Source organism: Felis catus, chromosome D2 (genome assembly GCF_018350175.1).
Source record: "Felis catus isolate Fca126 chromosome D2, F.catus_Fca126_mat1.0, whole genome shotgun sequence".
Lineage (NCBI taxonomy): Eukaryota > Metazoa > Chordata > Mammalia > Carnivora > Felidae > Felis > Felis catus.
Window position 1 is genome coordinate 80,951,826 of NC_058378.1, and position 1,153,433 is coordinate 82,105,258.

At 47.6% G+C, this 1,153,433-nt stretch overlaps 9 protein-coding genes, 11 long non-coding RNA genes and 1 pseudogene across 80 annotated transcripts; 13 read left to right on the forward strand and 8 right to left on the reverse strand.

The window, feature by feature from the left end:
* Positions 1-41,314: 41,314 nt before the first annotated feature.
* LOC111557181 lies at positions 41,315-41,410 on the reverse strand (annotated as a pseudogene).
* Positions 41,411-134,806: 93,396 nt separating this feature from the next.
* LOC123380717 lies at positions 134,807-143,623 on the forward strand. The gene is made up of 3 exons (XR_006586787.1): positions 134,807-135,169; positions 141,418-141,507; positions 143,240-143,623. It is a non-coding gene; the product is annotated as an uncharacterized LOC123380717 (long non-coding RNA).
* A 15,613-nt stretch (positions 143,624-159,236) lies between these two features.
* Positions 159,237-179,408, reverse strand: TEX36 (testis expressed 36). 3 transcript variants are annotated; one of them, XM_003994511.5, is made up of 6 exons: positions 179,219-179,407; positions 174,104-174,235; positions 173,307-173,387; positions 167,412-167,660; positions 166,833-166,905; positions 159,237-159,912 (listed from the first exon to the last, which is right to left on the reverse strand). In XM_003994511.5, exons 1-5 carry the CDS (start codon positions 179,267-179,269, stop codon positions 166,870-166,872), a joined length of 549 nt encoding a protein of 182 aa, XP_003994560.2. In that variant the 5' UTR covers positions 179,270-179,407; the 3' UTR covers positions 159,237-159,912; positions 166,833-166,869. The 3 variants fall into 3 exon arrangements, with proteins under 3 accessions (XP_003994560.2, XP_019669530.1, XP_044896741.1); XM_019813971.3 differs by lacking the exon at positions 167,412-167,660 and having other exon boundaries at positions 179,219-179,408; XM_045040806.1 differs by lacking the exons at positions 159,237-159,912; positions 166,833-166,905; positions 167,412-167,660 and adding an exon at positions 172,999-173,022 and having other exon boundaries at positions 179,219-179,408.
* A 33,169-nt stretch (positions 179,409-212,577) lies between these two features.
* On the forward strand, positions 212,578-277,762 carry EDRF1 (erythroid differentiation regulatory factor 1). 8 transcript variants are annotated; one of them, XM_045041018.1, is made up of 26 exons: positions 212,578-212,834; positions 213,889-214,097; positions 215,980-216,046; positions 216,717-216,842; positions 217,766-217,890; positions 218,130-218,286; positions 220,679-220,897; positions 221,561-221,662; positions 221,932-222,053; positions 222,728-222,839; positions 225,584-225,731; positions 225,803-225,911; positions 226,198-226,309; positions 227,751-228,011; positions 230,157-230,228; positions 230,414-230,564; positions 232,579-232,767; positions 233,096-233,296; positions 234,775-234,993; positions 237,060-237,283; positions 239,442-239,600; positions 239,748-239,897; positions 241,210-241,363; positions 242,807-242,922; positions 244,016-244,167; positions 277,655-277,762. In XM_045041018.1, the coding sequence occupies exons 1-26, from the start codon at positions 212,727-212,729 to the stop codon at positions 277,725-277,727; spliced, it is 3,837 nt and encodes a 1,278-aa protein (XP_044896953.1). In that variant the 5' UTR covers positions 212,578-212,726; the 3' UTR covers positions 277,728-277,762. The 8 variants fall into 8 exon arrangements, with proteins under 8 accessions (XP_044896953.1, XP_044896951.1, XP_044896952.1 ...); XM_045041016.1 differs by lacking the exon at positions 277,655-277,762 and adding an exon at positions 257,301-257,913; XM_045041017.1 differs by lacking the exon at positions 277,655-277,762 and adding an exon at positions 251,794-252,601 and having other exon boundaries at positions 212,579-212,834.
* Positions 252,722-262,467, reverse strand: MMP21 (matrix metallopeptidase 21). The gene is made up of 7 exons (XM_023241072.2): positions 261,146-262,467; positions 260,214-260,724; positions 259,321-259,460; positions 258,979-259,120; positions 257,531-257,788; positions 254,905-255,077; positions 252,722-254,649 (listed from the first exon to the last, which is right to left on the reverse strand). The coding sequence occupies exons 1-7, from the start codon at positions 261,305-261,307 to the stop codon at positions 254,350-254,352; spliced, it is 1,686 nt and encodes a 561-aa protein (XP_023096840.1). The 5' UTR covers positions 261,308-262,467; the 3' UTR covers positions 252,722-254,349.
* On the forward strand, positions 264,332-267,520 carry LOC109492773. Its single transcript, XR_006587533.1, has 2 exons — positions 264,332-267,205; positions 267,316-267,520. It is a non-coding gene; the product is annotated as an uncharacterized LOC109492773 (long non-coding RNA).
* Positions 269,691-304,910, reverse strand: UROS (uroporphyrinogen III synthase). 10 transcript variants are annotated; one of them, XM_045041036.1, is made up of 12 exons: positions 304,653-304,905; positions 300,059-300,173; positions 298,787-299,054; positions 294,629-294,717; positions 294,363-294,446; positions 292,627-292,723; positions 289,444-289,518; positions 279,761-279,835; positions 274,390-274,470; positions 273,376-273,461; positions 272,416-272,514; positions 269,691-270,076 (listed from the first exon to the last, which is right to left on the reverse strand). In XM_045041036.1, exons 3-12 carry the CDS (start codon positions 298,815-298,817, stop codon positions 269,942-269,944), a joined length of 852 nt encoding a protein of 283 aa, XP_044896971.1. In that variant the 5' UTR covers positions 298,818-299,054; positions 300,059-300,173; positions 304,653-304,905; the 3' UTR covers positions 269,691-269,941. The 10 variants fall into 10 exon arrangements, with proteins under 10 accessions (XP_044896971.1, XP_044896970.1, XP_006938327.2 ...); XM_045041035.1 differs by lacking the exon at positions 298,787-299,054 and adding an exon at positions 299,485-299,871; XM_006938265.4 differs by having other exon boundaries at positions 300,059-300,208.
* A 246-nt stretch (positions 304,911-305,156) lies between these two features.
* On the forward strand, positions 305,157-319,226 carry LOC101100756 (BRCA2 and CDKN1A interacting protein). Of its 3 annotated transcripts, none has more exons than XM_019813979.3 (7): positions 305,157-305,362; positions 310,058-310,132; positions 311,025-311,105; positions 315,130-315,219; positions 315,873-316,060; positions 317,365-317,539; positions 318,776-319,226. In XM_019813979.3, exons 1-7 carry the CDS (start codon positions 305,195-305,197, stop codon positions 318,941-318,943), a joined length of 945 nt encoding a protein of 314 aa, XP_019669538.3. In that variant the 5' UTR covers positions 305,157-305,194; the 3' UTR covers positions 318,944-319,226. The 3 variants fall into 3 exon arrangements, with proteins under 3 accessions (XP_019669538.3, XP_044896964.1, XP_003994558.3); XM_003994509.6 differs by having other exon boundaries at positions 305,160-305,362; positions 318,773-319,226; XM_045041029.1 differs by lacking the exon at positions 315,130-315,219 and having other exon boundaries at positions 305,158-305,362; positions 318,773-319,226.
* On the reverse strand, positions 319,200-378,539 carry DHX32 (DEAH-box helicase 32 (putative)). 13 transcript variants are annotated; one of them, XR_006587528.1, is made up of 15 exons: positions 378,384-378,539; positions 363,364-363,458; positions 361,150-361,374; positions 357,346-357,870; positions 345,829-346,022; positions 341,983-342,355; positions 335,798-336,043; positions 334,387-334,486; positions 334,141-334,299; positions 325,157-325,348; positions 324,331-324,480; positions 322,643-322,830; positions 320,621-320,802; positions 320,482-320,539; positions 319,418-319,554 (listed from the first exon to the last, which is right to left on the reverse strand). XR_006587528.1 is itself a non-coding variant. In XM_011287616.4 (14 exons), exons 4-14 carry the CDS (start codon positions 357,625-357,627, stop codon positions 319,383-319,385), a joined length of 2,238 nt encoding a protein of 745 aa, XP_011285918.3. In that variant the 5' UTR covers positions 357,628-357,870; positions 361,150-361,374; positions 363,372-363,458; positions 378,384-378,539; the 3' UTR covers positions 319,200-319,382. The 13 variants fall into 13 exon arrangements, 12 of the variants coding, with proteins under 12 accessions (XP_011285918.3, XP_011285917.3, XP_044896961.1 ...); XM_011287616.4 differs by lacking the exon at positions 320,482-320,539 and having other exon boundaries at positions 319,200-319,554; positions 363,372-363,458; XM_011287615.4 differs by lacking the exon at positions 320,482-320,539 and having other exon boundaries at positions 319,200-319,554.
* On the forward strand, positions 322,829-326,450 carry LOC123381029. Its single transcript, XR_006587532.1, has 2 exons — positions 322,829-324,250; positions 324,691-326,450. It is a non-coding gene; the product is annotated as an uncharacterized LOC123381029 (long non-coding RNA).
* FANK1 (fibronectin type III and ankyrin repeat domains 1) lies at positions 372,932-477,542 on the forward strand. Of its 5 annotated transcripts, XM_045041031.1 has the most exons (12): positions 384,189-384,716; positions 386,305-386,482; positions 451,024-451,188; positions 457,606-457,730; positions 464,798-464,879; positions 465,899-465,973; positions 467,122-467,187; positions 473,433-473,598; positions 476,205-476,348; positions 476,873-476,950; positions 477,147-477,206; positions 477,294-477,542. In XM_045041031.1, the coding sequence occupies exons 3-12, from the start codon at positions 451,139-451,141 to the stop codon at positions 477,357-477,359; spliced, it is 912 nt and encodes a 303-aa protein (XP_044896966.1). In that variant the 5' UTR covers positions 384,189-384,716; positions 386,305-386,482; positions 451,024-451,138; the 3' UTR covers positions 477,360-477,542. The 5 variants fall into 5 exon arrangements, with proteins under 5 accessions (XP_044896965.1, XP_044896969.1, XP_044896968.1 ...); XM_045041030.1 differs by lacking the exons at positions 384,189-384,716; positions 386,305-386,482 and adding an exon at positions 372,932-373,069; XM_045041033.1 differs by lacking the exons at positions 384,189-384,716; positions 386,305-386,482 and adding an exon at positions 372,934-373,069 and having other exon boundaries at positions 477,147-477,191.
* A 169-nt stretch (positions 477,543-477,711) lies between these two features.
* LOC109492771 lies at positions 477,712-480,187 on the forward strand. The gene is made up of 3 exons (XR_002146745.3): positions 477,712-478,171; positions 479,324-479,432; positions 480,128-480,187. It is a non-coding gene; the product is annotated as an uncharacterized LOC109492771 (long non-coding RNA).
* Positions 480,188-481,087: 900 nt separating this feature from the next.
* On the reverse strand, positions 481,088-830,622 carry ADAM12 (ADAM metallopeptidase domain 12). 3 transcript variants are annotated; one of them, XM_045041022.1, is made up of 24 exons: positions 830,416-830,622; positions 782,759-782,895; positions 738,131-738,204; positions 615,863-615,941; positions 598,545-598,621; positions 582,784-582,970; positions 575,095-575,160; positions 573,976-574,047; positions 569,066-569,235; positions 566,209-566,293; positions 561,888-562,036; positions 540,679-540,856; positions 536,214-536,303; positions 534,056-534,251; positions 518,811-518,919; positions 518,506-518,704; positions 516,078-516,155; positions 513,290-513,398; positions 510,281-510,416; positions 509,544-509,652; positions 507,347-507,526; positions 498,009-498,116; positions 488,183-488,313; positions 481,088-486,028 (listed from the first exon to the last, which is right to left on the reverse strand). In XM_045041022.1, exons 1-24 carry the CDS (start codon positions 830,570-830,572, stop codon positions 485,968-485,970), a joined length of 2,937 nt encoding a protein of 978 aa, XP_044896957.1. In that variant the 5' UTR covers positions 830,573-830,622; the 3' UTR covers positions 481,088-485,967. The 3 variants fall into 3 exon arrangements, with proteins under 3 accessions (XP_044896957.1, XP_044896959.1, XP_044896958.1); XM_045041024.1 differs by lacking the exon at positions 830,416-830,622 and adding an exon at positions 829,159-829,454; XM_045041023.1 differs by lacking the exon at positions 498,009-498,116 and having other exon boundaries at positions 830,416-830,610.
* LOC109492772 lies at positions 496,202-500,929 on the forward strand. The gene is made up of 2 exons (XR_002736971.2): positions 496,202-498,877; positions 499,585-500,929. It is a non-coding gene; the product is annotated as an uncharacterized LOC109492772 (long non-coding RNA).
* On the forward strand, positions 581,942-586,143 carry LOC109492770. The gene is made up of 2 exons (XR_002736972.2): positions 581,942-582,431; positions 584,638-586,143. It is a non-coding gene; the product is annotated as an uncharacterized LOC109492770 (long non-coding RNA).
* On the forward strand, positions 689,915-694,231 carry LOC123381030. The gene is made up of 2 exons (XR_006587534.1): positions 689,915-690,027; positions 690,248-694,231. It is a non-coding gene; the product is annotated as an uncharacterized LOC123381030 (long non-coding RNA).
* LOC123381027 lies at positions 708,664-715,593 on the forward strand. 3 transcript variants are annotated; one of them, XR_006587531.1, is made up of 4 exons: positions 708,664-709,189; positions 709,317-709,378; positions 711,600-713,740; positions 714,485-715,593. It is a non-coding gene; the product is annotated as an uncharacterized LOC123381027 (long non-coding RNA). The 3 variants fall into 3 exon arrangements; XR_006587529.1 differs by lacking the exon at positions 714,485-715,593 and having other exon boundaries at positions 711,600-714,011; XR_006587530.1 differs by lacking the exons at positions 709,317-709,378; positions 714,485-715,593 and having other exon boundaries at positions 711,600-714,011.
* Positions 830,623-833,912: 3,290 nt separating the features above from the next.
* On the reverse strand, positions 833,913-848,462 carry LOC102900488. Its single transcript, XR_890882.4, has 6 exons — positions 847,962-848,462; positions 844,969-845,071; positions 842,761-844,499; positions 837,812-837,964; positions 836,153-836,285; positions 833,913-834,369 (listed from the first exon to the last, which is right to left on the reverse strand). It is a non-coding gene; the product is annotated as an uncharacterized LOC102900488 (long non-coding RNA).
* A 14,598-nt stretch (positions 848,463-863,060) lies between these two features.
* CD2H10orf90 (chromosome D2 C10orf90 homolog) lies at positions 863,061-1,129,312 on the reverse strand. Of its 21 annotated transcripts, none has more exons than XM_045040820.1 (11): positions 957,958-958,212; positions 946,162-946,228; positions 941,276-941,357; positions 938,241-938,332; positions 928,551-929,673; positions 886,972-887,262; positions 883,991-884,190; positions 881,325-881,502; positions 867,495-867,558; positions 864,082-864,181; positions 863,061-863,993 (listed from the first exon to the last, which is right to left on the reverse strand). In XM_045040820.1, the coding sequence occupies exons 5-11, from the start codon at positions 929,644-929,646 to the stop codon at positions 863,955-863,957; spliced, it is 1,968 nt and encodes a 655-aa protein (XP_044896755.1). In that variant the 5' UTR covers positions 929,647-929,673; positions 938,241-938,332; positions 941,276-941,357; positions 946,162-946,228; positions 957,958-958,212; the 3' UTR covers positions 863,061-863,954. The 21 variants fall into 21 exon arrangements, with proteins under 21 accessions (XP_044896755.1, XP_044896753.1, XP_044896745.1 ...); XM_045040818.1 differs by having other exon boundaries at positions 957,926-958,212; XM_045040810.1 differs by lacking the exons at positions 938,241-938,332; positions 941,276-941,357; positions 946,162-946,228; positions 957,958-958,212 and adding exons at positions 1,057,044-1,057,115; positions 1,128,060-1,128,151; positions 1,129,017-1,129,312.
* Positions 874,257-875,749, forward strand: LOC123380949. Its single transcript, XR_006587407.1, has 2 exons — positions 874,257-874,365; positions 875,343-875,749. It is a non-coding gene; the product is annotated as an uncharacterized LOC123380949 (long non-coding RNA).
* A 63-nt stretch (positions 1,129,313-1,129,375) lies between the features above and the next one.
* Positions 1,129,376-1,148,465, forward strand: LOC123380948. The gene is made up of 3 exons (XR_006587406.1): positions 1,129,376-1,129,420; positions 1,141,879-1,142,035; positions 1,147,674-1,148,465. It is a non-coding gene; the product is annotated as an uncharacterized LOC123380948 (long non-coding RNA).
* The last annotated feature ends 4,968 nt before the right edge of the window (positions 1,148,466-1,153,433 follow it).

A 1,153,433-nucleotide genomic window follows, 5' to 3' on the forward strand; every position in this document is an offset into this window, starting at 1 on the left:
GCAGAGAGAGAGGGAGACACAGAATCGGAAGCAGGCTCCAGGCTCTGAGCCGTCAGCCCCGAGCCCGACGTGGGGCTCGAACTTGCAGACCGCGAGACCGTGACCTGAGCTGAAGTCGGACGCTTAACCGACTGAGCCACCCAGGCGACCCTACATCCATTTTCTACACCAATGAGGAAACCAGATAGCAATGTGCCAACATCACAGGTAGAAGAGCCAGAATTTGAACCCGGGTCATGGGTTCAAAGCTCATGCTCTTTTCCAAATGTGTACTGCCCCTTACCGGACCCCTTGGTTTCAGCTTAACCATCATCAGGGCACTGACATGTAAAACTTTCAATGCAATTTAATTCTGATGAAGGAAGATGCTGCTTTTGTAATAGCAAAGTGATGCTTTATGAAACTAACTAAGCTTAGGAACTATTTGGGAAAGTGAAACGCTATTGATTACCTAATAGCTGCTGCATAAATCACCTTGGACACAAATCGTCTATTACTCTTTTAAAGGGCAGGAACCCAATATCTGGAAAAAGCTGGATAAATGTAGCACAATGTGCATTAGAATCTAGGTAGAAAGACCCACAATAAAGGTTTATAAATATTTCACAGGCTCACTAGTTATTTGTCCTACAGTTTTAGTTTTTATAACCATCATAATTAGTTATTTTTAAGAGAATATCTGGAAGGGAGCCTTAAATTCTGATAGGTAACTACAGCAATATTATAAAAAGCACAAATCATCTGGATTAATTTTATGTGAACTGTAGTCTAAGAGATATCAATTTATTGATTTAAGAAATAGGTTTGAAGACAGAAGCAATTCTTGGATACCTTCATAGAACAAAATGAATAGCCCTAATTACTGAGTGTGATACCCACATTGTGTTTGCTACAAATTTGAGAGCCATAAATTTTAAAGCTACTTAGTGTTTCATATTCTTTAAGTGTTCTGAAATTGGGATCAATGCCTGGCCACACAAGAAAATCATCCTGAAGGAATAAACTTTACGTTCCCATTTTTCAGAGGGAAATGAACATATGGAGGAGTTTATGTTAGGACATATAACAGGCTGGTAACTGGGCGAATTTTATTCATTCTTTTGCTCACGCACAAGTTCAAGGAGCAATTGTGGGGTAGTTACTAGGTACCTGAAGGTTAATAGCTTGGGGGAAGGGGGTAAGGTTTAGGTAAGCTGGGGGTAGCATACTTCACTGATTAGTATCCTTAAAAAACAAAAACTTTACTGAGGGGCGCCTGGGTGGTTCAGACGGCTAAGCAGCTGACTTCGGCTCAGGTCACGTTCTCACGGTTCACGGGTTCAAGCCCCGCATCGGTCTCTGTGCTGACAGCTCAGAGCCTGGAGCCCGCTTCCAATTCTGTGTCTCCCTCTCTCTCTGCCCGTCTCCTGCTCGTGCTTTGTCTCTCTCTCTCTCAAAAATAAATAAACATTAAAAAAATTTTTAAAAATTCCATTAAAAAGACTTTATTGAGATATAATTGACATATGATAAATTGCACAAAGGGTACAGTTTGATACATTTTGACGTGTATATACACCTGTGAAATCTTCATCACAATTAAGATAATGAACATATCCATTACCCTCAACCCTGTCCTCATGCCTCTTTGTAATCTTTCTGCCACCCCTCTCCACATCCCATACTACGCCGCCCCCCAATTCCCCAGGCCACCACTGATCTGCTTCCGTCAGTATAGATTAGTATGCATTTTGTAGAATTTCATATAGTTGGAATCAGCATGCATTCTTTTCTTTCTTTCTTTCTTTCTTTCTTTCTTTCTTTCTTTTCTTTTCTTTCTTTCTGTTTGGTTCTTTAACTCAGTATAATTATTTTAAGATTCATCCATGGGGTTGTTACATGCATCAGTAATTTATTCCTTGTATCTCTGAGTAGCAGCCTACGGTGAGGATGACCACAACTTACTTTTCCCTTCACCTGCTGATACTGTGCTGTTTCCAGATTGGGTCTATTACAAATAAAGCTGTGGGCACTGGTGTACAAGTCTTTGTGCAGATTTAAGCGTTTGCTTCCCTTGGATAAATACACAGCAGTGCAAAGGCTGAGCCATATGTAGGCGTATGCTTACCTATGTAAGACCCTGCTGAGCTGTTTTCTTACCTGCTTGCCAGGTCACATCCCCTCCCCACCTCCCCACCGCCCCACCCCCCCTCAGCGATGAGAGTTCCAGTTCCTCCTCAGTCTCTCCAACACACCTTTTGGTCAGCCTTTTTATTTTAGCCACGTGGGATTCACAAATATTTTTTCCAATTCTGTAGTTCATCTTACCATTCTCTTACTATTATGTTTTGAAAAGCAGAAAGACACATATGGTAGGATCTTGGGTCGTTGCGGTTTTCAATCCAGTCAAATGTCCCCGCCTTTTAATTGGAGAGTATACTCCATTGACATTTCATGTAATTATTGAGGTGGCTCGATTTACGTCCGCCATTTTGCGCTTTGTGTTCTATGTTCCACGGGAGTTTTTGTTCATCTGATCCTTCTTTACCGCATTATTTATAGTAAACAGCTATTTCCTAGTATGCCACGTTTCTTCCTTTTTGTTGGTTTTTTTAAACCGCTGTGAGTGATTTTCTTGGTGGTTGCTCTGCGGATTGCTAGGTCCATGTTACTTTATGATAATCTACTTAGATTAATACCGACTTAATTTCATGAGAATGGAGACGCTTTACTCATACCTCCTCCCTTCTTTGGGCTAGGGCTGGCATATACATTTCATCTATACGTGTGACAGACTCAATAATGCAGTTTGGTAGGCATTGCTTTGGACAATCTTCTATCTTTTAAAGAAGTTAGGAGAAGAAAGAAGAAAATTATATGTGTAGAATCTTTTACACTAACCTACACATTTATCATGCTGGTACTCTTCATTTCTTCACATGGATTAGAGTTATCATTTGGGGTCATTTCTTTACTCCAATATACCTGCCTTCCGTACCTCCTCCGTTGTGCCATTATCTTCATGCAAGTCATGTATTTATATGTTATCAGCTCAATAATAGTTTATAATTATTGCTCATGTAATTGTCTTTTAAATCAATTACCAGAAGAAAGCATATATTTATACTTTTATAATTACCTGTGTAATGACCTTACTTGTCTGCTTTATTCCTTCGTGTGGATTTGAGTTACAGCCTGTTATCGTTTCTTTTCAGCCTAAAGAGCTTCCATTGGTATTTCTTAAGCATACAACCTACCTCCAATGAAGTCAGCCTCTGGGCCACACCCGGGGAGAAGCACTACACCCCGGAGCCAGGGCAGGGGAGGAAGGCAGCCGCCTTTGGCTAAAATTCCACAGGCTCCCATGGTTCCTGCCCAGTTCAATAGTTTTCCTGAATGACTATTTCTCAATCTGCTGTTTGCCTTTGCTCGATTTCTAGAGTCTCAGAATGATTCTTTTTGACAATTTTGGCTAGTTTTGTGCTGTTTTTTTAGGGAGAGGATTTGCCGAGACCCACCCTCTGCCGTTCATAATCTAACACAACCATCTTGATGGCGTTGTGGCTCTGCCTTCTGTTCTCGGCTCTCTCTTTCCTCTCTTTGCACCTTCTTTGGATGAGTTAATTATGTTTTAAAATTCTATTTGATCTATTTTGTTGATTGATCAGCTATTACTCTTTGTTTTGTTATTTTAGTATTTGCCTTAAGGTTTATATTATACATCTGTAACCTACAGTCTACCTTCCAGTGATATTATCCTGTATCACATGTGTCATAGGAACCTTACAAGAACATACATCCCCTTCATTCTTCCTGGCCTTTGTGCCACTGCTGTCACACATTTCATTTCTGCAAATATTATAAGCCCCATAACACTTTGTTATTTTTTGTTTAAATAGTTGATTACCTTTTAAAGACATTAAAATAGTAAACAAAACAAAAAACACCTTTATACTCATCTACGTAGTTACCATTTCTGTCCGGTGCTCTTTGTTTCTTTGTGTAAGCCCATCTTTCCATCTTTCCATCCTGTATCATTTCCCTTCTGCCTGAAAGACTTCTTTTAATATTTCTTATTGTTCTTGTCTGCTGCTGATGAATCATTTCAGCTTTTGTATGCATATCTATGTATTGCCTTCAATTTGAAAGATGTTTTTGCTGGGGAAAGGATTATAGGTTGAGAGTTGCTTTTTTCTTTCTTCATTTGTATATGATGTCTTTTTTTCTCTATTTCTTATTCAGATGTTTTTCTTATCACCTCTTTTTAAGTTTATTGATTTATTTTGAGAGGGAGCATGTGTGCGTGTGCTTACACTCACGTGAGTGGGGGAGGGACAGAGAGAGAGGGAGAGAGAGAATCCCGAGCAGGTCCCATGCTGTCAGCAGGGAGCCCAACATGGGGCTTGGCCTCGAGAACCGTGAGCAGAAACCAAGAGTCGGACACTCAACTGATTGACCTGAGCTGAAACCAAGAGTCGGACACTCAACTGATTGACCTGAGCTGAAACCAAGAGTCGGACACTCAACTGATTGACCTGAGCTGAAACCAAGAGTCGGACACTCAACTGATTGACCTGAGCTGAAACCAAGAGTCGGACACTCAACTGATTGACCTGAGCTGAAACCAAGAGTCGGACACTCAACTGATTGACCTGAGCTGAAACCAAGAGTCGGACACTCAACTGATTGACCTGAGCTGAAACCAAGAGTTGGACACTCAACTGATTGACCTGAGCTGAAACCAAGAGTCGGACACTCAACTGATTGAGCCACTCAGACACTCCACTTACCACTTGTTTTTAAGTGACTTGATGATGGTGTGCATTGGTGTAGCCTTGTGTTTCTTTAGTTTGTGTTTGTTGAGCTTTTTCTATCCATGGATTTATAGTTCCCATCAAACTTGGAAAGATTCTGGCTATTTTTCCTTTCTTGCTCTTTCCTCTCCTTTAGAGACTCCAATTAGGTAAATTAGGCCCCTTGAGGTTGTCACAGCTCTGTTCATTCTTTGGTCATTTTTTTTTTTCTCTCCATACTTCATTTTGGATCATTTTCTGCTGCTGTATCTTCAAGTTCACTATTCTTTTCTTTTGAAATGTCTGATCTGCCATTAATCTCATCCACTTTATTTTTAAATCTTGGGGAGTGTAGTTTTCAGTCCTAGGAGTTTGACTTGTGTCCTTTTTTTATATCTCCCATGTCTGTAACATATTCAACTTTTTCCTAGCTTCTTGATACAGAGTATAGACTCTAGGCACAGTAATTGTTTTAATGTCCTTGTCTGTTAATTTTATCATTGCTGACACGTCTTGGTCAGTTTCAGTTGATTGGTTGTCTGCTGCTCTGTATGCCTGGGAATTCTTTATTGGCTATTCTTTCCTAAAAAGTATTATTGTGCTTTGATCTGGGATCCAGTGATTTAGAAACCACTTGATCTTTTTGGTCTTGCTTTTAGGCTTTGTTAGGTGGAACCAGAAATGCACTTAGTTTAAGGGTGAATAACCCCATCACTGAGGCAAGAGCCTTCATAGTACTCAGACTAATACTTCATGAGTTATGAAGCTTCCCACTCCAGCCATTACAAACAGGCACTATTCTGTGCCGTCCACGAGTTCAGGCACTATTCTCTCTAATCCTTTGTCTTGAGTAGTTTCCTCATACGGATACGCTAATCAGTATTCAATTGAATACTTAAGTGGGACCCCTCTGCGGATCTCCAGAGCCCTCTCCTGTGCAATATTCTTCTTTCTTATCCCTCAGCTGCCTTGGTGTCCCACGACTCCTTGCTCTGTCTCCTCAACTCAGGGAGTCCAGTCCTCTCGGCTCTGTCTGCATTTCCTGTTCCTGTACCATGGCCTGGAAACTTTCTCTAGGCAGAAAGCCAGAAATTATAAGACTCATCTTGGGGTGCCTCATGGCTCGGTTGGTTAAGTGTCCGGCTCTTGGTTTTGGCTCAGATCATGATCTCACAGTACACGGGATCAAGCCCCACGTCGGGTGCTGCGCTGACAGTGCAAAGCCTGCTTGAGATCCTCTTTCCCTCTCCGCCCCTCCCCTGCTCACATGCTCTCTCTCTCTCTCTCTCTCTAAGTAAATAAATAGACTTTATTTTTAGAAAAGACTCATCTCATTAGTTCCTCACCTCTTAGGAATCTCTTTCTTTTGTTGCTTAATGGGAAATGTCTTAACAGTCATTGTTTCATATAGTCTGTCTCGCTCTTTAGTTGTTTCTGGTGGAATAGTAAGTCTGGAAAACGTGTGTCTTCATTCTGGCCAAAGCAAAAGTCTGATCAATATTCTTTGGAAAGGGCTTTTATTACAGCTTTTTATTCAACATCCACCCTGTGCAAGGCACTGAGCCTACCATTTGCATGATTCCCTATGGGATTGTTTTGTTTTTGAGACGGGGCAGTAGAGAGGGGAAAGGAGGTGGAATGCACAGGTGGTAAGACAAGATCACCCCCGTCAAGGAAGTCAAGAAACAAGATGGCGGTCACAGTTCAGAGTTAAGAAAACTAACACTACAAACAAGATAAGGATCCAGAAACATTTATTCAACAAGTATAGAGTGAGACCCTGTTGTAGTTGCTGGGAGGTGAAGTGGTAAGTGAGCCAGACACGATCCCTCCTTACACAAAGCTTCCATTTTAGTGGGAAAACAGACAATAAGCAGATAAGTCAATAAATGTAATCTTAGGAAGTAAGAACAGCAAGGAAGGAAAATTAAACAGGGTAAGGGGACAGAGGATGGCTGGGGTGCTATTTTATTTTATTTTATTTTATTTTATTTTTTTCAACGTTTTATTTATTTTTGGGACAGAGAGAGACAGAGCATGAACGGGGGAGGGGCAGAGAGAGAGGGAGACACAGAATCGGAAACAGGCTCCAGGCTCTGAGCCATCAGCCCAGAGCCCGACGCGGGGCTCGAACTCCCGGACCGCGAGATCGTGACCTGGCTGAAGTTGAACGCCTAACCGACTGCGCCACCCAGGCGCCCCAAGGGGTGCTATTTTAAAAGGGGGAAGCTTTTCTGAGGCAAGGCCATTGGAGGGGAGACTCGAACTCAGTAAAGCAAATAGTAAAAACAAGTGATCATCCGTTTCAAAGGAAGAGGTTTCCTTTCAACGAGGGTGGTCAGGGAAGGCTCAGGAAGAAGGTTACATTTGAATATCCACAGGATTTTCATAAAGAAGGATCCACTGCTGGTGAGAGACAACGATTAGAAAGGGAAAGGTGGGCGCCTGGGTGGCTCAGTCGGTTGAGCCTCTGACTCTTAATCTCAGCTCAGGTCATGATCTCATGGTTCGTGAGTCCGAGCCCTGCATCAGGCTCTATGCTGGCGGTGCAGAGCCTGCTTAAGATTCTCTCTCTCCTTTCTCTCTCTGTCCCTCCCCTGCTCATGTCTTCCCTCCCAAAATAAATAAATACATTTTATTTAAAAAAAAATTTTTTTTTCAACGTTTATTTATTTTTGGAACAGAGAGAGGCAGAGCATGAACGGGGGAGGGGCAGAGAGAGAGAGAGGGAGACACAGAATCGGAAACAGGCTCCAGGCTCTGAGCCATCAGCCCAGAGCCCGACTCGGGGCTCGAACTCCCGGACCGCGAGATCGTGACCTGGCTGAAGTCGGACGCTTAACCGACTGCGCCACCCAGGCGCCCCAAATAAATACATTTTAAAAAAAGACAAAGAAAGGAAGAAAGGGAAAGGCATCTTTGTAGGACAGGGAATAAAGATGCTCGCCTAGAGACGAGTTTTTGGCAAGGAGTATGTGAAATAAGCAGGAGAGAGTCTTAGCGCCCGACCGCAGAAGACCTGAACCGATGCGTTAGGGAGTCTGGTCAGCTTTGCGGGAGGTGAAGCCATCGGAGCTTTGGGATGACCGCTCAAGTCCCCACAGGTACAGCATGAATCACACATCACAAGGACGGAAGAGGAAGGGCAGGGGCAGCGAGGGTCGGTGTGTCAGACCTAGGGTGGAGGCAGAGGAAGCGTCAACCTGGGGGGATGTTGGGCAGCCAGGGGGGATGTTGGACACCTGGGGGATGTTGGGCAGCCAGGGGGTCAGGGGTCAACGATGCCACCGGAGCTAAAATTCACTGTAAAGGCTTCCACTTTAGAGACTCCAGAGTAAGATGGTAATACAGCCTTTCCGCCAAGAAAGACCCAACTTAAAAAATAGGACTGCTGATTTTAAACTGGTTTTTCCCAGTGCCTTTTCTTAATCCACTGATAGGAGGGCAGCGATGCCAGCAGGCTCTCGTGCTGTAACAGACTGGATTTGCAAGTGAGCAGCTCAAATCCAGCACCTCTGAAAGTCGGAAACATCCCACTTTCCCTGCCAACTGAAGGCGATATATTCAAAAAGAAAAGATCGCCATTTGCAGAAAGTCTTTTTAGTTTTCCCATCAGGACAAGGGTTTCTGAAAAGACAGAGGGAAGCTTCTTTAGACATCATAGAAAGCAAACTACGCTCGAGGGACAATTGCAAATGAACTAAGGGAAGCCGCCGCCAAATGAATTGCGACAAACAACTGTCATATTCCAAACGGTCAATCAAAAGCTGGAACAGCGTGGATGTAACAGAAGTCCATTATAAAAATAATGATCTCGGGACAAGGGATACTTAATGGTTTGCAAATTTAAGTACAAGATAAATATTCATCCGTGCCCACCCGGTAACTTTCAAGTTCTAACCATTGTGTAGGGCTGAGAGTATTACCTGCAACCTTGGGGGCACTTTTAAAGTGAGAGGGGAAACAAATAATTCGTCTTCATTTTAATTTCAATACAATTGCAGAATGCGATGAGAAATGTGAATGATACACTGAGGGGTATCTTTTTTACATTCCGGAGTATCTCACTGTTTGGGCAGAATGGTTCTCTTACTGGAATTGTTCACAAAGCAACCTATTATATGGTGAGAGGTACCCTCCGGGCACCATTGAAATTAATATGAAAGGAACAATCAAGAATGCCAAGTGCAGTGCACAAAACGCAGGTAGGTGGTGGAAGACAGATAAGCAGCCACGAGGTTTAAGTTGCCGAAGCTGAAGCTCCAGAAAGAGGTGTCACACAATTTACATTACAACCAGTCACGATTTCAGCATGGGTAATGAAAAGCTCACAGAGTTAAGTATTGAGTCCATTAAACACACACACACACACACACACACACACACACACACAACACAAAAAGCTTTGCAGCACAAGGGAACTAAGTCATGGGTAAATAGACAAAGAAGATAATCAGGGAGTAGGGGGGCTGGGGGGGAGAAAGCCGGACTTGCTTTCACAAAATTCCTCTGGTTTTGGTAACTTCACCTGCCCATCACACCTAATGCTATCTCCACACCTGGATTATTTTAAAGGAGGGTTTTTCTCAACCTTGGAGCCAGTGACATTTGGGGCCAGATCATTCTTTGTGGTGGGGCCATCCTCCGCCTCCTGGGATGTTTAGCAGCATCCCTGGCCTCTCCCCGCGCCCCCTCCCGGGGCATCAGCAGCACCGGCTCTCTCAGCCGTGAGGACCAAAAATGTCTCCAGACACTGCCAAAGTCCCCGCGGGGGACTTCCCGCACGTTTGAGAAAGCAACAATACAAACTACTCCAGTGAGCTACTTATCCCTCGAGTCAATCCTTGAAAGAGCATTACTTACAATAAAATACTAATTTTCGCTCTAAAAAAGACGTGCACGCCAAGTTAATCCGGAGGGTAACCTAACAGTAGTTTAAAATAAACAATTTACATGAGTTCTAGAAAATCTCTTTACTGACTTCCCCACCTCGTTCTACCTTAAAACAATTGGGAAAAGTGCTTGGTCTCCTGTCCATTCGCGTAGTGAGCAATATTTTGTCACAATACAACCACGGGCTGTTACCCTCCTAAGCTATGGCAGCAAAATAGGACTTCAACACTTTCCCCACTTGATGAGATGCAAAAAGAAAGCCAGGTACATTCTGTGGATGAGGGAGAGACACTGATGCAGCAGGAATGGTCTCATGGTCACCAGGCTATCAGAGATATGAGGGAGCCATTTTGATTTTTCCCTAGCACGTTAGTCTTTAACATTGCATGCCCGCTCCATGGTTATTGCTATGAATCAAACAAGTTGTCACTATGTCTTTTCCTAATCTGGAAATAGAGCTAGATTATTACCACCATGAGGGCAGGGGCGATACCTGGGGGGCCTTGTGTGACACCGTATCCGTGACACCCAGCCCAACGCTTGACCTATCGTCAACACCCAACAGAAGCTTCTTGAGCGAAAAAGTGAACGGATGAGGACCGAAATGACTGACCTCTAAGCGAATAGATGAGGATGTCAGTGCCTTACTCTTTTACTTCTGTGCCACGGCCAACTCTGTGGTTGGCAGTTGGCTCCCGGGAGGTGGTCAACAAATGTTGGGGGAACTCATCTGAATGTGAGGTCTCTGCCTGTGTCTTTGGGGCAGTAAAGCCCATCCGACTGAGGCCCAGACAGGTGTGCTACCTGAATCTGGTGGCCAGGCTCACCCATTTAGTTGTGTCCAAGTATGACACAAAGACATATTCCACCATGAAGACCCAAGTGAAGACATTGTGTGTGGAAAGATTTCAGTTCGTGCTTTGCAAAAGGACACTGTCACCTTCTTTAACCGCCAACGAGGCAGATTTGGTCCCTCAGCATCCTGATCCTGTTACTAGAGGATGTCCACGATGCCACAACAGTGGCCCTCACGCAGGATGCGACATGATTGGCCGTGCCGCAGTCTAGGCAAAGGCTTGGAAACATACTGTGCAAATGAAATCATTACAGGCATCAAGGAGTTTATCCTCGTCTTAAATGGCATTATCTCTCATATTGAAACTTTAACAACTCATCTAAAATGAAAAAAATCAAAAGGGTGCCAAAAAGCTGAGCTGCTGGAGGAATAACGATGCGGCTCTTGGGGAAGGTGCCGAGATTCTCTCTCCAAGAACAGAGGGCCCTGCGAGTGGCAGGCTGGAATTCGTGTTAGGCTGGGAGAATGACAGTGCGCAGAAGCTACTGTGAATGGTAATGACAGGCAATAAAATACCCCTTTACAAATCCAGCGAAAGATAAAGACAGTAGATTGTAATGGTGCCTCAATAACCAACCGTTAGTAGATTAGCATGGGCATGGCGAGAAAACGCAACTAAAAATTATTCAATCATACCAAATGCTTGCAGGGAAAGTGGGCCAAGAAAGCAATCAAAATCAAATAGAAGCAAGGTGTGTTTATATAATTCAGTAGTTCAAAAACATTGAGAAACGCATTGCAAAGATATTTCAAGGGTTTATAGCTCCAGCTTAAGAAAAAAAAAATTAATGAAGCCTTCGTTAACACGAAGAAAGAGGGAGACAATTCTCCATTCCCTGCCCACCCCCTCAACCAGGGTTACTAGGAGACGTCATATTCCGTGTGAGAATTCCAGGACGCAATCATAAAATACAACACACATTTCTGCAATTTGCATTAAGTTTGGCTCTACTACATTATGTGGCAGACCTCTTGAATTAATTGCATTCAATGTTTTCGGTTATAGAAAGAAGATTCATGACTCATAGATGCCATAAATGAAATACGGCATACAGGTAGTAATTACGCAAATTGCATTCTTCAGTCTTTGAAGATAAATTAGCCAACAATGAGAAATTGATAGCTAATGTTGCCATTAGCCACAGGTACAACTGAGTGACCTATATAACTTCCTATTTTAAAAAATTCTAAAATTTACACAGGTTAATAGCCACGCAAGCGTCTTCATTGTTACTCACGGCAGAAATGTAGTTCTATAAATGCGCTGGCATGGCCTCCTGACGATAATTGCCTAAGTCTTCGTGCAGAGGAAGAATTAGTCGTGTTAATTCTTAGGACAAGAAAGGCTCGGATTGAACTAACGTTCACTGAACGCTACCGTGTCCTACGCACTTGGACGCGTGGCATCTCACTCCATCTTTCCATTGGTTGCATGTGGTTAGATATGCTCCCATTTCACAAACAAGGGAATGGGAGCAGGGGCGGCGCTCACGTGGCCTTCCCAAGGCCACGTGAACTGTGCTTCGTGGCCCTGTCCTTAGTGGGCTGGGGATGGGTGTGTCATATGAGATGCCGGTCAAAGCGCTCTTGCTGAGTCAGAAGGTAGGGTTAGTCTGTGGGATACAGGCATTTGCACACATCCCTTCTTCTGAGAAACCAGCTCTCCCTCCATCCCTAATTTCTGGGTCTATGGGGTTTGAGTGCCGCGTCCTAGTCGGGGAAGGAACACATGAACCAGAGGGCCACTCAGAGCACTGGAGAACCTATTCCTGGGTTCTTAAGCTGATAGGACCACGTGGGCCTGAGCTGCAGGGGTCTCGTTGTTCCGTGTAAGACAAGTCTACTGAGAAATGGCCAACCCAGGAACCAGGAGATGGAGAGACATAACATTATCATTTAACTGTGCTCTCAAGCCAACTCTATCTCTTAAAATGTTTGCGGCCGTTGTTAACTCCATTCTCTTTTCCAGTTTCACTAGCCTGCCCCTAATGTCCTTCTTCGGTTCCAGGACCCCATCTGGGATGTCCCATTACATTAGCCATCAGGTCTCCTTAGACCTCTCTGGGCTGTGACACTTTCACGGACTCCCCTAGCTCTTATTGGCCTTGACAGCGTTGAGGAGTACTGGTCAGGTACTTTTGTAATACGGCCCTCGGTTTTCGTCTGTCTGGCCCTTTTCTTGTGGTTCTTCGGTCATGGGCTTCGGGAGGAAGATCATAGAGGTTAAGCACTAGCCTCATGGCGTGATACCAAGGGTCCAGGATGTATCCCTGACGATGTTGTGAATGTCCCTCATCGGAGACCACCAAGAACACCCCTACAGCTAAAGGAGCTGAATCCATCCCTCCCCCTCCAGTGGGGGTGCACATGTACAGCGGGGGAGCTGCGGGCATCTCAGCAAGAGGGGGTTAGAAAGAACCTATGCCAGGTTTTGGAGATTTGGTTGGGGGATTTGCGGGTGGGTCTAAGGAATCAGGAGTTTCCTTTAGATCGCTGTCAGAAAGCAGAAAGCGGGGCAATTTTACGATCGGTATCTCAATAAATCTTATCTACGGGAAAAGGAGACTAACACAAGTTCTCCCCTACTCCGCCCCCCACAGTCAAACTCTATTGAAAAACTGATACCGCGTAAAAGATCACAGATGTATACTTTGAAAATAAGACATAATTACGTTGTCTGGCTCGAGTCACTAGAATTACTGAACGGATGGGCCTCTCTGCGACGAAACACAAAGTCAGGAAGGTGTGCGATGGACAGTGCTGCTTCCCTCTAAGTGGACGTTCCTCACGGAGTCTGACCTCTCCTCCGGTAGGTCTGCGCGGCACCGTTGAAAAACCCGCACAAAACAGCATTGTCTGAGCACGGCTGCAGACCAGGCTGATCCCGGGCCCCAACCGCAACACGTCACATCTACTCCCTCAGACTGGGTTTTGAAGCAGCTCTTTCTTTTTATGGTTTTCCTTCTCCTCTTCCAAAGACAGACACAGTAAATCTCTAGCCAGAGGCGTGTTGATCCTTGTCTATATTTATCTAGCCGCACATAGACAGATGTCCTTATCTACATCTTGTCGGTGGGCAGGCGAGGCTATAGCGGGAGAGAGAGCTGTGCTTGGTAAAGAGGCGCAGTCGCTCCTTCGTGGCTGGGAGAGGGAGCGTTTGCCCTTCTGTGGGTGGCATAGTGACCTCGTTTTTGTCCGTGCTTCGACAAAGGTACAGAGTGGCCTTTGTCTCCTCTTATCACGGTCTCAGGATAACTTTGGGTTTGATATTCTGTGAGATGGTTCGCGTCTCATCAGAGGCTGACCCGGTCCAGCTGTGAGAGCCGGCCCAGCCTCTGAATGTCCGGGGCATTTTCGTCCTCAGTGCTCACCCTGGTCACCCGCGTTCCCAAGTCCCCCCACCGTATAATAACTTTCCTGCGTCTTTCCATATTGTCCTCACGGAAGGAAGTCACGTGGCATAGCTGACGTTCGTGGGGTGGTTAGCTGTGTTCCACCTCCCTGAGGAATCGTCCTTGAACTTGTACATCTTCTTTTCGCTTAAGCTGGTTTGAGTCAGGTTTTGAGGAACCCCCGATCCTCCTGAGTGTTCTCAGACCTCAGGGTCTTTCCTGCTATTGGGACTTCTGTGCTTACCTCAGGCCCTCTTGCTGTTGCTGTTGTTTATTTATTTTTGAGAGAGAGACAGAGCGTGAGCAGGGGAGGGGCAGAGAGAGAGGGAGACACAGAATCCGAAGCAGGCTCCAAGCTCCGGGCTGTCGGCACAGAGCCCGACGCGGGGCTCGAACTCACGAACTGTGAGATCATGACCTGAGCCGAAGTCGGACGCTCACCCGACTGAGCCACCCAGGCTTCCCTCGGGTCCTCTTGTTAATGAAACCCTCACAACGAAGGCAGCGAGGACATTTCTTCGAAGACTGGTTAAGGAAGATGATCCGTCTAGACCGATGAACTAAGTTCTCGGTTTTTCCAGGTACCCCGGCGTGGTCCCATGTACCAAATAAGAAATGTATTTCTGGGAGCCTGGAGCATCCATCCCGGCCCAGATAAGAATTTAGTCTGAACGTTCATCCTGGCCACAAAACCAAACGCTACTCGATGTTTCTGTCTAGAAACAAAAACGTGCCATACTGCGGGGAGAAGAGTTTCTAATGAATGAATGAAGCCTCACTCTGGCCCTGAGCTGGGATGATCCGAAGAAAACAGGTTGCTCTTTAAAAAAAAACAAAACCAAAAACAAAAAAAACCAACAAACCAGGAGCTTTTGTTCTGCGCTAGAAAAGATAGAGTTCTTTCCTTTCAACAGCCAGCTTCTATTCACCGCAAGCTTTTTCCTCCTGTGCGAGAAAATCAATAAAGACAATAAATAAATGGCAATCCCATTGAGGGCTGCTTACTAAGTGATTAAATGTTTCAAACCCCAAATACTTGCATGCTTCAGGGATACAAATCTGAATGAACATATGTAAATGGAATTAATGCTCAAATAATTTTCTAGTTACTTAGCACAAATGTGCAATTATTAATACTGCCATAATTTATGTTTGAATATTTATCCCCGTTTTCCTGAGCACCAAACCTTTAATCTACTTTTCTGACATAATTTGAAAATAGATATGGGAATCTTTTTAATCATCTTATGCTCTTTGTGGAGAAAGGAAAGAGACAAAACAAAAGCCTCAGGTAAGGAGGGATAATTTCTGATGTCCTGGCTCCCCGCCTCCCCCCCCCCCCCCCAGAAAGGGAAACGAATTGTCCTCTCATATCTGTGATGAATTTGGTGCAAGGATCTCAGTTTCAGTTTGACTCTTTGTTGCAAGGACCCTGACCATGCAAATAAGGGTTTTCACCTCAGCTTGAGAATTATGATCCTTTAGATGCCACCCAAGGGTTTATTCAACTTTGATGCGGGACGGGGAAGGCTCCCTGCGAAACTTCTTCACCGGAACTTCTGTCCTCACCATCCACACCGGAAGGGGAAAAACCAGGTTCGGCGAAAGGTTGAGAAGACAGGGAAATAGGTTCTTATGCCTGCATCCTTTTCATGAGAGGGAAGACGGGGGGTTGAATTCCAATTCAGCCAGTCCCTCCCTGGGTAACCTCAGAGAAAGAAGTTCTCTGTCCCACCATCTGTTAAAGAAGGAAGGAGGGAGGCAGGAGAGAGGGTGGAGACGGAAGAAAAGAGGAGGGGAAGGGTGGGGGAGGAGGGCAGTCTCCAAAGCTTCCTTCCAAACTTGAGAGTTCACGGCTCTGAAATTCTCAGAGACGTTTGTCGTTGTTTGCTATGCCTTCCACTTCCCTGATGTCCTGCCAGCCTTGGCTCTCCCACCTCCTGGCAGCATGATGCCCATGGTCCTACTGTCTGAGAGGGTCCAGTGAGCTAAGATTCGTATGCAGAATCTTCAGTGGCTACAAGCCTCCAAGGTCCCAGGCACCTAGGGATTGGAGGAGTGACTTGGGCTCCAATGACAATGAGATCAATGTATTTCTAGTTTAATGAAAATTTAATTATATGGTGTCAGGGGAGATTGTTGACATTGACTGTAATAATAGAAAGTGGATGGGGCGCCTGGGTGGCTCAGTGGGTTAAGTGTCCGACTTCAGCTCAGGTCACAATCTCATGGTTCGTGGGCCCGAGTCCCACGTGAGGCTACATGCTGACAGTTCAGAGCCTGGAGCCTGTTTCAGATTCTGTGTCTCCCTCTCTCTCTGCCCCTCCCTTGCTCATGCTCTGTCTCTCTCTCTCTCTCAAAAATAAATAAACACTAAAAAAAAAAAAAAAAGAAAGAAAGTGGAGAACCAAGTAAGAAAAGAAAAACTATAAAAAGTTGGTTTGTGGGGTGCCTGGGTGGCTTAGCTGGTTAAGCGTCCCACTCTTGATTTCTGCTCAGGTCATGATCTCCTGGTTCGTTAGTTCTGGCCCCGTGTCGGGCTCTACGCTTTGTGGAGCCTGCTTGGGATTCTCTTTTTCTCTCTGCCCCTCCCCCCACATCGAAAATAAATATTTTTTAAAAGTTGGTTTGGCTATAAAGATAATACAGTAAACAATACAGTCATATATGGTAAGCCCTAATTTATATCTCATTACTACACGGAATCTTGTTATATGTTAGATTAAATAGTTAAACATTTAAAAATATGTATTTATTATTTATTTTGAATGAAGCATTTCCTTCTCTTTGTGAAAAACACAAATATTTCCAAGTGTATATATAATGAAAAGTCTTCCTTGGTCATCCAGTTCCGCACCCCAGGGGGAAACAATGTTCCTACTTTCTCATGTATCCTTGTTTATAAAAGTAAATGTATAGATCAAATACATAGATTATTCCTCCTGCCTTTTTACACAAAGGATGATCCACCTTAAGTTGTGTATATTTCATGTCATTAACAGGAGATCATCAGGTCACCTAAGCTCAGCCCTCATAAACTTAAAAAAAAAGAAGTGGGCATTTTTGATTGTCACTGACTGTATTTATTTATGTGTATAATAAATATATATACAGAGCTTACAGCATGCCAAGCATTGCCCTAAACTCTTTATAAGTATTAACTCATTTGATGTTCATCCATCCTGGGGCCTAATAAAGGAATCCTAAAAGCAAACTCAGTTTATTCAAACAGTTTTTTTTTAAGTTTATTTACTTTGAGAGACAGAGAGAGAGAGAGAGAGAGAGCCTGAGCGGGGGTTGGGGGGGGGGGCAGAGACAGAGAGAATCCCAAGCAGACTGTCAGCACGGAGTCTGATGTGGGGCTAGAACTCCCAACCGCAAGATCATGACCTGAGCCGAAACCAAGAGTCAGACACTTAATCACCTGAACCATCCAGGCACCCCTCAATTGGTGGTTCTCAAGGGGGCTGTACCGCCCACAGGGGGAATTTTCGAAATTTGCAGGGGTAATTTTTGGTTGTTACAGTGACTGATGGGCACCACTGGCAGGTATTTGGTTCATACTCTGCAATGAATGGGAGAGTCCGACACAGCAAAGCATTATCTTACCTTCAGTATAACTTTGAAATGTCCCATTGCACATTATCATCATCCAATCCTAGAACTTAACTCCGCTCAACATAACAGCACAAAATACTTTTTGCATGGTTTCTATGTGCATTGAATTGTCCAAAAATGCAACAATGATATAAATCGAGGGAAGGCTATATTTTGTTTCATTGGGCATTTTATCATGAGCTTTCACTCGTTCAGACAATCATATTGCTGACAGCAATTTCTCTTGTGGGACTGGAGTCTTTGATGCAATATACCCGTATCAGAGCAGACCATGCCCTTGCTAATTAATTCATCAGGCTACATCACCAAGAGGCCCAGACTCACTTGCATATTTCTAACTATGATTTCAAATCAGGACACCTAGAGCTGGATGTTAGGATGTGCTTTCAAACACCTGTAAAAACTCTTTCAACTCAATAGGCCATGATCAGTACCAAAAATGAGACTCACACAAGAACTCTGGAATGTGTGCGTGTGGCTGTTCCCTTAGGACTGTCTATCCTGCATTATTCCTGATCCCGCTTCACCTCTAGGCAAGTGGGAGCCTGGAACTCGGTACAAGCAGGACTTCTGAAGTGTGGGAGAGGGAGGGACTACTCGAGTCTGTTTCTGAGGCCAGGGCTGGCCCAGGAAAAAAGAAGGCCCAAATATCCAAAACACGTGGGGTGGGGGGTGAGGGAACAGAGACAGGGGAATCAAGAAGCAGAACCTGGAAGATTCTTAGAGTGAGAGCAGTGGGACCTTTGTGATAACCAGAAGGGGAGCCGGGAAACAAGAGGGAGCTACAAGGACCCTGAGGTGGTTCCCTTCCCGGAAGCAGCTTAGGGTAACAACCAACCACAAGGAACACACACGGCAACTCTCTTCAACTAGCTACCACCAAGGTAAAAGACTTTACCATCTGGTTTTGCAGATGTGATGGTGACTTTGTTATCTTCCTCCACATAACAACACAGCTGCTTGAATTTGAGGAAGCAATGGAGGTAAAGGAAAGAAACATTGAACATAAGCAGACTTAGACAACACGTTTATTGACTTTGGAGGGACTTGAATATAGGACAGGCCGTTTAGCCAGTACTGGGTATACATTTTTGATAAACGTGACCTAAAAACACTTAGTGTAAGACCAAAGATCCCTGTTCCTTGTTAAGCAGGAAGGACTGGGAGGCGAGAGCCCCGAATGGAGAAGGTCATGAGCACAAGAACTTTAAGGAGCAACTTTGCAGGATTTTATTATGCATCTAGCGTTTTGCTCGTGGAAAGTAAAAACTACGTCATTAAATTTAACTTTTGGTAAACCGTGCACGCTATTGGCATCGAGAGTTGAAAATGTTTTCAACTAAACAGATTATACAATCCCCCATCCAACCTCCGTCTTTCCCTTTTCTTATTTCTTAGTTTCTCCGTTTCGGTTTATTATAACATCACTGACCGTGCTTTTTAGCTTGTCTACATCTGATTTGGAGCCCAGTTCTAAAACACCTTCCTCTGAGTCTATTCTATTTGTTCCTTCCTTGATATCCTTGTTGCTACCTTTCCAATGTAGAGTTTGGTTACTCTTTTTCCTTTTTCATCTTCCATCTGAACATCGTTGACATTAATCTTCACTACATGGTGCTCAGAGATTGTTCTTCCACTCAAATATTCCCCAATATCTACTCTATCAGGATGCAACTGTCTGCTTCTCTTCAATGTCTTCTAAAATCTGTTTCTACATTTCTTCTCACATTCACTTCCACTCTTTACTCCCCATTAATCCATTCCTAAGTCCTACTGATGCTACCACTGAAATATCTTCCGAATCCATCCACTTTCCTCCGGTTCCTCTCTTGTCCCTCTAGTCCAAGCCACCATAATCCCTCACCAGGGTCTGTATCCCGGCCGGTACCACCATTTTGTCACTTCCCTCTCCTATCCATCCTCAATGTTCAGCCAGACTAAATTTTTACAAATGTACATTTTACAAATGTCCCTTGCTTAAAACCATTCAGTGGTTTTCGTTAGACTTAGAAACAAAGCGTAACTCCTTAATGTGGGCTGTAAGTTCCTGCACAATCTGTCTCCTGCTTACCTCTCAAGCCCCAAATTGTGCTGCCCTTTCCCTCACTCACCATTTTCCAGTTATATAAGCAACTGTCACTTCTATCTCTATGCTCCATAAATGTTCCCGGCTTTTTTCCACTTGTGCCCTTACTTGTGCCCATGTTATGACTCCAAAGCCTCTATCTTTCACCTGGAGGATGCCTTCTTATCCAATGGGTCTCAGCTTACATGATAGCATCGTCAGAAATATAAACATTCTCAAGGAGATTATTTAAGACAGGATCCTCATGAAACTCAAGATCAACAGTGAGGTAAAGAAACACAAAAATAATATAAAAAGAGAGCAGGGAAAATTAGAAATTGAGGGTAAAATAAATCTGAATGCAGAACTAACCAATCCATGACAAATAAGGAGAAGAGAATGTGGTTTTGTAGAAAACGGAGTCGGAGATACAGAGAAGAGGTTTCAGAAAGCTGAACAGAACATGGAAAGAAAAGGCACTGAAAAGGTAAGAAGCATGATGATAGATGTGGAGGGGAGGCAGCAGAGATCCGTATTCAAATAACCAATGTCCTAAAACAGAGAGCACAGAAAAAAAAGCAGAAAGTATATTCAAAGATAATGAAAAAGAAAAACTTCCTGAAGTGGAAAACCTGAATCTGCCTGCATTAGGCTCTCCAGAGAAACAGAGCCAATATGATATATAGCGATATATGTGAAAGTTATCATAGGGATTGACCCATGTGGTTACAGAGGCTGAGAAGTCCCATGATCTGCTGTCTGCGAGCTGGACAACCAGGAAAGCTGGTGGTGTCATTCGGTCTGACCCAAAGGCCTGAGAATCAGGAGGCCGATGGTGTAAGTCCCAGTCTGAGTCTGAAGGCCCCCAAACTAAGAGCATGGTGTCCAAAGGCAAAAGTAAGTGGTGAGCAAATTTACCCATATTCCACTTTTTTTGTTCTCTTCGGTCCTCAACAGATGGAGTGGTGCCCACTGGGATTGGTAAGGGCAATCTTCTTTGCCAGTCAACAGATTTAAATGCTAATCTCACCCAGAAATAAACCTCACACACATACACATCCAGACAGGGTGTTTTACCAGCTATCTGGGCATCCTTAGACCAGACAAGTTGACACATAAAATTAACCATCATACTCCCCATCAAACAGGCTCACCAAATTCCACAAATAAACAATGATCAAAACAGGAAGATACAGCCTGGCAAATTTATTGAACTTCAGAAATAAAGACCACTGCACGCAGCTAAGAAGATAGGACGCGTCTCTTCGAATGGCTGGAATTAAGCTGGCCTCACACAGAGTTCAGCTTGGCAATTTTCGACGCCAACAGACAGTGGAGCAACCTTTATAGATTTTGAGGAAAAAGAAAATGACTCAAGATTCTATGTGCAGCCAAACTGTCAATCATATGCTATGACAACACAAAGACATTCACAAGTGTGCAAGGGACTAAAAACATACATTGCTCCTGTATGTGAATCAGAAAAGTCTTAATGAAGCAAACTAAGGAGCTCAGAGATGATATAAAATAGAAGAGACACTGTTCTAAAAGATTAGAGATGAACCCTGCATCCACATAAATAAAGGTAAAGAACTATGGCGATTATGTTATTCAGGACAGAATGGAAATTTACATGAAAACATCTTAAAATTTTTCATGAAAAAGTTTAATAATTTAACAAAACTTGTTATTCCAGAGGCTGTAAGTGTTTTGTGCAAAAATAAAAACATAATAAATTAGAATAAAAAATATGCACATACCAGTTAAATACACCAGAATATACCAATGAAAGCTAGGGAAAAAAAGACTGAAGCAAGAAAAAGCAATGTAAGGGTCTTAATTTCCTCATGTTTAATTTCCTAAATTGATAAGTGGAGAAAGATCTAAGAATATTGTTTAAAGTTGTAAAGGTAGCCCATTAGTTGGAAATTTAAACAGTCTATGTATCTTCCATATGCCTCCCGGGGCAATAAGCAATCGAAAACAAGCCAAAATTTATAGTGAAAGAGAGAGCACACACACACACACACACACACACCAAGAAAACAAAAATTACTACATAGAATTACAAAGTTGAAATGAAATATAGGTATTACAAAAATCAGTGAAAATGACATCAAAAACTAAAGTCATCTATTTGCTCTTAGGGACAAACGTTGAAAGTAGAACAATGGCCAGTGATGTACCAGGCAGTCACAAATGAAAAGAAAGCGGGGTTTGCAATAAGAATATTAGACATGCTCGGATGTAGAGGGGGAAGCATTATAATGCTAAGATATAAAATTCATAATGGAAATGCATATTTAATTCATCTTTATACACCAAGCAATATAGCATCAAAATAGATAAAAAGTAAAAATTGCAGGTGGGGTGCCTGGGTGGCTCAGTCCGTTAAGCATCTGATTCTTGATTTTAGCTCAGGTCGTAATCTCACGGTTCGCGAGTTCGAGCCCCGCTTTGGGCTCTGCGCTGACAGCATGGAGTCTGCTTGGGATTCTCTCTCTCCCTCTCTCTCTGCCCCTTCTCCACTTGTGCTCTCCCTCTCTCTCTCTTTCAAAATAAATAAGTGAACATTAAAAAAAGTAAAAAAAGTAAAAATTGTAGGAAGTCCATTATCGTATTTCTGTTCCCCAGCTTCCCGGCCTCCCTTGCCCAAGGGATGTCCGCTCGGGGGCCGTTGGGAAAGCGTGTTTCGGCTACAGAACCAACACGGGTGCGCTGGCTCTTCCTGTGTTCCCAAAGCTGCCGCGGTCTCCTTGCAGCCACGAGGGAGAAACTAAGAGCCTCCCGGACGACAGGCCACGGGCTGAGCCACAGAATGAACGAACCCTCCATCCGCAGCCTTCTTGTTATCCGAGGAAAAGGAACGTTTCACGTGCGTCTTTATGACTCAAGTTTTCTGTTATTTGCAAGAAAACGTACCTCTGACCGGAGCACCTACTTGGTTAACTCTGACAAGGACAGCACCTCACATTTGTTCCAAAAAAGGAGCAAAAAGCAAGGATGCCACTCTCGCTGTTCTCATTTATCATCGTGCTACAAGTGTTAGCCAACACAAATGGGTGAGGGAACTAAATAAGAAATATAAACAATAAACAGAAGAGGGCAAATTATCATGACCTTAGATGCTATGACTGATAGAGTACCTACCCAAATGGATAAACTGAAAACCATTACTGGGGGCGCCTGGCTGGCTCCGTGGGTTGAGCGTCCGACTTCAGCGCAGGTCATGATCTCCCAGTTGGTGGGTTCAAGCCCCACATGGGCTCTGTGCGGACAGCTCAGAGCCTAGAGCCTGCTTGGGATTCTGTGTCTCCCTCTCTCTGCCCTTCTCCTGCTCATTCTCTCTCTCTCTCTCTCTCTCTCTCTCTCTCTCTCTCAAAAATAAATAAACATTAAAAAAAACCTTCATTTAAAATATGACCTAATGAGGTGGCTGGCTACACAATTAATATACAAAAATAAATAGGCTTTACTATATAAATATAATCACTAATTAGAGAATATAAGGGAAAAAGGATCCCATAGCAGAAAAAAAGATAATAACTAGGAACATGCTTGGAAAAATGGGACTGTCTTTTTTTTTTTTATTATTAAATCCAACTTAGTTAACATATAGTGTCATAACAATTTCAGGAACAGAATTTAATGATTCGTCACTTACATATAACACCCAGTGCTCATCCTGACAAGTGCCCTCCTTAATGCCCCCAACCCTTCAGCCCATCCCCCTACCCAATAGCCCTCCAGCAACCCTCAGTTTGTTCTCTGTATTTAAGGGTCTCTTATGGTTTGTCTCCCTCTCTGTTTTTACATTATTTTTCCTTCCCTTCCCCTATGTTCATCTGTTTTGTATCTTAAATTCCACATATGAGTGAAATCATATGATAGTTGTTTTTCTCTGACTTATTTTGCTTAGCATAATACCCTCCAGTTCCATCCACGTTGCTGCAAATGGCAAGATTTCATTCTTTTCAATCGCTGAGTAATAGTCCATCATATATATATATATATATATATATATATATATATACCACATCTTTTTTTATAATTCTTTTTTTTAATAATTCTTTTTTTTTAACATTTATTTATTATTGACAGACAGAAACAGAGCATGAGCATGGGAGGGGCAGAGAGAGGAGGAGACAGAATCCGAAGCAGGCTCCAGGCTCTCAGCTGTCAGCACAGAGCCCGATGCGGGGCTCAAATCCACGAACCGCTAGATCGTGACCCGAGCGGAAGTCAGACGCTCAACCGACTGAGCCATCCAAGCGCCTGGATTCCACATCTTCTTTATCCATTCATCAGTCGATGGACATTTGGGCTCGCTCTTCCCATGCTAGAAAAATGGGACTTAAAACCCCAAATCTACTTATTCTTCTGAGGTAATGCTTAACATGATGTTCGTTTTTTTCTCTATGAATTATACACTCAGTACAAGCTTAACAAAAGAAAGCTGGAGGGGCAATATTAAACCAAATGCAAATCATGAAGGAAAATATTAAATGGAACAAAACGGGATGCTTGATCTTGATCAAGAGCAGTCTCCTAAGAAGATAAAATAGTTATAAATTTTAATGGTTTGAACCGTGTAATGCAAAAATGGTTCGAAAAACCAAAACAATATTAATGAAAATAGTAGTGAGATAATTTGGCACAATTCTCTTAGAAATTGACAGATAAATGACATGAGGATTTGAAAATCATAATGAACAATCCTAATTTAGAAACATACGTAGAAATGCATGCCCAACAAACAGAAAATAGTCACTCTATTCAAAATCATTTAGCATTCCAGAATGGTTGTATATATATATGTGTATACACGCATGCCATAATATATACATGTAGTAATACTATCATGAAGAAATCCAGTTCCTAAGGGAGAAATCATAAATGCCACTTTTTGTCATTATAATTCAATTAAACTAGAAATTAAAAATTCTAAAACTTTGGGCATTTACGCATTTTCTTCTGGATAACACATGTCAAAAAGAAAATAAAAATGATGGAATATTTAGAAACTGACCAAAATCGAGGCACTACAATTCAAAGTTATTGAGATGTGCTCGAAGTAACATTTCAAAAAATGTAACGCCTTATAGTGCATTTACTAGAAAACAATGAAGACTCCAAATGAAATAATTAAGCATTCAATTCAAGAAGTTGAGAGAAAGAACAATGGCCTAAAAGGAAAGCCTGATCTATTCACATCTCCTCTCCAGGATAAAATCAGAAATTACTGCAACAGAAAGCCAAATGGGAAACTTGATCATCATAATCACTAGTGGCTTCTTTTAAAATAGCTGAGGTGGGGCACCTGGGTGGCGCAGTCGGTTAAGCGTCCGACTTCAGCCAGGTCACGATCTCGCGGTCCGTGAGTTCGAGCCCCACGTCAGGCCCTGGGCTGATGGCTCAGAGCCTGGAGCTGTTTCCGATTCTGTGTCTCCCTCTCTCTCTGCCCCTCCCCCGTTCATGCTCTGTGTCTCTCTGTCCCAAAAATGAATAAACGTTGAAAAAAAAAATTAAAAAAAAAATAAAATAAAATAGCTGAGGAAACAGACAAATCTCTGGCAATTCTAACCATGAAAAACAGAGAGAAAACACACATAAAAATATTAGAAAAGAAATAGGAGACATAATCAAAGTCATGGGAAAAAACTGAATCAGAATATTTGCATACTCTCTCTTCTGCAAAGCTGTTTTAATAACTCTTGTACATTATGTTAAGAGAAATATAACCACAGCCGGACAGAGGAGAAGATTGTGGGGGCCGTCCCTGCCTGCACGTAGCAAAACTTAGCTTTGCTTAGAAGGGCGCCGTACATTCCATTTCCACCTCAATAAAGTCATTTCCACCGGTAAAAACACAAGCATTTGGATTTTCAGCTTAAATTTAGACCCTGAGGGGTGGCATGAAGTGTTTTTAGAACTGATCGCACTAACGTGAAACACTGAGGGAACAGGGCCATCGTGTTGAGGACCAGCCCCTAGGTCTAAGGAAGCCAAAGGCCTTCTCCACGCCACTGCAGAGATGGGAAGAGGCAGCCCAGAAGTGCGAGAAAGGATTCCACCTTCTTCGGTTTTCTAGAAGAGGGCACCGAATTGTTGGGAATTTCTTGCTGTGAAAATAATATAGTCGCCGTAGCTGAGGGCAGATATCAAATTAAAAGAAAACCAAAAAAGAAACAACACCCCAGTAGCAACAAACATGCCAAGGGCCCAGATTTTGGTTTTTAATTCCATTCTCCCGTGAAAGGAACCAGGGGTCCTTGGAGAAATGGCTGATTCTAAGACTGGGGCAGAAAATATAACAGATGATCCAGGAGCCTGCTTAAGATTCTCTCTCTCTCTCTCTCTCTCTCTCTCTCTCTCTCTCTCCCCCTTGCCCCCACTCACACTCTCTCTTTAAAATGGAAAAAATTTTTTAATTAAAATAAAAAGGACTTAGGTAAAAACTAAAGGAATCTAAATGAACCGTGATCTTTACTAATCATGTATCAATGTTGGTTCATTAATTGTCACAAATGTCCAATACTAATGTAAGATTATTAATAACAGGGGAAACTGGGCGCCAGGTACATGGGAATTCTTAATTTTTCTGAAAATCCAAAACAAAACTGGAACGAAAAACAAAGTCTATCACAAAGAAAAAAGGGGTAATTGGTGGAGCTAGGGTATGGTCAAAGCAGCCTGACTCTACAGCCCATGGTGTTAATAAGTAGATAATTTTCTAGAAAAATTAAAATGATCACAATTTCCTTAATAAAGAGAACGCAAAACTAAATAGAACAATGAGTCAAGATAAAGGCAACAGGTCCAGATGGTTTCATAAACAAGTTTTTCCAAAGGAACCAATGAGTCCTTTGACATGTATGCCGTTCCAGAGAGTTAAAAAAAAAAAAAAGATGTTTCCCCACTCGTTCTGTAGAACTAGTATAATTCTGACACCAAATAGGACAAAAAAATAATACACACACACACACACACACATGCACACACACACACACGCAAACACACATGCAAACACACACGCCAACACACACACATTAAACTAATGCTATTTGTGAATACACATTTAAATGGGATGCAATAATAAATTTTATGCTGGGGAAAGTCAGAGTAGCCCGAGTGAGTCACCAGAGGCCTGGCAGCCACACTGTCTACCTACGAGTACAGAACGAGTTTAACATTTAACAGCTTTATATATGCTTATGTATATGAGCATTGCTGTGTTTTCAAGTCTGTAAATAGATCAGGATCTGGAAGGACATAGACCACACTGCTTACAAGGGTGAGAGAACTGACCAGAGTCACGGTTGGTTTAAAAAAGGGGGGTGGATTTTATTCAATTATCTTCCATTATTTAAAAAAAAATTTATTGGTTTAAATAAGATACATATATTCAATCCACCATGGGGGAAGGGAAGGGGAAAAAAATAGTTACAGAGGGCGGGAGGCAAACCATAAGAGACTCTTGAATACAGAGAACAAACTGAGAGTTGATGGAGGGGGGTGGGGAAAAGGGGAAAATGGGTGATGGGCACTGAGGAGGGCACTTGTTGGCATGAGCACTGGGTGTGGTATGGAAACCATGAACCATGGGAATCTACCCCAAAAACTAAGAGCACGCTTTACACACTGTGTGTTAGCCAATTTGACAAGTATATATTAAAAAAATAAAATAAAAGTAAAACACAACGTAAACAAAAAAAAAGATACATATATTCAATCCAATCTAATCAAAATCCTAATGAAAACATTTTTGATGTGATAATATGATACGATGATTTGGTGCAACGAACGGAAGACTCATCTGCGGAAAGGAACATGAGCAAATGGAGAATCACAAAGTTGGGGAATACAAAATTTGCCCTAAACTGATAGTAAAATACGTTATAAATCTCAGTGTTTTAATAAGTGTCCTAGTGACTCAGGAATAGATGGAAATGTCAACAGATTATAGTGTCCAGAAATGAACTCAAGTATATGTAAATTTAATGTATGATGAAAATGACATTTCAAATCAATGGGGACATAATGGAGGGGGAAACTCAGATGTCTAGCCATTTGGAAAACATTAAGTTAAATCTCTATCACACTGTTTTGCCCTGAAATAGAAAGCAGATGTGTCAAAGATTTAAACGCAGAAACCTAAAGCTACACAAGTACTAGAAGAAAACACAAGTGACTTGTATAAGGTTGGCAGGGGAAAGATTCCCTGATACGGCGAGGAGAGTAGAAACCACACAAAACCACACCATTGGGCTCCCAAAGAATACTTGCGCACGATAAGGAATACTGTAAGTAAAATCAAGATAAAAGATAAGCCAGGGAGGGGCGCCTGGGTGGCGCAGTCGGTTAAGCGTCCGACTTCAGCCAGGTCACGATCTCGCGGTCCGTGAGTTTGAGCCCCGTGTCGGGCTCTGGGCTGATGGCTCAGAGCCTGGAGCCTGTTTCCGATTCTGTGTCTCCCTCTCTCTCTGCCCCTCCCCCGTTCATGCTCTGTCTCTCTCTGTCCCAAAAATAAATAAACGTTGAAAAAAAAATTTTTTTTTTAAAAAAGATAAGCCAGGGAAAATGTCTGCCACATGTACAGGATTAAAATTCATGTCCTACGTAGAAAAATAAGAAAACAAGAAAAATCCCCAGACAAACCAGAAAAAGGAAGCAACAGAAAGGGAAACAGGCAAAATCCTCGCTTACTGCCACGTGGCAATTCTTCCGCACACAAAATGTGCACCCCCTTTCGCCAAGACAGTCCACTCCTAGGATTCAATTCTCTAGATTGAATTCGCCCCAGAAATTGGGAGTATGGTTTGCAATAAGAAAAGAATGTAGAGAAACCCAAAGTACGCTGACGGAGTATTGGTTAAATAAATTGTGGTATATCCATATAATGGAATACTCTGCGACCATCAAACATGAAAAGGTCAATCTATACGTACTGACAGGCAAGTCTCCAAGGTAATTTCTAAGTGGAAAAAAGTTGCATGGCAAAGTGATCACATCTTCATAAAATAGTTGGAATATGTATAATTGCACAATCATAGGAAAGGATCTTGGAAGAATGTATACCAATCTGTCACAAGGATGATTTCTTTTTTTTTTTTTTTCAACGTTTTTATTTATTTTTGGGACAGAGAGAGACAGAGCATGAACGGGGGAGGGGCAGAGAGAGAGGGAGACACAGAGTCGGAAACAGGCTCCAGGCTCTGAGCCATCAGCCCAGAGCCTGACGCGGGGCTCGAACTCGCGGACCGCGAGATCGTGACCTGGCTGAAGTCGGACGCTTAACCGACTGCGCCACCCAGGCGCCCCACAAGGATGATTTCTAAGAAGTGGGGGGAAAAGTGAAGTAGAGACATCTCTATGCTCTTTCTCACATTTACGTATCGTTTGGATGCTTTGAGGTTTGTACCCTATAATCAAGAAAAACAAGACTTAAAATTCAGAAAGCACTTTAAAACTGTTAAGGTTGTCTTCTCACTTTTACATTCTGCATTTCCTAGCCAAGTGAAAATTTCTAGAACAACAAAAAGGCAACCGACGTGACTGGTAAGCCAGCTGAATGAGTTCAGCATCAAAGGCAATATCAAATTTTCAGCCAGAGAACTAGTTCATTCACAAAGAACATTAAAAAGCGGGATTAAGAGAAAAGCCCCACAGAAAACCATCACAATCGCGTCCACAAACTCCACTAGTCCTTCACTCTCCTAGCAGCCTGGTGGTGGCATTAGCCGGGCTCAATGAGCGATGAATCAGTAGCTTTGGATAAGTTGCCGTTCCAATGGGATACTTGGCCAGAGAACTGACTAAATGGAAACTTTGTGACCTGAAGAAGGTCCCCAGGCTGGTTGGGACGCTGGTGGCAGCTGTGGCTTAGCGAAGGAACCCTGGATTTGAGAGTCCTGAAATTTGGGTTGGGTATTTCCATCGAGATTCAGTTAGAAAATTAATTATCTTCTTGGAGCCTCCTTTTCTTCCTCTGAAAAATGGGATTAATGATATTTATCTCATGGGGTTGTGGCGAAAGATCGAATTTTGGGGCGCCTGGGGGGCTCAGTCGGTTGGGGGTCAGACTTCGGCTCAGGTCATGATCTCATGGCTCGTGGGTTCAGGCCCTGTGTCGGGCTCAGTGCTGACAACTTGGAGCCTGGAGCCTGCTTTGGATTCTCTGCCCTTCCCCGCTTGTGCTCTGCCTCTGTCTCTCTCTCAAACATAAGTAAACGTTTAAAAAAGGAATAAAAAAAGAAAGATCAAGTTTAAACATGTGTATGGAACACTGTGGAAACAGTAAGGCAGTGTGAATGTATAAACTGTTACTACACTACTTGTGGAATGTGTGGGACCGTAACTCTCAGCTCCTGAATTCAATGCACCGTGATAGGGCCAGGGTCGCTGGATAAAATACAGAATGCCTAGTTAAATCTGAATTTCAGATAAACGATAAGTAAGTTGTTAATGTATGTCCTATGATAGCTGAGCATAAGCGAGCATTTAGTTTCAACTATTTGCTATTCTCTCATTTCAAATCAATTCGATGCACCTCCCCGATTATTTTGAAAGCTCTGCGGGAATACAGATCGTATCCTCTGTATGATTACCTACTATCCAGGTGCGCTCCAGGATGCTCAAACACTTGCATGCTTATACCAAACACTAAATAAATGATAACGAAAACAAGGATTTGGTTTGGGTGTCGTTAGTCCCTCTAACACCTTTTCAGGGCTTGAATAAACTTGCTAATGTCTACAGGGTGCTCTCATCTGGCCTCCCTGGGAACCTATGACATATCTAGTGCTCAGGAGCTCAGATACTACATTTCTAGAAGCCAAGGAAAGAAGGTTCCAGAAACCGAAGAGGACATGAATGGAGCTAAGCTCATTCCTATTTGTTCTCATACCATTGTGTAACTCGGGTGCTTGAGTCGCCCACCCTTGGCTTAAAATCTTAATTTCTTCCTCTACTCTGCTTGAGCGTTGCTACATGGCTACGATTCACTACGAGACAAACAAACCTTTGGAGTCTATTTGATTTCTTCAAAAAGAAGAAAGACAACGTGCACTTTTAAGCATGGACACGAACTCAGGTTTTGCTGGGTTTTAGGCTACCAGATTTTGCAAAAAAAAAAAAAAACAAACAAACCCAAAAAACAAAAGACAGAATTTTTAAAACACTGGTCTCTGTCGTTCTTTCTTACTTGGCTCTTTCTCGCTAAACTTTTCAGTGAGGCTTTGGAGCAACCACAAATACCCCTGGGTTAAAAGAACATATTAAATCAGTGCTGGGTTAGAAGAAAGGAGAAAAACCAAAGACTGTAAGAGTTACTCTACCCATAGACAAGATGATGTCTAGACGCACTATGCATAATACGTGGTGTTTTTGTGTTTTTTTTTTTTTTTTGAGGGAAGGTACAGGACTTTCTCAGAACTCTTTGATGAACTATACACTTGAATCACACACACACACACACACACACACACACACACACACGAAAATGTGACAAGGAAATACTTTGCATATTGAGTTGTGACCATGGTTATGTAGGAGTGTATACCATTTCCAATTAAACAAAGAAATAGGCAGCAGAAAACACTTTTTTAAAAACCATGAAGTCTCTTTGAAAGAAAAGCAGAATTTGCACTCTACCTTATTCATTAAAGTTAGAAACTGCCATGCCTCTAATGAGCCGCCTGAGGGTGGAGAAAGTGTCTTGAATAGCTATATTCCGAGGAGTACTTGGCATCATCACTGAAACATAATGTGGGATTGCAATTGTGTGGGGTTTTTTCCCCAGTGAATAGGAAGTGATCAAAGATAACACTGCCTGAGAAAGAATTAAAATAGTGTAACATTGCATCAAGTTATAGCCAACGCCAATCATTACATGGATGAATGAACAAGATCCTTTAAATAATGGTATAGACGTGCTGTGGCATTCAAAATATAATGACCAACTTCAGTGGGGTTCAAATAAAAATGCAAAAGCATGTGCCCACTCATCTGGCCAGAACACTGAAGTATAAGCACGTCTCTTTAAATAGATCTGTAAGCCACATCCTTCATTTACATCATCTATAAACCGCTGGACTATAGGCAGTAGATTAATTCAAAAAGGCTGCCTTCGGGATTTTATTTTAGCAAAGGGAAATGCTATCTGCGAGAAGGATACTAGAAAAATTAGAGGCACGAGAAGAAAAAAGAAAGTAAAAAGGACTTCTATAATTACAGTGCGATCACCTTTCCCTCCGTGAAGGGACAGGAAAGGAAAGGCACAATACAAGAATTGAAGTCATCATTGTGTGTGAGAGTTCCTGGCGTATAATGCTAGACAGAGCTATTTACTGGAAAAAGTGTTGGTTTATTTACATGCTAAACAGCACCACCTTCTAGCTTCCGCGACTGACAAATAATGGCACAGCAAGGAAGAGAAAGAAAAGGCAATCTTCCTTCTTCCAGAGAGAATCAGAACAAGACAGACAAGGGGTTGTCACAAATCCAAACATCTTGACCCCATCATTACAAAATGGAGTGCCCAGCCTCTCCAAACATCTCCAAAGAGATAATCTTTGCTTTTTCGCTAACAAGAATCGTAGCAAGGAAACTTGACTCCGCATCCAGAAGAAGGGATAAGAGAGAGAGGGAAAATAATCAATATTTGCCTCCATCTGGGAGATCTCCATAGCACAACTCTTTCAAAAGACGGGGAAAATAAAATTCAGTCTTTGTCAGAGGACTCATAAACAAGGCTAAATGCGTCCTTGCGCGCTTGATAAAAACAAAGGTGAAAAATATCTGATTTGATGAACAAAGACTGGGCCAATGAATGGAGTGAATCATTTTAATACAGTAAACAGGAGATCTGAATAAAAAGATCAAAGGAGGCCAGAGAGCGCAATGCACCCACAATTGCAAGTGCTCCCCAGGGAATGACAAGAACAAAATCGGGAGATTTTGCTCAGAGAGATACTGCCACTGATTTTAATGTCGTTGTCTGTGCTAATCAAGGCACCGCCTTTGAGCTTTCCTTAAAAGTTTTCACTTCTTTGATTTAGAAAATAATGCTTGCAACTTGCAGGCGGTATATATAAATTCTGGCAGATACTAGGAGGGGAAATGCGGGCACTGGGTGGGGAAACAAATAAAATATGCGAGATATCGTTCTAGTTTGGCCCATTCCTTGGGCAACTATTTCTACATTTTATATGCTTATCTTATTCCAAATATCCGTGTTTAATAATAAAGCACACTACTTCTCCCCACCCCTCCTTTTGTTTTCGTTTTTTAGACAACTAAGACCGGGTAGAGAGAAGTTACGTAGGAAACTGTATTGACAGGATAGCCATCATTTTATTTCCTCGTTTGACATTTAGTTGACTGAGTGGGATTTCGTCCATAAGAAAGTTATCCGTGTACTTTAAAATTTACTTTAAAATTTATTAGCAGCCTACAGTTAATTACGGATTAAAAAAAAATGTCTGCAGCATTCTGGTTGAATTTTAGTTTAGCTAGTGCAAGGAATGACGGTAAGCTCACAGTGGTGCCACGCTTGGGAAGGTGGTGATGAAAATGGTGGGGAAAGGGGGGCTGCGGTCATTAGCAGCCTAGAAATTGGCCACACGTCCCTCACAGAATCAGGCGTGTCAATGTGTTCGCTGAGGGCCTCACGGGTGGTGAGCGCTCACTGAGGGCTGGGACTAGGCCTGAATGTTGGGCCAGGGCCCAACAGACAGAGCCAGCAGCCAGAGCCCATCCGCCGTGGCCCAGCAGCCTTTGCCCCCGCCACCAGTAGCCAGCAGTCTTTGCCCGGAAGCCATTACCCGGCAGTCCTTGCCCCACAGCCATTACCCGGCAGTCCTTGCCCCACAGCCATTACCCGGCAGTCTTTGCCCCACAGCCACTGCCCCATCCAGTTACCTGGCACCATTACCAGGAGGTTGTTGCCCCCTGCCATTACCCGGCAGCCATTGTGTGTGTCCCCAGTGACCCATTACAATGCCCAAGCCGCCTTCCTGGAGGGATGGCTGTGCAGTCTTCCTCCGTGACCCCAGAGTCCTCGGAACCCGGAAGGCCCGGCCACGCACCGCGGAGCGTTCTGGCACCAGATGTTTGGGAGGCACCCTGGGGCCTGGGGCCTGGGCTCCTCGGGAAGGAGAGTGACTCCTGAAGGGGCAGAAGCTGAGGCTGAGTAAAGCCTGCCCGCCTGGACGCGTGTCCCAGGCGCCAGCCCGCCGGAGGCCTAAGGACATTCTGGAATCCTCCTGGAATCCTAAAGAGATTCGGAGACCGTTCCATTTACTAGACGCCTCTCGCTCTAGGGTTGGAAGAGTTCTTTAAAGCGCTGATTTGGGTAAGATAAATTGCCTAAGTGAGGGGATTAACTAGAAGCTTCTGCTTCGCCCAGATAGACGTGCCCTCAGCCTGCCAAAACCCATCCTCTGCGCTTGGCCCAGCCCTGGCCCCAGCAGCGCTCTGCCTCGCCTATCGGTAAACGAAGGAGGAAACTCCTAGAGGCTGTGCCCCGCGGTGGCCAGGACTCGGCCTTACGCACGGTGTCGCCCACGTCGAACCCCAGCCAGGGCCTTCTCACTGTGATGTCAGAGGGGTCCGCCTGGGAGAGCTCGGCGTGGAGGAGGGCCCCCGGACAGCAGGCCACGTCCCCCGCGGCAGCTGCAAAGGACGAGAAGGAAGTGGAGGTTAGCATTCGAGAAATTTGTTCTGTGCCTGGCACAGCGGCTGCCTCCTACCCGCCCCCCCTCCCCAGCCGTGTGGCCTGGGAAACGTGGCAGGCGGAAGCTGCCGTGGCACCTCACAACCTGGACGTCCGACAGGCACTGGCAGAGAAGCCTGCCGGCTTTGGGAGGCATTTCGTAAACAGGCTCCTGTTGTGGAGAAGGAGCGACTTGGGTTTCGGAACCGGGACCCCTCCGAGGCCCCACACATTTCCAAGCCCGATGAGTGAGGTCGCCAGGCAGTCTGCGGAAAGGCTTCTGGGAAGAAATCAGCAGAAATTGGAGTCGTTCCTATTGATGAAATGTCAAACTTCGTGCCAGACCTAAATACAAATCGTGGCCTACGACTACGTCCTCGAACGGCATACAAAGAGAAAGGGTTTGGGGCAAAATACGGCAGTTGTGTTCTGGAAAACAAAATTTGATCTCGGAAGCTTACAGTGCAGGCCTTAAACATTAAAGCTGCAAGCTTTTCACAGTATTTCCAGCATTGACTGGTTACGCAAGTAAAGGGATGGGTTTACCATTTCAAGAAAATACTTCACATCATTTATACACTTTGGGTAAGATCAGTTTTTTGTGGTTTTTTCTTTTTCTTTTTTTACATTTTTAGAAGGTATTCTGGATGAAAAAAATTCACAAGGAGAACTACAGAAGCCCCAGCCCCCAAGAAGGCCAGTCTGCAGGCTACAACTATAATACAGCATGCCTCACAATTGTTACTTTTTTTAAAAGATTTTTTTAAATGTTTATTTGTTTTTGAGAGAGAGAGAGAGAGAGAGAGAGAGAGAGAGAGACAGAGCATGAGTGAAGGATGGGTTAGGCAGAGAGAGAGGGAGACACAGCATCCGAAGCTGGCTCCAGGCTCTGAGCTGTCGGCACACAGCCCGACACGGGGCTCGAACTCACAAACCACGAGATCATGACCTGAGCTGAAGTCGGATGCTTAACCGACTGAGCCCCCCCCCCAGGTACCCCAACAATCGTTACTTCTTAACTCTGTATTCCCTAAAGGTGGGGAATTCCTTCAAGCAGGAGGAGGGACAGAAAAAGTGGAGGGGCACGTTGGAATTTCCAGGGTAAACTCCACAGTGCGGTGAAGAAAGACTATTCTATAGACGATTTTCATGATACAAATTAGAGACGTTAAGCCTTGACAAAATCTCTGTCTAGCGGGGGATATTCGTAAAGAGGAGAAGTTAATTAAACTAAGTTAGCCTGATGCGGGGCTTGAACTCACAACCCTGAGATCAAGACCTGGGATCAAGAGTTGGATCCTCAGCCGACGGAGCCACCCAAACACCCCGATATTAAGTTAATTTAGATAAAAAATAAAGATTGTAAAATGTTCATAAATATTAATATTAAGCTGGTAATAAGGTAACGAATTTATCTACTAAGAAAGGACTTGGGTAGAGGGGCACCTGGGTGGCTCAGCGGGTTGTCTCACTCTTGGTTTCGGCTCAGGTCATGATCTCACGGGTTGTGGGCCAGACCCCAAGTTGGACTCCTCACTGACAGTGCAGGGCCTGTTCGGGATTCTCTGTCCCCCTCTCGCTCTCTGCCCCTTCCCCACTTCTTCTCTCTCTCTCAAAATAAATAAGCTGTTTTTTTTTTTTTAAAGAAAGGAGTTAGGTAGAGAAAATAATCACATGAAAGCATAAATATATAGTGAAGGCTGATGGAAACTTCCTAGCTGAATTAAAACTTAACATTGCATTGGAGAACTTCATCTTTAGGCAGTGAACGATAGACTGTAGATTGCCAAAACTGAGGAACTAAGATCATGAAATTCACCTTTCATTTCTATATTTAGACCCAAATAAACTTATGTTTAAATTTGAAAGCAGACAAGTATTCAGATCCTTAATACTGTGATTTTATTCTGAATAATTGCCTTTTATGTTCAATGCCTTTTAGGTCTTTACAGTACCTCATGTCACAATTTAATCTCTCTTTAAACTTAATTTAATGCCCAATTTAATCTCCATATGACAGCTAATAATTAAGAGAACTCACGTTGTGTGGCATAATGTTTGGTTGTGTTGGTTGTATATGTGTCATGTACAATACTGTTTTGTACCATGCAATTTAATGACCAGTGCCACTCGATACGTTTATTTAGGAAGAGCAAAAACCCAAGCTGCCGTCTTCTGAGAATCAAAACATAGGTTTTCATGGTGATGGTGTGAACGGCAAAAGATTTCACAGGCTACAGGGGGCCTGGGTGTCTCAGTGGGTTAAGCACCTGACTTCGGCTCCGGTCATGATCTCAGTTTGTGAGTTCGAGTCCCACTCCTGGTGGAGCTTGAGCCTTGCTCCGGGCTCCACATTCTGTCTCCTTCTCTCTCTGCACCTCATGGGATTCTCTCTCTCTCTCTCTCTCTCTCTCTCTGTCTCAAAAATAAATAAATAACTAAATAAAATCTTAAAAAGATTTTACATACTACAGAGGCTTACTTTAGTATTTGCACTTTGCACGTATACATGCACAAACCTATAGCATGTGTATCTTACGTGTACAGATCTGAACAGTATATATGCACAAATCTGAAACGATCGTTTTGTAAGTATAGTAGTAGGTGGATTAATAATTTGTATTAGTGGTTTTCACCCTTTTCCCCCTCTTTGTCATGAAATCTTTCAAAGGAGTTCTTACTTGGAAGCCCAGTTTGCAAAACAGACACACAGGTATCTTTGCTGGGAGGAAGGTGTTTGTGGGGGCGGGGAATGGGGGGAGGGGCTAAAGGCAGCCTTGTAGGTTCACCCGTCAATGGCTCTCAGCCCTTTCATGGAGGCCCTTGAACTTCTGAGCACGTTTTGGAAATTGTTGTCATATGTGATGCCCTACGTCTCTAGTGCACCTTTATAGTATTTCATTCCCCCAGTATTCGATGTTTTTTTCATCTTCCCGGTAAGAGAAGAGGGACTCAGATAATTCATTTTCCCACTGCCACATTATCGAGTGATCAAATTTAGGGCTTGAATTCAAATCTTCTGTTCTGACTCGTGTTATTTCCCCATTAATTCATATTGTCTATAACAACAGAAAACATGCTGGGATGTTTTCTAAGTCCAAGTAGGATGAAGTAGAATTTATGTAAAGCATGAACGTTTCTTAACATCCTTCTACAGCAAAAGTGAGTGACAGTAGTCCCGTGGATCACAGTCCTGTGGTTTGCCCAGGTCACCGATTGCAGAGATGCCTATAACCCGCAGCCTGTAAGCCTGGCCCTTTCTTCCCCACTCGAGAAAGCATGTTGGAGTACAGGTCACGAGGGTGATGTTATCATCGGCGTCAATTTTTATCTACGGACAAGATGAACAGCTCACAAACTTCTTTTTTTTTTTTTTATAATTTTTTTTTATAAATTTTTTTTCAACGTTTTTTTTTTAATTTATTTTTGGGACAGAGAGAGACAGAGCATGAACGGGGGAGGGGCAGAGAGAGAGGGAGACACAGAATCCGAAACAGGCTCCAGGCTCTGAGCCATCAGCCCAGAGCCTGACGCGGGGCTCGAACTCACGGACCGCGAGATCGTGACCTGGCTGAAGTCGGACGCTTAACCGACTGCGCCACCCAGGCGCCCCTACAAACTTCATTTTTAGTGGAAACAATTGTTTTTCATCTTCCTGGTTGACAGGCGGTGCACCTAAAGAAGCACAATTGGCGATCAGCATCTTGAGAAATATTATTAGACTGTAATATGAAAATCAAAAGTCACTTTAGTGGGAGAAGAGACTTAACGGGAGCCAGTGAAAAACGGAAAATTAGGAAAGAAGAACAAACTGCTTGGGTATAAGATGGGAAGCGTTTACTGTAATTGGAATTAATGGCGCAGGTGACAAGGACATTCAGTGCCGGTCAGATGTTCCATGACGAGTGTTGGTAAAGATGTGGAGAAAAGGGAGCCCTCGGGCCCCGTGGATGGAATGTAAGTCGGTGCAGCCGCTGTGGAAAACAGTGGGGCGTTTCCTCGAAAAGTTAAAAATAGACCTACCGTCTGATGTGGCAATGCCACTCCTGGGTATTTATCCAAAGGAAATGAAAATGGCAACCGATCTTTCAGTTTTTCACCTGCATTGTTCACTGCAGCATTTACAATAGTCAGGACATCGAAGCCACCTGGTTGTCCACTGTTGGACGAATGGGTGAAGAAAATGCGTGACTAGACCACGGACTACTACTCAGCCCTAAAAAAGAAGGAAACCCCGCCATTTGCAACAGCGTGGATGGACCTTGAGGGCATTATGTGAAGTGAGATAAGTCAGGCAGAGAAAAAGGTGATCTCACTTATATATGGAATCTAAAGCAACACAAAACAAAACACACCTGAACCCATGGATCCAGAGAATAGATGGGTGGCTGCCAAGGGCGGGGGGAGGGGAGTACGAAGTATGTGAAGAGGGTCAAAGCATACAAACTTCCAGTTATAAAATAAGTCCTGGGGATGTAATGTACAGCATGGTGACTATGGTTAATAAGACTATTGCATGTTTGAAAGTTGCTTAAGAGAGTAGGACTTAAAAAAATAACTGTAACTGCGTGGTGATGGTTGTTAACCAGACTTATTACGGTGATCGTTTCACAATATACACAAATATTGAATCATTATGTTGTATACATGACACTAATGTAGTGTTATATGTCAATTATATCTCAATAACAAAAATCAGCCACAAATTAAGATCTTAGAGAAGCTGGAGAATAATATGAGTGTAGGGGAAAAAAGGCTAAGGTTTCAGTTGAACCATTTTGAAGAGAGAAACCTAATAATGAGTGTGGAACCGTCTTGTGTCAGTCTCGTAAAGGGCAGGACAAGACAGAGGAGATACACGAGAGAATTTTGCCATGACAGGGGTGGCAGACAAATTAAAATGGGAAAGCCAGTAAAGTTACGAATCTCATTAAACATAGGAAAATCTCGGATGCCTGGGTGGCTCAGTCTGACTTTGGCTCGGGTCATGATCTCGTGGTTTGTGGGTTCGAGCCCCATATCGGGCTCTGTGCTGACAGCTCGGAGCCTGGAGCCTGCTTCAGATTCTGTGTCTCCCTCTTTCTCTCTGTCCCTCCCCCACTCACACTCTGTTTCTCAAAAACGAATAAACTTCAAAAAAAAAATTAAAAGTACAGGAAAATTCCTTACTTATCTAAACAATTGAAGTTTGTATTTCAAGGCAAAAGTACTGGGATCCACTGGGATCCACTTTGGATCTCATACATACAGTTTTGTGACTCCCCTGGCCAACAGAGTGCCAGAGAATTAAAAAAAAATTTTTTTTTATGTTTACTTAGTTTTGAGACCGAGGGAGACAGAGCGCGAGTTCGGGCGCACGAACCGTGAGATCATGACCTGAGCCGAAGCCGGACGCTCAACCGACGGAGCCACCCAGGCGCCCCTCGAATGCCAGAGAATTTTTAGCAGAGGAATTGTAGACCCGCAACAGTGGGGGTGTCCGTGAAACGTTAATAGATGGCATGGGAAAATCGGTCCTGCGCTGAAGTCACTCGAGGAGGTACTAGGTTTACAAATGTATACGGGTGTCTTCAGGATAAGACTTCTCGGACCCCTCGATACGTTCGTGTACGTGGTAAAGCTGAGAGCACAAGAAAGTCCGAAGCATTTCCCAAACAGCTCGATAAAGGACTTTCCCCCTACCCTTTCGCACCTCACAGAACACGGGAGTTCTGGAGAATGCCAATGTACAGCAATGTTGTTAAGCCAGTCAGAAAATTGGCAGACACCTCCTAATTCAGAGGAAAGGCCAATGCGTCTGGAACCAAGGATAGCAATTTCACACCAGTGAAATTTTCCCGCCCACATCACACCGCACTGGGGTTCCACGGAACACCCTTCGCCCTTTGGGTCGGGCTCTTCTGGCCCAGCTGTTCTCGCTTACCCAGCACAGAGTACAGATTGCCACCTTCCTTTCTCTGTTTCATTGACTTTCTCCGCTTCGAATGTCCCGCACCAAACACCTGTTAGCCACGGAGCACGCAGCCGAGGCAGAAGGAGGACGAACTGAAGGATCCCGCCCTCCACAGGCTTCCAGATCGGCATTGCTGCCTCTGACCCAAAGCCTTGCCAATGTTTCCCTGCACTGACTCTTCTGAAGTCGGTGGATGTGATGTTTCCACCTCTCTTATAACTCTTGCCATATTTTGCTTTGTCCCATAGTTATTTTAAACGTAGTATATTAATGTCTTCATAGATATCAATTTCTGTTGAGCGTTCTCATTAATTAGGAGCTATCTGCCAATTACTGACTTCCTTGGGAACAGGGCCCTACCGTCGGCATTCTCCAGAACTCCCGTGTGTTGTGAGGTATGAATGTTTGAACTAGTTTGCAGGTATTGAACTATTTGTAAAATGCTTCCGGTTCCCTTGGGCTCAGAGCCTTACGGTGTACAGGAGCAGATCAAGGGGTCTGAGAAGCCTTGTCCTGAAGACACCTACATAGTGTTTAAAACTTCGATAGATAGTAAATATTAAATATTGCCAGGCACTGTGCTGGATGTTATTCAAGGTGAGGAAAGGAACCTCACCTTCAGAGCAATTAACACCCAGGGTAAAACGTCCTATGGTACGTAGGGAGTTACTGATTTTTTTTTCTTTTTTGACAAACTGACAGGTAATTGACAAAAGTTTATATCTTTATTTTTTTTTAACGTTTATTTTTTTTTTTGAGACAGAGACAGAGCATGAACGGGGGAGGGACAGAGAGAGAGGGAGACACAGAATCTAAAACAGGCTCCAGGCTCCGAGCCATCAGCCCAGAGCCCGACGCGGGGCTCGAACTCACGGACCGCGAGATCGTGACCTGAGTTGAAGTCGGACGCTTAACCGACTGAGCCACCCAGGCGCCCTTAAAAGTTTATATCTTTAAAGTGTACAACATGATATGTATACATTTTGAAATGACCACCACAGTCAACTTAATGAACGTCCATCACATAATAACCTTTTTTATTATTATTTTTTTTTACTAGGAAACAGTTCGCGAGTTTGCCTATCATCCTTGCGCAGGGGGCGTGCTAATCTCTGTATCATTCCAGACATGTGCTGCCAAAGGGACACTAGTCTTCCACCGTTAGCACAACTCTTAAATCCCCTGACCTACGAAGAAATGTAACAATTTGCCATTAGTGGTAGACATTGAAGTATACACCCTCCAACGCTGGTTTCCTTTGCCTCGCCCTCCCAGCCTCCACTCCCATAGAGGACATTAAAGACCCTTTCCTAATTTAACTTCAAATTCATGTTTCTTTGTACACATAAATGTGACCATGTCTAAGGTCCCCTGAACCTTTTTTCTTAAAATCGATTTGAAGGAGAGGTAGGAAATTTAATATTAATGTTGTATGGGTTTTTTTTAAGTCTTTTTAAGTCTTTTTTTAAGTCTTTTACCCTTTATTTCTTAATTGTTTTCCTCTTCCATATTTATTTTTCCACTTAAAGCTAAATAACAAAAGGAAACGAAAGTGGAACTATTAAAAAGAAAATAATTAACAATTAGATATTTACAATACTTAGAATTTCGCTTTATAAAAATATTGTTAAAGCTATTACTCATGTTGAAGTTTTAGCGTTCATTAATGCATGTATTTTGTGCAAAATCAGCAAATTCCGCATTCCCAGTTTGGCTGTTATACACACAAATTAATGAATGTACTTTAATGAGTTTGATTAATATGCAGCAGCTTAAGATCCATTTTGTATTATTAGCCCATGAAATGTTCCTCGTTGAATGCTACTAAATCAGAATGCTGTATTTGCCTGGGAAGGCTGTCTTTCTCTCTCTCTCTCTCTCTCTCTCACACACACACACACACACACACACACACACAGACGCTCTTCACAAATAATGTAAAGCTAAGATTTTCATAATTATCATAATTCACTCATTAAGATATTAGCAAACTGTCACAACCACAGAAGAGTCTCTATGCGTGGAATTTTCCATCTCTTGCCTTCACCCAAGATAGACATGCAGTGCCTGTGCCAGAGAATGTTAAATGGAAACCCTACTTCTGCATTTTATTAGCAAATTTTGCAAACTACAAACAGCTTCAGTGTTGTATAGATTTATAGTTGTACTTGCACATTTGTGACGGTGGTTTTCGGCATGCAAGTTTTATCTAAGAGTTTTTACTTGGAACTGCACACAGCAATTCCAAAACCTCAAGAACTAAAGGAAAATAAAATTGAAGTGCCTTTACAATTGTGTGATTTGTACATTATTTATTTCAAAACAAGATTAAAAATACTGTACTCCCAGAAACATTCTCTTCTGGTAGAAGCCACTGAGATGGAAAATTTCATCTATTTCAAACTGATTTTTTTTGCCTGAATGACTCTCACGTATTTTCCTAAAACCCAGTCATGTCAAACAATTTCTTCTACCTTAATAATACTATGCAAGCAGCCAGGAAGATTCGAGTGTTGAACTGGTAGAAGGCACTTGGCCAAGTAGGTGCCCGACTATATTTTGATTTCCTACGCTCAGACATACTTACTCTTTTCTCATCTTCTGATCCCCTGGCTCAGCAGTACTTCTAGATAAGAATTTCTGCGTATTTCTGTCCTAGGAACGCTTGGCCAAATTTGAGTTAGAGAATGCATTTTAGATCAAAGTCTCAAATACGAATACGGTAGCGAACCCCATTTTCCCAGTTTAGGAGGTAATAGGAGCTCAAAATGGCTGACAAAGGGCACATGTATTTTCAGTGTCCTTCCCAAGATGCTATTTGTGCCATCATAATGCCTCTAGTGACAGGAGTGCTCCTCATCTTCTTAAAGATGACTGGTCTACAACAGAGCTACCTGGTTGTGATATAAGGCGTCAGATTTCAATGAAATAATTGATGCTTTTTCTTCAGCCTTTTCTCTCTTAAGTAAAAACCTATTTTTTGGGGGGGGGGGCGCCTCGGTAGCTCAGTCGGTTGAGTGTCCGACTTCGGCTCAGGTCATGATCTTGCGGTCTGTGAGTTCGAGCCCCGCGTCGGGCTCTGTGCTGATGGCTCGGAGCCTGGAGCCTGCTACGGGTTCTGTGTCTCCCTCTCTCTCTTCCCCTCCCCTGCTCATGCTCTGTCTCTCTCTCTCTCTCAAAAATAAAAATAAAAACATTAAAAAAGATGTTTTTAATTTAAAAATAAATAAATAAATAAATAAATAAATAAATAAATAGTTTTTTGCTTCAACTACTATTGTCATTGACTCACCACCTTCTCTGGTGACATACATAATTTTTAAAAGAACTGATTTTAAAATAGCATGTAAAATTTTCTCATAGAAACCACTGCTAAGCAGGAAAGGTAATGGGAATGCATGCTTTGGATGGGTCCTTGTCATGATCTTGAATTAACAAGATAAAGAATGTGGTATAAGTCTTAATTTATGATCCCAGGAAGTATATGAGAGAGCTACAGAAGTAAATTCAGACTTGGAAATTTAGGATTTTCTTTGTAGGAAAAAGATGACAATGTTAGCAATGGCTGGTCAGTCCTCTCAAATGGCTGTCAGCTATTTTGACTCTACTCAACAAATCAAAGAAGCCATCATTTTTCTAAACAGCAGGGGTGAAAAAAAAAACCCAACATTCTGAACTAGGCTCTTGATCCACTCACACTCATGAAGAATCTTCTGGGTGAAGGAGTATGATGCTTCCCATGACAGCCCTGGACCATCTACAGAGAAAGAGGGACATGGCCAGTTAAGCCTTCCCCGAATGACCACGTAACTCATTTTCTGATAACAGAAAATTGAAAAGGCATGAGTCTCGAGCTTTTTCTTTTATGATGCCCCATTTGCAATAAAGAGGTCATCAGAAAAATGGATTCTTACTTGCTAACCTGACACAAGCCGTCCAGGGATTAGAAGGAGATAATTTGTCAATACTGTCAGCCAAATGCAGCTGTGGTCCCATCCGTTACCTAAGGTCTATTTTCATTTTTCCCAATTCCAAAGTGTTTGTTTAATTAAAATGAAAAATGGAATGATCATGCTCCCTAGAAGGTCATTTTGTCTCCTTCCAGCGGTTGAGTGACATACTTTTAACTTTGTAAAGTCACTTGTTTGCAATTTAAAGTTTAGTTACTGCACGACGTGCTTACCTGTATATAGTAGCTAATCTGCCGTGACAGAGGAGAAAGAGAACCCAGTACCACTAAGTCCTGTGAAGAAAGCACACTCAACAGCATTCTGTCCCCAGTTTGGGGGAATCGTATGTTGTGCGTGTATCAGTAGGGCTCTGTTGTAAATGGTAGGAGGCCTTTTCACTATTTTAGGCAGAAAGGGTGCTTTACAGGGAATTGGGAACCTAAACGTGCATTAGAAGGTTTAGAACAACAGGCTCTCCACTGACCTCCGGGAACCACTCCCAGGACAACTTTGCAGAACCCGGCGTCCAAGGGCACCGAATCGGGAAGCTGCCGTAGCAACCGTCACCCCCAGGGTCATGGCAGATCTCTGACTTTAGCTGCCTTCCAGGTGTCAGGAGGCCACCACTGCAGTTGTCGGGTCCAGGAGATTGCCGCCTAGGCTGCAGTCTGCTGAGAGAGCGCGGCCCAAGGTCTTTAGGGCCACGCTGAAATCGGCAAGAGGAAAATGGATGTCCCACACTGCTTCTCCCTCCCCTGAACCGGGCTCCACATACAGGTCTCAGGAGCTTGCCTCTGATAGGCCAAACCTAAATGGCTCCTTTAAATGCACGGGAGCCTGGGAAACGTACATTTTGTTTTGTTTTAATTTTCTGGACTTCTCAATCCGGGAAAGCATGCTAACAGGAGGTTAGAACAGAGTTGAGCTAGTTTACCAAATCTACTCCAATACCCGTAGATTCACTTTCTGCTACTGGTGACCAGGCATAAATTCCTTCACCGGTCCCTATTTTTAACAAACTGGTGTTATTCCTCCTTTTATCTTTTTGGGGATTTTATACTAGTTTTCTTAAAGCCTTTTCAGATTGTTCTATGACTTCCGTCTCACCGGGAGTAAATAAGTCCTGATGTGGTAGGCAGAATAATGTCCTCCTGCAAAGATGTTTATGTCCTAACTGCTTGGAACCTGTGAACATGTTACATTACGTGGAGAATTAAGGTTGTTCTTGAAAAATGATTTTTTAAAATTTATCATTCTTGAGAGAGAGAGAAAGCACGTGAGTGGGGAAGGGGCAGAGAGAGGAGGGGAGAGAGGATCTGTGTGGACAGCGGAGAGCCTGATGCGGGGCTCGAACACATGAACCGTGAGATCATGACGTGGGATGAAGCTGGACACTTAATTGACTGAGCCACCCAGGTGCCCCGAGAGTTAAGGTCGTTAATCGGCTGCCTTTAAGACAGATTATCCTGGATTATCCAGGTGGGCCTGGTGTAATAACAAGGGTCCTTAAATGTGGAAGAGAGAGAGAGAAGAAGAGTGCAGAGTGTTGCAGCGTGAGAAAGACTCAACGCTCTGTTGCTGACTTTAAAGATGGAGAGGAGCCATGAGCCAAGGAATCCAAGGAATGCAGGCAGCTTCTAGAAGATGGCAGGGACGAGGTAGTGGAATCCCCCCCAGAAAGCAATCAGCCCTAATAGCACCTAGATTTTAGCCCACTGAGAGCCAGTTCAGATTTCTGAACTACAAAACTGGAACAATAAATTGGCGGGGTTTTTTTAAGTTTATTTTTATTTATTTTTGAGAGAGAGAGAAAGAGAGAGAGAGAGAGAGAGAGAGAGAGAGAGAGAGAGTGAGCACAGGTGGGGGAGGGGCAGAGAGAGGGAGAGAGGATTCCAAACAGGTTCCACGCTATTGGCCGCAGAGGCTGACTCGGGACTTGATCTCATGAACAGTGAAATCATGACTTAAGCCAAAATCGAGTCAGACGCCTAATCGACCGAGCCATCCAGGCTCCCGAAACTGCTGTTGTTTTAAGCCATTACCTTCGGGGCAATTTGTTACAGCAGCAATCAGAAACCGATACATCCGATGGCTGAGTTCGCTGGCTGCGTTTCTGCCCACTACTTCGTCCGCATGAGCTTTGACATTAAAAAAAATTTTTTTAATGTTTATTTATCTTTGAGAGAGAGACAGAGTGTGAGTGGGGGAGGGGCAGAGTGAGGGGGAGACACAGAATCTGAAACGGGCTCCAGGCCCTGAGCTGTCAGCACAGAGCCCGACGCGGGGCTCGAACTCATGAACCGTGCGTGAGATCATGACCTGAGCCGACGTCGGACGCCCGGCTGACTGAGCCACCCAGGTGCCCCGAGCTTTGACATGTCAGTTTTTGGGTTCATCTTGAGTGGGGTTTTCCCCTGCTCTCTGTACTTTTCTGACTTTGTCAACCTGTTTGTGGACACACAGAAGCTCCCTGGGACCCCAGGTTATAACCTGGTAATTCCGAGCCCTGTCCCACAGTGATACCGGTGCTACCCCAGGGTTAGCCAGGGGACCGGTGGGCAGCATGGTCCAAGTGCTGCCACGTCAGGGAACAGCAACTGGAGATTCTTCTGGCTCCTTTACACGGTAGAAAGCATGACCCAACCGGTGGTCGTACGTAGGAAGCAAAGCTGTGGTTCCCAGCTGTACACAGGATCTGCCTGTCCAGGCTGCCCCGCAGGGGTCAAATCTTCACCCCCCTGCCTGATTTAGTGTTAAAGCTCTGTAGGCCTCTGGCTCATGACACACTTTGCTTTGTGGTTCTGTTTCTGGTCCATCATTAGCTCTTTTTTTTTTTTTTTTTAGCATAGCCATACTTTTCAATGTATATGTAATATATAATATAATTTATAAAATACACACAAAATACTGGCTGCATATTTTGTCCTTGCTGTTGTTCTGAGCAGAGGGCGGAAAGGCCGGGCACCACCTTGACCACAAGACGGCCGCGCGGGGGGGGAGGGGTGCGTGATTAACATTTCACGGAACACCGTGCACCAGGTTGAAGAGAAAACAGAGTGAGTGGTTAGGTATTTCTGTTGCCATCGGTGATTGGCTTTCTGCATTCCCAAGGATGCACAAATTTCTTCCGCAAATAATACCCTTTTGGCAAAGGCTTGGCTGGTTGGAAATTGTGAGAGAGAGTTTCATTGTATTGCACTTTGAAGTGGTCGTTCCAGAAATTCATCTTAAAACTTGCTATTTCAGGAAGCCTGGCTCAGCTTCTCCACTTTCTCTGGAGTCCATCAATTCCATAAATTGGCTAGGCGGTGCTCGAGGATGATTGTTAGGGTCAGGACGGGGAGGAACAGAACACCAGGTGTCACATTACAAAAGGTGGCATGAATCCCTTGTTTAGTCATGTACTTTAAGAGTGTGGAAAATAGCTGTTCCCAGTTAACACCAGAAGTGCTCATTAAACTGATTTTCTGTTGGGAATGATTCCCCCCAAAATGTCTCAGGCTATCAAGTAGCTAAAATTCTATCAGGATTATGATACCCACTGAGTTACAAGTTATAAGAAATGATACTTGAAATGAAGGCTTTGCAGGCAAATTAAAATAGCAATAATTTCAGTTAATGTAATGATATCTTTTTTTTTTTTAAATCCCTTAATATCATTCAGCCAAAATTACATATTTGGGGAAAAAAATGAGCTACTAAAGATTTCCTAATTGTATGTAATATGCCCGAAGGCATATTGCGGATGTAATTCAGATGCCTGGACACAGAGGAAGATGGGCTCTGGTGATGATATTGTGCAACAGAACTAACATTTCAGGCCCCCACAGTCATCATGGAAAATGATTTCCCGGAGAAAGGAAGCCGGGAGTGTGTTACAGCTTCCACAGTAAGCACTGTAATCCTGGCTGCACTCTGGAGATCATATTTTCACATGTGCAGGCTTCTCTGTGAGCTCCCGAGCCTTGCAGATCACATTTTGACATCTAGCATCCCCGTATTTTGCAAGTGATGGTACTTATTTTCCCAAAACTCAATGGAGCCTCTTGCTCTCTCGGTTTTGTTTATGCCAACGTGGTATTCTCTCCGCCAACTCACTCTGGCTCGCCCTCCTCTCCTCTGCAGGCTAACAAAGCCCCGAGCTGCTTCTTGAGGTGAAAGCAATACTTAAACCAAGCATGAATCCTTTTCACCATTTACAATGAGAAGTGACCGTTTTAAGACTTTGTTGTTGTTTTTTTGTTTTTTTAACTTTACATTGTTGTGCTGCAAGTTGTTGTCGAGCGATCTGTCAATTAAAGTTTTTATGTTTGCTATAGTTCAAGGGCCACGGTAGCGGGCATCGAATTTCCTGTCGGTGCACATGTGATCTTGACAAGCGAGTGAAACTGTGTTCTGAGGTGTGATCTAACTCAGGTGAGTAAATTTAGTTCTTGTTTTTGTTTTTTTTAAATGCCCAGGCAGGATTCACAAACCATACTGGCCAAGGCTCATATAAAATTAGGTCTCGTGGTGGTCCCTCCAGCCCTCCCCTGTCCAAATCCCATGGTTTCTTTTCTTTGTTCTTGCTGGCCCAGGGGTCAGATACCATCATCTCTGACCTGTTGATTTTAGTCTTCCGGAGATAAAGGCTCAAAACCCATCTGGGCCATATTGTGAGCTCGGCTTTCTTACCAGCGTCAGAGCTCATGACGGTGCCTTTTTCTTCAGCAAGGTTGGTTCCTTTTCTATCCTCCCATGTTTCTTTTATGCTGGGCTAAATGCATTCCACTGGGGCAGCTGGAACAATGGATTCCTTTATTAGTCTGGTTGGCTTCTGGGATAGCCATAGCTCTAAATAGGCTTCTTGGCTGGTGAGTCTGAGCTCAACAGTTCAGCCTCCCTTCTAGGCCTGCAGTCAATTTACGCCTATCTCCCCAAACCCTCAGAGCCAGCTTCGTGATGGCTTTTCAATTGGATCTCGGCACTAGCAAAGGACAGCTGTGGGCTTTAGCCTGTCATTTGGCCTGAGTTGTCACTGGGTTGGGCTTAATACATCCAAGGGAAAACCCGGAGATGGGAGAGCAGGAAGGAACAAACAGTTGTTTCTCTGGCCCCAGTCAAAATTCTCTTCAACTGTTTCCAAACACTGGGTGAGGCACTCAGTGTTCAGGATCAGCTCAGGCTCAAGTCTTTCCAGAAGACAAAGGAAGATGAGGACCCGTCCTCACCTTCAGGGCAGGTTTTGTAAGAAGACCTTCACCTCACTGCAAAGGTTGGGCAAGATGCCTTCAGAACAAGAAAGCCCCCCTGCGTTCGTTTGTTTCCTAGGAGAGCCCACTGAATGATGGGACCATCCTAGCTAAGAGGATATGGTGGGCACTAGCTGGTATGACCAACATTGGATACTGTGTGAAGATCAAGCTTTGGTTTTTTTCAGGTGACAACATGATGCTTAGATGAAGGTGCAGAATGAGGCTCCACTGGGTTGACACAGACTACCCCTGACCTCTTATCATTTCCTGTTACCACAGAGCTGCCTTCCTGTCTTTACCCTCCGTGTGAAATAAAGATAGTGGGTATAATCCTTTCTCCCTTCACAAGAGAAGGAGTTCAGGTAGACGTTTATGTACTCCGTCTGACTTCTTGTCTGTTGAGCTATGGGTGTGTAGCCTTCCGCCCGAAATGGGTGGGAAAGAGACATTCATGTCACCGAAGAACCTTTAGACTAGGACTCTGAATATGAAGGATTTGATTTGTCACTCATGAGACAGTGTCCCTTAGTTCTCAGTTGCCTCGTCTGCAAAGAGAGTTGACATATGTGAAAAAAAAAAAGCTATGAGGGCTTCCCAGTTTTGTTGAGATCACAAAAGGGCTGTGAAAGCTCTCAGAAAGAAGTCTACCGACGTGTGTGAGGAATACCTAGTAAGCAGCAGACTATGTGCCAAACCCCGCTAGTCTCTACAGATTGGAAGTGAAGAAGGACACCGACCCCGCCTCACGGAGACCAGTGCTTTCAGCCACGAGAGGTAAAGTCACAGCCCCAAAGACAAAACATCATTGTAAGTAGCATCTTCAGTTAGGGACTTTCATTCAGTCTCCCATGTTGATGCAGGTAGCTTAATTCCAAGTAACGATGCATATGTTTCTTTTCCTCCACCTCTGCCTAGTTTCTCCCCCCCCCCCCCCACATATCTTCTTCTTCCTGCAAAACTGAAGTCGTTTTGATTCAGTTGGTACCGAGAAATATGTCGGGGGTCGGGGAAGGCTTGTTGCAGAGGGGACATCTTAGTTGAGACCTGAAGTTTGAAATGGATTTGATGAGGCCAAAAGGGGAGAAATGATGGAGGAAGAAGCCTGGGCTAAGAGGAACTAGCGTGTGCCAAAGCCCAAGGATGAGAGAGAACACTGGACATTTGGAGAAATGGGAGGAATTTGAGGTCATCGTAGTAAAGAGTCTCAAGGATGGGGGGAAAGAGATGGAAAAGATGAACATTTCCGTTATCTGGATGACAGGTGTGTGGGAGAGAGGTTAGGTTTGCTCTGTGCAGCTAGCCGGCTCCGGGGGCACAACCAGAATCCAGGAGTGGAAATTCCAGGGAGAAGGACATGGACTAAAAATTAAACTACAATCGTGGCTTCCACTTAGTTAGTCCTTCCGGTATCCCAGATACTATGTGAAGGATTTTATATCCATTGGATTTTGTATCTCGTCAGATCCTCTAAACAACCCTACGACATAAGCATCATGAGAGGTTAAATTAATTAGCTCAGGGTCACACAGCAAGGACAGGGTAGAGCTCGGATTCCAAAATTGCTTCTCTCAGTCACCACCCTCAAACGGCTTCCTTGTGCGGAGCGCGTTGTTACAGAACAAACGGGTGGCTCTGAAAGTTGCCGATCGTTACTGGGATATGGTAGAGGGTCTGAGCATTAAGAGAATCGGGAACCTGCTGAGGATCTTCCCATTGTGAGATCCAGGGGTTCAGTGACACGTCAACAGTTGTTAGATACAGAAAACAACCCTGAGAGACAACCACCTTCTGCGTTTCGGGCAGCTTTATGTCATGTGTGATGGCCCTCCTGGGGTACCTTTAAGGGGGGGGGGCGTTCTCAGGTTCCATCATTGCAGTAAAGAACGCTGAAAGTGAGGCAGAGTGAAATGGACCGAATTAGGGCAGCTCAGCCCTCCAATAAAGACCATGCATCTTTCACAAACATCTGCTTTAGCTAATGCTGGCCTTGGGCAGTATTAAATTATGTATTCAGCTCTTAAACTATCACAGATTCATGTTTCGAGAACATAACCATGAGAAAATATTGCACCACTAGCAGAAACAAAACAGCTCATTTTGCATTAAATTTTTTTTTTTTTTTGGTGAATTTCGATAATAATTCTTCATTCTCTTTCAAATTAAAGGGCATTGTGGGAGACCAAATAGGTCAGGATGCATAGGCATTTTTTTCCTCTATTGACTTATTGAAAAAAGGATAAAAAATTGCCTCTTTTGCTCACCATTCAGTGAAGGGTATCCAAATAGCAAATAACAATAAATTATACAACGAATTTGGGCATGTTAGAGGTAGAGAGACCTTAGAGAGCATTCCAAATGTGTTTCCTAGAACTGCCTCTTGTTTATAATGAAGTGCTTCTCTAAGGTCAAAAATCATGACCTTCTTGAAATATATCCTGGGGAGGCTGGCTCCCAGCCCCGTTCCAACAGTTTCTTAAAACGCGAACAGTTGTGGACTATCACAGTATGAGGACTTTACCTGTGAATTTGAGAGAGAGAGACAGAGGCAGAGACAGAGACAGAGAGAGACAGAGAGGGGTGTTGGGGGAAGGCAGGAGGACTCTCGTGTCATCAGCCCTGACATATTTAGCCGTCAGCAGTCGGGAAATAGTATTTGGAGTTCATCAAAATATGTGCTTCTCAGAAATCTCAATAAAATAAAACATCCAGAGTCTTCAACAAAGGTGTCCTTGGTGATGCCAACCCAAGACCCTAGATCCTGATGGAAGACATTTTCCATAGCAGCGATGAGTGCAGGTGACCTTCTGAGGCCAACTCCAAAAGTGTCGATTGTCCTCTCTCTATAGCTGAGACAAGACATTTCATCGCCTGTCCCTTTCCCCTCCAAACACATAGTGATGCTCACAACTTCTAAGTACTTGCTCAGTTAAAAGCCTGCATTCTGGGGGCGCCTGGGTGGCATAGTCGGTTAAGCGTCCGACTTCAGCCAGGTCACGATCTCGCGGTCCGTGAGTTCGAGCCCCGCGTCGGGCTCTGGGCTGATGGCTCAGAGCCTGGAGCCTGTTTCCGATTCTGTGTTTCCCTCTCTCTCTGCCCCTCCCCCGTTCATGCTCTGTCTCTCTCTGTCCCAAAAATAAATAAATGTTGAAAAAAAAATTAAAAAAAAAAAAGTTGTGACAAACCGAATTTTTGAAAATTGTAGTCAAAGGCATTACTTTCGCAACCATCGTTTCCAGCCTTACTCCTTCCATAAATATTTAAATATGTTTTCAGATCATTCTTGTTTAAAGAAAGATATACCAACAGCCTTACAAAAAAAAAAAAAAGATCTTTCTGGCAACTTGAAAATGTAGTTGTATACAATAAATAGTAAAGATTTTACAGCGAGTGCCCTGTAAGTAACAGAATATCTGAGCTGGAATAATCATGTCAGGGAGCAGGCAGGTGGGCAGGTGATTTTTCTTAAATAGAATTCAACCCGCTAATGCCAGCCGCAGTCCAAATGAGACAACTGCTGTGGGTCAAGGCAGGGAAGACTAAACTGCACAAAGACAGTTAGAGCTGCAGTAAACTGAAAACATCTCTGCGCATTTCCTCTCTGGTCTAACGCGCGCAGGAGAGGCATTGATCTTTGCCAGCCAGTCTTAAACACAGTCTGGAAGAAGAAGATGAATTAAACTCAGCCGAAGCGTGCTTGCTCCCGGGCTTCTGGAGAGGAGGGAAGGGTTTGGCGTGGGGGATGCCACGACTGACGGCGTCCGCAGGTGGGCAAGTGGAGGGATGCCGGTCTGTGCCCGGAGGTCATCAGAGGTTAGGACTTCCAGACCTGACCCCACCCAGACCCAGCAGGAAGTGTCTCAGCATGCATCGCAGTCCAACTGGCGAGGCCTTTCGGACCCCTTGATGACCCTGTACCAGGGCTTAAGTGGCTGGAGGAGGCGTAGAAACCAATGCGAGGTTCTTTTTGACACTGCTTTTCTGTCTAAGGTCTTCAACTAGTCTAAGCAACGGTTGCATCGCATCCATTAAGTCAAGCTGTCCAGACTCACACGAGTGTCTTTGTCAAACATGTTATTCCTCCAAGTCAGCCCCAAACCTGAGATCCGTAGGGTGTCCTGCCAATATTTGGTTTCCTTGTTTCTCCAAAAGCCATTTTTTGGGTTGCCTGTTTCTGTACGTGCGTTAAAAACTCAAAAGACGTCTGTCAAAAACCTTCCATTTAGTATGGTTTTTTGCGTCTGTCTTCTCACGGATAGGGACATGTTTTGTTTTCTTTACTGTTTATCTTCCTTCATCTGGCAAAGCCTGAGCCGTCCCGCCTGCCCCCAGCGATTTAGGACAGGGAGGGAATTAATATCAGGGCTTTGTTTAACAGCAGTGTTACATCTGCCATTAGACGACTTTTACTTCCTCTCTGAGCAGAAGAGAAACTGTCTTTCCTCAACCAAAATGTCAGATGAACGGAGGCCTTAAATAAGAACATGAATTTGACCTTTACCAGATGTCTTTATTCTTTAGCATTTTTCAAAGATACACACTTGAAAGAGTGAAGAGTTAGTGATATCCAGCACGGAGAGCGTATTGCCTGTTGTTTCCAAGAGGCCCGAGGCTTTGTTATGTGAACAAAATGCCTATTTCCGTCATAACAGAGCACGATTATTTATTCACCTAGCAGAGCAGAGGAAATCATTTTAAAACCAAAAACACGAAATGGGTTGTCCCTACCACAAACTCCCCCCCCCCCCCAAGCAGGAATCTTAACTTCGTAAGTAGAACCAGACCCTTACTCCATGCTCTGCCCAGCACAAAAATTACATGGCTTTTAGCTTTAATGGCCTTTTAGGCTTGTCGCCAGAAGAAGTTCCAGAAAAACTTCTCTGGTCCCCATTTGCCCTCTCAGCCCGGCTCTTTGGAAGCAGGGAGGAGAGCCGCTGGAGAGCATCCAGAGCCGGCTCTGTGAAGCGGAGGCCAAAGAACCACTTCGCACAACTGGGAGGAGAGAAAAAGGAGCCCCATGACCATAGTGAGTCAGACTGGAACAGAGCGGGTTTGCGGACGGGGGGCACAGCTACCGACACCATCCAGGCCAGCACATCCCGGCGAGGTGGGGCTGCAGGAAACCCCAGCGGTGTGGCAGGGGCCCTCCTCTCCATCACTCTGTTGATCTCCTCTCGTTTCTGTCTTCCAGAAACAAACATGGCCTTTGTTTTGTTTTGTTTTGTTTTGTTCTTATTAAGGATTTGAGCTTTTATCTGAACGTTTCATATCCCGGTCCTGGGTCCAGATTGTGAAGCAGAGACAACGCCTCTTTGGTTCCTCACAAGGATCTTGAAGCTAAAGCGATTTCAGGGAGGATCTAAGAACGTTCAAGAGTAATATCCACCCTTGCTTGCCTAGACATTCTCCCCTCCATTAGCTCCGAGGAAGGACACGCATCCGTCGCGCACGTGATAACGCCATCGTCGGTTGGTTTCCCTCTCCAAACATTAGATTCTCTCCTCATTCATTCGATGACTCTTTACGTGCTCCCGGGCGCACGAAGAGATCCCGGGGTTGAATTCCATTCAGTACTTGACCTCAGAGAGCTTAAAGTTACCCAGAGAGATCAGAGGATGGCACAAAGGACAGGGGTAGCCATCACGATTTGTTCAAATGGGTGAGGGCCACCAGGAAGGCCCCCGAGGGACAGCAGTTCTGTGGTGGTCAAAGATGGCCCCAGGGAGAAGCCAGCACCTGAGCCAGTCTTGAAGGCCCTTTGAGTTGAGATATGCAGAGGCTCTGGGCAGGCATCCCAATTTGAGCTGATGAGGAAGCGGGAAGAATCGTTTTCTCTCCACTTCCTCCAGTCAGGTCAGTTCCTAAGGGAGCTGGAAAATGCTTCAGCAATGCCGGTGGCTGTGCTCCAGGCACTTGCTTCCCCTCACAGCCAGCTAGGTTAATTTTTTTTTTTTTTACAGCTGGCACAAATAGACAAAAATAAAACAAAAACTTAAAATGATCTCGATTTGAGGAACTTAAAAAAAATTTTTTTTAAAAACAAAGAGGGAAGTGCCTTGTAGCTTCCATATATAATTTGGCTGCGTTCTCAATCACGCCTAGATGATCTCTGGGCCCCGCCTTGGAGTTGCTAGAATGTTCCGTACGTCTGAGAGAGTCTCAGACACAACAGGAAGACTAGAGCTCCTCCGTGGAAGCCTCTGGAGATGGAGCTTGTGTGACTGTTATCAAAATAAAGGATGATTCCTGAGAAACAGACACCTGCGAACAGCGTGACAAACTTACACCTCGGATTTCACATGAACAAATCCAAACCTGTGACTGGAATGTTCTCACAGTTATTTAAGTTCCCAGAGTGTGGCGAGTTTTCTCCTAACCATATCATTATTGTTGAAGTGTAAGAAAAGGCCAACCGAGAAATGACATCCTTCGGAATAAGTGTCCAAGCACGGGCACTTCCAAACCTTCCAAATATAAGACAACGTGGTTAGATCATTTTGACTACAGGCATAAAATAAAAATTAGTATAAAATATTGAATGTTTATGAGCACGACTCTGCTTTTTAACAATTTCTAATTTAGCAGTCAAAATTGTCCCATAATCACTCTCCTAAATACATGAGGTTCACTCAGTTTCACCTTCAGGCATTTAATGGCAAAAGGCCGTAGTATCTTTAGCCACATTTGAAATATTAGCTGTACAGTCAAGCAAATTCTACCACTGAGGCCTTTCCTTCTCTGTTCCCTGGTCTCTCGATGGCACATGGGAGGACAGCAGGCAGGGTGACAGTGGACAGAGAGTGCAGTTCCATTTCGTGGCACGGACATCAGCTACACCCTGGAGCTTCTGTTTTTAGCAGAACTTAAAGGATGGCTTGGAGAAAGTCAGGATGTTTAACGGGGAGGGTTTTGAAGGCTGCAGAGGCCCTTATGCAGACCTCCCCATGCCAGGGAACAGCACATTCCTCACGTTTGTGTCATATAAATGTCTGTAGCGGTGACAGCTCGCATGGGGGCAGGCCAGGTGGAGCAGGGGAGGGGGCTGTATCCTGCAGGCCATGCTAGGAGGCCCCACTAGCACTGCCCCCCTTTCTGAGACACTGCAGCCCCCAGAAAGTCCACTTATATTACAGTGTCTCAACCAGGGCGATATGGGCTGGTAAAGAGCTTGATGGAAACCCAGTGCAAAAGCTGGTCAATGGGTTTGAGCAATAGAGGCATCTGTCACGGAACAGATGGGGTTGCAGTGGCCCAGAGCAGGGCTTTGTTTGCACCTGGCTGGCCTGAATAGGTGGGGTGTCCATGCTTTGGGGAAGGTAGCTGCCCAGTGCAGGATTTTGGGGTGGAGAAAGCAGGGCATCTTCCCGGTGGGGAGACAGAGATAGAGGTAGAGATAGAGACAGAGATAGAGGTAGAGGTAGACAGAGATGTAGATAGAGCTAGAGAAATATCAGCATAAATGTGTGTATGTATATGTACATACGTTCCCTAGATCTGACCATCGAAAGGACCTGGAAGTGGGGACTCCTCGACTGCGTTGAGCAGCGCTAACCCCAGATACTGCTTCCGAAATACCATTCTTTACTAAAAGAAACCAGGGATCCTTGGAGAAATGGCTGATTCCCTGGCTGGCACAGAGAAAGAACGAAATGAACTTGAAACTTCTCTTTGTGCCCCCAAACGAGGAAGTGCTTAAAGAATGAGGCCAGAGGGACACAGGAACCAGACTGAAGGGGCTCCTACTGGCCAAATCTGGTACAATTTGAGTATCAAACGAAATCATTTTAGTAATGCGTTATAACCCATTGAATAAAATTGGGAAACCATGGAGTCCACGCTGATATAAACAAATGAATGAGTGAACTGAAAGTATGGTGAGGAACAGGATGTGTCCACAGTCTCACCACACCTCCCCACAAAATACTTATTAGTTACAAATAGAAAAGGAGAACTGACCCGTGGAGAAGCCTGACAGATTCTACCCTGGACGAAGGATCAAAGTAACGTCAGTAAGGGGACAAACTGAGATAGTATGCCACTTCAGCAGCATGTCTGTGCTCTCCCTGCCCCAGATACGAAGTGTGAATCCATTCACAAGGAGATAGCAAACCCTGAGAGGAGGGAAATTTCACAAGATAACTGGCCTGTGATCTTCAAAGTGTCAAGGTCATGATAATCAGGAAAGACCGATGGGATTAAAGAGAAATGACAGCTACGCTCAACATGTGATTCTGAACTGGATCATTTTGCTATAAAAACATTATTGGGATAATTAGAAAACCTTGAACGCCCACGAAGGGTCAGACTGTAGTGTAATATCAGTGTTGATTTCCTTCATTTTTTTTTTTTTTTGGTTGAATTTTATTTATGCCAGAGAACATCCTTGGTTGTAGGAATACACAATACCTACTAAATATTTGGGGATGTAGGGACATCATGTAGGCAGCTCTGTCTGAAATGGTTCACAGAAAGTTCTTTGTACCATATTTGCGATTTTCTCACACTTTGAGTTTGTTTGTTTTCTAAAGCAGTTAATTATTTCCTCCTTCAATGAACATGGACTCCCCTGATGAAATCAGCCATGGTTAGCCTGATCAGGATTTGTATTCTCAAATACAAATGTTCAGGAAAAAAAAAAAATGGGAGTTTGGGAAACATTAGGAATAACTGTACAAACAATTCAATTTCTTATTACTGCAAACAGGTACTCAGTTTTCTTTATTAATCTTATAGTCTCTCTGTTTTTTAGGGATCGCTATATTGGAGAAGTTTTCAAGCTCGCGATCATGTCCAAATGAGTGCATCGTGTGACGTTGAATATAATTCTTCAGTAGTGTGTCAACAGGATCTTTTTTGAAAAATGATATACTAATGATGCAAATTATTTAATTACACCATTATGAATGGGCCTATCATCTTGATTTATAGAACTTCCGGTATAAATCCTCCGGGCTCATGGAACTTAGGTACATGAGCCTTTGAGCGTGATATGTCCCCATGAGTAAAAACTTTTTCGCAAGCAGTCTTGCTAGCGATTTACTATCTTCTTTGTTTTTTTTTTTGATCCAAACTATCATTTCTCTTGAAGTTGTGTTATAGCTTCTATCCTCAGGGAAATCTTTGAGCCACAGAGTCACCCCCTGCCTTGGAATTCTTCCACACTCTTCTTGTGTTATATAATCATTTTGTTACTCTCTAAGAAACTAAACAGTGTATGTGTATGAATAATTAATGATGTAACATCTTTCAAGTGAGATATTTATGTATCTTGCTTTTCAAACTCCACAAAAACTCATGGAAATCCCTGGGCAACAACTAGCATAACTTTCATTCCTTTGAAAGTGCTGCATAATATTTCATAACGTGGATGTTACCTGAGCTATTCAATCATTCTCCTACTCATAGGGTTTATTTTAATTTCCTTTTGTTGTTTTTTTGGATAAGTGATGCACAAACATCGTCTCTGTATGTGTTTATGTCGTCCGCCTTTATTTCTGTGAATTGGATTTCTAGGAGTAGAAACACGGTATCTTAAAAAAAAAAAGCTGTAACAATTTACAACGTATGCAGATCCTTCTTTTCTCATCCCTAACGATACTAAGAATTAATATTGAGTTATTTAAACTTGTTTCTAGTCCAGTGGCTGTGATTCACTCACTCACTTAATAAACATTTATTGAGCACCTTTTCCATACCGGGCATGGTTGCTGGCAGCTGTATTGTATACACCTGTGAACAACGGAAGTCAAGTGCACCTGTGCTCCGGGAGGTTCTGTCCTAGAGAGGTAAACTGACGGCGTATAAGTAGTGAGTCAGAGGGGACCGGAAGAGAATGGGACAAGACTGACGGAGGCGGTGAAGCAGGCAGTGCTATTTGAGACAGGGTGCTCAGAAAAGACGTGTCCTAGGTGGCATGGGAGCGGAGACTTGAAGAAGTGTGGAATCGAGTCACAGGACGAGGGGACAGCCAGTGAAGGAGGGCTTTCGGGAGGAACAGTTTCCCTCCAGGGCCTCTACTGGCCAAACCGGCACCTAATTATATTACAAGTACTCTTGCAATCGTTTTTGGAATATTTTACGTTATACAGAGTCCTACAAATATTTTTTTCCAAAATTCTTCATTGCAAATATTTTTTTTCCAAATTTACCATTTGTCTACTGCCTTTGTACAAAGGCCGATTTCTCTCCTCAGAGTTTAAAAATTATGTTGAGTCATATACGTCTTTTTTTTTTTTTAAATCTATAACTTCTAGGTTTCCAGTGGTGGTTAAGAAGGCCTTCTCAGCTCCTAGATGGTGTGGATACACCCCTAGATTTTCTTGAGGTTTTTAAAGTTCTATTTTTTACATTTAAATCTTCAGTCCAAGTAGATTATGTTTTTAGCGTGATGTAAGTGAGGATCTAATTATATTTTCTTTCCGACAGCCCTGTACTGACACTATTTATTAAATAACCTTTTCCCACTGAAATGAAACTTTGTCATCTATTATATTTTTGTATTTGCTGGGATCTAATTTTGGATTCTCTATTCAGTTGCGCTGATCTATTTGCCTGTTCTTGAATCCACAATGATTTGCTTGCCCACCCACTGTTCTTTTTCGTAACTTTCTTAGCTATTCTTATTCTTCCAAGTAAGTCTCAATATCATCCCATCCAATCTGGAAACAACTCACTGAGATTTTAATTAGAATTGGATTACTTTTATGTATTAACTTGGGAGAACTGACGTTATGATCTGTCTCCCAATCCAAGGAGAACATCTGTTCAGATCTGGTTTTATACATTCCGTTAGGGTCTTCGGCTTTCTTCTTTTAGTGATTGCACTTTTTGGTTAAATCCATTTCTCTTTTTTTAAATCATTTATTTCTTTTTGAAAGAGAGACAGGGCATGAGTGAGGGAGGAGCAGAGAGAGGGGGAGACACAGAATTGGAAGTAGGCTCCAGACTCTGAGCCGTCAGCACAGAGCTCGACGCGAGGCTCGAACTCATGGGCTGTGAGATCATGACCTGAGCCGAAGTCGGACGCTCAGCCGACGGAGCCACCCAGGCGCCCCTGGTTAAATCCATTTCTAAGTATTTGTGGCTTTTGTTGCCATCATGAATGAAACATATTTTCCAGTTTTTACTTCCAGGTGTTTGGGTCAGTGTCCCGGCAGGAGATACACGGAATGGGATACTGAGAAGAGTTTTAAAAGAAAGCATTTGTAAAGGTGTGGACGATGGAGAAGCATGCTGGGGCAAACCCAGGTGGGACAGCAAGGGTCAGCAGGGAGCACTTTGCAGACTTGGAGAGAGAGCTGTGGTGGCAGGACAGGACAGCTGGCCTTTGGTAAGGAGGCAGCCATCGCCCTTCCCCAGTAGTACAGAAAGGGAGATACCCTCTCTCTCCCACCTCCTGCCAATGCTTTCCAGGGGCTGCACCCAGCTGGAAGTCAGAGAGCAAAGAAGGGGGCAAGGGAGGATCAGGAAGCCACAGGGAGACAGACTGCCCAGCACCATGTCCAAATCTAGAATAGAGAAAAGCTGTTGAATTTTTGTGACTTCATCTTGCATCAGGCCACCTTACATATTATTTTATTAATTCTAATAAGTTAACAAAAACCCAGATCCGTTTAGGTTTTCTGGCTGTACAATGATATCGTGATTTAAAACGGGCAATTCTCTTATTGTCCGATGTTTATATAAATTATTTCGTCTTCCTGTTGTATGAGCTTGCGAGGGTTGCCACAACCAAGTACCAAAAATCGAGTGGCTTACGCAGCAGAAATGTGTTGTCCCAGGCTTCCGGGAGCTAGAGGTCCGAGCTCAAGGACGCATCAAGGTTGGTTCCTCCTGAGGACGGAGAATCTGTTCTGTGCCCCTCCCCCAGCTTCTGGGGGTGCGCTGATCATCTTTGGTGTGTTCCTTGACCAGCAGATGAATCACCCTGATCCCTGCCTTCACCTTCACAGGGCATGCTCCCTGTGCGTGTATATGTGTCCAAATTTCCCCCTTTCATAAGGACATCTGTCGTATTGGATTAGGGCCCACCCTAACGATCTCATTTTAACTTGATCAGCTGCAAAGACCCTATTTCCAAATCAGGTCATACTCTACTGGGGATTAGAACGTCTTTTGCGGGAGGTGGGGGACATTATTATTATTAAGATAGTGCTTAATAATAACAGCAGTGGCAGGCGTCACTGTCTAGTTTCTAACTTAGTTGAAATTATTTTGAGTTTTCTTCTTATAGGATATATTTGCTGTTGATTTTTTGGTAAATAAATCTATTACATAACTTGTGAAAAATAGCTTAGTAAACAAATAACAGTTATTAAATTATTAAATTAAATTATTTTCTCTTTTTCCATTGGACTTAAAAATTGTTTCTAAGTTTGTTTATTTTGAGAGAGAGAGAGAGAGCACACACAAGTGAGGGGAGGAGCAGAGAGAGAGGGACAGAGAGAATCCCAAGCAGGCTCTGCACGGTCAGCACAGAGCCCGACATGGGGCTCAATCTCATGAACTGAGAGATCATGGCCCGAGCCAAAATTAAGAGTCAGACACTCAACTGACTGAGCCACCCAGGCACCCCGACTTAAAATTTTTATTAGTAATGAGATTACCACTACATTTTATCATTTGCCTTTCTAGTGTCTGCAGATTTGATCAAGTGACTTTACTCTTTTAATTTACAGACATAATGCATTATGTTGATAATTGTAGGATTGTTAAATCTCTCTTGCTTTTCTGTAAAACACTCATTTTGATACAAATGTCCCATTCGTTTGATATATTGATGGGTTCTATCTGTTAATATTTACTTAGAATTTTTACATCGATTTTTAGAAGTTAAATCAGACTATGCTTCTTTTTGGCAACTCTTTATCAGGTTTTGGTATTAAAGGTAAGTAAACTTCATAAATTTAATTGGGAAGATTTCTTTCTTTATCTCTGGCCTAGAATCATTAGGTAATTGGATTTATTTGTCTGATATTTGAAAGTTAAGTAAATTTTAGCTGTGAACCCACCTTGTTCTGTATGTTTCTTTTTTATTTATTTATTTTTATTTTTATTAAAAAAAATTTTTTTTAACGTTTATTTATTTTTGAGACAGAGAGAGACACAGCATGAACAGGGGAGGGGCAGAGAGAGAGGGAGACACAGAATCGGAAGCAGGCTCCAGGCTCTGAGCCATCAGCCCAGAGCCCGACGCGGGGCTCAAACTCACGGACTGCGAGATCGTGACCTGAGCTGAAGTCGGACGCTCAACCGACTGAGCCACCCAGGCGCCCCCTGTATGTTTCTTAATGATGCATCTTTATGAAGTTTTACAATTTCTTCTTTGGTAATTGGTCTATTCAAGGTTTCCACTTTTTATTGGGTCAATTTAGGCAATTTATAGCTAATTTGGTATTTTTCCCCCTCTACATGTTCAATGCACTTGCCATAGTATTACATGTAACACTCCCTTGTGTTTTTTCAAAGTTCTCTTGTATCTGTGAATCTCTCTCTTTCCTCATTCTTAATCCTGTATATTTTTGCTCTCGCTCTCTTTTCCTTCATCAAACTTGAAAGGAATGTAGATTTTTCAGTGTTCTTTGCAAAGAAAGAGCTTTTGGATTAATTTACCCTTCCACTGTCTTTATTGCTATGGTTTTCTGTTTCATTAATTTTGTCTTTTAAATGAATAAGTTCCGACTTTCCAGCTTCTCTAGGTTTATTTTATAGCTCCTTTTCTAATTTATTTTTAATATTTTGTCTTTTAAAAACTTTTATTATTTTTTCCTTATTTTTCACCTTTGGTAGGTAAATACTTAAATCTATAGATGCTGTTAAAGCTTTCTGGGGCGCACCAGAAGTTTCTAGAAAAAAGTGTTCTCTTCATTATTTTCTGTGGCTTGCTATTTCCCTTTAATTTTCTTTGTGTATGTGTTTAGGGTTTAGTGATTTTATTTATTTATTTTTATTGAGGTAGAATCGGTATATAACACTATATAACTTTCAGGTGTGCGACATTATAATTTGACATCCACACGCACCACCAAGTGATCACCACCAAAAGTCTAGCTACCAACCATCACCCCACAGTTGACCCCTTCACCCACTGAGCCCAACCCCCAACCTCCCTCCCCTCTGGTAACCATCAATCTGCTCTCTGTATCTATGAGTTGGTTTTTTTTTTAATTTTTTTAATCTTTATTATTTTTGAGAGAGAGAGAGACAGAGTGCGAGCAGGGAAGGAACAGAGAGAGAGGGAGACACAGAATTCGAAGCCGGCTCCAGGCTCCAAGCTATCAGTGCAGAGCACGCTATAGGCCTCGAACCCATGGACCAAGAGGTCATGACCTGAACCAAAGTCGGCCGCTTAACCAACTGAGCCATCCAGGCGCCCCTCTATGAGTTTGTTTTGTTTTGTATTGTTTTGTTTGTTTGTTTTTAGATTCCACATACAAGTGAAATCAGATGACATTTGTCTTTCTCCATCTGACTTACCTCACTCGGGTCATACCTTCAGGGTCCGTCCATGTTGTCACAAATGGCAACATTTCATTCTTCCTTATGGCTGAGTGGGATTCATACACACCACATCCTCTTTATCCATTCATCTATCAAGGGACAGACCTTTAGTTTCCTTCCACATCTCGGCGATCGTAAATGATGCTGTTGTGAACATACAGAAGCATGTATCTGTTCCAATTAGTGTTTTTGTATTCTTTGGACAAACACTCAGAAGTGGGATCCCTACATCATGTGGTAGACCTACTCTTAGTTTTTTGAGGGATATCCATACTGCTTTCCTTGGTGGCTTCACCAATTTGCATTCCACCGACAATGCAGAATGGTTTCCTTTTCCCCACACCTCACTTCTTCTCTTTTTGATAACAGCCATTCTAACAGCGGTGAGGTGATATCTCACTGTGGTTTTGATTTGTATTTCCCTAATAAGTAATAATGTTGAACATCTTTTTTTTTTTAATTTTTTTTCAACGTTTTTATTTATTTTTGGGACAGAGAGAGACAGAGCATGAACGGGGGAGGGGCAGAGAGAGAGGGAGACACAGAATCGGAAACAGGCTCCAGGCTCTGAGCCGTCAGCCTAGAGCCTGACGTGGGGCTCGAACTCACGGACCGCGAGATCGTACCCTGGCTGAAGTCGGACGCTTAACTGACTGCGCCACCCAGGCGCCCCAATGTTGAACATCTTTTCATGTGCCTGTTGGCCATCTGTATGTCTCCTTTGGAAAAATATCTGTCCAGATCCTCAGCTCATTATTTTTAAATTGGGTCCGGTTTTTAGTGTTGAGTTGTGTGAGTTCTTTATATGTTTTGGATATTAACCCCTTATCAGATATATGACTTACAAGTATTTTCTCCCATTCGGTAAGTTGCCTTTTCATTTTGATGATAGTTTCCTTTGCTGTGCAGAAGCTTTTTTTGAGTTTGATATAGTTCCGCTTTTTTATTTTTACTTTTGTTTCCTTTGCCATTGGAATCAGCTCCACAAACGTGTCACTGAGACTGATGTCAATGAGCGAACTGTCTATGTTTTCTTCTAGGAATTTTATGGTTTTAGATCTGACACTGAAGTCTTTAATCCATTTTGAGTTAATTTCAGTGTATGGTGTAAGATAATGGCCTAGTTTCATTCTTTTGTATGTGGCTTCCCTTTAATTTTCGATTTGACCTAATGCTTAACTGGGACTGTGGTTCTTCATTTACGAGATTTTTGGTCAATGTTTCTTTAATGTTTATTAATTTTTTTTTTATTTCGGTATAATAACATGACCTTGGGGCACCTGGGTGGCTCAGTTGGTTAAGCGTCCGACTTTGGCTCAGGTCATGACTTTGGCTCAGTTTGTGGGTTTGAGCCCCACATTGAGCTCTGTGCTGACAGCTCAGAGCCTGGAACCTGCTTTGGATTCTGTGTCTCCCTCTCTCTCTGCCCCTCCCCCGCCATGCGCTCTCCCTCTCGCTCTCTCTCTCAAAAATGAAAAAACGTTAAAAAAATAATAAAAATAAAAACAACAACAACATGGCCTTTACTCTATTTTTCATCCTTCTGTGTCCATGCTTACTTTGGATTTTTCATTATTGCTTCCTCTTTCTCCTTTAAAAAATTTTCTTGTTTAGTCAAGTTATTCATTTTATTTTCCCCTAACTAATGTAGAATTTTAACTGAACATTTCTCTTCAATAAATCGTTATTGGACTTCCCTGAGAACTCTTAAACAGAAACATATTCCTAAGTTATTATCATTATTCTTAAAGTTTTTATTTATTTATTGAAGTAGTATCTACACCCAACGTGGGGTTCAAACTCACGAGCCCAAGATCAAGAGTTACACATGAGCCAGCCAGGTGCTCCATGAAGTTATTATTTTAAATCAAGATACTAAGTATTTCCCCCTACCAGGAGGCACTGTTTTCTTTTTTCTTCTGGCCAACCCGATAAAGCCAGATCATTTTCAATTTATTTAATTTTTTTAAAAATTAATAAACTCAGAACCAAAAGGGAAACTGGGATTGTGTTAGAAACTGTATTAAGTAGATATTAAGGAGCAGTGGCATTTGAAAACATTTTCTGGATCCGAAAACATGATCTGTCTCTATTCATTAGGATATAATACCCTTCAGAAAAGCTTTGTCAATGTTTTATACCAAAGTTATGCATATATCAAATTCATTTCCCAAATCTTGTACTTTTCATTGCTACTGTGAGTAGATCTCTGTTTCCATTATATTTTCTAGCTGATTATCATTATGATAAAGGACAACAATTGAATTTTGTATATCCATCCTGTAAGTATTTAGAAAATCACCAGCTTCCTAAATTTCAAAGTTGATTACCATAGTTATGCGTTTGATTCTCTTGGGTTTTGTAGTAAACAATCATATAACCTATTAATAATGATGATGTCCAAAACTTCATCCAATTAAGTCCAATACTTAATTTTCTTTTTCTTGTTCTATTGCACTGGCTCAAGGTCCCACCCAGGGTAGACTAATGGCTCTTAGAGAAGATATTCTTAACCCTAACTTTAGTCCAAATATCTTTATTTAAAAATATTTAAATATTGTTTGTTTATATTCTAATATGTATTCTATGTCACTCGTATGGTTTTATTTTATACCTATTTCCAGAGTTGTTGCTTTTCATTTAAATCCAGAATAAATCTGAAATGTTGTAGGATGCCTTCACGTCTCCTGAATTGACCACCAGACGTTTTCTTAAGCTTTCATTGCAATGATTTACATTAATAGACTTATTAAGAGTGAATTCTCATTGCATTCTTAATCTATTTTATACCCCGTTGTAATTTATCTGCTGAAATTTTCTTCCAGTTTTGCATTTTTGCTCACGAGCGAATGACCTTTAGTTTTTCTAGCTCAACTGCCCTTGTCTGATTTTGCTATCAGGAATATGTTAGTCATTTAAAATGTGTCTGAAAGACACTCCAAGTGTGTTTCCACACACACAAAAATGTGAAGTACATCTTAATTCTATTGATGAGTGTCAGTCATGCCAACTAGCTCTTGAAAAGAAAGGATTCCATGGTCCAGCAGTTCTGGGAAGCATATCCCTCTGTTAGAGATTCACAATACATCAGGTACGAAGGCTTTGGAAACTCCTGCTGAGAAGAAGCTTTTTTCTTCAACCCAGGCTTTCCAAACTAATTTGAACACAGACACTTCTTTTTTTAAGCTTATCTATTAAAACATCCTACGCGATATCTTTAAAGAGGTATCCGTTTGGGAAATGCTGCTTTAAGCACAAAGCTGTTTCTTACAAATTATTTATAACAACAAAGATGAGAAAACAACCTAAACCAGAGGGGACGTTTAGGTAAATGATGGTAGAATGGAACATTATGCAGTCATAAACTGCTGTGTGCAAAGATTTCATAAAAGCATGGAAATGCATTCTTTAATGTTAAGTGGAAAATCAGGGTAAAAATATACTATGTCGGGGCGCCTGGGTGGCTCCGTCTGTTGGGTGTCTGACTACAGCTCAGGTCATGATCTCACAGTTCGTGGGTTCGAGCCCCATGCCAGGCTCTGTCCTGACAGCTCGGAGCCTGGAGTCTGCTTCAGATTCTGTCTCTCTCTCTCTCTCTCTCTCTTTCTCTCTCTCTGCCCCTCCCCCACTCTCACTCTGTCTCTCAAAAATAAACGTTAAACAATGTCATCACATGTACATTAAAACCAAACAAAGAAATGAAAACAGAAAATGATTAGGAATAAATCAAATAAGATTCAAATAGTCATCTTGGATGGTCGGGGTGTTTTGTTTTGTTGTTTTGTTGTGTGTGTGTGTGTGTGTGTGTGTGTGTGGTTTGTTTGTTTGTTTGTTTGCTTTTTCCTGTTTCTACAAGCATGGCTTGCTTCTGTATTTTTGGGAAAATGGAAATATCAAAATAATAGAAATCTCCCAGTTTCTTCCACGGAGGTGGATGTTTGCTGGCAGAGGGAGGAATGTCTAGGAGAAGGTGGTGGGTGCCAGAGCCTCTGCCTAATATTCTCCTCCCTGTGGAAGGGCTTCCTAGGGCTGGCCGTGTCCCTGGTGTGGACAGCGTCTCGTATGCGCCAACACTAGGCTCTAACTTAGCAAAACAGGCTGCTGCGCCGTGTTTCTTTTCCATCCCGTCCTTGTAGTAACTCTCTCTGCCTCTCTTTCCCATTTGACCGTAGGCTTCTCCAAGGACGGGGTCAGTATCTTAGGGACCTCTGAGTTCCTTCTGGTAATTAGCACAGGACCTTAGGCATGACACATGTCCACAAATGTTTTCTCATATGCTAAAATAATATAAGTGGTGTCCTTCTCTCTACATGCTCCCAAATCAATCCTGCTCAGCATAAAAGAGTGGAGAAGGAAGCTGAGGAATCCCATAGCTCCCGGAGGAACAAATGTCAGAGGAACAATTGGCTCTATACGGTCACTGAGGCCACGCTGCATTCTCTCCCTCCGAATCTGTGTTCTCTATTCGTGGCCTTGGGACTCCCCCCCACCCCCCTTCGGAGTAGGGATTTTCTATTTTGCATAATGTAAATTGATTGATCTTAATCGGTTACATATGACCGTTCGCCAATTTCAGAGTAACAAGAAAAGTTTGTAGATTGGACGATCACCTAGGAAGGGACATCTTCTTTCATTACAGAGAGAGAGAATTGGGATGTCTAGAGACAGCTCCAAGTCTTGACTATTTATTAATGGTATTCTGGTTCCAATTAATTACATGACAGTTTACATAATTCTTGACCTCTTCTGACACAGAGAACATTTTGCTACACAATTTTTGAAGGCTAAGGATACAGAAGCTCCTATGAGAGCTGAATCCACGCACACGCCTACACACACACGCAAAGTCAAGAGTCTATTTTTCAAGTCGGAACGGAGGAACCTTTTTTCCGCTTTCAAAAATCATGTGCAACGCAGAATCTCTTTGGCCACTGCCTTCCTCAACGTTATTTTTAACTTCTCTGCCAGGTAAGATAGAGCCTCGCTTTCGTAAGACTTTAACCTAGCTTAGACGGTGACTACTTAATACGAAGAGCAGCATGATCCTAATAGCTCTCCTGGACTGAGCTCCTCCTCGGGGCCAGACACCAGGTGACTGTCACTCATTTCATCCACAGAATCCCCCTGGGTTGTAGCTTCTGCTGTTGCAGGTGCACAAGCTGAGGCTCAGGGAGGCGAAGTCACAGCATACAATGGTGTGGCTAATAAATGCGCGGAAAAAACCAGGTCTCACTTTCTCCAGAGCCAAACCGGTTGTCTGTAACAGCTTCGCGGGGAAAATTGGAATTAGCATATGAAAGAGACAAAACTCATACGATAGGACAATAATAGAAGGAACACCCCCAATTGGCTAACCCCCAAGCAGCACTCAATATGCATCAGACACTGTCGTAAGCATTTGTCAGATACGAATTCATTACCTTCATCTCAGTATGACCCCAGGAGGTAGGCGCCATTGGTATCTCCAGTTTGTAGGTGAAGCCAGCACTGATAGGTCAGACAACTTGCCCAAGGCCATGCCCCTGGCAGCGGCGGCGGGGCAGAGCTTGGACCCCAAGGGGTCCGCTCTGGATCTGAGGAAGGAGCCACTACTCTATGCTACATGAGAACTCTCCTCTTGGCTGTCGGTCATCGCCATTAAAACTGATGAATTCAACGCTTGCCCTACTGTCCCCTGCTTGAAGAGACTTCTGGATTATCTTTGGAAATCAGCAAGGCATGTTTATTCTGGGCCAAGCCAGCCATCCCAGACTCCTTTCGACAGAACCACAGAACGTGTGTCTTCAAGCACCCTTGGGGGCAAACAAGCAGCCAGAGTAATCTGCCTCAATATTTGTTAAATCCACACGGCACTTTGGTAAAAATTGGGCTTTGGGCTGACTGCTTGGCTTGATCAAACATCTCTCTCCTGGTGTGCGTAAAGGGATCGTCCTTCAGGTTTTCCAGAATCCATCAAATAATAAGATGGTGGGGAGGAGAGAGAAAGTTCTGGAGTTGGCATCTTAAACTGCCTTAGGGCCACATTAGTGACACCTGGGAAGCTTTATTTTCCCGAGAGACTATCGTCAGAAGAGTGTCTCAAGTTACCGTTTTCCAAGAGCTTCCCAGCCCCTTCGTATTTATTATTTTGGCTTCAAATTACCTCAGTCAATAAAATTACCATTGTTGGTTCGCACCTCTCAGAAAATTTGTGTGCATTAAACACTTTGGCAATATTTATTTATTCTGCCATCTGTCTCACCATCTACACATTCTCAACAGTCTGGCCTAGAAAGGGCCCAGAATCACCTGAGCGTCGTAAAATTAGTCCGTGGCTGTCAGAGTAACGCACGGAGAACACAGCTGCTGTCCTGCTGGCTGATTTAATGAGGTTCCGAAAGTATGTGGACAAGGATGCTTTCCCTTGGTTACCATGGAAACAGGACGGGCTCTCAGAGCAGGTGTCGGCGGCGTCGAAATCAAGACGCATCAGCCGATGGCTCGTCATCCGCGGGAGGCGTTGACCAAGCCACGGTGGCTCCAGTTGGCGCATAATGGCACCCTCCTGCTCCTTCCTTCCAACTCCAGGACAGAGCCCCAAACTCCACCCAGACTTGCCTCCGAACATACCGTGTTACCATATAAGCTTTGTGAGTCTGAAAGGACTTACGCTTGGAGAACTGCACAATTAGAGATGCCCGGGGCACTACCGTCCTTTCAGATCCCAGTTAGTGGGTGATCCGTTGTTTGATCTGAAATAAGTAAATAAATAATACATAAATAAATAAGGCGTGACGCACCCCCGCACCTCCCCTCCTGCCCAGTAAACTTGAGTTTATTTGATTTTTTTCAAAGTCAAACTCATCTCAGGAGGAAACCTGGCGTTTTCATGAGCAGAATAGGCTATCCGGCGCGTCTGGCTAAACGCGCCCTTTCTGGGGTCGGAGGCTTTTGACACAAAGCTGGTTTTCATCCTAAATTATGTTGTCGCAAGTGAAGCAGCGTCATTTATGGACTCGCGTGTCCACTCCGCGAGTCGCTTCTCAGAGGCCACGTCACTTGCAAAGAACGGGGTACTCGAATATAAAATCGTTCTTTGCCATTCATCCCGTAAGTGTGGGATATTTTCAGCCGAGAAGGTATGAATGGAGAACGGGGTTGACTGAACTGAAATATCCCTGGAGCAGTGAGGACACACGCGAGCACCGTCGCCTGGGAAGGTCCAGTCTGGCACAGAAACTTAAAGCAGAAAACCTTTGGTAAATACAGATCTCTCGTCCCCGACTCGCGTGAAGAGGAATCTTTAACTTCGTGGCTTCGCCTTCTTAAGATTTTTCTCCATCTTCGGACAGGGTCAAACAGAATTCATTAGCCAATTAGCTCAGAGAAAATAAGGCAGCATAGATGCTACTTCATGTAGAAAAAGAGCAAAGGGTTCAATTTTTCTGCTTTTCGGCTGAACTGACAGATATTCTTTGTTCTCTAGGAAGGTGATGATTTAGGCCAAAATTCTGCTTCCTGAATAATTTAGATAATTGCCTTCACCCCACACTTTGCTGGAGTTGGAGAGATTTGACTTCAAAAGGCAGGTGATCAAATGAAAATCATGTTTGGACGGACCTTACTTTGAGCTCTTTTTGAAAGAAAAAGACAGATATTTACTGCCTAATTAAATGTTTCTGTGTATTTTGAAAACATAAATCAACCACACAAATACTGACTGTTATTAGTCGAATGTTAAGTGGTGAGCAGTGAAAAAGCTCTTTTGAAACAGAGCTCGATAACCGAGACTTTGTTCCCCAAGAATCATCCAATCAGACGTGTTTGTCGAGCAGATGTTACAGTTTAGATGTTGGAGGAGACAAAGCTTTCATCCAGGCCCTCAGGAGTCGTGGGCACAAAGTGATGCTTGTTACCCGGCTCTGCAGCTGTCAGACCGCATCAGTCACTCGGCGCCCCGGCCCGTGCTGCCCACGGAAGACGGGGGTCAGCGCTAGCCCCACCCAGCGTTCCCGGGGGTGAGGCTGGCACAGGGGCACCCAGCAGGCGCGGAGGACAGAAGTTAGCAGGGAGGGGCAATTCAATTTAAAGCAAGGGGACCGCTGTCGCATTTGCCTCCGGTAGTCGGGCAAGAGCGTCGTTTGGCCTCGTGTGATTGTTTCCTCACTGTGTAGACGTTTTCTCACGACCTTCGGTAATGCTACTCGCCTGGCAGGATTTGGCCCGAGCCGCGCGCCTGCCCTGTCCGAGTGACCCGCCTGTGGGGTCGCTGCCTGCGGGGAAGAGGGGGGCCTCACGTGCACCTGTAGCTGCAGAGTAGAAGGAAGAGAGAAAGAAAGGCGGGAGGCAGAGGGACTCATCCGGCCCTCGCGTCCGCTGCCCCGGGCCCTACCTGGGATGGACCCCACCCTGCGCCGGGTCTCAGCTCCCCGAACACGTACATCCTGGGCAGGTGGGAGCCTGTCCTTGGTGGGCCTCAACTCTGCCCTCTCCAGCTTCTACCGAAGACCATCTTGGATCTCGGCCCCTCCTCCAATGTCTACCCAACTCTCCAGGCCCTCCTCCCAGCAGATGACCTCGTCCCCCGCTCCCTTCCCTCCAGTTCACAGAGAACACAGAAGCCCGCAGGGAGGAACGCGCCCAGCCCCGTAAACTGACCTGGCCTGGCCCGTCCTGTCCTCATTTCTCCTGCCTTAATAATCATGTCACCCAAGATAAAGCTTCCAGGGCCCTTACCATGAAGTCTCTGCCTGTGCTTTTTTACTTCATCCTCATAGTACCCCCGTGATGGTCTCATCCCCATTTTGAGGGGCAGAGAGGCTAAGACACTTGTCCGGGGCCACACACTTAGCAGCAGCACGCGTCAGAGCCGGGAGGTGACCACTGTCCAGCCACTGTGCTTAGATGGACATCAGTCCTTCACCCCAGGCGGGTCCCTCTGCAGCCTCGGGGTCCTAACCCACCCCGCCTTCTGAGGGATTCGCTCTAACCGTTCCTGCCCCTCCGGGATCATCGGCCTCTCCCTTCTCATTGACTCGTCCCCATCAACAATGAAATACACTCAAACCACCCCCCACCCTGCCCCCAACATCCACCCATTTAAAGAAGTCCTGGATCCCTCTTCTGTCTTCTCCTTCCCCCTCCCTCCCTCTCCCCCAGCCCTCCCACCCTTCCCTCTTTCTCTCTCTCACTCTTTCCTGTCCTTTTCTTCAAACCCAAGCTTCATGACAAAGCCACCAGCACTCACGGCCACCATTTCCTCACCTTCCACTTGCTCAGCCCGTGGGCGGCTGGTGGCTGCCCCATCGCCCTAGAGATGTCCCTCAGGTGCCAGTGGTCTCCACTGGGTTGTTTCGGTCATTTTCTGGGCACATAATTGGCCTTAAAGAAATGTTTGTGTGGGGGTGGCTGGGTGGCTCAGTCGGTTAAACGCCCAACTTCTGTGCAGGTCGTGATCTCCGCTCGTGGGCTCGAGCCCCGCGTCGGGCTCCGTGCTGCCAGCTCAGAGCCTGGAGCCTGCTTGGGGTTCTGTGTCTCCCTCTCTCTCTGCCCCTCCTCTGCTCACACTCTCTCTCTCTCTCTCTCTCTCTTTCTCTCTCTCTCAAAAATAAACGTTAAAAAATTAAAAGAAAGAAATGTTTGTGTAAAACGTGAACAAATGGATACACAAATAAATGGATATAGAAGATCTTACAAGAAAAACTCAGCTTACTTCTGTCTACTCTGTTCCGCATCCCTCTAACAGCGCCTCTCTGGAGATCCCCCACTCAGCCCGAGGTCCCGGGCCCCCTGCGTGGGAATCTCACGCCCACCCCCACCCCCACTCAACCCGCTAAGTTAAAGTTGTCCGGGTGGGGTGTCCGGGTGTCCTCAGGGTCAGCAGATACCGGCGTTAAAACCCAGGCACATGGCGGCTGGAGGACCAAAGCTCCAAATCTGCCCTTCTGTTAATTTGCATGACTCAGGGGGCTCCTCGCCCACAATTAGATTTAAAGCCAAAAGAGGGGATGACGCCTTTGAAAATATTCGCCAGATACGAAGGAAAAGCCAGTGCTATCTTTGGCATTCAGTCATGCTCGTGGAATTTCATCGATCCTTGCCGTTTGCTTACAACACTTACCCTTTTCATCAAGGTCGTTATTAAAGGTTGCCACAGCAGAACAGTAGCGGGAGCAATCCAGGCGCGGACGTGCGCTCTGAGCAGCTCACGTGTGGGAACTGACATCTCAGAGACCGATGATCGGTTTTCTCTGCTCCCACTTTTTGGGACGAGAAAATCTTCTTGAGAGGGCAGAATCGCTTCTCAGACAAACGCAGATAAGGGAAGGCGTTCCCCCTTGTGCGAACATGCTCAGTGTTTTTCGTTCCGTGTGATCCATAACTCTACGACTTCCTGCTCAAACGTGGGATTGCCACTTACGTACCACTTCCTGTACCGTAGCGCGTTTTACTCTAACAACGGTACAGAGAAATGGGCAGGGCGTCCTAGGCCCCGTTCCTTCCACGGATTCCTGACTGCAGGTGCCGGCCGTGAGCCTGACCACAGCCCGGGTACCAGGGGAACGCAGAAGAGGCTCTGACTGGGATGCTGCTGCCCTCCGGTACTTTGAAGGCTGATGGAAGAGACAAGCTAGAGGCACAGCAGCTAATACAACCTAGAAGGTACCTTGAGACTAGATGGTAAGCTCCCTGAAGGCAAGAACTCGCTCTTTTGTGTCTCTGCACCAAGAGAGGGTCCGGCAGGAGCCAGCGTTCACTTAACTTGGTTAAATGGATGAGAACCATCAAACGCTTTGGAAATTTGGAGCTGGGTTGGGATTAGGGGGCGGATCGCTTCCTGCCTGGGGTAGACCGGTGGACCGGGGCCTCCCGAACAAGGAGATGTTTGGGCCCAGGGGCTCCTGCTGATCTGTAGAACTTCAGAAGATCTCATTTCAACTCTTGACAGATTCCGTGTAAATTCATGGGAAAGAGAAGTCAGAATATCAACCTGCCAATTTCACAGGTTGTATCTGGGCAGTAGGATTTCTTTACCCCAAGTGCCCACTTGAATTCAGTATTCTCTGATGTAGGGTTAGTTTCAAAGACTTTTCTCCTGTTTTGCCTTTGTGTTTGTTTTTACTCTATTTTCTCATAAGAAAAAAAGCAACACAATCTCATAAACATCTTGGAAAGTAGAGACAGGTTTGAAGAATTAGGGCAAAAATCACCCATTATCCCATAACCTAGAGGCAAGCATGAATATTATTCTTGGCAGATTTCTTTGCAGCACTCGTGTAGATATGTATTGTTAACATTGATAAGCGCTATTAAAAACACTATTTAGAGTACTTTCCACTGCCAGTAAAACTCAAAAACAGCCTTCAACCACCATGGAATGAGACATGTTGATAAGGCTGTAACTTAAATTTTCGTCATGTTCGGCATGTGGATTGTTCCAATTTTATGTTAGTATAAATAAAGCTGAAATGAAATCTTTATAAAGTGTCGCCCACATTTTGGGTTATTGGCTTAGAATAGATTCTTTAAAAGGGAAATTCTGGAATCAGTGGAAATAAACATTTTAGAGATCTTAATTAGATTCGTATTATCAAATTGCTTTCTGGAAAGTTTGCCTCGGTGTATCCTGCTCCCAGAGGGTTTGCTGCTCCCAACACCTCAGTTCACCGGCTCTTTAGTGATGTGCTGCCGTGGAACAAACTATCCCCCAAACGAGCTGCTAAAAGTTACAGCCATTTGGGGTGCCTGGGTGGCTCAGTCGGTTGAGCATCCGACTTCGGCTCAGGTCATGATCTCGCTGTCCGTGAATTCAAGCCCCGCATCAGGCTTTGTGCTGACAGCTCGGAGCCTGGAGCCTGCTTCGGATTCTGGGTTCCCCTCTCTCTCTGCCCCTCCCCCACTCATGGTCTCTCTCTCTCTCTCTCTCTCTCTCTGTCCAAAATAAATAAACATTAAAAAAAAATTTTTTTTAAAGTTACAGCCATTTTATTATCTCTCACAATTTTGTGGGTTAGGAATTCAGGCAGGGCTCAGCCGGCTGGCTCTTCTGCCCTGAGCGGCACTGACCGGAGTTTCTTGGAGGATTAAGTTGGCAGGTGGTCTGGTCTGGAGGCTCCAGGATGGCTTCTCCACATGTCCTGCACCTTGGTCCCATCAAGTCGCTCCCCTTTCACGGGGTGGCCTTTTCACATGGTCTCTCCCACAGGGAGTCAGACTTGTTACAGGGAGGCTCAGGGAGCCACAGTGAGCCAGCATTGCCCGACAAAGGACGTGGAAGCTGCCGGTCTCTGAAGGCACACTGTCACTCCTGCCATATTCTGTTGTCAAAGAGGTCACAGAGCCCACCCAGCTTCAAGGGAGGGGATTCAAGCATCATTTCTCGGCGGAGGGAATGTCAAAAAAGTTATGGCCCCTTCCGATCCTCGGTAAGAGCATCGAGTATTAGCACAAGGAATGTTTATTTGTTTGCTCATATGCAAGAAATGGTTAGACAAGAAAGTGGTGTTTTCATAGAATGTATTCATTCCAGTCCTCAACTTTCTCATGTATTTATTGCCACTTGAATTTTCCCCCCTGTGAATTGTTCGGTCCTGCCCCCGGGTCCCTCCTAGCTCCGCCATTTACAACTTGCAGATGGTGGACAGGTTATTTCAGCTCTCCAAGTCTCCATGTCTTCATCTGCAGGATGGGGGTAAAAATGGGATCTCCCTGAGAACCTGTGAGTGTCTCCGTGAAAGAATCTAACGAGCTGGTTTGACACTGTGCCTGACCCATGACAAGCACTCGGTACATGCCAGTGACTATTGCTAATCGTGTCATTCGTTCCGAGTCCTGTCCTAGCACTCAAGTGCCAGATTGAGGACACGCAGACGGCAAGATGCGGGGCCCCGGGGTCGCTGGGGGCAGCGAGTGACTTTCGACAGAGGAAATGCCAGGCATCCTCTGTGCTCTGCTCGATGCCAGTTTACAGCCCCAATTCCCTGGCACCTCTGCCCAAGGGCAGGGAGCTGATGGCTTGTGAGTGGGCACAATGCCATCCTTCGAGATGGGAATGAGAACAGGCAGCCAGGGGAACATGTATGTGTCCTGCCGTGTTTGTTAAACAAACCGTTCCCAGCCGGGGAGCGCTAAAACAGCTGTCAATCCTGGTCTTACAAATCCTGCTAATAGGAGATACGCGATCATCAATCCAGTTCGGGGAAGAATTACCTTTCAAACTTTTTTTTTTTTTGAAAGAAACGGTATAGTACACCCGGCAAATACAGAGAAGTTGATTTATGTCTCATCCATCAGACTGAAATAAATGTTATTCCGTGGAAATGAGACCAACACTTTGAGACTGGAGGTAGTAAATTCATTTGCTGGGCACTGAGGGAGGGGTGCTCACATTTGTCACTCCCCTCTCTTGTCTGAAGGTGACACTCTGCACCCGGCCACCACCAGCACAAGCTCTCTTGGTGGCTTTTTCTCCCCCATTGGCGACAGTGGGCTGTGTCCTGCCAGGCACAAACCCCCTTCCTCATGTGAGCCCCGTAGTTCCTGGCCACGGCTGGTAGCCTCTTGGGGGACATGTTGGGCTACAAGTACGTCACACAAATCAAACCTTGCCAGTCCTTGGCCCCTCGGGATGTTTTAGATGGGCGATGGGCCCGGACGGTGCTGGACATAGTGGGGAGGGACCGGTGGGTGGCGGGGACCCAGAAGGCAAGGGCTCCACCCGCTACCAATCATGTCACGTAGGCTTCCTGAGTCTCGGTTTCTGCGTCTGCTAAATGGGGATACAAATGCCTGCCTTGCTTACTTCACGAGAATAGGGAACCACACCAAACAAAAGCCCTGTTACCGTACGAGATGTAATCATAACCGAAGCAAACATATGTATCCTTTCTGTAGTGTTCTTTTTAAAAAAAAAATTATGTTTCTTTTTGAGTGAGGGAGAGAGAGACAGAGCGTGAGTTGGAGAGGGGCAGAGAGGGAGACACAGAATCCGAAGCAGGCTCCAGGCTCCGAGCTGTCGGCACAGAGCCCAACGTGGGGCTCAACCTCGAGAACCGTGAGATCATGACCTGAGTCGGAGTCAGACCCTTAACCGGCTCAGCCACCGAGGCGCCCCTACCTTTCTTTTCTAATGAAAATATAACGTGAACATTTTTGTGTCATTCTATGTTTTTCGACGACTCCATTGGGTTCAACTTTATGATTCACTCTCTGCAATCCCCACGGGAACACACTGTCTTCAAGTGGAACAAGGGTATGGTCTGGGTTCCCAGGCCTTGTTTTCATGCCCCCGTAGGTCAGTCCCAGCCGGGCTGCAGTGAGTTGGGACTCGGCTTGTGTGACTGCAGGTTTCTCACCTGGAGAAGCGCGTAGACACCCATCCTTCATCTTTCTGTCAGTTCACAGGACGCTGGACGGGGAGCCCCAGGTCACTGGGAACAACTCAGTCTGGCCCTTGGGCATAAGTCTTGGAAAGGCAAATGCCCTGCTGTGAAGAGGCTGGACTTGTCAGTCGGGCAGAACTGGGTTTTAATCTCTGTGCTTGCTAGTTGAGTAAGGGACTCCAGCTCTCTGTGTCTCAGTTGCCTCAACAATTGGGGAGAGTAAATCATGACACGTGCAGCTGTTGGGGGATTAAATAATGTTCAGTGTGCACAGGATCGGGCCCCGTGCCTGGCACAGAGGAGGGGGACAGGCCTTCTTCCTTCTTTCCGTATCATCTCTCTTATCTTCCACTGTTTTCTCCTTCCCTCGGCGTCTTGGAAATAGCTCAGAGATGAGCCACACCCAGCTGACCTTGGAGATTTCTTGAGTAGTCAAGTTCTGCAGATACGCTAAGGCGATGCTAATGGTCCCGGAGCTTGGAAGGACCGGGCTCTGAGGGTGGAGAGAAAGCAAGGCAGAGGTGTTCGTTCATATAATTCAATCCATTTCACCCACGTATTCCTTACTGGGTGCACAGCTCCTCAGGTGCTGGGTTGCAATATCACCACGGAAGCCCTCAAAGCTGCTCCGTCCGACGTTTCCAAGATAGCCGTGTGTGACCTGAGTGAATCCCGGGGACTGGATTACAAATTCCAATCTCCCTAGAAGAATATCAGGGGAAACCCAAGTTATAATACCTAGAAACACTTCTGAAAACCCCTTTTCCTTCTTTCCTTTTCCCTCCGATTCTTACACAATTCCTGCAGGGACTCTCGGACGCTAAACATTTTACTCTCAAAATCCTGCTTCCCAGCTGCCACCTGGGTGGCTCTTAATTCCATTCTTTCTGTTGGTTCCCTCTTCCCTCTGACCACTCCAGCCCCATGTCCCCTGAGCCATTTTTCTAGGTTTGTATCTCAAAAGACTGGCAGTGAGTGGGAAAAGAAGGGCATCTCTTCCGAGCGCAGAGGAGACAGAGAGGATGAGCCGGAGAGATGGGAGGTGGGGCAGGTGACAGGGTGGGGGCATCACACAGGAGTATCTTGTCCCCACTGCACGTGCCTGTGGACCAGAGAAGCTCTCTAGCCTTGCCGGTGGAGAAAGCCATGATGATGGAGTGGAGACAAGACACCCGGGGAGCTGGTGTCCCCTCACCAGAATCGCCGAGGGTGGCTCGTGTTGGAATGGCACGCGAGGGTCTGGGTGCATAAAATGGGGCTGTGGCGCGGTTCCCCAGGACTCTGTGGACACATCGCAGTGCTTTTCAAAACTCCCCGAGCAACCAGGGACAAGTTAGGTAAATTTCACGAGGGCTTAGTTAGATACACAAGTCTCTGATCCAACCAAAGACAATGTATTTTTATCTCCCTGAACGAAATAAAGTTAACTGCCAACTTATCACCTTGCAGGCTGTCACTTTCATCTGCTGAGTGATTCGTAATCTTACCTGCGGCTACGCCTTGTGCGCTGGGCACTGAGTGCCGCTGCAAACCCTTGCCTTCCGCCGGGTTTTCCTGCCTCGCGTTGTTGCTCTTACACTGCTGAGCTCAGTTTCTAGAACGCTGGCTCAGGAATTCCCCTGCCCTTTCATTTAGCTTAATGGCCAATGAGCCTGTGTTTGAGCAATCCTTGAAAGAGAGTAGGATATTGTGGGCACCACGAGATGTTTTTAGAACGGAGACTTTTGTTTTCTGTAACGTAGACTTTGTGATACTGACTATGCGACTTAAGTAACATAGTGTATTAAGAGGGTCATGTAGTGTGTTGCTGGGTGGTATGGGTGTGTGTGTGTGTGTGTGTGTTTCACTGGGCTAGAAGAATGAGCAGGGGGATGGGCCTTTCCAGCTCACCAAGTTGTTGTTGTATCATTGCCATTACCACCCATAATGCCTTCCCTTGTTGGGGCACATGCCTGACCTGCTACCCCCTCTAGTTTCCCCCAAAGCCCTGCGGTGTTTTTTGCTGATACTCTCTCTTGCACAAAGTTAAGATGTTTTAAAAATTTTTTTTTTTAATATTTATTTATTCTTGAGAGAGACAAGAGACAGAATGCAGGTGGATTAGGGGCAGAGAGAGGGAGACACAGAATCGGAAACAGGCTCCAGGCTCCGAGCTGTCAGCACAGAGCCCGACGCGGGGCTCGAACTCACGAACTGTGAGATCATGACCTGAGCCGAAGTCGGATGCTCAACCGACTGAGCCACCCAGGCGCCCCAAAGTTAAGATGTTTAAAGTGGTCAGGCTTTGGGGCGCCTGGGTGGCGCAGTCGGTTAAGCGTCCGACTTCAGCCAGGTCACGATCTCGCGGTCCGTGAGTTCGAGCCCCGCGTCGGGCTCTGGGCTGATGGCTCAGAGCCTGGAGCCTGTTTCCGATTCTGTGTCTCCCTCTCTCTCTGCCCCTCCCCCGTTCATGCTCTGTCTCTCTCTGTCCCCAAAATAAATAAAAACGTTGAAAAAAAAAATTTAAAGTGGTCAGGCTTTGGAGCGGGAGGGCTGTACTTCATGGTCTAGGCCGATGGGGCCCCACAAAACTTTCAGGTAAGCCTCGGCTCCTCTTGCCAGAAGGGACCATCGTGAGCCCTGGTCTGCCCCCCCTGCCAACCAGGCCTCTGGCGTGACCGGAATCATCACTTGGGTCCCTCTGCCTGTGTCCTTCCTGGGAATGGACTGGATCCCAGAGGGCTAGAGCCAGAAGTGACTTTGAAGCTCACTGCATCTAAAGCCCGGGAGAGCACAGGACTTGCCCTCAGGTCACACAGAGGGTCGGTGACAGGGCTGGGACCAGATTTCCACTGCCCTGAGTGTCTTCACACAGCAGGTGCCTTTTCGAAGGAACTCGCAATCACCCCTCTGGAGACGCAGGTGCTCCCCTCCCCCCCAACCGCCCCAGTTCTAACCACTGCCACATCTGGGGACATCAGTGACCCTGGAGAGTGTTCCGTTCTTATTACCCCTGCCCCGGCCCCAACCTCATCTCTTTATTTGTTTTCCAAAAGTCAGGCTGGCCAAGCTACTAGCCAACCTCGGGCTGTCACAGTCTATGTGTCTCCCCACCCCTTGGAGCCCCGGGGCCAGGCCCTCAGTGCCTGCTTCTCCGCCTGCCCCTGCCGCTCCAGCTCCGCTCACACCCCTTTGCGTCCAAAGGAAAAAGGAGAGCTTCACCCCAGGGTCCTCTCACCGCGAACCGCCCCGTCCTGATGGCAGAGAAGTCTGGGGAGAGAGGTTCCTCTTTCCACTTCCTCACGCCTGTCCAGCGCCCTCCTCTCCAGCCTCAGGACCCGAGTCCCGCTGGGTGGTTTCTACTTCCCCACTTCTCCACTTCTCCCCACCCTAATCTCTCCATCAGGCTCCTCCCGCGCTAATGGCCTTTCAGTAGCATCCACCCTGAACCCAGGGGCTCCCTGGCTCCTCTGAGTCTGTGCTGCCCCTTCTCAGGCCCCCCGGGGCTTCACAAGCGCCCGCCGCTGCCCCATGCTGTTCCCTCTGAGTGCAACACTCTTCCCTCGCCTGTCTTCATCCAGCCACGGCTGACTCGGCTCAGCACCAGCTCCTCCGGGAAGCCTTTCTGACCACCCTCGTGGTCCAGGTGGGGAGCCCCTTCCTTGTAATGACTGTCACTCAGCAAACACCTGTTGGCTGCCGTGTGCTGGCCACGGGCGGGCACTGGGGACACAAAGACAAACGAGACGTGGTGTTGACCTGCAGGAAGCTTGGAGTCCCCTGACCCAGAGCAATGATGTCGGGGAGACAGGACAGGACAGTACGTTTCACAGTGTTTTTCCCGGACCATCATGCTCTGTTTGTCTTTGTCTACTCATCTGTCTTCCTCACTGCGCACCCTGGAGTCCCGGGAAGGGTCAGAACTGTGTTCGCATCTCCACGGAGCACGGGTCTTAGCACATAGAGTCCTGTGCCCTCCCTGAACACAGGAGCGAGCGGGTGGGTGAACAGATGGGCTTGGCCGTGTAGACCACGCGAGCCGCTACCTTCACGCTGCCTGTCACAGCGAGAGGTTGCCGATAACCCTCTTGGGCAGACGTATTGATGGAGCAGTCGTAATTTGGAGTTCCCCGAGCAGACGTGGAGGCACAGAAGCCAACGGGCTTCCTGCCACGGTACTTTTGCTTCCTGCTGACGTGCTCTTTCTCGAAAGCTGGAGCCGTACGCTAGGTTCTGGCAGGACAAGGTTTCATGTGTGAGTGATTCACAAAGGAAGCGCTCCCGGAAACACGGGTGGGAGTGGGGTAATTTCGGTCTGATCGCATGGAAAGTTCCGCAGCATGAGTTACACCGTGATGGCTTATTTTACGTGTCCACTTGGCTGGCTCTTGGATGCCAGAGAGCCGGCAAAACATTATTGCTGAGGGTGTCTGTGCGGGTGTCTGCAGAGAGGCTGACATTCGAATCGGTCCACTAGTTAAAAGACAGGTGGGCATCATCCAATCTGCTGAGCGCCTGAGTAGAACCAAAAGGCAGAGGAGGGGCAGATTCTGTGTGTGTGTGTGTGTGTGTGTGTGTGTGTGTGTGTATGAGCTGGGGCATCTCCCACCCTTGGCCATCCGCACTCCAGATTCTTGAGATTCTAGACTTGGAAGCTTCTGGAAGCTTCCAGACTATACCACCAGCTTTCCTAAGTCTCCAGATGGTAGACAGCACATTGGGCAACTTCTTGGCCTCCGTAACCACAAGAGCCAATTCCTATAATATATCTCCTCATGTCTATACCTGTATCTACATCTATACTGTCGGTTCTGTTTCTGAGAGAACCCTGACTAATACAGCACCTCACCTGAGGCCAGGGAAATGAGACCTTGAAAGCCCTTTGGGACCCAGTAGTCCCCAGATGGGCCTCTGAAGGGGCCCCAATGCAGGGATGGGCCAGGAGAGACCAGGGCTGGGAAGCTGGGGGTCTGGGGGGAACATCTACACCTTGTGGGGACAGGAATGCCCAAGACCCCCCCTCCTTGTTTCTGTTTGCCTTCAGAGTCTGTGTCTAACTGAGAGGTGCCAGCTGCCACACTCACCAGGGGCCTGTCTCGGGATCACGCTCTCCAGCGGGACGGTGAAGGTTGACGCCACAGCCGTGGGCCAAACCCAAACGTGAGCTCCTTGTCCAGTTCTAAGAGGGGCTCTTCCTGTGCCCTCAAGTTCCTTGCTAAGGGCTTTTCCCTGTGGTGCTCGGGGTGGGCAGGGGTGGTTTGGTTAATCCAAGAAGGCAAAGAAAGTTCTTCCTGAAGATGGGAGCCTGCACTTCGGGTCTCCGGCAAACGGGTGGAGATGGTGAATGAGAAAGAAGGTAGCTACGGAAGCCCTGGGGCTGAGCACAAAGAGATCGGAGCACAGCTCCCTGCCTTGTCTGGAGTTCATTTCCAAAAAACATCACTTCTAACAATATCATTCAAAGCTACCTTCGCGAACGCCGTGGCCACAATAATTTAGTAGGACGTGCCGTCAGCACCTTACTCCCCGCTGTCTCGAGTTCCTAGGAACGAAAGCGTTTTCTCCAGAAAAGGTAGAAGGCTGATGTTAGAAGCGCTTGGGGAATTACACCACTTAACTAATTTCCTAAGTGTTTCCAGCCACACAGCCTCAGCGGAAACTTCGGAGGGAAAGAGGGAGCCTTTCAAAGCCTTTCTAAAAGGCAGCGGCACCCCCTCTGCCACCGGGTGGAAGAGGGGGGCCGCAAATAAAAGAGCGTCTCAAGACTCAAAAGGAGGAAAGGATAGCTGGAGGGCGCGAGGGGGGGTTGCGCAGAGAACACACGAACAAAGACATTATTCCCACTTTGCTGATTATAGAGCTCCACCAAATCCTCCCACGCCGGAAAGAACAAAGTGCTCATTTCCAGCAGCCCCAGAACAGAAGAGGGGGATATTGGCGGAATCCCTTCATATTAAGGAGCAATTAAGGTATTAGGAGATTTCAGAGAAGTTCCAACAGAACAGAGCCTTTCTCGTCCATCACGAACCACCCGAGTCCTCGACGAACTCCCAAGACACGAGGCTGCTGTGTTACTTGTTATTTATTTACTTATTTGGGGCCGTTGCAAGCACTCGGTCACTCAGCAAATATTTGCCAGGTGACTTCTATGCACAGGTCATGGAAAACGATTTTCAAGACCCATCCGCCTCCTGGAGAAGAACAAATCGGATCTGGAGTCGGAAACGCCTTGTAGATTCAAGCCACCGCTTGGCCCCTCGTGGGTTTTGTCACACGCCTTTCAAACTCCCCCGTGGCAGGTTTCCCGCCTGTAAAGTGATCTGATGACGTTCCCCCGGGGCAGGCGAAAGGGCTCTGTGAAAGATACGGTCCTTCGGAAAGCCCACTTGTCATCCTTTTTTGAAAAGTTCCTGGACGGGACGGAGCCACCCACGCCCTGGTGTGCCCAGAACGGTCGGAGGTTACACCTGTTAGCAGAGCCCCACTTCACTCTTCCCGGTGTCCCCGTTTGGCGGACAGATGACAGGATCCCCTACGGGGAGCATCATCTGTGCGGGAGAGAGTGTGAGAGGAGCACCAGAGCGCCAAGCTGATGGCTCTGCCATGGTACCGTGTGGCACCTCGCCAGCTGTTCACAGAAGCTCCTTCCTGCCTCGCGACACCTGACCTTCACGAAGGCCCAGCCCAGCTCACGTGGGCAGATCAAGCGTGTTCACGGAAATCAGTGCCCTGCTGCACATTTGCAACACACAGCAAAATAAAAGGAGAGAAAACGTCATCTGTGGACCACCCATCATGAATGCGGACTCTGGGAGTGAGGGTCCCCCGCACCGAATGGCCGTCGGTTCGTGCACCGAGATCATTTCTTTCCAGGCAGCGGTCCCGCCGGCCTCGCCGATAAGCGCAGAGCACTGGCTGAGTCTGGCAACGGCTGAACCCCGGGAGATCTGGGGCTTCCCACGTGGAATTAGGCGGCAGGGTTGTGGCCGAGCGGGAGACGCGGCCAGAGGCTGGATCCCGGACTTCAGCTCTGGACTCTTGCGCCCTTGACCGTCTTCCTCAGTCTCGCCCTCCTGCCGTCTCCGGACGCGGGAAGCAGGTACGACTTGAACACCTGTCTCCTGGTGCCATTTTGAGTGGGAAGGCCGAGGCATGCGGCGCGTTGAACACAGCCCCTGGCACAGGACAGATTGTCGTCAGTTGCGGAAGGGCTTAGTCTCCATTCTGCTGCTCCCAACGGAAGGCTCTGCAGCGGTTAGCATGCGTTCTCATGGTCAAGAGTAAGAAGCCAGCGTCTGCCCCAGCTTCGAGAAACCCTAGGAACCCATTTTACAGATGAAGAGGCCGAGGGCTGAGGTTGAGCCATCAGCTTTTGCCGTATGACAGAGCACTCCCGACCAGTATCTGAACACCACCATTTATTTAGCTTACGGTGCTGCCCCTCAGCAGTTTGGGCTGGGCTAGACGGACTCCCTCAGCTGACCTCAGCGGAGACCGCGATGCCTCTCTGGTCGGTCGGCAGGTCGGCCGGAGGCGGGTGGATGTGAAATGGCCTCAGCCAACTGTGTGGTGGTTGACGGGGCATCGGCGGGGCGACAGGGATCCCTGGGCCACACTCTAGCCTAGGTTCGTTTACATGCAGATACCCTGCATCCCCAGGGCAGCAAGCCCCAGTGTGCAGGCACTTTTTCTGCCTCCTCTGGCTTGTTTGCTAACGTCGCAGTGGCCAAAGCAAGACGCAAGGTCAGCCCAGGGCCGGCGTGGGCGGGGATGACCCAAAGGGTAGATTGAGACCGTGACACAAAAGGTGGCCATCCTGGCAACACAGGGCAAGCGCCTCGCTCGAGGCACATGATAAACACATGGAGGACTTCCTTTCTTGGTCCTTTGGGCATGTGGTAGGCACAGCCTGCAAATCATCTGTGTCCTCGCTGTGTTCCAGACCCGCATAGCACTTCCCGCGACGGCCACGCAAACTTCCCGGTCCTCGCTGGGGCCGCACGTTATCTCAAAGCCTTATGTCTCGGGCATTACACAGAAGTTAACGAAGAAATGTGTTTCACGACCTTCGGGAAGGCGAGGCGAATCTCTTAGTAGCGAAATTGCCTTTCAGAAAAAGAGAAACCTTGCATACGCGATTCTAGAGCCATTCTCCGAAAGCATGTTTATAAGCGGAAGTGGGGGAATTCGGTAGGTCTGTGCCCTCGTGCCCGCAACGGGTCGCCCACCTGTCAGGCTACTGCTGGGCCTGGCTTCTAAAGGAGTGCCTACGATTCGCGAAGCCTGCGAGGTCTTAGCATCTAAGCTTTTGCTATGTAAATATGCTCAAGTGCTTCACCCATTTTGCACCATTTATCTGGAAAAGGGCAAAATTCATTTTCCAAATTGGAGCAGACAGGGAGGGGGGGGGAACGTGTTCGGTGTTCTTGCAATTAGTCACGCTTTGGAATATCCTGGGGAAAGTCTACTCCTGAGTTATTATTGACATAGTGAAGTGGAGGAGGTTAAAAAGAAGTCTGCCGGCACCATTAATTAACCTCTCCATTATTTTTATCTCCCCGTGCATTTTTCTGACGGATAGAAGACCCCTGGGTCAAACCCTACTGGAGCCCCCCGCCTCCCGGCATTCACGGAGCCCACGCCTCCTGGTTCCCCAGTCGCAGCGGGCTACTGGGTGGGCATAGCTCCTGGTCCCACCCTGCTTGAGAGCTGGTCCTTCCTCCTCATCCTACCATTCCTTCAGCGGTTGGTCACAGGCCACTTCTCCAGAAAGCCTTCCTAGGATGGGTTTCTCCTTCCATGACTCACAGCCCTGCCTTAGTGCCTCTTTGGAGTGGATGCTGGGGTTTTCTGTCTGGTTTCCTTCTTTAGGATGAAAACATACACCCACCCCACCCCCCACCCCCACCCCAGCGGCTCACAGCTGCAGCCCTCGCTGGCAACTGCCTTTGGCCACAGGGAACGGACTTGCCCAAGGTTAAACCATCAGGGGAGCCCACAGCCAGTGACTGGCTAAGGCAGGGACGCCAAGCCCGGCCCATTTCCCTAGATTTGGACGCATCTTGACTTCAGAGCTCTTGGAGGGTCAGCGGGGGCTCATGCCTATTGCATCTGCATCATGGACCCACTTCTCCTTCTGCTCAGCCCTTCCTTCCTTCCAGGCCCACCTCCCAACACATCCAGCTTTCCCTCTCAGAGTCTGTTCTGGGGAATTTGAACTGAGGCGCTCCATGGCCCCCTGTGTCTAATTTTGTTAACTGCTCTGAGGCTGAACTCACCACGAAGGCTATTTTTTAAATACCTTGATGGCTAAAAATGGGGGCAGGTGCCGTTTTAAAGTTGCTCGCAGTTTCCTCCTCAGCTAGAGATGGAGGCCGACCTTGTCCCTGGGAAGAGGCTACACATCTACTTGTTTGGGGGTGGGAGGGACATTTAAGTGTCCTGGTGGTCACGCAGAGTGGAGCCCCAAGCCTGCTCTGGGATGGGGAGGGGGAGGCCACAACACAATCAAACACTGTGTGCCAACGTTCGAGGCTATCTCTGCAAGGCACGGAGTTCGGTCTGGTCTGGGGAACCAGACAAGGAGGGGCGGAGAGGAGGCATGACTTTGAATCAACTCTAGCTAGAGGGATGTGACAGAAGCTGTCCCCTCACTCCTGGGAGGAGTTGGCTGGTCCCGTTGAGGGTGGAAGTCTGGGATGGACACCTAAGAAGAAAGAGCCAAAAGGGGACCTTGGTGAGGGGCATGGCCGGTAGGCTCTAGAAGATGTGAATTCTGGAATCTATTTTACAAGTTTCCTCATTGGGGCGCCTGGGTGGCTTAGTTGGTTGAGTGTCTGACTCTTGATTTCAGCTCAAGTCATGATCCCAGGGTTGTGGGATCGCGCCCCTTGTTGGACTCTGCACTGGGCTTGGAACCTGCTTAAGATTCTCTCTCTCCCCCTGCTCCTCTCCTCCGCTCACATGCTCATGTTCTCTCTCTGAAAAAAAGAGAGAAAGAAAAAGCTTCCTCATTTACACCTGCAGCCCCTGACGTTACCCCCAAACCTCCACCGCCACGTATACAGAAGCGAAGGGCCCACGTGCAGAGTTGGCACGTAGAAGAGTTCCAGCAGCCCGGACGACGGGAGTGACGGAACGAAGCGGACACGAGGTGATAAACCCTAATTCTGTCACATGCATGGGAAGAAAGCATTCTTGAGAGACTCCGAAATACTTGGAATGGGGGAAGGGGTTCTGAGGAAAACCGATTGCCGGCTGAGTGTTGGAGGGCAGAGGCTTAGGGGAGCCACGTCTATGGACTCTGCTGGTGGGCTGTCTCCCTACTCCCCTCCTGGGAGGAAGGAGTTCATGGATTCCCTCAAGCTGAGAATGCACTGGTGTGCACCCAAGGGCCAGTGGTTCCCAGCCCATAGTCTGTGGCGGGCAGAACGTTAAGATGGCTCCCACCCTCCTGGAAGCCCTTCCCCTGCATATGGTGGGCGATCACTCCTATAGTCGTGGTACCTCTGTAACGAAGGTTACGAATCAGTTGACCCTAAGATAGGGATATTACCCAGGTGGGCCCCACATCGTCAGAGACACTCCGGCTGGTGGCAGAAAGAGAAACCAGAGATGGTCGAAACACAACAAAGATTCAGCGTATCACTGTTGACTTTGAAGGTGGAGAGGGCCACATGAAAAGCCTGCAGAGTGGCCTATAGGAGCTGAGAGGCCACCAGTCTGCCAGGGCACGGGGACCTCAGTCCTGCAACGCAAGGAACCTGATATTGCCGACAACCTGAAGGAGCAGATCCTTCCTCAGGGCTTCAGGTAAGAGCCCAGCCGGCTGACACCTTGATTTCAGTCTGGTGAGGCCCCTAAACCCAGGGCAGCCAAACCCAGGGGACTTCTAGCCACGGAACTGTGAGGGAATGGGTGCTGTCTCAAGTCTTTGTGTTGGCGTTCATTTGTTACACAGCAATGGAAGACCGCTACAGTCTTCGTTGAGAGCTCTTTGCAGTAGGTTTGGGGGCACTACAGGCTGTGGATGAGTTCCTCTTCTTCTTAGCTTCACCACCTCCGAGCCTCAGTTTCCTCATCTATAAAGGGCCGGATAGCCCTGTCTTTCAGGGAGGTCTCATTTACTGGAGCCTGACACGCGGATGCTCTCAGGGGACTCCATAATCATTCTGCACCTCAGCTGTCTCCTTGTAGAAAGGGCCTCATTAATACTTATCATATCATTGTTCTAAAGATCGTATCAGACGAGACAGTGGAGGAGGGCACGACATCAGTGTCTCTTATTTACACCGCCAGCCTGAGCACAAACCACACACATCACACACCCGAGAACGGGTCAGGAAGGGCCATTTCCCGCAAGCGTATCATCAGGCACTGTCACGTCTGTGTAGCGTGGGCCCCTCCAATTAAGAAAAGTAGCGAATGCTCAGGAGACGTTGCCTAGAGGTTATATTATCCTTGAAAGTAGCCATATCTCTCCAAGCAACATTTTATTTGCATCGGAAAACAAGATCCCGCGAAGGCTCACCAGGAGAGGTTTTGCCCGAAGTTGTCAAATCAGAAAACAGGTTGCCATCCGTCTTTTCGTTCAGATCCCACCCCGTGTTGTCCCACAGGGAAAGCTCCTAGTTGAGGGAGGGGAGGCCAGTAAATTGGAAAAAGGAGCCCACACGTCCAGCGCGAAGAAGTCAAGTGGCCGGGCGCCATCGTCTCCGGCACATGGCGGCCCGTCTGCGCGCCCGTGATTCACGGGGGCCCCGATCACAGGCCCCACGTTATCTAATAGATTTCTGAAGTTTTCCACCAAGCATTTTATTTTAAGTGACAGTTATTTCTATTAATGGGTGGGCCCTGTCAGTTTCCTGACCCCGGTCGGGAAGGAGATTCTTCTGTTCAAATGGCAGCCATCATTTCTGTGAAGTGATGCATGTAAAGGAGGCAGCCGGTGCAGGGCACCTCACACAGGGCTGTCACTCAAGTTGACATCTCCATGTCGGAGCATTTTCTCAAAGTTTTCTCCATGTGACCCGCAAGTTAAAGATCGGGGGGCTCCCTTCATCCAAGCCATCCAGGTGCCAATCATCCTTACCTAAAAATGAAAGTTACAAACAAGCCGGGGCTACGATTTATACTCGTCCGCCTGGCCCATCTTTTTCCTGTCAATCTCGCCCCCTCATTACGGATCCCGGCACCTCTTCTGCGGTGCTACAGCTCAGATTAGCTGCTCCCGCTCCTCCCCTATTTGTGTTCCCTCACCTCCTGTGATGCTTTGTAAAATCATCATGTCCGCCTGGCCTCCGTGCCTTTGCTACCTAATAGGAGAAGGGGACCTTTTCCTCCCCTTTGCTTTTCTTCGCCTTCTCTTCGCTTCCCTCCCTCCCTCCCTCCTTCTGTCTTTCCTCTCTTCCTCCTCCTCGGTCCCTCCTCTACTCCCCTCCCTGTCCCTGATGTCTTCCCACAAGGAAGTTAAGCTATGATGCCGCCCTGCCCAGCTGCCTCCTGCACACCCCGCCCCAGCCCCTTCCCAGCCGCCAGCCTGAACCCCAGGTTCGTCAGACGTCCTTCCTCCTGGCCCCACTGAGCCATCACGTCCAACCCTCTCCCACCTTCAGCGCCCCCCCCCCCATGTGGGGCCTTTGCTTCCCTTCAGGAACCCTCAAGGGTCTTTCTTGATAAAAGGGCTGCTCGAAGTGAAGACCCCGTTCATTCATTGTGCAGCTTCTCATTGAGCGCTTTCTACCCTCCAGACTTTGTTTGAAAAACTGTGGATCTTATGGTTCGTGAGACAGTCATAGACCCAGCTTGCGAGCCACACGAAGGCCAGTAGGGAAACAGACGCCAACCAAATGTCTAGCAAACTTAGTCATCACGACGGCCACGTATGTCACAAAGGAAATCGGCCATCGATCAACACACACGTCCTGTGTGCTTGCCCCCCGGTCAGGACCCTGGGCACTGATGGGTACTCGAGCTGCCACCCCCGGAAAAACACATTCTGCTTTGGAGAACGCCTGGCCCCTGAGGATGGAAGGCAGACGTGTCCTCAAGGGTGGACATGGCCCTCCGGTCTTCTCCCACTCTTCAGGCACTGGGATGGGGAAAACCACTGGGCTGTGATCCCTCCCCTGGACAGGGAGCTTGGGCCCATGTGCCTGCACATCGAAGTGTTTCCGGCAGCCTCTAGCATGTTCTCCAGCGTTTTGTTCTCACGTGAAGCATGAGCGCGTTTTCTCAGCCTTCCCTTCCAGGTGGACCGCTGCTTCCCAGCCCTAGTCGTTAGCCGTTTGTGTCCACACGGCCAAAGCTCAACTGTGAACTTGAAAACACAAGTGTGTGTACTGAGCCGGGAGAGCCCAAAGGTGCCTGTAATGCAGAAACGCATTTTTGCGGAATGCAGAAAAAAAAAAAACTGTGAGTCTTAAAAGGCACAAAAGTAGCAAAGAAGGAGAAGAAATTCATTAATTCACATCTTCAGCCTCTATTTCCCCTTGTGTGATGTGGGATAGCCATAGCTCAGAGAGATTTCCCAAGCATTGCACACATCGTTTGCCCCAATACATGTCCGTCCCCTTTCCCTGATATATGCCATTTAAGAGTCCCAGTTGCGACCCCAACACTGACACAAACAGGCATGGGAAACTGTACAAAAGGCCTCGGTGTTCCTGGGGGTGGGTTTTGGAAACCCCCATCGGCAGAGGAATCTGCAGATCTCAGCCCAGGACCAGGGAGGGACAACGTAGGGAGAGGAGAGCTAGGTCCTTACCTCTTTCCATTTCCTGCTTCCCTTGTGGATTGTGCCATGGAAGGAGGGGAATGGAGGTAAACTGAGGAACCTGGCCGAACGGGAGAGACTGAGCCCGCGTGGGGACTTGAGGTTTGCTCCCTGCAAACCAGCCTGGGTGTCTTCTGCGCAGACATTGGCAACTTAGGGCCGTGGCAGCTTCATGAACTTTTCTACGAGATGTTCCTCCTCGAGATTTCAGGAAGTTCGCTATATACGCAGAACTGAACTGAGGCAGACGTTGCTGACCTAACCGACAAGGTGTCATCGGGAGATTGAATAACTCTCCCAGGAGTTGAGGAAATTAGGGGTTAAAAAAACACCCCCAAAACAAACAAAAAAACCCTACCGTTAACTCTCAAACTAAAACAGCAACTGAAAGTCAGACAATTAAGTGGGGAAACCAGGCACAAATGTCACACACAGGCGAGGAGATCAAAGGAAACTTCGATCTCTGATAAAGATCAAGAGGGACAACTCAGAATTTTATGGCATATGCCGACAAATGGCTGAAGTGGAAAAAAAAAAAAAAACACCCAGTAACTTGATTTCTCAATATGCTGCGGAGATCAAAGGCGAGGAAAGAGCACAAGCAATGGCACACCCTTTGTTTTTATTATTATTCGGGGGGTAATTTGTAGCTCAGAACCATAACTCAGGGTTTGGAAATTTATGAGCCAGTGTCAAGACAGGTCAGTCAGCTGGCCGAACGGGGAGGGATCTCGCGCTTGGAAATTCTTTCCCTACCTTCTCATCCTGCCCTCTCCCTAATGAAGGGAGACCTTTGTAAATTACACGGTATCTCCATTAAACCCTCTGATGTCCCAGAACACTGCTTTTCCTGAGTTCGGGACTATGTGACTCAGTGCACATGTCAGATATATTCCATCACTATTGCTTTCTGGCAGTTTATCTTGTCGTAATACACCCACATCCCCCGGACTTTGCTCCCACCGACCCGCTCTTCAACATCATTTTATCACCTTTGAAGTCCCGTCTCCTTTGAATTGTGTACGGTTACATCTGTTGCCCCGGCGCTGAAAACTAACCACATCCCTGATCTGTCCAAATGTGTAGATATTTGACAGCAGGTAAATAAAACACCCGGATGTGTGACTGCCTCTGTTTTCATCTGGAATTTTCTCATAACGTAGAGATATCTCGCGTGAAAGCTAGCCCGTTCTTTTGATTTTCCACATTTGGTTATTATATTGCTACTTATTTTTATTTTTACATATTTTTATATAATTTACCAATTCATCTAGGTAGCCATCAACAGGCATAATAATGTGGTTAATATTTTGCACAAACAATTATCCTTCAAGTGTAAGTTAGTAAATGGATTACGAATGAATCCAAGAATATTTTGGCAAATATCCCCGGAAAGCTGTATTGGGACTAAAGCCATGGTAACAAAGCGGCATATTCTGGCTGGGGGATCGATGATGTGTTTGAGAAGCTTAATAAAACATTAAGAGTGTTGACACTGCTGATTCCAGAAAGGTAGGCAGAGCAGTTTAAGCAGGTAACAGGCAGATAACTAGAGAATGTAAACAAAATAGATCAGAAATACATGCCCTATAATCAGTATTATTTGCATCTCTCCGGTAGAGAATTACAGTCAGGCTAATGCTCGGATTCTCGTAATGTGTTAGAGGAATGTGAGAAGCAAAAAAAAAAAAAAAAAAAAAAAAAAAAAAAAAAGCGCCACCTTCTGTCACTAAGTTCCTAGCAGATGCGGTCCCGCGTCTGACCGGCAGCCTGAGCTCTCTTCCTCTTTGTCACCGGAAGTGACCCAGGTGGTAAGCCTGTGTGTCTGCCCAAGTTCATGCATCCTAAATCCCGCAGGATGTTTCGGAGATCCGGATCCCCGATGGTCTTCCTCGGTGTGGCTTTTGCTAAAAGACCAGTGTCCTTTTCTAAGTTACTTTATGTTATAGGAAATGTTAAGCATTTACTAAAACAGAGCAGCATAACAAATTTCAATGTGTCCATCCGCCCCCATTAGTGGAGACCTTTCACCAATCTTCCAGAAAAAAAAATTTTTTTATTGTGGCCAAAACATTACATAAAACTTACCAGCTTAGCCTTTTGAAATATACAAGTTCAGTGGCAAGTATATTCACACTGTTGTAAAACACATCTCTAGAACTTTTTCATCTCGTAAATCCGAAACCCTATATCCACTGAACAACTTCCCTTTTCTCCCTGCCCCAGCCCGGGGAAACCCCCATGCTGTTTTCTGTCTCTAGGAACTTTACTACTTTAGATACGTCACATTAATGGAATCGTACAGCATTTGTCTTTCTGTGACTAGCTTACTTCATTTAGCATAATGTCCTCAAGGCTTATCCCATATTGTAGCATTTTTTTCATTTATTTATTTTAGACAGAGAAAGAGAAAGTGAGTGAGTAAGAATGGGGAAGAAGAGCAGAGGAAGAGAGAAAGAGAGAGGAAGAGAGAAAGAGAGAGGAAGAGAGAGGGAGACAGGGAGAGAGAGGGAGACAGGGAGAGAGAGAGGGAGGGAGAGAGATCTCAAGCCCGCTCCACACTCAGTGTGGAGCCCAACATGGGGCTTGATCCCACAACCCTTGGATCATGGTCTGAGCCAAAACCAAGAGTTGGATACTTAACCAACGGAGCCCCCCGGGCGCCACAGGATTTCCTTCCTTTCTAAGTCTAAATAATATTCCACTGGATGAATGGACGGCATTTGGTTTATCCATTCATCTGTCAATGAACACTTGGGTTGCCTCCATCTTTTTGGCCATTGTGCATAGCGCCGCTATGAGCATGGGTGCCCAAATACCCGGATGCCCAAGGTCCTGATTTCGATTCTTGTCAATATAAACCAGAGGTGGAATTGCTGGATCACATGACACATCTAGTTTTAATTTTCCATGGAAACTTCCCAGCAGTCCCATCATTTTCACAATCACGCCAACAGTGCACAGGGTTCTAATATCTTTACACCCCCACCAACACTTGTTATTTTGTTCTTTGGGTTTTTTTTTTTTTAATAGTAGCCTTACTGGTGGACGTAGGGTGATACCCCATTGTGGTTTTGATTTGCATTTCCTTCATGATGAGCGCTGTTGAGCTGGTTTTCACATGTCTGTTTAGCCGTCTGCATATCTTCTTCACAGAAATGTCTAGTCAGGTGCTGTGCCCATTTTTTAACTGAGTTATTTGACTTGTTGTTGTTGTTGTTGTTGCTGAGTTGTGATTTATTCTTTTTTTTTAATTTTTTATGTTTATTTTATTTTTTGAGAGAGAGACAGAGACAGAGACAGAACACAAGCAGGGGAGGGGCAGAGAGAGAGAGAGAGAGAGACAGACAGACAGAATCTAAAGCAGGCTCCAGGCTCTGAGCTGTCAGCCCAGAGCCCAACACGGGCCTCGAACCCACGAACTGTGAGATCATGACCTGAGCCAAAGTCAGCCGTTTAACCAACTGAGCCACCCAGGCGCCCTGTGTTGTGATTTATTCTTAAGTAGAGACGGAAAGAAGGTTTCATGTCTTGTCTTTAACCATAAAAATTGTAAGAGAAAAAACGACTAGATTACTCAAATGAGGATCCAGCTAATTGTACAGAGGTGGTTTCCAGTACAAGCCAGATAGCGTTAGTGGGTTACTTTGAACTATCCATACGGCTAATGTGAGTCAGCATTTAATCATCAAACATTTACTGGCACCCTTCTGAGCCAGCCCTCCTACATTTGAGATATGAGTGTGGAAAAGGCCCAGCCTCTGCTTCCAAAGAGCTTACAACAATTCAGAGAAAGGCAGATTTTTGCTTTAACAGCTTTATTGAGATATACCTCACATATCCAATAACTTACCCATTTAAAGCATGTAATTCAATGAGGTTTTACGTATTAATTTTTGAGATGATGATGAAATATATGTAACATGAAATTTGCTAATTTAACCATTTTTTTTAAGTTTGGGTGTTTTTTTTTTATTATTATTTTGAGAGAGACAGAGACAATGTGAGTGGGGGAGGAGCCGAGAGAGAAGGGGGGAGAGAGAAACCCAAGCAGGCTCTGCACTGTCAGCACAAAGCCCAACGCGGGGCTCAATCTCGTGAAACTGTGAGAAAATGTCCTGAGCCAAAATCAAGAGTTGGATGCTTAACCGACTGAGCCATCCAGACGCCCCCAAAGTAACCATTTTTAAGTGCACATTGGGACACGAGGCTTTGGGCTAGGCCCTCCACAGACTGTCCAGCAATGTGCCAAGTGACCGGGTTTCTTCTGCTACCTCAGACAGTCAAGCGCTCTTCTTAAGTTGCTTGTGAGAGATGACAAATACACGAGCCCTTATTTCTGCCTGGAATATTCCCTTGAGTCAAAGGACACACATGAAAGAGAAGCCCGTGGGGTGTCTAAATACAGCCTTCCTTCACTTAGCCCCTAAGCACCGATCCTTGGTATGAAGCATTTGAAATTAAATAACGACTTGGTTTTCTTGCCAAGTTACTCATTTATATGGTTCAAACATTGAATAGAATCCCCGGATGATGCTATTCTCCCATGTCTCCCAACAGAGAATCGGGTTTGCTAGATTTCTGGTTTTGTTTTCTTTTTCCTTCCAGAGACTTTAGAGCATCTACAGGCCAATACAAAGATCTCTTACCCCCCTACCTTTATCATAAATGATAGCACAGTATATACATTGTTCTGAACCTTGCATCTTTCACTTAACGATATATTTGGAGAGCTTTTTGATGATGAGTTTTTGAGCATCACAAAGACTAAGAAATCAAGACTTGTCATGGGAGCGATTTTTGCAAAGTATTTGGTTATTACTTGATGACTCATGCATGAGTCACTTAGAATCAGCATCTACCAGAGTTCACAGCCTGAATTACCTGGAATTACCTGGAAGGAGACCCATTTCCACCCCTGACTCATCCAGGCAATTGTGGGTGAGGAGAGGGGGTCTAAGAATACACCACCCTTTCCCATTTCCCGTGGGGGACATACCCTTTCCTAGTTTGAGCCTAGCTTAGTTGCAAGATCAGCACAGCTGGGATGTGACTTGAATTGATTCACTGACACTTCAAATGGGAGACGATGGCTCAGGAAGGTGAGAAATGACTAAGTGGGAGCCATCTTATATTCTAGAAGCCCCTCTTCAGAACACTCTGAAGAGTGAATAGCGCACACAAAAGCTGAAAGCTGCTAGTCGCCAGAACTGCGCGTTTGACAGACCTTGAATCAGAGATCACCTCCTCCAAGCAAAATGGCACCATTCATCAAAGAGAAAGAGAGCCCCGTGCAAGAGTGGTTTGTGTTGCTGGAAACTGGAACAACTTGGAAATTTGAGTGGAAATCTAGAGCCCTTCGGTGGGCTCTTCCTGAGCGGAGCTCTTGCTTAGCCGGCGAGCTCAGGACGAACAGAACGGTGAAGGTGGATGGAATTAATTGCATCAAAGGAGACAGTGGGGTACAGAGGGGGGTTACTGAGGATTAAAAGGGATTAATTTTCACACATCTCAGCTGATGAAACTTTCCTCTTGACCTTTTGTGGGGAAATAAAACAAGGCGAGAAAATGGGAAGATGTCATCCTGGCTAGAAGAGTCCATCCATGGGCCTCTGTGATAATATTCGCCATCGCCCCATTGGATCTTCCTCTTCTTGCTAAATTATCATCCAGGCCAGACCACCAGCTACCTTCATTCATTCATTGCATCAATCCTTCCATCCCTTTGAAACAGGTACTTCCAAAAGGATCCATTTCTATCTGAGTTCCGATGAAATGAGCAGGCTTCGTACAGGTGTGCGCGTTCGAGTCTCCCTCCGCCTCTGGGTAAAGAAGCCCCAGCCCCGCTCCTCCCCACCCCCACTCCTTCTGCAGCCCCGCACACCCCTCCCTCCCTTCCTCGGGCATCCTCAAGAATTTGCAGAATTTTAGTATCTTCCCCAAATGTCCCACGGTGGTGCCAGTACAATGTTTTCAAAATAGGGGCCCTTGGGTGTGGCTCAGTCGATTGAGCAGCCGACTTGGGCTCAGGTCACCATCTCGCGGTCCGTGAGTTCGAGCCCGGCGTCGGGCTCGGTGCTGACAGCTCGGAGCCTGGAGTCTGCTTCGGATTCTGTGTCTCCCTCTCTCTCTGCCCCTCCCCTGCTCATGCTCTGTCTCTCTCTGTCTCTCAAAAATGAATAAACGTTAAAAAACTTAAAAAAAAAATCTCTATTTTATTTCGTTAATTCCACTCACACATTTATGACTTAACATTTCATCTTTAGCACCAACGTGTGGGCTTTTAACCAGAGCAAGCGAGTTGAATCACTGGAAATCGAAGCCACAATTATCCCTGAACCCCGAGTGAGAGAGAGAGAGAGACGCTGGTGGTGAGGCCCAGGTGTGTCCGCCAGGGGATTTGTACCGCCTGCCCCCGAAGGAACGGGGCCCAAGCAGGAAGGAGGCAAACCCTGGGGTGTGGAAGCGCATTGTTTTGGAGAAGGATAAGGCAGCAGGAGGCTGTTATTTAATAACCAGCTGCCTCTGAGCTGGAGACGTAATCACTACCATTAAGTAGTGATCACTCCAGGTGAGGACGTGAGAGCAGCGTCACCTTCGGTGAAGTTTCGAAGGTGGAAAAGCAAACGGGCTGATGCAGTCAGAAGGCCGCCCCTGTTCCAATTGTGTCCCACCTCCAGGGCCTTGCTTTTGGGTTGTGTCCTCTCTCTCTCTCCCTCCCCCTCCCCTTCTCTCTCACTCTTGTCCTGGAAATTAAGATAAAACAACTTGATGCTGGGGACTGGCCCTTTCTGGTTTTACCTGCCACGCCTGAAAGTTTTTACAATGAGCCTGTATAATTGTGGTCATCAGAAAAAGCAATTGACATGCTTGAAAACAAATGAAAACAATGGGCTCCTTCCTTCTCCTTTTTTGCCCGAGCTCCCTCTTCTGAGGATAGGGTTCAAGGCTGTTTACCCAACCGTGGTAAACGACAGCAGAATTCTGGCTTCTGCTTTCGGACTCTGCAGAGAATTGAGTTACAAGAGCACGGTTTCCAAGGAAGACAGCAACCTGGAAAACAACAACGAAGATGGAGATGAAAATGGTCATCATTTCTATCCTGCTGGGTGCGTCTTCTGCTTCTCCTGTGAGAAGTAAGGGAGAGGATTCATTACCAGAAATACCAGGGGTGCCTGGGTGGTTTAGTCCATTAAACGTCCACTTCGGTTCAGATCATGACCTCGCCGTTCGTGAGTTCCAGCCCCGCGTCAGGCTCTGTGCCAGCAGCTCAGAGCCTGGAGCCTGCTTCAGATTCTGTCCCTCTCTCACTCTGCCCCTCCCCCATTCGTGCTCAGTCCCTCTCTCTCTCTTTCAAGAATAAATATAAAAAAAAAAAAACTATATTAAAAGAAATACCAAATAAAAGCTGTGCTATCTAGTTAACAGCAGGTTTACAACCTATTGGAAATGTGTACAAACCCCATCCGCCACAACGGAGTCCCAACCATTGGATGCTTCACGTCCTGGTTCTCCTTCCCCTCTCCATTTCTGGGGCTTATTTTTCATGTGCTTTGCAAGGAGCATGCGTCAAATACCTGAAGCGTCTGCGTCACCTCAAGGAATGCACATTTGTTCCAACCACACTGCTTTTTGCCTTACTTGGGCACAGGCGACTTCTGGGGAAGGCTGTAACCTCTGTAGCACTCAGCCAATGAGGGACCAGGGGAGGGACTTACCTCTGTAGTGCTCAACCAATGAGGAACCAGGGAAGGGACTAGCATGCTAGGAGATAAGTTGTCTGCTGTCATTGCCCTCAGTGTGCCTGCCCATGGAAGCCCACTCTTGCAAGGACATTGATTAAAGCCTCCCTTCACCGTGCTCCCAGTATCCGCATCCATGTCCGCCGCCCTCCCTTGGGCTTATTTCCCACACTCCACAAAGCCATTCCATGAGCTCTCCCGGGAATCCTCTTTGGCATCAGGAGCCAGAGAACTTACTACACGGGAGCAGGCATGGCAAGGCTCATGAAGTCTGGATTCAGCCACTACGGCTTCTAAGACCCGCCGCCCAGCCTTGCCTGCAGTTTCAATCACCTGGGGAGCTTTACAACACGCTGGTCTCAGAGTCCACCCCTCACAGACTCCAATGTGATGGCTCTGGGTCCAGGCAGATGATTGTATCGTGCAGCCAAAATCAAGAACCTTCCCCCCTTCTCTCAGCTCCACCTCCTGCTTCAGTCAAAGCCCTCCTGCGTCCAGTGTGGTCCAGGGAGCAGAGCATCGGTGACATCTGGCAGTTCAGTAGAGATCCAGAATCTCAGCCCAGGCCTTCTGAATCAGATCCTGCATTTTAACGAGACCCCTAGATGTGTCGTGTGCATGTTGAACTATCGGCAGCACCAACCTAGGCTCTAGTATCTTCCCGGTACGCATCCACAGTCTCCCAAACTCCCCCTCATTTGAAGGCAATCTCCATACTATTGAAGGGGCTCAGAATAAGCCACTGTAAAATTATCTTGAGCTGAAGGCATTTGTGATCCTGAAATCTCTTCTCTGTCTAAAAGCAGAGCCTCCCCAAAAGAACTCGGGGGTCATACATCCCCTCTGCAGATCAACAATCTCTAACCCCTACAGACATTGGCACCTGCCCATCCCATCTCCCATCTATCCTCTTAAGGGACCATTTGTCTTTCCAAAATGTCATTTGCTTTTCCATCAGTGCCCTCTCTCCCCTCTTCTGAGAAGGCATTTGTTCTCCCAAAAATACCCCTCTGGCCTCCCCATCCCCTATTTGATGGGACAGAAGCCCCAGATTCTAACCACCTCCTGAGTCGCATTCTTTGTGAACTCTGGTGTGCGTTTAATCTGGCTTCCTCTCCTGCTGGTCTGTCTTTTGTCGGTTTAGTTTGCAGGTCCCAGGCACTGGGAGGAAAGTTTTTCCTCCCTGACGTGACACATCTCATCACGTCATGCTGGTGCCCTGTAGGATGAAGTACCAACTCCCTCCCCGGGCAACAAGGTTACTCAAAACCAGGCCTCAGACCTCTCCAGAGGGGTTGTGGGTCCCTGGCCCCCTGGCCCCTGCCCTCCAGCTGTGTTCACACCCAGCCATCACAGCCCTCCAGCAGGCTGCATTTGCACAGACTGTGACTCTCAATGGCCTTTCTCCCTCGTCTCTCCCTGGTGATCTCTCGCTCTTCAAGAACAGCTCCGCTGTTGCCCCATCCACACAGCCTTTCGAGTTTTCTCTCCCCAAAGGGCTCTCAGTGCCTCCAGTCGGTGACTCCAGCACCTGGCACAGTACCTGGAATATAGGAGCTACTCAAAGAAGTAGTTTCATTTGGGGCACCCTGCTGGCTCAGTCAGCAGACCATGCGACTCTTGATCTAGGGGTATGGGTTCGATCCCCACGTTGGGTCTAGAGATGACTTGAAAAATAAAGTTTTTTTTAAAAAAGGAGTTCAATTCGGATCAGTGGATAGAAGACCTTGGCTGTGGGTTCTGAGCCTCTGAGGGCTCTGCGTCTGACACACGGCTCACACGACGATGTTTCGGAGAACACACGGGTGCTGCTGTCCTGGAGGAACCCGTCGGGCAGAGCGCTACGTGCCGCCCCAAACACCCGCTCACGCAACAACCGCTCGGGCCCTGGGGAGACACTTCTCTACGTCTCTTGCCTTACGTCCTCGAATCAAAAAGTACCTGAACCCCAGGGCCATGAAGGTTTGTGGGGTGTGCTGTGGGTGTCAGAAACAGACATCGCTTCAACATAGGGGAGGCTTTGAGCAGCAAAAGCGCTCAGGTAAGATAAATGATGAATTAATTGCCATGTCAAACCCTTCCGCCTCGATAGGATGAACACAAGAGATTCTTGCACAGTGAGGCGTTTTTTTGTGATGCAGAGAGTCCATTTTCTTGTTTCCCTTTGTATTCCAATGTGCGGCCCAGCTGTCCCAAGGAACACTTAGCAAATAGCTAGAGAATTCATATTGCCCTTAAATTGGCATACAGAGGGATCTGGGCTAGATACGACGTGCACGAAGCGTGGTACCAGCTCCTGTGGTCGCCACTAGATGGACACTGAAGACTGGAACGGAAAGTAATCCTATTTTTGTAAACTACTTAATAGGATTAGTGAGGCTTTGAAAATTAAATAAAAATTCATCTCTTAGAAAAATAGCTTCCCTTTTTATACCTGTTAATGATATTTTCTATTTTTCCTTTTGAATTTCATGCATAATAATATTCTAGAAGGAAGTAACTGTTAAAAACGTGAAAAATAGGAGCGCCTGGGTGGCTCAGTTGGTTAAGCGTCTGATGTCGGCTCAGGTCATGATCTCATGGTTGGAGAGTTGGAGCCCCACGTAGAGCTCTGTGTGGACAGCTCAGAGCCTGGAGCCTGCTTCGGATTCTGTGTCTCCCTCTCCCTCTGCCCCTCCCCTGCTTGCGCTCTGTCCCTTTCTGTTTCTTAAAAATTAATAAACGTTAAAAAAATTTTTTTAAACATGAAAAATAATGTTGACTTTTTGTCACATTTGCTTTCTTTTTTTTTGATATAAAAATATTTAAATTGTACTTACTTTAGATACAACTACCTTCCGTTTTTAATCTTTAAATCACTGAGAACAAATAAAAGGCAAGATCATGATAGGAATAAAAAAACAGACTGTAGAGGTCAGAAAAGAAAAGAGAACTGAGAAGAAAAAAAGAAACAGAATACCTTCAAATAAGTGATCTGCATAAATTTTTTAAAGCCAGAAACAATTAGTGAGAAGTCTATGTCAGGCATGACCCACATAAAATTTGCTAGTAAGACATTAGAAATTCTATATTTAATAAAGTTTTAATTACTGATCAAAACAAGGAAAAGGAGCAAGAAAATTGTTCTAATCAAATTCACAACTTCAAGAGGTCAGAGGAAATCCCTGGGACTTCATATTCTCCACTACGTGTAGATTTAATTACTGATCAAAGCCACGAGAATGGAAAAGAAGGTTGTTCATAACACATTCACTACTCAGAAGGAGCAAGTGGAACTCTGCCCTATCTGTTGGAAGATGAAGAAAAATCCATTCATGGGTCATCTGGAGCCTCACTCATTTATTGTAGGACGGTCCTTAAAATGGCGTCAAGACCTCTTGGACAGCAGGAGAATGTTCTAGCAAAACACAATCCTATTCAAATTAGCAAATACAATTTTTCATTGGATGAGCATGGCAGAAAACTTAGTCTTTCACTTTATACCAACATCCTTTCCAAGGGGGAAAGAACCTCTAAAAGCAGTTTTTCATCTTCCCAAGTGAAAGACAAAGTATTTTGTTACATGTGTTATGTAATTCACAACCAATATCCAAGATCAGCTTTGGCCAGAGGTGTTATTTGTAGCCAGAAACATTTGGGGTTTTTTTACTGGAATGACACAAAATGTCATTTGTGCACATATGAACAAAATACACATGCAAGTACTAAAAATTTAATAATGGGACGAAAAAATAGCAAGCCACTAACAGTATTCAACAACGACGAGTAAATGCCAGTCTACAGCACTGTTGTGACGTTCTGAAATAATATATTTTGGGCTCAACATTTAGCCAAGAGTTATGGTGCTTTTTACAGTACTGAAACCCCAATGTCTACAGAAAGCAATAAAAATGTCGTAAGCTTAATAGAAATAATCCCAATTTTTAGGCGAGGACGGCCAAAAATGTAAGATGGATAAAAGCAATAAAACAAACAATCACTATTTAGGATGGGATAATTCAAAATGAGATGATTAATTCAGTAGGGAAGAACGTGAGGGAATCAATCCTACATACAATAAAAACATAAGTAACCATTACTCAATGCAACTAGATCGTACCACTGACAAAAGTCATGTTGAACAACAAACATTGATTACATATATTGTTGAAGAAGAAAACAGGAGCATATTGCATTGTTTTTATGCCTAGAAATCGTTTTTTATCCAAGTGAAGAAGTGGAAAAATAAATTTGAGGGGCACCTGGCTGGCTGTCAACACAGCATGCAACTCTTGATCTTGGGGTCCTGAGTTTGAGCCCCACGTGGGGTGTAGCGATTACTACTAAAAATGTTAAAAAGCTGGTTGAGAATAAGTCTGTGAAAACGGCACAAACACAGTAAAGGAAAAAGTGTATGGCCCAGAATTTTTTGGCCCAAAATTCAGAAGCATCCCATGTATAGCTAGCTCATCATTTGACTTTGTTACGAGGACACATGGTCTCACGCTGGCCCTTAGTGATGCATTCTTCAGAAAAATTAAGGAAGAATAAAGGGTATTTTCGAGATCTGCCCAAAAAGGGAACAGCTTGATCAAACACTTCAAATCTGACCTTAACAACCTTTAAGACTTAAAATGGGAATGCCAAGTAAATGCTGTTCAAGCAATTAGATTTAATTTAAACAAGAGTTAAGTAAGCAAAAGAACAGAAGATCCACCAAAAAAGTGAATGTATGGAAAACGAAGTCAATTTTGAATTTGCTTTGTCCACTGTTGTTTGGTATATATCGTTGCTTGCTCTTAACATTTTCAGAAGCTGCCAAAAGAAAAAAAAAAATAATGTTAAGTGTAGCTACTTCATTTTTTAATTATGAAAAGATATTTTTGGAAACTTGAAAGAAAACGAGTTTTCTTAATCAACAGAAAATACGTGCAGAATACGTGGCATTCCATTAAAATGTAGAGAAGTTAGAACAAAGAAATGGAACAAACTAGGTAACTATGAAGATCTACATGAAAATAATTCCCAAATTTGTTTCTACAGAGAATATCTTCTGGTCATTATGGATCAAGGAATAGTCTCAGCTAAGATGTGAAAAAAAAATGAGTATTTTACTGCTATTTTCAGCTTTCTTAATAATATTGAAAAATTTGCAAGAAGAGATGAAGAAACATGAACTCAATCTAGACATTGCTTTAAGAGATGATAAATGATAGTGATTTAGATGATAAAATTCCATTCTATGATATTTTCTAAAATAATGTATCATATGATTCCATTATAACACGTGAACATAATATGTACAATCATGGTCCGTCTTGGAATCTAAGTATTGCTTGAAGAAGTATAGTCATGACTTCAGTGGTTATTAACACACAGAACAAAGTTTCTCTAATTTGAATTTAAAAGCTAAGAAGTATGATAACTCACGAAATGTCTAATCTGACATTATTCCATAGTATATGTTGTGTGAAAATCTTTATAATGACAATGTAATAAGTGATTTTGGTGAAATTCAAGAAATATAAATTTTATGGAATAAGTATATAATTTATGAATTATGCATTTTATTATTACCCATCCACCACTGACCCATCAGTAAAATGTATAGACATACACAATAGTAATTAAATTTGGGGAGCGCCTGGGTGGCTCGGTTGGTTAAGTGTCTGACTCTTGATTTGGGCTCTGGTCACGATATCACCATTCTTGGGATCGAGCCCCGCACCAGGCTCTATGCTGACAGCCTGAAGACTGCTTAGGATTCCCTCTCCCCCCCCCCCCCCCGCCCCTCTCCAGCTCACATGTGCGCTCTCTCTCTCTCTCTCTCTCTCTCAAAATAAATAAATAAACTTAAAAAAATTAGATTTGGTTATCTTTGATATTTTGGCCAACCTTCTGCCATGTAAAAACTGTAGTCAGGGGCACCTGGGTGGCTCAGTTGGTTAAGCGTCTGACTTTGGCTCAGGTCTTGATCTCACAGTTCGTGGGTTCAAGCCCTGCATCCGGCTCTGTGCTGACAGCTCAGAGCCTGGAGCCTGCTTCGGATTCTGTGGCTCCCTTTCTCTCTGCTCCTCCCCTGCTCACTCTCTCTCTCTCTCTCAAAAATAAGTAAACGTAAAAACAAAACTTAAAAAAAACTATAGTCAAATATATTTTTAACATATTATAACATGTATTTCAATGTGTTAATATTTAGCATCTGTCTAACATGTTTAACGTATTGAAACTTTTTTAACTTCTTCTTATGAAGGTATAGGTCTCAAGTGAGAAAGATGGGACATATTTTATTTAAGAGCTTGTGAGATCGGTGTTATTTGTGTTTTTGTTGTTTGGTTTTGGTTTTGGTTTATTTTATTTTATTTATTTATTTATTTATTTACTTAAATATTTAAATATTTTACTTTAGAGAGAGTGACCAGATGGGGAGGGAGCAGAGAGAGAGGGAAACAGAGGATCTGAAGTAGGCTCCACTCTGAAAGAAGAGAGCACAATGTGGGGTCCCAAGTCACAAACTGTGAGATCATGACCGGAGCCGACATCGGATGCTTAACTAAGCCACCCACGTGCCCCTGGCTTTGTTTTTTGTTTTTTATGATTTTATTTTATTTATTTATTTTAATATGAAATTTATTGTCAAATTGGTTTCCATACAACACCCAGGGCTCATCACAACAGATGCCCTCCTTCCACACCCATCACCCACCTTCCCCTCCCTCCCACCCCCCATTAACCCTCAGTTTGTTCTCTGTTTTTGAGTCTCTTATAGTTTCTCTCCCTCCCTCTCTAACTTTTTTTTCCCTTCCCCTCCCCCATGGTCTTCTGTTAAGTTTCTCAGGATCCACATAAGAGTGAAAACATATGGTATCTGTCTCTCTCTGTATGACTTATTTCACTTAGCATAACACTCTCCAGGTCCCTCCACGTTGCTACAAATGGCGAGATTTCATTCTTTCTCATCACCACGTAGTACTCCATTGTGTATATAAACCACAATTTCTTTATCCATTCGTCAGTTGATGGACATTTAGGCTCTTTCCATAATTTGGCTATTGTTGAAAGTGCTGCTATAAACATTGGGGTACAAGCGCCCCTATGCATCAGTACTCCTGTATCCCTTGGGTAAATTCCTAGCAGTGCTATTGCTGGGTAATAGGGTAGGTCTATTTTTAATTTTTTGAGGAACCTCCACACTGTTTTCCAGAGCGGCTGCACCAGTTTGCATTCCCACCAACAGTGCAAGAGGGTTCTCGTTTCTCCACATCCTCTCCAGCATCTATAGAAGCTGTAATCATCAAGACAGCACGGTGTTGGCACAAAAACAGACACATAGACCAATGGAATAGAATAGAGACTCCAGAACTGGACCCACAAAAGTATGGCCAACTAATCTTTGACAAAGCAGGAAAGAATATCCAATGGAAAAAAGACAGTCTCTTTAACAAATGGTGCTGGGACAACTGGACAGCAACATGCAGAAGAATGAAACTAGACCACTTTCTTACACCATTCACAAAAATAAACTCAAAATGGATAAAGGACCTGAATGTGAGACAGGAAACCATCAAAACCCCAGAGGAGAAAGCAGGAAAAAAAACCTCTCTGACCTCAGCCGCAGCAATTTCTTACTTGACACATCTCCAAAGACAAGGGAATTAAAAGCAAAAATGAACTATTGGGACCTCATGAAGGTAAAAAGCTTCTGCACAGCAAAGGAAACAATCAACAAAACTAAAAGGCAACCGATGGAATGGGAAAAGATATTTGCAAATGACATATCAGACAAAGGGCTAGTATCCAGAATCTAGAAAGAACTCACCAAACTCCACACCCGAAAAACAAATAATCCAGTGAAGAAATGGGCAGAAAACATGAATAGACACTTCTCTAAAGAAGACATTCAGATGGTCAACAGACACATGAAAAGATGCTCAACGTCACTCCTCATCAGGGAAATTCAAATCAAAACCACATTGAGATATCACGCCGGTCAGAGTGGCTAAAATGAGCAAATCAGGAGACTAAAGATTTTATTTTTAAGTAATCTCTCCACCCAGCATGGGGTTTGACCTCACAACCCCGAGACCAGGACTGACTGAGATAGCCAGCCGCCCCAGATTGGTGTTATTTGTAGTGATCTCCATCGACATTTGGTCTGAGGGCTCCCACTTGTACTCTGTCTCCTCTGACCCTGTGAGGAGACATTTAACCCCTGTCCCTCCAGGGACACCCATGAAACTGTAACCATCCTGTCCCTTCTCATGCTGCCTGGTTTAGCTCAGCTGGAAATGGGGGTGGGAGGACAACCTGGCATCAGCCTTTCCCGAGCACCTCTGGACCCAAGCTGCCATTGGAGCGCTCAGTACCTGCCCGAGGTTCCCTTCAGCGGGCCTCCCACACAGCAGGCCCCATCGGCTCCCCAAAACCCTGTCCCCGCAGCTGTGGTTGGAAGATGGCCCACTTGTGCCATCTTGACCCAGCCCAGACAGTCCACGGCTGGAGTTGGACTCTCTCTCCCTGTAGGGGTTTCTTACCGCTTCTTGCAACGAAATGACCACAAACTTAGTGACTTAAAACAACACTAATCTATTATCTTACAGTCGTGGAGTGGAGAAGTCTGAAAATCTCCCTGAGCTAAGGTCAATGTGTTGGAGGCTCTTCGGGGGAATCCATTTTCTGGCCTTCTCAGACCTCTGGAAGCTGCCCGCGAACCTTGTGTTGAGGCCCCTTCCATCTTCAAAGCCAGCGATGGGGTGTTGAGTCTTCCACACAGTTGTGTCACCTTGACTGTCCTGCCTGTCTTTCTCTTCCACTCACTAGGACCAGGGGAAGGGCGTGGTAAGACCCGGCTTGAGTCCCACGCCCATTCCTGAACTGGGGTCGGGGAAATGGGGTCGCACTACCGGCTCAATTCGGGTCACCTACATCTCATCCCTTCAACCCAGAGGGGTGGGACGCAGCCATGGGCAGCCCAGGGCAGGAGCACAGGGTCGACGCAGAGGAAGAAGTTCTCTCGTTTCTTCTGAACAAACAAAATAAGAAATATCTGCTACAAATACTTGTGATTTTTAAATCGCGGGAAAAGATGAAAAACTCAGAGCAAAAATGTCCCCCATCATCCTGGCGTCCCCAAACAACCAGAGTGAACACCACGGGGGTGTCGGCCCCGAGTGCTTTTGTCCTAGGCACAGGTGCATGCTGAATACAGTCCTACCGTAGACGTAGACAATTTCGCATCCTGCCCTTTTTACTCGGAATTGTAACAGAAGGATTTGCTCGGGGTACTTCCTTTGACTCCGTGCCCTGCACAGATCCCTCTCCTTTCCCACCCCAGCTCTTCGGCGGAGGAATGTGCAGCCTGCACGAGTAGCTGCAGGGAGTGGGGGCTTTTTTGACTTCGGGGAGTTTGAGCAAAGAGAGGAGGAAGGATTAAAAAGACAAGGCTCTGTGACCTTGGCAGTGCTGCTGAGATGTGAACAGATGACACATTATATGTGAAATCCTTACACCGGTTGTAGTCATTTTCCACCAGATACATTCTTCCCCGATTTTTTAAGTGACCGAGTTCCCGGGACGGTCCCAGGGTGGTGGGAGGTTGTGCTGTCCTGCCACACGGTCCTGCCGAGAAAGGAGGGCTTTCCCCAGAGAATCCATAAATGCATCGTGAGGTGTGGGTGGTAACAGGGTTTGTGCAAAGCACTCCCAGCATCAGGTGAGGACAGGATGCTATTCTGAGAGCTGCTGATAATAATGTGCATCCAAACCCACAGACTCTGAAGTTGCTGAATTGAAGCTCACATCCAAACTGCATTCTCGTTTAGCTCAACTGGACTGCCGTGGATGGTGAAAATAAATCCCTGGGTCCCTCCCAAGGAGGGTGTTGGCGTAGAGCTTGTTTGCTGGCCCAGGAATGACATTTTAACTGGAGTTAAATGGTCTTCACTTAACAGAACTAAATTTTATGCTCTTCTCTGACTCGGCTTTTCCCCCCAGGACAACACAGACAGGACCCAGGTATTATCAATGACTCAGAAAACACAGTTCGCCATACAACGCCAAGTTTGGCTATGGGCGTACTTGGCAGACAACGGGCTCAGCTTTCTTTGAGCAGAACTGAGGGGAGGTGGGGGGGTCATGTTTCCCGCCCCCTCCCATTCTTTTCCTGCCCAGCCACAAGAACTGGGTGAAAGGAGGGTCTTTCAAAAACCAAAACCTCAAGCTCACAGCTCAAAGTCTTTACTGTGGCCCATGGCGCCGTAAATGGAATCCCTTCCTGACCCACACCCTCCCTCCCTTTCCCTGCACACTGCACCCGGGCCACTCAGGCCTCCCTTCTAGTTTCCCCAACATCACAGACTGGTTCCTGCCTCTACTTGAGCTGCTTCTCCCCAGCTCATCACGCCAAGGGCTCCCAACCATTCAGCTCTTGACTCCAAGTCAAGATCTTGGGGCGCCTGAATGGCTCAGTCGGTTGGCATCCAACTCTTGATTTTGGCTCAGGTCGTGATCCCAGGGTCATGGAATCGAGCCCTGATGAGCGTGGAGCCTGCTTAAAGTTCTCTCTCTCCCCCTGCCCCTCTCCCCAGCTTGCTCTCTCGATAAAAATCAATCAATAAGTCAAGATCTTTCTCAGTGAGGCTTCCCTGGCTACTTCCCACTTTACCGCATTTCTAGCACATTCACTCTTGGAAGAAGCTCGTTTTTTCCCTCATGCATGCTTATCTTCTGTCTTCCCAACTCAAAAGTAAGGTCCTCCAAAGCAAGAATGTTGCTGATCTTAGTTAACACTGCTTCTTAAGCACCTTCTGGGTACTTGATAAATGCTAGTTGGATGAAAGCATGAATGAACACCGAGTTCTGAAAAGACATGTTTGCCGTTAGGCGAAGACGATGGTCTGTTGGAGTATCAGTTTCATTCCAGTCAACATCCCTTTGGTTTTTACCACTAGCTTCCTACACATACTGCCCTTGTCTTTGAGCAATGAAGGAATTCTCTTAACATTCATTAAGGTCAGGCAAGTGAAAGTCTTATTTCTGGTAAAAGAGAGCAAAAGCATAAATCTAAAATGTCAATTGCCCTAAGGTGTGAAAAATATTTTAAAACTCCCCATTGGCTCTTTTGTGGTAGTATCTTTTGTCAAAACTTTTTCTCTAGGGGCGCCTGGGTGGCTCAGTCGGTTGACCGTCCGACTTCGGCTCAGGTCATGATCTCACAGCTTGTGAGTTCGAGCCCTGCGTCGGGCTCTGTGCTGATGGCTCAGAGCCTGGAGCCTGCTTCGGATTCTGTGTCTCCCTCTCTCTCTGCCCCTCCCCTGTTCACGCTCTGTCTCTGTCTCTGTCTCTCTCAAAAATAAATATTTAAAAAATTAAAAAAAAAAACACAAAAACCTATTTTCTAAATTATATTCATGCATGATGAATGGGAGAGCATTTTCCTAGAATACCATAAAACACACCCAGCTAGGTAGAGTTCAGGGGTTATAACTGCCTACTCACAGTACCTGGTGCATGGGAAGCAAAAGCAGAGAGGAGGGAGGAGAGAAATCACTGATACAGAGACTTAGAAGACTGACAGGGAGTGAGAAAGGGGAAAATGTAAATTTAGAGTCTAGCAGCCTTCGGAGAGGGAAGGATCAAGACCCCAAACCCTCCTTGCCCGGGTTCAAATTGTCTGAAGCCTGCCAGCTATTTGGGTTGGTCCCGGCCAATGCCCGATGAGGAAAATACCCAGCCACTCCCTGAAGCCTCACACCCCCTCTTCTGGGAGCAGATCCCATCCCTCTGATCACGGGGGGAGCAAACGACCCATCTTGGGCCAGTCACAATCCTTCAGAGCCTAGACTACCCTGATGGGTCCGGGGATGTCACGTGACCCAGCCAGGCCAACCAGAGTCCTTCCCTGGGACTCTGCTGGCTGGAGCCAGAAGAGAAGAGTCCTCCATGATCTGAATGGACATCAGCCTGGAAGGGATCGCCACGTAGCTTCCTGCAGACAAACCCTTTGCTGTCAGAGGGAGCCAAACAACCAGCAGGGGCAGACAAAGAAGATGCAGAGTCCCCAGGGCATCCGGGCCTAGAGCAGAAAGTTTGGGTGCCCCTGCCACAGAGCATGGCCCACCTGGGTTCTCCAGCTTCCCGCCTCAAGTCCCAGGGGCTGACTTCTTCTCTGCCAGTGCTTTCTCCAACTGACACAACCTAAAATACTGGGAAGTTTGGGTTGGAGGCAGCCTTCAAGCGGCAGGGGAAGGGGGTTGGTGGGAAGGGCCCCCTCCTGCCCAGCCTGTATTGGATGATTGTGAGGCTGGCTTCTCAGAGGGTCCCCACCAGAGAGCCCAGCTGCCCACTCACCAGGCTGACACATCTTCATGGCTGTTCTCAGTTCCCTGTTCCGCTTTCCCTTCCAAGTCTTCACTTGGGCTTTCTGGAAACACCTTCTGAATAAATGTCCTACCTTTAAGTCCTCGTCTCGGGCTCCACTTTGGGGGGAACCCAAACTAACCAGGGAGGGTCTGGCTGCGGTCGTCCCGAAAGCCAGTTCTGTCTAAGACCCTTTGGGGGCTAAGCTGCCTACAAATCCCCTTTTTGCCTAAACTCATGGCACTGAATTGGGTTCAGGTCGCCTCTACAGGGTCCTGGAAAAGAGCAGGTGAGCAAGTCACTGCCAGACCAGGCTTTGAGGCAAGTGGTCGCTCGCTGGGGGCTGGGGGCGGTGGTGGACTCCCAACCCCGTCCAGGTTCATGCATCCCCTTCCCTGGAAGTGAGTGAGTCTGAAAAGTGGCAGCCCCAGGGTGTCACCGGCTGGGCACACACTTAGTTTGGGGGTAGGGGAGGGGGGTTACTGTCGGTCCTGCCACCAGGGAAATCTTCAGCTGCAGCAGCAGCAGCAAGATTGGAGCCTGAGCCCCGCTCTCAAGGCTGTGGCGACACATGCTCTGCAGAGCAAACAGGGGTCTCCCCGCACTGCGACCCCAGCCCTGCAGCTCAGGGACAGAGTGGAGAGCAGCCAGCAGGAGTGCCCCCTGATGGCAAGGCGACTGAGTCAGGTAGCAAAGGGACACAGCCTCAGGCCAGGGAGGTAAGTGGGCAGACAGCGAGGGGCACCCTCTGGGTCACCGCTGGGCCCATGGCCTCCATCCTTGAGGCGGGAAGCTGGTCCCCATCTGCCGCTGCCTCATCCGAGGGAATAACCGTGGCTGGCGCTTCTGTGCCGTCTGTAAAACACTGTCGCGCTCATTGTCTGGCTCCAGGCTTCTCGGCCTTGAGCCTGGAACTCGGACTTTGCGCGCATCTCCAGGAGAGAGAAGCTAAGACCCCGGGAGGAGAGGTGGCCGCCTCTCCTGCAGCAGGGGAGCGTGTCTGGAAGGACGGAGAAACTCCCCCACACCCCAGAGCACGGCCGGGTCTCCAGGGCACCTTAGCTGACTTCACATTGGGTCCTCCCATTCGGCTGGATGCAAAGTGCTTACAGACTGGAACTGGGGACCCAACGCAGTCGATTTCACTGTTTATTTGTGTGAAGTCAACTATTTAATTAGCTGCTTAAAAGTTGAGCTGAAAGGAATGACTCCACGGCACAGACACCGAGAGGCACAAATCCGTTTGTTCATTTAGACAATCAACAAATAAACCCTAGGAATTTCTGTGGATTAACAGCCCAAAGTCTTCTTGAGATGTCATTTTTCAGAGCTTATTTCACTTTGGGTTGCTAGGAGATAAATTGGTTTAAAAAAAAAAAAAAGCAATTTGCATAGAGACCAGGAAAGCATTTTAATAATGTCAATATATAGCCCAATGGACGAAAGTGCTAAAGTGACTATTTTTCACTGGATAATTAAGCCTCCAAATCTAAATGTTATAAAAGAGATAGACTTGTATTCCATGGAGGTCTATTCCACTTAAGTAGCTAATTATTTCTCAAGAACAACACTGAGTCATGTTAGACATCTTCTTGCTAATCTAATAATGTTAAGCTACTCCGAGATGGCTCCTGTCCTATCACATCATCGGGAATGGAGAGTGGGTAGGGTTTTAATTGCAGAATGGTGAGAAATTCATTTTTTAATCACTGGCACAAATCTGACAATCTGTCCAGCAGCCAGGAACTAAATTAAAGAAGTTTTCTTTCCCTGATACGTATGCTGTAAATCTCCCTGATTCAAATTGATGGAGAGGAAGAGCCAATCTATTTTGGTAATAAATAAATAAATTACAGAGATAGATAGATAGATATAGACATAGATATAGAAATAGATATAGATATAGATAGATCTCCACTGTAGGACTTACTTAATACTTTTTTGGGGGGTTATTTATTTTTGAGAGAGCGAGGGGAAGGAGTAGAGGGAGAGAGAGAGGGAGAGAGAGAATCCCAAGCAGGCTCCACGCTGTCAGCATGCTGCCCAATGAGAGGCTCAAACCCACTGTGAGATCATGACCTGAGCCGAGATCAAGAGTCTGACCCTTAACCGACTGAGCCACCCAGGCGCCCCTACGTAATACTTTTTAAATTTGTCTTTCAAGTTGCATGAGAATCTTGAGTCCCGCACAAAATGATGGATATGAAAGCATTACTCGTGAGTACTGTCTCAACCTAGACTAGAAGAGATAATATCTGTCCCTATAGACAGACTAGAAGAAACTTTGGAAACGTCTTCCAAACGGTATGGTAGCTTGCTTATCAGTGTTTACGAGGAGATTGTGATCGTTCTGCCCATCCCTGCAGACCAGAGGACGGATCTGTTTCCCCGCCCTCGAATCTGGGCAGACCTCGTGACTTGCTTTGAGCAATCGTTTGGGGGCGGAAGTAACATTGTGTGAGCTTAGAGCCTGGGTCTTAAGAGGCCTTGCAGCGTCCCGGTCGACCCTCGTGGAATGCCACTGTCGTGTAATAAAGCCCAGCTGTCCTCTACAGATGAAAGACCACTTGGAAGGAAAGGCCCAGACACGCTAGGCTACCGGGGACCAAACGGCCCCAAGAAAGTTACCAGAAAGACTTCAGGCAAACTAGTGGAACTACCCATCCGAGCCCAGCCCGAAACCGCTGACCCACAGACTCATCAACAAATTGCTGTTTGAACCCACTGAGTGTTGGGGTCGCTTTTAATGCAGCAAGAGGTAACTGGTACCAATGTGGTTTTTTCAAAAAAAAAATGTCGAAAATTCAGACATTAGAGTCCAAAAAGAGACAAAACATCCCCCCAATCTTACCTCTAACATTAACCACTATTACTGTGTTGGTATTTTTCTTTCAAATGTTTTCTTTTATGTTTGTTTTTTATAAGAATGGAAACGTATTGTTTTATAAATGTGGGAGGTTGTTTTTTTGTTTTTTGTTTTTTGTTTTGTTTTGCTTTTTTGAGAGAGAGAGATAGAGAGCAAGCAGGGGAGGGGCAGAGAGAGAAGGTGACAGAGTCCCAAGCAGGCTCTGCAATGTCAGTGCAGAGCCCGATGAGGGACTCGAACTCCAGAACCATGAGATCATCACCTGAGCCAGAAGTCGAGAGTCAGACACTGGATGTGTGTGCTTTTTGACACACCCAGCGTGAATGTTTTTCCGGGTCATAAAAGAGGCTTTGTTCGGGGTTCTTTTATGTGATGGTCAGTCAAGCATAGTCACAGGAGGAGACATAGGAGAGGCTCAAGGAAAGCCTAGTTCATTATGCTCCCAGGTGCTAGAAACCGGAAGCAAACCAGGCCACGCACGGTCACGTGATGGGGAAGCACAGGGTGGTCCTGAGGCAGAAGGGGCAGAAGTAAAGAGAACTTAGGCTTCGCTTTTATTGGAGCCTCCTTGGGAAAGGGAAGGGAAGGCAGGGTATACAGTCTGGATTGGCTAGTTTGAATAATTTGTTCAGGCTCTGGGCTCCAGGGGCGGTCTCTCATTGCCTGCACTTGACCGCCCCGCCCCTGCCCCCCGGGGGGAGGGGGTGTTAATTAAAGGAGAGGAGTGTTACCTCCAGGGGTCTGCAGGACAAAGGAGGTAAGGCTCTGGATTACTTAGTTTGTGTGCTAAAGGTATACTCCAGCTGAGCCATTTGCTACCTCTAAGAATTTGCTAGGCCTGGGAGGGGCAGTCTCTCCCCAGCCAGAAAGGTTCTTACCATGTCAAAACCTATCCTCCCATAGAGGAAATGAAAAATGTATATGAACAATAGAGTCTTCAACATCATTTAAAATAATGGCTTAGTATAATGTCTTCACCTGAGTCTTCTGGAAAAGACGGCCTGGAGCAAGAATCGAGTGCTGATACTTTATTTGGGAGGTGCAGGCCCAGGGCCTAGACGGCAAGAAAAATAAAGAAAAAAATACAAGGAAAACACAAAGCGATGCCCTGTGATGAGTCACCGTGCCGGCAGCGATTCAGGACAAGCTCCAAAGAGATACAACAGGTCGTTCAACAGACATGCTCCCTTGGCATCAGAAGGGATTCCGGGAGAAAACTTATCACAACCTCGCTCCCCAAGGGGAGAACCAAGATGGGGTGTATCTGCCCAATTTCCAAGAGGTCGAGGGTCACCCCCATCAGGAGCTAAGTCTCCCACGCTCACCGGGGTCTCGTTCAGTGCGTTGGCGCTCACTCAGAAGACCCTGCCTTGCGGTACTTGGTCTAAGTTCGGTACCAGAGGGTGCCCGTGCAGGGGAGACGTGAGCCCGGAAGACAGAAATAAGCGGGCTGTCTGGGGACTCTGAGAAGACACACAAGTCTGTGTCCGGTGCAGGTGTGTATAACGTAATTCATTTAATCAACGCTGCCCTCCTGACTTCATACATACAGTTCATTTCCAATGGATTAGTTTCACAAGCTGGGTTGTGATTAACATTCTTGCCAGCCAACCCTTGGTTTCATCTGTGACAACTTCCTTGGCATAAACCCCTAGGAGTGAAATTGTTGGGGCGCCTGGGTGGCTCAGTCGGCTGAGTGTCCAGCTTCGGCTCAGGTCACTATCTCACGGTTTGTGAGTTCGAGCCCCGCGTCGGGCTCTGTGCTGACAGCTCGGAGCCTGGAGCCTGTTTCGGATTCTGTGTCTCTCTCTCTGCTCCTCCCCTGCTCATGCTCTGTCTCTGTCTCTGAAAATAAATAAATAAATATTAAAAAAAATTAAAAAAAAAAAGAAAAGAAATTGTTGGGTCAGAGGTTATATACAGTTTTGAGGGTTGTGATAAATATTTGTCACCCAGATAACCACCAGTATACATCATGTAGTTTCGGGTCCTGTGCCTTTCTTTTTTCCTTTTTTTTTTTTTAACGTGTATTTATTTTTGAGAGGGAGGTAGAGTGAGCACGGAAGCGCGGGGGAGGGGCAGAGAGAGGAAGAGAGAGAACCTCAAGCAGGCTCCGTGCTCAGTCCAGACCCCAAAGCGGGACATGACCCGGGGATCATGACCTAAGCCAAAACCAAGAGTGGGATGCTTAACTGACTGAGCCACCCAGGCGTCCCCCCACATAGACATTCTTTACCTTTGTAAAAGAGGTCTGTCTATTCCCAGCTTAGTGAGAGATCGTTACTAGAGTCTTGAAAAATATAATCAATATTGGATGTTAAATTGTATTAAGTAGATTTTCAGAATATATTCAGGTAATCATATTTTTTCTTTGCATCATAATGCATTATATTAACAGATTCTTAATCCCAAACTACCCTTGCATTCCCAGAATGATGTGTTTTCCTTATTTAATACAGGGCAAGAGTCCATTGCTTAGTATTTTATTTGGGATCTCTGCATTTCTTATGTATATTCACATGAGAAGTTACTGTCTGGTTTTCTTTCTGATAATATCTTCGTAAAGTCTGGGCATCACAACCTGTTAGGCGGTTCTTGAGCAAGTTCACCGCTGGGCATCGGTTTGCTTTTTCAAGTCCACATAGATAAGGTCTCTTTTCCCTCAACTACCATCCCCTGTCCACAGAATGTTGGCGGAGAACCACTCATTGGCATCACGTGACCTTGAGGGAGCTCCCCCATACCTGTCCCACTCTCCACTTTTATTTAAAAACGGGGAGCGTTGGGGTACCTGGGTGGCTCAGTCAGTTAAACGTCCGACTCTCGGTTTCAGCTCAGGTCATGATTTCTCCGTTCATGAGATCAAGCCCCACATCGGGCTCTGCACTGACAATGCACGACCTGCTTGGAATTCCCTCTCTCTCTCTCTCAAGTTAAATAAATAAAAACTTAAAGTCACAGAGTAAGTGCTCCGAAGGTATCAGATTTAATGTTAGCCTTTATTAATGGTTAATAGCCGTCAATGCCAACTGTATTGGATATTAATAATTCGTATTAACTTTAAAACACTCAAATAAGACATTTGCGCGTCCATGGGAAACAATTGTCATGTATGATGTCAGCTGCCATCAGCGTGACCGTCTGATGAAGAAATGGTTCCCATCGTGTTCACCTCTTAAACAACGTGGTTTACAGGAAGACACTGGGGCATAACAGAGATTCACTAGATATAAATACTGGGCGTTCGGGAGGTGCACAGTGCTCAGAAAGGTGTTCTACGGAGCCCTTTCTCCATGTCTCTGCAATTTTGTTCACTTCAGTCATTTTAACGCCATTGCCCTCCCTGCCCCCCCGGAAGGTAGCGGTCCCAGCAGTGGGGCTGGGAGGGGACCGGAGTCTGAACATCCCCTCAACCTCTCTGTGCAGCCCGGGCCAGCGAGGGTCTTCTCTGTGTCTGCGTCTTTACCTCTAAACGGCGAATGGCGACACTAGAAATCACTTGTCTTGGGAGTGCGAGCACTTCAAACTGAGTCACTGAAGGGGGAGGGTTTGCATTGTGGCTTTGCCCCCCTTCCCCGGGCCCGCCGGCCGGGAGACTGTCATTCGCGTCACTTTTGTTCCCGGTCTGGGCTCTGGACAGGAGCGGAGTCAGCTGGGGTGTGATGGCAGTTGGAGAGGTTGTGGACGGCTGGTTTCGCTGGAGGTCCTGGCCCCCAGACCGCCAACAAGCTGGCCATTGAGTTCTACCCATAGTGACGGGGAGGCAGCAGGGCCCAGGGGTGAGAGGCCCCATGCTGCACAGAATCGTCGAGAAGACCCCTCTTGCCAGACCCGATAGACGGCCATCGCTTTGGGTGCAGACGCACGGGCTGGGAACCCTCGCTGAAGACACGCAGTGTCAGCCACGCTTCTCCCTACGCTCCGAGTCGCCGAAGTCAACAGAAAAGTGGTATTCCTGTGTCAAAGCAAATCTTGGTCTTAACGTTAAAAGCATCCTTGCAACGCTCACGCGTGTGCACAGCGCTGCCGCATGCAAGTGGAAACCGCCTCCGGCTCAGAGTTATCCACGAGCAGGTGCATTGACCCCCGTCTGGTTGCGCAGGTCCGGTCGGCTTTTCTTTGTGGAGACTGACCTCCCCGGGCCCGCGACTCTTGCTCTCAGGGCCGTGAGGCCGAGCCCCACGTTGGGCATAGAGCTCACTTACAATAAAAACAAATAAATAAAAGCTGGTCTTCCCCGCCCTCGGGACAAGCATTAGTGCCCGCGGAGGCCGGACCCTTGCCCGTCACCAGTCCCGAGGTCTCGTTTCCAAGCAGGGTCCCGGCTCCCCAGGTTTTTTTTTCACGGAGGGACAGCTGCAATCCTCAGAAGTGACTGCCGCGCGATAGCACGGCAAGTAGAACCCTACGTGTCGAGTGAGCTTATTGTTCCCTCTTGTTTGCAAACATGTACCCAGCGAGATCTTGATTATTTCAGGGCTTGGAAAAACAAGATTGTCTTCCAGCCTGTTTGAGCACTGGTTGATTTTTCTGGCTCCTGGAGAAATGCCCAACCTTTTTGGAAGAGCGTATCTTGAGCATCCGGAACCCTCTCTCTGGGAGAAAACCCTGATAAAGACGGCAGGCCTGAGCTGGACGCGGCCGGTGGGGAGACCTTGGATGTGAAGACACACCCCTCCCCCTCGGCAGCTCCCCACCAGCGGGCCCTGCCCCCACCCCCGCTCTCCCCTCACCACAAATCAACGGGAGTCTTTCTTTGCTTCTGCAAAATGTAGTTACGCAAACTTCAGGTTTAGACTCCAGAAGGAAGAAATCGTCCCCACCTCCGGACCAGTTGCCAGACTCTAGAAAAGACGGATAGAGTCGACAGACTCAGCCTTCTCGTCCTAATCCGGCCACGAGCTGTGTGACTTTCCACAACATGAGTAGCTTCTCTGAACTTCAGTCTCACGAGGATAACAAGACCCGTGCTCGCCTCAACGAATTGTCGTGAGACTCAAACATCTAATTCGTTCGAAAATTCTTAGAAGGTACAAGGCCTCGCCCAACACGTAAGACACTGCCCTTCACAGGACCATGGGAGGTTAGCAATAACATTCAGAAAATGAGCAGACGCACCAAAGGACAACTACTGTAGGATTCCTCTTATCTGAGGCACCTAGAGTAGGCAAATTCATGGAGACAGAAGTGCAACAGAGGGTCCCCTGGGGGTGATGGCGGTGGGGGGGAGAGGATGGGAAATTGGTGTTCAGTGGGGACAGAGTTTCTGTTCGGGAAGGTGGAAGGAATCTGGGGGTGGATGGTGGTGATAGTTGTGCAAAAACAGTGAATGTACTCAACGCCGCTGAAATATACACTTAACAATGGTTAAAATGGTAACTTTTATGTTATCTATGTTTTCCCACAATACAAAAAAAAAAAAAAAACCAACACCAACAAAAATAAATGAGCAGATGGCTTAGGGAGACACAGGATTATTTACAATAAGGAATTTCACTTACATATCATCAGAAAGAGCTGTGTCCTTGTGTTTGCTGTGTATATGGAGCCAGGTCTCTTTCTCTGGCCAGACTCTCCGCAAAGCCAAATCCTCATCAGAAGGCATCCGTGGGACTGGTCGCACAGCAAGGGCAACGTCTCCTGCCTTGGCCGGACACAGACAGACACTACCAATATTTGCTCACTCTCCTCCTTTTATCTTGTGTCCAAGACATGTCCCCTGCACAGAAGAGTCTCCTTCCCTTGGACTGGTCATAATCAAAGCAGAGAGAATACACAGACTCCCTGCTTATGGATGACCATATAATTTGTCCTCCAAAACGGGATGCTTTTGAGAAGGGGGGGGGGCATAGCCATACGTTGGGACAGTCCCTGGAAAACCGGGACTTACCGTACCTCTCCCGATCCATCGAGGCGGCTCTAACAGATAAAAATCCTGGCCATTTCTTTCCCCTCACTGTCACTCTGTCCTCTCTAAGGAAGGGGAGAAAACAGCACCCAGGGAGAGAAGAGAGTCATTCTACGCGGCTCTTTGATAAACACCCTGGAGCGGAAGCCGAAACTCTCCATGTGAGCGAGGATAGAATGTGGCTGATGAGCTGGTGAGTGTCGGTTTTCCAGAGGAGGAGGCAGGGGGGACGTGGGGTGAGGCCAGCAAGAAGGCGGAAGGTCGCACACAACGAAATGTTGGGTGAGGTTCCCGCAGGCGTTCGGGGCCCGCGCGCGGGTGGGTGTTTGGGGGAAACCAGTGACAATGTAGGCTTTTACACAGCGCTACACGGACCAACCTCAACAACACGAGGCTAAGCGCAAGATGCCAAACACAAAGGCTCAGAGGGCACGCTTTCATTTCTGTGAATTACCTAGAATTGGAGATCCACAGAAGTGAGAGTGCAGACCAGAGGAGCAGGGAGCAGAACGGGCAAGCCACTGCTGAATGGGTCTGGGGTTTTAGTTTGGGGCGATGGAAAGAACTTGGAGCTAGAAAGATGTCGTGGTTGGCACAACACCAGGAATGTACTAACCACCACCGAATTGTTCACTTTAAAATCATTCATTTTATGGGGCGCCCGGGTGGCTCCGTCGGTTAAGTATCTGACTTCGGCTGGGGTCACGATCTCGCGATCTGTGAGTTCGAGCCCCACGTCGTGCTCTGAGCGTGCTCTGGGCTGACGGCTCGGAGCCCAGAGCCTGCTTCGGATTCTGTGTCTCCCTCTCTCTCTGCTCCTCCCCTACTCACGCTCTGTCTCTCTCTGTCTCAAAAATAAATAAAAACATTAAAAAAAATTTAAATCATTCATTTTATGTTACATGGATTTCACCTGAATTTTTTCAGGTGAGTTTCACCTGAATTTCGCCTGAATTTTTTCAGGTGAGTTTCACCTGAATTTCACCTGAATTTTTTCAGTGTGGGCTTCCTGGTGGATCTGATGCAGGCATAGACGGCAGAGGAGCACAGAAAAGGGGCAGAGAAGGAGCCAAGAGCCCTTACAACCGGATTTCCAAGCAGCAGGGGCCCCCGCTGCCATCTGGGTTACACGGGGAGGGGAGAGGGCTCACCTCACTGCTGCCCACACGAACTTAAATTTTCAACTTCTGGTTTTTGGCATATAGTAGCCAACTGCCTTCTCGAATAAGTAGGGCAATAAGACGATTTACTGGATGCACATTTCAACCGGAAAAGATTGCAAACAAAGGTATGAGAAAGAGATGTCCCAGCTAAGCGAAGACAAAAAGAAAGCAGATGTAGGAAAATTAATACCAGACAAAATTGAATTCACGGCGAAAATCACTGAAGGAAGCACCAGGGATGTTTTATATTGATGAAATGTTTAAGCTTAAGCTTGCGTATGCTTGGCAACGTAGCTTCAAAATCTGTAAGGCATTTAGAAAAATCAGATGGGGTCGATGAGCCCACGTTATACACAGCTTAACACACCTCTCCCTGAAATTGATCACATAGACCAAAAATTCTTCCCCCCACACCACCCCCAAACCCACATTTGTAGCAATTTTAAACACAATACAAAACAAAGTATAAAAATCTGCACATTTTGCTGAATCGCTATTTAGAGGGAAAGTCAGAATCTGAATTGCATATACTGGGGAAAAGATTAAAAATTGATGAACTGACTTCACAAGTTAGCAGCAGTTAAATAGACAAATGTTGGGCAAGGTTGAGTGAAGAAGCCATAGAAGAGACAGAGAAAGAAGGCAGAACACAAATGGTGACGCATGGAAGAGGGAAGATAGTTACAAATCACATTTTAAACATGAGAAGAATGGAGGTGCCTGGGTGGCCCAGTCGGTGGAGGGTCTGACTTCAGCTCAGGTCATGATCTCGCAGTTCGTGGGTTCGAGCCCCGCGTCGGGCTCTGTGCTGACAGCTCGGAGCCTGGAGCTGCTTCGGATTCTGTGTCTCCCCCTCTCTCGGCCCCACCCCCCACTCACGCTCTGTCTCTCTGGCTCTCAAAAATAAATAAACATTAAAAAAAATGTTACAAAAAAAACCCTTTATACTACAATGTTTGACAACTTAGGTAAAAATAAGTAATCTTCTCAAACTATGTTACACCAGTGTGAATTTAGAAAAAAAAAAAAAACAGAAAGTCAGAAGAGATACATTAAGTCAATGGAATCAGAGCCAAAAATCTCACACAAAAGTCCTCTGATCTAGTATGCTGGCAGGTGCGTGTTACCAAACCTTCAGGTAATAAGCAGATTGTCCTTCACTTACATAAATCATTCCCTCTCCAAAATATGTATATTAGTAAATAGAGGGAAAGTTCCCCAAACTGATTTTATGGAGCCAGATTCACGTCAATGTCAAAATCAGACAAGAACACCTTGAAAAAAGGAAAATTCTGGCCAAGCGTCCGCAGTAGCCTCTTGGCTAATCTCACCTCTGCTATTCTCATGCCCCTTACAGTTTATTCTACTTGCAGCCCAGAGTGATCTATTTAAAGTATAAGTCAGATTATGCCTGCACCTACCACTCTGACCCCTGGCCACCTCTCTGCCCTATCCTCTACCTTGCCCCCTCACTGTTCTTCAAGCACACCAAATACTCCTGCCTCAGGACCTTTGCACTGGCTGTTCTTTCTGCAGAAACCACTCCTCTCCCCACATTCACATGGCTCCCTCCCCACCTTAATTCAGCCTCCGCCCAGAGTGACTGCCCTGACCCTGATTACTTTTCTGCACGGTGCATAGCATTGCCTGGTACTGTGGGCTATATCGTGTCTCCCCCTCCCCGCAAAATTCCTATTGAAGTCCTAACTCCCAATGTGATGGTGTTCGGAGATGAGGCCTTCTGAAAGTAATCAGGTTTTTAAAAAAAATTTTTTTTAATGTTTATCTATTTCTGAGACAGAGAGAGACAGAGCATGAGCGGGGAAGGGGCAGAGAGAGGGACACATAAAATCCGAAGGAGGCTCCAGGCTGTTAGCACAGAACCTGATGCGGGGCTCGAACCCACGGACCGTGACATCGTGACCTGAGCCAAAGTCGGTCGCTCAACAAACTGAGCCACCCAGGCATCCCAGAACCTAATCAGATTTGGATGAGGTCATGAGGGCGGAGCCCTCATGACAGGAATGGTCCCCTTAGAAGAAAGACCCTGGGGAGCTTTGGAAGAAGAGACACCACAGAGCTTTCTTGCTCTCTCTCTCTCCCTTTCTCCGTCATGTGAGGACACAGTGAGAAGGCAGCCGTCTGCAGGCGAAGGAGAGAACTCTCAACGAGAACCAAATCTGCCTTGGTCTGGGACTTCCCAGGCCTCAGAAGGCGGAGGAGGAAACTGCATACCGGTGAAGGCTTCCAGTCTGTGCTATTTTGTTCTGGCAGCCTGAGCTAGGACACCTAGTACACTCAAATATTTGTTTGCTCTTTGTCCTTGTTTCCCCCTTGGGAGCGTAAGTTCCTCGAGGCAAAGACTTTGTCCATCTTGTCCCTGAAAAATCCCAAGTTCTTGGAACGGTGCCTGGCACATCATTAAAATATTTGTTGAACGGGGGCGTCTGGCTGGCTCAGGGGGTAGAGCATGCGACTCTTGATCTCAGGGTCATGAGTTGGAGCCCATGTTGGGTACGAAGAAAGAGTTCTCAGGACGGTAGATGTCAAGATCTTGATGAAAATATTAGCAAAGGGAATCCAGCTGTTCTCTTAAAATGCTGATAAGAACAGCATCGTGATGAGGTCGTGTTTATCTCGGGAATGCAAGAGTGGTTTCACATGAGTAAATGTGCATCTATGACTGCTCTGGGCTAAATCTTAGCCCGCCTCCCCCAGATGACTGTGTCCTAGTCCCAGGAACCTGTGACGGTCACCTTATGTGACAAAAGAAACTTTGCAGGTGTGATTAAGTCAAAGATGTTGAGATTGCAATGTTATCCTGGATTATCCAGGTGGGTCTGCAAGCCCAATGTAATCACAAAGATCCTTAGAAGAGAAGGCAGGAGGGTCAGAGAGGGAGGCCTGAGGACAGAAATAGAGATAAAAGGGGCAGGGAGAAGGGGGGGGGTGGTTGGGAAAAGCAGGGAGGAGCAGGGGAGGGAAAGGGAGATGAATATTTGGACATGATACCCTGCTGGTTTTGAAAATGGAGGAAGGGACCATGAGCCAAGGAATAGGAGCAGCCTGGAAAAGATGGGAAAGGGAAAAAAAAAAAAAAAAGGACCATCCCCTAGAGCCTCTAGAAGGAATGCAGCCCCACCCACACCTTGGTTTTTAAGACTTCTGACCTCCAGAACTGTAAGATATGACACATATATGTTGTGGGGTTTTTTAAGTTTTTATTTGTTTACTTTGAGAGAGGTGGGAGGAGGGGCAGACAGACAGGGAGAGAGACAGAATCCCGAGCAGGCTCCGCCCTGTCAGCCTGGAGCCGGACATGGGGCTCAAACTCACGAACCGGGCGATCGTAACCCGAGTCGAAATTAAGAGTCAGGGGCCTAACCGACTGAGCGACGCAAATACGTGTTGTTTTGAGACATAAACATAACTATGTTTGTGTTAATTCGTTAGAGCAGCGATAGAAAACAAATATAGTAACTTATGTTAGCAGCTGAAAAAAAAAATCATCTCCGTGGATGTTTGGACGATGAGAGGGCCGTGAGCCACCTGCATGTGACACGGGGACAGCCTCAGCGCTCCTGGCAGGGCCCAGGCACGCTGTTCGTTGCGGGGCTCAGTGTAACGGATGACGCACGGAGCGACCCGGGGACATTCCTGGGTGAGAGACTCTTGGCTCACGACCCAAATGCGTAAATTTGGACAAGTGACGTCATTTCTCCTATGACTCTTCTCGGATGTAAGGAACCGTACCTACTTCAAAGAGCCCCAGTGGACTGGCCCACGCCACGCCGCCAGAACAGGGCCTGAGCTCGGGGAGCGCTCAAGCCACGTCTCTCCTATGAGCTGCCTGGCCTGGGATAGAGCCCTGCAGGTTTTGGGGGAGGGGACCACATCACACCGTTGACTGCACCGTCCGTAGGCCTGCCCGGTGCTTGACCGTCTGGCCTCTCACCCCCGCCAGCGTGGGTGGGTGTCTGGACCTCAGGCCTGGACAGACTCTACTCCCCTTCACCGTGCAAAGTCAGTCCACGGTCCCATCGGTGAAGTCCCTCCCGAGCCCAACCACTCCCTCCGGCTTTGGGCCACCTACGGGTCTGGCTCCAGCCTCTTGTCAGCATCAGCAGGATACACGGACTCCCCACCCTTCCCACGTGTGCTTCCAGCCCACCTTCGAAGACCCTAATGCCAATAATAATCTAACAGCGACAGTGGCGATGAGCATTGGTTGAGGTCACAGTCCAGGGCGGGCCTTGCCCATCTGTGATTTGTGAACCCTGGAGTGTGACAACGGTGGAGGAAACCAGGTCCCGCCGGCTGAGTTAGCGCCCCCGTCACCTGGCCCAGGCCAGGGCTCTTTCCTTCAACCCCGCCTTGAGCTGGGTTTGCACGGCTTGACTGCTACTTCCCCCGACCCGGAGGAAGTGGGTCCTTGGGAAAGTCCGTGCTTCGGGCCCTGGCAACGTCACTTCTCCCCAGACCAACTCAGCCCAGTGCTGAGCATTCATTGCTGAATTGGCCTAGTCTTTGTGCTGAGACAAATGAGTTGAACAAGTGCATTCCTGCCCTTCTTGGTGCTATTTATAACTCCAGGTTTCACTAATCAGTAGATTTTACTGATTTTTTTCCTTGGAGGTTTCTAGAGACTCAGCTGATTGATTATAGGAAAGTAAATCCATCCAGAGAGGGTAGCCCAGCTCTGTTTCATCACCGGCCAGGCTCAAGATTGTTTCAGCAATAACTTACTTTACCTGAATTTAATCGCACCTTTTCGGTAAGAAAAGAATGTCTACAATTGAGTGGTCTTGGAACTTCCATACCATTGTTGGAAATCGTAGTCCAAAATTATATCCTTGGTCCTAATGATAGATGTGAAGCTAAAAGGTGAACTGATCATATCAGCCATGGTTCCATAAATGGGAAACTCCCTGTGGGGTCTTATCTTCTTAGACCATGACCTTGCTCCCCTTCCCACACACTGTCCCTTTGCTGCTCTCCCAAATCACTCACTAAACTATTGAAAGGTACACTCAGCTTAGATATCTCTTCTTTAAAAAAAATAGGCAAAAGGGGCACCTGGCTGGCTCAGCTGCAAGAGTGTGCGACTCTTGATCTCCGGGGTGTGAGTTTGAGTCCCATGTTGGGCGTAGAGATGACTTAAATAAAAAAAAATAATAAAGGGAAAACACATTCTTTCATTATAAGACGTAACCACATTAAAGAACATTTGGCAAATGGAAAAGGAAAAAACAACAACAACAACAACAATACCCATAATCCCAGCAAACTGAAACAGCTAATGGTTTACGGCGGACTTCCACAGTGTGGTCCTTGCAGGCATTCCAATGAAAATTCCTCTCAGTGTGTGACTGTGGAGCATCATGTCCAGGGTTTGGGGACAAGCTGAAGACCACACGACACGGGGGACAGGCCCCCCGCCTTCTGTCAGAGGGGCAGCCTTCTAGAACTTTCTGGAACTTCTAGAACTTTCTAGAACTTTCTCCTCCTCTGCATAGCCTCTCTTCATGCTCACCCCTGTTCATTTTTCAGTTTTGACCTTGTTTCTGCATTTCCTTCCAGGACAAGTTCTTCAAGAGATGAGTTATTCGTTACATGTGTTCTCTAGTTCCACACAGGCAGGAGGACGTGATAAGTAGCAAACAGAAAGTGCCTGTCTGCTTGGGGAAAGATGGCCCATCAGTGCACCGAGGTTCCTTGCTCCCAGGGCCACTCACCTCACCAAAACTGGTCACATGTCACGGCTTTGAGCTACTTGCTAGACAGCGCTGCAATGAAATCTCCTCCACGTTGTAGCTCAATATTTTGGGACGGGGGCCGGTCAGAGGCTCCAAAAATGTCAGCAGATCCTAGTTGTGATCTTTCATAAATGGTTTGCCCTCTCTGAGCCTCAGTTTCCCCATCTGTAAGCCTAGGAGGTCTCTAAGGACACCTCAGGGGGGCTTTCACCGGCTCCCTGGCCACCCCAGCCCTCCTGGAAGGTAGCTGTGATACAGAGACACCCCCTACACACACACACATCCCCAGTTCGGCCCTGCCCCAGACTCCAGGACCCGTGCTGACCTGAGGCAGAAGTGATGTATAAAGCTTCAGCCCCTTGTCTGGGATTTGTCATGCTATCCAGTCCTGATGTCCCTAGCCCAGTTCAGGAAATCGGGCGTGGGTCCAATTTATTTAGGCAGCAAACACAAATGAGCCCCCACTCAGAGCCGGGCACTGCGCCAGAATATACACAGGAGTGGCCCTGGTCCTGCCCCAGGCAGCCCCCGGGGGAGGCAGAGAGGACAGCACAACACTGTCCTCAAGCCGGTGCCCAGCCCACTGAGCGGATGTGTCTGGGTCCCTGCACCTGAATTTAGACCTAGCCCGCACCCGTGACCGGCCCGGTAGCCACCTCACACCCCCACTGTCACCCTCAACTGAACCCCCTTTCATGTCTTAGAGTCATGCCTGAGCTTGGTCTGGGGGCACGCAGCCAGGATTTCTAAGAACTCACTCCTCCCAGCCTCCCTGCCTCTGGGCTTCCCCTCCCCCGGAGACCCCGAGACTCAGGGGTAGGCATCCTGGGCACCCCACAGGCTGCAGGGCAGGACTAAGCTGGGGACACCCCCACGCTCTGGGACATCTGCTTGGACCCTCTTCTCTGAACCTTCCCTCCCACCCACGGGGATCCCCAGTGGCCACCGTCCCCTGTCCACTCTGCCACGACTGACTGGCCTAAGAGGGGAACGTGTGGCCCGGTCAAGATCGCCAGAAAAAAGCCAGACGCCAGCTAGGTGTGAATTTCAGATAAACAATGGATCGTCTTTTAGCATAAGTGTCACCGTGCGATATTTAGGCGTCCTTTATTTGTATTCGCTAACTCCGGCCACCCTACCCAAGGTCGGCCGATCCAATTCTCTTAAAGGCTTTTGAACCCACGGTTCGGCAAAACTATAAGATAGTAACTTGGGGTGACAGGGGGCAGCTACATCCCACCAGGTAGGGAGAGGAGAGAAGAGAGGAATTTGATCTGCAGAGAGAACGCACCTGAAGAGGGTAAGAAGCAGGCACTTTCCTCTGTGCCATGGTCTAGACTTTTCTCAGGAACGGCTCTCATCCCCGGCTTTGGTGTCCTAAGAGGCCCTGATGTCCTCATCGGTAATTCCTTTCTTTTTTTTTTTTTTTTTCAACATTTATTTATTTTTGGGACAGAGAGAGACCGAGCATGAACGGGGGAGGGGCAGAGAGAGAGGGAGACACAGAATTGGAAACAGGCTCCAGGCTCTGAGCCATCAGCCCAGAGCCTGACGCGGGGCTCCAACTCACGGACCGCGACATCGTGACCTGAGCTGAAGTCGGACGCTTAACCGACTGCGCCACCCAGGCGCCCCGGTAATTCCTTTCTTAGGGTGAGGGTCCTGCCCAGCATGTCTAAGGTGGAGCCCCTCCCCGGAACCTGGCAGACTCTCTGTGAAAGGTGTTTCTTGGCTGCTTCCTCCCCAAACACCAAGATGGGCTGTACTTTGCTGTGGGTCCCTTAGTGTCCCAGGGCCACTCCAGACTCCTCTCTCCCCTCTCTCCCCCCGCGTCCAAATCCTGTCCGCTCCGTGTTCTCTCCACACCAAGGCTACCGCCCTTCTTCCAGCCACCAGCGCGGCTTGCCTGGGTTGCTACGATCGCTTCCTGGGTTTTTTTCCAGTATTGTCTCCGCTCCAGCCAAAGCAATCGTCCTAAACATAAATCTGACTTGCCTCCCCCACCGCCACCCCCTCGCTTGAAACCCTTCGGTGGTTAGCCCTCGAGTGGTTTAGAGGTCCCTCCGTGATCTGGCCTCCACTGAACTGTCTGCCGTCACCTCCTCCCTTGCCGTCCACCCACCCTACGCCCGGGATGACAAGCTGCCGTGCCCTCCTCCGGACTCTCCCTCACAGGAGGGCCTTCCCACTCGTCTTCCCCTGGCCCCGCCCTCCACCTTTGGGACTCGGTCACCAGCATGTCCTGCCGCCCCTCCCCCCCCCTCAAAAATAAATACACGTAAAAACATAAAATAAAATAAATGTAGCTGCTCAAGCCCCCTCTGGACTCCCCGAATCAGAAACTCTGCGGTTGAAGCCCTGGCAGTCAGGGCTCTAAGTAGCCCTCCAGGGTTAGTGATGCTCAGCTAATGTTCGAGAACCACTGGCGTATTGTGATTGTGTACTTAGTTGCTTGAAATAAATAGCTTCACAGCCTTGAGAGGATTAGAAAGACCACGGCATCTTCACCAGCTAATATAGGAACTGGCACATAATAGATTCTTGGTCAATGTCTGTGGGTGGAAGGAAAGGGAGGCCAGGAGAGAAACCGGAAGAAAGGCAGGAAAACAGGGGGGCGGCAAGGAGGAAGGCAGGCAGCAGCCACAGCCCTGCTCTCTTTGTCTTTCTGACCTTCCAAGTGCTTCTAGATGCAGACAGCCCATTTTAGCACTTCCCTGCCTCTCCCCTCCGGTCACTGTGAGTTTGGGCACAGAGACAGTGCAGGACACGGGCCCTGTGCACCTGTCATCGTCGCTGGGCCAGGGGGCCAAGGAGAGAGAAGATGACAGGCTTATCCCAAGTGTCAACACCTTTCAGCACGTGGGAAGGAGGTAGGAAGCGAGGGTAGTCAGGCTGTGAACGCAGGACCTCTGTTATTTTCTAGGTGGGTTTCATACTGCTTGTCTACCCAGTGCACAGTTCCCACTCCCAGGCCCGCTGAGGGCAGGGCGACCTGGGCCACCGCTGACTGACCCACAGGCAGGCAACTGATCTAAGGGGAGCATGTCCACAGGCTCAGCGGTCACTTGGACCTGTGTCGTCTGCTTGGTAAGATGAACTGGGCCAATCTGACTCTTTTCTCAAGAGGTCGTCAGCGTGAGAAAGCAAGAGACAGGGCAGTTGCTGTGCGAATCAACCACGGGCTGTGTAGAGGCCCAGGGGTGGGTGATGACGGAGCAGAGACTGGGAACCTGCGGGAGGGAAGCACAAGATCTGGGCAGATGCAGGAAGAGATGGAGAGATGTCCCCGGAACGATGGCCCGGCTGTCCCGCCACTGTCCCGTGACAGCCGCTCTACGGGCCACACGGATCCATAAGCCATCCTAGTTGTACTTAGACAGGACTGTCCTTTACTCCAGTTACTGTGGGTGAGTCTCTTTCTTCTTTTTTTTTTACTGAATTTTTTTAAAGTTTACTTTTGAGAGAGAGAGAGAGACAGAACATGAGCGGGGGGAGGGGCAAAGAGAGAGGGAGACACAGAATCCGAAGCAGGCTCCAGGCTCCGAGCTGTCAGCACAGAGCCCAACGTGGGGCTCGAACCCACAAACCACGATGTCATGGCCTGAGCCGAAGTCGGACGCTTAACCCACTGAGCCACCCAGGCGCCCCACTCTGGGTGAGTTTCTATCCTTACCTGACTGATGTAAGGCGGGACAAAAGGCAGCGCTCACATCTAGGCCACATTCCACACTTGCAGAAACCAAGGAACCCAGCAGCCAAGGAGCCTGCCCAGGCCACCCAGTGATGCCCAGAGGCCCGGTGACAACCCTCAATGCGACCGTCTTTGCATTATGGCGCTGAAGAGGGCAGCGCACAGGCTCCCATCTCTAAGCCAAACACAGATCACCCTGTTTCTAAATGCAGCCCCATGGAAAGATCTGAAAAGTCTCGTGGCATCATCTCATTAGCCTACCAAGGGCACGAGAAGCACCGTCTATGGGAAAGTCACATTTGATTTTGTACATACGAGATGCTGAATACCATGCCCATTTCTGTTTGGGTCTGACCTAAAACTGCATTGATAGCAGAAGCCTATAAGAAACAAAATAGATGAGCATAGGGGAAGGGGGAAAAAAAGAGACAGAGAGAGAGAGAGAGAGAGAGGGAAGCAAACCATAAGAGGCTCTTAACTAGAGAGAGCAAGCTGAGAGTCACAGAGGCAGGTGGGTGGGGGAGGGGCTAGATGGGGGGTGGGCATTAAGGGGGGCACTTGCGATGAGCACTGGGTGTTGTAGGTAAGTGACGAATCGCTAAATTCTACACCTGAAACCAATTTAACCATACATGTTAACTAACTAGAATTTTTTTTCAATATATGAAGTTTATTGTCAAATTGGTTTCCAACCAACTAGAATTTAGATACAAACTTGGGGGGGGGGGGAAGCCTAGCTGATGATTTCAGCCAGCGAGAGCAATTGTTAAAGAATACAGTATCTTTGCCAAGCCCAAAAGCAATTCTGTTTTAGCTTTCTCATTTGGCCAGGGGAGTTGGCACGTGTCAGTGTTGATTCAATTTGGCTGTCTGGTTGAAACAGAAGAATTGGGAAAATTAAACATATTGGTGAAATCTAAGCATACTTCTATTAATGCCCGCATCGTAATATTTTGGGTTTGATTTGGGGCTAATAATAATAGCGAGCATTTACTGTGTGCTTCCTACGGGTAAGACACTTCTAATCGATAATCATATGGAATCTGCACGGTAACCTATGGGACAAGTACGTCATTTTAGAAACTAATAATGATTCTACGGGGACTTCCCAGGAACCTGCCCAGGACGCACAGCCAGGAAGTGGAGGCACCTCCTGGGTCTGCACCTGGGAGGCTGTTCTCGGCCTTTCAGCCACACACCCCCGGGGAAGGTGAGCGAAGGAAACGGATGATTGCTTGTTTGCTTGAGGTACAGACAGAGGAGATAATTCAGGAATTTGCCATTGCTCATCCGGGCTGGGGGATATTAGCTAGACATTAGCCTTGACACGTGAATCATGACATTTGTTTCCGGCTGACTTATTACCTATGCACAATGGAGCTCACCAGCTTGCCAGCCTGGGTTTAGAAGATGCTGGAAAAAGATGATCCTCGCTGCTTCCAGATGCTCCCACTGTCCCTGGCTCACACAGGAATTCAGTGCTCCTGGCTGCCCCACACCCCTCCCTGCCGCATTGTTAGCCTGCGGTCCCTGGCCTCACTCCTACATCTTCCTGCCCCTGGTTATCTCCTATCTGCCTTTTATTTTTTATTTTTTTTAATTTTTTAATGTTTATTTATTTTTGGGAGAGACAGAGCAAGCTGGGGAAGGGGCAGAGAGAGAGGGAGACACAGGATCCCCAGCAGGCTCCAGGCTCCGAGCTGCCAGCACAGAGCCCCACGCTGGGGCTCGAACTCACAAGCTGCCAGATCATGACCTGAGCCAAAGGTGGATGCTCAACCGACTGAGCCACCCAGGCACCTCTCCTATCTGCCTTTTAGGAGTCAGCCTGAGGCCCCCTGCGAAGCCCCCATCTCTGGAAGCCCCCTCCCCCCTGGAATTCGTGCGTCCTCCTGCGTGCTCCCCAGCAGGACGTAACATCGCTCTGACTCCACTTTGAATCATTCATTCACTCATCAAACACCGAGTGCTTGCTCTGAGTGCTTGCTCTCTGCCCGCGGACGCTGCACACAGGGACCGAGAAGAAAAGGAGGAGGGGCCGGTGCCCGAGGAGGTGCAACAGGCGGAGGGGTGCGGGGATTAGGCCGCGTTCATCCCGGACCTCTGTCTGCCCAGTTTTTTCATTCTTGCTTGTATTTCCACGCGGTATAGAATTTCATTCCTTCTTTAAAAATTCTCAAAATTTCCCAAGGAATGCGTGTTAAAAATGCACCCCTGGTACGCGGGGCCAATGAGCCCTCGGCGCGGTGTGGAGTGGTGAGTAAGGCAAGCGGAGTTTCCCGGGCCCCGGGAGCCCCACCGCGGGACCAAATGTGGCAAATGTGGCAAAACAGGGGCAGAAAGAGACCAGGGACAACTTCTCAAGCTCAAGGACCCCGAAAAGGCGAAGGCCCAGCGGTCTGCTGTTCTCAGCTCCCCCGACCCCCTCCAACTACGAGGGCTTAAATCAAAGTACCACCCTCCCCACCCCACCCCTTCGACGCTCCAGAAGGAGGCGGTTTCCACTTGGATTTCTCCGATGGCCAAGGACCCCACGTCCCCATCCCCACGCCAGAAACCTTGGTGGAGGCCGGTAGCTCCCAGGAAAGCCCTCGCTGCCCCCCTCCTCCCCTCCCCCTCCCCCTCCCCCTCCCCCTCCCCGGTCCACCCTCCCTCACGTCCACCGCCCTGCTCCTCTGCCCTCCTCTTCGCCCCGCCCACCTCTCTGCCCCTGAGCTCGCCCTCGCACCCCCCTCCCCGCCATTCCACTCCCCCCGCCGCTCCCCTCCTTCACTCCTCGCTCTGCTGAGCCCACCGGTCCTAACCCCTTACTCCCCCTTGGCTCCCACCTCCGTCCCGTCCTCCTCCCACCCGCACCTCCCCTGCGCCCCTCTGCCACGCGGGGTTTTGCTCCTTTAACACGGCCTCCAAACACAGTAGCACTCCAACTGCGGACTGCGCACGAATAGGGCTGTGCCATCATTCTTGCCTCTAAAATGTGGGCACGGGGCTCACCGCCCATCTGGGGACCCGCTAAAGCCGCAGCCTGAGCGCGGCAGCTGCGGAGGCGGGTTCTGGGGCGGGGGGCGCGCAGGGCCACCTGCTCGGACCTGGGCCCACGGCGGGGGCGGCGCGGGCCTTTGGGCTGCGGGACAGGCCTGCGTCTCCTGGAGAGGACAGAGTATCCACGGCTCCCACCCCATCGTAGTGTTGAAAAACATACTCCCCCACCCCCCACCCCTGCCTCCGCCCAGCCTGGGAGACCACCCGAGAGCAGGACCCCGCGGGAAGAGGGGACGGAAAGGGGGCGCTGCTGGGGCGCAGGGGGCGCAGAGCGCGCCGCGTGGCGAGAATGCGAGGCCCGGGGGTGGGGTGCGGGACGCACCACGCCTGGCAGGTCCCCGGTGGCGCACAGACAGCGCCTGGGGAAGAGCTCCGGACCAGGACCAGGGTCGGTGTGCTGGAGTTGCCGACTGGGGAAGGAGACCTGCTCCCCTTTCGCGGGAACTGGGGGCGAAGCGGGCCGCGTGGACCCACCAGGTGCTCGCCCCGGCCGCGCTGTGTTCCTTCCCCTCCCATGTCCGCCTCTCCCTTGATTTGCTCCCCGACTAAATTCTGAGGTGGGACCAGGGCTTTCCAGCTCATCTCCGTATCCGGCACACGGCGGTGATGGGTGAGTGCTTAATACATTTTTTGTTGAATGAAAAAACAAACAGGTGAACGAAGGAATGGATGAAAGAAACTCTGTGTCCAAGATGGGTCTAATCTGACATTCTAGTTACAAAAAAAAAAAAAAAAAATCTCTCCGTCTTTCTCCTTATCTATCAAAACCAACTTTGTACTTTATTTTTTTTTAATTTTTTTTTCAACGTTTATTTATTTTTGGGACAGAGAGAGACAGAGCATGAACGGGGGAGGGGCAGAGAGAGAGGGAGACACAGAATCGGAAACAGGCTCCAGGCTCTGAGCCATCAGCCCAGAGCCCGACGCGGGGCTCGAACTCACGGACTGCGAGACCGTGACCTGGCTGAAGTCGGACGTTTAACCGACTGCGCCACCCAGGCGCTCCAACTTTGTACTTTAAAAAAAAAAAAAAAAAGATGTATTCAATTTATTATCTTAGCAAGCTTTTTTTTTTTAAGTTTATTTTTGAGAGAGAGAGAGAGAGAGAGTGAACAGGGGAGGGGCAGAGAGAGACAGGATCTGAAGCAGGTTCTAGGCTCTGAGCTGTCAGCACAGAACCCCACGCGGGGGCGGGCTCCAACTCAGACGGTGAGATCATGACCTAAGCCACCCAGGCACACCCAAGCTTTTGTTTAGAACCTACTGTACAATGTTTGTATTTGGGAGTCTATTGGCCCTGAGGGAACTTTGTATCTGAGAATATGCTTAGACTGACTCTACCAGTGCCCTAAAGCTCAATTTCTAGAATCCCAACCGTTGTATAACCAGGAGTAAGAAAGAGACAGTCCTTCTAACTGACCACCCTTATAGGATTCTTTTCCCCTGTAATGAAATGTATTCAAGAATGACGAGATGTGAATAGATTGCTGAGTTTTCAAACATCTCTTTGAAAATGCAAACCCCGGGCCACGTCTCCCTGTCTGTCCAAACAGGTAATTATACTTTGTGTATTAAAGTCTTATATCTTTGACCTATCCAGTGCACAAAAAACAGTTTAACCTTTATACCAAGTCATGTACACCATTTTACTCCTAGACAGAGGAATTTATGTTATTCCGTCAAATCAGCATCAACCTGACCTTTAAACGCATCAGTGTTTCTTGGGAAAATATTATGGCTGGGATACCTACCAGAGTAAACAATACTAGCTGCTCTAGCCGGTGCTGAGCCATGCTGCGCGGAGACCCGTCGGAATAAGAGGGTGGAAGGCGGCAGGGCCCAGGGCTCTTTCGACAGACTCCCCAGGATATGAAGAACAATGTAAATGCCTCAGAGTTGGCAGATACATTTCTACATTACTGTTCCGGAGATAACAGCTTAAGGTGAATCATTTCCCACCACCTACCATTCCAAATTATTTCAAATTCTGAAGGGACCCTATTTATTTCATTGGTAGCTAGCAATTTACTTAGCTGAAGATCATTATATTTATGTGTCTGTGAAATCCTCACAATAATTACACATTTGCGCTGTCTCAGATGTGCTATACGCATTCTCATTAGTCATATACTTGGAAGGAGATTACCCCGTTTTTGTAGCAACCTTCGCGACGTACGTGTAGAGCGCCCAACTGGCTGGGAACTTGGATTCTCTTGATTTTCTCACAGATCAGATTTATCAAACAGCACAGCAGCCTACGTTCACATGCAAATGCGAGCAGAATGCTAGGAGATTGTCTTAATTTCTCGTTTCTCTCCCTGGCTTCGGCGTGGCAGCCCTGGAAGATATTGTCTTGGGCAGCAGGGAAAAGAGGCTTCGCTGAGATCTAAAATTGCTTTAGAAGCTTCCCAAAAAGTTCCGGAATGGGAAATATTTATAAGGCAGTATGCTTCTTTCCCAATCATAAGGAGAAGCACGAGCAAGGCCTTTGAAATTCCCGGCGTTCAAGCAAGCGTCCCCCAGGCTGAATGCTCTTGGACAGCGTTTGTGAGGCTGGTGGGTTCACCTGAAAGGTCTAGTTTGCTGCTTTCAAGTCGGAGACTATTGGAAGGAAGAGACCGCCTGGTGCTTTCGCCTGTTTCTGCCCTCCGCGCGTTTATTTCGGAAGGGTCCGCTATTATCATAAACGAGGCGGTTCTCGGAACATGTCTAACCTTGATAGCGAATAACCATGATAGGAGCACGTTTCTCCCCGCCCCGAGCAATGGATTCCAAGAAAACATGACGATTCACGTGCGAGAGACATTACAAGACCGTGATCCTCAGGACGGGGCATGGGGGACGGGAGGCATTGTCCTGTGGCCCTTGCCATGCTTTACTGGAGCGTATAATTTTGTGCGATCATCGTATTTACGTGTGAGCTCCCCCGCTAGATGGTGGGTCATGTCTGCTTCTGTTGACCTTCGCATCCTCAGCGCCAACGCCGCGTGTAGCCCATAGCAGTGCCTGGCACAGAGGGGCTCGATAAATGCTTGCCGGGTGTTGGAATATGCCTGGGGGAATTATCTGGACCAACGCTGTTCTGTGCCTTTCCCCTTGAGATGCAATACCGTAACCATCTTCTGGCCCCCAAAGAGCTTCTAGTCTCGTGGGAGAGCAGACGTTTAGGCACGAGCTCCCAAGAAAGGAGATTCCCAGAGCAGAGAAGATAGATACGAAATGAGTACACGGCAGAGCGAGGAGAATGTCATTCCGGTTAGTGTTTCTGTGTAACGAACCACCCTGAAGCTTGGTGGCCTAGAAGGGGACTCTGTTGGGTCATGGAAACCTTCTGTGTCTCGGCTGTGATGGTAGCCTCGTGTCTATCCATTTGTCAAAGCTTGGCAACCTATATAACCGAAATGGGTGAATCTTTAAGTTATGCTTTGTAATAAAATGTTTATTTCTCCTTGAAAGAGAGAGAGAGAGAGAGACAGAACACAAGTGGGGGAGGGGCCGAGAGAGAGGGAGACATGGAATCCCAAAGCCAGCTCTGGGCTCTGAGCTGTCAGCACAGAGCCCGACGCGGGGCTCGAACTCACGGACTGCGAGATCATGACCTGAGCCGAAGTCGGACGCTCAACCGCCCGAGCCACCCGGGCGCCCCAGTATTGGTTTTAATTGCGTTTTCCTGACTGCGGGGTGAGCTGAGCATCTCTTCACTTGTGTCGCAGACTGCCAGCTAGCCACCAAACACGGTCCCTCTTTTTCTTGGGTCCAGTTAGACTACATTTCCCAGCCTCCCGTGCTGTTAGCTATAGCCTGGGGTGGAGCTCCCACTGATGGAACGTGAGCAGTAGCCACATCTGGCCCCTAAAAACCTCCTTTCTCTTTCCAACTGCCCTGTTCCTCGGGCACCTTTGGAAGTCCCCCGTCGAACACGGCAAAGCCTCCGGCACCTGGAACCCTGCAGGGCTGTGAGGACCAGAACTTTGCCCCTCCTCCCACCAGGCTAGTCTATATGAGCAAGAAATAAGCTTCTGTTGTAGGTCTGTATTCACGGCAGACAGCCCATCCTTGCTGATCCGTGTTCATTGCTCATCGGATTTCCCTCTTCTGAGGATTACCTGCTCAGACCCTTTGCCAAACTGAGTAGGGGGGTGTTTATTCTTTTTTTCACCTAGCTGTAGGAGTCCTCTATATCCTGGCTATTCAAAGTGTATGTAGTCTGTGGACCAGCAGAATAAATTTCACCTGGGACCTTGTTAGAAATGCAGCATCTCTGCCCCACCCAGGCGCCCCAGAACTTGCATTTTATTTATTTATTAAAAAAACATTTTTTTATATTTTTTTAATTTTTTTTAACATTTTTATTTATTTTTGAGACAGAGAGACAGAGCATGAACAGGGGAGGGGCAGAGAGAGAGAGAGAGACACAGAAGCGGAAGCAGGCTCCAGGCTCTGAGCCATCAGCCCAGAGCCCGACGCGGGGCTCGAACTCACGGACCGTGAGATCGTGACCTGAGCTGAAGTCAGACGCTTAACCGACTGAGCCACCCAGGCGCCCCTTAATGTTCGTTTTTGAGATAGACAGAGACAGAGTGTGAGCAGGGGAGGGGCAGAGAGAAAGGGAAACAGAATCCGAAGCAGGCTCCAGGCTCCGAGCTGTCAGCACAGAGCCCGACGCGGGGCTCGAACTCACAAACCATGAGATCGTGACCTGAGCCGTAGTTGGACGCTTCACTGACTGAGCCACCCAGGCGCCCCAGAACCTGCGTTTTAAAAAGCTCTCCCGGTGATTCTCATGCACAAGAAAGTCTGAAAAGCTGCTTTGGAGGTTCTGCCGTAATGCCTCATCTTTCATGTGGGTTGAGCTCATTTACTCCGTTCTGTACCCATCTTTCCACTTTTTTTGGTTCTATCTTCTCATGTACAGATTTTTAAAAATGTGTTAACATTGTAGTATTTATCAAAATTTCATTTTCTTGCTTGTCTGTCCCCTATGTGTCCTAAGAAAGTCTCTGCGTGCGGCCAGATACCGAGCTGCATTTTCCTCTCCAAGTTTTGAAGTTTTTCTTTTCACGGATTGTTCTTCCGCCTGGAACTCGTGTTTGTGATGTCCCAGAAGGCACTCATCTTATTTTTTGTGTGCATGGGTAACAATTATCCCATTCGCTGAATTAATCATCCATTCTTTACGGCTCTGTCATGCTACCCCAGTCGTAGGCTGTAAATCGCGTTTCCATACACATGTGGTTCACATCTCTGGGGTCCCCATTCAGATTTTTCTGTTGGGTAAACTGTTCCCCCCACCCCACCCCGTTCAACCGTATATTTCAAACAATTTGTCCACATCCTGAGGTTCTCTGACAATGAATTTGAATGGCTGCCGCGTATCCTACCGTCCATCATTCTGTCCGTCACCTTGTTTTGGTTTTACTCTGTTGTAAATAACTGTGGGGTGAATATCCTTCAGGCGATCTTTGCGCGCGTGCATGTTGATTTAAGATAAATTCTCAGAGTGAAATTACCAAGTAGGCACTTTTTTTAAAGCATTTGGTAAACATTACCAAATTGCCTTCCAGAGAGATTGGACCAATTTATATTCCCACCTGTCTCCTGCCGCCTTCCTTCACATTTTAGTGCCCCGGTGTTTAAATCCCTGCCAATATCAGAAGCAAAATAATAGACGTGCTATTGTTGTAACTCATGTGCCTTTTATGACAACTGAAGACACACATTTTTTATATGGTTTATTGGCCTTTTGTACTTACTTTAACATACCTGAGCCCACTTATGTGTGGGTGCACGTGTCTTTATCTTCTTGACGAATAAATCTCTTTACATATGAAAATGACAACTCTCACGTACGTTGCATTTTTTGGCAATTTGTATTTTACCTTTTGCTTACCATGATTTTTCGATGTGTAGAAGCTTTAAATGTTGATATGGTAAAATCTAGCAATGTTTTTTTTTTCCTTTAGCGTTATACTAAAGGAAATAAGTCCCACCCCAAAATGATCCCTGAATGGTTTGTTTGTCTGTTTTTAGTTCTTTTAGATGTCGATTTTTACATTTTACTGTTTAATTCGCTCGTTAATGACACTCACCCCTCAGGTGGTAACTGACTTCTCCAGCCAGGTAAAACCCCCCTGTTACGAGCTCGCAGAGCCCCCCCCCCCCCAGGTACCCTACCTCCCTCTCAGCACTTTTCACAATGGGAATGTTTTACGGGGTGTGTGAGTCTTTGACTGATGTCTGTGTCACGCTGTAGCACACAAGCCCCATGAAGGTAGGAGTCTCTTTTCCATCGTGTTAGTCCCAGACACCCGCATCCACTCATGTGTTACCCCCTCTGGTTTTGTGTAGGACACCTGCGGATTTCTGTTTCTATTGGCCCTTACCTGTATCTATTTAGCTCAGCTAATAGGCACATGTAAATGTATGCATACACATACACACACATATATGTGTATAATTATGTAGCTATACAGTTGGATCCTATCCAGGCTTTTTCTGACTTTGCAGTCTCCAAGGGACTGGCTGGGCTCATTTGACCATGCCATTCTCTCCTCCCCTGGCTTGGTAATCCCCCCGGGCTTTATAAACCGGCGAACATAATACCTAAAAATAATTTAGTCTGTCTTATTTCTCCCAGTCCTGATTCACAGCTTTGATTTGTTTATCGCATTGGCTAAAACCTCCAGGACACATAGGCCTTTCATATTGGGATGGGGGAGGGGGGGGGGCGGACACATAAAGCCAAAAGAGAAGAAGATTGTATTTAGGTTGTAATTTTTTTCAATTCTAAATTTCGAAAGATCCCCAAATGGTCTCCTGATGTGCGCACAAAGATGATTTTCATCTTTCTCCTATCAGCACTAAACGCAGCCACCATCCACACCGCCCCCCAGCAGCCAGCCGCCCCCGGCAGCCTGTCCCGGTCCCCTCGTGTGCCACAGCAGTGAGGTGAGTCTTCCAGTGGGGAGCGAGGGTCGCGTCCCTTCCAGCAGCAGGGTGCTGTGTATCGGTACAACACCTGGGTGTCAGGAAAGCTAGGACACAGTCCCAGCTCTCGCCCGAGGCCGGCCCCCTGCCTCGGACAAGCCACTGCCCCTCTGCGGTTCTCCTATCCCTGCTTCCCGATCGAGGTACCTGCCTCCCACCTCTGCAGCCTAAGACTCCAGGCTTCTGCTGGAGTGGCCCTTCAGGCCATGTGGGTCCTGCTACCTCCCAGACCTTGATCTCCGAGCAAGGGGATCCCTGCCCAAGTGGATGCAAGCCAAGTGATGATTTAAATAAGCCGTGACTTGAAAGCCTGCTACAGTGAGGGTATTAAGGAGATAAACCTTGGAGAATATCCTATATTGGCCGAGTTGAGCCTACGTATACCATGGAGGGAATGAGCCCTAAAGCACTGTCAACTGATGGCAGGAAGCAGAGTGTCCCAGACGAGTGATACCAGGAGAGGACAAAGTCAACAGGAAGCACGAGCAGCAGGTCCAGAGGAGGCAGACAAGGGCTCAGACCGCTCCTCTCCCCGGGGAGCCTTCCCTGGTCCCATCTCATCACCCCCACGTCTGCGCTCCCCGAGCAGCACGGTAGATGTCTTCACCGCCTTGCAAAGGCTCCTTGAGAACAGGGACCTCGCCTTGTCACTTTTCCCTTCCCCGAGCGCTTTTTCGATGCTCAGATGGTGACAACACTTTTACTCTTGTCAAGTCACGTTTTGTTTCGAATTCCAAAAAGATCAAATGGTTGTTTTAGAATATTTAGAAGCTAAAGAAAGGTACAGGAATATTCGTGATAATCACGTCATCCAGGAATCACAGATTACATCTTGATGTGTTGTATTTCTTCTCTGAGGCTCGTTGGTTGTTTTGTTTTGTTTTGTTTTATTTTATTATTGAAAAAATTTTTTAAAAGTGTTTATTTATAAGAGACAGTGTGAGCGGGGGAGGGGCAGAGAGCGAGGGAGACACAGCATCCGAAGCAGGCTCCAGGCTCTGAGCTGTCAGCACAGAGCCTGAGGCAGGGCTCGAACCCACGGACTGTGAGATCATGAGCTGAGCTGAAGTCAGACATCCAGCCTACCGAGCCACCCAGGCGCCCCTGTTTTGGTTTTTTTATGAAACCGATCTCATTATATGTATAACCTACCTGCGTATATCGCTGTAGAAATTTCTTACATCATTAAATATTTTTGTTAAATATGATTTTTTGATAGCTATATAATTTTCACCTTGTGCCTGAGATTCTCCATTTGCCAGATAGTTTCCTTTGGTCTTTGAGCTGTTAATAGTAACTCTGTGATAAGTATCTTTGCCCCTAAATCTTTGTCTAGGTATCTTGTTGATTCCTCAGGATATGTTCTTAGATGGGAGATTATTGGGTCAAAAGATAGGCATTTTTATGGGGCTGCTCGTAGGTGCTACTCCATTTCCTTGTAGAAATATGCCAGTTCTGTCTGAAATGACCCATCTCAACAAATCCTTGCCAGCGTTAGGTATTTAAATTATAATAATAAATATCTTTGCTCATTTCATAGTGAGAAATGGAAACTCATTGTTGCTTTAATGGGCTTTTCTTTGATTACTAGTGAAGCTGAAAATTTCCTCATTTGGTTACCGTCCATTTGTAATTTATCTTTTGTGGATTTTCTATTCATTCCTTCTTCCCTCTCTCTCCCTGTCTTCCTCAGACATTCAGTAAAACTATGCTGTTTACCAGCCCCTGCCCCGGGGGCCACGGTGGATATGGGTCAGGAAGATACAGTCAAGGACTCCGCATACCTGGGGTGATACACACCCCAGCAGGACACTGCCGGACAGAACGCTACCCAATGGCAATTGCTGTGAGGAGGCGACCTTGCATAATTTTTAAAAATTGCGGTAAAATACACATAACATAAAATTTACCGTCTTAACCACTTTTACGTGCATGGTTAAGTATCGTTAAAGTGTATTCGCATTGCTGTGCAACCAGTCTCCAGAAGTTTTCATTTTGTGAAACTGAATTTCATGCCCGTTAAACAACTGCCCTTGACAGTGACCGTTCCATTCTCTGGTCCTGTGATTTTGACTACTCCGGGGTTTTTTTTTTTTTAATTTTTTTTTTCAACGTTTATTTATTTTTGGGACAGAGAGAGACAGAGCATGAACGGGGGAGGGGCAGAGAGAGAGGGAGACACAGAATCGGAAACAGGCTCCAGGCTCTGAGCCACCAGCCCAGAGCCCGACGTGGGGCTCGAACTCACAGACCGCGAGATCGTGACCTGGCTGAAGTCGGACGCTTAACCGACTGCGCCACCCAGGCGCCCCTACTCCGGGGGTTTTATATAAGTGGAATCATTCAGTATCGTCCCTTTGCCGCTGGCTTATTTCACGTAGCATAATGTCCTCGAGGTTCGTTCGTGTAATAGCACGTGACAGGATTTCCTTCCTTTTTAAAGCTAAATAATATTCCATTGTCTGTACGTAGATCTATCTCCCACCCACGTTTTCTTCATTAATCCAATGATAACACTTGGGTTGCTTCTCCCTCTTGGCTGTTGTGAACAACCCTGCCATGAACCGGGTGTACAAAGACCTCCCTGAGACTCTGTTTTTAGATCTTCGGGATGAATACCCAGAAGCGGGATGGCTGGATCATAAGCCAATTCCATTTTTAATGTTTTCAGGCGCTGCCGTACCATTTTCCACAGTGGCTGCGCCATTTCGCGTTCCCATTGACAGGCTGCAGGGTTCCAGTGTCTTCACCTCCTTGCCAACGCTCGCTGTTTTCTGTTGCTTTTCAGTGGTAGTCATCCTGATGGGTGTGGGGGTGCTATCTCATCGTGGCTTTGATCTGCGTTTCCCTGACGATGCGCGATGTGGAGCATCTGTTCACCTGCCCGTGGGCTCTCCGCGTGTCTTCGCAATGGGCGAGTTTTCACGCCGCATTTGCCACGGTTGCGTGGAGCGTGGCGATACTGGGGGACGTTCATCTTTCTGCGTTAGCCCCTTCCTTCTTAGTAGTATCTTTAATATGAAGCTCACTTGAAATCACCCCTGTGATTTGCCAGTTTCTAAATGAGGGGGAAAGCCGGGCCTGGTCCTGATCAACCAAATCCTCCACTCTGGTGCAACATGAAGGTGAGAGGCCCTGTGAGCGTGGACAGGCGGGTCTGAAGTGACTCCAGGTAAGTATGAGAACGGGACTTTAAGTTCACCTTTTTTGCAGCCTCACTGTGAATGTTATATCAGCAAATACGTACCCAGGAATTTAACAGCACATTTAGGAAAAGTCTGGAGGTCGACTATTGTCAATGGCTCTCTACGCAGTTGGAATTTACCAGTAATCAGGTGCCTCTTTGCTTTGGCTCTGGAGACACGACCCGAGGGACATACTAATGGTGGCTGTCCTGTCCTCGCCTCAGAGTGGACACGTGTGGACAGGATTCAGACATGTGTGGACAGGCTGTGAGGTTTTCTAAGGCATTGGTGTTTCCCCCGCGGTGTCATTCGCGCTCACGTCTCAGCTCTCGGAACTATCTGCAGCATCTTTTTTGACGCTGAGCTGGACCAACTGTAGTCTTGGAATGCTTCTCCCGGTGTGAACCGTTGCAGGCTTCAACGAGGTCACAGTAAACCAGCGTCCGCGGACACAACATGTGTTCTGGCTGTCGAATCTCCTCGTGTCTTCCCGGGACCCTCCGCTGCCCGGTGTCGTCCTAAGAACGTCCTGATCCAGAGTCAAAGGGTGTGGAGATGGCGCCAGGTGCTTATGTGAATATTGGCCGGACCCTCATTTCCCCTTGGAGCCCGGGCCAGTGCGGGGGGCCGCGCTGGGAGTGGGCTGTGACCAGACAACAAAGGGAGAAACCGGAAAGCAGATCGCTTCGCGTCCTACGCTCCTGAGCTGTTCGGAATCCGAACTGAACCAAAGGATTCGGTTCTCAACACTGCCGGGAGAGTGTTGTTACTGGGGTGTGAGAGAGTGTTACTTGTTACTGGGGTGCTAATCTTAGTTGGAAGTTTTAAAGGAGCGGGATAGGGAATGAACTTCTGCGGGAGGACCTGATACTCAGGAGATGTGCAGTCCTGTGGTTAAATAAATAAATAAATAAAGGGGCGCCTGGGTGGCTCAGTCGGTTAAGCGTCTGACTTCGGCTCAGGCCATGATCTCGCGGTTCGTGAGTTCGAGCCCCACGTTGGGCTCTGTGCTGTGCTGACGGCTCAGAGCCTGGAGCCTGCTTCGGATTCTGTGTCTCCCTCTCTCTCTGCCCCTCCTCTGCTCATGCTCTGTCTCTGTCTGTCTCAAAAATAAATAAACATTTAAAAAAATTTTAATAAAATAAAAAAATAAAGAGGCAAGAAAGCAGAAACTGACACCGTATGAATTTAATGGAGCGGCCTCCAGGGGACCCAGGCAAACGGGGCTTTGTGACAGGAGGCTCAGGCTCAGAGGATGCTGGGAAAGCCTCTGTCCCTCCAACAGCAAGCTGAGGGATCTGAGAGCAAGCCACCTTGTTGCATAGAAAGATAAGGCACCAGTATGAATACAGAAAGGCAAGAGCCTCAAACAGAGGGGCCGTGCCACGAGGAGGCCGGGCTGGCCTGGCCTGTGGAAGGAAACGAACACAAGCAAAATGAGGTTTCCAGGCGATGCGCCAGGGCGGTTAGATGGCGATCTCTCCAAATCTGGCAAGGGGGCACCCGTTCCAGAAAGTTCATGCTGATCCTCGCCCCATGCGTCCGGCTCAGCCACTGACTTCGCTCTTAAGTGTGCATCAGCCTCCCACCAGACTGGGTCCCCTCGTCAGCAGGGCCCGCGCCTCCTTCGACCCGGACACAGTCCCTGGCGGAGCAGGTGCACCATGAGGGCGCGCTGGGAGGGACTGAAAATGGTGCAGACTCCGCCCCCCCCCCCATAAAAGTGTTTAAATGTTCCTTCGAGTGATATGCAAGCTAATAATGGGCTAACGCGGAGAACGGAGAGGTGTCCACACGTAGAGTGAAGATCAGGTTCGTTCCAGAGAGAATTTTGATGTTCTGGCTCAGTTCATAGTTTCGTGTTAAAATAATTTGTTCCCATCTGGGGGCTGGCAGAATCGTGTCGTAAAACCCCACTGATGTTTTCTCTTCTGAAAGGAGAAATGGGAGGCAGACTGGAAGGTTAACCCTGACACATTTGTTACAAACATTTAAAATAATTTGAACAGCATTATTGAGATGTAATTTACATAATGTATATAGAGAAGTCAGCGTGTCACAAGAGCGCAACCCAGGGTAACCCCCACACCCAGAGCAAGAGACAGAACGTTGCCAGCACCCCAGAGGCCCTGCCCCGGTGTTTGAGGGTCTTGGCACCTGGCCCAGTCTTTGCCGGCACTTTGGCGGCTGACTCTCGTGGATACGCTAGGCTGTGTTTTCCTAACTGAAGCCTGTCTTCGCTGCCGGCGAAGGATTTGGCAAGCCCAGCCTCCTCGGCTCTCAACAGGCTCCCTTGGGTCGTGGACCCCCTAAGAGCTGGTGTAGTGGACACTATGGTGGGCTGCCCAGACCCCAAAAGCACACACCTCCGCTCAAGTTCACGCCCCTTCCTGGGGCAACCCACACCCAACGTCTGACCAGGGCAGCGGATAAAGGCCAAGCTGTCGCGACCCACGTCGGGACCGGTCCAAAGGGCCGTCCTAGCTCAGGGCTCCCCATAGGGACAGCCAAAACCGTCATTGGGCCACCCGCTTCACAGCTCTCCTCCTCTGGCGGGTGCCACGTCCTCCCCAGGCCCTCGGGTTCTCCCTAGTCTAGCGTCTTGCGTTCTATAGTCCTCCTGAGTCTGCTTCCTGGGCACCCGGCCTGCAGCCATGGCTCCCCCAGCCTTCCAGCCTTCGTTTCTGGGTGCCGGCTGTGACCCGGGCCGAGGCGCTGAATCTGACGACTAAAAAGAAAATGGTCATCACCGATGACCGCGCTTCACTGTTCGTCTGCTGCTCTGCTGATGACACAGCTCTTCCGTGCACACTGCCCACGTGCTTTCTGCTCATCCATCCATTCGTACATTCATTCACTCATTCAGCCCGCTGATCGGCGACATCCCTGCCCCACACCAGCAGCCACGATACGGTGAGGACTAAGGCCTCTCCCTCCCCATGAGAAGTCACAGGCCAGCGCAGAAAGCAGATGTCCTGGTGGGATTCTTCCGGTGCTGAGGGCCACGACAGGACAAGCCACGGAGAGGGGAGAAGAGGGGCGACGGGGGCGGCAGGGCCTCCGGGGGGGTGAGGCTGCCGGGGCCCGGGGCCTGCGGCAACAGTGAGACCGCAGAGTGCCAGGGGAGACTCACGGCTGGGCCCCGACAGCCGCAGAGCCCGCACCTCGACCCCGGCGCCCTGGGGTCCCCATGGGCTGAACCCCGGTGGCCCGGAGCCCGAGAGGCCCAGCGGGCTCTGGCTTCCCCCTCACGCGCACACCGCTGGTTGGGGCCCAGGCAGCCGCAGGACGGAGAGCGGAAGCAAGGAGTCTGGAGGCACCGAGCGCCGGGTGGTGGGATTCCAAATAAAAGAATCGTGTGATCTTGGCACGTTGTCCCCGGTCCGACGTCAAGCACTAAATTAACTTCAGTCCTTCTTTGCTACTTTCCGGAGTCGACAGGGTTTGTTGAGTTTTGTATCTCTAGTAGGAGAAGAAGCTTGAGAGAACGAGCCAAAAAAAAAAAAAAAAAAAAAAAAAAGAAAACCAACAACAACAAAAAAACATGTAAAGTGAGACGTTTTTCACTGATCTGAATTTGCAGCCTATTGACACTTGCCACAAAATTGACATGCTTAATCGTGGGGCCAGACACGCGTCTTTGGGACATCACTGCTCAGAAGAACAACGAACATCAGATCGTGCTTTTAGATGTTACAAAGATGAAAATATAGCTTGCCTCTTTGTGAAATTAATCACCCTAAAATCCAAAGACAAATGGGATTCCTAGGGCAGTATGCAGCCAGTAATTTAATACCCAAGTTTTTCTGATCAATAAGCCATTGGCCTGTTAGAATATTTAAGTCATGCTTAAAGTCACTCAGGAAAAAAAAAAAAGATCTATCAACTTAAGTTCTTTGAAAGCATGTCTTTAATTGAAAATGCCATTTTTTTAATTTATGCATTGCCTTTTGCATTATTATAAAACGGTAATAAAACATGGTTAATAGAAATACTTAAAATTTTTTTGAATCAGAGATGTCACGATTTATCATGTCTTTTATTTCACCAGTGTTTGAGCGCCAAAATTGTGTGTCGCTGCGTCGTACAACTCCAGGGGGCGCCATCCTGTTGCGATCTCAGGAAATGGGAGGCTCTTGAGATACTGTTATGGACAGCATGTTTGTGTCCTCCCCAAATTCTTATGTTGAAACCCTAATCCCCAACGTGATACTGTTTGGAGATGAGACCTTTGGGAGGTCATGAGGGCGGAGCCCCATGATGGAGTTCGTGCCCTTAAAGAAGAGTCCAGACCTTCCTCATGCTGACCGTGGGTTAAAGGTTATGCAAGTTATTGGTGCCTTAAAAAAAAAAAGAAACAACCACCTTGTACTACTATGTATTTCAGACCGTATAATGGTAAGAAACATTTGGCACCTGGAAGGGAAAGAAGTTCAAGTGTGCCGTTGCAGAACTCTACCCGATGAAGACATCTGACCTGGGGTGTTTGACCTTGGAGGAAGCAGAGTTTGAAAGGACTTCATGTGGACTCAGAGTTGAAAGCGGAAGATGGGCTGCTTTAGAAACTGCCGCCTCTTGTAATAGACCGTCTCCGCCAACGCCGAGAGGGAAAACGGGAGGGAAGGCTTCCTTCATGTGGAATTTTTCCCGAATGATAGCTGGACCTTCAGATGCAGTAGAGAAGCACGGAAAGGAGCACCTGTTCCGGAGGAAGCTTCTGGAAGCATTTAGGGAGGTCATGCGTGGCACACAGCTAGGAAGAGAGACATGGCACTTTTCTAGCATCTTTGTTTTCAAAGTCATCTGTAAAGGTTGTTATAGGGGCGCCTGGGTGGCTCAGTCGGTTGAGCGTCCGACTTCGGCTCAGGTCACGATCTCGCCGTTGGTGGGTTCGAGCCCCGTGTCGGGCTCTGTGCTGACAGCTCGGAGCCTGCAGCCTGCTTCGGATTCTGTGTCTCCCTCTCGCTCTGTCTGCACCGCCAACTCACGCTCTGTTTCTTTCTCTCAAAAATAAACATTAAAAAAATAATCAATCAATCAATAAAGGTTGTTATAGAACCAAAAGCAGGGCAGTAAAAAGTAATACTAGCTGGCTGTCTGCCCCGCGTCTGCTGTCCCAGGCAGCATGTACACGTCCCCAGGTGCAGAGCTGTGGCCCATTCTCTCAGTCCCTGCAGCGTCCCCTGGAGAGAAACAGAAGCATGGGTCCATCTTACAGAGGGGAAAGCTGAGGTTCAGAGAGGCTGCTGAGGTGCCCGGGGTCACACGACTTTGCGCATCCAAAGTGGCAGGCTGCTGAGCTCCGTGGCCCCATCCGGTGGCTCCGCAGGGGCACACTGCGGGGGGTGAGGGGGTGCTGATTAGCCTTGGATGATTTAACACTATGAGCTCCGGAGGTGCGGTTGAACAGCCTGCAGAGACAGGTGCTGACCAGACTCCAAGAGCACTGTCCGCATAGCCGGTGAGGTGCACTCTGAGGGGCGAGGCTACTTGAAGTTTATAAGAAATGTTTTGAGGAGACGATTTGTAATCAGAAAAACCCCAGGGTCTGAGACGCCCGTTTCCTCATCTTTCCCGGAGAAATTGAGCCGACTTTAAATTACCCAACAAATTAGTTCATTTTAATGTCAGAATGCATGGAGGAGGGGAAGGGGTTCCGAGGTGAAGGAAAAGTAAGTGTAATTGCTTCTTTTTTTTTCGAGATCACAATATTACTTTGTTCATTATGAAATAATGAAGCATTATTTAATCCCATTATGAAATAAATGAGATTGAGTAAATAGCACATCTGCGTTCACGCAGTGATATAAAGTCAGGAAATGTTTATCCCACTGACATTTAAAAATAGCAGCTCAATTTTTCTTCGTAATGAAATCGTAGGTGTTGTCATTACAGAAATATATTTTATAAGAAATACAAATACGGCATTGTTAAATTAACTGTTAGGGAGCCTCTCCGACCGCACTCCTTCCTGGATCAGGTTGGGTTCTGAAACGTAGATTCGCTTCTTCAAAATGGAGCTGATCCGTGGGCAGCGATCGATATCAAACAAAATCATCAGTGAAATGCAAAAGGGGGGGAAACAAGGCAGTATGAGAGAAGGTGAAGTCCACGAAACCCTAGTTCAGCATCTACACCTGCCCTCTTGTGGTATTCATCTGTATGGCCGCCCACCGTGCACGTTCAAGACTTTCGGAAATGGGGTGCCCCAGCCAGCGTCCTGAATGGCCGTGTATACTCACCACTGAGCCCTGTCCCCGGATCGTCCTGATTCGATTCCTTCCAACGAGCCCTTGCTGGACACCACGTCTGCTAGGGCGTAGAGCCCTCAAGGGGCTCTCACGTTTGGTGACGGCGACATTGGAGCTCAATCCATTTCACTGTCCTGCTGCAGCTGCTAGGACTGCCTCACGAGTGACCCCCCAAAATGTGATGGTACAAAACAAGCGACCTGTGAGCCAGGAATTCAGACAGGGGCTGCTTTGGCCGGGGCTTCGCGGGGACTATTGAAAGGCCGTGGGGTGGAAACATCTGAAGGCTCGTTCGCTGTCTGGGGGGTTGGGACTGGCCGGACGCCAGGAAGTTTCTTCTGCATGTGGCTCTTCGTGAGGGCCCGTGGGCTTCTTCAGAGGATGGTGGCTGTGTTCCAAGGGTGAGTGTCCCCAGGAGAAAGAATGCCAGGCAGAAGCTCTGTCCGTTTTTATGACCCAGCGTCAGAAGTCAGATAGGGTCGCCTCCACCGGATTCTGTTGACCACAAGGGACCAGCCCCGATGCGGTATGTTAGGGAACATGAACACAAGGAGGCGTAGATCACTGGGGTCATCTTGAAGACTGCCCACATTTTAGTAATGAACCTATACTGTGCTTTATTTTTCAGTAAGGTGTGACTGCCTTCACTTCCATGCACCGGGCCCTGGCATGCTCTCCGTCCGGCCAGCATGTGGCACTGAAGTCCTCTCTCCTTCCTGCGTGAGTGTGTCCAGGAGAATGATTAAGGGAGATGTCCCAAATAGAGTGAATCATCCGAGGAAAGAGGCGAGATCTTCCGGGATCTAGCTCTGGAAGGAAAAAGGGAGGGCAGAGGAGGGATGCCAGCACAGATGGGTGGGAGGTGGTCAGGGTGGGGGGTGGGGGGTAGGGAGGAATGGGGACTTCTCTCTTCTCTTCTGAGGCGTCTCCCTCCCAGACCCCCATTCTCCACCCCCGCCTCCACCTGCAATTTGAGAGATTCCATCAAGGACTTCTGGGCGAAATAAGAATGACTAATAAACATTAAAGAAAAAAAAAACATCTCAAAGAAAAAAAAAAAAAAAACCTAGTAACCCTGGAAACAGACATCGAAGCCATAATCAGATACCCTGAAGGAAGGGTGGGGTCAGAATGCTTTCTCAACGAATGGAACCTCCTTTAATCTGAAAATTGACTGCTGCCTCTAATTATCTGAATGTCACTCAAGTCTTAATTCAGGTTTTCCATTTTTAAAAATATAAGTGTTTTGGTTCTGAAAAAAAAAAAAAAAATAGCCTCGTATTCAGGAAGACCACGCGCTGGTATTGGCTCACTGTGGTAGTTGATGGGCACGGCAGGGAGGCCGAACTCGATCCATTGAGATGAGTCTTCAGCGTTTTTAAGCAAGGGCACCAGCACCTGGGTAAATTTTAGAAGAATCGCTCTGTGTTTGGTGGCCATCCAAGAAGCAAGAGGTTTGCCAAAAGATGACGGCCGGAAGCTGAAAAGCAGGGGCGGCTGGGGCAGTGCCGGTGGGAACGGAAAGGAGGAAAGTACTGGAGAGACCTTTCCGAAGCAGGCTGCCATTCCAAGAGGGACGCGACTCTGCGTGTCGTATCTCTGATGCCTCGCGTGGGACCTCCGAATCCGTGGCTGTCTGCGCAAGTGATTGGCCAACAAAACGCATGCAAGGGAGAGGGGAGGGAAGAGGCGGAAAAGGGGAAGGGCCGGGGAGGCACGTTTGAGGACCCCCATTTGAGAAACGGCTGAAAAAATTCAGGGTCAGAGAACCAGCCCCGCTGATGTTCTGTCCCCAGCTCTTCCCGCGTCAGCAGACCCCGCAGCAGCCCAGCGGTGAGACCCTCAGACGTGGTCCCGGGATGAGAAGATCATGCCGGCTTGCTCAGCCCGACGGTGTGGGCTGAAACGGGTCAGAATCGGTTCTGTCCATTTTCGTGCACAGTCTGCTCTCTCTAGACAGTTCATGTGAATAGCCCGGCTAGTTTCTCCCCATTTTCTTCCTAGACGTGGAATCACACCCCCAGTTCACTGCCTCATCTTCCCATATCATACTTACAGAGGGGAAAGTTTCCCAAATATCATTAATTACCTTAAGGAATTCCGTAACTGGCTGGGGCGCCTGGGTGGCTCAGTTAGTTCAACGGCCAACTCTTGATTTTGGCTCAGGCCATGATGTCACGGGTCGTGAGATCGAGCCCCGTGTTGGGCTCGGCGCTGACAGTCCAGAGCCTGCTTGAGATTTTCTCTCTTCCCCCCCCCCCTCAAAATAAATAAACATTAAAATTAAAAAAAAAAAAAAGAATTCAATAAGAACAAAGACCTAAGTAGGGGCGCCTGGGTGGCTTGGTTGGTTAGGCGTCCGACTTTGGCTCAGGTCATGATCTCACGGCCCGTGAGTTCGAGCCCCGCGTCGGGCTCTGTGCTGACTGCTCAGAGCCTGCAGCCTGTTTCGGATTCCGTGTCTCCCTCTCTCTCTGCCCCTCCCCTGTTCATGCTCTGTCTCTCTCTGTCTCAAACATAAATAAACGTTGAAAAAAAAATTTTTTTAAAAAGGAACAAAGACCTAAGGAAGGATTACTTTTTATTAGTGATAGGAACTTCAGATACCTGTTCAGGAGTCAACAGCCCTCCAGACAAAAGCTAAGAAATGGAATCCGAGGATGCCTGAATGGATTTCTCAGTTTTCGGTTGGTTTGCTTCACATCGGAGCCCTCATGTGATGAGCTGGTCCTGAGTACTGGCACCTGATAAACAACTCACTAATTATTTTGCTGATCACTTTCAATTTGGGGGCTTGCTGTAAAACTAAGATAGCAGAAAATTTCGAAAACAGGGGAAGCCATCTCCCGGGATCCTGCGCCCATCACGAAGGTGTCTGACAACGATTGTAGGGTTCCAGTCCTCGGCCCAAAGCGGATAGTTTCTTAGCTGTAAACACAGTGCACTTCGTGTCCTGCTTTCTTTCACTTAGCGTTATCTGATTCCTTTTTATGAGCAATGAAATGTGAGACGAGGTGGCTGGTCACACGGTGTTTTGAGAGACATTGTTGGAAGGATTGGGGAGTACTTTCTAAGCCCCATCGACTTCAGGGAATCAGGAAATTAAACTTTTTATTTATTGGTCTTTGACTTGCCCATAAATGGACACAGTTCCACCTTGTTTGGCTGCATTGTTAAAACAGACACTGGCGAAGCAAAGGCATGCCGGTGAGTAATTAGGCATTAGGTGAAGGCCGGGCAGTGCTTTATGGGGCCATTAGCAGTCAGTCGCTCAAGGTTCGAGGTGCCTTTAAGGTTCGAGTCTGCTCCTTGGACATCAGTTACCATGAGTTTCTTTGATTTCCAAAAACTGGGGCGGCGGGGGGGGGGGGGGGGGGGGTGCGGTGCAGACGTTTAAAAACAATAAACTGGCTTTTGTCCAGTCTTTTAAGGGAAAGGATAAAAGATGTCTGTTACATACGTGCTTTTTTTGAAAAAAACATTTTCTGAGTCTGATCAATGTTGTGTAGCACCTGAGGGCTTGGGGACTTAAACTATAGACGGTTCCGGCCACTGCGCAGAGCCCGAGGAAGCCGGCTCCCTGCTCTCCCAGCCCAGCGGAGGAGGGGGCTTGTGAAATGCGCCTCTGCATATATTTAGTTCAGAGCAAAAGTTGTTATCACAGTGATTAAATAAATAACTAAAGGGTACCTATCTTCAGAGGGGAAAAACCGGAGCATTCTTTTCCCTCAATGTGGCCTCGGTGAAATGTTGTCCTCTTTGTAGAGCTGTTTTTTTGTTGTTTTTTTTTTAACGTTTATTTATTTTTGAGACAGAGAGAGACAGAGCATGAACGGGGAAGGGGCAGAGAGAGAGGGAGACACAGAATCGGAAGCAGGCTCCAGGCTCCGAGCCATCAGCCCAGAGCCCGACGCGGGGCTCGAACTCACAGACCGCGAGATCGTGACCTGAGCTGAAGTCGGACGCTTCACCGACTGCGCCACCCAGGCGCCCCTGTAGAGCCATCTTTACTCACCTGCCACAGCTTTGTAAAGCAAAATGATCGTTGCCGTTTCTAGAATGGAAAAAGCCCGTTTTGTTAAAAATCATTAGGTTCGGGGCACCAGCTCAGCTGGTTAAGTGTCGGACTCCGGCTCAGGTCATGATCTCGCACTTTGTGGGTTTGAGCCCCACGTCGGACTCTGTGCCGACAGCTCAGAGCCTGGAGCCTGCTTCGGATTCGGGGTCTCCCTCTCTCTCTGCCCCTCCCTTGCTCTCACTCTGTGTCTCTCTCTCTCTCTCAAAAATGAATAAACTTTAAAAAAATATTAAAAATCATAAGGTTAAGGGGCACCTGGGTGGCTCAGTTGGTTAAGCAGCCAATGCCAGCTCAGGTCAAGATCTCGTAGTTCGTGGGTTCGCACCCCATGTCGGGCTCTGTGCTGGCAGGCCAGAGCCTAGAACCTGCTTCCAATGCTGTGTCTCCTTCTCTCTCTGCCCCTCCCCTGCTCACGCTCGGTCTCTGTCTCTCAAAAATAAATAAACGTTAAAAAAAATTTTTTTTTTAAATCGTAAAGTTAAAAAAAGCACCAGTTTTAATGGTTGGCTGTTTGGAGACACTCCCTCATTCATTAGTGTCCTGAACGGTGAGTGAGCGTCAGAGGATGAGCTAAGCAAGTGCCAAGGTAAAGGTGAAAAGCAAGGGTGTGTGCCTGTCCACCAGGTGCCAGTAGCCTGGGAGGATGGGGGAGCAGATACTTAACGTACCCTCGCACTCAGGGCTGCGAGGAAGCTCAGAGGAGAAAGAAGAAACATTGCTTCCAGCCAGGGCAGTGCGGGGGGGGGGGGGGGGGGGGTTGGAATGGCCAGGTCTTCCCGTCACAAGGCAGGATGAGGGGTCAAGGCCACATCAGACCCATCACCAACCCAATACTGTTTGGTTCTCTAGGAATCGATGCAATCCACTGTTGTTGCCGGAGAATCGTAACTAGGGACCCAGTTTTGTGAATGGCAAATGGCAAAGAGTCTTGACAGAAGGGGGCACCGTCCCAGTGCTCCACTCATCCAAGAGAAGGGACCCAGAGGGGTCAGCCTGCAGGCCTCACTGGCCATCGGGGTCTTCCAGGAACGCGAGTGGGGAAGGGGCAGAGAGAGAGAGAGGGAGAGAGAGAATCCCAAGCAGGCTCCGGGCTCAGCGAGGAGTCCAATGCGGGGTTCCATCCCGTGACCATGAGATCACGACCTGAGCCAAAATCAAGAGTCGAAAGCTCAAGCGACTGAGCCTCCCAGACGCCCCGCCTCGCACTTTGAAGAACGCTTTGCATGCACCTGTTCCTGTAATCCTTAATTCTAGGAGGTGGGGCCCCCAATTAGACCCCGTAAAAGGATATGAAAACCAAGAGTTAGGAGTGATGTGATCAGCCCACAAAGGTAACAATTGAGCTGGGTCCCAGAGCTGCACTCTCACCCAGTAAGCTAGGACCACCCTTCACAAATGGCCCCTGCAGAGACTTTCCAGAATGTTCTTTTGGCAGTCTCCTTGCACCCATGTTCTGTATGCCAGGCAGATGTTGGGTCCTAGGGAATGGGGGTATGGCAGCCAGGGGAAGTGCGCAGTCTTCTGCTGTCCCCAAACACTGCCATCATCCAGGCCTGAGAAGCTGGCAGCGTCCTGGTGTCACCTTGTGCGCTCAAGGTCCCGCCAGGCCCCGCACGTTGGCTCCTGTTTTCCACACACACTGGCCATTGCTGCACCTTCACTGCGTGCACGAGATTCCGGGCTGGGGGTTCCATCGCAGCCCAGACTGGACCCCAGTCCCCAGAGACTCTTCTCTCTCTCTCTCTCTCTCTCTCTCTCTCTCTCTCTCTCTGTCTCTCTCTCTCTGGTGACCAGGCAGCCTGAATTTCTAGGACACCTCAAATCTCAACACATCCTGTACTGCTCAACCATGTTATAAAGGTGACGCATTAAATGAATAACCAAATGAGACTCAGTTTTGATACCTTTGCAAAAGTTCTAAATAAGTTCACAGATATGACTCGTTGAAAGCCCGTGTTCCAGCTCTACAGATGTGCTCCACGCCTGCGCCCCACCGTGGCACCGTGGCAGTGCCCACGCCTATGCCCCACGGCCTGCTCAGTGCCATTCCCTCATCCCCATACTCTTCCAGCTTCTCCAAAAGCCCGGGTGTATGGACAGTATGTGTCCTTCTGTCCCTCCAGCAGCTCTCAGCCTCACTGGCCCTGCAATCATCTGGGAGCTTTTTAAAAATACCAAACTCAGGGGCGCTTGGTGGCTCAGTCAGTTAAGCGTCCGACTTCGGCTCAGGTCATGATCTCATGGCTCGTGAGTTCGAGCCCCGCATCGGGCTCTGTGCTGACAGCTCGGAGCCTGAAGCCTGCTTCGGATTCTGTGTCTCCCTCTCTCTCTAACCCTCCCCTGCTCACATGTGTGCACGCTCTCTCTCTCTCTCTCTCTCTCTCAATAACAAATAAACATTAAAAAACTAATAAAAGTAAAAATACCAAACCAGACCCCAACACAGGGACCCAATGTCACTGAGCTGGGTGGGGCCCCGGCCTCAGCTGGTTTCAGGTCCCAGGAGGTCAAGGGTGCAGCCGGCCTCAAAAGCCTTGCCCTAGGCCTTCTCCTGGCATCCACCTGCTGGGAAATCCCAAAGCAGGACCAAGCCCTGTATCCATCCGGACCATCTCCCCGTGGCTGGCTTTCCGGCCATCACCCGAAAGGACAGCTCTACCCACCCCCACCTTCCACAAGGTTCTGCTTCAGGCACCTGGTTCTGAGCTGCAGCCCTACCCTTTTTCTCCCTAGGACCATGGTCACTCCAGAGGGACTGAAGTCCTCCCTCGCCCTTGAAGGTTGCTCTCCTCTCTTCCTCTCCATGCCTGTCCCCTGAGCCTCGCCCGGAGGCCGGCCCCCTCTGGGTGCACACCCACCCAGCCCTGCTCTGGCCTCACCTACCTCCCCTCCTCCCCAGGCTGTCTCAGTCCATCCACGTTCTTCCCTTCTTTGCCTCGTACACGCTACTCTTTCCTTGGTTTAAAAAAAGAAAAAGGCTGAGAGGGAATATGACCACAGAACCGGACCACGTGGGTAGGACTTGGAGCCACTCTGGTTCTGAGAACGGAGGAAGGGGCTGCAAACCAAGGTGGCCCCAGAAACCAAAAAGGGAAAGGAATTGGATTCTCTCCAGAACCTCTGGGAAGGGATGTGGCCCTGCCCACACCTTGATTTCTGGCCTTTGAGACCTATTTTGACTCTGGGTTCCAAAACTGTAATAAATGTGGGTTGTTTTAAGCCCAAACAAATGAACAAACAAAAAAATCCTTCTGTCGACCCCCCTTCCCCGCATCAAGCTGTCATCCTATCTTCTCCTTGCAGACCTGGTGTTCTTCCTGAGCTGAACCCCAGCGCCCAGCTGCCCGCTGGAAGTTTCCTCTGCTGCCCCTGGCACCTCGAGCCCGACTCTGCTCCCTCCACTCTCTCGTCACCTCTCGAACAACCCAGTGTGTCTGCTGTCTCCCCGCAGAGCCCTCGCTGCGTGAACGGGGGAGGGGGGAGCACCTCGACTTCAGCCTTCGCTGCGTGAACGGGGGAGGGGGGAGCACCTCGACTTCACGTCCCAGCCATCGGTGGGAACGCGGGCCTCACCCCCTCAGCTGAGTAAACCCACAGTCCCTCCCCATTACCCCACTCGTAATTTCACCTATCATTAGGCTTTCCGTGGGTAAATAAATGAAACCCAGATAACTGCTTATATCCATAAGTAATCAAAATGTATTTAGTGCTGTAGCAAATAGTTTGTTTTTCTAATTTTCCTTTAATTAGCAGGGAAAGAATTAAAATCAATTTCTCATCCAGCAGATAAAAAATTAGGCTCTGCTTCTGCCCGCCCTTACACAAATCCAAATTTTCATGTACACCAGAAACACAAATTCATAATTGTTCTTTAATATCGTATGTATCCAATATTAAACACATTTCTATGACATTTATCTTATCTCCCTGATCACAGCTTAATAAAATTATAATTACGACCTTTGAAAGTATTATTGCCCGATCCACATTTAATCGGCATTCTTAGCTTGAAACCTCGACTCTTGCAAGGGGGTGGCTGCATTTCCTCGGCTGACAGGGAGTCTGGACGGCACGCTCTGAGAGGGAGGGCGAGTCTGTCCCTGCTCAGCCTTGTTCCCCAATGCCCAAGGCAGAGGCCCGAAAAACAGTCGTTGAGTGATGAGTCAACACGTGAGGTGTTTGGGCATGTCTTACATTTATTCAGTTGGTGCCCGTGAGAATGTGGCTCACGAGGCCCAAAGGGAAGGGGGCAGAGCCCTGTTAGGAAGGAGCTAGAAATTAGGCCAGGTTGAGTTGGCAAACATACCTGCTTTGATCAGAACTGTCCTGATTGGCTAAAGACGCTGAGCTCTCCAGTGACTGTGGACGCACAGAGCCAAATCCCTCCTTTTAAAGATCCCGAATGTGACAGATGTCAGGCATTGGTTTGCTCAGGCCTGGGTGCCTGTCTGTTCTCAGGGGAGCAATCTGATTTCTCCCATGGGGTGTTGTTGAGACTTGCCCGTCCCTTTTGGGGACCGCCATGGCGTGTGCGGGAGGACTGCACACGTCACTCGTGGCTGACGAGGGTCCTGGGTGCTTCGACCAAGGTTATAAACGGCGGGAGAATATTTACGACGGCTTCAACGTTTCTCCTTCAGGCCTAAGGAACAGCAATGTGTTCTAGGGCAGGGAAGGCCAGATGCTACCGCGGTCACTTACGATCCCGCGAACAACCCTGTGACCCTGGGTCGCGAGCACACTCGTTCTTTCCCCTGGGAACCAGCTCCACGGCTCCAAGCGACGCGACCAGACCAGCGCCCAGGTGGAGCCGAAACAAAGCTTCTCGGATCTGACTTTCTGACGCTGGCTCCTGTTTGGGCAGGGGGGAGGGAAAGAAGGGAAGAAAATGTGATGTGTGCTCTCGTGCCGGTATGGCCCAATTTGGAAACCTGCAGATCTGTTTGATTTCGACTGGGGGAGAGAAGACAGCGTTTGAAGTTATTTTGGTTCTTCTGGGCAGAAATCACACGCTACACCTCACAAATTCGACAATTTCATAGAGCCGTAGTCAAGCGTGTGAGTTACAATTTTATTCATTCCATTTATTCAGTGAGTCAGGCTCTGACAGGGGGTTGATTTGTTGTTTAATATTTGGGGGGGATTATTTTGGTATATTTGCAACGTGTTTACTTAAATACTGGGTGTTAAATGAGATGTTTTCGTTTGTTTTGATAGGTACTTATAAAGGCAACGTACAGCATTTCACACTTACACAGCGCTTTCCGAGTCCTCCGCACGGCACGGGCACTCGAGAATGACTACCCTGTGTGTTTGGGAAGTGCCAGCCTCACTCCGCCCAGAGAAAAGCAGGACTTGAGCCGTGGTGTTCAGCCACCAAGCCCAGACCCGAGCGAAAGGGGCTCGACCCACATCTTGGGCTCTGGATATCGCACTAGGACCCAAGATTGTGGGCAGCAGCAAAGAGCCCAGAGGAGGAAATGGATTCTTCTTGCTTGTTTTATGGTCCTCAGGGTGTTACCATAACAGCATGGATTCTTTCATGAACTCAGCGGAACATATGGGGAACCTATACTTAGCTTGTCATTTCAAGCCCTTCCTCCCCCACACACAGCTCCCCCCCACCCCGCCCAGGAGTCCTCAATATGGTACCAGTTCTGTAGATTAAAAAACAAAAAAAATGCTCCATTGGGTGAAGCATCCTTTTGTCTTGGCCCACGGGACAGCGGCGATGTGTCCTGAACTTTGATTCGAGTTGCAGTTGACCGCAAAAATGCCAAGTGGACCCTGTTCCGGGGATGGCTAGCCTATCAGCCACGGCAGGAACAGCCAGCCACCGCGTCTGAACCTGGTGCGCAGCCACCAGAACAGGGATGGCTTTGGCCGAAGACGGCGACAAAATGTGCAAAACAAAGAGACGGCACAAGGCAGTCTTTAAAAATAGTCCTAAGTGTCAAAACAGACCAAACGAGAATGTGCTTCTCTGCCTAAAAATAGACAGTGTTCAAGGGTGGGCTTCAAATAGGAGATCATCTCTCTGCTCTTTTAACTCTGATCTTTAAGGGCCTGAGATCTGATTTTTATAAACGAGAAAGCCAGTCGCTAGGCACATGCTTCCAACATGCACAGTAAGTGACGGAAGCTCCCCGGTGTGGCTCCGGGAGGGATATTAGGCAGCATCGCTCTGAAAGAGTATTGCCAAACCATCAGCTGTTCTTTTAGCATCTAAGTCATTTCTAGGATGGCACAAGTCCAAGTCTCATTCGTTAAGACAGCAGAAATCTATAAACACCTGCATGTAATTGATTAGTAAGTTGGGGTTTCTTTAACTGGCTGTTTATTCCTCTGTTCAAAACAACGCACTAAAACAAAGAACCAACAATGGCAAGTCATTGACATTGTGCCAAGTTATTAGAGACTTTTATTTCGGTAAAGTGGGTTATTGTACTTGGGGAGTTCACCTGAGTCCCTGAGGGCTCCCCTTCCATTAAAGTGCTGTGTCCTTTGTTCTTGGTTCACCGGATTGAGGCCTTAAGGTGAGGTCGTGGGACAGTGGTATTTACATTTTATGTAGAAAACAATTAAATGAGAAAAGACTGGGTTTAAGAGCCAGTTCTCTAATTTGTGTTTTTGTCGATGGTAAACATACCCCCCCCCCATTCTTCAATCCCCAAGAGCAGAGGCTGATCTTCCCCCATCGCTGTGTCCCTCCTTCACCCAATCGCAGATATGGTTCTGCAAACCTTTTTCGTGAGTTTGTGAATTTCATCTCTAGCACACTGAGTTTGGGGTAACTCCTGTTGGCGATTGTTGGTGTTTGGGCAGAGAGAGGCGAGGCGAGGCAGGAGTGAGGCAAGTGAGGGTTTGTGGGGGCACCTGGGAGTAGGGGTGGGGGGAGAGGAAATGGGAGGAAATTCATCCCACATCAGGCTCCTTGTTGACAGCATGGAGCCTGCTTCGGATTCTCTGTCTCCCTCTCTCTGCTCTCCCCTCACCCCCTCAAACACTTAAAAAAAAAAAAACCCACACCTTTGTACAGATCTATACTGCTTTCAAAATAAAATTTTTAAGGGGTAATTACACATCCTTTTCAAACACATAAAACAGTTACAAAAACCGACCAATGCGTTAAGCCACAACACTTTCAACCTTTCCGTAAGCAAAAATTATACAGATCTTAATTACTGACCACAACGCAAAAATTAATCAGTTAATGAAATACAGACCATGAAAAATAACAAAAGAATTAACGGAAAAATATAGTCCTTTTTAAAAAGTTTTTATTTATTTACTTTGAGAGAGAACATGCTTGTGCGTAAGCAAGCGGGGGAGGGGCAGGGAGAAAGAGAATCCCAAGCAGGCTCAGAGCCTGACTCCGGCCTTGAACTCACGAACTGTGACATCATGATTGGAGCCAAAATCAAGAGTTGAATGCTCAACCAACTGAGCCACCCAGGCACCCCACAGAAAACATACTTCGTACTAATTCTTGGGCGAAACAAGAAAATGACAAGCTACTTGAAAATGGATGTACTGGCGTGCTTTGTCGAAGATTAATTGACCACAGAGTTGTGGGTTCATTTCTGGTTTTTCTATTCTGTTCCATTGATCTGTGTGTCTGAGAGGCAAACCAAGAAACAGACTCTTAACTCTAGAGAACAAAGTGGTGGTTACCAGGGGGGAGGCGAGCAGGGGGAATGGTGGAACGGTGATGGGGACTAAGGACCGCACTTGCTGTGATGAACACCGGGTGTCGTACAGGAGCGTTGAATCACCACGCTGTACGTCTGAAACCAATATTACCCTGTATATTAACTGGAATGTAAATAAAAACTTTTTTAACAAGGGGGAAACAAGGTAAAAAAATAATAAAAATAAAATTAACAATAAGTAGAGGAGCATGATGTGTCTACAAAGTGGCATTGGAAAGAAATTGCCTTGCCTACATTTACAAGAAAACAGGAAAGGCTGCAAATAATTGAGTTATGCTTTCACCTGGAGAAGCTAGGAAAAATAAAAATAAGCCCAAGAACAGAATACATAAACAGGAAAGCATAAATTAGTAAGATCAAAAGCAAACAGCAGCGGCGAAAATGTAGATTCGGTAAACAGAGCAAAGACACGTGACCAACATTTAACGTGTGGAAGGACAGGATGTAACTTTGAAGCATTAGAGAGAATAACTAGATTAAATACCCAAAATTCAAAAATCCATATGAAACAGATGATTTCCTCTACAAATAACAGCAACCAAATTTAGATGGGGACCCCTGGCTGGCTTAGTTGGAGGGGTGGGCAACTCTTGATCTCGGGGTCGTGAGTTTGAGTCCCACGTTGAGTGTGGAGATTACTAAAAACAAATAAATAAGCTTTTTAAAAAAGTGGCCACAATTAGAGAAAAAGAAAAAAAGGCAGAGAAGATACAGACTAATTTCTATAAAATACATTGCAAAGATGTTCAAGGATCAGGATCTGGACCTGAAAACTGCACCAGGTCTAGGAGATTTAGTAGCAAATTCTATAGACACTTGCAATTTGTACAAGCAGTGTCAGGGCATAGTAAAAATAGATTTTAAAATCCTTTCAAAAATGGCATATCATCGGGGCGCCTGGGTGGCGCAGTCGGTTAAGCGTCCGACTTCAGCCAGGTCACGATCTCGCGGTCCGTGAGTTCGAGCCCCGCGTCGGGCTCTGGGCTGATGGCTCAGAGCCTGGAGCCTGTTTCCGATTCTGTGTCTCCCTCTCTCTCTGCCCCTCCCCCGTTCATGCTCTGTCTCTCTCTGTCCCAAAAATAAATAAATGTTGAAAAAAAAAATGGCATATCAAATCCCCAATTTATCAAAAGAATAATACATCATATCAGAAACAACCAACTACAGTTTGTCTCTAGGAATGCTAGAGCGGTTCACCATTAGAAAATCCATGGATATACTTTATTACACTCACAGATTAATACGGAAAATGTATATAATCATCTCAATAGGTGCCAAAACGTCATTTGCTAAAATGTCACCCCGTATATTAACAAGAAGAATCATAACAAAGTTGGGGCGCCTGGGTGGTTCAGTTGGTTAAGCATCCAACTCCTCATTTCTGCTCAGGTCACGATCTCACGGTCGTGAGATCGAGCCCTGCGTGGGGCTCGGCGCTGAGCTTGCTCGGGATTCTCTCTCTTCCTCTCTCTCTCAAAGTGAATGAATGAATGAATGAATGAATAAACAGACATTAAAAAAAAAAAACTACAACAAGCTCTTAGAATTATTTCATAGTCTCAAAGGAGGTCCTAAGCAACGCATGAAATCCAGAAGCCATCAAATAGGAGATTCATACATCCTATCACACGAAAATATATGCAGAACTAAAAATATCGTGCATACCACACCTGTGCAAGATGTTAACCATAGGAGAAACCGTGGTAGGTGAGGAAGGGGGGAGAGTGGGTGTATGGGAACTGCATACTTCCCATCCGATTTTCCTGTAAGCCTAAAACTGCTCAAAGTCTATTAATTAAAAATACGTACAGTAACAACGAGGGAAGAACCAACACACTAGATAAAACACTCGCAACACATTTGATACAAAAGCCTCCATATCTTAATACATCAAGAACCGGGGGTGCCTGGGTGGCTCAGGCGGTTAAGTGTCGCGGTCCGTGAGTTCAAGCCCTGCATCAGGGCTGCATGGAGCCTGTTTGGGATTCTCTCTCTCCTCTCTCTGCACCTCCCCTGCTTGCTCTCTCTCTCTCTCTCTCTTTCAAAATAAATAAACTTAAAAAAAAAAAAAGAAATCATACAAATAATTGAAGAGTAAGACAAAAGAACCAATAGGAAAACTAGTGAAAGATGCAGGAAAACAGTTCACAGCAAAAGAAACACCAATGGCTTTTCTTTTTTTTAAATTTTTTTTTCAACGTTTATTCATTTTTGGGACAGAGAGAGACAGAGCATGAACGGGGGAGGGGCAGAGAGAGAGGGAGACACAGAATCGGAAACAGGCTCCAGGCTCTGAGCCATCAGCCCAGAGCCTCACTCGGGGCTCGAACTCACGGACCGCGAGATCGTGACCTGGCTGAAGTCGGACGCTTAACCGACTGCGCCACCCAGGCGCCCCACCAATGGCTTTTCAATAGCCACACACACACAAGAGATGCAAATCAAAATACAATGCCAGTTTTGTTTTGTTTTGTTTTGTTTTTTAGCTAACAAATGGGTAAATATCGAAAAAAAACTTTGGCTGTGCAAGCGTGTGGGAAACAGAAGCACCCGTATCTTGTATCTTGTTAATGAAGTTGTAAGCTGGAGCATAGCCCCTTTTAGAAAATTTGATCTTAAGATATTTTAAATGTAACGTAAACTAAAATTTAAAATCCACGTGTTCTTCGGTTGAACGAGTTTATTTTTATGAATTCTACCACGTAGAAGTGCTTGGAGATGGCTGCAAATACCTACCTATCAAGGTGTTTATAGGAGGAAAAGACAGAAAAATGCATAAATGCCCATCAAAAGATTCCGGGAGCACGACGCACCCGTGTAATGAAATGCCAGGCAGCCGCGCTTAACAAAAGAAGTAGGTTTGTAGGTACTGATACTTACTTTGAAACTTCAAAGACACATTCGTAAGTGCAGTTGTTAGTGGAACAGCAGAAACCAACAGTGGAACGGTGTCTGCCATTGATGTTTGTTAAAGGGTGTGAGAGAGAGAGAGAGAGAGGGAGAAGGAGAGGGAGAGGGAGAGGGAGGGAGAGAGAGGATCTATACAGGCTGCCTGGAAACATAGGCACATAAAAAAAAGTGTCAGTAGGGCTGACCCTGGGAGGAAAACTGGGGACTGAAGTCAAGGATATCAGGGAAACCGTATTTCATTGTTTAATTCTCTTTTTCCCATGTACATACTTTACATGGACTTAAAAAAATATATCTTAGGGGGAAAAAAACAGGAAATAAAGAATAAGAGATCATTCTGGGTGGCTCCGTCAGTTAAGTGTTGGACTCTCGATGTGGGCTCAGGTCGTGATCTCACCGTTCGTGAGATCAAGGCCCGCATCGGGCTCTGTGCTGACCCTGCAGAGCCTGCTTGGGATTCTCTCTCCCTCTCTCTCTCTGCCCTTCCCTCATTCACGGGCATGTGAATGCTCTCTCTCTCTCTCTCTCTCTCTCTCTCAAAATAAATAATAAATTTAAGAAAAATGAGATGATTCTTAACTAGATAGAGATTATCTATCTAAAACCTACAGCAATAGTCAGACTTCAGAGTGGCACATTAGAAGCAGCCTGGTTAAGTTCAAAATAAGGACTATCTGTGCTAATATTCAAATTGTGCCTGATGCAAAACCAGGGGGCGGGGGGAAATGTATAAATGGTATCAATGACATAAATTACCATTTTCACGAGCGATATAATTGTCTGCATAGAAAATCCAAGAAAATCAAAAAAAAAAAAAAAAAAAAAAAGGGCGCCTGGGTGGCTCAGTCTGTTAAATGGCCGACTTCGGCTCAGGTCATGATCTCGCGGTCTTGAGTTCGAGCACTGCTTTGGGCTCTGTGGTGACACTTCAGAGCCTGGAGCCTGCTTCGGATTCTGTGTCTCCCTCTCTCTCTGCCCCTCCTCCCTCAGGCTCTGTCTCTCTCTCCTTCAAAAATAAATAAACATCAGAAAAAATTAAAAAAAAAAAGAAAGTTATAGAGCATTATGGGCTGTATAACAGTTTATGTTCAAAATGTATATGTAGTCATACATTATAAGTGCGCAGAATAAAAACAAATGGTTAACTTACTTCTGGGGACAGGACAAGGATTGGAGATGTGATGAAATCAAGGGGGACTTCTGGTTCCTCTGTATTGTTTGAACTTTCAAAAGAAAAATAGAATCATATATTAATTACATAATTTTTAAAACTTCACCCAAAGGTAATGTGGCAATTTTAAAGTTCCTTCAAATACATTTTTTGTTCAAAATCCTTTCATTTACAGTGTGTGTATCTTCGCATATCTTTATTTTATAAGGACTTGAATGTTTTTCAACCTTATTAAAAAACAGAAATATTTTCAAGGTGGGGAGTGATAACATAACAACATAATGATATGATGATAACGTAATCTGTAGCTTTTCTCGTTTCTCAACATAAGGACTTTAGTCTCTGTTTATCACTGCAAGAGTACTTCACCTCCACGTAAGGCGTATACAATCTCTAACCTCTAATGTAAATCCTATTTCAACTAGTGGTGCTGGACTGGAAAACACATGCTTTTAGAATGTCCAGGGCGATACCAATATTACAAAACTCATCCACAATCTTCTGGAAGGATTTAGGGCTCCCGTGAAGAACCAAAAATTTGTCAATAGTGAAACTTACTTTGGGATTCTTTTTCAAAAACTCTGTATAGCTTCTCTGAGGAATAAATTTAAAAGAGTTCCATATCTCATTATAATGCTTTGGGAAGCGTCTGAAAATTGGGACCACCACGATTTCTTGACAGACATAAGATATTTGGTTATTTGAAAAGCCATCAAGACAAGATGGGACATAGTCACATGCCCACAGATTGAAATTTCTTGAAACGTGTTGCCTTTTCTCTGGGGAGATCTTCCTACGTCCCAGACCCTGGAGAAGAATTATAAGAAGATTAGGAGAAAAATATTCAAAGTCAAAGAGTTCTGAAGTCTTTAATAAAACCAGCTACATGATAGCCTATGTCTTAATACACAACATGGCAACCGCTATGAGAGGTATCCTTTACCAACCTATAAATCAACACCGAAAGCATGCTGGTGGAGTTTCGTTATTGTTCTCGTAACCTTCCACTTCCACCAATGGATTTACTTGCCAAGGGGATTGGTCTTCTAGAGACATAGAGGGCAGAACCAGAGAGACCACAGCTGGAAACAGCCTATTAGCCAGCCTAGACTCCCAGGCACCCCAGTCAGGTTCTCTGCACCCAGGTGGCACCTCAGTGAATCTGCCTCTGGCTGCATCCCAGCCTTCAATGGGGTAGATGGTTCTCACTCCGAGGGAAGCTGAACTCTTTCCCACTCAGGAAGCAACACCCTTGGGGGTCTGCCCACAGGATTCCTCATTAACTCTCAGGACCTCACATGCGAACCTGAGAATTACTCTGTATTCAGAATTGTGCTTTCGATCTGACCCATAATTAGAAGAAAACACTATGCTTCGACAAAAGACTAGAAGGAAACGGACATGAGATTGCCCAGACTTTACATTATAGATCGTCCTGGACTCAGGATGGAGTGACATCCGATAAACCCACGGGAAGCTGAAAAAAATCACACAGGGACCCTCTGTAGCAAAGTGAGTTTGTTGTTTCATAAGGACCAGTGTCATTCAGAGTGACAGCAGGTGGCACCCTCAATTTAGGGTAATTGGAAGAGAGTTTAGTAACGGGACTATTTGTGGGGAACCTCACGGGGACAGTGTAGAGGCTCCAGATCCAAGGGGTTTGAGGAGGAATGTAGTCCCCATAGATGTGTCCCTGGTGCTGGGGCAGAGAGAACGGGAGAGGCTGGTTCTAGAGACACGAAGGGAAGACGCTGCCCGAGCACCTTTCTAACAAGGTACTTGCCGAGAGTCCAGGAAAAAAAGTGAAGTAAAATAAAAGAAAGAGACAAAATGAATAGGAGAAAGGGGTACAAGGACAGCAACAAGTAAAGCTTGTAATTAAGTCTAACTACTTGCCGGGAATACCAACAGGAGCCCTAATCCTTCCAGAAGATTGTTGAGGTGTCGGTTAAGCATCTGACTCTTGATCTCAGCTCAGGTCATGATCTCACGGCCTGTGAGTTCAAGCCCCACGTCGGCCTCTGTGCTGACAGCACAGAGCCTGCTTGGGATTCTCTCTCACCCTCTCTCTCTCCGCCCCTCCCTGCTCTCTCTCTCTAAAAAAATAAAAAAAAAATGAAAAAAAATGAAAAAATGAAAAAAAATGTAAACACGTCTAAATACTTGCTGATAATGTAACTATGAAAAATTGAAATATATTGAAACTTCAGGTAAGAATCCACAAAAAGGAAGGAATGGAGGGGGAAGGAAGGGGGGGGAGAGAGAAACAAATCTGGAACTGAAATTTGCAGGATTTCAATTTGATAGCTGTGAAACCCAGGAGGTGCCACTTAACATTATCCCATGAAAATGGCACCTCCGTGAGTTGGGACAGCACAGTCTGGCCACTAAAGTGAGGAAGGTCAGTACGTTGAAGAACTTGCCATACCCTTGGGGGCTGGGAGTTGGGGGGTAACTATAGATATTACATTTTATATTCATAGGGTAATATAATATCAATGTATTTCTTAAACATTTATAGTTAAGGGTAGCCACTGGTAGACAATAGAAACCAGTGAGCAAATAAATTCAATCTAGCTAAGTCAGGAGAGGGACAAATTAAAAGAAACAAGGTGCAAACATGGTAAATAGGAAACAGACAATGAAACAACAGAAACAAAACCCAAAACATAAATTATCATAACAATTTGAATGGATGGAATTCTTATACAAAGAAACAATAACTTAGATTTAAAAAAAAATGCTCTATTCTTTTTATAATTAAAAAAATACAGGGGTGCCTGGGTGGCTCAGTCGGTTAAGCGTCCGACTTCGGCTCAGGTCATGATCTCACGGTTCGTGAGTTCAAGCCCCGCGTCGGGCTCTGTGCTGACAGCTCAGAACCTGGAGCCTGCTTGGATTCTGTGTCTCCCTCTCTCGCTGCCCCTCCTCTGCTCTTGCTCTGTCTCTCTCTGTCTTTCAAAAATGAATAAACATAAAAAAAAAACTTTTTTAAAAAATACAAATTGACTAAAAAGTAAAAGACAAAGAAATAAACCATAATGTAAGTAATGAATGTTAGCAATAGGAAAGTAATAGTGTTTGCTAGGAATTTACCCAAGGGATACAGGAGTGCTGATGCATAGGGGCACTTGTACCCCAATGTTTGTAGCAGCACTTTCAGCAATAACCAAATTATGGAAAGAGCCTAAATGTCCATCAACTGACGAATGGATAGAGAAGATGTGGTTTATATATACAATGGAATACTGCTTGGCAATGAGAAAGAATGAAATCTGGCCATTTGTAGCAACGTGGATGGAACTGGAGGGTGTTATGCCAAGTGAAATAAGTCAGGCAGAGAAAGACAGATACCATGATTTCACTCATAAGTGGATCCCGAGAAACTCAACAGAAGACCAGGGGAGAGAGGAAGGGGGAAAAAAAAGGTTACAGAGAGGGAAGGAGGCAAACCATAAGAGACTCTTAAATACTGAGAATAAACAGGATTGATGGGGGGGTGGGGAAGAGGGGAAACTGAGGATTGATGGGGGGTGGGCATGGAGGAGGGCACCTGTTGGGATGAGCACAGGGTGTTGTATGGAAACCAATTTGACAATAAATTATTAAAAAAAAAAAAAAAGGAAAGCAATAGTGGCAAAGCTAATATTGCAATTCAGAATTCATGCCTAAAAACATTAAAGTATGTAAAAGATGCTTCGTATTGATAAATAAGAGCCACCAAGAACATAAAATATTCATGAATTATTATGCAGAAAAATATGATATTAAACTATATAAGGTTGAAAGAATTACATAAGCTTAAAAAAATTTAGAAACTCAAGAATAATCTTAGAAGGAAAAATTGACAAATGAAGACAAAAATTAAGAACAGGTTATGAAGGATTTGAATAACATAATTAATGGCCTTAATAAAATTAAGAATTTTGCAACCAACTTTGTAAACACCCATGAAATTTTTGTTAAAATCAATCATGTACAAGATAACAAAGATAATCTTTATAATTCAAAATTCAGGGGCGCCTGGGTGGCTCAGTCGGTTAAGCGGCCGACTTCGGCTCAGGTCATGATCTCGCGGTGCGTGAGTTCGAGCCCCGCGTCGGGCTCTGTGCTGACAGCTCAGAGCCTGGAGCCTGTTTCAGATTCTGTGTCTCCCTCTCTCTGACCCTCCCCCGTTCATGCTCTGTCTCTCTCTGTCTCAAAAATAGATAAACGTTAAAAAAATTTTTTAAAGAAAAAAAAAGAAACAAAATTCATATTCTATAGAACTTATATAAACCATAGAACTAGATATTAGCAACAGAAGTTGATCTGAAAAAATTCTAGCTACGTAGAAAATTCAAAACATTCTTCTAAATTATTTTTAGAGCTAAAAATTAAATCATAGACTATTTGGAAGCAAGTAATGATGAAACTCTAGTTTAAAAACATGTTCAGATGTAGCCAAAGCAATAATCTAAGGAAAATTCCTAGTTTTAGTAGGTTTACTAACAAAAACAGTTGCAAGTATATGAATTAAACACGCAACCAAAACAGATATAAAAGAACAGCAAACTGAGAGTATTTTAGGAGATGTTACACCAACAGATTTGGAAACAAATACATTTTAGACACGTGTCAACAAAATCTACTCAAGAAGAAATAGAAAGTTGGGGAGCACCTGGCTGACTCGGTTGGTGGAGTGTGTGACTTTGACCTCGGGGTTGTGAGTTCAAGCCCCACACTGGGTGTAAAGATTACTTAAAAATAAAATCTTAACAATGCACCTGGGTGGCTCAGTCGGTTCAGCATTTGACTTTTGATTTTGGCTCAGGTCATGACCTCACAGTCATGAGAGGCTGTGAGATTGAATCAGGGATTCTCTCCCTCTCCCTCTCCCTCTGCCACTCCCCTACTCAAATGCTCTCTAAATAAGTAAATAAATAAATAAACCCTTAAAAATTAAAAAAAAATAGACAGTTTTAATAGATTAATAATCAATGGAGAAATTAAAAAGGGAAAACAGTACAAAAAACCAAAAACTGAAAACGTTCTCAAACTCAAATAATTCTATGGGCAAATTCTACCTAAACCTCGTTAAACTGAAATTCCACACTTTATATAAACCATCCCAGAATGTAGAGGAAGTTGGAAAGCTTCCAGTGTTTTCTATGAGACTAACATAGCTCTGATAGAATATATGTGGTACAATCCTGTTTGTATCATTAACAGCATATACGCTTATATGTGTATATTTGCATGTGAATTGCAAAAATTTCTCAAATTTTGCCCACCAAACCATTAACTGTGAGTCCTCAAGGTAGGATTGTGAGGAGGGAAAGTAAGAGTGCAAATTTTTAAGCAAATTTATTTAATTCTGTGTTCTTTGAAAGTTGTAAAGGACATCTGTTACTTTGATAATTTAAAAAATGATGTTAAACATTCCATTTAGAGAGTCAGGCAGAGTGGGTATTCTCGCTCTGTGTTCAACACTCTGCCAGGGAAAACCAGATTCTTTTTTAGGTTAAACCACTTCAATTTAGCTTAAAGATGGTAGCCTGGAGGAAAAAGTAATTTCGGGCAAGCTTTTTGGCATCACCGTTCTCAGGTTCCTCATCTCTAGATCGGGGATGATAAGAGTAATTAGCCAGCAATGTTGTCGTGATGGTTCAATGAGATCGTAGGAGATGCTAGCACAGGGCAAATGCTTTACAAATGGTGGGTATTATTAACGTCATCGTCGTCATCATCATGGACTTTCAGAGTTGGTAAAGAGGCTCAGAGATCACGTGATCCAACCCTACACTTCCGCTGTGTTAACCCTCCCCTGCCTACTTTGACAGCCCCGTGGCCACATGAGCACTGCAAATGTGGGTCTTCTAAACTCAGAGATGCCACAAGAATAAAACACAAAACCGGATTTTAAAGACTTCGCTTGGGGAATGTAAAATATCTCATGAGTAATGTTTACATTGATTACATGTCGAACGGATCACTTGGGGAATTATCGAGTTAAATAAAATACATCAGTAAAATTAACGTCACCTCTTTTTTGCTCCACGGGGCTACTAGAACCTTTCCAGTCGCGTGTGCCGCTCACAACATATAGGTTTCCACGGCACGGTGCTGTGTTAACCACCACTACGTGCTCTCAGACTTTATTTTCTCCGCTGAGGGCAACTCACCCCCTCTAGGGGAAAGACAACTCCAGTTATGGGAAGTGCTTTGTACTTTGTAAGCTCGCCTCCCTCTGACCTGCCCCGGGGGGGCTTGGTTCTGTCCACCAGAGACACACCTGGGAAACCCCTCTTTCCCGTTACAGACCTTCCCACGAAAGCTCGCGAATGGGGCAGTTCATACTTTGAGAAGTGTGAGGTGCACACATGACCTTGTTCCCGAGTTGGGGAAAGTCGTCTAGCATCACGTGCTAGAGGCGCTCCCAGTTTTGCTAGTACTCTGGAGGGAAATACTCACAGAGTCAAGGTAGCATCCAGAGCTCTGAGAGCTGTAGCGATTGTCGTGTACGGAGAAGGGGAAGTTGTTATCTACCGCTTGCTAGAAGAGATTGGGAAGGAGTGGGAAAAAAAGACACATCAGAACCCCAGCGTGCTGGCAGAACCTGCAGACAGAACTAAACCCATCACCGGAGAGGAGCAGACAGCGCGGGACAGGAGGTCATGGGTGTGCCTGTCAACTCAAGGCTTTAAAAGTCAACCTCATTGGTGACCTTGCGGAAAATCATAAAAATTCTCTTTCAAAACACCCTCTTTGGAGGCAAAGAAGGAAAAGTGTATAAGCTCGTGGAATTGAAAGCTGGAAAGGGACTTTGGAGGCCGTCAAGACCAAAGTTCTTCCTTCCTCTGACCAATAAGGATCCTGGCCCAAGTTGGCTGCGTGAGTTAGCTAAGGGTGAAGTCCACACTGGCTTCTCCCTGAGGCCACTTCGTGCCCCTGAAGTCGCCGGTGAACTGGCCAGGGAGGCAGAACGGGCATGTTAACAATCTGCGAGCTGTAACCAAAGGTGGTGTTTTCCTGTCCACAGAGGAGCCTAACTTGATTATCTGAGCCAGGAGGCAGTTCCTTCTAGGAAGTATTTGGGGTGTCAGAGTGACCAGGATAGGAGGTGGGATGCTACCGGCATTTAAGGACCCAAAGATGATGAAAGAGTAGTTCCTTCCGAGGAAGAATTGACGGGCCAGGAGTGCCCGTGGGTGCCGCCCCCTTGGAGAGCCACAGGGATGCGTGGCCCGGGGCCAGCACTCGGGACTCACCTTCTCTTGAACCTTGTAGATTGGGGGTAGCCTCCCCTCCACTTGCTGAGACACACGTGGGCTGTGGGGTTCTTTCAACATAGCACTCGTGATGGATTCTGGTGTCTTCTGCGTTAGTCCAATCTGAGGGAACTAGAAAACCAGCACAGGCCGTGATTAAAACCAGACACATCTGAACCTCAAAGCCAAGTATCGGGGCTTCCTCTGTAACGTGATCAAAATGCAATTTGGGTGCTTCTGGTGGGCGAAGGAAATGGCGTAATTTTCGTAATTTGCAAGTATTCTTTCCAAGACCAAAAAATATTGTAATGGCCCAAGGCCATCACTGCGGGCTGTTTCAAGTTACCGGGGCCCGCCCCTGCTGTGCTGGAGCCTGGAAATGTTTCTGTGGCCCGGTGAGGGGGGGGTGTGACCTGTGAGCAAAAGCTGATGTGCTCTGAGAAGACAGAAATGGGTTGAGCTCTTTCTTCCTGTCAGGGCGCTCCCCGTACTGGGGCTGAGGACCCAGCCCACGTTCACAGGGGTGAGCCAACCTCCCCCGGTAGGAGGTGGAGGAGAAACATAGCTGACTCTGCCCTGAGAAGGTAGAACGGGAGAGGGGAGAGGGAAAAAATAGGGGACAGGATACAAAGCAAAATAGTAATAATAAAGATTATCTGGGGAGGCTGTTGGCATCTCCCTATGAACAGGAAGGAAGGAAATAGGACGGGGCAGAGGGAAGGCGTCCCAAGAGAGGCCTTGATCCACCCCACAGAGAGTTCTGGGCGCGTGATGGCCTCTCAGAGTCATCCTGAGTTAGGGCGACGGGACTGGGCTTTTCTGCACCCTCATCGATCAGTCACCAGGTGTGGGTTGATCTAGGAAGAGGGGGTGATTTTTGAGGAGGCAGCTCTCTCCAGCCAGGGGTTATCCCTGGGGTCAGAGCACCGAGGCCTTCCAGCAAAGGGAGGAAGCAGAATTTGGTGGCTGGGTCACAGACTGTGGATTCAAAGTTCCCGAGTCCAATCCCGGCTCTCTCTCCTATGAGGTCAGCCCTATGCAAGAGACTTCACTTCTCCACGCCCCAGTCTCCTTGCCTGTAAATTGGAATAATAACACTTCTTTGACAGCGTGGGTGCGATTAAAAGAGAAAGCGCACGCACCAGAGAGTGCTCGATAACCGCTAGCAGGTTGTATCTTTGCTCACAGCTGTCCCCTCCTTGGTCCCCAAACCTACCGCCAGGCCTCAGACCAGTCCTCCTTGCTTTCTGCCGGATTATAAGGAACTTGACCAACACTGCCATTCTCCCTCATGCCTTCTCACGTCACAGCGTACCTGTATACTCAGGTGGCTCCTGTTCCCTGCCTGTGTAAGCGCGTTCAGTACGTTACTGTTTACGTCAAAAGGGGGGGAGATTACGTCCTACATGATGTGTACTTGGTGGGCTGTTCTCGGCAGCAATGAGTAGCACTGGGCTAGGTGACACACAGTGGCCGAGCGGCCTCTGAAACACAGTGCTGAGTGGGAAAAAGAAACAAGCAAAAAAATAATCCATGCACGCAAGACCACAATGCCTAACTTACAGAACACAATGCCTAACTTACAGAACACAATGCCTAACTTACAGAACACAATGCCTAACTTACAGAACACATCCGAATCAAAGAACTCTCAGGAAACACTTTGGAATGACTACACGTGGAGCAAGGAGAGATGGGATGGGGATCAGAGCAGTGCCCGGCCAGTGCCCGCTTTGCCAGCCGGGAGCTAGGGCCCGGCCAGCCAGCAGCCAGCATCAAGGCTCTCTGAAGGAGGAGGAATGGAGGAAGGAAGCAGGAAGGAGGATGACTTTTTCCTCCTATTATGTTCCACTATTTAAACATTTCTTAACTAAATGCATCCATTACATTCTCTTTTTTTCCACAACAAAGATAATCGTATTTGTTTCCGTTTACCGTTGTAACACATACTCATGGTTTAAGAAGATGTGAACATAAAAACGTAAAGCAATCAAATTCCCCTGAACTCAGCGGTGACCATCTTTTTTTTTTTAATGTTTATTTATTTAAATGTTTATTTTTGAGAGAGACAGAGAGACAGAGCACGATCAGGGGAGGGGCAGAGAGAGAGAGACAGAATCTGAAGCAGGCTCCAGGCTCTGAGCTGTCAGCACAGAGCTTGACGTGGGGCTTGAACTCACGAACTATGAGATCGTGACCTGAGCTGAAGTCGGACGCTTAGCCGACTGAGCCACCCAGGCACCCCAGATGGTGACCTTCCTTGGCCTACATCCCCATTACATGCACGTGCAGCCACGGACGTGTAGATGTGTGTGTGTACCTGTGTATAATGTGGCATATCTAGGATCATAGTATACATGCGGTTTCTTTTTTTTTTTTTTTTAATTTTTTTTTTCAACGTTTATTTATTTTTAGGACAGAGAGAGACAGAGCATGAACGGGGGAGGGGCAGAGAGAGAGGGAGACACAGAATCGGAAACAGGCTCCAGGCTCCGAGCCATCAGCCCAGAGCCCGACGCGGGGCTCGAACTCACGGACCGCGAGATCGTGACCTGGCTGAAGTCGGACGCTTAACCGACTGCGCCACCCAGGCGCCCCTACATGCGGTTTCTAAACACCACGAACGCCTCCTTATGGAACAGTCATTTTTGGTGACTTTCTCCCCACCTTTCTGTCACCCCGGATCACAATATTCAATATTCGCGGCTGCGCGCTCACAGACGCAGACACGGCCACCTGCAGAGGAGGTTTCCGTCACTCTACAAACAGCAGACCGTGCGATACGTACCGTTCTGCTCTTTGGTTTCCCACTTAGCAAGATACCCTAGACATTTGCCAAAGTCAACCTATAGGCTTCTAACTCCTTCTGTTATATTTTTTTCATGTCTCAAAACAATTCTTTTTCCAAAGTAAATACAAATAATACAGAGGGCCTCCAGACTCGTAACCTTTCCTTTGTCTCTTCCTCCGGTCTGGCTGTGTCAACATTCCTGTCTGGGCAGCTATGGAAAATCAGGGGTGGGGCTGGGAGGGTGGGAGTTTCTGCAGCATCAGGAACCATCGCTCTCCCCAGCTAAGTGACAACTGATTTAAGTTCATTTGTATTCCGGAAGTCTACGGACTAAATCACTGAGGGGGGGAAAAAAAACACGGCTCTAGCATTTTAATTTTACTCTTTTAAAATATATATTGAATGGTGATAACATGATAGCTGTGACATAAACCCTTCTGTTAGATATTGTAACCGTGAAATACAGCTTTTTAACTAGTTGGCGGTGAAATTTGTGCTGCATTCAATCACGCAACGATTGCAATATTAAACAGGAAGGTGAAAGTGTACGGAGAAAGCCTCTCCTACCCGGCGACAGCCACATTTCAACCAGCAAGGTCAACTGCAAAATGACGGTCACCTCTAATGTGGCAATTACTGTCCTCCCAAATGGGCCGCTGCTGACTCAAAGCCAACAATTTCTTTCATTTCCCCGACTTGTCTGCAAGTTACTTTGGGAAGCTTCAGGATCAGCACTATTCTGTTCATGCTCTTGGGTGCTGGCCGCAGAAGGGCCCCACAGCAAGTGCTCAAGTCAGACCTCGGGAGGCAATGCCTCTAGACCCGAGACCGGGCTCTGGGAAGTCGTGGGATCACAAGAGGAAACGAAACGCTCTCTCTTGCTTTCCCCCATATAGCAGAACCCTGACTCTGTTTGAGGTGGCGTATAAAAAATACCTCCCCGGGGCGCCTGGGTGGCGCAGTCGGTTAAGCGTCCGACTTCAGCCAGGTCACGATCTCGCGGTCTGTGAGTTCGAGCCCCGCGTCGGGCTCTGGGCTGATGGCTCGGAGCCTGGAGCCTGCTTCCGATTCTGTGTCTCCCTCTCTCTCTGCCCCTCGCCCGTTCATGCTCTGTCTCTCTCTGTCCCAAAAATAAATAAACGTTGAAAAAAAAAATTTTTAAAAATACCTCCCCAAACTCCCGTGCAGCAAGCTCAGCCACGTGACCCAAAGAGACGCTAGCGGGGGTCTGCGGGGCGGGGCCCCTGGGATAACTTTGTTTTCCCCCACCAAAGAGACAGACTTAGAGGACAGGTGCCAGGGGTCGTTTTGTTCCTTGACCGTCCCCCCCCATTTACCTGCCTGAGTTGAACAGCCCCACCCCAAGGATAACAGAACAGAGGACCGAAAAAGTCCCGATGACCCCCACGGACGTCTGTACCAGCCCTGAGCTGCCTACTTCTGGATTTGTTGTTGCTCGAGAAATACAAACCCTTATTTATAAGGTGACGACGCTGTAGTCAGCTTTTTATGATAGCCAGGCCAACACAATCCTCATGGGTATTGTAGCTGATAGAACAAAGGGAAGCTAGTCTGAGAAACTTGTATTCTTCTCTTGGAGACTGATGGGTGTTATGTAGTTCATGCTCTTTCCCATTTTACTTTGGCTGCCAGGAATCTCAGTGTCAAATCTGATGATATTATATAAATAGCTGTCATGTAGGCCATATGGCCTGTATGTGTTCTGTATTCTCCCGGTCTCAGCCTCTTCTTCTAAAATATATTCAAACTGATTCTGAATTTTTATTTTTTTATACTTTCCTATTTTATTTTGAATATTTTCCATATATTACTGTAAATCTTTGAAGAATGAAGCAGGGTGTATAAGGAGTAAAAAATATATATGTATATATATATATACACACATTAATACATATAATAGTTAACAAGTAATGAATGGTTACTCTGTTTCCATGAATCCTACTAACCGCTCCATATGAATTGTGTCATTAATCCACACAACAACCCTCTAACCCTGGTGTATACTATGATCCCATTTAACAGACAAAGAGACTGATTTAGAAGGACTAAGCACACAGCAGCGACTGCCTAATGGACGTTCACGAGTGTGCTGAGTGTTTTACACACCAGATTTATTTCATTTAGTCCCCCCGAGAACGCTATGAGAGTCCCACTCGACAGGTGAAGGAACCGAGGCTAGGTGAGGCGATTCCTCAAAAGGGATGTCAGGAGAAGCAACAGAAGAGGGATCTAGACCCAGTTCTGCGAGCTTGGCCACACCCACGTGACCTGAGGAAGGCGAGAGGAGTCCCCATCTTTCTTACCCATCTTCCGTCCTTGTCTAAAGGTGGGTTGAAGCGTCGTCCTCTGACCATTTTCTGCGGGAAGCGGAAGGTGGCTGAGGTTGGCTCCCTTATGTCCCCATTGCCTCGTAAACTCTCTGCATCTGGAAGACGTCCCTCCTCCTGCTCCTGACCCTTGGCCTCTCCTAGAAGGGGAGGTCCAGGGGGACCCACTGTTGCCATAGAATTCCGATGCCCCCATCACAATGGGGGAGGGCTGTGGGTCTTCTAAGCCCTCTGAGGGTTCCTGCACAGGCTACCTGCGGCTGCTCCCCCCAGGCTCCCGGCTGAGGAAGCCCCATTGATGGGTCAGACAAGTGAGGACAACACAGCCTTAAGGAAAAGGCAGGAAGAGCTCGGACAAGGCGAGGGCTGCTGGTCAATGCTTGATGACCAGGTCTCTGGAAGACAGTCCGATTTGTAGTGCTGTGTGGCCAATTTCCATGGTGTAAGTACTTGTACCGTGATTTTTAAGCTAACACCGACGAACATGGAGTTGGGAAGAGATGTGCGCACAGGCTCCAGGCCCCCTCCCTGGGTCAAAGGATTGATCTCCCAGGCTCCCTCCCTCCCAGGCCAGACTTTGGAAGGAGCTGTGTTGTCCTACCTACATCCACTGCTCCCATCAGTCTGGCGGCCCCTGGCTCACGGCTCCAGCCCCTGCTGTTAACAGCGACCTCTCCCAACCCTTTAGGCCTAGGGGTGGGCAAGGCTTTTGGCTCTCGCTGGGCCTTGTCAGCCCCCGAACCCTGCCCACATCTCTCCAAGGACGCTCTTTGTTAGACCGTCTTCTGTCTTGGAATGGGCCACCTGGTTCCTCCTGGGAGGCAGACCAAGGCCAACACAGGCATTGGCCATCACCTCCACTTACAGAAGAGGAGACCGAGTCTCAGACAAGCAGAGGGACTCCGCACAGTCACACAGCCAATACTGAGCCTGAACTAGACCCCCCCCCAGGTACTGAGACCAAGTTCAATGCCAGCAGGAAACAGAGCTCACTTCCTCGACCCGGCCGAATTATTGGGTAGTGCTGATTTGCATAAAACAGGGCCCATCTAAGTGCCTGTCTCTAGGCCACCTTCCGTCTGCCACGCACGTGACGGGGTGGGAGGTGGGGGGAGAGGGGGCACAAGCCCAGAACGTGCCCCTCTGACACCCCACAACCGAGAGGAAAGCAAGAAGGACACAGGAAGCCAAAGACTTCGAGCTTAAAAGTGCCATTTCCAACAGGGTATTTCGTGTGCCTTCACTTGGTCTCCACCAACAGGGCCGAACAGTTTTTAGAAAGGAAATCTCATGTTTAAATATGTTTTGCATCTCCTCTCCAGTTAGTCATTCGCTCTGTTAAACAAGGAATATGATCACTGGCTAAGGTGTGTCCCAATTTCGCCCCTCTGAATGATTGTTCAAAATTCTTAACAAATTTGTCCAAGGAAATCAAAACTGAATAAAGGACACCCGGCCAGGAAAAATAAAATTCAATTTTTCTTCAGCTAGGATTTCTCGGCCCCAGATGGGGGTCGGGCTGTTCATTGTTGATGTTATTATTTGCAGAGGTTTGAATTACTGGGCTGAGCTTGGCGACGCCTCAGTCTGCACACAAGTTCTGGAGCACTCAGAGCGCTTGAGCCCCTGGCGCTGAGGTCAGCGGAGATTCATGCTTCATCCTGCCTCGTGCTATGCACACGAGGGGCCCCTGCTTGGAGTGCAGTGGCCCAAGACGGCTCGTTACAGACTGTCCATGAAGACAATGGTGTGAGCGTATGTCAGAATCTATTCATTCGGTCAACAAATATTTACCCAACACCCACAATAGGCCGGTACTGTTTTCAAACAGTACTAAGGCATCGCCAAAATTAGTCTTCATGAATAACGAATCATGACTTTACCAATACATCCAATGATCAGTACCCCAAATTACTGATGAACCAAAAATTATCTTCAGTGAACTATCTACATTTGCAGCAAATAGTTTTGCCCAATATACATATTTTTTAACGTTTATTTATTTGAAACAGCACGTGTGTGAGCACGCATGCATGGGAGCGAGTGTGGGAGGGCAGAGAGAGGGAGAATCTCAAGCAGACCCCATGCTATCAGCTCAGAGCCCAATGCGGGGCTCGATCTCACCAATTGTGAGACCATGACCTGAGCCAAAATCAAGAGTTGGATGCTTGGGGCGCCTGGGTGGCTCAGTTGGTTGAGCGTCTGACTTCGGCTCAGGTCATGATCTCGCAGTTGACGAGTTTGAGCCCCGCGTCGGGCTGTGTGCTGACAGCTCAGAGCTTGAAGCCTGCTTAGGATTCTGTGTGTGTCTCTCTCTACCCCTCCCCCGCTCGTGATCTGTTTCTCTCTGTGTCAAAAATAAAATAAACATTAATTTTTTTTTTTTAAGAGCTGGATGCTTAACCAACTGAGCCACCCAGGCGCCCCACCCCATATATTTTTTTGACTTAACAGCTGTGTGTACTTTGACTTTTAGACCTTGCACATCTCAAGTGTTAAGGAGTTTATGAAGGATAGATGTGTCTGTCTCTTCCATGCGTTTCCAGTGTGGTCTGCCAGCCATTCCTTGTTTACTTAATGATGGGTATCTCTTCTAGGAGAGAAAGCGGTGCGACCATGGGCACTCTGGAGGAATGCTCTCACTCATGTGTGTGCCCGTGCCCACCTGTGATGCCCCCACAAACACTCAGACCTGCACACATGGGCGTTATCCCATTTGTCATTCCACCAAATGAATGTTCCATCTTCACGTTCGCGTTCATGCACCCTGGACAACTTAACCTGCACGTGGAGAAAGCCCATCCATCTGAGAAATTCTCAGGCATCTGAATTGTAAAACACATTTTATCTATCTGAACTCTTTCTGCAAATAGCAGCCGAATCAAGGTGACTCAGCTGTACTTTTTATTAGGATTCCTAATTCATATGGTACCAATGGAAAGTTTAATGGGTGCACAACAGGTTTGCACACCCTCTTGGAAAGCACATTGGCACTTGTAACGGGAGCACATTTCTCGTTGTATCTTACGTTGCAAACTGTTTGGAAAGTTAACTCCATCTTTTTCCTTTCCACTCAAGAAAACAATTCAGTGGATCCAGACAAGTAAGACTAAAGTGAAAGAGAAGAAGCAGGGGCACCCGGGTGGCTCAGCAGGTTAAGCCCTTGATTTCGGCTCAGGTCATGATCCCAGGGTCATGGGATCGAGCCTCATATCGGCCCGGCATGGAGCCTGCTTGGGATTCTCTCTCACCCTCCGCCCTCTTGTATTCCCCCTCTCTCTCTGTCACCCATTAAAAAAAAAAAAAAAAAGACAAAGGAAATCTATTGAATTGAAAGAAACTAATTCACCGGAACATTTACAAAAACGCTTGACTTTGCTGACGTACACATGATACTCCAAATTCAAATTATGTGCACTGTCATCGTAATGACTGAATTTTTGATAACCCTGCTGAAACATGAATTGCTCTAAGCCTTTCAAATTGTCTCCAGAGAAGCTTTTGGTAATTGATAATTTGGCGAATTGGTCACCCAAGTGAGGCAATCTGGCAAAATGTGCCGGGGACAGCGAAAGACACGGTAAATCCTGCCTCTGTCCTCGTGGTGCAGACCCTCCTGGCGACAGAGACATCGCCACACGAACAAAGGGTAGTAACAGAGAGGCACAGGTGCTCCAAGGCCACATGACAGAGGGACCTGAATGAATCAGAAAGGTGACCAGGGCGATAGGGAGAAGATGAAGCGAAGAAAGCCTGCACAGAGCCAGGGAGGGCATGCCAGGCAGCAGAGAGCCTGTCACAGGCCCTGGCAGTGGGCTCAGTGTGGCTCACTCAAGAAATGAAGGGCGGCCGGGGCGCCTGGGGGGCTCAGTCGGTTGAGCGTCCGACTTCGGCTCAGGTCATGATCTCATGGCTCGTGGGTTCGAGCCCTGCGTCGGGCTCTGTGCTGACAGCTCAGAGCCCAGAGCCTGCTTCGGATTCCGTGTCTCCCTCTCTCTCTGCCCCCACCCCCAGCTTGCGCTCTGTCTCTCAAATATGAACATTAAAAAAAAATTGTTTTAATAAAAAAAAAGGAAAGGTAGCTGACATGGCTTCAATGTGGTCCGAGGGGAGGAGCAGAAGGCAGGCCACTCGGGGCGTCCAGGCGGTCCAGAGAGGTGCACAGGCACTTGCCCTCTGTGACCTTGACCCGACAGCCAATGCCCGAAGGAGGTAGGGACACAGGGAGCGGGCCGAAACCACAAGAAAGGCTCCTGAGAGCTCTGGCGTTTTAAAGAAAAGCACCTTAGAGATAAGACGCCCCCAAGACGCACCACCTGGGTCGAGTCTGTCCTCTCTCCAAACGCTGAAAAAGACAAGCGGGAGCATTTAGTTGGGCGCCCACTTCTCCGCTCCTTGGGATTTCGATTCCTGCCTCCACTTGTGTGTTCGCGCGCTTGTAGAGGTTGTCGCGAAGGCTTGACGCTTTGTTTTCGCCCCCCTGGAACGACGGCTGCTCTGGTCCCCTCTCGCGGTTTGAATGGGAGAGTCCTCCGAAAACACAGAATAAAAGACAGCGGTAATTACATGTGTGGTTCAAAACGGAGAGCACTAAAATGGAAAATGCCGGCCTCCAGAATCGTAGAGCAAACCGGCAAAATAAATATATATTTTTCAGCTGAAGAGAAAATGAGCAGTGTCTCGGAATGTGACAGAAAGTTCATCTCTACGCCACCGGGCGGGAGCAGCGGCGGAGGCAGGGTCCTCAAACGGAGGAGAGAGCCATAGGCCCTTTAAAATCTCCTTTATCCTCTTATTTTGTACTATAAACCATAATGGAGATTTCATCAACTTGGCAGGAAATTGCAAGCTAATAAAAGAGCCTTGTTACAAAGATAAGAAGAAGGGAACGTCGTAAAAGACAGACACGGGCTGAGTTCTGGCTTTAGGCCCTTCTTTCTCCAGCTCTACAGGGACCTGAGGTTCATCAACTCAGTTAATGGTGTGGATGACCACCAATTTGTCCTTTCCTCCTCCTGTTCCTTCTTCATATTCCAGGGCGTTTCTGCCCATCGGAGGTGCCTTGCAAAGGCCAATCGGAAATGCATACAGCATTAAGTCTTGCAACGCTGCCTGTTCATTGGCTCCGTAAACGATACCCTGACGGAGGAATCAGACAGGACACGGCTTTAAAGCCAGCGTGGATATACCCCTTCACCCAAGGGAGCACCGGCTTGTTCCTTGTATCCTTCTGCCTCCCACTCTGGCTTCCAACTTACCTTATCACCAAAACATCGGCTCTATTTTTTTTTTTCCCTCCTCCCCTCTCAACGTTTGAGTTGGCTGTAAAGTAAGGAACCCGCCCATCAGGGCCACGCTGTTCCAAGTGTGGTCCTTGGACCGGCAGCCCCCGGGGACCGCTTTTGAATTTATTAGAAACGCCGATTCTCGGGCCCCTGCCCAGACCTACTGAATCAGAATGTGAACTTTCACAAGACTCCCAGATGATTCAAGTGCACGTAAAGTCCGACAAGTGCTCCGTGGAGAATCAGGAAACACGTGAGACCTCTCTCGGCCATGCTGGCATTGGATACTCAATCCTTCTATGGATTGGATCCTCAATCCAATCCTTTGGATACTCAAAAGGATTGGATGCTCAATCCTTCTATGAAAGGAAAGTGGGGTCCGAAAGCCCCGTGGGCACATTTGCTGTTGCACCTGCAGAGAGGTCCTAATCCTTGGACCGTGATCACTGTCGTACTAGACTTTTAAAGATTCAGAAACCATATAGGAGGCTAGAAGGTCTTCCGTCAGGTGCTCAAACCCTTTCTAGACGGTACCACACAAACCTTCAGTGTGCTTGATGTGGAAGTAGGGAAGTAAATAATGTTTCCCCCTAGAGGACCCCGAGACACACGCTGTTTCTTTGCACAGTTACATAAACATACTGCAGTGTGCTTGTCTTAATGTTTAATTTAGATTGCTGCCCCATTGATTCCACTGTGGCTCGGGCAGATGAGAGCAAACCAGATTCATGGTGCTGCCGTGCCACGGTCCAGTCGTCTTGAGTGTAGGAGAATGGCCACATCAGGGTTGTGCGCCTAATTAAGCACTTAGTCAATAACCCACTCCCTCTGGACTGAGCCATTTGCTTTATCCATTGCGGGAACGAGATCAAGCTGGGCAGTGAACGTGGGTAATTCATGCAGCAAGAACTCGTTTTAGGTGAGGCTGGATTGATGGGAATTGGTTGCTTCGGAGTCAGAGACGGCGGAGAGAAAGCGCTGTCTCTCCCCGGGCGATTCCAGCATTCCTCCACGAAGGCGAGGTGGGGACTGGGTCCACCCGCCAGGGGCGCGTGAGTGGGGCCCCCGGAGGGCCGGTGGGCACCTTGCCACGGTGGCCCCAGAGGTCTGGGAAGAGGCTCCATCGTTGGCGTGCACACAGCTCGCTGCCGGGTGATGCCTGTAATTGTTCTGCGGTGAGATAAGAACTCTGCGTTTTATCTGAGGTCTCAAGACAGCTTATTGACTGCACTGTCTTACTGCGCAGCACATAATAACGTTGTTAGGGGAAATGTCAGCGAAGGCACTGAAGGGTGGAAAAACATGAAATCAAATTTCTCCTATGACAATGGCTTGAATATTTGTTGGGTTTTCGCCTCCACCGAACGAGGCTGAGGATTCTTTTCAGGCTTATTGGCTCGGCCCCTGCACGGGGTTTGTCCAGCCAGCCTACCCAGCAGTCAACACGTTTTAACAAGCCCTCCACTCTTCCTGCTCTCAGAAAGGGGTCTGGAACAGGCGGATGCTGTCCCCGGCTCTTCACAGAGAAATCATTTCCATAACATCCCGAGCGTCCTAAGACTTCGTGTCGTATTTTTCCATCAGCCATCTGCTAGGGTGGATGTATCCACAAGACATCTTCCTTCGCTGGCGTAATTAAAAGAGATTCTCCTCTGCCGAACGTTGCGTTACATTTACATTCGGAAGTTATTTTGCTCTTTCTTTGCCCTTGCCCTGCAGGAATTGTGGGACTTCAAGTTAATAGGCTTTTAATGGTTCTGTGATAACTGTGATTATAAACTGTGAATCAGATCCGGGGAGCATCCGAGTTTCAGCTGCAGCTCAGGCAAAGATACCTCTGTTGCTTCTGATCCTTGGTTGAAATTTGGTTTTCCCTGTTTAGACAGCACCGTCCTTTAAAAAAAATAAAATAAAAAATACCTCGTTTGTTTCGCAATCGCAAAGCCTTTACCGACATCTTCCTTTTGATATATTAGCAGCATTTAGAAACACATCCTGTTGCTAAAAATTAAGTCTACACTTGCGTTTCCTGCTTCCTTTTTGAGGGGAGATGCTGGATTTATTTAAAACACATGCAACACGTTGGACACACACGCACGCACGCACGCACACACCGCCTTCAACTTTTCGCTGCCAAATATTTAGAAATAAATTTTTACTGTGTTCTCTGAACATATAATTACTGCTTTGAGGCTAGTTAATGAAAATATATTTTTCTTTGAAACGTGTTGGCTCTACTAAATGAGCCTTTCCTTGGGAGTCCACAGATGAATTGATTGTGAGCCTCCTTGAAAAAAAAAAAAAGGCATTCTGATCATTGTTGCCAGATGTCTCAAGCAAGCCTTCCAAGCTGGGGCTAGAGACACAGCCTTAAAATAGAAGGCACGGAGTTGCACCATCGGCCAATGAGCCCTTAGAGCAAATGAGCTCTCGCTTCTCATTGGTCGGAACATCTGTGACCTGTGCATGGACGGCCCAGGGTCGCGAGCACCTCTTGCTCTGGCCAATTACTGCTGGCATCTGAAAAGGCCACAAATAACAGCCCACAGTTTTTGCAACACTGCCTTGCAGAACACCTCAGCTCACTTCCTAGGAAAATCGCGGAGGGAGACCAGGGCATCATCCAGACAAAATAATCCCTGTGGTGGGAATAGTTCCACCAGGCAAAACCCTCGCTAGAGTTGGGCTCTAGAGAGAAGGTCTTCTTCTCAGGCCAGGGGGCCCTTACCTACAGGCCCTCCCTGGGGGAGAAATCAACTGGATTTGCTTACTGGGAAATCCACAGGAAGGAAAGCTGAGTGATTGAGCAGCAGGCAGCACCTCACCGCCTTCCCGAATAACCACGATCTCAAGTTGGAGGTTGCGATCACCATCAATTTTAAAAGAGGCATTTCGGGGGGCGCCTGGGTGGCGCCTGGGTGGCGCAGTCGGTTAAGCGTCCGACTTCAGCCAGGTCACGATCTCGCGGTCCGCGAGTTCGAGCCCCGCGTCAGGCTCTGGGCTGATGACTCAGAGCCTGGAGCCCGTTTCCGATTCTGTGTCTCCCTCTCTTCTCTGCCCCTCCCCCGTTCATGCTCTGTCTCTCTCTGTCCCAAAAATAAATAAATAAAAAACATTGAAAAAAAAATTAAAAATAAAATAAAATAAAAGAGGCATTTCGGGGGGCGCCTGGGTGGCTCAGTCGGTTAAGCGTCCGACTTCAGCTCAGGTCATGATCTCGCGGTCCGTGAGTTCAAGCCCCACATCGGGCTCTGTGCTGACAGCTCAGAGCCTGGAGCGTGTTTCGGATTCTGTGTCTCCCTCTCTCTCTGACCCTGCCCTGTTCATGCTCTGTCTCTCTCTGTCTCAAAAATAAATAAATGTTAAAAAAAATTTTTTTTTTTAATAAATAAAAGAGGCATTTCAACAAGAAGCCATGGGAAACGTGGAGCCCTAAAGGCCTGTTCATCTGTAAGGAACAAAGAAACACCCTAGGCAGAAGTCTCATCGACAAAGGTCAGCTCATGGCAACATAGGCCAGACTGGGCAGCCAGGAGCCCTTTAGACACTGCTCAACGGTGCTGCGGGACCGGCATCGGGACCAGAATTAAGAAATTACTATTGGCATCAAAGAGTAATTTGGTAGCAATAGCTCCCAAAGAGCCTTAAACATATCCATATTTTATGATCCTGCAATGTTACTGCCGAGAATTCACCCCAAGAAAATACCCATATATTTGCACAAAGATTTATCCCCAAGCATGCTTATTATACTATTTGTTAGAGAAAAAAAAAAAAAATTGAATCATAAAGTTGAACCCAATGGAGTCGTCGAAAAACATAGAATGACACAAAAGTGTTCACATTATATTGTCCATTAGAAAAGAAAGGTAGGGGCGCCTCGGTGGCTGAGTCGGTTAAGGGTCTGACTTCAACTCAGGTCATGATCTTGCGGTTCGTGGGTTTGAGCCCTGCATTGCGCTCTGTGCTGACAGCTGGGAGCCTGGAGCCTGCTTCGGATTCTGTGTCTCCCTCTCTCTCTCTCTGCCCTCCCCGGCTTGTGCTCTGTCTCTGTCTCTCTCTCAAAAATAAATAAACATTAAAAAAAAAAAAGGTAGGGGCGCCTGGGTGGTGCAGTCGGTTAAGCGTCCGACTTTAGCCAGGTCACAATCTCGCGGTCCGTGAGTTCGAGCCCCGCGTCAGGCTCTGGGCTGATGGCTCAGAGGCTGGAGCCTGTTTCCGATTCTGTGTCTCCCTCTCTCTCTGCCCCTCCCCCATTCATGCTCTGTCTCTCTCTGTCCCAAAAATAAATTAAAAAAAAAAAAAAGTTGAAAAAAAAAAGGTAAATGCATATATAGAATGATCTTCTTTTGTAAAAAAAATATATATATATTCATACTTATAGGAAAACAGAAGGTTACACGAAAAGTTTTAGGATTACTTGAATTTCTTTTTTTTTTTTTTTCCTTCACTGGGCTTTTCCAAATGCACATGTATCGCTACCGTGGTCAGAAACAAAATTAGAAGATTTTTTAAGAGAAGGTATGGGAAGGCAAGTAATTTATGATCAATGTCTTGGAACAGGTCAAGACCCAGCCAAGCAGAGGGCACAAAAATTAAGCTATAAAACACAGTGATGCATGTGATGGTCTACTAAGTACAAAGCTCGACTGGCTGTGGTCAAGTCATGAATTTGCATGTATTCCAGAAAAAGTATTTTGCAGGCAACGCTCCATATCGCGCTAGGTGCTGAAGATACCACGGTGCATAATCGGTGGTCCCTACTCTGAGGGCTTCCAGCCTGTCTGAGGAATGCATCCACGTTTCCATGGAAGCATTTCCATCCCACCCTTGTAGCAGGTGGAGAAATTCCCCCATCGATCTCGGTGAAATCTGCCTTAGTAAGCCTTCGCATTATGGGAAGTAAAATCAAATAAAGCTTAAAGCCTGCTAAAGCATGACACTTGGCCTTAACCTAGACTCTTAAACCAAGAGTGAGACCTTGAAGTCAGACAATGAGGAATAACGAAGTTCCAAGCTCCAGCAGCAACCCTGCTGAGATCTTGAAGCAGGAAGGCTAGAACCTGCTAAAAGGTCTCCATGGGCCCCTCTGAACACAACCGTGAAACGTTCAAAGCTTCCATTCTTGGGAATCAGACCCCAAAAGATAGACTGTGTTGATTTAAGATATTATCCTTCTGCTATGAAAAAGCTTTTGTCATGAGTTCCTCAATACCAGTGTTCATTTTTACACTAAATAGACCACCTGATACATTCTTCCTCAAAGGGGTTAGGGAAGGCCCCAAGGGCACCAGCCGAGTGGTCAGGCCGCGGTTCAGTCCTAGGGAACAGATCTTAATTTAAAGGGGTAGTGATGGGAGACTTGGAGACAGGAGGAACTGGGGGTAAAAAGGACATTTGTGGGGCATCTGGGTGGCTCAGTTGGTTAAGCATCCGACTCTTGATTTCAGCTCAGGTCATAATCTCATGGTTTGTGGGTTTGAGACCCACATCGGTGCTGACGGGACAGAGCCTGCTTGGGATTCTCTCTCTCTCCTTCTCTCTGCCCCTCCCCTGCTTGCTCTCTGTCTCTTAAAAAAAAAAAAAAAAAAAAAAGACATTTGGGGCTTCCCTCTCCAGCATCTATCATCGCCCTTCTTCCAGTAATAACCCCCATTGCTGCTTGTCACCACCATCAGTCCACCCAGGTTAGGTGGAGTTGATTCTGTCCTTCCCTCCAGCACTAGCCAATCAGAGCATCGTTCCCCTGGTGATACTCTTTGGCTCTGGGTGGGCACGTGAGGAAAGCAGGCCAATCAAAGTAAAGTAAATTCAGTTCTAAGACAGAGAAAGAATCTCCACGTTTCCTGACAAATCTGAACCCAAAAGCATGTGGGCGGGCATCTCTGCTGCCACCTTCCCACCTCCCGACCTCGACAATGAAGCCAACCACAGACAGGACCCACCCGGAGGGGCCGTGGGACTGTGGCTCCTCATTACACCCGCTGAACCTGCACCTGAAGCCAGCAATACCCTTGAACGAGCCAGTGCCTGAGCCAATAAGTGTCCTTCTTTCGGTGCAAAAGGAGTGAGGATTGAGGGAGAAGTGGAGAAAGAGAGAAGACTTGACCTCGTAGGCATAGGGGGAGGGGAGGGCCCATGGGAAAGGAAGGTGGTGGACAAAAAAAAGCACAGAACGCACTTCCTCTGAGATGGGGCAACCCTACCTGGGACCCGGCTAATGCCTTCAAAGCCCCAGAGTCTGCTGCCCAGACAGGGGCCACTCCACCTGCTTCCTCCTCATCCAAGTTCCTGGCCAGTCCCCTGCTGTCACCACCGCTGAGCACACCTCAGACACCTGTCACCCTTATCTCCTGCAGGTTGGACCTCTTGGTATGGATTTTGCCCAAGAATGACACTGTAGGAGGCTGAGCCCCAACTGGGGAGGGGAGGGAAGGAAGAATTCCTACTCCCGGGTCCCCTTGGTACCTGGTCTCCGTGCGCTTGACTCCAATCCCGGCCGCCGGACACACACGCTGGATTTGAACTCACCCCAAAACACCAACTGCCCCTCCCTGAAAAGGCTTTCTTTTGGCAAATTCCAGGACTTCCACGATGGCCCCACTGTTCAATCTATAATTTCTGCTCCCCCTGTGGCTGTCACAGATGGCCGCCGTAGACACAAATCCTAAGGTTGGGGTGATGTCTTCTGGCCCTAAGTGTGGCTTCCTTCTTGTTAACAAGACCTGCTCATTCGTTACCCACAGGGCCCAGTCTCTGTGTTTGGGGTTACAACAGGCAGGGTAATGAAGCTCAAACTTCTTTAAAAACTCTTTTGAAGAGCAAATGGCAGAAGGGCCGCCAATTCGACGTCATTGACAGAGTTGATTAAGTTCCATATTTATTTCCCTATTAGTCATCGTATCAAAATCATCAGTGTAAAGTTATATCTTTTTCTGTTCAAAATAGGCATTCTCGGGGCGCCTGGCCGGCTCAGTCAGAAGAGATTGTGACTCTCAAGAGATTGATCTCAGGGTTGTAAGTGCAAGCCCCACGTTCAGTGTAGAGATGACTTAAATAAATAAACTTTAAAAAAAAAAAAAGGCATTCTCATCCTGCATCTTTGTTGACCGTGTTGTTGGGATTGTGGCGCAAGGGAACTCTTGGGTCTGAAAAAATTGCCAACCTCTCTTCTAACCTAGTCCAGTGGAGTAAAATAGAACTTGAAAAAGCACATCCAGAGTTACCTGTCGTCTGTTCCCTAAGTCATCCTGGAAAGCAAAAGCCGCCTGAATGGCAGTATTGCCCGTGGTAAGAACGCAGCTTAGGTGTGGGAGGCTGGCTTGCGCCCCAGCACTGCCGTTTCCCAGGTGTGTGATCTCAGGCACCTTACTTCACCCCTCTGTGCCTCAGCTTCCTCATCTGCAACATGGGGATAGTTTTTTTTCAGTTTATTTATTTTGAGAGAGAGAGAGAGAGAGACAGCACGTACGCACACGGTGGAGGGGCAGAGAGAGAGAGGGAGAGGGAGAGAATCCCGAGAAGGCTCTGTGCTATGAACACAGAGTCTGACATGGGGCTCAATCCCATAAACCTCAAGATCATGACCTCAGCCGAAAAGATGTAGGTATTTAGAAACTCACCTCCATTTTGGGGCACCTGGGCGGCTCATTGGGTTAAGTGTCTGACCCTTGATTTCGGCTCACATCATGACCTTACCGTCCATGGGTTCGAATTCTCAAAATAAATAAATAAACTTTAAAAAGTAATAAATAACTAATTTAACAAATAGCGAAGTACCTGCCTGTTTGGGCTGTTGTCAGGATTAAAGTCACGGATACGGGTGAAAAGCCCAGAAAAGCTCCTGATCAGTAATTAGGCGTAAATAAACGCTAGCACGTTTTACCATATATCGCTGATTCTTCAAAGTGCACGGATCCTGTCAAGAAACCCATGGGACGGGGCGCCTGGGTGGCGCAGTCGGTTAAGCGTCCGACTTCAACCAGGTCACGATCTCGCGGTCCGTGAGTTCGAGCCCCGCGTCAGGCTCTGGGCTGATGGCTCAGAGCCTGGAGCCTGCTTCTGATTCTGTGTCTCCCTCTCTCTCTGCCCCTCCCCCGTTCATGCTCTGTCTCTCTCTGTCCCAAAAATAAATAAACGTTGAAAAAAAAAATTTTTAAGAAACCCATGGGAACACAGCGGTGGCTGAGGACCCAAGGAAGAAGCGACCTAGGGAGTCAGAGGTGGGCGGGGCCAGAGCTGGGGGCTCCGCCCGGGTCTGGGTCTCCGGAAGGCTGTCCACAGGGCCAGAGCTCTCAGATGTAAAGGAGGCTGTGGCGGACGCAGAGGCAGCGGCTTTCCACGCCAATCTGGGGGTCCCCCCAAAAGATGTCCTGGTTCCCAAGGGCTCTCCCAGGCCCTGACCTTAGATACCGTCTCTTATTCTCCTGTCCGCTCTGACCCGAGATCTCCTACCGCTGTTTTGGCCATCCACCCTTTTTAAGACTTGAAGATGGTGGGGTGAAGCGGGTGGCACGTAGGCAGGGTAGGGGTGAGGAGGGGCGCTGTGCAAGAGAGGACCCCCAAGCACCGAATGGGAAGTCTGGAAGTTCCAAGGCAAATGGGGATTCTGTCCAGACTTGCTGATGGAAAGCCTTGCTTCAGTCTGAATTCATGTCTTCCAGAAAAATCACCAGCAATGACAGGCTCCTCGGTGTGGGTTCCAGCCACAGGCCAATGATTGAGCTTCGCGGAACCGGGGTAAGGGAAAGAATGACAGTCCAACATCTTCTTTTTCCGCACGCAGACTGTAATCAGCTCCCTTCAAGGTCATCCTGGAACACCAAGGACAGTCCAGACCCCTCCCGGCTCTCCTCAGTAATGGACAGAAGCAATGGTGCAAATAATCTGGCCAAATGGTGGGTAATCCAAAAGCCATTTCGATTTGGCCCTGGGAGAAGTCTCCACGTTCATTCTGAGCGTGGGTGTATGCGATCCTCCCTGCCAGATCTGGGGCGTGCAGTGGGGTCTGGGCATACGTATCCTGAGATCAGGCTGCACACAGAGGAAGGCGTCTTCAAGCCACAGTGGCACAGGCTGTGGTCACTGCAGAGTTCAGACGACAGTGTGGCACGTTCCAGAAGGGATCTGTGCGGGGGTTCTCCATGTGCCCCTGGCCCATTACCCGTGCTTCTCAGGCCCTGCTGACAGCTTCCCCTTTGCTGTCTGGCTTCCTGGCAGGTTCGAGTGACAGGAGATGGGACCAAGGAAAGGAGAGGAAGCACAGGCATCCCCTCCTGCTTCCTTCCTGCTCTGGCAGTTTCTCCAGTAATCTTTGCTTCCCCCCACCTCCCCCCTGGCTCCAGTGCTCACTGGGCTCCAGGAACACCATTCTCTCTCTCTTCACTCTTTCAGCCCCGGAGAGGTGACAGAGTCTTGCCATCCCATGTGGGACCTTTGCCTGCCCATACCTCCCTGAGTGGTGCCTTCATTAAACTGTTTTCGTTAGGGGCTCCTGGATGGCTCAGTCGGTTAAGCATCTGACTTCGGCTCGGGTCAATGACCTTGTGGTTCAAGAGTTTGAGCCCTGCATCAGGCTCTGCGCTGACAGCTCAGAGCCTGGAGCCTGCTTTGGATTCTGTGTCTCCCTCTCTCTCGGTCCCTCCCCCATTCACACTCTGTCTCCCTCTCTCTCTCCAAAATGAATAAACATTAAGAAAAAATAAAGTGTTTTCATTAAACCGTCTGGGGCAAGCTGTTTCCCACCAACCTCTGATGGATAGACAGTGGGAGCAGAAAGGGCTGTAGTTGGGGTTGGGGACCTGGGAGGGTTTACTAGAGAGGCAGCTAAGTGCCCACCTGGAGCACAGCCCCTCACTAGACCTCACGGAAGCCCCCCACCCTTTTAGGTTCAGAGGCCACCTGACTCTGCTTGGCCCGCTCCTCATTTGTCAGTTGGTACCAGGTACAACCCACATAGATCTCCATCCAGTGTCGGAGGCCAACTTGTCTCTTCCTTGCGGTCATCTGGGATGATGGGGTCCTCCAGAGATGACTGACCTCCCTTGGAAATGGATATATCAAATTACAAAAGGAGCCACTTAGCCAACCTCCTTGACTTTTCCTCCTCCTGAGACACTTCTCCAATTCTGTCTTCTCAAAACTGGGATTGGGATTTTATAAGAAGGATTTTTTTTGGGGGGGGGGGTGTCAATCACTGGATCCATGATTTGACCCAGACCTTATTGTCTAGAATCATGGTCCAAATTCTTCCTCATTAGCCTGTTCAGCTTTCTGGTTTTCTGTTGGTCAACACCATGGGCTGCTGCCACTTTGCCTCTGTAATGCTCTATTTGATTGTTATTTTGTTGATGGACAATCCGGTTGTTTCCAACAGTTCTTCTTCTTCTTTTTTTTAATGTTTATTTATTTTTGAGAGAGAGAGAGACAGAGTCTGAGCAGGGGAGGGGCAGAGAGAGAAGGAGACACAGACTCCGAAGCAGGCTCTGGGCTCCGAGCTGTCAGCACAGAGCCCGACGTGGGGCTCGAACTCACGAACTGTGAGATCATGACTGGAGCCAAGGTTGGCCACTTAACCAACTGAGTCACCCAGGCACCCCTGTTTCTGATAGTTCTTAAATCTAGTTATTTTCCAGAGTTCCCTGCCCCTGTGAATGGTATCACCATCCCTCTAGTTCCATACATCAAAGACTTAGGAGCCATCGACATACCTTTCTCTCCTCTGCTCCCCAAATCCAAGCCATCCCCAAGTCCTCGCATATCTCTCAAATCCATCCATCTCCTTCTTTCCAGTTGGTCTTCCAACAACCTGGTTGAAGCAATCACTATTTCTCAAGTGGGTGCCTGCCTCATTCCAGGAATCCCTGTATCTACACTGCCCTCTGCACCCAAGCCATTCTGCACCCCATAGGTTGGAAATGTGAATCAGACCATGTCAACTGTTAAAATCACTTTGGTGATTGATAGACACATAGATGGATAGATAGATAAAATCCCATCAGTGGCCACCCTCACACAGCATAAAGACAATGTCCCTCACAGGGCCCACAAACTCCTGACTGCTCTGGTCCCTGGTTTTGTCTTTGGCTGCATCTCATACCATCTTCCCCCTCCCTTTCTGCACCCCCCTCCACCAACCACATCCTGTGACACCACATGGCCTTTGTGCACTGCTCTGCCCCACACCCACCTCGCCCCTATGTCTACCCAACGCCTGTCCATCCTCCAGATCTTAAACATCACTTCCTCCAGGTCAAGTTAGTTCCCCCAGTTTTGTGTAGAAACCTGAACTTTTCTGCAATGCACCTGTCACAGTTTGTAATATGTCATGTATTCATGCCTCCCCTGTAGACTATTTGCTCCATAAACCCAGGAATTATCCCTGGTTTTGCTCTTTCTACCACATCCCTAACTCCTCTTACATGACAGGTGCCCCATAGTTTGAATGAACCATGTTTTCTCTATTAAAAATGCTACAGGGGGAAGTTTTGAGTCAACGTGGCAAATTTATCACACGTTTCTTCTGGAGACCCTCCAATGAAGGGATTTTTCAAAAGTGTAGACCCATAAGAACAGGAACAAAGAGAACTAAAGAGGAGACAATAAGAAAAGAAAGACCTCAGCAAGTTTTTGGTGTGTAGAAAGCAGGTGGAGAAGTAGTAGCTGCTGTAACAAAGAGCAGCCGCTATATCCCAGGTGCCGATGGAAAGGTAGCCAGGTGACAGAGAGCCTGGGACCCAGAGTCCTGGGGACACAAATATTGTGGAATATGGGGGGCAGGGCAAGGCAGGGGCTGAAAATACTCATTGAAAATCTGTAGCCAGAGGGCTAAAATCTCACCCCCTTCCCACCCTAGGTAGCCAAGCAAGGGCTTTTTCCATTTCTACTCGGATACCAGCACCTGCAGAAGAGCAGAGGCTTCTCCTCTGGAGAAAGCCAACGGAGGGTCTCCACAGGGGGGAGATGAGGCATGGGGGTAAGGGAGGCACAGGACTAAAACGGGGCAGTTCACTGAACATCTAATAATCTGCGGGTTCACGGAAAAGCCCTCAGGCACAGAGGTTGCGGCTTTTCACAGCTGGAAGTCAGCCTGAGCCCAATGATTGGTCCCAGGACATAGGCAGGGACAGACAGTAGGGACAGACGGTGTCCACTACAATAAACAAATGCCATGTGGGAGCCTCGATTCCATCCTGGGTCAGAGAAGGAAGAAAGGCATCTCTAAAGGATGAGTGTAGAATGTTGGAGAAATTCAAATACGGACTCTGTATTGGGCTTTGTCACACCAATGTTACATATCTTTCAGTGATAAAAGTATTGTGCAAATATAGGCAAATGTCCTTGTTCCTGTAAGCCATGCTGAAGTATTTAGAAGAGCTGCACCTTTCAAATAGCCATCAAAGGAATTATACACATACAGATATATATGTGTGTGAATGTACCCATAGATGGATGGATGGATACTCCACGCATACATACATACATACACACATAGACAGGTGGGCAGAGAAAAGGAGGGAGAAGAAATCAGGGGGAGCCAGTGTGGCAAAATGTTAACAATAATGAGACTAGGTATGGGGTATTCACTGTCCCATTCTTTAGTTTTTATACTAGGTTTGAAATTTTTCAAAATAAAACAATAGAAAGAATCCCAGAATAAGATCCCTCAACAGCAACAGTAAAAGGGAAAACCAGTAACAAAGGTACTTTATAGGATATTGAGTACAAGTGCTTCCCAATCCAGATTTTTATTCCCAGCCAAACCATCTACCAAAGTAGTCGGGGCAAGAAAAAATATTTCTAACACTCTCTCTCAAAAATAAATAAACGTTTTAAAAATTTTTTTAGAAATGGGGGTGCCTGGGTGGCTCAGTCAGTTAAGCGTCCGGCTTCGCCTCAGGTCATGATTTCACAGTTCGTGGGTTTGAGCCCCGCATCGGGCTCTGTGCTGACGGCTCAGAGCCTGGAGCCTGCTTTGATTCCGTGTCTCCCTCTCTCTGCCCCTCTCCTGCTCATGCTCTCTCTCTGTCTCTCTTTCTCTCTCTCCCCTCTCAAAAATAAACATTAAAAATTTATATTTATATTTATATTTATATAAATATATTTATATATATTAAATATATATTATATTTTTAAAATATTATATATTATATATTATATAATATATATAAATATATATTTATATATATATAATATATATAAATATATACATTTATATTATATATTTAATATATATATTTATATTATATATTTAATGTATATATAAATATATATTTATATTATATATTTAATATATTTAATAATATATAATATTATACTATATATTTAAATATTTAAATATTACTTAATAATATTTATATAATAATATAAATATATATTAAATATATATTTATATAAATATATTTATATTTATATATACTATATCTATATTTATATTTCTAACATATGAAATATGTTAAATATAATATATATATTTAATATATATATGTTAAATATAATATATATTTAATATATATATGTTAAATATAATATATATTTAATATATATATGTTAAATATAATATATATTTAATATATATGTTAAATATAATATATATTTAATATATATATGTTAAATATAATATATATTTAATATATATATGTTAAATATAATATATATTTAATATATATATGTTAAATATAACATATATATTTAATATATATAAATATATATTTATATGTATATTTAATATATTTAATATTATATAATATTATAATATATATTTAAATAATATTTAAATATTATTTAATAATATTTATATAGTAATATAAATATATAATAATATATATTAAATATATATATATTTATATAAATATATTTATATTTATATATTTATATTTATATTTCTAACATATGAAGGAGGTCAACATTTTTATCTCCCCATGTACCTTTTCTCAGAAAGTTAGCAGAAGATATGCTTCAGACAACAAAGATGGGATGCAGGAAGGAGGAAGGGAAAGAAAAGAAAGCCCAGGATGGTGGAAAAGGGAAGCCACGGGATGCAGAGGTGCAAGAAAACCCCGACGCAGGCTTGAGCGGGAGGGCGCTGTGCTTTTGGGAAGAGGGAAAACAGGAAAGACTGAAACAAAACAAAATAAAACTCTCCCCGGCCTGCTCAGATGGGACTCATCATTGGGAAACATGTAGCAGAGCTTTAAGGGAAATGTAATGACGACCCATAGAAAACCCGGAAAATGTAAAATCGATGCTGTTGTTATTTCCAGAAGAAAATGAGGAGTGTTCCAGAAGAGAGACGAGGAACAAGAACATGTCTGCCTCAGCAGTTAACAATATTTGTAATGTTATAATAAAGGAAACACTGTTTTTATTTATTTATTTATTCAAAACTGTGTGGGCGTGGTGATGGGGAGTGTGTGCAAGGAAAGGTAGGGAGTTGTTTATAATTACGTCCTCACCTGTCCGATTTACCATGCCTGAAATTCAAAAGATCACATAAAAAAGTGGCGAAATCAAGAAACGGCTGCCAAAATTAATTGCAAACAGAGGCTCAAACGGGAACGTGTGCATTAGTGTTCATAGCATTACTCACAGTGGCCAAAAGGTGGAAACGGCCCAAATGGCCATAGATAGGTGCATGAATAAGCAACATATGGCATATACATGCAGTGGAATATTATTCAGCCTTTAAAATGGAAGGACATTCTAACACCTGCTACATGGGTGAAACTTGAAGACACTATGCTAAGTGGCATAAGCCAGGGACAAAAGGACAGATAATGTGATTCCCCTTGTCGGACATACCTACGTTGGACAAATTCATCGTTTACCAGGTGCTAGGGGGAGTGGGGAGTCACTGTTTGATGGGTACAGAGTTGCCTTTTGGGGCAGGCAAAAACTTCTAGATGGTGGAGATGGTTGCACAACATTATGGGTGCGCTTAGTGCCACGAAAGAAAATGGTTACAGAGTAATAGCTGTGTGAGAATGATATTCAAAGTCACGGTGGCAAAGAGCAGGAGAAACAGCCGAGTCGCGAGCGCTTTTGCCACTAGGAGGTGAGGCGCGGGGAAGAAGGGAGGGGTGTGGCAAGAGACAGCTGCTGGTCATGAAAGCCCTTGTTGTGCTGTTTTAAGTTGCTGGTGTTAACATTATACGGGGCTTACCGCCAGCCGCCTGTGTTTTAGATACTTTGTATATATGTTCTTTAACCCTCTACCACCAAGAGGCAGGTGTCTCCCGGGTCCCGCTCTCAGTCCTCGCTGCCTCTCCCTGCACGTCTCTTATAGTGATCCAAGTCAAAACTAATTTGAAAAAGATGCTGCCGTGAATATCCTGGTATACATATTTTATGTGCTGGTATGAGAACATCAGATTCCTAGGAGTGAAGTATCCCTAATTTTTATAAAAGACAAAACAGGGTGTCCAGCCAGTGAATGGAGACATAAAAGTTAAGAATGTTGCTGATGCGGATGTTATGTTCCTTGTAGAACTGAGCACTGAAGCAGATGACTCGCCTCTGTATTCACGTTTTTTAACAGGTCTCCCCAGTTTTTGTAGCACCCCCCCATTTCCCCTCCACCTCTCCTATGACAGTGATCATTATAATGGTACCTGGGGAATGAAATAAATATAAGGACAATGAGCATCGAAAGGGTAAATCGAGCTTCCATTAGAAAGAGAGACAAATAGGGGCGCCTGGGTGGCGCAGTCGGTTAAGCGTCCGACTTCAGCCAGGTCACGATCTCGCGGTCCGTGAGTTCGAGCCCCGCGTCGGGCTCTGGGCTGATGGCTCGGAGCCTGGAGCCTGTTTCCGATTCTGTGTCTCCCTCTCTCTCTGCCCCTGCCCCATTCATGCTCTGTCTCTCTCTGTCCCAAAAATAAATAAACGTTGAAAAAAAAAATTAAAAAAAAAATAAAAAAAAGAAAGAGAGACAAATAATTTTGCAGTTGAGAAAACATGTTGACATATTATTTCTATAGTGAAAATAGTTACATCACAATTCTAAATTACATTTCCATTTGAAACAGAGTCGATTTGCACCACCTACTGGAATACATAGCTCTATATAGTCCAAGGTTTCAAAATTGGGAATCCGTTTTTGAGAATTTAGAGTTACGTTCTCGGTTATCTTTAAGAGACCAGTCCCTTTGATATGTTGGAAATGCCAAGTGCTAATTTACTTCAGGGACCATTTTCTAAAACAAACTCTCTTTAGAAGCCAAATTTAATCATCCGGCTAAATTAACAAATTGTACAACTGCTTATAAAAATAAAATGATTAAGCCAAATACATCCACCAAAGAGATAAAAATGTAAATTAGAAGCAAAACTGAAATCGATACACATTATCAGTTGCTAACTCACTATGAAAAAACAAGATTCAAGCAGACAACTGGAAAATGGCAGAAACAGAAGCAAACAGGATAATAAACAGAACATAACTCAACGTTAATTAAAAAAGAACTCGCCCAATGAAAATTTGATAGTGTTTTTACCCAAAGTAATAATCATTGTCAAGGCTTAATTATGGCTGAACGTCAACACACAAAGTATTCATCTTTAAGCTCTTTGACGCTGTAAAGGAAGCCCCAACAAGAAAAAATTCCTTTTTCATGACAAACTACTTCAAGCAATACATTTCTGAATATACAGTAGCAAGATTCACTGTCGTGTAATTGACAGAGATTCGGGAAAAAAAATACCTCTACAGTATCTACTATCTAGATGCAATTGCTTTAGAATAGAAGGCTACATTTATTACATTTTAATTTCTTAAAACTTAGGATAGCATTTCACTTGTTTTATGGGTATTTTGTCTGAAAATGGATTCTGTTTTTAGATGTCAACTAACTGAAGCATCAAACATGCTGGCAAGATACAGTTACAAATACATCCCCCCAAATGGTGTGCAAGTAACCACCTGATGTAAACCCTAAGCACAGAAAGACCTTGTGTGATAGCAACCGACTCATCCATAATCTTCTTTGCCATTGCAGGTGATGTGTGCGCGACCAGCCTGTTTGCGGTGATAAATGTCCCGTGCAAGGTTGCCGGAAGGTGTTTCTTTTCCTTTAGTTCACTGCCGGTGCGATTTCATTGCTGGAGGTTCTCATCTGCATTGGAAGGCTCGGTTGTCTAATTTCTGTATCTAAGCTCAAAGCCGTTCACTGAGGATACAGAGAAAATTCTTACCAAGCCAACAGAGGCCTTTCCTGGTCAGAAAGCACCTGTCTCTCCAGTCCCACCTGCCATCTCGAGCTCCTGGGGCTTCTGCCCCTAGCCTCAGCCCTGCCTTTCCTTCTGTGCCCAGCCCTGGCGCTTCTCCCCACTGCCACCAGGGCTTTGCCTCTGCTTTTCCCTGTGCCTGGAATTCTCTTCTCTCCCCTCATTGGCTTAGTTACTTCTTCCCTGACTTTCCCGACTGGGTCAGTTCATAGTGGCAAATGTGCATTTTGGGGATACTTACCTGGATTTTCTGCATGCCTCCACTAGACTGTTTTCACTTACCTGTGCATACCACCTGCACGTAGGAAATATGGAATGACTCACTCCGATCAGGGCCAGAGAGTCACCTGCTCTGGCCCTTGTCTGGCTACATACCTCACCAGAGAGAGATGAACCCACCCGGAGCTCCCGGCAGCCTGCTATAACAGCTCCAAGCCTGCTCTAGGGCCCATGCAGGCTGCTCCCCAAGCCTGTCCCCCAAAGGACCTGGTGTATCCACTCCTATGCCCAAGGGGTGGGTGAGGGGCATACTGTTAGGTCAGAGGATAGAAGGTAGTTTAATAGTTGCCAAGGGGTGGCTGTGATGAAGGTGTATTAGTCAAGGAAAGAGGGTAGAATCTGTTTTATTTAATAATTTGTTGGCTTAACACATAACTTGAGATATTTGGCTGTATGCTATGCAGACCTCCGTTTGTAATTTTCCCTACACCCTGTCAACCACCTCCCCCCCCAAAAAAAAACCAGACACAGGACTATTTCGTGCATATCTGAGAATAAACTTTACCTCTCACTTAATATCAGGATGATCCCCTTTATCCCATCTGAAATCTGAGTTCAAAGGAGAAGTGACTCTTAAAGTCAACAGAGAGATAAATATTTAATGCCAAAACTCCTTGATAAGCATAATGAATGGGGACGGGGGTGGAGGGGGGCAGGGATAAACAACTGAAATCATTCGGTTTGAAAACATGCTCCAAAATCATTATGTGATGCTAAAATATTAAAAACTATGTTCTTTGGGTCACGGGACAATGCATTTTCTTGACTTTTTGCATTTTACTCTTTGACTTTTCTAACGTAACAGTGCTTACATTTGTAATGAAAACCTTCTTTTGAAAAATCAAGTTACTACTCTATTGCATTTACAAAATGTGAACATTTCACCAAAGCTCACCATCTTCTTTGCTATCCTTCACATGGAAGAAACAGTAGGAATTTTCTGCCCACGTTATTAATTGCAGAGGCAAAACCCCTATCTTCTCAGAACTCGGTGGGAAAGGACTGTGGCTTATCTGACATTGGATGAAGCACAGAGTCACATACAAGCTTCGTTTCTAGGTTTAAAAAATGTGTCGCCTGGGGGCGTCTGGGTGGCTCAGTTGGCCGAGTGTCCAACTTAGGCGAGGGTCCCGGTCTCACGGGTTCGTGAGTTCGAGTCCCCTGCTATAAGCACAGGGCCTGCTTCAGATCCTCTGTCCCCCTCTCTCTGTCCCTCCCTGCCCACACTCTCCCTCTCAAAAATAATTAAAAACATTAAAAAAGAAGAATGGTTTAGTTAATAACCTAGGAAGAACTAATCACCTCCCTTCCCATGCCCCACCCCTCCCACCAAGTCCCTCGCACCGTGCGTACCTGTCAGTGGGGTGACACTCCTGCCCCTGCCCCCTCGCCTGGCCTGCTCCCGCCTCCACCCTTTGGCAAGCATTTTTCCTTCACCATCTCACGCTCTGCCCAACCTTCCAAATCCCCCCGAGCGCCTCAGGCTCCAGAGCCCTTCCTGACCACCCTCCACCCTCACCCCTCCCAGCCAAGTGGAATGATCACATCCTGGAAGTTCTACCACACCTGGGAACTTCTCCTTTTTCAGGGCTCACATTTTTGCCTGCGACTCCTGAGTACTTGCTACGGCCCTTATCCTCTCCCCAGAACTAGATCAGAGGCCCGTGTTGCGTTACTGTCTTCAGCCCAGCACTGTACCTAGGACTCAGTGAGTGTCTGAAATTAACGAAGCATGCCTTGTTTGATCAACCCCAGCGTTTCTTTCAGAACTGCTCAGGGTTCTCTTGAGAAATGTGTCTTTTCAGAGCCAACTCAGCAGACTGACTTAAGACAGTGACTGACGGGAGAAAACGGCCAGAAAAATGCAACAGGGAAGATTAAATTAAAAATGGATTCTAAATAAAAATTAAATAAAAAAAAATAAAAATTAAATTAAGAATGAACCAATTTCAATAATAATTGGAGGAAGGGGAGGGTCGGGGGCAGGAGGCAGACGGGATGTGTGTTGGCAACTGTTCAAGGCGGGTGATGGTGATGGGTGAAAAGGGGTTCGCCTTCCCATTCTCTCTACTTAGGTGTACCTTTGAAATTTTTGTGATGGAAAGATCTGAAGAAGAAGGCAAAGGAGGAAAAGCAGCAGCAGCTGGCTTGCAGACTCAGAGGAGGCCCCAGGCACAGGTATGAGAGACAGGATTGGGATACAGGTCTCTCTTCCTCTGGGTACCATCCTTCGCTGTGGCTGCGCTTCTGTCCTCCAAGCTCCTGTCCCCGCCGAATCTACACTCGCCTCCACTCATTACATGGTGTTCACGCTCAGACCTTTGACCCAAGTAACACCATCCCAGGCCCTGCCTCTTGAGTAATGTCCCATGTTCTAGAACATTCCCCGGGTGAGAATGGGGGCCCCTCAGAGCTGGGCTCAACTTCAACTAACCCGGTTGGCAAACCCTAACCCGTGTGTGTGATAAGCCGCACACTGAGCTCTTCTGGGACATAAAGTCCTTGATGTTTCTTAAATCACACCAAGTAGAGTCCCCTGTGAGGAAGGATTTGCCACAGGTCCCAGGAGACATCTCAGTGGAAATGTCTCCGCTCCGGAAGCCTTCCTGTGGCAGGTGGAGGCCAATGCAGATCACCCTCTGCCCAGAAAGATTGGTTCCATTCTAAATGACCCCTCTGAGGATTTTCCCCGTGGCTGCGATCCTCCCATGAGTCACTGCAATTGCATATAAACATTCATCGCACACAAAGCATTGTAGCACTTCCATACCCCAGTCTTTCCGAAACAATTCACAGCATCCACACTGGTGATGTGCACCCAGTTTTAGGGATAAACAAGCCTAGATCTTCCAACAGGAGACCTCAAGTTTCTCCGCCCCCTGCCTTCTTGTGCTGTCTCTTTCCTACTTGCAGACCATTAAAAGAATGATATTTGTAATGTAGATGAGGCCAGTCTTTTTGTACAATGTTGACAGACAAGAGGAAGATTCCAGAGAGAAATGCCACAGCAGCAAATGAATATAAATGATGCTTTTCCACTTTGTGCTTATAAAATGCCTTTTGTACCAGAATCTCAAAGCTCTCCAGGAAGCAAAGCTTTCACTGGCACTTTCACTCAGGGTAAACGTGAATGGTCAGAGCCACTCAAGTCATTTGTGATAAGAACAAAAGTCCAGACCCTTTTAAAATGCAATATCCTTGCCTTCTGGGTAGTAAACACATGTATGTAGATGGATAATGACATCTGTGGATTCTGGCTTCATTTCCTAGAGAGGAAAAATGTAAATAAATATGTAAAAAAATTGTCATATGTGGCTAACACCCATGGTTCATCTGGTGGTTTATCATTCAGCCCGACCTTTACATGCAGTGGATTCTATTACTGGGTGCCTTGTGACTGCACGACACCGAGAAAGTAAAATGCCCATGCGAAGACAAATACAGAAATGTTTAGTAAAAAGGTCTGTCCCGTCGGTGGCTTTGACATCTGACACTTTGGCACCTTTTGTTGTCTCCACTGGAAGGCTCCTTGTAAATGCTTAATAGCTCAGCGATTCATTAGGGTCTGCAAAGGCCAAGCCCTTAACTAGAAAGGCAGAGAGGGGGACCCACAGGCAGAGCCTGATTGAGGGGATTGATTTGAAGATTCATTTGAGAATTCCTTCCTTCTCACTCTTAGCCGAGGGTCCGTGCACAGCAGGGACCACCACTTGGGCTCCAGCCACCGAGTTGCCTGAACAGCAGATGTTTAGTGACTTTGAAACTGTTCCTAGGCTTCATTTAGGGTGAAGATCAGCTTCGGAGGATAAAACTCACAAAGACTAAGAACGTTCTTGCTGTGAAGGTAATACCTAGCAGAGACAGCCTGCCCCTACAATCACTTGCATTGTATTCTGAAAGCCAAAACGAATAGCTTACAAAAGAAGTTGAGTTCTTCCCGTATCTAGAAAAGCAACTCCTTCAAGTGCCATCAAAATGGTTTCCAAAGAGTTTCAAACAATTTGCCTAAATGTTATTACTCTACAGAACAGCACTTAAATAATTATCACCTAAATTAAATAAGGTATCGTGTAGTTTCAACCAAGAGGGTTTTGCTATATTACGCTGGTAAATTGCACATCAAAGTTTGCATTGTCTTAGACTTTAAAATTCTTCTTCTCTTGTTAAAGCGTAAAGGAAAATACTGCATAGATCATTAACTTGATAACTATCCTTGACTTAAAGAATAGCTGGCAAGTGGTGTTAGGTACCATGGTGTGCCTAAACAGTCTTTCTAAAAACAGCGGTCTATAAACTTTCTTATCACACATGATTATTGCTTCAAAAAATGTTCTGGACGTGCAGCCCCAATGTCTGTGTATTTACTTACTTGTAAATGACCCAGTCACAGTAGCACATTAACATGAAAACACAAAAGTAGAAAACAATATTTAAAATATTTGTGTTTTACGTGTTGACTTCAAACTGGTTCTGTTCCACTAATATTCTTTTTTTTTTTTTTTTAATTTTTTTTCCCCAACATTTATTTATTTTTGGGACAGAGAGAGACAGAGCATGAACGGGGGAGGGGCAGAGAGAGAGGGAGACACAGAATCGGAAACAGGCTCCAGGCTCTGAGCCATCAACCCACAGCCTGACGCGGGGCTCGAACTCACGGACCGCGAGATCGTGACCTGGCTGAAGTCGGACGCTTAACCGACTGCGCCACCCAGGCGCCCCTCCACTAATACTCTTTAAACGAGAGTAAAGTGGTCACACGATTTTATTTTTGTGGCTCTTGGTGGAAAACTTTGTGATAGAACAACTTGAAGTGTCCTTCTAAGTTCAGTTTATTTTAAAACTCAGTTCAAATGGCTGCCGTTACTTAAAATATCTCAAGAGGCAAGTAAATAGGACTGAATCACATGGTTTCAGAGCTTACCAAGTCCAACTGTTCATTTCACTTGTAGCCTTAGACGATGCAAACATTGTAGCTAAAATTTGGTTACATTTCCAACTTCTTTGGGTCCGTCAGTCTTTTGCAAACCAATTACATGGTGTCAAGGAATAATTCAGATCTATTAAGTTAGTTGTTTTGCATGCAATTTGTTTACCCCTAGGTGAGGAAGAAAGGTCAACAGACTGTTGTCAAGGAGCAAAATTTAAAACAGGATGTATAAGAGAAAGCAGAAAGGAAGACACCTGCTGGCAGCTGGGAATAGTGAACTTTGCAGGCGCATGTTTGGGGTAAACAAATCAGTTGGTGGCTGACAAAGAGGTCAGTCTGGGCATTCTAAGAACGCCAATGAGTGGTATTGAAGAAAACAATTACCACGTGGATAGGGTTTTCACAAGCCTTCAGGGTGTGCAGGGCAGGCTTGCCTGGTTTCTGGTCTCTGTACTTTGTCTGCTCTGCTGTCTCCCTTCCCTCCCACACCGCCTTAGGTAAAACAGATCCAAACCATTGTCCTCCTTAGAAGTCCTCAATACACTTGTTTCCTTTTTAAAAAAATTTTTAGCGTTTATTTTTTAGAGAGGGAGAGAGAGGGAGGGAAAGAGAGAGAGTCAGGGGGGAAGGGGCAGAGAGAGGGAGACAGAATCTGAAGCAGGCTCCAGGCTCTAAGCTGTCAGCACAGAGCCGGACGCAGGGCTGCACCTTGTGAACCACGAGATCATGACCTGAGCTGAAGTCGGACGGAGCCACCCAGGCACCCCCCTCAATAAATTTAAAACAAACTCCATTTGGAAGAGTTTCAAAGGAGGTGAGAAATTTCAGCTCTCAAGTTGACTGTGTGGAAATGAGTTTTTTTATACACAGTATAGGTCAGTTTTAGCAACAAAATCACAGAATGTTGGAAAGATTTGTAAACATTTATTTTCCAAAATGCTCTCTAAGGTTTTGTTTTTGTTTTTGTTTTTTAACCAATGACTTTTCTCACTCGCTGTTCAGACACCACCTTTATCTCGGAGGAATAGATTAAGTCTGTTTATTTTTGTGAAATTTTCTCCGAAAACATCCTAATGACAGCTATGTGCCATCACAGAAAAGGTGAGGAAATGTGGGACACTTTTTATAAAATATTGTAACTCATTCTTTAAGCTCGACAATTCTTTTTTTCTTTAATTTTTTTTTCTTAACGTTTATTTATTTTTTTGAGACAGAGAATGAGCGGGGGAGGGTCAGAGAGAGAGGGAGACACAGAATCCGAAACAGGCTCCCAGGTGTCAGCACAGAGCCCTACGCGGGGCTCCAACTCACAGACCCCGAGATCACGACCTGAGCCGGAGTCGGACGCTCAACCGACTGAGCCAACCAGGCGCCCCTCGACAATTCTTCTAAGTGTTGCAAGATGATCTGTGAACTGTGTTTGGTACGTGAGATTTTCGAGATCACCCCTCATCACAGAATTCTGAAAAGATTCTCCTAATGGCCTTGTTTTGTCATGCTGCACCACTATTCAACTGGCAATGCCCCGGGTCGAGGTGGTCTCTCGAAGACCAAACATTACGTGGATTAGTGCAAGGAGGTCTCAAACTGCACGGGCCACACTTCCACTAAACATTTGGGACATTCTTACCCTTAAAAATGTTTTCACAGTTTACCTGAAATTCACATGTAACTTAGCATCCTGCATGTCGCTTGGGAACCCTGCTTGTAAGTCACTATGCTCGGGGATCATTGGTTTTGGCTGCAGGACCCAATCTTACCTGACTGATACATGGCCCAAGCAAGGGTGCCTGTGTCAATCTGCATATTCACTATTAGCAAGGCTTAATTTTGCCCTTACTTTCAGATTAAAGGTGTACCAGTTCTTCCTGTGCCCCAGCAGGGTGTCTGTGGTCCTAGGCCACGGGGGTCAAGAGACTGTAATCGTGCTGAAAATGCAGATTCTGGGCACTAGCCTAGAATATGGATTTTGAATCTGGAGATGGCCGGAGACGTTTCACAATTTCCTCTGGAGATTCCGAGACAAATTAAAGGTCCAGGGGCCCGAGACTGCAATTCAACTTTCTCTAAGTTTGCGTGGGTCGGAGACTCATCCTGCCTTTGCTGTTAAACTGGCTTGGTCTGATGTGCAACAAGTCAATTCCATTCTCCTGTCCAGACTGGGGTGGCCTCAGATAATCTCAAATCTCTCTTCCAGCTCTGAGAGTCCAGGACCAGGAGTCAGTAACCCAGGGCCTTCCAAGGTCCAGCAAGCAAAGTAAACGAGCGAGGGCGGGTAGGTGGAAGACACTGGGTCATGGAGGGACTGTGGCAAATTGAAGTGGTCTCTGTATGTTCTCCTCTCTGCAGGTGGCACTCCGAGGGCCCTAGGCACATCGGCCATACAGAGAACTGTAAACGTTTCTGGCAAGATTTCTAATTTTGCTTTGGAAAATACTGTGTGCCGTGAGTCACTAAGCAAATTTATGATTGGCATTTCTCTGAAGTCACCATGTGTGCTGGGAGGATATTTTAAGTGCAGCCTAACCTACAAATTGGAATTTGTCTTAGAATGGAACGGACTGCGTGTGAATATGAACTTTAACAATTAATGGCTGACGCAGCAATAGTCTGGAGATACTTCATTAAACATTTGTAGCTTTGGTTTTGCAGATTAAAAAACATAAAACTGGAGCCAACAACATTATTTCAATGTCTCAAACACTCTGATAAGCATTTTAAAAGCCTGTCATACTAGTGATTGTACCTCTGTGGCCTAAAAGCTAAAACAGTTTAGTGTGCTGGTGCTATGCCTGGTGTTGGTAAAAACAGATGATCAGATGGGACACTAGCCCCCGAGGAGCTCACAGGAGGCAGGAGGTGTCAGGAGAGACTTATTAGGGATGATACCTGAGATGAGTCTTGAGGAATAAGCCAAGTGAGGAAGGGAAGGGTATTCTAAGCAGAGGAAAAGCACCAGTAAACACAGGCTTCTGGAACAGCTTGTTGAACAAACGTAAGCGGTTCATTCATTCCACAAACACTTCCTAAGTGGTGAAAGCATCAGGTACTGGGGAGCCAAGTAAACACCTGAGAGCGCTGATTGGTTACAAGAACTGATACCGACAAGGCAGAGCAATCCATAGATGATGAAGTACACCCCGAGCTGGGCTGGGAGCTGGGGGATAGGGAAGGAGAAGGAAGGCCGACACTGATACAATACAAAACCAAATATAAATAAGCTTCTAAAAGTGTGAAGTTCTGGAAGTAATGATCCATGTCACCCACAACATTAAATTTCAATCACTTACATCAGAAACAATAACACAAAGGCACACACAGATCGCTTAAAAATGTCTGAACAGAGGAAAGAAAGCAATTAACAAGCACTCAGCTGGAAGAATGGATCCACCCTTCTGTAACTCACATGGGCCCAACGTCTCCTGCCCTGAGGAGTCCCCCTCCCTGACTGCCCACTTCTCCGGGTTCTAACCCTGGGAGTGGCCTCAGGAAATCCAGTCCCTCCTCCAGTTTCACTCCACAAACGGTGCTGAAAGTCACCGGTCCCCTCACAGCCTGAAGACCCCTTCTGCTCCCGGGGACCCTTTTGGCAGCTGACCTCTCTATGCGGAATTTCTGGGTCTCTCTGTATCATTGCTCTCTACCTTTTCATTGGCCATTTCCAGCACATTTTTTCCACTAAGCAACATCACCAAGGGTTCAGGAACCTACTTCTCAAGAAGACTACAATATATTTGAGTCCTGGAAAAAGAATTACTGCTGCCTCAGAAAAATCCCTTCTTACGAAGAATTATACAGACTTAAAGATTATACAGAATTTAAAGATTACTGGAAGCTAAACTCTAAATGTGTTTAAAAGCTTAATAAAAATGGTATTTTATAAAATCATGCATACTCAGAAAGAAAATTGGAAAATAAAACTTTAAAGAATAAATTTTAAATCTCTTCATCTGATCTCTCTGACGTGTGTTTATGGACACACAGAAAAAGACAGGTTTTAAAAATTAGGATCATAATGCATATTTGCTTTTTAAAATGTTATCATTTACCATATCATGCACAATTTACATGTTCTTGAACATTCCTGAAAAAGAATAGTTAAGCATAAGTTAGTGGTATTATATACCAAAAGAGTCACCAATCTTTCTAATGCTAGATAAGTTAAATTGTATCCAATTAAAAAAATTTTTTTAAAAATTTTTAATGTTTTTATTTGAGAGAGAGAGAGAGAGAGAGAGAGGTAGCATGAGTGGGAGAGGGACAGAGACAGGGAGACACAGAATCTGAGGCAGGTTCCAGGCTCTGAGCTGTTAGCACAGAGCCTGATGCAGGGCTCCAACTCATGAACTGCGAGATCATAACCTGAGCCGAAGTCAGACGCTTAACTGAGCCACCCAGGCGCCCCAATTGTGTCCAATTTTTTACTGTAACAAATAACATATTACCCTGCAAAATGGGACTACAAATACAAAAAACGATAGCGAAATCAATACAATGCCTACAAAATGTACTATAATATCGAATTCATTGTTAAATATAATTTGTAAGAATGTTTTCTTACATTTGAAAACAGTTTGTAAGTGGAGCTTCCTCAGTCAAGGACGTGTGAATATGCACATAACGGGTTATCAGAGCCTAATGTGAGCTACAAGTTAAGAGAGCCAAATAACCAGCAGGTGAAATTAATTTTTCAAAAAGCTCCCAATATTTTACAGCAATTGCGAAGGATGTGGCCATATTTAACTACGCTTGATAGGACATTAGATGCGGAGTTTGAGCGTAAAAGAGCCTAGCATCTCCCAACCTTTCACACGGCCCTAGCTATTTCTCTACCTCCTTGCTACTCAAACCACTGGCATCGTCTCCTGTTAGTCCGTTAGAAATGCAGCATCTCGGGCCCATCCCAGACCTATTGAATCAGAACCTGCGTGTCTACAAGAACCCCAAGTTGTTTCCTATGCACGTTAACGCTGGAGAAACCCTTGGATCACCCCAGAACGCCCTTTGCTAGCTCCCTGGGGCCTGACAAATAGCATGCATTCCGCAGATGCTCCACGAGTCACTAAGCAAACGAGGGACCTTGCAAAACACTGGTGAGGTGCCATCGCCTTTGAAATGCATCCCTTTAGCAAAGGCGGAGGGTCGTCCTCCCCACGGAGCCCCGCCGCTGCTACACTTGGGGCTGCACCCACACCAGCATTGTGATGCTGGGGCAGGACGCCGAGCCCCTCACCTGGGCACCTGCTCTCTCCTTCCCTGGGGCTGTCAGCCAGTTTGTAAGCTGAGGGGTCACTGACGGCTGGAAAGGCGGGAGTGCTAACACTTGGCCACTTTATTTCACGGGAGCCGGGGTTAAACGGCCACCCTCCCCTCCCCGCCCACGCAAGGACGACCTCGGCGAAACTGACATCCTAAAGCCCACATCCCGAGAACTGTTGGCCAACAAAGATGAAAAGCGCGCAAGGGGTGGAGCCTGAGAATCAGATACCGCGAGAAGTGGTCTCCTGAAGAGGCTCCGACAAGCGCAGGCGCACTACAGCTCCCGCCCCTGCCGCAAAGGTGGCTGCCACTGGAGAAGGCGGAGCCGGGCCGCTGGCATAAAGCTCGCGAGATTTGGACGCGTCACCGCACCTCCTTCCGGTCAGGAACCGGAAGTGCAGTGAGCGGGGCGTCTCTGGCGCTGGCTCTGCTGTGGCACCGCGGCGCTGGGCCCGGTTGCTGCCGCGGCTCCTCGGGTCCCGTTTTGCCTCGCCTACTCTGGGCCGAGGTGATGGGGGACTCCAAGGAGGCTGGGGCCGAGTCGCCGCCGGCCGGGGCCGCTGCTCGGGGAGGGCTCAGCCTCCTGTCCCAGGGAGAATCCGAGGAACCTTCAGCACAGGTGAGTCCGCCCTGGGGCGGGACCTGCCGGGCTCCGGGGGCTTCGGGCCCCCTTCGCCGGGGAGGGATGTCACGGTTCCCGGCGGCTTCGGGTGCCTTCTCCGCGCCTCCCGGGCAGTCCCCCAAACGGAGTGGAAGCCCGCGTGTCTGTCGTCAGGTATTCGGGTTTTTGCGGGCAAGTTACTCCTATCGCAAGCAGTTCTGGCTTTCCACTCGGTTGTAACCGAGAAGTGAGTTAGAGACGATCTCCGCTCTCAAGGAGCGAACCCGTAAATACGTGGTTCCAGAATGTGACACAGTCATGCAAAGCTGGAGGGCAAAGAGAGGGTGTCGGGGGCTGGGGGGAGCTCGCTGACAGGGGAAGGAGATAATCCTGGAAGGGTTGCAGAGTGTCTGCCGGGCCGAAAAGGGAGCGCGTGAAAGGTTAGTGAAATCGGACACTGAGCTTGCTTGGGGGTGTGCGAGTGAAGAGTGTGAGGAATCCCCACGCCTTCCTATGAAGTTAAAGGTTGAGAGAGAGTGTGTAATGAACTGACGACTCAGTCACCAAACGTTTGCTTGAAAACAAACAAACAAAGCCCCAGGGATTCCTGGCTGGTTCAGTCCGTAGAGCATTTGACTCTTGATCTCTGGATCCTGAGTTCAAGCCCCACATTGGGCGTAGAGCTTACTTAAAAAAATGAAAACAAAAAAGCCCCAGATACCGTGTAACAAGCTACTTTCTAAATGATATTCAAGTGAAAGTAATACATCTTGAGTAATGAGCAGAGATTTTATCAAATCTCACATTTCATTACTGTAACGCTATTGACTCTTCCTTGGTTCCTGCTTGACCACTGTCTTAGCTGATAACCGTAAACATTATACTCATTGACTCTTGTTTTTCTTTGAAATTATGTGAAAAACAGCTAAGTAAATGCTTGCGTTTCTTGCCATTAGAAACATGTAGCACATAGTCTTGTGAAGCCTGACGTGGTGGGATTTTTCTTTTTTTTTAAGGTGGCATTTTAAATTCCTAGTAGTGTCATTAAAGTTTCGTCCAATGTGTTAATTAGGGATCAGCTTTATTTCTTGGAGGCAATGAAGTGAAGAGCCGAGCTGTGGTGAAATACTCTTCTGCCCCTCCTCGAACAGCATTTGCACGCCTTGAAGAGAAAACAGACTTGAAACTCCCACCTGCCAACTGGTTGCGAGAGAGTGCCAAACTAGGGCCGGCAGGAACTACCATTCTTGGCAATAGTAAGAAAAGCAAGCCATTTTCAAGGTAAATATTAATCAGTGGCGTTTTTACCTGTCTCCCAGCAGCACCCCCCCCCCCCCCCCCCCCGCCCCGAACTCTGATATTTGCTTTTTCAGTTTAATTTGTAACGCTCATCATCTTGGTGAGATTTCCCTTTAGGAAAAGGTTGTATTTGACTTTCAAAGTCCTCTTCCCCCTCCTAGAGGGCTTCTGTTCCAGTCTGAAGATATCAGTTGCGAATACTTCTTTCGGGTCTGCATCATGTTCTCAACAGATCTCAGTTTTAGCCACTAAAATTCAATCAGCTGTTTTATTTTTAGCCAATCTGCCTACCTTTTGACTATGTGGATACCAAGCATCAGGGGTGGCACCTGAGGAGGAAAACCCTTAACGCTACCTAATCTGTCCTGGGGAGTTTTCATTAAATGGTGCTGGATTATTTGGTCTGAAAAAGCCTGATGTAGAAACCCAGCATGTTGGGTGACCTACACTCTGACACTTGCTGAGTCAGTTGCTGGAAATTCTGCTGATGGTATTTAAGGGAGAGAGTGGCCTGGATTCTTACAGAGAAACCTCTACTAACATGTAGACTATTTAATGTGTAGGGTTCTCTTATTTTTCCTCTCTGTGATTGAACCTAAAATATGTCCATATAACATACAGCAAGAGCCATAAATGCGTTAATACCTAATGAGTTCTGGGGCGCCTGGGTGGCTCGGTCAGTTAAGAATCTGACTTCTTGATTTTGGCTCAGGTTATGATTCCCTGGTTAATGAGATTGAGCTCTGGCTCCACACCCAGCCCAGAGGAGTGTAAGATCCTGTCTCCCTCCCCCGCCCCCTTTTGTCCTTCCCCCTGCTGGATTTCTTTCTCTCTCAAAAAAAAAAAAAACAAAAAATAACAAACAAAAAAAAAAAAACTAATGAGTTAGTAGTTTAGAAATCATCCTAATGCCTCAGAAGGTAAAAGTTGTGTTCGCAAAATGTTGCAGCATTATTTATACTAGCAAAAATTTGGTGGGAGTAGTCCAAATACCTTCCTCTAGGAGAACGACTTAATAAATTATATGTCAACACAATTAAATATTATGAAGTAATTTAAATTTTAGTTACATCGATTGTGTGCAAACAGTGCGTTGAGTACTTTATATGTTTATCTCTTTTAATTCTCAAAACAGCCCTTTGAGTTAGGTTCTGTTAAATGATTTTTAAATGGAAAAACTGAAGCTTAGAAAGGTTAAGTACTTGCCCAGCCTGCATGGTAAATCATCAGCATGTGAAATGAGGTGGTTCTAGGTAAGTATTCTGAACCTCTGCCGCTTACTAACTGAAATGTGGCGGCCTCAGCTGCTGTTCAGACTTAGAGATTATGGATGTGCCTCACGTGGTACCTGACACAACATTTTTTTTCTTTTCTCCTTCTGGCTGAATTAATGTCAGGTTCTGGTTTTTTTGTTGTTGTTGTTGTTTTGAAAAAGTAGTATTGATTGTATATCCCTAGCAACACAATCCTAGAGCCTAAAATCCTGATAAATGTTTCTGTTTATATTTTTCTTATCTCCCCACCTAAAAAAGAATAGTATCTTAAGGTGTTTTTGTTTGGAGGTTTTTTGGGGATTTGTAATTACAAAAAAAAAAAAATTGTTAATTTTTTTCTAGATGTTTCCTATTGCTTCTAACAATGATTACTATATTCTATCAAATCTAACACGTGATTAAGTCACATCATTGTTCTGTGTACCACTAAGAAGGAAAGGCTACTCCACTCTAATGGCTTTAGGCAGACTGATTTCAGAGATGGTAAAATGTGGAAAATGTGTATCCTGGGAGTGATGAAATACTGTATTATAAACTCCTACTTATGTCGTCATGGGCATGACGGTTGTGGCCTTTGTTCCCCCCATTAGCTTTGGAATGGCGTACGACTTTATTGATTCTGTGGGAAATGATGTGGACGTCGTTTCTGACTCTGAAGTAAGTGTCTTTATTGGGGACTGTAGTTGGGGTGTTTATGCCCGGGATTTGTAGCGTGCTGTGTTCTGTAGCCTTGAAAAATTGCTGGTGAAATAAGGTACAGTCATCTGATTATAGAATATCTCTTTTGTTAATAAAGTCATGCTCGGCCACCTCTCCTTTCAAAAAGGAAGGAGCAGCGCCCAAAACACTGGCAGTGATAACATAGTGATATTGGTGGTTGTATTTTTATAGTAGCAAGTATAGGTGATTATAATGTTTGGGATGATTTATATAATGTTACCAATTGAGAATTAAAAATGGTACTTAGAATCTCCCACTCCTTAGTTGGGCGGTTTTATTTGATATGCTGAAAGCCTAGGTCCTTGTGAAAGTGTGACCTACACCCTTAACTTTAGGAAATTCTTTTGTGTAAAAATAAATCTTTGTCATTTACATTAACGTAGCATGACTGGTAAAGTGTAGGTGATTGTGTTTGTAAAGCTCTGTCTTCTGTATGTTTGTATTTAGCTCTTCGTGTCCAGTACAGTTTGTATAACGTTAGGAACGAGGTTCCTATAACGTTAGGAATGACGTTTATTATGCTTTCAAACCGTGAAGATTCGAGAGAGCTCGAGTCACAGTAATGAGGTCTTTTTCTTAAACTGTGTCTTCTCTTAATTTTTCAAAGAACATAAAAAAGCTCCTGAAGATTCCCTACAGCAAATCCCACGTGAGCATGGCCGTGCATCGCATCGGAAGGACTCTCTTGTTAGACGAGTTAGATATTCAAGAGCTCTTTATGAGATCGTCTCAGGTAATACTTTTTTGTGGAAAAACAACCATTAAAGCATTATTTTAATCCAAAGAACGGCTTGGGTGGGCACGCAGTCCGGCACTTCGGCAGCTAAGAAGTAAGATGTTGCGCAGAATGTAAAGAAGCTTTACTAAAGAAAAAAATAGAAAAGAGCGTGAACGAAGAGGAAACTTCCTGGTAACCAACAGCCAGGAATCTTGCAAGGAAAAGGGAGGAAGCCAGTGAAGAAAGTTGTGAAAAAAAAAATGGAAATTTAAGGGAATAGTTAAAATTTTTGAAAGATCCTTTGATGTCTCCATTGAAGAGACTCATGAAACATGACTGCCAGGAAATGTGAAAAAGGTTAGAAGTTCTTCCAATGAAGACATAGTTATTGGAATTAATTGGTTTGCTGAAAGCAGAGGTTCTCAAACTGTACCTTGATAAATGCCTGTTCCCAAACCCCCCATGTGTTGATGGTGGATACTTTTTATGTAAAGCATAATAGCAATGTTTCAGTTTCTCAAGGCTTGCGGTCCGTTTCTGTACTCGGACTGTTGGCCGTTCAGTCTGTACGTGTATGCTTGCCGCTGGTCAAGCTCTCAGGACGTGACAGTAAATCACAGTGGTCGTTTGCTGGCAGCTTAGAGTTTTGGTGTTGCAGACACATACACAGATAATTTCAGTGTGGTATACACACTGGGGCTTATTCCAGGTACCAAGGAACGTGTTATAAAGAAGAATCACTTGTCTTAGCCTGGCTCACAGAGAAGAGAAAGATTTCCCAAAAGAGGTGATAGACGTTGAGTCTAGAAAGATAGTGTTTGAGTATATGTTTAGGAAGTAGCATTCAAAAGATAGAGTATTTCCTGTAAAAGAGTAGCGGCTGACAAATTGTTTTGACTACAGGTTTGCTGTATTTATCGTTTTCTCTTGTCACTCAGACTGGTGACTGGACGTGGCTGAAGGAGTTTTATCAGAGACTTATCGATCAGAAGTGGCAGAGGAAGAAAAAGAGCAAAGAGCACTGGTATCAGAAGGCTATTCTTTCCAAGTTTTTATATTACAGGTACTTGGCGACTTGTTTGCATTTCCCTTAAGGGGAAACTGATCCGAAATTTAATTTTAAGCTCATAAAAGTAATAATTGAAGTTTTGCAACTGGGGTATTGTTGACATTGCAATGTCTTGTCTTCCTTTTTGTAACGGGATTTATACTTGATCGTGGACTTTGGGTTTTAAAAGGTGGTAGACCGTTCGTGAGGTTAACTTTAGTAACCGTGCGATACTTTTCTTTCTGACTGGCCAGTATCAATGGCGATGGAGCTGCTCAGCCCGTCCCCTCTGCTGCGGAACAGCAGGGACCGTCCAGTTCACATCAGGCCACTGACTCCGATGGGGCTTCCTGGCCCGCCCCCTTTGAAATGCCTTCTTCAGTCTCTGAGGATCCCAGTGCTTCCAGTCAGGTTAGTTAGTCCTTAGATGTTAATTCGGTAAAGCCGTTTAAGAAGACAAAACCAGTGATCTTGTTAATAAAAATAGATGAATGGGAGTAAAAAAAAAAAAATCCTCTAGTTTATGGCCTAAAATTAGGAAAAATACTTTTTTTAGACTCTCAAAACAGAATCTACAAAAAATACTATGAATGGCTACATCAAATTTTTTAATTCAAAAGATTTAAAAATTTTTGCCAGCATTTAAAGTAGCTTGCCAGTATGTTTATCAGTACCAATTATCTCCTGGAAGTCCTGAGAGTAGTATGTAATCTGGTATATCTTACACTTTAGATTTATAATAAATGCCTGTCAAATATTGAGACTCACAGGCCTGTTTGTAAGTGAATACTGACCTTCTTATCTTAACTTGTAGATTGTTAAGCGTCAAACTGCCCTTAGGATTTCCTGGATGAAGTTCCTGAGACTTAACCTGCGTTAACGTTGTAAAGCTTTTAGAAGGAAGAGAGAGTAGGGTGTCTGTTTTGTGTCTTATTTTCTGGGATTCTTCTTATTTCTTGTTTAGTCTTTTTTACTGTGTCTATCAAAGAATAAGGTAACTGCAGAAATGTAAACTGTGCATGTCTGTTTTTAGGAAAATGTACTCACAAGGTTGAAGAAGATAAAGTAGGATTTTTAACGTGGTAAATTGTGTTTTTTCTCTTGTTCTATACTGTCAGGTATTGAACGTTATTTGTCCAGATTGGTGCTATCCTCCCAAACTAGAGGGTACAGGAGGCCAATAGATTTAACTTGATGTGAGTTTTAGTAGGTTTTAAGATGGAGAAAGCTAATTAAGTTATGTAATGTATTTAAGTTTTTTCCAAAGGCAGGCAAGCTATAATGAAAAGGAAAGAAATCATTACCGTGCAAGTTCACATGGTGCTGACCTCCAGGAGGTGAGGGTGTTGTGTACATGAGAAGGGGCTGGGTGCTTCGTGCCAGCAGGGTCCCATGTTCTGACCTGGATAATGATTACATGGATATTTTGTCTGATAGTTAGTCCTTCTACCATCGGATTTCGTTTATGCACTTTCTTATATGTGACTGTATTACACTGACAGAGTCTTTAAAAACTCATCGAATGTTCCTTGACTTCAAACCCCACACATTACAAAAGGACCACATAATGGAAATACCTAATCTGCCACCCATCTGCTCGTCTCCCAGCCTCCTCATTCAGTCCTTCCCTTGTTTAAGGCTCACTGTGAGAAGTCAGGGAAGCTTTTGAGAATCTATAGACTTGTACGTGGAAGAAGCGAACTGGCATCTGCTTAATGCCTTTTACGCCGCGTACTCTGTGCCGTGTGTATCCGTATGTGTGTACGTGCACATTTTTTTCATCCTTGGAGCTTTGTGTGTATTAAGCGTTGATGGTATCGTCTTACAAATAAGTAAACCAAAGTTTGTACGAGAGGATGTTCGCCCGCGGTCACAGCTGGTGAAATCTGAGTGAGGATCTAAACCCTGAACTTTCTGACTTCAACCTTGCAGCAGCACCCCACACAGCATCCGTGTGCTCCACGCGTGTTTAGAAGGGCCCTGGGAGCAGTAGGATTATCCGGTTATCCTGGCAATGGCATGGTCCTGAGTACTGCTAGCCTGCCATAAAGATATTCTTTGACAGGATATTTGATACAATATTACACTGCCTAAATTTCAAATTTAGAGATTTTTGTTTGTGAATTCTTGTTCCCAAAACAAACCTTGCTAGTTTGAGGCCTGTGTTAAGCAAGGATGGAGTTAAATAGGTGTCTGGGTGGCCTTGGAGCCAAACTTTGATTGAGAACGTTATAACCTAGAGCCCGGACTCCCACTAAAGGTACTACCTGATGAGTACGATTTGGGGATTTGGTCCAGAGGTTGATAACTTGTCTGGATAAACAAAAAAGTTTTGAAGTTCTTTTGGGACTCTTGAAAGAGATTACAAGACACAGCAAAAGCAGTGGAGGTTCTCCCCCACTCCCACCCCACCCCAACCTCACTGTGCTTGTAGTCGAGTATACGCACTTCACGGGCAGGTGCTGAGCTGATGAGCACACACGTAGGTCAAGAGGTAAATTCATAGAACAAGCAGTGCACGTGGCACGTAAGCTTTCCGATCTTGGGATCTGTTGCGGCATTGATGGTAATGCTTGAGGCAGTTGTCCCCAGTGGTTGAAATTTGAGTGGTGGACTGAGTTGCCAAAGATTCCTCTGCCTTAAATTTTTTTTTTTTTTTTTTTTTTTTAGAATATGTTCCACAGATTGTATTAAGAATAAAACGTATTCAGAGATTAAAGAAGTTTGAGAACATTGGGTTTTATAGAGGGGAAGTTGATTTTTCTACTACAGAATCTCTTAGAGGCTTTTTTTTACATAATAGGCATTGTTATTCTCCAAAATCAAGCCTGTAGTGAGCAGCAGGCTTCAAAGCATCCTCTGGAAGTTCTTCACCGAGTATCCTAGGGACTCGTATTCTGTGAAGCACACATTAGACAGCACAACTAGAGGCTGTTCTGATGACGATGTCTCCAGGATAATACGGCTGAGGGTCGCCTGGCTGGCTCAGTCAGTAGAGCATGCAACTCTTCATCACAGGGTTGTAAGTTCAATCCCCATGTTGGGTGGAAAGATTACTTAAAAATAAAAATATATATATATATGTATATATATATATACATATATATATATGGCTGACGGTGTTGTTTTTTTTTTTTTTAATTTTTTTTAACATTTGTTTATTTTTGAGAGACAGAGAGCAAGGGTGGGGCAGAAAGAGAGGAAGACCCAGAATCCAAAGCAGGCTTTAGGCTCCGAGCTGTCAGCACCAAACCTGACACAGGACTCGAACTCACAAACCATGAGATTATGACCTGAGCCGAAGTCAGATGCTTAACCAACTGAGCCTCCCAGGCGTCCCATATGGCTGAGGTTTCTTAAATACTTTAAATTCAGTAGAGATGGGGTGGGCTGAAAGAGCAGTGGTATTCAAATTTATCCAAAAAGAAAAATGTTAAACCTTTGAAAGCTGCAAACAATCTTTAATCTTTGAGATCTAAGTGTGCTTGGCTTATTAGAATAGCTGTAATACTTAAGAGCTGAAGCAAGCCACCCAGTGGTGAGAGTTAATGATTTGTAGTAGCTTTAATTCACAAAAATAGATTTGAGGTTTATGTTTTGAATGTTTAGGTAACACTCTTTAAAAGTAGGCCGTTTGTAAGAAATGATGGCAGCGGAGTCACTCCTGTCCTTGCACTTTTCACAGGGAAGTGAGCCTCTTGAACCCTCATACATAGTGGGGCATGTGGCCTCAGCACCCAAAGAACAAAACCTGACTACTTTATTCAATGACGGGGAGAACAGTCAGGTATGCTTTCCATGGTGTCCAAATCGAGACACCCAATCCCCAGTCTACTTTGCCATTTAAAAACTAGTCTGAATTGGAATTTGTAGGGGGAAAAAATCCACTCGATCCTGAAAATTGCTTTCTAAACATCTCTGTGATCTTCTAGCTCTGTGACTTTAATTTACTTTGTCTCCTTTATCTTTTTCTAGTCTTTCTGTGACTCGTGGGGGGAAACTATGGATCTCTTGTTTACTAAGTAATAGTCTTTCCCATTTTGTTTTAAATCAAAGGGTCTTAAAAACGATTTCGTTCGGAACATCTTATGGACATTTGAAGATATACATATGTTAGTTGGCTCCAACATGCCTATATTTGGAGGAGGCAGATACCCAGCAGTCAGCCTACGTCTCAGGTAAACCAAAATGATACTCCTTTAGAGTCTGTGTTTCATCTGCTTTCACTAAATCTCTTTGGGCATTATCACCTTTCTCTGGGTTTTTAACCTTCCTCCTGGGCCCCATGAATTGAGATGGGCACGGTAAGGAAGAGGGGTGCTATCATCAGCAAATGCTGAAAGCCCTGTAGCTGGGGTTTTCATTCCAGTCCTTAATGAGTGGAGTCGGAGATCTGTTGCACAGGCTTAGTCTTCGTCTGAATGTATAACTTGTAAGAATAGGCTATCGTTAGTTAAGGGGATAGTTTACCAGCTTCCTACTAACTGATGGTGAACACTTGAGTTAGTACTCCGGAGATATTTTGGCCAGTGTGAATTATAACTTGGGCATTATTATACACGGGTGGTTAGTCTCTCACCTCAGGTTGTATGAGGAGCATGCTGTAGGCTCACAGTCATCTGCTATCGTATTTACTTCTACTCTTAATGAAAACTTGTATGGATTCCTGTTAGAAACTCAAGCGAAGCTTATGGAAAGATGTTAATACGCCACGTGAGCTACATGTGTGTATCTCATCAGAAAAGAAAGCGTATGTGGCATTTTTCATCTGGGGAGAAATGGTGGAAGTCAGTCTCAGATGGTTTTATTATGGAACATCTCAAACTGAATAATTGGAATTGTGTATTTCTAGGGACAACAACAAGCCGATTAATGTGCTAACTGGAATTGACTATTGGTTGGACAACTTGATCTGCAACGTACCAGAGCTTGTGATGTGTTTCCATGTAAATGGAATTGTACAGGTAAGTAAGGCACAGTGTGACTTTTCTAATTTTCTCTCAAATGCGAATGGGTGTGGAGAGTACCTCGCCAAATTTCCCGAGGCCCTTAAATACCAGGCTGTCTTTTCAACAAGGAAGATGGCTGTAAATAAATGAATGAGCGTTTTCACATTTGAGTGGGTGATAACAGAATTCCAGATATTACAGGAGTATAATCTTACAGGTAATTTGTGGGAAGGTCATCATACGTGGAAACCTACATCTGTAATCATCTCTGATTTTAACACCAGGCACTCATAGTAGTTAGTTACCTAAAAGTGTCTGTACAGTGGAGATATTTGTACACTGAACAGCTATCTACTCCGTGTACGTGGAGTTTTAAGGAAAGACTACAGCAATAGTGTGTAAAATCAATTGCTTCTATAGCAGATTGTTATGGAGCTGGTGGTATTTATGAGGCACTTTATCCCCATTGCAAATGTTGGGGGAAAACCACTACCCAGGAAGGTAAAATACTAATGGGAAATAGCAGGGTGCAAAGGAAAAGATAGGAGACCATCGATTATGTGTTCGAAGTGCAGTACACACACAGAAGCCTGGGTGATCGGGGAAGGTGAGATCACTTCTGTTTTGGTCTAAAAGAAAGACTTCCTGGAAGAAGTGGCCTCTCAACTGGGTCTTGAATGATAGCGTCTCGGAAAACAAGAGATGAGTGTTCTAAAAGACTAATGTAAGGTGTAAGTAAACGAAGGGATTGATGACAAATACAGCTGGGGGACACAGGAGTCACGTGGCAGAATGGCAAGTAGATTAGAAAAGCTGGGGTCAAATGATGGAGAGTCCCGGATTCTGAGTTAAGAAGTGTGGGCTTGGTTCACTTAATAATCTGGAATCTGTGAAGGCTTTGTGTCTGGGAGGTGAAATTCGTTGTGTTGGAATCATAATTTGGAGAAGGCACAAGAAACAGACACAGAGGACTTGGAGACAAGACTGGGGAGCCTCGCGTTATCGCGAGCAACAGGATGGACTTCTACTACAGAGGGAATACTCAGAAGGGACAGCAAGAATGGCTAGCATTTACTGAGTACTTGTTTTGTTCCAGATACCTTGTTAAATGCCTTACCTGCATTACTCATTTGATCTTAGGTGCTCGAATACCATTATTCCCTCTTGATGAAGAGGGAGACTTGAGGATCAGGGCGCTCAAATGAGTCGCCCAGGGCCACAGTGCTAGTAAGTGGTGGTGCCAGTATTTGAACCTGTGTCTGGCTGAGGCCATCCTTTTAACCATTGTGCTCCAACCCAGGGGCCTGTTAACACACTTGCTTGGGTCCCTTAGTGTATCGGGATAGGTGGGATCTGTGTATCTGTCAAAGAAAGGAAAAGAAAGGGGGCGCCTGGGTGGCCTAGTCGGTTCAGCGTCCGACTTCGGCTTAGGTCATGATCTCACGGTTCATGAGTTCGAGCCCTGCCTCGGGCTCTATGCTGACAGCTTGGAGCCTGGAGCCTGCTTCAGATTCTGTGTCTCCCTCTGTCTGCCCCTTCCCCGCTCATGCTCTGTCTCTCTCTCTCTCTCTCTCAAAAATGAATAAACGTTAAAAAAAAAAAAAAAAGAAAGAAAGCAAGCTTGTATATGATTCTGATCTGCACCCTGGGTTGGGAAACACTGTACCGTTACCCTAAATGGCAGCCTTTAAGGAGAGGCTGGGGCAGGAGGGGGAGGTGCGTCAGAGGGAATCCCAGAGCCTGGGGACTAGAACAATGGTGGTATCCTTGCCTGAGATGGGACATTGAATTGGTTTAGGTGAGGAAGGGGGTCTCTCTGCGATCGTGTGTCCTGCTTGAGGAAAACATCGAAATGTCCGTGAGCATTTTGAAGTTGCAGGCTTTAGAGAAGGTGGGGCTAGAAAGAGAATCTGAGGCACCACCTGCTTGGATACTGTTGAACTTCATCACCATGGGAATCTTCACCTCCAGTGTTGGAGCCTTTCCCCATGTGGGTGAAAGGGAAGGGGGCATCCAGAGGGAACGAGATCCCCAGTAGCACGGTGTACAATCCAGGAGAAGAGCATCTTAAGGAAGGAAATTACGACTTGGGGCTTTAGGTGAACGAGAGGGATGAAAACCAACCTTGGGAGACTGTGGGTCTTATTTTCCAATTGCTTTGGAGTTTCTTAAAGTGTGGTGAGAGGCATTTAGGGAAGTGTGAACAGAAGAGAAGCTAGAAAAATGGAGATCCTTTAAAAGTCGTGGTAGTCGTGTCCACGCAGCCTGTGCTCTCACTGCTGCCTCCCAGCCCTGTCTCCCTGTCTGCAAAGGGGTAGAGTCTGTAGCCTCAGGGAAGAGGACGGTCTACCGGGGAGACTTTCCAGGTGAGTCTAGTGTCTGGGGGGGAAGAGCTTGCTGGGTGAAGTCCGCCTTGTCTACCACCCTCCCAGGTGAAAACCACTAGGTGGAGAGAAGAAAGGGTGTGCTATGAGCTGCTGCACGTGAGGACCGGAATAGGATCACGCCTAAATCTGTGGTTCTAAATCGGTGGTGATTCTCGCTTGAGACTCACTCCTGTGGCAACCGACGGCATTGCCGACAGGTGGGTCCCATTTCCTTCAGAATGCTGGAGCCATGAAAAGATGGAGAAGCAGCGGTTGAAATTCTTCCAGGCTGCAGAGATCTCTGACTGCAGGATCTATGTATTTGGTTCCTTTTTAGTAAGAGAAGTGTTGCCGTCTAGGTGTTTTTCTGAAAATGTATTCTGTGTTTTGCAGAAGTATGAAATGATAAAAACAGAAGAGATTCCCAATTTGGAAAACTCGAACTTCTCTACGAAGGTCATAAAAGACATTGCACAGAATATTTTATCGTTTCTGAAATCTAATTGTACCAAAGAAGGACATACCTATTGGCTGTTTAAAGGTAAACGAATTCTTGAATGACCAATAATGATTGAGCGACTCCAGTAAACTGAGGTTTGTTTTCCTTTTCAGCAAGTGGGAGTGATATAGTGAAGCTCTATGATCTCACTACTCTTTGTGAAGAAACTGAAGACAAGTACCAAAATCCGTTCACAATGCCGGTGGCTATTCTCTTATATAAGTGAGTGCTTGGAGAAGTAAACTTAATTGAATTTTAAGGTGTATGGCCACACTATCTAGGTTAAATCTTATAAATACCCTTTTGGTTTTTGTGGCTTAAGAGACGAAGTATGTATATATGTATACAGACTCTGTCAGTGTCCACTTGTAGGGGATGAATGCCATATTCAAAAGATACAGTAATGGTTTCTTGTATTTCTTCTACTAGAAGAAAGGAGGAGTATGCTTATACTTGAGTCTTGCAGAGAATGAGGAATGGGTGTGAAATGATACAAATATTTTTCTAGGGTTGCTTGCAACATGATGATGAAGAAGAATCAAAATAAGAAACACTACGGAACTATTAGAACATTGCTTCTTAATTGTGTTAAGTTGTTGGACAAAAGCAGACATCCTCAAGTAAGATTAACATTTACGTGTTCTTTAAAAACAGTCTAGCATTCTGATAGAGAATTGTTGCCTACACGTTAAAGCTGCTTAACGCATAGTCTGAACTGCCCCATTAGGGCAGCCAGTAACCACATGTGGCTGCTGAGCACTGAAAATGTGCTTCATCTGAATCGGGATGTGTTTTAGTGTAAAATACACATTGAATTCCGCATGTTGTGTGTACACGTTGCATGTTGAAATGATCATGCTTTGTGCAGTGGAACAAATACATTAAAATTAATTTCCCCAGATTTGGTTTTTTATAATTTAGGCACTAGAAATTTAAAACTTCCTATGTGGCTGGCTTCCATTACATTTCTCTTGGATAGCCCTGTTCTCTAAATTTAGGACTCCCGTAATTTTCACTGAGTAGTGCTGTTTTTTCCTTTTGTCTTACCGCGTCTAGAAGGTAGAGAAACTATTTTACGGTATTTACAGTATCTTTTAAAAGATCCATTTACACACGTGGACCTTGTTATCACTTTGTTGTGTAAATTAGGTTCGCACTCCATACTTAAATGTACAAAGCCTCTCTCAAAACAATCCTTGAGCCGTGTGCCCCACGATTTCCCATTCTCCTTACCCTCAGGTGTCTGAATCCGACAGCGGCTTTGTGGTTACTGCTAGTTGTATCCCATTTACGTTAGAAAAAGTTGTGTCACGTGCACTTTTTTTTTTAAAGGCCCAAGTTAATTTTAATTGTCGCCACATCCAGTTTGACTATAAAAGTTTATCCTAGAGATTAAACCAAGAGAACTTTTTTTTGAAGAAAAGTGGCAAAATAATTTCTGACTTAAATATTTAGTTGATGGAGGTGGTGATATTTTGTGGAAATTGGATAGTTTATGTGAAAGTTGGAAACTGGTGTTAAAATTATTGAATGTGATCAAGAATTAATAATAAATAATAGAGTGGAATAATAATGGTAATACATAAACACTAATTTTACAAGATGCCCGGATGGACTTTTCCTTCATTAAGCTAGTGGAGGTTTTTTCCCCCTAGAACCAAGAATCCTGTAACATGTATTAGTTGCTTATTAAAACCCTTATTAATTCATAGCTTATAAAGAGAAATTCTGGTTTCTCAGTTAATATGGAGTGTTCTCTTGCTAATACTTCAGTTAAAACACTACACACGTGAAAACTTTTGTCACCAGTTGCCCCCTTTTTTAAGAGGTGGGCTGGGGATGGAATCATTTCGGGAAATAAACATACCAACCCAGGAAGATGTTTATGGCAGACCTTTGACTTGGGACCAGTTCTTTCTGAGTGTAACGGTCTGGTGGAAAAAGCCTGTTGCAGACCTCCAGAAATCTATTAGTACAGTAGTAACATTCATTCTGCTTTAGAATGCTCAGTTCTGATGACAATCACACACATTTCCTTTTGTTTTTTTTTCTTTTTGTAAGATTATTGCTTCAGCCAATTACATGCTTTCAGAACTTTTTCAATTAGATGAACCTAAAAAAGAAGAAAGTTCAGAATCTCCTTTAAATGAAAATTCTGATGAAAGTTACAGTGAAGAGGAGGAAGAGCTGGCAGACAGCGATGAAAATGGATCCTATGGCACCGGTTCTGATCCATCAGATGATAACAAAGCAGTAGCTATCATTAAGTCTGTTGGAGAATTGTCAGTTCCGGAGAAATACAAGTCCATTCATCAAATCCGAGTAAGCGTTTTTGTTAAAGTTTTACCAGTGGTTAATTGAATACAGCTAGCCTCTCAAAAGAAGGCATTACTTCAGGAGATCCTTTATCGTCCAGGGTCAAATTTGTAATTGCCCCAGGGTACCTGATCCAACATGCAGACTGATGGTGGGCAACGTGCAAATTGCACATCAGTATACTAATTTTTACGTAGGAGACCTTCCTTTGCAGTGACCAGCAGGTAGTTATGTCTCCTCACTAGGGTCTTCCTTCTCCGTTTCTGGGTTGCTGGGAAACTGCATATATTGCTTGGTGAACGTAGAATAAGTAGACAGGAGGTGGCTCATTGGTCCATTTGCGAGGAACCTGGTACCTTATCCCAGGGCTACAGGACAGGACTTTTTCAGTGACTGGACCATGTCAGCTCGATTGAACGTATCTCTGTCCTGGTCAAGGTCTGGTAGACTCAGTGATTGGGCCATGTCAACTAGGTTGGGCATATCTCTGTCCTGGTCAAGGTCAGAGAGACCCTAACAACTTCCCACCCTTCGATTTCTGGTGATGTGGATTGCATTGACTATTCTTCTACCGTCAGTCTTTCTCCAGACATTAGAATGAAGTTTCTGTTTTCTGAATCATAACTACCTTCCAGTCCACCCTGTGATCAGATCCAAGTCAGCCTTAAAAGACACTGGCTATTCACTGAACTCTGAGATATGGTCCTATTTACAGATCATCTCTTAACGTAAGCTCAGAGTTTAAACTTTCAGGTGGAAACGTTATATCCGGGGAAGCTTTTAGAGGACCTCGCTGTCCCCATAAAACATTGCCTAGCTTTTTGACTTCCTGCACTCTCCCTCTCCTTTACCTTCACCTCACCGCCTTTTTTCCTGCCTCAAGCTCGTCGGGATCATGCCCAGTGGAGGCATCTGCCATTGCTTGTGCTCAGCACGTCCCGGAAGTTTGCGTGGTTGCCTTTTTCTAAGCCTTAAATCCTGATGAAAGTGTCGCTCCTTTCAGAGACCTAGACCACTCTAGCTAAAACCATGCTGTATTTTTCTGTCCTTCATGGAGTGATCTGTCCCTGAGGTTTGTGTTTGTTTCCTTTCACTAAAACAGAAGCTCCCTGTAGGTATGGACATTCTTGTGTCTCCTGTGTCTAGAACACATAATAGGTGCTCCGTAAATACTTGATTAAATGACTGTGGGAAAAGTTACTGTCCATCCGAGTTTTCATGCACTTTCAGCTTAAACTCCACAGTAGAATTGAAAAAACTGTTTTCTCTGATTATGAACAGAACTTCTGCAATCAATAATTTTATGTATTTGGGGAACTGCGTTGTAAAGACCCTGGATTTATGGGTCTTTTAATTAAAAGATTTTAAGTAGATGATAATTAAAGACGTAGTGATACGTTAGTTGACTTTTTTTTTTTTATACATAGACTGTGATTTTTATTGCTATCCGAGGCACTCAAAAATACAGTCATGGTATTCCTGTAAACGTGTCTTTAGTGAGCCTTGCCTTATAAAACGTACTGTTTGAAGTACAGTCAGCATGGCTTCCACGCCTCCGTTTCAGCCTCCTGTGTCTGTGGACAGATTACTTCACATCTGTGCTCGCTGTAAAATGCAAACAGTGATTCCAGCCTTGCCGGAGTCCCCAAAAGTGACCTGCCTCGCAGAGGCCCCTACACGTACTATCACTTAGTAGATGTAGGTCATTAACTGGTTCTGCTCCTACTTAAGCACATAAATTATACGCCGAGACCACTGGCGATCCTCGTTAACTTACTGCCAAATTGGGGTACTGTTAACTGCGTGTTGCCAAGTAGCCGTGCTGACCAGGGGCCACATTGCCCTCTGAGATGGGGTACGCGTTTACCTAAAACATTACGTTCTTGCTGTGTCATAATAGAATTATGTTTAAAACTTTAAGAATTGAAAGTCACATACGCTTGCGAAGATCTTTTCATCAGGCAAGATTTTTGTTGATGCTTGTATCAATTTAATGTGCAGTTAAGGCGGCACGTTACCTCACGAAGCTGAATGCGTAAGCAAATGTTGAAGTTACTGACGTGTGGAGTTTTAGTAATTCCCAGGAGCTGAGAGCTGTGGAATTTGTCATGGGGGCGGCCTACTAATCACTTGAAATGTCTGTTTCTGAAGCCCAGTTGCACCTTTCCGGTTTGCCATGACACCGAGGAGCGCTGTAGACTTGTGCTCAGCTATGTTCTGGAGGTAGGCCTTTGTTTGGTCTTCACTGTTTCGGTGAACTTGCACTTGGTATGCACATAGCACTTGTTTGTTGGTGACCAAAGTCTATTTTCAGACTGTAAATTTTCCTACATGTGTTCAGTGCCTTGTATCTCGTTTATAGTTGACCTTTCAATATGTGTGTGATAACTGTTTCTCCTTGCTTAAAGGGGCTAAAATCTGTGGATAGCAGCATTAAAAAAGAAAGCGACCTTCCTGCAGCTGACCCCAACACCCCGATCCCATTAAAATATGAAGATGAGTCCACAAGGGGGGGTCCTGAGGGTCTGGAGAAGCAGATGGCCTTGTTTTTGGACAAAAGTAAGTTGGATTGATGTGCAAATAAGGACTCTTCTATAGAATGGTGTACTAGTCCTTTATCAGTGGCAGACTTCTGTCAATTAAGGCATTCATTGAAAGGAATTCAGGAAAAGGATGCCATGTGAATGGAAAGTAGGGGGAAATACCGTTTCATTCAAAGTATAAAACAGGATAATTTTGACCCTTTATAGCCACTCCTAATAAGTTCTGCTCCTTCCCCCTGCAGCAAAGAGCTGATGCCTTCGGCCCAGTAGGGTTCTCCTAAGAAATGACTTCAGTTAAAGCAGCTGAGTGTTGAAGAGCAGACTTAGGAACCAAACTGCCTCGCTTCAAATCTTGGCTTTGCTAGGGCAAGTTCCACTTCTTTGAGCCTTGTTTTCTCTCCAACTGGAGACAATGGTGCCTGTTTTAGAGGGTTTTATAGGGATCCGATGAATTAATACATGTCAAGTGCTTAGAGCCGCGGCACATGTAAGCCCCATAGAGTTGTTGGCTGTTGTTACCCCGTGGTTCTTGAATAAACCAGAAAGGTCACTTATACGTTGTCTGGTTGGTTCCTCAGGAAAGTCACTTCATGAAGAGCCTGTGGACTTTTGAAAAGTCTGTTTTGTTTAAAAAATGTTTTGGAAGCCTGTGTGTATGAAATACCAAATGCTTTCCTGACTTTTCTTCTCTTCACGAACATAAGTTGTAGGTGGGGAAGTAAATGTATTTCCCTAGCGTTTATGTAGTGCTTGCTGTGTGCCAGGCTTGAGCCCCTCTGTAGTTAGAACACCAGGACTTGAGACATCGCTGCCTTTTTTATGGTATTTTTTTTTTTTTTTTTGAAATGCCTTTTCTTCCTTCCTTTCTCCCCAACTCGGCTGTTGAAAATCCTGTTCATGTATGTTCAAGATCTTTACGCTCCCGTCTCTAGTCAGAATTGATTCTCTTAACCACTTTGTCCTTGAGCACTTAATTTTGTCTTCTGCTATAGTTAGTTGTGCCGAATGGTTTTCTGCGCGCACACCAATATGGTTGTGAGCAAAAATTGTGTCTGCTTCATCTCTGGTGTTCTCACAATACCTCAGATGCAGAAAGTTCATGCAGTAGCAGAGGGAAAAGAAATCCACGCATTAAAAAAAACCATGATAGAGATTGTGCCTTCATTGCTTTGAAAGACTTGTGTCGTTGCTGATCGAAAAAAGAGAAATCTTGAGGCTGAGAGACTGGGGAGGGAGGGTTCCTGCAGCCATTTTGTTTTCATCTCTGTACTTGAACTTAATCGATTTTGCTGTGGTTTATGTTAGCAGCCCGTCTGCACCTCTACTCTGGGAGATCTTCAAGGAAGGAGGCCATACAACAGCATGTCACTGTTTCTGGTGCCTAGGACAGTGCTTGGCACAAAAAAATGACCATTTGTTAGATGAAGAAGATAGTAATAGGCTGGACTTTAAGTAAAGAGTGTTCCTGGGAGAGGAAATAGTCCACTGCGGGGGGGGGGGGGGGGGGTGGAAAAAATAGGCCTCTGTGTAGGCAACAAGCAGTAACTTGACTTTGGCCGATGGGTAGTAGGGGTGGAATACTGCGGAGGAAGACAAAAACGTCCTGTAGGAAGTGGGGCTAAGGCGCATAGACAGGATTTAGTAAGTGGTGAGAAACCATTTCAGTGTTCTAGAACAGCGGTTCCACCACAATTAAAGTTTGTTTTAGAAGGGTAAACTTTCTGGCCGGTTGGCATGTAGACAGGAGAAAGGACAGGCCAGTCATGAGTTTAGTTACATGTGACCCTGAAAGAGAATGACAGAGTTAATGGCTGCAGGGAGCAGAAAGCCTTCAGAAATCCCAATGAGGGTCCATTGAAACGCTGCCATTATACTCTATTGTTAAGTAGTAAAGCACAGTATTTACCGGTCTTGTTGTAGTTATGGTACCTAAGCCTGGACCGTTTCTGTCAAGAAACAAATTATTTTTTTATGGTGAGACTTAGGTTCAAATAAAACGTGCTGCCTTCTCTCCCCCTCTCCTGTCATAGTGGGCTCCCTTCAGAAGGGTAATTATTCCAGTCAATCTGGAATGATCCCTGGTTCTTGGCAACATAAAATGAAACTCCAGCTGATTCTCAAGTCATCAAAGGCCTATTATGTTTTGTCTGATGCTGCCATGAGTCTTCAGAAATACGGAAGAGCGTTACGATACATTAAATTAGCTTTGCAGAGCCACGGTAAGTCGCTGTAAATTAATATGTTTAATAGGCATTGGGAGGGAGAACAGAAAAGGCATCTGAATCACAATGGAACTTCACTCCTGTTTCTGTTGTAAAACTTAATTTTGAAATAACTTTCTGTTCTTGAGTGTGTTACTCAGGATTTTATTTTCTGCTCTGAGTGGTTAATTATCCCTTCCTTTTGACACCCAGGAAGCCATATGTAACGTAAGAAACTTGGGTACAGTGGTACAAAGCTTTCAGCTAGTAACAGATTTTCTTAATATTCATCATACTAATTTTTCACGCACCAGTGTCTTTTCTTTTTCCCGTCCTTTCTGCCTAGATACTTACTGCTGCCTCTGCACCAATATGCTTTCTGAAGTGCTGCTGTTTCTTTCTCAATATTTGACGCTCTGCGGTGATATCCAACTAATGCTGGCCCAGAACGCAAACAACAGAGCCGCACATCTTGAGGAGTTTAATTATCAAACAAAAGAAGACCAGGAGATCCTGCACAGCCTCCACAGGGAGTCCCCGTGTCAAGGTGCGCCGGCCAGGCCTGTGACGCGCACCGGGCTCTTTCTTGGGTCCAGCATAGGTGACCGGGGTGTGTCCGGAGAAGTGGCGGAAATGTTAGCGTTTCAATATTGCGGTTCTGTTGTTCTGCTCTCTTAACTTTAAAATCGAGTGTGATTCCGTGTGTATTTGTACGTAAAGTGTTTCGAAATCGTTCTAGTTGTAAAATTAGAAATTCTCAAATAACGATAAAATAAGCTCTAAGACAGTTGTGTTGACCTTTTACTCCTCTTTCCGTCGACGTTTTTCGAGGTGACCTTGCAGTCCACTAACCAAGCCATGATTTTCTTTTGAAAAGGAATTAACAGTTGGTAAAAGTGAATGAATTACCTTCTGAATGATTTCCAGGGGCTCAGATACAGAGATCATTTTTTAAACTCCGTTCATAGCTGACTATCTTAGTGAATATATATATATTTCTTCTGGAGTTGTCAGTATCTTAGTGAATATATATATATTTCTTCTGGAGTCGTCAGATATTAAAACTCTGAAATCGGAGTATTATTCCTAGCGGCTGTATCCCTGCCTCTTTCAGTACAGTCGGCAGCACACTGCAGTTAGGGCAGTAAGTGAGCCAAGAGAGCAATCCTTTTACTTACCATGGAATTGTCTTCTTTTGCTCCTGAAATGTTTACTTGATATCCACCTCCCAAAAACTTTTGGACATGCAATATCTAGAGAAGTACATTGGGGAGAAATGTAGTATTTCTTCATTTTTTTGCCCTCTCTCTTCCCCTTCTTTCCTTCTGAGTTTCTCAGATGATCATTTTATTTTCATAGACACAGTGAGAAAACCTTCAGTGTGTTTTTACCACTCCCATCAAGTTAATTTCATTGAAAGCACTTGTTTGTGAGCGTGGCATTCTCTCATGTTGCAGTGTTAATGGCAGTAGCACTCCCTTTTCTCCTCTTGAATTTTGAGCCCTGCACTTAAGTTTATTGCATTCCCACTCCATAGCAGGTTTAAGTCTTTGAGCTTAAGTCTTTGAGCTAATAGCTTCTTCAGTGAGTTAAACTTACATCGCAAGCCATCATGTACTTAAATAGCGTCTGGTAGCAATCAGAGCTTTATTTCAAGAACTATTTCCATTGATTAAAAAGAAAAAAAAAAGATTTACTCTGTATCCACAAACAACTTTAGGCTTGTACCAGTAAGCAGGTGAACTTGGTAAAATCCAGGTCTTGGGAAGTTTTTGGTATTTTTAGGAAAATATTTCCTTATTCAAACATTAATATCCCAGGAAAATATGGTTTTTTAAATAAAGGATCTTTACTTTGAAACTTAAAATTTTTAGTTGCATTGATTGAATCTTAGGTTTATACAGTATTAGATTTATTTTGTGGTCTTAAAAATGTGAGATTATGTAGATACTAAGGAAAAAGGGTTCATGTGACTCATGGTGATTTTTTTTTTTTTTTTTTTTTTTTTTTTTTTTTTTTTTTTAGGATTTGCATGGGCAACTGATTTGTCTACAGACTTAGAGAGTCAGCTTTCAGTTAGTTGTAAGTGTTATGAAGCTGCTAATGAAATCTTGCAATTTAGTGACTTAAAAAGCCAAAACCCAGAACACTATGTACAAGTATTGAAGAGAATGGGTAATATCAGAAATGAAATCGGTGTGTTTTACATGAATCAGGCAGCTGCACTGCAGAGTGAGAGAGTAGGTGAGTATCTCTTTGGAGTCCTCTCTTTATTGCCTATTCTGGTAGAAAATCATGCTGGTTTTGTGGTTTGGGCAAAGAATTGTGGCATTTGATTTTATGTATAAAGGGGTGCTCTCTTAAAGAATCTTTTATTCTTAAGTTCTCGAGAAATAAACAAAAAGCCATTGCCCTTTGAGAGTCCTCATTTCCATGTCCTCCATTCTGCGTCTGATCCGTTCAAAAGTGAAGCGCACAACCAGCCGGTGCTAGGCGCTCTGCTGGGTATGTAACTGAAACCTAGTTTCTCTTCCGTGTCAGGAAGCCAGATAGAAATGTAAATCTTTGGAAAATGCCACGAGCACAAGTGCAGTCCAGAAGAGTGGGGACAGAGGTTCATTGAAGGTGTGAGGTTCTTGGAGGGCTTTTGGGGAGAAGGTGTGGTTCGAGCAGGTTGGTACGTGATACACAGGATGTCGGCAGGCAGATATGGGAAAGGGGGTGCTGTCCACACTGAGTAGGCAGTCTAGAGAAGGAGCCAGAGGTGGCACGGTCCAGTGGGTGGTGAAAGTAACGCAGGGGCCTTGTGTGATTCAGGCACAGGATAGTGGATTCAGCTGGGCCCATATCGAGTTTGAGATACCAGCGGACATGTGAGCAGAAGGTCTCGCTCAGTTGTTGGTTAGAAACCTGGACTTAGAGCTATTTGGGATAGCAAGACGCAGGTTGGGGAATCGCTCAGATGGAAGGTGGGGGGATAGTTGGAGCCATGAGAATGATGGAAATGTAAAGACTGGACTCGGTGTGAGGAGGCAAAGAGCTAAGAGGAATGAGGACAGCAGGTAATCCGAGAGCGAGAGTGTGAGTGTGTGTGTGCGCATGTGTGCGGTGGTCTGTGGACTGTGCTTGGCACTAGAGGTACAAAGGGTTCATGCTTTTTACAGTGTTGCCGTATTGGGAGGTTTGGGTGGTTCAGTTGGTTAAGCGTCCAACTCTTGATTTCAGCTCAGGTCATGACCTCATGGTTCATGAGTTCAAGCCCTGTGTCGCTGTTAGTGCGGAGTCTGTTTGGGATTCCTTCCTCCCCCACACCCCCCGACTTGCACTTGTAAAAATAACTTTGAAATTTTTAAAAGAAAATGTTATTATATATGTATTTTTTAATGTTTATTTTGAGAGAGAGCTAGCAGGGGGAGGGGCAGAGAGAGAGGGAAAGAGAATCCCAAGCAGGCTCCCGGCTGTCCGTGCAGAGCTGACACAGGGCTTATCCCAGGAGCCGTAAGATCATGACCTGAGCCGAAATCAGCAGTCTTAACTGATCGAGCCACCCAGGAACCCACATGCGTATTTTTGATTGAGAAGTAAGAACCTGTGCTTTTAAGGTGCGTTTGGAGGAGGAAGTTGGTGGTGAAGGAGCATCAAAGCGATAGAAACCTAGGAGGGTTGGATGCAACACAGATTACACCTCTCATAACTCCATGGGACCATGTGTTTTGAATCTTCATAACATCGTGCTTTGTCAGATCATTTTATTGGCTTGTTTTATTAGTTAAGAGTGAAGAAGGGCCATGTTTTCATATTGTGTTAGTCTGCTCAGGCTGCCATAACAAAATAGCGTAGGTTGGGTGGCTTAAACAACAGAAATTGTATTTCTCACAAGCTGGAAGCTGGAAGTTCATTATCAAGGTGCCAGCAAGGTTGGGTTTTTCTGAGGCCCCTCTCTGTGGCCTGCAGATGGCCACCTTTTAGCCATGTCCTTAGTTGGTCTTCTCTCTGCGCAAGCCCTGGTGTCTGTCTCTCCTCGAAAACCACCAGTCATGTTGGATTAGGGCCCATCCTATCCTCCTCGAGCTGTAGTTGTCTCTTTAAAGGCCCCGTCTCCCAATACAGCCACACTGGGGGGTAGGGCCTCACCGTGAATTTGAGGCGAGTGAGGACAGTGATAGCAGCTCAGCAGCTCGCTGTGGTGACTCCACTTGGCTGCTTCCTTAGCCGTCCTGTCCCTGCCCTCCTCCCCTTGTCCTTCCCTGGGGCACACGGGGTTTACACTGATGTCCGCTTACGTGTGGTTTTTTCTTTCTTGTGTGAAGTGAGCAAGAGTGTGTCTACTGCGGAGCAGCAGCTGTGGAAAAAAAGCTTTTCTTGTTTTGAAAAAGGAATTCACAACTTCGAGTCAATCGATGATGCTACAAACGCTGCCCTTTTGTTGTGCAACACGGGGAGACTCATGCGAATTTGTGCGCAGGCGCACTGCGGTGCCGGTGATGAATTTAAGCGGGAGTTTTCACCGGAAGAAGGCTTGTATTATAATAAGGTAACACACCTGCTTCCGTGTCGGACGTCATCCGCTTCCACCGAATCGGCCCTCAGCTTTGCCGTGGCTCCAGGAAAATACAATACATCTAACGAGAGCTGTGGCGATGGTGTGTGACGAGACAGTTACAACGCTTAGAGACCGACCCTAGGATGTGGAGAATTTAGCATAGAAGCTGGCGTGTTGAAAAGACGATCAGTGGGTTGTGTTGGCATAAGCAGAGAAGACATCAGGTGGCAGGCGGGGTAAAGGCTGACATGAAGGGAAACTGGGAAAGTGCCAGGAGAAGCTAAAGGAAGAGCCTTTGTGATGAGACGGGACGGGACTTGCCTCCCACGATACAATAGGCAGGAAACACAGAGTAAACGATGGACACGTGTAAACGTGTAAAAAGAATGGTTTTTGAATGTATAACAGAAAGCAAAATTGAAAAGCACACCACAGTCTCGTAAAAATATTTGTAACCTATGACAGATCAGAGGTTAATAAATCCTTCATATATAGGGAAGAGTTAAGAACCGTTGAAAGGGGCGCCTGACCGGCTAAGTCGGTAAAGCACACTACTCTTGATGTTGGGGCTGTGAGTTCGAGCCCCACATTGGGCATGGTACTTACTTCAAAAATAAGATAATCATTGAGAATGAACTGCCCCAATAGAAAAATGGCAAGTAATCTTGGCCAAAAAATTGGTGCACGTTAAAAAAAAAAATGGTTAAGATGTAAGAAATTTCAAATTTCACATTTTTATGAAATTTAAAAATTGAGTTTTTTTTGTCTATCAAATTACCTGCAGCGTAGGAGAGGGGGAAGGAACAGGCGCGCTCCCTTAACGAGTACTTCAGAGCTCTCAGAGCATGCTAGTGGAACGTGGTCACGGCATGCGAGGTTGTAGAGGGAAAGTGACTGTATTTCAGGGTTTTTTTCCCCCGCTTTACAGATACACAGAGAGTAGATAGTTACAAGACATGTAGAAATTATTGCCGGGCGGTGGAATTAAATGTGATTTTATTTGCTTAAATGTAATGAGCATGCCTTTCAGGCAGGAGGCATGGGGAGTTGCTTTTTTTTTTTTTTTTTTTGGGACAGAGAGTGACAGAGCATGAACGGGGGAGGGGCAGAGAGAGAGGGAGACACAGAATCGGAAACAGGCTCCAGGCTCTGAGCCATCAGCCCAGAGCCCGACGCGGGGCTCGAACTCACGGACCGCGAGATCGTGACCTGGCTGAAGTCGGACGCTTAACCGACTGCGCCACCCAGGCGCCCCTGGAGTTGCTTTTTTATAGTCAGGTAGCAGCGATTTTTTATCCTTAGACTCTTCTAGTTATTTTTTCTCGTTTACTAGTTATACAAACAAATTTTCGCTTAAGAAGGAGAAAAACCAGGGGCACCTGCGTGGCTTAGCCGGTTGAGCGTCCGACTTCAGCTCAGGTCATAATCTCTTGGTTCGGGAGTTCGAGCCCCGCTGGGCCCTGTGCTGACACCTCAGAGCCTGGAGCCTGCTTTGGGTTTTGTGTCTCCCCCTCTGTCTGCCCCTCCCCTGCTCATGCTCTGTCTCTCTCTCTCTTTCTGTCTCGAAAATACACAAACGTTTAAAAAAAAAAAAAAACTATAAAAAAAAGAAAGAAAAACCAAAGGAAGAAAATGCATCCTCATGCATGAGCAGAAGTCAGAAAGCACCAAGGCTTAGGGACTTGCCATGGAAACGTGGACTGGCATGCGGCCAGCCACTTTAAGTAGCTTTTCTTCATTGAAACCGTTTCATAGATCGTTTTTTCCTTTCATAATATTGCCCTTCTGTAAATTGTCCCCAGATCAAATCAACATCTGGGTGACTTTAAAGGATGTTTTATTTGATTTTATTTTTTTAATTTTTTTTTTTTAATGCTTATTTATTTTTGAGAGAGAGAGAGACAGAGCATGAATGGGGGAGGGTCAGAGAGAGGGAGACAAAGAATCTGAAACAGGCTCCAGGCTCCGAGCTGTCAGCACAGAGCCCGACGCAGGGCTCGAACTCCCGGACTGCGAGATCATGACCTGAGCCGAAGTCGGCCGCCCAACCGACTGAGCCACCCAGGCGCCCCAAGAATGTTTTATTTTTAATATGCTGTTGGCATAGATTTAAACTGAGTGAGAACTGTGTCTTTCCCTCCCTGCACAGGCTGTTGATTACTATTTGAAAGCTCTAAGGTCCCTGGGAACGCGAGACATACACCCAGCTGTTTGGGATTCAGTGAATTGGGAACTGTCCACTACTTACTTTACTATGGCAACTCTCCAGCAAGACTACGCGCCATTATCTAGAAAAGCTCAGGAGCAGGTAATAAGACTTGCTGGGCTACAAAAGAAGTCTGCAACTTCCAGCCTTTAACAGATACTGAACATATTTTCCTTAACAAGCAGTATTTAAATACTTTTAAGATTATAGGCTTGTCATTGTTTTCTCCGCCCCCTTAAAAAAACCCAGATCGAAAAAGAAGTCAGTGAGGCTATGATGAAGTCCCTGAAACACTGTGACGTGGACTCCGTGTCTGCTCGACAGCCTCTTTGTCAGTATCGAGCTGCGACCATCCATCACAGGCTGGCGTCCATGTACCACAGTTGTCTGAGAAATCAGGTACTGCCTTTCCAACCTCAGTTCGATGCCAAGTCCATTTAGAAGCGTTCTGGGTGTTGGTCTTACGTTTCAGTGTGTGTTTGTAATGCCATGTGTTCTGTTAGCTGCTTTAAAATAATTTGGAGTGTAGGTAATTTTTCCCTCTTGCCTGCACTGCCTTTTTTCCTCTTATAAGTTGAGTGGGTATTAGTTGACCCAGTTAGGTCTCCTCTGTGTGCTCCCCCTCCCTGCTGAGTCTCCCTCCACACCCACCCAGAGTAACTGCCGTCCTGGACTTTTCCGTTATGTACCCTGTTGGACCACTTAAAACAGTGTGGTACAGGTACATTTTACCTGGTTGTGAACTTTATAGATCAAATCATACTGTACACAGTCTTCTGTGGTTTATTGCCTTTCCCTGGACATTGTGTTAGTGAGATTCCTTCTGGTCAGTGCATTTTCTAGTTCAGTAGCGCTCATTTAATGACTGTACCACAGTTTGTTTATCCTCTCTGTGATTCCTGAACTTTTGGGTCGTTTCAGTTTGAGGCTATTAGGAATAATCTGTGATTGTTAATTATTTATTATTTTTCATTAATTATTGATAGCTGTGAACAGCCTGGTACATGAATCCCGGTACTCAGATGCATGTGTGTCTTAAGAATCCGTTGCAGCCCAGGTTGATGGTGCATTCCTCCAGAGAGGTTGTGTGGCTTCTACCAGGAATCTTGTGTTGGAAGTTTCTCAGGGATGTTTTTTGTTTGGTTGTTTCCCCTCCCCCCCCCCCTTTTTTTTAAATTTGTTTGTTTTGGTTTTTTTTTTTGCTCAGGACCAAGATAATTTATCTTGCAGTCCCTTGGGCATAGGCTGCGTTCTGGGCACCCTCAGCCTGAGAATATTGTCCTTTTGAGGTCCAGCTTAACCACAGAGGATTTCTCTTCATGTTCCACTGTCCCTGGACTCTCTAGCCCTTGCCCCGGGAGGTCCTAATCAAAATTCAGGCGTGTCCAGGTGGCCTAATATCCCCAAGGCAGAAGCAAGCCTTAGCGTTCCAAGACCACGCGATGGGGAAAGAATTTTCTTTTCAGCACATGGTGCTAGCACAGCTGGATGTCCACATGCCAGAAGAATGAACTTGGACTCCTATCTCACATCGTATACAAAAATTAACCAAAAGCGAATTAAACATCTAAACGTAAGAGCTAACACCGTTGAAGACTTCTAGAGAAACAACACTAACATTTAGTGATCCAGAGACTTAGTTAAGTAGTTATTGTGAAATAACTGAAATACTGTGAAATAACTCAAGGCTTAGGATTGTTTTTGATTCTAGGTTGGTGATGAACATCTTAGGAAGCAGCACCGGGTGCTCGCAGATCTTCATTATAGCAAAGCTGTTAAGCTTTTTCAGCTTCTGAAAGATGCTCCTTGTGAACTACTTAGAGTGCAGTTAGAGAGAGTGGCGTTTGCAGAGTTTCAGATGACCAGTAAGTCTTACGTTTTCATTTCTCGTGTTTGTGGGCATCGACTTAGTGTGGGATCCTCTTAGAGTGAGGCAGACCCGGAGATCTCTCTTGATTATAAATAACGTTTTCTTTTTAATTTGCCATAGTTGATGACTTTGGGTAGGGGCCAGAAGTCTCTACACTTTTTGAAGTTTAGAAAATGGATTTGATTACGTTCAGTGACCTATTTATTTCATAGAAATAGTGAAACGTAGCCCCCGCTCCCTTATTTGAAAAAATGGGGCAAGTCAGTTGAGACCATCAGAGATGAAATCATCACGAACGACTTAGGAAGGGAGAAGCGGTGGTAACGGAGCAGTGAACCCCTTGAAACATGGTGGGTACGGGCAGCGGTGGATTGTGGCAGCAGAACTGTAGGCCCGCGCAGGGCACAGATCCGTGGGAAGGGAAGGGCTGGACGAAAGCGAGCGCGCCCGCTCTGTCCGGGCTCAGCCACAGCAGGGAGCAAGCTGCTGCCGCACGCAGAGGGCGTTTGCCGCGTTCTCTCACTCGCGCCCACCTGCTCCCTTGTGCAGAGGGGTCCCTGGAGACCTAGCTCTTGTGCGGTAGAGACACACGTTCATTTGAAGTACGGCCGCTCATTTGGTTTTCTTTCAGTTGTTTTCTTGTATAAAGTTAAAACAAACGTGCTACTTACCCACGTGGAGGACTCTTCCAGTGGAGTGTCCCCCGAAGGATGCACAAGGAAGTCACGGCACTGCGGGCGGGGCGCGGGTGGCCGGGAGGAAGTCTCTCACCCGGCTCTGATTTAGACTTGGCGCATCTGTGAAAGCATGGCCTGTTCAAAGCCGGTTTTAAAAATCCTGTTTACTGAGAGTACGTCTGTTAACATTTTGCCATCCTATGGCGGGGTTAACCGCCACACTCTCTGGGAGTGGGTTTTGGGTGACCTTTCTTGATTTACATCTTTGAATTTTCTGCCATGTTTGAATTCCTTCGAGAGAGCAGGCATCAGTTTCATAAAAGCAGTAGGTAGTGGGAACAAATTTGCTGAGATAGGATAAGTATGGTTAATTTCCCTTTAAAAATTGAGTACCAAAAAAATATATATATAGAGAGAGCGCGCACACGAGAGGGAGAGAGAGAGAGAGAGAGAGAGAGAATAGAATAGAATAGAATAGAGTAGAAACAATTGCTTCCAGCTGGTTTCTTTGCCTTAACACTCAGGTCTTTCAGGGAGGTTGGGTTGTCACCCTCACAGAACCAAATGGTGCAGCAGGGAGACTGTTGTAATTTTTGCTTTGTCTAGGGATAATTACTAAAAGCTGGATTGAGAAAACCTGTTGAGATTCTCATGAGCTACCTTTACGGGATTCGAAAATCAACGTTCAGTAATACATTGACATTGGAATGGTTTCTAGATTTATATTGAAAGGGATGGTCATTTTGTGCTTCATACTGTAGGTCAGAATAGCAACGTTGGAAAATTGAAAACACTATCTGGGGCTCTTGATATAATGGTGAGAACTAAACACGCATTCCAGCTCATCAGAAAGGAGCTTGTAGAGGAATTTGACCAGGTAAATGGAGAAGTATTTATCTTTGGTTTTTGTGTGCCTTAAGCTAAATGGTGAATGTATATAGTGGGCGTATGGTGGGGGTGAGGTATGTATATTGTGTGTGTATATGCATATATAAACGTATGCATACATATATGTGCTTTGCATAAAAACACATTAACAGTGATGTATTATATTTTCTTGGTGGAATTATTAAACTCTTTAAGTTGGAACTATAGCTTTGTGTTAAATACTTTTTTCTTTAACCACGTAGACCTCAGTAAGGCTCTGATAGCGTAACGTCTCTGTTTTCTTTTATGGTTTTTTTTTTTGTGTGTGTGTGTTGTCTTTTTTATCATTGTTCTGGTTTTGTTTTGTTTTTTTAAAGGAAGTTACTGGTTGTTGGTTTTTTTTAAGTTTTTTTTGAGAGAGAGAGCAAGTGCCAGAGGGGCAGGGAGAGAGTGAATTCAGAGCATCCCGATGCGGGGCTCGAACTCACAAACCGTGAGATCGTGTGAGTCCAAGTCAAGAGTCCGACACTGAACCGACTGAGCCGCCCAGGCGCCCCTGTTGTGTTTGTTTTTTAAGAAAGAGGCACGTAGCTCTTTTATAACTTCCGGTAAACTGCCAGGGAGCAGTTGAACGATGAATGGGCTTCAGCAAGCTCCTTGGAGAGCATCTCTGGTTTGCCTGGCTTTCCAGCATTCATGCCACCTTCTGCTGGGGCGAAAAGCTTCCCCGAGTCCCCGTCGCACGCCAGCCTGTCCAGCCCCGTTCTGTCACGCCCCGTCGAGCATCCGTTTTCCTTCTGCTCCGTCAGTGTGCACTCGGAAGTAGGTTTCCATTCAGGATTCATTCCTACATAAGTGCCTGTTAGGTGTGAGACATTTTTCTCGGCTTTTAGTCTGTCGGATGGTCTCCAGGATGAGGGGCTCGGCAGGGCCCCTGCCACCGACGGGCTGTGCCTGGGGGGAAGTGACCTTGGGTCTGCTTTTGGTTTGTTTTGTTTTTTGGCTAAAACGTTTACTGGGTGGACAGCACCGCAGCCCCATCCCTGGGTGCGGAGCCGTAATCGTCCGCTAGCTGAGGTGAAGTGACCTTTTGTCGTTGGTAGCCGAAGAGTGACGAGAGCGCTCCAGCCGCTGATCCTTCGCCTGGTCTCAGTCGAGAAGAAGTGATCAAGCTCCTCAGTATATTTGAATCTCGGTTGTCATTCCTTCTCCTTCAGTCCATCAAACTGCTGTCTTCAACTAAGAAGAAAATGAGGTAAATAGAATTGTTCTCTGGAAATTTCTTCTCTAGCACCTTACTTTGTAGAAACGTAATTTCTACCCTCCCCGGGAAAGGATAGGTTGTATTTGTTCTTGTTTTGTATGTGGGCGACCAGGGATTTAAGTGGTGCTGTGACCTGTTAAACCAGATGAGGCTCCTCGCAGTGTGGCCTATGATCCAGCGAAACTGTAGAAACAGATCTTGCTTGCAAGAGTAAATACCCTATTGGTTTTAATATTTGCCCTGAGAGGGATGAATGACCCTGGAATGAAGACCTGGACTGTTTCTAGTAACCCTTCTGAGCATTGTCTTTAAATGGGAAGTCAGGACTACAGTTTTGATACCCGGCACCAAATGCACCAGTAGAAAGGAAGCAGATGACAGAATGTCAGAATCCTTGTAATGCCCAGGAACTTGGTGAAAAGAGTGAACGTCTCGGCAAAAAATGTTCTTCTACACCTGTATCAGCTTACACAATTCTGTTGTTTTACCAGACTTCTTATATTGGCATTATTAATTTAACTTGGAATTCTAGCAGTGAGTACTGGATCAGGAAGGTAACATAATGTCTTTTTTTATTTTATTTTTTAATGTTCATTTATCTTTGAGTGAGAGAGACAGAGTACGAGCAGGGGAGGAGCAGAGAGGGAGACACAGAACCCGAAGCAGGCTCCAGGCTCTGAGCTGTCAGCACGGAGCCCCGACGTGGGGCTGAAATCCACAGACTGGACTGTGAGATCATGACCTGAGCCAGTGTCGGACACTTAACCGACTGAGCCACTCAGGAGCCCCAATAATGTCTTTCCTTTTAAAATATATGTACAATCTGGCCATATCACAAAATTTGGAAAATAAGGGAAAAAAAATCATTCATCTTAACACATACATTGTCAGTTACCCATGCATATTTTATCAATTTATAATCTTCAGATACAGGTAATTTTTGTCTCTATATTTACTTTATTTTTTTTATTATTATTTTTTTAATGTTTATTTATCTTTGAGAGAGAGGCAGCAGGTGAACAGGGGAGGGGCAGAGAGAAAGGGAGACAGAGAATCTGAAGCAGGCTCCAGGCTCTGAGCTGTCAGCACAGAGCCCGATCTATATTTGTTTTAATTTATACATAGTAAAATTTACTTTTTGTGGCATACAGTTCTTCAGGCTTTAACAAACACTTAGAGAACTGTGTCTCCTGCCAAAATCACCATCCGGAACCGCTCTGTCACTTCAAGAATTCTCTTTTGCTGCCTCTTTGTGGTCAGCCCCAGGATTTCAGGGAGAAAGCGTGCTGTCTTTTACCATTAAGTGTAGCATCACCTGTGGGTTTTTTATAAATGCCCTTAATCAGGTTGAGAATGTTCTGGGGTGCCTGGATGGTTCAATGAATTAAGCGTCTGACCCTTGGTTTCAGCTCAGGTCATGTGATCTCACAGTTTTGTGAGTTTGAACCCTGTGTGGGCTCTGCTCTAGCTGGTGGCACCCAGCCTGCTTGGGATTCTCTCTCACTGCCCCCCACCCGCCCTTTGCCCCTCCCCCACTCACACTGTCTCTGTCTCAAACTTAAAAAAATGTTTTTTTAAGTTGAGAATGTTCCTCTCTGTTCCTAACTTTTGTCATTAGTGGATGTTGAATTTTTGTTAGATGCTTCTGGTCTAAGCATTGAAATGACCACATTGTTTTCCTTTTTCAGTGTGTTAACGTGGGGCTCATTGAGAGTTTTTGTTTTTGTTTTTGTTTTTTTAAGGTTAAAGCAGCTTTGCATCCCTGATATACACCACACTTGGTTGGGATTCATCATTCTTCTTAATATCCCTGGGGTTTCGTGTACTAATGCTTGATTTTGGTGTGTGTTTGTGGGGATGATCTCTCCTGTTAGTGGTTTTGTCTGTTTTTGGGAGTAGAGCCTGCTGGCCTCATGAAATCAGTGTGCCCGTGTTTCCTCATCTGATTTTTAGAAGTGTAGAACTATTTCTTCCCTAAAGCTTTGTTAGAATTTACCAGTGAAAGTATCTTAACCTAGAGTTGGCTTTATTGAAAATTTTTCACAAAGAGTTTAGCTTCTTTTCATAGGTAAAATTTTCTGAGTGAATGAAAGTCTTTTTGTCTATTGTCAGATGTATAGGTTCACAGTATTCACTTATTATCTTGCTAATGTCTAAAGGTGTTTGTAGTGCTAGCTTTTTTTCATTCCTGATATTGGCAACTTTGATCCCCCCCCCCCCCCCCACCAGTCAGTTTGGTTAGGAATTCATCGGTTGTATTGATTTTTTTTTTTTTTTTAATTTTTTTCTAATGTTTATTTATTTTTGATAGAGCATGAGAAGGGGAGGGGCAGAGAGAGAGGGAGACACAGAAACAGAAGCAGGCTCCAGGCTCTGAGCTGTCAGCACACAGCCCAATGCCGGGCTCAAACTCACAGACGGTGAGATCATGACCTGAGCCGAAGTTGGACGCTCAACTGACTGAGCCACCCAGGTGCCCCTCCCCCAGCAGTTTGAACCTGTCGTTCCTGGGTGCCTTGTGATGGTTTCTTCCCTCTTCGGTGTTCTTATTTCTCCTGCTCCATTGTCTCCTGTTTCTCCGTGGTTCCAGCTGTTCCTGTGCTAGACTGATCTTCTACATAGCTGTTATGTGTTCCCTTGCCTTTGCACCCTTTTTCGGGGCAGCAAGGCTTCAGTGTGATTTCTATTAACCTATCTTCAGGTTCGCTGATTCTTGATTTTAGTCACTTACAGTTGAACTTGTTGAAGGCATTCTGTTTACTGTGCTCATTTCTGCTATTCTTACTGGGTTCTTTGTGTGGGTTCCACCTCTCTGCTGAAGTTAGCCAGTCTGTTCTTAGGTATTGTTTTCCATTTGAGCCTTTTGACATAGTGATCCCTGTCCTTCTAAATCCCCTGTCGGAGAGCTCCAGCATCCGTGTCGTCTGCGTCTGGTTCTGCTGTCTTACACGTGTGGTTTCCTTACCTTTCTCCATCTCTTATTTGTGGGAAACCGGACATCTCAGACTGAGGGGCATCATTTTCATCTCTCAGGAGTTTTTACACCTTTAGGAAGGGGGGTTGAGTTCAGTTTCCTAGTCTGGAGCTGAGCTGTGATTGAGATTTTTTTTGTCACTACGGTTACTTTTTCACGAATCACAGGCTTCAAGTTCTCGAGCAGTGCCTAGGCTTAGTGTGGAGCGGGTCTCCTGACGTCTTTCTTACCGTCTACTCCACCTTTCGTTTTAGCATTTTCATGAGGAAGGTGTGTGGTACTTCAGAGAGGCTCTGTCTGCACCCTCTTAGCTCTAGTCCGGAGTCCATGTTCCGTTCCTACTTGCCCTTCGGTGCGTCTAGTCTGTTGTGGCGGGAAGGGCGTTGGCCAGACCTTCTCCTTTAGTTTGGGTAAACCTCTCTTAGGCAGAAACTGGGTCTCTGAGTCTCAGCGTTGGGCCTCACACTGCCCCTGCCCCAGGGGAAGAGTGTGCCTCCCCCCCCCCCCCCCCCCCCATTCACTGCTCTGTCTGCATCGACTCTCACCAGTGCCCGAAGGCTGACATGCTTTGTTGCCCTCCTCTCCCTCCTACCCGCTCTGACTCCACCCTGCAGATTAAGGCTTGCTTTTTTTTTTTTTTCTTTTTTTGCAACTTGATTTTATTTATTTTTTTTTAACGTTTATTTTTGAGACAGAGACAGAGCATGAACGGGGGAGGGTCAGAGAGAGAGGGAGACACAATCTGAAACAGGCTCCAGGCTCTGAGCGGTCAGCACAGAGCCTGATGCAGGGCTCGAACTCACGGACCGTGATATCGTGACCTGAGCTGAAGTCAGCCGCTTAACCGACTGAGCCACCCAGGCGCCCCTGTTTTTATTTTTTTAATACAATTTATTGTCAGATTGGTTTCCATACAACACCCAGTGCTCATCCCAACAAGTGACCTCCTCAATGCCCATCACCCATTTCCCCCTCTCCCCCATCCCCCATCAATCCTGTTTGTTCTCTGTATTTAAGAGTCTCTTATGGTTTGCCTCCCTCCCTCTCTGTAACTTTTTTTTCCCCTTCCCCCCCCCCCCATGGTCTTCTCTTAATTTTCTCAGGATTCATATATGAGTGAAAACATGATATCTGTCTTTCTCTGCCTGACTTATTTCACTTAGCATAACACTCTCCAGTTCCATCCACGTTGCTACAAATGGCCAGATTTCCTTCTTTCTCATTGCCAAGTAGTATTCCGTTGTATATATAAACCACATCTTCTCTCTCCATTCGTCAGTTGATGGGCATTTGGGCTCTTTCCATAATTTGGCTATTGTTGGGAGTGCTGCTATAAACATTGACCATTCCCTGGAGAGGAGGATCTGGATGGGGTTGCCTGCCCCTCTTGTAGCCGTAGCTGGTCCCGTTGCCCGGCCCACACGAAGGGCCTTTGTTTTAGGACTCTCACCAGGTTTTTTATGTGAGCATCTGGTGGGGTCCTTGAAGAAAAGCCTACAAGGCCAGGTGACCTCATCCTATACCTGCAGCTCCCAGGGGCCCCACGCTCCCTCACTCGGCCTCTCCCGGCTCGTTCACTGTTGTAGCTAAATCCTTAGCAGTTTCGGCGTCTGCCTCAGGCCAGGAAGTACTTCTCCCTCTCCCTGCCTGTCCTTAGTCTGCAGCCTCGGTGGCCCAGCAGCCCCAACCCTTTGATAGATTCCAGCAGTCCCGAACTCCTGAAGTGGTAGTTTGTCCTGCTTTGTGCTGTTGGGTTTGTCCTAAGGGTGGGAATGATGCTCTAGCGGTCTCCGTCTGAGCAGAAACGCCTCCAGTAAATGCTTTCAAACAATCCTCTGTGGCCTTAAGGAGAGCGTTTGTGGGGCGGAGCACTCAGCGTCGGGCGCCTTCTCCGCCCTGTCCCTGCTTCTCAGCAGGGGGTGGTGGTCCGGGCAGCGGTTGGCAGACACCCCACCTTCTGAAGAACCAGAGGAGGAGAAGGCGGAGGGGACCGTGCATGTGGGGACACACGCAGTTGAAAAAGTTAGCGCTTTTCCTGTTTAACGGCAGCGGGTAAATTTTGAAATGTTTTATTGGTTTCCACAAGGTGGCGACATAAATATGTGTGAGAACCACCAGCTCTTTGTGGGTTTTCGCAAATTGGTGGTCTAATTGGCCAACGGGTGACAGTTCCGTCCTATGGTACCTTTTGTAAACATACCTGTCCTCTCCTCTGTGTGTGGCCTAAGTAGTTTTATTTTAGTGGAGGGTCTTCTGACCCGTCTTCTCAGGTTATTAATATCCTGTCAAAAAAAACCGCTTAGGGGCGCCTGGGTGGTGCAGTCGGTTAAGCGTCCGACTTCAGCCAGGTCACGATCTCGCGGTCCGTGAGTTCGAGCCCCGCGTCAGGCTCTGGGCTGATGGCTCGGAGCCTGGAGCCTGTTTCTGATTCTGTGTCTCCCTCTCTCTCTGCCCCTCGCCCGTTCATGCTCTGTCTCTCTCTGTCCCAAAAATAAATAAGAAACGTTGAAAAAAAAAAAAGATTAAAAAAAAAAAAACCCGCTTAAAGTTTTTGGGTAGGATGCATGAAGTCCTCTTGCTCTAATTTGTGTTAATTTTTTCAAAATTTATTGAAGACTGTTAAATGTGGTATTTGTGTGCATACCGTTACTATGTTGATAGGGCTCCAAAACAGACTGGTTCCTAAGTCAGTGTGTCTCTTGTGTGTCACTGGCCGGCACAGGAGATACACGTGACTTTATCGCTAGGAGGGAGACCTGTGCTGTGGCCCTGCTACCTCACCAGGAGTCCGGGAGCGTTTCTGTCTGCAGTAAAAGGAGATCAGAGCTAGACTTGAAAAGAAAGGAAATGCTAGTAGGTTGCTGTTGATTATTTTCTACCCACCCCACCTGTGCTTTAAAAAAAAAAAAGAAAAACTGAGCTTAGTAGTTAAAAATCTTAATTCTTTCGGGTGTCTGGGTGGCTCAGTTGGTTAAGCGTCGACTCTTGGTTTCGGCTCAGGTCATGATCTCGTGGTTTCATGCCCCACATTGGCCCCACGTTGGCTATACGTGGGCAGCATGGAGCCTGCTCGAGATTCTCTCCCTCTCTCTGCCCCTCCCTCACTTGCACTGTATCTCTCTCTCAAAATAAATTTAAAACTCTTCTGAATAAAAAATTTTAATTTTCTTTGAATCCTTTTATGACAGTTTCCTCTTACGACAACCATGTGGTTCTGTTAGAAATGCTTTTTTGGTGGGGGGAGTGGGGCTAGGGCCTGGCTGGGCGTCCGACTTTGGCTCAGGTCATGATCTCATAGTTCGTGGGTTTGAGCCCCGCATGGAGCTCTGTGCTGGCAGCTCAGATCCTGGAACCTACTTCGGATTCTCTGTCTCCTTCTCTCTCTACCCCTCCCCTGCTCATGTTCTCTCTCAGTCTCTCAAAAATTATGTGTTAAAAGGGGCGCCTGGGTGGCGCAGTCGGTTAAGCGTCTGGCTTCAGCCAGGTCACGATCTCGCGGTCCGTGAGTTCGAGCCCCGCGTTGGGCTCTGGGCTGATGGCTCAGAGCCTGGAGCCTGTTTCCGATTCTGTGTCTCCCTCTCTCTCTGCCCCTCCCCCATTCATGCTCTGTCTCTCTCTGTCCCAAAAATAAATAAATAAATAAATAACGTTGAAAAAAATTATGCGTTAAAAAAAAAAATAAAAATGCTTCTTTTTTTTATGTTTATATTTGAGAGAGAGCATTTATGTGAGTGGGGGTGGGGCAGAGAGAGAGGGAGACACAGAATCGGAAGCAGGCCCCAGGCTCCGAGCCGTCAGCACAGAGCCCGACGAGGGGCTCGAACTCATGGACTGCGAGATCATGACCTGACCTGAAGTCGGACGCTTAACCGACTGAGACACCCAGGAGCCCCCAGAAAGGAGTTTAAATTTCTTGTAAGATATCAGAGGTTTTGCAAATGTCAACCCCAGCCCAGAACTAAAACCTAGCCATCTTAGGCCCAAACTGTACATAGTGAATGCATTTTAAACAATCGCTTTACTGTGCCATGGGTGGTTTTGAGAGGAAGAGAGATTTGCCCGATTAAAGAAGTTGGAATAAGAGGGAGAAGAGAAATGAGGTTCTACAGAGGGTTCTCCAGGGAAGACCTCCCCACAGTCGCGTTACATGTGTGCTCGTTAACAGGGCTGAGGGGTGTCAGGCTCAGCACAGAGGAGGGAGGAAATCCTGGGTAGCTTTCCAGGCCCCAGGCTGCCCCAGGCCGGATTTTCATCGTAGCATGTCATCAGACATGCTGTTTTCTTGTTTAATGCACTCCTCCCTCCACCCCCCCACCCACTGCTACCTCAGTAGCCCGCAGATGCCGTGAGCACAGGGACTCTGGTGTGTTTTGTTCATGGCCACGAGCAGTTCCCAGTACATAGTAGGCACTCAGATATTTGTGAAGAGAGCGAACCTTGGTTTTAATTGACGTATTGAAGTAAATATCTAAAAACGGGCCTGGGAACAGTGACTGCGAGAAGGTAAGCACGGAATAGGCCTTAACGGACCACCCGCCTCCCTGTGGGCAGTGACGGTCTGGGACTGCTCATTTGGGTTTCTTTCTGGGTCGTCGGTGGACCTCACTGTGCACTTCTGTTTTGTTTTTGTTTTAACGCGGCAGTAATACTGAAGAGGATGTAGTCCTCAAAGCCAACAAGCAGATTTACTCCCAGCTTTTGAGAGCTACCGCTAACAGAAACTCCACTCTTCTGGAAAGGATCGACGTCCTCATCCAGTTGCTGGATCAGCTTGCTCGCGGCGGCAGTGGCGGCCAGTGACTCGGGCCTGAAGCTCCGTCCGCAGAGACGCTGTCAGTGCCTTCTGCTCTTGGGGGCCGGTTTGTCCATTCGGTGCTTCATGTCATTAAATAGGAGGGAAAGACTCTCCTGTCACTAAAGACAGGCACAGCAGTGGAAACAGTTCTCTTTTCCCGTCACGGACACATCGTGGTTGAGTTCTTTGCTTCATTTGAAGTGAAGGCAGAACCAGACTGAAAGCCCCCGGCGTTGGTTTTTCAGAGACATACGTGGTGCCTCCGTGTTCACACCCTTGCTGTGATGCAGGTGCACTTGTAAACAGGTTTCAAGTCTGTTGGGCTCCATGGGTTTAAGATAGAATTATTTTGGATGATGTTACCGTGGTCAGGGGAACTTGGATCCAGATGCCTTTAGTGGTTCAGGTGGGTTCAAGAAACATCCTGCGTCTACGGCGCTTCCCGGTCCCACGGAAGGCGGCCCGCCCTCCCCCCGTGTCGCGGGCTCCGCGGTGTTGAGTTCAGGGCGCGCTCTGAGAGCTCCCGCTTCTCTCTGACTGGCTAGGACAGCTGATCGAGGATAGGTACTGCTCCCTCTTTCTTTCATTGTAAACTGGAAACTGTGAATAAGGTAAGAAAACTATTTTGAATAAATAAATTATTTATTTAAAATGTCTGTTATTTTTCCTGAATTTCACATTCTGCACTTTGAGTTTTGATTTGAACTGGTTTAATCAATCTTCCAAAGTGAAGATTAAAACATTAAAAATCTCTGCCATTCAACGGGACGCTGCTCGCAACTGTCATGCACGGCTCTCGTCTGGGCACCCGCGCGAGCTCTGTTTTCTCCGTGCCCACCTCGCGCTGCCTACCTGCCCTGGCACCACAGCCTCCGTTTCAAGGAAACGGAACAGAAATCGGGCATGCCGTCTCCCGTTGGGTTGACGGCTGGGACATGTAGACCGGAGCCCGCTGTGCCGCCACGTCCGTCGGCCTGGCCCCGAGTGCGGGCTCACCCCTGACCTTCAGCGCCTCCCGCAGCCCCTGCGCCTTGGCCAGTAGTCCCTCCGCTCAGTGGCCGTGCCCTCTGGAGGAATCTGAACCGTACCGGGAAGTTGTCTGGAATAAAGCTGGCCCTTTACAAAGTGCTTTCTCGAAAGCGCGCCGAGATTTTCAGGTGTTTTCCTTGGCGGTGAGTTGACACCTGTCCCAGCTTGACGGGACTGTCGCTGGCCCTGTCCTTTGTCTACTTCTTTGTTATCTGGTTTGCGTTTCCTTGGGACAGATGTGCATCCGTTCTCAAAAACCACGGAGGCATTTAAAGTTTTAACTAAGTCGTGAAACAGATGTACAAAAGCAGATATCGTCCATCGGGACAGCCGTCCCTCCGCTTCCCCTGCGGCAAGTGCTGTCCTCACTGGTCCAGCCCGCACACTTCCCCCGAGAAGATCCAGTTTTGAAGTAAGCTGGCATCAGGATGTCGCATTCCTGGTCTTGTCTTCCGGCCTCTCCTTGGCTGAACAGCCTTTTGGTCGAGGGATATTCGTTTCTAAGCAAGAAGATGGCAATTCTAGCCGTCTTCACTTGTCGAAACAATAATATGAACGTTCCCTAGAGGGGGAGAAAAAAAGTCTGTCTAAATGTCGTAATTTGCTGATTTTAAATGAGTGCTTCTTAAAGTGCTTGAGCCTTGACTGGTAGGTGGGCAGAATAGTGCTATTTGTGGCCTGGTCATTGAGACGACTTGTTTTTCAGTTAATTTCAGGGCAGGGATGGAGAGAAGGTGCCAGGGCCCTGGGGCTGGAGTCAGAGGCAGGGGTCACCAGCAGCCACTGCGTTGACCCTGCTGGGAAGGACACAACGGTGAACTTCAGTTTCTAGGACTAGAAATGTGCAAAGTAGTGTGGGCCTTGGCACTCCGACGGAGTTGTGAAGATGGAGAGAAATGCGTGGGGAAACCTTCCATATGCTGTCCGTGAGGGAAACGTAAGTTGCCACGCCAGCAAGTGTGGAGCGCAGTAGTGGAGCTTTTCCGATGAATCCCTATGTTTTCAGGGCAGTAACACCACTTCTGTGTTCAGGGAGCCGTATCTCCTTCCGTGATTGGATCCTTTGGCCACGGCTACGTTTCCATCCAGCCATGAAATCGGTACAGGGGTGATGGGTGGCAGAAGGACAGGGATTTTTTTTTTAACCTTTCCTAAAAATGTCCTAAAATCATTTGGTAATTTTTTTTTTTTTTTTTTTTTTTGCCTGTAAAACGGACTTCTAAACCACGTATTTGAAAAGTTCAGGTAATAGCTTTTTCCACTGGGTTTTAGCCCTATTTGTTTCGGTTACTAAAGATCTGGTTTATTTTCTTTGTAAAAGACCTGACTTTCTCTCAGAAGAGAAATCCCTTTCTCCACTTGCCTGTTTTTCTCCTTACATGTTCAGGGTGGAGGCATGGACGTCACAAATGTCAAACCACCTCCCTGAGATGGGCTGCTTTGGAAATAAGCCATTTGAAGGAAGCCAAGGCTGGTGCTGTTTGTCCTTGGCATTAACCACTTTCCAGTACGCATTGCCTTTGAGCAAGAAAACGGAGTTGTGTGCGTAGGAGTAATAGGCTGAATCTATATTTCTGAAAGGATGGTTTTGTGGCTCTATTCCTGGGAATACCTCAGTAATCTTCATTGGATAAGAATCAAGTACTTGATTTCTGTTGACATCAAATGCAAACACCTGCAAAGCAAGTAAGAAAGTGAGACCGGCATTTCTGAAAACCATTGATTTTTAGATTAATTTTAGGAATGAGCTCAGTAAATCTGTAGCTTTGCACCAAATTCTCTGGGCTTGAATTTCTTAATTTTCCACATGATGGGACCCACCATGGTCATACAGGGCCGAGGCAATTGAGAACAGCTTTTAACAACTTGGCCCTCTGACAAACCTCAGGGGGTGATAGAAGCCACACCAAGCTGGAAAGCCTCTACTTACGAGGGACTCTTTGAAGAAGTAAATTAACTGTTTTCTTCTGTCATAAAAGGCAGTGTCCAGAGGACTTGGAATGCCAGGAAATCCTTCCGAAATCAATCTGGGGTAGCTTCTCCCTTGTTCATCTTCTGTGTAGGCCTGATCCTTGTCGCTGTCGTATCTCCAGTACTGATTTCCTGAGAGCCAAACAAAACATGCTTATATGGCTTATTACCATTTAATTATGGACGACAAAGAGGCCCACTTTCAACCTAGGTCTCCGCCAACCATGATGTTTCGCCATGACCCCAGAAGAAGGCAGGACCTCAGCATCTGAGTGAAGCCTCCACTCAAGTGAATGATTCTCCAGGTCTTGAATTACTTCTAGATCGGTTCTGACAATCATTGCCGCTATTAAGATGTTGGTTGCCTTTTGCAGGGCACGCCGGCCCCCTGGTGCTCATCAAAAGCAAAAGCAAAATGACAAATCGTACGGTCTATTTCACATAAGCATCTTCTGTTTTTTTCCCTTCTTCCTATGTAGTCTCATGATCTTCCTTTTATGTGTTAGGATCCCACGGGTTGCCGTGAATCGTTTTCCCACCGTAATAAATATAAGCCCTCTTTTTACAGAAAACAATCATGATGCTTATGATCAGGTCTTTTAAAGATTTTGTTTAAGTAATCTCTACACCCAGGGGGGGATTAAACTCAACCCCACGATCAAGAGGCACATGCTCTACCAACTAAGCCAGCCAGGCACTCCAGCTTTTTGTCAGGGTTGTAGAATTGTGCAGTTCGACTACCAACTCGGTTGTACAAATGAGGACACCGGAGAGGCGCTGAAGCACTTCATCCGGATTCACGGCCCAGGTGGGACCGGTGCGGCCCGAGACTCCCTTATCCCACCCCAGCGACTCTACCCTCTGTCCTGTGAAGGCACGGCTTGTAATGTTGCTGTTTCAGTTCACGATCCAGATGCCTATTTTGTACTCTGAAACAGCACAGGACTCTTCTGGACTCTCCTTATTAGTTGCTTATCCCGAACCCTGGCATATGGTCAGCATAAAATAGAATAAATCCACTGAACTAGAGGTTTTTGTGTTCACAACCTACGTCACATCACAATCAGTTCCGTTCCGTAGCAGCCGCCCACGCGAGCTCCCTCTCGCCCTCGGCCCCCGCTTCTGCCCCCGTCCCCAAAAGGTTTGCCTTTGAGAGAAAACAGTGACGTTTGTCCAGCCAATGGCGCAGTTCACTCTAACTGGAATATCTGAATTTAAAGTATTCTCGGCCAGTTAAACTTAAGAGGTTTTTTACAGCTCCGAGACTAAAATACACGTGTTATTACAGCAGTCCCCCATGATGACCTAATTCTGTAACGAAGAGTCTTTGTTGCCCGTGGAAGCTCTCGTCCAGGACTTCTTAGGACCCTGAGAGATGTGCTTCCAACTCTGAGAGCCCTGAACTAGACAAGTCCGCCCTGGGCAATTTGTTTCTGTAACTGCACTCCATTCTTCCTTTGTGCGATGTAAAGAAAATTAAGGCCAGATTCATGCACTGGTTTCTTGCGGCAAAATCGGCACACGGCTTCCTTTGGGTTTGGCTCTTGCCTCTCTGACTCCTGAGCCGTTTAAGGCCAGAGGGTCCTATTGCCAGGGCTCAGGCAGACCGAGGGCACACGGCTTACCTCTGGGGCAGTTCTGGGAAGGGAAAGAAAAAGCAGCCACAGAATCTTGTTTGTGCTTAGACTCCGGGCATTTGGTTTGCAAACAGCCAGCCTCCGTGACACGGGCAGAGGCCCCCGGGCAAGGCGGCCTGTAAGGGGAGCGGCAGGACGGTCCCGGCCTGTCTTCTCTGCGCATCCGCCGACCCCAGACCCCCGCCTCGGTCTCTGCCTCCCAGCAACACGCTGATCCTCCCTGCTCAGAAACTGCCACCGACGCCTCACTGCCTGCTGGCTGAAGTCCAGCCCCCGGCCACGGTGCTCGAGGCTCTCGGGGCTCAGGCTGACCCTGTCTTTCCAACCTAATCTCGTCCCGTGTGAGTGCCCTGCCCCTGAACCCCGCGGGTTCAGCTGTCTCAGACATCTTTTCCCCTCCCTCTAAAGCCTTGCTTCCGCTTCCTGTGTCTTACACCCCACCCCCCACCCCCGTCCACACTTCCCCCATCACACCCCCGCTGTCCCGGCGGGGCTCCCGGGGTCCCACACGGCCTCCGGGTCTGGGTCAAAAGCCCTGACTTCTGGGTGGCTCCAGCCTCTGGTTCCAGGTGGCCGTGGTCACCTTACCTGCTCTTCTCCTTCACCACAGACTTCTGGCGGGGGGGGGGGGGGGGGGGGGGGGGGGGGGCTTCTAAGGCTCCTCCTCTCCAGAGGAAGAGTTAGCTAAAACTGCTGTCGGGGGGCCCCTTTCTTACAGGTCTCGGGCAGCCACCTCTGCCTGGCACAGCCGGTTCACTCATTCATTTGTTCATGTGACGCATTCGGCGCCTTCACACCCTGTGCTCAGAACTTACAGTCCGGTGGGACAAGCCAGTCAGGTGAGTCGCTGCAAGAGCACTAGAAGATTCCCTGGCACGGGGCTCAAAGCCCTCGTTCCGAGTGCGCCTGTGTGATACAAGAAATCGAGCCATCCGGGAGAACCTCTACCTTTAAAGAAATAGCGTTCGTCTCTTCTCCACGTCCAGAGGTGGACAAAAGCGTCTATGTTTTGTGTTGGGATTCCGCGCCAGCCACTGCGGATCTGGATGGGGTCCCCGTAGCGTGTCCGGCTGTTGCGATTTTCGTAAAGCCAGTACCAGCCGTTACGGAAGAAATACGTGCTAAACCTCATCATCACTGCTCCGTATTGGTTTCTCTCTTTGCGAATCCAGTCAAATGCGGTATCAAACGATCCTTCACATGAACCTTCGGAAAAAAAAAGTCCCTTGTCACCTGGGGCAAAAACCACCTGTTGCTACTTTCACGTGTGATTCATATAGAGACCATTGCAAAGCTGGAGTTTTCGATTAAACTTTTTTTTTTAGTGTTTATTTTTGAGAGAGAAAAGAGCGCGTGCGCGAGAGGGGGAGGAGCAGAGAGAGCGGAAGACGCAGAACGGGAAGCAGGCTCCAGGCTCCGAGCCGTCAGCACGGAGCCCGACGCGGGGCTCGAACCCACGAACCGCGAGATCGTGATCTGAGCTGAGGCTGGACGCTTGACTGACTGAGCCAACCAAGCGCCCGTCTCTTCAACGGTCTTAAAGCAAGACGCCACACAAGGCTGGAAGTAGGCCTGCCCGGAGGTGGCGGGGAGGGGGGCCTGCAGCACTGCGGGCTCACGAGGGCTGTTCTGGCTCATCTTGGTTCTCTCAGAGGTTCTCTCAGAGGCGCTCCGGGCCTCTAAGTGTCTCCATGCGGATGCTGGTCATGTGATCACCTTCACCGCAGCTGATGCCTCCTGACGGCTGGCCTGACCTCATTAGAGGCAAGAAGCTTGGTTCTGGGCACACACCAGAGTAAGACCGCCTCTGAGGGAAACACGCGCGTCCTGGCACCGCTTCCTCTCCCCAGAGGCCCAGGGCCAAGGACACAGGGCCCGCGTGGAACAGAAGGGGGGTGGTCTCCGTGTTCGGTGGAAAAGGGGAGGGCAGCTCGCTTTCCCTTCAGCCTCCAGGCTAAGCCATTAGTCACTTCAGTTAACTAACCACTCACACCTTAGCCTGAACAATTAGAGATGAAAATTGATCCTGCCTGCTCTTTGCTTTGGGACGGCAGGAACCTTCTCCCTGGGGCACCTTCTCCCTGGGGCTTCCGGGATCTGTAGCTCCCGGGGGAGGGGGGAGGCCACCCCTTGGGCGGCCCAGTGCTGTTTGGAAAACCGCCAAGCCCTGCTCCTTCCTCCCCAGAGATGTGATGTAGCACGTGAAGCAGAGGCCACAGGAGGGAATATCCATGCCGGTGGCCACCTGCATCCCCCAGCTAGAAGGCAGCTACTGCTGGGTGCTCTTGGAGTCGTACTGTTCCGTGCTCTTGGGGGGCCCGGCCTCCCGATAGGGAGCGGGGTCCTGTTGAGTGTCCTCTGGGAGCTCTGAGGAGGATCTCCCAGAACAGTCTTACCGTACAGCTTCTGAATGGCTTTTCTGTCCGACCAGTCCAGCTCAAACGCAGGCTCCTGGGGAGTATAATTCGGCCGCATTATGGATCCTGTCCGGTACGTGTGAGGCAGGCCGAGTACGTGGCCAATTTCATGGACGGCCACCTAGAAGGGGACACAAACCACGGGTGCAGTGCCGACCGTGGGCGTCCGAGCGCCTGCCAGCGGCGGGCCTCGCCAAGGGGAAGGGGGACGATGGTGAAAATCGGGGAACCTTCCCAGAAGGCTGTCCGCTCTTCCCTGAACTCCAGCCCACCCTGCACCGCCCTCTGCCCGGTCACTCCCCGCGGCCCGAGACCACTTACTTTGAGAAGGCTGATGCCCGCATCACTGCTGGGAGGTGTGAAGTGCTCATCATCGTCAAAGTGGATGTCGCCCAGGCGCCAGGCGTGTGCAAACTCCTGCCCGCTGCCATCAAAAACCCGGGGACAGCCCAGGTGCCGGCCTAGCAAGGGGACAGGGAGCACAGACACGTTCCCCCAAACGGTCACGGCCTCGAGGAGCTTGTAGTCCAGGAGCGGAAGCCACAACTCGCCTGCGCCACAGCGTCTTGAAGTCTAAACACTAAACACGCAGACTCTGTGGGAGCCCAGAGAAGGGTGCGGGGCATGGGGGTGCTATCAAAAGGCCAGATCTGAGTTGGATCCTAACAGCGGACGGGTCAGGACAGGAAGAAGGTGCAGCCCAATGATCACGTCCCCTTGCACGAGTGCTGGGGACTTCTCACAGCAGGGAGTCAAGGGAGTCAGCAGGGCAGCCCCTAGCACCCCTCGATCCCAGCGGGGGCGCCTGCAGAGAAGTTACTTTGTCCAAACCCACCTGGTTAGGAGGGGTCAGTGCCCTGGCTCGTACCCTGCTGAGCTCGCTCCCTGCCGCAATGCTCACTGGGCTGACCTGCTCCAAGACCAGCAGCGAGGGGCCTTCACTGATGTCCCTATGTGACCCCCACCCCCCGTCCTGTGCAGGGTGGCGTGCCCGCACCCTTCCCGGTGAGCTGTACTGAAGCGCCTACACAGGGTTTACGACATGACCACGCCGCCGCCAGGGGCCATCTCGGGACACCCCGGGAGGCAGCGGTGGTGGCACCGCTGGACAGGTGACCAGGGCGGGGCTCCCTATGCTAACCGGGCCCTGCCTGCGGCCGTGGGGGCCGGTGACCGGGAGCCCAGGGTTGGCTCGCCGTCTTCGCCCTTCTCACCTCGTCCGAACCCCAGTTTTATGTCCACCGCGGCCCCGGGGGCGGCGAGGTCCTCCCGGAAGTCCAGCGGCGTCACCTCGCTCCACATCCTGAAGGCCAGTCTGAGGATGTGCCGCTGCTCGTCCACGGACAGCTGGCCGCTGGCGCCCTCCCCCAGCAGCCGCCACGTCAGCGTCCTCTTGGCGAAGGCCCGGGTGTCCCCGCGGGGCGCGGCGTCCTCGGACCGCGGGCTCCGTGGCGGTAGCGGCCGCGCGAAGCGCTTGGGCCGCACCCGGGGCGGCGGGGACACCGGCGGCCGCGTGTCGGGGACGCCGCAGCGCGGCCTGTTCATGGCCGCCAGCGTGGCCGCGTCCAGCCGCCCGCTCGCAGGCAGCGCGTTGACCTTCTGGAACCTGCGCACGGCCTCGGCCAGGGCGGCGGCCGGGGGGCCCGCGGGCGGCGCGGCGGGGCCGGGGGTCCGGGAGCCGGGCCCCGGGGGCGCGTCGGCCCAGCCGTACTTGGACAGGAAGCGCTGCGGAGAGAGGCGGCGAGCGGTGGGGCGCGGGTGTGTGGGGTTTACGGAATGGGCGGGCGGGGGGCCTGTGTGTCGCTACGCGTGTCTGCAGCCACGGGGCGTGCTCACCCGTGTCGTGCAGCACGGCCAGCCCATGGTTATGGGTCGTTTGCGGGAGGCCCCCCGCCCCCGACCTGAGGCGGCGTGGGTGTGCACGGACCTGCGTGTGCGCGTGCCCGCGCATGCATGTGCCCAGCTCTGCACGTGTCCTAGTGTGCACGTGCCTGCGTGTGCCAGGGTTCACCTGTGCGCGTGCCCCCGTGCGCACCTGCCGGCGTGTGCACCTGCCTGCGTGTGCTAGGGTTCACCGTGCACGTGTCCGCCCGCGCACGTGCCCCCGTGTGCACGTGCGTGCCGCTGGTGCCGGGGCTCCTCCTACCTGCGCGGCGAGGGCGTCCGCGATGGGCTGGGCCCGGCGCAGCGGGGGCGGCTCCAGGTCCGAGCGGTCCCGGCTGTGGAACAGCGGCTCCGGCCCGGCGGCCCGGGGGGCAGCGAGCCAGCAGAGCAGCAGGCTCCGACGGAGGATGGAGGCGGCCAGCATGGCCCGATCTGCGCGCTGCCCTCCGGCTTCCCTCCCGTCTCCCTCCTGGGGCCCAGGCCCCCGGGGACGCTTTTATAAGCAGCACCCCCGCTCTGGGGAGCCGTGCGTTATCCGAGGCCTTCGCAGCCAGGTCTGAAGTGTGCCCGCCGGGAGGCCCTGGCCCTGCCGCCCTTTGAAGACCCCAGGAGTGCCCTTCTCGTTGGGGTGAGAATGTTTGCCCCGTCCTCAGGTAATTACATCCTGCCCTGGCAGCCTCATGTGGATTCCGTTTCTGTGGTGACGCGCTCCCGGGCAGGCTGGCTGCCCCGTGAGCAGTGGAATGTTCGCGAAGTCCGGGGGTCCTGTCGGTAGAAGTGCAAAACCTGGCCGCCAACCACCTGCTGTCGCTCACTGCACCTGCGGCCTGACTACCTGATCATCAGTTTGCTCACAGCGTGGGTCCTTTCTTTTCTTGGCTGGCCGGGTTGCAGATCTCGTTTCTCGGGTCTCTTCTTGTTCCTTTTTATACAAAGGGTGCTTCATCAGTATGGGAAAACGTAAAATTAAAAAGTACTGAGAATCAAGGAGGAGATCCAGTGATTCAGAGGGTGACGTTTGATGAACATTCTTGCAGGTACATGTATTGTGTACGTTCACGGGGAAGTACGTGTGTATAGTTCTACGTAAACCGTGTTCTCCATTAGCTAAAACTCGGTGATTCGAATGTCACGGGCAGCTTCGGTGTTCGTGAACGTAGGCGTGTATCTTCCTAGTCAATGGCTGTGTGGTGTCCTAGCCTGTGGGTCAGGGATTTTTATACGAGGGTAAACTAGGGTCCCTGGAGGTTCTAGAACTGGCTCCTCTCGGTTCACCCTCACAAAGGAGTCTTTTGAAGGAGGGGAAGGGAGGGGGTGGAGAAGAAAATATTAAGCAGGGCCAGGCTCAGCTGCCTGGACCTTGTAACTAGTCACATCTGGAGAGGCTGGGAGAAGTGAGTAAGGCCCTCCAGGCACTGGGCTGCAGGTGAGAGCTTGGAATGTCAGTGTCAAAGGTCTGAAAACAGCAAGTGTGCAGGTGTGGGGCTGGCCCTTAGCTACTCATTCATCAAATCCTCATGACCGTTTTAGGGACAGGGAACCTGGAAATAAACGTGGTGGACCCATTCTTTGCCATCAGGGAACTTTTTTTTTTTAATATATTTTTTTTTAATTCTCATTTATTCTTGAAAGACAGCACGAGCAGGGGAGGGGCAGAGAGAGAGGGAGACACAGAATCCGAAGCAGGCTCCGGGCTCCGAGCTGTCGGCACAGAGCCCGACGCGGGGCTCAGACTCAGGAACCATGAGATCATGACCTGAGCCGAAGTCGGACGTCAGACACTTAACCGACTGAGCCACCCAGGCGCCCCCATGGAACTTCTATTCTAAGTGGAGGAGACAGACAATAAACCAAACAACGAATGAAAAATTCAAACAGTGACGGGCTAACGGTGTAAATCAGAAAAGCGAATGCTTTGGAGGTTGGGAGTCCATATTAAGATGGGCAGGAGAGACCTCTTGTAAAGATGAAATGGAAGCAGTGAAAGAAAAGAGAGACACTGTCACGTGTGACTGGGGATTCATGTGTGGTGTGGGCAAAGGAAAGAACAAGTGCAAAGGCCCTGAGGCAGGATCCGGCGGAGTAGCAGAGGGCTGGTGGAGGGTCAGTGAGGGGGAAGGGGAAGGGGGAGGGGGAGGTGTCTGATGGCCCTGTAGCCCAAGACCTGTCACGGGGCTCTAGGACATTGGCTTTCCGAGGCAGAGCACAGTACTAGGCTGTGACCCAGCGGGATCCGTTCCTAGTGAGGTCCCAGGAGCTGGTGTTTGGCCTCACACGGGGGCTGCAGCGGCGAGGCCAGCACCTGTGACATCAGGGTGTTGTGCTCAGTCAGCTCCGGTCAGCTCAGAGACCTCTGGGGCCGGCCACGCACCAGGTGGGGACACAAGAGCGAGCAGGGTTGAGGGGGGGACGTGATTAGAAACCCTCCCAGGGCTTCCCGGGTGTAATGGAAACCCACCGAGGGAGGGTGACGGGGAGAGACGGAAGAAGGAGGCCCCTCCGGGTCGGGAGGTGGCAGTTTTAATAAGTGAAGGGAACGTACATTCCAGGTTCGTCCTGGGCAGCGGGCGGGACTAATGGATCCCTGCACCTGCGCGCTGGATCTTGAAAGCTTATCAAGAGGCTCTACCTGGGCCGAGTGCCGCGTAACCCTGCGGGTGTTTTCAACCCCACGTCACCTTTCAAGGCTGTGTCCTCGGAGCAGCTGCCAGGAGTGGGAAAGGCAAGAGGAACAGAACCCACGTTCCAGGGACTGGGAGGGGGTAAGGGGCCTCCGGGTGCCTGGTCCTGCTCGCGGGTCAGTCGGCAGTCACGTCTTTTAGATGACCTTCTCCAGCAGGGCCCTTCTGGTCACTAAGGGCGGCTTACCCTCAGCTGTGTCCACAGATCCCCACCCCCACCTCCACCCCCGACTAAAGCCCCTCTCCCCGTCTCCTACCGACGTGATCTCCCAGCTCCCTGAGCCGGCACCACTGGGGTGAGAGGACTCGTGGTCACCCCTCTGGGAGGAGCCTGGCGGACGGGAGGGAAGCCCGGGTCAGCAGTCAGGAGACAAGTGTGGTTCAGGGTGTGGAATTTCTCCTCGTTACCCTCACCCCCACTTCGCACACTCAGAAGCAAGCCCCAGGCACCCTGTATAATTCTGTGCGTGAAGATCCTACTGTGGGTCTGCACAAGATAGACGCGTTGGGAAGCAAAGCAAAGCATCATCCTGCCTTAAGACGGAGCAACAACCCTCTGTTATCACATTTCCCCGGGCAGCCTCCACGGTTTCAACGCTGGCCTCGTTCTCTGTTAACTTCTAAGTGGCCTTCCCAGCGGAAGGCCCATCCAGACGCTTCTGTAAAAAGCGAGGAGGGTGAAAGGCAGGCTCGAAATGACGCCAGGCGGCACGCAGGCCCTTTGCCCTTCCCACAGTTGACTGCGGCCGGGTTGGGGGGGTGGGCGGAGCCGGGGGGGTGGACGGACCCGGGTGGCTGCCGGTCCCCACGGCCGCGCCCACGAGGTCCGCTCTGCTCCCGTGCGTGATTCCCACCACAGGCCCCGTGAAGCTCCTCTCGCCTCGCCTAACTAGAACTGGCCTGGCAGGCGCTCCGTTTCTCGCCATCAGGACCCCTGCCGGAGCCGGCGCCCCACTCCGGTGGCTTCTCACTGCGCGGTGTCCCGCCTGCCAGAGTTTTTGTCAGTTACGTGCGGGTGTGTGTAGAACGTATATAAGCACATACAGTAAACCCTTGGGTCGCGAGGCACTTGTTCGGCACCTGTGTCCGCAAGACGAGCAGACGTTTCGAATCGATTTTACCTTGATGAACGAGCGAGGTCTTGCAGTAGGAGTCCCATGATCGCAACTGAGCCAGTGGTGGTTCTCTCTCTCTTGCTCGCTCGCTGTGGGATTATGGGTGATCATCTCCCACGCTCAGATGCTCGGTCTCAGGCTACAGCTTTTGGCAGAAATCGGTGATTTTTCGGAACGTTGGAAGGTGCCCACAACTGGCGTTAGTGTATCTTTTTGTCACTTCAAAGCACCTCTGGACAGCCCTTTGCTTTTCCAGACAAGAGTGAGCTTAGGCACGCTTTGCTTCACTCTAGGTCATTGGACAGGTTCCCTGTTAAAGTTGCACGAAAACAAAAAGAACCCATTGAGCCAACAGACGCCAGTGATTCCGTTAGAGTGAAAGTCATCCTACACAATAACCCTCCTCTCTCTTGTCCCTCCCACACCAGCCACGAAGGTTTTCAAAGGGAAGTGCAGGTTAATTTACTTTTTTTTTATATTTTGTGTCTTCTTTATTATTTTGTGTTACAGTATCGCAGTCCTTTTTACCTGAATATTTTTGGGTTGTGGAACGAATCATCCGAGTTTCCTTTATTTCTGCTGGGGAAATTCGCTTTGATGTATAAGTGCTTTGGATTACAAGCAGGTTTCTGGAACAAACGAGGCTCGCAAATCAAGGTTTTGCTGCGTGTAACTGTGACACGTCAATCACGTGTCCATTTACACGTGTCCCTCATATTTATCAAAATAGTTCACGTGTCCATATATGGTGGACGGTGAACACACATCTGAATAAATGGCTACACAGTGTTGCCCGTGTGGCCAAAACCAAGTGTAAGGGCACTGTTCACCTTCCCACGTGATTGGGGTTCTTTTCTGTTTTGTTTTGTTTTGTTTTTAAATTGAAATCTCAAATTGTGTTTTCATTAGAAGATAAATCCTAAATGTTTTCTCTTGGGGAAACAAAAACCTGCAAAGGCACAAGATTTAGAGCAAAATGTTTCTAAATATTACGCATTTCCCGGGAGGCTGACATTCTGAACATGGAACAGAATGGAGAACTCTGTGGATGAGTGAGTGCGGGTGTCCCGAGAGCTGATGTCACACAGCCTGGGTTCTGCGGGGTCAGAGAGACCCGTCGGTGACTGTTCACCCAGCAAGCTGCGGCCGGAGACGGGGCATCGGAATGTCAGGTCTTAAAACGTGCACGACAGCTGTCCGTGAAGATGACTGTGGGATCGTTAGGGCTTTCTGACGCAAGGGTCTTGTTCCGGAACATTGTTCTTTTCTGCTGTGGTGTGCGGTTGGCCTCATGCATCTCAGGGCCTCGGGACTCAGGGATTGTTGCTTTTTCTCTGGGAGTGTTGGTCTCTCTGATCTTCAAAGCCTTTGAGTAGACTGACTGGCTTCGCGAGGCTCCCAGTATTTGATGAGCTAAATCGCTTACTCCGGGTAAAGTGGATTTTGAGGAAATCAGTTAGCTTTAGCAGGGAAAATGGCAGAGAAGAGCGTGCGATCTACGGTACAGACAGGGGCGGCGGGCTCCCGGTCGGTGCAGGGCACTCCTTGTCTCTGAGCTGGGGGAAGGGTTTGGCTGGAGGCTTCCAGAATCTTCTGAAATGTTGAGATGTCGTGATCCGGTTGTCAGTGGGAGGACCAGAAACATTTTTCCCCCTCAAGTATATGTCATTTACGAAATGGGTTTGCATATTCTCAGCACCTCACCGCGTGGCCTTTTGCAAAAGACCTTCCCTTCATTATTCCCATGGGAGATTAAAAAAAAATTTTTTTTTCAATGTTTATTTTTGAGAAAGACAGTGCAAGTGGGGGAGGAGCAGAGAGAGAGAGGGAGACACAGAATCGGAAGCAGGCGCCGGCTCTGAGAGCACAGAGCCTGCCGCGGGGCTCGAACTCATGAACCGGGGAGATCACGACCTGAGCTGAGGTCGGACACTTAACTGGCTGAGCCGCCCAGGCGCTCCCTGGGAGATTTTTAAGCCTGATGTACGGTGAGGGGTCAGTTCTGGCTCTGAAAGTGCATACACCTGTCATGGGCCCGAGTGTTTGGGAAACCAGTTATGAGGTTGGGCCTCTTGTGACTTAGCAGCCTGGGAAAAGGAAAGGTTCTTCCTGCTCCCTGACCTTCTGCCTTCCTGCTCTCTGCACTGGGCATTTCAGTCCATTTCCATCACGAATAAACATTCTATCCCCATGGCTGCCCCCGCCCCCCCCCCCCCCCCGCCAAGTTCACGCACGTTTTAAACGCATGGAGGGCTCTGTGGCTTGGGGCTCGTGGTTCCCCGGCCGAAGGGGGCGTGCTGAGGTGGCCGCGTGGGAGGGAAGCCACGTTCACTGCTTGCCTGCGCTTCTCTGCCCTGGTGGGTGTGAGATGCTCCGAGATCATGATGGCTATTGATTTGGAGATGATGATCGCCATCGGCGTCTGCTTACTGATGGCCGCCTGGGTGCTGATGTGCTGTTTCCTCTGTCTTTGCTGCAAAGTGTCCAGATCGCTGGAGTGAGTGGGAGAGGCGGAAGGGCAGAGAGGTATGTGTACTCGATGGTGTGATGTGCCCTGCTGACGGCCTCCAGTTGTAAGAAACGGGTTTTAAAAAAAAAAGACATCTAATCTCACGTTTATCATAAAATTTCCGAAGGGAAACAGGACAGTGGCATCGGCACAAAAGGCAGGTGACTTGGAGAAGGCCATCCGGGGACTCGGCTGTCACCTGGCTCCCTACTCTCCGGCACTCAGCGACAGAGCCTCAGAGAGGGGTCCTATGGCAGGGGTCCGGAGAGGTGGCCTGGCCCGCGTCTCCCGGCCCCAGCCCCGTTGCGTGAAATACAGGCTGTCTGTGTTGAGCTCGGGTGCCTCTGACTCTGTTCTTTCGAGGGGTCTGCAGGCAGCCGTGCCGTCTCTGATCCCCAGGCGCCTGGGACTCGGGACCAGACGATCACGTCTGCCATCCCGGCACCGCTTCCTACCAGAGACGCCTCTAAACTCAGACATAGCAGTGAGTGCTGAGCGGTATTATCTTATTTATGAGGATATGTGACACGCTGCTTATCCACCACCACCGTCAGCTCTCGAGGGAGCTCCGCGGGGTTCCAGAAGCAGTCTTCCGAGCTGCGGGGGACACGGCCGGGGAGGCGGGAGCTCACCCCCTCCCGACAGCTGGGGAATTGCAGCCCAGAAGGCACGAGTGAGTCTCAGGAGGTGGCAGGCAGTACACGGGTGATGGGGAGATGGGGCTCCGAGAGGGTCACTCCGCCCCCCGGCGGGTGCCATGCTGCCCCCACCCAGAGGTTCCTGGACCCTTGGGACTGTTAACTTGCTCCCTGTCCCCACAAAGAAGGCTAGGCACGGTCCATCATGGCAGGGCTGGTTCCTGTCCTCACCCGGACACCCTACCTGAGTGGGGGCAACTTTGCAGGAGTGGGGGGGGGGGCGGGGTCAGGGGCCGTGTGCACACGGGACAAGGGGGCAGGGCAGCAGGTGGGTCAGAGGCGGTGACGTCGTTTTCTGGTGTATCGTGCAGCGATCTGGCGTGGCTGTGACCTCCGAGCTCACGGTCAGGGGGCCGCCTCGCCCAGCCCGCACGACAGCCCGGTGTGGCACAAGCCGTGCCCTCCAGTTAAGGGGGGTTTAGCCAGCTCGGTCCAGGGGGTGGCGTTCTGTCCGAGGCTGGCCTCAGGACGTTGCCCCGGCAAGCCCGGCGTGGTTGGCACAGCTTCCTGGCAGCTGGGGGCGCCCGCACGGCCGGGGCAGAGACCTCAGGGAGGCTCAGTAGGCCGGCCTCGGGGCTCCTTGGCCACAGGGGCTCCCGGAGGGCACCACCGCGCTGCCTGGGGCCGGGCTCTTCCCCAGCAGAGACAAAGGCTCCTTGAGAATGGCAGGGATTCCGGACTCCTGACTCCAGATTTGACTTTCTCATCAGAGAGAAGCGGTGGGACGGATTCTGGCCTGTTTTCAGAGAAATGACTACAGAGGAGAGCTACGGGGTCACCGCGGCACCTGCAGCATTCTTGTTCAGGTCACGCCAAGACTTAGAGAACTAGGTATTCCCGGGTTCATACTCTTCTGCTAAGGTGACTTTGATGTGAGCTGGCTTGTGAACGCTGCTGGTCTGGGCCTGCGTGCTTACGTACACGAGTCCCCTTCGTCCGCCAGTCGCACGCCAGCCGTGTGACCCTGAGCAAGTCCTACGATGCCCTGAGTCTCCGTTCCTTCCTCGGAGAAGTGGGAATAATAGTGGTGTCCGCTCCTCAGGGCATTAAGAGGCACGGGGACGAGGGGCAGAGCCCCGTGTGCGGGGCTGTGGCACGCGGGAACCGCCCACTATCGCACGCCTTCCAAAGAGCCAGCGTGCGGGTAACGCAGTTCTCTTTCCTGCACCGACTCCCATTACTGAAAGACAGACGGAGGTTTCATTCAACCCCGCCCAAGTTCCCGGCCAAGATTTTAAAAGCAGAAATAAAGTTGGGGGTAGATTTCTGAAGCCTCTCTGCGGGGCACTGTGCCTGCAGATGAACCCTTCTTAAATTTTTTTTTTTCTGTTTATTTTTGAGGTGGGGGGGTGGGGAGGGGCAGAGAGAGAGGGAGACACAGGATCCCAAGCAGGCTCCGGGCTCCGAGCTGTCGGCACAGAGCCCGACGCGGGGCTCGAACCCACGACTGTGAGATCATGACCTGAGCCGAGGCCGGACGCTTCAGCGACTGAGCCCCCCAGGCGCCCCTGGACAAACCCCTTCTAAGTAAACTGAACGCCCCCCGCCTGTCAGATGCCCGGCCTGACCTACGCTGCGTCTGGTTTCCGAGGGAAAGAACCTCTCCCCATACGCAGACCGCAAGTGTCCACAGCACACACAGCAGGAGCCTGAGGGTCCTTTTTAGAAGATGAATGAAACTACTTCCTACGCGGCAGATTTCATCATTCCCACCAGGGCCGGTGGATCTCAGGACGTGGGCACATCGGTTTCCTCGGCGAACACAGCTTTGTGTGAAAACAACAGGCAGCAAGTGACAACGCAGTCAGCTCGGGGAGCCGGTGCTTTATTTGGTTTCCTTCCTGCTGCCGGAGGAGCCCCGGCCGGGCCTGGGAGCCGGGGGCGCCGGCCAAGCCCGACGCCGGCCCTGGGGCCCACCCCGCTCCCGGTGTCCCCGTGGGTCCGCGGAGGCACGAGGCAGAAGTCCGGGGAGCCCGCCGATGCCTGGCTTTCCCGCAGCGGTGGTGGTGCGTCGCCCGGGTCCGGGACAGCCGCGCGGCCGGAAGTGCCAGTGACTCAGCAGCCGGGGGCCTGAAGCGCCAACCTGAGGCCCTTGGCCAGGGCTGGTGGCGTGGGGCTCTCGGCCGTGCAGCTCACAGGCAGGCCCTGGGCGGCCAGCGCACGGGCGGTGCTGGGGCCGATGGCGGCGAACTGCAGGGGGAGAGAGAAGGGACCTCAGTGCACCTGCAGGCTGGGCCGGGAGCGGGAGGGCGGTGGGGCAGGGCCTGTGGCCTGTCCGGACGCCACTGCTCACCCGTGAGCTCCTAACGTGTGTGCTCACGCCTCCCGATGGGAATCCAGCCCCACACCCGTGCAATGCCTGGCCTGCACAACCTCCTTACGGCCTCCCCGCCAGCCTGCGGCTCCGGTGTGGCGCCGGGGTGCCAGACCCCGGCACTGGTGCCCGCCGCCTTGGCCACACCTCCGCACGCTTGGGTGGGGCCCAGTGGAGCACAAAGTCTGGAAGGCACCCGGGGCACGCGGGGGCCCCGACGGGACGCCCCCAGGAAAATGGAGCAGCCGAGAGACCAGGCCCTGGAGCCAGAGGGGCAGGTTCCCATCCCAGCTCCGCAGGATCGTGGCCGTAGCAAGTGACCCTCCCTCTCTGGGCCTCTGTCTCTTCGTTTGTGAAACAGCAAGGTGAACAGGCTTCCTCGGCTGCCGTGAGGGTCACGTGGGGCAGCGTGTGTAACCACTGGCGCCCGGCACCAGAAGTGCTCAGTGACCGCCAGCGGCTGCTGGGAACCCTGGTGTTGTTCCCGACTAGAAACTCCGACGGCATGAGCCTGTCGGGATGCCGGGTGAGCTGTGAAGCCGCGATGCTAAGTGAAAGAAGCCGGTCCTGAAATCCCACAACAGGCAAGTCCGTAGACACAGGAAGTCGGCTACTGGCTGCCAGGCCGCCCAGGCATGGCTACCACGTCCGGGGGCGGGGGGGGGGGGGTGTGGTGCAGGGGGATGAGAACCGGGGTTCTGCTTATCCCAGCCTCTAAAACGGTACGCGCTCACTCCGTGCCAGCCGCTAACACTGAGCGCTTGAGGGTCTGATCTTTTTAATCTTCTGTCCCCAAGAGTCAGACAACGTTCTCTTTCCCCAGCGACCTAAATGCAAGTCCTGGGCCTCCCAGAAACTCACCATACGACTTTGGCAAGTCATTTAACTTCTCTGGGCCTCAGTTTCCTCGCCTGTAATAAGGACAAAAGTCCTGATTCTGCTTGATTTCTACCCCTGGAACGGTGTGAAAGTCCTACGAGATATTGCCTAGAAATGTTCCGTCAACGGGCCATGGCTCATGTATCACCGAGGCTAACAACGTGGACTCAGGCTTCCTCAGTTCAAACTGCGGCTCTCCCTTCTTCCTGGGAGACCAAGGGCGAGGCACACAACTCTGAGCCTAACTCCAGCTGCAAAATTGGGAAACGGTGCCGACCCCGCAGGTGTGCTACGAGACATCCTGTGATAAAAGGGAAGAGCCCTCACTCCGCGTGAGTTGGGACAGTGCTGGCGGCCTCTGTCCCGGGGCTCCAGGTCACCTCCGCCCTCTCCTCGGTCCCTCTGCAGCTGGCTCAAGAGCATTCCCATTACCGGCCCCCTAGGCCTGGTGATACGTGTAGACTCCTGACAGAGTCCCTAAAAAGTGGGACTTTCATCCTTTGAGTTAAAAGACACGAAAAAGGGGATTGGCTTTTGGAATAGATTCCAGGATGAATTCCAAGATGCTTAGATGGGAAAATGGGAAAGGATGCTCACGTGCGTGCCAGGCTCTGGCTAAGGACTGACTTGAATTTTCTCATCGAATCCTGAGACTAATCCATCAGGAAAACCCCTTACTCGGGGTTTTGCTTTCCGTGGTTTCAGTTACACACGGTCAGCCGCGGTCCAGGACCAGATGACCTTCCGTGTCCCGTGTGGTCAGGTCCGGAGTAACCTCACGCCTCCGTCATTCACCCCCCTCTGCTCAGCACGTAGGCCTTTTCTCATCTCTCGTCATCACAAGGGTGTGGTAGAGGAAGATATTTTGAGAGACCACGCTGATATAACTTTTATTACACTGTATTGTTAAACTTTTATTGCTAGTTATTGTTGTTAATCTCTTACTGTGCCTAATTTATAAATTAAACTTTACCACAGGGATGTCTGTGATAGAACAAAACCTAGTATATTAGGGTTCGGTACTAACCGCAGTTTCAGACATCTGCTTGAGGGTCCTGGAACATACCCCCCACGGGGGTTGCTGTACAGGCCACAGAGGGATAAGCGTCATGTTACAAATGAGGAAACAGGCTCTGAGAGGTTAAGTAACTTGTCCAGGAGCACCAGCCAGGAAGCGGTGCTTGGGAATTCTAGAACCCTGCCTTTCCAGTGCTCCAGAGCTGGCATCAGGGTGTCTCCTGGGTCAGGAGTGCTCTGACTTTACATGGAAGTTCTCGGTTAATTAGTAAAAATTTTTAAAAATCTGAAAAGACCAAAAGCCCACTGAATACCTCACCTTGATTCGACCAATGTTGTCACCAGATAACTCTTGAATATGCTTGAGGCTGTGGGTGAGGCCAGAGGGGCTGAAAAACGTGATGCTCGCTGGGATGCCCTGCAGGGAGGAAAGATCAGTCTGTTGTCGTAGGCCAAGGGGAGAGAATGTTCCCCTAGTGCCATAGCTGGGCCCTCGGGCCACATGAGGCAGACCCGAGGATCCACAGCAGGAGGGTCCCTGGGGGACGTGGCCTTCTCTGCTCCCTGGAGGCCAAGTTCACGGGAGGCGCTGTGTAGAGAGCAGGGTGCCATTGGGGAGGCTGGGCGCTGCTCCTCATGGTGCTGCCGGCCGGAGGACAGGGGCACTATGGACCCACATGCCCGGCCCAGTGGACAGTGTGCCTCTGCTCATGTGGCCAAAGTGGCACTGATCAATAAGGCAGCAGTCCAGCCCGGCTCCCTGTATGCTCTGCACCCCTTCTGAGGACGCAGAAGACAGGCTGGCTGCGTGGCCTTTCGGTTTGCACTAAGGGGACATCCAGAACCAGCAAGGCATCTAGAAGCCTGTCCTAGGAGAGGGACGGGAGGTCTTACTGAAAACAGGAGTGGAAAACCTTGACTCAAACAGGCGCCACCCACTCTCCTGTCTGAAGCCTCCAAAGGTCCCTGTGACCTCCCAAATTCAACGTAGGCCCCTCCGAGATCTTTGTGGGCCTTCCCAGTATGGGCCCAGCCTCTGCCCCTATAGCTCCGCCAGCCCCCTGCACGACATCAAGGCCCCCAGCTGCCCAGGCTTACTATGTCTGGGATGCCATACATATGGCTTCGTGTAAATTATCTCCTTTAATCCTTACAAAAACCTTAAGAGAGCGGTCCGGTCCCATTTCACAGAGGTGGAGATGAAGTCACACTGCTGGGGATGGGGGAACGACGCGCAGGTGCCCGCCCCGCTGGAGGTCTCCCACGGAGCACCACGCACCTGCTGAGAATAGTAGCTGTGGAGGTTCACCTGGATTCCCGGGTGTGGGACCTTCTGATAGACGATGATGCTTTCCATGGGAATCCCTGGACACGAGCAGAACCAGGAAACGGGCTTTATTACACGAGGAAGGCAGCGGGGTCCCTGCTCTGCAGGGCGGTCCGTGCAGACGGGACAGCGCAGCACAACTCTCCTGAACAAGCAGCCGGGAGCTGAGGTGCAGACCGCGCCCGGGCGCCCGGCCGGCCCTCGGCAGCCCGTGATCCTGACCCCGCAGCCTAACGTCCTCTGCCGTTATTCCCGGTAGCGTTCAGGAGACAGAGGACAACACCAAAGACACACGATCTCTGCTTTAACGCAGGGGGGATCGTTACTGGGTCTAAGATCCTCCTGGGGAATATTCTTTACGTGGGTCACTGGAGATCGAGGACAGAGGGCGGGAAGAGGAGAGCTGCGGCTCCGCGCGTTTCTTGCCTTTGGAGAGCCGGGCCTGGTGCCACCTAGCGTCACAGCAGCCCTGGGCGGCAGGCTCTGTGGTTGTGCCCATTCCGCAGGCGGGGATGTGGACACGTGCACCGCGTGTGACCTGCCCTTGCTCACACAGCTAATGAACAGCAGAGGGAGAGTTCAAACCTGGCTTAGTCTCTCCTGAAGTCTGCACTCCAACCTGCCGATGACCCTCTGCTCTCAGACCCGCCCGTGACAGAAGGTGTGCGGGCCACACCCCCTCTCCCCTGCCCCCCCCGCTGCCCCAGCACTTGAGTGGCTGGGGCTGATGTGCCGCCGGGGCAGAGGGCTGGTCTCTAGACCGTGACAGTGGAGTGGCGAAGGCTCAGTGACACTCCGTGGGCTCCTGAGGGGCAGCCCGCCACTGCCCCCCACCCCTGCCGCGGCCTCCTCTCCCCAGGGGGCTCTACGGGGCTGACCACAAACACTGACCACGAAGGCTCCCGGTAGACCCGAGGAGGCGGACAAGGGAGGAAGTGACCACGAGCCCCAGTGCATTCTCATCACCTTTGTCCTTGAGCATCTTCGGCAGGATTTCCCCTTTGACGGTTCCACAGGGAAACAGGAGAGGCAATGCCGGTGACTCCCCTGCAGATAAATAACCGGACTTTGTGAACGCTTTTGAGAAGGGGGTGCGTCTGTACAGGGGTGGGGAGGAGCCGCTCCGGGCCACCCGGCATCTGAGTGGGAAGAAGCGCTGACCTTGCCGTAGGAAGATCACAGGAAGTTTGGCCGAGACGCTCAGAAAACGGGCGTCCCCACAAGCCGGGAGCCACCCCCCCCCAGGCCCCTCCGGCCCCCCCCCCCCCCTGGTGCTGACGGGGCGCCTGAGCAGCAGGCATGAGCTCTGCCTGTCACTGGAGTCAGAAGGCCAGAGGCTGGGTGGTGTCGGCACTGCAGAAGCCCCCCAACTCGGGAGGAGCCGTGGAGGCGACAGAGGTGGCTGGAGCCAGGGCTCATGCCCCCGAGGTGGCAGGGTGAGGGCAGCCACCCATGGCCCGGCAAGCACCCCCAAACAGAGACAAGCTGCATGTCTACTGTCCCCGTCAGGACAGCGGCCACCCGGCCAGGGGCCCGAGGGGCTGCTGGGCGGCCATGTAGGGGCCCGGTCTGCTGAGAATGGCCATGCCTCTCACCTCCGCTCCCCATCTCCGCTCTAGGAAGACCTAAGGGTGTGTTCAGTTCTAAGCTCTCTGCAGAATCGTGAAGATGGCGTGAAATCCAAACACCAACTCGAGACAATACCAGCCAAGAAACCAATAGGCCGTCACATGTTAGAATCCTCCCCAAATGTGAACATTTTCGTAGAACTAACCATTTCCCCCCTATATCCATCCATCCATCATCCATCCATCCAACCATCATCTATCCTTCTATCCATCCAGCCATCAATTGGAAGAAGCTTTAATGGCTGTTGCTTATGCACACTTCTATATCCATAGACCTCCCTGAACACCTCTTTGGAGACTGCAAATACAGGAGGGAGCAAAGCAAGTTCTTTCCATCTACCACCGTCTCCACGAACACCCAGTTAAACAACAGGAATAACTGTAGACTTCTTTTGAGTTCTTAAATAACTATATATTGGTGAATGTTTTCTTTGAACTGTTCTGTAAATATCAGCACTGATATAAAAGAACATAAGGAATGGGGAAAATTTTTAATGTAGATGATAAATGCCCACTGATTTCTTTTTTCCAGTGTGAAGAGATGTTACATGCATGACACGTCCGATCCATAAAGGCATATTTTCAAAGCCACGTTCAGGTGCTATTTTCTTAACCAGAGCCCAGGCATCCCTTCAGCGTCGGTATCTCTGTGGGTTTTAGGTGCTGGGGCAGGATTCCAGGGGCCAAAGCTTTCCCACAGACCCCAACCGCCTGTTCTGGGCGGCTTCGAGAATCCAGCAGGGAAATCACGGGCCCGCCTTGTCAGCAAGCCCAGCCCTAGCAGTGTGCAAGGGGCCTTCGGAAGATTCCAGAATCTGCCCTTTGAAGCATCTCTTCTGAAAGTAGCAGAGTACTGAGCTGCTCATATGCTTATATTCTCTGATTCTTGGCCACGAACAAGGGAGATGGGAGCTTAGCATGTGTGTCCTAGAAGAGGACAGACGCCTGTCTTTCCTCACTGCACCACCAGGGCCTGGAGGGCCAGGCTGCACAGGCCCAGTCAGCCCAGCTGCCTTCATGAAAACCCGAGGCACCATTATCCAGGGAGGAAGACCGCCACTGTCCTGGTCGAATCCTCTCCTGCTGCTGAGCGGAGATCTACCACAACTATCCTTCCTGGGACCTAACCCCCTTCGAGCCAGCGGCAACGAACTCATTCTTTTTGGGGGATAAGTTTATTGCCTGCAGAGTTTTAACACAAATAGGCCAACGCTAAATAGGTTAACGCAGAAGCTGTCTGATTCCGCAGAGGCGTGACGTGTTTCCCGGGACGATAAGGAGAGATGGGGCCCGGCGGGGGTCTCACCCGACACAGAAGACACAGAATGGGGACTCACACGGCTCCGAGGCTGTCCATCCCTTTAACAGGAAGGAGGCCGGACTGCGGGGCTGTGGGGGCTGAGGACAGCAAGGGTGCTGGAAATCCCAGGAGAGGGTTGTACGGTGGGATGGGGCGGGCGGGGACTCCATAAGTAGTCGCTGTAGTGATCAAGGTAACAAGGCTGATTTTTTACAAATGCCATTTCACTGGAGGACACATGAGTGACTATAAAGCTCCAACAGTTGCCGGGTGAGTAGGGATTTCAGCCTCCTAGGCGCTGCTGTGAGCAGCAGGCGTGCGGGCAGAGATGCTCATGGTGCGGAACCCGGACAGTGAGGCTGATGGCGAGGGAAGGAAGAGCCGAGCAAGTCTGCGAGGCCGCGGGAGCCGTCTGCCTGCCAGCGCCGAACCCAGAGGACATTTCAAATAACTGCGCTCCCCTCTGACTCAGACGGACCCTCTCTCCTGCAGAATGTTGCAACTGTCTTCCCCTTTTACCATTTTAATTGCTGCTCTCTCTTCCAGTAGAGGAGATACCCTGGGAGGGCAGAGTTTCCTATCGTAACAGTGAGCTATCTGGTGCGCATAGGTGGCTCAGTCGGTTAAGCGTCGGACCTGTGGTTTTGGCTCAGGGCATGATCTCACGGTTCCTGGGTTCAAGCCCCACATCAGGGCTCTCCATTCTCAGGGTGGGATTCTCTGCGCCCCCCCTCTCCCTGCCCCTTCCTCTCCATCTCTAAAAAAAAAAAAAAAACCACACACAACAGATGAAATGAGTTCATAGCTTTAGTGCTCACAGTGGTGTCTGTCACAGAGTAAAAGTGTCAACTAAACTAAAGTAAGCAATAACTATGAACTGGCCTGTTCACTCTAAATACTGGAAGTAGATTCTTAGCTTTTCAAATCAAGCTTCAGATCTTACTGGGGAAGGAAATCATTAATGCCTTGGTAAAACCAAGGTTAAAGTATTAGCAGTCAAGAAGGATTCTTATGTGGTATTCTAATTGCGAATTAAAGATTTATTAGGACACACAGGCATGCCGGTAATGAATGAGAAGTCACAAAGGCTTTGCAAAGAGTGTGGACCCGTGTCTGCCGAGATAAGGGTAGAGTAGGCTCCTATCTACCCTCACGCCGTGAGGCAGTTAATTGAAACACCAGTGTGATATCTCAGAAGTGACACGGATCCTTCCTGCCTTTGTACGCAGAGCAAGGAACACCAGCTTGATGGCTTTGCACCTGATGATGAAGAATGACTCAATTTCCCTCCGTCTCTTTCCAGAACTAGTGCATCAGCTGTGAGGACGGCCAGATCATCTGCCCTGGGAGCAGGCGGCAGCCACCTGTTCCATTAAGGAGTAATTGTGCCACCCACAGAACCCATCATGAGTCTTCTTAACCAAGGCACTTGATTCCACGGGGAATGCCAAGAGCTACCGTTCACAGTGATTTCTACACGAAGACATTAGAAGGGCTCGGTTACCACTTAATGGTGACCATTATCCCCTGAAAACATCAGAAATAAAAAGCCTGGAGTTGGATCCTTCTGGAACATATGCACCCACACTATGAACGGCTGGGGGAAGAACCCAGTGATGACATTCTTCTCCCCCCAGAAGAGGTAAGGCTCAGTGACCCTCGAAACGGTGCCATGGGCCTGAGGACCCCGAGGTGCCCGGGACCGTGCTCACCCTTGGACCCCCGGCATAATTCCTGCTGCTGTTTCAACACCTGGCTGGCCAGCGGTGGGCAGCGGCACGCCCATGCTGATGCTAAAGGGCTTCTCAGCCCCGACAGGCCGGCCGGCATTGGCCAAGCCCTCCCCTGCCTCGCCCTCCACGTGCCCTCCCGTCAAGCTGGAAAGGTCCGACGGCATTCGGCAAACGCCGCGTGGGAACACCTGTGTGCCGGGCCCTTTGCAGGGCTGGGGGTGCACCAGGGAGGAGGCGACACAGACCGGCGACCCTCACAAGGCCGGAGCGGGTTAAACAACAGAGGAGATACGAACGGCATGTGTACGGTGAGCGGGTGCCCGAAAGAGGGCCGGGGTCTTTGGGACAGTAATGTGTAGGAGGAGCATAGCCTGTGGCAGCCCTGTCGTGAGGGGCGGTGCTTAACGGGAACTACACGAGGGACGGGACGTCCGCGGGCAGCACCGTCGGGGGAGGGGGGGACAGGCAGAGGTGGGAGGGTTGTGCAGGAGGCTGGACGGGACGACGTGTCGGGAGCAGCCACGGGAGGGGCCACTAGAGTCGCGGGCCCTCAACTGTCGTGTCTGAGAGCCCCCGAGGCACCGCGGTCCGGGTGGCGTGGTGGATCCCAGACCCGAGGCAGGAGGCCCTGCGGTGCTGCCCTGGGACAGGAACACAGTGCTGGGTGCCTGGTCCTCCTCCCCGGCCCAGGCCAGCACCTGCTTCAACCAGGCTTGAGCCCAAAGGGCCACTGGCTTAGGGTCATGTCCATTGTCCCCGGGGCTTTTGGGAGTGTCTGGGAAACACACTCCTTTAGTAAGAAGAGTGTTTCTCCAAACTTAGACCTCACCGAACTAAAGGGAAGAGCAGGGCTGGGGTGGCTGCGACCGGAGAGCAAGGGAGCACCCTCGGTCCTGCTGCCCTGCTCCCTGGCCCCCGGGGGGCCACCGCGCTGGCATCTGGCACGTGTTGTCTCTGCGTACGTAATACGTCGTCGTGCTGGGCCCGTGACGTGGGGTGCTTATTCGACCCGCCTTTACCGATGGGGAGGGGGCGACAAGGGCGCAAGGGCAAGTGTCTGCAGCTGGGTTAGGCTGGGGGGTGGGGGGGATGGCGAGGAGGACTGCCCTGCGGGCACCCCTTAACCTTCCCGCCCCTCTCGCTCCAAGTTCCCCAGAAGCTTTACTTCCATCAAGGGTGAACCCCTCACGGAAACGCAGCATGTCTGCAACCAGCGACACCTACAAACGGCGGCCACACGCCGTCCGGGGACGCGCTCGTGGGGGTGGGGGCCGCTCTGAGGAGGGGAGTTCAGAGAAGGAAGCAGCCCCTAGGAGAGAGGAGGAGACACAGACACAGGGATGGTGCCCAGCGGCACCTGCCCGCCTCCACTCCCTCTAGAATCACCACAGATGGTCTCCCTGTACTTGTCGCCAAACATTTTGTTTTGTGTAACGTTCGCATTGTCCCGAGTCCTTTGGTGGAGGGGGCGGAGAGACTCGAATCTCAGACAAGCAGAGACACACATCGGGACCAGGAGCCTGGGGTCCCAGGAGCGGCTTGCATACGGCACACCAACCCCCGTCACCACGGAGGATGCACAGGGGAGACGGGCCCTTTCCGGGGCGACGGTTGCGAGGCCAAGAAGCCAACGCAAAGAAATGGCCTTCACTTGGGGGTTAGCTTTTTCTACTTACTGGAACAAATGTATTCTGCGAGCTTTTCTGCATTTCCACAGCTCTCTCCTTCTGTGTCCAGGCCGATTTTATTCACTGGAAAACAACCAAGAAATGCACGTTTTCACATGGTCATCGAAGACCTCTGTTCCCGTGTTGTTAACGTGCGAATACAAAGGCACGTGCTTTACGAATCACAGAGAAAGTCTCTCCTGAAGGCTGGTACCAGAGGCCCACGGGCACTGTCAGAGGTGAGGGTGCTGGGTCCTGGCCCCACCTTTCCTGGACGTGTGACTTTGGGTCACGCCCCCATTCCTCTGCACCCCACTGAGCTCATCTAGCAGACAAGACGCCAGCCACGTGGGACCCGCTTTAAGGAATCCAGGAGGTGGTGGGAGCAGACCGCCGGCCACCTAAGGCCTTTCTCATCAGCCAGTAAGCAGGTGGTGAGCATTTGGGGTTTTTTACTTCTCACAGGGCAGAGACAGCCCTCCTGTTGTTAGGGAGACAAGGCCAGCCTCCAGAAAGGTGTCGCGGGCTGACGTGGCCAGACTGAAATGGAAGGGATGGCGGGAGAGGTTTCATAGTGACCCGCCGACGGGGACCCACGGCACCGCGAATGCGGGTCATCTGGGGTGAGGGGCATCCCAGCTGCTTTGAGAGACCGCTGTCACGAAGGGAGCGGAAGCAGACACCCAGGCTCCCCCCGCCCTTTGCCACGCGGGGAACACTGGCCACCGCGGAGGATGCTGATGTAGGAAGGGCCGAGGGCACAGCTCCGTCAGCTCCCACTACCCGTTCACGGGGTGTGGGCCTTCCCGGACATGGGTGCTGTGGGCTTTCCATTTAGGCCACGAACTGCAGCTTTAACGTCAGCACCATCAGCTTTTAATTTACAGGTCATTTCAAGTGTCCTGAGTCCGGGGGACAAAAGTCACATGCAGCTGTGAACTCTGTTCAGGAACAGAGCCCCTCTGAATGCTGCACGGCCAGCCCAGGCCGGGCCGCCTCCTCTGATTGAACTGGGGAGGTCTCGGTTCACCAAAAACCCTGAAAACCTCCCAGGAAGTGAACTGGGACATAAGTACTTAGTGTCGACATTCATACGCTTTCTTCCTGAGTTTACTAGACAAGAGGAACCAGACCCAGAACCTGGCCTCTCCCACTGCCGCCTGGCTGTGCGGAGCGAGGCCTGACGCATTTCGTCCCCACACAACCCTGGGACGTCTGGTCCCGAGAGGAGGCAGCTGGGACCCTGAGCTGTCCAGCGCCTGTCCTCTCTGTCTCTGCGAGCACAAGGACTGGGCTGTGTGGCCTGCCTGCAGCCCACAGGGGCTCTCAGTAAAGATTGGGTGGGGAGGCGCCTGGGTGGCTCAGGCGGTTAAGTGTCCAACTCCCGATTTCGACTCAGGTCATGATCCCACGGTTCGTGGGTTCGTGAGATTGAGCCCCACATCAGCCTCTGTGCTGACAGTGTGGAACCTACTTGGAATTGTCTCTCTCCCTCTCTCTCTCTGCCTCTCCTGTGCTCTCTTTCCCTCTCTCAAACTAAAAAAAAAAAAAAAAAAAAAAAAAAGATTAGGGGAATGAATGTTTGCCGGAAGGTCTCAACCCGAGGCGGCAGGGCTGGCTCAGCTGTCAGGGGTACGAGCATTTCAGCCAGCACCCGGGCCAGGCAAGGCCACCTTCAGGGCCTCCCCAGGTGACAGGGACAGTGCAGCTTAAGCTTATTCACAGCGGGGGTGGAACAAGCCAGTTTGATCCTGGACAAACCTGCCATCATGTTCTTTACATTTAGGAGGTTGAGGCAAGGACTGCCAGTCCGGGGGCGGGGGGGGGGGGGGGAGGGGGGGCATGTCTTGTAAATCAGGGGGTGAGCCCCCCCTGCTGGCAGAGGCCTATGGCGAAAGGTACCGTGTGGTTATGTGAAGGTAAGAATTCTTAGTGCGAAAGCACATCCGTAAGAGTCAGCAAATGGGCTTTGAAGACATTTTAACAAGGTTAGGGGTGAGAAGACCTCAGTATTCTCCCAGAATGAGTGGGAAAACAGAGCAATGAAAAATACTAAAAAAAAAACAGATAGGGTTTAAAAGTGGAAGGACATCTGCGTGCTTAGGCCAGTGGGTCATGGTGGCTTTGGAAAATGCAGTCAGGGATTTGAACGATGTCTGTGCCATTTGCTTTTCTTTTTTTTTTTACACGTTTGTTTTTAAAGTTTATTTATTTATTTTGAGAGAGAGAGAGAGCGTGAGTGGAGAAGAGGCAGAGAGGGAGACAGAGAATCCCAAGCAGGTTCCACACTGGTAGCAAAGGGCCCGATGTGGGGCTCAGTCCCACGAACCACGAGAACGTGACCTGGGCCGAGATCAAGAGTCAGATGCTTCATCAACCGGGCCACCCAAGCACCCCATCTGTACCACTTTCGAGGCGTGTGACTGGTAAATCACACCTCCTCTCTTAGGCTTGGTTTTTTTAAGTCAGGGAAATGGGCTTAATAAGACCTTCCTTGTGAAAAGACATACATAAAGTGCACGGCACAGTGCCTGACGTGCGACGGGGACGCAGAAATGGCAGTAGGACTTACACGAGTAGGTGTAGACGGTAATTCATTCCGACGGTGCACATACACACCTCAGAGTGAAGTTACACAGCGTCTGTCCGAGTCCTGAGTTGTTCAGTGCTAAGCTGTGTTCCACGGAGGAATTGTTCCGGGTCGACAAAGCCAAGTAATGAGGGCCACTCAGTGGCTCCCAGGTACCAGACTGGCAGTCAGATGGGGGAGCTAGGGGACCCCACTTCTGGGCGGCCAGGGAGGCGGCTTCCCCCCAAGGAGGCCGGCTGACCCGCAGGGGATCAGCCCACAGCCAACCAACGCTGCTTTTTCGATACAAATGGAAATCTTATTAAGATAAGCAGAAACTTTCCAACCAAAATGACGTTCTCAGAGGTTTTATGCAGACCAACGACAGACTTACAAAATAGTCTCCATCTATTAGTAGTTAATAATATCTACAGGACTGTGAGTCAAGTCAGTATTTATGAAGAGACACAGACACGTTTCCCTGATGGACCTTGACTACTTGCTGCTCACCGGACCCGGTTTCCATTTCCACTGTGAGACACATCCCTACCTTTCCGTCTCCTGCCCTGATCCACAGCTTCTGGGGGAGCCAGACGGGCTCCTGTGAAAAGGCTCCCAGTCACCTCGGTGCTCACACCCCTGTGGCATCCCCTCCCCTTGGGTGTGGGCTGGACTGAGTCCATTCACACAAAAGGAAGGTGGCAGAAGGGAGATAGTGTCACTTGCAAGCCTGATTATGGAAAGACTGGCTTCTGGCTTGGATGCTGTCTTTCGCTGGCTCTTGGACTGTCTCACAGCAGGGCCGGGAGGTAGCCCTTTAGAGAGGACCTCGTGAGGGCTGGGGGGTGGATCCACGTGCAGGGTCTTGGAAGCAGAGCCCCCGAGTCAAGCCTCGAGGTGTCTGCGGCCTGGTGACAGACACTGAGCCGGAGGGACCCAACTAAGCCATTCCCAGATTTCTGCCTCAAGGAAACGGTGAGCAATTAGATGTTTGTTGTTTCTAGCCACTACGTTTTGGGGCAATGGGTTACGCAGCAGATGATGACTAACACACGGGCCTGGATTCCTCCGGCTGTCAGTGTTTAACATCCTCTAGCTCTCCAGTCTCTTGGCTGAGCCTCAGGATCGACAGAAACGTCCAGGCGTTCAAGGAAGTCCTCTTCCCTGCACCTGCCAGAGAGAGCTCCTTGTGCACATGGTGTCTGCAAAGTGAACTAAGAAGGTTCCAAAATTGGGTGATTGACTTCCATGTTAAGACCGATTGGTTTCTCCAAAGAGAATTTTTTCCTTCTCTTTCAAAGTAATCTCTGCGCCCAGTGTGGGGCCCAACAGAGCCGGCCAGGGTCTCCTCTCCCAGGAGATTTTTTTACAGCTGCGAAATTTGAATTACATCTCTCCTCTGGTCATAATGTTTCTAGCATTTAGAACGCGCCCTTTTCCTTCACAGCTGAATGAACAGGGAGCAGGCTGGGGCCAGCGGGTCCCCATCGGACCAGGCCCTGCCGCGTGGGCCACACGGGATGCTGGCGCTCGCCTGCCAGCTCCGTCTCGGCTTCCTCTTCCCGTGTCACCGCTTCCGCTGTGGGGTTTTCTTCTCACTTGACAGAACAGTGAGATGCAAAGCCCGAGACCAGACTGAAGGCAGCACAAGAATCAAAATGGAACAATTTACAAACACACTGTCTTTGATGGTCGGAAATTGCCTCTATGATTTGCTTCCCTCTTCTACTTCAGAAAACAGCGAAAAAAGGAGCAAGCAAAGTCTTAACTGATTGGGGGGGGGAGTGGGGGCGGTTTCCTTGGCAACCAAGGCCTGACTCCCCCTCTGCTGATCTGCAGGGCTCCCAGGCGCAGGTCGCACTGTACTGAAAAGCTAAGCATCAGCTCTTAATTAGACAGGCAGCTCGCAGCTGGTGTCCGCCTTACGTCATTTTGTTCTCTGGAAAGAGGGCTTTTCATTTTTAAACTACTTTCACTCATGCCGCAACTTCCCCCAGTGTTTCAAAATTCATTTGGACAAACTGAACTGTTTTGCAACAAAGCTGTACATTGATTTACTCATTGCTAAGCACTGTTTAATGCTTACTTTAAAAAAAATTTTTTTTTTAAACGTGTATTTATTATCGAGAGACAGAAAGACACAGAGCATGAGCAGGGGAGGGGCAGAGAGAGGGAGACGCAGAATCCGAAGCAGGCTCCAGGCTCTGAGCTGTCAGCACAGAGCCTGACACGGGGCTCGATCTCACGAACCGTGAGATCATGACCTGAGCTGAAGTTGGTCACTTAACCAACTGAGCCGCCCGGGCACCCCTAATGCTTACTTTAAAAAAAGTTTTTTTAACGTCTATTTATTTTTGAGAGAGAGAGAGACAGAGAGAGAGGGAGACACAGAATCCGAAGCAGGCTCTAGGCTCTGAGCTGTCAGCACAGAGCCTAATGTGGGGCTCAAATTCTCGACAATGAAATCATGACCTGAGCCGAAGATGTATGCTTAACCGACGGAGCCACCCAGGTGCCCCAAATGCTTAATTTTTATGTTCATTTGTAAGGTTGACTTTTAATGATTCACTGTTTACCTCTGTGCTTTAAAAATAACATATGGGGTACCTGGGTGGCTCAGTCATGATCTCAAGACTCGTGAGTTCGAGCCCTGCGTCGGGCTCCGTGCTGACAGCTCACAGCCTGGAGCCGATTTCAGATTCTGTCTCTCCCTTTCTCTCTGCCCCTCCCCCACTCACACTCTGTGTCTCTCTCCTTCAAAAATAAACATTAAAAAATTTTTTTAAATAACAATTTCAAGACTGGAAAATGTTGAAAGTATTTTAAAAATGATAAAAACCATTGTAATACCACCATCTGGAGATAAACACCTTTAATGTTTCGCTATTTCCTTTCAGGTTTTGTTCTTACGGTAGTAAAAATACATAACATAGAATTTACCATTTTAACCATTTGTAAGTGTATAACTCAGCGGCATTAAGTACATTCACAACCACCACCAGTATCCACTTACAGAACTTCTTCATCCTCCCAAATAGAAACTCTACACCAAATTAAACAATAATTTCCTACTTCCCCTGACTCAGGCCTTGCAAACCTCTACTGTACCTTTGGTCTCTTTGAGTTTGACTGCTCTATGAGCCTCATATAAGTGGAATCATATGGCATCATTATCTTTTTGCATCTGGCTCATTTCAGTTCGTGCAATGTTTTCAAGGTTCTTCCATATTGTAGCATATGTCAGAGTTTCCTTCCTTTTTTTTTTAATGTTTATTTTTGAGAGAGAGAGAGAGAGAGAGAGAGAGCGAGCTCGAAAAAGGGAGGGACAGGAAGAGAGGGAGACAGAGGATCCAAAGCCACAGTGTGGGGCTCAAACTCATGAACCATGATCACAACCTGAGCCAATGCCAGACATTTAAACCAACAGAACCACCCAGGCATCCTTCCTTGCTTTTTATGTCTGCGTGATGTTCTATGGCCTGCATATGCCACATTTTATCTCTCCATTTATCTGTCAGTAGATATTTGGGTTGTTTCCACCTTTTGCCTGTTGTGACTGATTTGGTTACGAACATTACATACTCCGGCAAGTATCTCCGTGAGGCCCTGCTCCTTTCAGGCTCCTTGGAGGATAGAGAGGACTCTCTGGTAGAGTATAGTCCCTGCATTTTTTGATTAAAGTGAAATTATATCAGATATCTATCTGTATTGCCTCCTGCTTTTTTCTTAATGTTATTTACTGTATCTTTCCTATGCTATAAAAATCCTTCAGAATCATTTAAAAAGACCCCCTAGCCTCTCTGCTCCCCCCTCTCCTTTTGAACATTTCGGTCCGAAGGCCCTTAGGTGGGGCAGAGTAACGTGAGTGTCATTGTGGAGGAGTGACCGATGTGGGGTGTCAGAAACCCTGTGAGGGTGGGGCCAGGGGAGACTGATTCCTTACAGGGACACCGGTCAAATAGGTAAATGTATTAGGTTTTTCCCTGTCAGAGATGGGGGCCACAAATATAGAAGTGAAAGACCCAGAATAAGCCCTGTGGTGTCGGACTGTAATTGGAGGTGGTGGAATAAACTCATGGTTTCCAATATAAATGAGTATATGCGAACACTGGGATGTGTGTGTGTGTAAAATTATGTATTCCCTGTCTCTGTGTGCTGAAAATGACTATGAGCAGTGAAGTCCAAGGGTGATGAATACACTGAGCGGCCACATGACGGCTTCTAAATACCCCTCTCCACTAACAGGAACCCTGGTTCTTAGGGAAAATGCTTTATTTCAGGGCTGTGACAGGAAAGACAGAAAATACCGGGAACATCTTTTTGCACCAGCAAAGGAGGAAGTATTCAAAGAATGATGGGACATGCCAAAAGGACACAGAAGTCACCTTAAAGGGGTTGCCAATGGCCACATCAGGGATAATGTGAGCAATAAAATAAATAGACTTAGTAATGGGTTGTAATCTTTAAACGAGGAAACCACGAATCCATACTGATATAAATAAGTAATTGAATAAATTGAAAGTGTGATGACAATTAATCAGGGGCACCTGACCGGCTCAATAGGTACAACATGTGGCTCTTCATCTTGGAGTTGTGAGCCCAAGCCCCACATTGGGTGTAGAGACTACTCAAGAAAAAAAGAAAGAAAGAATACATCATCATATATTCTCAAAGTACCTCCCCACAAAGCACTTATTAATTTCAAGGGGAAAAACAGTAGCTTCACAGTGGAGAAGCCTCACATCACCTAAATCAAAGGATGACAAAGGACATTCCCAGTACGAGAGCAAATTGGAATGATGGGTAAGCGTCAAGGAGAAAAACAGCATCGCTTGTGATATTCCTGCCAGACATATATAACCTGAATGAATGTAATGATGAGAAAAATATCAGACAAACCTGAATTGGGGGACCGTCTACAAAACAAATGGTCTGTACTCTGAAAGTGTCAAGGTCACAAAGCCAAAGACAGATGGAGGCATCGTTTCAACCTGCAGGAAACTAACAAGACCTGACGAGATGTATGACGTGATTCTGAACTTAACCCTTCAGCTATGAGAGATGTTAGTGAGAATTAGGAGGTACCAATATATGTGTGTTAATTTCTTAAATTTGATGGTTGTGGCTATACAGAAATGTCTTTGTGGGGAATCTACACTCAAATATTTGCAGGTGATGGGGGCATCATGTTGGCAACTTACTCTCCAGGAGTCCAGGAAAGACTGAGTTCTTTGTATTGTAAGTTTTCTGTAAATTTCCTTCCAAATAAAAAGTATGTAAAAGAAGCAGCTACATAATCATCACATAGATGATTACTGTTTCCCTATTGGGGGCTTTCCTTTTTTCATGACTATAACTAATGCTATGATATAGTCTCATATAAAAACCACTTCAAGGGTACCTGGGTGGCTCAGTCGGTTGAGCGTCCGACTTCAGCTCAGGTCATGATCTCACATCTCATGAGTTCGAGCTCCACGTTGGTTTCTGTGCTGACAGCTCGGAGCCTGGAGCCTGCTTCAGATTTTGTGTCTCCCTCTCTCTCTGCCCCTCCCACACTCATGCTCTGTCTCTCTCTGTGTCAAAAATAAACATTAAAAAAATAATAATAAAAATAAAAACACTTAATTTCTATTTTGGATTATTATCTTTGTCTAGGTTTATCAGAAAAGGGATTAGTGGGCCAAAGGGTACAAACCTTGTAATAGAGCTTTTAAAATTTTTTCTTATTTCTTAAAGATTTTATTTTATGGGTGGGGGGATGGGCTAAATGGGTGATGGGCATTAAGCTTGCTGGGATGAGCACTGGGTGTTATATGTAAGTGATAAATCACTAAATTCTATTCCTGAAATCATTATTGCGTCGTATGTTAAGTAACTTGGGTTTAAATTAAAAAAAAGAAATTTAGTTAAATTGAAATTTAACTAAATATGGGGACAAACCCAATGCAGAATGCTGTGTGAGTTTATAGGGTCCTGCCCTGAACCCACTACATAAGCCTAGTCAGAGTTTTCTGGAGCTAGGGTACCATGCCTCTTAAGCCGATAACTTAGGCACCAATGAAAAATTCAAAATTTCCATCGTAATAGAACTTAAGAACTACAGTGAATAAATATTTAATAACTGGAAAAAAAAGATTTTACTTCATTTTTTTTAAGTAAGCTCTATGCCCAACATGGGGCTTGAACTTACAACTCTGAGATCAAGAGTCCCATGCTCTACCTACTGAGCCAGCCAGGTGCCAATGTAATAGAGCTTTTGATACATACTGATCAAGTATTTCTTAAAACATATGAACCAATTCTTAATGCTACTTAGTAATATTTGAATATATTTGTTTCACTGTACCCTTACCAGCAGCATTCTATACGTAACTAGTTATTTGTAAATTTAATAAGCAAAAAATCGTATTTTGAACTATAGTGTTTTTTGTGTTTCTTCTTTTTTTTTTTTTTTAAATAAGGCTAAGGCATTGCGGAATGAAAAACCCTTGGTTTTCTCTCCTGTACTCTCTGCTACTACCATAGTCATCCTTCGGTACTCTGGTTAGCGAATGTGGGTTGGGTTGGATCATTTGCTCACAGAACTCAGGCAAATGGTTTGCTAACTATTGCCTACTTATTACAGAGGGTATTTCAAAGGACACAAATGGAAGAGATGCGCAGAGCAAGGGGGGCGGGTGCAGAGTGCTTCCACACTCCCTCCAGGTGCACCACCCTCCCAGCACCTGTCTGGGGCACCATCCTTTTGGGTTTTATGAAGGTTCCATTACACAGGCACGATGAATTACATCACTGGTCGCTGATGATTAACTCAACCTCCAGCCCCACTCTCCTCCTTGGAGGTGGGGGAGACAGGAGACCACCCTCTCTAATCCCAAGGTTGGTTCCCCTGGCAACCAGCGCCCCCATCCTTTGCAGTTTTCCAAAAGCCACCTCATTAATATAAACTCAGGTGTAACTGAAAGAGGTCTGTTATGAATAACTTCCTCTTTCTTATCACTTAGCAAATACCAAGGGTTAAAACCTCCTAAAGGAGCTTTGTGCCAGGTACTGGGACAAAGACCAACAAATACATAATATCGCAATAATTCTGTGGTGTTTTACCTTTACCTGGATTGCTTACCTAGAGAAGAGGTAGCACTTCCAACCACGTATACTGACTTAGCATTCCACTTTTCTTTCAGAGAGTGTTTCCAGACTGTAAAACATGGAATGATATGTGAGTTGCAGATATCATGGTGGCCATTTGCACTGTTGCCCGAGGCTGCCTGTTCATCCTAAGACGCTTGTGAACAAGGCAAACTATTAATGACCAAATATAAAGAGAAGCATCTGAAACTAAAATTCCATTTTTATTCTGTTCGTATTCAGCAGGCAAATTTTTAAAAATCACTTTGGTAAATGTTTCAGTATGCCTTGAGTAAAATATTAACTCGTTTCCACAGTTGGCACTAGAAGCATTTTTAGTGTGTACCAGAGAACAAATATGACTTGAAGAACTGATTTGAAGGGTGACATTAAAAATTTAAAATCTAGGGGCGCCTGGGTAGCTGGGTAGGTTGAGTGTCTGACTCTTGATTTTGGCTCAGGTCATGATCCCAGGGTCGTGGGATGCTCTCTTTCCCTCCTTCTCCTCCCTTACTCACAGATTCTCTCTCTTTATCTCTAATAAAAAATTTTTTAATGTAAAAATCTAGACTTACAGTTAATAAAAAAAATTTTTTTTAGTCACATCTACACCCAACTTGGGGCTCAAACTCATGACCTTGAGATCAAGAGTCGCATGCTCTTCTGAATGAACCAGCCCCTAAAAATTTAGACTTTTAAAGAAAAAGTCACTGGTCATTGAAAGGTGGCAACTTAATATCTAACAAAGCAATACAACTGGTTTTATTTGGGACCTAAATCTAGAAGCAGTCAAGAAGCTGTGATCTCCGAGGAGAGGACTCATGTTTCCATTAGGTCAAAGAAAGATAATAAATTTCAAGTTCATAGCAGACACGCTTTAATGGAGAACACTACCATTTTACGACAAAAACAAACATCTCTAAATGTGGATTAAAGAACTACAAAGAGAAAATGGGTTGTACGAATACATCAGGCCACTGGGGGCTCAATATTGAGCACTGTTCAGTATCGAACACTTTTTTAGAAGACAAGAAAATATGCGCTCACCCTTCTTCGAATCCAGTTATGAGCAGAACTCTCCCTTACATTTAAGTGTGACACAACCCTTTGCACTCCCATTGGAAATCTCCTTTTATTTACCTCTTTTTAAAGATTTTTATTTTTTTAAAGTAATCTCTACACCCAGCATGGGGCTTGAATTTACACCCCACTGTCAAGTTGGATGCTCTACCGACTGAGCTGGCCAGGTGCCCTGGGGGTAATTTCTTTTGAAAAAGTAACCGGAGATTGAGTTTCACCTTCTTTCCTCCCCGACCCATGTAAATAATATTTATCTGAAAATTACCTATCGCATGTGAGCAAACCATTCTCCAAGCCTCGTAGCTGATATTTCTCTTTAGCAGGAGGTGAATGTGTATACAACACCATCAAGAAGGTGATTTTTTAGCTTATAACGGAAGCCTAATTAACTGTAGAGAGATAATAACCATTCACCACTGCCACTTATTCCCCACTAGCCTGCCATGTGCCAGGCAACATCCTGAATGCTTCTTTTTGGGACTCAGACTGGTAGCTGGAATCACCAGTCTACAACTTACAGACCCTGTGGTCTTGGCAAGCTTCATACCCTCTGCTCTTCAAGCTCTGGTGAGTCATATTCTACCTCAGGGGTAAAGCACTTAGTATGGGGTCTGGCACAGAGAAGGCACTTGGTAAGTTTAGCTAGCTAGTAGTTAGAAGTGATGATCCTGGGGGCACCTGGGTGGCTCAGTCAGTTGAGCATTTGACTTCAGCTCAGGTCATGATCTTGCATTCATGGGTTCAAACCCCGCATCAAGCTCTGTGCAGACAGCTTGGAGCTTGGAGCTTGGAGCCTACTTTGGATTCTGTGTCTCCCTCTCTCTCTGCCCCTACCCTGCTCGTGCTCTCTCTCTCTCTCTCTGTCTCTCAAAAAATAAAAATAAAACGTTAAAAAATTAAAAAAAAAAAAAGAAGTGATGATCCTGGGATGGAAGGATTATTTATTATGCCCACTTTACAGACAAGGAAAGCAAGGCTCAGTGAGGTCAAGGAACTCGCCAAGGTCAGAGTGGCCATCTGAACCCAGGCCTAACTTGCCGCAAAGCCATTCTGTAATGACCCCTGACTGCTGCCTCCACTGCTTAGAATAACTAGGGCTGGTCACGCCTGGGTCTGAAGCCTGGCTGTGCACCGACTGGTTCCATGGCCTTGGACAAGCGCTTCCCAAGCCTCAGCTTTGTCATCTGTAAAACAGTACCACCGTACATATGCCTCTGGCCAGCAGTCTAGTGATAAATGAGGTAACAAATGGAAAGTATTTAACAGGGCCTGGTACGCATTAGGCACTCCACAAATGTTGGCCACAAAGTGGTCTGACTGCAAAGACTAACGTGGCTGTTCAGTTTGAAACCTGGGCCCTGTTCACATGTTCTGATGGCGAGAGAAGGAGGTAGGAAGAAGGGTTTAAGGGATGGTCCTGTCATTAAGTGCCTGGCATGCACGGACCATTTTCTCAAAGTTGTTGGGTCTTCCCATCATCCCCTTGAGGAAAGAGACTGCAACCAGTATATGCTGAGGACAGAGAGGTTCACCTGGCAGGTGAACTACCCAGGGACTGGGGACTTCAGGAGCCAGCCCTGTCACCTGTGTCCCAAAGCAGTATCTGTGACACGGCGCCACTAGGCGTAGTGGTAGAAGGCTACCAGGTTAATGTGTCACTTTGTGTGGGACATTAAGAGTCCGCTTATAAGGAGAAAGGTCATTTTCTGCTTCCTCCAAAGTTTACACGAACGTGAAGTGACTTGGTACCTGAATACTTTTTTGAACTCAAAGTCATGGAGATTTTTCAAACCTGAAGGGCAGCTATTTCTGGAATCTGATATCCCCAGTGGGAAGGATCGGAGTAAAGTCCAGTGGAATTCACAACAGTGTCTCCCCTACCTTCAGGTTTTAGGTTTGTTTTTGTTTTTGTTTTTTGAGCAAGAATGCTAGCAGGGGAGGGGGAATGGAGAAGGAGACAGAGAATCCTAAGCAGACTCCACACTCAGCGCTGGAGGCCCATGCGGGATTCGATCCCACGACCTGAGCCAAAATCAAGAGTCAGGTGCTTAACTGACCGAACCACCCAGGTACCCGCCCTCCCCCCACCCCCACTTACCTTCAGTTTTATTGTCTTTCTCCAAACACAGTTCCACTGCTTCCACTGCTCTGGGGCTGGTAAAAATGAGGCCCCCGTAGCCTTCAGGATGAGACAGCTGCACACCAAACAGTAACAAAGGCGTTTTACATAAAGATCAAGTTCAACATTTCCCAGAATTCCAATGTTTTACAAGAATAAATTCCATCCATCCATCCATCCATCCACCCACCCACCGGTCCACTCAGCACCTATTGGGAGCTTACTAAATGCCTGGAACTGTGCACCATTCATGTGAATTCACCATTCATGCACTCAGGTGAATGCAGGTGAATTCACTGTTCATGGCATTTCCCTTGAGCAGCTCACGGTCTAGGGGAGGGACAGGAAAGAGAACTGTAGGGTGGCAGGTATGACAGGTGCAGAGAGGGACAATCTGACCCAGCCTGGGCTTGGGTGGGGTGCAGGCAGGAGGGCAGATTGGACCTGCGTCTGTAATAAAACTGGAATCTTCAAGGGGCAATCTCCATGCCGAAGCACCGATTTTCAAAGATAATATGATAAAATCTACTAAACATTGCCGTTTTTACCTAGTCTCTCCCTAAAATCTGTGAAAGTACCATGTGAGATGGGTGGGGTTATCGTCATCTCATAGATGAAGACAAAGCCTAAGGAGCTGGCCCAAGGTGAGTGGCAGGGCCAGGGCTCAAGGACATGCCCGTGCCCCTCCTTGCTCTGTAGGGGGCTTCATGAGGGCTCTGGAAGGCCCCCAGGGAGCACGCTGGCTGGTGGAGATGGGAGATGACCGTGTGGAAACTCTGGTGTCTGTATGAGCACCAGTCTAAGACGTGATCTCAAGCGATGAGGTCTTTGGTGCCTCATCAGGTGCCTTTCATGGAAGAGCGTGCCTCTTGGGGCCCCGCTTACATGGTTCCCTCAGCACTCAGCCCAGTACCTCGGACGGAACAGATGCCAGATGGATGTTTGCCGGGTAAATTTCTGAATGAATAATGCAGTATTCGGCCCAAATCAAAAGGAAGAAACATGCTTCCGTACAGAGCTGCTGGCAGGGTTGTGCTGTGCACAGCAGGAGGGGTGACCCTGGCGCTCACACAGGTGTGGGGCCCGGGAGCAGGGCTGGGCACCCCAGTCCCATGGAACCTCCCTGGCTGTGGGCCCGCGTGTCTAGAAAGGAGCTCCGGGGGAGGCGCCCCGAAGGCGCTCCGCCCCTGGGGCCGGTTGCACACTGATGAGGTGGCCTGAGCACTGAGTCTTTGATCTGAAAAGTTTGCGAGTCTTTCCTGAGGCTTTGTCCAGCAGGATCTATGACGGCATCACCGGCAGCAGAGTGGACGCCCTGCGCAGCAGCCTTCTTACTTGCTGGGGGCCTCGGCCGAGTGGCCCAACCTGGGGCCTGGCTCTAAGACGGGATGGTAACACCCACGTGGCGTGTGGTCAGGGCGGGCGGGTGAGTGGGAGGGCAAACTGGAAGGGCCCCACTGCTGAGAGCCCCCTGCAGCCTGCTCTCCAGGCCCCCACAGACCCCACCTCCAGGACAGGGAGGCTTTCTGGGGGAGCTGGTGGGGACTCACGGGCGGTCCAAGAGCCACCTCCCCTGGGGCCAGGTGAGGCTGGGCCACCCCTGTTTCAAGTTTGCCAGTGAAATGGGGGATGGTGAAGAAATCCTTCCGGTTTGGGTGGGCAACGATTCTACAGAGACTCAGAAATTATGGTACTCGGACACTGACAGACCTTACCTTCTCAGAAAAACTGGAAAGAGACAAAAACTCAAATGATAAAACAGGGATCAGAGTGGCTTCAAGTCCATATAATCCTAGTTCCTGCAAATACAAGAATATAGTTCTGCATTGGCCAGGGTTGTGTGGAAAATAAGGAAAGGGTCACAGTCACGACTTACTTGGTGTCGGCCCCGTAGAGGGTTAGCAGATACCCCACCACCACCCCTCACCCTCGTAGTAAGACAGTGTTAGGCCTCGCGGGACCAGGAGCCTCAGGCACTTACCCTGATATATGGATCTTGGCCACAGTCATCCTCCTTAGGGTCTTTTAGTAAAAGAACCTTCATTATCGCCTGGCAATCCTTACAGGGTGCTGTGACAGAGCAGGGAGACAGATGGATCCTAATTAGAGCTCAAGGACTCTTCCTGAGCAGTTATCGATGGGACAGAAGCAGGGGAAGAAGGTAATCAACTGCTGGCTGAGGGGACCTGTCCCTCACCCACAATGACTTAGCGTTCATGTGCTTGTTCCTTCTGAAGACCCTGTCGCTGATAAGGCCAAGGGACAGCATGCTGGCACTTGATATCACTCGCAAAGGCAGATGAAAGCCATTAGGGAAAGCCAGTGTCCGGGCCACACATTTAAGGCTCATAAAGAGAAGCGATGCAAATTTGGGGTTGTATTGTCAATAATAGAGAAATTATTTTAAGGAAATAAACAATTACTTCTGTTTCAGGGTAAACATACCAAATAGTTCATAAGCTCTTTAGGAAATAATTATATTGACCTTTCTACTTTTCAAATGATGGGTTATAAATGTTGTCAAATATTATGAGACACCTTTCAAAAGTCATCTAATGACCTAGAAAGTAATTCGTTGATATGTATCAAAAGCCTTGTATATTTCATACTCTTCCTTCCTATAATTTCACTTCTAAGAATAAATACGAAGGCACTACTCATAAATGTGTGCAAAGATTAACATGAAGATGTCCATCCTGGTATTTTTTTTTTTTTTGAGATATAATTGACACAGGACACTGTGTAAATTTGTAAATGTCAGGTAGTTAGCTGTTCATTTGATACATTTCTATACTGCAGTGTGATGACTACAGTAGTGGCTTTACCGTGCCTCCTAATTATCTCTTTTTTGTGGTGAGAACAGTTGAGGTGAACTCTCCCGGGAACTCTGAGGTTTATAATACAGTATTGTTGACTATAATCACCATGTTGTGCATTAGGTCTCTAGGACTTACTCCTCTTCTAGTGGTAAGATTGTATCCTAGTATTAACAACGGGAAACAAAGTAAATGTCCAACGTTGAGAGAATGGTACATCAATTAGATGAAATCATTAGAAGAGTCATTAATAACTTAATTACATGGATCACCAAGTAATGTTAAAAAATAGGACGCATGAATAGTGTGACTTTATTGATCTCATATATACATATATATGAAAGAATATGCATCAAAATACTACTAATAATTATTCCTGGGGGGCAGGTTAGGGTGATGGTTTTCTTGTTCACCTCTTTCTGTATTATCCACATTTTTTTTACAATAGACATTATATTCTTTTGTATCAAGGCGTAGGGTGGGGGTGGAATTTAATATGACCACCCCAAAGGCCTCAAAATAAATGCTGCTGGAGAACTGCGGAATAAATCCTGCCGGAAATGTGGATTACTATCCCGTGAGTAGCATGAGGCCCACCAGTTACTTACTAACCACTAAACAAGTGGTTGGTAACAGTCAAATAGCACATATTGTTTCGAGCAGAAATGTGTTAACTTTGAGAGCCATTACTTGTTATTACTGAATAGGTTCCGGAACATTATAATATCTGCGGGGCGTCTTAAGGAAAATCTGGCTCAAAATGAATTGCTTTGTATCTAAGCAACCAACCCTGGGTGAACAAATAATAATTATGAAATCAAGTTCTAATTACTGCTGCCACTGAGCTGTTAGCTACAGAGACTGAGGAAGTAGGCAGGATTGTTTCTATTGTTTCCTGAGGTCGTTTGGAATGTGTCTGTCTTTTGGGAAACCGGGAACCCGCCTTTCTGAGATGGTCATGCTCACGTGTCAGCCCGGCTAAGATCTAGTCCCCATTTATTCACGAGCGCTGACCTAGGTATTTTGGAGACACAATAAAGTCTATCATCAGGTGGCTTTTAGCCAGGGAGATTATCCTAGATGATCTGGGAGGGCCTCCTCCAGTCGGTAGAAGGCCTTAAGGGGCACATCCCTGCCACAGTTGTAGGCTCTGGGGTATGGAACCCCAAGTTTTCAAAGTGTTGCTTTCAGATTCCAGGAGCCAGTCTCTCACAAAAATGTTTCTATGTTGTTCTCAGGCAGTGACACCTGGAATCTGCCTCAGGGGCATTAGGTCTGCATTATTTACTGGGGAAGGGGGGACAAGTTCAAGTACTACCAAGAGCTATAAGATGATGTAGGAGAGGTAACCGGGTGCTGATAGCTGGTTGCCTCCCCAGGGCCACCTCTGAGATGGCGTCTTAGTTGAGATCAGAATGACAATGGCAGTGAGGAAACCTGTTCCAGTGTCAGGAAGGGGCTGGGCATGTCCCCAGGAGAGAAGGGTAAGCGTGGCTCCAGTGCGAAGGACAAGGTGGACTTGGGCCCCACGAGAAATGGGAATCCACAGACGGGTTGCAGCAGGACCAGAAGCGATGACACTGGTTCGCACTTTAGAAGGGTCTCTGGCTTCCGTGGTGGGGATGACCACCCAGGACACTGGGCAGTGGCGCCGTTAGGAAGCGGCTGGATCGGGGATTCATAGTGAAGACAGAGTTAACAGGGTGCAGCGACGTAATTCAGGGTGAAACCATCTGTCTGTGGCCTGATGGTTGCCGCTAGGCGAAAATGTCTTTCTTCTTTGAATCCCACCTAAGCTTGAGGTGTGTTCGGTGTAATCCTATCAATGAGGCAACAAATATCTCTAAACAGTTACTGTGTACTAGGCACTGGGGATACAGTATGATTCCTGCCTCACCTTTACCAGAGGATAAAACCGACATTTTACACGTAAAGACGATGACAGAGTCGGTGTAATAAGCACGACAGAAAAAGTCAAGATGCCACGGAGGCGTAACTGGCCAAGTCTTACTTGGAGTGGCAGGTGTGGCCAGGGTCGCCACTGGCTCCCAAATACCCAGTCTGCCCTTTTCTCTCATAGAAATGGACTCCCTTGTTGTTAACAGGGCAGGGCACGTGGTTGCCCCAAATGAAAACGTGCCTGGATGTGGCCTGGTGACTGGGTTCTGGCCCTCAGGACACAAGCGGAGGGCGGGGGGGGGGGGGGGGGGCGAGGCGCACACTTTGTGGTTCCTGCCCTTAGCGGGAAGTGCCACGCCCCTACTCTCTCCCCCTGCCTCCCTGCCGGCTGGAATGTGGATGGGGATGTTCTGGACCTTTCCTTGGTCTGGGAGAAGTTGCAGTAATGCCATTCTCTAAACCCTGATGATTGGAGAAAGAAAGCCATTTGGACAGAAGCCATTCCAGGCACAGAAGTCATCCCCCACGTGTAGGGCAGCTGATGCCATGCACACGAGTGCCTGTGGAAACACCTGCACCTCAGCTGCCCCGTGAGCCAGGCCTCCCCCTGGTGACCATTTCCTGTGCTAAGGGCAGTGTCTGTCACCCAGTCCCCAGGCCTTTGCTGCAGATCCTTTGGCTCTGCAGGACCTCTTGGGACTCCCCCTGTCCACTCCCCTCCACCCCGACGCCCTGTAGACCTTTCTCTGAGCCCTGGGATTCTGCCCTGGGCCGAATGTGCTTAATATACAGCGAATGGTACTAGTCAATTAGTGGGGAATCTATTCTCGAAACATGATCAACTTTAATTCTTAAATGACTAAGAAAATGAGCGATGTGTTAGCAGGACTATCTCTGTGCACTTATCAGGTGATGGGTTTCTCATTGAACTTGATGACATGGGGCGCTAGCCGGGCACAGAATCATCAGCAGTGGTTTCTCTGAATGTTGCATTAGAGGTGCTGTGAGCACGGGCAGAGAAGGAATAAGGGTAATAATCTGATTTTTAGTTCTCAAGGCCAGTAGCACAGCTCACGGAATCTCTTCATGGTTATTATCCCGGAGCCATCAATTTTATTACCCAAGACGACCACAGAGAAGAACCCAGAAGAAATAGTTTCTCTATTTGCGGTGGGTAGATGGGCTTTGCTTTCGCGTGTCTGCGTTATTAATCTAAGCACTCTGTACCAGAGTGATACTTTTTATTTTCTGTTCTCCCAAACACTGGGTGGGGTCTGCGAAGGATAGGAGAGGCAGCACAGCCTAGGCGTTGGGAGCACAGCCTTGAGAGCCGGCCCGCCTGTCTGTGAATGCCACCCGGCTCTGCCACTTATCAGCTCAGGGACTCTGGAGGAGTTCTGTCCTCTCTACGGCAGCTTCCTCACCCATAAAACGGGCCGACCTCATCATTTTCATACAACCGAAGCATTCAGTCAGTCTTTGGTGTATGGTAGGTGCTCAGTAAACGTGTTAGTGGCCATTGTTACGTCCTCTGAGTCACTTGGCACCCCGACAGCTTGGTAACGCCGAGGTTTGCCTCACTCAACAGAGGAGAAACAAGATCACATCGTGGGCGGTAAAGCTGGCGTCAGATCCCTTGCCCCTCAGTCCTGTGCCTGCTCTGTGATACCACACTTCCCGCCTCCTGTTACCCTGCAGGAGGAAAGGGCGAGCAGAAATGAGAAAGGGCCAGGAGAAATAAATCTGTCAATAAGAACCTTCCCACTCCTGTCGAGATCAGATCCAAACTCCCTGATACGACCCAACGAGGCCCGGCAGGGTCCAGCCCCGGGGTCTCCACTCCCGCCTCTGCACTCCGGCCGCCCCAGACTTCTGTCTCTCAGGCTCGCCCTCCTCAGGGCTTCTTGGGCCAACTCCTACCCACAGGGCCTGGGTAGGGGTTGGCAGGCGAAGTGGGGAGGCGTCCCCTCGGATGTGTTCTGAAGGTGGGGCCAACAACATGTACTGGGGCTAGTGCAGGGTGGAGGAAAGAGGAGTTGGGTTTATAACCCAAACAGCTGGAGGATGGGAGCCCTGTCGGGGCATGCGAAGGGATGGGGACAAAGATTCATTCGGGACGTACCGTGTTTGAGGATGCCTGTTCCACACCCGTGCGCCTCAGCCCGTTCGTTCGTGTGCTGTGAACGGCCTACAGGCATGCCTGCGGGCTTGGTCCTCTCGGCCCCTGGGGCAGCCGGTGGGGCCCAGGGCAGCCAGAACCACGGCAGCCCTAGCCAGGGCCGGCCGCCTTCACCTGGGAACTGTACACCTCATCTGTTTACCACGATGTGCTGTACGAACGTTAGCATTTACTAGGTCCGCTGCAGTGGTAAACGAGTCGGAGAGTCGTGGCACCAAATGCCCAAATGGAGAAACTGGGTAGGCAATCTGGGCTCGGGGGGAGTCGGGTCAAAGGACAGGGATTTGGGCGGTGTCAGTGTGTAGAGGGAGTCTTCTGAAGTCCCGGGACCTGGGTGACGGGGAAAGGAGGCCCAGGTCAGAGCCCTCCAGCACCCAGGCAATGCCAGGTCAAGTTGGGCAGTGGGCAGGGGAGACCCTAGCAAAGGAGAAGGAAGACACCTCTGCAGAGTGGAATCCCATCGATACCGGAATTCCAAAGACTCGGGGGGCTAAACAGCAGACATTTATTTGCTCACAGTTCTGGAGGCTGGGAGTCCAAGATCAAGGTGTTCTCACGGTTGGTTCCTGGTGAGAGCTCTCTTCCCCGCTCAGGGGCGAGTGCCTTCTGGCCGTGCTCACGTGGTCTTTCCTCTGTGCACAGAGAGAGACCGCTGATGTCTCCTTTTCTGTAAAGGACACCGGACCCACAGGATTAGGCCTCCACCTGGTGGCTATTGTATTAGGGCTTGACCTCCCAGTGACCTCATCTAATCATTAATCTAATCATTACTGTTTTTTTTTTCCTTTTTTGAATAGGCTCCATGCCCAAAATGGGGCTTGAACTCAAGACCCTGAGATCAAGAGTCACATGCTAGACCGACTGAGCCAGCCAGGTGCCCCTCTTCAATACCTCTTTAAAGGCCCTATATCCAAGTAAAGTCACATTGGGGATTAGGGCTGGAACATATGAATTGGCAGGGGTGGGGGGGGGCGGCACAATTCAGTCCATAATAGAGCAAGTGCCAGAATAAAGTGGAGGGAAAGAGGTAGGTACAGGAAGGGAAGACGACTCAGTCTTGCTCTGAGGAGGAGAAACAAGGCCATCACTGGCAAGGCAGGCAGTGGGGTGGAGAGATGTTGCAGGGGTCCCCACCCCAACGCACACATATGGGAGATACCAGGCACTGAGCGGGCAGTTCCGGATGATGGGCAAGTCAAAGAGAACCATGCGATGCGCTTGGGGAGCAGGTGCACCCGGTTCTTTGGCAGGACTTACTCTTTGGAGTTCCTGGTGTGCCGCATTCTGCCTTGCTCACCTTGCAGAAGCTCCTGGATTTTATCAACAAGGGGAACTAAGAAAGGACCGGCTGGCCTTCCAGGCCAGAAACGTGGCTCCCATCGAGACAGGGAGGGGCTCTGCAATCCTACTTTCGTTTACCCAAGATACACTGAATCTCTTCTGTGTGATGCTGGGAACTGGGTGCTGGTTAAGGGACAAATAACACTTAACACCCACTCTCAAGATGCTCCAAGGCTGGTGGGGGGAGACTGACAGCACAGAACTGTGAGCTAAGTGTCGACAGAGAGAGAGAGAGAGAGAGAGAGAGAGAGAGAGAGAGAGAGACTGAGAGAGAGAGAGACAGACACACACACACACGTACTGCCTACTGCAAACTGCCAGCACTCAGAAGAAAGGCTTTAAAAGTCTGCGTCTGGGCCCAGGGCTCCTCTGACTCAGAATTCATACTCTGTTGTGACCGATGACCTAGGATGATGTGTGCACATTCCAGCTACTTTGTATGGAAGGTCTGGTGACATTAAAACAGGAGTCCAGCAGCAGGTTGGTGCCGAACAGGTTGGAGACGGGTGAAGCCAGCTGAGATGCTTTTGTTGACTAGAGCCTGGAGTATTCTAGGGATTGGGGCGGCGAGGAGGGGGGGTGGTTCTCAAAAAATGAACGATGCCCTTCTCGGCGACATGCATCTCCACACAGGTTCCTTCAGTTGTTCCCATCAAGAAGTTCACATACCCGTCATCCGGTCGCTTGCTGTGGAGAGCTAGCAGTGAAATGGTAGATCCCTGCCTGCACTTGGGCTGTTAGGCTTTGAATCCAAGATTTATGTGCCGAAGTCCTAACCCTCATCCCTCAGAATGTGACCTTATTTGGAAACAGGGTCCTTGCCATGTAGTCAAGTTAAAATGAGGTCATTAGGGTGGGCCCTAATCCAATAGGGCTGGTATCCGATGACAAGGGGAGAGGCGGACACACACACACACACACACACACACACACACACACACACATGCACTGGGGGAAAGACCTGTGAAGATAAGGCTGAGATCGGGGCGAGGTATTGACAAGCCGAGGGATGTCAGATGGCCAGAAAGCCACCAGAATGGGGTGGGGGGGGGGGAGAGGCACAGAGCAGATGTCTCCTGACAGCCCTCAGAAGGAACCAACCCTAATGACATCTTGGTCGTAGAATTCTAGTCTCTACCACTGACTGAGACAATATATTTCCACCGTATACACTGCCCAGTTTGTGGCACTTGGACATGGCAGCCTGGGGAGCCAGTACAGCCTCAGGAATTCTACTATCCCTGCACTTGTCCTGGACCAAGTTGAAAGCTCCCTGCTTGAAGAAACTCCTGCTAACCTGCCTCGCAGCAGGAATAGGAAGGAACCAGGAACAGGAACCAAGCGGGGCTATTCCCAGGGTTTTAAATAAGGAGGATTGTACCTGAGCCGCTCTGGACTTTGGGAAGAGGCTCGGGGGAGGGGAAGGGGTTTGCGCTGGGGGGGCGGAGGCCTGTGTTCTGGTCTAGGCTGCTCTGCTCTTGGTCTCAGGCCCTGCGATCGTGCAGTGGACGGGCCCTCTGGACTGCTGGCTGTTTGAGGGACTTCCTTCCCCACAGTGGATCCTCGGTAAATATTAGTTCACACTGAGGGAAAACAACACTTCAGATTTACCCAGCATCTCCGGAGCAGGGGAAATGATCTCTTTTCCTTACACAAACAGAGAAAACGACTTGATCAAGACCACTTCGCTGGTAAGAAAGAGCCAGGTTCTCGAACGCACACTTTCTAGCTGTGTCCTGCTGCTCTCTCAACAGTAACAACAGCTGCCCTTTTATTAAGCACTTACTCTGTGTTATTTAAGGGGCCAAGCATTTTACATGGCAGGATCTCCACCCCCATTTAGACCAGCAAGGTAGGTATTATTATCCGTATTTCACAGAAGAGGAAACCAACACTCTGAAGGACTGAGCAATGTACCCATAGTCACACAGCACAGCGAGTGGCAGTGGTGGAATTTAACCCAGGCCTACCATCTCGGCTCTTTTAAGATACTCTACTCTACACCCTGACCATGACCTCAACCTGGGAGCTAGTCTGAGGGTGCAAGTAAGGCTTTTCCCCCGATCTCTTGTCAAAGCCATGCCTGCTCACCGTGGAAACTTTGCAAAATACCAAAAAGTATAGGTCCTCAAAAAACAGTAAACGCAGAATTATCGTATGATCCCACAGTTCCACTTCTGGGTATAGACACCCCAAACTTTAACAGCAGGGACTTCAACAGGTATTTTTATGTCCAAGTTCACAGCATTATTCACAAGAGTCAAAAGGTGGTGGCAACCCACGTGCCCACCAGTGGTCAAATGCATAAACAAAATGCGACATATACGTACAGTGGAGTATTATTCAACCCTAAAAAAAAAAAAGGAAATTCTGACACCTGCTACAACATGGATGAACCCTGAGGACTTTACACTCAATGAAATGAGCTGCCACAGAAGAATACACATTATATGTTTCCACTACAATAGCCCGAATTCATAAAGGCAGAGAACAAAGTGGGGGTTTCCGGGGCCCGTTGTGCGGAGGGTAGGAACTGAGGAATTACAGTTTAATGGACACAGAGTTTGGTTTTTGCAAGATAAAGAAGGTCTGGGGATGGATGGTGGTGACTGTTGCACAATAACGCGGATATACCTGGTGCCACTCAACTGTATACTTAAAAATTACCCGTGCTGTCTGAGCGCAACTCTGTTCGTACACTGGCACCATGCCTTCTGAGTCTTTTTTCTAATTTGAGCCTTGTGATAGGTGTTTTTTTTCCCCCTACAGCTTCCTGTCTTGTACGTTACAGGAAGATGTTTTTACACAGCTGTGGGGCCCAAAGGGGTCATTTTAAGCTACCCCATCAGATGTGAATTCCTGATATGCGGGTCTGCCAACATCCATATGGTGGCCTGGTAGCGGAGACTCTCAGGAAAGACGAAACTTACAGAAAACAGTCATGGGGACTTGGGCTCTGGCAACCCTTACGTCACCCTGACTCCATTTCCTGCTGCCGAAAGATCACGGAGAAAGGGTCTGCTTAACCCTCTGGGCAGTAGCCACCTCACTACTAGGGGCAGTGCCTTCCATTTTTAGGGTCACAGCTCTCCAACCCACTTTCCTCATTTTACAGAGGAGAGAATGCTTAAACCATAGACCTTCTGCTCAGAAAGCTGATGTCTTCTTCAAGGACCTTCTTTCCGAGTCATCTTTACAATGGCTGCATACTGGTGGTCCAGGTGAGACATCTGATTAGGAGCTGAGTTTTGTTTGGCACAGGTGTTAACAATCAGGATGGACCTCGTAAAACTCCAGAACCCCGGGGGCTCTTGCCACGTAAAGATCTGACAGCACTGGGCGGGGAGGTCGACTGGGCCACAACCGGCTGCAGCAGCACCATAGTCCCCTCCACTCTCTATTCTCTCAAAGTAGGTTCTGGTCTGTAATTCAGATTTCCCCACTGGACCCGAAGCATTGAAGGTTAAAGACACTTTCGGGTCCAGAAATGCGCTTCAAGAGCGTTGGCTAGGGGCAGGGCTTGGGGGATTCGTTCAATCGCTGACACGGTTATGCCACTGACGGTGTTGGGGTGCCCCCTCGGGGCCGGGCCTGAGCCTGGCGCGCGGGCATCTGTACGCATCCGGCGACCTTCCGTTCGGGGCGACCGCTGCCCCGGAGGCCAGGGACCCTCGCCCAAGCCAGCAGCGGCCTCGGAGCTCCGCTCGCTACTCGTCACGCTCCCGCTAGGCCTCGGTGTCATCGTCGGCACCGTGGGCGGCGACACCTACCTCGCCGGGCTGCAGAGGCCCGAAAGGCTAGGGGGTGGGGCACTCGGCGGGCGCCCCGTCGGGGGCGGTATCTCGCGGTGCCAAGGAGCCGGAGATGCAGCTGTGGGAGCTGGGAGCCGGGTGGGAGGCCCCCTCACCGCGTGGCCTCTGCTGCCATGGAAACGGTCCGCGCGCGGCCGCGAGGCACCAGCTGCGCGGCCGGGGTCTGGGAGCCAGAGCAGCGCACAGCTGGAGTTCGCGCATGCGCACCGACGCCCAGGCCCGGGGAGGTGGGGCCGAGAAGGGGCGAACCACTGAGCGAAGGGGGTGGGGAGCGTTGTAGGGAGTAAGGGAGGATGGAGGCGGGGGAAGGAAATGCCAAAATAGGACCCCAGACTGGACTCGACTCCTAGGTATCAGGGCCGTGGAATCCAGCAGGGGCTCTGAGGTTGACACCGACTCAGCGCCGAGGTTCTTCGTGGTCTCTCACCCCCTCGACTTGCATGGGTGGGTCCGGTAGGGCGGGTTGGAGGGAGTTGCGCAGGCGCATTGAGGCTGGTATCATGGCGTCCAGGGCCAAGCGGCGTGCCTTGGGTAGTGGGGCTCCGCGGGTTCCAGGTGTTCCGGTCCCGCGAGACGAGGAAGAAGAGGAAGATGAAGTGGAGGACGAGGACGAAGACGATGAAGACAGTGACGAAGAAGAGGATGAAGACGACGAGAGCGTCGACGAGGTGAGAACCACAGTCGACCCCAGCTTGGTTTACGGCTGGGTTCAAACTTTCTGGCCGCCAAAGCCTTGTGACTGTGAGCTGCTCGGAGTAGCGACCTCCAGTACCTGAGGGTCTCTAAGCAGAAACTGGAGATGATAAACTAAGTCTTTTTGCACATGGCAGACACGGAAATTATTTTCAGAAGTCCTACTCCGCCGGGTCGCCCCCCCGCCCCCACCTCTCGGAGAAAACCCGCCGCGACACTTCTCAGTGGCTTTTTTAAATTTAGTTCCAAAGCTAAAGCCCCAAACCCGCAGTAGACCAACAAGGGCCTGCAGTTTTTTTTCTCTGCCCACCCTGTGGTCACTCCGCCCGGCTCTTGTTCCGTGGCTCACAGCGGCCTTCTTTCCTTGAAGGCCTTCTGTCCGTTCTACCAAGACCCGTATCAGAGGCTGGTCTTCATCCTGCAGTGTTTTCCATCCTTGTTTAGATCTCCCCTAAACAGTGTTTCTGCCTCCGGGGCGCCTGACCTTGTCCCGTTCACCAAGTCCGGGTGATGGCTTCTCCTAGAACTGGGTTCCTGTGTTTCAGAATAGCTCCTACCGTGCTGCTGGACATTATAGGTACTTAATATCTGTTGAATGAGTAGTTAGGATTGAATGATCCTTAAGAGCACTGAATGCCCGATGGGTACCTAAAACTTAGTAACGCCCAAAGCAGAATTTGCATTTCATGCTCCCGCTTCTAACCTTTGCCCTCTTTCTATAAATGGCCCCCATATTCGCCAGTTGCTCAAACCCAGTAGTTTAATTCCTCCCTTTTGTCATCCTGCGTCCAGTCTATCAGTAGATCTTGTTAGCTTTATCTTTGTATCCAGACGCTTTTCATCATTGATTCTCCAGCATCTTAGTGCACACTTCATCGCCGCCTGCCTGGACTCCTTCAGTAGCTTTTTTCCATTCTTGTTCCTGAACCGTCTCTCTCTACACCTGAAGCAGGAGAGATCTTTCATTTATTTTATTTTATTTTTTTTTATTTTTATTTATTTTTTTTTTAATTTTTTTTTTCAACGTTTTTTATTTATTTTTGGGACAGAGAGAGACAGAGCATGAACGGGGGAGGGGCAGAGAGAGAGGGAGACACAGAATCGGAAACAGGCTCCAGGCTCCGAGCCATCAGCCCAGAGCCCGATGCGGGGCTCGAACTCACGGACCGCGAGATCGTGACCTGGCTGAAGTCGGACGCTTAACCGACTGCGCCACCCAGGCGCCCCTCATTTATTATTTTTTTTTACAAGATACTAGGAATGCTAAGTACCATATTTTGAAGTTTATATATATATTTTTTTAGTAATCTCTAAGGCCACGAGGCTCAAACTTACCACCCTGAGATCAAGAGTCACACGCTTTTCCAATTGAGCCAACCAGGCACACCCAGGGAGATCTTTTTAAAATGTAGGTCTATTCCCTCTTCCTTGTTCAGAATATTCCATTGACTTTCCATTTCATGAATAAGAAAATCAGAAAGGCAGCTTGAGTGGCCACAACAGAATACTCAAGAGTGATGGGAAATCAAGTCAGAGATAAACATGAGTCAGAAGGGTGGATTCAGGGTTAGGGCTGAGACTGGCGTGGGTATATGATAAATCTTGAGTGAACAGAGCTTTCTCTTACGAATTAGCTCTTTGGCCCCTTGCCTTGAATGTGGTCTCACCTTTTTTCACTTAGAGCTTTAATTGGCTATTTTGCTAACTTTGGGTTGTAGAAATCAGTGCTTCTTGCATTAACATGGATAATCTGTTGCACTCTGGTGGTTAAAATCATGAATGTGGTCATCGTCATTGACATAGTAGTATAAGAAAATAGGCATTTTACACATACCGTTGGAGTATAATTTGTTGCAGTGTCTTTGGAGGACAATTTGATGGTATCTATCAAAGTTTAAAATTGTATGTATTCCCTGATTCAGTAATTCTACTTGTAAGAATTTATCTTCTGATAATAATGATAATACATGCTGTTCCAGGATCTGTATACGTTGTATTAACTCATTTAACGTTCATGTCAACTCTGAAGTTGGGAATTGTCACCATTTAAGACTGAGGACACACAGAAAGTTTAAGACCGCACGTGTAGTGCAGTCTATGTAGGGGAAAGAAGAAACAGGAAATAAATTTGGTGATGTGTTGAAAACTTCCTGAAAGATTAATTTACTATTGGTAGTGACCTCTCAAGAGTAGGAGTTGGGGGGGTGGGTAATAAGAGTTCAAGCCCTAATCTCTGTGGTCTTCGTAGTGTTTACCAATTACCTGTATCACTTTTTTGACTGAAGAAATTGTAAGGCTTTCAGGGCAGTTCCGCACACTTAGTGCATAGAGTCCTTTATTTGGAGGGGGGGGTCTTTTAGTTTCTGAGATGTTCACTATCCACAGCTCATTACTGTGATGAAGAAATCCATGGGAATTATTTTGGAAATTCAAAATCTGCCTTAGATCTGTTTAAAAGGAAGGAAGTGTGTGTGTGTGTGTGTGTGTGTGTATGTGTGTGTGTGCACGCGTGCACACACTCGTGGGCAATAAGCCCGATTTAAAAAGCAGAGTGATTGGCTTTGAGGCAGCTGGCAGAGATAGAAAGTGGGTATGCGAACTTCAGGAAACGGGTGGGGGTCCTGAAAAGATAAGAAGAGCGCTAGGCACGTTCAGTGTGGTTGGGGCTCTTGTTCATGCTTATTCGAGACCCTCAGAGGATAGCTTCAGCAGAAAGGGGAGTTTGTGGTAAGGGTGCAAGGGCATCGTAGACCTCCAAGGGCAGGAAGTAGCTGGGCTTCTGGAACCAGCTGGGGAGCCTGGGATGCCGCGGAGAACACGAAAAGTCTTTCACGTTTGTCTTTGCTTTACTGCTCTTTGTTGCATTCAAGATATTTGGTTCTTTTTCTGTTCCTACTCCATATAGCAGAGAATAGAAAATCAACAGCTTCTGAGATTTGTCGTATTTCGTCTTAATTCTAAATCCTGTCACTTGGGAGTGAGTGGCAGGGCTCTGTTTTACAAAGATGGCCGTTTGCCCTGAAACCTGGTGGTTGGGGAGGCCGTTCCCAGGGAAAGCGGTGCTGGGCACATAATCCATCGGGTATCTGTAGCAGTGGGGCGGCCAGTAATAGCCTGAGACAGATGTCTGAGGCTTCTGTCCAGACGAGGAAATAGGAAACAACGCTGGAAGCGTATTGTTTAGAGAAGTTCTTCCTTTATAAGGAATACCTGACTAGTGATGAATTGTTTCGTGGTTTTGTTTGGAACACCCTCCTTCCCTCCGGGTTTTGCCGCTCACATCTGGCCGAACCTACCTCCGAGGGTCAGGATTTGACGTTTATAAACTGACCTTGATATCCAGCCCTCGGCAAATTTGAACAGCCAAGGGAATGCTTAAATATACGTACAGGCAGGGTGACTAGGCAAAAGCACGTGTGATTTTCCTCCGCGGCCTTCTCCGGCTAAGACCCAAATTCCAGAACCTGCTAAACTTGGAAGTATGTGGGAAAACACTATTTCATCAGAGCCCCCAAATAAGTGTGTCACTTAGCAGGCAAGGTGTGACACAGGACTGACCTTGTGGCAGTTTTAAGTCTAAGCCTTCACACCAAAAACCAGGCCTGATGTTGTCATTGTTTTGCAGAGGATCAAGGAGCCCAGCCACACCCAGCTTCCTTTAGTCTCTTGCACTCACTCACCCACCGATTTCCTCCTGCCTTGGGGCCTTGGCGTGTGCGGTTCTTGGTGCCAGGAACTCTTATCCTCATGCTCAGCTCAAGCATCCCTTCTTTTTTTAAAAAAATTTTTTTTTAGTGTTTATGTATTTTTGAGACAGAGACAGAGTGCGAGTAGGGGAGGGGCAGAGAGTGAGGGAGACACAGAATCCGAAACAGCCTCCGGGCTCTGAGCTGTCTGCACAGAGCCCGACACGGGGCTCGAACCCACGAACCGTGAGATCGTGACCTGAGCCGAAGTCGGTCAAGCGTCCCTTCTCTAAGGGAAGACTTTGTTACCTGTTTTCCAAGCTGTTACGGCACCGTGCACCTGTGTTTTATAGCACGTATAGCTGCAACCTCACATTTATTTGCATTAATGTTTTCTTCAAGTCTGTATTCCCCCCGAAACCGTACCCTCCACGAGGGCGGGACCATTCCTGCCTGCTTTGCTTACCTCTCCATCGTGAGTGCCTGGCACGGTGCTTGGTACGTGTGGCACTCAGTCAGTACCTGCCAAGGAAATGAAGCGTAGCCTCGGAGCCGTGGGCTGAACCAAACTGTAGGTCCTGCCAGGGACTTTTGAAGTGATTGTGCTCTTCGTTCGCCCTTGCAGTCAGGTACATAATTTCTCCTTTGCGGCTGCTGTGGTGGTTTTCTGTGGGGCCGACTTGCTCTACTTTGAAACTAGATCACTCGGTTTTTTGTTTCTCAGGCTTTTGTGTCAAATGAGGAGATAGTGGGAAGGTGCTTTGTAACCTGTGCAGATGGCAGTCTTGGCACTTCTCTTGCCTCCTTAAAGCTCAGGCAGTGATAACATTTTCTTTGCTTCCTTTTTCTGGCATGTTCTGTAGATAGACATAGAGCCCAAAAGAATGGAGGGAGCAGGAGAAGAAAAATCTGCCAAGTAGAAAATAATGCCTGAATTATCTTAGGAAGTTATGTGTGATGACCTATTTTGTGTGTTATTTACAGGAAGTGAACGTTGAATTTGAAGCGTATTCCATCTCAGATAACGATTATGACGGAATTAAGAAGTTACTGCAGCAGGTATGGTCTCTGACTCTACACAGAACTTTGCTCTTCTGAGAAAATCCAGGCCATTCAAGCAACGCCAACTAGGTCAAATTCCACCCTTTATTTTAGAATTCCGTTCCTATCCTCTGGACCCTGCAGAGAAGGAAGAATGGTTTCCCTTCTTTTCCAAGGCTAACATACCCTGTTTTTTGCCTTATTAATATGTTAATAAGTATCTGTTGTCGTAAAATCTTTTCCTTTTCATGTGCTAATTACTTGAACAACTCTTCTGTTTTTCTCTAATTCACATCCAAACTTGGTGAGGTAGAAGTTTTGTTTTGTTTTTTAAGTTTGTTTATTTTTGAGAGAGACTAAGAGACTAGAGCAGGGGAGGGGCCGAGAGGGAGGGAGGGAGGGAGGGAGGGAATCCTAGCAGGCTCCACGCTGACAGCAGAGAGCCTGATGTGAGACTAAAACTCCTGAACCTGGAGATCATGACCTGAGCTGAAGCAGGACACTTAACCAGCTGACCCACCCAGGCTCCCCGGGGCAGAAGAATTCTTGCGGAAGAATCTGTCCCGAGTGCACCAGCTGGTGCTACCAAATCCATGCTTGCTTCTGCTTCTAGTCTCCCTTACCCCGTTAAAGGTGGCTCCAGTGTCCTAGTCACATTCTTTGGCCTTATGTCCTCCTTCTCCTCTCTCTTTTCCCCTCTTTTGTCTTCTTCTCTCCCGCACCTCCTGTATTGCCACTGCCTCTTACATTTCAGTGCTTTTAGCTTGGATTCTCCTGGGCTTTTCCTTTCCTCCTGGGTTCTCTTTGTGGTCACATCGTGGATATTGCATTATTTGAATGTGGATATTAAAAGTTTTATTAAAATTTTTGCTTTGATTTTCATTTAAAGTAAGTATTTTTCTCCTTTTAGCTTTTCCTGAAGGCTCCTGTGAACATTGCAGAACTAACTGATCTCTTAATTCAACAAAACCACATCGGGAGTGTGATTAAGGTAAGCGGGACAGTTAGTTTGTTCTTATCAAATTAGTTCTTTGGCCTGTTAAGATCCTCCTGGTGTTTAGTTGGCAGGCCAGGGGCTCAAACTGGAAAGAGGTGTAACTTCAGGAAGAGAGACTGGTTAGAAGCCATTCTAGTAATTTCCAAGATTATTGAATGCAGGTACCCAGGAGTGGCAACGGATGGTGAGAGAAGGGGATGATTCGGAGGGTGTTTGGGAGATGAGATGTGATGGGGTTTCGTGAGTGGCGGGAAAGGAGTCGAGGGTGGCTCCCAAGTGTCCGGCTCGAGGGACCGAGATTGCAAACATGGAGGAGGAGGAGGTCGGGAGGGAACGTGAGCTTGGGAGTGCACATGTCATGTTAGGTTTGCCTGTGACACACGCACATGAGGTGTGAGCCTGAGACTTGGCCCCTCTCAGCAGATGGGCGCTTGCCCGGGAGGGCGCAGGCAGACCCTGCTGGTGCCACCGTTACTCCCGAGCAAGTGGCAGAGCCTGTGGAGGCGCCTCCAGTGGGGGCGGGGGTGGCCTGGGAGGGAGCATTTGGCGGGAGGGTGAATCCCGCCTGTGCGCCCAGCCCCTGGCGGTGCGTTCGGTTACCTGTAGCTGCCTGAGTGAAGTGTCCGCAGTTTAGTGTCTTAGAATAGTAGGTCATCTGTGTAGCCCGTTTGGACAGAGTTCAGTGAGGACAGCACATACCTGCTCCGTGTCGCACTAGCCCGAGAGGGTCAGGGGGCCTGGAGGGTTCCCTTTCAGGATGGCCCCCTCACACGACTCGCGGGTTAGTGCCGGCTGTCCGCTGGGAGCCCGGCTGGGACTGCGGGCCAGGGGCCTCCCTTCCTCTCCAGGGCGGGCCCTATGGGAGTGGAGATGTGGCCGTTGGTGGGAAACGTAATCGCTACAGTGACCTTAGCCTGTTTCCATTTCTATCTCTGAAAATGAGGATGGTGCCGGTCCCTCCTTCGGACGGTGGTGAGAAAGGAGCAGTGGCGTGTGGCAAGTGCTGGAACGTCAGCCATCACGGTCGCCGACTCTTCACCGTCTAGGTTATGGTGAAAAAGCGGCCACCTGAGTCTGATGTACCCCTAATCACCTCACCTTTCGACATCTCCCTTTGTTTTCAAAGCCAAGGCTCTCGAGAAAGTTGGCACCCACAGCCTCTACTTCCTCTCCTCCCAAGCACCCCGGTCTGGCCTTTACCATCAGTGCTCCACTGACGTTCTGGAACTGTCGGGTAGGATTGCCGGCATCTCCATCACTAACCCTCACGGCACTGAACGTAAAGGGAGTGAAAGGAACAGCACCTCCAGTAGCTTCCTTTTTTTAGAGCAGTGGGAAAGGAGACTCCCCACCCACGTGTCCTCCAGCCGAGGGGGGTCTGTAGGCGTGCTGACAACGCTGCCTCCCCCTTTGGTCCTCCGCCTTGTTTGCGCCTGCACAATGACCTTTGGGACTGCGCGGTCTAGGCCCCGTGGAGGTTAACGTGCCCCCTGGCCGGAGTGCGTGAGGCCTTCTGATCTTCTATCAAGGGGCGCACGGAAGGCCCCGCTTTAGGTGACCGCCGTGTGACCTCCCCTCTGTGCCCCGGGTGCCGAACAAGCTGTAGGGTAAGGTCCGGGCTTTGTGGAGAATAGCTTCACAGCGTGAGATTGTTTGTTCACCTGATACCTCGGACAGGAAGTTACCCAGAGCAAGACTCTGTAAGTGGTATGGAGTGGCTTGCTTCGGTTTTCCGTCTCGTGTGCCTTTTCAGTCTGGGGGATACGTTACTGACCCTCCTCTACCTTCTGACCCTGTCCTGTGACCTTCCAACAAGCAGTCGCTTTTATCCTTGACACCGCTTACTGTGAGTGATGGGATCCAGCCTTCCCTTGGATGATTTCACAAATAGCCCCATGGCTTCCACGGAGATACTTGAGGTGTCCCAGGGACAGAGGTTTGTGTCCTGAGGAGAGGACTGCCCAGAACTTTCACTGGAGCCTCTGGGACTGGGGACGTGATTTAGACTCTTCTAGAGAAGACGGTCCGTCTGTTGGGCTGTGGAGGGAAAAGGGCGGTGGCGGGGGAGGGCCATGAACTGCACTCGTGGGTTGTGTAGAGAGGCTCCACTTGTGGTGGAGTTGCCCAGGACTTAGGTGCTAAGAATTGTTTTGAACCAGGAGGCTTCATGGGTGAGGGGAGGCATGGGGGGGGGGGGCTGTGAGTGGGCCAAGCAGACGGGGGGCTCTTGCTGGGGCGGGGGGCATGTGGAGGAGACCGAATGGGATTGGGACTCCAGCCCCACGAGACGCACCCCCGTGTGACGTTGATGGTTGACGGCCTGTCGAGGAGGAACATTGAGCGTGCTCCGGGGAATGCTGACTGCTTATGAGCCCAGTGACCATTTGGGGTTTTTTTTTTTTTTTTTTTTTTAAAGTAATTTTTGTGCTCAATCTGGGGCTTGAATTCATGACCCCGAGGTCAAGAGTTGCATCCTCCTCCAACTGTGCCAGCCAGGTGCCCCTGTTTTGAGGATTTCTTAGGATTTGACACTGAAGGTTCCTTTTTCGTCCCCTGGCGTTCCGTCGGTCGGTACTGCGTGTTTTGCCACGGTAGCTGGGAGACCTTGAAAAACGGTCTCGGGTTGATCTTAAGGGACCAAGGCTGGCATACATACTCTTTTCTTTCTTTCCCTCTCTCCTTCCTGACCAGACATGGCCGGTCCTCTCATTCAGTGCCCTGAGTTACCTCCTCAGTCTCCATTAGTGTATCCACGTGATTACCTGAAACATCTCTCACCTTGGCATACAGTTTTATTTCCTAGGCCTTCGTGGCCTTACCTGAGCCACCGCCCCCTTCCTTGTTCCCGCAGGAAGAAACCGGTGGTCATTTACAGCCCGGTTCTGCAGATGTGCAGACCTTAAAGCCTGGTGGCCCCTTTGCCCATCTCCTCCGCCCCGCTCAGCGTGGCCGGGCCCCTTTCAGTCACTGAGCTGTGACTTCCGGTGCCCACAGAGGCAGGTCCTGCCGTTCTCCACTCTCGCCCGGCGGCACCCTGCCACCGGCGGTGCATCTGCTCCCTCGGCCTCCCCTCCGTGAACCGGTCGTGCTGAAGCGGGTGGCAGAGCCCTGTAAGCCCCTTCCCACGGGACGGTTTCCAGGACAGCGGGCAGCTGTGGGTCCCTGCTGTCCTTCCGGGGGAGAGCAGCAGCCTCCTTCTCATTTTGTTCAGCACATGGTCCCCAAGGACTCAGTCCGTGCCGGACCCCACGCTCGGTACTGGGGATGCGCGGAGAGTTCGCAGCTTGAACAAGCAAACAAGCAGCGTGAGGCGGTCCATGTGGAGGGCGCGCTGAGGCCGGCAGGGGAAGGGCCGTCATCGAGCCGGGAAGTGCAGGGTAGAGGCTGGCATTTCATTCTTAGTTCTCGGTTCTTAATTCATTTCCCCTCTGGCCCTTCCTCTCCCGCGCGCGCGTGATAGGCGTAAGTGGCACTCGGGCCTTGTCCTCCTTCACCGGGGCTCTGGAGTGTGGCTGTAGGTGAGCCAGTGTCGCTAGGGCTGGCTGCAGCCGGATTGCTTGGAAGACAGAGTGGCTTCTTTCAAGAGGCTTTAATTGTTCTGGGTTTTTTTTTTTTCTTTTTTTTAACGTTTATTTTGGGGGGGATAGGGAAGGGGCAGAGAGAGAGGGAGAGAGAGAGAATCCCAAGCAGGCCTCTGTGCCATCAGCCCAGAGCCTGACGCGGGGCTTCATCTCACGAGCCGTGAGACCATGCCCTGAGCTGAAGTCAAAAGTCAGACGCTTAACCGACTGAGCCACCGTGTCTGGCATGAAGAAACCTGGAGCAGGAAGGGATCATCCACGGTGTAGAACGGGAACAGAATCGAGGGAGGTGAGCTGGTAGGGCCACGGCCACACGGTGCTTAGCGTGCGATGCTTCCCTACGGTGACGACAGCCGAGGAAAGTTTGTGACAACTGAAAGAGGACTTCGCATTCTGCTTCTTCCCAAACATACAACTCTCATTGCTTTTTCAAACAGCAAACGGATGTTTCAGAAGACAGTGACGACGATGTGGACGAAGATGAGATTTTCGGATTCATAAGTCTTTTAAATTTAACGGAAAGAAAGGTTAGTTTCACTGGATGACTGTTCATTAGACCGAAATCGCTTGTATTTAACACACGATGATAGTTTTTTGTTATCAGATAGCAATGCTATAAGGGTATGTGCGGGTATGTGCCCTTGTGAAATCTCACTGTAATCTTTTTTTAATACGAAAGTGTCTGTGTTATGAGTAATCTATGCCGTTCAGGGCCTTGAGTCCCTGTGGCGTAGAGAACCATCGGGCACTGGTGGCCTGGTGTCGGTACCGACACGGGAGCCGATGGCGCTGCTGTCCCTGCGGCCGCCCTTGCTTTGACTGTGAGGCTTCGTTGCTTCCTGCCGCGGAGGGCGCTTCCTCACCTTCGCTTGGGTTTCCATCCATCTCTTTGTTGACGGGAGTTCTGGCCAAAAAGGGAAAACCGGCTGTTTACGGAATCAGGTGCAGGTTACACTTCACCTTCAGGTTTTAGATGGACTGGAGTTGCCACGCCAGTGTGTGCGTGTCCGTGTGCCCCTCTCTCACCGCTGCTCACGGCCGGTACGCAACCCGGGTGGCGATGCTTCTGCAGTCAGCACTGAGGAAGTGTGGGAAACCGAGGACGTGGCGGGAAACCGCCTTTGCCGTGAGACAGAAGTCACAGCTCTCACTGTCACGTCGCCTCGTCTTTGCTTTGCAGGGTACGCGGTGTGCTGAACAAATTAAAGAGTTGATCCTGAGCTCCTGTGAGAAGAGCTGTGGGAAGAGCTCGGTTGAACAGCTGGACGCGCTTTTCAACGACGCCTCCAAGCCCGTGGGCTTTCTCCTCAGCGAGAGGTTCATTAACGTTCCTCCTCAGATCGCGCTGCCCATGCACCAGCAGCTCCGGTAAGAGACCGGGCCGCGCGCCTCCGCACGGTTTTTCCCCGGTGGGTTCGGCAGAGTGATGCCAACCGTGTGTGGGGGGGGCGGGGGGCAGCTGGAACAGCCAGAGGGGAGGCCGTGTCCCGCCAGCCCTTGATTACTTGTGGCCGTAGTCTGAACGGCTTTACGAGGTTGACGGGGGTACAGGAGCAGCTCATGTGGCCTTCTTACCCGTTGGACTAAGGTTTCCCCCCTCTTCCCAAATTTCCGTAGCACGGGTGAGGTGCCAAGCGATACGCCAGTGACGAAAACTGGGTACAATTCCTAGATTCCACAGGGACGTTTTGTAACTAAGGAAGCGGTCCTGACACCGTGTGTCTAGCTTCTCAGGGTTTGTTGCTGTTGTGTTTTTATATTGTGGGCGGGGGGTGGGGGGGGGGCGTATCTTTCCACCATTTTAACCGTAAGCAGGGCTCAGGCTCGGGATTGACTGGACCTTGAGGTAGAGCGGGACGGAAATACAGACCGGCCCCCGTGCCGCGCAGACGCCCCTGCTCCGGGGCCACGGCGCTCGTGCGCTCCCGGCGGTGCTTGGTGGGAAGGGAACCGCCGGCCACGAGGACCCCCGGCTGCCGTGCGACGGGCTTCTGCCGCGTGTCCTTTGTTGCGCTTCGCCTTTTTTCTGATCCGCTGGAGCTCGTGTTTGTTTGGTTTCACGGGAGGGTGATCTCCCTCCTGATCCTCTGTTAAGGAAAGCCAGAGGCTTTCCATCTTTGTTCAGCCAGATGCAGAGGGACATTGTGTAGTTTCCGGAAGGAAAAAAGATTTAGGCTGCATTGCCACTCCACAGACTACTCTAGAATTTAGGGCACCTGTGTCCTACCGTGCCCTTTGTGCAGCAGGTCAGGAGTGAGTTCCAGACTCTAGTGCCGGGAGCCTAGTAGTCACCTGCTCCGAGGGCTTTGGTTATGGCTCCGTGCCTTTGTGGCTTTTTGTTAAATATCTGTCCTTAAAAACGCACCTTCTTACATGTTGATGTCGAGTGAATTTGAGACTCCTTATTTACCGTGTATCCACAACTCAGCATCATCTGACTCATCAGACTACTTACTATAAAACACTGCTGTAATTAATCGAAAGTGCAGTGGACTACAGAAATAACACTCGGTGCTTTAGAAGTGTCCAGACCTAATGTCAGTTCATTAAGCCTGTGTCAGACACGACAGAACCCACCGAAGAGGCCTCACTGCTCTTCTCTGTGCTCTGGTTCGTGGATTTCATGGATTTCACCCGACTCAGCAGGCAGGTCTCTGTGCTACACCTTTTAGGAAAGAACTGGCAGAGGCACACAGGACGAACAAGCCGTGTGGAGAGTGTTCCTTCTACCTTCTGATCAGCAAGACGTTTGTGGAAGCTGGAAAAAACAATCCCAAAAAGAAATGGAGCAGCCAAGGGAAAGATGAGTTAATGTTTGCAAATGCAGAGGAAGAATTTTTCTATGAGGTAAGACTGGCCTGTTTTCACCTCTTCGTTTAGATGTCAGTAAGGATCTTCTTGACAATAAGCAGGATTTGTTGCTCTCCCATGTACGTCAAAGTCCTTTGAGTATGGCCACTCTTCCTCCATACTGGCAGCAGCTGGCAGCTAACACAGGGCCTACACCTAGTAGGTTCTCAACAGGTTAAGTCGCCAGCTCCCCCCGGCCCCGTTGGTGACGAGCCTGAGGAGGAAAAAAGCTATGAACGCTCAGTGGTGGTCAGGCACTTACAATATGCTGACTAGAAGATGTTCAGTTCTAGAACCACTCCGTGAGGTAGACGTTAGTCCTGGTTTACAGACGGGGACGTGGAGTCCGAGGGAGATGGGAGCCATTATCTGAGTCACGCAGCTGGTGGATGTGGAAGCTAGGGCAGGCCCATTCTCCCCCATGACGGCTCACACGCTTCTCCCTGCCCTCAGTCCTGGATGTCCTCCCGCTTTTGGGCTTTCTGGCACTTTCTTCCTGTAAAGGTATATTGTGCTGCGATGGACCACCAGACACCAGAGAACATGCTTTCTCACCCTGACCTCGTCTCAATGTTGAATCTGAGGGGTAACTTACTTTCCTGGATTAGAGGATATCTATCGCTATTAAAAAGACACCCACTAAATACTAAAACACTACCAGATTCTGCGCTGCCCTGGTTTTTCAGGAATAAATAGTGAAAATGTTTAGGCCTAAGCAGCACCTTAGATAGATTGTTTCAGGGAAGTGTGTATGTGTGGTTGGTTTAAGATGGCCCGGTTACGCAGACTTCCCTGTCGTCACACGACAGCTATATGCCAAGGGAGCAGCCAGGACAGTGAAGAGAGACCAGGGTCTGAAGACCATGCTCGTTAATTGTCAGATGTTAGGAGTCTTTCTTTCGCTTTGCTGTTGCAAGATTATTTTGAGAATCAAATGAGGTCATGAATACGAGCAGAATTATAAGTACTGATAAACGATGGTGGCAGTACTCTCACTTGGCTGCCGTTCCCCTCATCGCGATGGGGCACCACTCTCCTCGCTCCTCCTGTGAGTTAGGAACTTGGTAAGCGTTTTGTAACTTCTGCCTGCTGCCCCGTCTGAGCTATTTCTGTGTTCTGCTTCCGTTCGCCGTCATTCTTAAACGCGTACCAAATACTGTTCCTGGCTGCCACGTAAATGAGTTTTGCCTTTAGGTTGGCTGAATTTTTAACTTAATATGTTTGCTTTAGAAGGCAACCTTGAAGTTCAACTACTCGGTGCAGGAAGAGAGCGACACCTGTCTGGGAGGCAGGTGGTCCTTTGACGACGTCCCGATGAAGCCCTTGCGAACTGTGATGTTGATTCCAGGTGACAAGATGGACGAAATCATGGGTAAACTGAAAGAGCATCTCTCTCTCTGACCCGTTTCCCAGGGGCAGCAGGGGGCTGGTTTTCGTTTTTGTGAAATTACCAGAAAACAGCTCAGATTTACCGAAATACTCATCACTTTATTCAGATTAAGGTCCTCTACAAAAAAGTAGGGTTCTGTCACCTGTGTCTGTGACACATTTACAAAATAGCCTTTTTAAAAAAAAAAATTGGGTCGAATTACGAACGGTTGATGAAGAGCTTTTCCAGTAAGAAGGAAAATGTGGAGTAGTAATTTAAAGAACTCAATAAAAACTTCCATTTTTTATTTTTAAATAATGTACAAAGTGTAACTCTTTTCGAGACTCTCTTGTGTGGGGTATGATGTCCGTATTCAAGTTGAAGGTCCTCACCTTGCTCCAGTGGATCAGCCGTGCGGCCCGGCTGGGGTACTGGCTACGCAGCACGCTCTAAGGGGAAGGCGCAGACGAGTCACTGCAAGGTGCACCTTTGCTCCGCGGTTTCCGGGCACTTCTCACACATGTTCTGTTCCTTCTTCATTGTTGACATGGGTGATAGGTGATCCATCACCTGGTGTAGAATATCCTTACTCTCACTGGGAGGCAGGTTACTGAAATAGTATTGTGGTGCCAGTTGCATAAATCTGTGGAAAACGAGAAATGAGACTCCTTTCTTCTTTGGTGAGAGATACCAAACGTTACGAGGGGGTCCTCCCCACCCCCGCAGAATCTACTTGTGGAACTGCTATTCAATTGGAACTCCTCAGTCTCAGTCTGCTTTTGGAGAGTAGACACTTGCTGTGGTATGCAGGGAACCAGTCCAGCTGCATTTCTAGAATCTCTTCTCTAGGGTTGTGCCACACAGTGGAAGACGCCCACCGCTAACCACCAGGGGAAACCCGTACTCGCCCTAAGGCCCATCATCACAACACGTCACATCAGGTGTTTGGGGAGCACTCCGGGTGAGTAAGAGAGGCAGTATCTTTGCCTCTTCCTCTTATTAACTGATGCCACTCCGCACCCGGCCACTTTGGGTTCCTGCCTCGCACTTCACTCTGTCCGGGTCCAGGTGTACGTTCAGGTGGACCCAGCATCTGCAGTAGCACCCGGGAGAGGATGCACTCCTGCTTAAAACTCTCTAGTCGGTTCCTACTGCACTTAGGATACATTCCAAACTCTCGTGTGGCCCGGAAGCCCTCCACCTCTGGGTACCTGCCCGTCTTCCACCTCCCCCCTTCACCCCTTCCTTCCCCGCCAGCTCCAGTCTTGGCACATCCGTTCCGAGCGGTGGCTAAGCCGTTCCTCCTCAGGTTTCCGCCTGCGAACACTACTTCTCTGCAGCTTTTTGTTCCTCTTAAGATACTTTATACTTTGTTTTGTACTTCTACACTGTGTTCTTTTTTAAATTTTTTTTTAAAGTAATCTCCACACCTAACGTGGGGCTCAGACTCATGACCCCAAGATCAAGAGCTGCATACTCCCCCACGGAGCCAGCCAGGCGCCCCTCTGCGCTGCATAGTTTATGCTGTGTTCTCAAAGGCAGGAACGTTTAGATAATCATCCACAGAGACCTGCCATTAGTAAGTAGTCTCCATGGAAATTCAGATTGGTGCCAGCATAAACTTCTACCTGAAAATGTAATAAAAACTAAGTTTGTCATTTACTCAAGTAGGAGTTCAAAAGAACCCCTTTTTTGTCCATTAAACTTACAGTTCAGGAGAGATTTCTGAGGTAATCCTGATGTAGTTGTTCTCTGCTATGCTGAACTTGTGGAAGAGAACCCACTCTGGCATCTTCTTGGTGATGGAGTAACCGGACCGGGGGTGCAACTGGGCAACCTGCTTGTGGGTCAGCATCAGGTAGTTACCCGATCCGTCCACGTCCCGAGCAATCTACAAGGCAAAGGTTTTAAGAACGAAGACTTTGTGTTAATATGGAGATTGACAGACAAAAATGTTTTCTTTTAAAGATTCCTGACTATTTTGGGGCGCCTGGGTGACTCGGTCGGTTGAGCATCTGACTCTTGGCTTCAGCTCAGGTCATGGTCTCAGGGTTCATGAGTTCGAGTCCCACATTGGACTCTGTGCTGACAGCATGGAGCCTGCTTGGGATTCATATTCTCTCTCTCTCTCTCTCTCTCTCTCTCTCTCTCTCTCTCTCTCTCTGTCTCCCCGCCTTCCTCTTCTCTCCCTCTCTGCCCCTCCTCCACTCACTCTCTCTCCCCTTCAAAATAAACTTAAAAAAATCTTTATGGAAACAAATTCCAAAGTCTTTCATATAAAACAGTGAAAACTACAAATCTGCCACCCAAGTTTCCTATTTTCAGATCTAAAAAATAAGCCAAAACTGTGTTTTGCCCAAAATTTTGAGACAGTGACGATACTAACTTTAGTATGGGCAGGGCAGTAGGTGAAAGACAGCAGTGCTACAAATGTTACATGTTTGGGTCAAGGAGTAACCTTGCCACGTGATGGGCAATGTACTCAAACGTCAGGTGTTTTGTGCCGGATGTTCTAGCTCATCTGACACAGTAACGCTGATGTCGGGTCTTTTCCCACACAGGTGAGGAAATCCACGTTGAAGTGCCGTGTTTTTTTTCTTTATGAAGAGTAGAGTTTGAGTGGAAATACCCCAGTATTTCTCTTACTATGATGGGAAGAGCATGCTTACACCTGTAATGTGCTGTAATTTAGGAGAGCTGCATTCGGCAGCCTTCATTTTGGAAAAGAAAGAAATGAGATGTTATCTTTATTTCTTTGTTGGGTATTAGTATCGCCCGTTAAATATGAACTAATTTGTGGGGCGCCTGGTGGCTCAGTCGGTGAAGGGTCTGACTTTGGCTCAGGTCATGATCTCATGGTTTGTGAGTTCAAGCCCCACGTCGGGCTCTGTGCTAACAGCTCTGTGCCTGGAGCTTGCTTCCCATCCTGTGTCTCCCTCGCTCTCTGCCCCTCCCCCACTCACACTGTCAAAAAATGAATAAACGTCAAAAATAAAACATGAAATTTGCAAACCGGTGAAGTGAGGGACTGTGTCTGATGTTCAGCCAAAAAGTGTTTTAATAACTTCCCCTCTGTAATGAAGAAAGACCTTTTGTCCTTTTGGACCAAGTGAACATATTCTGTCTTGGTCCTTCAGTTCCCTCGAGAAAATGTATATTTAAATATTAAATCTTTAGTAACCTAGAGGCTTCTCGGTTTTATTTTACTTTTTTTTTTTTTAATGTTTATTATTTGTGAGAGACACAGCATGAATGGGGGAGGGGCAGAGAGAGAGGGAGACACAGAATCCGAAGCAGGCTCCAGGCTCTGAGCTGTCAGCACAGAGCCCGATGCGGGGATTGAACTCACGAACTGTGAGATCATGACCTGAGCCGAAATCGGACGCTCAACCGACTGAGCCACCCAGGTGCCTCTATTTTACTTTTTTAAATAAAATTTTGAGAGAGAGAAAGAGCCTTCATGCATGTGTGCGGGGGAGGGGCAAAGAGGGAGAGAATCCCAAGCAGGCTCTGTGCTGTTAGTGTAGACCCCAGCGCTGAACCCACGAATGGTGAGGTCATGACCTCCAAATCAAGACTAGTATGCTCAACTGACTGAGCCACCCAGGTGCCCTGGTTTTCTGTTTTAAAGTTAACATCAATCAAAGAATCATCCTCAGTGAGAGATTCCTAACAGAATCAGGGGAGATCTTGTAAAGACCCACCCCGAAGACGGCCCTCCCCGTTCTCACCTGCATGAAGTAGCCGGACAGAAGAGCTTTCTTTATGTTCAGAGCGTTTTCCTTGGAGCCAAAAGCAGGTTCTGCGCAGGGAAGCTCGATTCGCTTGACAATTTCTAAGAGTTCAGCTCGGATGACATCCGCCATCCTGAGTGCGCAGCAGTTGAGGAAGTAATCGTGACACCACTTTTCAACACAGTCTGGGAGGGAAAGAGGAGTAAAAGAAATGACTTGTCATAAGCTGTAAGAGCCCAGGCCGGGAACAAGGCATGATCTCCGTGTCCTCTGGACTCCTCCCCTAAACAGGTGGTCACCTAAGTGACTGGGAGGGAGGCTGCGGTGGTTCCGGGACCCCGGCGAGCTCCACGAACCGCATGCTGCTGGCACTGACCAGTGAGTGGGTCACCCTTCGTCTGCAGCTCTGAAGGGGCACAGGAGGCTGGCCCCGACTGACACCCGTCTTGTGTACACGGCAAGGATGTATGAGGCCCCAGCGTTTGATCCAACTAAGGAGAAAAGCGTAGGGTAGAAGTCTCCTGAGCCGTGAAACTCTCTCTGCATGTTTATAAGAAAAGGATCACTACTGGGCCGAGTTGGAAATCGTGGGAAGCTCACCTTCCTGCCCTAGCTGCAAATTTGTATTACAGTTCAGTCACCTGTTCAGTGTGAAGTTCTTTCGTGCCACCTGCAGTCACTTAGGGTGGATCCGGCGTTCTGCCTTGCCCCGGTGGTGCCCCCGGCCTTGGCACAGTGGGCAGAAGAGCCCGGCCGTGCACTCAGGCCCACTCAGCGCGACAAGAGCACGTACTTGGGCAAACAACGGCCACCCACCCCCCTTGCTCTCAAAAGAGGCCACCAAACTCCCCGGATCTTTTCTGGCTCCACCGACAACTTTTTCTTGTCAGCTGTGAAAAATGAGTCCCCCACTCTACAGAATTCTGCCATTCAAGCGGCTGTCCTGTCTTCCAGTTCACTTCCCATCCTATCGGAGCAAAGGAGGTGTAAGATGCTTCATGGAAAACGAAGGTCCCCTTGCAGGAAGGGAACTCACCAGCTGCCTTCGGGGGCCCAGCCTTCACCACACCGCCCTAGCCTGTCGGCCCCTCGGGCTCCTCTTCCTGTCTTTATTAATGCCGAGCACTGGAGTCGCCCACGTACGTGTTTCCAGTTCCCTTTCCACCGGGTCCCTCTCATGGAAACCCACGCACTCGTCCTTTCACGTCAGGACTTCTGCCTCCGCTTTCACACGCGCCCTTCTGCTCTTTGCACAAGTCCCCTCCCTCCTTGACCGACCTGTGGCCTGGTTCTCTTCTCCGGCCTCCTGCGGCACACCTGTCTACTCTTCCTGTTATCTGGAGCGGGGATCTGTTTGGCTTTGTTCTTCATGTCTGTGTTCTCTCTCCATCTAGTGAGTGTGCGAGTCAGGGAACGCACAAAGCACAGCTCTGACCCAAGGGCACTGAGAGATGGCAGTGCCCTTCTCTCCTCCCTGCACCCTGGAGGACGGGAGCTGTGCTGTGCAAGACTCTGGGTCCCCATGTCATCGTGCCCAGGCACAGCAGCCAGTGCGTTTAGGGACTCGGGCGCCATCTGCTAGGTGACCAGCAGGGCCGGAGAAGGGTGAGTTACCAGCTCGGTTTTATTTGGGGAGGGAAGGGTGGAAACGAGTAGGTTTCTCAGAATCGCGAGCATTCACTTACGTTCGCTGGTGGAATTCAGAGCCGTGTCCTGGTAGGCCTTGTAAATGTTGATGAGGGTAAAGTGATCTCCTTCAGGATGTAAAAATGTCTTCCAACAAGTCAAGGCAGCCTCCTCAGCTCCACGCGGCAGATTAGAAAAGCAATTGGGAGCTTTAAGACACAAGAGGTCACGAGGTCAGCAACCCTGGAGCCCGCTTCATGACCTTAGCACAACGCAGAGGGAGGGGCTCACCACTGTGTGCAGAACCGCTCCTGTCTGCTTCCCTGAATAAAGGTTATTCTTGCTTACTTAGAAGTCAAAGGGATGTAGGGTGAGTGCTCATGAATGTGTCTCCCCCTTTTCACGTTTGCTTCTCGCAGGTCTGGTTAGCAGAGTTAACAGCCTGCTGGTATTACCATCAGAGCAGGGGCACCCGAGACGCTTCGAGGGCAGTGGCTAGAACAGGATGGGAACTTTGAGGTCTAACGCGGCACGGCCTGTGGCCTGTTCTGCCAGTAGAAGAACAAACTAAAACATATAAACCAAGAAGAATGAAGGTGGTAGGAAATAAACACCTAATTCTTTGGAGGAGAACACTCCCAGCAACGCATTTTTACTTCAATGTCTGATTAAGAAATTCACTGGGGTTTGATGGATTTTTTCATATCAAGATCATCCTTATAACTTTCTACCTTTCAAATCTAGTAAAATACTTCATTATCACTTCAAAAGGTGAAATGGATTACTGCCTCCGTTAGGTACTTCATAAAATACTTCAAACGGACCTCATTTAACTCTGTCCCCGGGACAGCCTCACAACGCGGAAGAACAGCCCTTCAGGGGTACCTGTCACCATGGCGGCGATCGTCAGCATCTCCTCTACGCAGTCGAATTCACAGGACGCTAAGATCGACTTTGAGAGTTGGGGGTCAAGAGGAAACTCCGACATGATGATCCCAAACTCAGAGAGATTCCCGTCATTGTCCAGTGCCGCCAGGTAGTCCAAGTCTTCCAGAGCCTGCATCAGACTTTCCGGCGCTAGCCAAGAAAAAAGCAGCAGCAGCTTACGTCATCTACAGCCAAGAGGGCGTAACGTACTGGACCTCCCTTCCCGCACGAAACAACCCTACGGGGCAAAATATGTGAAACAACCATTTACGAGACAACGGACGTCAGGCCGTGGAGGACAGTGATTCCTGAGAGGGGGACACCAAGGAAGTGAGCCCCGTGGCTGCCCAGCTTAAGGCCTGGGGAGAGTTTCCCGCCTGCAGTGCCAGCGGGGACCCAGGTGGGGCCCGCCAGACTCCCTGAGTTATAAAGATGCTGCTGAGCGTGTGGGGAGACTCAGGCGGCCAGGGCCTGCAGGTGGGGGAACACCTGACTGGAGAGAGCCGTAGAGAGACAGGACTCAGAAGATCTCTGAAAGGTCCCCTCGATGCATCGGCAGAGCACGCATAAGAAACTACGTCAGGCCGCGACAAGAACCATCCAGACGATTAGACGGACAGTGCCTGATGCTCACACGGGATCTAGGATACTGTCCACTTCTACCCACTGGGCTGGGAAACCTCACAACTCGGGCCCTGGGAAGGAGACACGGAAGGGACGAACTACCCCCTGGACGTGCACCGCTCCACTCCGCTGAACAAACAAAACCAGGATCTGGAAGGATCATCCTGCAGCCAGGATAAAGGTCGGGCATATTTATAGGAATACAAAATATCCAATACCCAACACAGCAAAGTGCACAATGTCTAGCATCCGATAAAAAATTATGAGGCATGAAGAATAGGAAGCTCCAGTCCCATAATAGAGAGAAAAATTAACCAAATGAAACTGACCCAGGACTCGGATGACAGAAATAGTAGACAAGGACGTTAAGAGCTATTTGCCAGTGCACAGAAGGGCGGAAGGCTGATTTTCTCTGTATCTATGTTTCCCCTTTAAGTTTATATAATGTCAGTAATGGTGTGTTCATTATATATGCTTAATCTCCACCAAAAAAGATAATCCACCTATTCAAAACAAGGTATTCTTGCCCTTGTAGAATAAGATTATATTGATAAAAAATACACATATGTTTCACCTGTCTAGTAGGTGACAAAGCAATAAAAGCCACAGAAAGCAGCAAATCACACAGTATTAAGCTGCTATCACGTTCTGTCCCCGAAATGGAAGGATTTTTGAGCACGACTGGATAGCTTTCCTCTGTCTGAACTCCAGCATGTGCCCGCTGAGCAGGAGACAGACCGTGGGGACCTGAGAGGCAATTTTAACCTACTGGCATCAGGGAGTTCGAGGTAACAGTAAAAATTTCCTTATTTGTTGTTCAAACACTGCTAAGCTACTTGTCAGAAGTTCAGGCAACTCACGTGACTCTTTCCTAACAAGACAACGCTGAAAACACCGGGAGGCACTACTGTGGGTTTTGGCAAACAGCTCGCTGCGGCTGCCCGCGATTCAGCGCGTCTCCAGTCCTTTCACTGCAGAGCAGAGCAGGTGACGGGCCTGCTCTCGGCCTGTGCCACCTGGGCTGCAGGCAAAAGCAGTGGCCGCAGCGAACGTGCCCGGACCTGACACAGGTTGGAGCACAGTTTTCATTCCCAGCTGGGAGAAGAGAAGTTGAACTTCCCTGTTGGTTTGGAACTCCGTCACTGAGACTGACTGTGGAGCACAGCAGGGCTGCCCAGGAGGTCCCCCGCCCTCCCTGGGCCCTGACGCCTCGGTCCCGCCTGGGTGCCGCACGGAGCCCTGGCGTGCTCCTCATCCGTTCTTGGGGACCCCCAGGAAAAGAGGAGACCTCGAGAAGACGGTCCCGGGAAGGAAACAGATGGGCTGTTGAAGGAACAAGTCCGAGGGTTCTGTCAGTGAGCCATGAGATGGAGGAACAGCTGACTTGCCGGAGAAGGTACGAGAAGCGGGAAGAGAAACAAGCCTCGCAGATTAAACGCAGCTGGAGGCGTGAGGAGCTCACTTAGTTACAGAAAACGGTGTAGGAACAGTTCCTGTAAATCAGCTACACTGGTGCGTTGTACGTTACAGGACCTTCAGCAACTGTCCCTGTAAGCATCTGGCTTCACGACCAGGCTCTGTCCCCAAAAGGCACTGCTCGTCCCCGTTCTTATGCCCTGCGGTGGAGGCTGCACATGGGATTACCGGCAGAAATGACTTCTTAATTCTGCTCCCACCCTCACACCAGAAAAAGGGTGTTCCTGAGGCTTGGTCATATTAGAAGCAACAAGTTAATGAATGTAGATTTTACAGGCGAAGGAACTAATAATGAACTGAATAGAATTTGCCGATATTGCATGCCACCCTTTAAGACCTGTCCCCAGTGTGGCTCCTAAAATTGTTTTAGCTAAAGATCAGGCTTAGAAGAGGCTCTTTATGGCAGTGTCGCTTAAGTGTGACCCATGGGAAATACTGCTAACAGATGTCTCGGGCAGAACAGGGCAAGGAGCCTCTCCCGGTAAGCGGTCCCCAAAGCCAGGGCCGGTCCCTCTCCTCCCCCCATACTCCTTACCCTGCTTTCTATCCGGTAAGGATATAGCATCAAAGTTCAATCGGAGTCATTAGAATCGGAAAGGATTTTCGAGGCAGGGTGGCCTCCACTGGTAAACGGAAGAGACCCATTTTCAATGCCACACCCACTCCTTTCTGGCAGGAGCCGAGGTCCTCTGTACCCAGCCTTGCTGTGGCCGGGGCTTTTGGGCAACGGCAGTGCCCACCTGGCACCGTCTGCAGCACGAGGCGGGGGCGGCCCGGCCCCTCCAAGCTGACTGAGCTGTGCGCTCAGACTTCTCGCACGCCCCCTCTGCCCCTGACCGTGCCGTGGAAGGAGACCCAGACGAGACAGCCACGGGCACCTCCGTCACTGCCACCCCGGCACAAGTCTAGGGAGGGACCACGAGGGGAAGAAAGGAGCCAAGGCTGCTCTGTTGGCTGTTTGCTGATTGACTTACTCCCTTATAAGGATGACACTCAACTCATTCACTCGCTTCCTCCTAAGCCACTCATGGCTTCTCGTGCGGCTGGCACTTGCAAGGCCCTGGGGGCAAGTACACACGTGGACGGGCTCAATCGTGGCCTTCCAGAACTGGCGGTCTGAGGAGGGACATCGACACAGAACCCAACAATCCCTTTCCAATGTGCTGGGAATGCGGTTTTACCTAGGAGCGTGCCTCCACTCCCAGAGAAGCATGTGAGCTGTACCGTGTGACCGCCTCCTACACTGCCACCAACCTCCACACAGGGCTGACCGGTTCAGGGTGGGCCCCTTCTCAAACAGAGCCGATGACTCTATGGTGGGAGTCTTAGAAGTCTGGACCCAGAGGAACCGGGATTTCCAAGGGCTGACTCAGGACATCGTAAGGCTAGAGGCAGAACACGGCCAACTTTCTGCCATGTGGACTGAAAAGAGAGCAAAAGAGAAGAGCCACGAGAGAAGGATACGGTTCGTGGGAGCCATGTTGGGCTCTGCGCGGAAGTGTGGAGCCTGCTTGGGGTTCTCTCCCTCCTTCCTCCCTCTCTCTGTCCCTCCCTCTCTCGGCCCCTTCCCTGCTCGCACTGTTTCTCCCTCAAAATAAAAGAAACAAGTAAACGTTTTTTAAAACTGTAGCTTCTGGTCCCAAGTGGTTTTAGGACTGGGACTTGGGCATTGCGTATGCTGCAAAGTCCACAGAAGGAAGAGACTGAGGAATCAGATGGCTCTGGGTTGACACCATAGACTCTCAAGTCAGGACTTTTAGGGAATAGGTTAAGAGTTTGATTCTGAAAATAGGAAGGAAACACTTCTGCTTCCCTGAGTTTCAAAGGACATGCTCATAAAGTCTGGCATTTGCCTACTTCCTACCCCCTATACACGGCACTTTTGCATAATCTCATTTAAATCTCTTTTCCCCAAGTTCATTTATTTTGAGACAGAGAGAGAGCGAGAGCACACAAATGGGGGGGGGGAGGGAGAATCCCAAGCAGGCTCCACACCACCAGGGCGGACACTGATGCAGGGCTCAGACCCGCGAACCGTGAGATCATGACCTCAGCCCAGATCAAAAGTCGGACACTTAACCGACTGAGCCACCCAGGCGCCCCCTCATTTGAACCTCTTTGTAACCCCCTGACACAAGAGGGCAGACACTGTATCCTCATGCTACAGCTGAGGAAAAGGTAAGTGACCTGCCAAAGGCAGAGGCCCGAGCGGCCCAGCTCGGCCAAACGAGGATGTGAGCCCAGGCCTCCGCACCTGCAGCACGCCTCCTGGCTCCACGTCCAAGCTCTGCTGTGACCCACCGCGGTTCCTCAGAGGCAGCCTGGTGCTGCCTCCCAATGCCTGTGGTCTGGTATCTGCTCTTCCCACCGTGGAAACCGCGTTGTGTGCGCCCGTCCGCAGCTCAGGGCCTACGTGCCTGTCGCAGTGTGGGCAGGAGTCGTGCAGGCGGTGACAGACATAGTATTTACCGTGTGCCTGTGCGTTTCTTTAAATTTTTTTTAACGCTTATTTTTGAGAGAGGCCGAGCATGGGCAGAGAGGGAGGGAGACACAGAATCCGAAGCAGGTTCCGGGCTCTGAGCTGTCAGCACAGAGCCTGATGTGGGGCTTGAACCCACAACCCGTGAGATCATGACCTGAGCCCAAGTCGGACGCTTAACCGACTGAGCCACCCAGGTGCCCGTGTGCCCATATTTCTAAGGGCCCCACGCATGGTAACTAATTCATCTTGACAATTCTATGAACCAATTACTCTGATTACACTCCCATTCAGATGAAGAAACAGACCCTGAGAAAGTGACATAATGCTGGATGTGACACAGCGAGCCAGGGGGGCGGGACCGGAGCCCTGGCAGTCTGCTCAGGAGCCTGAGCTTTCAGTGTCCCTCTGCCCTGGCTCCCCAGGGACGGCCCGCTCCCATGTCTCGTCCCAGCTTAATCGTGCACCCTCGAATGCCCCTTTCACCCTCGAACGCCCTGGCCTGGCTAACAGGTCACTTGCTCACAGGACCTATGAAGAGCCTAATGCGGATCAAGAGCTGAAAATGCTTCCTTCCATTCTGCGCCTTACAAAATCTCTCCCATTCTCAGCTTCGCTTTCTGAAAAATTACTTTGTTGCTTCCGGCATCTTCCAAGATCCTCATTCAGCCGCCCCTGGGTTGTTCTACTTTATCTGTGCCTCTTTTTCCCATTTCCACCTGGCCACCTGAACACTGCAATAAACTCCGCGTGGCCTCAGACACTCATTCACAAACCCACGCTGGGCCTTCCTGCCGGGATGGCGCCAGACCACCTGCTCACCTCTGGGGCTGTCTGGGGGCGGCGGGCAGCGGACGGAAGCGTCCTTGGCGAGTCTGTGAGTGCCACTGTGAGCGTGGAGTCTGCAGCCCACACTCCCTCTGTTCTCCTCTCAGTACAGACTGTAATGTGTAAAGACCCTTCTGTGAACCCCGAAGCAAAATATCATGTTTCCAGTGACATAGAGACCTGCACGCGGGCTTCTCCAGTGTGCGCACAAACGGCTTTATCGTGGCGGCCGGAGTTCCAGAAGATCCTGATTTCTTGACGCCGGACTCCTCACCGCAGATCAACCCATTGCAGCATCTTTAATCCCTCTTTCTCCCCACACCGATGCTGGCCTCTGCAGCCCCGACTTTATTCTGTCCCTGCGTGCTCCCCCGTTTTCTTGAGCTCTCATCCTGCACATGATGTCTGGCAAGTCTGTGTGTAGGGGTTCATCTCTCCTAGATCATTCTGAAGCCAGTGGTCTGGCCACCCCCAAAATGGGTTCTGCCTCCTGATACACAGATGACCTCCGATGTAGCCCAGTGCACCGCAGCTAGTTTGTCTCCAGTTGCTGTGCGGGTGCCATCGCCTTCCCGGAGGAGGAGACGTGGTCAGTCGGTCCGACGCCTCCGATGCAGACTGCCAGTGATGGCGTCGCTCATGATGGAGGCCAACAGTCAGCACTAGGCAGGAAAAAACAACCGGTTCTTTTTTTTCTTTTTTAAGAGATCAGTATCAAGGGAGTTCAGTGAATAGCCGGTAGCCTAGTTATGCCAGATTCAGTTTCACATGGCTCATGAACCCTGAAAAGGGTAACACGTTTGCTGCATTTGCGTATTTCAATTAGCAGCTGAATTAATGCAGCAGCTGCAAGCGTCATCTTTATTTCCTTCTAAAACGATGAGTCAGACTTCGTCCACGGTTCTCTTTTCCCCGAACACAGCACAACACGGATGTGTGCACGCTGTCAGGAGACAAAAAGGAGCTGCCCCCCAACCCTCTGTCCCCAGTTCTCAGCTCCAGGCAGCGCAGCGGGAGGCTGGCGGGAGGAAGCGGGGTCTGCCCTGCTGCGGTTTGCCGTCTGCTCTTTGGAGTCTTTGACGTTACAAAGCCTGCTTTTCTTCTCCCTTCCTGGCAAGGCCACCGGACACCTACCGTCTGGAATGGGAAGATACCCGGGGACCCGACACGTGGTGACTCTGGGGCCGGAGCGATGAGCGGTGCAACTGTAAGAGTGGGTTTCAGAAACGAAGCCCGTCTCTGCAGAGCTCGGTCCCTGGAAGCTCTCGGCAGGGCTCACTGTGGCCGCCGGGCTCTGACAGAAGCCCAGCCGTCTGAAGCTGAGGTCACCGTGAGAAACCTGAGAAATGGGGGTGCATGGCCCAGACCCTCGCTTGCTTCCTCAGCGACCAGAGGAAAAGCCGGGAGAAGGATGGGTGGCCGTTTGACAGCCCCGGGGTGGAGGCTACCGGGATACTGTCCCCCGGCCCCGTCGGACTCCCCACGATTCCCGTGACCCCACACTGTCCAGTAAGACAAATGCGCCGAGCCGAGGTGGCCACACACGCTCTACAACCTTACATCCCCAGAGCTCCTCCTGCCTAGGTCGGTGCACCCAGCAGACACGCATTCCTCGCTTCGGCCGGTGACCCAGGAGCCGGGCCCCAGGAACGCTCTTCTCAGGCAGGGAGGCCGGGAGCCAAGCAAAATCGGCTCACGTCCCCCGAGGCCCGCGGGAGGGTGGCGCCGCGTGGCCGCCACCCAGGTGCGAGCCCATTTTCCCAGGTACGTTTCCTCGACGCACATCCTACTCCGGCTTCTTCTCTGTCCTGTCTGCGTCTCGGCTCCTCTGCTGCTCACCCTGGAGAAGGTCTTCCCGCTGCCCTGTGCTCTGACACCTGCATCCTCTAGGCCCTTAGGGAAGCCAGTCTCCCTGCCAAGGACAGCCTCTCCGGGGGCTCCGTGCCCCCCCCAGGTCATGGTGGCTTCCAGGGGCCCCACACATGGTCCTGCAGACTTGGCACAGTGGGCAGATGGGGCAGGGGCACGGACACTGCAGAAGAGCTGTCCGCAGTCCTTCTTCTGGAAGGACAGAGAGCTCCCGGGAGGAAATGGCTGCAGAGGAAGTAGACGGATTTCAGAAGGAGCAGCTCGGGTCCCTCTCCCTCCTAGAGATCCCCCTGCTCCTTAGATGAGAAAGTCTGCACTGAAAATCTAAGACCCCAAAGGGTTCCCCAGAGTAATTGATTTTTCACGGTGTTTACTGGGAGAGTTTTGTTGTAAAACTCTGAAAGGCTCCAGGGAAGGACGCGACACTGGTGCAGAGCAAGGTGCACCTGCCGGGCCCTCAGGGTGAGGAAACTTCTGGCGATGCTCCTGGGGCGCCCTGAAGCGGCAGGCGTCGCTGGTCCCACCCACGCCGACTTCTCGCACCCTCCGCACAGGGCCGCGCCACTTAGAAGGACAAGCTGTCTCCACTGTCGACTTCGCACCTGTCACCTTTAGAGCACCTTCCTCTTAACCCACTCCAAATCCTACCAGTCATTTTCGGAAATATTTGAGAAAGAGTTACTCTAAAATAACGTACTTCTCGGGGCGCCTGGGTGGCTCAGTCAGTTGAGCATCCAACTTCGGCTCAGGTCATGATCTCGTGGTTTGTGGGTTCGAGCCCCATGTCGGGCTCTGTGCTGACAGCTCGGAGCCTGGGGCCTGCTTCGGATTCTGTGTCTCCCTCTCTCTCTCTGCCCCTCCCCTGCTCATGCTCTGTCTCTGTCTCTCAGTAATAAATAAACGTTAAAAAATAATTTTAAATAATGTACTTCTCAAGTGCTTGTAAATCCTACCAGCACTGCTGGGCAAAATGACAGAAAAACAGGGACAGAGAGAAAACATCCCAAACAAAGAAGAAATTCCACTGTTTCCAAGTATGCTCTCTGCTTACACGGTCTTTTGTGACTCTCTCGTGTGCATGTGATACAGAACCCGGATCAGTAGGTTGTCATCCACCGCCCCCCACCTGCCACCATCTGATACACATACTGAAAATTTCAACCACTGGCCTAAAGTGTGAAAAAAATTAAGGACGTTCTTTTTATCAAAGCACAAGTGAACTAAGTTATCAGTGAAGAGCGACCAATCCTTTCAGTCAGGACCCTCCATGGGGGACTCACGTACCCACTCTGTTTCGGTGAGGTCAAGCTGCTGGTCCGAGAACAAAGCAGCGGTTCCCAAGGTAAAGATGCCTGGACGCGGGCAGGGGGCAGTGGGAAGGGGCTGCCTGTGGAAGAGGCCACTCTCAGGCCGGGACTGGCCACCCCTGCCCAGCCGCCCGGGCTCCAGGGTCCAGATCATTCTCCAGTGTCAGGGCAAGAAGTTCCTACAGGTTTGTCGAAAAATGACCTCAGAGGACATGTGCCTCCAACGGGGACAATGCTTGTACGACCAAATCTCTGCGCGCCTGCCTGTGCCACTGAGTGCCACCTGCTCTCAGGCCCGGGCCCAGGCAGGGGCACACGTCTCCGCCACGCGCCCCGAGAACACTCGAGCACACAGCTACCTGGTCTGTTGATGAAGTCACAGTGGCCTAAGCCTGCGATGTCTATTCTCTTCACGAACAGCACCATGCTGGTCAGGTTCGCCTCCTGCATCTCGGCTGGCTTGAGCGGCCGCATGTCTTTGGAGGCGAACTCCTCAGAGTACAGACGGAAGAGTTTTCCTGGAAGAAACCAAGGGACATGGTTACGATGGCTCCCGGTCGCCTGCCTCCGGGGATTTGCAGCCGTGTTCGTGGCCGTGGTGCTACCTGGAGAAGACGAGCCGACAATCTGCTTGCGTATCTCCGCTTGGCTTTGGCTGATGGGCTGCATGACGAGTGAGTTCGCTCTGATTCTAGGGTTGTACACCTGTGAACGGAAAGACAGCATCTTTTTAGTATCACATCGCTCAAGATTGCGCAGGCTCGCCGGACCGGAGGGGACTGCGTGGCCCAGGGCGCTTTGCGGAATGCCCAACTACAGACTCATTTTCTCGGGATGACATTTGTTATTGTTTCGCTTGCCCTGAGAGAGAAACGGCTAGTGGCTTGATAAATGGATTTAGAGACTGTCTGCTTTCAGTGTAGGTTCAATAAACACAGGGCCTCCGCACCATCTCCCGAAATACCGGTGGTGTCGCTTCTCAAAGCACGACCCTGTGAACGATGACGGATCGTCACACACCACACAGAGGAAAGGATGATCACCCGCCGGTGCTGTGTCTCTTCAAGGTTCCATTCAAGTTGTGATCTCAGCGGTCTGACCTTGACAACATATGCTGAGCCCTCCCAGTGCTAGGGGCTCAGACAAAAATGGCATATGGCACCAAGAGGGATTTTTCCTACGGGTGGTTTGAGGGGGAAAGTGACAGCCCTGGGTTCTCTGAACGGTGGACGAATTCAGTAAGAGCCCAAACCGATTCCCAGGGAGCCTTCAGAACGGCTGGAATTGCTCTGTGACAGTAACATACTGCGGGGACCCAGTGTCCTAAAGGGGTAAAAGCTACGTAAACCTCTAATGATGTGAAATGGATCAATACCCTGGTACGTTTCTTTTCAAGTTCTTAAATGCTATGATTCCTTAAGTTCCAGTGTCTTTGAGAGTTTGAGATAGCCTACTTCCATTTTCCTAATTTTTTTTTTACTTACAGGTAGTTATAAAAGTATTTTTAAAAATTTAGGATAGGATTTCATCCTGTCAACATTAAACCCAAAATCTGATAAAATTAAAGCCAGTATACTCGAAACTAAATTCTGGTAAATCACCAAGATGCTAATTACTTTGAGAAAGGGGGTCTCCCCAAGACACTCAGACGATGTACGTAGGAAAAGACTGGTTCAGGAGTTGGACCCTTTGCCTTGCTAGCACCTTAGCTGAAGAAAAACCACTGACAAGAGAAGCCATCACCTTTCTGCTTTAGTAGCTGTGTCTTTTCTCAAAACGTTTTCCTCTGGCACCCCAATTAGCGTGGGGATTACCGACAAGCTAACGAAAGGCAGTAGTGGGTAGGCAAGACTGGTCACCGGCCGCGATAATCCTCCTGTGTGCGCATGGGCAACTCAGAGACTCATCAGATCGCAGAGTTCATCCTCACTTCCTGCTCGATACGATGGCAGGAACCCAAGAAATGGATTCTCGATGCTCATCAGCAGGCTATTTACGCACGTGACAAGAATTTACCTTTCTCCTTTCCACACCCACGTCGATGACAAATTTGACTGTGTTACTCCAGATCAAAGACTCTCCAGAGCTAGTGGTTAGCACCACTCTCCTCTGATAAACTTGGCATCTTTTTTCTGTTTCCTCATTTGGCTTGAACAACGCACATTTCTCTTCTGGGTACAGAGGAACCACCACCAGCTCCCCTAGATCTGGGTTCAAGTTAGATCCTTCTTGACAGACAATTTCATAGGCCTTTTCAATATCCTAAAGTAAAAAAAAATAACATCATCCATGAGAATAAAATATGTTACAACTTCATCACTTTGAAAAAAGATGTCTAAATTAAACACAACTACAGGCAAAAGGTACATAATGTATGCAGGGAAAGAAATACCTGTGTTGTTGTCTCTGTGAATCATTACATGAAAAGAAGACCCGACTAGATGAGTACATTTCTTTGGGGAAGTTAAATGTAACTTATAAACAATTTCATTGCTTTTCGTCCAAAATGGTCTTCCTCTTGGGAAATGTACTGCCCGTGCCTTTTTATGCATTTATCTTATTTTTCTAGATTGATGCAATTTCTCAGATCCATTAACAATGACAGGTAAACAGAAGCTATCCTCATATTGATGGTGACGCATCACTGTGCTTTAATGGTGGAACAACTAAGAATTCTAAAACAATCTCTGGGTCTGTAATAAAAGCATATACACACCCATTCTGTAACCAGGGTCTCTGGGTCACTCTGACCCATTAGCCTTTAAGATCGTGTAAATGGAATGAAGTCGGCAGGAGACAGTCACTGCTGATTTACACACTGTGGCATGATTCAAGCATGTAGAAATATCCTTTTAAATTGTTTCACTGACAAATGTATTGGGGGAAGGAAAAGTAAGTTATTGCCCCTAAAACTACACATAAGTAAGGGGGCAAAATGCTCCAAAGGCAAGGCATTTTAGATACTATTTTTCTTTTTTTTTTTTTTTAACATTCATTTTTGAGAGTGAGAGAGACAGAGTATGAGCAGGGGAGGGGCAGAGAGAGAGACACAGAATCCAAAACAGACTCCAGGCTTCAAGCTGTCTGCACAGAACCTGACGCGGGGCTCAAACTCACGGAGTGCAAGATCATGACCTGAGCCGAAGTCGGATGCTCAACCGACTGAGCCACCCAGGCGCCCCTAGATAGTATTTTTCCATTTCTCAAATACATTTCTCAAAAACTAGATTTTTCCATTTCCATTTCTCAAAAACTAGATTTTTAGGACCTCAAATAAAAGAGGTGTCATTTAATGTAACTCTTAAACCTTTGGAATTTATGTTTCTGAAGTTTCTACTTTCTTCAGGGCCCAGCTAACAAACTACCGAATGGAAGAAGTCTCATTTCGTTCATCAGATTGCACTAAAAATCTACATGAAAAAGATGACTTCTCGTGACCACTAAGAGTTTTGAAGACCTAAGACCTATTCCATTTTCCAGTGTCCAGCTCGTTCTCCTTCCTTCCCTTCATCTGCAGAAGAGGGTTGAGTTGACTCAGGGTTTTATAGGGGACACATCTGCCTAGAAAGATGGCATCACAGGTCTCTAAGGCCTGGGGAGAGCTGTTTGAAAGTGACTCCCGGGCCTCCAGGAGGCCCCAGGAAGCAGGGCAGAAGCTTCCACGGGAGCAGCTGTCAGGGACACCCTCCCGTGTAGACCCCCCTGTTCCACACAGAGGTGGCGTCCTTGGGGCAGATTTCTACCAAGCCAAGAGAGTACCTGCTGATCATAATAAATGAAAACTTGCCAGTTGGAACACTCAGAACAAAATGATTTCTCCGTATTTCTAATTCTGATCACATCACCATTCCACGTGCGGACAGCCTATTAGAAATTACCAGGAGGAGGACGGAGATGTGAGCTTTGTCTCCTGCCCCTGGCTGCTGCTCGGCCCCCCAGGACAGGCCCCATTCCATCCCTCCCAGATGACCCCTCCCCTCCCCGCCCCGCCGCCCCTGAACAGGCTGCCACAGGCGTTCCTGGAGCCGGAAAAGGAGGCTGATTCCAGCAGTATCTTTCTCTTTTCGCTTGTGGGCAATTATTTTTCAAAATAAACCTTCCAACTGCACTCAAACATTTCTTATTCTCTTCGGATACTCTTTAAAAAGTGATTTGGGCCACTCAGTTTTTATTTGCTTCCCATTGCTAAAGCTTTGTGGTTGTAGGTGGGCTCTAAGGTTGAGTTTTGTTCTGAATGGAGAACGAAAAAAAGAAAAGAATTCTTCAAAAGGAAAAAAAAAGCAGAGCAAAATAGACACTGACAGTGTGCACAGTGTAGGCGCTTCAGGCTCAGCTATCAAAGGATTTGAGGCCATAACCTTCAGAATTTGAAGGAAAAAGAAAGCTTAAAATACTGTTCACTTTTTTTTTTAATTTTTATTTTTGAGACAGAGAGAGACAGAGCATGAATGGGGGAGGGACAGAGAGAGAGGGAGACACAGAATCTGAAGCAGGCTCCAGGCTCCGAGCTGTCAGCACAGAGCCCGACGCGGGGCTCGAACTCACGGACCGCGAGATCATGACCCGAGCTGAAGTCGGACGCTTCACCGACTGAGCCACCCAGCGCCCCAAAATGCTGTTTATTCACTTCCTTCTTACTCAATGTGTCTGTGCACTTACCCATGTGGGGCCTTCCTGAGCCACCTGCAAAGCCACGGAAAGCACGGTGACACACGCAGGGAGATCCCCGGCGGCCCCAGGACGAAAAGGCCCACAGTGACGCAAATACGCAGGGCATTTCCCAGAAAGCCTTCCAGGCGACAATGCCGTCCTGTTTAAAGCAGCACCGCAATCTGGCTGCTGGCACCATAAATCCCAACTTCATTTTCTACTTCACGTATTTCACTTTTTTTTTTTTCAGGTTAAAAGTTAAAGGATAAGGAACTATAAACACTGAGGGCTCAAAGTCTCAATTGAGTGCCAAAACACAGGACAGCCTGTGACGATGGGGATTAATTCACAGCAGGCTGAGGTGCTGAGCGAGCGGTTACAGACAACGGGAGGTACCCAGTGCTCCCCAACCCAAAATGTGTGAGGGCATTTCTACGATTTCCACTGTATCTCGTAAGGGGCGCCTGGGGGGCTCAGTCGGTGGAGCGTCCGACTTCAGTTAAGTGTCAGTTAAGTGTCCAACTTTGGCTCAGGTCATGCTCTTGCAGTCTGTGAGTTGGAGCCCCGCGGCGGGCTCTGGGCTGACAGCTCGGAGCCTGGAGCTTGTTTTGGATTCTGTGTCTCCCTCTCTCTCTGACCCTCCCCCGTTCATGCTCTGTCTGTCTCAAAAAGAAACATTAAAAAAAATTAAAAACAAAATAAAACAAAATAAAAATAAAACAAAATAAAAATAAAATAAAATAAAATATAAAATAAAATAAAATAAAATAAAATAAAATAAAATAAAATAAAATAAAATGTATCTCTTAAAGGGCACCTGGAGGGCTCAGTTGGTTAAGTGTCTGATTCTTGATTTTGGCTCAGGTCATGATCTCACAGTTTGTAGGATCGAGCCCTGTGTGGGGCGCTGTGCTGACAGCACAGAGCCTGCTTGGGATTCTCTCTCTCTCCCCCTCTCTCTCCCTCTCTCTCTCTCTCTCTCTTCCCCTCCCCTGCTTGCACTCTCTCTCAAAATAAACATTCAAAGATTTTTAAAATAAAAAAAAATGTATCTCTTAAAAAATGACAGTGCATTTCTGTTAATGTACTGAACTGCTTGGATTTGCTTTCACGGGACATTTAACTGTTGTGGCAGGTTTTAACGTTTTATATGGAAATCAAGAAAGTTTCAAATAGTATGGGGGGTGGGGGTGTGACCAACAGCGGCTAACATGGATTTCAGAGCAAGGCACATTTGTCGAAGAGAGAAACTGCGAGACCACAGGAGAGGGAGAGGCGTACCTTAATGGTAATCCTGGCAGACGTGGTAAAGAAGAAAAGGGAAAAGTCCGGCAGGGGACTGAACTGCGTCCAGCCTGTTAGGTGGGACACGGGGACAAGCGAGCCCAATGCCAGCTGTGGAAGGCGGAGCTGGACTGGGAGAGAAAGCTGGTCCCGGCAGAGGTTTGCTGAAGCCAGCGGGACGCTGGCGACCCAGACCTGCCGTGAGCCGGTGCACCAAGAGGAGCCTGGCTCACGGGTTCCAGGGCTGGCCCCAGGTCAGACCCGCGGCACCTGCCCACCATCGTGGCCTCGCTCCCAGAGGCTCGGAACCGTAAGATCTGCACGCGACAAGTTTGTTTTCCAAAAATCCATTTTGGAATTTTTGTCTACTCTGAGTTGAAAGACTACTCATTCTATCAGTCTTAATTATCCTTTCTCCCTCCCGCCCAGAAACTCATGTCTTCTTTTTCACCTGGTGACTGACCATTCATTCTGCCAATCTTCCCTTCCTCAGGCTCCGCCCGGTTACACTGAGAACCTGTAACTGTCCTCATGGATCCTTCCCCTGGCCGCCTGTTCATCTTACCACTTTCCTCGGGACTTTCTTGAATCATGCAGGCTTAGGAAATGGTCACAGAATAAATCGCTATAATAGGGAGAAGACCTCCTATTGAAGAAACTGTATAGTCCATACATGAAAAATCGCTAAATCTACGGTAGTTATATATTTGAGATTCTGAATTACTTTCTTTATGGAAGCAGGTAAAATCTACGTTGTGAGAAGGCTGTCTGAAGTTCCCGAAGCTGGGAGGGCCCGTCGTCCTTTATGCTTTGAACATCAAGCCGCATAAATACTTTACAAGTATTTTTGAAAGAAGTGAGTACTTAAGGCTCTGAGGGAGAGCTGAGACCCTTGTCTTTGCTCAGCTGGTGCCTCGGCCAACATCAAACAATCTCCCTTGCCCTTTGTGGTTTCTGTTTAATCACTGGAATCACTACGTATTTGGGTCATGGTCTGCTACAAAGTAGCACTTTTACTGAGTAAGACGATGAGCAGGAAAAAAAGACCAGGAAATTAGGCCCTAAGAAGAAAGAGATAATCCTTGAGATTCTGGGGGCTTCTAGATTCAGCCAACAGAACAGGGGAAGTAGGGTCGGGCATAGCCACAAATAAGAACAAAACCCCAATCCACTGCAAGCCTGATGGCACCTCGACCACATAAAAGCAGTAGCGAAGACTCAGTCACACATTTCTTTCTTTTTCTTTTTTTTTTTTATGGTTTATTTATTTGGGGCACCTGGATGGCACAGTCAGTTAAGCGTCCGACTTCAGCTCAGGTCATGAGTTTGCAGTCTGTGAGTTTGAGCCCCTCATCAGGCTCCGGGCCGACAGCTCAGAGCCTGGAGCCTGCTTCCGATTCTGGGTCTCCCTCTCTCTCTCTCTGCTCCTCCCCTGCTCAAGCTCTGTCTCTTTCTCAAAAATAAATAAACATTAAAAAAATTTTTTTTTAAGTAATAAAGTTTATTTGAGAGAGAGGCAGCATGAGTAGGCGAGGGGCAGAGAGAGAAGGAGAGAGAGAGAATCCCAGGCAGCGCAGAGCCCCACGTGGGAGTCGAACTCAAAAAAACCGTGAGATCATAACTTGATCCGAAACGAAGAGTTGGATGCTTCACGGACTGAGCCACGCAGGCGCCCCTCGGTGATACATTTCTAATTACTCTTTTGAAACCACATTTTCCAGAATCCATGTGAGATCTTTGTGATCCTTTTTTAAAAGGACCCCAGTGCAGGGAGAGAGTCCTCTGGGTGGGCTAGACATTATACTTTCCCGCTGACACTGCGGTGACGACTGGAGGGACATCTGTGGGATGGGTAGAGGCCTCGTCTCCGGCACACGCCCCTGGTCACACGGGAGACAGTGAGAGCGTGACGGGAGTCGGCGCGCATCTTCCCTCCCGAGACCACCTGGGGCAGACGGACACTCGGCCCGAGCCTGGTGTCAGCGGGTCAGCTCTGGGGACCACGGGCTGGAGACCCCCAAGCCGCCCCCCGGGCCCTCTGTCCTCACCGCCTGGGACTGCAGAAGCACTTCCGTGCTCTCCTTCCAGAACACGTTTTGTTTACCCTGCCTGCGTGTCTTCTCGAGTATTTAAAACAGGCAAGCGTTTCAACGGCGACTCAGCAAACTGAAACCCGTACGTTAATAATTATGAACAGCCTCGCCACAGGGTCAAGAGGCTCCCCCCTAGGTAACCCAGCTCCGCCCTTAGGTCAGAATCTTACTTACTTGTTCACAGGCCAGAAAGACCACAATGTCTCCCTTCTCACCAGACTGGTGAATTTCAAAGATAAGGCGTAAAATGGACTCAAAAGACTCCTTCTGGGCCCCGCTCAGGTACACAACCTCCACGGGGTGCTGCTTCTTCACTTCTATGAGAGGCACGTTTCCGTAGTAAGACATGAGTCTGCTGATCAGGTGAGGGGAGGAGTTAATTATAAGCTTCAGTTCGGGTCTCGCCATTAAAACGTCCTTAAGAAGGCCAAGTAACACATCCGTGGCAATGCTTCTTTCGTGGACGTCGTCTAAGATGATGACCCCGTAGCTACCCAGAAACGGACTGGACATCATCTCCCTCTGCAACATGCCGTCGGTGCAGTACCTACCAAGAAGAGGCGGTCAAGTTAGCGGCTCTTGGGAGACACCGGACGACGACTCCTGCCGCCACCACAAACGCCTTTGCCGTCCCCTAACTCACTCAGGAGTTAGTGTGATAGAATCACAAGTTACTGCTGACTCTCGTCCAAAAGCAAGTTATTTAAATCTATGCCTCTCCCGTCATGTCAGATGAATTATCCCCTTCTCAGCAAACTCCCTCCTCTAAGCACCGATCTTCTAGGAAGAAATGTTCCCCGCCAGGAGGAGGCAGTGTGTGGGTTTTGTACGTAACATCGAGGCTTAAATAAAAAGGGGAAGATGGGGATTTATTTAAAACTCCACTAGACTCAGCAAAGCCTGGCCTTCCAGATTATATAATGCTAAAGGAACACTAAGGCTCAATCCTAAAGCTATACGGACCTTCGATTTTCCCTATAGCACAGAGATCTACTTCCTACCTTGTGTTCATAAGATCGCATATACAGTGCTTAAAAAAGCACTGTTCTGATGACTATGTAAAAAAAAAAAAATATATATATATATATATATATTTGGACACTGTTAAAGTTTCATCAAATGCAGTTTATATTTAAATTCCTAATACAAAACTCCTAAAGGCTAAAAATGAAATCTAGGAAAGTTTTATTAGTAGTTTCTGAAATTAAATATATTGAATTTGACCTTGAATGAAAATCTGAGTAATTCTTTTAAAACCTGTGTTCTAGAGGGTCCATATTTGAAATTTATGTGTCATTCTACAGAACATCTTCATACATAGTTCAGAAAGACTATTCTAGGTATATAATATTTAGGTATATCAACGGTTTCAAAAAGGGCCACCAAAAAAGCCTAAAGAAGAACTAAACTGTTACATATAACATGGGGGAGGGGGGAAGACAGTGGTAGGCATAAAGATTGTATTTACTAAGTGTCTATTACCTACCTAAAAGATTAGATACTAAGGGGTTACAAACAAGTGGAAAAGACCATACCAAATACAGGACCTTGCCTTCCATAATCGGTAGTTAACCTTAAACCCTCTCATTCAAATAGCCATTCACTCCGAGCTTATTAAAAATTATGGCTAGAATTAGATGTCCAAGGAAATGAATCTGGTTCCAATTTACCTTTGTAACGAGAAAGTCGCGAACACGGACAAGGGGCTTACGCGTGTCGGTCACACGCGTGAGCTCGTCTTGCCCCCTCAGCCCCCCTGTGAACAGGGAGAGCGGGCACCCCATCTCACGGACGGGGAAGCGTAAGCACAGAGGGGTTCGGTGGCTTGTGCGGGGCTCAGGTGAGCAAGTGGCAGAGACACGCATTTGACAGCCACGTCGCCTCCTTTTCAGAGCGCGGAAAACCGAGGGGGAAAATGGGGGATTGCTTTCTTTGATCAGAGGGGGCTTTGCACTAGCTGTGGCCTCTCTGCTGCCACTCCCGCTCTGTTAGCCACAAATCAGAGTATCTGCTGACACCGCACCGGCTGGGGGCCGGGGGCCGGGGGAGGGGGTGGTCGTCAGGGTGGGAAAGAAAGAACAGTCTCCCAGCAACAAGAAAAACTGCCAAGTGAGGATAAAAAGGCAATGTGAGGGCCGGGCCCCCCAGCAAAGGCAGCAAAAGGGGGCCAAAGCGGGACCCCAACCCCCATCCACCTCCGGGATACACCTGCAGTTCAGCCCCCCTGCAGCCGAGAGCTACTTTCCAGAAAGAATGCTACATGCACGTAAGAACGAAACAAATGTCAACATAAGTTGTAGTTCTTCGTGCGGCCGCCAGGATTGAATGCTTGGGGGGCGGGGGCTCTGCCATAAAATAATCCCCTAGAAGCTACGTCCCAACACATAATAGACGTTTAAACGGGGAGATGGGTCTTCCACCTGCTCTGACAACATTGGTCGATTTCTCCAAAATTATTTATCTCCATGGCTTTCTTAAAAAAAAAAAAAAAAACTTAATTAAATTTACACTTGATCCATAAAAGATAAAAATACTGTAATACTTCATTTTGGAAGTAACTGTCACCGAGAGTCCCCGCCAAAACGTTTCCAGATGGCATTAAAGATATAAAAATACATACATTAACTTTAGAATATAGTCAGAGCTGTCCTTTAATTACTATCGCGAGCATGTGAAAGGCCACTTCAAAATGTGAAGGGTAAAGAATCAATCTGTCAAGGTCAGGGACCCTTTACTCTTTCGGGGACGTAGGTCCTGCCCTGTCTGCCACCGGCAGGGAGGTTTTTACCTATTTCATCTGTATCGTTTACAGACCATTTGCCTCATAGAGTTTATGCCTAGGTACTAATTTGAGGCCCTGGCTATCAAAGCAGAAGGTGACGAGCCTATCTTCGAGAAGTTCAAGTCATAGCGCTGTTGACGGAAAGATCCCTCCTGGTTTAACACTAGCCTGACGCCCTGCGTCCTCTGTTTTTGAAGATAAACACTTGAGGGGAAGCGGCTCAGTACCACGCAAATGAGTCACACGGGCTTTCGGAACGGGAGAAGTCCCCAGACTCTTCCACTGGAGGATCAGGGCCCTCTGGCTGGCTCGGGGAGGGGACCGCTCCTTCCTTCCACTGGCAAACTTGCTGATGTGAGATGCTGGGGAGTCCGAGGAGGAGCACGCCGGGACCGCTGTCCCATACCATGGCACGGCACAGCGCACCGCGTGTACCCCCTCCCTGCTGGGGCAGATCTTCCCCCACCGTGGGCCCCACAAAGGAGTTACAGGTGTGCAGATACACTGTTCCCAGCACACTGGTCTCCCCGGCCCTCGGAGCGTCCAGGCCGCGCCTGGCTCGGCCCAAGCCCACGGGATGGCCAAGCAGCCTTGACCATGTCCTTGAGGTAATGCTAACTACTTTCCACGTGGGCTGTGATGCAAAACTCCTTGAGCAACACAGCCTCAGGGGAGGGCTCTCCCCCCACTTATCCTTTCTCTGGTCCCTTTTCCTCTGTGTGCCAAGCCCTTGGAGCCCCCGGGGCAGAGGATATCTCCCGATAAGTAGAGATAAGAAGAGGTCCCCCTCCTGCAACTTGTGGTGGCTGCTGAGAAGACTCTCTGGAACCGGGGAGGCTCCGACAAGTGCGGCCCGGAGAACGCCGGTCGAACCCGCCACGAGGAAGGCTGGAATCGAGGAGAGTCCGGCAAGCACCGAGCTTTCTAACTGACACTCCAGGAGCGGGAGGGAAGCCTTCCTGGAGGAGGTGACCCTTTGCGCTGGAGGGAATCCGCCCCGCCCGGAAGAGGCGTGGGCATGCCAAGCGCAGGGCACACAGAGAACCACACGGACTATGTCAACCCAGGTAACTGGTACCGACCCGTCCCGGGGAGGAGCTCGAGAAGCATACGCCGGATGGTCTCTGGGTCCAAACGAACAAGGTCGTGGCCGTCCCCCGCGGGTTACGGGGCGACGTGGGAGGAGTGGAGGCGGGGGCACAGCAGAGCGACCCCCCACCCCCCACCCCGACACCGACCTCAGGATGGTCTCGCTGGCGCAGCAGTTTTCAAAGGGGATCACGTAGCCGACTTCGTGCCCGATGTTAACGTCCATCTCGTCTGCCACCCGCAGGGCGAGCTGCACGGCGCTCTGGGGGCGGACCTGCGTGCACACCACGCCCCCGTGCTGGTAGCGGACGGACAGGCAGTACTCGGCGCACCACTGGGGAACCTTCAGCGGGGAAAGAGGACACGGGATCAGCCTCCTCCGGGAAGGAACTCGCGCTCTGCTCCGCCAGGGAAACCGCGGGTCGTGCGGCGGGGCTGCAACGCACCCGGGTTAGGGACACTGAGGCACAGGGTGATTCCTGGAAAATCACTGAATAAAGTTAGGACCAAACACGAGGTTGCAGGGGCTGTGAGAGTCTGACCACTTCCAGATGGGGGGAGAAGAGAAAAAAAACAGATAAAAATCAAAGGCAAAGTTAAAAAAAAACAAACACATTTTCAACCTCAGCTATGTTTCTGAAAAGACTAATTTTTCTTCCAGTTGCAAGAAAGCTCCATGAGACCTATCTATGGCTTCTGGTATCGACTACAGTGTCTTAAGCAATGGAAATATTAAATAGCACCTCTGTGACTCCAGATTAAAGCATTTACATTTAAACCTAAATGGCCGTAACAAAATAACCAAATAAGCCTCAACATATCCCTGGTAAGAGAAGCTAACGTACACTAGCATTTATCATAGACAATGTAAAATGATCCCGGGGAGCTAGTCAACCACTCCATCCAGGTTTGGAAAGAGTCGATTCCGACGCTGCTGCTGAGTCGTTTACACTAAAAATCCATTTACTGTATCAAGTTCGTTTGTGCGAGAATTAGTATACTAGAAAGTACCTGTTTCGGGGTGCCTGGGTGGCTCAGTCGGTTGAGCGTCCGACTTAGGCTCAGCTCATGATCTCGCGGTCTGTGAGTTCGAGCCCCACGTGGGGCTCTGTGCTGACAGCTCAGAGCCTGGAACCTGCTTCCGATTCTGTGTCTCCCTCTCTCTCTCTGCCCCTCCCCCGCTCATGCTCTGTCTCTCTCTCTCTCCGTCAAAAATAATAAACATTAAAAAAATTTTTTTATAAAAAAGAAAGTACCTGTTTCATCTGTACGCTATAACCTGAGGTGCTATCAAGAAATAATACTTTGTTACGTGTTTTTTTCTTCTTTTTAATGTTTATCTCTTTGAGAGCAAGAGGGGGAAGGGTGGAGAGAGAATCCCAGAGGATTCTGCGGAGGCAGATTCCCCACTGTCAGCACAGAAATAACACAGGGCTCAAAACTTCTGAACCATGAGATCACGACCTGAGCTGAAAATCAAGAGTTGGATGCTTCACCAACTGAGCCACCCAGGTGCCCCGTGACATGTGTTTTTAAAACAGATCATTCTAAGAGTGTTTTTAATTTTTTTTTTAACATTTATTTAGTTTTGAGACAGAGAGAGAGAGAGAGAGAGAGAGAGCATGAGCAGGGGAGGGGCAGAGAGAGTGGGAGACACACAGAATCTGAAACAGACTCCAGGCTCTGAGCTGTCAGCACAGAGCCCGACGCGGGGCTCGAACTCACGGACCGCGAGATAATGACCCGAGCCGAAGTTGGACGCTCAACTGACCGTCACCCAGACGCCACTCTGAGAGTGCTTTTATTTATTTATTTATTTATTTATTTATTTATTTATTTATTTTTATTTTTTTAAATATTTTTTTTTCAACGTTTATTTATTTTTGGGACAGAGAGAGACAGAGCATGAATGGGGGAGGGGCAGAGAGAGAGGGAGACACAGAATCGGAAACAGGCTCCAGGCTCTGAGCCATCAGCCCAGAGCCTGATGCGGGGCTCGAACTCACGGACCGCGAGATCATGACCTGGCTGAAGTCGGACGCTTAACCGACTGCGCCACCCAGGCGCCCCTGAGAGTGCTTTTAAATAGATCTAAGATCTTTAGAGGTTTTCACATGTTTAATTATTTTGAGGTTTGCTATTTACTAGACCCGTCATAGAACTCTTAGATTGTAGTCCTCACTGTAATCTGACACTCAGCTAGAAATCATCAGTAACTCCAAAATGAGCCAGTGCTGCGCACTGCAAATCCCTAACCGTCAACACTGCACGTGTACTTCCTCCATTTAAGATAGGGGTCAGCCTTGTTAACAGGTCGAAAACTAATCAGTAATTAATGGGTTCAGTGCCCACTCTGTCCTATGGAAGATGAATGTTGAAGGTACCAGCCTCAGGAAATCTAGAATCAAGGCACACGAGGAAACAACAAGGCACTACAGGGGTCAAAGGCCAGCATTCCAGGTCTGGTTTGCTACTAGTTTGTTCTGTTTTTGTTTTGTAATCTCTACAACCCAGCGTGGGGCTCAAACTCACCACCTCAAGATCGGGCATCGTGTACTCTTCCAACTGAGCCATCCAGGTGCCCCAGCTAGTTGGTTATTTGTAAATCAGTTTCTCTAAGCTTCAGTTTCCTCTCCATAAAATGGGTTGCACAGAGGAATTACCCTTCAAGTCTAAGCTCCAGGAATGTTTTCTCCACAATGCTTACTGTGCCCGCGCCCCCCCCAGAGGCAGAAGACCCCCTAGGGTGCTACCCAAGACCACACATGGCTCACACGTCCTGCAGCTCCTGGGCTGTTCCTGGTGTCCACCCACCCCGCTAGACCATGAACCAGCCCTGGGAGACCACAGGCTGTCTCTCTTGGTCACCAAATAATTGCAAGTCATTTTACTCAATAAATTTTTGATGAATAAACAAATTCCTTATACTTTCCAAAAATATTTTATTTTTATTTATTAAAAAAATTTGTGTTTTTTTTTTTTGAAATAGAGAGAAGGCAAGGGGGGCAGAGGCAGAGAGAGACAAGGAGAGAGAATCCCAAGCTGGCTCTGCGCTGTCATCACAGAGCCCGAGGTGGGGCTCCATCCCATGAACCGTGAGATCGTGACCTGAGCTGAAATCACGAGTCAGATGCTTAACTGACTGAGCCACCCAGGTGCCCCCGAAATATTTCAAAAGCCCACGGTTCTGTATACTCTACCTTGAACTGTTTCACCATCCCAGGTCATCTAAAAGGGAATTCACATAGAATTTTCTGTCTCCCTCATTCCCCAGCAAATAATTTTTAAATTATTACCAAACCCTTACTTTTTTAAACCTGATTGCCATCATGTCGGGATCCACTCTCCAGGTCGTTAGCTGAGACTCTACACAGCATTCTTGTGAAAACGTATTAGAACCATTTGTTTGAATTTTTGTCTCTCCACCAGACTGGAGAATCCTTAAGCCGGACATGTGTGGTTCATAATTTCCCCAATACTTAGCAGAGGACCTGACACATAATAGACATAATAAATATTTGGATGGATGGCTAGTTAAGGGCATCATCATAATAGAAGGACGAGAAAAGTCCTGGACTCAGAACTCAGCATGGGAGAGAAGTAATAAAACCAAGGGACGTTAACTGCAAAGGAAGCTTGAGCAGTACTCGCTAGCAGACGAACTGCGTAAGAAGAAACAAATATCCGGGGCGCCTGGGTGGCTCAGTCGGTGAAGCGTCCGACTTCGGCTCAGGTCGTGATCTCACGGTTCGTGAGTTCGAGCCCCGCGTCGGGCTCTGTGCTGATAGCCTGGACTGCTTCGGATTCTGTGTCTCCCTCTCTCTCTGCCCCTCCCCTGCTCATGCTCTGTCTCTCCGTAATAAATAAATGTTAAAAAATTAAAAAAAACAACAACAATAAAAAAGAGTGCAAGACTGACCACACACACACTGTGCTTAATGTAAGGACGTTTGCGGACACGGCCAAGTGACTAGATGAGCACAAGTCGTGGCTAATTGCAGGGAACCCCCTCAAACGTGGCTCTGACTGCGGACCACGCACAGCCCCCTCGGGAACAGCCACACACAGGGAGCAGCAGTGAGCGATGGACACGCCGAGGGAAAGGAAACAGGGAATCATCTGGCCCGTTGTGTACAATTTCTCTGGTCCTACACACCTTCTGGATCACTCCAAGCCAGCTAGGGCTCATCGATAGGTTTGGTGCCTTAGCAAATTGTGGACATTTCATGATTTCAAGGGACGCCAAGAAGACCGCTTCACAGGGCACACCCGCCCGCCGCCCACACCTACAATAAACCCCGTGCCATTCCTGCCAGGATTCTGATCCTCAGGAAGTGGCTTTGGCTTTGTCCTAATATACCTTAGCCTCTTACCAGCGAAGTATGCACCTGTTCGAGATTTCATTTCTCTCTTCCACTGTTTCTCTATGGGGGAGAGAGTCCCCCTCCCCGCCCTCCCCCCCCAGTATTAAGAACGTATCTAAGTTGCAAGTGCCAGAACTCGGAGCACTTAAGTACCTGCACCCTTCCATCCATCATTTGGCTTTACTCCTTCCAGAGAGAAACACTGAGTTCTAGGCCACTGTGTGCCTTAAGTATCCTTTTAGAACTTGGCATAAGCTGTGCAACCTGGTGAACAAAATAGGAAACTGCCCCTCTGACACATGAATAGAAGAAGAGAAAATAAACCCATCTACAGATTGATCTGGGAGTGTGGGCAGTAGACAACACCCAAATTCATCTATTTGGTCTAGAAACTCGCCCTACTAGAAATTATGACTGCAAATAGTTTCATTCTGAACTCACCGGACAACCGTTTCAAACTCCCTCAACCCAGGTTTTGAATGCCATTGCCCGGACTGCGTGACGTGCCACACGTGTGAAAGCCCGAGCCGGGAAGCACGTCTCCGTTCTGTCCCAGAGCCCGGCTGGGCCGTCTCTGGGCTGGGCGCGGCGGGCCATCAGTGCCGCAGTGCGCGGTGAGAACGTGCGTCCCTGGCTCTCGTCTCCTGCCTGCAAGGAGACCCCCGGGACGCTGGCCCGTGTGCGGCACGAGACTAGGTGAAAGGAGTCCTCTGAGTAACCAGAGTCTAATCTACCTCAAGGCTCCATCGACGCGAGTTAGTACCTGGACTTCTACGCTGTACAAAGTCACAAAGGGAAGAAAAGGCACTCTGTTCTCCAGGCGGCAGGCGCGGAGGCCGGTGGCTGGACCTGGGAGAGCCGGGACCCGGGGTCCCCGGGGGGCCCGATCCGGCAGGCCCAGGACAGCGGCGGCAGCGGCATCCGTGTGCGGGCCCACGGCTGCCACTGTGGCGAGAAAACAGCCACGTGAGTTACATCCGCGGAGCACGTGCTGTCCTTCCACCCACTGGCAGAGATGGTCTCACCTCATCGAATGGACACATGCAGAAATGAAGGGAGCCAGACACGGCTCTACCCCTGTTAATATAGCCTAGTCCCGAAGGCCTCCGAGCCCTCAGGTTATGTCACTCACCTGTCAGCGACAGCCTGGTTCCCCTTCTGCTCCGTAGGACCACGGGAGGCGCCGCCAGAGCCATGGCTCCGATCGCTCACTCTTATTCCAGTGCCAGAATCATAGGGACCCGGAGTTGAAAGGCACCTAGAGGACCTCCGATTCACCCCAAGGTATGCATCCCTACAGAAACAGTCCCGCAAAGTGACCACCCCTGAGCACGCTCCTAAGGCCGCCCCAGGGGACCCACCGTGTCGGGACACACTACTGAGGAGTGGGTCCCCCGCTGAATTAAATGTCACACGTCCCTGGATACCATAATTTGTATGTACCTCGATGGTGAGTGAACACAGGTAGGATGTACCAGCAGAAAATGGTGGACAAGTCTGCTCAGTTACTGGGGTGGAGATGTTCTATACCATAGAGTTTCTGAATTTAGGTTAAATCTCAGGTACATCGCGCTTACTCCCCTCACTAACTCGTCCACTTCCTGGGAAATTTCAGGACAAAAGCCAGAAAGCGAGAAGCAAAGAGAAGAGACAGTTCTAAAAATATTTCGTTCTCTGTCGGGCTTTTGCATAAAGCTGCCCCCAGAAAAGGCAACAGGAAAAGGTCCTAGAAATGTATGAAAGGTCGTCCTATTTTCTCTCGGGCAGTCACAAAACGCCAGCCGCACCGGAGACAGATGGAATTTTTTGGACCCTGCAAAATGTCTGTGGTCCTCTTTAGAAGGCTTGGGTCTAAAGACAAACTCTTGTTTGAAAGGCTGAAACTCTGAGGAACCAGAAAATCATCTCGGAAGCTGACAAAAATAACCGGGCTGTTTCCAGAACCGAGAAAACAGCCGATGCTCCCGATACGTAATTTGGTTTAGAACAGGCCCACTTTCCCATCTATTTAGATTTCCCATGCTACTTAGATTTCTCTCACCCCGAAGATACACACCGACTTCCCGATGAACGGAAAACAAGCATTATTTGTGAAAACGGTTGAGAAGTCGAAGACAGCACGAGAGACCATTGCTAGCTATCGACGTACCATATTCTACGGTGTAGGGTGACAAGCCTTGCCTTTGGCGGTCGCAAATTCTAAAACAAAACTCAGCGGGTATATACTTGGTGTCTTCCTAACCAAAAGAGCGGGCTAAAGCAATTCTGAAACGACACGGAGCGTGCCTTCCAGGACTGAACAAGTAACGATACCACGTATCGTGATCACGTGGCAGGTTCCTCAAGGTTAGAGAAGGGAGTTATTCAGAGGCAGCAAGACGGGCCACAGCGAGCCCTGTGCTTTTGGAACTGGCATCAGAGGCACCGGCACGAATTCATGGTTTTGGAGACTCAGAGAGACAGAAATAAAGACGGAAATAGAGAGAAATGCAGAGAAATAGAGCTACAGACAGAGAAACAGTTACAGGGGGAGACAGGGAGGTGGCACACATACCCACACACCTGCCTCCTAGCTCTGTTACCTGACGGGGCCTGGAAGCAACGATGGGCTAATGGCAGTGCCACTTGGTGCCCAGATCTTGGTTTCTAAGTACAGTTCTCCACCTAAAGGGACCAGGGCCCCCTGAGGAAAATGGCTGTTTCTTTTTTTTTTTTTAAACGTTTATTTATTTTTGAGAGAGAGACAGAGCATGAGTGGGGGAGAGACAGAGAGAGAGGGAGACACAGAATCCGAAGCGGGCCGACGGCTCAGAGCCCGACGCGGGGCTCGAACTCGCAGACCGTGAGATCATGACCTGAGCCGAAGTCGGATGCTTAACCGACGGAGCCACCCAGGCGCCCCGAAAATGGCTATTTCTAAGACTGGAACAGGGAACACACTAGATGGGCCTGTCACGTGTTATGGGGCCAGAGAGCAAAGAAACGCGCCAAGAATGACGGGGACCGTCAGAAGGACGCAGAAGTCATCCCGCAGGCCACGTCGGGGACAATCTGCGCAACGAAATAAATGGGCTCGGTACTGAATAAGGAAAGAATATTTGAGCCCACACTGAAACGAATAAATGAGCAAATAAACAACGAAGAGGAAGTTTAGCTTTACAGAAGAATTCCGAATACTAAACGTAGAAGGAATGTCAGAATTAGAAAAGTTACCACTTTGGTTGGCACCTGGCACCAGTGTCCTAATGTCAAAGAGTGATCTGAGGATAGTAATACCAGCAGGTGCACGTGTGACGAGAAGTGTACTTTACGTGGTCTCAAATTGCCTCCTGTATCTTTTACTTCCATTTTTAAAAATGTTTTTATTTATTTTTGAGACAGAGAGAGACAGAGCATGAGCAGGGGAGGGGCAGAGAGAGAGGGAGACACAGAATCCGAAGCAGGCTCCAGGCTCCGAGCTGTCCGCACAGAGCCTGATGCGGGGCTCGAACCCATGGACCGTGAGATCGTGACCTGAGCCGAAGTTGGCCGCTCAACCGACGGAGCCACCCAGGTGCCCCACTTTCATTTTTTTAAGTGAAACACTGACTTTTTAAAAATTCCATTGTGTAAAAACTCTTGAAAATACCTCACAGAAGACTTATGCAAAATGCTCGTCACAACACTTGGGAAAAGCAAAACCCCGGAAGCAACCCAAATGCCCATCATCAGGAGAAAGGATACATAAACTGCAGTAGATTCAGGCAAGGGGCTACCCTCAAAGGGAAAAACAAATGAAGCCCAGCCATAAAGCATCAGGATCATTTGTGGTTCTCAAAGCTCGGTTTCGAGACCGCCAGCATCACCCGCAGGTTTGTTAACCGTGCCAGCTCCCCTCCCCCCACCTATTGGACTAGAAATTGAGGCCGGGCAGGAGGGTGGGAAATGGCAGGTGGGTTTTAGGAAGCCTCCAGGTGAGTCTGATAGGCTCAAGTTAGAGAGCCACTGTTGTGGATGAATGTCAGTAACACCTGGGCAGGACGGGCTGGTGTCAGAGCACAATAATATGTCCCTTTACAAGTGAAACCTGGGGACACCTGGGTGGCTCAGTCGGTTAAGCATCCGACTTTGGCTCAGGTCACGATCTCGCGGTCCGTGAGTTCGAGCCCCGCGTCGGGCTCTGGGCTGATGGCTCGGAGCCTGCAGCCTGTTTCGGATTCTGTGTCTCCCTCTCTCTCTGCCCCTCCCCCACCTGTGCTCTGTCTCTATCAAAAATAAATAAATCTAAAAAAAAGTGAAAACTGGATAACCAGGATAACAGTGCTCATAACCAAAAAATATGGTAAGTCTATAAAAAGAAAAGCAAGAAATAATGAATCCAAGTTACTCCGTGGAGGAAAGAGTGTAAAATATGGGGAAGGCAGCCTCTGAGAACGACGGTGTTTTACTTCTTCAATTAGGCAGTGGGTACGAGAACCTCCTCACATCTCTTTTTTTTTTCTGTTTTATTTATTTTTGAGAGAGCGAGCAAGCAGGGGAGGGGCAGAGAGAGCGGAGGACAGAGGATCGGAAGCAGGCTCCGTGCTGACAGCAGAGAGCTCGATGCGGGGCTCAAACTCACCAACTGTGAGACCACGACCTGAGCTGCAGTCAGACGCTCAGCCGACAGAGCCCCCCAGGCGCCCCGCATCTCCCCACCTCCTCAAGGATGGGGAATGATGGTGACTTTACGGCGAAGCACAAGACAGCCACCGCCCTACTGAGGCACCAAACTTAATTAACATCAGGGACAGAACCGTTATGCCTCCGCAGAGGCTGCACCGAGGAGGCTGCCACAGCACCTCCACGGTCTTCTTGCTGCAAATGCACAACTGGAATTTAATCCTAAGGAAACCTCAGACAGACGCCGGCTGAGGGATGTCGTACAAGACACTCTTCCAAAATGTCAAGGTCAGGAAGGACAAGGAAAACCTGAGCCCTTTCAGACTATAGGTGGTTAAAGAGGAATGACCGTTGAGTGCAATGTACTTTGGATTCTAGACTGGAAAAATGTTTTTTTTTTTTTTATAAAGGACATTAAAAAAAAGGAGGTGAGAGAGGGAGGGAGCCAAACCATGAGAGACTCTTAAAAACTGAGAACAAACTGAGGGTTGATGGAGGGCGTGTGATGGGCATCGAGGAGGGCACCTGTTGGGATGAGCCCTGAGTGTTGTATGGAAACCAATTTGACAATAAATTTCATATTTAAAAAAACAAATAAATAAAAATAAAGGACATTAGTGGGAAAATCGATGAGATTTGAAAGTCTGTAAAGTAGAGAATCATGAAATGTCAATTTTACATTCCTGACTTGGATCATTACAGTGCGGCTGTGCTCTGTTTTTGGTAAATATTTGCTGAAAGATTTGGAGGCAAAGGGCCTCGTATCATCAACGTTTGAAGGGTTCAGAATAAAAACTGTGCGTGTCTGTAGGTGTGTATGTGTGTGTGAGCGTGTGTGTGGTGTGGGTGTGTATGGGAAGAGAGAGAATGGTAAAGCAAATGTGGTGAAATATTAACATCTGGGGAAGCTAGGTAAACAACATGTGGAAAATCCTTGTCCTATTTTTGCAAACTTATTCTAAAAATCTGAACTATTGCAAAATAACAACTTTAAATCATTTTTCATTTTTTTTTTAACGTTTATTTCTTTTGTGAGAGAGAGAGAAAGAAGGAGACAGAGGATCAGAAGCAGGCTCTGTGCAGAGCCCGATGCGGGGCTCGAACTCACCCTGAGAACTGTGAGATCATGACCCGAGCCGAAACCAAGAGTCAGCCGCTTAACCAACTGAGCCACCCAGGTGCCCCCAATTTTAAACAATGTTCAACTTGCCATTTGTCCACAGTAACCAGGAATATTACACCCACTCAGTTTTCAGCAGGAGCTTCTTGCCGACATGCCAAAAGCATTCATTGTAACAACAACTCACCCTAACGAGTAACAGTTCATAGCAAACCCTTGACATTGGCAGCTAAGCGAAAGAAAAACCACCTATTGTCCAGCCTTCCTCCCTTCAAGTTAGAACAAGTAAGCCCCAAAGGTAACAAACAACCTGAATGTGGCAATGTATCGTAGAAAGTCCTCTTATAATTAATTCCAACTCAGAAAAGTATGTGACATTAGTTAGACAAATTATCCAATCCCTCTGGGCCACTGTCAGATCATCTTTATGGTCTATTTTAATTCTCATTTTTCATAAGAATCCATGCATGAATTTTATGACAGAAATACTGCTTGCTTTATAATTTAAAGGTAAAATATAGATACCACTAAAATCAAATCTAGAAGTTCAAGCAGAACAGTGGCCTGGACAATATACCTTTTTCATGAACTATTTACCCTAATAGATCCCGAAATGTATGACCTCAGGCCAGGATGATACGTGACCACTTCCTTATTTCTCATAGTCTGGAAAATAAAATTTTTCTTGTGCTGTTGGATTTCTGGAGCTTAACCAGCTTCACCAACAAGCATGTCCAAATGCCTCGATCATCAGATTGCTGGACATATAAACAGAGCAATTAACCCCCAAGTCTATGACAAGCAAATAACATTGATCACATCTTTTAAGATATGTAATGAAACAATTTGAATGGATTTTTATCTACCGTTCTAGAGAAAATGTTGTGGTACGCCAAACACAATCAACACCTATATATAATTAACTGTTATTCAGCTGGCTTTAATAAATAAAACTAGGTAAGTCACAACTGCTGTGTCTGAATTGCTAATGCTTCGTTTTGTTTTGTTTTGTTTTGTTTACATTGCAATCCAGGCCTATCTCGAGAAACAAGAAAAATCCCAAATACAAAATCTAACAGCACACCTACAGGAACTAGAAGCAGAACAACAAAGAAACCCCAAACCCGGCGGAAGAAGAGAAATAATGAAGATCAGAGCAGAAATTAACAACACAGAATTCCAAAGAGCAGGAGATCAATGAAACAAAGAGTTGGTTTGTTGAAAAAAGAAACAAAATTGATAAGCCTCTAGCCAGGCTTCTCAAAAAGAAAACAGAGAGGAAACAGAATAGAGAAACCACAAATAGATAAAATCTCAAACGAAAACGGATTTGTCACAACCAATCCCTCAGAACTACAAGCAATTATCAGAGGATACTGTGAAAAATTGTACGCCAACAACCTGGACAAGCTGGAAGAAACGGACAAATTCCTAGACGGCCAGATTATTAAAAGTGAACACCGTGCTGTGACACTATAATTACTTAAGTGACACAAAAGTACCCCACATAAGGCAAATGGTATTTCGTAGCGGCTACTCACCTGAGAGCTCTTGCCGCATTTAGCATCTCCTGAAACGATCACAATTTGATTTTGAAGCAGGTTCTCCATAAAGGAGTATTTTTCTTTCCATATTGGCAGATCCTCTCTTTCTTTTAGCAGTTTGTAATAACGTGACGAATAAGGCAATCCATCAAAGGGGTTAAGTTCCAAGTCCTCGCAGGCCAAAACCCCCTCCTCATCCCCGTCGCTGGAATCAAGGGATTCTGGGAAATAGCGCTTCTCGGACGCAGCGTTGGGACCTTCCAGCTCTTTTTCTTCCATCTCGTCCGAGAGGGAGCTCAAGCAGCTGGCATCCTACATCGGGTTCCTCCGACAATCACCCACCGCCAACAGGGCTGAAAGTCCACGGACACGGACTCCGGTGTCCTAACTGCCAAGACTTCAGTCCGCGGTCTGGGCAAGTTGAGTGCCTCAAGTCTGCATCCGGTCGTCTCCGCTGGGTCCCTTACGGTCCCGGCTCACGAAGCACTCTTGAGCACGTTAAATGACAGTCAGTAAACCACGCTACCGACAGACAAACAAAGAAGGAAAATCAGACACAAGGTGTTCAAAACAAAAGCGTTAACTGGTTTTTTGTTCTTCTTTCCTGGGAACTGGCTACTGTCTGTCATTTCTGTGGCCTATTTGAAAGCCGAGGAATAATTCAAGGCTCGCTCTTCAAGTTGGGGCAGCTGCGGTTTCCTCCCCGCTGGCCTGGAGACGGTGCCACGCTGGACCTCGTGCTCTCGGCCTGACCTCGATCGCAGGCCCTGACAGCAAAAGCAGCAACCAGGGGATGCGGTGGCCATTAGGCCCCACCCCAGGGTCTCTAACGCCACTACGAGAGACGCTGGGCCCTGCGACAGGGAAGACTGTCAGGGCCCAGGGGGTGATCCCCTAACACTGGTTACCAGTCTCTATTTTTTTTTTTTAATTAAGAAACCTTCTAGTTTAGGGGTGCCTGGGTGGCTCAGTCGGTTGAGCGTCCGGCTTCAGCTCAGGTCACGATCTCACGGTCCGTGAGTTCGAGCCCCGTGTCAGGCTCTGGGCTGATGGCTCGGAGTCTGGAGCCTGCTTCCGATTCTGTGTCTCCCTCTCTCTCTGCCCCTCCCCCGTTCATGCTCTGTCTCTCTCTGTCTCAAAAATAAATAAAAATGTTAAAAAAAAAATTAAAAAAAAAAGAAACCTTCTAGTTTAAAAGAGAGTATTTTTTTAAAACTTCATTTTCCATTTGCCTGTGCCAGTTGACAATGTCAGGCGAGGGAGGTGGATTTCTTTTTTTTTTTCTTTCCATTTGAGGCTATCACTAGCTTTTATTAGTAAGGTCCTGTCTGTGGAAGCGAACCAGAAATCTCAAGCCTGTTTCTTGAGGTTCCAAGGTCTGCAGCCCAAAATGTCAGACTCAAGAGGCAATAAAAAGAAAACATTTATTTTATTATTTTTTTTTTATTTAAAAATTTTTTTTTCAATGTTTATTTATTTTTGGGACAGAGAGAGACAGAGCATGAACGGGGGAGGGGCAAAGAGAGAGGGAGACACAGAATCGGAAACCGGCTCCAGGCTCTGAGCCATCAGCCCAGAGCCCGACGCGGGGCTCGAACTCACGGACCGTGAGATCGTGACCTGGCTGAAGTCGGACGCTTAACCGACTGCGCCACCCAGGCGCCCCAAGAAAACATTTATTTTAAACGAAGAAGAGAAACTCCCCCGGCCAGGACAAATCGACACCAGTAACGTATTCCCTACCTGTCAGGTAAGTGATCTTCCAGTCAGGAATGATTTTTAAAAAAATCCAAATCAACATTGCTGAAAATAAGCGTCTTTTCACATTAAGCAGGTGAACACACGAAAAAGTCAGAAAAACTCATGTAAAAAAAGAGCAGAGCATAAAATGCCGTTCATGATACTGTCAGTGAAATTACTCTTTTTACAGCACTCCATTTATCCTCACTATTGCTTTAGACTGTCGGGGCTCAAAGGGCCAACTCCTCAACCTACATAACAAAAAAGGCTTCCCCAATGGTCAAGCCAGGCTCCAGGGAAACAGTCAAACACTCCAGAAGCCCCTGCTGAGTGCCTTCTCAGGGCCTCCATTAATAAACCAGCCATGTTGGGGCGCCTGGGTGGCGTAGTCGGTTAAGCGTCCGACTTCAGCCAGGTCACGATCTCGCGGTCCGTGAGTTCGAGCCCCGCGTCGGGCTCTGGGCTGATGGCTCGGAGCCTGTTTCCGATTCTGTGTCTCCCTCTCTCTCTGCCCCTCCCCCATTCATGCTCTGTCTCTCTCTGTCCCAAAAATAAATAAACGTTAAAAAAAAAAATTAAAAAAAAAAATAATAAACCAGCCATGAGACACACACATAAGGATACGTTTGGGGTCAGGACCAAGAGTTTTAAAACTCACACAAAAATAGGCCAAAAGAGGGAGAAACTAATAACCAGAGGTGGGGGGGGGGGGGGGGGGGGAGGGGAAGGATGTTGGAGCTCCTCAAAGGTAGAGTTCTTCAAAATTCATTCTGGAAGCCATTGTTTCCAAATTAAACTGGAATTACAACGGTGTAATAACACAAATGTAATATGGATTAACGGCCCAGCTCTTTGCCACCCCCCTATGGGTGGCACAGAATAGACCCAAGAAACACGATGGCTTGAGATCACAGGACAAGCTAACGTTGAGAAGGTATCCAAGAATCAGAAAATCCCAATGCTTAAGGGAAGTTAACATTTAGTTTTATGTTCAACTTTTGCTTTATTCTGATTAGAATCCCTTCTAGGGGGTTCTCATTTGACAGGTAAGTTAAGTTGTTGCCATGACCGATGATTGTTGGAGGTACTATTTCTGAACTGTTTCACTTCAAAAAGAAAAAAAGCACAGCTATTATTTTTACCAAATATACACCCCTGAAATGCTTCTCTTAATTTTACAGTACTCCTTAAAGATGAAATTATCTTGCACTGAGAGTCACATTTATAAAGGATCGAGCGCTTTGAACCCCCAGGGAACAGTCCAGTTTTCTGAAGAGTCATCTTTCTAGAGATCTCAGGGTCCCCTCGCCCCTTCACCACACATACGCTGTACAGCTCTATCACCCATTTCTCCGTCACGGTGAATTCAAGATGGCGGCAGATGCTCTGCCCCTGCTCCCCTGGAGAGGTGGACTCGATTTCCTCTCCCTTTACTCTGAGCTGGCCCTGTGAATCTCTGCCGTCAAAAGAAGGCAGTCAAGTGATGCTGAACCACTTCCAAGGTATTCACATGCCTGAATCACCCCCGTTGGAGCCGGCTGTTATTGGCTGAGACGCCCAAGCCACGTGAAAAGGCCACCGGGAAGAGACCAAAACTGGGCTTCTGCTGACAGAAAGCACAGGCCTGTCATGTGGGTAAGCCACGGACAGTGCTCCAGCCCAGTCAGGTCTCCAGATGCCCACAGGCCCAGCCAACACAACAGCCAGCAACAGCAGCACCCACAGGAACCCAGTCCACCCAAAGAATTGTGAGAGGGAACACAGGGTCACCGCTCCTGGAAGCTACTACGTTCCAGGGTAGTTTGTCGTCTTGCAGCAGCAGATAACCAAAGCTCTGCCTACTAACACGATCTAACTTTCTCTTCATGACTCAGGGTCACCATTACGTCAGTTCCTAAACAGAATGATGTCCTCAGACTTCCCTGAAGCGCCCACGGGTCAAAGGCCAGACTACTGGTCTGAAGAGCCACTTTTCTACAGAGATTCAGTCCCCACGTCCCACTTTGGTCAGTGAGCTTGCCCCGTGAGGCCCCCCTCTGCTTTTCTAACCTGCTCTCCTACCTGGCATGTTAGAAACCAGTTAGGCTTGTTTGACAGGAAGACCTGTAAGGTCGAGTCCTCAAAGGGTTCTATGTTGACTCCAGTAAGTCTGAGCAAAGCTATGAAGTCTGGGACATCAGTGCTCAGATGCACTTCTCGCCGCTCTATAGTTCGGAGTTCGGGATTTCGACGGGGCAGTGGCTGAGTCTTCAAGACGGAGGACACCTCTCTGCATTTATCCTGCAACTGACATGAGCCGTGTCAATATTTTCTGGCATATAATTAAATACACATACAAGAGACCCATGTTTCGGCCTTTGGCAAATTTAGTAATACCATCCTAAGTAAGGGAAAACAAATATGGTAGGTTACGTGCCACTCAAAATAAAATTTAGTAAAAATTGTTCTGTTGCCAGTAGCAACTATGTTGCACTCCAAAGAATCTGAAAGATTGGTAATTTGCTCCTTTTCAAAGCTATCTTACCTATAAACTGGGGACTGCATAATCTGTCAAGGACCGCCCTTTGAAGTGAGTCGATTACAACTTTTAAACGAGTACTTATTAAAATACTACAGACCTAACGTAACACGAAACCACCTCAACAACAAAGAATCAGAAGTTGATGTAAGAGGAGCTACATCTTAGTCATTCAGCTGCTTGGCTCTGGTGCAGTAATTCTAGAAATACAGTTCACAGAAACGGAAAGATAAAGTTTGCAAGGGGCTAAGCAAAACAAGGTCGTGAAACCTGTCCGGAGAAACTCTGGTTTAGGTTTCACAGTTCAACGCTCCTCTTCTGCATTTTTCTCCGTGTTCAATTTACTATAAATATATATTCCTCACACCGATCAAATTCTCAAATGTACAACTTTAGGACTTCACGGAGATCTAAAAGGGCCAGTGTGGTCTCATCCGGTCTCACGGCTTCAGTGCCATCCACACGTGGGGGGCTCTCACTTATAGGTCCTGTTAATCCTGGCTCTTAAACTTCCGTCTCCTGTGCTCAACCACCGACTGGTCACCTCCACCTTGGATATTTGACAGGCACTTTAACACGTCCTAAACCGAGCTCCTGATGTTTACCCCAGAGCCACAAACCGGGTCCTCCCCTTCTCGATGACTTCCTCCCTTTCAATGGCTCAGACCCAAAATGCTGAAGTTATTCTTGATTTCTCTTTATCTCAAATTCCCCTGCCTACAAAGATGTGCACATCCTAATCCCTAATCTCTGGAACCTGTAAATCTGTACTTTGCATGCCGTCTTCGTGAAGACGTCATGAAGCGACAGACTCGAGACAGGGAGCCCACCCTGGTGAATCCAGGGTCATCTTGAGTCCTGAAATCAGACGACCTCTCCCAGTTATAGTCAGAGGGAGACAGGACTATGGAAGGGCCAGAGGGATGCCGTGTTGCTGGCTTTGAAGATGGAGGGAGGGCCACGAGCCAAGGAGTGACGTGGGTGGCCTCTGAAAGCTGACAAGGAAGTGGATTCTCTCCTAGAGTCTCCAGAAAGGAACACAGCCCTGCTGGTCCCTCGGCCTTAGCCCAGTGAGGACCTTGATGGACTTCTAACCCACACAACCGTCAGCTCGTAAGTTACCACTAACTGCGGTGACTTGCCCGACCACCTGATCACGTCAGTCCTACTTCCAAAACGCCTCAAGCACTGTGAGCGGCTGGTCACCTGGGCCGCTACAGCAGCCTCATGACTGGCTTTCTGTTTGCACCCTTAGCCCTGCTGTCACTCCTCCACCCAGTCGCAGCGACCCCGTTCAAGTCAGCACGTGGTTCCTCTGCTCAAAGTCTCTACCGGCTTCCCAGCTCCTCTGACTCCAAGGAGAACCCCAAACACTTAACAGGACTGATGGGCCTGGTGGCTCCGGTGGCTCCGGATGGGCCTGGTGGCTCCGCCCTCATCTCCGACCGTCCCCCTCGCTCCCCCCACTTCTAGCCCCGTGGCCCCCTCTGTGTTCCTCGGACACCCTGACGTGTGTGGGCCTGGGGACGTCGTGGCTGCTCCCCTCTCTGAAAGGCCCTTTCCGCAGGTGTCCCCACGGCTACCACCCTTCCTTCGTGAAGGTTTTCTCACACGCCCACCCGGCGAGGGCTCACCGGCCACCCTAAACTTCGACCCACCCCCCCGCCCATGACCCAGACCCACTTCCTAGCCTCTCTTCCTGCTTTGTTTTTTGCCCCTTCATGCTCACCACCGTCTAACAAGGTATGTATTTTTACCTGTTTACCTCGTTTCTGGTGGAAGGCCAGCACCACTCAGCAGAGCTGTGTCTCTCTCGCTCACGGCCGTCTACAGCAGAGTCCGCATGCTAAGCCTGTGTAAATATTGGTTGAGTGAATCATGTTAGCACTTCAGAGATATTTTTGTTCGGCTTCCCAAGTTGCCCCACGTTGTGTCAGGGACAAAGTCCTTCAAAGCGCCTCAGGATCTGGTTCCTCCCATGTGCCGGGGCCTTCATTTCACGCCGAGATGCTGGTGACAAGCTATTGCCACTAGGCTTCCGGGTTTCTAAAGGCTCTGGCCCGAAATGCTGGTGAATTCCCAGGTTCCAAAACTGAAACGTTTGTACGGGCTCTTGGTTTCCCCTTGAATCACACACCCAAGCCACAGTTAACTCTTGTTTCCACACCGAAGGTGCGTTTCTCTCGAGCCTTTCCGAAGAGTCGCCGAGCTGCCCTGAGTGGTGATGGAGGTGCACACCATGCTTGGGGCAGGCCCCTGACCTTCAGAGCTCCCGGAGATGACCAGTACTGGGGAGCAACGTCCTTCTGGATTAGGAAACCACTCAACCATCTGTGCTTATTATCCTTTCCCCACGTTTTGAGTCTCTCTACTCAGACTGTTATCGGAGCGCTACCTACCCTCTCGGGTAATTTCCACAGTCTGAGCCCACATACAGTGGGTGCTCAGTTAGTGATTAGAGGCTGAGCAGATACTGACCGAATCGCTTTCTGTTCTTCAGGGATCTTCCACTTTTAAGACTAACATCTGTTTTATTACAGGCACTATTCATGATCTAAAAGGTTCGCCCTGTCCTCAGGTTTTCTCATCCTCCACGCCTAGGTTTTTGGTCTTTCGTTCACTTACTCGGCCAGTACCTGGGGGCCCACCAAGTGTCTGTCCTGTAGACACAGTGGTGCCACAGAGACAGCAGGCAGGTTTGGGTCCTGTCCTCAGGGAGCTCACCGTCCCTCGAGGCAGAGCACGGGGTGTGAAACACGGATGGTCTGGGACACGCGGACTTAGTCTTATGGTCAAGGAACTAAAAGAAGGAGGACGTGGCTGGTACCTGAAAGGCGAGAGAAGGTTCTGGGACAGTTGCGCTCACAGAGGAGACGTGGCCACGTCACCAGAGACCCGATGTGCTACAGAGATGGCGTTTTATTTTAAGTGCCATGGGCCAAACTCACCCGGTCATTTTTTTTTTTTTTTAATTTTTTTTTTCAACGTTTATTTATTTTTGGGACAGAGAGAGACAGAGCATGAACGGGGGAGGGGCAGAGAGAGAGAGGGAGACACAGAATCGGAAACAGGCTCCGGGCTCCGAGCCATCAGCCCAGAGCCGACGCGGGGCTCGAACTCACGGACCGCGAGATCGTGACCTGGCTGAAGTCGGACGCTTAACCGACTGCGCCACCCGGGCGCCCCTCACCCGGTCATTTCTCAACCCAAACTTTTATGTTTTACACTTCTGGTTTTCTTTACAATTCTCCTCCTAAATTGGATATATTACTCTATTTGTTAATACTAAAAATTATAATTTTCTTAAAGTCATTAGTGAATCAAGTTGTAGGAGAGCTGGTAACAGTTGAAGGCAAAGGGCAGAATGGCACAGAGAGTGGGGTTATGATCTGGTTTAGCAAGCAGGGGAATAAATCATTTTCACATAAAAAAAATCTTAAGATTAAAGACTAACATCTCTTGAGCATTTCAAATCATTTTCCCATAGTCTATGAAAATAGTCTGCTCTGTGTGATCTAATTTACAGCCAGTCCCTTTCACATCCACTCTTTAGAAAAAGGGTTGTGGGAGAAAAGGGAATGAACACACATACACACACACACACACACACACACACACACACACACCCCTTACCTTTCAAAAAATTATTCTTTTTATAGGACTCTCAAATCTGTTGTGACCCTATTTGACCCATGAATTTTTCTTGAAGAATCACTGTTAGTTTGTATCGAAACCTTAAAAATAGTTTAGTGTCTATTTAATGTCTCTTCGTATTCTGTACAGCAGTAAATGTTTTATTACTAATATATTTGCATATAGGATCAAACAGAACCAGTCATAAAAAGAAAAAAAAAAACCCTAAGGATGAATCTTCTACAAATACTAAGCTTCATAAGTTGTGCTTTTGTCATTTGTATCCCCAAACTCAGATATTCCCCAGTGTCCCAGATTACTGGATCTCCTAGGAGAAACACTACCCTTGATAAAGTGAGCTCTGATCTCTATTATGATAGTCTAAGGGCTGAAAAATAAAAAGTATTAATTCTGGCCATTTACGGGAGCAGCGTGGTAAAAGGAGACCTCTGTCTACGCGGAATCTTTGGAACCAAGCTGTAACACTAATGCAAACACTCAGAACACGCACTCAACACGTTTACTCGGATTTTCACTTTGCCCTCTTGCTCTAGGTTCACGGCAGACTTCCTAAAGTCAAGATCCATTTCCAAGCCCTCTTTACAATTCTATGAAATAAGACAGAAGGCTTTGTACAGACGTGATCAATAAGTATCTGCCGAACTAATAAACAATATCCTTGTAACCCATAATTATAATGTTTAGAACACAGGAGGTTAATGAGGCATTACGAGTGACTAATAACTGTCTTCAGGATAAAAGGCTATTATTTTTTAGAGAACAGGATCACTGATCCAACATTCCATGCCAATTCTATTCAGAATGCTTATTTGTAGCAACATAAAGAGCTTGCACCGCATGTAAATCAACCCATTGCTTCCTTCATTGAAGAAGTCTTGCTATTAAAAATGTCAGCTCAGCAGAACAGTATGATTAGTGCCACAGTGTACTGACATCTGGCACAAGCCCCTTATCTCACTGCAGACCAGTAACAGTCTGTGGACGGACACTGGTTCGCAGACCACACTTTGAGAAGCACGGTTCGATACTGCTACTAAAGTCGGACCAGTAACAATAATGGTAATGACGATAATTCTATCAATTAGCCTTTATAGAGCGTGCTTATTGGGTGCCAGATGCTCTAGGTACTTAAACACTTTGTATGGATTATTTCATTTACACTCTTAAAGACCCCATGAGGGTTCACTTTATTATTTCCATTTTTCAAGTGGGGACATTTAAGCCATCAGAGCTTTAGTTAATTTCTCCGGCTTCTAAGAGCTCGTCCGTGGCAGAGCAGGTGCGTGAAGTCGGGAAGTCTGATCTCAGCTCAACCTCAGTTAAGTGTAGAGCGGGTGCCTGACCGCGTTGTGCCACACTGCTTCTGGACTGCACACAAGAACACGGGCTCACGCCGGAACACTGTGGGCTGAAGAAACACTTGACGCTATGGGGGATGTCAGGCAGGGTGGTCTGGAAGAAATACCATACAACAGAAAATGTGTAGTTCCCTTATGGAAAGAAAAACGTTGAAGATGTTTGAAAACCATGGTTATAATCACCCACGTGGAGTTACAAATATTTAACATGTAAACTTTATCTCCCAGGCCTGTTATACTTTAATTGACACAATGGGCTTATCATTACTAGGACTTTTAGAAGGTTACCCCGTTGTTTGCTTTTGTTTTAATTGGCTCGGAGCTCCCCAAAGCACATCCCTTTGGTTTCTAGCATCTACTTGAAACCTTTCTTGGACTAGATAAAAGCTAAACATTTATTAAAAAAAACAAAACAAAACAAAACAAAAACTTTACTGCCAGACTTCTAACAAGTTGACTTTGTTTTGATCTTAAGTAAGCAAATTAAATCAACTGACTTTAAAAACACGCCAATTTCAAAAATGATTCACTTTTAACTCAATATTGGTTCATTCCAAATACTGCTTGGGGGCGCCTGGGTGGCTCAGTCGGTGAAGCATCCGACTTCGGCTCAGGTTCATTATCTCGCTGTTCTTGAGTTTGAGCCCCGCCTCGGGCTCTGTGCTGACATGACAGCTCGGAGCCTGGAGCCTGCTTTGGATTCTGTGTCTCCCTTTCTCTCTGCTCCCCCCCTGCTTGTACTCTGTCTCTGTCTCTCTCAAAACTAAGTAAACATTAAAAAAAAATTTTTTTTAAGTTAAAAAAAAATACACCCTGAATAACCAGTCCTGCGCAATTAATATAAGAATCCTATGTTCCACTGGTAATTTAAGTTTTTTTAGACTTATATACAGGAAGATCTCCCAAGCGCAATCAATACTTACATATCATAACAACCTATCACTTCTCATATGCAAATTCAGAAAGGGTTTTATTAGAATCTCAAATGACTGGGCCATTTCATGCTTTCAATATGGCTTTGTTTTACTGAATAATACTCTAGAAACTAATATCTGAGTAAAGGTCTGCTAAAATATTAATTTGGCTTATTTATGCAGTCTAGTTAGATATCTGAGCAAACGGGTGAGATCTAGTAGAAGCTGAAATCTTAAGAACAGGTTACTGCAGCCTTCGCTAGGAAGTTAACATTGTTATTTTTACCACCAACAAATACAAAAGGAACTTACACCCACCTTTTTGTAAAGACCGGATTTGTTTGGGGCATCACCATAACTCCCGAAGCTACGTTTTGCTTGAATTATTCCAAATGGAGATTGTGAAAAACCACAAATATCAGCAAATTGTCTTTTCTTAACACAGTAATGGATAGTCACTTTTCAGTAACTTGAATAAACCAATAATAGTTTGATAAACTGTGTCATGCATTCTATGGCAGGTGGAAGAGAAGAGAATTATTCCAGGCAATGCCAATGCATGAACCCCTCAAGAGTAGGGGTTCTGTTTTATTAGTCCTCCCACATTTTGAGCTTCCTTTTTTGGCCACGCCTCTTTCGTCCCCTTGGGTTCTTCCACTGCACCCACCGCATGTCAAATAACCGTGCACCCCAGGGTTCCATCCTCGACTCTCTCTTCTCGTTCCACATCCTCTCCCGGGGGAAAAATCGTTCATATTTTTGCTTCGATGACTGAATGCTTCATCTCAAGTTCTACCTTAATCTCAGACTTCTTTCGTTAGGTCCTGACCTACATGTCCAACTACTAGTTAAGGGACATCCCCATTTAGGAGATGGGCATTCAAAGGAACTGAACTCATCCCGTCTGCACTTCTCACACTCCTTAAAAATAGAAAAGCCCTCTTTCCTTCTTTTGTGTTCTGGATTTCAACAATTAGCGGAACAATTCCCCCCATCACCTGGGCATCATCCCTCTCCACACGGCTTCTGCCTCTTCGCATCCTACAGCCCCAAACTGGCTGTTCGGACTTCTCTCCCTATTCACGGCCCTCCCAACCGCCACTGTGATTTGATCATTTCTTCATGGGATTACTACAAAGCCTCCAACTTTGTTTTTTTCTGCCTCTAGTTCTGGCTCTCCACCAATCTGTCCTTCACATGCAGCCAGTGGCCCCTTTCAAATGGAGAAGTGATCACGTCACTGACCCAAATCCTTCTCATTACCTTCAGGATAAAAATCTCACTCTTTGGGTTCTTTCTGATTTAATGCCTCTCTGCCCCTCAGCTCCACTTCCTTCTGTGCTCTTCTAGTAAGTTCTCTCTGCTCCAGCCACAATGAACTCCTGCTTAGAGTTGCTTTCCTGTGCCTCTGTGCCTTTGCCCAAGCTGTTCCTCTGCCTAGGAAGCCCTCACACAATCCGTCAGTCATTTCCTACTCCCTTTACGAAGGGCGATCCCCAGGAAGTACCTAACATGTTACGGATGTTCCATAAACGTTTGCTAGACTCCTGCAATGACAACCATTTATGTTTAAGGAGTTCTTTACAATATAGGAGATATTTTCACTCACATCTATAATCACATTTAATTGACTTTGATTTTCAAAACTGGACCGTGAAGACAATCACTGCAGATCTCATTCTCCCCAGTTATCCACGAGGAAACAGGGCTCCTAACTTTCCAAAGTGGCATAGCTCAAAATTAACGCAATCATCCCTGACTAAAAGCTTGTCCTTTTTTATTATTATCCTAAATTATGAGCTGAAAACCCACGATGAGCTAAAAGGGGGTACTGGACTTAGCTCCCCAAATGTTTAATCAGAGGCACAGCCCCAGGCACATCAAATGACAGAAAACTCCACAAGGGCGTATAGTACAGGGCCGGGTGCCAAACTGGCTAGTGCCCCCAGTAGGCGAGAGAGAAGTGCATTTTGTGAGCATTAGCCTAATCCTGGAAGACTTTCCAGATGCGGGGGCAGCAGCATGGGCCTGATGCCCAATTACGCTAAGAATGAGTCAAAACTGAAAGAGCATTCCTTGAATCCAACGATTTGAGTGCGGACCTCTACAGGTCTGAAGGACAAACAGGAAACAAGCAGACCCGAATCTGTTTTCCTTGACTGAACTTTTGTTAAGTTTCAGAAACGCGTGGAGATGGGGGCGCCTGGGCAGCTCCGTCGGTTGAGCATCCAACTTGGGCTCAGGTCATAATCCCGATTGTGTGTTGATTTTAGGGGATAGTGTGCTTAGGGGAGAAATAACTGGCTGAGGGGGTGAAAGTGGGGGAGGGAAAGGTATAAACACATCTAAAGACGATTCGTGGGTTGGAGCCCAGTGTCAGACTGTGTGCTGACAGCTCGGAGCCTGCTTCGCATTCTGTGCCTCCCTCTCTCTCTGCCCCTCCCCAGCTCGCAGTCTGTGTGTGTGTCTCTCTCTCTCCCAAAAATAAATAGACGTTAAAACAACTAAGACAAAAAAAAAGTGGAGAAAAAAGTACCCTCCCTCTGGCAAAACAAAAAACAAACAAAAATCCAGTAACAAAAATGAAGACTTCCTCTGACTTATGATACTAAGGCTAGGAAACAGCAGTAATTTGCTTTTCTTTCTTTAAAAAAAAAATCATCCTATTTGCGTTAAATAACGTTAACTTCCTATGACAATTATGTTTACTTTGAATTGCTGCAGCTAAGAGATTGGAGTAAGAAAAAGAGAGGCTATGTCTGTCCCTTCACTGCCACCTTATTCCCTGGTGACAGTGCTTTGGTTTGCTATGTTTAGTTAAGCCATCAGCAAAGAACATAATGTAACTATTCTATCTAATTTGATGAGCTTGGGAATTTCATTAAAAATCAGGACTTTATTGTTTTTCGCCTGGCCACCAATTACATCCTGAGCAGGCCAATGAAAGAAATAGAAAACATGTGGCCGGAAATCCCCAAAAGGGGCAACCAATACCTTTACCGTTCATCTCAACCCCTATCCCCTTAGCAACTTTCTGACCTCAGGATAATGAAACATATCCCTTTATCTAAAGCAATTTCTCTAAAACGCTCTTTTCACTCGTTGGACAGACACAAGGACACCGTACCAGGTGCTGGACGGAGAAAGAGAAATGAATGTTGTCTTTAGATGTGTTTATACCTTTCCCTCCCCCACTTTCACCCCCTCAAGCAGTTATTTCTTCCCTAAACACACTATCCCCTAAAATCAAATGTGGCTTTTCACAGTTGCCAACTATTACCTGAAATATTTCAATGCAAGATTTCCTCAATGTCAAGTTCGTAGCTACTGATAAAATCATTTTTCCATACCGCCAAGCATAAAGTACTTTCCCAACACACATTTCCATTTTTCCAACCTTAAAATCTGCACGCAACCACCAAACTCTTGAGTCCTTGTTACGTCAGCATGGAGATCTACAATATTGTTTCTTCGTTCTTTTTAAATGCAAATACCGAATCCTTTCCTGTTTGAGAAAATACAACCCTACCTCTTTTATGTGTTCATAAATACCAGGTTTTTATCACTCTCTTGTCACTTTGATTATGATATTACTAATGGACACCGCTATGTTGGTTTCTTGGATGGAAAGACCAATTCACAATGTTGCTAATGGGTTGAAAACTAGCGTTTGCAAACACGGGTACTCCAGAAGCGCTGTTGACCTTAGATGCCGTTCGTCTGAAAATGCATCCCCTGTCTCTAAGTGTCAGGGAACAGGTAATTAAGGTGCCATGAAGTGTTTACTTTCCAATCTGAATTTATTACTTCAATATTTTAGTTCATGAGTTATGGGTTCTGTAGAGATCACACTGCTTGTCAATATCCACGCATAAACCTTCTTGCTTTGACAATTAATCTGAAAAAGGCCCAATACAGTCCGAGAGAGGAACAGCCTAGTTTGGTGGAACATAATAAACGTCCACTCCCCTCATAGAATATATGCTTCTCAGGTTCAATTAACCTCTGAACGATTCTCTTTCTAAGAGGAAAGCAATTTACCTTGGCGTCCTTGTCATCTACGGAGTGGAAATCTCTCTAGTGGCAAAGAATGAGTAATGGCTTACACGACCCAAAAAGGGCTCTCTTCATTTCCCTCCGGCGCTGTCTAGAGCAGCGGTAGGAGCTGGCAGAGGAGCCATAATCGGCAGATACGAGCACGAAATCAATCATGCAGTTTCCACCCGCCCGCACTTGCCTTCTCAATCTTTTCCCTGCCTCTCCTCCATTTTTCTTCCCTCTTTAAGGCTGCTCGTTTTTCTTAATCTTTGACTCTCTCTCCTGGTTGTTTGCATTTTTACAACCTACCAGACACAATCTCCTGTGATCCTCAAAGCTTCCTTAACAGCACAACGGGCACCAGGACTTCAAAACCCACTTATTAGGATACTATTGTGTGGGATAACGTTACGTTTGTTTAACAGCCCTCTAAAGTTTTGGTACAAAATACGTGGACTCCGCAGCTCAACCGAAAACGGGGAGGACTGAAATAAAACACACACACACACACACACACACACACACACACACACACACACACACACGATCCAACCGGAAAGATCCAACCCCAGGCCCACTGCCTGAAATGTGATACTTGGGATGACAGTGCAATGTGGGGCACCGGAATTCTCCTGGGTTTCATGATTCCAGGGACACACTTGGCCCACCGCCGACCACAGAAAAGGCTCTCATTGGCTTTACGCTTCCCATAAATGCGGCCCCGGGGGACCACCCTCCCCGGGCCCGGCCGACGCCCCGGCTGCCGAAGGAGCCCCTGTGAGGAGGGCTGGGGTGCCAGGGTTCGCTCCTGCCGCTGACACGCGGGCTGCGGGAGGCAGCAGCGGGGACGCGGCCCCCACCCGGGCGGTTCCGGGAGTGGGGGCGGGGTCGTCCGGGGCCAACGGGCGGGCAGGGGGCCCCCGGGGCGGCGGGGGGCGCGCGGAGCCCCGGCGGCCGCAACAGGTGCGCCGCGGCCGCCCACCCGCCCCTCCCGCCGCCCGGCCGGCCTTTACCTGCAGCGGCGGCTCCCGAGTCCGGGGAGGGAGGCCCGGGCCCGGCCGCCCTTCCCAGCCGGGCAGGCCGAGCTCGCCGGACGCACGGACCGACGGACCGACGGACACCTCGGGAAGGAGACTGGGGGGCCGGAGGCCCCCGCCCCGAAGGCCCGGGCACAGACCCCGCCGAGAGCGCGAGGGCTACTGGGGGGGGGGGTGGGGGGCGCGACCGCCCGACCGGGCCTCAGGGGCAGAGTCTCCAGCCGACGACCGGGTCGTCACCCTCGCTCGGTGCCCCCGGCGACGCGCGGGCCCTCGCGCTCGCCCGCGTTTCTGGGCGGTTTTGGTCCCTCCCTCTCGCCGTCCTTCTGGCCCCTCCTCCCCGCCCTCCGGGTTGTCAAGGCAACCTGAGCGACGCCGGCCGCGGCGGAGAGGCGTTAGGAGGGGCGGCGCCGGGGGCTCGGCCCTTGGGGGCCCGGGAGCGGCTGACCATGGAGCCCCAGAGTAAGGGGGCCCGGCGGGGCGGGCCGGGGCCTCTCGGGGGCGAGGGTGGGCGCCCCGGGCGCGGTCCGCCGGCTTTTGACACGGAAACAACGGTTCTCCCCCGTCGCGCTTTTCTCTCCCGGAGGGAGCAGAGGGGCTAAAGCCGCGGCGGGAGGCCCGCGGGGTCAGGAGCGCCGAGGGAGGGCGCTGGGAGCCGGAGGGACGCGAGAGCTGGGGAGTGTGGCCCGGGGGAGGCAGCGCCCCCGCGGCGTGCTTTCCTGAAATTGCAACCGAGCAACTCCGTGCGCTCTCAGGACCACGCTCATTGTTGTCATTTTAGTTTAGTCCGTTTCGCTGTAAAGAGCCGTCCTGCTTCTAAAACGTCAGCAACTGAGCAGGCAGCGAGGCTGGGTCTTGCATTTACGACGGAGACCCCGTCCTCCCCCGCCCCCTCCATAGTCGCTGATTTAAAGGAGAAAAAAATGGGGCTTTTGTCCAAGCTTATTCGATTCATCGCTAGGGGTCCTACGAGGTAGGACTCTCCAAAACCAAACAAAACAAGAATCCTTTTCCCGTTTCCCACATTGTTTGGCAAAAGGTGGGCAGTCTGGAGTGGCGAGATCTAATACGCGCTCCGACTTATCTGGGCTCCCCGGCCCCCAAACCTCTCTAGGGCCGTTGTGCTCTGTCCTCCTTTTCCAAGCTAATGCCTTGTTGCTCCTTTTGCTCTTAAAACAACAACAGTGTTTTCTACGGACACTTGGAAGGCCTTAAACCTTTATAGAAGGGTACATCCCGTTTGACTCTCAAAACCAAGTCGTCTTTTCTTGGACAATTTGAGAAATGGAAGTAATCAGACCAAATCCATTCTCTGGGAGAAAGGCTGGCATTTAAAAAAGTCATTAGTTTCCAGCAAGAAGGTTTTAAAGGTTGGTTTCCTTTCTTTTCACTCATGTGCTGGGGCAAAGCTTACAAGTTGTGAGTTACAGTTGCTTGAGTTGAATTTATACACTATTTCTGCCATTTGCATGTATCTCACTGGATGCTATGTCTTTAACGCAACTTGTTGAAAGATGCTGAATGTGCAACAGTGCTAAAATGTTTGTGGTCAAACTGATGCTGGGCTGCGTATGTTCTCTGTTTAGGGAAGAGATGAAATGAAATCTATCTTTTAGAAACAGCCCCTCTATTCCTTCAGATATATGTTATTGTTTAAATGTGTGAAGTTTACATTTCACTTAATTCAGTGCTCACTGTCTTTATCCACTCACTCATTCATAGTATCTATTATGTTCCAGACACTGCTCTGGAGATCGGGAGTGGGGCAGTGGTTGGGTCATCCCAGGAAAACCCGGGAGAGACCCGGGGAACAAACCTCGCCTCTCTGAGGTCTGAAACTGGGGGAGAGGAGATGGACAGAAAGCTTCTGGGAGGAAGTGATAGGAGGCCTGCAGAACGACCCAGTGAAGAGTAAGGGAAAAGGGTGGACGCAGAGGGAACCCCTGATATGTAGGCCCTGAGACTTGAAGGGCGGTGTGGGTTTGAAACTCAAGAGTAGGAAGATGAGTAAAGCTGTAGCTAGGAAGACTCGGGCGTTACAGTGGCGTAGAAAAAAGACAAGTCTGGAAAAGCCAACAGGAGCCAGATCATGAAGGCTTTATAAAACTATGTAGTAAATGTATTATGTGTATGAATTATACACTTATATCCCGTCGCATTGGGTTTTGAGGTGGGTGGAAAATTTTTGTTAACTAATCCGTGCCTGGGGAACAACTGTACGTTTATTCCTTTCCACATATTCTTAAATGCTTTTATCAGTTTAATGCTTTTATCAATTTAATGTTATAATCCAAACAATCACCATTTACCTTAGGAAATTCTTTTTTTTTTCTTTTAAGATTTTCTTTTGTTTTTTAATTTTTTTTTATGTTTATTCGTTTTTGAAAGACAGAGAGAGGCAGAGCACAAGCAGGGGTGGGGCAGAGAGAGAGGGGGACGCAGAATCTGAAGCAGGCTCCAGGCTCTGAGCTGTCAGCAGAGCCCGACGCACGGCTTGAACTCAGGAACCGCGAGATCATGACCTGAGCTGAAGTCAGATGCTCAACTGACTGAGCCACCCAGGCGCCCCAAGATTTTATTTTTAAGTAATCTCTACACCCAAGTTGGGGCTCTGACTTATAACCCCAAAATCAAGAGTCACATGTTCCACTGACTGAGCCAGTCAGATGTCCCAGGAAATTCTTTCACAGTCTAATGAGCACCATTTTGGATAAATATTTGCTAAATCATTTGCTGTTAGTTAATATTTAAAGGACACCATTAAATGAATTTTGTTTTTTAAGTTTATTTATTTTGAGAGAGAGAGAGAGAGAGGAAGGGGCAGAGAGACAGAACACAAATGGAGGAGGGGCAGAGACAGAGGGAAAGAGAGAATTCCTGACAGTGCAGAGCCTGATGCGGGGCTCGAACCCACGAACCTGTGAGATCATGACCTAAGCCGAAATCAAGAGTTGGACACTTCACTGATTAAGCCACCCAGGCACCCCACCATTAAATGATTTTTAAGGTTCCTTTTAACTTCAAAATTCATACCTAACTTTCAAAATTCAGATTTTACCTGAAACTCACAATATCTCATCCTCTCAAAGATATTGGAGAGCACTGAAGATACACTATTAAGTACTGTAATTATCTATAACTACAATTAAACTATTGTCAGTATGATATTAACAATATGTTGTCATTATCTAAGAAATTGTAAGCCTTGTGTTTACACGACACCTTTTGTTAGTGATGGGTTTCAAAGAACATTTTACAGCTATAGTTGAATGTACCATCAGTAAATTGATTGAAAGGAAGGATCCTTCTTAATTGCTTTAAGGATCAGACATATACCCAAGGACACCCCAAGGAACTGCGAGAGTCAGTCTTATCCATTCTGTTTCCACACACTTAGGTTTCTATTACTCTTCAGAATGACCTTTATTAACTGAATCATTAAAATCCAATAAACATAAACTCTTCAGGCCTCACAACTGGTTCATACTCTGGCCATGGGCAGAGGAGGACAGGGGCTACCACGATTATACAGAATAATAATAAATCAATGAGCCGAGAAATGACTCCCCAGGGTAATGGCAAATTAAGTTCACAACCTTGGGCTGTTCAGAGTGGTTTTGGCTCTTGGCTTACACATTTATATCTTTAATTATTTTCTTCCTAAACTAACTACACTGTTGGAAAGATAACCCACATATGAAATAACATGGGAAATATACATCGAATTTTTTTCTTGATTTGTTTTTAGAAAATATTGAAGTTCAACAGTACTGTCTCTTTCCTAATTTCCTAGTGAGTGACAACACCAAAAGGTAGCTTTGGGGTCTTTACCCTGGCTTTCATGATCTTTCCTAACCCCACCAAATTACCCTAAGCAGACACACAATCGGTGTTTATCAAATGCAACATCAAGATAAGCCCCCAGCTCCCACTTAGGACCCCGTTGAACTGCCTACTCTCTGTATAAAAAAATCGGGGTCCAGTTTAGACCAGGCAGCAGCTGACTGACACATACCTGCCCTTTAAAAGAAGTGCTCAATGGGGATCTAAGTTCTTCCAATGACTAAGAGACTGAGGCATTCGCTTAAAGGACTGAAGCCTTCTCCAAACCTGTTTTTCTACTGGTCTACCTTCTTTGATGGGATGACACCATCTTCCCAGTCATTCCAGCTGGAAATGCAAGAGTCGTCCTTTACTCCTCCATTCCACTCACTACCCCTCGCACCACCCCACCCACCAGCGTGCCTGTTTATTGCACCTTTAAAATACACCCGAACGTGCACCTTCCCCTCCCTGTTGGAATCACCGGGATTCCAAGCCAGCATCTTGCCAAAGCCATGAACGGAGGCTTCCCTGATATCTGCAGTTCCTCTCCTCTGCCCCGTCTGTGCTCTACCTGGAAGCCAGAGTGACCGCTTCAAAATAACACATTACCTCGTGCCACTCTTCTGCCAAAAGCCCTCTAGAGTTGTTGTAATGATCTAGTTGCTTCTTCAAACTCACCAGGTGTATGGTAGATAATTATGCTTCAAGCCTATGGGTGTTTTGCTCCCTGAAACATAACAAGCTCCTTTCACGGCGGTGAGTCTTTGCACAAACTTTTCTCCCCTCCTGTTCTGAGGGTGTTCCGACAGGTCTGACTCAACATCCTCTGGTCTAAGCTTAGCCATCTCCTCCTTTTCTTCTTTTTTTTTTTTTGAGATTTCTTTTTAAGTAATCTTTATACCCAACGCAGGGCTCGAACTCAAAATCCTGAGCTCAAGAGTCACAGGCTTTACTGACTGAGCCAGCCAGGCGCTCTATAGCCGTCCCCTCATTGAATCCCTCCCTTACACCCTAAAGTAGGTAGTGCCCCCTTCCTCATGTTGTTCCTACCTTTGCGGTTTTTCTCTTCCTGATCGCAATTGTAATTCTTGCGTTAATTTAAAAAAAAAAAAAATCTGTTTTCTCCACCGGATTGTAGGATTGTGGAAAAGGGCCCTGCCTGCCATTCTGGCCCTGGTGCCTGACGGGAAGTAAGCCCCGAAGAAGCATTTATTGAATGGCTGGCACGGCTGTTAACAGCCGAATGCCTTATCTAACTTTATTTCCTTGAGAACGAGGTGTAGTTAAAACCAAAAGCCATTTTGCTCTGCCACAGAAAGGGCTGTGCTCCAGAGGAATCTGAAGTGGAGACTGTTTCAGGTCAAGTTCATTCAACTCAGGCGCTTGTAAATGTTAGCTTGGTTACACACACGGCCTTCCTTTTCACCAGCCTCAAGGAGACGTTTCGAAAATCTCATTTTATCCAGTAAAATTAAGGAAACGGGCAAGCCATCTTATTTTTGAGACCAAAGGCTCCCCAGATCATCCACCCAGCAAAATCTCACTGCCATGAGATACTGGTGTGTTCATTACCTAAGAGACTGGTACGAATTTAACAGTAATTACACAAGCCCAGGATGGTTTTTTTTTTTAAATCTGTTTAGCAGGGTTTTTTTTTTTTTCTCAAGTAGTCTTGACCCCTAAAGAATATTAATTCTATCAATTAGGTTATAATTTAAATATTATCATTAAGAAATGCACATATCCCTCTCTCTCTGCCCCTCCCCATCTCATGCTCTGTCTCTCCAAAAGAAATAAATGTTAAAAAAAATTTTTAAAAAAAGAAAGAAATGCTTATATAAACCAAGTTCAAAGCTTAGGAAAAAAAAAAAAAACAATTTCAAAGCAACATCTTTTAAATAGCTGTAGTTTCAAATCCCCATCAAAAGGCTAAAATCATGGCAATCCTGACCTCCGATGCTCACCCAGCCCCGGAAAGGGGGCAGATCGACTTGATGGTTGCCGCTGGGTCGCACCAGGAGCTCCGGTTCACCTCAGCATTATTCCTCGGCCGAGTCTATTCCTGCTAACTTGGATTTTACCTCCTCTGGACGGGAAGAGGGAGCGCTGTTTGGACGCGCCTCCTCACCTCCTCTCCGGAGGACCCGCCCGGTCACACCCAGGAGCGGGGCGAGCCAATCAGGCTCCAGGAGGGGTTTGTGCACACCCGCATCAACCCGGAATGGCCTGAATGACTCATGGAGGACCCAAGGTGGTGCGAACTCCTCACCGAGTAAACAACTCACAACCCTGTTCTTGCATTTTTGTGCTCGCAGGGCTGGTGAGGAGCCAGGGGCGTAGATGCTTATGGTTGGGAGCCTCCAGCTGCATTGGGGGTTGCGGGGGGGCGGCATTTCTCTCCTGGGAGGTTGAAGGAAGGGAGGAGGCATTCCTTTCTCCTAGACCCCAGGTGCCAGTTCTTGTAGCTGTGCCCTGTCCCCTTTCAGGTTGTCAGGGACCCTTCTCTGGTCTTGTGTCTCAGGAACACGGTCTCTCGTTCTCCTCTCCTGCCTCCCAGTCTCAGTCTGGAATGCACTCACTGCCCACCCACCTGTCTATTGGTTAAAAGCAAGTCTTGGGGCTCCTGGGTGGCTCAGTCGGTTGAGCGTGGGACTTAGCTCAGGTCATTCTCTCACGGGTTCGTGAGTTCGAGCCCCACGTTGGGCTCCGTGCTGACAGCTCAGAGCCTGGAGCAGGTTTCGGATTCTGTGTCTCCCTCTCTCTCTGCCTCTCCCCCACTCACGCTCCGTGTCTCTCTCTCTCTCTCTCTCTCAAAAATAAATGCTTAAAATTAAAAAAAAAAACAGTGCTTATAAAAAAAAAACCAAACAAGTCTTGCAGGGGCCTGGGTGGCTCAGTTGGTTAAGCATCCAACTTCCAGCTCAGGTCATGATCTCATGGTTTGTGAGTTTGAGCCCCCCTCCCCCACCCCCGCCCCCGCCCCCACGCCACCCCACCCCCGCATTGGGCTCTCTGTTTCTTTTTTTTTTAATTTTTTTTCAACGTTTATTTATTTTTGGGACAGAGAGAGACAGAGCATGAATGGGGGAGGGGCAGAGAGAGAGAGACACACAGAATTGGAAACAGGCTCCAGGCTCCGAGCCATCAGCCCAGAGCCCGACGCGGGGCTCGAACTCACGGACCGCGAGATCGTGACCTGGCTGAAGTCGGACGCTTAACCGACTGCGCCACCCAGGCGCCCCGGGCTCTCTGTTTCTTAGCACACAGCCCGCTTTGGATCCTCTGGCCCCCTCTCTCTACCCCTCCCCCCCCAAAAAAATAAACATTAAAAAGAAAATTTTAAAAACGTAAAACAAGTCTTGCACTTCACTGTCTCTTGGAAACTTTGCCTATTTTCCATCTCCCAACCTAAATCAGAGTGACTTTCTCCCTCTTGGGTTCTGGGTCTGGATTTTATTAATACTTTTATTATTCTAACATGTTGTAACCGATATATATTTATCTGTTCAACTCTCCCATTAGAAGTTAACTTGAAATGGATCGAGAGATCAAACAGAAGACCTGAAATTTTAAAATTCCTGGAAGAGTGGTGCTGGGTGGGCTCGTTGGTTAAGTGTCCAACTTCGGCTCAGGTCATGATCTCATGGTTCGTGAATTTGAGCCCCGTGTCAGGTTCTGTGCTGACAGCTCAGAGCCTGGAGCCTGCTTCGGATCCTGTCTGTGTCTCTCTGCCCCTCTCCTGCTTGCTAACTTGCATGCGTGCTCTCTCTCTCAAATATAAATAAACATGTATTTATTTATTTTACATTTATTCATTTTTGAGAGACAGAGCACAAGTGGGGGACAGGCAGAGAGAGAGAGACACACACAGAAGCAGAAGCAGGCTCCAGGCTCCGAGCTGTCAGCACAGAGCCTGACGTGGGGCTCGGACTCACGAACCGTGAGATCATGACCTGAGCCGAAGTCGGACGCTTAACCGACTGAGCCACCCAGGTGCCCCAAGTTTTCTGTTCCTTTTTAAAAAGCTTTTGACGGGTGCCTGGGTGGGTCAGTTAGTTAAGTGTCTGGCTTCAGTTCACGTCATGATCTCATGGTTTCTGAGTTCAAGTCCTGCTCAGTGTAGAGCCTGCTTCAGATCCTCTGTCTCCCTCTCTCTACTCCTCCCCCACTCTCTTTCTCTCTCTCTCTCTCAAAAATAAACATTAAACACATTTTTTGAGATAGATACTAACCTTATTTTCAGCCTACTTTTTCAAATATGTGCACTGAAGACTGTGAATTTCCCTCCAAGCCCAGATTTAACCAAAGTCCCCACGTTTTTATTTTTTGTGAAGTTGTATTAAAGCATGACGTGCGCAAGAAAGTGCCCGGTATTAAATATACAGGTTGATGAATTATCCCAAAGTAAACACACCTGTAACCAGCTGATAACCACACTTGTAACCCAAATCAAGAAACAGCTATTAGTTATTTCAAAGCTTGAGTCTCATAATATTGCCTGTTCCTTTAAAGTTCATGCCGGATCATTCCAACACCTGAATCACTTATAGGTTCGTCTCTCTTTTCTGTTTTTCAGTTGTTTGGTCACGTATCTTGGCATTCCTGGTTTTATTTATTTATTTATTTATTTATTTTTTTATTGAACACTCAACACTCTTTGTGAAAATCGTAGAGGTCTTGGTAGTCGTTATCCATAGAGGATTTCATTTACTTTCGTCATCAGTTAATTTAGCTGAGGGTGGTCTATTTTCAGTTTGCATTTATTCTTAGGATGTAGCCATTTCAGGGATCTGAGCTGAAAACTCGGGGTCTTTACTAGTGCCCTTCCCTTTCAGCAGGCCTTCTGATTCATTTTGGTTCCCAGCACCTAACACCGCCCAGACTTCTGCTCTTCTGTGGTCGGCAAGTTCCTCAAGTGGGTCTCAGGGGGCTCAATGTCTGTGCTCCCTTTTCTCTAGGGAGAAACCACCCCTTAAGCCTTGGTTGTTTCGGGGGAATTCAACCCAGTGTTTTTGTCTCCCAGCTCAGTGCGCCCGTTCAAAGCTCTGCGATATTGCTTTGTGTTTGTCATCCACGACCCAGTGATGATTCAGCAAATGCCAAAGGTCCAATGTAGGGGGATGTACGGCCAACTTCACTATGAGTTAACAGTGCAGAACCTGCTTGGGGTTCTCTCTCTCTCCCTCTCTCTCTGCCCCTCCCCTGCTCGAATGCCCCTCTCTGTCTCTCTGTCTCTCAAAATAAATCAACTTAAAAGATGGGGTGCCTGGGGACTCAGTCAGTTGGGTGTCCGACTTCGGCTCAGGTCATGATCTCATGGTCTGTGGGTTCGAGCCCCACGTCGGGCCCTGTGCTGACAGCTTGGAGCCTGAAGCCTGCTTCAGATTCTGTGTCTCCGTCTCTCTCTGCCCCTCCCCAATTCCCACTCTGCCTCTCTCTCAAAAATAAATAAACTTTAAACAAAATTTAAAAAGAAATGAAAAGATCTACGTCCTGATTTCAGTGGCTCAGATAGTTGTAATGATAGGATATTTCAGGGTTAGCTTGTCCCCTCTGTGAATTGTGAGGTGGGCTTTTCAGATTGGATGTAGTCTCTTGGGCACTATAGCTACATGAATATGCACCTTGTCCTAACTTATGCATTCTGTTCTGTGTGTGTGTGTGTGTGTGTGTGTGTGTATTTTTTGAAAATGTTCAGAGCCATAGAACAGTTCAAAGTCATACAATGGATTTGACTGTTTACATTATGCCAGATTGATTTTTCTCTTTCTCTTCCTTCCCAGATACACACACACACACACACACACACACACACACACACACGAACATACACATGCACACTTTTTGAACCATTTGAAAGATGCACACACCATAATACTTCAGTCCTCAACACTTTAGCATGTTTTTCCCAAGAACCAGGACATTTTCTTCCGTAACCACAATACCACAATAATACACCCCCAAATTTAACATTGATACAATAATATTATCTAATGTTCCGTCCCTATTCGTATTTTCCCAGTTGTCTTAATAATGCGCTTTATGGTTGCTGTTGGGTTTTTTCTTTTTAAATGATTGGGACCCTTTTCAGGATTACACTTGGCATTTAATTGTCTTAGTCCTTCAGTCTTCTTTAGTGTAGAGCAGTCTCCGTATTTTTTTGTTTCTTTCACGACACTGATATTTTTGAAGTGGCCGGGCCGGTTACCTTATAGAAGGTTCCATGCTGGATTTGTCTGATTGTCGCCTCGTGGTGTTTTGACTCAAATATTTGTACCAGGAATGTAATGTTACACAGACGATGCTCTGTCTCTTTCGTTGCGTCTTATCAGGAGGTCCATGATGTCAGTTCTGTATCCTGATACAATGTCACTGCTGCCACTGAAACAGAAGAGACGAATGTTCTGGAATGAAATGTACTTAGGAGTTGGGGAATCCGTTAAGAAGACAAAGACTCATTTCTCAAGGCTGCCAGGACTGATGCTACAGGAGCCGGTCAATTTGTATTGCTTAAGCCACAGCTTGGCTCTTCTTCCGGGTAGAGGGTGGCAGGTAGTATGAAAATGAAGGACATGCCCCTCCTCCCTAAGGCACCTCCTAGCACAAGAGAGACGCTAACACGTATGAAAGAATTTTCCAGTGTGATGGGAGAGAATATTTTTCAGCTTAGGACTAGAACCCAGATGTGTGCATGGCAAGAATCGTGACTCAGGGGGTTGGTAATTGGCACAGACCCCACTCTCCATGTTTTTATTTTCACTGCTTCCCAGTATGTACTTACGATTCTAATTACGTCTGTTTCCTCCTTGCCTTCCACATTCACTGTAGTCATTCACATTTCTATTCCCTCCCTCATGTTGACTCACCGGAGCCCTACCCTGCACTGCCCCGCAGGACCTGTGGTAGCCTGCCTCCAAGATGGCTCCCTGTGAGCCTTCCTGCCTCCTGGTGTTCTCACCTGTACCCTGCCTCACTGTGCCAGAGCCGGTCTGTGTGCCCAATGACATATGGCAGAAGTGGTGTGTCACTTCCAAGATTAGATTATAAAAGGCTGGGGCTTCTGTCTTGGGCTGGTCTTCAATCTCTCTCTTTCTCCCTCCCTGCCTCTCTCTCTCTCTCCCTTTCTTTCTTTCTTTCTTTCTTTCTTTCTTTCTTTCTTTCTTTCTTTCTTTCTTTCTTTCTTTCTTTCTCTTTCTTTCTTTCTTTCTTTCTTTCTTTCTTTCTTTCTTTCTTTCTTTCTTTCTTTCTTTCTTTCTTTCTTTCTTTCTTTCTTTCTTTCTTTCTTTCTTTCTTTCTTTCTTTCTTTCTTTCTTTCTTTCCTCCTCCTCCTCCTCCTCCTTCTTCTTCTTCTTCTTCTTCTTCTTCTTCTTCTTCAATCACCTACCAATTGCCATGTCATGAACACACTCAAGCATTCTATGGAGAGACCTACATGGCGAGGAACGGGGCCAAGGATCAGAGAGGACTGACTCCTGCCAAGAGCTCAGCGAGTGAGCTGGGGGGCAGATTCTCCAGTCTCAGCCAAGCCGGGAGGGGACAGCAGCCCCAGCTGTCAACTTCACCGTAATCTCTGAAGAGACTGAGCCAGACCCACCCAGCTGAGGCATCCCAGACTCCAGACCCTCAAACACTGTGAGACCGCTATTTATATATGTATGTGTGTGTGTATATATCATATATCATATATATATAATCATATATACGAGCATATTATCTATACTACATTCCTCTCTGTTCTGTACTTTCCTTTTTTTTCACCTAACGTTATATTTTGCTTTCTTTTTATTACCATGGTTTCTCATACTTTAAACAACTATATAATATTCCATTCTATAAATTTGCCATAATTTATTTAACCAGTCCACCGCTGATAGGCAGTTTGTCTTTAGTCTTTTGCTACTGTGATAGGGTGAGTAAAAACATGTCAACAGCTTAATCCCCTGAACCTGTGAATGTGTCCCCTTTCATGGCCAAATGGGTTCTGCAGCTGTGATTAAGTTAAGGGTGGTGAAAAGGGGAGAGTAGCCTGTATTATCCAGGTGGCTCCCATGTAACCAATCACAAGAGTCCTTTTTTTTAAAAGGGAGGCAGGAGCTTTAGAGTCAGGATGAAGGTGTGAGCGGCGCTTCGGGTGATAGAAGGTTGGAACCAGAGAATGTGGGTATCCCCCAGAAGCTGGAACAGGCTCGGAAATGTACTCTCCCCTAGAACCTCCGGAAAGAATAAGCCTTTGATTTTAGCTGGGCGAGACCCATTGTGGACTTCTGGCCTCCAGAACTGTAAGGTAACAAACTTATGTTGTTTTAAGCAGCTATGTTTATGGGAGACGGTTACAGCAGCTGCAGGAAATGCACAGCTACCATTACGATTATAAACAGAGTTGCATTGAATTATCTCGTACATTGCACATTTTGCATTTTGTGCAAGCATACTGGGAAAAGAAATGCCTAGATGTAGGATTGCCCAAAGGCAGTGTTAGTTTGGTTCAGTCCCACTTCCAACGGTAATTTTTGTGAGAACGTCTTCCACAGCCTCTCCAATGAGTGCATAAACTTTTGGATTTTTACCGTTCAGCAATTGAAAAACCCTAATTTCTTTGAACGAGCTAATTATTACTACGTACTCCTCATCTGCACACCATATTTAGAATCTCCGTCAGAGGTAGGACTAAGTCCTTGTTTCTATTTTATTCCATGCTGTTTGCCTGTGTCCCTCCTATTATCTTACATAGAGCAGGCTCTCCTCATAGAATGATAAAAGGATGTATATCCAAAGGTATCCATTCTACAATAGTGGGCAAGAAACGTTATATAGAATTCATTTTACCCATCTTTCTATCCAACAAATACCACGTATAAAAACATTTCCTCTGTTTTGGACAAAAACATCCTTCATGGTAACCGTTGCTGAGTGCAGAGTTAAGGAATGGTTGCCTGCCCTCATTGTGTCCCCTGCCCCCTTTTTTTTGTTGCTGTTGACTGATGGATGGAAGGTGGGATCACCAACGGGTGGCCTCCCCCTGCCTCTGTGCCCCAGACAGCTACCGCAGACCTTTCCGCTTTAACAGCAACACGATCCCCGCTCCTGGAGGTAGCCCATCTTATTGATTATTTGCACAACAGCTAAAACTTGTTTGTGCCCTATTTAAGGATGCACAGCCGTGCCGCAGACTGTAACCTTCTGCTCTTCTGGTGAAGAATGAAACCTCTAGAAACTTCCACCTCCTTCCTTCTCTTAGCTTGGGAATGGTTCCTTAGGTTTCTCCCTGTCTATTTACACTGCCAGCGCCTTTCCTGTTTTTGAGATCTTAAAACTTCACAGAACGAAAAATCTGTCCCTTTTCCTAAAAAACGTTGGAGACTTTTCGTTGTTTTAAATTCGTTTCTTTTGTTTATAATGTAACCCGGTTGGTTTGAAATTTAATTAAAAATGTTGTTTGGCAAAAGTTCTGACCCGAGAAATCTCCTGGGTCATCACTTAAGCTGTTAGCTAAAACTTAACTACATAGCGCTTAGCCTCAATGCGCATCAGTGTGCACATTCAGAATTTTCAAAACTTGCAAGAGACCACAAAGCTTAAGTATTTTTTTTTTAATGTTTATTTTTGAGAGAGCTAGGGGGACAGCGTGAGAGTGGGGGAGGGGCAGAGAGAGAGGGAGATAGAATCCGAGGCGGGTTCCAGGCTCTGAGCTGTCAGCACGAGCCCCACATGGGGCTCCAACTCCTGGACTGCGAGGTCATGACCTGAGCCGAAGCCAGACGCTTAACCGACTGGGCCACCCAGGTGCCCCACGACCTAAGTATAGTAAGTCCTAGAAAGACAAAACCTATTGACAATGAGCCTAATTAGGAAACTTCTTTGGTTACGGACAGGGGTACAACAGGATGAAGCCTTTTAAGAGAAACCCGTGACTTCCGTCCTCTTGCCATCCTGAATCGGTGGCAGTTAATACCCCACGAAGACTCTGAAGATAGACTGGCGCTTCTCCATCCTTTTCTGATCGCGTGTGCCCGCTTTCTGATGGGCTCTTATTCCCCACGAGACCTAACCGTGAGTCGTTTCGCGGTCCCCCAACAGGAGGGCGCGTTTGTGACGCACGCTGTCCGAGGGCCCGGCGCTTCACGTGCCGATTTGTTGATCATCGTGGGGTCGTGACTTGATGACCCACGACTGTAACCTGAGGTGCACACGATGGGAACGTGGTGACGCAGGAGAACGTGATGACGCAGGAGCACTGAGGCTGTTAGCGCGAGAGTCGGGTCTGTTCGTCCCAGCTGTTTGTGCTAGAGCTTTCTCCCGGTGATGGTGCTGGCCACCACTGCTTCCAAATGGCACCTCTTCAGCTTGAGTAAATTTTAGATAAAGATGAACTAATATCGGGATAAGCCCTGGGTGTTGTATGTAAGCCAGCTTGACCATCAATTATATTAAACAATAATAAAAAGGAAAAAAAAATGAACTAATGTACAGACATGTGGTCGTCCCAAGGACATTTAAATTAGCATTAGAACTAGTATTTCTAAACTCCCTACCTCCCCACTACAGTGTGGGACCCTACTCTTCTCCCTTAGGAAATCAATTTCCTATGGACGGTATTTTTTTTCCCCCAACACAGAATGTATAACAGCCCTCATTCTTCTGTGATATAACAATCTAAATTTCCATTGCTTTTTCGTTTTCCAAAGCTCCACTGTGCCTATTTTTATGCCTTAAAAAAAAAAAAAAACACCTCTGTAATCACTTATGTGGTAATTTCCACACCCCACTCCCTGCCTCAGCTAGGTGGTAAGCCCCAGGAGTACAGGAATCACACCTGCCTGTTCACTGTGTCACCAGCATTTTCGCAGTGTGGACACTTCGTTAGGGCCTTAAGGATTGAATAAGTAAATGGAAGTGTGGGCAGGATTGAAAACGTCCAAGATTAGAGAAAACTTCTAGTGCTATGGATAAAGAAACATTGACCCAAGGCAGTGTTTCTTTTTTTTTTTTTTTAACATTTATTTATTTTTGAGACAGAGAGAGACAGAGCATGAATGGGGGAGGGGCAGAGAGAGAAGGAGACACAGAATCGGAAGCAGGCTCCAGGCTCTGAGCCATCAGCCCAGAGCCTGACGCGGGGCTTGAACTCACGGACCGCGAGATCGTGACCTGGCTGAAGTCGGACGCTTAACCGACTGCGCCACCCAGGCGCCCCCCAAGGCAGTGTTTCTTTACCATATTTTCATCATTTTTCCTCAGGGAGAAAAATTCTAAGAAAAATCAAATACATTGAAGGGAATTAAATATTCAGATAATGTTGAGCTTTGAAAGGCCACTGTAATAGCTAAGATCCCCCCACCTCCAGGAATTAATTTGGGACCTGTTGTTCAAGTGGAAGGTCTATGATTTGAGGTCTGGTCTCCTATTTCTCTGTGGGCTTCCTTTTACTTCCTGAAGGTTTGATTGACCGTAGAAGGGTAGGGGAGGAGGGTGGTTGTCCTCAGAAGTGTGGTTTGCGAGCTCCTGGGTTGGGTGAGGCATGGAGGTGAAATGAGAGAATTTCTGGCAATGAACTTGTATCCCGTCTGCGGGAGGTTTGGTGAGAAGGAGCCAGGGAGACTGGAAGCGGTTGGCAGAACCTTGGGAAAGACTTGTGGATCCAGTTCTACCAGGAATCAATCCAGGAATATTAAACTTGACAATGATGCAAAAGTGGCTTTGCCCTGTGTGGGGAGAATTGCCCCTCTGGGGGACAGATTCATCTACATCCCCTGTTACCACTGGTTCTGTTCAACTTGGTGTGAACCAGGCTGTGCAAGACAAGACTGGAAGACCCGAAAGGGCGTGATGTGAACGTTGCATATTTTTTCCCACTGAGGCACAGATTTTTTTTCCCCCTATAATTTATAAGTGACTGGCATTTTCAAATTTTAGATTGCTCTCTATTAATTTCACAGTTTGTAATAACTGTGATTAGCTGTTTGCTTCTTTCCTCACGGTTATACTATTTTGTTCCTCTGGGTATGAAAAAGGAATGAGAGGTTTTTAAATAGGATTTTTATCAACGGAAAGTAGGAGCTGTGTGCATTTCCCTCACCGAGGTTCGTGGAGAAGGTAGCCTAAAGGACAACCTTTATGGACCCGGGGCAAGCTGTATTGATTGTGTAATGTGTATATTTGGGGGGGGGGGGAAATCTATAGTTAAAAAAAAGCTTGCCACTTCATTATTTATAACAGCCAAAAGATGAACAACTCCGGTGTCCATCATCAGATGAACAGATAAGCAAAGGGTTTATACATAAAACGGGATACGTTTCAGCCTTAAAAAGGCAAGCAGGCTACGGCCTGGATGGACCTTGAAGACCATACGCCAAGTGAAATAAGCCAGTCACAAAAGGATAAATGCTGTCTGATTCTACTGTCAAAGGACAAAAATAATTTAGGAACGCTTGTCCTTTGTTTAAGAGCAAATAAGCCACCGAGGGGGGACTATAGTGTCCCTCAAGCAGTGGGATACTCTTCCTGAGGGATTTTGGGCGAGAGTGAGTTTTATAGAGCTTTAGAGGAACCATGCAGAGCAGGGCGTGATTGGCTGGGGTGCATCTGTGACCTTCATTAGAAAGCTCTAGGAGGAAATCAGTAGAGCCCAGAGCTGGCTCAGCATTTGGCATGTTCTGGTCAAGTGGGAGCAGTTACTGGAACACAAAAGTTTGGTTTGCTGATCTGGCACCTGGGGCTGGAGTGCCTCTAACGTGGGCCTGGAAGTTTAGTTCTCCTCTTCCCTAGAGCAGGCAAATCCATAGACCTAGAATGTAGAGTAGAGCTTGCCAGCAGCTAGGGAAAAGGAGGGGGGGGGGGGTGTTTGGTGGCTAAGCATAGGATTTTAGCTTAAGATTAAAAAGGAAAGTTGTGGAGATGGGTAGAAGTGATAGTTGTACAGTAACGTGAGCGTCCAAAACACCGCTAAACTGTATGTATACATACAACGGTTACAGCGGGGGCGCTTGGCTGGCTGAGTCGGTTGAGCGTCCGACTCTCGATTTCAGCCGAAGTCACGATCCCGGGGTCATGGGCTCGAGCCTCGGGTCAGGTTCCACACGGAGCGCGGAACCTGCTTAAGATCCTCTCGCTCATGACATGAGCCGAAACCGAGAGTTGGATGCCTAATCCACCAAGCCACCCAGGTGCCCGGACGGTGACTAGAGGTTAGATTTCTCAACCGATCCGGTCAACAGACAGAGGACGTTGAGAGCATGTCTCAAAGTGCAGGGGAAGCATATAGACTCGGGCGGTAACTGCTGCCTCTTGCACAGAACTGTGCTTTAAAAAAAAAAAATTCCCCTTTTTTATAGGAAATCAGGAAAATATGTGTAAAAAACTTTTGCCACTTAATGGGAGAAATTTAAGCTAAATAATGTTTGGCATCTTCATCCTTAAATGAAAAGATGACTTAAAAATCTCTAAGATTACTACTTTGTAACTGATCAGCACAAAACCATTGAAACTTTGGATGTTCAAGAAAAACATTTTTAACTCCCTGTATTTTGTTCCCTTGCCGAGGGGCGCTGGCGAACATAACAAGTAATTTCAGACACTGAACAGACTCGGTACAGGATGCAGGAGAAGAAAGCCTTACATTTAGCCTGTACGTTTTGCCTTTTATTTTTCTGGAATTCAAGTGCAGCCTGGACCTTGAAATCTCTGGCCTCTGAGTCTCTCAGAACCGCGGTGGTATGTTAGCTCAGTGGTAAAAGTGAGATGTGACTTTGGTGAAAAAGTGAAATGTGTCCTGATAGCCATTTTCATGAGACACCTGGATGAATTGTTTTTCAGCCCTCCCTATTCGGTAGATTTATTAAGTAGAAAATTTCAGGAAGGTTTTGTTTGTTTTTTCTGAAAATGTTTTCTGGGGTAAAACTTTGTAATCTTTTTTTCTGTCTCCTGGAGTAGTCCTAGTAATAAATGCAGATACTAGGGAATGATTGTTTTTGGGCAGAAGGCAATATAAATACTTTGGGTTTTCTATGTGACTTATGTACAGGGTCAACAGACACTGCTAAGACCATCATCCTAAATAGCAAATGTGTCCGAGTTGGGCTCGGCCACTGTGGTTGCTGTTGGCCCAGAGCGAGCCCTGGGAAGCAGGTACGCCAGGGAGCAGTGGTGCAAAGCCTCTAGCAATGGTTTTGCACACTGCTTTCCAGAACTCCAGTCTATCAGCAGATTAAGGCTTTGATATTAGGTGAGGCTTTTTGGTTAAGGCTTGTATGGGTTTATATCCAATTAAAAATCAGCTTTCAATGTATTAAAGAACCCTGTTTATTTCAAAGCAAACTTGGGGGATGCTTCCTTACATATGTCCACTTTTGTTCTTTCGTGGTGCTACGTACTAATTTCACGGCCCATCTGATTATTTCCTCCATGAATCAGAAAATCCTTGTGTCCACCTCCCTGCTTCCCCTCTCTTGATCTTGGCTGCTCTTGGCCTCTTGCACTTAACTGCGAAGTCGATTCTAAACTTTGTATTTTCACAAAAGTTGTTGAGATTTCCATTGGGATTAAATCGATAGGTCATTCTGCGGAGAGCTTTACGGTAGCGAATTTTCCAATCTCCGAGCTTCATTTAGTTCCTCATTTCTTATGTCTGTGGTACATTCTAAAATGCTATGATTTTCTCCATTAAGGCCTCACACGTTTCATAGATTGATTAGTTTCATTGCATTTTCAGTGCTATTGTAAATTGTTCGAATTGTTCACGTTTAATTTTTTAAAAACATGCATTATTTTGAGAGAGAGAGCACGCGTGTGCACGCAAGCTGGGGAGGGGCAGAGAGAGAGGGAGAGAGAGAATCCCAAGCAGGCTTGCATGGTCAGCACAGAGACCGACATAGGGCTCAGTCTCGTGAACCATGAGGTCATGACCTGAGCCGAAATCAAGAGCCAGATGCTCAACTGACAGAGCCACCCATGTGCCCCCAGTAATTTCTTTCAAGGGGCTGATCCATTTCATCTAATCTGTAGGCTTTCTAAACAAAGTTCTTTTTAGTAGTATCTTTTATTAGTCTAATGTCTGTAGGGCCTGGAACATGCCCCCTTTCTTTATTCTGGGTGTTGGTAATCTGTGTTTCTCCCTTTTTCTTGGTCAGTCTGCCTAGAGCTTTAACCATTTTATTTCTTCAAACAACCAGCTTTGGATCTCGTTGACTTTTCCAATTTTCTGTTTTAAATTTTACTGATTTGTCTTCTATATAGTCTTCTGCTTGACTTGGGGTTTATTCTGCTTTTCTCTGCTTGAAGTAGATACTTAGATGATACTTTTCTGATGTAATAACTTAGTGCTATAAATTTTCCTCTTAGCACAAATTTGGATAAGTTGATTATGTTTGTTCAGTTCAAAATATTTTCTAGTTCTCCCTGAGATCTCCTCTTTGACCCACACAGCCTTTACAAGAACATTGTTTAGGTGTGCCTGGGTGGCTCAGTCGGTTAAGTGTCTGACTTTTCCCACCACCACCCCCAAATTTTAATTTAAATTCTAGTTAGTCAACATACAGTGCAATATTGGTTTCAGTAGTAGAATTTAGGGACTCATCACTTGCATACAACACCCGGTGGTCATCACAACAAGTGGCCTCCTTAATACCCATCACCCATCTAGCCCATCCCCTGCCCACTTCCCTCCATCAACCCTCAGTTTATCTCCATGGTTCAGAGTCTCTTGTGGTCTGTTTCCATGCCCCCCCCCACCCCGCCCTTTTACACTATATACAAAATCCTAGAGGAGAACACAGGCAGCAACCTCTTTGACCTTGGCTGCAGAAACTTCTTACTAGACATGTCTCTAGAGGTAAGGGAAACAGAAGCAAAAATGAACTACTAGGACCTCATCCAGGTAAAAAGCTTCTGAACAGAAAAGGGAGCCATCAACTAAACTAGAAGGTGGCCTACAGAATGGGAGAAGATATTGCAAATGGCATATTGGATAAAGGGTTAGTTATCCAAAATCTATGAAGAACTTAACACACTCAATACCCCCCAAATGAATAATCCAGTTAAGAAATGGGCAGAAGACATGAATAGATGCTTTTCCAAAGAAGACTTCTGGGAGACACATGAAAAGATGTTCAACGTCAGTGATCATCAGGGAAATACAAAACCACAATGAGATACTATCTCAGACTTGTCATAACGGCTAAAATTAACACGAGAGGCAACAGGTGTTGGTGAGGATGCAGAGAAAGGGGAACCCTCTCTTGCGCTGTTGGTGGGGATGCAAACTGGTGTAGCCGCTCTGGAAAATGGTATGGAGTTTGCCCAGAAAGTTAAAAATAGAGCTACCCTATGATTCAGCGATTGCACTAGTAGGTATTTATCCAAAGGATACAAAAATACAGATTTGAAGGGATACATGCACCCAGTGGTTATAGCAGTATCATGTACAATAGCCAAAGTATGGAAAGAGCCCAAATGTCTATCGACTGATGAATGGATAAAGAAGATGTTGTGTACACACACACGCACGCTGGAATATTACTCAGCAATCAAAAAAAAATTTTTTGCCATTTGCGATGATGTCGATGGAGCTAAAGCGTATTAGGCTAAGTGAAAGAAGTTAGAGAAAGACCAATCCCACATAATTTCACTCATACGGAATTTAACCAACAGAAAAGATGAACATATATGAGGGGAGGAAGCGTCTGACTCTTGAATTCAGCTGAGGTCTTGATCTCAGGGTTGTGAGTTCAAGCCCTGTTTTGGGCTCCCTGCTGGGAGGGAAGCCTACCTTAAAAAAGAGAACAAAAAGGGGGCACCTAAGTGGTTTAGTCAGTTAAGCATCCGGCTCCTGATTGGTTAGATTGAGACCACATTGGACTCTGTACGGACAGCATGGAGCCTGCTTGGGGTTCTCTCTCTCTACCCCTCTCCCCTGCTTGTCTGTTTTCTCTCTCTCAAATGAACAAACATTAAAAAAAAAAAAATTAATGTTTACTTTCTTTCTTTCTTTTCCTTTTTTTTTTTTTTTTTTTTTGAGAGAGGGCAAGTAGGAGTGAGTCAGAGAGAGGCAGACACAGAATCTGAAGCAGGTTCCAGGCCCTGATCTCTCAGCTGTCAGCACAGAGCCTGACATGGGGCTCGAACTCACGAACTGCAAGATCGTGACCCCAGCCGAAGTCGGACACTCAACCGACTGAGCCACTCAGGTGCCCCTGAATAGACACTTAAAAAAAAGAAAGAAAAGGTACATTGTTTAATTTCCATGTACTTGGCAATGTTCCAGAAATATTTGTTGGTTTCTGGTTTAATTCCGTTATCAGAAAATGTACTTGGCTTGATTTCAATTGTTTAACATTGTTGGGGTTGTTTTTATGACCTAGAATATAGTCTGTTGGTTGCATCCTGCCCTATTGGTAATTCTTCCACGTTTTGACTTTGTCTCCGTTTGCTTGCTACTTAATTTGCTTGCTATTTCCTTTTTAGGTCCTTGAGCCATTGCCGCTCATATTTTGTTTAGAGTTTCTCATTGTAATCAGGGAGAAGGATGGGCTGTCACATGAATCCCGCATCTTGGCCAGCACCATAAACTCTCAACACACTTTATTTTTTTTATTTTTTTAATGTTTTATTTAGTTTTGAGACAGAGACAGAGCATGAGCAGGGGAGGGGCAGAGAGAGAGGGAGACACAGAATCTGAAGCAGGCTCCAGGCTCTGAGCTGTCGGCACAAAGCCCGAGGCAACACTCGAACCCACGAACTGTGAGATCATGACCTGAGCCGAAGTCGGACACTCAACCGACTGAGTCACCCAGGCGCCCCAACACATTTTAAAAATACCTTTTCATCCACATTGAATAACAGCAGGCCTATAAGTATCTTTTCTTACACTTCCCTTGTTGGGTTTTGGTATCAAGGTTATTTTTATTTTAACCTGATAAAATGAACTGGGGAGTGTTTCTTCTTTTTCTATTCTCTGAGAGTTCGTTTTTTTTTTTGTTTTTGTTTTTGTTTTTATACTTGTATGTTTCACGGACCATTTTGGTGAAGCCATAGGAATATGGAAATGTTAAGGGAAGATTTTGACTACTGATACAGTGTGTTTGCTATGTAGAAAATTTGTCAGTTTTTCTACCTTTTTTCTGGAGAAATTGTTTTTCATCTATACAATCTATTGGCATAAGATTATAATTGCATATTATCTTTTGGAAGTCTTCTGATTTAGAGTATGATCCTCTTTGTGTGCTGTTAATTTTTTTTTCCTTGCTAACTCTTGCTAAAGGTTTGTGAATTTTATTCTTCTTAAAAGAACCGATAGTTAGCTTGGTTGATTCTATTATGGGTTTCTTTTGTATTTTGTTCATTTCTGTTGTGTCTTTCCTGTTTCTTTGGGAGTTTATCTTGTACTCTTTTACTGACTGATGCTTAGTTCATTGATTCTACTTTTCAGTGTTTTTCTAAAGTACATGTTTAAGACTATAAATTTACTTTTAAAAATGGATTCGGCTGTATCCCACAATTTTTAAATTTTTAAAAATGTTTTTATTTATTTTTGAGACAGAGACAGAGCATGAGCAGGGGAGGGGCAGAGAGAGAGGGAGACACAGAATCCAAAGCAGGCTCCAGGCTCTGAGCTGTCAGCACAGAGCCCGACGTGGGGCTCGAACTCACGTACTATGAGATCATGACCTGAGCTGAAGCGGGACGCTTAACCGACTGAGCCACCCAGGCATCCCATACAGTTTTTGATAGGTAGAACTGATAATGAATTTTCCTTGTAATTTGATCTTTGAACTATGGGTTACTCATAAGTGTGTGTCTCAATTTCTAAAATGCGGACCTTCTCACTCTTTGTTTCTCATTGTTAGCTTATTGTTAGAGATTATGATCTGTATTCTGCTTGTTTAAAATTTCTTTGCCACTGAAATATGTGGTTAATTTTTTGAAATTGTTTCACACTTACACGAAAGGAAGTCTCTTTCTGCTGTTGTTAAGATACTGTGTTCTGTACGTGTCCATTGAGTCTTCTTTCATAATTTTGTTAAAATTTTCAGTATCCTATTACTTTTTCTATTGCCTATGAGATGTTAAGTATCCCACTATGATTATGGATTTGTCTATCTCCTCCTATTCTGTCAACTTTGGCTTTCAGTTTTGGGACTATATTTGGGGCATAGGATTTCAAATAATTTGTTTTGTTTTTTATAATTTGAATTCCTATTTATTTTTTAGTGTTTATTTTTGAGAGAGAGAGAGACAGACAGACAGACAGGGAGTGAGTGGAGGAGGGGTAGAGAGCAAGGGAGACACAGAATCTGAAGCAGGCTCCAGGCTTTGAGCTGCCAGCACACAGCCCGACGCGGGGCTTGAACTCATGGACTGAACTAAGTCGGACGCTTAACTGACTGAGCCACCCAGGTGCCCCTTGAATTTCTATTTAAATGTTTTCCTTATTGATGTATCCTGTCAACTGTGCAAATGATTAAAATAGCTACAGTGGTTTCAGCTACACTCTTGTGCGTATGTGTATGTTACATGTATATTACAATATTCTTCAACCCTCCTTTATCTTTATATTTTAATGTTTACTTCTATTTGAGAGAGAGAGACCCCAAACGCAAGTGGCAGGGGGGCAGAGAGAGAGGAAGACAGAATCCCAAGCAGGCTCCAGGCTCCGAGCTGTCAGCACAGAGCCCAACATGGGGCTCGAACTCACAAGCTGTGAGATCGTGACTTGTGCTGAAGTCAGACGCTTAACCAACTGAGCCACTCAGGCACCCCATGTATCTCTATATTTTAGATCATACTCTTGTAAACAGTATGGGATTGGATTTAACAATTTTTAACTGAATCATTTAGTCAGTTTGCATTTATTACCTATCCTGCTGTTTTTGGATCCTGTCTATGTGGTTGTGTGTTTGATGTGTATGGTACGTGTTTGATCATCTTGTTTTATGTTTTCTACTTGTTTTCCCTCTCCCCTGATTTCCTACCCTCTTTGGACTGGGGGGATGTTTTTTCTTCTCTAGTCATTTGGAAGTCCTCTGTCTTTTAATTTTTCAGTGGCTATCCTACTAATCTTAAACATGCATATTTAAGTCCTGAAAGTCTCAAGTTTACCTCCTGGGTGATACAAGAACTTTAGAATACTTTAATTCCTCTGGAGTTATGCCATTGTAGCCTATCTAAATTTATTTCTTCGCTTTCCTCTCATTTTGAGACAATGTAGATTCACATTCAATTGTAAACAAATAATACAAAGAGATTCCTGCACTCTTCACTCAGTTTCTCCCAATGGTAACATCTTTCAAAACTCAAATACAATATCAGAGCCAGGAAACAGACAGACATGAATGGGATCCACTGATTTTGTTCAGGTTTTACCAGGTTTACATGCACAGGTGTGTGGGTGTACTTTGTTCTCTGCCCTATCACATATAGGGCTATTGTCCAGATCGAGAACAGTTTGATCAGAAAGATCCTTTGTGCTGTCCTTGTTTAGCCACAGACCCTTGCTTCTCTAACTCCTGACAACCACGAACCTATTGTTCACTTCTAATTTTGTGTTTTCAAGAACTTGATACAAACGAAACCATGTAGTATCTAATCTTTTGAAATTGACTGTTTTCATTCAGCCTAATTTTCTTGAGATTCCTTCAAGTTGTTTTGATCTATTTTAATTTTGCCATTGTTGTTGTTATATCTCGTGGGAAACTACTTTTATTGTTTTACACCCTTCATATTTACTTTTAGCGACACGTTCACTGTTCTTTTACCCTGTTGCTCATTTCTTATATCACTCGGGGTCTCTTTCTTCCTGCGTGAAATACATCCCTTAGTATTTGGTTTCTTAGTGGTCTCCTGGGGCAAACTGCATAACCTTCTGTGCCTTGTAAGGGGTTTTTATTTCATTCGTGTAATTTTTTTTAAAGGAACTTTTTTTTTAAATTTTTTTCAACGTTTTTTTATTTATTTTTGGGACAGAGAGAGACAGAGCATGAATGGGGGAGGGGCAGAGAGAGGGAGACACAGAATCAGAAACAGGCTCCAGGCTCCGAGCCATCAGCCCAGAGCCCGACGCGGGGCTCGAACTCCCGGACCGCGAGATCGTGACCTGGCTGAAGTCGGACGCTTAACCGACTGCGCCACCCAGGCGCCCCTAAAGGAACTTTTTAATTGAAATATAAGCTACATATAGGCAAGTGCATACAGTTATAAGAAACATAAAATTAAGATGATGAAAGTACAACTGGGTGAATTTTTACATAGTTAATATAAAAGAAATGGAGTATTACCAGCACCCCCACAAGCCTCTTTTATGTTCCCTTCCAGTTGCTACCTTCCTCGCTCCCCCGCCCCAAATTCCCATCCCATCCCTATAGAATAGTTCTGACCATTTTTGCTTTTTATAAATGGAACTTTACTTTTTTTGTCTGTCTTCTTTCTGTCAGCATTAGCTTTGTGAGGCCCATTCATGGTGGTGTTCATAGCAATGGCTCGTTCATGTTGTATAAATTCATGTTCATTGTTGTAGAAATTCCATTTTAGTAATATTCCACAATTACTCTGCTGGTGATAGAGATTTGGTTGTTTCCACTTTGGGTCTATTATAATCAATACTGCTGTGAACTTTCTTGTACATCTCTTTTGGTGCACGTGTGTATACTTCTGTTGGCTACATGCCTGGGAGTGGAAGTGTTGTTTTGGAGAGTACATTTAGGAGATCTTGCTAAATCTTTCCCACACTGGTTATGTCAGTTTATACCTCCACAAGTGGTGTATGAATGCATCAGTTGTTTCCCATATGTCCCAATAATTGCTATTGTGCCAGCTTTAAATATGGTTTTAATTTAGTCATTCTGTTGGGTATGTAGTAGTGTCTCATTGACTTAGAATTTCCATGATGCCTATATAGGTTGAGCATCTTTTCATATATTTTAATATTGGCCACTTGGATATTCTCTTTGGGGAAGAGTCTGCTCATGTGTCTTGTCTCAGTTTCTCTTGAGTTGCTGGTATTTTTAAGTTTTTTTTTTTTTTTTTTTAATTATTTTATTTATTTATTTATTTTTGAGCCAGAGAGAGAGCAAGCAAGGGAGGGGCAGAGAGACAGGGAGAGAGAGTCCCAACCAGGCTCTGTGCTGTCAGTGTAGAGGCCGACGTGGGACTCGAACCTACAAACTGTGAGATCGTGACCTGAGCCAAAACCAAGAGTGAGATGCTTAACCAACTGAGCCACCCAGGCACTCCTCTTTTTATTATTGATGTGTGGGAATTCTTAAATCTACTCTAAATCAAAGTCTGTTGGTTAGATTTTCTTAGTGCTTTTTCATTCTCCTAACAGGTACTTTTTCATAGAAATAGTTTTAATGTAGTCGAATTTATCAGTCGTTTCTTTTATGGTTAATGTTTTTGGCGTTCTTTATAAATTTCTTTTGCCTCCCTGTTTTTACATTATTTTTGTTTCCCTTCCCTTATGTTCATCTGTTTTGTCTCTTAAATTCCTCATATGAGTGAAGTCATACGATTTTTTTCTTTCTCTGACTAATTTCACTTAGCACGATACCCTCCAGTTCCATCCATGTAGTTGCAAATGGCAAGATTTCATTCTTTTTGATTGCCTTGTACCCATAAATACAGAGAACAAACTAAGGGTTGCTGGAGGGTTTGTCGGAGGGGGGATGGGCTAAATAGGTAAGGGGCACTAAGGAATCTACTCCTGAAATCATTGTTGCACTATATGCTAACTAATTTGGGTGTAAATTTTAAAAAATAAAATTAAAAAAATTTCTTTTGCCTAATCTAAAATTATGAATATGTTCTGTTATGCTTTAGAAGCCTTTTCACATTTACATCTATAACTTAGATTTTCATGTAGGGTACACATTTTTTTTTTTTTTTCATCTGGCCATTCAGTTGACTTAGCGCTGTTGTATTAAAATGACATCCTTTCTTTACCATTCTTCAATGTCCCCTTTATTATAAATCAGGCACCATAGACAGAGATGGGTGCTTTTATGGCCTCTGAGACCTTTACTTGATTTGTCTGTAATTTGTTGTTGTCGTTTGTTTTTGTCCTGGGAACAAGAAGCATAAAACACAGGCCCTGCTCTTAAACTGCTTACAGTCTAAGGTAGGAATCCCTTAAATTACTAATTTCAACATGATGTGGTGTGGAAGCAAACCATGTTAAAACTGTGCTCATGTTTATGTTTTTAGAATTAATCTGTTAAGATTCACTTGAGTGAAGAAATTCTGTAGGAAGACTGTTCTCATAACTGAAAGGTATTTTGCATGTCATTACTTGGATTGTCTTTCTAGTGCACCGTACATGAATATATCCCTAAACATACATTGTTTAGTTTTACCTGCTTGGTTTTACTATGAAATGGCATTAGTCCACATGTATTCTGTACTGGTTTTGTTACGGTTCAATTTAAGCTTTTAAGACTAATTACATTTTAGTGATAGAATTTCCAGCAGTCGGAAAAATTTTGTGCCAGATGGTTTCCATTAAATCGGTAGTTCCTAAGATCTCGTATACGACATCATTTTAGATCGTATTAAGGCCAACATTTAAAAATGATCACTCTATATTTTAATAGTGTCTGTTGGTTAAAAGCATAGTGTTGGTTTTCCAATTACTTCTAGCCCCAAATTTCAAGTCAGTGTAAGAACATTTAGGTCAATTTTCCAGGTGGTAGATACTTTGTCGCGTGGCAGAAATGTGAAGTGGTGTGGGATACGCTTGGATAACCGTGCCGCATACAGTGCCTTTCCTGGCCCAGGGAATGAGGGAGGAGGATTCATCATTGCCTCCTTTTGGTCAGGGCCACTCTGCAGTCAAGGCAAAGTTGCTTCCTAAAAGAAAGTTACCGTTGGCTGGGACAGCAGCAGCACCCTGGGCAACACCATGGAAGAGGTGAAATCTGTCTCAGGTTCACTGCTCTTCTTCGGCTGCGAATGCCTACTTGCCAACTCAGCATCTTGGGGATGCACGTAATTCAATGTCAACAAATCTACGATTTCTCGGATTATAAGGTGAAGTCCCACCCGTGTCTGGTGGTACCACCCATCTTCTCTGACAAATGGAAAGATAAAGGGTGGTATCAGGCGTGCTTGTTGGGGCTTTGGATTGAGAGGCTGGCGATCATACTATGCGCCGTATCCTGAGAAGGGCTTCAGTTCCAGAAAGAGTATGTAGCCAGGAGGGTGGTTTTCCAAGGACGGAAGAGCAGCAAAAGGCAAGGCGTAGAGCCAGAGTTGGGGGTGGAGGCGAGTGAGCCTAGGGAATATTCCTCATCCAGAGCGAAAGTGCCAGGCCATAGTACATTTTATGGTGGTAAGTGGGGCAGATTTTATCAAGTCACACAGTCCTCTGTCTCTGGGGAAGAAGCAGGAATCCACAAGACCTGACCGTGCCTGCGGGAGAAGAAGAAGGGCCGATAGTCCGGGAGAGTTCCACAGGAGTTCAAGTGTGGGAGGGTATGAGGATGAACCATCCGTGACAGCCAAGGACCAGGCTAGAGGAGAGTTGATCTGGAGAAAAAGATAAGTTCATTTTTTAACCTGTTAAGTTTGAGGCGACTGGGGCCCATGCAGGAGGCTGGGATGAACAACAACAGAAAAGCTAAGTGACCGTGCCAGGGGCATGGGGCCTTACCAGGCTGGGGACAACAGCCCAGAGCTGTTGGGGAGAGCGTGGGAGAGAGACAGAATGGCTGATTCTGCGCATAGCTAAGGAGAAGGGCAGAGGCCACAGTTAGTGACGTTGTCTGGTACAATATGGTCTTGTACGTAGCATTTCGTAAATATCTGTTGAAATATTTTTGAAATACCGGTGCAGACACTGGATGGCAGAAATTTAAAAGGTGTAGTGACATTTGAACTTTAGGAGGTGGCGCTTCTGGTACACTTCACCTTGGAATATGGTTTTATACGCGGAGGTAAAGGAAAAACATCTTCGACTTCTTGCAGCAGTCAGTCGACTTGAACTAGAGCCCAGCTCTTTACTTCTCAGCCTCCTACCTTGTATGGCTGCTGCTTAGTGTATAATTTTTAATAAGCATGGCTTGAGTTCCCGCTCCCTAAATTAGAAATTAGAAATCAGCAATGGCTGTTTAAAGGCTTATCAGTGCAACTGGAGGCAACAGCTGGCAAGCTGGCTTGGAGGGAGGAGACTGGAAACAAACTAAGTTGGTGCTAGAGTACGGTATGTTGCGAAAGAAACAGGCATCTTTCAGACTGTGTGTGTGTGTGGTGGTGGGGGGGGGCAGGTTATATGGTTATATGTCCAGTCACAGGATGAACAGCGGGCCAGGTCATAGCTGGTGCCGCATCTTTCCCACAGTGTTGAGTAAAGGCTGAGAGAGACCTAGCCCTGAGGGAATCTAGCCATACACAGGAAGTATGGCGGTGGTGGGCAGGCAGCTGAAGGCCTCAGGGATGCCCGGCTGTTCGTGGGGATGGAGTTGTGGGCAGAATTCTAGTCTCGGATGAATCAAGGCTGATCCTAGAACTCAGTGGATGGAACAAAACTGTCTAGAGGAGAAGAGTGGGGGAAGGGCCACAGGGGGGCAGCTAGTATTGATTTAGCACTTGTGTACTGAGCTCCGTGCAGAGCACCCAGTAGCTGGAAGGTGGGAGAACCAGGATTCCATCCCAGTCTGTCTTTGGAACTCAGGCTCTTCACCCCCAGGCCACAACAGTGGCTGGAACTGCCCGCTGTTGCAGCTTGGGTACAGCTGATGCTGGCCCTGCAGGCACACTGCCATGGGTCTTACTGAGCTGTGGATCCCAGCACCATGCAGCTTCCCCCTCCGGGGCAGCTCAGTGCTGGAGTCCAGCTGGGCCGAGACCATTTGCCCAGATCCCAGGTCTCCTCTGCATGGGCGTGTGTGGGCAGAGCTTCTCTCTTCTTGTTTCACCAAAGACCACTTCTCTTCTAATGGAGATAACCTGTCACGGGGCATCCCCCTTCCCCCCACCCCCCACCCCCAATTCGTGCCTTTGCTGAAAGTCCTCCTACTTTACTCTGTGATTATCTTCTCTGTAATCTTCCTTTATTGCATATGTCCTCGTTTTTAAGGGGGGGATTATCCAATTCTTCCCTCCCTGCCCCATAGAACTCTAAGCTTCATGAAGGCAGAGGCTGCAAATCCCAATCATACAAAGAATTGACACAATTCCATTGAAAGAAAGAAAACCTGACTTAAAAATGGGCATTGCAACTGACTAGGACTTTTCTTAAAGAAAATATACCAGTGGCCGACGGTTATAGGCCTACCTCGGAGATATTGTGGGTTTGGTTCCAGACCACCACAGTGAAGCAAATATTGTAATAAAACAAGTCAAAATAATTTGGGGGGTTTTCAGTGCATATAAAAGTTATTTTTACCCTATATTGGAGTCTATTAATTGCAATAGCATTGTGTCTAAAAAAAAAAAAAAAAAACCAACAATGTACATAATTCAATTTAAAAAATACGATTGCTAAAAAACCCTAACCATCATCTGAACTTTCAGTGAGTCTCAGTCTTTTTTTTTTTTCTGGTGCAGATCTTGCCTCAGTGTTTCTGGCTGCTGACTGATCAGGGTGGTGGTTGCCTGGGGTGGCGGTCACAGTTTCTTAAAATAGGACGATGAAGTTGGCTGCATTGGTTGACTCCTCTTCCTTTTACAAACAATCTCTGTTGCATGCGGTGCTATTGGACGACATCTTACCCACAGGAGAACTTCTTTCAGAATTAGAGTCCGTCCTCTCCAACCCTGTTGCTACTTTATCAATTAAGTTTATGTTCTATTCTAAATCTTCTGTTGTCCTTTCAACAGTCTTCACAGCATCTTCACCAGGATCAGACTCTACCTCAAAAAACCACTTTCTTTGCTCCTCCATGAGAAGCAACTCTTCACCTGTTAAAGTTGTGTCACGAGATGGGAGCCGTGTAGTCCTGTCTCCAGGCCCCACTTGTAGTTCTGGTTCTCTTGTTATTTCCACCACATCCTCAGTCACTTCCTCCACTCAAGTCTTGAACCCCTCAAAGTCATCCAGAGGGTTTGAATCAACGCCTTCTGAACTCCTCTTGTGACATTTTGACCTCTTCCCATGAAGCACCAATGTGTTTAATGTCCTCTAGATTGGCGATGCCTTTCCAGAAGGTTTTCAACTACCGTTGCCCAAATTCATCTGAAGAATCAATGTCTATGGCAGCTATAGCCTCATGAAATGTATTTCTCAAATAACGAGACTCGAAAGTCAAAATTACTCCTTGATTGATGGGCTGCAGCATGGATGTTGTGTTCACAGGCATAAAAACATTAATATCGTCTATTTCCAGCAGAGCTCTTGGGTGACCTGGTGCATTGTCGAGGAGCAGTAATGTTAGGAAAGGAATCTATTGGTCTGTTTTTTTGAGCAGTAGGTCTCAATAGTGGGCTTAAAATATTCAGTAAACCGTGTTGTGAACATGTGCTATCATCCAGACCTTGTTCCATTTATAGAGCACAGGGAGGAGATGTAGCAAAATTCTGAAGGGCCCTAAGATTTTTGGAATAGTCAATGGGCATTGGCTTCAACTTAAAGTCACCAGCTGCATCAGCCCTTAACAAGAGAGTCAGCCTTTCCTTTGTTTTATTTTTTTTAATTTTAATTTTTTTTAATGTTGATTATTGAGAGAGAGAGCGTGAGTTGGGGAGGGGCAGAGAGAGAGGGAGACACAAAATCTGAATGAAGCAGGCTCCAGGCTCTGAGCCATCAGCACAGAGCCTGTTGCGGGACTCGAACCCACGAACTGTGAGATCATGACCTGAATCAAAGTCAGACACCTAACTGACTGAGCTGCCCAGGCACCTAGAGAGTCAGCCTTTCCTTTGAAGGCTTTCCATTGACTTCTCTCCAGCTCTAACACAAACAGTCCAAGATGGCATTTTTCTCCAATAGAATGCTGTTTTGTCCGCACTGAAATTTGTTCAGTGTGGCCACCTTCGTTATCGTAGCTAGACCGTCAGATGAGTTGCTACATCAGCACTCACTCTTCACCTTGTACTTTGATGTTATGGAGACCACTTCTTTCTTAAACCTCATGAACCGACTTCTGCTAGCTTCAAACTTTTCTTCGGCTTCCTCAGCTCCTTGTTCTGGATTAGGCTTTGGCTTAGGGCGATGTTGTGGCTGGTTTGATCTTCTGTTACCACTAAAACTTTCTCCATGCCGGCAATGAGGCTGTTTTGCCTTCTTATTATTCATGTGTTCATCAGAGTAGCACTTTTAATTTCCTTGAAGAACTTTACCTTTGCATTCACAACTTGGGCGTTAGGCTGAAAGCTAGGACTCTTGTGCCAATCTTGGCTTTCAACCTACTTTCCTCATGAATAATTCTAGCTGGTTTCCTTAATAATTTCCTTAATAATTTCTTAATTCCTTAATAATTTCCTTAATAATTCTAGCTGTTTTTTTTTCAAGTTTTATTTGAGTAATCTTTACACCCAATGTGGGGCTCGAACTCACAACCCCAAGATCACACATTACATGCTCTACTCACTGAGCCAACCAGGTGCTCTGGTCATTTTAGTTTTTGATTAAAAATGAGAGATGTGGGGCACCTGGGTGGCTCAGTCGGTTGGGTGTCTGACTCTTGATTTCAGCTCAGGTCATGATCTTGCTGTTCGTGGGTTTGAGCCCCCCGTCGGACTCCACACCGACAGTGCTGAGCCTGCTTGGGATTCTCTCCCTCTCTCTCTCTGCCCCTCCCCTGCGCATGCATATATGTTCTGTTTCTCAAACTGGTTTTGAAAAGTGAGAGATCTGTGGCACTTCCCTTCACTTGAACACTTATAGAGGCTTTTGTAGAGTCGGGCATTAATTAGCCCAGTTTCAGTATTGCTGTGTCTCTGGGATTAGGGAGGCCCAAGGTGGGGGGGGGGGGTGGTAGAGAGAGAGAGAGACAGGAACAGCCAGTCATTGGAGCAGTCAGAACACACACAACATTAAGTTAACCTCAGTTAAGTTTGCAGTGTTAGATGGGGGTGGTTTGTCATGCCCCAAAATAAGTGTGATAGTAATATCAAAGATCACTGATCACAGATCGCCATAACCCATGTAATAATCATGAAAAAGCCTTAAGTATGGTAAGAATCCCCAAGAAGTGAGACACGGAGACGTGAAGTAAGCAAATGCTGTTGGAAGAATGGCGCTGATAGACTTGCCTGACACAGCCTTGCCACAAACCTTCCATTTGGAAAGACCACCGCCTCCCCCGGATCCCCCACCCAAACCCTCAGTATCTGCAAAGCGCAATCAAATGAGATGCGCTTGTATGTGGAAGGGTGCTCAAAGTCACTACTCCTCAGGGACATGCAAATCAAAACCGCAGTGAGACAGCACCTCAGACCTGATAGATTGGCTATTATCAAAAAAGACCAGAGTGAGCAAGCATTGGAGAGCATGTGGAGGAAAGGGAACCCTGTGCCCGGTTGGTGAGGACATAAACTGGTGCAGCGACGATGGGAAACAGGATGGAGGTTCCTCAGATTAAAGGGGCCCCTGGGTGGTTCAGTTGGTTAAGCATCTGACTTCAGCTCAGGTCAGGATCGCACAGCTCGTGAGTTCGAGCCCCACATCGGGCTCTGCGCTGACCGCTTAGCCTTGAGCCTGCTTTGGATTCTGTGCCTTCCTCTCTGCCCTTCCCCTGCTTGAGTGCTTGTGCTCGCTTGCGCGCTCTCTCTCTCTCTCTCTCTCTCTCTCTCTCTCTCTCTCTCTCTCAAATAAATGTTGAAAAAAAATTAAAGGAAAAAAAAAAGAAACAGCAGGGCACTTGGCTGGCTCAGTTAGTAGAGTGTGTGGCTCTCAGGGTTGTATGTTTAATCCCCACGTTTGGTGTAGAGATTACTTAAAAATAAAATCTTAAAAAAAAATCCAGCAATTTCACTGTTGTGTACATACCAGAAGGACACAATATCACTATCTGGAAGAAATGTCTGCACCCCCACGTTCATTAGAACATTATGATAGCCAGACACGAAACGACATAAGCTTCCATTAACACATGAGTGGATAAAGAAAATGTGCTATATATTTAAACATACAGCGGACTATTCAGCCATGATAAAGAAGGAAATCCTATCCTTTGTGACCCCATGACTAGACCTTAAGAGCATTTTGTGAAGTGGCATAAGTCCGAGAAAGACAAAGATTATATGATCCCACTTGTAGGTAGAATCTGACACTGAACTCCCAGAAACAGAACAGGTTGGTGGTTGTCAGAGGCATAGAGCTGGGGAAATGGATGAAGGTAGTCAAAGGTATAAACTACCAGTTAGAAATCCTGGGGGTGTCATGTAGAGCATAATGACTATAGTTCACTCTACCACATTGTGTATTTGGAAGATGTTAACCTTCTCAACACAAGAAAAATTGTAATGATGGGAGACGGTGAATATGAACAATCTATCCATTGTACTCCTGAAACTAATGCAAGGTGAGGTCAATCATACGCCAGAGAACTAGGAAAAAAAATACTATTTGATGAATGAATACATAGATGACTGTCTTCAATTAACTTTGATGAGTTCTTAGTTGCCATGTAGGTTATTCGATCACAGTCCTGTCTTCTAAACTACATTCAGCATGGGAAGAGACTACAGGCTTGCTAGGAACTAGCATTCAGGGGCAGACCTAGGTTTTGTGAGTTCTGGAGCTATTTGGGGGGCCCACTTTGAGAAAAAGAATGGGAGTTATAGTCTATGTGCTGCCAAAGTCAGCACCAGAATGGAAATTATGAACATGAAATTGGTTATGAAGGTGTGTACTTACTTAGAATGACAGAAAGCACAACTAATTAAAGATATAATAAAGCTGCCCAAATAAAAAATGCCATAGAAATCCAGAAGGAATAGCATTTTTATTAACTGTTATTTCTGTTGTTTTTCTTACATGTTCTGGCTGCATGATAATGTATCACCTTTTTTGTATGACCGTGATCTTGGAGTTTTGCGGCTAGAACAGAAAGATAAGTTAGTCTTTCCGTTAATGTGGTTATTCAACTTCTTGTTCTAAAATCATTAGACTTTTTGCTTAATGTTCTTGCTATAACTGTGTGTGTGTGTTTTTTTTTTAACCTAATGAGGGTCACCAGGAGGAGAAAGTTTTGTACACTTTCTTTATCTTCTCTTATACACCTAGTAGCTAGGACAATTGATTGGCGGTAGGTTTTCAATCCACAGGAAGCCACCATGGTCCTTCTTCCTGGAGTAGCAGGTATACTTGTTAGTATATACATTGAAACATTTTTATGGTTTAATATAAATTTTTTTTTGAGCGGAAGAGCAAGGATGATTGGGGGAAGGGGCAAAAGGAAAAGAAGAGAGAGAAATCTTAAGCAGGCTCCATGCCGTGCATGGAGTCTGATGCGGGGCTCAATCCCATGATCCTGGGATCGTGACCTGAGCCCAAACCAAGAATTAGCCGCTAAACAGACTGAGTCACCCAGGTGCTCTGAAACATTTTTATACTAAAATAAAAACAGGAATATCATAGAATGGAATGAAAAATACATTAGTTTTTAAAGCTCAAAGACTAGATTTCATAAGGCTATAATTTTGAGTTCATATCTCAACACTTTAGAAACCAGATGACAATCTTAGATTCTCTTATAGTGCTTCCATTTGTGTTTAGATTTAATTGAATGTAGTGATTTTTTTTTTTTTTTTACTTCATTACTTAACTGGAATTTAAGACCCACTTTTTATTGAAGTACGCCATAGACACAGACATTCAGGTTATGGCTTACTGAATTTTCACAAAGTAGACATACCTGTACATCCAGCACTGAGGTCAAGAAACAGAACTTGAGGGGTGCCTGGGTGGCTCCATCGGTTAAGAGGCCGACTTCAGCTCAGGTCATGATCTCATGGTTGGTGGATTCGAGCTCTGCGTGGGGCTCTGTGCTGACAGCTCAAGAGCCTGTTACCTGCTTTGGATTCTGGGTCTCCCTCTCTCTTTGTTCCTCCCCCCCTCTCTCTTTCTCTTTAAAACAAAACCAAAACCAAACAAAAGAACTTGACCACCATCCCAGAAGATCTCCTTACAGTCCCTTGCACATACAACCTCCACTCCACTGCCTCGATTTCTAACAGTATGGTTTAGTTTTGCTTGATTTTGAACTTTAAGTAGAGCCTTTCAGTCTGTATCAGTTTGCCTCTGGCTTATTTCCCCCACATTATATTTATGACTCCTTTGTATTGTTGTGCATAGTAGCAAATCCTTCTTTCTTACTGCTGTTTCTTTGTCTGAATATACTACAACTTATTTGTCTGTTTCACTGTTGGGCATTTGGATAATTTTTGTATCTGGGCTACATGAATAAGTACTATGATCCTTCTAGTTCATGGCTTCTTGTGAACATGTGTCTGTGTTTGAGTCTAAAACTAAGTGGAATCGTTGGGTCGTAGGGTATGCATGTGATCACCTTTGGTTAGACACTGCAGTCTACACACTCACCAACAGTGTGTGAGAGTTCCAACTCCTCCGCCTCTTCACTAGCACTTGGTAGTGCTTTCTCTCTAATTGTAGATTTTCTGGTACCCATGTAGTGGTGTTTCATCATGGTTTCAATTTGCACTGCATCTTTTATAAAGTATCGATGGTTCAGAAAAGATTCTTCTTTACAACTTGTTTTGGCAATGTGAAATTTTCAGCATTGTTATCAGATTTGGGAAGACCTCTAAGGTTTATTTTATGCATGAACTTTAATATTTCAGGAAATTTTCAATACATAAATTCTAGATGAATAAACTGTGATACATCCACACAATGGAGTGCTATGCAACCATTTTTTGTTTATTTATTTTTGAGAGAGAGAGAGAGAGAGAGAGAGCCAGGAGGGGAGGGGTGGGGAGAGAGAGGGAGACAGAGAATCTCAATCAGGCTCTGTACTGTCAGTGCAGAGCCTGGTGCAGGGCTTGAACCCACGAACCATGCTTAACCAACTGAGCCACCCAGGTACCCCCCCCCCCTTTTTTTTAAAGAATGAGCTGTGTGAAATGATAAGGGATAATATATTTTTTTTGGCAAATGTTAGGATTGTCTGCTAAAATAACATATTATACCTTATAGAAACTGAAGACAAATTATCATCAGAGTCTCACAATGTGGTTACTAGAAGATCAACCTACAGGGGCGCCTGGGTGGCTCAGTCGGTTAAGCGTCCGACTTCGGCTCAGGTCATGATCTCACGGTTCGTGGGTTTGAGCCCCGCATCGGGCTCTGTGCTGACAGCTCAGAGCCTGGAGCCTGTTTCAGATTCTGTGTCTTCCTCTCTCTCTGCCCCTCCCCCACTCGCGCTCTGTCTCTCTCTGTCTCAAAAATAAATAAACATTAAAAAAAAAAGATCAACCTACAAACATCAATGGCTACATTTCTATATACTAATAACATTGTGAGGAAGCATAATTTTAAAATGCCATTATTATATACACTTCAAAGAACCCTAGGAATACATCTAACAAAATATGTCCGTCTTATATACAGAAACTTCCACAACTTCATTGAAAGACTGAGACTCAAAAGTATAAAGACTTAAAGGTAGTTAGGCTGAGAATTGTAAAGTGACCAATTTCTAATCAAAATGGTGCTGGCTATTGTATCAATGCGTGTGTGTGGGGGGGATCCTATGAAATTGGATTGTTATCTCACTTTATATGTAAAAATCAGAACCAAATGGATTAACGGCTTAAATGTAAAAAGGGCAAAACTTTAAAACATTTGGAAGAATATGTAGGAAAATGTATTTCTAAGCTTGGGATAGGAAACAACTTCTTTCAGAAAGGTAGATCATAAAGTCAAGAAATAAGATACAATCTTGCAGAAATTCCACATTTGCAACATCAGACAAAGGATTAGCCTCCAGAATATATAAAGAATTTCTACAAATGAATTAGGTATAAGCAACCAATGGAAAAATAAACAGAGTAAACAGCGTATAGAAAATGAACATTTTGCAGAAGAGGGAACAATTTTTTGGCAAATAAAATTACACGGAGGCATTGAATCTCTTTGGTTAACAAGGAAATAAAAAGACTGTAATGAGATGCCATTTTACATCTATAGGATTGGTGATAATAAAGAAGTCTGATAACATGTTGGATAGACTATGGATCAACAATTCTTATACTTGTAAGAGCGGAAATTTTTATAATCAGGTTGAGAACCAACCAGAAATAAGGGTGGACATTTATTTACCTACGGACAAGCAGACTTTATTCCTAGATCTAGACTCCTGAGAAGCTCTTGTATGTGGATACCAGGAGACCAAGAATGTTCATAGCTGGACTATTTACAGTAGCAAAAACCTGGAAAAAACCATATGCCCATTGTCAGAATGGCTAAGTAAATTATGGCATATTCACATGATAGATCATAATACAGCAATGAAAAGCTATTCACAACTTGATAAGTCATAATAGCAAAATTCAATGAAAAAGCAAGTTTTAGAAGACCATACAGTTTAATATCCTCTAAAGTTAAGATAGCAGCAAAACTAAGTAAATAGGGCTTCATATAAACAGTGTTAAACAGATCATAGGGCGGGGGTGTCTGGCTGGTCAGTCAGTGGAAGATGCGACTTTGGATCTCAAGGTCATGAGTTCAAGCCCCATGTTGGGCATGGAGCCTACTCAAATAAAAAAAAAAAATCATAGGAATAACAAACACAAATCGGTGGTCTTATCTCTGGAGGATTAAGGGAAAGGATGGAGCCAGCACACAAGTCAATCCCTGGTATTTGTACTTTTCTAAGTCTTTCGCTGGTGGTTACTTTGCAGCGTCTGCTCATGTTTATATATGCTCTACGTACTCCAGTGATACTGAGTGTTACCATGATGAAAAAAGCAAAATTACTAAGAAAGATTTGGTCTTGAAATATATAAACAACCACCAATTAGAAGAGAGAATATAGGAAAGGAACTTCCTACGTGACGTTCCAGGAATAAATCTCATCGGAAACCTGCAGGATCTATGTGAAGACAATTTTGAAAGTCTACCGAGAACCATAAAAGGAGACCTGGAAGTGGAAAGGCTTTTTTTTTTTTCTTAGAAAAACTTATTTCATAAAGGTGTCAATTCTCCTTGAGTCTATAAATTTAATGCCTTATGAAGTTTCTGAAGTTTTTTTTTTTTTCTCAGCCTAGATAAGTTAATTCTAGAATTCATATGGAAAACAAAAATAAAAGTGACTAGAACTGAATAGAAAGCTTAGTAAACCTGCCTGGTACAGGTATATGAATGGACATAAAGGCCAATGAAGCAACCAAAAAGGACAAATAGACTATTTATTGAAGAAATAATTATTATATGCTATATATAATTATTTCCAATCAGGGGTGAACTTGGGATTGTTCAATATGTGATATTGGGGGAACCAGATAGCCATATTTAAAACGTAATTTCAGGGGCTACTGGGTGGCTCAGTCGGTTAAGTGTCTGACTTTGGCTCTCAGGTCATGATCTCACGGCCCGTGGGTTCGAGCCCCGCGTCAGGCTCTGTGCTGACAGCTCAGAGCCTGGAGCCTGCTTCGGATTCTGCGTCTCCCTCTCTCTCTGCCCCTCCCCCACTCATGCTAGTGCTCTCTCTCTCTCAAAAATAAACATTAAAAAATTAAAAAAACCTAATTTCAGAATGATCCGCGATTTAAATGTTGAAGAAGTAAATCTGGAAAAAAAAATATGAAATTCAAAAATAACCTAGGAGTGGGAAAGATCTAAGTGTGACTGAAACTACTGAAGCTATAGGTGAACTTGACTGTCTAAGGAGGAAGAAAATGAAACTGTAAAAACGGAAAGGTGGAAAAATGTTAGTTCATCTTATAAAGAACTTACTATGTGAAGGATTTAATTTGTAAATTGAATATGTAAAGAATTTCTACCATTAATAAGACCGATTATGCAATAGTAAAATAGGCAGAAGTTTCAAATGGACATTTTGTATATTTTCTTTTTTTTATTTTAAATTTTTTTTCAACGTTTTTATTTATTTTTGGGACAGAGAGAGACAGAGCATGAACGGGGGAGGGGCAGAGAGAGAGGGAGACACAGAATCGGAAACAGGCTCCAGGCTCCGAGCCATCAGCCTAGAGCCTGACGCGGGACTCGAACTCACAGACCGCGAGATCGTGACCTGGCCGAAGTCGGACGCTTAACCGACTGCGCCACCCAGGCGCCCCGACATTTTGTATATTTTCTAAAAGCAAATGCAAATGGCTTTTAAACACCAAAAAAAAAAAGTTCTATCTTAAAATGTTCACTCTTAGAGAAATGGCAATTAAAATAACAAGAACTGAAAAATTAGCAAATGAACAACCCAGTGAAGAAATGGGCAGAAGATCTGAACCGACGCCTCACCGAAGAAGAGCATGGAAGATGCTCATGCTCGGATGGAGAATAAGCGAGTGAAAAGATGGTCAGCATCCTATGCCATTAGGGAATTGCAAATTAGAGTGACGATGAAGTAAAACCAAAACAAACCACTTCATACCACCAGAATGATGAAAATCCAAAACTCCAATAATACCAAATGCTGGCGAGGGTGTGGGGTGACAGAAACTCTCCGTCGTTACTGGTGGGAAAGCAAAATGGTGTGGCCGCTTTGGGAGCCGCTTTGGCCGTTCCTTATGAAACGAAACCTGCTTTTACACAGTCCAGTCACGCCCCTGGGTATTTACCCAAAGGAATTGACAACTTATGTCCACGTGGAAATCTGCACGTGGATGTTTACGGGAGTTTTGTTTATAACTGCCAAATTTGGAAGCAAATCCATTCGGCAGGTGAATGGATAAATACGCTGTGACATGTCCAGACTATGGTATGTTACTCAGTGCTAAGAGGAAATGAGTTACTAAGACACGAAAAGACACGGAGAAACCTTCTGGGGGCGTGTTACTAAGTGAAAGACGCTGATCTGAAAAGACAAAACCATGGAGACTGTAAAAGGATCAGTGGTTGCCAGGGGTTGGGGGGGGGGTGGGAGGAGGGATGAGGAGGGGGACCACAGAGGATTTTTAGGGCAGTAAAACCGGCAAATCACGCTGCATGACACTGTAACGGTGGTTACGCTTCATTCTACATTTGTTCAGACCCACAGAATGTACGGCATCCAGAGTGAGTCCTAATGTAAACTATGGACTCTGATGACGACGTGACAACGCAGGTTCATCAGTTGTAACAAACGTACCGCTGTGGCACCGGATGTTAATAGTGGGGAAGGCGTGCACGTCTGGGGTCGAGGGTGTGTGGGAACCCTGTACTTTCTGCTCCGTTTTGCTGTGAACTTAACCCTGCTCTAAAAAACCAGTATATTTAAACGATGACAAGAAGATACCATTTTGAACTCCTCTAAATATTTGACACCCTGTATTCCTGAGGGTAGGGGAGTGGGGGTGATTTTTGCAGGGGCACGGAAGGAGCGTCTTATTGATCCAACTTAAAAATGTATAGTCTCTGACTTAGCAATTGCACGTCTAGGAATTTACCCTACAGACCCATTCCTAGGTGAGTGAAAATGTATACGAACCCAGGAAAGACATTGCGTCAGTATGTATAACAGGTAAAAGACTGGAAATGTTCTAAATGTCCTACCCAAGGGATTGGGTTAAATACAGTACATTCATAAAATGGCATCCTTGTAGGTTTCAAAAGAAAAAGCAGAAGGATAATTCAGTCTCTGGTCGATGGCATTGAAAATGTTTGGCAGAGTTTTAGCTCTGCCACGCGTTAACTGGTGATGCCGCGTACGTTTTTGAGATTTTGCTGTCCAATTTGCTGTGATTTCCATCAGGTTTCCTTCCTGTAGAATCATTTCACCTTTTTGTGGGCCAGGGCAATCACAGATACTCAGTATTAAATGGTTTGTCCTCGAGGTGTTCATGATAGTAACAATTGTGAATTTCCTTTAAGTTTTTTTAAAATGAGAATTTAGCGGGGCGCCTGGGTGGCGCAGTCGGTTAAGCGTCCGACTTCAGCCAGGTCACGATCTCGCGGTCCGTGAGTTCGAGCCCCGCGTTGGGCTCTGGGCTGATGGCTCGGAGCCTGGAGCCTGTTTCCGATTCTGTGTCTCCCTCTCTCTCTGCCCCTCCCCCGTTCATGCTCTGTCTCTCTCTGTCCCCCCAAAAAATAAACAAACGTTGAAAAAAAAATTTAAAATGAGAATTTAGCAAAACATTCAGTATTTTCCCAATCTTCCTATGATTCACTTCTCTTCATTAATTGGATTATCAGAAATCCAGAACCTATTCACTTTATTTGAGATTTATCCCTGCCATTTAATTAACTGCTGTATTGAGATCTAAAAATTGTTCTCTTACAAGTTGCTTCCTAATGTCAAAATAATTTCTGTTAATTTCATTGCTCCTTTTTAATCGCTTATTTCATACTCTGACAATTTTATACTTCTGTACGTAATGGATTGAAATCCTTCTTCTGTGTCCAAATCTGAAAATTTTAATTTACTGAACTAGTCTAAAATGACTTTTCCAGATCGTAGTTAACATGACATAGTCAACCTTTCTTAATTTTTACAGCCTTAAAATATTTAAAAATAATCTACATATCATAAAGCATGCCTTTTAAATGTTTATTTTGAGAGAGAGAGAGAGAATGAATGAATGAGTGAATGAATGAATGAACATATGAATCCTAAGCAGGCTCCGCACTGTCAGTGCAGAGCCCAATGTCGGGCTCGATCTCACCAACTGTGAGACCATGACCTGAGCCAAAATCAAGAGTCAGACACTTAACCAACTGACCCACTCAGGTGTCCCTAAAGTATGCCTTTAAAAACATTGTACAGTCCAGTGTTTTTTTGCTCTCTGTCTCCACAGTTATGCCTATTCTGGACATCCCTTATAAATAGAATTATACAATACGTGGCCTTTTGTGAAAACTTTAACTTTTTGAATAAACTCATGTCTTGTTTTCAAAGTTTTCTTCTCATAGAAAATATATTTCAGAGTGGTTAAAATGTCCTTGTACTTTAAAATGTGCTGTAGGGTGCCTGGCTGGCTTGGTCAGTGGAGCAGGTGACTCTTGATCTTGGGGTCGTGAGTTCGAGCCCCACGTTGGGTATAGAACCTACTTAAAAAAAAAAGTTCTAAAATGTTATGCTGCAAGAGTTCTCTGCTTTGTTGGTAATGGGCAGGCCATCTCACTTAAAAAATCCTTAGACTTAAAAAAACAATCCAATTTGGCGTAGGTGTTTAAAATACTGCATCTAATATAAGAAAGAATAACTGTTGGAAAATCCCAAAGTAGTCAGCAACTTCAGGAATTGGGAGGACCTCTTCCTGATGTGATTTATGGATTAGTTTCATCCAGAATATGTTGTAAATGCTTGCTAATGTTGTTGAGCGCTTGAAACGGTCATCTTTCCTGAGAGTGACCTCACTGATTGCAAACGTGCAACGTGGGTTACGGTGGTCCAGAGCTTCCGTGAGTCTGTGCGACTGCCAAAACTGCATTTGAATTCTTCTTGTGTGTGCCTTAATTCCGGAGGAATTTTGGCAGAGAGGTTAAAACTGGGTTTCCTGCATAACGAAGTGGGGTTTTTTGTTTGTTTGGGTTTTTTTTTGTATCTTAGAGTAGTATACACATAATGGCATATGGGAAGCAATTCTTGACTGCAGAACTGGCATCAGTAGAGGGTTATCTGATGTCTGTTTTTTTTTGTTTTAATTTTTTAACGTTTATTTTTGACAGAGAAAGAGCACGAGTCAGGGAGGGGCAGAGAGGGAGACACAGAACGCGAAGCAGGCTCCAGGCTCTGAGCTGTCAGCACAGATCCCGATATGGGGCTCGAACCCACGAACTGCGAGATCCTGACCTGAGCTGAAGTCGGAGGTTTAACTGACTGAGCCACCCAGGCGCCCCTATCTGATGTCTGGTTTTGATTTCTCAGTTCATTTTGTTCAAGTTTTCCCTTATTTTGATTTTTCGTGAGCTGTTTTGGATAAATAAGTCAGTGTTGTCCTTTCATTCTGACAGTTTTCCAAGCACTCGTGTGAAAATGGATCAAATCTAGCAGTTTGAGGATTTCCCCTTATTCTGAAGGGCGTCACTTGTTACTGTCTCTGATGGGTAGTCCTCTTTGATTTAACAATTTAATACCCTCAACTACTCCTTTTAGTATGTCAGAATAATATCATGTGTTCTTTCTTGTCTGTTCTTCAAGGCAATGGTAAAGCACATTTTAATTTATGTGTAATCCAAGGAAACATAGCCTCCTTGTGTTCTGTGACATCTGATTTCTGAGAGTTCTTAATATATGTAATTCTGACAACTTACCTAGTGTAGGTAATGGGTGTCTTTAAAAATATTTAATCTCAATTAAAAAACCCCTAATACATACATTCATCTGTTGTGGAACAGACTAGCCAAGATCTCATAACCATTTCATCTTGAAATTTGTTTTAGAATACCTATTTGAGAAGCATTTTAACAGATTTCTTGTTTTGATTCTCTGTAAATTGAGATCAGGATTTGGCAGGCGAAAAGCTGGCATGCAGAGTATATATAGCAGAGGCTGAGAGTTCACGCTGCTCAAGAAGTCAACACATTTATTCACGTGAGGCTGTGCTGACACATTGTTTTCTCTTTGGAAATTCTGTTTTGTGTTTGATTCTCCTAATCTTATCTATTCTGTTGTTCTTTTTATTATCAGGATTTTCTGGACTATTATGATTCTTTTTGAAATAATTTAAATGGGAGAGGTTGTTTTTTCTAGCATTTTGAACATCCTGCCAATTTTTTGTTAATGTTTGTTTCCTCTTGATAGAGACAGAGCACAAGTAGGGGAGGGGCAGAGAGAGAGGGAGACACAGAATCCGAGGCAGGCTCCAGGCTCCGAGCTGTCAGCACAGAGCCTGATGCAGGGCTCAAACTCACAAACCATGAGATCATGACCTGAGCCGAAGTCGGATTCTTAACTGACTGAGCCACCCAGGTGCCCCCAAGGTCCTGCCTATTTTTATTCTTTCAGTCCTGTCTTTAGTTTCCAGTAGGATCCTTACTCTCCAGTGTATTTGAATTTTGGAATGATCAATAATCGTAGAAAATAGAAAATGTATCTGAAGTTAAGGCAAACACAAGAGCAATACAAATGCACTTGAAAATTGCCCACCGTGTTCAATCGAACCCCATAATTATGTAATCAAATTATTCTACAAATAGTGAATTATTGATGGGATGTGTGTAGGAGTTTTTCACTGGAACATTTGTTTCTTCAGGCTACTTTGCTGTATTGGTGGCAATTTTGCATGCTGTTTTATCTGGAACTGTCAGACTCTGCGGACGAGATGCCTCGGATAAGTGGAGGTGTGCATAGCCATGCACGCAGCCTCCTGTTCATTTCTCCTTGCTATTTGAAGTAAGGCTTTGTGCTTGTGTCCCACAAGCCAAGAATGCTGACGTTTCGTTTCATGTGATCTACTGCAAAAAGAGAAAAGTATGGTGTGTCTATAATTTGTACACATGGCTTATTGGGTATATTTCTGCCAGGTGAAAACTTTGGTTTTAATTAGTTATCAACAAGATCCACAATCCCGTCTTCAGATTTTAAATGTTGGATGTTTGGGAGAGTTTTCCGCAGACTAGCTTCTGGCTCTCTCCACCTCACCCTCTTTCCCTGAAGGGCCCATTCATAGGGCCAGCAGAACTGCTCACCCTGAACTGTGTGATGGGGGGTGAGTCCCGTAAGAGCATCCCCGGAAGTGACCGTTCCGGGGGGTGGGGGGCTAACATTACCACCTCACTGGTCCACAAGAGTGACTTTGAGCTGCATAAACACCTTCCCAAACCAAATGTGTTTCCAGCTCAAGGCCCCTTTGCTAGAAGGAATACCGGTCCCTGCAATACCACCAGACCCAGGGGAGGTGGGCGGAGGGGAAGTCGGAGTAGGAAGAGGGCGCTCTCCTAACAATTTGGAGTTCTGACACCGTTTGCAAATTTTACCAGAAAACGTCTTGCCATGTGAACACGTTGCTAAGACCCCTTGCAAGGGGCACATGTGCGTACGAGACCCCAAAGATGTAGGCTTCGTGAGCTTTGTAGTAAACGTCCCTCTGGGTCTAATTTATTTCATGGCTTTGGGACCCCCTCCTAAGTATTTAATAAATATGGGTTCATTTGGACAATGTTTGTCTGTTGGGCCCACACCATGCGCAGAATCGCCAGCGTGAGCGTTTTGTGGGGGCCGCCTCTGTGCCAGGGAGGCTCCTTCCTTCATGCTGCCCGGCCGCTGCAGTAGCCATCTGAGTCTGCCCCAGTGTTGGTGTGGTCAGGGTGCCTTAGCCCAGCCTGGGGCCTGGCGAGCAAAGGAAAACCATTTTCTGTAGCCGGGGAAGCCCCTTCGATGACCAGATTCCTGGGTGCTGTGATTGTACTGGGTATAGCTGTGCCCCGCTCTTGCATCTTGGTGGAAATCTATCACCTCATGAGGACAAAGGTCCACATCAAGAGTATTGGAATTTGGGGGCAGACGTTCTTTGGTCCTTTTTCCCACTGGATCCAAACTACGGCTGATGACACACGCGTTTACGAAGGTCTTGCTCAGCTAAGAGCACTTTCCTGAAGCTTTCTGTACCAATCTAGTTAAACGGTCAGGCCCACTGGCCAGTGAGTAGGCCGAGAGTCGACCTTTCTGGCCCAAGGGCCCCACTGCTAACTCAAAACTGCTTTAAAAGAGGTTTGAGGGGCGCCTGGGTGGCTCAGTCGGTTAAACATCCGACTTCGGCTCAGGTCATGATCTCGCGGTCGGTGAGTTCGAGCCCCGCGTCGGGCTCTGTGCTGACGGCTCGGAGCCTGGAACCTGCTTCCGATTCTGTGTCTCCCTCTCTCTCTCTGACCCTCCCCCCTTCATGCTCTGTCTCTCTCTGTCTCAAAAATAAATAAAACATTAAAAAAAAATAGGTTTGAAATGTTTATACTCTGTGAATACACTGAAAACCTCTGAACTATATGCTTTAGATAAATGAATTTCATGGTATATCAATTCAATCTCAATAAAGCTGTGTAAAAAAAGTTTAACAAAAAGTTCAGTCAGGCTGCTGAGTCATGAGATAGTAACAGCAGAGACCAGAGGCGATGTCCACACGTCTCCAGAGTAAATGCCTGATGAAGTGGACTTGGCAAAGGGTAGGGTGATGGCCCTGTGGGATGTTGGGCAACTTGACCTCCACAGAGATGTCTGTAGAAAATGCCAGGTTCTCTTCTCCTCAGCTGCTGTTTCAGGGCGTATCTTACCATCTATTTCTAGGGTGGTTCTGAGACTTGGGTATATGCTGGAATGACCCGGAAGTCTGTAAAACTCTTGAGGCCTCAGCCTCAAGAGTTTCTGCTTCAGTAGGTCTGGGTCACAACAGACAATCTGCATTTCTCCCAAGTTTCCAGTGACGAGTCGGGAACCACACTTTGGGAACCCCTTGGCCTATGGCCGCCAGAGCTCACTGTCCTGAGGTGGGGGGTGGGTGGCTGCTAAGTCTGGCCTCTGCTGGGGCAGCTCATGGTTTGCATCAGGCTCTTGGTTGAGGTGGAATCTCCAAGAGGCCCCCCGGATCCAGCGGACTGGTGGGAGCTGAGGGCTATCGAGTGATTTTCAAACGGCTCTTCATGCCCCGTTAGTAGAAAGGAGCTGCCTCGGGGCGCCTGGGAGATCTGGGAGGCTGTGTGGGTGGTCTTCAGACCCCTCCTTGCCTACTTTTCCACCAGATCAGCTCTGTTCTTATGCCAAGTGTACTGGGATCCTGTAGATGAATTTGTTTGAAGAATGGGTTCCATTGCATGGGCAATAGTATCTATGGTAACAATCTGGATTCTGGGCTCTGGAAGAGGAGGGCTCCGGAAGATTCCTCTGAGGGCCGGGTTCCAGGGAACCAGCAGGACCGGGATGCCCCTTGGTTGCCAACTTGTACGCGCTTTTCCATTCCACGTAGAGTCACGCCTCCAGATCCAACACAGCTTTGTGATTAAGAGCTCGAGTTGGACAGAGGAGGGTCCAGCCACTCCCGGTCGAGTGTCCTCCTACCTCCGGGAGGTCTCTGTGCCAGATCTAGTCTTTCTTTTGGGCAAGGATTCTGCCATCATCCACGGGTGTTTGTGAGCCTGAGATGAGACTTGCTCTAAAGCCCTCAGCACAGCATCCGGCTCAATGTCAACGCTCACACAAGTATGAGTATTGCCATACTGGTCTGGTTATGTGGTTAAAAGTATAACGTTATTCTACAATCAAATAATTACACGTAAAATCAATATGGATTCCATATCACAGAAGAATTTCAATAGTTAAGGGATTTTTTTTCTCCTGTAGTGGGAAAAAATGGGTTTTTAGTTTAAAAAAAAAAAAGGAAAACTAATTACTAGAGCAACGGGTAAAAAATAGTTGAAAAGGAATAATTGCTTGAAACGATAACATTAGCAGAAATAACTCTGGTACTTTTTGCCACTTGCTCTGCTTGACAAAGGATTTCATTGAAACACTTGTAATACTCCTATTTGCTATAAGTATCTTATTTTTTTTAATGATGTTTTAATAAAAACTCATGCTTCATCTCAAGTGATTATTCAGCTCCCAGACAAAATCAAGTTCATTCCAAGTAAGAAAGAATATATGTTCTACAGCAAGGCAACGCTGGGGCTTGGGGACAATTACTCAAGGAATATTCAAGGAATTTAAGTCTTGAGTTTTTTATTTAAAGGAAGTATGATCAATTATCCTGTCTCTGGCAGAGTGCCATGTGAGGCCACATTCTTATTTCTTCACATTTGAAGCTCAAATCAGGAGGAAAATGGAGATACAGTAAAACCTTGGTTTGCGAGCATAATTCGTTCCAGAAACACGCTTGTAATCCAAAGCACTCGTGTGTCAAAGTGAATTTCAAGAACCATTGGCTCAGTTGTGATCATGTGGGGTTCAGTGTGATGTCCTAGTCATATTGTGAGACATCACCTATTAAGTTAAAATGTATATCAATTTTATATTTATATATATGTAATAAATATAAATATAAAATAAATATATATAAATATAAAATATAAATATAAAAATTAAAAATATAAAATATAAATATAAAATAAATGTATAAATATAAAATATAAATATAAAATATATATAATTATAAAATATATATAAATATAAAAATATATATTGACATATATTTTATATATATATATATATAAAAGTACTGGTTTTAAAATGTTTGTACTTTTTAAAAATGTTTAGTTTTGACAGAGAAACACAAGCGGTGGAGGGGCAGAGAGAGAAAGACACACACACACACACACACACACACACACACACACAGAATCCGAAGTAGGCTCCAGGCTCTGAGCCATCAGCACAGAACCTGATGCGGGGCTTGAACTCAGGAACTTATGAGATAGTGGCCTGAGCTGAAGTCGAACGCTTCAGCAACTGAGCCACCCAGGTGCTCCTAAACCAGCAGTTCCATAGTACTTTTCTGGGTTGGAAGAGGGACATCAGCCAGGGTGAGGATTGAATATATTTGAAAGGGGATTCAAAGTGTTATTCTGTTGAGGATTTCACTGTAGAAAAGTGAAAAAAAAATCAGAGGCTTTAAGTTTGTACAGAAAAGACAATTCTTTGGAGATTTCTCTTGCCTGCTCTTCTGTTGAGCCATCATCTATAATGCAGGTTATACTAGCATAGAAAATGGGAACGAGTAGTCAGGTTGACTGTTATGTATGAGCATGAATAATCTTTAGTTTTCTTTCTTTCCCACTTCAGGTCAAGTTGAAATTTTTTACTCTAGACCAAAGGCCTTTGTTGGGTTTGCAGAAAATATAGCACAGGTGCATGGGCTGTGATATACTTACTGTATATGCTTGTAATGGTCTGAAGTAATTATAGCAATTTTCGTGTTTCACACTTATGGTCAGGCCTTTTGAATAAATTTGAAGTGGTAATAATTACAAGGGCGAAATGATTGTGTGGTAACCTGTGGGTGTGTTCATTTAGCAATTTTTTTGTGCCAAAAAACTGAAGGGACTCGCTCAGTCTCCTTAAGAAAATATATGGCACACTAGAGGGAAGATGGTTCTAGTAAACCATTATGAAGGAGAAACGGGAACGCATCGTGAACTTGTGTATCTGGGTGGCATAGAACTCACCAAAATCTTCAGGTCGCGCTACGTGACATTATGGGTGGGAACCTTATGAGCTGTACTTCTGCCCCTGCCCTCTGTGCCGTCACAGCATAGCTTTGTTCTTCATGTACTGTCAACCCCACGAGACCCTGTTGCTCGCTTTAGGCAAATGATACCTTTACCCACATGTGTGCTGTTTTTAGCACGCTTTATTCCTTTGCGTAGACCCAGATTTTTGTCTTGTATGATTTCTCTTCTGCCTGAGAAATTTCCTTCAGTGGTTTTTATAGTTCAGGGTTGCTGGTGATGAATTCTTTCAGCGTTTGTTAGTCTAAAATAACCTTGATTTTGCTCTTATTTGATAAAAAATTTATTTTTATGTTTATTTTTGAGAGAGAGAGCGAGTGAGTGAGTGAGAGAGAGAGAGAGAGAGAGAGAGAGAGAGAGAGAGAGAGAGAGGATGTGAGCGGGGGAGGGGCAGAGAGAAAGGGAGACCTGGAATCCGAAGCCGGCTCCAGGCTCCGAGCTGTCAGCACAGAGCCCCACCCTGGGCTCAAACTCACGAACCAGGAGATCATGACCTGGGCTGAAATCGGATGCTCAACTGACTGAGCCACCCAGGCACCCCTTCCTTAGATACTTTCTATTTTGTGATTGCCTAGATCATTTCTGAGGAAAGGTCCTCTGTCCTTGTTTGTTCCTCTGGGTTGGTCCCCCACCCCCACCTCCACCTAGGGCTGCTTTTAAGATTTTTCACTAAATTGCTGGGTACCTGGGTGGCTCAGTTGGTTAAGCGTCAGACTTCGGCTCAAGTCATGATCTCACAGCTCATGAGTTCGAGCCCTGTGTCTGCCCCTGTGCTGACAGCTCAGAGCCTGGAGCCTGTTTCGGATTCTGTGTCTCCCTCTCTCTCTGCCCCTCTCCCACTTGCGCTGTCTCAAAAATGAACAAACATTAAAAAAAAAAAAAACCAGGATTTTTCACTGAATTTCAGCCATTGGGTTAAAATCTACTTGGCGTGGTTTTCTTAAGTTTATTCTTCTAGGGGCTCTTGAAATTCTGGATCTGTGGGTTTATGTGGGAGATCTTTGGCTATTATTTCTTCAAATAATTTTCTGCTTAATTTTCTTTCCCTCTCCTTCTTGAACTGCAATTACCTGTAAGTTAGATGCTAGATGTTTTCCTTCAGTTCACTGATACCCTGTTAATTCTCAGGGTTTTTTCTGTCTATACTTCATTTTACCATTAAAAAAAAGTTTTTATTATTTAAGTAATCTCTATACCCAGCATGGGGCTCACAGCATGGGGTTCAAACTCGTGACCCCAAGATCAAGTCTCACACTCCATTGACTGAGCCAGCCAGGTTGCCCCATTTTCCAAATTGCTATGTCTCCTAATTTATTGATCTATTTTTCTGCCGTGTACAATCCGCTGTAAATTGTATTCAGTTTATTTTTCATTTCGTATTGTATCTTGAATTTCAAAGAAATCCAGTTAGGCATTTTTTTTTGTCTTCTTTCTTCATCACGCTCGTGTTTTTATTTTCTTGAACACCTAGAGCATACTTCTAGGTCAGTGTACTGCTTATGAATTCTATTATTTATGTCATTTCTGGGTTCATTCCTATTGATTTTTCTCCCTCATTATAAGTAATAATTTCTGCTTTTCATATTGGTGATGCCTTTTTCTAAAATAACTTATTTTTTATAATCTAGATTTACAAAAAAAAAAAATCACAAAGCTAGTACGTGGTTTCTACGTAACCCACACCCAGTTTTCGCTATTAAAGTCTACACTTTATTTATCTTTCCTTAGTTTTTACCAGATGCCTTTTTTTCCTCCCATGGTTCCATCCAGGATACCACATTATATTTAGTCGTCTGTCTCCTTGCCTCTTTAAGTGGTGGTGGTTTTTCCAGACTTCTCTTGTTGTGGATGACCTCGGCACTTTTGAGGAGCGCGGGTGTGCTGTAGAATGTCCCTCGATGGGATTTATCCAACGTTTTTCTCAAGATTAGGTTGAGTTTATGGGTTTGGGGGCAGAAGACCAGGTACAAACGCCATTTTTATTGCACTGATGTCTCACTGTTGATGTTAATTGTAACCACCTGGGTGGGGTAATGCTTCTCAGGTTTTTCCATTAGAGTCCCCTTCGCCCCTCCTGTCCCTCCTGAACTTCACAGATCACCAGGAACGAGCAGTTATATTCACCTCCTCCAGGGAAGATCTTTCACATAAGTTATCTGGAGTCCTTCCGCATGGGAGAACTGTTGCTTCTTTCGCATTTGTTGATCCATTCGTATCAGAATGGACTCATGGGTATCTCTACTTTGGGTTATGGACCGTACTTCCATAGTGTTGCTCAAATGTTCCAGCTTGAGTCATTGGGAGGTTTTCAGTTGATGCCTAGGTCTCTCTGGCATATCCTCACCATTGTGGGCTCTTTGTTGGTTTTTAACCCTTAATTTAATTTCTGGCGCTATAAGATGCTGCTATAAGACTCATCTTGTATGCTTCCTGCCCCGTTTGTAGAATCAGCCCTTTCTCCAAGGGGTCCTGGTTTCCTTAATTGAAGAATGGCATTAGAAACCAACATCTAGGTGCTAACTATGCTTGTTGCTAATGGGGTATCATTGCTTTTAGGACTTCTCAGCTGACAGAGCAAAGAAATCTATAGGAGCGTATACACACGTAAATATATGGACATGTGAGTTAAGCTACACGAGTTCATACTGATGTTCCAATTATAACTTAACATGTGGATCATTCTAGCCTCTTCTCCTTGCTTATCTAGAAAACCTACCTTCAGTGGTGACACATATGGTTCTCAACATCTGCCATTCATTTACTTAACTGTTCAATTCCCCCATACATGCCGAGCAATGACCAATTGTGGGAAACAGTGTTATCAGCTGGAGTATAGTGCTTGTGTGTGGTTTCTTTTCTCTTTTGATTTGAGACTCTGCATATTTCCAAGTTACCTAGGGTGGAACCCTTTCCCCCTACCCATCAATGAGGTGGTTTCATACATTTGTAACAGAATTAAAGGCTGTTTTGTCATATTCTGCATTCCACCTTGGGAATCTCCAACTATCTAAATGATTAAAAGTGCATACAGGTGCATGTGGGTGGCTGGGTGGGTTGAGCGTCCGACTCTTGATTTTGGCTCAGGACATGAACCTGGGGTCATGGGATCGCGCCTCGGGTCTGCCTCTACACTGAGTGAGCCTGCTTAAGATTCTCTCTCTCTCTCTCTCTCTCTCTCTCTCTCTCTCTCTCTCTCTCTCTCTCTCTCTCTCTCTCCCCCTCCCTCCCTCCCTCCCTCCCTCTCCCCCTGTCTCTCCCACTCACACGTTCTCTCTCTCTCTCAAAAAAATTTTAAAAGTAGAACGTGCATACGTTAAGCTTTGCTGTTCAGTAAAGTCCTACAGTTTTTACAAGTGCGTAATATCATCCATCCACCTTTACAGATTCACAAAGAATAGTTTCACTATCCTAAAAAATCCCCTGTGTTTTACCTATTCATCCCTCCTTCCCTCCCCTGACCCCCCTGGCAACATCCTATGGGTGTATCCTTTTGGGACTGGCTTCTTTCTCTTAGCAATATACATTGGAGATTCTTTCCATGGCTTGATGGGTCATTTCTTGCCTTGTTGAATAACATTCCCCCGTAGGGCTGTACCATAGTTCTTTATCCATTCCCCTATTGAAGGACCTATAGCTTCCAGTTTTGAGCACCAGTATACCTGTTATAAAGATTCTCACACACATTTTTACGTTGACATAGGTTTTCAAATCAACTGGGCAATTACTTAGGCTCTTGATTGGTATATCAGATGGTAAGACTATGTTCAACTTTGAAAAACCCAAGAAGCCCCCCCCCCGGGCCCCAAAAGTGCTGCCAAATTGTTTTCCAAAATGGCTGTACCAACAGCAGTGAATGAGCATTTCTGTTGCTCTAGGCTCGTGTGTAGTATTGTCAGGGTTTTGGATTTCATCTATTCCTGTAGGTGTGTAGTGGTTCTTTTTAATTTTCAGTGTCCTATTGAGTGATGTGGAGCATCCTTCCGTATGCTTATTGCCATCTGTATGTCATTTTGGTGAGGTATTTTTAGATCTTTTGCCAATCTCGGAATTGTTTTCTTAATGTTGAGCTTTAAGAAGTCTTACTATATTTTGGATACGAGTCCTTTATCTGATAGGTTTTGCAAATATTTCCAAATGCCTTCATTTAAAAAAAATATGTAATATATTGTCAGATTGGCTAACATACAGTGTGAAAAGTGTGCTCTTGGTTTTGGGGGTAGATTCCCGTGGTTCATCGCTTACCTACAACACCCAGTGCTCATCCCAACAAGTGCCCTCCTCAACGCCCATCCCCCATTTTCCCCTCCCTGCCGCACCCCCGCCCCTGCCATCAGCCCTCAGTTTGTTCTCTGTATTTAAGAGTCTCTTACCGTTTGCCTTCCAACGTCTCTGTTTGTAACTATTTTTTCCCCTTCCCTTCCCCCATGGTCTTCTGTTAAGTTTCTCAGGATCTACATAAGAGTGAACACATATGGTATCTGTCTTTCTCTGTATGACTTATTTCACTTAGCATAACACTCTCCAGTTCTGTCCACGTTGCTGCAAATGGCCAGATTTCATTCTTATTGCCAAGTAGTAGTCCATTGTATACATAAACCTTTGTATGTATAAAGAAGATACAATCTTCTTTATCCATTCATCAGTTGATGGGCATTTAGGCTCTTTCCACAATTTGGCTATTGTTGAAAGCACTGCTGTAAACATTGGGGTACATGTGCCCCTGTGCATCAGCACTCCTGTATCCTTTGGATAAATTCCTAGTAGTGCTATTGCTGGGTTTTAGGGTAGTTCTATTTTTTTTTAATTTTTTAAGAAATGTATTTATTTTCAAGAGACAGACACGGTGTGAGTGGGGGAGGGGAAGATAACAAGGGAGACACAGAATCCGAAGCAGGCTCTAGGCTCTGAGCTGTCAGCACAGAGCCCGACGCGGGGCTCGAACCCACGGATGACGAGATCATGACCTGAGCCGAAGTCAGATGCCCGACCAACTGAGCCACCCAGGTGCCCCAGGGTAGTTCTATCTTTAATTTTTTGAGGAACCTCTGCACTGTTTTCCAGAGCAGCTGCACCAGTTGGCATTCCCACCAACAGTGCAAGAGGGTTTCCACATTCTTGCCAGCATCTGTTGTTTCCTGAGTTGTTTATTTTAGCCACTCTGACCGGTGTGAGGTGGTATCTCAGTGTGGTTTTGATTTGTATTTCCCTGATGATGAGTGACGTTGAACATCTTTTCATGTGCCTGTTGGCCATCTGGATATCTTCTTTGGAAAAGTGTCTATGCATGTCTTCTGACCATTTCTTCACTGGATAATTTGTTTTTCGGGTGTTGAGTTTGGATACTAACTCTTTATTGGATATGTCATTTGCAAATATCTTTCCCCATTCTGTCAGTTGCCTGTTAGCTTTGTTGATTGTTTCCCTTGCAGTGCAGAAGCTTTTTACCTTGATGAGGTCCCAATAGTTCATGTTTGCTTTTAATTCCCTTGCCTTTGGAGATGTGTCAAGCAAGAAATTACTGCAGCTGAGGTCAAAAGGGTTGTTGCCTGCTTTCTCCTCTAGGGTTTTGATGGTTTCCTGTCTCACAGGTCTTTTATCCATTTTGAGTTTATTTTTGTGTATGGTGTAAGAAAGTGGTCTAGTTTTACTCTTCTGCATGTTGCTGTCCAGTTCTCCCGGCACCATTTGCTAAAGAGACTGTCTTTTTTCCATTGTATGCTTTTTCCTGCTTTGTCAAAGATTAGTTGGCCATACATTTGTGGGTCCGAGTCTGGGTTCTCTATTCCGTTGGGCTATGTGTCTGTTTTTGTGCTAATACCATAGTGTCTTGATGATTACAGCTTTGTAGTAGAGGCTAAAGTCTGGGATTGTGATGCCTCCCGTTTTGGTTTTCTTATTTCCATATTACTTTGGCTACTTGGGGTCTTTTGTGGTTCCATACAAATTTTAGGATTGTTTGTTCTAGCTTTGAGAAGAATACAGGTACGATTTTGATTGGGATTGCATTGAATGTGTAGATTGCTTTGGGTAGTATTGACATTTAACAATATTCTCCCAATCCATGAGCGTGGAATGTTTTTCCATTTCTTTGTGTCTTCTTCAAGTTCTTCATAAGTTTTCTATAGTTTTTAGCATACAGGCATTTTACACCTTTGGCTAGGTTTATTCCTGGTATTTTATGGTTCTTGGTACAATTGTAAATGGGATCAATTTCTTGATTTCTGTCTCTGTTGCTTCATTATTGGTGTATAGAAATGCAACTGATTTCTGTACATTGATTTTGTACCTTGCGATTTTGCTGAATTCATGTATCAGTTCTAGCAGCCTTTTGGTGGAGTCTGTTGGGTTTTCCATGTAGAGCATCATGTCATCTGTGAAAAGTGAAAGTGTGACTTCTTCTTTGCCTATTTTGATGCCTTTTATTTCATTTTGTTGTCTGATTGCTGATACGAGGACTTCCAACACTATGTTAAACAACAGTGGTGAGAGTGGACATCCCTGTTGTGTTCCTGATCTCAGGGGGAAAGCACTCAGTTTTTCCCCATTGAGGATGATATTAGCTGTGGGCTTTTCATAAATGGCTTTTATGATGTTTAAGTATGTTCCTTCTATCCTGCCTTTCTTGAGGGTTTTTATTAAGAAAGGATGCTGTATTTTGTCATGCTTTTTCTGCATCTATTGACAGGATCATATGGTTCTTATCCTTTATTACTGTGATGTATCACATTGATTGATTTGTGAATATCGAACCAGCCCTGCAGCCCAGGAGTGAATCTCACTTGATCATGGTGAATAATTCTTTTTATATGCTGTTGAATTTGATTTGCTAGTATCTTGTTGAGAATTTTTGTATCCATATTCATCAGGGATATTGGCCTGTAGTTCTCTTTTTTTTGCTGTCTGTCTGTCTGGTTTTGGAATCAAAGTAATGCTGGCTTCATAGAATGAGTCTGGAAGTTTTCATTCCGTTTCTTTTTTTTTTTTCTTTCTTTTTTTTTTTTTTTTTTGGAACAGCTTGAGGAACTGCTTTAAATGTCTGGTGGAATTCTCCTGGGAAGCCATCTGGCCCAGGACTCTTATTTGTTGGGAGACTTTTGATAACTAATTCAATGTCTTCACTAGTTATGGGTCTGTTCAAATTTTCTGTTTCTTCCTGTTTGAGTTTTGGTCATGTGTGGGTGTCGAGGAATTTGTCCATTTCTTCCAGGTTGTCCAGTTTGTTGGCATATAATTTTTCATTGTATTTTCTGAAGATTGCTTCTATATCTGAGGGATTGGTTGTGATAAGTCCATTTTCATTCCTGATTTTATCTGTTTGGGTCCTCTCTCTTTTCTTTTTGAGAAGTCTGGCTAGGGGTTTTTAAATTTTATTTTTTCAAAAAACACTCTTAGTTTCATTTATCTATTCCACTGTTTTTTTTTTTGATTCTATATTATTTATTTCTGCTCTGATCTTTATTATTTCTCTTCTTCTACTGGCCTTGGGGTTTCTTTGTTTTACTGCTTCTCGTTCCTTTAGGTGTGCTGTTGGATTTTGTATTTGGGATTTTTCTTGTTTCTTGAGATAGGCCTGGATTGCCATGTATTTTCCTTTTAGCACTGCCTTTGCAGCATCCCAAAGGGTTTGGACTATCCTGTTTTCATTTTCATTTGTTTCCATATGTTTTTAAATTTCTTTTTTAGTTGCCCGGTTGACCCATTCATGCTTTAGTAGGATGTTCTTTAACCTCCATGCATTTGCAGGTTTTCCAAACTTTTTCCTGTGGCTGATTTTAAGTTTCATAGCATTGTGATCTGAAAATGTGCATGGTATGATCTCAATTCTTTTCTATTTATTGAGGGCTGTTTTGTGACCCAGCATGTGCTCTAACTTGGAGAATGTTCCATGTGCGCTTAAGAAGAATGTATATTCTGATTTAGGATAAAAGGTTCTGAAAATATCTGTCAAGTCCTTCTGGTCCAGTGTATCATTCAGGGCCATTGTTTCTTTATTGATTTTCTGTCTGGATGATCTGACCGTTGATGTACATGGAGTATTAAAGTCTCCTGCTATTACCATATTCTTATCAATAAGGTTGCTTATGTTTGTGATTGTTGTACATTTGGGTGCTTCTGTATTGGGTGCATAAACATTTATAATTGTTAGCTCTTCTTGATGGACAGACCCAATAATTATGAGATAATGTCCTTTTTCATCTCTTGTTGTAGCCTTTAGTTTAAAGTCTAGTTTGTCTGATAAAAGTTGGGCTACTCCAGCTTTCTTGTGACTTCCAGTAGCATGATAGATAGTTCTCCATCCCTCACTTTCAATATGAAGGTGTCCTCAGGTCTAAAATGAGTCTCTTGTAGACGGCAAATAGATGGGTCTTGTTTTTTTATCCATTCTGATACCCTATGTCTTTTGGTTGGAGCATTTAGTCCATTTACATTCAGTGTTATTATTGAAAGATATGGGTTTAGAGTCATTGTGTTATCTGTAGGTTTCATGCTTGTAATGATGTCTCTGGTACTTTGTGGTCCTTGCGACATTTCACTCACAGAATCCCCTTAGGATCTCGTGTAGGGCTGGTTTCATGGTGATGAATTCCTTCAGTTTTTATCTGGGAAAACCTCTATCTCTCCTTCTATTCTGAATGACAGGCTTGCTGGGTAAAGGATGCTTGGCTGCATATTTTTCCTCTTCAGCACATTGAATATTTCCTGCCATTCCCTTCTGGCCTGCCAAGTTTCGGTAGATAGGTCTGCTACTACCCTTATGTATCTACCCTTGTAGATTAAGGCCCCTTTGCCCCTAGCTGCTTTCAGAATTCTCTCTTTACCTTTGTATTTTGCCAGTGTCACTATGATGTGTCGTGCAGAAGATCGATTCAAGTGGCATCTGAAGGGAGTTCTCTGTGCCTCCTGGATTTCAATGTCTGTTTCCTTCCTCAGATCGGGGAAGTTCTCTGCTATGATTTGTCCCAGTACACCTTCAGCCCCTTTCTCTCTTCTTCTTCTGGAATTCCTATGATATGGATATTACTAGGTTTCATTGAATCACTTACTTCTCTAACTCTCTCCTTGTGGTCCAGAATTTTTTTCTCTCTCCTTTTCTCAGCTTCATCTTTTCCAATAATTTTTATCTTCTAATTCACCTATTCTTTCCTCTGCCTCTTCAATCCGTGCTATTGCCACCTCCATTTTATTTTACACCTCACTGATAGCGTTTTTTAGCTCCTCTTGACTATTTTTTAGTCCCTTGATCTCTGTAGCAATAGATTCTCTGCTGTCCTCTATGCTTTTTTTCAAGCCCAGGGATTAATTTTGTGACTATGATTCTAAATTCTTGTTCAGTTACGTTGCTTATATCTGTTTTGATCAATTCTTTAGCTGCCGTTTCTTCTTGGAATTTCTTTTGCGGAGAATTCTTCTGTGTTGTCATTTTGGCGAGTTTTCTGTCCCTTATGTGTTTTAAAAGCTTGTTATGTGCCCTGCACTTGTGAGCACTGCTATATTAAAGAGGGGTCCTACACTGTCCAGGGCCTGGCCCTTCAGGAGGTTATTTTTGGAATGCGTTACTTGCTCTCTGTTGTGACTCTGGTTGCTTTATCTCCCTACTCGTAGTGATGTTTTGGACCCTCCACCCGGTGTGCTTTGATTTGTTCCTTGAAGTAGCCCTGGAAAGGAAAACAAACCAACCAGAAAAAACCCAAAAACACCAGCTGCAGCAAAATAACAGGGTGGGGGCGTTGTTGATGGAAGAGGCCTTATCCCAAACAAAAAGAGAAATGACAGGGGCAGGGGAAAACGAAAAGAAAATTGACCAGGCAGAGAAACTACAGGACTTCATCCAGAGAGAGACAGAGAGAAGGGAAAATAAAGGAGATCTAGAACAGGTATAAAGAGAATAGATTAAATATGTCTGCTGACACAAACCAACAGCCAGAGTAACCAGAGGAGGGAAGAGATAAGAAGAAGAAAAGGAAGGGAGAATATATACACATAATAAGAATTGTCTGAGAATTAAATCAGGCAATGCAGCGGCGCTGGCCTGGAGGAGGGGCCTCTGGTTTGTCAGCATCAGTTCCGCTCCTGTAAATACGCAGTTAGCAGGTGCCGAGGGGTGTGGTTTGGTGTGGGCGGGGCCCGCCTCTGCTGTGGGCCCTGCTGTCGTTCTCTGAAGCCCCCCCCTTGGTGGTGATGGGGAGTAAAATGGGGACACCCCGGTCTCTCCTCCACCGACTGGGTGTCCCAAACCACTCTGTTCAGGCCGTCCTCTCAGTGCCACGGGGGCAAAGGAGGGTTTGTCCTGCTCCACTGACTCCTGTGCCCTCCTGGCGCTCAGCTGGGATTTAAACCCGGATGCCTTAAAGGGTCCCGCTCCAGGGGCTCCTGGGTGGCGCAGTCGGTTAAGCGTCCGACTTCAGCCAGGTCACCATCTCGCGGTCCGGGAGTTCGAGCCCCGCGTCGGACTCTGGGCTGATGGCTCGGAGCCTGGAGCCTGTTTCCGATTCTGTGTCTCCCTCTCTCTCTGCCCCTCCCCCGTTCATGCTCTGTCTCTCTCTGTCCCAAAAATAAATAAAAAACGTTGAAAAAAAATTAAAAAAAAAAGGGTCCCGCTCCATGCACCCCGGTTCCGGGGAAGTGCCACTCCGTGCCACAGATACGTGGCCTCTGGTTGGCGGGTGCAGGCAGTCTTTGTCCTTTGAACGGTTATATACCTTCTTCCCACAGCACTCCAGGGAGGGGACTGCCCTCTCCCACTGGGGACTGTGCCTCTGAGCAAGTTACCCCCCTCCTCCGCAGGTACCCGAACTGGGCAGCTGGCCCGGTCCAGAGAAAGCCCCACAGTTAGAGATGGGATCTTTGTCCATCCCGGTCCGGGGTTTTTCTCTTGTGCAGATGCGGTCCTACGCTTCCCTCTCTTTTTCTTCCCTTTGTCTCTGCAGAAGGGGATCCCTCCCATCCATGCCTACGAAGCTCGGTTTCTCTCTCCCAGTTCAGAAGTATGCACTGATGGCTCACCAGGTTCTCCCTGTGAGCCCCTGGAGATGTCTTTGTCGCTCTGCAGACTGGACTCTTGGAATTCAAAGTCCTTTGGTCTCAACACTGCTGTGTTTGAGGGACGAGGGAACTTTGCCCCCCCCCCCCCCCCCCCCAGTTCTCTGCCATGTTGGATCTTGTGCCTTCATTTTTTTTAATGTTTGTTTATTTTTGAGAGACAGAGTGCAAGCAGGGGAGGGGCAGAGAGAGAGGGAGACACAGAATCCAAAGCAGGCTCCAGGCTCAGAGCTGTCAGCACAGAGCCCGACGTGGGGCTCGAACTCACGAACTGTGAGATTGTGACCTGAGCTGAAGTTGGATGCTTAACCGACTGAGCCACCGAGGTGTCCCACGGTATTTTTAATTATAGGTGGGGCACACAGGGAAGTGCCAGGTCAGTCAGGAGGCAGAGGGAGTGAGGAGGACCCTGGGAAAGAGCCTTTATTGTGGTCTCTGTGGAGGAGGCAAGACAAGGCAGAACCAATGGGTTAAGATGGCTGCTTTGAAGAATTCGCATGGACTCTGGGGCATAGGGGCTGACCCTGGGTGGCTGGTATCTGACAGGTGGTTCGGGCAGCTGGATATTGGCCTAGAGGGTAAGAGTCTAGAGGAGGAGGGAGGAAGTGTGTGTTCTGGGATGGCTAGTTTTCATATGAAAGGTGCCCTGGGAGGGACTGTCTCCCTGGGGTCAGTGAGTCAAAACCTCAGAATGAAAAAGGCGTGCCTACTGCGAGGGTCCATATCCCCCCCGGGTGGTGGCTTGCCTTCCTTTGAGTTTGCTGATCTTTGTTGGATCTTAAACTGCATGGCTAATAACTTGGGGAGTCTTTCCTTCAGAGAGCATTTGCTTCTGCCCTCAACATAGTTGAGGGGCTAAAAGGAACCAGGGCCCCTTTGGGTCCCCTGGAGAGACTCCTTTAGGGCTGGAGAGTCTGGCCCCACCGCTGCTTTCTTGCTTCTTGCTGAGTCCAGTGCCCCAGCACACGGCGGCTGTATTCCTCTGGCCTGGTGGCGACTTCATGCGCCGCTGGCTGCAGATGAGGCCGACTCGGGTTCTCCCCAGTGCTCGGACTCCCTGCTTCTCTGCCTCTGTAGGTTCCTTCCTTCCTGATTCCTGGATATTTCTATGTTGGCTTTGGGACAATGATGCACAAGTCTCTGTTCCTGTCGGTTCCTGATAGATCTGAGCCCTGTGCACATTTTACGTTCTTTTTAAATTGGGCTAGGGGTGAAGCAGGGGGCTGTCTCTGGATAACTCTACCTCTGGTGAGACCAGCAGTGCCTCAAAGGGTGTGTCCCGTCCTAGCTGCAATGACTGCGGAGTGGAGGGTCCTTCGGAGAGTCACGTGGGTTTTCTTGCTTCATGACCGGCCCCTTACCTCCCAGGCGCTCACCTCCATCACAGCCCCACCTGCATTTCTGCAGTTGTCTCCTGACGGGTCTCCCTGCTCCTTCCCTTACCCCACATTGGTCTGTTTCCAATATGGTAGCCAGAGGGATCCTGTGAAAACATAGATCAGATTGTGTCGCGCCTATACTCAGAACTCTTGAGTCACTTCCCATCTCATGCAGAACAAAAGTCAAAGATTTTGCAGTGACCCAAAGACCCTGGAGATACTCTCTCCTGTCGACCCCCTCACCCGCACCGACTTCTCTCCCCTCATGCCTCTTATTCTTGCCTATGATCCTGTAACAGACTGGCCTCCTTGCAGGTGAGGAAGCATGCTGGGCTTGCTCCTGCCCGAAAGGTTTTGCATTCGTTATGCCTGCAGACTGGAGCACCCTTCTTCCAGATGTTTCCACGACTCTGCTCTCAGCCCTCTGGGTTCTTGATCCTTGCTCAAAAGTCACATCCTCGGTGGAATCTTCCTTGGCACCCCCAATCCTTAGCTTTATTTTCTTCCTTAGCACTTAGAATCACCTTGCATACCATATAGATTTTTTGAAATATCAACTTTACTGAGATGTAGTGTATATGTAATACAATAAGTATAGAGTTAGGTGTGTTTCAACAAATGTACTCACATGTGTAACCACCACATCAGTCAAGATCTAGAAGCCAATTTGACAATACATTATATTAAAAAAAAAAAAACAAAACCTCTAGAGCATTTCTGTCACCAGAAAATCCCCCCAGGTGCCTGTGTTTTCTTGTAGGCACGTTTCTAGGCCATCACTGATCTGAATACTGTCACTGTAGGTCTTTGCCTCTCCTAGGACTTCATACTCAATAGAACTTCACTCAATATGAACACATACATCCGGCTTCTTTGACTCAGCATAATGGTGTTGAGTTTCATCGGCTACTGCGTGTATTGATAGTACAATAACTATTTGGGGGCTCTTATGAATTAACTATTCCCTTTTATTGCGGAGTGATATTTCATTGTATGGACCTATCACAGTGTCTCCATTTACCCACTGGTTGGTATTTGGTATGTTTTTCAGTTTTGTTGGTTGTGAATAAAGGTTCCCTGCACGTTCATGTACACATCTGTGTGTGGACAGAAGTTTCATTCTCTTTGGATAGATACCTAAGGGTGGAACCGGCGTTTCATTGTGTAGTTTCTGTATTTCACTTGATCAGAAATTGCTGAACAGTTACACAAGGTGATCGTACGGTTTTAGATTTCCACCAGTAATGTAGGAGCGACAGTTCTGCATCCTCGCCAACACTTGGAAGCCTCAGGATCTTTTATTGTTTGTCATTCTGGGCATTTCATCGTTTTACCGAATAGCCAAAGCAATCTTGAAAAACCAGGGGCACCTGGGTGGCTCCAGTTGGTTGAGCGTCTGACTTCAGCTCAGGTCATGATCAGTTTGTGAGTTCGAGCCCCACGTTGGGCTCTGTGCTGACAGCTCAGAGCCTGGAGCCTGCTTCGGATTCCGTGTGTCCCTCTCTCTCTGCCCCTCCCCCTCTCATGCTCGCTCTCTCTCTCTCTCTCTCTCTCTCTCTCTCTCTGTCTCAAAAAAAAATAAAAAAAATATAAAAACTAGAGGCATCACAATTCCAGACTATATATATATCTATATATCTGTATATATCTATACCATATCTATCTATCTATCTATCTATCTATCTATCTATCTATCTATCTAAACAAAGCTGTAGTCATCAAAACAGTATAATACTATAGACACGTAGGTCAATAGAACAGAATAGAAACAGAATAGATAAACCCAGCAATAAACTCCCAATTATATGGTCTTTGACCAAGGAGGAAAGACTAACCTTTGGGAAAGAGACAGTCTTGTCAACAAATGGTGTTGGGAAAACATGCAAAAGAGTAAGTGTTTTTAAATCTTTTATATCCATACTAAAGAAATCTTTGAATTGCTAGTGGTCATCTGAGGGGAGGTGATGATAGGAATAATTTTATTTCCTTTTTCAATATTTCCGTATTGCTTTTTTTTTTTAAACAATGAGTAAGTATTGCTTTTATATCAGAAAGAAATGCTATCACCATTTTTGGAAAAAATGTGCTTAATCCAGAGACTTCTTTTCAAAAATTTCCAATATCTGAATAACTATCTTTTTCTTTTTGTTTTTTTGAAGGCAGTATGGCATACTTTATAAAACTCATTTGACTGGATGTTACTTTGCCTTTAAAAAAATGTTTTATTGGGGCACCTGGGTAGTTCAGTCGATTAAGTGTCCGACTTCAGGGTCATGGGTCCGGGTCATGATCCTGTCGAGGTCTATGGGTTCGAGCCCCGAGTCGGACTCTGTGCTGACAGCTCAGAGCCTGGAGCCTGCTTCGGATCCTGTGTCTCCCTTTCTCTCTGCCCCTCCCCTGCCCATGCTCTGTCTCTCTCTCAAAAATAAACATTAAAAAAAATTCATTCTTAAAAAAATGTTTTATTTATTAAATTTTTAAAAATGTTTATTTAAAGAGAGAGTGCAGGTGGGGAGGGCCAGAGAGAGAGAGGGGGACAGAGGATCTGAAGTGGGCTTTGTACTGACAGGCTGATAGCAGCAAGCTGGATGTGGGGCTCGAACTCACGAACCCTGAGATCATGACCCCAGTGGAAGTGGGACACTCACCCAGCTGAGCCACTCAGGCGCTCCTTTATTTATATTTTAAAAGTCTGCTTATTTATTTAGAGAGAACACACAAGCAGGGGAGGGGCAGTGAGAGAGAGTCCTAAGCAGGCTCTGCGTTATCAGTGCAGAGCCCAGTGCAGGGCTCCAGCTCACAAACCGTGAGATCATGACCCGAGCAGAGATTAAGCGTCAGATGCTTAACCCTCTGAGCCACGCAGGCGCCCCTATTTTGCCTTTTAATTGAGGTTATGCTTGAATGCTTACACGTACTAGTTTTCATTGGCAGGGTTAATTTTGTAATCTCTGTTTAGAAAGGGGATCTACATTTACATACTCTAGTAAGATGGTGTGAATGAAAGCAAAAGCCTGTGGTTGAAGGATAATTTCAAGTCAAGATCTTCTAAGCATTTTTTTGAAATTTAAGGGAAGAGTCGGGGTGGGGTGGGGTGTGCGAAGAAGGAAAGATGTCGAGGAAGGGAGCCGGCGAGGGTAGAAGGGGGAAGCTCCGCTGGAGGCTGGCCAAGAGGATGCAAGAAATTTATTTGCCTTCAAGCTGAGATCAAAGCTGTACATTTGTAACAAGTGAAGGGAGGGGAAGGAAATCTATTTCAAGCTGTTTCTTACACATCGGAGGAGAGAGACTCTTCGGAAGGACAACCGTGGCAGCAGCTGCTTTTGAATTTTGTTTGCTGAACAGTGAAAAGACTTAGTTACCGTTTACAGTGAAGTGTCTGATTGTGAATCTTGGCCATGGGCACCTGGTGGGAGCCAAGAAACTGGTGATCTGAAGAGCCAGAATCACAAATCAGGCATTAATTACAATCATGGTCACTGTTCCTTGCACTGTTGTCAGAATAACGTCCCGAGGTAGAAATCCCTTTCCCATTTCCCTCGTCTGCAATCAGCAGATTTCAATTTCCAATTTTCATAAATTCGATTGCTGTGAAATCTTTTAATTGCTCTCTCTGTTTGTCGGTGGGGGGGGGGGGGGATAGACTTCATTGGCATTCTACGCCTGCTCTCTGAAAGCACCTAAGCTAAGCAGATGCGTGGGAACGATTTTTCTACCGCTACTATTAAAATATCCCGCCATTTGAAAAATATCCTGCCATCGCACTCTCAATGTATCTGAGACTTCAGGGGCATGCTCTGCGCCCAAAGAACGTAAACAGCAAGTTGACTTCTCATACTGGGTTTGGGAAGACTGTGGTTTTACAAGGATTCATTACTCGTCTCCACCGAAAAGCTCTGGAGCGCCACACGGTCCCGCACGTGGGGAGGAGCACAGACTTCGGAGTTAGAGACCTGGGCTGAGACTCCTCCCCAGATCCCAGGTTCCTGGCTTTCAATAAGCTGCTTTACCTCTTAGGTCCTGTCTTTTCCTCTCTGTTCCTCACCTGTGCAGAGGGAGCATCGGGTCGTGGTGACGTTTAGACCCACCGTAGCTCGGGCGTCTGGTTCAGTGCCTGGCGCAGAGCAAGCCTGCAGTAAACCGTAGTCATCATATTAGGCCAGAGAAATAGTTCTCCTATTTAGTCTATTACTTGTGACCCATCTGGGATCCAAGCAAGGGTTCCACTCAGCAAAAAGTACAAAGTAAGTGAACGTTTTCAGAAGCATTCCCTCTGTCTCATGTGGAAGCCCCTTCTACATTTTCAATCACTTTTCGGTATTTCATGTTGTTTTTCTCTTCGTAGGAAACCCGAGAGGGAGGCAGGTGGGCATCCGTCTCTAGCCCCCCTCTCCTGAGGAGGGACACCTGTGGTGGAGCCGGGTCGCAAAGCCGTGGTTCCTGATTCTTACTCTGGGAGGTCTCGTTGTTTAGTTTTTTTCTTTTTTTAATTTTTTTTTCAACGTTTATTTTATTTTTGGGACAGAGAGAGACAGAGCATGAACGGGGGAGGGGCAGAGAGAGAGGGAGACACAGAATCGGAAACAGGCTCCAGCCTCCGAGCCATCAGCCCAGAGCCCGACGCGGGGCTCAAACTCACGGACCGGCGAGATCGTGACCTGGCTGAAGTCGGACGCTTAACCGACTGCGCCACCCAGGCGCCCCTCGTTGTTTAGTTTTGATTTTTGTTTGGTTTCTCTTTTGCCCTCTGAAAGCTTATGAGCCAAGTGGAGAGAAGCAGTTTTAAGCAGTTTGCATTTCATATTATTGATCTTTTTTTTTTTTTGAGACCGCGAGCAGGGGAGGGGCAGAGAGAATCTCAAGCAGGCTCTGCACTGTCGGCACAGAGCCCAGTGTGGGGCTTGAACTCACGAACCATGACATCGTGACCTGAGCCGAAGCCAAGAGTCACACACTTAACCGACGGGGCCACCCAGGTGCCCCTACATTATTTTCTCTTAGTACATGGTGTCTTCTCTGCCCACAGGCTCTGCTCTATTCCCCCCCCACCCCGACCCTTCACACCTCACTCGAGAGCATTTTACTCCCTCTCCCCCACCCCCCAGATGCACCTGCTACCTATGGTTTGTGTGTGCTTGGCGTCCCTCCTCTCAGCGTCCTCCCCCCTCCGTCAGGGTTAGACTTGTGCTATTGGGGTGTAGAAGGTGTCCCACAAGTATGCTGAATGAATGGATGTAAAGTAAACTTATTCCTTAGAAGTAAGTGCAATCCAGAAAATGTGCTGGGCTCTAAAATGGTCAATAAATTGAGCCGGAGTGTAATTGAAATGTCTCAGGCTGTGAAGCATATGCATTGACTTACTGGCTTACTTTTATCAGGCTTGTTTCTTCATATACATGTAAGCTCACGGACAGAGAATCGAGGCTGATAGTTGATCTTAACTGAATTTTGTTTTCATTAAGAGTAAGTGAAAATGTGCAATAGCGTTTTGTGTTTTTTTTTCCACATTCAGTGCTGTAACGACAATAAAACTTACCCCCCAAATCAGCCATAATTCTGCTCTAGTTGCCTTTCATTTTTCTAAGTTTTTCTGTATATGTATCTGTATATTTTATATCATTAAAATCCTTGTCTTTGCAAATCTGTATTCTTCCCTGAGCGTAGCAAACATACTGACATTAGTCATATTCTCCCATGTGGCTTTTTAGTGGCTGAGTTTTCTTGCATGTAAATGATGTACCACGGCGTATACAACGCATTTCATATTCTTGAACATTTAGATGATGTTTGCGGTTCTTACGGCTATCGATGATGCTAAGGTGATTCTCTTGGTTTTTATGTTCTCATTTGGGTATGTGTGTGTATATTTAAATGTAGGGAGGGGGCGCCTGGGTGGCTCAGTCGGTTAAGCGTCCGGCTTCGGCTCAGGTCATGATCTCGCGGTTCGTGGGTTCAAGCCCCGCATCGGGCTCTGTGCTGACAGCTCGAGCCTGGAGCCTGCTTCGGATTCTGTGTCCCCCTCTCTCTCCACCCCACCCCTGCTTGTGCTCTGTCTCTCTCTCAAAAATAAATAAACATGAAAAAAGTATTTTAAAAAATGTAGGGAGGTAGTAGATGGTTCTAGAGAGGTTAAGGGCGTGGCTCTGGTGTCGTGTGGCCTGGGTTCAAAGCCTGCCTCTGCTGCTTCCTGGATGCCCTTCCTGGCAAGTTATGTGACCTCCATCCACAGTCCATGTGTAAACTGGGGGAAATTCTAGGATTTCAAAGGGTTGTTATGAAGAATAAGTAATAGGTAGTATCCTCGATCCAGGAGATGAGATGCGATCTATAAACTGCTTAGAACACGGTCTGATACAGAGTGAGGGCTCATTAAATTGTAGCTATTAAGTAATCCAGGTGTAGGGCAGGGATGGAGAGAAGTGGGAGCACACACGAAAGAAGACCGGCCACGGTCGTGCTGATAATTGATGAAGCTGGGTGCCAGGTGCGAGGGCACTGGGCTTTCTTTCCACTCTTGTATGTGTTTGAATGTATTTTTTTTATTATATTGTTACAACATAAAGCAAAAAGCACGCACGATACAAAAACACTGGAGGTTTCAAATTGATTTTTTGGTTTTGGATTATTTTCTTTGCACATGTTTCTAGGAGAGGGGTCACGGGGGGGGGGTGTTCTATAATCCTTGTTGAATACGGCCAAATTGCTTTAGTGAAAGCATCGTTTACAGGACCATCCACGATCTGTAAGTAAACCAATTTTATCACAGTCTTAAAGACTGCAGGGGTATTAACACTTCATTTTTTTAAGTCAAATTTTATGAATAAAATGGTACCTTCGTTATTGTAACATCTCCCCCCCCCCCCTTCTTTTTTTAATGGAAGGTATCGTTGACCCACAATGTTACCTTAGTTGCGGGCGGACAGCCTAGTGATGGGACAAGTTGATACATTATGCTGTGCTCATGAGGAGTGTAGCTCCCAGCTGTCACCACAAATGCTGTTGCAGCGTCATTGGCTATATTCCCTCTGCTGTGCCTTTTATTCCTGTGACTTATCCTTTCCATAACTGGAAGCCTGGATCTCTCCCCTTCACCCACTCGGCCTGTCTACCCCCTCGCCTCCAACAGCCGTCAGTTTGTCCTCTGGACCCATGGGTCTGTTTTGCTTTTTTTAACCTTCCGTTTTTTGATTAGTAGTAACTTTTTGAACATTTTCATAACTGTGTTTACTGGTGGTTATAATTTTTAAAATTTCTCTGCTTCTGTCCTTGGTCCTTTCATCTATTAGGGTTTTGTAAGATTGCATTTTATGAAAGTAATATGATAGTTTGGTAGAACTAAGCTCATTTGGGCCGTCACAGTTCATTTTTAAGTTAAAGGAGAAACAGTCATCACTACGTGGCTATGGTGACATTTGATTGAAAATTCCTTCTTCGGTATGTAGTCACGGCACACATTTTTGAAACTTCCAAAATCCAGGGTGTAGAAATGATTACGATCTCCTTGTCGTATTGATTTGGAAGATGTTTTTGATTCATGGTTGCCATAAATATATGGTCAAGCCATGATGAATTGCTTCGAGGTGACAGCCTCCACAGTTGTTCTTTACATAGTGTCCCCCTCAGTGTGCTGTCATCTTCATTACAAACCATCTGCCACCGGAGACCAGGCTGCAGATGTCCCTTGTCAGTGAAACTTGACCTCCGTAAATTTGCAGGTGTCTTTGGAAGGACAGGGAAATGACCGTTCCGTTTTTATGGTATTCTGTATTTACCGTGTATATACTCCTGTCTGTTTTCTCCACCATTTTCTGCTGCCCATCCCACTAGTCACAATTTGCCAATTCCAGTATGGACCCTGATCACTGGTTTTCTCTGTAGCCTTTTATTTATTTATTTTAATGTTCATTTATTTTCGAGAGAGTGAGAGCACGAACCGGGGGAGGGGCAGGGAGAGGATCCGAAGTAGATTCCGCACTGACAGCAGAGAGCCTGATGCAGGGCTCCAACTCATGACCCACGAGACCATGACCTGAGCCGAAGCTAGACGCTTGGTTGACTGAGCCACCCAGGTGCACCCCCTCCCCCACTACCTTTTAAAACACTACCGTGTGCCTCTCGTTGGGATACTAGATAATGTGATGTTTTTACTAATTCATCTTGTGAGTTTCTTTTTATAGGGCTGGCACATTTCTGTCGCATTATATGACTAAAAGCTTTTTTTAAATGTTTATTTTTGAGAGAGAGGGAGAAAGACCTTGAGGGGGGGAGGGGCAGAGAGAGAGGGAGACACAGCATCCGAAGCAGGCTCCAGGCTCCAGGCTCCGAGCTGTCAGCACAGAGTCTGACGCGGGGCTCCAACTCGTGAACCGTGAGATCGTGACCTGAGCCGAAATCGGGTGCTAAACCACTTGAGCTACCCAGGCGCCTCATGTTGTGTTGTATTGTTACAACCCATATCTAAAAAAAATTAGGATCCCAAGGCCTAATACTGTGCAGCGTTTTACTTAAACTTGACAGTGTTCTGTGTTAAAACCTATAATTTGTAAATGATAGCTTTTAAAAATGGATTTCTGGTGTGCTCGAGAGCCGTATTTTATGCCATCATTGTAACCATAGGGACTGAATGGTGACAGCATATGAAGGCCTCTATGTTTTATGTTCATACTATTTATTACTTGACAAATGGCAGGAGGGGCATAAAATTGTTTTATTTGTCAGATTTGCATAAGAACTTTCTTACGAAGAGCATTTATGGCACACAACGCATACCTAGATCCTCATACAACTGTCCTTTGGCGGTCTGCCTTGTTTTTTTCCCTTTTCATATTTCGGAAAACCTTTTTTTCCCCCTGTTTTGTTTTTTCATCGAGGTGTAATTGACCTATAACATTAGTTTCGGGTGTACAACATACTGATTCGATATTTGTGATCCCCACAGTGAGTCTAGTTAACATCCGTCCCCGTACGTAGGTAAAGATCATTTTTTTTTTTTCCTCCTGGGAGGAGGACTTTTAGGATCTACTCTTAGCAACTTGGAAGTTGCAGCACTGTCTTGCTTCCTGGGGTCGCGGTGTGGTGCGTTATATTTCCGTGACTTATCTTATAGCTGCAGGTTTGTCCTCTCCTCCCCTTTACCCACCCCGCCCCATGACCTCTGGCAACCACCAGCCTGTTCCCTGTCGGGAAGCTTCTCAGGTGAGATAAGTTTGCCACGATGGAAAGGACCTACCAGCTGTTGAAGGGAACCTCGCAAAGTCGAAGGTAGGGTTTTTTCTTTCCTTCTTTGTTGGTATCTTTAGGAAAGTTAAAGTTTAAGCCTGAGCTTGTGACGTGAGATTACGTGATCGGTTAGATTGTGACCCTGGCGGGTGCCTGGGTGGCTCAGTTGGTTAAGCGTCCGGCTTTGGCTCAGGTCATGATCTCATGGTTCAGGGGGTTCGAGCCCCGCACTGGGCTCTGTGCTGACAGCTCGGAGCCTGGAGCCTGCTTCAGATTCTGTGTCTCCCTCTCTTTCTGCCCCTCCCCTGCTCACCTCTGTTTCTCTGTCTCTCTCTCTCAAAAGTAAATATTAAAAAAATTTAAAAAATGTTTGACACTCTTTATCAGACTTAAACAAGCAAAAACACCTTCTAAAAGATCTGATACTCTTAATCAGGAAAAAGAGTTCTCTCTCTTTTTTTTAATGTTTACTTATTTTGAGAGAGAGTACGAGCAGGGGAGGGGCAGAGATAGAGAATCCCAACCGTGGTCTATGCTGTCAGCGCAGTGCCTGATGTGCGGCTCGAACTCACAAACTGTGAGATCATGACCTGAGCCGGAACTGAGAGTTGGATGCTTAACCAACTGAGCCCCCCGCCAGGCGCCCCCGGAAAAAGAGAGTCCTAAAAGTTCTGTATAAAAGGTAGCATCTGACACTGTATCCCAACTATGCTGGAATTAAAATAATAAAAAAGTAGCATCTAACTTGTGTCTCTTAATGTGTGTGTGTTCGTTTTATAAAATTTATAAAGAACAGTTCCCCAAGTAGTGTTTCTTATGGTAGAAGAGAAATACAAATGTGGATAGGAACATCCCGGTTAAATAAACCGCAAAAAGGTGAGCTTTTGAGGTTTTCAAAAATGTTGATTTTAGTCACCTTCAGAAAGATGATTACTTATCATACCGCCGGGAGGTTAATCCTGGAGTAGAGTGAGCCGGGCCTGTGGTCCTAGATCTGCTTCCCTCCCTGTGCAATTCTCGGTTCCCTGTAAAGCGTGGGGTGACAAAATGTAAACCTAGAGGAACTTGTTCACGTACTGGTAGTGAACTCAGGTCAGCACGTTTCTCCAGCAGGATGTGTGCACCCTGCCCTGGTACGAGTATTCCTATAGGGTCGTCTCCCTATTTAACCCGTGTTCTATAACCTCTTCTTCACCTGTTACTGCCCTCCTCCCACCCCCCCCCCACATCTCGTGCTGAACAGAAAGAGGCCCCTGGCCGGCGTCCTTCCCACACGTGTGGTGTCAAGGTGGACCGCAGCCAAACCTCTCTCTCGTCTTGGTGCCCACTCCTGGTCCTGTGCTCTTCTTAGACCACGTTCTTTTTCGTGGACCGAGTTCCCGACCCCGGTGCCGTGAGGGGGTTGGCCTACTTCTCCCTCCTCCGTGCGCCCTCCCTGCGCTGCGTTGAGACGATGATCGCCTGCCCTCGTCCACTCTTCTTACTAATTTTGAAATTTCCTGGGGGTTCAAGTTGGTTCACAAGTGAAACCTTATTTAAAAAGAATGGTTTGACCCAAACACACTTGTTTTTTTTGTAACGTTGATTTATTTATTTTGAGAGAGAGATGCGGGAGGGGCAGAGAGAGAATCCCAAGCAGGCTTGGCACCATCAGCCCAGAGCCCGACGCGGGGCTTGAACTTGAGTCGGAAGCTAACCGACTGAGCTGCCCAGACGCGCCCAAAATAGACTCTTATCTAGAGAGAACAAAATGGTGGTCACCAGAGGGGAAGTGGGTGGGGGATGGGTGAAATAGGTGAAGGGGACTGAGAGCACACTTCTGATGAGCCCTGAATGATCTCTGGAATTGTTGAACCATTACGTTGTACGCCTGAAACTAATAGAACGCTGTTTGTCAATTACACTGGCGTTAACATAAAAATAAAAGAATGGTTTGAAGAAATCTGCAGCTCTAACGAATAGATTATTCACCCAGCTCTACATTTTATGTCTCTGCTCCCAAGTGGCAGTATGGTATAGGGTTGAGAGCTAGGGACCCTTGGGTGCCCGGGTGGCTCAGCCGATTAAGCAGCCTCTTGATTTCAGCTCAGGTCATGATCTCACAGCTCGTGAATTCAAGCCTCACATCAGGCTCTGCACTGACAGCTCCAATCCTGCTTGGTACTTTCTCTCTCTCTGCCCCTCCCCCGTTTGCATTCTCTCTGTCTCTCAAAATAAAGTAAGTAAGGAAGGAAGGAATGAAGGAAGGAAGGGACTCCTGAGCCAGACTGCCTGATTCTGCCGATTACTACTGTGTGAACCTGGGCAAGTTCTTTAACTTCTCTGTGCTCAGATACTTAAAAACAATTTTTTAAAATGTTTATTTATTTTTGAGAGAAAGAGAGGGAGGGAGGGGCAGAGAGACGGGGAGACACAGAATCTGAAGCAGGCTCCAGGCTCCGAGATGCGGGCACAGAGCCTGACGCGGGGCTCGAACTCACAAACCGCGAGATCGTGACCTGAGCCGAAGTCGGATGTTTAACTGACTGAGCCACCCAGGCGCCCCTGTGCTCAGATACTTTATAATGAGAATACTAAAATTCCTTGCACCATATATAGCTGTAGTGAAGTTTAAACAGATAAGTATGTGGGAAACATCTATGAGAGTGCCTGGCGCAGAATGAGCGCTATATAATTTTTGCTGTTCTCCCAGCCACCAGGCCCGTCACTTGCCATTTCTGGCAGTTCTCATGCAGGCTCAGTGCTGACCCAGGCCTCTGTTCCCTTGGCATGCTGATGGTTTGCACTTGGGCTAGTGACGTGTTCGTATACATATTTTAGGATCCTAAAGCCAACATCCTAAAATATGTGTATGATCAGGTCATGACAAAAATACCAGAGTCTTTATCAAAGAGAAAATACAGGGGCTCCTGGGTGGCGCAGTCGGTTAAGCGTCCGACTTCAGCCAGGTCACGATCTCGCGGTCCGTGAGTTCGAGCCCCGCGTCGGGCTCTGGGCTGATGGCTCGGAGCCTGGAGCCTGTTTCCGATTCTGTGCCTCCCTCTCTCTCTGCCCCTCCCTCATTCATGCTCTGTCTGTCTCTGTCCCAAAAATAAATAAAAAAACGTTGAAAAAAAATTAAAAAAAAAGAAAATACAAACTACATAGTATGTATATGAATATATATGTATAAATGTGTAAGTATATATAATGTTGTAAGTCACTTGTCAAATGACTGTAGGTTGTTCAAAGACCAAAACGAGCTTGCTCTCATCCGCTGTTTATTTTTGGGTCACCTGAAAAACCCTCAGGTCTTACCTGGCGAGAACACTCATTCGTACCCTGACCATCCGACTTCTGTTGGGCATTAATCGCTTTCTGCCAAAAGCATCTCTTACCCAGGTTGAGATTTGCATCGTGGGAAGTTTTATTGTTAAGCGAGGAAGACATAGAATATCCCCACTGGTCATCGGTGCACGGATCTTCCCTGTTCTGGTAACTAAAGCAGGTGCGAAGTGGCGTCTCTATCACAGCCCGTTGCTGCTACGACGGCCGTGCATTCGTGTGGGGGCAGTGAAGTCTGGATCGCTCCCCCCCACCCCCAAAAGGGGGAAGCTCCTCAACTTTTCCAAACACCACACATTTTCCGCTGAGCCAGATCAGGGGGAGGGCTGGCGAATAGTAGGGGGTCCTGTCCATGCTGAGACTGTAGCCGGATGGGGGGCATGTTGCCAGGTCTGGTGGCCCTGGGGCCGAGCTCAGGGATAGAGGTCTGACCATCTGTGGCCAGCGCTAAGCTCTCGGATGGAGGTCTCTGGTCATTTGCCTGTGTCAATGATTCGCTTGCGTAACTGGGAATATTCTCTTTTTATTCCTCCTGTCAATTTGTGGGGAGCCATTTGGTTTTTCCATTTCAAAATTTGGTGTTCATTTAGGGTTTCTCACCCAAAAATCTTGATTTTTAGTGGGATTCTAAGCCGGGCTTCTTTGGAAAGAAGTATTATGTGGCTTCTACTTATTTTGGGGGTTATCCATAACAGCCTGTCAGTCCTGGTCTTTGGATGGTTTTAGAAGTTTCTGGAAAGAAAAAAAAAAAGAGTTACTTAACAATGGTGTTCTAACCTCAGGTGTGAGTCTTCAGGATATGTCAGGCCGTGTTGCTGGGATTAAATGAGATGCTAATACAGAAGGGCCATTGGCTGGCATGGGGAGGGTGTGTGTTCCTTTCCCCACAGATATACTAGTTAGTATGTTAACATTGACATAGGTTTTTCTAAGGAAACCCGGAGCCCCGTAAGAGTAACATTTATCATTTTTATACTTTTTAATATTGCAAACATTTCAAAGTTATTGAAAATTGTACCCCCCCATATACCATATAGGTTTAAAACGCAAGCGTTTTGCCAAATATGTCTTAGATTCTCAAAGAACTGAAACCCTACAAATGTAGAGGTAAGTGTCCCCTCCCCATCACAGCTCTGTCCCTTCCCCAGCTTCGAGGTAACTCTACCCAGGTGGTAGGCATTCTTCCCATCCACGTATTTAAATTTTATGCACATGTGCGTATTCATAAATAATATCTAGTGTTGTGTTCTAAACACTAACATAAGCGGTACAACGTAGTGTGTCCTTTAAGCTTGTGTTTTCCACTCACTGAGGTTTACGTGTGTCACATGTAGCACTAGTTTCTTTCAGGTGCTGTGTAGGGTTTCATTGTACGAAGTACGCCGGAATTTATATAGCCACTTCCCTTTTTTTTTTTTAATTTTTTTTCAATGTTTATTTATTTTTGGGACAGAGAGAGACAGAGCATGAACGGGGGAGGGGCAGAGAGAGAGGGAGACACAGAATCGGAAACAGGCTCCAGGCTCCGAGCCATCAGCCCAGAGCCTGACGTGGGGCTCGAACTCACGGACTGCGAGATCGTGACCTGGCTGAAGTCGGACGCTTAACCGACTGCGCCACCCAGGCGCCTCGCCACTTCCCTTTTTTTAAAAAAAATGTTTATTTTTGAGAGAGTCAGCGAGCAAGCGGGGGAGGGGAAGAGGGCGTGGGGGACAGAGGGTCTGAAGCGGGCTCCGCACTGACAGCAGTGAGCCTGATGTGGGGCTCGAACTCATGAACAGTGAGATCATGACCTGGGCCAAAGTCGGACGCTTAACCGACTGAGCCACCCAGGTGCCTCTCTTGAGCTGCTTACTGTGTTATTTAGTCATCACAAAAACACTGTGTTTTTGACTGTTTCAGAGCATGAATTTAAACCCAGGTTTATCCCATTCCACCATGCCATGCTTTTAATAAATATTAGGAAAATGAAGTCGAGAAACGTGAGCTTGCGGGCTGCCCCCGAGAGTATCTCTGAAAAGTAAAGGAAAGTGGTGTTGTCTTCCTGGCCGGGAGCAGGCAAGGCCAGGGCAGCCCTGCCTTCCTCAATGAGGGCCACGCTGCCAGGAGGCCCCCCGGGTCTACAGAGCCGGTAGTGGGCCAGCTACCCCAGGACTGGCTTAAGGGAAGCAAAAATCCTTTCTTAATAACAAGTGTGCGAAGTCAGTGATACTTTGGAGGCCCGAAAGGCCCTGCAGGATGGGCAGAGGTCTTAGAAGGAGTTTAAGAACCCAGCCCTCCAAGAATTTAACAGTCTCGCCCGAGTGGGTGAAGCTAACATGAAACACAACCACCAAGCCCTGACCAACCTGGTGTGTGCTGGGCCCCTTGTCATCTTTCATAGCAATGGGATAGTCTGTGTTTTTCTCTGCCTCTTGCTTTCTCATTCGGGAATACCTTCTGGAAATCGTCTCAAGGCATATAGTATAGAACTAGCTCCTTTTGTAAAGGCCATATTATATTCCACGCTGTGGACACGTCATCATTTATTTGTTCCCTTAGTAATGGGTCATCTCTCTCTGTTTCTCTTTTGCTGTAAGCTGCTAAAAACTGTAGCCCTTAATGCCCTTGAATAGGTGTCCCTCTGTGCTTTGATTTCTGCAGGCGTGGGATGGCTGGAGAGAAGGCTTACATGTCTTTTTAATTTTAATACATGCTGCCATATTGCTTCCTAAAAAGACTAGAATTCCTATTTCTCAACCACCAATGTGTGAGAGTGTCCCCTCCCTGCATTGTCACCGCCAGTAGTTATGATAGGTCTTCATGAGTGTCCGACTGGATATAAAGTTATACACCATTGTCATGTGGCCAGTAGGGAATATGAATGTCCGTTTGGACATTATGCTGGCTGTTTGTTTTTGACATTTTTTGGTGCACAGCTCATCTTTTGCCTGGTTCGTTATTAGCATTTGGGTTTTCCCTTTGGCTCGTTTGTAAGAGCTGTTTGTATAGAATAGATACCAATCCTTTGTATCTGTGCTACAGATTCTTGAACCAGGTATATTTTTCTATCGGCTCTGTTAACCGGCCATTTCACCGATGGATTATAGCGGCGTACTGAGTTTCATTAGCTCAAAAGCAACCTAATTAGTCTGGTATGTTAACCATCATCGTGGAAAGGTCCATAAGTGAAATATGGTGTTGATGGGTAACGGTACTATCTACTCGTTCAGGTGTGGGGCAGCTCACTAACATCACCTGAATTTTGTGTCGCTTAAGCTTTTCAGATGTTCTCCAAGCAGGGCAGGGGGGCGGGGTGGGGGGGGAGATACTCACACGTGTGCTTGATGTGTGGGAAAACAGTCTGATCTCTAAGCAGCTATAACGCACTCAGAGGATCTCTGGTCCTTCCGGAAATGGAGTCCTGAAATTCTGTATCATTCTTTTTTTAGAAATCACACCATCCTCAAAGCCTCATCCACCTGTTGTGGGCAGAGTGACTCATCACAGCATTGAATTATACTGGGATCTGGAAAAGAGAGCAAAACGGCAGGGACCTCAAGAGCAATGGTTCAGGTTCTCGATCGAGGAAGAAGACCCCAAAACGCACGCTTACGGTATCATTTATACGTAGGTGCAGTGTTAAATTGCTTAACGTTTTGTTATGATTTCCTGATGAGCTGGAATGGTTTCTATCATTTCTAAAAGGACTTGTTTTGGGGCGCCTGGGTGGCTCAGCTGGTTAAGCATCTGACTTAGGCTCAGGTCATGATCTCACGGTTCGTGAGTTCGAGCCCCGCTTCGGGTTCTCTGCTGTCAGCACAGAGCCTGCTTTGGATCCTCTGTCTCCCTCTCTCTGCCCCTCCCCCTGCTTGTGCGCCTCTGTCTTAAAAAAGTAAATAAAAACTAATAAAAAGAGAGAGGCTTGATTCTACCCCTATTTTAAAAGGACTCATTTTCAAATGAAAGAAAAGAACGAGTGACACCATCTGCACGACTTTTGCGAATTATAGAAGCACGAATTTGTGCTTTTTGTGAATTACAATTTTTGGAAGATGAGTGTTAGCACCAACTTTGAAATTAAACCTCCTATACCTTTGAGAGCTTCTTCGGCCTCTGTAATATTCTAATGGTATATTTTAAAACTCTGAAACGTAGAGACAAAATCAAGAGAATCTGAGAGGAGTTTCTGTCAGGCTGCTGGGTTTGGAGCTGGCGGCTGGGCCCCCAGGTCTACCCTGGATGCCTTCTGGACCACCTGTCACATCGCTGTCCTTTGTTGGCTCTTTCCAGGCCATGCCGGTTCCCGGGTCAGGGCCTTTCTTGTTACCTTTTCTTGGAAGGCATTTCCTTCTGTTCTCGTACGGCTGGTTCCTTCACACCACGCAAACGTCAGGTCAAGTGTCCCCTCCCCAAAGGTCATCCAAAGTGGCGGTCCTTCCACCCAGGCATCCCCTCTGTCAGGACTTGATTGCTTGTGTCTTACGACATTTGGCTCTGCTGGCTTTGTCCAGTTTGCATGTTCATTTTGTCTCCCCGCCAGTATTTAAACTCCATGAGAGGCAGGAAAGATTTCTGCTTGCTTAACACCCTGTCCCCCAGTTCCTAGGCAGTGGAGCCCTGACACACAGTGGGTGCTCTAAATATCTGTCGCACGAGTTAGTAAATGAACATCCCTTGGGGGCAATCAGGAAGTCCTTTATTTCTTAGTCTGCATTTCAACTCTTATTCCTTTGACAGCTTTGCCACTTGCAAAATGACTATGTTAGGTATACCAAACATGAGATAATAATAGGGTTTGGAACTGAAATGAATTTTGAGGTCGTTGTAGATTTCGTATCCGGTCGTAAGCAGTAACACAGGAAGATCCTGTGTATCTCTGGCCCGTTTCCCCGGGGCTAAGGCTATGGGAAACTTTAGCACAGCCTCACAGCCAGGATGCTGGCACTGGCCTGGTGAAGGGACAGACTGGCTCCAGCATGTTGCTAGCCTTTCCTCAAGGTGGCATCATGATCATGCGAGGTATTCACAGAGCCTTCCACTGCCCTGACTGATGATAGCCCTGAGATTTAATGAACGATTCTTTGTATCTAAAACAAAAATAAAACAACCCCCCCAAAAAACCAACCAAAAAAACATCCCAGAAAACAACCCCCAGACGCATTTATCTGAAATGCAGTTAATCTGAAAATAATTCCTCGCCCGACTACTTAAAAATGTTCTTTTAATTATGTCAGGTCGTGTGTTATTCTCTATCAGGTAGTTTCCATCTAAAAGCATGAATTCTTTTTTTAATGTTTATTTTTGAGGGCAACACAGAGTGCAAGTCAGGGAGGGGCAGGGAGAGAGGGAGACACAGGACCCGAAGCAGGGTCCAGGCTCCGAGCTGTCAGCACAGAGCCCGACGCGGGGCTCGAACTCACGAACCGTGAGATCCTGACCTGAGCTGAAGTCGGACGCTCAACCGACGGAGCCACCCAGGCGCCCCTAAAAGCATGAATTCTGATATTAGAAGTGATTTGTATGGAGAAGGGAAAAGACTTCATCCCCTCCCCCCCACCCCGTTTCCCTCACACACACTTGCACTTGGGCAAGTGGGGCCCTGCTGGATATGCCTCTACTTGCTCTGGTCTCCCTTGCGGGGTGGCCAGGTAGAGAATGTCCCCAGCGAGACCGCAGCCACGCGCCCTGGTTTCCAGGCGGAGCTGTCTGCTTCCCCCGGGGACCTGAGTGCCGTCTGGCTGCGGGATTCACCCGGACGAGGTCCTGACATTGCGGAGCTCACAGCGAGGCCTTCCCACCGCCACCCCCAAGAGCCTTCTGAAATGCTTGCCTTCCCTCGGAGAACTGATGCCAAAGCTCGACGCTAGGTGGCAGAATCAGACTGTGTTAATCTTGACCTCTTTTGCTCCATTACACTTTCTCTCCGTGTCCTTAAAACTGGCAAGGCCGGACTTTGAAAAAAGCGGTTTTGAATATCTGACCTTGGAATGATGGATTTGAGAACTTCTTTTTGACTTGTCAGTGTCCGTTCCCGTTCACGGCCAGCCAGTGCTGGTGTCCTCTTTGACGTGGGCTGTCCTCACAGCCAGTTACCCAGTTTGGTGAGATTTCCCTTTGCAGATGCTCCCCCCCCACCCCGCCCCTGCGTCCCCTGATGATACTGTGGCACTTCCCCCCCATGAGGGTGCCAGCTCTATCTCCTGGACCATTCGTCTCCAGGTCCTACGACCATCTAGCACGTTTGCTGACGGCATTGGCCTCTTGCCCTTTCTTCTGGCCTTTTATCCTTCCCTTCTGTCTTGCTAGGTTAGCTTTGTTAATCTTCCTTTTTTCAAATTCCCTTCCGTGGAGTCTCCATTTCTGGAAGGATGAAGGTCCAGCTCTGCAGACGATGCCTTTCGCAGTTGGCCCGAACCTGCCTTTCTGGTTGTCTCTCGTTTCTGAGCACGAATCTTCCAGTGAGATCTGTTTACTGTCCTTTGAATAGGCCTTGACTTCTCCTGCATCGTGGTCAGCCGTTTTCCCTGATCGGACCAATCTCCCTGCCCCTCCCTTTCTTCCTCGCAGTCAGACTCAACCTGGACCGAACAACTCTTTACTAGCCTATTGTCTACCCCTCTAAATTCCTATGGCAACTGTGCATTTCGTTCATGAATCATTCATTCATGGTTATCATGCATTTCATTCAGTCAGTCAGCGTGTATTAATGAGTATCTACTGTGGGCCAGACGTCGTTCTGGATGCTGGGGATGCGCACTGAACAGAGAGACACCCTGTCCTCCCTCATGCTCAGAAAAACAATAAATAAGAGACAGAAGTGAAAATAGAGGGTAGGTCAGATGGTGATAAGTGCAAGGAGAAAAAGCATAGGGGAAGTTGGGGGTTTGGAGCAGAGGTAAAGAAGGCTTCCCTTGAGAAGGTAACATCTGGGTAAGAAGGGAGGGATGTCCGGAGCCTTGCGAGGATCTGAAAGAACATTCCAGGCAAAGGAAACAGTGAATGAGATGGGCCTGTGCCTGGTATGCATGTTCCAGGAACACCGAGGAGCGGAGTGAGGAGAGCCACATAGCATGAGGTCAGCGAGACGATGGCAGGTAGTCACCGGGGTCCATGGGCCGGACAGAGCTGTGGCTTTTACCCCGAGAGACGGGAAAGCCAGTGGAGACCATTAATCTGAGGAGGGGCGGCCCGGCAGATGCTTTCCGCCGATCACCCTGGTTGCTGAGGCGGGAACAGGCTTTAGGGAGGTGCTCTTGCCCTAAGTGAGGTGGGGGGATGATGGAACAGAGTGTGAGAAGTGGTTGAACTCAGGATGGTTCTAAAGACAGACTGGAAGACTTGGCTGGTGGCTCAGATACGACACGGGAAGGAAGGAGCGGCTTCAAGGGGGCTGAAGCTGTGTCTGCGCCTCCGGGACAGGAGCGCTGTGCGGCGTGAAACCTCAGAACCTCTGTGCTTTGGACAACAGTTTATTTCCCCGCACGAAATCCCCACTGTGTCGGCCGTGGCTCCCTTCCACGTTGTCCTCCTCCCACATCCGCCTGGGCTGACGGAGCCGCCTCTGCCCGACTGTTGACAGTCACTGTGGCGGCGGGCAGAGGCCAGGGCACGCTGTTTCTGGAAGCTTCCATCCAGAATGACAGGTTTCACTCCTGCTTCTGCTTCATTGCCCGAAGCAGATCCTACAGCTATGTCTGGGTTCAGCAGGACAGGGTTACGGAACCCTCGGGAGGGCACCGAATACTGGGGAACGGTGATCCAGTCTTCTGCTAGTGGCACTGAGGCGTTGGGCCCGGGCAACTCAAATAACAAAGATGGGAAGACGGGGAGGAGCAGAGCTCCGTTGGGACATGGGCTGGAGGTGGAGACATCGGAGCAGCTGGGGAGATTGGGCTGCGGGAGGGTCAGGGCTACAGAAATGAATTTCAGAGTCGCCAACAGGAGGCTGGATTGGAGCTGGGGTGGGTGGGGGGAGCACAGAGAAACGGCAAGTCTGGCAACTGAGTCCTTAGGTGTTCCAGTATTTGGTTTCTTTTCTTTTTTCTTTGCTTTTTTTCTTTTCCTCCCTCCCCTCTCCCTCCCTCCCTCCCTCCCTCCCTCCCTCCCTCCCTCCCTCCCTCCCTCCCTCCCTTCCTTCCTTCCTTCCTTCCTTCCTTCCTTCCTTCCTTCCTTCCTCCTTTATTCTTTTCTGTTTTATTTTCCTTTCTCTTTTCTTTTCTTTCTAGACAGAGACAACACGAGTAGGGGAGGGGCAGAGAAAGAGAGGGAGAGGAATCCCAAGCGGGCTCCAGCTCAGTGCAGAGCCCAGCACAGGGCTTGAACCCACACACCGTGAGATCATGACCTGAGCCGAAATCAAGTCAGATGCTTAACCGACTGAGCCGCCCAGACGCCCCTGGGATCTTGTTCCTCACGTTCCATGTTTGCTGAGCTGCTGTGTCAAATATTTGCTTATTGACTGATAACGAAAATACGGGCGTGCGTTATGCTTTCCTCTAGATTGTTTTGTCTGTTTAGGTACCGCGCCTGGGCCGTGGGAAGCTGTGCTTCTCCCACAGGCTTGCTGCGCGGCCTCTGCTAGTCCCCCCCACGGCTGGGCTGCGGTCCTTGTGGAGTACGGCCACCGGCAGCGGTGTCCCTGGGCCCCTGTGTGTGTCAGGTGCTCTCCTCGGGGTCCTCTTGATGGAAGCGAGAGCCTCCAGCCTTCCATTAATGTGCTCAGTAACTCCTGCTTTCAGAACAGTTGTGCAATTTCTCTTTGCAGGGGTTACGAAGGAGCTGCTCGCTTCAGGGCGACCTTACGATATTTGGCAACATTGGGTTTTATCGGGGGCACTTTTGGCTTCATTTTGGCTCAACTATGTTGAGTCTTTGACCCTTGACATCGAATTCCACCGAAGCTGGGATATTATATTCAATTTGAGCTCCTAAAGGTCTTTTCATGTGCCACAAAGCCAGGGTTCATTTTCTGATTCACGTACCTATAGATATGGCTTTACGCTCACCTAATGACAAAATCCACTTAACTCTTGAGACCGTGTGCCAGCCTGATACATTTTAGGTGGTGACAACGATGATCCTTGGACCATGCGGTTTTTCTGAATATTTACCTTGGTTTTAGAGCTTTCACTTTGATGGCAAATATAGTTATACCGACTTTCAACCCTTCTGTTTTCTTGGATTCTTAATTCAGATTTTTTTTATTAAACAATTTTTTTTTGACATTTATTTATTTTTTTTAAATTTTTTTTCAACATTTATTTTTGGGACAGAGAGAGACAGAGCATGAACGGGGGAGGGGCAGAGAGAGAGAGGGAGACACAGAATCGGAAACAGGCTCCAGGCTCTGAACCATCAGCCCAGAGCCTGACGCGGGGCTCGAACTCAGGGACTGCGAGATCGTGACCTGGCTGAAGTCGGACGCTTAACTGACTGTGCCACCCAGGCGCCCCGACATTTATTTATTTTTGAGAGAAACATGGAGCATGAGCAGGGGAGGGGCAGAGAGAGGGAGACACAGAATCCGGAGCAGGATCCAGGCTCTGAGCTGTGAGCACAGAGCCTGACATGGGGCTCGAGCTCACGGACCGCGAGATCACGACCTGAGCCAAAGTCGGATGCTTCACCGACTGAGCCACCCGGGTCCTCCCCTTCAATGTTTTTTTCTTAATGCTGTTGGTATCATTTCTTCACTGTCTTCCTTATCGTTTCTTCTTTGTTGATGTGTATCAGTCACCCCTTGCTGTGTAACGAACCGCCCCCAAACTTAGTAGTTGTGCTTAAGGCAAAAAAATCATGTGTTTGCTCCCGATTCTACGATTTGGGCAGGGTGGGGAAGGATGGATGCGTGACCTGTCCTTTGCCCTCAGGGCCCTCGCGGTCTAGCCTCGGAGACTGACCACAACCAAGATGGGGTCGTAGTAGAAGCAGCCCGCGTTCACAAAGCACTTCCGCTTGGTCTTTTAGGGACTCTCAGAGCGTGCTGATTCGATCACCTGGTATCATCATGACGCGTGTCTCCTCTCCTCTAGGGGATATGCAACAAAGCATGTTGTGGAGGGTCTGGAACCACGCACGCTGTACAGATTTCGGCTGAAGGTCACCAGCCCCTCTGGAGAATATGAATACAGCCCGGTGGTCTCGGTATCTACGACCAGTGAGTACACGCACGCGGAACTCATTTACCTAAAAGTCAGCAAAGACGATAAGTGGTGCGGAGGTAAAAAGATCCTGCCTGTTGCCCGGCCTTCCTGGAAACAGACACGGGTCCACTTCTGAACACCGGGATGACATTGTTTATGGGCCGGGCCTGGCCGTCGCGTTGAGGGAAGTCTGCTTGTGCTTTAACAAACGGGGAGAACCGTGCTGGGGCCGGCACCGCCCTGTGAGTGCACATTCAGTACCAAAGGGTGGGGTCCCCTGTCTTGGGAAATGGGCCGCAGGGGTGTGGGCTGAGAAACAGGCTGCCTGTTTGGGTGTCTTCAGCAGAGGAGGTCTCCGGAGCGGTTTGTCCGTTTTGGACAATTTCAGTTCTACGTCTTGACACAAACATCTGATTTCCGGCGATGCCGTGAGTGAGGAAGACTGAAGAGCGTGGCTTCCACAGGTGGGGCGGGTTGTGCCGCCTCTGACCAGCGCGTCCTTTCCCCAGGTCATGTTTGAGGGTGTGAATATTTTCTGTGATCGGTGATTTCTTGTTATTATGAATGAATGAGTGAATGAATGATTTTTTAAATTTATTTTGAGAGATAGCGAGTGGGGGAGGGGAAGAGTGAGAGGGAGGGAAAGAATCCCAAGCGGGCTCTGCTCTGTTAGCGCAGAGCCCCCCACGGGGCCCGAACTCACAAACCACGAGATTGTGACCTGAGCCGAAGTCAAGGGTTGGAGGCTTAACTGACTGAGCCACCCAGGCGTCCCTCTGTGATTGCCACTTTAAAACGTTTTAAAGATGTGTGTGTGTGGTAAAGATTAAAATGGTCAGGAATGTTCTTCGTGGCCTGCTCGCTGAAAACACACATCTTTTTTGAGTTGCACAAAGAAAATCTTCCTCTTGTGAGTAAAAGTAATTTAAATGTATTCACTTTGAGAGAGAGAGAGCATGAGCAGGGAGGGGCAGAGAGAGAGGGGGAGAGAGAGAGAGAGAGAGAGAGAGAGAGAGAGAGAGAGAGAATGAACCCCAAGCAGGCTCCATGCTGTCAGCACAGAGCCTGATGTGGGGCTTGAACTCATGGGCTGGTGAGATCATGACCTGAACTGAAATCAAGAGTCAGATGCTTAACTGACCCACCCAGGTGCCCCTCGTAAAAGTTACTTTAAAGTTTTAGTGAATATTGCATTTGGCATGTTTGTGTACATGCACACACACACGTACGTATATATTATATATATATCATATCATATATATATATGATTTAGGTTGTGAGCCTCTAAGATCTTCATTTGCAAACAAGGCACTGGGGGAGTTGGGTCTTAGCTTGGCAAACTGAGAATTCAGCGACAGCCGTGAGTCCTGTACTTCCCCCAAGGTGCTCCGCTCACTGCGAAGGCCCAGAATTTCAGAGGAGACTTTGGAAGGGAAATGGTCAGTTACAGAGACACAGGTCCGGAAAGAGGGCTCGTCCTTAACGTGGTGGCCACGGAAGCATTTTCTTCATATGGGGGTCAGGTTGCTCCTGGAGCTTTTAGGGGAAAGAAAGGAGGCAGAGCGTGGCCTCTGCTGTGTTGAGGGCAGGCACGGGGAAGGGAGGAGCAGGGACGGGAGGAAGGTTAGCCAAGGAACCTGCTGTTTGAATAGAGTCTCTGTAGGGGATGCTGGGCCAGCACGCTCCCCGCCGTCCTCTCTCCCCAGTCGCCCACAGGCCACCCCCACACCCCACTGCCTTTGCCCCTTCTCTCTGGAGCGTTCCCACGTTGGAGCCCCCCGTTCCCGGCACCCCTTCCCCTCCTGCATGCTGAGCCCACTCCACAGGTAGAGCCTGGGTGGTTCCTCGTGCTCCCCACCGTCTGCCATGCGCCTCCCTCAGCACACAGCTTCGTCTCACCGCTTCTGATAACACTCTGCATCTTATCTTATGTATTTTTCATCCTCTTTGTCTCCCACCAACTTGTGTGCTTCTGAAAGGAGGCTGGGATGGGACGGTCATCTAGCATGTAGAGGCCCATCTTGCATAGTGAATTTTTGTTAATGTTTTTATTTATTTTGGAGACAGAGAAAGACAGAGCGTGAGCAGGGGAGGGGCAGAGAGAGAGAGGGAGACACAGAATCTGAAACAGGCCCCAGGCTCCGAGCCGTCAGCACAGAGCCCGACGCGGGGCTCGAACTCATGGACCGCGAGATCATGACCCGAGCTGAAGTTGGACGCTTAACCGACTGAGCCACCCAGGTGCCCCCCATCTAGCATATTAAAAGTACCATCTGGAATCTTAGAAGTCCCGTCTACCCATCCAGCATGTAGAAGTCCACAACAAATGGGTGGATGGGCGGTGGGTGGAAAGGCCCAGAGACAGGATTAGGATGAGGAGAAAGAAACACTAATTGTCTCAGTTCACGCTCACGTCTCTCGGGAGATGGGCGTGTCTCCCCCCTGGCTGGGGCGAGTCCACGTGAACCGGCAAGGTGAGGGTGAACAGGACGCAGGACCCGCCACGGTGAACCTCGGGTGGCACTGGCATCTTTCGTCATACCACGTCAGCATCAGGGCAGGGGCTTCTGGGCCTCGTGGCCAGAATTGACGGGGTGTTTGGGTACCATCGGGAGCTCTTTAGGAAGGGCAGAAACCTTAGTCCCTTTCAGCTGACGGGGATCGTGCCGCCTGCTTGCCAAGCTGGCTCCCGAGAGGCGGCCACGGAGAGCTGGTCCAGTAGTCCAGGGCATCTGTCACTGCGGTCCATGGCTTCCATGGGTCATTAGACAAGACCTGCTGCGGGGACCAGGCGTGACGGAGATGTGGTTCCTGGTGATGACCGGGGTACTGGGGCTTGCGGAGCATTTCTCTGTCAGGTCACAGCGCAGTGCTGCAGCCCAGACGCGGCCTCGGGGGCTCTCCTGGGTGACGAGGGTCAGGTACCGCCTTCCTGCTGGCTGCTGCTCTCCTGTGCTATTATTATATTTATAACACCCACAGCAGACTCCCTCAAGGAGGGCAGATCATGCTAAACAAAGAATTACAAATGTGAATATTCTACAAAACCAGTAAAAACGCTTCTGTGGGCTGATCATTTGCATTTAGTTTGAAAGTGTTTTAATGAGTCGCAAAAGCATGTACTTTGTTTGAATAAAGGATGCGCAGCTTTTTTTAAATTTTTTTTGAATTCCAGGTAAAGTACACGAGACTCTTGCTTAAATGAGGCATGCAATTTTAATCAGTTGGGCCCTTAAAAAGAGAAAAACAGCTGCTGCTTGCTAATTGGCAAATATCTCCTCCAATGAGCTCATCATTTATTCACTGCTTCTAATAGAGACTTAAATTCCACCAAGAAAGGTGTTCCCCCGTTGTGATATCTGCTGGCATGTGTGTGGCCGAATGACCCTTTTACAGAACAGGGCGATGGCTTTCTGCCTTCTCCTCCCGGGTGGCCCCTCATGTGGTCCTGCCTGATGAGTTCCGTCCAGCGTAGGTGAGCATTCCCGGACATCCTCCCCACGGGCAGTATCCATTCTGTGTCTGTGTGTTTGTCATTGCAACACTCGGGGTAAACATTAGCTAAACAAGCCCACAGAGGCAAAGCCTGCCTTCTTTATAGTCAGTTGCACTTGACTGATGGCAGTCCCTTGGGCCAGGCCCACAATGTCTTAAAGGATTCAAGGGTAGGAGGAGTGGAACATTTGGCTCACCTGGAATTTCCTTTTTTTTGGGGGGGGGGGAGGGACTCCCGTCTATGGGGGGAGATAGAACTGCTCTGCACTGCGAACATGAGCCTTTTCATTTCTGTTTCTCTGTCAAGTTCGCATAAACCGGGACTGTTCCATTCCTTGGTTGATTCACGTCTGGTGCGAACCCTTAGAACCTCTTTGCCTTCCTGGCAGTTTTCTGAGACGGGTTAATGAGTTAACGCTGCGGATGATAGTTTTTTGTGTCCCGAATGATGGTTCTCGCTTCCTTTTGCTGAATGAGACTCAGCGAGGAATGATGAACAATTATGCTGCGTTCCTTCCCTTCCGTGGGACGTCCTTTTGTTTTCAGATCAAGTTACGAGGGCACTGGTTACCTCTTGCAGAAGCCGGACTAGGCGATACGTTCATTTAAATTACGTCCTACTCTCAAAGTACTCCAGTCTTGGCTGCACGCAGCACTCAAGCTTCTAAGCCCAAAACGATCTTCTTCCATTTCCCGATATTTGCACGCTGCGGGGCTTTGTGGGTAGGACGCACCAGGGGGTGCCCCCTACTGGGACAGCTGTACAGGTCACGTCAGACAGATGATGCGGATTGGAGGCGGTCGGTGCATAAATATGCTGGGATACCGCGAGTGCTTTTAGAGCTTTCTTTAAAATCTCAAGAAGTTAGCACTTTTCTGGAGCGTTTTAGTCTCTGGCATTCCCTTTCCTCGAACACTTTGTGAGGGGGATCATAGTTGTTTATTTAAGAAGTCTGCTTATATTCAAGGTTTAATACGATTGGAAGCATGCGATGGCTTGGTCAGCTACCTCCCACCCGAGGAAGGAGCGTGGCCTTGTGAAAAGACTCGTTTTGAGGTCCGATGTTGCCCACCCCTACCTGCTGGACCTCGGACAACTCGCTCAGCCTTCCTGGCTCTCTGTTTTGTGTTCTGAAGAAGAGTCTAGGAAGCCTTGTGTCGAGTCCTAGGTACTCAATAGGATTTGAGTTAGGATGCCATATTCTAAAAGTCAGTAGGACTAGGATGAGCTTCCTGTGTTCTTCTGGATGAGTCTATGCAAATTGCTTGTTTTTGTATCTTAAGTGGGGATTGAAGTTTGAGAGTCACAGGAGGGGGGCTGTTTGGTGGGGTAGCAGACGCACAGTTGCCCTCCCGCTCTTCTCCCCCTATCTGAAGAAGAAAGGGAAACCTTCCATGGGTTTGTCTACTCAAGTATGGATGGGTCACCTAATAGATCACTTGAAGTCCATATTACTCTAGCCCAGAGTTTCTCAACATTGGCACTTTTGACATTTGGGGGCTGGATCATTCTCGTCCTGTGTGCTGTAGGATGTTTGTCGGCCTTCCTGGCCTCTAGCCAACAGATGTGACAACAAAAAAACGTCTCCAGACTTTGCCGAATGCCTTCTGGGGGCGTCGGGAGGGTGTACGAAACCCTGTTCCCTTCCCTAGCCCCCAGGTGGAACCCCCAGGCTAGCCATGATCTTCCTGGGAAGGCCCGGGGACAGCGGTGGGTCCTGTCCCTTGACATTTTATCATGATACTTTTATTTGAAGCTTTTGGCCTAAAAATATGTGCGGAATGATGAAAAGGAAGTACAATGTGGCTAAAAAAAATCTTTAGGAGATTGGCAAGCTCTAGCAGACAAAATTGTTATTTCAAAACGGTTTTAACTTGGCTTAACTTTATTTTTGCCAGAAGAAAGGGTATCAGTTAAAAGGTCACTCTGATAGCGATCCCTACATTCCTCTGTCCCCGGTTTCCCAGCGAAAATCCTCCAAGGAAACCGGTAGGAAAGTGGCTCCAGTGCCCAGGAGCTGACATCCCACAGAGTTTTTCTACCATAAGGAGCAGGAGCAGGGAGTTTTACTTCCCACTGGGCAGCGATGCGCAGGGGGCCTCTGCAGAGAGGGCGGTGAGGTGGTGGGTGGGCCCCAGGAAGCAGTCTGGGGTGCGGTGGAGGGGGTGGGTGTTTTAGGGTTTAGGATACTAAAGGGAGGGGAACGTGCTTGTCTTGTTCTCTCTGGTCAGTGTCGAGACCGGACGTGTGAGTTACTTAATGAACGTTTGTTGAATGAATGAATGAATGAGACCTTTGAGCTGCCGGAACTGGGGATTGTCAACTCGGTACCCATCTGGGTCAGGTGCTAAGTGCGTGTAGGGGGCTGGGCGTAGGCAGAAGAGCGTGGTGGGGCTGTGCCGCATAAGGGCAGCCGCCACGCCCTAATGCCACCCGCTCGACCACAGACCCGTGTTGGATATTAGCCGGGTGCCAGGTGCTGTTCTGAGTGCCTCCCTTGTGTCTCATTTAAGCGTAAGTGTTCACACAATTAGGACGTCCATGTGAAACAAGTCAAGTCGTGGAACAAATGCCTTGGAAGATGGGCTTCCCTCACCTGGTCCTTTTTCCTCCCACTCCGCTCCTTTCTGAACTTCAAGCCTTTTCTCCTCTCTGAGGAGTTCCTGTTCTCCAGCACAGAGGGACGCCCTCCCTCCTGCCCCACTTCCCGTCGTGCCTTGAGTATTTTGCAGAACCCTCTTCCTCGCTCTTCTCCACTTGGCAGGCTCTCCCCCGCAATCGGGCTTTCTCACGGCGGTCCCCCTCTGTGAATGAGCCCTTCCTGCCCCCGGAAGCTCGGGAGAGACCGGGCCCCCCTGAATGTCACATTCTTGGGAAGAACTGAAATTTAGGATTTCAAGTATCAAAGCAATTTAAAGCAGATTTTTTTTAAAGGTTTTATTTTTTAAAATTTGTTTTTGAGAGAGAGAGAGAGAGCAAGAGAGCGAGAGAGAACATGGGAGGGGCAGAGAGAGAGGGAGAGAGAATCCCAAGCAGGCTCCGCCCTGTTAGCATAGAGTCGGACGTGAGGCTTGAACTCCCGAATCGTGAGATCACGACCTGAGCTAAGCCCAAGAGTCGAACGCTTAACCGACGCAGCCACCCAGGCGCCCCTATATCGAAGCAATTTATTTTTATTGTCTCTTCAAGCAGTTTAGTGACTCTTTGGCAAACAAGACCATATTGTGACGATAGTGGGGCTTTTCCTGGCTCCTGAGAGGCGTGTATTAAGTCTTAGGAAATCTGAAAGGATTATTTTCACATACCAAAACCACACTCACAAAGTAATACTCTTAGAACTCGAGACTATCCCAGGTCCTTAGGACCATCTAAATGCTCTTAATCTATGGAAACAAGGTCTTTTTCAGTAAAAGAAGTTCAATAGGAAACCGAAGATCTACTTAACGGAATAGCCAAGTGCCTTCTTGGAGGTGAACGTGTGAGCATCCGCTCCAGTCCACTGGGTGGGGGGCAGAGGGGGGAGGTAGCCAGGATGAATCTTCTCTCTGTGATTTTGGATGACTGCTTTCCATCTTCTTTGTTCAGGAGAACCCATAAGTAATGAGCACTTTCATCGAGCTGTCAGTGTGAATGATGAAGATTTGCTGGTTCGAATACTTCAAGGAGGGTGAGAGAAATCTGCCTTAAATTTTTTTTTTTTAATTTTTAATGCCCAGCAAGTGCGTAAAATCACACTTACTTCCCCCGGATTTTCCATGCCTTCGACATTGCTCCAAAATTGATCTCCGGTGACTCGTGTGAGTTCAGCATAGTTAATAAAGATGACCTTCATGCCCCGTGTAAATCCTCTATTTTATAATTATCTAATGAAAATTGAAGATGAAAATGAGAAGTCTGGGTGTCCTGTGTTCTTTCCCAGAAATAGTTTCTGACTCTGGCTTCTCTGCCATAGCGTTTAGGCACCTTTCACCCCCGAGGTGCCCATATTTATCTCACTCCTGATGAAATTAAGGAATCATGACATCAGCTGTTTCTTGTTCAAAAGGTTGGTAAAACGCTCAAAGAAAGGTAGCCAATACAGTGGCTACCGGTGGGACGTTGAGGCTGCCTCCTAGGGCAAAGGGGACAATGTAACTTAGATTCTTTTTGAGTCTCAATAGTTTGGAGTGTGTGAGAAGACAGGTCATTTGCGAGTAGGGCTCTTAAGTTGGAGAAGAGAGGTATCCCACCAAAAGCCAAGGCTTCTAAACTGGTAGAGTTTAAGAGCTCTGCTTTCCTCCTCCAGTGGTAGCGTTTCTTGTCCATTAGGTGAGATGGGAGATGCGTGTCTCCCCCAGTGTAGGCTCGTGGTGGACCAGTGTCTGAACCGAAGACCGTGTCCCCTGCTACAGGCGGGGGAGGTACTCCTCATAGAGTGTTCCATCTGGTGGCATCATGGTTCTGAGTTGAAGGGATTGCTTAGTCTAAGTGAAATCACAACACTTTTCTCTCCTTGTGCCTTTGAATCCTTTTAAAATATTAGGCGGGGCAGTTGAAGACCACAGAAACTTAATGGCCCGGAAGAAATGGGAATTTTGGGGAAAGTGAATCATTGTAGCCACCTGTGCCCTGCGCGAGGCATCAGCGGTGACTCTCCAGGGAGCCACGCCAAGCACGTTAATCTCTTTTCTCTGTGTTTTTCCCAAGAAACGTTAAGGTGGATGTTCCCAATAAGTTTGGCTTTACCGCCCTGATGGTCGCTGCCCAGAAAGGATATACCAGGTGGGGCTCCTCCTCTCGTATCTCTGAGTGGTTGAACATTTGTCTTTCCCCAAAGGCTCCGGTCAGAATATGGGTGGGGAGGGAACAGAGCACGCAGGAACCCCACTTCTTCTCCCTTTCCAAAACTGTGCCATGTAAGGGCGGAACAAAAACTAAGCTGTGTTTTTTTCCTTTTTTAACTTTTTATTTATTTTTTTTCTTTTTTTAATGTGTTTTTTTAATGCCTTTATGTGTTTTTTCTTTTTGTTTATTTTTGAGAGAGGGAGCATGTGTGTGAGCGAGTGGGGGAGGGGCAGCGAGAGAGAGAGAGAGAGGGACGGAGGGGGAGAGAGAGAGAGGTGGGGACAGAGGATCCGAAGCAGGCTCTGCGCTGACAGCAGAGAGTCCGATGTGGGGCTCGAACTCACGAACCGTGAGATCATGACCTGAGCCGAAGTCAGATGCTCAACCAAGTCACCCAGGCGCCCCTCAGCCGTCTTAATCACGAAGTTCTACAACAAGCAGGAGGCCATGTAAAAATGTACAAATCCTATGGTGAGGAAGAGAGGTAGTCACTTAATTGTATTTTCTAATATATTTTATATGTCCCAGGAAAACTGGTTATTGGAATTTGAATTTCGTTAGAAAAAAATAGAGCGGAAGGGATATTGATTCTGGAAAACCAACTTTCCTGATAGGTTGCTAAGATATAATTTTCACTGACACACTCCATTATCTCTATGCCGCGCAGAAGCATAAATACGAATAGCTTATTTTTCAATCATGTTTATATTGAACTACTTAAGTGCCCATTTTGGAAAAAAAGACCTATATTTTATCAAATGCTGCCGTTCGAAAATCTATTTAAAAGGGTCATTAAAGTGACAGTGGATTAGTTTGATAGTACAATGCGTTTCATGTGATATACTTTGTTTCCAATGAATAATTCATGTGAGGGATAGACTCCCCCCTCCCCCTTTTTTTGGTGTTGAAGGGGTAGTTTTCTGGTTTAAAAACCTCCTGCCTTCGAAGCCAGCTGGCCTCTGAAGATAGAGAAGAAAGTATGGAGATGGGTCTTAAATGTAGTGCTGTTTATGGTTAGTGCATCATCGTGGGTTCCTACCCATCAAAGCTACGGATCTAGTGACATTCAAATTTGTCTCCTTTAGGCTTGTGAAAATCCTCGTTTCTAATGGCACGGATGTGAATCTGAAGAACGGGAGTGGCAAGGACAGGTAGGTGGCTAACGTGCCCTGAGATGTCCCCCGACTTGTGTGACTAGGCTTGTGCCCAGCGGGTTTTTGATCCAACCCAAATATTTGATGCAGCTGCTTTCGACAAGACTGTATCCCAACTGAAAGATGTCGATGACAAAGGCTGGCTTGTTCATTGGTATACTCATTCCCTCGTTCAGCGGGGTGTTTATGGGCCACAAATTATCATGCACGTACCCTCAGTCAAAGATACGACCCGAGAACTTTGTGCGGCAAAAGCTCGGGGTGCGGTGTGGGAGAAGTTTTCGAAAAGATCGTGCAACTTGGCAACCTATATTTAGAGAGATAAAAGAATGTTCTACAAGGACTTAAAAATAATCACTGTTCTAGCGATTAGGTTTAATTAACTGATTAATTCTAAGCAACCCGTATTTGTTGGGTAGAACGGCGTGGAAAACACAAGGGCTTTGCTCAAGGAGCTTAGAGTCACATCAGAGTGCAGCTCGAAGGTGTGTGCCCTACAGACTAGTGTCCAAGGGTGGCTACAAAACACTGGTCACCTTTGGTGGGCCACAAGGGAAAAATAGCAATTCCTAAGCTCAGAAAGCCTAACCCACTACAGGCTATGAACACACACAGTAATGGATTCTAAGGAATGATTAAAGAAATCCCTTAAAAATTTAAAACGTTTTCTGAGTAACCCTTAGGTTAATTTGGAATTAAGCCTTCAACTCAAGAAGTTTGAAAAAGAATAATGCCAACTTAAAGAACATACGGACCTTGAGAGGTAGGAAAGAGGAAAGAAAAAGGAGAAGTTGGTTAGAAAACTGAAGGATTGTTTGGGGCACCTGGGTGGCTCAGTCACTTGAGCGTCTGATTCTTGGTTTCGGCTCAGGTCGTGATCCCAGGGTCGTGAGGTTGAGCCCTGCATCTGGCTCTGCGTTGAGTGTGGAGCCTGCTTAAGATTCTCTCTCTCTCTCTCTCTCTCTCTCTCTCTCTCTCTCTGTCTCTGTCTCTCTGCCCCTCCCCTGCTTGTGCTTTCTCTCTAAAAATAAAGTTAAAAAAAAAAAGAAAATAGAAAGATTGTTGAATAACGTAAGAGCAAAAAAACGCAAGCTGCTGCATAAAAAAAGCTACACAATAAAATGGACCAATTTATTACAAATCTGAGAAAAATTAGAATTTTGAAATGGCACATAGCCATAGTTAGAAGATCTTTTGGAAATTTAAGAAGAATAAATAGAATTTTGGAAGGGCCCGTAATAGTGGCGATAGAGGAAATCTCCATGTAAAAAGAAAATGGTGCACTTGTGTCTATGGTAGTAGAGTTGAAAATTTCATGGAAACTATCTTTTCGATGATACCTTTTCTGAGAAAATTTACAAGACCAAAACCAACCCAAGGCGCAGAAAATCTGCAACAACCAGTATCCATGGAAGACATGAGAAAATTATTAAAGGATTACCTCCAGCACAGGTTCTGTGGCTTGACGGTTCTACCCATAAGCTCGCTCAGATTTTAGGTACCGATGACTTTGAACTTTTCCAGAGCAGAGAGGAAGTTGGAAAGTTACAGAGGATAACCTGACTGCTAAAGTCTGATACAAAGAAAGCTGCTCACGTGTTGATATGTACACAGGTATTGATGTCTCTTCCATCCCAACTCAGAGGATCATGCAGGAGGGTAAGAAGGTCTAGATTAGGAAATTTCTTAATATAATGCTTCCTGTTAGTAGACCAAAGGTGAAAACCTGTGTATGTGTAGACACAAAACAAAAATTTGGTGCAACTCGGCCCCTTTAGTAGTTAAAGTATCTTCGTCTTTAAAGTGCAGGATGCTGGGGCGCCTGGGTGGCGCAGTCGGTTAAGCGTCCGACTTCAGCTCAGGTCACGATCTCACGGTCCGTAAGTTCGAGCCCCGTGTCGGGCTCTGGGCTGATGGCTCAGAGCCTGGAGCCTGCTTCCGATTCTGTGTCTCCCTCTCTCTCTCTGCCCCTCCCCCGTTCATGCTCTGTCTCTCTCTGTCTCAAAAATAAATAAACGTTAAAAAAAAATTTTAAAGTGCAGCATGCTTTCAGTCCTGTCATAGTGTCTGGTACATGAGAGGATCTGCCTCTGCTGATGAAGTGAATCCTTTGATTCCATCACACCAAGTTGTGTATCATGGAAGACGGTCAGCCGGTATCCTTCTCAGTGTTGACAGATTCCTTTTAAAAATTAGTAGTGAAGGGGCGCCTGGGTGGCGCAGTCGGTTAAGCGTCCGACTTCAGCCAGGTCACGATCTCGCGGTCCGGGAGTTCGAGCCCCGCGTCAGGCTCTGGGCTGATGGCTCGGAGCCTGGAGCCTGTTTCCGATTCTGTGTCTCCCTCTCTCTCTGCCCCTCCCCCGTTCATGCTCTGTCTCTCTCTCTGTCCCCAAAATAAATAAACGTTGAAAAAAAAATAAAAAAAATAAAAATTAGTAGTGAAGCCCACGAGAGTGGGTGAGAGCCAGATAGCTTGATGTCAAATCCAGATTCCTCTATGTTCGGGGCGTAGGACGTTGAGCAGGTTACTTAACTTAACCTCTCTGACCTCAATTTCCCCATCTACAAGATAAGGGTAACAGAAGTACTTCGAGAATTGTGAGCCCTTAACAAGTCAATATATGAAATGCATAGAACGGTGCTTTGGCATCTGGTAACTACACGTTATATGTTATCTCGTGATCGGTATTTTGGAACACGGATCAGTCTGGCGAGATATGAAACGGAGTAAGAGTCCTGCACCTTCCTTGCAGTCCCCAAGAGAATCAGCTTTCAAATACTTGGACTTGATAAGGAGGTTCGGTAAAGGGGCCAGCTACACGATAAAGGAAGAAATCGTCTTAAATAACAGCAATAACGAGTTAATAAATATAATGAGGGAAGCAAAATAGAATAAAAGTATCTAAGGAAAGTGAGAAATTTGTATTCAAAGCCTATAAAAAGTACTGAGAGATCTAAAAGTTTAAAAAACAGGGACATATTCCATATGCTAGGATGGCAAGACTGAATCCTGTAAAATTTTCAGTTTTTCCCAGATTAATAATATATTGACCCAGTATAGCCTCACAAGGAATTATTCTTGGGAGCCCATCAAGATGGTTTTGTGATTCACCTGGAAGAACGAAGGGATGACAACAGCTATTAGCTTTGTTGGAGAGAAGTGTGGAAAGACTTTGGACAGTTATTAAAATGCCTTATAAAGTTATAGTAATTAACGTAGTATGATCCTGGCATAAACAAAGATCTATAGTGTGAAATAGAAATAGGTCCCCATGGATGTAAGAAGTTTATGATGATGGGGGCAACACAGCCTAATGAGGAACATGTTAGAGAAAGCTATTTGAAGAAAAATTAAATTCTGGCCTTATGTAGCCATGCACCCAAATAAATTCCAGATGAATTAAGAATTAAATGTAAAGGGCACCTGGGTGGCTCAGTTGGTTAAGCGTCCGACTTTAGCTCAGGTCATGATCTCACAGTTCGTGGATTCGAGCCCCGCATCGGGCTCTGTGCTGACAGCTCAGAGCCTGGAACCTGCTTTGGATTCTGTGTCTCCTTCTCTCTGCCCCTCCCCTGCTTGCACTCTGTCGCTCTCTCTTTCTCTCTCTCTCTCAAAAATGAATAAACATTAAAAAAAATAATTAAAAAAGAATTAAATGTAAAAAACAGAACCATAGAAAACACAGTATATATCTATCTGATCTTGCAATGGGAAAGGCAAAATCATAGATATAAGTCACTAAGGAGAAGATTAAAAGCACCTAACACATTTAAAAAAAGCTTAATTACAAACTTAAGGGTAGTCTGGGGGAAAGATTTGCAAATACATTATAGAGGAATGACTGGCATCTTTAATCTAGAGAAGATCCACATACAACCCCCCCCCCCCCCCACCGACCAAAGACAGTAGAAAAGAGCAGTTTACACAAAACGACAATTCATAGCAGAAAAAATTAAAAAGCTAACATGCAGAACTGCTAGTAATAAAAATTACAAGCGTATTGTCATATTGTTAATTGAAAAATGATAGTAGGGGCACCTGGGTGGCTCAGTCGGTTGAGGTCAGGCCTCAGCTCAGGTCATGATCTCGTGGTCCGTGGGTTCACGCCCCACATGGGGCTCACTGCCGTCAGCCTGTCAGTGCAGAGCCTGCTTTGGATCCTCTGTCCCCCCTCTCACTGCCCCTCCCCCGCGTATGTGCACGTGTGCTCTCTCTCTCTCTGTCTCTCAAAAAATAAAACGTTAAAAAAATGTTAGTAGTGCTGGTGTAGGTGAATAAAATGGGCTCGTGTTACTCGGATGCAGTTGACCAAAGTGTAAGTTGATGTACTCTCTGTGGAAAGCGATGCATCTAAAGGGAGCCTGAAACAGTTGCATGAAGCATTGGCAGTCTACGTACTCAGCAAGCACCGCACGCCTTGGGCAGGTCAAGGGCCCGCTGGCTCTCTTCCGGGAGTCTCCAAGAAGTGAAGGCCTGCATCAGGATACAGAAGTGTGGACGTCTGGTTCCAGCCCAGCCTAGGCTTGGGTCTCAGAGCTGGACATTGTCTTTATCACTCAGAGACTTTGTAGAATTGCCCTCTTGGGAAGGAAGACCTTCCTCCCCCTCAGCCCCGCTCAACTCTTTATTTTGAACAGTCCAAACATTTAGCGAAGTTGCAAGAACAGTACGAATGAATTTCTATATACTCACCACCTAGGTTTGGCAGTTGTTGAATCTTAGCCATATTTGCTTCTCTGTCTACATTTTTAGTAGCTTTTAACTATTTCGAGGCTGGTAGGTACCATAACCCTCTACCCCTCAATGTTTCAGTTGCCTAAAAACCAGGCCATCAACCTGCATAACCTAAGACACTTCACACGAATTCCTCGACATCGCTGATGCTCCCGTCACTTATTCAGGTCTCCTCACTTGCCCTCCGAAAGGTCACCATGGCTTTATTGGGGAGGGGGCTATGGGGCAAGACCATGATCCAACTAAGGCTCATACATGACATCTGGTTGTCCTATCTGCTTAATCTCTTTTATTCTAGACTGGTCCTCCGTCCATGTTTTTTTTGGTTTAAATATTTTATTTTTCTCCTAGCAATGACATTTTGAGGAGACCAGACCAGTTACCCTATAGAATGCTCTCTGTTCTTGAGTTGCCTAGTTGTCTCCTACTTGCGGAGGCAGCGTTCACCTTGTTCATTTGTCCCTTTATTGCCAATGAAGTTAAAATTAGGTTTAAAGGCTTGATGAGGTGCAGGTTAACTTTCAGAGCTAGTGTTGTGACTATCCATCAGGAAGGCATGTTGGCCCACAGTTGGTGATTCTAGGTTTGCTCATTTGGTTCAAGTGTAATGACTAAACCTCTTCTTTGTAAAAATGTGGTTTCCCACTGAAATCAGCAAATTATCAACGGGCTGATCATTCGGCATGGCATGAGTGTCCTGTGCTCCCTTAACCTTTTACCCAATAATTTTGCCATCCACTGATGGTCCTTGCCCAAATCAATTATTTAATTTGGAGTTGCAAAAATGTGACTTCCTAATTCTGTAATTCCTTCCATGTTGATTAGCTGGCAGGCTTCTATTAAAAAGGGCTTTCCCTCATCAACTGAGGATAGTCTACATTTCATTCTACAAAGGCAGACTAAATGTTTAATTATTTTCTTTAAATACCAATATTTACAGTATGGAATTGGCCAAATAGCCATCTTCAATAATGTCAAAGGAGTTATTTTCTCCCCTCTATTTTTTTTGAATATCTTCATGGACTCATGGATATTTTTAAATCCAATGTCTTACTCAGTTACAGTGATACTTTATTTTTTTGTAATTGCAATATAATTCACACACTCCTTTAAAATTTGGCAAAGAATGTATTAACAAAGTTGTGCAACCCCTGCCACTGTATAATTCCAGAACATTGTCAATCAGCCCAGAAAGAAGCCCTCTACTCCTTGGCAGTCCCTCCCCACTTCTTCTCCCCCAGCCCCTGGAAACAGCTAATGTTCCGGTTCTATCCCTGTGGGTTTGCCTGTTCTGGGCATTTCACGTAAATGGAATCATAAAATATGCCTTTTGTGTCCAACTTATTTAGTGCAACGTCTGAAGGCTTTTTCAACATTTCACATGAATAACCTTTGGGGCTCTTCTACTCACGTTAGGATTTCTTGGTTTAAGCCGTGGAGGGTGAGATGTGGACCTGAGTTTGGCAACTGCACTTACAGCTAATGCTGCTGCTTCTATATGTTGCAGTCTGATGCTTGCGTGCTATGCAGGACACCTGGATGTGGTGAAATATCTCCGAAGACACGGTGCTTCTTGGGAGACCAGAGACCTAGGAGGCTGTACGGCTCTGCACTGGGCCGCGGATGGAGGCCACTGCAACGTGATCGAGTGGATGATAAAAGATGGCTGTGAGGTACGGGATCTTCCTTGTCAACTACACCTGTGTCCTTAAGACCTTGAAACTCTGTTCCACAGGGTTGAGGAGAAGCAGAGTCTTATGTGGATGCCCTTGATTAGTTCAACTTAGAAATGCTGCAGAAAGTTCTCTGACTTCTCAGTGAGAAGGTCCCGGAAGCCTTGGGAAAAGAGATCTGTCTGTCAGCAACACTTTACTGGACTTTACCTGCCACGTACTGGAGACTCTCTTAGGTGCCGTAGACACAGGATGTCAAGAACCCTCACAGCCATAGGGCTCTTTGTTGCCCTTGGAATTAGGCTCTCTTTATTCTTGGGTTGCTTTAAAGATTCTTCATCACAAAACCCTTCCAGAGAGCAAAGGGATCATGTCACAAACAGAGCATTTCAGCTCCTAGGGCCTTTACCTTGAAGCAGGCGGGTGGGTATCCTTCTGGTATTTTCATGTTATCAGAAAGTACAAATTTGGTTTAGCAAATAGGATCGGCATTGTTTGGACTTCTGTAGCTGTTTGAAGGTCAAGAAGAAGGATTAGCTCAATCATGGTGATTGCTGATAACTCTGAGAACTTTGGCGCAAGACTGGAAAGAAGTTAAATAAAAATTTCAAGGCCCGGAAGTAAGGAATCGTGGCAAACAAAATGCTGTCCTCACTGAGATGGCCAGATGGCGGAGAGCACTGAGAACTGAAACCGTTGACCTGGAAAATAAACCCAAACTGGGAAAAGTCATGTCTCTTGGAAGATGTGGGCGGATTTGTTCTAGCTTGTCCCTGAAGCGTGTTTGAGGGAAGCCCAGGCCTAATTGTGGGGTCTCACTGGCCCCTGCTGATGCCTTCAGCGGCCTGAGGAAGGGGCCCCTTGAAGGAAAAACTTCAGTCGTTAAGGTAATTCCTTTTTATTACGTTTCTTGTTATCTTTGTTTTAGAAAGCTGCACAAGAGGTCAGAAGGATTAACCTGTGGGCCTCGGTGGCAGGGCCGGGTCCCACCCGCCTTGTGTGGTAGTGAGAACCTCAGTCTCCTCGTTTGGTTTATGATGAACTCTGCTCATGCTTTGGTCCCAGTAAAAGTCTGTAGTTAAAAATGGAGGTTGGCCTTTGCTGAAAGAAGGGCGTGTCTCCGCCATGATCCTTTAAATACTGTAGTTTTGGAAACACAGACTTTCTGGGCTTCAGATACGAGCACACTTATTGGGGTAAATTCTCTTTCTGTAGCGCTGGAGTTACATGAATGTGTCCACTGAAGATCTCTACGTGGCTGGCGGGGGGCAGGTAGATGATGTCAACATGAGTGGCTCCGTGTTTTTGCCAGAGGGGTCACCCATTGTTTGGGTGACTTGGCTATAGGAGGGATCTGGGAGCCAAGCAGGGCATTGGGGCCACCCTTCTGGAATATGATGATTTTTTTTTTTTAATTTTTTTTTCAACGTTTATTTATTTTTTTGGGGGGACAGAGAGAGAGCATGAATGGGGGAGTGGCAGAGAGAGAGGGAGACACAGAATCGGAAACAGGCTCCAGGCTCTGAGCCATCAGCCCAGAGCCCGATGCGGGGCTCGAACTCACGGACCGCGAGATCGTGACCTGGCTGAAGTCGGACGCTTAACCGACTGCACCACCCAGGCGCCCCTGGAATATGATGATTTTATACCAACAGCGGCTGACTTGTGTGGGGAACCATCTCCGCATTTAATGAGCCATGTGACCTTGGGAAAGGCGTTTGACTTCTCGGAGATTTGGTTTCATCATTTGTAAAGCATCAATAAAAGCACCTACCCTAGTTAACCCTCAGAACCAAACGAGAAAACGTGGGTCAACGTTCACCGGAAGACCACCTAAAGCACGATGTAAAACAAGGCGATTCTTTTATTATTTAAACATAATGGAGTCTGTTGCTCCAAGGTTATTTGTTATTTGCATGACAAAGAGGTGCAAATCCTAATGACGTTGCAGAGGATAATCTCATCCATACAAATAACCTGCCGCGTTCCCAGGACTTACTGGCAGTTTCTGGTTATATTATTCCATTCTAGCGTTTTACTAACATCTTTGTGTAATCCTTCCGTAACACAATTAGGGTTGTTTGTGCGTGTCTGTACACACACACATTTTTTTTTTTAATGTTTATTTTTGGGGGGGAGAGGGTGGGGGAGGGGCAGAGAGAGAAGGAGACACAGAATCCGAAGCAGGCTCCAGGCTCGGAGCGGTCCACACAGAGCCCCGTGTGGGACTCGAACTCACGGTGAGATCATGGCCTGAGCCAAAAAGTCTGACGCTTCACCGACTGAGCCACCCAGGCGCCCCAAGGGCGCTTCATTTTTTCTATTCCGTCTTTCAACCATTTGAACGAAACGTAGATGAAGATACCAGTGGGAGGTCCCGGGGCCTCCCCGCACCCTGTACAGGTGCCTGAACACAGCACCTCACTGCATGTGAGTGTGAGTTCTGTGGGCACGGTCCCCTTGCTCCTCCCCGTGTCTCAGTCCTCACCAGCTCTCCAACTCCGGGGTGGGGGGGTTGGGTCAGTCACCATTCCTTTGTAAGTTTCTGATGAATACTTTTAGGGAAAAGAGACTGGACTCAGGGCAGCTCTTCCTCTGGCATAAAGGTAGACGCTGCGGACACGGGCTCGGGATGGACCCCGCTCATGAGGGTGTCTGCGGTCTCAGGAAACCAGAGGGTAGCCTCTCTGCTGATCGAAGCGGGAGCGGACGTGAACATGAAGGATAAAGACGGAAAGACCCCTCTAATGGTATGCCACCCTTCAGAAAACAGCCCGGCTTTGCGTGCGCCATCGGGAGGAGAGCCGCTTCTGTAATTAGCCAATTCTGGTGAATTCGGCCGTGCGCGAGCCCTGGGCCTTGGCTGCCTGTATGTATTCCCCACCGGCCTGTAGTGAAGGCATGACAAGGTCGCTACAGTAGTTTTGTTGTCTTCCTACAACTCTTTCCTTAAGGATTACCAGCCCCAGCCCCCTGGGCCTTTGCAGGGTCCCAACAGATTTGTTAAAGCAAAGGACGTGCTGCTTTCTGTGCTGGTCCCGCCTGGCGTTTCTCTCCCGTGTCATCTTCGTGGGGAGAAGGGCAGACTCTGCTTCCGTGTCCCTGGCGCTCAGCTTCGCCGCAAAGCCGCGGTGGCCCTGGCTGCCTCTGCCTTCCGGAGAAAGCGGCCGGCCGATTTTCCGGGCCCGCCTGCACGGGGTCCACCCTGACCGCCGGCCGCGTCCTCCGCAGGGAGGGCGGCCTCTCTCACACCCCGCTGACTTTTGTTTCTCAGGTGGCCGTGTTGAATAATCACGAGGAGTTAGTCCAGTTACTTCTTGACAAAGGGGCAGACGCAAGTGTAAAAAATGAGGTAAATAACTCCTTCTTTATCTAAAGTCTTTCCCTGGAGGAGAAATATATACATATATATATGCATATATACCTATATACGTATATACATATGTATATACGTGCACATATATATACATATACGTGTATATGTACACGTATATACGTATACACACACACACATGCATATGTATAATCTTTGTTGTTTTCACTTTCAGTTCGGCAAAGGTGTCCTAGAAATGGCCAGAGTTTTTGACAGACAGGTTGGGATGCTCTTGGTGATTTTCAAGGCTAATTTTGTGATACTTTTAACATAAAAGAGCCCCGGACCCTTGGATTACCTTCATCTGTTTTTGTTTCTCTAGAACGTGGTCTCCTTATTAGAAGAAAGGAAAAGAAAACAAATGGCGAAGAAGCCCTCTGTCTGCTGAGCCGGGCCCCACTTAGCCCGACAGCCCCGGGGAAACAACGTCCCACGTTTGACTATTTGATTTTATTTCTTTGATTGGTTTGATTTTTTTTTTATTTGATTATTTATTTTCGTTGAAGGTTCACCGTGACTTTTGTAACGTACAACTGTTTCCGACTTTGAAATACATCTTTTTACCTACGCACGCGGGCCTGTGGTGTCCTCACTGGGTGTCTCCGGCACGGGGATGTTTTCTTGCACTTGGGCCTTTTGGAGTGAGACACGAAACAAAATATTTATGCACTGGAGCTGCACAAACATACATGGATCTCCCACTTTCCGCTCCCCCCCCCCCCCCCCCCCCCCCCCCCCCCCCCCCCGCCCCAAGGCTGTCCTCTGAGCCGCTCTGGGACCTTGTGGAAATTCTTTCCCTCATGTGTTTTCAATTATGACCTCCCCTCCCGACTCCGGGCCTTCCAGGCTGCGTGGTCAGGCTGGTGTTCCCTCCTGGAGGGACAGCTCCTCCCGAAAGCCCAGGAGGCCACGTGCAAAGCTTTCTCCTCAGCTGTTGGCCTCACATCAAAGCACAAAATCCATATTTCAAGACTCCGATCCCGCTCTATTAGAGGTGTTTGGTGGAGGGTCAGTCTGTTTTAGAACAGACCTGTCTGAGAATGTGTTTGCATATACTTTGGCCCTGACAATGAAAGGCCCAGCCTGCTGGCACAGTGACGCCTCTGCCGAAGAGAAGCGTCTTACGTTCCGCCTTCAGAGCAGCAGAAGGGTTTTTGATGCCGATCACGCGGTTGGGAGACCAGTAGGAATGAACCAGAGGTAGGTGTGCCGGTTGGGAGCTTAGGCACGCGTGCGCGGGAGCTTGAACGTGGCAGACACACACGCGAAGCGGGCCAAGTGGGCTAGCGGACCGTGTGCGTTTTGTGGCTTCGGGGACAAGCGGGTTAACTCAGCCCCGTGAGAAGGCCAGCTACGAAGGTCTGCCCAGGGGTGGAATTTTCTCTGTAAGGAAACACCGATGAAAAGGTAATTAAAGCTCTAAAGCTTTGGGGGGAAGGGCGCAGAGAAAAAGCGCAGTTTTCTTGATGTTGGCAATGCTCAGCTTTATTCCACACAGTTTCTAGAATATCCACCTCAGGAATTGGATTCGTGGGTCCTAGATCATCCCTCTCCTTACGTACTTCATCAGTGTTTTACCTTTTGTACAAAAGCACATTCCTTTAAATTTGCCAGGTTTTTATTTTTTAGAGAAATCGTAAGCTGGGGAGAGAGAGAGGGAGAGAGAAAGGGAGGGGGAGAATCTCACAGGCTTCATGCTCTGTGCAGAGCCTGATGAGGGGCTTGATCCCATGACCCCGGGATCATGACTTGAGCCCAAATCAAGAGTCAGATGCTCAACCGATAAAGCCACCCAGGCGCCCCTGGATTAACTTTTTATTTTTTTTTTTCAACGTTTATTTATTTTTGGGACAGAGAGAGAGCATGAACGGGGGAGGGGCAGAGAGAGAGGGAGACACAGAATCCAAAACAGGCTCCAGGCTCTGAGCCATCAGCCCAGAGCCTGACACGGGGCTCGAACTCACGGACCGCGAGATCGTGACCTGGCTGAAGTCGGACGCTTAACCGACTGCGCCACCCAGGCGCCCCTGGATTAACTTTTTAAATCTCTCTCAAAAATCAGAGCACAGAGTCACAACACTCCCAAGGCCCCTGCGTTTCGCCCCCAGGATTGGTGTTGAAATTCATCTCCATTTCGTTTCTCGGTCTCTTGTAGATCATAGTCACAAGCCCCCTCTGGGGCAAGAGTACGCATCCCTTCTTACTGACAAAACCTTGGCAACATCGTCCCATCTTCCTCACAGCAGCCTTGGCCACATAATGGGGGGACCTTGGTCAATGCGATGTTAACGGAAATGGCTCCTGCCCCTCTGAGCAGAAGTTTAAAGAATCCCCACGTCTCTCTTCTGCCAGGAGACCAGCTGTGACTCAGAGGGAGGCTGCACCATCAGCCCAGGGCCCCAAGGAGAGCAGAGCTGGCGCAGAGATGGGCGTGACCCGTGCGTAAGCAATAATCCTTGGGGTAAGTCACTGAAACTGACGGGTGGTTTCTTATCCCAGTGTAACTTAGCCGAAAATGACTGCTTCCGGGATCCTGTCGTACACTTGTGAGTTTAATTTTCCACAAATGACATTCGCATCTCTCAAGCCCTATGGTTTCTGGCCTTACTCAGATTCTTAAAAATTCAGGAATAGAAACTAAATCTTCTCAAACGTCTTTTCAGCGTCTCTGGTAACCCTAATAAGGCGTATTTCCCTGAAGTCTGTCGATTTGGTGACTTGATTAGATCTTAAAGGATTGAACCATCCTTCTCAAAATAATCTCACTGGAGATTGCAGTGGACTTCTGGATTCTTCTCGCTGGTGCTTTGTGTCTTCTTATTTTTTTTCTTTAATGAGATTAGTGACTTATCTTGTGTTTTAATTTTCCCAAAGAAGCAACATATGGCTTGTGTTCCGCCATTTGGAATTTATTTTGTGGCTTAACGTACAAAATTATATATGTATGAAATTTAATATATATAACATATATAATATTATATAATGTATACATAATAGTTTTATGTATGGTTCTGTGTACCTAGTTTTCTAGAAGCACTTTAAAGAAGGCATATTCCGTATGTTTGAAGTATCCCAATTTGATATCAGTTTGATGACATTTTTTTTTATTTAAAAAAAAATTTTTTTTTCAACGTTTTTTATTTATTTTTGGGACAGAGAGAGACAGAGCATGAATGGGGGAGCGGCAGAGAGAGAGGGAGACACAGAATCGGAAGCAGGCTCCAGGCTCTGAGCCATCAGCCCAGAGCCCGACGCGGGGCTCAAACTCACAGACCGCGAGATCGTGACCTGGCTGAAGTCGGACGCTTAACCGACTGCGCCACCCAGGCGCCCCATTTTGAAGACATTATTAACTGAGGTCTTCCAGGTACTTATTTTTTGCCTACTTGCTTTGATGTGGGTGAAAGGTGGTAAGAAAGAGAGACCCCTTGTTACCATTCTCTAGATCTATTTTTCTTTGTATTTTCTGCAGTTCTTTTTGAAGTTGGATTCTATTTTTCAAAAATTCATAAATTGCCATTAAACTTAGGTTTTCCTTCTGGGTAAGTCTGACGTCTGCATTGCTACCCCCGCATGCTTGTGTTTTTGAATTTCTCCCCTTTGTAAATAAGGTGACTTGAAAAAATTATTTTACTCGGTTATACACTTGACATTGTTCAAAACGAGTGTCTTGTCCTCCTCCCCTCTGTGTCTGTTTAAAGACACCTTTCTTGTGCCATCACCTGACTGGTTCGCGTCGACTGGCAGCACCTGTCCCCTGACCCCCCCCCCCTCCGCCCACTCATTTTAGTGTCTTATGTACTGTTCCAGAATTTCCTTGTGCCTCTTTAAGTGGGTGAGATTATAGACACATTTTTTTAAACTTATTTTTGAGAGAGAACAAGAGCAGGGGAGGGGCGGAGAGAGAGAGGGAGAGAGGATCTGAAGCAGGTTCGGCACCGACAGCAGTGAGCCCGATGTGGGGCTCGAACTCACGAACCTTGAGATCAGGACCCGCCTTGACGCTGCACGCTCCCCCAGCTGACCCACGCAGGTGCCCCTAGTCACGTTTTTCCACACGAGGGTTTCCCTTTCCCCATTTTCGCCACGTTGTCAGTAACGAATGAGACATGTCTCTACGTTTACTGTATACCATTTATTGGATATAATATTCTTAACAAGAACTTTTTCTACGGAAATAGCAGGTTGTCACCTGTAGAGCCCCAGTATGAGAACTGTGTACAAAAGTAACAGACTGTAACATAAAAGGTATGTGAAAAAAGTCAGCAAACCGAAGCATTATAAATGGACGAAGCACTATGAAATTAATGGACTGGTTTGTTGAGAAGCGGTAACTTTGTACTGTGCCGAACAGCCTATAGCCACGAGTTAAAAAGACTTGGACTTAACGGTGTGCCACGGGCCTTCCTGACACCCTCCCAGTCTGACCTAAGAGAAGGTCAGAGAACAATCTGCTCTGCCATCGCTTGTCCTGCTGGGACCGTTAGAGGGTTTTCTGTCTTTCTCATTTGATGCTTTTTTTTTTTTTTTTTTTTCCCCATCACTGCCCTACTTAAGTACTTGCTTATAGGCCATGAACATAGATGTTTTTCGGTTTCCTTGTAAAACTAAAAAGATCACAAGGTATTTATTATTTTGCCTGGATTTGAACTGTGCTTCAACTGAGGACTAAGTTATTTTATGGAAGGAGACCCACGGGGGGCGGGGGAGGGGGGGAAGGGGGGAGCCTAGAAGACATGTTTTTCTGCAGATGATGTGGAAGGTCAGGGTGGGTTCCAGAATATTCAACCTGAAAGAGCTGAATCCACGGAGCATTCCTTTCAGTGTGTGGTAAATCTCCTGGCTGTCACTGCCCACGATGGACTGTTATCGCGATTTTATACGCACTGTCTCTTCTCCTAGGTTTTCCTCACATGCAACACTCTTATGGCTGGACTGGCTGCTGTCGCTGCTGTCCCAAGAGTAAAGAGGGGATTTTCATCCACGTGGAGGTAGATTGCTTCTGGAAGCATCCTCAGTGCCCGGAACTGGTTCTTAGCCCGGGGCTTACCACTCTTTCTTAGAGTGTTACTCGTATCGCTATCAGAGGTTCCAAAGTAGGTTTTAAAGGGACAGATGTCAATAGGGACTGGAGAGGGTGCCCAGGGAATCGTGCCATCCTAGACAGACGGATGTTCTGTGGCACGATGTTGCCTGGAAGGGGGACTCTTGCGGGGTTCAGAGCTGGGGGCATAGCTCTGGAGAAGGCTGGGCTCGTGGGGGTAGTGACACAGTGTCACGGTCCCCGCTTTGGGCGACCTAAAGTAGCTATGACCACAGCAATCTGTCACCTTGGAGGGTCCTCTGGAAAAGAGGCTTGCCTCTTAAGTGATGAGAAGCAAACAGATGGCGTAGCCTCCTCTGCCTTGTGTCCAGATCCAGATGTGTTCACGGGTCTGCTCCTGAGTCGTGGGGGGAGGAAGTGTGGCAGCCTAGGGCCGGCCTCCGTGGGGTGGGGGGCCATGAAACAATGGTACCTGCACTGTCCCCCGCCCGCCAGCCACAACGTATGAAGTCTGCAGCTTGAGAATCACGCCTGGGGGTCAGCAGCTGGCTGCGTGAGACTTCTGGGGAGGGTCGGTATGACGTTTATCCGGGTCACTTGTGGTTAGCTGGGGTCCTACCGATAGCAGTGAGGAGGGATCTCCGCCCTGGGCCGGCCGCTCCCAGAACACTGGAGAGGGAGCCCCGCCCCCACCCCCCAGCACACGTTTAACATGAAATCAGCCTCACGAGGAAAGTGTGCGAAGGGGTCAGCTTGCACGAGAAGGCTGCGGCCGCCTGCCCAGGCATCTCGTCCTTTCCGTTGTCAGGGTCTCATTGGCTCAGAATGCTAATTTAGTAAACATGAACGGAGAGACGGCAGGAGGGGGCCGGGGCCTTCTCAGCTGGCCCAGCACCAGGGGGGATCACAGGCTCCTGAGGACAGCTTGTCACTGATCAGAGCATTAGCTGCCTTTCTTTTAGGGGATGCATTGATGTGTTGTATTGATTTGCCAGAGAACAAGGGCCTATGGGTTCAAGCCTGAGAACTCATACTAAAGTCAAGAAGGCATAAAAATGTCCCTTCGGAGACCAGTCAGGAGTATTTATTCTCATGTAGTTTAATTTGTTGCTTTTGTGGTTTCTGTGACGTCATCCCACATGTGTAAGCTGGAAAAATTCACACTGGGAAGTATAACCTCCGTATGCATATTTTGACAATGGAAAATGTTATGCATTGTTTCCCTTGGTTGCTACCCATCTGATTCCATGTGTCAGGAAAACAAACTGTTACCAAAAAACTCAGGAGATAAACTCTTAAACAGAATGCCTGGAAGATTAGCCATCTATTTTCCAGTAAGTGGGGTCAGAGAACTACGCGTATAACGAGACAGGGGAAGAAAAGTGACCACCCTCAGGGCCTACTTCGTGTCTAGACACGTTGAGTTTCTCAGTGACAGCCTTATAAACTCAAATCAACTCTTATTCATGCCTATAAAACTTTAAAAACATATTAAAAAAATAGACTGGCACTGAAATAGAAATATTGCTTTTTGTTGCCATCATCTATAAGGCTATAAAAAGGGGGGGGTTCATCTTTCCCCCATCCCCAAAATACCTGGCTCTCTTCCTATGTTCTGTTAAAATGGAAGTTATTGCTAAATATAATTCTGCATCTTGGGAATACTGTTCCTTTAATAATATCTGTATATTGTAAGGGGATGTTAGGTTTAAACAAGTATCCAGAAATAACGTGTATGGCTCTATAAAAGCAATTACTATAGAGACACAAATGTGTCATCAGCTGCAGCTCCTAAATGGCCATCGATGACATTGTGTAAGATCACAGCGTTAACCTTTTTTAATACCAGGCTATTCCTGGTTCTCTGAAATGGAAGCACAGGAATTACAGTTAAGGACAAAAAAAAAAAAAAGACCAAAACAAAACCCCAAAAAACAAAATTCACACCCTCTTCCTCCCATAGGAGGAGGGGCTAAAATGACAGATCCAAGGGTTTGGGCACCTGTAAAGACAATACCCACATAATGCACCATAAAAATTCTGTAAACTTTTCACTAGCATCGGGTTTGGCCTTGATACAATTACTAAGTGTAATATCAGTTACCGTAATTCTGTAGGTACTCATCAGCAGTAACATTTTCTAACATGGCTTTACCTTCTTCAGAAATTAATAATTGATACAGATGCATGCTGTAGGGGTTGGAATGTTTTAGCGCTGGGCTCCCTTTTGTGTTTGTGACATGGCTTTATTTAGTTTATCCGCGATCGTGATTACCATGTTGCCTAGATACGGTGGGGGAACACGGGGAGAGTTCACTGCAGTCTTGTTTTCTGGAAGGCAAACTGATTCTTGGTATATTTGGTCTCTCTGCTTCAAGGCCTGGAAAAACCGTTGAAATGACCCCAGTTGAAGTCTTCATCACAAAACACTCAGAGTGAATTACAGAACTGTTGTCAATTGCCTTCCAGTGTCAAAACGAGTCACATATGACCCCACTAGAAGACAGAGGCATAATGGCATTTTACCTTGTCTGAGTATTTTTGTCATTTTCATGCCATTAGACGCAGGCAGCTTCAAGATCGTGTGGAGAAGTGGCTCCCCAGTCAGACATTTGAAGAGTGAAAGGTTAAAAGGGACGCGGCCCAAGAATGCATTTCATGAATATTTAGGATTAGGAAATTGATTTCCTCATCACATTCTGTGCCGCTCAACAGGTAGGTTGCAAATGTTTATACTAAAAATACCTTTTCGAGATTCCTGCGGCCAAGCTGGGAAAATAGAATGCCCCCCTAAATAACTTACGAGTAACTTAGGATTCTTTGTCCTAGACGAACGGCGGACGCAGGCTGCCTCATGGCATCCATTCGGTTGTAGTTTTTGCAGGCATACGGAGTCTGCCCAATTTTTAGTAAGTTTGAACCTTGCAATAAAAGATTTTTATCTACAGGATTGATTCGCTAGATCTCGTTACTGGTTCACAGCTGAAAATAGTTATGGTCCCATGGAAAGCCTCATCCATCCGTCTGAACACAGAATCACTGTATTACGGTTGAGAAGACAAGGTGGTAATTTGCTCAGCGCCAAACCGTACAGGGAGAGATTCATGTTTGTGGTGCCTGGGCAGGAGCCTCCTTGTAGAAACGCCACCTTTCCCCATCTAGATAAGACGCGGAGGCCAGCACTGTGAGGAGGGCAGTGTCATTGCCTGCTCTCCAAATGTGCTCACGGCTGGTGAGCTCACGGTCAAGTTTCTGCCCGGCCTCCTGTGTTCCAGGCTCTGTCCTGGGGCGGCCACACCTTAAAATTCCTTCCTGCAACTCGGGTTCTCTTCCAAGCTTCCTGGCCCCAAGCCAGATCCTTCCCTGCTCTCCTGGAAGTTCAAGGTGTAGCCGCTGGTGGGCGGGGCCAGGGTCTCCCCGACAGCCACACCCAGCCTGGACTCGAAGCCCCTGGCTCTAGCTCGAGATCAGGGGTTCCAGAGAATCACTCAGCATTCATTCTACCTGGGGTCTCCTGGGCTGTGTCTGTGCCATACCCACAGCCACGCATGGCTGGGGAATGGTTCTTCGATAAAGCCTCGATCGGAAAGTGAACCTCCTGTCCAGAAGCCCATAAAGCATGATATTTCAAGTTCACTAAACTACTGAAAGCACACAAGCCTTCCTTCCGTGGAAAACTCAGTGATGGTAAAAATGCCTCCCACAGCGCACTGCACTGTAACAAGCATTTGGCATAAATTAATAATTTACAAGTACCTGAGCAAGTATACAGAGCACCATAGCACAGCACAGCACCGACGGCAGTAGCTCGAAGTTCTCAAAATAATGGTGTTTTAAACATTAAAAAAAAAAAATTCTAAAAGTTGGTACAAAAACACAGAACTCCCAACTGGAGTTGAAAGATAGTGCAAACTTCTGTCTTCACTGTTGAAAAAAGATGGCGACTTGCTTCTCACTTCGCGTAGGCAGCGTGGGTAGGTCTGGGCACTTGACGTGGGTGTTTCGGAGCGGGTCTGCAGCGAGGGAAGAGGAAACGAGAGGGTGGGTGGAGGCCTTGGAAATGGCCTTTGTGGGTACACAGATGTCTGCAGTTGGGTGTCTTTTCCTGCCCTTCGCTGAGCCTTTGGGAGCAGATCTCCCCCCACCCCTTCCCCCCCAAAGAGGGCTGCAGGTCACATCCGGGACCTTGCTCAGGGCTGCAGGGTTGCTGGTGGTTTATGCCAGCTGGCCACCTAGGGGAGCCCTCACCGAAGCCATCCCTCCTCTCTGCAAGCAGACTCTAGAACAGTGCGCGTTCAAGAAAAATGGAAGCCACGTATGTAATGGAAAGTTTTCCAGTAATCACACGAAAAAAGTAAAAAGTAAATGAAACAACGGGGCGCCTGGGTGGCTCAGTCGGTTAAGCGTCTGTTTCTCGGTTTCGGTTCAGGTCACGATCTCAGGGTTTCGTGAGTTCGAGCCCCGCATTAGGCTCTGAGCTGTATTAGGCTCTGTGCTGACAGCTCAGAGCCTACTTGGGATTCTGTCTCTCTCCCTCCCACTCTCTGCCCCTCCCCCACACATGCTGTCTCTCTCGAAAAAAAAAAAAAAGTAGATGAAACAAATTTGAGCAATGAATTTCATTTAACTCCATACATTCACAGTTGCAGTATTTTGATATGAAAAGGGACGGAGCACGAAGTCGTCCCCGTCCCGTGTCTGCCTGCAGGGACCTGACTGGCCCGTGCATTTCCAGGGAGCAAAGCTGGGCATGAGGGATCCCTCCCAAATGAATGTGCAGGACATTCTTCTCCTTCAAGAGCAAGACCAAGACGGGCTTGCCCTGGGCTCAGCGACTGGCAGAGGTGACGATGGGCCACTGCCGGACGGCCTTTACAAAGAGAGCCCTCCACTCGTCGTGTCCACGTAAAGCCGTGCCTTTCCCTTTTGAGCAAGTAACTTCAAGATGAGCACACGAAACCACAGCCAAATAACTAGGATGGTCTGCAGTCTTTCCGTATTTCTGCCCTCGAGAATTACACCACTGTTCTACCCCCTTTGACCAGAGTTATCTTTGGGATTTATTAGGCAGCTCTCTGAGGCCAACCACTTTTCCCAAGAGCGGTAATGCCATCACGAACGTCTTCCCCTTTCGAGACACTGAATTATTGAGCCCAGGGCCTGGCCAACACACGACCTTTGGTTCTTTTGAGCTCATATAGCAAGCTTCCTGCCAAGGCGGGGCAGTGTATGTCCAAGGAGTGTTTTGGCTGTGGGTTCGATCTACCCACTGCGGGGAAAGAGGTCGGGGGCGGGGGGCGGCCCGTGTGTAGCCTTTGCCTCTTCCCACGAGCACGGAGGAGCTGCCTGGTCGCCACCCTGCATGGCGTTTCCACCGTCCAGAAACAGCTGCACGTAACCTCCAGAGCACAGTAAAACGTAAGAAAAAAATTGTGAGCATTTATTACATTTGTTTTCATCTAACTTCTATCATGAGAAGTTATGCATAGCTATTTAAATAGGGGCTCGGTTTAACACCCAGCTCGCAAAACTCCTGGAAATTGATTAGCTCTCAAAAAGCAGCGTGGGTCCGCCCCGGCCCACGGCCCCTTCAACCCCCCTGGGTCAGGAGGCTGCCTTCCCGTCCTCTGGGACAGGGTGAGCGGCGGCCACAGCTGGGGTTTCGTTAGTTGTGTGGAGAAGCTCCCCCTGGGTACCACGTCTTCGGGAGCTAACGCCTCACGCCCTCCTTATTCACCTGGGCCCCTCCAAGCTCACCTCCTTTCTCGGGACCGCAGGGGTCGGGCAGAGTTTGTGCGGGTTGAAGACTGTTGGAGGCGTGCTCAGCCTTCGTGGGATCATGCCACTTGGAAGCCCCTAATGTGCATCCCTTTGGGGGACACGGCCTGGCCCCTATCCGGTTCCACTTGATCTTGGTTTAATCTCTTAGGGACACTGGGGCCCTTGCTAGAAGCCGCATGGGGAGCCTGGGGAGTAGAAGCTCATGACGGCCTCTGGGTGACGCTCCTCTCTACCTTTGCATCGGTTTTATGTTGTTCCAGGTACCAGAGGTAGAAAGAGCCCGGCCTACGCCATCAGACCCATGTCCTGATGGGGGCGGAAAGCACCGGGGGGTGTGGGTGCCCCACACGGTTGTGGGGAGAAAGAGGCCCGGCTGTTACACCAACCTGAGCGGCACCAGGCAGAGCCCAGACTCCGGCTGCCCCAGGGCCCTGGCGGAGGGGCTGGTGAACCGGGAGGTCTTACTCAAAGGATCTGCAGGCAGAGGCTTCTGAGGAGGGTTTGGCTTCCGAGTTCCCTGCAATAAACCACAGAATTATGATCATATGATCACCAGTCTCCGTGAACTGGGACACGACCTTGACCTCAGAAGTGGGAAACAGAGCGTGTAAGCAGGTGCTAGGCCACACAGTTCTCACGTCCAGAATAAACTTTCTGAACACCTTCTCTCCCCGTACAAGTTGTTGATCTGTGTTAATCTCCTTGCCAACATCTGCTCTGACATTTCAAAGGTTTAGCCACAGCATCGCATAGTTGCACACACTCAAATGAGGGTCTTCGGATGCCACACCAGTCACAGGCCTCGGGGGTGCCGTTGACACTGGCGTTTCTGGGCCAGCGCTACCCGCAGGATATAAGCTTTCCTGTGTCCTTAAACTTCCTTTTGATCTGTAAAGGCCTAAAATCAGAGATTGGTGAAAAATCTCGTTTAACGCCATTTATTTAAATTTCCCAGAATCTTGTAACAGAACTCCTTCAACTCTGGATGAAGTCGCCAACTTTTCGTCCGTCACTATGGGGTCCAAATAGCAAATGTTGATCCAGATTGCTGAACGAAATGCACTGAAATTCTACCAAAATCCTTAGTTCAAAGAATCACAAGCTCACATGGAAAGGGATGCTGAGAAGGAAAATCTAAGACCAAGTGTTTTGAGGGACAAGTGTAACTCTACAAGGAAGAGAACAGAAAGGTGTCACATTGATCAGAGCCCAGTGAGGGAGCCAGCAATAGAAAAGCGAGCGTGAACTTGGGCATTACATTGGGTTTTATTCAGAGACAGATGCTTTGGGACTGTGTCGGCCACTTGCCAACTTGAAACCTATCTCAGAGCATCGTCATGTAGACTAAAAAAAAAAAAAAAAATGCAGGGCACCTGGGTGGCTCAATTGGCTAAGTGTCTGACTTTGGTTCAAGGTCATGATCTTCCAATGCATGAGTTTGAGCCCTGCGTCGGGCTCTGTGCTGACAGCTTGAAGCCTGGAGCCTGCTTCAAAGTCTGTGTCTCCCTTTCTCTCTCCGTTCCTTCCCTGCTTGTACTCGGTCTCTCTCAAAAATACACATTAAAAAATTTTTTTAACATAATGCCTAGGAAGCTCCCAGAACATAATTATTAATAACATAATAATGAGCCTTCCCTCAGGCCACAAATTTTAACATGCTTAAGGGAAATAATCAGAGAAACAAACAGTAAAACCAAGGGTTTTCAGGGGACTCTTTCCCTGGTTACCCTGAGGAAAGGGGGGACAGAGGGATACCTGGGGTGGGAAGTCATTTTACGTGTTGACAGTTCCCTCCCCTTGGCCCATGGTGGACACAGGTGCCGAGACACCTTCTTCTCTGGTGTTTGTGGCCTAGAAGCAGTCACAGATGCACCGAAAGCTTACAGGAAACTTTGCTAGGACCCAAGGGAGACGGGACATCCTAATAAGCACATGATCTACCTTACTGTCCTATGCCACCCTTCCAAGACCACTCCAGATGATTTAAAAACCCTCGACTTGAATTTCTCACAACACCCATCCCATTAAAATGACGTTTCCTCAGCACACGGAGCTCAGTTGAATGCAAACGTATCACCAGCATGTAGCCCATCTTTGTAAGCGAAGGTAGCAACCCCAGAAGCGTGTGTGGAATCACAGCCGTATGGAAAATACGCCACGTTGAAACAATGGGCAATGGGCCAGTGACCAAGGGAAAGACTTGAAAGTGCCATTTCTATACCAACTCACGTGAAAAGAAACAAACTAAAGCAAATTCCTCGACTAGGCCATAAGACCGTCTAACGTGCCTGAGCACTGGAGCCAGGCTGGTGGTTTATTTGGCCAGGCTCTGCAAACGCAGGTGTTACTTAGCCTCTGGAAGTTGCGGAGAGGGGATGCTAAGAGTGTCTTCCTCCTGACATTGATGTGAGGAGTGGGAGACGCTACCTAGAAAGCAATTAGCACAGGTGCTACTGCTATAGCCTATCTATTACTGATGGAGTCAGTTTACCATCTAAAAGTACCGTCATCCTACCACCAAACTTTGGGTAATGAACTATGGGAACAACGCAAGCCCCGCTTCCTGTAAGATGGCAGAAAACCACGGGCAAGATATTAGTGTGTGACGTACAAGTGAATGCACGCACCTATAAAACGGAAAGGCTCTGAGGTTTAAAGGATTCATTCCTAAGTGATACCAGTTTTGCTGCGAAGAATGAATATCTGGTCTTGGTAATAAAGATAACGGGTTTTTACGGCAGTGCTGGAGAAAAAGTGAGATCCTTGTTCTAATGCATCGTAATGCATTTGGCTCTATCATGGAAACTTAGGACATAATTAGCTTGGCCATTCATCCTGGTTTGTTTGGGACATTCGCAATTTACATTCATGGCCTTGTTTAATTATTAATCGCAACTCTCAGATCCTGGTTTAGAGGATAAATTGGTTGGTCGCCATAGTGACCAAAGCCCCAACAGTGGAAATGCTGATTGAAATGTTGATCAAACCCTGGGGTCCGCGAGGCTGCGGTCCGCTCTGAAATCGGTCCCGCTCACAGATGCTGTCTAGGTGAGATGCCCACTTGTTACCAGGGCCAAACTGGCACAGGGCAACAGTGGAGTCCGTGCAAGACGAAGGCAGCCTCCCTTTTTAAGGTATCGGAATATCTCTAATATTTGGGGGGAGGCATTAGCTGCACAGGCTGGGACCTTGGAGGGAGGGGTAGAATTCCCATGCTGCCTTTTAGGCATTGCTCTTCATGCTGCCTTTACCTGAGCCTAGGTTTTCCAGAAAAGTCCAGTCTGGCCATGAAGCATCATCAGAATGGAGTGGAGAAAGGACTCCAGGCCAGGTTGTACACACTCAGTAAACATTAGGTTTACTAATTGTTTACTAATGTAAACAATAGGTCCCATAGACCTATTCTCATGTCATTTTTAGAATTTTATTTTTAAAAATATTTTAATATTTATTTGAGAGAGAGTGAGTGAGCATGAGCATGCAAGCAGGGAAGGAGAAGAAAGAGAGGAGGAGAGAGAATCCCAAGCAGGCTCCGTGCTGTTAGTGTGGAGCCTGATGCAGGGCTTGGACACACACCCGATCCGAAATCAAGAGCTAGATGCTTAACCAACTGAGCCACCCTGGCGCTCCAGGCCTATTTTCCTTTTAAACAAAATCAGGAATTCAGACCCCCCATGTCTCTCCCTTTTCAACTTCCAGACACTGGAGGAAAATCGAGATATGCTATAAAGTAGAATCGTCTCATCTCTCCATGTTTGCTCGCATGTTAGCAGCAGCTACACATTTCAAAGTTTTTAGAGGGTTGAGAACAAATTTTTAAATCCAACGGGAGCCCTCTGCCTTGACCATCATCATAAAGAATTCTCAACTGTTATCAATCTCCGCATAAGCGAGAGTAAATGCATCCTGCATATCCAGAGACCTCTCCACAGGAAGGTCTGATGTTATCACAGGAAGGTGAGAGAGACGCCCCTGATGCTGACACGGGGCCAGGGGCAGCGTCAACCCCACCATCCATACTCGGGCTCTCCGGCTCTGTGAGGAGTATGCTTCAAGATGACTCCAAGGATAGCCGGTTCTCAGGAAAACGTGCAATACCTTTTCTTTCTTCAGAAAAAGCAGGGGTCTTGACAAATCTGCTTTCAACACTTACACCTGTCTGTAGGGTGACCCTTCTTTCTGAAGCTACCTGAGAACAGTGAAGTAAAGGCACATAAAGGGGCAATACTCCATCTCCGAGGAAACCTTACAACCCCAAACAAATACGTATGAAAAGGGTGCCAAGTGTCCAGCAGCCTAGGGTGAGCAAAGGCCAAGAGAAAGGAGAGCATGGCCCCCGTGGCCAACCCGATGGAGCATTGAGAAGAAAACCAGCTCCCCCTTGCTTGGGACAGGCGTGGGGAGGAAGCAGACACTGCGAAGTGTCCAGGGTGAATACGCAGCAGTGTAGACAGGCCCAGCCATCGGTGCAAGCCTGCAGCAGGGCCGGGGCCCGCAGAGTCTATGCTGGAAGCAGGGAAGGCCAGACCGCTGTCATCCCGCAAAACCCTGAGCAGTGGCCTAGACTTCCCCTCAGTTGTCCTGCGACTGGTTTTCCAGGAAGAACTCCCCACCTTTCAGGAGTTTGGACACACTAGGAAAAGGAAGACAAGCTAAGTACCCACCCTGCCAAGATGTATCTGCACAGAAATGAAAAGGGAGGTGGTGAAACTCAAAAGAAAAGGGGAAGAGAAAAATAAAACAATGAAACCCAAGGATGAAGATAGTACTGAGCAAAGGGCTGTGAAGGTCCTGAGGGAAATGAAGAAAAGTTCAAGGGGGTTCAACAGTAAAATGCAGACCATAGCAAAGGCTACACGGCATATATATAAATGGTGTCACTTAAGGGATCTGAGTAGAGATAGAAAAAAAATACCTAGATTTTGTAAAAACCTTTCTGAAAGAAAGAGTGTCAAATCTATGGATTAGAAGGGCACACCATTTCCCTGGGGGAATTGAATCAGACTCTTCAATATTAAGACACAACCTATTGAAGTTACTGGACAGCCCGGTACAAAATCATATCACTTAAAAGGGCAGAAAAAAGCCAGCTTCTGATTTCTCCAGGGAAGACTGAAGAAGCCCATGTGTAAGAGTTTGGGAAAAACTAAGTGTGATCCATTAATTTTATATGCAAACTATTTCTGAAAAATGAAAGCAACAGTCAAATGTCTTTGAGCATTTGAGCAAAGCTTGAGCAAAGCTTGAGCAAAGCTTCTGAGAATACACTTTTCTAGAGCTCTTGTAGAAGGATGTACAACAGGCTGGACACCAGCTAGCCAGGAAAGGAATGGATAGGTGGCACAAAAGATCATCACTGAGCATTGAATCCTTTCAGTGTAGACCCGAGTCTAACAAAATCGTGGCAATTATGGGTATAGAACAGAATGTCGCAAACCAGGATAATGGAGACACTATAGAACTAACCACAGTTGGGAACTGAGTCTCCCAGTTCTGGTAACATGGCAGGCTGGTTATTTTGACCTATTCTCTCTCTAAAACCACTGAAGTTGTTGGATGAAATATATTTAATTTTTTTTCTTTAAAGCAACAAAGAGCTACAAGATAGTAAGATATCAGCAGGTCAGCATCTAACTGGAAGCAGCAGCTAGGAGTGGTAAGTATCAGACAGATGCTGAGAAGGCATCTGCCAAGTTAGGAAAATCTAAGTTTTGATTTTGATACCCTTTTATGGTGAGGGATGCAGGAGTCAAAGGTCAGCACCAGCCCAAGTTTAATAGGAAACTATTCCCTTCCCAACCTTTCCACTCTAAAGCCGGGCTCTGCAAAGACTCTACCTCAGGTAAGAATGTTTTGGAAGTGAATGCACGGTATTGCTTATCCCTAGGAGACTGTAAGGAGGGTTCCCTTGGTGCTAAGGCAGATCAATGTAGGAAAATAAACCTCTAACCACAAATTGTGCTTGAGGACCCGAAGCTGAAATCACATTACCTGGGTGGTCACTAAGTCCCCAGCCATTTAAAGGGACCTCAAACTGAGAATGCCTCCAGGGCACCAGGCAGAGGCAAAATACATCCTCTCCAGGGGGTCACACCTTCATCCTAGATCTCAAAGAACTCTCAGAGAGTTTTCTAGATAATTTTCCAGAAAAATGAGCAGCTCATAGTAAAAAAAAATTACCAAGCACGTGAAGAAGCAAGGAATTGTAAAGGAAACCCCAGGAGTGACACACTCGGAGACTTCAGATTTCGGAATTATTGGAACAAATTTTCTATGTTTAAGGAAATGAAAGACAAGCCTGAATATACGAATAAAATTTCTAGACACAAAAAGATAAAATATAATTGTACCAAAGATAATAAAATACCTAGGAATAAAGTTTACCAAGGAGGTAAAAGACTTGTACTCTGAAGACTATAAAACACTGATGAAAGAAACTGAAGATGACACAAACAAATGGAAAGGTATACCATGCTCATGGATTGGGAAGAATTAATACTGTTTATAAAAATTTTTTTATCTTTATTTATTTTTGCGAGAGAGAGGCAGAGTGTGAGCAGGGGAGGAGCAGAGAGAGGGAGACACAGAATCCGAAGCAGGCTCCAGGCCCTGAGCTGTCAGTACAGAGCCCGACGTGGGGCTCAAACCCACGAACCGCGAGATCATGGCCTGAGCCGAAGTCGGATGCTCAACCGACTGAGCCACCCAGCCACCCCGAATTAATACTGTTAAAATGCCCATACTACCCCAAACAATCTGCAGATTCAATGCAATTACTATAAAATTATCAATAGCATTTTTCCCAAACTAGAATAAATAATACTAAACTTTGTATGGAACCACAAAAGACCCTGAATAGCCAAAGCAACCTTGAGAAAGAAGAACAAACCTGGGGGTGCCACAATCCAAGATTTTAAGATATACTACATCAAGCTATAATAATCAAAACTGTGTGGTACTGGTACAAAAATGGACACATTGATCAATCGTATAGAACAGAGAACTCAGAAATAAACCCATGCTTATTTGGCCTATCTATTGACAAAGGAAGCCAGAATAATCAATGGGGAAATGAGTCTCTTTAATAAATGGTGCTGGGAAAACTGGACCACTTTCTTATACTATACACAAAAATAAACTAAAAATGGGTCATAGACCTAAATGTGAGACCTGAGATCATAAAACTCCTAGAAGAGAACCAAGGCAGTAATCTTTCTGACATTGGTCTTAGCAATATTTTTCTAGATATGTCTTCTCAGGCAAGGGAAGCAAAAGTCAACTATTGGGACTACACTCAAAAAGTTTTTGCACAGCAGAGGAAACCATCAACAAAATGAAAAGGCAACTTACTGAATGGGGGAAGATATTTGCAAAAGACATATCCAATAAGGAGTTAATATCCTAAACATATAAAGAACTTACACAATTCAAAACCAAAAAAACCTACTAAAACTCGGGCAGAGGACTTATAGACATTTTCCTAAAGAAGACATACAGATGACGAACAGACACATGAAAAGATGCTCAACATCACTGATCACCAGGAAAATGCAAATCAAAACCACAGTGAAAAAAAAACCCACGATGAGATACCACTGCACATGTCAGAATGACTAGTATCCAAAAGATAAGCAATAACAAGCATTGGTGAAGATGTGGAGAAAAAGGAATCCTCCTGGACTACTGGTGGGAATGTAAATTGGTGCAGCCACTCTGGAACAGTATGGAGGTTTCTCAAGACATTAAAAATAGAAATACCATACAAGGGGTGCCTGGGTGGCTCATTCGGTTAAGCATCTGACTCTTGGTTCTGGCTCAGGTCATGATCTCATGGTTCGTGGGATTGAGCCCCACATCAGGCTCTGTCCTGAGAGCGCAGAGCCTGCTTGGGATTCTCTCTCTGCCCCTCCCCTGCTCATGCTCTTTCTCTCAAAATAAATAAACTTAAAAAAACCCCATATGATTCAGTAATTCTACTACTGGGTATTTATTTACCCCCCCCAAACCCCAAAACACTAATTTGTAAAGACATATTCACGCCTATGTTTATTGCAGCATTATTTACAATAGCCAAGATAGGGAAGCAACTCTGTGTTCATTGATAGATGAATGGATAAAGAAGATGTGGTATACGTGTACAATGGAATATTACTCAGCCATAAAAGAAGAATGAGATCCTGCCATTTGCAGCAACATGGATGGACCTAGAGGGTATGACGCTAAGTGAGATAAGAGAGAGAGAAAGACATATACCCTGTGATTTCACTTGTGGAATCTAAATGTGTAATCTAAAAAACAAATGAACAAAATATGCAGAAACAGATCCATGAGTACAGAGAACAAAACTGGTGGTTGCCAGTGGGGGGAGGTGGGAAGGGGGATGGGCAAAAATGGGTAAAGGGGAGCGGGGAGGTACAGGCTTCCAGTTACAGAATGAATGAATCATGTGGATGAAGGGCACCACACAGGGACCACAGTCAATGGTGTAATGGCAGCGTATGGTGACAGATGGGGGAGGCACTAATGAACGTAGCTTAACACAGAGAGTTGTCAAATCACTCTGTGTGCACCCGAAACTAATGTAACATTCTGTCAACTCTACTTCAATGAAAAAGTTAAACACAGTTGAATGTAAGTACAAATTGTGCGAAGCTAACGGTACCGTTTTACCATTTGTGTAAATCAAAAAACATGGCATCCTATATGTTCATTGGATATTCAGGTATGTAAAAATACCTAAAAGGTTCTATAAAAAATCAAGACCAACCTACAAAAGTGATTGCATCTGAGGCAGTCATGGTGACTTTGTACTGCTTTGTTTTTACCTTTTTTAACAAAAGGAAACGGTATGCATGTCATATCTGAGACTTAAGTAGGCGCATGCATAGAAAAATGTAGCGATGGCAACGGTTGTTTCTATGTACTATAAACGTGGGTGACTCCTAGATTATTTTCACTTTTCTGTATTTTAGACATCTTGAAAATTAATGGCAACAAAAAGAAAAATACGTTCAACCTCTGGGCCAAAGTAAAAAACGAAAAGTGGAAGGCGTAGGTTATCTGAAAAATGCAAATATTGAGAATGGTACAAATCAGAACCGATGAGCACAGATAAAAATGCAGTGTGTGGAGGGAAATTTCTAGAATTCTGTGCTTATGTGACAGCGTACAAACAAAATAAAGTACGAATAGAAATGGAGTAAGGGTCTAAAGAGTTGGAGAAATAAACCTAAAGAAAGAGGGAAATGATCGAGATAAATGGAGAAAATACTACATTTGAAAAATGGCTAGCTCTCATTTAGCAAAGACGTATTACACGGGCGCACTAATAACATTAGCTATTCTCATGTAACGATCCCAGAGCCCAGGGATGCAGGTGTGCTCTCCAGCGTGTGCTGGGGAGCAGGAGGGAGCACTAACACGGCCTTGCGGAAGGCACACTGGCCCGGGAAAGGATGAAGCAGCAAACACATGGGGCTGAGGGTAACTCAGGTGGCCCTCTGGAAAACGGGAGTTGGGTTCCTACTTCAGTTTATACACCAAAATCAGGGGCAAATGGATCAAATGTTTCAGTGAGGAAAAGAAAAAAAAAAAGATCACGAAAGAATAAGAAAGAGACAAAAATGTATTCTTTGGGAGGGCACGCCTTTCTAAACACGACCGTAAGAGATGGCAGAGGAGATGAAAAGACAGTTGACGAAAAAGGAAAATAAACACAAATGGATCTTAAACCAGCGAAAAGAGGCCCAGTCTCATTCATGGGGAGAGAACCGTGGATCGCACTTAGTTATTTTTTTTTCCTATCATTTTGGCAAAAAGAAGCAAAATCTCTGAACACCGCGTTGGTGGGGACTTGGGGAGTGGAAATCAGCGTGACTCCTTTCGAGACTGGTCCACCTCTCAGGTCACAGGGCCTTTGAACAGCAATCATGTTCCTTAGATGTCACCCCACAGACATCCTTGCTCACCGGGCCCCAGGTCCCGGGGCAAGAGCGTGCCTCTTTGATGCAGCAAATGACTGGAAACAACCCATGTGGACCTCAGCACAGGTTGAATTATTAAGGGATGGCTCCACAACGAAATCCGAGGTAGCCACTGAAAAGAAGGAGGCGGACCCCCGTGTCACTGCCCGGGAACAGGTGAGTGGAGGGAAGGCCAGGCTATGCCACCATTTGAGTTCCAAACAAGAATCTGCAATAAAACAAGACTGACCTCAAGCTGGCAGGTGCTGAGGGTGGCTGTCGGGCAGACGAGGTTTCTCTGCTCTCTCTTCTCCCCCCTTGCGTGTGTGAAAATTTCCCAATTTTCAATAATCCCTCTCTGCAGAGAGAGACAAAGTGGCAGTGAGCTCTCCTCTGGATCCGAAGTTGTCTACTAACAACGACTGCTTCTGAGAAAAGAAGCCTGGAGGCAGAGGTGGGAAGGAGACCAAGAGTTTTCCGAGTAACCCTTTGTACTGTTGGAATTTGTAATAATGGCTACACGTTACCCATTAACAAATGCAAAGGGTAAAACGCATCCGTTTTGTTCTTTTTCTTCAGTATAGCTCGCGCACTTATGGGAACAGAAATGAGTGGGGAACAAACATCCCTTAGAATACTGTTACCGTGCGAATGGCTTCCCTCTCAAGTTATTTCTCTCCAGAGCGAAATGGGTGCTCCTGCGTGCAATAGATGCTTTGAAAGACATCCGATGGGTTTGTCGCGCGAAGAATTGGCATGTGATATGAAACCAAAGAAATTTCAGTTAAGATTTCTGGAAGTACTGGGCGGGTGGTGGCAGGGGAGAGGTGAGCAGGAGTCCGAGACCTTGGTAGCTACATTTTAGACTCGCGGGAGGAAGGGACTCAAAGTTTTATTAAGTCATGACTCGTGGAGGATGGCAGGCCCATGGGAATAACGGATACTGTGACGAGGCGTACTTTTTACTCTTTAAAATTCGCATCCATTCTGTGTTCTTTCCGACGCACCTACTGTGTTCAAGGGACTGGACGTGGGTGTTTCTGCAGGTGCGTAACTCAGTCCGTGCCTTCTGAAATGGGCCAGAGAGAGTATCGAGGGGACTCCAGGCCGAGGCAGCAGGTGAGCGAGGAGACTCCCGGGAAGACTGCAGGAAAGCTCAGGGCGGAGGCGGGGTTGGAGAACATCTGGGCCAAAGGGGGAAATCTGGAAAGCAGCGAGCAGGCATGGGAGGGCTCTTTCCAGCATGTTCGCTCAGCTATTAGCTTTTGGGTTGGGCCTGGTGTAATGAAGGCTTTTTATAAAGATCAGTTTCCTCGTATTTCAGCTCCCTTCCTTGGGAGAACATCTTGACAGACGGATTTCCTTTTCTCATTACACGTTGGCATTTCTGATGAGCAAGGACCTAAATCATCAGATTTCCAGGCCCCGTGAGTGCTGGTTTAAATCTCAGACACCCGCACAGGCCAGAAGGGTACAAGTCCTTATTCATTCGGACGCTGAGTTCATTCCATTGAAGGAGGATTTTGAAAGTCAGGGCTCAAGCTCTAAATTCATTTGTCTCGTGCACATCTGTATCCTGACAAAGCCCCCACGAATGAGTAGCTATTGTTTACCAGCCCGTGTGACCCGTTCAGCACTCTGTTGAGCGGGGGTGGGGGGTGGCTGGGGCGGGAGCGCCATTCGGAGCTTCTCGAAACAGGCCTCTCCACCCTCCGCGGCCACTTGAGCAGAGTTTGGTTGCTTGGCAGCCTTTTCTCCGTCAGAAGAGGCTGCACCAGGTTGGCTGTTCCCGTTTTACAAAACACGGCTTGTCGTATGTTCTACAGACACCGACAAGGTGTTAGAGGAGGAGAAGCGTCCTGCCAGAAACACCGAACCGGCAATCTCCACCGCCACCGAAAACGCACGCGGCCTTCTTCGTGTTCAGCACGCAGCTCCGATGCCATCATGGTCCTGAACAAGGGCCGGTTCCGGGAAAGACCAGCGAGGACAAGAAGGACCGCGTTGTGCAAGCAAAAGGCAAGAGAAACGCAGGATTCTCTTGTTGCAGACCGAAGCGCCTCCACGCTGCCAGAAGGCTTCCCCCTTCCCCCCCACCCCGATCACCTTGTATCTCCGTGGCAAAGCGGGAGGGGAGATGAATGAAAGATTCCGGAGGTGCTCAGTGGTCCAAACTATGCAAACCAGAGCGGCCCTCACTGTGTAACCAGAACAGTCTCCGCTTCCTTCCCATCTAGCTACCCTCCGCTTTCAGACCGCAGGGGGCACGTGTGGCTTTGACAACGCACTGGCTTCCCCACCTCTGGGGGCCTCACTAGACAAGCTGTTTGGCCTCAGTCTGCCCCGATTCATCCCCTGTAAAATGGGGCCAAGGAAGGCATCGGCTCCTCGGCTCCGAGAGAGGGTCAGAAACGCCCGTAAAATGCTTCACTCAGGAGCACCAGCCATACGTTTGGTGTTCAATAGATGTTTGCTATTTTAGAACAACTTAAAATACAAAGAGAAAGCTCCTTATGCCAAAAAAAAAGTTAGTAAAATAACACAGACACAGACATGCACACATAAATGCATTTATACACTATTTGGTTATAGGAATAAAAACTGGAAATGAATGAATCCCGTCACTGCCGTGTGGATGGAATTTGTGTCATGCCAGAAACAGGGTGGGCAAATATTCTCAGGGGCCTAGCAGCAAAAGTCAGTCTGAGATATGGGTCCAAGCGTTCTTTTTTGGTACCTATGGTTTTCCTAAAGAAGCTGATCTGGCTGGAAAAATAAACTCGGCCCGTCAGTTCAGTTATCTAATTCACCGATGAGACTGCACGGAGGACAAGCACTGCCTAGCATTTTCCAGGAAACCAAGGACTTAAAATAAGCAAAAGTGACCTGAAACCAAATAGGACCACACATCAGCATGTATAGTTCAAATGCTACTTTAAGGGGCAAACCTTAAAATACAGACGATCACGCTAAGAGAGTGATGCTCTCGTGAAGTTCCCGCTCTCCTGAAAAATGGCCCATCCCTGAATTGAAGGTGCCGCTTCTGCTCTCTCAGAATCCTGGCACGTTTCAGTTTGACAGCAGAAAATTGTGTTTCAATCTGCTGCTACTTAGCACAGCCCTCTCTAGCTGTAATTTTCTGGGAGCAGAAATCTTTTTTTTTTTTTTTTTTTCAGAAATATCTATTTCTTAGATGTGACGTTGAACATGTTTTTCTTTAAATGAATTCATTAAACTGATTCATGGGAATAAAGCGCAGAAAGGATGTCAGGTGGAAATGTCTAGAAATCTAAGGGAAACCCCGAGGGTTTTAAACGCCCCTATTGGCCCATCTTCTCTTCCAGAAGCAAAATCATACACACTGGTGTTTGGCAATTAAGAACAGGCGTGTCCTCATATTTTCTGCTCTCTTGAGGGTCACACTTATCGTTACGTTCAGCTCGAATGGCTGGAGGCCCCGTCTTATGGGACAGCAGGACGCCCGTCCGCGCCCAGACCCATCTTGGTTCCCCGCCTGGCGTCTCTGTTTCCGGCTGCTGCCTGCCTCCTCCCCCACTGGGCGTCTCCGACCTGACCCTTCAGGGTGCTACTCTCTCCCTGGACATCAGCTTCTCCTTCATTCTCCAGCCTACTGGGGACTGACTCTAGGTCACAGTGGTGATGGTGTGCGTGCTTCCCCAAAGGTTTGAGGACATCATAGGGACCAGCGTGCAGAAGAGGAAAACGCAAAACTTGGTGTCAGACGTTTTCACTCCAGGGGCCCCTAGCTCACCCCGTGTTTCTGGCATCTCCCTGTCTCCTTCCTGGAAGTCAGGTCAGTTGACTTCACGAACAAAGCCTGCAGTCGAGAAAGGGCTTCTCTGGGGCGCCGGGGTGGCTCAGTCGGTTACGCACCCGACTTCGGCTCCGGTCATGATCTCGCGGTTTGCGAGTTTGAGCCCCGCATTGGGCTCCACTGCTGTCAGCATGGAGCCTGCTTTGGATCCTCTGTGCCCTTCTCTCTTTCTGCCCCTCTCCTGCTTGTGTTCTTTCTCTCTCTCTCTCTCGCAATATTAACGTTAAAAACAATTACAAAAAAAAAAAAAAAAAAGAAACTGCTTCTTTCCCTGGATTATTCTGTGCACCCTTCTGCAGCCAAGCGCTGGTCTCTCCTCTCCCGCGGCTGGTGTCTGCTCACACCCGCCGTCTCAAGCGGCTTCTTCCCCAGAAGGTGCTTTCAGACTTCTGCTCAAGACCCACACTTGCTAGGTGCTTCTATCTTCTTCCCTTAGTACACATTACTCTTTGTCTTTAAAAAATTACCATAATGGTAGAATTGACTTTTTGCGGGGGGCCGGGGAAGGGGGCAAAGCGGATTGATTTTTCACACTACTGTAGTCAGAGAAAAACCACATAAAATATCTTCAGAACAACCATCACCAGAAGGTCTCTCAAAGCCTTCTGGGGTCCACCCACAGCCACCTCTGGAACTTCCCCTGTTTTTCTTTCCTCTTTCTTCCCTTCCAGAGTCTGAGATGAACCCTACTGGCAGCAGCAGGCGCAGGAAAAGTCCCTTGCTGCTCTGAAAGATACATGTAATATGCAAATGTATGCCTATTGGTCTGATCCCCTCAAGAATGCGTGTTTCCTTTAGGGCAGGGCAGACTCCATGCCACTAGAATGAGGGCGTTCTAGGATGCTCCCGCCTACACATGCACACAAGGTGATCACACACCTCTGTGACCCCTTTGGTTTTTTTTATTTTACCCTGTTCCCAAGCCCACTCTTTGCCTTTTGTACTGTGGGGGATCTTGGCCGCAGTTAGCTAACAGCTAGATGAACGCCCTGGATTAGTTTCCTCTAAAATAGCTGACAGGATGAAAAGGAAGCGGAAGTTTGTTTCCTTGATCAAGGCTGAGGAGTTAGGTAGAGAAGCCTGCGTGCCGAGGGCCATTACCCCGCGAAGGAAAGGGACACAGGAAGGGCACGTTCGTGGACAAGAGACGGAGCTGATCCCAGTGTCTTACATTTGTAGAAATCAAATAGAACATTTGCTGGAGAGATCCAGTGTTTTCTATAAAGAACTAATCCTTTCGATGGGACGTACATATTATGTTCATGATGACGTTTTCCTTCCGGAAAGTTTGGATGGTAAGTTTGGACACACGAGGCACGGCTAACCACAGTGTGTTGGTCAAGCTGCGTGGGGCAGGGCACGGGGACTCTAAGGTGCCACATGTCAGTCAGTGGATTCAATCTGTGATGCCAAGTAAGAGCCACCTCCAAATATTCGCCACACCTGCATGGAATTAATTTCGGTTTCCTATGTGTGACGGGAGAGAAAGCGTGAGCTTAATGTCTATCATATGTCTCGGAAAAGCTCCAGACACACACCAGCCTGGAGTGAGAAATGTGGATTTTTCAGTTCCTAATGTTTAAAGGGTAACATTTCCTTAGTTTCACAAAAACAGAATGGCCTTTTTGGGGGGCCTGTCTTAAAGGAAATCTTGAGGGAGTGACTTCTGGAGGCATTCGCTGCTGTCAGGAAAAAGGGATTCCAGCAAGTAGAAATATCTTGCCTCAGATCCCATGGTCTGTTAAAGACAGTCCCGGTTTGACATGGTGGACTGATAAGTTGCTTGAAGATACATAAAAAGGCTTTGTATAAGGGACTCTGTGGGGAAGAGGCTTACAGGCTCGGCAGAAATCTGAAATCCGCACACAAAATATTGAGGTGTGGTGCGTTTTCTGAAGGTTCAAAGCTTTCATCAGATCTCGGATAAGTCCATCGCCCAAAAGGTTTAGGACATGCCCACTGCCTTCCACCAACGTAAACCCACGTCAGGTTAGAAAAACAGATGTAAAAGGACTCTCAACAGCCATCGAAACAAACAGAAGAAACGGGAGGTAGATCTTGAGTGGTATTGAAACGGAAGGGGACTTTGCAAGCACAAAGAAATGGGAGAATTCACAAATACTGAATACATTCAATGTTCAAAGCTGGAAGTCCTTTTAGAACCCAAAATATCATAAATAAAATTCAAAGATGAATTAGGGAAATGTTTATAATAAATTACCGGAAAAGGATACATAGTCCTCATTAAGAAAATAGACTCTTACAAATCAGGAAGAAAAACTCTCTCAAGTAGAAAAACATAGGCAAGGGGTAGGAACAGACAGTTCACAGAACAAATACAGGTGATAAATAGCAGCTGCATGTTGGAGCCGCGGGTACTAGCCCATATCAGCCAATCCCTGCTCCTCATTTAGTGACATCACGTTGATTGCTTGAAATTGGCCATGGTGGGATTTTTCATTATGGCAGAGAAATCGCCGAAAAATCAAGGCTTTTCGTGTTTTGTTTCGTTGACAGCAATGTAATGGCACACCATTGGTTAAGAGATGTATCAAAAGCAGTTCAAGTGTAGCAGTAATCAGAGAAATACAAAAAGAAATGAGGTCTGGACAAGATGGAATAAGCACACTACAACCTACACCTCCTGCGAATTACCTCCTGTACCTCCTGTGAATTACAACAAAAAAGTTTCGAGAAAATCCACAGAGCAACTTACAGAGACTCTGGAAGCTGGAAAAAAGTCAGCGGACTGCCTACAGACCTTAGAACCCACAGAACTACCCAATAGTGAGTTCTTGTTTTTGGTTTTGCCTTTTTTATATCCTGGCCTGGGCTCTGGAGAGGCTCCCAATCTGGAAATGCCAATGGCACCAGACCAAAAAGAGGCTCGAGGAAAGCCTGCTGTCTCTAGCCCGAAGAGGTGGGAACAGGGTGACCCAGTAAGAGTGAAACGTTTTGACCACACCTGACCTTACTCTCGCTCCAGGTGGGCACGCAAAAGCCATCCCCTCTGCCCCCCAGCTGGGCGCCACATCTTGGAGATGGTAGAGCCCTGCCTTCCAATCCTGCTTACGATACGTGGCCACCTCTCTTCCCTGGAACAGAGACCATGGGAGGAACTTTTCGGTGGATGTCTCATCGCCACAGAGGCCAGAAGGAGGTGGAACAGCGTTTTTCAATTGTGGAGAGAATAGTCAACCCAGAATTCTATATCCAGTGAAAATATCCTTCAGGATTAAAGGTGAGATAGACATTGGATGAAGGAAAAGCAAAAGAACTTGTCGGCAGCAGACCTGCTTTAACGGAATAGCTAAAGAGAAGTTTTTCAGACAGAGAGGAAATGATAGTAGAAAGAAACGCAGAATATCAGGAATGAAGGAAGAAGAGAAAGGGTGGATATATAAGTAGATGTAGGAGACCACTCTTAGGTTTCCAAACTTCTGCTTGATGGTCGAAAGCAAAATTACAGTATCTGAAGTGGTTCTCAATGTACAACACGCAAGACATTGATGTGATAAAGGGAGGAAGGAGGCTAAAGACACCTTGAAGGAAGTAACGTTTTTCCACTCCACTTGAAGTGATGATGTACTAACACCAGTAGACTATGTTAAATTAGGCACATGTGGTGTAACCTTTAGATCAGCAGTTTTTCAGTGAGATGACTTTGTCCCCTTGGGGACATCTGGCAATATTTGGAGATATGGTCACACATGCTACTGCCATCCAGTCGATGTAACCCAAGATGCAGCTAAACATTCTATGACACACAGGACAGTCCCATTCAACAAAGAGGTATCCAACCCCAGATGCCAGCAATGCCGAGGTTGAGAATCCTGCTTTCCGGCAAGTGTAGACAAAACTATACGAAGACAAATCTCAAAGAAAACTAGAGATAAATCAGCACAGAATACTAAAAAATGTTCAACTAATCTATCGGAGTTCAGGGAAGTGGAGCACAATAAACAAAAATCAGAGGGAACAATATGAAAGTGGTAGACAAATTCTAACATCAATGATTGCATTAAAAGTAAATGATCTAGACATCTGTTAAAAGGCAGTGACTGATGGAATGGATGACCCAACTACATGCGGTCTCTGAGAAACTCATTTCCAATAAGATGACACAGGTACATTAAGAGTAGAAAGGTAGGAAAAGATAAACCTTGCAAACACGAATCAAAAGAAAACTGAAGTGGATATATTAGTATGAGCTAAAGTAGATTTTGGAACAAAGGTAATTACCAGAACTAAAGAGGGACATGACATAATGATAAAAGGGTCCATTCACCAAGAAAACACAACAATTCTAACTGTGTCTACCACAAACACCAGAAGTTCAGAATACATGAAGGAAAAACTGATAGCCTGAGAAGAGACACGTTTATAGTTGAAAATGTTAATATCCCCTTTCAGTAAGTGATGGAACCACTAGACAGAAAAAAAAAAAAGAGATTTTTTTTTTTATATCAAATTGGCAAAGCTTTGAAATGGTAATACTTAGAACTAGCAAAGTCGTGGTCTCTGTAATAATGTGGAAACATAAATATACAGAGTAGTCCTGAAAAAATATTTAGTTTCTGTATTAAGAGGCTTAAAAGGGTTATAGCATTTTTCCACCCAACATTTTCACTTTTAGGAATCTCTCCTAAAGGAATAATTACAGTTTCCCCAATTTATCTGTCTAGACCTTCACAACAGAGCGATTTATCACAGCAGAACTTAGAGATATCCGAAATCGCCCACTAATCGGCAAGGGCTTAAAAAAAAAGTATTCTTTATACATGTAGAATGCTATGGTTCAAATAACATTTCTAAGAATTTTTAATGCCATGGCAAATAGGAATGACTTTAAGGCAAAAAAGTAGTATATAAAGCACTGTGCACAGAGCACAATGTAAATTATGTCAAAATACACATCATAGTTCAGTACAGAAATCATAGCAGTATGACGATAGCAAAAACTTGCCAGGGATTATTTCTCTGTGTTTTTCATTTGCTTGTTTTTACTACCTGTTCCCCCTCGAGTTTTCTATTGTTAAATGATGTCTTATTCATGGTTATAACAAACAGAAACTGTTACTTCTGAAAACAGCATAAAAATGAGTTGATATATAGAGGGTCTAATACCATGCTGCATCTGGTATGGAGAAACTCAGTGGGTGAATTCTTGCAAATAGTTTTGAAAATGAAACATGGGGGGCACCTGGGTGGCTCCGTTGGTTAAATGACTGACTCTTGATTTCGACTTAGATTATGATCTCATGGTTCGTCAGATCGAGCCCCGTGCTGTCCATGCGGAGCCTGCTTGCGATTCTCTCTCCCCCCTCTCTGTCCCTTCCCTGCTCACAATCTCCCACTCCTCTCTCTCTAAATGAATAAATAAACTTAAAAAAAAAAAGAAAATGAAAAAGGGTAAGAAGGGATGCCCATTAATATTCCTAAAGTGACCATCTTCATTTCATTGTCCAGGCCTCGCTATTAGCAGTGGCCCCGCCATTCTCAAAAGCGTCACGGTGTAGGTGGTAAGTTGCACGGGGACCCTTACTGTTCTGAACAGAAAAATATTCTAAGGAAACGAGTATGTGTTGCATCAGGACTATACATCAAGCACTAAATGCTTTATCTCTCAACCATCTGAGGAGCTGAATTATCTCTGATTCATAAAGGCCCCGGCAAGTTAAGCAACTAGACGTGGGCAAGTGGCAGGGTCTGGATTTGAATGGCATCCATCACGGCAGCGGCGGAAGGCATACCTGGGCCTGCCGAAGAGCAGGGTTGGCCGGCAGGGGTCTGGCGGGGACGAGGGGTGCACGGGGAGCCTTCTGGAGAGGCGGGAGCACTCGCTGAGGCGAACTGGGCGGAGGGGCGTCGAGGGCTCTGAGGGGTCCGCTGATGTCAAGATTCTGACACTGTGGCCACCTCCTGGCGTTGTCCTGCAGGGACGGAGCAAAAGCCATGGTGTCACGGGTCTCGCCTCCTTAGGAGACAGGGGGGCTGACTGGTCCGCTACAGCTGAAGGGGCCGGCGGTGCCGCTGCACGAGAGGGAGTCTATCATCATTTGTTTAAACTTCACAGTTGTAGCAGAAGCACCCCTCCTCCCCAGCGTGGACTAGCAGGATCGATTTCTACGTGAACTGTAAAAACTGGTTTCATTCGTTAACAGATGGGCGCAAGGCAACTAAAGAAGCGCTAATGAGTTTGAGGACACACACTAGATCTCTTGGAAGTGATGAAGGAGTTGTTCAGCGAGGCGTAAGGATGCCTTCAAAGCTCAGGGAGAACCGAGGAAGCCCCCGGCAAGGAGGATGGAAGCGTCTGGAAGCTGAGGCGAGGGGCCCACACCTGGAGCATCATGTCATACACGGTGCCCCTGCTTTCAGGGCAGACCCGAGCAGATGCAGTGTGGGCCGTGTGCCTCAGGCCCCGCCTCTTTTCTTCCTTTCTCTCGTTTTAAAAAACGGCTTTTTTAAGGATCCATGGACATATGGCTAACGGCACCTACTGAAACCGGACAGCGTGGAAAACTGTGACACGTGTCCACACCGATGAAACCATCACGATGTGCAAAATAGTGAGCGTAAAGCCGTCCCCCGTCCCCCGCTGCCCTCCCTTGCAACTACTGATATGCTTTCTGTCCCCATAAAATAGTTTGCATTTTCTAGAACGTCTTACAAATGGAGTTAGAGGGTAGGTACTCTTTGTCAGGCTTCTTTTACTTGGCATAATTATCTTGAGATTCATGTTGTGTATATTAATAGTCCGCTCTTACTGCTGAATAGCATTCCATTGTGTAAATATACCAAAGTTTGTTTATCCTTTTACCTGTTGATGGAAATTTGGGTCGTTTCCTATTTTTGGCTCCTCAAAATTAAGCCGCTTTTTTGGCTCTCGCGGGTAAAGCTAGCTGTTCTTGCTCAAGTCCCACATTTGGGGCTGAGAGGTGGTAAAGCCTGTTAGGAATGACAGCCTCCTCTTTGGAGCCCAATCCTCCACACTTGTAGATCAGGTAAGACGTGGGAGATAAGATAGTTTATTTATGGCTTACTGAATGCGTGACATTAATTTAAAAAAAATTTTTTTTAATGTTTATCTATTTTTGGCAGAGAGAGAGAGACAGAGAGACAGACAGACAGACAGAGCATGAGCAGGGGAGGGGCAGAGAGAGAGGGAGACACGGAGTCCAAAGCAGGCTCCAGGCTCCGAGGCATCAGCACAGAGCCCAACGCGGGGCTCGAACTCACAGACTGCGAGATCGTGACCTGAGCCAAAGTCGGACGCTCAACCGAGCCACCCGGGTGCCCCACCGTGATGTTAATTTTTAAAATCATTTGTCATCAGAAATACTTGATGGGAAAACTAAATATTGGAATGAAGTCTGGTGGTAATTCATGAGGGAGCCGGTGGGTACTCTGGGTTAAGGAGCCGGTTCTTTGAAACCAGAGGGTCGACAGGGTGTCCACAGCCCAGAGCTGGAGCAAATGGGGTCCGTCCACAGGCTCAGCCTAACTCCTAGAAATGCACCGGGAGGTACAGGGCCAAAGAAGTTCACCCAAACCTCCCCAGTGGCATCTGAAACCGTAGGAAGAGGAGGACCCAGGAAGAGGAAGACTGGGAACCTCCTTGGGAGGCAGAGCCGGTGGGCTCGTCTGGGCAATTGGACGGATCATGGTTCACAATGTGGCACACACATCACACAGGGGACCCTGCCCCTAAAGGATCTAGTGGGGCATCCATGGGGCACAGCGGGCCTCCTTCCGGCCCTTGACCATCACCTCACCAAGCTTTTGTGGAACTCAGTGTGTGCACGCTGCATTTCAGGGAACTGTTCCCGCTGCCGATCTACCTATAGATTCTCTGGGATCGATTCCCGCTCAAGCTCTTGTTGAAAAACACTGAGATACAGGTCTCTCGCTGTGCACACCGACCTCTCATGTCTGTTTACAACTTACCTTCGACATGTTGGAATGTGGTGGCTTCCTCATCAGGCCTTTGCTGAGGTGGCTGAGGTGAGCCTGGCCAGGGTTCGAGCCGCGCGACGGCCGAGAAGGGCGCACACACCTGTGAGCAGTCCCGTTAAGCGTAAACCAGAGTTTTTCTCCCTGGGTTGACTTAACTATTTTTCTATTTGGTTCCCAGTCTCAAAAAACAACTTACTTACTTTAACTCAGTGTGGAAAACATGCAAAGGACAAATTATCTAAACGTTCTCGCAGGATTAAAAAATAAATATCGATCCCCGCCCCCCACCCCCCGTCCCCCAAAGCCACTATTCTGTTAAATTAGTTCTTGCAATCCGCACATACGTGGCTTTGTGACACCTGGGAGACATTTTATAGAAAGCTGGCATTTCAGCAATAATGCCTTTGAATATATTTGGGTCAAAAGCTACCCCGGCTGATGAAAATATTTTAACATCCCACGTCTTGTAAAAATGACTGAGGTAAGGGTGGGAAACAATACAGTGGGACTCATTAACACCCTGCTTATTTATATAAAAAGCAGCAAATCATGAAGGCAAAGGAAGGGAGGCAGCTGGTCTGGCAGAGATTTAAAAAAAACCCCAAACAACAGTTTCACTATCTGAACATCTGACCTCTTCTTTGCTAAGGAAAACAGAGTGCAAAGGAGGTTGGTTGCATGTTCTTTCAAATGCCATTTCTGGAAAAGAGGACCCATCGCCAAGATACCTTAGCTTTTCGATGGTGGTTTTTTTATCTGTAAACAGCAGGCGTATTAGCGTCTTCCTTTTCAGATAAACTACAAATCCAGCAGCGAGAAGACACAGGATCGTCACCAGGACTCCTATGGTCAAACCTTGGTTGTCTGAAACAAAACGCATTGATTGCACTCAGGGAAAGAGGCAGGGAGAATGAGATATGGGAAGTGTCAGATCGTGACATTTACGGCAACGTGAGCTTTGAAGGAAGGCACGGCATCGGAGTGAGTCCCTGAATGATGTGCTGATAAATTAGTCTTACTTCAAAGGTCACGCCTGAGGTTCTGTCCGTGTCGCCCTCGTTCATTTCTGACAACAGGAGCCTAGGCCTGGCAGGTGGGACCGCAGCCCTGATCACACAGCCCCGCCCGCCCCCAGCAGGGATGGGGGCCCCAGAGGGGTGGCAGGGAGCCCGCACGTCCCCAACCGTGACCTTCCCAGCCCCCATCACAAATGTGCCCCTCCGGGCTGTCTTCTTCTCTCATTCCTTAGCGCTGAAGTCTGTGTTTCTGTTTTGTTTCCTTGTATTTTTTTTTAGACCAAGACTTTATTTCAGGACATTGTCAAGCTAGAAGGTGAAGACAAGGGGCGCCTGGGTGGCTCAGTCGGCGAAGCGTCCGACTTCGGCTCAGGTCGCGATCTCACCGTTTGTGAGTTTGAGCCCCGCGTCGGGCTCTGTGCTGACAACGCAGAGCCCGCTTGGATCCTCTGTCCCCCTCTCTCGCTGTCTCTCTCTCCCTCTCACAACTAACTAACTAACTAAGTGACTAAATAAATAAGAAACAACAAACCTCACCCAAACTCCTCGCTGAAAGGAAACGCCCACAGGTTTGGTTTTGTTAGATTTTTGTTTGTTATGTTCGCTAGAGCCTCGAAATACAGCGTTTGGAGGCAACCCTCTCTCTCTCCCCGGGAGTGGCTGCTTATTTTCTCTAAGGAAACATCCCCCTTTCTGTGATTGGCTCCCATTTTGTTCAGTACAAAGACACCGAGGTCCCCGGAGGGTGCGGGAGAGAAGGAGAAACCAGACTTTGAGGCTGGTTTCTGAGCACAGCCGTGTCGGGGGCTGCCCGGAGAGGGCTCTGCCTGCCAGTGTGGAGAGCAGTCGGGACCTGCGACAGTCGCTTGCCGCTCCCACTGCTCTGTGGCTTCCTTGAGAGCCGCAGATGTGGGTTCGTTCGTCCCTGTGTCCCCACCAGCGACAGTCAGGATGTGCTTCCCACAGCAGGCCACAGTCGCCTGAGGCTGCTGGTGACGGCTGCACGGGTGATGTCCCCTGCCCAGGCCCTCCCCCGCCGCCCCCACCCCCTCCCCCCGCCCCGGTCCCCTCATCCGGTGCAAGCACTGTGTCCTCGCGGCCGCCTCCCGCGTCTCCCCGCGTCGGCCCTGAGTCCCACGGTCCTCCTGCCCATCGCGGCGCTCACCAGGCCACCCTGGACACCGGAAGAGCGGCAGGTGCACGGCAGGTGTCCCGGAAGCACTTGCCACGTGAACACCGGGCCACGGCAGGCTGTTGGGCCGTGGGGGCAGGAAGGCCTGGGACACGGCGCCCCGCACCTGCCTCTGGGCTGGGTGTTTAGGTGTCCTTTCGTGAAGGGACGGCGGCAGTGGGCAGACTCACCGCCCCACCCGTGCCGATGGATCGTTGAGGTTTGCTTACTTGCCACGGGGAACAGTGGACGGCTGTGAACCCCCAGCTTTCGTGAAGCCCCCAGACCCGAGACCCACGGGTCATGCGTGTTGACACTGCAGACAGACCCAGAGCGTTCCGGCCCGTCCTCTGCAACCCCCTCCGGGTGCCATCCGCTGGCCTGCCGCGGGGGGAGGGGGGGCAGTGCCCCGTCGGATGAGAAGACTGGCACCCCGCTGGTTTTGCACGACACACGTCAACGCCACGTTAGAACGTGGACGCGGGGCGGCCGCAACGCTGCGGTAAGGGCAGAGAGGTTCGGCGAGGGCCGGGGACGCGGGGCCGGGCCCCGGTTTCCTGCCCCTGGGAGGGATGCTCACTGGAGGCCAAGACTTTCCGGGCCTTTCTGTAGCTGCTGCAGGGCCGGAGACACACCCGTTTTTAAGCCAAAGGAGGACAGGAACTCACGGCCCCTCCTCGCGACACCGTCCCCACAGATGTGCCCACCAGCAGCTCCCGGGCCGAGCGAGCCGATGGCGAGCACCGCACTGGCTGCCCGGGCTGCAGCGCATGGTCCTGTCTGTCGTCCGGGGGACTACAGTGACACCACTGCCGGTCACAGCAGGACTTGAGGACATGTGACGTCCGCTGTCACCGCATCGGCCACCATCTGGGGGGGCCTGGGGCTCAGGCGAGCCCTGAGGTGTCAGCACAAGTGGGCTCGGGGGGTGCGGGCCCTGTGGACCCCCGGTTCCTTTCTCGTCACAAAGGACACCGTTCAGACTTGCCTCTTCACTGCCTGATAAGTGCTCAAACAGCAATGCCCCGAAGGCCATTTCCCAAGGTCATCCGGGGAGAAAAGAACTGGGGCGTCGAGCACGGCTGCGATGAACTTTTTAAGGGGGAGACGGACGTGGTCTCCGTGATAGCTGTGTGACGCTGGGTAAGTGACTGCGGGTGAGTGACTCCCCTGAGCCTCAAGTCCTTTATGTGAACTCTGCCCTCAGGGTCAGGCAGGGATTCGAGGAGGTCATGCATGTAAAACGCCCCGCTCCCGGGCTTGCCCCTGACAACTCAATAAGTAGAAGCGGTTGCTTTTACTACTGCTGCTGCGGGGAGCGGGGACCAGAGACCGTTAGCCTTCACTGAGAGGAGGTGTCTCTCTAGGAAGGGCTTTAAGGGACAGTCGCCTCCACACCGCTTGGCCCCTTCACACCTCTCTGGGGAGGGAGAGGCTGGCCTTGACCAAGTCCTTCCGTCTCAGTCGGGAGGATCCCCGCCTGGCTTTCCACTGCCCCCCCTCTCCACTGGCTCAGCGCCCACTCCCAGGGACGCCCTGGCCCCACTCACCTGCCTGCCGGATGGGGCCGCTGTCTGTGCTTCCCCCAAAGCCAAACTTGTCACAGAAGGGAGGCGCCCAGTGGGCCTCGCAGTGGCAGTTCTTCCTGTTGTTACACACCTGTCCGGGCAGCAGGGGAGAAGGACAGCAAGAGGGAAGCAGCATTAGGACCCACCCGGCACACGGGGCGGTGGTCAGTCTCTGAGCCCTGATCGGCTGCTGCACCGAAGCAAAGGCCCTGTGGTCAGAGTCCCCATCAGCCCCGATACAGCCGGGGGCAGAAATGTCGCTGCGAGCCTAAACCCCAAACGCAGCACAGGTGAGACCAGAGTCCGAGGCTGCAGATAAAACGTGACCTGCCTGGTAGGGGGAGGATGGAGATTATTGGGGTTCATCCGCTACGTCCACCCCTTTCCTTCTCAGTCAATTGCCGTGTCCCTCTTTTGCAGTGCAGCACTCCCCCCTCCTCCCCATCTGACCATGATGAGGAGCCCCCTCTGTGGTGAGGCTGCTGCAGGGGTGCGGAATCTGAGCTCTTGGGCACAGCCCCGCTTCCTTCGGACAGCAGGCTCAGAGAGGCTGGTGACCTGCTCGGACATCTCGTGCCCGAAACGCCCACCTCCCTCTCGCAGGCTCCCAGCGGCCCCTCCTTGGCGCCCGGCCGTGGATGAGCACTGGGCACGGTCTACCAAAAGCTGGTGTCCTCGTGACATGAGAGGGTGGCCCTCGCCCGTCGGGAAAGCGGGAGGGCAGGGCGTTGCTCTGGGTGGGGGGCCCCTGAACGAGTGGCCTAGCTTGGAGACCAGAGCACTCCAGGGAGGAGCCAGCTCCGGCTCTCCTGGTTAGCAAGGGTGACCAATGGAGGCTGGTCCCCAACCTGTCCTGGCTGTTCGACTTGCTATCACACATGGAACTCACCGAGCCACTGCATGAACCCGCGGAATAGGAGCATGAACCCAAAAGGATACTATCTCTAGAGACTTGGAGTGCATGCTTTGGGAACACGGGATACAGGCAAGTGGCTACAAAGAATTTCTGACCAGTTTGGAACGGGTGGGACAATTGGGAACGGCTGGGAATCGCGGTGCAGGCCGGAAGGGTTCTGAGCTCAGATGGCTTCTGAGGGTCCAAGTTTCTCTTCCGCTTAGGGAAACAGACTTTACGTCGTAGATGATGCGCTTTGGGTGGTTTATAGAAGGAGGTCAGTGCGGAGCTACTGGGGTGCACACGCCCTGAAGGCCTCAGTCCTGCATCAAAACACTGCTGGAGGGGCCAAGTGCATATTTTAATATTTTAAGGCAAAAATAAAATGCTTGCAGTGTCTTATTTGTAATGTTTCCCTGCTTTGCACTGATTTTTTTTTTTTTTTGTGATGAATCAACCACCTGCCCCAATTGCTTAAAATAAGACCGACAGTCAAGATAACCCTCGAGAAGCTGGAAAGTATATTCCTGATAAGCTGAAGCCACGCAGAATTAACTACTGAGGGGCACGGCCTGTGCCGGGTCCGAGCACAGATTACCGAGTCTCGCCTGTTTCTCAGCGATGCCGCTGCTGACGTAACACCCACCAGGATTCAGGCACCGTCCTGGCCACACCGTTTCGCACAGTCTCCCAACGCAAACCAGAGTCGTGTGCCCTGTTTGCAGCTTGTGGTAGAGAGACTGCAACCGGGACACCCCACTGGGAGGCGCTGCTGGTGAGCCTGGCCTCACTAGGGGAAGGACCGTAGTCAAGTTATTCGTCACCAAGTCATGGCGGCTACTCCGCCTACCCAGAAAATATGGGCCTTTCGTCTCCAGATGGATGGGCCCCCAGGGCTGTTGCGAAGCGAGGAGTCCAGGGACCCCGCCCTGGCGTTACTACGAACCGGTCATGTAAGCTTGGACATGCACTCTTGCCACCTGGGTCTGGGCGTCTTCATCAGTAAGATAACAAGGCTGTACCAGATCATCTCTCACAGCCATTAGAAAGAAATCTCTGATCCCACGAAGACATAAAAGGACTTCCTTTTACACTGACAATCAGCAAACCCATCTGAGATGGCATCACGATCCTATCCGGTTCCAACGCAATAAATAGTAATTTCATGAAAACCCCCATAATTCTGTGTTAGGATCACTGGCGAGTGTGTGCAAGTTTTAAAAATAGAATTGGGAGCATGATTTCTGCAGAAAAGGTTTCAGAAAAACAAATGAACCACTGGCGTGGCTAATCAAGATTAATAGGGTTCCCTGGGAAATAATTGAGCCCATCAGGAAAAATAAATTATGTTTGAAACAATTAGCGTCCTCTTCTCTCCTAAAAAACTCTCTGAGCTGAACTAACAGCCTTCTTGAGTTGAAATGCACACTGTACGTGATTTCAAGAACATGTGGTCAGTATGTTCTGTCTTCTTGGTCTTAATTCCTTCTGGAAGTATTTCAGTTCAGACACATATTCTGAATCGTGGTTGAAAGGAGGACAGCTCTGCTTGAAACGTTAAAGCAAAATCCTTCACGAAGGAAGGTTAGTTTTAAAATCACTTTGAAGATGACAAAGTCCTTTTTTAAAAAAAAAAATCACAGGATGTTCATTTAAAAGATCATTACTGCTCAGTCTGATTCTCTTTGTTAAATAAAAGCCACGTTTCTTATGCTATGTAAAGGGCAAAGAAAATTAGTATCTTTAGAAGACAAGATCGAGGTGACTGCTGTATTTCTTAGAAGTTAAAAAAAATAGGGGTTGCAGAGTCCTTTAAAATGAATGATTGAGTGCTTAATGTGGACTGGCTATAAAAAGGCAGTTCGGCCCACTCACCCCTCTGCTGTGGCACTGCTTGGCACATTCATGAACGCCGAAGACACTTATGTTTTGACATCGACGATTGAGGCAGATCTGCAGGAGGAGAGAAACACGGTAAATTTCTCAGCCCTTTTCCGATCACATGCACAGGCACGCATCTGTGATTTAAAAAGAGAAGGCAAGGAAAGCTCGCGGAAGACCCTCTCCTTTCAGTGAACACGGCTGTAGCACATTTGACTCTGACCTGGAGTCTGATGCCTGCCTCCAAACTCAGCACGTTTCGAGACTCAGGTCAACGTGCCTCAGGGTCAGCGTGGCACTTTTATACGGTTTCAGTCAATTATGAGATTACGGTAACTGATTTTCTCAGGGTTTTTGTTTAGGGCTTGCAGTGAGACGTGTGAATTACAGCGTCCGTCGGCTCCCCTCCCCCTCAATGGCCCCTTCCGTTGAAAGATACAGGACGGGAGAAATGCACCAGCCCTTAACCTAGGGCCTGTGCAGACTCAGAGACTCCAAGAAATCCAAGGTCCAAGGACCTTTTGAAGGCGATATCGAAATATGGGAACTTTTCCAAATTACTGACTGACAAGTACTATCATCGATGACATAAACCATCAACAGAAATGCTCAGCAGAGGAAAACAGGCAGTTCCCTTGTGTTTATTAAACTCTGCAGAGGCAGTAATTTGCTGAATGACACTGGGTTGGTTGCAAGAGTTTAGTCTCATTTTAAAGGTGCATAATATACACCAGACTCAAAGGAGCAGGCCCTTTATCTCCCATAAGATGTTACAAATTGGTGGAGTCAGAGGAAGAGAAGTCTAAGTTTTAGATTCCAGAAGCATATTTAATCAAGCAGAGCCTTCCTATGGGAAGTTCACCATCTGACCCCAACAGCTTGTGGAAGGCACTCAAGCGACACCCTTTGACAAAAGTGCCGGCTTTAAGCAGCTCCAAAGGCTGGTGGGAAACCTGGCCAAGGGGACGGTCACATTCCAGCCGAGACAAGAAATCGTCTGAGGTTACAAAGGACACAGCAGGACCCTGGTCAAAATCTCCTCCCAACCCATGAGCAAAGGCAAGCGTGGCTTTCAAAGAACCCGTGTTCTGCAGAAATAAAGAGCAAACCACATTTATTCTTGTACGTGGAGAAAAACACTCATTGAGGAATCGAGTCCTTGGAATTTCAGGGTTCGGATGCACCTGGCTCGGGCTGTTCAGGCTACAGTTTCAAAAATCAACTTGATCCTATCCAGGGTCAAGGCCAGAATATAAGCTAACGTGTGTGGTTAAGGAGACCCTGGAATGTACGTTGTGTTTCCTGGATCACCCCATTTCCTTAGAGATGAAGCACTTATGGGTCAGAGTAGATGGCAGAAAGGGGGTGAGTATACAGAATTCTTGCCCTAGGGACTCTGCTCAAGGGGCTGAATTCATATCTTTCTATTCTACTATGTGGCCTCTGTGTTATTGAGTTCATTTCATCATCATTTTGAAGATGGGATCCTTTTTTTCATATTTTTGTTATTTTCATTTTTATTTTTAAAAAAATTTTTTAAATATGAAATTTATTGTCAAATTGGTTTCCATACAACACCCAGTGCTCATCCCAACAGGTGCCCTCCTCAATGCCCATCACCCGCCCTCCCCTCCCTCCCCCCCCCCCATCAACCTTCAGTTTATTCTCAGTTTTTAAGAGTCTCTTATGGTTTGGCTCTCTCCCTAACTTTTTTTTTCCTTCCCCTTCCCCATGGTCCCTTAAAAAACTTGTGGGGGTTGATTAATCTCCTTTCCTACCATGCTGTATTAACTTGCTTTCATTTAGCCTGATGAGAAAGTTTGGTGAGAAAAATCAACATGGCAGCATGTTAAAATCTCAATTTCACTTTTTTTTTTCATTTTTGACTTTATTTCTAACCCCCCAGATATCTCAGTCTACCTTCCCCTTGGTCTCTGAAAGAACTCTCTTTGGCTTCAAGCTGATCCTATCTCTTCCCCTCTCCTAGTCTCTCGTTGGGGGTCTCTGAAAATACATGTGACTTCCCGTTCTGTCCAGGTGAGAACAAGCCCTTGCTGTGCCAGAAACCAAACCCACGTTTCCAAAAACAACGTAATACGCTACTGCGTTTCCTTCCAAAGTAATTTCCTGGCTGGAAATACTCATGACACCCAGAGTGCAGAAATGACTTCTTCACACCTAAAGGCTGAGAAACCAGGCTTGATTTTCCCAAATCTGCATCTCCATGGTCTGGCCAGGATCCAGGATTTATTAACGTTTCCTTCTGGGTGCACAGAACTGGATGCCAGAGACAAAGTTGCAGGAAGGAGTGTGGATTTAGGAAAACAAACCAACCTCCTAAGTGGGTTCCTGGCCAGGACGCTTCTCAACGGGCCCCCCTCCAGACTCATATTTATGATGCAAGAGAGCCCCGGTGTCTTACTTTTCCGTCCGCACACTTGGTGCCCGCAAGCACAAGCCCGGGGTCCGGCATGTCATTGCCCAAGTACACGTGGGTCCCACGGCACAGAATCCGCCCTCCTTCCTGCAGCGGGATATTCGTTTCGATGGAAACGGCATTGGTACCGATGACGGGCCGGCTGGCGCCTCCTTGACACTGGATTTTCCCGCATTTAGCATCTCTGGAAGGGCAAGAACAGAGAGTCCCAAAGAGGGAAAGTTTGGGAGCAGCCCTTGGCGACGGAGGAAGTTCAGAGTGATGGCGTGGTCCGGCCGCAGCTTCCGTACCTCATCTCGCATTTGGCAAAGGCACTCTTGAAGTCTTTGCCACAGTTGCCGTAAGGGTCCCCTGCGGAGTTGACTCTCTCAAAGCAGATCCCAGGGGCCGGTTTAGCACCTGAAACAGAAGCAAAGAAGCAGAAGATGTTATTTCTGGAAACGTCTCTTTTATTTTTTGATTTTTACAAATTTATTTATTTTCAGAGAAACAGAGACAGCATGAGTGGGGGAGGGGCAGAGAGAGACGGGGTGGGGGGAGAGAGAATCCCAAGCAGGCTCCCCACTGTCAGCACAGAGCCTGACGCGGGGCTCAAACCCACGAAACTGCGAGAACATGGCCTGAGCCAAAACCGAGAGTCGGATGCTTACCTGACTGAGCCACCCAGGCGCCCCTAAACACGTCTCTTTCTTTAACCTGTAGCTGATTCCTTTTCATCAGCCAAGAGCAGACGTGATTAGCATCTCATTAAAACCCAACAAAACAAAGCAAAGAAACAACAGACCCTCGCAACAGCTGCGATCAACACTGGGTTCAGACGTGGACCTCCACAGGAAGCTACCGGAGGAAACTCCCATTTTCCCGTTCTCTGTTTCTCAAAAACCGTGTTGAGCGGCCTCTCCAAACTCCCTTTGAAAGGCATTATCCCGAACTGGACACACTTCTCTGTCATGGAACAAGGCAAGGTCTCTGGCTCAACAGTATCACATTCCTGTTTTTTTTGTTGTTGTCTTTTTTAAAGTTTCTTCATTTTGAGAGAGAGGGGATGTGGGGGAGGGGCAGGAGTGGGGGCGGTTGAGAGAGAGAGAGAGAGAGAGAGAGAGAGAGAGAGAGAGAGGAGAGAGAATCCCAAGCGGGCTCCGTGCTGTCGGCGCAGAGCTGGACGTGGGGCTCGATCTCCCGAACGGTGAGATTATGACCTCAGCTGAAATTGAGTTGGACTTTTGACCGGCTGAGCCACCACATCACGTTGTTCTTACAGCACCCACCCCAGAGGCCCCCTTCCACCCACAGTGTGGTTGCGCCACTGACATACCCAGCCTCTGCCCGCTACGCACCTTCTTCCTTCTTCCTCTTTATCATCTACTTACTGGAGGTCGGGGGATGGTAAGGATGAGTCTCGGCGTTGAGCCCGTACTTCGCACTTAAATTAACCCTATTCGATGGCGCTTTGATCAAAATACCTGGATCTAATTAATCAAAGCAGCTGGGAAAAACCGTCATCTAAAATATCAACAACTCAACGGTTGTCTGCATATATGCGTGGGCCCTATCTACTTATTACTTGGCTGTCTGGCTTTGTCTCTCCTTCATTCTTCCCTCCCATCCATCCTACCTGCCTACCAACCCAGCTGTCCGTCCATCCGTCCGTCCGTCCGTCCACCCATCCACCCATCTCCCGTCATGTGGCAGACTTCAATCGTACACAGATTTATCCGGTACTTACTATCTGCCAGGCACTGGGGGTACAGTGTTGGCCCCATGAGGACAAGACTTCTGCTTGCTTTCAAATTGCAAGAAGAAAGAAAAGCAAACAAGTGAACGCGCCTGAAGTCCAGTGGAGGGCAACGTGATGAAGGAAACGGGAGAGTGAGAGGGGCCAGGGGGCTGTTGTTCTAAGCAGACTGGTCCCTCCTCTGAGAGGGGGGGACCAGGAGCTGAACTCCATAACTCAATCCTACCAGGGATCCTAAGACAGAGGTCTCATTTTCCCATTTTATGGACAAGAAAGCTAGGACTGAAGAGGTTACGTATGTTGCCTAAAGCCAGACGGCAGGGCCGTCTGAGGGCAGAGCTCAGCCTGCCCCCTCCGGCGCTCTCAGGTATATCGAGGCCTCACAGGCACTGGGCCCTGCATGGGCCTTGAGGACACAGGGCAGAAGAAGACCCCCTCTCCCCCACACTGCTGAGGGGAGCGACAGGCAGGTGCACACGGGTAACAGGGCAAGCGCCATGATACGCACTCACGTGCAGCCCAGGTGATCCCAGACGTAGGTGGATAAGGGGTTCAGTGCTACTGCCGAGTATGGAGAGGGTGACCAAATGAGGTTATGATAAGATGCCTTTGTTCTTCTCTCCCTGCCTCAGAACACCAGGATACAGGAGACCAGCAGTTTGCAGCAGAGGCTAAGCCCCTGGAACTGGGTAGGCAGGGTTGATATCACTCTGCCATGATGCTGTTTTGATGCTATATAGGTTCTGTCGTTCTTACTATTATCAAGTAATTTATCTCCTAAGAAATGCGGCCACGTTAAAAACAAAAAAACACAAACATTGTTGCAATTTGAATGTGTGAATTGATGAGCTGGTTTTCCTTATAGGGAAAAAAGAGATTTCTACACATATTAAAAAATTTTTTAATGTTTATTATTTTTGAGAGAGAGAGAGAGACAGACAGAGAGAGCGAGACAGAGAGCAAGCAGGAGAGGGGCAGACAGAGAGGGAGACAGAGAATCGGTAGCAGGCTCCAGGCTCTGAGCTGTCAGGACAGAGCCCGAGATGGGGCTCGAACTCACGGACCGCGAGATGATGACCTGAGCCGAGGTCGGCTGCTTAACCGACTGAGCCACCCAGGTGCCCCAAAGATTTCTATATGCATATATGGCTGTGTGTGTGTGTGTGTGTGTGTGTGTGTGTGTGTGTGTGTATAGACAGATCTCTGAGCAGTTTCAGACACATGAGCTTGTAAACAGGGTCACAAGGATGAGGGTTAGCCTGGGGTGTACAGAAGGTTAAGAACAAAAAGGGAGGAAGAGAGAGAAAGAGACGGGTGTCCACAATGATTTAAAACAAAGAGGTAAGTTAGATATATGAATACCAAATAAAGTGGGTAAGATAGGACAGGGAGTCAAGCAAAGGTATACAAATGGTATTTAAGCAAGTATGAAACATTTTCTAAGAGAGAACCAGATCACTGCTGGGGAATCTGGACCCAGAACACAAAACTGGGTCTTCTAGGGGAGGGTGGGTTTGGGATTGAACGTCCCAAATGCCGATGGGCTGCCTGGCTTAGAAAACCAGGTGTCTGGTCAGCGCAACGACTGTAAAATCACGGGAGGCTATAGAAGCCACCGCACACGTAAGGAGAGCTGCCACCTTCCCAAAGAGAAGATCGCACAGGAAAGGTGATGGCCAATTTGAATGTGCACATTTGGAGCAACGTGGATGATGGGGTCAAGAGTCATCGAACATACTGTCGGTTAACTTGATGAGAAATATTGAAAAGTCACATTTTAATTAAGAGATATTACTTTTTTCTTTTACTCTCCTATATCGCGAAACAATACTCCCAGCTTGTTTACATTTCTCTTTGGCCTTAAGGTCTTTGGTCAACTGATCTTTGACCAAGGTGCCAAGAATACACAACGGGGTAAGGACAGTCTCTTTAATAAATGGCGCTGGGAAAACTGGTGATACACATGCAAAAGAATAAATGGGACCCTTATCTAATAATACCAGACACAAAAATGAACTCAAAACAGAGGAATGACTTCAGTGTAAGACTTGAAACTATAAAAAGGTAAGAAGAAAACATAGAGGAAAACCTTCCTGATGTTGGTCTTGGCAAAGATCTCTTGGGCAGGATGCCAAAAAGCACAGGCAACAAAAGCAAAAAGAAAGTGGGACCACATCAAACTGAGAGGCTTCTGAATGGTAAAGGAAAAAAATCAACAAAATGTGAGACGACCTACAGAATGGGAGAAGATATCTGCAACCCATACATCTGACAAAAGGTGAATATATAAAACATATAGGGAACTTCTACAACTCAGTAGCAAAAAAATCCCAAATGACCAGATTAAAAGATGGGCAAAGGAACTGAATAGACATTTCTTCAAAGAAGACGTGCAAATAGCCAACAGTTACAGGAAAAGACACTCAACATCACCGACTATCAGGAAAATACAAGTCAAAACCACAATGAGCTATCACCTTGCACCAGTTAGGATGGCTGTTACTAAAAACATGAAAGATAACAAGCGTTGGCAAGGATGCTGAGAAAAGGGAACCTTCATACCCTTATACCATACGTCGTAGGAATGTAAACAGATACAGCCTTTGCAGAAGACAGTGTGCAAATTCCGCAAACTACTAAAAATAGAACTACCATATCGCCAGTAGTCCTGCTCCTAGGTATACATCCAGAGGAATCGAAATCAGGACCTTGAAGAACTATCTACACTCCCATGTTCACTGCAACATTATTCACAATGGCCAAGACATGGAACCAACCTGTGTCCATTGATGGATGAATGGATAAAGAAAATGTGGTATATGCATACAACTGAAGATTACTCAGCCTTAAAAAATAAGGAAATCCTGCCCTTTGAGACAGCCTGGATAAACCTGGAGGACATAATGCTAAGTGAAAGAAGTCAGACACAGAAAGACCAACACGGCGTGATCTCACTTACAGGTGGAATCTAAAAAGTCAAACTGACAGAAGCAGAGAGTAGAACGGTGGTTGCCAGGGGCAGGGGGAGGTGTGGGGAGACGTGAGGAGGTATTAGTCGAAGAGTACAAAGTTTTCGTTGTGAAAAATTAGTCCTAGAAATCTACTATACAGCAGAGTCTCTAGTTAATATAAAATTTTGCCAAGAGGGTAGATCCTAATGCTAAGTGTTCGTTCTCTCTCTCATACACACACACACACACACACACACACACACACGCACACACGAAGAGAGGTATGACCTTTTAGAGGCGATGAATGTGTTTATGGCATCAATTGTGGTGACGGACGTACACTCATCTCCAAGCTCGTCAAGTTGTACACATTAAATACCTATAGCTTCGTGTATGTCAACCACACCTCAATAAAGTGATTACAAAAAGTCTGTTTTCTGCAGCCCATCCTCTGTATTTCTAGCTCATGTTGATGCTGACCTTTTTACTCTGTTGTGATGTTGTCACTGGAAATCTTATTCTTAGGTTCAAGTACCCATTCCTCCAACAATGAGTCTTCTGATTTTACTTTTTTCTATTTGCTCAGAGGGTATATACTCAGGATCTCCAGAAGCTGATCATTTATCCTGTTGCTTGTCAAAGTGATCTTTTCAAGGATCCTCTACCAGAACAACAACAACAAAAGGTGGAGACATGAAGTCACACCCTAGGAACAGTAATTAAACATACGACAAACGTCCCGGTCTTTTCGTAAACCCAATCTCGTCCATCAGCCTCAACCAGGCTCCTAAACAGCACTGATAGAGGCTCCCGAGGCCCGATGTACCTTTCCGACAGGACTGTGAGAGTCAAAAGACATGATCGAGAGATGAATAGGTCAGTAGTCAACCAAGCTTTCTGACGGATAATTTCTGGGGGGGAAAACCATGCTTTATATCTGGGCATGTATGGGATCCAAGAAAAACAGTGACCGTTTATCGAATTTCAATTGCTTTTGGAAGGCTGCCTGCCTTCTCTGGTCTCTCTAAGCAGCCATGCTGCAGAGTTGGAAGGGCAAGAGACTTGGGCCTGAGAATAATGTAGGCTGATCTGGTGTCAACCCTACATACCAAGAGACCCGGTAACATGGGGACAAGTACATCACCTGACTCAGAGGTGCTGTGAGACTCAGTGAGGCCCCAACACACGGCAGGCTCTCAGTCAAACTGAATTATAATAAGGACAGCCATCGATCACGGGGAAGGGGAAGTCTGGCTCCTGGACATTAAGAGTGGGAGAATGTGTGAGGGATAAAGAGAGCTCCTCGTGCCTGGCCAGGTTTGCAACACTTATTTACTTGCAATAGTTCATGGCCAGGTTTGCAACACTTATTTACTTGCAATAGTTCATGGTTCTATCAATAGGGACTTGACGTCTGTCTCCTTCACCGAGGATTGTCCCCAGTGCCTCGCACACCAGAGGAAACCAACGAAAAGTGTTGAATGACTGGATAAGTATTTCTGAACCTACCTTGGGACATGAGGGGGAAGAGAATCTCCGAATCTGAAACACTGGGAAGTTTTGTACATACTCTGTATATTAAATAACAACTCTAGTCGCAGCTCAAGGACTTCGACTTCCCTACACCTCTCCCCTCCCGACTCATTTCAGGGAGTGAAGCTCCCCGTGGCTCCAAATCCCGTGGTCGTTCTGGGCACCCTCCCAACCTGCGCTGGGTGAGCCCCTAGAGCGTCATCTCACCGCACAGGCACTAAGCACCATCTTGAAAGAGGTAGTAGGAGATCTCAAGTACAGACATTTGGGTCTGAGTCATTTTTATACTCTGGGAACCAAGGTCATCTTCCCTGTAATTCCTTTCCTCGCCCTTAAACAGACCAGCACACACATCTTAAATGAATGAACATATTTTAGATCACCAACATACCATCGGTTGAGTACCCCCACTATTGGGTATTGTGCTGGGTCCGGCACGCAGGATCTTTAATCCTTACAGCCACCCCTGTAAGGTCTACGTACCTTGTTTCACCGATTTAAACACCAAGGCTCAGTGTTCTGGCAACTCCCTGAAGATGATAATGTTGGGGAAGTGGTAAAGCTGGTCTTGACTCATGGATCCAATGCCGAAGCCCACGGTCCTTCTATTCAGCTGCAATCTCCCTCTTAGAAACCACCTAACTGGCAACACACTCCTCTCCCTGCGGTTCCTTTCTCTCCAGAACCACCAGATGACTCCTATAATCTGTCCATCCTCAGGCTTGGCTGCATCTCCACCAAATCTTTTTCAGGGAATAACTTGACAGGCGGGGACACTGGCCACCCGTGCTTATTCTCAGGTAATGGTAATGAACGGAGTTGGGTGACATGCCCTTGAGTCTGAGCACACCAGTTGGGGCGGGGGTCTTCCTCCAAGAAGGGGGCAGTGGAGAGAGTCAGTAAACATTTTTATGTCTCTTTGCTGAATCTCTACTGACTCAGGAAAAGAAATGAAAATCCCTGACTCTGATGACTTGAAAACTGCTGCAGGCAGAAGTCAGTCCATAAAGAAGCAAAGCTGGGTAGGGCTTGCTCTACTCTGGTATTAATCTGCCCAGTGGCTTGAAACATGCAGCTTTCTAAAAGTTAACTTTCTGTTTTTCCCAGGAAACCAATAACGGTCTAGATCCAAGACTTATTTATTTTAGTTCTCACCCAGAACTTGAGGGAGCAAGAAATGCCATGTCACACTTTACCACGGGTGTATCATCACTGGGACATGTCAGTGACATGGCTTGCTACAATGTGGCAAAGAAAACTCGCATTTGGAAGAAAATTAGGTCATGCTTTCATCAGCTACGTGAACTTGGGGATGGGATGGATCTCTCTCTGTGACATCAAAGACCAGAACCCATACTCAATCCCTTGTCACGTGGCCTCTTCATCTGTTTATCTAGAGAATCAATAGAAAGCACATGATCATGTGTACTTCTTGGTCAACCCCCACGGATTAGATCTTTGGCATTCTCCATCCTCAAGCACTTAGGGGCTGACAGCTTTCGTCAATGCTCAGAAATGGCTGTTTTAATTTGGGTGGGGACATGGTGCCTGGAGGATGGGGCAGAACCCTGCTTCCAGTGCTTGTTCTTGGGGCGCCTGGGTGGCTCAGTCGGTTAAGGGTCTGACTCTTGATTCCCGCTCAGGTCACGATCTCACGGTTGGTGGGTTCCAGCTCTGTATCAGGCTTTGTGCGCACAGCGTGGAGCCTGCTTGGGATTCTCTCTCTGCCCCTCCCCTGCTTGCTCTCTCTCTAGCTCTCTCTCAAAATAAATCAATAAAACAAACTTAAAAAAACAAAAACGACACTTGTTCTCATCCTGTTGGGCTGGTCTTTCCCGCCCTGGGGTCTCTACCATTGGGATGAGAAATCGTGGCACGAGAAACACGGAGGTTTAAAGGCCAAGAGGTTTAAAATGACCGAAACTTATTTTAGAAGTACAAAAGCAGCTGGGACTGGATTCAGATCATAACATGCCCGACCACCGCCCCACCTGCCATTTCAGGCTGTAGGCGGGGCCGCGCGGGGCTCTGTGCCACCTCCGGGGGCCGGCAAGCTTCCGGCTGGAGGCGGGGCACTGCTCGGCACCGCCCCTTCCAGCACAGCCCGCTGCACTGGGGCCAAACCCCTCCTGGGGAGGAATCTCTGCAGCGTGGGAGAGCCTGTGCCCACAGCACAGGAGGAGACTCCAGTCCGGCCACAGTGCTCGGTCCCACAGGTCGGAAGATTGGGTCAATGATGGATGATGGACCAAAGCCAAGTAAATCAGCGTTTTCCTTGGAACCTGGCCGCTGGAGCCCGTTGCAGAAGGGTCCTGGGCTGCTGTGTTCCTCCGCATTGCTGACTGTGTCCTTCCAGGCCTTCTCCCACCACCACCTTCCCGTGAGGCTGGACCCGGCCCTCCTCCTCTCAACCGTGCTGTGGGGGCTGTCCCCTCCTTGCATTCACCGCGCTTACTCTTTTGCCTCCTGTGATGTCCCAAGGCTCCTTCCTCCCACTGTAAAAACCCAGCAGACAGGGACAGTGCCTCAGGCCCGCACAGAGCAGGTGCGTGCCAAGAAGGAGTGCAAAGCCACAGGGAAAGCAATCTGGGGAAGGCACATCATGTCTCAACTGCCTTCCCCAGAGGAAGTCAATTATGATTTCTGCCGAACAAGGCATCTCGGGTAAACGGATGCGGTCTCCTGGCTTATCTTTTCTGTGACTCTGGATTTTCACTTACTCATTTACATCAAAGGAAGTATTACTGTGCGGTCGGACGGGGAAAGAAGATCTAAGGTCATCAAAAGACAGACATCTTACAAATACAGGCGAAGTAAGAAAGCTTATCGGCGGGAAAACCGGAAAGGGGGCTCAGGGCTGACCTTGGGAACAGATACAGCTCTGGCATTAAAAGAAAACATTAAAAGCAGCAGAGTGGAAGACCCAAACCCCAGAGGCAACATCCCGCGCGCCCTGGCTGTGTGCAGACCCGGCAGAGACCAGTTCCGACAGCGGACCAGGACTCAGCCAAGTGACTCTCGTGGCTTTTGGGTGCGAGTGGCCGTCCGGCATTTCTCTCAGAGCCACAATGGTCAGTAATTTCAAAAGCGCAAATGACTTCTCCCCACTGGTAAGAGGTTATAAAGGCACAGGTTTGGGTTCAAAGTTGCCACGCTTAAAAACATCTGTCTTCCCGTTTTCACAAAGAGACTTCACGTCTGTCTCTTGAGAAGCAAAATGACAACCTTTTTCTCATCGCCACTCTGTCACATCCATCTACGGCCTCTGAATTCTTAATAATGGAACACTTAGAGGTCCTGCCATTATCGAGAGATAAAATTCAGCCTTTCAGAGGGAATTCTGACATCATGCTGTAGTTTACAATGACACAGAAAGTGATGGGTTTTAATTACCAGTCTTATCCTCAGAGTGATAAAACTTATATTCGTGATCGTAGTTTGGAAGTTTGAATGTCATTATGCCTGTCGAAAGGGAGATGATGACATCTCGCATTAAGCCCACAATTTACTTGATCTAATCTCTTCCTTAAAAATGACTTTATTATGCAAATGATCTTCTGCCATTTGGGCGGATGGGCTCCTCCCTCCCTGTCACTAACTGTCCCAGCCCCCTGCTGCTCGCTGCTCCGCCCACAAAGGCACTCTTATGAGCTACTGAAGGTCCTGTTGGTCTCCTCGTATTTCTCCCTCTCTCTTCTCCAAATTGACCTTTGCGTTCAACGGAAAATGGAGCCCAAACGAACAAATCTTATCATTGCTTTCTCACGCAGCGGGACAGAAGGGAGACCTTCCCGACTCTTGGACGATAGGACTCTTGGCAAGAGCGTCTCTCGCTTCCCGTTGCTCGTCACCAGAGTGGTAGACGATTAGCAACTGTTCCGCTCCAGGTGTATCATCATAATGCAAACTCATTTAAACCAGCCTTGCAGATAAACACTGAATATTTACCAGCCCATAAAAATTGTCTGGCCAGCTCACACCGCATAAATCAAGCGACGCTATTTTCTGGTGAGTGATAAAATAGATAAAACTAACGTATTTCAGGACTCCCCTGATGCAAATTGTTTGTGGCTCTCGACGTGCAGTTATCTGTAAGATTAATTTCCAAGTCACGCTTTCAGTCACCATGGTTCAGATAAACAACACTGGCAAAAGTGAATTTTCGGCCTGAAGAAAAATATCCGGCTTATTTCAGAAGGAATAAAGGTCATTTCACATTGACAGAAAATCTTTGTGGCTATTAAGACCAAACTGTACTAAGTGAGCTAAATACAAGTTACAGTTTGAACTGCAGATAACATTTCTGTGTTTGACACCAACATATAAAGTCTTGAGATGTAACATTTGTGGAAGAAAAATTGGGGATAGGGAAGAATTTAAGCTCCTCGCCAACAAGAACATTACCGACATTAATTAGGAAAGGAGACAAATGAACAAAGACCCCAAAAGGTATTCTAGAAGTATCTTACATTGGGGGCACCTGGGTGGCTCGGTCCGTTAAGCATCTGACCTCGGCTCAGGTCATGACCTCACGGTGGGGGAGTCCGAGCCCCGCATTGAGGCCCACATCGGGCTCTGCCATGACTGTTCAGATGCTGCCTGGGGTTCTCTCTCTCTGCCCCCCCCCCCCTCTGCCCCTCCCCCATCTTGCACTCTGTCTCTCTCAAAATAAATAAACAAACCTAAAAAAAAAAAAAAAAAGAAGAAAAGTATCTTACTTTGCTAGTTGGGGTTTGGAGGCATATGTTTTGAATTTTCTATCATTCTATTTGTAGAAAGATTTGGAAGCAGGATGAATTTATTGAAATATGATGCTGCTTTAAGAAATGTCCATTTCAAAAGGGAATAGTTAGCTGGAAGGAAGGGCTTTCTCCGGTCAGCGTTTGGGTAGCCAGGTCTGGAGAGTAATGGACTTCCTGAGCGTAAATGGACACTTCCGGATGGCTCCACAGTTCAGTTGGGTCACTGGGGTACGCGTGGCACAGGCCAGGAGTAGACGCTCAATGAATCCTGGAGCTCTGGGCTACTGGGGCTCGTGGGGAGCCTAAAATGACCCTGATGCAAATATGCTTCAGCTCCCCAAGCATTTGCTAATCGTGGTGAAACGAACTACGGCAAATGTGTCCTTGACAGTAAGTTTTACTTTTCTGAATGGTGAAAAGCTGATTCAAACCAACCACTGTAACACGGCATTAGAATGTTCCCAGCCTGGTCCCTCTAGTTGGCCAGGGGCCTGGCTGAGGAAGTCACCCCCGCCCCGGGATTGTGACAGTCACATCCTGACTCCACTCCGGGTCCAGGAGATAGTGCAGAGGGACTGTGGGAAGTACGTCACTCTGGCAGACTCGGGCTCTTGAGTCAGCATCTTAGACTAGCAGGCCGTTGATGAATATTTAACAAATGAGAGAACGGGGTGAGAAATGCTCTCCAGGTCACAGACCATGCTCTGGACAAGCAGGACTGCCTGAAGTTCCCTGGGATGGCCCCTTTGCACCTTGACCGCTGCTATTTCGTATGCAGGAAATACCCTTCCCCTCCCACCCCTGCCAAACGACTTCTCCAAGGCAACCTCATCTAGGATGCCTTCCTGGCTGGCTCCATACCACACTCCGGGTTGAGCCCTCTCTTGACCATGCCTCACCACATCACGGCACTCAGAGAATCTTGCTCACCAGTCCGTGAGCGTCCTGTGAGCTCAATCCCATCTCATTTGCAGAGCTCGGACTTACTAGGAGCCACGCATCTAGCATGCTACTGCATGGGACACCTTACATACGATGGGTAACAGGCTGGGTTAGAGGACGACGACATACCCACAGGGTAGGCATCTGACAAGCCCCACGTTACGGATGAGGCACAAAGGTTGAGTAGACCTGTCGAAGGTCACCTGGCTAGTAAGGGGTCTGTTTAGCACCTGTGGCAGGCAGAAAAAGGGCCCCCCAAAGGGGCCCGCATTCTAATCCTCGGAACCCGTGAATATGTGACCTTACGTGGCAAAGGGACTTTGAAGATGTGATTAAGGATTTGGGGGGGTGGGGAGTCTCCTGAATGGTCTGAATAGGTGCAACGCAATCACGGGGCCCTTAAAAGAGGGAGGCAGGAGGGTCAGACTCGGAGAAGATGTGAGCGAGGAAGGAGAAGCCAGAGAGAGACAGAGCCTGGAAGATACGTGCGTGCTGCCGCCCTCGAAGATGAAGGAGGGGCCGTGGGCCAAAGAACGCGGGGGCCTCAGGAAGCTGGCGGAGGCGCAGGGATACGCTCTCCCCTACGGCCTGCAAAAGTAACGTCCCCCTGCCAACGTCTCGGTTTTAGGGTTTCCAACTCGCAGGGCCAGAAGACGACAAATCTGTGTTGTCGTAAGCCACTAAATTTGTGGTCATTTGTTACAGCAGCCGCAGGAAACTCATACAGCGCCCTTGAACTAGACCACAAGACAGCTGCACTGCCAGGGAAGGGAAGGAACCCGCTGCGTTTACCCAGGAGGCGGCCAGAGGCCCTTCTGAGAAGGTCCCCGGTGTGGAGGGCCCTCGCTGGTTCTGGCGTGCACGTCCTCCGCCCTCCTGAGGAAGTTGGTGCAGCGACCTGAAGCCCTGAGAAGGAGTTGGCTGGAGTGCACTGAACCCCCAAAGCCCCGAGCCTGAGGCGGGTCCCCAAGCTTGTCATTTCCAGGAACGCTGAGGCTCCCTGATGCCAGGAAGGCTCGGTCCACGTGCACTGACCCTCTCACGGCGACCGCGCCACCGCCCCGGCACAGGCCTCCTCAGCCCTCAGGGGGGCGGCAGGGGAGAGGGGAGGCGAGCGAGGAGCTCCGGGGGAGCGGCCCTCCTCAGGAGCTGGTGCGGGTCCCCGGGGCCGCCAGGCTGCCAGCCTCACCGTCAGCCACGAGGACGCTGAGAATCCACAGGAGGGAACTTCCTACTGCTCTCGCTTTTGAAAAGCTCAGTCCGTGAGTCAGGCTGTCGGTTTGCCTGCCTGTCTGGCTCTCTCTGTCTCTGTCTCTCTCTCTCTCTCTGATCAGGCAGCTTGAGAAGGCCTGATCCGATGAGATAAATACCCGCCTCGGTCACCAGGAATCTAAGGCGCGCAGCCAGCTGAGTCACACGGTGGCGATGGCTCAGAGAGAGCCGCGGAGTTCAAGCTGACCTCACTTTGGAAACGGGGCCAGGCGCTGCAATACAGCGGGACATCGGAGAGCACATTGGCCTCCGAAGGCTCCAAGTGCTGTGTGTGCTCTGGCCACAGAAGGCCGTTTTGGAAGGGAGCGTCATGACTCCCCCTGTAACTCGAGAAGTGGGGAGACTGCTGAGTCCGGAGAAAGGCTGGGGAGGAGCGGCCACCAGGGATGCTTCAGGCCACGAGGATGTGGCCTGCAGTGGTAGCCGCTGTCCCAAAGTGACCTCGCTTGACTCAAAGGTGTCTGAAGTCACTGACCCGCTCAGAGCCCAGCCGGGCATCTGACGCGTGTATTGTTTTTTTTAAATTTTTTTTTTAAATGTTTATTTATTTTTGAGACAGAGAGAGACAGAGCATGAACAGGGGAGGATCAGAGAGAGGGAGACACAGAATCGGAAACAGGCTCCAGGCTCTGAGCCGTCAGCACAGAGCCCGACGCGGGGCTCGAACTCCCGGACCGCGAGATCGTGACCTGAGCCGAAGTCGGCCGCTTAACCAACTGAGCCACCCGGGCGCCCCTGACGCGTGTATTTTGAGGGCCTCCCCCTTTGTGCCCGAGTGGACCCGCAGAGCCTGAGGAGCCCCGGGAGAGCTCCTCCCAGACACGGCGAACGGGCTGCACCAGCCCCCGGCTGCACCACGCCACTCCTTCTTGCCCCTCAGGGCCGTCCAAGTACAGAGGGCCATCTTCGGCTGGTGGGGCCGCGGGCTCAACGACGGGACCCAACCCTCAGAAACACCGGTCCTCGCTCTCCCTGCTCGGCCACTGCTTTCACACCCCGCTGAACACCCCAGCTTTGATGACCGGTCACCATTTTCTGTCCTCGTTTACTGCCCTCATCACCCCTGAAACCGAAACCTTACACGTGAAAGTCTGACGAAGACCCAATATCGGATTCCCCTTCCTCTAGAGCTTGCCTGGCTCTCTGCCTGGCTGACCACGGTGGCCGGGCCACAGCTGGTGTCCCCGGCCAGCAGTGAGGTCACCTCCGCAGGCGGCGGGGAGGAGGGAGAAGGACAGGACGAGGCGGGGGCCGCACTCTTGGAAAGTGCTCTCTGGGGGACTGGATTCGCTGCTGGAATCCCGGAGTGGGGGGGGGGCAGAGGCAGCAAACACTGGGGTGAGGAGTCCTCAGGGTCCCGGCTGCCCCACGGGGGCCCTGGACACCCGGCCCCAGAAGATGGGCAACAGAGAGCCACGTCCAGGGGCCCAATTCTTCCTCCTGTGGCGTCCCAGCATCCACTCCACTGCGGCGCTTCCGTGGAAGTTTTGTTCTAGGCCTGGCTCTTGGGCACAGCCGCACAGCATGCATTACGTATGGCTCTTGGGTCCGTGGGCCTGGGCGCCAATCCCAGCCTTACACCATCAGGAAGCTGACTTCCGGTCTCTGAATTTGAGCTGTACCTTCTCTGAACCGTAGTCATTTCCCCTACCTCTCTCCTGTTGGAGGGCTGGAAGGGATGAGTCATACGGAGCATCTGGCCCGGCATCCTGCACACAGGAAGCACGGAGTGGACAGCCCCTAACTGCCCCAGCAGCTGCTTCCTGGCCACCTGCCCGTCTGGGTGCCTTTTTCGGGAACGCACACGTCCACCGCTCTGCTTTTAGAACCCGGATGCCTCGCGAGGCCCTCCAACACCTGTCTGCACGTTCTTCCTCTGCACCCTGGGGTCCCGGCCTCCCGCCCCGGCAGCCCTTTCCACATGCCAGCTCGCGGCTCCCTGCGTCAGGAGTGACCTCTCTTTGTCCTTCCTGGTCACAGGCTCCTCACGCGGCGCGTCCGCCAGGACTTTCTCTTGCCCGAGCACCAAGAAGCACTTACGTGATCAGAGTGGGTAGGAAGTTCTATCTGTCTGCCCAACGACTGTTAAGCCATCTGAGGGCAGGGGTCGTGGCTGGTCCTCCCCATCGCTCCACAGGGCGCACAGCAGGTGTTCACACATCTCTCAGTGGGCCGCGCTCCGGGCAGTGCCCCTTTCTGCACGCCCAGCGCCCGGCCCGGCCCCAGGTCTTCCAGGGAGCCAATCGCTCCAGCTGAAGGCAGGGAAGCTTTGCAGACAGCGCGGCGGGAGCGACGCTTACGGGAACCGAGCGAGCTCCCCAGGCCCCACGGCCCCGCGCCCACCGGGGGCGGCCACATACCTGGTCCCCAGAGCGTGACGCACTGCTGCTCGTGGGTCTGACAGATGCCGTTGTAGCAGTAGCCGTCGACTCCCTGACACGGGTGCCCGTCGTGCAGGTACACGTTGGCCGGGCACTGGGGGCTGGCCCCCGTGCAGAACTCGGGGAGGTCACAGGAATTGCTGGAGTCTCTGCATGCCGTTCCCGCAGGCTTTAGCTGGAAGGAGAGGCTGTTTATGGCCCGTGCACCGCAGGAAAGGAAAGCGGCTTCCCGGCAGCGCTCCAGGGCCGGAGCCGGGGCCGGGCCATCCTCCCGAAGCCTCACATCAAGGGGCAAGGAGCCCAAGGGAAGAGAGAGACACGGAGAGCCGTTAAATACACAGAATCTTGCTCTGGGCTCTGGGGTTTACCTTTCTACTAGGGAGGGGGGCAATCAAGAGCTGCCTCTTTTTTTTCAGTTTTTAATGTTTATGTATTTTCAAGAGAGAGTGAGCAAGGGTGGGGCAGAGAGGGAGACACAGAATCTGAAGGAGGCTCCAGGCTCTGAGCTGTCAACACAGAGCCCAATGCGGGGCTCGAACTCATGAGCCATGAGATGGTGACCTGTGCTGAAGTCGGACGCTTAACCAACTGAGCCACCCAGGAGCCCCAAGAGCTGCCTGTTTTTAATTTCATGCGACATTAGGGTCTTCTGATGAGGAGACAGGCTGGTTGGTGGTACCTGTCACCTCAAAGGAGGCATGGGCAGGGAGTACCGGCCGATGGGCTCCTTAATTCTGAAGATCTCTAGTCGCCACGTGTTTTAAGATGAGGTTTGCTCTTACAGTGTTAGCACTTGTGGCCAAGAGGACAAAAATCATTCCAAGGGCTCGGTGACAATTGTATTGCACTTTGTCATCAAATCATGGACTTGGAAACCTGTCTATAGGACTTCACGGGGCAGAAGTGAAGCAAGGGGGCCGTAAAAGACGTTAGGAACCATCGGCCAATGCCTCACCTTTCTGTGGTTGAAGAAACCGAGGCTCAGAGTGGCTTGTCAGAGGCTACACGGCCAGCGACCTGCCCCACCCCCGCCCGCCCCCTTCCATGGCCAGCAGCTGAGTGCCCGGGGTGGGGGTGGTGGTGGTGTCAGCTTCCTTGAACGTCCCCCAGAAGTTAATCACGGAGAGAAAGGGCAGGATGGATATTTTAGGCTGAACGTAAGATGCTGTAATGCACTTCTGAATCACGGGGCTGGGTGGGGAGCTGAGAGGGAGTTTCCTGCGAGCAGAATGCCAAGATCAATGGCTTAATTGAAAAAGAAAGAAAGTCTACCCTTGGAACCTTTGAACCAAAAGCTCAGGCTTCTCCTCAGTCAGATCTCAGCTCTGAATGACGAGACAAACAATGGAATCGCCCAAACAAATGGCAATCTGTCATGGCAGCAGCAATGACCAAAGTATCAAAGGGCCGCCATTGTTCGGGCTGGGTGGGCCAATCCTTGTGTTGGGAGGACATCAAGATCAAGGTGGTTACGTATATTCCCTGGAGCGACCCGCGTGGCTTCTCAGCCCGGCAGGTAGATGTTCTTGGGATAGAGCGGAGGCTGAGTGACCGGGGTGGAGACTCTCTAGCCGCTCCCATCATGGTGATAGGACCACGCATCTTACCAGCGTCCAGCAGCACAACTGGAGTGTGTCACAGTGAGCCAGAGTTTTGGGGAACAATTCCTTTCCAACCCGTAAATAAATGACTGATCACCGATGACTTAGCATTCAAGTGTGCATTTCACACGAAGATTGGAGGGGGCGCCTGGGGGGCTCAGTGGGCTAAGCATCTGACTCTTAGTTCCGGCTCAGGTCCTGATGGCACAGTTCGTGAGTTCGAGCCCCGCGTCGGGCTCTGTGCTGACACTGCAGAACCTGCTTGGGATTCTGTCTCCCTCTCTCTGTGCCCCTCCCCTGCTCATGCTTTCTCTCTCCCTCTCTCTCTCTCTCAAAAAAAAAAAAAAAATAGATACATAAATAAAGTGTGCATTTCACACGAAGACTGGACAACAGTGGGGGACACCAGCTTGCACGGTGAGGAGTTACGGTTTTCACAATAGAGGGGCCGGGAAGCCATCCTGTTGCCTCGCTCGTCCTGTGTCATTGTGGAAGCACCTGAACCTGGGGGTGGCCTCGGGGCCGAGAGAGCTCACCCGACAGTCTTCACAGCACAGCCCGTGTGCGCACACAGCGTCCGGCTTCAGGGTACAGGTGGTGGCATTGCAGCAGACGTTCGTACATTCCTGGGGAGGAGAGCGGGACTCGTTTGACAGGGTCTCGTGGGGCAACTACTCCTGGAAGGCCCAGGCCATAAAGGGAAGGAGCTGAAAACCAGCCTGAGATTATTTTCACGTCCAGCAAAGCCAAGCTTCTGTGAAGCTTGCCAAGGTCTGTGAGTCCCTGGGAAGAGTCAACAGCACTCATTCCGTGCCTTTCACAGAGGGTAAGGGGAGCGTGCATAGGAAGGCGGGCTGCCCGATCCAGTCAAGTGGGCTGTGGCTGGGGGTCTGTGGGGAGGCCTCTGATTCATGATTCATGCAGGTCTTATTGTAGTGAACAGTCTCGGGATCGCCGGAACACTCTGAACTCACTTTAAAAATATACATAGGTGTGTACAAACTCAACTCTTCAAACACTGACCCTTTTAATCTGGAGCACGCCGGCAGGGAATGAATGGGGTCCAATCAATCGTGGAACCACAGTTCCTTGCCCTCCAGCCCAATGCGGTAGCCAAGACTCTTGCTCAGCACAGGTGGCTGCCTCACCCGGACAAGGCACCTCTCAGGTCCGAAACGCACAACAGAATGACCAAGAGGCCGGAAAGGAGGTCTGTGGGATGTGCCCGTGGATTTGCAAGGGATTTCAACAGAGAGATCACATATTAGATGGACTGCTCTCTCTGAAAGGACGGAAAATGACCTCCTCTGTTAAGTTGTTCTTCACAAGTGCCCACGCTCTTCTAACAAAAGCCCTACAAGGGATTGGCACCTTTGCTCGGCTCTCCCCGAAAGGTCCATACATATTACCTACTGCATTTATGAAGTCCTTGTACTTTAGAACATCCCAATAACCTAGAGTTTACACATGTTAGAAGAAAATGAATTATCCGAAAGAAGAGTTCATGGGGTCATTAGTATTAACTCGTGTTAATTAATTAATTAATGTCCTTTTAGTATTAACTAATGCCCTTTTATTTAGGATGTGACATGAGCAGAAGATATATACCATTAGAGTGAAACCAATCATGTAGTATTTTAATAGTCTAATATTTTACTCCTGAAAACCATGTTCTGGTAATGAAGTTATCATCAGTATTACAAACGCAATGAATAAAATTTTGTGGATAATCCAGAAGATTTAGGACGATCCTGGATCTCTGAGCTGTGTCCTGTGTGAGACTCTATGAATCATGCTCTCATTTGGTGTTTACGATTTGCTCCCATTATACATCCATCCAAAGTTATGAAATTTTAAATTTGCTCAAGGACCTTATAAACATCCGGAGCGTATAACATATACAGTAAGACAAAAGTGCCAACCAGAAGTCATAGCTGTAACTTTGATGACAGGAAGGGTCTCTAACTCATGGACTTATATAAGTTTAGGAACTTGCTTTGTTTTTAGAAGGAGTCCACTGATTGATTGCATTCCTGATCAGTGCTGTCAAATACACAGCAGTGTTGTCCTGTTCACTGTGGTCTAAATGGCTCTACTAACGACATACTAACCAAATGACACATTTCCTTGAGCGTCTCCGTTAAATCAGCCATCTGAAAACTAGGTCCTAAGATTCTTTAAGAACTACCTCCTCACCCCTGACCAAATCACTAAAAAATATAAGCAGCAGTTCAAATGGAAATGCAGCCAAGTAGAATGGCTTTGACTTCAAAGGGGCTTGATAATGTGAGAAAGATAACTAAGTTTAAAAGATATTTGCAGGCTACTGTCATTCTATTGACTTTAAACAAGGAGATAAGGCTGCTTTCCCAACCCCGTTAGCTGGATGAATGAGTGAGTTGTCAGGATATCCTTATGGTTGATGTAAATCCAATGCCCTGTACGGAAGGCTCCAGAAATCACTGGCCTTTTTAACTACCCAGAATCTATTCCTTCTGCAGGACTATACGTATCAGAAGAGACAAATTCTTCATCTGTTGATACATATATTATGTTAGTACTCAATAGGAAAGTTCAACAGAGCCAATGAACACTAGTTCTCGAAAGAAAAAAGAATAATGAAGCCGTTAGTGAACTCTCTGCAAAGGCCATGTCATTCTTGGGTTGTGGGCGGTAGATACAAATTCTTAATCACAGTGCACTGAGATTAAGCCTACAATGCATCCTCCTGAAAACAGTGATTATTTCTGAGAGCAAGGGGGCAGAAGAGGAATCCAGTTATGAGCTGGGGAAGTTCTGGTCCCGTTCGCTCCCCGATGTGGTGACACATTGAGTCCCTCTGGGGGCCAGGGAACACACGGGCTAACACGAAGCAAAGGTGTGAGGACTGTTTCCAGGGCCTGAGCGCTGGGTGGGGGCCTAAAGAGCGCAGGTGAATTAAGCCCGGGGCTGACTAAAAGTTTTGGTCAAAGCAGTTTGGAAACTGGATATGGGTTGTTAGACTCTTGGACACAATTTGAAAAGCAAAAACTAAAAAACTACAAATTGAGGTAAGAGGCTTGCCTAGAACTTTGAAAGATTGCTCAGACTTTGAAAGAAATGTCGAGGGAAAGAATGAGAGGCGTCTCTTCGGATATCAAGAACTTATCCTGTGAAACAAGGACCCAACCACAGAAACATACAGTCGGGAACTATGTGCAAGCAGAACATGGCTCTACCTAAGGAAGGAGTTTGACTGAATCAGTGCTGCCCTGCCCTGACGTCCTGCCTGGGGAGATCGCAAGCACCCTGTCAAAGCTGAATGACTCCTCGATGGAGGCGAAGTTGAGGACCATAACATCAGTGGCTGACAAATTTCAGGTCCTCAAACATTCGTTGACAGGATGGTGGTGGTGTTGGAATACGGAGCCAATGACTGCGGATGATCATTCTACACCTGAGAGTTCGTGACTCTAGGAAGAGCTGTCAAACTTATTTAGAGTAAACAATTACAAGGCGTTCCAATCAAAGAGAAACCATTTTAAGTCCACATGGCCTCTCCTGAGAAATACGGGCAATTTATCCTAATTTTGTTTTTCTTCTGCAGGTAATTAACAAAGTCCCCAAGGACTCTCCCCGTTGTATCCCCCATCCCATGACAGTTTCAAGTTTTCCTCCACTAATCTTCAGAAGAGTTTCTGTAACCCCGTGCATGAGGACTGGCTCCCGTACAGCAATCACCCCCAACACACCGTGAGCAAAATTATCGCTGCCGTGGACAGTGCTGGTATCGCTGTTGAATCCCGGATTTGGAAAGGACGCACAAGCATTTGATGGGACCACCTCTACTAGCCCCATCCCCCAGTGCTTATTCACTCCTGACGTTCTTGCCGAGCTGGCCAGACTGAGACCAAGATCGTTCCTGCTGGTATGGGAAAACGCAGAGCCTTGGGAATTACAAATATGAAGAAGGTTCTACAACCGGTTGCCTGTCTGACGAGCACAGGAATCTGACGGATATCCCAGGATCTCTGCACATTTCCTTCCACCCTAGAATCCCCTTTTCGGAGCAGCCCTCCAAAACATGCTCTCCCTAAGCCCTCACCAAGCCTGTCTGTGAATCTAGCCAAGCCCGCCTTGAACCCGTCTACCATTTCCGCTTGCATAAGCTCTCGGGGAGGGAATCCCACATGCAGACTGCTTGCTATACAAACTCCTTGCTTTGATTTATTCTAAACACTGCCTCCTCCAAGCTTCCAGGAGACACCTGTTTTACCAGGAGATCTCACTGTGTGCTCTCTTTCTCCTTCCTTCTCAAGATCATTCGGAGATTAAAAAGTGGCTGTTAAATAATTTTTTATGTTGCTGAAGTTTATCTTGGGCCCTACGGAAACAAGACATTTGCCTGACACTGGCTGGAAAACAGGGTTAAATAAGCCCTTTGCTGGATACAAATGTTCCCTGCTTCCGCTTACTGCTTCTGAAAGCTAACAAGAAAGAGGCAGGAGCCTGGAGCCTCGGGTTGTGCATACAGAGAAGGCTGCGGCATCAGGCAGTTTTTCTACTTGGGTGGGAGCTCTTGGTTAAAAATGAATGTTGCTTATTCAAATTCCCCTCTGGTTGCTCGCTTTGCAAAGAGAAAGAAATGATGCTTATTAGCCATTTGAAGCTAGCATTCCCCAAGCTTTCTTCTCTGTTAAACGCAAAGCTAAATGCTTTATTTATTGTTCTTGTCCTCAGCTGGCCTCACCTAGACCGTGTCCTTCAATAGAGAAGATTCTTTCTTTTTAAAACCAGTGATACAACTTATTCGGAGATTCAAGAGAAGGCCGCCCTGGCTCGCACAGCTGTTCAAGGCGGGGTGGGGTGGGGGCTCTTTAGGACTTTCCAAGGGGGGGGGGCCTGTTTAGGACTTTCCGTCGTGAGTTTCTAGCACTCTCGTTCTGCCGCATAATTCTGCCAAGTCCCAACTCCTTTGCCAGCCACAGATGCAAGGCGGCGGTCCCAGGGGGCGTCTCTTACCTCCGGCCCTCCACAGTCACACTCCTCTCCTTGCTCCACATATCCGTTCCCGCACTTCTGGCCCCCGAAAGACTGCTTCACTTCTGGCAGGTTGAAGAGGCACATTCCCATGCCTTTCTCCAGGCTGGCCTCTAGGTCCTCCCTGCTGCAGCTGCTGAACACCATGGGGAACGGGAACCTGTGGAGAAGAGCTGAAACGGTCAGCCGTCGAGGCACAGAGTGGCTTCTCGAGCCTTTTCTCGTACAGAGATTCACGGGGCTCGCGGACGAGTGCTGCCCGCATGTCCACCCTTAGTCCCAGTGAACCGAGGCTTAGCTGCCCGGCATAAAACGAGGCGCGCTCGGCTACATCCTGAGATCTATCCCCATGTAGCACCCACGCTACCAAGGAAGAAGCGCTCTACCAAGAAACAAATCCTCTTCTGACCGTTTTCAAATCCACAGATTTGTACAGCATCTCATGATGGACAATCATGAACAGTTCCGCATGAAACGATACGACAAAACAAAACAAAACAAAACAAAACAAAAAAACAAAACGAGTCCTTGGGACCTGCAGCTTGTAATACGAACGCACACCGGTGTCCAAGGAAGAGACAGGTACAAATGACTGTGCGTATCACTTCCTCGGTTCCATGGACACAACCCCACCGTAGGTGAGCGCCGGCGGAGGCTGGCATTCGGGTCTACGAAGGGCAGATCACTGCCTCTGAAAGCAGAGCTGTAAGAAACCGCAGGGGACTGGAAGTGTGGGCCCTGCTCTTGCCTTAAAACACCAGGGCTACAGTGGATGTGGCAAAGTTGGCCAACCTTCCCGGCATAGTTCATGTTCCGCCTTCCAAGGTCCAGAGGGGCTGCCCCACCCCCTTGCTCCAGGATGGGCTAGAGGACTTATTCTCGGCCATGGAACGTGAACAGAGGTGAAGTGATGCGGAATGCTTCCAGTTGAAGGTAAAGGGACTGTGGCTCTTCAGGTCCTTTCGTTCCCCTCGGTCAGCTGAGCTCAGGGTATTGCAATGTCCTAGGAGGGGGCGTCTGGTCCTGACTCCCTGCTGGGAGGGAAGCCACCGGCAGCTTAGAGCCTCGGAGTGTCATCTGGGTGGGAAACCCACCTCTATTATGATAAGCCACTGAAAATTAGGGGCTTGTTTCCTACAGCAGTTCGTGTTGCCCAACACACATAGGGTAGCTCACTCTTTCTTCAGATGCATTTTCTCATATCTTGAGGCAGCTATGGTTATGAGGGGCAAGGACGCCAGAAACTCAGAAGGTTCGGCTATTTAGTGAGGAAGTAGGGCCTGTTGACCGGCAAGCCTGAACACCCTCTTTCCATGTGGACGTTTATGGGGTGACATTATGACCGGATTCTAATCAACTGGCCAAGCCAATGCAAGCTAGATGTATCCCTAAAGATGTCAGACCAGCCACCATTCAATATAATTTGGCATATTTTGAGATCAGGATCATTTCCTGCTAATAAACTGGTAACACGGTCTTATCCCCCCCCAATGTGTTTTATCCATCTCGGGTGATTAACTCTGGAGTAGAATTCGAATCTACAAATAAATGAATAAGCGCAGGTCTTGCATTGGATGGAGAGGTAATAATAATAAAGCAAGGCTTACTTCTAGTGCTGTCACAAAGTTCCTTTCGAAATCTTTAGAACCTCCCTTGGCAGACAGATTACTCTTGATATCAAAATGATGCCGAATAGCTTCAAGTGATAATCACCTGAAAATTCTAATTTTATCCATTTAGAAGTGCTTTGTGTTGACAAGACAACGGTATGTTGTGCAGGGAATCGAGAGCTGTTCCCTTTGCAACGGAATATGTTTCATCAAGGCAAAGGATCAGACCTCCTTCCGTGTTGACAGTCCTAGGACACTTACGTAGCTCAGGGCCTGATCCAGACACTAAACCTTGTTCTCATGTGCTATGCAGCCAGGTGTTGTGATGAACGCTTATCAATGCATTCTGGAAAGGAACGGATTTCTAGAATGTTTTCACAGTTAACTAGAAAAGACAGTAGGGTCACCGGTGAAGCTCAGGAAGGGTTGAGAGCAAGAACAACACTAGTTGAGAGAAGATCAGCGAACCACCCTGTTTCACAAATGGGCGGAGAACGTCCACCAGTGTTCGGAGGCTAAAGGCTTAGGGGCCGAGGCCAGCCCCAGACCCTCCCGTCTCACTGTCTTGCAAAATGTCAAATGCATGTTGGGCTTTGGAGAGATGAGACTAAAGAAGAGGGATAGACAGTAAGAAGATGGATGGGATTAGTGTAAGTCCAGGACTTAAACTTCAGAACGTTTGGGAGAGGAGAACAGATCCTTGTTGGCACAAATGCGTTCGTGTGTCTGCTAGATGCTCTCAGAAGTAGAGTTACCTGCGTTATGGTAAGTTTCTATTTCTCTTAGAAATGGTGGGGGGGGGCAGTGAACAAAGCATTGGAAAATCCTGATTATCATGGAGCCTCCATTCCAGCCGGGCAGGTGGGTAATGCATAAGGTAAGGGGGCCAATGAAGTGTGCTAGAAAGGGATGTTAAAGGGAAAAATTAAACAGGCAAGGAGGAGAGGATGTGTGTGGGAAGAACTGAACGTTTAGGAAGGGTGGTAGAGAAAGACATCACTGGGTGTGTGTGGCGGTGGCATTTGAAGCTCTCACCTGAAGGAGGCGAGGGACCACACTGTGGGTGCATCTGGAGGAGGAACATTCCAGTCAGAGGGAAGAGCTGCTTCAAAGATAGATGGAGAGATAGGACTGGTCTAGAGGAATGTGCTAAATAGAAGACCTCTCGGCCACCCAAATTCATGCTGATGCTAAGCAGACTACCAAGGAGTATCATTAAATGGTGGGGAGCTTTGCTCTGCACGGACCAGACTGATAATGGCTGAAGGTATTTTTCATAAGAACTCTAAACTCCTATTATTTCCCCCCTTTTCAGGAAACTATTTTTGAATGGCAAGCAAAGGTATGCTCATCATCTCCCTTCTGCTGAGGTCCTGTCAGTTGTAAGAATGAGAATATTTAAAAATTATATCTAGGGGCGCCTGGGTGACTCAGTCCCAAGGTTGGGCGTCCGGCTTCGGCTCAGGTCACGATCTCCCAGTTGGTGGGTTCAAGCCTCGCGTTGGGCTCTGTGCTGACAGCTCAGAGCCTGGAGCCTCCTTTGGATTGTGTCTCCCTCACTCTCTGCCCTTCCCCTACTCGTACTCTGTCTCTCTCAAAAATAAACAAACGTGAAAAATTTTTTAAAAATCGTATCTCACCCAATGGCCCTTCCTCCAATAAACAGAATTTAGTGATGGTAAAGGATTTTAAATCTCAAAAGGGAATTTGATGGCACCAAATATTAGACTCTCCTAATTACAATACAATCCTGATCTATGCATATTTGAAAACGTTTGACGTCCCAAGAACCACTGGTTGCCTAGCGAACCACTGATGTCTTGCCTTAAGAGCCAAAGAACAGTTCGTTCACTGGCATAAAAAATATGCCAGTGAACCATGAACAACGTACGGAGTCTATTCCCCAGGATGGCATCAAGAATCCATGGGCGGGATCGATCAGCACGGCGATTATTAAGATTGCTGTTTCCTCAATGGAGTCACACGTAAAAGAGGGTCACCAGAAAGTGAGTGTCACCCTCCTTTCTAACTTTGAAGGAGGTTAGGATGACAGAATTAAACCTTTTGTGTAGTGTGGTCACTACTCTTTCACTTGTCACCCATGTACTTACTTAGGCAAGAAGCAACTTTCAAGCGTCTATTACATTCGAAGCTCTGAGGAGGATCCCAAGATGATTCAAATATGTCTTCCCACTGTTGCCTCATCCGACCTTTGCCCAAGGAACTACCAGACACACCCATGCCCCACACTGCCTCTCCACCCATAGAAATAAAATATGGACACATGTTTACGTATGCATAAAATATACCATGCATACTCATCCATATAAATAATGTAGAAATTACATAAAATATAAATGATATTTAATTATAACGTATATATTTAGTTGACATATACAGATACATATTTAAAAAATAACTATGTATTGAGAACTAGCTAGGTGCTATGGTGGGTGCTTTCTCACAGTACTATTTTTTTGATGCTTTTTTGCTTTTAAATTTAAATGTATACAACGGAATATTACCGGCAATGAAAAAGAATGAAATCTTGCCATTTGCAACAACGTGGATGGAACTAGAGGGTCTTACGCTAGTTGATTTAAGTCAGTCTGAGAAAGATAAATACCATATGATTTGTGGAATTTGAGAAACTCAACAGATGAACATAGGGGAAGGGAAGGAAAAAGAAGATAGGAACAGAGGGAGTCAAACCATAAGAGACTCTTAAATACAGAGAATAAACTGAAGGCTGCTGGGGGCAGTGAAGGGGGATGGGTTAAATGGGTGATGGGCATGAGGGAGGGCACTTTTCAGGATGAGCACTTGGTGTCATACACAAGAGATGACACCCTGGGTTCCACTCCTGAAGCCAAGACTACACTGTATGTTAACGAACTTGAATTTAAATTAAAAACAAGTTCAAAGCAGTCTAGAGAGACAGGTATCGCTACGCTCATTGTGCAAACAAGACGAAGGATTGGACTGAGAGTGTACAGTTAGGGGGTGGCAGATGCTAGATTGGATTCCAAGTTCAGTCATTTAAAAACCCCATTTTCGTCATTACTGATGTCAGTTCAGCGCGGCACTACCTGTAGTGAATGGCCAGAACGTGGGCAGTGATCAAGAAACCCTTGATGCACGGATGTAAACACGGAGGACAAATCCCCCCACCCAACAGATGCCTGGATGAGTGGTCCTCCGAGTGTGGCCCCTGCATTAGCATCACTTTGCAACTTACCAGAAATGCAAATGCCCAGGCCCCACCCAGACCTACTGAGTCAGAAAACCTCAGGGGTAGGGCCCAGTAATCTGTGTTTTCACAAGCCCTCCAGGTGACTTTTTACACCAAACTCCACACCCGAAAAACAAATGATCCAGGGAAGATATGGGCAGAAAACACGAATAGACGCTTCTCTAAAGAAGACATCCAGATGGCCAACAGGCACATGAAAAGATGTTCAACGTCGCTCTTCATCAGGGAAATACAAATCAAAACCACACTCAGATACCACCTCACGCCGGTCAGAGTGGCTAAAATGAACAAATCAGGAGACTATAGATGCCGGAGAGGATGTGGAGAAACGGGAACCCTCTTGCACTGTTGGTGGGAATGCACACTGGTGCAGCCGCTCTGGAAAACAGTGTGGAGGTTCCTCAAAAAATTAAAAATAGATCTACCCTCTGACCCAGCAATAGCACTGCTAGGAATCTACCCAAGGGATACAGGAGCGCTGACGCATAGGGGCACAGGTACCCCAACGTTTATAGCAGCACTTTCAACAATAGCCAAATTATGGAAAGAGCCTAAATGTCCATCAACTGATAAATGGATAAAGAAGCTGTGGTTTACATACACAATGGAATACTACTTGGCAATGAGAAAGAAGGAAATCTGGCCATTTGTAGCAACTTGGAGGGACCTGGAGGGTATTATGCTAAGTGAAATAAGTCAGGCAGAGAAAGACAGATATCATGTTTTCACTCCTATGTGGATCTTGAGAAACTTAACAGAAGACCATGGAGGAAGGTTGGGGGGGGGGGAATCATTACAGAGAGGGAGGGAGGCAAACCACAAGAGAATCTTAAATACATAGAACAAACTGAGGGTGGATGGGGGTTGGGGGGGAGAGGGGAAAATGGGTGATGGGCATTGAGGAGGGCACTTGGATGTTGTGAGGAATGTAGATGTTGTGATCATTGAGGATGAGCGCTGGGTGTTGTATGTAAGCCAATATGACAATAAGCTTTATTAAAAAATAAAAATTAAAAAATAAAAATTAAAAAAATTGGGGTAAAACTCACATCATGTAAAATTCTCCATTTAAAAGTATACAGTGTAGCAGCTTTTAGTACATTCATAATGTTGTGCAGCCCTCACCACAATGGAATTCCAGAACATTCTCCTTACCCCCCCCCCCCCCAAATGAACCCCATACCCATTAATTAAGTGGTCACTTCTCGTTCCCTCCTCCTTGCAGGACCTGTCAGCCACTCATCTGCTTTCTGTCTCTTTGGAGTTGCCTGTTCTGGGCATTTCATATAAATGCAGTCATACATTACGTGACCTCTTAGGTCTGGCTTTTTTCACTTAGCATAATGTTTCCAAGGGTCATCTGTGTTCTGACACTACCAAAATTAAGGTTTGGGAACCACTGACCTAGATTTAAAACTCAGATGTTGTAAAGATAATATAGGGACAAACCCACACCTACTCATGTTGAAAAATAAGAAACACAATCCAGGTGCCTCATTGGTCACCTGTCATGCACTGTTTTAAATTAGAAACAGTTCTGTTTGGGGCACCCGTGTGGCTCAGTTGGTTGAGCATCCAACTCTTGATTCCGGCTCAGGTCATGATCCCAGGGTTGTGGGATCGGGTCCCATGTCAGGCTCCATGCTGAGCACAGAGCCTGCTTGAGATTCTCTCTCCCTCTGCCCCTCCCCCACTCTTGTATGTACTTTAATAAAAGACATTAAAAAAAGAGAAATGATTCTGTTTTACACTGTGGTTCCATTTTCTAAGAAAAGCCCTACGTATAGCATTTTGAAAACGTGGTTAGGCATGTGCTAAAAATTCCATGAGTATCTGTCTTTAAAAAAAAATTAAGTTTACTTATTTATTTTGAGAGAGACAGAGCCAGTGCAAGTGGGGGAGGGAGAGAGAGAGAAAGGGAGAGAGAGAGAATCCCAAGCAGGCTCCGAGCTGCCAGTGCAGAGCCCGACGTGGGGCTGGAACTCACAAAACCATGAGATCACCATGTCAGCCGAAACCAAGAGTCGGAAACTTAACTGACTGAGCCACCCAGGCACCCCTTTATTTTTTTAAGTAGGTTTCATGCCCAGTGCAGGGCTTGAACTCATGACCTGGAGATCAGGACCCAGGCTGAGATCAAGAGTTGGATGCCTAACCGACTGAGCCACCCAGGTGGCCCTATCTGTCTCTAAGAGCCAAACTCAAATCACGAATAAATTTTCAAATACCTATCAGTGTTATCTCAGAATGACCAACTACTCGTCATATTATATGCTAATTGAGGTGCCACGGAAGGTTCTGGTTGTGAAAAGTGAGGTTTCCGTCCTGAAGCAAGTTCCTTCCTCTTGCTTCGAACTCCAGTGTATGGGATTCTGCCTTCCTTTGGTCTATGCTGTTTCTGTCTCATTTTACGGCTGTATTCCCCGGAAGACTGATGCAAAGAACACTAACTGGGCCATACAGTTGCCCACGACATCAAAGATCTTCTGCAGCCCAGGGTCGGTAGCTTTAAAAGACAAGCCTCTGGGGGCGCCTGGGTGGCGCAGTCGGTTAAGCGTCCGACTTCAGCCAGATCACGATCTCGCGGCCAGTGAGTTCGAGCCCCGCGTCGGGCTCTGGGCTGATGGCTCGGAGCCTGGAGCCTGTTTCCGATTCTGTGTCTCCCTCTCTCTCTGCCCCTCTCCCGTTCATGCTCTGTCTCTCTCTGTCCCAAAATAAATATAAAAAACGTTGAAAAAAATATTAAAAAAAAAAAAAAAAGACAAGCCTCTGTTTCTCCCATAGCTTTCAGGAAGTTCACCACAACATGCATTTTAATACATCTTGTACATTATCCCAAAAATGCCAGGCCAGCAGCTAATTGAATTGACATATAGCAATGATAGACTGGGGCAAAGCAATAAAACGGAAGAATTAGACGAGAAGCCCTTCTGCAAGATACCTCCCCTCCGCACAAGCACGCTTCCAAATGATTGTATGTAGGACCCAGAAAAAAAATCGCTGCTTCCCGCTCACGGGCAGATGCCACACCAGGGTGACGGGTCCTGCCCAGATGTGACCTCTTCCGTTACATTTCCGCCTTTGCCTCTAATATTTAACAACCAAGGACACTTGGGGACAAATTTACCATGCAGAATGCAAGGTCAGAAATAAAACGTGGATGAAACGGACAGCTGGGCGATTCTGGAAAAAACCAAAACACAAAACCCCCTTTTCCAAAGAGGAACTCTTCTCACGGTAAATGCAGCCACGGCTTAATATTTTAGCCGTCACAAAGCTGCCAAGTAAAACATTATTAGGGGTTACTTTTACGTTGACAAATCTGTAGTCAGAAAATTCTTTGCTTGCAGAAGTCTATTGTGAGATTCAGTGCTATATTCTTGGGGTGAACCATACTAAGCCAATTTATCAGCCTTGACAGTAGAAGTCGGGAGTTATCTGCCTTGCAAAAGCTCTCTGGGTATTATCTGGGGACAAAGGCCTTTCTTGTGGGAAAGGAGGCAGCCAGGGAAAGCAGGTGTAACCAGGCTGGATTCACAGGGACCACAGGTCACCATGCACCGGGTTTCCTGAGACGCTGTTGCCTCATTAATAAGTGTGTGCCGGGTTCCCAGCTCCGCATTCTGGGGGTGACATCAGTCTGTGGTGCTGCCTGCAGGAACGACACTGAAGTGACCCGGGAAAAAGGAGGGGGAAATGGCCTGGGCAGCCGCTGAGAACACCTTGGAGCGGACACATCGGTGTGACAGAAAACAGCCAACGTCGCAGGAAACCAGGATGGATGGGAAGCCATCCAGATTTCTCTGTTTAAATCGATTGGAAAAGAAAAAAAACCCCAACGAACAACAAACAGGAGCCTCGCTTCTCCCACAGCTGATAAATGATTAAGGCATAGCTGGTTTTGGAAAATATGTTGTCGACTTTCCGCTTCCCACCGATTTCTCTTTGCAGGTGACAGATTCCACAGGCCGGCGGGGTCGGGGGGGGGGGTGGGCTCTTTACCTGGGCGCGTTGCACAGAGCAGGTGGAGAAGAATCGAACGGGGAAGCTGGAATCCGAGCACCCCATCTATCAAAACTAAAGCCAAGATTGAAAACTAAGCCTCAGCGGTCACATCTACAGATCGGGGTCACAATAACGGCCTCACACTCCACGGGTCAGGATCAGTGAGCTTGTAACAAAAATGGGGAAGTCGCGAGTTAACATCAAAGCATCGTGGGATGCTCGCTGCCGGTATTCCCAGAAACAAGCTGTGTATTTCTTTCTAAGAGTTGTGTCTTAGTGCCTTGAAATTACCGACTGTCAGTGCCTCGTACATTCGAGGACTTAGAAGCATTGTCCACAGGGTGCAGAATTCGTCATCGATTGGGGGCCCGAACGGAGCAATCGTTAAACTGTAAAACCACAAGGACACGGAAGCTGGAGAGGAAAACGATTCAGGAGGCCCGGGAGGATCAGGCAGTTAAGTACGAGGCCTCGTTTTGATACATACATGGTGTGAAAGGAGCAGAAAGATGCACGTCAGGAATGCAAGGGCGGGGGCTCCTGTAGCTCAGCCAGAACTTAGGAGCATAAACAACGAACACAAACAAAAAAGGCATCTGGGCGACTCTTACCTGCCACGCGGTCATGGTTGTGATCAGTTCCTGGAAGCTCGTTCCAAGTCTCTCCCAAAGCGCACAGCCCGTGAGCACATTCTACGTACCTGTCCAACCTTGGACTCCACAGCCGAGGCCAGGCCCCGAGCTCCGGGTGGAAGAGGACCCCAAAGAGAGCCGACCTGGCCTCCGTTCTCTGAGAACGCGATCGAATGGCTCATTCTCCCCATGAATTCCACAGCGAGCCCGATGACCTTCCTTCAAAAACAACGCCTTGGGGCACCTGGGTGGCTCAGTCGGTTAAGCCTCTGACTTCAGCTCAGGTCATGATCTCACAGTTCGTGAGTTCGAGCCCCGCGTCGGCCTCTGTGCTGACAGCTCAGAGCCTGGAGCCTGTTTCGGATTCTGTGTCTCCCTCTCTCTCTCTCTCTCTCTCTCTCTGACCCTCCCCCGTTCATGCTCTGGCTCTCTCTGTCTCAAAAATAAACGTTAAAAAAAATTATAAAAAAAACCCCAAAACCAACAACAACGCCTCAAATTCACCCAGTTCAGAGCTGACGTTCCGTGTTCCTAGTCCCTCTAGGAGCACAAACCCCACAAGATCACCGTCTTCTCTTACCTCCTTGAGCATGAGGCCCATTTACAGCGAGAGAGGATGCCCGAGGTCGCCTTGGGGATGGACTTTACTCGGTCAAGTTTCAAAGCCCAAATCCTAGGGACATCTTTAAACAAACCTTTAGGTTTTCCACAGTTATGCCCAGGAATGAAAACTTTCGATCACCACGCGCAGAACTCAGGGGTGGGGAGGAGGGGGTGCTGTCGGGACCGGCCTGGTCCCCAGCAGCCTGGCAGGACGGAGGAACAGCTCAAGGAGGCCCATTTCGGGGGCTTGGGCTCCATTTTGCCTTGCATGTCGGCGATAATGAGCATAATTATTCACAGCGGTTACCACTGGTGGGTGAGTCCCTGCTGTGGGCCGGGCGCTCGGTGGGCGCACTCACTCACCCAGCCCCCCCCGCCCCCCGTGGGTCAGAGGACATCATCTCTATTGTGCAGATGAGGAAACTGAGGCTCAGAGAGGTTCGGTACCACGTCATAGTTGTTTCACGTGTGGAAACACTGCTCTCTGACCTGAAGTCCCACGTTCAGTGCAACCACGGTGCCTCCACGACAGTCACGAGGCCTTGAGAAGCGGCTTCCGGGAGGCACCCCCTGGGGAAGGGCCGCAGGGCAGTCTCAGGCTTGACCCGAGTCAAGGACGGGTGGCTGGAGTCAGGTGGAGGCCGAAGCCAAACCGGCCACACGGCAGGCACGTTACTCCAAGGAGACCCTCCCGGCCCCTCCCCGAACATCTCCGGTGAGACGGGAAACAAAGGCCAGGTCTGGGGATTTATCCAGCACCTGAGGTCAAGCGCGGGCCAGAAGGCACCCACCTGGGGGAGATTGTGAGCCTGTTGGGGCCCCAACAAGCTGAGGGCGGAAGACTCCTCGGGGCGGTCGGGCGGTGGGGGGGACCGAAGGAAGCCCGAGTCTGCATTCTGCCCACCCGCACGTGCACGGGGCGTGACACCAGGAGCACTGGCTCGCGCAGCGGAGCAGGACCCCGGGCGACCGAAAGGAGTTCCTCCCGTCAACTCCGGGAATGGAAGGCGACCCGGCCTTGGACCCAGCGCTGACCCAGATGGGCTGCAGAAGGCAAAGGAGAGCTCCAGGCCAGGCCCAACTTGATCAAAACCGTCCTTAGTAGGGCAGTTCCAGCGTTAATAGCAAACACCTGGGATTCAGAAGGACGCCATCTGCGGCCCATTATAATTCATGTTGCTACATGTGAACTTTGACCTCTGCTCCTCCTCCCTGGAAACCAATTAAAGCCCAAATGTAATTTCCCCGAATTCTCAATAAAGAAAGATGCCCGCTGAGCTCTGGTCAGTTGAGGGGTGCGCGGGAGGTTTCTGGACCTTACCAGAGACGAGACCTTTCGCTCCTGTGCGCAGGCAGCTGTTTCCTCCTGAACCCAGTCCCGGAGGGCCCCGGGGAGCGAGGGCGGGGGGGCCCCGGCCCATCAGGGGCCGGGTCTTGGCGGAGCTTCTCAGCTTCCTTACGAGAAGAGGCCTCTGGCTCTGCGTGGGGCCCGCCAGGGACCGGGCTCCGGCGGAGGCAGACAGATCCAGAGGTCAATGAGGGACAGGGAGCGCGTCCAAGATAACTCCGTTTTTTTCCCCCGACCCTAGCAATCAGACCTGCGAAGATGATGCCAGTTGCTTCTGCTGACTCTGAGTCTGTAACAGGGAAGACACGTTTCATCAAATGTGATAGAGGAAGGCGGGCACGGCCAGCCACCTCCGAGCCACCCAACCAGGGCTGAAGTTTGTACGAGCCCTGGTCTCGCCTCGCTGGGCTCCTTGACACGGGAGTCGCCATCAGGGCAAGCCAGAACTCAAGAAGGGTGAAGGACTGGCCCGTGCCCCCCCCCCCCCCCCCCCCGTGATTGGGAACCAAAGTCCCCTCCGCTCAGAGACACCCGGGGAGGTGTGAAGAAAGGGGCCAAGAACCGGAAGCTGTGGGCTGACATCTAGAGTCCGGTCCTGACCCGCTATGGGGCCACTAGGCTCCTCAAACTTCAGTTTTTTTCATCTGTAAAATGCAGGCGATTGTATTTGCCCTTTCCTCTCAGGCACAATCAAATGAGAAGGAGATATGAAAGTTCTTTGCAGACTGGAGAGTGGCCCATAAAGCCTACAAGGCATTACTCTTACTACTACTTTCATTCATTCATTCATTCATTCATTCATTCATTCATTCATATTTTGAGAGAGAGAGAGAGATAACAAGCCACGGAGAGGGGCAGAGAGAGAGACAGAGAGAGAGAGGGAGGGAGGACCCCAAGCAGGCTCTGCACAGTCAGCGCAGGGCTGAACGTGGGGCTCGAACTCATGAACTGTGACATCATGACCTGAGCCGAAACCAAGAGTTGGACTCTTAACTGACTGAGCCACCTTAGCATGGAAGGCGTCTCTTACCACTACGTGTAGATTTTATATTTTTGTCCCGTCTCCTCTCACTTCTGCTAAATTCAGCAAAGGCTTTCAGGGGAGACGCTTCAGAAAGGACCCCACTGTTTGAAAGCAAATTGCTCTGGTCACTCTGATCTCCATGGAGCATGTACGAGAAAAGCAATGGGCCCAGCCACCGGTTTGCCACCCATTTCCCTGGGGGTTCTCAGCTCTCATTCTTTTTTATTTTTATTTTTCATTTTGTTTTTGCTTTTCTACTGATTATATCATATCTATTCTTGAAGCTATTATAAATCCACTGTAGAATGATGTGGGATATACAACAAATGAAAACGGCAGTGCTGCGAAGGCTGGTTAGTGTAAGAGACCACAGGCTCAGCCTTCACCCCGGAGGTTTAGCCGTTACACGGAAGGTGGAAAGATGGCCTCACTCTGCATACATCTGATTGTGCTGCAACCACTATCCATCCATCCATCCGTCAGTCCACCCACCGTTCTCCCTTCCCTCCCTCCCTCCTTCCCTTCTTTCCTTCCTTCCTTCCCATCCTTCTTCCCCTCCCTCCCTTCCTTCCATCATTCCATCCATCCATCCATCCGTCAGTCCACCCACTGTTCTCCCTTCCTTCCCTCCCTCCTTTTCCTTCCTTCCTTCCCATCCTTCTTTCCCTCCCTCCCTTCCATCATTCCATCCATCCATCCGTCCATCCACCCACCATTCTTCCTTCCTTCCCATCCCTCTTCCCCTCCCTCCCTCCCTTCCATCATTCCATCCATCCATCCATCAGTCCACCCATTCTTCCTTCCTTCCTTCCTTCCTTCCTTCCTTCCTTCCTTCCTTCCTTCCTTCCTTCCTTCCTTCCTTCCTTCCTTCCCAGCCTTCTTCCCCTCCCTCCCTTCCTTCCATCATTCCATCCATCCGTCAGTCCACCCACTGTTCTCCCTTCCTTCCCTCCCTCCTTCCCTTCTTTCCTTCCTTCCTTCCCATCCTTCTTCCCCTCCCTCCCTTCCTTCCATCATTCCATCCATCCATCCATCCATCCGTCAGTCCACCCACTGTTCTCCCTTCCTTCCCTCCCTCCTTTTCCTTCCTTCCTTCCCATCCTTCTTTCCCTCCCTCCCTTCCATCATTCCATCCATCCATCCGTCCACCCACCTTCCTTCCTTCCTTCCTCCCTTCCTTCCTTCCTTCCTTCCCATCCATCCATCCATCCACCCACACACCCATCTATCATTCCACTCACCATTATCCACTCATCTACTGACCCATTCTTCTATCCATCCATGCTTTGATTCAAGAAGTATTTACTGCACTTCACTATGTGCCAGGCACTGTTTTAGGTGCTGGGGATGAGGATTTAGCAAGAACAGAACAAAATTTCTGACCTGGTGGAGCTTGAAGTGGGTCCTGCTTGATATTGCTGGGTGGCAGAGAGGCCCAAAATTTACGTGGCCTCCGTGCCATACGCCCGGGGCAGAGGAGGAAGCCACGTGTGCGTGTGTGTGTGTGTGTGTGTGTGTGTGTGTGTGTGTGTGGGAGGGGGGAGGGGGGAGGGAAGCACTGGCAGAATTTCAGCTGTAATGTTTTCGCACATGTTCTACCACAAATAAAATGCTGGATTAACGAGCAATGACAGGAAATAATTCTCTGCTGTTGTAATATAAGTTGAAGGAAGTTTGTAGAACTAAACGGTTTAAAACTGGGGCGGTTTTCCTGCCTCCCAGAAGTCGTGCAGGGACACTGCTCTCTACTGAGAAGGCTTCAGGCCACAGACGAAACCCAAACACGGCCGTGGCCACGTCCATGCGGCAAACACACCGGTAGGACTGAACTGCACAGCTCCCGCACTTGTCCTCAGCCTCGATGCGTGGAGCCCAGCTGCACGGAGCTCCCTCGAAGCCTGCAGCTGGGAGGAAGCCCAGCACTCTTCTCTGACCACCACCTCGGGATAGACGCCCTTCTCCTCTTCCTGAGGCTTAGCTGCTGCAAAGCAGTGGCATTTTGATTTGAGGTAAGTAACAGGAAAGTGGAAAGGCAGGGGCTTGGGACCTGGGGACTCAGCCTTCTGTCCTGGGGCTTCCAGTTGGGTTGTTTTGAAAATGTAGGGAGTACATTTAACTTTCTGAGCCTCAGCTTTCTTATCCTTAGAATGGGCATTTTAAAGATATGTGCGATGCCCGACAAATGACACCCAGGTGACTGATGAACGAGGACGGTGGAATCCAATCCTTGAGGGTCAAAGTCAAGTTCTCCCATGTGCATTTCCCCCGAATGGGATATTTAAGGAGCAGTGGCCATGCTGACCCATCTCCCCAGCTTGACCTCTCTGTTTTGTGCCCAGCTTAAGAGAGGAGGGTGATTCTACTGGGCTCTTGGGCAGGGACTCTGAGTATTCCAACTCGGCATGAATTGCAGACAAACGTCTGTATTTTACAGTGAGCGACACCCAATTACACAGAGAGGAACAAGAACGTTCTCCATAGTGATGCGCCCTCTTGAACTCTTTTCGAGAATCTCTCCTGCCAGTTCATTTCCCTCTTACGATAATGTCGGGATGCAGCCAACTAAATTACTCTGGCTGGGTAATTAAACTGGTTCTGGGCGGTAGTGTTTTAATGTTACTAGAGTCCTTCATTTTGTCGCTGTTCCCCCTTTGTCCTCTCCTTGAATAAAAACGTCCATGTATCCCCCTATACTTTGAAGAATGACGTGAAGCCTTTCCCAAACTTTCCATTGAGAAAACAATAATCACCTTTAAATGAAGAGACAATATGGGGAAATGATTTCCCACAATCCCCTTCTTACAAAATCCCCTTCTGATAAATGTGTTCCATGATCTCAGTTCCTCAGGGTTCGGGGGCGGGGGTGAGTTTTAATTACACGGATCCTGCACTATTCTTCAAGAAAGCAACTTCTACATAGAGTAGAGACTTCCCAAATACATCCAATTTCTATCAGTTCCCACCACATCCCCAATTCTGAGGAATCTTTCACTGAGCAGTTCATTTTAGTTCCTTGAAACACATTTTCAGAGAGAAGTCTCCTCAAACAGAAATCCAGTTTCCCAGCAATGTGAGCTAGAAATCCCCGGGAGGAGTCCTCCTGACCTCATTCGGTTCTTTAGGGTTCAGACTGGATTGTATCCCAGAATGTCTTCCCTGCCCACCATCCCTTCCAACTTTTTTTTAAAGAATGTTTATTTATTTTTGAGAGAGACAGAGAGAGAGACAGAGAGACAGAGAGAGAGACAGAGAGAGAGAGAGAGCGAGCAAGTGAGCATGAGCATGGGAGAGAGGGAGACACAGAATCCGAAGCAGGCTCCAGGCTCTGAGCTGTCAGCACAGAGCCTGACGCAGGGCTTGAATTCATGAACCACGAGATCATGACCTGAGCCAAAGTCGGATGCTCAACCGACTGAGCCACCCAGGCGCCCCAGTCCCTTCCAACTTCTGCTCCCAGTTCACAATGAGTTAGTGTTGTTGTTGGTGGTTTTCTGAAAGTGTGACATGGTCTTATGTTTAGACATGCCTCCTTATTTTGTACAGGCATACGCTTCTAGAAGAGGTGCCATGAAACCCAGGACCTTATAAATAGATCAGATCAGGCGCCTCTGCGGTGAGCCTTACGGCACCAAAAACGTCCCCCGTCAGAGTCCTGAGGTTCTGTTATGTAATCAGCAGTCTACTTGCCTGTCACGAGTTCTTAGAAGTCAAGGTTCCTTCTGGGTCTGTGCCCCTACTCTGCTCCCTAGGACCTGGCAGGCACACAGGGGCACAGTAAATCCTAGTTGAGTAAATGAGTGGTTTCACTATGCTTGGTTGCCTCACCCCATTTCCTGGCAGCGGGCTTGTCCTGAGTCAGAGTCACGGGGGGAGGCCGAACCTGGGCGGAGGCCATCCAGATGTGCTACACGTCCAGACAGCTGTGTAGCGAGCAGGTATGCGACGAACGTTTCCTGAATCGAATTAAATGGAATTGAAGGAGCCAATTATACAAACTTTTGAGGACACAGAACGGCAGGGCTTTGTGCTTAAACATGGTTATCTGATCCAGTTGTGGACGTTATTCCTGAACGTCCAACCTCAGCTTACTGTAAATCATTTACACCACCGGAGAGCAAGGGGTCATGCTCATTTAAGTTTCTTAGCCTGCAGTCTCCTGGGTGCACACCCTGGGGCTCTCCACTCTCTGCTGGCAGCCGGGGAGCACATCCTTTGCTTCGGAGCCATTTGCCAGTCTGGATTAAACAAAACCCAAAGAGCCCCAAACCTCACCCTTAGCATCAGCATGACAACTCTGCAGTAATTCCTTTTAGATACCCACCCACGGAGTGCGGAAGGGCTCTTCCATGGCTCTTTGAAGTTGAGTCCTCAAAGGATGCTTGGTGTAAGGAAAGCAAAGCGACATCCTAGAGAGAACAGCATTTTGTACATCACGTATGCAAAGCTGGGAGGCGAGAGCGTGGGGCGCGCAGCCTGGGGTGCTGATGTAAGACGCTTCTCATTGAATCCCTCATGCCTATTAACTACGGCAAAATACACCAGACTTTACACCCTATCGCGCTCACTTAGGTTTTCCAAGAAGCATGTCCTGCCTTTATGAAAATAGACACAAACCACTTAATTGACAAGCCATAATAGCTTGAATGCTAGTGATCTTAAAAGTGAAGAAATCTCGGGCTGCCCGGGTATCTCAGTCAGCTGAGCGTCTGACTCTTGATTTCATTTTGGTTCATGATCTCCCGGTTCGCGGGATTGAGCCCCACGTCAGGCTCCGTGCTGACAGCGCAGAGCCTGCTTGGGATTCTCTCTTTCCCACTCCTTCTGCCCTCCCCCTGCGCGCTCTCTCTCAAAATAAATAAATAACCTTAAAAAAAGAAGTGAAGAAATCTTAAAAGGGAAGTCAGATCATAGTTTTGCTTTGCCTAAAACCCTCCAACGACTTCTCATTGCCCTGGAGACAAAACCACGTCCCTGTCTGGTGGACTGGGCTTTGCTCACTCGGCCGCCCCCCACCCCCTTCGTCTCCAGCAGGCACCAGCTCCCCAGGCCCCCAGGCCCCACCCCCATCCGGATCCAGCCCCATGAGCCCCTCCAAGAGAGTTTTGCCCCAAACCCCCTAATAAAAGGGGGGGGCCCTAGCCCACGCGTTTCCTTTTCACCCTCTTCCTGTGTGTCCTTCAAAGCACTCCTTTTAACTCGTGGTTTTTAATTTATTGTTTTTCAAGTCTGTCTTCCCCAAGAGAGTGCAAGCTCCAGGAGGCAAGAAGGGGGTCTGTCCCGTTCACGGTTGTCACCCTGACATCTGAGCATCAGGGCGTGTGATATCCCGCAGGAGCTGGGTCGGTATGAGCCTCAGACTCAGCTACCTTCCCGCCATGAGAGGCTCTCTGACTCCAACTCTTTTTAACAGAAAACTTCCTGCCAAAAATAAAGGAAGCTCTGAGAGTAGGTTTTGAATGCCAATACTGCTTTGGTTTTTTTTTTTTTTTTTTTTTTTTGGTCCACTCTGGGAAGTGACGTTTACAACGACGCTAAGTAATCTTTTCCAAAAGTGTTCAAACTCTTCACATTTTTCTTCCTCCCATAAATGTGGCATGCTTTGTCCTCAAACCCTTTCAGACCAAATGCTCCACGGAGCTCATTAATGGATGGACTCAACTGAGTTTAAACTCCCACACGAATCCCCAGAGACTGCTTTTGCCAAAGAGTAATTTCCGAGGCAGGTCTTCACGTTAACTATCCACAGACATAAAACACATGCTCGCACACACGGCCGGCCTTGCAGTAATTAATGGTACAACCTGTACGGAACCCCCCCTCCAACTAGCCTGTAAGATGTGACCCAAGTCGTAACACCCCGTTGTAGCAGGACCGCATGCCAGCGTAGTTTTCCCAGGGCTTTGGGTCCCATTTGTCAACGACGGCAGGCGGCGAATGTTTCGGAATTGGGATTCTGGAATGCCTCGATAAGGAATAAACACGGTACATCAAGGGTCGTGCGTTTCCCCTCGAAACCATTCGCGGCACTTGGTTCTTTGTGATCCGGGAAGACCTGAGTATCATTAAAGCAGTCACCGATTCGTCTCTATTCGAGGCTCACCTTCAAGGCTACGACTCGAATAACATTTTTTAACGTTTGCTGCCGGTGCCTGAATCAGTGGTGCAGAGGAAGTCAGGAGGAGGGCTGGTGTTTGGACGTGGGCCGGTTGACAACGCGCCATTCACAGAGAAACCGTGGGCGAGTTGCTGAGGGACCTTTAGTGGGAACAAAAGTGCTTTCCAGCAGCTGAGCACAGGGCTTCTGGAAGAGGCCCTCAACGTCTCGATGGTTCCAACACCCCTGTGAGCTAAACAATAATAGCAGTACTACCACCGTGTATTTGTGGAGTGATTTACAATTTACAAAGACACGTGATCTCACTTAATCCACTCCGCTGCTCTCGAGGGGCCCCTGTGAGGTAAGAGAATGACCATGTTGAGATAATACTGCAGATTAAAAGCAGCCTGGAAGGTCTCCGATGGGTGATGGATGGCTGAGGGTTGCCTGGGCGGCCTGACCTCCCCCTCACCGTGGACTTTTGTGATTAATTCACCCACTTGCTTTAGGAAGTTTCTTTCCATCTGAGAAAATTAAAAACACCACTCTCTGGACAGGAATGTGGGATCATAAATGAGAACCAAATAGAAGAGATTTACGCGAAAGCACAAGCTCAGCAAAAGAGGAAACTGAGAAATTGCTAATAAGATATAAATCAAGTAAAGGCTATTAGCAAACCCCTGGTAAGGGGGGAAAAACCCTTTGAAATGATTTGCTGAGCTCTTAACAATAGCATTTCTACCTATGAATTTCGAGTATCTCCAGGGTCATTTGGCTCCTATCCTTAAACACCGCCATGAAGACTTTCTCAGATGAAGGGCTTTACACAAAATGATAGGGAGTATCCGAAAGTAGGTCTTGCTGTTTGTGCCTCCGGAATCATATAATTTTTAGAGCCGTAGGGTTTCCCTCCTCTGTGTGTTCCCCATGACAATAGGCCCAGGGGTCAAAAATATTTGTTGACTATGTGAACAAGTAAGTGGAAGGATGGGTGGAGGTATGGATGAGATGATGAAAAGATGGAAAGATGGATGAATATGGATGGATGGATGGATGGATGGATGGAAGGAAGGAAGGAAGGAAGGAAGGAAAAAGACTAGCTCACTCATTTTCCTGATGAAGAATGGGAAGACAGAGGGGTTACCCATTTGCCTGTATTACCCAAAACAATTGGTATCAGAACAGGGGCTACTCGGTCTCTTCAATCTCAGTCCAGGGTTCCCAGTCTAGATTTTCCTCTCTTCCGTCTGCCAAGTTTATCAAGAGTTGTAAAACATACACAGTATTAGTCACTGGAAACCACTTGTGGGGGGAATAGAGGCTAATGTTTGGTGCCTATTTGATCATCAGGGAAATTAAGGAAACAGAGAATTTTCTGTAGCCACTTGGAGTTCATCAGGAATGAGAAAGCCTGAAGACCACTCAGTTGTATGTTAATTTCCTACCAGCTTCCTTGTCTGAGATTCACGCAGCAAGCTGGCCAGTGATGCTGGGGTCTGTCTGGCCAGTATTCCACGGGAAAAAGGAGATGCCTACAGGCCCCTGGCCCAACCTCACATCCTAAGAAGGAATTCTTTGCCCCAGATGCCCAGCAGATAGTTATCTTGCCTCGGCCTGGACTGTTTACATGACAAGAGTCCTACACACTTTCTCAGAGAAGCCTGTGTCCCTCTTGGGGAGCTCCCTTGTTAGTATCTAGGGTTTTGCAATATTTAATTTCCTGTTGGTGTTGGCCTAAGGTACTAGCACTTTGGGCTCAGGTTCTTGGCTTCTGTTATCACAGACTCCAAGCAAGTTCCTCTACAAGGTCTTGGTGACTCCCTTGAATCATGCTGAAGACAGAACCAGAGGCAAAAAGCATGCATCCCCGAAGGCTCTGTGCTAATGGCGGTGAAGAGAAGCAGTAACTTGCTAATAAGGTGACAAGGAGATGCCTCACGAACACTTCTCACGCAGGGACGATGTGCAGCGCTGCCCAGTCTTTGTTTCGGGGGGGAATGTGATGCCCTAGGAGCCAGCTGAGGAGCCCCCCAAAGCTGCTGCTTGCCAAAGCATAACTGCATTTTGTAACAATCCATCCCTCTCCTGGGGCCTTTATGCCTCTGGCAGGTGTCCCCCCCTCGCGCCAGGCCTCCCCTCCCCGCCCCCGTGCTATCGATGTATTTCAGAGATGTCATTGGGCCAACCCTGAGGGAAGAAACACTCCCCAACTAGCACGTTCTGAAGGACGTGTGACCCATCTAACCTCGACCCCTTTGCCCAGCGAGTTTCCAGGCCCTAGGATGGCCGGGGCACTGGAGCTGTGGGCTCAAATAGAAAACATGTGCTCAGACTGTAGGATAATGTCTCAATTTCTAAACAAAGACAGTGTCTACCCCTCCCCCACCCCCGCCACTTCTCAGAGAAGTCTATCCTTATGCCATGTGGCATTGCCATCTGGTTGCCTATGACCTTCTCAGAGGAGTGCAGTTCACTCTTGCTACTTAGGAAGGGACTTCTTTCTGGAAGTTTCCATGGGTGCTCTTGCCAGGAAACCAGGGAGATTTTTGCTCAGCAGTTTCCCAATATGCACTTCAACGTCAGGCCCAGCTCTGCAAGTAGAGAAATGTTGGTACTTGCCCGGTCGAAGGGTTCATGATACAGCCTCCTTTGTCAGCAGCCACACTGCAGCCACAGCCTCTCTCCAGAGTGTCATGGTTCATCCCGAAATTGTGGCCCAGCTCATGTGCCAGGGTCACAGCTGCGCCAAGGGGGCTGTCTGAATGGTCCTCAAAGCAAACACAAGAACACAATGTATAGTTCACATCTCCTTGGCCTTTTCCCCAGCCCCTGTCTACTTCTCTCCCCTGCCATTGACCACTTGACCGAATTTTGTCAACACTTGACTGAATCCAATCCCCTAAAAGGAACAAATATAGAGCCCCATTATTTAGTTCAAACTTAAAAAACGATCTGACCTATTTTATTAAACCAGTTTGGGGTCCTTTCTGCAGAGGAATGCCTAATCATGGATACACTTAGGACTCCTTATGTCTTTATGTGAAATACTCAAGGCAATCATCTCCATTCTGTTCCCCACAGTCTCTTATAAAACACCTTTCTTTCTTTTGAAAGTTTATGTATCCATTTTGGGGGGGGGGGCTGCAGGAGGGACCAAAAGGGAGGGAGAGAGGAAATCCCAAACAGTCTCCGCACTGTCAACACAAGCTCCAACTCCGGGCTCGATCCCACGAACCGCGAGATCATGACCCGAGCTGAAGGTGGACGCTTAAGTGACTGAGCCACCCAGGCGCCCTTATACTTTGTGACATTCTAAATAAGACCTGAGCAGGTGTTACTGAGCACACCCCTCCTGTCTACTTGGTAGAGAAGGATACTTGAGGGGCGCCTGGGTCGTTCAGGTGGTTAAGGGTCCGACTTCAGCTCGGGTCACGATCTCGCAGTTTGTGAGTTCGAGCCCCACGTCTGGCCCTGCGCTGGCTGTGAGGAGCCTGCTTGGGATTCTTCCCCCCCCCCCTCTCTCTGCCCCTCCCGTACACTCTGTCTCTCTCAAAATAAATTAACTTAAAAAATTAAAAAAAAAAAAAAGAAGGATACTTGGAAAATTCACAAGAATTCACACAAAAAAAGCTAACTACATTGAATAACCTGAAGATTCACTGAATTAGATGGTAGACCAGTTATGCCTCTTTCTTGCTGGTCTCTTGCAGACTTTGGAAATGGACCGAAGCAGCCTTATTCTCTCACTCTTGCTTCCGGGGCTTCGTTCTATCCTTTGATGGGTTTTAGAAGGTGGTCTCTCGGTCTAGCAAGCATTGTATGCCCGCCCCTATCTTAACGGAGTATGTGGTTGGCTTGGCTAAACAGATACTGGAAATTATTGTTACTTACAGTATCATTACTAAATGATTCAACGCTAATTATTAAAATATCGTTCCTTAACTTGAACACACGAAAACTGTTCATTACTAAATGTGATTTGCAGAAATTGGGCCCATCGGTGGTGTTTCTGAAAAGGGCTGCACATCGCAGAGCAAAGAAAGTCCCTTATTCAAATACTGCTTTGTGCCTCCCAGGAAAGAGATAAGGGGTTTTCCAAGAAACTGCCAGGAAACAGTGACACCGAGCTTTGGAGAAAGCATCATTCCAGACACAGATAACCTTTGTGGGGCCCCCTGTAAAGGCGTGCTCCTAAAAGATTATTATAGGTTCTTGCTTATAGCTGTAGCTGCCCCTTTTCAGCCCTGAGTCTAAGAAGAGAGCAGCACATCACAGAACCAAGTAATTCTTAGAATGGATGAAATTCCTAATAAATTACTTTGTTTAGATTTTACAGTTTCCTGTTGTAGGAAGCTTCACAAGTATGTTTCAGGAAATCAATTCTCAAGAATAACACAGGTTGGCAAAGGGAAAGTCGTCAACCTAGGAATGTGGAGGGCCACATTTCACATGCTCTGGCACAAAATTCAAGGAATTCGTCTTTTAAAAACGATTATTTGATTCTTTTGTATCACCAAATGGCCTGTGTTTGTTTTCAATTGCCAAATTGTTTTACACTGTCTCACGGATAGGTGATTATGAACAGAACTGTCTCTCAAGGGACCCTGACAAACAGTTTAGGTTTGTAATAAGAAAAAAAAAAAAACTTACTTCTTTTTAAATTATTTTTAAAATATATTTTAAAATATTTTTTCAAGTTTATTTATTTTGAAAGAGAGAGAAAGAGTGAGCAGGGAAGGGGCAGAGACAGAGGGAGAGAGAATCCCAAGCAGGCTCCACACCGTCAGCACAGAGCCTGATGCAGGGCTCGATCCCATGAACTGTGAGATCATGACCTGAGCCAAAATCCAGAGTCAGACGCTTAACTGACTGAACCAACCAGGCGCCCCACCTACCTCTTTATTTACGGCATCATCCCCAAACCTAGATTGTTTTAGTTCAGTTAGATACAAAGGCATGGCTTTAAGTTACGGAATTCATGATTTGCTCTATCTTAAAAAGATAGCGAAACAGGAGTGGAACTCATCTTTTCAATTTGATAGGGATTCTTGCTTCTTTGCTACCTGATTTCCTTCCTCTTAGATTTGTGAGTCCTTGAAGCAGGCATAGTCACATGGAACACCCATGAACTTAATTCCAGAGACATAATAGGAGAATGTGAGTCTAGAAGTTTCAGGTCTGGCCAAAACATTGAGCTCATTTATCTCAGGAATTTTATAGAATTAAAGGCGCTGTGGCCTTCCGTCCCACTTGATGCCTCTCTCCTAAGTGGAGCAGACAAAGGATGTGTCTAAGGATGACCTTCACCGCTGCCATGTAGGTCAAACATATTTCCTGTTGATGAACTTTGATCTCGACCTGATTGCCACTGCCGTCCACATATTTGCTTATATCTGCCACGTTCATTTTCATCCATTTGAAAAAAAAAAACCAGGCTTTTCTGTATGCTTTTTAAAGGAGGAATCTTGATCAAGCGCTTGTATGGAAACAGAGTAAGGGATACAAACCGAAGAAAGCCACTTAAATATCATCAGAATGGTTATAAAAATGTTTAAACACCCCAAACGGCAGAGTCTGCTATGCTTATGAGGAATTCAGTTTCAGCTCTAAAAAATATTTATGCCCATTTGAAGTGGCAAAGTCAGGAGCAACTGACCGTGGAGCCATGAAACAGAAAATTATTCCCTCTTAAAATTTTACAGGCTCCTCTGTAAAAATATAGTCAGGATCTGACTTGAAATTAACCTGGCACCAACAAAAAGCAATCTTTCCAGGCACTTCCACGGTGGAGAGCACACACAGGGCTTGTAAGTTCAAAGAAAACCAGAGGGTAGCTTGTACAAGCCAGAAATCCAGAGTGACCACGCTGTTCCCAAAGGCCTCTCCGGCTTATATGTTCAGTGCGTGTTTATAGGAATTAGCAACGCTTATCAGAGAAGAGACAACATTTGTTCTGTGTGTCCGCTAAGAAGATTAGGTCGGGCAGTACGGAAGGAAACTAAGAAGCAGCAGAACATGACTCCTTCTGCTCCTTAATACAATGGAGTATTCAGAAAGGTTCTGTTTGGAAAAAGAGTGTGGAGGAAACCATGGTTTCTCAGAAGGGCAAGGATCTGTTCGTTCAACGGAGATGTCAGACTGGTCTCCGAGAATACGCCCTGGCTGAGGGCTGGTGCAAAGGGGCCGCTATATTTTCGGAAGAGGGACAGCACCAGCATGAGGTGAAACCTTTTCTCTAAGTAACGGATGGAGTGGAACAGGAGTCCCCTCTTTCCCTCTTAAATTCGTGAGAAACAAGCCCCAAATACTCTTCCTGTTTTGCTCCCTTGTATAAGCGTATCGAGCCCACATATGACAAAAATATCCTTACAAATCAATAAACCTAAGTATCTGCCTTCCAAGATTAATGTTATGATAAAGACAAATTGGACACTGGCTAGGAGGTGGGTCAAGCATGTGCAGTGGTAAACAGTTAAAAACCTCAGACTTTTGGCTGTTGGGCCTTGGACGCAGAACCATCAGAAAACCATTCTGGTAGTAATGTTTGGTGAGACCACAGTCTGTCTAAGAAACCGAATGAGGAGGGCAACCCCGTGTCCTGGCTCATCCCAATGCCGGGAGGCATCCTGGACTGAAATGCTTGGACCAAGACCCCAGCTGAAACTTCTTCTCCAAAAAAGGGGCCGACGGGCTTCCACTGAGTTATTTTTACACACTCACCTCGCTTGTGTGTGACTTGGTGTTTTTAATAAAGAGTCCCTGAAACATTATGGGGTAGGGAAGATCATCAACGGAGCTAGAAAATAAGGTGGAATTACATCTAAAAGCCATTTAAGAAAAAGGCCTCACTTTACCGAGTCTGATAAAAGCGGGGCTGTCCCGAGACAGCGAGGGAAGTGTCTGGGGCACCAACATGAGCTCTCTGGTGCCCTTGACTTACCATGACGATTCCTCCGGACTGCTCTGCTGTGCACATGCTCATGATGGGTGCCATGCCAATGGTGGTCCCTTGGAAATAAACCCCACTAGGAAACAGACAAAAAGCCATTCTTAAATTAATACGGGATGAAGTCATTTCCTAACGTTTGAGATTCTGTTGGACATTCCTGCATCCCAGTAAGAGAGCAAGAAGAGGTACCCAAATGAAAACAGCCACACGAGGGGGTGTTCGCAGGTGATTTGGAGCCTCGGTTCCTTTAAAATTGACTTCGCGTCGTGGTCTCATACTCCTTTCAGATTTCTGTTTGCGAGACTCGGCCAACAACCAGCTGTGACCTTTGTTCTTACAAGTCGTATCCTATTCCCCGTGGACTGGAAGGAGCTGCTCCTTTTTTTGTTGTTGTTGTTGTTTTTCATGTTTACTTATTTATTTTTGAGACAGAGAGAGAGAGAGAGAGAGAGAAACCCAAGCAGGCTCTGCACAGTCAGCACAGAGCCCGAGGTAGGGCTTGACCACAAACCATGAGATCGTGACCTGAGCTGAAACCAAGAGTCAGACACTGAACCGACGGGGCCATCCAGGCACCCCAGGAGCTACTCCTTTTGAACAATGCCTGCTAATGAAGCGCCGAGGCCGTCACGGAGAATCACTGGTAACTAAATGAAACGCATGTGGTGGTTCGCTAGACTTCCTGTTGTAGCTGAAGTTTGCTTTCCTGTGTGACGTTACAATTAGGCCAGAAACCCGAACTCTTTAAAGTGTGATGCTAACGTAGTTGGCAAAAGGGGAATCAGCAGAGAAATGACTGCTCCTCTGGAGTCAATGTAGAATAAGCAGCCACAAAGCCTTACTACACCAGAAGGAAGTTTCCAGAAGGGGACGTTATGGCTCAGGTATTCTTAACCTGATTCTTAACCTGTGGATTCTTAACCTGATCAATGAGTCCAATGACATCAAGGCTTGTTTCATGCAAGCGTTGTTCATTCGACCCTCTTGCGTTACAAATTAAACATTGTTTGTATTTGTCAGGGGTGCCTGCGTGGCTCAGTCAGTGAAGTGTCCAAGGTCATTCCCATCTGTTAGAGAGAAATGGCATTGTGGGGCACCTGGGCGGCTCAGCCGGTTAAGCGTCCGACTTCGGCTCAGGTCGTGATCTTGCGGTTTGTGGGTTCAAGCCCCGCGTTGGGCTCTGTGCTGACAGCTCAGAGCCTGGAGCCTGCTTGGGATTCTGGGTCTCTCCCTCTGTCCCTCCGCCACTCACACTCTGTCTCTCAAAAATAAGTAAACATTAAAAAATTAAAAAAAAAACCCCACATTGTTTGTATTTGTTGAATCTTCTTTAAGGGAATCTCTTTTAAATCTTTAAATGACTTACTCATGTTATCTTGGCCATGTACATACGTAGGTATACACATACTGTTTGAAAAGTTAGTTATTTTGACAGCATTCAACTGGACAAAAGGGAGTAAGTGTATATAAAACCTCATCTGTGTATGTATGCATGTATCTATCCATCCATCTGTCCATCCGTCCGTCCTTCATACTCATATGTACAGCAGTTGGGGTTACAGGTTTTGTATTTACATCCATATAGACCATTTTAACAGATACCATTATATATGCATATAAATAATAAGGTTATATAAGAGGCTAATTTATTTCCAGATGTTCAAGTTGGACAGACTCCGTCTGGGGAAAAAAATCAAAACAAAATACTCTGACTCAGAATATCTAAAATGTACTTTTAGTAGTTCAGGATTAATCAATGCATAAAATATGAGGCGACCACAAATATCCAAGGCGGGGAAAAAAAAAACAAACAACCCTGTGAAAATGGCCAAAGTAAATTATCAGGGAATGCCAACAGCCTCGGTTTGTATGCAGGCATTTTCTAAAGTGAGGATGATAGGGTAAGAATGGTTTTTAGCTTTCTATAAGTTTTTAAGAAACTAGATACAATGTGCCTAAGACAAGTGTCTCTGACCCTGAAGCTTTCAATTCAGTGAAGTGAGCTACGTGAGAATGTAAGAATAAGGTTTAAGGGTCTTAATAAAAAGTTTGTCACTTTGGGAAAAACCCACTCCTTACTAATTCAGTTTATGATTACATTTTTTTCCCTTTAAATATAAAGGTGTCCGAATATCTTCCTAATATAGTATGTTACATTATAGCTGTGTTTTCCCTCATTTTATTATCTCCGTGACACTTAGAGCTCTCTGCAATTTCCTTGTTCGTTGTCACCTTCTCCCAACGGACTAGGGACTCCTGAGAGCAGGGAGCCTTCCAGTACTGGTCACCGTTATGTTAAAAGCACCTCAAGGGTGCTGGCTTCCTGATGGATGCTCAGTCCACAGCGATCGAAAGAATGCAGACCGCTGGGGTCCTCTGATCTAGAAAACCAGAGTCCTAGAGAAACAGGAGGAGGAATGAACATTTCCTCTCTCCAGGCATCTGGCAATAATCATCCTAATACGTCGTCCTCACATCTTGCATAAACATTTTTCAGTAATAATGAAAGAAAATGAGCTTTTTTTTTTTTTTAATCGCCTACTCGGGACAATTTTATATCAAGACAAAGACTAGAGATATTTGCATAGAGGAAAACATCCAGGTGATGGAAAAAGAAAATAAGACGTCTCTTGGAGGGATAGGTTTCCTAGGGGGTTCAAAGGGACACGTTCCCAACAGACCCACAGTTTGGTCAGGATGGCGTGTGCCCCGCTGCTGTGGGCTGGGAAACACCCTTGTACAAGCCAGCGAGCTCTGTAGAGAGGCGTGCCGCTTCAGCGACTGCCAGGACAGGGGGCTGCTGAGGTCACGCGTTCTTCAAGCAAAGAACAGACCACGAACACCCTACCTGATAAGCTGGGCGTTGTCATGTGATTTTCGAGGTAGAAGCTTCATCTTTCTCCAGTCCAGGAATTCGTGGAGGCTTGTGAACGGGTCCTGACTAATCGAGCATTTGTCGATGTCATTCCATACCTCGACGCCCACCAGCACTATCCGAATGTTCAGTGGTCTGTAAAACTGACCGAGACAGGCATCCTCTGGGGATCACATTCATAAGAACTTCAAACGAAGACGAGGACATATTTGCATGTTGCGAACCTCACTGACCCGGGTGAGAAGAATCCCTCTCTGCTCCCTTGTTCCTGTGGCGTTAGAATTTAAGAAATATTTGCAGTGTCTGATACAAAGTGATGTGTTAACTGGGTTTCCAATGTGGTTGGCCAGTTAGATGCCAAAGTTAATAGGCTTTTTGACGTCTGCCCTTATTGGTATGGAAGCACACGTTCCACACAGTTCACTGGTGATTTAAAATGTGCATATAGATGTGTTACTATTGCTAACATAGTCACATTATGCCTAGAGACAGCCAGTTAATAACTATGGCAAGAAAAACAATGAGGGAATTAGGCTTTTTCAGACACTGCCAAGGACAATAATTTGTTCCTTTTAAGCAAAACGTTCTACCTACGAGTTGCTGAAAATGAATCTGTATTAATTTTTCAGCAAAGACTCAGACTTGGCTGACACGATCACATTCTGTCACTTGTAACCAACCTAGAAGGTTCTAATCAAATGAGCAAATCAATATCTTTCGGAATGATAAAGGGATAAGCAGAACCCTTCTTCCGGAACTTTGTTGACCATTCTCCTCACAGCCAGAAGTTAGCTCACCAGAGGTGTCACAGGAAAGATCTTCTAAAGGAAGTTCCTCTTTTACAGCCTTGTGATAGAAAGTCTCGGGTACCCTGCCCAAAGCAAGTATTGTCATTGCTATTCTGTCTCCCGTCTGTACACATCCCTGACTTCAACCCACAGCCCTCCCTCCACAAGCAGATCATCCTGGGTCAGAGGCAGGACGAGCAATTCTTCTAATGGCTAAGGGATAGTTTTATCCAGGGCGAGATGAGTGGTCAGGGCAGAGGGAAGAACTCCGTGTTGCCCCCAACTACTTTCCTGCCCCCTAAGTGCGTTATGCTAAGGAGGTGGCTCTGTGCCCAGGACCCGGGGGTTGAGGACACGGGATCACCTGGCTGGCTGTAAAATCTTCCAACGCCCATGAGGGGTGAGGTGGTACACAATGGGAAGGTCCTCATTTTCTGAGACGCCCGGTAACCAGGCAGAAACAGGTGACTGATGACAGCAGCCAAAGTTAAGCTCCAGGTGTGAGCTCGTCCCATTTTTCCTCTACCAGGATCCGGGCCAACAAGTAACACAAGTCACAGAAGCTCCGCATTTGATGGTTAAGCCCCATTCCAATGTGGTGAGCCAGAGGGCAATCAGCTCCCCAAGTGTGAGCCTCTGACCCTGGTGCTGAACCCGCGGAGGGCAGGCTCGCCGTTTCCCCTGCTCGTCTCCCCGCGGTCATCTGGTGAGCGCAAGGGTATGACTGGGACACAAGCTACATCACAGAACGTCAACTGGGTTTCAAGCAGATGACAATTATGGGCATTACATTAATAAGTTCATGAGACAATGCTTCGACCCAAATGCTGCCCAACAGCTTGTTTTTAATCAAGAATTGCTTGGTCTGTGATATGTGGAATTTAAGAAACAAAACAGATGAACATATGGGAGGGAAGAAAAAAAGAGAGAGGGAAAGAAACCATAAGAGACTCTGAACGACAGAGAACACACTGAAGGTGGATGGAGGGAGGTGGGTGGGGGATGGGCTAGGTGGGGGATGGGCAGGAAGGAGGCCACTTGTGATGAGCCCTAGGTGTTGTATGTTATTGATGAACCACTGAAGTCTACTCCTGAAACCAATACTGCAATTAACCAATAGTTCATTGAAGGAACTAATTAGAACTTAAATTAATTAGAGAGAGAGAGGGAAAAAAAAAAGTATTGCTTGGTCTTGTCTGTGGTATCCACTCGTAAGCTCCCAGCCCAGGCTTCCTGGGCTGAACGAAGTTCCCGGACTCCTCTGGAATCCTGACGGCATGCGTCTTGGCTGCTGCCTTTTGACAGAGGGACCACACTTCCCACTGTGTCAGGCACAAAGGTAACAGTGATCAGGAGGCAGATGGGTAAGAAGTCCAGTGCCGATGCTCACACTGCCTTGCTAAGCGACAACCTCAGAGCCAATGCCCTATGTGGGCTTCAGGGTTGTCACCTGTGAAGGGGACACTGTGTTTGCCTCCAATGAGGGCTGTATGGAAGGGTCACTAAGGTCTGTATGGGACTACGTGTCATTGTTTCTCAGAGCTGACGTTGGTGCTGGCCAACCAAGGAGCTTTTCGTTCCATGACGGGTTACCATTTCTGCTGGCTCTCTCGGGTCACATCCTTACAACAGACTTCACACGTCAGCATATCACACACGGTCCTTCCTCTCCAAATCGGCGTCACTGAGCAAGTGTCATGCGTGCTACTCCTCCTGAGTCATCATACACAATCCTGCCTGCTGGGAGCGTTCTTCCCAGGCTGCTGACGGCTGATACCCATAACCACAGAGGACACTCAGCGAGCACTTACTACGTCCTCGGCGCAGCACTCAAGACTTCCCATGCTGCAGCTCTCTTAGTGTTCACGACAGCTCCATGAACCAAGAGTTAGCATTAACCCCGTTTTACACTCAGAGACACCGAGACCTGGAGGGATCAGGCAACCGCTCAAGGCACGACTGGCGTGGCCGGGATGTGGACACGAGCAGAGTGGGCCTGGCGCCCAGATTTAAACCGCTAGGTAGCACGGCCACTTCTGTGCGAGTGCTCAGGCTCCCTTCCAAGATGACCCACTGTGACTGCAGGCCTGGGGAGACGCTCGACGGGGGCCTGGCGGCTGTCGGCCTGGCCCACGCAGCCCAGGATGGGGGTGGACAGCATCCGAGAGCGGTGGCATCGATTCGCCCACGAACGCAGCGGCGACAAGGATTGGCTCGGCTCCTGCTGAGTGTCGGGCTCAGCAGGGGCACCAAGAACAAGGACGAGGGTCCCCTTGCCCTTGCTCAGAGGTCAGCAAGAGGCTCAAGGCTGGGGACTCCTGGCCATTAGGACAGTTCACTCCAACAGACTGAACCCCCAAGAGAGGGCAGAAACCAGGGATTCAGAGGGGGCTGTGCTTGAGGGCTCAAGGGAGGCTTTCTGGAAGAAACGGATCTGAAAAAAACGGGTGGAATTAAAGGGAAGCCCCTGTGGGGTCCGACACGAGAACTCACATCCTTCAGGCAACCGGCTCGGGAGAGGGAACAAAGACTCCCGTGAGAGGGGAGGTACCTGCAAAAATGAAACGCACGGAAGACCAGCCCTTCCAGAAGTAGGTCACAGAGGGTCAGCGCTAACGGACCTGCGGTTGGTGCTAACTTCTTGAGAAGACGGGGGACAGACTGGAGGTGAGAGGTTAAAGAGGAGAAGCTTGGGCGATCACACGCATCAGGGCTCTGCCCTGCCCTGCCCTGCGGGATCAGGACCTGGGGAACATCCCTCGGCTGCAGCGCCCAGGCCTCGCTCTCGCCTCTGAGCATCAGACCCGCCTCCTGTGTTTTACTTACGGGGGTGGGGGGTGGGGGGAGTGGCCTGGAGGTTTCAGAAGGTCACCTTTGCACTAAATCACTGCCTGGTCTTTCGGCCTGGGCTGTCGTTCTCCCCCTTCCCTTCAGGCCAACGCAGCCGGCCGGGCAGCTGTTAACGTGAAGTTGCCCCTGGAGCGGTCGTCGTTTTGGGGCCGAGATGCTGTCACTTGCAGCGATGCAAAACTGAACCTTGGAACACTGGCCAGAGCCCAGGGCTCCTCAGTGAGCAGGTTCGGAGGCACAGAGCATCTGGAGGAGCCCGCGGACCCCCAGCAGGGGCCTCGGGGTCTGCTGGGGGCGGCCCGCCTCCGGGTGCTCAGCAATTGAACTCTCTCTCGGCCAGAAACACAAGAACAGCCAGGCTGGCAAATTCCATGCAGTCCGTCAGGTCTTTTCCGAGGTATGTTGTTCTCTAATTACCGGTGCAAGTTATTAACAGCCCCCCAGTTGCCAAGGTGCCCGGGCAGCGATGCCTTTGGAAGCTTCCAGGCAACTCCGACGTGCAGGCGGGTGTGAGAAGCCGTTTTAGACCGAGAGCCAGCACCAGACAGCTTGATGGCTCTGTTCCGCGGGGTGCGTGGAGAAGGGCAGGTGCTCAGACAGCTTCGCCCTCTGCTTGTGGACAGGTAGTGTAGGGAGTGTTGCTGAGTACACACTCCCGGGATTAGACCAGGCTTCTGGGGTTTCCTCTAGGTCTGAACCACCTTTGCCAAGGTTGGTTGCCAAAGCTCCCAACCTCTTTGAATGGGGGGGGGGGGGAGGGGAGATATTCCAACAGCTGATTGAACTGAAAGCCAATGGCCGTGTCTCCGGACCTTGGAGCCCGCGTGTCCCTTATAAACGACAGCCTGCCCTCGGCGGGGGGGGGGGGGGGGGGGGCCCTGGGGAGCAACTCGGGGAGACCTGGGAGGAGGCGCACTTAGGAGTTCCCCAGAGGGTCGGATGCATCCTACAGGTTTTCCGGCTCTGATGGAGAAGGGTTCCCCTCACGCTGGGTCTCTGGCCAGAAGAGAGTCTGGAGGGAGATGTAGCCCCAGGCCACCGCGGTCCAGACAGTGAGCATCTCCTGCAGCCGTTCCAGGCCCGGGAATTCTGTGCTCAGAGGAAGGGGAAGTCCGAGTTCCAGCCCAGGACCAGAGGCAGAACCGATCTCACTGCCAAGTCAGACGAGGTGTGCTTCATTCCCTGCAGCTAGTTTCTAAACATTTACGTGATTTGAGTGATTTAATTACCCCAAGAAGAACTTACCTTGTCAACGTGATTAGCGATCTCTATTAATCGCTGCTTAACTTTTTCCAGATCTTTTCCTTGCCTCTGAAACTTAATAATTTTAAATGTCAGCATTAATAACGGCAAGAATATCCATCGAATCTCATCTTCCCAGCTCCTGGAAATGTGAAGTCTGGGGCTTCACACACCACCCGGGGCCCTCCCCAGTTTACGGTGAAATGAGTTCCCATCCTGATGAGTAAATTTCCCTGTCTGGGGACTTTCTGAAACTCCCTGAAATTTGCCCAAGCCAAGCGCTCAGGAGACAGCCACTTCTGCGATTTTCCCAGCCTCACAAATGGTGGAGGCTGTGACATGTGTTGGCGGAGAGAACAGACAGCGAGAAGGCAGTCCAAAGCCATTTTTCATATCATCAACTTGATTTTAACATCCTCAGAAATTTCCTTTATATTTGTTTTTAAAAATGAAACAGTAAAAGGAATAGAAGCTCATGGCCACCAGTCAAACAAGGCAGAGGAGGAGGGAGAAAAGTTAATGAGGTCCCCTCCTCCCCTCAAATCTGACCTTCCTGAACGGGAACAGTTTTCTGAGAAACGGTCAAGCCTGTTTCATTCGTAGGTGTCGAGTGAGTTCACGAGAAAAAGTCACCTCATCCAGACCATGTGGCAGAGGTGAGGAAGGAATTCAGAGAAGATCATCTCAAAACAGCTCACCGGAAACCAATGAGAGGAAGAAAGCTAACGTAGCACCGAAGCACACGTCAGTTTTTCTGCCGTGTCCCTGCAGCCTGCATTCGTTAATTCATTTTGGTTTGGGATGCGTCGGACATTTTTAAGCCCAACTTTCCCCCCAAATGCTGTAGAATACCTTCTCAAGCCATCTGCCATTTCCCCCAAATACTTCTGTTTGGGGACCTTAGCCACAGGGCAGTCCTGCCACTATTTTGGATTATCAGGTGCATTTTTAATGTTTCATACGTTATAATACTAGGAAACCGCTTCGACGGGTTGTTTCCAATGCTTTGAAGGGCTCATAGAAAATGAGGTTAATCAGGGCGAGGGATAACTTGCTCAATATTTTCTTCTCCCTATTTCTGTTTTTAACCAACTGTACCGAGAAGTTTTACAAAGCTCTTACCTCTCGGTTGTCCGCGACAATAACCAGCTCTACGTACTTGGTCATCTTGAGGGTCTCTCTTTTATGCTGCCAAAAGTAAACACGGACTTTAATTTCCCATAACACCTCTCCGCGGCTTCCAGAACACTGCCCGTATCTCTGGACCCACACCCTTTAACTGAGGCGAGAGAATCCTCACCACTGCCACCGGCCCTACCCCTGCCCCTCTGAAGTTCACCTCCAACCCCGACAACTTCTGGAAAACCTTTTCCACATGGGTGACCGGCTTCCATTTCCATCCGGGAAATCCTTCAAGAGGAATCCCGCCTGCCCTCTGACTCATTGATGGCGGCGGGACGAGAACGAGTCAAGAACATTATTACACGAAACATGCACGTAGACGAGTCAGACCAAAGCAACGCTCCGGAACCCCAGCCAGCCGATGGCCATTCATTCTGAGCCACCTGCGGCACTATTTGAAGATCACTACAGAAGACGATGCCATCCAGTGTCTCATGTGTGTCGCCTTCCCCTCTATGGCCTACTTTTGGGGGCAACACTGAATAGCCCGTTTCAGGCAGCTTACTCCTCGGGGCCGATCATGCGAAAATCCAGTTAGAAGCAAAGGATGAGTGGTCCGGACAATGGGGAACGGCCAGGCTGGAACAGAGTCGGGCAAGAAGGAGGTGCTGAGGGTAAAACCAGAAAGGATCAAGAGTAGCAAGAAACAGTGTCAAGAAAGGAAGAACGGAAAGACTGAACTCCAGGCCCTGGAGAAGGGGGTTTGGGGAGGGTGAAGGAGCCGAGAGGAATAGAGAGACTGTGCACCAAGGGGCAGGCACGGAGGAGAGGGCGATGGCAGACGTATGACTAGTGGAGGCAGCCTCTGAAGTGGGTCAAGCTTCCTCAAAAAAACATTTGCACTCTTCCATGAATTACTGGGAGAATCCCAAAGGCACTTTTAGGAGGAATAGAGCGATTCCTGGAGGGTGGTCTCAAAAGCACACATGAAAAACGAAAAAAAACACAAAGCCTTCTGCTTCTGCAATGAAAGGCAGTTGGGGGAAAGGGGGGTCGAGCTGGGTTTGGTCCCCGCGACGGACGGGCTGGTGTCTGCGTTAACGATCTTGCTGCCCGGTTAAAGCTCTCGTGCTCCGGTCATGCTTTCAGACAACGGCACAAATGACCAAGGCACGCTTTGAATCAGCTTTCCAGTCACATAAGCCCGAGGGAAACATCTTTTATAAAACAAATCCCCATCAGTCCGGGATCTTCCAAACAGGATTTTTACAAGAAAAATGTTTGTATCATAGCAGTGTTTCTGCTCGCCGCCCAGCTGTGCTGATTCATGAATTTAGGTATCCCTCAAGAAATCTGGAAACCTTCTGGAAGAGGGAAAAGGTATCATTTCTCATATTTTTACCACGTTATGAGAAAAGAAGTCAAGCTTCATGACCATGTGTTACAGGCAGGCTTTATGGTGATAGCTGTGGACTCAGACGGGAGAAAAGATTAGCCCTGGCCGTACCCGCTCGTGTACCCCAACTGCGACACCTTTGGAAGGGGTGAAGATCTGGCCCTTTTCCCTTATCGCGGTGTGAAAGACGCAGAAGTCTCCTTTTCTCCCACGACTCTGCGATTAATCATGAACAGATTCAGCGAATCCTCCGGGAGAAAATACAGCTCTATCACAGAAAAAAATGAATTAATCTCGTGTTGAAAAACTCGCAGGAAGGGCCTTGGTTGTTCACTTACACCTTTCAGACCACGAAGGGGTGAAATGAATGACCAGGGGATTTTTCCAAGTGGCCTTGGATCATCATTTAGAAAATACACAATTCCAGATAATGAAAACAAACACATGAACGCAATTTTCCTGTCTCTGCAGTTTTCAGAGGAGTCCAGATTTTCTCATGAATTCAGAGAATTGCAAGCTCAGAGAGAAGCCTAACCACATAATAATAAAAAGCCATGGGGGAGGGGCCGCCTCATGGCCGCGAACATTCATTCCTCCGTCAGCGGCACACAGAGAGGCTTAAATTACCTCCGCATGATTTCGACCTATCTGGGCCGTCCAGTTAAAAAAAAAAAAATTGTATGTAAAATTTTTGATATGCAGAGCAACATTTGAAACTGGTTGCTTGATTGAATTTTCACTGTCGGGGTTATAAACAAAAGCCCTTCCCCAAACAGACAGGAACATAATAAGCCCCTGAACGTGGCCCAACAGTCTCGGTTCCAAGGTGGAGACCGAGGCGTTCTCGGAGTCTTGCTCAAGAGGGAACCAGTTCCTGGGCCTCTTGAAGTTGTCACAGCCAAGTTCCCGGAGACAGAATATCCCCCAACATGCTACAGCAAGAACTTTGGCCCTGGGGACTTAACCCAACCCAAGTCAGAAAAACAAGCTGAGATTAGGGTTTCGATAAACTCTCAGCGAACCTCCTTCCCCATAGGGGCCAGACTATTTGTGTATCATTACTCGCCCCACAAGTATTTACTGCAGCTCTGTGTTTGGCGTGATGTTAGGTGCTGGGGATACGGGGATGGACAAACAACCTAAGTTAAAGTGCTCACGAGGCTCACCTCCCAGGAGGGGCCGGGGGATGGGGTGACAATAAAAAGTTAGCAAAAATACAGCTGAGTCTGTGGAAGGTGCTGTTGCCATGAGGTTAAAGATGGGGGCGTGCGACTAAGGCGGCTGCGACCTAAGGAAGAGAAGTAGGTATGTGTCGAGGAACAGTGTTCAGACAGATGGAACAGCAACAGCAGAAGTCCTGAGGCTGGGAGACCAGGCGGTGTTAGAGCAACAGGCAGGACGGCTCCATAGTCTAGAGCGGAGGGAGGGTTGCGGATGAGACGTGCATGGGGCAGGGGCCACGGCAAGGAGGCTGAAGGTGACCTGAGAGCAACAGGGAGTCCCTGCATGTGAGCTTCTAAAAATATCACTCTGGCTGCTGGGAGAACAGATTATTGGAAGACGATGGTGGAAGCCAGGAGTGCAGGTGATGGCTGGCGACCACTGCGACAGCAACCATGGAGACCAGCGAACGGCCTCCAGCTGACTGGGCTATAACCACCACCAAGAGACAGTAACAATGGAGCCTGGGCCAGTGTCTCCAAGGGTGGTGGCAAGATCGGCAAATTAAACAGATCAAAAGTTTGGTGTATCTGCCTCTGAGTAGAGAAGGGTCATTGTTGGCTCGCGTGAGGCTCTTGCCTTGACTCCAAGGTCACTTTGTGAGTATTTAGAAGCTGAGCCCTGGTTCCCGCTGTGTGAGGTCTCCTCCTGCATCCTGGCAGTGACTTGCGTGGGGGTGAAGCACACGGGCAGCGTGGGGGGACAGCCTCCGGGGCCCGGCCAGGACGCGGGCTGCGGAAATGACCAGCCGAAGAGGCGAGAAGCCAGAAGAACGGGCTCAGTCCGGTGAACTGAATGTTGACGGGACAAGTGGAGTTGAGTCCAAAACGCCAGTGGCACCAGCGAGATCTGTTATGTATTTATCCAGGGTCTTCATCGATTTGGGTCTTAACAGGAATCCACACCTGGAGATTCTGGGGGTTCGGCTCACACTGATGGATGCTCAGGACTCAGGGCCAAAGAAGCAGCTGTGGAACTGCCTCCGTTACCTACCAGCAAGATCTACGAACGAACGACCAAGGGAGAGATGGATAGGCAGACGGTTATGCCAGAGAGGAATTACGTTACGCCTGCTGCAATCAATGAGGTCACGTGGTTCTGGCCACTTCCGGATACTCCACTATCCTTAGGCTCTGCGGAGGACGGGTAGGATTATTGCCACTCCTGTCACCACCGCAACTGTGTCTTCTACCAAACCAATAGGAGAGGCTGTCTAGAAATCAAAAGCGGTAGCCCTGGCCCGTTTCCGAATGGCTACTTTTTTCTTTTTCTTTTTTTAATGTTTATTTATTTTTGAGAGAGAGAAAGAGCGTAAGCAGGGGAGGGGCAGAGAGAGAGGGAGACACAGAGTCCGAAGCAGGCTCCAGGCCCTGAGCTGTCAGCACAGAGCCCAACGCGGGGCTCGAACCCACCAACCCTGAGGTCGTGACCTGAGCCGAAGTCGGACGCTCAACTGACCGAGCCACCCGGGGTGCCCCCGAGTGGCTACGTTTGAGGAAACACGGCAGGGTCTCCCCGACCAGCTCAGCAGCCTGAGCAAACACTGTCTGCCAGAGGAACTATCGTCTTTTGCATCTGACTCATAATTACCCACACTAACGGAGGGGAACCGCAGCACAGATAATCCCCAAAGAGAGGATAATTCAAACACAATTTACATGGGCCTTTAGGCCGTATTATGTGATTTTCCTCCTGTAGCAGATTTACCAAGCCTTCGCCTATAGCTTGCTCAGGCCGGTGTTCAAATGAGATTGCGTTCTCGAACGAATGGTTGATGGGCAGGGAAGGAGGGCGGTGAGTCTACAGGACAGCCGAGCGGCAGGGGCTCCGCGGGTTGCGGGGGCGCGATCTGACTGCGAAGCTGGAGACGACAGGCGCCCTGCCAGGAGCAACCTGGGTCCTCACCAACACCGAATGTAGAGCCTTGTAAAAATGACAAACAATACCTCAGGCTCACAGTATAGCCAGTGCAAACCCTGAGCGCTGATTTATTCCTGCTGCTCCGGGCAGGAAAACGCACGTATCTGCAGAAAAATCTCAGCCTGCAAACCAATCTTTGCAACAGTCACCAGAAAATGCTGGGCGAAGCCGAGGGCGGTCACCGTAGTGCATACACAACAGGAGCAAGCCGCAGTGACATTGATTTTGTGGAGCATAAAAGAAGGCGGCTGTAAGTGAGGCAGGTGAGCGGCACGTGACTCGAATGTGCCCCTTTCGTATTTTCCCGAGAGGCCGTCCCAGACCATCTCGCCCGCCGTTCCAGTTCCCAAGGATTCCCCTTCTTTGAAAATGACGTTTTTGTCTCATTTTCATCATGTAGATGGACTTGAAGTCACAGACATTTTCTCTTCCGTGAAAACAATCGCAGCGACTTCTAGAGCAAAACGTTGAGGACGGAGCCTTCGCTTTTCAATTTAAAGGCTCACTTACACCCCAATACGCATTGTTAACAAAACGGCGCTGCTGGTCTGGTTTTCTGCCTTCCTCCTGAAGCCAGAAGGACTGGAGATTACGGTGCCAATCGCAGGTCGAGAGAGCCCTGAGCTTAAAGGGTGAAAATGTGGCTGGCGGGTGGAGACCCAGGTCGTACTTCCGCACGAAATGGCAAACGTACTTGAGTGTCATTGACGCCGTCAGGTTGTAAATCTCGCAGCACGGGTGCCGGGGTCTCAGAGCAAAGCACCTCCAAAGCCAAATGCAAATGTTCGACTCGTTTATGACTGGAAGAGCTACCGATGCATCACCTCCTCTCTGAGGTCCAGAATGGAAGGCAAGAGTGTCGCAAGAGTGAAAGAAACGTGCCCTGGGGACCACAGAGGCCAGACTTTGTGACTCCAGCTCTTAAATCTGTCACTCTACCGTGCGGGGGGGCGGGGGGGGATGTTCGGTCTCCACCACTGAGTCTCAGTGTCAAGGTGGGCCACAGTCCCAGACGGGGGTTCTTACCCTTCTGCGTGATGCGCAAGAGAAGGAAGAAGAGTGGCGAGCACCTGTCATAGAGAATCTTGTGAGCAGGGGCTCCCGGGAGGCTCAGTCGGTTAAGCGTCCGACTTCAGCCTAGGTCATGATCTCGCCGTTCCCGAGTTCGAGCCCCGTGTCGGGCTCTGTGCGGACAGCTCAGAGCCTGGAGCCTGCTTTGGATTCTGGGTCTCCCTCTCTCTCTCTCCCCCTCCCCTGCTCATGCTCTGTCTCTCTCTGTCTCAAAAATAAATAAAAACATTAAAAAAACATTTAAAAATAAACATTAAAAGAAAGAAAATCTTGTAAGCATATTAAAATTTTTTTTTAATGTTTGTTTATTTTTGAGAGAGAGACAGAGAGAGAGAGAAAGAGGTGCAGAGAGAGAGGGAGACACAGAATCCGAAGCAGGCTCTGGGCTCCACACTGTTAGCACGGAGCCCAACTTGAGGCTCGAACCCACGAACTGTGAGATCATGATCTGAGCCAAAGTCAGATGCTTCACCAACTGAGCCACCACAGCGCCCCTAAAATCTCGTAAGCATATTAAGAAATCGAGGATGTTAGGGTCACACAGGCAGAAGACCAGGATGGAGAGAATCAACGACATCAAAATGAAGGCGAGGGGAAGGAACACTCTCTAGTCACAGCTGCGAGGGATATTTTACGAAGAAGAAATCATTTAGGATAATGTTTACTGGTGGAACTCAGACAAATGACTAGGAATGAACGAAGGGGAATGATATGTATGGAATGTTGAATGCTAAGCAGTGTAACATTCAAAGTCAGGAAAGACAAAATGTGCTGTCTGTTAAGTGGGACCCTGAAGAACATGTCCCTGGGCCATCTAATTATCACACATTTGACATCATATTTATGAATTCCTGATTTCTTGTCAAAAGGGGGACAGGAAAGCCGGAGATGAAAAATCAGGAAGTTGTTGACAACTTCCTATCTGGTTGTGCTCATTGAAAGGCAGGGCCCCCAGCCAAATGTGGCTACCCTCCTCCTTTTTTAAGAGAGTTCGCGGGGTGCCTGGGTGGCTCACTCAGTTAAGCATCTGACTTCAGCTCAGGTCATGATCTCGTGGTTCACGAGTTTGAGCCCCACGTCGGGCTCTGTGCTGCTGGCTCAGAGCCTGGAGCCTGGTTCGGATGCTGTGTCTCGCTCTCTCTCTCTGCCCCTTCCCTACTCACACTCTGTCTCTCTCAAAAAATAAACATTAAAAAAAATGACACCCCAGTAAAAAATGAATAAATTTGTGCATGTTTAAAAAAAAAAAAGAGTGTCCGCTCTGGCCTGTGGGGCCCACATAATGCTGGACGTAAAAGGGTCAGGCAGTCATTTGGGGTGGAGGTTTCGTGGTATTGCACCACGGGCTGTTGAGGCCTCTGTGTTTCTGTCCACTTAGTGGGGAGGGAGGTTAGCGGCCCAGACTCCATCAGGCAACGACTCTTTCCACTTCTGTAGCAGGAGGAGAGACCTTTGATGAGCAGGCCCAGGAGCTGGTGGCCAGAAAACACAGAGAGCTCGGACGGTCTTGGGAAGGAAGGCCAGGCATTGGCATCATGGACCGAGCTAAGCAAGGCTCCTCAGCAGCCCTGCGTGGCCAGGACTCTGGTCACCTCTGCACGGGCACGCAGGCAAAGACCGGGAATGGAACGCAAATCACAGTGAAGACCCTAATTGCAAACAGACTGGTGGATGAAGAAACCTCCAATTGTCTTTCTCCTGTAGCAGCAGAACTGCTGGCCAAGGGCAGGTGAGGGCCCGTTCTCGCCTTGTTTATGGGGGGCGGGTGCAACGGTGGGGGTGCGACCATGGGTCCGGGCCCCCGTAGGTTCAGACACGTAACGAAGGGTGATTTTGTCGGCCTCTGAGCCCGACTTTATCATCGGTTAATGACGCCGAGACTGACATTTGCAAAACCACGATGGAGGTTTCAGCATCTGGGTTCGCTCTGCACAGGTGATGGCAACCGCTCCAGATAAAGCGGGTAACTCCATCCCGCAGACACAACACCCAGACAGCAAAATTCCTCCAGATGCCCTTGCCCTGGGTGCCCCCAGCTGGAGTCCCCACGCCCCCAGGAGCACGGCCTTGGTTTCCCCTACCCTTCTTGCCCACGTCTGGGAGGGCGGCGGGAGCCTGGTCTCTGCAGCCGGGGCAGACGTGCCGTGATGTGATCCGCAGGACCCCCAGGTGCCTCTCAGGTTCTCCACCGGGAAGAACTTGTATTCATTGGTTTCATTTTTCATTGGTTCCAAGAGATACGTGTTATTTTCAAATGTAATAAGTCCCCTGTTGAAAAAGAAAGAAGGAAAAAAGTATATAATTTTTAAAGGTAGCTTCTTGTTTATGGCCAAGGCCCTGTTCTTAACAAGGGAAGGAATGGCAGGAGAAAGGCCAATTTATTTATATCCTCGGGTTTTAAGGCCATTTCTGTGCAACATGTTTGTATGGATTTTCTTCTTGCAAATGTTTTGAAAACAATCTGGGAAATTTTTTTGTTTCAAATATTTTATGGTAAAGAATAGACTGCATTTAGCCTCTCTCTATTTATTTTTTTTTAATTTCAATTTACAATTTTTTTTTTTACTGGCAAAAAGAGTTGAGAGAAACGATGTTTCCTCTGCCTCGGAAAATAACTCTATCTGAATTAGCAGGTGTGATTCAGGAGGGAAATCTTTTTCTTTAAAGGCAAATTCCTGCATGTGAATTATTCAGTCTGGTCTACTACGTTTCCTAAATATTTGAAAGGATTCTGATGTAAGGTTGAGCACCCACTTCTACTTATTTGTGGGAGACGTGTCAACAAAGGAAGCAGTGTAAGGGCACAAAGCATTAGGACTGCTTCCTGAAGGCTGAGGTCTGTGACTTGGCTAAAGGTGGATCTCTCTTTATAGGACAGAGGACTGCTGGGAAACATCCTGGGCCTGAGGTTGACAAGGCGGCCTTAGGGGTCTGGCAGTCTGGGTGTAAGGTCTAGCTCTGCTACTTACTAATAGCGTGAACTTGACCTCTTTGACCTTGGTTTCCTTAACTGGCAAATGGGATAGTAATACCTATTTCTCTGGGCTGCTATGTCATCTAATGGAAACTTTTAGTCCTGTGGACGCCATAGATCAGTGCTTAAATGGTAGCTGTCCTCTTTGTTATTAACAAGGGCAGGTCCGAGGATTAGGCTTCTTTCTATTAACGTGTTATTCCAAAGACTGACAATTTCTGGAAGGTCCTGTGCTTTGATAACACATTTGCCCACATACTGGCCATCTGTGACTCCCTGATAGGAAATATAGCATTAATACGATAAATACACTTCTGCGAATGACAGTAACTCCTTAATTACTGAAGTAACTTCAATACTTCAATACAAAGGAACTTTGAAGTAACTTTTCGATCTGGGAATAAAGGTATAAATTCTTTTAAAAAACAGACAACTTTTTACACATTCTCTGCCTTGCAGAGAGAGAAGGTGGCATCATGCCAGGGACCACGATGCGCGTCTGCCCTTCTGGAGCACGACAGAGCCGAGGCAATGTTCCGCTTTCCAGAAATGAGCAGTGCTAGCCTAAGGCGGTCAGCTTCCTTCAGGTGTTAGGGGAACACTGCCCTACATGATGGTTTCTGTTTCTCTCTTTTCCAGCGTGGGACGATAAAGTAATTTAAAAGGCTCTTCTTGGCGTTGAAAGAAGGATTTTCTTTGGAGAAATGGCAATTTGAGTAATAGTAAATTGGCAGCTTTAAGACTCTTCCCACGCAATAATGGAAGCTTCTAGAGACTTCCATTATTTAGCAAGGTAACCACAACCTCTCCGCTAGAGAAATGCCTAACACGTCATGTGAGATTTATCGCATTGTAAACAGACACGTCTGACAGAGTGAGCCTTAACCTTTTTGGAGACCTGAACCTTTTTATACCCTTCTCACAAAAATTCACACAGGCACATGTCTACGATATTTTGCAGGTCACGTCAGAAGATTCAGGACTATGGATGAGGTCCACAGGCTCAGGTTTCAGGCAGTAGTTCTAACACACGGTTCACACTGCCTCAACTCAAGGATCCAAGGACGCCTCAGTGCTGAAGAAAGAGTTGAAAAAGCGCATTGCTCCATCCCTCTTCTCCAGAAAACCTGAGCCTGTTTCCACAAGAGGGACCTTAGAACATGTTCCTATGTCATTCATTACTGCTTATTTCGGCTCTTCGTTCGTGCTGTGCTTCTCGTTTCAAAATTTTAGCACGTGCGCTGTGAAAGCAAGTGCCATCTTATGCTTATGGATGGCCCATTTAGGGGTGAACAGTCACTCTTCGAGTTGAATAGAATGACAGTATTTCAGTACTCACATAGGATGGAAGGAAGAGGTCTGAATGAGTCACATACTTATGTTGAACACAACCGGTGAACAAATACACTCTACTCAGTTCATTATTATTCAACTGGTTTACTCTACCAGTCCAATGGAATGAAGTTATGGGCAGTGGGAGAGAGCAAGTTCATGTCTGGATGCTTGTGCCCCAATTAATGTCTTCATGTGTCCCCAGTAGACCATACAGATAAGACTTTGGCCATCCTCTCTGTTGGGGCGGCTTGTATCTCTCCTCTTAAAAAGTTCTTCGTGAAACAAAACTTAGGTTTTGAAGTTTGGAACGGGTAATGGGGGATTTTTGTTTGTTAAAGCTGACTTTAAAGAACCTAAATTAAGACAGAGTACTTAAAAAAAAAATAGGCCAAGGGAATGCGGAAAACAAACACACTTGAAGGGAAAGCATAGATTTGCTAAAATACTGACTTTCTTGCCCCAAAACAAAGATGATCCCAACATTTCACTTCATACACCAACGTCTTCTATTTTGCGTTAGATTTAAATGAGCTGAACCCTCACAGTAAAACATGTCACCAAGTTCTAATCACGAGAAACAAATTACTGAAAAAGTTTTTCTACTTTATGGAAAAATTTTAGAAATTGTCTACTTAGTCATAAAAATGTTCTCATATCTCCTTTTATCTTTTAAGTCATCCAAGGGCCAGATGTTGAGAAACTGGGGTGAAGGCTTTCCCTTTACTCCAAACAACTCGCAGCCTGTAATGCAGCTTAATTAAATAATTGCTTTGGGCTGTCTTGAGTATAATTAATCATTTAGCCCTAGAGGTTGCTGGAAACAACAGTGGACACAAAACTCAAGGATTCAGGGTTTCTGAGATGTAAAATTTTGATGTTCTCACAGCCCTTGCTGGCCCCGAGCTAGATAAGCGAGTGTAATTTAAGCTGAATGTCATAGATATTTAGTTGTAAACTTGGAGCTGGAAGTATCTCGGAGTATGGAATTTAAATCCAGCAGACTCTGAAATTGGGGCTTTTTTCCCCGGCCAGAGTCGGGGCAGGAAAATGAAGACCATGGGTACCTTTTCCAGGGAAAGACAGGAGGATCCTGGACCGGCCTCCATGGTGGGGAGCGAGGCTGAGTTCTTGGGCGGTGAGTTGAGTATATGAACGGAGGAAAGCGGAACAGAAAGGCATGGTTGGGGGGTGACGAGGGCCACCTGATGGCACTCTGTCTGGGCTGTGCTCATTGCCTTGATCACCCAATGGATCTGCACCCGGCTGTATCTCTGGCCGTGATCTTGACTGTCAAGGACACGCAGGTGGCTGGAGGCAGAGCTGGGACCCGTGGGCCCAAGCCCTGCGCCTCTCAACCCTCACGCCTTCTTGCTTCCCTCCAGCGCTGTTGTGAGAGGGAGGTGGGGCCTCTCGTGAGAAGCACGAGAAGGAAAAAGAGCCAGAGAAATGGAGTGGCTGCTTTGAATATAGGCAGCCTTCCTTAAAAGTTTAAAATCGTGGTGTTTTTCCTTCAACGGCAACAAAGAGGAATCTATTAAAATTTTAAATTGACTTTGTTAGCTCTCAAAGTGAAAACTCAGGAGGCCTATATTTCCTCCAGATAAGTTTTTGTTTTCCTCAAAATTCAGTTTTTAATCTCCAAAGCAGTGGCGCATCAGGCAATAACACAGCCTCCTGCTGTGGTTCTTAGTATGATCTTTCTTACGACTCCCGGGCAATTCGGAGAGTGGCGCATGGATTTTGACTACCTGTAATAAGGCAACGATTAGAATATGTGAATTTTCCGGACCCGGTTCCATGTTCAACTGCTAATTGAATTTTCGTGGGAAAAAAAAGACTTCTGGTCTCAATATCAGGCTGTCAGTCATAAGTTAGAACCGCGGTTGGCATGAAATCTAATTTCAGTCCTTTCCTGGGGGAGCCCATGGGTAAAAGTAATATCCCACCTCACGCACGCTGGATACAGCGATCGCAGCGATGTTACTGAACACGCAAGCCCCGTTGGGCTTATTTCCAACGAGTAATTTCCATGAGAACGACTCATGTACAATCAAAACAAATAGGCAGTGTCCCCTGCTGCATGCAAAGCCCGGGCTAGCTAAGGTAGAACACACAAGGATATCTCACCCGTGGTTCCCGTTTCAAATGTAATTCACGTCCGGGTTTGGGAGGCATGACAGAAGAGGTAAAACGTTAAACTATTATAAAAGATTTTAATAACAGTTGTGACTGGCACATCAGTAATAATAATAGCAGCTTACGATTTGTGAAGAGACCACCCCGTGAGTCAGGCTCCTTTTTAAAAACAACAGCTTTATCGAGAAATGATTCACATACCATTAAGGTCACTCTTTTAAAGCATGCGACTCGATGACTTTTAGTACGTTCAGTGAGTTGTGCAAACATCACCACTGATTCTAGAATGTTTTCGTCACCCCCCAAAAAACTATGAACCCATCAACAGTCACTCTTATGCTCTCCCGCCCCATGAGCCAGGCTTTTGAATCCCTCTGTTTTCTCTAATATTTAGAGCAATCTTTTTAGAGCAGGTATCATGAACCCCTTTCACTAAGAGGAAGCCAATGATAAGAGTCCAAGGTCACTGTAGTGGGTTGAATAGTGTTGCCCAAAAAGATATGTCTAAGTTCCAACAAAGATACCTAGGAATGGAACCCTTGGAAAAAGGGTCTTTTCGGGTGTGATTTTTGCTCACGATCTCAAGGTGAGCTCATCCTGGAGTCACGGTGGGCCCTAAATTCAATGACATGTGCCCTTAGAGAAAAAGGAGAAGACAGGGACATGGCGGGGAGGCTACATCAAGGTGGAGGCAGAAACCAGAGTGACACAAGCCAGGACACGCCAAGGGTTGCCAGGAGCCGCCAGGAGCCAGGAGGGACCCACGGTGGATCCTCCCTCCAGCACTGCTGACTCCTTGACTCCAGACGTCCGGCCTCAAGGACTGTGACAGAAGAAATCTCTGTCGCTCTAAGCCCCCAAGTTCGGGGTCGCTCGTCATGGCAGCCAGGCAACTCACCCAGTCACACGGCTGGTCAGTGGCACAGCCGGGAAGCCCCGGGTGGACGTGGCTCCCAAGCCCATCCCTCGTCCTTGGCCACACGGGGTGACCGGCCTTCTCGCCTCAGTCACCAAGGACTCGCGCCGGGGAGGCCACAGCGGAGCTCGAGGGCAAAGGCCGCCCACGGGATGGGTGGCAGCCCGGTGCTGACAGAGGGAGGGGTCACAAATGGCCTGTGTGAAACACGGGGCCTTGAGGGGAGTCTGGGAGGATGGGGAGGGCTTGGAGGGCAGGTGAGTGGCCTCGAAGGAGCAAGAGTCGAGGAGAGAGAAAGGTCAGAGAGCGCAGGCGAACACTGAGGACACGGGAGGGCGGGTGCAGACGCACGGTGGGGGCCGCGGAAGGAAGGCGGGACACGCGATGCAGGCTTTGCCCTCTGCCTCCCTCCTTCTCCCTGGCTTTGGCCTTGGCCGCACCACGGCCTCGTCACGTACCGGTCCGCACCCTCCGTGCGCACCACAGCGTGCCTCTGATACAGCTTCGGCCTCCTGGCCGCCAGGACTCTGTTCTTGCTGCGTGTCCCCTCTTTCCTCTGCCTGCCCCGCCCCCACCCCACGACGCTCTCTCAGATTCTGCAGTGTAACCGTTGGCGGCCACCCCTCTGACCTGCTGGGATGCCAGCTGCTTTAAGGCCCGGGCCATGTCCCGTTCCTCAGCGTCCCCACCTGAAGTCCTGTCACCATTCCCGTGGCTGCCCTTGGCTGCAGTGACCTTCTGGGCTGACACTTACCCCTCACGGCCCAGCCCAGCCAGACCTTCAGGATCGCCCGGCATTTCGGTCCCTTCCGTGGTTTCCCCTGCGGGTTTTTTTTTTTTTTTTAATTTTTTTTTTCAACGTTTATTTATTTTTGGGACAGAGAGAGACAGAGCATGAACGGGGGAGGGGCAGAGAGAGAGAGGGAGACACAGAATCGGAAACAGGCTCCAGGCTCTGAGCCATCAGCCCAGAGCCTGACGCGGGGCTCGAACTCATGGACCACGAGATCGTGACCCGGCTGAAGTCGGACGCTCAACCGACTGCGCCACCCAGGCGCCCCTCCCCTGCGGTTTTGTGGACACCCTCACCTCACAGCCCTCGCTGCGTGGCACGCAAATGCCATCTGGCTGCTTTCCACGCCCAGGGAGTATCTTCCTCGTTTGTTTTGGTTTCCCTGGCCCAGTGCGGGGACTGGCATGACCAGTGGGTGACCAGTACGTGAGCCGGTGAGCAGCGGGCGTGTGCGGGAACCCTGGCACAAGCGCGGGAGGGGCGAGTGGGCCGCGGGGGAGCCGCGTGGCTTTGCGTGCAGCGGGGTGGCAGGACTCGCGTCAGGCTCAAGCCACATTTTTGAAACACGACCTTCTGGAATGTGCAAGATGGCTGTGAAGGAAAGGGCGGAGGCAGGAAGCACGGGTGGGAGGCACCGAAACATTTTTGGAGCAAGGGTTGATCCAGGGTGGGGACGGGGAAATGGGAACAGGAGACACTTTATGCGGAAGCGTGAGGGGGCCGTGAGCACGACGCAGGCGGGGGGGGGGGGGGTCATCAAAGGTCGCCGGGGGCCAAGTTGAGGTGCCAGAGGCGGGCTGGACCTTTCATGGAAAAGAGGCAGGAGGGGAGCCCATCCGGGGACTGAGGAGTTTGGATTTGGAGGTTTTGGAGTTTCGAGGCAGAGTGGAGCAGGGGAGAGCCCACACTTGACCTTGGGTGACCTTCGGGAGGGACACCGGCGCCGCCCTGCAGAGGGATTGGAGGAGCTGTGACCCCAGCACTGGCTGCCACAGATGATCCTGCAGGACTGAGGACTCAATGTCCCCAGGGGAGGAGGAGGCAGGGACACGGAGAGCCCTGGCCTGCGACGGTAGGCGTGGCCATGGGGCGGAGGGCAGACCGCAGAGGCCAACCCCTAGAAGAAGAATGAGCAGAGGGTCCCAGGGCAGGGCTCAGGGCCGGGTTGGCTTCACCTCCACTCCCTGCCAATTTCTCCATTAACATGGCCCACTGCGCTCCAGAGATTTTTAAAACAATTTTGGACAGGCTAGGACTAAGTGTCACCGACCACTTGATGGCTTGCAGAGAGCACGTTTATGCCACCAAAGGTGACTGGACACCTACAACAGGGCAGGTTCTATGTTGAGCCCAGGGCCCTGCCTGCCTGGAACTCACGGTCCAGCAGACCGGAAAGTAAAGGCAAGATCATCTCCGCGCACCTGACTTCCTGGCCCGTTAGACCATTTCGCCGCAGGCCATTTAGGTTGAGCCGTGAGGTCTGTAAAAAGCCACATCTGCCCAGGTGAGTGACCGGAGTCAAGCGACGAGGCGCCGGGAAGGGCGGTGAGCACACGGCACCGGACGGGGTAGAGGCCGTGGCTCATTCCCAGGCTGCCTCGCTCCCTCCGTCTGCGTTTCCTCCTCAGATTCCTTTCCCTTCTCACCTCCTCAGCTGAGATTTCCGCTTCCTTTCTTCAAATGGGTCAATTCAACTTGTTTGTTGAGTTGCAAATAATAAAATAAGGATTCCTCCATTAAAGCAGAGGGTTTGTTTGTTTTCGTTTTTGTTTTTTACAGTGTCTGTCTTTGCCTTAAATTGCAAATGCTTACTTTCGTTAGAATGGTTATTTCTGATTCCGTGGATCACGATACGGTCAGTGCTGCCCTTTGAGAACTAAGTTGACTTACTATCTTTCGATAGCATGTGGCAAGAAGTATTTCTGCATTTCGTGCTATATTTGATTTCATTATATAAAATCTAGTGTGACGATTTTATATCACACGGTTTAAAGGAACACAACGATGTGTGCGTTTATTGGGGGTAACACATAGACTTGCGTCTGAATATTTCTATGGAATTGGATTTTTGAAAGCATTTTGTACGGTCTCCCCCACTGACGGCCAGTGCTAAGAGCTTCAGGTGCTACAAGCAACATACCAGAAATGTTCCCCATCCTGAAGGTCCTTACAAGGTATGCAAACGTATAGTGAGATATACCAGTCAACTATCAACGGAGCGAGGAAGGATGGGCGCTTTAACACACAGATGTGAGCAGATATTTATAAAGTGTCGGCTCACCCCTGCTCCGCTCTCCCTCAAAAGTCCAAAATGTCCAAATCCAAACTCCTGGGTCCCCGGATGGGCTCTGGGGTCGGGGCGGGGCTTCGTGAAGGAGGCATCATTTGACTTGGTGAACCTTCCAGAGCCAAATGGGAGGTGGGGAGAGAAGCACGTCCCACGCAGAGGGGCAACCAGGGATAAAGACGGCAAGAACTGTGAGGCATGCTCTGGAAACAGCTAGAAACTAGTGTGGCTGGGAAGGGGGAGCTTCCTCACGGTAGAGGACGACGGGGCTGAAAAGAAGATAGGCTCCAAACTGTGCAAAAGGCTTAGCAGGACTAATATGGAACGAGGGGTTAGCCAGACTTGGGACTGAGGTGGTTTTGCTGGATGCAGCCGAGCGACCCCGGGACCCCACTTCTGCATCTGTCACCTGAGGACTGTGACACCCACTGGCTCTGGTGAGCGTCGCACGAAGAATGCAGAGCCCTGCATAAATGCAGGAGATGCCTCCCTCCCTCTCTCCCTCTCCCTCTCTCTCAACAGAAGCTGGGAGGAGGAAAGCGGGGACAGTGTCGTTTGCTGTGGGATCGGCAGCTCCCAGCCGGGGCGTCAGGACGGGGCCCCGGATGACGGAGCCTCTCAGCTGCTCCGCACCGTGGTGGTGATAACTCTGGCCTCCCCGTCGTGAAAGCAGAAACTGTAATGATGGACGCAGTCTGGCGTCCCCCGAATGTCACCACCACCCCACGGGATATGTGTGCATGCACGTGTGTTAGCATGTGCGTGTGAGCACGCAAGTGTGAGTGTGCAAGGGCACGGGTATGACGGTGTAAGTGTGCGTGCGTGTGCACGTTGCGCCCCAGGATCCTAACCCCCGTGTCGAAGTACAGTTATTCTCATAACCAATGCTCGTCTGCAACTCTAGATGGCAGTTTCCTCATCTATCAACTGAACGGTGGGCTTGAGTTAGGTTTAAGCCGAATTTCAACCACCACGCCTGCAGGCGATGGCAAAACTCTTGGCCGATCCCCGAAGCGTGAGCCCCCAAGACTTGTCGTGCCAGACGCGAGTCGGAACCGAGCGGGCGGAGCGAGGGAACCGGAAATGGTGCCAGACGGTCCCTTCCCTCAAGGAGCTCCCGCTGCAGGCAGAGAGCAGGACGGGGATGGGAAGGTGGCATTTAGGAATCAAATCAGGACACGGGGGAGTGTGCCGGGGCCGGGTGTGCGTCCTGGCAGCTTAGGGCCTCTTGGGCGGGAGCAGGGTTCTGTCCCCGGCAACGCGACAGCTGGGTCCCCACGCTCTGCAGCCTGGAGGAGTCTCTGATGCTCACGGCCCCCCCCCCCCCCCACGCCGAGGCAGGTGAGGTGAGGGGTGGGGGGCGAGGCACCGAGCAGGGAGAGCAAATGACAGATCAGAACGTCAAAGGAGAATCCCCCATCTTTGCCCTGAAACTGCACCGACGAGGACGGGGCATTTCGGGGCCACGTGCGATGTAGTAGAAAATTAACTTATACTTGAACTTTGCACTTGGCTTGGAGTCCTTTCGAAGCAGGGACAGACCCCGCGGCCGCACTCACTTTTATGGCCTGTTTTCCACGTTGCGTTGCACTGCATCCCCCTCGATTAAAGAGCTCTTTCCTTTTTTATCCTGCTTTCTACCCGGATCTTTATGCTTCTCTCTCCTTATCGTCCTCCCCACTCAAGCTTCAAATGAAGAAGGCTGACTTGGTGGTTTGTCCCCACTCTTCTCTCCTCCGGGATTGAGTTCTCTCTGGCCGGCCCAGGTTTGATCGAGCCCTTTGGAAGCAGAGCAGGGTGTTCCTTCTCCGCAAAAGCAATCTGCTGGCCTCCAAGTCATGTGTCCCCTAGGACATTTGAGTTTCCCTCCACAGTCCTCGATCTGAATGTGTTTTGGGGTCATACCACACTGAATTTAATTTTGAATCCCTATTTTCTTTCTCAGAATCCACCGGCTGGGGCCGTGCTAGCTGCCTTTCTCCTTTAGCGCCCGTCTCCATTGGTTCTTCCTCCAGTGAGAGCAGTTGATGGAACACAGCCTTTTCTCTGGTCTGATTCTCCACTTACGGGATCTCAAGGTTGACTACATAACTCCGGAATTTCTCTGTCGATGCACGGTCTGCTGCTTTTGTAACAATGGCACAACGATCTGGGAAGTCAAAATTCCCAGGAGCGCCATCTCCACTCAGGGGCCCCCACCGCCGCTCCCACCCCTCTTGGCGGTCGACCCCAGATGGCCCAGTACCTGCCCTTCTGACTTTTCCTGAAACCCCAGCCACAAGTATTTGACAGGGTTCCTCTTGGTCGGATGAAGGTCTGTGCCAAGCGCCCGGGAGGGAACACTGTCCAAGTGCCGGAGACGAGGAGGGGTGCAGGCTGGGAATTGGACACCGCACAATCTGGGTAGAGAGGCTGACCTCTCTGTGTGGGAGGACAGTGACCTGCCCCTTTGGGGGGCAGCCCTGGGAAGAAGGATGGGAGTTGTGACCGAGGGCCGTGGCCAAGCACAGAGGGCAGATTTATCCCATTTGAATATCACTCTGGGAAATACTCTCCAATTTTTCCTTTTCGTTTAAGAAAATTAGTTAATGTCACTGGTTAGGAAATCGTTTTTAGCATAAAAAGGAGCTCTCAGGAATACCTCGGAGATACCCCTGTTTTCTTTACCCATCAAGAGTTTGAGGGACGCCTGGGTGGCTCAATCGGTTGAGCATCCCACTTCGGCTCGGGTCATGACCCCACAGTTCATGGGTTCGAGCCCCGCGTCGGGCTCTGTGCTGATGGCTCGGAGCCTGGAGCCTGCTTCGGGTTCTGTGTCTCCCTCGCTCGCCACCCCTCCCCCACTCACGCTCTGTCTCTGTCTCTCAAAAATAAACAAACGTTGGGAAAAAAAAAAAGATATCCTTAAAAAAAAAAAGTTTGAGAAGCCTATGAAAAATCCCCTGAAAATTATTATCAGACCGATCCAGATACGTCTGGACTTTGACGGGCTGAAACTTCTTCAGCAATGTGTGGAGGGGGCTCATTCATTTCCAAGGATCCTGGCCCTCATTCGTCCTTTCTCTGGCAAAAGCTCATTGGTTTCCCTTGATGCACGCACTCTCCCCACTTTCCATTCCCAGGGTTGGGGATGGCTCACCCCCAGGTTGGCTCAGGGAGTTAAACCAGAGCGTCATACCTACCACTGGCCACTGTGACTGCTTCAGGGATGGGCCTGGGACCCAGTTAGGGCCAATCAGCTGTGTTTCGGGGAACTCTGCTGAACTCAAAAGACAGCCCTCACTCTCTTACCTGCCCTCTGAGGATGTAAGCCCGGAGCTGGCTGCTGCCCGCAGCCTCTCTGTGACCACAAAGATCAGCTGTGCATGAAAATAAAACCAACACAGAAGAAGGTGGAGGCCAGAGTAGAGACGGGGTGGACTCTGGTGGCATTAGTTAGACCCTGGATCCAGCCATGCCTGAAGCCACTCCTGGCCTTTTAAGTAGCATGAGACTACCTCCAACTTTTGCTTGTTTTTTGTTTTTGTTTTTTAAGCCAGTTGGAATTAGCTTTCCTTTTCTTCATTCACATTGGCCTTGAAGCCTTAAAGAAACACCTGGCCCTCAATAAATGGCCTTTAAACAAACAGATCCATCTTTTAGGCCCCAGAGAGAAGCAACGGTAAATTTTGGACTTTCCCTTTCCAAGTGTGTACTAGAGATTCTCCTTTCAAGCCTACTGGGTACCCCACAGGGCAGGGTGTCTGTGAGTCCCACGTGTGATCTTTGCCACTATGGCCTTGCGGGTGTCCAACCCCGTTCCCTCAGGAAGAGTACAGCTTTGCATAGAATGAGCCCAGAGGTACCGCGTGAGCATACCTCCTGCCTGGCCCGGTCCCAGAATCAAAGAACGTGAGACAGTCTTGAGAGTCTGAGGGTGTTTCCGCCGGCTGCTCGCTCACGGTCAGGCACAGGGCTGGCTCTCCTATAGGTCGCTGCATCTGCTTTCAAAGCCACCATTTCAGCCGGAGACTTTATCTCTATTTTCACACAAGGAAACTGGGGCTCAGAGAGGCCCGGTGACCTGTCCGCTGTTGCACAGCTGGTTCACTGCTCGGGCTGTTGTGTGCGAGGGCAGAGACATCTCGTGGCGGCCCCCGATCATCCGCCTTGAACTGGTCACCCCCCTTCGTCCCAGATGCCGTCAGGTCTGACCCCATCCTGTCCTTCACCTCTGCTCACCTCTGTCTCCCCCAGGAGCCCGAGCTCTGGCTTTTTTTTTTTGCATGAAGACTGGGCCCTGGCCCCACACAGCTCTTAAATCTCCTGACCCCCAGCCTCATTCTCTTTGCCCCTCGAACCTTCCCACTGTGCTCTTGGGCCTCACGGTCCATCCCCAAACTACCCTCCCCCCGACTCTCTCCTGAATATCCTTTCACCTCCCCGCCCCAGCTGACACCTGGCTGGCACCACTTCCCCCAACAGCCTTTCAAGACAGATTTCTCTGTTTGAAGTCCTTCCCTCGGGACCTCGGTGCCTCCAAGGTGAGCCATTGTCCTCGTTTCTGCATATCGTCACCTGCGACTGAGGTGCTTCCTCACCTCTACTGGTGCCCACCACGCCTGCTGGGCCCGCGCGTGTATGGCCACCCCTGCCTCGTCAGTGACTTCCCCACGGCTTCCTCCGTCGTCACTCAGGAGCAGGGACTTGGTCCTTTCGTGTAGCTGTGCCCCACGCCACCTCGGGGGCGCGAGACTCAGACACAGAGCACTTTCGGTGGAGAAGGCAATGGTCACAAGTGTGCAGATGCTACAGTCACCAGCCTCTCCAAACCCCTGAAGACGTTTCTGGACGTTTCTGGACGTCTCTGGACTCTCGCACGTCTGCAGGTGCCAGCTCTGTCCAGGCCCCCATCCAGGCCCCCGCTGCTCGTCAGGATTACTGGGAAGGTATCTAGCTGAGCTCTGCTCTCGCATGTACCCCTACAGCCTGTTTTCAGCGCGGTGGCCACACAGTGACCTGTGGAAACGTTAAGTCAGACCTCAGCACGAGGTTCCCGTGACACCCGTTATACAGAAGAGGGAGGCCAAGGCCCCTCCCGATCCCACCCTTCCGTTCTTCCTCTGACTTCAGCGTCCGCTGCCTCCTTTTCCTGCTCCACTCCAGCCACACCGGCCCCCGACCTCGGGCATTTTCCAGCTTCGGGGGCTTCGCGCATACTGTTCCCTCTGCCAACAATGTGCTTCCTGCAGGCGTCCGCACGGCTCACCCCTCGCATCCTTCGGCGCCGGCACGGGGGACGCACTCAAGGAACGTGTGCCGAAGAACGAGTAACAGCAGAGCAGCAAATCCAACAACAGCAAGATAGCTCTGTTCTCGTATCGGATCGGCGGGCGTTTCTGAGCTCCATAGCGTTACTCGGACGGGATGCCAAAAGCGCTTTCTAAAAGCAATCGTGCGCATGGAGTGAACCAAAGAGAGATTCAAGTCTCTGCCTCCTGACTTGCAGAGACAGAAGGATCAGGGGACAAAGCAAGCCCGAGGGTGAACTGTGTGATGTGACTATTTTTATGAAGATAGACACACACACACACACACACACACACGCACGCGCACGGCTTTGCATGCACAGGACGAGGCCACAGCTGGCATTTTACCCAAGGTGGGGGAGGGGGAGGGGGGACGGTGAGCTTGTTTGTACATATTGTCGGAGTCCAGTGATAAACAGAGTACAGCAGGTATTTCAGGGATGGGGGAAGATGTCAGGAGAGACGGCGCTCGCCTCCCACGGCCAGAGTGGAAAGCGAGGCGGCCACGTGGAGGAACAGGGTGGCAGGACTGTCACAACAGCACTCGCTCCTCCGGGGCCTGCTCACGGAGGCACAGAGCGTCCGAGGCCCCCCCGTGCAGCGCAGCAGCGTTTGCAACCGAGAAAAGCTGGAAACCACCTCCGTGCACATCGGGGAGCGTGCGAAGGGACGCGGCGAATTCAAGCGTATTTGTCAAAGGAAGGAGCCAGCCCCACGTCAGCCGGAAAGGATGGGTGTCAAAGGAGCCAAACACAAAAACAAACTGCTGAGCGAGGCAGGATGCTCTCGGGCGACCTTTGTAAATTGCGCAGGTGGCCCGGGTCAAAAAGCGTGGGTGGCGGCTCGGAAGGACGCACGTTGCGCGTTAATGGAGGGCACGTGGGGGCGGGGACGGGACGGGAGAGGGAGGTGGGGTGGAAGGGGCCGCTCGGCTCTGTGCACCTGACACGCGAGTGAGAGTAAGGGGCGGGCAGAGGGGACACCAGGGCGCGCGGCTGGCACCGGGTGCCCCACGCGGGTACAGGCACCTGCCAGCGTGCCCCTGGGCGCGCGCCGGGCCCGGATTCTTGGTCGCGCTGGAGAGCTCCTCACTGCTGCCAGTGTGGCCAGGAAGGCACAGGCCACCGCCGCCCTTTATTAGTCCAGGCGTGTTTGTTACGTGTGTCCGGGTTAATGGGAGGCACCGCTTCTGAGAACGCGCCCATTTCCCGCTAACGTTCACTGAGGCTCTGTCTTCATCTGCAGCTAACACCCTGACGAGGGCCAGTGTGGTCACCACCTCCCTCAGATTTGTGGGAGCTTGACTGACCTGTGTGTGTGTGTGTGTGTGTGTGTGTATGTGTGTGTGTGTGCAGGTTCCCACATGGGACTCCCAGAGACGTGGCGTTACAGCTGACACAGGACGCAGCCCTGGTCTCACGGAAGCTGGCACCCAGGCCGTCCTCTCTCTGTCCCCGAAGGCACCCCGGGGCCCAAGCAAAGCAGGGCTTGGGGGCTTCAAGCTGTCGGTTCACAAAGGCAGTGAATAAGCCCAGGAAAAAGGCCGAGGCAGCTGGAAGTTTGTCAGACAGGCTGGTTTTGCCGGGGAGCACACCAGAGCCAGCTGGTGGCCAATGAGTGTGGTCTGGAAGGATGAGCTGTACGGGCTCGTCCAGCCACAGAAGAGAACGGTGTCCTGACACGGGCCACAGCCTCGTAGCAGAAGCCCCCACACCCCACGCCTGTATTCAGCTCACCTTGAACTCTGTTAAACTGGTTCCTCTGCTTTGTCTCTTAGCGACAGGAGGCCTGTGCCTGTGTACCAAGCAAGCAGCCCGGACGCCAATACCTGAGGTCCTACCTCTTAACACCGGGAATTACTGAGCACACGGGCCACATAAACGCAAGACAGTCACAAAATCCTAGGGTGGAGTAACTCCGCCGGTTCAGTGGCTCTCGACTGACCAGGCCCGTAGAACCTTCTAGGAAGAGTCTGTGGTGGCAGAGAAACTGCAGCCCCCGGGGCACGCTGTGCTCTCGCGAGCTGCCAGGCGGGGCTTCTCTGCCTTTGCCATTTACTCTCGATGCTCGAGAAGAAGAGGTCGCAGTTGTGGGGCAGACCAGAGCCGCTTACCTGAGGCCAGAGCAAGTGCTGAGGCTGGCTGTGGAACCGGAGGATCCTTGCACGTGTCCGTGGTAGTAACAGTGACCCTGGAAGGAGGAGACAGGAGGCTCAGTCTCGGTGCCTTCTCGCCCGCTCACAACCGCCCCCAATCACCTTCACGCGTTGGCAGCTACAGGCGTCTCTTTGGCGTGAAATATTGAACCAGCGGTCTTAATATTTATTTATTTTCAATTCTATTTATTTTAGAGGCAGCAAGCATGGGGGAGAGGGGCTGGGGTGGGGGAGGGAGGGAGGGAGAGAGAGAGGGAGAGAGAGAGAATCCCAAGCAGGCTCCACACTCAGCACAGAGCCCGATGTGGGGCTCGATCCCACAACCCTGGGATCACGACCCGGGCTGAAATCAAGAGTCGGACGCTCGACCAGTAAGTCACCCAGGTGCCCCTTAATATTTCATGCTAAACCCAGCGTGACCGACCCAGCCAGGATCTCTGGCACGAGGGCCTGATTTACTTCAGGATGATCAGTGGGGTGTTAGCTGCGCCCCAGTCCTGCTCTTGTCTGACACCCTTCGGGAAAGCCCTGACGCGGGGTGCCTCACGAAATCCGGCGGCAGAACAAATCTCACAGGCCCCGCCATTTTTACCCCCCTGTAAATTGTCTTTCGTGACCAGATGGGGAACCGCACGGGGTATTTAAGCACACTTCGAAATGTGATAAAATGAGGCCGGAGCCTAGGGCTTGTGAAAACAGAAAAGCAGACGACAGAGGAGGTGGAGGCCCCCCCCCCCCTGCACTGCCCAGGCGAGAGCTGGGAGCCTCTCTCAGCAGGAAAGACAAAAGAGGAAGGTCTTCTCCATCCGTGACGAAAATCCCCGTGTGACATGCCTGCAGAACCCACGTCTCATAATGTCGCCGTTTGCAAAAAAGAGACCGCGGCACGGACGCTTCCTTACTGAGACGATATCCGGTCCAGAATCAACAAGGCAAAGGTCGTGTTGCAGCCTCAGCTAAGAGGCTGACGGGCAGGAAGTGCGGGGCATACTCAGCTGACCTCATTCACGGCCTCCACATGCCAGCTGTGGGGCCTGGCAGCCAAGGGCAGTGTCGTGGGTGGAGGAGGAGAGGCGGGCTCGTGGGCTCCAGGCCGTCCCTGCTGAGCCCACCTGGGCACGCGGCCCCCCTCCTCGTGGCAGGCGGCCCGCTCGCTTTCCCCAGGGCACAGCTTGGTGGCCAGCCGTCCTGCCCAACAAAACCCCAAATTCCCAAGACCACCTTGACTTTGCTAAGAAACAGGACCGCAGGGGTTTGAGTGGCCAATGACATCCAATAACGCTTCTTCAAAGGGGTCAAGTTTATCTGTCACTGAGGAGAGGACAAAATTCTGAGACTATCTGAAAGGCAATTCAAGACGGGAGATGACAAGGCCAGCCACTTGCTGTCTTGACGTTTGTTATCGATTCTAGAAGTTCTCCAAAATTTCAGGAGGTTCATACTTGGCCTACTATTATTAACTTACGATATCTTTTGTTGTAGGAAACAGAAGTCTCCAATTCTTACAACGTCAAATTTTCCATCTTTCTCTTTATGAAGTTTGCCTATTGCTTAAGGAGACTTTCCTCAAGGTCACGCAGACGTCCTTCTTTATCATCTATTCCCGTAGTCTTATACTTGGCTCTTTAATCTATCTGGAATTTAGTTTTTGAGGGGTGTGAGGTGAGAATCTAACTTTCCCCCCTAAACTAAGACCCAGTGCTCCTCTCCCACCGTTGGCCCTTTTCTTAGGTTCTGAGCTGCTACCTGCTATATATGGGATGCCCACACATGTACAGAGCCCTGCTTTTGTGTGCCATGAGCTGCTCCACTTGTGACACACCTCCACTTGTCCCTTCCTGTGCCAATACCACGCTGTTTTAGTTCCTATTGTTCCATCGGACATTTCGATGTCAGGGAGAACGAGTTCTCTGTTTTTGAGTAAGATTAAATTCACATACCATAGAATTCACCTTTTAAAAGCATACGGTTAGTGTGTTAGCACATTTACAACGGGCAGTCACTTCCCTGGGGCCTCCCTTCCTGTCTTAGCTGCTGGCAACCACTAATCGACTTCCTGTCTCTACGGATTTGCTCACTCATTCGTTTTGTGGAAGTGGATTCATACGACACGTGGCCCTTTGTGCCTGGCCTTCTTTCGCTCAGCATGGTGTTTTCAAGGCTCCCTTAGCTGGAGAAAGAAATGGGTCATTTCTTTTTATGGCTGAATAATATCACATGATATGGAAATGCTGGATTTTGCTTATCCATTCATCGGTCAATGGGTATTTGGGTTGTTTCCACTTTTAAGCGAGTGTGAACAGTGCTGCCATGAACATTTGTACACAACGTTCTGGGTGGACACACGCTTTTGGTTCTCTTGGGTACATGCTATGATCTATGATTTGCAGATATTTTCTCCCATTTTGTGGGCTGCCTTTTCATTTTCTTGAGCAGGTCTTTTTGATTTTTTTGATGAGGTCCGTTCTTCCCTTTGGTTGTTTACGTGTTCGTTGTCATACCTAAGAAACCATGGTCTGACTTAGGGTGCTGAAGGTTCCCACTTAGGTTTTCTTTTAGGAGTTCTACAACTTGAGTTCTTACATTCACACCTTTGATCCGCTTTGTTTTTTAAAGCTTATTTATTTACTTTGAGAGACAGCAAGGTGGGGAGGGGCAGAGAGAGAGAGAGGGCGGGAGAGAATCCTGAGCAAGCTCTGCACTGTCAGCAGCATAGAGACTGACGTGGGGATTGAATTTGCAAACTGTCAGATCATGACCTGAGCCAGAGTCGAGGGTCAGAGGCTTAACCAACCGAGGTTGGTTAAGCCCCTCCAAGGCTCGTTTTTTTTTTTTTTTTTTTTTTGTATATGGCTTGAAGTAGGAGCCCAATTTCCTTCTTCTGCATGTGGAGATCCAGGTGTTCCGGAACCATTTATTCAAGGGCTGTCTCGACAACCTTGTTGAGGGCAGGTTTCCTTTGGTTCTGTTCTTCGCTTCGAATGTTTCTAGGATATTATTGCCTATTTTCTCTTCCAAGTGAATTTCAGAATCAAATTTTAAGCTCTGTAGTAATCCGTTGAGATTATATTGTTAGTATATTAATAATGTGGTTAAGAATCCATCGAGATCCATGTTTCCTGTTCATGTACATGGTATGTTTCCATTAATAAGGCTGTTTTAATGTCCTTCAATCTAGTCCTAGATTTTCTTGCATATTGCTGTTGGAAAGTTTTCATTAGGCTTATTCCAAGGTAGTGGGTAGATACCACAAATGGGATTTTTTCTATTATGTCTTATACATCTTTCTATAACGTCTTTACATTATTTTTATGTCAAGAAAATTTATTTTTAATAAATTTTTAATTTATTTTCCTTTAAAAATAAAGCAATTATTTTTATAGAAAGGAAAACTTCAGTTTTTTTTTTAAGTTGTCTTGTGTCAGATCATCTTACGAGCTTAGCTTACAGTTTGTATGAACCTGTAGCATATCTTGGATTTTTTAATGTTGTTGATGATATTGACTGCAAACAATGAAGGTTCTGTGGCTCTTTTTGGCCCCCAGACAATGTCGAGGGGTGGGGTGGCGAGGTGCCCAGGGGTGAAGGCAGGTGAGGGAGCTTCTCACGGAGGGAAAGCACGTGCAAAGACAGGAGGCCATGGAGGAGGGGTTGGCAATTCAGGGACAAGGGTTAGTTCTCCCTGGCTGGAAGATTCCAGGGCAGGAGCACAGCACTCAAGGCTATGGCGAGGCTGACCTCTCCAGTGTGCCCGTGGCTTGGGAAGGAATGCCCAGGGCTGGTGGTGGGGGGACACCTGCCCAGCCTGCCACATCAGGTACCCACCCAGACCTGCTGCCAGCTTGCCTCTTTATTTCCACATGAAATAACTTTTGAAAGGCTCCACGGTCCCGTCTCTCTAGATACCTGGACCTGTTACATGCGGAAGGCATGAGATCAATTCTGTAAACATGAGGGGGCTGTGTACCTGGATTATAATGCCCCAGGGCACCAGAGGGATCCCAGGGAAGGGATTTCAGTCCTGGGTGCCCAGCGTGCATGTCTGAGTGGAGAAGACTCGGAAGACAAAAGGGCAGTAGGTGACGTCCAGTTTAGGTGCCCGGGGCCCCCAGAATCTTCGTTTTTGTCTGTTACCCATCATCCATTACAGAACTTACTTCGCTTTGGAGAATCGTGAAATGTTGCGTTGGCAGCTGAGTCTTGGTTAAATAGTGAAAAACCCAATAGGGACAATAATCTTAATTACTGACCTCGGAAATTTCAAACTCATTTGTTCTCAGTCTCCATTTATTTTGTAATAGAGTATTTATCAAACGTACTTTCAAATTAAACACCCAGAAACACAAGCTCATTAAAGCATGAGCTGAGAACAAATTAGTATAAAATTAATTTCCAGTTCGCCAACGAGGTTGGAGTACCACTGACAGAAGAGGTAGGGGTGGATCCTCGCTCTCAGAAACTGATCCCCAAACAATCCCGTCTCTCAGTCACTACCAGAGTTAAGAGCTTATTTCTTGGCGCTAAAACTGCTTTCGATTTACCTTGGGACAGTGATCAAGCCTGCTGTTCACCGCTGACTAATCTTCCTCGATTACCAGGCATAATTACTAGCACCCCAAGTTCCAGATTCTCCAGGACAATTATAATATCATGAAGTCTTAATTGTCTTCAGCAGGATTCATTACGTGCTCCGACAAATGGGGTATCGTTTTTATCACGCAGTCAGTCATGTGGATAGACTCACAGCTAAGAGAGACGTGCCCACCATACCACGTGCCACGTAATTGGCTGGGAATGTGATTACAAAGAGTAGGAGAGAGGTGGCCTCCTGCTCTCTGGGGGGTTTTGCCCTCGGTGGCCGAGGTTGGGGGGGGAGCTGGGCCTGCTCAGGTATCTCCAGGGGACTGTTTGCCCCCATATCCATATCCAAGGGCCATGTTGCCTCCCATCGACTGATGCTAAGAGACAGGAATCCCCCAGGCCTCGTGGACTCGCCAACACTTGGCCGATTGGATGTGAGTGTGGCCACACCAGGGAGAGACCCAGCAGGCGTCCATCATGCCCAGGGAGGTCCTGGGTTCCTCCTGCAGCTACAGGACCCCAACACTTCCCCTTGCAAACATCCCCAAAGCAACCCCTTTCAACAGCCTCAAGAGTGTCAGCGACCGTCTCCTTTTATCACACTCTTGTCTGTAAAGGCGTCGCCGAACAAGACATTGTCCCATTAGCACGTCGTCTCTGCCTGTTCTGCTGATCCAATGCATTCTCTTTCTACCAACAAAACATAACATAGAAAACAGTCCCAAACATGCATAACCACAAAATTACATCTTTTCCTTTACAAAACCTCTAACTATGTATTTTATATACTTATTACTTAACCTAATGCGTTTCCCCACTCCAGTAAAATAAATTTTCCTTCTGTTTAATCCTATCAATCAAACGTAATGGTGGGTAAGAGGAAGATCGAGTAAGAACCCTTGAGCTCGAAAATAGTAGCCCTCAACTCTCTGCCATATGGGAAGTGAAATACAAATTCTGTTATCCAACTCTCAGTGGACCAGAAAGAAAGGAATTTTATCGGCTAAATTGCTAACAACAATGGCCTGACCTTGTGATTAAAAAGGACTGTGAGCAGACAGTCTGTTAGGGAATATGCTGAGTGAAAATTATTTTCAATGCCTCTTTTCCTTGGGAATTTTATAGCATCCCCCCACCCCCACCCTGCACCATATGCAATGGGCCAAACTATCTTGATTTAGTGTTTGAATCACACAACGTTCTAGTCGTAAGGGAGCTTCAGGCCGTCTAAGGCCAGTCTTCCTCTCTTAGGCAGCCCCTTTCCTGAGCAGATGTGGAAACTGAGGCCCTGACTGGTTAAGTGACTGCCTCAGGCCACAGAGTCGGTCGGTGGCACAACAGGAACTGGAATATAGGCCTCTTAATTCCAGGCCAGACGGCTTCCCCCCCGTGTCCTGTTGCCATGAACATGTGCCCTCGTGAGTCTCTTTTGGAAAGAAAAACTACCACCTAAAGCCCAAATGTAGACGCACGGCCTTCTCAAGGTCAGCAGAGGCCACTGCAAAAGGCGTTCAGGGAATCCTAGGAAAGTGAAGTCATTTCCAAACCCGCAGACAGTCCTGCAGACAGAAGGGGTACGAGGGTGAGTGTGTGTGTGTGTGTGTGTGTGCGTGTCCGAGTGGAAGCACGTGCACACGTGTGTATGTGTGTGGGCATACGTGTGTGCGCACGTGTGTGTGTCTGCGTGAGTCGTTGGCTCGCATTTCCACATGGCCGTGGTCTGGGCTTTGCTCTCTCGTGTGGAACATCAGGCCCCCACATACCACACGTTAGCTTGAGACTAAAACAAGGTGACAGTGCATTCAAGCAAAGGAGAAAGTGATTTTGCAGCCCCGCGTGTTTCTCTGGCTGGGCTACGTTACGCTTAGCCTTGAGAGCGTGCAGGACGGGATCGCAGAGAAATAAGTCACCACACCCACACTCCCAGGGCTACTTCGGCTCTCAGCTCTAACAAGAACCACGTCTGGTTAAACGACTATAAAGGACGGACCTCAGGGGCCATTCACATTATTTTGCTGCGCTGGAATTCTGCATCAGAGAACAGCACATGCTTAAGAAATCATGTTCACGTTCCTCGGGACCTCCCAGCCAACTGGGCCTGGAAACAGCATGTCTGCAACAGAGAGAGCACGAGATGGCTCTTGAGTTGCAAGTCTGGGGATTTGAGACTTAAGAGGCTCAGTGTTTCATCTGCAAAATGGGAGTGACCCTTAACTGCCCAGGGTTTGGGGGGATCAAATACACATTACACAGGGAAGCAGTTTGAAATGGAAGGCACCGTGATAGATCTCGACTATGAAAATACGTATTTGAAACCCATTAGGCCATTAACTCGATTTTCCACTGTGCTAAGCCCGAGCTCTGCGTATTTTTGCTGAATGAACGTATGTGAGGACAACGGGCACACCGGACAGAAGGGGGCTGATTTTCCGCACGGGTTTCTAACTCTCAGCTCCAAATCCGCGTGCATGTTGTGTGGGACTTTACCGGACACATGAAAACGAGCAGAAGGGGCCTGGTGAGAGCCAGGGTGGGGAGACGGAGGGGCCGGTGGCCACTTTTCAGGGACACACGCACCTTAAGATCTGTGCTCAGCACAGCACCGCACATCCCCCGCCCTTCCTGCCTGCAGCCCCCAGTTCACTTTCTCATCCCGCTATCACGATATAGAGGGACTTCCAAAGGGACATATGGTCCAGGGTGGTTACGAATTGTTGTGGATCGATCGAAACAGAGCAGTGGCTGCAGCTGGCTCGCTTTTCCAAAGGACTGTGTGCCAGGGTCAGTGTCTGTTTCATGTTCAGATTCACGGCTGGTTAAGCGCTACAGCTGGGATTTGAACCTGGGCAGTCTGCCTCCCTGGCTTGTGGTCCTAACCTTGCATATACCACCTCCAGACAGAAGGCCTCGCTCAGAGCCTTCCCCTTCGGACAGCTTTAGCAAAGGAAAGTCACCCAAACCTGGGATTCCTCTGGGAACTCATTCCAGATTCCACATGGATTTGGCTCTTCCGTTGTTTGGCTCCTGAAGTATCCTTGCCATGAGCCCATCATGTCATCTGCGGTCAGACTCTGTGCTCCCTGAGGGCAGGGATTGTGTCCTCCTCCCTTCTATAAACTGCCACGAAGCACTGGACCTTCACTGATCTCGGTTTAGTCCGGGCTTTGAAGCGATGCACTTGGCCAACGCCCAGAGGGCTGTTTGGACCCGTCCTTCTCCCACATTCCAGGACTATGGGCCAGCAGGACATCCTCTGCTCTCCCCCAGAAGCCTTTGCTGGGTGTCTCCTTGCAAATGAATGCTAGTCCATTCCCTAATTCACTTGCTACAGCTTTACAGACTGATTCCATTGCAACAGACGTCAGAGCAGGAACGCATACAGAGACCCTCCAACGTTCCAAGTGAATCAGAGGCAGTTGTATCACAGAGGCTGGGAGCTCAGATGCTAGAGTCAGACCACGCGGGCTTGAATCCTTATTAGCCGTGGGCTTGGTCTAGTTACCGAACCCCTGTAGGTCTCAGATTCCTCATCTGGGTATAAAAATAGCCAAAATTGATTTATTGTGAGGATCAAACCACAAAACACATGAAAAGCACTTTATACCATGCCTTGTGTGTTGCTGATGCTTCCTCAACGTTAGCTGGCATATCGGACACCCAACACACATTTGTTGTTGAGCAAGCATGTGAATGAATGAATGAATGAATGAACTCACACATGCAGAAGAGGAAGGTATGTCACCATTGATGAATGTGAATACTGGTCTAAGAAGTTTGGCCTTGATTGAAGGAGGATTGGGGAAGCTATTGGCGATTTAGGGTCAAAGTAAGTGCAACAGGGAATGGCATACAGAGCAAGATATCCTAGAAGGACTGGTGAGGCAGGAAGAGGGGCCGGATTGAACCCAGGTGAGACTGGGAGTGAGGGGAAAATGTCGGGTGGCTCTGGCGTCTTCTGGCTGGGCAGAAGGCAGGACCTACATTGGAAGAGCAGGAATGTCCGTGGACAGGGAAAGGGTGGTATATGCAGTGGGGCAGGGTCACCATGGGATGTGGGCAGCACCTCCATCGGTGGGAAAACAGAGCAGCCCTCTGGGAGACAGGCAAGTCGGGAAGAGTGGATGGACGGGATGAGTATAGAGTTCAGTGAAAGCAGGGAAATTAAATCCATTTCAAAGTGTTTCTTGAGAGCCCGATAACGAGCCTTGCTCACACCTGCTACACTTACAGGATGTGAATGACCTGGGACTTCCCTCCTACATCCAGAATCATCTCTTCATACATGTCTGCTGGCCTCTGTCATGGAATGAGGTTGACTCCTGGCATGCTCAGTCCAAGCCAGAGATTCTACTCCTCTTTGAGAGGAAACATTTGCCATGGAAGTGGATGGGACGTCACCCAAATGATCCTTCTGACCAAAATATTGGATTCCACACCTATCTGATGCCCAGCCTCAGTTAACACTGACTGCTCTCCCGTTGGCATCTGCCAAGCAAATGTTTTCATAAGTTTTTCCAATGAGAAACACATACAACAAATGGAATCTTTCTGGGTATGGCTCACGAGTATAAGGTCAGACATTTTCCCTTCTCCGTCTCCACGGTCCCGGCCCCAGCAGCCATCTCCTCTCCTCTGGGCTTTAGGCTTTTCCACAAGAACAGCTGCCTGATCTTCCTGGATCCCTGCTCCTGCTTTTTCTGAGGACCTCTTCATGTTGCGGCCAGGGGGTCTCTCAAAGCCTGCACTGGTCATGACACCCCCAGGGTTGAGATCTCTTATGGCTTCCCAATGTTCCTCCATGACAAACAAATATATCACCGTGGCCTCCAAGGCCTCCACAGTCTGGCCCCTGTCGCTTTCTAAACACTTCCCCGCCTGTAAGTAAAGCTCAGCATCACACTGGAATATCCTTCCCTCTCCGGTCCCCCCCTGGTTCGTCCTTCCTCAACCTTCAGATCTCAGTTCACACACTCCTTCCTCCATGAAGACTTCCATGATCGCTTAAGACCAGATGGAGACCCTCAGCCTTCCCTTCAGCACACTTAGGGAAGATGTCGATTAGGTTTGATATGCTTAGAAAAATATCAGTCTCCTCCCTCCAGCCCCACGTGGGTCCCCTTGTCTATTCTGAACCCTTGCTGTACCCTCGGTGGTGGTCATAGTGCCTGGCCCAGCGGGGGTGCTCGGTTAGCACACGTGCAGCAGCTGGGTGCATTTCTACGGAACATTCAGGAGGCTTCTGGAGGGCTATTCTGGCCTTTCCCAGAGTCTTCTGGGACGCAAGGGCACAAATGTCGTGTGCACAGTCCCTCACAGCCCTTATGAAAAGTAACAATATAAAACATAATCTTCCCTCAGATGTGGTCAACAAAGGATAAAGCCACAAATATTTCATCCTGTCAGGGCAATAGAGAGATAAAAGACAAGCGATTAATTCCAAAATTAAAATCAGCCACTACTCTGCCTGTCAACCAGCTTACACTGATGGTTGAGAGATGAAATCTAAAAAAAAAAAAAAAAAAAAAAAAAGACAGTACCATGGCCAAGAGAGGTTCTTATTTTATGTATAATCTTAAATTTAGGAAAATTCATTGTGTGCTGACTTTAGGGGATAAGAAGATGAGTCTGCACATTTCTTTTTTTGTTTTGCAGCCTGATTAAAAAAAAAAACAAAAAACAAAAAAAACCCAAAGCTGTGTCTGTCTCCTCACCATGAAAGACAAGACAAGGTCATGGACTCTCCTAAAGGGGTTTCTGCTGGAATGACCAGCTGTCTGGGGCTGTGGGTTCTCTTTAGTGGCTAAGGCTGTTCACTCCTTACCTCTACAGTGACGTGGCTGGAGGCTCAGGATGGGATCAAAGGAATGGGAGATAGGAGATGCTCGATTATAAGACAGGCCCCTCTTTCTCTTTTCAAAAAAAATTTTTTTTTTAACATTTATTCATTTTTGAGAGACAGAGTACAAGCGGGGGTTGGGGCAGAGAGAGAGGGAGACACAGAATCCGAAGCAGGCTCCGGGCTCCGAGCTGTCAGCACAGAGCCCGACAAGGGGCTCGAACTCACAAACCACAAGATCATGACCTGAGCCGGAGTCGGACACCCAACCGACTGAGCCACCCAGAAGCCCCAAGTCCTTCTTTGTCTAACTGTAAAAGCAATACTTGCTTGTTGTTTCTGGAAGTCTGGGGTGGGGGTGGGGGTTTGCCAATTAACCTCTGGTTGTGAGATCCAAAGAATCAGATGAAGATCAAAATATACTTCCGGCTTCTTTACCTTCAACAAAAGGGGCTTCTGGTATATTCTGTCAGAGGTACTGCTTAGGTCTCGGTAGAACTGAGGCATTGTGCGATTTCCAACCTTCATCCCTACCGCTCTGTCCTTGCTAGCCAAGCCTCGGGGCCCATCCTGAGGAGGGTCTGGGTTGCACAATACTGTTGCTGAGAACACTCCATGGAGGAGTGGGCAAGCCTCAGCCACATGAGGGACTAAGGGAAGACAGCAAGACTAGTCTCATGGCCCTTCCAAGCACGGGCTCCGCTGCTCCCCAGTGAGCAGAGACCAGGGTTCTCAGGCCTGCTTGCTCCTACTGCCCTTTCCTTAAAAAGAGACTTCCAGGGGGGCTCAGTCAGTTAAGCGTCTGACTCTCGATTTCAGCTCAGGTCACGATCTCATGAATTGTGGGTTCGAGCCCCGTGTGAGGCTCTGTGCTGATAATGCAGAGCCTGCTTGGGATTCTCTCTCTGCTCCTCTCCCTAAGACCCACTCCCTCCCACTCTTTCTCTTTCTCAAAATAGTAATAAAAAAGGACACTTCCATGCAGAGGAGTGAGGGGTGGGTAGAGGGATGGGGCAGACATTTGCCCATCTATACAGTGACCTTGTAGACAAATGAGAAGAAAGAAAAATACAATCCCTCCCCCATATACACACAACAATCACAGAAAACAGAAAAATGCACTTTCCCCCTAGAGAGACGACTACTGTTAGCACTCTGGTACAACACCATCCAGCTAGTCTCTAAAATGCCTACATGCCAAGCCTCTGCTCCCACCCTCCGAGTTCCTAACCAACCCAGCAGCTGTCAGGCCCTTGTTCTTGTTGTTGTTTTTTAATGTTTATTTATTTTTAAGAGACAGAAACAGATCACAAGTGGGGGAGGGACAGAGAGAGAAGGAGATACAGAACCCAAAGCAGGCTCCAGGCTCTGAGCTGTCAGCACAGAGCCCGATGCGGGGCTTGAACTCACAAAGCGCAAGATGATGACCTGAGCCGAGGTCGGACACTTAACCGACTGAGCCACCCAGGTGCCCCTGTCAGGCCCTTGTTTACCTAGTCCTGTATCTCTCCTTCTCTCATGGCATATTTGTCTTCTCAAATGAGAAGAAAGGGCAAAAAACTGCCTAAGAATAGGAAAATTGGGAAGAGATTGAAACTAAAACCACGAAACTGGTAAAATGATGTTGGAAGCACATCTCACACACTCTGGGTGTGTCCGTGTTAGCTGAGTACCGCTCGCCCTCATACGTGACGGATGCGTGGAGAACTCAAGCCTACTGCCACGGTATTTCTAAGCTCTCTTCTTCCTGCGTCTATCTGGAACAGCAATGACACTGTGGGGATTGCCTCAGAGATAACTACGAAAGCATATCTTAAATGAGAGCATCCTAGGAGAAAAACGAGAGAGAAAAAAAGAGAAAGTCAAGTGTGAAGTTATGGCACTAATTATTACTTATATCTGAGGTCAATCCTTAGGTCTTCTTCATTTTTGACATCCAGCTTTCTCCTGGACTCCAGATTCATGAACACCTTTACTTGGCTGTCCCACGACCAACTCAACAGGGACAAACCCATCCTCATTGTCCCCTATGCCTTCCCAAGCCAACAAGTGCTCCTTAATGGTGCCAGAGAAAATACATGGTCCAGTGGAGAGCCCAAGCAGAAGGAACCAAGCCCTGTTGGTGACACCTCCCTTGTTCACTGTCACCGGATCTTGCCTCTTCAAGCTTTCTGGCCTCGAACCAGCTCCATCCATCTGTCGGCGAAACCTTCATCAACCACCTTGGGCCCCTAACAGACTTTCTTGCCTTCGGTCTGCCAGTAATTCTGCCAATCTTTCTTCCATCCTGCCATCAGAGAGCCTTTCTAAAGCACAGAACCGAACAATGCCATTCCCCTGTATGAAAACTTCCCATAGCTTCCAATTTTCAGTAAGATAGAGTCAAACCTCTTTAGTACCAAAGGGTTTCATCCAACCTTTCTCTTCTACACTCGTTCTTAGAGAGTTAGATATCATTTCTTTAGTGAAATGGTCTCCAACGAGTTAAAACTAACCATGGCCTTGCCAAGGCTCCAGTGGTATTTTGTACATACCTCCTATGGTAGCAATTATATTAAAGCATAAGTATTTTCACATCTTGTAAACACCGTACCTTTTGAGTAGAATTTATATGCCGAAGAATATGTTTTATTCAACCTATATCCTCATACCCTAACAGTTTCTGCACACAGAAGGTGGTTAATAAATATTTGCTGAGTGAATGAATACATGAATGAATGAATCGTTTTTGGAAAGTCTAGTCTATGTAAGATGATGTGTGAAGCTCTACGGGGTTAGAAAGGAGATACAAGAAACATTCCGCACCCACGAGAGCTCTTATAATCTACATAATAAATACCATGGACTATATTTGAAGAAATAATATCAAACATAATAATATTTTTCATCTAAAGATAATAATACATAAAACTGTATTATTAGATATACTGTTATTGAACTATCTTTGCATTTCTCGGATAAGTACCATTTGGTCATAAAGTATTTTCAAAAATATGTGCTGGACATGATTTGTAAATATTTTACTTAGGATTTTTGCCACTATGTTCATAATTGAAGCTAGTCTATAATATTCATGTTGTGGGTGTTCTCTGATTTTCGTAGTTACTCTCTTTTCCCTTAAATTAAAAAAAAAATTTTTTTTTTCAACGTTTATTTATTTTTGGGACAGAGAGAGACAGAGCATGAACGGGCGAGGGGCAGAGAGAGAGGGAGACACAGAATCCGAAACAGGCTCCAGGCTCCGAGCCATCAGCCCAGAGCCTGACGCGGGGCTCGAACTCACGGACCGCGAGATCGTGACCTGGCTGAAGTCGGACGCTTAACCGACTGCGCCACCCAGGCGCCCCTTAAATTTTTTTTTTTTTAATTCTTAGTAACTATTTGTTCTTTATAGGTTTGGTAAAAGTTACCTGAGAAAATATTTGGGCTTGATATTATTTTGGGGGGGTGGGAAGATTTAAAAATCATTTTTCTCTTTTAGAGGGCCAGCGGGCAGGGGAGAGAGAAAAAGGGAGACGGGGAGAAAATCCCAAGCAGTCCCTATGTTCAGCGCGGAGCCCAATGTGGGGCTTGATCCCACAACCCTGGGATCAAGACCTGAGCTGAAATCAAGAGTCAGGTGCTCAACTGACTGAGCCGCCCAGGCACCCCCAGAATTTACGTTTTTAAGAACTGGTTAGTATTGTCGATAACATTCTTGTGATCCTCAGAATCTCTGTACAGCAATAGTTACATCCATCCTTGCGTTAATACCGTTGCTTGGGAATTCTTCTTTCTTCTTGATTAGATTTGGGTTTTGTTCGTTTTATTAATATTTTCAAAGAACCACCTTTTGCCTTAAATGATTCTCTCCATCCTTTCGGCCTTCCTTCTCATTAATTTCTGCTCATCTATTAAAATCTTCATTTCTGAGAGAGGTATATTTAAATCTCCCTCTCTGGTTGTGAATTTGTCAGTTTATTGTAACTGTTTTGATTATTGCTTCACATGTTTTGAGGCTATTTTATTGGTATATGTCGTTTCACAAGTATTTTACCATCCTTTCGAATTGCTCCTTTTATCATTAAGCAGTCAGTCCCTTTATCCAGAATAATGTCTTTTTTTGGCCTTATGATCTAGGTTGCCTGATGTTAATACTACGACAGTAGCTTTCTTTGGGTTAATATCTGTCTACTATATATTTTCCATTCCTTTCAGAACCATGTTGTATTCTGAGTGTGAATCTTGTAAAAATTATGTAGCTGGATTTCATTTTAAGTTCTAAGCAGATAATCTGTTTTTACTTTAACAAACAGATTCAGTCTATTTACATATAATTAGAGTAATATGTTGACTCATTTTTAGCTAATTATTTTGTGTTTTATATTTACTCTGCTTTTCAAATCCTTTTCCTTCTTTCCTGCCCTCCACTGAGCTGATATACTATTTTTGTGACCATCTATTGTTTGGAGTTCTACATTCTGCTTTCTTATTCTTTTAGTGGTTATACTTAAATTAGCAAGATACATATTTATCAAAATCTCAAGTTGATCAGTGTCTCTATTATTCGCCAGTACAATACAAATTCTTAAACTGTTTTAAATGTTTGCTCATCTTGTCTCAAAACATCCAAATTTAGTCGTTATTGTTGTAATTATTATCTTAAATAGCTTACTTAGATTTACTCACATGCAGTGGCTTTGTCTCCTATTGCCTCTAACGGCCTATCCTTGGCTCTTGTGTTCTATTTCTTTCTTACTGCAATATTCTTTGTTAGTTTTTCCTTGGTAGGTCCTCCTGGTGAGAATCTGAGAGCAGCACATTCTCTTTCTTTGTGTGCAAATGTATTTTCCTATGATTTTTGTAATTTTCCCGCGGCTCTCTGAATTCTAATTTTGTAGTTGCTAACGAGAAGTCTGTTGTCGGTGCAATTGTCATTTTGCACAAGTGTCTCTTTCCTCTCAGGTGGTGTTACGATTTCATCTTTAGGGGTCTGCCGTTTTACTGCAAGGCATCCTGGAGTGAGTCTGCTTTTTGTTCTTCCTACTTGGGGTGCATATCTTTCTCCAGTTCCAGAACATTCTCATCACACCGTTTAAACATTACTTCTTTCCCATTTTCTTTCTTTCTTTCTGTATTTTCACTCTGGAATTTCTATCAGGCCTATTCTGTTCTCTTTAAAATATTTACAAATTCCCCTGATTTTTGTATTGTCTTGCATTCCCTGAGGTGCTGATTCTCTTGTTCCCCTTGTCCACTGACGCTCACTCACCGTGGCTTTTCTCACTGTGTGTTTTGCAATTTTGATTTGGGGCTCATTGCTAATATTTTTATTATTCTTTGTTTTTGGCATGGGCGTCTCATGTGATCGCGGCTGTAGACATATCTCTATTTCTACTATTTTGGCTTGGCCTCAGCTTGGGCCCAGGGGATCCAGGATTACTGATTTGGGACCAGTTTGGATGTTAATGTATTGACCGGGAATTGCATTTCTATGTAGGCGTCAGACATATAAACACCAGTCCACTCCATTGCAAACATACGCTTATAAGGCTAGCTGGGCTCTCAATTCTCTTTTTCTTATGAGCTATTTCTTCAATCCAGGATACCCTGAGACAGTTCTCTCTGTTGTCCCTTCTCCAGACTAGACATTCTTGTTCTTTCACACAGAGGAAGCCGCTTCCTGGGGGCCCAGCTTTTGCAAAACCTCTCAGTTGTAGACACCCACTTCTCTTGTCCCCGGTCCCAAGCACCAGTCCCTCTCTCTGGACCTGAGTAGCCCTTTGAGGTCCCATGACCCCAACTCACCAGTCTACTGCTGTGAGCCTATACCCCTTCTTTGTCTTTGCCTCTTGGGGATTTCTTGGACTCTCCTCTAAACTTGATGAGGTAGTAACACAAGTTCATACATGGTTATATTATATCCAGGACTCCTATGTGCTTTCTGCAGGCTGGAAGGTCAGTGTCGGGTCATTCTACCAAATCGCTGGGGGTCTGAAGGCATCAGTTTGTAAGAGCCACATGTACACAAGTGATAAAGAAAGGGGGAAACCTGGCAGGTCGACAACGGCTGCTTGACGACACTTCAACTGCAAATGTAAAGCCTTCCTCTAAGCTAATTCTTGTTAAAACAGATATCCACAGCTTTTTGGAAAGAAAAAAAAAAACTAGCTTTCCTAGTCCTCAGAGGGCAGCAACTCTTTTTAAGTGCCCATGTTCACGTGGGCTGAGCACACAGAAAACACAGCAAACACTTGTTAAAGGAACAAATAAAATTAGCATCTTTTCCAAGATACACATGAAACCTCGAATACCGGGAAAGCTAAAAGTGATAAACGTCATATGATGGTAACCACCATAATATAGGATCATAAGTGTTTATGGTGGATTTATCATTCATATAGATAAATGGCTTATACATTTATTTCTGGTGGACACGCCTATAATAGGTAGGTTACATTTATAATAGGCAGGATACATTTATAGGTTAAGCAGAGTCAGTTTTACTTCGAATTGTTTTTAAGGGACTTAAAGTATAACACAGCTAAATTCAGCCCAGGGACAATTGCTTTCCAAGCCATCTTGAAACGTGGCTAGGTTTTCTAGAAAGGATTTGCCCAACTGAGCATCCCCTAGTGATTGGAAGGTGGTTTCGAGGTCAGCCACATCTCCAAGGACGATCCTGGCACAAAGCTGGCCAAGGCCAAGTTCTCCTGGAGTTACAATGGAATGCCTAAAGCCCAAGTGATGCATAGGTGCCTTATGGTCCCTAAGTAAAGCCTCTGGGCATGTGGCTTCACTTAGGATAAAACAGCTACAAAGTTTAAGCACAGATGTGACGGCGTGCGTGGTGTTGTGGTGGCCTTGCCGCCGGACTTACCGTGTAATTTCGAGTGAGGGAGACATCGGTGCCATCCAGCAGATAATGGGTTTCTGTGAAGCTGTTAGCGATGAGGCCTCTGTGGAAAAAGAAAGACAAACGAGATAAAAGGATGAGTGGAGAAGCGTACGGATATGTTGCGAACAAGGCAGCCAGCAGCTGACCCGCCCTTATGTGACAGGTGACCCCGTGAGGCTCCCAAAGGACCTTCCACCTATTCGGGAAGCAGTCAGGAGGAGACCCAGACAGGCAGGACTCAGACACGTGGGCCTTGAACAACAGCTCCCACGGTACACGTGGAGCCCTCACCCATCCCGCCTCACCTCCTTCTTCTAGCACACTCCAGGCGTGTGCGCCCAGGGACCCAGGCCCCTACGTGCACGTGCATGTGGGGACACACACACAGGCACACGCTCTTCTACGGACGGCATATGCCGATTTGCAAGCTGGGAGAGTTATCTGCCTGGCAGTCACAGAGGCCCCCGCCATCTAGAAGCAGGGGCGAAGCCACCTGTTGGGACAATAATTCTGGATCCAGGATATCACCCCTGCGGGTACACCCTCAGGTGAGAGAACCAGCTATCAATATAAACATGTCAAAGAAGCGTTGGGGACAACAGCAAACTGTTCAAAGCAGTGGTGCGGGAGGGGAGGAAGATGGGTGAATGGAATGCGGTAATGGAATGCTGTGGAAGGAGAACGTCACACAGGAAGCCTGCAGATGGAACAACAGCTGGCCGGACAGAGCAAGGTGGGAGCAGAAGGGAATTCTGGGCAGACGATGGCGAGGCCAGGAGATCTGAGCTGTGAAATCTGGGGAGCCAAGCTGGCGTCAGAGGGGAAAGAGTCCTACACGGAGCCTGCGTTGTATCTGCCCGGGCAACGTGTCGTTGACTTTATTTTATTATTATTTTTTAAACTCAATTTAATGACATTTAGTTATTTATTTTGAGGGAGAGAAGGAGAGTGGGCAGGGGCATGGGGGAGGGGCAGAGGGAGAGAGAGAGTGAGAATCACCAGCAGGCTTCACGCCGAGCGAGGAGCCCGAGGGGGGCCTCATTCTCACAACTGTGAGATCACGACCTCAGCCAGATCAAGAGTCAGATGCTCGGGGCACCTGGGTGGCTGAGTTGACCGAGCGTCCGATGTTTGATTTCGGCTCAGGTCATGATTCCGGGGATGTGGGATCGAGCCCCGTGTTGGGCCCCTGCACTGAGCATGGAGCCTGCTTGAGATTCTCTCCCTCCCTCCCTCCCTCCCTCCCTCCCTCTATCTCTCTCTCCCCGTCTCCCTCTGCCCCTGTTGCCCCCCCCCCACCCCCAACTCACATACACACTCTATCTCTCTCAAATAAAAAAGAGTCAGACGCTTAACCAACTGAACCACCCAGGTGTCCCAGAGTTGCTGTAAATACTGGACTTTGCGGGGGGTGGCAATGACTGGCAGTGGCTGTCTCCCCCTCCCCAGCCTCCAGAGAATGAGCCTCACACCATCGGCTGGGGGTGGCCCCGTCTCCAGTCCAGAGATGAAGCAGGGACCCCAGCAGGCCAACCACAACTCTCCCCTATGGCACGCTGTGAGCTGGGGCTTCCGGGGAAGAAGTCTTGCCTCTCTGTTCTCAAAGCTCCAAGAACATGCTCACAGGGGTTCCCTCAGCCTGGTGCCTTGCTTTAGAGGACGCTGCCCAGACACAGCCACCACTCAGCCCTGACAAAGGGGACAAAGGGGGAGACTTTCCACATGTGCTGGGGACCCACTGTGCCTCTCCCCTTTCTCAATAGCCCCCTCTCCTTTGCTTCAGTTGGCTTGAGTTAGGATTTGCATCCAGGGTGCTGACAAATGGGTAGAGTTGAAACGGAAGTGGGAGGTTATTGATGTAACAGGCGAGGAATACTTTCCTCATAATCGATTTCTTTAGCTCCTCTCCCAGCCAAGTCCAGAACTGAAAGCAATTTCCCCATTTTACATGGACTTCAATATATTTCGGAAACGCCTGGCTTAAATCAGTTAGACCCTCACGGAGGTCTGACTTGTGCTCTCCTCACCAGCGAGGGTGGAAGAAGATTGTGCCAAAACATAAAACAGATGATCTCTCACACTCACTGATTAAGGTACCAGGATCCTCCCAGCCCGCCCCACCCCTCCCTCTGCTCAGGAATACACAGATCATGCTGGAGGGGGCCAGCCTCCGTGTTGCTTTTGGTCTCGAATCCCCATCCTCTACATGTCCCTCCTGTGAGCTTTCCCAGGATCCTCTGGGCAGGTTCACCCAGGTTCGCCCTGCCGGGATGGGCAAGGGCAAGCCAGGGAGGTGTGGGAGGCTGGCGGCCTTGACGGGGGCAGCTGCAGGGGAGGCCGAGGGGATGGGGACAGAAATGGTCAGTGCGTCTTTCCAGACGGTGGTTCTAAAGGGAAGCAGGGGGATGGGAGGTGAAATCATGAGGCAGGGGCTTGAGGCAGTGGAGGGGCTGGAGGAAAATGGGGCAGAGAGGGGGTGAGACAACGCGGTGGGGGGAGCAGGCAGAAGGACGCACAGAGCAGGGGAATGGGGAGGAGGAGTGGGAGCCCTGGCTACACGAGGAAGGGCCTGGAACAGCCTCAGTGCTCCTGGGGAGAGAGGGCTTGGTCAGCTTCGAGATCACAGAGGAGAAGAAGATTTAATACAATTCAAGTTATATTGTTATTACTTATGTTATTTACTGTTCATTCATAATTTTATTATTTTGCTTATATTTTGTTAACACTTTAGTAGTTCTGTGCTTAACGGTGCTGGATCCTTATATTTTTTAATGTTTATTTATTCATGAGAAAATGCAAGTAGGGGGAGGGGCAGAGAGAGAGAGGGAGAGACACACAGGATCCGAAGCAGACTCCAGGTTCTGAGCTGTCAGCACAGAGCCGGACGCAGGGCTCAAACTCATGAACTGTGAGATCATGACCTGAGACGCTCAACCGACTGAGGCACCCAGGCGCCCCATGGATCCTTATTTTGAATGAATCTAATACTAAGAGGAGTAACACACATAGGAATTTGTAGAAATATAATTTGTAACACAACGCGTAGAGATATAATTTATACCACAAAGAGATAATACTTTAAGGCTTTCTAACTGAAAGCTAGTTTAGATGGATGCCCAAGGAGGAGACTTGCTTCATGTATGGGGGACATGGGAAATCCACCAGGAAAGCCAGGAATTGGACAATGAACTTTTGGTAGAGGACAGTCAGTAAACTTGTGGACAAGAGGAATAACAGATGGACGAGTGGATGGATGGATGGATGGATGGATGAAGGACTGAATTTCGGGCAAATGCTGTAGGCATATTCTTTTTGTCTAGGACTGTCCCTTCTCAGCTTGGGTAACCCGTGCCCCCTGTCTTTCCCAGGGACCACGACTTGTTGAGAAGCCACGGCTGAAACTGAGGATGTGCTCACTTGAGACCTTCTCAGACGTGTGTCGATTTATTTTTATTTTTTTATGTATATTTATTTTTGACAGAGAGAGAGACAGAGAGAGAGAGAGACAGAGCAGGAGGGGGAAGGGGCAGAGAGAGAGGGAGACACAGAATCCAAAGCAGGCTCCAGGCTCCAAGCTGTCAGCACAGAGCCCAGCACGGGGCTCGAACACACAGACCGTGAGATCATGACTTGAGACGAAGTCGGACGCTCAACCGACTGAGCCACCCAGGTGCCCCAGACGTGCGTCTAATTTAAAAGGGGCTAGCAGTCAAAGGTCCCGTGAGAAAAGAGCGGAGGTGGACAATGGCCATATTGGAAATGGAACAGCAAGGGACCCATTTCCTTTAGATTTCCCCAAGGAGAAAAATCCAATTAGATGGATTCTCTATGTCAGCAAATGAAAACAGAAGGTGAATGCATAATTTCATGAGAACATTCTTTTTCTCTGCTTATTAGATTAGCTGATCTAACAAGGAATTCTGTTCCTCCTTACACCAGAAAATGAAACGCCGGGAGTCGATTTTGCTCTTTTCCATATGTTTGGCTATTGTAAGTGACACCTCGGTATTCTCTCATTTAATATTTATTGTGCTGGACACTGGGAATAAGACACCCCCCAGGCTCATCATCTGGTGAAAGACAGACCCGAAGAGTGATGAGAGCTCCATGATACGGAGATGCCCGAAGCACTGCAGGAGTTCAAGGAGAGGCTTCTAATCCAGAAGGCAGCCTGAGGGAGGTGGTACCCAAATGGATTATGAAAGGTGGACAGGAAGAAGTCACGTGCGAAGGGGTGGTGAGGCAGGAGATGGAGAGGAATGAGGGAGAGACGATTCCAGATAGGGGTGCCTCCATTCTCAAAGGCATGGAGTGTACAGGAAGAGCATGCTAGGGGGGGCTGGGCACCGGAAATGTGAAGCCCTGCTGAGTTCCAGGTGGTGGGTGCAAAGTTTGAAGCAGGGCGATGCACCGTGGCTCAGAGAGGCATGCCGGGGACTAATCCACCAAGTTGCAAGCATTGCTGACTTTACTCCGTGTAATGGGAGCCATTAGATGTGGCAGTGACCCGAGCAGACACAAGCTTTGGGGCCAAAGGCCGCTCTGACGGCCACGTAGATAAGACTTTGGGGGCAAGAAACAAGTGCGGCAGGAGGGCTACTTAGAGGAAGCCGGTGTGAGTGTCCAAACAAACGGCCAGACCAAGATATAAGCCTTTGGGATGGGAAATACAGATGGGGGGGACAGAATTAGGAACCTCAGTTGGCACCCGAGATGGGTGGTTCATCCAGGAGGGAATGGAGACGGTGAGTTCCACCTTGGCCACGTTGAGTGCCGGGTACCTGAGAGACATGCTCCTGGATGTCCGGCAAGCAGCTGACTCCACGAGTCTAAGGTCAAGGAAGTGGCTTGGGGTGAAGACAGAGATGGAAACAGACAGCACACGCTTTCTTTACGGGGGAATAAGAACATTTACGTCCCCGACTTGGCAGAACCCGAATATACACACCAAAAAGTCACAAACATAAAGTCACTGATAATAACACAATAACAGAAGAAGACTTTAACACCCCACTTACCGCAGTGGGCAGGTCATCCAAGCGGAAAATCAATGAGGAAACAATGGCTTTGAATGACACGCTAGACCGGAGGGACTTAACAGATCTATTCAGAACATTTCGTCCTAAAGCAGCAGGATACGCATTCTTCCTGACTGCAGAACTGATCACATACGAGGTCGCAAACCAGCCCTCAACAAGTACAAAAGGATCAATATCACACCGTGCACATTTTCAGACCACGCTATGAAACGTGAAATCAACCACAGGAAAAAAATTTAGAAAGACCACAAACACTTGGAGATTAAAGACCACTGTACTCAAGAATGAACGGGTTAACCAAGAAATCAAAGAGGGAATAAAAAAGTACACGGAAGCCAACAGAAATGAAAACACAACAGTCCAAAACCTTCGGGATGCAGCAAAGCGGTCATAAGAGGGAAGTAGACAGTGATCCAGGCCTTCCTAAAGAAGGAAGAAAGGTCTATAGGGCGATAGGAAGAATCTCATCCTTTCCAGCCGAGCACTGTATTTCTAATTGCAAAGTCTTTGGGTGTATATGACTAGAAATGATCATTTATGATTTACGTTAAAACACTAGGATGTAGGGGCGCCTGGGTGGCTCAGTCGGTTGAGCGTCCAACTTCGGCTCAGGTCATGATCTCGCGGTCTGTGGGTTCGAGTCCCGCGTCGGACTCTGTGTTGACAGCTCGGAGCCTGGAGCCTGCTTCGGATTCTGTGTCTCCCTCTCTCTCTGCCCCACCCCTGCTCGCTCGCTCTCTCTCTCTCTCTCTCTCTCTCTCTCAAATAAACATTAAAAAATGTTTTAAAATACTATGATGTAGATAACATTTTTCCTTATAAAATTTCTTACATTTCTGAAATGATTTGTGTTTGAATAAAAAAATCACCCCCCAATTGCCCTTTTAAGTCAATATTGAAATGACCCCACTCCAAGTTTATTATTATATAATTTAGTTACATTGTTCGAGATGGATTCCATCAAAATGAATATTTTATTCCCCCAAACATAGGAGAGCAGAAAGAAACACCTACTCATTTTCACCTCTGGGATCCCTTTCTCCATCCTCCTTTCGTTAATGTTTCCCTGTGCTGTGCCAGGACTCTGTTACAGGACTTGCCTTCTGCTCTACCTTGTTTCTTGGTGTCTTGTCTTCTCCCACCCTGGGTTGAGCTAAGCGGCAGAAGCTACGTCCCTAAGCTAGCAGAATGCCTCGCACACAGGAAGCGCTTAATAAATACACAGACGACAAACACGGAATCATTATAGAAAAGCAACCCAGTTGGGACAGAATGTGTTCCAACAAACTGGATCAATTAAAAATAAAAAACATGGTTTCAAATTGTGGTCACTGATCCTGGAGGGGGTCTGGGGAGGGGACAGTCACATTCACTCCCTTGTCATTTCAAGAATTCTCAATGCTGTCAGGTCCTCAAGACCAACGCTGACAACTTGTCCTCAATTTCAGAACTGCTTAAAGGAGGGAAATAGGGAAAAGAAAGCTAAGAGTTTGGCATCAATTATTTAGAACATAAAAAACTCATTGATGATATGTCAACTTTTTCCTATTATTTCTTTGAAGAGTATACATATGGTTTAAGGGTTTAATTCTTCTGTGCAACATATTCACGCAAACGCATCACAAGATGGCTCTTATGTGTCAGTTACACCAGAAGGCACCACGGATACTCTCTGCAATTAAATCACACACGCACTAGTGATCTCTCTAGGAAAGCCATTTGGTATTCAGAGCATCCAACCCAGTTTTCTGCTGAAGATTGACTTCGCTACAAGTTATTATTCCACAAATTACCAAGTCATTCATATATAAATTTGGGTAATGGTTTTCTTTACAAGAAGTTGGAAATACAGCTATGAACACGTTCATATGAGGGATAAACCATCTGGAGCTTCAACAAAACATAACACATAATAAAAAGAGTAATTAAAAATCATGATCAGGATTTTCCTAGTTACTAGAACGAAGATCCTTTATTGAAAATGGTCTATTCCTCAACCGGAGCTAAATAAATACAGAGAAAAAAATCGAGAGGAAAATCAATATGTACCCAGACTGGATGCCTCACACACTGAAAGAACTCCTTGTGGTTTTCAGTGAAAACTACACTGGCTGGAATCATGGGACTCTTCACCCTCGTATCATTGGCTCTTCTGGACTCTTCTACAGAGAGATCAGACAACTGAATAATTCTCTATAAAGACAGTGCACTGAGGTATGAAATGAGAGAAGGAAAATGAAAAATAAGAAAAAGAATCCAAGATCTGGCATTTTCTACGGCTCAGCCTTGTTTGGACTACTTTTAGAGCTTAGCCCTTGTAAATATCTATGCTTTTTGTTTTCCCTATGGGGAAAGTTACCCTGGTAAACGGCTTATGCTCTGGGTTCGTGATTTGGGGAGTGAAAGCAACAGCCACTCCCTATCGCCACTACCATTTCTGACTTGTCTTCATGACCCGCATGCCACCTCCCTCCTATTATTTGCCAGGCCCTGGGACACTTGCCTTTCAAGTGCACTTTCAACCTTGATGCCGGTGGAGACCCTGTGGTGTAGGGACTGTTACCATCTATCTGCTTAGAAATGAAGAGGGAAACACTCAGAGAGGTTAAGCGATTTGTCCAGAGCCACACAGCTGAGCCAGTGGAGACTGAACTTGGCTCCATTTGGCTCTAAAATCTACCTCATCCCAACCACTTGGTCCACACTGCCTTACCAGGAAGAAATGTCAGCACATGGCTCTTAAGGTTTGAAGATAAGTAGCAGCAAATCACATTCCAACTTTCCCCGAAATAACTTTTTCCACCCTGCAAGATGGGGCTTACGCTGTCTCCCATAGCACTCAATTCAACTTGGCTACAAAATTCAAATTATTTTTGGTTGTAATTTTGGTATTTGGGGATCCTAACTATTTAGAACTGCACATCTGTAAGAACAATGAAGCATTTACATTCAATTTTCTCTTGTTCTCCTCTATTCGCTGAACTACTCGAAATGATTAAATAACTTCCCCCCTCCCACAATAAAAAACAAGTTCCTTCTCCCCAGCTCTTTCTCATTTAGTTTCACAAACTGTAATACGTAAAACCATTGAGACAGCATCTTGGGAACTATAGGGGACAATTAAGTTTCCCCGCAAAATAATATCTTAACGTACTGCTTTCAAATATGCAGAATTTTGGATCAAATCACGGGCGATTTCCACTGAAATATGTTACCACTGTCGTTTGGGGCTCTTCAGATCCCGCCACAGAATGCGCGGATCACATGTGCCACCACAGACAGTTGTAAACTTGCTAGAAATCTGTGTGAACACAGCGGGGCCATGTTTGACAGCCGCATTTTCCAGGTGAGTCGTAAGAGCAGGTGAAAAAGGTCGGGTTTCTGCCACTGACACCCCTCAGCTGTCATTTTACGTGGGCTTAAAGCTTTAGGCTACTCTCTCCCCTTTTCAATGACTACCTGTAGTTCCCAAGTCTTTTGAATGTGGGTTTCTAACCGTTTGAGGCGGTTCTCAATGGAATAGGACTGTCTTCCTAGTATGGGATTTGCCAAGTTTAATAAATGGAAATGGATTATATCCCGTAAGTAAATGGAAACCCAACACACCATTCATTCCAGAGGTAAATAAAGTCCCAGAGCCACTTTCTGTAGATGCGACTGCAAGAACAGAGTTTACGGGTTAGCTAACGCTGTCCTTCCTCTTCGAACATTGCTGCCAACACAGGTAAAACGGCTATGTTTTCTAGGCTTCCGAATTTTCTTTCTTCCTTTTTTTCATCTCTAGGGTTATTTCACTACCTTTATTTTATTTATTTTTATTTATTATTATTATTATTATTTTTATTTATTTTTACTATGATTTATTGTCAAATTGGTCTCCGTAAGCAATAGTGGGAGCAGTCGCTAACATTCGTTTGAGCCCCTACTAAGCCAAAGCACTTTATGCGCATTATTTTATTTAACTTTTCCAGTAACCCTAGTGGGCTGGCGCCCATTTGGAGGTGGGGGCGCTGGCATCAGAGGGGTTCAGTACTTGTCTAGGGTCACACGGCCGGTACTGGGCAGACGGTCCGATTTCAGAGCCCAAGATCTCATCGCTAGGCTTACCCTTGCCTTTTCTGCTCGTCTCTCTTGCAAGGGACGCTATATTTAACATGCCACTTCCTGCCTCTGAAAACAATTAGAAAGCAATTGCAGTTTGGGTCGGGTGGGTCTGTTTCCCCTTTATTGCCAGAGGTTCGAAACGGAAAGGAACAATGAGGAGCAGAGTACGAATCAGGTTCTGTTCACCTCCAGTGTGAGGAATGATCACCCAGGAGTAGCTGTTTTACGTGTACTGGCGTAGAAAAGGTCGTCACTGCTCGGCACATAAAGGTGAAAAGGTGAGCAGTGTAAGCGAATGAGGAACGAAACCCACCGAGATGTTTTCGCTGGTGCCACCCATCACCCGAAAACCATCGGGTGCGTTTGACCCCAGAAGCCAAGTCAGCCTTTATTCATCTTCTAATTACCCACAGCGCCCCACACTGCAAGTGGTGTTTACGTCTGCAGCTCACTGAGCACCTCGAGGTCTACGATGTGGCAGGATGCGGGAGGACGCGTTATAATGAGTGGCTCTTCAAGTCTTCACGACGACCATTTCGTGCAGGTGAGAAACTGAGGCTCAGAGGTTTGCCAAGTGGCAATAGGGTGAGGCTGTTAGATGCTAAGATGCCTTATCCTCCGCCTCTGCTCATCACCTGTATACGGAAAAACATGCTTCTGTTTCCTCCAGCCCAACAGAATTCTTGGCTGATTGTTCTATTTATTTATTTATTTATTTTTAATTTTCATGTTTCTATTTATTTTTGAGAGACAGAGAGAGACAGAGCACGAGCGGGGGAAGGGCAGAGAGAGAGGGAGACACAGAATCGGAAGCAGGCTCCAGGCTCCGAGCTGTCGGCACAGAGCCCGACGCGGGGCTCGAACCCACGAACCGCGAGACCAGGACCTGAGCCGAAGTCAGACGCTCAACCGACTCAGCCGCCCAGGCACCCCTCTTGGTTGATTATTTTAACAGATGCAGGTCCTGAGGGACCAACTGAATCCGGCGCACCAGGGGATTACAGCCAAGGGAAGTGCCTTCGAGGGCTGCGAGGGTTGGGGTGGGCCCTCCTTCTTCACTTTTGAGGCTCCTCCTCCTGGCCAGTTCCTGGCTCCCAAAAGGCTTCCAGGCAATACCTGCAGAATGCTTGGGCTGACATTTCCAAGTAATAAAAATTCAGACAAGAAGACAAATCTACCTTCGACGTAGCTCTGTGGCGGGCAGTGCAGAAGCGGTTGAGAACAAACCCGGTTCCGCGATTTTCTTTTTTGTGACCTTGGGCGTGCCATTTGACCTTGTGGGATGAGAGGCTCCCCAACCAAAACAGGGATAATAGTACCTACTTCAGAAAGTTCCTGTGAAGAGAAGATGTGCTAAATGCTGAACGTACGCGCCCGGCCCAGATTACGTGCTCAGTAAATGTGAGCAACCAGGACCGTTAACGAACCCCTCAGCTTCTGTCCCCCCTCGCCCCCCATCTCCCTTTTCCAAGACCTTCTGTGACAGCCTCCACATCCCCATCCAGTTTCTACACGACAGCCAGAGTCAAATTTCTACGACAACAGTCAGACCCTGTCATTCTTCCACTTAAAACCCTACACTCCCTTCCTACAGAGCCAGGAGGGAGAGCAGTTCAAATCCGGGAGTGTGGACCGGCCCCGCCTCCCCCTCCACAGGCCCAGCTAACCTCACTTAGGCGCTGGGGCCCTCTTTTGGTTTCTCTCCTTTCTTATCTCGGTCTGGAACGCTCTTCCCCCTTTTCCTGCCTGGCCAAACAGGGGTAACCCTCACGCTGAATGGCGTTTTCTAGAGCAGCCTTCTCTGCCTGCCCCTTTTCACATCTGGTTATCCTGGTAGCCTCCGCTGCAGGGTCCCGCCCTGTTCCTGTCGTTCTCGCTGCCATTGGTGGCTTATCTGCTCTGTGACTTGTTTGAGGCTACACGTCCTCCACCAGGGCAGAGGCCTCATCCGCCTGATCCTCTCTGTATCTTCGGCCCTTCGACTACGGCCTGGGACCTAATAGGTATTCCATAAACACTTTTTGAAGGAATGTAATAATCGAGAACGAGAATCATACATCAAAGGCACTCAGACACAATACACCTTCATTACTGGTTTGCTGCACTTCTGCTGTGTGAGGAGGTTCCTCCTGCTCCAAAAAACAAAGCCCACCACCACCACCCAAAACACACAAAACCCGATAGACAAAAGATGCTTAAAACTTCGGTCACCTTGACCGGATCTGGCCTTTCGTCCACGCTGTGGAGCAAATAAAATGCTTTTTTTTTCCTCTCAGTCTTCAAAGAGCAGTTTCTCAATTTTTAGCATTAGAACAAGTCTAGCCAGACTTGGAACCACCAAATCAAAACACCTTTTAATCCTTGGGCAAAGGGCTTTAAATGAAAAATAAAATGACTCCGGCATGCATGTACCGTCCTCGCAGCGGCGGATGTTTGAGAGGCTGCTGGTGTTAGCCAGCACTTTCTACGGAGCCCAAGGCTGGGGGTCCAGCAACCCTGCAGGTCTGATGACCTGGTAAAGCTGTTTCACAGAGAGCTGGACGCATTTCAGCCCATTTGCCTCACCCACACCGCTCGATGAAGAACTTTTATTAATTGGTGCTCTGAGGCAAAAGAGGGAATCTTCTTGGCCTCGGCGGAAGCCAGCCAGCTCCCAGGCAGACTTGCAGACTGGCCAGCTGGGCTCTCTTAAAAATTGACCTCCATTGAACCAAGCTCGCAGAATGTGTGTTAGATCAAATTTGTTCCCTTCTGCTTACTCAGAGACAGTTCTGCTCTGCAAATTTCCACACCATTGCTGCCAGGAGACAGATGCCAGGAGCGACCTATGATGGCAGGGCAAAAAGACCCCGGCTTTCTCAAGTTTTCTCAGCCACCAGACTATCCAGACCTTCTTGCTGACACTAACAAGTGATGTGCTGAGGTTTTGAAATGAGTGTGTTGCTCCCTTTTTAAACAAACAAACAAACAAACAAACAAGCAAGGCCCACTGGCCGTGAACTTGGGTGTGCAGAACTGTGGTCAGCAGAAGCACACCCTCGTGCCCATGATGGCCCATCGCCACTGCCTGCTCACGTCTCCGAGCCTGGGTCACAGACATCCTCCCCAAAAGCCACAGATTTCTGCCAGCACCAACAGGCACCAACGTCTGCGAGAGATCCGGTTTAAGAGAGCGGATCTTTGGGGGCAATGAAGGGTTGTAACACGTAAAACTGTAAAGTGAAACCATAAGTCCTATCTGAATTCGGGTTGCTGTGTTCTTCATAGGAAGTATTCTGTTTTCCCACTTTTTCTTTTTAAAGAAACCACAATATGAAGTACACGTAATACCCAAGGTGAATGTTTCTGATTCCCAGTAACTGTTCTTTCAATGCTTACCTGGGGCTTTTTTTTTTTTTTTTTAATATCTGGAAGGGTTTTGCATTTAAACCCAATGCTTTTGAGAACCCGCAGGGAAGAGCCAAAGAGCAGACACCAGGGACAATGGACCATTGATGGATTTCTCTCCTGGACAAAGGCCATCCTGATCAATAGTCCCCCCAGCTGGGCCTTTGAACTACCTGCCTCCTCCACATGGGTTCTCCAGGGGTAGATGAGCACTTTCCACGATGCCTTGATCTCTTATGCAATTCCAGCCCCCAGGTTTATGAAGAGCTTGGCTAATTCTAACCGCTAATTTTCCATGAGCACTTAAATGGTTTCGTCTGAACGTGGCTGGGAATATTGGTTACTTCCAGCATTCTTAGGGTGGGGTCATAGGAATTACCTCGTTGATTTCATTAACTGCTACAACACAGGACAAACTATCACCCGGGGTCACGAAAAATCGAGATCTTTGGTAAGCATCGCAGTCTCAAGTTGTAGAACTGGTTAAAAGCCACGGCGGGCGTGCTGAGTTGGTTTCGGATTTGACTGAAGCAGTGACCCACGACATTTATGGAAACTTCGGGGCTTACCTGCTGTCAGTATCCCAGTGGATTACTTGCTTGGTGCTATCTGAAAAAGCTGCTGGCATCACAGCCGTGACAACGCTTAGAGCGCTCAGCTAAGAGAGCTTTTCCCCCCCGAGATGTACCTTCCGTGCTGCTATGCCATCGAGCTGTCCTGGGCACAGGGCAACAACGGATACCTTCTCCGTGCACCGGCACCAGAACATTACTTCCCTTCTCTGGACGGACTTTGGGCTGAAAAAAGACAAATATGCTTCCAACATTTCTGGCTTCCCAGCCACGAATCTGTTTCTCAGATGACAATATTGTGGTTTCTTAAAAAAAAAAAAGGGAATCAGAAGAATACTTCCTATAAAGAACCCAGCAACTAGAATTCAGATGGGATTTATGGTTTCATTTTTCCACAACAATCTTGCACGCAAAGTTGGGAATTGGGATTACATCATGTACGCTACTAAACTCATATTCTAAAAACATGCTCCAGAAAGGAGTTCTTCATTAAAAGCTGAAACCTTTCCATGTGTCTGGGGAAAAAAATAGCAAACTATATTGAGGAGGAGGAAGGCACAGCTTAATGATTAAAAAATGTCATTTACAGTGATCTGCTTCAGTAATCTTTCCCAAACAGTTTCATGGAAAAAAACCAGTACTAGAATCACCTACAAGCTTATTGAATTAATCAACACTTCTCTGGGGTCAAAAAACAATTATGTATCCTGTATGGTAGAAGGCTGTGGAAACGGACCAAACTAGGAAATGGATAACATGTCAAGTCAGTGCTTTCTACTTTTCCCGTCAGGGTGGATATTCCTAAAGTGAAACAATCCCACTGCGGCTCACTGGTGGTCAGAGCATTGTCTGGCCCCGGACATGGGGATCGGGACGGGCTGTTATCTCCCCCAGGCCTGGGGGACTGTTACTCATTTTGCTGGGTGTGACAGTGGCACCGTGGTCACATAAAACCCCACATGTGGATGGGGGAAATGTCACGATATTGGGTGTCGGTTTAAAATGACCTCTGAGAAGGGGCAGTGATAGAAGAAACAAGTGTGGCAATGTGTTGAAGCTGACTGAATCTGGGTCATGGCCATGAGGGCAAGTCTCTCAAGTTTGGCCCTGTTGGCAGGTGGCACGTGGTAACTCCGTGGTGAAGGCGGTCCTGTGCCTGTAGGATGTTCAGCAGCATCCCCGGCCCCTACGTGCCAGTCACAATCCCGGGTTCTTTCAACCCAAACTGTCTCCAGCCACTGCCCCGCCTTCCCTGCGGGGCAGGGCCCCCTCAGTCGAGAACCACTGATATGTGGGGGGATAAATACGCTATTTTCTCTCCTCTTGAATACGTTAAAACGGTTTTGGAATAAAAGGTTTATAAAGTTAATGGAAGAATAAAAGTGTGAAAAATCATGGTGCCGGGTCAGCCTCTTGGGCTGTTTGGAGAACATTCCTGAGAAATGTGACCACAGAAGTCTGGGGCCCAGACACCAGGGAACTTCTGACTCTGGTCCTGGGCCTCAGCCTCAGAACCCACCAGGGGCATGGGCCCATCTCAGGCCAGAGAGTCAGATGCTGGGGGTGGGGGGGAACCTGGGCCCAGGAACGTGCATGTTAAAAAAAGCAGCTTTAGTCTATTGTTACGTTTCATCCCATTTTCTTTATCCTTTGTGCATGTGCTTGCTGGGGCTCACCATCTCCACCCTCCAACCCCTTATATATATATTTTTATACCATCCGAGGGGAAATCACACACATCATCGCCTTTCACCCCGTGTACTTTCAGGGTGTATTTCCTGTGAACAGGCACGTCCCCCATGGATGACGATGCAGCTGTCCGCCGTGGTGTCACCAATGCGATGCCCTCGTCCGCTCTTCCGTTCATGTCCTCACAGCCACAGCTCGCTCCGCGATGCTCTTTGCTCCGGGACGGGCTCCAGTCTAGGATCAGGTGTTGGACTAGGTGGTCACGTGTCTCTGCCTCTTCTTACTTCTCATTAACAACGCTGAGAAATAACTCACACACCGAACGACTTACCCACTCAAAGTGCGATTTTTAGCATACTCCCAGAGCTGGGCCACCACCCGCCACAATCTGGTTTCGGGACGTTCCCCTTCTCCCTCTGTCCTTGGCCCTGTCCTCATCACCCCTAGCCTCTTTGGATTTAGAACACTTCTACTGCTTTCCTTTTAGTGTTGTGATGTTTTAATAAAATGCTCCTCGCTGGCGGTTTGTCTGATATTTCCTTGGGATTCCATGAGGTTCTCGCAATAAAATCCGTCCCACGTGATGCGATGTCTGTCTCAGGGTAGCCCGTGTGGAGACCCGTGGTGGCCATCTGTCCCCCCCATGCTGATCATCCGGTCAAGGTGCTGTGTGATGTCCACGCTGTATAGTTAACCAACGGGTGCTAATCTAGGGGGAGATTTGGAGGAGGAACAAGATAACCTGTGTGGTCTTTAAGCGCCTCCACACGGACAGCTTCTGATGTGCAAGAAGAGAAAACCGAAGGCTCCAAAACTTCCCCGGAGGCCCTTCACACGTGGGAATGAGGACCTAGCAGGCCGGCCCGGGCTCACGACCGATGTCCCTGAAATGCTCAGCTCACCTGTGTGGAGCCCGGGCCCCCCGCCTCCGGCGGCTTCCGCTTCTCGTATGCTTTGCTTCAGGCCTTTCGCCGCATTCCTGAAATGTCCACAGCAGAAGTGGAGGCCCGCGGCGGGACGACTGGCTGTCTTGTCTTCCAAAGTGAGAAGGTGGCCGCAGGGAAGGTGGTACCGACTCAGCCCTGGGTGGACTAACGGGAGGCAGGAAACTGGCTGTGGAGGAAGGGCCCCGGATGCTTCCTCCGGACCGGCTTTCTCTCGGGGCCGAGGCAAACCCAGCCCCCACTGTTTGTTGTGTTTGACGCAGACGAGCTCCCCGGAAGGGGGACGTGGCCCAGGCGGGCAGGGTACCCGTGCTCAAGAAGGGTGGGTGTGGGGGGACGGGGCAGGGCGGCAGGCAGGGGTGGGGGCCGCCTTCAGTGCCAGAGTCCTGCGAGAAGAGTCGGGAACACGATGGCATGGCCATCTCGTCACAAGGAACCACGCAAAGTAAACAGAAGGGCACACACGAGGGACGGCGCGTTTACAAATGGGAAGGGACACCAACCAAATGGCAAACACGACCTTCGGGAGACCAGCTGACATAGAGGCCATCGGGCCACACAGCCAGGTGCCGAGCGTTTCAACTCTCCTCGGCCCTGGCCTGCTGCTCGCGGGGCAGTGTTAAAGATATTACTAGTATTTCATTGTAACGATAACAATTGCTCAGAAAATAAAAACCGAAACAGGCAAACCATTAGAACACCAAGAAGAGATTTCTAACGCTTTTTTATTTTAAACATATGTTCCTAAAGCCGTCGGCGGAGAGTGCCAAAAACACAGTATCGAGTCTATTTTCCTTTTTCTGTGTACAGGATTGGCTTTGGAAACCGCCTATAAGTGCCCTAAAACTTCTTCCCTCATCAAAAACAACTGAGGGACAGTACAAGGAGTTCTGAAGCATTATCTACTTACTTCGCTCGCGGGGAGTGAGGGAGAAGTGACGTTTGCGCAGCCTGGACCTAAGTTGTAGTGGGGAGACGTCGGGACACGGCTTTGCTCATCCCCTTGGATGGCACAGGTGAGGCACCTTGTACCGCGTCTTGGAAAACCAGCCCCACCCACTTGGCTGCCCTGAAGGTTGGTTGTGGAGGGAGAGGAAAGGCTCTCCCTTCCCATCCCAGAATTCCACGGGGGCCATGGCTTCTTGCAAGGGACCCCAGCTGGCATTCAATCCCCAGAGGCCGGCGGCAGATTCTAGTCCCTTCTTTTGGCATATGGGCCCTGGAAGGTCTCTCCCCAAAGCTGTGTGATGAGAATCCCCATGCCCTGTGTCGAGCTGATGGGAATCCACACACTCCCTGGGTCGAGCTAAGAAGATGAAACAGACCATGCACTGAGTTAACTCAGTGATGCCATCGAGCATTCGTAACCATTGCCGAACAATCCCGAGAAAGCAAAGAGTATTCTTGGGGACTCCGTCTGAAAGCATCATGAGTTAATGTGCATTCAGGGCCTCCGTGGGCCCCCCCACCCTTTGCTTCAAAGATTCACAACCCAAGTGAGAAGGGTAGACAGTGCTCTCTGCCCAAAGCCACGATTCAAAATTTGGCTTTGTTATCCTTCAGTGTGGGATTAATTATCACAAGGCCTTGTAGGGGACTCATTTATATATGATATAAAGTAGAGTTTACTGTCATTTTAAATAAAGACACTAGATGAAGTTGAAGCTATATAGAGAGACTATAAAACCAGAAACAGCAAGGCAGCACAATTCTGAGGAGACCTGTGACTCGTGGTCTAGGACATATTATGTCTGGTGTTCAGAATAAGTAAATAGCTGTTAAGTACGTCCCATATTATTTTATTTCAGAGTAATACAATTCTTTTGTTTCTGCCGTATAGGAAGCAGTTGTGTAACTAAAATACAATAATCATCTTTTGGTCTAAATAATGATGACCTTATAGACAATAAACTGGAATAAAAACTGAATTCATAAGGGCTTTTAACAAAATCTCTCACTGTCTCCTAAAGTATGGAGATTTACATGGGTACACATAGGTGGCTTGTCAGTGTGATGTCAACGGACCATAGAATCTTTCCTCCAAAGGTTTACCACCAAAGCCCCAGAGAGGAGAAAGTATAGAAAGAAATCTGTAGTCGTGGCTCCTCATATTTCAGAAAAGGGCTCCCTTCATTTAAGTAAGAGCCACCATATTTGTGTAATGCTATAGCGAGTCTGTCATTGTATCATAGTTTTAAAGTAGGGGTGTGCTAAGCCGAGAGAGAAAGAGAGGTACAGAGGTTGACGGGGGGAGAGAGGAGAGAGAGAGAGAGAGAGAGAGAGTGAAGGAGGGAGGGAGGGGGAGAGAGAGAGAAGGTAGCTTGGTTGAACGCACAGATGCATTGGCTCTTCATTTAAGGCTGTACGTTTCTGCCATTGCATTATGGGAAATGTTTATGAGAGACTTTTATGAAAGGGCAGGACAGGTTGTTAAGAAACATGTAGAATTACTTTACCCGGGAGGAAAATTTTTAAATAACATTAGGTTTAAAAAAAAAAAAAGTAAGAAAGAAAAGGATCAGAAGGTGGGAGATTTGATGCTAGTGAGGTGTGGAACATTGGTAATTACCGATTATTAAAATATTGTATAATGATACTGGACACTATTCACTGAACTCCTACTACGTGTTATGAAGGGTGCTAAGCATGCTCGTGTTTACTACTTAAAGGGCCTCATAAGGCCCCATAATTCTGCCCATTTTACAGAAGAGATAACTAATGTACAAAGAGTTACATAGTTTGTAGTGAACAGCAGACAGAGGATTGGGAACCAAATTAATCTTTAAATTTTTTTTTATGTTTATTCATTTTTTGAAAGACAGAGAGAGACAGAGCACAAGCAGGGGTGGGGCGGGGAGAGGCGGGGCGGAAACACAGACTCTGAAGCAGGCTCCAGGCTCCAAGCTGTTAGCACAGAGCCTGACGCGGGGCTCGAACCCATGAACCGTGAGATCATGACCTGAGCCGAAGTCGGACGCTTACCCAACTGAGCCACCCGGACACCCCGGGAACCAAATTAATCTGACTCTAGACCCCGTTTCAAGATTTTCTATGAAGATTTGAGACTCCAATAGGAATAGGGTTTCTTTTTTTTTTCCAACTGATTATTTAAAAGACAAAAGTAAATAACATTTTGGCTTAAGACTACAGGAAGGAAGTCTGGAGAGAACCTAGATACAAATCTGTGAACAAACAAAGCATAAATACAATACAACAAATGAAATAAAATCTCAAAACCAAGAGCTCCTCGTGCTGGATTATATTGCAACAGAGGGTGGGATTCCGTTGCTGCATTAATTCTTCTTCAGCACCAGGCTTTTGGCCAAGAAGGAAGGAATGTTTTGCACTTAGCGGGAGGTGCTAGGCTTCAAGCAATGTGCTAATCAAGTCTTTCGTATTTTTTTTTTAATTTTTAAAAATGTTTTTATTTATTTTTGAAGGAGAGAGAGAGCATGAGCAGGGGAGGGGCAGAGAGAGAGGCAGACACAGAATCTGAAGCAGGCTCCAGGCTCTGAACTGTCAGCACAGAGCCCATCGTGGGGCTCGAACCCATGAACTGTGAGATCATGACCTGAGCCGAAGTTGGACGCTCAACCGACTGAGCCACCCAGGTGCCCCAAGTCTTTGGTATTTTAATTCAGATTCATTGAATAAGAATCTCTGTGTTCATTCAATTTAATTTATTAACCTTCATTTGAATAAAATTTTAGTCTTTAATTTTGGTAAGTGTTTTTGCTGACAATAATTGGGTAAACTTTTGTGCTCTATGGTTATCACTGACATGAAAAATGGCTTTGTTAATATCTCAGCATCTATGCTAGACAAAATCAAACATTACAGACATATCAAAAATCTTTTCTATATAAATGGGATCTACTCTCTTATGTAGAGAATAAGCATAGTTTCAAACATCAAGAAACTCCTTATCAGAGGGTTTTTGTTCATGATAAGATAGTACTGTTATCAATTCATGTTTGCGTGGATTTAAGAGATTTTTAAAATTCAAATTCAAATCAATCAAACTGTTTAGAAAACCTGAGAAATATTCCTTATGCTTCTCTTTTGGCTTCAGTCAGCCCTTATTGAAAGACAATTTTTTCTTTCTATAAACATCTTCAAGATGTTTCTGTAAACAGCAATTGAAAACTTACACAAGTGTCAGAGTCTCTTTTATGTACCAGAACAATAATAAAAAAAAAAAGCAACGCATTTCTCTGTCTGCTCATAAAAGTAATTGTTTATTTCTTACTCTTTTTTTATGGCATCAAAAGTGCTAGAGCACAACAAAACCAGGGGACAGGCAGAAAAAAGAAATTAAAGGACATAAGAAGGTGAAGTCAGAAATTTTACAAAGCATGTTCCTTTAGGTACCTTGTAGAAAAGCAAAAGCAAAAATGTGTCCATTGCATGTGGACTGGAAAATGTGACCTGCGACTGTCCACATCCACTCAGGCGGCACCCAATCAACATGACTGGATATCAGTGGACTTATTTCATGGATATAAGTGGAGTGTGTGGGAATCTTTCATTGTCCCCGCCAAAAATTCTCATAGATACCCATTAAAAATGTAGCAGTTCTGAGAGGGAAGTGTAGAGTGATAAATGCATATACTAAGAAAATACACCTAAAATAAACAATGGAACTTTACACCTCAAGGAACTAGAAAAAGAATAAACTCGCCCAAAGTCAGCAGAAGGAATGAAATAGCAAAAACCGGAGTGGAAATAGATAAAATAGAGACCAGAAAAACAATAGAAAAGACCAACAAAACCAGGAGCTTGTTTTCTTTTTTAAAAAAATTATTTTTAACATTTATTCATTTTTGAGAGACAGGGAGACAGAATGCAAGTGGGGAGAGGGAGAGAGAGGGAGACACAGAATCCAAAGCAGGCTCTGGACTCTGAGCCATCAGCACAGAGCCCGATGCGGGGCTCGAACTCACGGACTGTGAGATCATGACCAGAGCTGAGGCTGGGCGCTCTACTGACTGAGCCACTCAGGTGCCCCCCAAGAGCTCATTTTCAAAGAGACAAACAGGCACCTGGGTGACTCAGTCGGTTGAGCGTCCAACTTTGGCTCAGGTCATGATCTCACGGCTCATGAGTTCCAGCCCCACATCAGGCTCTGTGCTGACGGCTCAGAGCCCGGAGTCTGCTTCGGATTCTGTGTCTCCCTCTCTCTCTGCCCCACCCCCGCTTGTGCTCTGTCTCTCTCTGTCTCTAAAAATGAATAAACATTAACAAAAATTTTAAAAAACGACATAGAAAATTGATAAAACTTGAGCTAGACTAAGAAAAAAAGAGAGAAGCCTCAAATAAATAAAGTCAGATATGAAAGAGGAGACATGACAACCAAAATACACAGAAATACACAGGAAATACACAGAAATACACAGGAAATACACAGAAATATACAGGAGCATAAGACACTGCTATGAACAATTATATGCCAACAAATTAGACAAGCCAGAAGAAAAAGATAGATTTCTAGAAACCTACAACCTACCAAGACTAACTCAGGAAGAACTAGAAATTCTGAATAGACCAAGAATGAATAAAAGAGATTAAGTCAGTAATAAAAAATCTCCCAATACAGAAAAGCCTAGGACCAGATGGCTTCACTGGTGAATTCTCCCAAACGTTTAAGGAAAAATTAACACCAATCATTCTCAAGTTCTTCCAAAAAATTGAAGAGGAGGGTACACTTCCAAACTCATTTTACAAAACCAGCATTACCCTGATACCAGAGCTAAAGCCAAATACCAGCTAAGGACACTGCAAGACAACTATAGACCAAAATTCCTGATGAATACAGAAACAAAAATTTTTGACAGAATATTAGCAAGCTGAATTAAACAGCATATTAAAAGATTCTACCATAACCAAGTGGGACCTATCCCTGAAATGCAAGGGTTGTTCAACACATGCAAATCAATAAATGTGATATACCTCACTCACTACTAGAATAAAATGAAAAACCATATGGTCATCGCAATAGATGCAAAAAAGCATTGGACGAAACACAATGTCCTTTCATGATAAAAACCCTCAGCAAATTGGGTATAAAAGAACATACCTCAACATAGTAAAGGTCATATACAACAAGCCCACAGCTAATATCACACCCGGCAGTGAAAGTTTGAAAGCTTTTCCCCTAAGGAACAAGATAATGACGCCCAGTGTGACTACTCTTGTTCAATGTGTCCTGGAAGTCCCAGTGAGAGCAATCAGACTAGACACAGAAACAAGGCATCCAAACCAGAAAGGAAGAAGTAAAACTTGTAGGTTATATGATCTCACATGTAGAAAATCCTAAAGATTTAACCAAAACATTGTTGGCTGAATCCAACAATTGTAAAGTTGCGGGATATAAAATCAACATTTGGAAACTAGTGATGTTCTATACGCTACCAATGAAATATCTCAAAAACATTAAGAAAATTATCACATTTACAATTCCGTTAAAAACAATAAAATACCTAGCAACAAATTTGACCGGGAAGTAAAAGATCTATGCAATGAAAACTACAAGACTTTGATGAAGATATTTAAGAAGTCACAGACAAATGGAAAGATGTTCTGTGGTCATGGATTGAAAGAATTAGTATAGTTACAATATCCATACTTCCCAGAGCTATCTATAGATTCAGTGCAACCCCTGTCCAAATTCCAATGGCATTTTTCACAGAAGTAGAAAAAGTCATCCCCAAATTTGCATGGAACCACAATAAACTGAAACCTTATTGCCAAAGCAGTCCTGAGAAAGAACAAAGCCAAAGATATCTACCTTCCTGATTTCAAATTGTACTACAAAGCAATAGTAATCTAAACAATACAGTACTGGCATAAAAATAGACACATAGACCAATGGAACAGAAGACACAACCCAGAAATAACCCTCCACATATACAGCCAACTAGTATTTGACAAGGGATCCAAGAACGCTCAATGAGGAAAAGATAGTCTCTTTAACGAACTGTAGTGGGAACACTAGGCAACCATGTGCAGAAAAATGAAATTGGACTCTTACCTGATACCACTCACAAAAATTAACTAGAAATGGATTAGCAAGTTTAATGTAAGACTGGATACCATAAAACTCTTACGGGAAAACGGGGAAAAAACTCCTTGACATTGTGGCCTTGGTAATGAATTTTTTTTTTTTTTTTTTTTTTTGCACAGGATACCAAAAGAACAAGCACCAAGCAAAAATCAACCTGGGGGATGACATCAAACTAAAAAGCTTCTGCACAGCAAAGGAAACAATCACCAAATCAACCTTCAGAACGGGAGAAAGTATTTGCAAACTATGTATCAAAAAAGAGATTAATACCCCTGATACATAAAGAATTCATACAACTCAAAAACCAATCTAGTTTTAAAATGGCAGAGGACCTAAACACACGGTTTCCCAAAAAAGATATCCAAATGGCCAACAGGTACATGAAAAGATGCTCACCATCCCTAACCACCAGGGAAATGCAAATCAAAACCACAATGAGATATCACCTATTGGGATGTCAACCATTTAGAAGACAAGACATAATAAGTGTTAGCAAAGATGTGGAGAAGAGGGAGCCCCTGGGCATCGTCGGCGGGAACGTAAGTTGGTGCAGCCACTATGGAAAATAGTATGGATGGTCCTCAAAACATTAAAAATAGAAATACCGTATGATCCAGCAATTCTTTCATTGCAGTATTATCCACAATAACTATAGAAACAATGTAAGTGTCTGTCAGTAAATGGATAAGGAAGATATGGTACACACACACACACACACACACACACACACACACTGGAACATCACTTAGCCATGAGAAAGCCACAAGAAGGAAATCCTGTCATTTGCGACAATATGCCTTGAGGGCATTATACTAAGCAAAGTAAGTCAGAGAGAGAAATACAAATGCCATGTGATCTCACTTATATGTGGAATCTAAAAAAGCTGAACTCCTAAAAACAGACCATAGAATGGAGGTTACCAGGTTACCAGGCGCTGGGGGTGGGGAGAATTGGGGAGATGCTGTTTAAGGGTATGACTTGCAGCTAGCAGATGAATAAATCCTAGAAATCTAATGCACGGCATAGTGATTAGAGTCAACAGTACTGTGTTGTGAACTTCAAAGTGACTAAGAGACTAGATCTTAATGGTTCTCACTGCAAAAAAGAAATTATAATTATGTGACGTGTCGGACTATAAAAGTAATTGTACTGCGATATGTAAATACATCACATCAACAGGTTGTACACCTTAAACTTACACAATGGCCTATGTCAATTATATCTCAATAAAAAATGTAGTGGGCTTAACGCCGTTCTTCTTTCCTCTTTGCTGCTTTCTTTGGCACGACTGTAGTTATTGTAAGGGCCACCGCGAGTCACTGTGCCATCCGTCTGTCGTTGCCCAAGTCGTTTCTATTCTGGCCTTTTTGCTGTAATCAAGTCATTCCACAGGATACAATCAATCAGCACTGCCTTCTTTATCCACTGGACTCAAAATGAGCTGGTTGGCTGGGGCACCTGGGTGGCTCAGTTGTTGAGCGTCCGACTTCGGCTCAGGTCATGATCTCGCGTTCTGTGAGTTCGAGCCCCACATTAGGGTCTGTGCTGATGGCTCAGAGCCTGGAGCCTGCTTCGGACTCTGTGTCTCCCTCTCTCTCTGCCCCTCCCCTGCTCATGCTCTGTCTGTCTCTCCTGTCTGTCTCTTTCTCTCTCTCTCTCTCTCAAAAATAAATAAACATTAAAAAAATTTAATAAAAAATGAGCTGGTTGAATTGGTCAGAATCAAATTAAATCTCTGAGTCTTCTATCTATCAAGAGTGGCAAGGACTGTGTGATAGAAAAAGAGAAATCACTCCTAGAGAGAAAGCTGAAGTGAACGGGAAATATTTTGACCTTGTGGGAAAAAGTAGATCATAATTTGAACGAACGCTAAAAAACGTCGCGTCGCACGTACACACTCTTTCTGTCTTTTGACTATGTTCAACATTAGGTCTGAATTAATTCCACAGATATCGAGTGCCTTCGAACGCCAAGCTGGATGCTGGGGTTACAGAGATACAAAGATGAATCAGACTAGTTCATGTACTCAGGGATGCTTCTAGTCTAGTGGGGGTGACCTAGATGTATACAAATATAAATGAAACGTTGTGGAGGCTGGGCGAGCAATTAATGCACGGCACAGCAAGGCTGGAGAGAGGAAGGAGCATCATGTCACTGGGTAGGACGGGGGCAGGGATGCGAACTTGACAGTGATGCTCCTTCTAAGTCTGACGGTTTGCCTTCAGAGATACTCTTCCAAGATATTCTACAACCCACGTATACAAGTTCTTCTTCAAAGAGAAATATTCTTTAGGTTATAAGGTCCACATGATCTTATACCTATCCATCTAAATAATACAGATGTGATACAGAGAGTATTATTACATATAGGAGAAATTCTTTGGGCTGATTTCCATGTCCTGGGTACTATATTAAGCATTTTTAAATCCTTACAATAACCCCAGGCACTATTCTTACCCTAATTTACACATGAAAACTCACGCTTGGAAAAGATGAAGAGTGTTCTAAAGGTCATATATCTAGTAAGCGGCTGAAATAAGATGAGAATCTGAGTGTACTGACCCCGGACTTTAAGATCTAAGCCGCAGCAAGGCTTGTGGTAAGGAGAACCTTCCGGAGTGTTCTGCAATCCAAGAACCAGGCTTTTTGAATCTGGAGGGACAAGCCAGCGATCAACCCCAGGCATCGTTACATGGGTCTGGCATGTATAGATGTGTATGTATGACTGTACATGGGTGATGTGTAACACTGATCACCATACTCGGGAAAAAGCAAAGATAAATCAATGAAATGTTAAACGGGAAAAGTAGGGCAGATCTGAATATAAAAGGGAAGCTTGATAATTCCTACAATGTGTGTCTTAGTCTGTTTGGGCTGCGATAACACAATACCACAAACTGTGTGGTTTATAAATAGCAGAAATTGACCAAAATCATAGTTCTGAAGGCTCTATGTCCAAGATCAGGCTGCCAGCATGGTCGAGTGAGAGCCTCTTCCCGGGTCATAGCTGGTGACTTTTCATTGTGTCCTCACTTGGTGGAAGGGGCTAGGGAGCGCTCTGTGGTCTCCTTTATAAGGACACTCATCCCGGGGGTGCCTGGGTGGCTCAGTCGGTGAAGCATCCGACTTCGGCTTAGGTCATGATCTCACGGCATGTAAGTTCTGGCCCCCGTTGGGCTCTGTGCTGAGAGCTCAGAGTCTGCAGCCTGCTTCAGATTCTGTCTCTGTCTCCCCTGCCCCTCCCTGGCTCATGCTCTGTCTCTCTCTGTCTCTAATATAAATAAACATTAAAAATTAAAAAAAAAACAACACATGAATCCTGTTCATGAAGCTTCTACTCTTATAACCTAATCACCTTGTGAAGCCCCCTAACACCATCACCTTTGTGAGTTAGGATTTACACAAATTTGGTGAGGATGCAAATATCCATAGCAATATGTATCAATCTTTTTTTTTTCTTCAAAGAAAGATAAGCCCCAGTATCCATCTGTCTAGCACCTGGTCCAAGAGGATTTAAAACAAAGTAGCAAAGTTCCTCATAGTCCTCATATAAATATTTATGAAGTTTTAATTTGCTTTGGCATTGGAAGTTATCGATCCTTTTCCCTATTCGATTATAAAACCTTATCACGTACAAAGAAGCTTCTCAGAAAGAAAGTTAATGAAGAGTAAGTTTGTTATTTTGTTGGTTTCCATTTCCCAGTGTGGGGCTGAAGTTCTGGAGAGAGGGCCATTGTTACTGTAATCATATTAAGCATGCCTGCATTGCCCAACAATTAGCCAGACACATTCTGGAAGAGGAAGAAGTACAGACACAGTTTGAAGGAGGAAGTTTCAGATGTTACTTTCGGCCCCATCATTTAAATCATGGATGCTACTTTATGAACAAAGCTATGGTAGCTTATGAATATAAGAATGAACAAAGTACCCAATAAACACCGAAGCAGATGATGCCATATTGGGATTGTAGTCATGGTCTTACTAATTCCTCAAAATAGTTCCAGGAGTTATACTGATTTACGTACATGGCACCTATTCCTACTGTTTCATCAGTTTGTATGGTATTTGCATGTCTAGCCATCCATCCGCTTACTTATCCAAGAACCTTTAAATAAGTGCCACCGAGTATCAGGCGTTGCGCCGGAGAGTGAAAGACAAGTCGACTCAGAGAAGAAACAGGCGGAAGTAGAGGAGAGGCAGGAGAGAGATGTATTGTGGAGTTTTTAATCCCTGTTTCTTATTTGGTTAAAACTGCGGCTTTGTGTTTGTCTTAACTGACAGTTTACTAATTCACCTAGAAATTAGCCGGAAGCTTTTCACAGTCCATAGATATCAGGCCTTGAGCGGCAGTCCTTCCGGCGTCCTGAGTTGTAAGAACGTCTGCTGGTTTGGAAGGAGCTGAGGTCCATGGGGGACCTTTAATTGCGTCGCCTGGCCAGTGACCATCAATCTGCTGCTCACAGAATGACTTTCTGGAGCAGCAGCAGAGCATAATCCTTCAGAAGGCATTTAGAGAACTTAATTAGGGAACGAAATCAGGATTGAAATTCAGCCTCACAAGATGCTGACGACGCAATTCATCCCATGAAAGTGATGGCTGGCTGGATGGCACGCATAGGAAATGGCGGCCATATTGGGACTCACCAATCTGCCTGTTGGCTGATGAGTTTCCTTGGACATGGCTTGTCAGGAACGTTTCCATTTCAAAAAATTGGAGGCAAAGTGCATGAGACAATCGCAAATCTGACAGTTAAGCTTGAATTAATATCATAGCAGAGAGTACTTATCAAGTGTCTAGAACATAATAGACATCTAGTAAAAAAAAAAAAAACAAAGTCAAAGAGACTGAACCCGCTTTCATATATTCTGGTAGAGACAGAAGATCTTTAAAGGGATTTCTCCAGTAAAATAACAAAAAATGCACTCTACAAATTATTCTCCCACATGTATTCACTAAGTTAATGAGGACTGACTGAACTCTTTGTCTTTCCAAAGTACACCTTTCATGTGGATGGGGAGGAAACAAAAGATGTAAAAAGATCAGATCTTGTCTATGGGAGGTTTAAAATGTCAACAGAGCTGTAAGACCTATCACCACACACATGAGACAAAGAGAGAATCTAAGCAATGAAGAGCCCAAACTTTATGCAAGTTGCGGAGGGGATTCGAGGTCAGTGTTAACCATGGAAGGGCAGACACCCTCAGAGGCCTCTACAGGGGCTTGGACGAATGCACCAGAGGGATCTTGCCCACACAGCATCTCCTCTACCAGTCTGATTTCTCAGGACAGCATGGATTTAGGTAATCTCGGGGCAATTCAATCCACTACCCAGTGCTCTAACCCTCATATCGCATGAACATGATGTTCTAGCCTCTGCTAGAACACCACCATATACAATCAGGGCTTTACATGTTCATTTCAGCTGTAACTGAGGTATAACTGACAAAGAAAATTACAAGATATTTAAAGTATATGGTGATTTGAAACACATATACACTGGGAAAGGCTTCCCCCATCAGTTTAATGAATGTATCCATCATGTCACAGATTTATAAACATCTACTCTCTTTGCAAATTTCAGTGCATGATACGGTGTTATCAACTAGAGTGAACGACGTGTTATACATTAGATCCTCAGATCTTATTTATTTTATAACTGCAAGTTTGGGCCCTTTTACCAACCTTTCCCTATTTCCCCCTCCTCCCCATCCCCAGCTCCTGGAAATCACTTTCCTACTCTCTGTGTCCGAATTTGACCTTTTTTTGTTTGTTTGTTTTCGGATTCCACATGTAAGTGATACCGTGGCAGTATTTGTCTCTCTCTGGCTTATTTCATTTAGCGTAGTTTTCTCCAGGCTCATCCGTGTTGTTGCAAATGACAGGAATTCCTTCTTTTTAAGACTGAATAATATTTGCTGTTTATACGCACCACATCACCTTGGTCCATCCATCTCCCAAGGGATACTAAAGTTATTTCCATACTTTGGTTATTAGGAATAATGCTGTCATGAACATGGACGCTCAGAGATCTTGTTTGATTGAGAAGAGCCGTCCTAACAGCTCTGAGGTGATACATCATCATGGTTTTGATTTGACTTTACGTTTCAAAACACCTCACCCCAGTCCCGGGATGTGACTTCAGGCAGGATAGTTAGGCTCCTTGCCTTGCCATTTAAACACGCTGTTAGCAAAGCGAAATAAAGGTGAAAAAGGCATTTGGGGGTAAACGCTAAAGCAAGGCTTTCCGAAGATGTATCCAACAAGTACGTGACATTCCCTACACTTACACATTCATTCCAGACTTTTAAGAAGTCCATTTTTATTAACTTACTCGACTATTTCTCGGGATGTCTCCTCTGTTCCCACATACTATCCCAAGTGCTGAGGACATGACAAAGATAAAGAAGAAGATGTGGTTTCATCTTCCCTCAAGTGGTAGAAACAATAGTTGTTCTCCCAGAGCCTATAAGACAGGCATCCAGCAAAAGTTCAAAGAATGGATGGATAGGAAAATGAATAAATGATGGCATGTTTTGAAACGCAAATAGAGATGTTAGTTACATCTACAATTTATAGGTAATTGCAGAAGAATCTAGTACTGAGTCTTGTGGCTAACACTGAAACACTTGGCATTACAAAATGTCCCTGAATCCACATTTAAGAAATGACAGGATAACATAATGAATGATCTGATATTCGTTCCTTACATTATTGCTATCCTTATGTTATGCCTCCCTTTTCTCCAAAACGTCCATGAAATCTTTTTTTTTCATGTTTACCTATTTTTCAGAGAGAGAGAGAGAGAGAGAGAGAGAGAGAGAGAGAGAGAGAGAGAGACCGAGTGAGCAGGGGAGGGGAAAAAAGGGAGGGAGACACAGAATCTGAAGCAGACTCCAGGCCCTGAGCTGTCCGCACAGAGCCCTATGCAAGACTCAAACTCAAAAACCATGAGATCACAACCTGAGCCGAAGTTGGATGCTTAACCAACTGAGCCACCCCGGCATCTCGGGGCCATGGAATCTTTACTGAACATCATAATCATGAGCCAGGGAATCTGGATTTAGTCCTGCCAAATCTATCCCAGAACCAGAACTCTGTCCCACAGAAGGGACACGTTTCAGCTCTTTCCAAGATTTACCCTCCCCCAGCACTTCCTCAATACCCTCTTGATCCAGGAAGGGCAGACTCGAACTACCAGGTACAAGCAGAGTTGCTCACCTATACTTCCGGGCCATTAAACTGGTTTGTTACATCAGCAACTTTTAGATAGTACCAACAAATTAACCTACCGCAGGCTTTATTATTTTTCCCAAGTATTGAACGGATTCTCTACAGAAAACCCACAGCTCTTGAATGTTACACAAAAGTGGTCTCAAATTTTTAATATGACACAAAGCTTATTAATCCTGCTCGGATTTCATGCTTCAACATTCATCATTACATTAGCCTTCCAAATAGGATTTATTTAGACTTAAGTACACCCAGTTTTTATGAAGAGCTGGAAAATGCTGTATCATATTTCACAAATTACGAGTGGCATTTTCTGGATTAGAACGAAGGGGTTCAGCATGGGACTTCGATTTTATAGCACGTGGTTTTGTCAAAAGTATGGTATTCAAAACCCAGTGACCTTTCTGTTGGTCACCGCGCATCAGTGTTGTCTCTCCAGTATCTGTGCCTTTGTTTCTGCAGGAGAAACAAACCCCAGGGCAGCGCTGGGCAGCACAAAGTACAGAAGATCCACCCAGGAAGACCACAGTTCAAGTCCTGCCCAGCCATCTCCCCTTCCCTCTGCACAATGTACGACAAGGATAACAAGACAGCATCATCCTGGATCCCTCCAGGGCCACGTGAGGATCAAAAACTCCATGTCAGTGACCAACACCATCCTACCTGGTGGGGGGTAGGCAAGGAAAGAAGCCTCCCGAAAGATTTACAGACAAAAGCCAACAGGGCAGCCTGAACAGGATCTTCTATCGGCTTTGATCCCCCCTCATCTAATAAGGCACGACCTGGATTCTCATAGGTTCTCTCTGAGCCCTACATCTTACTCAGGACTGCCTTACACAATGGTCTGGATTTCACAATGCACAGCTGAGTCCCAGCTCACGTCTACGGGTGATGATGTAGGATTGCTTGGGCGTGCTGGTTTATCTGTCCTCTGTGTCACAAAATACCATGTATTCTGGTGTCCATGAAGAAAGGTGTGACGGCCATACTGCGTTTTCAAACGTACTTCCTTTTTCAACAATGGTGCAAAACGAAAAAAGTCTGAACTTACTCTTGGCCTTTCATTTTTGGAATCTCTGTTTGCCAGACGGGGCTGTATATACCTTGGGGTGTAAATGAAATGGCTCTGATAGAGACGCAAATGATAGCACCCTTTTCTGCGCACTCGGCTCCCATGTGGTGAGAGCCAAGGTTTGCTGGAGCATCTAGGCTCTATTCTGGTGTGTTTTGCAGGACAAAGGAAAGGAAATTTTAGAAAATATAGAATGGAGCCCACTGTGCTCTCTTATATGCTTAATGTGAGTACTGCAAGGGGAAATTATCGTGTGGGCCGTCCCAAAAGGTCAGACTGATGCACAGAACATGCTGGGGGGAGAGCGTCTGCCGTAGTGGAAGGACCAGACATCATCTCGTGAAGGGCAATGAAAGAAACAGAGAGAATGTAAGTGACAAAGAGCAGACAGAGTCCAAGGGGGTGGGAACTACACTGGCCCCATCAGTTCCCCTTAGGTGATCATTTTATCAGTGCTGCTACTGTCTCATGAAACAGGCCATCTCAAATGAGAGCAAGCTCCCTGTCTCTGAGATGAATGAACCCTTGGAGGGAATGTTTTAAAAGATATCCACAGAGTGGCCAGGGGAGTGAACCGGGTCGCTGTCAACATCCCCTGTAATTCTGAAGTTCGATGATGACGTTTTGTTGAGACGCTCTGTCTGGATTTTGCCGCATAATGGCGAGCCACTGACCTCCGTCTGGAAGGTCGCTGCTCTGGCCCCAGCAGAGAGGAGGAGCCCGGAGACGGCTGGTGTTTCTGCCCTGCCTTCCCACCGATCCCGGCAGGAATGACAGTCTGTTAGCGGACGCCAGCCAGGCCTCTATCGGGAAACTCATCTCTACAACTCTGTCTTGTTGTCTACAACATCTCCCTTCCAGTGGTCGGTGTGCAGCGTGTGGCTGGTGGATCTTCCTGCTGTAACCCTCTTGAGACCGCAAAATTCTACTCGTGTACTTAGCCACCAGCACCTTTGGGCAGTCATTGTGCCAGTAAGGAGCGAACCAACACCTATGGCTGGAGAGCAGTGACACAGTGCTTTGTCAATGGAGAAGTTAAGTGACGTGTCTGGCTGGGCAGTTATCCGAATGAAGGAGAGTTGACTTCCCTAGAACTGGACCTCAAGCTCTTTAAATGGAATCTCGGTAAATGAGCTGACATTTTGATAGGAGTGACCACATCCATGCACTTTCAACCACGTATTATCTTCCTCTCATCTCCAAGACAGCTCCGAGACACAGGCGCCAACATCTCTGTTTTATGGATGGGGAAACTGAGGCTCAGTGGGTAAATATGTTTTCTGAAGGCCACAGTCACCGGGTCTGGGCAGATCAATGCTTGGCTTCGGATCCCAAACTGCATGGTCTTCCCATGGTACCAATACCTTTCTGGTCATGGTGGCTTCTCCCTGTGCTGTTTTCTAGCTAATTATGTGAGTGATATAATAATAATCAATTACTTCATTCGTTCTAATGTGTAGGTGCTGTTGACATGTACAAATCTTTTGCATCGTGGGAATTGATACATAAACTTTTTTTAATGTTTATTTATTTTTGAGAGAGAGAGAGAGAGAGCGATCAGGGGAGAGGCAGAGAGGGAAGGAAACAAAGGATCTGAAGCAGGCTCTGCACCGAAAGCAGTGAGTTTGACATGGGGCTCAAACTCACAAACCATGAGATCATGACCTGAGCCAAAGTCGGACGCTTGACCGACTGAGCCACCCGGGCACCCGCTACATAGGTAAACTTTTTGTATTTCATCTCAGTTTGCAGGTATAGCAAAGGACAGGCATCCCCTGTAAATGGTTATCTTTGGTGAGATAGTCTCTACATGACTTTATCGTTCTAATTCCTTCTCCTTTTTTTCAGCTCCCCCCAACTGAGAAGGAAATGAAATAAAAAACAAATTTAAGTCTGTAAATGAAATATCAAGTGTCTTTTCGCTGCTTGGGGGCACTTTTGTAAATGATCTTGACCTTCCTTCTAGCTCCTTTGGAAAGCCAAGGAAACCAGAAGGCATTCAGGGGCTCAGCCAGTGGCTGTATACCCTTCTGTACACAGAGCCTGTGGCAGGTGCCTGAGGGATCTCCTGCAGGAAGGCCCTGGCCAGAGACTGTACCCCTGAGGCAACCCTCTTCTGGCTCTTGAGGGCAGTGGCAAAGCCACTAGCCCTCAGCCATTTCAAAGTGACTTCAAAGAGACCATCTGTAGGAGGGGAGCTCCTCCATGCACACAAATGAGGGCAGCAGGTGGGAATAAGCCAGCTATCGCACACCTACCAGTGTCATGGGTTTTAAGTTCTTGCTGGAGCTAGTTAAAGGTGCTTTGAAGCCCCCTCACTTCCTGTTCCTCTAGGCCAGAGTAAATGTTCATGCAGCAGTTGCACTGTACCTGGGTCCAGCTGATAGCGTCCTCGAAGCCCGTCACTCCCCGTAACGGCTGGGGCAGCCAGGTGAGCAGGGCAAGCATCCGAGGAGAAGCATCCATCTGATTTAACTCAGAGACTGCTCAGCTCTGCTTAGGCATCTAAGGAAGGTGGGTCAGGTCTCCACAGAGGAGTTTAAGCTTCTGAGACTGATGTCACTGGACACACCAGACTATGAAGGGGCCGGTGAGTAGAGCTTGGCTGGCCCTATGTAGCAAAAGCTATTAGATGAACACTGTGATCTGTTCTCAGTCTTCTCTGTCCTCTTCTTTCTCCTGACCCAAGTCCCCATATCATGTACCACTTGGTTTCTTTTCCCTGACCAATCTGGCTCATAAGGAAAAATACGTTGGAGTCAGATTCCAAGAGCCAAAAGTGGAATTCTAGTCTAAGTTTACAGCCCAAATCAAGGCCCTCTTCTGTGGACCTTTGTTAGACACCATATATATCACTAAGCGTGCCCAAATTTTCTTGGCTGCATCACTGCTGAAAAAGTCTTCAGGATTCAGGGTGATCTCATATTGCTGCACACAACAAAATGCATATTGAAACTCCTTCTCATCCAAACTTGCTGGGTGGGGCATCAACACGTCAGTATGTCCACCCGTCTGTCATTTAGGGTTACTTTGGATGTATTATGTGTCAGGAATTCTTCTGGGAAGAAGACTGCCCAGGCCTTGCCTGGGTGTGACCTTACAGTTTGGTACTAAAAAACATTCTTATTTTCCAACTTCTATTTCAGGGAGCTTAAGCAGTCATAAGCATCTTCTGTGTATGGAAGTACTTCTCTTATATTTGATCCCATGACATCTCTTTATATACCCTTTAACCTCTCATTCTATCTTTGGGTTCCTTTGTTCAATACTTGAGTTTTCATCTCTATTCCATCCACCACCCATCTATCACCCATCCATCATCTATCCATCCCTCATCTGCCTATCCATCATTCAACCATCCATCTCCTATCTTCCATCCATCCATCCATCCATTCATCCATCCAACCATCCATCCACCATCCAACTATCCATCCATCCATCCATCCCTCCCTCATTCATCCATCCATCCATCATCTACCCATCCATTCATCCACCCATCCATCTATCATCCATCCTCTATCCACCATCCATCCATCCATCCATCCCTCACCCATCCATCCCTCACCCATCCATCCATCCATCCATCCAACCATCCATCCATTTATCTTCTATCCTCCATCCATCCATCCATTCATCCCTCATCCATCCAACCATCATCCACCATCCAAATATCCATCCATCCATCCATCCATCCATCCATCCATCCCTCATCCAACCATCCATCATATATCCATTTCTCATCACCCATTTGTACATGTACATGCTCTATGCACCAGGTGCAGTGTAAGCCCAGGTTGCACAAAGGTCCCTGTCCTCAAGAAGCCTGCAGTCTACAGCAGGGAGACACACATGAAAATGCAGGGGGTGCTTTAGGAACACTAAAGAGGGAGCCTGGACTTACTCCAGGAATTTAGGAAGGCTCCACAGACCAAATGCCATGGAGAAGAGTCATGATGGAGAACCCACTAGTGTAGAAGAGTGAGCGGGAATGGCACACACCAAGGGAATGAAGCAGGAAAGAGCACGGAGCATTCAAGGAACGGGGGGTGCTCGGTTGGGATGAAGCACGAGGTCCACAGTGGAAGGTGCAACTGAGGCCAGAAGGACAAGTTGGGGCAGAATCTGAGCAGCCTCAATAGCCAGAGTCAGTCTGCACCCACGGTCTTCCTTATCCTTTCTGTGATCCTGATTTTCTCATTGTGACATCCGCAGCCATAACCACATCTGTCCTACTCTACTAATACCACCAAATATTATCACTATTTTTCAAGTGCTATGAGCCAGGCATGGGCTAAACATGCATTACCCATTTACTCCTCTCAATAGCCTATGGGGTACACACTATACTCATTCCCCCTTTAGGGTTGACAAAGTGAGGACACATGGGGCTCTCCGTCCTAGGCCACGTGGCTAATACCCAGTGGCACTGGAACCTACCCATGGCAGGCCTGCTGCAGAACCCACTGGTTAGGCTGGCATACCTGCAGAACCTTCTTGAAGGTGGCACCATGGTGATTCCCCTCCTCTGACTGCCTATGCTGCATGGTGGCTCGTTTCACTCTGTATTTCAGGCACATGTTCCCACTCAGTTCTGAGTATCCTATAGGCTTTCCTCTGTCTTCATCAGATGGCCGCTAAAGGCACGGCATTCTGAGTCGGGCTGCCAGCTCCAAAGGGCCTATGAGAGCAGCGGCCATGCCAGGCGGGCACTGAGAACCTGGGTCTCGCCTCCCCCCCACCCCCCAGCTGATCCTCACTGGCATGGATGCTCTGCCCACTGAAATGTGGTGTGTCCACTTCCACGTCCTACCCAGCTCATTCACTTAGCAAAAACCACCCACGTGCCCGCTGTGTGATGTATGCTGGGGGAAGGGAGGTGGAGTGGAGGGGGTGGGGGAAGGGAGGTGGAGTGGAGGGGTGGGTGAGGAAGGAGAGGAAGCACACAAGGGTTCCTGATGTTGATGCTCTGGTGTGAGCAACACTGGAGATAACCTGTTCCTGAGTCGGAGAAGACTGAGCTGGGGGCAATGGGGGGCCCGCTGCCTGGGTTTAAACCTTGGATCTGCTAACGACAAGCTGTGTGTCTCTGGGAAAGTTGAATAACCTCTCTGTGTCTTGCTTTTTTCATTTTAAAGAGAAAGATAATCTTTTTGTGGTCCCTATGAGGATTACATGAGTTGATATATGCAAGGGACTTAGAAAAGGGCCAGGTACACACGAGAAAGGGCAACCCAATAAATGACAGTTATTATTACTATTAACAGACACAGGATGAGCCCCACTCTGCACGAGGTACCCTGTTCTGGGCGGACACCAGTTTTACGATCAAGGGGCTTACATCCTATTAAGGTAACAAACACATTTGTGCATCGGATATATCTTCCGTTACTACTTGGTAGAGCCAGTGGCCACTTATCAGAGGCAAAGAAGATTATCAGGATTCCAAGCAAAGCATGACAAGGGAGTCAATGCGACTAATCAATAGCTGTCTATTCCCGACTCATTCACTTGTTACTTTCCTGTCTCAAATCTCCATTTTGCACTTCAATAGATGTGATCCCCCTTGGAGGAGTTTTTAAAATGCCCTCCTCCAGCTGTTGATCCTGTGACTTCTGACCTGGTCGCGAAGCCTTAAAAAAAAAAAATCCGATTGAAGCAAGGAGTCCAGCGGCATTTTGCTCCATATGACAAAGGCCCATTTCAGCACGTGACTATCCGGTCCTGCTCAAACAACGTTAACTTTACTGATCTAGAGCTATGGGTTTGCCCCACATAGCTCTGCAAGAGGCAAGAACATTCAACCTTCTTCCAAAAGGAAACAGTAGGCAAACTTTGCCGAAGGATTTACTGTAATAGTTTACTGTAAAAAAAAAAAAAGAAAGAAAAGAAAGAAAAGAAAACAAAAGGAAGGCAGAAGATACACTGTCTACACGATCCGGTAAATGATTCCAGGAGGCAAGGAACTCAGGTAACCAGTCTGACGATTTCCGTTCATTTGCAAAGTCGCTGTTACTCTGACAGCAATGAAGGACGTACCTACCTGATTCCTGCCATGGCTTCATTTCAGCAGGAAAATGCACTCGCTACATCTATTTACTGCGCACGATAAAACTAGATGCTCGGGACAAAACTCGGTCATGAAACCCAGAGAAGGGACAGATTCTTTCAAAAGACGAAGGCACGACAATGGCATTAACGTGTCTTAGGCGTGTGGGAGATGCCAGAAATGGGAAGCCAGTGTGGAAGGACTGATCTGGAAGTGGGGGTGGGGTGGGCCATGGGGGGTGGATTCTGCTGTTGCACGGCCTGAGATGCCTTAAAATCAGTGCTCCTCGGGCGCCTGGGTGGCGCAGTCGGTTAAGCATCCGACTTCAGCCAGGTCACGATCTCGCGGTCCGTGAGTTCGAGCCCCGCGTCAGGCTCTGGGCTGATGGCTCAGAGCCTGGAGCCTGTTTCCGATTCTGTGTCTCCCTCTCTCTCTGCCCCTCCCCTGTTCATGCTCTGTCTCTCTCTGTCCCCCCAAAAAATAAATAAACGTTGAAAAAAAATTTAAAAAAAAATCAGTGCTCCTCTTCCTGGAGAATTTACATTTGTGAGAGGAGGAGAATACTATTTCATAAGTGCGTGAGGTGCTTATCAGAAGAAGATTTAAAAAAAAAAAAGGCTGCGGATACAGAGTGTCATGGGAGCAAATGTTAAACGGGACCTCAGAGTGACCCAGTTTCAAACAAGGAAGAATCCTCTGCCAAAAGTTGCAGACACCTAATAAGAGGCTCGCACGCTCGAGAAAATGCTTTCCGGAGGCTGTCAGCCCATCTGTGTGAAGACTGGAAAGGAGTGCTTTAAGTTTTCAGGGACAAATCAGAGACAAAGGGGTGGAAAGGAGACATACACCTCGCCATTTATCGGGAAAGAGACTCAGGTCATTTTGCTGAGCCAGTGACAGATAAAACACATAGCTGACTGCGGTATTTCTCACACGTAGAGAAAGAGTCTCCAATTTTAAGAGATGAGCCCTGATGTTGACTCACGTTATTTTTACTCTAATGATATTTAAGTGCATACAAGCATAAAACAAGGTATAAACGTTTGCTTATAGCTCTCAGCCCAACCAACACAGATTTATAGGTTGAGTGACTTATAAAGTTTTGCTATTACAGTAAATCTTTTGGCAAAGTTTGCCTACTCTTTCCTTTTGGAAGTAGGTTGAATGTTCTGGCCTCATGCAGACCGCCAACCCAAGAATACTCCATTGGACAGTATTGATTCAACCTAATGAATAATGCGGTTTTGTTGAAACAAAACTGCTCCCGCTAAGTTTCAGGAAAAAATCTGACCCTGGTTCTGGTTGTACTCGTAACTTTCCGTGTTTGATTTGAGTAACACCCTTGCACACGGCAGTCATCTACATGCTTATGGGATACAGAACGATGTGAAAGTCTTGAGAGCTTCGTTTGTCTGAATAGGATATTCAGGCCTCATCTGTCTCTGAAATTCCGCCAGTAAGTAGTCCTTGAATACCTATGTCGTGGATGTGGAATCTGATCCCTCTGTTATTTGAAGCTAAGGCCGCATGACTATAGTGTGGAAAATCTGCATTAAATATGGACCCACCTTACATACTGTTGGACTCCTGGGAAATCCTTCTTCACTTTTACTACTCTACTGACAAGCGATAAACTTCCGGGAACTGGGATCTAAAAAATGGAGGTCCAGGAAAGTGTTAAGAACAATGACCTAAAACTTGGGAATAAGGCAAAAAGCCGGCTATGCGCACTTTCCAAGTCAGAGCAGAGCACCGCCTGGCAAGGCTGCTGGGGACTCATGTGGCTAACTAGGGCAGAGACCAGCAATCTGCCACTCAGGGGCCCGTTTCTGGTAAACAAAGCTTTACAGGGACACAGCCATTTACACGTTCCCGACGGCAGCTCTGTGCTATGCCAGTCGAGTAATAGTGACAGGGGCTGAACGGTCTGCAAAGCCTAAGGTATTTACTCTGTGGCCCTTCATGGAAGATGTCTGCTTGACCCTCATTCGAGGGGATGCTACTGGGTGGATTTACTATTTGCTCTTGATTAGGCACCGGATTCTGTAAAGTCAGATGCCAGCCTGTAGAGAGCTCATAAATTACAAGCAGTTTCATCAGGTACAAGAGATGACCCCCTGAAGTTAGGGGGGGCACTGACCTGCAGGGTGAACGCTGGTTTTACGTCGAAGCCAGTCTCTCAACCGCCCGTCCCCGTCCCCGCCCTGCGGCCTCCCTCCTGAAGGAGCCACACCCCCCTCGGACAGATGCTCGCTGCACATTTCTTTTGAGTCACGTCTTGAACCTTCTGGAATGTGTACTTTGACCTCCCTTACGTGTTCACACTTGATCAGTGAGCACACACTTACTGACCAACTCAGGTTGGTTCAACAGCCACCGGAGCCCTTTCTAAGCAGGAGTGTGGTGTTGGGTGCCGTGCGGGATACAAAAGTGAGTGAGGACTGCAGTTGATAGAACAGTGTGAAAATGAACTCATCAATTCCAATAACTACTAGACCTCAGACGTGCGTGCTCAGTAAAGACTGTGTGTGGCACAAGCCATGGCTAATTGTCATTGCTCGGTTATAATTAGTTACGAGAGGGTGAGTTATAGGTGCTTAAAGCTTTTCTCTGTGTACCTGTGAGTTTCTGTATGTTCTGGAAAGACCATCTGTTGCTCCTTACAAAGTGTTTTAAAGGGAGAGGGGGGAAGAGGATTTTAATTTTATAAAACTTTCGGTTCAAGGGAAAAACACAAGAAGAAAGTACTAGCAAAACCACAGAGAGTTGGCTTAGTTTCAGTGGGGGAGGGCGGGGAGGTGACTTGTGTTCTTAGACAATCATGGAAGGCTGAGGAGTTTCAGGGGGAGATTAGGAGGGCAGAGGAAAAAATCAGACAGAGCCTGGCAGCCAGACTGTAGAAACCTTGGAAGCCAGGCTGATGAGTTTGACTCAGCATCTTGGGTTAGATGAAACTATAGAAGCCTTAAGATCAGAAGGAAGAGACACGGGTAGAAATGTGTTGTGCTGTCCAGGCCTGAGGTGAAAAGGGTATATTTCTGTGTGGAGGCAGGGGTGTAGGACAGATAAGGATAGTTGGGGAGCTATTTCTTTCTCTTTTTAAAAAAAAAATTTTTTTAATGTTTATTTATTTTTGAGAGAGAGAGCATGAGCAGGGGAGGGGCAGAGCGAGAGGGAGACAGGGAATCCGAAGCAGGTTCCAGCCTCTGAGCTGTCAGCACAGAGCCCAGCGTGGGGCTCGAACTCACAGACCGTGAGATCAGGACCTGAGCCGAAGTCTGACTCTGAACCGACTGAGCCACCCAGGCGCTCTCCCGAGGACCTATTTCTAAAGACAGACCTAAGAACGGCTGAAGACGCTCTGTTGATGGGCTGGTTGGGAAGGATGCGTATGGGGGACGGGAAGGGACAAGGCGACTCTTGGACACACCGAGTTAGAGATGAAGCCGACACATCCCAGCGGCGCATCCTCGGGAAGCCAGCAGCATCTCATCCTTTCTCGAATCCCTGAGGCTTAGCTCGGGATCTGCAATGTGGCACATGCTCAGGAAGCACGTGCCGGGCGTGGGCAGCAGGAAGGGAAGTAGAGGGTTTGGGTGATGCAGGCTACAAGCCATGTGCTGTGAGGAGGTTCAACACCGGGGAGCGGGGATCCCGGGGGCGATCGCGGTTTTCCTGCTGCTGTTGGGCGAGGGAGGGCAATCAGCCAGGGGTCTGAGGAGAAGCATCAGAAAGGTCAGACGAGAACCAGCACAGCGTGGCAAGTGCCTTGCGAAAGGCCGGCCCGTCGAGCACCCGGGACAGAGGTGTCCTGGGTCGGCACGAAGGACCTGCCTGGCTGTATTTGGCATTTACACCCTCCTGGTGCCCAACGCAAGTTCGATCGGTGAGCTTGGACATTTGTTCCTTCACGTAAAAACCATGCGCCGAGCGTCTGCTATGTCCTAGGCACGGGGAATACGGCCGCGAACAAACAAGCGACCGACCGCTCGGTCTGCGTGTCGTTTCCGCTGCAGCTGGGGAGACAGATAATCAGAGGAAGCCTGTCTGTGTCACAAGGTGGTGCGTGTTACGGAGACGAAGAGAGCCAGAAGGGCGAAGGGATCGCGGGCTGGGGTGGGAGAGCGGCTCTTTCATGCAGTGGGATCGGGGACAGCCGCTCTCACGGAGGGACACTGCCCCAGGGACAGGAGGAGTGAGCTACGTGGACCTCCACGACAGGACTCGAGTTTGCCCTGGGCGAGGCGTGGCACCGGGAGTTGTCGATCGGTCTTTCTCAGGCTCGTGCTGGCTGCTGGGCTGGGCAGAGGCCACGGGGGATGGCATCGTGGGTGGTGGAGGGTGTGGCGCCGCAGAGGGGAAGGTTGTGGGTCCCAGTAATAGGATATTTAAGATCGGACTGACGGATTCGCCTTGTGAAGGGAACAGAAAGAACTCAGAGATGTTTCTGGAACGTCGGCTTTGATGACTAAATACATAGACTTGCTTTCCGCCGAGCTGAAGAAGACGCGAGAGATGAGGACTTCTGTTTGGGGCCTTCGAAGGTGGCGATGCCTTTTCCTGGTGCAAATGGAAAGGCCCGGTAGATCCCCTGGACATGAAGCCTGAGAGCCACCCACCGGCTTCGAGCTGGGGGTACAAGCTGGTAGCTGAAGGAGGTCACGAGGCAGCCAGGGTGCAAAATAGGAGGTTGGGGGCTGCAGACTGAGGTCAGGTGCCCGCGCCTCAGGGGTTCTGGAAGCCGGGAGAACAAGCAGGCACGCTGAGGACAGTGACGAGGGCGGATGGTGAGCCAAGAAGCCAAGTGAAGAAAGCGTTTCTGAGTCGTGGTTAAAAAAGGTCAGGACTGGGGCGCCTGGGTGGCGCAGTCGGTTAAGCGTCCGACTTCAGCCAGGTCACGATCTCGCGGTCCGTGAGTTCGAGCTCCGCGTCGGGCTCTGGGCTGATGGCTCGGAGCCTGGAGCCTGTTTCCGATTCTGTGTCTGCCTGTCTCTCTGCCCCTCCCCCATCCATGCTCTGTCTCTCTCTGTCGCAAAAATAAATAAACGTTGGAAAAAAAATTTAAAAAAAAAATGTTAATACAAGGGGCGCCTGGGTGGCGCAGTCAGTTAAGCGTCCGACTTCAGCCGGGTCACGATCTCGCGGTCTGTGAGTTTGAGCCCCGCGTCGGGCTCTGGGCTGATGGCTCAGAGCCTGGAGCCTGTTTCCGATTCTGTGTCTCCCTCTCTCTCTGCCCCTCCCCCGTTCATGCTCTGTCTCTCTCTGTCCCAAAAATAAATAAACGTTGAAAAAAAAATTAAAAAAAAATAATTAAGAAAAAAAAAAGAAAGAAAAAAAAAAAGGTCAGGACTGAGCACTGACTTTTTCATTTAACTACTCAGAGGTCAGCAGCCACCCGGTCAAGAGCTGATTTGGTAGAACAATGGGGGCGGAAGAGAAGAGGAGGGAAGGAATCATCAAGGATTGAGACAAATCAGGCGTTAAGCTCCAAATGGGAGCCATGGCTGAGACGGAGGTCAAGTGAAGGGAAGTTTCATTTCTAAGATGATGGGTTTCAGAGCCCGAAGAGCTGCTTAGAACAGAACCGACGCCTGGTGACGCTGGAGGGAGTGGGGGGTGGGGCGGTAGTCCTGCAGGAGGGAGAGGACAGGTCCCAGCACACGTAGCCTGGCCTTGGACTGTTGCGCAGGTGGCACACAAACCAAGGCAGCAGGGCTTCCAGACAGAGAGACAAACAGGGCTGAACAAGGAGATGAAGCTTGTAGACACGTGGGGAGGAGCCTGACTGGCCCAGGAAGGGGGGGGGGGCACCTGGAAGGCCCCGATGTTCTCTGCCAAGCATGAGGTGACGTCACCTTCCGTGAGCTACCGGACGAGGAAGAGAAGACCCTGGGGCCTCGGGGTGCTGGTGCAGCTCACATGTGACCTCACTGGTTCATGAGAAATACAACGATGCGAATGAGATATCCCAGCCCGAGACCGGCCAGCCCTAAAGCAAGACGGAGAGCGGGACGAGGACAGTGGGTTCAGCTCCGGTGGGTCTGCAGCCCTCCCTGACGAGCCCCTGCTCACAGGGCCCACCCACCAGGGACCCGACAGGGCTGAGGCACTACCAGCACAGGCCCCACGATGCCCAGCGACAGACACGTTTCAGAGATTCTCTCTCAGCCCTGCCACGGCTGTGAAGTCACCCTCTCCGGAGAGAGGTCTAATGAAGTGTCAGATGAGAGTCTACACGACCAGGAGAAGGGCCGGAAGGGCCGCTGACTGTTCCCAGCGCCTGTGAGGGAGCCGCCGAGGGGCCAGATGTTCTGGATCTCACCGGCTCTCGCAGTGAAGTGCGTGCCATCTGGTTTGCTGCGGCGAAGTCTGCAGCCGGGACAAGCACAGCCCCTGGGCTGGACATGAATCCCCGTCGCTCGTGTTTCTGGGGCCTGAAGACCAGGGTCCCCCCCCCCCGCCCCCACCACCACACACACACACCGGGCTGCACGCACCTCCGCGTTAGGGCCGAGCGCCTGGCATCCGTCCTCGCAAAGCAAATGAACAACCCATTAGAAACAAACTCTTTTTTTGTCTCAAGGTACGTCTGGGCTTCAACCTGACAATATGCTCTTTCAATTCTATTTTTCTTTAAACCCCACCAAAATTCATGTGTGTTTGTGAATATACTGTGACTGCCAAATTCCTGGCGATTTATTCACATTCAAAACTCCCAGCTGTGGCGAGAAAAGAGGAGCACGTTTTTCAAGAGGGGGAGAAATGACTTTTCCCAGTATATCAAAAATACGTCCCACTTTATTGCCTGAGATCTGATATCAAAGAGCAAAGGAGGCAGGGTGGAGGAGACGGTCTGCAGGTTCCGGAGTTTTCCTTCAGGGGAGCCTGCCCCTTTGCACACTGAGCTTTTGTCCTTTCCTGCCCGAAGAAGAAGTCCGGTCCTGTCTCACCTACAAAACTACCTCCTTGCGGGGCAGAGGGCCCCAACATGCTCAGACGGAGCGCAGGAAGGCTTGGTTTGGGGCGGTTAATCTGGACGATTCCATCCAAGGTATGAAAATGTGACTTCAAGGACCCGAATGATGTCAGTAAGGTGAGGCAGTCCCGTGACACTGGTAAAGCATCCCACTCACCACTGCCGTGCGGACAAGCAGAGAAAACTCTGCAGGTGGAAATGAGCCACGTCAGGGTGACGCTGACCAGCTGGTCTGCTCTCGCGGGAGTCGTTTTAGGTGCGAGGGCAGCTGGCCAATCTCTTTAATGACTACGGGTGACTTAACGTACTGTCCGGTTCACAGCCTGTTCTGGCTTCCCCTGGACACGTTGGCACACCACTGGATGCGGGGGAGGTGCAGTTAAATCCTGCTTGCGCCTACCCACCCCCCTTCCCCGCCATAGGGGCCCTTCCCTTCACCACAGGAAACCTCTGGCCCACAGGCTGTTAGCAGCGACACGCGTCTCATGTATCATAAGACCCTCCGTCCATGGGAAGGTACCAGCACTTCATATAGTCCCAGCACACGGTACGTTGCACGTGTGTCCGGTAGATCTAAACCGACTCATTTCATTTTTGCACTTCGATGAGTTATTTTTCATTAAAGCAGAGAAAACCCACTATCTTAAATTATAAATGAAATACAAAAAAATTAACATGACGTGTCTCTCTACCTGCCACTAATATTTCCTGGTAACAAAATGATGGGGATGCATTCTTTTTTTTTTTTTTTAAGTTTGTATTTATTTTAAAGAGAGACAGCACAAGCAGGGTGGGGGCAGAGAGAGTGAGAGGGGGAGAGAGAGAATCCCAAGCAGGCTCCGCACTGTCAGCGCGGACCCGATGCGCGGCTCGAACTCACAAACCGCGAGATGGTGACCTGAGCCGAAACCAAGAGTTGGACACGTAACCGACTGAGCCACCCGGGCACCCCAGGAATGCATTCTTTCAAAATAAAGTGTACTCCCCTTCTTCTAGCGAATGGAGATTGTACATGATATGGAAACAAGAATTAAGGCTTGGTCTGTCAACGAACATAGGCAGTGACCATCTAGGAATACTTTGTGGTCAAACAACTGACTAATAAAAACAGAAGTTCCGCTAACCCTATCCTAGCACTAAATGCAGGCACTTGACGGGGCCACATAGGATACATGGCTCAGGTCTTCACGCACATCATGACCCACACCATCCGTCAACAGCAGGACTTGTAATTGGAACACTGTCGCCTATGAGATACTCCTTAATATTCATTCTTCTATTAAGATATTCTGCTAATTGGCACTTCCACGAGGGGGTCTAAGCTGAGTCACAGTGAGATGGGACAGGTGCAAAGTGTTGGCTGAAAGGAAGGCCAGCTCGCAGGGACTGGATGGGCTGGAGGGGCCGGGAAAGCCCGGACCTCCTGCGTCTTCAGTTAACCCAAAGCTTGTGTCTTTTGAAAAGTCCGAGCAACCTACTAAGAACCATCATGTTGATCCTCAAATAAGATTGGATCCCTTGTGAATCACCAAAGACTTCTGGTGCAGTATCACCACTAGAGAGCTCATGCTCTAATTACAGAAATTAAACCCAGCACATGGGAAGGTCACTGGCACCGGTGGGAGCCGGTGTGAAGGTCAAGAGTGAGGCTTTGGAGTCAGAAAAATTTGGTGGGCCTCCTGGCTCCACCTCTCACGAGTCTGTACGATCTTGGGCAATGTGTTCACCTCTCTAAGCTGCACTGTCTTAATCCACAATGTGGGGACATACACGTACTTTGTGGAACTGTTGCAGGACTCACATGAGATAAAGTGTGCAAAGTGCTCGGTCCATGCCGAGTGAGGTCTCCGAGAACATTGGCTACTTACAGTAAGAGCAACACCAGCATCAATGAAGCACTAAGTGAGAAGCTCTAAATGGTTCAGAAAATTCAGAGAGAAGGATCTCCCAGTGGGTGGCAGTCCTCAAGACCCCAGAGAAAGAGACCCCAGGGCGTGGCTTTGAGACAGACCTCGGAGAGCAGCTGGGACTTAGATGTGGCGGGATGGGGGAGGGGGGCGTTGGAGGTAGTTAATTCAAGGCCGCAGGGAAGGATGCTGTGAGCAAAGCCACAGATACTACAAATGCATGTGCAATGCTCTGGAGACAATCAATAGATCAGTCTGGGCAGGGCATAGGGCTCTCCATTGGGGATGATGGGAAGGAAGACTGGAAAAGTGGGCTTGGCCAGGTTGGGGAAGAGTATGATCACCCAGCTAAAGTAGTCAGAATTTCTCCCATAGGCAAGAAGGTTCTGAACAACAGAGTGATAGGAAGAGGGGCATTTGAGAGAGGACAACATGGTAGATGCTGTGGGTTCGGTTGTGTCCCCTGAAAAAGGTAGGTTGACGCCCTAAACCCCAGTATTCGTGATTGTGATCTTATCTGAAAACAGGGTCTCTGTGGATGGGCTCGAGTGAAGATGAGGTCAGGTCGGAGTAGGGTGGGCCCTAACCCAGTGACTGGTGTCCTTCTAAGGAGACAGAGGCAAGCGAAGATGCTTCCCTAGAGCCTTCAGAGGGAGCAAGGCCCTACCGGAAATCAGACGCCCTTGATTTTAGAGTTCTGGCCTCCAGAGCGATGAGAATAAATTTCTGTTATTTTAAGCAAAGTACCAATTTGTGGTACATTCTCACGCCATCCCTGGGGGATGAATAACCATAGGGCTGTGCATGTTAGGGCAGACTGAGAGCCTGAGCATAATAACCAGGTACGATGGCGGCAGTAACAATGGACAAGAATGATGGCAAATCAGCAAGACGTCGAGACTTCACAGCCCCGTGCAGAAAAGGAGAGGGAAACAGTAAAGATCCAGAGGGCCAAGGGGACACCACTGATGGGAAGACCAGGAGTGAGGGCACTGCTTCTGTGAGCTGGACCAGCCTTGGACCAGGGCCTTGGGTCCAGCCCTGCCAGGTGGGTGGTGTTACACTGGTTGAGCGACTACGTAATTAACCTAAAGGACATCTGGGAGAAGGGGTGGGGGGATGGTCCTCTGGATCTGTAAGGACAGAACTCATCCAGTCCAGTGGAAAAGCAAACAATCCGTCTGCTGTCTAAGCATCTCCTGGCCTCCCACATATGTCCCCTCTTGGAATGCGACATGGTAAATCACAACCTCCAAACTTCTTGGTTGAGCTCTTGTTTTGCGGTGGCTAGAGATCTACCCCATGTGGAGAAATCCAGCTCTAAAATGCACTCACGTGGGTTTCCAGTTATTAGTACCTGTGGAGAATTTTGCTTTATTTCAAGAGTTTTAGAAAAATAAACAAGGCCTACCATAATTGTTGGTTAATTTGTTTTCAGTTAATTGATTCCAGATTTGGGGCTTTCTGACTATTGGCACTTTTACCCCTTTTGGCCCACCCTTAAGTTCACTGAACTGTAATTTTGTGTAAATTTAATGACTATCAAATGACATTACGAAGTCTGCAAATCTTCCTTTTGCATTTTGAGGTGTCCCACCCTGTAATCCAAGGGCTTGAAAAAAACCCCAAGTGCTCTATTTCTTCTTCTCTTTCTCTCTCTTTTTTCACCAGGAGAAATAAAGGTCGTTCCCCAGTCCGAATAATTACTAGCGTGGAGAGAAGATATTTTTAAAAACTTTCTCTCAAAATTACAGATTTAAGACGACAACGAGAGTGAAATTGCAGCTGAACTCCAAAGCAAAAGCTTCAACTAAAAACACAAGCCACTCACAACGGTGCAATTTGGCTGGGGCCAACAGGCAAGAAGTACTTTGCTTCCACAGAATTCTCATCATCTTGGAGTGTCTGCAGAATTCAAGTGACTTCAGGTTGTATAAGGTCCCCAAATGACTGGGGGTTCGCATACCTGGGTGTCTCTGAAATGTCGTTCTAACGTTTTCCCAAAGGTCAAGTTGACAATCTTCAAACCACCCTAAAGAAAAACATGTCTCCGCGCGAGACACTTTCATTCCACGCGCTACAGATGGCAGAACGCAAGGGAATTATGGGTAAACTTTTGTCTTGGTTCCTTTTAAAGGTGCCGTGGTAAATGGCAACTTGAAAACCTCTTAGCCGAACGGTTCTTGCCCTGTGACATCTTTCTTTAAAAATTTTTTTTTCATGTTTATTCCTTTTTGTAAGACAGAGACAGAGCACGAGCAGGGGAGGGGCGGAGAGAGAGGGAGACACAGAATCCAAAGCAGGCTCCAGGCTCTGAGCTGTCAGCACAGAGCTCGACACCGGGCTCGAACCCACAGACCGTGAGATCATGACCTGAGCCGAAGTCAGATGCTCAACCGACTGAGCCACCCAGGTGCCCCAAGCCCTGTGACATCTTTAACTAGACATCTTTTTGTGTTAACCGGTACCCAGTGATAATCAGGTAAGGGGTGAGCGAAGAGAATGGGTATATGGAAATAGAGACAGGCATGCCATTAATGTAGCAAAGAAACCACGCGGAACATTCATTTCTAAGTGTAAAGTTCCTTACCTTAATACCTAACAGGAAAACGAATCTTATTTAATCTGTAGGAATCATAACAGTGGTTTCCTATAAGGAACAGGAAAGCATTCTTTGATACGTATATTAACGTTAGGTGTAATCCTCCAACATGTACTCAAAAGAATTACAGTTTGAGGGAGGAAAAATACCTCGGTTCAATTGTAACTAAAATCACATTTAAGGTAAATACTGCAACAGACGTTTTAACTTTACTTTATAAAAAGCAAGTATAGTAGAATTCCTGCGTGGAATGTAGACGCTCCGGCCAAGAAAAATTATGTTTTACAGATTTCAGACGTTCTTTTTTGAACAAATATAGAAACATAAACATGCGGAAACGCAGAAGTCAGTGAGAAAAAATGATTTAGGCATAAACTCTATCAAAGCATCAAATACCATTTTACTGAAGAGCCATGCCATTTTTTGATAAGAAATCATTTTTCACAAACATACCCTGAATATCCCTTACTTATCTGACAGGATCTGCCCAAATATCTTTCCAGGTATAATTTTCCTTCCCACTCCCACAAATTCCTCAGAAACTATTCAGAAGCACTTACAAAAGTTGCATAATTTGGGCGGCGAGAGGCTCTGCCCCACTGTGCTATGCCCGGCCCCTCTCTTGGGAGCCTGGCCGATCCTGATGGGCCTTCCTGTCTGTGGTAGCTGTGTTTCCAGAAAAACTGAGTAAATCAGATTATTTTTTTTCCTTTGGTGACCCAAGTCATCTTCTCAATGCCCGTCGAGTTTGCTCAGGGACTGAAGGAATTCCAGAATGAGGTCTTTGCAACAGAAGCAGCGACTGCACCTCGGCCTCTGATGGACGCCGGGCCGGGCTGTCAAGCTTCCAGCTGCTAGTGTCGGCCTGCCTTCCTCATGGTGGAGCTTCCTCCTGCCTGTGAGGCTGGAGATGGCGGTCTCCCCACCCCTCTGATCTAACCCTGGTCAGCGTTATGCTGTGAGGGGTTCCGGAAAGGCTTTCTCTCCCAATGGAAAGGGCAATGCAAGGGAGGAAACATGGCTTCCTTTTCTTTCCAACCATGAGACGCCGCTGGGTGAAGGTGTGATGCTTAGAGCAACAGCATCACCTGTAACTACGAGAAAAATCTCAAGAGAATCACCGAGTGGCCACCCCGGGTGGTGCTGGTGTTCAGTGATTACAAGTGCCCTGTCCGCCCGTTTACATGAGAAAATAAACTCCTCACCGATGAAGCCACTTTGGGTTGGGCCCTCTAGTACATTGGAAGGGACATCCCCACTTTGTGTTCTGTCTTCATGGACGAGGGCTCCCAGAAATCCCTCTCATCCCTCAGGGCTCAGCCAAGGATCCAGTCGGGGGAGCCTCGTCTGACCCTCTGAGGCCGGGCTACTTACTCCTTCCCTGGAAACCTGTGCACACACGTGGCTTCGGCTCACGGTGCTGAGATGACATTTTGCTTCCCAGCAGGACTAGCTAGGAACGTGCGTTCTCAGTGCGAAGGGAAATGTGGTGCCCCTTGTTGACAACTTCGTAAGAATTTCAAGACAAGAACAGCAGAACATTAAACCAGGGTGCGGCCCTGGGGGACTACTCGGTTTGCACACCCATGAACTTGGCATTGCTTCTGAGAATTTTTTTTTCTCTCTCTCTAAACGTCCAGGCAATAGGTATTTCAGGCTTTGCAGGCCACGCGGTCTTGTCACAACTGCCCAAGTCGGCCCGGGGAAGTGTCAAAACAGCCACAGGTAATACACAAGCGAAGGGGCAGGGCTGTGTTCCAATAAAACTTTATTGAAAGTTGGCCCAGGGGTCCTTGCTGGCTAACCACCGTTCTAGACCAGAGCCTCCTAAACTTTGAGGTGCTCCCGAAGACCACCTAATGTGTCACCTGAGGATCTTGTGAAGACAGATTCAGCAGTACAGAGGGGTTACTGTAGCCTGATCTGCCTTCACGAGCTCCCAGGCGGGGCCGATGCTGTAGGCCCTGGCGCCACACCCTGGGATGCACATCAGTGTGTGAGAAACACTGGCTTAGCCCGGAGGGTGGGACCATGCGATTCTCTCTGTGATCAGTGCCCTTCACGCCCCGGTCTCAGCGTGGAGCCCAAGTTCCGTGACGGCAGGGACCGGACCTGTTTTGTTCATCACTGCCATGTCAGCAGCACCCAGAACAGCACCCGGCATGGTTAAATATATGTTCGGAAATGCAAATGAACTACAGGAGATCCATAAACATTTGCTGCGTAGATTTACTAGGATGCGAGTTCTCAAGGGGCAGGAATGATTCCTCATATTTCTAGTATCTTCTAGACTTCTATCTTCCTAGGAAAGAGCCTCCTGCATTATAGATTTTAAATAAATGTTGAATATCTTCTAGCTGTATCTTATCCAGATTCCTTATTTATTTAAAAATTTTTAAAATATTTTTAAGAGAGAGAGAGGGAGAGGGAGAGGGAGAGGGAGAGGGAGAGGGAGAGGGAGAGGGAGAGGGAGAGGGAGAGGGAGAGGGAGAGGGAGAGGGAGGGGGGCGGGGCAGAGAGAGAGGGAGACACAGAATCCGAAGCAGACTCCAGGCTCTGAGCTGCCCGCACAGAGCCCAACGCGGACCTCAAACTTGCAAACTGTGAGATCATGACCTGAGCCGAAGTCGGACGCTTAACCAACTGAGCCACCCAGGTGCCCCTATCCTATCCAGATTCTGTGTCTGCATTGCCACCACTGCTGTTCCTGTCATCCTTTCCCACATCCCCCACCCATCAATTCCTCCCCCTTTGGCTGGCACCATAACCCCCACTTCCTGTGGATACTCTATGCTAAGTGGATTAGGTAGGACGCCACCCACAGTCACAGACATGGGCATGAAAACCGAGTTCCCACAGAAACCCCCATTTTGAAGCCGCAGTGATTGCTCAGGGGACACGCACATGATGAAAACCAAGCCAAGTGGACACCACCTCAAGATTTTGCCACAGGTTCTTGAGAGCTAGTTTCATTTGCCTGCAGTTCCAAAGCTAAAAGTGGAGGAGTCTGGGGATGCTGGTGGCCTTCTGGACTGTCATAGCAAGAGAGCCTGACCAAGAGACAGTCGCAGAGACACAGCCCTCACGACATTCTGAGCCCTTGGCTCCGGCCATGCTCGAAGCAAGTTGTAGCTTGCTTTCCAGTTGTGCACTGCAAAAGCTTCTTTACATTTTCAGTAAGCAAATTGACCGGTGTTCTGTCACTTACAAGCAGAAGAATCCCAAGTATATAGGAAGAAACTCCCTCTGTACTTTGGACCAACTCCATTGCTCTTACGTGAGATTAGTTTAATCACAAGAACCCACTTTACACAGGGTAAAGATTCGATTCAATGTTAGTAATCACTAGACAACTAGAAATAAATGGGACCGCCCCACATCCATTGACTTGTTACCGTTTCCCGAAACCCGACTCAATCCATACCGGTTCAGGATCAGTCTACTTGTTAAACATGATCTGGTCTTCATATAGAAAGTCCTTCTGAAAGAGACAGGCTTTCACGTGGACACTGGCAGGTCAGGTGGACACTGGCATCTGATGAGTGAAAAGCACACTCACGCTGTACTTTCCAGAAGGGAAGACAAAGCCCGGGCTAAGACATCTTGTCTCAGACTTTGCAAACTCCTTGAATCTCTGCCCTCCTATCACTGTTGACTATGCATAAATGTTACTGCTTGGGAAATGGCTGTTCAGCATGTTGTGATTTATTTTTATTGTTGATATTTAAAAAAAATCTGAAATATCCTCGTCACTAGATGATCAGGTTTATGAGTAAAAACATCACTGGTATCTGGATAAATTCTGACATCACACATGAATACGTACACTCATCTACATTTAAAAAAACCCCAGTGCATCATAGTCTAAAAATTTTGGTGGGACGGCTCTAATCTAGACTTCCCAGCAAGATTTCATGTGTCCAGACAAATGCTCATTTTCTTCCCCCAGCAGCACCTAAACTAATGACCTTGAGTTCAGCCAAACAGGATCTAACTTGAACTCAAGTAACTAAACGTCAGACATCTCCGCCTCTGTGTTGTTGTTAAATTTTCTTTAATGGGGGGAAATAGAAGGCAAAACCAAGGTCATTCTGCAACTTAAGACCACTAGTCTGTAGAACAAGTACATAGACCTTGAATTTCTTTCTTGCCCTTTTGAAAAGTACTTGCCATACATCCTAGCAATGCTGACCTCAAGAGACATCAAGGCCCTAAATCCCAAAACAGCTACGTGCCATTAAATTACACTCACTGGAGACACTCTCCTACTGGTCTAGGGAGGCAGGCTCATCCATTTTTAACAGTTTCAAATGCGAGCATTATAGTAGAAGAGTTGACTGGTTAACGCCGCCAGGGAATTAAGTTAATCGTAACATCTCGTGAATAAAGAGAAACACGGTCTCCTGCCTTCCAGAATATGAGTATTCCTATCTAACGTTGACAAACACACCAATTTGTCTGTTATCCAAAAAAATGTATCTTTTCCTATTACAGGATGTTTGTCTGTATCTGCAAAGATGGAATACTGGATAGTTAGGAGGTTATCTGGCTAACGCCAACGTTTAAAGAAAGAAACAGCAAGAATCATGTTCTAACTGTGTTCAGTATGTGGGCTTCCTTTCTCCTGAAGGGTTTGCAATTCTCGGCAGACACAGAGGAAGGAAAACGGGGACGAAGAATACAAACCAAAAGTTATTGCAGATGGACATTTTGTGATCTTGGCTCAGAAGGCCTGGGGAGGAGGAGGAATGGGGAGAAAGCACCCAGGAAAGGGAGAGGGTTTCTGACGCCTCTTTGTCCGCAGAAAGCTGCCGTGCGGTGCCACAAATGTGAGCAGAGTTGACAGACTTTTGGTTTCATAAGAAATAATGACGCATTAGGGTCTTTCCTTACAGTCTATGCTGTGTTACAGCAGATTACGTGAATTACTGTAGCACGGTTTGAGGTTAGATATTGAACATGAAACTACATGGAAATGATAATTTAAGAAATGGTTCTCAAAGAAGAGGTCAACGTGCGTCTGTGTACTTCAAGTACCGTTTTAGCAGATTAGAAATGCCGTCGGCATTTTAAAAAATCCTTAAATCGGTGGTTCTCAGTTGGGGCGATTTTGCCCCGCAGAGGACATTGATAATATGCGGAGACACGTTTGGTGGTCACCATTTAGGGGACAGATTTTGTCTAGGCTCTTGTCTACCAATAACAAACCCAGTATAAACCACGGTTGCTTCCACGCTAATTATACTGGCTCACATGGCAGCTGGTTACTAAAACATAATTTCTTCTGCGGTTCTCTCATATTTTTGTAAACCTCTCCAAGTTTATACTGCTCTAGATTATTTACTGATACTAAGAGGATGAGAGTTGTGGTTACTGAAATGGTTTCTCAGATACTGAGATTCTTGTTCCACTCATCTCTTTATCACCATCCCTCAAAATTTAGAGATTAAATTCCAGAATATGTTGCTAGATAAGACTACAAAAATATACAAGACCCTTACATAGTTCGCCATGAATAACAGTAAAAGGAAAAACAGTGGACACTGAGACTTCCACGTAAGTAGCAGATTTCAATGACCTCTGTGAACTTTTTTTTCCCGGTAATGTATGTTTTATATAAAGACAGGTACAGATTTGCATCTTATGTGTGGGATTCCGTAGACCTGCACACTCTGTGTTTCTTGATGAGAAACACAGAGAAGTACCTTCTAGCTGTGGACTGAGACCAGGGAAGAAAACCCGTGGAGGATTTGAAGAAGCTGCCTTTAAATCCCTTAGTTTACATCATCAGTTCTTGGGGCGCCAGTCGGTGAAGCGTCCGACTTCGGCTCAGGTCATGATCTCACAGTTCGTGGGTTCGAGCTCCGCATCGGGCTCTGTGCTGACAGATCAGAGCCTGGAGCCTGCTTCAGAATCCGTGTCTCCCTCTCTCTCTGCCCCTCCCCTGCTCACACTCTGTCTCCCCCTGCCCCCCTCAAATAAACATTAAAATAATTGTTTTTAAAAATCTTTAAATCGGTGGTTCTCAGTTGGGGTGATTTTGCCCTGCAGAGGGCATTGATAATATGTGGAGACACGTTTGGTTGTCATAATTTAGGGGGCAGATTGTGGGCAGAGACCAGGGACGCTGTTAAACATCCTACAATGCACAGGACAGCCTCCCTCAACAAAGAGTTACCCCCCTCCTCTGCAAAAGTCATCAGTGCTGAGGTCCAGAAACCTGTCCTTGCATCATCAGGCTCTAGTCCTTGGTCGGCTGGATGGTTCTCAGAGCTTTCGAAGATTCATATGTGGGGGCACCTGGGTGGCTCAGTCAGTTAAGCACCCGACTTCCACTCAGGTCATGATCTTGAGTTTCTTCAGTTCAAGCCCCGTATCAGGCTCTGTGCTGACAGCTCAGAGCCTGGAGCCTGCTTGGGATTCTGTGTCTCCGTCTCTCTCTCTCTCTCTCTCTCTGCCCCTCCCTACCTCGCGTTCTGTCTCTTTCTCTCTCAAAAATAAATAAACATTAAAAAAAATCAAAAGTGTCTGGTAAAAACACACAAGATTAAGGTAACAGGAGAAAATCAAGAAGTAGAAACTGAGATCAAAAACTTGTACCTGGGGCACCTGGGTGGCTCAGTCGGTTAAGCGTCCGACGTTGGCTCAGGCCATGATCTCGTGGTTCGTAGGTTCGAGCCCTGCGTCGGGCTCTGTGCTGACAGCTCGGAACCTGGCTCCTGCTTCGGATTCTGTGTCTCCCTCTCTGCCCCTCCCCTGCTCATACTCGCTCTCTGTCTCTCAAAAGTAAATAAATGTTAAAAAAAAACAATTTAAAAGTGTTCCTTTGCTGCAAGAAAAGTCTACGAGGCCCAGTGGGATGGGTCAACTTCTCTGAATCTCATCCATCTATTAAGCGACACTGCAGCTTAGAAAGGGAAAAGGGAAGAGGTTCTTTCTTCCCTCTGCTCCCTCCCACAACTTTCTCGGCGATCACGTCTGCTAGCCCATACAAACTGAGCTTCTCCTCAATCACGAGCCAACTTTTCGTCCTAAGACTATTCTCTGAGAAACGTCAAACGACGGAACGTTTCTTTTCAAGAATGAATGAAACTTTTCTATTACTCATCATGCTGCTGTCAAAAGTGAGAGCAGGGAGAGAGCAATGAAAGCTGGAATTCTGAAGGCAAGAGCACTGTCAGTCCGCACTCGGAAATTCTGGCAGAGACCCCAACTGCTATCAACAGAGGAGGCGCATTTTTCATTCTTTAATTGCCTCTCATGGCTACTTCCAGAAAATGTAGACTGTTCTCACCTTGATGAAGAGAGAGACAAACGAACGCAGCTTCTGAAATCTTTATGACGGTGGCAACCCTGGGTGTAAATTTCTTTAGACACCTCTATAAAATTCTGCTGGACGTGTGAGAATCGTTCCAAACGGATAGAAGTGAATAGAAATTACCTGATTGACGGCGCTGTTCCTTCCCGGTCTTGGCAGAAAAGACAAAACTGTCTTAAGCTGTGACTATTCTTTAGAATACATAAGGACAACTGATGGTGATAAACACTGGGGTGTCCCATTTTCACCTAGAATTTATGAGGACTTGACGTCATGATATGATGATTTGTCACACCTTTGACTGTGACCAATGAAGCAGTCAGAATTTTACAGCTGGAGAGTTTCAGATAGTGGTCATATTATTATCAAAATCATCCAGATAGTTCAACTGTATTCTGTCACAAGCTATTCGAGAAGTTTTCGGGAAGAGGATGACGATACAAGGACGGTCTTGTCACACTGGGTGCAGGCTTTCAGCCAGAGAGGATCCAAAGCACAGATTTGATAAAACAAGAAGCTCTTTCCACTTGCCTTTACGATGGCTTCCAGGCTTCCAGTCCAGTTAGCATGGAGGTCGATAGCAGAACACACGCAATTCAACACATTTTGGGGGCTGGATCCATGACAGTTCAGAGTACAGTTAGTTAGCTATCCTACTGAGCACCCGATGTCACCGGTGGATATTCTAAAATAATGCACGTGTAACTTATTCCTTAATGCTTGTATTAATGCGTAACTACATCTTGGGATTCTCCGGACCCCGACATCATTCAGAGGCTCAATGCTCAGTCTTCCCTGGCTATGATAGAAATGCTTTGTCTTCTCCCCACCTGCCAGGGGTATCCATGCCTGCTGGCCTCCTCCCGGGCTGACCTGCTGTGGGGAAGGTCTTTCCCTTCATCTGTGCCTGGTGAACTCCATTTCATCCTTCCAGAAACAGCACATGACAGAGCTGACATGACAGCAGCTGATGCTGACTGACGCTTTCCTCAGAATCAGGGCTGTGCTGGTGTTTTACAAACAATCTTGCCTTTTATTCTCCAGTCCTCGCCCAAGAAAGGGAGCCCGTTCCTTCCTCCCACTCCTGGGTGCCAGCCCCACTGAGTCACCTCGCACCTGCCCCTGGCAGGTCTCTGTCTAATATTAAGGCAATGACCACACGGCATGCCACATGCTAGACGAGAAAGAGCGAAGTGTGACGGGGGAGGGAGGGGCATGAGGGAGAACATCCTGGAAGGTGTTCTGGTGACAGGATGTATAGGGCGGCTCTCTCTTAAAGGCTGAATAAATGAGTCCGGCGAAGAGGATGATGGAGGAGGTGCATATTAAAAATGACTGGTGTGGGAAACAATGGCTAGGACACGAAGGACGCCAGGGACGACATGTGGACATCGGCACGAGGAAGAGAGATTTCTCTCCGTTAACTCTGCGCTTTGGGAGGCGGGGTCGATCCAGAGCTAGAGCTTTTCTGAACATCAGGGGTAGGTTGACAGGGAGGGAGGAAAGCCACGAGAGGTCAGACAGCCTGGGGGCTCACGGGAAGGTTACAGCGGGCGTTTGTGGATGACTTCCAGGCACAAGGTACTCTGGCCCCTGTTTTCCGCCAGTGGGTCACTACCGCTTTCCCACTCTCAGTCAGTATGGTTTTGTGGAATCCACTCCACCAACAGTGGATCTTGAGGCACTTTCTCCCCCCTGTTGGGGGGCTGTGGTATCACAATGGGAGACATGAAACTGAGGCCGCCATTTGCAACCACATGGAGCTGCCCAAGGAGACGTTTGGACAGAATGGGGGTGGGGAGGATTCCCCAGAAGGCACCCTGGCCAGAGGGAGAGAGTCTACCCCCGTGACATCAGGTCACTGCATCCAAACCTTCAGGAAGTACGTTTCCTCCCAAGCTCCCTTCACAGATGAGGGGGAGGGGGACTCTTGCTGTGGTCTTACTTCCCCTCCACCCCTCTTCACAGGGTGAGACGAGTGGTTAGCTTATCTTCTAGGCAAGGGTTGAGGGACCATATAGGGGTACATGCACACCTAACCCAGGGCAAGTTCCCTAGGCTAGACGTACAGAACACCCCACTGTCCTGGGCTCAGTGAGGGGTCCTCAAGGGGCGGATTCCCCACCGATTGTCACAGAGACTGTGAAAGAGAGCTGACATTCTCAAAGGAGATGGGATCTGAGACCACATGACCCATGACCTGCCAACAGCCCTCCATGCTTTCTGTGGCCAGGTGCACACTCATGATGAAGCTCCCAGAGAGGGAGGTACAGAGCCAGGGAGGCCATGTGGGCTGAGGAACACGCTTTGCACACAAGCTATTTTGAGTCAGGTTTTCTGTTATTTGAAACAAACTAACCCAAATAACACTCTCAGGCTGGAGCAGTTGTGAAGTCCAATGTGTAATGCAGAATTCAGGAGACAGAAAAGGAACAGGAGTTATCTGGGGCTTTGCCTGTGTCCCTAGGAGATGGACGTTGGCTCCCATGTGCTCCCAACCCCACCCTGACGCAGCTCAAGAGCCTGGCTACGTATCACGATGGCCGGCACCGGGCTGTTGATGAGGATTCAGGCTCGGATTCTTACCTTCCAAACGAGGATTCTCTCCTCCACAGACTTGAATTTTTTTTTTCACACACAGCCGTGAAAATTCAGTCTGAGAATATGGTGTCAGTATCAACGTTAACACAGCTTTGGGCTCGTTAATTAGAATTTTGAAAAAGCGATTCGTTCTAATAATGGTCAGGATGCTGCATTTTCCGGGTGACTAAATTCTACCAGCCTCACCTTGAACTGAGGAATAAGAGGCATGTTCTGGATGCACGTGTGCAAAATTAAGGTATACTTGTCTTGATCAAGCATTAGTTTATCTTTCGGTAACAATCCCCAAACGAAAATAAAATTAATGATGGAAAGTTACGTGGCAGCTCTTCTCACTCTCTCTTTTTTGGGAGGGGGGGTTCGTTTGCTGTTTGGGCCAATATATTCGCTTCCCCTATATATGAAAAAATCTGGGTTTCCTTGGTGTCTTGCTCGGTCCCAGGCTAGTTTTGCTCATCTAACTGTATCCACCTTAGGGACTGATATACCGATCTCCAAAACATAAGCACTGGGGGCCTTCTGAACTGAACTGTGGTCTTGATTACGGAGAGATTGATTCTTTTCAATTTTATTGCAATATTAGGCAACGGGCTTTTTTTCTTCGGTCATGACCAAATACTTACAAATGTATTTGGGTCTCTGAGGTCAGTCCTACCATCTGCTTCCTGTGTATTTTCCCTTAAGAACCCAGAGGGATTTTTTTTTTAAATAACAGCATTATTAAAATATAAACTCACACACCATAAAATTCACCTCTTTACAGTACACAGGTGAGTGGTATTTTAGTACTGGGAGGGATCTTTTTTTTTTTTTTTTTTTTACAACCCATGCCAACTCTCATCCCCAACCTCAGAGCCCCTCAAAGCTCTACGAGATTTCAGGTCTTACCTTTTCCCCCCTGCAATTGTCTAGCACATTGGCAGATAATAGGTGCTCAATAAATACTCGTGGAAGGCATATATCCATTATTTTAGAGGCAGGCTAAGCTCAAAGATATACTACAAACAGAAACTCTTGTGTTCTGGTAATGGTATTATAAGTCAGAATTTTATAAACAGTAAAATGCCATGGGTTATTCTTTGCCATTTGACAGTATCTTAGATTGGATATGATGTGATGTATACGTGCTTTGTCCTTGAAAAAGAACACACTCCTTTATCCAATTTCAGACTAGGGAATTTCAGACATGATGCCCAGATGAGGTGGCCAGGGGGAATTAGTGGAATATCACAGATTCTTTTTTTTTAAGTTTTTTAATGTTTGTTTTTTTATTTTTGAGAGACAGAGCACGAGTGGAGGAAGAGCAAAGAGAGAGGGAGGGAGAGACAGAATCCGAAGCCAGTTCCAGGCTCTGAGCTGTCAGCACAGAGTCCTACGTGGGGCTTGAACTCACAAACCCTAAGACCATGACCTGAGCTGAAGTTGGACGCTTAACCAGCTGAGCCACCCAGGCGCCCCAAACATCACAGATTCTTAAGTGAGTGTTTCAGGCACACAGGCAGGAAAACAAAACAAAGCAAAACAACAGCCAATAATTGATCAAACATTTGCTTCAACAGGACTTTGTGGATATGCTGCATGTTACCAAATAAATAAATAAACTGCCTACTGATTACACTCAAACATTTTTCTCTGAGGGTTGAAAAATAACTGCTGAGTATAAAAATATGCATGGGCTAAATTACCCACCAACACAAAACTGAATATTTGTTCTTAATATTAAATCTCCATGTGATGAAAACTAATTACGGTTATGATTGGTAATCCATATTTTGAAAAGCTCCCAGGACACCAAAAGCACTCGGATGGAGGCAGAGCCCCACGAGGGCGTCTCGACAACGTTCTTGAAAGTTTCCCTGCCAAAACACCAGCAGGAACTCTTGCTGGCTTACCGCTCAAAGGAGAGACCATCTGTTGCCTCTACTTTCCGTGGCTATAGTAAAAGCAATTTAGAGCAGGTTCCTTCCTCCAAAAACCAGCTTTCTGCACTGAGGTGACTGTTCGGTTCAGTGGTGAGCAGCTTAACAAACATCTCGTTACGACGCTTAAGAAAATAACGCAGCGACTACAAAAGTTCAAATTTATGACTTGACCCAATGAATCACTGCGAAAATATGATGAAATCAGAGGACTGGAAACAACCTACATGCCCATCAATAATAAAAGGAAGCTGGCTGGGGGAATTTGAGTTCATCCAGCCCGTGGCGTGCCACACAGCACTAAAAACACAAGCACAATCGCGTGGCTGATCACAGGGTGACCGCCAGCAGGTAAGCGCAGGGGGCCAGATGCCAAGGGACCAGCAGCGGGCAGTCCCTTCTCTGCTCTGCCCTCTAGCAGCTGCGCGACTCAGGGAAGTCACTCCCTCCTCCGTTTCCCCATGTGTAAAAAAGGGGGACAGTAACAGTTCCTCTCTTAGGGTTGCTAAGAGCTGTTTCGAGAAGACGTTTGCAAAGCACTTAGAATGCCTCTGCCTGACGTAAACACCGCAAGTATTTCAAGCTCTTCTCGTCCCCACACACAGACGTGTTAACAGACGCATGGAGTCTCTCTGGAAATGTTTACGAGGGGCTGCAAACAGGGGTTGCCTCTGAGAGAAGGTTCTGGAGGGTCTGGGAGGAGGTGGTCAGAAGAAGATACAGTTATTTCCAGCACCCTTTTTGGAACGAGTTTCTTTTTACTGTGGGCATTTGTGACTTAAATGAAAAGCCTTATGTTTTTAAAAAAGGAAGCAACAGGGCCCCTGACAGGAGCAAATATTTTTGAGATGAGTATCTGTGACGTTCACAATGATTCAACTTGGACTCCTACTTGAACGCAGGTGGCCACGCAGAGGCCCCTGGATCAGCCAACTCCCAGGACTGGTGCCCTCAGTCCCACCACGGGCCGTGAGCCACTTTCTGTGGCCACCGCATGGGTGAGGCCATCGCTCTTCAGCCGGCCCGCACTTTCCTACCCCTTCCCCTCATCCTGCCAACTCCTGTCTGCCTGAGCGACTTCTCCTGAAACCCTCTACTGGGCCATTTTCCTGCTCAAAACCCTTGTCTCTATTTCCTGTCCCATGGTACCAGGTCCAAACTCCTGAATCCACCTGTGGAGGTCCCCTGGCTTGTCTGACTCCTCTCCATCTGTCTAGCCAGACATGCCTTGACCTTCTGAACAGGCCAGTGCAGGCCAGCCTCACGCGTCTCCTGACCTTACCTTTCCCACCAGCGCCTTCTGTGAGGGACCACGTGGCTCCCAGCTCGGGCACAGGCCACCTGCATCTGAACATCGCCCGGCTGCCGGCAGATGTGGCTGTCCGACCTGGGTAAGTGCCTTCCCCTTTCTGGGCCTCCGCCTCCCCAGAGGGACACAGGGATGCCACCAGCCATGGGCCCCGCTGGCTGGAGGGTGAAGGGCGCTTTTGAATCTCTGGCTCGGAGACAGTCCCGCAGTGTTCCTCTGGCTCCCTCCCTGGCTCTGATCGCCCCTCTCCTTCTCCTGTTGACTCTGGGTTTCAATCTATGCTACACATGTGGGGGAGATCTCAGGACAGGGCCTCCCCCTTGAGGGGTATGTGGTTCAGTTCAGGTTCAGTGAAGTGATTGACTGAGGGGCTTAGGTTTTGGGACTGCACGGCAATCACCAGGGAGAGAGGAGGACGAAGGCCCCGGTGTTGGGGAAGGACCGGCTTGCAGCCCACAGCAGCGGGTCGAGCAGGACGAAGCCAGCGGAAGGTCCCCCACTGGCAGGCACCGTGCCGTGCTGTCCCTGGTGGGGTTGGGACTCAACGGGTGAAAGAGAGGACTCAGCTCAGGCATGGAACCCAAGCGCATGACAAAGGTCCAAAGTGCTTGTGTAAACAGTACAGGTCGGGTGTGTCACCCAAGGGCCACGGCCTCCAAGAACACACGCATCTTCTGACCGGTGAGGGCTCACGAGCTGCCCTGCTTTTCTGCCTAACGCCCTCCCGCTACTGGTCGTCCGAACACCGGCAGCCTTGCCCAGAAGGGACCCCACCTGCAGGCGGCAGCAATGACCACATCCCCCAGGTCATTCCATTTCAGCTTTTTGTTGTCCCCTTCCTCTGCTTGGTGCTAAAAATATTTGCTCACAGCCTGTTCTTTTAAACAGTTTGGATGATTATAAGGGCTCCTGGGTGGCTCAGTCAGTTAAGTGTCTGACTTCGGCTCAGGTCATGATCACACGGTCCGGGAGTTCGAGCCCTGCGTTGGGCTCTGTGCTGATGCCTCAGAGCCTGGAGCCTGCTTCGGATTCTGTGTCTCCCTCTCTCTCTGCCCCTCCCCCGCTCACACTCTTTCTCTCTCTCTCTCTCTCTTAAAAATAAATAGACATTAACAACAATTTAGAGGTGCCTGGGTGGCTCAGTCAGTTAAGCGTCTGACTTCAGCTCAGGTCATAATCTCACAGTTCATGAGTTGAAGCCCCGCATGGGGCTCTGTGCTGGCAGCTCGCAGCCTGGAGCCTGCTTCAAATTCTGTGTCTCCCTCTCTCTCTGCCCCTCTCCTGCTCACACTCTGCCTCTCTCTCTTTCACAAATAAATACTACTTTTTTAAAAAAATTTAAATAGTTTGGATGATTAGAGAGAACAGAGCGGCACCCCACCCCCAATCACACACTGATGACTCCTGGGCAGACATGTCTTCATCCGTCCCGCAGAAAATTCCAGTCCTCACTCCACCCCCCACGCCCCACCCCCACCAGGGTTCCAGCACCGATTCCGTGTGAAACATCGGGCGGGACTGGGGAGCCGAGGCTTGTCTCCTCCCAACGAGGACAAGGCGGCCTTTCCTGAAGTGGTAAATCCCACTCAGAAGTTAAAAGGATTCCCACGAAGATGAAAACGCAAACTCTACGCAAGCACAAGTCAGCTTGATGAGGCTGAACCACGGTGTCCCAGCTCTTACACAGCCTCGCCTCTGACAAGATGCGTTCCGTCAGCGCTGGCTGCATAAATCACAGCTCGTGGTGGGCCTTTTGCTTCAGCCTCAAGAAACCGTTAGGCCTGAGCGGCTCCAGGAAAAGGGCTTATCCGCCAGGATTATAAATCTCCTCTTTCTACCGTAATGTGAAAGGTATCGCACCGCTGCAACTGTTAACTTCGGGCCCGTCCTTTATTAACCAGGCCTTTCGTTTCGACCATTCGGAATGCTGAACGTGTATCAAAAAACCAGAGGGCTCCGTGGGTTGGGGAGGCAGCCTCCCTCCCTTCCTGGAAGCCAGCCGGGCCGCCAGGACGACCCTGGCAGGAGGCCAGAGGGCACTGCCTTGGGCCAGAGAGAGAATTCCAGATTTTGAAAGATGAACCTCGAGAGGCCCCCAGAGGAGTTCTGGGTCTCATCCACATCCACACCCTGCAGATTCGAGCCTGCCTTCTCCCTGTAAGTTCCCATGCACTGTGTTGGCACCTGAAATGCAGTGTAACATGAGGGAGGAGATTTGTATTTCTCCTGTTCTCCTGGGGCTCTCTTTTCAGACTCTGAGCTCAAGAATCAGAGATGCTGGCAAACAAATCTTTGTACCTGAGGGGAGCTTAATTAATAAAATAATGACAGTTAACTAACAGTATCTTTTACAACAGAGAAGAATGAAGAAGATTGCAGATTTCTGATAATGGCTATCAAAGGCTACATGTTACGTACCTAATGAATGTCCTAAATACATGGGATCTTTCTGGGTGGCTTTAGTAGGTTAAGTGTCCAACTCTTTTTTTTTTTTTTCTTTATTTTTGGGACAGAGAGAGACAGAGCATGAACGGGGGAGGGGCAGAGAGAGAGGGAGACACAGAATCGGAAACAGGCTCAAGGCTCTGAGCCATCAGCCCAGAGCCCGACGCGGGGCTCGAACTCACGGACCGCGAGATGGTGACCTGGCTGAAGTCGGACGCTTAACCGACTGCGCCACCCAGGCGCCCCATGTGTCCAACTCTTGATTTCAGCTCAGGTCACGATCCCAGGGTTGTGGGATCAAGTCCCACAACAGGCTCTGTGCTGAGTGTGGAGCCTGCTTAGGATTCTCTCTCTCTCTCTCTCTCTCTCTCTCTCTCTCTCTCTCTCTCCCCCCCCCCCCACCCCTCTGGCCCTCTCCCCTGCTCATGTGTGCATGCACGCACTCTCTCTCTCTAAAATAAATAAAAATCTAAAAATTAAATGCATGTGATCTTTGAAAAGACAGACTAAATTTTACCCAGAAGACTGCATAGCTTCCTAAGAAAAAATAATTAGTCCCATTGCTTTCTACAGGAAGAAAACCCAATGCCCCCAATCTACAAAGCTATCCTAGGAAAATAGCAAAAGCTTACGTCTTTGACACATTTTTTGATCCACGCAAATCACCATATTTTCTAATAAGAAAAATTAGAAGCTTTTCATTGCATGGAAGCATAATACAAAAGGACCTTTTTGGGTTTAGCAACATTATTATGATCATAATCATCAGTCATTGCCAATAACCAAAGCAGAATCAATTGTTGGGGTATCCGTATAGTTAGGGTAACCGCCATCCAATTTGAGACACCCACAAGAGCGCAAAGGACTATCATTAGGAAACATGACCTGACTATACGCATAAACCGGACCGTCGCAGGCAAACCTGGACACGTAGTCCCCCTGACTGTGTGATCTTCTGACACACTATGTGCATCTTGGTGCTTTGTTCTGCCAAGGCAGAGCACATGAGAAAACTCTCAGGCTTCATGAAAGGGTCCAGGAACAGGGGCGATGGGCAGGGGGCACGAAGGCCACTGGGCAAATGGGGTGCCTTGCTGTAGACATCGTTCATTCACCCCATCGCCCTGGGTCTGGATCTGCTTGTTTGCCCTCTGTGCCAACAATACCCTTATCCGACGTTTGACTGGACATAAATCCAACCCTGGATATAAATCCTCTAAAGGGAGTATGTCCTGTTCTATCCTATTTCCCAGGTGTCACTAGGATGACGGCATCCGCCGAATGAGGATCAGCGGAGATGTGGGGGTGATGAAGAAAAGCAAGTAATTGAGATATTCGCCGTAAATATTGCTATCAACACCTTCCATCAATTACATGCCTGCTCCAGGCCTGGCCTTGAGCCTCACGCTTTATAGACATCATATTCAACCCCCTCAATCGTGCATGGAAATGTTATCACAAATTTACAGGTGAGGAAAGTGAAATGTAGACGTCACAGGGCTAGGATGTGGTAGTGAGGTCTGGAAAACTCTAGAACCCATGCACTTTCCTCCACAATTGTACCACCCAAAGGGCTCCGCCTGTTTGGGGTTGTCCCTGAATGAGAAAGAAAAAGACGAAAAGCAAACCCATTGCCGCAAGCCTCCAAAAGATTTATCAGTCCAGATGTGATGGCCGGGATGACATTGTCCACGTTTTATAGAGAAAAGGAGTGTCCATAAATCCAATTGTAAGTGGTACTATGGTATTATATTTTAACAACTCAGAGGAGTCTGGTGAAAAATCCTTACAGCCTTGGTCAAATACAAGAGCTTATGATAGAAACAGACACTTGAGATTTTCAGAGTCATCCTTTCTCACGCAGCTCTGGGTTCCAGGAGATAATCAGCAAATATCAGTTAAACCATCAATGTAACAGGCTCGATGTGTCAATTAACCCCACCTATTAACAAAACGTTTTTCGGTGGACTCTCCTTCCTGCCGCTATTACCAGACAGCTCTGGGTAACTGGAGCGTTCTTGTCAGTTTATAGGCAAATCAGAAATAGGGGTTTTGCGCTGACTTGGTTAATCGATGGGAACGGACCTGGATCATATCTGTCAGAGCTGGGCCATGGGGAATTGGAGATAAGGCGAACAAATGGAGCGACAGGAGCTTGATAATTCTGGAATTTGCCATGGTAATAAACCATATCGAGCAGGAGGTCTGCAAGCCACGGCAGAGACCAAGCCGAAGACTAAAAGATAGGACGACGCAACACATTTCTATAGAAGCTCTGAAAGGGGCAGATAAAATAACAATTATTATGCTTAGGTTCTTGGCTCATGGGCGATTTTAACATGCGCCCGTTTCCACTCTTTTTATAACGTTACCACATGTGGACAAGGTTAAAATACCTGAAATAAACTCTCGCCATCTGTCTTTTCTCTCTCACTGGCGGAAAAGGAATTTGGCTACGAGTGGCTGCTCATTGTTCATACCCAATGCGAGCAGAGAGACAGGTGCCAAAACCCATCGCGGGGGGCGGGAAAGGGGGGCAGGTCTGAGATTCGAAGACCTGGAACCTTGCCCTTCGCCAGGGAGATCCCACCGAGCACGTGGGCTGAGCCAGGTGCTACGAAACCCTACCAGGTTAAAGAGGTACCCGATCACCGACACCGTCGCCAAGCAAATGTGAGAAGTGGTGGCATCTTTACTCTCCCCCACGTCAGTGTTTATTTCTGAATTACCGAACACACAGAGATCCTCAGAGCCAGAAAGCCAGACCGGGTCTCAAGAGGTCATCTTGTCCTGGGCGACCCAGTGGACACCCCACCGTCCAGCAGATGTCCCCGCCTCTAGAGAGGGCTCTCTCTCAAGATCCTCAGCAGCCGCGTTCAGCCTCTTTTGAGCTGGGATGCTGGCTAACCCAGCACCTGCACACAGCCGCATCACGCGGAGTTGTGGGCAGCGCTATTCTTTCAACTAAGTTGGGGGGGCACTCAGTTATAGGGATGGCTCACAGGCTCCTAGCCCCCAGGATTACGGATTGTATATTCTGGGTTTCTGCACAAAGCTTTAGTTTGTAGACAGGATGCCAGGTTTGGAAATCTCTGTAGCGCAGCAGTCTCCCTCTTAAAAAACAAAAAAACAACACAACACAACAAAACAAAACAAAAAACACTGCATTCAGGATAATTTGCCAGCCAAGTCTTATAAGAAATTGAATTGGCCGGTTCATAAGGAGGGGCCCCAGGCCTGTGTGTCCTTGTGCAAATCCCATAAGCCTCTGTGAGTCTGTGTCCTCATCTGAAAATGCGGACAAGGCTAGCGTTTGTCCCACTGTGTTTTTAGGGGGAGAGCTGAGGACAGCCCCATTCACAGCAAGTGCTCAGCACACAGGCTTATGAAGTCTCTTCCAGGCAAAGTGCCGTTCCCAGGGTCCCGGCCACGGAATGGGCTGGTGTCCTACAGGCTACAGCCCTGCGGTGGGTCTGTCCCATGTGCTGACCTCGACACTCCCCTGAGGCTTCCATTTGGGAGCTCTCAGCTCGCATTTTTGGGTTGTTTTCTAACCATAAAGAAGACAGGCGTCATGGTAGCGACTTCAAGTTTCAGGAACAGTCATTGAAGGCAGAGGCTGTTGAGAGGCTACAATTTCACACCTACAGTGACGGAGGCAGAACACTCACTAGCCAGCCTAGTCTTCCCGTCTTCCCGCGTTCACCCTCACAAGGATTTCTGACTCTCCTGAGAGACCTCAGCCTTTATTCCATGCATACTCCAATTCCTTGGGAAATTAGACTGGCAATGGGAAATTTTCCATCATTTCACACAGGGACAAGGGAGAAAAGCGCTTGTCAGCCGATTCATCATGCTTGCTACTTGTCCCTCTGCTTCCTAGCGATTCAGAAACAAACGCTACCAAATCGACCACAAATGCTTTACTCAAATAAAAAATAGCTTTCGTGTTGCCTGTCATTTCTTTACCAATTCACAGTTTATACATTTTCACGAGCCCATTTATCTATCTCATTTTTTTTGAGGGGTCATTGGCATTAGTTTCAGGCATACAACATAATGATTTCATATTTGCATGCATTGTGAAATGATCACCGCTAAGTCGCCAGAGTTAATATTATTGATTATATTCCCCATTCTGTACATTCTGCCTCCATGACTTATTTATTTTATAACCGGACGTCTGTATTTCTTGATCCCCTTCATTCACTTTGCGCCCTCCCCCAAACCCCATTTCTCCTCTGGCAACCACCAATTTGTTCTCTGTGTCTATGAGTCTGGGCTTTGTTTTGTTTTGTTTTTTTAGATTCCTCATATAAGGGAAAGCATGTGGTATTTGTCTTTCTCTGGGTGATTTCACTTAACTCAAGGCCTGTCCATGCTGTCACAAAATGGCAAGATTTTCATTTATTTTTTTTATAGATGAATAATATTCCATTGAATATGTATGCCACATCTTCTTTATCCATTCATCTGTTGATGGGCACTTAGGTTGTTTCCATATCGTGACCATTGTAAATAATGCTGCAATGAACGTAAGGCTGAGTACTTCTTTTCACATTAATGTACCCGTTTTCTTCAGGTAGATACCCAGTAGTGGAATTACTGGATCGTATCATAATTCTATTTTTAATTTTTTGAGCAATTCATATGGTTTTCCACAGTGACTGAACCAATATCCATTCCCACCATCAGTGGACAAGGGTTCTCTTTTTTTCCACATCCTTGCCAACACTTATTATTTCTTGTCTTTTTGATAATAGTCACTGACTTGATCATATGATTTTTATCGTTCATTTTGTTTATGTGGCATATCCCACTGATTGATTTGTAGCTGTTGAACCATCCTTGCATCCCTGGGACAAATCCCTCTTGGTTATGATGTACCGTCCTTTTAATGCATCATTGAATTTGGTTTGATGATATTTTATTGAGTACTTTTGTATCTAAGTTCATCAGGTGTATCGGCCTAAAATTTTTTTTTTTTTTTTTGATGGTGGTGTCCTCAGGTTTTGGTTTCAGGGTAATGCTGGGCTCATATGGTGAGTTTGGGAGCGTTGCCTCCTCTTTGATTGGAAAAGTTTGAGAAGGATAGGTATTAAATCTTCTTTAAATGTTTCATAAAATTCACCCACTGAAGCCATCTGGTCCTGGACTTTAGTTTGTTGGGAGATTTCTGATTACTGATTCAATCTCCTTACCAGTAATTGGTCTACTCATATTTTCTATTTCTTCATGATTCAGTCTTGGAAGATTATTTAAGTTTATAGGAATCTATCCATTTCTTCTAGGTTGTTCAGTGTTGGCATATAATTATAGAATGGTCTCTTTTGATCCTTTGTGTTTCTGTGGTATCGGCTGTAACTTTTCTCTTTCATTTCTGATTTTATTTATTTGAGCCCTCTTTTTTCTTGGTGAGTCCAGCTAAAGATTTGTCCATTTTCTTAATCTTTCCAAAGAACCAGGTCTAGTTTCATTAATCTTTTTGATTGTCTTTTAGTTTTTTCATTTATTTCCACTCTGACCTTAATTATTTACTTCCTTCTACTAATGTTGGGCTTCATTTGTTCTTCTTTTTCTAGCTCCTTCAGGTGTAAAGTTAAATAGTTTATTTGGGATTTTCTTGTTTCTTATGGTAGGATGTATTGCTATGAACTTCCCTCTACTTTTGCTACATCCCATGGATTTTGATACGTCATATTTCTGTTGTCATTTACCACTAGGAACTTTTTAATTTTTTCTATGACCAAGTAGTTTCTCGGTATCATGTTGTTTAATCTCTACATATTTTTAGTTTTTAGTTTTCCTCTTGTATTTGACCTCTAGTTTCATACCACTGTGGTTGGAAAAGATGCTTGACACGATTTCAAACTTCTTGAACTTTCTGAGATTTGTTTGGTGGTCTAACATGTGATCTGTTCTGGAGAATGCTCCATGTGCATTTGAGAAGAATGTGTATTCTGCTGCTTTTGGATAGAATATTCTGCATTTAACTATCAAGTCCATCGGGTCTAATGTGTCATTTAGGGTCAATGTTTTCTTACTGATTTTCTGTCTGGGTGATCTATCCATTGATGTAAGTAGGGTGTTAAAGTCCCCAATTATTATTGTATTACTGTCAACTTCTACCTTTAGATCTGTTAATATTTGCTTTGTTTATATTGGTGCTTCTATGTTGGATGCATATTTATTTATAAATATTATATCTTATTGCTGGATTGATCCCTTTATTATTATGTAATGCTTATCTTTGTCTTTTATTAAAGTCTTTGGCTTAAAGTCTATTTCATCTAAGTATAGCTATAATAGCTTTCTGTTTCCATTTGCATGGAATATCTCTTTCCAGCCCTTCACTTTTAGTGTTTGTGTGTCCTTACTCTGAGGTGAGTCTCTTGTAGGCTGTATACAGATGTGTCTTGTTCTTTTATCCATTCAGCCACTCTGTCTTTTGATTGAAGAATTTAGTCCATTTACACTTAAAGTAATTATTTAAAGGTATGTATTTTTTTTGCATCTTGTTAATTGTTTTCTGGGTGCTTTTGCAATTCCTGTTTCTTCCTTCTTTTTCTCCGTTCTCTTGTGGTTGATTTTCTTTAGTACTACATTTACATTCATTTCTCATTTTCTTTTGTGTATTTACTAGAAGTTTTTACTTTGTGGTTATTGTGAGGTTCACATATGTCACCTTTTGTATACAATGGCCTGTTTTAAGTTAATAACAACTTAAATTTGAACACTTTCCAAAACTCTACATTTTTCTCCCCCTTCCTATTTTATGTTTTTGATGTCACATTTCACATCTTTTTATTTTATGTATCCCTCAACTAATTATGGTTTCAGTTAATTTTAGTACTTTTGTCTTTTAACCATAATAATTGCTTTATAAGTGATTAATCCACTACCTTTACTATGCATTTACCTTTACCAGAGAGGTTTTTACTTTTGCGTTTTCTTGCCAATTCTTTTAAGCTTAACCAAGTACCTTTAATATTTCTTTTAAGGCTGGTTTGGTAGTGATGAATTCCTTTACATCCTTTAGCTTTTGCTGGTCTAGAAAACTCTTTATCTTTCCTTTGATTTTGAACAATAACCTACAAAGTTTCTGCTGAGAAATCTGCTGATAGCCTTATGGGGTTTCCCTTGTACATAACAATTTGTGTTTTTCTTTCTACTTTTAAGATTTTTTAACTTCAGACATCTTTAATTATAATGTATCTTGGTGTGGACCTCATTGAATTCATCTTCTTTGGAACTCTCTGGGCTTCCTGGACATGGATATCTGTTTCTTTCCCTAGGTTAGGGAAGTGTGCAGCCATTATTTCTTCAAATAAGTTTTCTGCTTCTTTCTCTCTCTCTTCTCTTTCTGGGATCCCTATAAATGCAAATTATGTTCTCCTCTCCTTCTGGGATCACTATAATGCAAATGTTATACTGCTTGGTGTTGTCCCATAGTTCTCTTAAGTTATATTCATTTTTTTAATTCTTTTTTTCTTTTTGTTACTCTGTTTGGGTGAATTCCATTGCTTTGTCTTCCAGCTCATTGGTCTGTTCTTTCACTTCATCCAGTCTGCTGTTGACCCCCTGTAGAGTATTTTTCAGTTCATTATTGTATTCTTCAGCTCCGTGACTTCTGTTTGGCAGTTTCTTATGTCTTTTATGTCTTTGTTGAAGTTCTCACTGTGTTTATCTGTTCTCCTAAATTCAATGAGCATCTTTAGAAACATTATTTGAATTCTTTATCAAGTAGATTACCTATCTCCATACCTTCATTTCTGAGGTCTTGTCTTGTTCTTTCACTGGGAACATATTTCTGTTTCTTTATTTTGCTTGACTCTCTGTGTTTTGTTTCTTTTTTTTAATGTTTATTTATTTTTGAGAGAGAGAGAGAGAATGGGGGAGGGGATGAGAGAGAGGGAGACACAGAATCTGAAGCAGCCTCCAGGATCTGAGATGTCAGCACAGAGCTCTATGTGGGGCTTGAACTCGTGAGCCCATGAGATAATGACCTGAGCTGAAGTTGGATGCTCAACTGGCTGAGCCACCCAGGTGCCCCTCTGTGTTTTATTTCTGATAGGTGAAACAGCCACCTCTCTCACTCTTGAAACAGTGGCCCTGTGTAGGTGATGAACCTTCTCATTAGACCTTCCCTAGTTCTTGGTTGTCTCTCTAACCTTTGTGATTGTCTACACTTATTCTTAGTAGGTCCCCTCTATTGACGATGTGCCAAGACCTGTCCATGTTCCAAGGGGAGGAATCTCATTTAGCACCTTGTTTCAGGTGGACTGGAAGCCAGACCCTCGAGCAGCAGCTTTTAATACATGCAAATATATCCACCCAGTGAGATCATAATCCCTGCTGGCTTCCATACCAGGAGATCTAGAGGTGTCCACTGAGCGACAGTTATAAAAATCGGGACTCCACATGAGTGTATAAGCTCCTTTCTGGGAGGTCTTGTCAAGCTGTATTCAGGCCAAGGCAGTGAGAAAGGATGGTGTCTCTTGCTTATGTTCTCTGCCTCCTTAGCCTGAAGATACGTGGGAAACCTGAAGCCTGTCCCTCAGGAAGCTCCTGGCTAAGTAAATATACTTTTTTTTTCACAGGAAGACCGGGGTTGTGTTTCAGTCTGTTGTCTGTGCAGTGTCCTGGCGGTGGAGATCGGTTGAGAACTATCTTTCTAATTGTTACTTTCCCAGGGGAGCTCAGGAATGCCAGCCTTCTTGGTCACCAGGGCCAGGAGATCCAGGGGCATCCCCTGTGTGGACTGCACGTACGTGGAGGCTTTAGCTGGGCAGCAGGAGAATGTAGAAGGTGGGGCACACTCCCTGGCTCCAGAAAGGTGGTGGGAAAATAAATTCCCTGATGGCACGTGTGCCCATAGGCTTTAGGAATGCAGTGGGAGAGTGGTTTGTCTGTGAGATAAGACAGAAGGATGCTACCACCACTGCTTATACTCGTCAGCCTCAGCCCAGGGATCGAGGGAAGTGTCACACGTACCCAAACTGGCCAACTTTAGCTAGCTGACGGGAGGTTGCATCAACCCTTGATACTAACCGTCCCAGCCAGCGGCTCTCTGGCTTTGGAAAGGCAGTGGGACGGTACCACGGCCACCTGCCCATGCTTCACTCAGCAAGGTGGCGGGAGGGTGCCACTTCCAAGCTCGCCAGCCTCTCCATCTCCAGGGAAAGTTTCAACTATTCCCTGACCCTGCAGCGGATGCTTTTGGATTAGCAAATGACTTTTCCTTCACACATAATCCAGGTGCTCTCCCATCTGCAATTTTTTCTGCTGGGTCTTTGGGCAAGTGAGACCACCGGCAAGCACTTTAAAAGGGGAATCTCAGTGTCCTGTAGCACTTTGGGTCCCTTGGACATCAGCCCCATTGGTTTTTTTTTTTTTAATGTTTATTTATTTTTGAGACAGAGACACAGCATGAACAGGGGAGGGGCAGAGAGAGAGGGAGACACAGAGTCTGAAGCAGGCTCCAGGCTCTGAGCTGTCAGCACAGAGCTCAATGCGGGGCTCAAACCCACGACCTGTGAGATCATGACTTGAGCCGAAGTTGGACGCCCAACCGACTGAGCCACCCAGGTGCCCCAGCCCCGTTGGTGTTCTAAGCCAGATGTTTTGGGGGCTCATCTGTCTGGTGCGGGTCCCAGGGGTTGGAGATGTGGGGTACCCACCCCTCGCTCTGCTCCTCCAGGAGAGGCACCTGTTCTACCTCCTGGTCTGTGACATCCCTTCTCATTGCACATCTCTATGCTGGGGGTGAGGTTTTGCTGAGACCACATCTCTGCCCTTTCTACCTGTCTTGGTGTAGTCTTCTTATCCTTTGTTGTAGAAAAAGAGCTCATCCACTTTTCAGCTCTCTTTCAGAAGGAAATGATCCTTATGTAGCTGCAGGAATGGTGTGTCCATGGGAGACGGTGAGTTCAGAACCTTCGTAGGCTGCCATCTTGTGGAAATCCCCCAAGTCCCTCCCTTTAGGTAGGATATAGTTTACGGGGGAGGTACTCTGTCTATCATAAGCACAACTCGAAATAACCTCGTATAATTCAATCCAAGTAGTTCTTGCTTCCCTAGTCTAAACTATAACCCTCTGACAGAGTGAAATTTGATTTCAACGAAGTCTTTCTCACCTTTCAGCTTCTGCCTGCCACATTCTTCTGTTCTCCCAAATCAGTCAAGGTTACAAGTACCAGGAATCTGAACACTAATCGAGGATGGGTGTTATTCCTCCACGGAAACCACTCCCTTGTCTACCTTTGCCATACACACCGCGTCCAATAGAATCAAGAATGGCCTTCCATTTTAAACGTCCTCGAATGTTGGAGTCGAGAACCTCTTAGGTAGCTATATAAGATTTTTAAAGGGACGCAACTCAAACCTGAGAAAGAACAATAAAAGCGATTTTAGAAGGGTTTCTCCAGCAGCACCAGAAGACCTGTACCCCACCCATACAGAAAAGCAGCCCACAGGTTCCCTTCTTAACTCCGTTACGGTGTCGGCGAGTGGCCATGTCAGGCCCAGGCCCAGGTGCTCGCCGGCAGAAGCAAGGTGGCCTCGCACACGTCCCAGTCAGGCCGCTGCAGCAGGAGAGAGGGAAGCAGCTGTCGGGGAAACTGGGCACCAGGGATGTACCAGAGGCAAGCCAGCCCCTGCCAGCCTCCCTCTTCGCTAAGGCTGGCTTTTGTTTCGGGCACAGGTTGGCTTTCCACACCTGTAAGTCGGGCATGGGGGTAAAGAGCAGCCCTTTATAAAGGAAGCACCCCCCGGACGACGTGGGGAGGCATCTCATCTCTCTTCGTTCCCGCTGGCTGAGGCAGAAGCTTCTCTGTGGACCAGCAAGCTCCCGGCCCTCCCCATCTCAACGCTATCGGCCTCAACCCCCCGGGTAAGGGAGGAAGAGAGCCGGCTGCATTTGGTAAAGCATAATTCCCTTGCTACGTGCCACATCCCAAGGTTACAAAGCATGGGAGTGGAGACGGAAATAATCGGATTACTTAAAAATATGTCCCACGCTCAAGGACTCCACTCGGGCAGTCACAGAGTTTCAAAGCTGAATTGATCTCTGCACGGTTTTCCAGTTAAGTGCCTTCGTTTTGCAGGTGAGGACGCCCAGAGAGGCAAAGAAACCCGTGTAAGGCACACAGCAAATTCCCGTAAGGTCAGCACAAGAGCTTCCTGGGTCCTTGGGTTATCTTGCCTGATGATATGGAGAAGCAGTGGGCTTTTCCTTTTCACCTGGGAGCCGGACTTCTCCAAATAACCGGGGGGGAGGCACGCGTGTTTCACACATGGGGTTGCAAAATGAGCGTGCATTCGGGACGCGGAGTGGGGGTGGGGGAGCCCCCTTCACAGAGCAGGCTGGTCTTGTCTGCCGGCCTGATAACCAGCTGAAACCTCAGGACACGCCATTCTCAGCTTTTAGCACCCAAACGGGCAAAGGCTTCAAGAGGAGCCACGGTTTGTGGAAACGCGGCTGGGAACACCACTCCTCTCTGAGCTCCCTGGAATTGCAGCTGGGAATTCCCAGGGTCCCAGAGCGACCGTTACCATAACCTCCCAACAGGGTGTAAGAGTCCACTGCACGATAATTCTGGCTGCCTCCCAAATGGAACGATATCGAAGCTTTTCCTAACTTTAACAGAAACGGGGGTGTGGCGCGAAGTTCCCCTCGAAACCTGAAATGGTCACCTCGGGTGTGGCCCGAGCACCGACGAGGGCAGCAGGGATGAGCATCCTGTTGCGTACCAGCCATCGAGCCAGGACCCCGGCACAGACAGTCCCTGCAAGCCAGGATCATGCTCTGCGCACATGCACAGAGGAGTTAGAGATGACGGCTGGATAAGGGAACAATAATCTGTGTGATTCCCGGGGGTCTGAGGCTGTTCTTTCAGCCCCTGGATGTCTGCCTGAACACATCTCTCCAGGACAGAATCAGAACCATGTGGGAAGGAAGGATGAGTTCAGGGACAGGAGCAAAGGGAGGGCAAGGGTGCACGCGGGTGTCGCCGATGAGAACTCTGGTCGGAAGATGCCACGTGAAAGAGGAAAGTCTTCCCGCCTGCTGACCACATGGGCAAAGGTTTTGAGGGTCCCTTGGGCAAGGCTGATGCACACTTGGTGGCAGCCCTCCTCCCAAATCCTTACGGTATCACGGCAGGACCAGGAGGGCCCGGGGGAAAGGGTTTGGGCCGCAGAATCCGATGGGCCCGAGTTTGAATTCGGCCTTTGCCCCAGCCCATTGAGTGACCTTGGCCAAGACTTAGTTTCCACATCTGTAAAAGGGAATTCACAATCACACCCTCCCAAGCCTGCTGTGAAGGTAAAAGGAGAAAAATGCATGGGGAGTGCTTGGCATAGAGTAAGTGCTCAGCAAATGAAGACAGGAGCCAACATTTATCGAGAGATTACTATGTGCCAGGCACTTTGGCCAAGGTGCCAGGACACGGGGATAACAGAGACTGGCTCAGCATCTGCCTCTGGAACTTACAGTCTAAAGAACTTGGGCTGGCTTGCAAACCGTGCTACATTCCTGGGCATCACTATGAACACATCTTTACTGGTCAATATGAATGAATTCCTGCGCTCTGTTTTCCTTGATGCTTGCTCTCGGAAAATAACCCCTTATCCTGTGGCAGAACCGACAATGTTATTTCTATTGAGATAACCGTTTTGTGCTATTAGCCTCATCACCATCATCGCCACAGCTCATCATTAAGCACTCACTACCCACCAGGCCTTTTGCTCAGCCCCTTACATGGATTCGTTCATCCACTTGCAAGAGCATCCTTTGCAAGCAGCACCATTGCTGTTCAAAACATGGGCCAACCAGCACCTGTGCCTCACCTGGGAGCCCGCCAGAAACACAAGTTCTCGGGCCCCACCCCAGCCCTACTGATTCAGTATCTGCCTTTCACCTATAATACCCCCAGTGGTTCCTAGTCATGTCCAGGTTTGAAGAAGCACGGATTCATGAAGGAGACCATCTCTTGGCAAAAAGCGGGCTGGTTTGGAGAGATGTCCAATCATCTCTCTCAACTCCTCCTTCCCAGGACGCCACCGTATAATCCTGACATGCTCACAAGGCTAAGAAAAAACCAAAGGGACCGGAAAACAAACATCACAATACTTCTGGGAGACCAAAAGAGAGCTGGAAGTAGGGAAGGGGGCGAGAGGGAAAAGGCCCAGACAGAGGGCTGACAGCCCCCACACGGGCCCACCCTCAGCACGTCCCCGAAGCCTCGAGGTCCCTGGAGGAGGTGTGGGTGGGCGCCTTCCCGTGGTGACATCCCTGAGTCAGGGCTTGTGGTCTGGGAGGAGAAGAGCTTCCACAAGCCAGGGGAGGGAGGCCAAGTCCTCACTCGAAATATAGACAGAAGGATGCCTACCAGGGACTGCCCGCCAGCTGGCCACTTGGGGGCCCCACATGCCCCGACGCTGCCCAAGTCAACATTTACCGCAAGTTCACAACGTCTTGGGAATGCCCCCAGTGCACCAGCAAATAATTGCTGTTAATAAAAGCTTAACACTTAGAATGGGAGAGTTCTTGATACGTGAAAGTGTGCCCTAGGGTTTCTCCTCCATTCAGCTTCTATTAAAGGCATGATTCCCAGAGATCATTTCATTCAAGCCCAAGATCTGGCAGCTGAAGGAACAGAAGCGAAACAGATTTTCTGAAAGTAACTTCAAATGTACAGTGTTGGGCTCAGATAGAAGGATTTAATTTTTCTAAAACCCTGAGAAGGTTTAGTTATATTTTTTAAACACATGTGTTTTGGAAATACTTAAATGGAAACCATCCTACTCCTAAGTCTATTTCATACTAGATGATTAGAAGTCATGTTTCTGGTAGGTATTTTTACACTCTAGAAATGCAGGACAATTTCATACTAAATGAAATACTTAGTTACACATATTTGTCCTTCCCCAGAGCACTTTCAAGTTCTCATTATCAAGAGGAAGGGTGAACTTTATATTTGTTTTTCCGTCCATAAATCACGATCTACAGTAAAGACAGGTCCCACCCGCACACCATCGACTCTGCTGTGTCCAAGCCTCCTCTGTTCCTTAAATGAAAAAGGCTGCTTTCCTTTCAAGTACATAATAAATCTATTTGTAAATCCAGTGATTATGTGAAGTGAGATTTTATGGGATATTTTTAGGATACAAAATCTTATTGGCAATGCACACAAGAGTTGTCAGAGGCAATAGAAAAGTGATGGGTATAGGAGGAAAGAAAATGCAATAACTTTTGGTGATTATCCTGTTTGCCCAGGAAAAAAAAAAAAACAATCGAGGGTGACCACATGCATGGAAACACGGGGCCCAGAGGTTTCCATATTCAAGTGATTGCACGTGTGGATGTCTTTGGCTCATCCCCTCTTCCCTGGACGCAGGTAGAGATGGGGTGGAAAGAAAAGTGTGATGGGGGGGGGGCAAAAACTATTAACTGATCCATAGGCTCTTAACTTTCCTTTTGAGAAAAGCCTGTGGAAATCAAATCCGAGTCGTTTTTGGTTTCTGTGCCTTCGTGGCCTCAGTCTTGGGTTTGTTAGGTGCTTCTTCATGGCGTAGCAGGTTGAAGAATAAGTTACGTTAGATGCATTAAAGCTTTTACTCATTTTAATGAAGTCCTAAGTAGTACTCGTTAAAAAAATTTTTAAGATTATAAAATTAATATATACTAAATACAGAAAATTATAAAAGAGACATTTCAAGTTCCTAATAATGTACTCTGGAGAACATTACTTAGCATTTTTATGCCTGTCTTTCCTTCCATTCTTTTTCTATATATGTGCATCTTCTACTTTCCTCCTTCCTCTCCCCCCTCCTCGCTGAACTTCCCTCCCCTCCCCTCACTCTCTCTCCTTCCAGTTGCAAAGCTCACCTTTTCCTTTGGGAGCTACACCCCTTCTCACGCCCAAACCTCTGGGTGAGGTGGAGTCCTACCTTCTGGTCTAGTAAATGTGCTGAGATGCGACTTCTAATCTCTCGCAGGTTTCTTTCTTTTGCTCTAATTACTGAAGGGCAAAAGCAGGCCTTCCACAGCCTTCAGTTCCTGGTTCCCACAATCCCAAGATGCACGGCGGCCCACGGCTTATGGTTCCCCAGCATCGTTTTTACTCCCAACATGGCAGTCTACATCCTTGCCCCTGGCTAATCCCTACCTGTCCTTTATATGCGGCTAATTCTTACCGACCCTTCTCATCTTGACTGAGATGCAACCTCTTCCAGCCTTCTCTGGATGCTCCCTGCTCCTGCTCCACCAAGCCCAGGGCAGGTGTGTGTGAGCTCTGGGTGAGCCTCCAGTCCTCCAAGCGCCTGTGGCACTGGGCTGTCATGGCTGACTGACCTATTGGTACTCAGATACCAGGTACAGAGGGAGGGAGGGCAAGGGCTGGGTCTGTTTCAACACCCCCCCCCCCCATTATCTCCCCTGGACCTAACACTGCTCCCAGCTCTGAGTTGATATGCAATAAATATATCTTCAGTGAATATCATAACCTGACTGCAATGGATATACTTTGAAATACACTTTGGAATACACGAGCTACTCTCCTTAGAATAAATCCCTGCTGTGAAATTGCTCAACGGGTATAAAGATGCTTAATATTGATTGCCAATCTCCCGAAGGGTGAACAAAGTTTCATTCTGCCAAACTGGGTGGTTCAGAGTCTACCCGCGTTCCTGTGGCCTCATCAACACTGAAGAGGAGTCTTTTTTATGTTTGCCAGTCTGATACATGAAACACCGTCCCTCATTGGAATGCTCATTTTAATACGAATCAGCTTCAGCGTCCACCCTCCTCTTCATTAGTCATTTGTACTCTGTGATCATCTTAAGCCAGTCTTTATTTTAGTGTGAACGTCTTTTGCTTCTGGGTCTAGAAAAGTTCTTTCTACATTGTCTATATTTATGCTGACAATAATTTTTCCACTGCGTCATCTGCTCTTTGTCCTTGGCTTTTATATGTTAACAGCTCTGAGTATCAAAACTTTATTGAATTCAATGTTACACTCTTACCCTTTAGCGTTGTTTTTTTTTTCCCCTTTACTGTTACGTTGAGGAAGGACATCCGTACAATGTTAGTGGATTCTGTCCTATGTAAGTTGCAAAAGATTACATTTTAAAAGACTGCAAGTTGGATTTTAGCAACCAAAATCATTGTATTAAGAACGTAAGGCATCAATTTAAGAGGGATTGTTGGGTGTACTGTTCTGTAAATGGAAGCATTCTTCTGTGAGTCCCTTGTGACTTTTGCCTGCCATATACAGTACATCTGCATATTCTTCTATCTTAATAGCTTTAGCTTAAAAAAATGATTTCTTCCACCTACTAGGGGTTGAGTTTTGCTACGAGAGCACAGTCTCTCCACTAAACTGTGGCCACTGAATGTCTGCAGGACACTTAAGTCACCCCACCTGCTTCCCCCTCTTAGAAAATTTGACCTCCTTCTCTCTGCATTTTATAACAGTGAGGCTTTTTCAGAAACTTAAAAAATCTTTGGAAGGAGGAAAGAGGGGAACAGAAACAGGAGGTCAGTAGTAAAAGGCAACTCGGGGCGCCTGGGTGGCTCAGTCGGTGAAGCGTCAGACGTCGGCTCAGGTCACGACCTCACAGCTCATGAGCTCAAGACACGCATCGGGCTCTGTGATGTCAGCGCACAGCGTGCCTTGGATCCTCTGTCTCTCTCTCTCTGCTCTTCCCTCGCTCTCTCTCATAGATAAACATTAAAAAAACGAGAGAGAGAAAACTCAACTCCAGCTAATAGGTCCTTCACCTCATGCACTTGTGCCTTCATAATACCCACGTTCTAGACGAAAGTCCTCTCCTCCAGCTCTAGCTCCCACTCCATTCACAGGGACTCTGCCCCATTTGCTACACCTGCTTCCTCACCTTTCATTCTCTCCACGCCTGCTGCAGTGTGGGGGGGAGGGGTGCTGCTGCTTCCACTAAAAGGGCACCAAGGTCACCAATTCGCTGCCCAGCCAGATCTGGGGAGCACTTCTCCTTCACCTCCTTGCAACACTGCCTTCCGTCCCGATCTCCTTCCTACTCACTGGCTGCTTCTTTTCCTCCTTTGTGGGACCTTCGTCCTCCTGCCAACCTCATCATGGTGGGGACACAGAGGGATCTGAGGACTCAGGCCTTGGCCTGCTCCTCTTCCATATCATCTCTCCTTCAGTGCCTCAATCTAGCCTTCATTTATATTCTTTTGATCCCCAACTGTTTTTGTCCAGCTCTGAATTCCAGATTTACAACCAATTGCCTCTTGACATCTCCACTTGAATGTCTAACAAACACCGGAGACTTCATAGGGGCAAAGGAGCCTCTTGGTATTGGTACCCCTCACCCCCTCACCCCACTATGCCCCGTCATAGGCTGAATCAAGGCCTCTCAAAGATGCCCATGTCCTGATTCCTGGAAACTGTGGATATATTACTTTTCCTGACACAGGGTCTCTGTTGATATGATTAAATTAAGGGCTTTGGGATGGGAGAACCCATCCTGCATCCCCTGGCTGGGCCCAGCGTAATCACAAAGGGTCCTTGTAAAAGACTTGCAGGAGAGTCAGAGCCAGAGAGACTGGAAGGTTCTACACTGCTGGCTTTGAAGAAGGAGAAGGGGCCAAGAGCCAAGGAATGTAGGCAGCCCGCACAACCTGGAAAAAGCAAGGAAAAGGATTCTCCCCTGTAGCCTCCAGAATTAGAAGATAATAAACCTGTGATGTTTCGAGACACTAAATTTAATTCGTTTAAGCTGCAGTAGGAAATGCATATGTCCACCTCCCCCACAAGCAAAACAAAACAAAAATCTGCCCCCTCCTTGGTCCCAACTATCACCTGCATGTTCCCTCGGCCACACAGGCCAACAGCTCAGGTATCAGCTCTCCGCTGCTGATGCACGGCAAAACAGGCTGATCACGGGAGAACCACCTGCACTGTGGTCAGGCAGCTATCAGTGTGGTCCCAGGGAACTCTGCTGAAGGTCACAACTAGGGAAATTGCAGCAGGAGTGAGAAGGAGGGAAAAAATACTTATGATCTAAAATCCATGGGATGTCAGGAAATGAGAGGGTCAGAGGGCCAAGTGGGTGGGTGGGTGCCGGGATCCTTGGTGGAGACACAGAACACAGAGGAGGGTGTCTGCGGGGCAAAGCCGTGGAGTCCAGATATCTTCATGCTGCATTTGCGGCGCATGTGGGAAGCACCCAGGCAGCGACCTCAATGTCCTATTCCAGAGGCCTGGGGCTGAGCTTCCGGGCTGAGCTTCTGGGGGCCCAGAGATGTAGATTTGGGCTCCATCAGCAAAGCGGTGGGGGTTCACATCATGCCAGAGGATGTGTCTCCCCCAGGGGTCATTTCAGACCTGAGAGGAGAAGGAGCAGCCGAGGAAGAGGCAGGAAGGGAGTCCTGTGGGCGACCAGAGGGAACTAGGAGAGCCCAGGGCCATGGAATCAGGTGAGGAGGGCACTGAAGAAGGAGAAACTGAGGGGCTGTGCCAAACACAGATCACAGAGGTCAGCACCAGAAAATTTCATGGGGGTCGAGTGAACAGAAGTAGCAGAAATAGAGAATAAGGGCCGGTGTGGGTGAGGAGGGAAGAGAGAGGGACGGTAGGACGGAGGAAGGTGAGCTTGCGAGGGGGCACTGCAGGATCCGTGGGTGGGTAGATGGGGGAAGGAGGCATGTTTTCAAGGCTGGTGTATTTTATGGGCTACATAGGAGCTGGCGAGGAGAGAGAGGGTGGAGACACAGGAGGCAGACCCACCACGTGGTGAGAGAGATCAGAACGTGAAGCTCCACGAGCGTCTAGAAGTCTAGCAGAAGGGAGAGCATCCTGTAGCTACTGAACATTTGTGAGTTCAAGGTTCCCAGCAGGGGAATCCCTTCACTAGCCTGTTGCACGGTGTACCCCATCTGCATCGGAACTGCATTAACGCAGCGGTAAAGCTTTCTTGGATTTACGATCACAGATAAAGTGGCAACGGCATTCATACATTGCACTTGGTATTCCGTGTCCTTTGTACACACAATTCTGTATCCCAAAGGTTCCATAAAGGAAAACGAGAAGAGATTAAGCCGGGGGCAATATATCATTGTTGTCTTTGCATGCATCAGAAGAGAAAATAAATACACCAATTCTATGGTAAAGAAAGTGTAAGCTGCCGTAGCTATCCCTCCTGCGGGAAATAGTGACGGGGTTGGTAACACACAGCAGGCTGAACACAGCAGAAATTCCTCAGCTAATCGGGACGTGCACTAATCCTACCCAAGGAAAACCGCGAGTCAAAAACTCATGCATGTCACGGAAAAAAGACTGGAAGGAAACACACCAAAAAGTGATGAGATTATGTGCCATTTTTTTTTCTTTTTTGCTTATCTGTGTTTTCTGTATTTTATATAGTTCTCATGAGTCGCGTTTATAATAACAGCAGTTATGATAAAACGTGCATGTCAGTAGAAACTGAAAACTACTCTTTAAGCAGACAGAAAGCACCTGAGCGATGTTTGTTTCTTTGAAGGCAGTTAGACGGCTGTTGCCAATTCTCAAATATACAAATGTGGAGAACACTTCGTGAAGGCAATCATCTTGACAGATATTTGCATGTATGAAGGAAAAATGCACGCCTGTTTCTCTTTTACTCTTCCACAACTACCACACTCACAACACTCCTGATATGTGGGGTTTTTTCCCCCATAGATCAAGCAACCCGCTGGGTGTCCTTCAATTCAATTCAATTCAATTCAATTCAATTCAATTCAATTCTGACAGTAACCACAGTTAATGCAGACTCCACAGGTGATGAGCTCAGGCCCGTAAGACTGCCACCCACCTCCGATGCCAATCACGAGCCACGGGTCCCCAGCTTAACCCACAACTTGGGTCCAACTCAGCTACAAATCACAAGTTTCCACAAGCCCCTACCTTTGGATTCATTTGCTAGAACAGGTCACAAAACTCAGGGAAACGCTTACTTATGCTTACCAGTTTACCGTAATAAAGGATGTGATAAAGGGTACTGATGAACAGCCAAATGAAGAGATACACAGGGTGAGGTCCATAGGGTGCCAAGTTCAGGAGCTTCTTCCGTGTAGTTGGGGTGCATCACCCTCCCACTACATGGATGTGATCACCAACCCAGAAGCTCATACGGTTGAACCCTATACTGTCGGGGTTTTTTTGCAGGGTTCATCATGTACTCACGATCGATCAATAATTCCATTTCTAGCCCCTCTGCCCTGAGGGGTACGGCTAAAAGTTCCAAGCTTCTAATTGTGATTTGGTCTTTCTACTGGCCAGCCCCCATCCCTGAGTCAACACACAGGCCCCTCATTAGAACAAAAGACATTCTGGGATACCTGAGTGGCTCAGTCGGTTAAGCGTCCGACTCTTGGTTTCGACTCAGGTCATGATCTCACGGCTTTGTGGGTTCAAGCCCCACAACGGACTCAGCACTGATTGTGTAGAGTCTGCTTGGGATGCTTTCTCCCTTTCTCTGCCCCTCCCATACTCATGCTGTCTCTGTCTCTCTCAAAATAAATAAATAAACTTAAAAAATAAAAAAAGAACAAAAGATATTCTATCTCCCGGGAAATTCAAAGAGATTTGGGAGCTCTGCATCAGGAACCAGAGTCAAAGACCAAGTATTATAACAAACGATGTGTCTAGCACTCTTATCACTTAGGAAATTACAAAGGATTTAAGAGCCCTGTGTAAGGAACTGGGGCAAAGACCAATGCAAATATTTTCTATTATTACACAGCATGTAAGCCACATGATCCAACACACAAACACAGGCTTAGACAACAGATCAAATTGCAACATTTATAGTTCGACAATATGATTCTTTCGTTGCTTATGGAATAGCTTAGTCAGTGCCAAATAATGAGCTGAGTGCCACGAAGGATATAAAAACACGGGACAGTATCGAAGCTCAAGATGTGCCTGGTCTCGGGGAAACAGAAACACACATAGGTATCTACGCTTCTGTTGGCCCACTTGGGTGGTTACTCTTCAAAGTATAGATTTGTACGTGGCTCCATCCATGTAAATAAGAAGAGAGATCCAAGATTGGTGGTGAGTCAGCTAGTTCTGGAAAACAGGAATAATCCCCCAAAGAGGAAGGGTTGATGACATCAATGTTCATACCAGGAAACAAGCAGGGATAATCTGACCACGGGTTACCGGGAGGAAGCCCCCCGACTCAGGGGTGCAGAGCCGTGTGTCTGGCCCGCTAACTGTAGCGGGACATTAATAAGGCATCATGCTGTGGGTGGGAAATTCAGGCAGGGCTCCTGTGACTGAGGCCAGAAGGACATGGGAGGAGAGGGAAAGGGTCACCAAGGAGTTGGGGGGGGGGATGGGAAGAGCCAGAGGCTCCATCCGTGCTCCATGGGACCACTGAGTCCAGACCAGGCCGCCATTGGTCAGTGGTCACAGACCAAGGGCGAGCCTGAGGAGACTGTCACCGCGAGGGAGCAACACAATGGCAGTGCAAATGCGGTCAAAGGCAAGAGAAAACACACCTGGAGGGAGACAGGACAAGCTCAAGAAGCGAGAAGCATCGGACGAGGGCGGGGAGACCCAGCCCAGGGCGAGGGGGTGCCGTGGCTCTGCTCTCCCTACCTCTCCCCTTCTTCAGGTCATCTACGCCCCCCACGCAGTGTAGTGTGGTCCTTGTCTGTGAGATGATATCTGCCACCTCACGGGGCTGCGGGGTCCCAGCGGAGCCGAGGTCCAGAGCCCGAGTGGCATAGGGACAAGCTCGGCTCAGGCTCAATAAACATGCAACTGTTTACGATTTACCTCCTCCCTCTCCTCCTCCAGCGTCTTCCTCAGTTCCTGCTCCCTCCCCACTTTATGCTCTGGGTTTCCCTTGAAGGAAGGGACTCCACTGGTTTAAAAACGTTTAAAAACAACAGGCTCGCATGAAAAATAATGGAGACGTTCGACCAGGGCGGTGGCACCAGGAATGAGAGAGTGGGATCCTAGGACCCGGATGCTTGCGGGATGGGAGGAGGTACAACGTGGAGGCACGGAGGTTCGCGGGAGCTGAGCGATGCGAGGAGGTGACAGCCACCCTGCACGGTGGCGGGACTTGGCCAGATGAGGGGCCGTGGGGAGTGTGGTACAAGCAGGGGCTGCCCAGGGGACGGACCGAGTTCAGGGTCAGATAGGGAGGGGAGGGCTGGGGCGCAGGGGCTCAGGCAGGCTCTGAGTGCTGCACCAGAGGGATCAGTGTCATCCTGGGGTGGCACATGGCCTCCCTCAGGGAGGAGGAAGAACACTTTGTGTTCAGGAGAGAACACTTTTGTCCAGGGTGGAGATAACCTGCAGGGTTAACCTGTCCAGCTCCCAGAGGAGGGGGGCGGGCGGGACCAGGCGAGCAGCAGCGGAAGCGAGAAAATCAAAGGAATCGGGAAGGTGTGCCGAAGCCGGCATCGGCACGCCCTGTGCATGCAGGTAGCACACCGGGCGATTCCAGAAACTCTCCAGGGTCTGACTCTGGGCTGCTGGGTGAGTGGCAATGCTGGAGCCTGAGATGTGGAGCCCCAGGGACAATGGGGGTTGAGGAGAGCAAAACTACAGCTTAGCGTTGGATTTACGGAGGCTGAGATCCTGTGGGACAGCTGGGTATGGGCAATCCGGTTTCCAGAAAATACCAGACTGATCTGGAACTCCAGAGAAACCAGAGCTGGAAACACCAGTCTGTCTGTAGGGTGGAAGGGTATGTGTGTGGGGGGGAGGGGGGGAGCACCGGCAAGGAGGAGCCCTGGGAAGGGTCTCAGGAGCGATCAGATCACTGAGGATGGACAAGAGCCCTGGAGGTGGCATCACCCAGGCGGAGGGACGGCCCCTAGAGACAACGGTGGCGGGGGCAGGCAACACGGGGCCTCCTCTGCAGAGAATCTAAAACAATGCAAAACTGAGCACAGCCCGTCTGCATTTTATCACCCATGCGTGTGGGCAACTGCACACGGCCCCCACCTGCGGCTGCATTTATTAACACATTTCCCAGCACTCTTTAAACAAGTACCCTCTTGGGCTATTTAATTTGGAGATTTTCAGGGCGCCTGGGTGGCTCAGTCGGTTAAGTGTCCGACTTCGGCTCAGGTCATGATCTCGCGGTTCGTGGGTTTGGGCCCCGCATCAGGCTCTGTGCTGACAGCTTGGAACCTGGAGCCTGCTTCAAATTGTGTCTCGCTCTCTCTCTGCCCTTCCCCCACTTGTGCTCGGTCTCTCAAAAATAAAGAAATGTAAAAAAAAAAATTTGGAGATTTTTCTTTAAAGCCACTATGCCTCCTTTTCTGGATGATGAGAGATGTGGAACCCACTACCCTATTCCTCGTTCTAGTAAGAACACTGACAGAGAAGTTTTCCCCAGGGTTGTTTGCTGGTCTGCAAGGATGGCCATTGGCCACACAAAAAAGTCATCCAAAACAGTCCGCTGAAAAAGTCATTAAAAGGGTTTTCTTTGTAAGAATTCAACTTTCGTTCTTTTTGACGAGCACATATGTTGTGGAAAATGAGGTCCCCGAACTCTTGCCACCATGGTATTTTAAGTTAACTCCTGAGAGTTTAAGCGGTAAGTCTAAAAATTGGTAGAACGTTCTAGAAATTAACACAACATGGAATATAATCTCTACAATAGGAATTGGTGTGGTATGATGCTTAAATATCTATGTCAATACTACTTCCAGTCAATAGATCCTAAAAGAAATCCATAGTTATGTGCTAAGAAGCCTCGAGAACCAAAAACTCATTCTCTCTCTCAAAATCTTAGCTTAGCTTCCAAGGGCAAACCTGAAATTTTACCGGCATTTATTCTGGTCTATTACGTACCCCCCCCTTTTTCTTTTATAAAGCAGATCTGCTTCAGAGGCTGTGCAGACAAATGAATTATTCATTGACAAGGAGATAAAGGAGAAGGTTTCAGGGACTTAAATATTTAGGCCTCAGGTTCTGTGAGTTTGATCACATTGACTAAGTGGGCACCTTGGGAGCCGAAATAAACCAAAATTAAGAAGTGAAAACTGTGTCAACATTTTATTCTTTTGTTGTGGGAGTAAGGGAGAACCATTTCCAGCAAAAATGTCAGGGTTAAAGATTAACTTTTGAGGCTGAACTAATTCAAAGAGCCCTGCATGTATCTATCATTTGTCAATGTTTTCTAACTGGAGGTATGAAAATTGCGGAAATAAAAGGTGTATGGGAAAAAAGAAAAACACATCGTTTCCCTGGACCTCTGATGTAATCAGCGGTGCTCTATTGAGAAGGTAGGTGCGGATCCAGCCCTTCCTGTGAGACACGACCTAACAGGGAATCTGCTGGAAATGTCACCAGTGCAAGGTCAGCAGACTTCCCCTCACTGCTTTTGCAAAAATCTCTTTGGACTTCTAACCACCAACCTTCTGAGTAATTGGGGACGTCTAGCCCAAAGCTTTGGTGCACTGAGAACAAATCCTACCTTTCTAAAATAAATGACTGTATGCAATGACATGCACTTTTTAGAAATCAATTTAAAGCGTAGAGTATTTATTCAGCTTTGTATTTCCAACAGGTACGACCTGATTCTGGATTAATGATTCTCTTATGGGAATGGGTACCAGGGACGTAATGTGCAACAGGATCGACATAACTAACTCTGCTAGACGACATGTAGGAGCGGTGCTCTCTCAGGGGGTCTGGTCGTTTCGTTTCTCAAAGAGGTGTGTCCTTTGTGCCTGAGAGTCCCCACGAGTTCTGTTCTCTGCCTGGAAGGTTCTGCCTGCCAGGAAGGTTCTGGCTGCCACCTGTTTGGCCTGAATGTGGAGAGTGCACAGCTGACCAGCCACCTCTCCCTCTTTCCTACCGCTTCCTTCCCTTGTGTTAAAAGTACATTTCTCACCGATAACTGTGTGTTTATTGTAAATGTGTGTGTCCACTTATTTCCTGTGGGTCTCCTCCTCCATCCCGCACCACCATGGACACAATAAACACACAGCAAGAGGCTGACGGTGGGAAGGTCTCTGTCAGGAGTTTCCGTGTTATTTCTCGAACCACAAGAAGCCACTGGAGATCTGGCTGCCGCAGGTGTTGCTAGACGGACGATGGCCCATGTTTGCTAGGGGCGGACTCAGGCTTGCTGGTTTGCTAACCAACCTAACCTTTTGGAACAAAATTTATCGTGGCATCAAAATCATTCAGAAACTGATGAAGGGAGGGGCGCCTGGGTGGCTCAGTTGGTTAAGCGTCTTGACTTCGCCTCAGGTCATGACCTCACAGTCCATGGGTTCAACCCAAGGACCCTGCCTTGGAACCATGGGTTCAAGGCTCAGAGCCCGGAGCCTGCTTTGGATTCTGTGTCTCCCTCTTTCTCTGCCCCTTACCTGCTTGCGCTCGCTCTCTCTCTCTCTCTCTCTCAAAAATAAACATTTAAAAGAAATAATTAAAAAAAAAAGAAACTGATGAATGGATAGGCAAAGTGTGGTGTTTCCATACAAGTGGAATATTATCAAGCCAGAAAAAGGAACAGGGCACTGGCACCTGCTACGACGTGGACGGACCCTGAAAACAGGACACTAAGTGAACAAGACCGACACAAAAGGTCACGTATCGCATACTTCCATTTATAGGAAATGTCCAGAATAATCGGTAAGTCCGTAGAGACAGAAGGATTAGTGCCTCCCAGGGGGTGGGGGCAGGGAAAACGGGGACTAGGACGTGACCTTATCAGGTATGGGGTTTCTGGGGATGAAGGAAATGGTCCAAAACTGCAGAGCAGCGATGGCCGCACGACGCTGTGAATCTACTAAAAACCACAGCAATTATACACTGTAAAACGGTGAGTTTTAGGCCAGGTGAATTATACCTCAATTTAAAAAAAAAAAAATCACAGCTAGCAAATAACAGCGACTTCTAAAAAAATGTCATTCAGTAAATTGTTTCCTCCAGTCTCTTAGAAAACGTGCCTTCGCTCCGACCTGCAGAATCTCTGTCTCGGGCAACAGCTCTCCCTCCTGAAAAGCATAACATATATGTTGGGCCAAGGTTCCGTCTGCTGTTTGAGGCCGTGGCCAGAACTTGGTCCCTGCGGCCTCTCGCTTGCCTGGGGGGACGCTGGGAAGGTGTGGGAGAGCAGGTAGGTTTAAGGCCAGGATAAACTGAGTGACCTCTGCCGCTGTCCCCCATCGGCCGCGGGGCCTGGGCTGAGCTGTGGAAACACTCTGAGAATGCCCCCGTGTATCAAATGGGGGGAAGAACGCTTGTAAGATGACCGTAAGGAGTGGAGACGATATGTGCGCAGGATAAATATAAGCGGCAGATACCTAGTAAATTGTGTTATTAACAGTCTTACTGATACTCTCTACAGCGTCTTGGCAGTCAGTGCATTTTATAAACGCTCACTGGAATCCCCCAGGGCAAAGAGAGCCGGTGGGGTATACTTTGTAAAACGCGGCTTTTTTTTTTTTTTTCAAATCCAATAATCATCTCCTGACATACATGTTTGGAATCTCAGACTGATTTTTCCTCCCCTTGCAAGAGTCAGTCTGCTTGCCTCGGTTTATGCTTGCAAGGCTATGTTTCTGAGAAGTTGCATGCAAATCAGATTTTTACAATTCTGATAATATTTTCCCATTGTTCCGCGTTATACGCTCAGGGGTGATTTATCTTCATTTGTGATTCATTTTCAATTGGCGGCAGCAACGAGCACTTCAGTTTTAAGTCTCTTTTCTCCCCAGACTCTGTCAAGTTGTAAAAACATACTTTAAAATACCCTTGACATTGTAAGGAACCCCCCACTCACCTATTTTGTAAAATCAGACTTGTAGTGCTAAGGCTTTTCTACAAGCAGGGGATAGAGCTGTAGCTCTGGTTCGGCAGTAAATACTGAACAGCCTTGCTCATTCTCCATGGAATCCCCCAAGGGCTTTCAAAATCAAGGCCAAATGATGCAGAATTAAGCACGATGTAAGCAGCCTGGCATTGCATGGGGGACGGGGGGGGGGTGAGACCCTGGGAACGCAGCAGTTCACAAGTCATGGGCTCCTCCCCCACCAGCCCACAGCGGGTCCCCGCAAACCCTCTGATAACACGCCGAGCAAACCCGTTTAGCGGGGATCGGCCCTGCTTCGCTTGAGTGGGAATCGGTGCAAAAATTCCCGCTCGCGGTTTTCCACGCACACGACAAAGAAAACCATGGCTGGGGTCCCAGGTGCCTCAGGACGCCTACGTTTGGGAAGAAACAAGTAGATGCAGATCGTCCCAGCTCTGGCCTTAGACACGCGGAGAAGGAGCCTCGCTTTGACATCGGTCACAAAGTGTCGTGGACTAGTATGATCTCACGGAAGGGCCCCTTCCTCTGCTCTCCACATGGAGGCTGCCCACCCCCACCCCCAACCCCCCAGCGAAAGGGGTGGGACCCAGGCCACCCATCCTCCCATGTGGAGCAGGCCATGACGTCATCCTTTCTTTTCTCCCGGTTGACATTCGTCCCGTCTCCACACTGCAGAATGTCGCAGGAGGAGGCCAGCGTGACCGCGTCACTCAGCCCGCAGCTGCTGAACAGGCAGCATCCTGGCCACCCTCTGTCGCAGAGGAGCCCGGGCCTGAGGTCCCTGCTCCAAGGAGCTGCCACCAACAGCCACCAAGTCCTTGTGGCCCAGCTCTTAGATGTTCAAGCGACGTAGAAGGACAACTGGTGACAGTTTCGAACTGCAATCCCGAGTGTGTGATTACAACCCAGCTGAACCTTTATGGATTTCTTACTGTGTGCCCCACATTGAGCAAAGCTCTTTTTGTGCTCATCTTATGTGCTTCTCTTGGCTCCTTCCGAGGCAGGGACTAATATCACCCTCGGTATAAACCAGTGGGGAGCAACTTTCTGTGTCTGTGCGTTTGGGGAGGTCATCCAGGCCCAGCTGAAACATTTAAAGGATGGGTTTTTGTTGTTGGTGGTGTTGGTTGGTTTTTTACTTTCAGGGTGAATATGTTTTTAACGACTTCTTTTTAGGGGGGATGAAAGTGATACTTTTACAGATACCGGCTTTATGAATAGAAGAATACTAATTTTATTTTATTTTTTTTAATTTTTTTTTCAACGTTTATTTTTTTGGGGACAGAGAGAGACAGAGCATGAACGGGGGAGGGGCAGAGAGAGAGAGGGAGACGCAGAATCGGAAACAGGCTCCAGGCTCCGAGCCATCAGCCCAGAGCCCGACGCGGGGCTCGAACTCCCGGACCGCGAGATGGTGACCTGGCTGAAGTCGGACGTTTAACCGACTGCGCCACCCAGGCGCCCCGAAGAATACTAATTTTAAAAACACTCTGCTTCTTAGACAAGCATCTAGGCATTTCTGAGAAGTAGTGAAATGAAAGCAGACTCCAACATCTTTCGTCCTGGCATCAGACTCTCGCTACTCTGCAGAGCTCAGAGGGCTTCTGACGGGCCCAGGACACTGCAGACGTGACGTTGCATAATTCAAGGCTCAGCGTCAGTGACGGTCCCCTACATGTGAGCTCTTTTCAATTCTAGAGCAAACGGGTTTAGAAGAGATTTGTGGCTCTATTAAAGTCTAGTGAAGGGAACACTACCAACTGAATCAGACTGGGGGCAGGAAGTTTCTCTATTGCTGAAATTCTAGTCATTTCCAGACTCCTACTCATGTTTTGGCAACTCCGATTAGAGCATCAGGGTTCAGCCTTTAAACCGTGACGCTGATGGTCTTGAATACTTGGAAATGAACTATGAGATATCTAAACAACTCATCAAGTATTTGATGTACAGCTATGTGCACGCCACGAATCCAGATTCGGTGGTGTTCAAAAAACCGTCTAGTGTGGCCTCTGTCTTCATTCCGCTCACACACGATTCTGGGAGATAAGACAAATTTAGCGAAAGACAGCTGGAGAACACGTTCAAGTACTTGACCGTGCAGGGTACCGGCTGTATGTGAACGGTAACTGTAGACCGCATGGAGGAGAGGAGGGCAACAGACGGCGAGGGAGACGGACAAGCTCTGGAGGCAGAGAAAAGGGAGGGCACACGCCTCCAGGGTTTTCTGGAGAGCTTGAGCCGACTGTGTGTTGGAAAATCGGGGTAAGTATGGTGCAATGCCTGCCCTTGGATGAGCCGAGTCACAGGGACCCAACCCCGTTTTCTCAGGAGGAAAGCGTCACTTAACGTTTCATTCAGTCGGTATGTATCGGCATCTATTAACTTCTAGGTCTCGTGCTGGGGATTCAGAGAGAAGATGCCATATGTCAGATCCCAAATAGCTCCCACTCCGTAAGTATGAGCAGACCGATGAATGGATTTAATGGAACACACACGTGATGACAGAGTTGTAAGGGAATAAAGAGGAAAACTCGCTGAGGCGGGGCAGGGGCTGGGGAGCAGTAGATTGCGAACAGGAAAAGCTTGGAGAAGATGACGCTGGGGTTGTACATTAGAACACGAGTGGCTGCGAATTCGCTGTACGAGCAGGGACGTGGGGAGGTCAGTGTCCAGGGGTGTCTGAAATGAGGGATAACTACATGTCGGTGAAACCGAGGGTGCGTGATCTGGGAGGGGGCTGCGTGGAGGAGGAGGGCGGTAAGCAGCAACAGATACAGACAGGAAGCTGCCGTCATGACATAGGGACTTATGAGCTACCCTGAGGCCCCAGGACTTCCGCTGCTCAGAAGGTGAGTGAACAACAGGGACACGCCCCAGGCTGCTCCGGCAGACACAGCGAGGGACGCGACAAGTCCGGTACCCGAGTCTGGCATCTTTATAAGGTGAACTGGTGGCGGGAAATTTCTAGAAGCTCATCTAGGAGACTTGGAACGCCCTACATGTGCACAGATGCGAAATTGGAGCCGGGCAGGGACACGCCCAAGAGAGTCTCTGAAGGAAGAAACAAGGACGCGGACCGGATGTGGACAGTGAAAGGAGAACGGGGTCCTGTCACCCCGAGACGGCATGCAGTTGGGAATGGAAGCCGCGGAGGGCAAGGGGGAACCAGGAACTCACATTTGGAGAGGCTGGCGTTAGGGGGACATCCCTGGAGGACTGGACAGTGGGTGAAAGGTCAGGGCCAGAGGCACGCATCTTGGAACCCGCAGCAGTGGGAGGTAGGCCTCAGAGAAAGCCTAAAAAAGTAAGGCCCTGGGGCCGAGGACTGTGTGCCCTCGCGCCCACCCACACTTAGAGGCTCGAGGAGGAAGGGGATGAACAGTGAGATAGTTTGGGACACTAGGGAAAAGGGCACCATGGAAGCCAGAGAAGGGCGTCCCTCAAGGTCAGGATGATAACAGTGCCGGAGGGCAGGGAAGATGTGGACTGAGAAAAGAGGCTTTGGATTTGACAAGAAAGTGGCCCTGCCTTGGAGGTCTCTGAAAGAAGAGGGCGGGGAGGCGGGCATTGGAAGCAGAAGAGGGTGGGCGACAGGACCCCAGTTATACACAGCGTGGCCGCGAGAGGAAAGAGAAAAATGCGACGGGGTGGATGGACAGGTGCATGAGTAGATGGGTGGATGGATATAGACTCTTTAACAATGGAGAGGTCAGGGCGCATTTGGAGGGAAAGGAAGGAGCAAGTGGGGGAGGGCCCAGGAAAGACGGTAAAGGCAAAGAGAATATACCAGGACACAAAAATCCTGGAGTCCTGGAGGAGAAAGTGATAAATATGATAGGCAAAAAATAAAGTAAAAGAAAAGAAAACAAATAAAATGGCCCCAGGGACAAAATGGTACCCCTGTTTCTCAGACAGTGGGAGACGGAGACGGATGAAAAGACATCCACGGGCTGTTGATCTATCAGTGCGAAGTTGAGAGTGATTGCTTATTCGTCGCTTTATATTTTTCTTTAATTTTTTTTTTGAGAGATAGAAAGAGAAGGGGAGGAGGGGCAGGGAGAGAGAGGGAGAGAGAGAATTCCAAGCAGACTTTGCACTGTCAGCTCAGAGCCTGATGTGGAACGCGAACCCACGAACTAGGAGATCAGGACCTGAGCCAAAATTGGCAGTCAGCGTCTTGACTGACTGAGCTACCCAGGTGCCCCAACTCCTTGCTTTATCTTGAAGGTATCATAAAATATCCCAGATTTAACCGTTCAGAACGTCCTCAAGAAAACGCCCATGGACAACCCCAACGTAAACTCTGCTAATATCGGGCCATCCAGGCGGGTACATGTTTAAGATTTTACTTTCCTATGGCAAAGAAGTTTTGCACTTAATATTCCAGGGCAAATCCTTTCAGAAGTGTATAAAATCATTTCTCTTTGGAAAATAACTCCAATCATCCTTTAAAAGATCTGAAAGTGATTCCTAAGAAAGCCCTTTCTGTGTTTAGCCTCAAACTGTCCCTCTCAAACCACACCATGCTGCATACGGAGTCAGAACGGAAGGATGCTTAGGGAGAATCTGGTGTGTGCTCTAGCTAAGCATTACCGTCTTTGGAGACGGTTCTAAAATATCACCATCTAAAACGCTTGTGTATAATATTAACTCTTCTCACCCTTTCTCCTAGACAAAATGGCTTTGATTCCACTCAAGTACGATGTCAGCAAAGCCAGCAATGAGAATAATTTCACAGCAACAGAGTTGGCTATCTGAATTTCACTCACGTATCGACAGCAGAAACAGGAACTCGGAAGCCCTCGTCCCCTTGACAGATACTGCGAGACATTCAGGGGAGAGCCTGCCGTCCGTGACACATGGGCAATCCCAGGGTCTGGATCGGTCCTGAGAAACTCACGAGCTTCCTGGCCCTGAGTCATGGTGTTCCATAGCCAAAGAAGAAAGCGAATTACTTAAGACAAGCCTGGGCGCCGACCTTGAGAATAAGTCACCAAGCAGGAATTCTTTGTGGCTATCTAGTTATTGGCACCAATACAAACGTCAACCATAAATAACGAACGCGTGACTCTAAAAATCCCTCTCAAATCAGCATGGTGGCAACGAAGAGACAAAAGAGTCAGCACACAGTGGCCATAACTTCACCTCCTTTTCTGTCTGGCCGTTCAGGAAAATTCCCAGAAATACAAATGGGGCCTGCTTCCGGAGCGCCCACAGTGATCCAGTGACTCAGCGACGGGCTCTTGGAAGTCGGTAATCTCTTCAAACCAGAGACTTGCGAACCAGAAGCGTCTCTGAGGGCCGTGAGGCCGGCAGGCCCTGGGAGGGCACGGCAGGAGAAAGCGTCTGACCTGGGTTCGAGTCCCAGGCCCTTACCCTCTGCCGGCCCCAGAGCGCATCACTGACGTTACTTGGGCCATGTACCGTGCTCCTTCAGGCTTCATCTCCTCACCTTCAAAATGTGGACGGCAATCACAGATCCTACACGTCATCGGGTTACGGAAAGAATCAAAGCCCAAAATTCAGGCATTCTTTTCGAAATAAGGCCTATTCTATGTGCCAGGTTCTCACCTACACACTGGGACTCACACGGATGGGACGAGCCAAGTTCCCCACGCGAGAGCACTCACACAGAGGCCGGCACGCGGTAAGTGATCACCTCTGTCCTTCCTTGTGCTTCTGACTCTCACCTAGCACACACATGCCACTGCATCACCATGGGGCCCGCCCGGATGCCTGCCTTGGCTTCCCCAACTGTACTCCATACCTTCCACCCGCTGGCCCGTCGCTGCCCTCTGGGGCCAACTGGCAGACATCTCTGCCCTCTGACCGGCTCGCCAGCATGCAAAGACATGTGAGTGTTTGGGGACGTCATTCAGCACGTTCCACAAGCTAGGTCGTTCCAGGAGTGCTTCTCAGGTGTTCGCCTATTTCACTCCCAGAACCACCCAATGAGTACAATTAACTACCGCTCCATTTACGGTTTAAGGAAACTGAGACACAGAGCAGTTAAGTAATCTGCCTGAGACCACTCAGCTTCTGTGTCTCCTGAGTCCTGACTCCTGGCCTCCTCTCTTTCCAGTTGGCTCTGGAAGACATTTCTAAATCCTGTAACCCATTCCTCCTAAAATCTCGCCACGTCTGATGGTTAATAGAGTCAAATGCAAACACCCAGGTCTCTACTGCCTCTAAACCACAAAGTGGGTGTGCCAGCTAGTGGTGGTGGTTGGAGGCACAGCGTGTTTAACTCTACAAGGGGAAACAGAGCTTACGAGTACGTAGAGATGCTTGGGAAAACCCACCCCAGTATGTAGCCTTTGCCTACAACATAAGTCAAACTGCAGGAGCTCGAGGTGTTTAAATGGCTGCATTAGCTTTTTTCCTCCCGAATTCATCCAGCACTTAGTTATATGCCCAGGACACACAGACCCACTGCCTTGACTGGTCATACTGGAGCACTTATCGTGACCGTCTATCCGGCTGTAAATTTCTTCACGTTGGGACCTGGATCTTGGTGTCCATTCTGCTTAGCACAAGGACTCCTGCCCAGTAGATCGCTGATAAATGTCAGCTGGAGGAACCAGAAAAAGAACGAATGAGCGAGAATCTGGTGCGGGGCCAGATTCCACCGCCACCAGGGCAGGGGCTCCAGTCCATCCAGGACCACAGAAAGCAGGAAGCCAAGCATATGGACCACAGGGCTCTTCAAAGGGCCTGGAGGAGGTTCCTTCTTGCAGCAGCATCGCAGAATGTGTAAACAGGAATTCAAGGACTCAAGAGACCTAACAGGACCCTCACGAGCTGACACTCGCTGTAAGTGAAGGGGCCCACCTTTACTTAAATAAACTGACATTCTGGAGAAAAGACTGGCGGACAAACAGCCCTAAGATAAACCAGTGGGGACAAGCCAGGCTGATGTGTTGTTCACATGTTTATTGGGAGGGCGGTGCGTATGTGTGTGCTCCTCAAATGTCCAACGAGGAGGATTTTTAGCAAGGGAACATTCTGCCCTGGCCTTGCACTTTTGTTATATCCCATGTTTTTCTCAAATGCTTAAAAATAATTTTTAATCCTGTCAAGTGTCTTACATGTAAACAGCTTTTTTCTTCTGGGGGGGGGGTTCTTTTGGTGGGGAAGGAGGGTGTGGACGGGGAATTGAAGAAAAAACTCCAATGGGGACAAAAAACTTCCTAGGATTTGGGAGTAGTTAGCTTTCTTCTTCTTTGTGTTTTTGTTTGTTTTCTTGCTAACTGAAATTTTTATCGAGATCCTTGTAGAAATACACGCAGGTGTCAAAAGTAACACGGAGAGGTCCCTCTGTACAACTTGCCCAGTTTCCCCCAATTGGTAACATTTTTGCAGACCTCTGGGATGATAAACATCACCACCAGGCTGTCGACATCGATGCAGTCCGCCGGTCTCATTCCGATTTCCAATTTCAATTGTACTCATTTGTGTGCGTGCATCCTTAGCTTCTTACTTGGAGTAGCTTGTATTATTGACCTGCTATCCATCGTTCCATGCATAATGGTTAATACACAACATCTGATTTTTCAGCTCTTGCCATGTGGCGGGCACAGTGCCAAGGACTCTACATGCATGATGTCCATTAATCCCCATAACATTCTTGCCTCCTTCTTCTGGTAATTGAAGCCCTGCCTCCCCCACCGGCCAAAGTAAGTGCCTTGTTTTCCTCCAGCCAAGAGGTGGGGGCGTGTCTAAATGGACCTACTGGATACTCTCTCCAGGATTTGACCCTGAAAGAGGACACAAGGACTGGCCTTATCAGACCTTGATGAGCTCGTCCGCTGGGCCTTCCAACAAGACTTGAGCGGCCCTCATCCTATCTGAGACCCGGTGCTTCACACTTTCTTCTCTTATCGACTCCACATCCTTCCTGTAGATCCCCTTTCCGAGGTCAGCAGGGTCTGTTCCTGCTGCCTGCGGCCAAGCCCACCCAATGAGTGGGTGCTGGGATCACGAGTCTCTGTTCGGAGCAGGAAGCAGGCTGAAGGAGTCGGGGGACTTGCCCAGGCCACCTGGCTGCAAAGTGGCAGAGCAGGGACACAGAGCAGCTTGCCTGTGTCCAGAGCCGATGGCTTAGCCATCTGGCCACTGCCTCCTGCTGCTCGTAGGGCTGGAGAGAGCTGGCATCTGTCACCCCACGGTCCCTTCTTTGGGGCACGTCAAGGTGGTGAGTTCATCCATGTGCTGAAATGCGTTCTCAGGCTCAGAGTGGACATTCTGCCCGGGGGCTATTTTCTCAGGACAGGACACGCCTCCCTAGGACTGATCCCCGTTTCTGATGCCATTACCTAAGTACCGTGCCAAAAGGCATCTAGCACTCGCTGATGAAACGCATCCCTCCGGATCCGTCCTTCCCTGAACCTCTCTCCCAAGGGTCTGAGCACAGGAAATGTTGTTTTACCACTCGTGACATTTACTGCAGCAATGTCTTGAAAATAAAAAGGGAGAGAGACAGAGCAAGGGGGAAATGCATACATTAAACTTTTGGGTCACCACCACGCATTTCTTTGGCATTACTCGCGCTTTCACAACTGGTCTTCATCAAAGGGTTTTCATCTGCTCGCCAGTGTGTCATCTGTCCTAATGACTCACGATGAGGGCTCGTTCCTTTCAGCATGATTTATACTAGCTTATCATTCCCTTGTTCTCCAGGGGGAGGCTGCTCACAAGCGAGCTTAGCCCACGTAGGAACAACCAGCCAACCTCTCATGTTAAGGAAACCAGCGAATATGCTGTCCACAAATGAACCCACTGGAAGGCTAGGAGGAGACACCCGTTTGCTGTCACACAGTAGACTGGATAAGCGGGGGACCTCCCGCCCCCAAGACAGAACTCTGGGTCCCCCGAGAGCCCTTGGACTCACTTTCCATTGGAACATCTTTGGAGGAGGGGCACCTGGGTGGCTCAGTCGGTTAAGCCTCCGACTTCAGCTCAGGACAGGATCTCGCAGTTCGTGGGTTCAAGCCCCACATCAGGTTTTCTGCAGTCAGCCCAGAGCCTGCTATGGATCCTCTGTCCCCCTCTCTCTGTCCCTCCCCCACTCTCTCACTCTCACGCACTCTCTCTCTCTGCCCCTTCCCTGCTTGTGCACGCCCTCTCTCTCAAAAATAAAATAAACATTAAAGAGATTTTTTTTTTTTAAAGGAACACCTTTGAGGGAAGGATGATGGGGGCCTTCACATCCCACCCAGGTCACCCTTGTGGAGGGGCTTCCGGGCATCGGGCACTAGATGGGGGCTGAGCTAAGCCTCAGCCTCCCCTGTTTCTTTCCCCAGCAGGTCCACAAGTCCCCCCCCCACATCCTGCCCTTGGAGGTAAGCCATCACAGGGCACAGCCAGAGCTGAGGCCAGTCCCACGGGGGTGAGCCCGACCCAGGGCTCTGCTCAGGGGGAGCTGGGGGGCTGCTTGCCCACGGCTCCCTGGGTCCCTCTGCCACCCTGTCCTGCCTGCGGAAGCGCCGTTCATCGTGTTAGTGTTGTCCCTTCCCCTGGGAGACTCCCGAGGGATGGCCAGGCCTCAGCCATGAACACAAGAGCGGCCAGGGCCCTGCAGGCTGCTGGCCTGGGTCTGGGCACCGGCTCTCTCACTTAATCAGCTGTGTGACCTGGCAGGAGTCATTCAATATTGCTGTGCCTCAGTTTCCACCTCTTTGCAATAGGGACGGTGCCAGCACATGCCTCACGGGGGTGAAGGAAGCACTAAATGAAGGTGAAAGTGCTCGGCGGAAACATGTTCCGGCCATGTTGGCTGCTTCTGTTTTCTTTAAGCCCCAAGGCTGGCCTGCAGGGCCCACAGCCGTGACCCAGACACAGCCCCCCACTCCTGACAATGGCTCCTTCCCTAGATGGGCTCTCAGCCCCTACCCTCACCTTGCCTGGGGGTCCGCCTTCGAGGGCCCGCTGCCCAGTGTCCATCTCAGACTCGCCCGGGCCCTTCCTGGACTGCTGTCATTCCTTCCCTGGGCTGCAGCCACGCCCCCAGGCTACCTGCAGCCACATCCCCAGGCCACCTCCGAGCCGCTGGGTGCACAGTCATCTCGAGGGAGCTGCCCTTCCCTCGTGCATGTTTCCGGACACCGACAGAAAACTGTGTCAACGCAAAAATGTCCCCGCTGGGTAAAACCATACTTAGATGCAGCCTCTCCTCCCTGGCTTGGGTCCCCTCTCACAAGGCACAGAGGGCACGCATCTGGCCAAGACTCACCCTGTCCACCGGCCCTCGTGGCATTTGGAGAGGTGGCTGCCGTATGGGCATTCTTTGGCCACCAGAAGTGGGGATCATCTTGGGCAGCTTCGGGTGCTCCCTCTCTGAGCTCATCTGGGAGCTTCTCTGGCAACGCTTCCCTCCGTGGGGCTCCCACCTCGGAGTCCAGGCTCAGAGCGCTTGGCCAGAGGCAACATGGAGGGCAGCGGGTGTGGTTCGTGGTTCACTCCCCGTGGTTCCTTCGTTGGGCTCAGCAAGGGTTTGAGAGGCCCGATACGCGAACAGACTTGGTTCTGACTCGCAAGGAAGTTAGATGTTGCTGGTTTGTATCCCAGGAAGTAACCTCAGGTACGTGACCACTTTGGATGGGGTCTTGAATGCTCTCATCTGCATTCGGTCCCAGTTCCCTGACTCCTACCCTGACTCTCAAATCACACACACCTGCCCTTGAACCTCAGTCCCTTTATGACAGAGGACCCAGAAGGTCGAAAAAGGCTCTTGAAACTTTGATAAGGTGTGGATGGCCATGCGATTCGCTTTAAGAAAAAAAATAGCAAAGGTGTCCAGGAAAACCGGTTTTGGTACTATTGGTATTAACAAATACCCAGACGTGGCTTCCCTTGCGTAGTAAGAGCCCCTCAAGATCAGGGCTTCATCTTATCCTTCTCTGGATCCCCAGCAGCACCTGGCTCCGGAAGGGCTGTGTCTGGGGACAAGGGAGAGACACAGTCTGGAGAAGGATGAAGCTAACTGCCCCCACCTGAAGCTCAGTGAGTGGTCTGCACAAAGGCAGAGGACGTCTGGGGGCAGACGGGGCTGAGCACGGTGGCATTGTCTCTGCAACCTCCACCAGGAGCCAAACCCGCACAGCGCGGACTGTCCAAGGGCGTCCTGAGTCAAGGGCACGGTGGGGGGCAGGGTGGGCACTGGCAGGCTCCATTGGCTCTGCCGCCTCATCAAGTCGCCTGAATACTTAAAAAAAAAACCAAAAACCCACTGATACACAGAGAGAGGTAAACCGAACCAAGCATCTGACTTAGGGATTCTTTTTTTTTTTTTTTTTAAGGCTTTCCAGGTGATTCTAATGGGCAAGCAGGGTAGAACACCACTGGTCTGGCTGGCATAGAGGAATCATATTTTCCAAATGAATGAAGGGAGAGGCATTGAGCACTGAGTCCCACGACCCCGTTAGAGTGGAATCACAATTCTGATGTATTAGTAAACAACAACACTGGGTTTGTCGTCTGGAGCTCTGTGTTAATTTCCAACTTGACCCCTCCCCCCTGCCATGTGACCTCGGTGAACTTGGGCGTGTGCCTCTCTACTCTTCAGGGCTCCATCTGTAAAATGGACGACTTGGACCACATGACCCTTGAGGTCCTTGCCGCGAACGTGCACTCAAGCATCCAAAGACATGAGCACCCACTGTGGTACTGGGTACCAGGGATTTAGCCAGGGAGCCAGGGACCGGGCCGGTACCTTGTCCTCCAGGAGCTTATATTCCAGGAGACATTCTCCCTTCCACCCACTTCCATTTCGGAAACGCTCCAAATCTACGACTCGACTTCATTTATCTGGAGAATAGCCTGGTTCACAGAAGCAGAGATTATACCAAATTAAAAAAAAAAAAAAAAAAAAAAGACTAACTGGAAGGAAGTGTCCCCTTGAGTCACTGGAAGGCTGACGGAGATGAGGGTAAGTAGGAGCTGCCGGGCATGGGCAGAATGGATTTACCCAGAAGCCTCGTTCCTACTGATACCAACACTGCAAAGGCCAGTTCAGCCTAGCAAGCCCTGCTCCTGTGGCTCTGAGGTCGGAAGGACAATGGCATAAAGACACTTGTGTGGCTTTGCCCCTTCTGTTTTGCAGAGCCCTCACCGGCTGGCTGTCGGCCGCTGTCCACCGGCTGTGCTGTGGCTCCCAAACTGCTTCCCAGTCCCTGTCCAACCCCCGGCCCACGGCTCCCATGCTGCCCCTTCTTCCCCCAGCCTGCCCACCTCCCGCACATGCGTGGCCGGAAGGGATTCTCCTGCACTCGACGGCAGCCACCTAACCCTACAACGTGTCTGCAAAATGCAATGACCCACGACCTGATGGCAGCCTCCGCAGACAGACCAGGAAGGACTAACGTGAGACAGGGTGTCCCTTGCGCCCGCTGCAGTGTTCCCACCACCACCTCCTGAGTAAGAAAGCCCGGAGCGTCCTCATCATCCGCAGTTCGGGGATCAAAGCGGACCGTTTTAGGGGCGCCTGGGGGGGCTCAGCCGGTTGAGCGTCCGACTTCAGCTCAGGTCATGATCTCATGGTTTGTGGGTTCGAGCCCTGTGTGGGGCTCCGTGACGACAGCTCAGAGCCTGGAGCCTGCTTCCGATTCTGTGTCTCCCTCTCTCTGTGCCTCCCTCAGTCGCTTCTGTCTCTCTCTCTCAGAAATAAACATTAAAAAAATTATTAAAAAAAAAAGGGCCCTGTGAATTGAGGTGGCCTCTTCGCCGCTGAGAGAAAGCAAGAACCACACCGACATCAGCAGCGGTAACGCTTTCGGACCCAAATAAACCCGGAACCCAGAAGACCTTCATTACGCACACGAGAATCCGTGATTTGAAACCAAGTTTCTCAGGTGCACAGAAGTGGTAACGTACTTCTGTGCTGCATAAAAAGAAATTTTTTTATTGACTCTTCAAATAAAACTCTATGCACAATAATAAAAGAAAAATGGGGAAATACGACCTGTCATGGCAATTGCGAAAGAATTTACATCTCATATAAAATACCAGAACTGCTTCAACGAAATAACTTTCATCCATCGACTGTGGAGATGGGCGGAGAAATAGCACTGTCCTCATTTTATGGAGCTGAGAACAAAGATAAAAAGATGTGAATGCGCAGGTTAGAATAAAAAGGAATCAGTCCTTCCAAGGATTCAGGCAAGACTCGGCTGAGCAAATGATGCCGGACATTGATGAGCAGGTGATTTGTTTTAGCCAAAAGTCATGGATTCCTGGTCAAAGTGAAGTGTCCTTATGAGTGCGTGCCTGGGATAGCTAGGAAGTGAGGTATCTGTCATATTTGCTAAAGATAAAGGCAATCCCAAAGAGAATGGCTTCTCAATTTTCACAGTGAGAAGATACCAGAAGGATCTTTGGCCATATATCTATACACAACTTATATAAATATACACACACATTGTGGACGTAGTCAATTGGTTACTTATGATATTTGTTAGTTCGGTTACATATTTAAGATGTATTACAGGGGCGCCTCAGTGGCTCAGTCAGCTAAGCATCCGATTTTTGGTTGCAGCTCAGGTCATGATCTCACGGTTTCATGAGTTCGAACCCCGCATCGGGCTCTGGGCTGACAGTGTGGAGCCTGCATAGGATTCTGTTTCTCTCTCCGCCCCTCCCCCACTTGTACTGTTTCTGTCTCAAAATAAACCTAAAATTTTTTTTAAAAAGATGTATTATTGAATTCATTTTTTAATGTATTTCTTTTCATTTTTTTTACGTTTACTTATTTTTGAGGGAGAGAGAGAGACAGTGAGAGTGGGGGGGGGGGGCTGGGCAGAGAGGGGGAGACACAGAATCCAAAGCAGGCCCCAGGCTCTGAGCCATCAGCACAGAGCCCGACGCAGGGCTCGAACTCACAGACCGTGAGATCATGACCTGAGCCGAAGTCGGACGCTCAACCGACTGAGCCACCCGGGCACCCCATAGGGAGTCATTTTTAAAGCACACATTTCATTCTGTCGGCATTCCACTTCCAGCCTCCCGTGGCTCTGCGTGGCGTGCGGGACAGAGCGGGGACCCGTCCGAGGCTTGGTGGGTGTGCTCTCTGTCCGTCCTCAGCTGGTGCCAGGTAAGCCTCCAAGCCTCCTCCTGGCCCTGTAAGCCACCTGGTGCCCCCCGAACCCTTCCCTCCTCTGCACCTGGCTCCTCTCACAGGTGGCTGTGATTCGGGCCTGTCGGCCTCTCCTGGCGGACACCCACTCCCTCCTTCCCCTTGTTCGCGCTCTCTTAGGTGCGCCCAACGCTCATCACCACCTAATTCACTGTTGGTAACCTCCCCTCTTTGACATCTCAAGACCCCACTAGGCTGCAAGCTTTCCGGGGCCAGGACTGCATCTCCTCTGTCCCCCACTGGCCCCCAGTGTTTGTACAATGCTCGCTACGTGGTAGGAGGTCAGAGATACCGAATCAATACCAGCAGCACCAGCTGATGTTTAAGGGACACTCCTTGCGCCTCAGGCTCTACACTGACTCCTTTCACGGATTATTCATTTAATTCCTAAAACAACAGGATAATCTTGAGGATCCCCATTCTACAGACATCAAGCCAAGGCTTCGAGAGGTTAATTCCTCAATTCACGCGGCACAGCCTGGGCTTCATCAGGATGATCACATCCCAGCCCGAGGCTTCCAATTTATCTAGTAAAATAAATAACCTTCTTGGATATCTGAGCATATGTGACACGGAAGAAAAATGCTTTTTACCAAAGCTCGCAGAGGATCTAAGCGGACAAACCAAGCTCTGCAGAGTCGAACAGTAAGTTGTTAAAACGAGCTGAGGTCCATTAGTGGCTGCAAAATCCCTGTTTTCAAGAGTTTTGTAAAGTTTGTTTACTGAGAGAGGTAGCCTGTGCTGTCCTTCACCACAATAGCACTAAGTCGCTCATATATATATATATATATATATATATATATATATATATATATATACACACATACATACATACTTTTTTTTTTTTTTTTTTGGTGCTGTTCACTTAAAAGTTCTCAGGCACATGATCTGCTCGGAAATAGCTAAATATTGTGCTGTGGGAAAACGCTATTCTAATACTTGACTTTTACACGCGACTGTGACATTCTGATTTCTTCTCTTGTCCACTGCAGTGGCTCTGAGTGCTCGCTGGGTACCTTCTACACAGAGGTAAGAGGTTGGCGCCTCTTCCCCGGCTCCTGCGGAAATAAAGTCGCCCTCTGAGAAGTGAGCCGGTACAAGTAACCCAGCTGGCTGACGTCTACTTGTAGGAAAGGTTTGGAAACCCTCATAGTATGGCTTGATGGGCCAAACACCTAACTTAAATATTTTTTAAAAAATAAAAGTGAGGGTGGGGTGCCTGGGTGGCTCAGTCGGTGAAGCATCCAACTTCGGCTTAGGTTGTGATCTCGTGGTTGGTGCGTTCGGGCCCTACATCAGGCTTTGGCGCTGACAGCTCAGAGCCTGGAGCCTGCTTCGGATTCTGTGTCTCCCCCTCTCTTTGTCCCCTTGCTTGTGCTCTGTATCTCTTTCTCTCGCTCCCTCTCTCAAAAACAAATAAACATTAAAAACATCAAAAAATAATAATAAAAAAATAAAAGTGCCCATTAGCAATGGCAGCAAGTGGGGACATGCCACAGGGAAGGGTCCCCTTAAGAACACAGATATAAAGGAAATAGACATTCACTCTGCAGGTCAAACTAGTAAAATCTATGGCAAATGTAGGCAGTTTGGTGTCTGCTGCATCCCCCCCTAAACAACGAGGTGTCTCCTGGGTCTGAACTGGAAGGTGAGGGTGGAGACCTCAGAAGCTTGGCTAAAATCAAAGGCCAGCAGAAGTCTGGTGGGCATGACCACTGTGGCCCGAGGAGGAGCCTGTGAATAGAAAGGGCTTCTCTAGGGGCGCCTGGGTGCCTCAGTCAGTTAAGCATCCAACCCTGGCTCAGGTCATGATCTCACTGTTCGTGAGTTCGAGCCCCGCATCGGGCTCTGTGCAAACAGCTCGGAACCTGGAGCCTGCTTCGGATTCTGTGTCTCCCTCTCCCTCTGCCCCTCCCCTGCTCGCACTCTATCTCTGTCTCTCTCGAAAATAAATAAACATTTAAAAGAAAAAAAAAGGGCTTCTCTACCCGGAATGCAGAAATGGGATGTCCAGTGAAACAAACAAGGAGTAAGGGGGTTTATCCAACATGGCCGAGAAGAGAAGAACACTGGATGTGGAGGCCACCAAGGTTCTGGTCCCTAGAACAGATGTATTTCCTTTCATTATATTTTTAAAATAATTATTTCATTTTATAAAAATAATTTTTTTTTATATTTAAGCATCGAGACCAGTTAGATAATTCCTGTGAGAGCCAAGCTTTCGTATTTAGCTGTATTTTAGTGAACCAGGAAACCCTGAGTGAGTAGCTCCTTCCGTGGGGCGCTGAGCTCTGCTCCCTGGAGAACTAAGCATTCTGTTCTGTTGGGAGATTTAAATAGGTAAGGTTAACGTATCTGAGGGAGATAAGTGTGCTCAGGGGAAGCCGATGGCCAACCCAAGAGAACAAGCATGGAATACCACACTGGGATGAAGACACGGCAGGAAGCATCACGGTGGGGCGGAAATGGTTTGTTGGCCTTCTTCCACCCTGAATTGAGTAAAACTAATACACTGAGCATTGTCGCGGGCCCAGCACTGGGAAAAATCCAATCTACTCAACTTAAGAAGGTATTATCCCCATTTTGTAGACGAGGAAACTGAGGTGTGGGAAAAAGTCAGCGTTTGACTAGCATCTCACAAAGCATAAGTACTGTGGAACCTCAGATCTGATCTTCTCACCTCATGGCTCCTGGACCAGTCAGTGACTGTCCCCCCTAGGCCTCTCTGAACAGGTCACCCTTGCCCTTCCTTCTAGTCTGATTGTGGACATGGCTGTCCACAGCTGTTGAGAATAAAGTTCTGGATGCGATGTCCACCACAGGTGAGTTTGGCCATTGTGATTCAGGCCTCTTGGGTTCCGTCAAGAATAATTTCTGGATATGCAATTACTGGACGACCTCCCTGAGGTCAAGGCCCTGACTTTGGGGCCAGCTGCCACCCTAGGTGACCAGGTGACACCTGGGTCCCACCGTCTACAACGGCACCAGCAGTTCGGAGGTATGCATGTTGTCTCCACACCCCTCTCCAGATCTGTCCTGGGAATGCAGGCCAGATTCCCGGGAGCCAGCGCTCCGAGCTGACTACTCAACTGTCTGCACTCACAGGCAAACCTGGATGCAAATTTGCATTTGAAAAGTTGATCTCTGTTCCTGCCTGGGATTCTCATCAATCAAAAGTGGTCAGTATTTACAGCAGAGTCCAAAGGGAGAACTGCTGGGAGAGCCCCAAACACTTAAAAATTCTATATGGGAACCAAGAAAACTTCATCTGAAGACAGGAGATTGGAAGAACTAACGGGCCCGCTTTTCATCTGCTTCTCATTTAGAAAAATTGGACTACTGGGGAAAGGGGTAAAAATAAAAATTGGAAGCAAAAAAAAAAAAAATCTTGAAAGGCAAGCAGATCACCCATTCCGAAACACGTAGAGTTTGATACAACCCTACCCTTTCCCGAAGGCCAGTTAATTGTTGGGGTAACTTATCAGGCCGTGGGGGGGATGTGACGCAACACGGGAAGCTGACAGAGGTTTAGGGATGATGACGGCCACACTGCCCGTGGGAAGCGGTGCCGTTCAAAAGCAGAGGCCGTCAGTCTTAAGACAGATTGAGTCCGCTGTTGCAGCGCGGCAGGGACAATATTTGCCTCTGTCATGGCACCACGGCAGCAACAGACCACCCATAGGCTGCCCTGGGAAACATAGAATTACGTGACACGTAATGGGAATTTAGTTATATGTTTATGCAGACATAGACACACATGCATATACACATGTATACACAAACGTACTGGTGAGTGTAAACCAATTGGATTATACTTAGAAAAAGGCAAAACAAACAAACAAACAAAGAACCTCAATTCCTTGGAGAAGAAGGCAGGGCAGAGATGGAAAGAGGAAGAAAAGTGTATCACTTACCTAATTTTTCCCATTACGTTAATTGGAGATCTTAATTTACCAATACCCCTCAGGGACTATTTGTCTTAAATCAATTCAGACGAGCCGATCCCTTGCTGGTCTATAAAATGGAGGTGGGGGTGAGCACTGTCAAGAATAGAAAACCCGTACGACCTATCTTTGCATCTCGCTCCCCGGCACAGTGTCTGAAACACAGTTTGTTGAATGGATGAACAAATGAACAGACGTGAGCAAGACAGCAGAATGTTTGATGTGGAAATCAAGTCCCTTGATGTCAGGGCGCCCGGGTGGCTCAGTCGGTGGAACGTCCGACTCTTGATTTTGGCTCAGGTCATGATCTCATGGTCGGTGAGTTCAAGCCCCGTGTCTGGCTCCGCGCTGACAGTGCGGAACCTGCTTCCGATTCTCCCTCTCCCTCTCTGTGCCCCTCCCTTGCTCATGTGCACACCCTCTCTCTTTCTCAAAATAAATAAGTAAAGTTTTTAAAGGGTTTCATATCAAAATGTGAAAAACAAAAATGGCAAGACACATCGCGGATCAAAAGTTCTTTTGTCCAATAAAAAGGACTGGTATTTTTTAATACTCCTCATGGAAACGCTTGAAGGAATTGACATTCAACTGTGACCTTCTAAGGAGCCCTAATTTCTGTGTTTAAATCAAGACCTACAGATTATTTTCAGGGCATCAATCAAGCTTGCACTGCTATGGAATATTTTTTGATGAGTCACTGAACTAATAGTTTGAACTAATAGGTTTTTCTAAACATAGTATATTGGTTACTAGTTCAACCTAACGAAGTCAACTATTGTGTACTATGATGACTGATACTTACAAAATATTATAACTACATAATACATTAGGAGACATATTTCCGTATGTTCATGTCCGTATAGAAATCGAATTACAAATACATTCTGGGAAATCCCACTGTTTATACAATATTTGTTTTGGCTTTCACTATTTCCACTGCTAGGAATACCATGCCAATGATTATTTTAAAATACGATATTGATTCACTGAAATATTTATCCAGCTCTAGTCATTGGCAACAAAAGGTACTCACTTTCCAATGTCATTCCAATGACACTGTCCTCTGCTAATCGATCAGAATTTCTATCCAAGGAGGTCAGAGGGAAGAAGAAAACAAACAATGAGGTTGAAAAGGACTAGTACAATCGCTCTTTGTGGACAAAAGGAAATGGTGTTAGGTTCTGCCACAAAAAAACGGTGTTTTATTTTTGTGACCTATAGTGCATATACGAAAGGTTGTGAAAAAGGAACACTCACGCCCCCATCCTTTGGTTTAAGAAACAGGACACAACTGCATCCTAGAGGTACCTCGGTGCCTTTCTTCTGTCACCACGTTTGTTTTAAAAACTATTTTCAAAGACATGAAGGGGTTAAGGTGATGATCATGCATCATCCTGTGACAAAGGTTCTCCCACTTCTAACAAACACGGTCTATACCTCAGGCCCAGGGTTGATGCTTCCTGCCGTGTCTTCATCCCAGTGTGGTATTCCATGCTTGTTCTCTTGGGTTGGCCATCGGCTTCCCCTGAGCACACTTATCTCCCTCAGATACGTTAACCTTACCTATTTAAATCTCCCAACAGAACAGAATGCTTAGTTCTCCAGGGAGCAGAGCTCAGCGCCCCACGGAAGGAGCTACTCACTCAGGGTTTCCTGGTTCACTAAAATACAGCTAAATACGAAAGCTTGGCTCTCACAGGAATTATCTAATTGGTCTTGATGCTTAAATATAACATGCCGTACATGATTCCTCATCTAGTATCATGAGTACAATTTCTCCCAGTATGGCCAGTTCAAGAATCCCTCTGGGACAAGTAAGAATGCATTCTAATTCAGGAAATTACGGAGGCCATGGATCTTAGAGGGGAAATGTGCCCCTTGGCAACTACCCAACCCAGTTCCCAAGCTGATAAGCCATTATTATTATTATTATTATTATTATTATTATTATTATTATTATTTTTAATTTTGGGAAATATAAGATTTTAAATTTTTAAATTGAAGTACAGTTGACATATATAAATTCATTTCAAGTGTAGAGCACAGCGATTCAACAATTATATACATTATGAAATGTTCACCATATGTTACAATACTATCAACTCTATTCCCTATGCTGTACTTCACATTCCCGTGAATTACTTAGTTTACAACTAGAAGTTTGTACACTACACAACTGGAAGTGTGTATCCCCTTCGCTCGTTTCAGATTACAGATAAGAGAAATCAGGACTAGCGCGGTTAATTCATTTGCTGAAAGTCACGAAGCTTAGAGATCCAGAAATTTCATGTTTCCTTCTTGATTCAATGCTTCGCCCCTATACCATACTACACCTCTTTGCTCTTGGCGGGGGGTGTGCAGGGAGAAAAGGAGGACAACGATAGACATACATCCTACTTCCCTAAATGCTCATCCTCGTGACTTCTATCGATATGGATTAGAATTGCTGCTCTGGAAACAGAGTGAAACGCAGAGGCATTAGTTGGTTGGTGGTGGGGATAGCCTATACATCTAGAGGAAATCAATTGATTAATTTGTCAGTTTTTTTTTTGTTTTGTTTTTTGTTTTTTTAGCAAACTTGAATCTTTTCTGGGATACAACAAAGCATAAACTGATTAATTAGCTAATTAATAATATATGGCCATCTACATCGGTGATTGCATTTAAATTTTACATGCAAAGGTTACTTTGGAGAAAGCATCAGTTCTGAATAAGTAACTTTGCAAGCAAAAAGAGGTTTGTGGAATGTCTATGCAGGTAATTTATGGTCTACTGTAAAAATACGGACTTCTGATTGAAGAAGTAATCAAAGAGCATAAGAAGTAATGTAACCAAGCCATCAGCATGACCCTATTTGGTATGGTAATAAATTCAATCCAAAATTTCAGTGTATTTCATTTTTTACTATGAAATTTGTCAGTTTGGTTTCCATAAAACACCCAGTGCTCATCCCAACAGGTGCCCTCCTCAATGCCCATTATCCACTCTCCCCTGAAAATTTAAGTGTATTTCAAATGTATTTCTTAAAGTATAGGGATAATGCTATTAGTAAGTTTCCAAAATCATTTTTTTCATATATACATAAGATGTTTAATATCTATTTTTTCATTTAACCAACTTCGTAATATTCTATATATTTGGTCAATATGAATGTACAATACCACCAGGACTTTACTAAAAATGTTACTAATTCATTACCTTGTGAAAACCATGCATGAAGACCATATCCCACAACTCCTGAGGGAATTTCTGTGGTATTGAGATTTGTCACCTGGGCACTGCTTGGTCACTAACATAGCACAGAGGGAATCTCCATTGGAGAATGTCAGATTTTTAAAGAAAACCAAGAAACTGACCAACAAAACCCTTGGGCCAGTGGAGACTGAAGGGGTAGCCTTAGAAATGTCATGAAATTAATATGATGCGTAAATAAATTGTCTCCCAGAATAAGTCTCCCGCTGCGAGGGTTGCTCTTATATGATCTTCTACCTGCCCACATGTTTTTCATAAGGAAGAAAATCTTAAGAAAGAAAGAAAGAAAGAAAGGAAGGAAGGAAGGAAGGAAGGAAGGAAGGAAGGAAGGAAGGAAGGAAGGAAGGAAGGAAGGAAGGAAATACATAAATTAATTCTGTTCTCCACTTATGTTTAGCCCACTTCAACCCACAATGAAATCCACCAGTACACTGATAGGAAAGAAGTGCCTGTTTCATAACATTTTTAGATAAAAGCCCTTCTTCTATTTCTGTCAGCTGTACTTGCACAAGTGTGGCTGGTGTGTCTTTTTGGGGCTGTGGGTCTTTGAAGAATTTACTGCCACTTCCTTTTTGTCTGACTCAGTCTGCTTGCGGGTGACACAGTTGCCTTAATTTGCCATTGTCGTTGGCATGGAAACAGCCCTTGAGGGACAAGTGAGGTCTGGACTCCAGTTCAGAGCCCTCGTTTCATGCCAGCAAGGCTCAGACCAGTTCCTGCTCTCCTATTCTGACCCCCAAGTATCTACTGCCATGGAGGATGTAGGGACATGTTTGCTTTAAAAGAAAAGAACATTAAGGTCCCTACAGAGGGGTTTCAGAGTCAGGTTTATAGCCTGTATCCCATCAGCTGCTTTAGGGACAGGCTCTGGTATACCTCTGCACCCCCAGGGATCCTGGCATGAATGCAGGTGACCATGGAGTGAAGCCCCAAGTGTGAGGTGCTATACTTGAGGAATACAGTCGCCACCAAGAGGCAAAGGCCAAGCCTTTCCCTCAACTTCAGGGTAACCAACAGTTGATAAGGGAAAGTTCTTCTCTGTAGAAGAATTCCAGGTAACAAATGAAGAAGGAATGATAGAATTAGAACATCACCTAAAGAAAAAACTGATCTAAGAAGTTGTTGGTGATGGCCACTGACCCTGGAGGGTAAAGGCTCAAATTGAGCTTTATGACAGAAGCCTCGGGATGAGCCCTGAACCCAATGTTCAATCCAACATCACAAAATTCCTGATGTGATGCCAGAGGACACGGAACCACCCGTGATGTAGTCCTACCAAACCAAACAAAACCAAACACAGAACCTGAGTGTGCTCAAGGCTTTGTGTAACTCCTGGTTAACACAAAACCCAGGGGCCAGAGGAACAGGCTAGATGACACCATGGGGATGAAGTCAGCAAGCTAGCATATGAAAAATTCTACTGGGCAAGCAACCTGGTTTCATTCACAAGGATTGCAAGACTTCAAAGGTAAAAATTAAAAAGAAGGACCAGGAAAAAAGACTGACCATTAAAAAAGCTGCACAAATGCAATGTGGGGGGTGTGTTTATACACTGATTCAAACAATCCAACTGCCAAAAAACGTTCCAAGCTTTCTGGAGAGTTAGTCTTTTTGTCTTACCCGATCAATGAAGAGTCATTATGTCACGTAAACAGAAGCACTGTGGCCTTCCTATTGAGGATGTGTCAACTAGAAAAGGCAAGGGACCAGCCATGAATACACCAGCCTGCACAGTATCCATGTGTCACCACACCAGCCACACTGCAGGGGAGGGGCGGTCAGATGACAACCACGACAACAACCCTGGGTCACCCCCTAGGCACCAGAGACCACCTGGACATAGCCAAGGCAACTATCCATTTGGGATGTGGTGTTCTGGAAAGGAGCCCTGAAGATGTGCAAGATTCTCGTTAGAAAATCATAAACCTGAGGCACAAGAAGCAAAGGACTGGAAGTGATGTAATTAGACTTGGAAATCCACTTCCATCTCAAATGACCTTGTCAAACCCTTCAAACTTTAAAGAAGTCCATTCAAGGATGCCATACTCTCAAACTGGAATTATAGAGGGGCACCGCTTTGGAAAGGTTGAACTTAACCAGCTCAGGCACGTTAAAGGTTAAGTCAGGCTGGGGAGCCAAAAATTCTAAAAACGGTGGGCTGACCTTTTCCAATGTCTCTATAACTTCAAAGACTGAGATGAGGAAGGAAGTTCAAGGGGATGCAGTTCTTACCCAGCAAACAAAATTTAGCCCAATTAGAAAGAACTCTTAAATGTTAAGAGACTTTAACTAAATTCAGAAGGGGTTGGGTCTAGTTAGAAGACCCCTGAAGTCCATCAACTGCAGGGGTCTACAGTCATGGGCAGAGGATTTTCCACTGTCCTTTCTCCAACTCATCCAAGTGCAGAGGCGACCCATCGGGTACAGCCCGAAGCTGCAAAGCAGGGGATGGAACATGCCATACCGCAGGAATCAGGTAGCCTGGAGAGGGGTGGTCACTCCCTGTAGGAAAGACCATTCTTATGGGCAATGCATCAGCTAAGACAGGGACCCTAAACTAGGAGGATCTAGTGGGCTGGCATTTCCCTGCCCACCCCAGCACCTCCAGCACAACTTTCAGCCATAACAGAAATGTTCACACAGCTCTAAGTGGCAACAAGCATGTGAACTGTGGCTGGTGTTACCAACTAACTGAAGTTTGAGTTTTATTTAAATTAACGTCAATAGCTTCCTGTGGCCGGTTATGAAGAGAGCTCCTTGTGGAATGTATCCCAAATACAACCCCCAGGCCCTATAACTGGCGATTCTCGTTCAATAGAGAGACATGGGGCCCGGCATCTGCCTTGGGAACAAGCTCCCCAGGTGATCCTCGTGCTGGTGGTCCCACGAAAATGCCCCAGACAGAGTTGAAGGAGGGTAAGGTTGTCTGTAGGCACTCCTGGCAGAGGGAGCACCCGCTAGATGGAGACAGACTATAGGAAGGATGTGGAATAGGTCCCGGAGCAGGCCTCGAAGCTACAGGCTCGCCCCACTGTGCTCCCACCCAGATATCACAGGAAACACTGACAGTGCCTTGGGTTGTGACAGCCACCCAGACACTCTCAGGGTCATGGCCAAGGCCTCACGATGTCCCATCCACCGCAGGCTGGTGCACTTCAGCTCACAGCCCCTGGAGATTGCTATACTTAGGCCAGCCACAAACATCCACAGATCCCAAAGAAATGTCATGCCCCATTCCACATGATAACCTTCCACAGGTCACCTCCCGAGGGGATTCTGTTAGGCGCAAAAGTCCATGCTTCTGCAAGACTTTAAGGACCGTGCCCACCACGATCCACGTCTTGGTGTCCCCGGCCATTGCCCAAAGGGCGAGTTTTGGGTTCTTTCCTAGGGTTCTCTATTCTGATCACAGATCATCAATGTTCTAGCATTTCCTGTAGAAGAGTCGCCCTTTCCATTCCCCCGGGCAGCCAACTGCTCATCACTTTCTGCCCATTCTCGCCGCCGAACGTCTCTCATCTACTCCTTTCTGCTGACTCTCCGTTGCTTGGAGCCATTACCTGCTCCCTCCTGTGCACCGGCGATAAACAGCCTCCCGTCCAACCCCACTCTTCAGCTTCCCCAACCTCATCTTCACGTGTAGCCAGAATGCTATTTTAAAAACTGAATTTCATCACGTCATTGCCCTACTTACAGGCACCGACGAGGTCCTTATCACGGAGCACGAGGTCCCGCACGGGCAGACGTCCACTTCTCTCACCGTCTCCCTCTTGCCCAGTAGCACGCCGACTCTTAGTTTCTGAAATGCTGCAAAGCTCCTTCGCCCCTGCCCCATGACGTTTATGCCAGCCCCTCCTTCTCTGGGAACCCTCTACCCTCTGCCCTCCTTTGCCTGGCTTGGTCCGAGTCATGTGTTGTTCAAAATGTGCTTCCTCACATGCCTTCCTTCCCTAGGCCATGCCGGGCCCCACGCCGTCTTCCTCGGCTCTCAGCCCCACTCGCTGTCTTCCATTACTGTTTTGTGATGGCCTGTGTAGCATTGGGCTCCTTGACTGGCCTCCAAGAGGACAAGGCCTTGACCTTGTTCACTCTATCTCCAGGGCCAACCCCAAGTGTCTGGTACTAAATAAACATTTGTGGACAAACGACTAAGTGAACAAAGAAATGATTTCACTGATTTATTATTAACTCATTATCAATCATTTGAGTTAATAAAGATTTGTAGATGGTGGAAAGGAAGCAGCTGAGAGACAAAACGAGGCAAGTAGACAGAAGACTTTCTGAGATATGGTTTTGTCCCTGGTACTTGAGTCAGTAATTAGACACCCGCCCCCCCCAAACCGGCAAATTAAAGCTGGGGGTTCTAATAGGCAGGCTGGGCTTCCTCTGCAAGAGTAGAATTTTTTTAAAAAAACAGCACTCGGTGCACCAAAACTTAAAATTTTTTAATTCCTAAAGATGTCAAGATTGTGAAATTAAGAGCCAAAAGCTTAGCACGCTCATCCTTTCCAGCTCTTGTCAGAATCAGGCTATTTGGCTATCATCAACTCTCACAGGCAAGATTAGGCATGATCTGATCTCCACTAATTTAAGAAGTTTGAAGTAGATCATAGTTTCGGTGAACCCAAAATATACTTAGGCGAAGTAAAAATATCACTGGGTGCACAGGAATGGGTCACTGAGTCATCCAAACCTGATCTCGAAAACCAACATGAGCTCGAATCTTTTAGCGCTGAGCGTGCACAGACTCGTCTTCCTTCTTGCAGATGAGAAAACAGAGAAGGCAAGCTTGTGGCTGGAAGCAGAGCTGGGTTTCAAAGCCTGGTTTCTTGACTCCAAGCCCTGTGTCTCCTTGAATAATTAGTTTCTTACACCACCCAAGACAGACCCTTAACCTCCCGTGACTCACTTCTGGCTTGGTGCAGACTGTCTGCATTCCGTCCTTCGCTCACACGGTAAGTGCTTAACAGGTGCCCACGACCAGCCAGACCCTGGGGACGCAGGTGGAGGAGGCAGCTGAGACCCTGGCCTTAAGGACATCGTGGAGTGGCACGGGGGGGTGTTCTGGAGGGTTCAGTGATCCGACAGGGTCACCGCGTGGCAGGACAACAGCCACTCTTGTTTAGGGCCACGGCACCCCTGCACACACACGGGTGGCAATCACCTTAGAGCAGCCACACGGCCTCAGGGGCTCATGTTGAGTTTGTGGGTCTCATTCATGAGAACTACGAGTAAATTTCCTTCTGAACTTACGTTTGTTTTCCGCTAACCCAAGCATAGGACTTTACATTTATCCTCATTAAATCTCACCTTGTTGGTTTTGGCCCATTGAGCCACACTGCTGAAATCTCTATAATCCGGATTCTGTGATGCAGAGCAGTTAGCCCTCCAGCCTGGCGTTGTTAAGAAGTGTGGTCAGTGCACCTCTGACGTCTTCACAGAGATGGCTCAGGAAATTGCGGGCCAGGACGAGGCCTCAGACACAGCCCCGGGGCCACTGACCGCATCTCAGTCCGGCTGTCCAACATGGTTTGGGTCAACATGAACCATGGATTCGTATCCTCTGGGTGACTATTCAGCCCACCCCTAACCTATCCGACGCTATCTCTGCACCGGCCACGTTTCTCCCTCCTGCATCAGGATGCTCCAAGAGATGCTATCAAATAAACACCTGCCCAAATATTTACTCCCACGTCTGACAAATTTAAAACGCCCTTTCTTCTACCGTTTGAGTGAATATTAATTAGATTGGCCCCTTAAGAGAGGTCTGGAATTATTCCAGACGGAATAAAAGCCAATGCCGGAGTTCCCCTAGCGCGAAGACCGGCAGATATAAATTCAGCGGGCCGTGGACCTTCCCGCAGCACCTGCCTCCAGTCAGTGATGGGCCAAGGCCTAAAAAACAGAACGCTCGGTGGATCTGAGAGACGGGGGGGAGTGTGATCTCCCGCCATCACTTCTAATTATCCTAAACTGGAAAAACGGATGTCTAAGCTGGCCAGCCTGTCCAATAAAGCATTTTGATCAAAGATGCAGTTGCACAGAGCACCTGTTTGAGGGATGGCCTGAGAGCCCACGGGGACCCAGGAGAGTTATGATAAGTCATAAAGCGGTCCCCGCAGCTCTGTAGGCAGACAGCATCACTGTGAAAAATGCTTCTCCAGGGAAGCTTTGAGTTTCTTTAAACATTCAATTATGGCTATACAAACACAGATTTTAAGTGAACAGCATCCAATCTTTGCACAAATTAGGGATGCTAGGAGGCAAATAAAAGAGATTCCCTGAAACAACTATTGAATACAAATTCCGCCCTGGTTCATGTAGAATTGGTGTACGTGCTGCGTTTTTGAGGAGGGTTAATTAGGTGACCCTCTTTTAGTATTAGCTTTGGGTTATATGGCTCTTATGAGTTGGGACACTGAGGCTACCTTTATTTTAGTTATGATTTCCAAGTCGGTTTTTAATTAAAATAGATTTCTGAACACTTAAAGACCCAGGATTCGATGAACAGAGCTTTGTAGCCATTTGAGAGTTGCTGGAGGCCTTTCTAAAACACAGCATTTCCCTTTTATGACTAATAAATACTCCAATATTCTTCTTTTCAACCTTTAAGCTTTTACAAACGTTTTTCCTTCAATATAAAAAGTTTTCCTAATTTTAACAGTAATATTTTCTTGTTGTAAAACATGAATAAAGTAAATTTCTTCCATAATCTTACTGCTCAGGGCTACCTGTGCGTGTGTATAATTTTTAAATCAAAACTGAATAATACCATGTAAAAAATTACCTAACATGCTGTTCACATTGATTACACCGTGAGTGCTTTTTACAGTAAGAAAGATCCCCATCATCACCTTTAATTGCTGCGCAGTTCTCTAGTTCATGGCTGGGTCCTAATTTATTGCATCAATCTTCTCCTATCAATTTAGGTAAAATATTCTGCAGTGAACATCCCTGCACGCAAGGCTGATTCCCAGCCCGCAGGCATGATACAGGGTACTGACAGGTTACCTTCTGGTTGGCCAGGCTCTCTACTGTGCTGGTTAAATATTCACATTTATCTTGCATGAACATTTACCTTTGAGTTCTTATAGCTTCATGTGGATAAACTCTCTAATTGGATCTATTGGGCCAAAGGCTATGTGAATGAAAAATTCTACTTTATCCTGGACAATGGATTCTATTTTGTGTCTAACAGCATCAAGGGCTAGAAAGATGCAAGCATTTCGCTCTGCCTAATTTGGTATTATCTCAAAAATGAAGTCGACATGGAACAGACATGTAATTTTTCTCAAAAAAAAAAATATTACTCGGAAGTATTTCAGGGAAATGCAACTTTCAAATAGTGATACTGGCATGCTCTAATTATAAAAATGTTATTTTTAGGAGAACAGAATCTCTACGATTGTAGTATTGATAAGTGGTATAATTAAAATAAAGCTGTAGAATGTCGTGGAAACATACCCAACCCTCTCCATGTACTTTCTAAAATGCCAGTTGACAGGGAGGGTGGGAAGAGAGATATCAATCAAGAAGCGATCGTTTTGTTTTCAACTTTTCTAATCTTGAGATTATTTTGTGAAGGGCCCAGAATTGGAAGTGAACAAATGAAGGCTCCCTTCAAAATGATCTTTTATACAAACTAGCCACTGTGCCACAGTCACTGCGTATCATACTATCTGCCTTAATAGCCAGTGAATCATTTTCGAAAAGAACCACGAATGAGGCTAGTGAGCCACTTACGGACTCAGAGAACCAGATGGGCACTAAGGACGGCATTTCTATACGGAAACGCCCATTATAAAGCTAAAGGAAGAAGTACACAGACTACGATATCCACCAAGAAGACAAAAAACAAAACAAAACAAAAAAACCCTAAAGCCCTATTTATAAGGAAAAAAATGTATTTGAACAACCCTTGAAATATTAATCAGGATTGTGTTTGGTAGTAGAAGTATTTTATTTTTGGCTCTTTGTTCTTTTTTTTTCTCCTACAATTTTCAATTTTCTACCGTGGAAATGTATCCCTTTTAGAGTAAAAACAAATAAATTAAGGTTTTTATTAAGTGGATTTCCGTTCTCCTATCTGGAGTCCTACCACCATCTGAAGGTCTGGGACGGGCGCCACTCACACTGTTCCCCGCGTCTCCGAAAATTCTGACAAAAGGAGAAGCCACCCAAAGCCAGCAGCAATCCTAAAACTCCACTGAGGACACGATCACCACCAGAAGCCTTACTCTCTTTTGTTCTTTCAGGGAATGCCTAGTTTCGTCCATTGAGATAGTTGGAAACCACCTACGAAGAGCAATTTACAAAACTTAAAATGTCTCATGGCATTCTTACGTGGGAAAAAAAAAAAAAAGACAGGTAACATATTTACTTCGCTAAGAGAAACATAGCAAAGGCAGCACAGTTTTCTGCCCGGCAACCTGCTCATCCAAGATGCGTGCCCGAACCTCTGCTTTAAGGTCACCAAGTCACAAGGAAGGCTAAAAGCACATTATCTACTGCTAACCAAAGCTTTACCTTTCTTAAGTCTATTTCTTGCAATGTTTAATTATTTTTGAGAGAGAGAGAGAGAGAGAGAGAGAGAGAGAGAGAGAGAGAGAGAGAGCGCGCGCATGAATGGAAGAGGGGCAGAGAGAGAGGGAGACAGAGGATCCGAAGCAGGCTCTGCACTGACTGCAAAGAGCCCGATGTGGGGCTCGAACTCACCAACTGTGAGATCATGACCTGAGTGAAGACGCTCAACCAACTGAGCCACCCAGACGCCCCTTTACAAAAGCTTTCACCCCATTTAACAGTGAGGGGTAAACACACAGGAAACATGAAGAGGCAGGTTGCAGGTCCCCACGAACAGCCCATGCTACCCTATTTGCTTGGGACCCTCAAATCAAAGCACGGAGACAGTAAGCGATCTGACCTGCTCACGTGGAGACACAGAGTCAGATTTTTGCGACACGTGTCTCTAGCAGAACTCGTTCCAGGGAGGCTCTCTTATCTACTCTGTCACTGCAGCAAAAAGTCAGCACTTCACTGATACGTGACGAATAGGACCCAGTAATTCTAGAAGACAGAAACTCCTTTTTGAATCATGCGGCACTTGGTAACTTGATTTACAGCTTTAGGTACAGATTGCTTATTAGGAACACACAGATCTTTCCTGATACTAATCAAATAGCATAGTAAGGGGTCCTTTGGGTCTGAGGAGCCCATGGGGAGAGCCAGGGTATAAAGGATGACAGGAACAGGGCTTGTGTTACTTTATGCCTTGAAGTAGACACAGTTTTCTACTGGGAAGCCATACAAAATATGTAATAATATTCATCTGCTCCAGGAAAAGAAATAGAATACCATTTTTGGAAATTCATATAATTTTGCAAAAAAAAAAAAAAGGTCAAATTTTTAAACAAAAAGATAAAATAAATACTTTGTACCACTGGAGACAAGCTCTGAAAGATAAATAAACCCTTGGTATTTCTCAGGGGGGAAAAAAAGAGATTCTATTCATTTGAAGCAATTTCTCCTTATATAAGCCAGGGATTGCCAAAAGCCAACTAATTATGGAATGCTGTTATTTGAACAGAAGATGCTTAAATTCTACCCTTGACAAATCAGGCTCTGAAAAAAAAAAGGAACATCAGAACTCGGAGAAAAACCTGCTGATTGACAGACTTCTTTCTTAGAGTGATATAATTCTTTTGTTTTTCCATTGGAATCATGTCTTCAAGTTAATTCCAGCCTCGGATCCAAACTGGATTATGAACCCATGCATTTCATTCTGTTTCTCTAAATGCCAAGGCGGGTGACACAGCACGTTGAGCCCACGGCTCCTCACTTTCTCCTGCGGCGCGGCAAACAAGAATTAACGTGACTTACTCGTTTCTTTCCAGGTTTACGATCAGCTCTTTGCTTTCCAGCTGTATTCGAATATTCAACACGTCCGGATGATTCTGAAAGATAAATAAGAGAAGTCAGCCGAGACACGTTTCACATTCACTTGTCAACGTTTGACTCTGCTCTGAAGGCATATGCCACGGAGGCAGAGAAAAAAACACATTTTCTTCTTGGGACCGGTCTGAGACCCCCAAGTGGAGGAGACCAGGTCAACCAGGACCAGAGTCTGGAGGACGCAGCGCCTTCCGGGACAGCGTGAACATGGCCTGCACCCCTTTCCTTTGGCCACATACCCTTGAGACCCTTCTTCACTCTCCCCACCTCCCACGATTAAACTCCTTCCTCAGTTTCCCTGTCTCCATAAAGGGCATCTTCATTTCCCCAACTGCTCGTGTCAGAAAGGTGAAGACCCGTCTGAAACCTTCTTCTCTCTCTCTAGTTCCTCCTACTCCATGAAGATCTCCTTCGGGGCTGCCCTCCAAACTGCAACTCCTGTAACACCTTATACACCTCTCCACCCCTCTCCAGGTCAATGTGCAGTCACTCTCACCAGGACTCCTGCAAAGCCGTCCTAACCTGGGTCCGTCCACCTCTGCTTTCTTCCCATTCATTCTCCAATGGCAACACGAGCGTGTTTTGAAAAACACCTCCTCATCAACCCACCCCCTTTTGCAATGAGCCCGCACTGGTGCTGGGACTTCAGGGTCTGTATGGCTCTCCTCAGCCACCTGGCTGTCACCGCACTGGCCTTGCCAGCTCCTCAGACACACCGAGCTCCTCTGCAGGGCTCATCTTCGTGCATGCTGTTCCCGCCGCTTGGAACGCTTCCCCTCAGCTATTCTACTCAGTTCCGGCTTAAACGTCGGCAAGTTGAGGAAATCTTACCTCACTCCTCAATCTCATTGCAAGCCCATCTTCCCCGGTAGGCTTTCTTCTAGCCTCCTGCCCTTTCCCTCCCCGTAAGGAAGAACTTCCTTCCTCCTTGCAATAACTCAGTATGTTGACTTCCTCTTACTTATTATGTCCACAAAAGCACCAGACAAATAAAAGAAGCCCAATTAATAGTTGGTGAAGGAAGGAATCAATGAATAGGGCACACATCTCTGCCAACCTCTTCTTACGAGGCAGACACTCTCCTCCTCTGGGCTCCAGGAAACCCAGTTCACGTGTGCCCATCTATCAGTGGGGGGCAGGCACCTATGTTCTCTGTTGTGTCCCAGAAATCCCAATGAGTTTCTTGCCCTGCCCTGAGAACGCACCTGTATGACAGTGTCCCTTAACCCATGCCCTGCCAACCCAGGGCGGTCACGTGTGCCACACTCCTACTTTTGAGCCCAACCATTCAAAGCCCTTACCCAAATCAAAATTTATTTGCTAACTCAAAGGTATTCTATGAAGCCCCTCTGTGCTCCCTTTCCTGCTGTGCACCCTTAGAGATTCTGGTACAGTCACTTCCAACTCCCCTTTATCTAGGCCAGCATGTCTCAAATGGGGGGTTTACATATCCATGGGGGCATTTCTCACTGGGAGAATTTAAAATTCTTTAATTTAATTTTATAGAGACAGAGCGAATGGGGAGAGGGGCTGGGGGAGTGAGGGGGGAGAGGGAGAGAGAGAGAGAGAGAGAGAGAGAGAGAGAGAGAGAGAGAGAGAATGAATGAATGAATGAATCTTAAGCAGGTTCCATGTTCAGCATGGAGCCCTATATAGGTCCCAATCCCATGGCCCTGAGATCATGACTTGAGCCAAAATCAAGAGTCAGACACCCAACCAACTGAGCCAACCAGGTGGCCCATCAATGTTGATTTAAAATTTTTTTTAACATTTATTTATTTTTGAAAGACAGAGAGAGACCAAGCTCACATGGCGGGGCGGGGGGGGGGGGTGGTGGGCAGAGAGAGAAGGAGACACAGAATCCGAAGCAATCTCCAGGCTCTGAGCTGTCAGCACAGAGCCCGACGCAGGGCTCGAACCCACAAACCGTGAGACCTGAGCACGAGTTGGACGCTTAACCGACTGAGCCACCCAGGAGCCCTAATATTCCAGTTTTAAAAGGCCCTATCATAACTCCAGATTTCAAAAGGCTGTTCTTACAACACAGCATTTCATCTACACTTTGGATTAACTAACCACATGTTACTATGTTACAGGAGAAAATGGATTCTAAATTCCAACATCCAACATTAGTCAAAATGAAACAAAACACTCCAGTTTGGGGAAAAGGTTAAAACATGCATTCACCAGTGCCATGTGACTAGGATAGCATCATAAAGGGTGAAACAATAGGTAACTTTATTTTCAGGGCTGCCCTTGGCACATGTGGGTAGTTTCCTACTTCGAATATGGTCACCATTAGCCACATATGTATTTAAATGTAAATTAATTGAAATAAAATTTAAAAATCAGTTTATCAGTCTCACTGGACTCATTTACATTTTTTAAAAAAATTTAATGTTTATTTTTGAGCGAGCGAGAGAGAGAGAGAGAGAGAGAGAGAGAGAGAGAGAGAGAGAGACAGAACGTGAGCAGGGGAGGGGCGCAGAGAGAGAGGGAGACACAGAATCCGAAGCGGGCTCCAGGCTCCGAGCTGTCAGCACAGAGCCGGACGCGGGGCTCGAACTCGTGAACCACGAGATCATGACCTGAGCCGAAGCCGGACGCCTGATGGACTGAACCACCCAGGCGCCCCTTCACTGGACACGTTTTAGACTTAGCAGCAAGATGTGGCTAGTCACTGCTACCACTGGACAGCAGAGCAAGAGAACGTTCCTACCTTGACAAAAAGTCCACGGACATTTCCGTCTTCATTGAGCATCTCTGAGTCAGTAATAAAGACCTAAAATTTGCATCATTCAATTGCTGCCCAAGCAGTAGACGATTGTAAATATTGGTGCCTCAGGGGATATAATTAGGTGCAACCCCAAGTGTTTTTGTTTGTTTCAGTGCACATTAAGAAAGCTCTTCTCGATTTTAATTGATGAGTGATGCCATTTTTGAAGAAGTTACTTAAGCTTGAGAGTTAAAGTGGTAAATTTCCATGTAAATGAAATGCTTATATATATTTTCTGGGTTTAAACAGACCTTGTTTTGTACAGATTCATTCCAGCTAATGATGAAACAAACATCTAGCGATGTTGTAAAAATTACACGTCTTAACTGATGTGTTTTGACACTATCTGCTGTTCATAAGAATCGTATGGATTTCTGAGTGTTTGCTGGACTTTTAATTTTTTTTAAATTTATTTTTGAGAGAGAGAGAGCGAGCTAGCGAGAGAGAGAGAGAGAGAGACAGCGCATGAGACTAGGGGAGGGGCAGAGAGAGAAGGAGACACAGACTCAGAAGCAGGCTCCAGGCTCCGAGCTGTCAGCCCAGAGCCTGATGCGGAGCTTGAACCTACAAACCTGTGAGGTCAGACCTGAGCTGAAGTCAGACGCTTAACTGACTGAGCCACCCAGGCGCCCCTGTTTGCTGAACTTTTAAAATTAGTATTCCTATTCCAAACTTATGCAACATTAAACACACATCACTTCTTTAGATTTTAATACAGTGTGTAAAAGTGTTTGTAAGACCTGGATTTGCTTTTGAGTCTGTCACGGGGATTTTTGCCTAAATGCTCCTATATTTTCTGACACTGAGATTTAATTACAAATATGCATAGAATGTGCTCTCCAGGGCTTGCAATGTGTACTTATCTCAGAAAATGGAATTATTAGTTATGTTTACAATAAAATATTGGAACAAAAATACGTCTCAATATTTTGTCAACGTGTCCCCAGTGCATGTATGTATGTCTATTGGCATGTATTTAATATATGTGTATGTGTCAATAACTTAGTTACTTTAATTATAAATTGTCTTTGCCTAAGACATTGACACATGCATCATATTTTAAAGGTCAATTCTGACAATTATATTTGTGAATAAAAATAATGTTTGCAGTCCCACTTTTTTCCTTCTCCCAAATTTAACTAGCTTCAACATTAACATTTATACTAATTCCACATGAAGGCTCTACAGGGGCTGTGATAACATTCCTATGTCAACATCTTTCAGAGGAATACATTTTTCCCTAGGGAGGCAAAAAAAAGATCTTTATGTGTACATTTTAGTTGAGATGATGATACAGGAGAAATCAATGGGGAAAAAGAACAGAGAGCTATTTTCATGCAAAACCACTAAATGCATTAGATTGCTTAGCTTAAAAGCATGGATTCATTCCATTTTCTTTTGATTTTTATGCACTGGAGATAATGAACTTAGTGCTGGTTAAATACAGCATCCCTTCTCTGAAAAATGATATATTGATTACCCTAATGGAACTGTGTCTTTTATTGAATGCTTCGAGAACTACATTTGCTGAATAAATCAGTTCGATGCTAATCGGTAGGGGCAGAAATGTTTTGATTGTCCCCATAATTCTACTTTTCTAATTGGGAAGAGCATATCCAAATGGGTATATAAAATGCACCACTACAATGTTAAAAGAATAAAATAGTTATTCGGGTGCCTACCCCGCAGCTGCAAAGTCAAAATACGGCCAATATCTTAGAAGCCCCCCGTATCAGTTTGTGAAAGTGGCCGTAACAAAGTACCACAGACTGTGTGGCTTAACCGACAGAAATTTATTTTCGCACAATCCTGGAAGCTTGAGGTCCAAGGTCAAGGTCAAGGTGTCTGCAGGTTTGGTTTCTTCTGAGGCCCTTCTTGTAAATTCCTCACGGAAATTGGGTGGCTCCCCCACACGCTGTGCTCGGGTAGTTCTGCAAAGTAAGGCGCCAGCCAGAACAACACCGCCCTGGTTTTACGTATCCACGGGCATTTCTCACCAGGAGAATTTAAAATGTTCTCGCGGTCCGTGAGTTCGAGCCCCGCTTCGGGCTCTGTGCTGACTGCTCGGAGCCTGGAGCCTGTTTCAGATTCTGTGTCTCCCTCTCTCTGACCCCTCCGCCCTTCACGCTCTGTCTCTCTCTGTCTCAAAAATAAATAAACGTTAAAAAAATTGTTTTTAAATAAATAAAATGTTTTTATTTTATTTTTTATTTTATAGAGAGTGGGTGGGGGAGGGTTGGGGAGAGGCAGAGGGAGAGAGAGGGAGACAGAGAGAGAGAGAGAGAGAGAAAGAGAGAGAGAGAGAGAGAGAGAGAGAGAGAGAGAGAGAGAGAGAGAGAAGTCATCTCTTGAACCCTCACTGTTGCCCTATTCTCTCTGAGGTCAACCACAGTGCGCCTGCCCAGCACACTGTACTTAACTGTTAATATGAACAGATGTCTAAAAGTGACTTGCTGATCAGCTACAGTTTCTTCCTCGTTGGCATTATCCACGCTGTGCTGCCTTTCTTTTACCTGCGTGATTGGGAGCTCACCCAAACTTGAATTTAAATTATTTCACCCGTGGTGGATACAAGATGTCTCAGCAATAAATGTAGCTTTCATGGATGCAGGGAAGCCACCGACTGCTTTTTCTCTGATGGACGGGGTGATACACGGCATCATCTCCTTGGTGTGTCTATGTCCTTAAAAAATAGCCAATTTTTAGGGATTAAAAAAAAAAAAAAAAGATGGCAGGGAGACACCGGAAGGAAGAGAATCGCATGAAAGAAAGTATCCAACGTAGGGTCAATAGCCAAGTCCTCTCCCATCCTGGCTTCTAGGTTACCCTTTCAAAGAGGATGGTCAGTTCTTTTTTGTTTTTTTAATTGTTTTTGTTTTTGTTTTTTTTACATTTATTCATTTTTGAGAGACAGAGCGCGAGCGGGGAAGGGGCAGAGACAGATTGGGAGACACGGAATCTGAAGCAGGCTCCAGGCTCCGAGCTGTCAGCACACAGCCCGATGCGGGGCTCAAATCCACACACCGTGAGATCATGACCTGAGCTGAAGTCGGACGCTTCACCCACTGAGCCGCCCAGGTGCCCCGAGGATGGTCGGTTCTGACCCAAACTCACTCATCTCAACCGTTGTTACTGGAGGCACAGAGGGATATAATTTTTCAAGCAGGATGACAGTATTAAAATACTGCATTTGAGGGACTGTGAAATAACTCGATCCCTCTCCAGCACTAAACAAATGCTTCAGACGACAGCCCTGGCATTCATGGGGCACGAGGGAGTCATTTATTGCTATGAATATTTAGAGGCAATCTTGATTACCACTTTAATATTAGTGGGCTGGTTCCACAGCTGGGAAGATACGCACACCGTGGCCTGTGAGAGGACGGAATCGAATTAACCGCAGAATCGCAGAGGAAGGAGTGAAGGCATTACAGTGCCATAATGGGGCAGGGCGGGGTGCGTGACTTGGGGCCTTTTACTTATTACATAAATGATGATAATGTTTACTCATGAGTCATTGATCTTTTTTTTCCCCCTGATGGAAACTGACCTTAGCAAACACCTTGTTAAAATGTGCTGAATGGCGCATATTAATCTCAGGTAAAATCCGCTTTGGAAATACATGTAATGTCATTTTTAAGGTTTTCGTGGGTTAAAATGTTGGATTATTTTTAGCACAGATTCTTCTTAATGTGCGTCTGTGACGTGACGGGGTTTGCAGATTTGCAGCCTCCTCCTCCCTTCCCGCCACAAAAAGTCACAACCTCGCGCGCCTCTGGCGTGGGTGATGCTCAGAGTTCAAGCTCTTTATCCTGTTGCTGCTGGACTTATCACTAATGCTTAAGTTTGCGGCAAACGGTTTCGATTTTCATTTTAGATGACGTCAGCGATACACCCAAACCATCTTACGAGCCTTATTGATCCACTGAAATGATGCCGGTCCCCGCTCCGGGCATCCGTACGCAAGGGGTCTGTAGTCCCCTGTGCCCGGCGTCTGGCTGAGGACAAGGGCCGATTCTGAAGCAGACACAATCATCTTCCCCCTCCTGGAGCTCACCGTTGGGTTGTAAGACGACAGTGACAACATGACTTGACAGAAAGCAATCTGGAAAACGCCACGATGCAGGTTTCTCGAACTTACCGTATCTCAAATTCAATTTTTATTTTATGGCGCCTCCTTCCATTCCAAAGAGGAAGGTGGGAAAGATCAATGCTCCCTCTCCACCAGGACCAGCCCAGTGACCACACTCTCTCTTAAAAGCCTTCAATGGTGGCCCATTGTACCCAGAATAAAACCATGGCCTTTGCACCATGCGGGGTCTGGACTCTGCTCACCACCATTGGGCTGGCCAGGCTCCAGCCAGCTTCCAGGCCTCTCCACCTGCTGACCCTCTTCCTACAGGTCCTCCCTGGGCTCCACTTCCAGGTCTCAGCCTGGATGTCACTGCCTCAGAGAAGCCCCCCGCCCCCCATGTCAGTGGGGCTCTGAACTCACAATCCCAGGTCCTGGCCTGCCTTGTGGACTTCCTGTGTTGTGATCACTTATGGTTGTGTTTATTTCACTTGTTGACTGTCTATCATCTCCTAGTAAAACAGAAACTTGGCGGGGGGGGGGGTGAATTTCTCTGCCTTGTTCCCCATTCTATTCCCAGCACCAGAACAGGAGCACCTAGAAACATCTGTGGGATGATGGAATCAGGTACAAAGCCTGTCAGAGATGGCAGAAGGAAGGCTGTCTGAGGGGGTAGTGAAGAAACCCCGAAGCCATAAGTGTCAACTCAGGGGGCATGAAAGGGACATCGGGACTCTCCTCCCCAGTTGGATCTGTCCCCGGGCAGAAGGCGACAGTCTGTCCTTCTGCCCTCAGTGGGCTGCCTGCCTCAACCCTGGAAGCCGATGTCCACCGTGGACACAAGTGACCACACAGAGGACCCCCGTGACACCGAATTAGGATAATAACTTGTGTTCTGTTCCTTTAAAGAGGGTGGGAAGGGCTTGCCGGAAGCTGAATTCTTCACATCTATTCTTGGGACTGATAAAAACTTCCAGGGACTTCCCGCTCCCAGCCTGGCTCCCAGCATCCCCTGTCCCTCCTGCTCAGTTTCTTTGGACCTCAGCGATAAAGAATCTAAAACAGGGCAGAGAGGTGCAGAGTGGGTGGCAGGAGGAGGAGGGCATGTGGGGGAGTGTAAATCAATGTGAACCACGGGGCAGACCGGCGGGGGGGGGGGTGGCAGGGAGGACCAGAGATCAGAGCCACGTCCGGATGCGGAAGGTCAGGGTAGGAGAAAATTGAGGAAGGCCCATTTTACCGCTTACTGGTTATTAACTGCCCCTGGCTTGGGGAACCGTACCCTGGACACATGGTGACACGGCGGCCTGGGGACAGGACTGTATGTTGACACGGTGGCCTGGGGACAAGACGGTGTGGTGACATGGAGGCCTGGGAGCAGGTGCCATGCTGGTGAGATCACGTTGCTGCAACTGGCCTGGGACCAGGGCCCAGGGGACACCAGGCCCCACGTGGGTGTGGCGCCGCGTCCTCAGGTCTCCGCTGTCTCCCAGCCTCTCTGCCTTCAGACATCGTTATTGGAAGGAAGGAGAGAGAACCTTAGCTTTGCGCCTGGCTGCCTGCTGGAGGCTCAGGAGCATCAGGGCGCGGAAGGCAGGAAGCCAATGGCTACGATGGGACTCTGCCATCAGCCATGTACCCGAACGACTCGCACGACTGTCCCCCACCCCGCGCACAAGGAAATGGCTTCCAGTGAATGTCAGTGCGGGCTGCACCTCCATAAAACAGGTCTTGGGATGAAGGATGCTGTTGTGTGGACAGGCCTTGGCTGGGTACCGGGGCCCAGATTCACGTTAGCATTGTCACACCAGCTCCGGCACCCTGGAAGGACGTCATAGAGCCCTTCTCTGAAGGGCATCCTAAATTGGAAGTTTGTGCACCTGCAACAGTTTCTCCTCTTCTGATTGCAAAGAGATAACTTTAAATAAAAAAATGAACTACTTAATTTCATCTTGGAAATAAGTGTTTTTCCATTGAGGAGGCTGTGCCCTGGAAGGGGTGTGGGGAACTCAGGCTGGGCATCTGTCCACAGACTGGCTGGACGCCGCCACTCAGATCGCAAAACTGTGGGCCGGAGGCCACTTAACTCTGCTGGGCCTCAGTTTCCTCACCGGGAAAACAGGGCTAACTGCGCTTTTCCTGTCTCTCAGTGTGGTCAGCAGAATAACGTAATGGGTCCTCAAAGATGTCCTTGTACCGATGCCTGGAATCGGTGAACACGCGCCTTTAGTTGGAAGAGGGGACTTTACACGTGTGGTTAAAGGCAGGGCTTTGAAACAGGAAGATGATCTTGGATTCTTCAAATGGACTCAATGTAATGATGAGGGTCCTTAAAGCAGAAAATATTTCATCGCTGGGGTCAGAGAGATGTGACACGCAGCGGCCTCTAGAAGCTGGGAATGGCCATCAACTCACAGCCAGCAAGAACACTGCTACCTGGCCCTCCGACCTCAAAGGGCAGAATTCCGTCAATATCTCAAACGAAATGGAAACAGATCCCCCAAAAAAGGCAGCCCTGTGAACACCTTGATTTTACCCTGGTGAGGTCTGAAGCACAGGACACAACCAGAGGCTGTTGGTCACGGCAGCAACACAACACTGATATAATCAGGAGCGACTGCCAGGAGGTTCAAATGGGATAACGTCTGTTTGGAAACCGTCATGCGTGATGAAATGAACACGCATTTCAGTGCTAGAAATCCAATCACAGGTGAAGCCGCCACTTCGCTTATTATTTATTGCCACGTACCCAAACAGCTATTCTTTGAGGTTTTCTGTATTTAGATCGAAATAAGCATAATAATTTTCAAGTTAACAAGTTTTAAAAAAGAAACATCATACATTCATTAACTGGAGGCCTATCTCGGGGAGATGGCTGAAGGCGCCTAGCTCTTCCCTTCCATACGGAAGAAGATCTTACCCCTGTCTGATCAGTACCGTAGAAGGAAGGGAAGAGTCTGTGAGACCCACGTGGCTACCGTACAAGATGGCGAATGCGCTTCATTGTGACGTGACATATACTGAAGGAAATACTTCCTGAGGTTTGCTTACTGCTATACTCAGCGGCCGGATATTAGAAAACAGCACAGAGCATTGCTTTTTGGGGAATGGATTGCCTCGTCTTAAAAGACACAGCCGTAAAAAAACACGCGCTGTGTTTATTAACTGGAAAGCTTGGCTTTTCAATTCAAAGTTCATTTGTCTAACTAATTTGATGTCTGGAAACATTCGTGTACCATATTTGCCTACAACACCATTTCAGAACTGTCAGTTGGAAGAAGCTAATGGCATGAGTTGCTAGTTTGTTTGCATCCAAGCTGTCTTCCAGAGAGAACATCCCGCTCATATGTTCACTAAGGGCCATTTATAAAGCTTCACTGTAATCTCTTCGAAATAAACATTAACAGGATATCATAAGCCCTTTAAAAAGTAATCCTGCTATCGATCGGAGCCACCGTCAAGTCACTGCGTATTAACTGAAGCCCAGCGCAAACACGTTTTTCTAATACAAACAGAATTACAGCTAATTGCCAACTTTTTACGAAACGCGCTCTAAATCCTCCATGAAAACCCACGCTAGAAGCTTCACAGAGACGTCAGAGAATTCGTGTTTCGAGCGTGACTGTCATCAGCGCTTCCTGTCGTTTGGCCTCTCGTGTGGTTTCTTGGGGTGTCTGAGCCTCAGAATCGGGAGGAAAGGGGAGCACCGCAAGGAGCACGGCTGGAGCAGGAGCTCCTCCCAGTCAGGAGAAGGAAGGCGGGGACAGGCTAGGGGCCCGGATGGTGCAGCCCAGTGACCGAGGACTCAAGGAGAGCGAGCCAGGGACTCAACTGGCCTCCCAGGGCCACCACACAGACCCTCACTTCCCGAGGCGGGCAGGACTTGATACCCCTTGAGGATATCGTTTTCTGTCTTCAGCCTGGCTCCGTCTGGGACAAAGAGGGCCTCGACTCGTACCCTTTGCTGAAGGAAAGTTCGAGTCCAACTCTCTTCCTGTTAAAATATTAGGGAAACCGACCAGTCATACATCTAGTGACACGGCCGACTTTGTCCTCTGCGCTGAAGATTCCCGATTACAAATCCCTAACTCCGCTCCTTCTCCTGAGCCTCACATGGGTTGCAAATGCCTCCCAGGTCACGTCCGACGAATATCTTATCGGCAACCCTAACGTGCAGGTTAAAACTCAACTTACGCCTCGCATCTCCCCTGCCAAGAACACTCCCTCAAGTGACCCTCCCCACCCCCCGCTTCGTATCTCTAGTGTCATCGTCAGCCTCAAAAGTCACACCGTCATCTGCCTCCTTCCTTCCTGTCGGCCCCATGTTGAGTTAGTGGTCCAGCTCTGGATTCTTCCCCTAGAGCAGCTCTGTGGCTCTGCCTGTGTCTGCTGCGTGGTCCCCACCTGCTCTGCAGGCTCTCACGACAGCCGGTCCCCCTCACTGGTCCCTGGCTGCAGGGTCAATTATACTTCTCTCCTCCGGCCTGGGCATGACACGGAGGTTCCCCGGCATCCCCAGCTCCCGAGTCTGCCCAGTCTCCCTTCACCCCCCATTCACAGTGTCAGAGCAGGCTGACATTTTCTGCAAAGGGCCAGATGATAAACAATATATATTTTAGAGAATAAATAGTGTCAGCTATGGCCCCTGTCCTGACGCTCCCACTTTGCCCGTGCAATGCAAGGACAGCCAGAAACAAAAGGTAAATGAACCAGCACGGCTATGGCCAGGAAAACCTTATTTATGGAAACTGAAACGCGACTTTCATATCATTTTACGTATCATCAGATATCATTCTTCTCTTTTTTTTCCCCAGCCAATAAAAAATGTAAACAAAACAACATGCTCGAACCTGACTGAGCCCCAAAACCACCTGGAGGGCTTGCTGAAACACGGACTGTAGGGACCATCACAGAGTTTCTTACTCAGCAGACCCGGGATGAAGCCCAGGCAGCTGTGATTCTAGCAAGTTCCCGGGTGGTGATGATGCAGCTGGTGCAGGGACCACGTTTTCAGCACCGCTGTGCCAGGACACAGTGTGGTTTCCCAGGGTGGCAATTCGTGAGGCCCCCTCGGCCTGCAACCATCGACGGTTTGGCCCCAAGTGCATGCACCTAGTGCCGTCAGGCTGATTTAGTTGCTAACATGAAGAGTCAGGAGAATCCTCAGACAAATCTGGACGCGGAGTTCTCAGTGGGGAAAAACAGGAGGAAACCGGCAACCCTGGGCTTGCCCATCAGGTGGTAACGATCGGCCAAGATGGAACAGAAGCTGCCAGCTCTCCTGGCCCCCACCTAGTGGGTCGGCCCATAGCGGCTGCAGGGCAGAGGTAAGGGACCATCTTACGCCCGGCCAGCCTCACTCGTTCATAATACCAGCCTGGCTCCTGGTGGCATTCAAGTTCACCAGAATCTCTTGTCTAAAGTTAAAAAGGATGAGGACAGAAATAGGATGACTGTAAACACACACAGAAGGATGGGATGAGCACACCTTTCCTTCTCTCACCTTCCCTGCTACTTTGTGAGCTGCGCCCCATCCCTTAGGGTCCCTGAGACGCTCCCCGCTTGGTGGCTTAGGTAGAACTCTCCTCTCTACGCTTGAAGCCATACATCCACATTCTGCCGGGGGTAGAGTTGGTTCTGTCCCCTGGCTTTATGATCACAGAACTATAAGCTCCTTGAAGCCTGAGCCAACTTTGAAACCCCATCAAGATGCCTCAGGCACCGCCTTCTTGTAGGTACGAAGCACAAAACCAATGCTTATTGCTTTGATTACCTTGATCGATACATTTAAAAAATATTGCTCACACATTCCTTCACCAATTATTTACATGACTTAAGTACAGGTCGTCTGTCCTGCTAACCAAATTTTGCCCTTGGCTACAAAGCTCAAATTCATTACCATATCTTGTTTTGCTGAACAAATGAATATATTGGCTATTTTGCCATTGATGGTGTGTTGACAGAGTTAGGCATTTAATCTCATCCTTGATACAGAAAACAGTCTTTGAGGAAGCATCACCAAATCCTTAGCCTGTTTTGGGTCTCCCTGGACTAGCCTGTCTTAAACTAAACCATGGAAGACGGCACTGAAAAGGGCCACTGTGGAAACTGTAGGCTTTCTCCAAGGACAATACTGGCTGCCTTCAAGTGGATATGAAAACTGAACTTCACAGTCAGTCCTGTGCCTTCACTTCCACCACTGACACTGGCCATGGCTTTGCCTTTGGGATGACAGCCAAGAGCGCACAAGGGGCTCATTCCCGGTCCTGCGGGAAGTGGAAGGAGTGGCTACATTTCTATGAACAACAACTGTGCAAAACTGGACAAAGAGTCGATTTACCTGGACTTTAAAACTAGGTAATGCTGACTTGACAAAAAGTAAAAGAGAAAAAAAGAAGACAACTCAGCTAACAGACCAAGCACATGGAATATGAATAATTTATGGTTGACCTACAAGATTTTTAACCAAGGAAAGCCAAAATCCCATTATTTTCTAGAGACAGGATGTCATACAGGGATACCTGAAACCCTGCTGAAAAATCTCTTATTGGTACCCCAGAAAATAGTTCAGAAAAGATTTCAGATGAGTTACTGGTTAGAAGAAATGTGGTACAAACAAAATTGTGTGTGTGTGTGTGTGTGTGTGTGTGTGTATTTTTCTTAAGTATAAACCAGTGTCTTACCTTAAGGTGCACTGAAATAAGGAAATATATAACTCGCTGCACGGTCATAAGGTTTAAATTAAGGTTTTCCGGCTAATTCTGATAAATAGAAAATCTACTTAGTGGAAGATAAAGGGAAGCGATCAGTTAAGCCCACCAGCAGCTTCACGCTGAACTAGAACTCACTTTTTCATTACAGCCTCCTCAGCTCCCCCAGTAAGCCAGGCTCACACAGACCTGAGGTCAAACCCAAGCCCCATGACTAACTACCTCTGTGACTTAGTCCTAGTTAGCCTCTCCGAGCTCTAGTTTCCTTGCCTGTAAATCATAGTAATACCAGCCGGGAGGATCAAGAGGCATGGTTTATGTCTGTATCTGGGCAGGGCTAGCACATGGGAGGCACTTAGCGTGACTGACAGTAAGGAGTACACTACGCAGACATTCGTACTGAGCCAACCTCCCTCTCTTTGGTCTACAAATATATTTTTGCCCCCCGATCCAGCAAAAAATCCCCATTCTTACAATCCAGTTTCCATCTTGTTAACAAAACAGAACATCAAAATACACGGACACACATATTTACTGCCATTCTTCTGTTGGAACTGTTAGGAAAAAAGAATTATTCACAAGAACCTCATCCAAATGGTCCACCATAGTTTTCCAAGAAAAGAAGGGCTAATAAATCCCTTTGCAAGAATTCTAAAGGAGTCTCTCCCTCCTCACAAAAGCATACACAGACTCCTGCCCTCATTCCACATGTTCTTTTTTTTTTTTCTTTTTGCCTATCCAAGAAGGGTGCTGCTTGTAAAGAAAAAATGGGGGCATCTGGATGGCTCAGTCAGTTGAGCGTCCTACCCTCAATTTCAGCTCAGGTCATGATCCCAGGGTTGTGGGATCAAGCTCATGCTGAGCATGGAGCCTGATTACAATTCTCTCTCTCTGCCCCTCTCCCCTGCTCATGCTTTCTCTCTGGAAGGAAGGAAGGAAGGAAGGAAGGAAGGAAGGAAGGAAGGAAGGAAGGAAGGAAGGAAGGAAGGGAGGGAGGGAGGGAGGGAGGGAGGGAGGGAGGGAGGGAGGGAGGGAGGGAGGGAGGGAGGAAGGAGGGAGGGAGGAAGGAAGGAAAGAAAACAAAACGAAAACATGGACTGTGGAGAAGACAGAAGGCAAGCCAATCTCTCTTCGTCTGACAATAAAAGGTAAACATAAATCACTGTGATGACGCACTGAACAATAGAGACACATGCACACGCTCTGTGGCGAAATCAGGCATCTACACACCGTGTCTGCGAGAAACAATTCAAAGTGCTGGCAGGCAGGTTTCACGAGAGGCAGTGGCCGGAGAGAACAGCAGGCTCATATCCATTCCTGTTGATGGGATCTCTCAGGAAATGTGCACCAGAATATTTTTTTAAAACAAAATGCTTGGTAGGTAACCTCTTTTTCCTTGATTTTGAATATGCTGTTGAAAAGAACTACATTTGCAAAGTCATGCAAAGTCATCAGTCCCTCCCCCAAATACATCTTTTGTGGGAACTACACACCCCTGTCCCTTCCACTCCTTTCTACCTGGTACGGTTATAGACCATTCACCATTCTGGGACCCTATTCTGGAACCATGTCAAGTGGATCAGGTTCTTAAAACCCAGCTGTGGTTGCATTATTTCAGATACAAGACACCTAATTTAGAGTTCAGTGAGACTCCTTCTCCTCCTTGATCTGTTCCTTCAAGGACTATAAATTTGGCCCAGGATTCCATTGGTTTTTCATCTACCAAGATCCCGCCCCCTTTATCCTATCAGTGGCTATTATCCTAGACCTGCTTATTATTTTTTTTTGAAACGCAGGCCTTGTTATTTTACTTACCGATTTATTTTTATGACTTTTGACCCATTGTTTCAAATTACTGAGAACTTTAAGAGCCATAACTCTTTGCCTAACGTGGTAGCTATTTGGGGCTGTGCCAGGCTTATTAAAGTAGGATATTCCAGTGTTGGTGAAGTGCCAAGAAATGGGCACTTTCATGCACAGCTGGTACAAGTGTAAATTGGTACAGCCTTCCCTGGAGCAATCTGGAAATAGTTATAATACTTCTCTAAATTATACATATATTTGATTCAATAATTCCTCTCCTAAGAATTAATCTAAATGAAATAACCAGCAAAGTAGGCACAAATAGAAACTGAAAGACACTTCGCATAGTTCATGTCGAAAAGTCGGAAAACACCTACATGTTTACCCCAGGGGAATAGCTACAAAAATGACACCGGAACCACAGGAAATGATATTACAAAGTTATTAAGTTGCTAGAATGAGAATAGGGAGGTTCTGATTCTGATGACGATGCTCTGAATAATTTGGACTCATCCCCCCACTGAAAACAACTAGAAAAGGTGGGCAAAATATACGTAAATTCTATTTAAAGACAACATAGAGTTTCCAAAGTAATGAACAATTATGGGACCATTACCCAGGTAGAAAAAGGAAACCCATGGTGTGATACCAGAATTGGAGGTTGACTCTTCCACCTTGGGCATCTGAAGAAGCAGTTGAGAGGTTGAAACCTGAGCAGAATCTCCACCAGATTCACCAGGGTGAAGGGGACAAAGAAAGGATATCAGAGTCTGCTACAAGGCGGTACTGATAAACCCCTTGACTGTGGACTTTGGGTTGGGATTCTGAAATGCTACACTCTAGGAGAAAGGGTGAGTCAGAAGTAGACTAATCCTCACAGAGATTGAAACCAGCTCAGTTCCTGATCACGAGTGCCCCAGCTTAGACATAAGTCATATCCAGTGTCTCAAACTATTTTACACATTCATACACGATTTCTGACACATAAAATAACCAGGACTAAGTGGACACCAAGAAGAAGACAGCAAAAAGCAGAAGAAACAACAGGAAAGAGAAACTGATGTATAGGAGATTCAGCTAATGGAACCAACAGAAACAGACATTAAAGCTATGCTGCTTAATAGGTTCAGAGAATTAAAAAACAAGCCTTTCAGGAAAGAACTAGAGCCCCCTGGATATTCTACAGTTGGAAAGTATAACTCAATGAAAAGGTTCCGCAGCAGTTTCAACACAGCTGTAGAGAGAAATGGTAGAGTGGACAACAGGTCAGAAGAAAATATGCAGGACTAACGTATAAAGGGACAAAGGGATGAAGCTCTTGAGAAAGGAGCTAAGGAGACACACAAGATCTGGTGAAAGGTCTGTGCATGTGCAATCAGAGACACAGAAAATGAGACAGGAGGAAACACAGTGGAAGCAATATTTGAATAACACATAATGAGGAATTTCCCAAAATTGGCAAAAGACATCAAGACCCACATTTTAAAAAACACCATGCATCCAAAGCACTACAAATAAAAAGAAACACTGCATCTTAACCTAGTAAAATTTCTGAAAAACTGAGATGAAGAAAAAATATGGTATTTTAAAAGGAGCAATGATAATTGGCAGATGATACCACAGAAAACAACGGAATATATAATAATGCTTAAATAGTTTCCACCCAAAGTTCTATATCTCATGAAATAGCCTTCAAAATTGAAAGTGAAATAAAGATATTTTTAGACGGATAAAAAGTGAGAAAATTCAAACGCAACAGAGTGCATTAAAGGAATACTCGGGGCTTTTCTTCAGGTGAAAGGAAAATTTACCCTTGACGGTTACTTGGAGATGCAGGAAGAAATGAAGAGGGAAGAGTTAAATAAGATGTAGATAAGAGTTAAAGGTGGGAACCTTTAAATGAAAATTAAAGGCAGTTTGCAACAACAAGAGAGAGAGGAAGTATCTATAACCCGGTCAACGAGCACATAGGAGTTTACACATTGCTCATGTCCACTTCCGATCGCTGTCACTTCTAGTGACATATTATTCAAGTGGAAGAAGCCCCATGACCCCAGCCCTGGGTGTTACTGTTTAGAACAGCATCACTAGAGATAGAGTCCAGACGTCTTTTCGCTGCACCTGTTTCTTTGTTTTCATGTGTTCATTCAACAAATCTACAGAGAGTCTATTATATGCCATGCACTGTGCAGGCACAAGGACCACAGAGATAAAGACGCCCACTTTATGGATGAAGAAGAAACCCTCTGGGAAATTCGGCAACTTGCTCAAGGTCACCAGGCTCGTTACTGGCAGAGCTGAACTCTGGTTCTATTTCTTTGGCACAAATATATATATATTTTTACAAAACAACCCTGACTATTAATAAAAAATAGCACATAGATGAATGCTACCTGGAATTTACGCACGCTCTTCTTTCTAATATTTTATTGCCGTTAACACACGGCTTTTTTCTCTCCTATCCTTCCATCACTATTACTCTCTTTACCAACTTCAGATTATTCCCTTTAACTCTGTTTCCTATTCTCCAGGCCTTTGTTGTATTAAATATTCTGAATTTATTCGTGAAACGTGCAATCTTCTATTTCAGACGTCAGCATGCCGCATTCCGGGACTGGAGGAATTTTGCTAGGATCTCTAACCATTGAATGCTATGCACCATCTACAGCGGCTGTCCCCTCGCTCTGGCCGAGAGCTGAGGTCAGGTCCCAGGTGGCCTAGAGAAGAAAGAAGGAGACTGCTGCTTCCCTCCGCCTGCCTGACCCCATCCCACCCCATTAACCTTGGCACGGTGTTGCGGAGATACAGCCGAGAAGGTCAGTGCTTCTGCTGTCACTGGGGCCCCTTCCTGCTCCCCGTTACCACTTCAGTAGCTCTGAGCTAAGAGTTACCCCAGTTACTGACCCAGGCAATAACTTCTGCACATATCTGTAGCACAACTTGGAGGGGAAGATCATCTTTATAGAGCAATGATCGATCACATGTTTATATATAATATTTGGTCGACACACACGTTTAGAACACTGAAGTTCCGCTTCAGTGGTTCTGCTAATAACGTAGACTCTCATTTTAGTTACTACAGAACGTATTAATAAAGCACCTCACATTTTATTAATAGGACACACAAAAAACCGACCTGACTAGAGAATCGAACTCTAAACAGACAAATAAAAATAACTTTTTAAAGCCCTGACCTAACAGTCTCTGCAGGTTGCGTGAACAATTCTTCTCACACATCTGCAGAGGAGGTGCTTGCTGCTCACATACAGAGGCTGCTGGCATATTTCATGAGGGTCCACAACCTCAGCGTGACGAAAAGGGCCAACTTCTGACGGGGCCCAAAGGTTTCCTGTCAACAAGTCTTTCCCTCTCCATCTGCTGGATAAAAACCCAGTATTCAAAAACAAGCAACTGCTTCAGCAGGTAGGTTGAAACCTGTGGTTATGGACCCGGGGTGATTCTGTCCCCAGAGGACATGTGGCAATGTCTCAGGACAATTTTGGTTGTCATGACTAGGGGAGGGGTGGTAGAAACCAGAGATGCTGCTGAACATCCCAGAAAGCACAGGACAGCACAGCCCCTGCCTCCCATCAAAGACTTCCCCTGTCCAAAATGTTAACGGTGCCACAGTTGAGAAGCCCGGGTATTATATTTTTCTTCAGAAATAGCAGTATTTAACCAGACAGTCTATAACTTAGTAAGTACTAACAAACTCCTCGACTACATAGCACTCTTTCTCATTATTTTATTTAAATATGTAGACAGATGTGTTACGTATTTTTTTTATTTAAAAAAAATTTTTTTAACGTTTATTTATTTTTGAGACAGAGAGAGACAGAGCATGAACGGGGGAGGGGCAGAGAGAGAGGGAGACACAGAATCGGAAGCAGGCTCCAGGCTCTGAGCCATTAGCCCAGAGCCCGACGCGGGGCTCGAACTCACGGACCGTGAGATCGTGACCTGAGCTGAAGTCGGAGGCTTAACCGACTGAACCACCCAGGCGCCCCGTGTGTTACGTATTTTTAAGACCACCTTTGAATGGGAGAAAGCTGACCAAAATATAGCTACATTCAATCTACATCAGTGTGAATGTAGTTTCACATGGCCCTAGAAATGACGGTACGTTGGAAAAGAGACTGATACGTATTTAATCCGGGGAGGTTTTCTGTAAGAGACAGTCTTCAGTTCTCATGAGGGCGTGCTGGGGAGGGAGGAAGGAAAACTTTCATGTTTGTGAGTCAAATGTGCAAATCCTTGGAGACAGCCAAAAGGAAGGGGGGGGCGGGGTGAGGAGTCGGGTGGTTGATATGGCTGGAACAGTGGATTTTGGGAGGGGGAGGTGTATTTTTTCCAGATCAAGACTTGTAGGGTGTGACCATTTGGCAGGAAGATTTGAGGGCAATCATCAAAAGTTTGTATTTAATCCTGAGCAACAGAAAGCCGGGGGCCGCCATGGGTTCACTGAGAAACCCTCAGAAGAGGAAAACACATTGGTCGGGTCTCTTCTCATCCAAGTAGATGACATCGCCCTTTGCAAACACTGTGGTCTTTCCTAATTTCAAGGAATAGTTAATACTCTGCCTCTTTAATCCTCGTTCACACTCTGTGACCCGGGCCTAATCACTTAATCTAGTTCAAATTTAAGGAACATATGTGGATGCCACGTATCATGACCATGGGACAGCTTGAGCCACTTAAGAAAAATTTCAAGTACAAATCGTGTGCAAAAACATCCTGGCCTTATCTAAAATTTCAACATTCTCCGGAGAAGCAACAATCTGTAGTGTGTCCTCCAGAGGGATTCTCAGGGTCATCCAATACTGATGCTTAAATCAAATAATCGTTTGGCTTAATTCTTTTATTGTTCTTCAAACCCGACCCCCACATGCTTTCATCTTTCCAAACTCTTCATGCTGCCTCACCAGGTTTGTTTCTGTGCCAAACTCGGCAAGCACAGCCTCCAGCCTACGGACTATCTTTCTATAAGATGGGGGCTCGGGTGAAATCCTCACTAACTTGTTATTGTGATCACAGATGTGCTTCTGGACCTGTCTTCCTTTTGCATGCAATCTCATGGACTTTGGGCTGAAGATAGAAAGTCAGCATTTTTTTAGAAAATAATTGGCCTTTTATGATATTTTGAGGATGACGAATGAGTTTTAGCACAAACAGAAATTATTTTAAAAAGAACGCAGATAGACGGGAAGAATTTACCCCTTGCATGGGGACACTTAGCACAATGAGTAGAGAGGCCTGAGGTACAGGAGGGCAGAAGAGGTCTTAAGAGTTTGAAATGATCTCTACCAGTGTAAGTAAAAGCACAGTTGTCTCCTGTCTAAAGTCAGTTTGTATTCAGTTGTTTTTAAAAAGGAAACCACCAATGAAGAGAATCCTGTTATACTCAATTATAAATTACCAATGAAAAGTGACTTTTAGGGGTGCCTGGGTGGCCCGATCGGTTGAGTGTCCGACTTCCACTCGGGTCGTGATCTCGCCATCTGGGAGTTTGGGGCCCCGCGTCGGGCTCTGTGCTGACAGCTTGGAGCCTGGAGCCTGCTTTGGATTCTGTGTCTCCCTCTCTTTCTGCCCTTCCCCCACTTGTGCTCTGTCTCTGAAAAATGAATAAACCTTAAATTTTTTTTTTAAAAAGTGACTTTTAGAAGCAAAGAGAAAGGTTTTTAAATAGGCAACACACACCATTACCAAGGAACAATCTTTCCAGAATTGTAAACGTCCGAACTGTATTTTTGAGTCTCAATGCAATGAAATCCTCATAACTTCCTAATTCTACTAGTTGAATGCACTGGCTGTAATGCTAGGAAAAGAGTGATCGATACAAGAGAGGAGGGAGGGAGGGGGGGGACACACCTGTGGAGCAGGCTGGCGCTTAAGGATAAATGGAGAATATAAGCCAACGACAGAGCAGAGTAGAAAAACTGAGGGCCCGGGAGGGCACTGATGTGTGGCAGACATTGGGGTGTGGGAAGGGGGGCTGATTTGATAATTTCTTATATTTGATGTGCGAAGCACTTTTACATACGTGAAATTAATGGTTAAGCACAAGGGGACCACTGCTGCATCAGGCAACATAGAGATTCCTTTTCACATGTTGCTTGATCAAATCCCCATTCATCACGGTGTGCTTTTCATCCTTTTGGTCTTTCCAGTTGCTCATACTAACCTATATATGTCCCTAACAGAAGAGAAGCTGTTGTCATTGTTTTTGGAAAAGGGCAAACATCTTTGGGCAGCTTTTCTAAGCAAAACTCTCATTTTCCCCCTTATTAAATTAGCCTTGATTAGTGGCAACAGTTACATAACCGTAGAAATCTGATTAGAAAGAGTAATGTGACAGCTGATACAAGGGTCCCAGGTCGTTTCCCAAGACAGGTCATTAAATTCTTCCCTAAGACGAGAAAATCCACACACAGCACCTTCTGCTTAAGATACTCAGGACAATTAAGAAGGTCTTACCCTATTCGTAGTTTTTGGGAACGTTCTGAGGTAAGGTATAATGGTTTGAGCAAAACCAGGGAACATGGGAAAGGGAGATTATTTCTATCCAGCAGGACAAGGAAACAAGAAGTTTGAGTACTGGCCTCTACACACACACACACACACACACACACACACACACACACACACACACACACTTTGAGACAGACTCATGGTGCTCAGCAAAGCATCTTTACCCGTGGTGGCTGGTGTTCCTTAATTAACTGCAACATAATGCCTCACCTTGCTTCTCCTAACTAGGCGATCACCATTACGTTATACTTCAAATTGGCTTGTTCACAGGAGGGTGAAGACCCTAGACCAAAGATAGACTTCATTCTCCCACCATGGTATAATATTAGACAACAGACTATAAATACATTAAAGATGTATATTAGTAATTCCACAGGTTTTCTCAATCACACTTCCTCCAGAGATTAAGCTGTAATGCCGTCAGATATCCATTATCCGGGATGAATTCACTTCTCTCCCCGACACTGAGAGTGGTGCTGGTTATGCACCATTCTTGGGAGAATTGAGAAAACAGACACCGAACTCATTTTTTTGTCTTCTGTGGTTCAGAACTGTGAGAAAGACTCTGTTTCACATAAACGCCAAAAATGAATAAATAAGACAATAAACAAATGAAGACAAAGAACTAAGAAACCAACCGTGTAGAAACATGGAACACACACACACACACACAAAGAAAAAAAAACATGCCCAAACTCTACATTAATCTAAAACAAAGTAGGAAAAATAAGCATAAAACCGAATGGAGAAGTAGAAAATAAATAGCAACTGTTACAATAAGAGGCAGAGGTGGTCAGACTGAAAGAAGCAGGACTTAACTAGATGCTGTCAGCAAGAAGTCGACTTTAAATATAAAGACAGGTTAAAAGCGAAAGGATGGAAAATGACAGACCGTGGAAAGTGAAATACTATTATTTGATAAATTGGGTTTCAATTTTTAACAATTCTTCTCCTTGAAAGACATCATTAAGAAAACAGATTTTCTCACAGGGTGTGAGAAAATACTTGCAATGCAAAGATTTTGTATCCAGGACACGTAAAGAACTGCTACCACCCAAGAGGAGTATAAACAACCCAGTTAAAAATGGGCAAAACACTCTGAACAAACATCTACCTAGCATTCCCTCAAAAATAGACTTGAATGGCCAACAAGTGTATGCAAAAATGGTCAGTTCCATTAGATATTAAGGAACGAAAACCACAATGAGGTACAAATATTCATCCATTAGAATGACTGCAATTAAAAAGACTGAGAATACCAAGTGTTGGTGAGAACTGGATCAACAGAACGCACGCACACCGCTGGTGGGAAAGCAAAATGGTGCAACCACTTTGGAATCCGGTGTGACGACGTCTTAGAAATCGGAATTTCCATTTGAAACGAGAATTGCACTCCTAAATGCTTTCCCAAGAAAATATGTCCACACAACAATTTACATGGGGATAATCATAACAGCTTTTTCCTGATAGCTCACATCTGCCCTTTCAAGATGTCTTCTCATTTTCTTCTTGCTAGCATATTTCCATTCAAAGTCAAATGAAAGTCTTAATTTTGCTCCTTTGAAAGTCTTTTTTTTTCCCTCTGGATGTTTGAAAGATTTTCTTGCACTTTAATTTCCAACAGTTCTATGGGCTTTACTTTGTATTTATCTTCATTGGAACTAAGCTTGATTGAGCTTCTGGCAAGTATGGGCTGATTCTCATCACTTCTGAAAAATTCTCAGCCATTATTTCTTTAGAGGATGCTTCTGCCCCAACCTCTCTCTCCTTTCCTTGTGGGAAACTTCATACATGCAAGTTGGACTTTTGGCTGTTCCATATGCTAAGTTATTTTCTTTCCATTTGTCTTTATCTGTGTTTTATTTTCTTGTATTGCTCTGTCTTCAAGTCCGTTATTCTTAACTTCCTCTGTTTGCATTCTGCTGTTAAACTTTCCAATGAACACTTTATTTTTATTTTTTTTTAAATTTTATTTATTTTTGGGACAGAGAGAGACAGAGCATGAACGGGGGAGGGGCAGAGAGAGAGGGAGACACAGAATCGGAAACAGGCTCCAGGCTCCGAGCCATCAGCCCAGAGCCCGATGCGGGGCTTGAACTCACGGACCGCGAGATCGCGACCTGGCTGAAGTCGGACGCTTAACCGACTGCGCCACCCAGGTGCCCCTCCAATGAACACTTTAGATAGTGCTTTATTCAGTCAAAGGATGTCCATTTGTTTTGTATACTCCAGACTGTTGAATCTCTACATATTTTTCTCCATTTTTAGCTTTTTCTTTTTTAAACCATACCAATCTTAATTATTTTTAAGTCCTTCTCAACTAATTCTAGTATCTGGATCATTCATTACACTGCTTTTATTCTTTGTTTTTGTTTCCTGATTGTCAGTCGCAATTTATGGCTTCTTTTTGCATGTCTAGTCAATTTTTATTTCATGACAGCTATTGTATATGAAAGTACCACGGAGGCTCCAGACGCTATTTTTCACCAGGGAGAGGGCAGGTTGGACCAGTGAAATCAGTCCCTCACCTGCTTGGAAGTTGAGCTGGGTCAAGGCTGGGTTGCACTCTTAATAAGACCCAGCCCACCTCCAGTGAGTGCCTATGCCTTGAGAGTGACTCTCCTAGGCTTCTGATGGAGAGTCCTTATAGACCCTGAAAGACTGTAGAAGAGCTTCCTTTCTATCTTTTGGAATTTTGAAGCTTACTCTTTAGCTTCCCTATCTGTGCAAATTTAAAATCTGGCATGAGAGGGGAAACCAGTCACGCGATCGTTGCAAGCCTCCTTCCTCTTGCTGGATCTCATCCCTGAAGCACGGAGGATTTTACCCCGCCTCCCCAACCCCTTTTAAACCCCTCCTAAATTTACGTGTAAATTTATACTACTGAAGTCAAGGAAACTTGACAGCAACACAGACTTTTTCCTTGACTACTTTAAACACCCCCAGTAGTGAAATCTTACTTTCACTACTGATCGACTTAGCATTTTTAACGGAGAGTATAAAAGTGAGCTTGTATACAGTCATGGTTTAAAATTAATTTGGGTGTTGAGTAAGCACTATTTTGACTACTTTTTCCAAATGTTAACTTTCTATGTGAGGAAATGCCCTCAAACTATAGCCTAGAAGTTCAAAAATACCCTCTGCAAAGTGACTGATGCCTGGTGTACTTTATAATGGGGGACACTGGAACATCTCTTCTCAGATAAGAAGTATTATCATCTCATAGTTAGCAACCGAAAATAACAGCTGTGACATGTTGATGTCCTTTTAACATTATATCCATAGCTGAAGGTCAGACCTCATCACTTATCAGCCCAAGAATGATGCCCGTCAGCTGTCATGAAGCCTCATCTGGGACAATCGCAGAGATGCATTTATACAGTTGAGTAGACGCTTGCCATTTTTTCCTGCTTCTCTTCCATTCTCCTCTCACACAGTCCCAGAACCCAGGGTTCTTTTGGGGAATCACCACTCTCCCGTTCAGTCTTTGGGATCATGGTTGACGATCTCCTCCTCCCCATGCCAAAGGTGAACATACGGCCCAGGCTTTATTCGTCACTTATTCCCTGCTTCTGGTTACACTGATCATTCCCAATGTAGACACATAACCCAAATTAGTTCGCAGAGACTCAGTCTGAGGACTAATACTTTGCAGAGGATGAGCATGTCTGCAGCTGGCGTTGCAGAGAAGGGGATACAAGACTGGAGTTGTTGGCAGTCATCTTACCACTATGAATTTAAGGTCTCTCTCAAAACAAAGCTAACAGGAAGGCACTAAGATGTAGAGAACAAATGCCAACCTTGAGGACATTGGTCGAGTCCCTGGATGGAGCCTATCATGGCTGAAGCCAGGACATGCCCCAAGACTTTTCAGTTAGGGAAATAGAAAAAAAAATCGCTGTTCAACATAAGCAGGCTTTAGTTGGTTTTCTGTCACTCGTAACCAAGAGTCAGTTTGTTCATCAGGTAATTTGCGACAATAGATCGTCCTTCTCAGCTACAGTCCATTCTAAGCTAGAGGCTAGATGGTGAGCTGGGTTCAGAGGGTGGAGACATAGTTAAAGGGCTCCTACTGTATTACATGAGGTGGGAATCCGTGCTTAGGAATTGGCTGTGTCACAAGCCAAATATGGGCTTCAGCAAGCCACTCAGCTTTCAAGAGGAAACAAACAAACAAACAAACAAACAAACAATTCACTTCTGAGGACTAGCAGCTGGAGAGAATGGCATAATGTCCAGACTGAAATGATCTAAGACAATTGGAAATACGGACCTGAATCTTGCAGAAGATCAGGGCTGGTGGTGAGGACTTTGTCACAATAAAGGTGAGGGTAGCACCCCTCGAGAAGGTGAAGGGTTCTAGAGAGAGAATGCCATGAGAGGAAGTAGGCAAAAGACGGGACCTCGTGAACTGCATAGATTCAGAAGGCTGGTGGGGGGAGAACAGGAACAGCGAAGGAGGTAGGATGAGGATAAGGGAAAACCAAGAGCCAAGAAATCCAGGGAGCAGCAGTTGGAAGAGACAGAGATCAGCAACTACAAATACCCAAGAAGCTAAAAATCCTACAGACTATGAGAAGGGCAAGGAATTCACCAACACCATTGCCTACCTTGCCAAAAGCTCTTCTGGGCAAGTGGTAGGGTCAGACCAGGCTGCCACAGTTACCCAGAAAATCCAAGGTGAAAAAGCAGACTTCAGGAGCCACAAGCTGCTTCTGAAATGGCTGGTAGCTGAGGCCGGGGCAGAAAGGCAGGAATGTAGGGTTAACTCCAAAAAATAGAAATGCCTTGACATTGCCTTTGATTGTAAATCACCACTGGGGATGCCCTGTCTCATTTTCAACAGGAAGCTATAAAAAACTGACTCCATTAATAAAGGTGTAAGGCTATAATGCAAAGTAGCACATGCCCAGGAAATTTATCAAGAGCTGAACTATGTCTGTTTGGGGAGAAGTGATCAAAATATGAAACTGTGGGCTATGACGAGAAGAGCTACTACAATTTTGCTCAGCAGCTACTGTGTATCCTAAAAAGATGAGGTTCCTGCCTTTAGGGGGTGTCCATCCACACTGAGGTTCACTAAAAGAGAAAAACCTCCAGGAAGCCTTCTCCGAGCTGTATCCCTGAAATATTACAATCCCATGTGCACTGGATTTTGGGGTCCTTCTCGTTCTCGCCATGCTGGGTGTGGTTCCAGCACAGTTGTAGGAGAAGTGTTTTCTCTAGGCAGGTTGTCTCTTCCACCGGGCTGACAACCCACGGGGGAGGGATGACATTTTACTCATCTTTGTATCACACGGTGTGGCACAGAGTGGACGATAAGGGTTGCCAGATTTAGGGAAAAAAGACAAAATAAACACAATCTGGTTATATATGGATGGCAAATTCAAATACCTCATGGGACATACGTTTAACTCAAAAGCTATTTGTGGCTTATCTGAAATTCAAATTTCACCGGGCACCCTGTGTTTCATGGGGCAACCTTACACATTCTATCCATGTTTGCTGAATGAAGGTAGCAGCATAACCAGGGAAGGAGAGACGGAGAGAGGGCAGTTCACTCCTTCTGAACCCATTCTCCAAAGACGCTGATTCAAAAAACAGCACAATGCTAGAGGTAATACGCTGGCAGTACAGTTAAGACCACAAGAAGAACTGGGGAGACTGGGTGGCTCAGCCGGTTAAGAGTCCAACTCTTGGGGCATCTGGGTGGCTCGGTAGGTTAAGCATCCGACTCCGGCTGAGGTCATGATCTTGCGGTCTGTGGGTTCAAGCCCTGCGTCGGGCTCTGTGCTGACAGCTCGGAGCCTGGAGCCTGCTTTGCATTCTGTGTCTCCTCCTCTCTCCGCCCCTCCACTGCTCATGCTCTGCCTCTGTGTCTCAATAATAAATAAATGTTAAAAAAAAAAAAAAGAGTCCAACTCTTGATTTTGGCTCAGGTCATGATTTCACCGTTGGTGGGATCGAGCCCCAAGTGGGGTTCTGCACTGACAGCGTGGAGCCTGCTTGAGATTCTCTCTCTCCCTTTCTCTCCGCCCCTCCCACACTCTCTTTCTCAAAATAAATAAATAAACATTAAAAAAAAAAAGACCATAAGAAGAAGATGTGAGAGAAGGACCAAGAAACCTGTAGCAGGAACACCAGCTGGGGGACCCCAAGATGGGTGGAAGATGGGTACTTGGGTAGACCTGCCCCCCACCCCTCCACCCCCAGGAGATCACAACTCCTGATGTTAGAACCCGACTGTGCCTCTGGATGAGTGTGGCCGAATTTAGATCACGGTCTCCCCTCAACACACAAACACTAAAGGAGAAGCACTATGTGCAGCCAGGTGGTCTTGACCACGTGGTTGAGGGATTCCGAGACTGTGGGGTCAGCAGAGCCTGGATGGTCAGGGAAGGCTTCAGGGAGGAGGCGTGCCTGTGGTGAGGCCCGCGAGAAGGAGGGAAACACACACACACAGAAACCTCTTCTTAGGTTCTAACTCTGAATCCTTTGTAATTAAATCTAAAAAATAAGCCAAACATGAGACCAAGATCGCGGCCGCCTTCCTTAAACACTAGGTTTGTTTGTTTGTTACTTTAGCCTTTCCTCTGCCTCGAGAACAAGTGGCTTTCCTGTCTTCTCCCAGGAGACGACAGTTTCGTCCACCCTGTTGGGATCAGCGCGACTTCGTTTCTCACAAACCACGAACCGCGCCCTCTCGTTGCCGGCCACGTTCACCCGCACCTGCACCTGCGTGGACGCACCGTCGGGAACGGCGATTTGCAGTCGAGGCTTTGGACTTGGTGTTGGCTTTTTTCCTTTCAGTGGACGCTTCTCCCCCAGTTCCCCGCCTCCCTTCTATGTGGGAGGCGGCCGCTTTTGTTCAGTTGAAGTCAGCATTCCAGCTTGCTACTTGGCCGACAGTTTCTGTGGGTAGAAACTCGGCTCAGCTCAGCTGAGAGGTTCTATCTTGCGGTGTCTCAGGAGGGTGCAGCCGGAGGCCAGCGGGGGCCGCCGTCACCCGAGGGCTGGACCGGGGCTGGAGGACCTCCCGCAAGGAGACACGCTCACACACCCGGCTGTTGGTGGTGCCCGTCGGCCGGACGACCCACCCCTCCACGGGGCCGCTTAAGTATCTTCAGGGCGTGGCAGCCGGTTCCCCCGCCAAGTGAGAGGTCCACGGGACCAAGGTGGAAAGCGTAAAATCATATGCCGTCACTAGCACCTCATTCTATCGGTGACACAGACTAACGCCGACTCCGTGGGGGAGGGGGCTTCAGAAGGGCAAGGATCATATGGGAGGTGGGCTCTCACAAAACCAGTTCCGGAAATTCAATTTGGAGAATTCAGAAGATGCTAACTGGGGCCAATGTCTCCCTCCCTGGAAACAGGAGGACATTAGGACCTTGTAAGGAAGGGCCAGATGCCCAAGAAGACGATGCAAAAGGGAGGCAGAGAACACAGGGGTCTCACCAACACCATCTGCTTCAAGGGGTTGGCCCTAGCCACCCCCACCTATTCACCCTCCACCCGTCTACCCCCCATCCCACATCTACCCACCCAGATGGCATTGGTACTTCTCACACAAGCTTCTGTGGCAGACTCTGGGCAACAGTGGTGAGCAAAAGAGAGAGGTCTCCACCCTCTTGGAAGACACAGTCTTGTTGGGGAGGCAGACATACAAGCATATGAATACAATGGCGAGGCACGGTGTGAAAGGAACAGAGAGCAAGGACAGCAACTGAGTTTGTACCTACTTCCATGAGATGGTCGGGGAAGCCTTCCCTAAGGAGGTCGTTTTGAGGCAGGGCTGAGGAAAGGCTCTCCCGGCAGGGATCAGATGGGTGATGGAGGGTTTCACGCATGGAGGTCAAGAACGGGCACTCACAGGAGGGCTCCTGCGGCTCTTACGGATGGAATCCCAGAGGAGAAGCCAAGTGTGGAAGAGGAGACCATCAACTCTGTCTTAAACAACCTCAAACAGAAGGGCTGGCGTTTGTAGCACCTCCTTGGGGCCACTAGAGGAGAGGTGGGGAGGGAGGGAGCCACGCTTGGAAGGGGGGGGGGACAGAAGTGCCAGGAATATGGAGGGGGGAGAGCTCGTCTGATTGCTGGAGAGGAGGCTGGATGTCCGAGCGGAGGCAAAGCAGAAACCAGGCAAGGGTGGGGTTAGGACAGGATACGGCAGGAGACGGGCACTCTAAAGGGAGTTTTCAGGCAGACGGAATAGAGCAGGGATAAGCATGGGGGCTGCAGGCCAAAGCCTGGCTTCTGTTTAGAGCATCATCTCAGTGAGGCCACATGGAAAGGGCTCTGCCCTTCATCCTGGACAAACTGGGAGCACCATCCACTTACAAACCGGGGCACGCCTGAATCAACCAAGAGATACGACATACAGATTTCTGGGAAAAGCAGACCTGCCTAAGAGCCCATCGTTTATACCAACATTTTCAAGCATTTGAAAATGCAAGTACCTGAGGGAGATCCTTGACTGTGAACCTATCTATGGAAATGATTTTTTTTTTTAATCTTTTGTAGCCTTGGTCAAACCTAAATGAAAAAGCACTAGACCAAAACAAAAGTCAAGGTAAAAGTAAGTGAAATGGAATAATTGAAAAGTGAGGGACTCTTATAAATATGAATTCAAACATCTCTGGGAACCTACTATGTGTCAAGTACCAACAGACTCTGAAGATACTGATGTGAGCTGTGCACAGTATCTGCCCTTAAAGATTTCACACCTTGCCTAGGAAACCAACAAGAAAATCAACTGTTATGTGTGGATAGTGCACACCACGATGGGCATACTGCCCGGGTGCTTGGGTAACATAATCCATGATGGGGGTACTGAGTGAGTGCTTGGGTAACATGCGCCATGATGGGGGTACTGACTGGGTATCTGGCAGCTAACCAGAGGGTGACAAGGGGTTGTGTATGTGAGTTCAGGAAAACCACTGTCTTGCTCTGCTTTACAGACAGGGGTGCTTAAACAACAGATATCTATTCCCCATTGTTCTGGAGGCTGGAAGTCCAAGATAAGGGTGTCAGCATGGTTGGGGTCTTGGCGAGGGCTCTCCTCCTGGCTTGCGCATGGTCACATTATCACCGCATCCTCACAGGGTGGAGAGAAAGCTCTGGTCTCTTCCTCTTCTTATAAGGACACTAATCCCATCCTTGGGGCCCCAACCGCATGACCTCATCTAAACCTAATCACCTCCAGCAAAGGCCCACCTCCAAAGACCATGGCACTAGGGGTTAGGGCTTTAACATGCAAACTTTGGAGAAACAAACATTCAGTCTGTGACGCCAACCAAAAAAGGTAACTTCTGAGATCAGTCCAGGAAAATGGAGACAAGACGTGGTAGGGGAGGCAGGGTCCTAGGGCAGGGAAGGAAGGAGGGCGTAGAAATACTGTGCAGAGCAGAGGCGGGAAGCAGAGCCTCTGGGAAGCCGTCAGGGAGTTGGAGGCAAAGCGCAGTGTCAGGAAAACGGAAGGGGCTCAGATCATGGACAGACGCATAGGCCCCCCATTAAAGGTTTGGGTCTTCTGCCGAGAGAAGTGGGGGGTCACTGACGTTTTTTAAACAGTTCAAAGACACAGTCAGATTTGTGTTGAAGAAACACTCATTCTGCAGAGTAAGGGTGGATTTGAGGGGCCAGAGAGTGAAGGATCCACTGAGATGCTACCCTGGCACGTGCCATTAGAAATCAGGTTTCTGAGAACATTTCATGGCACGGGAAGTATAAACAACAAAATGGCCAACACAGCGAGTCTCGGCATGTAGCACATACACACTTAAACACCACCTTTGCAATAGCTGTCTCAACTAGGTAGTTTTTAGGGTTCCTGTTTTTAATGGGGAAGCGGAGGTTCAGAGAGGTCATGTAACTTGCCAAAGTCACAGAGTGAGGACGACCATCCTGTGAGCCGTCAGCTCTGACAGCCTCAGTGCTGTGGACACGGCATGCAGAAGACAAGAGCCCCTAAACCAGCTCTCGCTCTGGTCTCCTCACAGGCCTGGCACACGCTGTCTCTAGCAGAATCTATCTATGGCCTTGCCACCACTTGCCTCCCTAAAACGGATCCTCTATCTCAAATCGCTTCTAAAACTACTGCCCCAAGTGTCACCTGACCGCTCAAGATCATAGGCGGCTTCCCACTGCCTTTGGAATGGAGTTCCCGCCTTTGGAATGGAGTTCCCACCTTCTTAGCACGGCATTCAAGGCCCTGCTTCATCTGGAAACCCCAATCCAGATAGTGCCTTAACTGTTACAGGTGTTTAGGAGTCATTTGCAGGGCACCTGGGGGGCTCAGTCGGTTAAGCATCTGACTCCAGCTCAGGTCATGATCTCATGGTTAGTGAGTTCAAGCCCCACATCGGGCTCCCTGCTGTCAGCACGGAGCCCACTTCTGATCCTCTGTCCCCCTCTCTCTCTGCCCTTCCCCTGCTCTTTCAAAAATAAATAAATATTATTAAAAAAAATTTTTTTAAGGAGTAGTTTGCAAAAACAAACAGAAAACTACAATTTGCCACCCAACACGGACGATGCAGAGCAGGTTTCCAAATCTCAACCAGGATCTTCTGGACAGAAGGACGCAGAGTCGCGGAGGGTTTCCACGGGCTGCCTCAGTTTGCACAGAAGCTAGAGCCTGTCACTTCCTGTGTCTTCCCATGTGATTCAGAAATACCAGCAAGGAAATCGCAAGGCGAGCTCCTCCAGCCTCGGCAGCTTCAAATAAAAGAGCTAAATCCATTCGCCGCCCCGGCTGTAGGAATTTCTTGAGAGGCGGTGCCTCCGAGGTTAGTGCGTGCAATAGGCCAGTTCTGCGCATGCTCCAGTTCCTGTTCTCCGCCAACACCGGCAGGTGTCGCCGGAAACGTTTCACCAAGCGATGGACACATGTCGTCTTCGAGGGTATTGACGTCATGAAAGACGTGCCCTTCCGCAGCTTCTGGACATTTATCTTATAGGAAAAGATCTTTAAAGCCCCTCCAACCCAGTCCCCCGCCTGCCAGCCCGTGGCCAGCTCTCCCCCGGCAACGCTCGCGGGGGCCAGGAGAACGTCTCCGCGTTCCCGTCCGTTGTAACCGACAAAAATACACTCGACGTTCTGTGTGTGACTTCGGGACGCTGTTTCTGTCCTTCCCCACCGACAACCGATGCTGCTTGGGCAACTGGGAGCGAGATGGGAATCTTGGTGTCGTCCTCGGGCCTCGGAGGGCGACGGCCCGTTTGTGGTATATGCCCATTGCAGGCATTTTCCCGTGGCAGCTGCCTTCCCAGAAACGCATCCAGGCTGAACGAGACGAGGCCCCGATACCTGCTCATGAAACAGCAGGCTGGAAACACTCGGCTCCGGGACTCACCCCGAGGCTGCTCTGGAGGTGAATCATAAAAAGCTCCCTTCTGCCCTTACTTAGGCCGGGAGGCAAGGGGGTCTACGGACCCGGAAAACCTCACTCTCCCCGAACAGCCCAGACGTGAAATCTGCAAGCCCACCAACGCCTGCTCTCCGGGCTCCAGATGAGCAGGGACACGTACGGAGGCGGCCAGTGCCAGGCCAGCCAACAGGTCCCGGGGATCCGACGGCTTCCCACGTAGCCCGCCTAAGACCAAAACCAGCGAGAAATTCTGGCCATGCACACGCATTCCCGTCAGCCGAACAGGCACGACCAGAGATCATATATATGCTCAGTGGTCTTGTTCTGAACTCTGAAAGAAGGGACTCGATTTCAAAGGAGCCGCGAGAGAATTCTCTACCCCTTCGTGGGCTCTCGACTCTTAACTTACGCTTCACCTCCCAGAGCTCTGCTTGAGCAAGCTTCCCAGTAGCTCTGCCAGGAAATTGCCCGTTTTTAACGCATTTTATTTTTTTAAGTATCTCCAGCACCCAGCATGGGGGCCTGGAACGTGTGGGGTTCTCAATAACTCCTTGCTGATAAAATGAGTTATACGGAAAGAACTCAGGGGAAGACGATGTTTAGTCGGTAAAACTTTTCCCCTCAGAAGTGAGACGTCAACAAGTCTTAGATGGAATTCTACTGGATGGTGCTTGTTCCTGGCTGGGCCACCGGGCTCGGCCGCCAAGCAGATGGACTTTCACTCCTCAACTCTGGGGATCCGATGGCCCCAGCTCCCCTGCAAGTGAGGCAGGGCTTAATTTGCACAGCTGTGCGCAGCACCCCTGATGAGGTGCTCAAGGAGCATCTATCGGAGGGAGAAAAGGAAGAAACTGTGAGAGGTCTTCAACTGTTTTCAAATGATATAACGTCTTCTCCGATGACAGACGGATGCATTTAGAGAGGTACACAGCACACTTTTCATTCACATGCCTTTTATGTGGTGGTGAAAACAATCAGTATATCAAGCATGAATAAACTGTGAAGTGTGGCTGTTTCTACAATTAGGCTGAGATCTTTCATGTAGATCGTGGGTGACTGATGTTTGGGAAACACAGGTGTGAAACATGTCACCTGCATATACAAACGTAGCCCTGGCAACCCAGCAGTGATGGGACACAGCACATGCATAACATCTTCGAATTCGGGCTGTCTGCCCTCATACCTTCAGGGGTGTCCCCTGTGAGATGCCATGGGGACACGCATGCCAGGAAGGCCACAGAATGGAGCCCGGGAACAGACATAATCTACAACCCTGGGCTCATTAGCTGTGCTCTCACCAACCCCGTTTGGGTTTATGACCATGTCTTTAAATTACATGCTCGGAACATTAGTGGGTTCAAGCAAAAAAAGACCCTTACTACCTTCAGTGAGTAAAACTTGCAAATGAAAACGGTTACGCCTGTTGAATAAAATCTTTTTGTGCGCCACTTTTAGGAAAAGGTCAAAGAAATTTCCGATAATTAGCAGAAAGACGGCCTTTGAGGCAGGGAGCAACTCAGGGAATCTGAAAAGCCAGAATTAGGTCAACTGCTGGAGAGTCGGGCATTAATTTCTTAAAATAACATTTTAGGGAAAAGAACTTAATGATTAGGTTTGATTCTCAAGGATTGATTGAGGTTACTGAAAACAGTCATTCATCATTTTTGGCTGCATAGGTATAGCCACAAAAAGCCAAACTCCTGGTGTATTTTCTCTTATATAACTTTTAGAATTAAAACTCGAGCACCTGGGTGGCTCAGTCGGTTGAGCATCTGACTTCAGCTCAGGTCACGATCTCACCGTGTGTGAGTTCAAGCCCCACATGGGGCTTGCAGCTGTCAGCCTATCAGCACAGAGCCTGCTTCAGATCCTCTGTCCCCCTCTATCTGCCCCTCTTTCACTTGTGCTCTCCCCCAAAATAAATATTAAAAAATATATATGTATATATATATACATGTATGTATATATATACATATATATATATGTATATATATATACACATACATACATGTATATATAGTGTGAAAAGGTATGGTGTGTCCCAGTCTTGACCCAGAATTTGAAGTCTGTTTCCTTAAAATCTAGCAGGAACACACACAACTATTTCCTTACTCTGTCAGCTGAGAAGACCAACAAGTGACACAGCAGTGCGGCTGAGCACACCCAGTGCCCAGATTTTGATGTCTAACACCATTCTCCACGGAGCCAGGGCTCTGTGGGGAAATGGCTGATTTTAGGACTGGGCAGGAAATACAGACCCGGTGCTTCTTGTAGTGACAGAAAGTTGGGGAGTGATAACACACACACACACACACACACACACACACACACACACACACACACACACACTCCACAGAGAGCATGTCAAAGGGACACAGGAGCCAACTGAAAGTGTTCCCAATGGCCAAAGCAGGGATAATTTGAACAATAACATAAAACAGTTTTGATTACAAACCAGACTATAAATATCCATGAGTCCATCTTGATACAGAAAAATAACTGAATAAATAAGTAAATAGGGAGAGGAGATAAATCTCCCCTGCAGGAGAATTAGAGCTAATTAATGCAGCTACTTCACCCTCTAGGGGGTGGAGCAGAACTGCTTTGAGCATGAGATGTGCACAGTGACGTCCTTCCAAAGAATCCGGTACGTAAAGGAGACACACCTGACAAACATGACTTCAGCCAGACGATCAAGGTCAATAGCAACAGTCATAAGGCCCGTCGATAGCACTTGCTATGGTGTAACAAGAATAGTACTTGACTTCTGGGGTCTCCTCCCCAACCTAGGTAAGCCCAGCTCAATCGTGAGAAAAAGATCAGACAAACCCCAAGTGAGGAATGTTCTACAAAATCCCTGACCAGTACTTCTCAAAGCTATCAATATCGGCAAAAACGTAAAGTCTAAGAGACCCTCAGAACCAAGTGGCAAGATGATGAGTAAACGTAATGTGGTCTCACAGAAAAAGGACATTAGGTAAACAACTAAGACAATGTGAATAGGGTACAGACTTCAGTTAGTAATAATGTACCAATATTGGTTCTTTAATTGTGACAGATGCACTGTAACATGAGATAATAGTGGGGGGAACATCAGGTGACGTATGTGGGACCTCCGTACTCCCTTGGTGATTTTTCTGTAAATCCAAGACTGTCCTCACATGAAACACTTACTTTAAAAAGTCTAGCAAGAACAGACTTGGAGAGAGGGAGAAGTCAACTTTTCTTCTTACCTGCCCCAAATCTCCAATGGGCAGATTGCTGTAAATACATGTAGTCTGGGGAGACATACATTTCCTTTTGCCCATTTACGGATGGTGCCCATCACCTGTTCTCAGTAGGTGGCTATTGCCCTCAAGGGGGCAAAACTTGGTCCTTGGGGTAGGGGTTGAAAATTCGTAGATATTACAACAATTTGTTTCCTTCTAAAGCTTAACTCTAGCTAACAGATCTTGTTTCTTAGCATTTCATTTCTCCCAAAAGAGAAATATAATTTAAGGTAAGCCAAACTCAATTAAGATTAATTCAAATTAATTTTTCTCTTTAGTCAGGCAATAACAAAACAGTTATAAAATACTGGTGTATACCACTCAAAAACACATACCTGACCCTTACAAGGAGGCGCGCAAGAAATGGGGGAGTCCAGAGCACGTTAAATCAATACAAGAGGAAAATTTCACACAAGGTCTCTACACAGTTATTATGTTACAATCACAGCGCTGTATTCAGTTGTTTTTCACATGATTTTACATACTTGGTTGTAGGCATTCTTGTGATAGGTTTAAAAAAACCTCTCACTTTTTAAAGACAAATAGAATTAAAAAAAAATCTGTACTTTATGGGCTGCCTGGGTGGCTCAGTCGGTTAAGCATCTGACTCTTGATTTCAGCTCAGGTCATGATCTCATGGCTTGTGAGTTCGAGCCCCATGTCAGGCTCTGTGCTGATAGTGCAGAGCCTGCTTGGGATTCTCTCTCTTTGTCCCTCCCCCAATGTGCGTGTGCACGCATGTGCACACACACACACTTTCTCTCTCTCTCTCTCTCAAAATATATAAGTAAACTTTAAAAAAAAAATCTGAACTTTAAACTTTGGTTGAATGAACCATCATCACCAACATGACTGTTTCCTGAACAACTAGGAAGGAACCACCATCTCATTAGTTAGGTTCTGACTTCTGAGAAATTCCAGAGTAAACGCATAGGTGAGGGCATCTTCAGTCATCGCATGATGTAAGACCATTAAACACAACATTAAGTCTCTCTCGGGGAGATATGCTCTTTAGTCTAAACTGTGATTTAAACATCATCAGCCTTCCTCTGGGCACCTGGGTGGCTCAGTTGGTTGAGCGTCTGACATTGGCTCAGGTCATGATCTCGTGGTTTGTGAGTTCGAGCCCCGTATCGGGTTCTCTACTGCCAGCGCAAAGCCTGCTTCAGATCCTCTGTTACCCTCTCTCTCTGCCGCTCTCCCACTCACGCATTCTATCTCAATCTCTCAAAAATAAACATTATAAACAAACAAGTCATTAAATAAAAATAAATCATTAGCCTTTCTAGACATTTTCTTTTCTTCTAAATGTCCTCCAGCCCCAGAAACTTTCCTTTTAGTGAAAGAGTTCAGGTTAAAAATCTAAAAAGGCCATACATCATGAATTGTTACAGATGTGTCATACCAATATAAATGTGAATCACAGGGAAAGTGGGGTGTGGGGTATATGGGGCTGTCTGTACTATCTTTGCAATGTTTCAGTAAATCTAAAATGACTCTGAAGTCACTTATTTTAAAAAACACGTAACGGGGCGCCTGGGTGGCACAGTCGGTTAAGCGTCCGACTTCAGCCAGGTCACGATCTCGCGGTCCGTGAGTTCAAGCCCCGCATCAGGCCCTAGGCTGATGGCTCAGAGCCTGGAGCCTGTTTCCGATTCTGTGTCTCCCTCTCTCTCTGCCCCTCCCCCGTTCATGCTCTGTCTCTCTTTGTCCCAAAAATAAATAAACATTGAAAAATAAAATAAAATAAAAAGCATGTATCTCTTATTAAGTACTTATTTAAATTTATTATAACTGGTCACTCATCTGTGAGTTTCTTAAGGGCGGACAGAGGCTCACCCATCCTTTACCACAGGAAGTTGACCTAGGACCTGGAACACAGCAGACACTCACATGTGCTTGGATGAATGCAGAAAGACTGAAAACAGAACTCGTCAGACTCTTTTCCTCCTCATACCAAGCAGCTATCTATATACCCCACCTGTCACTCAAACATGGAGAGTCTTACCTAAGAACCATAAAGCAAAAAGAAATTTGTAACTCTGTTTAAACAATGCAAAGCACTCCATCCCCTAATATTACCTAAGTTTGTTATTTTCTTTTAAGATTTATTTATTTTTGAGAGAGAGGGAGAGACAGAAAGAGCACGAGTGGGGGAGGGGAAGAGAGAAAAGGTAACACAGAATCCAAAGCAGGCTCCAGGCTCTGAGCTGTCAGCACAGAGCCTGACGCGGGGCTCGAACGCACGAACTGTGAGATCGTGACCTGAGCCGAAGTCAGACGCCTAACCAACTGCGCCACCCAGGCACCCCATAAATTTGTTATTTTAAAAACATATTTTCAAAAGTCCCAGGTCTGTGATGATGCTAGAGGTCTGAGGTAGGGAAGGCAGGGGGGAATCGCAGTAACTGTAGGGATACCTGATTCAACAAGCCAATTTTAAAACAAATGACATCAGGGCCTTGCTAAGAGGGCACAGGAAATAAACGAGCTGGCAGTGAGCCACGTGGAAATGTCATCCCAGAGCCCCTCCTTGACTGAGAGGTGTGCTCCCAAAGGTGGTGGTGGGGACACAGGTGAACCAAGCACAATACCCCGGTTTGCTTCGTCCTTGTTGTGTGTCAGCTGCAGGATAAGAGTGCATAAAAATGCCCTGGACGGTTGGGAATAGCACTCACATCTCGAGAAAGTCAGAGCTTCCTTGGTGGCAAGACAGCCGGGGAGAACACCTGCCCTCCAAGCCATGCTTTCGGAGTCTGGATTTATGAGCCAGTCCCGATACGAAGCACAAGAGGAAAAAAAAAGCTAAAGATATTCCTGGGGGGGGGGGCAACAGGGCGCTAAGGAAAGAACACAAGACTTCAGAATCTGACCGACTGGGCTTGGTGGCCAGACGGGCTACTTCCCGTTCCAAGTGCTTCCGCACCCTGGTCTGCAAACTTACACAACACCCACCCTGCCGGGCCGCCGGAGTACCCAGTGGGAAATATCTATAGTATGGACATCTAGCTCAGGGGTTGCAAGCTACAGCCTGTGGGCCAAATCCAGCCCACTGCCTGTGAGCTAAGAATGGTTTTACGTTTCTAAATGACTTTTTCTTTTTTAAAAAAAGGAGACTATTTCATGACACGTAAAAATTCTATTAAATCCACATTTCAATGTCCACAGATAAGTTTTATTAGAACTGGCCATGCCCGATTGTTTAGGCATTGTCTAGGGCTGCTTTGATGCTTCAAGGGCAGAGCTGAGCAGCTGAGACAGACGGCGTGGGACCCACACAGCTGAGTTACTGACCGTCTAGGTCTTCCCAGACAAGGTTTACTAGCCTTTGGTCTAGCTCCATCCGAAGTCAAGGGAAGGTTCTTAGTAACTGTCCTTATCCTTCCTAGTCTTTCCCCCAGTGCAGTGGCTCTTAAGGGGCAGGTGTTCACCACCTCCCCCCTGCCCCTTCAGGGGACATTTGGAGTCGACATGAATGGAGGGGAAGGCACTACCGGCATCTAGTGGGTAAAGGCCAGGGACGCGAACACCCTATGGCACGCAGGACAGCCCCCTGCCTGTACACACACAACAAAGAGCGACCCAGCCCCACTGGCAACAGTGCCGACGTCGAGAGGCCCTTCCAGAAAGCCCAGAATGAGTTACGAGAAAGGAAAGAGGCGGACACTCAGCGTGCCGAGCGTGCTGGGTCAGGCAGCAAGGGACACGTTCACATCTAGTTTGTAGATAAGGAAACAGAGGCTCAGCCAGGGCTAGTCACTGGTCCATCATGATACGGCAACACAGGAGCCGGAATCCATTGTCCCTCCTCTGCTTGCTCTCTGTCTCTCTCCCTCTCAAAAATAAATAAAGAGCAGAGAGAGAGAGAGAGAGAGAGAGAGAGAGAGAGAGAGAGAGAGAGAGAGAGAGAAGGTATAATTCAAGCTGGGGTTTCAGGTGTCAGGGACACAGCATATACCAAGGATGGCACATTTAGGCAGCAGGCTGCCCTGCCCGGATGACCTCGATGGCTGGGAGGTAGAGTGGGGCCTTCGGCATCGGGACAGCCCCGCCTATAAGGCATCTTGGGTATCATCAAGAAACCTGGATTTGGAGTCAGAGATCATGGGGAGCTTCTGAAGGGGCTGGGAAGCAGGAAAGTGACAGGCTAGCTCTGTGTCTTAGACAAATCACTCTGCTTGCATTACGTACGTCTGTAGCAGTAAAGGACTAATAAGCCATGGTGGGGAAGGGGCATGTGTTAGACATACTGGGCCAGGGGACTCGACAGATGTCTCCAACCTCATGATCTGAGGGGGGCGGGGGAAGGGGATGACAAGGTTATCCTCTAGGGGCTATTAAATAAAATAGAGAAGATTGACAGGGGCTGTGTCCACTTTGGGGCACAGCGCAGTTAAAATAATTGGGAACTTCCAACCGGAGCCTCCTGGAATCCACTGGATGTCAGGCCCACATCTCAGAAGTGAAGGCAAGGGGAGTGATGTGGGTTTTAAGTCCGTATATGTCAGAGAATACGTACTGGGGTCATCATGTGAAATGTTTTCGGCGGGGCACTTCCCACACAGCAGGAGTTGAGGGGCGGTGGCTAACGTCGCTAGAGTCATTCCTGTGAACAGCCCCCCACGCCGCTCTAGGCGGACAGTGAGGCCACAGAAGTGAACGGCACAGCCAGCGGGAGCCCTCAGTCAGAAGAAAGTCAGCGGAAACCAACCGTTAAAGGACAAAGCCAAAAAGAGGAATGAAAAGCAAGAATTAAAGACATATGGGGAGAAACAAGAGAGAACAGGGTCTTGGGAGCCAAAGGAAAGTGAGAATTTCAAAGGAGGGTGAATCACTGTCAAGATAAGTAAGACACAGAGTGAAAGGAAGGGCTGGCTTTGGAAGTTGGGAGGCTACCTATGACCTTGGCAAGAACCGTGGTTGTGAGGAAGTGCTGGGAGGGGGGGCTGCTACCGGGGTGGGGGGTGGGAATGCGGGGAGTGGGGTGAACACCCTGCCCCCCCCCCCCACGTGAGGAGATGTCTCCCCAGAAGGGCTGACACAGATGGTTATTTGAAGGAGAAGCAAGGCTCCTTCCAATGTATGGAGTGGAATCTACTTCTGCCGTTTTAATTAGTTGCCATTTGATATTTGATATTTGAGACCCACAATATGCAAAGGGAAGCTTCGGTTGCACGTTCTAATCTGCTTGCCTTTCTATTTTCCATTCCACACACTATTTCCATACATTCGTTCTCATGTGAGCAGGCTGGTGGTTGGACATTTCCTGGAGCATTCAAAGGCTGGGCTCAACGCAGGTCATCTCCCGATCTGTCACATCTTGACATGCCTTCCCCGGGCTTCGTTTCTCTCAAGACATGAAATTGGAGATGGGTCCCTACAACACTTTGTACTTGTAGTATCACCTTCCATTGATGTAGCGGGTTTTAGTTCCCCATGTGATTTTATAGCCATTGTTTCATCACGCTCATTCCTGTAACAGCCCTGAGACGGAGGGAAAGCAGACAGGCTTATCCTCATGTTATAGACCAAAATAACAGAGAGCAGACAAATAAAATGCCAGAAGCTCTCCAACGCAGGCAAGGTCACGTTCCTTCCCAGCCTCGTCTCTGTCAAGTAAATTATCAGTGGCAATGATGGCTTGGTGCTTCATTTGAAAAGGACCTAATAATATCCCATCCAGATATATTTCAATCACAGCGGGGAGAAGGAGGTGTGGAATGTGACGGTACTTCTGCCTCAATCAGCTCAGTCGGGTTGACCAGCACTCCAGCGCTTTCCAACAGTGCAAGGGTTCTAATCTTGTGTGCTCATGAGAATCTTCTAGGAGCACTTTATAAAAAGGAGGATGCCTGGGCCTTCCCCAAACTAAGCACACTCTCAGGAAAGACACTGGCTGAACAGAAAGATACGGGAGAGCAAAGAATAAAAGAGCAGGGCAGAAAAGCAAGAATCTAAACCCACAACTCCATATTCTCAGGTACGGCAGGCAGAGTTGTGTGGCAAAAATATTCGTGAATGTAAGTTTTGCATACCTGAGGATATACTCTGTTAATGTGAAATGAAATGAGAATGAAAATATCTAACATGAAAATGTGGGCTGTCATATCTGATAGCAAGGAAAGACACACACATACACACCATTAGTCACAATCCCTATTCTCCCAACAGGTACACGCATCTCCCTCGTGGAGAATTATGGCACGCATGTACGAGCGTGTCGTAGGCGCCCTTTCTCATGCAGGCTCTTAGTGGTTAACTACACATATGGGCACACATCGTAACGACAGAGCCATAAGGCTGATTTCACGAGTCCCATGGCATTATGACAAAATGCGGTTCCCCAAATCTCTTAAGTCCCTATTCCCTTAAATAATGTCGGTGAGGCGGAGTCCTTTGAGTGTCCTACGCATGTGTCTACCACCTGCATGGTTCTAATCTGGAGGTACAATTGCAGAGGAGCTGAGACAGTCATCAAATAATAATGGTTTTCTCCGTTTTCTCTAAAGCTGGTGCGGGTGCCCCATAGTCACCGGGTTGTAAGCTTGGCCAGAAGCAGAAGACGCGCCGCCGTGCCTCGGGATGTCCGCCAGATGGCTGGCTGGCAGGAAGGATGAAGCTGGAGGTCAGAAACCAGACCCCACCTGAACTGGTCCATTCCAGTGGCGTGCCAAGAACACTCATCAGGTTTGGCTCTGATAAGCACCCCAGGTAGGGTTGCCAGACAAAGGGCAGGACACCAGTTAAATGTGTATCTCAATAAACAACAATACCCCAAATACTGCATGGGACAGATTGAAAAAAAAAAATTCTCTGTTTATCTGAAGTCCAAGTTTACAGGGATATTCTCTACTTTTATTTGCTACATTTGGCAACCCCCACCCCCCAATCAGGGAAAGCTTCCATAACGGCTTCCACCCCCCAAGAAACTTTAGATGGTTCCATATTTTTGTATTACTAATTAGCACCTATAAATATTTTAAAGGCATACTTTCTGGTATAGTATGCTTCTCTTTTCTGCATCTATCATAACATCTCTAATTTTTCAGATTAATGACACAATGAAATATTCTTTAACGTCTTAAGTTTTTCTTCCAGGAAACACCATCAATACCACCCCAAGTGACTTATCCGTTGCCTGTTAAATTTGCAACAGTTTCCATGAAACAGAAAAATCCAAAAGAGTAGATTTGGCATCTGGATCCCTTAACCAAACCTCCTACCTTTCCGATTGCTCACTTTCAACCAAAAGCTTCTTTAGAAAATAAATTAGTGATGTAAATCATATTATCATTACTCACATTAAGGGGGCCCACTGCAGCCCTTTCAGAAAGCCACAGAGGATTTTCACAATCTCAACTGTTCTTAAAAAAAAATCTGTTTTCTATTATGAAAAATAATCTAAAAATAGTTCCACATAACACAAGGACAAAGCCATCTGTGTGATCTCTCCAAAGAGCTCATATTTCCATAGATTTTTATCACTCTCCAACTGTTCCAACAAGTTCTGAAATTTAAGAAAGTCGTGGAGATTTGGCACCTAAAACTCATCGAAATATCAAACTTAATCGCTAATGGTTCAATTTTGTATTGTTCTTTTACATCATAGAAGGCTCAAATCAAATACGTATCAAAGTCAACAAAGCACAAAACTGCATTAAAACTCATTACAAACTTTTTTAAAAAGTCACATTAACATGTTTCTACCAATAATCGATAACATCAAAATGTTGATGAAATAGACATGAATATAGAAAAATACCCAGCCCTCGAGTAACACACACACACAGAAACTGTATGCCTGGACACGTTATCGCCTGTGTGTGTTTGAAAAGTAACTTTTAGCAGGCGTAAATGACGCTGGGCCACTGATCAAGACTGTCCCTCTACAAAATTTCACTCTGTAAGGATAAAGTCAACATTGAAACAAAGACAAAGCTTGGACCAAAGAAAATGAGTGCAGTTGACGTGATTTTCAAACTTCAGCCATCACACAGTCAAGAAGACGAGAAGAGACAAGACAACTGACCTTAGAGTGGATGCTCTCCGTGGGGTCCCAGAGGGCTCCGTTCAAGACAGAGACCTGAACTATTTCGTAAGCTCCTCCCCGGCCCCTTCTTCCGGCCTGCTGGATGGAAGGTGCTGATTTGCTTCCTGGGTTCACCCCTGCGTCAGAGAGAAAACAGCCCCATTCTTCATTCTTGTCAGGAAGAGTTTGGCATCAGAAACTCATGACATAAACAACTCCACGAAAATATCCAGAAGTTGAAGGAGACCAAAGAAACAGCATTCTCTATTAAGTCACGGTCAGTGTTGCAGGTGATGAATTCTCTGTCAATCTGACCAAACGACGTTGTGACTCAAACGGAAGCTCATTTTCCCCTCCAAGTCCTATGGCATGTGCTGGGTGATAAGCAAAGTCAAAGTATATATAATTCTGTCCTTCCACAAGCAGCCAAAACACAGCAAGTAGTGACTTTTTAAATGATGAATGAATGCTTTGCTTAAGACCAGCTCTCCATTAAACGTCTCAAGGCTTTAGCTGTATTAAGACTAAAGCCATTTACTTAAGTCCCAGTGAATCAGCTCAACCCAATGCCGAGTCTCCTCTCTGTACTTACGGAGGCTAATTTTATATGCTTCAGTGAGTGATTCTATAGACAAAATTAATTTGCCAGTTCAGACTGACGAGACCGGTTTATGTAAAAAAAAAAATTAAGTCATTCAATAAACTATTATATGATCTTGTTTCTTGGGGTCCTGTCGAACCAGTTAATGTCCCGACACAGGTTCAATTTAGCGCCATATCCATAAACAATCCTAATGGAAAGTATAACATTTTTTCTCTTCTGGAGTGTGTATCACTTTCTTAACAAGTACGGTAATTTCTCTGGGCTCGCTCTCCGATGAGGTCACATTCCTGCTATGTGGTGCAACCACAGTATATCCCTCACGGTAAAGGATGGCAGCAGATTCCCTCACATGTTATTCCCATTTCTTCAACCAGGACTCATAATTTTCAGACCTGAGTCATAATAGCACTGTTTTAAGTTACTAAGGAGTTCACATTTATTGGGCACAAATGGTATTGAAATTTTAATCCTAGACATTTTACAGTTCCCCAAATACTTTTAAATCCACACCATTTTATCATTCTCAATGTGGAAGGCTGCAGTTATATTCAGGTTACAAAAGGATTACTACTTGAGTATTAACTGTCTGACACAGCCGATCGGGAAAATTCTCAAGCTGCTCACAAGGCATTTAAAACTCCCACTGGTTGAGGGACCACAGGAACAGGGATGAGCCAAAAGTTGGGGAGATGGCCAGCGGCAGAGGAAGTGAGTGGGCCTCGTGGCCACAAGTGGTGTGTGGAGGGGAGAGGACCATGAGCCACGTGAACAAGGAGAGGAAATCATGTGGTGCTCAGGGCTGAGATGAGCTGAGTTTTTGGGGATGAACCCGCCTTCAAGTGATGAGGGTTCTGGCCATGCACCCAGAGGGGCCCACTCCAGGTGGTGACATCTGTGGACACTGGTGGAGGGCTGGATGGAAGTGGAAAGAATTGCTACCCAAAGGGAAGATTCCAGAATCCCTTCTCCTGACTGCAGAGGGGGCAGCCATTGGCAGCATGGAGATCGTGCATAAATGACCCTCGTCCACCAGCTTGATTTCATGCCTTTCGATGTACTCCCTGGTAGTGTCACATCACTACAAGTAGGGGCTTGGAGATGAGACATACCCAAGCACCTGTACTGACCCTTCCATGTTATCAGCTGTGGGTCTCTGGTCCAGTTGTTTGCCCACTTGTTGGCTCGTTCACTCACTCGCTCATTCAACAACTATTTAATCCCTGCCTATCTTCTGATGGGCACTCTGATGTCTCCCATTCAAAAAGCCCATTGTTTCTGATTTGGCCCAATATGCCCTAATGTCACCTAGAGTCATTCCCTCTGCCTATCCCGGCGGGACCTTCATTTCATAAATGTAGCTTCACCCCAGAAGACTCAGTTCTCTATCCCGTGCATCTAAGAGAGGGACATGAATACGTGCTCTTGTATTGAAAGCAAGATGAACAGATAAGACCATTTCAGAGAGCAGGCAGGTCAGAGAAGGCACAGGGCTACAGGGGCTCTGTGTAATCCCTGTGCCACTCCTGCAAATCTGCAATGGTTTCCAAATAGAAGGGAATAAGAAAACACGAGGTGATGGTAGAGCGGTGGGGAGGCCTACTCTTGACGGATAGGCCAGGAAAGATCGTTATTTGTTGGATGCATATAAGCCCAGCCGTGAAGATGAGACTATTCCAGGCCCACACAGAGCCATGGGAAGAACAAGTCCACAGAGGCACAGCAAGTTCTCTCCCTTTCCATAAAATGAGGCAGAGCATGGCGAGGCTAGAAGGAGAAAATACACGGGAAGCATAGAGAACGTCATCCACTGGTGACATCGACATCACTCTCTAAGCCTTGCCAGGACCCAGGTCTCTTGCTCTGGACCCTCGGTGGGATTCCTGAGTTGGAATTTACTTGAAAGTGTGTGTTAATCTAGTTATACAGCTCCTGCTGAACCAGACTACAGAGTGCAATTAGCTGAATTTATCTTAAGAGAGAGGTGTATTAATTTGAATTGGACTAAGAGAGCTTTGAAATACCAGCAATTATGGAATAATAATGGGAAATCTGTCTGAACTTTCCCCTAAACTGATGAAAGCCATGCCACATGCCAAGAGTCACTGTGGCCGTTACGTTAATCTTTTGAAAACTCAGGCAAAACTGTTAAGAAAGTGATTGCAAGCATCGAAACATTTTCTCTACAAAAGCAAACCAATTTGATTAGAAGCCACTCCAGGCAGTTAAATTTCCAACCCAAGTGAGTGGTTCACTTGAGTAGTCAGTCACAAATCTGGTTGTCCAAGGGCTCGTTAAATCCAAAACAGGAGTTCTGCCTCACCCGCCACCCACCACCCAGCCACAGTGGGGAAGACCGGATGCTTTCCAGGGTATTCCAGCCACACTGCACAAAGACCTGGAAGAGATCTTCGCCCAGCCCCAGACACTTGGATGACAGTCTTTGTGTGTGATAGAACGCACTTGAGAAGCCGTACGTCTGGGAAGGAAGGAGACGGCGCCACACAGCCCAGGTCTCCTGGGTGAATCATTCGCGAAAGTTGGCCAGCAGGGGAGCAGGAGGGGAGCAAGTCCACACCCTTGATTTGGGGGAAGCTGGGGAACCTTGTGGGGCCTCCTAGTTGGTAATCACGCCGAAGCTGCACAAACCAAACACGGGAACATTCTCAGTCCTCTGCACCTCTTTCCTCCGAGACCCTTGGTAGCAGAGAAAGAGAGCTATCTACTCTCCTGAAGGCAAAATGTTCCAACCACCGAACATTTCCCTTTTCACCTACATATTCCATCATCTTAATCCAAAAGAAGTCCTTTTTGGCTGAACCGTTTTCGTCTCCGAGGCTCTATTTCTAAATATTCCGAGGAGAATTTAGAGGCAGGCTCTGCCGGCACTAGGAGAATGTTGTGCAACCTTTTTAAGAAATTGAGTAACGGCACTGTTTGCTGTGCACGGTATTTATTGTCTATGCACATGGATAATGAAGCCCTCCCTCCGCTTTTTAATTGGTTGCACAATATCCCCCCAGCAGTATCTGTAGGCAGAAGACCGTTTCTTATGAGCTTTGCTTATGTATTTATACACTGCTCTTTCTTTTAGACGATGCAAATAAAAATTTTATTTGTGCTGCATGGATAGACAGAATAAATTATACACAGCTGTGAGATATCAGAATGGATTTTATGGAGTGATCTTGTTGACAAACCATAAAAGCAGGTCCTGAACGCTGTGTACGTTCGAGTCCTAGAAACCCAGGGGAAAAAAAATAGGACCTTATAAAATAGACAGTTTGCATACATTTTGTTTTTCCTAATATTTAGGCATCAACAAACCTCGGTTGCCTAGATAAAAAAAAAAAATAGGAATAGCTTACAGTGAGGAGGGACTTCTGGCTTTTTGTCTGTTGGGTGACCAGACACACTGCTGGCCAGGTTGATAAAATGGCCAGTTTTCCTCGGCCTCGTGGTGGAAAAAAAGGATATTAGATAGTTTGGTTCCTCACACAATTATCTTCTGCAATAACACGTGCGTTTGCTTTGCTTGTGTCCTCGTCTGAGGTTTTCATCTTCAGACCGGTCAAGAGGGGCCGGAGAAGACCCGATTCGGCTGGCAAGAAAGAATCTTCACAGGGATGGGTTCTAAGGTCTTGGAAAAAAAACCAGTAATGAAGACCATTCCCCCCCCCCCCACCCCCCGCCCACAAAGTGACTTTGGATCTCTCCCCACCGTGTGAGTCACCCAGAGCCTGGCTGCCCGTGGCCCAGCCTCCTTTGCCTGCTTTGCTAAGGGAACAACTTTCCGATGGCCAACCAAGGGCTTCAGCTCCGCAGAGGTGGAGACAGAGGCGGAGCTGTGAGACAGAGAACAACAGCCATCTTGGAGCAGCAAAATCCGGCCCTGCGCTTGAGTTCTCACACCTCTGCTCTCCAGGCCTGCCCCTGAAGTCCTGTCTGCCCTCCGCAGGATGGGAAGCACATCCTCTCCCTTCTGCATTCTCACAGGGTTGAGGAAGCTCAATGCAGTCAGAGAGCTTTCAAAAAGGCTTATTGCACGAAGTCAGTTTAGGATGTCCAAATCCACGTTTCTAGACTCCCAGATGGCGTCTGACCAAACCACACTGACAGCAGGAAAATGACCATGGGCTATCGATCGTTAGAAAACGCTGGTTTTAGGGACTGGTGGGGATCTGCTCAGGCCGCCCCTGGGCCGCTGGGGAAGCAAACTCAGATGAGATTACTAGTCAAGGTAAACCTTAAACATCACACCTGGAGTTCTGCCTTTCCCCTACGTGGACCTAAGAGACAAGAATTGATCTGAGGCACTAAAAATAGGATTAAGATAATATTCTTTTGAAAACCTACCCGGGGGTGGGTGGGGTGGGGGCAGAGAAAGGTCGAGGTGGCCATTATGAGCTGCGTAACAATCTGGGGACATGGGCTTAGGAAACTCGTAATGCATTTTCCTTAGCCCCAAATATGTGAGAGTTAAAAAAAATTTATAGACCTGACTGAAGTGCTCCTTGCTGCAGGCAAATACAGTGGCAACATTCCCATAAAGCACAAATATATTTCCTTGGTTCAGATCCCTATCTGCAGCCTTACCGAATGATACTGTCACTCTTGCGTTTCATCTACAGACTCCCTGGATGGAAATTAGGAATGTGATTTTAAACCTTTTTTTCCCTAAGCTTATTTTATTTTTATTTGGGGGGAGGAAGAGAGAGAAGAGAGGGAGAGAGAGAGAATCCCAAGCAGGCTCGATGCTGTCAGCGTGGAGCCCGATGCAGGGCTCAAACCCACAAACCGGGAGATCATGACCCGAGCTAAAAGCGAAAGTTGGATGCTTAACTGACTAAGCCATCCAGGTGCCCCAGGAATGTGATTTTAAAACGACAGCCCAGGGATGCTCAAAAGAACCATGGCCAAAGTCAATCTGAAAAGAGTAATTTTAGATTTTAAGAATTTCAGGAAAAACCTGAAAAAGCTACTTTAGCCAGAGGATCAAGGGCAAATAAACAGTCCCGTCATGTTGGTGGCATGTACCTTTCATAAGATGTGATAAAAATGACACTTTACCTCTGTAGTCTTGCTCTCCCAGACCCATGACCCCAGTCTGACCTGAGACACATGCCAAAAAAGGTGCATCCTACGATATACGTAACCAGCACACCCCGAAACTGTCCAGGTCATCAAAGACAAGCACTCCAAGAAACCTTCAGAGCCAAGAGGAGCCCAAGGAGGCAGGACGACTAAATGTCATCTGGGGCCACATGCTGGGTGGGATGGAGAAACAGAAAAGGACGTGAGATAAAAAGTAAGGAAATCTGAAGGAAGTATGAAGTTCAGCTGAAAAGCTATCAATTTTGGTTCATTAGTTGTAACAAAGGTACAATTTTAACATAAGATGTTTATAACGGGAACGTGGAGGTGGGGAAGGTGTAAACAATCTACACGATCTTCTCCATTTTCCTACAAATCTAAAACTGTCCTTTAAAATAAAGTCTACTGGGGCACCTGGGTGGCTCAGTAGGTTGAGCATCCATCCGACTCCTGATTTCGGCTCAGGTTACGATCCCCAGGGTCATGGGATCGAGCCCTTTGTCAGGCTCTGCACTGAGCATGGAGTCTGCTTGGGATTCTCTCTCTCTCTCTCTCTCTCTCTCTCTCTCTCTTTCTCTCTCTCCCCCTCTGCCCCTCCTCTCCGCTTGCTCTCTCTCTAAACATTAAAAAAAAATTAGATATGTAAAATAAAATCAAGTCTACTATGTATCATTTTTAAAACTTCATCAGAATCTCGCAGGACTAATGCCCTTCTGGAGAAATTCAGCATCAGAAGTTCAGAGACGCCTGGTCACCACGGAGGGCTCCAAACACCGCTGACCAGAGTGCTTGCCCTTGACTGTTACATTGCGTTCAGGCGGAAGACGAGGCAGCCACAGTCAAGTGAAAAGCGTCAAGTAATTGACAAGGTCTCCCAGAGTATGAAAAGGCAGAGGGCTGTGCAGAAGCAGTTGATCCTCAAGCAATTGAAAGGCCATCACAGGCCACACACGCATGACCTTGGGCAAGTGTCCCCTGCTCGACACTCAGATTCCTTGTGTGTCCGGGAGGCGATGGGACCATCGCCCACCACAGAAGGCTGGCAAAGGGACCAAGTGAGATCACAGATGCAAAGTGTACATGGGTGTCATTTAGCTTAGTTTTTGTTTGTGTTAAAATCAGTGTTTGGAAAGAAATAAACCAAAATGCTCTTTCAGGTTTTTTCTGGGTGTTGGGGCTATGAATTCACTGTTTTTCTTCTTTATGTTTTTGTATGTATCTCTGATTTTTCTGTAGTCAGCACATATCACTTTTATGATGGATAAACTTTTATGATGAATAAAAAAATCAACTTAAAAACATCAATCATTCAGACTCATGACAACAAACCGACTGTTTGCACATTTTACTTTCTTACCAGCTTTCCTGGCATCACAGATACACAGACTTAGGCATGCCAGCCTTAGGCAGCCCATTTGGAAATAAAAGCAACCAAGCACTAGGGAACAATTACAATTTTGAAAAGATGTTTTATACGTCATTTCAAAACCCAAAGAAAGCTGGTTATAGCTTCCCATAAATGCTTCAAATGGATTCATACCCAAAGCATCCGTTGTTTCTACTACACAGAAAAATGATTCTTCGTGCCCATAGTGTCTCCCTTCCGTGGGGAGCAAAATCATTTACAACATTAACTTCTTTTTATACCCTTTGCTGGTCAGTGGAAGCTAATGGAAGGACCATTTTACAAACGGTCAGGCCGAACGACACGATTGTTCTTAATGCTGCCTCACAACAAATGGCAGAATTAATGGCAAAACCCAAGCCCTTTGCATTTCCAATACATTCATTCACTTTGCCCTTCACCCCAGGGACAGATACGTGCTGCAGGAATTCATTTGATTACTTTTGGGGGCTGGGATGGAGTCAGAATTTTCCCAAATTTACTTTGCAAGAAATGATCTAAACGGAAACAAATGGAACCAAGGGTTACAATCCATACTCTAGAAGCCATTTTTGAAAGTTAACAGCAAAAAGGACAAAAGTGAAAATGAGTTTATTCCACCCACTATCGTAAACTTAGCAAACGGAAGTGCGCCACAGTGAGGGAGCAGTCACCTTACATCTCTGCTAAAAGTTCTGTCCCATCTGAGGGCTCTTTCTCATATCCTTGCTGCACCATGGGTCACCGCGGACCATCTTCTGCTAGCATAGACACTGACTCGGCAGCCCCCGAGTGCTCTCTGACCAGGTCTTGCCTTGCTGCACTCATCCCCCGTTTCTCCAGCCTTCCTCTCTCCCTGGGGGCCTTGGACAGCCCCCAAGTCACAGCTCTGGGCCATCTTCCCTCTCTACTCTGTCCCCCACAGCACTCATTAATGTTAAGCTGATGTTGCCCAAATCAATATTTTCCCATCCGACCAACTCAGCCAAGTGCAGTCTGTAATTTTAATTCCTGTGTCTGATCGCCATCACCTTCTCAAATTTGGCACGTTTCAAAAGCAAAGCTTTCCTACCCTACGACCCAGCATTTGCTCTACTAGGAACTTACCCACAGGATACAAAAATACTGATTCAAAGGGGCACGTGCACCCCAATGTTTATAGCAGCGCTATCAAAAATAGCCAAATTATGGAAAGAGACCAAATGTCCACCGACTGATAAATGGATAAAGAAGATGTGGTGTATATACATCAGAGTACTACTCGGCTATGAAAAAGAATGAAATCTTGACATCTGCAACAACGTGGATGGAACTAGAGTGTGTTATGCTAAGTGAAGTAAGTCATGCAAGAGAGAGACAGTTACCATATGACTTCACTCCTATGTGGAACTGAGAAACTCAACAGATGAACATAGGGGAAGGGAAGGAAAAATCAGATAAAAACGGGGGGGGGGCAAACCCTAAGAGACTCTTAAATATAGAGAACAGACTGAGGGTTGCTGGAGGGGAGGTAGGGAGGGGGATGGGCTAGATGGGTGACGGGCATTAAGGAGGGCACCTGCTGGGATGAGCATTGGGCGTCATATGTAAGAGATGAATTACTGGGTTCTACCACTGAAGCCACAATTACACTGTATGTTAACTAACTTGAATTTAAACTAAAAAAAAAAAAAATCAAAAGTTTCATTCCATTCCCCAGTCAGAAAACAAGGCATTCTGTGTCACACGTCTTGCCAATGCTACCACCATTCAGTGACCCTTAAGTCTCATGGTCACATGGCCGGGTGATCTGACACAGCGCTTTCTTATGACCCTCAGTCAACAACAAATCCAAGGAGCTTCTTTGTGCTTTTTCTCTCTTCATCTTCTAAAAACTTTCCCACTTCTTAATTGAATCCTTCTTGGTAGCCTCATCACCTGCAGGTCTCCCTCTTCCAATCTTAAAGGAGGGGGACACTTGAGAAGAGCAAAAATCTACAGCATGGTCATCCACCAAGAGATATCTGAGCCCAACGGGAAGGCATTTTAGAGTTTTTAAGCAGAGTAAATAATTCGCATCGGAAACATTCACGATGCGAGAGAATGGAGAGTATGAGGGCTGGAGAAGAACAGACAACCGAGAACCATTCACAGGACAAAGAGGCGCGTTGAGCTGCAGGTGACAATAAGCACTTATCGATCACAAGGGTGAATGCTAACTGAGCGGCTACGCACCAAGCCCCACACGAACCCTTTAAAGTTTGGCTTGTTTAAACGGCACAACACCCTCTGATGCTTACTGTTGTTTAATACATGAGAAAACAGGCAGAGAGAAATTAAGCCCCACGGTCAAACACATCGGGAAGCCAGGAGGTCACCCGCACAGCCACGTTCTATCTAGGATCCGTGCTCCATACATTAACAATCGCTCCGGCCTAGAAACACTCGGAATGAGTTCAACTCCTTCCTGTGTCCTAAAGCTCCATCCCTGATCCCTCCATGTTGCTCACTCTGTTGCGACCACACCGACCACCTTTCTACCACCTCCATGCGCCCAGCTAAGTCGTACCTCGTGTGTTTTCCATTCGCTGCTCCCTCTGCTGAACACGCCAGCCCCGAAGCCTGTGCATGACCCCGGATCTCATTACTCATGTCTCAGCTCAAACGTTACCACTTCAGAGAGGCTTCCTGCCGACCCAAGATCTTCTCCAGACCATCATTCTATGTTTTCCTTTCCCACAACTGTTAAGTACCTAAACTTGTTTTATTTATTTATCCTTTTGTTCTGCCCTCACCTCCTTGACCTCCAATCTAAAACCTCGAGAGGCTGGGCGCCTGGGTGGCTCGGTCTTAGGTTAAGTGTCTGGCTCTTGGCTTTGGCTCGGGTCACCATCTCACGGTTCACGGGTTCGAGCCCTGCGTCAGGCTCGGTGCTGACAGCAAAGAGGCTGCTTGGAATCCTCTGTTTCCCCCTCCCTCTGCCCTTCCCCTGCTTGTATTCTATCCCTCTCAAAATAAATAAGTAAGTAAATATTAAAAAAAAAAACCCTCAAGAGGTAGGTGCCTGGTTTGTCAAATTCACTCCTACGTCCATGTGCAGACAGGTATTTATTTCATGGATTATCATCAAACAAATGAAAAGTTCCCACAGCCTTACTGTGATCCTAATGACAAAGGGGAGGGGGCCAGGTCCTGGTTCTAATCTCGGAGGTTCTGACAGGCGGTGTTGAGCTCACCCAGCAATGTCCAGGCCATTGCAGGTCAATGCACAGAACCCAACCCACATATGTCTTATTTATAAGCCAGAATTCCAATGTACTTATTTATAAGGAGAAAGAACTGGCAAGTCAACGCGAATCCCCATCTAAGGCATTTTGCTCATGATCTGCCCAGCAGGAGATCTTCCTTGAAAAGCAAAATTAAGATCAGAACAGAGAACTGAGGGACCGTAACAGAAACTGTGATCACGAGAGCCTGATGTTTCCTTCTCTCCTCAAGAGTGTGTACCTGCCATCGGGCCAGGGGAGAGCTGTCCCTCAGCAAGCGTGCCGAACACCAAAAATAAGCAAGCACAGGCTGATTATCCGAATGGGACGCTATCGACTCTAGCCGTTCTCGAAGGCTGGCTCTCGAACACTTGCTAACTCATAATGTAGTTGACTCTTCTCCCACCGTTTGAAACACTTCATCTTTTTTCATGAGAAAAAAAAAAAAGCACTTTGAGTTTTAACTCAGGTAATGGTTTATAGACCTGAAACCCCACGTGTGTTCATGAGAAAATACGTTCAGAATTCCAAAATGCGACACCGGGGGCACAGCCTATGCCTCGTGCCCCTACTACAGGAACTTTTCCTCCCCCTCCTCTGTCTGCTGGACACTCAACCGTAGGGACTCCTGTGGCTCAGGCAGTTTGGGGGTGGGGAACGCGCAAGACTGGGAGTCCTGTGCCTGGAGGAAGTAAGGACGGGAGATGGGTGGGAATCAGCCAAGGAATTCCTGCCCAAATCCCAATGACCAAGGCAAAAGCGTGGCTGTCGGGAGGCAGGCGCAGACAGTATTTTTACAACTTTTCATCTTCCAGTTGTTGATTTTGCCCGTTGAATTTGAGGGACCCAAATGGGAATTCTAATCGAAATGGTCAAACAGGATAAACAAAACTATTATAAGACAGGGTCAGAGCCCTGAGTTCGGGCAAGTTTTAATTCCATGCAACTTGATAAATATTTAGTAGGCATACAGAAATGACTTAGGAGCATTTTTAACCATTTCAATTAGAAACACTTCTGTTCTCAGTTTTTGAAACTGAACAATGTGCTTAGTTATCTTTAAATCCTGGCCTCATCTTACACAGAGAAAGCCAAAAAAGCAAAGAAAATTGTCCAGTTTCGGAACTTTTAAACAATTTCCTTCCAGTAATACCCATCTTTAGTCTGATCTATTCCCACAAGACGACAGAACTGGCCAATCTCTCGTAAGGGCCAACAAGTATCTTACCGGAGCGAGAGCCTTTGTGGGTGACTGCCATTGCGCTGGTTTAAAATTCATACTGATGCTGCATTAATTGTTCTAAATGGACTTTTGCCCCTCTATAAAATCAGCACTTATCCGCCATCCACGTGGCGTATCCTCTCACCAAGGGCGTTACTGGAAGCTTGCCTCGTCTTTCCCTCTCCAGGATATCAACAGTGGCATCGATAAGAGGAGACACAATGTTCCGTGGCCTCCCTGCTCAAAGGAATCCTGGAGACAGGGGAGAGCATGTGGGGAGTGGACAAAGGCCCCCCTGGCCTTTGTTGGACATGAAGCATGACTGTTTTCTGTTTATTCAGCAACGACCGGGCCCTGGCAGGTTGACAAGTCAGTAGCCAACCATAGCCAAAAATGCTCAGGAGCCAAAAGTTCTGAAAAAGCCCTCTAAAAACCATGCGAGCATTTGAAAACAAACAAACAAAAACACCTCACAATCTCTTGGTTGTTTTAATGTGCACTTGTCACTGAAGTTAAGCTTTTTCATATTTTTATCAGTTATTTTTCATTTCTTAATTTGGGGATTATGTTTTCACATCTCTTGCCCATTTTGAATTGTTCTAATTTATTTACATGAAACTTTATGTGTTAAGAATATTAAACAGGCTGGGGAGCCTGGGTGGCTCCGTCGGCTGAGCGTCGGACTTCGGCTCAGGTCATGTTCTCACGGTTCGTGGGTTCGAGCCCCACGTCGGGCTCTGTGTTGACAGCTCGGAGCCTGGGGCCTGGTTTGGATTCCGTGTCTCCCTCTCTCTGGCCCTCCTCCACTCATGCTCTGTCTCACTCTCTCTCTCAAAAATAAACACTAAAAAAATTTTTTAAAGAATATTAAATAGGCTTCTTTCTAAAACGAACAAGCAAACTACCGAGCCAACCAGAATCCTCCCCAGTCACCTCCAGCGAGTGGTGATCTCCCGTCTGTGGCGGGGAGGTGGTGCAGGGTAGCAGCCGAGAGCACTGCATCGGTCCACGTGAGTCCAGACCAAGTTCAACCTCTGCCTCTCTGGGACCTTTCTGATGTACATAACAGAATACACGATGCTTAACCCTTGTCAGGGCGGAGAAAATTGTAGAAGAGGCTTCATGGAGAGAAAGGCTTAACACCTAATCCATGGCAGCACTCAATCTGAAGCAGCCATTTTGGAGGGAAGAAAAAAAGTTCTTCCGTCAGTTTCCTGCCAGCTTCCATGCTGTGTGTCCTTCCTCCTATCAGACTCGATTCTGCCTTCACGGAGCACAAGGTCTGCCGAAGGCAACTGGAAAGGAAAGCAACTATAAGAGTGCTCAGAGTTGAAGGAGGAAACTGACCGCAGTAGAGACGGCCCAGGAGTCTTCGCGAAAAGGGTGCCAATTGTCCCAGGCTTCGAACAGGTGCGATCTGGGCATTCGCATGTGGGGGGAAGCGGGGGTGTAGAGGGAGGAAGGGTGGGAGGGAGAAGGCGGCTTCTCAGACCACATCCCAGGTCTGCCTGCACAGCGAGGCACAAACCACAAGGACAGCGACTGTGAGGAAGGGGACGCCCAGAAGGAGACAAAGGTGTTGTCTCGAGTCCAATCGGAAGCGCATCCGACACGCTCTATCGGTCCGCTCTTAGACTTTGTTCTAACAGACATTCGTGTTTATCCTGTGGACCGACACCGTCTCCATCGTCTCCATTCCCCACGGGCTTTCAAACTCACAAAACCTTCATCACTGAGGAATTTTCTTTGACAGCCACTGTTTATGAGAACTAACAATAAATCGAGATCTACGCAAAGTTGCCAGAAGTAGCAAACAAAAACGTGCCGTCCAGTTCGATTTGAATTTTAGATCAACAACCAACGGCTTTTTTTTTTTTTGAAATAGAAGTATGTGCCCTGAAATATTGGGGCCATACTTACACTAAAAAATTATGCGACGCTGATCTGAAATTTAGACTGAACGAGGAGTCCTCTGTTTTATCAGCCCTGAGATCCAGGCTTCTTGAATAGCTAGTTCCCTGGCCCCAAAAGCCAAAACATGTCAATCAATTCTTAGGCACACATCCTAGTTTCAGAATTTGAAGTTAGCGCAAGAATGCCAGACGTTAATTATTGTCAATCAGTGCAGACTGAATGACTGCATTTACTGGGGCACAAAGTTTGAGACCAAACAACCCAGCGGCATATTTCGAAGGGGAAAGAGGGATTGTGAGCTCCCTCGAAAACACACCTCTTAAGTAACTGGATCTTCTTCATCTCACAGCCTGCCTACCCCAGCTGCTGGAAGACAAAATCTATACACAATAAAGAGTTTCATTCAGGGGTCCACATGACTCCATCCGTCACTGAAGCACATGTTTGGCACAGATTGAAAGCCAAAAGCAGCCTAACAAATATTTCAAAACTGAATTTATATCTTTCTAACACATGGTTTATATACGGATGTAATACCTAGAGAGCTTTCAGTTCTCAAATAATATCCTGGCTAAACTACAAATGATGTCTGTAGCAGACCACAATACCAAAATTATTTGCTCTTTAAATATGTTAAAGAAAGCTAAGTTTATGGGGGGCGGGGGGGGCGGCTGCCACAGATGCCTGCTTTAGTATCCAAGTGTTATAAGGGAGCAGGATCCAGATATATCCACCGTAAGCTAAATATTTGCATCATTCCTTATACAAAGAGGGAGCTCCTCTCTGAAGCCCCAGCTTTAGGATGAAACTAGATGCCTAACTCATATTTTAAAAGTTCTGGGGGCGCCCACGTAGCTCAGCGGGTTGAGCGTCCGACTCTTGATTTTGGCCCAAGTCATGATCTCACGGTTCATGGGATCGAGCCCCCCATCGGGCTCTGCGCTGACAGCAAGGCGCCTGCTTGGGATTCTCTGTCTCCCTCCCTCCCTCTCTTTCTCTGTCCCTCCCTTGGTCCTGCGTTCGCTCTCCTTCTCTCTCAAAATAAACAAACAAACTGAAAAGTTCCGGATATGTCCTCCATCCAGGAAAGCCACCTGACCATCACCGCTGTGACAATGCGCATATGCTGTCTCCTCCTTCTATATCCCAAGGCAGAAAAAGTTAGCATAATGGCTTTCTCTACCTGTGAGTGAGCTCAGGTATACTGGCCCATTCGAAGTGGTTTTCCCTGGAGACACATTTCCAGATGCAAACCAAAAACTACTGAAAGACAAATATTTGGTTTTCAGCCTCAAGAAGCCACATGACCACAGACTTTCTGGTCTTTGTCTTTTTCTTCCCTCACCTACCTGATGGCTGCAGACGCAGACTCAGCCCATCAGAGAGCGGAAGGTACGTGCCACTGGCTGGCCAGCACATCCCTGTAAAGACTTCAGTACCCTCTGTGCTCCCAAGAAGAAAATAGAAAAACTGAGACTAACAGGAAGCAGGGTCCCCATGCTGGCACATGCTGGAATTCTACTAACTTTTCCCGTGTGTCCCCGAAGATTACTTTCCGAGAGGAGGGCTGGGTGGGGAGCAAAGAAATCATCGCATCGATTTTCTGTGGAAATAAAGGAATTTATGTTTTTTAACTCGAGAGTATCAGCATAAATCGGAGCCACATGGAGCGAAACTCTCCTCCTGAAAATACACGTGCGCACGTACGCACACACGTGCACACTTTAGAGCTCTAGAAGTCAGACTTTGAGAAAGGGAGGGGGAGAAGGGACAGGAATTCAGGCCCAAGACAGGGATAGCTGCCTGTCGTCCCCACAGCAAGGCTCACCTGTCCCCCCAGGTGACCGGCACGTGAGGAAGTTCCTGCCACAGAGCCTGACTGTGCACATTTCTTGAAGAACTGTGTATAGTGGCCTTGGTGTAGGAATGTGTGTGTGTGTGTGTGTGTGTGTGTGTGTGTGTGTGTCATAGATGGTGGTCTTGTATCTGACGTCTCCCAGCAGTCGGCACTTTACGGTTCACAAAGTGCCTTCTGCGGGTTACCCTACCCAACTCAAACTGCCACGGCCAGTTGTGTGCACCCCATTCTCCCGTCATGCACGCGTGGGATGGATGGATGGGAAACGAGCCTTGGGGAGGCCAGGTGCCTTGCCAGAGCTCACACCCCTGGCAGGTGGCAGAGGACTGGCTCAAATCCACCTGCCGCGGTCACCTCAGACCCAGAGTCCCTCAGGGCCACAATCCCGCTCCGCAGCGGCATGATCCAATCAGGGGCTTCGGTTAGACGGAGCGGGGCTGGAGGCAGGCAGCGGTCAGGCTCTCAGCAGAAGCTGGGCTGTGACAGGGCACATCCGGGGCCCAGCCCCCACTCTCAGCCAAAGCTGGCACCAGGCGACCTGGGCCCGCTGACCCTTCGCTCTGCCTCCCGGTCTCCTCACTAGCTTCAGGTTTCCCATGTGACCTGGACCCCACCAGATGTGGCCCGGTGGTGACCGGAGCTCCCGGCAGCCCTGCCCCACCCAACTCAACAGGGCCTCCAACTTGCTGCACAGCCAGTTCTCTGTGTCACTGGAAGTCCCTCTGCACCCTCCAGGTACAACAGGTCCCTGTCCCACCTGGAGCGCTGCCCAAAGCCTCCCACAAGGCCCTCCGGGCACCGTGTGCACCTCTTCCTGACGTGGAGCCTTGTGCCATGGCATGTGGTCATTACCTGGCCACCGGGGGCTGGCCTCTTGACAGAGGGGCTGCGTGTTACCCTGAGCCCCCAGCCCTAGCCCTGGGGACCTACTACATGCCAAATAATCGTGTTGAATGGATGTGATAGAGGGGATAAAGTCCAGAAGGTGTCACGTGAGATGCGTGAAAATGCCCTCGCTGAACTATCAACAATAGCCAACTTACGGAAGGAGCCCAATGTCCATCGACTGACAGACACATAAACAAGATGTGGTATATATATATGCAATGGAATACTACTCGGCGATCAAAAAGAATGAAATCTTGCCATTGGCAACAACGTGGATGGAACTAGAGCGTTTTATGCTAAGCGAGACAAGTCAGTCAGAGAAACATAAATATCATATGGGTTCAGTTGTACGTGGAACTTAAGAAAGAAAAGAGATGAACATAGCAGAAGGGAAGGAAAACTATAAAAACTGAGAGGGAAGCAAACCGTAAGAGACTCTCAAATGCAGAGAACAAACTGAGCATTGCTGGAGGGGAAGTGGGTGGGGGGATGGGTTAAATGGGCGGCGGGTGTTAAGGAGGGCACTTTTCCGGATGAGCACTGGGTGTTGTATGTAAGGGATGAATCACTAAATTCTACTCCTGAAATCATTATTACACTACATGCTCACTAACTTGGATTTAAATAAAATTTTAAAAATATAAAAAAGAAAGAAAACGCCCTGGCTAAAAGTGTGGGTCAAGGGAGAAAATGCCAACCTCCTCATCAACAAGACAACGCCTGCATCTGCACACTGCTTTCCCAGCAGCTTCCCCTCCCCTCCGGGCACTAAACCCCCCAGGGCTGCTACCTGGTTCAGGTATCATTTATGTATCCCCCGATTCAGGCCTTAACCCTCACCTGGCCTTTGGACTCACATCCAGGAGTGCACAGTCAAAAGCACTTCTTGGTCACTGGAAGGCTCTGGGCCTCCTCCCCTCTCCTTGAGATAAAGGGTCACCAAAGCATTCTGGGATCTTCACTGAAGGAATCCAGACCTTGAGTCTCTCAGGACCCACACACATCAGCACCCCTTGACGTCAGACCCAATGCTGGGTGGGAGTGAGATGCTCTAGGACAGGACACTGGTCAGAGGGGACAAGTTATTTCTTAGACCCCTTCTAAGACCTTGAATTAGGGCGATGGGCAATGTCTGTTTGGTGTAATATACCTAACACCTCCTCAGCCCCTGGCCACCCTTTTCCACAAAGGGGGCAGGGCTCTAGCTCAGGGACATCAACAGGCACTACTGTCTGGCTGGAATTTAATCACACCGCTTTGGTTTCCTTCCATTTATTTGTATACTGTTTGTGACAAGTGATATTGGCCTTCTACTTATAATATGGAAGCACAATTGCCTCCTTAAATGTAAGTAAAATGTGTATGCATTGACTTAAAGGAAACTTTAAGATAAAGTAAGAAAAGATGCTATTTAAGTAAATGATAGCACAGGTGATACACGTACATAAAAATGTCATGAAGTTCTCAACGCCAAGTTGGGAGACTTGGGAGTTTCCTGGGCTGCTCGGATCACAGCTGGTCTACACTGCTACGTGCTGAATTACTGAAGCTGCTGGATAAATAAGCAGGTCCCCATCCCAGCAGAGGTAAGATCCTGATTCAGAGCACAGCAACAGGTGGGGTATGAATCTGTACTCGAGAGGAGCCCTGTGGATGATTCTAATGCAGGCCACCTAGTAGACCAATGGGTCTCAGAGACCCTGGCCTTCAAACCAACAATCCCTGAAATCAAAGCACAAGGCCTGCTCCTACGGCGGGCATATCCCTGATGGCTGACTTCTATTGGCGTCAAAGCAGGCGTCACTCTACTGCTCCGGAACATCCATCGTTTCATCCATGGGACAATCGGGCATCTCCCACATACCACGTACAGCCCACAGATTGGAAGGGAACCACAACTCGCTCTCCACGTTCAAACGGATGCAACACCTAACGAGCAGAAACGTATGAGACATAAACTGGTAACAGTAAGCTCACACCATCACGAGGCCATCATCGAACCCACTGGCCTTTACTGAGCACCTGCAATGTTGGCAGGCCCCTTGGGGTTCGAGAGTCAAAGGTCACAAGTTCAATTATGAAAGATTTCAGAGCATAAAGGGGGAGAAGACAATGGCGTCAAGACCAAGATGGCCTCCCATTCTCCCAGGGAGAATGCCTCCCACAACTTGGAGAAAGGAACGGAGGGTGGAGGTAAGAGGACAGTGGCCAAGGAGGTGTCCCAAGGGACAGGGGTTCACAGGCACAAAGGGGAGGCACGCAGAACAGCAGCCAGGACTGAGAAAGCGACATATGTAGGAAGTAGCCACATGGATGATAAAACCCGGTGGGGGGGGGGGCACTGTGGTTACATTAGCATATCATTGTTTCCATTTCACGTGTGGAAGGTCTCAACCTGTTTATGAAAGAGCTGAAAGTTCTAGGAGGGCCTCCGGTAAGCTAAATGAAGTGAATAAGAGATCGATGAGGTCTAAGCTAACCGCTGCTTGTCAGTGGACAAAGGCAGTGGCATCCAGGTCTAGCCTGGCCCTGCTCGTATACCTTTTGGGACATTTCATAAGGAGCCTGGAGTCCCTAAAAAGAATGGGAACCTGCCTTCTGTAACCAACTGACTGCTCTGACACAGACAGCCAGCCCTAGGCTTCCGACCGCTCTGCTTTGGGAAACACACCCCCCCCCCTCCCCCAGGGGTAATGTTCCTTCTCAAGCCTACAGAATCTTGACCCCAGCCAGGGGAATCATGCTCACGGCACACTCTGCATGCCTACACGTAACACCAAAAAAAGGTAGTGCATTTAAATTTAAGATGACACATTTTAAATACTTCTGATACTGATTTAAAAAAAAAAAAGCTGTTTTCAAAGAAAAATATATTTAGGGCACCTGGCTGGCTCAGTTGGTGGAGCATGCGACTCTCGATCTTGGGATTGTGAGTTCGAGCCCCACGCTGTGGGTAGAGATTACTGAACAGACGTTTTAAGAACAAAAGAAAAAAGATATTCACGTGTATTTACTTATTTTTCCATCGATACCCCATCTGTGCCTCCATGAAATCCCTGCCCCTTCACTAGGTTGGTATCTCTCTTTGGACAAGTCACTTGACCTTCTCAGGCCTACCTTCCTCGTCCGAAAAATGATAGACTGATGGGACGTCACGCTGGCTTTTTGGCGTTCCAGGAATGTAGTATTATGGTTTTAGGAGCAACATCCCCAGAATGTGTCCCATCAGAATGCTGGTATATTGCGCTGGACTCCTACCCTCCATCAACCCTTGGCTTTTAAGTAACTGGCGGCCCTGTGTTCTGGGAGGAGGGTCGAGGGAAGATTCAGGAGTGACCGCACACACACACGTGGTATCAGGCACGCGGTAGGCACTCCGTGAACATCTATCGAGGGGAGGGGGAAGAGGGCAGTAGCCGCACAACTGGGCGGGCTTCTGCATTCTCGAGTATCTCTAAAATCCTGTAATCCTTTGCTTCCTGTATAACTTACTAGCAATTATACGTGCAAATAACATTTAAGTTTAGGTTGATTTTTTTAAAAAAATTCCTTAATGGAAAAGACGTGTAATGTCGAAAACAGAATTGGTTATTTAAAAAGAAAGCTTTGAGGGAGGAGTCTTTGGGGAGAAAAAGTACTCAGGAATACCTACCCAACTCTTCCAACATGTCCATTTGCAATGCGAGCACCACAGGACAGTGACAAGATCTCAGGTAACTACTGCTGAGGCATTCTGTTGCTTTTTTTTTTTTTGAAAAAGGAATACTTAAAAAAGATGATCAGGGATACCTGAGTGACTCAGTCAGTTGAACATCCAGTTCTTGATTTTGGCTCAGGTCACGATCTCACTGTTCGTGAGTTCAAGCCCCACACCGGGCTCTGCGCTGACCGCATGGAGCCTGCTTGGGATTCTCTCTCTCTCCCGCTCTCTGCCTCCCCACCACTCACGCCCTCTCTCTCAAAATAAATAAATTAAAAAAAAAAAGATGTTGTATCATTGAAATTCTAAAATACCTTTTTAAACTGTACTTATTTATTTTGAGAGAGGGCACAAGAGGGTGAGGGGCAGAGAGAGGGGGAGAGAGAATCTCCAGCAGGCTCCACACTGTCAGCACAGAGCCCAGTGTAGGGCTCAAAGTCATGGGTGATGCCCTGAGCCGAAATCAAGAGTCAAATGCCCTGCCCGCTGAGCCACCCAGGTGCCACCCCCCCCCCCCCCCCCAAGCAGCTGTGTTTCTAAATCTACACTCTTCATTTTGGAGTGGTGGCACCGTAAGGACATAGAAGTTCTTCACATATTTATAATAAAACTGGCACTGGTCTTGGAATTCACAGTCTTTCACAGAAAACCTGCCCCACAAGAGGTCATATGTCAATCTTCAAACAGCAATCTTCCCCAGACAAAAGAAACGTTTTTAAAGTAGAAAATGTTTTAAATTCTGTCTATAGAATACTACCCAACAAAATATATGGGAGGGAGGCAAAAATGTAGTAACAGGAAAATGTACGGTTTTAGATGTGTTTATTACCAAAATATATGAATATAAATGAACTAGAAGAAAACCCAAAGCCAATAATGAAGAGAGGAAGATGTTAAAAAATAAAAAAAAATAAAGGGAAAAATTACCACCTTAGAAGCCATAAATACAAGCAATAGATTCGATTAATAAATCCAAGGCTTAATTCTTCAGACAGACCAAATCCATATCTAAAATTCTGAGAAGTTCCAACAAGGAGAAAGATCAGTTGCAGAGAATGAGAATGGGGCATAATTATGGGTCCAAAATTTAAATTACAATCAAGTACTACACATTCTTTTTACTAATAAATCTGAAAACACGGATAAAAGATTTTCCAGGAAAAGATGTTACTAAAATTGGCTCAGTAAAGAAATAGCAAAACCAATAGCCATGTAAGTCGTTGGAAAATCTGTAAGAGATTTATGTTCCATAGAGATTCTGGGCCCAGATAGTATTAAGGGAAAGTTTTGAAAGCCCCAAAGCTAGATTATTCTCATATTATTTTTACTGTCCCAAAACACACACACACACACACACACACACGCACACACACACACACACACACACACAGTCAAAAGCAGGACAAAGGGAACTTGAGGACTATGGCTGCTTGCTGAAAGGGCCCTAATATTTCACTCTCCCCCTGTTGGGGCCCCAGTCAGCCCCTTTGCTCTAGGGCTGGGATTTAGTATTACAGCTCCTCTCTCCAATCCCACAAGCCTTGATTCCGGGTTTGGCTACCTGACGTGGTAATGAACACTAGCTGGTCAGACCCAAGCAGAGGCTAGAAATGGGCTTGATTGAGCATTAGGCCTTCTTGGTTCTTGTATCTTCCCTCCCTACGAGAAGGAGCCTGGGCTAGCCTGCTGGAGAGACAGGAGAGACTCGTGGAGCAAAGTCCAGTCACTAGATCGACACTCAGTGGGCCCGCAAACATATGAGCAGGCCTCACTGAGTTCAGAACTGTCCAGTGTATACCCCTGACTCAAGACTCAATAAATGCTTTATGGTTTTAAGCCACTAAATTTGGGGCCAATTTATTGAGAAGTATAGTGTCAATAAACAACTGAAGACCACTTTGCCTTCTTTTTTTTAAAAAAAAATTTTTTTTTTCAACGTTTATTTATTTTTGGGACAGAGAGAGACAGCGCATGAACAGGGGAGGGGCAGAGAGAGAGGGAGACACAGAATCGGAAACAGGCTCCAGGCTCCGAGCCATCAGCCCAGAGCCCGACGTGGGGCTCGAACTCACGGACCGCGAGATCGTGACCTGGCTGAAGTCGGACGCTTAACCGACTGTGCCACCCAGGCGCCCCCACTTTGCCTTCTTAATAGGGATGTGAGAAATTGTAGTTACAACACTAGAAAATTAAATTCAGCAGCATATTAAAAATATACACCTTGACAGATGTCCCCCAAATGTAAGGATGTTTTGATACTGGGAAACCCATCAATGAATATTAGGTCCTACCCTCAGCAATCAGACAACACAAAGAAATAAAAGGCATTCAAATCCAGCAAGGAAGAAGTCAAACTTTCACCCTTGGCAGAAGACATGATACTCTACGTAGAAAACCCAAAAGACTCCACCAACAAACTGTTAGGACGGATACACGAATTCAGCAAAGTCACAGGATATAAAATCAAGGTACAGAAATCTGTGGCATTTCCATGCACCAATAGTGAAGCAGCAGAAAGGGAAACCAAGCAATCGATCCCATTTACAATTGCACCGAAAACCATAAAATACCTCGGAGTCAACTTAACCAAAGAGATCTATACACTGACAACTACAGAAAGCTTATGAGAGAAACTGAAGAAGACACAAAGAAATGGAGAAAGCTTCCATGCTCATGGATTGGGAGAACAAACACTGTTAAAATGTTGATAGTGCCCAAAGCAATCTACATATTCAATGCACTCCCTATGTGAAAACCAGAAATAGACTCTCCCTTAAAATAACAAACTTGAGGGGCGCCTGGGTGGCGCAGTCGGTTAAGCATCCGACTTCAGCCAGGTCACGATCTCGCGGTCCGTGAGTTCGAGCCCCGCGTCGGGCTCTGGGCTGATGATGGCTCAGAGCCTGCAGCCTGTTTCCGATTCTGTGTCTCCCTCTCTCTCTGCCCCTCCCCGTTCATGCTCTGTCTCTCTCTGTCCCAAAAATAAATAAACGTTGAAAAAAAAAATTAAAATAACAAACTTGCATCGTAAATCTACAGTCAATATCACAATCAATGATGAAAACACCAGGGGCCTTTCCGTTAAAGTCCACAACATAAAGAGAGATTCCTTCTATTTGCACAAGTTTTTAAAACTTCTTTATGTTTGAGAGACTGCAAGAAAGGAATAAAAAATTTCAGAGAAATAAATGTAAGAGAAATTATTTATAGGTGATATGACTAGTTACCTAGGAAACCCAAGAAATCAACTGAACATCTACTAAAACCAGCAAGACATTTTAATAAACAGGCCAGTCCCAGGATGTATATATATAAATCAATACAAAAATACTATTACTAAAATAAAATTGAAAATTGGATCCCATTTATAATGACAAGAAAAGAGAAATAACTAAGGGAAAAATAACGTCCAAAAAAGTCCTTAGTAAGAAATGATAATGCTGTTCATCCAAAATTATGGCTCACAACAGGACAGTGTCATAATATATATAAGCAGCTGTTAACAAATCATTAAGAGAAGACAGATACCTCAGTAACAAAGTGACCCAAGGATATGAGTGGGCCACACACACACACACAAAAAGATTCATAAATTGTTGATAAATATAAGGGGAAAAAGTTCAACTGCATTAGTAGGTACTTAAAGAGAGTCTCCTTCCCCAATTCTTCCGCCCCAGTCTTGCCCTTGCTTGTGTGGGGGGGAACTTACTCCTGGCCTCCCTCCGTGCTCAGCTCCCCTAGGGAAGGGACAGTGACTTCTATGATCCAAGAAACTAGAAAGAGGATCCTGGCTGGTAGGGCTCATTTCCCTCCAGGCTCTCCCTCTCTTCCTGGATCTGACTACGACACATTCCTTCTGGCCTGCCCTACGTGCCGTGTCAAGGGTAGTGGCCCCTCGAGGAAGTAGAATCACAGCAAGCCCACTCAGCCACAGGCCAAAAGCTCAATTCTCCCACCAACTTCCCAGTCATAACTGATTGATCCCTAATGTTCAGCCTCCTGGGCAATCAATTAGTGAATCTAAGAGGCGAAGAGTGTGTTGCTTATTAGACTTCTAAACCCAGCAATGCGTGAACATGTGAAAAGCCACCGCCTGGGTGGCTCAGTTGGTTAAGCGTCCAACTCTTGACTTTGGCTCAGGTCATTACCTCGTGGCTCGTGAGTCTGAGCCCCACGTCGGGCTCTGAGCTGCTTGGGATTCTCTCTCTCCCTGGCTCTCTGCCCCTACCCTGCTCATGCTTGCTCGCTCGCTCTCTCTTCCTCTAAAAAATAAATAACTAACTTAAAAAAAGAAAATGTGAAAAGATTTTCTAGATAATCTAGAAAATAATAATTTTCTAGATAATCTAGAAAATTGGCCAAGAAAAGGCGATGGTGGTTGACGACAAGAATGCTGCTGCTCTGGGAAAGGAAGCAGGACACAGCCTTCAGGAAGGCAAACCGCAAAGCTCAGCACCAACTTCGTAAAGTGTCTGCTCCCCTGTGAGTGCATCTGCAATTTCGATGCAGTCCAGTTCACATGTACTGTGATACAGAAAGAGTCGGAAAGAATTGCGTAAGGGGCTTCAGATCCACCACACGTCAGGATCATCAGGCAGCGATCACTCAGCGCACGGCACTAGTACATGGAAAAGACGGGTCAATAGGAGCGAATACAAGTGAGGAGATCAAACCAAATACACACAGACATTCGGGACATCATCAAAGTAGCGTTTCAAGTCCATTGAAACAAAGTAGCGGCCGCCCTGGGCGTCCATCTGAAAAGGAAATGGATCCCTGTTCTGCTCTCCATCAAAATAAATGCTAGATGGACCAGTGACTTCCATGTAAGAAAAGCAAATCTGTGAAGCTCCCGGATGAAAACACTGGCACGGCGCTAACCTCATGAAGCCTTTCTGGGTCTCAAAGCAGGGGCTATGCTCCTTTCTAGGACCCCCGTGGTAAGTACAGGAAGTGAAACATAGGTATTCTGTTCCTGTAGCAACCTTTAACAACATAACCATAATCCAATTAAGAAATACAGCCTTAAAAATGGAATATGAAAACTACTCCATCCAAAAGAAAACAGGAAAAGTATGTATGTGTTGGGCCTGTATAAAAGAAATAGAAGGATAATGAATTTAACTCCCATGTGAATAATTAGATTAAACGTAATTAGATTAAGTGTTCCATTTTAATGGAAGAGACCTTCCTCCGAATGGATTAAAATGCAACTAGTTACTGTTTACGAGAAATGCACTTTAAATATAAATACTATAGGGGCGCCTGGGTGGCTCAGTCAGTTAAGCGTCTGACTTCAGCTCGGGTCATGACCTTGCAGTTCGTGGTTTAAGCCCCACGCTGGGCTCTGTGCTGACAGCTCGGAGCCTGAAGCCTGCTTCGGATTCTGTGTCTCCCCCTCTCTCTGCTCCTCCCCTGCTCATGCTCTCTCTCTCAAAGATAAACATTTACTTTAATTTTTTATTTTTTAAAATTCACATCCAAATTAATCAGCATATAGTGAAACAATGATTTCAGGAGTAGATTCCTTAATGCCCCTGACCCATTTAGCCCATCCCTTCTCCCACAACCCCTCCAGCAACCCTCAGTTTGTTCTCCATATTTATGAGTCTCTTCTGTTTTGCCTTCCTCCCTGTTTTTATGTTATTTTTGTTTCCCTTCCCTTATGTTCATCTGTTTTGTCTCTTAAAGTCCTCATATGAGTGAAGTCATATGATTTTTATCTTTCTCTAATTTCACTTAGCATAATAAAATAAACATTTAAAAATTTTTAATGTAAATACTATAGACAGGTTGAAAGTAATAATAACAATAACAATAATAATAACAGAAAAAGGTAGTCCATGCATACCTATGTATCATTAAGCCTAAGAAAGCTGAGGTGGCTGGCTGAATATCAGAGTGGACCTAAAAGAATTTCTACACAAGATACAGAGGAGATTTTGTAATGATAAAAGGACCTAAGCAGACATAACAAGGTGTAAAACCTACTGAGAGTTTCAACATACATGAAAGAAAAAAAAAAAAAACCCAGATGTAACAAAAGGGAGAAATAGACAAATTGACAACACCAGCTAAGGTCACACTACTCTCGCAGCAACCAACAGAAAGGACGAACAACAAGCCAGTGATCTTCTAGAAGATTCGATCGCACTGTCCACCAACTCTGGCATGTGCAAGAATACCGCTCCATCCAACAGCTGCAGAAAACGCTTTCCTTCCCACCCTGCTTGTGGAACACTGGCTGATACAGACCACGCGCAGGGGTACAAAACTCGTCTCAACTGATGTAAAGATCAAAACTGTAAACAATGTGTTATCTGATCACAAAAGGAAACTAGAAACTAAAAATAAAACGATACCTTCTCCGGTTCTCAAACAGATAGAAATTAAGCAATGCATTTCTACATAAGCCATGGGTCAAAGAATTAAATTACAGGGGGAAATGTAAAATATTTTTAGCTAAATGAGAATACAAACATAGCCCTTAAAAATTTGTAATATGCAGCTAAAGATGTGCTTCCGGGGATATTTATATTTCTAGACGGTTCTGTGGGAAAAGAAGGTTTTGTGTCAGTAACCTAAGGATCCGCCACAAGAAGCTAACAAAACAGTAAAATCAAAAACAAAGTAGAAATACAAAAGGGTAGATAGAAGGCTGCCATAGAAGACAAAAGATAGGGGCGCCTGGGTGGCGCAGTCGGTTAAGCGTCCAGCTTCAGCCAGGTCACGATCTCGCGGTCCGTGAGTTCGAGCCCTGCGTCGGGCTCTGGGCTGATGGCTCAGAGCCTGGAGCCTGTTTCCGATTCTGTGTCTCCCTCTCTCTCTGCCCCTCCCCTGTTCACGCTCTGTCTCTCTCTGTCCCAAAAATAAATAAATGTTGAAAAAAAAAAAAGAAGACAAAAGATCTTTGAAACCAAAGTTGCTTGCAACACGGATAAAATTATTAAACCCTTCGCGAGGTCGAAGAAAAAGCGAAAGAAAACACGACTTAACCAATTTCAGGCATGAAAGAGACTGGCATCACTATAGAGAACAAGGGTGTTACAGTAAGAAAATACTATGAAAAACTGTATGCCAATAAATTGAGCTCAGATGACATGGACAGTTCTTTGGAAGACACAGATGATCCACCTGTCACAGAATGAGAAGTATCTGTCGGGTCCTGTATTTGTTACGGAAACAGACTTCACCATGAATGCCCTCCTCCCAACACGCCCACACACCCACACTCTCCAGGCCCAGAGGACCATGCCGATGGATGCTATCAGACATTTCAAAGGGACATGAAAATAATAATCCTACCGTCTTTCACAAACTACAGGAGGAAAGAAAACCTCCCTAACCCTTATTATAAGGCCAACATAACCCCTACACCAAAAGCAGACAAGAATATAATGAGAAAAATATTATAAACCAATATCCCCTGAACATAGACTTAAAATCCTTAATAAAGTATTAGGAAATCACAGCCAGTACTTTCTCTACACCTACACTCACACACACACACACTCACACACACACACACACACACACACACACACACACACACACACACAGGAAAAGAATGGGCGGCTCATTTGTGGACCTAAATTGTCCACATTCCCAGGACTATACCTAATTAGGCCACCCTGTTCTTATTTATTTAAAACTCTTCAGCCCACATGGATTTTACTATTCCTTTGATAACCTACTTCAATATTTCGCGGGCTTAGCTCTTAAGCGATTTCTACAAAAGACTGGTGGTGAACCACCAAGAGAAACATGCATTACAAAAATAAATAGGGTACAACCTTAAGAAATGTACTTTTAAAATTACTGTGAGTTTATCACCAGCGAACTTTGATGTTCTCAAACAGTTGTATATAAAACTGCCTTTACCCAAACCGCTGAAATCATCCAGTGTGCACATAAATCAAAGAATACCCAAGGTCAATGTAAGGAGACGATATGAAACAGAGTAAAATCAGCAAATTAGCCTGATGTGAGGCTTTAGGTTTTTTGTTGTTGTTGCTTTTACAGTTGCTGTGGTTACCCTCTGTTTCAGAGTCATTTTATCCTCCAATCAAATTTTCTCTTCAAATCAAAGGTTTAACATGGGGTAGGAGAGCATGAAAAGAGAAATGTGAATATACAGCTGAGATGATCTTCACGAGCTAGTCACTAGGTGCTAGCTAGAAAAAAACCCCAAACCCAACGCAGCACACAGTCATTCTCACCCACCCTTCGATCTGGCTGCTTTTCAAGGGGGGGTCACAGGAACAAATTAAAGCAGTGGAGACCTCTTCTGAATTTTATTAACTGATCGGCTCATGTCTTCATCTTCTGCCCAATACAAAAATGACATTCCAAGTCGAAGTTCATATATTCTCCAGAGATATTTCTTTTGCACCAACTATTAGGACACATGGTCTTTTTTTTTTTTTTTTTTTTTTTTTTTTTTTTAAGAGACAGAGCACAAACAGGGGAGGGGGAGAGAGAGAAGGAGACACAGAATCCGAAGCAGGCTCCAGGCTCTGAGCTGTCAGCACAGAGCCCGACGCAGGGCTCGAAACCACAAACTGTGAGATCATGGCCTGAGCCGAAGTCAGACGCTCAACTGACTGAGACACCCGGGCGCCCCAGGACACAAGGTGGACGCGGTCTCTGTCACCCTGGAGCTTAAACACTGACCAGGAAGACAAACAGGTGACACAACGTGATGAGCCCTTGGAAGAAGTGGCACTTGGAGCACACTCGGCAGGGGCGTCGCCCCGACCGCAGGCGGGTGGCGAGGACCAAGGACCGGACACCCTGAGAAGCGACGTTACGGCTGGGTCCCACGGTGCGGAAAGAGCTGTCCGGCAGAGACAGACGGGCGTGGAAGGTCAGAGAACGAAAGGGCAGCAACACAGAACCACTTCCCTAAGGACACACGGCTACTGATGCCGATGCCCAACATCTCTACAAACAAGCTGCCAGCTGTCAAAGCCACACCAGATTTGAACGATGCTCATTACCATCTAATGACCGTGTCGTGGTTGACAGATGGTTAAGACGGCTCCCCGGACTCACATCCTGGTGCCAGCCCTCCCCTGGAGAGGGGTCTGACCAGGCCTACTTGCTTCTGACCAACAGAATATGGCAACACTTCCGCGATTAGATTGCACAACTTGTGGCTTCTGTCTAGCGGTCTCTCTCTCTCGCCTTCTGAGCTCGCTGGCTTGGGTGACGCTAGTTTTCGTGCCAGACAGGGAACGGAGGGAGTCCTCCTGCCAAGGGCCAGCGAGAAACTGACCCCCTCTGTCCAACGGCTCTCGGGGAACCAAAGTCTGCCTGTAGCCATGTGAGCTTGGAGGCCGACGCTCTCCCAGGGCGACCTTCAGATGGGCGCCTGGCCCTTGAGTACCGCCTGTGACAGAAGCAGAAGCGGAGGGCCATGCTGTGTGCCCACATTCCTGACCCACAGAAACTGTGAGGTCATAAACGCGTGCGACTTGAAACCACTGACCTGTGGCCACTTGTTATGCAGCAACAGGTAACTGATGCAGGTGCACCTATAGTTCAAATAATTTTTACAGCCATCGTGGATAAAGGTGATTAGGGTGAGTCCTACATTTGATTTGTGACAGAGAACAGAGGACAGATAATTATTTTTTTTAAGTTCATTTATTTTGCGAGAGAGCACGAGCAGGAGAGGGGCAGAGAGAGGTGGGAGAGAGAGAATCCCAAGCAGGCTCCACGCGGTCGGTGCAGAGCCCGACATGGGGCTCGAACTTACAAACCGTGAGCTCATGACCTGAGCCAAAACCAAGAGCCAGACGCTTAACTGACTGAGCCATCCAGAACAGCTAAATATTAAACAGCAAGCTTCCCTGGCAGAGAAAACATATTTGGGCTGAGTCCACACATGTCCTTTTACTGCAGATATAAAGTGTCAAAAATGCCGGACCCAGAAAATGGGTCCCTAGCCCTATTTCCCTGCCAGTCCCTGAGGGTCAGGATCCACCCCAGGGGCAGTCCCCAGGATTGACACAGTAAACATCTCAAGCATCTTTCTACTCAGCGTCTTTCTGGAAAGATGAGCTGCTATCTCCTCAAACTCTGATCCCCCTGGGAGAGCTCTGAAGGGTTCCAAACCTGGAAGGGCACTTGGGAGTCATGGCTCTTTCCAGGGTAGCCACATAGTAAACCACCGTGGGCTCTGAAATCAACCATGTTGTATGGTTGGGGCTGAGCCTCCCAGGAGACAGAGGAGAGGCAAATCGCAGGCGCTCTGTGCTTCAGTCCCTTCCTCTATAAAATGGAAATAATTACAGCACACCCCTCCCAGGACTGTCGCGAGACTTCAATAAGAGAATTCCCATGAAGGGCTTAGCCCAGCAGGTGCTGAATGTTAGGCTCCGTGCCAGGGTCATCACAAGGGCTGGAATTAGCGTGTCAATTTCTTTCTTGCCTGTTTGGACAGTATTTCCTGGGTATAATCTTCCTGTGCCACCTGCTAGCTGTGTGACCTTGTACAACTTGAACTTCCTGACCTTGGCTTTCATATCAGGAAAAGAGAGCGGTCAGAGTGTCTCCTGCCCAGACCCATGGTGACACGCAGAGGATGCGTATACGCTCTTGGCTCAGTGCTGACACACGGAAGTTACAAAAGCAAATACGCCTCTAAGAAATTCCTTAATTCTGTCTGTCTTCAAAGGTAGAGCAAGGACCCTCAGGAAACAGGACTCTGTCCAGGTACGCAGGTAAAAGTGGTCCCGTAATGTGTTGAACTAAGACTAAATGAACATATATATATATATATTTTTTTTTTGAAAATTCATTTGCTTCTTTGCAACTCAACGGAAAAGGTAGCCAGAACCAACAGTTTAAGATGCAGGAGATAAACAGTCTTGGCAGTGAGGGAAAACATGTCTTTCCATTTACTGATTTTTCTTCTACAAATTGGGGCAATACCGGCCACATTCAGTCTTAGGGTGAAACATTTTTGTCAGAGTCTGGAATGTTCCAAGTTTTAGTGACTAGAAACGCAAGGATGCAGGGCCTCTAACTGGCTGTACTACTGCAATCACATAGTCTAATTGGTAATTAGCACAAAAGTTAAGAGCTTATATATAAGCTTCACCCACAAAATGAGAAAGATTTCTATTTCTACAGAAATGCTACAAGCACCTACCCAAGCACCTTGATAAGCGTTTTGTATTTTGCATTTATTTTCCTTGTAATTCTACTCTCAGTCCTCCTCCCCAACCCCCTTCCCCACAAGCCAGTGGAAGGTGAGGGCTGGGAAAATCATGCCCCTGACCTGGGTCCCTGACATCACTCATGCTTCCTCCAGCTCTGTGCTGAGCCTGCAGCATGTCCCATGCAGTGGAGAAAGAAATGGGGATGATCGTTTTGTTTGCTATAACCAAATGATATCTGACATTATTAGGACACTCTCAGACGGTCCTCATTAGCAAAGAGATGCCCCAACCCAAGACCGGGAAAAACAAAGACTGAACCGGTGCGCCTGGGTGGCTCAGTGCGTTAAGCATCCAACTTGACTTCAGTTCAGGTCATGATCTCGTGTTCGTGGGTTTGAGCCCCCGTCGGACTCTGTGCTGATGGTGCAGAGCCTGCTTGGGATTCTGTCTCCCTCCATCTCTGCCCCTCCCCCACTTGCTCACGCTCGCTCTCTCCCTCTCAAAATAAATAAACATAGGGGCACCTGGGTGGCTCAGTCTGACTTCTGCTCAGTCATGATCTCACGGTCCGTGAGTTCGAGCCCCGCATCGGGCTCTGTGCTGACAGCTCAGAGCCTGGAGCCTGCTTCAGATTCTGTGTCTCCCTCTCTCTCTCTCTCTCTCTGCCCCTCCCCACTCCTGCTCTGTCTCTCTCTCAAAAAATAATAATAATACATAAATAAAAATAAACTTAAAAAAAAAAGACTGAACCATGAGATTTAAGACTGGAGAAAAAGAAACAGAAGCATCCTGCCCTCCCAAACCTCCGCTGCCCCTGTGTTGACCTCTGGGATTAACCTGCACACACATCTTCCAACAGAGGGAGGGATGGGGGCGGGGGCCACAGAAGCTGAGCACTCTGTGCCTCCCAAGGCGCGACCCCAAACCTCCATCGCTGAACTGACAGTGGTACCCTGTGCCCCCCAATCTAAAAAAGAACTCAAGTCACAAAACTTTCTGCCCAACCTGCCCGTAATCCGATGCTCACAACAACCCAGCAAGGTAGGCTGTGTCCTGATTCTCCCTGGACAAATCAGGAAACTGAGGTTCAGAAAGATTCCCTAGTTTCCCCAGGTCACATGGCTGTAAAGAGGCCAAGCCAGACCTGTGCAGTCCAAGTCCCAGGTCTGGCATGGCCCCGGATACCTGTCAATGTCATCACTGCAGTGCGAGAACACACGGCACCCTCAACGCACTAACCCCGCGTGCAAGTGACATCAGGGGAGGGAAGTTAAGATCTCTCTTTACCTGATGGCATTTATGCCCATAAGAGGAGCAGAAGCGTCTATTAGGGATTTTTTTTCATGCTACAAGACAGTTGTCTTGACTTGGCCTTTCAAACTCTGTCCTGTCTAGTCCCTCCTGCCACTCCTTTGAAACCACTTTCCTACTCTGTCACCAATGCTGTGGCCCTCAGCTGTGCTAAGAAAGAAGGTTGCAAAGCACTTTTTCAGGGTGGGCAGAGACAAGGAAAAAGAGAGACGCTGAGCCACGTGTCAGGGGGACAGGAAGTTTCAGGAGGACACCTACTGCCGCTGAGTAAACTATATGCTCCAAGGAACCGACTCTCCCTGCTAAGAAACCGGAAGTAAAACTTCATGAACTGAGTACACTAAATCCAAATTTTAGTGACAAACCAGGCGTCTGGTTTCTCGAGCTAAATCAGTAGAGAAGTCATTCTGCATGGGATCACGTTATTCATTGCAAGAGTTACAAAGACACACAGATGAACGTTTCAGTCACCGGCTTACCCCATTATACGATCCGCTCTCGATATGAGAACTTTAAAGTATGGAACGAATTCAATATACGCTCCTGGACGGCTCACATGAATGGAATTCTGTTGACACCTCTTCTGGCAGAGGAGCGGCTTCTGGGAGTGTATGCCGGCCTTGTTTCCCAGCTGTTCGCATTCTGCCTCAGCCAGAGGGAGACGGGAACAGCTGACGGCTTCACCCCCAAAGCTCAGCCTGGCCCCATCATTAGCACATCTCACCCCTGCAGCTGCCAAGGCAAAGACTAACATGCCAGCAGGGAAGCAGCTGACTTGCTTTTCTGACCAAGCTCTGGAGTCTTGGAAGCCGAGAAGCAGGGCGCCAGGTGGGCTCGACTCATTTTCTGCACATCTGTAGGATCCGCTCGCTCTACGTGCCAGGAGGTGAGCAGCTGTGTCTGGTTTTCTCGCCGTCATATCCCCAGTTCCTGGCACAAATCCGAGATCGCTGTAGGCAAATAAATGCGATGACTAAGAAAACCAAAGCCTCAACGTTGGGGATTCCCAGTTCTGAAAGCATGGTAGACTGAGCAGATTCAGAGAGAAAACTTTCTCACTACAAACACAAAACTGTGAAATAAAATGTGGCACGTCTGTAGTATAGCCATATCTAAACTGGAATGAAAGGAAAGGAAATTGCCAGGATCCATAAATTAAAAAAAGAATTAAAAAAGAACACCCAGAGCATTCAAACCCTGCCAACGCCATTGATGCCACGAAGACTCAGCAGATACAGGTCTTTAGTCTAGGACCTGTCAGGTTAATGACAGGCAGTATGATTGCATACATAGGACATGGGGAACCAGAGCTGGGACTCCTGTGTAAAGCCAGGATCCTTCAGGACTGCCCTTCCCAAGTTCAAGGGCCTAGAAGAACTCTACCAAGTACCCTAGGGAAACTACAAAGTGGCACGTCTACCCAGAGAACTCGTGAAGGTTAGGGGGTGTCCCAGGAAAAATCAAAACCTCAAGCCTTCACCGCATGGGTGTAAAAACCAAAAAGACAATCATCGTATGGTACGCAATGCCCCAAATGAGAAATTAACATAAAAACTGAGCTCAGATGAGTGAAATCTTGAAATAGCCATCATAAGTAAATAAACCAGTCCACTACACCCTTCATAATCCCAGGTGCATAGGACTCTCATGGAAGCAACAGTAGTGGATGTGAAAGTCTGAAAAGGAGCTCAAAATCTGAAATTGAAAGGCACTGGAAGAGATAACTCATGACAATACAGATTCAGCACCCTAAGACACAGAAATAATAGAATAATCTAAAAGGGAAGATGGATAAATAAATACGTGTATATGCTTTGTACATTTTATAAACACACACACACACACACACACACCTAAAATCTCCACCTCTCCAAAACTTTTAAAGACACAGAATACACAGAAACCATAATAGCATAATAGAGATAATGAAAGGACATCATTGAGAAATTATCTGGCAATTAAAAAAAAACCAAAATAAATCTATAAATGAAAAATTAAAGGCATTGGAAAATAAAAGTCAATCCATAGACAGTTTCAACAGTAATATAGACATTGCTTGAAAGAGAACCGGGAAATGAACTTTAGCCCTGGAGACATCACCCGGAGTATAAAGCAGAGCGATAGAAACAAAGAGAAATTAAAAGCAGTATGACTGAATAATAAGGTTCCATTACATATACTAGAAGTCCAAAGAAGGTAATGGAGAAAATAGAGACAAGGCAGTAATTGAAGAGACAATGGTGAAGAATTTTTAATAATTGACTGGATTCAAGACACACATCAAGGGCAGATATACACAAATTAAAAATAAATCTGTATCAAAAATCCTGATCATAAAAACTACAGAACCACAATACAGACAACCAACCAAACAAACAAAAAAACCAAAGAACAATCTTAAGAGCAACCAGAGAAAACCTTAGTGCAAAGGAAAACAATCATTAAAGACTTCTCAACAGTAATAGAGACCAGGATACAATAGGTAATATCTGTTAAAGGACAATAACCATAACCTAGAATTCTATATGTAGCTAACATTCATGAAAAAGAGGAAAAAAAAAACATTTTTCAGGCAAACACAGAGAATTTGCTACTCATGGATCTTCAATGAAACACTACTTTCATAAGAAGCAAACTAAATCTGGGAGGCAGAGGAACTCTTAACACTGGACTAATCAAAATAAGTCAGGACTATTAAAAAACAAAAAGAAAGCCTACCACCACCCTATGACATTTTTTGATAGTGTGTTTCAATATAGTAGAATAAAATGCTAGGTAAAAACCATCAGTGGGAGAAGAGATGAAAGGCGTTAAGCATTCTCAGCCTGTAGTACTATGTGAGAAGAGGCTAGAGTTATTGACCACCTTTACACTTTGGTACCTGAGGTGCAAATGTTAAAAATTTAACAGTACTACTAAAATTGTGGAAGTGGAATATGTAACCTCTAAATTAATGGAACCGGACAGAAGTAGGTGTAAATAACCCTTCAGTAATATAATATGATACAGGAAAAGAAAAGTATCTAAAAATAGCGATAGTAAATAGAAAAAAAATGGAGGAAGAGTTCAAAATTATCAAAGCTACAATAAATGTAAATGGATAAAATTACTTGGTTAATAGGCAGCAATTACAAAGTTTTAAAAATCCAGGCATATTTTGTTTATGATGGATACTTGTGAAATATAACATGGAAAATTTTAAAGTAAAGGGATAGGAAAAAATATACCAGAAAAATTTTAACCAAAAGAAAACTGATATAGTAATTTTCTCTTAGACCAATCTGAGGGTGTACACAGTGGAATGGACCAAAAAAAAAAAAAAAAAACTAACCTCCAAAAGTAATAATGCAAACATTGACAGAATTACAAGAAGAAAAAAAAGAAAACTCATGATTCTATTGGAGTTTCTAAACCTTTCTTGAAAACAGAAATACTGAGCAAAAAAAAAAAAAAAACCTATTTGTCATAGTATGACTTGACATCAGTTAATAAGCTTAATTTAATTGACATTTCTAGAACCCTATACCCAATACATTATTTTCAAACACACATGTAATTTTTCCAGAAATCAACCATGCATGAGCTCATAAAGAAAACTTCAAATGGATTTGAATCGATAGGACACAGATGACTTTTTCTGACACTAGTGTGATAAAATCAGATAAATAACAAAGAAACTACCATTCCTCAAGCATTTGGAAAGTAAAAGACAAACACACCAATCAAAACATATGTCTAAATAACTTAGTAATAAAAAAAATGCAAAAAAAAAACCCATAATGCAAGTTATAGACCATTTTGGGTAGGATGATATCACAAAACTAAAAGCAAAATGTGTGCAACGGCAAATGCAGCAATCAGAAGGAAAATTTTACCCTTTGTGAATACAACAGAAGAGACAGATGACTGAAAGTGGAAGAGCTAATCTTTCACAGAACAGTGTAAGTTCCAAGAAAGTAGAAGAAAGGGATGAGGATTTAATGAAATGGAAAACAAAAATAAATCTATAAAAGAAAAACACAACAAAGTTATTTAAGACGGAGAAAATACGAATAGCACTTTATCCATTGAGGAGATTAAACTGTCAAATTTCTCGTAAAAAAAGCACCACACCCTGATATGAAGTGGCAACAACTTTCAAGGAAAAACTAACCTTGTATACCTAATCTCTCCTAGGAATTGAAAAAGAAGCAAGGAAGGCATGCTAATTCCCTTTCTGAGGCTAATGGCAAAGCTTTGAAATGAAAATTAAACATGTTTACAGAAAGGAAAATTAGAGACTAAAGTTGGTTATGAACATTGCTCTATAAGGAGCTAAAGACTTAAATAAAATATTAGTAAATAGAATCCAACACTGTATTTTAAAAATGCATCCAAATCATAGAGGACTTATCCTAACCATTCAAGGATGGTTTAACAACATAAAATCTATTAATACAATGCATTACACTAACAATAGAGGAGAGGAGGGAGGAAAAATCAACAACACATAAACAAGTGATCAACAAATGCTGAGGAAAAGTTTGAATAAATTAAGCAACGATTTATATATGTTAAAAGGAAAACATTGTAGCAAACTAGCAGTATAGGGAAATGTACTTAACCTGATAAAACGTATCTAACAAAAATTCACAATAAATATATTAATGGTAAAAAGCAGCTACAGTTACTTTCACTGAAGTTGAGAAAAAAAAACCCAAGGACATTTGCAATCACCATGTTTGTTTATCATTGTAATGGGCAATGCTAGTCAATGAAAGAAGAAAAATAAAAGAGGTAGAATGCATAAGAACTGTAAAGAAAAAACAAAATTTACCATCATTTTCAGATAGTAGTTCTTTTAGAATTTTTATGAAATCAACTTACAAACTATTGGAATAAAAATCAAGCAAAGTCTCTGAATTCAAAACCAAAACACAAAAATCAGTAACATTAATTTATACTGAAAAGAAAACATCAATGAGAACTTTTCTGGTGAAGGGGGGAGGGGCAGAGAGAGAGGGAGAGAGAGAATCTTAAGCAGGCTCCACAACCAGTATGGCTCAATTTTACCACCTTGAGATCATGACCTGAGCCAAAATCAAAAGTCAGATGATCAACCAATTTAAGCCACACAGCAACCCGTGAACTTTTTAAAAAGAAGTAATTCCACAAACAAAACAAGAATAGTCATAAGCTGGTATTTGTAGAAGCTAAATAATAGAATTAGACATACGTGTGCTCACTATACCCGTCTGTCTACTTTTGTATGTGTTTAACATTTTTCATATCAAAAAGCTAAAACCTAAAAATAAAAATAGTGATACCATTCAGAATAACAAATCTATTATGTACCTCAAAATATATCTCACAAAGATATGCAAGAGCTTTAAAGAGAAATTAATTAAAACTTACTGAATAACATTAAAAAACACATGAATAAAGAAATGACCACATTCATGAAGTGAAGCTTTGATGTCATGAGGTAGTCAATTCTCCCTCAAATTAAGCTGTAAGTCCCCATAGGGTATTTTGCAGAACTTATCAAGAAGATTCTAAAGTTCATATGAAATATTAATGTTTCAAGAATAATCAAAATAATTTTAAAGTAGAGTAGGGAGAGGAGGAGGGGAAATTAATGTTTTCTGAGCACTTAGCAAGAGCTGTCCAAAGCACTTTCCATGTATTATCTCATTTACTCCTCTTCACACCCCTTTAAAAGTAGCACATGCTATTATTGTCACCATTTCATAGAGGGAAAGACTGGGGGGAAAAAAACTGCACAACTTGTGTGGGGTTTAGGGTGACCAATCTTCATGGTTTGCCCAGCACTAAGGGCTTCCTGCAACACAGGATTCTCAACGTGAAGACTGGGAAACTCCCGACAATACAGGATATTAACCACCTTTCCAAGGTCACAGGTCAGTAACTGGGTGACAGAACTGATATGTAAACACTGGTAAGCTGACCTCTGTGTCTGTCCTCTACACACTCTATGCCAACCAACCTAAACACTTAGGACTGATTACAAAGTACAGAAAATTGAATCCAGGAGGATGCTGGAAATAGGATAAATAAATGTGCAACAGAACAAGGAACCCAGAAGCATATCTGTCTATACTTGGTATTTCACCAAAAGAGAGAAAGGATTCAGTAAATGTTAACTAGGATGATCGGTTATCTATATGGGAAAAAAACAGATGTTGGCTTCATACAATAAATAAAAAATAAAGTCAAGTTATACTAAAAGTGAACAGCAAAAAGTTAAAATTTAGAAGAACTTATTTTTAAATCTCTATAGGAGCTTAGTAAAGAGAAAAAGATTTACTGAACTCAACCTAGAAAAATGGGCAAATGATAAGAATAAATAATTCAAAGAAGAAACACAGAAAACAATATAAAAAGACTCTCAGAGTCTCTAGTAACCAGGAAATTGACAATTAAAATAATGAGATATTTCACCTCCAGCTTAGCAACATTTAAAAGTCTGAAATTGCCAAGTATTTGCAAAACCATAGGTAACCAGAACTTTCTAACAAGTAAGCATCTAAACTGGTACAACCAATTTAGAAAGTGACAGAGCAAAACATAGGAAAGTGGAAAATGGGCATACTCTACTACTCAATTCATTTGTAATAGAGTCCCTAGAGCTCATACCTATATAAGGAGATAGGTACAAGTATCTTTGCACCATTGCAATATCAAGAACTGGGAAAAACAGATATTTATCAACAGGAATGCACAATTTATGGCTCATTCAATTAAAAGGAATGAAGCAAGCATATGTACCAACATGAATAAATCTTTAAAATATTGATTTAAAAAAAGTAAGTTGCAGAAGCCTGTTGTATATAGTTGGGTACTGTTTATGTGATGTTTCAATATAAAAAGTGTGTGTGTATATGTGTGTGTGTGTGTGTGTGTATATATATATATATATATATAAAGTTTTCAGAGTAACAGTTGTTTCTGCAGAAGAAGGAAGAAGTGGATGGGTAGGGAGAACAGGGGACTGATATAAATAGATCTTGAACATTTTACATCTTTAAATTTTCAAAATTCTGAAGCACATATAGTAAAACCTGTTGGGATGAGCACTGGGTGTTGTATGGAAACCAATGTGACAATAAATTATATTTAATATAAAAAATTAATAAAATAAAATAAAATAAGAAAAAACCTGGTTGATAAGAATATGGGTGTATAACTTACTCTGGAACCTTTTCTCAACTTTTGAAATATTTTACATTTTATAAGCGAATGGATGATGGGGACAAAAAGTCTTTTTCAATCATCTTTTTCATGATCACAACTTATACTGAAATTGGCTGAAAAAATGATTTCAGTTTAGAAATTTTACTTAGTAGGTCACACTTCTGGAATGCATCTATCCCATCAACCTGAGTGCAGTTGCACTTTAAGATATAACACAGACTCCAAATTCTAATGCAGGCTAGGCTCTCGCAAACACTACCAAAAAATCCAGGATTTAGAATCAAAAACAAAAAGGCAGAACCAGGTTCTCAGGGACTATTCAGATTCATGTGAACACAGAGTTCATGAGAAATGCTTAAATCCTATTCTGGCTTTAATTACAAACATAGCAAAACAGCAAACAAGGAATCTATTGGTCAAACAACAAGCCAGTGCTCACCGTACCCTGCTGAGCAACCTCAGTAGTTCTAAGAATGGATCCTCCGAACGGATGGGGGAAGCCAAAGCTTCCAGGAGCAGGTGAATGGATGGAAGGTCCAGGGTTGGTCCAATGAGACTGCCCAATTTTTTAAGTAGTTGTCTAGAGCCTGAGCTCTTCACGTAGCCTTGGGAGGACATAAAAGCTTAAAAGATGAAAGATATCAATATGACGCTGAATTATTCAGGTTCTCCATTCCATCATCTGTCAGCTGGAGGCCAGGCATACTGGACGTTAGATAAAGCACAAGGATGCAGAGTGAAAAACGAGCTGGAGGAAGTATGGAGATTGAAATGGCAGCCTGTTGGAGAGCATGACGTTCGATCCCGTTCAAATAAAGTTGATTTGAACTGCATTACCATTCTGCTTAAAACTAAGCTAAATTGCAATCTCATTGCTATAGATGTTATTATTATTCCAAAGGCAGAGTACGTAGACTACCAAACGTTCGCCAGGGCTAGGGGAAGACCTCGTCTCCATCACGACACAGCCTAGAGACTGCCCTTGCACCCGCAACTTCGCAGACTCACCATCGGAAGCCACGGTCTCCTTCTCTGCCGAGTGACGGTAGCAGCAGGAACGACTGAGAGATTCTCACACGAGAAGGGTATGAGATGGGACGTGCAAAGATCTTAGAACTGCTCCCGGCACCAAAGCCCTCAATAAATGTCTTTTTAGGCAACTACGTGCTGGTATAAAAACTTCTGGTTTAATAAAATACTAAACAAACACAGAAAGACATAGCTGCTAAAAATGCACAGTAACGATTTCTTGAAACGTTCGGTCCAGATTATATCAACTTCACTTTCTCAATCCCAGGGAGCTGATAATTGAAGAATTGTACATACTACAGAGTTGTCTAAAACAGCTCCCAGTGGGGACACGGCTAAAGGGCTACAGGGCTAGCCATGTGGTACGGAAGAAACATCTGAAAATGTTTCTCATACCTGTCTTTGTAAATCATAGACGCTGCAGGAACAGTTCAGCTTAAAAAGGCTTCTGGAATGCAAAACAAAAAATTTGTTTTGCAGTTGTAATGAGTTCATTACAGCATCATCCACACCCGGAAGGAATCTGTTTAGCATCTTTACATGATGCAGTTGCATTGCTTGGAAAAAAAAAAAATCTTCAGTTTCCACAGCTGTAACATCTACCTAATTAGGTATATACTGACTTCAAGCATTTGTAGACTTTAAAAAGAAAGTTTTAAAACATTTAAAAATGGATGTAATTTTTGTTTCCACAAGGAAGGAACAGAAAGAGCCAAATGACAGTTAAGAGAAAGAAAGCGTGTCTATATGTAGGGTGCGGTAACAGAAGCCATGGATGTACATGGCAGACCCACAGGTGTTTATCTGCACTCTCTCCAAAACCCCACAATAAGGAATAATAATACCAGTAATTTAAAAAAAACAATGCATTGGAGACAACAGGTAAGAGAGAACAACAAAGCTTTGGAAGATGGAAGAGGATAGATGAGTGGTTCCCTACTTGGCAGAGAAGATGGGAAGCCAGCTGCTTAGAGAGGAGGGAAGCCGCTGAGAAGGTGAGATGGATGAGAAAAACCTGTAAGTGCTTGGGAACAGGAGTCATGGGCACCTCTGACAGCCAATACAGGCTGGGCTGAAATACTGTCCAAGGAAAGAGCCCCAGATCCCTTGAGAAGCCGCCATGGGGAAGGGATGGCCCCTTCCTCTCTGATAGGTGAGGAGATGTATCTTCTGGAGACACCGAAGCAGGGAAGTTCTGTGCTCAATGACCCCAGGCATAGCTGAGGGAGGGAGGGGAAGCAAGGTGTCAAACTGAAAACAAAAGAGTTAAAAAAAAAAAAAAGCAAATCACACTTAAACACCTTAACCCTATCCCCCTTGCTCAGTTCACAGACCCTCTAATCAGGCTTCAATCTCCTCAACAGGAGGGTGCATGGTTCTCCTTCGGAGAAACGGACCAGCCTAAGAAAGAAGCATAGTCAGGGATGTATGAAGGTCCCTGCAATAAAGTTGTGCTTTGGAAGCATGCAGAACTGTCAATCAGCCTCTTAGCGTCTCATTATGAAATGGAAACAACCAAAACTCAGACATTTGAAGAAAGTCAGAGACTATAACAAATGGGGGTGGGGAAGGATCTCAGAGCTAATGAGGAGAATGAAGTGAGCAAAAGAATGCTCAAAAAATAAAAATTAATACACTCCAAGAGTTTGCTGAAATCTTACATATTTTACAAAATAAAAAGGGACAGAGCACGAAATAACTTGAATAGCGAGGTAAAGAAACTCTCCCAGAAAGCAGAACACAAATGCAGAGATGAAAAATAAATAACAAAATTACAGAATGTTTTTGGGAGGTTGGGAGAGCCAGCTGATAGCAGTTTCATTAAAAGCATGACAAAAACCAGTGATGAAGAAAATAATTGAAGAACACAAGGAAGTCGACTAGAATTTTATAGCTTGAGTGTTCAAACTGAAAGGGTATACAGAGTCCCCAGCACAATTGCTGATAAGAACTTAGTTAAAGCAAGTCACCATGAAATGTAATAATACTAGGGATAAAAACGATGGTAATAGGTTCCAGGAAAAAAAAAAGTCTACATTTAAAGGATCAACAGAGTGCCATCAAATTCTCAAGCAGCAATGGGCACACAGACAATTAAGATCTGTCTTGTAAAATACCGAGGAAAGAGGATTTTCATCTTGGAATTTTATACCTAAACCAACTAGCAGTCAAGGGTGGAACAGACGTACATATTTGTACACAAGGTATGGCAGGCACACATTTCAACCTTCTTTCTTATTCACATGTTTGCGATACCAATGTGTACAGATAAAAATACGTACTTACCTATTTTCCCAGGCAGGTAGCCAAGGCCCTGTGTCCTACATCGACAGAGAGAAAATCTGCTACGAAGGCGTCTGAAAGTATCCTTATTTTCCTGATAAAAGAGACTTGGCTGGCTCTGCTTTTTCCCTCTTCTGCCCTATCACTGCCTAGAATTCAGATATAATATAAGAGGTAGAGCAGCTATCATGAGACCATGAAGCAGGAAAGGCAAAAATCAACATGTAAGGATGCCAGTGACAAACAAAAGTAAACGCTTGGGTCACCGGTAGTCTCGCAGACCCACTGTGCCAGCTACTACACTGCTTACTTCAAAAGTGTGTATCATATGAAGGAAAAAAAAAAACTAAAGAAAAAAAATTCTGTAGTCAGGTTTTCCGTTATTTCATGCCGAAAATATTCCTAACAAGTTATCAAATGGTTTTGCCTCCCACACACCCTTCCTCAGAAAGTTACTGGAAGGTGTGCTCCACAAAAATAAGGAATAGATTAAGAAAGACGAACTTACGGTGCTCATAAAACAGGTGATCCAACAGAGGAAGGGTGCAGAAAGAAATGAAAGTATCTTAGTATTACGGGTAGTCTTGAGACACAGCCGCACTGTATGCTTAAAAGTAACCAGTTCATATTGGAACAAAAGAATAAAGGGCTCCAGGAGAGAGAACATCAAATAAAAACAAAGAATGGATAGGGTACCTGTACCATCTTGTTGCAAGAAATTTAATAGTTCTTCCAGAAAGTTTGGGAGGTAGAGATTGGTACACCAGAAATAAAGCAAAAGAACAGGTTTTGTTTTTGTTTTTTTTTCAAAAAAGCAATTATTAACTCTAGGAAAAACAAAAAGTTGCAAGAGGTATGAAATGCAGTCATAGGACACCACGTGGCTCAACTGTGAACAGTATTTGCAAAACCTTCAGAGTGCAAACACTGAATTTTGTTTTTTTTTTAAAAATTATGGCAACACTATACTGGAAAGTTGGAAAGAAGGGATGCCAGTGTAGCTGGAGTAGAAGGAGTAAGGGGGGAATGGGGGTATGGTAAGAAAGGATATCATAGAGGAAAACAGGGATTAGGTTATCCAGAGGTTTGAATTTTCTTTGCTAAGAGCTGTAGAAAGCCACTGGAGAGTTTTAAACAGGAAACCAGCATGATCCAACTCATGATTGAAAATGATGACTTTGGCTGTAGCACTGGGAAGAATACACTGTGCAGGGGCAGGAAGGAGAGCCAGCAGACCCGTCAGGAGGCTACTCTAGCAGGGATAAGAGGCTCCTGCAGAAGACAGAGAAGAAGAAAAGGAGGGCTGGGTTGCGGAAAGCACACCTAGAAAGCGAGGGCAGAGGGTAGATGGAAATACATGTTGGAGGTCGGTGGATTTTAGGGAGAGAGGGATGGCTTTCTATGTGTTAGTGTGAGACATCTGGAAAAGGCAGAAGGTGTTATCACTGAGTCTGGAAGAGTGGGGGACGAGTGGATTCAGGAGTAGGGGGTCTGGGGTCTAGGGTTCTGTGTTGGACGTGTTGGGGGCTAAGATGCCACTAAACAGCACCCAACAGGCAACTCTTCTGGGGCATGGGGTCCACACACAGGGAGACAACCCCCAGGATATACTCTGCCTTCAACAAGCAGTAATTTCTCCTTTTCTCTTGCCAACGCAAATGAATGTTTTATTACATGCTTGGATTTTTAAGCAACCTCAGTGCTATGATTTGGGGCACGGATTGATTTAAGAATTGATACTGAGAATCCAAAGATAAACAAGCAGTGAACCCTGGGATATCACAACATATAACCCATTCAAAATGTTTAGGTCTAACTGGTTTTCTATCTGAGGCATCTCTATCCCAAGGAAAAATCCCATATTTCTCTCTAACAAGCCGGCCGTCACAAAATAATAAAAGTCCCCCATTTCGCGAAATAATTTCCCATTGTTATTTGATTTAGTAAACATTGTCTTCTAAAAAAATGTAATATTATCCACGCTCAGTGGATTTCTGTCTATGCGTATAGAGCATATGCAAGTTAAAGACCACCTCGGGCACACTTTGAGACTCTGTAGGAGTTTTAAAAAGTTCTTTCCCAATAAACATTCAAAGGGACCAATTTGTACAAAAGTCTTTCAAAAACGCTTTTGACTACCATGATTTTGATCTGCAGGTCACAGAGCTCCTTCAACAGTCGGCAGAATTCTGCCTTGGCTTCCACACTGCTTTGTGCAATCCTTCGATTTAATCATTACTTCCCAGATTGGTCTTCATTACTGTGTGGATTTTAACGAGAGCTGGGTTTTAGCCACATTATAGTAGACGTGGTGGGGGTGGAGGATAGCAGTGGCAACTGCAAAATAAAACGTACCATAAAGTGGTAACGGCTCATGATTGAGGCCAGTTGTTGAAAAATAAATGCCTGTTACAGTAGAGAACCATAGACACGGAGAGTTGGAGGCCAAGGCAAGTCTTTCATTGGTAGGCCGACAGCGCCTCTAGCGGCAGAAAGACCGCGGTGGCGGCGTCCAGGGGAAGCTTCCGAATTTGTAACAAGGCACCTGCTGGGTGAGCCCTCATTAGGCAAAAACAAAGGACTCACAGGTGCCCCGCGTTAAGGGGATGCGACTCGAGGACACGCAGGCCTATGAAACAGCCATAATGCCTACGTCTCGGTTTCACTTCGAAGTGAGTTGTCACTTTACACAGGTTGATTGAAGGATTATTTACAGCCCAGAAAGTCACGGAGTGGCGGGAGGAGGAAACATTCTGCTAAAGTTTGGCCGCCGCCGCCAACTAAGGGAGCGATCCGGAATAAAAAAGAAGGAAAGGAAAGCACAGAAGTAGGTGAAGAGGCAATTAAAAAAAAAAAAAAAAAAGAACGCTGTGGCACGCAGCACACCTGCGGAGAAGGGAATGGCTCACCTGTGTGGTTACTGCGCACCCCCCAAGTTTAGGGGGGCAGGGCTGGAAAGGAACAACCCCCCCAAGTTTAGGGGGGCAGGGCTGGAAAGGAAACTTCACGGAGGGTTGACCCAGAACCTGGGGAGGGTGGGGAGTGGATTCGGTAAAGGGAGAGGGTCCGTAAGAGGACGCGACGCATGCACATCATCCCCAGCGACACGTGTAACTGTCAAGACCCACACCTTGGCAAATGACACCCGAAAGGGGAGGGAGCGGAGCAGGGAGCGGCCCCGAGGCTGTGCCGTCCGGGCTACGCGCTGGCGTCTTCCGGGCCCCGAGCCAAGTGCTCCCTCCCCCCCCCCCAACCTCCCGGGAATTGGCACCTAGGGCGGCGCGGGGGGGTGGGGTCCCCTCCGCGCCGGGAGCCGGAGCCCCGGGGCTCTGCACCAGCGCCCTCGCGCGCCGCCCGGCCGCCAGGCGTTCCCCCCCCCACCCCCGAACCCCGGTGCCGCGCGAGGTACCCTCCGGGGGCGGGGGCGATCCCCAGCCCGCGGAGGGGAGCGGAGGGCGGGAGCGGAGGGCCGGGGCCCGGCAGGGGGCCGCCCGGGCTCGGCGACTTACCTCGGGCCGCGGGGGGCGCCAGCAGAGCCCCGGCCAGGGCGAGCAGGAGGGCGCGGGCGGGGGGCGCGGGCGGCGGGCGCGCTGCCATGGTCGCCGGCCTTCGGTGCAGCAGCTCTCGGGGCCCGGCGGCGAGCGCTGCACCATCCCACGCGGGCGCCGAGCGGGGACCCGGGCGGCGCGACCCGAGGGACTTCCTGCCGCCGGGAGTCAGCGCCGGAGCCCTCGCGCAGCGCCCGCGCCGCCGAGGAGCCGGTCTAGGCTTTCATTTTTTTTTTTTTTTTTTTCTGAAAGTTTTGCCCCCCCCACCCTCGGTGTGTGCGTGTGTGCGCGCGCGCGCGCTGCGCTGGCACGAGCCAGCCTTGACCGTTGCAGTGAGTGAGCAAACTGTCCGAGTTGGCCCGGGGACGAGGAAGGTCGTTAGGGAGAGGAGGCCGGCCTGTGAAATGGACCCGCGGCCAACAGTCACCGTTCTCATTACCTCGGAACAAATTATCGTCTCCCCCGCACCCCCGCCCGCCGGCGGCGTCCCGCGGGTCCTAGAGACCGCTCAGCGCCCCCCCCCCACCCCCCCACCATCCCACGCCGGGGTCCCGCCCAGAGCCCGCGCTCGCCCACCCTCGGGGGCGGCTCGGGGCCCGGCGCCTCGCGGGCCGCGTGCCCCGGCGGCACAGACGTGGCTCGGTGGCGGCGCGGGCGCCCGGAGCGCACACGTCCCCGCCCCGGGATGATGTGGCCGCGGGGCCCCGGGCGCCCGGCTGCCAAGAGCACACGCGGCTGCACGGTCCAGCTTTCCAGTCTGAGGCTGGAAATGATGACTCCGCCGCTCGCTTCCCGGCTCGCCGGGAACCCGCGGACCGCCGGTAGCAGGTCTGAAAGGCTGTCTGTACCGCGCCCTGACGGGCGTCCCCGGGGCCTGTCTCCTAGGCCCTCACGCGGACACCTCGTGCCTGGGAAAATCATCTCGGACTCGCGGGCGCGCCACGTCTGGGCAAACATTATTACGCTTCGGGTGTATCGCTTTAGGTTTTACGTTGATAGAGGTTGGCTCCCGTGTCTTTTCCTACGGCATGGACCCAGAAAAGGGTGCACTGTGTCGTCTCCCAAACTTTCCTGGGCGTGAGAAGCCTCTGGGTTTGTCTCTTAGAAATGCAGATTCCCCGGCGCCCTTCCACGCCTTTGGCAGGAGACTCTCTGGGCCGCAGGAGAGCGCCTGGGGCCCGCGTGCCAAACACCGGTGAAGTCAATGGACGGCCTTACCTTGGGTCCTGGTTCTTGGCGGCCTCACCCCTTCCACCAGAGAGACGCACAGAGCCTTGATGCCCCTTTTGGTGACCCGGCGTGTTGCCCTCTCAGAGAGGGTGGGGATCCACCTGCGGTGAGCTACACTCGCTGAAGGAGCCGGTGTAGCAAGCATGGTTGCCACCGCTAGGAGAATTCTGTCCTGTGAGTCCCCACCAATGCCTGACAGTGTCGGTGTTCCAAGAGGCCTGTGGCTCATGTTGGAGGAAACTCCCTTTACCCTCTTTTGCTACGGGGAAAAGAGGGTGAAGGGAGTCTCGCAGCGTTCTCCAGAACCAGGTCAACCCTCTCAACAAAGTACAGGCCTTTTTAAAAAAAAAAACTGAAAGGGAGCGGCAAGGGCCCCTTCTCTGCCCCGGGATGGCTCAACGCTCCACCTGGAAACAAGGCCCCTGTGGAAGCCCCAGTTTAAATCCAGCTCCGTTTACTGCTTATCCCTCTGCAGAACCTCTCTGTTCATTCCTTCGCTCAAAACGCAATTGGCAATGCTGTGTTAGGGACCTGGGAAGCCAAACTAGTGAGAAATGCCTTTTGCCTTCAAAGACTTTTCTGACTGGTAGGACAAACGGATAACTCGGGACTATTGAACAGTGTTGATTGGTTACTTAACCTATTTTAATCATCACTGGGTTGTCTGTGAACTACGACGTTATTTACAGATGCACTTGATGTGATCACAGTATTGTGTGAACGTAATGCGGCCATTCAATTTAAAGTCCCGAATCTATGGAGGAGGAAACTGTCGTGTGTAAAGGTTAAGTGACTTCCGCATGGTCACAGGGCAAGAGGTGGGTCAGAGCCCACACCAGATCTGTTGGCGAATACAGCCTGTGGCTTTAACTCTGACTCCTAAGCTTTGGGTTCAGCATCTGTTAAGTGAAAGTAAAGTACAAATCTCCCAGGTGATAGTGAGCACTAAATAAGCTAATAACAGTGCTTCCCTCACCCATGGGATTCCTGGTGTTTGTTAAGATTTCAAATCCCCTGGTATTTGCACTGGACGTTGTTATTTGGAAGGTCTGGGAAGTTTTCTCAAGTACTCAAGTGGTTCTGAGTTCCCAGAACTTTCAGAAAACGCTGTGTAAGAGAATTAAAAATTGATTCCTTTGAAGTCAGTGGGACAGCCTAGTTTTAGGATGAGTCTAGCTGCTGGCCTCTCGAATCTTTCTGACTGGGCAAATTTTTTATTTATAACGGACCTCATCTGTGCTCTGCACTGGGCTAGGGGCTTTTTTCTCTTCTCATGATTCATTTCTTTTTTGTTCTTTTATATTCAGCTGTTACTCTTGACTGTAGAAATCCTGTGTGTGTGTGTGTGTGTGTGTGTGTGTGTGTGTGTGTGTGTGTGTGTGTTTTAACCTGGAAGTTGCAAAACTCTTTCCAAAGGGCTAAGTGTACCCCCAAGACTGTCCTTGCTTTGTTTTTGACTGAATGAAAGAAAACAGCCAATGCGGGGGGTGGGGGGGGGGGGAAGAAAGACAGGAAGGAAAATCCTAGCCACAGCCCTGGTTTCTTAACCATTTAATTTCCCATGTCTGTGAAGCAAGGAGTCTGGACTGACACTCTATCCATAAAGACTCCGTGCCCATCCATAACAGCCAGCTAGGCAGACAGAATCTTATGTCCGGCAGATGGTTGGCCTTTGGATGGGAACTCTGCCTCCTCATTCACAGGAAATGGAAACCGACGTGGCATCCAGAATTGGATTGTTAGGTCAGGGTATGGGGTCAGAGGCCAGGATCTGCTCATTAAAATTTCAGATAGATGGTTTCTTGTCCCTTCCTTTCCAGAAGAACTGACCTTTGCAATACCGTTTCCTGTGTGCTATTTTTGTTTAACAGCCTGGGCATTCATGAACAGGGCACTTATTCCTTACCCAAGCTCACATTTAGTTCAGACCGCTCTGAGTAAAGCCGATGAGAAATGGAGGCAGATTTTCCCAAGCCAGGATTTTACAGGTCGCCACTCTGACTTCTGTGAAGGGTCAGCCTCCTCGCAGCTCGACCTGTTGATGGAGCTTCAGACACAGGCTTACAGAACAGCTTTTATCTATCCAAGCACAGCTCCCCAGGCTTGCTGCAAAAGTAAACAAACACAGTCACCCCACGACGATTAAGATTCTTGGAAACCTTTTTAATTCCATCTCGTGGAGGGGGCTTGAAACTCACGACTCTCTGTCTGCGATAACGTGGAGTCTGTTTGCTTTTCATAGGTCTTGCTTCCAGAACCCATGCCCCACCTCAAGAGGCTGCTCCAGTTCTCACTCAAGAGCACTGAACAAAGAATGCTTTGGTGGAGGGGCCGGGGGGGATCAGGGACTCGAGAGGGCTCCGGGTCAGAAGGGACATGGAAGGTCATTTGGACCAGCTCCCTCCACCCCCATCTACACTCAACTGCAGTGCCCAACCGACCATCCACGACTTCCTTGTATACCTACTGTGACGGCGAACTCATTCCTCATTACTCAAGAGAGACCATTTTAAGTACCCCAAGTGACTGACAATATCCAGGAGGAACAGAGAGCCACCCCATGGCCAGAATGCCAGCTGCTGAGACGTCCCCCGCCACCCCCACCGCTGTCCCTTCCCACTGTCACTGGGCCAGGGTGAATAAAAAGACGGCACTCAAGAAAAGGTAAACAGAGAATCTCAAAAATAAACACAAACTCACGAGAATGACCAAATATTTGAAGGTCCTCCTTCATTCAAGAAATAAAGCTTAATCCCCTTCCCTTTTCGTGTGGGCTGGGCTTGGAGATTCGTTCTAACGAATAAAATATGGCCCAAGTGCCCGTGCAGGAGCTCTGAGACTACAGCATGAAAGGCCGGAGTGACTCCGGTCGCTCACTCCGAAGAAACCCAGCTGTCACGAGGACTTTCCAGCAGTCCAACGGGGAAGAACTGAGATAGGAAAGGGAGGTCTCCTGTCATCAGCCACGTGAATGAGCCTTCATGGGAGCCATCTTCCAGCCCAGTCAAATTTTTCAATGATGGCAGGCCCAGGGCAGTATCCGAGGGACCCCACGGCCCAGCCACCCTCAGCCACAGACACTGCACGAGATAATGGACGTTTATTGTTTTGAGCCACTTATTGGGGGGTGGGGGTGGGGGGGGAGGGTGATTTGCTGAGCAGTAATAGTTAATCGGCGTTTCACAAAGCAAACATTCCATTTCTACTAGAAAGGATTTCACGGGGCGCCTGGGTGGCGCAGTCGGTTAAGCGTCCGACTTCAGCCAGGTCACGATCTCGCGGTCCGTGGGTTCGAGCCCCACGTCAGGCTCTGGGCTGATGGCTCAGAGCCTGGAGCCTGTTTCCGATTCTGTGTCTCCCTCTCTCTCTCTGCCCCTCCCCCGTTCATGCTCTGTCTCTCTCTGTCCCGAAAATAAATAAACGTTGAAAAAAAAAAATTAAAAAAAAAAAAAAAAAAGAAAGGATTTCACTATGAAGGGCACCTCCCTTGTTTGAGCTTTGAGTACAAGTTACAGACAGATGGCCCTAGGCCTCAGCTAAATAGCAGCATGACTGTCGAAGTACCTTCCATTTACTGTCACAGGCGACCCGGTTTGTGAACAAATTGTACCGTCATCCCATCTGCAGATTGACACGCCTTTTATGTGGCGAGAGGGCGCGGGAGGGGGAGGCGAGCGCACAAGCTTGGTTCTACAGCTTGACTCAGTTCCTTCTATGAAGGACGGTTGAACATGTGATTGAAGCCACAGTGACGGACGGTATACCCACCAGGACGGCCACGACCAGCAGAGCGCGCCATCCAGGGGTGTGGAGTTTCACCAGCTTCTCCGAGTATTTGCGAATCAGATGGCAGTGATCTGATCTAACCAGCCACTTTCCGGAAGTTGTGATACATTTTTTACCAGCTGCCCAAGGACCTGCAGGCGTTTGCTGTCGGCGTGTCTTGAACACATCAAAGAGAAAATGAGATGAAAAGGTCATGCCTGCTCTTGGATGGAGGGACCCATCAGGAGAAGCACAAAAGGCTCCCACCCGTCAAGGCGGGCCACTCCCTCCTCAGGTTTCTGCTCTGGAAAGATGCATGGGTTCCCAGAAGCCAGGCGAGCTGGGATTGGTGGGGCCTCTGGAGACCAGCCAGGCCCTCCATAATCAGTCTGGCCTAGTCCCCAGTAGGCTTTTCCTCCCAGGGAGGGGCCAGCCCTATTTTACAATAACCCCAGGGAAGGCCATTCCAAGACGTGCATATGTTTCTGAAACTCCTCCTTTACCTAATCTCTCTTGTGGCAAATTAGGCCGTTTGCCTCTTAGTCTGTGCTCTTGAAATTGGAAAATAACTGGGCACCGGCCCCCCTCTCTGTATTGGAATACAGTCCCCCTTTCGTCTTTACTGTTTTAGGCAAATCAACCCCAATTTCTTTAACTCGCCCCATGGGTCCTATCCTTGCTCTCTTTAATCATGTTTTTTGCTCTGCTTTGGAGCCTCTCCAGTTTCCTGATTTCTCTTAAACTGTGGAGGCAAAATGTGGCCACGGAGCTCCAAGACGGGTCTGCACGAGGCCGCGGGGAGCGGAGGCTGGTTTATTGTGTCGGCTTTATCGGTGGTGGGGTCTCTCCTCTTCGGAGCCGGACTATTTTCTACTTTGGGGGTGAGGAACTATTCCGGGCAGCACCGGGGAGGCCGGCTGCTCTGATGTGGGTGAGGTCGGCCCTCCATCGCATCCACGGCATCCCTTGACTGTGGCAATGCAGCCCTCCTTTTCTCTGTATCTACTTCAGCCGGCGCCCTGGATCTCAGTTTTCTATGCTTCTTTGATGGGCCTCCTTCTGTGCGGGCCTTTCTCCCATTAACTACTCCTCACGGGACGCATGCAGAAAAGCCAACTCAGAGTTCCAGGGCCTGGGGTCCATTGTTCTTCCTCCCGCACTGAGCTCTGGTCTAGGATCTGATGGAGCTTTAATTTTGTAGCAGTTCCCCAGCACTTGACATTTGTCATTACCACCGTGTCCTGGTCCAGGAGCAGCCAGCCCCACTGCCCCAAGCCTGCCAACTTAGGCCCGTATCAGTGAGAAAGTGCGCCCCGGCCTCCCTGTATAAACACTGCCAGGGTTCCTTTCCCTGAGTAGGAATATCGCCTAATATTCTTAGGCAATATTCCCGAGGGGGTATTCAGCTGTCTTTGTCCTAGGCTGAGCTGAAGAATAAAAAGTAGTTAAGCAAACATCCCCAGAGCTCCTTCTGTGTCCTGTGCTGGAGGCGAGGGACACAGACAACAGCCCCCACTCTCCTGCCCCCCTAACTGTGTGACAGAATGGCTCTGAGCCTACCTAACATAGTCGTAACGGACAGCCTCTGTCCTGCATCTGTCTGCTCTGCCCCCTGGCCCCCAGGATCTCATCAACCCCAGAGTCCTATTCATTACCCTTCTTTTGAAGGAGGAGAGGGAGGCTCTGAGGAGTGACTTGGTCAGATTTAAAAGCAGTGCAGCTGGGATAGGAAGCCGGGTGTGTCAGACTCCAAGGATACTCCATCTCATTTCCTCTCTGCTGAACCCTTTCTTTCTTCCTCTCTCCCTCAACCACACCCTTCCAATTAGTCATAAAGTCCCATCCACTCAGCCCCAGGAATCGCTCCTGAGTCCGTCACCACCCCCCCTCCAGCCCCAGGGCCAGATAACCATGGTGCCTCCCCTGGATGACCCCAGGGCCAGGTAACCATGGCGCTTACCTCTGATGAGGCTCACAGTGCTTCCCCTGGATGACCCCAGGGCCGGGTAACCACAGTGCCTCCCCTGGATGACAGTCCCAGGCCCCTCCAGCTTGATTTGCTCTCATTCCGGCTCCTGCTGTTGCAAAAGCACCTTTAAAATGAAAATCAGACAAAACTTCGCTGAGTCCTCACGGCCTTTAGTAACACATCAAATCTCCTTCGCGGGATACTCAAGGCCATTTGGGATTTGAGAACCGCCAGAGTTCCCAACCTCATCTCTCTCCTCCCCCCACCCCCTCCCCGGCCCCATCCTTTAGCCACGTGGGGCCACTGGACGTTTTCAAAGTGTTTAACATTTCATGGCTGTCCATGCTTCTCTTAATGTCTGAATGCCCTTCTCCTCCTTTCTGATCCGCCCTCCAAAGCCCAGAGTGGAGCCATTTCCTCCGCACTGTTTTTTCCTACTACTCCAAGCAAAACGGAGACTTAACTCTCTTTCTGTGTCTCCACTGCTGACATCAGGCTTACCACTTTGTACCATAATTATTGTTATGCGAACCTGCCTGCCTTACTGGATGGGGAGCCCCTCAGAGGTAGGGCCCCTTGACCTGTTACTATTATATCTGATATGCCCATGCCTCGCCCAGGGCCTGGCAGAAAAAAAAAAAAAAAAAAAAAAAAAAAAAAGAAGGCCCAGCAATTTCTGGTTCAGTGGATAAATGAACCAATGTGTGACTGTGTTCCCACTTGGGTCTTTAAGACTTTTGCTCTCCATACAGCCTGCCAGGCCAGGCTCAAGGATAGTGATTCCATGTAAGCATATTTATTGCTGAGGTCCAAGAAGATAAGTAGGCAATATTTCATTTCTTTCCCAAGCCATTCCCCCAATAACCTCTGTAATTAGTCCAGTTAAGGCCCATTACTATTGCAAATCAAGTTAGGACTGATTTCCACAGTGCTAGCAGTCTGTATCAGGACATGTTTTATTTTCTCAAATCTTCCACTTTTAACTCAGTCTGTTACTTCTGGTGCTGTTTTTAAATGTAAGAGAAAATCAAACCGTTTTAAAACTCCAAACAACCTCAAACTGTTTTGTGCTAGTAATCAGACAATGGATAAAGATTGTGGTTATGTAGAGCTATTGCCAACAATGGAAAAAATAAATAACAGCATGAGTCAGAATAATTCGAAACCAGAAATGTGTGTTGGTAATAACTCAGAAAGTCACATGGAAGGGCCGTGGTCACAAAATCAAAGTTGATGTGTTTGTTTTTTGTTTTTCTTCATTATAATCCATTAGAGAGCCCCTTCTACCTTGGTAGAGTGCCAAGAAACCTTACAACATCTAGTATTGGGAAATCAAACCCCGGCACCTTCAGGAAAATGCTGTCTGTCTTGGGGGCAGGATGCAGACAGTCTTGTGTGCCATATGGAAAAATGACCCACAGTGATGAGGAAGCAATGCATCATTGAAGAGGGGACCGTTAAAGTCAGGGAAAAGCCATTGCCGCAGCCTAATCCTTCTAGGCACATTTCCAGCAGCACAGGGGGAATGGCAGCCTCACTCTGGGTGGGGGTGATGTGGAACCGGATCCCATGACCAACTGCACTGCATGGGAATACCAGAAGCATTACCAATAGTGTGGTTTTGCTACTCGAAGCCAGCTGCTTACCCACCTTCACGGAGGCAAGAAAGTACCCCGCTTCATCATCCCCCGAAAGAATGTTGTCCCCCGTCCTGTGTTAGGCATCCTAATGACATCAGGCTTCAATCTGCCGGCTTGGTCCCCATGACCCGCGACCACGATCTCCATCCTAGAGGTGGCCATCCTGGAGAAAGAAAGCAATGGGACAACAGAGTGTCAGTGTCACCCTCCCACCCCCTAAAGGGCGGTCCTTCAGGCCTTAAGAGAAACAGGCATCAAGGGTCTAAACATGCACCCTCTCTAGAGCTGAACCCCACCCCCTTCTTCTGCTTCGATTTATGGCAACTGACCTATTTCACTGCTCCTTTACCGACCTACTTTGGAGTTCTATTTTGGAGAGTGACACAAAAGTCTCGTGCATCCCTGCAGAAGAAGAAACGGACGCACGGGCACACGCGTGCACACAGCCCAGAAATCAAGGCCGGAGCGGTCTTCCACACAGGAGCCTCTGCTTCCTGTCACAAAAATGCTTGCCAGCACTTTAAAAAGGGTCAACGGTGCTTTCAGAAGTGAAAATACATACACGATCATTTATTAGATGCTTACGTTCTGGGAAAATACCTTCGGGGCCATGTCAGTGCGTGTTGTTGGACAGCCTCCTGGCCCGAACAGAAGCCAGCAACGGATACCTGAGTCATGGCAGATCTGGATGCGAATGCCCTCCCCGAACGCGCCCTGCTGAGTGTCACTTGAATCGGAGGCTGTATATTTGAGCTGTCACCCCGCCGTAACTGGTGGACTAAAATTACGTATCTGTTCTACGAGGAAGAATTATAGTCTGGGTAGCAGATGACCAACATGTGGTTCCCCAAGTGCTAGTTGTGGGTCCGCTGACAACCATCTATGGTAACAGCCATTACCATTTGCTGAGCGCTTCTTGTGGTCCAAACACCTCACCTGTATTATGTATAAATCTCTCTACTACTCTGTGAGGTGTGTTTTAGTGTCCCATTTTTACAGATGAAAGACTAACGCCCAGTGACACTAAATAAGTCATTCCAGACCTCCTAACCACTAAGCAGCAAACCCAAAGAAGGACCCACACCCAGGTCTGCCCCGTACGAACATCTGCCTCTTCTTCCCCTAAACCAGATTGCCTCTTCTAAAAGCAGATTCCACCCAGATTTAGAGTTAAATCCTGTGATCATCCCGCGGCCAGTGAGCCATTTGGTTTCTGTCCCTTACCACCTATAAAAATGGGAGGGCTCTTTAACATTGATAGATTTTTAGGTCAATTAAAAATGGAAAGACATTAAATGCCATGTGGTGTCCTGGATCACATTCTGGAAGAGAAAAAGGACATTAGTGGAAAAAACTAGCGAAATCCAAATAAAGGCTGGAGTTCAGTTGATAGTAATGTACCAGTGTTGGTCTCCCGGTTTTGACAAATGTACCGTGTTATTTTAGGTGTTTATAATAGGGAAAACTGTGTAAAGAGGACGTGAGAACACTCTGTGCTATCTTTGCAGCTTTTCTGTAAGTCTGAAATGATTCCAAAATTTAAACGTTTGACTTTTGTAAAAAGGGACATCTAAATAAATAAAAGGAAAAGAAGGGAGAAAATTGTAGTTCTCTTCCTATGGTTTCTGACTGTCGAGATTTGAACCAAGTATTTATTGCAGGCTGGACAGACGTGTGGACTGACACTTTCGGCTACACGTCAGTACTCTCGGATTAACACAGTTATTTGAATAAATTCATTTAAAAGTGCCACCAAATGCATTGTAGTTTCTTTGTCCTTGTAGATTTTCTTAACAAGTTCCTAAGGTGGAACCGTTTAATATAAAGATTTTTAACATTACAAAGTGATCTCAAAGGCTAAGTGGAACAAAATGTGCATAGCATGTTACCATTTATCCAGGAAGATGTGATATGAAAATATGAGTATGTGTAAAATGTTATGCTATTATTATATTGTTTTGTAAACAAAAGGATAAACCATAAAATTGTTTAAAACTATTCCACATAAGGGGAGAAAGGATCATGACAAAGAAGGAGTAGGTTAGACTTCTCCGAATATACTTTGGTTTGTACATCTGATTTTGAAATCGTGAAAATACTTACACAGTTACAGAACAAATTAAAATATTAAAAAAATCAGTCTTCAAAAGTCGAAAGCAAAGTGAAACAAACTTAGCTATATACTGATTTGTGGCCTGACCACAAAGACAGAAACTATTCCACGTGACTTCAAACATGAACTTGACTGCACACCCTTCGTTAGACACAGACTAAGAACAAAAGAATGTACGAAAAGGAAAAACAAAGGGTTTTTACTGATCATGTCATGGACTATAGGGTTAGGGTTGTTATTCTGAGATTTCCAATTGATGGGATCAAGTGAAATGCCCCTTAAATTCTAATTCAGAGTATTCTTAGAAACTCATTATACATTGTGTTTTAAAAAAACATATCTTCCAGGGGTGCCTGGGTGGCTCAGTCCGTTAAGCGTCGGACTTCAGCTCAGGTCAAGATCTCACAGTCTCTGAGTTCAAGCCCCTCGGGCTCTGTGCTGATAGCTCAGAGCCTGGAGCCTGTTTTGGATTCTGTGTCTCCCCGTCTCTCTACCCCTCCCCTGCTTGCTCTCTCTCGCTCAAAGATAAAGATTTAAAAAAATTTTTTTAAACATACCTTCCAGCTTTATGCACTGAAAAGGTCTGGAAACAATGACCATCCAATCACTAAAGAACGTGTCCAGTGCCTAGACTACGGTCTCCAAGGGCCACATGCATTAAATGCCACCAGGGCTCCTTGGAGAAATGGTGGAATCTAGACCTGAGAGAAGGATTATAGGAGGTGAACCTGGAAAATCTTGTCCTATCATAAAAGGAAGCTATCAAACACCACTGGAGTCAAGCCAAAAGGAACCAGGAGCTAACCTGACCAGGCCCCCATTAGTCAAAGATAAAATAATTTGAACATCAAAAATAAAAACTTAGTGGAATGCCTGGGTGGCTCAGATGGTTAAGTGGCTGACTCTTGGTTTTGGCTCAGGTTATGATCTCACAGCCATGGGATCAAGCCCCGCATCGGGTTCTGGGCTAGGTGTGGAGGTAAGGTCCTCTCTCTCCCTCTCTCTCTGTCTTGTGTGCCATATGGAAAAATGACCCACAGTGATAAGGAAGCACTTAAGGTCCTCTCTCTCCCTCTCTCTCTGTCCCTCTCCTCAACGTGTGCATGTGCGTGAGTGTGTGCTCCTGTAATCTCTCAAAATAAATACATAAACTTTAAAAATAATAATAATTGGGGCACCTGGGTGGCTCAGTTGGTTAAGCAGCCGAGTCTTGATTTTGACTCAGGTCATGATCTCACAGTTGGTGAGTTCGAGCCCCACTTCGGGACCTTCACTGTCAGCACGGAGCCTCCTTGGGATTCTCTCTCCCCCTCTCTTTCTGCCTCTCTACCTCTCGCTCTCAAATAAATAAATGTCAAAAAATTAAAAATAAAAATAATAAAACCTTAGTAAATTGAACATAAAAACACATTTGTGTTCATGAATTCATTAGAATAGATAAAAACAAACAAAAACCACCTCTTTGTTTGCTCAGGACGCTAGGGAACCAACTCACTATTTTGAAAATAGGTTAATGAGGACAAAGATTATCCTGACTGCTGTATGAACTCTCCCTTTGGGTGTTCAAATAGTTGATGAAGGGAAGTTTGTGTCTAGAGAAGTAGACAAGGTAATCAATGAAAAGGGGAGAATACAATTAGAGCATCACTGGTTTTGCAACCCCCAATGAAATAACAAATCTAGGAACGATCATGGCTGCTAACGTTTCCGAGATGACCAGACATTGTGCCTCCTGATGAAAGGACACAGTACTTTGTCCGAATCCAGTGTGGATTTTAAAAAATATAATGAGCAGAATGGCGCCTGGTGGCTCAGTCGGTTAAGGTCCGACTTTGGCTCAGGTTATGATCTCATGATTCATGGATTCAAGCCCTGCATCGGGCTCTGTGCTGATGGCTCAGAGCCTGGAGCCTGCTTCGGGTTCTGTGTCTCCCTCTCTCTCTGCCCCTTCCCCACTCACGTTCTGTCTCTCTCTGTCTCTCAAAAATAAATAAACATTAAAAAGTTTTTTAAAAATATAATGAGCAGAGAAAAATACTCACAGACACCCTGGGGATGCAGCTAGCTAAGTCTGGACAGTGGGCAACCAGGGCAGTGTCACCCAGCAAGGGTTCCCAGGCTGGCAATCGGCATCACTGGGGAGCTTGTGAGAAATGCAAATTCTCAGGCCCTACCCCGGAACTACTCAATTAGGAATCTCTGAGGCTGGGCCCAGAGATCTGTATTTTAACAAGCTCTTCATGTTTGTTAATTCTTTTGCATGCTAAAGTGTGAGAAGCACTGATATCCAGGGGAAGCAATCCGATTACTTCAATAAATGAACTGCAAAAAAAAACAAAACAAAAAAAAAAAACAAAACAAAAAAACAAAAAAGAAGGAAACTTCTGGATTTGTAAAGATTTTTTAAAAAATCAGCAATATGCAATATGTGAACTTTGTTTGGCTCCTGATTTGTAAACACCGACTTGATATTTGATATTAAGAAGTTATTGTTCATTTTTGAAGGTACCATAGCGGTCTTGTGGTTACATTTCAAAGAGTCCTTTCTTTAAGCAAAAATGTACTCGTATGTTGTGCATGAAATGATGTCAGTATTTGAGATTTGTTTGTAAGTTGATTCTGGGGTGGGAGGAGGGGAAACAGGCAGCGATAGGCCAGAAACAATATTAGCCACGTCTTCGGAACTACTGAGGCTGGGGGTCGGAGGCATGGGAGCTCCCTATACGACGCTCTCTCTCTCCCTTTTTCAATATCTTTCAAGCTTTCTATAATAAGATGGTTTTTCAAAAAAGGACTGGCTCAGGAAAATAATATGGCAAATATGACAAAATGTTACCAATTGTTACCTGGATTGATGGATGTATTAGGGTGGTTATTACATTTTTTTCTGTACTTTTCGACGTGCTTGAAAATGCTCATAAGTCAATAAAAAAACTTCCCTGGAAAAAAATCTGAAGTCAGTGCTCGTGCTTAAAAAGCGGGCATCACTGTAGAAAATTCACATCACCGTGCTGCGTGCGAGACGAGCTCCATGCGGTCTCTGCCCAGTTCTGCGCCCTTCCTGCTCCTCTGCCTTCTGGAACCAGAGCATCTGGGAAGAAAATCTCTGCCCCAGCCGATCTGCTCCTAATTCCAACAAACGTGAGGGTCCTTTACGCGTCCTGGGACGTTGAGTGATAACGTTCTGTTCCGTGTATTTGTTAGTTCGTTTGGTAGCTTCGTCTTTTTTGCTGCATACGATTCCATCGTAGGGGTATACCTCAAATTATTTAATGGAGACTCGGGTTGTGTCCAGTTTTTAAGCGTTGTGAGTAGACCGTCAACGAGCATTCTCGTGAGTGCCACGTGCCGGGCACGTGCACACACCTACCTGGGGTGTCCACCCAGGAGTGGGGTTCCTGCCTCGAGGGAACATCGTGACCCTATATTTACCTTTAGCAGGTACCTGGCAAAGCAGTGCCGAGGTCGTGGCCGCCGCGCCTCCCACCAGCAACGCACGGAAGTCCCTGCTGCTTCCTCTTCGCAGGGACACAACTGCCACCGTATTTTGCCATTCTGTTATCACCCTGGTTTAGAAGCCCCCCTCGAAAGTGTCCCGTGTTCTTCTGCAGAACTGGCGCCCCTCCTCTGGCTCCTCCCTCTGTTCCAGCTCCTAACGTCTCCGCGGAAGCATCTGGTTCCTGAGTGTCACCTGTCATTAGAGTCCAGACCCCTCAAGCACAGGGCACCGCCTTATTCCTCTCGGCATCCCGGGGAGGGGTCGGCCCGGTGCACAGTCCCTGCTCAGTTGTTTGATTCAGTGAGGAAATGAATGGATTCATCGGCCAATCCGTCAACGTTCTTAAAGACCTAAAAGCCCATTTACCTGGCAGGACTTGGCACGCATTTCATATCAACAACTAAACTCTTGGGGCCACGTGAACCTGTTTTCCATAGCTATAACACACAGGAAAATTTGGCCTGAAATTCAGAGGAGTCTCAGGGATCGGAAATGTTTTCCCTCTCCAAGGCCTCCCGTGCACCAGGACGGGAGGCACGGAGAAACAGGGCTCACCTGCCAGAAAGGTGCTGCCTTGCTTGGCCCCAAGCTTCGATAGCGTGGATCCCCCTGGCCATCATCCTGCCACGAACACAGAAAACAGCATCCGCGCACTCACGTCTTCAGTCCTTGCATCGGCCAGCAACCTTCTCTTCGTGGAGGTTTAACGACGCACCAATGCTACCCCGCGCTGACCCCGTCTCTGAGTCCGGGAATTCTCGGAAGCGACCTCCTGGTCCAGACGCGCACGCCAGGAGGAGAACGATCGCGGAGACGCCATGTGGGTCATGTCCGACAGACACGTGCACGTAACGGCTGCCATCGGGCGGAGGGGGTGGAAAATCCACTGCCGGGGGAATACCCCGTGTAGATCGTTGTAACCACCAGCAACGAAATGACAGAGCCCTTCTCCAGGCCACTATCTGGCTTTCGTTGAACTTCTGCAAAACGATTACACCAGTGGGCTGACCCCTGCCACTTGGGTTGTGAGCGTTTCTGTAGGCAGAGGGTGCTGCAGAATGGGAAAAACATCACGGAGACCGAGTGCTGACAAAAGCAGAGCCAGGAGAAAGGTTGCGGAGGTCAGAACGTGTTACCTGCATCCCCTCAAGTCACACCAGCCTGGGGGGGAGGGGGGAGGCTGCATCGTTGCATCTATCTGCGTTCCCACTGCATTTGCAATGCCGGCTCTTGCGCCCCTGAAGGCACAAGACTCAGCCCTTTACTTCCAGGTGGCTCCTAAGACTGTCACGTGTGTGATCCGAGCAAATGCCCTTGGCCTCACTGGCCCCCTCCCCTCCCTGGTGTGGTCCCCAGCCCCATCTTCCTGCAGCTGCGCACAAGGAAACACCAGAAGGGCCAGATGCCCTGTGCCGGCATCAGCAGCATGCGCTGCGACAGGTGACCTGTCAGGCCACCTCGTTTGCAAACGTCCCCTGGGGATTGTAGTGTCAGTTCAGGCTGGAAAAAAAAAAAAAAAAAAAAAAGATGGCGGTGGGAGTCTCCCCATACTTACCTGCCCTGTTCCCCCAAGGAAAGCAGGCCCTGCATGGCTGGCCCTCGTTTCTCCGGCTTGCTGGGGTAGCTTACTTCTGCCGGGAAGACTCCTGGGCTTCGTGCTACAGGAGGAGAGAATGGGCAGAGGAGAACTGGAGAAAGGCCAGCAAGAGAGGTGACGACTTCACCTGAAGCCTGTGACAGGGACACTGGGGAACATCTATGTAAGAAAGCTGGGGAGTGGGCGGAGCTAAGGGGTTGGGAGGGTGGAGCAAAGGTGCCTGATTTGGGAGGCAGAGGACAGCTGAATTGGGGGAAGCAAAAATGGGGACTCCAAATAACGGGGTGAAAGTTCCTGTTATGATTTAGAGCCCCCAGAAGGACTGGACTTCCTACGGATTCGTTCATGGCTTTGAAACCATACTCCTTGAGAGTGACGCCAGCTGTGGCCTGAGCAGGGCACATCCACAAGGCACGTCTCTTCCTAGGACTCAGATGTGAACAAATCTAACCCCGGGGCGGCCTGCGTACTCAGCCTGGCCCGTCCTCTCAGATCTAAGCCAAGGCTTCCTAGGAGAGCTGCAGGCTGAAGGACCCTGTCCCCCCACCCAAGGATGATTCTGGGCAGGAGGGCTGCCCCCACCCCCGTCTGCCCGCCCAGGTCAGTGTCCCCTCAGTGAGTAAGGCTGGGGGTTAGGCCGGAACAGAAATAAACATCCAAGAAGGGTTTCATCCATCAGGTTTTCTCGCCCACCTGGGCTGGGCCCTGCAGCCCTGGAAAGAGCCCTTTCCCAGGAAGGCCAGGGTCACAAGAACTGTTCTCTGTCCTTAGTGACAAATTTGGCCAAAGCTCAAGCCCTAGTCAATTATTCAGATAAATTCGAACAACATCACATGGGCAGTTAGGTTTAGTTTAGTTTTTTTTTTTTTTTAATGTTTATTTATTTTTGAGAGAGACAGACAGAGTGTGAGTTCGGGAGGGGCAGAGAGAGAGGGAGACACAGAATCCTAAGCAGGCTCCATCCAGGCTCTGAGCTGTCAGCACACAGTCCTATGCGGGGCTCGAAACCACAAACCGTGGGATCATGACCTGAGCCGAAGTTGGACACTCAACCAACTGAGCCACCCAGGCGCCCCAGAATTAGTTCATTTTAACCCAATTAGGCTGAATATTTATGCTGCTTGGATTTACAGGCACACACACCGATGAAGGAATGTGAATATGTGACTGATGGGAGGGAGACTGTGGTGTTTGAAAGGTGTTTCCAAGTCCACGAATGTCTTATTCAATCGCCAATGACACAAAATGATGCTAGCTAGTAGTGATAGGGGGGAAAAGCAAGACTTAAATTACATATCTATAAATGCTGTGTTTCTATTATTGTCCTATTTCCCTCTTTTTCTTTCTCTCTCTGGAGCCGTGTAACTAACTGAATATGAAAACTGAGAGAAAATACACCAAAATATTCACACTGGTTACCTGGGGTTGATGGAATCGTGGGTGACTTTTGCTTCCCTATTAGAATTTTTTGCTATTTCAATTTTTTCTTAAATTATATTCAGTTAGCCTTTGCTATATACCAAACTACTCCAAAATGTAGCTGTTTCAAAACAAGGAACAAGAGGGGAGCCTGGGTGGCTCAGTCGGTTGAGCATCCGACTTCGGCTCAGGTCATGATCTCACGTGACGTGAGTTCGAGCCCCGCGTCAGGCTCTGTGCTGACAGCTCAGAGCCCGGAGCCTGCTTTAGATTCTGTGTCCCCCTGTCTCTCCGCCCCACCCCTGCTTGTGCTCTCTTTCAAAAATGAATAAACAATAAAAACATATTTAAAAATAAATAAATAAAACAAGGAACAAGAAATGTTATTCCTCATGATTCTGCGGGCCGGCGGGCTGGTCATTGGGTGCGGGCCAGCTTGGTATGTTTCTGTAGTCACCCATCAACGAGGCTGGGTCGGGGTGGCCTCGTGTGAACAAATTCGAATTTCTGGTGATTGGCAGGTTGGTTGTTTTCAGGGCTTGAGGTGGGTCGGGCATCTCTACATGGAGTCATTGCTCATTTTCCATGGGCCAGCCGGGGCTCGTCGTGTGATGGTCTCAGGGGTCCAAAGAGCAGAAGGAAAGGCCAAGTCCTACTGCCAACACTCTTTCCAAGCTTCCGCCTGAGTCACACTTGCTCCTGTCCATTGGCCAAGGTAAGTGACATGCCCACCTAGGATGGCAGGGTGAAACAGACCCTGCCCCAGGCAGCAAAGGCCAGGCACATGGCGGGGGGAGGGAAGCCATGGCTGTGTGGCAAGACATGCATGACCTTTGAAATCAGGAAGAAAGAAGCTCATTCTTACAGAAAGGATAGAAGAAATTTTTATCAAGAGATTTGGAATTTTGGCTGAGAGTTCAAGAAGCCAGGGCTTTGTGAGGAAATGAGATGCTCACAGAAGTAGTGAGTCATTTGTAGGCAAGATCAATTACCATTTATTTTCAAATGACATGGCGGATACTCCTTCACCTCGTTTAAAAGGATTCCTTTTTCAAGGCCTTCTTCTTCATCAGTTAAAAAGAAATGTTTTTGGGGGGCGCCTGTCCGCCTCAGTCGGTTGACTCTTGATTTCGGCTTGGGTCATGATCTTGTGGTTCGTGAGTTTGAGCCCTCGGGCTCTGTGCTGACAGCAGAGAGTCTGCTTGGGGTTGTCTCTCCCTCTCCTTCTGTCTCTGCCCCTTCCCCACTCACTCTCTCTCTCTCAAAATAAATATACACTTAAAAATAAATAAATTAATTAATTAAAAAAAATGTTTGTGGGAGGCAGGATTTTGGTCCCCCGTGTTTATGCCTGTGAATAAGTTAAGTCACAAAAGGAGAGAAGTAAGCTTGCAGAAGGAAGTAAGGTTGCTAATTAGCTGACCATGAAACAGTGAGGTTATCCTGAATTTTCTGGGTGGGCAAAAGAGTCCGAGAGATGCGAGGGGAGAAGAGGCAGGGGGGATTTGAGGTTTCACGGAGCTCCGACTCACCGTTGCTGGATCTGAAGACAGAGGAGTGGCCACGGGTCAAGGAGAGTGAGTCAGCTGTCAGCTGACAGCCAGCAGGGACGCGGGGACCCCAAGGGAACCCACCCGCAAGAAACTGACTTCTGCCAACAGATTGGATGAGCTTGGAAGTGGGTTCATCCCCAGAGCCCCCAGAAAGGAATCCAACCTCGCGGATGCCTTCGTGTTCTCCTGGTGAGACCCATACCAGACTTCCGACTTACGGAACTGCCAAATAATAAATTTGTGTTGCTTTCAGTTTGTGGTAATTTGTCGGAACGGCAGTTGAAAACCAGAGCAAGGTTCAGGATGAAAATTTTAGAAACTATCTAAAAAAGCACAAAGAAAAGAAAAAAAGCAAGACCCCCCACCTATACTATTGTTACAGTGATCACATTTGACTTGAGATATATTTTTATCTGTTTAGCTATCTTTTTTTTTTTAATTTTTTTTTCAACGTTTATTTATTTTTGGGACAGAGAGAGACAGAGCATGAACGGGGGAGGGGCAGAGAGAGAGGGAGACACAGAATCGGAAACAGGCTCCAGGCTCCGAGCCATCAGTCCAGAGCCCGACGCGGGGCTCGAACCCACGGACCGCGAGATCATGACCTGGCTGAAGTCGGACGCTTAACCGACTGCGCCACCCAGGCACCCCTGTTTAGCTATCTTAACCCAGTTTGAGAGCATACTGGACATACATCTTATAATTGATTTTTTTTTTGTTTTTATTTAACAGATATCAATAGTAGCCTGTGTCAATAAGTTGCTTTTTCCATCCCTGAAGACAGAATTGTCACCAGATACTAGAAGCATCCATGTGGAGGTCACACAGGATGTGGGAACTTAGCAGTGGCGGCCAGGAGCTGCTTTCTGGAAGAGAGGGGGGTCTTGAAGAGTGAGTAGGAGTTTGGTAGGTGAAGATATTTAGGTGACTTTCCCAGTAGGAGGAATAGTGTGGACAAAGATTTGGAGGAATGAGCCCCGAGCACGTTGCCTGCAGTTTGCCCTTCTAGTCTAGAGGGTAGAGAAGGGGCTGGGAGGGGCAGGAGGAAGGCTGGGGTCAGACCACTGCCCCCCAGGCCCCTTGACACTGCTGTGCTTAACCTCTGGGAAAGCAACACCTGAAAGACCATCCTCTTACCTGGGTCCTGTCGCTGTTTCCTTCGGGAGATGCCTTGTGGACAAGTGACTTCGGACTTGCCTGTGTACAAGGGCTGTAGGTGGAGCGTCTGGGAGGCTGTCGGTCAAGTGTCTCTCTTGACTTCAGCTCAGCTCGTGATCTCACCGTTTGTGGGTTCGAGTTCCCCGCACTGGGGCTCTGTGCTGACAGCATGGAGCCTGCTTGGGATTCTCTCTCTCACTCTCTCTCTCTCTCTCTCTCAAAATAAATAAAAATAAACTTTAAAAAAAGAAAAAGAAAAAGACCTGCGGCTGTTATTCCAGGGACGATCTGGGCAAACCGGGTTTTCCTAGAACGACAGTCCGACACCAGCAAACTGCATTCAGTGACAGCGGCTTCGATACGGTTCTTACCTTGCAGCCTCTTTGGAAAAAGGGAGAAGATTCGAATCCCTTCGCACCAAGAGACTGCAGAACGGGGATCGCTGCCAGGGACAAAAGCACGTGTGATTACCACCAACTTACAAGCGAGCTTTGGCAGACAGACTTCATCGGGTGCAATGTGCCCACCTGACGCGTTCCGGAAGCGCTGTGGCGGGGCGTGTTTTCTGGTCTGGGGTCTGCTTGTAAAAACTCTCGGCTTCCAAGCAGCTGCTGAAATGGGCAGCAGACGGTTGCGTGGGGAGCCCCCTTGCCCTCCTCGGGGACACAGGGAAGACGGGCAGGGACCCTCCGCAAATGTCCCCTCCCTCCCAGGCCACCCCTGCCCAGAGCTTGAGCGCTGGAGTTTCACTTCTTGCTTGTTCGCAAGCAGAAGATGGGAAGAACGGGGACCGCTCCCGAAAGTTCCGAGACTTTCTATCCTGGAAGAATGAAGTAATTCCCACTCTTGTCTCCAGCCGGGGAAGGGGGGGGGGTGGAGAGTCATGTGAGCCGCCCCCTCCTGCGTTCCCCCAGCACGGCATCTTCCCAAGCCGGGGAGATGGCTGAGGGTTGCCAGGGCCCTGGCTTTCTCCGGGGCCCCCAGCGTGTCGTCCACGTCCGCGTGTCACGACGTCTGCAGACCCAAGCCTGAAACACAGAAGGCGCTCTCCCGGCCTCTTCCCCAAACTCGCCTCCCTCCTAATCCAGCCCTAATTCCACCTGGGCACTCCGTCTGCTGCCCTTGAAAACATCAAAGAACAGCTGCTCGCTGGGACATAATGGTTGTCTTTGTTACCCCTTGAAGGACTGGAACCTTTAAAATGTCACTTCCCCACAGATTTCACTCGGCCAAAGTGAAACCGATTTTAAAGTTACAACTTGCACTTGGAGGTTTACTTGCTGGGGGTCGCGTCCCTTTCTGCCTTTCAGCTGGCTCACCCCTTGGGGCTGACACAGACGTACGGGGCTCTCTCGGAGACCCTAAAACGCTTGCAGTTTCTAAATCTTTCCTCCCGGAGCTTAAAGAAGGAGGCACCCCCAAGGATGTCCTGGAGCTATGACCGAGCACTTGGGCATTAGGGACATTTGGTATTCTTCCTGACTTCCTTGTCTCTCCAAGCGGCAATTCTGGTTGTGTTCGTCTTAGAAATGACTGCTTTTGTAAGACTGGACGGATCATCGGAGAGAGTAGCCAATTCCTTTCCTGTCCTGGCCTGGCATCCGCTGGTGAGTAGGCCTGCTCTTTGGGGCAATGAGCTCAGGCCGTCGTCTGCTCAGGACGTAGAGCCTGTGTTTATTCTGGATGCCGGCAAGAAGGCTGGCAAAGAATCGCATCCTGCTTTTCCAAGTCGAGGCTAGGTCCTGCCCCGCACCCCCCCCCACCCCAGGCTTAAAATCCCATGAGCCTCCATCTGCATTTTTTGCCTCCAAGGCTTGGCTCAGGGGGGCCCCTAGGTTTCTTCATAAGGTCACTTCCAGATGGTGCAGTGGCTTCCAGAACGATTCTGAGGGTGCACGTGGGCTTCGTAGGAGAGAAGGCAGCCGTTGGTTACGGAATGGCCTTGGGCATGCAATGGGGAGAAAGTTAAGGCCTCTTTGCAGGCCCCCGAGGAGGCTGTGCTCCCTGTCCCTATTAGAGGCGTCCTCTGGCAAGGAGTGGTTGAGACTCCCGGGGTCTGGGCTCCCTCTTCTCAGCAGGAGAGGTGAGCTTGGCCCGCAGACCAGACGGCTTCCCCATTTAGTGGGGCTTTTTTCTCAGGGGATTCATTGACGACCCCCCCCCACCGACACCCCCATACACACATCCCACCCACCTGAACCCTTAGTCTACAACATTGTTGTTCTTTCCCAGCGGTAATGAGTACTTCACACACGACCCCTTGACAGGCGTGTTAAGATTTCTTCAAACGGATGTACGGGTTTCCATAGCCATTTCTCTGTTGTTGGACATTTGACTCATTCACATTTTTTTCCTCTTAAAAAGAAGACTGTAGTTAAATTTCTTTCATAATGCCCTTCCAAAACTTTCGAAGGTTCTAGAATTCTAGCGTAGGATTGTTAGTTCAAAAGCAGCTTAGATATACACGTCTGAGTTGATTTCAAAAGAGTTGTAGCAATGTATTGTCCAGACAGCAATTTTTTTTTATTTGAGAGAGAGAGAGAGAGAGGGAGAGAGAGCCCGTGTGCGCACACAAGTAGGGGAAGAGCAGAGGCAGAGGGAGAGAGAATCTTAAGCAGGCTCCCAGCTGAGCGTGGGTTCCATCCCACCATCCTGGGATTACAACCCGATCCGAAATCAAGAGTCTGATGCTCAACCGACTGAGCCACCCAGGCACCCCCAGACAGTAATTTTTAAAATTACTTTCAGAATTTGAGAGGTAAATAGTTGTGATTTAGATCTTAAGATAACATAATTTGTTGTTTTCATCTAATTACAAAGGTAGAAAAATTGGAAAATATAAAAAAAAAACATAAAAACGTACGAAGGTCACTATTTCCTGGGAGAAGATGAGTTATGCAACATACTATCAAATCGTTCAGAAAAAATAATATTTAAAGCTTTACATGACATGTGTGATGTGACAGGTGTATACGTCATGCTATAAATGTGTGTTGTGTGTATAACAGGTATGTTATATACGTCATACATGTGAAATAGAAATGTTACACATTATATATATATCATGTACAATTATATCTAAATTACATAATTTATGTGTATATACTTATTGTGCATAATATAAAATATTTTATAGAGAGAGTCACAATTTGTACTGTGTGTGTGTGTGTGTGTGTGCGCATGTGCGTGTGCGTGTGGAGAGGGAGGGAGGGAGAGAACAATAAAGAAAATGTGGCAAGATGTTAACTCAGTTGGTGAGTCTGGGTGAAGGTATGTGAGCACCCTTCGTACTATGCTTGGAATTTACCTCTAATTGTGATTCTATTTTAAAATATAATTTGTAGCTTTTGGATAATATACTTTCTGGGTTTTTTCCCCTCTGCTTAAGAACACTGTTTTTCTGCCAATTTAGGGTTCATATTATTTAGCTTTTTTAGCAGCAGCTTCCTCGCCTCACACTCTACCATAAATATGTTGCCATGACCTCGGTACATCATCTTATGGATGTAAGCAATTTCCTTCCTGTGGAACTTTTAAGTTGTTTCCAATTTTTCACTATTAAAAATAATATTTCAGTAAGTGTCCCTGGACACAAATCTTTAATCACGTCTTTGGTAAGCTTCCCTGCTGGGAAGGGCTGCTAACACAAATTGCCAAACGCCGCTGGACGGGTTGCGCTCATCCGCTCGGCCACTGGACATGCAGGGGCACAGCTTTGTCAGGTGTCAGAAACAGAACCCTGTTCTGAGCAGCTCAGCGGGGAAGCGGGCTCTCCTGTGGGCCTGTGGAGGGTTTGAGGGGCTCCAGATGCAGGAAGCAAAGCCTGGCATTGCGGACCCGCCTGGAGTGTCTCCGTTTTGCAGCCATTTCCCCTGCTTCATCCACTCTCAGCAGGCTGGTGGCTTCTTTGCAAAGTTCTGAGTCCTCACCCTCCTTCCCTTCCACCAAGGGAGACTTTGATTCCCAGGGGCGTCGGCTCTGGCTTCAGACCATGCACTTGAGGGGCTCTCCCCAGTTTAGGCAGGTGGGCTAACGTGTGGTGGGCGCCGTGTGGACAGAGGACAGATGTCCTACAACTGACCGGGACCAGAGAGGCAACGCCCACACTTCGAACTCACACTGTTCCCTGTGCATTTTCCTACAGTTTGCTTTCACTCGTACTCTTCAAAAGAAAAAAGAAAAAATGGAAAATTGGATAGATCGAAATGTTTCATGATTTTAAGTGCATTTATTTGAATGCTTGTGCATGTTTGTTCACCATTTATCTTTCTTCTGTGAAACGCTTGTTCATGTCCCGCCGCCCTATTTCCACTGAATTTCTTTCTTCCTTCACTGACCTGTATCGAGCCTTTATAAAAGACGTTTTCCTTTGTCATAGAGTTCAAGTATCTGTCCCACTTTGCTATTCAACTTTGTACAGTGTTTAGGGTATCTTTTGACATTCAGCAATTTCTCATTTTTGCGTAATCGAATCTAAGTGGGTTTGCTTTGCTTTGTTTTTTGCTACAGCTCAACATTTCTAGAGATGCTTCCTCCTTTGCTTTCGCTAGAAAGGTTTGCCTTCCGCGTGTTATGCGCTGGTGTTCCGCACCACATCTCCTCTCACTCCACCCACATGGTACCAAGCACAGCACCCCAAGCAGGTGCCCAATCGATATGTGGTTGCTGTTGACGTGAGTGAAGGGTAACGAAAACTCTTCATGCTCTAATGATTTTGAACACTATTTGCAAGGCTGCAAACGGAATTCAAGAAGCAATGTCCTAAATGGTACCCTCGTGCCTCTCGGAGGATCTGGCAAATTGAATTCAAACCATATGTGGGGGCTGCCTTTCCCAGGACAATATATTGCTCAGAAGGCAGCGGAGATGAGCTCCCTTTCCATGGCCTGGGAGTCCCATAACAGGACCAAATGAAGGTTGAAATCGACATCTTCCTTCTCTCCCTTCAGAGATTTGGAGGATGATGTGTACCTTCTAACGTTAATGATTTCTGAAAATTCATAGAGCCGGAACACAGGGCTCATCTGCGAAGAGTAACACAAGTGCCTTGTTTTAAAGTGGGAAGCGGTGTCCACAAGCCCGAGGCAACAAACTGACTGTTACCGCAAATCTGTTCATGATGTCTTTAAGCACATACATGGAGACAACAGTAAAATCATTGTGCGGGGCCTCCCGATGGCCCCAGGCCTTTGGAGCTCATTTTAGAAAGTGCCCACAGAAAACAAAACAAAACAAAACACCACGTACTACACATTTCTAAAAACAAACCCGCTCCCACAGCGCCCCTGTGCTTTTTCAATTTTGGGGGGCAATCTCTAGTCTGAAATCTTGCGTTTTTGACAGAATTATTGATTCCGTGTTGACCCCTGGACTACAAGATCATGAACTCTCTTGGTCATAACAAATCAACATCTGTAGAATTGTCTCTTTCACCAACGTCAAGAGAAAGGGAGCCTGGGTTTTCTAAGTAAAGTGTCCGGAGAAAAACGGATATGATTGCACAGATTAGGTCGTTAATAATGCATTTTTAGACGAAGTTAATATTTTATGGGCTGTTAATAATATATGTGTTTGGGGAAATGCAGATATTCTATAGAAGGAAGAGAAAGTAATAAACTTTGAATCTCACATCTTTGTATCACACTGTAGTTGTGACCTATATTTGATGAAAACTTGTCGTGATTTTGTATGGAGAATGAAGTTTGATGTAACCTGGAAGGTTCAGAATGCAGGTTCGTTTCTGCTTCTGGCTGAGATTGCTGTCGACAGCACCCCTCCCCTCCTTACCCATCATGCACTTCAGTCACAGCACTGAGCACAATTGCCAAAACGTGGGCTTTGAGGCATCAAGCTGGGGCACGTGAATGGCACCTACCATGTATATACATAAGAAGTCTTTGTCGCCTCTTAGCATACGATTTACACTTAACGGCAATTCTTGCTCAAAACCGGAAAGGGTCTGTCTCTCCCATTACCTTTGGGTTTGAAGAAGAGATGACTTAGGCGATGTTCGCTTTCCCAGATGGAGCGAGGCACAGAGGGAGGACAAGTAAGGGAAAGCTGGTGAGGCCCAGATGTAATGAAAACCCGGCTGGTGACGCTGAGATGAGGACATCCTGACACCCGTGGGTGCCAGGCTCCCTCCCAGTTGCTGAGGAGGAGAAGCAGAGCGCGGCTGCTGCCCCCCCGGGGGTCCTCGGTCTCGCTGGAACATCACATTACCCCATCATTCTCATGTCAGGAGAAACCTACTTCGTTCCTCCTTATTCTGCAGCACCTGACATCTCGCTGCGAAGGGCGCGAGTATCCACGGCAGTTGTCTTCTGATCTTGTTTCCCTGAAGCTCGGAGCTATCCTGTTCCGTAAGTTAAGTCTGATGGAGCTGAGAACACGCGGTCCCCAAATACGGCGCCCGACCGTATTTTAAGCGTACGTTAAGCGGAAGGAATGTGAGAAAACCAGGTACAGGAAACACTCCCTGACCCTCCCCCCCCTTCTCCCTGAAACCGTCGTAAGACCCTGGTGGGAGAGGTGCTTCCCGGGACCCGGAAGAAGGGAGCAGCCTTATCTCAGGGGAGGAAGGACACCAGGAGGATTCTGGGTGAGCAGGTCTTGCTAAGTTTCCCGCCCTTTAGTACCCTGAGCTCACACTACCCTTGGTGCCACCATGTTTTCCCATGACAGCGCACTCTCCATCAGAGCTAGGAGAAACACACTCAGGCAACCATTTCTTCAAGCGGTCCTTCCCTGACGATGGCCCCCGTGTCACAGCACATGTATATCAAGTAAATGAGCCTGCTTGTCTCCTGTGAATCCGTTCGTATTGGTTTCCAGGCCCGGCCAAGGGACCCCAAGAGGGTGGAGGACAAAATTTTGCCCCAGGGGGCACAAGTCTCTTCGGTGTCAGTGAAACGACGCACGACATTAGTGAGACTTCATCCGAAAGCACGTCTTTGCTCTTTGGTGCATTCACGCACGTGCGGCACGGGCGGCATAGAGGCTTGGGGTGGTTCTGGAAGGCGACAGGTATGGTTTCCACCTCGGCCCCAACCACCCACCCTCCCCGGGACCGCGCTCCCTCACACCGAACGGAGCTTAGTCCATGGGTCCCGGCACACTGGCGCGCTTCTCCCAGTACAGACAGCGGCTCCGAGACAGGAGCGGCGGGAGGAGAGTCACCAGCATTTGGGGGTGCTCACCTTTCTGCTCTGAGCACCTGCCCTGCAGGAGGACCAGATGGGAGATGGGATCCACGATCCCTTGCCTCGCAAAGTACAGCCTTCTCTCTGTGCTGAGTGGGACTCTGGGATTATAAAAGAGCATCCAGGCCCCCAAACAGGCCAGTTTCTTCATCTGATGAAACAGTCCATCTGTTTCAGAGCTGCAGGAAACCGACCTTCACCGAGAGAGGCTAGTCTGCCTCAAGGTGGTACCGAAGGGCTTTCCTCAAGAGTGATCCTGACGTGACAATATTCCATTTTATCTGACCTAGAAGCTCTTTCTTCTCCTTACACCCACACGCTGCAGCCCTAGCTCCCATTAAGAGGAAGCCAGTCCAGAGCCTATCTACCTCCTACCTCCTAGGGCTATTCTGAGGGTAAAGAACGTGAAATGGGCAGGATTTGCAAATGGGTAGATTTTTTTTTGCCTCGGGAAGAAAAAAAGACAGGGGGAGCTCAGAAAATGAAAAAAGACCACTGAACAGCTTGGAATCGTAAAGCCCGCTCTCTGAACATCTTTCATGAGACAATGGTCTTGAAGCCACGCTTTGTGGGGGAGAAGGAAGTAACTTTCTAAATTCCTCGAGTCTCATGAGCACATTAAGTACTCTGCCTAAGGGACTAGATCCCGCAGATTATATGCCAGGGGCAGAGAGAATCCAGGATGTGAAATCCACTTCCTCTAGGTTGGACAGAGGAAGGGTTTTCATTTGCTTCTCCGCTATGTTTCCGGGCCTGTCCAGGAGGCATGCAGGAAGTGTGAGGAAGTCCTGGTACCCTGTGCCCGAGAACAGGAAAGCAGAGCCCAGGCAGCAGGGAGAACCAGCAGACTCAAGTTCAGAGAGCGCACCTGCTGCAGACCGGGGTAGCTGGTGCCAGCAGCGTGGGCAAGGAATGGTGTGGCTGCAGAGGACAGCAAGGGCCCCGTCTTCGTCTACTCGGGCTGCCACCAATACCACGGGCTGGGAGCCTTACACAACAGAAACGCTGCACAGTCCGGAGGCTGGGAAGTCTGAGATTGAGGGGCCAACAAGCCATGTTTCATTCTGAGGTCCCTGCTCCTGGCTTAGAGGCAGCCACCTCCTAGTTGTGTGCTCAAACGACCTCTTTGTGCACTTTGTGGGATGGAGTGCAAGCTTTCTGGCGTCTCTTCTTACAAGGACGCTAACCCTGCTGGATCGGGGGCCCATCCTCATGACTTCGCTTAGCTCTAGTTACTTCCTTAGGTGCTCTATCTACAAATGCAGCCACACAGGAGGTTAGGGCTTCAACATGTGAACCTGGGGGAACACAAACATTCAGTCCGTAACAGGTCCTTTGCGGTCTGAGGACCCGGGAAGCTGATCTGAGACTGGGTCTTACTGCTCCCAGAGCTTGTCTCATGTGCATAGATGAGACATGAGATACACAGATCGATAAACTTCCGTTTGTCTTTCTCTTATTGTCTTACAAGCCTTAGATGAGAACCTAGGATATAAAGCACACGGCACACATGTGCCATGTGGTTAGCACTCAGAAGGAAAACATTCCAAGCCATTATTTTTAGAGATATTTGAACTGGGTCCCACGCTCAGCAGGTTTCTGTCCAGGTTTCCTTCTGTTCGGAGGCTGCTCATGACCGACCAATCAGACACCGCTTCGTGTGCCGGGGGGGGGGGTTGGAAAGTGGGGGAAATCTCACCCAGCCACTGAGGACAAGGGATGAAACACCCCACTCTGAAACAAAGACTTCATCACGTTTCACAGATCTGAATCAGTTCCGCCATCTAGAAGTCCCGAGGCCCACACATCCCGGTTTCATCTACGCAAAAATATTTGTTACCGATTGGAGAGGCGCAGGCTCAGCCTTGCTAACGAAACGTCACGGGCTACCAAAATCCCAGCAAGCTATCCTGAAGCATTTTGTCATTTTGATTTCACAAACGCTCCGGCTGAGAGAGCAACACTCGGAATTATAATTATGTCGGCATAGAATAATTAAACCCGCCTAACCAGCCTTCACCGTATACTTTTCAACAAAAACAAGCACACAACTTCTCTACAGGCACTCAATAGATTTCAGCGTTCAGGACAGATTTGGCAACGCGGAATCGTTCAGTGGACCATCGCCGCACATTCCTTCGGTATCCGTGTAATAACATCGGTCACAAGGAACCACAGTGGATACGACACATACTGTGGTTTTATTTCCTTATAAATCGGCAGCAGTGAAAAGATTTATAATTTCCCTCTCACTGACATCAGTGGGCAAGGAGGCAGGCAGCCTCGTTGGCTTTGATGAAAGGGTATTACACATCGTATGTACTTAACATGGGTGACGGTTGTAATATCTTTTCCCTGATGTCAGTTACAGCTGCTGTCCCATTTCAGGCAGGTCAGGAAAGCCCAGACACCCAGCAAGGGAAGCGTGCTCTGAAAGTCAACCACAGGATGCTTTTTTCCCCTCCGTCTTTTACTCTTGGTGCCGTTTCATAAAAAAAAAAAAAAAAAAAAAGATTTAAAGAAATGCATGATGGTTTTTCTCAGCTGCAGTTTGGACCATAAACTTCGCTCTCTTCCATTGTAGGCTTGGGTAAGACTAAGCCAGCATTTTTGAAGATCCCAGAGGCAAGAAAGGGCTCTCTCTCTCTCTCTCTCCCCCCCTCCCCTCCTCCGAGCTCCCGACGTGCTGAGATCCGAGATAAAGGCCACGGTTAGGCTGCAGCCTAGCAGGTGACAGCAGCATCCAGAATGTGGACGTGAAAACCTTCTGAGGGAAGCGAGAAAAAAAAATGGCACTTTTTCAACGCCTCCCCCTCTAAGACCCACACCCCAGACAACTACCTCAGACAGTCTCTTGGGGTCTCAGGATCAGAACTGTGCCTGAGGCAGCCGACTGGCTTGAAAAAAAACAACAACCCTTGATTCTAGGGGAGACTTGCCAAAGTTGTTGCTAGGTTCCATGTGGAGAAAGCATTTGCGTGAAGGAGCCCGCCGCTCCCGGACGAGCAGCCCGACGGCGAGGAGAAAGGAGGGGGCCCCCCGTGGAATCCCGGGGAATTTTCGGACAGCCTGGCTCTCCCGATGAGCAGGGAGACGTCCTGGCAGCCCGGGACAGACAGAGAAGGAGGAAAATCCGGACGGATTGCCAGAGCGTTTCAGTCCTTGGTGCGCTTCCCAAAGGCTCCCGTTCAGAGAGACACCGCGGGCAACTCTCAAGCAGCCGCGAAAGTGCGTGCAACATACAAGCGCTGCTGATAGACTCGTTTGAATCACTTCACAGATCATTTCCTTTGCTTTTAAACGGGCACGCCAACGCTCCCACACGAAGCCACCGTGAGTCACTTCTGTGCCGCGTTCTCACTTCCTTAACCCACGACGCCTGTGTCCCCGCCGCCGGGCACCTTCCTGCTCATCTTGTCCTTCTGCATCCGACCTGCCTCCTACGCAGACCGTTGGTCATTGGATACAGTCGGAGACCGGGTCCGCTGCCTGCGATTTTTACCCCTAGCGTCGAAATTGGAGAACTGCCTAAGGAATGGGGTTTTCAACCGCTCTTCAGCAACTGGCTGAAACTATTCACAAATAGTTCTTTCAAAGAGCCTCCTTGCATCTGAGCAAGCATTTGCTGACTCACTCGGGGAGCACACAGCTTCCAGGAAGTTTGGTTGGCAATAGATGCTGGCTAAAGAAACCAAGGCAATTGTTTTTCCATTATTCCATTACCAGCTGGCAGAGAGGATAAATACCGAAATAGGAATTTCTCCTTCGACATGAAGTCATGGAGACCACAGTGAGACGGGCTGGTCCTGTTACCGTCTGTCCCTCTCAAGTTATTTCCAATGCAGCTTGGTTCGAGCTCACGGATATCGGCTACGAGTCTTCAGCTCCTGCTCCCTGCTGTATCACTGGAAAGCGGTTCCACGCTAGAACCCAAAGTACGCTCAGCGGTAGAGACATCAGCTCCAGGGGCACCTGGGTGGCTTACTCGGTTGAGCGTCCAATGTTGGCTCAGGTCATGATCTCCCGGTTCGTGAGTCCGAGCCCCAGATCAGAGCCTGGAGCCTGCTTCGGATTCTGTGTCTCCCTCTCTCTCTGGCCCTCCCCTGCCTGCACTCTCTCTCTCTCTCTCCAAAAAATAAATAAATAAACATAAAAAAAAAAGAGAAAGAAATCAGCTCCAGAACAGATTTGATCACTGAAGATACAAAGGTAGATGCTACTTAGAATTTCAAAACCATTAAAGTCTTTCCTGAGGTCTGATTTTAATAAGAGAACCCAGAAAGTGAGCAACCCATTCTGAGAGAAATAGCAGGGATGGCTGTTATGATTCAAGCCTTTACACCCATATTTATTATAACATGATTGTGTTTCCATTATAACCTTATTAGAACAGAAAGGAAATGCTGGATATCTGAAATTTACTCATCAGCGTTACAAGACAAACAAAAACAAGAGGAAAAAAAATTCAGTTCAGCGGAAACCGGGACGTTTTTATGTAGCCTTGTCCTGAGCTGGCTGTCCAGAGAAAAGATCAGCTCCAGCCAGACATTACAAATTCCTCAGAATTACCCAGAACTCCACCTCAGGCTGCTTAGTTAAGAAGTGTCCTCAGAAATACCTCATTCAATGGCATTCGATCCCAAGTTGACTTTTACTTATTGTGTGTATGTATGTGTGTGTGTGTGTTTATATACATTATATGTTTAAATATATATATATATATATATATATATTTTTTTTTTTATTTATTTTGAGAGAGAGCAAGCAGGGGAGGGGCAGAGAGAGAGAGGGAGACAGAATCCCAAGCAGGCTCTGCACCATCAGCTCAGAGTCGGAGGTGGGGCTCAAGCTTACAAACGTAAGATCATAACCTGAGCCCAAGTCAAGAGCCAGACACTTAACCGACTGAGCCTCCCAGGTGCCCCAAACTTACTGTTTACATTTTAAGACTTGGCATCAGGTTTGCAGAGGGGGTAAGCTCTTCATGGGCAACTTTTGGAAGGTGGATCCATCTAGGAACTCTGAGATACTTGGTTGTTAGGTGACATAAACCCAGTTCTTAGAAAGTGTCGGAGAACAGTCTAGAAGTGGTTGGACCCTGAATTTAAATTTTTGGCTAGGAAAAGCTTGGGAGACTCTCTGAAGATATTAAAGGAAAATAAGAAAAGGTGTGGCAGGATCTTTACCTGAGAAAGACTGTCCTGAACTAATGTAGATTTGACCTAAACTATTTAAAAGAGCACTAAATGTGAATAGAAATTCAGTGTACCATCTTGGAAGTTCAAGGAAGCCGGAATTAACCTCAAGGGTAAGCATCAACCACACTGTTGAAATTGTTTCTAAGGGGGAGAAGAGCTTGAGAGAAAAAGTAAGCTTGCGAAGCATCCTCTTTGTAGGACTGACTGTTGCTGCGGCAACCCACAAAGTTAACGGTCTTTCCGACACACCTTAGCGCCAAGCTGAGGCATGATGGATGGGAAAGAACAACTCACGGCCCCTGCGCCCAAGGTCTCCACTTCTGCATCCACGTGAAAGGACACACTCGGGGTATGCTTGCTTCGGGTCGGGCACGCTTCGCTTCCGAGCACCTTATTCCCACGGATGACTCCGTTCCCATAACGACCGCGAGGAGGTGACGTTTCTCCGTTTTATAGGTGAGGAAACTGAGGCTGGGCTAAGGAATGTGCTGGGCCAGCGTTTGCCTCTGTCCTCTTGCCCTGGCGAAGCTGCCCTTCTTGCCTGCTCCGTTGAAGTGAATCTGGGCCCTGTGTTTTCCCTCTGCTCGCGGGCACAACGCTAAGCTTTGTCGGTAAAGGAGACTGAGACACTGTGGGAGAGAAGGGTGCCGCCTTCTAGTCCTGGGGCAGTTTGCTCAGCGGGCTCCTGTGGGTCAGGCTGCGGCTGCTTCCCCAGCATCCCCCCCCCAGGCAGTACCAGAGCAAAGTAACATGGCTCCCTGTGCATCTTAGAGATCCGGCTTCTGGAAAGTTCCAGAGGGAGGATTTCCAACCAGATCCATCAGCAGGGCATCGCAGGAACGCCTGTCACCTGCGGAGCCACAATCATCCCTCTGCATCCTATCTGCTCCTTCCAGGACACTGTCGCTGCCACCTGCACACTTCGAGTTCCCTTGACGTCTCACTCACCAATCCCTCGTTACTCCTGTCCCGTTATGGTAAACGGTTGTGGACATCATGCTTCCCCGTCCGAGTTGCCATGTGGTTTCTCTCTCCTGACTGGATCCAGACCGACACCCTTGCCTAAGGGCACAGACCGGGGAGCAGTGCAGCCAAGACCTGAATCCGGAGTCTTCTCCTGACCATGTTGTTCGATCGTCTCCAGCTGGTGGGTTCTGATACAATGCCCCCAAAGGACAAAGCACCAATTCATCCCGGAGGGCAGGGCAGAGGGGACGATGTCAGGAGAGAATCTGGGGTTTTTAAGCAGCTTTCTGGCAGATACAGAAATGAAAGGCGTTCCAGAAAAAGGGATGGTCTATGCAATATTGGAGGAGGGGTGGGGACAGGGGTGCCGGCAGGGCCTGGCTTCTCCCAAGCCTGCTCTCTGGGGACGACCTTCCTCCCCCGGGCATCAGGAAGCACGGGGCTCCTGACCTGGGCGCTGGGGTCGTTAGAGGAGCAGGTCAGAGGCCATTTCTCACCGAGTGTCATCCATAGAGGCTGCTCGGTTTATAAAGCAGAATACACAACAGCGATACTTTAATTTTTGTAATAACTGCATTTATTTCCATCTTTGATAAAAACTAGTTAGGTTCTTAACTCCCCGAACACACATTTATAAATATTGAACAATGTCAATCGTTGGAAGGACAGACGGCAGAGCTGGAGCCATCGGGCCATTTTTGGCGACCCGGCCGGCTTTTGTTTTGGGAGGAGGGGAGCTTTGTGGTAAACACTGAGGTCACCTATAATTTTTTTCCCACCAATTCTGCTCTCCTGGCTTCTGTGGAAACAGAGTCTTTTTCTAGAGGAGGACTCAGAGCAGGGTGGGGTAGTGAGGGTGCCCTGGCCACCCCAGGTCACAGAGGAGCAGGCTGCGTGCCCCCTGGCCTCTGGCAGAGTGCCCACTGCCTTCCAAGGTCAGCTTCTAGCATTCTGTGGCCCACACAGCCAGGGAATTTTGAAGAATAATGGGTGCTAACCTGGAGTTTGCAGAACTGGCAAAAGTTGGGATCGATACTTAAAAAGTGATAGATTTAGGTCCCAAAATTTGATTAACAAATAACAAAACCAATAACCCCCCGGGATCTAGGCCCATGTGAACGGATAAGACCTCCCCACCCCCCCCCGGTGGGATTTGGCTGAAACTCCAAATCTAAAAGTAAGTTCCAAAGTGGAAAAATGAAGGGGCTGTGTCTAGAGGTTTGCATCCCACCGGTCACCCCTCTAGAGTCTGGGGACCCATTTCCTCAAGGGTTACTGTTCTTGTGTGGTTTGGGTAAGCAATTCAGGAAGCTAGGTTTTCCTTTCTGAAAAAAAAATCCAAAATAAAATAAGTTTTCATTTCATGAAGATGATGCTACGTTTAATGGCTGATCCAGCGTTTGAAGTCATCTCGGGTCCAGGTAGGGGGTCAGCAGGGCGGCCTGTGTTTAGACCGCGTTCCTTTGAAGCAGCTGGTCCAGTAATTGCTAGGGAAGCAGGAGACAAACATGTTAAGTTCAGGTTCAGCATCTGTGAGCCACGCACACATCACACCTGCTGGGGCCAGGCCATTACCTTTTTGAAGACTTCAGCACGGAGTCTGTTACTCTGTAAGATCACTCTTTTCTTTTGTTCTTCTTTTTTCCTTTTAACTTCCGGCAAGTTATTATAGATTCTGAAACAGATTCAGAAAACCTGTGGAATGGTAGCAAGACAACGTGTGCCTGTGGGGGAGCTGTGTCCTGTCTTGTCGGCAGGCTCTCCCTCTACAAAGAGGAGCCCAGCTGCAGAGGGGCCGTCTCGGAGCTGGGAGGCGCCCGGACCCAGCGCTGCCCTACCGGCTCTGTCTCCAGAACAGGCGGTGGAAGCTGGGACATCACCAGTGGGCAGCCCCCCGGCCCCCCGACCCGGGGTCAAAGCTGAGAAGCCAGCTGTGGGAGTGACCGTCCCTTCTTGGCCACCTCCCCCTCCCACTGTCTAAGACATGCTTGTTTAAAGCGAGAGATTCCAAACCTACTGCTTTGCCCCTCCATGTAAACTTGCCCCAGGTACCATTTTCCTGCAATTTATTTTTACCTTCCTGTGACTCAGAAACAGAGCGCTGAATACATGGAAGTAACAGGAATTGTGCTGGAATAACACACACACAAATGTGTATTTACCTCTTAACCTGATGCCTTCCTAATCAAACTGCTTCCAAATACGTCTCAGGCATACGTATTATGCTCTTGTGCTGGTGTAAAATGAGGAGTTTTCAAGGGAAGTGGGGCCCAAGAGACCTTCTTCTGGACCATTCCTTCCTACCTCCTAACGGGAGCTGTTTGCATACTGACACCAAACAATATTTCTGCGAGAATCCACAGACACAGTAGAGCGGCTGCGCCTGGGCTTTTGGGTTTTGCTAGATACATGGCACGTGGGTCAACACCTTTTTGTCATGTTCTTTCATGTCTGAAAGCCAGACAAAATTTGTTTAATCGGTTCCACTGTTAAAATAGTAATTAACGAAGTATAAAAATATTAATGATGACAAAATTAGCAGGTGACGTTATCTTGGTTTCTGAGCACCGGGCTGACCACCTGACGTGAATGTTCTCAATCGTCACAACAGTCGAGAGAGGCACGCAGTGTCCTGCTTCCATAGGAATGAGAAACCCGAGCCCCAGCGAGGCCGGGAGACTCGTGTAAAGTCCGTCAGCTGGAGGACGGGCTGGGCTTCGAACCTTGGTCTGTCCATCCCCACACAGCACTGTCCCCCGACCAGGTAGCAGAAAACGTCTCGAAAAGCTTATGCCGTTGACACGGTTTGAATGAATAAATGAACACACGGTTGCCATATCCAGGAACTATTCTAGAAAGGGCCAGGGAGAGGACTGAAAGGAATCAGTAGGCAAGTTGAACGTCCCAAAGTTCCATGGTGGAAATCCCTTCAGATGCACAGAGACCGTCTTCCTGACACCAACCATCTGAATCATGTGGGCAATTTCAGATAAAAATTCCGGGTCTCACTCCTAGGGGCCTGGATGCAGTATTTTGTTAAAAGGACTTTCTAAATAACCTACGGTATATCCATACGATGCACCCCGTGGCAGATATTTAAGTGAATGAGGAAAATCATCCATAACTGTATCTTTTGACATAGAAAGACCCCGCAGACATAAAGTGAAAAAAGGCTATGGAAAAAATATATATAATATGATGCCATTTATGGTTAAAAATTGGACAGCTGTAGGGGCGCCTGGGTGGCTCGGTCAGTTAAGCGTCCGACTTCGGCTCAGGTCATGATCTCGCGGTTTGTGAGTTCCAGCCCCGCGTCGGGCTCTGTGCTGACAGCTCGGAGCCTGGAGCCCGCTTCGGATTCTGGGTCTCCCCCTCTCTCTGCCCCTCCCCCACTTGTGCTCTGTCTCTATCAAAAATAAATAAAATGTAAAAAAAAAATTGTAAAAAATGGGTAATTGTAGATGTACAAATAAAAGTCTATTTTCAGGCACAGAAAGGACACACAGATAGCTGATAAGCGTGGGTCTCTGAAGAAAGGCCTGGGTGCAGGGACGTAATGTGGGGGGAAGACAGTTGGTCATGGGGGACTATAGTTTCATCTCCACTGTTTGAGTTTTTAAGATAAAAACTACTAACAAAGAAAACAAAAGAAAAGAAAGCTCTGGTGAGACTGAGGACTGAGGGCCAGGGTCAGAGCCCATTCAGGGCACAGAGTGAAAACCCCAGCACTGACTCCTTCCAGGGGAGGCACCTTAACCTGGCTTGTGTGTGTGTCCTCTCCGAACCTCAGTTTCCTTTTTAGTAAAACATAGGACGATCCTGTCCACCATGAGTGCCGCCTTGAGCTCTATTATTTTCATTGCAAAGCTCCATAATAGCAGTTTGGGGTTTGGAGACTGGGAGGGAGAGAGTTGGTTGAATTTTTTCACCGAATTGAAAAAGGAATACTTTTGGCCTGAGGTATACACAACCCTACACTTCTAAAACGGCAAGTCTGAAAACCCAGTGGCCCTGTAAACCCCCAGCTAGAAGGCGGTGAACCAGGTTGCTAATGGGATGGCCCCCTTTCTCCTCCCTTGCACTTTTTCACTTACAAAGGGGTTCCCTGCAGATGACCGAAGTTGGCTAATTATCACAGAAGCGGTACAGTCATGGTAAAAGCAGAAATGCTGTGCCTGGGCCGTGGTGAAACACATTCTTCCTATTTCTGTAGTTTCTCTAAGCACACTATCAGTTTGATTTAATTATTACAGCTCCTCCCAGCGCTAGATACTTTATGATAAACTGATGACATTTTACTGGCACGAACTTGGCCGACACTGCCGAGTTATAACATTTTGGTGACGAGGCCGGGGCTCAGAAAGAATGGCCCCCTTTGTGTGCAGCAGGTGGGTGAGAATTAGTAGGGGTCTAGGGCAGCAACCAGCCACACAGAACAGGGAGAGCTAGCTTGTGGACAGCGAGGCCTCCGAGCCCGCCGGGGATGGAACAGCGGGAACGCCCAGCGCGTGGCCCTCTGTGGCTTTGCGGGCTCCCACACGCCAGCGGCCTCCAAGTTTGGACTCTCTTCGGCAGGCTCCGCCACCGTCCAGGCCCTCAGGAGAAACCACCTCTGTCCTCCTCCCGAAATTACCTTCAGAGGTGCACCGCGACCGACGGCTCCTGCCCACAGGGACGATGAGAGCGTGCAGAAGCGCTCCCATTACGAGCCTGGGGATCTCTCAGAGAGCAGTTACCGGATCAGTTCAGAAGCCAAGACCCACCGCTTTCCCAAGGCTTTTCCAAGAACGGCATTAACGTTCCGAGGTGCGATTGGACAAACGCACTTCTTTCATCCAGCTTCTCAAATTCACGGCCAAGAAGACCTCAGACCTTAGAGGCAGAGCTGACAACAATGGCCGCTCTGGACGGCACTTGGATGCGTCGCCCCCCCCCCCCCCCCGCCATCTTCCCCCACAACTTCTTGACCTCCAACCACCACCAAGTACCTTTTAGATCGCAGGTGCATCTCCTTCTCCGAAATGTACCTTTCTTTGGGTTTGAACAAGTTATCTGGAAAGAAACCGAAAGATTAGTTTCAGAAGCTATGGCTATTGCACATTTCTAGAGAAACATTACAGTGGGCCCAGGACGCACTTGGTTATTGAGCCTCAGTCTAAGCCCCCACCTGTCACAAACACTGCAGGGCTCAGTGGACACTCACATACCACGAACAGACTGAAACTGACAACCAGCAGGTTGGTCTTGATGACAGTTAAACACGGGCGTGAAGTACAAGGTCAGCGTCTAACATACCTTGTAGACAGTGACTCCTTCGTGTGCTTCATCTAGCAACATTCCTAGGGTGCGGGGGGCAGTGCTACGGTGGCCCCAAAACGTGCTTCAGGGTCACCTTGGGTACGGGTGTCTGGTCATTTCACCCACAAAAGATCTCCACACTAGGTTTTTGGTACCTCTGAGGACAAGGAAGTCTCCCAGCTATCACTGGAGCATTTTGAGAGCAGGGGTTGATACTCATAAGTGGGCCCCCGCCCCTCAGGGACATTCAGCCTCTGAATCCATTCTCACGGCGGGAATACCCCTTTTCAGAGTCGGAAAGGCAACAGACAACAACATAGTAGGAACGCCTGTCTAGGGTCCTTTGAGAAAGTGCACAGTGACTGAGAATCACTATGAGTCTGGAATGTTTTCAGTGTAAATACATATTACTAATTACAATGAGGTTTGTAGATTAAAAGTGGTACGTATTTTACAGTTTATTTATTTTGAGAGAGAGAGCGCGTGTGCACGCAGGCGGGGCAGAAAAAGAGGGCGAGAGGGAGATCCCCAAGCAGGCTCTGCACTGTCAGCACACAGCCCAACGCAAGGCTCGAACTCACAAACCGTGAGATCGTGACCCGAGCTGAAAGCAAGAGTTGGACGCTTAACCGACTGAGCCACCCAGGTGCCCCAAAAGTAGTATGTATGTTTTCAAAACAGTGTATATGTACCTTTTTGCAATAACTTAAATCCCCACGATGCTCTCCACCCTATGGATTAACCAAGAGTCGGTCACGCAAAAATACTCTTGGGGTACGTGTTACATGGGGTTACAGCTGAGAAGCTGCCACGCTTTCTGAAACACCTAGACAGTGACCAGTTTACCCCTTCCATTGAGCAAAGCAGGCGCACGACACAGCATCCTAGCTAAGTGTCACACAGTTGAAAGGGGCTCCTTGGGATCCCCAGCAAAGACCCCATGTGTCTCTATTAATCTCCACGTGGCTCTATCCCCTCACTCAGTAGAGCCACGCAAGACTTCTTGGGCTTACAGAATTTTCCATGAATATACACGAAGGGGGTGGGTAAAGAGAGGGATGCTAACAAATTTGTCCCCTCTGGAGAAAGAAAACACTGGTACTGATTTACAAGTTGGAAACAACACAGTGGCTGAGCTTGTAGTCTGTCTGGTTACTCAACGCAGAAGAAAAAATGGCACCATTGCTAAACTTCAAAGGGAAGACTCAGAGAAGAAATACGAGAGGGGTCAAAACAATCAGAAGAATGTTCCCAGCTAGAGGGAAATGTCCCCAGTGTTTGGAAAGGTATGAGAAAGGAGCAGCCAACATCACCGCGAAGATCTCCAGGGTGCCTCCCAGCAGCCCACACTTGGCCTTCGCTCCAGGTAGGACCAGGCCAGAGTGGAGAGCCTCAGACACAACCTAATCACTTTCCCAAGGAAATGGGGTGGCACCTCAAGGTGGGCACTTATGCGCTTGGCTGAGCACTTGTATGACTGGTTGAAGACTCCCACTCAGGCGAGGAGAAGGAACCTCTACAAAAAATTAGCCCCAAACCTGGATTAGCGCTCGCTCAGGAGCCGCTCAAGAGTAGAGGGAGGTCAACCCAGACAGACAGACGGACAGACAGACAGTGTTCCAAGGGAATACGAATACAAATTGGAGCTGTGACTTTTTTTTTTTACAATCTTAATCCAATTGTACGCCGTCTCCTCTGGGAAATCAGATTTTTTTTTTTTTTTTTTAAGGTTTGTTTCTTTAGAGCACCTGATACCACAATGGAGCTTTGGTTTTGTTTCCAAGAGGAAACAAAAGCAAATGCGAGCTCCTTGGCACCTCCGCTGTTTTGTTTTCTGAACTCTTCGTGGCCTGCTGTGCCTCAGCGGAAATTTGAATTCGGGGCCCGGCAGCCCCGTTGGGTACAAAAAACAAGCCCAAGAGGGCGCGCCCCAGCTGGTGGGCTCCACCCACGCTTTGGGAAAGTGTCTGCTCCTCGGCTGCTGACTTGAGTTTTCTTAACAGCACCAAACACATCGGATGAACGGTGAGACCTTTTGTTCTGGTGGGGAGGGAAGAGAGAGGCGGCAGGTCTATGCCCCTGGAGGAAGTTGTGTGAAATAAAACAAGGGTGTCGCTAATGGCTCCCAACCTCACCGGGGCGAACAGAGCCCGGCCTGGCACTTTGAGAGCCGTGTGTCACATCCGAGGGGTCCACGTTGTTATTTATAGCAGGACCGCTAGGGTTCACTGGACGCCTTCCAACCTGATCTCCCCTGACCTGCACACCAACCCTGTGACATGCGCGTGATTTTTTTGTGCTTTAGCGTCCGGGTAATCGGACTTCAAAGAGCTGGGTTTCAGCCCGAATCAGTCCAGCCCCGTCCACACAGGCTCTTGACCTCAGAACACTGCTGCTAATTCGTACTGCAGAATCCACATTTTGGGGCATGCTGATGAGTGCCAGTTCCCTTCCCATGAGATGCACCCAAACTTCGTTTCTCTTATCCTCCTTCCTCCTACATCTAATGAGCAACTCCTACGTCACCAGGGAAGGCTCAGAAGAAAACAAAAGTAGGTAGGATCCTGCCACCATGAATTTCATTTGTGGAGGGGGGAGGCCAGATAATTTACAAACTGACCACAAAGAATCAGGCAAGTGCTCTGATGGCCACATGGTAGAGGGGGGCCGGGGCGGTCGGGAGGGCCCCTCGGGGGAGGAGGTATTTAAACCACAACCCAAATGACCACAAGACCAGCAGTGGGGAGGCCTGGTGGGAACCAAAGAGGGAGGGAGGAGGGCACGAGGTGCGAGGCGACGTCAGGCCAGTGGCTGGCCCAAGATCAAAGACAGCAACATTCTCCCCCCAGGTCACCCTTGACAACCACCAGGGGGCTTTGACCACGATGCCCGCGCGTGGGCATTGGAAACGTGAACCCCAAGCTCCAGGTGATGCTAACGTGCACACAAACTGGGAGGCATCCACACTGTGCTCTGCAGGCCTGTTTTTAGGAGCTTTTTCTCCACAGTGAGAGAGACAGAGAGCCACGTGGGATTCACACAGGAGATCCGACGTGTGTTGTTAGGAGACGACCGGTGGCTGTTCATACACAAACCGGGTGGAGGAGGTACAAACAGGCCGAAGGGAGGCAGATCAGGCACCTGGGGGGGATCCTGGAGACGGCGGTGCTCCCGGGGCCGGGAAGCAGGTGGTCTCCAGCCTCAGGGACGCTGCCCATGTGCAAAGTGAGGTACAAAGAGAGGAATCAGGGTGATGCCCAGGCTGTGCGCTGGACTGGCCGTTCATGTGATGACTGTTACTGCTTTCACCTCTTCGGCGCTCTGGTGAGACACCCGGGGAACCAAGCCCAGGGTGAGAGCCAGATAAATGAGGCCTTTAGGGGCCAGAACCGAGGGTCTGTGTGGGGTCCAGGGCTCTGGGGGAGACCTCCGAGCAGCAGACAGCTAAGCCGAATCTTGAAAAAGGAAGAGCTGCCCCCAACGGTGGAGAGGAATGAGGCAGCCCCACTGGGACCCGCCTGCAGCCAGAGATGGTTTTACAAGGACAGGTGCAGGGGACCCGTCTGGGACCTCATTTCAGGGAATAGAAACCATCCTGCGGGAGCTTTGCTCAAAAATACAGCGAAATCGCATCTATCCGTTCTCTTGGAATGAAAATTCTGCCTTTATGAAATTAAAGTGACGGGCGAGAACAATTTTCAGCCTGCTTACTGGTCTTTTATGGATTTTCCTTGAAGCTTTGTTGTTGTAACTCACTGATACAGAGGAAAGAAAACCATGGCTGTAGTCCCTTCTCATTAACATTCAAATCGAGGAAGTTTGGGGTTTGTTTTCAGTTTTTGCAATAAAATGACTAAGGTAAATTGCCCATTTCTGTATTTCTAGAAAGTCGCGCCTGCGCCCCGCCTCCCCCCCCCCCACTCCCAATCTCTTGTGTCTGGCTCATTACCGTAACCGAGCCATAGGGCCTGTGTTGATCATTTAATTTGCAAGGCCAGACATGCTTCAGCCCTTGCCGGTTTCAAAGTCAGCCAATAACCAGCTACCAAGATTTTGGTGCTTCGGAGGCTGCTCTGGGAGAGCAGCTGAGTAAAAGCTGAGCCCCGATACCCCGTCAATCTCTATAAATACCTGTGGGTGTTTATTACAGCCCTCACCTCCTACATGTGAACACACACACATACACACACACACATACACACACACACACACAGATGGGTGGACTCCACATTCAGGGGGCTGACGGTATTGCCAGGAGGCAGCAAGGATCACCCAGACGCCAGCAGATTGGTTGTTTATGGGGCCGAGGTTCTTCTTCCTCCGCGCACAGAGCCCTTATCTACCGCTCTGATTGCGAAGCTTCATTTTCCCTATTGAACAAGTAATCTAAATGATAATCAAGTTCACACTGGATTTATTACTACGATGCCCTCCCAGAAGCTCATTTTCTGCAGCCACCCTGAGCACTTTGAAGAATCCTTCAGGCACTTGCTTCCCCTATCCTAGAAACACCGAAACCAAGGGATGCCTGTCGGAGAGAATCCAGCAGGGAGCCAACAAACCACTTTGGAGTGTAGACACCAAGTCTACACCTCTCAGAATCTTCTATTAGAGACAGGGCCTCCCAAAAGGAATGAAAATGGGGTGTGTTTGGGGGGAACATCTCTGAGGATGTTCTCTAAAAAAAAGGCCCCCCAAGTCTCGTGTTCTGAGATCACAAGGCTGCTCATCTTGCCAGTGAGCTGTTCAGAGCCAATGAACAGCCGAGCATCCGGCCGCTGGAATAAGCACATGGTGGTTTTCAAGAGTTGAATCTCGTTACTTGCGCCTCATTTCTATTCAGCTCCCTTCAATGGGACCTCGAATCTGCTTGACAGAGGCAACAGCAAAGGGGTCTCGCTTGGACTAATTAGCCCTCCAGAAATTAAATGATACACATCACACCGGACAAAGGCAAGCGGAAAGACTCTTAGGCCGCTTGCTTCCGAAGTGCCCTTGAGATGATGAAGTCTTGGGCTGGATAACCGTTTCCCATTTTTCTCAGATCTGTTCAAGCCTTCGGTGGAATCCTGCTCTGAATGACAGCTCCACACTGTGAACAGCCTGCTCGGAAGGTGGTGGACGCGGCCCAGATGCTGGCATTTAAGTGAAAGTGATGCTCGTCCCAATCACCACCCGGCCACACAACAGAGAGGCTGCTATCAAAGTGTGCGAGTGTAGTGAGGCTCTCAGATCCTTCTGGCGAAGGCATACAACATTCAGAAATGAAAAATAAACCAGAGGTCTCCGGGGATCATCCATTTCTCTTTGCAGGCTCAGGGTGAGAAGCAGAGTACGAAGCCTCCTGGTTAGAGAAGTCTCACTCGTTCTCTTCATGGAAGGCTCAGCTCCGGCACAGAGATTCACCCCCGAGTTCAGAGCCGGAGTGCGGGGATGGCGCGGTGATGAGAAGGGCTCACCAAGAACGCAGGCGGATCTCCGTAACTGAACTCTTTTTTTTTTTTAAGTTTCTTTTCTTTTCTTTCTTTTTTTTGAAAGAGAGGTAGAAAGTGAGTGGGGGAAAGGGCAGAGAGAGAGGGAGACAGAATCCCAAGCAGGATCTGCACAGCGCACAGCCCGATGTGGGGCTCGAGCTCACCCACCGGGAGATCGTGACCTGAGTCGAAACCAAGAGTCGGACACGTAACTGACTGAGCCGCCCAGGCTCCCTGTGATGGGAGAACTCTTGACCCAGCATGGCGCAGACGGGGCCCGGGGACCACAGCTCCAGCTCCCCCAGCTGAAGGAAACAGATCCCCAGGTCAAACATGTCTATTAAGAACAGTTTTGGAGATAAATGGAGTCTTTACGCAATTCCCTGGTTAGATCCTGAACTCGGACCAAAAGCAGCAGCACAAGCCCTCAGGGGCTTTTCCGACGTGGCTCTAGACTTGGTTTCCAGCTGTCTGCCAGACCAGCTCTTTCCCCAAGTGGCACGAAACCCCTTGAGGACAAGGGGGGTGGATTTCTTGTACTCTGTTTGCTTTCTCACCACCAACCCCCCCCCCCCCAACCCCTGCTCCTTTCCATCCACACTCCATCCCTGCGGCCAAAGACAAATTTCCATTTATTACTTAATCACTCCTCAAAGACCCAGCAAAGGATAAAGGGGCCCAAGGCTCTCTGTTGGCTCCCACAAAAGCCACGGGGACCACAGAGGAAGGCGAGCCTGTGTCCGCGAGGTCTCTGCCCTGCATCACTCCTGTCTGAGCTCTTGGTATAGACAAGCCCCCTCCTCCTCCCATTATGTCACACGGTCACGCTTGTGACATACTTTCCAAAGGGACTACCTGGCTCCTCTTGTCTGATGGACATCGTGCTGGGTACCAGCATGGCGGCATTGGTGCGGATGCCAGGGGAACCCTCACGGCCTAGGCAGGGCCCGTCAACGCACAAGCACCCAGTGGGGCAAAGCCGAACACAGACTGCGAAGCCGGCACCACAGTCTGCTGCCCAGAGGTCCCCACGGCCCTCCACCCTTGCTTCCTGGCACTGCTAGACCAAAAAATACAAGCAAGGAGGGTAAGGCCCCCTTCCCGCCGTCCCAGGTGGCTGTGGGAAACAGCAGACTTACACTCTGGTTGGGGTTTCCTTAGCAAACCAAGGTAGATCTTTCTATAAGCAAAGATTCCTAGGACAACATTTCCAAAGTGAACTCTCAAGAAGGAGATCAAAGCATTCCAAGGTAAAAACAAAAAAAAGTTTAGGGAAAACAAGGTTAAACAAATGTAAGCAGTCTTCATTGTTGCACAACTTCTCAGTGCCTTTAACAGTTGTAATGCTGTTTTCAAAGTTATTATTTGTAGCTAGAGGATTTAAACTCTATTAGAAAGAAAATCTGGTGTACTTGCCCCCACGTTTTCTCTAAAAGGTGTGTGTATTCAAAGGCAAGTTTAAACTACTCATTTATTTATTCTTATTTTTTTTAACGTTTATTTATTTTTGAGACAGAGAGAGATAGAGCATGAATGGGGGAGGGTCAGAGAGAGGGAGACACAGAATCGGAAACAGGCTCCAGGCTCCGAGCTGTCAGCACAGAGCCCGACGCGGGGCTCGAACTCACCAACCGCGAGATCATGACCTGAGCCGAAGTCGGCCGCTCCACCGACTGAGCCACCCAGGCGCCCCTAAATTACTCATTTAAAGGAACTTTAACAATGGCTCAAATCACACCCTTCCCCATAAAACAGCAACAGTTGGTGAAAGTCCGAAAGATTAACTGTTGATACGAGAGTCATTGTTTGCTCCAATTCCAGGGTTTTCCAGGATTTTTTCGAGAACCACAAAATATGGTGATTTACAGATGATGAATAAACCTTCCTTCTCATTGCCAAGTAGATTTATGTCCTCAGTGTCACTGCAAGGTTTCCTACTGCACTGCATTGTGGGATAAGAGGGAAATCATTTGGAAAATAAAATCCAGGCAATCGAGAAGAGGAATATCTCTGAACCAGGGGAAGAGTCTTTTAGCTAAATCATGCTCCCTGTTTTCTTTGCAGGCTGATGAAGTAACAATTACTTTTATCTGATAAGCGCATTTAAAAACTCCTTTGTGAGTAATGGCGGGAGAACTACCCCCAAATGTTTATTCAGATGTCTCAGGGAGAAACATTCACGAGATCAGACCAGGCAACGACGTGGGACAACGGGGCTGGTGCTCAGCTAGCTGCGTGATGAACAGCACATTTTTATTACTGCGATGACTTCCCCAGCCCTCTCCTATCTGCTGGGTCACTTCTCCAGCTCGATGCTCTGGGAATGCAAATGAATTTCAATGCTCGCTCCAGCCAAGAATCATCACTGAAGGCAGATCTGCTGGAGAAGGAATTCTGCAGCGCCTTCCGGAGAATTCCGTCCCTCTGCTGGCCCGTGATTTGAATGGCTCTGACTTGGATCACCTTGGGAAGTGTGGATAATGCGATTCAGATTAATTCGGGTGCGGGAGGGCTGCCCAGAGTGACTCAGGGCGGCAGGCGCGCGCCCACCGGCATTTACAATCTAGGGCGATTTGACTAGCACGCCCGCAGGACCGTAATCCAAAGGGAAGACAGTCAGGAGGGTGGGGATCCAGAGAGGTGCAAGAGCCACGAGCACTCAAATGGAAGAGGGAGGGGGCGGGGGAGTGGATGGGAGTATCAGGGAGAGCTTCATGGAAGAAGGGGCTACTCCTCGTGGGTCTTCTACACATTCACGGGTTGCGGGGACAAGCTGGGAGGGCCACAGCCACAGCGATTCAGAAAGAGCTAAGTGTGCATCACCACACGGTCCAGGGCGGGCACGGCAGGAGGCAGAAGGAAGAGCCTTGGGGGCAAGAGATTAAGAAGAGGCTGGATGTTGTAGGGCAGAGACAAGTAGAGACAGATAAGCCTTCTACCAGCGGGTTTAGGGACCCTGAGGTAAGGAAGGACAGCCAATGAGACCAGCTGAGCAGGGTTGGGTGCAGGGGGGCAGAGTCAGGCTAGGAGGAGTCTCGGTCGCAGGGGTGAAATCCAGGAGGCTCTGGGCTGGGTCCACAGAGGATAGTGAGGGTTGCCGCTGACTGAGCACCTATGAGCTACAGGTCCTGTGCTGTCTATGCCTGTGGGCGCCAACCCACCTACCCCACCCTATGTCTGAGGTCGCCATACCTGATGCTTTCGGTTCCTCCCGCCCCAGATTCATTCTGCAAGGGGGAAGCAGGGACTAATTCTGAAACATTCCAATTCCCCGGTGAGGGTCGGCCCGTGAACACGACCAACCCCCGGGACCCAGGGAGCTGCATGGGGATGATGGTCCACAGCCTGGGTAACCATGGTGACGTGGGCAAAAGAGCCCTGACGGGGGAAGGGAGGGGGGAGGCCCTTAGACGGGAGAGTCTGGACCCTCAGAGGCCGAGTGCAAAGCCTGATTCCTGCCTTCCTCCTTCGGTTGCTTCTCTCACCTTCTCTCCTCTACACTTCAACAGTCACCGCAGTGTATCCATTCTGCCCAGTTGCCATCACCCCGCATCCCACTGCCCTGCCCTGGGACTGCCTACCATGACCCGCCTGGGGCTTCCGACCTTGAAGTGAGGCTCAATTTGGAAGCGGCATCTATGGTCACCCCCCTCGATCCGCACCCCCACTTGGCAGTCTAGTCCTAGCCAAACTGACACCCTGACAATTCTCCCCGCTGTGACGTTATACCCTCACCCACCCCCACCCCGCACCACCGTGCGCGGTCTCTACCTATCCCAGCGCGGCTCCGAGGTCTCCCCATCAGAAGGCACCCCCAGCCCCAAGTATCGCCTGCACCCTTTCCCTACGAGGTGGGGAGGCCCGTGAGACCTGGGACTGTACTGGGCACACGGCGGGTTCTCGAGAAAGGCTTACTAACAGGTGGATGAAAAGGCTTTTCGTGTCACTTGCCACAGCCCGCCCAGAGGTGGCCCAGGAGACTCCCGGCGAGCAAGCGGACGCGTCCTCACTTTGAGAATCCAAACTCCAGCCGACGAGACAGTAAAGACAGGCCGGGCTGTAGGCAGGGCCTTTATAATGCCACGTCCTTGTGGCTCTCTAGTCTCAGCTGTCCACGAAAATCCCCGTCTACAAAGAGGGAGCCCCAATAACGCTCACACTCATGTGCACACGCATGCACGTACATGCTTGTCCCCGCCCCGAGGTTTCACAACTGCTCAGAATCCAAGGGTCAACAGGAAGCCGCATTGCCTCCCAGCCCCCCGGCCTTCGCCATAATAGTCCCTGCAGGTCAGGCGCTTCCTGGGGCGGCCCCTGCCGGAGCAGGTGTCTTTCTGCCAGCAGAGCGCCCGCCCACCCGCGCCTCTCCGGCCTGTCCTGGGCAGACCCCGCTGGGAGGCAGCGACCCCAGCTCAGAAAGCAAACCCGAGTCCTCCTTCTAACCGCCGTCTTGAAGCCGTAGCTGGAGTTCGTGCAGGCATATGACCTGTTAACTAATTTCGCCTGTAAGAAAGCCATCTTCATCTCACCTTTAGCATCATGCCAGCGGACAGGCGGAAGGCAAGATGTGCAACGGAGATTCGTTTCATGGGGCTTAAACACTTCCTCTCACTTGCCCCAGCTCACACGAGGCTCTGGTTTCAGAAGTTGCCTGATTTCACTGACCCAACACAAACAAACAGGAGCCTGAAGCTCTCATCGACACATAAATACCGCAGGGACGGGCAGAACGGCCATAAAATCCATGCCCCAAAGTCCTGCCCACGGCATCCTAGCTGCTGGGGCGAGCTCAGAACTGGGGGACGACAAAGGGTGCTTTGGTGATTTAAAGCTGTGGACTGGGTCTGATCACCTTCTATTACATATGATTTTAAAATGTTCATGTTGGGGCGCCTGGGTGGCGCAGTCGGTTAAGCGTCCGACTTCAGCCAGGTCACGATCTTGCGGTCCGTGAGTTCGAGCCCCGCGTCAGGCTCTGGGCTGATGGCTCAGAGCCCGGAGCCTGTTTCCCATTCTGTGTCTCCCTCTCTCTCTGCCCCTCGCCCGTTCATGCTCTGTCTCTCTCTGTCCCAAAAATAAATAAACGTTGAAAAAAAATTTTTTAAATGTTCATGTGAATATTTAAATATATTCATAAATGTACAGATTTAAAATTATAAATATATTTTGAATATTTGAAAATTTAAATGATCTAAATATCCTTTAAAGATTTCATTTAGGGGCGCCTGGGTGGCTCAGTAGGCTGAGCGTCCAACTCTTGATTTCTGCTGAGGTCATGATCCTGGGGAATCTTGGGATCAAGCTCCACATTGGGCTCTGAGCTAAGCATGGAGCCTGCTTAAGACACATTCTCTCTCTCTCTCTCTCTCTCTCTCTCTCTCTCTCTCTCTCCCCCCCTTCTGCCCCCTCCCTCACTCGATCTTTCTCTCTCTCTCTCTCTCCCCCCCTTCTGCCCCCTCCCTCACTCGATCTCTCTCTCTCTCCCCCCCCTTCTGCCCCCTCCCTCACTCGATCTCTCTCTCTCTCTCTCTCTCTCTCTCTCTAAATGAAAAAGTACGTATATTTCATTTAATGTGACCTTGTAAGGAGACCTGCTTGGGGGAAAACACCACAGTTGGATACTGTAGTGGGCAGAATTACGTCTCCCCAAAAATATATGCTCAAATCTCACCCCCCCACCCAGTCTGTGATTGTGACTTAACTCAGAAGTAGGGTCTTTGCAGAAGTATGCAAGTGAAAATGAGGTCATACTGGATTAGGGTGGATCCTGATCCAGTGACTCATGTCTTTCTAAGATGAGGAAACTTGCAAAGACACATAGACAAGGGGAGAAAGCCATGTGAAAATGGAGGCAGAGAAAGCAGTGATGCATCTATAAGCCAAGGATTGCCAGAAGCCGCCAGAAGCCACCAGAAGCCACCAGAAGCGAACACAGGGGCATAGCCATGAATTCTCCCTCTGAGCCTCCAAAAAAAAAACCCAATCATTTTAGACACCTTAATTTTGGACTTTTGGCTTCCAGACTCTGAGAGATGAAATTCCTATTATTTTAGCTAACCAGCCTGTGCTCACTTTTTTAAAGGTTTTTTTTTTTTAATGTTTATTTATTTTTGAGAGAGAGAGAGCACAATCAAGGGAGGGGCAGAGAGAAGGGAGACGCAGAATCCCAAGCAGGCTCCAGGCTCTGAGCCGTCAGCACGGAGCCCGAAGCGGGGCTCGAACTCACGAACCCTGAGATCATGACCTGAGCCGAAGTCGGATGCTTCACCGACTGAGCCGCGCAGGCGCCCCCGGCCTGTGGTCACTTCTTAAAGCAGCCCTAGGGATGACCGACGGGCATCTCCCTAATATTTGAGATGATGGTGATTCTAGACCATTCGGCACCCACAGTGTGGCACAGCCAGTAGGTAGCTGGCCCCGAGGATGAGAACCCCAGCTCTACGGCTGCTGAACAGCCCCGCCCAGAAGGAGCTCCTGAGTGTCTCTGGCCTTCCATCTCTTCCTACGCAAAGGACGGGACCGATTAAAAAGGAAGCTGATCGGATGGCACCTTTTGTATGTGGTTCTGTTGGGCTCTACAGTGGCATTGCTCTATGTTTGTCGGCAACATATTTGTTAACTTAACCATTTTGAACAAGCAGGATCTTCAAAACTATCAAGGCCAGCCGGCCCGCACATCATGAGCACCCCGGTAGCCCTTCTCCAGACAAGGGGAGACGTCAAAGTCCCCGGGGCGGGGGGGTGGGGGGGCTCCCACTGGTGGCTGGTTCCTTGTAGTAACTTGAGAAGTCTGCACCGAACCTAGGTTTCTCTCTGTCGAGCCAGACACTCTGGTCCCCGGGGGAACACGCCCAAATGCAGCCTGGATCTGCCAGGCAGCCTGAAAATGTGAGACACATGTTCAAAGAGGGGAACTTTCCGCACATTCATTTTGTCGACTTTTTTTTTTTTCTCTTTTTTTAAGCACACTGCGAAACAGCAGCAGGTGTTTTCCTGAATCCTCTGCCACAAGAAGGATGCATCCTTGCCTGGGTCTTAGGACCCGCAGTGCCCCGGGTGGATGAAGGAGATAGCCTGTCCACGGGGACTGCGGAGGTGAGCAGGAATTCTGGGATAACACCCTGTGTCCTCCGTCGCCCAGGCTCCCCCGAAGGATCTTGGTAATGTTTGCGAAGCTGCATTTTATTGAATATGGTTATTTCCCTAGAGGACTTTTATCCAGATTTATATGCATGATTTCACCTCCTGGGGGCCAGAACATTTTCCTAGGAAGAAAGATCTTGTTCCTCTATCCAAAGGAATAAAATGGAGGTTTCCCCAGGCCTCCAGATTTTAAGATTTGAGTTGGCAGTCCATCAGTATGGGCTCCGATGTCTCCACTGTTGCCCTCAAGCCTTCCTGTTATTCTTGCTGGTTTAATAGTCTGTTTATAAGCTCCATGAAGGAAGGACCAAGTCTAGTCTGGCTCACTGTGCTATCCCCACCTCCCAGCATGGTGCCTGGCCCAGAGGAGATTCCGGAGAACCCCCCGTCTAATGAGCGTTCGAGTGCCGCCCCTCACGGGGCCAGCCTGACACTGGCTACACCGTGGGGGGGGAAAGCTGGCCATCCGCGCTCTGCGCTCACAGCAGGAAAGGGGGTTTCAGGATGACAAATGTTGATGTAGACAAGCTGGAGTCAACCTCTCACCCTGAGATCTGTTTTGCAATCTACAAAGGGCAAAGGGGATCTCTCGCAAATGTCTGTTAGGAGCCAAGAATTTGAACTTGCTACCCTGGCTGCTAGAGTTATGTGGCTTCTTTCCCAGCTGTAGTGGTAAATCTGTGTCCCAAGCTGGTTCTGCTGAATTCAGCACCCTGTATCAGCTCCCGCCACGGGCTGGCTCCCAGGGCAGGCTTCAGGACAACACGGAGGTTTGGATGTGCGGCACAGACCCGCGTCCTGTGCGTGTCAGGGGTATCGCGTGCATCATCACCTTGGATGAAGGTCCTGGTCCTCCCAGACACCCCGTCCCACTGCCACCCCCCCAAGCCACCTGCGGCTTACCGCTGAGAGGGTGGGGAACCGTGAACTGCTTCTTGTCGGCGCGGACAGGAAAGAGACTCTGCTTCTGCGTTAGGTTCTCCTTCCGCTGGGCTTTTCTCTGCTGTATCATGTGTTCAAGCTTCTTCAGCCGTTCTTGCGAGCGAGAGATGAACTGGGGTTTACGGGCCTCCAGCGCTTCCTAATTGCGGCGAGAGAACATCTTATTGTTAAGAGAAGGGACCCAGAACGGCAATACATCCTTCTGATTTGGTCAAGAACCTGATCAAAAGTACAACACTCGGGGCGCGCCTGGGTGGCTCAGTTGGTTAAGCACCTGACTTCGGCTCGGGTCATGATCTCACGGTTCATAAGCCCAAGCCCTGCATCAGGCTCTGTGCTGACAGTGCAGAGCCCCCTTGGGATTCTTTCTCTCTCTCCATCTCTCTCTGCCCCTTCCCTGCTCTCACTCTCTCGCTCAAAAATAAAGGTAATAAATAAACTTCTTTAAAAAAAAAAAAAAAGTACAATGCTCAAAGACCGATAGCCCCAGCGTGCGAGCACACCACAACTTTTTTCCGGGGCCTCGTGTAAAGACCATCACAGACGTGTTGATGGTATAGGGCCTGGTGGTCAGTCCTGGCCAGCGTCAAGCATGACTACCAACCGGCAGTGAGGTTGTGAGTGCAAAGGCATTCCTTCTCCCTGTCAACTCATTCGCTTTCCAACAGACCCAGACCTGAGGGCCCTCAACTCCATATTCCATGGGTGGGGAAGGAATGAAGGCATTATGAGTCACTTGCTTCTGCTGGGGGTTGGAAACCTCAGGCACAGACCTAGATCATCCACCCAGCGTGAAATATGTGCCTGTTGAGCAGAAACAGTAATCTTGGCTAACGGGAACAGCGTCTCCTTCCAGGAAGAAAATGTTGGCAAGGTATCTTTGCCTACGCAAAACGGCCCCGCAAGCTCCAGAGACGGGGTCAGCATGCCCACGTTTCCAGCTCAGCCACATCCCCCACTGTCCTCCCACCTCCACGCATGCACTAAGCCACCTCCCCAGGTCTGCTGGGAAAAAGTGACCACCGCCGCTGCATTCTGATGGTTTATGTGGCTTCACTGTGTCGGGGAATCCCCACATTGCTCCTGAAAGGCAGGGAATATATTCCCATTTGACAGATAGAAACCCTGAGGCTCACCGGCGGATCCCACGGTGACCCTCAGCTGAGAGACCCCTACGTTTTTCCCACGCTGCCTTTCGTGCTCTGAACTGGCTACTCCTTGATCACCTCGGTTCAGGTGGTTCCTGGGCCTGGAGTAACACGCCAGCCACGCCCGTCAGTCAGAGTTCCAGCCGCTGGGGCTCCCCGTTCACCCTGAACATCGTGGCACTTCACAGACCGCCTCGTACAAGTGATTTGCACACACTGCTGGCCATGCTGGGCCGTGAGCTCCTGGAGGGCGGGGGCCGTGTCTTACCCCCACCGTATCCCTCGCAGCCGCTACCCTGAGCTCTGCACACAGTAGGTTCTCAGCAAAGGCCCTCGGGACGTGCTGCTGTGTCTGACCCGTTCCTCTGCCCGACTCCTCCTCTGCCCGGGTTCCCGGGGGAGGGCAGCTCAGGTTCCATCTGTGTCACGGATGTGGCCCTGGCAGCTGTGCCCGGGAAGGAGTCTTCTCGGCTGGTCGTTCTCTATGATGCACCGGGGCCTGCAGAGATAGCCCCTGGGGACAGCTTAGGGGCCCAGTGTGGCTGCTTTGGGGGCATCCAGAGTTTCCCGCCATGGACCTACCGAGGGCCCCAGGGGTGCAGGGACCAGCCGATGGCACCATGTCCACATCTGTAGGGAGGTTTAGAACGTATCAAGTGCCTGCCTAGAAGGTGTGCCTCACTATGTGATGTGCTGTTAACAGAGGCTTTCTCTTATTTGCGTGTCCTTCTCACGTTCATATCTCTGTAATTCTTTTTTTTTTTTTTTTTTTCCCAACGTTTATTTATTTTTGGGACAGAGAGAGACAGAGCATGAACGGGGGAGGGGCAGAGAGAGAGGGAGACACAGAATCGGAAACAGGCTCCAGGCTCTGAGCCATCAGCCCAGAGCCTGACGCGGGGCTCAAACTCACGGACCGCGAGATCGTGACCTGGCTGAAGTCGGACGCTTAACCGACTGCGCCACCCAGGCGCCCCTATAATTCTGAACTTTAAAAAAAGCGTACATATTATGTCGACGATCACAACTCGAAAGAGACACCAAAGGAAAGCTTTCATATCCTTGAGCCTGTGGCCTTGTGATTTAGAGCAACCTCTTTAATCTTTCCAAAGCCGAATGTCCTTACATGCAGACGGGATTGTAGGGACCCCTGCTTCATGAGGGGTGCTGGGAAGATGCCCGCTCAGCGTCACTCAGAACCGCTCAATAAACGCATTCATTGCTGTGACCATTGTCACTATGGATATTACGCAATCCTCACTCTAGCCCAGCCGAATAGGCATCGTTTCTCCATTACTCACACCATGAAACGGAGGCCCAGCACGGTTAGGGGACCTGGCCAGAGTCACAGAGCCATTATGAAGGGGTGGGGTCAAGGCTCCAGGGTCAGAAGCGGAAGTAAGATCGGGCCCCCCACGCACTCCCCGGGGAAAGGTCTGCCCTTGGTGGGGATCAAGCCGGGTGCACAGAAGGCCTTACCTGCAAGGTCAAGGAACCTGCAGGTGTTTGCTGATACTCAGAACAGTCTTCTGACAGGTCAGGGGTCTCTGGTCGCGCGGGGGGCGCTGGCTCAGGGGGCGCTGGCTCGGGGGGCGCTGCCTTGGGGGGCGCTGGCTCAGGCTCCTCCCTCTTCCTGCACTCCTTTATTTTTACAACCAAGTCGCAGCACTTGTAATCTCCTGGGAGAGAAGATTGAGAATTCCATTTAGAGGGGCAGCAGGATTTTTGCCTGGCTTCTCGGTGCCATTAGACACAGAAGACAATTTCGAGAAAAGAGACACCAGTAGGTCACTAATGGGCCTCGTGAAGCTGACGAGATCGTGCCTCCCTAGACTCCCCAGCTGCCCTGGTCACAGGGAGGAAGGTCTCTAGGCAGCCAGACTTCACGACCGGTTAATTACCCCATGGAGGTAGTCCCCTGGCTTCCAGGGTTCAAAACGCCTTTGTTCATAAGAAAAAGAAACTTTTCCACTCTGTGCTTCACATTAAGTGTGTACAATTATCACAGCTCAGTCGTTTGGGGGCAGCGTATTAATTTATCTTGTTTGCTACACTAATGATGTAAGACGGAAAAGCGGTATTCAATTATTTATCCCTCCCCCTTCATTTGCCAGGGACTACCACTGGCTTCCCATTTATAATTGGAATTATCTCTCTCTCAGTGCTGGATCTGGCCACCTCCTCCGGCCCTTTCGACATCCTCCCTGTGGAAGAGGTCAGGGGAGGCCTTGATTCACAGGGCAGCCTCTGGCGTGGGGAAGGAGGGATTAATGTATGTTCACCGAGCTCTCACTGACCAAGGCCGCTGCCAGGGACACAATGCCCCTTCAGTCTCGTGCTAGCCCGCGCTTCCTGTGTGAGCTCCCCCACCCCCGCCACACTGTCCCCATACACAGCCCTCCCCCAAACCTCCCCAATTCTGAAGCTCTGCAGCGTCTTACTCGCTCCTCACCTGCACCCCCTCCTACGGCCACAGAGCCCCTTTGATTCTGCACCCAGTGACCTCCGACCTCCAGGCTGAGCCCCAAGCCTTTAGGAAGGCCTCCTCTTCCCAAGGCAGGTTCCATCCCGCCAACTCTTGTGTTCCCACAGCAAGAACATACTTCACACAGGGGGGCAGCACGGGTGGCGGGGTGGGGTCATGACAGCATGTTTTAACCCCACGAGCCTCTGACTTCCTCAAGGGCTAGACCGGGTCGTCTTCACCCTGTATCTCTCCCCGGGGGCAGCCCAGGTGCCCAGGAGGAGCTGGTTCTGTTGGGAGTGGAAAGGCAGCCATTGGGAGGCTTCCCATGGCCACAGGAGGCATCTCCATGGGCCCTGGAATCTCTCATCGGAAGCCCCTGTGGCGTCCACCGTTCACGCCTGGATCCTCTCTGGCCTGGACCCGCTGTCCTCCCTCTACTCGAAATCCACCCGTTCCCTAAAACCCGCACGTCCTGCGGGCAGATCAGACTTCGGTAGCTGGCTCCTGGCGGGCGTTCCACTTCCGACGATTGCCTTTGATTCTCGACCAACAACACACTACTCAGCGGCCCTCAAGTCGTTCTCTCTCTTGCTCTTTCTGGAGGATTTCCTTGTTGCAGCCCCCTTCCTGCTTTAGGCCTCGCCGACCAGCCTGGATACCCACCCCACCCCGTGGGAGGTAATTATGCCTTCCACCATGGCGTTCCCATTTCTGGCTGTGAACTTTCTTCTGGCTCACCCCGTCCACAGGGAAGCCACAGGGCCTTACACCCGTCCCCACCTGCACCCCACCCACTGGAGCCGGCAACCCGAGGGTGGGCTGGGCAGGCCCATCTTTCTTCCAGAGAGCTCACCAGAGCGTTCTGTCCACTGTATCTTGAAAACCTTCTCCTCCCCAGGGACAGTCTCTGCTCCTCCCTGGTAGGGCCTCAGGGGCCCCAGCCTGGCCCTCTCCCTTCTGCCCCCCACCCACTGTCCAGGAGAGGGTCTCCTTCAGAGCAAATCTAATTAGATCTCTGCCCCTTCAAGGGCTTGGCCCCGCCCTCAGATCACACTCCCTGGGTGGGCTTTGAGGACTTTCCAACTTGGGACTCACACTCGGCCCCTCCCCTCTCCCCTGTACTCCGGGCCCCTGGACCCCAAATCGACCATGCTCTTTCCGGCAATCCTTGGCTTGTACGTGACTTGCCCTCAGTCTGCAATGCTCTTTACCCTTAGGTCTGATCTGTAAGCCTCTAATCAGCTTTCACGCCCCTGCTCAGAATCATCTTCCTTGAGGAAGAGGGCTCTGTCCAGGCCCTCCCGGGAGCACCTGTGCCCACCTGCAGCTTCCTGGAAGATCTGCCACACGTAGGTCTCCAGCACTGGACTGACGGTGCTGGGAGGGCAGGGAGCACCGGGCACAGTGGCTGGCACACAGTAGGTGCTTTAATAGATGCTTCTTTAATGTATCAATGAAGAGCTAGGGATTAACTTGGCTCCCAAGTGATATTATTTTCTACCAATTACGAAACCCATTTTAACCTTCATATCCCAAAGCGATATAACCCAGTGGGTTTCCTTCTGTCCTCCTCCATAGCTGTTCCGGAAAATCTCTAGTGATAGGAAATCTAAATTTTCCCACTGAAAACCGGGCACCACGGATCTCTTTTCTATTCTATTCTATCCTTATATTCTTTTATATTTCAGTGCTCACGGCCACATGAGTAGGGGTCAGCCGCTTGGCCTTTAGAGAAGGGATGGCCTGGTTGGGATTCTAGGTTCCCTCATCTTCGCGAGGCTCGCATTGGGAGTTACCTGGCCTCGTGCTTGTTGGGTGCCGGGCACATGGGGGGCCCGCACCCTTCAGACATCTTGTTCTTAACTCACATAGTGGAGAAGGGACAGCTTTGTACGGTGAGCTCACATGAGCCAAGGCTCAGGAAGACGTCATACCATTTTCCATATGCATATCAAGGAGACATCGTCTCAACCCTACCTCCCTTGCTCCTTACCTTTGGGGAACTCTCTTTCTACCTGAACACCATTGTCTTCCTGTGGAGAGGTGCACACATCTTGTAAGGGGCAAAAAAACCCGGGAAAAAGGATTCTGGATTTCAGGACGCTTTGCTGTCGACTCCCCGAGGGCTCAGAGAAGTTGCTAGATTGACAGGTGTTGCTTGGAGAGCTACACCCCTCGGCAAGGAAATCTTTAACCAGCTTCTGTGCCACCGGGGGAGCAGACAAGGTTGTACGTGCTTCTCCTTGTTGCTTCTTGCTGCTTCCAGAAAATACTTTTGTTTCTACTAAAAATAAAATGAGAGCTGTGTTCAAAACATCTGACGAGGGGCACCTGGGTGGCTCAGTCGGTTGAGCTTCTGACTCTTGATCTGAGGTCATGATCTCACGGTTTGTGGGATCGAGCCCCACATCGGGCTCTACGCTAACAGCCCGGAGCCTGCTTGGGATTCTCTCTGCCTCTCTCTCTGCCCCTCCCCCACTTGCATGCACGCGTGCTCTCTCTCTCTCTCTTAAAATAAATGAATAAACTTTAAAAAAATTAAAAAACCCACATCTGACAAGTGCACATCAAATGTATTGGCTTCTGCACACCTTCCTCTTCTGGAGACAGGGACATAGGCTGCAGTACTGCCTCGGGAGCCCTGGAGCTGCCGGTGGCCAAACGTGCGTGTGCTTTTGTGGGCACCTAGCACGTGACCACCATTCCGGGTAGGACTACCCCCCAGCTCACTGAAAAGCTCAAGTATATACACCAGCCTCACGCATTTGGTCTAAAGAGACTGCTCGCTAGTGCCCTTCGAAACTCAGATGTCTTTCTCCACAACAGGCACAAGAGTGGGTGTTAGTCCCCTGACTGTGGGGCCAGAGCACCTGGGTTCAAATCCTACCTCTCCTCCGGATAAGGTAGGTGGCCCCATCTATAAAATAGAGGTAATGCTATCATAAGGTATAACACTAAATATGACTTCATCTGTTTTCATAGTAAGTTCATCTATGCATGTTATGAACCACGCATTTATACAATTTACATAATTTTTATAAAATATTATATGAATTAAAATCGAAATTAATTAAAATTAAATAAAATTCATTAAAATTAATTAAAACTGAGGTAATACAAAAAAATAATGATCCATGTAAGGTGTTTAGTGCGATACCTGATTACAGCCAGCACTTAACAAATGGTAGCTCCCATTATGACTATAGAAACACTTATGTAGGTTGTGTACTATGGCAGGTACACAGATAGGAGGTAATTGATGAGGTCCCGGGGATACTTCTAATAAGGCAGCGGATGGAAAATGTGTACAACATGGTGCTTGTTGCCACACCGTAACTCCAAAAGTCCGGAAATCACCTCATGCCCCTCAACAGGGGACCGCTGAATCCCCGTGCATCCGGCCTTTGTAGCAAGGGAAGAGAACAGGGTAAATTCTCGTCTAGATGTGGAATGGTCTCAGAGATACACAATCAAGTGAACGAAGCAGAACGCAGGACGGTGCATCAGGCTGCCGCTCGTAAGAGCGTACATACTCAGGACATCCCTGGAAGGACCCAGAAGGTGCTGGAAACCTTGGGAGAAGGCAGTGCAGGACCAGGAACGGCGAGTGCGGGGAGAGACTTTCTTTCCACCGTTTGCCTGGTTTGTACTCTTAGTTTTTAGTTTACTTTTTGCTTTTGGAATACCCTATACATTTTTCAAAGGTATTCATCTTACATAAGGCAGTGACTCTTCCGTCAGGCACCAGCTCCTTGCTATGTGAATGCCCCCCAAGGGGCAGGGCCCCACCTGGGCGAGGGGGCCCCTGCTGCCAGTAACCTGTGTCCAAACCTCCTTATGCACCAGGGAGGAAAAAAAAAAAGTTCTAGAAACCACTGGAGTAATAAGGACTCTTAGAAGGTTCTAGCAATATTTTCTCCAACGTCATACACAAAAAGGAAATAAGGCCATGACTACCTGGAACTCATTAGAACGGGGACCTCTCTTCAAACATCTCAGTTGGGGGCGCCTGGGTGGCTCAGTCAGTTAAGCAACTGACTTCGGCTCAGGTCATGATCTCACGGTTGGTGGGTTCAAGCCCTGCATCAGGCTCTGTGCTGACAGCTTGGAGCCTGGAGCCTGCTTCGGATTCTGTGTCTCCCTCTCTCTCGGCCCCTCCCCCACTTGTGCTCTGTCTCTCTCTCTCTCTCTCTCTCTCTCTCTCTCTCTCTCTCTCAAAAATAAATAAAATGTAAAACAAAACAAAACAAAACAAAACATCTCAGTTGTCTGTAATTCGTTCCAGCCCCTCGGTCCCCGAGTCCTGGTGTCCCTGGCAACGAGAAGAGGTTGAGCGTGGTGATGCGGTGCAGGGCGGCGGGAAGAACACAGGGCACAGAGGGTCCCCTGCGTGTGCTCCCTGGCTCTGGCATCTGAGGCAAGCGAATCAATGGGGGATGAGGCCGGTTTTCCGTGTTCTCACAAACGGAAGGAAGTGAAGCACCCTCCTGGGTCCCAGCACATTGGACGTACTAAGAAAATGGCAGTTATCGTCGGTCCTGCCGTTTGGAGAAGACATATGGCCTCCTCTGGCAAAGGCTGGGCTTTTTGTAATTTGTGCAGAAAGTATCTTTCTGAATGTTGCCCGTTCTGTTTAAGTATGAAATGTCATAAGCAAAGAGTCTCAAAATAGTTACTCCTTTCCACGTTGCTTCCTTCCATGAGAAGCTCTCTTAAAGAACCAAGAACTAAATCAACGCTCAGCAGTGTGCTTCCCAATCTGCTCCTTTCATTCCGGCGTCCGGCTCTTTACGGGGGAACGACCTCCCTACCCACCTATCAGTTACCTGTCTGTCTGGCTTAACGTAAATTCTTTTTATTTGTGTTTGAGAGACAGTGCGAACGGGGGCGGGGCAGAGAGAGAGGGAGATGCAGAATCCGAAGCAGGCGCCAGGTTCCGAGCTGTCAGCACAGAGCCCGACGCGGGGCTCGAACTCACGAGGCTGGAGATCGTGACCTGAGCCAAAGTCGGGCACTTAACAGACTGAGCCACCCAGTCGCCGCTAATGTAAATTCTTATGTGAACCATTCTGTGCAAGTCAGGCGGTCCACTTGTGACCTGAAAGAGTTAACGCAACTCCCAGAAAATAGAATGTAGTTGGTTTACCGGAGAAGAGAAAACTAGGCAGCCAGAGAAGGACCCTCCTGACAACTTATTGATCAGATCTCTTTTTGTGGATTCTGAAAAGTACAATCAATCAGCAGCCATGAAATTGTCCTCCGGTGGGCCTTCACAAAGCAAGGAAGCACACGCCGTCTTTTTTCTGTCTTATGCCCCGAATGTGGGTTGGACTGAGAGCTCTCGATTCACGCCCCAAATTTTAAGCTCTATCACCCCAGTGACGACCCACGCACTGCAGACTCTGCCTGTCTGAAGAGTCTTAAGAGAAGCATGAAGAAATCAGCAGGCTCTGACAGGCATTTCTATTTCTTGGACCCAAACTCAAAGCCTCCTTCCTGAGCCTGAATTTGGAAGAGCTGGGGTATCGCAGGTTCCCTTGAAATAGTAACGTTCCCTCTGTTCCCTGCCCTAAAATGCATTAGCCTGTGGGTTGATCTTCTATAGCTCAAGTATCCCACAAACTCAGCTATCCGGAACCGTGCCATGCTCTAGGAGGTGAACGGAAAGTAACCAAAGATCCCGCCCAGCAGTCACCAAGTCTTGTCTAGGATTTGTCCACCCGTGTCAGTATCCATAAACAATACATCTCCAATACCAATAGCAAGCTCAAGGCCGGCTGTTTTCAGGTTGTCGTAGCACCTGTTACTCAAAAGCTTCCAGGAACAGAGACATCAGCCGGCTGGCTTGGCCACAGCTTCCCTGAGAACTAATGGGGCAGGATTCTGGGGAAGACAGAGCTAAGCCAGGAATGAGTACGGAAGACAAGGGGCTGACCACAGTCTGGGCAGTAGGCAGGGCTGGCCGGCAGGAAGAGGGCCAGGGGAGTGAGCTACTCTGGACTTTGTTTCTGCCCGCCCCCTGTGTCACTGTGAGCCTCAGGGGAAGTTACAGCAGGATGCCTCTCGGATGTGGGCTCTGAGCTGACCCAAGCACAGGGCAGGCAGGCGAGCGGGGGAGCCTCACGGACACACACGGCGTCACGGCCAACCGAGAGACGTGAATTTGGGCCACGGTAAGGGTGCCACCCGCCCACGCAGGTACACTAGCCCACCCTTAGTACGAAATGAAGAAAAGGTGTCCCTTCCCCAAGACACTTTACCTCCACTGTCCAGAAAATAGCACAATGAAGCAATTTGACGGAACAAGACACTCCACTGTTTCTTTCCAAATATTTAGGCAGTACATACTCTTTTATGCTCTTAGATGAGGCCCCATTGAGCCACTGGCCCCCTGTTGCATACAATCCTGGGACAACTGGGCTCACGACAGAAGCTAGAAAGTGGACAGTGGTGGCCAAGGAGAAGAACCAGTAGAGCAGCCAGATTCTGTCGGTGAATTGCAAAGGAAGAGTGAAAAGACACGAAAACACACACATGAGCCAGGGAAGATAGCTGTCCAGGGACCCCGAAGAGCCCAAGGCTGGTAAGTCACACACAGAATACGATTTAGAGTCCTTCATCTCCAAATTAGTTTAGATTTTGTCTGAGGTGTTTTGGGGTGGCAGGTGGAACCCAGCTCCCAGCAAGGTCCTCTTGAAGGGTTACCTCTGCACCCATTCCTGCCTTCTTCAAACAGACTGAACCCGCCAATGAACCAAGGAGACATTTCTGGACAAAGCCGGCTTCCCTGAATCCGAGGCATGCATTTCCTCCCCTGTTTCGACGTTCCTGGTGGTGCTATTTCTCCCCTCAGAAGTTGGACCGTATTACAAACGACTCGGTCCTAGAAATGGAGTAACTGAAGCTTGTGTGGATGTTTCTGGGTCACTGACATAAACATGAGTCTCTAAACTCAACGGCCGGGCGGGCCTGAGGGTCTCGTAAAGGACAATGTCATTTGCACTGTAGCCTGGGCCGCCCTCCCCCATCACCACCTTTTTAGAGCCCTTATGTCTGCATTTTAGGTACAGTGAACCCAGCTCACCTTCCTGCCTCACCTGGGGGCTCTCCTCCAGCAAACCCGTGAGGCCGCGCGGCTCACTGGAAATCAAAGAAGTGAGCTCAACAGGTCTGTGCGTCAATCAACTGGAAGGCCACTCTGAGTGGCACCCTGGGGTCCATCTCAGACTCTCCTCACTTTAAGGTAGGACTCTGCTGTCCCCAGTGTTGGCACAGGGACCCAGGGGGCTGCTGCTGAGGGGAAGGACAAGGCATCCTCTGCATTGACGCATGCTAATTTTGGGACACAGAGACTCTTACAGAGAGAGGGAGGCAGTCCCACAGGCACCCAATGGCACACAACTTCTCCAGCGAGTGCTTTGTTCCTTTCACGGGAGAGAGGAAACTTCCCCCTACGTCCAATTACAATGCGCAGAAGGGGAAATGAATGAAAGTCAAGTCACTTGCTGGCCCACAGAGACACTACCAAGGGGGAAAATAAAGAACGTTCTGCAATGAGCAAGGCTGGTGGATATTTTCTCATTTTTACGGGTCAAGGCTTCACCTTTTGGCTGCAGGTTCAAGTGGCCATGGGTCTCTACGTGGTACCCCGCATCCCACCCAATCCAGACTCGGGTTTCAAAATCAGCGAATAATTGTTTCCGCGAATTTCTGGTAAGTTTCTGTGGGGAGCCCTTGCAGCCCAGGAAGGAAGTCAGGAGGGGGAGGCGGAGGGCAGCAAATGCGATAAACAGCTCCCCCAGCGAGGATGGGGGTGGAGACGGTCCACACCGCAGGAGCCCAGCCAGCGCTGCTGCCTTGGGGAAGAGAAAAGGGAAGGAAAAGGAGCGCCCAGGAGAACAGACAGCAACCTAAGACTCAGAGGGCAAGGGTGAAGGGCGTCCTGAGACAGCTGGGCCAGAGGAAACACACGAGGAGGAACGAGCCCTCTCCTTTGCCGGAAATGAGACTTCCTGCCAAGGCCAGCCCTTCCTAGACAGTCAATAGTCCCCTCTGCTGTACGCATCAAACATCAGAACCCTGTCTCTCCCTAAAGAAGTAGACAGAACGGGGCAGAGGGCCGCAACGGAGAAATGCAACTGACTCCTAAGCCGGAGGCAACAGCTCCCAACTATGACAAGAGCCTTCCCTTTTTGGAACATCCGCACACAGAGGGGGAGGGGAGAGCTGCTGTTACCTTGCGATGTCCATATGATGTCAGAACAAAATATGCCCTTGCAGGCATCTCTGAAGACCTCTGTATTCAGAAAAAAAGGGCAAAACACAGTATATTCATTACGATTGTTCTAAGTTTCAAAATATCACGTGGGGAACTGTGCAGGCAACTCTCACCTACAGTGAAGGCTCAGATAATCGCTGCAGAGACAAATGACTGATAGCCCCCCTCTCCCAGAGACTAGCTAGAAAGGACACCGGATAAATAGAGCTGTTTTTCCAATTCTGTCATAATCCTAGAGGTCTTAAGGCTGATGACCAAAAGTCTCTCAGTACCTACAAAAAGTATCTGGAAGGCAGAAAGAAAACAATGTGCACACGTGCCTGCACACACGTACGTGTCTGTTATCTGTAACACACAGGTAACACATCGCAAGTGATGACCAAGAGACACGAGTCCCAGGTGATGATTCGACCACACCTTTCTACCCTACACTCAGGAAAGACAGCCCCAGGTTATTGGATTGTCCTTGCTCCTTTATCCCAAAGCATGACTCTGGTTCCTGAAACACAGGTCAAGCACATTTTAAGCTTTTTCTTAAAACTTGATGCTAAAGGTCCCCAAAGCAACCGTCTGGGAAGATAATTTTCTCACCAAGGCCCATTTCCTTTAAACAAGGCTTTTGCCAATTTATAAAAGCAACAAATGATCAAATTTGAAATATAGGAAAGCATATAAAAAATGAAAGTCACTGACAAGCTGTCACTCAAAAATGTTCACAGTGATTTTCTCTGGGAAGGGTGGCACATTTCTAGGGGAGAAATACACTTTTCCCTTTATTTCTTTCATTTCTATTATGGATCTCACTCATAACCAGACAGGATCACCCACTTCCACACCGGTGCTACATAAAAGTACAGGTTCATTCACACAGTGTCGTTTGGGGGTGCATATGGCTGTCCATGCCCACTGTTTCTGTTTCGCTGGTTAATTCTGGCAGCCTTTCATCTCACTTCCCCCTCTTGCTTTTCTCAGGGGCTCTGACAATTACCAAGCAGGTAATGCTGCGTGTTAAAAAATTGATTAGAAAAAAAAAAAATATCTGGCTGATCTGCCAGGTGCCAAAGGGAACCACAGAGGAGAATCTCAGCCAAGGCTCCTGCAGAGAAAATGCCTGCTGGGCGTGTGTGCGCTTGCGTGGGTGGGCACACGTGTGCGCGTGCCCGTGCGCGGCGGGGCTGGGGGCTTCTAGGTCAGAGTCTCACCGCATCACCTTCATCCGGGTCTCGAGTACTCCAGGGAGGAGAAAGCAAGGTTTGTTTACAGTCTCTCCTGCTCTCCAGGAAAACGCCCGACCTCTTTCCCTTCAACAACCCTTCACTGAGCACCTGCTACATGCCAGGCACTGTTACAGGGCACTTGGGATGCGGCAGGGAAAACAACAAAACTCCTGCCCTCATCCGTGTCAGCCCCCCTCCTATAACCAATGACCGTCACCCTCCTCTTCCATAACCAGTGACATCACGTCCACTGCAGCCACCCCTGTTACAACCACATTCCAAACCTGGAACGTATCTGCACCCAGAGTGCCCTGCTCTCTGACTGCATCCACTAACTCTCCCAGCTCACGGAGCACTGCTCCCTCCACGCCTTTTATTCTTTGTTACCGAGACCTCAAGTCCCCACCATCTCTGTGGCAGACATGGCTGGCTTCCTACCCAGTCTCCATTTGGGTCTTTCTTCTTAGAGAACCCTCATTTTGTTCAACATGGCAATGAGCCCAGCGAACACCACGATTTTGGTGTCATAGGCTACTGCTCTGGCCAGTGAGATACAAGCCGAGCTCCTTTGTGAGAACTCCTGTAAGGTCTCAAGAGGGGATGCTCAGCTGGCATTTACTGGGGATGTGGATGTGATGCCTGGAGCCCTGGCAGCTATCCTGTGAGCATAATAATGAGGGTCAGAGCTGAAAGAAGGTAGAGCAGAGAACCAGAGGCCTGGGCTCCCGATGACATGGTCAGCCTGCCATACCTGCCCCAGACTGCCCACCTCTGGACTTGCTTTACCACAAAAATAAACCCTTACACTTTAAGCCGCAGCTTTATGGACATCTAATTCCTCAAAGCTACACATGAGTCCCAAATGATACCACCCCCATCTCTCAAGTATGGGTCTGGAGTGGCTGGTGACATGCACATGAGCCACGTGGAAGTCTTGCTAAAACCCAGAATCTGGGGCCCGGCTCCAGGGTTTCCAACCCACCAAGCGCAGAAATGTGCATTTCTGAGTTCGCAGGTCATACTCAGGCGGCTCTCCACGAACCACACTTTGAGAGCAACCAGATTAGGTTATACGGAAGTGAAACAAAAAAACACAAAAATTCGTATGGCTCAGCACCTTGCTGCTGAAAATGTGGTCAAGGAACTCCATCACTGCTGACACAGAACCTCCCACCCTGCCTCTAAACCTACTGAATCAGCATCTGCATTTGAATCGATTCTCAGGTGGGTGCAGCACAGTCACAAGCCGAGGGCCAGCCCCGCGGGCTCAGCCCATCGCTGTCCTCTGGAAGGCTGGGGGACACCTCACCTTGACATCTGCTTCATGGCCACCGAGGCTGGGAGAAAGGAGGGTGGGCAGTCTGCCCTGGCCCATCAGGAATTCTACTCACAAGTCCTCAAATCACTCAGATTTTCAGCCAAAGCATGACGTCCAAGTGGAGGGGCACGTGGTCCTGCCACGTGCCCATAAGAACAAGAATGTGAGAGGGGTGCCTGGGTGGCTCCGTCGGTGGGGCTTCCGACTTCGGCTCAGGTCATGATCTCACAGTTTGTGAGTTCCAACCCCGCATCGGGCTCTGTGCTGACGGCTCAGAGCCTGGAGCCTGTTTCAGATTCTGTGTCTCCCTCTCTCTCTGCCCCTCCCCTGCTCACACTCCGTCTCTCTCCGTCTCAAAAATAAATAAAACATTAAAAAAAAAAAGAAAAAAGAACAAGAATGTGAAAGCACAGTCTTAAAAGACTCCCACAGTTGGCCTCCTGGTCTCCTGGCCTTTCCTACCCGCCTTCAACTATTCTCAGACCAGGGACTAAGGACATTTTAAAAGGCACAAGTACAGACGTAACCACCAGGACAAAGATATAAACCTTCTTAAATACTCTCCAAATATTATAAACCAAAGAGCCAAGAGTGTATCTGAGAAAGAAATACCGCAAATATAACAAAATGCAAATTATAAGATTAGGAAATTATGACGGAGATCCCATCAAACATCAGTCATATCAATAAATGCAGAAGGGTTCAACTCCTCTATTAAAGGAAAAAGACTTCCAACACAAAGACTTGAAAAATGGGAACTTTAGCAATGCCCAACAGAAGCACGTGCAAACTCAACCTGCGGCCTAGAAATCCCCCCACTAGGAAACCGCTCTAGGGGGCTCATGAGACGGGTGTGCAGACCTCTCCCGTGTCGTTGACCCCTTCGCTCTTGTCTGATCGCGGCAAGCAGCCCAGGGCAGGCGGGACAGATCTCAGGGAATAACGGCCCTGCCATGGTAAGGACAGAGACATCGCTTGGATTCGCATTTGGGCGGACCATGGGCAGATGCCCCAAACAACCAGATCCGACGCGAGTGCTGAGCTGAGGGTGCGATCACCTGTTCTGAGAAGCCCAAACGGACGAACAGTGCACGAGTTCTGTATGTGGCAGCTGGGTGACAGAGCCCCCAGCAGGGTCTTCTAGCGAATGAACATGGTCAAAGTGCTGTGGGAAAAAAGACACTGAAAGCCAAAGGCAGCAACACTCAAAACATCTCTAATGATACTAACACGTCTAGGCAGTTCGGCGGGGGGGGGGGGGGGGGGGGGGGGGGTGCCAGTGAGTGAGTAATCTGCCGTCAGCCCCTGGCCAGTCCATACACAGGCCGATCTCAACAATCCTACGCTGAAAAATAATTTTTTATAACATTTATTTATGTTTGAGAGACAGAGAGAGACGGAGCACAAGCGGGGGAGGCGGAGAGAGAGGAGACACAGAATCCGAAGCGGGCTCCAGGCTCCGAGCTGTCAGCACAGAGCCCGAAGCGGGGCTTGAACCCACCAACCGTGAGATGATGCCCTGAGCCAGAGTCAGATGCTCAACCGACTGAGCCGCCCAGGCGCCCCACGATCCCACGCTTTAGAGCCCCCCGTCACAGCTTCCATACTTCGATGCCTAATGCTGGCAAGCAGAAGACACACATAACCTCCACAATGTGAGGCTGCCATCGGCATTCACAGAACGGTCCATTCTTGTTTGGACTTGCTGTTTTCTGGCCATAATCTGAATACATACCACATTTTCCCCTTCTTTACGAAAAGGCGTAGGAAAGGAACCTGCTGAGGGCTCATTTAATACAACGATCATGAATATGGACGCCATCAGGTCCTGGAAGCAGCAAATCTTTAACCCTCCCTCTGTGGTCACTGGACTAAAGCCAGCAACGGATTGATTTCGCGCTGAGTTGTAAAGGAAATAAACACAATTAAAGTGCCAATTCGAAGCGCTCCATATATCTGATGAAGGACCGGGACGAAAGGGTGGGATCCAGTTAGAGGTCTGCCTGCAGAATCCCCTTTCTCGAGATGCTTTCCAGTTTGTAGACAACTGGCACGGGAACTCTCGGGACACTGGCTGTAAGGAATCCCTGCTTTGCTGCTCCGTGGGGTTGGGGCCAGGAAGGAGCCAGGCGTGCGTGATACACGACACCTCCACTCCCTGCCTCTCCCTGTCAGTCCTGTCCCTCCCTCCAACCCCAGACACTTGTTTCCATTCCAAGGTCTGGAAACATCATTTGGGGAAGATAGAAATACCTCCAAGGATTCCATGTCAGGAAAGGAAGTGAATTCCAAGACTGCAGGATTCCCGTGGAAAAGGCTCTGGGTTCTACTTCTCAGTGCTGGAGGCACTTCCTTGCCTGGCTGACATCATTTTTCTGGTTTTCTCAGACGCTCTGTACAAACCTCAATCATGTCAAACCAAGCTCAGTTGGAAACACATGGTCCCGTATGCATCTTCTTCTAAGAATGCTGTGCCCTTTGAAGAACTATTTTTGAAAATCAGAATTGGAGAGACTCCCCAGGGCCTCTGAAGAGAAGCACATGGCACCCGAAAATAGTAACGAAGGATAAATCAAGCAACACAGAGAGCCTGAATCAGAGCTGGCCGGACCGCAGTCAATGCGCAGAGAGGGAGACCCTGATGGCGGCTGGCTTTCTCTGCCTTCCTCTCCCGGGTTCAAGGCTGACGCACTTCACTTTCGGTCCCAGTTCCCTCCCGAATGACCACCATCGCCCAATGAAATAAACAGGTGGTGTCACACCAGACAAATGCTGTTTTCCCATTCCTCCCATTTAATGTGGATTTCCTGAGTTATTTATTTCTTGACTCAGAGAGTAATTCATAAGAAACAAAACACAGTTAGCTTATGGGCTTGCCCCAAGAGATCACTTAGGTACAGAAAAATGGAAATATGTTTAACTGTTTCTCAAAGGCTACAGTGAGTATTGGCAGCTAGTAAAAACACATCTTCTTTATGCCCAAAAAGGGGAGGGATTTTTTTTTTTTTTTTGGTAAAAAATAAACTTAGCATTGTCTTATTAAAAATTGTCATTTTGGAGCCATCTAGGCAAAATCGCTAAAAATATGCACGCTCTTCTGAGCCATGTCTGACATACGAGCCTGGAGAAAGCAGAGAGACCCCATGGAGTTTCATTCTTTCGGTCTCATGTTGGTGAGGAGAGAAAATAACTTCCTTCTGACCATTTCAAATGTTCAGCTAATACGGCTGGGCATTGATTGTTTCATATAAACTTGTACTGTTGGCAGCGAATTATACTGAATTCGAGTGGGATGCGCACTATTTTTTTCCCCCCATACCACCTCCTTCCCCTCTCTTTTTGGTCAGGATATTCAACTTACTTTTTATTTCAAAATATGAAGGGAGAAAAAAAAAGATGCACTGATTGGTTCTTGTTGGACTTTTAAACTCCTAAGCATGCAACCAGGCTTTCCAAAGCTTCTCATAGGAAGGGAAGTCTCATTTCCCACGGGTTCCATGCAGTTCCTACAAGCTCTGAGCCATCTTTCTTCTCATCCTGATGCCTTTCGAGGAAATCTTTTGGGTCACGCTTTAAAGTAACTAGTAGCCTTTAAAAAGTGAGTCTTCAGGGCGCCTGGGTAGCTCAGTTCGTTGAGCATCTGACTTAGGTTCAGGTCATGATCTCGCAGTTCGTGGGTTCGAGCCCCGCATTGGGCTCTGTGCTGACAGCTTGCTCAGAGCCTGGAGCCTGCTTCCGATTCTGTGTCTCCCTCTTTCTCTGCCCCTCTGCCACTCAAGCTCTGTCTCTCTCTCTCTCTCTCAAAGATAAATAAACATCAAAAAGATGATAAAAATTAGAAAATAAAAATAAATTATTTTTAAATAAAAATTAAAAAAATCGTTTTCTAAAATGGTCCTTGTTAACATCTCACCTGTTAGCAGTAGGGGAAGCAGGGTGAGCTGCGCAAGGAAACTCTATTCTATCTGCACGGTTCCTGTAAGTCCAAAGTTAGCTTCAACTTAAAATGCTTTCAAAAATGGTCATTTGTGATAGGTTGAAAAACCCTCCAGGGCCGCAGTTTTTCACAGAGTTTAAAGTCATTTCTCACTCCCTCTGTAATGTGACTCCCCATCTATTTGTTGATGTACCAGAAGCGGCAACAGTGTGTTTGTAAAATCCTGTTCTGTATTTATTAAAACATCCTGATGTGTCTCAGCATAGTTTACAGTTGCCAGCGATCTGCTGGTGAGCGGAGACGAGACATCAGCTACTGAGAATCCCCCAAAGGTCAGCTCTGTTAACAGGGTGACTGCACGGTCCCTCGGAGAGAGCATGGCATAAACTCTCCCAGGATGGCCAAGTTGGCAACATGACATCATTTCAGAGACACAGAAGGCATTTGGAATACAAATGACAGGAACAGGGGCGCCTGGGTGGCTTAGTTGGTTAAGTGTCCAACTTCAGCTCAAGTCATGATCTCACGGCTCATGAGTTTGAGCCCCACATCGGGCTCTATGCTGACAGCTCACAGCCTAAAGCCCGCTTTAGATTCTGTGTCTCCTTCTCTCTCTATGCCTCTCCCCACTTGCGCTGTCTCTCAAAAAATAAACTTGAAAAAAATTAACAAGGGGCACCTGGGTGGCTCAGTCAGTTGGAAGTCCGACTTCAGCTCAGGTCATGATCTCGCAGTTTGTGGGTTCGAGCCCTGTGTCGGGCTCTGTGCTGACAGCTCAGCCTGTTCCGGATTCTGTGTCTCCCTCTCTCTCTGCCCCTCCCCTACTTGTGCTCTGTCTCTCAAAAATAAATAAATGTAAAAAAAAATTTTTTTTTAATATTAACAAATGACAGGAATAATACGGACCATGCACCAAAGATCTGTGATCTATTCCAGCTTGGTTTTGCCTCCCATTAACTGGGTGAATATGCAACAGATCACCCAGCCCTTCTGGCCTCAGGTCGCTCATCTATACAGTGGGATAATAACCATCCTGCACCATGAGGAGGAAATGGGACAGTGTGCAAACTCTAAGAGAACAGTGCACTGTGCAAGGGTGAGCTTTGGTTACGGTGTGCCCAGCCCTAAGGTGGCCCATGTCTAAGGCACAAACTTAGCAGTGACATGGATGCACTTTGTCCTTTATCGCAAATCTAGGGGGGGAAATATACACCCAAGGAGACAGAGAGAGGCAGGAAGACAGCTCAATCTCTGACCCATGTCCCACCCTCTTGCCCAGACTGCTATTTCCTGCCCATTGTGCCATTCACTAGAAGGCAGCCAGCGAAGGTCAACGTGCATTATGTTTTGTGGTCACTCTATATGGTGGGATAAGAGTTGACCTTGGGTGGCGCAAACTCAGCCATTTTCTTGGGCCTGGAGGGGCTCTGGAGGAAGGGGCTGTGCTCTCCAGCCCCCACTGACCTCGGTCTGTCCCTTGAATGTGCCATTCCCTCTCCTATGCCACATCGGGAGCTTTTCTGCTGGTGAGCAGGTGGGAAGAAAGGATGTGGAGCCACCCGCAGGGGCTGGAGAAGATCTGAGACTCGCGGGCGAGCTTCACATGAAAAGCAGGTGGAAGGAAGGACACCAGCCCCTGGCCCTTCTACACCTTTCCCTTTAATCTTCTCACCTGCATAGATGCCCTGACCCCTTCAGTCGGATTCAGCCGGAAACAAACACCTGCACAGAATGGGGAAAGGGGAGAGGAACATGCAGGGTTCATGCTGAAACCTCTACCCGACCCAGGCACTGAGAAGCAACACACACAGTCTTTCAAGGTCAACCCGTGCATAAAAATATTTGGAATTTTTCAGAAAAGTCTAGGCACAATGGGACTCGCCCTAGGGTCACACAGGTATGCCCTGGAGTTGAGGAAGAGAAAGCACTGAAAATCAGCGAGGCATGGGCTTTCCCGAAAGATATGGCAGATCCCACCCTGCCCCGATCTGGAGGCTTCAAGGGGGCCCCAGAGGAGGCGTCTCTGAATGCTGAGCTTCCAACAGACCCTGATGGTTCAATCCCAGCTCATCCCAAGTAGGGTCGGACTTGGACAGGACCAGCCCCCAAGGACACAGCTGATGATGTGTGCTGTAGTGAGGCCTTTCCGTGGCCCTGGGCTGGCTGTTATTTATGCACTGTGTGACGATTCTTTTCCTTCATGAAGATGTCTTTCTCCCATCAAAGCTAATGGGAGTCATGTGGCTGAACTGAAGGCATTTCATTCTCCAGATTTTCTAAAAATAAAATGTGGAAAAGGGAAACATATGTATTGTTTCTATTTGGGCTTACAAAAACACAAACAAAAAGGAACCAGAGAGATTCACTGTCCAAGAGATTCAGTTCTTTCTTGATTACAATAGCGAAGAGGTTGTCATCAAATAGGTTTAGATGTGAAGTAATCTGAAATCCTGCTCAATTTATTAGGTGAGCACAGTGTAACGAATGCCCTTTTTATCCCTCGAAGACTACATCCCGTCTCATCTTGGATGCCCTGAAAGGCCCTTCTTAGCTAGTAGACTACGGAATGGTCCTGTACTACGGTTCAAAGTAAGTTTGCCGTAAAGAAAATTACTAAAAAGGGAATTTTCCTTTCCTAATGAGTTTCATTATTTACTTGTAATTACTTACGGTTAAGGGTGAAAAAAAATACCTCTTGGATATAATAAAATCACACTTAAAAACACAAATAACCTTTTAAAGTTACAGGTTTAAGAAAAAAAAAGATGGTAATGCTCACGAAACAGCAACACTGAAAATGAACTTCCGGTCTGCCTGGTCTCACTAAGGGTAGGAGTATCTAAAATTGGCTACATTTGCTCAGGCTTCTGTTGGCACGAACATTTCTAATTTTCCATCTAGGACCCCTTCTGTTTGTTTTGCTTTCCCATCACTTGTTTGCAGGCATCTTTAAACATGGCCGCACCTCCACGCACAATTTGGTCCAGTGCTTGGAAACCCCAATGTCTGCCTGGCAATGAAGGTTTTCCCCAAGGGGTGGTGAACGGACAGCAGTTTGCTCACTGTCTCATGTATTTGAAAAGAATCAAGTGGGACCTGAGCCAGCCATCCTGCCACTTAAGTCAGTGAGTTATTTACTCCCAAATCTAGGCATTTCCTTCTTTCCTCCTTCCTCCCTCCCTCCCTTTCTCCCTTCCTTCTTTCTTCCTCCACAAGGAGTCCATGAGCGAGTCCTCTTAACTTTACCTAAAACACCTCGAACCATCCATTCTACTCCACCTCTGCTGGTGCCACTCACTCGTTGACTCCTGCTCTACGACCTTCCTTTCACCTGAGATTCTGGGAAAATGTAAGTCACATCATGACGATCCTCCACTTAAATCTCTCCAATGGCTTTCCTCCCATCTAAAATAAACCACAAACTTCCTCCCAACATAATATGTCTTTGGCCTGCCTCCTTGAGCCCATATGGCCCTCTCCCACACCCTCGGCACCCCCACTGGCCTTGGCCTTGTCCCTCACCAGCTCCCCCACTGGCCTTGTCCATCACCAGCTCCATTCTTTATCACATCAGGGGCTTTTCATCAGCTGTTCCTTCTGTCTCAAGTGCTCATCTTCACCTTCACAAAGTAGGCTCCTTCTTATGCAGATCTTGGCTGAAATGTCACTGACTCAGAGATGCCTTCCATGACCACCCCATCTGAAGGAGCCAAAAGCAGCCAACCCCATCACATCACCTGATTCCAGTGCTCTTCAAAAGCTCTGAGTGCCCTTTGAACTTTCTCATGGTGAACTATTTGTCGTGCATCCCTAACCACTCAGTAGGGTGAGCTCCATGAAGGCAGGGGTGTTGCATCGCTTACTGCAATGTCGAACATACCTACACGGTACCTGGCACCCTCAATAAACCTTCATCAAGTGACTCACATCATGTAAGTGATGGCTCATGTCCACGAGGAGCCCAGTAAAATCCTGAAGACTCACGTGCCTACCAGATAACAGGAGATGATGGAAGAGATACAGAATCTTCACCCAAAAGTATCATCATTTTGACAGTTTCTTAGGGGGGGGGCATTAATTCAGTAACTTGATAGTATCTCGTAGGTACCCACTATGGTCTGGATTCCTATTATGAATGACAGATAGAACATGAACAGAGACATAGCTACTGGCCCCACAGCGTGGCCAAGGTGGGGTATTTGTGACAAAAAGATAAATGCCCTCAACCTGAGGACAGTTCATTCCATCCACACTCTCATGGCAATGAAAACATGTAACGCTAGAGGACCCTGGGTCCTCTCAATTTCAGTGACCTCAAGGAAAGGAAAAATTGTTTTGAGACTAAGCTGAATATGTGAATGATAGAGCCATTTCTGCACACTTACAACCTTTTTTCTTTTTCCTAGAATCATTCGCTCTACTCAGGAGGGTGCTGGAAGCCTTGTTTCACTGGACCACCCTATTGGCAGGTACCGCAAATCCGCAGGGTTGAAAGCGAAGAACGGAGAACGTGGTGGGTGTGCTTCCCAGGCCAATAGGACCTGGACATTCGCAAACATGCGAATGTCCAGATCCCACTGTCACCACGTCATCATGGCCAACAATTCCTGCCCCTCTCTACTCCACAATTTAAAAGATAAACTCAGCGGCAAACTTGACCGAACCCAACCTCACAGTCTCTCTCTGCACACGATCCTAGCGGAAGCACAGATGATAGAGAATTAGACCAAAGCCAGGTGGGTAAGAAGAGTGGAGACAGAGAAGCAAAGAGCTCAATTAACACTCTGACTGCAATCATGTACTTCCTAAATAGCGAGGAGTTGTCGCTACGGCTTTCCCCAGGATGTGAAATGACACATTCTCCATTTCTGACATGACCGTCAGTTTAGCCACGTGAGGGCCATTTTCAGGAAGGAAGCAGCAGATGGGCTTGACAGGCCACGTAGACCAGACAGCAAAGCCTGGTGTGTCCCCAGGGAGAACAAGATGGTGAGACTTTGTCTGAGACTAGCAGGGGGGAGGGCATCTCCTTGCAGGAAAAGGAGTTCCAATTTTAAGGGGAAGTTTCTCTTCTGGAACAGGAGTTACGGAACAACTCTGGTTTGGGCGACCCCTTAATTTTAAGCTTCCTGCACCTGTTACATTAGGCACTCTTGCCGAATAACCTGTAGCAACACGCAACCGTCAGAAACTCACTGCGTTTTTAAGTTACCGTCTGGAAGACTGTGCTAGCTGAAATGACACAGGACAAGACAGTTACGGTATGTGGATTATATCCCAGTGAAGCCGTTACTAAGTAACTCTTTTTTGAAAAGGCAGGACTGTTCACCACCATGCTGATAGGCACGTGGCTGGCGGGTTTCGAACAAGGTGGGGACAGCTGGGAGTTGCCCCATATTAAAGTAAGAGCATTTCATGCTTCGCAGGTGGGGCCCAAGCGAAATAGGCTGTGGTACGCTTAGCATTCTGGTCTTTGCTAGTCTTTTGACTTGTAGTCTAATTTCTTTGGGTTGAAGAACTAATTCAACTCAGCTGCAGCGACTCGGCTTTTTGTGCTTTGAGTTTCGTGATGTAATTAACAATTCACATCCAATTACATCATGTTAAAAACCCCCTTCCAATCCTTTCTCTACTAATCCAGGACTCTGTGTCTGTGTATTGACTTGATCAAGGCTCAGGAGGAAAGCAGAAGGCTCATTTGCAAGCACCGAGCTGAGTCTGCGATGATCTTAAGTGATATTTTGGTCAAAGTTGTCTGAAAACACACGCGTGCTTTCGGTTTGTGAGTTGAGATCATCGGGCGTATCTTTATAAGAAAATCCTCAGGAAACAGGCTATCTTCAGAATAAGGCTTTACATCAGCCCCATAACCACGGCTTCCATACCAACTGGATGCAGGTGTTTGCCATGTCACTCCTTGTGGCCTTGGAGAGCCTCGCGGTGCCCCAGGAGTGAGGCCTGCGATTTCTGCCGTTGACTGCCCTCCGGGCTGGGGCCTGGACTTCTTCTCCATTCCCATGGCCTGCTTGCAACCCATCAGGCCCCCAAGGATCCGAGTACATGTTCTATTTGTCATTATGCAAGGCCTGAATTTCTGTGTCTGCTGTGTGCCGCTTTCCAGCCTCTGGGAGGTCCTTCCCCACCCCACCAATGCCAGGTTCCCCCCGAAACTCTGCTAGTCCTCTCGCCGGAAGCCAATCCCCCTTACTCCGCAGGCTCAGGACAGACTTTGACTCGTCTTGCATTTTTTGTACGTCTCTCTTTCCCACTAGCCCGTGAGTATCTTGAGGCAGAGAAAGTTCTCTCTCTCCCCGCCGTGTCACCGACAGCACCGAGCACAGTCATTCACCTGTACTCCGTTCTCAGCAAAACTTTAAAATGTGTTATTTCCGGTCTCTTCGTGCACGTGCCGGTTGTCTGAAAACCCGTCATTATTTGTACCGTTACAGCCATTTCAATTCTCTAAAGACAAAGAAGTCAGAGTACGATAACGGGACCGTTAGAAGTTCAAAATGACTGAGGGGTCACAATATGCTGGCCCAAAGGGTACAGGCTAGCCATCGTGGTCTGCGTGACGTAAAAGACTTTGTACATTAAAGGCTCCTAAGGGGAAGCCCGGGTGGCTCAGTCAGTTGAGCGTCTGACTCTTGGTCCCACGGTCCTGGGATGGAGCCTCGAGTGGGGCTCTGTGCTGAGCCTGGAGCCCGCTTGGGATTCTCTCTCTCCCTCTTCTTTCTGCCCCTCCTCTGCTTGCTCTCTCTCTCTCTCTCTCTCTCTCTCTCTCTCTCTCTCAACAAAAGAAAAAAGAAAAAAGAAATGAAAGACTCCTAGGAAACTCTAATGCTCAAGGAGCTGACAGGGAGACAGAATACAAGTCAGTTTCCAAAGCAGGAAATATACATGGCCAATAAATAATTCTACCTAACTTGAAATTAAGCAATTTGAAATTAAACATGATTAAGATACTTTCACCTATCAAATTAGCAAAGCATAGGGGCGCCTGGGTGGCTCAGTCGGTTGAGCATCTGACTTCAGCTCAAGTCATGATCTCACGGCTCGTGAGTTCGAGCCCTGCGTCGGGCTCTGTGCTGACGGCTTGGAGCCTGGAGCCTGCTTCAAATTCTATGTCTCCCTCTCTCTCTGCTCCTCCCTGGCTCATGCTCTGTCTCCCTCTCCTTCAAAAATAAATAAAAACATTTACAAAAATTAGCAAAGCATAAAAATACATGCACTCAACTCTAGAGAGAATATAAGGAGCCTGGTTCTCCCACAATGTTAACAGCAGCACAATGCAACATTTTTGTGAAGTAATTGGTAATACGGACTCAAAAGTCTTAAAAATGTTCAACTATTTTTTCCAACAATCCTCCCAGGAATATAGTTAAAGAACACAAGCAGAAGTGTGGCCAAAGAGGCACACACACAGATGAACAGTAGGTATTAAGTATTATTTATAGAGGTGAAAAATTAAGAATCTGTGAAATGCCCAACATTACAAATACGGTTAAAAAATTTATGTCACTATATGACCTGAATATTAGACTAATATGTTCCCAGAGAATTTTTAATAACATGGAAAACAAGTCACTGTGATTCATAGCTTGAGAAAAACTAACATTAGAAAAAGCCTAATAAGGTCATAAAAAAATTCAAACACGACGGAAGTCTACTTGTGTAAATGAAGAGGCCCACGATATACATGCGTTAAAAGTTAGTATTGTAATGATGACCGTTAAATTAGTCCATAAATTTAATTTTTAAAAATACCCCAAAATCCCAACATGTTTTTTTTATGGATGCCCAACTTAAGAAAATTCTGAAAAAAAAAAAAAATGAAGACGGTCCTTTATTTCCATGACATGGCGAACTAGATACCCAAAACACCCTTATGCTAAAAAGCGACTAAAAACCTCAGAAATAGGGGTGTCTGAGTGGCTCACTCAGTTGATTTTGGCTCAATTCAGGTCATGATCCCCGCCAGGGTCATGGGATCAAGCCCTGTGTTGGGCTCCACACTGATCATGGAGCCTGCTTAAGATTCTCTCTCTCTCTCTCTCTCTCTCTCTCTCTCTCTCTCTCTCCCTCTCCCTCTCTCTCTCTCTCTCTCCCTCTCCCCCTTTCCTTCTGCCCCTCCCCCACACTTGCATGCACACACACTCTCTCTCTAAAGCAACATACACTTTGGAAATAAACATAAACACATATTCTATATATATGGGTCAGCTTGCAGGTGAGTAAGAAAACCCTTCGGAGACAAAAAACAAAAAAACAAAACAAAACAAAAAAAAAAAACTGGAGACCAATCCACCTTCCCTAAGGCCAACTGCTGGTCTCTGGTCATCTAGAGCTTTGGATTTCAGGACAAACAAAGGTAGCAGACAGACCCTGGCAGCTGAGAATGTGGGAAGTCAGGCTGGAAACCCCTGCATGATCCCCTCTCGGGCTGAAATCCACCCAGCCTGCTCGGTGCAAAGAGCCCCAAGTTAGAATCTTAGCATAATGTGAGCCCATGTGATAGAAGCAGGAATATCTCTGGAGGCACTTCTGTCCAACTCAGGACTTGGAATGTCCCCAATGCACATGTGCTCAGAATCAGAGTAACCCCATAGGAACCATATGTGGTAACTATGGTTACCATAGTACCCGTGTATGAACCAAAAATCACAACACATGCAAGAAACCACCACCATTAGCGGAAGTCAGCGGATAAGCCAGGCTAGAATCTGACTCACATATACCTCACATATTAGAAATATCAGACACAGAATATAAAAAAGAAACTGAAATGTCTGAGGGAATAAAAGAATTAGTGAAAATTATCAGCAGGGAATACATAAGAGACTATAAAACTGACCAGAGCGATTAAAAACAAACAAGGGCGCCTGGGTGGCGCAGTCGGTTAAGCGGCCGACTTCAGCCAGGTCACGATCTCGCGCTCCGTGAGTTCGAGCCCTGCGTCAGGCTCTGGGCTGATGGCTCGGAGCCTGGAGCCTGTTTCTGATTCTGTGTCTCCCTCTCTCTCTGCCCCTCCCCCGTTCATGCTCTGTCTCTCTGTCCCAAAAATAAATAAACATTGAAAAAAAAAATCTTTAAAAACAAACAAATAAAAAACAAACAAAAAAACACTAAAAAGCACTCCCCACAATGAAAAACGCATTAATTGAAATTTAAGACTCAGACGAATTTAGATAGCGCTAAAAACAGAAGAAGTAAAGTGGAATACAAGCCTAAAACAAGTTTAATGACTGCCTCACAGAGTCAGATAAACGGCAATGGTGAAAAGCAGGCTGGGCGGAAAGAGGATGGGATGAGACAATATAAAATCCATTTGATCAGAACTGAAAGATGTTAATAGGGGAAATGAAAGACAAGAAATAAAGAAATGGCTGAACGAATAAATAGAGCAAGTAAAAAGAATCGTCAGATTCATGAAGCACAACAAATCATGAAAATAACAAAATGGAAATCCACATCTCATAACATCATGGGAAAGCATGATCCCAAAGACAAACAGAAGATCTTAAAAAACAGCTCAAAAAAAGGACACAGAGGTCAGCTATCCGACTTCCAGCTGCCTTCTCCAACTGGAAGCCCAAAGCACTGGGATAACATATTCAAAGGGCAGAGAGAAAGTAATCATAAACATAGAAGCCTGTACCTTGCAAAGTCTTCTTTCAAGAATATAACAAAATAAAGATGTTTTTCGAATTCCCACCTTCCCTGCCCACAAACAGATTTGCAGTTTACCGCCACAAGTCCCTCCAGTTTGATGCGCCCCCAAAAAGGACATCTAAACACATATTTTAGGAAGACGGAAATTGATATCAGCAGCAAAGACCTGACATACATAAAGGAAAGGGAAGCCCAGGAAGCGGTAAACAGGAGATAAATTGAACACCGACTCTTTAAAAGTAACATTTGATTGCAGGAGTCACAACAGAAGACAGAACTATAACATACAACAGAACTAAGACATAATAACCGATCCGAGAGGGTGATGGGAGGTAAGATTCTAAATTGTTTCAGAGAGGATTAAAAACATTAACTTTCAGCTCTATTAAGTTCACGTTACAATTTCCAGCAGGTCAAAGAAAGAATAAAAATAAAAAGTACAACTTCCAAACAGCAGAGGAAAAAAATAGGATAGGAAGAAATTAATTCATTGCAAGGCTACAAAAGAGATAAGAAGAAAGGGCAGGACAAAGAGAAAGCCTAAACAACATGACAGAAATAAATGCACAGACACCAGTAATCAACATAAGTGTTAATGGAGCGCCTGGGTGGCTCGGTTGGTTAAGCATCGAACTCTTGTTTTGGCTCAGGTCATGATCTCACGGTTCGTGGGTTTAAGCCCCGCCTCAGGCTCTGTGCTGACAGTGTGGAGCCTGCTTGGGATTCTCTCTCTCTCTCCCTGCCCCTCCCCTGCTCACATGTGCACTTGCTCTCTCTCTCTCTCAAAATAAATATTTAAAAAATAAGTGTAAATGGTCCAAATTTTCTAGTTAAAACAAGTAAGAATAGCTAATAACATTTTGCCAAAAAAAAAAAAAAGGAGTAGGGATTGTACTCTTGCCCTATCAGATATTGAATATCATGAAGATACATGAAACAAAGTGATATTGGTATGCAGAAAATATTTTGAACTGAAGTACAGTAAAAAATGTGTATCAGGATTAGAAGGCAATTCATATCTTGAAATAATTATATGAAAATAGTTGATATGAGAATTTGATCTAAGCCTCCCCCTCAGGCTAAAAAATGAAAAAGGAGAAGGAGCAAATTCAGGACAGAGTAAAAAGACACATGGAAATAATAAAGCTAAAAGCAGAAATCGGTGTAACAGAAAATTCACAAACAATAAAAAAAATCAATGGAACAAAACCTAGATCCTCGGAAAAATGGCAATAAAATGGATAAACCTCTAGAGCTAGATCGATAAGGAAAAACAAGACACAAATTACGAAAACCAGAAATAAGTAAGGAAACATCATTACAGATCCTAAGGCAGTAACAAAATATTATGAACTTTATGGCAATGATTTCAACAACTTTGATGAAATTGCAAACTCCTTCAAGGATACAAATTACCAAATAGACTCCAGAAGTAGTAGAAACACTGACTAGTCATATAATGATTAAAGAAATTGAATTTGTAATTAAAGCTGTCCCACAAAAAAAAAAAAAAAACTTCAGGCCAAGATGACTTCACTGGTGATTTCTATCAAACATTTAAACGAAGAAATAGTATCAGCCCTCCAAGTCTCTTCCAGAAATAAAGAGAATAGTTTCCAGTTCTTTGTACAAAGCTAGTATTTTCCTGATACCAAAAGCAAAACATTTCTTTTTTTAAAAGTTTATTTATTGGGGTGCCTGGGTGGCTCAGTCAGTTAAGTGTCCAACTTCAGCTCAGGTCACGATCTCACAGTTTGTGAGTTCGAGCCCCGCGTCAGGCTCTGTGCTGACAGAGCCTGGAGTCTGCTTGGGATTCTGTGTCTTCTCCTGTCTCCACCCTTCCCATGCTCATGCTCATGCTCTCTCTGTCTCTCAATAATAAATAAACATTAAAAAAAATAAAAGTTGATTTATTTATTGGGGGGGGAGGGGCAGAAAGGGAGAAAGAGAGAATCCCAAGCAGGCTCTGTGCTGACAGCGGACTTGGACATTTAACCAACTGAGCCACTGAGGCACCCCCCACAACCAAACCATTTCAAAAAAGAAAAGGACATGTCACTGTTCCTTAAGAACATAAATGAAAAAAAAAACCTAAAAACATTAGCAGATAGAATCTAGCAATATATTTATGATATATATTTATGATAAACATCGTAAATATATATTTATGTTTAAAAGTATAGGGGTATCTGGGTGGCTCAGTTGGTTGAGCATCTGACTTCGGCTCAGGTCATGATCTCACGGTTCGTGAGTTTGAGCCCCGCAGCCGGCTCTGTGGCTGCTGTGACAGCTCAGAGGCTGGAGCCTGCTTCGGATTCTGTGTCTCCCCCTCTCTCTGTCCCTCCCCTGCTCACACTCTAGCTCTCTCTCTAAAAAATAAATCAACATTAAAAAAAGTAAAATAAAAGTATAATGCATCATGACTAAGTAGAGTTTAACCTGGAAATAGTTAATTGATCATGAAAATTAATGTAATTCCCCATATTACAAAATAAAGGAGAAAAACCCTATTATTATCCCAATAGGTACATACAAAGTATGTCAGTATTGAACAATAATAAAAAATTGTATCAACTTAGGAATGGCAATGATGAAACAACCCATAAAAAATGGGCAAAGGAAGAGACATTTCTCCAGAGAAGACATACAGATGGCCAATAGGTGTATGAAAGGATGCTCTACATCACTAGGGAAACATTAAGAAGACGCACATCAAGACCAGAATGAGATACCGCTGCATACCCACCAGGATGGCTATTACCAAAAAAATCAGAAAATGACAAATATGGACAAGGATACAGACAAAGTAGAGGCCTTGTGCTTTGCTAGTAGAAATGCCAAACAGTACGGCTGCTGTGGAAAATGGTACGGTGGTTTCTTAGAAACCAGCAATTCTAGTTCTCGGTAGACACCCCAAAGAATTAGAGGCAAGAGACTCGAAGGATGGTTCGTACACCCATGTTCACAGCAGCATAATTAACAATAGTCAAAAGGTGCTGTCCATCGACAAGATGAATCGGTACACAAACTGGTCCATCCATACAATGGACTATTATTCGGCATGAACAAGGAAGGAAGTTCCGACTCAGGCTGCAATATAGGTGAACCTTGAAGACGTTATACTATGGGATAGAAGCCAGCCACAAAAGAACAAACGCCGTACAATTCCACTTACACGAGGTGCCCAGAGCGGTCGAATTCCTACAGAAAGTAGGATGCTGGTTTCCAGAGACTGGGGGAGAGGGAATGGAGAATTAGTGTTTTACCGGGCAGAGTTTCAGTTTTGCAAGATGAGGAAATCTTTGTGGATACACAGTCGTGATGGGTGCAAAACAATGTGAATGTTCTTAATGCCACAGAATTGAACACACAAAAATGGTAAAGGCAGTAAATTTTATGTTATATATGTTTTAGCAGGAAAAACATAAGGGAAAAATATGAATAGAATGAATCTTTCTCAACCTGGTAGACAGAAACTACCTACCTACCTACCTTCCTATCCATCTACATTTTTAAAACCCTACAGCTAACAAGGGAATGATATAAGTCAAGGATACTCACCCTCATTACTGCTATGCCACATTTTAATGTTAAGTCTTATCTCGTGCAATAAGGCAAAAAAAAAAAAAAAGGAAAGGCATCAAGATGGGGAAAAAAAGTAAAATTTTAATCCTACATAATACTATTGTGTACACAGAAGATCCTAGGGAATCTACGGAAAGCACTTCTAATTATTAAGTGCTTCTAACAACATTGCAGGATTCGAGGTCACTACCCAGAGATCAATTATATGCCTATGTGTAAGCAAGAAAGAAAAAAGGAAATGAAATGTTTAAAAGTCACGATCATCCATATAAAGTAGCATTTAGGGGCGCCTGGGTGGCGCAGTCGGTTGAGCGTCCGACTTCAGCCAGGTCACGATCTCGCGGTCCGTGAGTTCGAGCCCCGCGTCGGGCTCTGAGCTGATGGCTCGGAGCCTGGAGCCTGTTTCCGATTCTGTGTCTCCCTCTCTCTCTGCCCCTCCCCCGTTCATGCTCTGTCTCTCTCTGTCCCAAAAATAAATAAACATTGAAAAAAAAATTAAAAAAAAAATATAAACTGAAAACTGGAAAAGGTATGACGCAGCCAGAGCCTCTCCACACCCGACCCCTGCAATAATGAGACATCTCACATGCCAACGGGACTTTATACTTCGGACTATCTGAAAGGTCCCCCGTCTTTCAAATCCCTAGGTGTTAAGAGGGCAGCTTCTGTGAATCACATACTATCCAAACAGCATGGAAATTTCTACAAGGAAACTGCAGGAGTCAGGGAAATCCTCCTATAAACACAAATTCGATGATAGGATTGGCATTTCCAGCCAGTAGAGGAATGGATTATGTCATCAATAGTCCATAGACAATTGGCAACCGATTTAGGGAAAATAGATCCCAAGCTTATAACCATCCGAGGAAACGCATCCACAGGGATTACAGACTTAAAGGAAGGAGCAGGAGAAGAGTGTAAGGTAAAGGAGGCTTTCGAAGCCTGTCGGTGACACAAAGGGAAAGGGCTTGGGAAGATAATAAAAACGAGTGAATGTCAAAAATTACCATAAACAGACAGGATGGTCACAGGCAACGTGGTATCCTGGATGGAATCCTGGAACAGAAAAAGGGCATGAGTGGAAAAACTGGTGAAATCAGAATAAAGTCTGGAGTTCAGTTACCAGTCCTGGACCAATATCGATTTCACAGTTCAGGTCAGTGATTCTCCACTGGGGGTGACTTTGCTCCCCCAGGAACACGTGGCAACATCCGGAGACATTTTTGGTGGTACAGCTAGGGAGACGCGGGGAGGCCAGGGATGCTGCTCAAATCCTGTAACATACAGGACGCCCCACAACCAGGAATCTCCCAGCCCCAGTGCCAACAGTGCCCAGGTTGAGAAACTCTGTCTTAGAGAAAGGTGCTGTGACGACGCGAGGTGGTAACATAAGGAGAAGCTATGTATATGGGATATACAGGAACTCTCTGTACTACCTTTGAAACTCTTCTGTTAATTTAAACCATTTCAAGGTTCAGAGTTTAAAAAGTTATGATAAATAGCATTAAACATACAAGAGGATGTTTTAACATAAGTAAAAATTCAAAAGAGAAAAGACCAAAGTGGCCAAAGAAAATATATAGGTAATTCACAAAAGAATAGAGGTGTATCGCATGGCAAAATTTCACCACCAAAAAATATGCATTAATAGGGGGCACCTGGGTGGCCCAGCCGGCCAAGTGTCCAACTTTGGCTCAGGTCATGATCTCACAGTTGATGCGTTCGAGCCCCACATTGGGCTCTGTGCTGACAGCTCGGAGTCTGGAGCCTGCTTCCAATTCTGTGTCTTCCTCTCTCTCTGCCCCTCCCCTGAGCTCTCTCTCTCTCTCTCTCTCTTTCTCTCTCTCAAGAAATGAATAAGCACTAAAAAACTTTTTAATATGCATTAATATGTTGTAAATATCATTTTCCATTTATCAAAACGGCAGGGAAATTTTTGTAACGCCAATACGGAATGCCTGTGTGTGTTCGGGAAGCTGGTGTTCATGTATTGATACTATAACTTGGGATAACTGTTGCATTGGAGCTCTTGGGAATCTACACTTAAAAGCTTTAAAATTGTGCCTATCCTTTGACCCAGAAATTCTTAGGAAACTGGGTTAAGGAAATCATACGAAATGCCCACAACGATTTCTGTACCGGGACTCTTACCGACACATCGTTACAAAAATGTAAAAATGTTAATAATCTATTTAACAAGAAGGTTTAAGAAAAAAAAAAAAAAAACAAAACCCAAACAGGTAAATCCAGGCAATGAAAGCCTGGGCAGCCATCACGTGATTAACGGGGATCCTGTAGCACATGACAAGGAACTTCACAGTCTAATGCTGAGAACGAGAAGTCTCCTAGAATGATGATTTACAGGGTTCCCCTTTCTGCTAAAAGGGCCACCTGTGGGTAGTAGGGTTATGGTTGCTCTTTATTTTTCCTCTTTCTGCTTGTCTACATTTTAACTTTTACCATGTGCATTTTTTTTTAACAGGAGGGAAAGAAAACATTACACAAGCAGAAGAATTGAAGGAGAAACGTTACATTTACAGCCTTTTCTAAGCATTTACGTGGGAGACGTAGTCAGACCTGGGGAGGAGTCACAGGGCTCCCAGTAGTGCCCACAGCCAAGGAGGGCTTGGGGCTCAGACAATGCCACGGGGCGTCTTCACAGTGATTATATCAACACACATTCTCCCTGACGTCTGGGTAAGCCACACCTCCCAAACGTACAACCTGGGACCGTCCAGGCGTTCTAAGGACCACCTCTCCCCAACTCTGCTGGCTGGGGTCTGACACACTGTGGCCTTCCGCGCACATGTGTGTCGACGGGGATTCGGGACAGGATGCTTCTGGAATCCAGCGACAGTCTTCACCATCTACAAGACCATCCAATCAAAATCACCTCCACGCAGTCCACGTTGACGCAAAAATGGATAAGCCTCTGTCTTCGTAAAATACCGCAGTCTTTCATTTGCTGCGTATACACCCATCTTGCGACGCAAGCCCGGGTCTTCCGTCTAATATCCCGCCCAGGGAGGGAGCAGATTTTAAGTAAAACTATTATTTTAAGTAAAGATGGTTCCCCTCATTTCAGCCAATTTAGATATCTGTCCGTGGGAAAGATAGGACCAGAAGCCAGAACACCAAATGCTTCCATAAGGTTCTGCGTACTTAGGAGCGATGGGCCTCGAAGTTATCAGGATTTTCTGGTACTGTGGGAGGAGAAACATCAGGGCCTACGTGGACCAAAGGCCCAGAGAGGTAAGAGATGCTCAGAAGACACACAGCCCTGGGAACAAGGAAAATGGGGGTGTTATTCTTTGTGGGGCCCACATAAATGGCATTGTCTGATATGAATGATCCACCCCCCTTAACGGGGGCTCATGACCCAACACACGAAATGCATGACGAGGACAAAGACAGCTGTCCAGAAGAATCAAAATGATGCAGTCCTTGCATCCAAACGTTTCAACCCAGAAAACCTGGATTTTTGTAACTTCTGATTCTACAGACAACCGTCACCTAATGGGCCAATTTATACACGCCTCGCCCAGGAGTTTTACTGAGTTTTACCGTTCCTACAGGGCATCTATCCCAAGAATGGGAGTGGGCAAGGGCAGGCATTTGGGGGGGGGGGCAGCTTCTAATTGTACTTGTTCTGTAAAAGAGAATACTTGTTCTGGGCACCTGCCCTTCAGACAGGTGAATCTCTGCCTTGAAGAGTTTGGCCAGTACCCCCTAAAGAGCAGAGGGTCAAGATGCACAGTCGAAGGGACATGCTGTCCTCTACACAGAACTGTCCCTGAAAGGTAGCAGCATAGGCCACCCCCAAAGATGCTACTTTGCATTAGAATTATTTTGAGCTGAAAGCCACTGAGAAAAAAGCAGAGAGAAGCAAAGCTCTCTGCCTTCTCCCTACTTGCCCAAAAGCAGGACATATAGTTACAAAGATGTCCCTCCTCCCCTCTCCACCAGGAAGGACAGAGAGAAGTGTAGACCAATCAGCCTGGAGACAGCACCAGGGGAACGGACGTCTGTCGGCCTTTATCTCTATCTGCGACTGGTTTCCCCTCATGTATCTACCTTCCTGCTTTGCCGACCTTGGAAGCCTGAAATTGCTTTCTTTTGTCCTGTCATTTCTTCACAGAGTCATCGTTCTTGGTGAAGATCTGTACAAGGTGGGATTCTAAGCCACCGTCCAGAGTCAGATTTCCCTGCGGACTTCCCGACAACCATTTTCCCATGGACACATGTTAATAAACTGATTTGCTTTTTTCTTGCTAGTCTGCCTTTTTGTTATAGGGGCCCCAGAGAGCACTTAGGAGGGGGGAAGGAAAATTATTTTCCCTCCCCTACATCCTCCAGCAAAGGGCTCTTAACCAGGGAGACACCGGATTCCAGCACAGAATCTAGGGTGGGCATTTTGGAAAAGCATCCCTGGTGTGTGTGATGCCCTCCCCTGGCTAAGAACACAATTTTCACACTCCAATGGCAGCCCCTAAGCCACGTACGATCACCGGAAGCCCCCACCCCGTGTGAACTGTGTGCTTCATCCAGAGTAACGCCCTCACGGGGCTGTGACCTGACCTAGGAAGTAAATGAGCCCGTGTCACAATGTGGGGACAATTTCTGCACGACTGGCGCAACGTGGCTTACGATGGCTTTCCACGCTGGCCCCACCATCTTCATTCATCTCTCCTTTTCCCAAACTTAGTCGGTAACACTGAAAATAAAGTCACAGTTTTTAGAAAGATCTGAGCTTCTGTGTTCAGACAATGGGGAAAATAGCCAACCTCATCCAGCCAAAGGAGTTAAACATGCCACCCTATTTCTCATATTCCTTCTTCCCCTTTTCTCTGGGTCATCTATACCTGGACCATTTTTCCTTATAGAACTCACGGCTGTGACCACTTCTTCTTGCGAGATCACGTCTACGTGGGTTTCCTACCGACAGCTCAGGGGGGTGCCGAGGACAACAGATCGTAACAAAATGGACTGAGATCCCCCTGCACCCACACAATGCTCAGTGCTCCTCAGGACACGAGGCCAGCACCTAGCAGAGCCAGGACTGAAACCCAGATAGGTCTCACCCCCAAACCCACGGTCTTCTGCTAGGTCTCCCTGACGATCACCGTTTCTCATGCAGGCATAGATGGTGGCTTTGCAGCCTTATAATTTTAACAGATCGGACCACAATCCCCTCATCACGCCACAGCCCTTCATCCATGTCTCTTAATTGATCCCTGGCCAACCTGAGCAAACGGCCCCTGAGAAGGACCATTTCCTAAACAACACGGGGATGGGGACACAACCCACTCCTACCACTGAGGGAGTTACTCAGAAAAAAAAAAAAGCCCTTTTTTCCATAAAGACAGCTGGGGTTGCTGACATGAACAGCTTTTAGAGATCGTGTAGACTCTGGGGGATGATCTGAACATCGTATTCCAAGATTATGGGGAAAATGATACAATCTCGTCAAGACTTAACCAAGAACTAAATGAACAGACACACACACACACACACACACACACACACACACACACACACACACAAAACTCTTGAAAATGTTTTTGCAACATTGTCCATATGTTTTCTCTTTTAACATTAAATTTGGCCATCTGAAGGATAATAAAGTTGTTCCATGACAATACTTACTGAGTTCTTGGAGGGAAACAATAGCTGGAAACTTTTTCCCCCTAAATTCTGAAAGCCAGTGGGAATGCTATAGCTTTCACTTTACTCTTTCACAACCCACCTCTGGACAGCGAATCTCATGTGGATCCCCACCCTTTCCTGGCCAGAGAGGTTTCTGACAGGACCACAGGGAGAGGTGGTTTGTGGAAAGACAAGACAGCTGGCTCCTAAGTGACCCTGACATCAGCAAGGCTTTGTTGGGTCATCCGACAAAGGACCTAGCACACAGGCCCTGAGCCAGGGCTCTGTACTCTGTGGCTCTCTGCCGGTCGTGGAGAGGTCAACGCCAAGACTCGGGCTTGGATCCTGACCTCAAGGATCATACAATCTAGAGGAAGAAAACGGTCCTCACAATGTAGCAAATGCATCACGTGAAAATGACCTAAAAGTCCTGGGAGCTGAGACTTGAGGGAATGAGACTGGAAGATGCACGGAGACCGTGGCATGGCCTCGTGAGCAGGGAGCGTTGCTGAGAAGGGTGGTCCACAATCACAGTGGGCTGTAGCGAGGTTTGGGCATGGTCTGGGCCCACGGTTCTCAACCAAGGGTGATTCTGTCGTGCGCCGTCCCCCCTCCCCCCACCAGGCAACGTCTGGAGATATTTGGTCACAAATGGGTTATTTGCAGAACCCAGGGACGCTGCTGAACACCGTACAATGCACAGACAGCCCCCACAACAGAGAATGATCCGGCCCCAAACGTCTGGCTGCTGAGGCCTACCGAAGGCAACAGGGGGAGGGGCACTGAGACAGCTCCAGCCGAGGTCAAGGTGAGAAGCAAGAACAATGAACACCTACCAGCAATCACAGAAATACCAGCTCAGACCACGAGGCTGGGTTTTTTTTCATCTTGGAATTTGCAGAACTCAGCAGATGGTCACCTCATCTTGGCCAGGCACCTACAGCAAAGGCCTCTGCAACGCTGAGGAAAGAAGTTTTCACCCCGGCCTCTCCCGGAGTCTAATTTGGTGCCGTGCCTCAAGAACCTCACAAGGATTGATAATCTCTGGCCCAGACGTTCCAGTTAAAGGGTTTTTTCCAAAAGACAATAACATAGCAAAGCCTATACACCAAGTGCTCACATTAATATTATTCCAAAAAGTGAAAACGGAGTAACAACTTGAAGGGCCAAGAATGAAGAAATAAATAAAACTACGATATGGCCGTAAGACACACCCTTTCAGTCAATAAAATTTCCTTTGTAAAGTACTGTTAATATCAGGAAATATTTATGATATAGTTCTAAGTGGCAGAGACCCAGAGGGAAATTACATCTATAGCAGAATCTCAACTATTTCAAAGAAAAAATAAGTATGCATAAAAAACAATGGGACAAATACACCAAAGTATTAGCCGTGATTATTAAGCTTTTTATTCTGCTTTTTGTTATTCTCAGTTCCCTATAATGTATTCGTCTCATGGTCAGAAAAATAAATCTGGATATAGAAATTCATGGAGGCAGCATGGCTCAGTCGGATGGGTATCTGAGTTCGGCTCAAGTCCTGATCCCGTGGTCCTTGAGTTCAAGCCCCGCGTCAAGCTCTGTGCTGACAGCTCGGAGCCTGGAGCCTGTTTCGGATTCTGTGTCTCCCTCTCTCTCTGCCCCTTCCCTGCTCGTGCTCTGTTTCTCTCTCTCAAAAATAAACATTAAAAAAAATTTTTTTTAACGGGCCAAGATCTTAACAGACACCTCACCAAAGGAGATACACAGACGGCAAATAAGCATACGAAAGGGGCTCCATATCCTTTGTCATCAGGAAAGTGCAAATTAAAAACCACAACGACCTATGACTAAACACACCTACCAGAACGGCCAAAATACAGAACACTGACAACACCAAATGCTGGTCAGCCCAGGGAGCCACAGAAACTGTCAGTCGTGGCTGGTGGGACCGCGACATAGCACAGCTACTTTGGAAGACGTTTCGGCAGCTTTGTACAAAACGAAACATACTCTGGGAAGGCTTCTAGCAAAGGCAAACAAACCAACAAAAACTAAACATGCTCTTGTCATGGGATCCAGCAATCACAGTCCTCTGGTATTTATCCAGCTGGGCGGACAGCTGAAAACTCCTGTCTACCCAGAAACCTGTGCCCAGATGTTTATAGGAGCTCTGTTCACAACTGCCAAAACTTCGAAGCCTCCAAGATGTCCTTCAGTAGGTGGTAGGGAAACTGGCCCATCCACACAAGGGACTCTGACTCAGTGCTCTAAAGAAATGCGCCATGAAGCCGTGAAAAGACACAGAGGAATCTTAAATGTGTATTACTAAATGAAAGAAGCCAATCTGAAAAGACTACATACTATGTGATTCCAACTATAGAACATTCCAGAAATGGCAAAACCGTGGAGACGGTCAAATCAACGGTTGCCAAGGGTTAGGGGGAGGGAAGATGCACGGGTAGAGCACAGAGGATTTTTAGGGCAGCGAGACTATTCTCTAGGATACTATAATGGTGGATACATGCCATTATATGTTCGTTGCAACCCATAGAACATACGGCCCCAGGAATAAACCCTAGAAGAAAGCCTTTGAGTGATTATATCAATGTAGGTTCGTCGATTGTGACAAATGTACCACTCAGGTGGGGATGTTGATAGCAGGTGAGGCTGGGCATAGGTGGGATGCAGGATACGTGGGAAATCTCTATACTTTCCTCTCAAATTTGCTCTGAGCCTAAAACTGCTTTAAAAAATAGTCTCTATAGGGGCACCTGGGTGGCTCAACTGGTTAAGCGTCTGACTCTTGGTTTCAGCTCAGGTCATGATCTCACGATTCTGTGAGTTTGAGCCCCGCATCGGGCTCTGCGCTGACAGTGTGGAGCCTGCTTGGGTTCTCTCTCTCCCCCCTCTCTGTCCGTCTCCCACTCCCACTGTCTCTCTCTCTCTCTCTGTCAAAATAAGTAAACAAATAAAAGCAACAGGCTATGTTAAAAAAAGAAAACAACAATATCATCTCTAGATGCTCAAGCCAGAAATCTGGACGTCCACCTTGCCACCTCTCTGGCTCCCTCCTCCTGAGCTCACCAGTACTAAAGGCTTGTGAGCTCCGCCGCCAGACTTCTCCCACCTCCCCAGCCTCCACGATAGCTCTCACCTACTCCCCAGCGATGGTCTCACCTGCTTCCACCTCTCAGCCTCTGAGAAGCAAGACAATCTTCCGAAAGCGTACATCACATCATCACTTCTCGCTGCACTTAGGATAAAATTGTAAATCCTTATTCTGGTCTCTAAGCCCCTCACCCTGACCGTGACTCTGGCTTCAGCTCACGTCTCCAGCCTCACATGGCACCACTTGGTATGTTGCAGGGGCACCAGCCTTCTCAGCAACTCACCATTCAAAGCTTTGGCACACGCTGGTCCCTCGACTCGGGCTTCAAGAAGCGACTTAAAAGCCTCTCCAGCAGAAAGTCCTTGCTCATGCCCCTCTTCTGAACAAAGCCAACCCTGTTAAAGTCTCTTGTGGTCCTTACCACCCCCCTAGAGCACTGACCACAAGCTACAATTACACACGTATTTTAGGGGTATCAATTGGATGACTGTCTTCCCACCAGACTGGAACCTGCATGTCGGGAGACCACACCTAGGTTCCGTTTCAGCAGTGTGGAGTGATAGCCTCACCCAGGGCCTGATACCATGGCTGACACAATAAGTGTCACGGGGGTGAGGGAGGGACACTGGTCTGGCACTAGCAGGGGATGCCAGCACTGGACGCATGCCCAAACCACTCACTGACACGGGCAGGTGGCACAGAAGTACCTGATGCCAAGGTTGAACCTCAGTGGCACTTGTATCTCTGGGGGGGTGGGGGGTGGGGGGTGGGAGGGCGGAGGTTGGAAGAGTTAAAGAAAGCCTGGAAGGTCCTGGTCAGAAAAGGTGGCAGAGAACCCAGAGTCATGAGGGCGCTGGAGGTCCAGGATGAGAGAGCTCCTCCCTTTGACTCTGAGCACCCTTTCTACACTCTGGGAATTACCCTGAAAGCTGGACTTCTCCAACCAGCTTCTGTGACAGAAAACCACAGCCAGAACAATACACGAATTAACAGGCTGGCAGAGAAGAGTTCAGGACGCGATCTGTCCACCTCCCTCCTTCCACAGGTGAGAAATGAGAGGCTCTGGGGGCAAAGGACCCGCCAGCATCCCCCAGAGAGCTGGTCCCTGAGCAGGGAGCGACATACTCTTCCTGTGAAAGCCCAGAGAGCTAATACCGTAGGCTTGGTGGGACACGGGTCTCTGTCCCCACCGTCCAACTCTGCTGTCCAGTGAGGAAGGAGCCCTGGAACGGCGTGCGGGTGAAAAAGCAGGGCTGTGTCCCAGGGAGACCTGATCTGCAGACACAGGCGGAGGTTTGAGTTTGCCCCCCACCCCTCCCCGGGCCGCAGTTTGCTAATTCCTTCTCTCCCATCTGCTGCTAGATACCACGGGTCCCAGTTTCGCTGCTCATTCGCCAGCTGACTCGACCACCGGCTGCCTTAGTTTACTGTTAACAATAAAACAAAACACAAGGGGCTCCGGGGTGGCTCAGTGGGTTGAGCGTCCGACTCAGGCTCACGTCGTGATCTTACGGTTCACGGGTTCACGCCCCACGTCGGGCTCCGTGCCGACAGCTCAGAGCCTGGAGCCTGCTTCAGACTCTGTCCCCTTCTCTCTCTGCCCTTTCCCCGCTTGTGCTCTCTCTCTCTCAGGAATAATAAATGAATAAACTTAAACACACACACACACACACACACACACACACACACACACACACAAGCTCATTCCACCCGATTCTTCTTTTATAGCTTCACAAAACGTAAGAAGACATGGTCCGAAGACTGTTTACATGGTCCTCAACCACGTTCCTTCAGCACGAGAGAGTGCGGTCACAGTAGAAATGTGGGCCAGCCACTGGGAGACAAACTTCCCATCCAGATGGCGGAAGAAGCCCCTGGAGACCACAGAGGGCTGGGCAGGCACTTCCGGCCACGGCGACACCACCAGCGCACCTGACCATCAGCCACCCTGTGGGCTCTTCCTCCCAAACAGCCCCACCCCTGACCAGCTCTCAGCACACCCACCACCGCCGCCTGGTTCAAGGCGCCGCTCCCAGACCTGCAGTGCCCAGCCTGCATCTGCTGAATGAGTAGACGTCAAGGGTGGGGGGAAACGAGTTCTCCCCGGTCCTCTTTGGACAGGGGCTGAGGGCCACGCCCAAGCCTACGCCCCCACCTCACTGCCCCCGGGCCAGCTGTGCGAGATCCCCGAGTTGTTCTGGAGAAGTATGAGGTCACAGGGGGGCAAGGGAGATCGAGCGACATGCACCGTGATGCCCTCCACCCACCCCGGCGGCTGGGAGTCCACCACGACTGTAGCAGTTGGCGGGTACAGAGTTGCCTCGCCCACGGTCACATCCCCTCCCCAGGGGGAATAAAGGCACAGCCCCCTCGCCTCGACTCGGAATAGCTATGATGGGCCATCCCAAATTCAGAGTTCCCTAAGGCCTTCATTACAACTGCACCCCAGAGTGACTTCTCCCTCTGCCCATTCCTGCTTTTTTCCCTTCCCATCCACGGATGCCAAGACCACTCCCTAATGAACGGCCACCAATCTCCATCTCGGAGTTGGGTCTCCCGAGGATCCAACACGCAAGACTGGCAACCAGGGCGAAGTCTGTTTGGGAGGATGAGTGATTCGGCGTCAGCAAAGGACAGCCAGTAGGGCCAAATCTGGTCCACTGCCTGTTTTGGTAAAGAGAGTTTTATGAGGACACGGCCACACTCATGGATGTAGGCCTTGTCTGTGGCTGCTTCTGATCTGCAACAGCAGAGCTGAGTAGCTGCTGCGGAGACCATCTGGCCCTTTGCCAAAAAAAGTCTGTAGACCCCAGCCCTAGATCGTTAAAGGAAAATCACATATGTAAAATAAGTTTCCTCAAAGGTCTCCCGGCCCCTCGAGGAAGCAGTGCTCACGGGACTGAAGGAGCTGAGCCTGTTGCAGACTTCTCTGGCAGGTCTGGCCTCTCGGCATACAGCCTGTCATTTTCCCTGAGTGACGGAAGAGCTTTCGTCACGCCCTAAACCCCACTCGCTACCCACGTGTTAGATTACAGCAACAGAACAGTGGGAGGCACAGCCCTCACTCTGTGACCCGGCAGGGATCCGGTCGCTCCTCTCCAGTGAATCCCCTCCAGACAGTCGCACCTTTGATCACCAGCGGTGCCAAGCAACACCGGAGACGTCTCAGACCAAGGCCACCGGCAGCCTGAGCACGGACTGGGGCACGCAGAGACGGAAACTCCACCACAGAGCATCAACCTTTGGGACACGTGAAGAACAGGACCTTCGTAAGTCTCTTCTCCAAGAACATCTGACAAACTTCGACGGATGTCTTGGGGACAGGGGGAAGCTTCAGATCTAGGCCACACGCGCAAAATGAAACCGGCAATAAGTTATGGATCAAAGTCAATCCTGTTTCAGGCAGGCAACACCCAGCAAAGAGACAACTACTCAGATCGGCACTGTAGACCCCACGGAACACCACGAGGAAGGGGGTTTCAGGCTGGGAAGGACTTCTGAGCCAATACATTTTCACTGTACCAAATCACGTGGTTTTTTACATTTGATTAGAAATTAACTGCGCAGCCCCCTCTCCTGTTAGGTTCTGGCCACCAGATACTACTACTCTGCATGTCCGTGAGTGGTCTTCCAACAGCCCCTTCGCGGTGACAACGGAAGATGGCGACTGCCACTGAGAGGGTTCCCCACCCATCCGACTCCTCTGCCTCGGGCTGCTGCTGGGAGGGTGCAGAGGGGGGGAAGCCAAGTACCCAGGACTGTTCTCAGCTCTGACATTTCATGGCCACGTGGACTTGGGCCTATCATTTTATTTTCAAGACTCATTGGTCCTACCTAACAGGGATAGCGACAGGGAAAGTGATACTGTGTTTACAGAATGGTTTGAAAGATTCCACGGCGGATGTCGGCCAGGGCCTGGCGCCCAGGGTCTGCGTGGTACCGGCCGTGGTTGTTGGTAGGATGGCCTGCTGGTGGCAGTGAAGCCTTCCTTACGGCGGGGCAGGGAGCTGTGCCACGTCCCTCTAGCGGGCACCGGCAGGAGACGCCCCGACAGCAGAGATACAGGGAATAAACCCACAGGGACTGAGGAGAGAGGCAAAGCAGGAACCCATTCCTAAGCCCCCAGCCGCTAGAAAGAGAACAGGTCCCCCTCTGTCCGTTAGAACGTGATGCCCCAGTAGACATGGCCTATCTGTACCGTATCAAATGTCTGCAAGTCTCACAGTTTCTCTCATCTTGGCCGTCTTTCTGGGTGCGTCCGGGAGGCTCACTCTAGAATACAATTTGGAGCACTTCCTGTCTGATGACCTAACCACTGGAACCGAAGCCGCCTTGCTTCTGTTTGCAGAATCTCCCAGGCCGTGCCTCCCTTGAGGCTGAATGTCACTAAGGCGGCTCGAGAGGACGCTGCTCACCTGGGATTTGGGGATCCTTCAGATAAAAAGAATCAGATTCAGTAACTATGAAAACATGAAGACCTGGTCACGGCAAGTGGAGCCACGGGGGGCCGTCGAGAACGCCCCGGACAAGATCCCAGTTGGGGACAGGAAATACAAACAGCTCCTCAGAGTTTTAATGAGCGTTGCCCCTGTCAGAAAACACTTGCCATAAGGCTCGAAAAGCTCTGTCAAGACGAAGGTCAGCGAGCTCCGCCTCGAAGTGCTGGGTAGCTTAGCACACGACAGACTGTGATGGTTACAGCCCATGAGTCGTGCTTATAAATCTCAGGCAAAACTTCAACAGCCTGGACAAGAAGCACATTCTTGGGACCTGGGAAGGCATACGCTCCATCGCAAACTAGGTTCTGAGTGCGAAAGTATGAAAGTACGGGGCGGGTCGTGTGTGTGAATGAACGCGTGTGCCTGTGTACACATCTGAGGCGTGTGCCCAGGATGGCGAGCTCAAGGTTCTGTGGCTTTGAGCTTGATGACTGAGGGATCCAGAGTCACAAGGACACTCTCACTTCACAGATTTCACCTCAGGAAAATAGAGCAGAAGGTTTTTTTTCCAAGCTAGAGGGGACCTTCCAGAACACCAAATGCCCCTCTTCTCTAGCTCCCCAGATGCAGAAACAGGCTCAGAGAGCCAGCGTGGCTTGTCTACATTCCCTGCGCTTGAAAATACGAGATCAGTAACTCTAAAAAAGGTGATCTGGCCTCCGTGAAGATCTTTCCTCAAATGATCCAATGAGACCACGTGATTCAGAGCCACTCAAATCCTGCATGTGGACTCTCTGGGATATGGAGTTGTTCTGAGGGAAGTCGGCCCACAGGAAGTAGAATTCGTTCATACTGTTGGCCTAAGAACATCAGTTACACAAGCAGCCATTCCACAAAGTCAAAATCAAATATCTTCTCCGCACCAAAGCCAAAAAATAAGTTGGGGTGGGGGATGGATTTTCTCTGTTTATGCTCCTCTATTCTGAAATCAATGTTTGAGACCTTGCTCTAGTGATTTTTAAAGACCCTTTCGCGAAGGTGCCATAAATCCGAATGATTATTTCACACCATGAGACACAAGAGACACAACCTAAACACCAGGATATGCTCTGGCGTGGGGGTGGCAGGCATATAACAATGTGGATTGTACGTTTCCAGTAATCTGTATCAACAAGGAAAAGGAAGTGGTTGACTTGAACAATTTCTTAAAACACTAAATTGAGGCCCAGTTTTGCAACACTGAGAGAGGCTTGCATTTACTTTTTGCAGTAAGCTTGTCAGACTCAGAGGCATTTCAATGGTCTAATCAACCTGAAAGCCATGTCAAATTGCCTTAAAAATCTCTGAGCATTCAATATATACACTCTTGTTAAAATTAATTACATCATTTACCATTTCTACGCGCATTATTGCTTAAAATGTTTTACAGCCATTTTTATTAATTAATAAAGCCTTAATGGACAAAAATTACACTATAAAATTATGGTGCGTATGCTGCATTTCCAATTTTACTACTATTATCTTTAAGTATTTTCCCCAAGTGGAAAGTCACTAATTCATAAATCAGAGTCTCTCGCAAAAAGTAAAACTGAAAATTGGAAGTTTGAACAGAGAACGAAATCTGGCCTGGGGCTAAGACCTGCTCTCCTCTTCCCTGATCTCCTAAGAGAGGTGAAAGGTACCCAGGGAGGCTGTCCTTGGGAATTCTCCCTGGCCTTCGCAGTGGTAGAAATAGCAGCAAATTCTAGCCGAGTTGCCCCAGAAAACACAACCAAGGAAGCAGAAAACTGCGGTTTTTGCTGTTTCGCAGGTAGAATCCCCAGTGTGCTTCTTTTTGAAAATGTCCCAGAATTACTAATCTCCCCCTCACCACACACACACACACACACACACACACACAAGAATTCTAAGACCAATCCATAAATACCAACTATCTGATTGAAAGACAAGAAGTACAGCCCTCTAGACGCCTCCAAACCCTCAGATGTTCAGACCAGAGAGACAAAAGCCTCGGGGAGCAGACAGCACTTTGCCCTCATCACCCTGTTTTGGAACATCATGGACCTAAATTAACTTCATTTGGGGGCTATCGCCTCCTGCTCGTTACATGGCAGGGTGTGGCGCTACCGTTGGAAACAAAACTCTGAGGGAAGGTCTCTTACAATCTAGAAAAGTATCTGTGCATATCTAAGGAGGACATCAACACCGAGCCATCAATCGCCGGTTAAGAGCCGAGCAGACAAAGCAATGCTCCTGAGAAGCGCTTTTTGGAGTAAGTTACGTAGAAGAAACTCACTATCCCCCTTGGCAGGGCACTTGCATAGATTACCCGACGGATGCGGATCTGTCCTTGGCGGCCCCACCTCCCGAGGAGGGGAGCGTCCCTCACCTGCTGTGTAGCTCCAGCCAGGAATGTGAATGGACAGCTGGTTGGCACCGTCACCGGCGTGTCGAGCTGCGCAATCCTCTTTCCCTTTTCTTCCAGTGACCTGGTTGGCTCCCACCTCCGAGAAGGCTGTATTTTCCAACAGAGGTGAGCCACTCCAGGCACAGGCGCTGGGCCGCAAATGCACCTGCTCCGGCGACGGGTTCTCCTTCAAGAGACTTTTGTGCAAACCTGGGTTCCAGCGGGGGCCTAGGAGGGTCTGATTCCCCTCCGCGAGCTCCGGCTTCAAGGCTCTGCTCATTGGCCCTCCGTTCTCTGTGCCATCTACTCCATCTGGTGTCAATCTGTGTGAACTACAATTTAGGTGGAGCGACAGGACCGACCTGTGCATTTTAGGGCCAGCAAGTTGAGGTTGCTCGATGGGGACAGAGAGGGACCGGTCTAGATAGTAAATGGAATTCGGACACTGCTGAGACACCCTGAGATGGATGCAGGAGCTGAACACCAGCGGCCTCTTTCCCACCCGCGGGGCCCCTGGAGGAAAACCGTTCTCTCGGTTGTCCACATTGGTGACCCAGCACTCGTGACCCCCGCACGGCCGGGGATGGGTCTCGGGAAGCTTCAGCGTCACCACAGAGGAGTTTCTGGAGAACTCCGTGCAAGCGAATGGTCCATGGTGCGGGCGGGGATAGGTACCCCCGGCCGGAGCAGAGGGGTCCCCGAGCAGAGCGCCCTGGGCCGCGCACTTGGTGCACAGAGGGTCCCCCACGGCCTCCCACGCCAGGGCGCTGGCTGGGGGGCCCACGCGCCTGGCCGTGATGGTGATGGATGCAAAGCCCCTTTGGGGGCCGCTGCACGGCTTCTCCTCATTGGACGGCAGCTCGGGGTCAGGTCCCGGCTTCCGCGCAGGTGTCTGGATGGCCCGCTTGCCGGGAAGGAGGGCGAACGCCCGGCTGATGGAGACCCCGCTGCGGGTCGCCCGAGATGGCTTCGCGGGACGTGCGTGCAGAGCGGACGCGCAGGGCGCGGGCAGCGCCGCCCGGTTTGCCTTTGATTTATTCTCGTCAATCAGCTGTGAAATGACTACGGATGAAATCATTTTTGGGTTTTGCGATGCCAGAGTCTCCTGCAAATGGGAAAAGATGGCAATTATTCAAGCAGTCCATTGTAACGCAGGCAGCGCACTCTCTTTCAAGGCCCAAGAGGACGTCCGGAACCGTGTTCTCGTCCAAGGCCGTCCGCCCCACACATCTGACACCACCTCTGCGTGCTCAGGAAGGCAGAACACCCAGATCCGTTTACGAAATGGTTATACCCTCTGGAAATCATTCTTCTGACTGGGGAATGGGTTTTCTCTGCTGGGTACCTAACCATGTTTGTGTCCCCGGGTATCCTCGAATTTCAATAATTGCCTCCACCAGGCCCAGGAGCACCTGAATAGAGGCTCACAGCCTCATGGGGGAGGCAGGACCCAGTTCTAGAGCAGGGCTGGGACTTGGGGGCACCGGTTTGTGTGAGAGAGTCCTCCTCCCTCCTCCACGGGGAGCCCTCTCCCTGCCTGGGTCCCTAACCCCCTAACACAATCTCCCGCCTTTACTAGTGTAGACTGCATTTCAGTGGTTCCCCATGCATGCCATCATGGGGGTCAAATCCCAGACAGCAGAGCAAGAGAAATCAGACACCCAAGCTGGGCAGTTACCTAGACTAACACAGCGACCGTGATAATCACTTATCAGCAAGGGGAGGGCCACTGAAACAGACAGGTGGAGCTTTGTCGCATGTCAGTGCCCAGGGGCATGTCAGTGCCCAGGCATGGTTTCTGTCCGGCAGAGGGATCAAGGTGTTCCATGCTTCCTTACCAGCAGATCTACGTCCAAAACAACACGCTGAGATTTTTAAGAAAGCATCTGACCAGGTCAACACCAGGCGGAGGAAGCTCTTCCGTCCCGGTTTTGTTTTTAACATGCGTATGCGTAAACGATCGCAGAAAGCTACGTGGGCGACCGCCTGCAGGGTCACGGGCCCCCATTTTGATGCTCATTATCCCACACGATTAGGACGAACCCTTGCCTGGAACGGCACAGGACCCCAAATAATACGGTAACGACTCAATTCCCACCTCGTGCGGAGCCTGGAGGCTTAATTGGTGCTCAGCAGGTAGGCGGCAATTTCCAAGCTCCGAGGGGCCTGAGAATCACCTGGCCTGTTACAACTGCACGTTCCCCAGGCTCTGGAGGTTCGGACGGTGAGGGTCTGTGGGCAGGGCCCAGGCATCTGCGGCTTAACCAACACCCCCGTGAGCCTGGGGTAATTGATCCGGGGAGCACGCTTTGAAAAACACGAACAGAGGGGCACCTGGGCGGTTCGGTGGGCTAAGCGTGTGACTCTCGGCTTAGGCTCAGGTCATGACCTCACGGTTCGTGAGTTTGAGCCCCGTGTCGGCCTCTGTGCTGACCTTGGGGAGCCTCCTTGGGATTCTCTCCCTCCCTCTCTCTCTGCCCCTCCCCCCCTCAGATTACACATTTAAAGAACAAAAAAGAAAAACACGAACAGACCGTGAGACTGCCAGGCTTTTCAAGGATGGGGAGCCCTTGTGTTTGATGACAGAAAATGTTTCTCTTTCCCTACGATGTGATAAGAAAGCACAAAACTTCCTTTTCTTCAGAGCAGGATTAACACTCATTTATGCAACTAATGTAATGCTTTCCTCCACCCGGACTTCTGACGAGGGGCCCAGGACGTGTGATCTTAGCACCCCGGGCTCATTGCATTCTTACTGTTCGACGCGGGAAGACGGTCCACTTCTCTTTCTTGGTTTTTTTCTTTCGTTTTTCCTGTTTCCCAGGGCAATCTCTAGCACCTTACCCATGATTCGATGTGAAAGATACATGGGAAGTTGGACATTCAAAAGACCACACCAGACAGGTGACGAACACACAGAGCCGCCTTAAAATTTACTTCGGTTCCTTAAAAATCAAAATATCACGGCTACCTTTGCCCAGATGGCTAATGGGAGCTCTGCCTGCGGCCTCGTCCTCAGCGCTTCTCAGCCCACGTTGCCCACAACAACCCGGGAGCTTGTAAAAACCCTCAAGCGCAGGCCGCATCCCCACACCATGACGTCAGAACCCCTGGGGGTGGGGCCCAGGCATCAGCGTTCTTGAAGTTTCCAGTGTGATTCCAGCGGGCAGGGGATGCTGAGAACTATTGCCAGATGCTTCTACGACCCCTCTGTCTCTGCTTCCAACGGTGCCCCCTCCATGGCTGTAGTTTGCATACAAGAAAATTGCAAGGCCCCTGGTGCTGCATTCGGTTTGACACGGTACGAAGCCCCTCCCACTTGACACTTAGTTCTGATAATAATTGAGCCTGTGCACCCCACCCAGTGTATAATCATCCCTACTAGGAATTCCTCTGACAACAGTCTCTGGAGGGAAAAAAACCAAATACTCAACTTGGAAAGCGTGCTGTATTGGTCTGATTTTATACTTTATTGCAATGTCTCCCAAAGTTTGGGCCAGTAACCACTTGCATAAAAAACACCTGGTATTGGTGGGGGGTGCGGATTTTAAAAATGCAGACTTCTGGGGGCACCTGGGTGGCTTAGTCGGTTAAGCATCTGACTTCGGCTCAGGTCATGATCTCATGGTTTGTGAGTTCAAGCCCCATTCGGGCTCTGTGCTGACCGCTCAGAGCCTGGAGCCTGCTTCGGATTCTGTCTCTGTCTCTCTGCCCCTCCCCTACTCGCTCTCTGTCTCTCTCTCTCTCTCTCTCTCTCTCAAATATAAAAAATAAAACATAAAACATTTTTTTATAAAAATGAAGACTTCTGGACCCTTCCCTCCCCCTCTCTAGACATAGGTGAATCAGGATCTCTGGGGTAAGACCCAGAAGCTATGTATTTTTTTGTTTGTTTTAAAGCTATTTACTTATTTTTTTAAAAATTTTTTAACACTTATTTATTTTTGAGAGAGAGACAGAGCATGAGCAGGGGAGAGGGGGAGAGAGAGAGGGAGGGAGACAGAATCCAAAGCAGGCTCCAGGCTCTGAGCTGTTTGTTAGCACAGAGCCCGATGTGGGGCTCGAACTCAGGAACTGCGAGACCATAAGCTGAGCCTAAGTTTGACGCTCCACCGACTGAGCCACCCAGGTGCTCCTATTTACTTATTTTTTTTAAGAGCAAGGGAGGGGCAGAGAGAGAGAGAGAGAGAGAGAGAGAGAGAGAGAGAATCCCAAGCAGGCTCCTCACTGTCAGTACAGAGCTGAACTCAGGGCTCAATCTCACAAACTGGGAGATCATGACCTGAGCTGAAATCCAGAGTCGGATGCTTAACCCACTGAGCCACCCAGGTGCCCCCAGAAGCTATGTTTTTAACCACAGATACGGTGAAAGGAATGCCAGGACTCAGACCTCCTGGGGCCCATCCTGAGCACACACTGGAGGGACACCCTGGGGCTACCCTGGGAGTGGCAGGTGCCACTGTAGGAGGTCCTAGAAGCCCAGGAGGATGGGATAGAACCAGCCGCCATCTCGTTACCTCGGGCCCGGCAGACACAACCGCGACTCTGGGTCCACCCAATCCAAACGGACGAAGGAAGAACAACAACGACTGGTGTGAATTTGAACTTAATTCTGAAGCTGGGGCATCGCTCGGTATGTCAGAGCGATGCCTGACATACTGCTGTTCCTGAGGGAGAAATGCTAACAGAAGTCCAGTCCAAACAAAAGTCTGTTTGCCTTCTCTACTTTACCGGGAAGTTTGGGACATCAAAAACAATGACAGATGTGAAAGTATACACCTGAAAATATGAACATGTTCTCTAACTCCAGGGTATGACTTTTTCTGTGATTTAGCAGAAATCAGAGGATACCTGAGGTACTGAAACCTCTGGAAGAATGAGGGGGGCATGGGGGTATTTATGAGGAAGGCGTTTGCGTTTATTGGAATTACATAAACGGAATGAACCCGTTACGTACCCAGTACACTGCGGTTCTGTCAATGGGAATGTAGAATGAATGAAACCTTTTTAGATGTAAAGTTTGTCATTATAACATAGGGTCGCGATCGAACCCTTTATTAACTCATCAGAAATATCTACTGATCATCTACTACCTGCCAGGCTGAGGACACCTCTTGGCCCCATGGCGTTGACAGACTGGCGATAACACCAAGCAGGTAATCCAATTGTCAGGACTGCGATTATTGGTTAAATCTTACTGTGTTTTTTCAGATGTTTACACTCAGCTTTGACAAAAGCCCCATTGGATAGACTGAGAAACGTTAAAAACGAAACACTATGCTCTTTGCCAATTAATATGCATCCTAGACTCATATGGGAAGTTCTGTCAAATCCTATTTTCTCATGAAGATCCATTAAATAATGAAAGTTGAGGTCCAACCCCTTAAAAATTCGGGCCGTTGGGGGTGCCTAGGTGGCTCATCCAGGTGGACGTCCGACTTCGGCTCAGGTCATGTCTCACAGTTTGTGAGTTCGAGCCCCGCCGTCGGGCTCTGCTCTGACGGTGCGGAGCCTGGAGCTTGCTTCAGATTCTGTCTCCCTCTCTCTTTGCCCCTCCCCTGCTCACACTCTGTCTCTCCCTCTCTCAAAAATAAAATAAAAACATAATGAATAAATAAATACCCGGACTGCTGTAACAAAGCACCACAGTCTGAGTGGCTCCAACAACAGAAATACTATTTCCTCCCAGTTCTGGAGGCTGGAAGTCGGAGGACAAGGGGTCAGCAGGGATGGTTCCTTCTGACTCTTCCCCCCGCGCCCCCACCCACCACATCTTTGCATTTTCTCCTTTCAGTGTCCTAAACAGCCTTACAAGGGCATCAATCATATTGGATAAGGCCCACCCTCATGACCTCATTGAACCTAAATTACCTCCTGAAAGATTCTGTCTCCAAACACAGTCAGACCCTGAGGCACTGAGAGTTAGGGCTTTGGCACATGCATTTGGAGCTGGGGGGAGACACAAGCCAGTTCATAACAGACTACAATACACCACTTTGTGTCCAGATCTTCTTCCGGGGCTGGGAAACCAAGAAAGACAGGACACACAGGTGCTAGTCGATGCTCCTAACTTGGCCCACTGCTTTTAAATCAGGGCAACTTCTCAGAAAAGCAATCCCTTCTTTCACATCAAATATCTTTCCCAGTGAAGCTATCCCAGGGTGCCACTCCACTGTCCTTTATATTGGGTTAACTGAACATGGCTTTGGGGAAAAAAAGGTATCTTTTATCTAAAATAAGATTAACTGATGTAAGATTTGATTTGAAAAGAAAATAATCTTGCATTTAAAGTAGAATGTTCAAGGTCAGAGCAAGGTCGAATGAATAGCTGCGTATCGCGTCTTGCTCTGGCAATAAATCACCCGTTTCCTGACCATCCTCACACAATACGGGCATCTGTACATTTTCTTTCTCATAAATGCTGCTTTAAGACATTGATTGCTTTTAAATGTTTCAAACATGATCTTGGAGGGCTGGTAACTGCTTTCCCAGTTTTATTCATCTTATTGACTGCTTTTAACTTTATGCCTTAAGGCACATTGCTAAGAAAGGCACCATCTCATAAACCAAAGGAAGAAAGAGATAAGTGGCGGATGGTCAGAGACATCGGATCCTGAGCTGCTGGAATGGGGATGCTTCCATTCTTGTAGCAATTTATTTCTCCAAAGGATAAGCATCTAATCCAACCTGTGGCCTTGAAATCTATATTTTCCTCCACTTGACAATTCTTCCCTTTTCCAGGGTTGCTCTGCAGCCTACCGCTATGCTCTCCAGATGGATTCTTTGGCCCCGTATCTGCACGGATACACTCCACAGTCACCTCCGTGCTAGCCGCAAGCATGCTTACTCCTATTTGGTGGATCCAGAATCATCACCACCAAGTCCTCTGTCAACCTAGTGGTGTTTCGTCAGGGACGTAAGAGTGTTTTCAAACATATGAGTTCTCTCTGGCATGTAGCAGTAGGGAAAGGCCGTTTTAAGATAAATGGAAGAAATGGAGTCTTCTCCATTTCCGTCCTGAAACTTCTGTCTTTCCACGCACTTGCAAGAAACCAAAGGACTTGGTACAGTGTAATATACAGCAGTGAAAAGCTGGAAGGAATCCAAATGTCTTGCTTAAAAGGGGATCGGGTAAGTAAATCATGGCAGGCACAACTGCATCGTATTCTGTAGAAATTAAAAATAAAGATTACAAAGAATTTAAATGCCATGGGAAATTGCCTGTGATAGAATGTTATGTAATAAAAGAGAGCTATAAAAGTTGATATACATTATAGTTGTATGTAACAAAAAATTGCATGGGAAAAAGAAGGGAGCGAAATATATATAAATATTTTCTTATGCATTTCTATATTTTCCTAAGTGTCTACATGGAGCTGCCATTACTTTTGTTATCGGGAAAATTTACACGTTGTTTTTTTAAAAGAAGAAAACTCTGTTCCACATTTCATTCCTTTTAAATAATCACTTGGTTGAAGAAGTGCCTGCATATCATTTCTACAGCTTCGACGAATTTTGAAAGGGAAAGTGATCAATCTTGTGCAGGCTCGGGAGGAGAGGCGGAGATTTATGGCAGTTACCAAGGAAGGGCATCCGTCGGGAGTATTCCATCATCGCGCACCGCCCTTATAACAAACACACGGGGACAAGCTTTAAAAGCTCAAAGTTGGGAGGGAAATTTGAAAGTCACGCTACTGATCTGATCAAAGTAGATGGTCCAGATCATTCCAAAGCAGAGGCTTAGAAGGTGTGATTTCTGAGAGTTATTGAATTCTGTCACAGATAACGACCGTGTGTGTGTGTGTGTGTGTGTGTGTGTGTGTGTGTGTGTGTGTTATAGGGATCCAAGCACATAGCGCCAACGATCTATATCACTAATAACCAAACTGATTAATTTTAGCATCAGATGCTGGAATTTGCCAGCTCAGTGTGAACATCAGGTGGGAAAGATCTTCAGCTGGTATCTTGCTTCAAAAGAGTAGCGATAGACTTGATCATTATCTTGCCCTTCTTAACTGGGTACCTCCTTTCAGGGATGGTTCTCAATGATCCACTGCTCCTCCTACTCATTTCCCTCCCTGCAACCTGAGGTTCCTGCTCTTGCTTTCTGGGAACAAATTAATTATAGCCAGGCATCTTTACATCCTCAGACAGCGAGCTCGGCGCTCCCACAGAGAAAGGGCTTTCAATATTGATGACTAGATCTCAGCAGCCAGAATAGCATCCTTTCTCCATTGTGTGGGAGTTCAGGCTTGGGGTCTCTGAAGGAAATGTCAAGTTTCGTTACAGGCAGAATTAAATCAAAGGATAATACCAAAGACAAGCATTTTCGGGGGAAAGATACTTTTCACAGATACCCTTGTTACTTTAATGTGTCATGAGACGTCGATTCTTATAATTCCACAACCTCTTAGAATTACAAAAGCTCATGGCAGAATATCCACTCATGAAAGAGAACAGATGCCTTATAAACTAACGCTTTGGATGACGATTCTTTCAGGCAGGAAAGTCCATATTCTAAGATGTGTTAATTGGAGGGGCGCCTGGGTGGCTCAGTCAGTTGAGCGTCCGACTTCGGCTCGGTCATGATCTCGTGGTCCGTGAGTTGGAGCCCCGCGTCGGGCTCTGTGCTGACATCTCGGAACCTGGAGCCTGCTTCAATTCTGTGTCTCTCTCTCTCTCTGCCCTTCCCCTGCTCGATTTCTGTCTCTCTCTAGCTCTCAAAAATAAACAAACATTAAAAAAAAGTGTTAACTCGAACGAGTCTTCCTTTATGGCCAGCCCTTTGGAGCAAGGGAAGAACAGAAGCCTGGAGCCAGACAGCATATGAGCTAGGAGATTCAGGGCAAGTCAACTACTGGAGCTATAGAACTTTAGTTTCCTCATCTGCAAAATGGGTATAATAGTAATACCTCCCTCCCAGGATTATGGGAAGGATGGAATGAGTCCATCAATTAGCCAGAACCTGGTCTGTGATACATTGGTCACATTAACCCTTGTGCACAGAGTGCTTTGTTCTCTAGAATCAGAAACATACCATTTTATAAACATGACCTCTGGTTTTCTCCCTATTTCAGATTCCTGACGCTTTTTGCAGTTATAATGATGTGTACTAGAGCTTGTTAGATTTCCAATTATCTCTTCTCCACCTTCAAAATGCTGCACGACATTATTCTCTCTCTCTCACTCTCTCTCTCTCCAGCAGATAAATTTTGGTTTAAAATTGAGATTCAATCACCGTACTCTCCTATGATACTGCAAATTTACCAATTGTTGGTGAAGATTATAAAAGACTGATTAAATAGACACGGCATACTTTAAAATTTTTTAATGTTTTTATTTATTTATTTTTGAGAGAGACAGAGTGCGAGTGGGGGGGGGGAGCAGAGAGAGAGAGAGAGAGAGAGAGAGAGAGAGAGACGGAATCCAAAGCAGGCTCCAGGCTCCGAGCTGGCAGCACAGAGCCCGACACGGGGCTCGAACTCACGAACCGTGAGATCATGACCCGAGCCTAAGTCGGACGCTTAACCGACGGAGCCACCCAGGTGCCCCTGCCTTAATTCAGTTTTGACTAAACTAAATAAAATGCAAACACATCATAAGTAGGCCCATGATCACGTTTTATAGTTGGCTGCATTTTACTGGCTGGTCTAGAAGTTAGAAACATGTTACCTCGGTGAAGTCAGATTTCTTCTCTATAACATCAGACTGAAGATTTTTAAGGGCAATTTGATCATTTGAACTGTACTGGCTGTCCCGTAATCCTAGGCAAAAGGAGATAATACGGCTACTTTTTAGTAAATGAAAGGATATGATGGAATCTAGAACTCTATGGTTTCATGGCACCCTGTCAGGTATTATTATACTAGCCAAGGGTGTATCCAGTATATTCTGACTCGTGATAAAACCTTGTACATTTCCTTCTTTTATTCCATCCCCCCCACTTAGGCTCTCTGGCTTTATTATAATTTAGTTTATAATTAGGCTGCAAGATTCCTTCTTCCATGCTGTTGTTTAGAGTCCTAGATTCAGTAATAATTGAACAAGTTCGGACCGCTCACATTCTCCCTCATCCTGAGTTTACACCCAGCAGGAGAGAAAAACACACGTAAGGGGTTCCCAGCACCACCAGAGTTAAGAAAAAGCTGAAACTGTAAGACGAACTTTTATCCAATCTCTTAACACCACAGTGCTCGAAGGAGCTCTGAGTGGCCCAGACGCTGACAGTGAAACTGCTTCGGACTGGCTGAGGATAATACCTGTGATACCACTATGGGGATAAGTAAGACACTGTGGATAGCCCTCCACAGAGACACCTGCCACACTGAGAGCAGAGCCTATCATCAGAGCCAAGGGCACACGGCAGGGGGCCAAGAATCGTGAACCTGGGTTCCAGCTGCCCCACCAGCAACGAGTTTGGTAGCTGTGGACAAGTCTGTGGAACCGCTCTGTGGGATTTTCCTGTCCACCAAAGCCGCCCTGCACTCCTCTGCAGCACCGAACAGGATCCACAACCCAGCACCGAACAGGATCACAACCCAGCACCGAACAGGATCCACAACCCAGCACCGAACAGGATCACAACCCAGCACCGAACAGGATCCACAACCCAGCACCGAACAGGATCACAACCCAGCACCGAACAGGATCCACAACCCAGCAGCATTATGATGCCCGCCTGGGTGCCTGTTGCTAAGTCAGGAATGTATACCAAACACAGGAAGGAGGGTGAAGAGAAGAAGAGCTTGCGTGGTCCAGTCTCTGCAGCCCAGGGAACAACGTCACCCTCACAATACAGATACTCTGGGGAGAGTGATTTTTTCCAAAGCCTACAAAGAACGGTTCCCCAACGGCTAGTGCTGGTGACGAGGTTCTCTAAGTTAGAGAAGAGGGAGAAGCGGCTGTCTTCGTCAAGTCACGAGAAGGGCTTATTAAAAATTTACAATGTAATTGAAATAACTCGCAGAATTTCAAGCATTTTACGGAGAAAATGGTACACTATAGCACTTTGAATCTTGGCAGGTTTGCAAGGGGATCATGGGAATTTCAAGGGCCACCACTGACCCATCCAAAGCCTGCTCGCGTCCCCTCTCATCCTTGAGTGACGACGGAGCCCCCATCAGCTCCAACGCAGATGCGTGGCTACACCTCCATCTCCTTCTGTTACTGAGGGACACAGACAGTCATCCAAGGTGACGTGCACAGACCACTTTCCATGAGGCACAAATGTGAGACCTGAAAGATCTCACGGATTTCTCTGCAGGGTCGATGCATCATGATGAGCTGACAATAAAGCTGATGAAGAAGGAAATCTCCTGGTTCTACTCATGTGGCCTCGTGTTAAGAAGTCTGAAGTCAGCACAGGCTTTGGGGCCAGCTAGACCCAGAGCTGCAGCCCAGCTCAGCCCCCAGCTCACCTGCAGCAGGTGAGTTACTTGGCCTCTCTGAGTTTCTCCAGCCATAAAATGCAGAGACGAACATCTCTCGCCCAGCCTTGCCATCAAGGCCCTGAGGGCAGTGTATGTAAAGGACTTGGGCCGGGATGGGATCTGGGGTTGATGTCTGATAACCCGCACTGGTTATGACTCTTAATGAGTCTGACCAAGACAGCGCCACCTCCCATCCCAGCCTAGATGGTCGCTAGAGTCAGACCACAAGGTCCCAGGGTCTCTAGCTACATGCGTGGCTTTGGGAAAGAAACTCCGCATCCCTTGGCTCCTTGTTGTGAAAAGGGACATAATAATGGAGCCTACTTTAGAGAGGTCCCGAAAGAGATTGAGTGGCCTACCTGACCTGCCCTCAGCACAATGCCCAGAACATAATGACATGCGATAAACATGAGCTACCGGGGAGGGGCATCACCCCCAGCAGGGAGGAGGGCCAGAACTGGGCCCAGACAAGCAGGGGCTGAGTCTCAGCACTCCGCGGCTGCTGCAATATTGCCCACCAACTTCGGGGCTCAAACAGCACAGATGTGTTATCTTCCAGCTCTGGAGGTCGGACGTCCAGTGAAAATCTCACGGAGCTACAGACAAGGGACTGGCTGGCCGCACTCCTTTGGGAGGCTCCAGGGAGAATGTGGTTCCTTGCCTTTTCCAGCTTCTAGATGCTGCCGGCTTTCCTTGGCGTGTGGCCGCACGTCACTCAAGCTCTGTGTCCATCATCACTTCTCTCTCTGACCCTCCCGCCTCCCTCTTATGGGGACCCTTGTGCTTAGATTGGACCCACAGATAATCCAGGATCATGGTCCCGTCTCAAGGTTCTTAACCACATCTGCAAAGTCCCTTTTGCCATGAAAGGTAGGATGTCCACCAATTCTGGGGACTAGGATGCAGACATCCTAGTTGGGGAGACCGAGGTAGATGCATTGGATGAAATGTAGGGCCTTTAAAACAACAAATATAAGGTCTATGTAGCAACATGGGTAAGTATTCACAATGCACTGTTTATCGAAAGGGCTCAAAAACTCACGAACCACACGACGATCAAACGTGAAGACATACGTACGAGAGTTCATAAAACTGGTAAAGTTGGAACTTACAGCCACGAGCCTATTCTGGAGTGAAAATGAGGTAAGACTAAAGCCACAAAAGAGGATGTCTGATACGATGACCTCAAAGGACACCAGGAGGTGAGTTACGAGAGTGGTTAAAAGCATAGAATTTGGGAAAGAAAGACCCTGAATCAAATCCGTGTCTGCCACTCACCACTTGGTCAATTGAAGTAATTTGGGGGTAAGTTGGTTAAATTGTCAGTCTTGTTTTCCCAAGTGTCAGAGGAAACGAGACCCTGTAAGAAATAATGGGACGATGAATAGCAAGGCTGTTAGCAGAGTGCCTGGCGTGCAGTGAGGACACATCCCCTGTGCCTTCCCGCTTGACCACGGATGGAGGCCCCCGCCATCGGGTGACCCCGCGCTGGCATCTCCAAGAAAGACAAAGCTGGGGGACACGTGGGGCAGGTTAGCAAGAACTACGGTAAATAGGAGTTTTGGCTTTTCCAGTAGCTGGCATCCATGAGTTTCACGGGAAAGGGGTTCACGTCTCCCACACAGAAGACGCATTAACCAGACCAGATTGCACGTGGCCTTGGTCTTGCTCCTGGTGCGAGGACAGGAAGGGGCCAGGCCAGTCTGCTCCTCTCCACAGTGGGAGCTGGCCTGGCCCAGACCTCCCCCAGGGGCCGGTTGAGTCCACTCCGCATCAAGATATCATCCTGGTTAAGAGGAAACTGGCAGACGGCAGGCAGGCCGTGTGCACCTGCGGGGCATATACACCAGCCCAGGTGCCATCCCAGAAATCTTGCAGCCCGGAGCCAAATTCCGGCTGTGCCGCTTTGGGTAGTGTACGTGACCTCCCTGACTCCGGATTCCCCCCTGTGACATTAGACCCGGAGCTGTCTCTGTTCGCGCCCTGCTGTGGGGAGCCGTCCCATCCCCCGGCTGTCGGGAGGGTAGCTGTCAGGGACTCACAGCTTCACTCTTCTCTGACAACAGTCCTCTGGATGCTGCACCTTTCTGTATGTTGGCCCACAGCCAGGGGTGGGACACAAAAGAGGTACAAAAGCCAGGAAAGGTCTATCGTGCCTGCTCCAGAGGGTAAGCCAAGGGCCAGACTGTACCCCGTCAGGCCTCCCTAACTCTCTCACAGTCCTTTCCTGGGGCACACCCTCGCCCACATGTCTCCCAATCCCTACCTCAGGCTCTGCTTCTTGGAAACCCAATGGGGTCCTACCGCACAGGGCTATTTAAGACTGAGAGCTTTCAGAGTGGCGCTCCCGGACCACAACCTTCCGCGTCATGGGCGAACTTGCTGGAAGTGCCCATTCTTGTGTCCCACCCGCCCACCCGCAGATCTACTAAATCAGAGAGTTGGGTGGGACTTAGCCGAGACATTTTAGCAAGCCCTCCAAAACATTCAATGCAGCTCGGCTCCAGGAACACTGCCGGTCTTAAGCCAACAAGCTCTTCTACAAATGGTAAGTTTAGGGCCCTGGGAGGAAACCACATGCTTTTGATCGCAAAACCACACGATGGCTTTTGGAAAACCGTATCTAGGGGGATCTAAATGGGACCCTTAACCACTTACTTCCACTAAAATGAAGCCATCAACACCACCAGAATCCTGACTTTTATTTTGATATTAATTTAAAAATCAGCCTGATTAGGGGGTGCCTGAGTGGCTCAGTCAGTTGAGTGTCCCACTTCGGCTCAGGTCATGATCTCACAGTTCATGGGTTCAAGCCCCGAGTCGGGCTCTGTGCTGACAGCCTAGAGCCTGGAGTCTGCTTCGGATTCTGTGTCTCCCTGTGTCTCTGCCCCTCCTCCATTCTCTCTCTCCCTCCCTCCCTCTCTCTCAAAATTAAATAAATAAACATTAAAAAAATTATTTAAAAAATCAGCCTGATTTTAGCCAACAATCCATTGTGGGTTTACAGATCAGTTGTGTGGTGCCCCACGCTCTGGTCCTCTGGGCCCCAGGGAGGGTGTCAACGCACTGGCCTGTCTGAAGAACTTTCCTCTCCCGAGATGGTTGACAGGTCTGTATATGCTTCTGTCTCCATCAGCCTTAGCCACTCATCCAAGGCCATTCACCCTCAACTTTGAGCCCCTTTCCAGAGCCCACAAGCATCATGAGTGACATTAAGTGAACACATCAAGAGACCCTGAGCCAGACGCTTCTGGAATTTAGATTTCCTCTCCGGAGGAAGGCGTGCTTCAGGCATGGAGTCCAGAGCAGGAAGTTATGTAGCACTCGGGGTGTTGGGGGCCCTGGACTGAGGCAAAGACAATGGGAAGCTCTCCCGCCCATGGCTCTGCTATCCCGGCCTCCGCGAGCCACGGACAGAGCCCGGCCAGCCAAAGGGACCCCGGCAGGGTTTGGGATGAAACGGCCCTATAGGATGGGTGAGTTTAGACAAATATAGAAGTGGGGCGGACAGAAGGTGGCACAGCCCGAACAGAGGTGTAAGAGAAGGTGGAAATGGCTTAGAGTAGAAAAAGCAGAAAAATCCAGCATATTTGGAGACCGGCAGGTAAGCACAATGGGTGAAGCACAGGGCAGGAGCAAGGAATCACCCACGATTCCCATACAGCACCCAACAATGCTCGAGGCGTCGCTACAAAAACAGCGGACGAGCACCGCCTGATGAATCACTCCAGCAAAGTCATGTGGAAATGATGTGCCCAGCCTTCAGTTAGTTTGGCGAGCACGCGTGTTTGCATTCCTCCATCATCCACATCAGGGACAAGAAGGCGCATCCAGATTCCCACGTCTGGGTCCATAAACGCCTCTCCTCACCTACAGCCTTAACAGGAGCTTCTGCCACGTTGAACCACACCTTACGAAAGCATTTCAAAATGGATGTTGCTCAGAACCACTTCTCCAATTTAAGTTAAACTAATCATCTCTGTGGGGTCTGACCCTGTTAGCTACCCAGTGTCTCTGGGAGATCTTTCCATCTTTGACTTCTGGAACAACGGGTCTTCTGTCTTCCTCCCTTCCGGCCACTGTGTCTTACTTTCCTTTGTGGGTTCTCTCTTTGACCATCCTGTTCTCCCTCTGGGCCCTCGTGCCGAATCTCAGACACACCGTGGCCTCTGCTCACTTTATAAACCAATGCCAAGGAAAGACCCAGATCTCCTCTGCGAGCACCAACCTCTAGAACCACCTAGCCTCCAAATCACCTAGTATGAAAGGGAACCAACCAACTCTCCCCAAGCTGCCTCCTCTCTCCCTCCTCCTCTTCTCCCTCCTCTTCCTGCTCTCTTCCTCCTCCTCCTCTCCCTCCTCCTCTTCTCCCTCCTCTTCCTGCTCTCTTCCTCCTCCTCCTCTCCCTCCTCCTCTTCTCCCTCCTCTTCCTCCTCCTCTTCTCCCTCCTCTTCCTCCTCTCTTCCTCCTCCTCTCCCTCCTCCTCTTCTCCCTCCTCTTCCTCCTCTCTTCCTCCTCCTCTTCTCCCTCCTCTTCCTCCTCTCTTCCTCCTCCTCCTCTCCCTCCTCCTCTTCTCCCTCCTCTTCCTCCTCTCTTCCTCCTCCTCCTCTCCCTCCTCCTCTTCTCCCTCCTCTTCCTCCTCTCTTCCTCCTCCTCCTCTCCCTCCTCCTCCTCTCCCTCCTCCTCTTCTCCCTCCTCTTCCTCCTCTCTTCCTCCTCCTCCTCTCCCTCCTCCTCCTCTCCCTCCTCTTCCTCCTCTCTTCCTCCTCCTCTCCCTCCTCCTCTTCTCCCTCCTCTTCCTCCTCTCTTCCTCCTCCTCCTCTCCTCCTCCTCCTCCTCCTCCTCCTCCTGCTCCTCTCCTCCTTCTCCTGCCAAACCATACCCATTATTTGGGCAAGTGGCCACCATCCACCTGTCGCCCACAATAGAAACTGAGGCGTCCCTTCCTACCCCCCTCTTCCCCTCCAATGTCCAGTGGAAAGCCAAGGCCTGTTTTCCCTTACGAGATAGGCTCTGTTCCGTCCCATCTGGTTAATCCTACCAGTACTGCCTGCTCCTGGCGAGGTCACAGTCAAGCCGGCGACCCCACACCAGCCTTGTCTCCTGTCTGGCTCCCCGCCCCCAATCTCCTTGACATCACCAGTTTGTGACCTTGTGGCTCCCCTGAAAAATCTAACGAAAGGATCCCCAATCTGCCCTCCCCTCCTCGAACAGGGCGTGAGAAACATACACATAAAAACCTGAGCTCCTGTGTTGGGGCCCTGGGGCTCTAGGAGACTAGGCTAAATGCCCTTAAAAGAAGCCTGCTGCTACTTCCCCGAGGTGGCAGCTCCCGCGTCTCTACGATCCCGGGTGCCACCTTTCCGATCTTCCCGTGCGGCTACCTCCTCGTGCTCTGAAACAGCTCACGACTGTCTCCTCTGGGGAGGGCTCCGTGGCTGACCCTACCCTGCACGCCCCCCGATCCAGCGTGGCACCCACGTACATTTCCTGGGGCTGCCGTGACAAGTTATCACAAATGAGGTGGCGACAGGAATTTATTCTGGAGGCCAGCAATCTGAAATCAAGGTGCTGGCCGGCCATGCCGTGACTGAAGGACCCAGGGGAGCATCCTCCCTCGCCACTTGCTGAGTGCTCGTGGTTGCCGGCCGGCCTCATGTTCCTTAGCATGTAGCAGTGTGACGCTCATGTCTGTGTCCATCGTCACATGGCCATCCTTCCTCTGTCTCTGTGTCTGCAAATCCCTCTCTTTACAAGGGCACCAGCCACTGGCTTTAAGCACCCCCCCCCTCCAGTCCAGTCTGACCTCATCTCGACTGTATCTGCAAGGACTCTATTTCCAAATACGGTCACATTCGCAGGTATTGGGGGTTAGGACTCCAACGAATGTTTTTGAGGAACACAATTCAGCCCGCATCTATGCCCCTGACAGGCTGTCACTACCTTCTGTCCTCACTACACTCTTCTGTAATGATCTGCTCACGCGTCTGCCTCCCCAAGCGGACTGAGGTCTTCAGAAGACATTCTCCTATTCATCTCCCTCCTCCTGTGCCTCGTCCAGCACCTGGCCAGCTGGGGACACCCACTGCATGGTGGCTGAATGAACAAATTATTTTATATTTGGACAAGAGTTACACCTGTGGGGCAAAAAAAATCACAACGTACCTTCCTCAGGCCCTTTTATCGTATATTCCACTGGCGTTTCAAAGACATTTTACTCCGTTTCAAAGGTCTGTTAATGACAAGGAGGTGTTTGGCTAAGAAAAAAGAAAAGAAAGAAAGAAAAACCCAGCACAGTTTCCATCGGGAACTACTCTTGGAATGAGGCAGGTTCCCGCCTTCCGCCTTAGGCTGAAGAACCTCTAAAGGTTGTACTTGTGATGGAGTCACTGGAATGTGTACACGGCAACCAGGGGCGGGGCAGGGATTCCACCTTGGCTTCAACAAGTAAGGAAAGTTCTCACGACCACTATGTAGAAGTTTTCCAAGGAGCACTGTGAGGTGTGAGACAAGGAGCTGTTTCATCTACCGCCGACGGTCAGATACCCACTTCTCCACCTCCTCCCCAGCTTCTCAGTACTTTATTTTTCGCCTGTTTTTGACGATGCTGGTCCTCTCGCCAAGCACCATTTTTACCGTTTAAAAGCGCCCTGACTAGGAACGTGCATTCAGAAAACATCACAATGTTCATGTGAATAACCCGCTTTTAATACGTAACCAAATTCTGCAAGCCAGTGTATCTAAAATATTGGGCAAGGTAACAGTCGGTTTACCATGCAAGCTATTATAAGAACAATCGGTTTTCATACAATTTAATAAAACACCTTCGACACTAAATTATAATGAACGTTGGTTTATCATTTATGCCCAACCACATCTGAGGTAGCTTATAATTAGCAACAAGGATTTTTGCCAAAAGATAGAACATGCAGGGGCACCAGGATGGCTCAGTCGGTTAAGGCATCTGACTCTTGATTTCAGCTCAGGCCGGGATCTCACGGTTCGTGGGATCGAGCCCCACGTGGGGCTCTGCGTGCAACGACGGTGCAGAGCCCACTTGAGATTCTCCCTCCCCCACCTCTCTCTGCTCCTACCCCACTCTCTCTTTTGCTCTCTCAAAGTAGTTAAACTCCAGAAAGGGAGAACTGTGATAAACGAAGCAAGTGGGGACCTGGAGAAATCGCTGAACCATATCGCCTGGACTGAAGGTGACGCTCGTGCAGATGAATCGCAACCTAAGGGCGAGTGTGCAACAGCCAGGTCCACGGGGGGACACGATCCACCAACTGCAGAACTCCTTACTTTTCAAATGAAATACACCGTTTCGTAAGGAAAGTGGTTTCATCCCTGGGGACAAGGCATTGACAGCATGGGTCTCTATGTAAATGGACAGCACCTTGGTAAGCCTTTTCACAAACACCAAACCAATGTAGATTTCACTGGCTGATCCCAAGGGGCGTGGAGTCTGGTCAATGTCACTGGTACATCTTCACGCCCAAAATTTATTTTCCCCTCTTTACCAGACAACCCATGCCGGTCACAGTGTTACCTCCTTTAATGCTCAAAATGGCCTTACGAGGAGGGCACGGTTATTACCCCAGTTTTGCAGGTGAGGAAGCTGAGCCTCATTGAAGAAACCCGCCAGGGTCACCCAACCAGTAAACCTCAAGCTAAGACTTTGCAATAATTAATGGTAGAAATGGGACAGGATCTGTAGACCTGGTAACATCTCTGAAGCATCAGAAAGCGCCTGGGCTTTGGTGGCAGGGCCCCGGGTGACACCCCGGAGCTACCGTGTTCTAATGCTAGAACCTTGGACGAGCCACACAACCTCCAAGCCCGTGTCTGCTCCTCGGTCAGAGAGGCATACTGACACAGGCATTGTCGGGCCGGGACGTACGAAATGAGCCGAAGGAAGGTTTTTGTGGGCTCGGCACAGCGTCTGGGACACAACGGGCCCTCGAGAAAATGGACCGTGTTATCAGCCCCAGTTTTACGTCTAACTTTCATCTCAGAAAATCAAGGCCGTAGAGATGTTTTGAAAGCCTATCCGTGGAGCTTCCAGCCATTTCACAGCTGATTTCCGACAGGCCTGGAATCTGACGCGCCGTGTCTCTGGCCCTCGGTGTCTGGGCTGGCTCCCCTGGGGGAGAGCACAAGGGCTGGGCGACCAGGTGTGATCGGGTGCACACACCAGAGTTCCGTAAGCCACGATGCCCACTCGAGCACACGGTATTCAGTAATCACACCGCGACCTCAGTGCAACAAACGTTTAATGAGGACCTAACATTTTGAGGACCCGAGTTAGGTGACAGGGTAACGAAGATGAATAGGGCATAGGAGTCCCTGCCTTTGAAAAGATGGTAGCCTGACAGGGGGGGTTGAGGTACAAAACAAGGCCTCTTTGAATGCAGTGTGGATTTGATCATTTGTCCTCATGGGCTGTCTTCTTTTGACCCCCTCAATTGCGGTAAAACACACATCGAGGTACGATCGTCGTCATTTTTCAGTGTCCAGTTCTGTGGCATTCAGTATGTTCCCCTTTGTGAAACCGTCAGGACAGCACCACCCCTCTCCAGAACCCTTTAGCTTGTACACCTGAAGCTGTGCCCACGAAAGCTAACTCCCCCATTCCACACCCCCGGGCTCTGGGCGACACTATTCGACTCTCTGCCTCCCTAAATGTGACTGCTCCAGAGAGCTAACATAAGCGGACTCACACAGCGTTTGTCATTTCGTGACTGCCTTGTTTCACCGAACGCGTCCTCAAAAGTCACGTGTGCCATAGCCGGTATCGGCATTTCCTTCCTCTTTGTTTTTTTAAAACCCTATTTCTTTTTTTTTTTTTAATTTTTTTTAACGTTTATTTAGTTTTGAGAGAGAGTGACATAGTGTGAGTGGGGGAGGGGCAGAGAGGGAGGGAGACAGAGAATCCGAAGCAGGCTCCAGGCTCCAGAGCTGTCAGCACAGAGCCCAATGCGGGGCTCGAACCCATGAGCCGTGAGATCAGGACCTGAGCTGAAGTTGGACAATTAACGACTGAGCCATCAAGACATCCCGTCCTTCCTCTTTAAAGCTGAGTAATATTCCGCTGTGTGTATAGACCACATTTTGTGTATCCATTCACCTGTTGGTGGATGTTTGGGTCGCTTGTACCCTTAGCTATCGTGAATAATGCTGCCGTGAACCCAGCCGTACAAATACTCCTTCGAGTTCCTGCTTTCAGTTCTTTCTGCAGGTTATCTTGTGCCTTTTGTTCTGAACTCCTGTTGGTCTTATTAGCTAATATTTTCTTAGCAAACGCTTGAGTTCTTTTTTGAGGAGTAGATAGGGCAAAGAGACACGTGGATAGATCATTTTAGTAGCCCTCTTAAAAGCATCTCTGAAAAGTAATCGTTCCCTCCACCTTTTGTTCCCCCATGTACGGGGAGAGGGGAGAGGGAGGGGGGTCATTTTAAGTCCCTCATTTTAGGTCCATGACAGAGGTAAGCAAGTAAGCAGAAGTGGCCTCTGTCGTGTAATCCAAACCCCTTCAACGGGGGCTCCAGTGTGAAAGGGAGAGAACGCACCTCCCCTCTCAAAAGAGAATCTTGTGAGCTGGAGGGCAGCCCAGGTCAGTGGAAATCCGGGGCCTGGGGCTGGGGGGCAGGGGTTCTGCTAGGTTCCCAAGGAATGTGCAGCCTCCCCTAAGCAGGGGGCCTGGGTCTCAGGCTGCAGGGAGGAGGAGTAGAAGAGGTTGAAAGAGGGCGCTGTTTCCTCCTTTCTTTTGGCTTCAAAAGGGACACAGCATGGGGCACCTGGGTGGCTACCTCGGTTGAGCATCCGACTTCGGCTCAGATCATGATCTCACAGTCCTTGAGTTCGAGCCCCGCATCGGGCTCTGTGCTGACAGCTCAGAGCCTGGAGCCTGCTTCGGATTCTGTGTCTCTGTCTCTCTCTGCCCCCTCCCCGCTCACGTTCTGTCTCTCTCTGCCTCTCAAAAATAAAGAAAACTAACTAACTAACTAAATAAATAAATAAATAAATAAATATAAGGGACACAGCATGATGTGGCCTGCAAAGCCCAGATGGGCAGCAAGGACGTTGGGTCCAGATCCCACCTGGCCACTCAGCTGTGACCTTGAGCCAGTCAGCCCCTCTTTCCGGCTCAGCTTCCCCATCTGTGACGCGTGGACTGTGCAGGGGCCTGCGTGGCCTCAGGGACACCATTAGGTCTGCGATGCGGCCCTGCCCCGAGACATCAAGGGGATGTCAAGGTCACCAAGGAACGTCAAGGTCACCAAACGAGCCGTTATTATCTTGTGTTGAGAGTCACAGGGTGGTTTGATTTCAGAGGGGCGATTTCTGCCTTCACAGGTGGTGCCAGCAACCTGGGACCCTACTCTGGACACCAGTGAGCAGAAAGAGACCCCTACGTGGGCGTCCCCCACACCCCATGTGCCCCAGGCTACAACGGAACGCACTCAGCTGACTTGCAGCCAAGGCAGCGTCCTGCAGGATCAGCAAGGGGGAGTTGTTTGTTTGCTTTTAGTTCAGGCCTGGAGGGCAAGCGCCACGCAGGGCAGAAAACCAGGTGGTCTTCGAAACCTCCTGCAAAAGAACCTGGAGTGACGTCCCACCCAGCTGTAGAGCCACACGCTCCACGAGACTAAGACAACCTGTCGGCTCAGGGCGCGTTACGCAAACAAGCCGCAGGAATATTTTCATGAGACGTCAGCGTGGATTTCCTCTCCTTCCCGAGGAGCAACCTGACTCCAGTCTGTGGGTCTGTGCGGCTTCTCGTTTCTCGCCTTGCGTCCGCCTGACCTGGCAGGAGCCCGTGGAGAGGGAAACAGGCTCCCCCGTGAGCTGGACAGACGAGGGTGGCGCGGCACCCAAGGGCACCCGGTCGTCGATCTCTCATTTAGGTAAATGGCGTGTAGGAGCCATTGTGCACACACTGTATGTCGGGGCCCTGTCGGGGGAGAGAGCTGCCGGCCCTGACCCAGGTCCGAGAGCCCAGGCTCGGGGATGCTCACACACACTCGGCCCTGCTCCCGGGTGTCTGTGCAGGAAGCCGAGTGGCCCCTCGTCTACACATCTCCCTGAAAGCTTAGCAGCTGTGCGGGCCAGATAGACAAGGTTGCTGTGCTCGCTGGGCACTGTTGGTTTTGAATGCTGTGGTTTTCCCATTTTTGTTACCACTGATGCTCCTGTTTAATGGGGCAAAGATCCAGAGCCCCATGTTCCCTGCCAGTCCCTCCTGCTCAAACAGACCCTATACGAGACCCAGGAAACCCACCCCCTTCAACGTGGAGGCACATAAGGAGAAAGGCTGCCGCAAATGTCAGCTCGTCCACACCGGCCGCTTTGCAAGGAAAGGACACGGAGGCTCTGAGAGGGGCAGGGCTTGCCAGAGCAGCTCCAGCTGGGGAGCGGCAGAGTCAGTCGGGCTCCTGGGAGAGAGGCCTGCTCTCCAGCTCTCCTTGTCTTCTAACTCACCCCTCCCAGCTAGACTCCCCTCTCTGCAGCTGATATTTTCTACTTTATTTTTAATTTTTTTAACATTTATTTATTTTTGAGAGAGAGAGAGAGAGCTCACGAGCAGGGAGGGGCAGAGACAGAGAGAGAGAGACACACACACAGAATCCAAAGCAGGATCCACGTTCTGAGCTATCAGCACAGAGCTCGATGCGGGGCCGGAGATCATGACCTGAGCCAAGGTCGGACACCCAACCAATTGAGCCACCCGGGTGCCCCATTGCTGTCCATCTTTTTGACTATAGGGTGGGTAGTGCCATCTCATTGTGGTTTCGATTTGCATTCTCTTAATGGCTAAAACATTGTCTACTCTTTTATGTGATTGTTGGCTGTCGGTGTACGTCTCTGAAGAAACGTCTATTCAGACCCTTTGCTCATTCTTAAATTGGGTTACTTGTCTATTTATAGCAACTGTAAGAAAAAGATGTGTAATGATGCCTCCCTTTCCCCCACTCCCCTAAATGTGTGAACTGAACAACAGTGATTCTCAGACTCCCATAGACAGGGTTTCACATTAATGGACCTTCAGTGAGAGAGACATTATTTCATGGAAGCTAAGAGAAGGTCCTTTGGCATTCCATAAATAAGAACTTGAGTTTAGTTTGACCACTTAAAATGTGTAACTTCGAGAGAAAAACAAAAACATGGGGCGCCTGGGTGGCTCAGTCGGTGAAGCGTCTGACTTCGGCTCAGGTCATGATCTCGCGGTTTGTGAATTCGAGCCCCGCGTCGGGCTCTGTGCTGACAGCTCAGGGCCTGGAGCCTGCTTCGGATTCTGTGTCTCCCTCTCTCTGCCCCTCCCCTGCTCACGCTCTGTCTCTGTCTTTCAAAAATAAATAAATGTTAAAAAAAATTAAAAACAAAAACAAAAACAAAAACCCAGACTCTTAAATACATAAAACGAGTGGTTGGCAGAGAGGGGGTGGGGGGGTAGGGGGTAGGTGAAATAGACAAAGGGGATTAAGACCTCACTTAGCGTGAAGAGCACTGAGTAATGTATAGAATTGTTGAATCACCTGAAACTAACATTACCCTGTATATTAATTATACTTCAATAAAAAATAAATAACAAAAAAGTTTGTGACTTGGGCAAGTTCCTGAACTCTCTGTGCCTCAGTTTCCCCATCTGCAAAACAGGGATGATGGTATCTGTTTCACTGGGTATTAGGACGTGGCTTGCTATATAGAAAGCACTCGATAAAATTCATTTATTTCTCCAGGGAATATTTATGTATCACCAACCCTGTGCCAGGCACTAGTGTAGACCCTGAAGTCACAGAAATGAGCAAAAAGACAGAACATCTCTGCCTGTGTGGAGTTTATATGCAGCTTAACATTTTAGCAAAAGTTAATGATTCCGGTTATTATTATAATTCAACATTTTTACTCTTGATTGCAAAATAAGTACCAGCTCATCAGAAACCAGAAACTAGAATGACAAGATAAAGTTTCACTAATGAACTTGAACTTTAGAGAGAGCTGAAGCATTAGCTTCAGTAATTACCGCTCTCCTGCCGGCTCCCCAGAATAGCCTTTCCTTTCTCTCTACTTGCACAGAGACACAAAGGAGCGGTGCCTAAGGAGGCACCCGGCCGTGGGTCCACCGGCTCTTAGGAAGGTGAAAAAAAAGGAGCAAACACCAAGATTTAGCACTTTTAGGTGTCTGAGCAAAGAGAGGGAGAACACACCAATCTAAGGGAATTTTAGAAGCGTAAGAGCAGATATTTTTTCTAAATAGGCTAGAGACGTAACTGAGAAGGGTAGTTGGGCAGAAAGAGCAAAAGCAGAGCAGCTCCAGCTTCTTGAAAAACAGGTCAGGTGGGGCCGGGTGGGGCTGGACCTGAGACCGAATGAAGGGTAACACTGAGGAGCTCGTCTGGGCATGAGATGCACACCTTACCCGACTAAGTTGGGGCTGCATGATCACAGGAAACCCTGCTTTGTGCAGAGGGCAGTGGAAACCCATGAAACTGACCTGCACTGAAGGCCAGATTCACCATGGACTAGCCATGTGAACCGAAAAAGTCATTTGCCTTTTCTTAACTTCCTCATCTGAAAAATGGGCTCATCAATCCCAACCTCATCCATCAGGTTAGACTCTCAAGTCCTTCTAGGAGAATATTCCCACCATCTGGGATGGGAGGCTTCTAAAGCGCCTAGTTGTCGATGCCCAGCTTCCTGTGGGACTCTCTAAGATGCCCAGATGACCCCAACCTCTTTGTGTGTGTGAGGGGAGACGTCAAACCTAAGAGGACAGGGCTATCGATAGGCTGCCTTTGGAAGACAGACAGACACACAAATAGTCAGGGCAGAGGAATTTTCCCTATCAGATATCAAAATTTTAAAATGTAGAGAAAACGTCAGTGCATCGCTATAGGAATAAACAAAAAAATGACTAGTGGAAAAGAATAAGGAACCCAGAAAGAGACACTCCCATATATGAAATGTGAAAAATAATGAGGTGGCACGGATAAAAACAAACCATAATAAACGATGCTGGAACAATTAGTTGTCATTAGTTTAAAAACCAAAATCCATTCCTTACACCCTCCCATGCCCACAAATCAACTCCAGATAATCTAAAAACTTAAATTGGAAAAGTAAGGCTTTGAAACTGTTAAGAGATAAAACAGTCATGACCTTGGGAAAGACATGATACCTTTAAAATGTCCCCAAAGCAAACATTACCAAATAAAAGCTTGATGAATTCAAGTATTTTTAAGAACTTCTGACCACTGATAGATGTGATAAAAAGAGGAAGCTATAAATTAGAATAAGGTATTTGCAACCCCCCAGAGAGTTAGTATAACAATAAGAAAAAAACTTCCATAAATTAATTTGAGAAAGACTGGCAACCCAATGGAAAAAATAGGCAAAGACAGAACATACATTTCTCAGAAGAGGAATGTTCCCTGAACAACTGAACTGAATAGATAGGTATGGATACCTATCTCTGTTCGTTGAATAACCTCATCAGTAAATAGAGAAATGGAAATAAAATCATAATAAGAGACTGGTTCATATCTACCCAACTGGTAAAAAATAACAATGCTAAATATTGGTAAAGACACAGGGCAACAGCGACTCCCATATTTGGCAGGTAAGCATCCGCTGACACAACCGCTGTGACCGTGACCTAGGGAAGGTGAAGATGAGCTCGTTCTGATTTACAGTATTTCATCAAAATTCAGCACTTCGTTGAGGATAAGATGTACCATTCTCTTATGCATCACCACGAAAGAAAAAGCTTCCAATTATGCTCTGAGACGCCAGGAATTTTAAGACACATTCCGATTTCAGACACATTAAGATAGAAGAAATTATGTGTCTTAGAATAAATGACATATGGTGTGTATGTCTAAGAAACCTGCTCGTTGACACCAGAATTTCCAAGACTGTCCACAGCACCATTGCTCTTAATGACAAAATCTTGAAAACAACCACAATGTACTCTGATAGGAGAACTTATAAATAGTGAGAGTCAACAACCCAGCAGTGAATATAAATAAACGACAGCTGCACACATTAACATGGATGACAAAAAGCAAATGAAAATAAGAGAAGAAATGAATGAAAGCACAGGAAAAAAAATGAAAGAAAAATTAGCAAAACCAAAACTGGGGTTTTTGAGGGAAAGAAAAACCAACAAAACCAATGAAGAAAGCCATGAAAAACACATACAAATAGCCACTTCCAGGAATGGAAGAGGTGTTAAGACGACAGGCGTGAAAAAGGATAATGAACATGTTTTATGGGAATAAATTCAACACAGAAAAGATGCACAAATTGCTTTTAAAAAATACGACTTTACCAAAATTGACGCAAGATAAAACAGAAAATCTAAGGAGTCCTATAGCTCTTATAGGAATTCAGGCATTATTAAAAACACCTTTTTATAAAGAAAACTCCAGGCACTGATGGCTTCACTGGAAACAATGAACAGGATGAGACAGCAGAAAATCAAATCTTAGCTCAGGCAGCCTGTAGGCATATATCGCAAAGATGAACTTCAAGAAGAAAGATAAGGCCAATACTACAAGACTCTTGGGAAATTAGAGACGGTCAGCACAACCTACCACAGACTAACAGTAATATCTGATAAAGACGTTACAAAACAGAGAGGAGGTACGAAAACTACAAATCAGTGTCCCTCCTAAACATAGACCAGTGGTTCTCAGCTGGGCTAATTGCCTCCTGAGGAATATTTGGCACTATCTGGAGACATTTCCGGTTGTCACCACTGGGGGAGCAGGTGCTGCTAGTGACTGCAGATGTTCCCTTCCAAGAAGTCACAGAGCTGGGCTCCGAGGCCCCCCTCCCAGGGGCTGGCATCACGGCTACATCTTTGTCCCATTTATCAGCACTTGCCTTGGCCCCAGGAACTCTCAGATCCTGAGGCTGGAGCCTTTACTGGGTTCCATCCAAGCTGGGTCACCCTGGGTCAGTCCCCAATAAGTGGAGTCAGGACTCATATACAGAGTGAGCACAAAGCAAGGATTCTGGAAAGGAAGGGGAAGGGGAAGGGGAAGGGGAAGGCGAAGGGGGAGGGGGAGGGGGAGGGGGAGGGAAGGGGAAGGGGGAGGGAAGGGGAAAGGAAAGGGAAGGGCCAGGGAAGGGAAAGGGAAGGGAAGGGAAAGGGAAAGGGAAGAGAAAGGGAAGAGAAAGGGAAGGGAGGGGAAGAGAAGGGAAGAGGGGAAGGGAAGGGAAGGGAAGGGAAGGGAAGGGAAGGGAAGAAGGGAAGGGGAGAGAAGGGAAGAAGAGAAGGAAAGGGAAGGGAAGGGGATGGGAGGGAAGAAGGGAAGGGAAGGGAAGGGAAGGGAAGGGAAGGGAAGGGGAGGGAAGGGGAGGGAAGGGGAGGGAAGGGAATAAGGGAAGGGGAGAGAAGGGAAAAAGGGAAGGGAAGGAAGAAGGGAAGGGGAGGGAAGAAGGGAAGGGGAGGGAAGGGAAAAGAGAAAGAAAGGGAAGGGAAGGGAAGGGAAGGGAGGGGAAGGGAAGGGAGGGGAAGGGAAGAAGGGAAGAGAAGGGAAGGGAGGGGAAGGGAAGGGAAGGGAAAAGGGGAGGGAAGAGAAGGGAAGAAGGGAAAGGAAGGGAAGGGAAGGGAGGGGAAGAAGGGAAGGGGGGAAGGGGAAAGGGAAGGGAAGGGAAAAGGGGAGGGGAGGGGAGGGTAGGGGAGGGAAGGGGAGGGGAGGGAAGGGAAAGGGAGGGGAGGGAAGGGAAGGGAAGGGAAGGGAAGGGAAGGGAAGGGAAGGGAGGAAGAAAGAAAGAAAGGGAGGGAGGAAAGGAGGGAAGGAAGGAAGGAAGGAAGGAAGGAAGGAAGGAAGGAAGGAAGGAAGGAAGGAAAGGAAAGGAAAGGAAAGGAAAGGAAAGGAAAGGAAAGGAAAGGGAAGGATGGAAGATGGAAGGAAGGAAGAAGGAAGGAAGGAACGAAGGAAGGAAGGAAGGAAACGCTTGCCACTGTATTGCTAAACCCCATTCATATAAACCCAGAACCCAACAGTGTGATTCTGGAGTAAGTCCCTTTCAACTCAGGGCAAATCTGTCTTATCATGTAAGGCCCAGCTCAAACTATTTCCCTCTGGAAGCTTCTGCCCCCAGAAAAACAAACCAGCTGCTCTGGTAGCGGTCAGCGGTTGCTGGCCCGGATGGACGGGCTTCCCAGGGGCAAGAGCCCGATCTGGCTCCTGGGGAGACAAAGCCACGAGAAATGAGCTCGGGCATCGGAGCACCTGAGAGCGACTCTGACTTCAGCAGAGTCAACCTGTCACCGTGTGAGAGCGAATGAAAAGTTTGCTCACCTGGGCCCCATCGCAAGCACCGGTTTCTCCGGGGGCGGGCCCCAATCAGTGTGTCCACGTGGGACCTCTCCTGAGAGGCCGGGATCCCCAGAAGAGCTGGGACCAGATTAGACCAGAACCCCCAAGGGTGGTTCTGCATCTAAAGAAGAGGGAGGAAGGAGCACCTGGGGGCGGGGGGGGGGGGGGTCAGTCGGTTGAGCGCCCAACTTCGGCTCAGATCATGATCTCGTGGTCCGTGAGTTCCAGCCCCGCGTCGGGCCCTGCGCTGACAGTCGGTCAGCGCAGAGCTGGCTTTAGACGCTCTGTCCCCGTCTCTCTCTGCCCCTCCCCCGCTCACACTCTCTCTCTCAAAACGGAAAATAAAACATGTTTTAAAAAGAAAAAAGACGAGGGAGGGAGAAACGCAACGATTCTCTGTGAGCGGGCAGCCTCTGCTCTTTCTCCCTCCTCACACCCTCGCGTAGAGCTACGAGCCACGGTGCCCCCTCCTGCCGAGGGGTTTCCTTCTCGCGCCCACGAGATCCGCTTCCCTGGGGAAGACCTGTGCATCGTACCTCCAGGGTGCAAGTCCTGTCCCACCAGCCCTCCTGCCCCCATGGGGCTCCCAGGTCTACCTGCTTGTGCAAAATCCACTTCTGTGTGGTACCTGATCACCTGCGTTTCCAGCGCAGGCCTCTCTTCAGCGCTTCTCTGGTCTTGTCGCTGGAGAGTTTCCCTGTCATTTCCTTTTCTTTGGTGTCACAGTTGCCATTCTCCACGGTGCCCGCCCTTACAGTTGTCACGAGGCATGTTCCTCTCCGATTCTCCCAGTCGTCTGGGTCTGGCCGGAAGGCGTCCTCCCCAACAGAGGCCGCTGCCGTGTTTGGGATACGGTGCCTCCTTTCATGGGTGTGTCTGTCACCGGTGTCATAAACCAGGACCCAGGAGACATAGGCAGCCCTTTTATGACGTCTACAGAGATGGCTTTCCCGGGCCCCTCATTCGCCCCCGAGGGAAGAAAACATGATAATCCCACAGGATCCCTACAACCTTCACTTTCCTACTGAGAAAGATCGAAACCCCTAGAATGAATTCCAGGTCTGTTTGTTCCCGTCATGTTCTCACTCGGCTTCCCTCCTCCCCCAGCAAACTGACAGAATCGGGGGCATTCCTGGAGAAGCTGGAGCCTCTCAGCGAGCTCCCGTCCACCTGCCACACACACGGTGGGAACACGGTGCTGCCTCTCGACACCTGGTAGGTTCTGCACGGGGCTGTTGGCCGTGGGGAGTCTCTGTGGACTCACCACCGCCCCCCCCCCACCTCGCCCAGGAACGGGTGCCCAGGTGGCTTGCTCGCGGCACCTGAGGTCACGCTCCCACGAAGAGCTGCGTATTTTCACGTCGGACCCAGGAAGCTTTCAAACAGATCTCCAAACCTCTCAGACGTTCCTCATAGATTCCTGCAGCCAGATTGCGCAACGTGAAGCTGTGCTCAGACCTTTACACATCTAGTCGTATTGTTCGAAATCCGTGGATGTAAAGGAAACGGGGAGAAAAATATTTACAATTGAAACCCACAGCAGCAGGGCTTCAGATTCTCTCTCTCTCTCCATATATATATATATAATTTTATATGTGTGTGTGTGTGTATTTTTTTTTCATTTTCCTCAGAACCTCCGTGTTAGGGGGGCAGGGCCTGGACCACCATGAGCCATACAAACCCCCGTGGGCGGCATACCTGCCCTCGAACCTCCAGTGCGCACCGACTCAAGCCCACATGAGGTACGAACGCTGTAATCCCTGCTAGGGGCTCCTCTTCTCCAAGAACAATCTGAGCTGTCACTGCAGGGACCACGAGTAAGTGACAGGTGGAACAGAATCTTGACTCCCACTCTTGCTCCCACTGGTGTGGAACGAAGCTGCAAGCCCTAAAGAGCCATCTGGGCCACCGGAGGCACATGGTTACGAGAGAAGCTCACCCTTTGCGTGTCAAGGGTTCCCCAAGGGGCCCCTTCAGGGGTGCGGCCCTGGGAGTCGGTGGGCACTGACCTAGGAACCCGGTCTTTGGTCTGGAACAAGCGGTCCCACTGTGGGACACAGAACATCCTCCATCGATGGATGCGGGCGGGGTGGGGGGGGTGATGCAACCTTGAACCTGGGAAAGGGGCGGCTGGGGCGGTGGTGGTTTGAAGCAGTGTTCACTAAACGCTCTTGGGCAAAGACTTGGATGCAAAGCCCGTCCTGCCCGACGTCACCCCAAAGCTCCCCCACCAGGCTGCACCGGCTTCCACCTGTGCCCTCCACACTCAGCCCGCCCGCCGCAAAACGACGCATGAAGCCATATTTGTGTTCTTACAGACAAAAATGCCCTTGCATTCTTTCAGCGCCCTGCCCGAGTCTGATAAAAATGTCTGCTGCTCAAAGGTAGCCCCGAAAATCCTGCAGCAAGACATCTGGCCGGGTGAGGAAACTTGGGGTCCTGGATCACCAGCCTCGTGTTGCCCCTGAAACAAAGCTTCCAAGGGCTGGATCTGGCAAATCACCCATTCTCCTGCCGAGTCCTCAGAATAAAAACACCTGACATTCAACAAACAGAGGGACGTAAAAATAAAGAGAAATGTAAGTGGGTTTGGTGCTTATCTGTCTTTCCAACAAAAGATAACAGGTAATTGCTTTTTTATCACCAGCACTTGAAATTTGAAAGTAAAGAAGGAGCCAGGCTTGATATCACACCTAAACTTGGCAGTCCATTGATCCTTAACTTCCACTTCTGCTGAGGACCAAATAGTCAGACAACCCAGATGCTCGTAGACGATTCAATAAGAAAAATAGCCAAGAAGCAGCAGAGGCAATGTCAGCCATGTCGTTTCCAACAGGAGGGCTTTCTGTTTAGATTTTGTTAACTGATTACATATATGCATGCCCCCACCCCCGCCCTTCACCGCCACCCCTCCCACCGAAAGTTCTAAAATGTCACCGATTCTCTAAATCCAGCCTTTACCAAAGAAGAGACATCTGAACAAGGGGAACAGGATGCTTCATACCTTCCCCAGGAAAGGAGAAAGCTGTTGCCTAGCAACCCGGCCCCCCAAAATGCCCTCCAGTTACCTGGCTCTTGTGAAAACTGAGCATCTTTAACAGACACAGCCACTGCCTCAGTTGCCACAGCAAAGCGCTTTGCAGGGAGCACCCCTCTCTCCTCTCTTTCCGCCCCCGGGGCTTTCCCAGGTAGTGCCACAGAGTGAGTCGACAAACCTCGTGTCCAGGCTTCCCGGGTTGTCTCCCTCTGAGATGAAGATCCCCCGATTCCTCCCCACTAAATCTCCTGCAACTCAACGCAACAGAAATGCACTTTTTTTCTATCTGAAGAATTCTCTGGATGCTCAAGAAATTGCATGGCTCAGCAGAGAATCGTGGTCTCTTTCATCTGGAGGTAATTCTCCAGGTTTCAACTGGTTATTCTTTATTGAACATTTTTTTTGAAATCGAAAAGATTTATTGAATATTGTCATGGGTTAAATGGTGCATCCTCGCCCCCCCAAATACCTATGTTGAAGTCCTAAGGTGATTGGGTTGAAATGAGATCAGTAGGGTGGCCCTGATCCAATATGACTGGTATCCTTATAAAAAGGGGAAGTTTGGACACAGATACACACACACACACACACAGACCATGTGACGATAAAGGCAGAGAGCAGGGTGATGCATGAATGAGCCAAGAAATGAGTGGGGAACGAGAAGGACGGAACGGATCGTCCATGCGTCACAGTCTCAGAAGGACCCAACTCTGCCAGTGACACGTTGATTTTGGATGTCAGGCCTCCGGAGCTGGAAAGTAATACGTTCCTGCTGTCTAAACCACTCTATGTGTAGTCCTTTGTTTGAGTGTCCCAGGAGACCCTTACTACGATTCCCCACATGCCATATGCTGCTATGGGTGTCACTCCCTTTCTCATCGAGCCCCCACGGCTCCCACGTCTGATTCACCACGGTTAGCGCACAAGCAAGCCGGGGCTTGGTGAAATGGTGCGAACTTGCCCAACACCCCACAGCTCCCAAGTGCAGGAACTGGAATTCCCGCTCAAGTCAGATGCTTCGGGAGACCACGCTCTGAACCTCCTTGCTGTTCTCCCTCTGCTCCTTCTAGACGTAGCTTCCTTCACCCCGCAGACCGGGGCTTCCCCCAGAAGTAACTAACAGCGAGGCTAACTGCGAACCAGGACAGGGAAACCCGAGAAGACCAAGGTGGCTGTGAAATATTTAACATGTCGATGGGAGGCACATTGCCAGCTGAGCTCCAGCCAGGAATGGTCCTTGGCTGACGGGCAAGAGATTTCTGCTGTAGCAAGATGAGCCGGGAGCAAAGTTAGCCTTGAACTTCATTAAACCTCCGTGTCTCTAGGGCCACGGGGAGAAAGAGCCCAGAGCAGGCCCTGCAGTCCCAGCACTGAGCAAGGCGGTGCAGAGGGACCTTCCCACCGCGGTGGCAGAGTTGGGCACTTCCGGAAGTATTTCTCACACTCAGCAATTCTACTGTAGCTTGGATTCGTGCATTTACCATGGATAGCAAAACATCTACCAGGGAAAGCAAACTTTGGTGAATAGAGAGTAGGGCTCTGTTCCACGACAGAGAGGGGCTAAAATTACCACAGGCAAGTGATGGCGAATTGGTATCCCCAACAAGGTCACCATGTTCAGAAAGCTAACCGCGTGGGCGTGTGTGTGTGTGTGTGTGTGTGTGTGTGCCCGCGTAGAAGGATTCTTTGTTGTTTGTGGAGTCTCTGCAGTAGCATTTCATGACCTGGTGAAGGTTTCCCATCAAAGAAGTTGACTGTCTACAACATTATTTAAAGGGTCAAATCATAAATAAACGTATTAAAAATTTTTTTTAATCTTTATTTTTGAGAGAGAGAGACAGACGACAAAGACAGAGACAGAGTGTGAGTGAGGAGGAACAGAGAGAGAAGGAGACACAGAATCCGAAGCGGGATCCAGGCTCCAAGCTGTCAGCACAGAGCCCGACGCGGGGCTCGAACTCACGAACCGTGAGATCATGACCTGAGCCGAAGTCGGACGCTTCACCGGCTGAACCACCCAGGCGCCCCTGAATAAACACATTTTAGTGATTCTTCCAGTCACACAGACCTTCAGCCAAACTGCTACAGAAATAAATCTGTTCAGTAAATATAGCACCCAGGAAATGATCAAATATTAAAATTTGATTAAAATGTTTTAATGAAGCAGAAGAAATATAATGCTTACTTTGTGATTTTTATAAAATGGGCAAAATCTCTAAGACCATTATATTTGGAAAAGCTTACAAATTAAATTTCTCCAGCATGTACTTATTAAATAAGTACATAATTTTTTTTTAAAAAAAGAGATTTCTTATGATAAAATATGAAGTTCCAGACAAGGAAACCTTAGGAGCTGGGGACAAGGCAAGCATCCCCAAGATCGCGGGGGCGCTGCCGACACAGTAAGATAAGGAGGGAAGAGACAAAACTCTCACGACTTCAGACGATGTGATTGTCCACCTGGGAACCCAAGGGTCTAAGCTGAAAACCATTAGAACCAATGGCAGAGCTGAGTGGTTAAAGCACAATCAAAAACTACTTCCAAGCATCACAAAGAACAGCAATAATCAATTACAAATCATCAGGAGAAAAAAATTAACACTGGCAAGAAAAGGAATGCATCTAACATGAAATCTGCTACACCTAGGTTGAGACAATCCTAAAATTGTACTCGAGGAGACAAAGGAAAGGCTAGGTGCGTGAGGAAGCACACGTTTCCGGATGAAGAGGTCAAAATTGTAAAGTCAACACTGTCCAAGTTAATTTATATATTCCAAACTTAATTAAAAATGGGCAATAAATAAATATTAAATGAAAGTTCAAAGTATGATTCATAAATGTATGTGGAAAAGAAAATACATAAGAATACCCAAGTCAATTTTGATAATACATAGTAAAAGTGTGATATTGCTATAATACGTATCAAAACTTATTCAAATGCTGTGTTAATAATTCAAACAGTGTGGTCTCAGCAAAGGAAAAGATGGACAGATCAGTGAAATAAAACAGAAAGTCAGACACCCTTGTACTATCAACAAGATGTTACAAATCAAAGGGACTAAGATTGGTATTGATAATCCATTTAGGGATAAAATAATGCTATGGTCCGTATTTAAACCCATTCATGGGGTGCCTGGCTGGCTCAGTTGGTGGAGCGTGTGACTCCTGATCTCAGGGTTTTGAGTTCGAGCCCCAAGTTGGGGGTAGAGATTAGTTAAAAATCCTTTAAAAAAATAAAGCCATTCACAAAACTAAATTTAAAATAGATCAAAAGTGTAAACATAAAAAGTGGAATTAAAAAAAAAATAATATTTTTTAAAATTTTTTTAACTTTTTTTTAAATTTTTTTTTGAGACAGAGACAGAGCATGAACGGGGGAGGGTCAGAGAGAGGGAGACACAGAATCTGAAACAGGCTCCAGGCTCTGAGCTGTCAGCACAGAGCCCGACACGGGGCTCGAAGTCACGGACCGTGAGATCATGACCTGAGCGGAAGTCGGCCGCTCAACCGACTGAGCCACCCAGGCGCTCCAAGAATTTTTTTATAATATTGGAAGTCCTCTTAAAGAAGACAAAACATCCAGAGCCCATAAAAGATAGATAGTCAAAGTATAAAATAATGAAGTAACTTGTATACGACGAATATATTACATACAGAATTAAATGACAAGCAAAAAAATAAATAAATAACAAGCAACAGACTGGAAGAAACATTAAAAGGATACATACACAGGACATAATATTAGCTTCTATGATTATATTAGAAGAACATACTTTATAAAAGTGAGTTAGTGATTTGAACACGGATTTCACAGAAAAACAAACACAATGGGACAATATTCAATTAAAAGGTGCTGGAGGTTTTTAGCAATTGAGAAAAAATAAACTAAAACAATGTTTAAAGAAAATAAAATAATACCTTCTGCAGTAAAGGATATCATCAAGAAAGTGAAAAGACAATCTACAGAATGGAACAAAATGTTTGCAGATCATATACCTGATAAGGATCCAGAGTCCTGCATATATAGAGAACTCTACAACTCAACAGCAAAAAGGCAAGCAACCCCATGGCCCAAGAACTTGAACAGATATTTCTTCAAAGAAACTATCCAATGGCCAATGAGCACATGAAAAGAATCTCAACATCCTCAGTCATGAGGGAAATGCAAATCAAAACCGCCGTAAGACACTGCTTTATATCCACTACTGTGGCTATAATTAAATCTAAAACAAAACAAACATACAAAAAAAAAAAAACAGAAAAAAATTGGTAGTAGTAAGGATGGGAAGGAATGAAGCTTCCCATACATTGCTGGTGGGACTATAAATAGTATGGCTGCTATGGAAAACTGTTTAGAAGTTCTTCAAAGAGTTAAACATAATTACCATATGACCATGTTATCATATATATGTATACACATGCATGCATGTATGTATGCATATATAGATACACACACACACAAAAGAACTGAAAACAGGTACTCAGATAAATACTTGTATGCAAACCTTTGTATCAGTACTATTCACAATAGCCGACAGGTGGAAACAACCCAAATATCCACCAACGAATGGATAAACAAATGTGTACATTACACGAGTGATTTTATATATATATATATGTACCTAGATACAACGGAAATATTCAGCTGTGAGAAGAAATGAGGTGCTGACTCACACTACAACATGGATGACTCTCGAAAACATCGTGCTGAGTAAAAGGAGCCAGACACAGAGGATCACATAGTATATGACTCCCTTTACGTGAAATGTCCAGATAGGTCAGGCCACGATGATGAAAAGTAGATTAGTAGTTGCTAAGAACTGGGGGGAGGTATGAGTAGGAAGGGCTTTCGTTGGGAGTGGCAAAATGTTTTGGAACTGGAGAGAGGTGGTGGTTGTATAACATCGTGAGTGTTCATGCAGTGCATGCTTTAAAATGGATACATTTTTTTGTTATGAGAATTTCACCCCAATGAAAACAGCGAGATACGTTACCCTTTTCTTAGTTTGGCAAACGCGCGCGCACACACACACACACACACACACACACACACACACAACTATAAAAATCCAGTATTAGGGGGCGCCCGGGTGGCTCAATCGGTTAAGTGTCCAACTCTTGATTTCGGCTTAGGTCATGATCTCCCACTTCGTGAGATTGAGCCCCATGTTGGGCTCTGTGCTAACAGCACAGGGCCTGCTTGGGATTCTCTCTCTCCCTCTCTCTCTGCCCCTCCTCTCTCTCTCTCAAAATAAATGTAGTTTTTCAAAAGATCCAGTCTTAGGGTGTGGAAAAGTGGGTTCTCTCCACACTTGGCTCAAATATAAACCAGTAGAGCACTTTTGGGAGGGAAATTTGGTGATATGTATCAAATTTCAAATGTATATACCTGGGACGCCTGGGTGGCTCAGTCGGTTAAGCATCTGACTCTTGGTTTCAGCTCAGGTCAACATCTCACAGTTCCTGAGTTCGAACCCCGAGTCAGGCTCTGTGCTGTTGCAGAATCTGCTTGAGATTTCTCTCCCTCTCTCTCTGCCCCTCCCCGACTTGTGCACAGTCTCGCTCTCTCTCTCTCAAAAAATAAATAAAATAACCAAAAAACCCAAAAGTATATACCTTGTGACCCATCAATTTCACTTCTAAAATTCAATTCCACACATGCCCCAAGATAGATGTATATGTTCGCTGGTGCTTAGTTGTTTAAAAAATAAAACAAAATTAAAAATCTGGCAAATGGGTGTCGTTGGTTTTGTTGAGAGCCTCAAAGAAGAAACTGAAGGACCGTTTCGTCTCAAATTGCCCTTAAACATCCCTTAAATCACCCATAAATTACATATATGTGATTCGTGTAAACAACTCTGTACGGCAATAAAAATGTACAAATATACAGTTTACACTGTAACGTATAATCTCTACTTCCATAAAGTGGTCGTAATAAAAATTAAGTCGTTCAAGTGCTACACTGCTTAGACACACTTCAACAAATCTGTAAGTATTCAAACTTGCCGGCTCCGTCTGTTGGTGCATAATGAAGTGTCCCTGCATTTTGGTCTTCTCATCTGCAAAGTAGGGATGACACACGCCTACCTCAAAGGGCCGCTGGGAGGACACGCGGAGTTAATTCAGATAAAGTGCCCGGCACCGTATGCGGTGCACCTTCAGCCTGCAGTAGATGCGGGATGTTATTAGGCAGTCAAGGGGTTGACTTTCTAGAAGGGAGGTAGGTAAGTCACAGATAATTTTATAGACTATAAGGTGAAGAGGGTTCGGACAGCTGCGGGCACAGAGCAGGGGCACTTGGGGCAGGCTGCCCACACAGAGGGGCCTCACCCACCACCTCTCAGTCCATTTGGAAGTTGGTTATGAACCTATTTTCCGAGACTGGAACCAATGGCGCCTAAGACCAACACTACTATGCTCTTCCCTGGCGATCACAGAGGGTACTTCTGCATGCCCGTGCTATCGGCCATTAGCACCTGTGTTTAAGAATTCCCTGTGTTTGTTCTCAGGAAAATAAACTGTTAGAAAGGAAAATCAATTTTCATTAGCAGTGCTATTCCTTTCGAGAAAGTCCTTTCGCAAAGAAAAGTGGTGGAGGACACTCCGAAAGCTGGTGTCACCTTGACATTCTGAACAGGACTGAGTGAGCTGCCGACTCCGGCCTCGGGGCTGTCTTCTCCCCTCGGCCCTAGGTCAGCATCCCGGATGACCTGTCCACAGAAGCCACCGCAGGTGCCGTGGAAGCAGAGAGTGGGCTGGGCAGGGCTGGGGTGCACCGAGAGCCTCCCCTCGGACCCCTTACTTCAGCTCATGGGAACAGGAGTAGTGTTGCCCAACCCGGTTTTTTAAGAGAAACTCGATGCCTGAATTTTTAGTTAAAATCTCCCAATTTTTTTTAATATTCAAAGTAGGCAAAGACACTCTTGGGCCCAACCAAATACTTCTGTGCGATGAATCTGGCCCAACGGCCCTAATTGTTGGCTTCTGTGACACACATTCGGCCTTGCAGGGTTGAAACTGTGCATCCAAAGGAGCTCACAAGACCATGGCTGTGATGTCATAGGAAGATGATCTGCCGTGTTCTTTGGATCCGGCCAAGCCCATCGTTGGATGGGAGTCAATTTCCCACCCCCAGCCTGTCAATCAGCTGCCTCCAGGATTTGGCCCCATTCTCCCCTCCACACCGCGTCCCCCTGCGGGGGGTCATCCTTTGAAATAACACCTGTCACTCTGTGCAGTGCTTCAGATACACCTCACTTAACAAAAGTAAATCACAAGACACATTCCCTGCCAAGAAAGCAAGCACACCGAGTTTTATTTTTCGTTTCCACTTAAAGAGTCAACAGGATTTGTGCCGTTCAGCACCTCCCCTTTGTCAGTGGAGCTTTTAGAAAGATTATCTTAAATGAAGGTAAAGAGAAGGATGGAATCAGGGAAGGGAAGGTACAGAGCCACCAGGCAATGCTAGAGCAGAATCGATTTTCCCTAAGTGAGGGGAGTGAGCGCAAGGCATGGCCTGGCAGAGTTACTCGGAAACCCGCTCTTTCCCAGATGGTGGGATGCCCCGCCTTGCGCTATTGATCTCACCGCATGCACGGCCAGAAGACAGGAGGACCTCTGATTATCTGGTGATGTTAGTATCTTTCCCTCCTTCCTGATCAGCAGGGTGATGGGTTCTGAAGACAATTTCTTTATTTCTTAAATTTTTAATGTTTATTTATTTCGGGAGAGAGGCAGAGACAGAGCATGAGTGGGGAGGGGCAGAGAGAGAGGAAAACACAGAGTCCGAAGCAGGCTCCGGGCTCCGAGCTGTCAGCACAGAGCCTGATGCGGGGCTCGAACTCACGAACGGTGAGATCATGACCTGAGCCGAAGTCGGACGCTTCACCGACTGAGCCACCCAGGTGCACCTAAAGACAATTTCTGGGCTTGATTTCTCGTATCCGGCGTGGGCAAAATGACTTCTAAAGAACACACTCATCTTTAGAAGAGATAAATGCTGACCCACTATGTAAAACACGTGGTGCCTGCCATCCTGTGTCTGAAAGTGACTCAGAGCCTCGCTGAAGTCACGCACAACGCACCTTCACCTCCACCTTCCTCCCACGTCATGGAGGGTGTGACTACACTCCTAACACCCTCCTTCATCCACCTAGTCACTCCTGGCCCTCCTCCGATCTCTCTCACCCAGGGCCAGGTCCCAGCCCCCCAGGGACCCACGGTAACGGACATGACGCTGAGCATAGTAAAAATCTCCCATAAATTACCATTTGAGTACAAAGTGTACAAGCTATGGTTGGTTTTCCAATCTCCCAACTCTTAGTTAAGTGGGGGGGGGGGGGGGTCTCTGCGGCCTGAATTAATTCCTTGTCCCTTCCCTTTTATTATGTCAAGGAAGGTATCATGACCTGTATACCTGGCCAAGTGAATGACACCAAGGCCTCACTCTTTTTTGGTCACTGATAAAGGAACCTTTAAAATTACTCTCATCAATATGCTATGACTTTTTCCTGCTGAATTCTCCCCATTGCCTATGACCTCAAGATGGCTGAGAAACGTGGAGGCAATAATCTCTCACAATATTTACATAGCACTCTCTCTTTTTCTCCCTTTGGTAAGTACATTTACTGGAATCCCTAAAACCATGGAGAGGAAGTGACACGCTATTTTTCACGTGCCCAAAAAAAAAAAAACAAAAAAAACAAAAAAAAAACTTTCAACCCAGAATCCTATATACGTCGGGAAAATATCATTCAGAAACGAAGGGGAAAATCAAGACATTCTCAGATAGAAAAAAGAAAAAAACTAAGAAAATCTGTGGCCAGCAGACTTACCCTAAGAGAATGTTAAAGGTAGTTCTCTCTAGACAGAAAGGAAAAGATGAACGAAACTTGGAACATCAGGAAGGAAGAAAGAACACAGTGAGCAAAAGTATGAGTAAATACAATAGGTCTTCTTCCCCTCTTGAGTTTCATGGGTTATGTTTAATGGTTGCAGCAAAACTCACAACACTATCTCACGTGGTTCTAAATGTACATAAAGGAAGTATTTTAAATCCTTGCATTATAAATGGGGGAGGGTAAAGGGTTGTACAGGGAGGTGAAGTTTCTGTTCGTCACTTGAACTGGCAAAATGATGACAAGAGACTATGATTTTATACGTGTAGCTACTTAATATGGCTAGCTGCTCTCCTTCAATTAACGTTGGCATGATCTATCTGTTTCCATCCTTTTACATTCAACCTGCCTAGATTGCTATATTTAAAGTGAGTTTCGTGTAGCTAGCAAGTGTTTGGGTCTGGTTTCATAGTCTCGTTCATAAATTTTGCCTTTGAATGTATGCATTTGCATTACATACATACATGAGACATATAAATACATAAATATACACATAAATCTATGTTATAGATCACGTATATATCATGTATATATAAACATATATCTCAGGTAATTTTATGTAAATAGTATGTATACATGATATAGTTCGTGCACGTATAGTACATGCATGATATAAATTCATATTATGTGTGTATGTATATCATGTATGTATATATGTGATGTATGGAATATTACATCTAATACCTCATCCCTAGAGTAACCATCAAAAAAGCTATACAAAGACATTCTGAAAAAAATTATAGCTAAATCACAATGAAATTATAAGAAATGTTCAAGTAACCCACAGGAAGGCAGGAAAAGAAAACAGAGAAATGAAAAACATAAGAAAAAGTGGAAACACAACAAATAAAATGGTTGACTCAAGCCTTAACTTCTCTATGATTATATTAAATGCAAGTGGTCCAAATACACAAAGTAAAAGACAGAAGTTCGTGGAGTGGTTTATAAAATATGACCCGACCATTTGCTATCCACAAAAAACTCACTTTAAAGATAGCAAGTAGGGGTGCCTGGGTGGCTCAGCCAGTTAAGCATCTGACTCTTGATTTCGGCTCAGGTCAGGATCTCACATTTCAAGGGATCAAGCCCCTCGTCGGGCTCTGTGCGGGCAGCATGGAGCCCGTGTGGGATTCTTTCTCTCCCTCTTTCTCTGGCCCTCTCCTGCTTGTCCTCGCTCATACACTCCTTCTCTCTCTCTCTCAAAATAAATAAAAACTTAATAAATAAATAAATAAATAAATAAATAAATAAATAAATAAAGCAATAGAGGCAGGCTGAAAGTAAAAGAATGGAAACATTCATCAAAGGGAAGGAAGAGCAGCTATGGGAACATCAGACAAATAGACTTCAGAGCAAAGAAAATCACCAGAGCAAGGGAAGGACAATGTATGATGATAAAAGAGCCAATCTACCCAGGAGACAGGAGAATCATAACTGCGTATGTCTCACACAACAGAGCTGCGAAATACGTGCGGCCAAAGTGGATAGAACTGAAAGACAAACCCGAAATTATCCTAGGAGATCTTAACACCCCTCTCCCAACTGTGGACAGAAGGGACAGACACAAAACCAGCAAGGACACAGAAGAACTGAACAATACCCAACAACCATGAGGAGCGCATCGATATTTATAAACCACTGGGTCCACCGACAGCAGAACACGCATCACTTCCAAGTGGCCACAGAACATGTACTAAAATACACCACGTCCTGAGCCATAAAACAAACAGCAACACATTTTAAAAAGTCATAGTCAGGGGCGCCTGGGTGGCACAGTCGGTTAAGCGTCCGACTTCAGCCAGGTCACGATCTCGCGGTCCGTGAGTTCGAGCCCCGCGTCGGGCTCTGGGCTGATGGCTCAGAGCCTGGAGCCTGTTTCCGATTCTGTGTCTCCCTCTCTCTCTGCCCCTCCCCCGTTCATGCTCTGTCTCTCTCTGTCCCAAAAATAAATAAGACATTTAAAAAAAATTAAAAAAAAAAAAAGTCATAGTCATACCTAGTGTGTTTTCTGACTATAGTGGGATCAAACTAGAAACCAGTAACCGGAAAATCCCCAAACACTTAGAAACTAAGCAACGTACTTCTAAATAATCAATGAGTCAAAGAGGACACCTCAAAGAAAAGAAAAAGGGAAGGGAAGGGAATGAAAATAAAACTACAACATATCAACGTTTGTGACTCAGCTGTGGCAGTGCATTTATAGCACTAAACGCCAACAACAGAAAAGAGGAAAAGTTTCAAATCAACACTCTAAGCTCCCACCTCAAGCAGCTAGGAACATAAGGGCAAACTAATCCCAAAGGAGGCAGCAGGAGGGAATTATAAAGGTAAAACAGAAATCAGCAAAGTCAAAACCAGAGAAACAATAGCAAAAATCAATAGAACAGAGCTGGTGTAAATAAAGTTGACAAACTTCGAATAAGAGAAAGAAAGAGAAGAAACAGATTACCAATATCAGGAATGAAATAGAAAGATATCACTACAGACCTTACAGACATTAAAAGGATGATAAGTAAATACTATGAACAAGTCTATACATGTAAATCTGACAACTGAGATGAAATGAACCAATCCCCTGAAAACACAAACTACTGCAACTCACCCAATATGAAACACACAATTTGACTAGCTCTGTAACGATCAAGAAAACTGAATTTATCATTAAATCCTCTGCCCCCCCCCAAATTTCCAGGCCCAGCTGGTTTCAGTTGAGAATGCTACCAAACATTTAATGGAGAATTAAACATCAATTCTACAGAAATTCCTTCCAGAGAAAAAGAATACCTCCCAGTTTATTTTATAAAGCTAGTATTTCCCTACTACAAAAAACAGTCTGGAAAGAAAGAAATAAAATTGTCCTTATTTATATATGACATGCTTGTCTACCTGGAATATCCCCCAAAATATCTAAAAAAAGCTCCTAGAACTAGTAAGTTCAACAAGGCTGCAAGAGACAACATAAACATACAAAAATCCACTGTGTTTATTTATTTTTTTATTATTTTATTTTATTATTTTTTAATATGAAGTTTATTGTCAAAGTGGTTTCCACACAACACCCAGGCTCATCCCAACAGGTGCCCTCCTCAATGCCCATCACCCACTTTCCCCTCCCACCCCTATCAACCCTCAGTTTATTCTCAGTTTTTAAGAGTCTCTTATGGTTTGTTTCTATATAACAATGATCACGTGGATACCAAAAGCTCAATTACAATCCCCTGTTATAATTGCTCAAAAAAATCAAATACTAGGTGTGGCTCTAACAAAACATGCACGGGACTTGGGTGCTGAAAATGGCACAACATTAACGAAAGGAGTCAAAGAAGACATAAATAAATGGGGAGACATTCTCTGTTCATGGATTAAAAGAGTCAACATAGTAAAAGATGTCAGTTCTCTCTAAGTGGATATATGGGTTGAACACAATTTCTATCAAAATCCCAGCAAGATTTTTATACAGACAAAATTATCCTAAAATCATACAGAAATAGAGAGAATCTAGAGTAGCTAAAACAATTTTTTAAAAGAACAAACTGGGAGAAACCAATCTACCGGATTTCAAGAATAATTATATACCTTCGGTAATCAAGACCATGAGGCACTGGCAGATCGTTGGACACCTTATCAGCGCAACAGAATGAAGATCTCAGAAACAGATACACACAAATATGTCCAACTGATCTTCCATAAAAGTGCAAAAGCAATTCAGTGGAGGAAAGATATCGTTTAAACAAATGGTGCTGAAGCGACTGAATACTTACAGGTCGAAAAATTACCCTTGAACTCAGTCTCACGGCTTATATAAAAAGTAATGCAAAACGGGATATCACTAAATGTAAAATGCAAACCTATAAATGCTTTAGCAAAAACAAAGTAGGAGGATATCTATGGGATCTAGGGCTAGAAAAAAGAGTTCTCAGACTTGATACTAAAATAATGACCCAGTAAAGATACCTCGATAAACTGGACTCCATCAAAGTTTAAGTATTTTGCTCTGTGAAGACCTTGTCCAGAAGACGAAAAGGCAAGTTACAGAATGAGAGAAAATATTTGCAACCCACGTAGCCAACAGAGGGCCAGTCTCTAGAACACATAAAGAACTGTCCAAACTCAGTAGTAAGAAAAACAAACAATCTGATTAGAAATCCGTCAAAAGGTGTGGAGCTACATTTCACCAATGAGCACCTACAGATGGCAAATGAGTGTGTAAAAAGGTGCTTCACAGCATTAGCCATCGGGGACGTGCCAGTTGAAACCACGATGAGATATCGCTATGACACTATCGGAGTGGCTAAGATAAAAAACAGTGACAACACCAAATGCTGGCCAGGAAGCAGAAAACTCCATCACTCATACGATGCTGGGGAGAATGTGAAATGGTGCGGCCACTCTGGAGAATCGTTTGGCAGAGTGTTTTGAATTAAACATGCGGCTACCATACAACACGCCATTGCACTCCCGGGCACTTATCCCAGAAAAATGAAGACTTGTGTTCAGACGCGCACACAAGCTGTGCATGAGTGGTTCCAGCAGCTTTATTCATTAGAGCCAAAAACTGTGGTACATCCATATCATGGGATACTACTCAGCATGAAAAAGGAATGAACTGTTTACACACGAAACAACCTGAATGAATCTCCAAAGAATTCTGGGTGCAAAAGCCCACCCCACGCTGTTCGATTTCATTTATGTAACATTCTTGGCAGACGAGAGGAGAGAAACGAAGAACAGATACGTGGTTGTCAGAAATGAAGGAGGGGTGGGAGCAGGAGGAAAGTGGGTGATGCTATAACAGGTCAACGGCAGGGACCCTTTATGGGATGGAAATTCTGTGTTTTGACTTGTACCAAAGCCTGCACGCTAGTTGTGATGCTGCACTGTCTGTTTTGTAAGATGTTACCGTTGGGGTAAAAGGTCCATGGTATGTCTGTACTATTTCTTAAAACTATATGTGAACCAGGGCACCCGGGTGGCTCTGTCGGTGAAGCATCCGACTCTTGATTTTGGCTCAGGTCGTGATCTCCCAGTTCATGGGATCAAGCCCGCATCAGGCTCTGTGCTGAGTGTGAAGCCTACATAAGATTCTCTCTCTCCCTCTCTCTGCCCCTCTCCCCCTGTCCCTCTCTCTCTCTCAAAAGAAATAAACGTTTAAAAAAAAAAAACTACAGGGGCACCTAGGTGGCTCAGTCGGTTAAGCGTCTTTTGATTTCAGCTCAGGTCGTGCTCTCACAGTTCATGAGTTCAAATCCCGCGTCGGGCTCCACACTGATGGTGCCAAGCCTACTTAGGATTCTCTTTCTCTCCCTCTCTCTATGTCTCTCAAAATAAACTTTAAAAAAATAAAATGAAATGAAATATTAAAAAAACTACACGTGAACCTCCAATTATTTCAGAGTAAAGAAGTTTAATTAAAAACACCTCCCATGTCACCGCCGTTCTCTAAATTAGAATTCATCTGGCCCCCCTCTGTTTTCTCCCTCTTGGGTTAAGGGGCGGGGAGGGGAAGGCAGAGCCAGCCTTGCAGCCAGGTGGTCCTGGATTTAAGTCTTTGATCTTCATATGCCAGCCCTCCAAGCCTCAATTCTGTGAAAGAGGGATAATTAAATCTACTTTGAAGGGCTGCCCTGAAGTTAAAGGGAACATTTGCAACATGCAAATGGGGTGCCTAGTGCATAATAAATGCTTACTAACTAGTCACTGCTTCTACGGCGGCTACCACCTCTATGTGGATTGATTCCATTTTGCTTAGTGTGATAGTTGATGGTATATGGGTTCCTCCAAGAGTAGGTTGGAAACTCTGCACAAAGTACTGAGTGCTGTCATTCATTTTCCCCCAGTACATATCATAGTCTGTCATGTGGTAAATACCTCATAAATGCATGCTGAATTTAAATCATGGAATAAAGTATTAGAGGGGAGACCTGGGCACAAAAAAAAAGGGGGGGGGGCAGAAAAACCGAATATCAATAAGAGAATGGAAACAACCTTGTTCAATACAACCTGCTGTATCTCAACAGATCCCAGGGGCATAAGATTCCTACACCAGGCCCAATTTCTCCAAATTCATGTCTCAGGCCACAGGCTGCATTTGAAATCATTTATATAATGCCTACAGGAAAAAGGCCCAGGAGAAGAGAAACCAGTGCTTTGCAGGATTAAGTCCAAAACTGATTTCCTTATTGATAAGAAGGGACTTGGATCGTTGCCGAAGGCAATTTTGCAAAGGTCCGCCGAATGCTGATGAGGACAGCCGTGTGTGTCTGTTGGTGGTGTAAGCACAAACAATAATGCCTAAATTGACTTCATCCACTAGAAAAGATAGGACCCACTGCCTTTCCAAGGCACATCAAGCTGCTCCTTCCACTTTTTAATCTTTGGAGATAAAGTGGAAGTTACTAGAAAATGGAAACATTGGAAGACTGCCTGTGGTTACAGTCTGGAAGAACTGGGTTCTCAAAATGGCCGTGTGGGTGCAGAGGCTTCGCAGAGGAGGGAAGGAATGTGCTGGAGTTCAACTGATCTTTAAACAGAAAAAGCTTCTGGCCCTCTGAATGTAACCTCCTTGGGAATAGGGGTCCCCGTCTCTTTCGCTCACTGCCATTTTGCCAGTGCCTGGAACCACACAGTATACACTCAATAAATATTGTTGAATGAAGGGTTCACCTTTATTACCCCCCCAGGTGTCTCAGGGTACTGATGGTATAGCACTAAACAGAGTCTGCCTTTGTCTTTGCTAAATCCAGTCCCAGGACAGAAGCGTCCATCCTGACATCTCTACACAGGCTTTGTTTCCACAAAACTGGAGGAAACACAATGGCAATGAAACTGACCATGCTCAGTCAGGGAAGTCTTTGCGGCGTGTAGGGGGAGACTGGACGAGTGGTCCTTATCCAGATGTCTCTCTGCAAGGGTGGAGCCCAGCTATACCTTCAGGCTGCTGAACCCGAAGATGCTTCCTCAGGATGCACATTTACCAGCGTTCACTTCTCCAATGTTGAGAAATCACCAGGTCGGCTTTGACCTGAGTCTGGGGTGAGCCCTGCCAAGAGACACTGTCCGTAAAGGACACTCGCCTGAGACGTGCTGATGCAATCCATTCACCCTGCACCCTGATTATGTAGCATTCTCTGCTCATTTTGTCATACCATTTACCCAGCATGGAAAGAAATGCAGGACCAGCATGTGTTTGCAAAGGCAGAGAGGGAAGTTCTAAACCCTGAGCCTTTGCTGCATGATCAGGATAAGTTATCTAACCTCTCTGTGTCTCCCGTTTCTCATAGGTGTGGTAGGGATAGAACCAGGAGACCTATTTGGGGGTTATTACAAGAATTAAGTTACAGAGAACATGTGAAACAATATACCACTGAACTGTAGTAGTGGGAAGAAACTATTTCCGATAAATGGTTCTGGTCAAATGGATACCAGTTTGGGGGTGGGAGGAGGGGAACAAGCAAAACGTGATCCCTGCCTCACACCATAAATACAAATCAATTCCAGATAAATTGTAAGTCAAAAAACGAAAGGTCAAACTATAATGCTTCAAGAAGAAAGCATAGGATAATACCTTCATGACTTTGGGGCAGGCAAAAATTTCTTTCAAAGGGTACAAAAAGCTCTAATTTTAAAAGAAAAGATGGACATGCCGGACTTAAAAAAATCAAGAACTTATTCACCAGAAGATACCATTAATAAAAAGTCAAGCCAAATATGGAGAAAAGATATCTATAATACACATATCTATGTCCTGGATATATAAAGAGCTCCTACAAATCAATAAGAAAAAGATAGAAAACACTATTTTGAAAATCGGGCAAAGGATTAGCAACAACATGGATGGAACTCGAATGTATTATGCTAAGCGAAATAGGTCAGTCAGAGAAAGACAAATCTCATATGATTTCACTCCTATGTGAAATTTAAGAAGCACAACAGATGAACATAGGGGAAGGGAAGGAAAAATAAGATAAAAACAGAGAAGGAGGCAAACCATAACAGACTCTTAAATACAGAGAACTGAGGGTTGCTGGAGGAGAGGTGGGTAGGGGGTAGGCTAAACAGGCGATGGGCATTGAGGAGGGCACTTGTTGGGATGAGCCCTGGGTGTTGTATGTAAGTGACGAATCACTGGGTTCTACTCCATGAAGCCAATACTACACTATTCCAATTCAAATTTAAAGAAATGAAAAGAAAATAAATAAAATTGGGCAAAGGACTTGAAAAGGTAGGATATCCAGTGTCTCGCAAGCATATTAATAGGTACTCAGCACCGTTAGTCATCAAAATAACTAAACTAAGAAAATATTTTTGAAAAATTGAAAATTTAAATATTTGATGGTACCGGGACACCTGGGTGACTCAGTGAGTTAAGCGTCCAACTCAATTCTTCTTCAGGTCATGATCCCACGGTTCATGGGATCGAGCCCCACATGGGATCCAGCCATTAGCACAGAGCCTGCTTGGGATTCATTCTCTCCCGCCCCCCCCCCCCACCTCACTCTCTCGCTCTGTCTCATTCTCTCAAAAATAGATAAACATTTAAAAATAAACAAACAAATCAATGTTTGACAGGACCAAGGGTTAAAGATCATGCAGAGTGACCACAACTCCTATATATTACTAGTGTGTAGGTAAATTGATACAAGCACTTCGGAAAATCGGTGGATATTACCCACAAACCTAAACAAACAGACAAAATCCTATGCTGACCCTATGATGCGGTCATTCCACTTCTAGGGTATACATAGGAAAGAAACGGATGGGGGCGCCTGGGTGGCTCGGTCGGCGAAGCGTCCGACTTCGGCTCAGGTCACGATCTCGCGGTTGGTGAGTTCGAGCCCCGCGTCGGGCTCTGTGCTGACCGCTCGGAGCCTGGAGCTTGCTTGGGATTCTGTGTCTCCCCCTCTTCCTGCCCCTCCTCTGTTCATGCTCTGTCTCCCTCTGTCTCTCAATAATGAATAAACTTTTTCAAAAAATTAAAAAAAAAAGAAACGGATGAACGTGCCCACTGAAGACACAAACGAGAATGTTTATGGCGGATTTCTTCATAGTAGCAAACACTGGAAACAACCCAAATGTCTACCAACAACAGAACAGATAGTCAAGAGTGGTCGATGCATACAACAGAACACTGTGGGGCTATGAAAGAGAGCACTATTAAGACACTGAAACACGGCAGGACATGGCTACATCTCCAACATGATGTCAAGCAAAAGAAGACAGACACCAACGTATAGGTTGCCTGATTCCATTTCCATCAAGTTGAGGGGGCAACGGAAGTCAGAATAGCAGTCACCTTGGTGAGGCAGGCAGAGGGGGTAGGTATGGATGCAGAGGGGATGTGAAGGAGCCTTCTGATTTATAGGACATGTTCTATCTTGATGTCGGTGGCGGTCATAGGGGCAGATACACGTGTAAAAATGTCGCACACCTAGCATCTGTGTCCTTCACTGCATGTGCGTGATATCCCACTAAACATGAGAATAAAAATCCACTCAGTACAGCGCAAGACGCAAAGTAATCACTCAAAAATTTAGTGACGTACATTTATTGTTAATTTTCCTATCATAACAATAGATCCCTTCCCGACCCCGTTCCCTGCTACGAGATTTCTTCAGAAACACTGCAGGAGCATAGGGTAGGTCTATTTTTAATTTTTTGAGGAACCTCCACACTGTTTTCCAGAGCGGCTGGACCAGTTTGCATTCCCACCCACCAACAGTGCAAGAATTCACCCAAGGGACACAGGAGTGCTGATGCATAGGGGCACGTGTACCCCAATGTTTACAGCAGCACTTTCAACCTTAGCCAAATTTTGGAAAGAGCCTAAATGTCCATCAACTGACAAATGGATAAAGAAGTTGTGGTTTATATACACCATGGAACACTACGTGGCAATGAGAAAGAATGAAATATGGCCTTTTGTAGCAACGTGGATGGAACTGGAGGGTATTATGCTAAGTGAAATAAGTCAGGCAGAGAAAGACAGATACCATATGTTTTCACTCTTATGTGGATCCTGAGAAACTTAACAGAAGACCATGGGGGAGAGGAGGGAGCCAAAACATAAGAGACTCCTAAAAACTGCGAACAAACTGAGGGTTGATGGGGGGTGGGAGGGAGGGGAGGGTGGGTGATGGGCATTGAGGACGGCACCTGTTGGGATGAGCCTTGGGTGTTGTATGAAAACCAATTTGACAATAAATTTCATATTAAAAAAAAAAAAGAAAGACACTGCAGGAGCAATTACAGTACCATTTAAGCTTTAACCTAGTGGGTTTTGAACTACTTCCCTTTTCCCTTTTGTCTCACAAAACATGTATGAATGTCAAAGACGCCTTTATTTCAAATGACTGCTCCTGCTGATTACACCTCGCTGAGATACACTGCAAAGTGAGCAGCACAATCAAGGCAGCACGAAGACTGGGAAGGAAGGCTGCGGAGGACGCTGGTTACCAGGGGCATCAAGGAACCCAGGACTGGCAGAAGCTCTGAGCTGCTTGCTTAGTTCTCATGGAGCTTGCCTTCCTTGGCAGTCTTTTATTTTTTAATATTAAAAAAAAATTATGTTTATTTATTTTTGAGAGAAAGAGAGTGTGAGCGGGAGGAGGGGCAGGGAGAGAGGGAGACACAAAATCCGAAGCAGGTTCCAGGCTCTGAGCCGTCAGCACAGAGCCCGACGTGGGGCTGGAACCCACGAACCTCGAGATCATGACCTGAGCCGACGACGGATGTTTAACCAACTGAGCCACCCAGGTGCCCCGTTTGGGAGTCTTAAAATTTTGGAAACTCTCCCGCTGAATATCCCTTTTATTCAGGAAAGACAATCTGACTGTGATCCACACAAAAGAAGCAACCTCATCCGCCCGAGACGCGTCATCTGCACATTATCATAGGACTCCACCTTAGAACCAGGAAATCAAATAGGGCAGGTTGAGGTGGTGATAAGCCAGTCCGACCAGATTCATCAGCTTTTCATTTCTTATCAATTCACAGCCTGACTTTGAGTTAACCTTGAATGTGTACAGGATAAATGGATTGGGCTTTGCGGGGGAGAGGAGGTGGAGAGTGGTAAATAAAACATAAAATACAGCAACATCCAAGCACCAGCTTCCCAGAAACGGGATGGCAGAGGTTGACACATTAGCTTACGTGTCTCATCATACGCTGTTGAAAATAAGCTAATCCAACCCTTCAGATTCACACTTGGGTCAACGCAAAAGCAATCAGCATCACGTAGAAATGCCAACGGGAACAGGCACACAAGTCTCTCTCCACGTGAACGGTTAGCTCCCTTCGGAAGTTGCTCCCTCTTAGAAATGGAGAGAAATGATTCCATTCCACAAAGATATCACTCTGTCTATGCCTGAGTCAATTTCACATTTTAACCTGCCATAAAACTTCTGTGGAATTATACAACTTTGGTGAATGCCTGTAAATCTGTGAAGCGAGTCGTCCTCAGGTTAACGCAAATCGGTTGAAAACGTCTGGCTCAGCCTGCCTCGGATCAGAAGTGAATCTTTGCTTTCTGATATTATCGAAACCAGCTGGTTACCTGGCACTTAGTCAAAGCAATGCATGGGCCAAAATGACAATACGAATAATTTCGGGTCCCCTGTCACGATAAAGAAATGACACCTGACTTGCGATACATGCTAGGTGGCAAAAATCGACAGCAGGTAGCAAAGAGGTACTGAAACGGACAGAGAGAGGAGACTCTGCAAGGTGTCGGCAAAGGGAACCAGGTGACCTCATCTTCCTTTACCCTCAAAGGAGAGCACGGATGGTTTCTCCTCATGGTGTTCACACCTTGATGTTTTTCTAGCCGCAAACTCATGAAATGATCCTTGAAATTGTATTACCAAGAGAAATTTTCCTTCATTGCTTATTTTGATATAATTTCGATAAATGTACAGCAGGTGAAATTATGTCGTCATTTCATCCCGGTTCTGGAAATGAAATCCAATTTAGGAGCCGGTCTGCGGAACACCAGCTGAGCACAACACAGCAATAGCACCCTGCTACCAGCAGGACTGGGTCCCGAGGCAGTGCGTTTTCTTGCCTAGGGCAGAACAGCCCTTTAGGGGCAAGGTGGTCTTCAAGGTCATTCTCAGTGGGTTGACTCATGGATCGTGGATTCTTTTTTTTTTTTTAATTTTTTTTAACGTTTATTTATTTTTGAGACAGAGAGACAGAGCATGAATGGGGGAGGGTCAGAGAGAGGGAGACACAGAATCGGAAACAGGCTCCAGGCTCCGAGCTGTCAGCACAGAGCCCAATGCGGGGCTCGAACCCACAGACCACGAGATCCTGACCTGAGCCAAAGTCGGCCGCCCAACCGACTGAGCCACCCAGGTGCCCCATGGATCGTGGATTCTTAATCTCTAGTGGCAACTCAAACACTCTATTTCTTCAACCTGTTTTGTGATCTCTGAAAAGAGGACCATGAGAGATCCCACAGAAGACAAGAGGGTCCAACGCCAAGGACGCTTCCGTGCACCCCTCAGCTGTGACCCCGGACAAGCAACCTGTGTGCAAGCGTTAAACTCTGACCTTGAGGTGGGCAGGCTGGGCTGTAGGGCTTGAGTATCTCTGCTTAGGCTCTGGATTAGAAAGGAGTGCAGGGTTGTTCCAAGGGATATGTCAAAATGGTGGTCTGGGGTAATGGGGTTTCTGATGACATTAAAAAATTACGACACAATTAAGGCATGCAGAGGTATAATGAATAACAAATTGTACAGTGGCATAATCACTACTGCTGAAGAAATAAAATGCTATCGAAACAGTTGATGTTTTTTTCCCGAATGATGTCTTTCCCCAGTTACACCCCCTTCTCCGATAACACCTGAATTCGGTGTTAATCTTTCCCATGATCTCTGTTCATACAAATGTATGATTCCTTTAGCAGCGCGTGGCATCGTCTGGAACGTCGTCGAATGAATATAGATAGTACATCACGCCAGAACTTGCGTTTTTGCTCAACGTTTTAATTGAGATTCATCAAGGTTAACACACGCAGTTCCAACTGATTTCTTCTCACTACTGTGTGGCACGAACCGGCAACCTCTTTCTTCTCCCCTTGCGTTTTGTGTTCTCTTTCCAGATTTCCGATGTCAGACAGGCATGACTCTTGCCCTCAGAAGAGAATGAAGTTTGACAAGGGAAGACAGCTTCCCCAGGACGGCCTCCTACCCCCCTCCTCCTTCCAATTTCTCCCTCGGGGAACAAGAACAGTGTTGGAGTCTAGAATCCTCCTCCTCGCCCCCAGCCAATGGCCAGGCCTGGGGTGTGCTCCTCCCAGCACCCCTCGGATGCCTCTCCTATCCTGCCTTTTTCTTTTTTTTTTTTACATCAGGAGGCCGCCCCTCTCACCCGGATTGAGGTGATGTATCTGCCCAGCCTCCTCCTTGCTCTGCCCTGGTTCAATCCACTTCTATTTACAAGTTTCCTTCGTCTCCTGCTTGTGTTACTTTACCAGCTTCATTACCGGGCTCCTGCCTCTGGTTCCATCGCCAGAAGTACCTTTTTGTAAAACAGAAACTTGAACCCTATCAAACCATCCCCTCCACCTTAAAGATCCTTCAGTGACTTCTCATTGTCTTTGGGATGAGGTCCAAACGCCGAAGCATGACGTAGGAGACTCCTTGTAATGCAATCTTTGCCCATCTGGCCGGTCTCCTCTCATCCATGCCAAGGAGCTGTTGAAATTCTCCAGACAGGGTGCACGCTCTCTCACTTTTCCTGTGGTTTCTTCTGTCTGTGCTCTCTCCTCTCTTTTCCAGTGCTGGCTGCCAGCACTCCAAGCAACGTCAGGACATCTTTTCTCAGCCCCTACTCCATCCGCGTGGGGTCGCCCCACCCTGTGACCCTGGAGTCTTTCCCATTGTCTCTCCTACGACATACCCACGATGGTCAGGACGCACACGGAGCTGGGGTCCGGGGCTGTGCCATCAACCCTGAATCCACAAGACTCAGCTCAGCCCACACCTGGGGACGGGTGATGGACATGTGCCTGCAGGGACCCTGAAGGAATTATTGGGACATGTGGCACTCTGAAAAAGAGAACTTCCTATATACCTGAAATTCACCCCTTAGAACCAGAAATACTTCTACTTGGGCATTTATTTAGAAATTGTTCTAGGGGCGCCTGGGTGGCTCAGCTGGTCAAGTGTCTGACTCTTGGTTTCGGCTCAGGTCACAGTCTCATGGTTTCAATGAGTTTGAGCCCCTCATCACGTTCTGCGCTGACAGCTCAGAGCCTGGAGCCTACTTTAGATTCTCTCTCTCCCTGCCCCTCTGCCACTCACACTCCGTCTCTGTCTCTCAAAAAAAATAAATAAACATTTAAAAAATAAAATTTTCAAAAATGAAATAGGCCCCTGATACTTGGCCCATACTCTCTGGTACACTTGGACCAAGTTGTCTCTAAACACCTTTATTCTCATACGTCAGTGCCTGTGCCCAATAGTCATTAAATATTTTGAATACTCACTCCTGATTTATTTCCTTTCTTGAATTTTTTTTTAAGTAGCCAATAAAGAGATTTCCAACATTTCCTGATGCTCCATTAAAATGAGCCTCCAGGGGCACCTGGGTGGCTCGGTCGGTTAAGCGTCCCACTTCGGCTCAGGTCATGATCTCGCAGTTTGTGGGTTCGAGCCCCGTGTCGGGCTCTGTGCTGACAGCTTGCTCAGAGTCTGGAGCCTGCTTTGGATTCTGTGTCTCCTCCTCTCTCTGCCCCTCCCCCGCTCACGCTCTGTCTCTCAAAAATAAATGAATGTAAAAATTTTCAAAAATTTTTAAATAAATAAATAAATAAATAAATAAATAAATAAAATGAGCATTCATTCTAAAATGGTGAAATCCACACAAGGCCTTGTCCCTACATCAGTGGGCCCCATATGGCTGAGCTTTGATATGGACAGTTGATATCCCTTCTGCCAATGGCCATCGCTGTCCCCTGTCACTTCTCGGTCAATAAGAGAATGTCCTGTGCTTGCATCATGCCTGTCACTGTGCTGCTCAGAACTGCCCTGGGAGCAACCAAAGGGTAGCAAGGAAAAGCCATCCACCCTGGCATAGGTGTGGGTTCTCTCCACCATCCCAGAACCCTCCCTTCCTCTCCTTCTGCCTTCTGCCCAGAACCTGGCAGTTTTGTAACTGCCATACCGGGCCAGTGCCCAGTGGGACCGATCTAAAGGTGAGTCCCAGGGGGAGGTGGACCATCTCTGCCGCATCTAAGCACCAGCCCGTTGGCTGAAAATCCCAAGCAACCAACCAACGAGCCTTACCTCATTCCTCCATGACACCAACTTGGCAAAGTGGGGATATTTGAGCTAACGGCATAATCCAGACTTGATTTCCTGGAGCAAGCAGGTCAGGAATATTTTTCTTGGAGCTTATTAACAACTCCTGGTCATACTTTAAATACATGGTGGGAATTCTACTGAAATTCGACCCTCAACAGTTTCAGGGGAAGTACAGCCTTATGTTACCCACACTCGATTAACCATGTGAAATTAGAACCGCGTGATGTTTGGATCGTTAAAGTTCTTGGTCCTTGTCATGCTTTCTCACGACAGCAGCTTATATGAAGTTAGGTTGTCTGAAGGTTAAGTTGATAGTATTTGCTGTTAACAATCCATGTCATACGTCTCTACGACCAGTTCATTTGATTCCCCCCAGACAATCTCAAGTTTGTCCTTTGAGCAAAGCCACACACAAAAGAGAATCTTCCCCTTCTCATTGGACAGTTCCCATGGGCCAGCAAAAAACCACTTTCAGCATGAAATAAGCAAAGCCCTCCCCGCCCCAGACAAAGTGGGTAAGACGCAGCCTAAGATGAAACATACCAGTGAGTAGAGCCTTCGTTTTTAATTTCTGCATTTACTCGCAACAGGAGGAAAACCGAAATTAATTTTCCACTTTAGTTCATTGGCAAACTATTTTTCACTTTGCTGAACGTTCAAGGCGCGGTGATAAATGGCAAATAATAAGCCTCCAGCGCTCTCAACGCACGGTTGGAGGCCGCTCAACTTAGCCTTAATGGACACAGTCACGTGGCCTTCCGTCTGGGATGAGACCTTGCTTCCATGTTTGGCTCTGCCTTGCAATGGCCTTCAGTGACACCAGAGGACCAAGGTCTCGAGCCAGAGTTGCTTCGTGGATAACCCCCCAAATACAGCTCATCACTGAGTAAGAGACACCAGCCCAGCCTGTGTTTGGCGACAGCTGAGGGACCAAGGCCATGCCCACCTAGGCACCTGCCCTTCCATACTGGGGCAAGCAAACGATTTCTGCCAAGGGTCAGAGGGTAAACATCGTAGGCTTTGCAGGCCACACGGCCCCTGCTGTAACTACAGCTCTGTCACTACGGCACAGACGTGGCCGTGGACAGTGTGAAAACCGATGGACCTAGCTGGGTTCCGCTAAAACTTTATGGACACTGAAATGTGAATTTCATATAATTTTCACATGTCACAAAACACTTGTCTTTTATTGTTTTTCAACCACTTAAGAATGTAAAAAAAAAAAAAGTTCTTAGCTCAGAGAGCTCACAAAAACAGGCAGTACAATTTTCTAGGACAGGAGCTACAAAGCCTGTGTACAAAGTGCATCCCTCAAGCCCTCTGGAGTAAACTGAACTCTGGCAGATAATTTAGGACACGCGCATGATGTACTGGCTTTTACTCCGGCTGCTCTCAAAAAAGTGTTCAGAGTGGACAAAAAAAAAAAAAAAATGAGTCAACATGTGTAGTCAAAGATATCAGATCTGCCGGAGAAAAAAAATCGGGAGATGTGGAGGGAAGACTCTGAAAAGTACACTGAGAATATAATTCATAGCCTGCCGCCGGTTCCAAAGGGTGGGCCTCGCCCTCTAATTAATCTTAACGGCAGCACCGCCTGCTTCTGCTCACAGAACCGCGATGAAAATTCACCGTGCGTTTCACCGAAGCCTACGTGAGGCTCCAACACCCCAGGAAAGGGAGCTCTGCGGGGAGGCCAAATTGCCAGTGGCCAGCTCGCCAGGAGGGACCCCGCAGCGAACACGGGGAGCGTGGTCGGGGACCCGGCAGGCGATTGCCCTCTGTCACCGCTGTGCATGCCGCTGCCGGGTTCATTAAGGTCTGCGCTCCGGATGGGGCGGTTGGGACTGCGGCATTTCCGTGGTCCCGATGAAAACCGTAAAAGCAAACCGTCCCCCTCTGTGCTACGGAGAAAACGGCGGTGTCCGCAGTGCGACGAGGCTTGGATGTGACTGGCAGATGTCACCTCCTGGAGCCTGCCCCGCCCCCGCCGCCCCCGCTGGGCATTAAACACCCCGAGAATCAATGCCTGGTTGCAAACGGGAGAGAAGGGCAGAAGGGCGCAGACCCAGGCCAGGCAAGCAGCAGGCAGAGAGGTCTCTGGATACAGATGGGGAGCCAGGCCCCTCCCCCGGCTCCCGCTGTGGCCCCGCTAAGCACCCATCAACACCTCCAGATAGGATGCCAGGGAGCCCAGAGAGGTGTAAATTTGGAAGTTAAGTGCGAAGGAAACCCCTCCCGAGAGCTGAATTAGGAGGGTAAAAGCTGTGACGAGGAAGGTCCCCGCAATTAGGAAAAGCCCTCAGGCCTGGGATGAAGCATTAATTCCTGGCAGCGAGGAGCCAGAGGGCCACCTCCCACCCCCAGCGGAGGTGCTGGCAGGCTAAGTTGCAGGTGGGTGGTGGGTGCCTTCCCAACAGTGCTGTGCAGAGCACAGCCCAGAGGGGCCCTGAGGGCGGGAGGGGAAGGAGGCCCTTCCCCCCACAGGATGCTCTGCCCGCGCCCACAGCTTCCTGGACCCAAAGGGGTTTGCCCCGCGGCCAGCCTCCTCTCCCCCGGCACAGTGACCGTGAAGCCCAAAGGCCTGGCACACCCAGGATGGACAGCTGCCGGAGACAGACATCTTTAACGGACGCTCCCTGCATTCTTCTTCCAGAAGCTCCAAAGGGCTAGCCCAGGACCCGAGCCCCTGGAGACATTCTTCTAAACAGAACCCTCCTGGGTCTCTGCACGCCGCCGCAGACCCGCCAGATGGGAATTCTGGCTCCATTAATTGCTACCTGTGCCACCCCGGGTAGACTGGGTGACCTTGCTGACATGCAGAGTGGTCTACCTGTCAAATGGGCACAAAGCAACCTGCAGACAGGGACTACTTTAGGTTCAGAAGTCACCTCCAGTGCTAACGGGCATCAGTTGCATAGTTACAGCCAATAGGCTGAGAGCCTGCCGCAAGGAGCCCTATAACCCATCTGAGAGCCAGCACCATCCAAGGAACAAAGCTGCCAGAGGTCCCCAGTGAAACCACCAGGAGCTTCCCTCCGTTGGTAATTTGCCAAATGCACGTGACGCCATCGCCAACGTGGGGCTGCGGTTTCCTCACTTTGCAGAAATGGAGATTCCCAGGGACTAGGACGTCTGACTCGGCTCCCTCCTCAAGGCCACTGGCAGGGTGTCCCACGGACGGACGAGCAGCTTGCGAGACACAAGCTGCTGCAGCTCTCCCCCCCCCCCCACCCCGCCACCAACTCTGCGCTCAGTGGCACTGTGTGTACGTTTTGGAACCTGCCACGGTGGGAGCGTTTGCACCACAGAAAAGGGCAAATACTACGATTCAGGGTGACTTCTCCTTCTCGCTGGTTGCTGTTACGGATGGACCAGCCCGCCACCGGACCTGCCCGGGCACTGCGGCATACTCCGTGGAGACAGCACATCCAGTAGCGTGGCTGTATGGGGCCAAACACAGCAGACCCTGGCCCACAGCACACGTGCCACATATCTCCCATCTACCATATGACAGGATTGGCCCCGAGGCCCCAGCTCCCACTCCAAATGGACAAGTGGATCCAGGGCAGCGCAAGTAGAGATCTGCTTTGGCTTTACTAGGGTTTTACCAGGAGCCACAAGTGGCCAAACGCAAGTGCTCACTAGATGTACAGCTGTGGACAGAAGAGCTGTGACCTCCCGAGCCCACTTCCCCATCTAGAAGAGGGGGACACTCACGGTCCCTTCCTCAGAGGGCAGTTGTGAGGGTTAAATGCGACCACTTAAGTTGCAGCTGTGCGGCTGGCACGGGGCCCTGTGCCCAGTGCATGCTGACGGGTGTGGCAGAGGGGGGCTGTGGCGACAGGGCGCCTTGCCAGCCTGCACTGGCATCGGCAAGCTTGGAACAGGAGGAACTCAGCCCAGGCCATCCTGCTGAACCGGGTCTCTGCTCATTCGCCTCCAGTGACCCTGCTTGGTCCCGAGACCAGAACAGCTGGCCGCAACAGCTGATCCGCTGAGATGCACACTATCAGTCATGCCGCTGACACTTGCCAAGGGTCAGCGAGATACAGTCCCTGCCTTCAAGTGACTCACCATCCAGCACAGGGGCCAGAATGCTGAAGTAAAGGACAGGAGAGCTCAGACAGGCCTTCTGCACCGCGCCACTGCCGACCTCTGGGCCGGAGCCTTCTCTGTGCAGGGCCATCCTGTGCACTGCGGGGACTCAGCACCATTCCCGGCCTCCACCCACTGGATGCCGGTGGCGGCCCCCATCCACCCCAGTTGTGGCAGCCGAAACTGTCTCCAGACAAGGGGAAACGTGCTCCGATGGAGAGCCGTGGTTTAGACAGACAGCTGTCTGCTCCAGGGGCGGTGGGGGCAGGGGTCTAAAGCGCCAAGCTCCACAGAGCTCTGTGCTCAGGAGAAATCTGGAAATACATCATCAAGTGTTGGTGGTGACATTCCTTCCCACACGGAGCATTTTATTTTATTTTATTTATTTATTTATTTATTTATTTATTTATTTATTTATTTATTTATTTTTAACATTTATTCACTTCTTGAGAGACAGAGACAGAGTGTGAGCAGGGCAGGGGCAGAGAGAGAGGGAGACACGGAATCCGAAGCAGGCTCCAGGCTCCGAGCTGTCAGCCCAGAGCCCGACGCGGGGCTCGAACCCATGGACCGCGAGATCATGACCTGAGCCGAAGTTGGACGCTGAACCGACCGAGCTGCCCAGGCGCCCCTCAAACTGAGCATTTTAGTATCATTGGGCCCCTGGAAATATCCGTGTGAGTAACAAGGTTGGAACCCCTACCAGACTGCGGTAAGCATAGGAAGATGGTCCAGAGGTGATGTGGGTTCTAAAGGCCAAGACCTACAGGCAGCAAGGGTGGCCTCCACTGAGGTAGCAGCAGGGACAAAGTCCCCTCCACAGGGGCCATTCCCCTCCCTCCATCCCAAACACAAGCCAACGATCAAGCCTCAAAACTGTCAGTGAGCAAGCGGCCTGGCTGTCGGAGGGGACAGGCCTGTCCCAGCAGCAGGAGGGCTGGGTCCGGTCAGGTTTCGCGTCCCAGGCGCCCGCCAATGCCTGCCTTGCTGTTGGCACACCAGCAGTGTTCGCTAAATGAATCCTGCCACCCTTCCTTGCTCAGCAGACAAGGAAACCACGGTTCCCAAAGTGACTCTCCCAAGTTCTCGGAACACGTCAGCAGCAAACAAGGGTAGGAAGGGGGACAAGAACAGCGACACCCAATGGCCACCTCCACCAAGCACTCACCAAGGGCTGGGGCTGGGCTAAGGGTATTGAAAATGTCATTGTATCTTGTCTCCAAGGCCCCCTATGAGTTAGGCGTGGGGTTATTCCCACCACCGTCTGTGGTATAAGTGAGCTGTCAACGTCCCACAGACAGACAGAGCCACAGCTGGAAATGAGACGTCAGCAAAGCCCGCATTCCTGACTCCAAACCATATATACCTTCCCGCTACGGAGCGAGGCGATGGACCCGTGGTGCCGGATGAAGGGGAAGGCTCCCAACCAGCCCTCGCCCTCACCTCTGCCGGAAAGGCCTTCTTCCTACACACACTCGGAGCTCTGGTCTCCAACAGGAAAGGAAGGGTCTGCCTTTTGCAGCCTGGAGGAGTCGGCTGGTGGAAACCATAGCAAACCTCCCCCATCTCACGTAGGAACGGCCAGGCCTGTTCCACATCCACTCTGGCACACGACTGGCGTTGTTCTCGCTTTCCTCTGCTTCCCACTCGTGTGTGGCGTGACTGCTAAGTGGTCTCCCCAAGTCATCCAGTTCAAAGTGAAGATAACTGTGTATTGTCTCAATTATAAATTTAGGAATAAGAGTCTAGACCCAAGGTTTAAAAATACACACACACACGCGCGCGCGCGTGCATGAAAGATGTATATATCTTTCAGACTAAGTGCATCAATCAATGTACTGTCACTCCCCCTAAAAACAGGGCCCGTGTAAGCAGCCCCAAGCTCTGCTTTAAAAAATGTCCTTCTGCATCAGCATCTGGAAAACTGGCATGTTTCCAGGGAAACGGGAAACTTCTCACCACTCAGCGCTCCCAGGCCCTGCACTGGGCTGCTTTAAGGCACTTCAAAGCTCCTTGTCATTTGAACAAATTGGAAACAGAAAACAAAGAGATGAGAAAAGAGCCATCCCCGTGCAAGCAGTCTCCATTCCGGGGAGGAAGCGGAGTCCCGGCAGCCTTTGATGTGGCCCTGTGGCCACATTCCTCCCTGAAAGCTCCAGACGCGGGTCCCAGCAGCCTCCCCCCACCCCCACCCCGTCCTTTGAGCCCGGCCAGCCTGGCAGACGCTGGCCTCAGCGGTGCAAGCGGTACTGCGGCCACGAAGGAGGCTCTGGTTAAAATACGCCTCGCCCCTCCATGCCTCCCCACCATCTCACGCCATCTCAGCACCCGCGTCGAAGGCCATTCCCCTTTCTGCGTCTCTACGCATCTTCATACTCCTCAGGAGTCATTGTCACTAATTCCCCTCAATAGCCTGCGCGTGGATGAGCCGGCCGGCCGGAGGCAGGCCCAGAGCCAGAACGCCTGCCTTCGGGTCCTGATGCGGGCTCCGGAACTCAAGCAGGCGTGACCTCGGGGAGATTATTTCGCCCATTCCGGTCTGGTTTCTTCACCTTTTAAATATTCATGATCATAATACCGACGTGATGGGCTTACTGAGTTACTCAGGTGGAGTAACTGTGCTTGAAAGACAGCAAGTCAACAATGGATGTTCTTCGTTACTTTTTTTAAGTTCAACTACTATTAATTGAGGGACCCTATGGGTCAGGCATCGCGCTCGGTGCTGAGACAGAATCGCGAAGGGATTGGAGTGAATCCATGCCCTTCAGGAGGCAAGAGGAAAGGCGGGGGGGGGGGGGGGGACAGGAAATCGTGAGAATTACTGTTAAGACTCAGAAAGTTCTATGACGGAAATCCCAAGGGGCTGAAAGAAAGGCGAAGAGGCAGCCTTGCAGGACCAGAATGGGCCTGGCCTCTCTGAAGAGCTAGCTGAAAGGCCGGAAGGGCTCAGCTGGAATAGAAAGGGAGCACATGCAGGGAGGGTCGGAGGGGAGGAGGGACAGATGACCTCAGGTTCCCTACTGAGGCAGGAGGCTGGAGAGAAGACTGCAGGCAGGGCAGAGGGTGTGGAAAACGCCACTCGGACATATGCAGACCGAGAGGCGTATTACCCAACCGAAGGTGGCACCGAGTGCAAGCAACTGCAGCCCAGAGGAGAGACCAGGGGGACAGAAGTACCTGGGAGTCTCGGCAGACAGGGGACACGACAGCCACAGGAGTGTGTGAGAGACACAGAGAACAGAGTCAGGGCTGGGTCAAGGAAAGGAGGTTGACCAGCAAAGCAGACCCCAAAAGCCATGGCGCCAGCGAAGTGAGGAAAACCAACCAGGAGAAAGTTTTTTGAGCCGAAGGGAGACTGTCCTCCGCAGCTAGGAGGTCAGGTAACCCTGGGGCAGAGCGGTGCCGCATCGCCGACCTCGCCAGGGGCAAACGCCAGACCACAGCAGGAGGCGTGTGCGATGTGCACTTCTGCCCGAGGGGAAGCAGAGCACCGGAGTGGTTTCTTGGGAGAGATGTGTGGTCAAGAAAGAATCTTCCTCTAAATGGGACGTGGCCGTATGCCGACGGGGACAGTCCAGGAGAGAAAAGATGAGTGGTGTATGAGCCATTGTACGAGCAGGGGCAGGAGAGACCCTCCTCACAAGGTGGCGGCGAAGCCAGGTGGAGGCTTAGGTCCCAGAGGAGAGACGGGCAAATTGCCCCGGCCATAGAGAGAACGTGCTAGTTTTCTGTCGCTGTGTGACAAGTAAACACAAGCCCAGGCCTCAGAAGGGCGGTGTGTTCCCTCACAGTCACCTCAGTGCAAAGTTGGGCAGAACCAACCGGGCCCTCTGCTCGGTCTCCCAAGGCTGAAGTCGTGGTCAGCCAGAGCTGTGTTCTCCTCTGGAGCCCAACGGCTCTTCCATGCTGAAGAGAAAGGGCTTCAGTTCCACTCTTCCATGAGGCAGTAGGACTGAGGTCACCGTTGGCCGGGGGTCACTCTCAGCTCCTGAGGGATTCTCTCGGGGCCTCGCCACGATGCCCCTTCATCTCCAAAGTCAGCGAGGAGGCGCTCCCTCACATCAGAATGTCTCTGACCTCAGGGAGGGCCTGAGCTTTTTAAGGGTTCACCTGATTAGGTCAGGCCCATCGAGACCCTCTTCCTTTTGATTCACTCGAATTCAGCTGATCAGGATCCTAATCATGGGCAAGACATTCCATCTTGTTCACAGGCTTGGCCCACACTCACGGGGATCATCCAGAGCATGTGTCCAGGAGGCCGGCAGTCTTGGTATTCTGCCCACAGAAACAGGGAAAAGATGGGGAAGGGTAGCAGCGAATTTGGGGGCTTGGAGTGGGGAAGAGGGAGATTTTGCAGCTCCCAGTGTCTCTCTCCCAGAGCAACACGAAGCACGTTTGTCTGTGAGGAAGGTGGAAGGATGAAGCGGCCCCACTGGCAGGACGAGGGCTGGGGTTGGTGCTGACTTGAGGGTGTGACAGGTGCCGTGGGCGCTGGCAGCTGGAGAAAGGGACGCGTGGCCAAGCCAGCGACAAGCACTTCACTCTGGTCAGGCTTTGCAAAGAGGGAGGAAAAAACCATCTGGGAGGAATAGCGGGGCACAGAGGGGTCCCCAGCGTGGGCGATGGTACACGGGAAAAGTCACGGCTATGGGGGAGCAGAAGGACCGGGCAGCCACGGGAAGGAACAGGGTTCTGGAATTGGTAGTGCACTTGATGCAAACAACAACAACAACAACAACAACAACAACAATAACAACAACAAAGCTCTTCCTGGCGTTCACTGAGATTCCTGCCGCCTTTATGACAACACGAATTCTGACAATAAACCGTTTTTGTGTGAAGGAACCTGAGCGGGTTTCCGTTTGTTCCTTATCACCCGGAAAGGCCGCCCACCCTGGCCCACGCCAGGCTTTGTGTCGGGCACAGAGGGAACAGAGCCCCGGGTCCTTCCTCCGAGGATCCCACAGCCTGATGCAAACTGACCTCAGATAATCATTGCGCGGGTCAGACCAAGACACAGCACGACGGGGGTATGAACCAAGTATGTATCCTGGCAAAAAGCTGTGGGAAAGGGCATGAACGTAAGAAGTTAGGGTGAGCGGAGAGAAGGGTGTGTCTTGGGAAAATGACAGGCGAGGGGAGGTGAGTGGAGGCTTGGCGTCCCCTGCTGCAGGACAAGCTATGGCCCACCCGTGCTAGTGGCTGACCGTGACAAACACGGCACCAAGACATAACAATAGATGATCTTGTCATTGTCCCCACGAAAATCAACCCTTGGCACATGAAATCCAACTTAAGAAGGAGCCCCAAAACTCCTGAAGTATTTCTGAACCACAGAAAAAAAGCAGGTATGTGCCATTTCCAAGAAGAAGAGGAAGAAGAAGAAGAAGAAGGAGAAGAAGAAGAAGGAGAAGGAGAAGGAGAAGGAGAAGGAGAAGAAGAAAGGAAAGGGATGTTTCCTTCTAGGTGGTAACCCAGTCCATCGATGGTGGCCGTACTCAAAGATTCACTGTAATCCTTGTGAACCAGAGGCAACAGCATGCATCTAAAGAAATATTTCTTTAAAAATTAAATAAAGCAAGAGCTCTCTGCGAGTATTGGTGTTACCCTGCGTGCCGAGCTCGGCACTAATCATATTCTACTTCATTGCAGACCCTGGTTTATGCTGCATTATCTCCCTTCTTTTAATTCCTGGGCACAGCATACTTCATGCCCGCAGACTCAGAAACTCCTCAGGGCAGGGACTTCATTAAGGTTTGTGTCAATCAAGGGAGAGTTATGTGCATTTTCAATAGCACCGTGAACTGCCTGCCTTTCCTCCTGTAACTTCCCACCATGCCCGCTTGTCCTTTAAGATCCAGAAATCAGATGCATTGAAATGGACCCCCAGAAGTTCATATATTATTACCCAGTTAGCACAATTTCATGGTACTATAATATAAGGCTCAATGATTTTTAGGCCATAAAAGGAGTTACTTTAAAACTTAATTAGGAAAATTTAGAGAGTATGTAGGATTCTTACTGAATTTCTGAAAACTTGGAAGCATGCACTGATATTCCCGAGATTTATCGAACGGAAATCCCGGAAAGGGTTTTGTGAGCTGTTGCAAGATCATTCTCAAGCGTGCTATTTCTTACGGCTGCACCAAAGGCATCTTGCTGAAAAGAAATAAGAACCCGGACAAGAAGCCCCGTTCTCCCGAGAAGCGAATCCATATTACTGTCTCACTCCTGCGGTCTTCGGGGAGGTCCCCGCGCATCGTCTATGTTTCATTACGCCGGACACAGCTGTGTTCTTCTCCACCCTTCCATTTCTCTCTTTCAAACGAACGTGATCTCATTTAAAAGGAAAGAAAAGCAAAACTATTTGAGCCATAGAGGAATCTTTACCAGGACCCCAGAAACGTCGTGGTCCCACTGGATCTTGTGCAGGGAAGCCAGAGACCGCAGCTCCAATGCCATTTCCATCACTTTCCGCTACACAAACCCAATCCCGGCCCACAGCTTTGTCCACTTGCATTAAGATAGACGTGCCTGGGGGGCGCCTGGGTGGCTCAGTGGGTTGAGCCTCCGACTTCAGCTCAGGTCACGATCTCACGGTTCGTGAGTTCGAGCCCCGCGTCAGGCTCTGGGCTGCTGGCTCAGAGCCCGGAGCCTGCTTCCCATTCTGTGTCTCCCTCTCTCTCTGCCCCTCCCCCATTCATGCTCTGTCTCTCTCTGTCTCAAAAATAAATAAACATTAAAAAAATTTTTTTTAAATAGACGTGCCTGCCTGCAGGAGATTGTCAGGGGAATATCTGTTGGGTTTGAATCCAGTCCCTCTGAAGGAAGTCGGATCAGAAATGGAAAGGTAATTTGAAGATGCAACCGGTGAGCTCAATGCACCGGGCCCCAGACCCGCAACGTCCTTCTGGGGACACTGAGACTTAGAAGCAAGGGTGAGTGATCGCTTTTCAGAGACAGAAATCCTTCATTTCACCCTGAAGGGGCTCCCACAACCTCACTGCAAACCAGGGAGCGGATGAGACTCACCAGGGCGAGGGCTCTCTCAGGAGCGCTGGGACCCAAGGCACCCGGGACCGGGCCGGACCGGATGCTCCCGCTGCAAAGACCCTGTGCAGTGGGGCAGGGAATCACCTGCGACTCAGCTCAGAGGAGGCCCAGGTGGGAGGCAGCACATGAATAATGAACAAGCTCCGCCTCCCAGGATTAGCATGCTCTTCAAGCCACGCAAATGAAGTATCCTTTTCTCTTCTGGGCTTGAAAGGAGAAGGGCAGCCTCTGCCCTCGGGCTGGAGATGAGCCAAGGCACCTGGGATGGCAGGAGCCCACACCTGGGTTCACCCTCCACCCACCACACCGGTGGTTCACCAACAGCCCCTTAAAAGGAACACCGCCACGGGGGTGGAGGTGGGGGACTTGGGACCCGGGGCACGAATAACCCCCACACTTGAAGCTTCTGTCTCCCAGAACAAGGGGGTACTAAGCACATCCATCAGGACAAGTAGTCAGGCCTATGTGCCAGCACCTAGAACCTGTGTCACCGCAGAGAAAGACCTGTCTTAAGATGGCGGACAGGTCAACCTCAACTGGCCGCGTGAGTAGTGCCCTGATCTGGCCTCTTTTGTCAGTAGCCTCAGCTCCAGAAATACCCCACAGGACCTACATTCACGCTACGTGTTTGGCCACCTCTGAGCACACAGGGGACTTCCATAGTCCTAGCTGGCCCTTGGCTTCGTCTCCCTTCCATGGGCATCTTCTGTGCAGATTCCTGCTCTCCCTTCCTGGCTCTGAGGAGTCTCAGGGAGAGCGACTCCGTCCAGAACTCCCCATAGCTTGGCCCAGTAACCTCTGCTGTTTGCCCGCCTGTCGTCAGCACCCAACACCAAGTTTACACAGAAGCACTTAGAAAGTATTTCACGAGCAGGGGGTACCTGGGGGGGGGGGGCTCAGTAGGCTAGCGTCCGACTTCGGCTCAGGTCATGATCTCACGGTTCGTGAGTTCGAGCCCCGCGTCGGGCTCTGTGCTGACAGCTCGGAGCCTGGAGCCTGCTTCGGATTCTGTGTCTTTCTCTCTCTCTCTGCCCCTCCCCTGCTCGTGCTCGATGTGTGTGTGTCTCTCTCTCAAAAATAAATATTAAAAAAAAAAAAATTTAAAAAGAAAGTATTTCATGAGCAGAAGGATGTTTAAATGTTGCCTTTCTAACCCTTAATAAACAGTGGTTGCCATTTTGAAAAATGTGTTCAAATTCTACTTGTCGGAAGCAGTGTGTGTGAGGATGGCTTCATGAAGAAAACAAATTCAGTCCTGTCCTAGGAGAACTTATTTCATTTTAGTTTAGTTTTTTAGTTTTTTTAGGTCCAAGTATACCGTAGGTCACTTTGTTTTAGCGAAAATGCATTATGTTCCTTGTTCCATATAAATGCTACTGATCAAAGACTTCAACAGTAAGAAATGAAGCCTTACAGGTATGAAAAGAGGAATATTTTAATAATCTGAGAAAGAACACCCTTCAAAGCTAGACCCCAAATCTGAAAGTCATGAAAAACTGAAAACTTGGACTATATGAAAAATTAGAATGTTCTGCTGCATGGTGACAAAAACACATACTATAAACAAAGTCAAAGGATAAATGACAAACTGGCAGAAAGATATTGAACATTCATATGTTAGGCAAAAGATTAATTTCCTTAATGCATAAAGAGGTCCTACAATCAATAAGACAGGGATCAAAACCAAAGAGGAAAACGGACAAAGGACATAAATGGGTAGGACATAAGTGGGTAGTTCACAGGGAAGAAAAAAATTAGAAGTGGCTCTTAAACATATGGAAATATGTTTAACCTCACTATAAAAAAGAAATACACATTATGACAGCCTGAAAAGCATATGACAGGACAAGAAAATTAGAGAGCAGTCTTTCTCTTGAACATAAAATCAAAAATCGTAAACAAAATATTAGTAAATCAAAGCCAGCGATATGTAAAAAAAGATATAATAATACATCAAGATCAAGTGAGGTCTATTGCAGGAATATAAGTGTGGTTGAACATTTAATAAATCAATCTACACTTAAAAATAAAAAATAAATCTACATAATATACAGCATTTGCAAAGGAAAAAAAAGAAAAATAACACAAAAACCTTGAAGATGTAAAAATAATGTGACAAGTGGTATAAAGACATCCAGACCAAATTTCATTCTTGATGGCAAAATAGCAGAAGCTTTCTTTCTCTCTGAGTATCAGAATGAGATAAATGTGCCTCCTACAGCCACCTTTATTCAACATGGTACTGGAGGCCCAACTCCATAAAAGAAGTCAAGTAAAAGAAATAAAATGCAGAAAGATTAGAAAGAAAGAAAACTCCACTTAGAGATAACATGGCTATATATATAGAAACCTAAAAGAATTTAAAAAAACTATTGGAATTAATAAGTGAAACTAATAAGGTATCTGATTGTAAGAGAGCAGGATACAAAACTTGATTGCATTTCTATTTACTTTCAATAAAGAAATAGAAAACAAATTTTTTAAATTATGCTATTTATCATAGCATACTTTTTAACCCTAGGAATAAATCTAACAAAATCCGTGGAAGACGTCTGGGCTAAAAACTTTTAAATATTATTGAAATAGTGTAGACGCTAATAAATGGAGAGATATACTATGTTCATGGAACAGAAGACCCTATATTTAAAGGTGTCTATTGTCCCCAAATGGACCCCCAAATTCATCACAATCCCAACAATATTCCAGCAAAATTCCAGCAAGATTTTTTTTGTTTTTGTTTTTTTGGAAATTGACACACTGATTCTAAAATTCATAAGGAAACTCCAGGTAATCTTGAAGGACAAAACTCTATCAGACATAAAAACTCATCATAAAGTAACAAAAATTAAGACAGTGTGATACTAATGAAAGAATGGGCAAACCAGTGGAGATGAACAGTCTGGAACCTGACCATCACCTGATTTATGACAAAAGTGGTACCTAATGCAGTGGGGGAAAAGATGGTCTTTCAGTAAAAGGGACCAGGTCAAATGGGTATCCAAGCAGGTTGAGTGAATGTATCTGGACCCCTATTTCACACCACACAATCAATTATATCACAATTATATCAATTGCAGATGGTCAGGACCTTAATGTGAAAGGTAAAAATAAATAGAGCTCCCACACAGGCAATAACATCTTGGTGACATCAGAGTAGGTGAAAAATGTCACAAACAAAAAATAACTCCATTATTTGTAATGCATCCATAATGCATAAGACGTTAATAAATTGAGCCATATTAAACTAAGAAGCATTCGTGAGAAGACATCAGTAAGAGGGTAGAAATACAATCTGCAGAAAGGGAAAGGGTATTTATAATACATATATCCAACAAAGAATTCGTGTCCAGAGTATATAAAGAATTCCAACAAATTAGTAAGAAAAAGACAAACGACCCAATTTAAAATGGGCAAAGGACTTAAGCAGGCTTTTCACAAAACCAAATATCCTAATGGCTTGTAAACAAAGGGAAATGTGCTCACCTTCATTAATCATCAAGGAAAGGCTAATCAAAACCACCAGACACCCATCAGAATGGTTAAAGGAACACAATTGCAGAATGCCACATGTCCATGGGGCTATGGAGCCCTTGGGATTCTCGCACAGTGATGCTGGTTGTGTATATGAGTAAAATCGCTTTGTGGAATTCTCTGGCATGCCCTATGAGCCGCCAAGTCACTCCCGAGTATTTGCTCAACAGAAAGCCTTACGTCTGTTTAACCAAAGACCTGTATACATGTATGAGTGTGTCCAAAACAGCCCCAAACGGGAAACTATTCAAATCCCCAGCAACAACAGAATGGATAGATTGTACATTTGCACAAAGAAATCCTACTCAGCAATGAGAAGAAAGGGACCACAACAACATACAATAATATGGATTATTCAAACACGGTGTGGGAAGGAGGCCAGACGTGAAACGTACACACGGCGAAATTCCATTGGCACAAAGTAAAAACAAGCCAACCATCTGGCCAGTGTGTTGATCCCAGGAAGGGGACACAAGGGAGCTTCAGGGAGGCTGGTCGGGTTCTATGTCTTGATCTGAGTCCTGGTTCCATAGGTGTGTTCATTTTGTGAAAATTCATGGAACCGGATGCTTATGATACGTGCATTTTTATATAGAGATAGTGCACTTCAATTAAAAGTTTTTAACAAGAGTCAGTTCTGCTCTTACGGGCAGGTGTTTAGTGCCAGCTGCCTGGGTAGCGACCACACACATTGCGTTCTTTTCTCTAAGGAGGCAGTGCCACTGGGTCAGACTTATCAACCGCTCACATACAGGTGTTTCAGCGAGATTTCATTCAGAAAGGGTTTCACAAATCTATATTTCACGATGCAATTTTACACTAAGCAAATTTCACTGAACTCTGTTCAAAGCAAAGACTGTTTGAAACTTGGGACAAGTTTAGCATGTGTATTATTCACCACCACGAATGACAAAAACAACACAAAGTTTTTTCACGAGTGGTCTCTTATTGAAATCTACCATCAATTGATTGCAAACTCTTTCACATACAAGTATATGTCGGTGAAGTAAGGGGGAAAAGAGCCAATTCTTTCCAAGCACTCATACGGAAGGTGTGGTTACAGGTACTCGCATGTGTGAACCCACAGTTGTCCTCAAGACAACCCCATAGTGTAGGGTTATCATTAGCTCCATTTTACAGATGGGGAAGCTGAGTGGTTACGGTTTGTTTACACTCACAGATCTCTTACAGGAAGCCGGTGAGAACCAAACCCAGGCACCTGGCCCCTGTACTCATGATTTTACCTGGGAATAATCTTTACCCACAAAAGTGAGTCTGTGGGTCTTGGCACGCCATCAACACGCCCCTCCTGGACCATGGCAGATATCCTAGGAGGGGACACCTGATCAGTGGGAACTGATCCATTCACTGGCCAGCGTCCATAATCTGATGTCAAAGCTAGCAAGTAAGAGGAGAGGGGGTGAGATGCGTTAAAGTGAACGCCTACCTGAATTCTTACTGCTGGGGTCCCAGGATGCCCTAGCTCTCTTCCCAGGACCTGGATTTGCAACTTTTCTTTAGATCCTAAGAGATTTATCTTTTCTAATAAACCTCTTTGTCCAAAATCTAACTCAAGTTGGTTTCTTTCACTGCAGTGGAAAGAAAGAAGGAAAGAAGGAAAGAAGGAAAGAAGGAAAGAAGGAAAGAAGGAAAGAAAGAAAGAAAGAAAGAAAGAAAGAAAGAAAGAAAAGAAGAAAGAAAGAAAGAAAGAAAGAAAGAAAGAAAGAAAGAAAGAGAAAGAAAGAAGAAGGAAGGAAGGAAAGAAAAAGGAAGGAAAGGAAAGGAAAGGAAAGGAAAGGGAAAGGAAAGAAAGAAAGAAAGAAAGAAAGAAAGAAAGAAAGAAAGAAAGAAAGAAAGAAAGGGTGGAGGGAAGAAAGAAAGAAAGAGAAAAAGAAAAAGAAAAAGACTATTAAGATGAGAGGCTAATCCTCTACTTGCCCGTGGTAGAAACAAGAAGTGGGTGTGTGAGTGTGCACACATGAGTGTGTGTCCGGGCACGGGTACTTCCGGACAGATTTCCGCCCTCCCTCCATCCCATCCATTAGGAGCCAGTTCCACTGTCCATCTTCTCCCCCATTCTCCATCCTGTTTTTCCGACAGTCATGAGTGGCATTTACTGTTGTTACAGGAGGCACTGATGGCGAAACTACAGGGGTCCGGCCAAAGAACTCACTCACAGCTTGGCTGAGAAATAACCCGAGTTGCACGGCACAGTGAAAACTCTGAGAACATGCTGAATCTTCTGCTCTTGCTTAACTAGGACCATCCCAGCTCAGCTTCCCTCCTCCCTCCTCCGCCTCACTTAGTTCCTTTGGCAAAATGAAAGGGGCAGGAATATTCACGTGGGTCATTTTTTTTCCCCCAGAAGAACTCAAAGGAACTGAAAGGAAAAAGCCCTATTAATGGTGGGAGCTCCAGCCCCAGAGTTCGTTTGACCAGCAGGGGTGCACCAGGGGAGAACAGACAGACCCACTGGCCATTTTCCCGGGAGCACATCCTTCTGTTGGCATTTCCAGGAGAGAGAGGGCTGTAGAGGTCTGTCCCGGGGTGCGGAATCCCAGGCCAGCCGGTCTGGCCCCAGAGCCTTCCGTCCGCACCGTGTAGCCCTGTGGGTGGTCTGGGGTGCTCTCCTCAAGTGCTCCTTTATCGTGTCACTCATATTTCCCCTCCCCTGCCTCCTTACAGGCAGATCTTTGTCCTGTGTTCTTTCACAGGATGGTTTGATCATCCTCTTCATGGGCACAAAACTGACGGCCAGGGTCAAAAACGAACGGGAGCTCGCATCTGCCAGTGTCACACACGGACTGGTGGACAGCTAGCTCATGCGGCAGCAAAACATAGGATCAACACCTCCTTCAAGTTTTGAAAATTCCCCACGTGGTCAATCCTAGACTCATTGCATGGAACCTGACTACAGAAACAGACGAAACTACATTTCCCAGCGTACTTTGCTGCTAGGACGCAGGCATGGGACTCGGAGGGCCACCAATCAGATCCATCCCTGCAGGACCTCGGTTCAGAAACCACTACAGATGGAAGCTCACGGGGCCTCTTACTGGGACACGGGGGCAGCATCCCAGTCTCAGAGGGCAGCGTGATCTTGAGGTTGGCAGACGTTGACAGCCAACGTCTGTCTGTAGCAGGGACAGTGAGCTCCGGGAGGGAGGGAGCCGGGGGGACACAGCAGCTTCCTGGCTCAGCTGCGTCTCTTCTCCCAGGTCGTTCTTCGGTGTCTCGGGAACTTGTTCCTGGAGTCAGCCTACAGCCGGCTGTCGGGGCTCCTCCGGGGATGTCCCTTAATAAGTCCCCTGAACTGGCCGCGGGGGACTTTGTGGTCTGCAACTGAGAACCCTGGCCGATGCCCCAGGTGTGTGCTAAGGTGCTTTGAAAGGATGGGGCTTCTTCCCTATTCCCACGTCCTCACCAGCTTCTACCCTTTTGACTCGAAGCATGCCGCTGACTACCTCACTCTGCTTCCCTAACTGATCGCTTGTGATTTTCCTTTATCCTTTTCAGTAATTCTGATGAAACCTAAGGACACCTACTAGGGCTTCCATAGAAGGTGTGCAAAACAACAGGGTGTAGACGTGCACGTCTGCAACCTCGTGCAAGACACCAGCATTCACTGTGCAAAGTATCTGCTGCGGAATAGCAAGGGGGGGGTGTACTCCTTTCCAGAGTTAAAAGTGAGACAAAGCCCTTCAACTCACGTGAGAGAGGGGAGGACACAGGTATAACAACGTACCTATGGAAATGAATGAGGAGATGTGCACCTTCTGAACTGCTACTCTGTTTTCTTCTCATGGCTGTATGTCTTTCCTATTTTCTATACATCAGAAAAATGCCATAATCAAGGGTATCCCATGGTACCTCCCGTGATCTCCGGGAGTGAGCCAAAAGTCTTGACTTAACAGGTGCACTGGACCACTTAAAACTTGAAAATATGTACCATGTATGACCCTTAGGAAGAGGGCTGATACCACAAAATCACAGATCAAGAGACCGTTCCCTCAAACAGCTCAATGTCATTCTACAGGAAGGTTTCCCAACCTTGGTTGACATTACTGACATTTTGGGCCGGATAACCCTCTATTGTGGGGGCTGTCCCAGGCACTTGTAGAACATTCAGCAGCATCTCAGGCAGGACTCTACCTACTGGGACCCCACCCCCTAATTGCAAAAAACAAAGACGTCTCCAGACATCACTGCCCCAAAGCCCCTGGGGACAAAAGCACCCCTAGTTGGGAACTACTGCTCTAGAGGCAGAAACAATAGGCCACTTTGCCAAACCAAAGTATGGAAATGTGTGTGTGTGTGTGTGTGTGTGTGTGTGTGTGTGTGGTAAAGTGTTTGAGCTCAAGGAATAATGTTTTTCATCCGAAAACCCAAGAGTTGCACATTAAATCTCAAGGTAATTTTCTTTTATCCCTGAAACATTTAGAGAGGAAAAATCGTTATGAATTCTAATACAAAGAGCTCAAAAAATCTCTCCACCTCAAAGTCATCTCCCTCTAGTTGAGACTTTATGTCGAAAAGAGATTCTGGGTTGTTAAAAAGACCCCTTATCCAACTTTACATTTCAGGCTTAAAAGCATCGAATTTCTATTCTTAGATTTCGTTCTGTTTCATATTTATAAGGCTAGGCATTATCAGTTCTGTCCTTTTAAATAATCACTTCTTGGCATTATGCTGCTCAGACCGGAGCCTGGCACGGCGGGCAGTCTCGCTCGGCGTCTGCAGGGAGCGGTGGCCTGTCAAAGCGTGAGGCCTGTAAGGACAGAGGACTCGGGCTGGCTCCGCATCTGAATGTGCCCCAGCTGGCCAGACTGCCGCACGAGGTCCCCCCCGGCTCTTGCAGCCACGATACCCTCTCAGGAAAGACGGTCCAGGTGCGTGCCTCCCTGGTGCCCCACGGGCTGGAGGAAACGATCAACCACACGGAAAACCACTCAGTGCTCTGCCCCAGAAGGGAACCCACCCCCACCCCCAGCAACCACAGCCTCCCTTTTCTAGATCTGTCCACCATACCTGGTGAATGTCTCCACCTGCCAGGTGAGGCCCAGGACCAAGAATGGAGTCACGTGCCCACCGTGGCCGTGCTCGGCGCCCTGTGGGAAATGCCACACGAAGCTGCCTGGACCTGTCTGCCCGTAGCAGCCGTTCACTGCTTTTGTTTGCCCCGAGTTTTGCCCCTCTCCTGGTGGTAACAGAAGAGACCCCTGCAGCCTGCTCTCAGAATCCAGCTGACCTGGGGGTCAAGGACACTCCTGGAACCCAGGGATGACGGTCGAGGGTTATTACTGCTTTTTAGAAATCTAGAATTTTAAGGGCACGTGGGCGGCTCAGTCGGTTGAGCATGGGGCTCCTAGTTCCTGCTCGGGTGATGATCTCGTGGTTCACGGGTGTGAGCCCCACGTCGGGCTCTGTGCTGACAGTGTGGAGCCTGCCTGGGATTCTCTCTCTCATCTCTCTGTCCCTCCCCTGCTCTCTCTCTCTCAAAATAAATACACACAAAAAAATTTTTAAGAAATCTAGAATTTTATTTTATTTTTGAATTTTAGAAGAGTATTACTTTTTTAAGAATTTTTTTAAAGAATTCTTTTAAATGTTTGTTTATTTTTGAGAGAGAAAGAGACAGAGCACAGCAGGGGAGGGGCAGAGAGAGAGGAAGACACAGAATCGGAAGTAGGTTCCAGGCTCCAAGCTGTCAGCACAGAGCCCGACATGGGGCTCGAACTCATGAACTGTGAGATCATGACCTGAGTCAAAGTCAGACGCTTAGCTGACTGAACCACCCAGGTGCCTCCTTTCTTAGAATTTTTTATAATTCTCATGACCATTCATCTCAATCCCTGAGAGACACTGTATGATGTTTGTGCATTTGGGTCCAACAAGACGTCCCTTACCCCTCCCATCCTGTACGGGTATGTGCGCGCACACACACACACACACACACACACACACACACTCCCCCCCAGGATGGCAAACACTGCCTATGGCCAAGGCAGCCCCTGGAGGAGCCTGAGCAGAGGAGCACATGTGGTGCTGGATTTCCACCCAGAGGTGCTCCTCCCAGCAGAGGGAGGGAGGTGGGGCACCAGACTGGAGGCAGGACTGCTGCTGGGATGCTAGACTCCAGCGGCTCAGGACAAGGATAACAAAGATAGGCATCAGGGTGATGTTTCAGTCTTTGAAGGTGGGATTTGAGCACAGGAAGGAAGGAAGGAAGGAAGGAAGGAAGGAAGGAAGGAAGGAAGGAAGGTGGGGAGAAGGGAAGGGAGACAAGGAAGGAAGGAAGAAGAAAAGAAGGTGAAAGACAGGGAGAGGGAGCAAGAGAGGGAGGGGGGGAGGGAGGAGGAAGGGAGCGAGGGGGAGGGAGAGAGGAAGGAAGGGAGGGAGGGAGGAGGGTGGGAGGGAGGGAGGGAGGGTGGAAGAAAGGAAGGGAGGGAGGAAGGAAGGGAGGAGGGAGGGAGGGGGAAGGAAGAGAGGAGGAAGGGAGGGAAGGAGGAAGGGACAAAGGGAGGAGGGAGGGGGAGGGAAGAGGAGGGGAGGGAGGAAGGGGGAAGGGAGAGAGGAGGAAGGGACAAAGGGAGGGAGGGACGGAGGGGGAGGGAGGAGAAAGGAAGGGAGAGAGGAAGGAAGGGAGGGAGGAGGGAGGGAGGGAGAGAGGGAGGGTGGAAGAAAGGAAGAGAGGGAGGAAGGAAGGGAGGAAGGAGGGAGGGGGAAGGGAGAGAGGAGGGAGGAAGGAAAGAAGGCAGGCCGGCCGGCCAGAATCGACACGTATGGGGCAAGTACAAAGGCCAGGGAGCACTCCATTTGACTGAAATAAAGGATTCATGAGTTGGAGACCATCTGGTTTGGAAAAGCAAATGGGGGCCAGATAAGGGGGAGAGTTCAGCATGGGGTAAGGCACTGGAACCTTCTGCCAGAAGCCGGCGTTTCTCCAAGCCGGGTCCCCAGACCGGAGCATCAGCGGCAGCTTCAGCAGCCTACCCCAGCAAGCAGATAAAAATGCCAATCCTGCAGGGACCTCCTCCTGTCTCCAGACACCCCAGCCATGAGGCCCCGCCATCTGAGCCTCAAGAAAGCCCCCGGAGAACTCTGAGGCCCAATAGAGCTGGAGACCCGCTGCCTCAAGCCATAGGGAATCAACTGAAGGGTACTGAGCACATGAGCAGCTTAACTCTGTCCTAAAAACGGAGGCAACTTCCTTCTCTTCGGCCTCTCAAAACATGAGTGGCAGGTTCAGAGCGCAAGGGCGACCGTGCCCTGATCCCCCAGCTTTGCCTGCAGCACATCCGGCTTTCACGGGGTCAGGGCCGGTGGTTCTGCTACCACAGTATTTTCAGTGTGGACACCACCCTTCTGGAGCGTGATCCAGGTACGATGGTGGAGAGCCACGGGAAACCGGGTCGAGGAGACCAGATGTGAGGATACCGTCTCGAAACCCAAGCCCCTGGCATCCCCCCGGCTCCTGCAGCCTGCGAGACCTTGGCTTTAATTAAGCAAAAGAGGGCTTTTGTGGAGCGGGGCTGGGGCGGCCCCGCGAGGCGCTGACACGCGAGGTCAGGCACGCGAGAAAATCGGGCAGAAGGTGCCCCAAGCAAACAGGACCAAATTCAGCGTTTGCGCAGCCGTGTGTCTTTGCCTCACGTTCTGCTCACAGAATAACAGGGCAAAACACCAGGTCAGGAGTTACTGCCCAGTAGCTGCAAAATGGCCATGTGCATCTGTTTCTTTCCTGCAGGGCTTAAGTTTCACAGGCTGCCTGGAAACTGCCCCTAGAACATTCTCTTAACTGGGTCGCCTAATCACCAAGTTAGGAGGAGGAAGCACCAGATGCGGAGGGTGAGACTCTGGAGACCGCGTTCCTGGGTACAAGTGGGGAGAGGGTAAAACATCAAGACAGAGCCAGAAACGCTGGCTCAGGGGGGAAGGCTCTTCGATTTAAAAGATGTCCTGCTTTGGGGGCTTCTGCTCCTCAGCGATGTCCCATTACCACCCCTGTCGCCCCACACCTCAGGGATCTGACTCCAGACAAAAGTCCAAGAGGAAGGGGTTCTCAGAGGCCAGTAGGAAGGGACCCCACACGGCTCCTTGTCTATCAACAGAGGAGGCATCCGGGTTTCAGCAGCATCAGAACAACAGGACCGATCCGAAGGTGAGTCTATAATTATCCCCTCTATACTCACACCGCCATAATGGCTAAAGAAGGGTTGGTTAGCCATGAGCTTTCGTGCCTACTGATGATGGAAACCACCCGTCTAGGACTGCTGTGATGTCACAGCCCAATGACAACAGCAGTGACATCAGGGAGGCCTCACTCTTCCTGGCCCTGTTTATGTGTTTTATAATTAGCGTTTTAGAGCATGGAGGGGATCCAGGATGTGTTAAGACCTGCGTGAGTCACGTCCTAGGGAATGTAAGAAAATGCCCCCACCGAACCTTAAGAGTTATGTGGAGATGTGGCTAATCAGTTGACACGATGTGATATTTTGCAGACATTTCATTAGCCATTAATTATTTTAGACTTCTTCTTTTCACATGTTGGAGCCACTAAAATGTGGGTTCTTTTAAAGGTTTTCATTTTCTTTTCGAGAGAGAGAGAATGCAAGCAGAGGAGGGGCAGAGAGAGGGGGACAGAGGATCCAAAGCGGGCTCTGCACTGACAGCAGAGAGTCTGATGCGGGGGCTCGAACTCACGAACCGGGAGATCACGACCTGAGCCGAAGTCAGACGCTCAACCGACTGAGCCCCCCGGGTGCCCCCAAACTGTGGGTTCTTTTAGGCCCCAACCATCTCACAGAGCTCTGAAAAGCAGTCGGCTGAATCGACGGAGGCTACAGAATGTAAGGAAAGGCCTTCGTGAGCTGCGATTGTAAGGTGCATGTTACACACCCCAGTCCCCAGTCTACGCAGGAAACGAGTTACCAAGAGGACGGACAGAGGATTTCCAGGGAGGAACAAGTGACAGCAAGAGAGGAGCTATGTGCTTCCTACCCAGGGACCCGGAAGGGGCTGAAGAAATCACAGGGTAGGGGGAGCTCAAAATCATCAGGAATATGGTGTTTTCTAAGCTCTATGTCGGGTTTACTCATTTCCTGCCATACAAGGCATTCTCTGCTACTTTGTAGTCTGAAGAAATCCTTTTCTGTTTAAAAACACTGTGTTGGGGGCTGGGGGGTGGCGGTTATAAGATCTAAGTTCTAGAAGTAGCCTCCTTATCATTCCGGGCCAGATATCGTCCACCTTGATTCTGCGTGGGGAGGGTAGGAATGACCAGAGTGGGGCTGGACTGTGAATGAGCTTCCACAGGGAAAGGTGAAACCAAGCCAGGGAAGGAAGTGCTGGGGAAGTTCGGGAACCCCAGGTGCAGAAACAGCCCGGGCGCCCTTGGTAGACGGATAGCAACCCAATCGCGGGAGACCAGGCAGACGTTATCAAGGACGAGGTAGGTCTCTAGGTGCTCAAGTGGATGTAATTCTCTGAGGCACATTCCTCGCGTCCAGCTACAGGGCAGTTTGGATGCAAAGGTCGCATTTACATAAAAAACAAGAAAAGAAGCCCCAAACACACAAATCGTGTGTGTGTCCAATAAGAAGTATGTATATACGTATGTAAATGTCCACAAAAGGATTAGGAGGTAACTCATGAAAACGTGAGCGATGATCACGGCTGGGGAGGGGGTTTGGATTGGGAAAACGAGGGCTGCGAGTGGGTTGTTGGCTCCTCTACAGCAGTCGGCACACGTCAGCACCTCGCCTGTGCTGGCTACCGTTGTCGCTGCTGGGTACGGAGGCCAGCCAGATGGAGAGGCACCACCCTCCGGACAGTGATGTTCACATGGGAGGAGACAACAAACAAACACACAAATGGGTAAAATCGGGCGCCTGTCAAGGCTACGGAGAGAACAGAGTAGATGACGGAGAATGGCAGGTGACGTGCGGAAGTCCTCTCTGAGTAGCTAAAGGCCAGTGAGGTCCATGGCAGGTTCAGAGTAAGAGCATTTCAAGCAAGAGGGTCAACCAGAGCAAAGTCCTGGGACAAGAAGAGCTTACCATGTTCAAGAGATAGAAAACAGACCCAAGGGCAGGGAGTAGTGGACAGAGAGGTGGGCAGAAAACCCCACAAGGTAGACAGGAGGCTTGCAGCACGGTCAAGGGCTTGGACTGTAGTCTCAGTGACACGGGAAGACTCTGGAGAATTCTCAGGTGGCGAAGAAGAGACACGATCAGGTTGGTGCTGAGGAAGTTCACACTGGCGGCTTTCGAGGCTGGGGGACAGTCCCGTGAGGAGAACACTTCAGTAGCCAAGGCAAAGGAGTGACGTGGTTTGCCGAGGGGACTGGAAGTGGACATAGTATAAAGTGGTCTTCAGAACCTATTTCTGAAGGACAGCCTGGCAGGACTTACACATGCACTCAACGCGGGACGCGGCAAAAGAGAAAGATGGACTGGGCTCTTGAACGACGGCCTGATCAACTTGGTGCAAGACACTTTCATGGTTGAAACTGGTCAGACTGGGGAGGGAGGGGCAGAGAGTGTGGGTGAGATTCGGAGGGAAAATGGACAGAGGTGCCATCCGAGAGGAGATGCTGGGGGAGGTCCTGTCGACAGGGTGGGATACGAGAAAAGGCTCAGACAGAAGCCATGAACGAGGGAGGCCGTCATCAGCCCCAGAGGGTGTCCCAACTATGGGCTGAGATGATGTCACCCGGAGGGACAAAGCAGGTGGATAAGAGAATGGGGCTCAGGGCTCAGGGGCATGCCAAGACCTAGAGTCTGAGGAAAGAGAAGAAGCCTTCAAGGAAGGCAGAGAAAGAAAAGGAGCCTGAGATGACACAGTAGCCTTGAGGGCTAGAGCAGAAATGAGCCCAGGAAGAAGTGACCTGTCCCTGATGCTCCTGAGCCTGGGAGCATGGTGAGGCAGCGATGTGACAACACGGCTGTCACTGGTGCCCGGGACAATGGTGGGTTCGGCGGTGGGAGGGGAACGATCTGGGTTGGAATGGGTTGCAAAGCGAGCGCATCATGTTCTCATCGGCCATTGAAAAGCCCTCATTAAGGGCTCCCAGAATTCTCTGGCCTTGAACTACTGTGCTTCTGCCTGCACTTATGGTTATTAGTTAGGCTGCAAGAATACAGAGTCTTTGGAAACCCAAGCGGATCATTAGGATGTCAGGCTGCATTTCACAGAGTGGACCAAAAAATTCTAATTGATACCCACGAAGCTGACCTCTGCTCCACATTGATTGATAGATTGGGCACTTCCACTAAGATCCAGAATGTGCTTGCATAGCCTCTGGACGGCCGCCACCCCTCCTGACAAACCCATCGTTTATCTGCCCCACAAGTGACAGCATCAGAAAGAGAGGATCTAAATTATTTAGCTTTACGGGCTGCCCGTTTCCAATGTTTGAAATGCTGAAAAGGCAATCTGAAAATAAGGGATTTTGTGGAATCTCTAGCAGCTCGGAACTGGGCGCAGCACGGAGGCGGGGCAGGGGAAGGTGCCCGGTAGGCGGCAGGAGGCGGCTAGCCTCCAGGTCCGGTTCTGGCACAGACTCACCGGGGCAAAGCACAGCCTTTTCCCATCTTCTAACTCAGGGAGTAGACAGAACTCTCACGGCGTTAGATGTGGAACACTTGGTTCAAATGAAACCCTATGCAGAAGAGCAGTGAAGGCAGGGACAAAGGTGGAGGGATCACAGTTGGGATTGGAGGACAATCCAGGGTCCCCCAGACCTAGCCCAGTACCCCTTTCCACGGACACCTATCCCAGCATGGTTCCCAATCTGGAGCCCTGGGAGCCCTCAAGCTCACTGGATGGTTCCATTTAGAAAATAACCCACTGGACTAGCCATTTAGGGGGGAAAAAAAATGAGCCTTACCCCTTACTTCACACCGTACACAAAAATTCATTTGAGATGGATTATAGATCTGAATATAAAAGCCCAAACCGTAAAACTTACAGAATAAAACATAAGAGAAAATCTGAATGCCTTGGAGTGGCAAAGATTTCTTAGAACTCCAGAAATACTGGCCATAAAAGGAAAAAAAAAAGATAATTGGACTTCATCAGAATCAAAATCTGTTCTTTGAGAGACACCATTAAGAAAATGGAGAGGCAAGCCGCAGATTGGAAGAGAATATCTACCTTACTGATATCTGGCCAAAGACTTGCACCTACATTATGTAAAGAACTTGTATAACCAACTCAAGAAGACGACGACTCAATTTTAAACTCTTCATGAACAAAGAGATAAAAACGACGAGCACATGGAAAGATGCTCAACATCTTTCGTCATCAGGGAAGTGCATGTGATATCCCTAAACATCTATCAGAAAATGGCTTCAACTAAAAATAGTGACAATGGCAAGCGTGGATGAGGATGTGGAGACATGAGAACGTTCATACGTTGCTGTGGGGAATGTAAAATGGTACAGTTCACTCGGGAACGCAAGGATAAACGACAAAGGTTCCCTACACGACCCGGAAGCTTCAATCCCAGGGATTTATCCCCCTCCCCAAATGAAGACATTTGGGGTCCACACAACGACTTGCGTCAAAATGTTTACGACTGCGCTAATCACCCCAGTGGCCCATCCACACATGGAACGTGACTCGGCAACAAAAAAGGAGCAGATGGGCGTTTGAGCTGGCAGCGTGGGGGTGCTCAGGAGCGGGAGGTGGGAGAACACGGCGGGTTGTGGAACCGCATGGCTGGGGCCGAGAGGCAGAGGACAGCCTGGAGTCCGGGAGGAGGCTGGTACCAGAGGCCGCACAGCCTTGGGAAGCAGCGCTAATTACCCGGATTTGTTCTACGGGCGGGAAAAGGGCTACGGCGAACCAGCAGACAGGCATTTTTAAAAGACAGTTGGCTGAAAAGGAGAGAAAGGGGAAGGGGACAGGAGTAGAGGAGCAGAGACCCGCGAAGCAGACACCCGATGACCAGGGCTGGGCTTAAGTGGCCATCCAGCACGTCACTCAGCACATAAGCAATGCCTCGCAAATCTGATCGGGGACCGTGTCATTAGAGTCACTGCCACGACGCTGAAACAAGACAAGGCAGGTCACAGCACGAGAGACCCCCCCGGGCCTCCTCCAAGTGGGGCTGGAACAAGGCTCTTTGCTCCTCCGTGAATCCACCCACACCCCATTTCCTTGCTTGTCCCTCAATATCGCCAAAGACCCGGTCAGAGGCCTCAGGAGCATCGAGATGTTTCCCTTTCGGGCCATTCCTGTGAGCTGCTGCTCTCGTGGAAGCATATCGGAGAAAGAGGAAGGGTAGGCTAACGTGACTTGCTCTTCTGCGAACTGGCCCAGCACCTCCAAGGACTTGCCTGCGGTCTTGGAGCATCGTTACCGACCAGAGGCAGGGCCCGTCCCGCACACAGGACGCCAGGCGCCACTCGCCCCTGCCCCTTCTCCAGCACAGAGATGACAGATCGGGCAGAACCGGCCTTTGACCCTTCTGTGCGCTGAGCTAGAAACTCGGGTGAGCAATTACGCCCAGGGTGCTCTTCTTGGAAGAGAAACAGACACCAAATATCCCAAATATCACCAAATGCTTCTTTCCCGAGCATCCCATAATCTGACCGTATGGGAACCAATATCTCCAAACCCGAGTCCACTGGAAGCAGGTATTTAGACCAAAACCGACCCGGTCCTCCAGGTCTGCCATCCAACAGGTTATGATTTAAACATCCATCACGCCTGCACGACTTCATACCCCTGGCCTGCACTCTCTGGGTTCTTCCACGTTTGCTGTGTCCTCCCCTGCCAGACCTGGAATTAAGCCACTGTTTCAGCACACCGTTTTCATTTGCAGCTGGCATGTGAGCTGGTCTTTAGGACGGAAGCCGTTATCAGCTCATGGACGGGCTTATTCAGTGGTGGCATTTCTGAACGGATTGAAGCAGGCTGTCAAAACTGAGCGAAATTAATGAGTTTACCAGGGAGCATTCCCAGCTCTGGCACCGGGGGTGGAGGAGGGGGGATGAAACTAGGGCCTACTGTTTCTCCTTTTTCCTTCCCTCTATCCCTCCCTCCTTCCTTGCCTCCCCCTACTCCTCCTCCTAACCCCCCCTCCTTCCCTCCCTCTCTCTCTTCCTTCTCATTAAATGATGAAGGATTTGCTCGTCGTGGCTGTCTATAAATGCAGTTGTGCTCTATCTTGGAAACCAACCTTCACGCGTATCTACTGGCAAACTCCAAGTCCCTACTTTGTTGGCCATTAGCTTCGACACACCAAGACATCTCTGTTGGGGTCAGTGGGCCTCTGCTTAAGCCTGTTTCGCAGGTCCCCGGCCTCTGCTCTTTCTGGTAAAAGACCCCTGCGTGAGAAGCAGAACTGTGTGCACAAAGAGATAGGATGCTGGGGCCCACTGGAGCTCCACTGTTGGGAAGCCATGGCTCAGAGCAGCTCCTGGAGCCGCTCAGTAGACGGAAAGGCAGCCTCCTGGAAAGACCAGGAGACAGAGGCTGGCCGGCACCCATGCACACTCCTCTGAGCCACCAGGGAGAAGCACCACCCTGGTTGTCCCCTCTGCTTTGTAGGGTTTCGAGTGCTTCCCTGAGAGCTGCGTGCACAATTAGAGCTGGATTCGAAAAGCTGGTAATAGGGGATTTGGCACTAATCCCCTTGCAATTGTTAATATTAATTAAAGTGCTTTTTTTTCCCCTTCATTATGCAACAAACACTCATACTCCTTTAAAAGGACGAGCCAGAGAATGCGGTCTGGGAGGGTAACACTGGCTAGGTTTTTCCATCCAGGAAAGCGTTATGCACTTGTTTTCATTCTCAGAACAAAGCGGGGGGATGGATGTGAAATACAGGAGGAGGAAGAGAATACCGCTCTCTTTTCACCATTTCGTAGATGAGATATTTTTAAAGTTCCAAGACGTAACTGCCTATCACCTCCCCTAAGAAATGGCCACTGCAGTCAAGTTATTTGGATTAAAGCACAGGGAGGGCTCAGCTAATGGGAGGCAGGGTGTGTGTTGGGGGGCGGGGTGTGCAGGTGGGCGACTTTCCTCGCGGCCGAGGGGGCCAGCAGGTATACAGCTGGCGTGCCGAGTACAGGCGTTCGGAGCCGTGTGGGTCTTCGCTCCCCCAGGAAGATGCTGTGCAAAATCCCAAGGGCACTATTGTCCTCTCCTCTTGTGGCCAGACGAATACACCCACCGAGCCCTGGCGCGTGCAGAGACCTGTGCTGTGTGCGGGGAAGACATACTCAGGGAACAAAAGACAGGTGCAGTGAGAAGCTCATGGGCGAACTCACAGCAACCGAAGCAAAGCCAAGCAGCACCCAGACTCAGGAGGCACCAGGAGAGGCGAGAAACACCCCCTCCCCCCAGCTAGGGAAAAATGCATCTCACTCACAGAATTTCAAACCAAGAGAACAAAAACAAACAGAAGAGATACCTACATCCTCCTTTCTGTTCAAATCAGAAAATCTATAAGATGCAGGCCCAGCGAGACACTGAGAGAGAGAGTGTATGTGCGTGTCTGTGCTTAAATGCAATGTCTTACATTTATTAAGGGACACTGACGTTAGGAGCTGTGTTAGGATTTCTCTGCATTTCTTTCCCGACGCATCATATATAACGTCTGACCTCGAGCAACCAGTTTCTTGCCATTTTGGTGCATTTATGCACTAACTATCTCATTTGATTCAAATGACTAATTTTTTACGGCCACCTGGGTGACTCAGTCGGTTAAATGTCTCTGCTCAGGGCATGATCTCACGGGTTGATGAGTTCGAGCCCCGCATCGGGCTCTGTGCTGACAGCATGGAGCCTGCTTGGGTTTCTCTCTCTCTCTCTCTCTCTCTCTCTCTCTCTCTCTCTCTCTCTCTCATTCTCTCTCTCTCTCTCTCTCTCTCTCTCCCTCCCGCTCTCTCTCTCTGCCCCTCCCCTGATCATGCTGTCTCTGTCTCTCTCGAAAACAAATAAACTTAAAAAAAATTTTAAACAACTAATTTTTAAAATTTTAATAAAATAAGAGGGCTTTTCTAGTTATACCCTAGAATTCAGAGGTTGAATAAAGTTCCATGCCCTAAGGCCCCTACCACACATTTGAGGGGGGGGGACCCAGAATAAGCAGCAAGCTGCCCTCCTCAGGAACCACGAGGACATGTGACAATGCCAAGGGGGGGGGCATCTCACCCACCAGGCAGGGGAGCAGCCTCAGCGAGCTTTGGAAAACACACTCCGCTTTCCCACACCCCAGCTCTCCCTCGCGTGTAACCACTCTCAACGCCACATGCCGCGAAGTATCCTACAGGACAAATAGACAGGGAGCACGCACCTCGCAGAAGCAAAATGCCAAAACGCATCGCTAAACAGCCATTTTTCATGTTGCTAGCAAATGTCCTCTCCACGGTCAGCTTCCTCCAAACTGGAGAGCAGATGTGTTCTTCTCAATGAGGCCCAGAGACTGAGCTCCAGGAAAAACGCCCCCTGGACTGTCTGCTCACCTTCCAGGACGAGCCCTTTTGATGAATCACATCTCTGGCAGAGGTAGAAGCTGTGTTACTAGTCGCCCTTTCCTGGGTGTTGAGCTGCAGCGAGAGTGCTGAATGCACCTGCTGGGAAACCCTTCCCTTAACCCTTGAGCGTCCACGGTGGTGAGCAAACAGCTGTGAGCACTAGCATAAAACAGTAATGAAAAGTAACGTTTAGGGAGTAGTTCCTCTGCTCCCAGCGCTGTGCTTTTCTCAGAATGTCTCACCTCCCACCCACAAGGGGGAGCCGGGCAAGGGCAAGACCCCTGGGCTCAGTGGGCTACGAGATGGCTCACCTGGATCTCAACGGGGGAGGGGGTCTGGCTGCAGACCCCGGCTCCTACATGCCTCCCGAGGGCACACAGCTGGGTCCCAGGAGCACACACAGCCCCTTAGGGGCCTAGCCAATCACTGCTTCCCCCGTTTGTCAGGCACCGTCCACACAAGGGCTTGGGGCATTAGGTGTAAGCAAATTAGCCCAAATTGCTGGAAGCAACTGAACCTCTCACAAGTCCGAGGGATGGTGTGTCAGAGTTGACATGCTTTTGGTTTTCTTTTCTGGTCTTTCTCAGCTGCGCATACAACAACAGTGCATCTTAGCATCAACGGACCTTGGATTCGAGGAAACACGGTAATGTCTAAATCAATGCACTCTCAACGGGCAGTTTTCAAGATTCAGAATAACAATCGCTCGTTGATACGAATGCTGCAGCACTCACAGAGCAACAACTCAGGGAGAGGGCCACAGCGGGGGCACCAAAGACAGGAAGCAGAAGATGGGAGAGGGGTGGTGTTTTATATCAATCACGTCCCGTCGGAGAAACAGAGGAGAGCTCCAGCCTGGAGGCGGAAGTCAGGGCATCAGCTGTGTCCTACGTCTTGCCTAAGACAATATGCAGAGTTTGCCTCCTGGCTGCCCCACCATCCCCCCTTGCTGACCTTAGATGAGCTGCTTAAGCCCTCTCTGCCTCACTTTCCCTTATGTGTAAAAGGGGCCTAACAGTTGTACCTGCTTCCTAGGCTAGCAGTGAAGGTTAAGTAAGTGCTGAAAACAGCCCTCAGCAATTATTCCTAGATGGTATTCATCTGTATTTACCTTTGAAAAAAATCTTATACTAGGAAGGAAGGAAGGAAGGAAGGAAGGAGAAAGGAAGAGAAAGAAAGAAAGAAAGAAAGAAAGAAAGAAAGAAAGAAAGAAAGAAAAGAAAAGAAAAGAAAAGAAAAGAAAAGAAAAGAAAAGAAAAAAGAAAAGAAAAAAGAAAAGGAAGGAAGAAAAAATAAAAAAAATCTTATACTGCTTCCAGACCTAAAAGGCAGTCACAGAAGTGTGGTTGGCTCCGTACATTATTAGGATTCGGGGGAAGCTTCTGCTGAACGCCAGAAAGAACTGGAGGCAGAGGAAGATGCCAGAAGCACAAGAAGGCCACCCATGAAAGCCTGACATCAGAGGCTGCTTCATGGCCGTCCTCTCCTTTGGATTCAAAGTCAGGCAGGGGGGCGGGGAGACACAGGTCTGTCAAGGGCAGGTGAGTACAAAGACTGAGATAAAATGAGATCGGATAAGCTTGAGAAGAAATGCTCGTGTTCATTTTCCCTGAACATGGCTCTCCACGGCACTCAATTCCTTCATGATGTTTTTATCTCCACCCCTGCCCTTGAAGCCAGCCCAGGCTCTTTCCAGAAATGCAGATTCGGAGAAGACATCTGGCCTGTCTCAGCTCTCCTGGTGGCAGCCTGGTCCTGACCTTCTGCCTGACTATCCCTTGACATCTAAGTAAAATTGAGCCACGAGGGAACCATGAACCTTCTGTGTCACCTGGAGCCCTCGCCTGTGCCACATTTTCACAATGGGAATAAAAAAAAAAAAGCCTTCAAGTAACGTATCCAATGTTTCTTGCCTGGGTATTCGGCTGTCTTGATCCTTTCTTTCTCAGACTTCATCTTTAGTTGGAGGAGGAGGGGAACCCTGGATATATGCACGTTTTTAAAAGAGAAAATCGCTTGAAGAAAAAGTCTAGTCTTCAGGGAGAACCTCATCTCTCCTATTCAAGTCAAGAACGATACTCTATAAAACACAGAAATGCAGATGAACATGTGGTATCTTCCCCTTTCCCCAGACTACTAGCCAAGTTCGTTTAGGGCGTTTTAAGATTTTCCTCAGAAGCCACAGGGTGAGACAACTGGTTTTTGCCACCCAGCTTTACTTCCTAAGGGTCAGGAAGGCTGGAGTTCTGATAATAGACCCAGATTTTGCTGAGGTAACAATTTATCTACACTTCTCTGCAAGCACCACCAAGCTTGAGTTTCTCTGGATCCATGAATCCATTTTAATAAGAGCTGACAGTTTAATCAGGTAAGATAAGGCACATTTTCATAATAGGGCACAAGAGGTAGGCATACTTTTCCATTAATGGATCTTGGGATTTGCTCACATAGACTCTGCATAAAACGTAGGCATTTCACTCCAGCGTAGCCTTTTGATCTGGTGCCACACCAGGAAACCTCAGGAAAAAAAGGAAAAACTGGCTGTAAAGGACACTTGATAATAAAATGGATTGCACACATTAAAGGGAACTCGACTTTCAAATGAATGTTGTTCCCTGACTTGAGTCACGCTGATCACTTAATGGCCATTTTTAACCTTATAACCAAGACATGGGGGAAAGAAACCCTTCATCCTGAAAAACGGCTTCATATTTATTCTAAGTAGGGACAGAATTTGGGCCAACAAGTCATGAATATGGATGAGTGTAAACACCCCCAAAGAAACACGCACCCTGAGGGGCCAAACCAGAGGCGATGCAGAGGAGGGAAGGCATGTCTTGGACTCCAGCCCTCTCCCCTCCAACTCCAGGACAAGCGCGGCGCCCTCCGCTCAAAGGCCCCGCTGCTGGGCCTGGGGGGAGGGGCAGGGCCAGCCCGGCAGGGTGCAAGGGGAGGTTGATTGTGGGAGACCCTGGAAAGGTCCCAGGGTTTCTGTAGTCATGATGTTCCTGCTCCTTGGCGATCCCTGGGTCCCTGATGGGAGTAGCCTGTGTAAGTGGCCCTGGGAAGACATCCAGAAGGGAAAAGATGGGCTGCGTCCCCCCAGATCCCAGCCCTACCCTAGCTTCTGTAGCCAAGGAGAAGCAGGCTCCCAGGTCTCCTCGTGTCCTGCCGGTGCCTTAACAACACCTGCCCTTAGAGCTGGAACCCACTGAGCATCCTGCCACCTCTGGGGCTCTGAGCCTAAAAATGATTAGGACCTGGAACGGGAGGACCCAACAACCCAAGAAAAGAGGAACCGCCTTAAGAAACAGAGCTGCAAGACGATACAAAGGGAAACTTAAAATAATAAAGTTCAATCGCAGTGTGTATTTTAAAAAGACTTTAACTAAACGCGATCTTTGAATTTAAAAAGCCCATCTATAAATTGAAGTACAGTGGCCCCTTCTGAGACCCAAATTAGTAGCCTTGAAATTAAGTGGAAGAAATAGCCCCAACTACAGAGTAGCAATTCAGGGGCAACGCAGTTTCGGGTTAGAGTATGTGAACACTGGGCCCAGGGGAACTCACGGATTCCTAAGAGTTCTGCCTGCAGGTGCATAAAGCAGCTTCCAAGACAGGAGAACACTCACCAGGGATCGTATCGATGTCATGATTAAAAGAATGTCCTTTGAGACATGAAATGAAATTAAGAAATGAATAATGCCACTCTTGCAGGTTATAATCAGTATGAGAAACGGTTTTGGATTTTCAGACACGTAGGGGAGAAAACAAGTGTAGCCCATTACCATAACATCATCGGGCAGGCTGGTTCGTATTAGTGGCTGCGGGCTGCCTCGTGTTGGTTGCGACCTGGGACTATCTCATCTGTCTCTTTGAGCAACACGATACTACAGGCCATCCAGGTCATTTCCGAAGGTTATTCTGGAGCGGGCTATCCAATATCACCTTTCTTGGCAAGTAACATCAGGAGACCTACCACTACCAGGAAAATAAAAACGTCTAGGCATTCCACTTGCTATAAAGTTTACCCCCAAGAACACTGAGAGGCTCTAAGGATTTGCTGTTAGGATGCAGATTAGCAACATGATATCCTTTTAGAATCTGGGAGTGAGGGGAGAGAGAGAAGCAGAACGACGTTTTGCATAATTCCTAGCTGAATCGGGTTCAAAAATTTCAGTGACGTCACTGTTCTGGTCGGGGAGTGTGTCTTGGACTCTTTGTGCACATCCTGGAGAACATCCCTGCGTTTCCGCGATGAACCCACAAGAACCGGAGAAGCCACACAGCTCCTGGATTTCGCTTTCCAAATCTCATCTTCAGTGACATGATGAAGCACATAATCCGGGGAGAGAGCCATCAGAATAGTCAAGGCAATGACCTAAGTGCTCCAAGAGGAACTGCTTAAAAGGAGGTCTCTCTTAAAACTGTGGTTCTCAAAACTATGCGGCTCCTCATGATCCCTTTAGAGTTCCACGAGTTTAAATTATTTAAATTGTTTCTATAATATTACCCAGATGTAGATGCTATTTGCCTTCCCCACTGAGTAGACATTTGCACCGACGGTCAGAAGTAATGGCGGCAACCACTGTATCCTTCAGCACCTCTCGACACAGACTCCCAGCACGAAGCCAAATGCAAAATGCCAATGTCAGAAAATTACTGATTTCGTTATGTAGCTACCCTTGGGGACTCACTTCTTAGTATCCTGTGTGACAAAATGAGCTCACTTGAGCTACAGCGCATTGGTCGTCCGAGGGAACGCACGTGGGCAATTGTTAACTGTCATATTGCAAATGGAACCGGCCATCATTTTCGGGAGACGCCATTTTAATTTGAACGCACTACTGACTGACAAACTATGGCTTTTCAGACACAAGTATTTATAAGTTTATTTACTCGAGAGAGAGTCAGAGAGCACAAGCAGTTAACAGGCAGAGAGGATAGAGAATCCCAAGCAGGCTCTGAGCCATCAGCACAGAGCCTGATGTGGACCTTGAACTCACGAACAGTGAGATCGTAACCTGAGCTGAAACCAAGAGTCGGACACTTAACCAACTGAGCCACCCAGGCGCCCCCATCTTTTTTTTTTTTTAATGAACAAAGTTAACCTGTTACTTTAAAGAAAACCACTGATAATCTTAGTTGCCAATGACAAAATTTGAACTCACAAGTGAAATTAGAATGTTGAAAACTTGTATCTGCCTTCTTGACCTTGACAGCTTCTCAATAATTAAAGTTTTCTGATGAAATCCGTGGTGTTATCGATGAATTCATTTTTTCTATTGTAAAACAAAATGTGCCAACATTTAAAAGATCTGTATACTCGCAATCAGTATTTTCCAAATCACCCATGCATGATGTTATACAAAATCATATGTGGATAAAACAGCCATTCAAGTATAAGACCAACACATGTGTTCTAAGTAACAAAGTGGGGCGTTTCAAAGACGGTTATTTCTTTAAAAAATTTTTTTAATGTTTATTTATTTTTTGAGAGAGACAGAGACAGAATGCGAGTGGGTTAGGGGCACAGAGAGAGGGAGACACAGAATCCAAAGCAGGCTCCAGGCTCTGAACTGTCAGCACAGAGCCTGACGCAGGGCTCAAATCCACGAGCTGTGAGATCATGACCTGAGCCGGAGTCAGACGTTCAACCGACTGAGCCACCCAGGCGCCCTCAAAGACAGTTATTTTTCATAAAAAATGTTATTATGTCAACATGTAATAGATGTATTACTGTTGTGTTAAATGAATCAGTGAGTTAATGTTTTAAATTTTTCTTAGTTTTCATTTCTAATTCAATAAATATAGATGGATATAGCCTTCACAAACAAAAGGGGTCCTCGATAATTTTGAAGAGGGCAGTATTAGCAGTCCTAACCCAAAACTTCCAGAACTACTAGCTTAAAAGGTTCTGTCTCTGCCACTATACAGACTGAGTCACTTTGGGCAAGACACTTAATCCTCTGTGCCTCAGTTTCCTCATTTGTAAAATGGGGGTAATAATAACACAATGCATGTAAATCATTTAGTGCAGCACCTGGCCCATAGTAAGCCCTCAGCGGATGTTAGCTGTTACTGTTTCCTCAGTAACTATTCATCAAGCATCTACCAAGTTCCAGGACTGTTCTGGGCACTGGGAAAACAATAGCAAACAAAAAGAGACAAGCATCCCCAGCCTTATAGTTCTCACATTCCGCCAAGAGAAGCAGACCGTGAACCAAATAAATAGGTGAAAATGTTGAGTATGTGTGATAAGGGAGGGAGGAAGGATAGGGAATGTCACACAGAGCAGTGGTGCAGGGCAGGGGGTCAGGGAGCGTGTGGCTGAGAAGTAGGTGTGATTGAAGACACAGAAGGCAAGAGATCAAACCAGATGGCTCCTGATGGCCCATGTGGCTGGAGCACTGGCAAGGGAGCCAAGAGCAGGGGACCAGACCCGAGTGGGAGGGTATGAGGCAGACCACGGAGGGCACCGTAGGCACTGGCAAGACTTTGGGTACATTCTGAGCAAGACGTAAGGCTTTGGAGATGCTGAGGTATAATGTGAGCTGATTACCCATTTAACAAGCTCACGGTGTGATGCGTGCCCCAGAATTGCCCTCTTTGCCTAAGAAAACCTTTCAAGGACTGCTCACCTTGGACCTTGACTTGGGGTCTTCTCAGAAGCCAAGAAATATGTTAACTCTTCATCTCCATGAGCCTTAAAGATCTCAGGTGTGTGGATGAGAAGCGCAGCCTTCTCAGCCTTGTGTCCCCGATGCTGGACGTCACCCATCCACCTCTCCAGATCCACTCCATCCTTCTCTGCCTGTGCTGTGCCCTGGCAGGCTGACTCATGTGGACTGTGCTGACGGGATTCCCTTCCTTCTGGCTTCCAGGTGGGTTCATCCATAAGGGACCACAGGTGGGATGTAGAAAGGAGAGAATCTGGGGTATTGACCCCCCTGGCTCCTCCCTGGGGGCCCTTTATGGGCTAGCTGGGTTCAGTTCCTGTAGGTGGTCCCGTCTCTCCACCATCTAGAACCTGGCCTTGCCTCACCACTTCCGGCAGGAAGAAGCTGCTAACACAGGTTCTAGGGTTCTGCACCCTCCCCTGTTCACATGTTATAAATGGCCCTTTTTAAAACTCTCCTAAAATTACCCAAATGGAGTGTGCTGTCCGTCTCCTTCCAGGGCCCTGACCAATGGACTCCCATGTGCAGTGCATGGGTCCAACCCAGCACCTTGAGTTTGGATGGCCTTCAGCGAGGGCAGGGATCTTCTCTGTCCTGTTCATGGCTGTTCTCCAGGGTTGAGAAGAGTTTCAGGCACAGAGGATGCACTTACTAAATATTTGCTGGATGAGTGAATGACAAATGAATTTTCATTTTCATTTTGTCCACATATTAAATCAAGGGCCTCAAAAACACTTTAGATTAGGAATTAATTGCCTCTCCTAGACATTATTTTAATCCATAGCTATAATCAAACCTCTACCCACCCACAGTTAATAAATGAAACCCGACACATAACAAGTTAGCAGACAGAAAGCAGTTAGAGAGCTCAAATGAAGCGTCATCTGGAAATCTCTCCGAGGATTCTGCACACGCTCTTGCATCTGGGGGAGTGGGGGGAGTCTCCATACTTTTTCTGTTTTTCTTTGCTTGATTCCATTTGCCCTTTAATTTCACTTACGATATTTTTAAACTGTGTTTTAAGTTTACTTATTTGAGAGTGTGTGTGTGTGATTGGGGGAGGGGCAGAGACAGAGAGAGAATCCCAAGGAGGAGGCTCCGTGCTGTCAGCGCAGAGCCCGATGTGGGGCTCGATCCCACGAACCATGAGCTCATGAGAACCATGAGCTGAAATCAAGGGTCAGACACTTAACCAACTGAGCCACGGGCACCCCTTCATTTACGATATTTTTAAGTATAATAACTTGATTAGGATATAATCCACATACATTCACATACAATACAATCCACCCATTTAAGCCTACACATCAATTGTTGTTAGTATAGTCACAGAGGCGCTCAACCATCCCCACAGTTTTAGAACTTCTTTATCATTCCCAGGACAAACTCCACACCCATTAACAGTTTCTCCCTACTTACCTCTCATCCCCCCTCCCCCACCCAGGCTCTAGGCAACCACTGCCTATATCTGGACATTTTATATAAATGGAATCATACAACATGTGGTCCTTTGTAATGGCTTCTTTCACTTAGCGTAATATTTTCAAGAAGCATCCATGCTATGGTATGTATTGGTACTCCGTTCTTTTTTATTGCCAGATAATATTCCACTGTATGGATACACCACATTTGAGTGATCCATTCATCAGTTGACGGACATTTGAGTTGTTCGAACTTTTTGGCTATTACAAATAATGCTGCTAATGAACAGTGTACAAGGTTTATGTGGTTTACGTGGGTTTCCTTCTCTCTTGGGTAGGATTGCTCGGTCATATGGTAACTCTATGTCTAACCTTCTGAGAAAGTGAGGGACCGTTTTCTAAAGCAGCCGCACTATTTTTCATTCCCACCAACAGTGTATGAGGCTTCTAATTTCTCCACACTCTACATATTGTTATCTTTTTTTATTATTTTTTATTAAAAATTTTTTTAACGTTTATTTATTTTTGAGACAGAGAGAGAGACAGAGCATGAACGGGGGAGGGTCAGAGAGAGGGAGACACAGAATCGGAAACAGGCTCCAGGCTCCGAGCTGTCAGCACAGAGCCCGACGTGGGGCTCAAACTCACGGACCGCGAGATCATGACCTGAGCCGAAGTCGGCCGCTTAACCGACTGAGCCACCCAGGCGCCCCTCTTTTTTTTTTTTTAATGATAGCTCTATATTTATTCTTAAACACTTCCAGGAGAGGGGATTTCTGTGAAATGTGGCTTCAATCAGCTCTCTAGGCCCCCTCACTGAAATGATCCTGCTTAAGGTGCTGTTCTAGAATTGCTTCCCCAGCACAATTTCTGGAGTCCTATCCAGGCTCCAAGAGCAGTAAGTAGATGTGGCCCCAGGTAGCACATTGAGAGTCCAGAAAAACTCCACAATGGCATGAATTCTCCATGCTCTAAAGCTGTCCTGTCCAATATGGTAACCACTAACCATATGTGGCTATTCACATTTAAATTAACTAAAATGAAATGCAATGAAACATTCAGTGCTAAGTCACACTGATCACATTTCAAGTGCTCAAGAGCTGTACTGGACAGTGCAGATACAGCACATTTCCATCACTGTAGAAAGTTCTATTGGATAGCACTAAAGGGGAAAGACAAAAGACACTGCACATCACTACTCTGTGAGAAACGTTAACCGCAGTGGCTTTGTCTCCAGACCCCCTTCACTGAAACACCTCGTGACATATACTCCCATTTCGCCAGTCAACCAAAGAAGTTCAGAATTCTTAGAACAGGGATATGGACGTGTACTTTGATGTAGAAATGCAGAAATTTTGACCTTGAGACCTTATAGGTGGACTACCATGTTTCCCAATCAGCTCAACAACTTCAAGCTATTCTCTTCTTTCCTTAGGGTCCAACTATCCAAACCTCAATGACTCAGATGAGAAATATTTAACAGCTGAAATGATCTCTTTCTGAAAACTCTTCTGTAAAGGATTGCCGACATCCATGCATTTCTGAAACAAAGAATTTGCTGCGTATGTGCTATTAATAATTTGCAGTCAATTAACACTTTTCAGCTTCCAGCGTGTTGAAAATGTTAACCAAGTGGTTCATAGGAGAAAAACTTGCCCTCGAAGCAGCAATGGCGTGTTACATACTAAAGCAGAGTCGGCCTTGAATTCTGGGGGCTGGTATGTGGTGGGGCATACCAAATGCTGGATTTCACCCATCTTTACTATTAGTAGTATTCAATGAGTATATTCATTATACCTTGGAAGGCAGGCAAATACTCCTTACTCTTTGGATATATCAGTATCTCTACAGTCATAATCCTGCACTTTGCCACAAGTTCAATGATGCCCAAGGACCAAAGCTATAGGTGAACATTTCAATCCACTTATACAAGAGCTTGCTATTACTAATTCAATTCTGAAAAACTCCACAAAGCAATTTAAAAATCAAGTTCTTCACAGAGCCTTCCTCCCCTTTAAATCACTGAAGACAGGGGCGCCTGGGTGGCGCAGTCGGTTAAAGTGTCCGACTTCAGCCAGGTCACGATCTCACGGTCCGTGAGTTCGAGCCCCACGTCGGGCTCTGGGCTGATGGCTCGGAGCCTGGAGCCTGCTTCCGATTCTGTGTCTCCCTCTCTCTCTGCCCCTCTCCCGTTCATGCTCTGTCTCTCTCTGTCCCAAAAACAAATAAAAAACGTTGAAAAAAAAATTTAAATCACTGAAGACAGACTAGCTCTTACTAGGTCTTGTTTTAAGGAAGCAACCAGTAACTTCTCAATCAGGATAAATCAGATTCACAACGATGTGACCCTCAAGTAGAGACTGAAGGGCGTCCGGGGAACTTTTTCTCTCTGGATATGAGCTTCCAGTTTACACATGAGCCAAGGTTTTCAACGTTTTACATCTGCACAGAATACGTGGTACCCCACGAGAGGCTGCTGATTGTCACAGCCTGACATCCATGTTCACTTGTTCAGTAAAAGTGAACAGAAAGCCTAACGCTGCGCTCTCTTGAAGGCAGTCAGGAGATCACGGACTCCACTGAAGCCGGTGCCATCGTCCTTCCTTAAAAGCCTAAGTTTTATATTGTACACGGGCGGGTCCTGTGGTCCCATCACACATCTATGCTCTTTGTGCTGTGGGTCCCCACAGCAGCTGCAAGCTGCAAGCAGGCTCAGTGTAGTTGTGAAGCGGGCTCAAGAGCGGGTGCAGTCTAAAGTCTTTTAGGGGCAGAGAGAAAGCTGTGAGACTGTAGAGGTCATTTCACTGGACGCCCATGGCTCCACCTGCCCACTGTTGAGGAGGCAGGGTCTTACCATCCCCACTTTACACAGAAGGCCACAGAAATTGAATGACCTACTTAAAGTCACTGGGGTGGGATGGGAAGTGAGGCATCTGGTCACCATAAAGGGAATAAAAACATTCACAAAATGTGGCGAGCACCTCCAAGAATATTACAAGGGCAAGGGCAGGCATAGCTTGTGTTTGATGACTGGATCCAGGGCCAGAGAAAGGGACCTGAAGTCTGTAGAGCCTTGTAACACCTTCTGCTCAATCCCGAGGCTAGAGTATCAACTCCTTCCCATGTTGGGATTGAGGTTATCGTGTGGGGGTGGACATGGGGCACTGGGGATTTGGATAGAACACCAGTTGTCCCATTCTTCAGGTGGGTCCCAGCCTGGTGCCCCTCCACAGTTTCCTACCCTCCGCTCAGCCTTCTAACATCAATGAAGGTTCACACTTGATGACTATCAGTCAGTAGGAAGGAGCATTGCTCAGTGACATGCAGGCCATCATTCCTCTAGAAGGCGTGACATAGAACCAGAAAGAGACACAGCATTAGCTCCTATTTAATATATTTACATGCTTTGACAGTATCTGAAATCATCTGTGAAACAGAACAGCAGGAATACTGTTTTTTTTATGCCAACTATTGGGCTCGATTCTGTATGGCACTTACGGCACCACAAAGTGCTACAAAACTCAGTGTCCTCAAACGATGGCGTATTTATGATTTCTCAGATTTTGTGTATTGACAGGATATGCTTCTGTTCTTGGCTGGCTTGGCAGAGGTTCGATGGTCTAGACTGGCCTCACTTTCTTGTCTGCATTCTCAGATGGGATCCCGGGGCTCTCTCTACAAGCGTTTTCCTCTAGGAGGCCACACTGAGCTTCTTCACACAGAGGCACAAAAGTTCCCAGAAACCAGAGGGCATGAGCCCCGCTTCACAAGGACTTTGCAAGTTCTGTTTGCATTACAGCTGTTAATGTCCTCTGGGACAAAGCAAGTCACATGGTCCATTTCACAGTCAGATGGGAGGAGCTACCCAAGGGTGTGGCTGAAAGTGTGGAGCCTGCTTGGGATCCTCTCTCTTCCTTCTCTCTCTGCCCCTCCCTCTACCACTTGCGCTGCTCTCTCTCTCTCTCGCTCTCTCTCTCTCTCAAAATAAATAAACTTTAAGAAAAAAACTAAATACAAAGACCTGATTTGACTCATACTTTTAATTTCCTTCTATTTTATTCTCTAACCAAATCTCCTTAATATTTCAGTTTTCTGCAAATACCTCTTTTTCCAGTACCTATGATGTATAAGGCATGGTGAAGATCCAAAGATTAGGGGAATATGATCTCTTCCCCACTGGGAGAGAGAGAGTCTCTACCCAGATCACTGTAATATTTATCATAAGAGAGAAGGCAAACATCTCAAGAGTAGAGAGGCAGAGGCAAGTCCACATGGAGTCAAGCTCAGGTTCGATGTATACCTCGTTGTTGTAACTTCATGAAATTCCTGACAATCTTCATCTAATTCCAACTTGGACGCGTGCTGGGGACCTCCCATCAGGGCACTACCACCTTTACTGGCTTCAGCAATAGGGGACTTCCAAGTGTTCCAGACCACTGGACACAGGGTTGTCCTCTGGGATGGCAGATGTGGGGCTGAGCAGTGTCTCAGGGCACAAAAGAACCTGGACAACTGAATCACAGGCCCCCCACTGCGGATGCTTGTGGTCCGCCGGAAGCTGATAGTCCCTTGGTTTTGTGCTCTTGTCTGAATGTGCCCTCCTTCAAAGCCTGGAACCCTTTTATCTAATCTGGGAGTGGAATAAACCAGCTCTGTAAATATGCACCCAAATCTATCTGCTTCACACTTAAACCAAGGGCTACGGAACCTAATAATCAAGTATTTGCCACCGTCTACGTTACTGTTTCTGCAGTGGCCCTCTTCCAACAAGCGGTGGGTGACCCATGTCTAGCTGTCCTCAGGGAAAGGTTTTCAGGGCTCACCTGAAGGTCTTGGATGAGCACAGGGGTAGGAAGTGGGGGGAGACACACACCATGTAATGCTTCCCATATGATCCCCCCCCCCCAACCCACAGAATCTACCAGAAAGTCTTCCACACAGCTGTCATTTGTTCAGGTAGGAGGCGAATTGTGAGCTGGGCCTTGGGATGGTTTCAAGAGGCAGGAAGGCGCCGTAGATGGCGCAAAGGCCCAGAGGTGGTCACCCAGTACGAATTCTCCGGCAGTTTCTAGGAACCCCTTGGGAGGCAACATGGCAGCTCTTTGTCCGCTAACTTCACTCTGGAGGTCAGGACAGGGCTTTTAGGTATCTGAGCCTTGTCTTCCTGGTCTGTCCAATCCATCTCCTTAATTAACAGCCATTCATGACTAAAGCCAAGCTTGGGGCAATCCGTGCCACTGGAAGAGCAAAACCTTTGATCTTTGCTCTTTGCTTGTCTCCTCCTAACCGAATCTCAGGCAGAAAGAAAAATAACTGCAGGCCTCCCCTTCTAGTACACTGACCTTCGGTGCCCCGGCAGCGTAGGGCCTGCAACATTGACGTGACTCAGCCTCTTGCTTTCTGCACCTCCCTTTCCTAACCAGAGCTCTTTAAGCGAACTCAAAAGACGATGGGAGACGTAGATAGATCCCTGATGGTGTTCCTGCTAAATCTGTCACGTACATTTGCTGTCAGAAAACTGAACTGGCTTCATTCCTACCCATAGAAACTTCCTCTTGTTTCTCGTAACCTAAAGAGGGAGAAAGTTAAAGACACACCGCGTAATTAAATAGTACAAATCTCTCTGTGTACAGACCTCTGCCAGGCTAATGTCCTTTCAGCTACCTCCTCTTTGACGTCTCCCAAATTACTCTATACGTCTACACCCAACACCAAATGAGAAAACTTGGGGTGTTCCTTCCAATTTGATCTCCAACCAGGGAGTGACATAAGGTCTCCACTCCGCTCCCCAGGGTGCCAGAGAAAACAATGTTCTGCTTGCTGATGGGCAAAAACAAGCACCCCAGCAAGACAATACCACCAGGTCCAGACACCGGCACACAGACGCTGTGCCTTCCACTCACAACGACTGGTTTGGATTCTTCTGCCATCATGATAGGCTTGGGTTCTTGCACTTCTCCAGCTCAAAGGCAGTCTTCTTAGCAGGTGCAACATTCAGTCTTTGAGTATGAACATGCATTGATACACAAGCCCTTGCATTCATTCTCTGCGGGAGAAACATTCCCCAACACTGCGCCTCCTCTGCGTGAATGGCTTCTGAGATCTTTGCTAGATGACAAGCTCTGATATGAAGACTTGTCCTTGCTCTGTCCTGGGCACCTCTCTGTCTTCCGGGCTGATCTCCCTCATCCCACCCTCTACCAATGCACAGGAAAGCATCATCCACCATGGGCTCCCCTCTGTTCTACCTTGGTGGGGTTTGCCATTATGAACGTGGATTATACAGAGGAGGAGAGAGAGAGAGAGCGATCGTTAAGTCACAAAATCCATGAGCAATAAATGTTAACGTATGCCAGTTTTTATTCAGAGCTGGCTGTGGGCCACAGCCGATGCTTAATATTTATTGAGTGCCTATAATGGATGAGGCCCCTTCTGACCCTCATGGGGAACAACCCTCGGGATGAATAGAAAATGCTTTCCTGAGGGAATAAGCCTCCCTCACTGTGAGGCTCACAAGGGAATCTTAAAGCTCCAAGGGGTTTTATTACCATATTTCATCAAATTGAAGGTGCCTTTCAATCTTACCATCTTACATTGATGTGCCATTATTTCCTGGCCCTAAGAAAGACAGACACTACCATTAATTGCAAAGTGCTGTGGACTCCACGATGCATCTAGGTGTCAGACATGTTAAAACGTGCATCTGAGAATCAAATAGTTATTTTACCTGGCTTTGTTCATGACTTTGACGTGGAATCTCTTTGGTGCCATGACACCATTTGTTTTACCCTTGAAGACTCTAGGACAGAGGACCCCCATCTGCCCACAAACCATTACTGTATTTGATCAGCCTTATTCTCAACAAGTCCTTCTTGTTGCCTGGCGAGATCTTCTTTTACTTATACTTGTTTGATTTCCCACTTACCTGGCTATAAGCTAGACTTCCCCTCCCTGATTTTAAATACAACCCTGTATTTGCTTAAAGACAAGAATCAAGCACCCCAGTCTTCCCTCCTGTAAGTCAAACAGTTTCAATTTCTTTTTATAGGAGTATCACACACACACACACACACACACACACACACACACACACACACAAAGCACAAATGTATAGCTTGATAATTTTACCAAATGAACGCGCCTTGTAGAATCACCGTTCTGATTTTTCAAAAGGATGAGCCTCCTTTTATGCCTTGCCCTTTCGTCCACCCCCAAGTTAATCATTCTGTCTTCAGTCAGAACCAGAGATTTGTTTGGTCTGTTTTGAATTGCATATAAATGGAAGCATTCGGTAGACAACCCTTTGCGTTTTGTTTTGTTTTCTTTTCTTTTGGCTTAACATGATGCGAACCATCTTGCCATGGGCAACAGTAGTTTGTTCCTTTTCATTTCTACAACAGCTTTAACCATTTCACTCTTGATGGACATTTGGGTCGTTTCCCACTAATGCCTGTTACAAATAATGCTGTCATGGATATTCTTACCAACACGTGAGCACTCCCACTGCTCCAAACCCTCACCAACACTTGGTCGCGTCTACTTTGTCAGCCATGCTGGTGGGTGAATCTCATTGCACTTTTAATTTGCATTCCCCTGATGATTAATGATCTTGAGAACCTTTTCATGTATTTTTCGCCCACTGGACATTCTCTTTTGTGAAGGATCTTTTCAAGTCTTTGGCCCGTTTAAAAATTGTGTTGTGGGGCACCTGGGTGGCTCAGTGGGTTAAGCGTCCGACTCTTGGTTTCAGTTCACGTCAGGGTTTCAAATATTATCTTCTAAAACCTACTTGTGTTGTCTGTTACATTTAGGTAAAACACCGTACGATCCACCTGGAACCGAATTGGTCTATTTCCTCACATCACTGCTGTAGCCCCTTTGTCACTCCTCAGGCGACCGTGGGATTATGTCTGCACTCTGCATTCTGTCCTTTTACCAATTCCAAACTGTCTTAACTACTTCAGCTTTATTGCTTTAATGAATAAAAAAAAATTAAACCACATTAAAAATGTACGTTATAAAATTGTCACCCATGTGATTCATCCCCAGGACAGTATCTTGATCAAATGAACACTGTCCGCTGAAACTAATTTTAAAATAAGGCAACAACATGATTTGTATTTCTGGAGCACCTTCCTCCTCTCCACCTCAGGCCACTCTCCTACTTCCCATTATAGAAGTCAGAAAAGAGAAAAGACCCTCCCTGGAGGACGGAGGGGGCAGAAGGGAGAAACATTCGGCCAATCTATAGTCTTTTGACTGGTTGTGGGAGGAGGAAAAAGCTAGCGAGACTCACTGTTAATCATTTGTTTTAATTTTCTTTGGTTTTAAACTTACAGAAGCCATATAAATATTTTATAAACTTCAGTAAACGAAAGGAGGGGAATAATCTATATCCCCAGCAAACTCAACAATTACAAATTCTTTCCAGTTTTATAGGGAAGTAATTGACATACATCACTGTGTAAGTTTAAAGTCTATGCCATAATGACTTGATTTACATACACTATGAAATGATCATCATGATAGATTCAGCTGACATCCATCGACTCATATAGATACAATAAAAAGAAACGAAAGAAGAAAAAAATTTTTCGTGTGATGAGAACTCTTAGGATTTGCCCTCTTCGCAACATCCCTATACGTCATCTTGCAGGGGTTAGCCATGGCCACCCTGCACGTTACAGAGCTGTCCCTTATTTATCTTGCAACTGGAAGTCTTTACCTTTTGACCCGCTTCCTCCAGTTTGCCCATCCCCTACCCACCCCCGCACCTTTGGTACCCACAAGTCTGATCTCATCTTCTGTGACTTTGGTGATGGTGGTTGTTTTATTCACATACAAATAAGATCATATGGTATTTGTCTTTCTCTGTCAAGGTCCATCCATGTTGTCACAAACAACTATAAATGTAATGTATCCCTGCCTCGTCTTTATTTCATGTGCTTAGTCATTGCTTTTTGTTGTTGTTGTTATTGTTATTTTTTTTTTAAGAGAGACAGACATAGAGCATGAACAGGGGAGGGGCATAGAGAGAAGGAGACACAGAATCGGAAGCAGGCTCCAGGCTCTGAGCTGTCAGCACAGAGCCCAACATGGGGCTCAAACTCACAGACCACAAGATCATGACCTAAGTCGAAGTCGGATGCTTAACCGACTGAGCCACCCAAGTGCCCCTTAGTCATTGCTTTTTAATTTGACCTAGGCATTCTGTTTAATATTTATCGAGTGTCCGTAATGCATGAGGCCCCTTCCGACCCTCGTGGGGGAACAACCCTCAGCAGGGATAGAAAATATTTTGCATGTTTTACACTACTGCAACTCATTCATAACTTCTATTGTAAATTACCAAAACCTACACGATCTTTTCCCTCCTCTCAAGGCTGCTTCTGGTTTTTCTTAGAATAGATAATACTACGATGAACATCTTCAAGTATATGGTTGTTTCCTTTCTGTTGAATTACGCCTTCCCAGCTGGGTTTACTACTTTATGTGACCACAGGCAATGTTCAGTTTTACTATACACGTTGTGCATTAATTTACGTTTTAATAGGGTGGAATATTTTTCTATGTATTTTTTAGCTTCATCTCCCTTTTTGTCCTTTTTGCATTGTCCTAGTGAGATCTTAACATGCTCCCTTTCAATCTGTGCGACACATCTCTGGACGACAAAAACAGTAGCTGCCTTTTGTGTAAACCTTGTGCTCCTGTCAGGTCAGGGACAGCGTGGAGTTTATCTACGTATGTTCAGTGGGTGGCACATTCAGGCACACGGCATGTGCTTGATCAATATTTGCTGAGTGAATGAAGTCATATTTGTTTCAAGCATTCTTCCCTATCTATTGTTGCCATCTGTGCTTTGTGCATGGAAGGAATTAATAAATGTTGAGGGTTTATCATGAGAATGATGACATATGGTGTATTTCTTTTTAGTGGCATCTGTCATGAATAAGAGTCCCCCATTTAGTTACTTCAGAATGGCAATCTTATGGATTGTTTTCTCTGAGACCATTTCACTCATTCTTGATATTGATAAAAATCCCTGCATATGATTAATGTAGTAAAAACAGGAAAAGCTAGAGAGAATTCTCTGACTTCACTTTAACTCATCAAGACCCATCTTTTCATACTCTACAATTATTGGGCCCTTCAGTGATATTGAACTATCTACAGTCCTCTGAACTACACTCTCGCTCCTTGGCCTTAAATGTGCTGTTCTCCACCATTTCGGCCACCCTGTCCCATCTCCATCCCCTAATTGGCTTATGCTCAGTTCCTTCAGATTCCCAGTTTAGCAAACACCCTCCCCGTCTCTGCCCCATGGGCTCACTGGGGTGTGTCTCCCCATTTCCTCCTAGAACTCTCTAGTTTCCCCCTATGATATCATAGGGGGGATTATGTCCGGTTCATTCTTATACTCACTGCAGGACTGTGTCTGGTTCATTCTTATACTCACTCCCAATTCACCCTTGAACCCACATAGTCCCTGGGACACAGTAGCAATTGGCTTTATTGTTGAGTGAACGAAAACCATTGAAATAAACTCCATGGATGCCAACTTTCTCTAGCTCAGCTGATGAATGATTTTATGAAGGAGACCCAGTGCCTACTTTCCACTCTTTATGGAAAAACAAATCCCAGATCTCTCTTTCTATTAGTGTTTTTTTTTATTTTTTTGCATGTTTATTTATTTTTGAGGGAGAGAGAGAGCGCTAGCATGAGTGGGGGAGGGGCAGAGAGAGAGGGAAACACAGATTCCGAAGCAGGTTCCAGGTTCTGAGCTGTCAGCACAGAGCCAGACATGGGGCTCGAACCCACAAACTGGGAGATTATGACCCAGGCTGAAGTCGGACGCTTAACCAACGGAGCCACCCAGGCGTCCCCTATGAGTGTTGTTTTTAAGTCTTAACCCCCTATAACAGTGGTTTACGGCTGGGGCCATCTTACCTCTAGGAGACAGTTGTCAATGCCTGGGGACATTTCTAGTTTTCATAATTGGGGGAGGAGGTGCTGCTAATATCTGGGGGGCAGAAGCCAGGGATGCAGCTAGCATCCTCCAATGCCAGGATGGCCCCCACCACAGAGAATTATCTGCAACAACGTTAGTGGTGCCGAGGCTGACAAGCCCCGCTCTTGAGAAATCCTTCCCAATGATTTCAGCACCCCAATGTGCCACCACTCAGCAGTCTCCATTTCCCCGAAGCCTGAATGACAGACAGGATTTCACTAGGGGTGGCGAGAATGCCCCGGCATGCAGCTATGGTCCCTGGCACCGACAACGCTAACCATGCTCTTTGAAAGGTGCACACACTCCCATTATGCAAAGAAACCTCAACAACCCTTCAGATAGCTACTTGACATAAAATTATTTAATTTCCATGTGCGAGCACATATTTTCATACACACTTATCATTGCCACAAATTAAGTAGCAATATTGGAAAGGCTCACATGAAACATTAACAACATAATTTGATTTCAAAATTCAGTCTGCAATTGTCCTCCATGGGAGACACAGAAGTTAGAGCCGACAGCACAGCCCAAGGCCTCAGGCCCTATCCCTGCCTGACCAGCAAGTCCAAGGGCTGTTGGATGAGCTCACAACCGGATGTCACTGCAGACCTTAGAGTAATACTTTTAAAACCCAAGTCGAAGCACGCCCTCCCCTACTTAAAACCTCCCCTGGGCTCCTGACTTCGACTTGAGTCACCACGTGGTTCCATCAGTGACACCACCCCCCCACTCTCCCCTCGTTCGTCAGCTCCTCGGTGCCATTCTCAAACTCTCTATACGTGTCCCAGACTCAGGATTTCGTCCTTCGCCAAATTTCTTACAGCTCTCTTCTTTCTTTCCTTCATGTCTCTCAACTGTCCCTTTATCCCAGAAGTCTTCTCTGACCATCTGTACAAGATAGTGCACCTCCGCTCTTCTCTACCCCCTTCCTTCACTTTATACGTCTTTGAAGAGCACACCATCACCGGGCAATTTTCTCTCTTTGTCTGTCCCCAAGGAGGACAAGGGCTTCCTGTGGCAAGGTCTTTGATTGTTCATGGCTATAGTCCCAGCCCCCAGGATGGTTTCTAAAACAGTGTTCATCTAATAAATGTTTGTTGAATGAATAACTCCATAATTGCACTTTTAGGTCTACCCCCATAACACAAAGAGGTGAGGAACTTCCCTGGTCAATTCTGCAAGTAGCTATTAAAATCTTACTAGGTGTTTCGCCAGCGCAAGCCCTGGAGGATGATTCCAGGATGAATGAAGCTGGATCCTTTTTTTTTTTCCATCCAGAGTTCTCACCAGGAATTGCCTCTGGCTAACCTAAGCCAATGGCATTTGGGGAGCTCACAGAATTGCTGAGCGAACGTGGACCGTGGCAGGAACTAAGTGGCTCCAGGGGACTAAACAGCAGAGAGAGTCCGGGATGGTTTCATAGCTGGACACACATCAAGATAAGAACTTAGAGCCATGTGACCTGTGAGGGTTTCTCTTCTACGTACGTTTCTCATTCCAGGGTCAAATTTTTAGGAAAGAGCATCGGGTGGGTCACCTTTAGGATTTATGCTAAAAGTACGGAGCAGGAAGAGGAAGTGTCTGGCAGGCAATCTGCCTATAGGGACCACTTGAGCTTCCACGGTGGGAAACAGACATCCGCAGTTATTCCCAACGAGGCTGGGTGCAATGGCTTACGGCTATCCCCAGAAAGAACATGGCATGCTGGTAAGAGACAGAAATGGACCTTGGGCAGCCAAAGATGGACAAACACCCAAACACCTACCCTGACTTTGCCCTCAAGGAGCTTACAGTTGTTTGTTGTTCAACCACAGGTGACAGATGCATCAAGGTCAGTGGCCCAATGGCCATGCTGACGCAGAGGGCGTCAGGGGTTCCCAGGAGGGTGCCCGATGGGACCCTAGAGTCTCCCACCCACACTCTTCCTTACTGGAAGTAAAGAGATTATATCTAAACAGACCCCAGTCTATCCTTTCCCACGGGGCCTCAGGGCCTAGCCTTCTAGGGCAGGCATTCAGTCAAAGTCTCAGGAGCCCTTGAGCTGACCAGCACTTCCTAATGCACGTTCCACAGGACACTTGTCCTGCAAGATGCTCACCATGCAAAGGTCAAGCAGGTTTCCAGAGCGTGCACAGATGTGCCTTTGGCATACTGGGGGCCCTAAAAGCCCTCATGAAAGAAAACAGCTCACCTTAGTCACCCAGTGTTTCCCAAGTGAAGTTGACCTAGTGGTGTTCTTATAAAATACAACAAGTATTTAGCATCCTACTTAACTGGTAACCAATGGAACACCACTTGGGACACTTGACCCAGAATACGACGGTCTTGTAGGCCGTGTCTCCCCTATCACTCATCTCACATATAATTGGTTCCAACGTATTCTGAGAAATAAGAGAAATTCAGAGGGCAGGAGTGGGGGGGGGGGAGGAGAGAGTATTGGGGGGGTATTGGAGAGAGCTGGAGCTGGTACACATTCTTTTTCAGTAGGCTACCCTTGTCCGGGGACATCTTTAATTTCTCTGAATGTATCAAGGACTCAAATGAAGTAGGGTGCTCAAAGTAGACATTAACTTGAGGATGGAAATTCAATCACTTAATGTCTTTGCTTTGTTGGCCAGAATTTTTATTGCAATCTTTAATTCCTACACCAAATGGTTTTGAGATTGGCGACTTCCCACGGAATGGTGGATTACTTCTCAAAGTGTGGGAAGGCCTCAGACGCCTTTCTCTTCCTGCTATACAACCCACTCTTCTCTACCCTTCTCCTCTGTAAAGACAGGTTACCATGGAAAGTGGATCATTCCCTCAACCTCCCTGTCTTTTCCACCCCCCTGCCTGGCCCAGGCGAATCCTGCTGAGGGCATCGGCCTCCCAGAAACCCCAGCTGTCCCAGCAAGGAGGGAGGGACCGAGGTCACCTGGCTGGCTGAATTGCTGATTGTGGCAGCTTTGGGTAAGCTCAGGGGTGTGGCTCCTTGGGTTCAGTTCAGGAACGGATGAGCCTCCTACCTTGCCTTGCCTGGGAAAGGCTCATTACTATGATAATAAAACCTCTTCCTGGCTTTAGATAGGTTCTTCCAATTTAAGAAAGGATTACTGCATCTTTGATATCACAATTAAAATGGATCAGGAGGAAGAAGTAATGATTGATCCTTGAACTATTGTGCTGATGTGTTAAAAGCGCTAAAATATGCCTTGAGCGGAAACACTGAATCACCGGGATCAATAAACTGAGTTATACTGGTGCCACTGCCAGGCTTCCCAGATAGACAGGTGCTGGCAATTAAAGAATCCGGGCTGACTTTAAAACCACCTCGCCAGGAGTATGTAGCCTTGATTTGTAGGTGAAGGTGTAATTGTCCTTGGGGTTGTCAACACCTCCAAACTTTTCTCTGGCTGTCTGCAAGGACATTTCCATCTAGCAAGCGATCTCGGCTGCCATGACAAAGGCCACCTTGCTAAACCGAAATCAAGGTCAGTGAAACCAGGTTGGCCCTGCAAAAGCAGTGATTTTTTTAAATAATGGAGATACACCAGTTATATTCATTTCTAAGGAGTAGTTCCACTCTGCTATACCTTGTAGATGATCAGGAAAACCTCACGGCGGTCCACGTTGGTGAAATGTCAACACCAAAGCATCTCATTTGCTCAGGGTGCTGCCTAAAGCAGAACAATGTCTCTATGTGGCTCATGCCTCAAGTCCTGAAGCCAGACTTAAACTCCAGAATTTTGGCTGCTCCGTGGTTAAGGAAAAAAAAAAAAAGGTAGAGGGAGAGGCAAGGGGTAGAGGGAGATCCACTATTAGAGAAAAATCACTGCTAGTTCATTTCTGTGTTTGGCAGTTACGGGTAAGAAGGGGGAAGTCTGACAGGCTCAGATCATGTACTCTTCTTATCTCTTGGGACCCCCAGCAAAGAGAAAGCTCAGATCCCAGCTGCTTGGCAGAGCATGGTTTCATGCCAACATGAAAATATCTGGTTTATTTCTGAGCATGCCGGGCCAGTTCTCTCTGAATAGGGGGGCCCACTCGTTCTCCTCGTTCAAACAAGCAGTGGTCTCTCAGAAAAATGTATGGAATTTTATCCAACCTACAAAACACAGGTTTGTTCTTATCATGAAGACGGGCTCCTCATTGTGGTGCATGAAGACGCCTTCAGCCGGCAGTTATAAAGCCTGAAGCCCAGCCCAACCTGATTGCTCAGTCACTCATCTATTCTCTGATCAGTTTTCTCATTGGTCAAACAGGGCAAGGGGGTCCCCAAAATATCTCTTTGGCTTTCATGTTCTTGGGGTCTCCAAATGTCCATCTGTTGTAGTAAATTCAAAACACCAAGGTCTGTGTCTTATTTATGTATTTTCAGGAACTTTCACAAACTTGGTGCCTATTAGATGTTGGGGGGGTGGGGGTGGATGGAAGGATGGAAGAATCAAAGTTTGGATGGATGGATGGAAGGAAGAAATGAAGGAAGGAGGGAGGGAGGGAAGGAGGGAGGGAGGGAAGAAAGGAGGGAGGGAGGGAGGGAGGGAGGGAAGGAAGGAAGGAAGGAACAAAGGAAGGAAAGAAGAGAGAGGGAGGGAGGGAGGGAGGGAGGGAGGGAAGGGAGGAACAAAGGAAGGAAAGAAGTGAGAGAGGGAGGGAGGGAAGAAAGGAAGGGGGAAAGGGAGGAAGGGTTGGTGGAAAGAACAGTGTTGGGTGACTAGATGCTTTGTCACTATTTCACTTGTTCCTTATTTGTGGAGAATTCCAGCACTCACAAGGAGCCCTTTCCTTGAGTTTCAACTGTCACTGGGAACACTGAGCCAAGCCAAGGGGTGTTGATCTTGCTAGAGGTCAGCCTTCAGGATGAGGTTCATTGGCTCCTGCCTCTCAGCATTGAGAACCGTTCAATAATAAGTAATTTGCGACCGATCTGCCGAGTGGATAGTTCTGAATACTTGGCAGTCACCACGTCTACACTGGGTGTGTCCTTGGCCATGCAGCATCACCTTCCTGTCCCTCCTCTGGCCCCTGGGGCTTCTCCAAGACCAGGCTTCCCCACCCAGCCCTCACTCTCCACTTCCCCCACAGGAGGGCTGGGCTGTGGCCGGACGGGGCCTTACAAACACTGAGTTCCTTCCATGTCCCCCCACCACGACCTTACAGGTAGCAACACCCACCATTCACCCTTCGCTGCACCGTATGCCGCACCCGGGCCTCTGAAGAGACCTGCAGTCGGCCCCTGTGTAGGAAGCCGGGGCCTACACAGGACTCTCTGCGACACCGCCGATACAGAAATTAAGATTCCCAACACAAGCCGGTGTTCCGTAGAGTTACATCCTCACTGAGATCGGAAGACAGAGGCAGCCTTCTGAGGTGGCATTTAGGGCCCTAACTGCTCAGGAACGATGAAGGCTGATTTCCGCAGCATTAATTTACCATCATTGACCTCTTCCTGCATTAATTGCGAAGGGTGAGAACTTTCATGACGACAGCTTCTTAAATGCTAATGCTGTCTTTTCAGGGCGGGAAGAGGAGCCCAGCTTATCCCGGCTAATAGGACGGTGGAGGCAGACACCCTCCGGCAGAGATGTCTGATGGACACATTCTAATGAAGGGAAAACATCTGGCCGGAGACCATCTTCAGCATCCTCAAACGAGACCCCTGCTCTGTGCACGACACATCTCAATTATCAGGGAAAGCCAGCCCAGAGACAAATGGCAGGTGGTGACAGCAAGACCAGGAGACGCGGCTTCCAGCTGCCCGACAGATGCAGACATCTGAGGGGATCTATTCTGGACGCGATGGCTTGAAAGGGGGGAAGTTTTCAAAGTAATTTGAAATTCCACATACTTAAAACTTTTAGTTAAACTTCATCAGAAAAACTGATGCCCACAAGGCATGAGAAGCCATTTGTAGAAAAATGGGCTAATAAATAATAGGGCTCTGCAAGCTTTGTATTCTTGGCAGATAGGACATCCTTCCCCATTAGTAAACCCACATACTTTGTATTCAGGAAAGAGAGGAGACACCAGCCTTGCAAGGCTCTGTCCAGGGACGGGGCCAGGCAGTGCGGGGTTTGATGAATGCCAGGTGCAAGGCGACGTGAGTGGGGGGAGGGTCTCAGACCCAAAGACTGTCTATGAACTTCACTGCTAGAGGGCCTTCCTTTTGCATTCACCAACTTCTCTTTTTATTTAAAAAAAAATTTTTTTTTAATGTTTTTATTGCTGAGAGACAGAGCGCGTGCAGGGGAGGGGCAGAGAGACAGGGAGACACAGAACCCGAAGCAGGCTCCAGGCTCTGACCTGTCAGCACAGAGCCTGACGCGGGGCTCGAACTCACGGACCGCGAGATCATGACCTGAGCCGAAGCCGGACGCTCAAGCGACTGAGCCCCCCAGGCGCCCCATGATCTTGAGACTCTATTTCCAACACCTATCTGCCCACCACCCTCGTCACACACTCCCTCCTCTGGATAGCTGCTGTGGGCCTTCAACGTGTCTCCCTGCAATCACACCTGCCCCCCAGCCCACGCCACCAGGGGGCCCCAGCTGCAGGCTGGCGGCCCAGCCGGACACCCTCCCGCGTCTCCAGCGGGGGCCCCGGCAGAACAGGTACTTGCCGCTGTGTACCCCATTTCCCAGACAGGTTTGCCCTGCGCAGGTGGCCTTCTCACAAAGCCAAACGAATCAGGATTCCTAAGTTTCAACCCCTCAGCTGCTTCTGCCTTACACAGAAGGCCACCCTTGTCCGGCCGGCCCTCGGGGTTCTGCCTGGTCAGTCTCCCGGGTACCTTCCAATCACGCCTCCTACCCCTGCCCCTTCCTCGAGCCACGCCCGCTTTCCTTTTCCCTCCCTCCCTCAGGAACTTTGCACATCCAGCTCCCTCGGCCTGACACAGCCCCCCCCCTCCCCCCACCACCGCCGGGGCCCCTGGTGGGCAGATTCCTTTTCAACTTTCCTGACCTGAAGCAGGTGCCCTGTTTTCTCTCTCTCTCATCTCCTTGTTACAGTAATTTTCCTCCTTTGTTTACTTGCTATTTGTCCATCCTGAACCTCTGGAATACGATCTCAGGACGGCACGTTCCCTCGATGTCGTGTTCAACAATGCGTACCCCGGGGCACACAGCAAGGGCTCCGTAAAAGAGGGGGCTGCCATCCTGATTTACCCGATCTCTCTCTTCCAGGGCTCTGAGATCTCCGACCTTCCTTGATGGCAGGGATCTGAACAAGGGATGATTGAAATGGAGGACAGGCAGCGTAAATACCAAGGCCCAGGATGTATAAACAGGAGCACGAAGGCTTTGAAACCGTCTTGAAGGAGCCTCGCGAGGTGCAGCTTCCTCTGCAGACCAAGGACTGAGCCACAGCCTCGGGGCAAGAGCAGCTGGGGCAGGCATCCTTGGGGACCACGCACTGTCCTTGTCCGTGTAGCTGCAGGTGCCCCAGGAGAGCTGGAATGAATCTCCAAGGACTCTAGGGAGCAGCATCCCCAGGCACGCAAACTGACAAAACGCAAAGCCGAGGATAAGAACCAGCACCCTAGATCATCAACCCGTGCTTCACGAGCTAAAGAAACGCTGATGGTTTATGAGCCGCTGAGTCTGGGACATGGTGTGGTTTTTGGCGTCACTCTGGCAATGTCCATACGAGTCCCATCGCCGGTCTTCATACCTTATCCACGCCAGGTCCCCTGACAAAACGGCATTTCTGCATCTACCGGAGCCTGGTCTCACGCCAGGACCTGCTGCAAACGTCCAGATGTGGCCCCCACCTCTGCCGCCCACAGGAGGGCACCTGCCCAGAGGGCTCAGCACCCAAGCTCCACAGGCATCTTCTATCATCTCTCCAATAACTGCCCAGAGACTCACGAGACCCGTGAGGACCCACGAGGAATCCTGCTGATTGGGCAGGGAATGCAGAAGTGGGGACTCAGGACATTCCCCAAGTTGCTAGGAGATTCCCCGGGGAAGGCCCGGCAGTGTCTGCCTGTCATGCAGCGGCACAGGGCAAGAGGTCAGCAGACACCTGCCCAAGTGCTTAGAGCACAGGCCAGAGGGGTAGCCTGATCCAACCTGGGCGTGGCCTTCCAAGGTGGCCAAGGGCAGGGACAGAGTTGGCCACTGCAGGGCTCTCGGCCAGGGAAGGTGTGGGATAGAAGGCTCTGTGGTAAGCTGGGAGGAGAGCACCCCTTGCCCGGGATAAAGTTGTGGGGATAAAGAGGAAGGAAGGCAAGGGGACAGGCTGACGGGGGACCAACTGTGTGTGTCACACATGGAGAGCAGCCGCCCACTGGCCAGTTGTGAGCCCACAGGGCGTCTGGCGGGTTGTCCCTTTGTCCTCATACTCCGCCTCAATCCCGACCCCCTTGCTGTCCCCAACCTCACCTCCTCTGTCCTCAAGCAGCTCGAATAGAACAGAACGCTCCAGAAAGAAAGTAAGAGCCTAACCTGTAAGCATCGGTGTATTTCTGGGAGTGGGGGTGGGGAGGGGGCATTGATAGCATACAATGCTGATTTAAACATCAAAGACTGAGATTAGTGCCTCCTCATCAGGGAAATGCAAATCTAAACCCTAATCAGAGATCCCCTCACACCTGTCAGGTTGGCTGTTCCCCCAAAAAGTAAAGTAACACGTGTTGGCAAGGACGGGGAGAAACTGGAAAGCTTGTATCCTACTGGTGGGAACACAAAATTGCGTAGGCACTATGGGAAACGGTGGGGTTTTTCGTTTGTTTGTTTTTCAAAAAATTAAAAATCAGAATTACCATGGGATCCAGAAATCCCACTTCTGGGTATTTATCTGAAGAACTGAAATCAGGATCTCGAAGTGATATCGGCACCCGCCCCCCCCCCCAAGTCCCGGCCACGCCACTCACCGTAGCCGAGACGTGGGAACAACCCAAACCCTGCCTGACCCCACTGACATGAGCTGTGTACAAAAGGGTCAGCTTCCTAGAATCAGAGATCGGGATGGAGATGGCCAGGGGCTCCCGGAAGGGGGTGCTGGGGAAATACTCATCAGCGGACATGACTTTTCAGTTAAGCAATTGCTCTAGAGATTTGCTGTACAACGTAGTATCCACAATCAGCCACAACACCACAAGAAAATAAAGTTTTAAAAAACGGTTGGGACTAGCGTCCTCTAGCTATTATAACACTCCTTGGAACAACGATGCAAGGTAGGTATTACCATTCTCAGTTTACAAATATGGTGAAACTAAGTCTCACAGTGCTCAGTTATCCAACGTCCCAGGGTGAAGGGTGGAGGAGAGGGATTGCCCAAAGCCCTCCAGTTTCGCCCCATAACACTGACTCCAATCTCGTCCCCGAAGGCGGGAAGATTATCCTCTGATCCAAACTTGAATTCACGCTCAAGCAGCTCGTGCTCTGAACCCCAGCGCCCCAGCCTTATCACCTGCGGCACGTTCTGAAAGAAACGCCCCTTGACCCCCCCCCCCCCCAGCCCTGCCTGTTTCCAGAGGGAACGAGGCTCACCCCCTCCCCAGGCTGACATTCTCGGTGTTGAACCACCCTCAGAGACGGTCTCCTAAGTCCCGTAAAAAGAACAACTCAAACCAAAGTGCACGCAAGGCATTAGAGAAAGCCACGTTCGGAGCTGAGTGAGGAGCTGGAGTCCCGCCAGGGCCCGTAGGAAGGATCTGAAAGAAACTAGGAGCTGAGGGTCATTAAAGCAAAGCCATTTAATACCGGAAAGGGAAGGGGATTTTAAAAGCACAGTCCCATTATAGACTCTGTTCCATCCCATCTTCCAGTTGAAATCCAGGACACGTTCCCACCGCTTCTCCCTCGGCGGGACCAGCAACCGCCCCCCCTCCCCCCCGGAGAACCCGTCGGCCCCCAGCTCAAAGGCGCCTAGAGAACCTTCAGGAGAGCCCTAAATTAAGCGGGATTTAGGAACTCGAGGGCCGATCAATGTGGAAGCAGGGGTTGGCGGCGGGGTTGGGGGGGGTGTCTCTCGGTGCAAATGGACTCTGCCCGCGGGGCATTCCACGGGGCTCCGGGTTAACTGTGTGAAGTCTCCACGTTCAAAGGGAAAGCAATCAATGTGTATTCAAACGCTCTGGGCTCTCCCTCCAGTCCTGCCTGGTTTTCAAATCCTGCTCGGTGGCCCGGCTGGACCCGCAAAGCCCCCCGGGGGGATGGGGTTCCCGGAACCTGAGCGCCCAGGGCCCCTTTCCAGCCAGAGCACCTCTGCTGTCTCCCAAAAGGGCTTCCCAGACGATTCCATCTTATGCAAGAGTTCCATTTAAAAATAACATGAGCTGCTCTAAGGAAACACAGCTCTCTGTGGTCCAGGAGAAACTTCTCGGCTGAAGCTCCGAAAATGAGATGTAGGAGCTGTATCCTCAGCACAGAGGTCAGGGAGCAGCGACGTCATATGCCAGCCTAAGGGGAAAACGTTCCAGAAGGCTGTACAAACGTGAGGTGTCCTCCTGTGCCCAAGGCAGGCATATGACAGGAAGCTCAGTCTCTCTAGGAACAATGGCATCTTTGAATGCAGAAGCCAGATCTCACCTGTCAAACTGCTCAAACGCAGAAATGCAGTTTTTACCGGGAAAGGAGATGTCTTTGTGCTCCCCTGGGAGCTGGAAAAGGGTGTTGGCCCTAATTTTCTTTTTAAGGTTTATTTATTTATTTATTTATAGACAGAGGGAGGGGGAGAGAGAGAATTCCCAGCAGGCTCCACAATGTCAACGCAGAGCCCAACGCGGGGCTCGAACCCACGAACCAAACTGTGAGATCATGACCTGAGCCGAAACCAAGAGTCGGACGCTCGACTGACCGAGCCACCCAGGGGCCCCTGGACTTAGGTTTCTCAATGGCATTCCGCCAACAGGAGCTCCTTTCCAGCAAACACATCCAGGAAGGAGAGAGAGAGACCACTCTTGGGAAACAAAAGAGGAGGAAGCAAGTTAGGAGATAATCTGTTCAAAAGAAGATGCTTTGTGGGAAGATCTCATGGCCAGCACTGGGGTTTCCACCAAGATGTGAAATAAGCGATGGGGGTGGACAGTTTTGCTTTGTGCAGGGAACGTTTTACTCTGTGTTCTTGTCCCCTCGGCTCAGCCCCTTTACAGCTGCCGGAGGGATTTTCCTCTCGTGCTGGCAAGCCGGACGTTAACGCGACCATTATATTAAATAACACGATAAGCTTCAAAACTACGTTTAATTCCACGTGTCACTTTCAATTTGTGTTTCCTTTGTTTATATACTTTTCCCTTCTAGAGAATCTTATCTTCACATGGCCAGCTGGGCACAAAGCTACTCAAAAATATAACACTTCAGCTCTCAAGCAAGTTTATTCTCTCTACGTCCTATTGACAATATTTCACCCAAAAAGCAACGCTCTGCGCGGTAGGGCTCACGGAGTTTGGGGTTTGCCTTCTATTTGCGGCCTTTCCCCAATGACATCAACCTTTGCAAGGAGTGTGTGACTTCAACAATTACTGGTAAGCGTTCTTTTCCTCTTGGGGGCTCTGGACGCACAACTAACAATAAGGAAGTAGAGACCGATGAGCCTCTTTAACGAAACCAGCTTAAAATCACACCAATAATAATGTGTAAGCTCTGGGGTCATGGCTCTGGGGCAGGCCATGCAACTAGGAGAGGGGTTCATGAAGTTCAAGGAAGGAGCGTGAGAGGCCCGAGGTTGGAAGGGAGGGTCACAGCCACTGAGAGAGGAGAAAGAAGACAGGGCAGAAAGGGGAGTGCACCCAGCATCCCAGGGTGCCATTCAAAGTCCTTCTGAAGTCATGGGGCGCCTGGGTGGCTCAGTCGGTTAAGTGTCCGACTTCGGCTCAGGTCGTGATCTCGCGGTCCGTGGGTTTGAGCCCCGCGTCGAGCTCTGTGCTGACAGCTCAGAGCCTGGAGCCTGTTTCTGATTCTGTGTCTCCCTCTTTCTCTGACCCTCCCCTGTTCATGCTCTCTCTCTGTCTCAAAAATAAATGAATGTTAAAAAATTAAAATTAAAAAAAAAAAAAAAAAACAAAGTCCTTCTGAAGTCAGCCACAGTGACGAGCCCGATCCCGTCCCCATGGTTCTCCAGGCTCCACGGGTGACTTAGCTCCTTCCTCTACCCATCCGGCTCATTCCCCCCAGCAGCTGTTTCCGGAGCACCTGGCTTGGTACAGGGGCTGGCAAGCAAAATCCAAGCTCTCATGCAGCTTTCAGTCTGGACCGGAATGCAGATGTGTATCAAGTGCAAATAAATGTAACGTTATCGTGACAAGTGCAGCAAAGAAAAGGAAGGTGGACTCCAGGTGCCTGAAGTGGGGATTGGTCTCGAGATCAGGGATGTATGGCAGAGGATCTGCGGGGCAAGTCAAGGTTACTTAGGGGCACAGGTTCAAGCAAGGAGTTCAGCTTGTACAGGGACCCTGTAGCAGGAAGCACACGGAGAGCATGGGTGGAGCAGAGAGAGGGAGAGAGAGAGAGAGAGCTCAAAGACCAGTGCCCCCAGAGCCTCTCAGACCTAGTAAGAATGGTCTTTAGGAGCACCTGAAAAGTATGGAAGGGTTTTAAAGTAGGGAATGGCCTGGCCCACACAGACCAAACAGAGAAAACACGGACTATTGCAGTAGTCAATACCAACATGGCAGCAGGGGTGGATCCCAGAGATGATTAGGAGGAAAATCAGAGGGACGCGGTCATGGATTGGAAACGGGGGTGTGGGAGAGGCAGAAAGATGTCTAGGTTCCCAGCTTGGCCGGCCACGGGGATGGTGGTGCCACTCCTGGGATGGGGATGGCGATCCTGAGCTTAGAGAGATGCTTCTCATGCCCATCTAGAACCCAATCTAGAATGTGGGTTTCTGCCTTGCTGGGGAGTGAGTTCCCGGCTTGCACTGCATTCCTGTACCTGAGGCTGGACCTCAGGCACTCTGGGCAGGACCTATCCTGAGTCAGATCCAGCCACACCACACTGTCCCTCCCTGCGTGGCCCCTACCCTACATTCCCAGGCACCCAGACGTACCTCCTCCATCTGAGGACACGGTGTCCTCTAGCCACGTGTCCCTGACACTGACCTCATGCCTGGTGTCCACACCTGGCTCTCACCGCACCTTCGGAAGCTGGGCCCCAAGCTCTCTCTCTGTTCTCCCCGCCCCAGCGGGCGTGTTAACCCCCCAGGCCCCCGACCACCTCGTTGTCCTCATTCCTCCACATCTCCACTCCGTCCAGACCAGGCCGTCACGGTGTAAGGCCTACAGATAAGACCCCCTATCACGTGCTGATGTGACATCTGGAGCAATCCAGAGGGCTTCATCTGGCCAAACTGCGAATTCCCCTCCTATCCCCGCTGGTAAGATCCCCTGGCCAAATGACCCTCCTCATGATGGGGTCCAGGAGCAGTGCCCGCGTCTCCCTGAGCGGTGGGCTTTGTTTCCCTTCCAACCCGTGGAATTACTCAAACAATCTTGTTACATCCTCCTGTAGGAGCCAGGGGTCGCCCCACCCTCCCAATATTACAAAGCCTGCCTCCACTGCTCCCACTTACTCACGTTGTTCTTGAGTGCAATCCTCACATGGCCCTGCAGGGGATACGTGGCAGAAGGTGTGCTGCTCCCCAGCGCTGTAAGTGTCTGTGACTCACAAACCGCTAGGGACTCATCTGTCCAGGGTCAGGTGTTGTGCACGGCCACCCCCATCGCCCTGGGGCGGGGACCCCTCCGTCACCAACAGGATAAAGAGGAGGCAATTACAAGAGCCCTCTGAGTTAGGGCTCTATGCTGCGAAACTCCTGGGGGTGAAGGAATGACCATCGTGTTTATTTCATAAAAACCTAGCCGACTCCAAAAGACCCACAGCGGCGGCTCCAACAAGGGATGCCCAGGACAACTTCTTGGGCTCCATACCCATAGACTCTGACGCTGTGGCCTGGGTGGAGCCTGGAGACGCTTTCCGTTCTAGGATCCATGGGTGATTCAGATGCCCTCTTCTACCTGGGGACTTCTGCTAGAGCAGAGCCATTTTCCTTACACTGTGACTTCAGCAAAATCTTGTCTCCATGCGGGATGGGCTAGGATTGCTGCTCAGCCATTGGACTTGGGCTTCTTTTTTTTATTTTTTATTTTATTTTTTGAGAGAGAGAGAGAGAGAATGAGGAGGGATGAAGGACAGAGGGACAGAGAGAGGGAGAACCCCAAGCAGGCTCCATGCTCGGCATGGAGTCCAACACTGGGTTCGACCCCACAAGCCTGGGATCGTGACCCGAGCCACAATCAAGAGTTGGATGCTCAACTGACTGAGCCACGCGGGTGCCCCGGACGTAGGCTTCTTAAAGCCATTTCGTCAACAGGTGCTCCTTTCTAGCAAACGCATAATGTTGGGTGTCTGTCTCTCAGACTCATGCCCTTTGTTCAGGTCAAAATACCGACCCCCAAAGATGCCCACCCTGGCACCCATGGACGGTAGAAGGGCTCATGGGCTTCAAGGGAAAATGAACGGAAATTGTGGGTAGTTCTCCCTACCCCACCTCTGAGAACGAGATGCGGTGGCCCTCACGGACTGCCGACCTCATGTCCGCCCCGGCATCTGATTTCTTCACTTCGAAGACGAGAGGCAATGACTAAGCTGCCATGCCTTTGAGAGGAGGCAGCTAAATCCGGCTGGATGCATTTCTTTCCGATTCAAAGCTACACCGACTGGGGAATCCTCAGCTGTGCTCTTTGCCTAGCACATTATTCTACCAATCATTTTTAAAATCAGATTATGGGGCGCCTGGGTGGTGCAGTCGGTTAAGCGTCCGACTTCAGCCAGGTCACGATCTCGCGGTCCGTGAGTTCGAGCCCTGCGTCGGGCTCTGGGCTGATGGCTCGGAGCCTGGAGCCTGTTTCCGATTCTGTGTCTCCCTCTCTCTGCCCCTCCCCCGTTCATGCTCTGTCTCTCTCTGTCCCAAAAATAAATAAACGTTGAAAAAAAAATTAAAAAAAAATAAAATAAAATTAGATTATGTACCAGATGATGGGCAAAGATGAAGCTAGAGGCAGGAACTCACAGAAGGGGGAACGTTGCTTATTGTACTGTTTACGGGTGATTGCAACAAACCTGAAGGTCAAGACCCAGCCAGCCACTATGCAGAACTCAGGAAGGGCCGTGCGCGTAAGGGTCATCCGTTAGACAGCAAACAGGGAACTGTCACATGCCCCGTGACAAAGCGACGCGGTCTGTTTTCTTTCCAGTAATGTTCTACGCCAGGAGGCCCGACAGACCCAAACACGTCTCTTTACATCTTGCGCAGAAAGCGGGAATAAGTGTTCTCTCTTCTGGTGGGGGGAGGGGGGTCAGAGAAGTTATGCTGCCTTTTCCCACCTCCCCTCTTGCAGAGCGAGGTGGACACTGGGCAGAGCGAGCACCCAGCAGGCTCCCAGGAGCCCCCTGGGAGGAGGCCTCTGTCCCCTCAACAAAGGAAGCTGAGTAACAGGACAGGTGTGTGTCACGCAAAGCAGTTGGAAGGGTCTTAGAAAAACCCAAAGGGAGGTGCTTCCCCCACAGGCTCTCGAGTGCCGTTCCCAGCCTGCTCCGCGGGCTTGCCTGGGAGAGTCAAGCAAGATCCCCGGATGTACACTTGGTTCCACATGGTTCCTTCGGACGGACAGATAATCCTGGGCAGTCTGGTGAATACTTCTGTGCACCGGTGTCTAACCTTGGGAACACAGCGATGAGCGAAACAAGGTCCCTGCCCTCCGAGCCAACGGTCTTGAAGACCACAACCCAAGATAAGCCCTCGAGGGAAACCAGGCGACGCGGGAAGGACCGTCCTGCGAAACCATCAAAATCTGAAGCACCAAGGGTGGGCAGGTTGAATCAGGGAATGTGTCCGACAAATGGGAGGATCTTCACAACTGAAACACACAGAAGGTGGCTGCAGGAGGGTCCTCGGGGGCCGGGAGAGGGACAGGTAAGGGTAGAGTCAGAGGCGGGCTGGCCCCAGATGCTGTGCCGTGGAGTTCACACTCTGCCCTCTCTGAGAACTGGTGGGAACGCAGAGAAGTTGCGTTGACCAAAGACACTCTTTCACACTGTCCAATAGATGAGCCTCCTCACGGGCAGGGAGGAGTCTGTGAGAATGAGGCAGGTGGCAACGTGGCACAGTGAAAACGGCTTCTGTATAAAAAAGGATCGTGCGGGGGCGCCTGGGTGGCGCAGTCGGTGAAGCGTCCGACTTCGGCCGGGTCACGATCTCGCGGTCCGTGAGTTCGAGCCCCGCGTCGGGCTCTGTGCTGACCGCTCAGAGCCTGGAGCCTGTTTCCGATTCTGTGTCTCTCTCTCTCTCTGCCCCTCCCCCATTCATGCTTTGTCGCTCTCTGTCCCAAAAATAAATAAATAAATAAAAAAAGTTGAAAAAAAAAAGGATTGTGCATCTCCGCTTCAACAATTAGAGCCTGAATAAAACAGGGCTTTGGCCGTGCCTGCTAGCTCTGGCTCACAGAGAAACTACAATTACAAATGACTTCTTCCAGCAGAGAAAAGAAACACAACTCACACCAGTCTCAGGGTGGTTTTCAAGGGACGACAGACCAATCCTTCCGTGAAGGATGGTCAGGCGTATGTGTCGTGTTGGGGCCACTGTCTCAGCACAAATGAAACCAAAACGAGGGTTATCGAGGAAGTGAATCGCCGCTCTTGTAAAAGCTGGAATGGAGACACGGTGACCCTCAAGTTTTAAGTGAAATATAATAACTTCGTCCCCCTCATCCATCAAAGACCCACCCTTTAAAAAGTGCCAGTTGTAAAGGTCAGGCTTAATTGATCAGGAGGGAGAAAATTTCATGCCGCCCCACCTTCCTTCCTAAGCCAAGTGAATTAGCAATTAAAAATTCCAGGTGACCCTTCATCAATTACCTTTCCATACATTTCCCATAACTGATGGCCCCAGAAATGGCTTAACTAAGCACCAAATCCTCCTAATCATTGCTAAATCCTCAGATTAAGCAGTCTCATCGGCAGACAGGTAGCACAGCGATGGGGGGATGGGAAAAGGAATCTTTTAACAACACGCAGAATGGAAATTTGAAACGGACTTCCTACCGTCCACCGATTTTGAAAACGGATGCGAGTTTGGGCAGATACAGTCACCGTCCCCACGTTTTTTTCTCTCTTAGTGTTTGGATCCTATGTCACTGTAAACTGAAGTTTTACACAGGCCCACCGATTTCAAAGGGCTTCCCAATGGGACGATTTTACCATAAGATATCCGCCCCCTGTCTTCCCCAGTCCTGGGATTTCCAGGACTGAGGCAGTGAACAGTTGCTGCGTGCACGTGGAAGAAGCAAAAATAGAAATCCGGAGATGATGTGCATTTCCAATTTCGTGCATGAGCACAGGGTCCACTCTGCCTGGGCCAACCGCTCCCCTGATCTAGCTTCTGCAACAGAGGCTTACCACCCACAGCGCTGAGTTCTAGAGCAGCCGGTAGACCACCATTGTCCTAAACCACCATCGTCTGAGACCAAAATAAGACCTGGGCAAGTGGAAAGACTTATCCAAAGATAAAGAGCTAAGTGAGGTCAGAGTCAACCCTGGCACTAAATACCTCACCTGAGAAAACAAAACCCCGATGCCGGGTCTGTGGTTCCCTTTACCACCCCCAGCCAGCACCCCATACATGTGGGTCTTGCAGCCCACCCTCGTCCCAGCTCGCACATTTTCTGCTGCAATGATCTCAGCTGTTCTCATGGTTTCTCACACACTGCCTGTAAATGAGAGTCATATCTATAAATGTGTAAATATTGTAAACGATGGTCATATCTATGACCCTAACCTGTCTCCCGACGTCAACACCACCCTGCCACATGCTTCCTGGACATTGAAGGCAGGCGGCCTCTCACAAGTAGAGGGTCCAAACCCCACAAATTCAGGGTCCTCTGACTAGCACCGCCCCCCTCACTCCCTGAGCCTCCCGAACCTTGAATTCCCTACTCGACTACTGGTAGCCCTGCCTGCCCAGAAACGTCTTTAAACGTCCCCCTTATTGCAACCCCTGCAAATAACTGGGTCATCACCCAGCGTCCCAGTGACCAGCATGCCCACCCCTGCCCCAGAGGAAAGCGCGCCATCACCTGCCTGAGTAGCACAATGGAGTCGCCTTCCTAGAACCTGGGTCGAGATGACACATTCTAACAAGTCAATATGTAACTGTAACAACTCTTTGCCTTCTCACTACAGACTAAAAGCAAATGAATAAGTTACTTTCTTTTGGCTCAACAGGATCTGAAGGATTTCTAACAATTCCGGCTGTGTGAGCGGGTCACGAGCCCCCTGCCCTTGGGGCTTCTGTGTGGTCAGCTTACCCTGCAGAGGCTTTCCCACTGCTGCGTGGAAATGAGTAGGAGGGTTTCAGACAGGAGACATTGGGAAGAAACTGGACAAAGTGACCCTCTGGCCCCTCCCAAACTTGAGATTCCGTGAGCTCCGTCTGCCTGGCCCCCTGGACTCCTTCTCGAAGAGCTGTCCCGCAAGCCAGGTACCCACAGGATTAGATCTTCTGAAGCCACGTCTCTAATACCTGACCTTGCTTCCTGACCTGAGATGACTGAATCAGGATGGAGCCTGAGAGGTTAATTGACAGACACAAGAAAGTGTCTCCTGCACTTTCTGTAAGCTGGTGGCTCTTCCTTCCGTGAAATTCACTGGTTTCCTTACAATGGTTTCCCTTTTGTGCGTTTTTGGTCCTTCCGACACCAAGTTGGAACTAAAACTCTGCTCTCTGGGTCTCCTGCCAAGGCCAGGGACGGGATTGATGAAGATTTCATCGTGTGTGGACCCTTCCCCTTCTTGGAAGGGGGGGGGGGGGAGTCAGATCCCTGATCCAAAAAATGCTGTTCTTCCCTGAGGCAGTGAACCAGGACCACAGAGGTCCCTGAGGGCACAGGTGGCCTCCCGGGCCTGGTTTTCAGAGAAAAGATGTGTCTGTAGGCCTTCCTTGGCCTAACTTTAGTCAGGCTCCTCTGAGCGCTTTTCCTAACTAGGCCTCATCCTGGGCCTGCCTTTGGTGGCCTGTCAGGCCCAGTTTTAGCAAAGAATCCTGTTGGGTCTGGATTTAGAGAGAATCCTGCTGAGCTGGCTTAACAACACTTTCCCCAACCCTTGACCTCTAATCACATTCTTTTTTTTTTTTTTTTTTTGAAGTTTATTTATTTTGACAGAGACAGACAAAGTGAGCATGGGAGGGGCAGAGAGAGAGGGAGACACAGAATCCCCCAGCAGGATCCAGGTTCCGAGCTGCCAGCACAGAGCCCGACGTGGGGCTTGAACCCACAGACTGTGAGATCATGACCCGAGCCAAAACCAACTCAGACACTTAACTGACTGAGCCACCCAGGCACCCCTCTAATCAAGTTCTTCTTGGTAATTTTTCCTGCCCCTAATCCCTCCGCCTGCCATTGGTTATGAATCCCCAGCTTCCCTGACGTAGTTCTGGATTAGGGGGCTCCCTTCTACCACAGGAACTCACATGTCCTGCCATTTTTTTTTTTTTTTTTAATTTTTTTTTTCAACGTTTATTTATTTTTGGGACAGAGAGAGACAGAGCATGAACGGGGGAGGGGCAGAGAGAGAGGGAGACACAGAATCGGAAACAGGCTCCAGGCTCCGAGCCATCAGCCCAGAGCCTGACGCGGGGCTCGAACTCACGGACCGTGAGATCGTGACCTGGCTGAAGTCGGACGCTTAACCGACTGCGCCACCCAGGCGCCCCATGTCCTGCCATTTTTAACCAGTTGATAGTGCCTTTTCTCCTCTTTCTTTTTCTTTAATATTTATTTATTTATTTTTGAGAGAGAGAGAGCGAGAGAGAGAGAGAGAGAGAACAAGTGGGGGAGGGGCAGAGAGAGAGGGAGACACAGAATCCGAAGCAGGCTCCAGGCTCTGAGCCATTAGCACAGAGCCCGACACAGGGCTTGAACTCACGAACTACGAGATCATGACCTGAGCCAAAGTCGGACGCTCAACCGACTGAGCCACCCAGGTGCCCCAACAATGCCATTTCTCTCTAACAGATGGGAATGACCTTGCAGCAAGACGCACAAAGCCAGGTGACGCCTTCGAGAAGCAGCCATCAGGGAAGTATTATGCTCCTCGGCCGTGAATTCCTCCTTTCCCTTATATTCGGAGTTGAGCCCAGACTCTCTTTCCTACTCTAAGACCTCATGTAGTAGTCTCCCTGAATAAAATCTGCCTTATTCTCTTTAACAAGTGTCATGAGTGATTTTTTCTTCAACAACTGCTTGCCTTCTGTGCAAATACCCAAGGTTTCAGGCTATGTCTAAAATATCCTTCCATAATTAGAACTTGGAAAATAGGGAAAGAAAAGAAAGGAAAGGGAAGGGAAGGGAAGGGAAGGGAAGGGAAGGGAAGGGAAGGGAAGGGAAGAAAGAAGGAAAGAAGGAAAAAAGGAAAGAAGGAAAGAAGGAAAGAAAGAAAGAAAGAAAGAAAGAAAGCAAGCAAGCAAGCAAGCCAGAATATATGCGTCTCCCTCCTCGCCCAGGCTTGCTTGGGCACATTCCCTGCAGCCTGGACCATTAACCTCTGGCCTCTGGGCCAGCATGTACAGGTTTCTGAGTCATTAAACCGCTAATACGAGCTCCACTGCACAAGTGCCCGATCAGGCCCATTTCAAGCTAAGCTAGTCCTGGAGAAAAGCAGACTGGCGGGTCCACATCTAGGTCACCCAGGCCAGACTGCGCTCACTGCTGCCTCCGAGCGCTCTGAGAAAAACCTGGCATTCTCCTCCACGTCCCCAACCTCCCCGCGGGGTGCAGGTGGCCAGACGTGTTGCATGAGACCTGCCATTCAGGCCACCAGAAGCGACTGTCAGAGGATTCACGTTCTCACCACAAGCAATTTCTGGGCTAGGTTTTTAAAGGATCCGGTCAAATATCTGCCACTATGAAAAAATAAGCCGTAAGCCATGCTTTGGGGCTCCAGAAAGGACGAACTAGGAGAGCTTCTTCCAAATAATATATTTGTCCTGGGCTGACTGTGTCCGTTATGGAGACGAACTCAGGTCCCTGATGCCTTTGGTGGAGGTGAGCGGCAAGGGGAAAGGAAGAGAGAAGCTACAAAAGCATCTGTGTATAATCACACGCAGACGCACGGACACACATATATTTTTCTCCATAGATACAAATTCATCTACCCCATTTACAAACTGAAATTGACATGAGGATTCAAAACTAAAATTTGCCGGGGCGCCTGGGTGGCTCGGTCGGTTAAGCATCCGACTCTCGATCCGACTCAGGTCGTGACCTCACGGTTCGTGGGATCGAGCCCCGCGTCAGGTTCTGTGCTGACAGTGCGGAGCCTGCTTGGGAATCTCTCTCTCCCTCACTCCCTGCACACCACCCCTCCACTTGTGTGTTCTCTCTCTCTCTCTCAAAATAAATGAACATTTAAAAAAATAAAATAAATTTTGCTACATGACAACATGCTTTAAAAAAAAAAAAAGTCCGTTTAATTGAAAGTCAGTTAAGTCGGACACTGAGCCAACCAGACGCCCTGAAAACAGGCTTTTAGAGCTTATTTTCTGCTAGAGTCTCTGAAGTGAAATATGCTAGCCTCGGAGTCTTATTACAGAACCATCAGAAAAGGTGAGCGAAACCCATACAACTTCTCTCGCGAAGGGAGAAAAACAAACTGGTTCCCACACCACTTATGGTAACAAACTTCATAAAAGTTACAAACTGTAACCACCACGCCTGGTGTTGTTGTTACGATGCAGGGGCCGGGAACTGAAGCTTCACGAGGAATGATTTATGTTTGCACAGATACCAGGCCTGTATTTAAATCGCACCTGCTCCGTTGCGAGAATATTCCACATGTGTCCCATTACTCATTCCTGGCGGAACCCCGCACCACGCTGGCCCGAACCCCTGCCATCTGTGGGACCCTCGGCTTCCAAATGCACTACCTGAGGCAACCAATATTTCTGGGGCATCGTTTCCTTCGTCAGGGACTGCTAACCTAAAAGCCTGTGTGTTTAGAAATTCTAATCAGCTTCAAATCTTGTCAGAGCCACTGAGCTAGCATCATGGGTCGGGGACGGGGGGGGCGGGGGGGAGACGAGCCTCCAAAGCACATCTCATTATTAATAAAAATAAAGGAGAGAGATAGTAAAAAAAAAAAGAAAAAAAGAAAAAAAGAAAAAAAGGCTTGAACGGGACCGTCACCCGATCAGCGCCCAGTTCTTTACCTGCTTTGAAAGACCTTCATTTCTTTCCCAAGCAGAATGATCTTTGGGGGACGAGAAGAGCCGACTGTGAATCTAGAAGATAAAGAGAAACCTTCCCAGTCTTTTATTTTTATTTGCCAGATATATAATCTTCAATAATGTACATTATTATTTTTAAAGAACCGAGAAAGGTCCCTAGAATCTCTCCAATCTCCCAAGAAAGAACTACGGATTTTAACGAATACACGTCTCCATTTTCTCCCGTGCTACCTCTGCACATGAATAAAGAGTAGGTTTCCGACGATTTCAAAATACAAGAGGCAGCGGAGGAGGGGAGGGAGAAAAACCAATCGGCTAACATGGATTTTGCCAGTAGAGCAAAGAACCGCATCTCATGTTTCCTTTCTATCCCATCAGTGCCGATTGGGTGTTGAGCTGAAATCGGGCATTCAATAAATATTGATAAATTGATTAACCACAAGCAATCAGATTTCAGGAATCAGCCTGCAAGGCCCAACGAAAATAAGATTAATAGATACAAAAGTGTTGTGCCGTCTGCGAGGATGATTATGGTGCCGGCTCTCTCTGCCGAGAGGGCAAGGGTCAGTTTCGTAAGTTTATTCTGAAAGCCGTTTGCTGTGGGCGAGACTTTGGGTTTGGATTTGTACATTTAGAATCAGACTCCGGAGCACCTCGCTCCACACTGGGTCTGCCCTGTGGCCCCTCGCTGACCCCAGGGACTCTCCCCCCAAACTGAAGAGTGACTTTTCGGACACGCGTGCTGTAAACACAGCAGGATCGGAAGAGGCAATGGCCTCACCGTGGACAAGTCATAGGGGATGCTGGGTAAGACACAAAAGCTTTTCAGGAAGGAAGAAAAAAGTGCAGCGACATGAGACACGGGCATGGGACATCATTTAAATCCCAAATTCTGGGGCGCCTGGGTGGCGCAGTCGGTTAAACGTCCGACTTCAGCCAGGTCACGATCTCGCGGTCTGTGAGTTCGAGCCCCGCGTCAGGCTCTGGGCTGATGGCTCGGAGCCTGGAGCCTGTTTCCGATTCTGTGTCTCCCTCTCTCTCTGCCCCTCCCCCGTTCATGCTCTGTCTCTCTCTGTCCCCAAAATAAATAAACATTGAAAAAAAAAATTTAAATCCCAAATTCCGCAGAAGGAGCAAGCTACCTCCCTGCCGCTTCAAACACAACCAAGCAGGGGGGTCTGGAACCTGCCTTGGGGGTGGGAAGGGGGCGCAGACGTGCAGGGAGCCGGCCGAACAAGGATTCTAAGCTTCCCGTTTCCTGGGCTGTTGTCTTGTGTGACTCTTCCAAGAAAGATATTTCCGCCTGCTTTTCAAAGTAACTCCACCGAATGTAGCCAGATAATTAACCTGGGACATGACAGCACAGGATTCATTCTGACCCAGCAGATCCCTCCCTGCACCCTGTGCCGTCCTAGTCGAGAGCCCCAGCCCCACGGCGAAATAACAAACACCCAAGTGCACTGCTCTGGACACGGGACCGTTCCCCTCTCTCTCGGGTCCCAGCATTTGGCAGCGAATGGCAGGCCGAGCAGGCTCCAGAGCCGCCTGCTTCTTCAAAGCCTGGAACCATCACGAACAGGCTCTGGGCACTACGGGTCCGAGAATTCCCAGTGGTGACTCGGGAATCTGTATCGTCGACCCAGGTCTCAATCCAATAGGGACATCCTGGGAAGGCTTGGCTGTGACTCAACTTGCTGCTGGTTGCTCACTGTACTTCCTTTCTATAGAACAGCAACACTTTTCCTTGCCCTGAGAACAAAGCGTCAAGAAAGCCCTGTGTGGTCTGCACCAGGTATTCTCTGTGGCATCCCCAGACGCCTCTCTCCAGGCCATATCCTCTGTATGAGCTCCTCTCATGCCCTTGAACACAAATTCTCTTCCCCACCGCAGGGCCTTTGCACATGCTGTTTCACCCACAGAGCATGTTGTTTCTTTGGTCCTCCTCTGGATCTTGGCTCACATGACCCGTTCGTGGGAGTGTCCCTGCAGACACCGGCCTCAAAACCAGGTTTCTGATTTATAAGCTCTTACAGAAGCACTACTTTTCAGCACACTCACCTTGAATTATAAATCCACAGGGACTCATGTGAATCTACAGGTGATGGCTGCTCCTCCCCTAGAGTCTAGCCGCTCTGGGAAGAAAATTATTTTGCCTTGCTTGCCAATATATTCCTAGCTGCTAGTATGGGGCCAGACATAGAGGAGGCTTTCAATAAATATTTACTGGGGAAAAAAGGATGGAATGAATGAATGAATGAATGAATGAATGAAAGCAAAGCCTCTTCTCCAGGGTAAATTACGCACAGTGCCCTTTGGTATCTACTCTCCTGTCTCCTCAAGGTCCCTGCTCTCTCCTCGGTCTTCACCTCTGCCTTCCTCACATTGCTAAGTCCAAACCTTTCTTACAAACAAAACCAAAAACCTGCCCCCCACCCCACACACATTACCTTCCTCCCTTCACCTCACCACTTGCCGCAAACCTTCTTGGAGGAGACGGCCACGCTCTCTCTGTCCCATTTCCTCGCCTCCCATCAGCCCTCCGTTTACCGCAATCCAGACTGAACCACTGTGATCTGCGCCTCTGAAGCTTGTCACTGTGCGATCCAGCGGCCACCCCGGGGCCAGCCCCAGTGGCTGTGTCTATCAACAACCCGTGTTGGTTACGCTTCCTAAATATCCGCCTCTCCCCACCGCCTTAGTGGAAGCCCCCGTTCTACATACCAAGCCCACAGCAGCCCTCCTCATCCTCAGCCCCGCAGCCCCCGGACCCCACCTCATCGCCAGCCAATGTTCCCAGAAAGCAAATCTGGTCATGTCCCTCCCCAGCTTGATACAATCCTTGGGTTTTTAACTCATCCAAAATACAACTAAAGCTATATTCACAGAGACATGTTTGCAGCATGGTTCATAATGCATGGTTTGCAGCATGGTTCAAAACATCGGAGGGTTCTGCAATATCCAACGCCAGGGACTAGCTCTGGAGGTCAGAGCACATGTGTTAATACATCCATTAACAGTATAACCATGTTCGTGGTCCAAGCTACCGTTTCCACAGCTACAGACTATCACAGAGGATCATGGGCAGCCTTGAATGCTATGCTAATGTGGATATTATTTCCTAGGTGACGGGGAAGCTCTGGTGATTTCTGAACAAGGAGAGCGAGTGCTTAATGTTCAGTTATGTGTTAAAGCACAGACCTGTGTACGTGTTTGATTAGAGCCTTACCTCTGCAGCCTTTACTCACGGGCTGGAACCGGTTGCTGCCCGTATGCGATGCAACGTTTTGCAACTCCGTTTTACCAAGCCTAGTGTGGGATGCGGATTTCTTTTTTTAATTTTAATTTTCTTACTGGAATAAAATATACTTAAGATAAAACTTATCAATGTGACCATTTTCAAGCATGTGGTAGCTGTTCAGCACATGCATCATGTTGTGTAACCATCAGCACTGCCCTCCGTAATTCTTGTCATCTTGCAAAACTGAAAACTTCCTCCCTTCCCATCTTCCCCCAGCCCATGGCAACCATCATTCTATTTTCTATCTCCGTGATTTTGACTACTGTCAGTACTTCGTGTAAGTGGAATCATGCAGTATTTGTCTTTTGGTGACTGGCTTATTTCCCTTAGCACAGTATTCTCTAGGGCCATCCCCATTGTAGCCCGTGTCAGAATTTCCTTCCTGTTTAAGACCGAAGATTCTAGTGCGTGGGTATGCCACATGTTGCCTATCCGTTCATCCTTCGAGGGACACAGGTCAGTTGCTCCCACGTTTTAGCTATCGTGAATAATGTTGCTATGAAATGATTGCACGAATATCTATCTCTTCGGCCTCCTGCTTTCAATGATTGGAATTATTATTCAATTATTTCAATTATTCAATTACACCAAATAATTGAATTGGTGGATGGATGGCTGGACCACGTGGCAAGTCTACTTTTAATTTTTTGGAGAAGCACTACACTGTTTTCCTCAGAGGATTTACCATTTTGCATTTCCACCAACAGTGCACAAGTGTGTCCATTTTTCCACATCCTCACCAACCCTTGTTATTTTGTGGGGTTTTTTTGTATAGTAGCCATCCCAACGGATGTGAGGCAGCATCTCACTGTAGTTTATTCGCAGTTCCCTACTGATACGTGATGTCAAATATCTTTTCACATGCTTATTGTACGTCTTCTTTGAAGAAATGTTTCTTCAAGTCCTTTGCCTTTTTTTTGTTGTTGTTCTTAAGCTTTGATTCTCTGTATATTCTAGTTACTAATCCCTTAGCAGATACTATTTGCAAATATTTCCTTCAACTCTGTGGGCTGCCTTTTCTCTCTGTTGGGATGGTCTTTTGGTGTTGGTGCACAATTTTTTTAAAATTTTCATTAGTTCCAGCTTACCTATTTTTTCTTTTGTTGCCTGTCTCTTTGGTGTCATATCCAAGAAGTCATTGCTAAATTCACCGTCATGAAGCTTTTGCCCTGGGTATTCTCCAATGAGTTCTGGAGTTTTAGGTCTTACATTTAGGTCTTTGATTCATGAGAGTTAATTTTTGAATATGGTAGTGGACAAGGATCCAACTTAATTCCTCGGCACATGGATATCCAGTGCCCCCCCCTTTTTTTTTATGGTGCCAAACCCAGCATCGTTTGTTGACAAGACTATCCTTTCCCCATTGATTGGTTTTAGCACCCTTGAAAAAAGTCACGTGACATATATGAGAGGGCTTATTCTAGTTAACTGGTCTAAATATTTGTCTTTATGCAAATACCACACTGCTTTGAGTACTGTAGCTCTGTAGTATGTTTGCAAGTCAGGAAGTCCGAATCTTCACCTTGTTCTTCTTTTTCCAGATTGTTTTGGGTATTTAGGATCCCTTGAGATTACATATGAATTTTAGAATTTTTTTTTAATTTCTGAAAAAAAGAAGTCATTGGGATTTTCACTGGGATTGCATTGACCCCATAGATCGTTTTGGATGGTATTGATATCCTAACACTAAGTTTTTTGATCTGTGAATATGGGATATGTTTCCATTTGTTTACGTCTTCTTTATTTTCCTTTAATTGAATTAGTTTTCGTTGTGCACATCTTTCACCTCCTTGGTTAATTCCCAAGTATTTTATTTTTTTTGATGCTATTATAAATTGTTTTCATAATACACTTTTCAGATTGTTTGCTGTTAGCGTATAGAAACACAACTGACTTTTGTGCATTGCCTTTTTATCCTGCTATTTTGCGGAGTTCATTTATTAGTTCTAACAGGTTGTTTGTGGGACCTTTAGGGTTTTCTACACACCAGATCATATCATCTATAAACAGACATGACTTCACTTCTTCCTTTACAGTTTGGATACCTTTTATTTCTTTTTCGTGCCTAGCTGGTTTGGCCAGGACTTGTACCGCTATGTTGAACAGAGACGGGAAAAGCAGTCACCGCTGTCTTGTTCTCAACTTTAGAGGAAAAACTCTCTTTCACCAGCGAGTATGATGCTCATGGTAAGTTTTCAGACACAGCTTTTATGCTTTTGAGGTAGTTTCTTTCTAATCCTTGTTTGTCGGGTGTGACACATATTTATTGATTTGTTTTCCCCCTAAAACGTGAGTGGCACATAGCAAGTTCTTTGCTCGTTGCTTTGATAGCGACCCTCAGAACAGCACTGGGCCCACAAGATGTCTTTGAAAACATGTGCTGAATGACCGGGTGGGTGACGGGCTACGAAATCACATGAGTAAACGCACGTGCTGGATGTTAATGCACCACATGACCTTGGTGGGTGTCCACTAGGATTTATGGGAGTTACGGAATTATGGAAAGAAAGAACGGAAAAAGCATATGCAAATCAATACATGCGGCCCTCCTTCCACATGCAAAAATGCATTCCCTAATAAACAAAAGGTACTGTTGAAGTTCTTCGGATTTACCACCCACTGGGAGACACTGATCGGCCCCCAGCTATTTCTTTTGCGATCATCAGGTGGCTCCTGCCTCAGCCCTTCCAAACCTTTGTCTCTCTTAGGTCTCTGAAGCCATTAGTATGCTATTCACTGAGTGGTGACAGTAACTGACCTAAGCCACACAATGGGGCTTAGACTCAGACCCTGTTTTCCAGCTCTGTCCCAGAGGCTCCTGGGTCTGGTTCAAACCTGGGATCACACAAGGAGCTACCACTGAGGCCTCACTGCATGCAGGCAATTACCTCGCTGGATCCTACGACGACTCTGTGGGAGAAAGAGATTTGATATTTCCATTTTACAGGGAGGGACACTGAGGCACAGAGAGGTGAAGTAACTTTCCCCAAATCACACAAACCTCGTGAAACACGTAAAGGAGCCCAGACTGGAATCGAGGCGATTAAGATCACTTATTGAGGGGTGCCCGGGTGGCTCAGTCGGTTGAGCGTCCGACTCTTGATTTCAACTCGGGTCACGATCCCAGGGTCCTGGGGTTGGGCCCCGCTTTGGGCTCCGTGCCGAGCGTGAAGCCTACTTGGGATTCTCTCCCTCTCCCTCTGCCCCTCTCCTGCTCACAACCTCTCTTTCTCTAAAATAAAAAAATAAATCAATCAAAAAATAAAACGAGTAGTCCTTGAAGATAGAAAACTGTGATTAGGATCGAGGACATTCAAAGAAACATGACATCTCACAATCCTAGGAAACGCTCCGGTTTGCAAAGTTCTCTCATACACACTCCGTCATTTCTGTCTTCTAAAGCCCTAGAGGTGAAGGAACACATATAGTTCTTAGCTTAGAAAGAAACAAAGGTCCAGGGAGAGACATAAGTGCCCGTGGACAAAACCATGGGCCTCCGGCACCGGCACCAGCCCTCCTGACCCCAGTGTGGCACACCATCCACACCATCTCACCACGGGCTACCTCACGGGGTCCACCCAGCCTTACCAGCCACGCTACCGGCAGGAACTCTGCGGTCAAGCCTGCCACCAGCTAGGCCACTGATAACACGGACGAGAAAATCATCTGTGGATTCCACTCGGCAGCCAGGAGCTGTGAACCAGCGAGAGCTGAACGTCGTGGGGACGATAATACTAGAACCGCCCATTTAGAGAAGACTGAACGCTTCACAAGCCACGCTTGACCTCCCAAGTCCTGCCGTAAGAGTTGGGCCCTGACGAGCACATATGCTGTTGTTTTTGCCGGGTTTGTTGTTTACCGACTCTCCCTTCAAGATACCTGAGTGCTCACCCTGGATCCATAATCCCTTATCTGCAATTCTAAAATCCATAAAAGCTCTGAAATTTGAGAGTTTTTTCTTTCCTCTGAGTTTGTAGAAAACGAACCTGACAGGCAAACCTTACCTCAACTAACCTGAGGCTATTTATAATATTAATTTATTCCATTTAGTGTGAATATTCATACATTTTATTACAAAAACATCAGTGAGCTTAATTACAGGGTGCTACCTCAGATCCCACTAGAAATGTTGTAAAGTATTACTTTCCTGAAATAAAATTAAGAAATCATCGTTGAATCGCATTTGGCCCCAAGAGTTCTGGATGGAGAATCGCGGATCGGTGCGACAGACATTTAATAAGCTTACCAGTCCCTGGGATTGGGTTTTCCGTATACCCCCCTCGTCCAGTCCCCACAAGACAGGCAGCATCTCTGCATTTGATGGACACGGACGCTGGGGCACGGAGAGATCTAGTCATTTGCTCTAGGTCACAGAGCTACTAAATGCCAGAGCCAGGACCCTCTCCAACTGGAACATAGTGTTCTCAGCATCTGTCATATTACCGTGTCTGTGTGCATGTTTGTGCATGTGCACACACACGTGTGTGGAGGGGGGGGGATGCTTTGTAAAGCACTGAGCAAATAAAAGAGGGACCCAGCAAAAGTAGAGAAGAGAGAGAGCAAACATCTGGGAACTCCTAGGCCTACGCAAACCCTCCCTGCCTCCAGAACCTCTCCACTCTGCCTCTTCTGAACACATGCGTGGTTTACAGAGAAAACAGAGGGGAGATTCCAAATCCACTTATAGCCTACGGATCAAAGACCAAGGGTGGATTTTTTGGCTGCGTCTTCTCCTTAGGATGATGGCAGACACTGTCAGAGTCCAAAAAGAGAGAAAGCCATTTCTTTTCAGCATCCAGGGTCTTCTCCCGGGGATGTCGGAGGTCTCGCCAGAAGGCTGGAGCTGCATGTCAAGGAGGATTCCAGCACGGACTGACGAGGGGTTAACGCAACCTATTTGGGCGCTCGGATACACTCTCCATGGTTAATCTGGGTGCATGATTGGTCTTTGCCAGAATTGCATGTTTGCATTCAATCTTCCGAATTCTCTCCTGCAGCAATAATTAATGTCAGAGCAGTTTCTGGATCAACAGTGTATTTTCTGGCGAACGCAACCCTGTACCTCTAATAACTCAAAACGGAGATTTACCAGTCTGCCAAGATTCCTCCTTCAGGCTTCATCTCTTCATGTTTACATCTGGTTTAACTTTTTCTAATCTAAAATAAATCAGCATGAAAGGCATTAGATTTTTCATTTAGATTCTCAATTGCCTTTGATTATGGAGATAATATCCCTTATCTGATTGCAAATGGCGGGATGGTTCCCTTGTTAGGAGCTGAACGGAGATGCCTCGGTCTCTCCTTGCTTCTCCTTCACTTTTGTTAAGGGTGGGGTCTGGCGGGGTTCTGGTTTGAAAAGGAGGCAAATCAGGATGTAAGGGGGAAGCATGATTTCAATCATTCCTCTTCTTGTGAGACTCACAGAGGAAGGCAGCCTCTCTTGGCTGCCTGATGAGAAGTGGTCTACAGAGATTTCACACTCTGTTTTCCCACCACGGTGACTGCAGACCCTGTCTGTTTGCAGGGATAAATGAGAACAGCAATGACGAAGCACTTGGCTGGAGATTTCCATGCAAACATCAGGCGTGGGGGGAAACTAACACCGTCACACGGGCATGTTAATTACCCAGTTACAAAGTCAAATTTAGCCGAACTATTTTGTATATCAAAGAGGTAGATTTCCCCTGATTCCTTAAGTATTCCTTTCAGCATGTTCTATTATGTTTCCTATCATTTGCAACAATTCCTCTTCACTATAAATGGGAGCGGAAGATTCCAGAAACTGAATCCATTTCTTGTACCAGGTGGAAACTTCTCTCCCCAGCAATTGTTTACTGTCATTGTCTACTTTCCCTCAATTAGAGTCCTGGACGATCCCAAGTACTTCAGAATCGAATACAATGGAGTCACCCCAACGGCGGAACATCTCAGAAAGTTCTGAGGATTCAATCTCCCACTTAACCCTACAGCTTTTAACTCCATTGCTCGTTTTTCTTCTTTCAAAAGAACAGAGATAAAAAAAAAAAAAGACTAGGGTATTTCCTGTTCTTTGGCTCACCTGTTCACACGGAACTCCCCCCCCAGCCCTCTCCCGGGGCCCTTGGGAGAAAAGCCTCACTATCTCACACTAGTGGCTGCTTTCTGTGGTTGGGTTTTTTGTTTTTTTTTTTCCCACCTAGACTGGCAGCAAGCAGTCTAAATGGAGCCCTTTCATGCCTTCTCAGAGTTAGAGAAGATGATGACTTTTACTTAGTGAGGAATAGCAAACTAGGGTCCTCGACGGCTGGAGAACAGAATAATAAGAACAACAACAAGAACCATAAGAATACACAACAGAGTGCTTATCAAGTGCCAGGCGCCACGCTCAGTGCTTCATGGGCGTTGTGGGATCTCCATGGCAACAGCAGAAGAAAGGTACCACTGCCATTCTAGGGGTGAGGAAACGCCATTCTTAGAATTCTGCTTAGGGGCGCCTGGGTGGCGCAGTCGGTTAAGCGTCCGACTTCAGCCAGGTCACGATCTCGCGGTCCGGGAGTTCGAGCCCCACGTCAGGCTCTGGGCTGATGGCTCAGAGCCTGGAGCCTGTTTCCGATTCTGTGTCTCCCTCTCTCTCTGCCCCTCCCCTGTTCATGCTCTGTCTCTCTCTGTCCCAAAAATAAATAAACGTTGAAAAAAAAATTAAAAAAAAAAAAAAGAATTCTGCTTAATGATGGCACCAATAATCGTAAGATAAACAACGAAGCGTTACTGAGCCATCTCGATGAGCCAATCTCTGCCCTCAGCACTTTCCGTATACCACTTTATTCCACCCCCACAAAGGCACCAGATGAAGGGACTATTATCAACTTCATTTTGTCTAGGAAGGAATCCTGGAGCAGGTAAGAGTTCATGCAAAGTCAGAATTAAGAAATGGCAGTCAGGATAAAAAAATCTACATTTACCTGAGTCAGGGCCTCAGCCCTCACCTCCCTGCTGCCCCAAGAGAATATCATCCATTTAATGAAGATGCCAAAAGTTGTAATGGAAACTTATTACGGACACACACACACACACACACACACACACACACACACGCTGACTGATTTCAGTTACAGACGTACCAGACTCAGCAAAAGTAAAGTGGCAGAAAGCAGATCAGTGGTTGCCCAGGGTGGAGCTGGGGGAAGGTGTTAAGTGCAAAGGGCACAAGGGAAATTTCTGGGTCGTGGGCGTGCCCTCCATCATGATTTGGTGCTGGTTACATGACTGGATGCATTTGTCAAAACAAAATGAACTGTACACGTATAGAATGTATGAATATTAATGTATGTAAATTGTACGTAAGGCTGAATTTTTTTTTTAAGTATCATGAATAACCTCCAATTTAGCTTAGAGTTTCAACTCAACACAGAGAGAGTGAGAGAAAAAGACAGGGACCCTGACCTCAGAGATCTCATCTAGTGACAGAGAATCATCTTAATGCATTTATAAATACAAGTTAGGGCAGGGGCAGCTTCACAGGCGTGAGACCCAGGCAGCAGGCACAGGGACCTACACTCAGAAGGGCCACATGTGGCTTTGATGTCACCATCTTGAATTTCTTTTAATTGTGGTAAGATATACATAGCATAGCAAGCGCCTAATTCAGCAGAACTAAGTACATTCATCAGGCTCTGCGATCATCACCACTGTCTGTCTCTCCAGAACTTTTTTTTTTCATCTCCACAAACTGAAACTCTGTGCCGCTCAACAGTGATTTCCCACTCTCCCCTCCCCACGGCTCTGGCAGACAGCCGTCTACTTTCTGTCTCGGCAAATGTAACTATTCCGGGTACCTCGTGAAAGGGGAGTCCATTGATACTTGTCCTTTGGCGGCTGGCTTATTTCACTTAGCGGAACATCGTCCAGGCCCATCCGTGTCGAAGGCGGGGCTGCCTCTCGCTGTGTTGATGATGTCCTTTCATGTACACAAGTTTTTCATGTTTGATGAAGTCCAATTTATCGGGTTTTGTCCTCTGTAGCCAGTGCTTTGGTATCGCCACCTTGAGTTTTTAAATAATTTTATCTTTGAACTTGTGTTTTGTAAATGAAATCCCAAGGGACGGGGGAGCACACGCGGGAGCAGAAGACAAGTCAAAGGTGTGTGTTTCCTGATTTCCTTGCTGCCCCAGGCACAGACGGCACTCGGGCGTCCCTCATACACAAAACTCTGGTGACCCCTCACTCCGGTCTGAGTGGCTAAAGTGAAAAATCAGGAGACTCTAGATGCTGGTGAGGATGTGGAGAAATGGGAACCCTCTTGCACTGTTGGTGGGAATGCAGATTGGTACAGCCGCTCTGGAAAGCAGTGTGGAGGTTCCTCAAAAAATTAAAAATAGATATCTACCCTATGACCCTGAAATAGCACTGCTAGGAATTTACCCAAGGGATACAGGAGTACTGATGCATCGGGGCACTTGTACCCCAATGTTTATAGCGGCACTTTCAACAATCGCCAAATTATGGAAAAAGCCTAAAGAGTCCATCAACTGACGAATGGATAAAGAAGTTGTGGTTTATATACACAATGGAATACTACTTGGCAATGAGAAAGAAGGAAATCTGGCCATTTGTAGCAACGTGGAGGGACCTGGAGGGGATTATGCTAAGTGAACTAAGTCAGGCAGAGAAAGACAGGTACCATATGGTTTCACTCTTATGTGGATCCTGAGGAACTTAACAGAAGACCATGGGGGAGGGGAAGGAAAACAAAAAGTTAGAGAGGGAGGGAGCCAAACCATAAGAGACTCTTAAAAACTGAGACTAAACTGAGGGTTGATGGGGGGTGGGAGGGAGGGGAAAGTGGGCGATGGGCATTGAGGAGGGCACCTGTTGGGATGAGCCCTGGGTGTTGTACGGAAACCAATTTGACAATAAATTTCATATTAAAAAAAAAAAAAAACTCTGGTGACCCTACCATGCATGGAAGTTCAGCTGACGCCCCAAGAGGCCACACTTCCCACTGCATTCTCCAAATGTGGAAAGAAGGCAGTGGGTTTCTGGGAAACACGAATGACCAGGCAACCTTATCATATCCTCTTTTTTTTTAATGTTTATTTATTTTTGAACCAGAGAGAGAACTAGCGGGAAAGGGACAGAGAGAGAGAGAGAGAGAGAGAGAGAGAGAGAGAGAGAGAGAGAGAGAAGATCCGAAGCGGGCTCTGCACTGACAGCAGAGAGCCCCATGTGGGGCTCAAACCCACAAACCACGAGATCATGACCTGAGCCAAAGTCAGATGCTTAACTGACTGAGCCACCGAGGCGCCCCTGTATCATATCCTTTCTTACTCATGTTACGTCCCCGCGTTAGCCACCTGCTTATGCTGGAGATGATGGCTCCCAAGGAGAGGGAGAGACAGGGCTCCAATATGTCCCTTTTCTCTCAGCCCCTCCTCACTCAGCAGACAACTGGAGGAGTGTTGGTCGAGTGAGATTATATCACAGAATGAGACAAAAATTTGAGTTGATTTTTGCAGTGTTTCCATTGTTCTAGTGAACGTGAGATAGATACATACATGCATGTGTGAGATTAACACAATAAAAACCGTGTCATTTCAGTGATTCCACATATGAGTGAAGGGCTTTTCTATTTGTGTTAGAAATGGCATTAGGCAGGGACAACTGGGTGGCTCACTCAGTTAGGCGTCCAACTCTTGGTTTTGGCTCAGGTCATGATCTCAGTGGTTCCATAAGCTCAAGCCCCGCATCGGGTTCTGGGCTGACAGCACAGAGCCTGCTTGGGATTCTCTCTCTCCCTCTCTCTCTGCCCCTCCCCTACGCTTGCTGTCTCTGTGTCTCTCAAAATAATAACTTTAAAGAAAAGAGAGAGAGAGAGAGAGAGAAATGGCATTAGGCCATATAAAGATGAACATTAAAATTCATGGAAATAATTTAAAATCTTAATTTTTCTTCACTTACGCCAACATTCAAAAGCACGTTAAAAACCATCAGGGCAAATCAAGAGAGAGACAATGGAAGGCAGGAAACAGACATACTTTTGCACCCTATTTCCCCCCGCTGTTCTAACATGAGGACCATGTGTTCATTTTACCGTGGCCCCCACAAAGTACATAGTCACACCTGAGAGATTGGCCATATACCATGGAACTATTTCATGCAAAGTCTTCATATTTTTGTTTCCATTTGCTCCTAGGCCCCTCTTTGCACACCCATCAACCGAGACCCCTTCCCTTCGGCACACGTGGCCCGCGTACCACCCCCTATAACAGGTGTCCTCCAATGCTATCCCAGAACCAAGTGCTGAGAAGCCAGCAGTGGCCAGAACTCATTAGTGAGGAGTTGAGCACATTTGTAGCTAAAATGATGGGTGTCGTGAACTTTCTGTGACCAGAGGGTTGGATCAGAGGCATCTGACCCCCATCAGAGAGCAGCCACTTAGCACTAACCCACTTGCCGCTGGAGGCAGGCTGCTTTGCTGGGAAGATGCTCCTTGTCTTCAACAGAAGACGGCAAGCGATCTGTTGTCTGCTTGAAGGAAATAATTCCCCCATCTGTCTTCAGCCCTATTTGTTTCTCCGGCAAATTATTATTCCTAAATTCTACATGCTTTCCGAGGTACTTATTTTTGGAGCTGTCTTAAAGTCCGTTCTGGATGGAGAAGGAGATGAATTAGAACCCCCGAGAGAAAAAGAATTTCTCTATTTGGAAAAGGGTGATGAAACAAAGGACCTCCACTTTGGACCTTCACTCGGGCTACCTAAAGCCGAGGTCTGTCGGTCTCTGCAAAATGAGTGCATCTGTAAGGAGCCCAACAGAGGAGATTTTCTGCATCAGAGAAAGACCCTTGCGTGCACAAAGCCCTCAACTGTCACCTACTCTGGCCCCAGCTTTTCATCTCAAATGCACCTCCTGCATTTTTGTTTATCCATTCACCCTTGTGCCCATGCAGTCAAACAGGTGTCCCACAATGTTCTACGTGACCTGGTGCTGGGGACACAGGGCTGACCCAGAGCAGATCAGAGACACCTTTCCTCGTGGACCTCCTCCTAGACAGAGGCTCCAACCTACGTGCCTTCAATTCCAAGGCCTCCTTCAATTTCCTTTTCTCCACAGATACAAACATTTAAAATATAGTGTAGCCAGAATGCTAAGACAGCCCCCAAGATTCCCACACACGTCCCACACATTCTCTTTCCTTTCAGGGTGAGTGGAGTCCGTGATCACAAATGGGTTCTCACTTCCACAGTGAAGTTATATTATATGGCACAAAGGGCTTTGCAGGTAGAATTAAGGTTGCTGATCAGTTGACATTGAGTTAATCAAAAGGGAGATTATACCAGGTGGGCCTGACCTAATCAGGTGCGTCTCTAAAAGCAGTCGGAGAGATTCAAAGCAGCAGACTGTCCTTGTATCCATGAGAAAGCAAACATGTTGCGAACTGCCTGTGGCTGGAGCCACGTGGCAAGGACCTGAGGACAGTTTCCAGGAGCTGAGAGTGCCACCTGACAGCCACCAAGAAAATGGGGACTCAGCCCTACAACCACAGGGAACTGAAATGTGACAAGAATCAGTGATATCGGAAGAGGCCTCCGAGCCCCAGATGAGATCACAGCCTCGTGTGACATCTTGACTCAGCCTGGAAAGACCTCGGTGGAGGGGCTGGCCAACCCACCCCAGCACATCTGATCGACAAAACTGTGAAATAATAAATACGTGTCATTTTAAGTCACTTGTGTGATCATTTGTTTTGCAGGAATAGCAAAAATAATACAGATAGCATCTGTCAGATAGTTTTTCCCTTTCCTGATAGCCCATCGGAGCTGAAGCGATCCGACACTAAGTTGACATGATCTCAGCCATAAGTAAATAAGCAAACTGCCTCAGTTAATTACACGTGATGACCACAAGGAAACAAACACACCCCTTGCACTGGAGAACCCTGATTGATAATGCTGTGACCACCACTGGGAAACAATGAAATATATAGTATTTATCAAGGCATGGGCCAATCTTGATGATCTGGCCTCTGCTAATACGTATACCTGACAAGCAATGCGCTGACATGCGTCCCGTTAAAATTGGAAAATTTTCAGCCACTATTTCTCCAAATCATTTTCCTGCTCTCACCCCCTCCCCACTCTGAGATTCTAATTGTATGTGTGTTGGATCTCTTGATATGGATGTTATCCTGTAGGTCACTCAGGCTCTGTTCTCTTTCTCTCTCCCTCCCTCCCTTCCTCACTCCCTCCTTCTCTCCACTCATTTTCTTCTCTATAAGTTCTGTTTGGTTCATTTTTAATCATCTATTTCTCTCCCCATAAGTTCTGTTTGGTTCATTTTTTACCATCTATTTCTCTCCCCATAAGTTCTGTCTGGTTCATTTTTTATCATCTATTTCTTTCCCCGTGATGTGGCATGTTTCCATAAACCCCTGAATTGAAAAGCAAAACAACACACCATGATTGAACCCCACATCGGGCTCTTCACTGAGCGTGGAGGCTGCTTGGGATTCTCTCTCTCCCTGTGTCCCTCTCCCCAGCTCATGCTCTCTCTTATTCTCTCTCTCTCTCTCTCTCTCTCTCTCTCGATCTCTCAAGTAAAAAAATAAATAAAAATAGAGGGAAAACAACAGTCTTATAACAGCTTTTTAAAAAATCCTTGCCTGTTAATTCCATCACCTCTGTCATTTATAAATCTGTTTCTATGAATCACGATGTCTCCTGGTTACGTATCATGCTCCCCTGCTCCTTTGAATGTCTAGTAAGCTTTGTCTGGATGCTAGATATTTTTAGTGTTATATTATCACTTGCTGAATCTTGTCATAATCCTTTAAAGAGTGCTGAACTTTGTTCTGGCAGGCACTTAGACTGCTCGCGGAGGAGCTCAAGAAGCGCTTCTAACACTGTTATAGGATGGATCTAGACTAGCCTTTACTCCGGGGCTAATTTGGCATACTTCCAAGGCCTGACCCTTTTAGGATCTCTACCGAATTCACCCTGTACTCCGTGAGGTCTCTCCATACTGGATGGTGAGGAACTTAATGATCCATTGCCCCGAGTGAGCTCCAAGAAGCGTTCATCTTCTAGCTTCCCAGTAGCTGTTCTTTCCTTGTGGGCTCTTCTTTGTCTGGCCTCATGATTTCTCACAGCACAGGTTAGTTTTTAGCCACAGACCCAACTTCCCCAACTTCTGAACCTCTTTCTCTGCCTGGCTCCCTCCTCCCAGGAACTGTGCCCTGCAAATGCTAGCTGCAATTCTAGACCACTGGGCTCTGCTTAGGTGTGGTCCTCCTGTGCCACTATCCAGGAACTGCCCATCTTTCAGCCTGAAATGTCTTCTCCACCTGTGCCCCACATTCTCACTCTCCCTACTGGTCACAGGAGACGCCCAACCTTCCGTGAAGAACATGCCCAAATGTCTCCTTCCCTGTGCTTCCTTGCTGAGTTCTCCGGACCCACAGCTCAGTGTAGACACCCTGACTCGGCACTCACTGGGGTGGCTGCCTCCCTCACCAGCATGGGCAGGAAACCTGCCTTCTGGACCGCCGTGTCACCAGCACCTAGCACAGCTCCTGGCACAGAGTGGGTCCTCGATAAATATTTTTTAAAGCAGATCAGCCCAATATTTCCTCTTAACCCACCGGAAAGGGACCTGACATGGGACAGCACAGAGAGGAGTGAGCACCCGTGAGGGACCGAAGGACCAGAAGAAAGTGCTTGGCGAAGAGCTGTAGGAGGGGGAGATTCCTATAGCAGAGGGAGAGGTGTATAACTGCCTCTTACCGCCCAATCCCAGCACAGTTGGTTTTGTCCACGGTCAACCCTGAAGACCCCTGGGCTCCCACCCTCTGCTGTCGGGACAAGCGCAGCTCCCCCCATCCCCACTCCCCAACACCACGCCGGAAGCACAACCTCAGAGTGGGACATAACTGAGGTGGACCCTCCTTCCGCCTCTCCTGTGTCCCCGTGCAGCCTGCATCAGCTGTCAGGGCTCACAGAACTTTCTCTTTGGAAAAACAGGGCTCATGTGCCTTACACAGCTGTGGTTGAGGATCAATGAGGCAATTCAGGGACCAAACAACGGCCCCTTTTGTTCCATCTCTGTCTCTCGGTGATCCTGGCACACAGCGGCCCAGCCGCTCTCCTCTCGGACCGTGCCTCCCCTCCCCCACTCCGTGCCCCTTCGCTCCTGCCTTCTCAACACAGGCGAGTCCCTTGGACTTCTTGGTTGTTTCCTTGGTTCATGCGGTTAGAAAATAACAGTCTGGACATTCCAGATCACAATTTTAGACCTGAATTGGAATCACCTGGATTTCATGTTAAAAACGGAGGCGTTTCTGGACCCCACCGTTCCCAGAGCCCAGGGATATACCTTCCTAGAACATTCTCCCGAGGATCCTGGGGGACACTAAAGTGTGAAGGCCATTCAGTCCTTCCTGGGGTCGCAAACTCCTTTCCCGCCTTGCAGATCTTCTAAGGGAGGGTGCAACTTACATGGAAAATACCCTGTTAATCCTTCTTGCCTCAGCCCCAGCTCGATCGGGCAGGAAGCAGATGTGTATGGACCCACATTCTCAGTAGTCTCTGGTCAAAGGGGGAATTTGCAGCTGACCGCAGAACTAGGTGGGTTCTGAGTAGAAACTGTACATTCAGCTCAGGGTCAATTTGCTGACTGATGTCTGAGTTGCTTGGGGAGTGGAGGGTACCCTGAGCCAAGAGCACAGAAGGTCCCAAGTCCCTGTCACCTGGCACTCTGAGCGTGGGGAAGAAGGATTGCGGGTATTCACCCCAATGTAAACAGGACTGCTTGCCAGGAGCAGCATCCTCAAAGCACTGGTTACAGTTAGGTTGGTCCCAGGGGCCACGTCTTGGTGCTGTATCCTTGGCGCAGGGTTGGGGATGGCAGAAAAAGGCATGTTGGAACTTGAACAGCCACAACTCGCTTGTATGGAATGCTGCCTCTCTGCTAGACCGGAGGCTTAGCCTTTTATATAACCTCTTGTAATCCCTACAGCAAACCTAGGAGGTAGATCTCCTCATGGTTCCACGAACATAGATGGGGAAACCAAGGCTCAAAGATGTCAAGAAAATTTCCAAGGTCACTCATCTAGCAAGACCCCAGAAAGACTCAACCCAGCACCGTCACACTTAGCCACACCACCCCGTTCATCTTCCATCAGCCTGCCTTTGCTTTGGCTGAGACATGGACGTGGGGCCCCTTCCATGCCCCATTTCCTGAAGGACGTTGGCCACAACAGTGTCAGATCTCAAGAGACTGCAGGTGTTCTGGATCCAGCTGCACATCACCGACAACAAAACATTCAGAGCTCAGCTAGTTTGGAGACCTCATCAGCACATGTGCTTCCTGATGCAACAAAACTGATTTCAGCCCTCGGACCCCTTGTACCTCCCGAGAACCTTGCCCTGTGACGTGCAGCCTCCCATTGGCATATGCAGGGAGGGGCTGGAAGGGTAGGCAGCACTGAGACCCAAGGGTGGTCGCTTCATCATTTCCCTCTTCCTGCATTTGAACGGAGACTACCAGCCACTGTCAGTGGAGGTGAGTCGTTGAGGCTTCCGGGAGGAGCACCAAGGATGCGCTCAGGCAGGAAGCAGGTCCCGGAGATGAGGCAGGGGGTCCTGATCTGTCGATGGGGTGGCAGAGCTAATTGAAATGTTTATTGTCCTGGGGCGCCTGGGTGGCTCAGTCGGTTAAGCATCCAACATCGGCTCAGGTCATGATCTCGCGGTTCATGAGTTGGAGCCCCATGTCAGGCTCTGTGCTGACGGCTCAGAGCCTGGAGCCTGCTTCGGATTCTGTGTCTCCCTCTCTCTCTGCCCCTCCTCTGCTTGCGTTCTCTCTCTCTCAAAAATAAATATACACGAAATGTTTATTGTCCTTTGTCAAATGGCCTTTTCTCAACCGTTTTTACATGGGGAGTTCAGTGCCTTCACTATAGCCAGAGCCACCAGCAGATTAATCTGGCAAAAATCTCATGTGGAGGCCAGGACTACAGGAAGAAAAATGAGATTCTGAAGACTCCAGTCTGCCTACACCTCTCCAGCTTGGTTGGGAAAAGGTAAATCATTTTGCCCCCTCTGATAACTGTGAGAAGAAAGGGAATGTTTGTTTTACTTCCTGTCTTATCTCGCTGACTGCTTCATTCCCTAAAGAAAGTGATCTTGAAGCCCAGACACTGAAAACTTGAGTATTTTCATCTCCTATGACCTACGGGCTCACCCCAACCACTGGAAAACATTCAGCAAAGCCCAGAGTGGCATTTCTCAAAGCCAGTGGGACATCAAAACCACCCAGGGAGACTCTGCTTCCAGCCACGATGGAGTAAACAGACAAAGGCTATGAGGCAACAGCATTCAGACACTGGATACAAAGCAATGGGGGTCTGCAATCCTGGATGGAGGGGACGTGAGAGCAGGGAGCCCTACGACTGTCCCCACCCAGAGGAAGCTTCCAGGCTGCAGAGCAGAAAGGGGAAACTTAAGAGAGCCCAGGAGCCTCACTGAGTGGAGGAGGCAGAGATCAGGACTCAGAGAAGCTGAGGCAGCCAGAATTGGGGGGCTAAATACTGAAAAGGAGTGACCTGCAAGGAAAGAACAGTTCTGACAACCAGCAATGGGTCCCTCTAGCCTTTGGCCGAATACCGGTCTTCGCATGCTTGAGGGAAAACTTCACGAATCCAGAAAAAGAATCACCAGGAAGTAGTAGGTCAGACACTTCCAGGACTTAACCCAGAGCTGGAAACAGTTCACATTCCTACTGGCCCTGGTGGAAAGATCTCACATACACAGGGCATTAAGTAGAGTCCTTGACAGTGGGGCTAAATTAGCCCTAGACCAGGGCTGGGCAATTCTCGTTGGTGTTGGTAGAAGACTGTCCTGGATGCTGTAGTACATTCAGCAGCATCCCTGGGCTCTACCCAGAAGGTACCCGTAGCATCTGCCCCAAGCTGTCGAAACCAAACGTCTCCAGACTTTACCAAATATCACCCAGGGGAAAATCATTACTGACTGAGGACCAATACTCTAGACTAAAGTCTGCTGAAAGTAAGCCTCAAAAGGATCTGACCGTTTTCAAGTAAATTGACCTCATGCCAGAACAAAGTTCAATGCTCTTTAAAGGAATACAACAAGATCAGACACCTGTGCTGGGTCACAATGGCCTTGGCTGGGCTATAGACATATGTAGTTTCTTAAAGTTTACCAAAAAGATAAGCTAAAGAAGATGTGGTATGTACACACAATGGACTATTACTCAGCAATCAAAAAGAATAAAATCTCGCCATTTGCAACAACGTGGATGAAACTCAAGTGTGTTATGCTAAGTGAAATAAGTCAGTTGGAGAAAGACAACTCACATGATTTCACTCATTTGTGGAATTTAAAAAACAAAACAGATGAACACAGGGGAAGGAAAAATAAGATAAAAACTGAGAGGGAGGCAAACTATAAGAGGCTCTTAAGTACAGAGAACAAACCGGGGGTTGATGGAGGGAGTTGGTTGGGGTGATGGGCTAAATGGGGGTTGGGCATGGAGAAGGGCACTTGTTGGGATGAGCACTGGGTGTTGTACGTAAGAGATGAATCACTGGCTTCTACTCCTGAACCAATATTACACTGTATGTTAACTTGAAGATAGATATAGATAGATAGATAGATAGATAGATAGATAGATAGATAGATAGATAAAATTAAATTAAATTAAATTAAAATTTAAAAAGTTCACCATAAAAAAATAACCCAAACGTCTATTGACAGATGAACGGATAAAAATATGTGGTATTTACACGCAATGGAATATTATTCAGGCGTAAAAAATGAAGACAATCCTACCATTTGTGACAACATGGATGAAACTCGAAGACATTATGCTTAAATAGGCCCGTCACAGAAGGACAAATGCTGCATGATTCCACCCACATGAGGTATCTAAACTAGTCAAACTCACAGAAGCAAAAAAACAGGATTGTGGTTGCCAGGGGCCGAGGAAGGGGCAACGGAGAGGCTGGCTGAGAGGGTAGAAAGCTCCAGTTATGCTGGACGGTCCGTCCAGATGAGTAAGTGCAGAACTCTGCCATGCCACGCTGCGCCCGTGGTTAACGGCGTGGCATTACACACTTCATGGTAAAAGAACAGATCTCACGTTAAGTATCCTTACCAACAAAAAACAACAAACAAAAAATTAACATGCAGAAGAACACAAGGAAATATTTCGAGGTGATGGGTATGTCTATTACCTTGACTGTGGTAATGGCGTCACGGGTGTAAACATATGCCCCAACTCATCAAAATGTGTACATCAAATGTGGGCAGTTTTTGCATACAAAAAAATCAGTTTGCCATGATTCTTATATGCAGCCAGAATTGAGCATCACTGCCAAATCCAAAAAAAAAAAAAAAAAAGATAAGTAGGAAGATAAAAATAATAGAGGTTTGGGAAAATCTTGAAAAGTATGGCCAAAAGGCGATTACCAAATACGGAAACTTTCTCTGGCTCCTCTAATGATTAAATGTAAGACATACATTTATAGGATGAGACTTGGCTTGCATGCCCCAGCGTGTGTCTGTCATCACAAAGTTCTCCACAACCAATTAGAAGATACAAGCACATCTCCGAATTCCATATGGTTCCCTTCCCGAATCAAGTGGAAACCATCCATGCTCTGCGTTTGCAAGGACTCTCAGTCAGAATGTGGCCGTGCCTGTCACACTGACAGCAACCAGAGCTCAAATTACTGAGTTCTGGCTACTTTTATGTCTGAAACTTACCAGGTATCTAAGCAGGGAGAGAAGGACCCTCTGTGTTTTTAATAGTTTGGGGCATTCTGGAGTCAGCAGGGACCAAGGCTTTGCAAACCAGGATCTCCAGCACCCTCACTGCCATCTGCTTCGCACCCTAGTTACCTTTCAGACAACGGATCGGGTGTTCGTTCCTATTACAAGGCAGATTAAGTAAGGGGATGAGTGGCTAGACCATCGCTGGGACAGAGCTGGGCTGATTCACCGCTTATCTCGGAGGAGAGGCAGCGTCTCCAAGCATTAACACAGCCAAGACCAAGGCCACGGTTTTAAGGAAATGCCAGTTTCGGATGTTAAACTCAGCTCCAGCAGATTCGTGAGTCATCACGGGAGGGACTTGAAATCCACGAGGTTTTTGCAGAAACAAAATTTCCAAAACTCATTTTTACTGGAGAAGCAGCTAGTTTCTTTAACCTAGTGTACCTTTGTGCATGGAGAGCTCATTTTAGTGACCCTGTTCATCTCCCCCCACCCCCATGAGGTACTTTATGGTCACAGTCCAGGCAGATTAACTGATGGCCTTGGAGTTGGCAAGAGAGAACGAATGGGTGACTGGGGCCAAGTCTGACAGGGCCCAGAGGCTGTTAATTGGGCTCTCTCATCAGTTCAGCTTGGAAATTGAGCAAGGAAGTTGACTTCTTCCTGGATCTCCTAAACTAAATGATATTGACATGCCCTAGTGGGAATAATATGAATAGTTCAATGGATATGGAATATTTTAAATCGTGAAATGTTTGCTTCTAATAGAGCACATCTCGGAAGTAAGAAGGGCGGGAGGCATGGATCCTATGTTGGTTTTCAAACTTGGCCTGCCCTTGAACAAAGAGGGCCCTGCCCAGACCGCTTCCCAAATCATTCTAGACACAGTGAGGACCACCCAGCTGAACAGCCTGCTGGCTGTGGGAAGGTCTCAGACTGAGTTTAATGTAAGATTTCAGACTCCAGGTTACTCCCGAGCAGTGGGCCCATAACTTCCAACTGTTGGCTGTCCCTGGTAGTTGCAGGAGGGGAAGGCGGGGGTTGTTGGGGCCACAAAAAAGTGGCGGCTGTGACTGTCAGTATACTTAAAGCTTTCTACAATCTCCTGCAAAGATGTACTTTTCCACATTGTTACCTTCAGCGTTGCTATAGGAATAAATGAAGTTCTATGCATAAGAAAATAGGGACACAAGAGTTGCTCTTTGTCATTTACGGTTTAAACTAGAGCCAGGAACACTTCTGTAAAATGCATGAGGATATAATTCAACAAGTTTTCCTCTCTCTGGAGGACCGAAAAATAACCTCAATGAAAATTATACAATGATAAAATTCTGTCCCCATCCGATTAATTACTTGTGAATAATAATATCTCTGGTTTCTTTCAATTATATTCTAATTGCACACCTTTTGCTCTGGTTGATTGGGCGATGAACTAATGAACAACTATTACCGAATTTAATTAACACCATTATTTCTGTGGCCTTTATATCTCTGTTGTGAACATGGAAATTCACAATCCCAGGGCTGGAACTGGAAGAAGCCAGCCTTTCACCCTGCAGAACAGGTTCTCGCATTGCCCTGGAATAAGGAAGCCCAGGGTGGGGAACAAAAGATCAGGGGTATTTGCCAGCATTCATGGGCAGGCCTTCCTAACAACAGCATCAACATTCAGAAAGGCTACCGTTTGGTAAAACATTAGTAATTTGCATACTGTGTTTATCAAAAGAGGTAAGTAAGCTCTATAGGAGTCAATTACAATGGCATTCGTGATGTATTCCATGTACAATAAAGAGCTGTCAGATTTCATGCGTGTTTACTTTCTGAAAAGATAACTGCTCGTGGCTTATACTAGCTTCGGAATGCAAATATGTCTCAGAGCGATGGGTCTGTCTCACTTTGACATTCTAAACTCCAAACTTCTCCTTTTTTTCCCCCCCACAGAGTAGCTTCTGTTTGAAAATTAGATCTCACCCTGGGAAAAGAAAAGACCATTCTTACAGGCCTAGCTTAAATCATTCTATTTTAATTCGACCAAGGCAGGTCAAAAGATGTTTTTCTGCATACCACACAGAAAACAAACAGGAATCTGTTTTTAAAGACAGGGGATTACTAACTCACAGAAATGTACCGCAGTTTCTAGACGTGGGTACAAATGAACTTGGTCACTATTAAATGTTGGCAAATGCGGATGTGTGTCCTGTGTAAATCACACTCATCCGATACGCGTCCCCCTTTCCCAAACTCAAAGAGATGACCGCCCCTTCTCCAAATTTGCTGGGGAACACTACAGACAGATGATGAATTTATTAGACCAGATACAGCACCTGAACTGTCTGCTGGGGAGCACCTCCAGGTCCTCCAAATTAGGTTGTGTGCCCACCTTCCCGCCCAGGTTCAGCCATACCTCATATCTGCCAGCTGTCTGTTCAGCTGTCTTCAGGCCTTGGTACATACGGATGACACAAACTTTGGCTCTTCTCTGGGAGGGGAACCACTTACTCTTCACAAAATCCATGACCATCACATGGTTTTTCAACTCTGTACTAAACGCTTTTATCTGGAAGGTCCGATGCACGGCCTCTTCCCCGTGGCGGGTGGCAAACCCCTTCTGATGGCTTTTGGTAGGAATTCCAGAGTGCTGCATGACACCCGGAATCTTGTGACTTCAGCTGGCGAGCCTGGCAAACACAATTTTCTTTGTTTGATCCAGGTATCGAGAGCAGCAGGAGGGACTCGGGAAGGGCGCTCGCTGGGACCTCTCCCGGTGCTTCCAACTCCAGAGCTGGTTGTGCCCAGATCCCAGCTGCCAAGCGTGCGGGATGTGTATGTGGAAACCTTGAGGGTGACCTTTACGTGCCTTAAAAATACTCTGTCTGGCTGCTGTCCATCTGTCTCCGGTGCCTCTACCTGTGTTCTCAGGTCACTCAAAGTCGTCTCTGATTTCAAAGACCCATTTCTCTTTCCCGCTGGATTCAAGTTCTGCACGCAGAGCTCGCCGGTTACTGCGAGGTTCAATGTGTTCTCAGCGTCAGACCCCTCAAGTCCAGATGAATTATTTACAGGACTGTACAAAAGGACTCAGGAGTGATCGCTGCTGCTTTTTAGAATTCCTGCCTTGTCTCACCGGGACCAAAAGGAACGAGTGCAGACTCCTGCCGACACAATGAGTGACCTCAGCCCTGGAGAAGATAAGAAACACGTCCCGGTGAAGAAGAGAGCCGGGCACAGAAGGAGCGACGGCTGCAAGCAGGCATTGGAAGGCAGTGCTCTTGTTAGGAAGCACTGTGTCCCTGGGGAGGGGGGGTGGTGCACTAGCTTAGTGACGGCTCTGGTCCCAAGCCAACCACGCAAAGTCCCGTCACCACCCTGAGCCTCAGTCTCCGGTGAGGAAAATTGGGATAATCGTACGTGCCACTCACAGGGATGCTGGGAGGCTCAGGTGGGCACGATCGGGGGGACAGAGCAGTGGGTCACAGAGTCACATAGGCTTCATCTCCAAAGTGTGGTTGCGTGCTTTCTGCACAGTTCTCTCTGTACATAGGACGTAGTGAAGGTTTACACGATGCTGAGAATCATTGGCTCGTGAATCATTTGGCAACGCAGGTGTACGATGTAGTCCTTTTCCATCTCACTTCGTGTTTTGGGACCCCTTCTGTTAACGCAGTAATTCAGAGGTGAAAATTACAAGCCTCGGATCAAGTGTCGGGCCAGGAGAAAACTGATGACAAGCACGGTGGCCGTGATCCATGCACAGCACCCTCCTCCGCAGGGGACTGACCCCCTCTTGGTTTTCAGCACAGATGCCCCTTGAACGACCCTCCAGCCCCGTCTGAAAGCTGTGGAGGAGGCCGAATGAAGAAGTGACTCCAAGTGCCTTTCCTGAGACAGAGCATCAGTCCCTGGCCCGGAACCACACCCCCTCCTGCCGCAGGCAGGGACTAGCACTTAGGCTGGGAATGCTAAACATCCACCTTTTGAGGCAATGGGAATGTGGAAGCCAAGAACGAAAGCAAACAAGGAGAGGGAAAGACTTTAGAGATAATGGAGCCCAACCTTCCCCTTTGAGTGTGAACATACCAGACCTGCAGACATTCACTATGATCCACACGGTGAAGTGGGGTTTACTGTGCCTTAAGCAGAACACTGTGGGTTCTCCCCGTGGTCCTCCCAGGGACATCGGTAAGATTGTCCAGTCCCAACTGATGGCAGCGTGGTTCCCACGCGAAGCGCCACACGCCAAGATTCAAGCCTGAGAGTCATGCTGGACGGTCCCCAGTGAGTCACGCCATGGGGCGCCATCTTAGATTTGGAAGTTCCATGATAAAGACAGCCAGGGAAGAAGTTTGAGCAATAACGAAAGAAAACTAAACAAGGGCAGCAGGGAAGAGGGCATCTGCTTGGTTCTCTGGGGGCTGTGAAGGCCATTCCTAGGTCCAGACAGTCACCATTTGAACCTGCTCGTGCTGATGCCTATCTGCTCCACCCAGCCATTCTCTCAAGCCTGGAAGTAAGGAAGTGAGGCGGTGAGGAAGGAAGGAAGGGAAGGAAGGGAAGAAGAGAAGGAGGGGAGGAAGGGGAGGAAGGGGAGGAAGGGGAGGAAGGGGAGGATAAAAGGAAGGAAGGAAGAAAGGAAAAGGAAGGATAAAAGGAAGGAAGGGAAAGGAAGAATAAAAGGAAGGAAGGGAAAGGAAGGATAAAAGGAAGGAAGGAAGGAAGGAAGGAAGGAAGGAAGGAAGGAAGGAAGGAAGGAAGGAAAAGGAAAGGAAAGGAAAGGAAGGAAGGGAAGAAGGGGAGGAAGGGGAGGAAGGGGAGGAAGGGGAGGATAAAAGGAAGGAAGGAAGAAAGGAAAAGGAAAAATAAAAGGAAGGAAGGGAAAGGAAGGATAAAAGGAAGGAAGGAAGGAAGGAAGGAAGGAAGGAAGGAAGGAAGGAAGGGAAGGAAGGGAAGAAGAGAAGGAAGGGAAGAAGGGGAGGAAGGGGAGGAAGGGGAGGAAGGGGAGGATAAAAGGAAGGAAGGAAGAAAGGAAAAGGAAGGATAAAAGGAAGGAAGGGAAAGGAAGAATAAAAGGAAGGAAGGAAGGAAGGAAAGGAAAAAGTGAAGGAAGGGAAGGAAGGAAGGAAGGAAGGAAGGAAGGGAAAGGAAGGATAAAAGGAAGGAAGGAAGGAAGGAAGGAAGGAAGGAAGGAAGGAAGGAAAGAAGGAAGGGAGGGAGGGAAGGGAGGGAGGGAGGGAGGGAAGGAAGGGAAGGGAAGGAAAAAGTGAAGGAAGGGAAGGAAGGAAGGATAAAAGGAAGGAAGGAAGGAAGGAAGGGAGGGAGGGAGGGAGGGAGAGGGCAGGGGGGTGGAAAAAGGGGAGGGAGGGAGGAGGGAACGAGAAAGAGTCTTTCCTGGGAGCACAGCATTCCAAAGGACCCTGTGTGATGCAGAGGCCACCGAACTGTCCATCTCACGGCCTTGAGACCAGCAACGAGAGGTTTGCTGTCTTCCCTGGGTCCAGAGTTGTCTGGCTCTAGTGACAGCCGCTTGCCACAGCAACGTCCGCTCCCTGGGGCCGTAGAGACTCCCAAGATCTCCGAGGCCGGCGGTGGCTCTTACGTCCCCCAAGGCCGCAGGCAGGATCCGGGCTTCAACCTGCCACTGCAGCCACAAGAGAAAGCAGTAGCGTGACCTCGTGCAGGTCTCCAGAATTCCTGGCCCACCGCCCTGGCAGGAAACCTCAGGACGTCAGATCCGATCCCTCCTTAGGCGGAGCAGGAAGCAGAGGCCCAGAGGGAAGGAACGGGCACGGCTGGGGGATGGGCCCCCAAACTAGCATGGGATTACAGACAAGCCCCCTCCCAACAGCCTTCGGTCCCTTGGTCACCAAGCTTCCCGGCTGCTGTGGCTTCGCTGCAGGTGAGGGCCCGGGGATCCAGACTGTCTGTGGACAGAGCAGAGAGCCGCCCCCAGCCCGGGACGGGCCTCCCCAGGAAAGGTAGCGGGCGCTCTGCAGAGGGAGGCCTCCTCCCGTCTGGGCGTTGAGCAGGGTTGGGGGGCGGGGCTCACACCGCCCTGGAGCCTTGGAACCAGCATTCCTCATCCTCACCGGGCCCCTCCCCGAAGTCATTACCGCACTGCCCAGAACACGGTCTCTGTGTCAGAAGCGCCCCCCACCCCGCCCCGGGTCACTCGCACATCACCTCTGCCTCGGTGTCCCCATCTGTTTAGTGGGGTCACAACCGGCCCTTCCTCTTCGGGCTTCTGTGAAGACGGAAGGAGCTGGAACACACAAAGTGCTCGGGACAGCCTGGCGCTGGACGTGAGCTCGACAAATACCAGCCGTGATCGCTGCGAGAGGGCAAGTGCTTTCGAAGTGGCCAAGAGCCAGGCACCGTCTTTTACCCAGGCGGGAAGACCGCTCGGGGGAAACAGGACGCCAGCCGGACACGGGAAGACCCGCATTCCAGGACTCGCTCCACCAGGCGGCCCCGATTCGCCCAAGCGGGGAAAGGAGAGAGCATCCCCGGGGCAGACCCGTGTGACAGCACCGCGCGGGGCAGTCAGAGGTGTGTGAACACTGTGGAAAGTGTGCGTACTTAGAAGCCATTCAGATGCAAGTGTGTCGTAAAGGACGAAAAAACAGCGGAAGGAGGAAGTGCCAGGCACAGATGCACACGGAGCCCAAAGGACAGAGAGCCAGTCACATCTAGCATCACAAGAGAACGACATCCGACAGTGTGACGCCGTCTCACGCGCCCGTGTGGCCCAGAGACACCGGACACTTTGGTCTGCCCAGAGCCCCGCACCACGAGCTCTCCCCCCAGCCCCCACCCCGCAGGAGCCGGCCCGTCTAAGAACAGCGTGTGTCTGACCCCAGTTGATTCGCTCAGGGGTGTGCACCAGGCCAGACGGAGCCAGTCAGAGTCTGTCCTGGAGAGTCTTGGGTCCCGGAACCGAATAAGAGTGGTGGCTGAGGCCACAAGACGGCACGCATCAGCCACTGCTGGAGGAGACGGCAGGTGTCCAGATGGCTCTGGAGCCCTGGTTCCCGCCTATGGGTTCACTGAGAATCTCCAGTATCTTTTTGCTTTTTAAGTTTATTTATTTGCGAGCGAGACAGAGAGAGCACCAGCGGGGGAGGGGCGGAGAGGGAGGGAGAGACAGAGAATCCCAAGCAGGCTCCGCACCGCCAGCGCGGAGCCCGACGCGGGGCTCGAACTCACGCAACTGTGAGACCATGACCCGAGCGGAAACCAAGAGTCGACTTTAACCAGCTGAGCCGCCCAGGCGCCCCGAGACTCTAGTACCACTGCACTACCTTCTCCGTTAGGCTTAAGCTATTTGAAGTGAGTTTCTGTCACTTGCAGCCAACAGAGTTTGGGTTAAGTCTCGGGAGTTAATTCATTTAATAAAGAAACGCATGCGACGTGCTTACATGTGCCAGGCTCCAGACACAGGCACACAAAACGAACGCTGCTGTTTCGAGGAGCTTGCTGCTCGGCACCCAGACAGACACCTCCACAAGCAGTTCCTCGTGGCCCCGTGAGCGCTTGCCAGGAGGGGAGGTTTGCACCACGCTGATGGAGACTCAGAGAAGCCCTCCCATAGGGAAAGATACGGCACGAAGTCTTGAAGTAGCAGGGATGTACCGTTAAACCCCTGTGGCTGGCCTTACGTGGGCCAAAGTCAACTGCAGGACATCACTTTTCACTTTTAGTTCATACGTTTTGTCATAAAGCACATGGCCAAAAATGGGGAAGCACTAACTGAAACCATATTTACTGCAAATAATCCCCCCGCTCTGGAAAAATGACTTTGAGTCTTTAGCTGTGTTTTTTTTTCCTCAACCAAATAACTCAGTCAACTATAAAAGTTAGATCTCTGACCTTATTAATGTCCTGCAGAAATTCTATTTAATTTCCCTAAATTGGTCCCTGGGGTGACTGACTAAAACTGAAACATTGTTAGCAATTGCTATCCAATGACACCAAATCAACATAAACGAGCCTTGAATGTGTTTAGTGTTGAAATATATGTGAAATTAATCTCTTATTTCTCCCTTGCCCCTGATACAGCATATGCAGGGCTGCAGAGGATGTGCAGTGAAGTATTTAAATAATGAATTATTCAAAAAGAAAAGGAACCGCAGGTACCTGATGCCAGAAATTCATGCCTGTGAATTCTTAATCTGTTCTCCAATGGGATTAGCATTTACGACTATGAAAGATGTCCTAATTATGCAGAGTTTCAGAGTTGATTTTCTGCAGGGCCTGCGCAGATCTAAAAAGCATTAGGCAACAATAAAAACAGATGACTATGAATTTCTGAATTCATAATTTGGTTTCCCTTTTGGGGGAAATGGCATTTTTATTTATGGGTGCTTCACTCATCAGGTGGGAGCTGAAGTTTTCTCTCTTCTCAAAGGCGCCGCGCCTGCTCTAAGCGCATCTAAACCACCGTCTTTTCAAAACGGATGTGTGCAACTCACAGGGCTGCCGTACATATGGCTGATGCAGGGTATGTCTCCTCTGACTTCCCATCCGCTGGGTTCTAGGACAAAACAGAAGGTCTGAGAACAGCTGATCATGGGATCTTGCGCCTTTTAACCCTGTTAGGAAGGGACGGCACGTTGGCTTGACGAATGTCATCCCCTTGCCACATCACTCAGCTGGCTGGGCTGGTCACAGCACTGCGGATAGCGGTGGAAAAAGTGTACTCATCTCAGTGATCAGTGATCGGTGACCGATAAATATTTGCTCAATGGATGAATGAAATGACAAGGTGCCAGCTACCTTTTCTTATATGCATCCCTTTTCCTTGTCCATAAATGGAAGACATTTTTTTTTTCTTCTCCTTCTGTAGACGATGCTGGAAACCACGGTAATTCGATAGGTCTGCCAGCTTTCTGAGGTATGGTGGCAAAACCAGGGAGGAAACTGGAGCAGTGGCCCAAACCATATTGCCAGTTCCCCCACAAGGCTCGCCTCCTCCCCCTTCGGCAAGCGATCGGTAATCATTCACATGGTTCAGCTCTGCGGCAACTGCCCTGATTCCGCATTCAAAGCCACTTCTAAAACCAAAGCAACCCACCTTCAGGGAGAAGTCATATATCCCTCCTTCAAGCTCACTGAAAGGGGTACATTATTTGAGGACAATGAATGGCACTGTCACGTTTTGTCTCCGATGTCTGAGCAGATTTTGAATAAAGGAAATCAATGACTTTGTTGAAAACTATGCTTGATTTCAAAGCGATATTTTGGCAAGCAAGAGTGGGGGTGAAGATTATGGTTGAGACTTTAAGGAAGCAGCAAACTCAATTTGCTATTTACATCCTGGGGCGATTTTACCCAAAAGGAAAACCTGGAGTGTTGGCCACCTGTCACTTCCCTCCCACGAGAAATGGAAGCCAGCTGGGGCTCTGGGCAGCAAATGGCCGAGTCTTCGGCTGTGACCTGAGGGTAGACACTCGAATTTCTCCATGGGTACTAGTTGCCAGTGCACTCGCTGTTATTCTTGGCCATGTTTCTTTCCTTGCATGAGTTAATTTTTCAGTGAATGTGTTGAACAAATTCTTGAAATGCAGTATTTATCAGTAAAATCCCCAAGCCCCAGAGGAAACCACAGGACTAACACCCACCGATAGTACAGTTTTGGCCAAACCCCCAGATTTGCCCAGATCCCTCCCTGCCACTGGGGCAGCGGGTAAGTGGCTGCTTGGGTGGCATCCAGACTCTCACCCTTAATGGAGAGTGGCAGGCACCTGTGGGCACGAGGCCTCAGTTGGCACTCGTTGAAAGAGAACGGCCTTCTACCTGCACACCCACCTGTCAGTCAGGCTCATGTCCTGTGCTAGGCAGTCCTGTCCTGGGCAGAGGAGGGGCTCTCTTTGAGCCCCCAGAGAATCCACTCACTTGGGACCAAGGTGGTTCCCTGCCTGCATTATGGAGGGAATACATGTGGCCAGTTGGGTCACCCTCAAACACCAAGACCAACAACCAGGATGGGCAGGTTACGGATTTCCCCAAACATTATAAAAATTGGTTCTATCTAAATGATAGTTTGTGCATGCGTGTGCACGCATGCACACACACAGACAAAGATGTGTACTATTCCGTGTGCTTTCTAAAAATAAAATAGGCCCAGTACAATTTACCTTTTAGGTCATTTCATATAAATAGAAGAATTTTCTAGCCGCCCCACCTGTCAATAAATGCATATGAGGTCAGCAAACTACGGCCTGGGAGCCAAATGTGGCCCACAGCCAGCAGGTCCGCCATGGCCAATGGTGGTTGGGGGCTGGCAGATCCCTCACTTCGCAAGGCTCCATCTGCAGGGCCCACGATGGAACATTCCACGCCAGCGGCGGCCGGCCTCATAGTGTCCTGGCCCGGCCTTTCCACCTTCCCAGTTTCATTCGCTCCGGTGCCCGGGGTTCACTTTCTAGGTCAGCTGCTACTGCGAGTGGTTTCTCAAATTCTGTTCTCAGGAGAACCGAGGCTGAGCCCAATTCCAGCCCCGCTGTGGTACCCCCTCACGATTGCTCTTCATCGAGTTCCAGTTCCTCCCTTGACGTTGAACGCTAATGCCCCAGACGCTTTGGTGGTGCCCATTCTGCTGTCAACGTGTAAGTATCAGAATCTCCACTAGGTCCTTCCAAGGTCCGGCTCAGTGCCTTGCTCATTACAGAATCCCAATAAATGTTTGATGCGTCCAACAGCAAAATCACAAATGCAGCCACATATAGGACTAAGAACTAAAGCCTATGTATCAGGATCCTGCCAAGGGCCACGAATCAACCCAGGACGTTGAGTTAAGCACCATTTAAAGCAGCTGGTGTGACTCAGAAGTCAAGGAACTCTTTCCATGGACCCACCTGAGGGTCTGTGTCACTCTCCTGGAGGCATCCCAGTGAAGGACTGTCAAAGACTCGGGCAGATTACAAAGAGGCTAAATGCCACGCTATAGGCTTTCCTCTGATTCCAACCTGTCTTCAAGGGCACATAGCCTGATGAAGTTTCACAAGGTGTTATTTGTAAACACATGCCAAAGGAGTATAAGGCTATCTTCTGTTGTATTCAAAAGCAGGTGAAGGGAAAGGGTGAATATAGACCAAGCAGCATTTGCCCCAGTGGGCATCACTGTTGGGCATCACTGTGGGCCATCAGCCAAAAAAAAAATGGGCTTGTGGGGCACCTGGGTGGCCCATCCAGTTGAGCATCTGACTCTTGGTTTCGGCTCTGGTCAGGATCTCACAGTTTGTGGGTTCAAGTCCCGCGAAGCCTACTTGGGATTCTCTCTCTCTCTCTCTCTCTCTCTCTGCCCCTCCCTGGTGTGCTCTCTCTCTCTCTCAAATAAATAAACTTAAAAAAAAATGGGCTTCCTCATAGTGAGCTCCTCTCCCCCACCATTTCTCCAAAGCCTGCAAGCCCAGGTGCCTCGAGCCTTTTCGAGGCTCACCCCTACTAGAAGGTGGGCACAGAAAGGGTCTGTTGAATGAATGATGCTCCCCCATTACAGCAGTCTCCTCATTGGGGCAACAGGTTTCTATTAAGAGGTTTGGATACGACTCAGCAAAGTGCACACCTCTTCGGTAGAGGATTCCATTTCTGTGTTGTCTTTGAAAGGATCTCACTGCGAGGATGCCCACAAGTCGTCTCCTCAAGTGTGAGTCATCTCCTCAAGTGCGCGCTCTCTCTCTCTCTCTCTCTCTCTCTCTCTCTCTCTCTCTCAGTCTCTCTCGATCACCTGGTGGGCCAAACTCCCCCAGCCACTGCCAGCAACTGTCTGCGAGGCCTCCAGAGAGGCCGCTGCACCCAAAGAGCACAAAAGAATTGTGGCCCCCACCTCCACAGGAGAGTGAAACCAGCCGGACGAGTCTGTCCAGGATCTGCGTATGGCACACACTATCCACCTTCCCCATTTCTGTGCCCAGACACCCCGCCATGGGCGAAGCCACCTGCCTGTGCAGATGTGCTCTCTCCCCCCCACCGCGGCGGCCCCCCCAGGTTCTCAGCCCTGTGGCTGTTCATTCTTAGCCGCTCTGCCCGGCCCGTGTCCCCAGCCAGCCGCTTCACCGAGGGGAAACAGACCTCGGATTCCATTTCTCCTCCCTGAGGGCTGACCACAAAGTGCACGCTCTCAGGTTTCCCGCACACTTTCTCTCCCTCGGCTTTGGTTTCCCTCCGCATTTGCTAAGGTTTCTCTGGGTTCCTCACCCTGCAGTTAAAATTCGAATCGGATAACAGCCCTATTTTTAAGCAAAGGAAAGAGCCTTCTGTTGGGGAACCAAAGTGAACAAGGAATACAGGGCCTGACTAGTCCGGTGCCCTCTTTGAAAGGAAGAAAATAAAAATTCCGAGAGTTTTTTTTTTTTTTTTAACGTGAAGAATTTGTCCTGCCTGCCCACTGAAAGAGCTAAAATAGTTTTAGAAGTTATAGACGGAGGCCTCTGACAAAGGGACACTCTCGGTGTCTGAGCTGGAAAATGAGTAATTCGGCGTCCAAGACCGGGTCCCTCTGGGCAGCCGTTGGTCGAGCTTCCTGTTGACCACGGAGCCCAGACTCTCCCGCTCCTGCCCCTGTCTTGTTCCTGCTGAAGCCGACACAGCTCACCCCCTCGAGCCCACTGGATTCTCAGCGAGGCCTTTCTTGCTTGTGCATTCGCTCCATGGACACTTTCTGAGCACTCCATGTCCAGACGACAGGTACAGTTCCAGGCGGTAGGAATACAAAGTTAAGTAAGCACAGATTCTTGATTTGCACACTGTAGGCGGGAAGGTAAATGGTGCAGCCACTGTGGAAAACAACATGGTGGTCCTCAAAAAATGAAGCACGCAATTACCCTGTGATCCCAAGAGCAATTCCACGTCCGCTGGAAGCAGGATCTTGAAGACATCGTACACGACGTTCACAGCAGCAGCATCCTCAAGAGCCAAAAAGCAGAAATAACCCAAGTGTACTTTAGTGGATGAAGAAATAAAATGTGGGTGGAGTATTACCCAGCTACGAAAAGGAATGAGGTTCTGACATGTGCTTCAATATGGATGAATCGTGAGGACATTATGCCAAATGGAGTAAGGCCGACACACTATGAAAGATACGCTATAATTCCACTCATCTGAGGTACCTGCAGTGGTCAAATTCATAGAGACGGAAAGTAGAGTGGAGCAGAATGGAGCTGGGGAAGGTGGGGGAGGGGAGTTATTACTAACAGGGAGTTTCAGTTTTGCAAGATGAGAGAAGGGCTCTGGAGATGGATGGACATGACGGCCGTACCACGATGGGAACATACTTACGGCTGCTGGTCTGTACACCTGAAAAGGGTGCAAGTGGTAAGTCTGATACTATGTGTATCATACCACAATTAAAAATAATTAAAAAGAGGCCCCTGGGTGGCTCAGTCAGTTAAGCATCCGACTCCCGATTGCGGCTGAGGTCACGATTTCACCGTCTACGGGATCGAGCCCCACGTGGGGCTCTGCACGGACAGCGCAGAGCCTGCTTGGGATTGTCTTTCCCTCACTTTCTGCCCTCCCCATTCATGCTCTCTCTCTAAATAATAAACATTAAAAAAAATATTTAAAAAGATATTTTTTTTAATTTTTTTTTCAACGTTTATTTATTTTTGGGGGACAGAGAGAGACAGAGCATGAATGCGGGAGGGGCAGAGAGAGAGAGGGAGACACAGAATCGGAAACAGGCTCCAGGCTCCGAGCCATCAGCCCAGAGCCCGACGCGGGGCTCGAACTCACGGACCGCGAGATCGTGACCTGGTTGAAGTCGGACGCTTAACCGACTGCGCCACCCAGGCGCCCCATAAAAAGATATTTTTTTAAAAAAGTTTTTTAAATGTGGTCCCTGCTCTCAAGGCTCTTAACATCTGCTGGTTCTGCGACGGTGGTCTCCAAAGCTGGTCTAGGCATTTGCACAGATATTCTGCTGTCCACAGGGGAGGGGAGGTAGCAGGTGAGATTGCAACTTGATGTGTGCTGACTTTTGTCTCATCTTTTAAAATATCTTTACAGAACTCATTCTATAAAGAACTATATTAGTACAATATAGTTCACGGTCACGGTTTATAGATAAAAACTGGGCCTATCTGGAATGCCCTAAAAATTCCTTACTGGTGAGGATGATTGACTGGACGCTGTCTGGAACCCACTGTCTTAAAAGCTGGGTCTGGGGAGCCTGGGGTACTCTGTCAGGTGAGCATCTGACTCTTGATTTCAGCTCAGGTCATGATCCCAGGGTGGTGGGAGGGAGCCCTGTGTTGGATTCCGCGCCGAGCATGCAGCCTGCTTGGGATTCTCTGTCCCCCCCTCTCTCTCCCCCTCTCCCCCCACTCTCGCTCTCTCTACAAACAAATGAATAATTAACTCATTGAGAAATAGGTCCATGGGGCACCTGGGTGGTGCAGTCGGTTAAGCGTCCGACTTCAGCCAGGTCACGATCTCGCGGTCCGTGAGTTCGAGCCCCGCGTCGGGCTCTGGGCTGATGGCTCAGAGCCTGGAGACTGTTTCTGATTCTGTGTCTCCCTCTCTCTCTGCCCCTCCCCTGTTCATGCTCTGTCTCTCTCTGTCCCAAAAATAAATAAATGTTGAGAAATAGGTCCTTGCACCTCAGCGGGGGGCAGGTAGACCCTTCCCATAATTGGAATTGTTTCTTCCTCAGGGCGGGATAAGGGCGGTAAGCAGGGTAAGAGTGTCATAATCCAAGTTCTGACGACAACCACAAGTGGCAGTGGGATGTGGCCCCCGCTCACCAGGCCACCAAACCCAATTGAAAAGGGCAGTCAAGGTTTCAGCGCAGTGACCCTCTTCTCCCTTTTCTCCAGGGGAGTCCCGGAGAGTTCGTGCACTGTTCTTTCTGGGGGCTTTTTCTGCTGCTCCTGGGACTGTCACTCTGCAAGACTGTGGGCAGCTGAGCCTGGGAGACCCGTTGCTACATCACCGCCAGCTCTGTCCCTGGGGCCAAGCTCTCCCATTTGCCCCAAGGTGATGGGGTGCGCTCTCAAGCGACCAGGATCAAAGCCTGCCATTACGTGTTCCGCTGTGGTTGGTCTTCTTAAGGCCCCTACTCTCAGGGAATGTGCACCATGCTCCTCTGGGACCAGGGGGATGGCACTCCCTGGGGCTGCCTTCAAAACGTGCCTCCTGCCAGCCCCAACAGCATCTTAGACCCAGCCACTGACCATCTCCTGTCTTGGGTAAATCCCAGGTCCACCCTGAAGGCAGAACTTTCTGAGACTTTCAAGAAAGATGCTCATCCCTGATCTGGGCATGCCGGGAGACACTTGTTCCCGGTGCATGGAACAGGAGGGGGACATGAAGTTTGGAACTTCTAGTGCCTTCTCTCCCCTGGGGTCAAAGCTGACAGCAAGGGAGCCGTTGTAGACACACAGAGAGCGATCAGATCTGGACGACGGGGAGCAGCCAAATGAAAGTATCCCTGATGACCACCACACTCTGGACTTGCCAGGCCCATAGGCAGACACTGTTTAACCTCAGTCTGAATTCACGACTGCCACCCAAATGCATTCTAATTACGTGATCTTTGATTTGGTCCTATCTCATTTTTATTGCTGGCTTTCATAGACCACGGGACTCTTCTTGGACTTTACTCCGCCTGTTACCACTTCCAGTAAGCAACAGTGGGGCAGGGAGAGAGACGTCGGCTTGGGTGCCCCACCATCTCTCAGGAGACACCCTTGGTCGTGCAGTCATTACTGGCCTTCTGATTCCACCACCATTTCTCCCCATATGTGGACCCAAGCCCAGTCGCAAAAGACAACAGGAGGGAGGGACAAACAGGACCCTGTGTATTTACTTGGTGTGGAGGTAGGGCGGATCACCATGACTTCAAGCGTCTCTATTTCTGTCACTCAGTTCCCCCACAGTTGTCTCATTTTCTTCCTATCTCACTTGTCTATTAGGGGACACAGGGACATTTTTATGTTTTCTTATATCTCAGCCAATTGTGTTCACAGGACACTTCCTACCCTGTGATCTTTAATCTGATTAATAGGCTTAAGCCCCATTTTTATGTTATCTTGTCTTGTCCTGCCTCTGTTCTATCAATCACATCACTGTGTAGAAAGCAACCAAACTAACACAATAGAAGCTTATTCTTCTTACCCAACTCGTTTATCCTGGTCTCATTCATCTTGCTGTTCTCTTTCACCTGACTTCTTTCAGGGATTACATGAACACTCACATGTGTTAAATTAGAAAAGTCTACAACCTCATAAGAGGGAGTTATGTTTGCACAAAATACTGCCACCTGACAGCCCCACAAGCCGCTGTAGATAAGGCAGGGCTTACGCGTGAAATTCAAGGGCAATGAGGAGGGCACCTGTTGGGATGAGCACTGCGTGTTGTATGGAAAGCAACTTGACAATAAACAATATTTAATATAAAAAAAAGAAAAAAAGAAATTCAAGGCTACCGTGCCATACACAGCAGATGTCCTTCCAAGAAAACTCACCGTGCACCAAGAATACTGTACCAATCTTTTTTTAAATAAACTGGTGATGAGTTCTTTTCTACAGTTACGACTGTTTATGGTAATGCTAATTACTTGCAAAGTTTGTTCCAAGTTTGTCCTTGCAACATTCTCTCAAGCAGGTTCTAGCCAATGGATAATTTCTCTCTCTAAAGAGAGCTCTTTAAATCACATGACCCTACTGTCCACAGATGATGGGGTAAGGGGTGGAGCCTCGATTCAAGCTTAGCCAATCAGATTGCCTCAGAGAAGCTTAATGATCAAAGACAAGGAGACAGAGCCAAGTGGACAGGAGTAACCGACTAGAAGAGTGATAACACTGAGGGCCGCCATTTTGGATGAGACACAACCATGGGCATGGGGATGACCAGAGAAGTAGGGATGCACAGAGCATAAAAAAGCAGACTGGCAGCAAAGATGAAAGGGGAGAAAAAGATGCCAGGACACCCTACTCAGGCTTGCCTGTCCTTACTTAGGATCCAAGGAATACACTTTTATTCTAACCATAAATCCCACTTTTTTGCTCTTTCACAAGTAGACGCTTGTACCTTGCAGTCAGGCAATCACACTGGCTAGGATGCGGCACGAACATCTGGGGGCCTCTCATCAACCCCTCTTTCTCAACACCAGGGGTTTCTCCCAGGCAGTTGGCTTCACACACTCTGCCTTCTTTTTTCTTTCTTTCTAATTTACCAACTGTTCATGAATGGCCTCTGGAGAGGGCTTCAGGGACACACTGCCAATTATCTTCCAAGAAGAAGCCCAAGTCCTCATGATGGGAACTTCCAAGGCTTAGTGCACTCATGCTTTGGTTATAACTAATAGAATTTTCAAGATGAAAGGAACTGTATATTAAAGAACCATATGGCCCAAATTTGCAAGATAATCCTGATTCCAAATATTCTGTTCAACGTTCAGCCAACCTATTCTTATTTTAGAAAATGTTCTCCTTCCTTCTTCTGTTGGAGTCAGAGAATAAGTATGGCCCCAGTAGCCAATGTCAAGGAGTCACAGTCTAGTGGAAGGCTAAAAACACAGTGTGTGAGGATTCCTTGGGGCTGCAAATGGCACAAACCTCCCCCTACCCTCCTACACCAGGCTGGACAAAGTGAGAAACCCAATGGCTCAAGGAATCCTAGGATAGATTAAAAAAATCAAACTGTCAGAAGGATAAGGATTTATTAGAAATCAGGAACAAATGGATCCTCAGCATGGACGCTCCTACTGCCTACTTACTTATCAATAAAGCAGAAGGATAACATCTCTCATAAAGGACTGGGACAAAAGATTAAATTTTAAATATGTCAGAAAAATGCCTAGAACAAGGTAAGAAAGTTGGGGCACCCGGGTGGCTCAGTCAGTTGAGCGTCCGACTCTTGATTTCAGCTGAAGTCATGACCTCAGTTCATGAGTTCAAGCCCCGCATTGTGGAGCCTGCTTGGGATTCTCTCTCTCTCTCCCTCTCTCTGCCCCCCCCCCCACTCTTGCTCTCTGTTTCTCTCTCTAAATTAAAAAATAAAAACTTAAAAAAAAGAACAATGTCAAGAAGGAGCTCAATCAATTTCCCTATTTCCCCTTACAGATGTCTCATGGCAATTACAAAACAGTGGGGACCAAAATGGAGGAAAGCCCACCAACATACAGCTTGTTACCTGACATGCCTTGGATGGGGTGTAATGGAAAATGGAAGACCGAGGCAAACAGGGGGAAGCAAACAGAGATAAAGCGGCTTTTGAACGACAGGGGAGAATCTCCCAGGCATCTCCGAGTCCAAGACATATACTCTTTTCTCAGCAAACCAGAGAGTTCTCCCCCTCCCAGGACAGTTGCAGAAATTATCTTGAAGAAAGTGTTATCACTAAGGAAGTCACACCTCCTAATTTTCCAGCAAACACACAGATACAAAAAGTGTTAACATGGAACATCTAAAGATAGAAAAATAAAAACATAATGTGCATGGAGCTGATTCAGAAGATCTCTGTAGATTCAAGGATGAATTCGGACTCACTCAGAGAAACTGATACCTCTCTGGAATTCGCATGTAACTATTGATTTTAAAAATAAGTGGGCATTCTCAAATCAACTGGCATGGATGGATGCTGATTAGATTTAAAGTACAAAAACTCAAGGAGACAACAGAAGATACAAATGGACCCCCAGATGGAACTGCCCTCGCCCTGCTAGTTAAGGCTGTAGCAAGACCATGCTGAGGAGAGATCCAAAGGAAATAATCTGAAATGAGGAAAAAGAGTTATATTTTCAAGGGAAAAAGTACTAACGATGACATGAAGAAAGAAACAACTGGGATGTCTAAGTAAAAACAACCAAATTGTAAAGCATATACCAACACCATACACACACACAGAAAACCATACGAAGGGAATACGATAAAATATTAACCGTGGTCTGCTTGTGACCACTGTTCTTACTACTTTTCTTTTCAGCAACAAATACGCAGTGTTCTTCAGTAAAGCCAATTTTAGGAAAATTTTTCAAAATAACTTCTCTTATTGAAGAGAGGTACCTCGAAGATCGAACTGAAGTTTGAAGAAGAATAGCCAGAACAGAAGTTGGACGATGTCAGGCCAATAGTGTGGCTGACACTCACCGGGCGTATCGGTGTGTCCAGCACCACGCAGAGAACTTAATGCAGAGTAGTTGCTCACAACCAACCCAGCTGGACACCACAGTCCACCCCCCGCCCCTGACCTTGAGAGCAAGGTACGGTGAGTCAAGAAAGAGAACGACCCGTTCATGGTCACTCGCCAGGGCAGGGGCCCAGCCCGGAGGTAGACTAGAGTCTGACCCTGAGCCTACCCTGTAAACCTCTAGGGAGGCAGGCCACCTCATCAAAGCCCCTGCTCTTCAGATAAGACGCTCCACGAAAGCTGACACAGAAGTTGCTCATGTAGTTTTCATAAGGGTCCTGCCCGAGGTGTAGAAACCAGGTCTCAAAAGAAGGCACGCAACTAGACCACAGCCACACAGCTGGTAGGAGGCACAGGGCAGAGGCAGCCCTGCTTTCCTGACACCATGGTCACACCCCTCAGCACCGGGAGGGCTGGGACCCCAGCTCTGCTCTTCTCACCTCTGGTCTGGGTTTTTCCAGGAAATTGAATAGCACGTTCAACAGGTGTTCATGAAGTACTTCCTGAGGCTCAGAGACAATGTCCCTCCCTCAGGGAACACACATCCCACTGGGATGTGGGCATGTGTATGCTCACAACCTGTGACAATGACTACGATGGTGGTAGGTGTAAGATTCAGAATCTCCCGTGGAAGAGCCATGGGGATTGTCTGCTACATCTCCCGTGGAAGAGCCAGGGGGATTGTCTGCTACAGGCCTGCACGTGGAGATTAATTCCCCTGTTGAACTGAGGCCAGTCACTCTTGACTCTGGGACTGGGGCACCGGTGAGAGATTCAGCTGAACACAGAATCCAGAGGTGTGTGTGTCCTACCTTATCTACCTCCTATCGTCCCCTGAAATCTGGTTAGCAGCTGTTGATGTGAAGTTCTCTCATCAGTAAATGCATTATAGGCTGCATGTCATGTCCAATGCTAAGCCGGGGCACAAGCTGGGGAGCCAACGTTTCTGCTAATGATCAAACTCCCCTGACGTTGCTGAACCTGGCATCATAGAAGGGCCCACCACAGCCATCGCTCAGGCTATGGAGTCAGATCGACTGACGGCCCACAGTGAGCTGCCGCGGGCAGGCAGAGAGGAAAGAACAATCCAAAGAGGGAGCTGAGCCCTGATTCCAAATTCTGTCCATAATTGGATTCTCTCCCCTCCCTGTATCTTGTCCCCTCTTTTCCGCAGTCAGTGGTCTTGAATACTAGACTCACTGAATTTTATAACTGGAATTAGCCTTAGTGCTGGCTGCCTCCAAGAAAAGGCCAAAGCACAAAGGAGCTAAGCAACTCGCTCAAGGTCACATCGCCAACTAATGATGCCCTTTCTCTTTATGATAAATGGAAGCCATTAGGGATCATCTTAAATACAAGTTAAAGGCTCCACCCTGAAGATTAATTCCAGGAGCAGAAGCAGAAACTGGCTAAAACTGGCTAAATCAGCAGCTTATGGAAGCCTGTCACTAGGGACACCCGGAGATCAAAGAAGGATTTGTTTTCTCCTTCTCTCCCCTCCCTACCCTTTCTGGGATGGGTGCCTTTCCCCCTGCACAACTCTAATGGGGTTTCCCGGACACACAGAGAAAAGTCAAGTAAGGAAATTCAGACCTCTGACTTGAAGGGATAAGGGTAAATTGTGTGGTCTGCAAAGCCAGAAGTCAGGGCCCTCTGGCTCTAGACCCAGTACTGTCACGTGCTCAGTGGAGCTGAACACCCGGGGCCTCGGTTTCTCTTTCAGTAAAACAGGGGCACTCTTTGCCTTACTCACCTTAGACAGTAGCAGTTAAAGCAAAACTGCTCTGACACTTGTTACAACAGTAAGGAAGACTTTGTTCAAGGCTACTGCAATAGAAGAGATCAAGTTCACCTCCAAGTACAACAAGGACAAGTGGAGGATTACAGTGACGGAGCAGAGAGAGGGGCTCAGTGGATGGAAACTTCCTAAGACAAGACCTCAAGAGTCCGGGGGATTCTTGCCAAAGGCAGCCCAAGGTGATCAGATACCAAGGGGTGGGAGATTCTTGCTAAGATGGGCTGGGCAGGCCAAAGATAGGGAAGGGGCCAAGGCAAGACCTAGAGGAAAGGAGGCATCAGAGGAGCTTGAAGGGAGGCCAAGGAGAGTCTTTTCAAGCCACAAGAATCAAATGAGACACTATAACCTACACATTTGGGAACCGTAAAGAATGATTCACACCACTTTATGTTTCTATGCTTTATAGTCATTTGCTATAAGACTTATTTAGGAAAAACTTGTGTTTAATAGATGATAAAAAAAAAAAAACACAGTTGGCACTGGAAGTCTACTCAAACAAAGCACATAATCGTTAGGCTTCCGAAACCCTGAGAAACTAAAAAAAAAAAAAAAAAATTGACACAAAAGTCACCACCTGGCTACTCTTTGGTCACCATCAGCATAGGAAATGGCCAAGTAGCCAGTGAGTCACGGGGGGCGGGGGGCTGTTCTACCAGGCGTCTGAGGGATGGGCCCAGCCAGTCACCTGTAAGACTCCTGGATGGCCCTAAGAGCCCTGTACAGTTGGGATGTGGCTCACAGTTCAGTCCAGGGAGGGCCATGCTGGTCAATCCTGTACATCTAGCCCAGGAGAAAACACAAGCAGAAATAACTCTGAGAGGAACTTGTTCATTGTAAATCAAGTCTTTCTGGTCATTTTAAAGACTGCTACTTACTATCTGCCAGGATTGGGGGAGGGGACTTCAAGTTGCTCCACAGATTTGAAAATGTCAGTAGGCAAGATGTTTGGATGGCTTCTTCTGCAATGCGCAATTTACATGGACTTGCACCTATCCAGGAAGCTTTGGTATGTCCCCAGAAGCACAGCAGCAGATGAACTTGGGAGGGCCCAGAACCAAGGACCCGGCGAAGCAAATTAAATCTGACCAAGGGCAGACCAGTGGAGGCAACATTCCAATACAACCCAACATAAACCACGCGGATGTGTGTGGGCCACAGCTGAGCCCTGGGCCATTCTTCCTGTGCCCAGTAAACCACATGGTTTCTTCCCTCCAAGGCTTCTAGCTTATGCTTCCTCAAACATGAACGCCTGGTAGAAACAGAGCTGCCTGTTGGTACATCACTGGGGAATGAAACATCATCACGGACTCTGGATGCACTAACTCGCATTGCAAATTACCTTTACAAACACATGAGGTAGAAAGTATGGCGTTACCCTAAACGAAACCCTCAGTGATTCCCACACTCAGCGCTTGCTCTCTCTCACTCAAGCCTCTGATTCTGCAAGCTCTCTTTAAACGCATTTTATTTGTTTTGTTCTGTGGCTATGTCGGTCCCACCTGCCGTATTCTACCACCTCCCTTGAGGACCTTTTGAGACCTTTTGAGTCAATCAAGGCATAGGTTCTACTGACCTTGGACACAGCCTCACAATCCCCAATGGCGCCCCCAGGCAGACACAGCTGGTGGGCCAGAAATGGGAAGTTTAAATCATTTAAATGGGAAGTTAAATCTATTTGTTGCCATTCCGAGTCTAGACAGAAGGGCAGAAAACACTCTTATTCACCCTGGTTTCTTCCTCCTGTGCTGAGTGAATGTTTCAACACTTAATTTCCCTGCGTTCACCTTTTGTTCTCACCCACATTCAAATAAAGTGAGAAGCCAAACCCTCTCACCCAAAGCAAATGGAGGTTGGCGATGCCCCAATCCTGTGCCCTAACCTTTCAGAGAAGAGAGAACGTAGATGTCGAGGGGCCCACATGCCACGTACCTTTTTCTCACTCCATCCCCGCATGACCCGAGCAACTGCTCTCAAGAGGGTGTGGATATCACACCAGCCACTCCAATCAACCCGTCAAGTGTGGTCAGCCTTTGGGAGGCCCCTGCCAGAATCCCGCCCTTGGCAGACATCTGGTCCTTTGAGTTAGTCTCTCGAAGCCTTCAGAGATCGGAGCAGGGAGGGCTCCCGCTTATCCTCCAGAGTAACACTGGAGGCGATCAAAGCCAAGCTTCAGAGGTACCTGAGGTCTTGCCCCCCTCACTCCTGCAAGGATGAAGCCCCGGGCATTCCCTCTTGGGAAAAGCCTTCTTCCTCCCGGATGTGAAATTTCCAAAAGAGAAAATATGCTCCCACCCTGATGGGCAAGACTGAAACCCTCTACCCAGTCCGTTGAAGGATACATACTCTCTGTGCTGAATCAACTGGCGGGGGCCAGGGGCCACTGGTCCAGCAGTATCAGAGTCACTGGGGGAGGTAGAGACCAGGACAAATGAGGGATATGGTCTTTGGAATTGTTTTGAGCACGAAAGATCTTATTCCAGTACTCTGCTGAGTCTAATAAAAGGGACCCCTCTTCAAAAAGAGGCAACACAAATATTTATACAAAGGGAGAAAAACCCATCCCTGGGGGAGAGCAGGCAGTAAGTGGGAGACGTGGTAAGTGAATGTAAAAGACCCTGTGCCACGCTTAACCGTGGGGATGGTTGGTGGACTCCTCCGGGCCCCCACGTCTGGGTTTCTAGTGTCCTCCGAGTTCCAGAAGCCTCAGGCTTAAAGCCCACCCACAGACTGTTGAGGCCATCGGGCTGTCCCTTACAGTCGCAGAGGACCTGGTCAGAGAGCACCCGGGGCTGCTGCCGAGACCACATTAGGAGTCAAACAGGCAGAGGTGGAGTCTGAGCGGGGTGGGCTTGACGACAGAAGCGGGGGCCGCTCCAAGGGCAGAGCCAGCAGGGCCAGGCTGGGAGGGGGCCAGAGACAGAGAAGAGCTTACTGGCAGGGCCACCGAAGCTGCTGGGCTGGTACTTGGCTAAATCCCTGTGACCTCTGTCTCCTAAGACCAGTGGTTCATGACTGGGGACCATTCTGTCCTTCCTGCTCCTGGGGAACAGGTGGCCATGTGTGGGGACATTTGCGGCTGTCACAACGGGAGGACGTGACATGGCATCTGGCGGGTAGAGGCCATGGATACAACTACACCTCCAGCAATGCGCAGAACAGCCCCCGTGACCGAGGATTATCCCGTCCCACGTGTCGGCTGTGCTGGGGCTGGGAAAGCCTCCCCGAGACCAGCAAGGAGGACATTTGAACTGTCAACTGCAAAGCGGTACCGTGCTTCTCTGTGGTTTGCACACTGCTGGAGGTGTCTGCCTTCCTAGGATCCCTACTTGGAATCTCAGATCTGCCGACAAAGCTTGCAAAGCTCTTCGTCCTCAGTCACACCGTGAACGAAGCGATCTAAGGTCCACGGGGGCCCGAGAAGGGCTGTCGCCGTTCTACCCAACCAGGCGGTTTTCTCAGAAGTGCTCCTTTGTAGGGGGGAAGATACCCTGAAGAAAACCAATTTAGGAGAAATGAATTGTTCCCTCCTCTTGCAATGAAACTGGAAAGCTGCCATTTGAATAAACAGGGGTCATTACCCTTTGAAAGATGTCTTTCCTTTTGTCTGATTCAAACTAGCCATTTTTCATGTAAAATATAAGCTAACTGGGAAATTACATTTCTACTCCTTTATAATACAGATTAGAAAGATGAAGAAAAATCTGCCATAAACAATAGAAAAAGCCATTATTCACGTGAAGAGTAGCCTGCAGGAGGCCCTAAAATCTGCACACGGCTCCAGCAGCACTCTCAATCTTGGCTGCACACTGGAATCACCTGAGAAGTTTTGAAAAACTCCCAACGATCAGGCCACGGCCCCGACCAATTACATCAGACACTCCACCATGGTTCTCAACAGTGCGCTCCAGCATCCCCTGGAGACCTTCTTCAAATCCAGGCCCCCACCCCCAGAGTTTCCAAAGTCTGCAGGTCTGGGTTGGGGGGGCTAAGAATCTGCATTTCTAACAAGATCCCAGGTGGCACCGTGGCTCCTCCTGGAACCACCCCTTGAGAACCACTGCTCTCACAAAGCACCCAGGTATCCCCAGGTGTGCAGCCAGCCAGCGCTGAGAATCACTGCCAGGCGCCTGCCCAGGGACTGACTTCGCCAAGGAGGGGGAAGCGAGGAGGAAGTTAGGTGGGTCCTTACCCAATCAGGGCAAGCCTGAAGATGAGAATCCTTTACCAACAGAACACGAAAAGGGAAAATGGTGACTGTAGAGTGGCCCCACTGGGAGACACCGACTCAACCAAAGATCGAGGTCAACATGGCCAGTGATGAGTCATGTTGTGTCAGGTGCCCCCTAATATGATGTGACAAGGAGAGCACATCACCTTTGTGGTGTCTGCACCCCAAACCCGTAACTTCAACCAAATAGGGAGAGAACATCAGAGAAACTCCAGCGAAGGGACATTCCACAATATGAAGGATCATCACTCCTCAAAAGTATCAAGATTGTGAAAGTCAAGGGAAGACTAAGGAAGTGTCACAGATTGGAGGAGGCTGAGACATAAGGGCTCAGTGGCACCTGAGATCCTTGATTAGATCCTAGAACAGAAAGGACATTAGTGGAAAATCCAAGGAAACCCAGATAAGCCCATAGTTTGGTTAACAGCATTGGACCAATGCTAACGTCTTAGTTTCAACAAACGTTCTGTGGTTTTATAAGATGGTAACACCAGGCGAAGCTGGGTCAGAGGGACCCTCTACTATCTTTGCAACCCTTCTGTATGCTCAAAAATATTCAAAATAATAAGTTAAAAAATGAGAATCCTAGGACCATACGATTTTTTGACTCATTTCATAATTTGGAATTTATGAACAGATCCATGCAGGAGATTGAGGGAGTTACAGACACATCATTCCCTAACTCAGTCCCCACGGGCTGCTGGTGACATGAACAAGATGGGGGGAGGGGGGCCTCACAGAAATGGGGGAAGCCCATGAGCAAATGTTTTCATTTTAGTGCAAGGTACTTGACTATTAGGGAAAGTGATTACCAGGATGCAGGATTCTGAAAATGCTGAGAAAAGAATGTGGGAGTGGCACAATTTGTGGAATTCAGACATAGTGCAGAAAGCCATGCACTCCTGAGTGGGTGCCTCAGTTTACCCAGCCACACAATCAGGGCCTGAGACAAGATGTCCTTGAAATGTCCTTTCTCCTCTCAAGTTCACCAATTCACATGTATGTGGGGATTTTTTAATAACCAGCTTTTTCAGAAAGTGAGGCATGCCTATTTCAAACACCCTGGGAAATTTGAAGGAACATCTTGTGGTTATCTTTAAGTGACACAATTGGTGATTTAAGTTTCTTCTTTTTTAATTTTTTTTAAATTTTTAAAAAATACTTATTTATTTGTGAGAGACAGAGGGAACAGGGGAGAGGCAGAGAGAGAGGGAGACACAGAATCCGAAGCAGGCTCCAGGCTCCGAGCTGTCAGCACAGAGCCTGATGAGGGGCTTGAACTCACAGACCATGAGATCGTGACCTGAGCTGAAGTCAGATGCTTAGCCGACTGAGCCACCCAGGCACCCCTTAAGTTTCTTCTTTATACTTTCATGTCATTCCCCCAATTTTGTAAAAAGTGATATGTTGTGCTTTTGTAAATCAGGGAAAAACAAACGAAAACACACAAACAAATATAAGAATATCAGTGTTTTCAAGACCCACCGAAAACAAATCACATATGAGAAGGCCACTGATGATTTGGAAATGCTAATGACGCTCTTGGCTGGGAGATATCACAAGTTGATAAAATGCGTGAATATGAACGCCTGAAGGCTCCACGAGATGCTAAAAGAAATGAGTTTATTCTGTTTTCCACAATACAGAATTGATTTTTCTCTTGCCTTGAAGTCCCAAATTATGCTGTTTTGAATCTATTCCACCCACATGTTGCCAGGCTGTGGATGTGACCAAGAGTTAAAATGCACAAAAGTCCCATCGGAATGCAGTGTTTCCGAGTGTTAAATAAAAACTAAATTGAGACCTCCATGCTTGGCCATGATACAGCAACTGCCCTCAGATCCCCCCGTCTTGCTGCGAGGAGCCGTTACAGACTGATATTTGTGGCCCCCCAAAACTCACATGCTGAAGCCACCCCAACGTGATGGTTTTTGTGGGTGGGGTCTTTGAGAGGGAATTAGATCTAGATGAGGTCCCGGGAGGAGAGCCTCCGTGGTGGGATCAGAATCCTTATAGGAAGACGAAGGGACAGCGGAGCCTCCTCTGTCCACACGTGCAAAGAAGAGGTCACGTGTGAGCACCCCAGTGCCCCTGAAGCCGGGTACGGCCAGCCGCCAGGAGAGGGCGATGAAGGTCTGGAGAGCAAGCAGAGAAGCCACGGAGGGTGCCGCCTCCGTTATGGGTGGCTATTTGCCAGCAGGGCCAGCAGCCGCGGGGGGCGGAAAGAGCTGGAATAGGGCGGGGAAAGCAAGGAGCAGCCGGCACCCGCCGCGCCTCCCAGCTGCGACTCCTGGCCGTCACCGAGCAGAGACTTCACTTCTCCCTGCTACGGTCACCTGCAGAGGCAGATGGGCCCCGCCCCCAGGTTTGGTTCAGATGTCAAGACTGATGATGCCACATTCACACCAAGGGGACACGGAAAGCCGGACGACTCACACCACAGAGATCTCTCTAGGGGAGGTGGCCGACATGGATTGGGAGAACCGGGAAGGGAGGCTGGCCCGGGGCTTGGGGTGGGGCCAACCTGAGGGTTCCTGAGCATAGGCAAGGGCTTTTGTGGCTCTGATCTCCCACCAGCACCACGAGGAGGGAGCACCTGACTTTCTCATCAGCTCGCCCTGACGTGGAGCCGAGGGTGAGGCAGGGGCGAGGCTCAGAAACTGTCAGCGGTCAAATATCAAAACACGGAGTTAGCTTCCTCGTCGCCACCTTCCGGTCTGGCGCGAATGTTCCTCGACCAACCCTGACTTAGGATCACGCGGGAGAGTGTGGAAAGCCACGCCCACCTAACACCATGCAGCAGCATCAGCAACATCACGTGGCATCTTTAGGATTCACTAGACCCAATTTTGTGAGATGAGCAACATTTCTGTGGCCCGCGAAACTAAAACCCGCCCTGGCGACGAGGATGACAGGGACGGGGAGAACAGTATCCTGGGGCGTGGCTCTTGAAACGCGAGCTCTTCCTTCCACAGAATCCTACGGTCCACTTCCTGGCTGGGAGACACTCTGGCCTCTCCCCTCTCTGCTTCTTACAAGGAGCCCCGTTTTCGGTAACCGAGATTTGTGGGGGATGCCGGAAAGAGAGGACGAGGCAGCCCATCCACGCCTCAAGCTTTTCCAAATTTTACTCCCATGTCAGGTCAAACTGATCGGGGACCTGCACACCTGGCCATTGTCTGGGCCCCTGCAGTGGATTAAAAATGGCCACATATTTGTTGCTAGTTCTCCCGTCAAGAGGGGAAGTCAATTTCCCGTTCCCTTGGAACTGGGCTGGCCTTAGGATCTGTTTGACAAATAGGACGTGATGGAAGTGACCTTATCTAAGTTCCGAGGCTGGGCTTTGAGCGGTCCCCACATTCCAAGATGTCTACAGCTTTCCCTTCCCTCTTAGAATCGTTCTCCTGGGAGCCAGCTGCCGTGTTATGAGAACCGAGCCATCCGAGCCAAGAGCCCAGCTGAGCCCCCAGCTGACAGCCAGCGCCACCAGCAGCCGCGTGAGGAAGCCACGTTGGAGGCTCTGGCCCCAGCCAAGCTCCCGGATGACGCAGCCCCAGCGGACACGACATCGCCACTGCCCAGCTGCACCCGATCAACCCGGAGAGATAACAAATTGTGGTTGTCGTGTCAAGTCACGAAGCTTGGGGTGCCTTTCATTATTTTTTTAATGTTTATTTAATTTTGAGAGAGAGAGGCAGAGAGACAAGAACACAAGTGGGGAAGGAGGAGGGGGACACACACACACACACACACACACACACACACACACACACACAGACTCCGAAGCAGGCTCCAGGCACCGAGCTGCCAGCACAGAGCCGGACGCAGGGCTTGAACCCATGAACCGTGAGATCATGACCTGAGCTGAAGTCGGACGCTTAACAATCTGAGCCACCCAGGCGCCCCAAGTCTGGGGTGTTTTAATGCAGCAAGAGATAAGTGAAACACTCCCACCCCCACCCCCTTCGTGGTATCTCTCGCAGAAAGATGCTTTGGTATTCGTCATCTGCTCGCGTTAGGGGACGCTGTGCGAAACTGGTGTTCATACAAAGGTCATTACAGTGTCCACGAGCGCTTTTTCCCAAGGACAAAGTTTGCAACAACCAACGCTGTTGCTTGCGAGGACCCCTGCAACAGAAAATCTTCTCGTATGTCAGCCCCAGAAGAGGCTGGGCATCGGCTACAGGTGGTAAATGTCACCTGTATTTATCTTACTGACAGGCTGTGTCACGAACCCTGCTTCTCTCTCTGCTCTGTGGGCCAGGATGCTTGCGGCCAAGTTCATGAACCACCTCAGTCAGCAATGAACTAACTCTCTAGCTTCATGCTTCTACTTACAATGTCCCCTTGTATTTCCCGCAACTACTGATTCCAACATCATGCATTACTTGCATTTCTGGAAGTTACATCAAATCCTCTGCGGACTGGGGTGCCTGGGTGGCTCAGTCGGTTAAGCGGCCGACTTTGGCTCAGGTCATGATCTCATGGTCCGTGAGTTTGAGCCCCGCGTCGGGCTCTGTGCTGACCGCTCAGAGCCTGGAGCCTGTTTCAGATTCTGTGTCTCCCTCTCTCTCTGACCCTCCCCCCTTCATGCTCTGTCTCTCTCTGTCTCAAAAATAAATAAACATTAAAAAAATTAAAAAAAATCCTCTGCAGACTGAGGCAAAATATGAATCCTATGGGCAGAGCACAGGTAAGTAAACATCACAACGTACACTTCTAAATTTGCCATTCCGCATTTTTCTGTAGATATCATAAGGTGGCATTAAAATAAGAGTGTAAAATAAAAACGAATCGTTGTCTTGTCCAGCATGAGGGGCGGAAAAAGCAATTCCACGATTCTCTTTGCAAACTTGCATCCACGATCATCTTTCTCAAATGCTGACATGTTACTCCTCAGCTTAAGAACCTTCGGTGATGATAAGACACAGTGGAACGAAGGCCCCCAACCATGTTCACACTGGGGTCCCCAGCACCTGTGACTATGTTAAGGTCCATGGCAGAGGGAGTTAAAGCTGCCGACGGAATCAGTGTTGCTCGTCAGCTAATCTTTTTTTTTTTTTAATTTTTTTTTTCAACGTTTATTTATTTTTTTGGGACAGAGAGAGACAGAGCATGAACGGGGGAGGGGCAGAGAGAGAGGGGAGACACAGAATCGGAAACAGGCTCCAGGCTCTGAGCCATCAGCCCAGAGCCCGACGCGGGGCTCGAACTCACGGACCGCGAGATCGTGACCTGTCGTCAGCTAATCTTAAAACAGGGAAGTTGTCCTGGATTATCGGGCGCACCCAACATAATCACAACAGTCCTTAAAAGTGGAAGAAAGAATGAGTGAAGCAGTCCGAAGAGGACCCACCGCTCCTGCTGGCTTTGAACATGGCGGAAGGTGTCAGGAGGCTAGGAACACAGGGCAGCCTCTAGAAGCTGGGAGAAGAAACAGACCCTCCCCAGGGGCCTCCAGAAGGCAGGCAGCAGCCCTGTGCACACCTGATTTCAGCCCAGTGAAACCCATTCTGGATTCCGACATCTAGAACTCGTAAGATAATAAAACCGTATTGCTTAAGCCACCAAAGTGCTGGTAACTCGTTATGGAGGTCCTTGAAAAGGAATACACAGGCTGAGGAACACTGCCTAGGAATGTGGCCACGGTTGGCCTAACTTTTCTATCTCATCTCCAGCATCCAAGCCCTTCTTCCCTCTCCAACCCTCTCCCACCCCGCTTCCCACCTCCCTCTCCCCAGGCAACATCCCCTGGCCCACAGGGCCTGGAGTACTCACGATTCAGGCACCGGCACTCCTCCTCCAACCCGTCCACCTGCTGATCTCCCACGCATCAATCAAGGCCCAGCTCAATGGTCACCTCCTCCCTAGGGCCCTCCTTGATTCCACGCCTGTCCGCCACTGCTCTACAACACACAGAAAGGGCCCCTGACTGAAAACACTCATGCGTTGCGTTGTCCCTTCAGCACAGGTTTGTTTTCCTACAGCCCTTTCCAGAACCGACGCCTTGAAGGCAAAGACAGCGTCTTGGCCACCTTTGCCTCCCCAGGGCCCAGCTCTTAGCAAATGCTGTCTTAATAGCATGGAATTGCAACCACACTGACACAACCGCATCGCCCACACCAGCAGATCCTTCACCATCTGTAAAAATTCTGTGTCAACAAATTGGAGGCAGCATGGGGTCAAGAGGCTGGCTCTGCCACCGGGTTCCCTGGACTCCCTCCAGCTCTGCTGCCACCAGCCGCCTGACCGCGGGCAGGTTCCTGGAGGTCTCTGGGCCTCCCTTTCCTGACCTATACATCCCGGAGCAGGGTAGCAAGCGTCTACATTTCAGAGATGCCAGGACAAAATGTAAGCTTACTCACCCGATAAATGCTATATATTATTTATTCGTTACCCATGAAAAGAAGCCTCCACGTTTACTGAAGCCCAAAAATGACACCGGAGTTGCAGCCTTTGCCAGGAATGGAGAACAACGCGTGTGCACCCTATAGGCCCGCCTGGCTGCTTGCCCAAGTGCAAGGGCCCTGACTAGGCTCTCACCTCCCCCATCCCACCTTCCGGCCTCCAAAGCCCCTTGTGTCTGGACGTAGTTCCCCTCGACGTGGGCATCCCTGGGACCTGATCCTTCCGACCAGAGAGGAGCCCTCACATTGCTCTTGGAATCAAAGAGCTTGAAGGGCACGCTGGGTCCGAGACGAAGTTTGCAGAAAATGCCCAGGGAGATGGTCTGGCTTGCACTCCGAGCCCACTCAGCCCCTGAGATTCTGCCCCCGTGGGAACGAGCTCCTGGAGCATCCTGATGCCTGCATCCAGGGAGCACCTTAGGAGACGCCCTGGATCAGGATCCTTAAGTCCTTTCTCGCCGAGTGTCTTGACAGAAGTCGTACAGGAGGGCTGCACGCGTCCTGACTAAACGCCGAAGGATTTCTGGGTAACACTTACACATGCAGAGGACGGCAGGGGTGTTTGCCTGCCTGCGCCCTTCCCCGCCTGCTGCAGGAACAGCTGCACTTGGCCCTCGGGCAGCCCTCCGACGTAGGGTGCAGCGACGGTGGGATTGCCGGTCGAGGCCCCCAGCCCCACCACCCTGCAGCCAGCTCTGGGTGTCCTTGCAGAGACCGCCCATTCGCTTCTGCTCTCCAGTCGGGCACGACAGCCCCCCTGAGGTGGGATCTTCAGCCTTTCAATTGTCTGGGAGCCACCCTGCCCCCTTCCAGCAAATTCCTTTCTTGGTTTTATGCCAGCTGATGTTAGTTTCTGTTGCTTGCACACAGACACCTGAACCACTGCTCTGGCTGTGACCTGGTCCCCACCTCAGGCACCACGGGCAAGAGCGTGACAGGTGTTTCCTAGTAAGGGCTGCCTCCAAAACAGGAACGGAAGAAAGACACCTGCGTCACGTTCTAGGTTTCTACAATAACAGCTATCGATATTCATGCTGCTTCCAGATGATTTAACATGAAAAGAGCAGCCCTCAAAGGCAAAGACCTGCCCCTCGTGAGCAGCATTTTAAGAGGATGAAAAGCACCCAGAGAGCCCGAGTGAGGACGACAGGCACTGTGACACGCAGCTCGACCAGCAATAAGAGAAACCCAAGGAAACAAAGGGCAGCTTTCTGGGCCAGCTCTTCAGCAGGCACGGGGCACATTAGAGACCACAGGACCTTTGCAGCATTGAGATTTCACGTTCAGCAGGTCGATGCCCACTTGGCGACTGCAGGACGGGACCCCGGATGGAGGAGACACCCGGGCTGGAGACCCCAGGGAAGAGCTACCCTTGTTCACAGGAAGGGATGGGCCTCTGCAACTCTGTGGGAAAGGGTGGAGGAGGGTGACCGTCCTCAGAGTCACCCATGCAACTCAGAGAGTCTGATGGAGTGCAAGGTGGCCTTTCGTGGACCAAGTTGAGGGGAACGATGATTTGTTCCTTGGGAAGATCCTTCCTGAGGTCCTCGTGTCTGCCTGACAGTATCCCGAGACCTGGGGGTCCGACTGTGCACCTGCCCATCACACCCCCTAGGTTAGCTATAATTTTTTTGAGCATGTGGATAGTAAGGGCAGATGGGGATGTTGAGGATAGAACCCTTGTCTACTGTTGACAGGAATGGTAAGACAGTGCGGCCGCTGCGGACAACAGCTGAGGATTCCTCCAAAAGCGAGACACAGAATCACCCTCGGGCACAGCAATTCTGCTCCAGCGTCTATACCCAAGGAACTGAAACAGGTGCCCAAACACAAACTTGTACACGAACAAGCACTAATCACCAGAGCCAAAAGGTGGAAACACTCCAGATGCCCACGAGCAGATGAACAGATAAATAAAACATATTCCTACAATGGAATATTATTCGGCCATAAAAAAGAAATAAAATACTAATGCAGGCAGCAACAACATGGGTGAACCCTGGTAAAGTGCTAAGTGAAAGAGGCCAGTCATGGAATGCCACACAGTGTATGACTCCATTTATACAAAACGTCTAGAATACGCAAACGCATAGGGATGCTTGGGTGGCTCAATCGGTTAAGCGTCTGACTTCAGCTCAGGTCATGATCTCCGGGTCTGTGAGTTCAAGCCCCGCGTCAGGCTCTGTGCTGACAGCTCTGAGCCTGCAGCCTGCTTCGGATTCCGTGTCTCCCTCTCTCTCTGCCCCTCTCCCCCCTCAAAACTAAATAAAATGTTAAAAAATTGTTAGAATTGGGGCACCTGGGTGGCTCAGTCAGTGAAGCATCCGACTTCAGCTTAGGTCACAATCTCACAGTTCGTGGGTTTGAGCCCCGCGTCGGGCTCTGTGCTGACAGCTCCAAGCCTGGAGCCTGCTTCGGATTCTGTGTCTCCCCATCTCTCAGCCCCTCTCCTGCTCATGCTCTGTCTCTCTCTGTCTCTCAATGATAAATAAACGTTAAAAAAAAAAAAAAAACAGATCCCTACCAGCCAGAGTTTATGGTTTAAGGAGAGCAACAAAAGAGAAGCTAGCAATGACGACCTACGTGATAAAGGCATCAGAGGGGGAAGGTCAGATACTATGGCCACAGAAAAGGGGTTTTGGAATGTGGATGAGGAGAGGGTGCCAATATGGAAGACTTCCTGGAGGCAGTGATATCTCAACTGGGAAAGGACATGTTGGCATTAGCCAGACCTGGACTTGGGGATACAGGGTGGAGGTGTGAGAGGCCTGTGGGCATAGAGGGCGGGGAGTTCCCAGCAGGTGCAGAGGCCCAGGGGCACAAGAGTCTTGGCATCTTTGAGGGGGTTGGAAGGGCAGAGGGTGAGGTGGGGAATGGTGAGGAATGAGTCTGGGGAACAGAGGCCAGGCAGAGCACAGCTCTCAGGGCGTAAATGCCCTCTAGAAGGGATTATACCCGTCCACGTTTGGCCATCCTGTCCCCGCCAACCTCCAAGCAGAGAACGAGGGGGGGGGGACCCGCTGACTCCGTCTTCAGCAAGAGCCCAGAAGAAAGGTGTGCAGAAACCCAGAGAACATTCTCATCTTCCCAGTACCTCTGTAGCCCCCATCGACACCCGCCCACCTCCTGTCCCCATGCCTGGGTCCTTGTCTGAGGGGACAGAGGCAGAAACAGGAGTAGTGGAGTCCTCTCCAAGGAGCAAATTACAAGGACATTCAAACCTTGGTTGATGCTGACTCTCCTAGGATACCATCTCTGCTTTAGAGAGAAGGAAACTGAGGCTCGGGGATGTTACACAGTTTTCTCAGAGCGGATGGTGCGGGGACAAACCCAAACAGCCTGATCTCAGTCCTGTGCCTAACTCCACGGCCAGTGGGCAAGGGGGACGAGAGACAAGACAGCCTCAGAAGTGGACAGTGTCTGGGACCGAGCGGGCACCTGGGACTTCCCGTGTGTTCTTCCTAAGGGCCTCTGCTCTGTGCTCAGTCCCTCCCTGTTATCACCACCCCAGACTCACAGAGCAGATGGCAGAGACCCTCCCCTTTGATCCCACCCCTCCAGAAATCATCCACAACCAGTCCAAATTCCAACTTCCCCTGTGCCACCTGCCGGCTGCCTCACCCGGCCAACGTTCAGCGTCTGGCAGGGCCTGGCCCACGGCGGTCATCTCCCCTCCTCTCCCTCAAGCTCCCGCCAGGCTGGCCCACCCCCGTGCCTGCTGGCAGGCCTGTCTCTCCACGCACTTGTCAAGGGAGTGCACCCTCCCCCCACCCCCAGAGTCCCAGGGTGCTGGAGTGAAGGCCCTTGCTTCTGGGATCAGGCAGGAATTTTCCAGGTCCCCCATGATTTCCTGCTGCTCTGGGCACAATCTGCTTAGTTAAAAGCAGCCAAACTACTCCGCTTTGCAAGAATCTGCTGCTGTTGGGATCCCTGAGACAACGCATTATGCATCACTGTTCCCGGGCATCATACGGGATGGCCTCAAAATGTTAACAGGTTCTGAAGGTCACGGAGAACTTCCCTCTCTCCTGCCTGAGGCAGCGCCTGACCTCCTCTGCCTCCCCACAGACAGACACACTCTGGGCTCAGCCTGGAAGCGTTATCTTTATAAGACAGGAGATTGTTGTGAATCTGCAGAGGTGTGAATGGAGTCAAAATAATGAGAGCTGCCGTCATGCCATAATTATTTAATTAGAGAAACTGAAAGTTACGAACCTTTACCTAACACTTGAAAACAAGAACCAGAAATCCACCCCCAAGTATCAGGCAACTCAGATCCCCACGCTCGTGGGAGGGGCTCCAGCTGCCCTGCCCGCCCCGTGCTTCTGGAACAAAGCACCTCCGTCCCCTTGCACGCGCTGTTCTTTCCTCCAATTCTCCACCTCCACCTGCCGCCGGATCCGGCTGGGAAAATTCCATTCAATTACCAAGGGCCAGCCCAAACGGCCTCTCCTCTAGGAAGCCTACTTGGGTTTCCCCTAGCGGAACTGGTGGTTCCCTCCCCTGAGCTGCCTCAGGACCATGAACAGGTAACACGGTAACAGGTAACAGGTAACACATCCTGTTACCACGTTTCCTGAGCTTTCTTATTGCCAGCTATCTCTCTGGCTCCCCATGAAAGTAAGCCCTTTTTGGGATGAGCACCGGGTGTTGTATGGAAACTGATATGACATTAAATTTCATATTAAAAAAATTAAATTAAATGGAAGGAAGGAAGGAAGGAAGGAAGGAAGGAAGGAAGGAAGGAAGGAAGGAAGAGAAAGAGAGCCCTTTTGCAGCAGAGACCTGTTTATCTTTCACTTCTCCTGTGCCCAGGCACAGCCTAGGAGAAGGTCCCACGCGTGACTCTTGGGGCGAACAAAGCCAGGTCTCCTGGAGAAGAGAGCAAAGATCTTCCAGCTCCCAAGGAAGCAATTTTGGAGCCAAACACTGAGCCCAACTGTGTAATTCTAGTTCAAAGCTCTGGCTTGACTGTCCTAGGCAGAATGGCCAGGCTTGCTGGGGAAGGCTGAGGAGTGCCACGGGACTAGCTAAGCAGGGGCAAAGCAGGTTCCCGTCTGTAAGGAGCTTCCGTTCCCTTGGACGTCAGGCAGGAAAACACACACGAGAATTTCCGTAAGAGAAAAAGCGGCCACGTGCGCCAGGTCCCACGTAAGATACAAGGATAGAGAAGTAACAGCCACGCCCTTACCCAGACGTTATCATCAAAGCCGGGTTACAAGAATTACATGATCCCCAGAACCAAACTTTTCAAGCGACAAACTCGGGCACTGCGTGAAGGTAAGACTGGTTTGTTTGTTTTTTTTCACACTTGAACTGAATTTCTAAAATTCCATTCACCAGCGGCGGGAACTTGACTTCAGATCACGCAGGGTAAGCCCAGCCCACGAAGGCTCCTCCTTCTCCCTGCTTTGTAGGGTAGGCTCTACATTGGGGGAGGGGAGCTTATCTTGTGTCCAGCAGAGAAGTAGGGAGAGATCCCTGGTGGCACATGTCTGACTGTGAGGGTAGGGCTGTGGGCGAGGATTAAACAAGGGAATGACACAATGGATCTGCGCGCTTTGAAAAATGGCTTTGGCTGCCGTGCGATGACTCGATGGGAACACGGGAGGGGGGAAGAGTTCGGGAATAAGAAAAGGATCTTACAGACCATTGCAGAAGTCTTGGCAAGAGATAAAAGTAACCTTACGGGGGAGAGAATGAGAAAGAGCCCAAAGGGGAATGCATTCTGAAGTTAAAGCTGACAGGAAATGCTAATGGGTCAGGTCAGGATTCGGCGGTAAAAGGAAAATCAAGAAAGACTCCAAATGATCAACAGGTCTATGAAAAGGTGCTCAGATCACTAACCATCAGGGGAAATGCAAATCACAACCACCCGTTAGAATAATTCTCCTCAAAAAGACCAGAGATGGGGCACCCGGGTGGCTCAGTGGGTTGAACAACTGACTTCGGCTCAGGTATGATCTCACAGCTCGTGAGTTCGAGCCCCACGTCGGGCTCTGTGCTGACGGCTCGGAGCCTGGAGCCTGCTTTGGATTCTGTCTCCGTCTCTCTCTGCCCCTCCCCGCCTCATGCTCTGTCTCTCCCAAAAATAAACGTTAAAAAAAATTAAAAGTCACTAAAAACAGGGCGCCTGGATGGCTCAATTGGTTAAGCGTCTGACTTTGGCTCAGGTCATGATCTCGCCGTCTGTGAGTTCGAGCCCCGCGTCGGGCTCTGTACTGACAGTTCGGAGCCTAGAGCCTGCTTTGGATTCTGTGTGTCCCTCTCTCTCTCTCTCTCTCTCTGTCCCTCCCCCGCTCATGCTCTATCCCTGTCTCTCAAAAATAAACATTTAAAAAATTAAAAAAAAAAAAAAGACCAGAGATAAGAAGCATTGGCAAGGATGTAGAGAGAAACGGAGCCCTAATGGGAATGTAAACTGGTTCAGCCACTTCAGAGAAACGTACAGAGGCCCCTCAGAAAATTAAAAAATAGAGCTGCCATATGATCCAACAATTCCACTTCTCAGTTATATGTTTAAAGGGAGTGAAAACAAGGTATTGAAAAGCTACCTGCACTCCCATGTTCCCTGCAGCATTCGTCACAATAGCCAAGATACAGAAACAACCTAAGCACCTGACAATGGATGAACAGATAAAGAAGAGTGAGACACACATACGGGCACACGAACTGTGGAATATTATTCAGCCACGAGAAAGAACAAAATCCTGCGATTGCAAAACATGGATGAAACATGAGGGCATTATGCAAGTAAAATAAGCCAGACAAAGAACGACAAATGATGCATGTTATCACATATATGGGGAATCACAAAAACAGTAGAAATAGTGGTCACCAGGGGCTGGGAAGAGGGAGAGGTGGGAGAATTTGTCTAAGGATACAACTTGCAACTAGAAGATGAATTAGCTTGAGATTTAATGTACAACATAGTGATTAGAGTCAACACTACACTACGATATACTTCCAAGTTGCTAAGAGACCCGATCTCAAATGTGCCCATCACAAAAAAGAAGTGACAATGATGTGACGTGACAGAGGTATTAGCTACTGATACGGGAGGAATCATACTGTAATATGTAAGTGTATCAAATCGACGGGTTGTACACCTTAAACTTACACAATGTTACATGTTAATTATATCTTTAAAAAAAAAAAGAGGGGCGCCTGGGCAGCTCAGTCGATTAAGTGTCCTGTCCGACTTCGGCTCAGATCGTGATCTCACGGTTCGTGGGTTCGAGCCCCGCGTCGGGCTCTGCGCTGACAGCTCGGAGCCTGGAGCCTGCTTCGGATTCTGTGTCTCCCTCTCTCTCTGTCTCTGTCTCTCAAAAATAAATAAATGTAAAAAAAAAAAATTAAAACAACCGAATGACTCCACCAAGCATTTGATCTGAGCAAAAGGAAGACGAATAATACCATCTTCCGATATTTAAATAAGATGCACAAAAAGCACTTAGCACAGCGGCTGCCATATAAGCAATGAACGTGCTATTACCGTTGTTCATCATCACTATCATTCACGCTTTATTTTTTGAGAGAGTGTGTGCATACACACATGTGCGAGCAGGGGAGGGGCACAAGGGGAAGAGGAGGGGGAGAGAGGGAGGAGGAGGGGTGGGGGGGAGAGAGTGAATCCCAAGCAGACTGCACGCCCAGCATGGATCCTGACACGGGGTTTCGGCTCGTGACCTGAGCCGAAATCAAGTCGGACTTGACTGTGGCTTCACCGACGGAGCGACCCAGGCGCCCCTACTTTTATTACAACCAAACAGGGAGCTTATGACAGGCTCTTGGGCAGCCTAGGACAGGGCTGCTGGGCTCTAGAGTCCTGCACCCATACTCCCAGCCCTGCCCTGGCCCACTGGGGCCGCTGACCTCACTCCCCAGCTGCTTGGCTGACCCATTTTGCTGTCCACAGCAGGGCATCTTTGTCACCTGAATCCACCGGCGGCAGGAAGACGGGCTCCGTGGCCACACCTGGAGGCCATCACCTATTGGCATCCGTCACACTAGCCCGCCCTGGTTGCCCATGAGCTTGGCTGCAGCCCAGGTGCGCCTGAGCGAGGCGTTAACTGTCTCAGCTCAGAGTGCTCCCTCCTGGTTCCACGTTAGAGTCGCCTGGAGAACTTTTAGAACGCACTGATGCCTGGGCCATTTCTGGGATGAGTTAAATCGGACTCTCTGGGGAACGGGACCTACTCACCCACGCTGCAGCTCATGAGCCTTCTGGGTTGAGACGCACCCAGACGGGACTGCAGCTCTGCCTTTGAGACGCCGGGGTTCTAAGCGTCCCCAGAAAGTGAGGCAGAATTCCCACCAGGGAAACAGAGTGCTTCCGGAGGGTCCCGAAGTGGACCTGCCCATTCAACTCAGCACTGGTAGTGGTAGTGTGAGCGATGAGAACAAAAGCCAAGTGGCTGAATTTTAGGTGACTCTTTTTAGCACAGTCAGCTAAACTACAAAGATGCTGGAGAGAACACAAAAGTTGAAAGACATCAAGCCCTCATCAGGGTCATCCAGATGAATCCTCAGCAGACGATGGCACTCGGTGAGCGTTAGTGACCACGTCCACATACCCTCGTAGACACGCAAGAACTTGTGGCAGATGTTTTAGAAGTTTCCAGGTCATGGGGCTTCGAGGTCCCTGTTTACAAGGACCGTGTCCCTTTTACCTTTCTAGAGGTCCCTAGAAAGCAGGAGCCATGGGCTTCCCCGGGACGCCTACACCAAGCACATGCCAGGCTTGCTGAATGGAAGGAGGAAGCGCTTACCCGCCACTCCTCTGACTCTCTACCAAGTGCTTACGATTTCCACAGTTGTGACAACTCAGCCAGGTGCCTGTTATTCTTCTGAGGGACATCTACTAAGAAACGACTGGTGTTCAGGGGCACAAAGCTGGGGGGCTCAGTCGGTTAAGCATCCAACTTCAGCTCAGGTCACGATCTCGCGGTTTGTGAGTTCGAGCCCCGCGTCCCGCTCTTTGCTGACAGCTCGGAGCCTGGAGCCTGCTTCGGATTCTGTGTCTCCCTCGCTCTCTGCCCCTCCCTCGCTCACACTCTGTCCGTCTCTCTGTCTCTCAAAAATAAATAAGTGCTTAAAAACTTTTTTAAAGAATAATTGGTGTCCTAGATGAGCTCTACAGGTAAGAGAATACGGTCCAATGAACTCACAGGGAGATTTTCAGAACCTGGCGAGCTGGTGCACACCTGGGGAACCTCTTCAGGCTTATTCTTCACCTACGAAGTCAAGGGCCTCTTCCTTCTGCGGAATGCAGGCGAGGCCTCTTCCAGAGAGAAAGGGGGAAACTTTCTCTTTATGAAAAGTCTTTCCACATGCTTCTCACAAGCCATCGGGGCAGTTAAAAATGATGTCACCCAACCACCCTTCAATTCAAAGTCTCAGCAGCAGGAAGGGGTCACCCACGTGCACCCAGCAGGGGTAAGGTGCCAGCAGGGGTAAGGTGCTTGGGACAGAAGTCAGGGCTCCCTCAATGCCACAGGCATTTTAAAAAAATCATTCATGGAACACCTGGGTGGCTCAGTTGGTTGAGCATCTGACTCTTGATTTTGGCTCAGGTCATGATCCCAGGGTGGTGGGATCAAGTCCCACACCGGGCTCCACACTGAGCGTGGAGCCTGCTTAAGATTCTCTCTCTCTCTCTCTCTCTCTCTCTCTCTCTCCCTCCCTCCCTCGCTCCCTCCCTCCCTCTGTCCCTCACCCCACTGGCACACACACGCCCTCTCTCAAAAATAAAATAAAATAAAATAAATACAGTAAAATAAAAGATTCACAAAATGTTTCTCAAAGAAATGTCATCTGCCCTCTCCTTGCCCATGTCCTTCCATCCTTGCTTTTTGCTTTAGCCTCTAGTTCTAGTCCACTTTTCCAACAGTGAAATACTTGGCCCCAATATCCACTGAACTATCTACTTTTCTTGTTTGTCTTTACAGCTCCTGCACTGGGTTGAACAGGATCCCCCTTCCCCCCCCATTCATGTCCTTCCTGGAACCTCAGAATGCGAGCTTCTTTGGAAATAGGGCTGTTGCAGATACAATTAGTTAAGGTAGGATCATACTGGAGTAAGTTGGACCCTTAATCCGATAGGACTGATGTCCTTACAAGAAGAGAAGAGTCACAGACACAAACACACAGAAGGCCGCCACGGAAGGAGGGAGGTAGAGATTGGAATGATGTATCTACAAGCCAACGAAACCCAAGGGTCTCCAGCAACCACCAGAAGCTGGGAGGAGAAAAGAAAGATCCTTCCTTTGAGCATTTGGAGACTGCATGGCCCTCCTGTCACCTTGATTTCAGACTTCTGACCCTAGAAATGTGAGAGAATAAATTTCTGTTGTCTTAACCCATGCTGATTGTGGCAATTGGTCGTGGCAGCCTAGGAAACTAGTATCAAATGGCCGAACAAATGACAAGGTCTGATTCATTCATTCATTCATTCATTCATTCATTCATTCATTCATTCATTCAATCACAGTCCTTACCTAAGAAGCTCACAAGCCTGAGGGTAAAACAGGCACTTAGGAAATAAATACACACTGGGAAATCTAGTTAATTCCCATCATAATGAGCACAAGAAAAAAAAAAAGCACAAGGTTTCGCACAACTACGAACAGGGACACCTGAGATGTTTGCTGACTTCTGCGTTAAATATCAGGCATCGAGTAGCTCCCCCGCTCCTTTGAGGCTATCCAAACCCAAGCATGTGCTTGCTTCCTTTAGGGCCATTTCTGAAGCATGAGTGGATGGCAGAGTAGCAAAAAGCAGACATTCTAAACTTTCTGTATCTTAGACTGCAACATTCACTCCATCAAAAAACCGAGAATTCCCACAATGAGGCTACTGGCACGAAAACCACAGCCATCCACTACATCTGGAAGCAGGGGAAACGATAATATTATAGAGGGAAATTCCCCCTGGAAGTCTCCTTGCCCCACTCCCCCCCCCCCCCCGACATAAGCACGGCTAACAACTGCTAGGTATCTCTCTACTTGGCACTTGGAAACCTCAATCTCTACATATGGAAATACACAGAATTCTTTCTTACATAAACACTGTATTGTTTGCCTACAAGGTGCCTTTTCTTTTCCTCTTCACAATATGCCTGTGAGACCTTCCCCCGTCGGTAGATATGGGATAAGACCCAAGAAGCAACCTCATGGTCACAGGTGGTGCATATCTTAATTCTGAAAGACCATGGCAACTTGACCTCCCAAAATCCCAAAGGACAGAAGTAACAAAACAGCACTGAACTCTGGCAAGCCGCTCAAACTTCCCGTGCCTCAGTTTGCTGACTTGTTAAAGGGTACTTAGTAAGCCATCCCCTGCCCACCTCCGAGGATGCTGGTGAGAATCAACTCAGACTGAGTGAGGGTCCACACTGCAAACCACAGGGCAGGGAGCCCAAGGCTGGGGATTAACGCAACAAGGGACTTCAAAGGAAGCAGAGCCGAGAGCTGCAGCCCACTTCCTCCCACTGCCTGCCTTTGAAAGTCACAGGGCCATTTGTCACTGGTGTTGTTAAATGAGCACCAACCAATCCTCCTCAACTGCAGAAAGCAGGAGAGAGATCGTAGACTGAGCCAGGCATACAAATTACAGGGCTTCCTTAATATATTCAGAGCATGTACACTTGGCATTAATTTAAAATCATTCATTGCTCTTCTTATCAGGGTAAAGGACATTGGTGCATTTTAGTGTTATCTTGAAGTTAATTTGAGGCTTTAAATATTTAAGTGTTTGATAGCTTGTAGGCTGGAAGGATGAAACACAGAGAACCACAGATTGTATTTATTTATCTGCAGGTGAGATACAGGACACTTTCCCCTCTTGAAAGAACACTGACTTTTTTAAATGTCTTTTTAAAAATTCATTTTCAGGCTATTGATTCGTTCAGCATGAAGATGCTCGATCCAAGAGGAAAAGAAATAATTTCTGAATAGCTTCTCATTCCACAGAATATTTGGGTTGGAATACTCAGTGATCTACACAAGTGGGCAAGGATGTACATTTGTAACATGAGCTGTTGGCATCTGAGAACCCAGCCCCGGGACTTCTGTCCCTTCGGCAGAGCATCACCCACCACAGCATTACCGTCACAAAAACAGAGTGCACCAGGGAGCCGCTCCTTCTGTTAGAAGGCATATCTTCCGCTGTTTCCTAGGATGAGTGGTGATTTGAACAAAACACTCGCCACTTCCCAGTCAGGTACCCTTTGCACGATTCATTCATTCATTCATTCATTCACTCACTCACGAAGTCTACAACCAACAGCTGACAGCACAGCCTGGTGGATAAAATCTCCCCACCCAGGTTCAATCCCAACTCTGCTCCTCACCAGCTGTTTGACCTTGGGCAAGCCTCTCCTCCACTCACAGCAAAACAGGGATTTCTAAAAAACACCTTCTTCACACACTCTTTGAAGACTAATACGATGTACCGAAGCACTGAGCACCCGGCCAGGCACCTGGAAGTGTCCCATGCACCCTGGGCACTGCTGTTAATACTCTGAGCTGAGTGCGAGGTCGAGCAAGGCGCCGGGGGTGGGGGCTCCAAGAGGAAGAACAAAATTGCACCTCATCCTGAGGCCCGGGTAACTACTGAAATGTGAGAAAGCCGTGACATCCCTCAGAGGAGTTTCAGAATGTAGACTAGGAGGCAGCACTGGGAGACCCCAACAGCCAAGGCTGCACCGTGTGCAGAGAAGTAACACCAGCCGCTGAGACCCTGGAGGACACATCCCTGAGGTTTTCTGGGAACAGAAATTAAGTTTAGAGGAACTGGAACCAGGGATCCACGGAAGGGAATATGTGATTTTGAAACGTGAACGGGCACCGTGCGGGACACTTTCACAGATGCTGCCCCATTCCACGGAAAGATCAGTTGGGACCAGAGTGGGTAGCACCATAAAGATCCAGCAAGGCATGAGGGCGTGATTGGGTTAGAAGTGGGACCGCTAATGGCTTTTGAGCAAAGCAGGACAGTGATGTAATCAGAGCTGGGCTCCAGGAAGGGTAATCTGGTAGCAGTGTGAATAACAGGTGAGAAAGCAAAAATGGGGAAGCAGGGAGACCAGGCGGGGCCTCACAGGTCGCTCACAGCTATGTGACGAGAATGGGGCTGGTTACATAAATCACAATCTGATGCTCCTCTGTCTGCGGGACCATTTCCAGCAGCCCTCACACATGCTATCCAGGTCTCCACGGACGGGGGTGGGAAGAGACCCATTTGGCTCAAAGGAAAAAAAAAAAAACGTTAGAGCAATTAGACAACAAACAGATAGAAAAATATAAAAAATGCACTTTTGATGGGGCAACCTAACATCAACGAATCAGTTTCAGGAAAACATCGCCACCTGTCCTAATGCTGCTACGATTCGAACTTCATCTGTACTGTGCCCGGACATCGTCAGTGTCTAGAAACGAAACAGTAGGTGCTCAAAGATGCTATGCAATGGTTACGTTCAAGCGAGAGCTAACACAAGCTTGAACCCAAGAAAGGCATGGAGAGGGCAGAACGGTGTGATATCTAAAGATATCAGCAGCATCAGCAGTATGTGGGCAGGCACAGGAGGCTTTGGGGACAGAGAAACAGGGATGTGGTCATGTTTCAGCAGACATGTCTGTGCGCTGACTTCATGCCCGTTCACCACACCAGTGCCTGGGGACAAGGAGATGAACAGTGGATGGTGCAACCAGACCCTAAGGTTGTCAGCATCATGAGCGGAAACATAGAGCCCTGGAAGAGACCTGAGCTTGGAAAGGAAAACAAGGAGCCCCCTCGTGAAGCACCACATTTGTAAAGAGGGTCCAAGCCACATACCTGGGAAGGCAGCCAGAGCTCAGAGTTGGACTCTATGTGTTTGAAGCCCTTACTCACCAGGACTCACTGCTTACACTTAGCATTGACAAAGTGACCGCCATATTGAATCCCAATTTAGGGTACAAGACTATTGACCTGGAAATGCCTATCTTCTCAGCCCAGTAATGGAGCATGAGAAATGGACGGAATTAGATCTGGACAGTGATGTCTTTCTTCTCGGGAAATCAAACTTGTCCTGGGTCCCTGATGATACCCTATTACACACACCATTATCTACACATTCAATCTAAGAGACATTTCTCTTCTATTTTAAGGAATCATGAGAACTCATTATGGAAAAGAAAGAAAAAAGATCAGGCACACTTCATTATGTGTTCTCCCTCAATTAGGTAAGGATCTCAGGGGATTAATATTCAGAAAGATGCAGGTCTTTCTTCTGACCTAGATTTTTCTCAATACTAGGCAGGAGATAGCAAGATAAAATCAATGATACACAATAAACAACCACATGCATTACTGCATTTTCAAGTTTCCCCAAGACAATTGTTTTTAGCCATAGTAACTTGATCAAAATAAAGAACTTCCCTGTACTGGTTTTTAATGATTTTCTTCCTAGACATGTGATGGGTAGGATAGAAACAGTCTCAAGATTGGTATAACCAGCTTGCTTCTGAAACTAGCAAGTCATTCGATCCCTATTACTCATTCTCTCATCTGCAAAAATGGTTAGAATGATAATCACTTCCCATGCTGTCACGGAGGTTAATAATGTCCTCTACAAAATCATTATGACATATTCCAGCAAGAGCAATTATTACTTGTATTCATGTGTTAAGTAAAAGAGTTTTAGTTGTATAAATGTATTATTAAAAATAATTGTCTTAAGCTTGTTGTAACTACTAATTACACACATTTTCCTGAAATTCCTGCTAAACAACCTGCTTATTAAAAAAAAATCCAACATGCAAATCATATTTATTTTCCTAAATGGCCTTAGCCAATCATTATTACCACTGCTCCCAAAATTTTGTAAGTGCCTCCACCCATTGTAGGAACATCCCTGATACGAAGCTCACATTTACCACATGCCTGGTCAATTTTTAAGTATTTTATATTCTTTGGTGGGAAAGAATACATAAATAAAATGGAAAAGCAAGAACCTATCCAGCCAAAGCACAGACGTCTACTCATGAACAAAGTCTCCCTGGGTTAAGCTGAAGCTGGTCTAAGAACTCGGATTCTAAGGAAGTGGGTTTTCTTTCATCCTGAGCAAAGGGTTTCCATGCATCCAATTTTGTCTTAAAGCAGAGCAGCCCAACGTAGACAAAGCAGGCAATAAAGCCGAGTGAAGACGTTTGGGACAGTATCATCTCATCAGTACTCAGGGCCAGAAGGACGATGGCCTGAGGATGGGAGGACTTTGGTTTTTTTCCACCACATAACTCCCACTCACTTTTCTGGAGGAATGAGCTTTGTGCCCTGCGGATACCTGCCTCTTTTTCTCCGCCTTAACTCCTCCCACACTTTCTTCCTTCCATTTTGTACTACCCTTCCTGCTTCCAAAATTTATCCTCCAAAATGCCAGTGTTTCAGGGAAGAATTAAGGGTTGGTAGGGAACGGGGATGGGGGTGGGGGTAGAATTTTGAGTTGTTCCCATCATTCTGACATTTTTATTCATTGTTGTGGATATCTTCAGATTTTATCCATTTTCCCACTGAAGTCCCAGCTTCTACCTGAGTTTCTCTTCTCAAAAGGTTGCCATGCATTTGCATTCAAATTATCTACACCTTAGCAAAATGTTCATCTTTTATAGTGACCCTCTTGTCCTTGGCCTTCATACTAAATGCAGGTGAGGATTAAAATTCACCCCTTTCCGCCACTGCTTTCTTTAATGAGAAAAACAAAATTGGGTTTGAAGTAGATTAAACAACCCGTTCGATGTCATTCGAGGTGAAGCTGAAACATGAGGCATTCACTAGAAACAAATACGTGTTTTTCACCATTTAAATGTCCTCAGGGTTTGAATCATTTAGCCTTTGATGACACGCTGACCCTGTGACTCTGTCCATCAGACTGGATGCTGAATACTCCAAACTTGCTATTATCTCTTGTCTCATTCCCACAATCTATAGCACCACACACATGTGGGGCCTTTGGAAATATCCAGATTCCTAAACTTTAACGTACTTGAGAATCATCTGGGAGGTTTGCTACAAGATGCCCACTCCCCGGTTCTCCCCCAGAAACCCTCTTTCATTTGGCCTGGGGGCAGGAGGTGGCCACCAGAATCTACTTACTTAACGAGTTCTGTATGTAATGCTGATATGGATGGCCCACAGAAAATACTTGGGAAAATACTGAGTAACGGAGGGAGGCATTTTCTAGTTAGGGGTTCTCTTCACCCACCCTGCATGATCAGTGCCTTAGAAACATTTCATGGGGCCTCCGGGTGGCTCAGTCAGTTTAGCATCTGACTCTTGATATCAGCTCAGGTCATGATCCCAGGGTCATGGGATGGGGCCCTGCATCAGGCTCCATGCTGAGCGTGGAGCCTGCTTAAGATTCTCTCCCTCTCTCTCTCTCTCTCTCTGCCCCTCTCCCTCACTCACTCTCTATTAAAAAAAAGTATTTTGGGGGGCACCTGGGTGGCTCAGTCGGTTGAGCGTCTGACTTCAGCTCAGGTCACGATCTCACACTCCGTGAGTTTGAGCCCCGCATCGGGCTCTGTGCTGACTGCTCAGAGCCTGGAGCCTGTTTCAGATTCTGTGTCTCCCCCTCTCTCTGCCCCTCCCCTGCTCATGCTCTGTCTCAAAAATAAATAAAAACATTTAAAAAAATGTTTAAGTATTTTTTTCAAAAGAAACGTTTCATACTTATGATCGATTTATAAAGAAAACAAACCCAACACGAAGAGAACTCAAGAGCATCAGCTCTTTCCAGGTTTTGAACATTGCTATTATCTTCCTTGCCCCATACTTCATTACACAGGACTTGACGTATTAGATTAATATGATACACATCTATTTATTTCATCCCCGTACAAATTCCTTATCAGCACTTCAGAACAGAAGTGAACTAATTTTAGTAAATCACTCACTGTGTGGCTAAACCATAATGTTTGCCTCCCGGTCTGGCTTGAGAACATATGAAGGAGAGTGACAATTAGCAGGTCCAAAGCACATCCAAGGTGAAGCTGAATTTGGGCACCCGTCACATCTACAACTCTGGGGAGGGTGGGGGGTCATGGCTCAAAAGTGGGGAAATTTCAGGTTGGAAAATTTCCCAAGCAGATGTGATCAGCCACTGTCTCAAATATTAAATCAGCAATATAATTTATAATTGTAGAAAAGTGTACTTGAAGTATATTGAGTTTGACAAATCCTTTGGTTGTGTTTTGTCATTTGTTAGTATTTCCCGAGCACGTTAATGTAATACATTTCTGTTGGGGGCCCAGAGACACTTGCGCTCAAATCTTTGCTTTGTCGGTGACTCACTGTTGGGACGCCCAAGGCTGTGGGTTCCCGTCACTAACCTTTAGATGTCTTCCCCACAGTGGCTCCTGTCCTTGACACGTTTTTAAATGAAACTGATGTCCATGCGGAGTGGTTGGTTGCAATACAGTTACTAAAAGGGCGTGCAGTTTTGAAAAGCCCATCAAAGTTGCCTCTAGTCTGAAACTTTCTTGGTGTTGTTGACAGAGGATTTAAGAGGAAAAATTAACCTACCCGCTCCTAAGCTGCTACCTCTCAAGATGGAGATTCACACACACTGAACTGGCTTCTGCTACAGCTGCTTTTTTGTGCACTCTGTCTTTCTCGCTGTCTTAACCAAAAGGAATCCCTACTGCTCTCTTTGAATGTCAGGACCACCTTGATCTAGGGCCCCATGAGTTCTTGTTCCTCTTGCGAGAATGACAATCATCCTTTAAACAACACACCAGAAGATCAAAGATCTGTGTAGCACTCCACTAAAACCAGAGTGTCGACTCCTGGGGGCATGAAACACACTTTTCATAATTCCTACTGACAACATTCCAACTAGACGATTTTGTCCTTGTCATCCTGGTGGATTTGCTGTAGGAGAAGCTCCTGAAAGCAGAACGGACGGGCCACCTGCCATCTGCTCAGTGGAGACAACCCCCATTAAGGGTATTGGGCTTGAATGCATTTGCCTGCTAGATGAGTCTCTCAAAGCGGGATTTCACTAAATCAGCATTAATCCCACTTATGTAATCCGCTACTGGGGCTTTCTGGAAACATCGTGATTTAGCAAGCTGTTCTGGGATACGGAATGGGACCCCTGTGTGGGGGGGAACTACTGGTGTCAGCCTCAGCAGTGGCACCTAAGAACCTGTCCCTCATGAACCTTCCACACACTTACTCCTGGGCAGGTTGACAGCTGAGCAGGGTATAGAGGAGATTCACTCGACTACAAGGCACATACTCAAGGCCTACAAGGCACAGAAGTAAAATAAATGAAGAAAGCTGACCTGTTTGGGGCAATAGCAAACTCAGAAGGACAACTCTTATCCAAAAGGATGCCCAGCTATGGAGCTTCATCCAAAGCTCCCAGGCACGGTGACAGCCCTGAGCTGGTATTTCGAAAGAAGTCAGATGTCCGTGTTTTAGGTGAAAGCCACTGCATTTTTCTTAATCAACTTAATGCATGCCTATAGTTGGAAAATCAAAGACTTAAAAACTACAGAGGCAATGAAAAGATTAGTTCCCAGGGGAGAGGAGTGGGAGTTGAACAGGCAGAGCCCAGCGGATTGGCAGGGCAGGGAAGCTACTCTCTATGACATCATAATGGTGGATACATGTCACCACACATTTGTCCAAACCCTTAGAATGCACAACACCAAGAGTGAACCCTAATGTCAACCACGGACTGCAGGTGACTATGACGGGTCCATGCAGGATCATCAGGTGTTACGTATATACCACCTGGTGGGGGACGTAGATTGTGGAGGAATATGTGAGGGTGGAGGGTATGTAGGAAATCTCTGAACCTTCTGCTCAGATTTGCTGTGAACCTAAAACTATTCTAAAAAAATCAAAAGTGGGGTGCCTGCATGGCTCAGTCGGTTGAGCCTCCGACTCTTGATTTCAGCTCATGACATGATCCCAGGGTCATGGGATGATCGAGCCCCATGTCGGGCTCCACACTGAGCGTGCAGCCTGCTTAAGATCCTCTCTCCCTCTCTCTTTGCCCCTTCCCCACTTGCACACACTGTCTCTCTCTTTAAAATAAAATCTCTTTTAAAGAATAAAAAATAAATTAAAAAATCAAAAGTAAAGAAAAACTCAAAAAAATCAAAAGCTTATAACAACAGCGGCCCCTGTCGTGGCCCCTCCAACCACCATTCCCATTCCATGACCACCACTTTTAACTATTTCTTCTGGTAGGTTCTTCCATATTACTGAAAAGTATGCTTATTCAGCTGTTTTCTAGTTTCATTATTTCCTGCATTCACAGAGGTTGAGAATTTTTTTTTTTTTTAGCTCTCACAGCACCCAACCTCTCCCCACATGGCCACATCCTTTTTCAGTGACCTCAGTCTCCCCCCATGGCACCCCCAGGCCTCCTCCTGGGCTGGGTTCCCTGTTTTGGGGTTCCATGTTTTTCTCGGTTGTTGTTCTGCTGAAGCATATTTCTGGTTGTTTCCTAAAAAGGGTGCTTGAGAGGTAAACTGTTTGAGCCTCACATGCTTGAAATGTCTCTCTTCTATTGTCACACTCAATTGGGAATTTGGCTGGTATAGATTTCTGCCTTGAAAACCATATTCCCTCAGAATTTTGAAGGCATCTCTCCATCATCTTCCCATTTCTAAGACTGTGTTAGATAAATCCGATACTCTCCAATTCACATGCCTTTGGCTGTGTCCCACTTCTCTGTCTCTTCCTGCAAATGTTAGGGTCTTCTCTTCAGGCACGGTGTCCTGACATGTTATGGTGACACAGGCAGATGTTGTTTAGAACACTGGGGCCCAAAACCCCACAATGCCATTTATGAACCATGTGATCCTGGGCACGTAACTTAATAGTGTGTCTCTTAAAACAGGCATGAGTGTCCTTCTTGCAAGGCAGTTGTGAAGATTAATGAGATAATACATCAGAGCCCTCAGAACAGCACTTGGCACATAGTGCAAAATCAATAAATATTGGGTTTTATGACTATTGATAGTATCGTCGTCACTCCTGATTCTGCTTTGGTTTTTTAGTAGAGCGGTTCATGTCCTTCAAATCTGTTTCTTGAGTTATATCTTCAGTAATTCCCTCCCTCCATTTTCTCTCTTCTTTTTTCCTGGAATTCCTATGAATCAGATATTGGACTCCTAGACCCACTCTCTCCTGCCCCCACTCTTACATATTTTCCATTACTTTAAAAAATTTTTTTTTAACATTTATTTTTGAGAGAGTGTGAGTGGAGGAGGGGCAGAGACATAGGAAGACAGAATCTGAAGCAGGCTCCAGGCTGTGAGCTGTCAGCGCAGAACCCAATGCAGGGCTCGAACCCACAGAGCACAAGATCATGACCTGAGCTGAAGTTGGACACTTAACCAACTAAGCCACCCAGATGCCCCTCCATTACTCTTTTCTTAGTAGTATTTTACTTTGGGAGATATTTCCTGGATTCTTTATTGTCCACTTCCTCTGAGCTCACTGATGGCTACCATATTTTCAGTTTCCAAGAGCTCATTCTATCTCCCTGAGTGTTCCTTTCCCATTAGCCCCTGCTCCTGATTTCTGGATGCAGTGTGTCTCCGATCTGAGAATAATAAGTAAATTGTGAAATTGTTTGCTGATTCCTACAATCATGTTTCCTTGGGATGTCTTTCTTCTACTTGTTTGCTGGTTTCTCTCACTTTCATGGTGCAGGATTTCTTCCTCAAGTTCTGGTCGTCCTCTGCTGTTTGTTCATATCCAAGAGGAAGGCCTGAAAAGGCTATACCTAAGGCTTGTGATTGTTGACCGGTGGGCTTCAGCCCAGGGGATCAGGGTCTTTTCTCTGGAGCTCTTCCTACACCCCTACAGTAGAATCGTCTAGTGTCCTCTCTGGGGACACAGCCTGGCTGCAATATTCCAGAGAAAGCTCCAGACATAGACTTTCACATAATCCCTGATGGCCAGCTCTGTGCCTCAGCCCTGCTGTCTGCAGCCTAGATATTTTCCATCCCAGCTTCTTTAGAGAATGAATTTCCTAGCTCTCCATGGATCCAACTGCTCTCAGTCAATCCCAATATCCCACCCTGCCCCTCTCAGAGCCTCAGCTCTTCCAGTCCTGAGCATCAAAGGGTCCTTAGGAGCACTTTGGCTATTTCTCTAAGTCACTTTACACCCTCATCCACTTTAAGACTCAGGAAAACAAAATCCTGATCTTTAAAAGTTGGTAACTAACTCAAATTTTATTATATTCTTTGGAAGGTAAGGGGGAAAGAACATGTCAGGAGGTCACAAGCAGCCCCTTGGCCAGTCGTCAACCTGGGACGTCCCCACCCCAGCCCACTGGTAATAAGAATGACCTGACATGTTAAAGACACGGATTCCTAGACTCCATCCCAGAACCACTAAACCACAAGCCTTGTGGATGGGGCCCAGGAGTCCTCATGTTTAACAAGTTTCCCTGGGAGATTCAGATGCAAGAATCCTGCCGTTTGTCAAATTTGGACGAACACTATGCAGAGGGGTCAAGTCTGGAGGCCCCACCAGAGGCCACAGGGGTCAAGCACGGAGGCTCCACCAGAGGCCAGAGACTGCTCACCTGTATGCACAACTTGGCTTCCCAGTTAGTCACTGCTAGTCTGTGGCCAGTCAGCCATGATGTACTGAGTGTCCACTTGACATTGACCTCACTGGGTGGTTCTCGTGCACTTTATTAACTTTAAGGCCCAGCCCAGGGATGCACTGATTCCACTGGAGCAGCCAGTGGGGGTCTCATCAATGTTCTGCACTAGGAGATGTTCTCAGCAGATGCAAAGATAAATGCCATCTTCAATGGTGGTATCCATATAGGTGAGTGCACCTATGGTCAGGGAGAGCTGGATGGACCTCACCTAGCTACAGGACCACATTGCTCCAATGGCGTATTTTTCAGCTCTGAGAACACAGACTGTCTTCACCATCTCTGTATACTGAGCACTTCACCCTGTGTGGCCCTTAGTAGGCACCCTATAAATGGTTTCATCGACACATCAATTAATTAAGCTTTGCCAGATACCATTGAAACTGCTCTGCCTTCAACTTTTCCTGTTGGTGTCATGCCATTAGAAGGTGCCATCTTGGAAAGCCATTTTAGTTCACTGGAAATGTGGCACCAGGTCTTCCAATTACAAAAATGTGCAAGTGTGAGATTATTCAGGCCTTTTATGAGGTGTAAGATAGGGTGTTTGATGTCACAACCCCAAGATCAAGAGTCACATGCTCTACCAACTGAGCCAACCAGGCACCCCCTAGTGAATCTTTTGCAATCAAGGGGGTGGAAGATGGGTCCGTGGACGTGTAATGTTTCCCATCATAAGCAAAGGGAGCACACTGCAGATTCCACCGTTATGGCTGAACAGACACCCTTACTTACCCTAGCAGGCCAAGAGGCCACCATTTTCCTCCTTTGCCAGTAGGACCAGCCTCCCCTAGCCTGGCACTCAGCAAGCCCAACCCACTGCTTCACAGTCACTTTTCTTGGCATTAAAACTTCTCCTCTTCAAAATTCCTCTACTTAGAATACATTGGGACTGTTTTGGTAAGGCCTCGTACCAGTAACAAAGCACAGCAACTCCATGCAGCCAAAAGTATTTGTTTTGTTTACAACGGCAAAAAAACTGGAGACCTCCTAAAAGCCCACCCCTAAAAACTGGTCCATAAATTATGATACCCCCCCATGCTATGGAACTCCATGCAGCAGTTAAAACGAACAAGGTAGCTGTTTCTCTCACTTGGATGGGCACCCATGCCTGGTTATTGGGCGAGGGGGGAACCACTATAGAGAATTTATACACAACTTTGTTAAAAAACAAAAATTAAAAGAATATGTGCCAATGCATAATAGATGTTTCTATGTGCACAGAAAATGTTCTGGAAGAATACACACTAAACTATGAATAGTGATTATACCTGGAGAATATAATTGACAGGTAGGGGATAATAAAGGAGATTTACAATTTTATTAGCATGGACTAATTTTACAATTTTTAAAATTCCTAAATCTCCTATTAAAATGCAGATCTCTATGGAAAGGGTCATCCCATGCTGAAGTCCAGTACCTTGACTGGAAACTTGGTGAGCCATGGGAGGGAGCATTTATTATATAATCTGCTAAGAATAAGCCCAAGGGTTTTGACAAGAAAGGGAGTGGTGCAGCCCAGGCAGAATCCACATGGTGAGGGTGCCCTATTCAGGGCAATTCCCCACCGACAGACCAGAGCATCACGTGTCAAACAGCAGGACTGGTGGAGTGTTGCCCAATGGCATTGCCTCTGTTCTTGGATGGACAATGACATACCACTGGCCAGTGCCAGTCATCTTGTGTGATGTCTTTGCCAAGATTTTCCTTCCTCAAAGATGTTGCCCATGAACAGAGTGTGAAAAACAATGGACCGAATTTTGGCTGAACTGGCCCGTTACCCATCCCCTGTCTTCCTTTCCATAACGTTCAAATCACATTATAATTTTAAACATCAGAGGCTCTAATCCCTTCTTGGTCAGAAGAATTTAAGCCAGTTACATAGGGGCTGCTTGATACGAGAGGTGATGGTAGTTCCCATTACATAAAGGAATCTTTCCTTTCCCCGTCTTGGGCTCTAACTCCCCTTCTAGTCGACTGAGCTTCTGACACTTGAACACTATATTTAATTAAAATCAACAAAGGCCAGGATAGCCTAGGGTTTTGCTTCTGATCCCAAGCAATCTTGGGACCTTTCTCTGAGACCACTTATTATATTTTAGTGTTGGAATCAGTTGAACGGCAGATTCTAAAGAGAGCCCCTGAATGCATTTGTGTTTTGGGAAAAGGCAGCCTCAGCCATCCTCATCCATCATTGGTAGGTGGAAGGGGAAAATGCGTCAACGTGGCTCGTATCCTTTCAACTGCAATATACCAGCAGAGCGCATAAGGATTCTATAACATGCAGCAACCACTGTGATTTATCCTCATAAGGCAACGTCTGGGCCAAAAGAGAATGTAAATCTCAGAGAAATCACCTTTCTCTGTTGCGAGAGTGGCTGGGGCCATTTGTCCTTCAGGTACCAACCACTAAGGGTCACAGTGCCCTCTGGTGGTGGCTGCTTTTTCCTGCGCTGCGCACTGGCCGACTTCTCTGGTTGGCCCCACCCAAGAACAAGGTAACTCTGATCACTGATGGCACTGGAAAATGGGAGGCCCAGTGGAAGAGTACGTGACATTGAAAGTAAAGCAACCAACATGTCGAAATGGGAATGGTAGGTCCAAGTCTGGCTCCTGGGTGCCATACTGAGTGCTGGCACCTTAGGCGAGTCAATAGGCTCTGTAAATTCTGCTGGCCTCTCCAGATCTGCTGGGAAACTGTTCCCAACACTGCCCAATGGAAGAACACAAACTTGGGGGTCAAAGAAGCTGGGTGTGGGACCCTGCCTGGTCACTTACAGGATGAGTAACATAGGGCAAGTCATTTAGCTTCTACAGTTTGCTCATCAGTTTGCTATCTATGAAACGGGGAGAAGACATCCTACCTCACGAGGTTAGCGTCCAAGCCAACAAGACAGTATGCATCATGGCTTACGTCACAGTGTGGTCCCACCATGGCAAGTGTTACTAAAGCGTGTTTGTTTTAGGTTCTTCATGCAACCTGATGAGATTGCAGGAGACAAGGGATGTCTTTAAGTCACAGATGTTATAAGTTGTGGCCTCTCTCCTCCAAAGATGGAGTCAAAAACTATGAAGCATCTGAGCTGAACAATCACGGATGTTCTGCACTTTTCCTTCCTCAGTTTCCCCACTGCTTCTTGTCCCTCAAAACGAGCAGACCTCAGTAAGTCTTTAAAATCTCTCACAAATTACTTCCAAGTCAGGGAGTTCTTAAACAGCCGTACTTGCTCAAGGTGATCCAAAGTCTTTCAAGGAATCGAGATCATCAACAACGTGCCCACCAATTTTATTTTAAATTACAAACAGGTAACTGGCCTCTCTGGCCGCAATATTCTCATCAACTGATCATTATGTAACCTTGCTTTATGTGCGTTTCTGTTTAAAGATACCTCATTTAATATATATATAGTTAACTCACTAACATTGAACTCCTGGGCAAAGCACTTTATTTCATGCCTGAACAAAACTTAGATCTAACATACATATTTTCTCCAAAAAGCACATCACAGCCTACTTGTGCTCGGAAACACAAGACCATACTTTAGCACTACACTTGGGGGCCATTTTAAACAGTGAAACTAACAACAAAGAGCACAAAACTAAAAGAATAGAACTAAATTAATTGCATAGGGGATCCCTGTTTATGGTATAAGCCCCAAAACAAGAAGGCAGAGTGTCACCTTGTCCCGCCTCAGCTGGGAATGTGCACATCGAGCCACTCATATTGAAGCCACTATGGGCACGTGCTTGTCCACAAACAGCCACAAACATGCCGTGAGTACTGGCTGGGAGTTAAATCTCAGTATGTAGATGAACTCACAAATACTGAAGTCATGAATAACAAAGACCAACTCCACCAGCACCTCACCCAGTGGGGTCTGTGGACCCCCGGGTGTGCTGAGGTTCTTTCAGAGAGTCTGTGAGAGTAAAACAATTTTCAAAGTACTACCAAGATACCATTTACGTCTTCCTCTCTGTTGACATTCGCGCTGATGGGGCAAACAGTGGGAGTAAAACTATTGGTGTGTCAGCAACCAGTGGTCATGGCACCAAACACCACCACTCGGCACTGTGTTGGTCACCAGCAGCACTCAAAGAAAAAAATTAGCCAGTTTCACCCAAAAATGTTCTTGAAACAGTAAAGATGATTAATTTCGTCTCTCCCTGTAAGAACACATCTTTAAATATCCCTTGGGGAAAATGTGGGAACTATATATCCCCAAGGATAATAGTTGTCTTGAATAAAAGTTCTCAAATAATTATTTGAGTTGCATGCTGAACTAGCCATTTTTTTTTTCATGGAACACTGTTTCTACTTGAAAGAGCTTCTAACAGACTATGGTCATTCAGACTTGGGTAACTGGCAGATATTTTCTCTGGGGTGAATGAAATGCACCTGTCACTTCAAGGAAAACAACTGATACTCTTTGTTGCCAATAATAACATTCAAGCTCTCAAGTGAAAATTACATTTTGGAAAACGTGCATATGCCACCATGAGATGGAGAGCCTTCCAATATATTTAAACACTCTTCTGATGTGATTGGTGCTGATATTAATAAATGTAATTCTTGATAGTGTCTAATGAAATATATCAACATCCAGAAGAATCGTCTAACTAGGTGAGCCAACATTTTCCAAGTGACCAGTGCACCGTGTTACAAAATCATGTATGGGTAAAAGATCCATTTAAAGTACAAGATAGAAAAATGGATTTTAATATAACAGAGAATGAACAGTTCATTGATATCATTCCACGTCCCACACTGCAACTAGCTTTTGAGAAACTACCTTCAAGTTTTGATATAGAAGAATTGCCCCAATTACTTGTAAAGACTATTAGAATAGTCATTTTTTTTTCCAGCTATTTACCTGTGTAAGCAGGTTTTCCTCATAGGCGTCAGCCAAGTCTATCACATGAGGCTCTAGCTCTCACTCCTCAACAGCAAAAGGGAGCAGAAGTAAGCTGGGTGCTTGATGAACTTGGGACCCTGAAAACAAGGTGGTAGCCTTTACAGATTTCATGCCACATGGGCTTTGCTTTTTCTGAGTCAGTGCAGAACACGAGAAGATACACATCAAAGCACTTCGATCAAGCCACGGAGAGAACAAGGATCTTCCCAAAGATGCAGCCTCCGCAGAGTCACTGACAGCAGGTCCTCAAGGATTGGTGGCTGGAGCATTTGCCGAGCATGAGACCCCTAGGCTGTGTCCTCACCTGGAGCCGTGTCGTCAACTCACGGACATCCAACCACCGTCCACAGCAGAATGTCTCACCCTATCTCTGAGAGGCTGTGAGATCTCTTCCAGTTACCCCAGTAGAGATGTAACAGCAACAAAACGACAGTCAAAACTTGAAAAGCCATTTTGGTGGTTAGTGCAGGCTCCCAAGTGCGGTGCAAATAAGGGAACCACATTGCCTAGCTCTGACTGCGAGAATTTGAATTCCTTCCAAGTCCCGCCCCTCTGGGTGGCTGCATCCTCTAAATCTCTCCCCTTTCTCTAATTTGTCCTGTGCATCCTGCCACCCCCCACCTTCCCCCTAAAAACCCTTCCAGCCCATCTTGGCTTTAGGCATCCACCTTTCCTCCTTTCCTCCACAAATCTCTCTCCCATTTTCTTATATAATCAATCTAGCTTTCCTCCCTCCTTCTCCACTCACAACACAGACGACCACAGCAAAGACCCACGAACAAAACATCAGGATCCCCCTTGGAAGGGGACAGGACAGGTTGAAAATACTTCTGGGCAAATGGTTTTGTACAAATCACTTTCTTTTCTAACAGGCAAATGGCAGGCAGTTCCAAAGTCTTTTATTTTTATAGGACAAAGAGGTACCCACGAAATGTGTTTCTAAATTTGGAGTTCTTAAACTAAATCAGCCCTGTATTAGAATTTACTGAGGATTTTGCCTAACAGTATTGCTTCTTTCCCTCTTCCTGTGCAAATGAGCCCTTGGAATTTTCAGGGACAATGCTTTGTCATTAATGTATTGTCAACACTGCCTTGAGTTGTTGTGGTCGGTAGTTGCTATTATTCCATTTTAATTAGAAATCTTTATTAGTTTGAGTTCATCATTATCACTTTAATTTCTTACAAGCTATTTGGTTTGCTATATAATGAGATGCCTATTAGCACCCATAGCATTTTTGGCCCATAATTTTCCAGTGCTCAGATTTAGGACAACGTGCAATGGTACAAATATGAACCCCTCAGACGCCTATCGCTAAGTTTTGTGAGATATTATAGATAATTATATAATCATAAATATGTGTATTTTGTTATTAGATAAATAATCTCAGAATGTCTTTAGACAGTGAAATTTTGTGATTATTACAAGTGTTTCGTCGACTGGAAAGGTGGAATGGGGCAGCTTGTGGCCCCTGCGTCTGTGTCTCAAATAACTGCTGTCAAAACTGTTAAAGAGGGGCGCCTGGGTGGCGCAGTCGGTTAAGCGTCCGACTTCAGCCAGGTCACGATCTCGCGGTCCGTGAGTTCGAGCCCCGCGTCGGGCTCTGGGCTGATGGCTCAGAGCCTGGAGCCTGCTTCCGATTCGGTGTCTCCCTCTCTCTCTGCCCCTCCCCCGTTCATGCTCTGTCTCTCTCTGTTCCAAAAATAAATAAACGTTGAAAAAAAAATTTTTTTAAAAATTAAAAAAAAAAAACTGTTAAAGATGCAACGGTTTGTAACATCTGCTGATAATTTCCAAATCAGAATCTCTAGCCCATATTTTTTCCCAAGCTCCGGTTCCATGTACTCAACCAGGTTTCACAAACAAACTCATCGCTTCCAAAATAGAAACCACCCCTCCTCTCGCGCACCACACTTGCTCCTTGTAGCTCCTCCAGCCTCGGGAAACGGTGTCTCTGTTTACTTACACAGTCTACAAACCTGGTTCCCCTGTCTTTCCCAGGACAATTTCCAAGTTCATCAATTCTGCTTCCCAGCTACTTCTTAAATCTGTCCTTCTCTCCCCATCCCCTGCTCCCACCCCAAGGCACTACCATCTTTCATCTGGACTTTTCACTGCTTTATTCTCAGCCTCTAAAACCATTCCTGGCACATAGTAGGTACTTGTGTCCGATATCTTGTGTCTGCCTCTTTGGATCCACCTTCCTCCTGCTCCCAGTCCCTTTGTCCTGGGCCCAGGAAGCTGTCATGACGGATAATCTCAGCAGAACGGCCTGCTCTCTGCCTTTTTCGGCCGTGCTGTTCCACAGAAATAAGTCAAGCCACCAACGTGGGCCAGGTGTCATTTAAAGTTTTCTAGTAGCCATATTTTTAAAAATAAAACTCACAAATAAGACACAATTTTTAAAAACTGAAAATAGGGGCGCCTGGGTGGCGCAGTCGGTTAAGCGTCCGACTTCAGCCAGGTCACGATCTCGCGGTCCGTGAGTTCGAGCCCCGCGTCGGGCTCTGGGCTGATGGCTCAGAGCCTGGAGCCTGTTTCCGATTCTGTGTCTCCCTCTCTCTCTGCCCCTCCCCCGTTCATGCTCTGTCTCTCTCTGTCCCAAAAATAAATAAACGTTGAAAAAAAAAAGTGAAAATAAATGGGTGACCTTCATTTTAAGAATATATTTTATTTAAGACAATATACCTAAAACATTACCATGTCAACTTGCAATCAATATTTTTAAAAAATGCTGATGACGTATTTTACAATCTTTTTTTCCTAAGTCTTCACAACCCAGAGTATATGTTACACTCACAGTGCATGTCAGTCCACACTAAACACATTTCAAGTGCACATTAGCTGCACGTGGCAATGGCCACCATACTAGACAGCTCAAAGCGAGCAGGGGAAGGGAACAGGATCAAAGTATTTATGCCCCTGACTCCCTGCCTCCCAAGGTCCCCACAGGCTGGCAGGTCCCAGCTCTTTTGGAATAGCCTTTCTGTCTTCAACACTCTGTGTATTCCTGTGCTGAGGCCACTGTAACGAAACCGTCACACAGCAAGTGGCTTATAATGACGGACAGTTAGCCTCCCCAAGTTCTGGAAGCAACAAACCTAAAGTCAAAGAGTTGGCAGGGCCACCTTCTCTCTGAAGGCTCTAAAGGAAGAATCCTTCCTTGCCTCTTCCATCCTCTGGGGGTTGCTGGCCATCCTTGGTGTTCCTGGTTTGCAGACACATCACCCAACTTCTGCCTCCATTGTTACACGGCCCTCTCTCCCGTGTGTCTCTGCATTCCTTCACACAAGGATACCGGTCATGTTCACTTAAGGGCCTACCGTAATCCATAGGCTCTCATCTCAACAAATTACATCTGCAATGACCCTATCTCCAAACAACATCACACTCTGAGGTTTGGGGAAGGGCATGAAATTTGGGGGAACAGTATCCAATCTGAAACACCCTGTAATCGCAAACTCCTCTGACCAAAGAACTAACAAGTTCTGAGGACTCTGGCGTGAAATCCCATCTTTCTCAAGCACTAAATTTTCATATGCTAGTGGGCCTATTTCCAGATTTTTCTACCCTGTTCCATTCGTCTATGAATGTGCCAACCCCACTCTGTTTTGGGTATAGAAGCTTTATATCATGTCTAAGTCTTTTAATTCTAGAAACTTCCTAGCGTGTTTAACCTCTGGTCCTCACCCCTAGAACTCACCTTCCACCAGTTCTAGTGAATGTTCCTCATTTGTTGCTCTAAATAAACTTCATACATGACCTGTCTCGGTCCAGTTCAAAAAATCATCACTGAGTTTTCTGAGATTACCTTTGCCTTACAAATTGACCTGGGAGGAACTGACATATTAGTGGAAATGAGTCTTCCCATCCAAATCATGGGACATTTTCTCATTTGCTCACGGCCCCTTTAGTATCCGCCAACAGGGTTTATACCCTCCATACAGGTTTTGGACATTTCTCGCTAGGTGTACATCTACACATTTCATTGTCTTTCTCGCCATTGTAAACGCAGTCTTATCTTCCGTTATGCCCTCAAATTGGTTTTTGTTTACATACGAGACATCTGTTGATTTGTGTGATTTTATCCCTTGTTAATTTACTAAATTTTCTTACAATTTTATAGCAGCTTCTCATCGGCTCTTCGGGTTGTCACATAACCATATTATTTATAAATGAAAATATTTTTCTATTCCTAATATCCATGCTGCGAGTGCTTTGCTTTGTCTGATCGCATTGGCTAATAACAATATTAGACAGTAAAGACAATGGACGTTATTTCTTGTTTCAACCTTTGGCAGCAAAGCCCCAAGTGTTTTCCCATTAAGTAGGAAGCTAACTTTGGTCTGAGGCATATATGTCTTACCTGTGATGAAAGCATCCATCAGTGCCTATATGACCATAGGGATAATTGCTGATAAAGCAAAGGAGTATTTTATGTGCTGAATCATGGCCCCCCAAATTCATATGTTGAAGCCGTAACTCAGTACATCGGCATGAGACCATATCTGGAGGAAAAAAAAAACTTTTAAAGGCATGACTAAGTTAAAATGAAGCCATGAGGGTGGGTCCTAACGCAATCTGACTGTTGTCCTTACAAGAGGAAGAAATTTGGACACACCAAGAGGCACCAGAAGTGTATGCACACGTAGGGAAGGTGATACGAGGCAACAAGGAGGACAACATGTACCAGCTAAGGGAGGAGGCTTCAGAAGAAACCCCCTCTGCCAACACCTTGACCTTGAACTTCCAGCATCTGTAAGTATGAGGAGGTAACTACCCAGACCATGGTCCTTTGTTGTGACACCTGTAGAAGCTACCACAGGTATTGAGTTTTGCCCAGTGCCTCCTCCGTATCTACGGAGATGGTCATATGCTTTAGCCCCTTAGCTCTATGGCCAGTATGGCATATCAATATATTTCCCAATACCGGACCTTCCTTGCATTCTGGAACGAATCTCCTCTGTTCTTAACACATCGTTCCTTTAATGTGCTATTGGGTTCTTTTGGATACCTTTTATTTAAAAACTTTATCATCACTATTTATAAGCAAGATCAGGGGCGCCTGGGTGGCTCAGTCGGTTAAGCGTCCAACTTCGGCTCAGGTCACGATCTCGCGGTCTGTGAGTTCGAGCCCCACGTTGGGCTCTGGGCTGACAGCTCAGAGCCTGGAGCCCGCTTCGGAGTCTGTGTCTCCCTCTCTCCCTGACCCTCCCCCCATTCGTGCTCTCTCTCTGTCTCAAAAATAAACGTTAAAAAAAGTTATAAGCAAGATCAAATCAGAAGTTTTATTTTTCAACGAAACCTTTTCACATTTGAGGATTAATGACAGGCTCACTTTACAACAAGGTTTTCTTCATTTTTTACCCCCTAGAACCATTAGGGAGATATTGGGATTATGTGAACTTGCAAGGTGCTTCTTACACCTGGTGCTTCTTGGGGAAGATAATTCTTTATTTTTCTATTTCTTCTGTGGTAATCGTTCTGTTGAGATTTAGTGTCTTTCCTAGGTTCAATTTCAAGAAGTTGCATTTTTCTACAGATTTTCACATTTTATGTACGTTTTCGTATTTATTCCCCTCGAGTTGTAAGAAGTATTCTCGATTTTTTTATTTTTGAGTTTCACCCTTTGTCACTCCTAGGTTCCAAATTTCTGTTTTCTCCATCCTTTTCTTAAGTTGGTAAGTGGGTGGTTTGCCCATTTTGTTGGTTTTTACTTAACGAAACCCACTTTTGGATTCCCTCATGATTTCTATTGCTTTTCCATTTCCGGATGTAATGACTTCTTTATGTTTATCAAACCCTGCCTTCCCCTCTCTTTTAGTCTGTTCTTTTTCTAGCTTTTTGCATTGGTGCCTAACTTATTTCTTTATTGCCATGCTCAGTTGTTTAAGCATCTGACTCTTGATTCCAGCTGAGGTCATGATCCCAGGGTCTTGAGATCAAGCCCTGCATTGGGCTCCATGCTGAGCAAGAAGCCTGCTGGGGATCCTCGCTCTTGCTCCCTCTGCCCCTCCCCTACTGGCATGCGCACGTGCACACGTGTTCTCTCTCTCTCAATAAATAAACATTTTTTTGATAAAAGATTTTTTTTATTACTACTGCCATATGGACTTAACGCAACAAGTTTCCGCCGGTAACTATTTTTGCTATGTCCCATAGACTTGAACAGGTCATAACTGTACCTGTACTTACCTTTAAGAACGTCTCCGATTTCATTTTGCATTTTCCCTTTGACCGAAGAGTTGTTTAACAGAGGACCTTTTGATTGTTGTTTTGGTGACGATGGTGGGGTTTTTGTTGATGTTGTTGTTTCAGTTATTTTGTTTATTAACCCATTATCAGAGAATATGGTTTGCAAGTATTTTCTCCCATTCTGGAGGATGCTGTTTCAATTTGTTTCCTTTGCTGTGCAGAAGGTCTTTAGTTCAGTGCAGTCTCATGTGTTGACTGTAGCTTTTCCTGCCAGTGCTTGTCATGGAAGGATGTTTTGGTTTGTTAATGCTGTCAACTTCTGGCTTTTTGTGGTCAGAGAATCTCGCATTATTTCTATTCCTCTAAATTCACTGAGATCTTCTTTGTGGGCTAAGAGTCAATTCTCTTAATTTTCCATGTGTACTTTCATTTTTTTTTTAATGTTTACTCTTGAGAGAGAGAAACAGAGACAGAAAGAGTGTGGGCAGGGGAGGGGCAGAGAGAGAGGGAGACACAGAATCGGAAGCAGGCGCCAGGCTCTGAGCTGTCAGCACAGAGCCTGACATGGGGCTCCAACTCAGGAACCATGAATCATGACCTGAGCTAAAGTCCGATGTCCAACCAACTAAGCCACTCAGGTGCCTCTTCCATGTGTACTTTAAAGGAAGGCATCTTCTTTTACCTTGTTCTTTAGGTCGTACGTAAGATGTACCTCAATGATCATGCTGATTGGGTCTTCTACAGTCTTACTGAGTTTTTGTCTACATGGTATTCCTTCAGTGGAGAGAAGTGTGTGAAGTCTAATGTTAACATCTTTGATGACTTCTCTTACAATCTTTCATAGATTCTACGTTATAAGATTGTTGCTGTGCAGTGCCTGGGTGGCTCAGTCGGCTAAGTGTCCAACTCTTGATTTTGGCTCAGGTCCTGATCTCACAGTTCATGACACTGAGCCCCATGTTGGGCTCTGCGCTGACAGCGTGGAGCTTGCTTTGGATTCTCTCTCCCTCTCCGTCTACCTCTCTCTCTCTCTCTCTCTCAATAAATAAACTTAAAAAGAAAATTCTAAAGATAGTTGCTGTGTTACTTGAGACCTAAATACTAGTAACTATAGTATCTTCATCGTGAACTGCAGCCTTGACATCATAACCTGTCTTCTTGGTCGTTTATCATGCTTTCTGATCTGGATGCTACCTTCCCAGACACCCAGGTTTCTTTCTTGCATTTTTATCCTTTTTATTTTCCTTAATCATGATTTTGCATACTAAACGTTTGTCCCTTCTTTAATTGCTAGCCTCCCTAGATCTCTTCTCTCTCTCTCTTTTTATTTCAGGCGTGTCTCTTATAGGGGCACAGTGTTAGATTCTCCTTTGGCAGCCAGAACTATAAAGCCTTCTTTTAATAGGCTAAACCCATTGACATTATAATCAACATATTTCGCCTCTTCTTCATATTGTGTATTTGTGCATTTACCCACGTGTATATATACCCCTATATACACGCAGACACGTATATTGAAATATATATAATAGTCTTTCAATATATGGTCTCTCCATTTTTTTTTTAATCTTTCTATTCTTTATCTTTTGGAAATTAGGAAGGCTTGCGTTTTTGCAAAAGTAGTTACTTTTATACCAATATCGTTATATAATTTTTAATTCCTCCTCACTTAGAGCTCTTGTCTATTGACCCCCTGCTACAAACAATATCAGAATTAGCCAGCAGGCCCTTCTTCCCACTCCCATGCTTCTCCTAAGCATCTAATTTGAAATTGTATCATTTTACTCCCAGTTAATACCAAGAAGGTAACTAACTTTGGAATTATCAACTAAGGTCATCAAAGTTAATAATTCTAATTTCTGTTCAGTGAGCTACTTTAAAAAAATGTTTATTTATTTTGAGAGAGAGCGAGTATGAGTGAGGGAGAGGCAGAGAAAGAGAGGGAGAGAGAGAATCCCAAGCAGGCTCCGCACGATCATCTCAAAGCCTGACGTGGGGCTCGATCTCACCAACCATGAGATCACAACCTGAGCTGGATGGAAATCAAGAGGCAGACGCTCATGAGCCACCCAGGAGCCCCAGTAAGCTGCTATTAACTGAAAAGTCCTGTCCTGCAGGATTTATCCAAATCCCCTGCATCCTGAATTATTCAAGGCATGATGGTCAAGGGCTGTCTCTTAGGAGCTTCAAACATTTTAAATGGGAGATGGGGCTCCCGGGTGGCTCAGCCAGTTAAGTAAATGGCTCTTAATTTTGGCTCAGGTGATGATGGCATGGTCGAGAGATCAAGCCCCACATCGGGCTCTGAGCTGGGTATGCAGCCTGCTTAGGATTCTCTGTCTCCCACTCTCTCTCTGCTCCTCCCCTGTTCATTCTCTCTCTCTCAAAAAAAATTAAACATTAAAAAAAAACCATATAATACACCCCAGGAATGATTCCCTATATGCCTGATGGCCACTCGGTCCTTGGGGCTGTGTCTTTGAGCATCTTCAAACCGTGGCAAAATCCGTGGATTTTATCGAGTGGTCAATGTCGGCCCAGCTGGGGACTGTGCTGGGTACATACAAAAAATTAGTTCTGTGTGAGTAAAGGGCACGGGACAATGTCTAGCACAGAAAATCATCATCATCACCACCACCACCCTGAACAGACATCAAAGCCGACCTCAAGACATCCCGAGTGAGCCTATCCTGGCATATCCTGTTATACACAATCAGCCCTTTTGACGTGACCTCCTGACATCTATTTTGCTTTCCTTTCCATCCATACCTTCACTTCCCTCTGGGAAACCACCTCTACCAAGCTCTCGCTCCTTGTTGTTGGACAAGACCCGGCCTCCTCCCAGAGGATAAGCTTCGATGGTGAAGCACGTGAACAAGATCTGAGGCAATCAGTGCATAAGTCACATTCCCTTTGATGCACTGGATGGTCCAAGGATATGCACGTGACCGGTCAGAGGCAATGAGATGCGATGAGACTTTTTGGGAATATCCCAGGAAGGACACACTATGTTCTGCTGCAAAATGTGAGGTCTGGAGACATTGCGGCCCTTCTGTAATCATGAAAAGAAGGCCTGTCTGGGAGGAAGCCCGTAAATGAAGCCAAGTGACAACATGTAGAGAAATAGGGTTGGGCCATATTTTTGAGCTGTGTCTAAAATTTTTTTTTAACATTTATTTATTTTTGAGACAGAGAGAGACAGAGCATGAACGGGGGAGGGGCAGAGAGAGAGGAAGACACAGAATCGGAAGCAGGCTCCAGGCTCTGAGCCATCAGCCCAGAGCCGGATGCGGGGCTCGAACTCATGGACCGTGAGATCATGACCTGAGCTGGAGTCGGACGCTCAACCGACTGAGCCACCCAGGCGCCCCTTTTGAGCTGTGTCTAAAGGTACCCTGACTTTTCCCTTGAGTGAAACAATAGGTCTCTCTTATCCTTAGCTGACTGTTGGACTTTGCCACTTCCAACCAAGAGTCTTAAGTGACACACGATCTGATCTTTTCATTGTACTGTCATTTATTTGTGCTTCATAATTTTCCAAGTACTTGGTTTTGTCCAAATGAATCCCTTTCTCTGGGATTCCCTTTTGCCCACTCCAGATATCCAAAGTGTTTTCATTTCTTAAGATACAGGTTAATGCTGCCTTCTCTATAAAGAATTCCCCTAATTATTCAGGGAAAATGAGCATCAATCAACTCAACAATTTCTTCTCAAATGGTCCAGGAAACCAATGTTCTTTGTATTCTTGCAACTTCTGCACAACTTTGTAATTATTTAAAAATTTTCTAAGTTAAACATTTAAAAACTCTAAGCTCTTTGGTGGGCTTGTCATCCGTAGAGGCAACTTGACAATGGTATTATTAGTAACACTCTTCTTGTTGGGGTTGATCGCCCTGTGTCCAATCTCTTCAACAAGGTAGTTGCACCCCTTGCCAGATGGGCCAACGTACCCAGGATTCACCCTGGTTCCTGGCATGTGGTAGGTGCTCTGCAGAAGTTTTTGGAATGAGTGAGTGGACACAGATGGATCCTGCACACAGGCATCAACGTGCTGATGGTACAGAAAATCCACAGAAGATTTTCAATATGTTATGTGATGTTAGAAAAGATTATTAGTGTTCTAGGGTCTTATTCCTATCTAAATAGTTAGGAGAGTAAAAAGGAGATTTGCCATCGGCTGAAATAACTTTGCTTCCCACAGACTGTGTAGTGGGATAACTGAAGATTCACGCAAGACTAATGGATTCCTTACCAAAGGGATGGAGGCATGAAGGGGACCTGATGTGGCACAATGACAACAGTAGCAGCTATTTATCAGAAAAATAGATTGGATTGACTCGCTTGTGGCACTGCCCCCATTGTAATGCTAAGTACACGTTTGGCACCATTTACCTCCCTCTGCTCTGCCTTCCCCTTATTTGTGGGCACTTCTTCATCAGATGGTGGATTTGCGTGACCCTATATATGAGTCCGATCACGTACACGGTCGCAAAACCTGCCCAACGCCGTCGTGAGCATAACACCTGACAAGACAAAAGTCCCACTCTTCAGAGTAATTAGTAAGAGAACATACTCAGCCTGGTTGCTGCAGGCCTGACCCCAAATCCTAACCTCAACCCGAAGGCCTGGATTCTCCTGTCTCAAACCTGAGCACCAGAAAGGTATCGAGTGTGACATCTAATCGCGCGACTCATGTTACAGAAAGAGAATTACATCAAAAGAGTCCATTCCTGGCCCCAGCTCAGTCCCTGTGTGACTGTGGTCAATCACTCAATGTCCCAGGTTCAGGCCACTGGTCAGACCAGTAGAGCCAGTAACTGCCCTGACCTCCTCATACAGTCATAGCGAGGAGCAAATAAATAACATGTGGAAGAACTATGAACGCAAATCAGTTTCCAACACACAAAAAAATATCAATATTTAGATGCTAAGGCAGTAGTTAAAAAGATACGAGGCATCAGAGCAAAAAAGAACATAAAATGGGGGACGCCTGGCTGGCTCAGTTGGTTAAGCGTCCATCTCTTGATTTCAGCTCAGGTCATGATCTCAACAAGGTTCCCGAGTTCGAGCCCCGCATTGGGCTCTGCGCTTATGGTGTGGAGCCTGCATGGGATTCTCTCTGTCCCTCTCTCTCCCAGAATAAAGTAAATAGGCATTTAAAAAAATAAATATTAAGAAGGTAAAATGGATGAAGGGAATGTGTCCAGTCTCCAGGTGGAATGCAACGCCCGACTTTCCCCTCAATGATGAGGGCCTTCCACTCTACCTGGGGCTGACGGCATCACCAGGTAGGTCTATTGGTTAGACACAGCCACACACCGCAAAGCCTTATCATCTTAGCACACATTAATTCAACCCACATCTCCAGGAGATGACATCTGTGGCATGTGTAAGGCAAAGAAAAGAGTGTTTATTCAGTCACTCAGATAGACGTGGCCTTCTCACCGGCATCTTCTCCCTCCTGCTTTTGCTTTCTGCTCCACCATGGATCTCCCACTCACACGCATATGTTCTTTCCTCCTAGCTCCCAGCCGCAGAAGCACTTAGACCTCCCAGAGCAGAAAATACTTCCTCCTACTGTGTGGTCTTCCAAGCAGAGGGTTTTCTTCTCTCTGTCTCCCCCAGCCCCATACCTCCAAGCGGAAGGGTCTTCTCTCCTGTCTCCTAGTGAAGATCCAGCTCTTGACCCATGTCTTTCCCATCTGCCCATACCCTCTCTCCTTTATTTTCTGCATGACCTGGGTGCAGCTAACCCCTCCCTGTGACTCCAGAGGCCCCCCTCTCCCGGGTACCGGGCCCATGTTGTCACTGTCCATGGGATATCCTCACCTGAATGTCCCAGCGGACCGTCCTGTTCACTCCAGACCCAACAAAATCTTCACCTCCCTTCTCAAACCACCTTCTACTTCAAAGTCCTGAAACTCAACCAGTCCAGTCATGCAGACTGGAAACCTTGGCATCACCCTTGAATGCGTCCTCCTCTTCCCTGCCAGCCCCTATAAGCCCTCTCCATCCTTTCTGCTGCCACCTTCTCTCAAGTCATTATTGCGTTTCTCCCAGACACGAGCCTCCCCCCTGCCCGGCCCCCCGCCAAACATCTCCTCTCCCTAGCACAAGTGCCCAGTGGTCTCCCTAAGTTACAGCACGCAACCCCAAATGTAAAAGGCTCCAGCTCCCAAGCCCACCTCTCACATCGCTTTCCATAGAGTTCAGTCCCCTCAATGTGGCCTTTGAGTCCCTTTCTGGCTTCGTCCTGGCCAGCACTGGCAGCTCTGTTTCCCAGTCCTCCCTCACTTGTACTTCATATCCCCCCATAACCAGAGTATCTGCCACTACCCAAGCACGGCCTGGGCTTTCTCCACTCTGGGCCTTTGCTCACACTGGCTCTCCTTCCTGGAACACCTTCCCCACCTCCCATCTCCCCTTGGAAAAATCACGTGAGCCCCAGCTGCAATCCACCTGCCAGGAAACTTTCCCAGATCCCTGATTTTCTGCCGCCTTTATTAGAACCATGGGCTTACATACCAATCCTCTCTGCTAGATCATAAATTCCTTTAGAGAGCAGACTCGCTCATTGATGAATGCCACACAGCATCTATCCACAGTAGCAGGCGATACTTATTTGCTGTGATAAATCCATTTGTTAAAATAAATTCCCCAGCAGTGGATTCAATACCTCCTTTGAAAGGAACCTGGTTGCCTTCTGATGCCTTCATCCTCTTGAAATGTTCAGAAACCTTTCCTTCGACTTGAGGTTTCTCTTTTGAATCATCGAGATAGATCTGCTCGGCCGGCAACCACAACGCTAATCTCGAAACTTGTGAAAGAGCAGTCATCCAATTCTCACGGAATAACGGAAGAACGCTGCATAAGGGTCTGTGTCTACGAGGTACAAAAATGCCCAAAGAAGAAAGAAGTATTGCTTGAATATTTAATTAGCAGCGACGTAAGAAAACCGAAGCCAATAGAAGGAAAGTCACTCCTGATTTCTCAGTTCCTGGAAAGCTTGAGCGGGGGCTGCTTTCCACGGCCAGGAGGGGAGACACATTTTGTTTCCGCGGCTGAAACAGAAGATTTTTGGAAGTAGATTTGGCAAGCCTGGAAAGGTTGACAGGGCAGAGGGAGCCAAAACGGGGTCCGAACTGTTCAGACTTCAGGGGGGTGCACTCCAGCAGCCACGCAGAGCCCCGCGCCCAGAACCCTGAGCAGGCGCATAAATAAGCACTACTCTAGGGGCGCCTGGGTGGCGCAGTCGGTTAAGCGTCCGACTTCAGCCAGGTCACGATCTCGCGGTCCGTGAGTTCGAGCCCCGCGTCGGGCTCTGGGCTGATGGCTCGGAGCCTGGAGCCTGTTTCCGATTCTGTGTCTCCCTCTCTCTCTGCCCCTCCCCCGTTCATGCTCTGTCTCTCTCTGTCCCAAAAATAAATAAACGTTGAAAAAAAAATTAAAAAAAAAAAAATAAGCACTACTCTAGCCATGTTGCCATTCCTTGTTTTTCAACAACGAGCCCCACAAATTATGAGGCTGGTCCTGGCCTGGAGCCTCTGAGGTCAGAGGAGCAGCGGACAAAGAAACACCAGGAAGGTGGTGACATCAGCGAGGCACCACATGTCCAAGGTCACTTGATTGGCAGGGAGGAGAATGCATGTTCTAGCAGAAAAAGTCCCATCTTTGCAGGAAAAGATTACACAGGATACTTTTCTCTCCTGCAAGCCAGTCTCTGAAGGCATTTTTGGACATTTTTTTCGGTCTAAAAGAACGGGAAGTAGAACCTCCCGTGAAAATTGTCAACTAAAGGTTTCCATGCGGAATCACCAGACCAATTAAAAATTCTAATATGCAAATGTCTCTGGCATATATGCTAATGAGTAGGCTTATAAATACTCCAGGGTGGCACGTCTTAACTGCAAATTATGCAGCTGCTGGTCTTCTGAAGTATGTTTCTAATTCCCTTTCAGAAGATGGTATTACATGACCATAAATAGTTTATAACCACAACTTGAGAGTTTTCTTAAATGGAGTACCTTGGTAAGGGATCATATTTCTATCACACCTAAGAAAGAACTCCTCTGTTAATTAGAAGAACGAAGAAACCTATATTTTGTAGGCAAATGCCTACACTGGAGGAACTATAGGGTTTAACTACAATATTTGTCTTGTGGCTCATTTCGGCTTTGACGATTTGACTACAGTAATTATCGCTTTCTCAGGAAATATTTAACGAAGATAATAAGATTATCACATGCACTGCTGCACTTTCTCATTGAATCTTCTCAATCGATTATTTTAATTATAGAAAAATATTAATTTGTTACTAGCCTAAGCTTGAATTTGCAGACATGTCACCAAAAAATGTACTTTATCATAAATAATTTTAAAGCGCAGATATCTGCATTTATTTATACAGTGAGGTTTTAAAAACCGTCTTCATGGAAACACCAACATTCTTTTAGGGAGAGCGGTTGTTCCGTTTATTTAGGAAGATACCCTGATAATACACTGATGAGGCTCAAAGGCAGAACTCTCCCCCCCCCCCCCCCGGGCTGGAAACAAGTCAACGAAAGTTGCGGTGAAACTGCTCTGCATTTGGGGGTCAAGGAGAGGAGAAAGACTGAAGCAGAGGCTCCCCGAGGCTTTTAAGACCACAGCAGGTGACACTTAATCGTGATCCGCAAATCTGTGCCGGCCCCTCAACTTGCCTTCAAGCCCACCGCCCACACAAATGCCTCGTGTGCAGAAACCAAGGGAAGGGGCAGCTATCCGCTCGGGGTGGCAGACAGACCGCGGGTCTGACAGAAGCAGAAGCTGAACGTTCCCAGCAGAATTTGCCCAAATCACAGGTGCACTGATAAGAGGGAGCATGGTGGACCCCTCGGTGGCACCTGGGGACGCGCTTCATTTACGAGTCTCTATTTTGGGGGCGCCTGAGTGGCTGAGTCAGTTAAGTGTCCGACGTCAGCTCAGGTCATGATCTCATGGTTCGTGAGTTCAAGCCCCGCATGGGGCTCTGTGCGGACAGCTCGGAGCCTGGAGCCTGCTTCCGACTCTGTGTCTCCCTCTCTGCCCTGCCCCACTCACGCTCTGTCTCTCTTCTTTCTCGAAAGTAAATAAACATGAAAAAATTTAAGTCTCTTTTTTGGCATGACCATTAGTTTTCTTTTTCTTGTTTTTTTTTTTTTTTATTTAATGTTTGTTTCTTAGAGAGCCAGTGAGCACAAGTGGGGGAGGGGCAGAAAGAGATGTGGGGGGCAGGACAGAGGGTCCAAAGCAGGTTCTGGGCTGACAGCAGAGAACCTGATGCCAGGCTCAAATGCATGAACCATGAGATCATGACCTGAGCTGAAGCTGGACGCTTAACCAATTGAGCCACTCAAGTGCCCCACCATTAATTTTCAAAAAGAAACTGCTTTTCCCTAGGAGATTTTTCCCATACGAATTACGAATTTTTTCCTGATTTGGGAGATTTGCCATGACTCTCAACAGAGCATCTCACTAGCCGCCCCACCCCCCCCACGATCCCTACCCTGTCCCCTGAAAGGCTTTGCTTTGGGCAAGGCACATAAAGAACAAACAATGAAGTCCCTGCTTCTTCTGTCGGGTGTTTCTCTCACTTTCTCAGTATGAACTACAAGGTGTCAGATGTCCCAGCCCTATGGAATCCTATGGAATATTCTCTTTTTTTTAAATATTTATTCATTTTTGAGAGAGAGAGACAGAGTGTGAGCAGGGGAGGGGCAGAGAGAGAGGTAGACACAGAACCTGAAGGTCAGAGAAGCAGATGTGATGCAGCCAAGGAGCCTTCTAGAAGGTAGAAAAGGTGATGAAACAGATTCCCCCCCCCCCACCCCCGAGCCTCCGGAAGAAGCACCAGCCTGGATTTTAGTTCCCTAAGACCCATTGGGGACTTCCCTTGTGAGTACACTAAGCCCACCCGGTTTCTCCAGGGGAAGCTCCCCATGGT

Bases quoted from the DNA above. Each gene is read 5' to 3' on its own strand.
- EDRF1 (XM_045041016.1), top strand. From the start codon at position 212,727: ATGGGGGACTCCAAGGAGGCTGGGGCCGAGTCGCCGCCGGCCGGGGCC. The intron at 225,732-225,802 runs GTAAACGAATTC...TTTCCTTTTCAG, and splicing joins TACCTATTGGCTGTTTAAAG to CAAGTGGGAGTGATATAGTG. The intron at 234,994-237,059 runs GTGAGTATCTCT...TCTTGTGTGAAG, and splicing joins ACTGCAGAGTGAGAGAGTAG to TGAGCAAGAGTGTGTCTACT.
- DHX32 (XM_011287617.4), bottom strand. From the start codon at position 357,627: ATGGAAGAAAAAGAGCTGGAAGGTCCCAACGCTGCGTCCGAGAAGCGC. The intron at 334,487-335,797 runs GTAAATTCTTGT...TTCCGTTCACAG, and splicing joins TGGGTGTGGAAAGGAGAAAG to GTGTACAACCCTAGAATCAG. The intron at 325,349-334,140 runs GTAGCTGTGTGC...TTTCTTGGCTAG, and splicing joins TGACTTCATCAACAGACCAG to CGCCGGAAAGTCTGATGCAG.
- FANK1 (XM_045041030.1), top strand. From the start codon at position 451,139: ATGGTTCAGGTTCTCGATCGAGGAAGAAGACCCCAAAACGCACGCTTA. The intron at 451,189-457,605 runs GTATCATTTATA...CCTCTCCTCTAG, and splicing joins CCCCAAAACGCACGCTTACG to GGGATATGCAACAAAGCATG. The intron at 476,951-477,146 runs GTAAATAACTCC...TTTCACTTTCAG, and splicing joins ACGCAAGTGTAAAAAATGAG to TTCGGCAAAGGTGTCCTAGA.
- CD2H10orf90 (XM_045040807.1), bottom strand. From the start codon at position 1,081,776: ATGCAGCACTCTGGAATTCCTACCAAAAGCCATCAGAAGGGGTTTGCC. The intron at 1,057,116-1,081,536 runs GTATGGCTGAAC...TTTATCTTCTAG, and splicing joins AGACAGCTGGCAGATATGAG to ATTCACAGTCGGCTCTTCTC. The intron at 863,994-864,081 runs GTAATGGCCTGG...CTGCTTCCCTAG, and splicing joins GTGCTGAAGTCTTCAAAAAG to CAATTACTGGACCAGCTGCT.
- UROS (XM_045041035.1), bottom strand. From the start codon at position 299,560: ATGCCTGTAGGCCGTTCACAGCACACGAACGAACGGGCTGAGGCGCAC. The intron at 289,519-292,626 runs GTAAGTGGGGGT...CATGTTTTACAG, and splicing joins GAAAGACAATAAAACTGAAG to TCTGGAAACACTCTCTGAAA. The intron at 270,077-272,415 runs GTGAGGTATTCA...CTCCCCCTGCAG, and splicing joins ACAACATTGGTCGAATCAAG to TTCGCCGCCATCGGCCCCAG.
- ADAM12 (XM_045041022.1), bottom strand. From the start codon at position 830,572: ATGCTTGCTACACCGGCTCCTTCAGCGAGTGTAGCTCACCGCAGGTGG. The intron at 569,236-573,975 runs GTAAGTTCTTCT...TGTCTCGGTCAG, and splicing joins TCGCTAATCACGTTGACAAG to TTTTACAGACCACTGAACAT. The intron at 509,653-510,280 runs GTATCTTGGCGA...GACTGCTCACAG, and splicing joins ACCACCATCGAAAAGCTAAG to GTGTGTGCGCCCTTCTCGGC.
- MMP21 (XM_023241072.2), bottom strand. From the start codon at position 261,307: ATGCTGGCCGCCTCCATCCTCCGTCGGAGCCTGCTGCTCTGCTGGCTC. The intron at 260,725-261,145 runs GTAGGAGGAGCC...CTCTCTCCGCAG, and splicing joins CGGACGCCCTCGCCGCGCAG to CGCTTCCTGTCCAAGTACGG. The intron at 254,650-254,904 runs GTAAGTAGAGGC...CTTGCTTTGCAG, and splicing joins ACTTCTTCAAAGAGTCCCTC to GTGTTTGCATTTGATGTCAA.
- LOC101100756 (XM_003994509.6), top strand. From the start codon at position 305,195: ATGGCGTCCAGGGCCAAGCGGCGTGCCTTGGGTAGTGGGGCTCCGCGG. The intron at 315,220-315,872 runs GTTAGTTTCACT...TTTGCTTTGCAG, and splicing joins TAAATTTAACGGAAAGAAAG to GGTACGCGGTGTGCTGAACA. The intron at 316,061-317,364 runs GTAAGAGACCGG...TACACCTTTTAG, and splicing joins CCCATGCACCAGCAGCTCCG to GAAAGAACTGGCAGAGGCAC.
- TEX36 (XM_003994511.5), bottom strand. From the start codon at position 179,269: ATGGTCAGAGGACGACGCTTCAACCCACCTTTAGACAAGGACGGAAGA. The intron at 174,236-179,218 runs GTAAGAAAGATG...CTGGTTTTCTAG, and splicing joins TAGACAAGGACGGAAGATGG to TTCCCTCAGATTGGACTAAC. The intron at 166,906-167,411 runs GTAAGTTTCACT...TTCTTTTGAAAG, and splicing joins TTTTGAAAAAGAATCCCAAA to TTCAAACAATACAGAGGAAC.